Source organism: Ochlerotatus camptorhynchus, unplaced genomic scaffold, assembly GCF_037179485.1.
Source record: "Ochlerotatus camptorhynchus isolate MF236.1 unplaced genomic scaffold, CSIRO-AGI_Acam_v1.1 ptg000330l, whole genome shotgun sequence".
Taxonomy (NCBI): domain Eukaryota; kingdom Metazoa; phylum Arthropoda; class Insecta; order Diptera; family Culicidae; genus Ochlerotatus; species Ochlerotatus camptorhynchus.
In genome coordinates, this window is record NW_027040818.1 from 11,621,252 (window position 1) to 12,575,940 (window position 954,689).

Here is a 954,689-nt window from a genome sequence, read left to right on the forward strand (position 1 = left end):
CAAAATGGGCATAGTTCATTTTAGTAAACAAACTAACACTTCTTCCTTGTGTGTCACCTTTGATGAAGCTCCTAGACCGTGATGAACTTGTTACTCTTCTTCCTCCGTGGTAGAAGGAAAATCACTCGTGCAAAATGCATCATCTTGAAAATCCCCTGACTATCGAACAAAAAATTCCACCAAACAACCAATCCTTTCAACCGAAACGAAAACCACACAACAGCGTTTCAACAAAACCCAGACTTCCACTGAATGAATCACGCATCCACCGAGGAACTGCTGCACATAGCTTCAAGGTGCCAATCAACAGGCCGCCGCTGAGCGACAAAATTCGCAAACAAACTCGCTCCGCGGCATTCCCCTTTACTTTGAGGAAACGCACAAACCTAGAAACAATTAGCGAAAAAAAAAAATCTCCACCACATACAGTCGATCCTCTCGTGTTAGAACAACGCACACCGCTCTCCTCGGCTAAGTAGAGATTGGCGTAGGTCATAAGCACCTGTAAATAATGTACTAACAAGCCGTCGTCGTCCGTCGCTCGCGCCGCCACTCACTCACCATCAATCACGGTGCTGCTGATCGCGACGCTTTGCACGAATCGCCGTCGGGAGGTCCTGCGCTAGCACCGGAGGAACTCGGACTGGACTTTAGCTAGTCGCGAACCTCAGCCAGTGAACTTCAGTTCCAGCCGTGCGGTTGTCCGAGCAGGTCGTCTTCTCTCTCCGGTGTTTTGCGTGATCTAGAGCACATCGTTCGCGTACTAACTCAGTGTTCAAGTGCGGGGCTAACCTCGAAAACGCGAGCAAATATATCAGTGACTTAAATTCTAGTGATCGAGTGAACAAGTTTCTCGTTCTACCTGGGAGATCTCCTGAAGTGTTTTGAGGAGAGCTGAGGAAGGTTTCGCAAAGTTCGGAGGGGGACGGCGGTGAATTATTGACGCAAGTGGAAGGGCCGTTTTTGCATACCCGTTTCAATTTCGATTTTAAAAGTGATCTAGTGGAAGTAACACCTGCTCGGAGTCGGCAGCAGCAGCAATAAGTGAAGTGATTTTTGATTTTCGGATCGGGTATTTTATTTCTTTCGGGAGAAAGAGCAAACAAAAGCAGCAATCATGCCAAATGCCAGTGCCATGCAGGAGCAGCTCCACCTGAACGGAAGCGCCGCCAATGGGGTTAGCAGCAGCAATGGAGTTAGCAGCAACGGAAATGGATACTTGAGCTCGTCGGCGACACAGAATGGCCTTAATGGGCATCACATGAACGGGAACGGTGCGCTGATGCCAATGAAGTGCACCTGCAAGAGCGCCTCGTCGGTGGGATCCAGCGACAGCAATAACAATAAGGGTAAGTGAGAAACGGTTGGCTCGTAATTCCGAATATTTTCCAACATTAGGAAATTGTTTGTCTGTTTGGAGACGGACCTCTCACGCTAAAGGTTACGAGTTGAAATCTCATTCTCGGACAAGTAATTAATGACCTTAAAGTGACTATAATAGCAACAAAAATGTTTGCTAAAGAATCACCTGTCGTACCGAACTAAGGGTGCAATAGTTTTGAGTACTTAACTGACCTGCATTGGTTATGAGCTTAGTGATTAATTTCCTGTAATCATTAACCTTTCTAGTGCATTGGGGTCATTTTTGGCCTGGAAACACTGTGTAATTTTTTTCCCAATAAATTAGGAAGGTCAAAACGTTGAAATTATTTAACTTTACGGATCTGATCAATTTCTATATCATTCCTTTACACAGCAAAAAAATTATTTTAATATCACATCAAAGTGGATGCACTTCAATCTTGTCGAAAATATGGTGTAATATTACCTCCCAAAAAGGACAGAATTATCATTAATACAGTGCATGAACTGACATTACGCTGCTTTAACGGCATTTGTTTATTGTTGTGGCCATAAAAATAACATGAGGTTTTCGCGTGCATCCTCTTGGATGTAATATTAAAATTTATTTTTTGCTGTGTACCTATTACTGGCTAATTTTTCTTGATAGTAATATAGTGGTTCTCGGAATTTCGTAAACAGGTAGTGTTGCTCCTTATCGCAAAATATTAACTCGTATTTTTTTTATTTTGCCATAAGGTTGACCATTTCCATGTTAGGGTGGTCCAAAAAATATTTGTTTTTTTCAAAAATGACCTTTTACAAAAATTCATAGCTGGATTTCAAAGATCAAAATATCAAATGAAAGGTAATTAAAAATACTTTTTTTGGAAAAAAATAAATATATAGTCACTATAAAGAAATTGGAAGTCTCAATGCCGGCAAAGGACCTGGTTCTGATGAAATACCTCCATTTTTATTGAAAAAATTAGCAACTATTTCTGTTAAACCATTGTTTTGGCTTTATAATTTATCTTTCAAAACAGGTTATTTTCCAAAAATTTGGAAGAAATTATTTTTAGTCCCGATATTTAAATCTGGCAAACGGTCAGACATTAAAAACTATAGAGGTATTGAGCAATTCCCTACGAATTCGCAAATTGGTTTATTTTTGTATTTTTTTGATGTGGTGGAAAATTTGCAAAAACGTTCCTTATGACCGACTACGAAATTTTGCAACTTCATACCGCCTATTTGAATCCAGCCTTATTTTTGAAAAGAGGCTTATAGAAAAATATCAAGCTTATCTTCAGAAAATTTTTACTCGAAAACTGTTTGTCCGATCGGTTTGGTGTCTTGGGCAATATTGCAAATAATGGATGAGACTATTTTAAAAAAATATGCACTCTAAAAAAATTACCCAACTTTTTATAAATTTAAAAAAAAATCTTAAAAACAATTTTTCTCAAAAAATGATTTTTTGTAGTTATTTATTTGTTGACATGTTTTAGGGGACAAAAAATTCCTTCTATTGCACTAAAGGTCAAGATGGAGAAAAGATGGACAAAAAACTTATGAATTTTCAAAAAAACTTCAGTTTTTGGAAAAATATCCAAAACTTGGTCCAATTACTGTTTCGACTTTATATAATGCAAGTATACCAAATTTACAATAAGAAAGTACTCACGTAATTTTGATTCTGTGGGGCTCGCGCGAGGGAATGAATTTTCCCATGCTTGACAACGCGTAGATTCAGAAACAAGTTAAGAATGTTAAGAACATGTTAAGCATGTTAAGAACTCGAAATATATTTCTACTGTCACCTCACAGAACGAATTATGGTAAAAATGGACCAATCAATAGAATTGCGAGAGTGTACAATAATTATTGTGAGCGTATAGATCTAACTATGTCTAAAGATACAGTAAGAAGAACCCTAACTGCAAGGTTTCATCTCGTTTAGTTTAAAACAGTTTTGATTTCCTAGATATTTGAACATGTTGTTTACATTGATTGACAATTTCAAATAAAACGTATGTTTTAAAAAAAAAAGCATGTAAAGCAACAGCACTATTGTACAACGGTCTACATTGATTGGCGACAAATAAACAAATCAACTAATCGATATAGACACAAAAAGTGTTGAAGATGCTAATTTCAAATAACAGACTAAAGTGGTAATTTTTATACGATATATATGAGGAGATGAAAGTATAGAATTGATAGTTCCGTTTAGAGTACGGCGCAGTGTGAAAATTGCATATAGAAGTAGAAAGCGAGCTAGGCAACTTTTAGGAAGGTACAAATCAGTTTTATCATCTCTCTATACCAAACTCCCCCATCCCTCTCCAAAGGGGTGACAACATGTTTATTTGATCCTCCAATCCATCGGTTCCGTAATTTTGATTTTCTCTAAGCTTTGCATCTCATTTCGTGATGTACCTTTGCCGTAATACTTCCTTTAACAAACACAAATTTTCTTGCATTGTACTGGTCATCTGGGAGGAGGTTTGCGTGTAGTGCTTTCCCCAGGAACAGTTCGCGGCTAACCAACTGCCACCCGTCCAGAATTGGGCGTATCCAGCGAGACATCTTTCATATTGCTCGCAATCTCCAACACCAGCGAGAGACCAGCAGCCGAGCACTTTTGCAAGCGGAAGCTTGCTGATTCACACACTGTCACTGATTCACAAGTCAGCCACCGAATCACCGCCAAAACACGCAACGGACACATTATCAACACGTTCCCGGGCTAAAGTGTAGCATCCGAACTCGGAGAACCGGGCTCCCGACACCGAACAATGGAACTGAATCTGCGTTGTAAATTTTGGAGGTTAGATTCAAGTTCAACCGAGCCACTCAAGGCAAAACACGATATATCACTAAATGATAACTTTATGAACACTTGCAACTAAATTTTACCACACAAATTAACAAATTCAAAGCCAAAATGTGTTTAATTCGCTTACGAAAAATACGCAGCAAAAGAAAAACACGTCAGCTTTCAAGCGCGACCTACTGCGATCTCAAGACCAATTGAAAATTTACTCCACCATTATTCGATTTGACAGAACCAGAGTACCAGAATTTTCGGGGCACATTGACATTACACTGGAGTTGTCAAATAGCTCCCGGGGTGCAATCACATCTATGACACGAATGTCTTTCCCATACACAGAAAAACAAAACTACCCACCGCTTGGGTTTTTTAAACTCAAATTTGAGTTATTTGACCTCTGCCCGTTTCATTTCCTCTCGCTATTGTTGTCAAAAATAGAACGAAAGATTCGACTCAACCGTCTAGTTCCGTACGAGAAGCCAAAATTGAGTAATATGCGATATACCCAAATTTGAGTTAATTGAACTTAATTTTGGGTAGAAAAAATTGAAAATAACTTAGCGATGGGTAATTTTTTTTGCCGTGCTTAAATGCAAACTACTTTGAGCCGGTTTACCCAAATTTGGCTCATCGTACGGAACATGGGAGATGAGTGAAAAGAACTTAATTTTGGGTTGTTTTGAATTTCTGTGTATACTTTGTGTGAAGCCGAAAAATCCTGGTTCTCAGTAATGCCCTACAGTAAAAGTATGGACGACTGTCACCACAAAACTGAAAAAAGCTGTTCCAATCGAGCAAAGGGGTGCATTTTGACGGTTCGATTGGAACAACTTTTGACAGACGTCCATACTTTTACTGTAGGGCTTTAGTTCTCTGGTTCGATTTTACGTCAATATTTGACAGCTGCTGCAAATATTCGCAAGCAAGCTCTGTTCATGCGTGATACGCTGTTAGGAAAGTTTGTCGCGAGTGGTGGGAAGGATTTTTTCAAATCATTGTTGTGCCATTGGCCTTTTTTACTGTGTTGAACACGAATTATCGTTGCCTAAAAATTAAGTACATTTTAATTGGATGTGATAGCAGCATTACCATAGAGGTAACTCTAAGACCACTGGGTCCCGAAGAAAATCATTATTATTTTTGGCTCACTCAGTACCAGAACAACGGTCCCAAGCAGTCCCAAGCTATTTCACTCACCCCTGCATGTTCTGCATGAATCCACACACCCCTGATGTTATCTGTCAAACTTTCATAGCGAATCAAAACAAACATAGTGTAGTAATAGAATTTCAACTAGAATGGGGTACGCCATAGAAGTACTTGGGACCAATAGGCTACTCAAGCAGTGAATCAATTTAAAATCGTTAATTTCCACCCCCTGGCATTACTATACAGGTAAAAACTTTTAACGCGATATGACCATGCGGCACACATGAATATAGCTTAAAAACGTGTTGTCAACACTAACACCACCATCATCGGTATCGGCTTCAGTGAGTACTAGTCTTGCCAGGGATGTGGGTGTAATCTGTCAAGTGGTTATCGAGATGGCTTCCAAGCAAGAAGTGTTTCGACAAAAAAATATGACAGAGGTCGTGGAAAATCCAGGCCAGTCCCACAGTTGGATCGCGAAACAGTTTGGAATCGACAATTCAACCGTGTCCCGTGTGGTATAATCGTTCAAGGAGACCCAGACGACCCAGCGGCGAACTGACAGCAGAAGAAAAGCGAAAACGACCTACCCCGTGAATGCAAGGAAGGTGAGATATTACTTCAAGGGCAATCCGAACCTTTCGATTCGGGACGTGGCCAAGAAGGTCAATTCTTCCGTCTGGTTCGTCGCCAACGATGTTGTTTTTGTGCTGAAGGAGGCAAATCCGCCAAACTCGCCAGAACTTCGTCCAATAGAAAAATTCTGGGCGATTACGAAAGGCAAGCTCCGAAAAACATGAATGGTCTTCAAAAACGACAAAGATTTGAAGAAAGAGGGGATGAACGTGTGTAAGAAAGATGGCGCTAGTGTTGCACAGGGTTTGATGGGTAGCGTTAAGTCTAAGGTGCTGGCATTTAGCCTAGGAGAGAAGGTTGAATAAACCAACTTTGCAAAAACATAGCTACCCAGGTAACAATTTGATGCTTAACAAGTGTTGTTTAATCGATTTTAATTCAGAATAATTATTGTACATAGACCACGTTAACCTTTGTTCAGCTTTTAAACATCTAAGTCTGGTGATTTTAATCAGCCAATAGCTTTATAAATTATAAGCTTTTTAAGGCATTAAATAAGTCATTTCCAACCCTTGTTCAGCCTTCTAAGTTTAAGTTTTTTATATTTTATAGATGGAAGACAGCTTCATATCTTGTATATTCTTATGGGCTGACTAAATTAATTTACATATTGATATTGTTATTATAAGTCTAAAAATTACCTTTGCATTTCGGGATTCAAACCGGCAGTCGCTGATTCATAGGCATCAATCATACCTACTGGACCACTGAAGCATATGTGTTGCAAAAGGTATGATCATTAACTTGAAACACGTCAAATTTAAGTTGAATAACAGCAACCGGAAGAGTATTATACAGCAAAGCACAACTGTAAACAACAACTGGTGACAGTAAAACCAACAATCAATACGAAACTAACGATTTTAAATTGGCTTACTACTTGACTAGTCTATTCGTCCCAATCAAATCGACTAACTTATCCCATTCTAGTCAACATTCTAGTACTACACAATGTTTGTTTTGATTCGCTATGAAAGTTTGACACATAAAATGAGGGGTTATTGGATTTTCCTATGTTTCGAGGGATGAATCGATTAGCTTGGGACCGAAGATAGTACAGGAGCTGAGCTAAAAAGTTGAGCACATTTCTTCGGTACCTACTAGTCTTAGAGTTACCTCTATGGTAAAACTTTCTTCTCATTTTCAAGTGTAGTTAACACAAGGTGCACCCAAGTGCGTGATTAATATCGATGGTCATGTGGAAGCTATTTTAGTGCCATAATTGAGTTATATTTTTGGAATGCTGTCTGAAAATTCAGTGCAATATAGCAGTCAAAACACATAAATACAAATGTTAATACTTCCTACGTCGTCGCAGCCCACTTCTACCTGGAGCAATTCCTAAAAAGCTCCTCTACCTTGTCTCTACTGCTGCCGCTGCTTGGGATTAGAAAGGTAGGCAGTGAATTTAGAAGAACTAAAATGCCGGAAATGCAACGAGTGACACTAACTACATTTAACAAATCAGGCTATCAAAATATGTATAGCGCATTGCTAATTTGTGAAGTAGTGTTAAGCTAAAATAAGGCTTGTTCAATATATACACGGATAGAAATCTCCTTATACCTTTTGGCAAATTTCTATTGTTGATTATTCATAAAATGTATAAGTCAACTAATAAGCAGACGACTTGCAAAAAGTTAATGAAGATCATATGTCGAATGAAATGTATTGTCGGTCACACATACCTTTTATGCATTCTTATAGGACGTATGTGGTTTGTCTTATAGAATGTATAAGACTGATGTTTTGGCAAAAATGTATACGTGAAACACATGAATAAAATAATTGATTTTCGTTTCGTGTAGATCAGCTAACTTATTGAGGTTGAATTATGGGGATACAATTAGCTTCACGCACTACTCATCAACTATATATTCAGCCTGCTGTGAATCAGCTTTGTACACCTTAAATCCACCAATAATCAGCTTCTGTTATTACTGTTCAGCTTGAATTGTTAATTGGGTAATATGTGTTTATTTATTCCCTGAGAGTTTCAAAAATATCCGACTGAAAATTAATTTTTAGTGATCATTTTTGTCTGTTGCACTGTTTTCGAATACATTAAATTGATTCAATTGCTTATTTTAATTTCAATTTGTATAAAATAGAAGAAAAAAATATTCAGCTAAGCAAAATCTGAATTGCCGGGCGTTTGGTTTGACTCCTGCCGTCGAATTCTGTACAGCCACTTCATTAACTTTATTCTCCGCAGTACACCAGTTTACCTTAAACTGCTTCCCGCTGCCAACAGTATTTTGGGTCTTCTTCAGGTGCCGCTTGACGATGGCCCAATATTTATCGATTGGGCGGAGCTCTGTCGTGTTGGGTGGGTTCTTGTCCTTGGGCACAACCTGCACGTTGTTAGCGGCATACCACTCCATGGCCTTCTTTTCGTGATGACAGGATGCCAAATTCGGCCAAAACAGCACGGAACAATCGTGTTGCTTCAGGAAAGGCAGCAGATGTTTTTCCAGATACTCATTCACGTAAATTTCACGTAAACTCCGGCAGGAAACCGTTTGAAGTCTTTTTGTCGTCTGTTTGAAGTGCGAGCAGTTCAGAATTTCGCATGATGCATTGCTCCTCTTGCTTGGACGCCATTTTAATAACTGAAGAGCAAATGTCAAAATCAAAATAGAAGCATATTCCTGCACGCACGTACGCACCAAAAGAGGGATGTTCAGGTTTTTAAAGTGCTCGATTAAAAGAAATGCATCAAGTTTAAGATGACCCAATTTTGATCGAAACACCCTTTATTATGATTGATGAGAGGAGAGAGCTCTTTGAATAGCTCCCTGAACTATTTGACTGATACGAAACGTATCACAAAAGATTAATGTGTCCACTTGGGGTGCTTCATTTTGAAAAAAAAGTGCTGATTTTCTGATATCCCGCTCTCCAGTTCGTAAAGGGTGTCCCACATCAAATTGTATCACGAAAAAAACGTTGTAGAAAATTACCTAGTTGGCCGATCCTTTTCAAATTTTCAGACAATAAAACATTGCCCATTAATAAGCTTTTGGCATATTAATTTCATTCAACTTCAATACCATAACCGTACGCTCATACCTTACACTTAACTCCACTCATTAGATTCTGTACAAGATCTGGCTGCAGCTTCTCCTGTACGGAAACCCACTTTTTCGACATGTCTTCCTCAGATTTGACCTTTTTGGGATGCTTCCGTAGCGCCTGCTTCATAATAGCCCAGTATTTTTCGATGGGCCTTAGTTCCAGTGCGTTGGGGGGGGGGGGGTTCATGTCTTTGGGTACGAAAGTGACCCCGTTGGCTTCGTACCACCCCAGGAAAACATTTGAATAGTGGGACGAAGCTAGATCCGACCAGAAGATCGTAGGGCCCTCGTGTTGCTTCAACAGAGGAAGCAGACGCTTCTGTAGACACTCCTTGAGGTAGATCTCCCCGTTTACAGTCCCGGTAGTCACGAACGGCGCACTCCGTTTGCCACTTAGCAGATCACTAGCCAAATCATGTATGTCTTGGCAAACTTTGAAAGTTTCTGCTTCCTTACTTCCTCCGGAACATCAAACTTGTGCTGAGTGTAAGCTGCCGGAAGTCCGCCTTGACGTAAGTCTCATCATCCATGATGAGACAATGAGGCTTCGTCAGCATCTGGGTGTACAGTGACTTTCCCACCGTATTTTGCCATTCGTCACGACTTGGAGCCTTCTGCACTTTGTACGTATGCAGTCCCTCTCGGTCCTTGGCTCTCTGAACGAAAGACTTGGACAGATACACCTTTTTGGCTACATCCCTGGCCGAAGCATTGGGATTCCGCTTAAACGGTTTCACGACACACTTGTGATCACTAACTGAACATCCATTCTGACCGCATTTCTCCTTCCGTTCGATGCTCAGAGTTTCGTAGTAACGTTTAATCACACGACTCACCGTTGACTGCACGATTCCGAGTTGTTTTCCAATGTTCTGATGAAAGAGTTGAGGATTTTCCAGGTGCTTGCGCAAAATCAATTCGAGACGTTGCTCTTCGGGTGACGCCATTTTTTCTAACTTTCGAAAAACTGACAGCGATAAAAATACAGTGTAAACAATACACTCTGAACTACTTCCACCCAAATTTTCAAGAAAAAATACCCAACAGATAATTTTCTACAGAGTTTTTTTTTCGTGATGTAATTTGATGTAGGACACCCTTTATCATTGCCCTAAAATATAGTCCTGTGCAAAAATGACAAAGCTTCATGAAGATGTAGAGGTTGTGCCAATGATTTGAAAATTGTATGGGAATCACTATGGAAGAATTTCAAAAATCACTTATATTGCTCCAACTTTGCTTGAAAACAACCAAAAATCCTTCGAAGTCTAGTCAATCGAATAGCAACAACACTTCTTCCAAACTAAGCAATGTGAAAACCACAACTTGGGTAACCCACTTTTGAGTCTAGAATAAATCATAAAATAGCCACTGTGGTGGTGCTATCAAAACCACACCGTCCTGGCATTTCATGGATCCAAAAACTTACGCCCAGCCCACAACCCTAATCCTCTAGCTATATACGATAAACGTCGATTAAAGCTCCTTAATGAAAATACAACATCCTACCAAGACCAACGAAGTAACCAAAATGAATGGTTCCATTGAGAAAACATAATCAATGAAATGTACCCATATCCCCCTGGTGCAGATAATTCGGCAGCGAAATTCTCCCACCATTTATCGTTACAATATTCCCCGAAAGCGAAATGTTGTGAGAGGCGAACATCCTTTGAGAGTCATTCACTTCCAAAGGCTTCGTTTGTGCTTGTGTTGGCAACGCGTGGGAGAGAGCACATTTCTCTCCCAGCCAATATGGAGGTCGGTTTTGGTAAAGTTGGTTGTTGTATTGTATCCTGGCTTCCGAGAACCGTCTTCGGCGTTTAACGGCGACGGCCACGTCACGTAGGAACCGTACTAGGTTGGTCGGAGGTGAAGTGTGGGGTGGCACTGCGTGTGATGAATAAAGAACAGCATCATCTGAGAGCCTCGCTCGAGTCGTGTAGGTTCCCGGAATTGATGTCGTCGTTCGTCGTGGAAAATTTTACGAGTGGGTGGATGTTCTTCCGGCCACCACCATCACCTCAGGGCGGACACCGGCTAGAGGTTGCTTAGGGATGGGGAAGCTATTTACTCTCACGACCAAGGCAGTTTGGTGCCAATGGATATCCATTTCCATCCCGTTTATGAGGGATTTAGGATTTTTAGTGGGGTTATTCTTCATTCGAATGACGGTTTCGGCACTGAGGTTTTTATTTGCAGAGGTGATTTACGGGAAGACTGGGCGACGGCATTTGGGCTTTTTTTATGGTATTTGCAAATCGAGCTTCGTACGTGAAGGTAATCATTTTTTAAATAGATGTTTAACGTGCTGAGAGTGTAAATTTCCAAACCACACAGTTCGAAAAAGCAGTGTAAATTTCTGTAACTGTGATGATATTGCTAATGGAGTTTCATGTATCATACAAGATTAAATTATAGATCGTATAAATTTATGAGACATGTCATGAGATATTCCCTATATTGTATGCAAACGTTCACCTTTGTAAGCAACATTTCTTGCAAGTTGCTGGTTTACGTGAAAATGAAGTTTACATTTTGTCGTGACCGGACCGAGGTTTCCAGCCTCGGAAACGGCTACACGAAGTAATGGTGCGAAATTCATTACAAGAATTCCGTCAACGAGCGTGCCTTGAATTCCTAGAAATCATTAATAGAAGTCATTGTTTACAAAAGCTGTTAGGCCCTAATTCCAGCTCTATCTAGAAGTGATGTTCTTTTTAAGAATAAGCGACGGAACTCCATCGGGTTCAGCCTTTGTTGAAGTCTTAAGTTTAGATGCTGCTCTAGAAATCGTATATGTAGTGACGTCGACAACGCTAAGCGTTTGGTTGATCAAAGGAACATTACTGGCCGCGGAAGTAATTAGATTAGCGGAGAGTTGCTCGTCTTCAAACACACTAAAAAATTTGACTGAGAACAAGTTGCAAATGTCTTGTTGATTGCCAGCAGTTTCACCATTAAAAATCATGGAAGAAGGTAAGCCGATTTCCCTGCGTTGCTCATTTACGAAGATCCAGAAGGATTGTCATTGTGATTTTACCCGCCGTTGAATCCTCCTTTGATAGCGTTGAAAACAGAGACGACTTAACCGCTTATTCTCGTGGTTGAGTCTGACATAGTAGCATTTCTTATGGTTATGGCATTTCAGTTTTACCATCCATCAGGTCATGGTTATTCATTTTTTTACCATCAATCTCAGGCTTTTCCACACAAATTTTTTAAAAATATTTTTGACGTAGGACTACGTCTGTGATTTCTATATTGGGGTACACTTTATGAAAACCGAAAATGGAACGACACAAAATTATGAAAGATTTTGAACGTTAATAACTCAGCTGTACCTGGAGCAATCTCAATAATTTTATCAAAATTGGATCGGAAATATTTCTACGCATCTGTTAAATGAAAGACTTTATCATTTTTCAAAATGTCACTGTTGAAAATTGCACGAATGTGTAATTGTAGCTATGATAATTAAAATTATCACCGATTGATTGCGAAAAGCGATTTCCCTAACACAGAATTCCATCCGGTCTCACCAAATGGTGTTTATTCAAACACAGCGTGGTGAGTGGTGGTATTCTCCAGTACGCAACGAAAGGCTACCTGCAAGCAGCAAGCTGCAGCCCACATGAGCATCCATACAAGGAAGAAGAAGCCGCACCGCTATTGATCGGAATCAGTAGCTCTTCGTGAGTTGCTGTGGGCCATCTATGCCATGCGCGTTATACTAAAGAGTATAAACAGAGAGAACCCCACTCAAATTCCTATGCCTACACAAAACACAAGTTCCTGCTGCAGTTAACAATTAAGATTTATTATATAAGACCACGTAGTCCTACGTCACCATTGCGTACAACCTTTGTTTGTTTTTTGTACTGCGCCATTGTCGTGACCGGTAATCCGTACGATGTACGCGGAGATTTGAAGTATGCCTTCAACTCTACAGGCAAAAAAGTGTGCGCCCACCTTTGCTCATGTATTGTCTGTGGCTGTGGAATAGTTCTAGCGACGTTCATCATTACATAAAGCCCCACGTTTCTGAAAGCATTTTGCTAGAACTATTCCACAACCGCAGACAGTATATGAGCAAAGGCGGGCGCACAATTTTTTGCCTGCAGACTTGAAGAAATACTTCAAATCTCTGCGTACATCGTACGGGTTAGGCAAAGAAGTGTGCGTTTGACTTTGTACTGTCGCATTAATGGCCCTTTGCTTATTTTCAACTTCTATTCAATTTTCATACTGCCGTACTCTAACGGAACCATCTACCATTCTAAGGCCATTCTCTAGCTAATAAATTATCACACTAAAGCTTCATGTTAGATAGCATTTCCAACCAACTCTGAAAATCGTAAACTTCGCGTATGAAGTAACATAAAAGTAACATAAAGAACGCAAAATAAGATCAAAAGGTGCACTTGAAGTGTACAAAAATCCCAATGACGTTTCAGTGGCTAATAGGGCCAAGAAAAACCCGTAGGCCAAGTTGAGCCGCCAGAAACAGTTTTGCATTTTCAACAATAAACGAATATTTAGCGACCCCTTACCAGAACTTTACTGTACATATGGAAAGGTAAATATATTTGGAAGCCATTTGTAATAATAACATTCCGTATGGTGCTGAATTACGCTAGATTAAGAAAGACTAAGTGCGGGTAGTAGGAAGGGGTAATTAATCCTACTGTTATTAGTTTTGATTTTTTTGCAATTTCAGGTTATACTTTTTCTGAGACATCAACTGAGCAAAATTATTGGACAGTCTCAAATTCAATTCGCAAAATGCAATCGGATAAACTGTACTTATCGTGTTGACACGTACATAAGCAAAGCATGAGATTTAATAATACAGCATCATTGTCGCGAAACAACGTGCCAAGTATTTGACGTTACTTTTCGATACAGTCCATAGATGATTTTTTTGATATTACCTCGAGAAATCCAAACTTTATGTTCATTGTCTTGTTGCATTGTTTTTCCATATTGCTGTGTGAAAATGTTCAGGTCAGGAAAATGTTTTAAGTTATCGGTTTGAAACATTTGCAAGATCGTAGAGGCTTGGTAGCTCATTGGTTACCGTTTCTGTTTACTGAGCAGAAGGTCGAGAGTTCGATCCCAGGCCCGGTCCCCTTCCTTGCAATTTTTCTATCCTCACTAATTCTGCCTTAACCAACCGCTCGCACTATGGATTCGCTCCATACAAAAGCTGGACAAAAATGTTAGAATGGTTGAAATATGCTGTAAATATCATCTAAGGATAAATTTGGGGTGCTGAATGCGATTTTTGCATCAAAAACACCCTAACCTATGGATTCAACTGACTAGGGTAGTTTCAAAAATTATTATTTATGAGAAAATGCTGCTTTATAAGGTTTATTCACTTGTATTTTTTTTTTATTTTTTTTTTTGAAGGAAATATTGCTTTAAACAAATTATTTAACGTACCAAGATGATACATTTGTTTCACCTTTAACGTAAGGAAATTCCTCCCTATTTTAATGTACAGATCATATATCAATCTTGATTAGTAATGAAAAAGTTCTCTTTTGACTTTAACGGTTATTTAATAGTTTACTGAGGATTCTAAAACATGATGAAGTAAGAGTTTTTTTTCGAATCAGGGTGGTATTTAAATTAAATTGGATACCCAGGGTGGTTCTTGAGTATAACATTTTCTTTACACTTTGAGAAAAAGACTGAAATCTATTTTCGTTCATTTTATTCTTTAATCACTGTCTTCATCTTCCATCTTCAGAAGCATTTTAACATCTTCTGGTAAATCGTGCTTTCGTTCTGTTTACCTTCGATACCCTGAACTTATCTTCCAAATTTACCACCCGGGAACATTTACGGGCATGATCCTTTCTCAATCGGCGTATCTCCTTATTCATGTGTTCCTGTGCTTCTTCAGACATTCGACCAATCGGAGGCATAGCTTTATCGATTATTTGTTGTTGGCATTCGGTACCATCCATACAAAGACACATGTCGATTTCTTCACAGAACGAGATGGCAATTAATTCTGTTTGCAACCGTTTTATCAATTCTTCGTCGATACCTGCTGTGAATTCAGTGGCATGCCCAGTTTTGCACCATTCCATGAAGTCGAGCCTATATGTCAAATGTTCGGATCCAACAATGAAGCGAACTTATGCCATGTTGGAGCCATTCTACTAATTTTTCTGGTCTTCATGTTATGAATGTCGTTAAATGCCGCCGAGGTTGCCACGCAGAGGTAACATCTCTGTGCAGATGATGTGTTTGTAATTGCGTTCACCACCTTCCCGTCCCCCATAGTCATCGAAAGATTATACTTAATTTTCAGTTCAATCCCATCCAGTAAATATGTGAATTCCGATAAGTTGTCAATCTCGGTGGTCATTCTTTCATGTTCCTCTCGAACCGTATTTGCATTTGCAGCAAAAGGTACAATGGATGTTAAAAATGCATGACTATCGATTGAATCGGAATTAGAGAATTTTTGTTTATATTCTAGAATTCCGGATGTTCCATGGCAAACCCCACTTGAGAATCAAAAGAAGCTCTCTATGCCCTTTTGCTACGAACGCGCTCACCTTTTCCCCAAAACGTTTTAAAAACCTTGAAGATGTTTTTTTCCAGGAGAGCTTGAAGCTGAACTTGGCAACAAACTTCGGAAGATACAACTGAAGGTGGATAACATTTAGCCTTTTTTGCTTGTATACGTTTATACGACGGATAGATAGATTTTACCGGTTCTCTGACCAAATTATAGCTTCGTTTAGTCAACCTTGCGTCCATATAAATAGCCAGTGTTTGCTCGCTAGAAATAGCTGGAACACAGTCCTCACAGGATGTCAAACTGGTGTTTCCCTCATTTTTGCAGCAAAAAGTAGCTCACCTGAACTAATGCTCCTGCGCGGAAATTCGGTCATACGGCGTTCGCTACGATCACAACTTTCGTTGAATTCTTTTGCTGGCCGTCCTCGTTTGTAGGTGATACCGGATGAAGAAGAGGGTCCTTGGAAAACTACAACATCTTCGAGCCAGTCATTATTAACAACGAATCGGTCTAATTTGCGTTGACTTTTCTGTCAGAGACGCTGGAATTCACGCCAGAACAGGTTGATTGTAGCTTCAACATCGCAATTCACCCGATCACGAATGAACTTCTCGATCGACTTCCGTTTTTATGCAGTATCTGATATTTCGTACGTAGATTCCAAGATATCTTTTAGTGAATAAAAAAGGATTTGGAACCCATTTCAGCTAGATGAAACTTGAACTGGAGAGCATTTGAATTCCGAGAAACACTACTGAATGACTTCGTTGTCAAACTATAAATGAACGTCAGTCAGCTGTTGAGCTCACTCTGTATACAATGGTTTGCCCACTCTATCGCTGCTTAGCTGGGGAACGACAACATAAATTCTTTTGTTTTGCGGAAGTCAACACAACGGCAGAGCGCAATGTGGTTTAAATAAAGATGATAGTCATTTTTTAATCAGTGTTTACCATGGTCGTAGAAGCAACGATAAGTAAATTTGGCAATTCAACCAAAAAAGAGAAACCAAATAGTTTATGACTATATGTTTTGTATTACTTCTGCGTGAAGTCAACGATTTACAAAGTTGAAGATGCTAATTTCAAATAACAGACTAGAGTAGTAATTTTTATACGATAGATGAGTAGATGAAAGTATAGAGTTGATAGTTCCGTTATAGTACGGTAGTGTGAAAATTGTATATAGAGAGTAGAAAGCGAGCAAGGACAACTTTCCAGAAAGGTACAAATCCGTTTGATCATCTCTCCTTACCAAACTCCCCCGTTGGAGTGGGATAGTGAGGGGTATCCCCCCCGCCACCACTGGCAAAAAGAGGTGATCGCCGACATAGCTTTTTATCTGATTTTCCTCAAAATTTGGTACCTGCAAGTTCAAACATAGTAAAATAAAAGAACTCAAAGTTTATTTTATGATTATCGTCCGGCGTGTCCGCACTGCGGATCGCATCACTTACCACAGTTGAATCCTAATCTAACCCACTTCACTAACACAATTATCCTCCCTGTGAAAGCCGTGGAGATGCAGAGGTGTATTCGGTCTCTAATAACAACGCAAGTCGAACTAGTCATCCTTTCCCTTCCCCAAAAGACCGTGATGACGTGGCCGGCGCTGTGATTGATCTATTTATAGATTGAATTAGTGTGCTTGTACATTGAAGATGAAAAGCTAATCCTATGCACCATCTGCGTGGTTTTCTGTGCAATGGTCTTTATATATATATATATATATATATATATATATATATATATATATATATATATATATATATATATATATATATTTAAAAATGCAAGATCGTAGACTTGAAAAATGGTCAAAATTCTTTGAATTTTTTGCTCAGATTTTTTTTATGGACTAGCAAAAATTATCTCTAATTTGGGACAAGGATGTTTTTTTAATATCTGTTTCTGATCTGGACCACGAATCGGTTTTGTTTATATCGACCTTGTGTTGTTTTAGATGTAAGAAAAATCGATCGATTTACGGCTCCGTAAAGCTAAAGCGATTGAGCCTTCCAAACGAACTAGATAAAAATCAAGTTCGGAATTCAAAATTCATCGACTTAGTTTTTAAATTCTGATGAATGCCACACGCCACGCCCATTTTCATTGTGATTTTTTATAATCAGCCCCTACCTTCCACCGCCCCTGGAAATTTCTATAAAAATCCGTGCAAAACCCCATGTGTTTAATGTTTGCGAAAGCCAAAGAAAGCACCATTCCGATGATCCATGATACCGACAGTGATAGAGTGCTGCTTATTCCAAGAACCCCTAGATGAAAAAGAAACGAAAGCACATTGATTCCATCGTATGTATGGTGCTGTAAAAGCATACCACCATACCATATCCAACACGTGTTGACCGAGGGCAAGGATGTGTAACGACTAGCAAACACCTGCTACTGGCTGCTCTTCGCAAAACCATCCGAACACGTTCTCTCTCCTTTTTTCTCGTTCTGAACCGGTCACATGATGCCACTCTTGGATGTTTTTATGTTATGTGCATATTAGGGTGGGTCAAACTTACAACTCCATGTTCCCCACTGCTCTTTCGATGCGCATCGAGGTCTCCAGCAACTGTGCAAATTTGAACGAATTTGGTTATAATCCCGATTTGCGGGAGAATTTTTAGTTTTGTATGGGAAACGCAACGATCCTATTCATTTGCTTACCAAAAATCCAAATGTTCCTCAAATTTTACCAAATCTCGAATTTATATTGAAAATACTATGCAAAACAACTTTGTCCAAGAATGCATATCGATTTGATCTTTATACAAAAAATTATTAATATTTCACTTTAGTCCAAGTGTCCAACACGTACCTACAAGCTTATATATACGCCTGTAGGTATGTGCGGCGCAATAAGCCTAAATTAATATAATAATACCTTTTTTTCTCCGAAGTCTAATCGATTTGCAGTCTTCGACAAAGTTGTTCTGCACAATATTCCCAATCTATTTCCGAGATTTGGGGAAATTTGAGCAATGTTTGAATTTTTGGCAAGCAAGTGAATAGGTTCGTTTCGTTTCCCATACAAAATTTAAAATTGTCTCGCAAATCCAGATCAAATTTGACACCGTTATTGCGCACCTCAACACACATTGGAAGATCAGTGAGGAACAGGGAGTTGTCATCCTCCATACAAACTTGACCCAACCTAGTGCATATACCCTACATCCAAGCAAAAACTGCCCTCAAGTAAGAAGCAAAAGAAAAGCTTAAAAGCTTTCCCCCCACTTGAGCCATCCGCATATATGCGGGTGGTGGGTAGCGTGGTCTGCCGGAGTCGATTGACTCAAACGAAGAAAGATAAAGTCTAGATTTAATGTTTCTTCTGGAGCCAACTTTGTACCGAACGGCAAATTAAGCTAACAGGTTTCGGCACTCCGGGTGAGGCCAAACTTGTTACCACGGTAAATCCAACCGCATGACAATTAATCAATATATCACCGGTCGTGATTTGCAGTTTGCAGAGTCTGTGTGACGGACGGCGACACGAGCTCCATTAGGCAGGTGATGAAAGGGTGGGTGGGTGCTTGAGAATATGTACGTGGGAGAGCAACCACTTAGAGGAGTGAAAAACGACAGAGAGTCAGTCAGATGGCACAAATATCAAAACCAACGACGACGACGACGACGACGACGACGACGATGGGAGGGAAGCGCAGAAATTCAGAGCGAATGACGTGTGCGTGAGAAAGAGCGTACGAGAGTGGCTCTGAATCCGGAAAGTCCCCTCGTAACGTGACGTAGGATGTCCTCCCGAGTGTGAAGCCGAGAAGTGGGTAAAGTGGGTAGGTACTGCATGGAGGAATGGAAGCTCGTAACGAGCTGTGATTTTTCGGAAAGGCAGTGCTGGCAAATATACCTCATTTTTAAAGAAATGCACTAATGGACCCGCTATGTGAATCATTGCCCATAACAATCTATCTCGCTTAAAGCTACACGGGCGGATTCAGCTCTTTGCGGACGATACAGTAATTGTGTACAGATCTTTTGAGGCCAGTTTGATTGTACAATACATTCAGAAAGATCTACGGCTTCTTCAAGAATTTTTCAAATCAAACCTTTTATCGTTACCTGCAAAAGACCACATATATGGTTTTCCACTTTTCAAGACGATCAGTTCCAGGGCTTCCGATCGTACAAGTTGGCGCCATTGAAATTTGAAAAATGGACCACTTCATATATCAGAGTCTCACGTTGGACAGTATCCTAAGCTGGGAGCATCACATTGAAAACCTAAAGAACAAACTGTCGGTATTGTGTGGAGTGTTTTTAAAAATATCGCCATTCGTTCCAATGAACTGGATGTTGAACTTGTATTATTCATTGGTTCACTCGCGGCTACAATATTTAGTGGGTTTATAGGGAACCGCAAGCATTTCCTGGCTACGAGAACTTCAAGTACTACGAAAGCGTTACTTGAAAGTCCTCTTTAAAAACCGCACCTTTACCCAACGGAACAGCTATACAATGACCTGCAGAATTCCCTTTTAACAATTCGAGGACTTCAAGTGTCGCAGACATTGACACACATGCATAACATTGTAACAAATCCAGCCACACATCACAACATAACAATCACAAGGAATCTCTCAAAAACGGATTGATTACCATGGTGGTAAACTGCACAACGAGATCCCAACAGTAATCAAACAACAGCAATCCACCGATCTGTTCAAGGCGAACATCAAACGACATCTGAAGCTTCGTATCTCGCACTATCTACGTTGACGTAAATCGCATATCTTGAAGGCAACACAGGTTGAACACCAGTTCTCGGTGAGGTAACTAAGCCTGGTATATGTCTGACCGAAGCCGCCAGCGATACTGCGCCCCTAATGGTTTGTCCAACAAATGGTTCCAGATCCACATGATTGCTGGTTTGGCATCCTATGCTTCCGACGATTAGCTGTTCCAACGCTCTCAGCGGACGTCATCTGCCCATCGGTCTGAATGACCACCAGCTCTCTATCAGCATGGCATCCTACGCTTCCGATGTCTAGCTGCCTTTATCTGTCCTTTGGTCTGTTTCAACATCAGATCTCTGTCAGCTTGGCATCCATGGCATCCTACGAGTTCAACGTCTAGTGAAGTCGACGCCCCCACCGCCCTCGTCTGTCATTCGATCGGGTTGAACATCAGCTCTCTTTCATCATCATTGATAGCATGGCATCCTACGACCCTACGTGTAACTGATTCGACTCTCCTAGCGGTCTTCATCTTCGGTCTGGTTGAACACCAGGTCTTTGTCAGGTAACTGACTGGTACATGTCTGGCCGAAGCTGCTAGTGATACTGCGCCCCTAATAGTTTGCTTGTACAACAAATTGTTCCAGATCCATAATGTTAGCTTGGCATCCTTCGTTCCTCACGTTTAGCTGATTCAACGCTTTCAGCGGTCGTCATCTGCCCATCGGTCTGAAATAACACCAGCTCTCTATCAGCATGGCATTTTTTTTTTTTTTTTGTGCAGGGGAATCTGCTCACAGACACCTGAGAAAGAACTCAGGGTGTGGGAATGCGAGAATTGCACTCCCAACCCACTAAACCTTACCCTGTGCGCTTGGCCCTTGATCTCCCCGGAACCGCCCGAAGGCATTACTTCGTGGGAGGGGCCGCTATAACGCTATGGCGCTCCTCTAGCAATAATCTATCGATCTAGTCAGCAGTAGGCAACTGCTGCTCGGCACACCACTATCGTTGTAATTCCGAAACTATGTGGGTGACCGCAGTCACCACCGCACTCCAGTTCTCGGTGATACCACACATCCTAGGGACGATGTTATCCGGACTGGTATCCGCTCCGCATATCGCTAGCTTAACGCTCATTACTGGCTCGAAGCGTGGACAGGCGAACATAACGTGTTCTGCCGTCTCTTCGACGCCAGCGCACGCGGGGCAGGTGGGAGTACTTGCATGTCCAAACCTATGCAAGTAACTCCTAAAGCAGCCATGGCCTGACAGGAACTGTGTCAGGTGGAAGTTTACTTCCCCGTGGCGCCTGTTGACCCACCTTGATACGGAAGGTAAAGGATGATACGGTCAAAATATGGTCAATATCAACTTGACGTATTTCTTTCAATTTTGCATTTAAAAAACCTGAACACCCCTCATTTTGAAGGTGTGTGTGTGTAGAATGTTGCTCCTATTTTGATTTTGGAATTCACTCTTCAGTTGTCAAAATGCCGTCCAAGCAAGAAGAGCAGCGTATCAAAATTTTGCTCGCGCATCGCGAAAATCCGAGCTACTCGCACGCAAAGTTGGCAAAATCGCTAAAAGTTGCCAAATCAATCGTTACAAATGTAATTAAAGTGTTTGGGGAACGTTTGTCGACAGCCAGGAAGTCTGGATCGGGGGGAAATCGAAAACCGGAAGCCGCTGAGACGACAAAGAGAGTTGCCGGTAGTTTCAAGCGAAACCCTAACCTCTCTCTCCGAGATGCCGCAAATAAGCTGGGTGTATCGTCTACAACCGTGCATCGAGCCAAAAAACGAGCCGGACTATCGACTTACAAGAAGGTAGTGACTCCAAATCGCGATGATAAACAAAATACGACGGCCAAAGCGCGATCCCGGAGGCTGTACACGACGATGCTGACGAAGTTTGACTGCGTGGTAATGGACGACGAAACCTACGTCAAAGCCGACTACAAGCAGCTTCCGAGACAGGAGTTTTATACGGCAAAAGGAAGGGGAAAGGTAGCAGATGTTTTCAAGCACATGAAACTGTCAAAGTTCGCAAAGAAATATCTGGTTTGGCAAGCCATCTGTACCTGTGGCTTGAAAAGCAGCATTTTCATAGTTAAAAAGGCCATGGTAAAAATTACGGTAAAAAGGCCATGGAGTGGTACGCCGCCAACAACGTGCAGGTGGTTCCCAAGGACAAGAACCCTCCCAACACGCCAGAGCTCCGCCCAATTGAGAAATACTGGGCTATTGTCAAGCGGAACCTAAAGAAGACCAAAAAAACTGCTAAGGGCGAGCAGCAGTTCAAGGCAAACTGGCTTTCTGCGGCGAAGAAGGTGGACAAGCTGGCTGTACAAAATCTGATGGCAGGGGTCAAGCGTAAGGCCCGGCAATTCGGATTTGGAAAAGCGGAAGCCTAACTGAATTTTTTTCCTGAATTTTATACTAATTGAACTTGAAAAAGAAATTTAATTTGATTTTTTAAATAAACGATTTCACCGATTTACACGCGTTTTCCCTTGACCAAATTTTGACCGTATCACCCTTTATCAGCATGGCATCCTACGCTACCGAGTCGACGCTCCCAGCTACCTTTATCTGTCCTTTGGTCTGTTTCAACACCAGATCTCTGTCAGCTTGGCATCCAAGGCATCATACGATTGCGACGTCTAGTGGAGTCGACGGTCCCACTGGCCCTCATCCGTCCTTCGATCGGTTTGAATATCAGCTCTCTGTCATCATTATTGATAGCATGGCATCCTACGCCCCGACATGTACCTGATTCGACGCTCTTAGCGGCCATCATCTTCGGTCTGGTTGAACACCAGTTCTCTGTCAGGTGCCTAAGACTGGTATATGTCTGGCCGAAGTCGCCAGTGATACTGTGCCCCTAAATGTTTGTGCAACAAATGGTTCCAGATCCGCAATGTTGGCTTGGCATCCTTCGTTCCTGACGTTTAGCTGTTCCAACACTCCCGCCGGCTCTCATATGCCCTTCAGTCTGATTGTACACCAGCTCTCTGCCAGAACGGCAATATCTGCTTCACTACGACATAAAGATGGCTTGGCATCATAAACCTTGACGTCTGGCCGATTCATCGCAGTTCACGTTCCGTTCACTAGCAGCTCTCCACCTTCATCTGTTGAACTGTGCACCGACAATCGTCCTTAGACCTAACTGCCTATCTGTATAAATATTAGAAATGCTTTCATAATCTCATCTCCTTAAAAGAGTGCAAACTCACTGGAGATGTCTCGTGTCATCTTAAAATGGCTGCTGGAGCATGGGCTACATTGTAATGCTCTACTTCAGTGGGCTTTTCCCTGCTCCCTCCTCGCTATTTTGCATGGGATTCCTTATTTACAATATTTTTTAGATTCTACAGTTACCTATTAAGAATGCAAAACTGGGATTATTATATAACAGATGAAGGTTGACAGTTGCTAGTGAACGGAACGTGGACTGCGATGAATCGGCCATACGTTGAAGGTATATGATGCCAAGCCATCTTTATGTCGTAGTGCAGCAGATATTGCCGTTCTGGTAGAGAGCTGGTGTTCAATCAGACTGAAGGGCAGATGATGACCGCTGGTAACGTTGAAACCGCTAAACGTGAGGAACGAACGATGCCAAGCTAACATTGTCGATATGGAACCATTTGTTATACAAGCAAACTATTAGGAGCGCAGTATCACTAGCAGCTTCGACCAGACATATACCAGTCACCTGACAGAGAGCTGGTGTTCAACCAGACCGAAGCGCAGATGAGGGCCGGTGGAAGCGTCGACTCAGCTAGACATTGGAAGCTTAAGATGCCATGCTGACAGAGAGTTGGTGCTCAATCAGACCAAAGGGCAGATGATGACCGCTTGGATCGTTGGAACAACTAAACCTCAGGAACGAAGGATGCCAAGCTAACATTGCGGATCTGGAACCATTTGGTGTACAAACAATTAGGGGCGTAGTATCACTGGCGGCTTTGGCCAGACATGTACACGGGAAAAAATACGATCTCCGAAATGAGATAAATGGCTCATGATTTCATGAACACAGCGTATTTTCATGTTATGAAAATACACCATGAATAATATTCATGATATCATGAGCAACTTTTGCGTAACGCAGCAAACATTCCCAAAATCATGAATCATCCGAGTTGAAATCATGAGCTAAATTCATGGGTTTAACTTTTAACCAAAAAAAATGTAAAAGAATAAAATAATGCCTCAAACTGGATTCGAACCAAGAACCTTGATATTACTTAACCCACACTTTGACCACTAGACTATCAATACTTGTATAAGATTGAAGGCAAAAGGCGAATAAGAGATGCCTATGTAGTTCGGTTTATGAACACGGTTTGCCAAGTACGTGTAACGCTTTTAGCGGTCTTGATTCCTCTGCATTATGAAATCATGAATTTCCATCCCGAAATCATGAATCATTGTTACGATTTCATGGGATGGCTAGTTTTTTCATTTCATGATTTTTTATTCATGAAAATGGAATCGGATTTGTTTCCGTGCACCAGTCTTAATTACCTGACAGAGATCTGATGTTCAACCAGGCCGAACATGATGACCGTTAGGAGCGTCGAATCAGTTACACGTCGAGGCGTAGGATGCCATGCTATCAATGATTATGACAGAGAGCTGATGTTCAAGCCGATCGAATGAAAGATGAGGGCCGGTGGGAGCATCGACTCCACTAAACTAGTTAGAAATCGTAGGATGCCTCGGATGCCAAGCTGACAGAGATTTGGTGGACAGATAAAGGCAGCTGGGAGCTTTGACTCAGCTAAACATCGGAAGCGTAGGATGCCATGCTGAAAGAGAGCTGGAGTTCATTCAGACCGATGCACAGTGGGGCCGTTCTGAAAAAAGACGGTCAAAAGTCTTTTCTCATCATTTTTGACGTTTTTGAGGGTAGGTTTCTTCGGAGAAGTTGCTGAGAATGGTGATCCGCTCCTATTGAAACAAACACCGGGTTTAATTTTAAGGGGGTATTACACTTAGAAAAACTAACTTTTTATAAAAACGGGATAGACATATGACGTCTTCAACAAAGTTGTAGATCTAATCATTTAATGAAACTTTGCCGAAATTTCTATATCTTCAAACTAATGAGATATGATGATTTTTCTTTCAGGAGTACCTTAAAAGTGGTTTTTTAAATTAAATCATATTTTAATCAAGTTTGACCGGTTCACTATATTCGAGAAAGTTTTAGATATCATCAAAATACATAACTTTTCCGAAGACTTCAACATCATTTATTGACTCTTGTTTGCTGTACTGTGATTTTGAAGGAAAAAATCATCAATTTTAGAAAATAAATTTAAAAAAAATGTGAATGTTTGTGAAATGACGCTAAGCGTCATTGAGTTTGTTATAACTTTGAGCATACGTGTAGAAAAAAATAGCTTCGGGAACCCTCAGGAACAAAATTTATACAGCTATTTGATACAGCAGTTTTTACCATATATTCTACATTATTCTCATATAGTTCTTTGTGTAAATAGATCCAATCATACATACATGCACCGTAGGGTATTAAGTTTGTGTTGAGGTTGTCCTATTAACACTACATTCAATGATAAGTGATAAAGAGAATTTTAATATCTTATGTTAAAGGCAATATCATTCTTGTACAATTTATTACTGGTGCATTGCTTGTTCTACATTTTTTAATAAAAAAAAATGCCCATCGAAGATGTGTTTAAGTATTAGTTAACAACACGAAAAAACATTCTCATCTGTCTCTCCTTTATGTTTATGTAGACATCTCTTGCTTTACCACACGCACAGCCTACTTTGATCCTCGATATAATATGGGCATATAGGATCAAGCATGAGCTTGCTGTCAAAGTGAATGTTTCAGTTTGCGTTTGCTTGCGGTTTAAGTGTTTATTCTTTCTTCGGTTTGAGTTTCTTTGCAAAATGAGTTCCTATCATCCGGATCGGAGTGAATTGTTCGTAGTATGGAAGGAGAAAATAGGCAAATCTCGCGAATTGAAATTGTGTCATGTCCGGGATCACGTGTTTTTAAAATTAGTTGGAATTTCGAAAGACAAGCGCGAAAATGTGAAAAAATCTATTGCAAGGTTCTGTGCAGATCTAGATAAGCGCTTGAGCAGGGCTAACAGCACGCTTAGCCGCTTTCTAGATGCAAACGCAGATTGGCTAAAGGGAAACGTTTTTCCAAAAATTTCACACTGTTGTGTCAAAGGACGACCGAAAAAAGCATTCACTAAGCTGAATAAACAAAACAAGAGACGCAGGGTTCAAGTTCTGAGAGATTCGGGAACAAGCGAAGAACTGGCTTATGCAACGGAAATGAAGGCACGTGCTGATGGATCGGAGGATGCGGCTTAGTTGGTTCATGAAGCATTGCAAACAACTCCCACTAGAGCAACAAAAATTCGACAGTCTTGGAAGTCACACAATGATTCCAAATGTGAGCGATCTATGACTGAAGATGAAGGTTTGTCTTTATTTATTGATGGGGACTTCTCTAAGGACCAATGGACCTTATTACGCAATACAACAAGGCAATGCAATGTGGCACATATTTACCCGTCGTATAAAAGATTGATTCAAGCTCGTGAAAGATGTCTCTCAGAGAATACAACGGTATTAGAAATATCTGCTGAAACTCAGCTTCAATCTTTGATGGACCATACTGTCAAACGCATCTTTTTGCTAGATATTCCGGAAACCAGTGAAGACCTGGAACTTCTGTCCAAATGGGGTTTCGATGGATCATCTGATCATTCTAACTAAAAGCAAACATTTTCAAGTGATGATTCTGATGACATTCTGATGGGCAGATGACGAGTGTTGGAACTAAAGTCAAAAGGATTATTATATTGTAATCTGGGGCTTAGCACAAATTTATAGAACCAAGGAGAACATTTCAGAATTCTACCCCTTGTTATGAAATCATTCAAACATCCCAGACTTGAAGATATGTTCACAATCTGGAAAATTAAATGATTCTGGGTGGATATTAACATTTTCGTAATTGTATGACTTTCGAAAAGTTTACAATTACCCACAGACGTTGAAAAACTGCTACAGTGTCTTAGAGGCACGATGCAAATTACATCAGCCGTTGAGTGTATTCCTAATTGTGTGTGGGTACTTGAGATGTAAATTCAATTTTTCTTCTATGGAATCATATTATTATGGATCAGATAGACCATCTATCATGATATTGTTTCTGTCAATGCTATCTCATCATTGATACCATTTTTCTTATTTCTACCATGATAGAATCACTGATGGGATAGGCTGATTGACTGAGAGTCAATCTATCAGACCTATCACTGCGATACCTGGGTTGTAAATTAATCATTTTGTTCGACCATTTTCCACAGAGATAGCGCTGTTCCGCTGGTAGGAAGTGATAAAAATCACCATATAGAAATTGAGATAAGTGGGAATAATTCGCTTTCGGTGCATATTCAGGTCAAAAAAAGTGAACGACAACCTAAAGAAATTAATCAGGGGCGTTGTAGTTCAGTTTTTTCCCCGGAAATTATTGTTAAACAAGTAACAGTTAAATAAAAATGATTTTTCCCCGTACAGTTTTACCTAATTTACAACCAGCTTCCAAAAAGCCAAAAAATTCAAATTTGAGAGAGAAAATTTGCTCTCACGACCTCAATCTCTCAACATGCCATGTATTTTGTTGACACTCGATTTTTGATTTCCCTTTCACAGATTAAAAAATGGAGTACCTGACACTACAAAACATGTCTGGTACCTCTATATATGCATTTACTTTAACATTTGAAGTCCCTCCTTTTTTACATATTGTGCGCAAAAGATACTTTATGTCCCGCCCCATACATAAAATCCGGCGAGAAATTCTGTGAGGGGTGAGCTATTTTATGTGCAGAATGTGTTAAGAAGGAGCGACTTCGAATAATAATCTAAATGCATATATAGAGGTACCAGACACGTTTTGCACTGCAGTGCCCTCTGTGAACAATTATAGGAAAACAGATTGTGTCTAGTTTCCGATAGATGTCACCGCAAACAATAGCTGTGACATCTGATGGAACATGAATGCAGAAGCTTGACAAAATGATCAATTGTCGAATAGGAGAAATGGCTCTAATGTTGGCCTATGGATCTAAGATTGGGACCATCGCTAAAAATCTGTTATTTATCAATTTTATCTAAATGAACGCATTATTGGGACTGTACTAATTCATATTTTTGGTTGCTATTGAAAATTTTGTCGATTGCTGAATTTATGTATAGGCCCAAATTAGGGGCATTTAGGCTGATATTATACCCATTTCCTCTATCATATTTCAGCTACAAAAGAAAATCATTTAACATGAAAATAATTTTAGTCCAACCAGCATTTCAAAAAATAAAATAGAAAGGATATACAAGTTTTTGAATTTGGTTTTAAAAATGAAATTTTTGCTCTTCGTCATCTGAAACCTCCTCATTCTGGCACCACTGACCTCCACCCCCCCAAATCCAGTAACACTGCACAGCGTGTAGAGTGCTTCACACTAGCAGGATTCGACATTCTGATGCGAACCGAACCAGCATCGTTGCTCAGAGTCTCCTCCTCGGTCGGGTGGTCGATCGGTTTGCCGGTCGCTCTACCATACTTGAAACCAGAAAGGAATAGGAAAAACCCAGCAAAGCCGACACGCCGCCTCGCACAGATACAAGTACGCCGTATAAATGCGGGCAGCCGGAGCGGTGACTTTTCAGTTGGACGTGGACTTGGGTGTGCACTAAATTGCCGAGACGCGCCACCGGAGTCGGGATTCGATCGATAACACGCACGCACGCACGCACGCACGCACGCCGGATTGTCCGGAATTGTACAGTAATTAATGCCAGTGGTGTGTTTTGATTCGCGATTCGTCGACGGTGAACGGGTTCTCAAGGTCAGCGCGGCTGTATAGTGCGGGGAGTCAGGAATCAGGAAGAATTGGATCAGCTCGTCAGTCCTTGAAGTTTGACGGACAAGAACAGTGACCCTAATTAGTGTCGCTCTTGAGTGTGTGGATTGCGATTCCAAAGCAGACCCAGCGATCAACAGGTGGCGCTATAAAGTTACTGAATATACTGGTGACTGGTGGAGTAATAGTAGAAGCAGCAACAGTTGGTTATTCAAAAGTGTTTTGCTGCTCCTCCCCTTCCGTCGTTTTCCGATAGCGAGAAAATCCATTCCGATGTGAGTGATGATAGTGGGGGAGCGAGCAAACGACGAAGGCAGCGAGGAAAACCTGTTGAATCTGATGTTCTGATGATAGGAATGATGGATTAACAGGAGACGGGGAAGGGAGGGGTGATTTGAGCTTCATACGAACTGATGTTTATTTGTGACGAATCGATTTCGCCTAATTGATTCCAGTGTGTGTGTGTGTGTGTGTGGGAGGAGGGGGTGATAAAATGTGAGTTTTTTTCCTCTTACTGTTGAGGGCTATCGTAGGAAGGAATGTAGTTACAATGTTGATTGTTATTTGACGAGCTGACGGAAAGCTGTTTTGTGCTTTGTTCTGTGAATTGAAGTGATCTCATGTTGTCGTTTCTTGGACGTAATTAGAGGAGGAGAAACCTGAATTTATCCGCCTATGGTGAGAATTAACCAAAAAAATACAAATCATATGGCTGGAATCCGCTTTCAGTAAGAGACGATTTATTTATAAATCATGTTATTGTGAATTTCCATATTAAAAATTTTGAGCTTCAAAAAATGTTTGTTGGGCTGCTAACTCAACACTGAAAAAAGTTTTCACTTAGTTTCTATTAGGAACGCACATAGTATTTTTCCAAAAACAAAAACAATGATTTTTACCTGAATATCACATAGCATTAGAAATTCTATATGAGAAATCATATAGATTTTATTGGACACATAACGTTCATTTGATTTAGTGGTGCAATTTCCAATTATGGGATCACATGAAAGTTATGTGAAATTCACATGGATATTTTCCACTGGTTATGTGATTTATTTTATGAGTGAATGTTAAATCAGTTATATGAATTGATGTTTCATATGGTGAATTTAGGCCACTTTCCTCAAGGAATGAGAAACATGGTTAAAGTGGTTTTTGACACTCACTGTGGCCACCGATGGTCCAGTTGTTGCAAGTGATTTAATGACATGACATGAAGTAATTTAGATAAATTCAGGTATTGTCATATTTCCAGAACTAGATGAAGTTATACATCGGATGAGATTCAAAAACTTAGAGTGCACTGTGGTGCGAAATGGAAATTTAGTGGATAAAATTATTCAATGTTGGTGTCTTAGGGTGGTTCTCATTTAAATTGATATCAATAATCTAACTTTAATGCATTAAGTTGTAGTTTGTTGTAGAAACAATTATTTTAAGCAACGTTGCAGAAGACACCATGCAAAATTTGAAATTTTCGCTCCAAAGTGCTCCCAAACGGTTCCAAATTGGGCCTCCCAAAATTTGAACTCATTTAGTGAGAAATTGAATTGAGAATTTGAACTCATTTAGTGAGAAATACTTTAGAAAATAACTGAGCTTGTTGAAAATTTTCTCAGCTACAACTTTGTTCAAGACTACTTTTTGATCAAATGTAAGGAACACAAATTATTAAGGATTCAAGTCACTGATATCTTGTGATTAAGCTCAATCAACTGTTTAGCAGGCAACATTGGTGTTTATGGCGCGTAGAATAGAAGACATAAATCATGTCTACTATGTCACATTGCAGAATACAGTGTTGCCCACAATACAGCTGCTTAATCTTGCCATAAGATTATCAATCTCTTAAACAATTAATAACTATTTCATTTGACGTTTGGCTGAAAAACGATTTTCTGCAAAGTTGTAACTGATAAAAATTCCCATAAGAATAGTAAATAATAGAACATTTTAGCAGTGCAATATGGGAAAAGGCTAGAAGACACTGAACAAAACGTTTTGTTTTTCCATAGTAATTTCAATATAAACTTCAAAAAAGTTTTGGGAGGCTAATCAGGGTCCAATTTGGAACCGTTTGAGCACTGTGGAGTGAAAATTTGAAATTTTGCATCAGTCTAATGCCCAAGTGATACAAATTCATAGAATTATGTTGAGTAAACTGCCACTAAAATATCAATTTTGTTATTTTATATTCTTTTTTCAAATGTTTCGAAAAATTGGTCTTGATAAGAGTTGTAAGGGAAATTAAGGAGCACATGTTTACTGAAAGAAGAAACTCAATTAGTTGATAGATAATTTTATTCTTGATACGGTTTTAAAAAAAACCACACATAACGCAACATTTGAAAATTCAACTGCGAGAGCAACTTTTTTATAATGGAGTAAATAAACATTAAAAGTATTCTCAGAGTACAGAGGAAATCCTATACTATTATCAACATGAAGCTTTAGTGCGATAATTTATGAGCTAGAGAATGTTCTGTTCCGCTAGAGTACGGCAGTGTATGAGTTAGGTAAAGCAGGGCACATTTGATTAGTATTGTTGCATTAATCGACAAATTGTAAATGTAAATTTTATCAACTACATCTTTGCAGAAGTCCATTTTTTTATTAGACTTCAAGGTAATTAGTTATTAATTGATTTCGAAGCCAATAAGTTTCTCATATGATTAATCGACTGCTTTCAAGGCAACACTGCATCATGTACTTATGACATAGTAGACTGGATTTTTCGCCCTTTTCTTCACGCCAAGCACATCAATGTTGCCTGCTGAACAGTTGATGGAACATTTCAGAAGAATATCGTCTTCCTAATTAATTAATAACTAATTATCCTGACGTCAATCCAAATGCGGTTTTCAGCAAAACTGCTGCTTCACATAAGTACAGATAGCAAACTTTTCCGTAGATCATTACATCGCACAGTGCTTTAACAAGGGCAATGTTTTCGAAGAAGTTTATTGGACTAAAATAGTCTATTTTTCCGTTCCATTAGGGTGATGATGTATCCACGTAGTAGGGTGATTCAAAACTTACTTATTTTATAGATTCATAACATAAATTAGTGTCTTGACAAAAGTTGTAGATCACATTAAAAAAATCAATTTTTCTCAAAACAGCAATTTCGTATCTCTTAACGTTGAGGAGATATGATGCATTGTTCGTGGAAAACCATTAAAATAGGCTTTCTTCGATAACTCTGAATACAATCATTTTATTGATTTAAAATGTTCTACAAAGTTTATCAATGTATCAAAGTGTACACATTTTTGTCAAGTATTGTGTATCGCAATGATGCATATTTTATAAGTTATTAAAAATGTTTAAAGACACATTCCAATAAGTCAATCATGAACTGAGGCAAGTTGTGGCAGATCAGTCAACTTTCATAGGAATATACTAACTTTTGGCTACAATATGCACAACACTTTATCAGGAGATCTTCGAAGGAACATTGCAATAGGAGTTGTAACAAATGCCAAATTAAAGGATAATCCTTCATTTTCGGGAAACGTGATTATCTTAGGGGTTGTCGTTGAATCAAATTGACCCTAAAGAATGGGGTGACTAGGTGGCCTTTTTTTAAACTTTATTATAGAGATTTTTAGGCGTTGGCTAGTTTATCTCTATAAAATGAGTGGCCCCAGAGGGGGGTTCTGCCAGCACATTTTGCTACGGAGTTGGCTTACAATTCACATGTACTCAAATAGAAGCAATTAAAACAGATTCCAGTAAAAAAACTAACAATACAGGCAAGGAGAAAAAAAACAATCTGGTACATCAAAGTTAGGTAGGGTTTTGAAAGAGATCGGAGCTCCACCGTAGGAGGGGTAATCCCCCGTCCGGTAGAGATGTACCGTCAGCCAAAAGAAAGTTAAAGGGACCTAAATGTTGTTGTATAACCCAGCGTCCTTGAGGAAATAAATAACTGTCGCTAAAGTGGAAGGTTCGTCGCCCAGTATGTCCCTAATGCTGTTGAGAAGTGCGTACTGCTCCCGTAGTTGTTGGTATTGCGGACACAGGCATAGGATGTGTTCCACCGATGCAGTGGTTCCGCAAACATAGCACATTCTGTGGAACTGCGTCCCATCAAAACTATGTGAGATCCTTGTATGGCCTGTCCTAAGACGAGAAACCACCTTATGGTCCCGTAGTTTCGAAATATCCGTCCACTTGCTGTATCCAGGGGTGAGTCATGGTCTCCGATGTAAGGGCTTGTATCACGCTGTACGAATCGGATAGCACCAGTATGGGCCGGTCCGAGGGTGTTGTAACGGCAACAAAGATGGCCGCAGCTTCGGCGGAGAAAACCGAGCATTGTGGCGGTAGGCTGCTACTCATGGGTGCTGAAATTCCGGCTACTTCAATTCCGACCCGGCTCGGGAAAGCGATCCGTCTGTGTATATGTGGGCATGGGTTGGGTAGTCCGAGCCTAGCAGTTCGGCTATTGTTCTCTTCAGCGCTGCAGAGTTATCTCCAGCCTTGAACCAACTTTTGTCTCCGTACCAGTGGACCTTGGCCACTGGGGGGAGCTCCGAATTGGCAGTCATGCGGAGGAGTCTGTTCCCCTCATCGAGGAGAAAGATCCTGTCATTTCCGGAGGTCATTGCGGTAAAGGCAGCGGCTTTCGTTGCAATTGCTGCGGTTATACGATGGCGGAAGGGCAGAATACCCGCTTCGATGCATGTGGCATCGGCGGGCGTTGACGGAAGAAGACCGGAGACAATACGAACGTAGGTGTTAAAAGTTGGTGCTAGTATCTGCACGAGCTTTTCCATGGCGATGCACGTCATCTCAAGACCGTACAGTAGGCGACTATCGATGACGGCTCTTGCAACCCGGAAACGAGTGTCACGATTGTTAGACCGGTGGGGGCGAGAGATAGTGCGGATCAAGTTGATCCTACTGCGGCAGTCGTTCTTGATCGCCTTAAAGTGCTGCTCGAAGTTGAGGGACCGGTCAACAAGTACCCCCAGAATACGGACCGTCTTCTTCAGTGGTATGGGCTGGCTTTGAACTTTAATAGGTGGCCCGCTGACATGGTGCCGGGATGGACACACGTGGCACCTGACGCTTTTGGTGGCTGAAAGCTGGAAACCTACCGCGCTGGCCCACCTGGCTACAGCGGAGACTGCTGCCTGGGCCTTGATCCTGTTGCGTGCTGCTGTTGGGCCGGTAGTTACGATAAGTACATCGTCTGCATACACGAAAATGTGAACATTTTTCGGCAGTCCTCCGAAAACTCCGTTCATGGCCACAAGGAAGAGGGTAACGGCGATAACTGAACCTTGTGGAACGCCCGTCTCTTCTCTGAAAAGCTGGGACCTCGTGTTGCCCACTGCGAGTCTGAAAGAGCGATCGGTCAGGAAATTTTTGATGAAGTGGACCATGGACCCTCTAAGACGAGGGGCGTCCACGTCCTGTTGAATGCCTTCGATATATCCAACGAGACGATCTCGGTGTGGTCCGCTATCGTTGGCACTCTTGAGGACCTCCCCTAATGTTGCAAAATAAGTTGACGTTCCGTACCCTTGACGGAAGGCGTGCTGTCGATGGTCTAGCAGGTTTTCGGCTTCAAGGAAATGCTTTAGCCTCCTGTTGACCATTCGCTCCAGGACCTTGGCCATACAGCATGTCACGGCTATTGGCCGGAACTTGCTAGCTTCACGGGTTATTTCATTGGCTTTTGGGATGGGAATGACTAAGCTCTCTTTCCACGACGCTGGATTAAAGTTGGTGAGCCAGAGCTTGTTGAAAAGCTCCAGCATCCGTAGCTGGCCTGGCGTTGGTAACCTCTTGAGTAGAGGGTACCCGATTTCGTCGGGACCCGCCGACTTTCCTTTCTGCCTGGTTGATGTCCGAGTTTCCAGCGTCAGAAGAAACAGAAAAACTTGCAATGGATGACGTCGAAGGCTTAGCTTTCCGCTTGAATTCGTCTTCGTACTTCTCGACTAGGTCGCCTTATGTCCACGCTTCATCCAAGAATTCGTAATATTACATGGACATGGACACCATGTTGCGTTTGCATGTGTGTGTGTGTGTGTGTGTGTGTGTGATATCGACAAAGAGTGAACCACTGAACCAGGTTGCTTCTGTTGAGCTTAAGAAGTAGGCTTTGCTTTTGTCTGTCAGTGTCTCGTGAAGAAAAATTGATAGTTCATCCAAGAATTTCTAGTATTTTAAAATGGAATCCGAAAATAATTCTTCTTCCTCAGGTGAGTACTCAGCTTGGCTTATTGCGAGGTCACTTTCCCAAAAAAAAAACATACATTTTCTGAATAATTTTAATGTCTAGAAAACATTGACCATCACTCGCTGTTTTTAGTATGGAGGGAGACTGAAGGCACGTCAAAAGCTAAACGTGACACTGTGGTTCAGAAAATCATAGTTGCGTATGATATTGATTTGGATGGTATGCCAGATATCCGATCAGAAGTTTCAAATGCTATGATCCACCTGTGCAAATATTTTGAAAAAAAAATGGTTGCCAAAGTTCTGTATGTCGCCTTCCGACCGCTGGTATCGGACTTTCAACATGGATTTCGTAGAAGCGATCTACGGCGACGAACCTGATGTCCTACGTAAGTCTCCTGTCTTCAAAAATCGAGAATCGACACCAAGTTGTTGCCATATGCTTCGATTTCTCGAAGGCGTTTGACAAGGTTCTTCATGACCTCGCAATTGACAAATTCAAGCAACTGGGCTCAGCGGCGCCGGTGGTGTAGTGGTAAGCGTGATTACTTCTCACCCCAGCAGGCCTGCGTTCAATCCCAGTCGGCGCCGCCGGGATGTTTTGAGACATAACATCTCTGATCACGCTTACCTTCGGAAGGGAAGTATAGCCGTTGGTCCGTTGGTTCATGAGCTGGTGGGTCGATAGGTAGGGTCCAGGTGTGGGAGCTGCCTCCCTGGCGTCGGTAGCATTGGTGCTCAGCACGGAAAACAAGATCGACGGAAAACAAACCAAAGGAAAAAAAGAAACTGGGCTTTCCTAATTGGATCACCGAATGGCTGCGCTCTTACCTATCCGGTCGGAGGACATTCGTCAAACTAAACGGTACTCGCTCCCGCGATTTTTCCATCACGTCAGGTGTCCCACAAGGAAGCATTCTGGGACCACTGCTTTGTATATTGTTCGTGAATGATTTGTGCTTTCGACTGAAATCGAGCCTACTGCTTTACGCAGCCGATCTAAAAATATACAAAGTGATATCATCGCATCTCAACTGCTCCCAAGCAACATTGCTAGTATTATCGAGGTTTTTAAGCATTCTACAAGACTAAATCATTGTCTACAGAACCCTCATAAAACCAGAAATGTTACTTGGGCTGTGCTCTTCATGTCGATGTTGACGAGCTTCTGATATGGTGCTGTGACAAAAGTGCAAAGTCATTTCGTTTTCTCGCCGATAATTCCAAACAGAGTTTGAATACTCCATCAGCTCAGAGGCTATACAACGTGTTCAGAACCTAGGGGTCACTGTGGACAGAAAACTCCGATGTTCAATTGTTCGCATCATCATGGAATATACTGTTAGTGTATGGTTGACATATCATGCACAGCAGATCATCAAAATGGAAAGGGTTCAACGTAGCTTTATACGGTATGCTCTTCGACAACTTCCGTTGAATGATCCAGTAAATCTTCCTGACTATACAAGCCGTTGCAAACTTATAGACATGGAAACTCTAGCTCACAGACGCACTCAACTTCAGAGGTTATTTGTATTTGATCTTGTCAAGGTTAACCTGGATTGCCTTTCACTGCTGCAGAATATTACCTTTTATGCACCTTCTCGACAGTTTCGTGAACGAGACTTATTTTTAGACAGGCAGCATTGAACCATCAATCAATACGAAACTAACGATTTTAAATTGGCTCACTACTTGACTAGCCTATTGGTCCCAAGCAAACGATTAACGTACCCCATTCTAGTCAGAATTCTACTACTCCCCAATGTTTGTTTTGATTCGCTATGAAAGTTTGACAGATAAAATGAGGGGTTCATGGATTTTCCTATATTTCGAGGGATGCATCGATAAGCTTGGAACGGACGGTAGTACCAGAGCTGAGCCAAAAAGTTGAGCACGTTATTTCGGGACCTTCTAGTTTTAGAGTTACCTCTATGATAGAACCACGTACGGGTATAACAACCCTATTGATAATTGTGTTAGGGCCTTTAACAATGTTAGTGCTGTCTTTGATTTTAATTTGTCCAAGTTTGTATTCGAAAGCAATACTTAGCTTAAGCATCAGTCTGTGGAGTTTTTTATAAATTCGAGACGAAGAACAAAAAATAAATAGATAAATTTCCCCTACACACTTAGACATACATAATTTTACAAGTGACGGAATCCATCTTTGACATAAAGGATGAGACGTAAACAAACAAGTTATGTAAAATTAAGTGCTTCGAGACTGAAAATTTCGTTACTCGACGAAAAGAACGTTTGATTGAGCTGAATTTCGCGTCTATTATGACTTAATTTTATGTCAAAATTGACGCTCATATATGTCAATCTCAGAGCACCTAAATTTACATGAATTTTTCTAAGTGTATACATAAGATTCTAAAGAAATAAGAATAAAACATTAGAGTGTACGAGGACTACTTAAAAAAAGAAAGATTTTTTCGGTGAACCTGACAATATTGAAGATTATTTACTGGCCACTAGGTGGCAGAATCAATATGTTGATGACATATATGCAGTGTTCACTCGGCTGTCGACAAAAGCAGGCCACTCTCGATGTGTGCTACGCGATCGTCTGTTTTCTCGGCAGCAACCATTGTGTGGTCCTCCTCATTGTTCTTCATAAGCAGTTCTTTCGGTCGATGCGTCGTCGACTTTGGAAAGCAACCGTTTCGTGATGAGTGTGTGAGTGCTGACCACGTTTTGTGTCCATTACTGCAATGGACGCACTCTGACCCTCGTTGGCGTACAACAATTTGCCATACAATGAAACCACTGGAAGCGGCTCCAGTTCTGATGGAGGAGGCTTTTTGGATAGCGGAAGATAAAGTATTTATTGTGTTGTACCTTTTGACTATAGTTTTAAGATGTATTGTATAGTGACCAAGAATCCTCGGCTCTGTAAAGTTAATTCGGTTGAGCCTTATCAAATAAATTAATAAACAAAAAAAAAAAAAAAATGACATATATGCACTATGCTCAATATTCTGCCCATTTTGAAATAAAGCGTGTGTCTAAGACTTCGCCTTAGAATAATCAGAAGAATTAGAATATCCGGAAGGCCATTTAACGGACACCCGGCACCATAATCGATTATCTACCAGCTCCATTTAAATTTAGTGACTTATACCTTCAAAATAGGTACTGAATATCCTGAAAATTGACTATAGTATACCACATTTTCGATAACAAGCCAAATCAACATAAATCGACTTGGTATGGTAGATCGAGAAACTAAGCATAACCGATGTAATACGAGTTCTCTTTGAATACCTCAGCTTGTGAAATGTAAACGCAATAATTTAAAAAATGTAGTTTTTAAAATAAATCCTCGATCTCAACATCACAAGAAAGCAACGATCTGAAAATCAACCTTGAAGCTAACACACGTGTCCAACTCAATCCTATCCTATCATAATCCTCCAGACATTAGGTATACCTAAACAGTTCAATCCAAGCAAAACAACGTCCCGAAATTGTTTGTCAGTAGGAAACGCAACAATCTCCGATCATAATTCAAAACAACCGAACCGGACCTCTCACGCTTAAACTTGAAGCAATAATACGAATGAAAAAAAAACTGTTGCTCTACTCCACTAAACCAAAACTCATGACATTTAATCACCAATCGCGGCTCTGCTTTGCCCCTGCCCTAAGCTGCCCTGACCACTCACTTTAGCAAGATCGAGTGACGACGACCGATCGAGACCACCCGATCGCCACCACCTCTCAACGACTACGGCTACGGCACTCCGGCTCAAGTTCTACTGCTTTTAGTACACTCGCAGCCGCACTCCTGATCGATTCGCACACTGGCGCACATTTCGCCGACCAGCATTGTGATCCGACTATTTGTTTGCTCCACTGAAGTGTTGTTTTGTGTTAAATCTGTAATTGTTCGTGCAGTGAAAGAGTGTGATTCCGCGAGATCATGATGAGTCAACTGAGTCAATCAAGTCGCTTCGAAATCTCCGACGACGCGGATGAGTTGAACCAGGAGATTGACGATACCAACTTCCCGCGTAGCAACTCCATCTCCCTCGGGAATGGATCCCTGCCGGAGTTGAACGGCCATGGCAACGGTAGTCCGTCCGGCGCTGCCGCCGCCGCCTCCACCGCCGCTGCCAGTGTAAGCGTCGGCGGTGGAACGACATCGTTCGCTGCCAGACGTCGATCCAGCAGCGTCCGGAAGGAGGAATCCGTCGAAGATCACGAACTGTCCGTGGCAAGCATCGGCTCCGGAGTGAACCGGGCCCATCCGGTGCCGCTGAGGACGTCCAGCTTTTCAGGTGAGGTATTTGAGGGCGGTACGGTTCCGAGCACACCACGCACCACGCTGATACCAGGTAGATACTGAGAGTTTGATAAAAATTACTAGGTGTTTCCGAGCATCCCTAGCCAGTAGAGCCCGCCATTCGTCTCCATTGTCGCCTTAAAGGATATTGGTTTCATCGGTTTATTGCTCCGACGGACAATCAGTTCCACATGTTTTGATCGATGTTGATGTTGTTGTTTTTTTTTTTGCTCTGTTATGTTCCATTCGAATGCACTTCATGGGTTGTGTGCTTGCTAGCTAGTTATGTGTAGGAAAAATACGAGAATTATCAGTGTTGTTTGTTTTAGCGCTTGGTTTCTTATTTCATACGTCTTCGGGAGTTTGTTCGATTCGAGTCAGCTACAGAATTTAAAGGTTATCGAATCAATTATTTGGTTGGTCGAACGCTTTCAAAAGTGACTAACTGACTGAGTGCTGCGATGAGCGACTTCCTGATTGTGATTGGCTGGGAGGTAGAATGGAATTACCAATGAAATAAAATTATTTGATTTGTTGAACAGGTTTTAGGAAATTTTATTAACTTGCTTGAACTAAACTGCCTACCTCCATACCAACAAATGAGTAGCAAGCAGAATGATAGGTTATGCTCAAGGAAGTCGGTAAATTTTCCAAACCAAATAGATCGTAGAGTGGACCAAGAATGGCTTGATCTTTCGCCTCATCCGAGGCCTCTACTGTATAAGCCTTGCAAGTTAAAATAATCCTGTTATTCTTTATGGAAGACCTATCCTACCTCGGTTTTGCTTTTGAAATAGGCTTATTAAAACAGGTATGCACAGTAGACTGATGCAAATTTTGGAATTTTCGCTCCACAGTGCTTAAACGGTTCCAAATTGGGTCCCACTTGGCACAAACCATTTCAAGTTAATATGGGAATTACTATGGGAAAACTTATGTTTTTGTTCATATCTCTCACCACATCACTATGCTTTTTTTATAGCAGTGATTGTAGTAAATTTTCTCAGCTACAACTTTGTTGAAAACTATTTTTCAATCAAATGTAAGGAACAAAAGTTATTAATGATTCAAGTCACTGATGTCTTATGATTATGCTCATTCAACTGTTAGGCAGGCAACATTGGTGTTTCTGGTGCGAAGAATAGAGCACAAATATCATGGCTACTATGTCACACTGCAGAATACAGTGTTGCCTACAGAACAGCTGAGCAGCACTTGATCATGCCATAAGATAATCAATCTCTTAAACAATTAATAACAATTTAATTTGACATTTGGCTGATAAACGGTATTCGGCAAAGTTGTAGCTTAGAAAATTTCCCGTAAGAATAGTTATAGAAATTTTTGAACAAGCAATATGGAAAATGGGTATAAGACAATGAACAAAAAGTTCTGTTTCCCATAGTAATTTCCATATAAACTTTGAATAGTTTGTGCCAAGTCAGTTTCTTACCAAATTAGTTTAAATTTTGGGAGGCTAATCAGGACCTGATTTGAAACCGTTTGAGCACTGTGGAGCGAAATTTTCAAATTTTGCATCAGTCTAATCCACAGATAGAGATTTTTCACGAATATACAAGGCATCAAATGCAGACTTTCTGCAGAGTTAAGAAGAATTTTCACTTGGATTTGACATAGTTTCCGAGAAATAAGCATACTTAGGCCGTTCGCAATGCTGTTGTTTTTTATATGGACTGTTTCAATTTGAAACTAGAATAAAAACGCACCGCTCGCCATGCTGAGTTGCAGTTTCATTATTATTATTTCATTTGGTTTTATTTCTAAGCAAGTTTGAAACACGAAATTATTCAAATTTCTTTGGATGTATTTATTGAAGTTGAGAAGATTCCATAAAAATTTGGAAATTTTATAGAAATTTTGAGAACTTCTGAAAAGTTTGAGGATATTTTATAGAAGTTCGGACAACTTCATATAAATAATACAAAATCGAACAACTTCATAGAGAACAGTAAACTGTATGAAAATCATATTAAAAAAAAAAGTTTCAGGGAGTATCATATGGGTAATTTCATAAGCAATCGGGGAACATCATCGTAAGAATTTCATAGTACCTTATAGAACTTCATGGAAATCCATAGTTCTTCACAGAATTTTATGAAAGCGCTTGCGTCTTTTACATCAAGAATGTATTCCGTGATATGACACCATGCTGCTCAGAAATTATTCAAATGATCTTCTAAGATATCCATGAAGTCTTTTAGATATTTTTTCAAGTCTTCGGGTTGATCAGGTATTATTTTGAAAATATCCAACTATCCAACAATCTGTAACACATGATACCAGGCAGTTCAGAAATAAATTCCATGTGTTTTAAGATGTCTATAAAGTCCTCTGGATACTTTTTCGAGACTTCAAGTTGATCAGGTACTTTTCGGATGAAGATCTCAAACTATCCAACAATTCCAATCACATCTCCCAGATATTCTCTCATGATACCAGGTGACTCAAGTGAAAATATTCCAAAGACCTTCAGGTGATCAGAGATCTCTAAAAACTTCTCAGAATGTTCCAATGGCTTCAGATTGATTTAGTAAAATTCTGAAGATCTTCAACTGCCCAACAATTTAAATCAAGTCTCTCAGATGTTCACCCACGTTACCAGGTTGCTTAGAAATCGTATCAAAGGTGATCAGCGATCTCTATAAATATTACATATTTCGACAGTAGAACCGTCCGGGACCACTTCTCGTGTTTCAAACTGACAGTTGCAAAAATATACTTATGAACTTCTACATTGAAAAACATTGATTATAATCGATTTTCACTTTTCTTGTTGGTCTTTATTTAAGACATTTTATCACCGTGTAGTGACACCCGCAATAAGGCCCTTAGTGTACTAATATGTGGGTGTGATTATTAATGTATAAAGTACAATTCAAACTTCACAGCTTTTGTCTCCTTTGCTCTCCTTCTAGTTCGCTGTATGCTTGCTAATTGCATTTCATCTCTTGTTTTCACGTCTTCTTATCTATTAAATTCATCTTTAATCTTCTATCTTTTCATCATCTAAAGGGTGTCCGACACCAAATTGCATCACGGAAAAACACTATAGAAAGTTATCTAGTTGACCGATCCTTTTCAATCTTTCAGACAATAAAATATAACTCATTATAGTAAGGATAACGCATTAAAGGATCCATTAGTAAGCTTTTAGCATATTTATTTCATTCAACTTCAATACCATAACCGTACGCTCGCACCTTACGCTTAACTCCACTCATTTGGTTCTGTACAACATCTGACTGCAGCTTCTTCGGTACAGAAACCCACTTTTTATTCATGTCTTCCTCAGATTTGATCTCCTTGGGATGCTTCCGTAGTGGCTGCTTTATAATAGCCCAGTATTTTTCGATGGGCCTTAGTTCCGGTGCGTTCCCCCTTCCGTTCATTTTCTTGGGTACGAAAGTGACCCCGTTGGCTTCGTACCACTCAAGGACAACATTTGAATAGTGGCGCGAAGCTAGATCCAGCCAGAAGATCGCGAAGGCCCTCGTGTTGCTTCAACAGAGGAAGCAGACGCTTCTATAGATACTCCTTGAAGTAGATCTCCCCGTTTACAGTCCCGGTAGTCCGTTTGCCACTTAGCAGAACGCTTGCCAAATCATGTATTTCTTGTTTCTGCTTCCTTACTTCCTCCGGAACATCAAACTTGTGCTGAGCGGTGAAGATCAGTTCGGAAGTCCGCCTTGACTAAGTCTCATCAGTGTACAGTCTCCGGGCCCGTGACTTTCCCACCGTATTTTGCCGTTCGTCACGATTTGGAGCCTTCTGTACTTTGTACGTATGCAGTAGAGTGATGCAAAATTTGAAATTTTCGCTCCACAATACGATTCCAAATCGGATCCTGACTAACCTCTCAAAATTTGAACCCATTTGGTGAGAAACTGAGATGGCACAAACTATTTGAAGTTTGTATGGGAATTACTATGATAAAACCAAGATTTTTGTTCATGTCTATCTAATAATTCACCATATCGGTCTGCTTCAAAAGCTTTCAACTTTACTTGTAGGAAATTTTCCCAGCTACAACTTAGCTGAATACCACTTTTTGATTAAATATAAGGATCGAAAGTTATTAATGGTTCAATGCACTGATGTCTTATGATCATGCTCAATCAACTGCTCAGCAGGCAACATTGGTGTTTCTGGGGAATAGGACACAAAAATCATGGCTACTATGTCACACTGCAAAATACAGTGTTGCCTACAGAGCAGCTGCTTGATCATGTCATAAGTTTACCAATCTCTTAAATAATTAATAACTATTTCCTGTCTCGTTTTACATAGAAACGATCTTCAGCAAAATTGTAGCTGAAAAAAATTTCTATAAGAATAGCTATCGAGTTGTTTTGCAGCTCAATATGGAAAAACACTAGAAGGCAATGAACAAAAAGTTGAGATTTCCCATAGTAATTTACATGTAAACTTCAAATGGTTTGTGCGAAGTCTGTTTCTAACCAAATGAGTTGTAACCTTTGGAGGCTAATCACGACCCGATTAGAAACCATTTAAGCACTGTGGAGCGAAAAAGTCAAATTTTGCATCAGTCTAGTATGCAGTCCCTACCGGTCCTTGGCTCTCTGAACGAAAGACTCGGACAGATTCAACTTTTTGGCCACATCCCTGTCCGAAGCACTGGGATTCCGCTTAAACGCTTTCACGACACGCTTGTCATCCTGATCACTAATAGAACATCCATTCTGACCGCATTTCTCTTTGCATTTGATGCTCAGAGTTTCGTAGTAACGTTCAATCACACGACTCACACGATTCCGTGTTGTTTTCTGATGTTACGATGAAAGAGTTAAGGATTTTCCAGGTGCTTGCGCAAAATCAATTCGCGACGTTGCTTTTCGGGTGACGCCATTTTTTCCAACTTTCGAAAAACTGACAGCGATAAAAAAATACAGTGTAATCAATACACTACTTCTACCCAAATCTTCAGAAGAAAATACCGAATGAGTAATTTTCAACAGCGTTTTTTTTCGGTGATGCAATTTGATGTGGGACACCCTTTACTTTCTTCATCATCTTTGTTTTATTCGTAGTCTTACTATCCGCCATGTTTTTCGGTTAGCTCCACTTGCGGCTCCGCTCCGCTTTGTCTGCATCCACATAGTCCTCTTCTCGTCTTCTTTTGCTTGCTTTTCCTCAATTTCTTCGCTCTTCTTTACACCTCCGTCGTAATTTTCATGCTTCGCCTTAAATCCGAGTCTTCTTCTTTCCTGCTCTTTTTTTTAACTCTTTATTTGTTCCAAATTCAAAATAAATTACATTTCATTTTAACCTAGGTGCTCCAGTTACTACAGTAACTTACCAGCCTTAATTGTTATGATATATATCTAAGTATTTTTACATTGTTCCTGTCTTGGCAATTCAGTATTTTAAACAGGTTTTTTAAACCTGCATGTCAGTATAACAATTGAAATCTTCAAACTAAAAACTAAAACTAAATCTCATCTAAGTATAAAGAGAATTAATCGTTGCAATTGAGGATTGCAACGATTTTTGCCTGAAATTATTAATTATTTTGTTGGACATTTGTTCCAAAGTCTCAACATTCGAAATTCTATGTACTTCGGTAGTACTGTACCAGGGAGGCAACTTCAAAATCATTTTCAGAATTTTGTTCTGAATCCTTTGAAGTGCTTTTTTCCTGGTAGTGCAGCAACTAGACCATATTGGCACAGCGTAAAGCATGGTCGGTCTAAAAACTTGTTTAAATATTAGAAGTTTATTCGTCAGGCAAAGTTTGGATTTTCTGTTTATAAGAGGATACAAACATTTAATATATTTGTTACATTTGGCTTGAATGCCCTCAATGTGATCTTTAAAAGTTAATTTTTGGTCAAGAACTAATCCAAGATATTTCACTTGGTTTGACCAGGAAATTGGAACTCCGTTCATAGTGACTATGTGACTACTACTAGGTTTCAAAAAGGAAGCCCTGGGCTTATGTGGAAATATTATAAGTTGAGTTTTGGAAGCGTTGGGAGAAATCTTCCATTTTTGTAAATAAGAAGAGAAAATATCTAAACTTTTCTGCAGTCTGCTGCAAATAACACGAAGACTTCTTCCTTTAGCGGAAATGCCTGTGTCATCAGCGAACAAAGATTTGTTGGAACCCTGAGGCAAATCAGGGAGGTCCAAAGTGAAAATGTTATACAATAAGGCCCAAGAATGCTACCCTGAAGAACTCCTGCTCTAACAGGTAGTCGATTAGATTTGGAATTTTGATAATTTACCTGCAGAGTTCTGTCAGTTAAATAATTTTGAACTAATTTCATAATGTAAAGAAGAAAATTAAACTTATTCAATTAAGCAATCAAACCTTCATGCCAAACTCTGTCGAATGCTTTTTCTATGTCTAGAAGAGCAACTCCAGTTGAGTGGCCTTCCGATTTGTTTGAACGTATTAAATTGGTAACTCTTAAGAGTTGATGAGCGAAATCCAAACTGCTCTTCTGCAAAAAATGAGTTCGTATTGGTGTGAAGCATCATTCTATTTAAAATTATCTTTTCAAAAAGTTTACTTATTGAAGAAAGCAAACTTATTGTACGGTAGCTAGAAGCTTCAGCTGGACTTTTATCCGGCTTCAAAATTGGAACAACTTTTGCATTTTTCCATTTATCAGGAAAGTATGCCAAATGGAAACATCTGTTAAATAATTTTACCAAGAAAGACAAGGTACTCTCTGGGAGTTTTTTGACGAGGATATAGAAAATTCCATCATCACCTGGAGCTTTCATATTTTGAAACTTTTTAGTTATAGACCTTACTTCGTCCAAATCAGTCCCCCAGGAATCATCAAAAATATTTTCCCGAGAGAAAATATTCAGAAAATCCCGAGCAACCTGATTCTCAATAGGACTAGTAAGACCCAAACTGAAATTATGGGAACTCTCGAATTGCTTAGCAAGTTTCTGAGCTTTTTCCAAATTTGTGATCAAAATTTTACCACCTTCTTTAAGCGCTGGAATAGGCTTTTGAGGTTTTTTTCAAAATTTTTGTGAGTTTCCAAAAGGGTTTGGAACTCGGGTCTAATTTAGAAACATTATTTTCAAAAGTTTTGTTCCTCAGGGCAGAGAATCGTGTTTTAATTTGTTTTTGCAAATCCCGTCAGATAACTTTCATGGCAGGATCGCGTGTTCTTTGATATTGTCTCCTACGGACATTTTTTAAGACGGATCAAGAGCTGAAGATCGTCGTCTATTATAATTGTATCGAACTTAACCTCGCATTTTGGTTCTGAGGCAGCTCTTGCTTCAACTATAGAAGTAGTCAGATATTCAAGAGCATAATTAATTTCATCTTTGGTTTGCAAAGGAATGTTTGGATCGAAGTTATATTCCATAAATGTTCGATATTGCTCCCAATCAGCTCTATGGTAATTGAAAGTAGAGCTGTTGGGATTACAAATTATTTCTTGGGATATTTCAAAAGTTACTGGAAGGTGATCAGAACCGAAGTCAGCATGGGTAACCAGTTGGCTACAGAGTTAACATGAATCAGTTAAGACCAAATCAATAGTGGAGGGATTTCTTGCAGAAGAAAAGCATGTTGGACTGTTTGGATATTGAATAGTGTAATAACCTGCAGAATAATCATCAAACAGAATATTACCATTGGAATTGCTTTGAGCATTATTCCATGAGCGGTGTTTTGCATTAAAATCACCAATAATGAAGAATTTAGACCTATGACGGGTAAGTTTCTGGAGGTCACCCTTGAGAAAATTCTTTTTCTGGCCTACGCATTGGAATGGCAAATAGGCAGCTATAAACGTAAGTTGTCCAAATTTTGTTTCAACAGAAACTCCCAAAGTTTCAAAAACTTTGGTTTCAAATGAAGAAAGAATTTTATGCTTGATTCGTCTATGAATAATGATGGCAACGCCACCACAGGGTCCATCAAGACGATCATTTCTATAAATTAAATAATTTGAGTCCTTCTTAACCTTATGGCCAGGTTTAAGGAACGTTTCAGTTATAACGGCAATATGCACGTTATGAACTCTCAAAAAGTTAAATAGCTCGTCTTCATTATCTTTAAAAGATCGAGCATTCGAATTTAAAATATTTAGAGCTTTAAAATCCATGAATTTTAAAGTCATGACAATATTATTTGCAAATTTTACTCCAGTTTGAATAGCATCAAACATGGAGTTAGATTTAAGCATATCAGAAATCATGTCAATTAATGAATTCTGTAAAAATTCCATTTTAGGGCCAGTAGTGCTTCCTAAGTCAAAATTGTCAAAAATTTCCGTTAGAACGTTGGTTAGTATTTTGATTTCTACCCGTTGCAATAGCAGCATAGGTAGCTCCATTAACTCGCTGAACATTGTTAGCAGCGAGGGGAGTAGGTACAGATGAAACATTTGAAGCAGGGGTGATATTTGTACCTACGGGTACGAATGTAGAATTTGTTCCTCGCTGACCGTTGTTAACAGCAGAGTAATTTGTACCTGGTCGGGAACGTGGAGCGTTTCCTACCTGTCGCTAAGAATGAGATTGTAGGATCGCTTTGCGAGTCTTACATTCCCAAAAATTGGATTTGTGGTTTTCACCACAATTTGAACATTTAAATTTCTTAGGATTCCTTCGTCCTTTGCGTGAGAGGAATCACCACAATTCATGCATTTAGCTGGCATGTAGCAATTTTTAGTTCCGTGACCCCATCCCTGGCACTTACGGCACTGGGTGAGGTTTTGGAAATTTCCTCCAGTCTTCCTGAAGTGTTCCCACTTCACTCGGACATGGAGCATAAGGCTAGCTTTTTCTAAGGCCTTAAGGTTGTTTAGTTCACTAGACTTGAAGTGAACTGAATAAAAATCATTTTCATTTTGATTACTTGGAGTGGCACAACTCCAAGTAATTTTGCCAGTTCATCTTTGATCTGATCCAGGGATTCACCACTGGGCAGTCCTTTCATGACAACCTTGAACACACGTTCAGTTTTGGTGTCGTAAGTAAAAAAATTGTGCTTCTTCTCAGTAAGATACTTGAGAAGACATTTAAATCCGTCCAAGGTTTCAGCCAATACACGGCATTCACCCCGACGTCCAATTTGTAGTGAAAATTTAACTTTCACGAAATTCAAAAGTTCCATGCGAAGAGCATGGAAATCGGTAGTGGTTATCACAATAGGGGGAATCTTTTCCTTCTTGGCATTAAGCCGCGAAAGTTTACTAGAATTTTTCTTGGATGATGGATCATTTTCATCATCCGTGAGCAAATCAAATTGATTACTCAAATTAATTTCATCAGAAGGGGGGTCAAGAGTTCGCCCCTTTCTTTTGCGTTTAGGCGCCATGGCGGCAGTAAATTTTTATCCAGATCGACTTCCAAGCAGATTACTATAAGAATCTGAAGGATCGAAGAGGAATTTTCCAAATCGATATCCAAGAAGGATTACCTCGGGTAGGGTCCAAACAAGGATCGAAGAGGAATAAGAGTTGAACAAGGTAGAAAATTTTTACACGTTGAGCACTGAAAAGTGCTGTTTAAATTTGTTGTAGCTTTAGGTAGTAGTAATACTTCCTTAAGCAAAAAGCAATAGATCCGCACGATGCGGACTGGATTCTTTCTTTCCTTCTATGATTTTTCTTCTGGTTTGCATTTTTCATCAGCATCATCGCCTTTTTTCATTCATTTTCGCACAGTTACATTTCTCATTAATTTTCTTCTGCTCGGACTTCATCTGTTTCCTCTCCATCATCACCTCAGTTTCTGCATTTTCTTTTGCTCTCTTCTTCGTCAGCGGGTTGAACGTTATCTTTTTTATCTTCTTCCGTCTTTTTCACTACCTTTACCACGTTTAATCCATTTCGTCTTCTTCTCTTTCCTCTTCATCATGCTATCACTTCCTGTTTTTCTTTTAGATTCTTCGATACATATTGACTTCCTGCAGAAACTTCATCAACCAGTTTTCCTTGTCATCGTCGTTGCATAACGCCGCATGTAGGCTGGTTGAATCATTATCGTATTTTATCCTGGCTGTTTCAAACATCCTGTAGTTGTAATACGCAAAGACATGGACGTGGACGTGATTCAAATAAGTAATCACTCTTTGATGGTTGATCCGATTTTTTTTTTATTTATTCGTACAGGCTCAATCTAATAAACTTTACAGAGCCAAGTTATCATTTGCATTCCACATGTTCTTACTTAAATCTAGAGTTAAAGGAATTGAACCGATTACTCGCAATCGTCTCGAGAGTCAGATTACGTCTTGTTGTGTGGGAATCTTGATTTGGTTTTGTCTTGAGGTGACGAAAACGTGGGTCGTCATTATGTGTTACACGGGAAAATGCTTTGGCAATAATTTTAGTTTGAAGTGGTGTTTTGCACTTGTGCTGCAAGGCAATGGCAATGGTCTGGAGTATGAGAAAATTTTATTTGGAATGTGGGAATGTCTAGTCTTTGCCAGATGTGTCAATGTTAGGATTTCTGTACTGTGGGAAAGTTTAGAGCCTTAGATCATAAGCTAATAAAGGCTTGAGGATAATGTATTATGTTACTATCTGGGATGCTACACAGTTCAGAATCAAGTGGCGTACATCCAAGACCGTCGCGCATACTGGCGGTGTCAATTTTTCTTTGGTAGATCGGTCTTTTGATTTTTCAGCTTTTCAGCATACGCTTGTTTACGTTGGTACCCAAGAAATTCATCCCTTATAATATTCAATTAAATGTTGTCGTGACAGTAAGGAGCAATGAGCACTGGAGGGAGGTAGCCTAAACCTTCAAATGTTGCTGTATTCGTAAATATCGGAAACGCAAAAAGTGACGTCATTGTAGGGAGCGATGCTAATGTTGACGTTATGTTCGTTAAATTTACAACGCAGTCTGTGGTCAGAGTAAATCGTTTTTTTCTATGTAAATACACATAAAAAAAAATTTTAAGATCGAAAAAAATCGAAAGAAGAGATCGATTTTTTCGATCTTTTCGTGGACAAAGAATCGATCCAAAAGATCAGATCCAAGATCGCCCAATCCTACTTCCCACAGCAGACGAATGACATGGTTCAAACGTGACTTCTGATCAAAATGACGTTTGAGACAAAATTCTAGAAAAAAATTGTATTTTTTTTTAATTTTGAGTAAAAATTCCAAAAAAGCGTTAATATGTGTGCAAAAATAACATAAGTAGTTTGTTCACAACAAGTTTAGATCAAAAGTTGTTGTACTACGATTTTTGTCATGAGCTTTATTTACAAAATAAATTATAAATTATGAAGATATTTTTTTTTAGATATTTCAGTATATCACAACATTTTTATAAACTTTTATTCAAAATTACTCAACTTACTCAATGTAATTTATGTATAGAAAGACTATTGTATTTCTTAACAACTATGTCTTAAACGTCATTTCGTTTAGAAGTGACGTTTTCGTGCTGAAATTTATTGAAAAATTTCAAAGACGCCATTTTGAAAAAAATATGCATGATACAAAATGGTCGATTTTTTGCAAAAATGTGAATAATTGCCCATAACACCAATCGTGCAAAGTTTCATGTAAATCGGAGAAGGTCAAGTCACAATTGTTATCCTATTGGCTGATATACTTTTGACGTAGGACAATGTCTTGCTTTGCTATATACTATATCAAGAAATCAAAAATGAGGCATGTAACGAAAAAGGACGTGTTTTCAAACGCATATTTCTCCTTAGCATCAATGTGAAATATGCCATGCAATATACCATTCGACGTGGAATTTATCCAGCAATTTTGGCATATACTACAATTAGCGAAAATAATTAGAAAACTAGGAAATATAAAGAAAATTAGTAGCATTCAAATTTCCCATAAATTTGCTTGGACCGCAAGGTGTCTTTGCCACCAAATGCATCACATAGTTGGTACCAAACGAAACAAGCCGAAGCCGTCTAACCGTCTAATAGTTTCACCCTGCTGAAGCGACCATGACAAAATCGCTTATTGCGACTCTCATGTAGCAAAATTGGCAGGTTCTATGTGTCAAACACAAATTTTACCATCTGTTCTTGTTACGCACACATACAAAATATTATCATAATATCTTATTGTTCCATAATTTCATAAAACATTTTTTTAGCCAAAATGAATGGAAGGCGCTCTGAATTTCAGTTTTTAAAACTAAAATCGTCGGTTTGATACAGTACTGTCACAAGCCGAAACTTTTCATTTTTGATGGCTTTTGGCACAAAATTGACTCCGCTGGCTTGATACCACTCCAACACGTTTCAAGCGTAGTGGCAGGATGCTAGATCAGAGCAAAACAGAGTTGATCCTTTGTGCTTCCTTATGAACGGCAAGAGACGCTTCTTAAGGCGCTCTTCCGTGTAAATCACACCGTTGATTGTTCCGGAAGTGATGAAAGGAGCGCTTATTTCACCACATCCGCAAATCGCCTGGATCAGGAACTTCTTAGCAAATTTCGATAATTTCTAGACTTAGGAAGTTGACGGAAGTTTCGTCATAGAGGTAACTCTAAGACCAGAAGGTTCCGAAGAAACGTGCTCAACTTTTTGGCTCAGCTCTGGTACTCTCTTCGGTCCCAAGGTAATCGATGCACCCCTCGAAACATTGGAAAATCCACGATCCCCTCATTTTATCTGTCAAACTTTCATAGCGAATCAAAACAAACATAGTGTAATACTGGAATTTATACTAGAATGGGTTACGTTAATCGATTTGCTTGGGACCAATAGGCTAGTCAAGTAGTGAGCCAATTTAAAATCGTTAGTTTCGTATTGATTGTTGCTTATACTCTTTGCGTTGGGGTGGTCGGATGTGTGGCTACACTCCAGATAACAATTTACTGCTTAACAATAAATCTTTCGACGATTTTAGTTCAACCTTACTCAAGTAACAATGCAAGCTGAACGGTAAGAACAGATGCTGATCACTGGCTGATTTCAGGTGTAGAAAGCTGATTAACAATAGGCTGAATATAAAGTTGATTTGTAGTGTACACAGTCAATTTTCGCGCCATTATTCAACCTTCGTGAGTGAGTTGAACTACAGACTGAACAAGAGAACCAAATGTCTATGGAAATACGTATGAATTCAGCAATTCTATGAAATCCACGCCTTTTTCAAAGGAACAAGTCGAAATTCAACTTGCCTGAACAAGAAACCCAAATTACGTACTTTTGAGAATTTAAAGCAAGTTTTCAAAAAAAAAAAATTGTGCATGCTTCAAAAAAATATACCATCACGTATGGATTCAGCAAGGTCGATTCAATAAAATCTTTGCCTATTTTTCAAAGGACGGGCCCAAAATCCAACTTGCCTGAACAAGAAACCTGAACTTCCATCAAAATACGTATTTTTGTGAATTTAAACTCGGTTTTCTCAAAAGTTAAGAAATTCAACCCTCACGAATGGATTCAGCAAGTTCTATTATATAAAATACAAACCTAGTTTTCAAATATAGGAGCCAAAAGGTGACACAGTAGGAAGAAGTGGTAGTTTGTTTCCTAAAATGAACTATGCCCATTTTGTTATTCACATCAAAGGTTGATTGATTGCGTAGGAAATCAGTTTGGCATGAAGCAGGTTTGAAGCAGGTTTCGTATGAAGCAGGTCAAAAACTGTCCAAATCCGCCCATACATTTTTTTTTTTGAATTTCTGTATGGCAAAATAGTGAACTTTTCGTGAACATTAGACAAAGACAAATAACTCACCAACACTGAGAGACCGTGAGTTCCTGCCCACCTGTCATATTTCCATCTCGGACGGAGAGAATCTCTCAGTCAATGTCAATCTAATACAATGTTCAGCTTGTGTTGTCAACGGAGCCACACATATAACTTTAAATCTAGAATCTATAATAATGTCTAAAACAAGAATAAAAAAATATAAAAAAAATCCCATAGCAATTCGTAAAAATTTCCATTTAAACTTTAAAAGTTTTGCGTGACCTCTAAACCTCCATGAATATTTACTGTTTTTGCTTAGGCCTATATGGTTGTGATTTGGTTTTAACTGCCTTTGTAATAAGAAATAAGCTTTTCCAGCTTACATGATTTGCTTACATTACTTACGCCGATCATAAAACTCTGAACCTTCATTAATATTATGACATTTTGAATACGATCATTTAATCCATAAAGGCTTTGCATTAGCAAATCTACATCCAAGGACGCGCAAATCCAACCGTCATTTAATTGTTAGTCGAGTGCTTATTTGTTTCCCCTCCAGCAATCGATATTGAAATGAGATAATTAAATTTCAAATCAGTTCCGAGAGCCGGGACACATTCCACGAACCGCACACCTGTCAACCGGCGACGGTCGACCGGAGGCACACTCCATAGTAGAAACAATAAGCCGCCGATAATCACCGTATAATTACGACCAGAAGAGCCCTCGACCAACCCCGGGCTGAACTGCGGCTGGAGTCAGGAAATCGCTTTCATTCCACTCCATATTCAGCAGTTCGGTCCGAGCGGTTTGCTCGTGTCGGTTTTGTAACAGATTTAACGCATTAATCCTCCCTATACTCCCCCCCCCCCATTTCATCCCTCACGTCAAAACAAAACATTCAACAAATATAGACTGGACGCCAACAACAACAGTCTGTAATCGCTGGAATGGCAGGTTTCCACCACTTTTCGAACAACCACAAATCCGCACAACTCCGAGCAAACATATAAACCTGTCAACCTGGCAATTTGACCCTCCATTCCTCAAAGTTGCCCTTTTGCTTGAGGGCCCCCGACTGACCACCAACTAAACTGAATATTTAATCCCCCTGAACTATGTGCATAAAAGTGTTTGCTAAATCAGTTTCCATTACACGTAAACAGTGCTGCTATATTATTTTATGACACAGTAGCACGCTGGATTGGTTTCCATAACCGCCCTCCATCCAGCCACATGATCCAATTAGCTCGACGGGGTTGGACTTTGATTTTGGTCGAATGTATGAATCAAACCCAAAACGCAATTATTAAAAACGTTAACAAGATTCAATTGAAAGTACGCGCCATGATGTTTGAAGTTGCCTTTGATATTCGACTAAATCGCCCTCTCGACCAAACATCCCACCCCACCTCGCAGCGAATGATTACCGATTCAGAAACAGCCCACATATCGAGTTAAATTAGCTCGTCATCGCCCATCTAGCTTATGCATGACCATCCGGTTTTGATTTGAGTTTGGCTTCTCGCAGTCAGTGGTCACACAACGATTTCGTTTGCATGATTCAAACTCACCCACCCACAACATAGTAATATGATTCTTTCATTCGTTGCAGGACACGAAAAATGCACATTCCACCACGATCTGGAACTGGACCACAAACCATTGACCCGGGAGGATCTGCTGCCGTTCATGTCCAAATCGTACCGAATGCTGCTGAGCAGCCTCGGGGAAGATCCCGACCGGCAGGTCAGTGTTCTCACGCACCACCAAATGCATATATTTAAATAAATATCCTACCGATGATTCAAACTGTCTCCATTCTTCACCAGGGACTGCTCAAAACGCCAGAACGTGCTGCCAAAGCGATGCTGTTCTTCACCAAAGGATACGACCAAAGCTTGGAAGGTAGGTCCCGGGAACATTAACAATCGGAAGCACACACACACGGCTGCTTGACGGCAATCGATTGCCATTCCTTTGTCGAGTCCATGTCAAATCTCCAGATCCCTTCGCTCTTGCACAACATTCATGAGCTGCCATTTTCGGATGCATTATGAAAAGCCGGCTAAGTTCAACCGGATCTGCTTTCGAAGTCGACACACAATGGAAAAGTGGTTCGTTCGTTCGTTCGTTCAGGCACTCGATTGTCAAGTGCAAAACCGACCAGCAAAAGCGTTGTATGAACAGCATCATGAACTGAGTTGAGGAAAAGAAATCACTTTTTCAGCAAATGGAAAAACTCTCCCGTGGAGGCTTGAGTTGGAGATTTTCCGTCGTCGTCGTCGTCGTCGTTACCACGGTGACAGAAATGTGAATGGAATGGATGACTAGAATTTTTGAAATCTCCCAAAGGAATGCCTGTTGCTATTACTTTGTGACGAGCTTTGTGATGGTTATCGTTCCAGATGGAAACATAATCGAAAATGCACTGAAATGGACGATAAATCATCCTAAAATGGGTTTTATGTGTCTTCAGAGCTACCTGAATTTGTTTGAATGCTCTTAAAAATGTCAATAATGGCTGTTTTAAGGTGATTCCTTGCAGAGTCCACAAATGGCCACCACGTAGGCTATACTAGAGGGTAGCGAATCCAAACACATAAAGCAACCAACGATACAGACAAAACAGTTGCTACGACTACCAGGGCTACCATGACAAACTCGCTCTGCAATGCGCCTATTAAGTGGACCCTACATGATTACTTTTATTGACAATAATCGTATTGTCAATACATTCTGTATTGACGTCAATATATCGAGATTGACAATATTTCTGAATTCACATCATCAATATTATTGTCAATAATTCCCCTTCGCGTCAATATATTGATGCTTGTGGGGTTTGCTTTACACATATCAATATATTGACAATAAATTGACATACTGACAATATTATTGAAAAGGTGATATTGAAGACAATGATTGATGACAAGTATTGACGACAAGCTGATTTTAATTTCACTTTGTCAATACACAGAATGTATTGACACAAAACCGTTAATTTCGCCACCAATATCATCAACATACGAATATTGACAACTTTTATGGCAATGGGGTTAAAATGTATTAAAGTCAATATTACTTGTCTCAATTTCCCCACTCAATCAACATGGATTAGCGAAAGAAAGTGTGTTTAGAGTTAATGTTAGGATTTGGGTCCAAATAGATACGATTGCTACTAGCTACACACTGAATTCGGATCACCAAAGTCGGTAAATTTTGCCGGGTTTTTTAACAGCTGAAAAAATAGACCGTTACTCGAAGGAAATCAATAAAATCGACAAATTTGATTTGTATTATTAAATGGGGTTGACTAGGTCTATACATTTTCGGAATAAATTTCCAAATTTTTAAATTTTTCACTGATTTGTAAACTTTTACCGAACAGTTCCGTCGTTCATATATTACCAAACAGCGGAGTCCTTGTTTAGTAGATACACTACCCGTCATAAGTGATGACTCGCGTGGAAAAGTATTGCAACACTCATTTGAATATTGCATCACCTGAAAAAGTTTAGCATCAACCATGAAAAGTTTATTTTTATTTTTTTTTTTTTTTTTTTTTTTTTTTTTTTTTCTTATAGTCACTTTAACGCTCTTGGGTCATTCGTGACATGTCCGGGAGTGAGATTTGGACTCGTGACTTTGACGTGAGAGGTATGGATGCTTACCACTACGCCGGAGTCGCCCCCATATTTTCACTAAAATTTGAACAAATTCACTGTATCACTGTTAAATTATTGTGGTAAACATTCAGAAAGCTCTTAATTAGACTAGGAAAGTTTTGCAGAAAATGATGGCTCACGGTAGAGACCTGAAAAGTTTGGAATCACTTGAATTGGATGTGAGGCAGACCTGAAAAGTTTGAAATCACTTGAATTGGATGTGAATGAGAGCTGAAAAGTTTGAAATCACTTGAATTGGATGTGAATCAGCCCTGAAAAGTTTAGAATAACATGAATTTGATGTGAATCAGACCTGAAAAGTTTGAATCACTTGAATTTGATGTGAATCAGAGCTGAAAAGTTTGAAATCACTTGAATTCGATGTGAATCAGAGCTGAAAAGTTTGAAATCACTTGAATTGGATGTGAATCAGACCTGAAAAGTTTGAAATCACTTGAATTCGATGTGAATCAGAGCTGAAAAGTTTGGAATCACTTGTATTGGATGTGAATCAGACCTGAAAAGTTTGAAATCACTTGAATTTGATGTGAATCAGACCTGAAAAGTTTGAATCACTTGAATTTGATGTGAATCAGACCTGAAAAGTTTGGAATCACTTGAATTTGTTGTGAATCAGACCTGAAAAGTTTGAAATCACTTGAATTGGATGTGAATCAGACCTGAAAAGTTTGAAATCACTTAAATCGATGTGTATAAGAGCCCAATTTCCCAATTTCTTTTTTATGCACTGGATCAGTTGAGGAAATTTTAAATTCAATTTGTTGTGTACATAATCACTTCAGGAATGTATGAAATTTGATGATGAAATATTTGAAAAACACTGAATGACTCGGGAGAAGTAAAGAATCACGGTGAAATATATTGATTTTAAAACCAATATGTAAAATGGAGATTTTTTTGGGAAGTACTGATTTGGAAGTGAATAAGCGAAATAAAAAAAAACTCTTCAGGATACTTTGAAATCACTTTTAGAAGTCTTGAAACCACTTCACTTCAGGAAATTAGGAAATACCGAAATGATAAATAATTCTAAAAAAGTTAAAAATTATTTCGGATTCAATCAGAATACAAGTTTTTTGTACAGCATAAATTTACTCTAGGATCGTTTAAACCATTTTTATTTGAAACAAACAGATTTTAGATTCCTCGAAATATGCCCCATTCACATTTATCCCCGCCTTGCACATCCTGGGCATCTGCTCGATCAATTTTCTTATAGCATCATCATCTATTTGTTACCAACACCGCTGAAGGCATTCCCAAAGATGTTCATGATTTTGTGGTCTAATTTTTCGAGTGGCCCGATCCAGCTCATCCCAGAGCAACTAGATGGGATTTAGATCAGGCGATTGCGCTGGCCAAACCATGTTGATCAATTCTCCTTTTTGTTCCTCTTCGTTTACAAATCCCCGACAGAGCTTTGACGAGTGTTTGGGGTCATAATCTTGTTGAAGGATAAAACCCCGTCTAACAAGCCGTTTTCCGCTTGGAATTGCATTTTGCTGCAGTATGTTGAGGTATCCTTCTTTATTGAGAATTCCGCTGATTCGAATTAAATCCCCAACACCGCTTCTTGCAAATGAACCCCAAACTAACACCGATCCTCCTCCGTGTTTACGGTAGGTACTATGCAACTAGGGTTCATTCTTTCACCGACAAGACGGCGAACAAACACTCGCCGTTTATTGCCGAATAGGTCGAATTTGGACTCGTCTGTAAATAGTACTCTCGCCCACTGGTTTGTATCCCAGCTCTCGTGATCTTTGGCCCATTGCAGTCTTTTCATAATATTGACTTCTCGAAGCAGAGGTTTTTTAGCAGCAATACGGCCTTTTAACCCTACTTCAAGGAGTCGTCGTCGCACTGTCGGAACGGATAGTGGTGTACTTCTCATACTATTCAACTCTTCACGGATATCAGGGGCTGTCCGTGTTCTTTCTCGTTTACTGAGAATGGTGACATATTTGTCCTCTCTTCTGGTTGTAATGCGTGACCTTCCACATCGCTTTCGGTTCTCATGTGAACGTGTGTCTTTGAAACGTTTCACACATCTTACTACCGTGCTTTGACTCACGCAAGTCTCTTAGCAACAAGCCGTGTCGAAAGTGCTTCATTATATAGGGCCATGCACGCTGCACGCTGTTCAATGCTTGACTCCTTTCGCCTTGAGCCGAACGAACTTCGAGTCATCGAAGAGGTGCGTTTTAATGGATTTGATCCAGTTCCTTGTTTCCGAGGTTGAACTGTTGATATTTTTTCAACATCGTTGCGAATGATTCTAGATGCTGTTGATGCATTAATCATCGTCACAGCAGCGATTCGGCGCATGGATTGACCCATTGCAGCCATCTGCAATATCTGCGCTCGCTTATGATTGTCTACCCTCTTCCATGTTGCTGCATTCCCAAGCTTCTGGATTGTTCTCATTTTTGCAGTACGTCTTTGCCGGTTCAAACTATGGAAAGTAACAATATGCAGATTTGGAAATGTTTTTACCTGTTGCACGGGCGATTGAAAACTGGTTCCGTTTCCTTAAATAGTTTAATAATTCGGAAAACGCTGCATTGAGTAAGGTTTAGCTGTGCCGTTATCTTTCTAGTCGATAATCCAGCCTTGTGCATCGTTACGACACCTGAACGTTTCTCCGTAGGAATCCTTCTCCACTTTTGTATTGATTTACGGTTCTTCAAAATAGGACGTTTTTGCATTTTACGTACATGTTGTCGGATAACGGAACCAACAGGCCTTCCCGAACGACCTCTGCTGGAGTGGTTTTCTGTTTGCATGTGACGTTGAATTTCCCGCACTACAGTCGGCTGACTGACGTTCATGGTACGCGAGATGTGGCGTGTTGAAAACCCTTTAAAATGTAACGCAACAATATTGGAACGAGTCATGAGTCCTGTATCAGCTCTCGCAGCCATGATGAAGCCTGTTGAGCAGAAACTAATATTCGATAAAGCCGATGTTCACTGTATGAGTGGTACTAATTTTTCAACAGGAGTTTTTACGCACCCTGAATACCAAACCATGAATGACAAAAGAATGATCCATGGAGCTTTCTGCCACACAGAAATTTTGAAAACTAATGCCACAACAGGCAAGCAAAAGATAAACAAAAGTAGATTCAATTGCTGATGTTCAGCGATTTAAATTTGGTGAGTAGACTTGATGAAAGATCAGCAAACGTTCCAGCAAAATAATGCTGCTGATTTTTTCAGCAATTCCAACTTCTGTCAAAATTACAACCTTTTACTGAAAATCAGCAATATTTCTTTACTGATCTTTCAGCAATTAAAAATTTTGACATTTGGCAGCATTTTGCTGATTAAACAATTAAATTCAGTAAATCGAATTTGTTTCACTATATGAGCTTCCAGCTTCTGTAAATAGCATAGCATAGCATATGCGATTGTACAAATCGTGGGTGGCTATCTAATGGTCAACTAATACGTTTTGCAGAAAATATCGAGTGTTGACGCAGAAAATATCACTTGGGATTAGTGATTTTCCCTACACGAAAATAAAATCTACAATACAAGCATCGCATTATACACCTGGCCACATCCTTACAATCGCAGGGGAAGGGAGGGAAAGTTAATCCAACATCTACTTAAGAAGGTGCAGGGAACCCATACTACCTTCATAGGTGTCACAGGAAGGAAAGAGTTGTGTTAGTGGAAGGGTGAATGATTTGGCAACTCTATTCGTCAATATAGAGCATTTGATAAATCAGTGACAAAAAATAAAATATAAATAGATAAAATGGAAAGATCTCACCCGATTGGCCTAGAGACTTTACAGCGTCATGTTTTCAGAAATGCTTTATTTAATTTTCCTTGAACCACCGCAATCACTGATAACGCTCTTCTAGCTCGTACGTACAAAAGAACGCACTCCACGCATAATCAAGCTCATGTATTTTCGGACTGTCTTCTTTAACACCCCACTCTAAACTTCAGTACTAGTATACATTAAGTATGTTTAAATCTCTCATAAGTATTCTTAAGTATTTTTTAATCTTGCATAATTTCCATCATAGTTACCGGTTGCTAGTGTAGTTGTTTGTTGTTGTAAGCCCCGACAATTTAATAGTTTTTGTCACTTATGAAATGAAATTATTTCTTGTTTCAATCTATTTTAATTGCAATAAAATCATGTTAATTGGTATTTGTATTTCAATTATTCTTATGTAATAGTGTAAAAATCGTGTGTTATTCGAATAACTGATGGTTTAGAGTAGAAAGGTTCTAGAACCTCTCTAGATTTTGGCAGACTTTCCAGTGCACTATCATGAATTTGCACTCCTTTACAGAGCTGTTCCAGATTCCCAAAAAATAAGGAACCGTTGATTGACATGGCAGACCCAAGAATGTTACCAAGAGTGTTAGCACAAGCTGTGAAAGAATGAAGAAGAATAAGTTCTTAGCTATGCCTATACAGTTCAAGGATACCAGGGTTACGCTGCGCATTTGCCTGTAGAACTACGACGATGAAGCGAACCTTTACAGTAGGAATTTGTACTGATTGCAGTACGCTTTTCGGGGAACATACATCGGATATGGAGTTACTTTAGACTGATAAAGTAGTTTGATTAGCATTTTGCTAGTAGTCGATGTTTTCATTTGAACATAAATTTCTCAGTTTTAGTAATTGGAACCAACAACGACAAGGTGCTGGTGCAAAAACACTAGCATCGTTATCATTCTGATCCGTAGAGGAAAATTGATTATCCCGGTTGAATCCAAGCGTTACATGCGAGACTTATACAGCTCGATCCTCGGCTCGATCGTTCCAGAACGCGACACGTAAAAGTACTTGATTGGTTGGTTGTTTTTATTTAAAAGTTTGAACAAGCGATAGTTATTTATTCACATGTCACAATGCACAAGATTTACAATTGTTGCTGTTAGCAGATAGAATCAGAAATTGATTCAACACCAAGACATAGCAGATATGGCTTATCAATCATGTTCAGCTCTAATAATGGTTTAACAGATAAGAATTGACGGTTCCAAATCCGAGGAAATGTAGTTCATATTTACCACATGTTTACTATCTACGGCAAAGTGCCATAATTCTGCGCAGCACCTAATTCCGTGCAGTATTTTACATTTTTATCTAAATTTATATTTTTACCATGCACAAGTAGTTAATACCTACCATCATGTTCAATTAAATTCAAATTATATACAATTTCTAAATATTTTAGAAATTTTCAAAACAGCCCGGAATTAGGCCTACGCAGAATTATGGCACTTTACAGCAGAATAAAAACGTTCGGTGAGAAGCTACAAGATGCGACTCTCCAGATGCCACAAACTCGGCAAAAAGTACAATGTGAATGGTGTGGAAAACCTTCACAACTTCTTCGATAGTTCTAAGAGTCTAAAGTTAGTGTTACATTGCCAAATCATAACGGTCCAAAAGTACGTAATCTTATAACGCAACGATCGGAAGAACAAGACGAGGGGAAGGATTCTAAGATTGTCAACCTGACTTCTTCCTGTAACATGTCGAACGGATCATGCTAAAAGCGCTTCAAAGTGAGACATATTTAAATGCACAGGTATAATGCGAAAATGATGCAATTCGTGTCTAAATTGGAGAAATGTTCAGCGGCTGTTTTTTTCCACCGTTGACAATTCTTCTGCAATTTAATTTATAGGTGAATCATTTTTGAAATGATCTTCTCTTATTCGAAGACCATATCATGATGCCTACAAAACAAAAAGAAATAATTAAAATAGCTGATAAAGCTGAAAATATTAGCACTGCAGTTTTCAAATATTCACACAAAATCCTTGACGACATCCGATAAATAAAGAACTAAAATGTGATGAGCAACGGTGGTAACAACCTAATACAAAAAATAGGTTAAATATTTTTACGTATTTCCTGGTATCTTAGGTATTTGTAAGAACTTTCTGAGTATGACGCGGGAAACATAAAGTTTAGAGTGGGATGTTCCTAGGGAGTGATTATTTTATGATAAAACTTGTTCAGAAAAAGTGTGTTTGCTCAAATACTATCTCAAATATAGCTACTTAAATAAGAGAGACTTCAGGTTGAGAATCGGTGCAGCTGGAAAGCAGATTTTTTTAAATTGTTTCTTATGTCAGAAGAAAAGACACATTATCTTAAACGAAATACCATTATTGACCTTTCTCTGAAGTTGTAAATCTCTTATTTTGTTCACTAAATACTTTAACGCTCGCAATGCACAAAATCCAACCTAACACATAAAATCCCTGACAACATTGAGTAAACAAACAACAGAAATTTGTCTAGCAACCAGGGAAACAATCTAGTAATAAGTATTTCTTAAGTATTTTTAAGTATTTATAGGTATCTAAGATTTCAGTTAGAACTTTATAAGTACATCGTGAGAAATACAAAGTTTAGAGTGGGATGCCCCTAGGAAACAAGTAGCCTAGTACTGTATTTTAAATCAATATTAGCAAATCACTGGCCAAATCTGCATCCACGTAAACCTCCAATGTCGACTCCTCTGCTTTCAAAGAAAGTGTGTGGTCCTGCGCAGATCGCAAATGCGACTGCCGGAGATGGTTGACAATCTTGACCAACCGCTTCTTCATCCTCCATGAATCGAGCGTCCCTGCTCATCACGATTTCATTGGTAGCTTGGTTGATGAATCGAAAAGCATTGTGGTGGTCCGAATAACCAACGAACGTAAGCTTGATTGCTTTCGGTTCCAGCTTGGTTCGTTTCACTCCTGGCACGTGAACGAACGCAGCACATCCGAGCCTGCGAATGTTCGTGTAGTCTGGTTACTTGCCGAACCAGAATTCAAAGGAGCTTCCAGCTTCTGTAAATATACAAATATTAAAGATAAAATCGCCACTTGGAAAGGGTATCGTTTATTACAAATAACCAATGTCCGAGCCAGTGTCCTACCTACATAATTTTATCTATTTGTAGTTTTTTTTTTTTAGCTCTTCCTCCTCCTGCGGTTTTTCAGTAAAGCATTGGATTGCTGGTCATGATCCAGCAATCCGTTTTACTGATAGTGAACACATAAATTTGGAGTGTAGGATGTACCGTGAACGTGGGTTATTCTGCGTGAGCTGTAATTCCGCGGACTTGTCATTCAAATACCAAATTGGTATACCAAATGTTGTAACTGTTTGACAGGACACAGAAAATATAAAGGACAACAGATAACATGACATGTACTTCCAAATTGATCGAATTTAATCAAATCGATTGTCGAGTGCGCGGAATTACTACACGTGTGGAATATCCCACGTTCACGGTACGCAGTTTCCAAAATAGAAACTATCATGCTTATGTTTTGGTAAACATTAATAAATTAAAATCATGCATATAATAATTAATTTACGTTACGTGTAGGTATGTATTTATTTATAAAATAATAACATGATTATGCTTGTGATTTTGTAGAAAATGTACATCTGTACAAACGAAACCTGGGTGATTGGTGACTGCAAAAAGATACATTTTTTATTTAGTTTGAAATCGATTTTATATCACACACGAAGATTTGAACAAATGGCAACACTGCATGCCTCGCTGCAAGCGCGAAGGTGCTTTGTCAGTCAGTCGATCTAAATGACGTACGTTCTTCCTCCGTGGTATTCAACTCTGCACACCTTAGTCTGTGCCAAGAGTTTTGTCAATGCTGAAAGCTGTGCCCAGCGTTGTGCCGATCATTCCGAAGTAGGCCGAATCAAGGTGTCAATATCCCATGATTTTGGCAACCCTGAAGTTAGACTTTTGTGATTGTGTTTACATTTTCAATTTCTCTAATTCGTGACCATGGTTCATGGCAAATATTAAGCTTCATTCTCATTAGATTGGGCAGTGGAAGAGGAACTCGAAGCAATACAACCTATACGATCCGTCCACAAGAAACGGACGGTGGACGAAATTTTCACCAGCTACCAGTAAAATGCTCCCCGACAAAATCAAACCCAGAACTCGAACGGACGAAAGTTCCCTCCCACTCTAGAAACAACATCCTCGAAACAGTTCTGATCAACTCAGAACTACGCAACGAAGACACTACCAAGCCTATCGTATCGCAGATCATGATATCTCCTATCATCACCCAATTACATACGTTCAAGCCTATCATGTTCACGATCCTTTGCAGTGAAAACCATCAAATTTCCCCCCACTTCATATCTGTCATACCTCGGAAATGAAGCACGCCAAATAAACTTCGCATCCGCGGTTCAACTGTACCCTGTGGTTGTTGTTGTTCATCTGCACGCCCATGGGATCTTACCGAACAGCATATTACTTAGTGTCGTCATGCGTCATGCAGTTTCGAGATTGAGCAAGGCCTTATAATTGATTGATTGGTAGGTAACCCATCGCACCAGGTTCTTTTTGAGACGAACTAGTGCAACATAAGAGTGCAGATTAGATCGTTGATGATGGGGTGTACTCACGGAACAGAAAGTAATTGCATTTTTGATTGCATTGCACTGTTCCTATAAACCCTGTACTGTTTCGCTAAGATCTGATGAAATATTTGGGGTTAATACGTATCGACATCCCCCAATAAGTACTGGGACTTGAATGGACATCCCTATAAAGTCCTGTGGATTTCCCATCGAAGTCCATACTAATTTAAACTAAATGTTCATCCCGGAAGACCCTTGGCAAGACCGTAAAACAAAACAAAAATCCTCCGCACCTGGCACAATTTTGTCGTCGTTCAGAGGATTGTTGTCAGTGCAGTTATCCGATTGCATTTCGCACCGTACCGTCGTATTGGACGATCTTACAGGCATTTGACCAACCGTTGCTGGAGGGAACCCATTTTGGCCATCTTGACTGTCGTACCAACCCTCTCGACCGACCATGGTGTGAAAGAACTCTGTTGACGTGAAGCTGGACGAAACCATGAGCCACTGGAATTTTCGCTACGAATCGGATGAGATAAACTTATGTCGTTTTCGTTTTTGCGTTGCACTACACCGGTGTGGTGCTACACTTTGCACCGAATTAACGAACGCTTGCGGTGTAGCTTTATTGGTGTGTGTGATATCAGATTCATCTGTCACTGTTAACTCTCTGCCGCTTGATAAATTTTATTTTCGTTTCTGGTGGAATTACCTATAGTTTCGATTGAGGATTTCACAGTAAACAAGAGGGTTTGTTAAGTATCTTAACAATGATTTTTTTTTGCGATTTCCTCATTCAATTTTATCAGTTACAGTAGAAAGTATTGTTTTTTACTCGTGGTCGATTGGTTGTGGTTATGTTTATTGTTTATGTGGGAATTCAATAAAAATGGTCCAAGAGAACCCATACAGGAAAAGCGAGTGTGGGTGGATTTTCTGGCCAATGAAGGGGAGCAAGGTGGATTAAAAAGATTCATCTCGTTAATGATATCTCAGGCGTCAGCAGAGCATTAGATTAAAATCAATAATGAAGTAGTTATCTATAAAAAAAAAACTCAATTGGTTGGAGTACTGTCGAGAAATAGCAGTAGGTGGATTGCACCACACATCGTGGTCTGGTGGAAGCAAACGGTTTCGGTTTGACCGACTTCAGGTCCTGCAGCGTCTTAACAATGCAAGCGATCATATTCAGGCCTTCGACCAGACCTTGCACAACTTTGTCGGTGATCAGTTCATCCAAGTTACACTCCATGATCAGATCCTTAAGCAGAGCTGCCGAAGTTTAACCGGTGAAGGCACCTTTAGCAACACAAACACTGTCCGGTAGCTTGGAGCGGACCAAGGTCAGATAGGGGACCGGACATCCGACGGTGACCTCACTGTTAGCAGTGGTCGAGATTTTACACAGCTCGGCGATGCTGATCTTTTCGCCGTTCATCTTTCAGTTGCCACCAACACAGAACTTACAACTGATTTTTTTTTTCAATTTGGTTGGCGCTACGGTTTGCACGTTTGTCGGAGACGGATAAAACCGTCAAGTTCAGCAAACCATAAGTATATTTTCCTTTAACCCATCATTCTGATTATTCAAAAATATGCCTACCTCTTCGTCTGAATAACGATCCACTACGCCCACCTGAAATTCTTTCATTCGATGCAATGTTTTCTTCTTTTGTTAAGAATATTAAACATCATAAAATATTCATCCTCTGAATCCGATGAAGAGGATTTAAACAATTGAAATAGCTCTTCCATTCCAACCTCTTTTTTTTTGCAAAATTGAAAACTGTAATCAGCTGTAATCGCAGCGTCACGACGAAAACGAGAGTTTTGGCAACCATGTTTTTTGGGTGTATTGGTGTTCTGCGATAAACATATAGCTACACCGCGAATTTTTCGATTGCTACACCATCGTGAGTGGCGCAGAAAAAGTGTTGCCCCGGTGTAGCACCAAAAACGAACGGTTTCGGTGCAAAAGTGATGCACCGGTGTAGCTACACCGCAAAAACGAAAACGACATTAGTTTCATGGTGCAGACAGGTGCAGGCAATACTCACAGCATTTTTCCTTGGAATCTGAACGCAATGAGAAGCCCAATGCAGTAAACAAAGAAGTCAACCTTAGCAACGATTGGCAAAACATCAACTCTCGACAGTGATATGCCTTTTTATATTATGTTGATTGTATCCTACTTGTCAACGTTTTTCCTAAAGTGCCGAATAGTGTATCATGCTGTGTTTCGGCACAGTGTACAGAGTTGATTTCCCCGTTGAAAAAATCCCATTAACACACGTGTATCATCTTCGTCTTTACTTCGTGAAGCAGCTTGCCGACAATTTGCTCGTTTCCTTCTACCGCCCCAAGTGAGCTGGGTCGCACGAGCTGCTTGTCATGGAAAAAAAGGAAAAAGATTATATCATTATTGCTCTCCATATCTGGCATAGCGTTATCATTCGGTTCGTTGATCGCTTGTCATTTTGTCATTTGGAGATATTTTTGATTCCTTGCTAAAGAGGGTCTACTATAAGAGAGGCACGGACTGGCTGGTTTTGAGCCAAACTAACTGTCAAAGCCAGAGCCAATCGAGCAGTGTCTACCTTCATTGCATTGGCAGTGTTGCTAGAAAACACCTAGGCCTAGGTTGCCAAGGCAGTTTGTATTGAATCCGCTCTTCAGACACACGTTTGAAAGTTAGCGAAGATGAAACGCGAGAGACGTGAAAAAATGCTGCACACCAAGGGGTAAGTCACTCAGCACAGTGTGCCGAAAGTAGATTCGGCACAACTTGGGCACATTCATCGGCACACCTTCGGCACAATCTCGTAGATGAGATAAAAATATAATTCTTTTGACGTCGATTCCATAACACCTAGCCCATTTTCTACAGCTATATTCATTGACATTCTCAAAATGAGTTCCACAATCGAATGCTGTACCAGGTGGGAATAGCTGACGGTAACGGTAAAGGATCCGGAACCATCGAACGGAGGAAGATGGAAAACTGGTTGATTGCATTGTATGCCAGAAGTTCTAGACAGCTGCAAAGCTAACAGTGCACCACAAAGCTCTGAAAAGGAATAGTAGAGAAGAATAATCCAACAGCCCACATACGAATTAATTCACTCGTCTGCAAGGTCTATCTAAGTAGTTTCATCATCCAACAGGACTGGTAAAACACGTCCAGATTTACTGTGCAGATCAGAAGTTCAACATCTGTACCGGCTGTATCAAAGTCTTAATGAATGTGTACGATATGGGAGAATACGTGAAGCAGCACAATAATAACAAGCCAGATCTACCAGAAAACGTTCACCAATCTAATCTAGCATCTAACACCAACACAGCCAGGTCTTGAATCCTGGAAAATTATGAATATACCTCCATCATTTTTCTTGTCTATTTGATATATCTAGATAGAGCTGGAATTAGGGCGTAACAGCCTTTGTAAACAATGACTTCTCTCATTGATTTCTAGGAATTCAAGGCACACCTACATAAACCAATATATCCATCGAGTAGGGGAAGTCTTCCTCTACTCGATGGTGATATCGATTTGCCAGGGAGAGCCATGACTTTCGAGAAATCCTCTAGAGAAGTCATTGTTTACAAAAGCTGTTACGCGCTAATTCCAGCTCTATCTAGACATGTTTCACATCGAAGATGCGTCGCTCATCCGGAGAACTTTGAGATTTGGGCGTAATTGCTTTTGTAGACAAACATGTCAATCGTTGATATATCGCGAATAAAAGAACAAACTCGTGAACAAACTATACCAAATGATAGAGGAAGCATTTTGATTTTTGATGTGCATTGGCAAGCCTTTTCATGACCAATAGTCAGGTTCAACGCTGTGACTCAACGAATGATGGAACTAATGATGGGACGCCTCGTGGAGGTTCTGCTTGGCTTCGGAACAGCTTCTCAGCGGCAAATAATAGAGACGTATAACTAGATACAATGAAATGCAGCTCTCGCAGGGCTTCTTCTGTCTTAGTGAACTCACTGAAGAACTAGAAATTGTCTCCTGGGCCTGGTTTTGGCCAGATAACGGAAAAAACAAACGTCAGGTTCGATCACACAAACAGCCTACAAATCTAGGTCCTATTTAGGATTATATCTGAAAAATCCAAATCTGACCAACGCCCACCACATCCCGTAACCCTATTAGTTTTTTATATATCCAGAAATTCGAATAAGTTTAAGTATCAGAATCGTTCTAAAAGCTAAAAAAATCGTTGCGTTGCGTTTGTCACGGAGTAATCCGTAGATTTCATACTGGCAACTGTCATGTATCTACTTTAACGTTCTTATTCTAATTTCTTAAGGAAAACTATTTGGGAGTGAATAGCTTTCCATTCAGAATTCACCAAGCAAGCCGAGCTGCTCAATTTAAACCCTGGGACATAATTTGGTAAAGTTTTTATGAATGCTAATAGAATTATAATGCAAACAAATGAAATAAAAAGGAAGGATCTCACCCGAATGATCTCTTCATGATTCTTAAGATCAATTGTTTTCGCAAATGGAGCTCCATCTCCTTGATCCTGATAATAAAATCAGTTTCCCTTGGTCTGGCCTCGGGAAGAAGTGCATCAGAATAAACGTCATTGCAGCATTGTCGATGAACCTCCGGATGTTGGCGCACGATGACGGTTCCGATCAGCTCTAACTGTTCCACTCTCAGATTCAAAAATTTCAATACGCAAAAACACATGTTCGCAAGAAACTTCACAATTTGTTAAACACGGGAGCGAAATTCAAACACGTCGCTTCTTCAGCGCGACCTACTTCGATCACCGATCTGCCAGAAAACGTTTACCAAATCGAATAACCTGAAAACCCACATCAAGACGCACATATTTCAGCATTCGTTTCAATATTTAAATTCGCGTTCGTTTCCAAACGAGGAAGAAGTCAGCAGTCACTCGTTGGTAAATTCAACACCGAAGCCGTTTAACTTTTCGGAAAACAATTAATTTAATCTGAAGACTCACGTCCGGACCCACACGGGTGAAAAATCGTTTTCAGTAACATTCTCCGTTTGTGGCCACTATCTGGAGTTCAATTTAACGGTGTTTCGTGTCCTTGTGCGGGATCTGGATCATAACCAGGGTGCCTTCCATTCATTTTGACTAAAAAATGTTTTAAGAAATTATGGAATAATAAGATATTATGAAAATATTTTGATTATGTAAACAACAAGAAAAGATTGTGAAGTTTGTGTTTGACACATAATACCTGCCAATTTTGCTACATGAGAGTTGCAATAAGCGATTTTGTAATTTTTCTCATCCACTCTTCGCTCTTCACTCTTCGCGAAGAGGCGATCAGAAAAACGCTCATTGTGACTCTGTCAAAGCTAAATTTGCAGGTTTGATGTGTGAAACACAAACTTTACAATCTTTTCTTATTACTTACACATACAAAATATCATCATAATATCTTATTACTCCATAATTTCATAAAACATTTTTTTAGTCAAAATGAATGGAAGGCACCCTGATCATAACCATCAGTGCTCTGTGGATATTCTGCATCGGTCCATACGCTTAACTATAGGATAGCAATTCCACGGTGGACTGTAAAATCAATATCATTCTTTGGAATGAACCCTGCTCCTGCTGGTTGATCAGGAACATTCACCGGATGGACTTTGCTCGGCTTTGTAGAGTAGTTCCCAGTTGTTCAAGTCACCTCCAGCAAAAATCGCCTTTCGAAATTTGCCTTGTCTTTGTCGTTCTTATCCCTAACCAACAGCTTCACCGACGGAATGTCCTCCTTGATCTTCTTTTTGTTGGTCAGGAATAAGATCGACTTTTCACACAGTTCCGTAATCGTATCGGTCAACTCGAATCCCAGCAGTCAGGCCAAAACATTTAAGCTGTCAGAAATGCCGGGTTGCCAAATATACCATAAAATTCGTATTTTACAAAAAAATCACAACTTGCTCTATTACCAGCACAATCGGCACGCCTCCGGCACATTTGCGGAAAAATGAGAAAAATTTTACCCAAGATTGGTGTGCGGAATGACCTACGTACATTTTAATGGAAAATTATCTTTGGTTTTCCAAATCAGTAACTGATGTTCAGATCTTGGAGTTCTACAGACTCATCACAGTCTTGCACGACGTGACGTCTCGATTTACTGTATGAATCCGTAGAGTTTCGTGGACTCTTAGGACATGTTTAAAAACACACAAATTCTGGGTCATTCAAAGAATCTTCGAGTTAAGATCTTGAAGATCTACAGGTTCAATGAAGTCTTGTAAGATGTTCCCAGTAGCTTAATTTTAATTTCGTTGTATTCATAGTTGTATTAACATAATATCTTAAGTTGTAAGATCTCCTAATCGACCTGGAGTAGACCAAGTATCAATGTCTAGCTTATCAAATTTTTCCCTGAAGCTTTTGAAGATAGCTTCAAAATTTTCCAAATTTTTCAACCCGAATGGCAATGTCCCACTCCAAGTGGATTACTGTTTAAGCAAATTTGAAGTACAATGACTGACCCTTTCACGAATTTTTGCCACAACCGATCTGACATCTTTCCTCACCTAGCCACTGCTAAAAACGCAACATCCACGCCAACATTGTCAAACATATTTCCCAGCGAACATTAAAGCTCACAAGAACAGAAAATTTGTCGCTGTAAAAGCCACAATTGTAAAACGATTTTCATGCTCGGGCAGCTTCCTTACTTCATTCCATTGAAGAAATAGCAATCGTAAAAGAAGCATGATTCTCCATAAGCATTTTCCACCCACACAGTACCACTACCAGTACAAGTGGAGCTGTTGAATGTACAGCAAATAGAAGATGGAAGCAGCTTTTCGCCAAGAATTCATTGAACAGACTCGCCAAAAAAAAAACGGAAAGTGTAAGCAACGGGAAAATGCGACTCCGAGTGGTGTTGGGTGGCGCCTTGAATGGAGCTCATTCAGAGTTTCGATTTGTCGTTTGATCTGCAGCAACAACTGCCACCCGTCGTCGTCATCCTCGGTTGCTCCCAACTACCAAGTGGATCCAAGTGACGAGAAGGGCGCACAAGTTTGACGAGATTGAGTTTCAGCATGCGGATTGGCTTTATTGTTGGAGTTTCAAGAGGATTCGAGAGCAAATGAAACAAATTTATTCATGGCGCTACGCGCCTGCAAGGATATTAACAATTCTCCGGAGGGGGAAACTTTTTCCATCTCCAATTCGCACTTGAAATGAACGGGGGGAAAAATGTAGGTCAATTCGCACCTAGCCCCCGAGACAACCTGCAACCCAGCGTCGCAATGATGCCGGTAAACTTTTCCCCAATTCAAAGAGAAAGTCGTTTTCCCTGCAGTTTCAGCTCTTCAATTTGATTCAAATAAATTGACTTCGTTATCTAAATTGCTGATGCTTCGTCCTGACAAAGTTTTACCATCATCGTCGTCGAGAGCGGAAATCGATCGTCTCTGTCGTCTAACTATCTGGGTACTGCCAAACCGGTGTAGCAAAGGACAAAGTGTAAAAGTGCTGATGATGTCCCCGTTCCCGTTTTTTATGGGGTCTCCTTTGTCATATCGGTACGGTCGGTGTCTTCCTGGTAGCTCAACAGGTGAAAGCTGCTCGTTCAACAGACTCGGGGACTAACTTGATTTCCGGTGAGAAGTTTCACTCTTTCGCGATGAAGGTGAAGCAAACTACAGTGAGGCAAAAGAGTCTCCGAATGTGGGGGTGGGAAGATGAAGAGAAGACCTAATGGCTAGATGGCCAAATAGACAGGGTGTCCAAACAGAATGATTACCAAATGAAGAGAAACAAAATTAACAGATGGCCAAATGGGCAGATGGCCAAATCAGTAGTAGGTCGAATGAACGGAGCATGAGCATGATTGACCGCCCACGGTTGCTACTCTGTTATTGCGAGACCAGCTGTAATTACACATAGAACCGATAGACGATGCTTGGGACTAGCAATCATCCTCAATGTGTAAGAACTGGTTATTTCAAACTAGGCAATGCCAGCGCCGGCCGCGCCCGAACGCAGGTAAAGAAAGGAATGGGTAGGAATGTGTTGAAGTGACACTCGCTTTGATGGAAGCCGAGGAGTCCTCTGAACTTCTACGAGGAATCACTGGGATGTTGGGTAAGAGGATTGGGTTTGCAGCAGGGTTCGTTTTGGTAAACGATAAGCTGAATTGATGTCCTAACGGTCATATAACGCGAAGGAGCTTGGGATTGAACCCACGATCTTCTGCTCAGTAAGATAAAACGTTTGCCATCATCATCGAGTTACTGTTATTGCCATGTAGTCATGTTAACAAATAAAACTATTGATGAATATGTGGATGGGCTTGAGTTTAGACTCATGATGTTCTGCTCAGTAAGCAAAAACGGTTGCTTTAAGGCCACCGAGCCCCTCATATCACTTTATACCATTACTCAAGTTGTTATAACTATTCAAACCCGGCACCGACGACAATGAAAAGTTTAAAAAATACACGATAAGCAAGCGATCTTACTATACATTTTTAATATGAAAGGACCTGGGACCGCGTTGTTCTGCTCAGTAAGCAACCGCCGATCTTTCAAATCCTAAAACTAAAAGCTACGAAAGAGTATTTAGGCCTTCATTAAGTGCCACTTTCACGCGACGTTCAATGTTTTGATTTGCTCTTTACGCATGGTTCAGGCAATCATAACAAGCTATGACCGACGTGACGATTGTTTAAGCCCTGGTTAAACAAGCTATTGAAATAAAATTACGTTCTCGATTTTCACTTGGTATGTAATGAACAACAGAAATACGCGATAATTCACGTAGTTTCAGCGGCTGATGGTTAATTTTAAATATACTAACGGTACTGCCTACGGTGACTACGACAACGATTACGACGGCGAATACGACAACGACAACATTACCATCTACCATCTAGGATATAACACCTTTGCCCGGTACCTCCACTTGAGCTTCATGTCTGCTATCTGTAACTGTTTGCAAAAATATCTAATAGCAATTACCTTTGTTGTAATACTTCCTGCATTGCCATGGTCATCTGGGAGGAGGTTCGCGTCTAGTGCTTTCCCCAGGAACCGTTCACGGCCACCAGCTACCGCCCGTCCAGCCGTGGGCGTATCCAGCGAGGCATCCTTCAGCTTGTTTACAATCTCCGACACTGGCGAGAAACCAGCAGACGAGCACTTTTGCAAGCCACAAACTCGCTGATTCACGGCAAAATCGGCCACCGAATCACCACCAAAACTCGCGACGGACACATTATCCGCACTTTCCTCGGCTAATTTACCAACCGGACCGTGTTCAAACTCACACACGGTGACGAGACTATCGATAGAACTACACGCCGAAAGCGTGACATCTGAACACAGTGAACCGGCCTCCCGGGAGGCAAGGAAAATCACAACCACACTTACACACCCGCTGGTTACAAAAAAACACACCCGTGCAAAGAAGCGGATCCAATAAACGTCACTCTCGCGAAAGCACGCCCCTTACCTTAGTAAGTCAAATCAACGGATGATGAGAGATAACTGAATGAACAGATAAATAATCAAATTTACAAATAATTAATTGGACCGATGCCTTGAATAGGCTATGAAATGAATAGCTTAAATAAGTGTTTCCTACCCGGACATCCCGAGACACCATTCTTGGGAAATTTCGACAGCACTAATCATATGCACACTTCTTTAACTAACTCATACATGAATTAATGAGGAGAACAAATTCCCGGGAATTCAAAAAAATCAGATGACTACGGAACAATTTCTAACCCGTCCAATGTAGTCAAACTATAAAAACTATAGATTCCATAGATAAGCGGAGGGCATGAACAATTGTTTTGGAACCATGAAAAATAAATGATCTTACTGGCATTCGTGAAAAATGTTCATGCCATCATAGAGCTCATCGTTGTGCAGGTTTGCTTTGTTTTGTTTTGTTTCCTGCCCAAAAGTTGCAACAATGAATCTAGGAGTGGTTTGCGTTATATTTCCTTCTTCCGTTTAACGTGAATTAAGGCGGAATGTGGAGTGTAGAAAGCGTTTTGTGCTCATAATATTACAATACTTCTCCCGCAAAAAACACCATGATGACGTCATGCTCGTTTGGCTACACTAACTGACAGTTCTTTTGGCTACATTCTACTTTGCCTCCGCTTATCTATGAAATCTATAGTATCTATTGTCAAACTGACTACCGCGTGATTTGACAGATAAATGTACTGATTTAAGGGTGGAGTCAGGTTTCAAAATAAAGAACTATGCCAAATCTAGTTCTATTAGGTTTTGCACCGTCGGGATTAACCTCAATCTGATGACAGTTCAGTGGTACTGTTTACGTGGACTTAGTCGATCTTTTCTTGGTTAGATATTCTCGATAATTTTTCAGACTGCAGTGAGATGTAAACCACACTTCTGCATTGTCCACGAGCAACATCCTTTCAACGCGCTGTTCTTGACAATTTTCAAGTTAAAGTTTGGAAATTTTAGAATTTTTTTTTTTTTTCGAAAAAACGACTAAGTGCTTATAACAGTACCACTGAACGGTCAAAAAGGTTCAGCCGATAATCACTGAGTTCATTTGTGACGACACGCTGCAGTACCTAATTCCAGCTATTCATCCCGGAAAACCATAACTGTTCCATCTCTGCCTGATTTGCTATTCATATAATGACAGCTCTTCTTTTATGATCAGTGTTGCCATACCGAATTTTTCATTGCTTCCTTTATCCTAGTTCAACGATCATTCTCAAATCGATACTTTTTCATCAATTCTCAAATGAAATCCATCGATTCTTGAATCTTCAATCTTGCTTCATCTCCGTTTTCATCAAACTTCTTTCGTTTTGAAGCACTTCGGATGGTTGAAGATGGTTAAATTGAACAGATGCCCAAATGGGCCAGGTTCCAAACTTAGTGAACAATTTTGACAATTAGACCGAATGACACTAGCTCGCAAGCTTCGCAAATGGGTCACTTCTGAGCACGACTTTTTCCCACTTTGGCTGTCGTGTTTATTAATTTGTCAGCATCAACAGACTCGACATGGTCCCAATGATGGTTTAACTTAAAATTAAAATTAAAGTCATAAGATAAAACTACAAAACATTAAAACATGATCATTGACTGTTTCCATTTCTAGAGAAGAATGAAGAGAAACGTCTCCAAAGTGTTAGCCGTGGCAGGTGAAAATCACTTACTGATGAAACTAACTATACTCGCTGCAGTCTGCCTATTGCACCGTTGATTGCATAGTTTGTCCTACGTAGTGGAATTCTCAGCATAACATTGTTGCGAAGCATTCGGGGTTGGACGTTAATGTTTACTTGCTCCAAGATTGCCATGCAATCAATTCTGCCATGTAACGTGTCCGCGACAAGCAGGGCTTTTGAAGTATCTCTTCTGGTGCGAAGAGGCTCCAAGTCGATCAGCTGGGCAAATGAAATGGGTCTCTCCAAGGTAACATTCTCAACGCGTACCGCAGAAAGCGGCGTTGAACGGACTCGACTCTCTCAGTATCATTGTTGTAGTTCGGACTCTAAACCACAGAACAATATTCTAGGCAATGGATGTCGGAGAAATTCTTAGTTGTTCTGAAGATAAAGTCCAATGTCCTTGACGACTTGTCGACGACGTACGAGATGTGTTGCTTATATGTAAGTTGAGAGTCCAGGATGACACCTAGATCTTTTACATGGCTCACACGTTCAATAATGGTGTCCCGGAGAGCATAGTGAAAAATAACTGGTTTTTTCTTTCGGGTAAAAGTGATGACTGAACACTTCGCAGGATTTACAGTCATTCGGTTCAAATGGCACCAGCTGGCAAATGCTTCAAACTGACATTGGAGGAATTGACAATCATCGATCGAGCAGATCCGTAAGTAGATTTTGAGATCGGCTGCATACGATAGTGGTGGACCTTCGATAACTAAATTCACGTCATTGAAGTAGAGTAAGAAAATCAACGGTCCCAGATGACTTCCTTGAGGTATTCCTGACGTAGCTGCGAAAATATCGGACTGGCAGTCACCGTGGGCTACCACCAACTGATGATCGGTGATCGCGATGGCGTGATTTATCTTACCGAAGGCAGCACACAAGTCAGTGTAGATGACGTCTGTTTGTGACCTTTCAATCATACTTTGCGTGATGTACGATGTCAGACACAGTAGATTCGTGGTAGTAGATCGACCAGGGGTGAAGCCAAGTTGATCTTCACTTAGATACTGTTTGCAATGGGAGAGCAAAGGCTCTATGATGATTAACTCGAATAACTTCGAAATGGCGCACAACGATGTAATTCCACGATAATTATCCACGTTCCGTTTACTACCCTTTTTATACACAGCGCAAATTTCCAGTTCGATGGAAAAATGCCACACGATATGGACAATCGGAACAGATGTGACAGTAAGTTAACGATATGCTTCTTCAGAAAGACTAAAGGGTTGATAGAAGGCTTTAGTTTTAGTGCGGCAGTCGTTATCACTTCAGCGTTGACAACAATTCCACCCAGAGCTTGACCGGAAAGTGGAACGTTGCTTGCTGCTAGAGTCACGTATTCGTTGGTTAAGCTCTCGTCAGAGAAGACACTTACAAACTTGTTGGAGAACAGGCGGCAGACTTCCTGTGGAGTGGAAGCGACTTCGCCGTTCAATATCATGGATGATGGTAGACCGGACTCTCTGCGCTGCTCCTTCACGTACTTCCAGAAAGACTTCGGGTGCGACTTGAATTTCCTTTGAATCCCTCGCAGATAATGCAAGTAGCTTGAACTGATAATTGAGCTTAACGTAGTGACGTTTCAGTGACATCGTTCGATATTTAGTGAATTTCCTCAACGAGGCTCTCTTGATCGATTTCAGCTTCTTCAATTCGTTCGTCTGCCAAGGGAGGTGCGATGCAATCAGGTGAACGCTCTTAGGTACGTGTCTGTCAATGACATAAGCCAAGACATGTGAAAAAGTTTGAGCAGCGGTATCGACGTTATCAGAATCGAGTATGTTTTCCCAATCAATGCTTGACTGCACATCGGCAATGCTACCATAGAGGTAACTCTAAGACTAGAAGGTCCCGAAGAAACGTGCTCAACTTTTTGGCTCAGCTCTGGTACTCTCTTCGGTCCCAAGCTAATCGATTCACCCATCGAAACATAGGAAAATCCACTAACCCCTTATTTTATCTGTAAAACTTTCATAGTGAATCAAAACAAACATTGTGTAGTACTAGAATGGGGTACGTTAATCGTTTGCTTGGGACCAATAGGCTAGTCAAGTAGTGAGCCAATTTAAAATCGTTAGTTTCGTATTGATTGTTGATGCTACGATGATCGGCTTTCCGGAAATTGTAAGACACCGTAGTGGAGATGTCTTCGAGATCCCGAATGTGATTGTCTTCAACAGTAATAACCAAAGGAGGATGATGAGGAACTTCCTTTGCGAGTGGAGAAGGAGCCGACGAGATGAATGGAGCCGTATCCTGAACGCTTACGAAACAGGCCTAAGTTTAGATAATCTTTCATACTTCGTCATACGGTAGTGGAACGGAAACGGAAAATTTGACAGTTGCTACAAATGACATCAAGTTGCTTAACCGTCTTCGATTTGGTTTTAACTAGTTTTCAATCCGACAAGTAGGCTTACTCAGATCGGACTTTTCCGCTACCTTCGCCATTCCGCTTCTGCTATCATAGACGACTGCACCGATGGATTTGAGTTCATGCACTGATGGAAATTTGACAGGAGAGCGGGGCAATGTTCATGAATAATGAACATTTCTCGATTACTCTTTCGAAGGGACGTATCTGATTTTGTAAACAATGCATTTGATCATTGATTGGTGTAACTGGTAGCTCGCCCACGCAAACTAACACCACCATCAGGTAGGGGGAAATTTCCCCTATCCGATGGTAGTGTTAACATGCGTGGGCGAGCTACCAGTTACGCCAAATCGGCGATCAAATGCATTGTTTACAAAAGCAGATACGTCCCTTCGAAAAAGTAATCGAGATTTAGTGTTCATTTTTAGTAAACCCGCTCTCCTGTGAAATTTGCGTCAGTGCATGAACTCAAATTCATCGATGCACTCGTCCAGCAGGTACTGCAGCGTGACGTCACAAAAGAACTCAGTGTTCATCGGATGAACACTTTTTAACAGTTCAGTGGTACCAACAATCAATACGAAACTAAAGATTTTAAATTAGCTCACTACTTGACTATCCTATTGGTCCCAAGCAAATCGATTAACGTATCCCATTCTAGTATAAATTCCAGTACTACACTATGTTTGTTTTGATTCGCTATGAAAGTTTGACAGATAAAATGAGGGGTTCGTGGATTTTTCTTTGTTTCGAGGGGTGCATCGATTCGCTTGGGACCGAAGATAGTACCAGAGCTGAAGCAAAAAGTTGAGCTCGTTTCTTCGGGAGCTTCTGGTCTTAGAGTACCACCTCTATGGTGGCACTGCTTACAAGCACTTAGAAGTTTATTCAAAAAAAAAATAAGTTTTCGAATTTTAATTTGAAACTTGTAGAGGAAATGCGTTGGGAAAGGATGTTGCTCACGGATATTGCAGAAGTGTGGTTTACATTTCTCTGCAGTCTGCAAAATTATCGAGAAAATATACCCAAGAAAACATCCTTTAAGGCTCTGAACCATTGGTGGATTATTTTAACTTTTGGTTAAAATTTGACAGATGGAAAGTTATTGATTAACCCTGCTATCCGAGCGTGGTTTCTTCTGACAGACAAGATGTTAAATTTTGACAACCCTGGCTAAGTTCTTCTCGAAAACCGGTCGATCGACAGCACAGGGATTTTCGAACATAGAAAATAACTTTCGAAATGTCACTTTTAACCACGAGTTAAATTTAACTCGGCAAATGGTTCACAGCCTAAGGGTACGGCCAGGGTAGACGCGATTCGCGACGCGACGCGACCAATTCAAAAGAATCTTATTATTTATTATTATTTCTTGCGTGAGTCGCATCGCGTCGCGTCTACCCTGGCCTCGGCCTAAGTCCACGTATACAGGACCACTGAACTCTCGCGTAACATTTTAAAAGGGCCTATCTTCGTTGATCGATTCTCTTCATCGACTTTCTCTTTGGTTTACCACGGCAACATAAACGAATTCCTCACTAAGCTCGCAGCACAGTTCGACAGAAGATGATGTTAGCTTGCGCTTGAAACAACACCCTGAAGGGGAAATCCATCTGCAGTCGGGTTATTCACGAAAGAGAAAATCGATGAAGAGAATCGATCAACAATGATAGGTCCTTTTCTCGTGTTGCGTGAGAACTGTCATCCGATTGAGGTTAACCCTAAAGCCCTACAGTAAAAGTATGGACGTCTGTCAAAAGTTGTTCCAATCGAAACGTCAAAATGATCCGCTTTGCTTGATTGGAACAGCTTTTTTCAGTTTTGTCGTGACAGTCGTCCATACTTTAACTAGAGGGCTTTAGTTAACCCCGGTGGTGCAAAACCTTATTACGCTTGGACCATAACTGTTGCCAGTTGTTGCCGTACTTGCTTTTTTTGCTTTTGCTGTAAGTTGCTGTAAGAAAATCGCATGATACAGAAAGTACGGGAATATACTTAAGGCCCAAACACAATGTGGACGGAAGTGGAATTGAAACGGAAAGTTTGACAGTTGTCACAAATTACGTCAAGAAGCTTGACCCATGTCAATTTGGTTCTAACTAGTTAATCCGACAAGTAGGCTTACTCAGATCGGGCTTTTCCGCTGCCGCTGTCATTGCACTTGGGCCATTATGCTTTTTGCTGTACAGAATCTTACAGAAATGTATTTTTTTTTATACTTTATAGAGCATACGGAAACAGACCTAATGCCAAGGGGTAGGTCACTCCGCGCACCAATCTTGGGTCATCTTTTTTGTCAGTGTGCCTCAAGTGTGCAGCAGGCGTGTCGATTGTGCCGGTCATAGAGCAAGCTGCGATTGTTGGTAAAATACCCATCCCGGCAACCCGGTATTTCTGACACCTTGAATGTTTTGGATTGAAATCGCAAGGATAAATTGGATTAAGGATGACGCGGGAAGTAGAGGGTGAGCGAAATTTCGGTGATTTGTGTTCCATAGGGTAATAAGAGTCCTGTGTTTGAGTGTTTTATAATGCCCTCAAAGGTAGACCAAAAACCTAGCTTTTCGTGATGTGAAAAGCAAGGGGCCAGAAAGAGTTGGAACCGGTGGGGAGTTTTGTTCGAGACCGACTATAGAGTATGATGAATAGACTGCTTTAGTTTGTTTTGTGTGAGTTGCAGCATTATTTGAATTAAGGGTACTAATGCGGTACTAACTGCCTCTTTCTCTTGAGCCCACTCTAGAACCTACATTTCATATTTAGATCTACAGCGTTCCCCTGAAGAACGCATTACCCACTGAGTTTCACCCACCGCTTTGTCTCGGTGGGTTTTCAACCAAGCGCTCTTATTTTCTGCGAGTAACTAGTTCTCCATTGGCACTACTCACATGCAAAAAATCGGACCAACCGGTTGAAAAACCGCCGATAAAAAGCGGTGGGTGCAACTCAGTGGGAAGCTCGTTCTTCGGGGGATGGCTGTATAAGTGAACTACAGGTCTGAGTTCCTCTGGTATACTCAATTAGAGGATGTTCCTGAAAATACAGGCAAACAGCACGTAATGTAGTGAACAATTTCAACGACAGTTGTCCAGCAGTGCTCCCATTTTATTTACAACAATTCAATGCCTACAAGATTTTGCCGAAGGTATATCGAAGGTGTACCGATGGATGTGCCCAAGCTGTGCCGATTATAATTTCTAATACCATTATCCATATGATAACGGTAGTGTTTACTAGCTAATTTTATGCCATATTCCGAGGTCACTCGAAATAGACGTGAATTACCAAGCATCCTGAAACTGGTTGCCGAATCTGTAGTAGAGCTATCACATTCTAACTCCCGGACAAAAGCTGCTTTCAATTGCCACTTCAAAAATTATTGCAAGCAGATTTATTTTTTCAACTGACTCGACAACAGTACGATCTAAAATGCATTAAGTAGTTTATAATTCAATTGTCATCTTCAGAGGAAAACGATTCCGTGTCAGCTCCCCCAAATGCCACTGAGAACCTCACAAAGGTGATGAAAATCAATAAACACAACTCACTCTCAAACAGGAGACAATCTGCACAGTGCACTCTTCCACAGTCAAACAATACCTACTACAAACAGATTGCCAAGCGAGCATGGATGTGCAATGAAAACCACCTTCACCTTCGTTGATTGAGTTTCTGCAGTCTATAGAGTCGTTCCATTCTCCATGTTGACATTCATCAAACCAACTGCCTTCCAAGAGGATGAGTAACTCACTTCAAACAATCACCGCTTCCTAGTGATAATGTTGCATCATCATCATCTAGAGTCTGTACGTGTGTGTTTGTGTGTACGACAATTATTGAACTTCCTGTTCCTAGCAGAAGCTCTGCCCCAAAGTTCAAGCAAGACCATTGTCTCCGCTATTTAACTTGTTCGTTTCTCCCTCCCTCGCATCCCCCTATCGGTGTCCAGTCTAACAAACACAGAAACAGCTTCGATAAACAAGTTCCCTTCCCTTCTGCTCTGCCAAACTTTCAGAGGCTCTCAACGGTGCCGTCTTCGATGAGGACCACGACGAAATGGTGCTGGTGAAGGACATCGAAATGTTTTCCATGTGCGAGCATCACCTGGTGCCGTTCTACGGCAAGGTTTCCATCGGATACATACCCTGCAAGAAGATTCTCGGGCTGAGCAAGCTGGCCAGGTGAGTTGTTGATTTTTTTTTTTCGTATTAAATGTAAATCCGAGCGCAAAACTCGTCACTCGTAAGGCTTATCTGTTTGCTCACACACAATGAGAAAAAATAAATCATCTCAGTAAGTTCTTAAAGTTTCGAAGTGATGCAGACAATCCGCCATCTTTGAAAACCAACCCGACTAACAAGCTTCGACAATCCAAGTAACTCTCCTTCTCCTCTTCCCACTCAAACCAATCTAAACCTTCACTGCCTGCGAAGCAGTGATGGGAAAAATCATGTTCTCACTAGGTAAATCCAATAAAGGAAAGTCCTCCAAAAGAAATAACCCTTTGCATTCTTCTTCCCCGCCAGAATTGTGGAAATCTTCTCCCGCCGGCTGCAGGTTCAGGAACGTTTGACCAAACAGATTGCCGTGGCCGTTACCCAAGCCGTTCAACCGGCCGGCGTTGCCGTCATCATTGAAGGAGTGTAAGTAGTCTTCACCCAAAATGCATTTCACAGCACCTAAACTAAAGAATCATTTCAATTCAGGCACATGTGCATGGTCATGCGAGGCGTGCAGAAGATCAACAGCAAAACCGTCACCTCGACGATGTTGGGCGTCTTCCGGGACGACCCGAAGACCCGCGAGGAGTTTCTCACGCTGTGTAACAACAAGTGAGCAGTGAGGGAAGATGATGCGTCCGATGCCGGAATCGTAAACGAAAAACAATAATTTTAGGGAATTTTGATCGTTTTACATAATAATCACTATGAGTGTCTAAATCAGAAACAAACGAAAAACAAACCCAAGTCGAAAGACCAGTAAAAATGTTGTTTCCGTGAAAATGTTAACTGTTGATGTTGTGAAAAAAAAAACAAAATCGTAAGCTAGTGAGATAGGAGTGAGTGAGTAAACCGCGCGAAACATGATAGAACCAATCTTCGAGGGGCCAAGCTCTGATGGTAGAAATAACTATATGTGAAAACAATCATACTCACAACGGAAATTGCCAACAATTTTACACATACAAGGGACATTTTTTTCTTAGATAAACAAAATACGATTTTAGAGCCGCAGCAGAAGCATGATGTATTTTAGAGGAAGTATTTTACTAGCCAACTTGTTGTTACTCAGATTAAGCGCAAAAAATAAGCAAAAGCAAATCAAAAAAAAATATTTCACATATTGTTATAAGGTTCATTTTGTTGATCAGATGGCACAAAATAAAAATAATAAATCATTGTTTCATTTTATCCATGACAAAAATTTATCACATCGAAATTCAACTAGGTTTAGTTCTCTTTTAGTTTGTTTAGATTACTTTAGCGTAGCCTATGTGAAAGATATCGAAAAATAAATGTTAAGCGTCAAAGCAAATGCATAACCAAAGGCGTTTCACTTCTTACTCACTCTCCCTTTCGCATGCAGTACACTGCAAATGAAACCTCCTCAGAGAGTGAATCACTTCTACTCATTCGTATGGAGGAAATTTCGGAAAGCGTATATAATATTTCAAAACTACCCAAATTTGGGTAGAATCCACCCACATCGGTCAAAACTGAACCTACAACTCGGAAGTATGCATTAAATGAGTATCTTGTACTCATTTTTTGAAGTTATTCAAATCTGTCAAAAAATTGGTACTTTCAAAAAACGAAAAGCGGGTACTTTTTCCCCATTTGAGTAAATGTCTTCTGCAAAAAGAATGGGTACAAACATGCTTTCAATCAACGTCAACACATCTCTGACGAAGTGAAGACCCAAAGTGTTTAACTTTTTTTTAGTAAGTGAGCGTTGTGATCATTCACGAAGCGAGTATTGTCTGTTTCATTCGAGACAATACTCACCGAAACCATTTCAAAAATCGTCGCTATAGGAATTTGGAACTGGTTGTTATGAGGTAACAATTAGAAGTGCAATCATGATGAAAGTTATGACACGTATTTTGAAAATGTGGTCCGTTTCAGGCTAAAAAGGGAAAAGCGGACCTGTGCGATGAGCCGACCGATGAGCAGCATCTCTTGCGGACCAACCAGCAGTGAACTGGATCGAGTTCTAAAAGTGTTCTTTCTCTAGGACAACTTTATGCCTCGGAACTCGGATATATTATAATTATTGTGATTATATACAATAAAGAGTATGACGTGTTTCAATTATTTAGGATTTTAATAGCATTTAATTGGTTTAATGCCAGGTAGCCCCATGAAGCAAAACACAAATGGGTACTTTTGACTCATCTACAGAAACAAGAAGGGGGAGTACATTGCGCACATTGAGTGATCAGATGACAGCCCTGCCTGGAAGTCTAGTCAGAACTCCCTTGGAATTTTCATCAGATTACCTTTGAATTCACCTAAATCATTGAATTATTTCGATTGGAAGTTACATCATCAAATAGAGATAATAATAATAATAATAAGTTACATCATCATAGGACGTTTTGACAAGTCGAGTTGTACATCGGACATGTTACATTGGATGATTTGTCTCAATGACATAATCAATGAGTGTTACATTGGACGATTTGATCTACATGATACTAGATTCCCTTTCACAGATTTCAGAGTATAGTATCTAACTTTAGATTGGCCCCGCCTTTGGAAAATGAGCACCAATCATGTTAGGCAGTCCGAATTTTTACCAGTTTAAATGATCTTTATTTTAGTTTAACTTGGACGATTACCATATAAATTTTTACTAAGTGATTTAATTGCTTTCTTCATCTTTAGGTATGGGCAAAATTCAAAATTTGTTTTACAGAATTAGTCCTAGACTTAGTACACGGTCGACCACCTTGGTGGGATTGGTTTGTTTTGTTTTTAGAATTTGAAGAGAAACTACTTAATACTACTATTGACAGCTTAAAACTAACCTACTCTACTATATACACTTAACCTACTATGTACAAATTGCTTATTAAAGCATGTTCAGAAAGATTGCATTTTTGAATAAATTTAGTTGTCATATCATCAATTTTGGAATCTACTTTGGGAATGTCTGCCTCTTGATGGAGGTCTGCTATTCTTGTGTCGAATGGACGATCTAGGATCATCCTCAACACTCTATTCTGTGCAACCTGGATTTTGTTCCTGTGGGTCTGAGCGCACGATTCCCACACCGGGGCGGCATAGAAGATCGCGGGGGCTATGATCTGTTTGTAAACAGCCAGTTTGTTTTGCCTTGAGAGGCGGGATCTGCGGCAAATGAGCGGATACAAACACCTAACCAAGGCGGAGCACTTAACTAGGGTTTTCTCTATGTGCGAGCGGAACAGGAGCTTCTCATCGAACAACATCCCGAGATAAGTAACATCAGTGGACCACTCGACCCTTGTACCATCCATTATTACGGTACAGGAGGGAGACGGTTTAAGTTTTGGCGATTGTCTGTGAAGGAACATGATCGCTTGGGTTTTCGAGGCGTTGATTTTGATTTTCCACGTGGTGGCATAATCAGTAAAGGTGTCAAGGCATCGTTGGAGCTTGTTCGTAATTTCACGAGGCATCCTACCCTTGACGGCTATCGCGGTGTCATCTGCAAACAGAAAGAACACGCAACCGTCTCCTAGAGGAGGGATGTCCGACGTGTAGATGCTGTAAAGCAGTGGTCCCAGCAGACTCCCTTGCGGAACACCTGCTGGGATCGGAAATTGTCCCGAAAGGGAACTATTCAACGACACCCTGAACGACCTTTGCTGGAGATAGTTACGGGTGATTTTCACAAGGTATGGTGGAAAGTTGGAGTTACAAAGCTTGTATATAAGTCCGTCGTGCCAGATATTGTCAAACGCCTTTTCGACGTCTAACAAGGCCATGGCTGTGGACTTGGATACAGCTTTGTTACTCCGGATGTTATTCATCACCCGCACTAGCTGATGATTGGTGGAATGCCCCTTACGGAACCCGAACTGTTCCGGAAGAAGAATGTCATGTTCCTCCACAAACTTGTTTAGTCGGCTGAGGATCAATTTTTCGAACAGCTTGCTCAGCGCTGAGAGCAGGCTAATCGGTCTGTAGCTTGACGGTAGTGAAGGGTCTTTCCCAGGTTTGCGGATCGGGATGATTTTTGCCACCTTCCAGATGCTTGGAAAGTAGTGCAGCTCCAAGCATCTGTTGAGGATGGCAGCCAGCAGCGAGTGCACCCTCGCGCTGAGATTTTTCAACTCTAGGTTGAATATTCCGTCAAACCCGGGAGCCTTCATGTTCGTACTGTGTTTCAGCGCTGAGCAAATTTGTTCCTCTGTAATCCGTTCTTCTGGAGGGACGGCACAAGGGGAGGCATCTAACGTCTGGACGCACTGCACAACCTGGTTCTCGAGTGGACTTGGGATTGTAGAGCCAAGCAAATGCGACTGGGCAATGTGCTCCCCAATTGCATTGGCCTTCTCTTCGTTGGTGATAAGCCGTTCGTCATTGACTCTAAGTGGTGGAATGGGCTTGGGGTGAGACTTTAGCACCTTGGCAACCTTCCAGAATGGTCTGGAACGGTCGTCCAGGTTCTGAACGAGCCGCCCGAAACTCTCGTTCCGGATTGAGACCATTCTGGAAGCGATCTGCCGATTCAGATCGACCATTTCGTATTTACGCTGCAGATCCCCAGTCCGCTGAAACTGGCGTCTACGAACATTTCTGAGCCGAATCAAAAGTTTGGTGTGGGAATCAATTGCTTGAAACTTACCCCTCACAGGAACTCGTCGAACGCACTCTTCGTCAGCCACGGATATGGCTTGATGGAGACCCTCCAGGGCCCGGTCGATGTCCTCCACTGTGTCGAGCGGTGGGTTGTCGTCGATGTGGCGGTCGACCACGCGTCGAAACTGGACCCAGTTGACTCGATGGTAGTCCTTCCGCTGGCACGGTGCAGGGGCCACGTTGTAGCCCAGCTCGGTCAGCACCGGTTGGTGGTCCGAACTCAGGTCGTTGACGGCAACCGGCTTAGCTAATCTGGTGTTTGCCAAGAACAGGTCCAGCGTCGATGGGTTGCCCGTCGGTGATGTGAAGGTTGGTTCGTCCGGAAACCAGACGGAATAGAGACCATGCTGGGAATGGTCGAATAGCAGGCGGCCGTTCTGGTTCTGCTGGTAGTTCCGCCAGGCCTCGTGCCGGGCGTTCAGGTCCCCTCCGATTACAAAGCGGGCATTGGTGTGGGTTATGATGGCAAGGTCGTTCTTGAACTGCTGTGCTGTACCATTGCTAACGGTACATTGCCGGGGGCAGTAGACAACGATGAACCGGACGTTTCCGGTCGATGTTTCCACCTCAACGCCGACGGCCTCGATGATGGAAGTGCGGTAGTGGGGTAGGGTGCAGTACTTGATGCCTTTCTTGATGATGACCGCGACACCGCCCCCCCTGGAGCTGGTGCGATCAAGCCGGACAATGCTGTGGTCGGGCAGCCAGAAGCTGTCACCGGTCTTGAGGTGGGTCTCGGTGAGAAGGCCCACGTCGATGTCGTGCTTGCGGAGGAAGTCTGCAAGCTCAATGTTTTTCGCCCCTACGGAGCGAGCGTTCCAGTTGGCGATCTTTATGGGTTCACGGTCCATAATTAGCGACGAAGGAGATGATAGCTTGGAGCTGTTGTGTTCTTTTTGCGCAGGTGCGCTTGATGATGATGGCCTGGGCCAACAGTGTGACGATCTCATCCGTTGACAGCGGAGAATCGTCTGTAGCTTCACCGGTTGTACCGGCCAATCCCAGAGCAGGGGGATCCGTCGATGGCCCGGAGGCTTGACCGGGTACTGCAGCGACAGCCAACTGTTGGTTGAGCGGGAGCGGCGGCAACACTGGAATTGGCCGTGATTGGACCGGTGATAACGGAGGAAAGTTCTGCGCGTTGTTTTCTGGAACCTTCTTGCGACCGGGCTGGCTGTTGGACGAGGCCTTCTTCCGGATCTCGGCGTATTCGGCCCGCTTCGGACAGGCCTTACTCGTGGCCTTGTGGGCGGCACCGCAGTTGGCGCATGTGGGAGTGGCTTCCTCGATGCTGTCGCAGTTGTCGATCTTGTGGTTTTTGCCGCATTTGATGCAGCGGCTGGCCATGCGGCAATTCCTGGTGCCGTGCCCGAACAATAGGCAGTTCGAGCACTGAGTGACGCCACGGTGGGTGGGTTTATACCGCTCCCACTTCACTACGATGTGGAACAGTGTGCGTGTTGTCTGGAGATCCTTCACGGTTGTGGAGTTCTTCTCCAGATGGACCAGGTAGAGCTGGTCACGATACTTGATGGCCTTGCTGCGGGTCATCTTGTGGACTTCGACCGGCTTGAGGCCGTTCGCCTTAATCTCGTCCATTAAGGTGGTGGTGTCCATGTCGTGGAGCCCGCGCAGCACCACTTTCAGCGGCTTGGTGGCCTCGATGTCGTGGGAGAAGTACTCCAGCTTCATTCTGTCCAAGAGGGCCTGAACTGCGTTGAAGTGTTTTTCGGCCGGGACCATCAGTTTGTAGCCTTCCGTGCACCGTTGAATGGTGCAGCGAAGGCCCTGCTTAATGTAGAAATCCAGCTGCTCCCATAGCCCGGGAGGGAAGCCCTTCACATAGAAGGGTGGCAACTTAACTTTTTTCGGCACCGTCTCAGGGTCCGACTGCGGCTGGGCTCCGTTCTGCAGGGCCGAGAACGGATTGTTGCTCAGCAGCTTTTTTGCTGCTGATGCGGTGGCGCTGCTGTCTTCAGGTCTGGGTCGTTTAGTTCCGGGAGGCCCCGGCTGCGGGTCCGCAACGCCTGTCGGGATGGGCAATGGGGTTTTCTTCTGCTTCTTCTGGGCTGGCTCGGTGGTCGCGCCGTCTCCTGGGAGAGTCTGTTTTCCCGGTAAACCGGCACTCGCGTTACCGCGCGATTTCTTACCCATGGCTGGGTCAGCGAGAGCGTCACTACACAACGCGGAGCTAATTCGACTTGCGAACGAACGAACGAAACTAGAGAGAATTCAAATCGACTGAACTGCTCAACAGTGTGGCAGCGAATGGATGATTTTTTTTTTTTTTTTTTTTTTTTTTTAGGCAGTCCGAATGACCGAAGTAACAATCATATACCCATCATTTCAAACTGTACATTGGACAATTTTTGATCAATGATTATCTTAAATAAATGAAAGTAAATTTGGATGGATGTTTTTGTATCACATACAATGATAGAAGAGCAATAGTTTGTATCGCTTAACTCGATTTGTTTACATTTGTTACATTGGTCTATTTGAAAAGTGACGCGAGATTTGTGCTTGAATTTGAAACTGATAAGCGTGACTCTCGACTATCTCAAATGTACCATCACTCATCTTGATGAATGAATTAGGAAGAGCTGCCAACTTTTCCAGACCCAACTGCTCATTCAAAGTACTTTTCGCATCTTATCGATAAGGGCATTTGATTTCAACAACAAATTTCCCACAGCACGAACAGCTGCCCATGCAGTCGGGTGATGCGGCTAGAAAAATGTTTTCTCGATCAAGAAATCTCGCGTAACACGAGAAAAGGGCCTATCATTGTTGGTCGATTTTCTTCATCGATTTTCTCTTTCGCGATTAACCCGACTGCAAATGAATTTTCCATTGAGAGTGTTGTTTCAGGCGCAAGCTAACATCGTCTTCTATTGAACTGTGCTGCGAGGTTAGCAAGAAATTCGTTTATGTAGCCGTAGTAAACCAGTCGAGAAAGTCGATGAAGAGAATCGATCAACGAGGATAGGCCCTTTTCAAATGTTACGCGAGAAATATTCCACAATCAAACAGTCGTAGCAACAATCAATACGAAACTAACGATTTTAAATTGGCTCACCACTTTAGTAGCCTATTGGTCCCAAGCAAACGATTAACGTACCCTATTCTAGTTGAAATTCTATTACTACACTATGTTTGTTTTGATTCGCTATGAAAGTTTGACAGATAACATCAGGGGTTTGTGGATTCATGCAGAACATGCAGGGGGGAGTGAACTAGCTTGGGACTGCTTGGGACCGTTGTTCTGGTACTGAGTGAGCCAAAAATAATAATGATTTTCTTCGGGACCCAGTGGTCTTAGAGTTACCTCTATGGTCGTAGGTTTTCATGTTGTTCAGCTAACATTTTACCCAAAGCTTTTTTAGCAAGTGGCTCATTCTTCCGGCCGTAGGCAAGTGCTGGTGTGTCAAAGTTCTGCATATACGGGTGGCATATTTTTTTTAGCAAGGTCAGCTTCGGTGGAGGATACTCATTCGATGTGTTCACCACTTGCTTGAGACATGAAGCTGTTACTCTTCCTGTTCGGACCCACATCCAAAAACTGCTGTCCCTTTGCATACGGGTCAATTTCTCAACTAATACTACATCAGATTCTGTCAACATAAACTTGAATCCTCGTCCCAAATCTCTAAGATATTGTAGATTACTTGCACGTAAAGCGATGTTGAAGTTTCCTTGGAGCAAGATACTTTTGTTGGTGATGAGCTCATCGGGAACTTGATTATCCAGACAGGTCTGGCATGAAAAGCTGGCACCGCCACAAATCGTATTTATAATTACAGCTTTTCCGTCATCATCTCTCAGCTTCCTTAGCATATCGTCAAAATCAGCTCTTGTCTTACCAGCTACAGTATAATAGTAATACCATAGAGGTAACTCTAAGACCACTGGGTCCCGAAGAAAATCATTATTATTTTTGGCTCACTCAGTACCAGAACAACGGTCCCAAGCAGTCCCAAGCTATTTCACTCACCCCTGCATGTTCTGCATGAATCCACACACCCCTGATGTTATCTGTCAAACTTTCATAGCGAATCAAAACAAACATAGTGTAGTAATAGTATTTCAACTAGAATAGGGTACGTTAATCGTTTGCTTGGGACCAATAGGCTACTAAAGTGGTGAGCCAATTTAAAATCGTTAGTTTCGTATTGATTGTTGGTAATACCAACAATCAATACGAAACTAACGATTTTAAATTGGCTCACTACTTGACTAGCCTATTGGTCCCAAGCAAACGATTAACGTACCCCATTCTAGTTGAAATTCTAGTACTACGCAATGTTTGTTTTGATTCGCTTTGAAAGTTTGACAGATAAAATGAGGGGTTATTGGTTTTTCCTATGTTTCGAGGGGTGAATCGATTAGCTTGTAACCGAAGAGAGTACCAGAGCTGAGCCAAAAAGTTGAGCACGTTATTTCGGGACCTTCTAGTCTTACAGTTACCTCTATGGTGTTGTTTTCGGCAATCCTTTAGAATATTTTGAAAGACGCCAGCCGATTGGATTGAACTGGCTTAACTGCAACATTTTCAACGCACGTACGCGAAATAACAAAACAAGAGACACTCGAGAAATCGATTCAAATAATCACAAATTAGTTTCAAAATTTTTAAATGCACTACATCGAACTAGTTTTGTTTTCAATGCATTGAAAAGCAACTACTCAGCTGATCAGGTTTGTTTGTAAACATTGCCCGCAGTGGTTGTGACATTTTCGAGGTTAAATGCGTTCGTGGATAAGTCCTGATAAGTCATGCACTGAGTAACCTACGCTTTTAGAAATGTATCTAATGAATGAGTAAAAGTGACTAACAACTGAGTAAAAGTGACTCATTCTTTGAGTTAGTTTCGTTTTCAGTGTGCGGAGCGTCACTTGATCGACACGATCGTTCTGCGCCTCAAGGATGATTCTACTATTGTCCGAAAGGTGGAGTGGCGGTTGATGCATGGGCTATAGTATACCATCACATGGGGCAAGGATGCCAGACTTGAAGAGATGTTTCATTTTGAAGACAGTTGAAATTCTGGGAAGTCATTTTTTTCCTGCGCGGATATAAATCCCTTACACTTATGGCAAATTTCTATTGCTGAGTTCATAAAATGTATGAATCAACTAATAAGGAGACGACTTGCAAAAAAAGGGAATGAAGATCATGTGTCAAATGAAATATATAAATGGTCCAACATACCGTTTATGCATTCTCATAGGACCTGTTCCCGTAAGCGACAACAAGAGGCGGTAAACAAATTTCCGTAAACTTAACGAACTTTATTAACAGTTGTTAAATTTTCCCTGTAGGTTAAATTTTCATCAGTTTTAAGCATAACTACTACTACTGTTAGATGTGTTCTGTGACTTACGTTTAGTGTTTTCCTTTTAATTCCGCAACGTCCGGAAAGCTGTCTTGTACGGTAGTAGTTGTTTGGGGATCCTTGAACTAACGATTCTGCCCTGACCTTTGACCTCCAACTAATGGTTTTAAGTAATACGGCAAAATCTGTGCCATAGTGTAAGTTTCAGGTTAAATTTTGAACGAACTAATAAACAGCAATATATATCTTTTTAAATTCATTTACCTTGAAAAATCACTAAATCACTTATGCTAACCAGCTAACTAACTAATTAAATTCACAATTTAAGCTCCGACTAGCTTTTAGATTAGTTTTTAACTGCATAAATATAAAGAAGTGTAAGCACGCGTAACTATGTTTACTTCTGCTGGTGTTGTATATTCTTCGCTTTTTGACGGCTCTCCATTCCACCGAATCGTACCAGTGGCGGTGTGTTCCGATGGGGTTGCAGACATGAGAAGATGTTTGCTATTGAAATGAATATTTTACTTCAGATTTTAAGTTCCTTTTTGAAGATGTTGACTAATGTAACCAAAATATTTTACTTTTCGGTCCGTTAATCGATTAATCGATTATTCGAATGAAAATCGGCCATCAATAGATGAATGTGAAACGATAATTCAAATATAAGGACCGTACATAAATAATGATACAATTTGAAAGGGACCGGGGCTAATCACAAATTATGTCCCCACGGTAACTGAAATAAACACGAGTGCTGACCGGTTGGCAGCAGTGCTTTCAGCACGTGGCATTGAACATCCCAAGTAACCAAAATTTCCGCATTCAACACTTCCAAGTTCCATAAAGTTCAAATAAAGCTCCGACGTAAAATTCAAGTTCCATAAAGTTCGAATAAAGTTCTGACAGAACTTTCAAGCCACATGAAGCAATCCGCACAAATTTTTTTTTTGTAACAAAATGTAATGTACGTAAATATGAAATAATCAGTGGCTCGAATAAATCATAATTCTTATATTTATGCAACATTCTATAACAAAAAATAATTTCCTGGATTCGAACCCGTGTATTCGACATGTGATCTACGATTGCTAACCACTGCGCCACAAGTGTGATGGAATACCATGCGGGCAAACACCAATTTAAATTCATCAAGGTGTTCTGTTTCGTATTCAAGTCAGTCAGCTGGCTCAGAAAACTTCAACAATAGGCGGGACAACAGCTCACTTTAATATATTTCAGATGACGTAGTGGTTCGTGCTGAGACTCTCCCGCAGAAGGACTGATTTTAATTCTTCAAACAGCTCCATTACTACTGCTAATGCTGATAAATCAATACACATTAATACCTGCCTATAGAAATAACTTTCATAAAAGTGCGAACTAAATATAGAATTGGTGTAGAGGACAAAAACCTTTTTAACTTATTTTCTAAAAGTTCCGTTCAAGTTCCGCCAGAGGCTGCTTAGAATGCTCTTCAATTATGGTGCCGGAACTTTCAAGTTCTTATAACGACTTAAAAATGAGGCTGCTTAGAATTCTACAGACCACCTTCAACCAAGGTGCTTAAGCCATAAATAGCCTTTTATCAGAACTTTTGGTTACTCGGAATTGTTCTCCAGTACACAACGAAAGGCTGCCCGCAGCCCACATTAGCTTCCATTCATCAGGAAGAAGCCACACCGCTACTGATCGGATTCAGCAGCTCTTCGTGAGTCGCAGTGAGCAATCATGCAAAGCGCGTCATCCTCGTTCCAAACAACATACAGCTCGCCAGCCTCATCTGTGTTGAACACCCTAATAGCTCAACATTACCACGCATTACTCAACCATCACGACAAAACGGTCCTTTTCAGGACCACCATAAATTATTGTTGTTTGAGAGTTTATTTTCGTTGAACGTTCGCTCGCCGTGCTGCCGCATCATCCCCAAAGCTCTTTGATAATGAACCAAGAAACCAAACGTTTGTGGTCAAATGCGTAACAGTATTGAAGTGGTACATAACAATTCTCGCAATGACTGAATACCGCATGACCTTGTCAATTAACCAGAAACAATTCGAATTAAGGTAAAGTTTTCTCCAGGATGCCAGAACAAAGCAAAAAAGTCTCGAATTTATATGATTGATCGCGAATATCTCGCGATTGGAAAATTTTAGCAAGAAATTCTGTCAAACAATTTTCGCTGTTTTTATTATCTATTGAATGAACCAAAAATTCCGGACATTTTGTGCACGACAATGCGTAATTTTGTCATCAGAAAACAAGGCGTCTCCGTGATGGTAATAAGTGGTTTCCCTAACACAGTCGCCGAATATTGATGCCCAGCACGTAATCCTACATCAAAGCTACGGTCGTGTCTTGGATACAATCTTTTACATTTTTTTAAATAATATTATACGTCTATCGAGTAGCCCTTGAGATTTCTTCTGAGGTAGCAATAGCCAGAATGTTTATTGAGGCATTCGCTCCCTGTGATGCATATGACCCACGAACATTCCACACCGAATGTAGATCACCGCACTTCGATCCATTCTCAATTCCTTTGTAGTAGTGTCCCAACATCGTTCACATTTTTCCTCCACCAACATCATGTTAAGGGTACGTTCAAATGTTACGTCACGAAAGAAGGTTTGGCGAGTAGTCTCTCACAATGTATTTATTAGAAGTGCATATAGGAAAAGTGCGTGATGAGTGGTGGGATGTATTCTAAAATCCTCTTTCATGCGATACGTAATATTTGGACAAGTCCTAACCACTACGATCTTTCGTTCCTCGTTGCTCATGTTCCCTATCCATTTTCGTTTAGGATTCTTTGGTTCTTTCACACACCACACCAACTCGGCCGTGTTGTGCCTGGTTGCGCTCTTCCATTATCATTTTGTTCGTCCATTGATTATTATTCCACCGACTAGCATTTCACTCAGACGGGTGCTTCTAAAGGCGCTCTTTGCCCTATTCCCACTCCATAGCAGAGCGATCTAGTAGTCCTACATGGCTTGCCATGCCACCTTCGAACGTCGTCATGGTCACTTGCCACGCTGTCGTGACTTTCAACGCTTTCGGTCGTTCTGTTGTTCTGGATTTCGTCATCGCTACAAAAACATCTGTTCCTTTCGGAACCCACTTTAATTCTTAGCTCGGTTTTGGAAATGGTGTACCAGATGTCCTTTCCATAATGATAATGCGACGAGAGTGTCATTGACCTTGATCAGGCGCGGCAGCGCAGGAAGGGGACCATCGAACAACCTTCCGATAAAGACTACAATTAGGGGCAATTTGCGATCCGGGTGTCCCCCAGAATGGCAAAGTCAAATTGACGACCCCCTTCAACCGCCACAGTCCGGTTTGGCACGAGGGCAAAATCATTGTGCTACCCCGGCTGGGGCTGTCATTACTCGCGATCGTTGTCTGGCAGGGCGATCACGAGAAGAAAAGAACCCCAAACGATAAACAAGCTCGATCATTTGCACATTACATTGAATGCTTTGAGAGAGGGTCTGAGGGGGGGACTCTTACTCTCTTGGTTGTGATGGTATAATTTTTGCGCAGCCGCAATCAGCTCGTGTCAAGAATCCTGCCCTGCCTTAGGGGTGGCGGCGGTGGGTTCGTGAGGTGTGTGTTGGGGAGTGCAATCTCATTCGTAGTTGTAAAGCCGATCATGCATTTAAATGGTTTCAAAAACTGGAAATCAATGCTGAAAGGGCTGCAATTATCGTATGAAACCTGTACAGAGAATTTAAGGAACCAGTACACACATTTGATGTTTTTGTCATTTGCAGAATTTTAGCTTAACGTCCGGAAAAGTAAATCAAAAAATATCATTGACCACTAGTGAAGCACATTTAACAAAAGGAAGTAAAGCTGCTCCCATTCTCGACAGTACCGCTAATCTGACCATTCGTTCGCCACTTCCAACACCAACTACCCAACAGCTTCCCTCCCGTAAATCAAACCATTCTTCATACCCAGAGAGACTAACCAACGAACCTTATTGCTTCACCTACCAAGATTCTTCGTACCACCAACGTCTGGTCCTGTCTTCCAAACCCCTCCACGCCCACACCCTGAACGCCACCCGGGAGCAATGCAAAAAAAATAAACTAAAAGCAACATAAAGCAGCAGCACGCGCCCAAGTTCAATCGGAAACGATCAAGTCGGTTTAATCCACCGACCGACCGACCATTCCAGCGACGGTTGCGGGTGGCGGCGGGGTCGAACGAAATGCCTCCAAGTGTTGAAATCTGGCTCGACCTCTCTCCGTTCGTTTCGATTCCTTCTTATTATTATCGATCGAAAGTGCCCGTTGGAGTGTAGGCCTATCTCTTTCACTTGGTGTGCTCGCTTTGTTTTGTTTCAGTGGGTACCTACTTGAGCACTCGGATCGATGTGAGATGAGGTGGTGGTGTACTGCAGTTCCACACGGTCTTCCGAACTCGATCTCGCGCGACTCTCTCCTCCTGGGCAGGATAAAGAGAGTGAGTCAATAATGGTAATGAAATTAGACTTGGATAACTAGCCCCTGGACAAGAGCTTGACTTATTGGAACTAGGGGTAAGACGATACGGAGATCTCATTTTTTTTGTCGTTGTAATGTGGGTGAGTGTGGTTGGATTTAGAGGACAGATGGAGGAACGTGTCTGTGATCTCACGAAACCACATGGAGGAAAGTTTAAGGGTGTAGTGATAAGCGGGCACACTTAATCACGGCATTACAGTTACAGTTTTCGTACTGTATGTCTAAAAAAATACCGAACATTGTGCACCAGCTAGCCAACTAACTTGCATAAACTTCCTCCGTTTCACCTCGCGCACTTGACCTTGGAAATCTCTGTTTGATTACTTTTGTGAAAATAAGTGAAACATCTGGAAGCCACCACAGGAGTGGAGAAACTGTCACGGATTTGGACAGTTTATGCACTTCTCCATCGACTTTCAGATGTTTCACGTAAAAAATTAGAATAAATATGAACTCTAAAAAAATCATTAACTATCAGCAAAAAAATAAGGTTATCTTCCATTTAATTCCATTTAATTAATTTTGGTATCCATGACAGATACGTATTTCGACTACAATGTGCAGTCTTCATCAGTGTCATTCTCACTAAAGAACTTATCAAAATCTAACCCTCTCGCTACCAAGCCTTTGGGATTTTCCTTATTAGAGAGTTGAATAGATTTTTCTCCTTTAGTTTACTTAAATCTTTGGTTTTTATTAGTTAGGTAGGTTCCGGTTCAACACATTGTAGTTTCATTTTTATACTTGTGATCTTGACTTTTTTACCTAGGAGATGAGTACTTAAGGGGGTTAGATTTTGATAATTTCTTTAGTGGGAATGACACTGATGAAGACTGCACATTGTAGTCGAAATACGTATCTGTGGAAATGGATACCAAAAATAATTAAGTGGAATTAAATGGAAGATAACCTTTTTTTGCTGTTTTATTTAAGCATTCCGCTAACAACCCAATTTCAGTACTTCATTTACTATCGGTAAATCATCTGCTTTGATGAATTTACTGATTTATACATCAAAATACGGAATTAAATATACTGAAAAACTCAGCAAAAACTATAAACAAATAAATTACGGCAATTTCTTTCCTGACTTAAACGATTTTTTTGTTATCAATTTATTTGATAAGGGTCAATAGAATTAACTTTACTGAGCCGATGATTCTTGTTCACTATACAATAGATCCTAAAACTATAGTCAAAACGGATTTACCGCACAATAGACTCTTTCACTATACAAAAAGCATCCTCCATCAGAACGGGAGCCGCTTCCAGTGGTTTCATTGTATGGCAGTATCGCCAACGGGGGCAGAGCGCTTCCATTGCAGCAATGGATGCCAGGCCATGACAAGGCCTATACCGAGATGTTTTAAGACAAGTGGGCAGGAACTCACGGTCTCCCAGTGTTGGTGTCGTTAATGTTCACGAAAAGTTCACTATTTTGCTATACAGAAATTCAAAACAAAAATTTTTATCTGCGGATTTGGACAGTTTTTGACCTGTTTCATACGACCGGAAGGTGTACGCTGGTCACGAAATGCCGTGCCAAACTGATTTCCTACGCAATTAATCAATCTTTGATGTGAATTTCGCTAATAAACACAAGGAGCATTTCTTATAGCAAAACTTGCCATAACAAAATGGGCGGTTCATTTAAGTAAACAAACTAACACTTCTTCCGACTGTGGCACATCTCTTACTCGCCTATACCAACAGCAGCGTTTGACAGTAGGCAGACTGTCCCGGGCTCAGATCATTTATTTTGCTGTGCTGGGCCCGCTGTCACGGTATAGAGTTCTCCAGATGCACAAAAGTGTGCGTGAGACCGCACGCTACCTTTTTAAGTAGTTATGATATCGCGATACCTTTTTGTTTCTTATTCTTCTTTATTTTTATGTATGGATGTTGGATTTTAGTGTTCGTGAGATTGCGCTTGGAGATCTCTATAACATGTTGCCAACGCGCCTGCCACTGGGCTGATGGATGCAGAACTTGGTCATCACTCACACACTCATCACGAATCGATTGCTTTCCAAAGTCGACTTCGCATCGACCGAAAGAACTGTTGATGAAGAACAATGAGGAGGAACACACAATTGGCGATGACGGCGACTCTGTAGCTCTTTACTCCTATGAGAAAATCCATAAGCAAACGTCAGACTAAGCGTGAAACATGGCGGACTTTGTACTATCCTTTCACTCCACCGAAAATTCCCATAAGAAACTGTCTGTATTTGCAAATACTAAAGGAGCAAATTTTTCGACGGTGCCGTCAACGCTGCCGAGTAAACAGACGATCGCGTGACACACATCGAGACTGGCCTGCTTCTGTCGTAGGATTGGGCGATCTTGGATCGATCTTTGGAAGATCAATCTTTTTCATTTTTTTCATCCCGATTTGCGGTTTTTTTGATCGATTCTTTGTCCACGAAAAGATCAAACAATAACAATAGGTGTTAAATTTGGTAATTGTATTTACATCCAAAAAAGTTGGAAGGGTTGTATACTAGATACGACCGCAGAGTTGGCGTTGGATAACGTCTGTTATGTGTTGTACTTAATTGTGTATATTATATTTTAGGAATATTCCTTAATAATTCTTTTGGGAAAGTTTGGTGGCCGTTTTGTTGGGCTGATGTTGTTGGGTTTGCTCTACTCTGTCACCCTTGAGGAGCTCTGGAATGATGTTGGTAGTTCGAAGACAGACAGCATCTCCCCTTCCAGCGTTCCCACACCCCAGTATAGTCCCCAAATTTAAGTGTAACTGTGATATTCTGGAAAGAAATTGTCTTCAAAACTAACTCTTTGTCGAATTATTGGTGGCCCTGAAAAGGGCCGTTTTGGTTGTGGTTTTGGAATGATAGACTGAATAAATGATTATGCTTGAAAAATTTCAGTTTTTGCTCCGATCAACAACCATACGGGGCAATATGAGCACCCCAGTAAAAGTTAAGGTTTTGATAGGTTTTCACTAGAAAATAACATGCAGGAATCAAGTGAAATAGAAACATAAGTTCTTTTAGCAACAGTTACGTGTATTGCTCGATGTAGAACCAGCGTGATGGAGTATCTGGCCGCTGAAGTTCTCGAGTTGGCAGGAAATGCCGCTCGTGACAACAAGAAAACCCGAATTATCCCACGTCACCTGCAGTTGGCCATCCGCAACGACGAAGAGCTGAACAAACTTCTTTCCGGAGTGACCATCGCTCAGGGTGGTGTCCTGCCAAACATCCAGGCTGTCCTGTTGCCCAAGAAGACCGAAAAGAAGGCCTAAATTCGATCGAAGTTCCCACCCTTTAACAAAATCCGTCCTTTTCAGGACGACCAATTTGATGGTAAAGAGTTTCGTTTTCAAAACAGTTTCCTTCGTGGTGCGCAAGGAGTGATAAAATGAATCCATTAAAAACATGGTTGAATCTTTCTGTCATGCTAGTTAATTGATATCCTCATCGAGTAGGTTCGATGATGGTTGATTAGTGTCTTGAATTCCTAGAAATTAACCAGTACAGTGTTATAATTCCATCCATATCTAAAATTAAACCATCCATCAGTACCGTCCCAACGACGCGTTCATATAGATAAGATTGGTAAATAGCAAATTTTAAGCGATGGGCCCAATCTTCGATCCATTTCCCCTACCTTGCAGAGCTGCGGTGGCCCTGGACTTATGGCCTACATTGATGCAGCGGAATGAAATTCAATATTTTGATTGCCGAAGCATACATTCAAAAAATTTACCACATCGGTATCTAATGGATGAAAACCATGTTAATTTCACATAGCTAAAAATCCCACCACAAAATCACATGAATATCATAAGGCCGATGAAAGTCATATGAAAAAAGTGTCGGAAAGGCATTAGAAAATTAATCGTTAAACTCTTTCTTGATAATGTTGTGGCCCTGAAAAGGGCCATTTTTCCAACGCGCTCGGCGTAGTTGCCCTTGCGGAGCATACGGTGAATACGACCGACTGAGAACTGCAGCAGCTGGGCATTCCATGACGGCGGCCCAGTATACCGGAGCACTGGCACCAACGCACTCGGCGTAGTTGCCCTTTCGCCCCCAGGCTCAGCTGCCGCTGCTCTGCTGCCGTTGTTCTGCTTCCGCTGCTCTGGTACTGCTGCTCTGCTGCTCTGCTGTTGGGTCGACGATCGGATAGACAATGATGGAACGGGTGACCTTGTTGGACGCTTATAAAGTAGAACAGAAAATATCAGAGGTGTCAGATACTCGCATCTGATGTCTCGGTTGGAGAAAGTATAAGAATATAAAAAAATCAATCGATTTTCACCATGTTTAGACAATGGTTTACTTTTAACAATTTTTCAATAGTTTACAGAATGAAATCAATAGTTTTGAAACATTCAAAAAATTGCTAGAAATATTTCCAATCGATTGATGCCATTATCTCGTAAATCTATCGAGAGACGGTTGAGTTATTATGGTTCAAAATCTTTTAATTTTTCGTAACGCATCCAAAATGACTGTTTTCAATTTTGTAACCCCGTATGTTGCCGAAAGACGTTATCCAACGTCAACTGCGAGGTTAATTTTACAAACATAACGTCAACATCAGCATCGCTCCCTACAATGGCGTCACTATTTGCGTTTCCAATATTTATGAACATTTGAAGGTTTTTTCTACCTCCCTCCTGTGCTCATTGCTCCTTACCTTACGATAACATTTTAAAAGGTCCTATCTGCATTGATCGATTCTCTTCATTGACTTTCTCTTTCGTCAATAACTCAGCTGCAAAACCTTTCCCTGTTGTATTTGACGTTTTGGACGCTAGATAAGAACCTCCTTTACCTCCTACACGGAACCAAATTTTGTTCATTTAAGTTAAAAATATATATGTTTATTAAACAAAAATATGAATAGTTCCAAGTAAATTAAAAACATGTTGTCAACAAAAATATGTATGTTTAAATTAAATTCAAAAGCATGTTTATTTCAACAATACATAATCTGGATAATCAATTTGTAGCGTGTCCTTTTTTCCTTCTTGTTAACATTCGGCAAACTGCAAGCGGTGAAACCGAAGTAGAGGGTCCGGAAACCCACGCAAGCAAGTGTTCCAAGCTCGACAAAACCGGTGGAACATCACAATATTAACGTCAATCCGTCGTTTCTGATGCCGATCCCCATATCATCCTCACCCCCACCCGACGTCGAAAGAAAAACAGATCAACCCCGAACACTAAACTTAGAAAAAGGCCGGCATGAGGACCAGCGTCAGAAACGACAAAATGACGCTAATATCACAAAGTTTCACCGGTTTTACTGAACTGGATCGGATCGGACACCCACGACGGCCCTCCGGATCCAAACATCCACACACTTTTTATAATCGCAGGAATTTCCATTTATTTGCTATCCATTTTATTTTGATTTATTCAGCATTCAAATGCTAAAATAATTTCAAAATATGTTTGTTTATTTTAAACATGAAAAGCAAGTTTAAAATAAACATATTAATTTTTGATCGCATATAGTTTTCAAATAAATCAAAAATATTCACGTTTATTTTCAACACTAATATTTTAAAAATAAACGTAACATTATTTTTGTTTTAAACATTATTATCAATGGATTCAAACATAGAATACGTTTGAAATCAACCTAGTTTATGTTTGTGGCCAGAACAAACTGAGTTTACATTTAAATTTACCTCAAATATTTTTGTTTCGACGGTAAATTTTTCTGCGTGGTGGTAGAATTAGCGCGAAATCTGTTTGCATAGCAGTGGTTATGAAAAGAGAAAGTCGATGAAGAGAATCGATCAAAGCAGATAGGACCATTTGAAATGTTCATCGAGATTCAATTGAATATTTATTGGGTTACCAACGTGTCCTTGTGAGAAAGTGAGGATAACAATAAGAAGCCAACATTTTTGACTACACAGCAAAAAAAGTTGTTGAATATTACATCGAAACTGCTGCAACCAGGTCAATCCATCGGTTGTGTAATATCACATTGTACGATGTACATCGGTTTTGCGAACAAAATTACATCCATTGATGTAATATTGTATCTGCGTTTTGCTATTACATCATTATTTCATACATCAGCTTGAATTACGTTGATCGATATTACATTTTTTTTTTGCTGTGTAGAGCGAAAGTGAGGCTAGCAAACTAAGCACTTGAAAATGGGATTACGCAAGTGTGCGAGTTATAAACGTCAGAAAGGTCAATTAAAATGAAAACCATAAGATCGATCTACAAAAGATCGATTCTTTGGTACCGATTTAATCAGTGGATCGATTCTAGATCCAAATATAAGATCGATCTTTTTCTGAAGATCGCCCAATCCTACTGTCGACAACCTGTGAACACTGAACGGTAGTTTTTGACAGTTCAGAGATTCTGCGATTTACAGAGTTTTCACATAGCCGGCGCCGGTGGTGTAGTGGTAAGCGTGACTGTTTTCTAACACCCTATAATGAGTCTGGGTTTAATCCCAGCCGAGGTCGGTGGGATTTTTCTGAGGCATAAAAATCTCTGGTCACGTGTGTTGTGAATGGGTGCGATATCCTACGCAGGTGTGGAAGCTGCCTTCCTACACATTCGATTGCCGTCAATGGATGGCAATCGATGTCCGTCGGTGATTGGCACTAGATTGCGGAACATAGACCGACGCTAAATAAAGGAAAGAAAGAAAGAACCCTAGTCTTAACCACTTCAAACTAGGGAACAACGAATAGAAAATTAGGAATCACATAGATGAAGACTAATTTACTAATTTTTTTCCTTGTTTCTAGATCATCCTCGGTGGACAAAGCCGAGTCTTGTCACTATCAACAAGGCATCACAAGTAACAAAGACTAAGATGTGTTCCCTGGATTACTGAAAAATCCTGTTCCCCTAGTCTGAAGTATTCAGGACTAGGAATCGGTGGTAGATCTTACATCCCGTAACGTACCACGAAAAGGTGATCTACCCACGTTACACCCTTACCCGAGTCCTGAGTATCTCTATCGTCTTCTGAGCTTCAGCTGTTGCTTTCTCCTTGGCCTCGTGCAGTGCCCTTTCGGTAGTCCCAGCTCTCGGCTTCAGTGCATTCTATTCACGTTCGGCAGCAATCATGGTGGATTTGAAATCTGTAACCTCGGTAACCTTGATCCTCCTCCTAACCTCCATCATTTTGGTCTTCACAAGCTGCAGTCCTTCTTGAGGCTGCTGGAAATCAGGTTCAAAACTGGTGATCTCTGCAACATCACACGTTCGCTCCTCTGTTTTCACTGTCTGGCATCTTTCCGTCGTCCTTCATATTTTGTTGGATTTAGGACTACGTCTTTGTGGCTATACTGAGATGCAAATCAAAAAATGTTGTGACGAAATAGTGTCAGGTTTTCAACGCTGATAATTTGACCATTTATTGATGGATTTCAATTCTTCTTACAGCACTTGATTTAAATTTGATTTAAGATTTGTTTGGTATATAGATTAAAGTATTTTAAATTTCGTAAACTATTGAACACTTCCTAAACTTTTTGACCGCAATCAACCAATCACGTGCTTGCTTGCTATGACTATCGAGAGAACAGAGAGAGAAAGAGAGACGAGCCGATTGTGAGCAGTGATGCCACATGTACTGATTTTTGTGTAATCATACAGATTTTTTTTAAATATTTAGATAAAGATATATCTATATAGAGTATACAGTTTTTTTTTAATAAATATACAGATTTTACAGATTTTCAAATAAGAGGAATATATTTTAAATTATTTTTTGTGGTTATTTATTCTGATTTATTCTGTTTCTTCGTTTTGAACAGCTTGAATTTAATCTAGGAGCATCAAACCCAAGTCGTAATTTTTGTTAAATAAAATATTATTGAATTATCTTTGAATGGACTTGGAATCCTTTGAATGGACCTCTGATGTTCAGATGTTATGATTTCCCGTTGGAAGGAATATTGGTTTTAATTTATGTTTGTGTAATTAACCATGTCATATGGTGATAGATAGGATGGGTAATTAACTATATGTTTTGTCAAATCTGTAAACAAGCCAATTTAAGAAAATCCACACTGAGAGCATGATAAAGAAATCATACAGATTGTTTTACATATTTTTCTCAGCCCGATACAGATTGAAAAGATATTTTGCTTTGAAAATACAGATTGAAATTCGAAAAAAATGTGGCATCACTGCATGCAGCATGCGGTTGCAAAATGAACAGCAACACAGCCACAATTCCAAATCTTCCTCAATCTGAAAAACACAAATATATCCTCAAACACAACTTTACCATACCAGTCGAGCAGTCTAGTAAATCTATCCCAAACCGTAATTGCTGAAAGCAGGAAGCAAACGAATTAAGTATGAAGTATAAACCAATTCGCAAAAGAACCTCCACTGAACTTATCAAAACTGAAGCAACAGGGAAAACCATAAAAGCCATACACAGCATAAATACGAGAGCATAAAACGCCAACAGTGGAAGGAAATCCAGCACCAGCAGCATTAGCAAAACAGAACGTAAAACGAAACGGATAGAAACACATTGCCTCTAGGGTTACCAACTTGAACCGGCATCGCAGTCACTCTCGATCGTACGCGATCGAGCCGCACACATGCAAGCAACGAATATGATAATGGCTTTATGCTCTTGGTACGGTGATGGCCGATCAGCGAGCAACCGGAGAGCGAACGCGGAACAAGTAGGGTTGGATGGTCTAAAACGCACCCCTGGGGTAAAATGGTTCCACATTCATCTTATAAGTTAAATAAGTACGAGGTTAGCGGCCGCCGTATAACTTTTGGAACTTGGCTTGGAGCAATAAATCACAGGTACATTAATATCAACTACTGTATTTTGAACCAAGGTTTGAGTTTCGATTTTGTTTGTTGCTTTTAGGAATAGCGCCATGGAGGACGATGAAGTAGAAGGTTCTGGGTTCGATGTTGCTTTGAGGAATTCTCGAGCTGGCATTGATTACGACCAAGATAGGGATTCCGATCACATTTCTATCGAAGCCCTCGACAATGAAAACGACCCTTTGTACGATCCTTGTGGACCTTTGGGAACAGATGACTCAAGCATGAATGGAAATGATCCCGTGAACGCACAAGCCGGAGAATGCAACAAGAATGGGAATCTCTCACTGCGGGCAACGTTTTACAAGAGCAAGTTTGAAGGGGAAACTTCCGGAGGTCAGCTTGCGTCAGAGATATTGTACGGTGATAACGTACAAGAAGTTTTGCAAGGGTTGTGGAGAGTCATAAAACCTGTGATTGGAGACTTGGGAAAGTGTGTACCTGCAGAATCAAGCGAATCGTAGACGCTTTAATGTTGACAAGGTGGACGGCAAACTATTGATCAAGTGGCGCTCCATGAAAATTCGTGTACATGTGCACATCTACTCAACGGCAGTCTCATGTACTGGTCCCATAACTGGGAAATAGTCGATATGCAGCTGGTTCGGTACCAAAACAGTGATCGAGCGGGAGCTCCCAACAATCAATCGCTAACAGTGTTGTTCCTGGAAAATCTGGGCAAACTACATACATTCTGCTCCTGCACATGAACGTGTACGTCGGATGAATGAATTGCCCCCGCATTCAAATATCAAGTTCTTTCGGTCGGTCCCCATCTCAGAAGCCATGCAATTATAAAGTACCCGCAATGAGCTTTCGGTTTCTACAACTATAAATGAGGCATTTTCGACGGACCTATATACATTGGAAGGTGAGGTTGATGAACTTCTTACTTTGGGACAACGCATTAAGCACCGGATTGGGGCAATGCGAGCCAGATGTTCCACCAATACTAGCTTTGATACAGCAATGCAAGATTCCATCAAGCCAGATGAGGGTGAAGTTAGCCGTTCTCTAGCAAAGAATGTATCGGACATGAATGACGTAGACCAATTTTACATGTTGATTTATGATTTATATCTTATAAACAAACGTTGTTTTTATCTGCTTTTCATTATCATTTGATAACTCAATCACCAGTTTGACGAGAGATCAAATGTTCCACCAGAGAAATAGCCACAATGTTTGAATATTTTCGTACAGTCATAATTGTGTAGCTCCGTAGCCCCGATTTTGTAATACACCCTTTTTATCCAATGACAACTCATCGAGAAACACAAGATTATAGATATTCCAATCGAAAGCATTAATTTTAGAGCAAAATCGTAGAATTTCATTTTTTTATCTGCATCACCTTCAAACCTTCAGCAGGCAGGATTCTACAATCCGTAGCTCCACTAATTTTCTTGCTGAACTGGCGTTGGAACGAGGGGGACGACTCTATCTACGCTGCAGGAAAGATTGTGTTGTGCTGTGGCTAGTTGATCGCACGCTGAATAGATAGAAAGAAGATTAATGACGATTCTGAAGATTTCCTTCAAAAAGGTGATGCGCGATGCAAGTAGATGCGAGAAATGCAAGAAGATTTTTCGAAGATTGTTTCGTTAGTGTGAGATTTTTTGCGATTTTTTGAGCATCCAAAATTGAGATTTAGATGTGTCTGTTAATGCTGGGTAATGCGCAATACAGATCCCATTGAGATCACTAGCTTCTTCCCAGCAACTCCTATCCCTATCTCCCCGTGGTAGCGGCCGGGAACTGTGAGCAACCTTAGGGAAGATCGGGTAACCAACCCCGGTGGGAACTTTGGTCATAGGCTGACAGGGAAGGGGGGGTTTGCTTCGACAAGCCTGAGCGTCTGTTCTCCAGGAGGAGCGGCTCACAACAGCGTCTGTTCCCATGTTAGGGGCGGCTGATCTACGTCCGAGTGCCAGTGAAGGACTCTAAGCACAACTGTGCACCCTGGTCCTCCGGAAAGTTAGGGGGTTGGTGTCAGGCCCTGCGAGCCAGCCGTAAAAAAATCATTGTAACGGAAAATCAGCAACAGAGGAATACAAACCGAGACCAACGGCAACGACCCCAGCGACGAAATAGGACTTGCGATTGGAAACTCGGCACGTGGAAGTGTCGATCTCTCAATTTCATCGGGAACCGAGGATGGAGAGCGGCAGCCGCAAACCGAGTATTGTGGCGTACTATTGTTGATTATGTCTTATCTTAAATGTGATGTTGTACAAATAAATGTGTGTATGTATGTATGTATGTGTCGCCCCCCTCGCGTTCATTCAGATAAATAACCGGGTTCCGCTAGCCATCGTCTTTCCCAACAATATTTGAGCTGATTAAAAGCTGAACAAGCTATTTTTTAGCTGCAGAAGCATATTTTTGCCTTTATAAGCTCTTATTCAGCTTATAATGTTTGTTGAGTTGTTCTGCGGAAAACTTACGGTTTATCAGCTGCCGTTGCTTGGTGACCGTTTTCTTCATATGAGTAAATCCAGTTGCTGATCGTCGATTAGCTTTTCCGGTAAATGATCCCAAGCTTTGCCCTTGTAAGACCAAAAAAATAATATCCATAAAGGCAGTTGGTTGAAGTTCCTTTTTGTTGCACATTTCGTAGGATAGTGTTGCCGTTAGACATTCCAAATGTAAATCATTTACTATTAAATATTTAATTTTCAGTTCTGAGTGGAAACACAAGAATATACATTAGGAAAAGCGAATCTACGATCGGTTAGGTTTGGCAAAACAAAGTGGTGACAGTTTGATCTGTCATGTCAGATTTTGACAGATCACACTTTTGTAGGTTGCACTTTGTAACTGTGCAGTCCAATTGAGTGTGAAGTGTGCAATAAATTTAGGTGCTCTGAAACTGACATATAAGAGCGTCAATTTTTACATAACATTGAGTCATAACAGACGCAAAATTCTGCTCAATCAATCGTACTTTTCGTCTAATAATGAACTTTTCAGTCTCGGAGCACTTAATTTCACAACACATGTTTGTTTACCATGCTTTATGTGAAAAATAGATTCTGTCACGTGTCAGATTAGTTATTTCTAAGAGCACCCGCACCAATGCGTTGCTGTTCGGGCTGCTAATTTGACAACTTTAACCATTGCTATTTTAGTTAGCAACTTGTTTACGCACCGGTCGTTGCTATCACGATTGTGAATTTACGTTTTCGGCTTTCGCACCGATAGTTGCTAAACTTATCGTCGAACTTTGAACTGAAATTGATAACAGAGATTCGTGATTGCTTTTTTGGCAATATTGGCATACCTAACCACGAAGACTGAATATTGACGGTTAAGATCCAACTACAGACCCAGGTACTCAAGAAACGGTCCTCCGGAAGATCCGAATAGTCACTTTAATCACTTGCTGTGATGCTACATGAATGAATTTGAATCTGGGACCAACATGCGCACATTGTTGGTCACGAAACTGTCCTCTGGGAGATCCGGAACATCCATAAAAGTGGTAAAATCGTAAAAATGATCGAAATGTCGATCTTTGTATGCTCATCTTATAAAAGTTGCGCACCAAAAGGCATAAAGGCATTTTTGGTTGCCCACCTGGATTACTAGATTACATATTTTAGCTTGTGAATTTATCAAAAAATGTTGAAACCTTTAAGAAGTTCTGATTGATAGAAATGTGGGGAAGTTAAAAGATCTTTAAGCAAGTCAATCTAATAGATTTCAGGAAAATTTACTTCAGCGAAGATCAAGAGCTTCAGGGCAGTTCTATTAAATTCAGGACAATTTAAACTTAAAGACCTATGAGTAAGTTGCGTGAACTTCGGGTAAGTTCTGAAAATGATTGCAGTTCCATGAATATCAGGAAAACTGTGAGAACTTGAGGGACGTTCCTAAAACTTTAGGTTCGTTCCGAGAAATTTATGGCAGTTCCATTTATTTCAGTAAAATAAAGGATACCATCAAGATCGGAAAATTTAAGGATAGTAAAAAAACTTCAAGGAATTGAACTTAAAATCATTAATAAAGCTACACAGCAGATCCATGTTTAAATGGAAGTTTAAAAATCTTCTGGGCAGTTCCATTAATTTCTGAACAATTCCAGGAACATCATCAGGAGATCATAAGAAAAGTTCCATAAACTTCAGGAAACAATAGAGATCTTCAGGAGAGTCTGAGGAATGAAAAGATGTACTGAGAATTTCAGGAAGTTTTATAGGCAAACTGTGGGTGGGAACAAAAGGTAAGTTCCGAAAACTTCTGGAAATTTTGGTGAACTTCAGGCAAACTTCAACATTTTCAAAGTGGTTCCAAAAACTTTAGGAAACTGCAGGAACTTTTAAGACAATTTGAGAAATTCAGGGATATCCAGAGAACTTTAAAGAAGTCGAAATAATTTCAGAGATGTGGAAATAACTTGAGGAAAATTGACTTTTAAAAAAACTTCTAAGTACCTCAAAGAAGTTAGACTAGAGAGCTTAAGGGAATTTCAGAGATATTAACGGCACTTTCAATAACTTCATAACTTCTTGAAATTCAAGAAATTCCAAATTCTTAGGGAAGTTTGAAGATTTGTATGGGTAAGGTCCAACAAATTCCGGTCAATTCCATAAACTTCAGAAAAACATCGAGAATTTTTTTCACAGTTCTATTTAGTTCAGGGTAATACCAACAATCAATACGAAACTAACGATTTTAAATTGGCTCACCACTTTAGTAGCCTATTGGTCCCAAGCAAACGATTAACGTACCCTATTCTAGTTGAAATTCTATTACTACACTATGTTTGTTTTGATTCGCTATGAAAGTTTGACAGATAACATCAGGGGTGTGTGGATTCATGCAGAACATGCAGGGGTGAGTGAAATAGCTTGGGACTGCTTGGGACCGTTGTTCTGGTACTGAGTGAGCCAAAAATAATAATGATTTTCTTCGGGACCCAGTGGTCTTAGAGTTACCTCTATGGTAATACCAAGAACGTCAATAGAATTGAGAGTACTTCAGGAATGCTTCGAGAGCAGAAGGACTGTTCAGCAAAACTAAGAACAGTTCAACTAATTTCAAGGAAATTGAACAATGTATATGAAGTTCCAAGAAACTCAGGGAATTTCCGAATCTTCATCAAAGAACCAAGACCTTTAATTAAATTTCAGAAACATAAGAGATGTTACATGAGCATCAGGAAAATTTGAGATCATTTTTAGGGAGTTCCATCATAGAGGTAACTCTAAGACCACTGGGTCCCGAAGAAAATCATTATTATTTTTGGCTCACTCAGTACCAGAACAACGGTCCCAAGCAGTCCCAAGCTATTTCACTCACCCCTGCATGTTCTGCATGAATCCACACACCCCTGATGTTATCTGTCAAACTTTCATAGCGAATCAAAACAAACATAGTGTAGTAATAGAATTTCAACTAGAATAGGGTACGTTAATCGTTTGCTTGGGAACAATAGGCTACTAAAGTGGTGAGCCAATTTAAAATCGTTAGTTTCGTATTGATTGTTGGTTCCATGGTTTTCAATGCAGTTTAAAGAACTGCAAAAAAAATGCAGGAACTTTAGCAACGATCAGATTATGTTCAAGAAAATCGCGAGATCTTTTAAAATGTTCAGGAATCTTCATGAAAGTCTAGAGACCTGTGTGGTAGATAGAGTTGAGCAAGAAATAATAATAATAAGTGTGGGTAGTTCTTGTTTAAATATGAGTAAGTTTATGCTTAGCGTGTTGCAATAAATTTGTTTAAAAAAACATACTCACATGCATGCACATATAAACCAAGCGAAGCTTGAGCCTGGGATGCTTGACAGTCTCGAGTTAGTTATTTGACCATTCTATGAGCGAACGGTCGTGTTTACATTGCGTTCTTGTTGAGGCAATCGACCGAGGCTGGAAACCTCGGTCAGGTCACGACAATGGCGCAGTTGGTAGTTTAATTGTTTAAGTATTAGGTGTATAAAAGTAGTGTTATAGTCAAGGTTGCAAAGACTCATTTCAGCTAAAACAATGTTTTTCTAAATTATGAAATAATTAGATGACATGATCAAATTTGGAATTGGTAGGATACAAGAAGAGGTTGCAAAGAATGTGTTTGACATATTAAACCTGTTTATTTCACTTCATGAGAGTCACAATCAGCGATTTTTCACAAACTCACTCACTCACTCACTCACTCACTCAGCGATCAGCAAATCGCTGATTGTGACTCATAGAAAGCAAAATTTACAGGTTTTATGTTTCCAACGCATACTTTGTAACCTCTTCTTGTAAGTTACAAGTAAAACATGCCATCATACCATCTTTTGGTTTTATTATTCCGAAAAACATTATTTTAGCTGAAATGAGTCTTTGCAACCTTGGTTATAGTTACCTTAGTGATTTTAGTAAGTATAGGGCAATAAAAGAAAATCAGACTCCTCCACGCAAGGTTGGTGGAGGAGTAAACGTCCCCGGTAAACTCGCTAGTGATAATGACAGCAGGGTAGGCCGGGAGACGAGAGAAAAAAAAACCAACTCCCAACTGAAAGACGTTGGAGGAAAACTTCTCCGGTAGGCTCCCTGACGGAATTGGGCAGTGGAGTAGGCCGGGAGACGAAAAAAAAAAGCAAAGCATACTCCCTGACGAAGGAGTGTCTCCTGTAGGAACGGAAAAGAGCAGTGGAGTAGGCAGGAAGATGAAAAAAAATCACAACAAACTCCCCGACGGAAGGTTCGGAGGAGGAAGGTGTCTACGGTAGGCTCCCTGACAGAAATGGGCAGTGGAGTAGGCCGGGAGACTAAAAGACTAAAAATAGTAAAATAATAAACTCCCCGATGGAAGGGCGGTGGAGGAAAGCATCTCCGGTAGACTCCCTGATGGAAAAGGCAGTGGAGTTGGCCGAGAGAAAGAGAGGGAGAGAGAAAGAAAGCTAACTTACAAAAAGGTTTGGCAAATAATGTGAATTTCGTTCGGAGATGAGCGGAAGAAAATTGACAAACGAGTCTCGGCTGCGATGGCAGAACCCTGAGCATAATTGAGCGATCCCATTTTTTAATCGTTTTTTACGGTTGATTTTCAGTAGCATTGAGCGTTCTTGTGTTTTGAATCGATTTTTTGACTAACATTGACTGATAGAAACTTTATATTAAAAACTACTATCAATGCTCTTCGTGTGCAACATAAATGGTGGTGAGCTTCAACTGGTATAATCCTCGGATTAAATCATCCAAACAGGGACGGTATTCAAAATGAGAAGTCTGAGAATTAATGAAAGTTGAAAAATGTAGCAAGCGCGTGATTGCTCAATTGGATAACTTAGAGTACGGTACAGATATTTTTAAAATAGAGTAGAATGTTGCGCTAATGAAAGGTGGTTTGATAACATATTGCCTCGCATATTGCGTACTTGTGTGGATTAGTCTCGGGATTACCATGTCTTTTAGTTGACCCTAGACCCTAGTTTGTTCTAACAAAATCCAACCCCTGAGTGGGTTGGAACATTGCTATAGTAAGAGAAAAAAATTTGATCTTTCGTTGATTAAATGGACAATTTACAGACTACCTTAAGTATTGGATTTTAAATGAGATGGAAATAATCTTCATGAATAATTGAAGTTCTGACTTTTATTGTGTGTTTGAATGAGCTTGATAAATAATATTAGTCAATCTATGCGAATTTAGAATGACTAACATTCAAAATAAGACGATTGAATATTGATTCAGATGTACTTTGATTAACATTGACGTGTGTGTCAAGAGCTTTCCTTGAAAATGTTACAAGGAAAATGTCGGAATATTTTCCCCCTGATACATTTAAGTAGTAACACTAGTAGTAACATCTTTGCAGTGACAATTTACATTTACCAGCTCGTCTAGAGTGAATTTTGAGTAGAAGACTTGAAATGACTTGTATTTCGTTAAATCATCTTTCTGAATAATCGAACTTTGGGTTTTTTATACTGTGTTCTATAGATTCATATGTACTTCAGTAAGCATTGACTTGACTGCCTAGAGTTAAGTATTTGAGAGTTTAATAATCTTTCTAAATCATTAAAGTTCTGGCTTTACATTGCGTTTTTAAGAGCTTGGCAAGCTCACAAAAAAAACTGGCTAGTTAATGAGAACTAAGAATTAGGACATTCGAATGTAGGATTTTTAGACGACTTTGAGGCTTGGATATTGAGTCTGATATACTTAGATAAGCATGGAATAGACTGTCAAGAGTGAAATTTTAGAAGTATAAGAATTGGATGATATACTTAATAATGGAAGCTATGGCTTTTCTTTGCGCGTTTATGAAGCTGGTACGCCGAAAAAATTTGCTACTCAATACGATTTTCAAATGGAGCGTAATCAGACGAATTTGAGTATTGAACATAAATTTAGTTGTAATTGGATATGTTTCGACTGCTTACGATGACATTCTTAATAAAAATGTATATTAGATAAAGCAAATTAGATTATCGATCTGAATAATTAAAGTTCTGACTTTTAAAAAAGTTAGTTATTCAGGGATAATGGAATTCTCAGTGGAAATTTTGGAAATAATTAGGACTTCGATCGAATAATGGATTCTCAGATGACATTTTGATTCACATATAGATTTAAGATGAAAACATAGACTTTACTACCCAAAGTGATATTTTTCATGTAGAAGTATACAGAAGTATAAGAATTGGATGACATTGACGGCAAGGTTGCAAAGACTCATTTCAGCTAAAATAATGTTTTTCGGAATAATAAAACCAAAAGATGGTATGATGGCATGTTTTACTTGTAACTTACAAGAAGAGGTTACAAAGTATGCGTTGGAAACATAAAACCTGTAAATTTTGCTTTCTATGAGTCACAATCAGCGATTTGCTGATCGCTGAGTGAGTGAGTGAGTGAGTGAGTGAGTTTGTGAAAAATCGCTGATTGTGACTCTCATGAAGTGAAATAAACAGGTTTAATATGTCAAACACATTCTTTGCAACCTCTTCTTGTATCCTACCAATTCAAAATTTGATCATGTCATCTAATTATTTCATAATTTAGAAAAACATTGTTTTAGCTGAAATGAGTCTTTGCAACCTTGATTGACGGATGAAATGATGAGGCTGCAAAAACAATCAACTTAACTATTGAACTCGTCTATTCCATTAAGAGTACAGGAGGGGAAGAATGTGGTAGATAGAGTTGAGCAAGAAATAATAATAATAAGTGTGGGTAGTTCTTGTTTAAATATGAGTAAGTTTATGCTTAGCGTGTTGCAATAAATTTGTTTAAAAAAACATACTCACATGCATGCACATATAAACCAAGCGAAGCTTGAGCCTGGGATGCTTGACAGTCTCGAGTTAGTTATTTGACCATTCTATGAGCGAACGGTCGTGTTTACATTGCGTTCTTGTTGAGGCAATCGACCGAGGCTGGAAACCTCGGTCAGGTCACGACAACCTTCAGAGAAGTATATAGATTTTTTGGTAGTTTCATTATATTTTGGGAAGTTCTCGGAACTTCGTAGATGATTGGAGATCTTCATATCAGTATCATTTATTTAAGGAAAATTGCAAGATATTTCAAGGAACTCAAAGGAATTATGGGATATTTCAAGAATTTCATGAATTTTGCGATACTTCAGAAACAATGCGAGGTCTTCACGAAATTTGATAAATATGATTAAAATTTCCGGAACAATAGAAGATTTAATGAACTTCACGAAAGATTCAAAACCTTACGGAAGTAAAACTAGGATTTTTACGCGAATTGTCTACTTTTGTGGATGTTCAAAATCTTCCAGAGAACCACACCGCTACCTGATTACATATGCTAGTCCTAGATCCTAATTCATACATGTAGCTTCAGAATCGTGAAGCTCTTGAATCTTTTTTTTTTATTAATTGGTCACTTTTACGCATGGTCCAGACCTCCCTACACACCGGGTTGTGGCCAGCAGAGTTCGCATGCTGGTTTCAGATCCAAATTCATTAATTTAGCATCAAAATAAGTGATCTAAGTAAAGCTCTAGGATCGTTTCTATGAATTGGCGCCCTTTACGGATGTTCCGGATCTTTCGAAGGACCGTTCCATGGCCACCATTTATGGATGTTCCGGGTCTTCCAGAGGATGCTTTGCTGTCCCTTGGGTCCACATTTTTGTCCCAGATCCAAATTCATTAATATATCACATTGTTCAAATGAAAAACAAAACAATAATTTCATAGATAGCCACGCTTGGGCCGGTTGCTATCGTGCTGCTATATTTGTCAATCCGCTGTTCACCGAGTGACGGATTGTTATTTCCCGCACATGAATAGCAACCCCCAGTGCGGTTACGGCGTTATGGTGGAGGTGGCTAAAATAGCTTTAGCAACGCATTGGTGCGGTTGCTCTAAGCATTTCGTTGACTTTGGTTATCAAAAGTTGAAGTCGATGAAGAGAATCGATCAAAGCAGATAGGACCTTTTTAAATATTCACTGAGATTTGAAATCCATAGTAAAAAAAAATAATACCATAAATGGTTTGTATGATACCCTGAACACGTCGTTAAGCTAAACAATCATTTAAATTGTATTAGGGCTAGCATTCTGGCACATAAAATACCATGCCATAACTAGTACTAATGGGTTGTTTACACTTCTGCTAGTTCACTAGCTCAACTAGCACGAATTTCAGTTGCTCCTGAAATCTCATGCTGCTAGATGCTAACGCCCTGTTTACATTCTACTGACTACTTTTTAGTACAGTTCTAGTAAACTAGAACTAGCAAATCGCATAAATGGGAAAGAAACGAAAAACCGCTCGTGACCATTTTCACCCAGGGGGTGCATTGTGGACTGTTCTCCCCTATAACAACGCAGCAGTTTTTCAAAAACGTCCACCCTCCGCTCAGCTCAACCGTGCTCAAAACGATAACAACCGATCGTGGTCCATGGTGAGAGCGAGTCCTATTCTCTCCTCTCGTCGCACGGTGTTTATCTTTCGTCGCACTGCACACACCACACACCGGTTGATCCAGTTTGAATGTTGTTTTTTTGTTTGATTCAAAAGAACCACACACTCGCTCTATAGTGTTCTGCCGTGTGATAAAAATCCGGAGAAAGAGAGAACCACGGGCGGGAGAGAGAATACCTACCACGGCTCACTCCACGCCGACACGAAACCATGAAAAGCAAACGATCAGTCTCTGCTTGTCGTTTGCCTTCGGAAGGTGTTTCTGCGTTTCGTGAGTTTTCGCTTCCGATTGTTCTTCCCACCGGAAATTTTCTCGACGATCGCGTGCGCGAGTGGCTTAGAGGCAAACTTTTGAAAACGTGAAAAAGTGGGGACGATATTTTCGCAATAACTGTGAGTGATCAACAATAGCAGCGATCGTGAGTGGGTGACTATTGTGCACGGGAGTTTGACACTTCAGTGATCGCGAAGTGGTTTGTTTACAGTCAGAGCATCGCGCCGGGACGCCGTGGTTTATTTACCCACATCGAACGCATTTACCGGAGAAGGAGGATGATGATGGTGTGACGTGAACCGTGAAGCGACAACAACTGCCGAACGTTCAAAAGGGGATTATTGGTGGTGTTTTTCGGCGTGGAATGTCTCAATCGTTATCGTCGTCATACGGGCGCGGATCGAAGAGGGTTCATTTATCTTAATGGAATAAAGTGGTGATTCGTACTCGAAAGAGAGAGAGAGAGCTTCGGTGTTTGTGTTTTTGATTGTTGTCAAATGGAAGAGCAGGGGGTTGTGTTGTGATGGTACCAGATTGTGGTTTTCTGTTGATTAAGTAATGATCATTGTGTAAGAGTCGGTTTTCGGTGGTGATTGATGGAATGAGAAGAATTGTGACAGCCGGAGAACGCTTGGATTAACGACACACGTAACAAAGCGGGATTAAAGGACAAACAGTTCGCAGTCTGGCGTCCGTCCAGGTTGTCCCGCTCCTCGTTGCTGCACGTCAAAATGCTACTGTCCCTGCGGAGGACGGGCAGCACGAAGCAGCTTCTATGAGGTGCCTTAGGAAGAAGATGAGCCAGGTCTTCTCGCTGTCCCTTCGATACAAACGGACCCTGCAAGCAATGGCGGCCGGCACCTTCCTGATCTACATGACTCTAGTTCTGTACCAGAACGTCTACGGCTACAGCGGTGGCAATAGTGTACAGGTACGTGCTCTCAGGATTCTACGGAATTCCCCAAAACACGGATCATGAACAATTTAATTACCTGTAGGAAAAATAACCGAAATTTCGACCGACCGAAAAACAAGCGAATCGAGTGTCAGGCAAAAATTTGCAGAACATTTTTGCTCTCCTTCCATCCCCCCCCCATCGTCCAGACCGCTTATCGAGACGGTGGACGGTTGTTCCGCGCCGGGACAGGCTGAACTAACAATCCCGGATCACGCAAAAATTCTTGACCGGGCGCAGCATAAACAAAAAGAAACGAACCAAACTGCCGTCGGTGTTTTGGTTTTGCGTTCTTGCGAACAACCCCGACCGAACCCCAGACCGTGGACGATGGCTGGCCAAGCTGTAGGACGATCAGTCCGTCACTCTTGCATATATTAATACGGTTTTGGCCGGCAGCCACGTCCAGACGAGGTTCGAACGATTTTCGTTGCGGTTTTGCTGGCGGTGGTGGTGGTCGATCGCGGTTTTATTGAAAGTGACTGCCGAGATCAATGCACTTGATCCTCTTCTCCGGTTCTACTGGCGAGCCGGTCTGCGTCGATGGGCGCGTCTGAGTCGCCGTGGTTGTTGTCGCCTTTGGACGATGTCAATCCCGGTGGACAATTGAGCGGTTTTCCAAAGGGATTTTACGGTTCGGAATATCGGTTGAAATGGTTGTTTCATGTGGCTGGCTTTTCATAACTCACAGTAAATTAGATTTTGTATAATCGCATTGGAAATGATGCACATCAACCATGTCTAAAAATGTTGATTTTAGTATTTGTATTCGGAATGATTACTTGCACAACTTGCGCAAGACAGACAGAAAGCGTCAGAATTTTGATATCTGAAATTGATGTCTTTGTTTGGGATTTGATGATTTTTCCAGCATTTCCAGGCACATATTAGTGGCAGCAACCACGTAGAGAACTCAGAGTAACTTTTTCGAAGCAGAAAGAAGTCGCTGACATGTCATTCTCTCGTTACTTCGAGAGCAAATCGGAACACAAGGTGGATACTGAACCGAGATAACCGGGAGAGCTTTAACATAGCATTTTTGTAAATAATTTGTCCGGAATTTTAATTATTTCTCTTAAGATTTTCTAGCCTCATAATCTCGGACAATTTTTTAAGACCAGGGTCCTCATTGAGGAGGTCGAAATGAACGCTTGTATGAAACAGTCTTAAGTAAATTATATCTTGAGATATAGATTTCCTTGAGACCATTTCAAAATGCCTTCAGAATTACTTTAACTTTCAGTTTTCACTCAATAATCTTGTGTTTCTGACCGGTATTCCTTGTACATTGTCTCCAAAAAAATCAAAACTCTATGTAGAAAACTTTAAGAGATCCCTCTTGCGAGAATTTACTTTATATTATCTTCATTCTATTCTTTACAAAATGCTCGGAATGTTCCTGAAATATCTTGGACCACCACTAAGAATTTTGAAAATTATTATCCTAAAATTTCCTTGAATTTCACCACAGAATTCCACACAAGTTTTCCTCAAAATTTCCATGAAAGGCTTCGCAAAATGCTCTTAAGAAGTAGCTCTTAGAATTTTCTACAAATTCTCATGAAATTCTCCATAGAATTCCCGACTACTCAGAGTTCTTAGAAAATATGATTTTATACATATTAATGTTTGAACTGTATTAAAAATTAGATTCCTTTGGGATTACTATCCATATTTTCTTGCAGAATTTCTCATTGATCAATTAAGAGATCAACATTTACAACGATTCGGTCTTGTGGCCTTCGAATAATTTACGTGCAACTTAGATAAATTTCCGAATTCTTAGACATTTAAGAACATTCCAAATTTTGAACTTCAGAAAATTATCTAAATTATGCTAGTTATTGAAACTTAAGAATATGAATAATTTCTGAAAATTAAATGTGTTTCTCTATATACGGGGTTTCTCCAAGTTTTCTGCTTTTAAAATAGTTGCTGAAATCAATCATGCATGTATTCCTTTTTTCAAACATGTTGGGCACCAGGGAAAAAACCGGGAATTTAATTTCTAACATTCAGTGGCCACCCTGGAAATAGTTGTTCGCCAATAGAACTGACTTCTCCAATTCCAATTCAACCTCGATTGAAGAGCAAAGTTCTCAAAATTCCTCCAAAATAATGAAATCCAATCCAATCTGTAGCAATCGTCCTGGTCGTTGACTCACCTGTCTGCAGAAGTTTATGTCCAGGCTATTTGTTGGGGAAGGAATTTCAATTTATTTATCAGCAAAAGACGACACGAACTGACCACTTTTTGGCACAATAATTTCAACGAGATTAACTATTTTACAAACTTGGAGACAAATCATCTAACTTTTTGACGTAGGGCTACGTCTGTGGTTTCTATATGGGGGTACACTTTGTGAAAACCGAAAATTGAACATGTAACAAAATTATGAAAGATTTTGAACGCTAATAACTCAGCTGCCCCTAGACCAATTTCAATAATTTCATCACCAATCGATCAGATCTATTGCTACGCATCTGGTAAATTTAAGACTTTATCATTCTTCAAAATGTCGCTATTGAAAATTGCACGAATGTGCAACTGTTGCTTTGATAATTAAATTATCACCGATTGCATGCGAAAAGCGATTTCCCTAACACAGATTTCAAAGTTGAATTCCATCCGGTCTCACCAAACGGTGTGCATTCAATCACCGCGTGGTGAGTGATGGTGTTATCCAGTACACAACGAAAGGCTGTCTAGGAGCAGCAAGCTGCAGCCCACATGAGCATCCAAAGAAAGAAGAAGAAGCCGCACCGCTATTGATCGGAATCAGTAGCTCTTCGTGAGTTGCTGTGGGTCATCTATGTCAAGCGCGTCATACGAAAAAGTATAAACAGAGAGAACCCCACTCAAATCGCTATTCCTACACAGAACACAAGCTCCTGCTGCAGTTAACAAATAAGATTTATTATATAAGACCACGTAGTTCTACGTCACCATTGCGTACAACCCCATAGGGCTGTCCCTTGTAGTTTTTCACTCTCTTTTTTCACACCCGCTTGCTACGATGATTATTTTGTTGCTATGGTTACGCGCGACGACTGCGATACCCGAGTAGAAAAGTTCAGCCTGGCAGTGTTAGCAACATTCTCCGGGCCAGGAACCGAGCTGATGGCTTGTAGCAGCACAACCTTGCTTACAGGTCTTTTGCAGGTCGACTTTGATGTCCGCACTGCAACTGTTCTCACCTTTCCATCCGGCCCTTGGTAGATTTTCTCTACAACTCCTTTCGGCCAGCTTCCTCGGTGTAGCGATTGGTCCACTATCATCACTAGATCCCCGACGTGATAACCGTGGTAATTCCAGGTCACTTGCGGCTTCTGATCAACTCCGGACGGAACGAGGCTATCCACCTGCGCCAGAAACGATCCGCGTTGATCTAAGAATGCTTGTAGGCAGCACGACAGTTAAGATCTCGTTCATCAAAGTTATGGTCGAACTGGATTGAATTGTTTCGACCAAGCCAAGCCAATTGTTTGGTGTTATCGGTTCAGGGTCCAGGAGGTCATCCGGAACATATTGTTAACATTCCTTGATGTGCGTTGGCGATACGGTACATACGAATCAGTAGAGTTGAAAACTCTAGATAGAGCTGGAATTAGGGCGTAACAGCTTTTGTAAACAATGACTTCTTTCGATGATTTCTAGAAAGTTGAGGCTCGCCAACGCAAATCAACAATACCATCTGGTAGAGGAAGACTTCCCCTATCTGACGGTTATGTTGGTTTGCGTGGGCGTGCCTTGAGTTCCTAGAAATCATCGATAGAAGTCATTGTTTACAAAGGTTGTTACGCCCTAATTCCAGCTCTATCTAGAACTGGTGGTTGTCAGGAAGAATCACAGGATTGTTCACTTTGAACGACTTTCCATCATCCTGCATACGACCTCGCTTACGGATGATTCCTTTATCCAGAAACGGCGACTATGAATTCAAACGACTATTGCTTTTCACGAATACGGTCTGATTCAGACGGCGCAAATCTTCACAGAAAACTTCCGACTGTACCAAGCACTCTTAGCTTCATCCATGTCGTTCACGGAGATTGTCAAACATCTAGGCTTTTCACACTTTGGCAGTGCTAAAATCTTTCGCATTTTCAGGTAGTACGCAGTAGATCTAATCAAGCGATTGAAATCAGAGAACCTCTCAATATCGGGAAGGTCAACCAACTCAACTTCAACCAAGGTACAGCACATTGGATCCACGAAAACATCAGCAATCACTTCGGTATGGAAATTTACCAACTCAGAAGAGGACATCTCTAGCGGTTCATTGTTCGGCCAATGGACATTATCCCGATACAGAAAGTCAGCATCTTTCAACCATTCCTGCATACAACCAAACTTGGAGGACTTCGTAGCCAAATCAGCTACGTTCAGCTGCGATGGAACTCCATGACCATTCTCCTTAATTTTCATGACACGAGAACCAACATACACCGTGAGGTTCTTACTCGTCTTCAACCAACTCAAGCAGATTTTGGAATCGGTCCAGAAGTACTGCATATTAACTTCTATTTTTAATTCGTCTTGAACTACCTTCATCATTTGACTTGCAAGAACACACCCTTCAAGTTCAAGTCGTGGTACCGTCGATGATTTCAGTGGAGCAACTCTTGCCTTGGCATACACCAATGCAACGTGTGACTTGCCGTTTCGACGATGAACCATGTAAATCACACTTGCGTCGCAGAAAGCCTGCAGCTCAGCATCGGCAAAGGACGATACCTCCGGGAAGTAGCACCTCGCAACACGTATTTCTTCCAGCTTAGCAGTTTCGTTCAACCACTCCATGCATTTCGGGACCAGGCTATCAGGAATTTCGTCGTCCCATCCGGATTGCAACCGCCACAGGTCTTGGAACATAATCTTCAGGTGTATCGTAATCGGACTGAGTAAACACAATGGATCGAAGTTGCTCATCATAAACTTCAGTAGCTGCCGTTTGGTAGGCACCGTGCCATCCAGTTTTGGAAAATCCAGCGGGAACACAAATTCATCTGAAACAAGATCCCACCTGATACCGAGTACACGAGTGTCACTTCCTTTCTTCTCGGCTACCAAAGAAGGGTCAAGCGAATCCAGAAGAACTTCAGAGTTCGATGCAAATTTCACCAGTTTGAATCCTCCGTAATCGTGGTGCCTCCAGCACAGCTCGTTCAATGCCAGGGTACTTTTCCTCTTGATGAACTGTGCCATCGAAGGAGAAGACACAGTGCCAAATATCATCGCTATCATAATGTATACGAACTTGCTTAAGTTCTACAACATTTCCTGAAGGTCTATGAAGTTCACTAAGCTTCTACAAAGTTAGCAGAACTTCTATAAAATGTGTCGGAAAGTTTCCTGACCTTCTACCAAGGGGTTAGCCACTCAGCACAATGTGCCGAAACTACATTCGGCACAGTTAGGGCACATTAATTGGCACACTTTTCGTAGCTATTAGATTATAATTTAAATAACACAGCCTAAAGTATCGACAACTGCCATTTACGAGTACGGGAACAAACGTGTATCGAGATTTGAATACAGTTTATTTGCCACATGATCTTCATTAACTTTCTCGCATGGCTTCTGGGTATTAGTTGGCTGAGTATTATTAATAATCAACTATATAAATTGACCAAGAAGTATAGAGAGATTTGTATCCGTGTGGCATTGTTCGGTTTGTGATCGAACGAAAGCACATCCAGCTTCCTGTTCATGCACGCGACTTCCTAGCTTTCGCCTAGTACAATCTATCGTTCTTTACCATAACTACAACCGCTGTCAAACTGGTCACCTATTCCTTCAACGATTCTTCGTTCAGCACAGGCGAACTACTTCATGCCCCAAGGACAACGTTGGTGTGGAACTTTGTATTGGTCACCCCCAGAATCACCCAACGCGGAGCGGTTGTTCATTGCTTGTGTGTTCATGCACCGCTCGATGTACAATGAACGCATTCATCCGTTGGTAGTTTAAGTGGCGTACACGGTGAAGAAGACCGTTCACGGACCATCCGGTAGCGAGAGATTGTGCCCTTCTTCGAGGTTTCCAGCTCTGACAGCGTTTGACCCATGATTAATTTCGGTGTCAGGGTAGATAAACAAATTAAGAGGTTGTTTCCAAGATAGGACCGTACATTTGACGTAGGATTTCATGCTCGGCATCAAATTTCGGCGACTGTGTTAGGGAAATCACTTTTTTTCCATCACGGAAACGCCTCGTTTTCTGATGATAAAATTACGCACTTTCGTGCACAAAACGTACGGAATTTTTGGTCTATTCAATAGATAATGAAAAAAGCGAAAATTGACTGTCGGTATTTCTTGCTAAAATTTTCCAATCGCGAGACATTTGCGATCAATCATATAAATTCAATATTTTTTTGCTTTTTTCAAGCTTGACTTAATTCAAAGTGTTTCTGGTGAATTGACCAGGGCATGTGGTATTCGGTAATTGCGAGAATTTGTATGTACCATTTCAATACTGTTACGCATTTGACCACAAACGTTTGGCTTCGGGGTCCATCATCAATGAGATTTGGGGACTTTGTGGCTGGCAGCAAAGCGATCGAACGTTCAATGAAAATTTACTATCAAGCAACAGTAATTTATGGTGGTCCTGAAAAGAACCGGTTTGTCGTTGAGTAATGCTGAGCTATTATGGTCTTCAACACAGATGATGCTGACGAGCTGTATGTTGTTTGGAACGAGGGTAACAGCGGCTCACGACGAGCAACTGAATCCGATCAGTAGCGGTGCGGCTTCTTCCTCCTTCTTCGGTGAATCGAGGGCTCTTGTGGGCAGCCTTGATAGCTAACTGTTTGCGGAGAGCCTTTCGTTGTGTACTGGAGAAAAGTGTACAACGCCACGCGCCGAAAGCACTGCTGCTGATGACGACCGACCGAACACCACCACTCACCAGTGAGTGAAAAAAAACCGTTCGGCGAGACCGGATGGAATTCGATTTTGTAATCTGTGTTAGGGAAAGCGCTTTTCGCAGGCTATCGGTGATAATTTTAATTATCATAGTTGTTGCAACATTCGTGTAATTTTCAATAGTGATCTTTTTAAAATTGATAAAGCCTTAATTTTAACAGATTCTTAGTCAAATTTCCTATCGATTGGCGTTTTAAGAATTAAAATCCATCATCTCTGGATCAAAATCACACCACTTTCATGCCGCGGACGACTTTAGTTTATTAAACTGCACCTTCAATGTTGCCCTTAAAATACCTGGTATGTTAGATTTACATTTATGGGAACTGACATCCGATTGATGACCTTGACAAATGTCCAGAAAATACTCTCCAACAAATGGTGGTTCTGAAAAGGATCGTTTTCCGTCACGGTTGAGTAATGCTGAGCTAGTATGGTCTTCAACATGGATGAAGCTGGCGAGCAGTATGTTGTTTGGAACGAGGGTGACGCGCTTGGCATAGATGGCCCACAAAGACTCACGAAGAGCTACTGAATCCGATCAGTAGCGGTGCGACTTCTTCCTCCTTCTTCGATGAATGGACGCTCATGTGGGCTGCAGCTCGCTGCTTGCGGGTTGCCTTTCGATGTGTACTGGAGAACAATGTTCAACGCCACGCGCCGAAAGCACTGCTGCTGTTGCTACTGATGACAACCGACCGGGCACCACCACACGTCTTCTTCTTCTTCGCAATTCAAGCTTATTGCATTGCATATCGCATATTAGCTTATTGCGTGCTCTCAACTTAGTGTTCTAGATGCACTTCCACAGTTATTAATTGAGAGCTTTCAATGCCTGTACCATTTTTGCATTGGTATAATTGTGTGGCAAGTCCAATCATACTTCTATGACCAGGGAACTCGAGAAATTTTACAACCCGAAAAATTCCTAGACTGGACCGGGAATCGAACCCAGTCGCCTCCAGCATGGTCTTGCTTTGTAGCTGCGACTTCACCGACTGAGCTAAGGGAGGCCCCGGACACTACCATACACGGTGATTGAATAAGCACCGTTCGGCGAGACTGGATGGAATTCGATTTTGAAATCTGTGTTAGGGAAAGCGCTTTTTGTAGGCAATCGGTGATAATTTTGATCACCATTGCAACAGTTGGACATGTGTGTAATTTTATAGTTATAAGTGGTGAAAACTTGACCACTTTTCGTAACGCGGTCGATTTTGGTTTTTTTTTTTTTTTAATTGAAAATGTTGCCGAAAGACGTAATTCTACGTCAAAACAAGTGTCTGAAGATTGAAATTCAGGAATCATTTAGAAAAACTACAAGGGCCAGCCCTATGGGGTTGTACGCAATGGTGATGTAGGACTACGCGGTCTTATATAATAAATCTTATGTGTTAACTGCAGCACGAGCTTGTGTTTTGTTTAGAAACAGGGATTTGAGTGGGGTTCTCTCTGTTTATACTCTTGCGTATGACGTGCTTGACATAGATGGCCCACAGCAACTTACGAAGAGCTACTGATTCCGATCAATAGCGGTGCGGCTTCTTCCTCCTTCTATGGATGCTCATGTGGGCTGCAGCTCGCTGCTTGCAGGCAACCTTTCGTTGTGTACTGGAGAAAAACCACCACTCACCACGCGGTGATTGAATAAACACCGTTTGATGAGACCGGATGGAATTCAACTTTGAAATCTGTGTTAGGGAAATCGCTTTTCGCATGCAATCGGTGATAATTTTAATTATCATAGCAACAGTTGCACATTCGTGCCATTTTCAATAGTGACATTTGTTAAAATGATAAAGTCTTGAATTCAGGGTGTCTACTCAATCCAAAGAATCAAATTCCCTGAGTTTTCCAGGTTTTTCCAGGTCGGATGAAAAAAATTCCAGGTGCATACAAATTATACACATTATTATTTTATCGAACCCCCCTGTTTGCTGGTGTTCACACTGCTTGCACATGTCAAAAGAACTGTCAATTTAGATTTCAAAACAAAACTGTATCAGGAATCAAAAGTAAATACTTCCATCATGAATTACCGGACGGCAGACGTATTTGCTTTTATTATTTTAAATAAAATGAGAAGGAGAAGGTAAACTTTGTGGAGTAGGAAATGGTTGCTCAGGAGGAACACCGGCAGGGATTTGGCTCATCTTGTCCATCAAGAGCTGCGATATGAAGATGAAAATGGATTTCAAAACTTCGCCAGGATGTCGATACCAACTTTAGACAAGCTAGTGGGAAAAGTTCTCACTAGATATACATGATTCCTTGAGTTCTGAAAATTTCTGTTAACAACTCAATTCTGCAAGGTCTTCAAACCTTCTGACGTCCCTAAAGTTTTGTTTCTGTTCTCCGGTAAAATTTCTTTAAAGATCAACAATCTTTCCTGACAATCTGCAAATGTCTCGGTAGTTCTACAGATTTCTTTGAAGTTCTGTGTGTTCTTCAGAAGTTCTGCAAATTTTCCTAAAAATCTACAAAGTTCCTGAATCCCTGAAGATTTAAGATCCTTGAAGATCAACAAACTTCTCGAAAGTTCTGTAATTTTCTCTGCAGATTTTCATGATTCAATGAATATCTGCAAATATCTCTGAACATCTATACAATTTTCTAAAGAATTAAAAGATTATCTAGAAATTTTTGAGCTTTCCGGAAATTTTAGGAAGTATTCTGAAGTTTTTTAAATTTTTCTGAAGCTGTGCAAATATCTCTAACTCTCAGCGAACTTACCTGAAGTTCTGTAAATGTCTTTCAAAATCCAAGAGCCGCAGTAAAATTCTGAAAATTTATTTAAACATCTGCTAGTTTTTGAGTAGATTTACGACCTACCATCTGAACTTTTCTTAAGTTCCTAAAATTTATTTCAAATTCTGTAAAGTTTTCTGAAGTACTGTATTTCTGCACTAAAGATCTACGAACTGCCCTGAAGTTCAATAAATTTCACAGTAGATCTCCGAACTTTTCTAAAGTTCTTTAAATTTCTTTGTGGATTCTTGATATAAAGATCGGCGAGCTTTCCCGAAGATCTGTGAGTTTTGCTGAAGTTTTGCAAATTTTTCTAAAAATGTACGAACTTTCTGACGTTCTACAGACTTCTCTTAAGGTCTACGGACTTCTCTGAAGTTCTTTAGATCTATCTATTTCCGACTACCATGGAGTTCTGCAAAATATTGTACTTTTGTACTTCGCTACGATTTGTTTTTGGAATTGAGGTGCTTTTCTGACATTTAACGAATTTTTCTGAAGATCTCATATTTGTGTGAAACTGTGAAACTTTCTGTCAAATTCCTGCAAATATCTTTAAAGTTCTGTAAAGTTGTCTTAAGCTCCGTAGCTCTATTCCCAAGATCTACAAAAAAAAACTTGAGGTTCAATAAATTTCTCAGTAGATCTGCAAACTTCTCTGATGTTTTGTAAATTCCTCTAGGGTTACCCTGAAGATTTGAAAATTTCCTTGAAGATTACCTAAAGTTGTCAAAATTTATCTGAAAATATTTGAGCTTCTTTGAAGTTTTAAATGTCTCTCTGAAGATCTACAAATTTTCGTGTAAATTTTTTTTTTAATCCCTGAAGTTCAGCAATTTTTACTGAACATCCATTAACATTTCTGAGATTCTTGTGATTTTTTTTTCAGAAGTCCTGTAATTTTTTTCAAAGTTCTGTAGCTTTGTTCTGAAGATCTACGAACTTTTCTGATGTTGAATAATGTTTCGAGGATCTTCAAACTTTTGTGAAATACTTTATATTTCACTGTAGATTCTTGGACTTGTCTGAAGTTATGCGAATTTCCCTGAAGATTTGTAAAATTTCGCTTATAGTTTTACAAATTGAAATTATTTTTGCTTGCTTGATGTTTTGAAAATTTCTTTGAACATGTATCTGAAGATCTACGGCCTCTCTTGTGATTTTGTTTTTATGAATTTCTGTTAATAACTTTTAATTTGTTTGTAGTTCTGTTCTCAAGATCTACGAACTACCCTGAAGCTCAACAAATTTCTCAGTAGATCTCAGACCTGCTGTCTGGCATGCTTATTCTTATACAATACATGCTTCGTATGCTTCCTTTTGACGGTTGCCAGTCTCTCTTTTTCGGCTGTTTCCTTTTTAAGACGATTTTGATCCTCCACATACAAATCAGCGACGAGCGAGCGTGACAAGACTCTCTGAATGAACTTGTCTCGTTCGCACACGTTGTCTTAGCTGTCAGATGCTTGTCAAGTTCAGTGTCCTTAAGAAACGTTTCGAGAAACTGAACGAAAAACTTCTTTTGAATTACGAATGAAGTGATAATTGGAAAATTTCCTGAGTGGAACCAAAATTCCCTGAATATTCCAGGTTTTTCTAGAAAAATTAAAATTCCCTGTAAATTTCCGGTTTTCCAGGTTTTACCAGGTAGTAGACACTCTGGAATTAAACAGATGCGTAGAAATATTTCTGATCGATTGGTGATAAAATTATTGAAATCGGTCCAGGGGCAGCTGCGTTATTAACGTTAAAAATCTTTCATAATTTTGCTTCATGTTCCATTTTCGGTTTTCCCAAAGTGTACCCGAATTTTTGAAACTCTGAGACGTTGGTAATTTGTTTTAATGACTGACTTATTTTTTGGTATATCGTAATGTGCAAAAGTTAAGAATTGCAAGGTTGAATAAATATTCAATACATCGACCTTATAATTTTCAAACTTATTCTTCCAGGAGGTTCAAATCAAATTCCCGGTTATTTCCCGGTTGTTTTCGGTTCAAAATTACTTAAAAATTTCACCTTGCATATTTTATCTACAAGGAATTTATTTTTCGCATGCAAATCGGAGAAGGTCAATTCAAAACAATGTGTTTTTTGCTATTTGGCCTGGAACTGCTCCCTTACCAAATTCGTGCTTATGGCACTTTATTGACCCCAGTAGCGCTCACAGACTTCAAAAATTGCTTTCAATTTAGAAATATCATAGACATTGAAAAGTTTTCCAGATTGTGCTCATGAAAAAAAAATAAATCCTAGGTGGTACTGGGATGATTCAAAAATTGAAAAATGTTACAAGATTCATGAACTTCCGCAATGTTCATAATTCTGAAAGTTTATTAAGATACTGTATAAAGGGGTAGCATTCTCCCTGTATCACTCTTTTATGTTTTTATTATTATGAATAGTAATGATTTCAAATTAAAAAAAACCAATAGAGTTAACTACCCCATTTTCGGCCTATTAAGCACAACCCGCACTTAGTCTTTTTTAATCTAGTGCAGTTTAGCACCAAACGGAATGTTATTATTACTGATGGCTTCCAAATTTATTTACCTTTCCGAACGTACTGTAAGATTTGATAAAGAGAAACCAATCGATGAGATATTGTCAAAAGTCTAACACTGCTTCTTGACGCCAAACTCGGCCTACGGATTCTAAACTCGGCCTAACGCATTGAAACGCCAATGAATTCACTTCGGCCTATTGGATGAAGATAAAAATTGATTCGGTCGGAGCGCTTCTCTTGTTTTTGGAAATAATAGGTGCAAACCTTCATATCACGCGTTCTCATTGACTTCATTCGGTAGCTTATTAACTAAAGTATCGTACCAAACACATAATAGACTTATTAACTCTGAAATCATGGATTTATTTGAAGTTTTCTGCTCGATAGGCCCAAAATGGGCGATTAGGCCGAAGTAGTGCTCTACCCTAGGGCCTCCCTTAGCTCAGTCGGTAAAGGCGCAGCTACAAAGCAAGACCATGCTGGAGGTGGCTGGGTTCAATTCCCCGTCCGGTCTAGGAATTTTTCGGGTTGGAAAATTTCTCGACTTCCCTGGGCATAGAAGTATGATTGGACTTGCCACACAATCATATCAATGCAAAAATGGTACAGGTATCGAAAGGCTCTCAATTAATAACTGTGGAAGTGCATCTAGAACACTATGTTGAGAGCACGCAATAAGCTAATATGCGATATGCAATAAGCTTGAAATGCGAAGAAGAAGAAGAAGAAGAAGAAGTGCTCTACTCTATATTGAAAGCCCTCCTTCCACCGCTCTCAAGCTTGAAAAGAAGCGGTGAAGGCATACATAAATATATTTTTTTCGCTCTCGTTGAAGACTTTCACTCAAAACATTTAGCACCCCTGAGCATAAGAACACGCGCGATCGAGGCCACACCGAGTAACGGTCGGAAATGCGAGTGCTTGCAAGTCTTTACTCGAGTGTTCACTCGGCTGTCGACAAAAGCAGGCCACTCTCGATGTGTGCTACGCGATCGTCTGTTTTCTCGGCAGCAACCATTGTGTGGTCCTACTCATTGTTCTTCATCAGCAGTTCTTTCGGTCGATGCGTCGTCGACTTTGGAAAGCAATCGTTTCGTGATGAGTGTGTGAGTGCTGACCACGTTTTGCGTCCATTGCTGCAATGGACGCGCTCTGACCCTCGTTGGCGTACAACAATTTGCCATACAATGAAACTACTGGAAGCGGCTCCAGTTCTGATGGAAGAAGCTTTTTGGATAGCGGAAGATAAAGTGTTTATTGTGTTGTACCTTTTGACTATAGTTTTAAGATGTATTGTATAGTGACCAAGAATCCTCGGCTCTGTAAAGTTAATTCGGTTGAGCCTTATCAAACAAATTAATAAACAAAAAAAAAAAAGTCTTTACTCAGCACTTCAAAATAATTAAACTCTCAAAAGACATCACATTACCACCACATCGGGCAGCTTTTGTTCATACTTTTAAACCCCAAATGCAAGTTTATCGATAAGTTAGAAGCGTTTCAGTAGTTTAACATAGAAATCACCTGTTTGGTATGACAAAATAGTCCAAATTTCAATTCTTAGGGGTAAGACCTAATAATCAATTCCACAAAATTAAAGGTTGTTGAAAATGAACAAAGCAATCCTCACCTCGGCCTCAAAATGAACTGTTTTCTTTGCCTCAACCTACCACCTTTGCAGAAATCCTAAATAAACAACCGTCCGAAGTGGTGATTTTTTCGGCTTCTAGCATTCCATCCTGATCCCATCATGATGGGAATTGCTTTCTGCGTCAAAAGTCATTATCACAGTTTGACACTTGGAGTTCATTATTGGAAGCGTCCTTTGTTGCAAGTTGCAAAATTTCTAAAGAAGTTGCAAGTGCAATTTGTAGAGGTAGTTCCCTGCTGAGCGTTTGGAAATTGAGTTCCACTCACCAGAACCGCGTGATCAAAGGCGGACTTCAAGCTGCGATAATTAGGTGCGAGGAAAAGTGATTCCCCCCCGTCTCGCTCTTGCCATGTTATTCTGGGGTTTATCAACAATAAGCGAAGGCAGTGCATTAACCGACAGGTGACACTGAACTGAACGTTGTCGAATGGGAAAGGGAGGAGTCGTGCCACTTTGTTGCACCGAAAACGACAACCGAAAATCCGGTTTTGATGCATCAGATCGAGCAATTTCCTATCATTGGAAAGTGAAAGAGATTCCGGCTGTCACTTGGCGTCGGAAGAGTAGAGCACAGCTTACATCCCAAGTAGGGACATCAGTGAGCTGTTTATGTCTGTGTTTCTAAATAGCTGATAGCAAAACATCAAAGCAGGCTCGCTGATCGGAGAGCGATCGCAGGTAGAGGAAAAACAAAACAAATCGATCGTACAACATTTCAATTTAAACACCATTTACCACTCGAAACAGGTAAGTACCTCCAGGAACCAAACAACGCCAACACCTGTGATTGACCTTTTACCCGATAAATAGTTGGTGGCTGGTCTTCTTTCGATCTCTTTAAGGATAATGGATCTAATTACCGCGGGCAACCGCCATCACACCACAGATCGAATTGCCCTTCGCCATCCAAGCAACCAACCAACCAACCAACCACAAACAAAGCGAAACGTAAACAAACCGCCGTGAAAAACGCCGACGCCTCGTTCCGATTGAGCGAAAAAATCTTAGAAGTACATCTATCGCCAGGCAGAGGCTCTAATGACGTTCGGGCCAGAGGAGTGTGGAGAAAACAATGCTCGAAAAAAAAATGTTCTTCGCAAACAAATCGGTTCAATTTTTCATTCATTCTCTTCGTTGAGTTTGGAGTTTGGTTTTTTTCGTTTCTTTTTCGTTGCCGGGATTCGGTTCGACCTGTTGCTGACGCTTGCGTTGTTGCTTCTAGTCCAGAACACAGAACCAGTGAGTTCTACTGAAGTGGGCTTGATTGGAAAATTAGCGGAAGCTTTTAGGAGAACCATTTTTCGTCGGATCGGGCGGGTACGAGCGGGTTTGTGCGAGAGATTACTCTGCATATGCCGGGGGAGCCGAGAAGTAAACGATGCCGAGCACCCATGATCGGTATCAGTGGAAGAAGAGGCAGAAAAGGGCTAATTGGGCCTCTTTGGTTTTGTTTTTTTCTCGAAACGATGTCGTTTTGTTTTCGGGAAGATTTAGAAGTCGTGGGAAACGAAGCGGTAAGTACGTCGTGCAATACTTTGTAGCTAAGCAATTCTGTCAACTGTCAATAGGTCTGTCAAATTCTTGGAAATTTGGGCATTGTTCCATTTGGTGAATTTCCACTCAAATTTGACAGATGGAAATTTATCAAATAAACCTGCCTCGAAAAGCGGATGATCCGGAGGGATTCTCGAACATTATATATTTTCGAAGTGCCAAATTTAAGAGAAAATTCACCAAATGTAACACAGCCTCGGTTAGCCACCAAGAAGAGGAACGCCACGCAGGTTTTTCTGTGTGTATGTCCACAATCAACCTCAACCGGTCGTTCGTTCATGTGTCAAGTCCCACTCGAACGCAACCACTGACTAACTGTCAGACAGACAGCGTCATTGTTTTCATTGTATGTACTACTCATCGCTATAATGACACTTAACCGAGCAGACTGCGGACGAACCGAAAAAAAAGCGTGCGCGCACAGGTTCGTTATCATAAACAAACAATCCCAATGTGAACGGGGCGAGCGCTGAGTTTGGTGTGAGTGAAGCTATTTGAATAATTTTTCAATAAATTTGATGCCTCAAACTGGTGCATGAATGGCAGTCCGTTCGCTGCATGGTGGAACAAGAATCCCTCGACGAATAATGATTCCACTTTATCGGGAATGTTTATTTGAGGTTAGATAACTACGTGGAACGAGCTGGATCAACCACCCGTGAGAACTGTCAATAATCGCCGTCGAATCTATCAATCCCTCTATCAGAGAGCCGGTCAATATTTGCTTAATGAACGGTAACGTGATAGCTTTCGTTTCCCCACGAAATTCTCAATGAAATCCGGAAACATTGTTTTGCCATCGTGACGAGCTACTAGTGTTACGCTTACGCTCAATTCCATGTAAAAAAAACGAACGGATTTCTGCCGACCAACCGACCATTGTTAGGTTGTTGTGCATTTCGTTTTTCTCAGAATTGTATACAAAGTAATTTCTGAGTGTACTCTGCAATAAACAAGCGCGGCGGCGGCGATGATCCATCATCGGAGAGTTGCGACAACTCTGGGAAAAAAAATCATATTTCCTCGCTACCGTTTCGCTGACGCAACCCCAGCGACCGACCGGAGGAATTGAATTCTGTATTTACAATTGAGGTTCAATTGGGGGGGAAACGACAGCAAGGGAAGTGGCTGTCAGTCTTTATTATCGATGGGGATCCGACCGATTTTCGCGCCTTAAAACACACGCACTTGCTCAGGGTGGCCACTGGACTTATGCAAAATTTGAAATTTTCGCTCCACAGTTTTCAAACGGTTTCAAATCAAGTCCCTCCGAAAGTTTAAACTCATTTGATAAGAAACTGATTTGGCACAAACCATTTGAAGTTTATATGGAAATTTCTATGGGAAACCAAACTTTTTGTTCAATGTCTTCTAGCCTTTTTTCCATATTGTACTGTTAACATGTTCTATTGCTATTCTTATGGGAATTTTTATCAGCTACAAATTTGCAGAAAATCGTTTTTCAGCCAAACGTCAAATAAAATAGTTTTAATTTAATTAATTGTTTAAGGGATTGATAATCTTATGGCAAGATTAAGCAACTGTATTGTGGGCAACACTATATTCTGCAGTGTGTCATAGTAGCCATGATTGGTGTCAGGGACAGGGACATCAGGGACTTGAATCATTAATATTTTTTGTTCCTTACATTTGATCGAAAAGTGGTCTTTAACAAAGTTGTAGCTGAGAAATTTTTCAACAAGCTCAGCTATAATTTTCTAAAGTAGAAAGAACTGGAAAGAATGTTGAGATTGATATGAACCGAAATAATGGTTTCCCCATAGTAATTTCCATATAAACTTCAAATGGTTTGTGCCAAGTCAGGTTCTTACTAAAGAGGTTCAAATTTTGGGAGGATAATCAGGACACAATTTGGAGCCGTTTGAGCACTGTTGAGCGAAAATTTCAAATTTTGCATCAGTCTAGTGGCCACTGAGTTTAAGAATTAAAATCCCGGGGTTTTCCCGGGTGCCCAGAATATTTTTCCAAATATGGTGAAAACAGGGATACCGGCATGATTCATTTCAGCAATTGACGGCACTGGAAAAGAAAGTAACGGTATTTTATTATAATTGCAGAAAACCGGAGAAAACTTATCAGGTAGATCCCAACAAATTGTCAAATGATGCTTCGTAACAGTGTTGCAAAAAGTATCAAAAAATCAAATCTCACCAATGCCCAAGATCACGCTTGATTTTCGTAGACAAAAATCAACAAACAAACATCTGCGGTTGATTTGCAAGCTGTGATATTGCAGCTCGGAATATCAAGCTAACTAAACTCACCAACTGCAAATCTCACCAAACTGTGGTGAGATTGAGTTTAATGATTTTTGCTTTACACCCGAGTCCCGAATGCAACCGAAACTTCCATAACGGCTTGCAGCAGTCTTTTCGTGTCTGCCATCGGTGAAGGTTAAAAAGAGATATCAAACTATGCTTTCTCTTTCTAAGAAAACGATGTGCAACGGAATCATTTTTGTGTAGAGTCAACTCTAAAGCTGGGTTTAGACAGGGCAAGTCAATTGATCAAGTCAGTTGAATTGAACTGACTTGAACGTGTAAACCATGCCATTCAACTGACTTGATCAACTCATTTGAATTGAAAAAAAAAACTTGAACCAGGCTCAACTTTTCAATTGAATTCAACTGAGTTGATCATTTGACTTGCCTAGTATAAACACAGCTTAAGCTCGATTTTTCCATGCTGTGAATAGTCTCGCAATATCAAAGGAGCTTGTAAAATCAATATCAAGCATGATATTTTGATCTGAGAGTGTATGAGAGTGGAAAAATATTATTTGATTGATGATTTTGCCAACACTGCTTCGTAATTATATATTTTTTAAGTCTGAAATTTGAAATATATCTCAGTAACATGTAATTTATTCTAAGGGCATTAAGCCGAATTTATAGATTGACCTTTTGAAACTCTTGTATGAAACTAATAGTTATACGAACATTTGAATACTCTGACTATAAGTTTGTTTTAAGATTGCATGATAAGGCCTGTACTCTAAAAAAATGCACCAGACAAAAGTGTTCGCCAAAAATTTATTTTAAGTCGGATTTTCTTGAAACTCTCATGGAATGAATTCATACATATGGATTATGTTTCGGCATAATTACTTTATTCAATTCCCATTCCATCGCTGAAAGCCCGGACCTTTCCCTTAAGACCCCTCATTACATTTTGTGCAATGGTGGATGGAGCCGACCTTTTTGGTCACTTTCATCCATTCCTTCTTCAACTCAAGCTCGTTCTTAAACACCTTGGACGATTTTCGAACTGTGGCCTTCATTATGGCTCAAAATCTTTCCACCGGACGAATCTCTGGTGAATATGGGGGGTTGGCGGTGTTTGATACAAAAACAACGTTATTGTCTCTGTACCAATCCAACGTCGATCGCGCGTAATCGCATGATGCCAGGTCCGGCCAAAATAATGTCTCGCCTCCGTGGGACCGCAGGCAGGGCAACAGACGCTTCTGGAGGCACTCGGTGCGGTAAATTTCGCTGTTGACGGTACCCATTGTGATGTACGGTTTACTCGGTTTACCTGCCAGAGCAAGTATTTTTTGGCGAATTTGTCCACGATCTTTTTCCTTATGTCTTCCGGAACATCAAACCGTGATTTGGCAACGTAGAACTCCAGCCCCGGTATCTGCTTTGCGTCTGCCTTGATGTAGGTTTCGTCATCCATAACCACACACATCGGTTTCGTTAACCACTCTCGATACAGCTTCCTTGCGCGTGATTTGGCCGCCGTGTTGTGTTGATCACACCGGTTCGGTGCCTTCCGGACCTTGAATACACGAAACCCAGCTCGTTTCATGGTTTGCTGAATGAACCAGGCGGAACACATTGCCTTCAGAGCCGCGTCGCGAATCGAAGGGTTCGGATTACGCTTGAAATAATCCAACACCTTCCTGGCCTTCACAGGGTCAGCTGTCTTCGAATTTCTTCCACTTCCTGCCCCCCGCTCGGTCGTCTGGGACTCCTTAAATGATTTTACCACCCGAGATACAGTTGTATGGGTGATTCCCAATTGTTTTCCGATCCATCTCATGGTCGCAGTCGGATTTTCCATGACGGCGCGCAAAATTCTCCGGCGATTTTCTTCTTGTTTCGATGACATCTCAATAACCACTGAATCGATTGTTATGAAATTTTGCACATGTAAACAATTCACTCCAAACTAGTTATACCCAGATTTTCATCAATTTGTACCCACGGATAAAAAAGTTACACACGGATAGAAATGGTGCATTTTTTTCGAGTACAAGGGTGGCCAGTGATTTTTCATTTTAAAATTCCCGGTTTTTTCTCGGTTTTCCCGGTACAAACATAGAGGTAACTCTAAGACCAGAAGGTCCCGAAGAAACGAGCTCCACTTTTTGGCTCAGCTCTGGTACTATCTTCGGTCCCAAGCTAATCGATGCACCCCTCGAAACATATGAAGATCCACAAACCCCTCATTTTATCTGTCACACTTTCATAGCGAATCAAAACAAACATAGTATAGAACTGGAATTTATACTAGAATGGGGTACGTTAATCGTTTGCTTGGGACCAATAGGCTAGTCAAGTAGTGAGCGAATTTAAAATCTTTAGTTGCTTATTGATTGTTGGTACCTACAAATCTCAAAAATTGCCCGGTTTTTAATATTTAGTAAATAACTACAGAAAGCACTATTTAAAAATGAAAGTATATTCAACGCAATGGGTTAATTTTTGTTTTTCCTTGATTTGTTTTCCGTCGATCTTGTTTCCCGTACTGAGTCTTATTATTCAGATTAAACCTGGATCGGATTTCAAGGTTCGGGCCAGGGCCCAACAAAGTAACTTTCTATCGAAAATCGTCAAGCAACGACGAAACTGTCAACCATCACTTTCCATTGAAAGTCATTCTGTTTTCTCTTTGAGCAGGTTCTCTTCAGCATCAACCGAACCACTTTCGATCAGTTTGGCTTGACTCGTGTTCATTTTGTCTTTGATTGTCAAATGAACTTACTTTCGCATTGAAGCGAAGCTGTTCGATCCAAATTCGCGCAGTTTGTCTGACTTTGGTTGATTGTACACGCGGTTCATTTAAGCGCACGTGGATGTCTAGTGTATCATTGTCGGGTGGTTTGTTTACCCATTAATATGGGTATTTTTGGAATCGGGGTGACGTCTAGAGGCCGGAAATGGACGACAAACGCCATTTTTAGGGCAGGTATTGAGTCACTTTTTTATCAGAATATTAATTGAATTCATTTTAGATTTCCTTTTGAATCTCACTCCTTCCCTTGGAATTCTACTCACATTGAAAGTCTCCTAAGAAATCATTGGCATTTCTACTCACAAATTCCTTAGATTTCTTCTCATAATTTGTTTGGCTAGCTCTCCCGAATTTATTTTCCGACTTCCTTTGAAGATATCCTGGAGTTATTGTCAGATTTAATTGAAATCCTTCTTTTAGTATTTAAACAAAATCCAAAGACTATGCTCCGAATTTATTTTCTCGCACAAACTTTATAAAATTATCCTCAGAATGCCCTTGTAATTTTACTTTGAAGGTCACAGGAGTTATGCTTCTCAGAAATTCCTAAAAGTTTTCAGTAAAATTTACTTTTAATTCAATTCAGGGTCACTTTTTAGTCACTATTTTTACAACTATAAGTCACTATTTAGTCACTTATTTCTTCAACATGGTCACTAAAATCACTATTTTTGAAAGCAGTTATGGCTACCAGCCCTGCATTTTGCAATCTAAGATGGCGGCTTCCGATTTCAGAAAAACTGGGAAATACTGTCAAACACCGATCAAAGTGTGTATTTTTGGAATCGGGGTGACATCTAGAGATTGGAAATCGATGTCCGAATTTCAAGACGGCGGCTTCCGATTTCAGAAGTAGTGTCAAATACCGTATAAATGGCATCGAATATCGATTTTCAGCATTGTCGTCCCCGTTCCGTTAGAAATTCTAAAATTGTGTCGGATATCTTAGGATTTTCATAGCCATATCTTAAGGTATTTGACACCTTTTCTGAGCCCGATTGCCACCATATTGTATTCCATAATGGTGTCGGACATCGATTTTCAGCACCTTCGCCTTGAGACTTTTCCTGAGCACGATGTCCGCTTCTTGGACTCCAGAATGGCCTCGTTAATTTAACTTTCGTTTCATATAAAATAACATCTTATTACTACATATAATCTGGATGCCATCCCTTTCGGCAACCGATATTGTGTGTCGAATGAGCCCCGAATTGAAATAAAAGTGGAAAAACTACAAGGGACAGCCCTATGGGGTCGTAGGCAATGGTGACGTTGGACTACGTGGTCTTATATGATAAATCCTATTTGTCAACTGCAGCAGGAGCTTGTGTTTTGTGTAGGAATAGGAATTTGAGCGTTACACTTTTAGTATGACGCGCTTGACATAGATGGCCCACAGCGACTCACGAAGCAGCGTTGCCAGATATGCCGATTTATCGGTATTTATACCGATTTTCAAACTTGATACCGGTATACAGGTAAGGTTTCTCAGAATACCGATTTGTACCGATTTGTACCGATTTTTCATGACTAAACAAAATGATTACGGCCTGCCCACACTGAATTGTCAGAGGAAACTATTGTGAGAGACTTTTATCTTTTTGAAAATTAAAATTTTTGAATCTGCTCTAAAAAAATTATATCTTTAAAACTGTCTTATGCTTGATACTGTTTCGATTAATGCTTCCATTTTCCCTCCGTTTTTGGTTACCAAGGAGTCGAGAAACAGCTGATGACTCATCCCGTTAATTTCTGGAAATCGGGAAATACTTTCATTCAGTGGAATAATTGGTCCATAAAAACGTTAACTTGTGAGTTTTCTGAAATTTCTTTAATCTTTCCTTTGAAGTTTCTTCCAACTTTCCCTAAGGAATTTCCGTCTACTTTACCCTGTAAGTTATTTTCTGATTCCTTCCGGAATGCTGTTTCGACTTCCCTTGGAAGCTACAGGAACTTTTCAGAAGTTCTGAATCTTCAGAATAGTTTGGAATTTTGGGTAGGTTCCGATAAATTAAAGACAGTTTCATTAACTTCTGTTCAAATTCGAGAACCCGGGAATCTCAGGAAAGCCCAGAGAACTCCAATGAACTTAAGGAAACTGAAGTATTTTGGAAACTTCACAAGTCCAACGAACTTCAAAGAAATTTAATGGTTTTCAGGATAGTTCCATTTGTTTCAGGAGAATTTAGATAACTTTAGGCAAGCTCTGAGAATATCAGGACATATAAATTCAAGGAAATTTCTGAACCTTTAAATGAATTTCAAGAAACTCAGGGAATTTTCGAAAACTTCAGTAAAGTAAAGGAAGTTACATGAACATTCGAAAATTGTGTTTTTTATCGGTAGTTTCGAGAACTTTAAAAAATAATTAAAAAATCGAGAAGATCAGAAAACTTTAATGCTGCTGTTCATTAACTTAAAAAAATTTGAAGCGCTACAAAAGATCCAGGGACTTTTATAGAAGATAAGAGATTTTCCGGTAATTTCATAACAATTAGGGAAGTTTCGTTTACTTCGACGATGAAATTTGACGATTTACTTCGACGATGAAATTTGAGAAAATTCGAGAAGTTTCTCAATATTTGTCTTGAAAGATCCCCATCGGATGTTTTCCGACATTTCTTAGAACTTCCTTCAAACTTCCTCCACAAGATCTTCCTTATTCTTCCTCTGGAAGTTTTGTCGGTACCATTAAGAGTCAAATTGAAATATTTCCAATTTTGTGTGACTTGCATGGAAAGTACATCATTCGATTTTAGTCCAAAAGTTTTAAAAAATATAAAATTAATTAATAGAGAATACCGAAAAATACCGATTTTTAAATCATTTGATACCGATAACCTTGAAAACAATCTGGTAACGCTGTCACGAAGAGCTACTGATTCCGATCAATAAATGTGCGGCTTCTTTCTCCTTCAATGGATGCTAATGTGGGCTGCATCTGGCTGCTTCCAGGCAACCTTTCGTTGTGTACTTGAGAACACCACCACTCACCACGCGGTGATTGAATTTTGGTTTCGTTTGGTGAGACCGGATGGAATTCAACTTTGAAATCTGTGTTAGGGAAATCGCTTTTCGCAGGCAATCGGTGATAATTTTAATTATCATTGCAACAGTTGCACATTCGTACAATTTTATATAGCGACATTTTGAAAAAGGATAATCTCTTAAATTTAATAGGTGTGTAAAAATATATCTGATCGATTGGTGATAAAATTATTGAAATTAGTCCAGGGGCAGCTGAGTTATTAACGTTCAAAATCTTTCATTTTTTGTTACATGTTCCATTTTCGGTTTTCATAAAGTGTTTTGTTTCGAAAATGCAGTTCCCTGGTTTGGACAGCTTTTTTGTTTGACAACCGGCAGATTGGATGTTTTATTTTAAACCTATCCCATGTTCACACTGACAAAAGCTTCGATTTCGCACTGGGTTGGAACTATTCCAAGTTTTTCAAAACTTTATCAGCGAAATCCACGATTGCTCAAAAGATATCCACGTCTTCAAATACTAATCCGCGACAAATGAAAAACTGTTTTCATTGCTTAAAAATACAATTTTCATTACCAGTGTTGGTAAAATCATCAATCAGATGATGCACCTCTCGAAGAGAAGATGACCATTGATATGAGAAGCGAACGGACCTCAGTTGAAATACGTAATGCTTTCTGTAGAATGATTGTCATCCCAAATTGGAATGCATATGGTGTTGGCTCCGCCCCATAACGCAAATCATCCAAACCCGATGATGTAAATAATTCTGCCGAACGTCATTTAATGATCTGAGCTGACAAACGAGGTGTGCACCACCAGCGGTGCAAAGGGCCAACGTGAAAAACTTCCATCCTGGGCGGCTGCTCACTTTTGCCTTGACCTGGGCCCAGGTCAGATTCCTATCGACTTGCTTAATTTCCTTATTGAGGCTCCGCCACCTGCTGCGATGTCCTGCCGGATTCCAATCCAGCGCTTGCTTGCAGATTTCGTTTCCGCCCCGTCGAAGTGTGTGGCCGACTCACCTCCACTTTCGCTCTCGAATTTCTGTTACTATCGGCTTCTGATGACATCGACGATGGAGCTCGGCATTCGAGATCCAGTTGTGAGGCCACCAGGCACGAATTATATACCGCAGGCATCGGTTGATGAAGACCTGCAGCTTTTGAGTGTTCTCCGCTGATACACACCACGTCTCGCTGGCGTATAACAACACAGATTTCACGTTCGAGTTGAAAATTCGGATTTTGGTGCGTTGATTTATCTGGTTGGATCTCCATACGTTTCGTAAACTCGCAAAGGCAGCCCTGGCCTTCTTGATTCGTGCACCTATGTCGCTCTTGGTCCCGCCGTCCGACGCTATTTGGCTGCCAAGATATTGGAAACTTTCGACCTTCTCCACTGCTTGCCCCGCTACCGTAAAGTTGGAAGGGTTGCCCGTGTTGATATCCAACGATTTGGTCTTGTTGACGTTGATGGTGAGACCCGCCGCAGAGCAGCGTTTGGCTAGGTCATTGAGCTTACTCTGCATATCAGAGCGCCGTTGTACTAGTAGAGCAACATCATCAGCCAAATCGAAATCGTTGAGATGCTCCATGGTGATAGGCTGCCAAAGCATCCCACGGTTCGGTACACGGTCAATTGCACCTACCATGATCTCGTCGATTACGATGAGAAACAGTAGCGGTGACAGTATACATCCTTGTCTCACACCAGCGACTACCCGGATAGGGTCGGACAAGGCTCCGTTATGCAGAACTCTGCACGTGAAAGCCTCATACTGCGCTTCGATGAGGATGACGATTTTATCCGGGACTCCCTTACGTCTCAGGGCGCCCCACAGATTCTCGTGATTGGGACGGTCGAAAGCTTTTTCGTAGTCAATGAATACCAAATAAAGGGACTCTTGGAATTCATTGACCTGCTCCAGGATGATACGGAGCTTGACAATATGGTCGACACAAGATCTTCCGGCACGGAATCCTGCCTGCTGCCGTCGGAGAGTCGCATCGATCTTCTCCAGTATCCCATTCAGGATAACTTTGCACAGAACTTTGAGAACAATACGCAATAACATGATGACTCGCCAATTGTCGCACACAGTCAGATCCCCCTTCTTTGGGACCTTCACTTAGATGCCCTGCATCCAGTCGACCGGAAAAATCGCGGTGTCCCAGATATTACAGAATAGTTGATGCAACATTTGTGCGGATAGCATGGGGTCAGCTTTGAGCATCTCTGCTGATATGCGATCGACCCCTGGAGCCTTGTTGGATTTCATGCTTCGGATAGCTGCTTCAATCTCCTGCAGTGATGGAGCCTCGGAATTGACGCGAGTGATGCGCCGCACCCTAGGCGGATCATGCCGAGATGTTGATGGCTGGTTGGCCTTCGAAACTTGAAGAAGTTGTTCGAAGTGCTCAAACCAGCGTTTCAGCTGGTCAGTGGGGTCGGTAAGCAATTGTCCTGTCGTGTCCTTCACTGGCATCCTCGGGTTCATCCTTGCTCCACTCAGGCGTCGTGAGATATCGTAGAGGAGGCGTATATCGCCAGTGTTTGCGGCTTTCTCCCCTTCGTCGGCCAGGGAGTTCACCCACGCTCGCTTGTCCCGTCTGCAAGAGCGTTTGACTTCCTTCTCTAGAGCCGAGTACCGTTGACGGGCTTCGTTCTTGGCTCCTCTGGTTCTCGCCCACTCTATCGCGGCTTTTGCTTCTCCACGCTCCTCAATCTTCCGCCAGGTTTCATCTGTGATCCACTCTTTCCTCTGGGTGCGCAGCTCACCCAAGTTGTTCTCGCTTGTTTCTATAAAGGCATTCTTGATGGCCGTCCATTGTTCTTCTACGCTGTCAGGTCGAAACATAGTCAGTGTTATCAGAGGTGGTACGGACATTGGTAAAGTATGTAAACCGAAGATTGTATATTGTGTAGTTGAGGGATTTTCCTCTACCAACAAACGTATCAATGATCGAATTGCTGTTCATTGCTAGTCAATATAGAAATGTAAACAATCGAATCATGAATTGAATTTAAAGCATTTGCAAGTCATTCTATTCTTAAATTGTTGTCCTCTGAGTGATGTTTCACAGCCAATTTTCAAATAAATATAATTTTTTATTTGGTTGATAGTCATATGAATGCTCATCAGCTGATGACGAATTCTACCATAAGGCAATCATCCGAAATTCGAAAGCATGTAATAGTCATTCGAAGTATTGCGGATGTTTCCGTTCAGTGTAGGTTGAGAAACGCTGTCATGTATTGTTACCATACTATGCAAAGGAATTTTTATCTTAGAGCGATATGCTTTAGACTGTATTTCTCAATCAAAAATGTCCCTTTTCGGTGTCACAATTCAAAACAGTTGACAATTTGCCAGCCCCGCTTTAAATCACCCCAGTTCCAACTTTAAACAAGCCTCGATTTATTACACATCGGGCATCCTTTTCCGAGCCCGTCCATCCAACTGTACGTTCTTCCTTACAATTTAATTACCATCATCTTTCGAAAGGACAGCGCAACAAAAAAAAAACAAACTTTGGCCAGGACTTTTTCTTCCTTTCCATTTAACTTTGCACTGGCGCTGCTCTCCTTTCGCTTAAATGAGTGCAACGTTCCGTGAGCGAAGAAAAGTCCAACAACTGCAGGACTCCGGACGACGTCGACGTCGACGGCGCGCACTAACTGTTAAAGTAATTAACTTCATTTCCTTCCACTACGGCCAGGCCACACTGCCGTGCAGTTGGATTTTGTTTCGAGTTCCAATTTTTTTTGCCTTTCATTTCTGTCGTTTCGAAAATGAATTCAACCAAGTTGTTGTTGTTGTTGTTGTTGTTGTTGTTGTTGTTGTTGGTCCAGAAACGCTCGACGACTGTGGCGAGAGGACGCTGCGTTTCAATTTCATAAATATTGCATTTCCGATCGGTTACGCTTCTGAAGAATGGAATAAATGGATCAGTTCGGGAAATTGGAGGAACCATTTTTGGCGGTTCGTTCGAGGTCAGGGTTGAATTATGGCAAAAACAAGAGTTTTAACCATACACTGAATCCTGAGCATACTTTAACGTAACCTTTTGAGCAATGGTCAATGTATGGTTTTTGCATGCAAAAACCAGATTGTAAAAATACAAACCATTAATGCTATCATCTATACGATTAATGCTATGGTACATTTACGGTTCTTCATGGTTTTCCATCCAAAAATCGCTCCTGAAACGCCCATAATTCAACCCGTACTCAACGCACGTCCATAAATCGAAAGTGCCAACTCCAGCTACCTTTCACCCGGTTTTCCCATTTCAGTATTGTAGGAACGTCTTCGATCAACCCATATCGTGTAATAATGATCTGACGAGGGAATGCTGAACAACAACAACAACAACGAAAAATCGTGCACAGACGAAAACAACAGCCAAACATTTCCAACCTTTGCGTGTTTCTGCGTTCCTCTCCCGCCAAAACACGCAGACAGGCCGAAGACAGGTGGTTGGTATAAATTTATGCGAGCCAGTATCATCACGAAGTGCGGCGGGGCTGATGATGAACCCCCCCGTTCTCTGCCTTCCCACCGACGATCGCCGATCAGTTCAGAGGGACAAGTTTCCGAACTTAATCAAATCGAACCCCCCCAAAATGAAGAGCCAAAAAATAACCTGATACCGAGAAAGAGCGTGTGTGTGTGTGTATGTGTGCCTGCGAAAGTTATTTCGTGTTGATGTAGCCCCGTTGATGAGGGTGCCGCCTCTTGCAGGTTGGAGTTTCTGCACGTTGCGAAACTGTTGCAAAGTTCGATCGGATTGGAAGCTCCGTAATAAATTGAAAAACAGACCGAAGGTCGTGGGTCATGGGCGTGCGAATGCTGAAGCTGCCGCGGTTCCCTTTTCCGTTCCGAAATGAGGCTCCGGGATTGATTCGGAACGGTATGGGAATCTCTCGGGAGATGCCAAACTCGTAGGTCGGGTGTGAACTACTTTTGCTGCCCGGAGGAAACTGCTGTCAGGCAAACAGCTGGCGATTTGGGTGAGGACGCGAATGGCATTCAAAGCGAGCGAAGGGATTTCGTTGGTTAATGGGGCAGATGGCAGGTGCTTTTCGAAGGCGTATTAGTTGTGGCTTTGGAAGAGCTTAAGAACTCACAAAGGCGCTAGGTGCTTGATTAAACTCAGAGTTTGACTCTGAAAATCGAGATTCTTTTCTCAGAATGATGATCACAAGAAAGAATTGAAAATCTGGCCATGATAACGGGGAGATCGCGCCAATAAACGGGGGGAAGAGAACACTTTTAGTCTAGGAAATGATGACAACTGGCAGTTTTCTAATCGCTTCTTCTGTTGGATGGTAGACTTAGCGACCTTAGGATCATAGATTCTTTAATTCTTTCTTAGCATCAAGATTTTAAGGATGGGAAGCTTTAATTTTGCTCCAAGTCCGGAATCTTGATAAATCTTACATAAACAAATTTAAAGTCCCAAAATTCGCTTAAATGTTTCCTTCAGGTCCAGAATACAGCCATTCCATAGCAAATCGATATAGTGGTTCTCAGAATTTCATAAAAAAATGATAGTTTTCCTTCGATCTTGTTTTCCGTACTGACGCCAGGGAGGCAGCTCCCACACCTGGACCCTACCTATCGCCCCATCAATTCATGGACCGGGGACCAACGGCTTTACTTCCCTTCCCGAAGGAAGGCGTGATCAGAGATGTTAGGCCTCAGAAAATCCCGGCGGTGCCGACTGGGATTGAACTCAGGCTTTTTGGCGTGATAGGCAATCACGCTTATCACTACACCACCGGCGCCGCTAGTTTTGGTCCGTATCTCAAAATATTAGACCTGTATTTTTTTTTAAGATGTCATTAGGGTGCCCATTTCAAAGTTAGGGTGATTCAAAAAATCGATTTTTTTTCAAAAATGACTTTTTTCATAAATTTATAACGTTTGAACCACTGAGTCGATTTCAAAGATCAAAATATCAAATGAAAAGTAATAAAAAATGCTTGTTAGTTAAAATATAACAGGTAATTAAAAATTGGGATTTTGTATTGGAAAACATTGATTATGCTTGGTTTTTTATTATTTTTATGGTTTGGAGACACAGGGCGCGATGTTTTTTTTTCCTTGAAAATTTTGTCTTTCTTATACAACATATCAAAAAATAAGTGAAATGTTTCTCTTCGTTATTGAGTTAATTTTGTTTTTTTGAAGCTTTAAAGTTTGGGGTTTTCGCTCAATACTCCTATGCTATGGGTTGCTTCTGATGGACCTCACGACCTTTACTTGGAGCTGACGGTTGGCAATTCCACTCCGGCGTTTACTTTGATGCTTTCGATTCGTCGTCCTCCCTGTATGTTTTGAACACGCGCTATACGGTGTTTCTAGGAAAATTCAATACTGTAGCCAGTTTGGACGCGGACCACGAAGGATTTTCCAGGCGACTGCGCACGAATTTTTTGACGTAGGGCTACGTCTTTCGGGAAAGGTGCCAATTCAGGGAAATGCAACGAAAAGTGGTCAGACTTTAAATGCTTATAACTTGACCAATAATCAATGGATTTTGATGATTTGTGTGGCGATCAATTCACCAGTGTTATAAGATTTATGTGTTATGTCACACATTACAATTGTTAAATATTTAAATAGTTAACAATGAATAAATATGGAAATATTCAAATTTCCCATACATTTTCTTCAACCGCATGGTGCTCACCCCTAACACAGCCATCAGAAAGTTGATCCCTAACGACACAAGCCGAAGCCGCAATATCATTCAACGTTGCACGCTGGGTGGGTCGCACCTGACTTGTTCGGTGCAGCGTAGACATTGTAGAATTCCTAGCAGCTCAATACATACACCTCACACCAATGAAAAACAACCAGACGTAGACGGAAATCGGTCCAGGGAAATGGAAAAGCTGCACTGATCGTCGTGAGATCCACAGCCATGGTCCGTGGTTTATCTTTGCCAAACACGTACCCAAAATTACGTCGTACATCGAGCTCATCGGAGTAACTGTGATCCGTCGATATCAGAAGAATTTGAACATTGCAACCAGTAGGAATTGTTCAATTTATCAGTCAACCATAAAAAATGTAGTGCGAACAAACGGCCACTGGAATAAGCAAAAGAGTTTGTTCCATTACTAAGTGGGCCATGGTTAATCCAACTTTCTCCGATTTCTGCTAAATTTCCACAGGAGTCGCTTCTTACTACCTCCGAAAGTTTGTTCCGATTTCTTTCTAAAGATTCTTTAGACATCCCCGGAAGTTTCGCCCACTGGTCACCGTAGCCGGCCGAACTAAAGATGAATCTAAAATCGCACTACCGTTCATACTGGCGACAACACTCTGGTGAGACAACGAAACCCCACCCGAGACCACACCCCAAGCTCCCTCCCCTGATCACTAACAATGTACCCCCCACTAACCTCTGGTAAGCCGCGAGTATTCGGCTCAACTCATTTCTTAAAATTTAGTCGCTAAAGTAACTTTTTACGACCATTGTTGAGAGTAAAGAATTTTAATTTTAAAAATCACATAAAATCTCAGCTTGATTTGGTAACAAATGTGTGAAGTAAAGTCTGACAAGAGTTGCGAACAGACGGGATCGTTAACTATCCAATGGACAATTTTGTCAAGCAGTTTAGGCGTGATTTTCCACCAGCGATTTCACAAAACTGGACCAAAATTTACAATTTTGACGTAAGACTACGTCTGTGATTTCTATATGGGGGTACACTTTGTGAAAACCAAAAATGGAACATGTAACGAAATTATGAAAGATTTTGAACGTTAATAACTCAGCTGTCCCTAGACCAATTTCAATAATTTTATCACCAATCGATTAAAAACATTTCTACGGCATCTGTTGAATTAAAGAATTTAACATTTTTCAAAATGTCACTATTGAAAATTGCACGAATGTGCAACTGTTGCTATGATAGTTAAAATTATCACCGTTTGCCTGCGAAAAGCGATTTCCTTAACACAGATTCCAAAGTTGAATTTCATCCGGTCTCACCAAACGGTGTTTATTCAATCACCACGTGATCAGTGGTGGTGTTCTCCAGTACACAACGAAAGGCTGCCTGCAAGCAGCGAGCTTCAGCCCACATGAGCATCCATATAAGGAGGAAGAAGCCGCATCGCTATTGATCGGAATCAGTAGCTCTTCGTGAGTCGCTGTGGGCCATCTATGCCATGCGCGGTATACTAAAGAGTATAAACAGATAGAATCCCGCTCAAATTCCTATTCCTACACTAAACTGCTGCAGTTAACAATTAAGATTTATTATATAAGACCACGTAGTCCTACGTCACCATTGCGTACAACCCCATAGGGCTGTCCCTTGAAGTTTTTTTTTATGAAACAAACTTTGATTGCTCTTATCGTTGCTCTAGAAGAATATATTGTTATTGTGATTAACTGGTGTTCACAGAATCACTAATATTTTTCAAAACCATAATCTAAATATTCAAGTCCATTATCTTCCAAATTTGCCCAGATTATAAAATTTCATTGTTTTCCCTTGCCTGTGATCTCGAAATTGTCAGACTTATCACAGATTTTCTGAGGTTTGGAAAAATCTCTGGTCCCTGCTTTTTTACTTCGTGAGCATAACAGTGTTCCAAAACTTAAATGTCAAAAAATGGTCTTACTGGTCTTCTAAAAGAACTTCTCAACAAATTCATGCCCCAGAATCTTGAGTTTTTTTTTCTAAGTTCATTAAGTTGTATTCTATTTTTCCGGACTTGTAATCTGGAATACAAAAAAATCTAGAAGCATTTAATTTTGTCTTGACTGGCATTTTATATGTTCAATATTATTCCAGGGTAATTTTCTTAATATATTTGTTTTAGAGATCTCGAAACATAGCCATGGTCTAAGCATTTAAAAAAAAATGGTACATAATATCCAAAATGTATTGCGGAGCTTTCTCCAGCTCCCCCAGTTACGATTTTTCCTCTTTTTTTTTGAAGTTTTACAGAAGTTTCCACATCAAAAATTCCAATCACTAATCTCGCGATCAGAACCTACAATCAAATTCATTGTTTTCAAAAAGTCGGAGTTGAAAAATAAGTGCAAAGTGAAGAAATGCAGGTTGGGATTGGACCGTGCTCTTGCTTTTTCGAGAATAAATTCATGGAATCCTCAAATCATGCAGCCAGCAGCATGCAAAATGTTTATGATAGGTTGCAGAACAACTTTGCATAGCACAGCACTTGGCAAAGAGAGTGTGGTTCTTCCATTTGCTTCGCACACTTTTTTCTTTAACTTATCCTCGAGAAAGCAACCCGCACAAAGAGCGGTGGGAAAAATCACACTCCTTTCCTTACAGAGAGCGAATGATAGAGATAAAGAAGCAGAGGACCAGGAAGAACTTTGACTTTCTCCAGGGTTTCTCATTTGCAATCCTACACTTAGTGCGCTCTTTGTGCGTTTTCGTTATTTCTGGGTATTTGTAAATCTTCTCTTCTCCGCTGCTTACGCAATGATAAAGGCTAGCAATCTTCGCGTTTGACTGTTTTTTAACATTGTGGATTCCTAATGGGTGGCCTACCTGCTGATATTAAGATAGGCTATACTACTCATATGCTGTACTGTGAACGAAGTATATAGCTACTAGCATTATTCGTAAATATCAGGTCCGTTTTGTTTGAAAACGATATTGCAGACATTTAAGAAAATTCCCAGACGTTTCAAATTTTAATCGCCTGCTTTAAAAAAAAACATCCCTGTTGTAGAGATGCGTGACTAGGCGACCATCAAAGCCCTACAGTAGTCCGGTATCGAAGTTATAGAGTGTTATAGTGGAAGTTAGAGAAAGTCTATACTGTTGGGGCGTGGGAATTTTGAAGATGAGAATGGCTTGAGTTCAGAAGGTAAGAAACAAAAGCAAAGATCATGATGGTAGTGGAAGTATGGAATATGTAATCGGTATTACGAATGGGCAGGGCTCAACATTTGGTGTGATCCATCCATTTAATAAAAACTAAACTTCTTCCAGTACATGACATAAAATGCATTTATAAATGAATCAACAACGAAATACGACAGGGCATCAGGTTTTATGGCTGTTGCCGCAGGTATTGTGGATTGTCCAGGTACCCCAATCAAGCTTCAGTTGGCTGCGATGGCTCGTCTTTTCCTTTCACCCCTGATTAGATAGTGCGAATAAGGGCGTCTATGCTATGTATTGCTGTACCTGTTGTGGACATTAGTACATCCTTTTCCTTAAACTTGTTATCAAAAGTTATCTTTTTTAACGTACTGATCTTCACAGCAAAAAGGCACAATTACGGAGCATTAAATTTGATCAAATTTGAGTGAGGGGTAGAGGATGACACACACACTATTCATGATTGAATTACGGATTCACAAAATCCAAAAGACACAGAAGACACATTCCAAGAATCCGGAATCCCTTGTTCGATCTTTTGATAGAAACTCTAAACAAATCAAGCACGCCTGGTTTGGAAAATCTTTAAAAATGTACAATCAAATTTGAACTCATATATTTCTTGAACATTACAGCTAAAATGCTATTTAGATGCTAAAATGCATTAGATTTTAAAATTATTAGTACTGTTTTGTATGTGTGTATTTGTTAGAATCTCTACTGTCAAGTGAAGTAACCAAAACAACGATTTTCGTTCAAAAAGTTTACTAAAATGTACGCAAAACCAATTGTTACGAGTTTGCTTCTCGCCCAAAAGCCTATTAAAGATATTACGAAGATCGTGAGATGCCACAGGGCCACTGTTCATCGAATTAAACGTTCTCTTCTTGCTGGACCACATCCACGGATGACAGATAGTGAACGTCCGCGATCGGCACGCACTCCAGAGGTCATCAGATCGGTCAAAAGGAAAATAACAAATGGGCAAAACTAGCAAATATCTCCAACACCTCGATGCAACGACTGGTCAAAGATGACTTGCAGGTTTCGTCTAGGACTAGAGTGAAGCACCACCTGACAACAAACCGGATTAAGGGACTACGACTTGAGCTAAGCGGCTTCTCTCCTACTTGAAGAAAGGAAAACCAATAATCGTGTTCTCTGACGAAAAACTTTTCAACATCGATCCGGTTTATTTCGCCGAAGAAGGTTGAGGCGGTTCCTGAAGGCATATAATTTAAGTTTACCACCAAGCATCCTACAGGAGTTATGGTTTTCGGGGCAGTCGCGTCCAATGGTATTCACCAAAGAGGGTCTAAAAGTGAACTCGGTCTACATCGGCATTCTGAAGGACCATGGATAAAAGCCGACTTTAGAAAAGACCAATTCGTAGTCTTCCAGCAGAATGGAGCGCCCTGTCATACATCTAAGAGGACCCAAGCTTGGTTAAACGAGAACCTGAATTTTTGATCGAAGGAGTTTTGGCCCTCCAGGACATAACTCACGATACACGATAGCAAGTCAACAAAGTAAAAATGAAAGAAAAGTTGCAAAATGGAGTACATGCAATACGACAATGGAGTGATGCTCGCTAAGAAAACACCTGGAGACACTGTCTATTTTTCGAACTGGTGTTACGGTTTTATTAGACACAACTAGGAACTCAAGATCATCATACAAAGATAATGGACGTCGAAATGTCGTAGAACACATCAGAAATAACATGGGAAATTTGAACAGAAGGGTGAAGAAACAGCGAAAGCTGGTGAGATCGTTTTAAATCTATATTAATGCTCATATATACAAAACCATGCTGGGATTGGGAGGAACCATCAGGGTACCCGATTGAAGCTATTTGGATGGGAAATGCCAACTCCCTGTTGATAACATTTCGTGGATAAGGAGCGGGCTCTTCTCCCCACTCATAGGGGCATCTTCCTGTTGGGGGGCTCGTCTTTTTGACCAATTGTGCGATCATGTTGCTATAAGGAGATTCTTTACTGTGCCGTAGATGCGTATGTCGCTGTCGCATTGTTTTATGGGCCATACTGTATAATAATAATCCTTATATATAAGATGATAGCAGAAGAGGTAAAGTGTGAATTTTGCTTTCATAGGATCAATTTTAGCTGTAATGAGTAATCGCGAAGGGTGAGCAATCAGCGATCATAAAATCGCTAATTGTGACCCTCTGAACGAGAAATTGACAGGTTTCATGTTTCACACACAAACTTTACCTCCTCTTCATGCATCTTACAAATAAAAAATATCATTATTATATCTCATAGTGTTCATAATTCCGGCTAGTAGCATTTTAGCTGTGATGCACAATAGGCGAATCCAATAAAAACTAACCGATCGTTTCAGCCTCTGGGGGGAACCCTCAAAAGAGTGATGAGGGCTGAAATTTTCGTCATGTAGCATAGGTTTTTTCAATGTAGACCAATGTAGAGGGAGCCAGGTGAATTCGAAAAGAAACGTCAGCCAGAGATTGTTCATAACGAAAATTAAAGCATTTTTCATAGATTTAGATTTGTTAGATTTTTTAGATTTTCCGCAACTGATTTGTACCTCAATCTATCAACACACAATAATTCCGGAAGATCATAACCACTAAGGCATTATGCTAATTTCCCATATTTCTCTACAAAATATTCCTTAACACCAGCAAGATCCTTGCAAAAACGATAGAGAATTAAATGTTTCAACTGTAGATAAAGTTTTGGAGCATCAATTTATCAGGAAAATTTAAAAAAAAATGTTCCGCTTCCTATGTCTCATGGCAAAAATTTCTGCTTACAACACTCTTTTTGAGGTTCTCCTATTCACCACCAGAGCTTAAATCTATCGCTTGGTTTTTGTTAAAATATGAAAATATTTTCACTTTCCCTGATTAATTTAATCTGTCGCAGGTGTCTGAAACCATCTTTCACTTGGAATATTTAATTTTCCGTATCGATTTTGCAGTAACTCGGCTGATGCTTCCACATATTGTTGTTGAGTAAAATGAAGATTTATAAAACTATAGGCTATTTTGTTGCACCATCAATGTAGAGTGCGCTAGGTGGTTTTGAGAGGAAATGTCACCCAAACCGTTTGTTTAAATGACGATTTTCAAAAATCATAATAATGCATACTTTATTGCACATATACGCCTTTTTAATAGAAACTAAGCGATTGATTCAACATCTGGTGGTGAATAGAAGAACGTCAAAAAGAGTGTTGTGAGCAGAAATTTCTGCCGTGAGGCATAGGAAGCGGAACACTTTTTCACTTTTCCTGATAAATTGATTCATCTGAGATGCTCCAAAACTTGATCTATAGTTGAAAAATTGAATTCTGTATCGTTTTTTCAAGGATCCTGCTGGTGTTCTGGAAATTTTTTGTTGATATGTTCTACAGATCTGAACTGGATTACACACACATTAAACACTCGGAAGATAACCGCTGGGACAGTTTTATGAATCTTCATTTTCTCATCAAACATAAGCCGGCTTTTTTGCTTATCCTTGACGCTGTGGAGTAGGTTGTGCGTCCGTACGGCCGTGACGTTTGTTTTCTTTGTCGCGTTTGGAAATTTGGAAAAATTTAAAATTAATAATTTATGTGAGATAGTTTGTCTCGTAATTGGAGCACATTTTCCGCGATTCGAAATTCCAGTGATGACCTGTGTTATATTTATACTTGGGCGCTGATCCGGTCAACAACTACCATAGATGGACCTGGATTCGATTGCCGGGTTCTGGGTCACCACCAAAGCCGAGATTCGCAGCTCAATTCCTGGCGCAAATGTTCAATCACCAACAACGAAAGATCTCCCATTCGGAACACCGCGAGTGCACGTACATCGACAGACTGCAGGACCTACAATATCCCCCAGCTTGTTCCTGGGGCCGCTGCCAAGCCAGCAAACCCCCAACGTCCCATCGTTCAGTGCGATCATGTTGCCGAGGAAGGACTTTCAAGTGCCAGAGAGAAGCTTACAGCTGACAAACGTTAAATGGAAATCGGGAATTTGGTTAACATTGGAGGCATTTGGTGAGATCCTTCCATTACACTGTATTTTATATACCATTCATTACATTGCATATTACTGTTACATTCACTAATAACCTAGCTCGGAGCGTTTGGTACGGTATGTCCACGCATCCTTCCACCCCTGAAGATTCACGAAATGCATCGCTGTTTAGATATACCATGCCAGCACCATATTTGACGCGTTCCTAATGATGACGCACTCGTCTATTTTGACAAGATATTTTTTAAAACCTTGTAACACCATCATCCCTAGAACACTAAAACTAATATTTGCAACATTGTGGAGTGCTTCGATTTAGGAACTGCTTCGAATATGGTGCCTCCACGGTTTATTTGAACTCGAATCCATTCACAGAATCATCTTTGTGCCAAATGCAACGCAGTAGGCCTGGCCGTTTTGATGTTTGTGTCATATCTCAGATATGCTGCAAACATCAATGTTGACAAGAAAAATGGTTAGGTCTCATCTAACCTAATGATTTTCCAGGATGCTTTCTTGTACTGGCTGCGATTGTATTAGATTAGATTAGATTAGATTTGATTAGATTAGAAACATATGTGGAAGCAGCAGCCGGATCACTGCAAAATCGATACAGAAAACAAAGCATTCCACGTGGATGACGATTTCAAGCACCTGCGCCGGATAAATTAATCAGGAAAAATGAAAATATTTTAAATTTCCTATGCTCCACGGTGCTTTTTTGAGGGTTTCCCTATTCACCACCAGAGGCTGACACAATCGCTTAGTTTCTATTGGATTCACCTATCCCAGCGGTTGTGATCTTCCGGATTTTTAATTTGAGCGGTAGGGTAGGTGTTCCAGTAATAGTGGTGTACCTATAGTTGCGGTACGTGGGTTGTGTCGGAATAATGGGGGAAAACCGAATAAGATTATTATTAATCGGTAGCTCTCATAAAATAAAGCAGATTTTCATATATAAAACTTTAAATTAACCCAAAAGTTACGGAAAACAATTATTATTCCTTAAGATTTCTACTCCTATGCACCTATAGTTGCGGTAGTGTGCCTATAGGCCTTTTAAATGCACCACCAACGTAGAGTTTGAAAACGTTTGTTTACATCAGAATAACTATTTTTCACAACGCAAATTAAAGCATTTTTCATTCAAAATCTTGCCAACTTCCATCAGCTTTTGTCTTATTGTACGATTTTCCACAGATATGAACTGATTTGTACCTTAACTATTCACATACAAGAAATCCGGAAGATATATTATATTTTCAATATTTCTCAACAAAAATATTCCTCAACACCAGCAGGATCTTTGCAAAAACGATACAGAATTAACTTTTTCAACTGTAGATTAAATTTTGAAGCATCTCAGATGAAACAATTTATCAGGAAAAGTGAAAAGTGTTCCACTTCCTATGTCTCACGGCAAACATTTCTGCTCACAACACTCTTTTTGACGTTCTCCTATTCATCACCAGAGGTTGAATCGATCGCTTAGTTTTTATTAAAAAGGCCTATCCAGCTTTCCATGCCCGGTAATGGCGGCCTGTTTGTATGCATAAATGTATCCTTCACTGTGCTTTAGGGCACTAACTGGAGGGCGTATGTTCCGTTTTCTTCTGTTCCTGGGAGAGGGAAAAGGAAGGGTCAAAATCCGTACTTCCAGATAATAGTGGAATCCATAAGAAAGCAATGCGTTCCACTATTAAAGGAACCAAAGTTAGCAACTACCACTACTACTGGAACAGTGTGCCTATTAATGGAGGACTAGTTTTTGGAAAATGAATTCAATTTAATTACGATGTAATATTTTTCTAGCAAAATAGAGATTGAAAGCTAAAGATTGACCACATACAAGCAGACATAACACTCGCAAGTTGTTTATCGCTTATTTTTATGACAATGAATTCTAGAGTGGTTCTTATTATCATTGAAATCTAGAATCTAACTTTTTTGTTTGAAAAAAAAATAAGGTATACATATTTCAGCAAAGTTATAACAGAGCTAATTTCAAGCAACTTTGTAGAAAAGACCTTTTTTGTATCTCTTAAACTGACCGAATAAATTTAAATTGATTTTATTGGCAAATCCAAGTTGGCACTCGTGGAGAATAGAATAACTATGAAAGTGATGATGGTTTCAAAATTTTCCAACGGGGAGGTATACGAGTGCAATCTTAAAATGCTTTTATTTTGCAAATGGAGCATTTTATTTAAATCTGGTTGCTGCTATAGTTGTAGAAAAGCTGAAATCTATGTCTACACATAAAAATCTGAAAAGAAATTATTTTTTCTATATTATATGTCTATTTGGTAGTCCTTAAGTTTTCTACTAGCGTAGCATTAACCAGATTTAAATAAAATACTCCATTTGCAAAATACAAGCATTTAAAGATTGCACTCGTATACCTCACCGTGTAAAATTTTGAAAACATCATCACTCTCATAGTTCTTCTATTCTCCACGAGTGCCAACTTTGATTTGCCAATTCGAGTTGAAAAAATAATATACCTCTTATTTTTTCACATTACTGAAAACAACATACGCCCTTTCAAATGCCGTAAAAAAACTTTTATTTTGTTTGCCCCAACCAGAGATATTAACATTTGAAAAGGGCATATTTTTAGTAGAAATACGTCAATAACTCTTGATCGGCGAAAGATATCGACAAGCTCTGCGCCTTCTAAAGATCTAAAAGTTATTTTAAGACACCTTTGCTGAGAAATTTGAAATAAGAAAACTAGAGCAAAATAACGGTTTTTTTAGAGACACCCTAACTCAATTCAAAAAAATAGCTCTAAATCGATCAATAAAATAAAAATAAAAAATAAAATAAAAAAGGTCTTTTCTACAAAGTTGCTTGAAATTAGCGCTGCTATAACTTTGATAAAATATGTATACCTTAATTTCTTCAAACAAAAAAGTTAGATTTTTGATTTTAATGATAATAAGAACCACCCTAGAATTCATTGTCATAAAAATGAGGGCCTAGCTATAAGGAACAACTTTGTAGAAGAGACTTTTAGTCTAAAGTTTCAATTTCAAGCTCAAAACATATCCTTCCAGCTAAACCTGCATTCCGGACCACTCAGTTTAGATCTGTGGAAAATAGTAAAATTATGCCACTCCCGATGGAAATTTGCAAGATTCCGTTGACATTTGCTCTCATAATCGCCTATTGCACTCCACCATTGGTGGTGCTGGTGGATCGAAACCTATAGCAAGCGTGCTTGATAGAGACAGCCCTGGCACTTCTGTAATGGTAACCATACCGCAAGCGGCATATTTACGAAACCGATGACAGTGCACGTTGTTCATGAATATTAAGATCGTATATTATCCATCCCCCTCGAGCCGAATCATATTTACCAGATTCAGCTGATATGTTTATCGACTTGTAACCTCACCAAACAACGGAATCCGACATTTACTCGTGTTTTCTGCCTCGATTTCGCCAGACTGCAATTCCGAACATCCACGATCTTCTAACCTAAACCGTCACACCGCCCACTGCGAGAATCGCAACGAAAACAAAAACAACAAAGATGGCGGCAGTTGGCAGTTGGCCGGCCGGCCCAGATCGTGACAGTGCAGTGCACCTGCTGTGCTTTGTGTTCTCTTCGTTCGGTTCTGAGTCTTTTTCGAACTGCTTCCTCCCGTCCCGTTCGGATACCTCAATTCCAATATCACGGTTGTTTTCTGTCATGATGGTTCCGTTCGTTCGTTGTCATCGAGTCTGTCACGGCTTCCAGCCGCGTTCCGAAATTCGATTATTGACCGCTGACTGATAGATGTTTTGTTTCCAATTTCCAATTACAGGAACTGCAATACAACTCGCTGGATTCGGCGGCGGCAGCAGCAGCAGCGGAAAATGTGATAGCCAAACGGGATAACAGTGTGGTGAATGGTGGTAGTGATGGTGGTGATGATAGCGCCAACGGTTACGGCGGCAATGTGATCCATAATAGGCTTATCAGTAGCAATAGTGTTGGTGTTAGACATCATAGCAAACCGACCCGGTCGGACTATTACGATTCGTACCAGAATGGGCAGCAACCGGCGGTCACGGGGACACCGAAGCCGCCGACGACCGAGCTGGACGATCTGCTGATCAGCGTCAAGACGACCAAGGGGTACCACGACACCCGGCTGGAGATGATCACCAAGACGTGGTATCAGCTGGCGAAGGAACAGGTAAGGGAGAGGGGATTTGTTTTTTGTCGCTTCGATTCCGGAGTGTGCGGGTTGCGCTGGGGGAGCGCAATTGTTCCGCTCCGTTGAGCGGAAAGTTTACATCACCACAAGAACAAGCAGTGGTTCTGCTTCATGTGAGGCTTTGTTGTGGTTTTTAGTAAGTAAGTGCGGTTCAAGATGGGGGTCTTTGTTGGGAAATGTTGCAGAAGTTTGGAATAATTACCATTGAGTTAGCACCGGACAAGTTCACGATATGCTAAACCTCACTTCTTTCCTCAGATACTTGACAGATTGGTGGGGTTTGTTTATATTTTTTTTATAAACCGAAATATTGGATAGCAGTAGTTATAATCCTGTTACGCTTCTTAATATTACATAATCAATTTCATTAAATTTGCAAAGAATCCGCTTGGATTAAATTTTGTCCACGCTGATCCTCCCGGCCCAACCATCAGAAGTGGAATTAATTTCACGCCATCAGGCAACCGACCATAGTCTACTTCCTATTCGCTCCAACTGAATCCCAGCTTTACTCAACTAACTGCCTACGTTTTTTTACCCCTCCAATTTCAAACCGAGAACCATACACTCTTGACCTTCGCCTCTTCGTGTGAGCCTTTCAAGAGCAACATGACCTACCCCCTGTATTTATGCAAAACGGCAAAGACCGGCCCGCTCAGGCTCTGTTCTTCCTACTTTACTAATTACCGACTCGTGCACGACGACGAAGACGAACACGACGAGGGCCGAAATGGAATCCAACAATGGGATTAATTTCACTTTGCTCGCGCCACTTGTCGTTTTCCCAACTCTGAAGGATATAATTGCAAGGCATTTCCACTCCGCACCTCTGGAACTTCTGTTTTAGTTCGTTTTACTTTTCTTTCGCTAAGGCATTTCAAAGACAAAGAACGAGCGAAGTGAGTATTTAATTATGGTTCAACCTACTTTTTGATCTTTCGGATCCAATCCAATCCATACAGCCGCGGCAGGGCGGGCAGGCCGGCGGGGGTATGATGACATTTCAATCAATTGCTCGGAATGAAACTTTGTTGCTGCAGTGGTGTCCGGCAGGGGGGAATTGTGCAAGCTCATTCCAATGCAATTAATGTGCAGGGTGTTTTTTTTCGGAATGGATTTGTCTTTTTCTGTTGTTGTTGTTGATGCTCAACGATGGGCACTCTTCAAGTTGATGTGTCTATCAAAGATGGGAGAAATGAGTTACGACCATATCGGTTCGGTTGCTGCTGCTGATGATGACGACCGGACACCACCACTCACCACATGCGGTGATTGAATAAACACCGTTTGGCGAGACCCGATGGAATTCGATTTTGAAATCTGTGTTAGGGAATGCGCATTTCGAAGGCAATCGGTGGTATTTTTAATAATCACAGCCAGGGCCCCACAAAGTCACTTTCAATCGAAAAACGTCAAGCGACGATGAAGCTGTCAACCATCACTTTCAATTGAAAGTTATTCTGTCTTCTCTTCGAGCAGATCCTCATCAATATCAACAGAATTTTGGCTTAACTCGTGTTCATTTCTTCATTCATTGTCAAGTGAACTTACATTTGCATTGAAGCGAAGCTGTTCGATCCAAATTCTTGCAGTTTTGATGACTTTTGTTACTTGTTCACTCGGTTCATTTGAGCGTATGCGCATAGATGATAGATGCGCATGCACGTGGATGTCAAATTTCGCATTGTCGGGTGGTTTGTTTATCCATCAATATGGTTATTTTTTTTAATCGGGGTGACGTCTAGAGATCAAAAATTGATATGCGACGCCCTTCTGAAATCCAAGATGGCGGCTTCCAGTTTAAGAAAAAATAAGAAATGCTGTCATATACTTATCAATAAAGGTATTTTTGGAATCGGGATGATATCAAGAGGATGAAAATCGATATCCGACGCCATTTCGAAATCCATGATGGCGGCTTCCGATTTCAGATTGTGCGGGAAATACTGTCAAATACCCATCAATATAGGTATTTTTGGAATCGGGATGGCGTCTAGAGGCCGGAAATCGATATCCGACGCCATTTTGAAACCCAATATGACGGCTTCCTATTTCAGAAACATGGGAAATGCTGATGCCGTCCCATAAATATGGGTATTTTTGGAATCGGGGTGACGTCTGGAGATTGAAAATCAATATCCGACGCCATTTTGAAATCCGTGATGCCGGCTTCCGGTTTGAGAAAAAGTTGTAAATTCTAACAAAAATTTTTAGAATCAGGGTGACGTTAGAAGCCGGAAACCGATATCCGACGCCATTTTGTTTGGCTTCCGATTTGCGGAAAAGTGTGAAATATCCTAAAATAATGTTATTTTCAGAATGGGGATGAGACGAAAATGCCGAAAATTGATGTCACGCCGTCTTTAAATCCAAGATGGCGGCTTTGGTTCAGAAAAAAACTGTGAAATACTGTCAAATATCGATCAATGTGGGTTTTTTTTTTTGGAATCGGGCTGACATCTAGAAGCCGGAAATCGATGTCCGACACCATCTTGAAATTCAAGATAGTGGCTTCCGATTTCAGAAGAAATGTCAAATATCCTACAAATAGTATCGACTATAGATTTTCAGCATCTACGCGTCGTCCTCGTTCCGAAAATACCCAGATCTTACTGTATTTGACACATTTTGTGAAACCCGATGGCTGCCATATTGGATTCCAAAATAACGTCGAATATCGATTTTCGGCATTCACACGTTGTCTCCATTCCGAAAATACCCATATTGTAGGCTATTTGACACTCTCTGAACCTTGATAGCCTCCGGGTTCCAAAATGGTATCTTATATCGATTTTCGGGATCTACGCGTTGTCTCCGTTCCGAAAATACCCATATATTAGGGTATTTGACACGTTTTATGAAAGTTGAAGTTGATTCCAAAATGGCGTCGAATATCGATTGTTGGCATCTACGCGTCATCCTTATTCCGAAAATACTCATATTTTAGGATAGTTGACTCTTTCTGAATCCTGATGGTCGCCATATTGGTTCCGAAAATACCCATATCTTAGGGTATTTGACACTTCATAAAACCAATGGCCACTATCTTGAGTTACAAAATGGCGTCGGATATCGATTTTCGGCACCTTCGCGTCGAAATTAAACGATTCTGCGGAGAGTTCATTTTCTTTTCTTTGATTCCAAAATGCAGAACCCTGATCACAGCAACAGTTGCACATTCGTGCCATTTTCAATAGTAATCTATTGAAAATTGATAGTCTTAATTTAACAGTTTCGTTAAAAAATAATCCTATCGATTGACGTATTTAGATCTAAAATCCATCATATCCGGATCAAAATCAGACCACTTTCATGTCGCGACCGACTTTGGTTTTTTAAATTGCACCCCCAATGTTGCCTTAAAAATATATGGTTTGTAAGATTTAAACTTATGGGAACTGACATCCGACCTATGACCTTGACAAATGTCCAGAAAATACTCTTTAAAACAGATGAGGCTGGTGAGCTGACGGAATCGAATGACGGTGACGCGCTTGGTATAGATGGCGACTCACGAAGAGCTACTGAATCCGATCAGTAGCGGTGCGGCTTCTTCCTCCTTCTTTGGTGAATGGACGCTCATGTGGGTTGCAGCTCGCTGCTTACGGGCAGCAATTCGTTGTGTACTGGAGAACAATGTTTAACGCCACGCTCCAAAAGCACTGTTGCTGCTGCTGAAAGATGACGACCGACCACACACCATCGCACACGGTGATTGAATAAGCACCGTTCGGCGAGACCGGATGGAATTCGATTTTGAAATCAATCTGTGTTAGGGAAACAGCTTTTTGCTGGCAATCGGTGATAATTTTGAAGTTGCAGTTGAAAATTGATAAAGTGTTCATTTGAGCAAATTCGTGGGCAAATTTCCAATCGATTGGCTTGTTTAGAATTAAAATCCATCCGCTATTGACAGAGTTATAAGGGGTCAAAACCTGACCACTTTTCGTAACACGTTTGATTTTGGTTTTTTGAACCAATATGTTACCGAAAGACGTAATCCTACGTCAAAAAATGGATGACTCTATTTTCAATCTTCTTACAATCAGAATAATCTACAGTAGTCGGCGTAAAGATTTTTACCCACCGTATTCGGAGTATTGAATGTTTCTCCAATATTTAAAAAAAATAACGGGCTAGAAAAAAAAAAACAATTTGACGGTATGCTTCCCCTTAATACCTTACCAGATAAATTTTCCATGACGTTATGTTGATCGACGTGGACGGCAAATCAACGGTGAGTCTTGGAAGAACGAGAAATTCTACAGTACCGACGAAATCGGAGGTGCGAGAACGAATGGTGGAAATGAATTTTTGTACAGCTTGAGTGGATGACCGACGTATTCCAGCAATTGGTAGAGAGATTTTCTTTCTCCGAACCGTCAACGATTGGGACAGGGTCTCCGTTATGAAACAACACTCGCTGCCCGAATTCAAAAGTTCTCGTGCAGCGTGTTGAACTCCGGTATCGTCGACCAAGATGACTACTGCTGTGGCTAGCAGAACCCTTTTACTGCTCTGTCCTGCTGAAGCGTAGCTGGTTGGATCGATGGCTGTTGCTGAGACGGTGGGATTAGACTGCTGATCTGTTAAAGGAGAGTGGTTGACGGTTGATGGCTCTGGTTTCGTTTTTCCCGAATTTGAACCATCGTTGGCGCATATTTGAGTATGATGACGGCTGCGGCATTTCCGACAGGTACTGGATGAAGAACAATCCTTCGCTACGTGTCCCTTATGTAGACAGTTGCGGCAAAGCTGATGACGTCGTACTTCTTTCAGGTTCGAAAATGATGAGCACATGTATAAGGGATGGTGATCACTGCACATCAGGCACTTTCGAGTGTTGAGTTGAACTGCACCATGACTAGCAAGTGGACGAGTGGTTGGCTTTTTCACAGTGGTGACGGTTGGATTCTCGATGGTCTTGACCTGTATGGTTTGGAGTACATTTACGCGTCGATGGATGAAGGTGGTAAGACTTACTTACTTACTTAAGGGTTCTGTGCACCACCAGCGGTGCAAAGGGCCAACGTGGCGGCTGCTCGCTTTTGCCTTGACCTGGGCCCAGGTCAGATTCCTATCGACTTCCTTACTGAGGCTCCGCCGCCATGAGCCCCTGGGTCTGCCTCTGCTGCGATGTCCTGCCGGATTCCAATCCAGCGCTTGCTTGCAGATTTCGTTTCCGCCTCGTCGAAGTGTGTGGCCTCCACTTTCGCTCTCGAATTTCTGTTGCTATCGGCTTCTGATGACATCGACGATGGAGCTCGGCATTCGAGATCCAGTTGTGAGGCCACCAGGCACGAATTATATACCGCAGGCATCGGTTGATGAAGACCTGCAGCTTTTGAGTGTTCTCCGCAGAAACAAACCACGTCTCGCTGGCGTATAACAACACAGATTTCACGTTCGAGTTGAAAATTCGGATTTTTGTGCGTTGACTTATCTGGTTGGATCTCCATACGTTTTGTAAACTCGCAAAAGCAGCCCTAGCCTTCTTGATTCGGGCACCTACGTCGCTCTTGGTCCCGCCGTCCGACGCTATTTGGCTGCCAAGATATTGGAAACTTTCGACCTTCTCCACTGCTTGCCCTGCTACCGTAAAGTTGGAAAGGTTGCCCGTGTTGATATCCAACGATTTGGTCTTGTTGACGTTGATGGTGAGACCCGCCGCAGAGGAGCGTTCGGCTAGGTCATTGAGCTTACTCTGCATATCAGAGCGCCGTTGTGCTAGTAGAGCAACATCATCAGCCAAATCGAAGTCGTTGAGATGGTCCATGGTGATAGGCTGCCATTACGATGAGAAACAGTAGCGGTGATAGTATACATCCTTGTCTCACACCAGCGACTACCCGGATAGGGTCGGACAAGGCTCCGTTATGCAGAACTCTGCACGTGAAAGCCTCATACTGCGCTTCGATGAGGTTGACGATTTTATCCGGGACTCCCTTGCGTCTCAGGGCGCCTCACAGATTCTCGTGATTGAGACGGTCGAAAGCTTTTTCGTAGTCAATGAAACCAAATAAAGGGACTCTTGGAATTCATTGACCTGCTCCAGGATGATGCGGAGCGTGACAATATGGTCCACACAAGATCTTCCGGCACGGAATCCTGCCTGCTGCCGTCTGAGAGTCGCGTCGATCTTCTCCTGTATCCGGTTCAGGATAACTTTGCACAGAACTTTGAGAACAATACACAGTAACATGATGCCTCGCCAATTGTCGCACACAGTCAGATCCCCCTTCTTTGGGACCTTCACTAAGATGCCCTGCATCCAGTCGGCCGGAAAAGTCGCGGTGTCCCAGATATTACAGAATAGTTGATGCAACATTTGTGCGGATAGCATGGGGTCAGCTTTGAGCATCTCTGCTGATATGCGATCGACCCCTGGAGCCTTGTTGGATTTCATGCTTCGGATAGCTGCTTCAATCTCCTGCAGTGATGGGGCCTCGGAATTGACGCGAGTGATGCGCCGCACCCTAGGCGGATCATGCCGAGATGTTGATGGCTGGTTGGCCGTCGAAACTTGAAGAAGTTGTTCGAAGTGCTCAAACCAGCGTTTCAGCTGGTCACTGGGGTCGGTAAGCAAATTGTCCAGTCGTGTGGCATCCTCGGGTTCATCCTTGCTCCACTCAGGCGTCGTGAGATATCGTAGAGGAGGCGTATATCGCCAGTGTGTATATCTCTAGAGTCGAGTACCGTTGACGGGCTTCGTTCTTGGCTCCTCTGGTTCTCGCCCGCTCTATCGCGGCTTTTGCTTCTCTACGCTCCTCAATCTTCCGCCAGGTTTCATCTGTGATCCACTATTTCCTCTGAGTGCGCAGCTTACCCAAGTTGTTCTCGCTTGTTTCTATAAAAGGTGGTGAGAGCTTGGAATGAAACTATATTCTGAGTAGACGCGTACTCTTCCCAGGCTCTCCGGGTTGTGGGATCTAGGCGAGTGCTGAGCATCCGGACGAGTAAGATATCCCAGCACTGAGTTTGTTCTCCGAGTTGTTCAAGCACTTTCACATTAGATTCAAATTTTTCCACTAGTGAGTGGAGTTCTGCTGCCGACTCCCGCTTTATGGTGGAAAACTCGAACAATGCGTCCACGCAAGTCTGTTTTAAACGCCTAATGAGGTTTTGATAATGATCTTCGAGCAGCTTCCAAGCAACCATATAGTCATTTGCACTGATCTGGATTGTTTGAATGAGTTTTAGGGCATCTCCAGCTCCAGGATGATCGCAAATAATAAATGTTTTGCGGCCAATTGAGAGATCAGCAGACGAGTGGACTAACGAGATATAGTGATCATGAAAGTTCAGCCAGTTGTCGATGTTTCCGTTGAATACAGGGAGTTTGACGTCGGGGAGTCGACGGTTTGAAGCGGAAGAAGGACGGTATTACTGGAGTTGGCGAGGAGAAAGCCTTTTACTTCATAATACGCAGACTCAAATTTACTTCGTGATTTAAACTGCTGCTCTAAGCCCGCTTCGTCTAGCGATTCCAATTCCGATTGGGTTTTATTGAAATCCACCCAGAGTGTCGAGAGATGCTCCAGTCGCACTGGTGGACATCAGTGTCCACGTTGAATTCGTCCATGAAGGATAGGATAAGTGAGAATGATGTTTGAAGGCTACGTAAGCGCACCTTGAGCGCCTTGATCCGACGTTCCGAAGACATTTTGATCTGAAACTTAAATAAGGCAATTCAGTGCCTTGTAATAATGCAATCAGCAGCAGCAGCGTTGTAGCAGAAGACACAACAGATGATGATTGAAAAGAGATCTTCCACTGCTTCGTCGATGCCTTTTATAGTTGCTCCAAAGGAAGTACGTTGTCCCGGAAATGTAGGACGCTACTGTCAAATTGAGCAACGAAGATGGATTCGATGTCGACCTAATTCGAATATTGGCGAATTACGATGCAATTGACATAAAGATAGCGCTGAAGACTCCTTCGTGTACGAACAATGCCTAATCATAAGACTTCCTAAGGACGCCTCGAAACAACACCCCCCGTATTCTCCATATTCAGTTGATTTAAAAAATCCAATTATCACCAACACCAACTCGTTTCATTTGAACAGCAGAAGAGTGAGATAAACGAACGAACAAATCCCTACCAACAACAAGCAGTAGACAGTAGCCCTTCCGTTCCGTTCCGGAGCACTGACTGGCAAACCGTTGAGTAATCGCAGAACCAGTTCGGACGCCCTGGGGGGATAAGAAACCGCGCGTCCGTCCCTTATGGTGGTTCCCGGCCGTGTTCGTCTTGTTGGTTGGGGGCTTGCGAATTGCATTTTTGCTTTCGTTTAACGACCGCTAATTGCAATATGACAGAGTAGCAAAGGTTTTTTTTTTTTTAATTTTGTAAACAAGATGTCACTTATCGGAGCAACTTCTTTATCGGCTGAAAAGTGACACTTCGATTGATACACTGGAATAAATATTCTCTCGCAGCTCAGATGGTTGTTTCAATAATCCTCAAAGTTGCTTATCTCCGAAAACCGAACGCATGCAGGCAGACACGCGGCCAAACCCTATCATTATGGGACGTAATTCCGTACCTCGCAAGCTTCACTTTCGGTGACCGACGTCCATGCGGAAACGCAGTGCAAGACGCATACACCGAGGGAAAAAAATTAATTGCTTCTTTCGTGAGTCCTTTACGTTCCGAATGCGGGCTTCAAGTTCAAGATTTCTTACACTTTACTTGTCTTCATTCCTGTTTTCCTCCTTTTGAGAGACGCAGGTTAAGGCCGTCCGTCAAGTTTGAATGTGCCCAGCCAGTCAGGACCATTCAGCGAGGGTAATGAGGCAAATTATAGAGTGCGGCAGAAGCAAGCAAGAAGCAAGAAGGTCTGTCAAAATTAATAAGTCCCCCTTTTGTTGGTTCCATGTCAGTTGGTGATCAGCGGCCGTGATGCTGCTGGATCTCGGTCGAAATCCGCGCGCATCGAAGATCGAAATAACGCCGGTCGGTTCCGAAATCGAAATTGAATCATCACCCCGGTTAATGATAGAGGGCAGCACTTCGTATATCTGATTCTTTTTTTTTTTTTCGTTTTGTGAATCGTGAATCTATGAGAACATATATCTAGCAGTAGCCCGGCTCTAGACAGTGGGCGGAGATCTTGGCGTAATCCTCGCGCGAACGAGAAGTATGTGTCTGTGAGCAGCAGCTCTAATTGGCTGCCCGAAAATTGCCACTACCAAGTCCGGCTGGAGCTGGAGATTTGTAGTTGTTTCGATCAGTGTTTTTTCTCGTTTGCTTCAATTCACAATTGCCTTATGCTGTAGAGCTCATTAGAATCCCCTCTTCCAAAGCTGTGGATCCAAGCAAATCCGAACCGACCAATCATGGCCAGGCTGCTAGACAATTCACAAAAACTTGCCGCTCTATCTATGCGAGAGCACCGCTAATCCCGTTAGTGCGTAAATTCAGAAGTCTCTCACGGCCTTCGCTTCAATGGGCCGTTGCCAATCGGAATCTATTAATTTCTGCACGAGCCACACCACCGTCAGGAACTGGGGAAAAAAATCCGGTTTATCTCGTCATATTTGGATTTGTCGCTCTGGGTTGCCAAATAAAAAAAAAACGCCAAAGGAAGCATGGGAGGAAACACAGAGGTGGTTGAAACATTGTGGAAAAGTGGTTGTCTTTGTTATGGAAAAAGCTCACTAAAAAGAACATCTTTCAGCGAGGTTTTTTCAATGATGCGGTATGCAAAAATTAAATTTCCAGATTTAAAAAAGACAAGACTCTAAGACCAGAAGGTCCCGAAGAAACGAGCTCAACTTTTTGGCTCAGCTCTGGTACTATCTTCGGTCCCAAGCTAATCGATACACCCCTCGAAACATATGAAAATCCACAAACCCCTCATTTTATCTGTCAAACTTTCATAGCGAATCAAAACAAACATAGTGTAGTACTGGAATTTATTCTAGAATGGGGTACGTTAGTCGATTTGCTTGGGACCTATAGGCTAGTCAAGTAGTGAGCCAATTTAAAATCGTTAGTTTCGTATTAATTGTTGATAATACTTACTACAAAACGAAAACAATTCATCAAAGTCTATTTTCTTTTATTCGATGTTGCCGTCATGCAGGATGTGATTTTTTTTTTTTTTTTCAATTTGAGCTCACACGATCAACAATAGAGGCGACAAAAAAAATGGCGTTCAAACATAATTAAGTGCATTCATCCAATCATTTGTAAAACAAACGATATTTTAGCCCAGTGTGGTATCAAGCCCAAAATCTATTGGAACGGATTCCAGATTGTTTCACTGCTAGCAAATATCTCCGCCTTATCCACACAGCTGCTCATTTGTTATTCAATTAAAAAGCAAAGGAAATCGGTAGTCTTTTCGGATTTCGCGAAATGGCTCTTTCCTATTTGAAAAAAAAAGTATTTTAAATATCAAAAGGGGACACTAATTAAGCGGAACGGTCGTTTTCTGCTAATCTCGACTGAGAAAGATGCGGCTGCATGATCGGTGAAAGCCAATCGACGCACGGTAGCATCAGCTGAGTCCGATCGATAGAGCAATCGATTGTGGCGATGCGAATTTTCCGCTCAATAAAAAGTCGAATTGAATAAATTTGCGAACTTGACTCGCCGCCGGTGTGTTGGTGGCTATTTTTATACGCGAATTATTTGGCCATATCTCACGTTTAAATTTTATGAATATTTATACCGAACTTTAATTAAATTTTGAAAGCCCGATGAAATTTTAGTACGAAAGGATAAAAGCTAATAATTTGTGGGTTAAAAAACTAATCCATAAATTGAAAATAGGCTCATTTTTGGATGAGTACTTTTCCAGAAAAAAAATGGTGGTTAATTTTCCGTTAGAAAGTTTAATCCACAAAATTACGTTTTGTATGATTTGGATGGAATTTGGACCACAGTAGTCCAGAATGGGAATTTAGCAGGAAAGATGCATTTAGAGCCAGAAATTTAAACGTTAGAAAAAAATGAGTCTTGTACTGTTAAGGGCCACCCACATTCGATCCGGATCTGACGCGTTGCGGCAAAGTGACAGCTAAATCTATTGTCTAACTGTCAAATTTACGTCAACGCAACGCAAATGGAACTAATGTGGGTTGCCCTCATTTTTGTGTCAATTATAACCAGGGTGAATCTTAAGGCCCAAACGCAATGTGGGCGGAAGCGGAACGGAAACGGAAAGTTTGACAGTTGTCACTAATGACATCAAGATGCCTAACCGAAGTCGATTTGGATCTAACTAGTTTTCTTGTAGGCTTACTCAGATCGGGCTTTTCCGCTGCCGTTGCCGTTCCGCTTCCGCCGTCATTGCGCTTGGGCCTTTATAATCGCTGATAGTAATGGCGAACATTATGGCACAGACAAACAGACATAACACAATGAATATTGCTCACTGTAAAACATCGTCGCTAAAACATTACCACCATCTGTTGAGTATATTGTGGTGGGTAGTACGCTGAACAGATGATGGTAGTGTGTAAACAACAAACGAAAGGGAATTGACTATGCGTGCCATAGGTGGCGGTACTACCAACTAAGATACTTTTAAATTGACCGTTAAATGCTTGTTCGATGAACAACTTGCGAGTGTTATGTATGTTTGTCTGTGGTTATGGTTTATTGCGTAGTGCTGTGATTTTTTCAATGACAATTTAGTGTGAAATTGTGCTGTGTGCCGCAGTAGAATTATTTCTTCGCGAGCCCCGTAGGGATTTTCTATCTGGATAGGTAGGAGAGCAGTTGCCACTGCAGCTGGTTCTCGTTTAAAATACTTTTTACTTTCGCCGTGGCGAGCTATTGGCATCTATGGGTAAGGCAACTGTACTCAGAGTTAATATTTTTGCAGTGAGTAAATTTGAGTTACTCATATTTACTCAAAAATAAACAAAGTAGTCTAATATTTTTCATCAAATAATGTTCAAACAATCCCCGTCTGTCAGAATGTTTTGATTTCAAGATTTAGTAATCATTCATTAAAAGATCGAAGTTGTCCGGGCCAGGGAATGTTTAGGTCTCTTTTGCTTTCTAGGATGGATGGCTAAAGTGTAATGTCTTTGAAGTTTTTGGTGATGTGGTGGTCTTTTACCCGGAAATCTTAAAATAGCTGAAGACTCTTCCCGGGAATCGGGAAATATTTTCGATAGTTATTTATTAAAACTTGAACTTCGTCAGGATTTCCACCAGAAGATTTTTCCGACAATTTCTGGAAGTTTCTTCCAACTTCCCCTTGAAGATTTCGACCAGCTTCTGCGGAAGGATTTTTATGATTTCTCTGGGAGGTTTTGTCTGACTTTGCACGAAAGTTTCTTCCAACATCTCCTGGAAGTTTTTTTTTTAACTTGCCCTGGAAGAATCTTCCACCTTCTCCCACAAATTTCGTCCATTGTTCAACGGAAGTTTCATCATTTTTTCATTCCAACAGTATCAGATTACAATCAGCTACCGCTGGAAGTGGAAACTATTTCCCATTTCATCCGGACGTCCCACGGAAAACTTTTCTGAATTATTCTGAAAGTTTCATCCGGCTGCCTAAATTTGCATAGAAGTTTTTTGTAACTTCGCCTGGGAATTTCTCACAGATTGTATCAGAAGCGTCTACAAGTTTCGTTTGGAAGATTCTTCGCCAGGAAGCTTTCCTGACTTCGCACTAAAGATTCGTCAAAATCCTAAAATATGTTTATATGGTTTTCGTACGAAAAAGAACTGCTTTTCGGGAAGTCCAACTAGTTTCCTGGGAATCAGGAATTGATAATTCTGGTAAGTTGCCCGGACAGGAAACATTAGATGGTGTGATTTCAAGACTAAGGAAGTAAGAATTTGGCCAAATGTTTTCAGAAAGATAAATTAAATTAATACTCAATCTCACAAAATCGGTCAAAGAGGTTTCATATTTTCTTGCACTACATGCCTGAAATGAGGAAACTCATTATTAATAATTATTATTAATAATTACGGTGTATCGTGATAAACAACATTTAAATCTCTGATAATATTTAGCTGGAAAATGTCAGAGTTAGGGTCAACTCTCTCCAGAAGCGTTGGTTGTTTTCCCTGATACTCCTGCAAAAAGACATCAATAGACACGAGTTGAAAAAGGTTGAACAGGAACATGTTGAATTTTCATCGTTTGGTGTTGCTGTGTTGATCGATATTTAGCACAAATGGAGCATTGTTGCATGCGGTCTTTTATTTAGCTGTTCATCCCAGGTCAAAATAGGTTAGTTCTGGCCAACTTCATAGTTGATTCTATTCTGAAACTTCATATGTCAATGAGCGATCGTCGAAGGGATGCAGGAACCACAACTACCATTTTTTTCATACTGAGATTGTCCAGAATCTACCTTTGGATTGACTGGATTATTTGGAATCCCCCCCTCAATATTGAGTGAAATTCTTCCTGTGATTGTCCGGAATCCTCCCTGGGATAGTTCATATTCCTTCTATGGATTTTCCGAAGTTACCATTGATATTGTTGGGAAACCGATCTGGGATTGTCTGAAATTCCCCCTAGGCTTGTTCGGAATCTCTATTGAGACTGTCATAGATCCCTTTTGCGATTGACTGGAACCCTCCTAGAGATTGTACAAAATCCCCCTGTAATAGAACGTCATCGGCATGGCAGTAAAACAAGACAGCTCTGACTGTTCCGTAAGGTCACCATAAAAATCTTCCATCGATTTTGAGGGGGCAGCTTGTAGATCCTTTCGTACACGTGCAATTGACCTTTCATTGCTGAAAGATCTTTGCTTTGCTTCATTGCTGAAAGAAATGTTGTTGCTTTGCTTTGCGGTGGTTGTGGTAAGCGATTTACCGGTTCTCTGTGTGAGCAAGTGTGCTCGTGTATTTCATTGCAAATGCACTAAACTTACGAGAACTCAGGCAAAGCTTATCACAGACAATGCAAATGTTCTGTTCAAGTGTGAAAATTGTCTAAAATTGATCTCGCGCGTCAAAAGTGTAGATGAAGAAGGTATTTCAACTCTCTAACTCAGTCACTGGCATGCCAGATCACCACATTGCTGCTCACATCAAGGGGTAGGTCACTCAGCTCAGTGTGCCAAAAACATAGTAGGGCACATCATGGCACACTCATTGACACTGTTTGGCACCCATGGAACAAATTTTTTTATGATCTCTAAAGTAACTGGCATCACTGCACTATTTCTGCCCCTGCGTAAACAATTTTTGGTATCCATAGCAGATAATTTCGCCTTAGAAGGTAGTTGCCCTTCATGTACGAACGTCGCGAACCGAAGTCAATCAGCTTGATATGGAAATTGTGATCGATGATAACGTTCTCGTCTTTGATGTTCCGATGCAGAATGTTCAACGAGTGCAGGAAACCCACCGCATTAGCACTCTGTTCACGTGTGTCAACAGGTACACTTCGATCGGAATTTCCCACTTCTCCTCGGTCGTAATCATAAACTGCGGCACGAGCTTCTTCTTCAGTACGAACTTCAATATCACCAGTAACCTATCCGAGTTCCGGTAGCTCAGCTTCACATACCCGTACGCGCCCTTCCCGATGTGCCTCACCAGCGTGTAATATTTGCTGTACTCTCCGTGGACGGGTGACGGAACTGGGCCGATCCGAGTGCTGCGCTGCAACAGTATTCTTGATAGCCTGCCCAAGCGAGTTGTCCACCGTACTAGTCATGCTGTTGAACGTTAACGTCAGATTCAGATGCCTATCCTCATCCTGCAGGTTGTTGTATGATGAATCCGGATCCCGGTTTACCCAGATGCAGTAGACCTTCCTCCCGCAGGGAAGCGTCTGATTCGAAATGGTGTACGGTATGTTGATCACGTTGCCATCGTAGTGGATCACTTCCCCAAGGTACTTCCCATCCGAATAGATCGACCTGCGTGGTCCACACGGAACCGGAAGCTTTCCAACGGCTGAATCAAAGACGAATACTAAGATGAAACAGTCGGAAGAAAAACTTTCTATTTTAGTGTCCTCTTTCACGGTCCCTTTCATCCAATGAATACCTCCCGTATGCAAGGTAATTTTGTGGTTTTGCTGCCCCCTCGGTAGAGATAAAATTTTGCGCTCTTTTTTATTAAAACAATCACTCCAAAATCAGAGATGTCCCATTTTTTTAAATTATTCGATTAACATCTAATCGATTATTTTTTGTTCGCTGTGCTGTCATTTTTCGACCAATGAAAGTGCAGCATGTGTTTGAAACGATGGGTGATCCTCTGGAGAAGTTAATGCTTATATCAGCATGATATAACCGATTAAAAATATTTTACTTTTCGGTTCGTTAATCGATTAATCGATTATTCGAATGAAAATCGACCATCACTAAATGAATGTGAAACGTCATTTCAAATTTAAGGCCGTACATAAATAATGATACAATTTGAAAGGGACCGGGGAGTATGAAAAGTTCATTTTAAAAATTAATGCGGAAAACAAATTAGCTGTAAGGAATGATCAGCGCAGTGCAGGGATGATGCTTTTCAAGAAAGTGCAAGTTTTGTAGCTGTTGTAAAAAGACATAGTGGTGGAAGATCGCAGTAAGCCGCGCTTGAAATCTGACGTGTTTATTTTTGCTGCGTGTTTTTCTTCCGCGGTTTTGATTTTTTTTTTTTTTTGCATTCAACATAATTTGTTTGTGATATCCTGATGAATGTGGGCGTCTTAGTGGAATACCTGTATAATGAGAGAGAGAAGGATTAGTATTTTCCATTTAATTCCACTACTTTATTTGCTTATCCTTGACAGATACGCGTATTTCGTCTACAATGTGCAGACTTCTTCAGTGTCTTGTACTAATACTCGACTATTAGTACAAGACACTGAAGAAGTCTGCACATTGTAGACGAAATACGCGTATCTGTCAAGGATAAGCAAATAAAGTAGTGGAATTGTTTGTGGTGTAATTGAGTTTTAGGTGTTCATGAAATCGTGCTATAGTGGATTGCCTCCCAGGAGCCCGGTTCTGCGAGTTCAGATGCCACCCTTTCGGCGTGTAGTTCTATTGAAAGTCTCGTCGCCGTGGGCGAGTTTGAACCCCGGGAAAGTGCTGATAATGTATCCGTCGCGAGATTTTGGTGGTGATTTGGCGGCCGACGTTGCCGTGAACCAGCAAGTTTTCCGCTTGCAAAAGTGCTCGGCTGATGGTCTATCGCAGATGTCGGAGATTGCGAGTAATCTGAAGGATGCCTCGCTGGATACGCCCAAGACTGGACGTGCAGTAGCTGGTGGCCGTGAACGGTTCCTGGGGAAAGCACTAGACGCGGCGAATCTCCTTCCAGATGACTATGGCAATACAAGAAAATTTGTTTTCATTACGGAAAAGGTACTTGCCATTAGATTTTTTGCAAACAGTGACGGATAGCGGACATCAAGAAGTGGAGGTGCCGGGCAAAGGTGTTATATCAAGACCACCAGTTGCTACGACCGGTAAAAATACCTTGATCGTGTGTTAGTATCACCGCTCAAGATCCGGTGATCTGTGACGTCATCAGTAAGAAAACGAAAACATCGACAGCATTTACATTGAATGGCCTCCTCTAAAGGATTCAAGTTTGATTTCTAATCAGGATCGAGCACGCGTCTCTCTAAAAGGCAACTTTGCCTGAATCCATAGGACAAATACAAAGCTTGAGAGTGCCAGTCTTCTTGATATGTCGGCTTCGCTTCAAGCGTCTTGTAAACTTCAAGCGACGAAATTTGAAATGGAAAAGAATTTCACTAAGAATATGAAACTGAAGCAAAGTTTAAGAGCACCAAAAATAAACAGTTCTGATAATTCATACAGAAAGCTGCGGGCAGGGCTGGCAAATGTCACGCGATATTTACAGAGATACTTCTGTCACTATCATCGGATGAGAAAACGATGACAGAGATTTTCTTCAAAATGTCATCGAATTTTTGTCATGACAGAACGTGACAGTTTTGTGATCATCGTAATTACTAGCTCATTTATTGCTATTAATGTTACTAGTACTGAGGAAATCATAATAATGTATTCACTCTACCGATTACATACGGTTACTTGCTTGAATTCAGTTATAAATCAGTTAGAAATGTTGATGACAAAACCTCATAATAATTATTCTCATGAGTGTTTGATCATTGAAAAATGACAAAAAATTCAATGATAGGTAGTTTCGTCTCGTGATAGTGAGAGAACCTATTTTCTCATTGTAACATGACGGCCGTGATATTTACCAGCTCTGGCTGCGGGTACTTAAACAAGTGGGGAGTGACGTTTTTAGAATTGTTTGGAAAAGGGAACTAGGGGACATGTCGGCTTCGGCACGTCTTATCCTATTATCGTCAGGAGGTAAATAAAAACTTAGAGTGTTGATGTTTTGTAAAACGATTATATGCAATATGATGCACCTCCATGCAAAAAATCAGCGCTCGTGGACTTCATGTACCTCTGACGATAATAGGTAAAGAAGTGCTGAAACCGTCTTCTCCCCCAACGTACTTCTGAATTGAAACCGGCAATATTGGGTGGTTAAGCAAATTTTGTGGTTCAGATAACTTACTCGAAGTTTTCTGAACACCGACTGATTTTGAAGGAAGCTCCCTTGGTGAGAAAACTCGGTAGAACTTCTCCCAGGGTGGATTTAAGAATTTCAAAGTTTTCCCGGTTTAATGAAAGCAGCATAATATGGTTAAAAACTCCAAGGAACAATACAAGTTTTATAGAGGTTTTAAAAATTCTCCAATCCTAAATCGTGGTCTACAAGAACATGATTTAAACAAGATTGTTACTTGAGACATTGATCATTATTTCGAAAATATTTTGACCCTTAGGAATGCAGCCTGTAGTTGTGAGATCGAAATACGTTGTTTTCAAGAGAATTTAAAAGTGAATTGTAAGGAAACTCTTAGGAGAATCTTTGATAAATTATGAGAAGAATCTCAACCGGATTTTGTGGTTCAAAGGAATGTTCGAAAGCAAAACTTGAGAATTCCTTTAGAACTCTGATCACTTTTCCAACGCAATTTTGAGGTAAACTCAAAGGTCATTCTTCATAAGGAGAATTATGGATAAAAATTTAAACGAATTGTCTGAGATAATTTTAGATTGAATTCTTAAAGCTTTCTAGAGGGAATTCGTAGAATGGTATGCAGAGAATTTATAAGGTTGTTATGGCCAAACATTTCATGAGAAATTCAGATAAAATCTAAAAATGTTTCAGGCTAATTCTGAAAGCAACGCTGAAGTCTTCTTGGGATCATTCTAAGGAAATTCTTTTAAGAATTTAAAATATATAATATGAAGAGTTATCTTCTAGAAATCTTGAAATAATCTAGGTAATTCAGAGATTGACAATTCAAGATTTGGTAAAACTATTTGAAATTCAAAGACTTCTAACAATTGTTAGGAATATATGCTTACACAAAACTTAACTTCCCGGCCTAAGAAAATTCTTCAAAAGGTCTGGGAAGTCTGGGAAAGTTCCCTTTATAAGTCTAATCGGTAAAATTACTGCAGGACTTTGAAACAGTAATGAGACTCTGATGTGCCTGAGACTAAGGATTTTTTAAAATGATTTCATTAAAACATTACATTCGTTAACAAGTTAACAAAATTCTATCAAAATATAACAAACGTATTTAGAGGTTGTAATAAAATTCCAGGTTATTTCCCGGCGTTTCCCGGTAGGTTCCGATTCATGATTAATTCCCGGTTTTCCCGGTTGAGTGGCCACTAGACTGATGCAAAATTTGTAGTTTTCGCTCCACAGTGCTCAAACGGTTTCAAATCAGGTCCTGAATAGCCTCCCAAAATTTAAACTCATTTGGTTAGAAACTGACTTGGCACAAACTATTCGAAGTTTATATGGAAATTACTATGGGAAAACCAAACTTTTTGTTCATTGTCTTCTACCCATTTTCCATATTGCTTTTTTGAAAATTTCTATAACTATTACGGGAAATTTTCTAAGCTACAACTTTGCCGAATATCGTTTTTCAGCCAAATGTCAAATTAAATTGTTATTAATTGTTTGAGAGATTGATAATCTTATGGCATGATCAAGCAGCTGTTCTGTAGGCAACACTGTATTCTGCAGTGTGACATAGTAGCCATGATATTTGTGCTCTATTCTTCGCACCAGAAACACCAATGTTGCCTGCTGAACAGTTGATTGAGCATAATCATAAGACATCAGTGACTTGAATCATTAATAACTTTTGTTCCTTACATTTGATCGAAAAGTGGTTTTCAACAAAGTTGTATCTGGGAAAATTTGCTACAATCACTGCTGTCATTTTTAAAAGCATAGTGATGTGGTGAATTGTTAGATATATATGAACAAAAACATAAGTTTTCCCATAGTAATTCCCATATGAACTTGAAATGGTTTGTGCCAAGTCAGTTTCTTACTAAAGTAGTTCAAATTTTGGGAGGCTAAGCAAGACCCAATTTGGAACCGTTTGAGCACTGTGAAGCGAAAATTTCAAATTTTGCATCAGTCTATTGGCCACCGTGTTCTCCTGAAAAAAGTATTCCATCTGCAGAAGATTCCAGTGAAGGTCGATACTTACATCTTTCGGCTCTTGCGTCATGTAGCCGTTGAGATTCTGCGCACAGTTCGATCCGCTATCGCCCGGACTTTGCCGTTGTCCTAATCGGACCGCCTTGACGTGAATCATCCGGCATCTACTGCGGCCTTGCTATATCTTCTCGATGGAACGAAATCACCGATTATCAATGAACCAATGAGCGATGAACATTCGATAAAACGTACCCCCGAGCAAATCACCCAAACCGTCCTCGCAGCCCTCACCGAGGCCCAGATCGTCGAGAATCGAGCGTCAGTCTCAGCTCGTCGTTGATGTGCTCCGTCGTTTGTCCGGTGTGAACTGATTCGACATGACGCGCATTTTCGAGTCCGTTTCCAGTGTCACCAAGCAGGCACTCAAGATGCTCCACACTGAAACACTGCTCACACATGTCCTTCAGGTATGTGAAGCCTTCTGCAGGTTCTGGTTACTCAGCAACCCGGTCCAGCCTTTGAGCTTGTCGTGTCCTATCCGACCGATACGGCCGATAACGATTCGCCAAGGTTGCACCGTTTGTGATATCAGTCCCAGGATGAAGTCCATCAGTTTCTGTAGGCCCAACCTCCGAGCGGAGGCTCGTTTCCGTCGCACCCGGTTCGGAATGTCGATGTTGATCGTTACCGTATCCAGGAACTCTTCCCGATCGTCCGTCGCCACGGCCAGAAGCCACGAATAGTATGATGTGCGGTGGTTCCTTGCCTTCGTCCTCGTGCTGCATCCGGTCCGCCGGAGTCGAATTCGATGTGTTGAGGTTATCACGGTTGTCTTGATCTAAAACGGAAAACTGAAATATCAGCTGAAGACTTCGTGAAATGGTGAAAACTGGGACGACTGAATCGCCCGGTTGTGACGGATCCGGTGTGGTGGGCGGAGGTGGTGGAATCGGACTCTGACCCGGAGCATCTCGGTTGGGTATGGAACTGACTTGTGCCAGGGCGAGGGAATGAGCCGATGCGGAAACGTTGTGGTTTTCCGGTGGATCAAGCAAGCTTTTGTCCGATGGTAATTTGGACAGGTACGGAGCCAGCTGTTGTTGGCAAGTTTGTGCTTACAGTCGGAGCATTTCACTTAACCGGGTGTCGCCTATGCTAGTGTACCACTCGTCCATGCTGGAGTTTTGCGCCTTTATGAGCACTGGATTAGAGCTGACCTGGAGGATTCCGCCGACCAAGTTTGCACTTTGGCTACGACATAGTCGTTATCCGGTAATACCACGACGTAGGCAATGTCCCGTGGGTAGGAGTATGGTTCTAGAAGCAGTTACACCCAGTATTGGACGGCGTATGAGGGGGAGTGCCAATCCTTTTCGTAGCCAATAATCAGCGAAAGAACGGGCTACGGAGCCCCCGTAACGTGGGTAGATCACCTTTTCTTGGTACGTTACGGGATGTAAGATCTACCACCGATTCCTAGTCCTGACTACTTCAAACTAGGGGAACAGGATTTTTCAGTAATCCAAGGAACACATCTTAGCCCTTGTTACTTTTTATGCCTTGTTGATAGTGACAAGACTCGGCTTTGTCCACCGAGGATGATCTTGAAACAAGGGAAAAAATGAGTTAGTTGTCATCTATGTGATTACTAATCTTCTATTCGTTGTTCCCTAGTTTGAAGTTGTTAAGACTAGGGTTCTGATGCATGGTCATTATCGGTGTCATTCCTTAATTTTGCTGCTAAGGAATCCAATTTTGACTGACAAAGGGCCGCGCCTTTGGAGGGTGTTTCAACACTCCGAAGGATATAAATAGCGGGCCCTTTCAATTAGAATCGATTCCTTGCGATGAAGGCAAGAATGGCAACTGTATCAAAACCGAATACTTCATCATTTCTCAATAGTGATGGAGTAATACGACATGCACTAGACTAAGGAAACGGGATATACTACAATAGATCAATTTACTGGTCGCAGTAGTGTTAAGCCCCGTACAGAGGAAAAAAAACACTACGGAGCTATAACATGCTACAACCCAAGTAACAATTTTGGTTTTATTAGGGTTCTGTAGACCATGATTTGGACTTGTAGAATGCTATAAAACCTCTATAAAGCTTGCAATGTTACTTGGGAAGGCTATCTTGAAGACGCTTTTCCTTGTCGATAATTATTATAACACCCTTCTAGTATGTTATAACTCGAGGCTCTTAAATGAACTCGAGTTTTATTTCTTTCATACAACGTGTTTACCGGATCATTTCTATAACGCCTAGCTACCCTAATAAAATGTGTACGGTTTTTTTGCTTAACGATGGTATAATCCAAACCATTTGTAGAATAGTTCAATCATTTGGGTTATCCTTCGGGTATGGTATTCTTTCATTAGGGTAGACTATCACCACGGATCGAAAATGAAAAAGAAACACGCTTGGAACAAAAGGCTGACTATGGATTTTCTCGTCGTTGCTTTGCTCACTCCTTTCGATAAAAGTAACGCCTATTTTCGAGTTCATTATGGCTTTCAATCCCTTTCACCGACACCGTCACCTGCTCTGTCAATTGGTTTAATAAATGTTATGTCCCATTTTCATTTTTTTAGATAATGTGGATATGTTGATGGATGCTAAATTAAACATATTACGTGTAATCTTCATTTTCCGTCATATGCGTCATGAAATCTCGGTTGATGTGTTTCATGAAAGACAAAACTATCAAAGCCGAGTGCTCTTTCACTCGTCCGCTTCGCCAAAGCTTGAAAGAAAGACCAATGAAGCGACGAGAGAAAGAGAGGCAAACGATTGAAAATTTAATGGTAGACTAGTAGTCTCTTCGTCGCATCGATCTTTTCGATTGAAGCTGATATTGTGACGCCCTGGTCTGAGCAAGGCTCAGGAAGGGAATCGATATATACAGATAAGGCCTATTGAAATAACCATGTAGTATTTTAACTAGAGCTGATCACTTTCTAACTCTTGGCCATCGAAAAATATTCTGTTGATGGACCCCTCGGCATCAATCCCCTCAACTCTACATACTGAAACCAGAGCAGACAAACCTTCTCCAGTTGAACGCAACTTGCCTCACTCTCTCTCTATCTCTATCTTTCCCAGACCTCATTGCCCATGCTGCAGACCTCCCCCTACCCACATCGCTAAGTCAGTTCTTTCTATTCAAATATCAATTTAATTTACTGACTCATTGTTCATTGATGCATAAATCAGTTTTCCCGCGATCTGCTCGCACCCTCAATCGCATCGTTACATCGTTTTAGTCGTCGTTGTCGGTCGTTTTCGCTCTTCTCGACTTGTGCTGCTGAAGATCGCAGGTTCATTTGTAAGCCATATTTGTTGATTGTACATTTTAACACCACTCTCGAGCGCGCATCTCCTCTCCTCGCTGGGGCATTCCAATCGGACAATAACAAACCGCGCGGAGGGTGAAACCGAAAGTGCTTCCTTCTTGTGTTTGCAATCGGAAAAAAATAAACGGAAGATGATCTTGATAAGAACCTTGGGATGGGGAAAGGGGGGTAGGGCAGATCTCAAAATTAAGATTTATGCCCTCATTGAAATTTCGCATTATTTGTATATAACTCATGTTTCTGGTTGTAAAAGCGAGTGTTTTGCAGCGATGCACCGGGGTTGCGGGTGTCACGATTCTTACTTTTTCGCTCTCCCTGCTCGCCTTTCCGATGCTGCAGCAACGACCTTATGCGACGAAAGGCGGTTGACACTCCAGCCCGGACTCGGTGGCGTGTCAAAAGGCACCGGGCGGGAGAGATGCTGTGAACATGGAATTTGCTTGTAACAAGGCACTCGGACGGACCAGCCAGAGCACAGGGAGGTGTCACTTTGCATGATTAAGGTGCCTGTCGCTCGGGCTTTCACGATAGCAACGCCATTGAATGCGACGACGACCACGACGACGAAGACGGTCGGTGGTGATGATGACGACGATGATGATGATGAATGATCCTTAAATACCGCAAATCTAGAGCAGCTCGAATTGAGCATTCGATGAAAAGCGCACACAGCCAGCAACTGCACTCGCCTCGCACTGCAGAAGTTATGATGGTTATCTCCCGGTCTGGGCAGAAATCAATCCTTTCGAAACCGACGACGACGACGACGACGACGATTACGACGGACGGCCCAAAGGCCTGCCATTAGCCATAATTCCAGACCGCGTACGTGCTCGACTCAACTTGCACTCAATCCGCGCTCGCTTCGGTTCCAATGAAGCAGGAAACGGTCGGTTTGGTGTCTGCTTTAGTATCAGTATTGCTTCGTTTTCGCTTACAAATAATAACCGCCGTAGTACGCGAACTACTGCGCCGGACGACGACCGTGAGTTGAGTATGGGGAGTAGCCATTGGGGCTCGGGGCGAAAAATTCTAGATCTTGCTTGCCTTACTCCTAGCGAGCGCGTTCCAATGAATGCAAATAACGAGAATTAGGTTGCCCACTCATGATGGTAGCCTCAGTGGTAGCAGTAATAATGACACATGTGCGTCCGATGGATGCTAATGGGATGAGACGCTGTTGCGATTGGGTGTTGCGAGCAACAAATCATGCAATAAAAGTTGGTCCCCGGAGCGGAGAATGTGGGGCTTCATGTGCAATGTGCACAGGCAAGCCGAAGGAGGTGCTTTTGAATCCTGGAACTGCGTGGTTAGTGGGGGGGATTGAGGGAGGTTCTGAGCTGATTAAGAGAACGCATGTGGTGGTCACTTGAGCTGGAAACGGGAACGGCTTGCGGTTAGAATTGGATCTAATTGAACTTGGTTGCCTGGCAGTAAGGGTGGTATTCAATAGGTTTTGCCGATCGGGAAAAGTTTTACCTTCTAGCTACTTGCGATCTCGAGTTAAAGCACATTTCCATAGAAGTGCTGGGATTTTGTTTAAGGTCGAGGAACTACGTATGAGTTCAGCCAAAATTGTAGAAACTCAGTGAAATTCGCAAAAGTTCAGGAAATTTCGCAAAATTTTTTAGGAGTTCAGCATACTGTTTAGAACTTCAGGGTTTAATTTAGAGTATTCGGGAATTTAGTTTCGCCCAGATGTTTAGGAAAATTCTAAGAAAAGGTTCAAGTTTTGGAGAAGGCCATGGATGTTCGAAGATCTTTTGTCGAATTTAAAGAACTAGGAAAAAACACATGGAACCTAGAAGAAGTTGGAGAAACTTCGTATAAGATGAGAAAATTTTCCAGAAGTAAAGATTAAAGAACTTTTTAGATGACTGGGCCGCCGTCATCCAGTGGGCATCGACTTGCATTGATGTTAAAGAGTCAAGTAGCGCTTGTTGTTCTTTCACAACAATCCAATTCAATGCTGGTTGGGTAACGTCATGGTCTGATGTGAAAGCTGCCATATACTTGCAGCTAGGAACGCTCTGACGAAATGTACTCCAAAAAGGAGGGGCCTAATTAGCTATTCTGCTAGTATAAAACAGACTGAAATTCAGCGAACGTGATCGGTTACAATTCCATAAGCTGTGGGGACAGTCGTAACAACTAATTTTAAAAACCCATAAAGTGGACGCGGACATCGGAATGAGAAGCATTACCAACGGCAACGACATCCTTCGAACGTTGCACAGCTGAGTTTGACTACAATGATCACCTGCGTAATGTGGTTGCCAGGAAAGCCAACTGAGCACGCTGTCTCTGAAGATACCCAAGTACACCAGTGTGTTCGCCTCGATCCAAAATGGCTGTTTCATTTGCGACGGAGATGGTCAACACAAATTCGGTAGGACCCTGAAGGACGCGGACATCGGAGGCTCTCTGAGTAGCTTCACCATCTTTCGGACGTTCCACTGCAGTCATTCCGTTAGACTGACTACAACATTGATCACCTTCAGAATTTCAACCGCTGTGCAATGAATGCCATCCCGAAAGTACCAGCATGTAAATCTCTTGGACTCCAAATGGCCTTTTTCAGGGCCACTATATTTCTACGCAATAGAATTTCTTTTAAGATCTCTAGATGGTGGGTAAAACAGGTTCACAAAATTGAAATATGTTTGAACCTTGGAGAGATGTAACAGCAAAGAATCATCAATCAGCGCCAATGATGGTGTTCGGAAAATCACTATCAGCTTTGGGTCATTGAGTCTCCGTGAGAGAATAAACTGTGTTAGTTCTCCATCCACTGAAGCAAATAAAACAGCAATATCACAAATAGCACCAACATAAAAGGACCGCCAAAACGCAACAGCGAGTAGTACGTATTCGTTCCGTACCCTCCAACTCGAACAACCCTTTCGATGGACACCAGGAAAAAACAAATCATCCTTTTCAGGGCCACACGGGGAAAAATCCGATTCCATTTTCATGAATAAAAAATCATGAAATCAAAAAACTTGTCATCCCATGAAATCATAACAATGATTCATGATTGTGTTATGGAAAATTATGATTTCATAATGCAGCGGAATCATGACCGCTTCAAGCGTTACCTGGAAAACCATGCTCACCGCACTAAATAAGTATCTTCTATACGCCTTTTGCCTTCCATTTTATACAAATACTGATAGTCTATGTAGTGGTCAAATTATGGGTTTAATGATCGTAAGGTTCTTGGTTCGAATCCAGTCTGTTGCTATTTTTTATATGTTTTGGTTTAAAAACTAAAAGTTAAACTCATCATGATTTTAACTCAGATGATACCTGATTTCGAGAATTATGGGTGCGTTACGCAAACATAGCTCATGATATCATGAATATTATTCATGGTGTATTTTCATAACATGAAAATACGCTATGTTAATGAAATCATGAGTAAGTTTTCTCATTTCGTATTTTTGATTTGTTCCCGTGGACCATTTTGAAAAACAAAAGGCCCTTTTCAGGGCCACTTATTCAAGTACAGAAGGAGTTAAGATAATAGATATAAGAACAAAGAGCAAACACGTTTGTTCCGACCACTCACGACCTTTACGCTACATATTCCAGATCTAAGATGTAAAGTATTCATCACCTATTTCTCTTACCATCGGCCTATACTTACTGATTACCTATATAGTAATATCAAGATTCAGAATTTAATATCACAAACCAGTTTTTAAAACTACAGGTGCTGGATCACTATTTTTCATCAGCTACACGGTAGCCGTCCCAAACGATCAAAAGGACACCAGTAAAAAAAAAACAAATAGCGGCTCTTCTCAGGACCACCATTCAAAAAACAACCGGCCCTTTTCAAAAACGGGAAGAGTTAAGATAAAAGATTATCGATCAATTAAAAGAACTAAAGGCTCAACACCAGCGGTCCTACGTCAAGCTTCCGTTTGAGCCCCCTAGGCGCAGTCCCTTATACTTTTTTTTATCATTAAATAAGCATAATTGTAGATGACGCATTTCGCGCCAAATCGAATCGAAGCTGGCAGCACCCTCTCAGATTTCAATAAAATTTTCTGGATGTGTAGACTTTGACTAAATAAGCACTTTTGTATACTCAGTTTTCTCAAAATTTATCTAGACTAACATTTGAGAAGGGCCTAACTTTTTCCGCCGATTTTTCCAAAAAAATGTTATGGAAAAATGACAACTCCAACAAAAATATGTTGTATGGATGACATTTAGAAAATTGACCAAATTATCGAAAAAAAAAATTCATTTGAGACCTCAGGGTATTTCATATGAAATTCTCGATTAATCAAAGTGAACTTAAGTGCTGATTAGACAAAATTGAATCGCAAATTGAGCTTCATTGGATTCTGAGATGATTTTGAGCTTCACTGGTTTAGTTTTGTGTAAAAATGGCAAATAAAAAAAAATCAGTTCAGACATGAAAAAAAATTTATAAGAAAAACTTTTTTTCCTTAAAAGTGCCCATCTCGCGATGTATGGACGGTTGGTAGTTAACATAATTACCTATCTTGAGGCAAATTTTAAAAATCGATTTTTTCAGTGTAGTCCTCAAATGAATTTTTTCCAGTATTTTTTTTTTCGATAACTTGGACAATTTCCTAAAAGTCATCCATACAACACATTTTTGTAGGAGTTGTCATTTTTCCGTAATATTTTTTTGAAAAAAATCGGCAGAAAAAGTTTGACTCTTCTCAAATGTTAGTCTAGATAAATTTTGGAAAAACTAAGTATGCAAAGTGGCATATTTAGTCAAGGTCCACACATTCAGAAAGTTTCATTGAAATCTGAGAGGGTGCTGCCAGCTCCGAATACGATTTGGCGCGAAATGCGTCAGATGTATAACGTCAAATATTAGATTTAAAATGGACATTGTATACTATATATCAGGAGATGAAAGTATAGAGTTGATAGTTCCGTTAGAGTACGGCAGTGAGGAAGGCACGAATCGGGTTGATCATCTCCTTTACCAAACTCCCCAGTTGGGGAGGGATGGTAAGGGGTATCTCCCCACTCCACACAGTGAAACTATTGAGTGTAGCATTTTGATGTCTTGTAGAATGTTTCTTCAATTTTTGAGTACTTTATTGCCGTGGTGAATTTTTTTGCTTAAGGGGGATATACACTAATATAAAAGAAGATAACATTTTTATGTCTTGTTAAAATTAATCATCATTATAGAGGAATGTTTCCTCTACCAGCTGTAATTTTGGAGAGGTAAGATTTCATTCGCGAGAAATTGACGGCTAAAGTCATTGTTTACAAAAGCAGTACATTAGAAATGTTGGCACTGAAATCCTTTGCATGAAAATACAGCGATTTGCTTCTCTGAGCAAAAATGTGCATTTTTAGAGTGTAAACGCTCTTTGTAAAACATTGGAAAAATTTGAAAATTCAAACAAAAAAGTTATAGTAAAAAACCGGTTTTAAAGGAGGTACTAGCACTACCTGACTAGCCTATTGGTCCCAAGCAAATCGATTAACGTACTCCATTCTAGTCGAAATTCTAGTACTACGCAATGTTTGTTTTGATTCGCTATGAAAGTTTGACAGATAAAATTAGGGGTTAGTGGATTTCCCTTTGTTTCGAGGGGTGAATCGATTAGCTTGGGACCGAAGAGAGTACCAGAACTGAGCCAAAAAGTTGAAGACGTTTCTTCGGGACATTCTGGTGTTAGAGTTACCTCTATGGTACTAGTGTTTGTACTCCATTTTCACACTATAACTTTGTCCACCTGAGAGATAGAAAATTGACGTCTTCGATAAAGTTTCTTAAAATAATTTTATCTACAATTTTTCCATGAATGTTCATCAATTTCAACAAGATAAAAAAAAAAAAAATTATCTTAGTATATACCACCAGAGCAGACACTGAACATGCTGAACTCCCGCCACAGCTCAATTAAGTTCACAGTAGAAAGAGAAGTGGATGGAAAATTGCCCTTTCTAGATTTGATGGTCACCAGAAAGGAGGACGACACGTTGAAATTCGGTATTTACCGAAAACCGACATCCACTGATCGATACATCACCTCGGACTCCAATCACTTCGGCGCTCAAAAGCAAGCCGCCTTCCACTCTATGGCACACCGTCTCTATAATGTACCTATGGAGGAAGAAGAGTTCGCTGAAGAAAAGGAACGTATCTACAAGGCGGCGGAAGTAAATGGATACGAAAAGGAGTTCACCAGCAAAATTTTACAAAAACACAAACGCAAGAAACGCCTACAGAACATAACCACACTACAGCCGGAGAGGGATGAAGTTAAGAGGATTAGCCTACCATTTTATCCAAAAGTCACAAACCCAATCAAAAACACACTCAAACGTCAAGGACTACACATAGTACACAAAAGCGACAACACTCTACGCGACCTGTTGTGTAACCTTAAGGACAAGATTCCGGCGGATGAGCAGTCTGGAATTTACCGAATTCCCTGCCAGGATTGTCCCTCGGTGTACATCGGACAAACTCGTCGCAAAGTAAAAGTTCGCCTTAAAGAACACAAAAATGCTGTCGACAACAATAAATCAAACGATTCAGCTGTGGCGGCGCACACGACGGCCTCCAATCATCAAATTGATTGGAAAAGTGCGAAGCTCATCAAAATAATACGAAAACCCTCACACCTCAATGCATGGGAATCAATGCATATCAACAACACACAGGAACCACTGATGAATGAAGATGATCCTCCCATCACATCATCTTTGTTCAACTTGACGAAGCTGAAAATACAGTAACAACTCTCTTCTCTGGACGTCTACACAACAGCGTAGCAATCCTATTGTAACCAGTCGGACATTGTCCCGTAGATGGGCAGCATCGCGCCCGAAACCGGTCGACAGAAAGGTAATTTTTAATCCGTTTTAAATGTTGTAAGAACGATAAGTGTTGTGTCTTGTCTCGGCTCGCGTGTTATGTGTGTCGTGGAGTTCTTACGTTAGCACAAAAACAACATAAAAAGTATATACCACCCTTAATCAAAAATGTTCATTACTCAATTAAAGAACTCAAAAAATTAAGAAACATTTTAAAAAACATTAAAATGCCACACTCAATAGCTTCGTCGCAAATAGCCATGTTTTTTATTTCGTCCCACTGTGCGCCACCACTGGCAAAATAGATGATCGTCGACAGTTACATCGATTGCAGGGCTGGTAGCGAGTCACTTTTTAGTGACTTGGTCACTTTTTTCAAGCTAGTCACTAAAAAGTCTCTAAGTCACTAAAGGCACTTTTTCTTGTAATAAGTCACTATTTCAAACTTTTTTAAACGTGAATTTATTTCAAGATTGATCATTCTTCTGGAAAGGCTTTTTGTTGACGACCTGGTATAGAGTTTTTTTACGTTTAGTCGTTCTTCTCTATCTACAGGGTGCCCACTCATTTGACTTAATAAAAGTTTCTGAGTTTTCCAGTTTTTTTTTCTATAACTTTGGCGAATAATTTCCTAGTTTATAATAAGAATGCTATTTATGAAATGCGTTAAAAATATGTTTTTAATGCAAACGTTTTTAAGACATGACAATCAGTTTTAAAGAAACAGCTTTACCGTGTTGCAATGTTTGCACCATCGTACAAATAAAGTTCCCGTTTCACCTGTGCATACAATGCCTTGGTTTTCTTTGCATGCACGTAACCTATAGCTCATACCGTAGTAGGCTGTGTATAAAAGAAAATGATTTACTTAGTTTGACAGTTGCACCATGACAAAGTGGCAGCGTATTCGTGATTTATCCCATGCGCAAGTGTCACAAAAAGACATTTCAATCGCCGTGGCAGTGTCCCGGTGGGCTGTCAAAAGGGTTTTAGACCGAGAAAAGAAAGGATAACTATCCGCGAAGGTGGCCACAGGTCGTCCGAGGTCAGCTCGGGTTCCGAGGGTTATCGCTGCTATCAAAAGGAAGATTCGGGTGGATCCAGTGCGTTCAATAAGAAAAATGCCAAAGGAACACGGAATCAGTGACTTTACGGCGAAGTCGAGGGCACGAAAAAAAAAACTCACATGATTACCAACCGCATCCGGGAGCTACGAGTCGAACGATGCAAGAAAATCTTGAACTTTTTTAAGCGAAAAAATCCGGTTATCCTGTTCACCGACGAGAGCCGGTAAAAGACGTGACCGACGAGCACAAGAACGTGTATCTGACCAAGCATCCTGCTAGCGTTATGGTGTTTGGATTGGTGGCTTCCGATGGCAAAAAAATTGACCCGGTGTTCATTCCAGAAGGCGACAAGGTCAACACGGAGGTCTACATCGGGATTTTAAGTAAGTATGTTCTTCGTGGATCAAAGAACAGTACGGTCCGAAGCCAAATGTTGTATTTCAACAAGATGGGGCTTCGTGCCACACCTCGAACCGCACTCAGAAGTGGTTGCAGGAACATCTTCCGTTCTGGGCGAAGGATATGTGGCCGCCATCCAGCCCCGATCTTAATCCGCTGGATTAATAAATATGGCGCGTCATGAAGACCAAGGCCTGTTCTAAACGCCACCCGAGTACAGCAAGCCTCAGACAAACATTGACTCGTACCTGGAGAGAAATGGATCCAGACTACATTATTAGAACCTGTCGTGCATTCCGGAAGCGTGTGGAGGCCGTAATTGCAGCAAATGGAAACTCGATCGATGATTAACATAGTTTAAGACTCTGAGAAACATCCCCCCTTTGAATAAATAAAAAAACTCGAAAACGAAATTTTGTAGATTTTTTTTAAATTTTGGCATTGCTGAATGGTGCAAACATTATCACGCATACGGTAGCTCAAATCCATTGAATGTTGAAATTTAACGCTTACTTCATTTTAGTAAGTGGGGAATTCCAGAGATCTTAAGGGGAAGTCCCCGAAACTTTAGCCCAGACTATTGAATTGGCTTACAAAATCAATAAGCATGAGCTTAGACAAATTCAGGATAGTTCCATGAGGTGCTGAAATAAAATCGAGAACCCTTAAGATGTTCCGAGCGATTCCGTATAGAGACCTTCAGAAAATTTATAAAAACTTGAGAAATATTTCATGAACTTCACAGAAATCCAGGGAAGTTGAAAGGTGTTTACGAGAATTCCATTTATTTTAAAGCAGAACTGAGATCTTCATTAGAGTTGAGAGTTTTAGGAAATCTCCGAGAAAATCAAGACAGATCAGAGAATTAAAGGGTAGTTCAAAAAATTTCAAGGAAATTGCAGAAACCGGGATTTCCGGAAACTTCGGTTTGCTCAGAGAAAGTTTCTGGAACGCATTAAAAATTATATGAACATCCGGAAAATGTGAGAGTATTTCAAGGGTGTTATATCACGGATATTTCAAGATCTATAGAAAATTCGAAAATTTAGCTAAATTGATTAGAGAACATCAACGAAGTACCATTAATTTAAAAAAAAAGGCGAGAACTTTTAGCAAGCATCGATAATTTGAAAAAATTCCAGAGAACTTCTAAGAAATTTAGATATTTTTGATTGTTTCATTATATTCAGTGAAGTTCCGAGTAGGTTATTCGAGGACGATGAGATTACATCAGAAAAATCCCGTTAACTTAAGGAAATTTGCAGTGACTTACAAGGAGTTCCTTGGAATTATGGGATATTCCGAGAATTCTAATCTGAAAAGCTTCAGGGAATTATAGATCTATATCAGAAAATTTACCGGAACATTTGATAAATTTAGAGAAATTAAGATAAGCATAGACAACTTCTTGCAGGGAAAATGAGTGATTTAAGGCAAAGTTCCGTGAGCGTTTACAAACTTTATAACACTTAAGGAAAATTTTATAACTTAAAGGCAATTCAATCAATTCCAGCAAAATGGTGGGTTCTTTTAAAAAATACTAAGGCAGGGCAGTCTAGAGAATTTTAGGGAAATTGAGAAATATTTTGGGCAGTTTGAAAATCATCAGGAAACTCTAGACTATTGAAGACGTTATGAATCGATAATTTAAATTTCAGACAAATCTTGAGAACTTCAGTGAAAATCACATTACTATATTAATTATTTCGCTGCGGAAGCCTAAAGAAGTTCCTAGAATTTCAGAATAACTTCGAAAATTTCACAGAAGCACAGAGATCTTCAGAAACATTTCGAGAACTTCATTGAAGTCTACGGAACTTAAGGGAAGATCCGATAACTTCAGGAACTTTTATGGACATTTCGGGAGCATCTCAAATAAGTTAAGTTAAGCTCCTAAAACAAAGGGAAATTCACGGGAGTTCAGTTCAATTAGTTTCACTAAATAAGAGGGAAATTTCTAGAAGTTCCCAGATTTTCAAAGAACTTTAGAGGTATTAAGTAAATTATTGAGGTTTTCACATAAGTCCAAAAGTTCACGCAAGCTTAAACATTTTTAGAACAGCTCAATTAAATTCATGGTAGTACAACAAGCTTCATGAGAACTGCAAACACTTTTGAGAAGTTTCGAGAACTTCAAGAAAGATATTGATCTAGCTAATAAAGCTCTAAACAAAACAAAACTTCAAGAAAAAACGGATATCCTCAGAGCAGGGAAATTACATAAATTAAAAAAAAAAAAGTTTCGAGAAATTCAGCGAATTTTTAACACTTTAGATAAGATTCATGATCGTTAGGAAAATTGTGGAAACTTTAGGAAGTCCGAAAAAGTTTAGAGAAGTTAAAAGAAATGATGAGAAGTATTGCAGGTTAGTTTCTCAAACTACAAAAGAACTTCAAGGCAGTTTAATTAAATTCAGGAATATTTTGGGAACTTTCAAGTAGTTATGAAGACCTCAGATTAGTCCATTCCATATTAAACGGAGATTTGTTATGAAAATTCGCATGGAGTTTACTATCTTAAGCTTAGACTTCACATGAAGCCTAAAATTCCTCAGAAGTACCATGAAAGCAGATTGCACTTGATGTTTTTCTCATAGGTTTTTGTCCCAGAACTTCCGTGGAATGAATCTTTCGCTTTAAAGGTTCCTATCGTACATATTTAAGTGTTTATGAGAATCTAATTGAATAAGTCTAAAACAACAATCATTTATTTGGTATGCCATCAGATTGTCCTACGAATGTTTCTCACTCAAGTCGCCATATGATATTTAACGTTGAGCATCTCCAACTTCACAAAGTCTGCACAGGTTCGGAATAAATTTTCTAAGTTTAGAATGTTTCACTGATTATTAAACTTTTACCGAACAGTTCCGCAGTTCAAAAAATTACCGACAATGGAGGCCTCATATCCTGGAAAAGCCCGAAAAATTCAGCTCACTTCTGACTAAATCCTCTTTTGACGAAATTGATTCCGTCTGATCGTCTATGCATCATTCAAAAAATCCTCAAACCGGCATTGCATTAAAAAAAATGGCATGGTTCAATCCCTCGTTTAGGACAGCAGGGCCGATTTTTTACTATTTCTGCGGTCTGAAAGAAACCACACGTTTGGCACACGTTCTCGCCGCCAAAATTGTCCGTGTTTCTTTTTAACCTACATTCTTTTAATATTTTCTCCGTCTACCTTTCCACTGCCGCTGCTTGCCGGCCTTAATACTTGCGCACTAAATTTCGCCTCCCATTGCTCCATAAGAAAGGACTCCCGGTGCGAAAGTACTATTAATCACTCGCCACACGTTTAATGTTTTTTTTTTTTTTTAATTTTGCACCAAGGCGCGAATGTTTGAACCACCAAAAAATGTCGCCTACGCTTCCATACCTTGATGAGAGAATTGTGTATGCAAAGCCGGGACACGCGCTTAGTTCAAGAAAGAGCACTTTTAAAAAAGCGCTGCTAAACCCTTTCGGCAGATTTCTCTGTCGTCGTCGTCGTTCGTAATCTACGGTAATTGAACTTTCCTCCAACCCTGACTAATTCAATGGGATTATAAATCGATCACACACACACCCTCGCGCCGTCTGCTGCTAGGTTGGAACGTGTGTACGCAAAATGCATAAAATGCGGCCGTCGTCGATCGATCGATCGGTCGATCGAACAAGGATCGTGCCGCCGCCGCTGCCGCCCACGGTGAATGAAAATTATGAGACTTCAGAATCGAATGCAATGCGCTGCTAGGGTAGTGCCGGGTGATGTCGGAGACAAATTTTAATTGGCTCACTCTACTACACGGACTTGGAAAGGTTGACCTAGCCTTGTTCCAACCCTTCATTGTTCTGTTCGATTTCGCTAGATTGGAGATAATTGCAATTTAAAGGTGCTGTCTTATCTTTATGTAGTTGAACTAATTGACAAGTGGGCTCAAATCCTAATCAACGCGATTTTTATTTCAACTGAAATTTTATCGCCTCCTCGCCTTCGAGACGGTGATTCCCTTCTTGAATTGAACATCGTCGCCGGTTTAATTAGTTCAGCGACGGCAAGCCGGCCATTGACTTCGGCACCATCCTACGCAGTCAGTGCGAAATGTTTTCAAACCGGATGATAAAACAACAACACCCCTCCAGCGACGAGAAGTCGTCGGCGTTCGCTTTTCAAAAGAATAAAAACAATAACGAATGTTTGAAACCATCAAAATTTGAACGCTGATGAAGCAAACAAAAACTGTCCACCCGTAGTGAATCCATACTGAACAGCGAAATTTCGGCCAACATTGGCATCGGGAGGAAATATCGGTTCGAATTACTAGCTGCTGCCAACTGACTTGCTGCTGGGTTGATGGCGGAATAGCAACATGTTTATTTTCTACAGAAGGAGGGGAGAAGAGCAGTGCGCGTCATTTGGTAACCGAAGGCGATTTTAAATTTTGCTGATCTTGCCGCTGCAGGCTCCAATGTGCAGTGGAGCGTAAGTGAGCCGTTTTTGGTCACGCAGTCCCTCGCTAAAATTGGTGTTTTGAGATTTACTTTTTTACTCTGAAGCGGTACCGTAAAATTCAAGAAAAATTTACCCATGAAAAAAGGAGTATTTTGACTAAATTATGTTGGTTTTATAAGGGTTCTGCAGACCATGATTTAGACTTGTTGAATGCTATAAAAACTCTAAAAATCTTACTGTTCCCGTAGTGAAACCAAATTTTTCAACAGCAGCTGACTAGTGTTCAGTAACGCTCAAACTGTAAACATTTATTATCATTAGCTTACAATTTGGATTAAAACTAGATGTTACTTACAATAAAGTGGTTTCCTTTCCCACTGTATAGAGCTTCCTTTTCTTCCTCCTACACTCTCTCTGTTATTCATATTAAATTAATTCATTTTAATTAATGATCACTCATCACTAACGCTACGAAACTTACGATTTGCAGTATAATTTTCGCTTGATCCGAACTTCGGCCCAACTACCCTAACGTTGTTGGGCTATATGCTCGACCTATTTGCAGGTGCTATCAAGAACATTCTAGTTACTACGAGTACTAAGGCTTGTACTCGAAAAAAATGCACAATTTTTATCCGTGTGTAACTTTTTTATCTGTGGGTAAAAATTGATGAAAATCTGGGTATAACTAGTTTGGAGTGAATTGTTTACATGTGCAAAATTTCATAACAATCGATTCAGTGGTTATTGAGATGTCATCGAAACAAGAAGAAAATCGCCGGAGAATTTTGCGTGCCGTGATGGAAAATCCGACTGCGACCATGAGATGGATCGGAAGACAACTGGGAATTACCCATACAACTGTGTCTCGGGTGGTAAAATCGTTTAAGGAGTCCCTGACGATCGAGCGGGGGGCTGGAAGTGGAAGAAAATCGAAGACAGCTGACCCTGTGAAGGCCCGGAAGGTGTTGGATTATTGCAAGCGTAATCCGAACCAAAGTGTTCCGCCTGGTTCGTTCTGCAAACCATGAAACGAGCTGGGCTTCGTGTATTCAAGGTCCGGAAGGCCCCGAACCGGCGTGATCAACAAAACACGGCGGCCAAATCCCGCGCAAGGAAACTGTATCGAGAGGGGTTAACGAAACCGATGTGTGTGGTTATGGATGACGAAACCTACATCAAGGCAGACGCAAAGCAGATACCGGGGCTGGAGTTCTACGTTGCCAAATCACGGCTTGATGTTCCGGAAGACATAAGGAAGAAGAAAGTGGACAAATTAGCCAGAAAATACTTGCTCTGGCAGGCCATATGCCAATGCGGTAAACTGAGCAAACCGTACATCACAATGGGTACCATCAACAGCGAAATTTACCGCACCGAGTGCCTCCAGAAGCGTCTGTTGCCCTTCCTGCGGTCCCACGGAGACGAGACAGGCTGGACCTGGCATCATGCCATTACGCGCGATCGACGTTGGATTGGTACAGAGACAATAACGTTGTTTTTGTACCAAAAACCGCCAACGTCCCAAATTCATCAGAGATTCGTCCGGTGGAAAGATTTTGGGCCATAATGAAGGCCAAAGTTCGAAAATCGTCCAAAGTGTTTAAGAACGAGCTGGAGTTGAAGAAAGAATGAACATACATGTCAGGAAGCGGAAGTCTCGTCCACTGGTTTCGGAGCTGCTGGCAATGACGTAGCGGCAGCGGCTGAATAAGATGGTCAACTCGTTTTTCCCGGCGAATCGCGACGTGGCGGTGGTGATGGACGACGAGACCTGGATGGCAACGACTGGCAGGGCACTTCGTATTTTACTTCCCCCACGAAGGAAGTGAGCTCCGAGGTGAAGTTCATTTCACACACCAAGTTCCCCAAGAAGGTGCTGCTGTGGCTGGCAATCAGCGAGAAGGGGATGTCAAAGCCGCTCTTCTTTCGCTCCGGACTGGCCGTGAACGGGGAAATTTATAGTACGAAATGCCTGCCGGAAGTCGCATAAGGGCGAAGACGCGGTGTTCTGGCCGGATCTGGCGTCGGACCACTACTCGAAGCGATCGTTGAAGGAGATTGAGCGGCTGAATATCGATGTGGTACCCAAGTCGGTGAACCCGCCCAACGTCCCCCAGCTGCGTCCCATCGAGAATTTCTGGGCCAACCTGAAGCGTAAGATCTACTCCAACAATTTTGTCGCGAAAACTGAGGAGGAATTGATAAATAAAACGAAGAAAGAACTCACGGCGTAGCGACTTTGCAGTCAATTTAACGGCGTAAAAAGCGAGGTGAGCCGATAGTGACAACAAGGGCAACGACGAGGCAACGTCGGCTGATCGAAGCGACAGCGGTGAATTATGTGGCAGTGCAGGTACCACGTCAGCACTTCAGCAGGCCGAAACCATCCTGTGGCGGCAGGTACAGTGGGAAAGTTTCCCTGATGAAATGAGCATGCTCACGAACAATCTGCAGCGCCAGCCGGGTCAGCCGCTGGAGAAGATTAGGAAGATCAGTTGCATCTACAAGAGTTCACCGGTACTGGAGGACGAAGGCGTGCTGCGTATGAAGGGTAGACATGCGAATTCTGGGGAAAGTTCATTCGACAAGAAGCATCCGATCGTCTTGTCCCGGTCCCACGAAATTACGCAGAAACTGATCCAGCACTACCACGAAAAGTTCGGGCACGCGGTGTTCATCGAAATGGTACAGAGGTTCCATATTCCCAAGATGCGTCTAGCGATCCAAAATGTGATGAACAGGCGCGTATGGTGTAAGGTGAACTAATGCCGTCCAAGATCTCCAAGGATGGCTCCCCTACCAGTTGAAAGAGTCCCTTCTCATCTACGGCCCTTCAGCTCCGTGGGCATACATTACCTGGGTCCGGTGGAAGTAACGATCGGTAGACGAAAAGAGAAGCGTTGGGTGGCAGTATTCACCTGTTTGGCTGTGAGGGCGGTGCACCTCGAAGTCGTGCACAGTTTGACAACTGAATCCTGCCAAATGGCAATCACTCGTTTCCATAGTAAGTTTGGGAAGTCAAATAACATATTTTCCGACAACGCTACATGCTTCCAGGGAGCTAACAACGAGATGGTAAGGATGGAAAGCATCAACCAGCAATGTACTGAAAGTATGACCAGTCCCGCTACCGGAACCACCCGGAACGCCACACATGGGCGGCATCTGGGAGCGAATGGTACGATCGGTTAAGGAGGCGATGCGTGCACTGGACGACGGAAGGAAGCTGACGGATGAGACGGAAGCGGCCGATATGATCAACATCCGACCGTTGCCCTACTTGCCGCAGGATTCGGTCGAAACTGAAGCACTGACCTCGAATCATTTCCTACGGGGAACGGTGACCTGTGCCGATAAGCAGGTAGATGATGGACCTACGGATTTCGCCGAAGCACTCCGAAATATATGCAAGCGCTCGCAATATCTTGCCGGCAAGATGGATTAAGGAGTATCTGCCGACAATCAACCAACGCCGCTAAACGTGGGCGACTTAATATTCGTGGTCGATGGAAAGAACCGGAAGTGGTGGAGACGAGGTATCGTGGAAGCGGTAACCAAGGGTTCGAATGAACGAATCCGACAGGTGAACGTGAGGACCGCTGATGGCAAAGTTCAAAGACGTAGGGTAGTGAATCCAGCGGTGTTGGAGATTCAGTAAATCCGGATTTCAAGCATTACCGGATGTTACGGGCTGGGGTGTTGCAGCAGCTCACAATGTTACTTGTGGTCTGTGCATTGTTATTCGTCTTCTGATTGTCCTAAGCAGTGTTGGGAAAATATCAAAAAATCAAATCTCACCAACGTCCAAGATCACGCTTGATTTTCATGGACAAAAATCAACAAGCAAATAACCGCGGTTGATTTCGCAGCTCGGAATATCAAGCTAGCAAAACTCACCTGCTGCAAATCTCAACAAACTGTGGTGAGATTGAGTTTCACGATTTTTGCTTTACACCCGAATGCAACCGAAACTCCCATAACGGCTGGCAGCAGTCGCTTCGTGTCTGCCATCGGTGAAGAGTAAAAAGAGATAGCAAACTATACTTTCTCTTTCTAAGAAAACGATGTGCAACGGAATCATTTTTGTGTCGAGTCAACTCTCAGCTTGATTTTTGCACGTTGTGAATAGTCTCGCAATATCAAAGGAGCTTGTAAAATCAATATCAAGCATGATATTTTGTTCCAATATCACGCGTGATATTGCGAGCGAATGAGAGCGGAAAAATATCAATCGATTTCTGATTTTGCCAACACTGGTCCTAAGTATTAACCTTCATATTTTAAGGAAAATCTTTCCCAGACCTGCTGGACTATTTGATGGGGCACAAAACCAAAAATAAATATTTTTCAACTAGTCAATGTTTACCATGAAACACTCAAACATCACAAAAGTATAAGTTCAAAAAGGGTTGTGTAACATTTCTAACAAATTCCCTCGCAATTGCTGCCATCCATCACTGTAAACACACAATTACTGTCTCATCCCATGTATATTCACTCAATATACAAACTTTCGCACCCCAGCAGCGATCGATTCCCAAAACAAACACCCCCTAACTGTTCCCTGGAGTAACACTCGAGAATCACACGCTGTCACCGCAATTACACGCCACATTACATCTGTTTTGAAGCCGAGATTCCATGCTCGAAAATTCTCTAAACAAATCTATTAATATTACTTAGCCAACTTACGATCCATGTTCGGAGACACAGTCCTCGTTAGCACCCACATAAACCAAGCCGCTTCATTTAAAATCCGAGTGACAAAAGAAGCACACTTCCCCCGGAGGCGAGGGTCGATCCCGTTTTTTTTTTTTCAACGGTGTTGTTGTGGTTTCATAATTTCCCATTCCTCTTTGTTCCTCGTTGCCTTCCAGAGGAAGGTACTTGGCCTGGCCGACCGGAGGAGATCCATAACCGTAACCGATTGAGTTATGATTCTTTGATCTTTCTTCTGCTCGCAGACACATCTCTTACACATCTCGCCTGCCCTAGGCCTAGGTCTGCCACAGTACAGATCAATAAATCAAATCGGCTGCGGTCTGCGTTGTGGAAATATATGAGAGTCATTATCGATTTTAGATCGCGCGCGGGTCTTTTCCCCCCTTGGTGCTGGGTAGGTTCAAATTAATAGAACCGACGAAAGAGGTTCATCGGTGTGCTAAATTGGAATCAGCTGGAGATCGCACGGGTCCCGGGATGGGTGGTGTTCTGGGCTTCTTTCTTTCCGAGAGGGAGTTTCCCGAGCTCCGGCTTTCAACATTGTAGCAGCTAATTGATTCATACGCTGTCATCAATCTCAGGGACCCCATCGCATCTGTGGTGCTCGGCGTTCGATCGATAGTTCCGCGAAAATCTCCCCGAACAAACCGCCGTTAGGCCGTGCACGATAAATGGGCATCCGCCCCTGCTGGGCGGTCATAATTTTTCATCTCCCTTGCCCCGAACCCTTGCCAGCCTAATCAGTTGCTCAGTGCAGCTCGGAAAGGCGGGAGATAACAGCGAATTGGATGAGGGAATTGGTGCAGCTGCAGCCGAGGCTGCCGGACTGGTCCAGTTGAGGAACTTGCATAACAAATGCGAAAATTACGATCCGGTTGGACGCTGTGCAACAATGTTTGTTTTTTGTGGGCTTGGATGATTGGCTCGGTTCGTTTTTCGCATTCTTGATCAGGGGTTTTTTTTTTGTCCAAAGGGTGACCTCGATGGTAAATTGACGTGTTCTTCTTATGGTGCATTGCTTCGTTGAACTGTGACAAAAAACAACAGTTTATAATTGTAACACTTCTCTCCGTAATGTTTACCAAGAACGAATTAAATCGTCATATTTCACGAGTCAAACCCTTCGACGACGATGATGTGTCAGCGTCCATTTATGCATCTCAGCCAAACAAACAAAGTCAACTGCTCAATCATCTCATGACTCCATTCTGCGAAACTGTCATCAATATTTTATTCATCAAGTAAACGCCATTCTGCTGGCTGTCATCGGTGTGTCGTGAATCGACAAGCTACAATCTGCATACCACAATCGATAAAAGTCTTGCTTCGTATTGGACAACAGACCCAGATCGATCATCATACATGCATATCGCTTAATGCATATTGCATATATAGATCGCATTGAGCCACGCTCTCGCATTCTAGATTTGTTCGCCGGTTGTCAAAGTGAAAGTCTTGTAAAACCCATTCAATATGCAATTGTATTATGAATAAATAGATACCTGAGCCTGAATTTCCCCCCCTCACCTGGTATGCATATTCCTTCGAAATGCATAAACTAACAAAGCAGACACGAGCGGACAGTGGAACTGAATATGCCACCCAATTTCTTCGGACGGTTGCATATTTTGCAAACGACAGCTAGGTTCAGCGGAATGGAACCCGCATCGAACTGCAGCCGGAGTCCGTCTGTGCGGAGTTAACCCGTATCATCGAAGCTTGTTCCATCCCTCTACGTCTCTTTATCCGTTCTGTTCTTACGTCTACCAAGCGTTGTTGTTCTCTTGAGACGCTACTGACGACCGTCGTCTTGTGAGACATATGTGAGTTTGCACGTGGTTAATTTTCTGCAAAACCAAGACAAACGAGACGTAAATGAGTGAGATCCAGCTGGCATATAGCCTTGGACTGTAAGGGAGATATTCATCTGAAAGTTGATTTGAAATTAAGCTTCATTCTCGACGTAAAAGGAAACGAATTTTGTCCCTCAAAATAATTGCTATTGGACAGATAGTAAGCTCTCCATTCCTCGATGTACTATAGCTCGATGTTTCTCCCTATCTCGACGATTTGGGCAGTCCCTTCAGATTTCCATACATCCAGTTCTCTATGATCCCTAGAAAATATTGAGGAACAAATTACTCTCCTTATGTCGCTGGAACAATCTAGTTCACCAGTTTTTCAACGTTTGAAGCAAGCGATCGAGTTTTGCTTTGGATACGGGATAAAAAATACACTGTTTGAAACCGAAGTGCTTCAGAATCGTTCTAGTAGCCTAATGAATTACTGTTTTGAATGTCGATCTCTCGCTAACTCGATAGTTCCTTCAATATCGAGAAATGGAAAGGTGACTGTATCGCCGGAAAAAAAAATTTCAGATTTGGATGATATACAAAAGGTTTTGTTGGAGCCCCCGATACAATCAAACAGATACACTTGACTAGAGCTTCCATCCCGGGATTGTCAAATTTCTCGAGTATTGTAGCTTTGCTCGGCTTTATCTTGATGTGGGATTTGAACCCGTGCTTTTATCGTGAGTAGTTTCTACTGCACTTATATCTCTCCCTTCATTTGGTATTTAATATACCTTCCCCTTGAAAATATTGCACACAGACAGCACTTCTTGTTTATGCTCATTGTAACAAGAAGCACTAGCGAGAGATCGAAGTGTGCTCTGCTTCTGTGCGGAGTCCGTACTAGGGACGCGAAAAATTTCCGAGTGTCAAATTTTCGGTTTTATGTTGTCTGGAAATGATTGTTTAAGCTCGAAACAATGTGCCACTCGATAACAGAACTGCAAGTGGTCGGGCGAAATGCATTCCAAAGTGTGTGTATGTGTTTTTTTTTTTTTCATTTCGTCAGTACTGTTATTTGGCGATAATTCCGATTGGAAGAGAATTGTGGAAGAGTTATTTTCAAGATCCGATGGAATGTTCTGAAATGTTGAGCTAGAATTATGAGATGCAACAGTCCTTCAAGTTTTTGCTTCACGCTCATTTGGTGAGTTCGTTCCTATTTATTTATTCACCGGTTTTGGTACATTTTAACAGTTTTCTACAACTTTGTCTTAGACATAATTTCGAACAGCCGCTTTCGTGCTATAATTTGTTAAGAAATACCTAGCGTGCTATTTTCAAATATTGGGAACAAGTGGAAGTGACCAAGTTCCAGCAGAGATTTGCCCATTGGTTAATTCAGCAAGAGAGTCGTCCTAGTGGTTTTGTTTATGGGCTTAGACGTTTGATGTATTCAGTGATGTTTTTGTACCGCACTGAAAATAAAAAAAAAATTGGCACGTTCTAATTTTTCTAAAAATATTGAGAAAAAATATCAAAAATCCAAGTTTTATTCTTAGATTCCTGATAAAAAGTACGTGTAATTTTTTTTTTATCTCATCATGAAACAAAATTGGACCTTCGCAAAACCAGAGGTTCGATGTTTGGTGGTTTTTTGAATCCAACTTTGTTGCATGATGACTTACAAAAATTGGTTTTCAGGTGAATTTTGTTCCGAAGTGACATGTTTAGATTTTTAATATATTTTTCCCAACGGATATTCGTCTCTGCACACCATAATTCGCGCTGAGTGATTGAGTTGTGCCGAAAGCTGTGCCAAGCGCTGTGGTGAACGTGCCTAGTTATATGCCAATCAAAGTATGCGTATCAAGGTGTCAATATTCCTTGAGTTTGGCAACGCCGAAAGTTCCGACTTTAGTGATTGTGTTTACAATCTCAATTTCTCTGATGGATCATGGCAAGCATTCACCTTCTTTCTCATTAGAGCGTCGGGTGATGGAAGAGGAACTGGAAAGCATCAAAACAATACGGTGTTCATGCAAATTCAACCCCTCCACAATATTCTGTCTTTTTGAATTGTTGATTCCAGAAACAAAGGAGAAATCCTATCGATGATGCATGACGTTCCTGTCTGTGAAATCCTCCCGGATTAAAGTAAACTCATAACTCGAACGGGCGATAGTTCAATCCCATGCTAGCAGCAACATCGTCGTACCAGCTTTAAATCATCTGATCGACTCAGAAGTGCGTGTCCTTAAAGATATCACCCAAGCCTGATATGATGCCTTCTATATGATTCAGTTGTGGTACCTTCCGCAATGTACCATCAATGCAAACTATCAAACATCTCCTCCTGAAGATCTGTCATGTTTCGAAAATAGGATTCTTGGCCACCGCAGACCGCGATATTGCACAAAGTACATCAAGGTGAAAAATCGCGATTCACAGTGAGTGTTGGTGAACTTTTCCGATACTGAATGTGAGTATTCATTAAGCTATGCTCATCGTTCCAACATTAAATCCGATCTTCGTAGGATGCATTCCTTTCGTATGAATTGCTTGATATTGATGAAATTGTTGGTGTAGCCTACCGTCCGAATTTATCATGAAAGGCAACCGTCGGGCATTTTCACAATGATTCCATCCTCAATCGAAAACGAATCGTCTCTAGAGGTAACCAACTTCAGCGGTCTTGACTGCCGTATCTACAAGACGTTCTGGACCGGCCTTGGTATAGATGAACTCAACTGAAGTGAGGCCCGAATAGAAGCTGTTCTAGATGAAAACACGATCCGCTGGAATTTTTGCTGTGATTCGGAAGAGACGGACATGGTTTTGCTAGCTTTGAAGAGATTCATGATCCGAGTTTTTCGAACGATCTTCAACACCCGGTGGGTACCCGTTTTTCGTTTTTAAATTCATGATTGAATCCCTGTATCACCAGTTTTATGTATGATACTCTCCACTAGCTTCATTTATGAGTAAACAATCTTTAGTATTTAACCCTTAGCAACGATTGGAAAAACGTCAACACTCCTACTTGTCAAAGTGTGTCGTAATGTGCCGAACAGTGTGTCATGCTATATTTCGACACAGTGTGCAAAGTTTATTGCCACTTGCTTTTTCCAATATTTTTTGAAAAATCAAACCATAATAATTTTTTTTTTTGAGCCGTGAAGTTCCCCTAATCCATAAATCTCAATCAATCTGAAGAGTTTTTAAACTAGTTTGGAAATAGCCCGGAAAATACTTGGACTAGTTTTTGGTTCAGCAGTAGTACAGCAAGGCAGTAGGAGTACAAAATTATAAAATTGGATGAGATCTTTCCTTTATTTCATTTGCATGTACTTAAATTTATAATGTATTTTCGTTCTATTTCTCGCTACTGAAATCTAGTTCTAACTTCTTCGTGTTCAGCGTTGGTAAATTTCGAGATATTTTAACGGAAGCTTCCAAATAGGAAAAGTTCGTTCCAGACTAGATGCTCCCAACGACCAATAATTTATTAACAACAATACAAAGTAACGTATGATACGAGATGTTCACGTTTCATCCATTTATTGGATTCTGAAGCATAATGTTGAAATCTTTGATTTAAACGGCACATCAGAGATGCGAAAAATATATCAAAACGGCCAGGCCTACTGTGCAGCATTTAAGGGGCAATAACATCAGACTTTGATGTTCTTGCCCCTTAAATGCTGCACAGTAGGCCTGGCCGTTTTGATATATTTTTCGCATCTCTGATGTGCAATATACACCAAATAGACAAGAAAAATTATGAAAGTATATCTATCATTTTCCAGGATGCTTTCATGAACTGACTGTGTTAATGTGAGATTACACTCTTAGAAAAATAAATGTAAATTTAGGTGCTCTGAGACTGACATATACGATTGTAAATTTTGACATAACATTGAGTCATAATAGACGCGAAATTCAGTTCAATCAAACGTACTTTCAAACTTTTAAGTCTCAGAGCACTTAATTTTACATGAAATCTCTGGTTACGTTTCATCCTTTATGTCAATGATGGATTCCGGTACGTGTAAGGTTAGGTATTTCTAAGTGTGTAGATTAGATTAGATTAGATTAGATTGTAACAAGAAGCACTAGCGAAAAAACACGTTCTTGATAAATCGACGAAGATCAAGTTGAGTGCATCGAGATGTTTCAAATTCATAGTTAATCGAAAAACCATCTTAATCAATTGTTTTTAAGAATTACAGTATTTCATGAAGCTAACCTAGAACGATGAACGATAACGATGAAAAGACTCAGTGTATTTAAAGATTGTGTAAGGTTCTGTTTGGATTGTTATTTCGTTACAGTTTGGCCAGTGGAATTTTGTACCTACCCGAGGAACTTTTATCCGTCCTAATTTTTCCATGGTTTCCGTCGGTATCGGTGTTGTTATTTTTCCTCGGAGATTGGAAAATTTGATTCCAATTCAGTGATAATTGCCTAATCTCATGAACCTGATGAAATATCAGGAATTGAAAAAATCCAACAGGAAAATAATTTTGTGTAGGGGAATTTACGTATTCTCGGCAACCTAAGCAGCGACCTTCTTTCTATAGCCTTTTTCTCTATGGAACGCACACATATGCAGTATTGGTTTGTTTACAATCTTTTGCTGCCAGCTGCTCTAACAATTTCAGTCAAAAGAATTGTCAAAAACTGTTTTGAAACGCTTTTACAAAGCTCCAATATTCTCTAGTGAGAGCGAGTATTGTCGGCAACCATTCCATTTGAACTGCATGTAAATCTGCTGTTCTATTATCGGCAACTCGAAATCAGCTACAATTTGTAGTGCGTGTGTTGCATTTCAAGAAAACCCTGCTAGATTGCTTTTTCTCAGTGGTAAAAATATAGTCAAATTGAAGCTGAAAGCATAAAGAATCGTTTGCATGCATTCAGCGAAGTGTTTTCGTAAGAAAATCCAGTGAAAATAGTGTTTCAATTTGGGTTGCCGAAAATAGTCTGTCATGCCGAAGCCGTCATTTCCCCTATATGATTTCAGTAAACTATAAAATTTACACAAAAATTTACAGCTAAAAATGTTAATCGGTGCTTTGGAAGGTGAACAAATATTGCTCCGCCTGATAAAAAAGAGTTTTGAAAAATTCCACCTGCAAATGAAAAATGTGTCGCTACAAACGCTACACGCTACAAACTACAAACAGTTTGATTTTATTCATAAATGCTCATAAACCGAGCAGAAGGCCATGAGTTTAATCTCTGGGATTTTTTTTTAAATTTGGTAAATGGCCAATAACGGCTACCAAGCATATCCTAAGGCTTATCCTAACAAACGTCCAGCCATCCCGTGACACTTAGGAAGGGTCGTCGGGAAAATTTCAATAACTACAGGAAAGTTGCAGGATCTTAATAGAAGGTCCTAGCAATTCAGGGATGCTCAGAGATTACGTAAAATTTGGAGCATTTATGCGAACTTCAGAGCTGAAAGTTCCACCAATATCAAGAAAATTTCTAAACATTTAAAGCAGTTGCAGTAATTTTAGGAAAATAGTTAAACCTTCAATAAGTTTCGAAAATTTCAGCGAAACCTAAACAAGTCCAGGAAAGTTGGAAAAACTTATAAAAAATAATTGCGGAAGTTCATGAAGGTCCAGGGAACTAGCCTTTTAATACAATTCCATTAATTTCCTGACAGTTGCATGTACATCATTAGGAAAATTGTGAAAACTTCTGTGAGCTTCCAAAATCTTCCTGGAGGCTTGTACAACTTTAGGGCAGTCTAATTAACGTTACGAAAATTTTAGAAACCCAATAGAAGTTACAAGAATTTAAAGAAAATTCCGAGAATTTCATTGAAGTTCCATCAACAGACGACTGGAACATTGGGGAAGTTCAGAAAACTTCTGCTATACTTCAGGAACTTAAGAGAAGTTTTTGGAAAATTCAAGGCGGTTTCATTAACTTAAGAGAAGAAGTGATAGGGGAAATGGATGTAATGTCGGCCTAAATGCCCCTAATTTGGGCCCATACAATCGAGCAATCGACTGAATTTTCAATAGCGACCAAAAATATCCATTAGTACCGTCCCAATGACGCGTTTATCTAAATAAAATTGATAAATAGCAGATTTTTAGCGATGGGCTCAATCTTAGATCTATAGGCCAACATTAGAGCCATTTCCCCTGTCTGGAGAATTTAAAGGAAGTCTAGACAACTTTACAGAAGTCCAGAGAACTTGTCAGAACCTTAAAAAAGGTCCAAGAGCTCCAGGAAGTTTACAGATCTTTAGGGCAGGTCCGATAACTTCAAGGAAATTTCGGTGAGTGGTTCGGAGTGGTTAAAAGACCTGTAAAGGTGAGTTGACAATTTCAGAAAAATTCAGGAATATATATATCAGGAATTTAACAGAATGCCAGGAAACTAACGGGAAGTTGTCAGAATGTTTCAGACAGTTTCATTAATTGCTGAGCAGGAGACTTGCAAGAACTTCGGGAAAGCCACAAGCGCTTCAAGGAACCTAAAAAATCTCAGATTAGTTCCATTAACTACTAGTAAATTGCAGGAACTTTAAGGTAGATCCGAGAACCTCACTATATTTTCAAAAACTACAGTAAAGTTCCGAGTGCCGTTGGAAATTAGCGGAACATCAAGAGAATGCGGCAACCGTTTATGAAAACTTCAGAGCAATCTAGAAAACTTGTGAAAAAATGCAAGGCATGTCCATTAGTTTCAGACCATTGCAAAAAACATTTACGAAGCATCGAGTCGTTCAGCGTAGTTCAGACAAATCTTGAGAAGGTTAGAGGAATTTGGGGCAAGTTTTATTAACTTTAGATAAACTAATGAGAAATTTTGGGAAAGATCCGATAACTTTAAAGCAGTTGCAATCATTTCAAAAAGTTGCTCGAACTTGGAAGAAGTTCGGAGGATCTATGGAAAATCCCGTAAATTTCAGAGATATTCCGAAAACTGGAAAATTGCATGATCTTCAGAAAAGTTCCTCAAATTACAGGATGATTGCTGGGACATTAGGCAAGTTCCAAAAACTTCAGGCCAGTAGAGAGAAGGTCAGGAAGAATCTTTAGGGTAGTTACAATAACTTCAGGGAGGCTCGGTAGCTCAGTGGTTACCGTTTCTGCTTACTGAGCAGAAGGTCGGGAGTTCAATCCCAGGCCCGTCCCCTTCCTTACAATTTTTCACTTTGCCTTATTCTATACCCACTAGATTTTAATGAAAACAAATTCTTCTTTAACACCGATCGCATCACTTACCACAGTGTGGGTCCTGATCTAAAAATAGAAATTGGATGAGTGCGCGCGCGCGTGTGTGTGTGTGTGTTTGTGTATTATAATCGCTCTACCAAAAAACGATCCCTGCGTGTGCGTGCAACCTTTCCCCACATCCAACATCCCAGTGATTTCTCGTGGAAGCGCAAAGGATTTCTCGGTTTCCTTCACAGCGAGTACCACGTCAACACATTCCTTCCCATTCCCTAGTTGACCTGCATTCGGACACGGCCGGCGCTGGTATTGCTAAATATTAGATCTCCAGTTCTTACACATTGAGGATGAATGTTAGTCCCAAACATCATCTGTTGGTTCTCTGTGTAATTGCAGCTGATCTGGTAATAACAGAGCAGCAACCGTGGGCGGTCAATCTGATTGATCTGATTGATCTGATAACTTCAGGGAAGCTCCGAATGTTTTTCGAAAAAATCAATTCTTTCAGAGTAGTTTGAATATCATGAAGTATTTGTTCTTAAAAAATTCAATAAAATTTCTAGAACTTCAGTGACAATCTTAAAATCGTGTAATATATTAGGATTAAAAATTTCTGCAAAATTAACCTTAGAGAAGTCCTGATAATTTCAAGGAAGTCCAAAGAACTCCAATGAAGTTGAGAAAACTTCTGAAAATATTAGATGTTCTGAGAACATCTAGTAAACTTTGAAAATAAAAAAAAAACTGAGATTTAAAGGGAAATTCCGTTAGTATACTTCAGGGAAGATCAAAGAACTTCAAGACAATTTCATTAACCTCAGGGAAATGGTGGGAAGTTTTAAGAATTTCTGCGGAACTCAGGGAAGTTACAAGAATTTCAGAGAAATCCAGAGAGCATCAAAAAAAGTCGATATAAAATCAAAAATCTTAAAAATCTTTACCAAACTTACGTGAAGTTCGGAAAAGTTCCGAGAATTTCAAGAAAATTGTGGGATCTTTAATTAGTGATCAATGAACATCTGAAATATTTAGGGAACTCTAGAGAAGTTCCGACAACTTTACGTAAATTCTCACGAATTGGCATGTGATTTGACGTGTCGCATGAGGCTTTTGGTTTAAGACGAATCTGGCCATATAAAACAATCAGGATAGAACAGTGGTTGAGGGTTTGGCTTATCCAGGTTAGTATCTGGATTCACTTCGAGTGCAAGGAATCAAGGAAATCCTATCTTCCGATGCTTACCAACCATGAAAACTCTATTTGTTGTTTATTAATTTATTTGATGAGGCTCAATAGAATTAACCTTACAGAGCCGAGGATTCTTGTTCACTATACAATACATCTTAAAACTATAGTCAAAATGTACAACACAATAAATACTTAATCTTCCGCTATCCAATTAGCCTCCTCCATCAGAACGGGAGCCGCTTCCAGTAGTTTCATTGTATATCAGTATCGCCAACGATGGGCAGAGCGCTTCCATTGCAGCAATGGACGCAAAACGTGGTCAGCACTCACACACTCATCACGAAACGGTTGCTTTCCAAAGTCGACGACGCATCGATCGAAAGAACTGCTTATGGAGAACAATGAGGAAGACCACACAATGGTTGCTGCCGATTGAACAGACGTTCGCGTGACACACATCGAGAGTGGCCTGCTTCTGTCGACAGCCGAGTGAACACTCGATGAAAACACTAGTAAACGGAATCATGATCAGTGTACATCTGAGATCATGGATTATCAGTTGTGTTACACATCACATGGTAACAATCACTGTGTATTGTATCTCAAAATCTAGGAACTTGCTGCCTCCGGCAAAGTTGTTCTAGAGGTCAAATACCCTACAGAATGGATATTTTTGAAAACGGGATGACATGTAGATGTCGAAAGTCAATAGCTGCCGCCATTTAGAATTCCAATATGGTGGCCATTGGTTTCAGAAAAACTTTCAAAGTATAAGGGTATTTTTGGAACTGGGATGACGTTTAGATGTCGAAAATCGATGCCTGCCATCATTTAGGAATCCAATATGGCGGCCATTTGTTTGAGAAAAAATGTCAAATACACTACAATATGATTATTTTTTAGAACGATGTCGAAAATCGATGTCTGCCGCCATTTTTGAATCCAAGATGGTTGCCATTGGTTTTTGAAAAAACTGTCAAATAAACCATTCAAAATGGCGGCGGGCATCGATTTTTGACATCAACACGTCATTCCGATTCCAATGGCCGGCATATGTCTATACCTCAGTGTACATTAGAAGGATCTAAATATTGCAGTGAAATGAACCTTTTAAAATGGAATGACATCTCCGTCAAAAGTAGTCTGTTTTTAAACCCGGATCCAGCATACATAATATTTTACCGAGAATAACTATTTGTATTCATATTTGTGTAATTGTTTGATTTTTATTTTGAAGTTCAATCTGTTAAACTTATAATTGATTTATAAAACTGTTTTGAATGTTTGCGTGGGGTGTTTTTTTTTCACTATTGACAATGATGATTTGTAACTTGAAAATAACAGTTTAACAACAACACAACTAAACTATCTATTTTTGTTTCATTACAGGTAAGAGCAAGCTTCCAAGCATTGAATAGCATTGAAGTTCTCGTGAGTATCCATAAATAACTCATGAAGCCCCTCAGAGTGTGATGTTTTTTCAAGAGTTACGAACAACCAACTTCATCATGCATAAGCCGTGTGTCTGTTGTTCTGTTTTGTTCTGGCAGATCAGATATCAGCAAAGATGATAACTTTATTGATCCTTGGTATTGAATTTGTATCCTTAGTGATGGTGCTCTTACAAATGCTAGTAATCTTCTCTCTATTTCCTCTTGAAAAATCGACTAAGAAGCAGCCCTATTTTGATTTCCCTAATTTAAGAAATAAAACATGCCATTTTAGGGCTATTTTAACATGCAGAAAAGGAGAAATAGCAGACCATAGTAGTGCTACTAAGACAGCACTGCTTCTGCCAGCATAAAAGCGTTATGAGAAACGTCCAACATTTGTATTTGAGCAAACAGTTGGGTCATGTTCTTAAGCCTAAAAACCTGCATCGCACATTCCAAACCGAAAATTTCTAATTAACCAAGGTTGTCTCGTAAGTTCACCTTGGATACGCTTGGCCTTTCTCTCCCATGGAGAGGATCATGCATAAAAAAAAAACCGCAATAAATTACAACCCTCGCCAAAGATGTACCATCCGATGCGGAACCAATGCCCAACTGTTGTCTCTTTTCATCGTTCTGAAGAAACTGCGTCGATTTTGCATAAATTTTAACCACTGGTGGTCCTTGTACCGCGGGAGGGATCCTCCCACCATCGGCACCGATTTCGACTCCGCTCAAAATTAAAGATCCCATGTGATAAAATATTACCTATTGCTGAAATTAATAACCAAGCTTCTCTTGTCTGTTGAATTTTCACCAACTTACCCGGGTTGATTATGCTCATAATGGGCGATAATAAAGTGTCACTCATATTTTCTGCGCCAAGCAAGCCGAGCTCGCGAATGAGAAATGCATCTTGTTTTACAAAGAAGATTACGAGATTATCATCCCCAATGAGCCCCCATACGGCCGTGCGGTGTGGAATTGTTCGTCTTGAATAGGAAATGAGGCAAGGCCAATCAATCAAATCGAGGTGCCGCCGAGCAAACAGAAAATAAAACCGCGCGGAATGAAGAGGCGTTTACTTGGAAGATCTTGCTTGGAGTTGGGGAGCCAGGCACCGATCGACAACTTCAGTATTCCGTTCGTTTGGGAGCATTCGAAATGGGAGGTTCCGCGGGGAAACAGCAGTGCTGCTGCTGCTGCTGCGTGGTGGGCGTCAACGAGATGTTAATTGAGATTTTTCAAAGAGAAAAATTGCCAGCCCTGTCCCTCCGCAGAGGGCGCACGATGCTGATTGAGTCGTGTTTGCGGTGCGATGACGGCATTTATGACTGGAAGTGTAATTACGCCGGTTGGAACAAGTTGGGAAAATTTGGGTTCATTTGTTCGAATTGGAAATCCTTAACAAAGTCCTACTTTTACTCAAATATGCATCATGAAAAAAACCTGGAATCTGTTGTGTTGATTTCATCGGCAGCCGATGATCGTAGAATTACAGGAAGCGTTTGTCGAAAATCTCCTGCCAGTAGAATCATTGCGCCTCCAAAATGTCTCGTTTTGCTTCGAAGATCTTTCATAGTCCGATCGAGTGCCTCCAATGCTCGTTTGTGTGACATTCGTCCCATATGATAATCTTACAGCTTTGCAACACCTTCGCCACTACAGAATTCTTTGAAATGTTGCATGTCGGTTCATCGGTCAATTGTAGATTCAAAGGCAGCTTCAACGCAGAATGAGCCGTTCGGCCTCCTTCCAACTATGTAGCTGCAATCCCAGAAGAGGCAACCGCAAGCGCGATTTCTAAACTCGAACGAACCGAAGCTAACAGTAATGAAAAATGAAATAAGGAACGTTTTGCCAGTTCCGCCAGGTGTATCAATGAAGAAAATGCCTCCGTTTTGGTCGTCGATCGCTTTCACCAAAGTGTCGTAAATGTACTTTTGCTGAGAAGTCAACAACTGAAGATTTGTTCGAATTACCTGTCGCGATGCGTCTCGATCGTATTCTCGTATCTTCAGTAACAACGTAAATTATTTTGCTAGAATTGTGTTTTTATTTTAAAGATTCTGATACATGGATAGTGCCAACAAATTTTAAACTAAGCCTTTTTTAGTTTGAACTTAATTAAATCAAACTTGGAGAAAATTACCACTTCCATTGAAAAACTCAGTTTTGATGAAAATGCAAACGGGACCAACTGGCGATGAGCGGCAGTAATGAACTTTAACGAATATATTTGATGATGATTTCCTGTAGTAATAATTTCCAGAGAATTCAGAGAAAATATCAAAAAAATTATTTTTAGGAATGCGGAATCCATACTCCAGGTGAAACGTAAGGAGAATTGCAAGGTAGTTCTGAGTAGAATTTCATGGGAATGCTGATAAGGATTCAAAGCCAATCTACATAGGAATTCTGTGGAACATTTCAAGGCAATTCCAAAGATAATTCAAAGAGAGTTCTGATTAAAACTGCCAATTAATTTTGATGAGACTTTCCAAAGGGATTTGTAAGGATAACTGAAAGTTAATTCTACGGAGAACTCCAAGGTACTTGTAAGAAGAATTCCAAGTGAATATGAAGGATCTTAAAGAAAATTCTGAAAAGAATTCAATGACAATTCTGAGGATAATTCCTAAAGCACAGTATTTCAAAGAAAAATTTGGGGAAATCAAAGGAATGTAGCTTATCTCTGGCTACCATTGCTCCAATGGTAAGCTTATATTAATGCATGATTGTCACATTCATTTTAACTTTTAAAACTACTTAAATGCACCTTTCAACCATTCATCGCAGCCCCATTGCTTCTAGGTGCTTAGTACTATGCATCCTTGAATTAAAACTAGAAGATCTTCGTCTCTCTCTCTCTCTCGCCGCCATTGTCTTAACTTCCCATTCACGTTCTCTCCCGCATCGGTTCGAGCACGTGCTCAGTGCGATCAAAACTGCATTCCCTGTATACCAGAACACGAACTCGTCCACCGCAAAGAACCAGTCTTCTTCGTCCGTCCGTCGGACTTTATGGCACATCATCGTCTCTCAAAACCCCCCAAAGGCCTTCCGTCCAATAGGCGGCCGAGCAGATTTTATGAGCGTACAAAATTTATGTAAATTTTTATATCTTCACTTGAAGTGGCTGATGCTTTTGGTACTGCCATCACCACCATCATTGCACTCACTCACAGTGGTACAGAATGCAGATTCAGGTGGACGGATATGTTTTGAGCCTGAAATTGAAACTTTAGACTAAAAGTCTCTTGTACAAAGTTGTTCCTTATAGCTAGGCCCTCATTTTTATGGCAATGAATTGTAGGGTGGTTTTTATTATCATTAAAATAAAAAATCTAACTAATTCTTCGGAAAAGTTATAGCTGAGCTAACTTTAAGCAACTATGTATGAAGAAACTTTTTTGTATCTCTTAAATTGACCGATTCAGAGCTATTTTCTTGAATTGAGTTAGGGTGTCTCTAAAAAAAAGTTGTTTTGCTCTAGTTTTCTTATTTCAAATTTCTGAGCAAATGTGTCTTGAAATAACTTTTAGATCTTTAGAAGGTGCAAATTTTTGCCACATAAAGTTTTTCAATATCTTTCGCCGATCAAGAGTTATTAACGTTTTTCTTCTAAAAAATATGCTCTTTTCAAATGTTAATTAATATCATTGGTTGGGGCATACAAAATAAAAGTTTTTTTACGGCATTTGAAAGGGCGTATGTATTCTCAATAATATGACAAAATTAGAGGTATGTTATTTATTAAACTCGTATAAAATCAATTTTAATTTATACATATTTTTTAATATATGTGTGTATATCTTTTTTATTAGACAGCAACAACAGCTTTTGCTATAAAACATTCGTCTTAAAGAGTTTAAAAAGTCTCTAGAAGATGACTTTCATTAGAAATTTAAAATCAAAAAGTTAGTGCTAAAAAACTATTTTTTCCAGGAACACCCTAAGTCAACTCCGAAGAATTACTCTAAAACGAGAACGTTAAGGGATACAAGAAAAAAATCTATCTTCCACAAAATTGCTTGAAATTAACTCAACTACAACTTTTTCAAATAGCACATGTCTTTATTTTGTAAAACAAAAAAAATAGTTTTTAAAAATCCTCTTATTTGAGGACCACCCTGATGTTTGCAAACACAAAAATAAGGGAATTTTAAAGCACAAAATCTTTGCCGAAGACACTAAATGTCAAAAGATTGAGACAAATGTACTAGCACATTTTATTTAAATATGTCGTTAGAGTGGTCCTATGAAAACCATCTTTAGCCGATTACTTCTTTAAAGCTCTTTAAGCGCACGTTTTGCCAAAGTTGTGGTCTTTATTTCTTCTAATAAAAAAGATATACACAATTATAGAAAAAAAAAAAATAAGAATTAATTCCAATTAATTTTATATGAGTTTAAAGAATAACATGCCGTGAAAAAAACTTTTTTTTTGTTTACCCCAACCAAAGATATTAACATTTGAAAAGGACATATCTTTTGAGAGAAAAACGTCAATAACTCTTGATAGGTGAAAGATATTGACAAACTTTGTGCAGCAAAAATTTGCGCCTTCTACAGATCTAAAAGTTATTTCAAGACACCTTTGCTGAGAAATTTTAAATAAGAAAACTAGATCAAAACAACTGTTTTTTTAGAGACACCCTAACTCAATTCAAGAAAATAGCTCTAAATCGGTCAATTTAAGAGATACAAAAAAGTTTCTAGAAATTAGCTCAACTATAACTTTGCCGAAAAATGTATGCCTTAATTTCTTCAAACAAAAAAGTTCATTTTTTTTTATTTTAATGATAATAAGAACCTCCCTAGAATTCATTGTCATAAAAATGAGGGCCAAACTATAAGGAACAACCTTAGTAGAAGAGACAGAAATGAAATATTTTGAGCCAGAAAGTTCAACTTTTCCAGCATAGCGTCTTCTGCAAAGCTATTTTTCTTTATTTTGATGAAAGTTGCAAATAGGGTGGTCCTTGATAATCACAAAAATGAAAAAAATTACTTTTTCATTTTAGATTATATTCAGATGACTCCTTCAACAAAGTTGTAGAATACGAAATTTTAAGAAAGTTTTCTCAAGGAGTTAAAGTGGTAATATTTTTAATAATTTTTCTGTAGCAGCATTAATGATTAAGGATTGGGTGTTTCTAAAAAAAATATCGTTTTACCGAAGAACATTTCACCGAAAAAAAAATCCGAAACAAATGTTTTTTGAAAGAACTGCTCATGTTTAAAAGAAGGAAGCATTCATATAAATCAAAAACATGAATTATTTAAAAATTTCTGAAATCAGTTCAGCTCGAAAGAACTGATCATGTTCAAAAAAAAAAGAAGCATAACATCTTTTTTCGAGACTGATTTGAAAATTTACTGAGTTTTGACAAAAATTCAAAACCGTAGAAAATGGCTTGCTTTTTGGCGAAATGACCTTCGGCGAAATGTCCCGCTCCCATGGGAAGTTCCGGAAGCTTTTGAAAAAAATGAGAACTTCGGGGAAGTTTCAATAATTTTAAGGTGGCTCCATTAGCTTCAGGAAAACTGCGTGAACTTCAAATCTAAGAGTTAACAAAGTTAACCTCCAGCGAAGTTAAGAAAAATTCAGGAAAACTTCTAGAACTTCACAGGAGTCCAGCGAATATCAGGAAAAGTTCATAAAAGTCCAGAAAACTTAAGGGAAAATCCAAGAACTTCAGGGAAACTCCGTGAAATTCAAGAAAGTTTTATGAACATCGAGAAAATGCCTTACTTACCTTACCAATCAGGCTAAGGCCTTGTTGTCCTCTGCTGTCCGAAGAAGTCGTCTCCACTCTCCTCGATCCATGGCCACACTTCACCAGCCTCGTAGTCTGCGAAGGGTCCGCAGGTCGTCTTCTACTTGGTCGATCCACCTTGCCCGCTGCGCACCTCTTCTTCTTGTTCCTGTTGGGTCGCTTTTAAGAACCATTTTCACTGGGTCGTCGTGCGGCATTCTTACGACGTGCCCAGCCCACCGTAGTCGCCCAATTTTTGCAATGTAGACGATGGATGGTTCTCCCAGCAGCTGGTGCAATTCGTGGTTCATTCGCCTCTTCCACGTTCCGTCATCCATCTGCATTCCACCCTAGATGGTACGCAACACCTTCCGTTCGAAAACACCAAGGGCGCGTTGGTCCTCCACGAGCATAGTCCAGGTCTCGTGGCCGTAAAGGACCACCGGTCTAATCAGCGTCTTGTAGACAGTCAACTTCGTGCGGCGGCGAATTTCATTCGACCGGAGCGTCCTCCGGAGTCCAAAGTAGGCACGATTCCCTGCCATAATGCGTCTTTGAATTTCTCTGCTGGTATCATTTTCGGCGGTCACCAGTGAGCCCAAATACACGAACTCATCGACCACCTCGATTTAGTCACCGTCAATCTGAACTCGGGGTGGGAGGCTAACATTGTCTTCCCTAGAACCTCTTCCTTTCATGTATTGTGTCTTTGATGCGTTGATGGCAAGTCCAATCCGTCTAGCTTCAGCCTTCAGTCTGATATACGTTTCCGCCATCATCTCAAAGTTCCGAGCCATGATGTCAATGTCATCGGCGAAGCCAAGGAGCTGGATGGACTTCCTGAATATCATGCCACTCGTGTCTATCCCAGCTCTTCTGATCACACCTTCTAACGTGATGTTGAACAGCAGACACGAGAGTCCATCACCTTGCCGTAACCCCCTTCGAGATTCAAAGGGACTCGAGAGTGTCCCCGATACTCGAACAACGCACATCACTCGATCCATCGTCGCCTTGACCAATCACGTCAGTTTATCCGGAAGTCCGTACTCGTGCATAATTTGCCATAACTGATCTCGATCGATTGTGTCGTATGCGGATTTATCGAGAAAGTACAGCAACATTAAAACTAAAATTTAAATGGTTGTATCCAAGACACGACCGTAGATTTTACGTAGAATTACGTGCTGGGGAAACCACTTTATTCCATCATGGAAACGCCTCGTTTTATGATGACGAAATTACACACTTTCGTGCACAAAACGCACGGATTTTTTGGTTTATTCAATATATAATATATAAATTGTTGAAACTATAATGTCAAATATGGAACCAGAAGTAAAACTGCATATTTATGGCGACTTCAACCAACGAAACGCAGACTTTATTACAGACATTGAAAATGAATCATTTTTACTCCCGGTCGTAGGTGAAGACGAAACATTACAATTATTATTCGACAAAATATCTTATTTTGGTCTTAATCAAATAAACCATGTAAAAAATCAACAAAACTCATATTTAGACCTTTTTTTTACAAATTGTACTGAAGACTTCTGTGTTGATACATCATTAGCACCTTTATGGAAAAATGAAGTGTTTCACACAGCAATTGAATACTCAATCTTCGTACAAAATTCTTCTTCCTCCAGCGACTGGGAATACGAGGAAGTGCCGGAATACCATAAAGCAAATTACAAAGAAGCCAAACGTAGACTATGTACAATAAATTGGCAAAATTTAATAAGTATTGAAGGAAATGTCGATACTGAAGTAGAAAAATTTCACTCAATTCTTCAAAGCCTAATTTTAGAAACTGTACCATCAAAAAAAAGAAGACGAACACAAAACAATAAACTACCCGCATGGTTCAATCCACAACTGAAAAATTTAAAGAATAAAAAACAGAAAGCTCATAAACTATACAAAAAAGAAAAAAACTGAAACCAATTTGCGAAACTATCACAACTTATGCAACCAATTAAATACAGCCATCAACTCTGCATATGAGGACTATAACCGCAAAGTCGAAAATGAAGTCAAATCATGTCCTAAGAACTTTTTTAATTATGCAGACACGAAATTAAAAAGCAGCAATTTTCCTTCGCGAATGAATTTGGATGCAAATGTAGGTGAGAATTCTTCTGAAATTTGCAATCTCTTTGCAAATTTCTTCCAAGAAGTATACACCACATTTTCCGAAGAAGATTGTGACCGCGATTTCTTTGCATTCATTCCTGAAATTTCTAAAAACATCTCTGTCAACCAACTTTCTCAACATGAAGTCCTCAATGCACTAAAAAACTTAAACGCGTCGAAAGGGTCTGGACCTGACGGCATCGCATCCACATTTTTGAAAAACCTTTCTGAAGAACTCGCATTTCCACTAGAGCGTCTTTTCAACATGTCTCTGAAAAATGGAAAATTCCCTGAAATTTGGAAATCATCTTATTTGGTACCTATTTTCAAATCAGGTGCAAAATCAGACATTCGAAATTATCGTGGGATTGCTATTATTTCTTGCATTCCAAAACTTTTTGAATCAATCGTAAACGGCAATATTTTTCAGCAGGTGAAAAATCTAATTACAAGTAAACAGCACGGCTTTTTTAAAGGTCGTTCAACTACCTCTAATCTTCTAGAATATGTATCTTTCATTATTAAAGCGTTGAACAGTGGCAAGCACGTTGAAGCGCTATACACCGACTTCAGTAAAGCATTTGACCGCATCGACATACCATTATTAATCCTCAAATTGCAGAAAATAGGAATGGAGCCTGGAATTTTGAATTGGCTTCAATCATACCTAACACATCGTAAACAAATAGTTCGCTTTCAAAATAAACTTTCAGAACCAATTTCAGTCACCTCTGGGGTAACCCAGGGTTCTCATTTAGGCCCACTTCTTTTTATTTTGTACATAAACGACATTTCCTACATACTTAAAAAAATAAAATTGCTTGTATATGCAGACGACATGAAGCTCTTTATGGAAATAAGTAATTCTAGCGATGCAGAAGAATTCCAGAATGAAATCAATATATTCCACACCTGGTGTAGTAAAAGTCTACTTCAACTGAACGTTAAAAAATGTACTGCAATAGCATTTAGCAGAAAAATTGAAACACCGCATATTGAAATATCATTAGGCAACCAAATAGTAGAAAAAAGCAAAATTGTAAGAGGTCTAGGTGTAATTCTAGACTCCAAACTAACTTTTATAAAACATTATAATACTATCATTAGTAAAGCAAACAGAATGCTAGGCTTCATCAAAAGGTTCAGTCATAATTTCGAAGACCCATACACTATTAAGCTTTTATATACCATTTATGTAAGGCCAATTCTGGAATACTGCCACCTAGTATGGAATCCATACATTTCCATACACGAAGAACGCATAGAATCTGTCCAAAAACAATTCCTTTTATATGCTTTACGTAAATTGAATTGGACTGCATTTCCATTACCATCTTATGAAGCGCGCTGCATGCTCATCAATATACAAACACTTAAGGAGTGCCGCCAATTTGCAATGCTTTTCTTCATCAACGACATTATTTCAATGCGCATAGATTCGGCAGAAATTCTCGCACAATTAAATTTTTACACACCTTGTCGATATCTTAGAACACGGAATTTATTTTCAGAAACATCGTACAGAACAAACTATGCAAAAAATAGCCCAATCAATCGAATGATGCGCCTATATAATTTGCATTGCGGAACTATTGACATCACTATGTCCAAGCAGCAAATAAAAACTAAGCTAACACAGAATAGAATTAATGTATAGTATGTAAGTAAACATTGTAATAATCATTGTATGTAGTCTACACTGGCTTGACGAAATGGAAATAAAATCATCATAGAAAAAGTGAAAATTGATTGGAGGAATTTCTTGCTAAAATTTTCCATTCGCGATATATTCGCGATCAATGTGGTATTCGGTCATTCCGAGAATTTTTATGGACCACTTCAATACTGTTACTGATGTGGCTGGCAGCAAGGCGAGCGAACGTTCAATGAAAATTAACTCTTAACCAACATTAACGTATGGTGGTCCTGAAAAGAACCGATTTGTCGGGATGGGCGAGTAATGCTGAACTATTACGGTGTTTAACACAGATGAGGCTGGCGAGCTGTATGTTGTTTGGAACGAAGGTGACGCGCTTGGCATAGATGGCCCACAGCGGCTCCCGAAGAGCTACTGAATCCAATCAGTAGTGGTTCGGCTTCTTCCTTCTTCTTCGGTGAATCGACGGCTCTTGATAGTTAGCTGCTTACGGGCAGCCTTTCGTTGTGTACGTTCGGCGAGACCGGATGGAATTCGATTTTGAAATCTGTGTTAGGGAAAGCGCCTTTTGCAGGCAATCGGTGATAATTTTGATCACAATTACAACAGTTGGACATTTGTGTAATTTTAAATAGTGACATATTGAACATTGATAAAGTGTTTATTTTAGCAGATTCGTAGAAACATGTCCAATCCATTGGCTTGTTGAGAATCAAAATCCATCCGCTATTGACAGAGTTATAGGTGGTCAAAACCTGACCACTTTTCGTAACGCCGTCGATTTTGGTTTTTTTGAAATTGGAAGTCGATTTTGGTTTTTTGAAATTGCAAGATATTGCAAATTGCAAAAATCCAACGACAGGCAATACAACATTTAAAAAGTACATCTTCTTCTTCTTCTTCTTCTTCGCATTTCAAGCTTATTGCATATCGCATATTAGCTTATTGCGTGCTCTCAACTTAGTGTTCTAGATGCACTTCCACAGTTATTAATTGAGAGCTTTCGATGCCTGTACCATTTTTGCGTTGGTATAATTGTGTGGCAAGAATGCCCAGGGAAGTTGAGAAATTTTCCAACCCGAAAAATTCCTAGACCGGACCGGGAATTGAACCCAGCCACCTCCAGCATGGTCTTGCTTTGTAGCTGCGCTTTTACCGACTGAGCTAAGGGCAGCCCACAATAGATATTCATTAGGGTGCTTCAATAAACAAAATATGCAATCTTATAGGCCACCCTCCAGTTTGATTCATAACCCCAAAATATGAGTCTGTCCAAAAATTTAGTAAAGACCTCAAAATCTTGCAAATAAGACTACAAGGTAGTTTCCAAAATTTCTACTGGGAAAATTTTACTACCGGTTTATGTTCTACGATTTTGGTCAATATTTAGGTGTCCATTGCGTCTATTTCAATAAAGTTTGAATTTTTGATAAGCTTTCAAATAAAAATAACATTAAAAATCTGCATGTACTTTTGCACTTTTTGGAATTTTAAACAGTTTTTTTTTTAATATTTTTGACGACAATTTGTGATTTTATATTGAGTGTGTGGTTTTGTTTCAAAAGACAATCCAGTTTCCTACAACTTTGTTTCTGACGTCATTTCAAATAGCTGAACCGTTTTCGTGCTATGATTTTTTGAAAAATATCGAATTGAAAACGACATTTTAAAAAATTAGGCGTGAATCAAAATGGTCGAATTTCTGCCCAAACTTGGTTCATTGCTCCTAGCTATCAACTATGCAAAGTTTCATGGAATTCTGAGAGGTAACATCTTAAATTTGTCCTAGTTGTTTATCATCGTATTTTTTTTCGTTTTTAGAACCACCCTATTTGCAACATTCATAAAAAATAAAGGCCTTATTATTTATTTCCTCCTAATTTTCATCCCTGGACCACTGTGCACTGGTCGCATGAATTAAGTCTTTTTCGACTGAAAAACAATGAAATCTTCAAACAAGTTCAAGACACGTGAAATGATTTGTCAATCATCACTCCTCTACCATTGCTGCAATAATTCCTCTCTGACGGTAGCAGCCCTAGAAATCGGAGGGGTCAACAGGAGGGTTGATTTATGGAACTACGGAGAAAGGCCAGCAAATTTAACGATTCCGTACTCGCGCCTGGTCTGGCAACAATTGTAAAAACTCCCACTCTTGGGGGTTCAAGTTTTGCAGGCAAGCACACAAGAGAGAACCCATGGGGAAGCCGGGAGATAAATATTAATGAATTATGAATAATACATAAAACACACAGACACAGTCTCGGTCCAGGAGTCGCAGCATCTCTCGGACTGGGGTGGTCTGTCCCCTCGGCCGGCTAGCAGGCAGGCTGGCTGGTTAGCGAGAAAGCGAGATGCGGAGCAACAAGCGAATAAAAATTCAGAGCAAAAAGCAGCGTAGGCCAGTGCAGTGCACGGCCGTTGAATCTTACTCATATTTGAGTTCCGTTCACTCAAGTTCGTTTAACAATGTAGGCCACTCATAGAGTTAAATTTTCGTCGATTTTCCTAAGACTGCGTTAAAGTCTCCTCGATTTTCCTCATATCTGACCAGATTTTTGCACGGCAAATGATTCTGACTCTTATTTGAGTATCGTTCACTCAAATTCGCAAAAACGACAACAATGCACCTAAATGCGACCATTATTCTTCGGAAAACGGCAAACAGCCATTTTATGCGACACGGACGATGAGATCGTTTTAAAATTGAGTGGATTTTCACTCAAAATCGCTAAACCCTAGGTCACTCATAGACTGTGTAAAATTGTACTCGCTTTTTTCGCACACGACAAATAAATCGAACTCATATTTGAGAATCGCTCACTCAAATTCGCAAAAAAATGTAGATCACTCATAGAATGAGTAAAATTTTCCGAGCTTTTCAAAATGATCAAAAATCAAAAATTGACGAAAATTTTACTCAGTCTAGGAGTATACTAAATTTTACTCATTCTATGAGTGACGAGATGAGTAACCTACGTTTTTTACGAATTTGAGTGGACGATACTCAAATATGAGTCAGATTAATTTGCCGTGTGAGGAAAGGCGAGAACAATTCTGGATCAACAATAGAAAAGGGCCCATCAGCATTTGTAAACAAACCGTTCCAAATCACTTTCCTCACAAATCGAAAGCAGCCCATACAGTAGCCTTCGCTTCGTGAGGAAAGGGCTTTAGAACGGTTTGTTTAAAAATGCTGATGGGCCCTTTTCTATTCTTGTTCCAGCATTTTAAACAGTCTATGAGTGACCTACCGTTTTTGCGGTTTTGAGTGAAAATCCACTCAATTTTGATCCGATCCCATCGGTCGTGTGGCGTAAAATGGCTGTTTGCTGTTTTCCGAAGAATAATGGTCGCATTTAGGTGCATTGTTATCTTGCGAAAATAAGCAAATAAACGTAGAAGCTCGGAATTGGAGCAGATAAAACGGCTGAGATTAGATGCCATTTTTTTTTTTTTGCTGGCGAGCAAATGAAGCGTTTGAAGGGGTGGTTATTGGCAACCACTTGTTGTGAAGTTTGCTTTTCGGTTGAGACAGGTAGACAAAATGTTTCGAAGAATTTTAATGGACCACTTTGTCAAGCAGTTTTGACGTGACTTTCTACCAGCGATTTCAGTTTTTGTATGAAACGGACAAATCTTGGCTACTTTTCTCGTAGATCAAGAAGATCAAAATCTCAAAATAGGGGAAATGGATGTTATGTCGGCCCAAATGTCCCTAATTTGGGCCCATACATAAATTCAGAAATCGACTAAGTTTTCAATAGTGAGCAAACATATCCATTAGTACCGTCCCAAGGACGCGTTCATCTAGATAAAATTGATAAATAGCAGATTTTTAGCGATGGGCCCAATCTTAGATCTATTGGCCAACATTAGAGCCATTTTCCCTATCGTTTCATCTCGAAGTTCGAGTGGAAGTAATCGTCATTATAACTGCTCGAATGAAGTTGTTAATTAATCATAAGGTCGAGCAGTTTTCAGATGACCTCTACCAGCGGTTTTAACAGGGTGTCGACTAGCTGGAAAAAACCTGGAAAATCAGGGAATATCAGGGAATTTCGTTTTGGACCTGAAAAATCAGGGATCGTCAGGGAATTTCTTTATAACAGAAACATATTAATAAGTATGGCTGACCTCGCTAGTTTCAAACAACTTAATTGCTCGTTGTAGTTTGAGGATGGTTTTGAATTTCAAAATTTTAAATAGAGTTGCGAAGTTGTGGTTGTTCAATGCTTGATGTATTGCATTTTTGCAAGTGGAGCAAAAGTTATTCAAATACTACCTTGTTGGAGCGCTTTTGAGTAAATGCAAGAATGATTAAGAGATAAGCTGGGCTTAGATAAGGCAAGTCATTGATCAATTCAGTTGAATTCAAATGGCTTGAAAAGTTGAGCCTGGTTCAACTTTTTTTCAATTCCAGTGAGTTCATCAAGTCAGTTGAATGGCATGTTTTACACGTTCAATTCACATTCAAGTCAGTTGAACAATTGACTTGATCAATTGACTTGCCCTGTCTAAACCCAGCTTAAGGGTCTTGCTTGGGATTAGACAGGGCTTGCAGTAGCACTTTTATGATTGAATAATGATTCAAAGATACGTAGACAAGCATTGCTCTGACAGCATAGAGTGGTTAGCTCGTAAAATTAGTTTCACAGTAAAGTTTTAATATGGTAATGTTGCTGCTATTACAATTTAGATGGATTCAACTCACATAATTTTGGAGATGAAAGCGTTGTTTTTACTATTCTCCACCGGAGGAATCCGTCCGCAAATTAGCTTTTGGTTAAGCATATTATCCGGAATAATTTTCTTGCTGGGCTGGGTCTCAAAATGTGCTCAAGGCCAACCAAAGTTTAGTTTAGTTTTCTATATTAACGAGATTTTCAGTCTGCCAAACAAATATAATGGGATTAAAAACAAGTGTTACATATGTGAAATGCAGAGTGACCAGTGAACCGGGAAAACCGGTTCTCTCTTCGAAAACAACTGGATTGCAGAGAAAGCTTAAGTCACGTCCCAAGCAGTTTTGGAAGTTTGTCAACGAACAACGTTATGAAGCTGGTCTGCCGTCGTCTATGATACATATGTAATAGTAACGTGGCCTCATCTACGCAAGATATCTGTCAGCTGTTCTCTGAAAAATGTACTAGTGTCTTCACGGACGAGAGACTGAGTGACGACTATGCCCGACTGGCAGCCATTTACTATGAGCAGAATTGATATAAATCCCGAGATGTTTTCCAGGGCTTCCTCGAAACTCAACTCGTCGTACAATCCGGGTCCTGGCTGAATTCCGTCGGAATTCCTCAAAACGCACCTGGACAGTTTGTTGTCTCCACTTCTTCTTCTTCTTCTTTTTCGCCTTTCAAGCTTATTGCATATCGCATATTAGCTTATTGCGTGCTCTCAACTTAGTGTTCTAGATGCACTTCCACAGTTATTAATTGAGAGCTTTCGATGCCTGTACCATTTTGGTATAATTGTGTGGCAAGTCCAATCATACTTCTATGCCCAGGGAAGTCGAGAAATTTTCCAACCCGAAAAATTCCTAGACCGGACCGGGAATTGAACCCAGCTACGTCCAGCATGGTCTTGCTTTGTAGCTGCGCCTTTACCGACTGCTGCACGTTTTTCAACGGTCCGTGGACGTCGGCGTTTTCCCATCCTGTTGGAAGCTAGCGCACATGTTTTCAGTACACAAGAAAGGCAACAAACAGGACGTTGGAAACTGCCGTGGCATCACTTCGCTTAGCGCTGTTGCTAAATTGTTCGAACTCGTTGTTATGGAACCGTTACTCGCCCCATGTAAGCCGTATATTAGTATCGACCAGTATGGTTTCATGACTGGTCGCTCCACTGCCGCTAACTTGCTGTGCCTTACTTCCTACATCTCTAACAGTATGTCGGACGACGTGCATCTAGTAATTGAGGGACCACGACTTACTTGCGCAGATGACCTTAAACTTTTCCTTCGAATTCACTAAATTGAAGACTGTTGCTTCCTTCAACGTCAGCTGAATCCTTTAGATGATTGGTGTATTCTGAATCGTATGGAGGTTAACTCGGTTATCTCTTTTTCGCGCAAGAAAGAGACTATAATGTTCAAGCACAGACAAACAGACGTAACTCTTTGAAAAAGTTTTTCTTGAAAACATAGTATCTCAAAACATAGGACCTCAGTAGCGACATCTTTCAGGCTTCTCGCGGAAAACAAGCTTGCTCGCTAACTCGCAAACAATATTGCATAAAAGTTCTATAGAATGTATAGAAACGTCAAAGTGATCCGATGCCAGCGCTGCGGCGAGTAGTTCGCGGAACTGATAATATTCAAATCAACCGTTAAATTCGTGAACGAAGATACACAATAAGAGTTACGTCTGTTTGTCTGTGGTTCAAGTATGTTTTGTTATGCACTGAAATTGAGCGCGTCAACCAACTTAAGGACCTAGGTGTGATTCTGGATATCTTCAGTATTGCCAAAGACTTCACGGATAACTACTGCCTTAAATCGTTGTACTGTTCCTTTTCTCGCTCCATAATAGAATACTGCTCGGTTGTCAGGACTCCTCACTACACAACAACGGTGTCGAAAAAGTTGAGCCTGTTCAGCGACGGTTCCTGAGATATGTGGTACGTAAACTGCCGTGGACGGATCCCTTCCGATTGCGTGGCTAGGAAAGTCGTTTGCAACTGATCCATCTGGAGCCTGAAGGTCGGTTCGAAGAGATACAGCAAGGGCATTGCTAATTGCAGATATTTGGCAAGGACGCACCTGTTGCGCTGTTCTCCTTGAGCAAATTTTTAAGACAATTCTAGTGGGAAAATTTCCCCTGCCAGATGGTGTTGGCAGGGAAGGAGGATTGCAAGTTTTGCTCACAAAAGCTAATGAGCCCTTTTCAATTGTTGGTCTGAGGTGAATTCTACGGAGAATTTCATGCAAATTTAAAAAAAAAACAATTGAAGCTACAGTGAATTCTTGGAAAGAGTTTAAAATTCGAAGAAATGATGAATTTCTGTACTATTATAAAAACTACAAGGGACAGCCCTATGGGGTTGTACGCAATGGTGACGTGGGACTACGTGGTCTTATATAATAAATGTTATTTGTTAACTGCAGCAGGAGCTTGTGTTTTGTGTAGGAATAGGAATTTGAGCGGGGTTCTCTCTGTTTATAATCTTTAGTATGACTATGACTGAAAAAAACCTTTTGATATGAATTTTAGTTGACACAATTTAACTCTTTTGGAAAATCTTGGTGGCCCTGAAAAGCCTTTGGAAGATGATGATGACGTGTTGGCAGCTGGATCAGCAAATCGGACCGAACAATCGCATATTCTTCGGTTCAATTATTGGGCACTCGCAAGAGTCTCGGCCCGTCTGCTGCTAGACAGGGGTTCAGGTTTTTCTCGGTGATAATTTTAATTATCATAGCAACAGTTACACATTCGTGCAATTATCAATAGTGATTTTTTTAAATGATAGAGACTTAACTTTATCAGATGCATAGAAATATTTCTGATCGATTGGTGATAAAATTATTGAAATTGGTCCAGAGGTAGCTGAGTTATTAACGTTCAAAATCTTTCATAATTTTGTTACATGCTCCATTATTTTTTTTCCTTTATTTTTTTCCGTCGATCTTGTTTTCCGTGCTGAGCACCAATGCTACCGACGCCAGGAAGGCAGCTCCCACACCTGAACCCTACCTATCGACCCATCAACTCATGAACCGGGAACCAACGGCTTTACTTCCCTTCCGAAGGAAGGCGTGATCAGAGATGTTATGCCTCAGAAAATCCCAGCGGCGCCGACTGGGATTGAAACCAGGCCTGCTGGGGTGAGAGGTTATCACGCTTACCACTACACCACCGGCGCCGTTGTTCCATTATTGGTTATCACAAAGTGTACCCCCATATAGAAATCACAGACGTAGTCCTACGACAAAACAATTTCAAGGGATTTCCAGACAGAATTTTAAATTTATTTTAGAAGAATTCTGGGGGGATCTCTGTGAAAGGAAATTAATCTAAAGGAAAGGCTTGAGAACAATCAAATAATAATAAGCCTGTAAAGTTTTGAGCGACATTTTCATACACAAATTGTGAAGACTTTGAACCTGTCGCAGATCCAAATTCAAGACCCAGCAAAGGTGTTGATGTCTTAGAAATTATCCATTTAACCTTCGGCTTCCCGCTTTTGGCAACACGAGATTTCTGTCTTTTTTGCATTCTATAAAATGTATGGAACGCTTTATTTAAATTGAAATTGTACTGGACAACTCTTCATGGGTTAGAGGTCCGTGTGGTATTCCATGGAAAAAATGTCCATAAAGCACTAATATATTCAGAGTAAAATTAAAGCTGATAGGGTTGTGTTTCCAAAACCGGGTAGGTACTGCACCTGTTTTTTTTTTTTTTTTAATTGCTGGAAAATCACAGAATATCAGGGAATTTTATTTTCTTCGTTGAGTCGACACCCTGTTTAAGGAGCATATGGTCGCGTGAAAATGGAACTTAATGAAGGATTTCAAAGATTGTCGGTTGCAGTGGCTTGCTTACTGAGCAGAAAAACGCGGTCCCAGATCCTTTCGTATTAAAAATGTATGGTTAGATCGCTTGTTTATCGTGTATTTCGTAAAACTTTTTGTTGTCGTCGGTGCCGGGTCTGAATAGTCATAAAAACTTGAGTAACGCTATAATGGGATATGAGGGGCTCGGTGGCCTTAGAGCACCCGGTTTTGCTTACTGAGTAGAACATCATGAGTCTAATCTCAAGCCCATCCACATTCAAGATTCGTCAATCGTTTTATTTGTTAACATTACTTCATGGTAATAACAGCAACTCGATGATAAAAAAGGAGCTCGTCTGCCTAGTGGCAAACGTTTTTGCTTACTGAGCAGAAGACCGTGGGTTCAATCCCAAGCTTTTTCGCGTTATATGATTGTTAGGACATCAATTCAGCTTATCGTTTACCAAAACGAACCCTGCTGCAAACCCAACCCTATTACCCAATATCCCAGTGATTCATCGTGGAAGTTCAGAGGTGTTCTCGGCTTCCATCAAAGCGAGTGTCAGGTCAACACATTCCTACCCCTTCCTTTCTTGACCTGTGTTCGGGCGCGACCGGCGCTGGTATTGCCTAGTTTGAGATCACCAGTTTTTACACATTGAGGATGATTGCTAGTCCCAAGCATCGTCTATTGGTTCCCTGTGTAATTACAGCTGGTCTGGCAATAACAGAGTAGCAACCGTGGGCGGTAAATCATGCTCATGCTCATGCTCATGCTCGACACCCTGTTTAAGGAGCATAATTTTCAGATTGTGCCATTTCTAAAAGAAACATTCTCAAAATATTGTTCCACGGCAAAGTTCGAATGGTAGGAAACGTAGTTTTAAACTGCTCGAATGATATGATTAAATCTAGTGTGAACATCATCAAGCGCTTTCCAATCGTTTTTCTGCTATTTTAAAAAAATCTCGCGTAACTTTTCAAAAGTTCCTAAGTAACAAATGTAAACAAATCAAGTTAATCGATACAAACTATTGCTCTTCTATCATTGTATCTGATACATAAACACCCATCCAAATTTACTTTAAGATAATCATAGGTCAAAAATTGTACAATGTACAGTTTGAAATTATGGGTACGTAATTGTTACTTCGAACATTTGAATTGCCTAAAATGATTGGTGCTCATTTTCTAAAGGCGGGGCATGGTTAGGTTAGGTACTCTATTCTGAAATCTGTGAAAGGGAATCTAGTATCATGTAGAACAAAACGTTCAATGTAACACTCATAGATTATGTCATTGAAAAAAAATCGTCCAATGTAACATGTCCGATGTCAAAACGTTCTATGTGATTTTTATATATTGTAGCATGAAATTCAAAGTAAAATTGTGATTTTGCCGTTTCTACTCAACTGACTATTCACTGACTACGATAAAAATATTATTGCAAAATGTATTGTTTCTAAACAGTTAAAATAATAATCTGTCGAACTTCAACCTCGATTTTCTCAAAATGGCGGATTTGTTACATTGAATTCCTAGTTTTTTGTGTATATCAACGAGTGGGTGAGTTTTTCGTGAAGCAAACAGGCCCTTTTTCGAACCGTTCGTGAAAACCGGACCATCCGGCTTGGGGCTTGGTGACATAATCTACAGCGAGCGGACACCGTTCCCTTCACTTCGGTGCAGACCAGTTACTTCTTTGTTACTGACGCTCGATTAACTCTCTATAAGGCAAAAAAAAAACAAAAAGATGACAGCCCAACCGTTTCACCAGTAGCTTACTTAACCCTGCAAGAAAATTGTTATCGCCTTCTTGAATCGATTTCGGATGGTCGCCGCAGGGCAGTGGCAGACTTCACAATTAGCTCGATTGACATTAGGTCACCACCGACCGGCGCCGCCACCAGGCAAATGACTCATTAGCTGTTCGTTCCGGGCGGGCATCTGCCACCAACCATCAGCCGCCCGAAGGAGAGAATCTGGTTCAAATACGATGGCGACGATATGCGCAGAAGCCGTTAAGCGCCTCTCTCTCTCTCTCTCTCTCTCTCTCTGTCATTAATTATTTATTCACAACTTTTTCCCGGAATTTTGCCGCGATCACAAAGCAGGCCTTGTGCCGTATGTCAGAAAACGCAGCTCGTCAACATCGATTCAGCAGGCATGGCCTGCTTCAGTAGCGGTATCAAGTTTCAATTAATCGAGATGGATTCCTCTGCCGCCTCGCTCCTCTTCCTCCGAAGACCCCAAGAGTTTGAGACTTTTCTTCGCCGATAGTGGCGGGCAATCGTGTTGACGATTGCAACGATGATGGCGACGACGACGGGAAGTTTTCCCAGTCGCATCGCGTCTTCCGTCGCTGGGTGGATTGAAGTGGAAGACGCGAACAGAATTAAATTAACATTTCCCACGATCTTGTTTATAATTACTTGTTTTACCCCCCGTTTTTTTTCTCTCTCTCTCTCTCTCTCTCTCTCTTGGATGGCAATGTGTTTAGAAAAGCTGGGAACAATTTCCCCCGCGTACCGGCCCGAAGACGGCACGGCGCGAAAAGATGAGCATTACTCTGCGCGGGCTTTGTTTATACTTAGTACAGGGTAGGCAGGCAGGCAGACAAGGCAGATGATGCCCGGTAGGGGGCGAGAAACGGTTGAGGAAAAGCTGACGAACAAACGATCGACCGTGAGGAAGAACCACTCGTCAAAATGTCACTTTTGCTTTAATTATCGGGAAATTGGTAGGGTGGTTGCAATCAGTTTGGATTTCTTGGAAAATCGCTTGGACAGTGCAATGCTTTTGCATTAAAATTTCTATTTTAGGTGGTGAAAATATGAACTCAATAAACAAGAATTTTGACATATTTGTAATTAGTCATTTCGGTGTCCTTGAAGGGTATTTTGAGTAGTCATGTCCGCACTTTTTCACATGCCGCCGACGAATTTGAGTCGGCGCGCCGCCGTGATGATTTTGGATACGCCGCCATTGTAATATTTTTTATTCTTTTAAATTTTGAAAGACGCGTTTCCAACCATTTTACATAATAAAACACAAACAAGGTCAACGTTTCAAAAAACAATACCATGGACTCTCGGTAAACTGACACGCCGAGCAAATTATTGCTCAAACGACATTTAGCAGATGGAATGGAGAAAAGCGAAATGGAACGATGCGAAACGGAACGCAGAATCAAAACAAAACAACAAATAAGGCTACCAGAAACTCCCTTTCCTGGTGGTCATAGGGTTACTAGAACTTCAAATTAGATATGATCTCCTGTATGCACGAAGTAACGTGCACAAAAGGACATTGTTTCTTTTTCATAGGTCTGATTTTTTGAATCGGTCAACTGTTTTCGCAGGTATCGGAGTTTCAAGCACATCCACTCTATGCTCATGGAAGTCGAAAAAATTTCAATCCAGTAAGATTTTCTTGACTAGGCTAGGCTTGGTGAAACCGCCATAACTCAACCGGATCAGAACCCGAAAATTTAGTTTTCTGAATACCCGAACCCATCAGGAATGGGTATGGGTTGAGTTTTGGGTAAACAAACCCGTTCCTGATCATCTACAGTTCAATGCCCAAGCAGCACACTTTGATCGAAATAAGCTGCTGCAACTTGGTTGTGACTGGAATAAGTGGCACACAAGTAACCACAGTTGTTCAGTGACATGTGTGCTGCTAGGGTGAACACATATCCAGCTTTCCATGCTCGATAATGGGGGCCTGTTTTTATGAATAAATGTATCCTTCACTGTGCTTTTTGACACTAACTGGATGGCGTATGTTGTTCCATTTTCTTCTGTTCCTGGGAGAGGGAAAGGGAGGGGTCAAAACCGGAACATCCAGATAGTGTCAAAAAGCACAGTGAAGGATACATTTATTCATACAAACAGGCCGCCATTACCGAGCATGGAAAGCTGGATACTTATATTTAAGGTTTCTGTTTTTGTTAAGGCACATGATATGTGTTGTTTGTTAATGAAATTCGGTGCTCAAAATCATTACTTTCTTAATTTTTTAAACTTAATTAGCGAGATTTTTCACCACGCCGCCGCCGCCGAGGCAATGCTTCTACGCCGCCGATGAAAGGACCGGCGCACAGGTCTAATTTTGACGTCGCTGGAGTTTTCTCCCTAGCTACATTTTGGCAATGTTGATTTTTTTTTATCTAGCTCCTTTATTTGGAAGGCTCAATCGCGTTAGCTTTACGGAGCCGATAATTCATTATTCACTGTGTGTAACAAAATTCACTTAATTCTATGTCTAGTAGAAGTTGGGCCGATTACTCGCGGCTTACTCGAGGTTAGAAGGGTACATTTTCGAAGGATAGGATCAGGGGAGGAGCTTGAGGTAGGGTTTCGTTGTCTCATCAGAGCGTTGTCGCCAGTTGGCAATGTTGATGGTTTGAAAGTGATCTTAGAACTTTTTTTGATCATTTGAAGCCATTTTGAAACTATTTGTGCATTTAAGGTTGAAAAGTGATCTCTCATCGTCAAAAATCATGTTAACGTTCTTAAGACTATTTTGGAGTTATTCGAAGGATATTTTGTCTATAGTCGCTATATACATAGACTGGCGGATAGAATTTCGATCTATCAAAAAGTGGAACCAATTCAATATATTTTAGACCAACAATTGAAAAGGTTCTTTCAAGTTTCTAACGCAAATTACCAGCATCATCGGAGAGGGGAAACTTTCTCCAACCCAAAGATGGTGTTTGTTTGCGTAGGCGAGTCTTGAGTCACGAGAAAAGGGCTTCCGAAGTTTTGTTCGCAATAGCTGATGTGCTCTTTTCTGTTGTTGGTCGTGATTTGCTCGATTGGTTCTGCGATTTGACAGCTCAATTGGTTCTCGAGATTCTATCCGGCAGATTATGAATATACCGACTATGATTTTGTCGGTTTGAGAAATTTTTGCTGTTGCATTTTTACAGCCTTCGAATTTCCGTTGTGATAACTTGAGACCAGGGCTCTACATTTGCGAAGCTCTAAATTGAACTCGAGTTTTGTTTCTGTGTGTAACGGATCATTTCTATAACGCCTAGGTAGACTATCAGCGCTCTTTCAATTTGTGGAATGTGCGTTTTGTCCCATTTTCGTTACTTTATTTTTCAGATAAATATGTGGATGGATGATAAATTAAACATATTTTCGTTTTCCGTCCCAATGACGCGTTCATCTAGATAAAATTGATAAATAGCAGATTTTTAGCGATGGGCCCAATCTTAAACGCTGACCAGACTGAGCAGTTATAACATAGAGGTAACTCTAAGACCAGAAGGTCCCGAAGGAACGAGCTCAACTTTTTGGCTCAGCTCCGGTACTATCTTCGGTCCCAAGCTAATCGATGCACCCCTCGAAACATTGGAAAATCCACGAACCCCTTATTTTATCTGTCAAACTTTCATAGCTAATCAAAACAAACATAGTGTAGTACTAGAATTTCGACTAGAATGGGGTAGGTTAATCGTTTGTTTGGGAACAATAGGCTAGTCAAGTAGTGAACCAATTTAAAATCGTTAGAATCGAATTGATTGTTGGTTATAACATGTTATAACGGTTATCAAAAAATTGCAACACAGAAACCACCATCAAGATAGCGCTGTAACATGTTATAACTCTGTAGTCTGAACGTACTATAAGGCAATTTGAAACGATTAGGGCGCTTCAGTCAATTTTGTTTTTTTTTAACTATGTATCGATGTTTGCGTTTTTCAGGCGATTTCAGTGCCTTAGAGCATCTCCACCGTGGGCGTAAACCGTTATTTCTGCAACCAAACAACTCCCACCGTGGGCTGATGAATGGGCTGGAAAAATATAAACAGAGCCGTGAACGTGGTAGCCACCGAGCCATCAAATTTGAATATCGAGTAGACAACCAAAAAGTAAATAAAGGAAACTTGTTGCTCCTCTGGATCAAGTCAAAGCGAATGGAAACCAACCAAGCAACAGGGTGCTTTAATTTATAGTAGATTTGTGCGGTAGAGGCAGATATATATGAATTAAAGTTAAATATGGCAGTGCTTTCCTGTTCTTGAAAACACGTGTTTTTGGTTTCTTTATTTTATTTATAATCCACCAAACACCTAATTCGATTTCTGGCATTACTAGAACGTTCTTCACGTATCAGATATAGCTGGTAATGTTTACAAAATATCCAGAAAGCATTGGTACAAAACTAGCCCAATAATTAACTCATGAAGCCGTGTTGCCAAAAACCGGAAAGACACTGTATATTAGACTGATGCAAAATTTGACTTTTTCGCTCCACAGTGCTTAAATGGTTTCAAATCGGGTCCTGATTAGCCTCCCAAAGTTACAACTCATTTGGTTAGAAACAGACTTCGCACAAGCCATTTGAAGTTTACATGTAAATTACTATGGGAAATATCAACTTTTGTTCATTGCCTTCTAGTCTTTTTCCATATTGAGCTACGAAACAGTTAGATAGCCATTCTTATAAACAATTTTCTCAGCTACAACTTTGCTCAAGATCGTTTCTATATAAAACGAGAAAGGAAAAAGTTATTAATTATTTAAGAGGTTGGTAAGCTTATGACATGATCATAAGACATCAGCGCATTGAACCATTGATAACTTTCGATCCTTGCATTTATTCAAAATGTGGTCTTCAGCAAAGTTGTAGCTGGGAAAATTTCCTACAAGTACTACCCGCATAAATCACAACCATACGGTTACCACATTGAAAATGGTTTATCTTCCTGTGAAAACCATTATGAGAATGGTTCAGTCAACTTTAATCGAACCATACCTAGGTGAAGTTTTGACCATATTGATTAAGGTTTTCAAAGACCTAACCATAGCAATAATGGGTGGTTAAGAACGTTCACCATACGAAATCTCACTTTTTCCTATACATTTTTTGCAAAGAAACTATAGCCTAACCACATCAGAAAAGGTTCAAGCTAGAAATGTGAAACCTATTTCCATTAACGTTCGAATAAGGTTGTACGTTTTAGAACCAACCATTGTTGTTAACTTCAATATATACTATGAACGGGTAGAAATGACCATACTTATTGACGTTATAATACTGTCGTAGTTTATGTGGAATTCAGCAGATATAGTTTGTTCTTTAATTTTAATGTGATTTACAAGATTGCTTTTTGTGAATACCTCTCCCTTCACTTGGGAATTGTTTTTATTGTTCTTAATATAAACACAGCACTAAAAAAATACACCCTGCAAAACGAACCTTCATTCTATTTGAACGTGCTTCGATTTCCTGTTTGGGTTAATGTGAGCCAGAAGAATCAAAATTTCTAACCCATGTAGACCGCTGTTTTTTATCCATGATGGCTGGGATTGTCAAAGGCCCTAGATATTTTTGTAGGAAATACATGCTTTTTTAGAAATAATTTATACTTTAAGCTGGTATTACTTACGTTTTTCATTTTTCTCAACGATAAAACAGGTTTTCCATTTGGAGTAAAGTTTTAAAAATAAAACAATAAAGCAAAAAAACACCGTGAACTCATGGCAGCCGTTCCAAAGAAAAGCATTTTCCTCTGTTGGTGCCAGTTGTAAAAACATAAAGCAACCATAAGCGAAACACGTAAGCATTGTACTAGTTGTATACAACTTTTATTCGTAATGTTTTGCAAAAGTTCAATATAGTTTCGTATAGTTGATCAACCGTAACAAAATGTAGCTGGAACATACCAGAAACTATAACAGTAGAAAGTAATGTTTCTTTTCGGTTTATTACATTCCATAAACCATAACAAAACTATTTTGTATAAAGTTAACACAGCTAGTAAGGTTTCAGTGAAGTTTGAACTGTTCTAGAAATGGTTCTTTTCTATGCGGGTAGTACAATTTTTGAAGCAGACTAATATGGTGAATTATTAGATAGACATGAACAAAAATCTTGGTTTTACCATAGTAATTCCCATACAAACTTCAAATGGTTTGTGCCATCTCAGTTTCTCACCAAATGGGTTCAAATTTTGAGAGGTTAGTCAGGATCCGATTTGGAATCGTTTAAGTATTGTGGAGCGAAAATTTCAAAATTTGCATCACTCTACTGTATATATTTTACTTATTTTTCCGCAGAAACTGTAAGGTGGCAGAATCTAAACGGTGTAGCAAGTGTCCTACTACCGACGAGAATCTTCGAATCCGGACACAATTGGTACAAAGACATTTTGTTTTCGGAACGTTGGCTCGATTTCAATGTTTGACACCGGTAACCGGTTCCGGTGTGTATTTGTTGTGACAGGCGAAAGTCACAGATGGACTTTTTGGAAACTTTTTTTTTTTTTTGATTTTCTGCTGTGGATCTGATATGGTGATCTTGTGATTCCGGAGAAAATTTCCCAGTTTTATTTTTCTTGGAATTTTGGAAATTTTCCCGGTTGTACTATATAGGGAAAATGGCTCTAATGTTAGCTTATGGATCTAAGATTGGGCCAATCGCTAAAAATCTGCTATTTATCAATTTTATCGAGATGAACGCGTCATTGGGACAGTACTTATGGATATTGTTGGTCGTTATTTAAAATATAGCCCAAATTAGGGGCATTTAGGCCGACATTACATCCATTTCCCCTACATTTAAATTAAGCATAAAACCTAATACGATTGAGCCGAATAGATCACTAAATTAAATGGGGCAGTACTAAGACAGCAACATGATTCCTGGATCCTGGTTCAAAGTCTTCACAATTTGTCAATTATACTTCGCTCACAACATAACAGGATTTTATTTAATTGTCTCAGAGTTCTCTTCAAATTTCTTCTAAGATTCTCTCTGGGGCTTCATTGAAAATTTGTTTATAACAGTTCAGAAATTCTGTAAATTCGTGCATAGATTCTCTTCGAATGTTAAACATTTTCTACGAATTCTCTGAATTCAATTTAGAGCGAATTATATCGCTTGAATTCTCCGTGAAATCCCCATGCACTTTTCCTCAGAATTCTCGATTAGCAATTGAAAAGGGCCTATCAGCTTTTGTGAACAAAATATGTAATGCCATTTTCGCACGAACTTAAGTCCGCCTATGCAAACCAAAAACACCATCGAGTAGGGAAACTCCTTCCGTCTAGAATTGTCTTAACAATTTTCTTAGAAGAACCTTGGAGTTCTCCTCTAAATTCTTCAGGGAAATTCACTTGGAATTCTCTTTAAAATTTTCTAGAAATTTATATCGCGATGTGCTTGAAATTATCCTCGGAATGTCCATTAAAATTGTTGATGAATTTCTTTGGAATTATTGCACTCACAAAAATTGGATTTCCTTGGTATATTTATTAATTCTGGAATCCTCTTCACAATCGTCATGGAAGTTTCCACAGAGCAATATAAAAAGGGATCTTCAGTGAATTACCTTAATAGGTCTTCAGAGTGACTGTATTCTGAAAATCTAGTCCAGTCCAAGGGTTTTGAAAATTTGTTCAGGTCCAAAATCTTATTGTTTTCAAAGCATATTTTTCTCGATTTATCATCGGGTTTATCCGGTTTTTCTATCAATGACTTCGAATTCTCAACTTTTAATCGGTTTTCCAGATTTCCCAGTTCACTGGTCACCCTGGGAGAACTTCAGCATGGATTCAATTCGGGAATAGAATCCAGTTACAAAGATTTCGGAGGAGGATCCCAACAATTATATGAATTCTGGAGGAGAAACCCTTTTTTTTTTTTTGGTTTGTTTTTTTCCGTCGATCTTGTTTTCCGTCCTGAGCACCAATGCTACCGACGTACCAGAAAGGCAGCTCCCACACCTGGACTCTACCTATCGACCCATCAACTCATGAACCGGGGACCAACGGCTTTACTTCCCATCCGAAGGAAGGCGTGATCAGAGATGTTATGCCTTAGAACATCCCGGCGGCGCCGACTGGGATTGAACCCAGGCCTGCTGGGGTGAAAGGTAATCACGCTTACCACTACACCACCGGCGCCGTTTGGAGGAGAAACCTAACAGGAGTTTAATTCAATAAGAGAGTCTCAAAAGTCATCTGCACGGAAACAAATCAGATTCCATTTCCATGAATAAAAAATCATGAAATGAAAAAACTTGCCATCCCATGAAATCGTAACAATGATTCATGATTTTGTCTTGGAAATTCATGATTTCATAATGCAGTGGAATCAAGACCGCTACAAGCGTTATACGTACTTTGCAAACCGCACTACATAGGTATCTCTTATACGCATTTTGTCTTCCATCTTATTCAAGTACTGATAGTCTAGTGGTCAAAGTATGGGCTTAATGATCTCAAGGTTCTTGGTTCGAATCCAGTCTGATGCTTTATTTTATTTTTTTTTTTACATTTTTTGGTTAAAAGTTAAACCCATGAATTTAGCTCATGATTTCAACTATGATGATTCATGATTTTGGGAATGGTTGCTGCGTTACGCAAAAGTTGCTCATGATATCATGAATATTATTCATGGTGTATTTTCATAACATGAAAATACGCTATGTTCATGAAATCATGAGTCATTTTTCTTATTTCGGAGATCGCATTTTTTCCCGTGTGGTTTCTTGAGAGATGTCTATGATGTCAAGCAAATTTATTTGCTCGATCAAACTTATTTTAGAAGAATTCTGAATTAATCTCTATGAAGGAAAATGATTCCAAAGAAAATGCTAGAGAATATTCTAATAAAACCCTGTAAAAGGTTTTGAATAAAATTTCAAGGTAGTTAAGGTAAAGCTTTCTTCAGAACGCTTAAAAAAAGCACACACAATATGGGGTGTATAATTTTGCACCTATTTTATGCGAAATTTCGTATTCAGAACATTTTATCTTCGAATCCACATCTACCGATTGTGTAGAAATTTTTAGATTTTGTGCGTTTTGTAAACGCACATCCATCATTTTGCATAAGAAACCGGGTTGTTTTTTGTGGTGAGAAAAAAGTGATTTCCCTATCACAGATTACAGAATTTAGTACCTAGCACTGAAATTATCAGACGGTACCTCTATTTATGCTATTAGAGTAGCATTGTAAGTTCCTCCTTGCTATGCCCCGCCTCAATTATAATCTCCTTACTAAGGCCGTTCGCAACGGTGAGTTTCAAAATTGTTTCAAGCTAGTCGACAGTTCTAAAATTTGAAACTGCCAAAAATGAAACTGCAACACGATCAGCGCAACGCACAGTTTTAAAAGGTGTTTGGTATTCTTCCCTACAAATGTGTGCGTGTGCCAATTTTGTTGGCTTCGGTGATTTTAGTACGATTCAAGAATGTTTCCTGGAACAAGATGATTACAACAACGTAATCCAGTGTCAGGTAACTAGTTCGAACCACCAGAAAAGGTCCCGGACGAATCTGCTGTCAAAACACTGAGGTGGACACATGTCTTGAAAAAAATATCCAGAGATGTGTTTGGAAACCAATGAACACCTAAAGGTCTTTGTAATAATTTTTGAGACATCTGAATCACGAGTGAATCTCTGAGAGACGGTATTTCAATTGTTGATGATCTTCAGAATAATACTTGATCATCCTGAAGTATTGAAAAACATGCTGATAAGATATTGAAGACTTGTGAGCACCTTAAGGTTTTTGCAATAATTTCTGAGACACCTAGAGAATCTCGGATATTTAATACATTCTGAAGTATTGAGAATTTTTTTTGAAGACCTATGAGCACCCGAAGTGTTCTAATTTCTGAGACACGAGCGTAAATCTGAGAAACGTTATTTCAATGTTAGACAATTAAAGAAAAAATATCCAAAGATTTTTTGGAGTGCTGATCTGATCAGATCTGATCACCTGACGGTCTTTGTTATAATTTCTGAGTCACGTGATATCATAAGAGAATATCTGAGAGACGCAATTTGAATTGCTGGATACCTTAAGAATAGTACCTATCTAACCCGACGGCATGAAAAAATATCATGAGGATTTAATGAAGATCTCTGATCACCCGATTGGCTTTGGAATAATTTCTGAGCAGCCTGGTATCATGAGAGAATATCTGACACACGCGATTTGAATTATTGGACAGTAGAAGATCTTCAGAATAATTGATGAACCAGAAGTATTGAAAAAATATCCAGAGAAGTTTTTTTTAGATCTCTAATCACCTGAAGATCTTTGGAAAAATTAGGAGTAATCTGGTTTCTTGAGAGATGTCTATGACGTAAAGCAACTCTGATCAGTAATAGGTTTCGTTTCGTCACCTTGTTTTTCCCTGGCCGTCGGTCGTCAGATTAGAAGCTCCACAAATACAACCACAGAAATTTGAAAAAAGAGTTCCATTCGTGTTTCAAACCCGCTCATAAATAAAAGAGAATAGTTGAGCAGCTGAAAATATGGTGCCAACTAGTACTCGAATAATTAAACTGCATTTAAGCATTGCGAGGGGTGCGTTTCTGTTCTAGTTTCAAATTTAAATAGTCTATATAAGATACAACAGCATTGCGAACGGTATTTTTGGGAAATTGTTTGTTCGCATAACATTAATGGCGGAGAGGTTCCATAGTTTTAGAGAAACATTTTTTATATAATAATTTCCAAGAGAAACCCTCCAGAAATCAAAAATTAAGGTGGAGATCTTGTTTCTATTCCGTCATTTTAATTCGTCCTATTTGATATCCATATCTGATTGCAATTTAAGTACCAAATGTAATGAACTAGGTATTCGCATTTCTATGCGGTCCTGAATTTGGCCAAATTTTACTAAATATGAAATCCCAAATATGTACATAGGACCGAAATAATAGGTTACTTCTACTGTATTTTAAATCAACATTAAAAAAAGCTTCGAACGTCAATTTTGTTTTTGAAAATCACTCTTAATTTGCCATTTTATTAACAACCATTAGTTGCCAACGGTTGATTAATAAATTACGTTTAAAAGTTATAAATTGGAACACAAACCGTTTACTTCAATTAATGTATAGTCTTTTTTAAATTATTAGTTAATTTTGGCTAGTATAATTTTGACAATTTAGCTGCCAACAGTTTAGAGAAAACGCTTCCCTATTAAAAAAAAATATTGCCGCTCGAAATGTTTTTCTGTGTCCAAGTTTAACAATTCGCAACCAATCGTTTGCGGCAAACGGTTGACGCTTAATTTCACTGGTTAACTCTAGATAGAGCTGGAATTAGGGCGTAACAGCTTTTGTCGGAAGTCATGTCTTTCCCTGGCAAATCGGCATCACCATCGAGTAGAGGAAGACGTCTCCTACCCGATGGATATGTTGGTTTGTGTAGGCGTACCTTGAATTCCGAGAAATCAACAAGAGAAGTCATTGTTTACAAAGGCTGTTACGCCCTAATTCCAGCTCTATCTAGAACTCACATAAACTGTACATTTTCCACCTGATTTCCACAGAAATAAGAACCTCCCTACCCCGGTTAAAACCAGTAGCGGATCGTTGAATGGGCCAAGAAACCGGTAGCCGCCCCATCCGTCCGGCACACAGCTCTGACAGCCAAGTGGACATGATCAGAATTTTATAGAAACTCTTGAGCCGCGATCTCTCGTTGTTCACGCTTTTTGCTGCTGCTGCTAGTTGGTGCGGATGCTGGTGACACCGAAACAACCAACAAGTGCAGAAAAATGCTAAACATTTAAATGCGAAATTAATTCAATTGTTATTTATATTATACTCGGCTCCGAGTACCAACCACCGAGCCATGATGATGGTTAGCGCACAATTTCTCTACTAGCTAAAAGAGAAAACCCGTCATCATCCCGTGTGTTACGAAGTTCATTGTCTCTCCCCTACCCTTCTAGTGCCGGTCGTTGTTGTTGTTGTTGTTGTTGTTGATTGTTATCAGCCATGTTAGATCTCCGGGCACTCGAGAGTTCCGCGCTGTGACTGTGACCGTGCTGGAAAATAGTTCAAAAAAGTTTCCCCAAAGTTCCATGTTTTACATGTTGGCTGGAGCTATCGGAAATTGAAATCGCATTCAAATTACCGCTTGTTCCGACGGAACGTGTGGCCCCAACCAACTTGCCAGCAGAGAGGAGATTTATGATTATTTTGTTTGGCAAGAGGGGGCTCCTCTTCTTCTATTCCTGGCCGTCGCACCGTTGTTTCACCGGAGCCCGGTGATCTGTGATTGTCGAGCGTCACGCGAGTGCGCTAGCCCCGAAAAGTATGGATTCCACCAGAACGGGACGGGACCACCCGTTATCGTCAGCGACCTTTCACCATCACGGCGTACCTAAGCTAAGTACGATGGGAGTTTTGACGAAGATTTTTATCGGAACGGAAAGTTCGAATGGCGCTGGACTCAAAAGTTTTTGGCGAAATGTTGTTATCAATGAAATGCAACCTGAAAAATCAATAGAGATTAGTGACGTTTAACGCACGCACACTAGCGGGAGCAACGCCGTGTAAAGTTGTTTATTATTTTCCTCTGGCTAACCTAAAAAATGTATGAAAATCTCTATAGTTGACCCAGACGAATCCCACCTGGGGTTCCGTTGAATTCATGTTAGAATAGAATTGATTATATTATAGCTCACTTGAAATTCCGAAGAAAATAGTCTGTGTAGAGTCCCAGTTTGTGAAATCGGTAGTACCAACAATCAATACGAAACTAACGATTTTAAATTGGCTCACTACTTGACTAGCCTATTGGTTCCAAGCAAATCGATTAACGTACCCCATTCTAGTACTACACTATGTTTGTTTTGATTCGCTAAGAAAATTTGACAGATAAAATGAGGGGTTCGTAGATTTTCCTATGTTTCGAGGGGTGCATCGATTAGCTTGGGACCGAAGTTAGTATCAGAGCTGAGCCAAAAAGTTGAGCTCGTTTCTTTGGGACCTTCTGGTCTTAGAGTTACCTCTATGGTAGTACCGTTACTGGTATTACTGGGTGATTTTCTGGTTCCGAAGTACCGCGGTACAGGTCACTTGAAAAATGATAAAGCAAATTTCAATATTTGATCCTTATTATATTATTAAAGCATTTTTAGTAGGACTGTAAACGAGTAAAAATTACTAAATAAATCATCGTGAAAAACCAAGCTTGACATATTTTATAAAACATCCTGCACCAACAAGCTTTAAATACTTTGAAACAGGAGAATTGAAAAGAAAGTATTTCACAATGCTTTTTAAACCGGTGTGCGCAAGGGGCAAGACAACATAGATATAACTCCAAATATCTTTAAATATTTGATAATATCTTCTGAAATATTAAATTATTTTCAAAAAAATCAATCCATGTAAAACACAGATCATTTTGAGCGATTTTAAATTGGCTCACTACTTGACTAGTCTATCTCATTCTAGTCGGAATTCTAGTACTACACTATGTTTGTTTTGATTCTCTATGAAAGTTTGACAGATAAAATGAGGGGTTCGTGGATTTTCCCACGTTTCGAGGGGTGCATCGATTAGCTTGGGACCGAAGAAAGTTCCAGAGCTGAGCCAAAAAGTTGAGCACGTTTCTTCGGGACCTCCTAGTCTTAGAGTTACCTCTATGGTTGTACTCGTTTAATCGAGTACCTCAAAAGGTATCATTTGAGGTACTAGTTTAAAGAAGTACAACGATTGTACAACAGTTTACTGTGTATGTCTGTACAAGGTCTTAGTGAAAGGATTTCGTTAGTTGGCTGAGCTGTCAAGCTGAAAATTGGTTGAGAGATACATCAAAATCTTTTAGCAACTTCCTAAATTGTTCATCCATGAGCCTTTTCTTCTTCTTCTTCTTCTTATTCGCATTTCAAGCTTATTGCATACGCATATAAGCTTATTGCGTGCTCTCAACTTAGTGTTCTAGATGCACTTCCACAGTTATTAATTGAGAGCTTTCGATGCCTGTACCATTTTTGCATTGGTATAATTGTGTGGCAAGTCCAATCATACTTCTATGCCCAGGGAAGTCGAGAAATTTTCCAACCCGAAAAATTCCTAGACCGGACCGCGAATTGAAACCTCCAGCATGGTCTTGCTTTGTAGCTGCGCCTTTACCGACTGAGCTAAGGGAGGCCCCATGAGCCTCTGGAAATATAATTAGCACTGTCAGTTTAACTCCGATTTAGGTGGGCAGCCCAACTAACTGGAACCAACTTAAATATAGCCCATCGAGTGAAATTCGACTGTACATTGAATTACGGCTCCGCAAAGCTAACGCAATTCAATCATGACAAATAAATGAATTTAAAAAAAATCCACAAAAGCTTTATTAAACTCTCTCTAGCAAAAAAAAACAAAACACGACAATTCTAACCTCCCCGAACACTTTCTGACACTTGACATTTGCCTGCTGCTTGTTTTGCTCCACTCTGCTGCTACTGTGCAGTAAATGTTCCTGCCAATTACTTTCCTGTCACACCGGGCAGTGTCACATTGCGCAGAACCCGTTCCCGCTTCCGTGTCTCTCAATCTCCCGGGCACTTCAGTAAACTCCCTCCGAACGAGCGAGCGAGCGAGGAGTCAATTGTTTTAACATCTCTCATCTGTCACCATTAGTCGTGTGTTGTTCTTCTCAAATCCTCCGTCACAGAAGACAGAACACAGGACAGAGAGGAGGGAAATGGGACCCGTCGCGTTTTCTTCTTGGACCTGAAGGAGCACACACAAACATCAGAGCCACTTATAAATTTTTATCACGTTTCTCTGGCAACAATCCGAAGCTCTTCGGTATGACAAGAAATGAGTTGAAAAAATGAACGTTGACGGAAACCAAGAACAACAACGAGTTTTGCAACGAGAGCGCGCAATACTTCCCCTCGAAACAATCCATAAGTAGGCGGTTTTTGACAGGTTGCTTTGTTTGCACGCTCCAGCAGCTTCGTAGAAAAGTAAGAATAAAAAAAAGATAGCAGAATGTAAACAAAGCTGAAGATCAGCTCCTCTGCGGAATAGTTCCGTCATTGCTGAACGAGCGAACGGTTAGATTGTTTACATATTCCAAACGAAAGGCGATAAATCTTCAATCAAAAGTAAAAATTTGCAAGATGACGGCTTGCTCCCGCCTGGTTTGTCACCCGCCCGCGGTAGCAATGTAAACAAATGGAATGAAGGGCACGGTCAGCCAGTTCATTATATGGCAACGATGGTTGGGTAGAGATCAAATTTGCATACTGCTGCAGCAGTCCTGTCCGGAACGCAGTGATCATCTTGGCTGAGAGGTTTTTGTTTTTATGGGTGTCAAACAAAAACAAAAATACTTGAACAAACAACTCATCGAGAGCTGCATGATCCACGTTTACGGATGCGCTTTTTACTCTTCTTCACAAGAGTTTCAACCGTATGTGGGTGGTGGGTTGATACTTGACAGATGGAATGCGAAAGATGAGCATTCGGTGGCAAGTCGCGAGCAAGGTTCGTCGTGCAAACGAGGTGCGTGGAAATTGTCAACTGTCAACATTTACGATCCCTTGAAGCAGTAGAAGAATAACAGTTCTCGCGTCACTTTTCAAATAGACCAATCTGCATTGATCTCTTTCGTAATTAGCTCAGCTACAAAAACGTTCTCTGTCGTCTTTGTCGCTTTAGATGCTAGATTGTTGATTCTTCTATAGAGCTGTGTGTCGATCCAAAGAGAAAGTCGATCAATCTAAGATGGGACCTATTGAAAAGAGACACGAGCAGTTGCGTTCTAGTCCTGCTGCAGCGCAGCCTACCATGATGCATGCAAACGAAGCATGCTACACTTTCGGACCTTGTTCTCCTCGACCCAAGCACATTTTTATGTTTATGTTCTCGGGAAGCGCGCGATCGCGCAAAGGTACCGAACGAACGTGGTCAGCAGGTTTCTTTTATTTTATGGAGGATTGTCGTTCCGTTTTTTTTTTCTTTTTCACTCCCCCTTTTGGCACTGCCTTCTCCCTTCTCCCTACCAAACGCGCACACTCGAACGATCGAGGTTAAGAGAATGATGACTGGACATTATGGTTCTCTTAACTTTTATCGATGGCTTCTGTTGGCACCGTGGCTTCGCGTGTGGTCCCCAGTCCGGATCAAGCCGTTGCAGTGATTAATTTTAAGCACTGGAACTAACGAGGATCGAGATTGAATTGCAAAGCGAGTGATTTTCGCCATGTAGAACAGCGCGAGGAAGCGAAAGGCTTATCAGCGATGACCTAACCTAAGCGCTTATCACTTTCGAATGCGAGTGGGGCAATCCTAGAATGCAAGCAGAGAATCAGTCGAGCTCGATCGCGTAGTCATGAGGGACGCTTTGCTAGCTTTCGCTCTGTTCCTGGCAGTGGTTTTGGTGGATTCACAAGGTGTCGCAACTCTGAATCGAACTCGAAGACCTGGTACGAAAAAGCCTGGAAAACGGCAACCGGAGTGTGGAATTCGGCGGGTGTCCACGCGAGCATTGATCGTCGGAGGTACGGCTACGGTTCCCGGTGAGTGGCCCTGGCATACGGCCGTGTACCACGTTCGCGATGGAGGTCGCGTGCGGGATTACACATGCGGAGGAACGCTGATTAACGAAAGCTTCGTGCTGACCACGGCTTCCTGTGCGAGACACGGTGTTAATAAGTCGGAAGGAGCGATCATCGTCGAGCTAGGTCAGTACAACTTGAAGGAATCATTCGCTCACAAGCTAGAGATTCCAGTGATTCGGGCAATCGTCCACGAACAGTACGTCCCCGGTGAACACAAGTACGATCTGGGAATTCTACAGCTCAAAACCTCCGTCAACTACACGGATTACATCCAACCCGCCTGTCTACCGAAGGAAAGTGAGAAAATTGAACAATACGATGAACAAGTCGGGACGATCGTGGGCTGGGGATTCGAGCAGGCCGGTACACTCTCGGATCGGCTGCAGAGCGCTCGAGTGCCGGTAATTCCGGTCCTCGACTGCCTCCAGAGTGACGTGGATTTCTTCGCGTACGAGATCTATCCCGGAATGTACTGCGCTGGACTGCGAAACGGTAAGCCAAGTATCGGTCATTCACCCTCGTTCGCAAACCATAATCCCAATCATTGTTCCAGGAACGGCACCCTGTTTCGGCGACGCCGGTGGTGGCATGTTCATCAGTGCCGGACGAACTTGGACCCTGCGTGGGATCATCTCGTTCACCAGCCGGGTCTACACGGTGACGGGCGGCTGCAACACCGAGCAGTACTTTGGGCTGGTAAACGTGGTCCACTTTCTACCCTGGATCGAAGATACGATCGCCGGTTTGGTTCGCCAGCGCAAGCCGTAGCCGGAATGATCGATCGATCGTGTTTTGACGCGTCGCCGTCGTCGTCTCCGGGGGATTGTTCGTACCACCAACCGTGCGAGCGGATAAGATCGCAAAGGCACACAGAGAGAGAGAGAGCCTTTTGTTCTCTCGCTGCACTCTAAACTAATAACAACAATATTTTGATTACAATCCATTTTGGAAGCAAAAGGCAAGATTTAAAGCGAATTATTGTTATTTATCCGCTTTGGAGCATTCGTTTTCCATTTCTCGTTGCTCCTTCCCTTCGCCTTCGTTGGAACTTCCCCATCGGCGTCGCGTGTGTTTGTGTGTGTGTGTGCGTGTATTTATTTGGTAGGTTCATTTGTTTTGTTTGGCTTTCTACCAACCAACCGACCGACGGACCGCCGGGTACTTGAGCTTCATAATGGCTTCATGGTCCGAGCGGAGTTCTCTCTCGAAAACCTCTCATTCAAATGAGATCAACAACCGTGAAGTGCCCTCCTCGCTTCGAGTTTCGAAAGGTTTTCTAGTTCGCCCGCGGTGACACACCTTTCGAAAACCTAACCTCAATTTTCCAACCAAAATAAAAAAAAACAGCCAATCCAAGCGAAAAGAACATTTCTGGGAAACCGGTTCCTGGCTTCCCCGAGCGAGATTGTGTGCCCTTTTCCGGAAGACAATGGTCAACGGCAGCAGGGCAACGGACAGCCCACGCCCTTGTTACAATTTCTATCCGACGTCGTCCGTCGCCACCGCCACCGCCAACGCATTTAATTGAGTTTCGCAACACGTTTCGCGCGCTTGCATGGATCGTCGGCCGCCCCCGCGCTCGCTTGTTTCCAGAAAGAATGACGCAGCGCTCGTGCCCGAACATAACCTCAACTTTCCCGTTTCTCGCTCGCGCCGTTCCAATCGCCTCCAGGGGGAAAGTCCATAAATAATGATCCCCGGTTTGCCGTTTTGTGCACGGGTTGTTCTGTGCCCGGGAAGAAAGCGAAACTGACCACCAGCAAATGACTTATGGGGCCTCTTAAATTATCATAAAATCTCAATTACGGTATAAATCCGTCCCGAAATTGCGTCGCCGGTAACTGCGCTACATGGTGGAAAGATTATCGCATCCAGCAGTGGTCAAATCTGCCAACATCGTACGAGTATGTTAATTTTTTGTCAGAGTGTTTGCAATTGTTGTCTGTTCGGTTCGGTTGTTAACGAGTTTATCTTGATATTTCAAGATGGAACGGACGATGATGGTGATGATGAATCAACAACCGTCTTGTACAGGGGGAGTGAGTGTTCTTTTGACGGATGGATGGCTGTCTGACCGGAATGTGTAAGTAAGCGCGTTTTCGACGGTAAAGAGTGGGTAATTTTGATCGGATCGAGTGTGAAGTGGATCGTAAATGGGCAGAAAATTGGCAACAGATATCGCGAGGGGTTAACGACGGGAAGATTGGCTATCAATCAAAGGTGACGGAAATTTTTTCGATGGAATTTCAAGCCGTTTAGGATTGTTTACTGAACAATTTTGCGGAGCTATTGGATTAACGCGCTTTCAACCGAGAGACGATTTTTCTAATGCCGTTTTAGTTTGAAGCGAACCCTCACCCGGGTTGCAACCTAAGAGCTGTCAAACTGATAGTTTGAACACCAGTTACCAACCTAGGTTCGCAACCAAGCAACCTGAAGAACGACTAGGTTCGGACCCGAATTTTTTTCGAGGTTCATCAGTTTCACGCATACATTCAAAACTTAAGGTATGGTGAAATGTCAAAAAGGTAAACAACAAAGAATCAGTCAGTCTGAATCACCGCTACACTGAAACAAGGATCATAGCTAGGAATACTATTTTGCAGAAAACACTTATTTTCAATATAACCACGCTTATTACTGTTAAATCTACTATGAATTCAGTATAGTTGACTATGAATGTAAAAAAAAAATTACTATGATTCTGGCGAAACTACTATGCTTGCTCCAAAGCAATAATAATTTTGATAGAAATAATAGTAAAATTAAATGAAATTGTTTTCTGCACAAATCTATTGGTGAGGGTATTTAATTTAAACCAGCAATATAGTATTTTTGCCAATGGATTTTGTATCAGTGTAGTCTTACCCATTTTTAAATGTGGTAGGGTAGAGCACTACTTCGTCGTAATCGCCCATTTCCGTTCTATCGATCAGAAAAGATCAATAATATCAATGATTTCACCATGCACAAATCAATAATAGGTTTGTTCTGATGCGTAAGTTCATTAGCTACAACATAAATCCAGTTAAAGCGCATTATATGAATATTTACGCTCAAAACAAAAGAAACGCTCAGCGAATCCTCTTTTTCTACGTTTATCCGTAGGACGAAGAAAATCTTATGGCGTTTCAATGCGTTAGGACGGAATTGAAACTCGTAGAACGAATTTGGAATCAAGAAGCAGTGTTAGATTTTAAACAATATCTCAAAAATGTGTGACTCTTTATCAAATCCAACGGTATGTATGGAAAGGTGAATGAATTTAGAAGTCATCATTGACAGAAATATTCCATTTTTTGTTTAAACTCGTTCAGAAAAGAGAGGAAAAGCGCGGGTTGTGCTTAGTAGGACGGAAATTAGATCAAAAACCCTACGAGACAAACGCAGTTTTGTTAAACTGCATACAATTTTGAGCAAAGATGAAATCTAGACTAACATTTGAAAATGGCGTAAATCAAAAATGTAAACAAACCATATTTTGCCACATATAGAGAGAACAGTTCACAAACTACTCGATAAACACGAAAAAGCAGAAGCCAATATCACTTCAAATCATCAAAAATGTTTCTTCTTACATGGCGTATTTCCAACTTATACTACATTCGGACTACAGACCTTTTTGACGTTTAACCATATTTCTCTATCTAACACACATGGATGAATGGACGGTTTGTTTTCCCACTAATCTGTTTCTCTCTTGCTCACACTCCTTCAGTTTAAATGGTGCATTAGTGTGCGCCGATTAAACGTCAAAAAGCTCTATTGCCATAGTCTGTACGGAGTATTACCATAGAGGTAACTCTAAGACTAGAAGGTCCCGAAATAACGTGCTCATCTTTTTAGCTCAGCTCTGGTACTCTCTTCGGTCCCAAGCTAATCGATTCACCCCTCGAAACATAGGAAAAACCAATAACCCCTCATTTTATCTGTCAAACTTTCATAGCGAATCAAAACAAACATTGTGTAGTACTAGAATTTCGACTAGAATGGGGTACGTTAATCGTTTGCTTGGGACCAATAGGCTAGTCAAGTAGTGAGCTTACAATTTAAAATCGTTAGTTTCGTATTGATTGTTGGTATTACACGCTAACTTGAAAGTACCCATTTATGGGTAAAAAATACACAAAAATCGTAAACAAATGATAACCCAAATCAAAGGTAAACCTGGAAAATCAGGGCATATCAGAGAATTCATTTTTGGACCTGCACGGCCAAATTTGGAAGAAACTGCAGTTCCTCATAAGCTATGAGTAACTGCAGTTTCTTCCAAATCTGACTAAATTTCGTATGGAAAGAAAATTCTCTGAGTCAATTATTCTCAGTCGCTGAGTTGGTATGATTGGCCGTGTGGAAAATCAGGGAATATCATTCAAATTCAGTGAAATATTTCTTAATCGCAAAAATTATTAATAAGTATGACTGACCTAGCTAGTTTCAAACAACTGATTAATTAATTTTTGCCTGTGGACTTGGAGACATATTTCAAGTCCCCGCGTACATCGTACGGGCTAGGCAAAAATGTGCGTCTATCTTGAAAACTGTCGCTTTAATGGCCCTTCGCTCATTTTCAACTTCTATTCAATTTTCATACTGCCGTACTCTAACGGAACTATCCACCTACCCTCTTCTAAAGATCATTCTCTAGCTAATAAATCATCACACTAAAGCTTCATGTTAGCATTTCCAACCAACTCTGATAATCGGTGAAGTTTGAGGATGGATGTCCATTTCAAATTTTTAATAAGAGTTAGTTCTCTTAATAGATGTTTCCCCCAGAATCTTCAAAAATTGTGTTATGGAATACAGTTAAAATTATCTCGTTGGGCTAAACCTGTAGCCCACTTAGTGAAAGACTTTCGTTAGTTTGGACTGAGCTGTCAAGCTAAAAATTGGTTGAGGGATACACCGATTGTTAATTATCATCACGATTCTTTAGCAACTATCCAAATTGTTCATACATGAGCCCCTCGAAAAAAAATTAGCACTGTCGAAAATGACGTTTGGCTTCGATTTAGGTGGGCTACAGCTCAACTAACGGAAGCGCACGGAAGCATGAATTTTAAATTTGATTTCTCTTCATCAAGGCAACCTCTGAGTATCGCAGTCAATATTTCAAGCTGAAAAGTGCATTAGGTCCTAAGTAACATTGAGAGATTCTCTTCGTCGACTTTCTCTTTGTATCCCCACGGCCATGTAAAAACATTTCCAGGTATTTCCAGCACACAGATTGATAAAAGAAGTTTATATCTAGCATCTAATACGACAATTACAACAAGAAACGGGTATGTGCTCAAGTTACTAACGAAAGAGAAAGTCGACGAAGAGAATCGATCAATTTTACTAAGGACCTAATGCAATGTTCAGCTTGATTTGTTTTCCTTGATTCGTGGCTGGATGTTCATTATCGCCTTTGTTGTTGTCAATATTAATATTCGTCTTCATCTTTTTTTTTTAGTATCATTTATTTGTCAAGGCTCAATTGCGTTAGCTTTGCGGAGCCTTAATTCAATGTATATTAAAAATATTTCTTATGTTAAAGTTAGTAGAACGGGGACCGAACACTCGTGGCTTACTCGAGGTTAATGACAACAATTTTTAGACAGGACTTGGGATAAGATACATGGGGGTGAATTGTCGTTTTAACCTCCGTCGCCGTTGTATTGGTGAATGAACGTGGAAGAAGCACTGCAGTGCGGACAAGTGCTCTAAATCTCGAAAAGTGAATGGATAATTGATGAGACAACTGAAACGAAACACAATGTTGGGAAAACGATGAGAGGAGACACACATCAATAAAAAAACAATCCTAAATTCTCAAAAAGCTATACTCACATATGAGCCTAGACATGATGCGGATAAAGTCACGGTCCATGGTTGGTTCGACACCTGTAGGAGAATAGAGTGTAGCCATCTTCCCAAATCACTATCATTCCACTTTTGTTGCCAGTTGGTGAGGAATTGCTGATGAGCAATTGAGAAAAAAAAATCATTTAAGGTGATTTGTCGCTCGAAAATGTCGCCTTCCATAGCGCCCACCTTAGCCAGCGAGTTCGCTTTCTCGGTACCCGGAATGAAGCAATGAGAAGGGACCCAAACCAAGGCGCAGTGGCCAAAAATTGACAAAACCGCGACTAAATTGAATATCTCGGCTGCCAAACGGTTTCAGTCAACATGTTATACATATTCAAAAAGGAAAAACTCTGCTAAATCGATTGGTGGTAGTCTCATTGGCCGGAGACTTTTGCGTACCGAGATAGAGGGCCGGGATCAACCCGAGTTCCCGGTAAAGTAGGAAATGCCACTATCTATCGACATAGTTTTACACTTCACTTACCGTATATTACTGGAAATTGAAAGTACTAAGTATATATGGTGTAAAGACACCATATACGCCCTCAGGGAAACTCTACTGGCATAAAGGAGGATCCGGAACGACCGATAAAGTGGCCATTATATAAAAAAATGTCCTAGAACCTTGTGATTTTTTCTATGTTGTTCAGAATCAAGAGATCAAAGCGTATTTAATATGGAAACAATATTTTGGGGTATAGTGGCCATATTCTGGTTCTCCGGATAATCTGGATTGACCGATAAAGTGGCCACATTATAAAAATGATCCTAGAACCTTGTGATTTTTTCTATGTTTGTTCAGAATCATGAGATTAAAGCGAATTTAATAAAGAATTTAAATTTTGGTGTAAAGTGGCCATATCCTGGTTCTCCGGATAATCTGAATTGACCGATAAAGTGGCCAACGGCATTAGCATGGTGCGATCCGAAGCTATCGTATCTAACATACCACAATGAAGGTTCGAAAGTAGCATTTGGTAGTAAGGATGTGAAATACATGCAGGAAGTAGCACAATATTATATGGATAGCGGGGTAGAAGATGAAGGGAAAATGAATGGCGAGCAAGATTGCGACGGTCTACCCGGATTATTCGGAGGACCAGGATATGGTCATTTGATCCCAAACTATAAATTTCATATTAAATACGCTTTCATCTCGTGATTCTGAACAAACAACAGTTCTAGAACAATTTTAATAATGTGGCTACTTTTTCGGTCAATCCAGATTATCCGGAGAACCAGAATATGGCCACTATACACCAAAATATAGTATCCATATTAAATACGCTTTGATCTCTTGATTCTGAACAACATAGAAAAAATCACAAGGTCACCGTTTTGCAGCCAAGTTATTCAATTTAGTCGCGGTTTTGACAATTTTTGCCCACTGTGGAAGGTGATAGTGTAAGAGCAATCAGATAAAGCACTCAGGGTAGATTGTATTCCAAACAGGAACTACGACGAGTGCTTTATCGGCCTCATTGAACAACTAGCCTCCAGTGAGCTTAGGCTGTCCGTGTAAATGAAGTGATGACTGCTAGCTCCGCAACGTAAACTGAGTAGTGTTTCTGAAGTTTATAAGAGGCGTTATGAAATTCATTGAATACTCCAAAAACAGTGGACGCATTTATGGTTGACCCATCTGTGAAAAATCTTTTCTCTTGACTGACGTGGCGGTACTTGATAGCGATATTGAGGGAACAATCATCGAACGATGAGGATCTGGTATTCCGTGTATTTCTTGCTTCATGCTCAAATCCAAATGTACAGAGCAACTGTAGAAGTCTTTGAAGTCTGCACGATTGGAGTTGAACGTAGACGGCCCAACCAGCGTTGCCAGATATACCGATTTATCGGTATTTATACCGATTTTCGAACTTGATACCGATATACAGGTTTCTCAGAATACCGATTTTTTAGATTTTATACCGATTTATACCGTTTTTTTTCATAATAATCAAAATGATTGCCTGTCCGCACTGAACTGTTGGAGGAAACCATTATGAGAGACTTTTATTTTTTGAATATCTCTTATTTTTAGTGCCGTCTTATGCTTGATACTCTTCCGATTAATGTTTCCATTTTTTTCGCTGATTTTGGCTACCCAGGAATTGAGAAACAACTGATGAATCATCCCGGTAATTCTTGGGAATCAGAAAATAAATAGATCCATGAATATGTTGAATTTTTAACTTCCTAAAGTTTATTCAATCTTCCCGTGGAATATCGCTCCACCTTACCCCGTAAGTTATTTACCGATTCCTACGGGAAAGTAATTTCGACTTCGCTTGGAAGTTTCTTCTGGTTTAGCTCGAAAGATTCTTCCGTCTTCTGCCGCCAGTTTGCTTTTACAACTTCCCCGGAACGTCAGGGATGCTTAAAGTGTTTTATTGCGGTTCCACTCTTGCTTCAGGAAAACTGCAGGAACTTTTAAGAACTTCTGAATATTCAGAATAGCTCAGACTTTTGGGTAAGTTTAAAGATATGTCAGGGTAAGTTTCGTTGAAATAAATAAAGTTTCATTCAATTCTGTTAAAATTCGAGAACCCGGGAATTTTAGGAAAGTCCAGAGAACTCAAATAAACCTAAGGAAACATATTTTAAAAACTTCACAAATGCAAAGCACTTCAGGGAAATTTAATGGTTTTCAGGACTATTCCATTTTTCCTGGGCAATTCAGAGAACTTAGGGAAGCTCTGAGAACATCAGAAAGGATCAATTGATTTAAATAAAATTGCTGAAACTTTAAAAAGAGTTCCGAGAAACTCGGGGAATTTCCGAAAACTTGAGCAAAGTACCGAGAGGTTCAAGAAAATTTTGGAAACTTAAGAGAAGTAATATGAATATTAGAAAATTGTGAGAGGCATGTTTCGAGAACTTTAAAAATAAAAAAAAAATCGAGAAGATCAGAGAGCTTCAATGCTGATGATGAATTAATTACAAGAATATTGTGAGAGCACTTAAGAAGTTCTGAAACCTTCATGAAAGTCCGGATACCTTCAAAGAAGATTAGAGATTTTCTGGTAGTTCCATAATAATTAAGGAAGTTCTAGTACTTTGAGGATGATCAGAGGACTTCAAAACAGCCCCATAAACTTTCAAGGAGCTCCGAGGAATTATGTGATATTTCGAAGTGCATTTCAGAGGCATTGTTGTTCAGGGTTGTTTTATAAAAATTAGGAAAAAATACTCAGGATCATTAGAACATGCAAGGAACTTCAGGTAATGTTGTGCTAAGCTAACATCCTCAAGAAATCTCTTTCTGCCGGAATTTTCCCCCAACTTCTCCTTGAAGTTTCTTTCGATTGATCTGTAAGCTCTTTGACTTCTGACTTTCTCCAGAAGCTTCTTCCACTCTACCTTAGGAAGTTTATTCCATCTTCTTCCTTCTCCGAGAAGTTTATTACGTCTTCTCCAGGAAGTTTCATTAAACTTCCACCAAATATATCTACCAGAAATTTCGTTCGTCTTCCTCTGGAAATTTCTCCTTAAGCCATTCTCCGTAGGTTTTTTTCGGCTTCTATTGGAAGGCTTTTCTGAGCTTCTTCTGGCTTTCCATGGAAATGGCTACTCCTGGAATTTGTTTAAGATTTATCTGGCTTCCTCTGGAAGTGTCATCCGTTTGTTTTTTTCGAAAGCTTCTTTAACTTCAGAAGTTTCTCAATAGTTGTCTTCGAAGTTCCTCGGAAGTTTTTCTGACTTCTCTTAGAACTTTCTTCAAACTTTCGCTTGTAGAGCTACTTTATTCTTTCTCTGAAAGTTTTATCGGCTTCCTTTAGAAGCTAGTTCAAACATTGCCCGGGAATTTCTTCCGGCTTCTCCTTGAAAACAAATTTTCCGTTCTAAGTCCAAAAGTTTGAACTTTTGGCATCAAAAACGGCAAAAATATAAAATTAATTTAGATAATAAATACCGATAAATACCGATTTCTTTAAACTGTTGGTACCGATAAGCTGGAAAACAATCTGGCAACGCTGGGCCCAACCTCCAGCGTCATGTATTCGTAGTACAAGTTCGGATTCCGTCGAGAAACTTCTCAAAGTTTTCTATTTCCAATGGATTCATAACTTCGCAATGGGGAAACCAAACAGACAGCTCAGCGAAAGGACCCCTAAGGGGAGTACCTCGAGACTCATCGTATGTGTCGAGTGCATACAGCCTAACGCGATACGGAGACAGTGATACTGAATCCGTTGCAGCTTCAAAATGCGTGTGTTTGCCGCCGATTGAAAACAAAAGCTACCGTACTCTAAAACAGATAGGGTAGAGCACTACTTCGTCGTAATCCCCCATTTCCACTCTATCGAGCAGAAATCATCAATAATATCCATGATTTCCTCTTCTTCTTCTTCTTCTTCTTCTTCTTCTTCTTCTTCTTCTTCATTCCTTTATTTAACGTCGGTCTCTGTTCCGCAATCGAACATCCATTGACGGCAATCGAATGTGCAGGAAGGCAGCTTCCACACCTTCCGGGACCAACAATTTTACTTCCCTTCCGAAGGAAGACGTGACCAAAGAAAAATCCCACCGACCTCGGCTGGGATTGAACCCAGAACCATTGGGATGATAAAGCAGTCACGCTTACCACTACACTACCGGCGCCAGCTATCCATGATTTCACCGTACACAAATCAATAATACGTTTGTTTCGATAGACAAGTGCACGGGTGAACTTTACCTTTAATTTTCCGGAATTAATTTTAACCGGCCTGAATCCGGTTGAAAACATCAAAATTTCGGAAGGAATTCAATGACATTCTCTGTATTGTTTCCAATCTACATCCAACTAAGCATAAATTCCGTGTATAGTTTTTCCCGAAAGTTCAAATACTACAACTGTTGATGCAGTGTTACTCATGTCAATTCAAACTAAGGTAACGTTTTTGCTTAGTTTCAATCTGTCAATTAATTTTGATATCAAACATGCTTCAATCGCTCACTTCTCATTCCCAAAAACCATGAGACACCGACCCGTCTCCGACGGTCTTCTTCCTTTTCAGTGGTAGTTGTTGACACACAAGCACTTCCCATTCCCAGTAAGAAGCGCACGTTGCATCATTGCATGTTCCGTTCTGGTTCCCTTCCCCTCTCTGCCACAAGAAGACAGTCACTGAATGCACTCATTAACTTCTCACAAAACACACCAAAAAAAAAAGCCCAGAGTGCAGAGTGCGATCTACAATGCCGTTTTTGTCTGTCTGTATATCATATTCCACCGTCTCCATCCAGATCGCGCCCGACGACATGTGGTGCGACATCAACAGCATTAAAAAGCCCTTCAATGTTCATTTCTCGCAACTCAACCGAACCGGGTGACATATTTCAGTTTACAAGTTCATAAAAATTAAGCTATTATTCATCACTTTGCTTCCTCGCGCTGTTCCGGCTAACCAGTTTCTGGTTATGTTTTCGGCGCTGACTTTTGTGTCAACTCCCATAACCCTTTGCCTCCGCGGCTCTCGATGAATAACATAAACAATGTGACTTCGACACATGAGAAGTACATTTTCCCCCGAAATGAAAATGTGACTAGTTCTTGGGAAAGAAAATGCCTCGCTGCACGTGTTGCTTTCGTTCACCGCCGTTTCTAAGACCGCCGCGCCATCTGTCAAAAGCGATCCATTTTTGGAGCTTTGTTCTGCAATAGAGTTGTTTCCCCTTGCCACAAGTGCACATGTCACATGGATTGACACTGATGGGCCTATTCCGTCGCCTGCTTGGATTTCCATATTCCCTAAGCGCAAGTAGGCACACTGCGATCGTACATTTCTAACGCACGCACGATCGACGCGCCATCTGCCATCCTCACTCCCGTACCTAACCTTAAATGTCAAATCGTTCACTCCGTTGATGCGTTCATCTTCCAGTACGGACCACATTGACCACAACGGCGACGATGGCCGTCTGTCCATGGGAAACGCGCAACTGTTGGGTATTGTCGATGCGAGAAAAACTAAAATAGCAGAGCAAAACCAGAAATCCGAGCAGATCAAAATCGCACCGAGAAGAAATTCGATTGTATCGGCGCGCGGCGACATTCAATCAAGTTTTTCCCCTTGTACCTCTCTGCAGCGCAGAATGAAAAACCAACCTGGACGAACGGAAAAGAGACTGGATACAAATTAAAATTCAATCCCTTTTGCGGTTGATGACGACGACGGGACACAGATCGACCGGCCAAGATTGAATACTTGAGCGTCTTTTTTTTTTGCGAGCGAGCAACCAGTTCAAAGTCAATAAATTTCGTTGTTTCAGCCCTGATTGATTGGGTCCCCGCCGTCAATTATACGATGCTCTATCTTCGGTAGGATGGACGGGAAAATCGAAGTTCAATACTTTCTCCCAACTCGGTAGCGACACTAGCGCCGCCCTGGCGGCGACAGCGCGGACGACACTCTCATCATCCCACGGTGTGGCATCAATCGCTATCATCACGATCTTGTCATTAAATAATCATTTGTCCAGGTGAATTCCATCTGCTGGTTCTCACCTCTGCCAGTAGCAGAAAAGTCAAGTAGCACAGCAGTCACGTTCTTGCATTCAGCAAAGCAACCGAAGAAGCCTCCTCGCTTCCGTCCAGTTTTGTGCTGGTGGTGATGTGTGGTATTGCACATTCCGCACTTGTTTTATGCGACACGTTGTCGTCGTCTTGACGACGACGAAGAAGATGTTTGCACTTTGAGAAACGATTAAAAGAAAGAACCGTATGGCATTCAGCAGGACGTCGCCGAAGCGCAGCAGGAAATGGTCGATCTTGATCATGGTTACGGTTAGCAAATTACGCTTGTTGATCTACCTGGACGGTTAAATTGATACTTTGAGCCGTTGTGAATTGATGATGAAGCAAATAATGGTAAAGGCGAAGTGTTTCTGTGGAAACTGCGATTCTTCCAAAACATTAACAAATAGGCATTCATAGAAATCCATATAATGGAAATTTTCAGATCGACGCCCTTGAACTCCAGGAACACACTAAAAAAAATCCGAAATTTCAGGAACACCCAAAACCTCGAGGTTTGAAAGTCCGAGGAGCTCCCGGATGTATGTTTTTGAAGTTTAAAGGATTATATAAAGAAAATTCCTCACGTTCCTCATGCTCTCAAGCTTCTGTAAGTTCTTAGAGTATTATGTGCGTTACTACAATTATGGTGGTATCGGATGATTCCGGATTTTTGCAGATCTAAAGGTTGCCAAAAATACCTGTAGTTTTTGGAGGGTTGCTTTAGTTGTTAGCTCTAGGAAGCTCTCAAAATTCCTACAGTTCAGGGAATTTCTCTAATTTTGGAAGATTCAAAAATTTGTTGGGAATTCGGATATTCCAAAAGATCTAAAACTAAAGTTCCCAACCCAAAAAAAAATTAAGCTTTATAGAGGTTTTAAAGAATTCTAGAAGCCTTAATCTCTACAGAACCCTCATAAAACCAAAATTGTTACATGGGAAGAGTATCATGAGTTCTAAAATATTATACAGAACATTCGAAACTTCAGCCCTGCGGTTTCCATATACATATTCTCGATATAAGCAGGAACTGGAATTTGAGGCATTCCAGATTCTGTCCGGCATCCTGCAGCTACAAAATAGTTTCAAAATTTCATAAACTTCCTAAATTCCTGGAATACTCAAGTCACAGGAGTTCTGGGCGGTTCCGTTTCGTTGTTTTAATTTTGATAATTCTCAAGGCTAGTACGCTTTTGCGCTTTGTTCCGCAGCATTGTTTCAGGATTTGGCTTGCACCGCAACATTTTTTTGCATCCACGTAGATCTTCAGATTCACTCTGTTTCGACGGTTTCGACCAAAGTCGCCTTCACGGTGATTCATCTTCGATAGAAAAGAAAACGGTGGTTGACAAGAGAGCTTTTATCAGCTGGAAGCTTCAAACTGGAAGATGGTGCAAGATTTTGGAACTTTTCGAGGATGAGTCTAAATGATTTTGAAATTTTGTTGGACAGTTCAAAAATATCTAGGGAAAACGCATTTGCAGAAGCATGAACAGTACTGTGGGGAAGTTCCTAGAAAATAAAGAAATTTTCCAGAACCTTAAGGAAGTTCCTAGAAGGAATTTCTTAGAACTTCAATGGAGTTCTCAAAAAATCAGAACTACAACGGAGTTCCCAGAACTTCAACGGTGTTCCCAGAACTTCAACGGATGTCTGAAAAGTTCAACGGAGTTCTCAGAACTTTAATAGAGTTCCTAAACTGTCCTAGAACTTCAACGGAGTTATCAGAACTTTAATAGAGTTCATAGACAGTCCTAGTTTCCGGACTGTCCAAACTTCCATACGGTGTTTCCAGAACTTCTTCTAAATTCTCAAAACATTTCCAAAGCCCATAAAAAAAATTTGAAATTGCTGGAATTCTTAGGAGTTCCTAAACTATCTTCTCTTCCAGGTTTCCAAGAACTTTTTTGAAGTTTCCATGATTTTTCATAAGCTATAACAACATCTCTAAAATGCCTATAATTTATCTGGAATATTCCAATATTTCACAAAGATCCCTGAACATTTCCAGTGCTCCCAGAACTTTTCTGGAGGAAGGGAAATTCCCAAAACTTCAAGAAGTTAGCCAAAACTGCAATAGAGCTCCCACAATTTCAATAAACTTCCCAGAAATTAATCGATGTTCTAGAACATTCCCAGAACTCGTAGAACTTCTCTAGGCCTCTAAAAGCTTTTCCAAAGCTCTCACATTTTCCCAGAAGATCCCAGATCTTCTCAAAGGATCTCAAAACTTCTTTGCAAGAGAAGTGCTGCACACACCAAAGTCCCAGGAATTTCTTGAAGATTGCAGAACCACCCTTACGTCAGCAAAAATTTCTCTGAAGTACGCAAAACTTTCCTGAAGTTCGCAAAATTTCTTGACTTTCGTAACACTTCCCAGAAACTTCCCGGAAGTTTTCAGAATGTCTCTTAAGTTCACATAACATCTCTGAGCTTCGCTAAATTATCCCCGATGTTCCCCATGGACCCAGATCTTCTTTAGAGAAGTTCTCGTTATACGAGTAGAACGAGTTTCCGTGTAGATCGCTGAACTTATCTGAGGTTTGCAAAGCTTCCCTGAATTTCGAAAAACTTCCCTGAATTTAATAATAATTCCCTGTAACTTCCCAGTTTGCAGAACGTTTCTTAAGTTTTTGCCAAATTTTATCCGACTGGCTGAATTTCGTAATACTTCCCAAAAAAATCCTGATCTTGCAGACCGTCTTTGAAGTTCACATAACGTCTCTGAAGTTCGCAAAATTTTCCAAGATGTTCTCCAAAAACCAGGATCTTCTTTAGAGAAGCTCTCCTTATACTTCAAAGTGATTGGAACTCCGAAAAAGTTTTTAGAACTCCGCAGAAGTTTTGGGAACTCCATAGAAGGCGCAAGAATCCCATGAAGATCGCTGAAACCGGCAATTGTCCCTGAAGTTCGCAGAACTTCCATAGATTTCGTAAAGCTTCTCTGAAGTTCATAGAACTTTCCTAAAACTTTTGTGATATTTTAAAAACATTCCAGGAGCTCGTTTAACATCCCTAATGATCGTACATCTCCCCTGAGACTTCTCTGATGTTCGCAGAACGTCTCTTAAGTTTTCGCAGAATTTTACCCATCGTTCATACATTTCTCCCGAAGATCCCAGATTTGCTCCAAGGTTCTCAAAACTTATCCTTCATAGAAGGATATGCTGGATATGCCATATGCTTGAAAATTATTGGAACTCCGGAGAAGTTCTGAGATCTCCGCAGAAGTTCTGGCAACTCTGCCTCTTGAAAATCGCAGAAATTCTCTGAAGTTCGCAGACCTCCCCTGAAGTTGACAAACCATTCCCTGAAGTTCGTAAATCTTCCCTGAAACTGCTATCCAAAACTTTTCTGAAGTCAACAAAACATTTCATAGAACTTCTCTGATGATCGCAGCTCTACTGAACATCTCTTAAGTTCGAAAATTTTTATCCAAAGTTCAGAGATTTTATTTACGGAGAGCCCAAATTTTCTCCGAGGTTCACAAAACTTTTCCTCCAGAGAATTTGGACATGGTTAAAAGTTCTTGGAACTCCGGAGAAGACTAGTGAAGATCGCTTCCCTGAAGTTGATAAAACTTCCACTGATGCTCGCAAAACCTTGCCTGAAACTTCTCTGAACTTCGAAAAACTTTCTTGTAGCTCACAAAACAACACTGAGTTTCGTAGAACTTCGCTGATCTTCGCAGAACCTTGCTTAAGATCGTAGTCTTTTTTTCCATAGTCCAGAGATTTCTTTTTCGAAGAGCCCAAATGTTCTCCAAGGTTCTCAAAACCTCTCCTCGAGAGAGTTTCGCCATGCTTTAACGTTCTCGGAACGCCAGAAAATCTCTCCGGAAATAATCTGCGATCTTTGGAGAAGATTCTTAAAGATCACAGAACTTCCCTGAAGTTGACAAAACGTTCCTTGATGCTTACAAAACTTCGTTGAAATTTGTAGAACTTCTCTGAAGTTCAAAGAACGACACTTATGATCGCAGATTTTTCTCATTCTTCACAGAATTTCTCTGTTCAGATCTCAAAAGTTCTGCTCCAGAGAAGTTCTCTATCCTTCAAAGCTTTCGGAACTCCAGAGAAGTTCTGAGAACTTTGCAGGAGTTCTGGAAACTGCAGAGGTTCAAGGATTTTCATGGAGATCTCAAAATTTTACTGAAGTTGGTAAACTTCCCAGAGGCTTTCAAAACATCCCTGAAGATCGTAGAACTTCCCTACAACTTCTCTGAAGCTTGCAGAACGTCTCTCGAGCTCGCTTAATGTTTCCCGGAGTTCCCTGATTTTAACCGAAAATCCCAGAACTTCTCCAAGGTTCTCAAAACTACTCCAGAGCAGTTCTGGGAGTACCGGATGTGACTGGAATGCGTCCAGTTTCAAACGCCATAAATGTACCAGGAGTTTTTGGGGAGTTCTATGAGTTCCAGGAACTGGGAGTTTTGTAAATTTGAAAAGTTTCAAAAAGTTGGTGTGAGTATTCTGGCTATAGCTATAGTTAAGGAAGCTTTCAGAGTTTCGGTAGATACGGGAGAATCCGAAGTTCTGATCATCAAGCACAACGTTCACAACTTCACGTACTTTAGTATCCTGAGTATCTTCAGTGATGCAAAAGGCCAACGTGTAAAAGGATTCCATTCAGGCCGGCTGCTTTATTTTACTTTGAACTGAGCACAGGACAAATTCCTGTCGACTTGCTTGGTTTTCTTGTTGAGCTAATGCAAAACTTCAACCCTCATCAGCTCTTGGAATTCGCTATCCAAGTAACAATTTGGGATTCATTACAGACCATGATTTAGACTAGAAGAATGCTTCTAAACTATGATAAAACCTGCATTGTTTCTCATTTCTCCAGAGACTGCGATTTCCAAGCATTCTCGGAATCTCCGAAACTTTAGGAATGTGTGGCATTTTGAAAAATTCGGGCCCCTATACGACACTGTGGAAATGCTGGACCTTTACCCACAAACAAAACTTCCGAATCACCGAGAACCTCGATATCCGAAAGTTCCAGGAGTTCTCGATTTTCCCCGAACTTCATAAGTTTTTGGAGATTCGGAAGCTCAAACAGTAGGTACTCAGAGTACCGCTATGACTGAGGAGTTGTGTCATGGGAGTTCCTAAAGTTTTACTTTTTCATATTTTAGTAAGTGTTGGGAGCAGAGTTGGAAATGTTCATTAGATTTTACGAAGTTAACCAAGGAACAACCTCACGAGCCATAGTAAGTTTTTGTGAACTTTTCCATCACTGGCTGAGAGTCCCGGAAATCTTCAGAATTCGTGCAATTTCAAGCGTTCCAAAAGTAACAAGTTTTTGAGGTGTTGTTTGAGTTCCATTAACTCTCAGAGTGTTGACAACTCAGGGAGCTTTATGAGTTTCAAAAGGTTCAGAACAGTTGCACCAATCATCGAAACTTGCAGTCGGTTTATATGTTTCTTCAAATGTCAAGTATAAGAATTTAATTACTTTGTCTTTTGTCTCTTTTCATTATTTTTTTTGTCTTGTCCCACCGTCTCGATGAGTCTCATCATCGCCCACTGGTCACCCACCATAGCCGGTTGAACTCCAGACGAATCTAGAACCGAACTACCATTCATACTGGCGACAACGCTCTGATGAGCGAACGAAAACCCACCCCTAAGCTCCTCCCCTGATCCTATCCTTCGACTATATACCCTTCTAACCTCGAGTAAGCCGCGAGTATTCGGTCCAACTTCTACTAGACATAGAATTAAGTGAATTTTGTTGCAAACAAAGAACAATGAATTATCGGCTCCGTAAAGCTAACGCGATTGAGCCTTCCAAATAACTGGATTAAAAAAAATCATCGAAATTAAGAAAGTTTTCATAGCTTCCAGAGATTTGGAAATTAACGGAGTTGTAAAAGATAATGAAGTTTTGAGAACTCTTGCAGTTCTGCAGTTCCGAGAGTTTAGGTAGCTCCTAGTATTTTCCGGAGTTTCAGTAGATCTTGGATTTTCAGGAATTTCTATTGGGGTCGGCTTCTTAAGTTCAAGATTTCCCATAAAATCAGTTTTTAATTTTTGTATAACTCGTTTTGGTTGTATAGTAGTTAACTCAACATGATTCTATGAGTTTGTTTTACTTGGGGGCTGTTCATAAACTACGTACACATAATTAAAACAGCAAAAAAAAGTTATCTTCCATTTAATTCCACTTAATTAATTATACATGACAGATACGTATTTCGACTACAATGTGCAGTCTTCATCAGTGTCATTCCCACTTCGTATACAGTTTAGTGGGGGGGGGGGGGTGCAGTTATCCACGGCCCATACAAATTTTAAAATTTTTATATGGACAACTGTCTACGCTGGGGGGGGGGAGGGTTAAGAATCCCAAAAAACTGTCTACGTAGTTAATGAACAGCCCCTATCTCCATGATAGGACTCCCTACTAAAATTGTTATGGTTATTTTGCTTAACGATGTGTTCGGGGTATCATCCAAACCATTTGTGGAATAGTTCTATAATTTGGGTTATCGTTCGTTTATGGTATTTTATTATTAGCGATGTCATCTTAAATGAAGCTTCCGGGGAAGAGCATTCCTTATTCAGCCTCTAGATGCCAGTCAGACGCTGTTTGATGGACAGACGCTCGAGTTGGCAAACCACCCAACCGGGTTCCATGTTTCAGCTGGAAGATGTTTGTAATCAAATGACTCGTGGAGACGTGAGGTAGGATCTTCCAGGTTATCAACTCACCATTTTGTAGCCCGAGTTTCACGAGGAGAACTTAAACATAAAATCAATTCTTTTGGGAGTTTCAGTTCCTATTGAATTTTTGAAAACGTCCTTTCTTCTCGATATTTGGTGTACCGACATTTCTACAAAATTAAATTTATGTTAAAATTCCAGAAGTATTATAGGCATTTCGGTTTGGATTTCTGGCAGCCACGACATTCATAAAGTTTCGATTTTCCTGAATTTCCAGAGGTTTATGGAGTTCCAAAGGTCTAAAGACAGTTCCTAGTACCAAACAGGAAAGGATTTAGCGGCTCCTGGGGTTCCAGAAGCTGACAGGAATTACGCAAATTAAGTTCATTAAATCCGTGGAGTTCAGAAAATCTCTGGCAAGTTCTTCCATTTCCCGGTACAAGTTTATGTTCGATTTGTTGCGTTAAGCAGTTTGGAAATGGAAGAGGAGGCACGTGCCTCATCGTTCCACCTATACGGAGAATACGGGTCCACCTCAAGGAATACTGCTAGCTCCTGCCATTTCTGGATTTCCTGGCCATCGTTGTTCTTCAAGTATTCGTTGAATCTCCAGTAAATTTTAATAACGCCCGGAGCTTAAGATGTCGTTGAATCTCCAATCAATTTTAAACGCTCAGTACGCTTGCCGCTCCTTGAATCCCAATACACAAAACTTTCGAATTAGCAGCTCCCCAACTGCTGAAACACTCGGAACCTCTCCAAGCTCACCAATGAGCAGGAAGTTATGCAGGTTTACAGAGTTCCTAAATTTTCGGATGTTCTAGGATTCCCAAAAGTTTCTGTAGCTATAGAGAACTGTTAAACGTCTATGGTGTCCCACTGTTCCCAGCGTTGGTTGGTTGGTTGTCTTTATTAAGGAGATTTTCAGAAAGACGCTGGTTCATCTCCGGGAACCCCTGAAGGGGTTTCCCCAAATTACAGAATTAAAAAATTAAAAAAAGTGTCCGGAGGGGGCACTTCTGAAAGATGGGGAGGCTCCAGAAGGGAGTCCCTTTAATATGAAATGCTTATGTTTTGCAGAGTGATATCTAAGATACGGTTATTGTCTTTTGATGCTGACTCATTATACGTTGGGAGGTGGAGGGTTTCCTGGGATGGCTGGCGGAGAGAAAGTCCTTGTTCTTAGCTGTGGTCGTGGTTGTTGAAAGTGTTCGGGCTGGTCGTGGTGTGGTGTACAGGTAGTTGTCCTCATGGTCGGAGTTGAGGGTATGACAGCATGCATCATTGAGGGGTCAGCTTTCGGAGGAAATGTCTCGGTCGACTGTAGTCATATTCGAGAGAACAGGCCTGCCTCGCGGAGGAAAGCCAGTAGTGCCGCTGAGCGGCAAAGATCTTCACTGAGGGCGTCTCGGATGCTGCCGGGGATGTCGAACAGGTTTCTAGCTCCTTGGTATTGCGGGCAGTGGCATATAAAGTGTTTCACCGAATAGTGGATCTGGCACAGTGGACAGGATTCGCCATTTCCCGTTATGTTGGGTGAGATACGGGTGTGTCCTGACCTAAGCCTGGAGATCACTACTTGAGAGCGGTGGCCAGGTAGGTCTTCCCAGCGGCGTGTCTCATCTTTAATTTTACGGATGAACAGATTTCGTGAGTCCAGCCAGTCCTGCTTCTAAGACTCCCATATAATTTTGGAAAACCAGGTTTTCAGATCCGGGCCTGGAACTTTTTTTGTTAATTTGCTCATTTGTCGACCTGAAGATGCGAGGTGGTCAGCTTCGACGTTACCCTGGATCCCACAGTGACTGGGTATCCAGGCAACGGTGGTGTTTGGTGGAGCAGACCGGATGATGGCTTGGATCCACGGGTGTGTGGGGTGCTCGGCGTCAAGGGCGGCTACCACGCTGGCGGAATCCGTGAACAGGACGATGGGTTTGGTAGACGGTGTGGTGATGGCGACGTAGGCGGCGGCTGCCTCGGCGGAGAACATGTTACATTGGTCAGGGAGACGGTGGCACATACTTACATCGGGGCCGGATACCCCAATTCCAGCTCTCCCTTGTGCAATCGAGCCGTCGGAATAGCGGATCGTATGGTTGTTGTAGCGACGGTATATTAGGTCCCTGTGTACTTGGGTAACGGCGAGAGGGTTAGAGCCTGCCTTAAAGGTATGCTTGATAGTTGGGTCTATGGAGATTTTGGGCAGGTTCCAACCCCTGGCTCCAACCCAGTGGACCATGGACACTGGGGGGAGCGCCTGGTCAGCAATCCTAGCGAGGAGCGGGTTTGTTTCCTCTAGGAGGAACACTCCGTCGCTCGATCCAGTAGTTTTTTTTTAGGAAGCTGACGGCTCGGTGGCAGATGGTGAGGGCGATGAGGCGGTCGAAAGGAAGGACTCCTCCCTCGACCCGGAGTTGACGGGAGTAGACCGGAGGTAGTTCGGATGGCCCTTTGATACACAGGAGTGAGTTTCTAGATGAGAGCTGTTGTGGCCATGCAGGTTAACTCGATCCCGTAAGTGTTCCCAGCGTTTTTGCCCATAGTGGTCACTAAGTCACTCTAGCTGCATACCTACATGGTCTGCCTATAAACTATACTGATAAATTAATAAATACACACTACGAAAAAGACATGTAAATTTCAGTGCCCTGAGACCGACACATGCAAGCGGCCCTTTTGACATAAGAATTAGTTGAAAAGGACGAGAAAATCAATTCAATCAAACGCACTTTTCGTCGAGCTGCATATGTTTCAGTTTCAGGATACTTAATTTTACATGCCATGTTTGTTTACGTTCCATGATTTACGTCCAAGCTGAATTACGTCTCGTTTAAAAATAATAATTTCTAAGTGTGTAGTTGTTTCAACCAACAGCCATGATTTCATCTATTTACAGTGCATCAAAAAATTGTCCTTTCCGGTGTACGCTCAAATTTGCGATACATCACTATTTAGAGCTATCCTGAAAAAATAAATTTAAAATTGGATTTTCATGAACACTTCATGAGATTATAAATTCGCTTAAATTCAAAGAGTTTTCTTCAAGTTACGAGGCAAAATGTCGTCTCTGTTTGATGAAAAAAGCAAGGGAAACCTGGCATTCAAAGTTCTCATCCTGGATTTGAGATCATATTTTTTTGCAAGCAATACTACGATGTCCTGATCGAATTTTAGACCCCATAGAGTTTCATGAAGCCCAATAACATTCAGGCACTTTATAAAATAATATCTCTGGTTTCACAAATCACCCTGCAGTTCAGATCTTGAAGTTCTACAGGTTCAACGATTTGGCTGATTTGTTTAACCTTAATCGCTTCATTAATCCCCATAACATCAGGAGAGGCATTTCGTTGTGCTCCAAATCGCATTCGGCTTCAATGTCACGTACTCACCAACTAATTGACCCGTTAAAATTCCCCGCCATTAATTAATCGAAATTTGCCTTCCGTGCACCGCGAAGTGTACCAATTTAGCATAGAACCACGCCAGCGATGTAAACGGTTTTTCTCCTCTCTGCAAGTCCAACGTCCAGCAATGGCAAACCCATAAATACCGGAGCTCCCCGGATCCGGACGGCGACGACACCGAGATTGACATTGACCGGTTCTGGCTGTTGTTGGGGGCCATTGACGATGTGACGATGATTTACTCTTGTTTGTTGAACCAGAGAGCGAGGGAAAAAAACTGAGGCAAAATCAAGAAACCGCCCTCGACAGGTTTTCCCTTTTACGAAATTGACCACATCGATCGGTCGATCGATCGATCGATTCCATCGTGATCGTCATCGTCGTCGTCGTCGCCAATGACTGTCGTGCCATATTTGGTTGGGCGAATGTGCAACCAGCTGCAACTTATAATGATGATGTCCACCGCCGGGTCCAGTTCGGGGCGCTGGGATGCGATCCGATATAGAAGAGCAAATCCACGCCAACTGACGAATAGATTTGATTTTACCCTCGCCGAATTCCATGCAACTTTGCGTAATTTTCGCCTAATTTTCCAAAAATGGTTTTGGTGATATTTTTCAATCAATCAAAGCATGAAAACGGCTCACCTAATCGAAATGACGACTGAGACAAAGTTGTATGAAACTGGAGTGCCGTTAAATAAACATTACACACTAAAAAATAATCACAAATTTTCGAAAATAAATGTTTATTTGAAAGCCTATCAAAAAACGCTAACTTTTCTAATATTGTACACAATGGACACAAAAATCGTAGAACATCGAAAAATCGAGAGGGTCAAAATGACTCAAAGTTTCCCGGAATTCGAAACGGGTAAAATCTGGAATTCATTTATTTGCTTCCCCATTTGGCGTGGATTGGCTCAGAAGCCAATTGCTGCGTACCGACCGATAGACGGTTGACAGATCGAGATCAACCCCAAGATCTCCCTCTCGAGGGGGAATCCAATCGATCGCCCAAAGGGGGAATCGATTTTTTAATTAGGAATGATTAAGCTGATTAAGTTTTTATTGTCGACGAATGGAGTTTTAATTTCTGTCTCTTGTTTTTTTCCCTTTCCCCTTTCTTTACAGACGTGGTTTTTCACCGACACCGACGATCAGCACTATCAAAAGTTGACGAGTAAGTATCGATCTCTTTGTCTTTACTGGATTTCTTCTTTCTTTCTTTCTTTTTTATGTGCGGTTGCGTTAAAAGTGTTCGATTAGACAAGTCGGGCTACGGGGGTCCCACGGTCCTAAATAGTGCCAGTGTTCAATGTCTAATGGAAGATGATTTCTTCCGAGAAGGAATTAATCACCACCGCCGATAAAAGTCATTCGAGCGTTCAAGCTAGACAAGGAGGAATAGACGTTTACGACGGTTTTAGGCTTGAATTGGGGAGAAGTTCTTGCGTACAATGTCCGCGAGAGTCATTGAGTAATTCGGTAGGGGTGCGTTTAGTAATTCGATTTGTTTACATAAACCGACTGGCCAACTGCCAGGGAGGGCAAAATTTCGCCCCATTTCAGTAATGAAATACAAGAACATAGTTAACCGAGGGACAAAAAACGATCACAGTCATAAATCATATGCCCGGTTTATGATCGGACGGGAAAGGGTCTCCGAAGCAATTTGAAGTATTTCTTTACCGTAGCTTCTAGAATTGATCATGGTCCGGCCTTCCTACTATGTTGGCGTTGGAACTGAGGAAGCGTAAAATGCTCATAAAATCCAATCAGGTTTCGCTTCGGACCCTGTCGTCCACTGAACTCCAACAACATCGAACAACCAAAACCCACATCTATGTTTTTCGATGGACCCCGAGCGAGTTTGGTTGATATATTTCTTCGCTATTTATTATTTAAAACGTCGTAAAAGTTTAATGAGAGAGACGAACGCGGCATAAATTAATAATTTGGCGCTTTGGTCCGGTGATCGTGATGCCGCCAACTGGCTCTCCCTTCCTCCCTCCCTCCATGGAATAGTGAAGAAGTGTGGTGCGTGCGAAGCAATCGATCCCGCACGGAAACTGCCAATTAATGGGGTGACAATTTATTCGAATGACCCCGCAAAAAGCTTTCAACTCGACTTGCTACCGCCAATTATTTGGTGGTGGGATTCCATCAAATTGACTTTATTGGTCTAGTGGTGGAGTGGTCGATGATTCCTGGAATCACTTATGTGCGCGACATTTTTCGCTTATCGCTGCCCGAAGATGGGTTTGGAGATTCCGGGCCCAAATTAATTCGAAAAGCCATAAAACACCCTGCCAAACGGTCAGCTTGGCGATGGGAAAATCGGACGAGAGGCTTTGTTTTATGGTAATCGGATAGTCAACCACCACTATCCGCGCCCGAAGATACGAAACGTTTGCCAGAACTGGGTGTTAATTGGCAGGGCTCGGATATTTCTACTCCGTCGGTCAAAAGTTCAGTCGCCGTCGCGATCGCCAAGTTGTGGCGGAAATCGAAGAAATCGAATTTCGAGCTTGTTTCATTATGCAAAATACACGCAACGTGGGCGTCGTTAAAATATTGTTATTGTATATTGTCGCAAGCCGGCGGTGGATCGTGGATCGGCGATGCATGCAAGGCTCGAGGAGATTCGTTTCGGTCAGTCAACCGGCGAAATCGGGCAAGGCGGAATGGGAAATGTTTGTGGTTTGCTTAAATTGATTTGATTACTTTTTAATAACTCAATGGTGACGAAGTGATTCAGTGCGGTTGACGACTGGATGGCCGTTTCAGATTGATAAAGGGTAAGTGTGCCAGTTATGGGACTAGTATTGCAGTTTTTTACCCTAGTCACTAGCTCAAATTTTAAATAAATTTGCATGGTTTTATTTACGTAAACATATGGCAAAATATATGTTCTAGCGTTGCATTGAATCCAGCTCAATTAGGAACTGGGTAGGATTGTATTGACGTGAGACTCGTTTACTCTTGAAATTCCTGGAATGATAGATTAAAGGGATTGGTTTATAGGGTTCTAGGTTCTAGATCTAAGTACTGGTCGCAGTCATCAAAATACCCAACACGGAAAAAATAGGGTTCGTTTGGGTTTTGGTCGGACGCTAAATTTAAATGATGTTCAAGTTCAGAAAGATTGAAAATTCGAATCTAACGATTGATACCATCAATCGCTCGAGATCCTGTGATAAGACATTTTTCTTGGGAGTTTTGTATGAAGTCAACAGCATAGTTGAACAACAATCTGACACGCTTGTTCTGGGTAACATGCGTGTTTAAATTTTATGTTTTTTATTATTATAAAATTAGCAAAATTGATAAAAGTAATAAAATTTATAAAATCATAAAATTCATAAAAGTTATCAAATTTAATATTTTAAAAATAAATAAAAAAAAATTAAATTATTTTAAAAAGAAAAAATATTGAAAAAAATATAAAATAAATTTAATAAGCAAAATTTAAAACATTAAACATAAGTAAAATAAAATAAATTAATTAAATTAATTGAATAAGTAAAATATTAATACTAAAATAAACAAAATAAATTAATAAGCTTAAGAAACATAACAACCTAAAAAAATAAAATAAGTAAAATAAACAAATAAAAAAACAAGTTATAATAGTTTTAAAAAATATAATAATTCAGTTCACTAAATTAAGTAAATAAATCAATCAAATAATTCAAATAAATGGAGCAACTTAAATCAATTAAATAAATTTAAGAAACTTAATATTAATGTCATAAATTAAATAATTTATACAAATAAAATAAATTAAATAAATTAAACAAATAAAATTAACAAAATAAATTAAATAAATAATGCAAATAAAATAAATGGAAGAAATCAAATAAATTAATGAAATAAACAAATCAAATAAATAAAATAAATTAAAAAATTAAAAAATCAAATCAATGAAATAAGTCAAATAAATAAATAAGATTAAATAAATTAAATAAATTTAAAATATAAAAAACCATTAAAAATAAAAAAAAATAAAAAATCAATGAAAACATAAAATAAATTAAATAAATTTAAAAAATTAAATAAATTTTATAACTTTAACAAATTAAATTAACTTGTAAATTAATATGAACAAATTAATAAATCAAATTATTAAATAAATAAGTAATTAAAAAATAAAATAAATTAAATTAATAAATAAATAAAATTAATTAAGTAAATAAAAAAAAAAAAATTAAATAACTTAAATAATGCACAATAATACACGCTGAATGTATTAAGCCGATTCCTTACCTTTTCAGCTTCAATCTGAACACATTTTTACGACTGTGCAATCCTGTTATGCCATATTTTTCTTTAAATTAAATATACACACTACAAAATACGGCTGATTTCGAGTTGCCGATAATAGAACAGCTGGTTAACACGCAGTTCAAATGGAAAGGGTGCCGAAGAAAAAGAGACTGCCGACAATAGTCTCACTCACCTGAGAAGTTTGGAGCGTTGTAAAAACATATTCAACCCGTTTTGATCAATTCTGTCGATTGGAATTGGTAGAACAGCAAGCAGCAGATAAATGTCAACAAACAAACCTGTCATGTATGTGTGTGACGCTGAGAAATATAGAAGTTCGGACGCTGCTTAGATTGACTATAAAATAAATAAAATAAATAAAATAAATAAAATAAATAAAATAAATAAAATAAATAAAATAAATAAAATAAATAAAATAAATAAAATAAATAAAATAAATAAAATAAATAAAATAAATAAAATAAATAAAATAAATAAAATAAATAAAATAAATAAAATAAATAAAATAAATAAAATAAATAAAATAAATAAAATAAATAAAATAAATAAAATAAATAAAATAAATAAAATAAATAAAATAAATAAAATAAATAAAATAAATAAAATAAATAAAATAAATAAAATAAATAAAATAAATAAAATAAATAAAATAAATAAAATAAATAAAATAAATAAAATAAATAAAATAAATAAAATAAATAAAGTAAATAAAATAAATAAAATAAATAAAATAAATAAAATATATAAAATAAATAAAATAAATAAAATAAATAAAATAAATAAAATAAATAAAATAAATAAAATAAATAAAATAAATAAAATAAATAAAATAAATAAAATAAATAAAATAAATAAAATAAATCAAATAAATCAAATAAATAAAATAAATAAAATAAATAAAATAAATAAAATAAATAAAATAAATAAAATAAATAAAATAAATAAAATAAATAAAATAAATAAAATAAATAAAGTAAATAAAATAAATAAAATAAATAAAATAAATCAAATAAATAAAATAAATAAAATAAATAAAATAAATAAAATTAATAAAATTAATAAAATTAATAAAATTAATAAAATAAATAAAATAAATAAAATGAATAAAATGAATAAAATAAATAAAATAAATATAATAAATTAAATGGGTTTAATGAATAAAATAAATAAAATAAATTACATCAACAAAATAAATAAAACAAATAAAATAAATATAATAAAATAAATATGTACAAAAAATAAAAATAAATAAACAAATATAAATAAAATCAATAAAATCATTAAACTTAATAAAATAAATCAAAAAAATAAAATAAATAATATAAGTCAAATAAATAAAATGAATAAAATAAATAATATCAATGAAATATATTAAATAAATATAATAAATATAATAAATACATTTAATAAAATAAATTAAATGAATCTAATGAATAAAATAAATAAAAATAAATAAAATAAACAAAATAAATAAAAATTAATAAAATAAACAAAATAAATAAAAAAATAGAAAAAAATAAAAAAATGAAGTAAATAAAATAACTCAAATAAATTAAATAAATAAATAAATAATATAAATAAATAAATAATATAAATTAAATTAATAAATTTAATAACTTACACAAATTAAATAAATAAATAAATAAAAAAAATATTAATTTTAAAATTAAACGATCTACATAAATTAAATAAATAAAGTAAAATAAATAAAAAAAAATAAACAAAAAAACATTAACTCAACTAAACGAATAACATAAAATAAAATAATTCAATAAGTGAAATAAATGAAGTCAATAATATAAATTAATTAATTTAATTAAATAAATTTTAAAAAATTAATAAAATTAAATCGATAAAAAAAAATAAAAAAAATAAAATAAGATAAATAAATTAAATAATTTAAATGAATTAATAAATTAAAAAATTAAATAAGTAAAATAAATTAGGCGCATAATATAAATAAGATAAATTCAATAAATTAAATCAGATAAATTAAATTAAATAATTGAAATAAATTAAATTAAATTATGTAAATCAATTCAATAAATTTAATAAATTAAAAAAAAAACAATGAATGCAATAAATAAAATAAATTTAATAGATAAATAATTTAAAAGATTAAATAAATTTATTTAATAAAATAAATAAAACGAATAACAAAAATAAATAAATACGTTGAATTAAATAAATAATATAAATTTAAAATCAATAAATTAAAAAAATTCAACGCTCGACATGATTGAAATACATTAAAAAATTAAATAAATTAAATATATGAACTAAATTAAATAAATCAAACGAATAACATGAATTTAATGAATTCAATCAATTAAATAAATTTAATTAATCAATTTGATTTAATAAATTTAAAAAAAAATATAATAAAATATTAAATAAATGAAATAAATTAAATAAATTAAACGAAAAGCATAAATCAGGCATAACATTTGATAACGGCACAAAAGCATTTGTAAACAAACTTTCTAAGGCCCTTTACACCTGAACCAAAGTACACCTAGGCAAACCAGTACCACTTTCGGAAAGGTGATAGTTGCCCCTATCCGATGATGTTGTTGGTTTGCGTGGGCGTACTTTGGTTCGCGTGTAAAGGGCCTTAGAAAGTTTGTTTATAAATGCTTTTGTGCCGTTGTCAAATGTTTTGCCTGAAATTATTCAATTAATTAAATCAATAAAATAAATGAAATAAATTAATTTATTTAAATAAATTCAATAAATTTAATAAATTAAAGAAATTAAAAAAAAAATAAATAAAATTATACAAATTAAATCCATTAAATCAAGTCAATAAATTAAATCAATTAAATCATTAAAAAAATCAATTCAATCAATTATATAAATAACATTATATCAATTTAAATAATTTAATAAATCAAATAATTACATAAATTAAATGAATAAAATAAATTCAATCAATTAAATAAATAAAATAAATTACACATATTAAATAAATTTAAAAAAATTAATAAATTTAAAAACAAATTAATAAATTAAATAAATTTAATAAATTAATTAAAAAAGTTAAATAACTTGAATAAAAAATATAAATTAATCGAAAAATCAAATAAATCAATTCAATAAATTAATATATTATTATATAATAAATTAATAAATTTAATAAATTCAATAAATTAAATCAATAAAAAAATTATAAATTAAATAAATGCAATAAATTAATAAATTAAATCAATTAAATCATGAAGTAATGAAATTGGGTTGTTAGCGGAATGCTTCAATAAAACAGTTAACAACCCAATTCCATTACTTCATTATGATGGCAACCAAGCCTTTGGGAATTTTTCCTTATTAGAGATTTGAATAGATTTTTCTCCTTTACTTTACATAAATCTTTGGTTATTATTAGTTAGGTAGGTTCCGATTCTACACGTTGTAGTTTCATTTTTATACCTGTTATCTTGACATTTTTACCTAGGAGATGATTACTTAAGGTTAGGTTTTTGATAAGTCTTTAGTAGGAATGTAAATGTCGGCTTCGTCACCATTTGACTGTTTTTGGCAACCAAAATTTATACAGTAATTTCACTGCATTTTTTCACTAAAACTCTTCGCTGAATGTAAATTCAAGGTTTGTTAAGGCAGGGCTTTGATCAGAACACTTAAAAAAAGCACACATAAAACGGGTTGCACAATTTTGCACCTATTTTATTTGAAACTTCGTAATTGATCAGAACATTTTAGCTTGAAATCCCCAAATTCTCAGTAGGGGAAACATTCCATAATGCACACGGGACACGTAGCACTAGGTCTGTAATTTCTATACGGGGGTACACTTTGTGAAAACCAAAAATGGAACATGTAACGAAATTATGAAAGATTTTGAACGTTAATAACTCAGCTGCCCCTTGACCAATTTCAATAATTTTATCACCAATCGATCACAAATATTTCTACGCATCTGGTAAAATTTAGACTTTATTATTTTTCAAAATGTCACTATTGAAAACTGCACGAATGTGCAACTATTGCAATGATAATTAAAATTATCACCGATTGCCTGCGAAAAGCGCTTTCCCTAACACAGATTTCAAAGTTGAATTCCATCCGGTCTCATCGAAAGGCTCCCCACCAAGTATCTAGCTATCAAGGGTGCCCCCAACTGCCCAACTAAAATTCATATCGAAAGGTTCTTTTCAGGGCAATCATAGTCATACTAAAAAGTATAAACAGAGAGAACCCCGCTCAAATTCACATTCCTACACAAAACACAAGCGCATGCTGCAGTTAACAAATAACATTTATTATATAATACCACGTAGTCCTACGTCACCGTTGCGTGCAACCCCATAAGACTGTCCTTTCTAGTTTTTAATTGAAAGGGCATTTAATTTTACATAACATCAAAAATTAGCTATGTCAGGGAGTCGTTTCGGAGAAACAATTTTTTAACACACATTAAACAAGGAATTTGTCGGATTTCCCTGACATGTAAGTGGTCACCCTAATGGCGGAATAAAAAAATACGAGGCTAATATTTTTTGATAAGGAAGAACAATACCAATTTTCACTAATATTAAATTAAAACGTCAAAGAAATAAAAAAAATCAAGAGCTAAATTTTTGCGAAAATGTGAATGTTTGCCCACAAAAAAAAAAACAATTATATCTCAGAAAGTCGAGCTTTATCGATTTGTCATTTGGCGTGAAAGTGCTCCTGTATGACTTTGAATTCAGATCATTTTCTCATAAAATATAAGCCGCAGATAGATTGAGATGGACTAGAAATCAGTTATCATTCCATCGCTCAACATTGTAATACAGAAATCTACCAGTTGGTGTCGCTAGTGTCCACTTTCAACTACTGAAAAGCCAGAATAAAAGTTTTAAAATGACCCATAAAGTTGTGAATTCAGTGGCTAGTGTTTTAGTTCCGAGATTCACCGCTTGGTGCCAGTGTCCATTTCGGAAAAGTAGAATATCTTCAGAATAAGTTGAGCTAAGGATTTTGAATTTTCTACAAAGATGTCCATCTTACGATCAAAATTATAGTACATTCAATGATTCGATTTTATACCCAAACAATTTCACCCAACCAGCAGTCCCTGTACTAAGTAGGATTTAACGAGGTCAACGTCGATACGATCGCCTTCATCCATGGAGCCATAAACTACCGATTGATGACCCCACATCGTCGGAACTTCACGGAATTCCCTTTCATTTAGTCGAATTAACGACGCACCCCGGTTTAAGTGTCTCCTAAAGTTTCCACGACCCACGAGTTTCGTCTATTTCTATTGATTTCCTAGGAAAGAGGAAGGCCTGACCATTAACCACCGACGACCGACCGGTGTAAAATACGTCATTGCCCCGGTCGATCGAGTTATCAAAACCTTCCAATCGATCATCATGTTTGCCTGAGAAACGACTTGAAGCACGGGAGACAATACGACGGAGGTAAGTCATTAATCAAGTCTCTGCCATTCCACACCGAGTTGGGTCGAAAGGAAGGAAGAAAAACATGCAGTAGTGCTGTACCTACCACACGAACATCGATTTTTATTTGATTTTAATAAGTAAGAAAGAAGGCAGATGTCAACAGCAGCAACAACAACAACAACAGACAATAACGACCGAAGTGACGAACCCTCGCCGGTGACGGGGGTTCGTCGCTTGTTGTTTTGTTTTATGTTTATTTGCTTTATGCTCATTTTATTTGATTGTCGCATCGCTTGCGGTTTGTGTGTAATGGAAGTTTTCGTCGTCGGGGAGGAAGTTCCGATGTTAGCCCAAAGTCCGAAGCTTCCAATGGTTCTCCCGTAATGATTTATCTTTTTCTAAGAAGAGATCGTAACATATTTTGGAAGGCTTTTATTACAGTAACCTTTTGGGAGGAATGGATGGTTCGACGATGGTAGAAAAGACGCGTAGATTTCTCAATAGAATCAGGTAGAACATACTGGGCGCTAGATAGATGACCGCAGAATCGATAAATTTTAATTGAATTTTTACGATGTTTGATTCCGAAATGGAGTGAGGTGCGTTTAGTGGTGCGGAATGTGGTTGAAGCTAGTTTTGTTTGTGTCACTTGTAGGCATTAATCGGTTTCATCATCTTCTTGGGATCACTTGTCAAGAGTAGATTTGAACTTGCAGACCATTCGATTTCGATTGGAAAAAAAGTGCGTTTAGTAGTCGAATCTTTGAAGATGAGCCATCATGAGGAGCGTTCAGTAGTCTTATTTTTTATTCGACTCCGTAATGTTATTGGGCTTACACAACGTTTTGGTTAAATAATGCAACAATAGTCAATTTTGTTTAGGCATGAGACCCCAAAAGGTGCGTTTAGTAGTCCAAAGATTGGTTGATAATGCTTGTGTTGAAGTTAAGCTGTTAAGCTTGAATCTAATAATGGACCAAAATGAAAAATTCTACGACTCGATCCCACCGACCAGAGCTGTAAAGCTGCCACCAACCGTGAGGAAGTGTCATTAATTTACTCCTTCAAATGTCCGATCCGAACATGTTCTTCTGCCAAATTTACGACTTCTTTCGGCCAATAGTTGCTGATCAATCGAATTTGAATTTTTGGTACGTTGTAGAAATCGAAATAAAACCAAATTATGGCACATCGTTCCATGGGGCCAATAACGGCTGACGGTTCGTAATTTATTCGCGCTAGGCTACGGAGGCTAACCCGAAACAGCGCGACTCTCACACCTTGGCCCATCGTTTCGGCAATTTTCCGCTATCGATTCGCGGTTCGCTTCGCTTCGTTTTGATAATACTCTTCTTCCTTCGCAATTCAAAAATGTCGGTTCATTAGTGACCGAATCAAGGCACCTTCCGAACATGCATTTCTGGCCCGCGAACATCAACATCATTATAAAATTGTCCAAATTGTTGACAGATCCATCCCCCTCTTCGCGTGGTCGTCTTCGTCGTCGTCCCATTCCAGATCATCAATCACACCGATCGGAACAATAATCAAATTTTTGGCCGCCGTTGACATTTTTACGATCCCTCTAATCCGAAGACCAGGACCATCTTTTGGCCTCTAAACACGGCAGATTCGCGCGATTTCAGCGCTGACAAATCTGAGAAGAAGAAAGATGTAAATAAATAACCCAACTCCCCTCGCGGCCCTTCTCCAATCTTGACTGAAATTGACGACTGGTGCTTCGATTCCACACAATTCGAGCGAAAAGAAGTTCACAAAAAACAGGTTCGGATCGCGCGGCGGCAGAAGGCACACTAGGGTGCTTCATTCTGAAAAAAGTGATGAATTTCTGATGGGCCACCCTCCAGTTCGATTCATAGCCCCAAAATATGAACCTGTGCAAAAATTGGTAAAGATTGATGAAGGTTTAGAGGTCGCGCCAATGATTTGAAATTTGTATGGGAATTACTATGGAAGAATTTAAAAAATCGCTTATATCGCTATAACTTTGCTTCTACTCGTCCAAATGTCGAAAAAATTTAGTATGTTATTGCTATGGCAATAAACAAAAAGCCTACAGTTGCTACGCTCAGTTTTGCAGCGTATCAAGAATTATAAAAATGTGAAAAAATGGCAAAATAGGGTAAATTGACAGATGAATATGTACAAGGCAACAACGCCAATTTCATCGCAACAACAACAGGCTTGTTGATCATTGTCATGACAACCACATATTTTTTTTTTTTCAACGTTTGGACAACTACAACCAAAGTTAGAGCAATGTAAACGAAAATCAATAATTTCCCATACTAATTCACCAAAATCTCCATACAAAATCCAAATCATTGGCGCGACCTCTAAACCTTCATCAATCTTTACCATTTTTTGCACAGGTTCATATTTTGGGGCTATGAATCGAACTGGAGGGTGGCCTATCAAAAATTCATCACTTTTTTCAAAATGAAACACCCTAAGGCACACGTGATTTTTTTTTTCGGGATTCTCAACCATTTGACCATTTGCGGAATTTCACATCATTAGGAGGTATTCTGGATCAGAATTCGCTAACAAGCTGAAATTTATTTAGATTGAAAGGCCTTTTTTTTTGTTGGTTGGGCTGGCAGCGAAAGCTTCTGGGGTTGAGCAGTCTAATTAGATATGATTTTTGGTTTTCACAGTGGTCTCCGCGGCAGGCATGGGAAGCGTGGGATTTCTCGAGTGGTTCGCGGAATTGGGGACAAACAGTCGAGAAATGGGAAATTGTGTGAACAAAGCTTCGAACAGGAACCGTGAAATGTGCGTTAGGATGAATCACTGACAGGAAGAATCGTATACATAGGTTTGAGTTCACCTCATAGAGCTGCCAAATTTGAAGTTCTGCATTACAAACTGATGGATTTAAAACTTTATAGGTCATTCAAAAGTCGTATCTCGCCTTATTATGGAAATATTTAGGTTTTTAGAGGTACGAATGGACACTAGTGCCGCCAAGCGGTGAATTTTTGTATCACAATGTTAAACGATTGATTCTGTTACAACTTTGTAGAACATTCTAAAATCATAGCTAGCCGTGTTTTGGAGAAATTTCGATTTTCAGTAGGTCAAATGGACACTAGTGACACCAAGCGGTAGCTTTAGGCACTACAATGTTGACCAATGAAATGTATTATCGAATGCACCGAAATTCGGACACTTTGTTCATAAATTCGGACACTTTTAAATCTTGATTATCAAGGCCAAATATCATCCAAATGCTGCGTAAATTTTATGATGATCCTATGTTCATCTGACATAAATATTATGTTGCCAAGTGGACGTTATACTTAATTGAAAATTAAATGTCCGGATTTAAGTACTGTCCGGTATTCGATGAATTATGATATACAACTTTGTAGACAATTTGAAAACCCTGTCTTATCTGCTTCTGGAGATATTTGGACTATTAGTAGATCAAATGGACACTACAGACACCTAGCGGTAGATTCCAGCTTCACAAAATTGGATGAAGGAACGATGTATATGGACGACGAAACCGACTCGCAATTTTGTCAAAAGTCGAATTGCTCACAACATGATTAAAATTTTGAGGAGTATACCAATAGACTGAGTAAGACTCTCTAGATTTTAGGTCATACGCGAGAAGTTTTTCCAGAAAAATCTTGGAAAATTCAACTTTTCAGCAAATTCACTATTGGTAAAATTTTGTCGAATTCAACTGAGTTTTGAGTCGGTTTCATCGTCCGTGTACTACAACTTTGAACACTCGAAAATGCTGTACCATCTTGTTCTAAAGATATTCGAGTTTTCAACAGACCAAGTCGACACTAGCGCGAGTGAATGTCCTAACTAATTGGACTGGAAACTTCGTAGACCAAACGAAATTCCTTTTTCATCTTGCTCTGGAGATATTCGGCTTTTCAGTAGATCCAGTTGGACACTAGCGCCGCCAAGTGGTAAATTTCTGCACTAAAATTGCGATAGAGTGACACACAACTGATGTAGTTACAGCTTTGCAAAACTTTCGAAAGCTTCATATAATATTTTCCAAAATCTCGAGCTTAGACCGCTTACCTTTTCGATATTATTAGATGTCCTTTGACCTGATGGCCAAGAGTTGCAGACCAGTTATAGGCCAAATAAAACATATCGATGTGACGTTTCGTGGAACAATTTATTGAAAATTAACAGAGACGCCATTCTGAAAAAAAATCAACATCCAAAATGCAAAGTCTTATGCTAATCGGAGAGGGTCTGCTCTGCAGTTTTGCATTACAATATTGATCACTAGATGGCGTTGGGGGTGCTCAGAATTCATGAACGACATAGACAAATGGTGCAGTTACAACTTTGTAGAACATCCGAAAGTCCCGAAGATATACAGCTTTTTAGCCTTCTTGATCAGACACTAGCACCGCCTAGCGGTAGATTGTGGTATTATTTAGCTAATGTGTGTTTGATGTGACTTTCTGTGTTTACACGGTCGTTGAGACCGACTCAAACTAGAGCCGAGTTGACACAATTTTAGCAAAAGTGGATTTACTCAAAAGCGAGTTGAATTTTCCGGGAAAAATTCGTGCAGTCTAGGACTATACTAATAGACTGAGTGAAACCTCTATCGATTTTCCGACTCCATATTCGAGTAGTTTTTTTTTCCAGAAAAAGCCCGAAAAATTCGACTCATTTTTGAGTAAATCCACTTGTGATGAATCTCCAGGATTTCAATACGAGCTGGATGTATTCTGCTGGTAGCTCTAAACCACTTTATATGGGGACTACGACCTAAGTCCTGAAATATCCAATTGTGGATCCAAAGGGTTTTCAAGACCTGTTTCGATGGATTTGACGTGAACTTTAGAATAATTTTGGTGAATTTCCAGAGATTCAACAAAAGTTGGAAGATGTTTGGTGGAAGGTCTGGAGACCATTATTTATGGACTTGAAGAGTTTTCGATTTCTAGATTATTGGGGATAGATTCAGACGGATTTTGATGATTTTTATAGGGTCTGTACTGGTGATGGAAGAATTCTGGAAGTAGTTCTGGAGAAGATAATTTCCATTGCAAGTTCTATCATAATTGTAAAGCATTCTACAAGTCTAAATCATGGTCTACAGAACCCTCACCCAAATTGTTACTTAGGTTGTGGACTAAGATCAGGTGCTGTGTTCAAGAAACAGGTCTTGGATGGATTATAGGGGTAGCTCTGGAGAGCAGTATACGGCTACTTAGATCAGGCTAATATCCAACTAAAGTTTTCCGATGCCAGTTTTGAGAGAATCAGAATTGGGTCCGGAACAATTTTGGTGGAATTCAAGAGTTTCAACAGCATTTGTAACGATTTTACGAGTAGTTCTGGTGAATAATATGTGGACTACGATCATTAATGATATTTAATGGTCGGTCAAAAGGGTTTCCCACGCGAGCTTTGGAAATGGGTTCAGGATTTGTTCACAACTTAAAAGGATCTAGTGGGTAGCCCTGGAAGATGCGCTAACGGAACGTCAACAATAGTCTTGTGATATTCGAGGGTTGTTCTAAGGTGTTTCTGAGGTCGAGACCATTGGACCTGGCGTCGGAACACTATGATGAACTTTCAGCTCTTGTACGGGACATGTAAGGACGTTGGGGAGCTCTGAAAAACAATGATCACAAGTCCTAAATACTCAAGTAAATGATCTGGTGATATTTAACGGGAAGTCAGGTAGAGCGGAATTCAGAAAAAAGGTCCAAAAGAATTCGGGGTTCCGATGATAATGGAATACTTTTGGACGGCATTTTCGGACATTATGAGCGAGTTCAGGGTCTTAAAATTCGTTCAAAAATAGCTACAGATCAAACCTATAACCTCTGTAGATTCTTTCGCTCAGAGCATGATTCGGTTTTAGGTTTGTGGTTGTATGGATAATGGACATAGAGCCTTCAAGGAGGTTCCTGCGGTGATCGTCGGAAGTAATTTGAGGGTGGAGCTTGAGGACTTCAAAACGGTAGGTCCAATGAACTTCCACGTATAACCAGGACTGAATCTTGTTAAAATGTCCATCCATTACAGACATCTGGTTAACTTCGTTAAGAGTTCTTCAGAACGTCTAGAACAGCTCCGGATCGAGTCCAGAAGCTTTCTGGAGTGCAAACAGTGGGCATACAGTTCAATAAGCTTTGAACACTGGATGTGAAAAGCCCCAGATCAGGTTATAGAGCATAAGACACTTAACAAACTAATTCGAAGTACGAGTTCAAAATATTCAGAGTTTTATGTTTGGTCGTTGTACGTTAGCTTAGTATGGTTCCAGAAGTCTGACAGATTACAGAGTGAAGTTCGAAGGTTTTTCAGAATCTTAATACAAAGGATTTGAAGGAATGTCCGAATTCCACGGAACTTTGGAGTGAAATTCAATGTTCTACTTGTATCTAGATCTTCCTGAAAGCCCTCCAGACCTACATCCATTGAGGACCTCAGGAGTAAGTCCAGAGGACTTCGGAAGTGTCGAAGTTCAATGAATTTTCAGTACTGTGAAAAGCTCTAGGGAGAGTTAAACCAGGACACTACGAGAACGGTTCTAATGAATGAACTCAAATGATACTGAGTTCAAGTTCGATCTATGGTCGTTAGCTCAGCATTATTTCGAATGCAGAATGGAATTCTGAGGATTTTGGAAGGTCCATGGCATTTTTGAGCGACATTTCAGAGCACTTTGGAACTTTTCACCTTGTCTCTAGGTCACCTTGAAATGAGGCTCAAAGCTCTCCTAAAGTGACCCGGTTTTGTCCTAAAAGCTCTGCAGAATTAAACCCATTGAAGGCTTCGAGAGTGCCTACCGTGGGTACTTCGATTACAGTTATCTACGACTTAGCAATCAGATTTGATGGGATTTGAAGACTGTCGGTGGGGATCTCTAGGGTGGGTTCTGGAAACTTCTTGGGTGAAGCCAGAACACTTCGAGGACGGGTTCAATAAACGAGTTCAAGGACAAAAGGTCGAAGGACAAAAGGTCGAAGGACAAAAGGTCGAAGGACAAAAGGTCGAAGGACAAAAGGTCGTAGGACAAAAGGTCGAAGGACAAAAGGTCGTAGGACAAAAGGTTGAAGGACAAAAGTAGGAAGGACAAAAGGTCGAAGAATCAAAGGTTAAAATGATAAAAGGTCTAAGGGACAAAACGTCGAATAGACAAATTGATTCAGGGTCAAAAGGTCGAATTGAACTTGAGAGACATAAGGTCGAAGGGACATAACATCGAATGGACAAAAAGGACTAAGGGTCGAATTTCACCTTAAAGAACAAAAGTACGAATGGAAAAAAGGTCGAATGGAAAAAAAAGGTCGAACGGAAAAAAGGTCGAATGGAAAAAAGGTTGAATGGGAAAAAGGTCGAAATGGATAAACTGGTCAAATTGTTGAAATATAGAATATATTCAAATCATGAGCAGTTCTTTGGGAGAATTTGCATAGTAGTTTATTTTTTATTTTTTTAAAACTCTAAGCGAAAATGTTCTAAAATATATTTTGTCAATTTTGATGATGGTTTTTGGACCTTTTATTAACTTTCATTTTTTGTCCATTACGACCTTTTGTCCATTCGACATTTTCCAATCGACTTTTTGTTCTTTCGACCCTCTGTTCCTCTAAGTAAAATTTGACCGTATGTCCCTCTAAGTTCAATTCGACCTTTTGTCTTTCGACCTTTTGTCATAGATTCCTCTCTAGACTTGACCCGCAAAGTTCATTTTTCTTTCTAAAAAAAAACGAAGTCATGTAGACTTGCTAGGAAAGTCGTCTGGACATGCCAATTGGCAAAACATGTCTGCAACTTCAAAGAACTCTGAGTACAAATTTGGAGAGCGTTCTGAGTTTTGGGTATTAAACCAGCTTTGCTTCGGAACAAATGTAAGCGACTGCAAAGTGAAATTCATAGGATTTTGAAGGTGGATCTACTTTGAGATTCTACAGGGGTCTAAGACGGGTTCAAAACAACAAGGTTGATCACAAGGACGTAGTTTAAAAGTTCGTAAGTGCACTGGTCAAGGTCATCTGAGCTTACCTTTGAGTTTGGGGTCGGCTTGATTTGCTCGACCTTCTGTCCATTCGACCTTTTGTCCCTCTAAGTTCAATTCGACCTCATGTCCACTCGACATTTTGTTCAGTTGACCTTTAGTCCATTCGTCCTTTTGTCCATTCAACCTTTTGTCTTCGACCTTTTTCATAGATTCCTCTCAAGGGTTTCCGTGCAGACTTTGCCTCCGAGTTCATTTTTCTTTGACTTAAAAAGTCATGTAGACTTGTTAGGAAAGTCGTCTGGTTCTGGACATGCCAATTGGCAAAACATGTCGGCAACTTCAAGAGACTCTGAGAACAAATTCGGAGAGCGTTCTGAGTTTTGGGTATTAGACCAGCTTTGCTTCGGAACAAATGCAAGCGACTGCAAAGTGAAATTCATAGGATTTCCAAGGCGGATATACTCTGTAGATTTTACAGGGGTCTAAGATGGGTTCAAAACAACATGGTTGAAGCCAAATACTTGGCTTCAAAGTTCGTAAGTGCTGTACTCTTATTCTAGAAGCCCTCCGGACGCACATTTAAGGTAGATTTAAAAGCAGGGTCAACTTGATTTGCTCTATGGGCTTGAAACTTTCACTCTTTGGAGAAATTTCACTCAGGCCGAGTAAAGTGAGTAGCCGAAGCTTGAGCGAAACTAAGTAAACGTCCTAGTATCAATTTGAGTTTTATGAGTGTTCTGTAGACCATATTTAAGACATGTAGATTTCTTTAAAACCTCTATAAAACTTGCAATGTTACTTGGGCGGAACTCAAGTTTGATTCAGATTGAAATTAGTCTTCCACCGTGATTTCTTCAGATTTCAACATAAAGACCACAATAAACCATTGAACTTGTAATCTCGCCGCCCAAAATGAAACAATGTTGAGCTACTATTTCACTTTCCACAAAACCAAAAACCGAGCCATAAATTTCTGACCAATTTACTGTGAAGAACTCCCCGTTTTCTCCTCCCATCTAACCTTCGATTTCACAGCTTTTACTGCACTGACTGTTCTTAATTAACCGTCCAACTCTCCCTTCCCCCAGTCCACTTCTTCCCCTTATCTCCTCCTTACCTTACCTCCCATTCAGCCATTCCTTGAATATTGTGCCTTCTTCCCAACAATGCCACTGAAAATCCGAAGCGACAGCGGTTGCGATATGAAAATATTTCGAACATTTTGATTAGCCGGACTGCGGCCCGTTTCCCCGGATTTTCGGTTTTGAGTTTGGCAATTCTCTGCATTGACCCTTACATTATTTATTTTTTTTTCCAGACGGTCACATGGTCAACACCAACTGCTCGCAAGGACACTTTCGGAAAGCGCTCTGCTGCAAGATGGGAAAGGAGTTCGAGTTCTTTCTCGACAGTGCCAAAAGGTAAGTCGGTTCGGTTTTCATCGCCTTGATGTTTGAGCTACAGATTAAATGTAAAAGAAATTGAAGTGTGCAGGCGAATTGCAATGCTGATTTTTGATTTCCTAAGTAGATTTTAAATGTATGTGATTTGGAAACCGACCAGCAAAGTGATGATTTCAGACGGGGGCGAAAATAGTTCGCCCCCAGCCTAGTGCCAAATTGATTGCGTTCAATTAACTCGGCGGAAACGGTAATCGTTTCGTTGGAAAATATTACTCACTCCACTCGGGTTGCTACCGACGAGAGACGACGATCCACAAACGCCAATCGGGTGCCATAAATTCTAATTACTCCCAGACCTTGCCATTAATCGCCATGGCTAATCTGTGGCACCCTCCCCCTCCAGCCGTGACTTCACCATTTTTAATTAACTCCAAAGTCTCCTCCGAGCCATTTTTCTCACACGGCAGCCCTCGTAAATAGATTGTGTGCTACAGTTACAGAAAATTGACCATCATTATTCGCCGCAAATGCAGTAGCAGCAGCAGCAGCAGCCTGCAACCGAAGCAAATTTGCATTAAGACTTACAACCGTTTGCAATGTAAAAATTACCCACGTACGCGTACGTCGGCCGGTTCGTCGCGATCTCCGCGATCACAGCGACAGCTCCCCAGACCCGGTAGTTTGTTCAAATATTTTATTATTCTTGAGATTGGATTTAATTAAATCCTTTCCGTCCCGGTCCGACAGTGTCCAGCCGCGTTATCGACCCTACCGGTTTCTGTTACGCGACCCAAGCCCGGTCGTTGTTGGTGGAAAAAACTGTATCGAACGTGGTGAAAAATATGCTTCCATTTCGATATCTGGACATTTATTGATATTGCACTCTGCGTCGCGAGCGCGCTCGCCCGGTTGCCCGCGTTCTTCTGCCGGCTCTGGCTCTCCATATCGGTGGTGCGGAGATGGAAGGTCGTAAAAGCAGCTACTCTCCTACGGTCGGTTCTCCGGCACGGACAGTTTATGCCTTTCTAATTCTTAAATTTACAGACTTGCCCTGCTGATTGAGGAAAATGTGTATCACTTGAAACGGGATGACTGTGTTTCGGAGCATTTTACGACGAATCGAATTGGTTGGTGACTGCATATGGCGATGTGAACTCATTTTGGCTGCAAACGCCGTCTAGTGGAAACATTTTTTTAGGAAGGGTTCAATACCTTACCTTCTGAACAACTTTACAGAAAACTGCAACTCGATATCTAATCAAAGTGACTATATTAAATTTCTTGGAGGTTAAAGAGAAGTACAACCTGCTTGGTTGGTGGTCTAACAGTAACTAACATTTATTTTCTGAGAGAATACAAATTAATAATAGCATGGCTTGCTTCAATGTCGTTCTTGTTTCTACTTCAACACTCCTTCTCAAGGACGATGTTCTGCAAGCCAATCTCCTCCCGTATCTTCTGCAGCTTAATTCGGCCTAGTGGTTTTGTCAGCGCATCCGCTAACATCTCCTCTGATGGACAATACACGATGTTGAGAACTTCTGATCCGTACAAATCCCGGACAAAGTTATACCTGGTATCGATGTGCTTTGTTCGTCTCGTCACTCCTTCGGCACTCAGCATACTGATACAGCTTTGGTTGTCTTCGTAGACGGTCACGGGTTGCTGAAAATCCTCGCCTAGTCCTCGCATTAACTTGAGCAGCCAGAGAAGCTCTGTGGTGGCCTTCGCAAGTACGACATATTCCGCTTCGGTTGAAGACAAGGTCACGCACTTCTGCTTGCGAGCTGTCCAGCTAATTACTCCTCCGCCAAGCTTGAACAGAAATCCAGAATTGGACTTTCCATTCGTACGGTCGCCCGCCCAGTCAGCGTCAGCGTATCCTTCAAGATTGCCTCTTCCTCCCAGTCGTAGCTTTAGTCCAGCAGTACCCTTCAAATACCGCAGGGCTCCTTTCGCTTCCGTCCAGTCACGTTCCGTTGGTTTGCTGACTTTGCGTCCAAGGATGGACGCCGTGATCGCTAAATCGGGTCGTGTGCAAACAGCAACGTAGAGCAAAGCTCCCACAAGGCTCTGGTATTTGTCGATGGGCAACATTTCCTCCTCCTTTTGCTCTATGGTGATGAACCCGGGGTCCATCGGAATCAGTGACGATTTTGCTTGTTCCATCCCAAACGTGGTCAGCATCTTCGAAATGTACGTGTCTTGACACAATAGGAAACTTCCATCAGCATCACGTTCAACACGAATCCCAAGGTAGTTGCTTACATCACCCAGACACGAAATCTTGAATTTCTGCTGCAGGTGCTTCCGTACTGATTCGTACTCCTATAACATATCATCCACATACAGTAGGATGAAGGACAACTCACGGCCGGTCTTTACGAATAGACAGCTATCGGCTTCCGTTGCTTCGTACCCCAGCTTCTTCAGAACGTCGGTAATGGTCTTGTTCCAAACCCTTTCTGCTTGCTTCAGGCCGTACAAGCTCCTCCTCAAATGGCATACATCCGTTGGACTTCCGGTTTCGTACCCTGGTGGCTGACGCATGTAAATTGTCTCCGAAATTTCTCCATACAGATACGCCGTCTTGATGTCGACATGCTTCACCTGCATCTTTCGGCGTGCTGCTACCGACAGGAGCGCCCGGAACGTGGCGTGTTTTGCAACCGGCGCGTAGACCTCGTCGTAGTCAGTACCAAATTTTTGGCTGTACCCTTGAGCGACAAGTTGGGCCTTGTATCTTGCTACATTCCCGTCTTCATCCAGCTTCTTCTTGAAAATCCACCGGCAGCCTACTGATTTCCGATTGGTGGGAAGGCTGACGATATCCCATGTGGAGTTTTCCTGCAGCGACGTATACTCCTCGTCCATCGCTTTCTTCCAGTTTTCACGCTCTGCACCCGACAGTGCTTCTGCTAGCGTCGTCGGCTCGAACGATTGCTGACTCATCAGCTTGCTGGTTTTAGTGAATCGATTCGGCAGTACCCCTTTGGTTGACCGACTTGAGGCACGTATCGGGATAAACGTGGACAATGGATCTCTCGGTGCGTTGAGGGGACGTTCATCGGCATTGTGCTGCTCGGTGAGCGTAGCGTCCTCGTATGATTCGTTGGATGTATCGTATTGATCCTCTTCCGCTTCGAATTCCGACACAAGTTCTTCCTCATCTTGGCTCACCGAGAACGTCCCCTGCAACGATAGGAAAATTATTAGTTTTTGAATTGTCGGTCAACGGGAAGTCAATGTTACTTCCATTGTCATCTTCTTCGTCCTGGAAGCTGCATGTCGGCAAAAATCGAGCATCTCTGTTATTGATAATGTGTCCAGTGCTTCTGTCCAGGAATCGGTACGCTTTTTGTTGTACCGAATAACCAACGAAAGTCAACTTCGTCCGGTTGTGCTTCGGGATCCACACATAAGCGTCTGCACCAAAAACTTGAAGGTGACCCAGGTCCGGTTTTTCTCCCCACCATGCTTCGTAAGGTGTGGTCTTCAATGACCTGGTCGGAAGTCGATTTTGAAGATAGTTCGATGTGTTCATAGCCTCCGCCCAGTACCTCGGAAGCCTTGCATCCAGCAGCATACACCGCGCCATTTCGTTCAAAGAGCAGTTCTTGCGTTCTGCTGTCCCGTTCTGTTGCGGGGTGTGTGGAGTAGTGACCTGCTACCTGATTCCTTCTTTCTTGAATAAAAACTCTCCAGTGACCTGTTCTTGAACTCACCACCATTGTCGGAACGCACAATCTTCGGCGGTCGGCCAAACGTCGGCTTCACTTCCATCACAAAATCTCTCAGCATCCGATTTCTCCCGCAGGAAAAACACATTTGTGTAGCGAGAATAATCGTCGGTGACGGTGAGATAGTACCGACATCCTCCTGGTGTGACATTCTTCATCGGACCACACACGTCCACGTGGATGAGGTCCAAAGGCTCTTTCGATCGTTTCTTAGACTTCTTCGGAAACGGAAGTCTCGCCAATTTTCCTTTTTGGCAGCACTCGTAAACAGACCGTATACCACAGTCTTCGATTTTCATTCCGGTTACTAGCTCCTTTTTCACCAGCTCCTGGACAGCATCTTTATCTCGGTGATCCATCTTCCTGTGCCACACGTGTTGGCAGTTTTGCGTGTGCGATTTCACCCCGGTCTTCAAAGCGTTGTGGGCGTTTTTTATGACGTACAAACCACTGCTGCAACTTGCGCTCCTTTCATGATTCTGCAGTTTTCGGTGTCGAAAATCACCTTTCCGCTTTTCGCTTGCGCACCGAGATCAGATTCGTCTCTAGATTCGGTACAAACAGGGTATCTGAAAGCGTAATTGTTGTAGCTACCATGTTTCGTCACTTCGTCGACCAGCTTGGTTTGCACGAGCTCCAGCGTCAATTCAGCGTCCGCCCGACTCTCCAACGCGGTCGTCAGCGTGTTGAACGATTTAGGTAGACTACTGAGCACCAACGCAACCTGCAGCTTTTCGTCCAGCTTCAATCCTGACACGGAAAGACGTTCGAAAACTTCCTCCATTTCATTCACGTGCTTCTCCATGTCCTCGCCTTCACAGTACCGTTTGGAAATCAAGTTCCGCAGATACGATACCTTCGATGTCAACGTCGGCTTCTCGAAATGGTCCTTCAGCTTGTCCCACGCTTCACGAGCCGTTTTCGTCTGCTTGATGAGGCCATGCCGGTTTGTCTCCATCAAAAGACCAATTGTCGCTCGTGCACGCTGGTCCCCAGAGTTCCAGGCTTCGATAGCGGCCGCATTTCCCGGGTCACGTTCCGTCGCAGCTCGTGCCTCTGGTCTTGCCCCGGTGACGTATTTCCATAGATCTTCACGAATCAGCAACAGTTCGGTGCTGAACTTCGGGACTTGAATTTTCTCCATTTTACCTGGCTTCAATGAAAATTTTCTTCCGTTGTTGATCCGTTTCTTGGCAACCACCCAAGCACTGGGCCCATAACCTCTTGGAGGTTAAAGAGAAGTACAACCTGCTTGGTTGGTGGTCTAACAGTAACTAACATTTATTTTAATAATAGTATGGCTTGCTTCAATGTCGTTCTTGTTTCTACTTCAACAAAATTATCTTCTAAGACGCTGCCATCTGGTGGCGAATTTTCAAATTAAAGAGGTTCTTAAATTGGCAGTAATCCACCATTTATGGCATAATTCAGGATAGACATAGGAGATATGGCCGGAACAAGTTGTGAAAAAAACGATGGTCGCATAGAACGTTTTTGAATATTTTTGGAATCGGTCAACTGGTTCCGAAGATATGGCCGGAACATTTTCCGGTTTGTATGGGCCATGAGACTAAATCGGATCTGCAACGAATAAACCCCATCATGTGGCACATCAAATGCAATGAGAATTCATAAACCAGTTCAATTGTAGTTGGTTGAAGTGCCCAAGACCACACTGGTCACATTTTGACACGTTCCGGGTACCTTCGGGGAAGTGGTCAGTTTCTGTCTAGGGTTAAAATTCATTATGCGATACCTCAAATCACTTGAGAATTCATCTGTCATATCACATCATATGAGCACTTTTGTAGGAATTTATATTAGTAAGAAGGGTTAGATCTCACCATAAGTTGATTAACTCACGTTTTTATTGAAATACCAGGGACATCCTGGTAATCAATTTTCATTAATTGCACCAACTCCATGAAAACTAGTTCGATTTCCGGAAATTCGGACACTTAGTCCATAAATCTGGACTCATTTTAAGTTGATTATTGAGACCAAGTATGATTCAAATGCCAAGTAAATTTTATAATGATCCTATGTCGTGTATGTTTATTTAATATAATTATTAAGTTCAAAGACTGTCCGGTATTCGGTACAATACGGCATACATTTTCACTAAAGCAAGCCCATACCGACCAGAAAATCATTCCCGGGAAATTTACTCTTTCATAGCAAAACGATATAGTGGATCCCAGAATTTCGTAAAAATTTGTAGTATTGTTCCTTATCGCAAAGTATTAGACCATTTCCATGTTAGGGTGGCCCAAAAAATATTTTTTTTTAAATGACTTTTTTCAAAAATGTATAGCTTTTGAACCACTGGGTCGGTTTCAAAGATCAAAATATCATATGAAAGGTAATTATTTTTTAGGAAAAATAAGAATATATTGAAAAATGGCCACTAGACTACCATGCATCTCTATTTATTTATAGTGACTGTAACATGATAGAGACGCATGGTAGTCTAGTCGCAGTTTCGAGTATTGAGCGAAAACCCAAAGCTTAATAGCTTTAAAAGAAATACATAGGGTATATGTCCCTAACCTAACCTAACCTAACCTAACCTAACCTAACCTAACCTGGCGGTCTAATATAAAGGCTTCAATTACATTTTATGCCGTATCTTATGTAATAATTGAGCTGCAGTCGATATTTCACTGTGAACATGTAATCTTAGATATTCTTATTATTTGGATATTGATTAGGCACGACTAAAAATTGTTTAATCTCACCAATTTAACATGAAAACATTTCAGGTACGTCGATGTAATGTCGGTCTACTGTACTCCAATTGGGTCTAAAAATGGATGCAACCTCGTCCTATCGAAGATGGACTTCGATCTACAAAGAATCGGCATGTGAAATCACGCTTCTTTTTCACTCCTTAGCATTCATACGTAACCTCCTTGTTGACGTCACTTTTATTTCTAGCGTAATAACTGATGAGGAAGGCTGATCCAGATAACATCAACCACGATGCTTTTAGAATAAAAATAAAAGTCAAATATATCAACTGTCAAGTCAAGTAATAGTAAGCCCAACAATACATTAGCTCCTAAGTATCATTGAAAGATTATCTGTGTGGATTTTCTCTATTCATCCCCACGGCCATGTATGGACACTTCCGCCAATTTTCAACACATATTTCGATAAAAGCAGCTATTATCTAGCATCCAATACTGCAAACACGGCATGAAACTGATGCGTAGCCAAGTTATTAACTAAAGAGAAAGTCGACGAGAAGAATCGATAATTGTGGCGAGATGGACCGTCACACGGTCTAAGCCAGGGAAAAGAGGAGCAGCAAAAAAAAAAAAAATGAATCGATAATTGTTACTTAGGACCTAATGCATTGTTCGGCTTGATAGTTTTTCGTAAAAAATATTTGAATCCCGATCACTCAAATTCACAGAAACGTAAATCACTCATAGAATAAGTAAATGTTTGCTCAAATATGATTAAATGTCACTCAAATACGATTAAATGTCACTCAAATATGAGTGACATTTAATCATATTTGAAAGTTTGAGTGAACGGTACTCAAATATGAATCAGTCTCATTTGCCGTGAAGTTTGTTTTGATAGGAAGATTGACTGCACGCTATTTCTAAACAACCCAAATTTGAGTACGATCTACTCATATCCGTCAAAAGTTGGGCTATCGAAAATTGAGCTAACACGTACGTAGCGCTAAAACCGTTAAATCTTTAAAATTTGCAGTATGTTACAAAACGGTCTATTCATGAAAATATCAGGTTTTGTGATGACCACAGAAGTGTAGATTTTCGTATGTGCAATAATACGGCAAGATCATGGTGCCTAGAAATCAAAAATTGAGAAAATTTCGCTAAACTTTTTCTTTGAAATCAGTCCAGAGTTTTTTTTTTTTCTTTATTAGAGAGATTTTTAGCTATCGGCTAGTTCATCTCCTAATCAGTCCAGAGGATCAAAGGTTAATTTAAAAAAAGGTATTTTTTGAAAAAAAAATCTTTTTGGACCACCCTAACATGGAAATGGTCACCCTAACGACAAAATAAAAAAAAATACGGGTTGAATATTTTGCAATAAGGAAAAAAACTACCAATTTTTACGATATTCTGAGAACCTCTATATCGTTTTGCTATGGAATGGCTGTACTACTATATGAAAAATTTCCAGTGGGAGCTGATGGTAACTTTTTGGAAAGGTCAGAAAAACTTCCAGAGAAGTCAGAAAAAAATTCCAGAGAAAACTGACGACTCTGGCGGAATAATCATCCAGGAATCGTCGTAAGAAATTGCAGGGGCAAGTCAGAAGGATTTTCAGGGAAACTTCGAGGTAGTTTCCAGGAGATATCATAAAAATTGTTCAAAAGAAACTTTCAGAACATGTCTGGAAAAAAAAACAACCCATATGAGATCAGGTGAAGTTCCAGAAATCTTCCGGCGGAAGTCAATAGAAACATCCAGGGGAAGCCAGAAGAACCTTCCTGGGGAAGTCGAAAAAATACTTTGTCTGCGGAAAAATGGAGGGGAAAATTCCAAGAAAAATCATAAATATAAAATTTTGGGATTAGTCTCCAAAAACTTAATAAAAAAGTTTGGAAGAACCTTCTGGAAAACATTCCGGGAACGTCTGAAGAATCATTCTAATTTAATCCGAATAAACCTTCCGATGTAGTCAGTAGAAACTCTTGAAGGAATTCAAAAGAATTTGGAAAAAGTTAGAAAACAAACTCTGGTGAAGTCAGAAGAAAATTCTGGGAACCAGTTCCACATCAAATATAAAAAAAAGCAAAAAAAATGACACGACCTTCTGCGATTTGCATGAAGCTTTACATAATTGTTTGTTTTGCAAAAAATCGTCCAGTTTGAATCTTTTTTTTTCAAAATGACGTTTTAGACATTTTTATAAAATTGCAGCACGAATAAGTCACATTTTATCGAAATGATGTTTGAGACAAAGTAGTTGAGAAAAGTAGAGTAACAATTCCATAAAACTGATAAAACTCAAATATCTCAAAAAGTGTATTTCAATTTTTATAATTGAAATTTTCCTCAGAAACCCCGTGGAGCATTTTATTAATTTCTTTAGAATTCACAACGATTTTTGTTTTTGGAATCAATTCTATTTGAGTTCTCTTATGAAAGCAATGCGAAGTAGCCAATTGGAAGATATTAGTTCTGTGGAATAACTTACTCAAAGACTTGAATTCTCTATCTGCTCACGATAGCAAAATATGCTCGATTTGGCTGACCTAATGCAGCGCTTCCTAGTGGTGTAACTTTAAACTAACACATTCAACGAGAAATGATTCTCATCTTACTAGTTCTTCTACTATGCCTTTTATTAAAATTCAATTTGTGTTTAAACACAGAATCAGCGTTGTCAGGTTGTTTTCAAGCTTATCTGTAGCAAAGGTTTTAAAAAATCGGTATTTACCGGTATTTAATATTTTAATTATTAATTAATTTTTGCCGTATTTAACTCTTCGTATGTGCCAAAAAAAACCTACGTTGTCTGTACCTTGGGGTCAATTTGACCTAAATTCAAATTTTGATATCTCAGCGAAGGTTTAAAGAATGTTTGAAATTTCAAATGTTTTGTGAAGTAAATGTAATGCACTTCTCAAAATTTATTTTAAGTGACGGACCTCCCGTAAGGAGTAGTCATTGTAAAAATATACCCATGGTATAGCATAATTTAATGATATCCCAACCAAATAGGATGTTGTTTGCAAAGATATTCAAAAAACAAGGTCTTCAAAACAGTGGATAGTGTATGACAGAGCACTAGCAGAGTTGTGACCTATCACAATCACGATCGTCAAACAACTGATGGCAGTAACGCTTGGTACATTCCTATCAATGCGCTTGTCGAAGCACTCTCCATGACCATCCATCAAGTTGACGAAAGAAGTAAAAAGCAACTGGTGAATGTCGTCTTCGGTGGTGATCCACCACCGATCTGTTCATTCCCGACAATCACGACACTCATCTGTGTTCGTTTTGAAGCAGTTGCGGCTTTGCTTGCCTGTGTGAGTGAGCCCAACAGCTTCCGTTCAATTTTTCCCGTTTTTTTTGCAACTCACACAGTTGCGCGTGCCGAGACGAACTTAGAATGCGTAAGCATTGTTTTCATTTACATCTGTCGTTTTGCTTTTTCTCATAATCGTACTGCAGAAGTCTTCACTGTTTTCGTTGTGTTTTACATCATCAGCAGCGAGTGTTACGTTTTGCCTGTGAGCAGCGACCATTACTGGTGATTGTTGTTTGCCATGGCTCTAACCCTCACTGCGTGACAAAACGTTCTGTCAGCGATAGTCGGTTGATGCGTGGACGAGTGTCGAGTGAGTGTCATGATATTTTGCATCACTGCTCACTAGATGACGTTAAAATGATCAAGTTGCGACATCTTATGAACACATTATATAACGCTATCTACAGCTTCTGCTCATATGGATGGTTCCCGTCTTCAGCAAAGTTGTTCAGATGGACAAGACCTATCCTAATGAAAGAGTTTGGTTCAGAATTTACTCACCAGGCAGCGCTAAAGTGACATTAATTTTGAATTGTTTGCCCTAACGTAACATCTTGACTAGACAGAAGGTTTTTTTTTTTTTTTTTTTCTTTATTTTTGTGATTTTTAGCCGTAGGCTAGTTCATCACATAGACAGAAGGTTTCCGTCTTGGGCAAAGTTGTTCCTAAGGTAAAGAGTTTAGTTCAGAATTCACTCACCAGGCTTCACTAGTGTGATATTCATTTTACATTGTTTGCCATAACCAGGTGTTGAAACTGTTGATGTTTTTTACTTCACTCGCTTCTTTGTGGTGCGCCACAGTCTGTTTGTATTCGTACTCTCATGCTCTACCGTCATCTCTCTTAAGTACGTACCGTTTAGACTATCTGATTTGTTGGTCTGATTCGAGCGGACTGCTCGATAGTTTTGTCGGATGCAATGTTCGGATGCGTTCACACTTTTTCAGCATGATGATTAGATTTGACGTTTGATTTGTCGAACGAAATAGTTTTGATTTTCATTCTCTGCAAGTGAGGTGAAAATATTATTTTTTTTTTCTAAAATTTCACGGATTTGAACCGCTAAAGAATGCTTGATTTGAGTTTTGAAGACATCCGGCATAATGACAGTAAACCGATTTCCTACCCGATTTCACTATTCAATATTGTCCTGTGTATGATTTGACTGATTTTCATTTTCCAGTGTGATTGGCAGAAAGATGCCGTAATGGCTTTGATCATGGCATGGTCAACAAAATAGTATTTATATAATACGTAGGATGTATTATATAAGAATAAACATTCCAAACAGCAGGTTTGAGAGCCTACCAAGAATGTTTTAGAGTTTCAGAGAAGTTCGGAGATTTACGGAGAAATTTGTGGACCTTCAGGTTAGTTCGTAGATCTTGAGAACAGAACTACAAATCTTCAGAAAATTTTACAAAAATTAAATGAATATTGCAGAAATTCAGAAAAATTCACAAGAAAGATCGTAGATCATCAGAAAGAATGAAATTTGAAATGCAAAGAATTTCACAGAAGTTTGGAGATCTACTGAAAAATTATTGGACATCAGAAAAGTTCGTAGATCTTCAAAACAAAGCTACAGAACTTTGAAAAATTTTACAGAACTCCTGGAAAAATAGCAAGAATGGTCATAGATCTTCAAATAAATTGGACGACCTTGAAGAAAGTGAGCAGATTTTCTGATACATTTTTAGAATCTCAGAAATTTTAATGGATCTTCAGTTAAATTTGCAGAAGTTCAGGGAAGTTCGGCGTTTTTAAATAAAATATTTATACGATTTTAGGGAAATTTGTAGATCTTGAGAGAAACATTTAAAACTTCAAGGAAGCTCAACTATTTTCTATTTTGGAGAACTTTAGGTACTTCAAAAGGTCTTCAGGGAAATTTTCATATGTTCAGGGTAGCCCGAGAGCCTACAGAGGAATTTTCAAAACTTCAGACAAGTTTGCAGATCTACTGAAAAAATTATTGGGTAATTGGTAGATCTTGAGATTAAAACTTCGGAGCTTCAGACAGCTTTACAGAACTTAAAAGGCATTTGCAGAACTTCAGAAGAGTAGATATTGAGAGATTTCTGTAGACCTGCAAGGAATTTTTTAGACCTTCAGAGACATTTAGTAGGTCAAAAAGGTTCACAGATCTTCAGAAAAATTCGTAAGATTTCAGAAAAGTACTTCAATTCCAAAAATAAATCTCAGCGAAGTTCGAAAGTCCAAAATTTTGCAGAACTCCATGGAAGTTGTAAGTTGTTTGCCCCGTAACGTGGGTAGATCACCTTTCCATGGTACGTTACGGGATGTAAGATCTACAACCGATTCCTAGTCCTGACAACTTCAAACTAGGGGAACAGGATTTTTCAGTAATCGAAGGAACACATCTTAGTCCTTGTTACTTTTTATGCCTTGTTGATAGTGACAAGACTCGGCTTTGTCCACCGAGGATGATCTTGATCAAACAAGGAAAAAATGAGTTAGTTAGTCTTCATCTATGTGATTCCTAATCTTCTATTCATTGTTCTCTAGTTTGAAGTGGTTAAGACTAGGGTCCTGATGCATGGTCATTATCGGTGTCATTCCTTAATTTTGTTGCTAAGGAATCCAGTTTTGACTGACAAAGCTGCGCGCCTTTGGAGGGTGTTTCAACACTCCGAAGGGTAAAAATAGCGGAACCTTTCAATTAGAGTCGGATCCTAGTGATAAATGCGAGAATGACAACTGTAAAAATCAAATACTTCATCATTTCTCAATAGTGATGGAGTAATACGACATGTACTAAACTAAGGACACGGAATATACTACAATAGATCAAATTACTGGTCGCAGTGGTGTTAGATCCCGAACAGAGAAAAAAAAAAGTTGTTAATAGATTGATCTGAAGAACTTCAGAGAAGTTCGTAGACCTTAAGAGAAGTCTGTAGAACTTCAGGAAGTTCGTACATTTTTAGAAAAATTTGCAAAACTTTAGCAAAACTCACAGAACTTCGGGAAAGTTCGGTCGATCTTTAAAATTATTTACACAATTTCAAAGAATTTCAGATAAATCTTCAGAACTTTATGGAAGTCCAAGAATCCACAAAGAAATTTACAGAACTTTGGAGAAGTTCGGAGATCTACTGAGAAATGTATTGAACTTCAGGGCAGTTCGAAGATCTTCAGAGCAGAAGTACAGTACTTCAGAAAAATTTACAGAATTTTTGAGAAATTTTAGGAACTTCAAAAAAGTTCAGAGGGTAGATAGTAAATCTACTGAATGTTGTTTAAATAAATTTTCCGAATTTTATTGAGGTTCGTGGATTTTAAGAGAAATTTGCTGATCTTTAGATCCATAAACTTCCGAGAAGCTCAAACATTTCTAGATACATTATTTATACTTAAGGAAATGGTGTAGATGTTCAGAGATATTAGCAGATATTCATTGAATCATGAAAATCTACAGAGAAAATTACAGAACTTTGGAGAAGTTCGTAGATTACTAGAAATTTCAGAGATAATTGTTGATATTTAAGGATCTCAAATCTGCATCGATTCAGGAACTTTGTAGATTTTTAGAGAAATTTGCAGAACACAATACTTCTAAGAAATCTGCAGAACTATCGAGAAATTTGCAGATCTTCAGGGAAGTTTGTTGAACTTCAAAGATATTTTATCAGAGAACAGAAACAAAATTTCAGGGACGTCCGAAGGTCTTCAGAGAAATATGCAGAATTGAGATCTTAACAGAAATTTCAGAACGCAAAGAATCATGTAGATCTATTTCGAACTTTTCCCACTAGCTTGTCGAAAGTTGGTATCGACATTATGGCGAAGTTTTGAAATCCTTTTTCGTCTTCATATCGCAGTTCTTGAAGGACAATATGAGCCAGATCCCTACCGGTGTTCCTCCTGAGCAACCATTCCCTACTCCACAAAGTTCATCTTCTCCTTCTAATTTTATTTAAAATAATAAAAGCAAATACGCCTGCCGAAGCTAGAGCAATTTTCCGGTAATTCATTGTGGAAGTATTTACTTTTGATTTCTGATACAATTTTGTTTTGAATTCTAAATTGACAGTTCTTTTGACACGTGCAAGCCGTTGTGAACACCAACAAACAGGGGCGGTTCGAAAAAGTGTGTCGAAAGTAAAAATGAGTCGATTTTTCATTATGGTGGCGATCAAAATCAGACCAAGAAATCAGATAGTCTAAACGGTCCTTTTTACACAACACAACCGGTAGAACATCATTCGAGGAAAAAGAAAATTATCAAATAATTATCATATTACATGTGTGACATTGTTCTAATTCCTAAATTTAGTGTAAATTAAACCATTTCTGATTAGAAATCCTATTACTAGAACATCGTTGCTTGTTATTTTCAGAATTCACACACACGCACAACATCAGCAGCTCTTATTTTGAGAAAAACTGAAATACATGGAGTCAGAGCCTGTCGTATGACATTTTAGTTAGTTACTGTAATTTGATAGCTTATTTTGCAAGTGTCGGAATCAAAGGCAGTCGATTATCACAGAATATGCGTCGAATACGGTGACCGTTAACAAGGCCTGGCCATAACATATAGACTAAATAGAAGATTTCCGTCTCCGGTAAAGTTGTTCAAATGGACGAGACCTATCCTAATGTAAAGACTTTGGTTCAGAGTTCACTCACCAGGCAGCGCTAGTTTCGATTTTCATTTTGAATTGTTTGCCCTAACTTAACATCTTGACAAGATAGAACGTTCCCGTCTTGGGCAAAGTTGTTCAGATGAATAAGACCTATATTATGGTAATTAATTCAGCTCAGAATTAACTCACCGGGCGGCGCTAGTGTTTGCCCTAACCTAACATGTGGACTAGATAGAGGATTTTAGTCTTCGGTAAAGTTGTTCAAATGGTCAATACTTATCCTTTGGTAAAGAGTTCAGTTCAGAATTCACTCAAGCACTTATTTTGAATTGTTGTCCCAACTTAGCACATGGACCAGATAGACAGTGGTGCTCATCCAACGGCCCGGTGGGCCACATGTGACCTGCCGAGTGCGCATGTGCGGGATGCTTTCAATCTGTGGATGTATGCCCGCCAACTGACTAAATTCTTCAAAGATGGTTCATTTTTGTGATTCCATAATAGCCAAATTTTGGTTTTATGAGGGTTATGTAGACCATGATTTAGACTTATAGCATGCATTAAAACCACTATAAAACTTGCAATGTTACTTTGGAGTCATTATGCCTTGAATATGCTTTGAATTGTCCAAAGAATTTCCTGGTGATTTCCCAAGAACTCGCCCTAGTATTCATTAGGTATTCTGTCTAAATTTGATGCTCTTTATAACTTCCTTTGAAATTTTTAATCATTTCAATGGACTTCGTTTCAAAAGTATGCTTGGAATGTTTCCAGAAGTTCTTTGATATTTCCCTTGGAATCTTCCTCACTATCCTCCGAATTGGAATCCGCCTTAAAATTGTTTTGAAAGTATTATCAGATTGAGATTCCCTTGAAATACTCATCAGATCTTCACCATTTTCACACCCAGAGAACACCGTTAAAATTTTCCTAAAATTCCGTTATAAATATGTTTTGGTTTTTTTTTTAATTCTCCTTAGAAGTACCGTGACACTATCCTTTTGTAAAATAATGAATTTCGGATCCGTGATGCTACTGCGAATAAGTCTAAGCAAATAAACAAACTATAAAAACAAACTATTCTTAGATGTTGTGAGTTTGAACTTCTATGGAACTTGTAACTTAAAATGTCTGCCAAATAACCTCTCCTTGACGCTGTCAAACATATGAAATTCTTCCAAGGATTCCTTTGGAATCAAATCAACTTCAGATTCAAATTTCTTTCGAATTTTAATCACAATTTTCTTAAATAGGGGAAATGGATGTAATATCGGCCTAAATGCCCCTAATTTAGGCCCATACATAAATTCAGCAATCGACTAAATTTTCAATAGCGACCAACAATATCCATTAGTACCGTCCCAATGACGCGTTCTTCTAGATAAAATTGATAAATAGCAGAATGTTAACGATGAGCCCAATCTTAGATCCATAGGCCAACATTAGAGCCATTTCCCCTACTTCCTATAATTTTGATTCGGACGGTAATTCTTCTTAAACAACTTCTGTAAATTTCTAGTTGGCTACTTTGTTAAAAAATGTGATTAATTAATGGTTATTAACCGGAATTTCAAAATGAGAGACCTTTCAGAAGAGTTCATGGGCAAGACCTAACCACACCAATGGAAAGATTGAACAAAACTCCAAAGATAAGTCCTAACGAATTCGCAGCCAAACCTCAACGATAGTCTGAGTGAAGCTTGTCGGAAACCGACCATTTTGAACACTTTCTCAGATCGATGGGTTGATCTTGATAGGTCTACCGTTCTTCAAAAAAACCTAACAAATCTAACTATTACATCACATCGAACCACAGTGTGACAAACTTCCCTGAGATCACTTATTTCCCGGTATGGATCGACAATTTACCACTGCTCCTTCCGTGTATGGTCATATGGTCGCGAAAGTGCAATACTTAAGCAAGGTCTAAAAGGCAACCGAGTCTGGACGACATTTGAATGCGTCCGTAAACGCATAAACGGTATGCAAATTCTACGCCGGTCAACTTTCCGTGATTGATTCGTTTGTTTTGATTCCGCGCAGGGCAGGGTTGAAGTGGATCACCCGGTCCAAACAGTCCCAGTTTAAATCAGGACTTTTCACCAAACCCATAAACTATCGAGCGCTCTTAAAAATGCAAATCCACCTCATTGATTTGCTCGTAAATTTTCCCCAAACTACTCGTTGCCAGGCCAGCACATTACTTATTCTAATCGATCCACTATGTAAAGTGGTAGGCAGCCATGGACCTGTCCCGCTCCTCGGCATTCCACCTGGGCCCGTTCATAGTTTCGCTTTAATGAGTTTGATAAATTGTGCCCGACACCGACCGTGGCAGATCTAGTTTGCCACGGCTCCAATGTGATCTCGTATTTATTATTTCTCCTTTCATTAGTGACGCGGAGTAAACCACATTGTAGCCGGGCCGGAACTGGAGACTCCCATGTGCTCATTTTTTTTTGTTACTTCTCTCTTTCTAGTAAATATTTCACACATTCTTCTTCGCAGCAGATCTTTCAATTTGCTTCGAATTCTTCCGAGCTTCCCAAGGGATCCATTCAGGCATCATTTTCCCATCTTGCAGAGCTCCAACTACCATGATGATTAAATCGAGATGAAGGGGGGGGGGACAAAATACCACGTTCACATATGTTTTCCGGTTCTGGCGGTGTGCTCTTCGGTCTATAAATATAAACTCTCTGACGCTCACAAGTGATGATTTATCCACATCTGAGCTTCCCAACGCGCCGAGTTGATGTCATTTATCACTCCCGAAAATTGCTTGGATTAAGTCGGTTGAAACCCATCGAAAATGGCCCCTCCACCCAAGAAGCATTCAAACCCCTCTCATCTTCCATTCACCGTCACTCGTGAATGGTTAATTTCTCAATTCCCCCATTTTATACTTGTCGTCACTTCATATCGGCAGTTGTATACCAAACATAGTAGGCCCGGCAATTACCCGGTCAACAATTGACGCCGTTTTTTTTTTCGCACTGGGTCACGACGACGACGATGGCCACGCACCACCAGCCAGCCACCAGCGCTTGCTATGATTTACCGCTGTGACCAAATAGAGAGCGTTCAAGCGGGCGTCGTGAGTGGAGATCTAGTTGATTTGATAAGTTCAAGCCGAATGTAAACAAGCATAACAAGACTCGCCGTGGTTGTCGTCGTCGTGCTCGAACAAGGAAAGGGAAATTGTTCGCTCCAATCGATCGATTGATCGAATTGCGCGAGATCAACCTTTTTGATCCCCCCCCCCCTTCCCTGTAATAAAGGGTTGCTCGTTTTGGTTGGGTTCGTTTTTATTTGGCGAGCTAAATTTGACAGCTATGAAGAAAGTGGGTTATTGTGAAGTGACGGCCGATGGTTGTTCAAACGGACTAATGATCAGCGAGTTTGCATTGAATCGATGTAAAATCGACAAACGGCATCCTATGCAGCACCGTTCAGTCGGGATAGAGTGCAGCAAGTTAACATGAGCTGAAATTGGTTGCAGTTAGGTTACCAAAACTGCTCGGCCACAGTCGTTTTGGAAGGCAAAATTTCAAATTTTTGAACAGAGAATGGAAAATTTACTTTCCAGGAGAAATCAACAGAAATTTCTGGGGAATGTTCAAACTAGCTTCTGAAGGAAGCCGAAAAAGCTTCCAGGGAGAGAATAAAGAAGCTCTTCTGGAGGAATTCGGAAAAACATCCGGGGAACTTCCACCGTAAATATTGAAAATTTCTGGCGAAAATTTAAAGAAACTTTTGGAGAAGCAAGAAAAGTTTCTCAAATTGGAAGCAAATTGCAGACGTTGCCATTTCCTGGGGAAGTCATAAGAAGCTCGGAAAAACCTTCCAATAGCAGTCGGAAAACAATCTACGGAGAACGGTTTATGGAGAAACTTCCAGAGGAAGACAGAATAAGTTTCTGGGAGAATTCGATAGATACATCCGGAAGAATTTTAATGGAACTTCCTGGACTGGAAGGAATTTTCTGGAGACACTGGAAGAAACTTCTGGAGAAACTCTGAAGCCAGCTTGAGTTGAAATTGGCTGCAATTAGGTTACCAAAACTGCTCTGCAACGAATGTTCTTCTAGGAACAGCTTATCCGTATCGAATGTTAAAAAAATCTGTATTTATTGGCATTCAGTATTTTAATTCATTTTATATTTTTGTCGCTTTCGAAGATGAAAATTTAAACTTTTGGACTAAGAACGGAAAATTTACTTTCCAAGAGAAGGCGGAGGAAATGAACTAGCCGAAAAAACTTCCAGAGAGAGAGAATAAAAAAGCACTTCTGGAAAGTTTTAAGAACTTCAGAGAAAAATTTAAGAAAAGTCGGAAAAGCATCCGGAAAAGCATCCGGAAAACTTCCAAGGCAGATATTGAGAAACTTCTGGCACAAATTTTAAGACACATTCGGAAAAAAAAGTCGGATGGCACATCCAGAAGAAGCCAGAAAAGTTTCGGAAATTAGAAGCCAATTCCAGGGAAATCCAGTAGAAGCTCGGAAAAACCTTTCAATTGAAGTCAGAAAAAAACCTGCGGAGAATGGATTATGGAGGAACTTCCAAAAAGGAAAACGACAGAAACTTCTGATAGAATTCGATAGCTAAATCCGGTAGAAGATTGAATTGAACTTCCTGGAGAAGACGTAAGAACCTTCTTGGAGATGCTGGAACAAACTTCCTAAGGTAGATTGGAAATTACAAGGAGAAGTTGGGCAACAATTCTGGAAGAAAGAGATTTCTGTCGATACTGAAGTACCTTACATGTTCTAATGATCCTGTTATCCATAATACATCCCAGAACACCCCGAAATGTCCCTTAAGTTTCCGAAACATTCCTGAAATGCACTTGGTAATATTCCATAATTCCTCGGAACTCCCTGAAAGTTCTTGCAATTATCTTTTTTTGGAGTTCTCCGATCATGCCCGAAGTTTTCGGAACTTTCCTAATTATAATGAAACTATCTCCTATGTAGTTTTTAGAATTTCTGAGAAGTTCTGAGATGTTCTAGGAAATTTGAGCGTTTTTAAAAATTCTAGTTATCTCTGGAAAGTTCTCGGATCTGCTAGGAAGTTAGAAGGTCTTCTGGGAAACTCTCGAAATTTCTGTGACTTTACGAGATCTATAAGATCACTGTACTCGGAGCTTGTGAGAAGTATACAGAACTTCTGGGAGAGTTTTCTGGCGATACTGAAGTACCTTACATGTTCTAATGATCCAGCAATGATCTTGATATTCATAAAACATCACGGAACATCCCGAAATGTCCCAGAAGATTTCGAAACGTTCCTGAAATGCACTTCGGAACATCCAATAATTCCGTGGAACTCCTTGGCAGTTCATGCAAATTTCTGTTTGTGAAGTTCTCCAATAATGCCCAAAGTATTCAGAATTTCCCTGAATGTAATGAAACTATCGGAAAATCTCCAATCTTCGTTGAAAGTCTCTGGACTTTCCTGAAGATTTTAGAACGTGTTAGGTGCTCTCTAAATTTTCTTCAAATTAATGGAACATCAGAGCTGGAATCCCATGGTAAGTTCTGGGAAGTACTCAGATCTCCTAGGTAGTTTTTAGAATTTCTGAAAAGTTCTGAGATATTCTGGGAAATTCTCGAATTTTTTAGAGTTTCTGGGAAGTTTTCGGATTTACTTAGAAGTCCGAAGGTCTTCTGGGAAACTCGCGGTATTTCTGGGACGTTCCGAGATCTATAAAGTCACTGAATTTGTGAGAAGTACGCAGAACTTCTGACAGAGATTTATGTGGGTACTGAAGTACCTTCCATGTTCTAATGATCCAGAAATGTTCCTGATATTCATATCACATCCTTGAACACCCCGAAATGATCCTAGAGTTTCCGAAACATTCCTGAACTGCACTTCGGAGTATCCCATAATTCCTCGGAACTCCTTGAAAGTTTCTGTAATTTTCTGTTTTTGAAGTTCTCCGATCATGCCCGAAGTATTCTGAACACCTCGAAATGTTCCTGAAGAATTCGAAACATAATTCCTCGGAATTCCTTGAAAGTTCTTGCAATTTTTTAGTTTTGAAGTTCCCCGATCATGCCTGAAGTATCCGGAACTTCCCTGATTATAATGAAACTACCGGAAAAATTCCAATCTTCGTTGAAAGTCTCTGGACTTTCCTGAAGATTTCGGAACGTGTTAGGTGGATAGATTTATGTGGGTACTGAAGTACCTTCCATGTTCTAGTGATCCAGAAATGTTCCTGATATTCATAACACATCCTTGAACACCCCGAAATGTCCCTGTAGTTTTCGAAACATTCCTGAAATGCACTTCGTTATATCCCATAATTCCTCGCAACTCCTTGAAAGTTTCTGTAATTTTCTGTTTTTGAAGTTCTCTGATCAGGGCCGAAGTATTCGGAACTTCCCTGATTATAATGAAACTACCCGAAAATCTCCAATCTTCGTTAAAAGTCTCTGGACTTTCTTGAAGATTTCAGAATGTGTTAAGTGCTCTCAAAATTTTCTTCAAATTAATGGAACATCAGAGCTGGAATCCCATACAATTCTGGTAAGTTCTGGGAAGTACTTAGATCTTCTAGGTAGTTTTTAAAATTTCTGGAAAGGTCTGAAATGTTCTGGGAAATTCTCGGATTTTTCAGAAGGTTCTATGGGAAGTTCTCGGATCTGCTAGGAAGTTCGAAGGTCTTCTGGGAAGCCCTCGGAATTTCTGGGACGTTCCGAGATCTATAACAACACTGTACTCGAAATTTGTGAGAAGTACACAGAACTTCTGGGAGAGATTTCCGTGGTTACTGAAGTACCTTACATGTTCTAATGATCCATCAATTTTCCTGAACACCCCGAAATGACCCTGAAGTTTCCAAAACATTTCTGAACTGCACTTCAAAGTATTCCATCATTCCTCGGAACTCCTTGAAAGCTCCTGCAATTTTCTGTTTTTGAAGTTCTCTGATCATGCCCGAACTATCCGGAACTTCCCTGATTATAATGAAACTACCAGAAAATCTCCAACCTTCGTTGAAAGTCTCTGGACTTTCCTGAAGATTTCGGAACGTGTTAAGTGCTCTCAAAATTGTCTTAAAATCAAAGCTGGAATCCCATACAATTCTGGGAATGTCTGGGAAGTACTCGGATCTCCTAGGTAGTTTTTATAATTTCTGAGAAGTTCTGATGTTCTGGGAAATTCTCGGTTTTTTTTTTTAATTCTAGTAGTTTCTGGGAAGTTCTCTGATCTGCTAGGAAGTTCGAAGGTTTTCTGGGAAACTCTTGGAATCTCTGGAAAGTTTCGATATCTAAAAGATCACTGTATTAGGAATCAGAAAACATCCCTGAACATCTCGAAATGATCCTAAAGTTTCCGAGACATTCCTGAAATGCACTTTGGTATAATCCATAATTCCTCGCAACTCCTTGAAAGTTCCTGCAATTTTCTGTTTTTGAAGTTCTCCGATCATGCACGAACTATTCGGAACTTCCCAGATTATAATGAAGCTACCGAAAAATCTCCAATCTTCGTTGAAAGTCTCTGGACTTTCCTGAAAATTTCGGAAAGTGTTAAGTGCTCTCAAAATTTTCTTCAAATTAATGGAACATCAGAGCTGGAATCCCATACAACTCTGGTAAGTTCTGGAAAAAACTCGGATCTCCTAGGTAGTTTTTAAAATTTCTGAGAAGGTCTGAGATGTTCTGGGAAATTCCCGAATTTTTTAGAAGGTTCTAGGATTTTCTGGAAAGTTCTCGGATCTGCTAGGAAGTTCAAAGGTCTTCTGGGAAACTCTCGGAATCTCTCGGACGTTTCGAAATCTAAAAGATCACTGTACTCGGAATTTGTGAGAAGTACGCAGAACTTCTGCGAGAGATTTCTGTGGATACTGAAGTACCTTACATGTTCTAAGAATCCAGCAATGTTCCTGATATTTATAAAACATCCCTTAGACACCTCAAAATGTCCCTGAAGATTTCGAAACATTCCTGAAATGCACTTCGGAATATCTCATAACTCCTCGGAACTCCTTGAAACTAGCGGTAAGTCTCCAATTTTCGTTGAAAGTCTCTGGACTTTCCTGAAGATTTCGGAACGTGTTAAGTGCTCTCAAATTTTTCTTCGAATTACTATATAGGAATCCCATACAATTCTGTGGATTTCTGGGAAGTACGCGGATCTCATAGGTAGTTTTTAGAATTTCTGAGAAGTTCTGATATGTTCTGGGAAATTCCCGGATTGTCTAGAAAGTTCTAGGATTTTCTGGGAAGTTCTCGGATCTGCTAGGAAGTTCGAAAGTCTTCTGGGAAACTCTCTGAATTGCTGGGACATTCCGAGATCTGAAGACCACTGTACTCGGAATTTGTGAGAAATACACTGAACTTCTGGGATGTTACTGGATCTTCTGAGAAGTTCTCGAAATTTACGTGCCCTGATCTGCATCTGAGTAGTTATCGGAGCTTCTGGAAAGTTCTCTAATATGTTTGGAATTTTTGAGAAGTTGTCCGATTCTCTGGGAACTTCAAGGATTTTTAGAGAAATTCTTGGAAATTGTGGGAGCTCTCGGTAATTCGGTGAAACATTCGGAATTTCTGGTAAATTCCAGGAATTTTCGGGAAATTTTCGGAATTTCTGGTAAATTCCAGGAATTTTTGTGGGAAGTTCTCAGACCTTCAGGAAAGATTGCAGCTCTGGAATTTTTAGAATGTTCTGCAAAGTCCGAGTACTTCTGGGATGGTTCAAGAATTCATTAACTATTCCTAGATTTTCAGGGAAGTTCAGAGAACTCCTTGGCTGTTCTTAGATTTTCAGCCAAGTTTCGAGAATTTCTTTTTATGTCCTGAACTATAGGGAAGTTTTTTTTTTCCTTGATTTGATTTCCGTAATGAGTATCAATGCTACCGACATCAGAGAGGCTACTCCCACACCTGGACCCTACCTATCGACCCATCAACTCATGTACCGGGGACCAACGGCATTACTTCCCTTTCGAAGGAAGGCGCAATCAGAGATTTCATGACTCAGAAAATCGCGGCGGCGCCGACTGGAATTGAACCTAGACCCTTTGGGGTGAGAGGCAATCACGCTTACCACTGCACTGGCGCCGCTTTCTTTTGAAGAGCGATGAAAAAATTAGAAAAGTTGAGGGAAGTTCCAATCAACTTGTGGAATGTTATGGAAACTTGAGGCAAGCTACGGAGACTTCAGTGGAAATTTCCGAGAACTTCAGGGACGTTCAAGGAACTCTCGTTCGACCAAGATTTTTAAAGAACAGAGAGCTTCGAATACTTATTACGGAATTACGAAAACTTAGGGAAGTTTTGAGAACTTAAAGTCAGTTCTTGGAAGGAAATCGCATGGGTATGGTTTCGAAATTTTACTGAAGTTCTCAAAACTCCCCTAGAGCCTTGCCTTAAGCTCCCTGAAATTCTTAGACCTTGAAGCATTGATTAAGTTTTCGGCATTTCTTTGAAATTCTTGCGAAATTTTCTTTGAAGTTCTCAGAATTTCTCAGAAAATTTCAGATCGACCCTGGAATTCTAGCTTTTCTGAAGCTATCGGAGCTTTCCTGAATTTCCGTAAAATGTTGGAAGGAAATCGCATTTGGTTTCGAAATTTTACTGAAGTTCTCCAAACTCCCCTGGAGCCTTGCCTTAAGCTCCCTGAAATTTTTAGACCTTGAAGCATTCTGAATTTCAATTAAGTTTTCGGCATTTCTTTGAAATTCTTGCGAAATTTTCATTGAAGTTCTCAGAATTTCTCAGAAAATTTCAGATCGACCCTGGAATTCTAGCTTTTCTGAAACTATCGGAGCTTTCCTGAATTTCCGTAAAATGTTCTGGACATTTCGTATATGAAAGTTTTGCTAGAACCAGAAGTCGCCATATTGGATTTCAAAATGGAGCCATACAGCGATTTCCAACCTCTGCACCTCTGCAGTTCCAAAAATATCTATATTTTAGGGTACTTAACAGTTTTGTAGAGCCGGAACAAAAATTGAAGCCACCATCTTGGACTTCAGAAAACCGGAAGTCGCCATTTTGGATTAATAAAAAAGCATCGAACGTAGATTGTCGGCCTCTGCATGTCGTCCCTGCTCCAAAATTTTTTTCCCAAAATTACTAAACAAATTTTTCCGGGTATATTTTTCCTGAAAAGCATTCCGTTTTTTCAACCATTGTATTTCAGGTGCCAATTTGATAGGAAATCACGTTTTGGTCCTAGGATTTTTTGAAAATTATTAAATCCGCCATTTTGACTTTTTTTCGGACTCAAAATGGCCAAATTTGAGCTCAAATGGAAATTATTAGCCATAACAAACAATTTTACAAAGTTTCAGGCAAATCGGATCGATTCGTCATTTGCCGTGGAATTGCTCTATTCTAAGCGAACTACATAAGTCACATAAACTTCCACGACATTTAATATGTCGCCGACGAGGTTCAGATCAAGATCACAAGATGTGGAAGATCTCCTGATATGATGAACTTTTTCCTAATCATCTACACTTAGACCCACTGGTTTCGAACCATTCAAAATACACCCACAGAACTCAAGTACTTCAAAATCATGCAACACCTTCAAACGATCTACGACGCCGAACTTACTTCCCAGAAGCGACACCTCCGTGAAGTCCTCAATCAACTCATCCTCCTTCTAGGCCCCAGTCCAAGCCCGGTCCTTTATTCCGATAGCTCCGGCCTCTAATCCAGCACAATGCCGTCCATTCAGCGAAACCGATCACTCGATCGAGCCCGGACAATGGCCTCGGACAGGCTGACAACTGGCGATCCATCCGACGCTGAGCTTTTGCCAACATATAATCGACGCCATTGTTCGTTCCTTACGTCCGCCGAGAGTCGACGCATCAACCCGGACGACGTCGTCTAGGATAATTTGTACTCACGCTAATCAAATCAATCTGCAGCTTGGACTTTTCTCTCTCTCGCACTCCTTGTTCAGCCAGAGCCCTATATGTTATTATCTTAATTAATCGCTTGCGTCCGCCCAATTTTGGACGATGAAATCGGGGAAAAGTCAGTTTGAAGTTGTATGGGGAAGAAGTAGCTGAATCATAACTCTTTATCTTGGCGGGATCGGTCGGAGAACTGCGGGGACAAGCGGGGGAATATGAAAAATTGAACCGTAATGCTGGTTAATGAAGTCAAAGGATGGATATGGATGGAGAAACCGGAGCCGAAAAGGGAGGGAAATCTTTTGTGAGTGAGCGCGCGTCCGAGTGTTGGATTTGTACGCACTCATGGGAGAGGAGATTTTCTGGTTGGAATCGGTTTTTGGCTTCGTGTTTGAAATGCCGGCTTGCGCTCAAGAATGGCTCCTTTGAAGCGGAGTGAAATCCGTTTCGGGCTTTGGGACGGGAAATTCAATTTCTAAATTTTGAGGTTCGTTGCTTGAGCGCGGAGTCACTCGTAGGACTCGTTGAAAATGGGTCGAGGTGTGTCAAGAATGGCGAGGCATGGTAAATCCTGGTGGAAAATATGGTGTTTTGTTAGAGTTTAGCTAATTACATAAGTAACTTCATCGCAGACCAAGTGACGAACCTTAAAATTTTGATACTGCCCTCACTTGGGCAATTTGATTCCTCACCAAGTTTGAGCTCGGTAGCCGTCTTTGTATACGAGATTTAGGTTGATTTCTGGATGTCTTTTATGAGTTCAATGCAGATCTGTGATTAATTTTTGGAAATACTTTAAGCGATACCTGGATAAAGATTTCACAAAACCTCTTCTGGGACTTGGATGCTCTAATGGGTAGATCCTTCAAGATCTGAGTGAATCTCCTTAAAGATGGGCGGGATCTGCATACGTCAAGAAACATGTTTAAGAAGATGCTTCAAAACCTGGATAATACTAACAACGTTGCTTCGGAGGTCTCTTTCGATATCAGAATAGGATTTAGATTGGATCTTTTGATAAATCTGGGGTAGATTATCCACAAGATATTCGAAACGTGGTCAATGATCATCCTCATTTACCCGATTAGGGAAGATCCTTAGCGAGATCGGTGTTCAGAAGACCCCGGTTACACAGAAGAAAAAAATCTTGTGAAATTCCATCCTTTTCAAGTAAACTTTTTTCCAATGTAAAAACATATAAATTAGCAGGAGAAAACGTGTAATTCTACATTAATTAACATGGAAGTTTACATGACAAGCATGTACATTTACATGTTTGAAGCAGTTACATATCAAAAACCGTAAGTCCTACATACGCGATTTGGTACCTTTGAGAAGTCTTTGGTTTAGTTGAAGACTTCTAGTTGAACTCGTTGCCCCTGAGATTTTGCATAGCTTTGTCCAGAAATGTAGACTCAAGCTTGATTTCAAAATGTAAAATCCCACATTCATCCAGACCGTTCAACCGACGAGCCACGATCCTAGTCAACCGAACCGTGCCCATCTTCACACGAACAAAAAAACAACCATTAACCTCAGCCAACCGAACCGATCCGGCGAAAGGCTATTAGGCAAAACACGTGGCCACCCCCTCCGTCCGTCCGACTTGACAGTAATAAACGCATCACTCCGCGCACAACAGTCATTAATTATTGTGACGTGTGATGCGCGTGTTTTGACCACATACAATACACCTATGCGAGGAACGATTAGCCGAAGGTATTGAAAGTATGAAATTTTGAAATTTTCGTTGACCGAGCCGTCGAAGATTAATGATCCGGGAGGTCATCGGATCTGTTTCTGGGTAGAGAGTGAGCGGCAGCCAGCGGCCAACTGACGAATGTTAGGTTTTCGGCGAAAGTTTTCCATCGTTTAGAGATGCAAATGGTCCTCTAGTGGGATTGGGGGGGGAGTCGAGACCTGTAATTTGGATCCGATAATTGTTCCATTATCGCACCTAGGTGGGCTTTGTCGGTATTGAGTCTAAAAGTAAAAAAATAAATGAATTTCAGGCTCGATTTCCTTGATTTGTTTCCGTCGACCTTGTTTTCCGTACTGAGTACCTATGCTACCGACGCCAGGGAGCAGCTCCCTGGACCCTACCTACCGACCCATCAACTCATGGACCGGGGACCAACGGCTTTACTTCCCGTCCGAAGGAAGTCGTGATCAGAGATGTTATGCCTCAGAAATTCCCAGCGGCACCGACTGGGATCGCACCAAGGCCCTTTGGGGGGAGAGGCAATCACGCTTACCACTACACCACTAATGGCTTTTTGTGATTTGTTTGAATCTCAGAAATCTAGTATTGACTCTGTTTTAACAAAACCAATTTAGTGAAGAAAAAAATAAGAGGTTGTATCGAAGGCACGACCGCAGATTCAACGTAGGATTCCCAAGTACCAATTTTGGTTTTATGAGGGTTCTGTAGACCATGATTTAGACTTGTAGAATGCTATAAAACCTCTATAAAGCTTGTAATGTTACTTGGGTTACGTGCTCGGTATCAATATTTGGCGACTGTGTTAGGGAAACCACTTTTTGCAGGCAATCGGTGATAATTTTGATCACCATTGCAACAGTTGAACATTTGTGTAATTTTCAATAGTGACCTATTGAAAATTGATAAAGTATTCATGTTAGCAGCTTCGTAGAAAAATTTCAAACCTATTGGCTTGTTTAGAATTAAAATCCATCCGCTATTGACAGAGTTATAAGGGGTCAAAAACTGACCACTTCTCGTAACGCGATCGATTTTGTTTTTTTTAAATTGCTTCCCCAATATGTTGCCGAAAGACGTAATCCTACGTCAAAACGGTGAAGCCAGCCAAACCATTCGGGAATTTTGAACCACGGATCTACCGGCACCGGAGCGTCGCCCAAAGAAGGGAAACTCCTCCAGCAATGTCCCCATAATCTTCCCGTCAAGATTGAATTATGATCCAACGGCGCAAAACTAATGCGCCTATGACCTGACGGCTGTCATTCTGCGACGGTTCGCGTAAAGCGAGGTTGAAAAAAATAGATCCCGGGAGTAATTTTCACAGCGACAGATCGCCTTGATGCCTGCGCGCCCATTATTAGCCATTAGCCATGGCGAACCATGTCAGATGTACTTTCCCGAATCGCTCTCGCTGCAGTCGCCCGAGAAAGAAAGGAATCCAGCGACGACGACGACGACGACGACAACACACGCTTTGGTGAGTGATTTTAATCAAAACCAGCAAGACGCCAACGACGACGACGGAGGTCTCAGGTTGCAACACATTAGTCAGACGACAAGAGTTACTAATGCTCGAAGGAGGCACTGAGTAACACGTTCTATTTACCGAAGCGATTTATTTCCATGGATCTATAAATCGCCGTGGCTAGTTTCTTGCTTTTTTTTATAGCTGCTCGGTAATCTATATTCAATATTTGCATCGATCCAAGCGAGGCATACTGCGACGACCAACGACGACCACGACATGGTCAATGATTCATCCAAGTGGCCGTTTTACGTTGGAGTTGCCATGGATACCGCCTAATAGCAACTAGTACGAACATAATATGTGGCAATTTGTTTTCGCTGCGAGCCGAGACTTGGACCAATTTTCACCCCGCAGACGCGGTCTGCCCCTGTCCATACATGATCCGTAACAATCTCGTTGAAAGCTGGATCCGCTCCGGTCTCTCTCGGTTCAATCGATACGGGAAGTTTTTAATTGAAATCGAGATTAAAAGCTTGTGATTGTTGATGATGTTGGAAGATTCCACTCGATGTGTGTGTGTGTGCGTTTGTAGAAGAAATGGGAAGGTTGAAGAACGTCGAGAAATGAACCATGAAGAAGGAAGTGGGCAAAAACGGTGCTGAGGATCATATTTTATAATCAATTAGCCTGGCTCGGACTCTCGGTTTCGTTCATCGTTTTTGTTTTCGCCTTTCTCGCGAGGCCTGGAAGCGACGAGATATGCACGGTTCTACTTGGGCTTGCAAGGATTGATTGTCGGATGTAATTGAAACTGAAACATGTTTATAAGCAATAAATTATTGTTGGTTCGGTTTTTTGTAGGGCTGGTTTATCATGGTTCATGCTCGCCTTAAATGGAGATTTTTTCTTTTCTTTTGTCAGCTTTGTATTACAATGTGTTTAGTTGTGTGGTTGAGGTGGCCATTACACTTCTGAAGGACTTCTGAAGATGGCAATAGTGAAAAGCTTAGTTCTTAAGGGCTTCAGGATTTGAAAAGCTAAGTAGAAGGTTTCCCAAGTAACATTGTAAGTTTTGTTGAGGTTTTATAGCATTCTACAAGTCTAAATCATGGTCTACAGAACCCTCATAAAACCCAAAATGTTACTTGGGTTGTCAAGGAACTCTGAACTGCCTGTTGAACCTGCAGATCAGTGCTGTAATGGTAAATTTAGAGTTGGTTGCTCACTGATGTTTCATATGTGCATCCCTCAAACCCATGTACTCTCTGTAAGAAGTTCTCACAAAATTGTATAATTTAGGAATGTACACAAAAACTAACACTGTTTTGTAAATCCTGTTAATTATCACCTAAAGGACTTGTGGAACGCCATAAAACCACTATAAAACTTGCAATGTTACTTCGGCTGTGCCGGCCTTTAACATTCTCTGGACTTGGTTTCACTGCAACGGTATTCGAATTGGTTTTGATGACCTCTCCTATTACGATTATCTCTTCTAAACTTAACCAGTCCTGTAGGCTCTTTGGACTTATCTCAAAAGGCCGTAAACTTGCCATAAAACTGCTCTGTGCAGAAGTTGAAGAAGTCTAAAGGTTCTATAGACCGGCCCATGAGCTTCCCTTATTCATGTCGATGAAAAACCTAGTGAAAACCTGCAAATTTATCTTTGAAGACTTCAGGACTGAAGGCTTTGTCCTACAATTCGAGCTTGGGTGTAGGTAAGATTCTGCATCCATTAGAGGGAATTTCTGAATGACACAATGGCACTTACGTCCAAGAGGCATCCCCAACCCTGAAAAATGTGCTCGCAAAGAATGAGTTCTTGATTCATAAATTTGAATCCTCCAACCAATTCAGTCCGACAGTTGACAGCTTCAGACTGAAACGATCCCAATCAACAAACCACAATCACGCTCCTCGGCAGCACTATTAATAGAACTGTCCGGGTCTGATCTTCGCCCACACCTCCAACATGCAAACCCACGCGCACGCGCGAATTCAATCACCATCATCGGAGTTCTTCTTCTTTTCGAAGCCATTCAGCCGCCGACCGGATGGTTCTTACGAAGACCAACAACAACAACAACAACACTAGTTTGTCTTTTCCTCCCGCGAAAAAGCACGCGCTCACCTTAAGAACCCAAAGTGTGCGGGTTCTAAATGGCTGCCCCCTTAATGACCTTTAATACCGGCGAGCAGGGTTTGCTGAAAAAAAACACCAACTCATCCATCGCTAAGGTTTCTAGTCGAACGGAACCCATTAGCGTTCTAAAGAGCCTTTCGAGATGATGATTACCCTATACTCTTTCTGTGTGTTGGGCTTTTAGAACTGGAGCAGAACTTGCGCAGAAATGGAATTATTGACCGATCATGACAGGACGTACAAAGGAGCGGGCGCACTCGCCGCGGCAGCCCACTTCGATTGTCATCATCGACGACGATGACATTTGAAGGTGGCTGCGTGCTGATTGTGTGGCGAACAAGAACCAAAAGCGCAAAGAGAAACCAGGGAAAAATATTCATAATGGTGATAAACAGCCAGGCATTTACCTCTCGGTTGATAGGTGAGTTGGAAGAACTCGAAGCGGCGTAGAACTTTGACGTTTGCCTCGAACCCAGCAAGCTACGGAGGGAGGGGGGAATGGTAATAATGTTGAATAATTGCCCTAGAAATTGATGCTTTTGCATGGTTTTTGTTCCCTCACTTGGATCCGTATATGGATCAGAGCCGGCGCACTTATCGGCAGCTAGCCAGGCAGGTTGCCATATCAGAGGTGAGGTTCTATATGCTCAACAGAACAGGCATCGTTTAGGCCCCCGGTCTGAAAGGTGGGGGACCGTAAACAATGACTTGCAGCAACATTGTTCCTCCGATTTGGCTTTAATTACCCACAATTAGTGCCCGCTCTAAAAGCTTCTACAAATAGAGCAATCAGGGAAACAGCACCTCACCAGCAGTGGGTTCTTATACTGGTAGGGTCTATAGATGGGGATCGTTTTTTTGGAACACGTGATCTATCGGTTGATAGTGGTAGGATTTTACCGGTTCAAGGACACCTTGAAACGTCCTCGGATCGAATATGATTATGGATCATCGTGACCTGAGCCGTCTTTCCTGCACGGCTGTAACTTCCTCGTAGACTACGTTCCTGTCGAACTCTCTGCCAAAACCATTCGCAAAATGCCTCGAAAGTTTTCCTGGGACTTGCTTTCGCAGTCTAAAAACTGCGCCACTTCTCCGAGGATATCCGGAACATGTCCGGGTGTGGCTAATGTGGACCTGGGCTCTCCAAATGACTACCATTGAATTGGATCTTGAATTTACATGTTATTTGAGGTATCGCATGATGGATTTTGATTCTAGTCAGAAACTGGTCACCGTCCCGGGGGTACTGGAACATGGCCGGATGTGGCCAGTGTGGTCCTGGGCACTTCAAATTACTACCATTGAACTGGTTATTTAATTTTCATGTCATTTGATGTGTCACACGATGGGGTTTTGTTCGTTTCAGGTCGGATTCAGTCTAACGGCTCATACACACCGGAACATGTTACGGCCATATCTCCGGAACAAGTTGACCGATTTCAAAAATATTCACACTTGTTATATGGAACCATGATACCTTCCAATAAGCTAGTCAAGTAGTGAGCCAATTTAAAATCTAGTTTCGTATTGATTGTTGATTGTAGGCAATGGTGACGTAGGACTACGTGGTCTTATATAATAAATCTTATTTGTTAACTGTAGTAGAAGCTTGTTTTTTGTGGAGAAATAGAAATTTGAGCGAGTTCTCTCTTAAGTATGATGCGCTTGACATAGATGGCCCACAGCGACTCACGAAGAGCTACTGATTCCGATCAATAGCGGTGCGCCTTCTTCCTCCGACTGTGGATGGTCATGTGGGCTGCAGCTCACTGCTTGCTGGGAGCCTTTTCATTGTATACTGGAGAACACCACCACTCACCACGCGGTGATTGAATAAACACCGTTTGCGTGCAATTTTCAATAGTGACATTTTGAAAAAAGATGAAGTCTTAAATTCAACAGATGCGTAGAAATATTTCTGATCGATTGGTGATACGATTATTGAAATTGGTCTAGGGGCAGCTGAGTTATTAACGTTCAAAATCTTTCATAATTTTGTTACATGTTCCATTTCCGGTTTTCACAAAGTGTACCCTCATATAGAAATCACAGACGTAGTCCTACGTCAAAAAGATGTTACACACACACATACACACAGACATTTCCCGATCTCGTCGAGCTGAGTCGATTGGTATATGACACTTCGGATCGAATGTCGGGTTTCCAAGTGATAAGTATACCATCCCTTGTAAAAAAGGTAAAATGGGGGAAATATGGAATTTCTACGAAATTTTAACGATTTTTTTTCGGTCGATTAGATTTCTGTAGTTAGATCATTATTTAAACCTTCAAAAACAGATCATAGGTCTCGGCTCTGTAAAGTTTATTCGATTGAGCCTGTACAAATAAAGTAATTATATAAAAAAAAGATCATAGGCCCTTGAAAGGCCCTCCAAGAGTTCGTGGATTACTTTCCTGTGAGATTTTATATTTCTTCGTGCTAGACGGTATCTAATTTTGGAATTGATCAAGACGAAATTTGGAAGCCCATTCTCAAAATCTGAAAAATCTGGCGAATTTTGTGTTTTTAGATTTCATTAAGTTCTACATACCTGCCCTGTACACTGAGAGTCATTTGTCGTCAGTTTAAAACCCTTTAATGGAATCACCCAACAATCCAAAAAAATATGAAGCTAATATGCGGCACATACAAAACATGGAAACCCTAGTCACATAGGAGTATTGAGTGAAAACCCAAAACTTGATAACTTCTAAAAATGAAACTCAAAAACGAAAAAAAAAAACAAATCAGAAACTTTTCAATATGTTGTGCATTTTTTATTTTTTTTTATTTTCAAGGAAAAATATTTAAAAAAATTTGCGCCTTCTGTCTACAAACCATCAACACCATAAATAAACAAATACAATCAATGTTTTTCAATTCAAAATCCAATAATTTTTAATATGATTAAATTTGTATTTTTAAGTATTTTTAATTTCTTTCATTTGATATTTTGATCTTTGAAATCGGTCCAATGGTTCAAAAGTTATAATTTTTTTTAAATTTTGAAAAAAAAAAATTTTTGACCACCCTAACATGCAAATAGTCACCCTAATGACAAAATAAAATTGCTGGTCTAATATTTTGCGATAAGGAACAAAACTGCCCATTTTTACGCAATTCTGAGAAACACTATATCGTTTTGCAATGGAATGGCTGTATAAATATTTTTAAAACTCTACACTCTTATTTTCACTTCGTTAAGTAAATCTTCTACATTTGAATGCTGTATTAATTTTGTGTTTTTGTATTTTTCTTCTTTTTTTACAGGTATGTACGTTTTCCAAACTGAATGTAAGATTGTAATGTTGAGCAGTGAGTTATGGTTTATTTCAACGGACATCTCCAGTTTCAACCGCAATGACAAAGCGACCGAACTGCAGGTTATTGAACAAAGCGTTCCGAAACAATAGCTGCTATCGAAGCTAAAGCCCATCGGGTGATAAATTCAACTAGTATTGAATTATGTGCATGAGAATTTTCAAAGCAGTTGAAGAATCCTCTGGGAGCATATAAAGGTAAAATCTGATAATATTTCTAAAGAAATTCAAAGTGACTTCTGAGCACAGTTCCATGGGAATCGCGAGAGGAATTCCTAAGGAATCACAGTTTAAGGATACTTTCAAATAAAAGACGAGTCTGAAAAAGGGATTTCAAAGAAATTCTGATGAGGATTCGAGGAGAAATCAGAAGGGAATTGTGAGAATAGTTCTAAAGCTATTCTCCTACTTGTCAAGAGACTTCTAGCGTAAGGGACTTCTGAGGAAAATTCCACAGAATTTACGAGAACATGCCAATAGAATTTTAAAGATAATTCCAAGGGAATATTCAGAGAATACTTTATTAGCGAATGTTGAAGATAGCGGCGCCGGTGGTGCAGTGGTAAGCGTGATTGCTTCTCACCCAAAAGGGCCTGGGTTCAATCCCAGTCGGCTCCGCCGGGATTTTTTGAAGCATAAAATTTCTGATCACGCCTTCCTTCCGAGATGTAAAGCCGTTGGTCCCCGGTCCATGTGTTGATAAGCCAATAGGTAGGGTTCATGTTTGGGAGCTGCCTCTCTTGCGTCGGTAGCATTGATACTCAGTACGGAAAACAAGATCGACAGAAATCATGGAAAACACATGTTGCAGACAATTCAAGAGCTTTGCATACGAATTCCGAGCAAATTTCTAAGGTTATTCAGCCGAAAATTTCCAAGGAATTCTGAAGAGTATTACAAGGAAAATATGAAAGATTTGTGGAGAGAAACTCATTGCATTTAAAAGAATTCCTGATTGCATTCTTGATTGGAATTTTGTTTAACAAATTCTAGGATCTCGGAACGATAATACCCAAATTACATTGCCAGCTTTATCGAGGTTTTAATGTATTCTACAAGTCCAAATCATGGTCAACAGAACACTCATAAAACCATCATTTTTTCTTGGGTAGCTTTGTCTTCTTCTGGTTGCTTTTATTTTTATTTTATTATTTTCATTTTGGTTAACCTTCGAGTACCCAATCTTTTTTAAAAACCTCTAGGACACCAAGATTTTTTTTTTAATTAAAAATAGTAAACAATTCTAGATCTATTGAAAGCCGTTCCCGATAGTTGTTCCATCAAAATCATTCAAGAAACGAAGACATAAGAGTAGTATTTTTATTTTTTATCCAAAAATCTTGGGAACGCAAAGGTTGAATGCTGTTGCCGTATGACAAAGTATGGACCCATTGGACCTAGGGCAGTACTGTCATGATAAATTTAGAGCTGATTACTTACTGATTTCATAGATGCGTGTGGCCCGCCCACCTCAAAGCCAGGCGCCCCCATTCAGAAGCGCCCTTAATTCTATTACAGGAATTTTTGTATATCTGCATGTACATACAACTTAGTTCCCTCAAACCGACACTGAGATATGACTGAAACTTATCTGCATCCAGCTCGCCATAAAACTATCTGAAATGTAGTTTTCGGAACTGTGCTAAGTCCACATATCCGCCCTAAAAACCTGTAAACATTTGTGAAATTCTCTAGACTTCCTCGAAGTGCTAAGGGCTCCCTTACATTCTCTGGACTTCTTCGAAGTTCACTGGAAGCTCATAGAACTTCTTAAAAGCTACAGAATTTTCCCTGAAATTATTGGAACTACCTTGAAGTTCTTCCGAAGCACCCTGAACTTCTCTGGACTTCCCTAAATTTTCCTCAGTTCCCCTACTGATCAGCTATGAAGTTTCCGAAATTTTTTTGGAATTCTAAGACCGTCCTAAAGGCTTATCAATTTCCATGAGATTCTCGAAACATCTTATTTTTTTTTAATTTACCTTAAATTAACGGAATTGTCTTAAGGTTCTCTGATTTTGCCTCAAGTTGTCGGAACTTCTCAAACGATCTTGAAATTCTCGTTCTTCTGGATTCTCTGAACTTCATATCTTAGTGTTCTAGATGCACTCCCACAGTTATTAATTGAGAGCTTTCGATGCTTGTAGCATTTTTGCATTAGTATAATTGTGTGGCAAGTACAATCATGCTTCTATGTCCAGGGAAGTCGGGAAATTTTCCAACCCAAAAAATATCCCTAGACCGGACCGGGAATTGAACCCAACCACCTCCAGCATGGTCTTGCTTTGTAGCTGCGCCTCAACTGACTGAGTTAAGGGAGGACCCAGTTCTCTGGACTTCTTGAAAAGCTAGGAACTTCTTGAAATTTCCCGCTATTTTTTTCAGAAATTAATAGATTTGCAATGATCTGACGTTGCCTCTTTTCACAAATTTGCCCTGAAGCTTCTTTTAACACTCCGAACACGATGCCTCCGGTAAAATGTGTAACGCCAAACTTGCAATGTTTGAAAAATCATACCTCAGTCATTTATTGACGAATTTTAAACATATTTTTGCCATTTGAAATTACAAACCTTAAAAATTTATTTGGAATCAATAGTTTTAAAATGCATCAATAATTTGCTGAACAATGATTTCTCAAACATTGCCAAATTGCTGTTACACATTTAACCGGAGCCATCGTTTTCAGTTTTCTGATCTTTCCTGACGTTCTCCAGAATTCTATGAAGTTCCCGCAGTTTCCTGAAATGTTTTAACTTGCCTTAAGTTCTCCGGAATTCCCTTAAGTTTGTGTAACTTCTTCAAGTCCGCACAATTTACCTGAAATTAAAACGAAGAATAAATGTCGTTCTAAGCCTTTCACTTCAGTTCTTTAACATTTTCTGAAGCTTATGGAATTGCCCTAAAATTATGGAAACAAATTCATCATCAATTTAAATTTCCCCAATAGTGATTTTCTTGATGTTTAATGAGGTTTTCTTATTTTATTGGGACCACCCTTAAGTAGTCTAGACTTCCCTGAATTTATCAATATATTTTAAAAGCCTCGTAATTTTACTGCACTTAATTTAAGTGCCTTGAAGTTCCCGTAATTTCCCTTATGTTATGAAAACTTCTTAAAAGCTTACGGAACTTCCTTTAAAAATTCTGATTGTTCCTGAACCTCTCCGGAACATGCAGAAAGTTTCCTAAATTCTCGGAATATCTCATAAATCCTTGGAACGCCATGAAACTTCCTGCAATTTTCCTTAAATTAATGGAACTGCCCTGAATATAATGAAACTTCCTGAAAATCTCCAAACTTTAAAGAAGTTCTCTGATCTTCCTAACATCCTTTAAACTCTTCTGATCTTCTCTGGGCTTCTTTGAAGTTCCCGAATTTTCAGTTTTCTCAAGTTCCCTGGAGATCACTGGACTACTTTGAAATTTTCGGACCTTTTTTTGGGTGCTCGGAATTTTCCTGAACTTCTCTGGACTTCCCTAAAGATCCCTCAATTCCTCTAACGATAAGCTTTGTAGTTCCCGAAATTTTACTAAAATTCTAGGGACGTCCTGAGGTATTATCAATTTCCATGGAGTTCTCAAAAATTCTTTATTTTTTTTTAATTTCCTTGAATTTAACGGAATTGACTAGAGGTTCTCTGGTCTTCCCTGAAGTTCTCGGAACTGTGTGTATGCGTATTTACAATCTTACTCCCACTGACTGGCAGTGGCATTATGGATAGAATCCTCCTGCAACCAGCTTTTATATAAATAATTGCAAGAAGCTTAAATCCGGGAGATAGAAGGTGACAGCTCTATCGCAACTCCAAAAGCCCGTTTCAAGAACGCTAGCATTACGAAGCTTTTTTTTGTATACGATAAGCCCCGCTCCAATACATTTCAATGTGGGAATCATCGATAATGTACTGGAACTTTCAATCAAGCTGTATTGCTTAATTAACGCGTATTTAATGAGATGGAAATGTTTGTAGTATCATTACAACTAGTACTAGTACTCGTACTTAAGTATGAAAATATTATTAAGGACAAAATGAAACGAACTCACCAAATCTGGCCAAGTGAACCCAACAAGCTGGCCTGATGTGTTAGAGAGGAAGTCGTAATTGTAGACGGTTCGCTTCACGGGGTAATGCGGTTTGTTAGACCTTGCATGGAATGTCCAAATGTAGTCTTGAAACACCTCTTGGCCGTCCGACACAGTATCCGTTCGTCACCAATATCACTTTACTGTTAAAAAAAATCCGGAACAACGCAAAATCCAAAAATTTGACGGGAGGATTTTTTTTCGTTTCTATCTACAAGCACAGCACTCTTCGATCTTTTCGCGTTTGGTTGCAATCATCTTCCCTGAAGTTTTTGGAACTTCTCCAAAATTCTTGAAATTCTCGATCTTCCAAATTCTCTGAACTTCTATGAATATCCCAAAAAAAATCTGAAGTTTTTAAAAATCTCTGAAGTTCTTGTAATTTCTCGCTATTTTTCTGAAAATAATAGCTTTACAATAATATTCCCTCAATGCTTAAAACAGCCTTGAAGCTGACGGAACTTCTTTTAAAATATTTTTGCATTTTCCTGATGTTCTCAGAATTTCTCTAAAGTTTTCTGATCTGGCGTTCTTCGCAGTTTTCTAGAAATTTCTTAAAGTTCTTTGAGTTCTTCGGAATCTCCTGAAATTTTTGTAACGTCTTCAAGTCCGCACAATTTACCTGAAATTAAAACGAATCAATAAATGTCGTTCTTAGATTTTCACTAAAGTTCTCTAACATTTTCTGAAGCTAATTGGAAACACCCTAAAATTATGGACTTTCCTGATGTTTAATGAGCCAGAAAGATCTCTCAATTTTCCTTATTTAAAAAGTTCCGTAATTTTACAGAAGTTAATTTAATTGCCTTGCATTTTCTTGATATTTCTTGAAGTTCCCGTAATTTTGCTTAAGTTTTGAAAACTTCTTAAAAGCTCATGGAATTTTTTTTTTCGGAACATAATTGGACATCCATGAAGTTTCCCAAATTCTCGGAATATCTCATAATTCCTTGCAACTCCATGAAACTTCCTGCATTTTTTTTTAAATTAATGGAACTGCTCTGAAGATCTCTGATCGTCCTTGAAGTACTCGGATCTTCCCTGAATATAATGAAACTTCCTGATAATCTCCAAACTTTTCAGAAGCTGACTGTCCAAGTAACCACCAAGCCCGTTAATAGCCCGATAACTGCCCTTTTAGCATTATATAGCTGATATACAGCTTTCAATTTTTTTATTAGCCCTATATCAGCATTATACTGTTTGCATTAATGGGCTTGATGGTTACTTGGGTGATCTTCGCTGAGGTTCCTGCAATTGTTTTATGTTCATGAAAATACTATGAAAATCACGGAATCCCCTTAAATCTGCTTACAATTTCCTAAATGTTCATGTTTCTTTCCAAAATTTGAATGAAACTCTCGGAAGTTCATAAATTCCCTGAGTTTCCCGGAACTTGAAATTTATGGACCTACCCTTACAGGTTCTTTGATTTGTCTGAATGATCTCGGACCATCCCGAAAGTTCTCTGGATTCTCCTGAAGTTCTTGGTACTGCCCTTAAATGAATGGAACTGTCCTAATCAGTGGTGGCTAAAATCAATATCAGAAAATCATAATCAACTATCTTTCAGGATAAATATCACCTAAAATCACAGGCACCAAAATTACAAGCCATCATCACCACAAAACTCACCGGTGATTTTCGACCAATATCAGCTGTGATTTTCGATTCCAAAAATCAACCAGCATCAATGCCAACCAAGATCAAAATCAGCGAAAATCATAGCATTAGAAGATATGTTAAATTCTAGAGTCTGGCACATTCCGAAATTCAAGTCAGCATTCCGGATGAAATTAAAATGGTGGATTTCAACCCAAAATGGCTTCCATTAATCCAAGATGGCGGCCTCCGGACAGCGAACATGCATTTAAACCCATGCAATATGGGTATCTGCGGAATGGGCTTGATGATTAGAAGCGGAAAATCAACATCTGCCGCCATGTTGGAATTCAAGATGGTGGCCTCTAAACAGATCTAAACGATGTTTAGATGCAAATACGCTGTTTAGAGGCCACCATATTGGATTTTTTATTCCGCCATATTGGATTTCAAAATGGCAGCGGATGTCAATTTTCCACTTGTACTCATCGAGCCCATTCCGTAGAAACCCATTTTGCATGGGTTTAGAAGCATATTCGCTGTCCGAAGGCTACCATATTGGATTTTAGTCCGCCATCTTGAATTCCAAAATGGCAGTGGATGTCAATTTTTCACTTGTACTCATCGAGCCCATTCCGTAGAAACCTATTTTGCATGGGTTTAGAAGCATATTCGCTGTCCGAAGGCCACCATATTGGATTTGGTCCGCCATCTTGAATTCAAAAATGGCGGCGGATGTCAATTTTCCACTTGTTCTCATCGAGCCCATTCCGTAGAAACCCATTTTGCATGGGTTTAGAAGCATATTCGCTGTCCGAAGGCCACCATATTGGATTTTGGTCTGCCATCTTGGATTCCAAAATGGTGGCGGATGTCGATTTCTTACTTTGACTGTAATACCGAGTGTGAAGTTTGGCCATCCACTGAGGAATCCGGTTGCAGGTTTTGCTAGCGACTTACCCAAGCGTCCACACGGTGATGATGGTTCGATGAGGAAAGAGAGGCAGTCACGTCTGCTGAGAAGTGCCCAGGGTTATGTTCATAGTAGGTAGTGAGCGGCTAGCATCTCTATGCGGGGGGTATTCAATACCGCACACCAAGGTATTGATTTTTCGTTTGGTGATTTTGTAAGCTCAAAATCAGCTAGGGCTAAAATCAGCTTTGATTTTCTGCTTTGTGATTTTGCTTCTCTCAAGATCAGCTAAGATAAAATCAGCCGTGATTTTCTGTTTGTGATTTTGATGATCCGTGATTTTCGGCCGTACCTGATTTTAGATTTTTCCCATCACTGGTCCTAATCATCTTAATCCTTCAAGATTGAACAATCGTGTGGGAGCAAGGGTAACTGATCCAGGGATATATATTGAAATATCTATGGGTCACTGGCGAACCGTGTTCCAAGCAGAAAGGCAAGCAATTCTTGAATGCTCTGTAATATGCTTGCGCAGAAACTATAAACATTCGAATATCTGCATTTAAAACTCGTATGGGAATGTGCAATGTCACTTCAGAAATTGGCCTGTCGAAACCTAGTGGGCTACTGGCAACTGTGGAATTGAAGGGAAAGAAAAGGCCGACACGTTATACATGTTAGGATCTTCTCAACAATTCATAGAACCAGAAGCATTCTGTGGAGTTTCTGCTTGTTCTCTTAAAATAGAGACCAATAAATGGTAAAAAATGCAAGTGGAGACCAACTGGAACAACACTTCCATTGCTAGGTTCATTATTCCGAACATTTCAATGAGTAGTAGATTTTTTGAATTATCCAAGAAAGATCTCAGTGTCTATACTGGTTTGATAACAGGACTTTGTCCATGTAAATATCACTTGAAGTTAATAGGAAAACTTCAAGAGGATATGTGTCGATTCTGTGGCATAGAAAAGGAAGACTCTGAACACCTGTTATGATCTTGTACAGCAATCTTCAATAAAAGGCGTATTTTTCTGGATTAGGGGCTGGCAGAACCCTTTGATATTTGGAATGTAGGTCCCAGTCAAGTAGTACATTTCATTCGAAAATTTCATTGGGAAAATTCTTGTGGTCAGTCTATGTCGGTCGCTTCACAAAATAGTGATACGACATAACTGATAAAGCAATAAAGAAGATCATGAAATTGTTCTGAATTTATCGAATCTTACGCTTAAAACTTCCCCGAAAGTCCGGAATTTCCTGCAGTTCTTGGAACTTCCCTGAAGTTATTGGAATTGCCCGTAAGATCTGTGTAATTCCACCAAAGATCTCTAGACCTAGCTTCTCTGAGATACTTGAAATCCACAATTTTCATTAAGATCTATCTACATCTCTGAAGTGCTCTTCACTTCCCTGAAGCTCTCCGGATATTCCTGAAGTTCTCAGAACTTGTTAAAAGGTTCTGCAGTTTTCCTATGAAGCAAATGGAACTGCCTGGAAGTTCTTTAAGCTCAACTGCAGTTTCCAAAGTATTCCAGAATTTCACGGAACTTCCCTTCCCAAGTAACAATATTGGTTTTATGAGGCCTCTGTAGACCATGATTTAGACTTGAAGAATGTTATAAAACCTCTACAAAGCTCGCAATGCTACTTGCGTTACGTTCTCGCAGTTTGTTTTTGAAACTTCCTCAACATTATAAGCATTTCCCTTTGAATTCCTCAGAACTTCCTCAAAGTTCTTACATTTTTTGTGAAGCTAGTGGGACTGCCCTGAAGATCTCCGATCTTGCTAGAAGTTCACGAAGCTTCCCTGAAGTTCGCACTAATTTACTGAGGATGATCTGTAATTGATCTAAAAATCTCCAAACCTCCTTGAAGTTTGCTGGACTTCCGTGAACTTCTTGGAATTTCTGTGAAGTTTATGAAATTTTACTTAAGTTTACTAAACTTACTAAACTTACTCCGGAAATTAATGAAACTGTCCTAAAGTTCTAGAAATATAGCACAAATCAGCAAGCCGAGAAAAACGCGTTTCAAGTAAACTTCGCTTCATTTGCTTTTTATGCAATGGGACAACCCGTTCTGCTGTTTATCGAAACTTTTCCGGAACGAAGTTGTCGAATTCATTCATCCTGGCAGGATCCTGGATGATCCTGCATATGAAAATATAGATGATGAGGTACCATTTCCATTGAAAATCTCAGTTTTGACAGTGGCAGTGAAGTTCTCACAATTTTCCTGATATTCATGGAACTGCCTGGACATTTGCAGAACTGCCCCGAAGTTCACGTTGCTTTCCTAAAGATCGTTAAACTTATAACTGAAATGTTGGCAACTGCCCTGAGGCTCTTTGATACTCGATGAAGTGAAAGTTTGTGAAATCTGCAGCTACATCCAAAGGTCTTTAAGAACCAATCCAATTCTGAAATGTTCCCAAAAATTTGAGATTATCCACTATAAAGAAGCATCATCCCCTGTGTTCCGGCCTAACACGCATGAGGAATTCGATTTTCTCCCCATCGATCGAACCAAAAAAAAAAAAAGCCGTCCAAAATGTGTTCACCGAAACGAACCTTCACAGAACGACGAACAATCCCGTCCAGAATCGCTCCGCTCCAGATCCAATCCATTTAGCGAGATAATCATTAGAAAGCCCCAGTTTTGCGCTCTCTTCTCGCGTCATGCTTCGTAATAAATGAACCTTCTTCTCCCGTGGATCTTCACCTCGCGAGCAACGAAATCAATCGATATCCAACGCTTTGAAGAATTCCACGCTTTCAGCACCCCTTTCGGTGAAAAAAAAAAACATCGATCATTAGCCTTCGGATCATCATCATCAGCATCATCATCGCCATCGTAGGTAAATGGGTGGCTAAGTCGATTGATTGAACCACAGTGGGGCTGTGAACCCATTGGTGGCAGGGCGTTCGCTTGCTCTGATGATTAATTTGAATACGCTGCTGCCAGGCTCTAGGAAAAGATCGCAAAGATCTCGACGGTGGTGTCCCAGCGAGCGAATGCGCGCGTCCGGATCTATTAAGAAAAATGAGCCATTTGACAGTGTCGGGATTGATTTTGTTCCCCCCGGGGACGGAAGGGTGGCGGGATCCTGCCAAACACGGAATAGGTGATGGAATCCACTTGGCCAGCTAATAGAGACGGACGCTAATGATGATTGGGAACAATTTTGGAGCAATTAATCTTACGTCAGCAGGCAGAGATGAGCGCGCTCACGCTGGTTGTGTGGGCGAAGAAGTCTAGCTACGACGTCCGTACAGGTTCGGTCACTCATTATTCCTAAAACGTAAATAGCTCGGCTGATTGGCTTCATTAGAGCCCAACCAAGAAGCCTTACCGAAGCCCATCCGAACCTCAGCGGAGGAAAGTCAGGTTTCAAATTTCATCACGACCATCGAGCTAAATGATTCGATCGCTCTCTCCCTAGGTGGTTCGAATGTCACTATGCGTGGGAAAATGTGCCATATGCGAGCTGTGAAATATCGGAAATTATTACCCTCTTAATGCCAACACAATCGTGTAATGATTTAGCATCCCAATCATTGCCCAAATCTGCCTCTAATGGTCCATTCAAATTATTCAGAAGCTCTCATCAGTGTCAGCTAGATTTATCCGCCCACCGATCTACGCCCCTACCAGCGCTTCTTTTTCTCTTCGTCCACGTATTATTATTTTTTTTTTTTTGGACACCAGCGACAGCGACAGTGGCAATCAGTCATTCATAGCAGTCGTTCACTTTGCCCGCTTCACTGCTCCACTCCGAGGGGGGCATCTATGATCTTCCAGGTGGGCGACCCTGGAACGACGAAAAACATCCTCCCATTTTTTTTGGGGTCTTTCGCTTCTTCCACGCCTGTCAATCGTCTTCGTAGTAGTTGTTGTTGTTGTTGTTGTTGGACAGATTGAAGCAGAGCAAGTGGCCGGGCAGACCGAGGGAGAGCTATCAATTTAATAATTTTATTTCTACACCGACCGACCGAACGATGGTCCCAAACCGTGCGGGGATCGTGAAACTGTCAGAGGTCATTAGCATACGTTGGCTGGTTGGAGGTTGGCGGGGCCGAATTTACTTGCCTGATGCGTTCGGTTGGTATTTTAATGTGGATCAGGTTTGAGAGGTGCGCGCCCGCGCGCTTTCGCGCGGGGATCTGGATCGGGAGTATTTTGGTTGGTTGATTTGGAAAGCTTAAAACTGGATTCTTTGCCGGACAGGTTGACAGTTGACGGATTAATACGGGTTCGGGGTGTCAAGAGTTTGCGGTCGAGACAAATTTGTTTTGCTAGTTCTCGGACTGTTTGTTTACGTTGAAGTCGACGCGAGGGTAGAGTTTTAGTTCGCTGAGTGCAATCGTTTGGAATACTACGGGAGGATGATAGCCCCTTGAGCGCTGAAGTGCTGATTTAATTTTGTGTAAAATAGCAAAAGGAATAGAAAGACGGGAGCTTTTTGCTACCTGAAATGATGCGTTGAAGCTTAAGTCACCAAATTGTATTCTAGTGATTGATTCGAACACAGCGCATTTCACAGAATTTTTCTCTACGGTAATTAGTCAACTCTCCGTAGCTCAATATTTAAGGGACCATCGAGTTGTAGAATTATCGACTTATAGAATAAAAATAGGTTTTTAGTTCGGGAATAATTTTAAGAATAATCCCGGATTATTCCATCTACTGTAATATCTGTTCCTATTTATCCATGTGAATTCGAAAAATGCTTCTTGATTCCCATTTACAGCAATTCTCCAAATATTAATCCAATATGATCAAAAACACGCACACAGGACTGGTTCTGGTTCATAATAGGATATGGCCTTTTGTCCCAATGTTGTCAAAAAAAAATACTGGATGTATGTGCAGTTCAATATAATCACAAATGATTTCATATGAATGAGCCTTTTTTATCACTTCACTGGCACTATCGCCCTGAGGTCAGGGATACCCGATTTGAAGACATGTCTTCTGTTTTGAAGACATTTTAAATCCCGTGAAAACTTTCATTTTCGGCATACATTCTGAATCACATGGGAAAGTACTGACTCACTTCATAAAAAATCGGAACTGCTTCTAGCAGAACTGAATCATTCCAGCATCAATTTCGAAAGTACTGAATCACTTCCGAAATATTCGGAATAACTTCGGAAAGTACTGCATCACTTCAAAAAAAATTGGGAATCACTTCTAATAGAACTGGAATCACTTCAGATATGATTGAAATCACATAGAAAATATTGAATCACTTCAGAAAAGTTCTAAAATTAGTTCAGAAGGTACTGAATTACTTTTGAAATATTCCTTTCAGAAAGAACTGAATGACTTCAGAAATGATCGGAATCACTTCAGGAAGTACTGATTCACTTCATAAAAGTTTGGAATCACATCGGAATAAACGGAATCAATTCACAAATGTTCATAACCACTTCCGAAAGTACTGAATTACTTCAGAAACAGTGATAGCCACTTAAGATAGTACTGGATCACTTCAGCAAATTTCTAAATCACTTCGAAAAGTACTGAATCATATCGAAACAAATTGAAACCACTTCGGAAAAAAAGTGATTCACTTCAGAAAATTTACAAATTACTTCGTAAAGAACTGAATTGCGTTGAAAACATCGGAATCACTTCTAAAAGAACTAAATCTCTTCAGAAGCACTCGGAAACTCTTAGAAAAGTACTGAATCATTTCAAAAATGTTCTAAATCATTTTGGAAAGTACTGAATCACTTTTGAATAAAAAACAGAATCACTTCGAACTGAAATTCTGAATCACTTCTGCAAGAACTAATTCATATCAGAAGTGTTCGGAATCACTTCCAAAAGATCTGATTCACTTCTAAAAGAACTGAATCACCTCAGAAAAGTTCTAAAGCACTTCGGAAAGTACTGAATTAGTTTTGGAAAATTCGTAATCACTTCGGAAAGGAACTAAATCACTTCCGAAACGATCGGAATCACTTTGAAAAGTACTGAAGCAGTTCAAAAATGTTTTAAATCACTTCGGAAAGTACTGGATCAATTCATAAAAAATCGGATTCACTTCTAAAAGAACTGAAACACTTCATAAATGTTCGGAATCACTTCGGAAAGTACTGAATCCCTTCAGGAAGAGTTTAAATCTCTTATGACAGTACTGTATCACATAAGAAATATTTGGAGTCACTTCGGAATGTACTGAATCATTTCTCAAAAAGTGCTGAATTACTTTATAAAAAATCGAAATCACTTCTAACAGATCTTAATCACTCCAGCAATTCTCAAAGTACTGATTCACTTCATAACATTTCTAAATCACTATAGAAAGTACTGACTTACTTTTGAAACATTCGGAATCACTCCAGAAATTAAAAAAATCACTTCTGAAATAATCTAAATCACTTCGGATCTTCTGAATCTTCTTCTGATCACTTCTGAATCACTTTATTAAACATCAAAATCACTTCTAACAGAACTTAATCATTCCAGCAATTCTCAAAGTACTAATTCACTTCATAACATTTCTAAATCACTATAGAAAGTAATGACTTACTTTTGAAACATTCGGAATCACTTCAGAAATTAAAAGAATCACTTCTGAAATAATCTATGTAAATCACTTCGGATCTTCTGAATCTTCTTCTGATCACTTCTGAATCACTTTATTAAAAATCAAAATCACTTCTAACAGAACTTAATCATTCCAGCAATTCTCAAAGTACTGATTCACTTCATATCATTTCTAAATCACTATAGAAAGTACTGACTTACTTTTGAAATATTCGGAATCACTTCAGAAATTAAAAAAATCACTTCTGAAATAATCTAAATCACTTCGGATCTTCTGAATCTTCTGAATCACTTTATTAAACATCAAAATCACTTCTAACAGAACTTAATCATATCAGCAATTCTCAAAGTACTGATTCACTTCATAACATTTCGAAATCACTATAGAAAGTACTGACTTACTTTTTAAACATTCGGAATCACTTCAGAAATTAAAAGAATCACTTCTGAAATAATCGAAATCACTTTGGAAAGTACTGAATAACTTGAAACGAAAATTTGAAATCACTTCTAATAGAACTAAATCACTTTGAATTACTTCATAAGATACTGAATTACTTTTTAAAAATTCGGAATCCCTTCAGAAAGTACTTAATCATTTCAGAAATTATCGGAATCACTTCAGAAAAGTTAGGAATCACTGCGCAACTGAAGCGATTCAGAAAGTTTCATAATCACTTTTGATAGAACTGAATCCCTTCAGAAATGTATGGAATCACTTTGGGAAGTATTAATTCACTTTCATTTCACAAAAGTTTGGAATCATATCGGAATGAACTGAATCAATTCAGTAGTGTTCATAATCACTTCTGGAAGTACTTAATCACTTTATAAACAGTCGGAGTCACTTAAGACAGTACCGATTAACTTAAAACAAAGTTAAATCACTTCAGAAAAATTCGGGATCACTTCGAAAAAAAGTGATTCACTTTTGAAATTTATAAACTACTTCGTAATGTACTGAATTACATTGAAAACATCAGAATCACTTCTTAAAAAATCCCTTCAGAAGCGTTCGAGAAGTAATGAATCACTTCAGAAAAGTACTGAATCACTTCAGAAAAGATCTAAATCACTTCGGAAAGAGCTGAAGCATATCATACTGAATTACTTTATGAAAAATCGAAATCTCTTCTAACAGAACTTAATCATTCCAGCAATTCTCAAGGTACTGATTCTCTTCATAACATTTCTAAATCACTATAGAAAGTACTGACTTACTTTTGAAGCATTCGGAATCACTTCGGAAAATAATGAATCACTTCAGAAATTATAGTAATCACTTCTGAAATAATCGAAATCACTTCTGAAAATACTGATTCACTTGAGAAATGTTCGGAATCACTTCTCGAAAAGTTCTGATTCACTTGAGAAAAGTTTGGAATCACTTCGGAAACAACTGAACCCTGGAATATTCCTGAAGTTCTCGGAATGTTTCGTGAAATTTTCTGGACTTCTTCGAAGTTCTCTGGACATCCTCCAAATTCTCTTGACTTCCATGAAGTTCACTTCCGGAAGTCTGCAGAACTTTTTTTCCTAAAGTAAATGGAACTGCTTTGATTTTATCGAAACTACTCGGATGCTCACGGAACTTCCCTTAAAATATTTAAACTTTCCTGAACTTTTCTGGACTTCCCAAAAGTTCTCACATTTTTTCCAGTATTCTAAGACGTCCCAGAATTTTTTTTTCTATTATTAAAGTGATTTTTATTAATTCAAATAATTTTCCAGAAGTTTTAACAATTTCCCAGAAGATCTCAGAACTCCTTCAAAATTTCCCTGACGCTAATGGAACTATTCTAGGATTCTCTGATCTTCCTTGAAGTTCTCGGAACTTTCCTAGAATTCTTGAGATGCTTCTGAATCTCTTAGTACCGCCCTGAAACTAACAGAAGAGTCCTAAGAATCCCTAAGCTTCATTGATAACCTCTGAACTTCGGAGGAGCATTCAAAACTTTTATGAAGTTTTCACATCTCTGATGTTTTCTGGACTAGTTGAAATTTTGGGTGCATTTCAAAAATTCCCGATATTTTCCTGAAATTAATGAAACAATCATCTTCCCTGAAGTTCTCCCAACTTTAGAATCTTCCCTGGAGCTTAAGCGATTTCATTTAAATTTTCCCGGATTGTCATGATGCTCATGAAACTTTTTTTTGAAGATTTCGAAGTTTCTCGGATTTCCCTTGAAGTTTCTCGGATTTGCCCCAAAATTTTCAGATTTTCTGTGTTCTTGAAGTTTCCTGAAAATTCCTAACTTCGGTGGAGTTCTTCAAACTTCCTTCAAATTTACAGAACTTCCCATAATTTTCCTGAAATTAAAACGAAACAATTTGTGAAGAAATTTTCCTGAAATTCATGGATCTGCCCATAAATTATCGGATCTAATCAACTTCAACATCTTAGAACTTCCCCAAAAGTCTAGACTTTCAATGAGGTTTTTTGAATTGCCTGAAAGATCTCAAGACTTCCCAGAAAGTATTTTGTAAAGATCCCACTATTCTTCTGCAGTAAATTTAACGGCCATGAAATTCCTAGATTCTGGAATTATTGAAACACGCGCAACTTTCCCCTTCTGTGGACTTTCTTAAAGTTTTCGGTGCTTCTATGATGTTCCCTAAATTTTCTAATGATACGGAAATTATCCTGATAGTCATATTACTTCCCTGAAGCTCTCACAATGACCCTGAAGATAGCGGAACATTCCTGAAATTCTCAGAATTTTCCATTTTTCTTTGGAAATCCCTTTTTCAAAATTCATTATTAAGGAGATTTTTAGCCTATGGCTAGTTCATCTTCGATTTGGAACTCATTAATTTTTTCTGATATTTTGAAAACTTTAATGAAGCTTGTGAAAATTTCCTCTAATCTTCCCCGAGCGTCTAAGGACTCTCTGAAGTTTTCGGTGCTTCCCTGAAGTTCCCGAAATAGTCTTTATGATTTGGAAATTATCCTGATTTTCAATTAACTTCCCTTAAGATTCCGCAACATTTTTGAAATTCTCAGAATATTACATAATTCCTAGGAACTCCCTTAATTTTCCTGAAATTTTGAAAACTTTGTTGAAGCTTGCCTAACTTTCCCCTAATCCTCCTCGAACTTTTAAAGTTCTCTAAATTTTCTAGTGATCTGGAATTTATCCTGATTTTCTCATAACTTCCTTGAAGATCCCACAATGACCCTGAAGTTGCCAGAACATTCCTGAAACTTTTAGAATATTCCATAATTCCTCTGAACTCCCTAAATTAAAAAAAAAAAACTTTGTTGAAGCTTGCGTAACTTTTCTTAAATTTTCCCGAACTTCTATGGACTTCCCTGAAGTTCCCGATACTGTCTTTATGATCCAAAATTTATCCTGATATTCATATAACATCCCTGAAGATCCCACAATGACACTGAAGTTTCCGGAACATTCCTAAATTTCAATGAATGTCCCATAAGTCCTCGGAACTTCCTAAATTTTCCACAAATTTTTAAAACTTTGTTGAAGCTCGCGTAACTTTCCCCTTATCTTCTCCAAGCTTCCTTGGATTTCCCGAAATTTTCTACTGATCCGGAAATTATTACCCAGAATTTTTCGGAACATTCCTGAAAATCTCAGAATATTCCATAATTCCTCGAAACTCCCTTAATTTTCCTGAAATTTTAAAAACTTTGTAGACGCTCGTGAAATTTTCCCCTAATCTTCCCCGAACTTCTATGCTGACCTAAAGTTCGATAAATTTGCTAATGATCCGGAAATTATCCTGATATTCATATAGCTTACCTGATGTTTTTGGAACATTCCTGAATCTCTCAGAATATTCCATAATTCCATAGAAATCCTTAAATTTTCCAAAAAAAATTGAAGCTTTGTTGAAGCTTGCTAAATTTTTCCCTAATTTTCTCCGAGCTTCTATGGACTTCCCTGAAGTTTTCGGTGCTTCCCTGAATTTTCCTAAATTTTCTTATGATCCGGAAGTTATCCTGATACTCATATAACTTCCTCGAAGATCCCACAATCACACTGAAGATTCCGGAACGTTCCTGAAAATCTCAGAATATTCCATCATTCCATAGAACTCCCTTAATTTTCCTGAAATTTTAAAAACTTTGTTGAAGCTTGCGAAACTTCCCCCTAATCTTCCCCGAACGTCTATGGACTTCCTGAAGTTTTCGGTGCTTCTCTGAATTTCAAAAAAAAAAATATGATCCGGAAATTATCCTGATAGTCATATAACTTTCCTGAAGATCCCACAAGGACCCTGAAGCTTTCGGAGCACTCCTGAAATTCTCAAAATATTCCATAATTCTTTGGAACTTCCTCAATTTTACTGATATTTTGAAAACTTTGTTGAAGCTCGTGAAACTTTCCTCTAATCTTCCCTGACGTTCTATGGACTTCTATGAAGTATTCGGTGCTTCCCTGAAGTTCCAGAAAACTTTCTAATGATCATACTTTCCTGGAGATCCCGGAATGACCCAGAAGTTCTCAGCATATTCCATAATTCCTCGGAACTCCTTGAAAGTTCCTGCAATTTTTCTGAAGCTCATGGCACTGATTTGAAGTTCTCTGAGCATCCACGTAGTAAGCGTAATTTCTCTGAATATAATTAAACTACCTAAGAATTTATGATCTCCTTTTGACATTTTCTAGGCTTTCATTTGGAGATTTCAGGACTTCCTAAAAACTGACGCAATTCTCTTGAAGTTAAGGGAACTGTCTTGATGTTTTCTAATCTTCGTTGAATTACAAGTAATTCAGTAGGGGAAAAAGGGGTATAATGATCATGTTCTCCAATTTGGAGGTCAACATGCATCATCATTATGTGCTTTACAGCGCGTTCGTAGAATCGTGCAATATATATGTAGAATATGTAGTCCCTTCTGCATGGAGAACTATGCTATGGAACCTTGATATGGCTTGCTATGCCTCACTCCCAATCAGCTAAAAATCCGGGAAATTATAATCGAGGCGGGGCATATAGCAAGCCATTCCATAGCATAATTATCAAAGTAGGAGGGACTAACAATGCTGATCTAAAAGCATAAATGGAGGTACCGTCTGAGATATTCACGATAAAATTTCGCATAAAATAGGTGCTTTTATTTAGCGTTCCGAAGAAAGCCCTACCTTAACTACCTCGAAAATTAACTCAAACCCCTTTGCAGGATTTTATTATAATATTTTCAAGCATTTCCTTTGTAATCCCTTCATAAAAAACAAGTTTGAAATCATCTTTGGAAGTCCCTAAAAATGTATTTATAACAGATATTCGCTGCAGATTAAAAAAAAAGAAAAAAAGATGAAATTCTATTTAAAATTCACTTGAATTATCTTCAGATTTTTCCAGCGATTCCCCTTAGAGTTGTGTTGAAGTTTTGTTCAGAGTTATCCTGGAGTTCTACACTAAATTCTTCTAAAATTTTGCTCAGAAGATTCCTTAAAATGCCTTAGAAATTCATTTCGGGATGTGGAATTCTCTTAAAATTATTCTCAGAATTCCATTGGAATTTTACCCTCAAAATTCGATTCCCTTGGTATTTTTCACGGATCCTGGGATAATCACAGTCGGCTTGAAATTTTCCACAGATCTACTTAGCAATTCTATTCTAAATCTGAATTCACGCAAGTGACTTGCAGTGAAAGCCTCTAAAAGTTCTTTCTAAAACTCTCGTTGGTGTTATCCATGACATTCATTCTAAGACCTTTTTGATGCGCAGACAAGTGGTTTTATGATGACTGGGTTAGGGAAAGTAAAGTGATAAAATTATCACGTTTTACTCATACATTTTTCAAAACCTTTTTATGGAAAATTGGAAAAGCATATTTGTAGAGTTATTTCCTATCGATTGGTGCATTTGGTTTTCAATTCCATCCATAGATGGCAAAGTTAAGAGTCTTCAAAACCTAACACCTTTTTGCGACGGTCGCAATTTTAGGTTTTCGATTTACCCCTGCACCTTCCTGTAAGATGTAGTCTACGTCAAAAAAAAACGTAATAAGGTATACAATTATTCTTTCAATTTCCCTGAACATCTAGGAAATTCTGCTCGTGTTTTTATACTAAATATAAAAGAAACTGCCTTAACTGCCCCTGATCTTCCCATAAAATGTTCCCGCATCCTGGTGGTCATGGACCTTCCCTTAGATACTGCAATTTTCCTGAAGCTCTCGGAACATTGCTGCTCTTGGAGCTTTCCTGAAGTTTTCGTAACTCTCCTGAAGTGCTTTCCTGAAATTTCCGAAACTTCCTGAAGGTTGGGGCCTCCCTTAGCTCAGTCGGTAAAGGCACAGGTACAAAGCAAAACCATGCTGGAGGTGGCTGGGTTCAATTCCCGGTCCGGTCTAGGAATTTTTCGGTTTGGAAAATTTCTCGACTTCCCTGGGCATAGAGTATGATTGTACTTGCCAAACAATTATAACAATGCAAAAATGGTACAGGCATCGAAAGCTCTCAATTAATAACTGTGGAAGTGCATCTAGAACACTAAGTTAAGAGCACACCGCAATAAGCTAATATGCGATAAGCAATAAGCTTGAAATGCGATGATGAAGAAGAAGAAGAGCTGTTATAGAAATTTTCCTAAAATTCATAGGAATAAGGAATAGTTGACTTTAACAATAGATGTCTCTAGTAAGCAAAAGTTACGATTTGAAATATTATACATGCCTCCCCTGCCCTAGTTCTAGTAGTTTGGCAGATTTTTTCTAATTATTCTACTGGATTCTACCGGAATCCACTAAGTAGACCGAATGTTGAAAAGTGATAGATTGGATTTTGAAAATCTTTTAAAAGATTATGAGTTAAGAAAATACTCATGTTTCTGGGACCAACGCAAAATTTTAAAAGTCTGTGGCAAGGTCACTTTTTCAAGATTGTGGAAAATGAAATTTGAGGAGAATTCTGAAAAATTTTGTGAATAATTTTTTAAGCAGCATTCTAGGGAATTCTAAACCAAATTTGAAGAAATTTCAGGGAGCATTTGCAAGAACAGGGAAATCTAAAAAGGATTTAACAGCATGTAGCAACGTATTACTCAGTCAAGAAAGCTTCTTTAGAAGCATTCTCACTCTTTTTCAGAAACAAACGAGGCGACGGCTGAAAATCCCTTAAATGTCCATTTTAATTAATCAATCAAAGAATTTCTTGGAAGGTTCTAACGAAATTGACATGAAAATACAAATCGAATTCTGAATAGCAGTCCAGGGATATTATAAAGAGAGTGCCAAGGGATTTCCCAGAATAATTTCAAGAGAAGAGTTGCAAGGAAATACCGTGGAAAACCTCAAGGAAATTTTTGAGAAGAACTTCAATTGATTTCTGAGCAATTCTAGAATTCTGAGGGAAATTCCAATAGAATTTTGGAACAATACTTTGGGGAAAGCAGAAGTTAGTTTCAGTTGACTTTTCAGGAAAATCGTGAATTCTAAGATCATTTTCATTGTGATAAGAACTCCAAGACAGAGGATTCTTTGAGGATTTTTTTATTGAATTCCAAGGTTCCTTAATTCTAAATAGTATAGCAAGGTAATCCTGAGCTCACTTCAACTGAATTTTTTAGGGAATAGAGAGAAAATTATGCAAATTCTTACGAGAATTATTGAAAATACGAGGATTAATTGTGGTGTGAATTCAAGAGTTGTCTGGAGTAAAGTCCTAAAGCGCTCCACCGAGAATCCCGAGACAGGGATTCCTATCAGTTTTAAAATTATAATTGTAGCGTGTTAGGGTCAATATAGATTTTCTCGCTTCAAATTTTCTACACTTACACGAGTGTCTTTTGAAAATTGGGATCCGAAGAAAATGCGCGTAAGGATGTAGGTACTTGTCTATACAGGAGCGCACCGGTTTTCCACTATTTTTATTCCAGTTCCAGTTTATGCGATAATAAGTGAAATTCTACTCGTCTTTGAGTTTTTATCAGGAAGCTTGCATGCCCTTCAGATGCTTTACAAAAACATGGTTACATTATTTGAATCTACTGCAAAGCTAAAAAAAGGCCTCCATCTGCCTTCCATCCAGTTTCGACAGTCATCCAGACTTGATCGAGCAGAACTAATCAAATTCAACCCGTCTAATCCGGTCTAAGTGCCGTCATTTTCGTCTATCAAGTCTCCCAGAATGGAGTAAGAGTCTGCCCCATGACATGGATGACGGATGCGAACGAAGAAAAAAAAAATCTGAACTGGAAGTCGAGCTAAACTAATTAACATGAGCCCCACAACCACTAGCAGCAGCAGCAGCAGCAGCAACAGAGGGAAGGAAACAGGTGCCCGAAAGGTGCGATGATCTATCAAAGCTAGCCAACGGCGGCCAGCGGCTAGAACGTAGCCGATATAATTAGAAATTAAAGCGTAAAATCACGTCAGCTGCTGGCGCGGCGGCGAACACCCGCAGGTTGGAAAACGGAATCCGGATAGCCGGACAGGGAATGGCCAATTTGAAATATACCCGAAACCGTGCTAAATTCAAATTAGGTTCGTCGCTTAATCAGTTGGAGTCTTTCTCCGCCGCCGCCGCCGCCACGGTCGATGGTTATATTGCGACCAATCAAGCGTGCGTTGCAATAAATCATATTTTTATGCAAATTTCGCACTTCAGGGGTTAAATTTGAACGATCGACTTCAACGGCGGCGCAGCAAGGAGCGATGAACTCGATTTTTCCTAGTATGTAGTTCGATGGAATTGAAGCTTTTTTCCCCCGACACTAATGAGACTCATTGATTGAGGGGCAAAGGAAGTGATCATGTCAATCGAAAAGTGATGTTTGGCCGGAGTCGGACTAGATGTAATCTCGTTTGTTCAGCAGGCCCCCGGAAAGATCGTCGACGCGATAAGTCCAAAATCGGGTAAGCTTAAGGTTGTAAGTTCAAACAAATAAAAAAGAAACGGTGGCTTCATCGAGAGTAGCGGTGGGGAGGAGGATCGGGAAAGGGCTGGTGAGGGAAATAATTACATTTCATTAGGTACGGTAGCCTTACGGATGGTGATTTCGGCTCGATCGGTCGATAGATCGAGATCGATCGATCGATAGTTGTTACTCAATCGCTTCGAACTCGCGCACTGTCCGGGTCTTCAATGTAGTCATTAGGCGTTTTCATTTCTGCGCCGCGCAACTTACAGGTCCATTGAATGGCTCTGCTTCTGCAGCTTGGATTAAATTGGCTGCTGCTGCTGCTGCTGTCGAGCTGGAGAAGAGCGAGCGAGGTGGAGCGGGTGGTTGTACTTATGACTTTGGGTCTCTGGTTGCTGCTGCTGCTGCTTTATTGGGCTGTCCGGGAATAGGGCAATAATTAGGCAGGGTAAGCACACGGTATGGCAAATACAAAAAAAAAATCGTATCGTAACCGTTCCACCTTCCTACTAGAGCTAATGATTGACGTGGTCTTTTGAGCGGCGTTCTCTTCTTCCAGCTGTGCTTGCGCATAACGGTTCAACGACTATCTTGGTACAACAACACAATGTTATGCAAGCGAGCAAACGACTGGGCTTGGACTGGACTGGACCGATTCTGATTGATTGTCGGGTGGCTTTTGTGCGGACGTGTCAAGATCGGGATGATTTGCGCCGGTTGAGCAACGTACTCTGTGGGTATTGAATTGAATAGTTCACTAAACACAGCGTTCAGGTCGAAAGGGCTGCAAGAGTTTCTTAATAGATGCGAAATTCAATAGAGCGGGAAATGGCTGTTGGAAAGGTCGATGAAGTTCAAAAAAGCTTAGAACAGTCCATTGAAGCTCGATTTGTTAACCACCAATAACGAGGGTTTACATGGTAATTGGGAAAACGATGATATCAAAATGAATTTACTACGACGGAAATAAGAACAAATGTTTCCAGTGTGCATTGTTAAGTATGCATTTGAAATGATTCGATGTAGCCTCCACAGTTTCTAGAATGCTTCAAGCTAATTAAATTGAAATCATTTTCCGACTCGAGTTGGAAGCCCAACTCTAAAATTTCTCCTAAGCATTTTTAATGCTCACTGTTCTCTTCAACTCGTTTGATGGTTTCGTTGGGCTCATTTTAATGAAATTGATCCACAAAAATTGTGAAATGGTTTTTTCCAAACAGGTCTTATTAGTTTTCCTTAAATTTAAAACTATTTCGACTTTAGGGATTTTAAAGTTAAAGGATAATTCTTGTAGATTTTGAATGTTGGCCAAGAAATCTTTAAATGGCTTCCACGCCAAATGACGAATCGGAAAAACTCGACCTTCTCCAATTTGCATGAAACTTGGCATAATTGTTTGGTGTGGTACGGTCTGATCGCATTGACGTCTGGGACAAAATTGTAGAGAAAACTAATGTCTTTCATATTTTTTTTTTTAAATTTATTTTAAGTATTTTAAAATGCCCTTGCACGATTTTTGAAAAAAAAAAAAAAATATGAAAAATTTAAATTTTGGGAATTTTTAAAACAATGGACGCTTGAAAACTTAAAAAGTTCAACAAATTTGCCAAAAGTTCTCGCTCTACGATTTTTGTCAATTTTTAAGTGTCCACTATTTCAAACATTTCAAAAGTTTGCATATTTCATTGGTTTTAAGAAAAATAAAAAAATGGCTGCATTTGCCGGATTAGCGCTGACGGACGGTTATACGTGTGTGTGATTGGTGGTCATCTCGCTTTCCGGGAAGTTTTAAGCTGGGCTTAGACTAGGCAAGTCTAATGATCAACTCAGTTAAATTCAATTGGCTTGAAAGGTTGAGCCTGGTTCAACTTTTTTCAATTCAAGTGCGTTGATCAACGCAGTTGAATGGCATGGTTTACACGTTCAATTCGCGTTCAAGTCAGTTGAATTCAACTGACTAGATCAATTGACTTGCCCTGTCTAAACCCAGCTTTGGAATCGAGAAAGAAAACGTGATTCATCATGTTTGCGAGTATTAGAAGAGATGTCGCTATCTGCGTTGTTTGATTTTGTTTTTCTCCCGGACTAGAAATTTGTGGCATGTGATAATTTTTAATTTCAGTTTATTTACGCGCTGTAAGGTGTGTGAAAGAGCTCGGCACGATGTTGGTTCGCTCGCAACTATTGTTGCAGTGGCAATTCCGTATCATAAAATTGCTCACCGAGTTCCTTATTTTTTGCCATTCGAAGACGACTGGTTTGCTTTCACGAGAGTGACGTTGGATTGGATCCGCTTCTTTGCACGGGTGTGTTTTTTGTAACCAGCGGTGTGCAAGTGTGCTTGTGATTTTCCTTGCCTCCTGGGAGGCCGGTACACCGTGTTCGGATATCACGCTTTCGGCGTGTAGTTTTATCGAGAGTCTCGTCACCGTCTGCGAATTTGAACACGGTCCGGTTGGTAAATTAGCCGGGGAAAGTGCTGATAATGTGTCCGTCGCGAGTCTTGATGGTGGTTGCAAAAGTGCTCGTCTGCTGGTCTCTCGCCAGTGTCGGAGATTGTGAGCAAGTTGAAGGATGCCTCGCTGGATACGCCCACGACTGGACGGGCGGTAGCTGGTGGCTCGAACGGTTCCTGAGAAAAGCATTAGACGCGAACGTCCTCCCAGATGACCATGGCAATGCAAGAACATTTGTTTTCGTTGAAGGAAGTATTACGACAAAGGTTATTTGCTATTAGATATTTTTGCAAACAGTGACAGATAGCAGACATGAAGCTCAAGTGGAGATGCCGGGCAAAGGTGTTATAACCTAGACAAATGGTAAGCTACAAATTCGCTGTTGTCGTCCTCGTAGTCGCCGTCGTAGTCCCTGTAGGCAGTACCGTTAGTGTATTTAAAATTAACCATCAACCACTGAAACTATATGAATTATCGCGTATTTCTGTTGTTCATTACATACCAAGTGAAATTCGAGAACATAATTTCATTTGAATAGGTTGTTTAACCAGGGCTTAAACAATCGTCACGTCGGTCAACGCTTGTTATGATTGCCTGAACCATGCGTAAAGAGCAAATCGAAACATTGAACGTCACGGGAAAGTGGAACAATGACGGCCTAAGTACTCTTTCGTAGCTTTTAGTTTTAGGATTTTAAAGATCGTCGGTTGCAGTGGCTTGTTTACTGAGCAGAAAAACGCGGGCCTAGGTCCATTTTTATTGAAAATGTATGGTAAGATCGCTTGTTCGTGTGTTTTGTAAAACTTTTCGCTGTCGTCGGAGCTGGGTTTGAATAGTTATAACAACTTGAGTAAATGTGTAAAATGATATGAGGGGCTCGGTGGCCTTAGAACAACCGTTTTTGCTTACTGAGCAGAACATCATGAGTCTAATCTCAAGCCCATCCACATTCAAGATTCATTAATCGTTTTATTTGATAACATGACAGCATGGTAATAACAGCAACTCGATGATTAAACAGGAGCTCGCCTGCCTAGTGGAAAACGTTTTATCTTACTGAGCAGAACATCGTGGGTTCAATCCCAAGCTCCTTCGCGTTCCTTTACCAACACGAACCCTGCTGCAAACCCAACCCTCTTACCCAACATCGCTGTGATTCCTCGTGGAAGTGCAGAGGACTCCTCGGCTTCCATCAAAGCGAGTGTCACGTCAACACATTCCTACCCATTCCTTTCTTGACCTGCGTTCAGGCGCGGCTGGCGCTGGTATTGCCTAGTTGTAGATCACCAAATTGAGGATGATTGCTAGTCCCTAGCATCGTCTATTGGTTCTCTGTGTAATTACAGCTGGTCTGGCAATAACAGAGTAGCAACCGTGGGCCATCAATCATGCTCATGCTCGAAGGAATTTTGAGATGATTTTAGAATCAATGTCAGGGATAACACCAAGGTATTTCAGAGAAAACTAACGGAAGTTTTAGAAAGAACTAGTAGAGATTTTAGACTTCCACTTATAAATTTACAAGACCTAAAATGGCCGAGTTTTAGCAGAAATGTGAATCCTTGCCCATAACAAACAATTATGCAATGTTTCGTTCAAATCGGAGAAGATCGAATTTTTCCGGTTCATCATTTGGCGTGGAACTGCTCCTATAACAACCATATCTCTGAATGTTTTAGTTTTTTTTTTAGTTTTGAAATGAAGCACCAAAATGTCCTATTTACCACCAACTTAACACTGAAATTTCCTTCAAAAAGTTGATCAAATGTAATATTTCGAGGTATTTTCTAAAACCACTTCCCCGCAAAATCCAGAGGACTGAGCAGCTCATTAAAACAGTTCGAAACAGTTTATGTCACGTCAATGATTTCCAAATCTATCAATTAAATCGATCAACTGTCCTACGGAATCCGCCGGCAAGCCTACGCTCTCATCAACTCCCATTAAATCCATCACAGAAGTTTCCACTTAGCCCAAACAAACCAACCGAAGCCCGGAGATATCGATCTTTCCAGCCACCACCGCCACCGCCGGCCGTCGATCCATTCGGCTGGAGTTGGACGCTCCGAGCCAACAGCGCCGCCGCCGCCGGTCTGCCATGTGCTGCTGCAGCTTAATGAAGTATATCAAGTTTGATTTAATTTTTGCCCCGTTTTGCTACACATCATCGCCGCCGCAGCCAGCCTGAGCCGTAACAACTTGAACGAGCTTTGTCCGGTCCTCGAGGGACTCCGTCAAGTCGTCGTCGTCGTCGTCGTCGTCGTTCGAGCGGTTGTTTTTTTCCCTCGTCACTATCGCTCTCGTTGGTTGGTCGGAAGCTTTTGAAATACAAATGTCTTGATTTCTGCCCTTTCCTCCCGTCGAATTCGTTTCGATTAAAGGCGCACAAATGGGAAACGTTTAAACGCCTAAATGAGACTGAATTTGAGACTGATTGCTGCTGGGGTAGATTTGGCGTCCATTTTTTTTTTTTTGCTTTGATGTGGAAGCAGAGGGTGCTTCGGTACGGATGTTTACTCACCATCCATGCGCCGGAGGGGTTCCGGAATCGGAATCGAACCGAGATAATCATCGCGCGGAAAAACGGGGAAAAATTTGTTCCGTACTAAGTGCTTGGACTCGACGAACCCACGCCGGGCCAAATGCAAACAATTGTCATAACTTTTATCGGAAAGCAAATGTTATGCTAGGGAGCGAGCGATCGTGGAGAACCGCGAAATGCAACGACCCACGGCGGGTGTAAGCGACTTTGGAGCGAGATAAGAATCTCCCGCTTCCCTTTGGGCTCACGCTCGTGCCATTGCCATCGTTCCGGATCCCGCGAAAACAATATCATATTTGAATATTAAACGGGGCTGGGTTGACCCCAATATGGCCCCCAGTACGTCCGCGTGTGTTTACCCAGGGGGTTCGTGCTCTAGTCTACTTGTAGGCCTTATGTGCCTCGAAACATGCCGAGAGAATGGCCATGTGGCCAATCGCGATAACAATTATGCTAAGTAAGAAGCCAGACAACGACCGACAACAAGGTGGAGGAGAATTGTCGTGTTGCATATCTAATGACGGGACGGTGTTGTGGTGGGCCATGGCCATATGGTTCACCACAGCAATGCGATCGGACTGTTGCTGGAAAAGGGACATGTTGCAACCCCAGTACCTACAAGTCCTAACAGCCAGCGGCTGGAGAACGACACGGGCGGTGCCGCGATCACTCGGGCAAGCGACCATTAATCATTTGGCACACTCACACGGAGGTTATGTGCGGTCAGAAGTGGTCTCAATTGATCGAGTGTGAATTTCTCAAGTCAGCGAAGGCGTTCGTATGACTCATTCGAAATAGGTTTGATGGCGAAACTTGAATTTGCAATTACTTGAAAGCTTTCAGATATTCAACAAATCGCTAATACCAGAGTCTTACCGACTCCGACTGGTTCACTCCGAACGAACCCAATTCAGAACAATTAGGATTAACAAAATGGCTCTTTGCAGACCAAAACCGAACGGCGCCAATCGCCCGAAGAATCATGTTCATGATATAGGGATTCCACCTCCGAATATCCTGTTGAAGCCAATTCGAATCGAAAAGAAGTACATGCCCTCCTTCAATCCTGCGTGCGTGCCCTGGCGATTTGCTTTATACATTCTGAAGCCCACCGTCGGACGATCCATTAATCTTATTTCGTGCACCTAAACGCGATCAATTTTTGCTCTTCGTCACCAACAACGCCGCCGCCGTGCCACCGCGAACAGGTTGCTCACGAAGAGCGGACACCACAAATTTGTTATCTGCCAGCTACTCCTGAGACCTGGACCAACCTGCCGATGATGATGGCGACGATCGAGCAGCAAGTGAACCTCCAATCGCATGACCCAAGGTGATACATTTGCCATTTGTCTTCGCTTAGCAGCTTCGGATGGGAGCCGCCGACGACGGGTGCTGCGGAATTCCGTGGCCACCAAGATCGCGTGCAAAAGACAAGATTGGAACAACAGCAGCAAACAGCATCCGGCTGGGATGTTTACGTTGGCATGCATGTTTTCGGGAGAGAAATCCGATTCCGTGCTTCTTCAGAGTTGGTTTTTTTTTTTCTTGGTGGCTGAAGGGAGCGCAGTGAAAATTATTAAACGACTTCGATGCGATTGAAAATACGCGATCGCAGAGCTGCTCATGGGTTGGGCGGATTTGCGTTTTTTTGGGCTACCAATCTGTCGTTGGTTGACGTTTAAAATGTGCAGCCCTATTTTCTAACCAAAATAGCCAAATACATAATTTTGGCGTTCTAAAACGATGTTGACGTTTTCGACACTACGCTTTCTTCTTCTTGTGTGGCAAAATAGTGTTAGGTTTTGAACACTTGTAACTTTATCATTTATAGATGAAATTTAAATCCAAATACGCCAATCGAAAGGAAATAACTCTACAAATCTGCTGAAGCAAATACTTTTCCAATTAACCATAGAAAAATTGTTGAAAAATGTACAAATGATAATTTTATAAAAATGTTCTCCCGAACTAGACGCAGGGCTGGTAGCGGGTCACTTTTTAGTGACTTGGTCACTTTTTAGTGACTTGGTCACTTTTTTTAAGCCAGTGACCCTGTTATACGCGTTCAAAACACCGAACCTGCACGCTGTATGAATTGATCAAAATTGCCAAAATAAACTGCATTCGTACAGACGGAGACTTGCGTGTAATTGAGGAAAATACCTTAAATGATAAAAGAAATGGTAGCTATATGTTGCAAAACTCTTTTTTATCGGGTCCAACAAATTTTCAGCTTTTAAGAATTTTATCGAAATTACAGTGTTCAAATTTGTTCGATATGAGAATGCAGTGTTACCAGATTGGTTAAATTGTGGTGCGATCTTCCGTGTTTATTATTTTCAACTTCTGGTTGCCTCCCTGAAAAACCGTGTAAAATGTTAATATCGAAATTATCAGTATCAGAGGTTTTTTGTGATGTGAGGGGCTCGGTGACTTAGTAGCGACCGTTTTTGTTTACTGATCAGAGTATCGTGGGGTATCGAAGGGTTGTATGAGGCTTCAAAAGTGAATCCAAATCTAACAGAAACGTCCTTACCGTGATATCCGGGGAGTTGCAGGGATGTATTCAGTCTCTAGTAACAACCAATATCGAACAAAGAATCCTTCATGTCATCCCTGATGTCAGAAAGAACGTGGTTGGCACCGTTAATGACAATATAGATTAATTAACCTTTGGAATGTTGACATCAATAATGGTTAACTCATCCCAAACCCCATTAATTTGGATCTATGTGCAATTTCGCTGGTTCTTTTCTATCACGAAGTAGCAACTACGAAATGAATTACTCCAAAATGTTTGCATGAATCATTCACACAAATTAGAATAATCATGAACTCACTTTATGTTTTGTATTAAATATGGATAGATGCAATGAAATATCTGGCAATCCTGCTACACGGCTACAGATGCAGCCCAAAATTAAAAGTTTGCATCAGGAAAATTGAAACAAGACTTTTCCAATGCCCATTTGCTCGTTTTCCCTTAACTTCGAACCATGATTAAATCCCATTTTAAAAAGCAGCTCACTCCCCGAGAGACTCTGCGCGAATCGGGAAAAAAGGTGGTGTGGCTTCCAGAAAATTGCGATTTAATCGAAGTCCAAATTACCTTCAACCGAGCCGCATCGCACCACGTCGTCGGTCGGTCGGTCCGATAGGACGGGACGGAACGGGAACGGGACTCCAACAGCAGCAACATCAGCCAAGTGTTCGGGCAAACACGTTTTTAATTTTAAAATTTCAATTACGATCGCACTCGGTCCATGAAAACGGTTCGACAATTCCGACAGACCCTACCGAGTAATGTGAAAGGAACAGGGAAGAGGCGTACGGGCATAACAGCTAAAAACAACAACAACAACAACAGACTGCCGTGTTGGAGGAAAAGAAAAACACATCTCTCTTAAACGATCTTTCGCCATCACGCCGCAGTTGCAGGCCCGTCTCCGCCCGCGAATCGGCCGACAGGTACCTACCCGTGGACGTGAATCTACTACCGACCGGGCAACTGATCAAACTCCCGATCGGTCGGTCCCCTGTCGATTGGAACAAGACGTGATGCTATGGGAAGTTACGATCCAAAAACGAAAGGCACCAACACTCTCCGATGATGTGAGCAAAGTTAATTTACGACGCTCGACGCGATCCTACACTTGATCTTCTCCGACGACGACCAACAAGCAAGACGCGTTTACTCGAATGGATCGATCATTTCCGGCCCGGGGGATTGACGATTTGACGAAAATTTCGTAATTAATTTCCCCCGGAACGGACGATGACGACTCGGAGTCCACTCCAATCAAGCCCCAATCAGCTGTGGAAGAGGTAATTGTTCCGGGTTGTTCCCGACTTCCGACCTAGATTCTCACGGCTCGACTTCAACTTCGAGGGTTCATAGAAAACTACTCGATGTCAATTTTTCCCTATCGGACTCGTCTTCTCTTTGGAAGCCAGCTTTTGTTTACCTTTCCTAGCTTGTGTTGTTGCCTCGTGCGCTTCTCGACGATCATCGCCAGCGATCGATCGGCCGTCGTTTGAATACGGCAGCGGCTGCGGTCATTGTTTAGTTAATATACGACACGTGATCGTAATGCAAAAAATGGAAGCGGTCGTTCAGGTTTTTCGATTTTTGAAAGCGAATTTTCTGTTTTGTCTTTGGAACGCGCGCGCGAAGAACAAACAATATGTCCGCCGCTCGGATTTGCACCGTGTTTGGGTGATTGAAAGTACGAACACGTACCGACCGTTGACAGGAGGAATTATGATCATTTGGTTGGTAAATAATAATATTGGTTTATGTGTTGACTGGTGGGTCTCATTGGCAGGTTGACTGGAAGTGATGATTGAGTGCCGAATTCAGTGTTGTTAACTTGCCATATAGTTCAATCCGTGGATAGGTAAATTTAATTCCACTGCGTTAATTAGATGACCATTTTCCAAAAACGGTTTATTTTTAGAATCAGCAGAATTTCTTCGGCATTATTCAAAAAATCCCGAAAATCCGTAGGAAATCCAAAAATCCGTAGCGTAGATCTCCGGATAAACCTGTAGAGCTGAGCACACTGGTGGGCTTTGAGATTGGGGAAGTTGTTTGACCTCCTGGATCAGTAGGCTAGCAGCAAAACTGCACGTATCTGGTAGGGTCAATGACATATTCGGCAATACCTTTACCTATTATCATCAGGGTCTAAGCCCTTGGGAACTCAATTAGGGCCGAGCGATGCTCTGAAACACGATGTATTCACGTGCAAAAAATAGGCGCTCAAGAACTTCTTTTACTTCAAAGGCATCACCAAAGCCGACACATACCCTAGTTTATCGCCTTCAGCTGCCCGAAAGCAAGAAAGCTCCGAATGATTTCGGTAACGAAGATGCCAACCCCAAAAGAAAGATTTACAAGTTTGCTCATTGATCTACCTTTGCTTAAGCGCAGCGTGGTATTGCACTTGTATCTTTGATTCGACCAGTGTTGCCAGTCTGTTTGAAAGGCCATTTTTGCTTTGAGTGTAAACATTTATTTAATTTATTTATTTGTCGTCAATCAGTGTAGAATATTTTACAACAGTTGTCTTAAGAGCAATTTTTTACAATTTTGTCTTTGTTCTCCATTGAATTATAGCAACTGTAACATGGTCACGACGCATGGTAGTCTAGGCGGATAGGAGTATTGAGTGAAATCCCAAAACTTGATAACTTCAAAAAATATAACTCAAAAACACGTTGTGTAAAAAAGCCTAAATTTTCAAGGGAAAATATAAAACATATGACGCCCTCTGTCTACAAACCATGAAAACCATGAAAAAACAAATACAATAATTGTTTTTCAATACAAAATCGCAAATTTTTTAAATATTATAGTTCCCTAAAAGTAATTTTATTCACATTTCATTTGAAATTTTGATCTTTGAAATCGGCTCAGTGGTTCAAAAATTGTAATTTTTCGAAAAAAAATAATTGGCAACCGTAAAATCAAAATGGTCACCCTAAGTGCTTGAAAGCATCCTGGAAAATGATATATATACCTACATCATTTTTCTTGTCTATTTGATATATGTTTCACATCGAAGATGCGTCACACATATCAAAACGGCCAGGCCTACTGTGCAGCATTTAAGGGGCAAGATGATTCAGAAAACATCGGGCCTGTTTAAATCGAAGATTTAAACATGATGCTTCAGAATTCAATAAATGAATGAAACGTGGACATCTCGTACCGTACGTTCCGATTTTGGTAATTATATGATTGGTAGGTCGTTGGCAGCATCAAAGCTAGAAAGGTTAAGTGATGCTCTATTTTCTTCTGACGGTTGGGGCATGAGCACTAACTCTTGTCATAGCCTTTTATGACTTATGGCTATAGCGCCATTACTCGCTTTCTGAAAAGAGAAGAGGGAAAGGAAAAGGAGAAGCACAAAGGGAAAAGGATTATGTGAAATCTATGAGCATAAACAATATTTTTGATTTGAAATATACAATATAGAAATGCATAACGGCGCGGTGGTCACTACCCAAGTCTTGTCACCAATATCAAATCATAAAAAGTAACAAGGACTAAAATGTGATCCTTTGATTACTGGAAAATCCTGATTCCCTAGTTTGAAGTTGTCACGACTAGGGTTCGGTGGTAGATCTTATACCAGCAACGGACCACAAAAAGGTGATCTCCCAACGTTACTGGTTTGAAAAGATAAAAATTTACAAAATGGAACGAACTCACCAAGTTTAGCCAATTGAACCTGAAGACTTCTTGATATGTGTTGAAGTAGAAGTCCAAATTGTTGACGAAGCTTGACGGAGATCAACATGAACTAGTCCGGTTTATGGTAGTTGCGCGGAATGTCTTCCTTCGATTTGAGATAAACAAATGTTCGGATGTATGTAGTCGATTTTTGATGTGCATTGGCAAGCCTTTTCGTGGCCAATAGTCAGGATCAACGCTGCGACTCAACGAATGATGGAACTAATGATGGGACGCCTCTTGGAGGTTCTACTTGGCTTCGGAACAGCTTCTCAGTGGCAAATAATAGGGACCTAGAATGAGGAACTAGAAATTGTCTCCTGGGGCCTAGAAACTAGGAGCTAGAAATTGTCCTTATGGTTAGATCAGCAACCGATTATAGATGTAAAAAAAACTCCACGGAAAAAAACAAACGTCAGGTTCGAAAACACGCACAGCCTACTCCCTTTCACCGATCTAATATTTTGCGATAACGAGAAAAAAACTACAAATTTTTACGAAATTCTGAAAACCACCATAGGGACAAAAACTGGAGCACTAATGCCATAACTGGCACACTTTTCCCTATTACAGTAATGATCGGATTTTGTCAACCTCTCCACGCATAAGACTTTTATCTTTCAATAATTTCATGTAAGTGTCACAAGTATTCCAAATAAGATGGGTGTTTAAGGTATACTATACTTTCGTGCAATAAGACCGCTGAGAAGGTGCACGGATGTCGTAGAAAGTTAGTAACGATTTTCTAAAAGGTTGCTGGCAAAATCGGGTCATTACTGTAGCATTTGTTTTTAAGAAAATCATTTACCATACTCTTTTTCACGATCTTAATAAGGCTGAAGCTGGATATGTTTAGCAAATTTTTAAAGTAGGATTACGCCTGTGATTTCTACATCGGGGTACACTTTGTGAAAACGGAAAATGGAAGATGTAACAAAATTATGAAAGATTTTGAACGCTAATAAATCAGCTGCCCCTGGACCAATTTCAATAATTTTATCACCAATCGATCAGATATATCTCTACGCATCTGTTAAATTTAAAACTTTATCATTTTTCAAAACGTCACTATTGAAAATTGCACGAATGTGCAACTGTTGCATTAATAATTAAAATTATCACCTATTGCCTGTGAAAAGCGATTTCCCTAACACAGATTTTAAGGTTGAATTCCATCCGGTCTCAACAAACGGTGTTTATTCAATCACTGCGTGGTGAGTGGTGGTGTTCTCTAGTACACAACGAAAGGCTGTCTGCAAGCAGCGAGCTGCAGCCCACATGAGCATCCATAGAAGGAGGAAGAAGTCGCACCGCTATTGATCGAAATCAGTAGCTATTCGCGAGTTGCTGTGGGTCATCTATGTCAAGCGCGTCATACTAAAGGGTATAAAAAGAGAGAACCCCGCTCAAATTCGTATTCCTACTCAAAACACAAGCTCCTGCTGCAGTTAACAAATAAGATTTATTATATAAGACCACGTAGTCCTTCGTCACCATTGCGTACATCCCCATAGGCCTGTCCCTTGTAGTTTTTATGTCGGACGAGGTCTACTGAACTGTTGAGCTGTTAGTTCGAAATTCGCTCGCTCGACGACGATTGCATTTACATCCTGCAATGTGTTCCTTCTCGATAACCTGATCAGTTGGAAGCTAGCTGTCTATAGCAAACTATTCACCTTAGCTAATCATTTTTGTATTACCCCATGCGTGAAGTTAACGATTTACATAGTTGGAAATGCTTAACGTCAAATATCAGACTTAAAGTGGTCATTAATTCATTGAAAATTGACGTTAAGCATCTCCAACTATGTAAACTTTTTCAGCTTAATAAGATCTACTGAGTGGATGTCAGCTTTAGAGCAGAATTCAATGCTATACTATAGCATACTACTGCCATGCTTATTATTTTTTTATTCTTTATTTGAGAGATTTTTAGCCATAGGCTAGTTCATCTCTAAAGCCATGCATATAGTATAGTTGGATGGACATTCTGTACTAGAAACAGAATAGATAGAAGGTTGTTCTGTTGTCTTCGGTAAACCTGAAGGATTACACGTCAAGCGGAAATGGAATTTGGCAGCCAAACAAGTGGGAAGAGGGCTCGTGCAGAAGATGATGGGCCGTGTACGAAGAAAAGTTCGACCTATGGGAAGAAGGAAGACTAAAACAATGGTCTTACAATAAACATAATACCTACTAATGTATAGCTGTTGCATTAAACTATGAAAAATATAATGCATTTTTAAACCCCAACAAGATTTACGCTTTCAACGATAAAACCCACTTTCAAGTTCCATAGAGTGAATATAAAGTTCTAACAGAATTTTATGGCTACTTTAGAAGCTATAGAAAGCACACGAGGAACTTCAGGCTCCAAAAAGTTCCAATGCGTACTCTTAGCAACTTGAAGCTAAAAAAAAAGTTAAGAAAAGTATCCCTAATCACTTCTTAGAACTTCAAGCAAGGCTGAAAACATGGCCGCAACAAAGTTCCGAACAAGAAGGTCCGTCAAAGCCCACATGAAACAATCCGCACAAGTCTTCATTAATAGTAAAATTTCATGTACGTAAATTGGAAATGATCAGTGGTTCGAATAAATCATAATTATGCAGTGCATCAATATTCTATCTAAACATTAAAAATAAATAAAGTTAAAGAGCAATGTCCTGGATTCGAACCCATGTAGTTAGCATGCGAACCACTGTGCCACAAGTGGGTTGGAATATCATGCGGACAAACACCAATTTAAAATTAATCAAGGTGTTGTGTTTCGTATTCAAATCAGTCAGCTGGCACAGGAAACTCCAACAATAGGCCGGACAACAGCTCACTTTAATATATCTCAGATGGCGTAGTGGTTCGTACTTGGGCTCAATTCATCAAACATCTCTGATACTACTACTAATGATGAAAATCAATACACGTTTATACCTGACTTTAAAATTAACTTTCATAAAAGTGCGAACAAAATATAAAATTTGTGTAGAGTTCCACCAGAAGCTGCTTAGAATGCTCTTCAATTATGGTACCGGAACTTTCAAAATCTTATAACGACTTGCTGCTTAAGCCTCAAATAGCCTTTTATCGGTACTTTTGGTTACTTGGACAGTTACTCTGGATTGCTCTAAATTACTCACTGTATTCCATTTCAAGGTTTCTAGGCTAGTTTGCCATGTTGTCAGACAGTTAATTGCCATAAATGAAATGGTACTTAGATTGAGCACTACCAGATTGCAACCATGGTGTTGCGAAAATTAGGCACTTGTGTGTTCGACCTAGGTGCGAGATAAAGTTCTGAACCACCCCGCTCAAAATGCCATCACCTTGGGACAACTCCTCAACCTACCTGATTGACAGGTTCGACCGGTGTCAATTCTTTAATCTCTCACCGACGATGCAGCACCCGAAAAAAATGAAACATTACTTTCACCGCCCTTTCCAACTTGTATCGGATTGTGCACTCTCAGAAATCCCACCGCGAAAAGTCGAACCCTTGACTCGGTCCCTTTCCCCTGGTGCATTATTTACTACTCTCGTTGACGTCCAGGGCGTGCAATAATTTCCACTTCCCGGGTGGTCCATCCCGTCCGTCCCGTTGCGTTCCATTCCGATGGCTGGGCTCTTCTTCAAACTGTAATAAGCGCACCACCACCACCGCTGCGGACCAGAAGAGATTACAATTTCCAGCATTCAGTCGTCTCAATATATCCAGTATGTGCCTTTACTCTCGCTCTGGTTTCGCGACTCGAATCATAACGGATCCAGAAGCGGCGAGGGAAGCCCCAGCAAAGCAAGCAAGCGAGCAGGGAACAGTTTAAATAGCACTCGGGAACATTTTGCAATTTAACACTAATAGTACCGGTTGTAGTTGGCTGGGTCCGGAATTATCATCATAAATGTACAATTAATTTATGCACACCATGGGCTGCTCTGCGGCGTTCGTTGCAAAATGATAACTTTACAAACCCTGCCTCCCTCTGCCCGATCCCTATTTGACTTGAAATCGAGATCGCTCTAATCTAATTCCCCCTTCTCTTTCCGTATTTCTTTCCAGGTAAGTGATCACAACTCATCTCCCTCGGTGAGACGACCGAAGATATCAGCTCACTCTGGGCTAACGGTAGAAGTAGCTCACTATCGATTAGAGCGTAAGTACTAGGTGGTACCTTGGAAGGAGTGAAGCAAAAACTGGACCTGGTGTGGAGGCTAGTGACCGGGTGCGGATTTACGATTTATTAGTTCAACGTCGTCGCTCGGCCTGCTCCTTCTCGACTGACTGGCGTCGTTCGATCGGAACTTGAGCAGAATTGCAGGTGTTAAATTACCACAAGACTCTTTTCTATACCCAAAGCAAACCCTGTGGTCATGAACGGTGGAGACCATAAATCTTGGCATCGACAGAGCAAATGAAGCGCGCACCGCTTCTGCCATCTGCCTGCCTGCCTGCCGCTGCTGGTGATGCGGGTTGAGTTTTCGAGAGCTACGCATTTTAGCCCTTTCCCCGTCCACGGCCTCAAATCACGTCCCCATTGTTGGGCTGGCGAAAATCGATAACTTTTGCCCGCTCGTCGTCCACTCGTGGAACAACGGACTGGAGTAAATAATGAACTCGAACTGCCTCCGGAGTTTCCATGAGCTGAAAAATGGTCTGGTCCTTTATCACTTTTCCCGGCGGACCTGTTCGATTGGAAATGGCATTTCAGAAGAAGTAGAAAAAATCGTAAAATAAATGGCGAAGAACTGCGGTTCCAATCCGGTGCGCGGTCGGTGGTGTGATTGACAGTCGGTTTGAAATATGACCTCCGCAGAACCGCTCTTCTTCGGGTTTGGTGCCGCTTTTCCAAATGACGCATTGTTGAGCGAGTTTATATGAAAATTAATGCAAATCGCTTTGAAGCCAATTTCATTGGCAATTTGCAAACATTCTTAGAACATTGCATTTGCTTTGAAAACATGCATCACTGAAATAGCACCGTTGTAAGAGCTCAAACCACTTGGCCAGACATTTTTTTTCAATTTCTGTGGAAAATTGATATGCATTTGAGACTATGTCTCAACAAACGGTGTTTATTCAATCACCGCATGGTGAGTGGTGGTGTTCTCTAGTTCACAACAAAAGGCTGTCTGCAAGCAGCACACGAGCATTAGACTGATGCAAAATTTGACTTTTTCGCTCCACAGTGCTTAAATGGTTTCAAATCGGGTCCTGATTAGCCTCTCAAAGTTACAACTCATTTGGTTAGAAACAGACTTCGCACAAGCCATTTGAAGTTTACATGTAAATTACTATGGGAAATCTCAACTTTTTGTTCATTGCCTTCTAGTCTTTTTCCATATTGAGCTGCGGAACAGTTCGATAGCCATTCTTATAGAAAATTTTCTCAGCTACAACTTTGCTCCAGATCATTTCTATGTAAAACGAGATAGGAAAAAGTTATTAATTATTTAAGAGATTCGTAAACTTATGACATGATCAAACAGCTGCTCTTTAGGCAACACTGTATTTTGCAGTGTGACATAGTAGCCATGATTTGTGTGTCCTATTCAACGCCCCAGAAACACCAATGTTGCCTGCTGAGCAGTTGATTGAGCATGATCATAAGACATCAGCGCATTGAACCATTGATAACTTTCGATCCTTGCATTTAATTAAAAAGTGGTCTTGAGCAAAGTTGTAGCTGGGAAAATGGTATATGGAATATGGAATGGAATATGGTGAATTATTAGATAGACATGAACAAAAATCTTGGTTTTACCATAGTAATTCCCATACAAACTTCAAATGGTTTGTGCCATCTCAGTTTCTCACCAAATGGGTTCAAATTTTGAGAGGTTATTCAGGATCCGATTTGGAACCGTTTAAGTATTGTGGAGCGAAAATTTCAAATTTATTCAGGATCCGATTTGGAACCGTTTAAGTATTGTGGAGCGAAAATTTCAAATTTTGCATCACTCTAATGAGCATCCATATAAGGAGGAAGAAGCCGCCGCGCTATTGATCGAAATCAGTAGCTCTTCGCGAGTTGCTGTGGGTCATCTATGTCAAGCGCGTCATACTAAAGAGTATAAACAGAGAGAACCCCGCTCAAATTCCTATTCCTACTCAAAACACAAGCTCCTGCTGCAGTTAACCAATAAGATTTATTAATTAAGACAACGTAGTCCTACGTCACCATTGCGTACATCCCCATAGGGCTGTCCCTTGAAGTTTTTATGTCGGACTAGGTCTACTGACCTGTTGAGCTGTTAGTTCGAAATTCGCTCGCTCGACGACGATTGCATTTACATCCTGTAATGTGTTCCTTCTCGATAACCTGATCAGTTGGAAGCTAGCTGTCTATAGCAAACTTTTCACCTTAGCTAATCATGTTTGCATTACCCCATGCGTGAAGTTAACGATTTACATAGTTGGAGATGCTTAACTTCAAATCCCAAGTAACAAATCTAGAGCTGCTTGGCTATATTCAAAATTTAAAAAGGTTTTATTGCAGCTGCAACCATTACCTACTGCTTTATGACGGTCATATACAAATCATGAAACATTCTTATAGCTATCTACACAACCCCTATAAAGCTAATGACAAAACCAACTGATGCTTATGCTATTTTAACTTATGAAAGGTTTTATGATTGCTTTGAAGTATAAAAAAAAGTAATATGAATTGCCCTTATAAAACCCAACAATAAATCCTTTTGTTGCTTTATAAGTAATCGCAATAAAACTAGTTGGCCATGAAAAAGTTATTTTAAAACAATTATAAGCATTCAGTTGCAACTTGTCAGAAATGTAAATAGGCGGTTTATTTTTACAACATAGAAAAGAATCAAAACTTTCCGGTACTTCCAAGCGGAGCGCAAAGAAAATCAACAAAATTGTTAGCATGAGCATGAAAACATTTCGTGTATACGTATACGCGACGTAGTGTGCGTAAGAAAAACGTCAGCAATCTCTATTATTCTTCCGTTCTCGCTCGCATATACATGGGGTGACACTGTCGAATCTTGGTCGAAATACATGGAATGGTGACAGTCCTAGGACAAAAAGGTTGAAATCACGCATAACTTTTCATAAAGGTTAATGTACCATTCAAAACTTTTCCAAATGTTTGTAAAATTCATCGGTTGCACCCGTAGAATAGGAATATACATTTGCCCTCAAATAAAAAAAAATAATTCAAACTGAACATTGCACTAGGTCCTAAGTAATATTGACAGATTCTCTTCGTCGACTTTCTCTTTGCATCCCCACGGTTATGTAAAGGCATTCCCAGGTATTTTCAACACATAAATTGATAAAAGAAGCTTTTATCTAGCATCCAATACGACATACACATCAAGAAACGGTTCGGTGAATAAGTTATTAACGAAAGAGAAAGTCGATGAAGGGAATCGATCAATGTTACTTAGGACCTAATGCAAAGTTCAGCTTGAATTGCTCTTGTAAAAAGAAAATAGTTCTCGTAATAAAATCCTGCATTATGCTTTTCTGTTCTGCTTTCATCCTATGCACACTGGGCCAGGAATGCAACCTAGCGGAGCAAAATTAATAACTCCGAAACGAAACATTTCTGCGACTTGGTGTCTTCGGCAAAATTTCCTATCATAAAAAGGACCATCTATTGACATAAACAAATAGTTCAAAACTCTTCCGCAAAGATGGCGCCACAATCTAACTTCTTTCTCTGACGTTTTGGAAACTTAATGTCTTCGGCAAAGTTGTTTATCTTGACAAAATGAACAGCTCTTTCAAAGACGTTAAATTTGCAAAGTCTACTGGTTCCAAGTTATATAAGTTAAAGAAAAAATGTCGAAAATATGGTTTTCTCTTTAACTCCATATAACTTTTCTTTAACTCCATATAACTTGGAACCAGTAGACTGTGGAAATTTAACGTCTTTGAAAGAGCTGTTCATTTTGTCAAGATAAACAACTTTGCCCAAGACATCAAGTCTCCAAAACGTCAGAGAAAGAACCACCATCTTTGCGGAAGAGTTTTGAACTATTTGTTTATGTAAATAGATGGTCATTATTATGATGAGAAATTTTGCCGAAGACACCAAGTCGCGGAAATGCTTCGTTTCGGAGTTATTAATTTTGCTCCGCTAGGTTGCATTCCTGACCCAGTGTGCAATGTAAGCATTAGACATTTTAAGAAATTGCGCTTGGTGTTTTTCTTGCCTACTGTCCTCTGTGGCCATATTGTCATTATGAAAATGCCATTAGCCTTGGAATAAAATCCAAGAAATTTCAATAAAATAATGGCTAAATAAGAGATCCGAAATGATTTCCAGTGTGCATTGGTATGAATTTATGTATTGAGATCTATTTTCTGTAAGATTAAGGTGATTCCATCAAGTTCATTTGATTTCTGAAACAATCTTTTTTGTTAACTTGAATTATTTTGGAGGCGCATTTATTTAACGCTCATATTATCCCAATATACACGATAACATTTCAAGCGCATATGTTTTGGAACTTCTAAAAAGTCATATATTTTCTTCAAGATTTTCAAAAATGTCGCCATGAAACAAAATTGATTGCATGGTGATCTTGACACCAACACTCAAACCTATTTTTACCGCTAAAGATTTCCATTTGGAAAAAAAAAGTTTCAGCAGAACAGAACAACAACAAGCTATTTTATGGCGGTTGCTTTGATGCAATAAAAATTAAATTGGATTTATAACTGATTTTCACCAAAGCGTAATAAAGCTGCTTGGATACAATATTGCTCTTAAAGAGGCTATGAGAACCTTTTGTAGAGTATGAGGCTTTATGACAAAAGGTTTTAAGACAGCTTTATTATGATTCTCAAACATGCTTTATAAACCTTATCAAGAGTGGTCCACTAAGCTGTAAGACGATCTTATAGCGGTTATCAAAAGGTTGTGCTGGAGCTATTAATTTTATTGACGGTTTTATAAAATTGATCTTAATAACCACTAATAGAGTGCAATAAAACAAGAAATGCTACTTGGGATATCAGACTTAAAGTGGTCATTAATTCATTGAAAATTGACGTTAAGCATCTCCAACTATGTAAAGTTTTTTAGCTTAATATGATCTACTGAGTGGATGTCAGCTTTAGAGCAGAATTCAATGCTATACTATCGCATACTACTACCATGCTATAGTATAGTTGGATAGACATTCTGTACTAGAAACAGAATAGATAGAAATTTGTTCTGTTGTCTTCGGTAAACTTGATCAGGTACACAGTCTACTGGTTGGTAAATCCAATCGCTAGGCGGCACTGGTGTGCATATAGACTTCCTGATTCCGATAAGGTGAAAGTTCGTTGGTGGAAAAGCCGTTCAAGTGGACAAGTTCCTCAACATAAGTAGGTCGGAAAGTTCTCCTATGAGTTCACTTGCTAGGCGGCGTCAGTTAGATTTAATTGACGACAGCTGTCTTTGAAAATGTATTCGTTTGTGGTTCCTCGGCTATGCTTCGTTTAAGAAACCGGCCATGGAAAATCGCATCATTTTAGGCCAAGTTAATATTCCAAATCACAGGTTGCAAATCAACCGCCACGGCTGTAAAGTTCGTCTTTGACGTGCGTTTTGGTTGTTCTAATAATAAAGCCTAGAATCAGATTCAGCGAGGGCCATAGCCATTGATTCAAAGTAAGAGGTTATATAATCAGAGAGAATAAGAGTAATAGTCAGTCAAAGTAAGGGAGATACAGCATCAGGTTGAAGCAGAGTATGAGAAAATCAAAGCCAAAGAGAATCAGAATTAGAGTCCGAACGAATCCGAGTCAGGAAGAATCTGAGTCAGAGCGAATCAGAGTCGAAACAATTCAGAGCCGGCAGAGTATATCAGAATCAAAAGCGAATTAGAATCAGCTTTTTCCCATCGCAATTAAATTCTTGTTTTTCGTATATGGAAATAGCATTTCAATCATATCCCTGGGGAACAATAATAGACGCATTTCGCGCCAAATCGAATCGAAGCTGGCAACACCCTCTCAGATTTCAATGAAATTTTCTGGATGTGTAGACTTTGACTAAATAAGCGCTTTTGCATACTCAGTTTTTCCAAAATTTTACCAAAATTTTATGGAAAATGACAACTCCTACAAAAATTGTAGATGACTTTTAGGAAATTGTTTTCGAAAAAAAAAAATACTGAAAAAATTCCATACACGATTTTTAAAATTTAAAGTCGATTAAAAAAATGGCCATGCTTGATTTGGATGAAACTGGATGGAATTGGATGAAATTTTTTTCAGCATTTTTTTTTTTTAATAATTTGGACAATTTCCTAAAAGTCATCCATTTTTGCAGGAATTGTAATTTTTCCATAATATTTTTTTGAAAAAAATCGGCAAAAAAAAGTTTGGCCATTCTCAATGGTTAGTCTAGATAAATTTTGGAAAAACTAAGTATATGCAAAGTGGCTTATTTAGTCAAGGTCCACACAGCCAGAAAGTTTCATTGAAATCTGAGAGGGTGCTGCCAGCTCCGAATATGATTTGGCGCGAAATGCGTCAATAGCCACTTTGAAAAGCACGACTACCCAACAGTGTCGGCAACTGTAATTGACGGTTCTCTATGTAATTGCAGCTTTCCCACCGGGCATGCTTCAAATTCACCTTCACTGCAAGTTTAGCACTCCTCGGAAAAAGTCGTTCAAATGTTCGTTCTACTAATTATTGGCCTGTCGCTCACAGGACGTCCACTACTAGCTATCACTACAACCGATGAAGCTTCACTCAAGGACATTCTAGGCAAATCTTTGGGCTCCCATGTCTGCCTGGTACAAGGTCAATCCGTAGCAAGGGATTCATCCACGTTGAACGAGATCCTGCAGTCAAGTTGGATGTCGGAAAACCCTTCGGTTGTAACCTTTGGAATGGCGACCTCATTACGGGTGATTCTCAATCTACAATGTGATGTCTATGCTATTTTGATCAACATGGCACATCGTGGCGATTTTGCGTCATTGATGAGCAATTTGTCCAGGAGTTTCCACTGGAACCAGTATACAAACTTTGTGATCACCGTCGAAGGTAGTGAGTTTAATACAAAGGAGTATCTACAAGCCGTAAATGAACAGTTGTGGAATCGTGGAATCACCCGAGCAGTTGTGATATACTCCTCCACGTCTGGTAGGGCTCCGAAAATATTCGCTTACAATTACTTCGTAGAAAGGTTCACTCCCGAAGCGAACGGCACCACAGTTGCAGATGTGCTGGCAAGAGATCCATTCAAAGACGCCCGCGGATATCACTTGACAGCACCGTTCATCTTGGCTAGCTATCACCTGAACCGAGTAGGATCGACCTTGTATGGACCGTACTACGAGCTTCACGAGTCGTTGGCAGCATCGATAAATGCCACGTCCAAATGGGTATTTCCGGAAGTGTCTGAAACCAATTTGATTAAGACTCTCTATGAGCTCTTCAGCGCTAAACGTGTGGATTTGGTATATGGAATAGGGTATAGCTCGGCTCATTCAGTAAATGTGCTTACATCTCGAGTGTCAACGACATGTCTCTTGGTTCCGGAAGTCAAAATTGGATCGTATTTGCAATATCTGATGCAGCCATTTTCCATGGAACTCTGGGGTTTCTTGCTGGCAGTGGCAATTTTCTGTCCGTTAGTCAACTTCAAGCTTCGAAAATACCTGCCCAGAGATTTGACCATCCAGACACTATTTGGCCTGTCGGTTGCGCCCTATCGACTAACGCAATTGGAGCGATTCGCTCTTTTCGTTTTAACAGAGCTGGTGTTTTTCCTCTCAGAGTCCTACCTCGCTTTGATGATTAGTTTTATACTGAACACCAAGTGCCTACCTCATCTGGCAACACTGGACGATTTTGTTCGTTCGGATCATAAGCTACTTCTGGCACCAGATACTTTCAATTTTTTACGACTATATTTTCCGAAGCTTGCTGCTAAGGCAGACAACACGTCGTCGGACTCCTTAGGGTCCAACATCACAACCCACGCACAGTACACCTATAACGACGTTGCTCAAATGATTGCTGGATCCCGCATAAACTACAACCAGCAGACAGGGGATCGAAGGTTCTATGTCCTACCGGATCCGGTTCGTTTTACTGTGAGATTGCACAGCTCGTCCCTGCACAAACCATTCGGGAGGAAGGTGATCGAGCTGGAGGGTCGACTGATTGAGGCGGGCATTTGGAACTACTGGAGCAATTCCGCTGCGAACCAATACGGTGCACGGGATCTGATGTTGGAGCACGACACGCTGGGCTATGAAGATTTGAATTCGTTGATGTTGTTTCTGGTGTACGGACTCGTCGCAAGTGGGGTGGTTTTCGCATTTGAGTTTGTGTGGTTTTACGTGCAGCGCCTAACGCGAAGGAATTGAGATAGTGTAATTAGAGTTAAATTACTAATCCTTCGCTTTTCATTTACAGGGTGATTCGGAGTAACTGTCACCGATTTTGCATGTATGCAATTCTCAATGAGTGAAATGAATATATGTTCAAGTATTTTTGTTTTAAAGTGTGTACAAATGTCAGCTTTTATTGATGATTAGAAATTCCATTCGTGAAAATGAAGGATCTTCAGGGAATCTAACCCCATAAAGCAACCAGCGATAAAGACAAAACGCTTGCTACTAATACCACGACAAACTTTCTCTGTAATATAGCTTGTTCGACGAAGTTGTAGAAGCCTGCTTTGTTGCACTATACACGTTTGAGGACATAGCTTGATCGGAATGGAGAAAAGACATAACAAACCCTTTACTTTACCAAGACACGATCGTAGATTTGACGTTAGATTACGAAATGTAGTTTTGATGTCACAGCAAAAGTGTAGTAAATTTTAAATTGATTTCTTAACTCGTTATCAGAGAATAGGCATAAAGGTAGGTACCGCCTGGCATGCTCAGTGCTCGGTTTCAATATTCGGCGACTGTGTTAGGGAAACCACTTTCTCCCAAACGCCTCGTTTTATGATGACAAAATTACGCAGCGCATGAAAAATTTAAAAAAGCAAAAATTGATTGGAGGAATTTCTTGCTAAAATTTTCGATTCACGAGATATTCACAATCAATCATATAAACTCTAGATTTTTTTCGCTTTTTTCTAGTGTCCTGGAGAAAACCTTACCTTACAAACGTTTGGTTGCTGGGTACATTATCAAAGAGCTTCGGGGGTGATGTGGCTGGCAGCAAGGCGAACGAACTTTCAATGAAAATTAACTCTTAAACAGCAATAATTTATGGTGGTCCTAAAAAGAACCCTTTTGTCGTGATGGTTGAGTAATGCGCTGAGCTATCAGGGTCTTCAACACGGATGAGGCTGGCGAACTGTATGTTGTTTGGAACGAGGGTGACGCACTTGGCATAGATGGCCCACGGTGGCTCACGACGAGCAACTGAATACGATCAGCAGTTGAGGGCAGCCTTGATAGCTAGCTGCTTGCGAGGAGCCTTTCGTTGTGTACTGGAGAACACCACCACTCACGCGGTGCTTGAATAAACACCATTCGATGAGACCGCATGGAATTCAATTTTGAAATCTGTGCTAAGGGAAAGCGCTTTTCGCAGGCAATCGGTGATAACTTTAACTATCATAGCAACAGTTGCACATTCGTGTAGTTTTTAATAGTTACATTTTGAAAAATGATAAAATCTTAATGTTAACAGGTTCGTAGAAAAATTTTCTATCGATTGGCGGCTTTGGTTTTTGAAATTAACGCCCAATGGGAACTGACATCCGCTTGATTACCTTGACAACAAATGTCCAGAAAATACTCTTTAACGCATTTATGGTGGTCCTGAAAAGAACAGGTTTGTCAAAATAAATTTGAGGTTAATTCAGAGAAGAAATCCAAGGTAATCGAGTCCTAAGGATTACTTTTGAGAAAAATCCGGGATGATTATGAGGATACGATTTCTACACGAATTTTAAGAATTATTGCTAGGAAATTTAGAGTGAAATACCAAATTAATTCCAAAGAGTTAAGAATTCGATTCCAAGGGAATTGAATCCTTGGGATAGTTCCAAAATAATTCTAAAGAGAATTCCAACGGAATTGAATTTATAAAGGATACATATTTCCAAAGAAAGTCAGATGAGATATTCACGGAATTTCTGACAGCATTCCTTGGAAATTCTCAACATAGTTCATTGATAATTCTAAAAACCAATTATACGGAAGAAAGAAAAAAAACTTCAGGTATTTTGAGCAGTGCTGAGATTTGTCATTGTCATTGACAAACTTTCGCGCGATATTGACAAAACAAAATTTCACATAGTCACTGACAGTCTTGATCCTTAAAAAAAACCTTCGTCCAAATCTCATTCATTTGTTCGTCAATGACAAAAATGCACATGGTAAGAAAAAGTGTAAGTTCGTGCATTCTGTGTCATATTATTGTTCTCCAAGCAGTTCAGGACGTAGATGCTTGTTCACTTTATCGGCTCCATGTAAATGTGTTGCTACATCTACACTTGTCCGTCACTGACAGTATTGTCATTGACAATGGTCATGGTTTGCCTTGACGATGACTGTTACCTCAAATGAGTGCCCAAAGCAGAATTTTCAATATCACCGTGTATTGTCGAGCTTTTGCAGCACTAATTCTGAGGAAAATTCAAAGGAATTTTTCAATAGCAATCTTAAGCTCTGGAAGAGGGGTTAATCGTAATTATCGTGCAGTTTTGGATTTGGTTGTGGAGCAAAATATGAGTGAAAGCTTCTGCAGTGTGCTCCTGGGCAGTATGTGATCGTGATGAGTACGTTCCAGTTGAGAATGTTCTTGTAAATTTATTTTCATTGCTATTGATTTTCGTTTGCTTCCCGGCGCGATGACCTCGATCGCGAATGATCTGCTGCTCGGCTTTTACGGTTGGCTACGTGTGATGCGATCGCAATCGAACATGTAGGTTTGACACTTGACCGATTAGATTTTGAGATGTTGTCGTGTGCGTACGCGTCTTCCGGTGGGTCGTGTTTGTATGTTTTCAGTCAGTAGCTCACTTATGTGTCCGTGAGACATTACGGCGAGAATGAATTACGAAAAGGCGCAATTATGTTTCATTTGTGCAAAGGTTTATGGCCTACATGACAATGAGGGATTTTTTTAAAGCTTGGCGCATAGTCGCGGCGGTCTGGCAAAATGCAAAGGAGAAAACATGTTTTAAAACGCAATAGTGTTCGTACGAGATCACTTAAAAGATATGCAACATTTTAACGATAATTATGGATAATCACTTTTAACATATCTGGCTGTCCAACTACTCTATTTTGCATTCAATCTTCAGCGAATTTCCATGTCCGTTAAATATTCAATTCATTGAAGTTGGTATCCAAAAAACGATTATAAATCGAACCGTCACTCACAAAAATCTTCGCTCGTCCAAGGTGCAACACCTAGACTCTTGACCGCGGCCACTTGAACCCACTTGTCCTCTTCCTACAGCACTGCGGAAAAGCAAACACATTTCGATCAATCAAAAGCACACAGAATGTTGGTTGATCCCATTTCTGCCCCTCTTACGTTTGTTCGGCTTTCATAGGTACCTTGCTCAATAGAAAAATGACTTCCTTTCATAATCACCTCCGCCGAGAGATACCTCCTAGATCGAATCAAGAACATAACATATAAAGAAAACATTTACCCAAAACCTTAATTGTACTGGATATCTGCGTCTCCTTCTATCATCACCTAGTCTCTTTCGCAGTACAAACACGCGCTACAGCAGAGTTCAAGTGGAACTTTATAGGCATCATCGTCGCCATTCTAGCCGATCCACTTCCCACACCGCAAGAGGGCCAGGACCGTCGTCATCCTCGATCCGAACGAGTCTAGTAGGGTAAACAAAAACACGCTGTCGTGCTCGTTTGTTTGCTCAAGCTCTAGTCCAGAACAAACAAATCCATTCCCGGGTTTCTGACTCAAGTGGATTCACGATCTTCTCTTCCAGGTAAATCTGGATCTACGTTACAGTTTCACTCCCCGGTCCGTCTGATATGAATATTCATTCCGAACACTGGGTCCGTAAAAAAAAAAGCTAACGCACCAACCTGGAATGACTCGGAATTTGCATAAATTGCGGAAAAATGGCTTCTAAAACCGGGCTGCACCTTCGCCACGCATGCATGGCGCGAAGGTGTATCATTACCCACAGGACGACGGAGGCTGCTGCTGCTGCAGAAAGCCCTAAAATCGTAACAAATTCCGAACAGGATTCAAACAGTTCCAATCAATTTTTATGCGCCACAAAAAAAAGCATAAACCGAGAAACTACAAACCGATCAATTGATGATCGTTCGTTCCTGGAATCCTTGTTCCTCGGAGCTGTCTCTGCTCTTGCTCTCCTTTCCCGGATGGGACAGAGATTGAGCGTCTGGATAAAATTCGATTAAACGTGGATCTGCTTTTCTTCTGTCGCTGTCTCTCTCTCTGGGCTCATTTGAATTTCGATCTCGCCGGACGAATGACAATCATCAAATTAAGACTTTGAAATTGATGGTTATCAGAAGGGCGGCGGTGGTGGTAGTCAGTATGTGTTTTTTAAATTAAATTTGATGGATTGGGATGGTTGAAGGTGGGATTTAAAGTTTGCTGGTGGTTTCGAAGGAATTTCTTATGATGGGAAGAGTTTTAAGAGATTTGCAAATTTGCATTCGATTCCGAGAGATAGCGATCATTGTAAGGTTTGCAATTTTACAAGCATTTGGTTGGATTAACTATTCCGGTTAGGGTTAGCATTAAGGATAGAATATTGTGAATTAGGGTCATTATGTCCAGAGGTCCAGAGTTGATAGGATCCATAAAGCATCTTTACTGAACACACTGGTCCTCTGAAATTGTCCCATAAGGATTGTGAATTCCGTACGTACTCCGGAGTTGACCCATGAGAGGTCCGTAAGATGTCTGTGATTAGTCAATAAGTACCTGGTGGTGATGTTAACTAATACGATTTTTGAATTGGTCCAAGAGATCTCGGCAATTAATTGAGGCCTTTGTAACTGACAATTCAGAACCTCCAAAGTTGACTCATAAGTTCACTTGAGAAGACCTTTAAGGCCGGTGCACATGAACTCAATATATCAGCCCTCTGCATTTGCCCAAAAGAACTTCGCAGTTGACACATGAGTCCTAGGTAGTTGGTCCATTAGTAATCTAGAGTTAAACTCAAAAGCTTTCTAGAGCTTTCTACCTTTACATTTTTCTCAAAATTATATACCAGTTCACCTCAGAATGGCATTGACTTTTAGTAAAAATTTTCTTAGAACTTTAGATCGCCTCAATATTTGTGTGATCGAATTGAAAGACTGTGACCTTCAAAGATATAATACTAGAAACGCGGATGAAATAAGAATGCTACACACTTAGAAAAATTAATGCAAATTTAGGTGCTCTGAGACTGACATATACGTGCGTCAATTTTGACCCAAGTAACAAAGAGTCATAACCCAAGTAACCAAAAGTTCCGCATTCAACAATAAAACTCACTTCCAAGTTCCATAAAGTTCGAATAAAGTTCTGACTGAACTTTCAAGTTCCATAAAGTTCAAATAAAGTTCCGACAGAACTATCTTCCTAAGCCACCAAAAGTTCCGCATTCAACGATAAAACCGAGGGGGACGACTCTGTCTACGATGCAGAAAAGATTGTGTTTAGCTGTGGCTAGCTGCACGCACGCTGAGTAGATAGAAGGAAGATTTATGTCGGTTTTGAAGATTTCCTACAAAAAGATGAAGCGCGATGCAAGTAGATGCGAGAAATGAAACATGATTTTTCGAAGATTGATTCGCTAGTGTGAGATTTTTTGAGCATCTAGAATTGAGATTTAGATGTGTCGCCCCCCTCGGATAAAACCCACTTTCAAGTTCCATAAGTACATATAAAGTTCTAACACAACATTCTGGCTACTTTAGAAGCTATAGAAAGCACACGAGGAACTTCAGGCTCAAAAAAGTTCCGATGCGTACTCCTAGCCAGGGATGGAAAATCATTTACATTCATTTCGTGCATTCACTTACATTCATTTGCCTCTAACTTTTTTTTACCAAAATACCCTTAAATGATGTATGAAGCTTTTGTAGCTTTTAGTATTAACTACAACTTTTGTTAATAACTGAAATCTGAATCTCTTATTGCATGATGAGATAGAGCTGGCAGAACATGTTATTGTTTTTCAGTGAATGCAATTTACATTCACTGAAAAACAATGGTGGGTTCTTATCGCTCTGATTCATCATGCATAAGAGATACAGATTTTAGCTATTAACAAAAGTTGTAGTTAATATTAAAAGCTACAAAAGCTTCATACATCATTTAACGGTATTCTGTTGGTAAAAAAAATTTAGAGGCAAATGAATGTAAATGAATGCACGAAATGAATGTAAATGATTTTCCATCCCTGGCTAGGAGTACGCATCGGAACTTTTTTGAGCCTGAATGTTTACAAAAAATGTAGGTAATATAAAAGCCTACAAAAGCTTCAAACACTATTTTACGGAATTCTGTTGATGAAAAAATTTAGAGACAAATGAATGTAAATGAATGCACGAAATGAATGTAAATGATTTTCCATCCCTGCTCCTAGCAACTTGAATTTAAAAAAATAACCAATACGCATCCCTAAGGACTTCTTAAGAACTTCGGGCAAAGCTGAAAACATGGGCACAACAAAGTTCCGAACAAGTTCCCAGCGGAACTTCTTAGCAACTTTAAAGTATCTTAAAAGTTCACTACGGAACTTCTTAGGAACTTTGAAGTTTCTAAAAAGGTCCGTCTTTATTTGTAACAAAATTTAATGTACGTAAATATGAAATGATCAGTGGCTCAAATAAAGCATATTTTTTTATATTTTTGCAGTGCATCAATATTCTATCCTAAAAAATTAAAATAAAGAGCAATTTCCTGGATTCGAACCCGTGTATTCGGCATGCGAACTACGAAGCTAACCACTGTGCCACAAGTTTGTTGGAAAACCAAGCGGGAAAGACCAATTTAAAGTTGATCAAGGTGTTGTGTTTCGTATTCAAGTCAATCAGTTGGCTCTAAAAACTCCAACAGTAGGCGGGACAACAGCTTACTTCAATATATTTCAGATGATGTAGCGGTTCATGCTGGGGATCTCACGCAGAAGGACTGGGTTGAATTCTTCAAACAGCTCCAATACTACTACTAATGCTGATAAATCAATGCACGTTCATACCTGCCTTTAGAAATAACTTTGATGAAGCCCTGACTTTAGAATTAACTTTCATGAAAGTGCGAACTAAATATAGAATTGGTGTAGAGGACAAAATCATTTTTAAACTTATTTTTTAAAAGTTCCGTTCAATTTCCGCCAGAAGCTGCTTAGAATGCTCTTAAATTATGATATCGGAACTTTCAAGTTCTTATAACGACTCAAAAATGAGGCTGCTTAGAATTATATAGACCTTCAACCAAGCTGCTTAAGCCACAAAAAGCCTTTTATCAAAACTTTTGGTTACTTGGGAATAGACGCGAAATTCAGCTCAATCAAACGTACTTTCGAACTTTTCAGTCTCTTCTTCTTCTTCTTCTTCGCATTACAAGCTTATTGCATATCGCATATTAGCTTATTGCGTGCTCTCAACTTAGTGTTCTAGATACACTTCCACAGTTATTAATTGAGAGTTTTCGATGCCTGTACCATTTTTGCATTGGTATAATAGTGTGGCAAGTCCAATCATACTTCTATGCCGAGGAAAGTCGAGAAATTTTCCAACCCGAAAAATTCCTAGACCGGACCGGGAATTGAACCCAGCCACCTCCAGCATGGTCTTGCTTTGTAGCAGCGCCTTTACCGACTGAGCTAAGGGAGGGCCTGAGCACTTAATTTTACCTGACATGTTTGTTTACGTCTCATCCTTTATGTCAAAGATGGATACCGTCACGTGTAAGGTTAGGTATTTCTAAGAGTGCACTCGAAATGAATCTTTCCTGCTAAATTCGCATTCTGGACCACTATGCACTCGTACACTTACAGTAGTGATAGCATAGCATAGCATAAACCAGGTTGCATAATGTCGTAGGTGATACGAGCTCCAAACCAGGGCGTCACAATATCAGCTTCAATCGACCAAATCGATGCGAAGAAGAGACTGCTGGCTTTCTTGTTCTGTTAAAGTCGAACAGCTTCGCAGCATTCTAGAACCTCAGTCGCCGTGCACAAACAAATGTTCAATCGCTTGTCTCTCTTTCTCCCGTCGCTCCATTGGTCTTCCTTTCAAGCTTCGGATGAGCGAAAGAGCGCTCGATTTTGATAGTTTTCTCTTTCATGAAACACATCAACAGAGGTTTCATGACGAATATGACGGAAAATGAAATTACACATTTAAAGCATTTCTCACGTGAAAACACTTGAAGATTACACGTAATATGTTTCATTTATCTTCCATCCACATATTTATCTAAAAAAAATTAACGAAAATGGGACATAACGCATTTTAAACAAATTGAAAGAGCGGTGATAGAGTGTTCGTGAAAGGGGATTGAAAGCCATAATGAGGTTTCGTTTAACTAGATAATTGACATTACTTACATTGAAAGCGATGAGCAAAGCAACGACGAGAAGATCCACAGCCAGCGTTTCCTTCTAAGCGTGCTTCTTTTTCATTATCATTTCTTGCTGAAAGCCTAGCTAGACGTTATAGAAATGAAGCGTTGAACACGTTTGTATGAGAGAAACAAAACTCGAGTTCATTGTAGAGCTTCGAAAATGTAGAGCCCTGCTCCAAACTGTTGTTAAGAAGGAGACCCACCTTCATCCGTTGCTGTTAGATTAGTAATTTGTGATTAATTACTACCTCTTAGATAAAGGATGTGTCTCCCTTTAACAGACCAGAACTGTCCTGGCCACGTCCTTGCATCTGGTGTGGCAAGGGGAGGAATGTTAGTCCGATTCTTACTTAAGAGAGATGCAGAGAACTCTACGACCCCTCATAAGTGTCACGGGAAGCGTGGATTTTTGTTAGTAGGGAGGGTAAGCCATAAGATACGCCCAGCCGGCGTTGCTGGCAATCGTTATATCAAGCATTTAATAAATAGAAGCTGTAAGTAGTTTATCTGTCCGTTGTTGCTTCTCAGTTGCTCCTTTGCGCCTGAAAATGTTTGTTGATCTTAAACATATGCACAACTTATTCTGATGTGTAAAAGGTTATTAATAGTATGTGGAATCGTAGATTAGCATGAATATTCGCCCTTGGCCTAACTCCCACTGTCTGGCAGTGGTATTATGGATAAAATCTGCCTGCAATCATTTCTTATGAATGCAAAGAAGCTTGAACCCGGGAGTTAGAAGGTGACAGCTCTACCGCAGCTACAATAGCCCATTTCAAGAACGCAAGCATTCTGAAGCTATTTTCACACATGATAAGCCCCGCTCCAATACATTAATCGCAATACTTGATTGACACGTATTTAGTAAGTTTTGAAATAATCGTCCTGAATTAGATGGATATTTCCTATCAAGGACAGAGGAACCAAAAGGTAAATAAACTTAGCTGAGCGTAGCTACGCGTAGGTTAGAACAGTCGGCACCACATGCAACCGATAGGAATTTGAAAATTTTCACTTAATGCACTTTTCAACATCACCTCTGTACTTTCAAATTAACACTTTTTTAAAAATGAAATCGGAAACATTTTCACTAGAACGAAAACGACGCAGCAAAACGAAAACACGTCATTTTCGCAGCGCGGCCTACTTGGATCCTGGTACACTTCCAGTAGTGATATGCATAAAAGGTTCTCTTTATGGTAATGATAGGAAATTGTTAGAAACGCCTTACCACACCATCTATGATACTTTTATGGTGAAAGGAAAAAAATAAACGCCATTCAAAGCTGCTGAATATCACCCATTTCGTTCCGATAACAACACAAAGAGGAAATTCCAATCCCAGGGCCACCTGTTGCCGTCTTATTCGAGTGGCTGTGGCGATTGTAACCCGGAAATTGTCACTCCTTTACGCTCGCCCGGCACACATTTGTTCAACTGTTGCACCTGGTGTTGAGTGCGACCGAAGAGCAGAGCCCCATTGATAATAATGGGACCCTATTTTGCAATTCCCGCAGCTCCTTTGTATACTTGAATGCAATTAATGCCAAACTGGCGTCCAAGACGGCGGTGGAGGAGGTCCCCAGAGGGTCTCTCGAACCTCTCTCCCTAAGGGCTGGTGGTTGCGCATTTGAACTGCTACCAGCGAGCGGTGGTGTGATTATAATGGTAACCAACTAAAGTAGAGAACTGATAAACGCAACGCAACTAAACCCCGGTTCAAAAGGGGCGGCTTCGAGAGATCGGACGGCAGAAAGATCGAGGTAATTTAGACTGGAACTTGGATATGGTAGGTACCGTTCACAGTCGTAGATCGTCAGCGTCGTCGTCGGATGCAGAAAAATGAGCCCGACTGCTAATTGCTAGCGCATTAATAATTGGTTGTCATACGGTCGGAGGCAACCACCGTTGGAGTCGAGTTGCGTTAAGACAGTTAGGGGTCAACTGTGCGGTTACCATTCGTGGAATGGGTAATTGTTGGATGAGGTTGACCATTCCTCAGTTTCTAAGTATTTTCGCAAAGGGACTCAAACGGTACAACATCCCACCATTCTGGCAAATCCAACTTTAATAACCGAAATTGACAGTAATTTTTGACCGTTTTCACGCCGAATTTTGCCACCAAAGGTTGATAATCTCATTACGTTCTAGCGAGTGTTCACGCTTTGCCTCCACTTGGAACAATTTAACGGCAATCAAAACTCGATTTTTCCCGAAATGACCGACGTAAACGGTTTGCTTTGTCTGCTGATCCACTTCCTCCGGTAACTTCGAACCGAAACAAAGTCCAAAATGTGTTTACTCTACCGAACGAAAATGACCGCCAATCAAAAGGGGATTTTGCTGTGCTCCTCTGCTCATGATCATAAATTGGTTCTAAGCCGCCCGGAACGACTCATGGGAGAATTCTGCACCACAACAAACACGTGTGTCGTCAGCACTCGGAGGAAAAGTGAATGTCCGCGTAGGTCCAATTAGGACGCGAATTAATTAAGGCGAAGTGCATTCTGGCTCCGTCAGAGCCATCAGATTATGTGGAGCAATCTGTAACCCAAGAAAGGGCAACGAAACAAATGGTATCATTTTTTGCGTTGGTTGTTGCTGCAACGTAACACTCATTAAGAAGAGCGCGATTGCTCCCACTCGATTCCTCGGGAATGGCTCAATCTTTTTGGCTGGCTTTGGTCCCGAGACGACGACGACGACGACGGGATTTGAAACTGAAACGTGCGAACGTTGACAAAGGTGATAAAATGGAACTTTCGCCCGGTGGTTGCCCGGTTGAAAAAAAAATGACGTGGAAGTACAATACAATTTATGGTGAAAATATTATTCAGTTTTATGGGATTGATCATAAGTTTTATCGTTATTTGTGGCATCTTAATACAATATAATTTAACTTCAATAGAACTAACCGATCAGACCATAAACCAAATCAAATGAAAATACTATAATACATATTGTTTCATCCCATACCGTGGGGGAAGACAATGTAATCTCTACTTGGTATACTTAAAATAATACAAAAGATTAGGAAATATTAGGCAAAATTAAAAAGATTACCGATATTTATTATGTCATCTATCAGAAAGCACGCTTCAGTGTTTATTTTGACATGAACAAAAAATGCAAAACTATCACTAGGATTGGGCGATCTTTAGTAAAAGATCGATCTTGGAGGTTCCATTTTATTTACGGCAATAGAATCGATCCATCGATTCAATCGGTACAAAAGAATCGAATACTGGACGGTCGGTTAACCCGGACATTTAAATTATAATTAAGTATTACGTCTACTTTGCAAGATAACTAATATGTGTCATTCAAATCAACACAAAAACACATTTACGTGCTTTTTTGAGCATAGTAGGCAGTGATAATAAAGTTTTAAAAGTATATCCGAGAGCGTTTCATTTAGTCTTGTTTTTCGAGAGATTTGTTTAATTATCAGAAAAATTGATTTAGAATAATATTTGTATTGTATTTGTAGGTTACAATAAGGAGATTATAAGGAATGTGTTGCTCACATAAAACTTGCCAATTTTGCTTTCAAAAAGTAACAACCAGCGATGCTCGGATCGCTGTTTGCGAAAAATCAAGAATGAGTAAAATTGTCAGGTTTTATGAGTGAAACACAAACTTTACAAACTCTTCTTGCTGCTAACAAATACAAAATATCATCATAATAATAATATATTATGATTCCATTATCCCATAAAACATCTTTTTGGATGAAAGTATGTTGTCAACCTAACTGTCATAATGCGTAATAATGAAAGAAGCAACATATGTATCAAATTGATATTCTCAGCCCTATTTTATACAACATTAGCAGCGACTATGCTGGTGACAAATTTGCGAGGGGGGCAACTCTATCTACGATGAAGGAAAATTAGTTTTTTTGCTGTGGTTAGCTGCGTGCACACTGAGCAGATAGTAAAAAGATTTATGACGATTCTAAGGATTTCTTGCACGATGCAAGTAGATGCGAGAAATTAAAGAAGATTTTTCGAAGATTGATTAGCTAGTGTGAGATTTGTTGAGCACCTAGAATTGAGATTTAGATGTGTCGTCCCCCTCGCAAATTTGAGGGTATATTTATTAAATTTAGGTTTGGGCAAAGATATCTCATTAACAAGATATCCCACTAATCAATTCCTCATACAAGGCATATAATTACCACCCGTATGTGATCACAGTGCCATCTGTTGAGTGCACATTGAAACTGTTGGGAGTTCCCCGCCAACTTCACCACCTGGGCTCAATAACTGACAGGTGTCAGTATGATAGATGTCAATGCGGACGTTGATGATCAGCCGAGGAAAGAGGACGATATCATCCTCGAAGTTATCATCATTATATTGCGATAGCAAGGTTCTTACTTGTTTGTGATTGTTTCGATTTTCAATCATTACCACTTTATATGCAACAGAAAGTCTTGAGAAAACAATCACACATCCAAGCGCGCATCATGATGTGCTTGTAATATGTTTTGCTTTTGAGCGAAAGAGTTTCCAATATAGGGGAATTTACGTATTTTCGGCAACCTAAGCACCGACCATCTTTCTATAGCCTTTTTCTCTAAGGAACGTACACATATGCAGTATTGGTTTGTTTACAATCTTTTGCTGCCAGCTGCTCTAACAATTTCAGTCGAAAGAATTGTCAAAAACTGGTTTGAAACGCTTTTACAAAGCTCCAATCTTCTCTAGTGAGAGCGAGTATTGTCGGCAACCAGTTTTTCTTCGGCAACCGTTCCATTTGAACTGCATGTAAATTTGCTGTTCTATTATCGGCAACTCGAAATCAGCTACAATTTGTAGTGCGTGTGTTGCATTTCAAGAAAACCTTGCTAGATTGTTTTTCACAGTGGTAAAAATATAGTCAAATTGAAGCTGAAAGCATAAAGAATCGTTTGCATGCATTCAGCGAAGTATTTTCGTAAGAAAATCCAGTGAAAATAGTGTTTCAATTTAGGTTGCCGAAAATAGTCTGTCATGCCGAAGCCGTCATTTCCCCTACCACCGGTATCAGTAAGATGCAAATCTCTAATAGTAATTGATGTTTTTTGGAGCTAGTGCATCCCTAATAAACGGATACCATACACAAACGATATCATAGATGGAACGACCATATCACAAAAAGTTGGGATGATATCCCGAAATGGTGGTGAGGCGCTTCTTATGGTTTTTGTTTATGCGGGATAGAAGTAAACAAGGGAAAAGCATTCACTCTCTCTAAAGAATTATTCCAACACCCCAGTCACTGGAAATGCAACGTATCGAAATCATTGCTAAACGTAATAAAATATGCCGTCTTCTTTGGCCAACTCTGCACGCATTCTATTCAAAAATTACATTGGAATAATCATTATTTTCCTATTTTATAACGTAGGAAGTATTTGTCAACGCTTTGAAAGCAAACGCAAACGAAAGTAGCCGAAGCTGAATGAAGACGATGAGTGATGACACCGCTTCGTGTTTTGATTTGCGCTGTACCGTCCGCTCAGTTGTGTGGGCTCGTACATGTATAGATGTTGGTGTGCGTGTTTTCTTCCAACGCTGCAGTTCAACGTTGTCTCGTCACAAACCGTTCGGCGCTGTTATCTGTCTCTAAAAAATCCAAAGAGTGAAGGGGGAAGTCTTTGAAGATCGAAAAGATCGAACGGAAAGATCGATTTTTACGATTATTTAATAAATAAAGAATCGATCCGAAAAACCGAAAATCGAGATCAAAAAGATCGATCTCTCAAAGATCGATCCAAGATCGCCCAACAAAGAGTTCAAACGTTCCAGCCCGAGTTCCAGACAATGTAAACGAGCTTGCTGACGTTGCCGATGGAGCAAGTTCCTGTGACAATGTCTACAGAGAAGATTCCATTCAATTTCCGTAGACAGAAAATTCCACTGGAACTTTTTATGGCAACATCAAAAATCTCCACCAAAATCGACAGGAATCTGCTCTGTAAATGGTTCTGAAAAATCCACCGGAACTGCCATTGGCAGCATCGAAATGATCCATCAAAATCGAGTTTAACCTCCTACATCTACAACGTCAGACAAATCCACCGAAACATTCGTTGGCAGCATCTTAAATCTCCACCGGAATCGACTTAAACCTGCGCCGTCAGCAATTGACCACTTTGTCAAGCAGTTTTGGCGTGACTTTCTACCAGCAATTTCACAAAACTATTTTTTTTTTAAATAATTTCTATTTTTTATGAAACGCACAAATGTTAGCTACTTTTCTCGAGATTCTAAAAGAAAAAATCTCAAAATAATGTTTTATTTCAAATTTCGAGTGGTATTAAACGTCATTTTAACTGCTTGAATGGAGTGGTTAATTATCCATTTCATTCGAGCAGTAGCAGTTGAAAATGACGTTTCCTACCACTCAAACTAAAACAATATTTTGAAATTTTTCATTCTAGATTCACGAGAAAAGTAGCCAAAAGTCATGCATTTAGTAATAAAATAATTTATTGGTCCAGTTTTGTGAAATCGCTGGTGAAAGCCTAATAAACTAGTTATGGTTATTTTGCAAAACGTTCGAAAAGAACACCGGAACTTCCGTTGGCAGCATCGAAAATCTTCACCGGAATTAACCATTTTATTCGAGCAGTTAAAATGACTTTTACTACCACTCGAACTTTGAAATAAAACATTATTTTGAGATTTTTTCTTCTAGAACCTCGAAAAAAGTAGCCAACATTTGTGCGTTTCATAAAAAAATAGAAATTACTTGGTCCAGTTTTGTAAAATCGCTGGTAGAAAGTCACACCAAAACTGCTTGACAAAGTGGTCAATTGACTGAAACCTCCTCCGTCGACAACGACATCGAAAATCGGCTGAAACTTGCTCCGTCGACAACGTCTGAAAATTCCACCGGAGTCTTCCGGATCTTTCGTCGGCAGCATCCGGAATCTCCACTTGGCATGCACAGTTGTACACACCAACTGCTCATTTGTTAATAGCTTTGCACTCAGTTGCTGAAATTTGTTTTTCTTTAAAGTAATTGATAGATTAGGATCATTGCTTACTACAGATATGCATAGAGTAGGTTAATCTTAACATTTGAATCAACACCATTTTTACACTCTAAGTCCGAGATGTGCAGCGAGCATTTCTCACTTGATTTTTACAACGCAAAAACAAATATTAAAATCTACTTTTTCTTACGTACTTATTACAAACTTAAACTTTATTCTATCTACTGCTTCAAACAGAACTATGTTTTGTCAATTGTGTGCAAAGTTATTAGCAAATGAGCAGTACGTGAACAAAACTGTGTATGCCAAGCATGTCGACAGGTAGCTCCTACGTCGAGAATCGTGTTGATGAGAACGTACGATACATCCACTGGAACTTCCGTTCACAGCATTAAAAATCTCAACCGATATAGTGCGGAAACTTCTTCATTGACGTCAGGAAACTCCGCTGGAGTCCAACGAATATTTCGTTGGCAGTATCCGAAATTTCTACCGGAATCGACGGATCCACTTTCGTCGAAAATTCAGAAAAATCCACCGGAATTTCTACCGGAATCGACGGATCCACCTCGGTCGATAATTCAGAAAAATCCACCGTTGGCAACATAGAAAGCGGCTTCAATCTCCTTCTGTAGGAACGGTTGCATTGCACTCAAAACCAGGGTGGCCAGATAATTTTTTTCATTATCCCGATACTTGAAACTTTTGTGAGCCTTAGTGGGTGAGACTCTCCTGAAGTTAGAATATATTTTTTGATTCCAAAAACTAGTTGAATTTGAGAAGCACACGAAACATAAAAGCGATTAAATTTCTGTTCGATTGCAATACTCTTAAATTTAATTTAGTAAGAATAAGAAATCCTCGGAAAAATTCTAATGGGAATGTTCGATTGGCTCAGATTTTGGCAGTTCATTTGGCTCAAAACATTCTCTCCGCCTATCTCTCCCTCTGAGTATTTCTACTTACGGTAACACCATTTTCTTGAGTCTCTGTTGATTCCTGTGTTGTACTGGATTCGGACCTTCCACCAGGCACTGACTGTCCTCTGTCAATGGAAATTGTTGGATGAATTGGGGATAGATGCCGCCTCAGATTTCCCGTCGATCCTCCCGATAACGCCAGACTTTCTGTCCTTTAGTTCTTCTGCTTTAAACGTATCGAAATCAATATTTCTAATTCTAATGCTAATTATGACTACACGGAAAACAAACCATTTTTTCAAAATTACTAAAAATCTGTGCTTCTCGGTAGGAAAAGTGAAAAATCGGTAGTTTTTAACCTTTTGCCTGTAAATCGGTAGGCATCCTGAAAATCGGTAGGACTACCGATAACTCGGTAGGTCTGGCCACCTTGCTCAAAACATTCGTGACTTGCGTTTTGCGCGCATTGAGTTTGACAGAATAGAACACTGAACAAAAAAGTAACCCATAAACCGAATCAGTACTAGGCGGGATTAGAAATATTATTAAAGCAATGAAAAATATCAGATATACTATTAGATCAAATTATTACAATGTATTGCCCCTCCTACCATACAATTTATGGTAAATATGGATTTGACAATAAACTCAAAAGGTTGTTAAGTATCTTTATGATTATTTATTAAAATTATTTATTTTATTTTTAGCCACCTTGTTAAGCCTAGGGCTAGCTCCTCAACAAAGAATTTTGTGACTTATTCTATTTAATTTATTGTTTTTGTATGGTGAAATTATGCCATACTTATGGTAATCGCCCGATTTTTTACTAAACAACCTCAAAAGGACCACAAATGGATGTGAATTTCGGAACCATTCCGGGAAAAAATCCAATTTCCTTAACAATCGTAGAACAAGAACTTTTTGTTTCAAATATCAAATTCAGTTGCTATCCATCTCTCAGACTGATTGGACGTTGTATCACCAGACAATACTTTCGAGCATCTTTTGTACGACGCGCGTGTGTTTTTTTGCCATGCGGGCTTTAAGAGCAAATTGTGTCGTGTTAGACACATCAATTCTTCCGAAGCGACCGTGTATCTCAGATATTAAAAATTTCTTGCACAATGAGCTGCAGCTCGACATGTCACTGGTGAAAAGTATCCAGCCACATAATGTCAAGAACGTTGTGTATTTGGGTATGAAAAGTGACGTAGTAGCAGAAAGAATCGCTTCAGCTCATCACCTGAAGCATTTCATGGAATACGAAAGGAAGAAAATCTTGATTCCAATTTACGTCGAGAGCAGTGCGGTCGACGTGCGCTTGCATGATCTTCCGGACGACATGGATAATGTGGCTATCATTGATCATATGCGTCAGTATGGTGAAGTGATAGCCATTAGAAGCGAAGTCTGGAAGAGCTATTTTCCAGGTTTTAGTAATGGAGTACGCGTTGTCAAAATTAAGCTTACTCTCCCCATCCCATCGTACATAACCGTCGACGACGAAATTACGATGGTATCCTACCATAATCAGGTAAAAACATGCCGTAATTGCGGGCGCAAATCCCATCCCAAACAACGTTGCTCTGAGGTGGCAACAGAAACTGCAAACGAGGACAATAATCCCCAAACTGATCAACAGAATAGAGGCATCAACAACAGTAACAGCGTGAACAGTCAAACAGTCCACAAACAACAATCAAACGCAGCCAACGGTAATCAGTGGCCCTCTCTTTCCAAATCAACACCTATTGCAGAGCAACAGCACAACAATAAAACTGAAACAAAACGACAAAGATCGATCGACTCGGACACTACGAACAATGTAACGAAAAAATTGAACGCAAACGACTCCACCGAAAGTGATAGCAGCTTGATCCCAGTGAGTGGTGATATTTGTCCCTACACGCAGCGCCCATATAGGATTCCAGATGTTTCACACATTGCACATCCAGAAGAATGGTGTGCATTGATCGAGGAGAACAAGAGGAGGATTGATGCCGCCTATTTAGAGCAGCTAATGCACAAGAAAAAGAAAAAAAGTGCTTCCTAATTAAAATAAATTGTCTATTTGTTCATAGCATTCGGCTCCGTTGAGTCTTATTGACATTTGAGCCTAATAAAAAAAAACGTAAGAAAAAAAAAAAATATCAAATTCCAAATATTTGACCACAAGTTCTTGTTTTACGATGTTGGTCAATTTTCAAGTGCCCATGGTTTTTAACATTCCAAAAATTTGAATTTTTCATTTAAAAAAAAATCAAAAATTAAAAAAGGACATTTGAGAGCATTTGAATATTTTCTCAAAAAGACATTATTCTTCTGTACAACTTTGTCTCCGACGTCATTCCGATCAAAAGTGACATTAACGTGCTACAATATGTTGAAATATTTAGAAGACGCCATTTTGAAAAAAAAATTACAATATTCAAGATGGCCAATTTTTAGCTTTTATTTGAATGACTGTCAGTAACAAACAATTATTACAATAAGTTTCATGCAAATCACAGAAGGTCGAGTTTTTACGATTTGGCGTGGAATTGCTCAGGTGTAGAGAGAACTTAAAGAAAATTATGGATTCCAAGTACCTCAGAGAAGCTAGGTCTAGATATATTATGGGCAGATCCAACAGCTTCAAACTTTCTGCAAGCGCAAGTTCCGAGAAATTCAGAACAGTTCCATGAGCTTCAGGAAAGTTTCGAGAACCTTAAAACAGTTCCGACTACTTTGAAGTTCAGAGATCTCCAGGGAACTTAACAAAACTTTTCTGGAAATTCGGTTAAAGCCCAGGATTTTTATGACAGTTCCATTTATTTCAAGGTAGTACCAAGAGCTTTAGAGATGCTCCGAGATCATTAAGACAAATCAAAGAACCTATAAGGGCAGTTCAATAAATTTCATGGAAATTGTAGGAGCTCTACGGCAGTTCCGTGAAACTCAGGGAATTCATGATGTTCCGAGAGTTTCATTCAAATTTTGGAGAAAAGAAGGATGTACATCAGTAAATTTGTGCAGATTTTAAGGGAATTCCGTGATGTTTATGGTAGTTTCAAGAACTTCAAAAAATAGCAGGAACCTCAGCGAAGATCAGTGAACTTCTGAAAAGTTTGGAATTTTTAAGGAAGCCTCATTATATTCAGTACTTTAAGGACGATCACAGACGTTGAGAGCAGTTCCATTAATTTAAGGAAAATTGTAGGAAGTTTCGTGGAGTTCCGAGAAATTATGAAGTATTCTGAGAATTTAGAAATCTTTGCAAAAAAGGAATTTTTAGGCGAAGTTCCGTGAGCTTTTTAAAAGTTTTCAAAACTTAAGCAAAATTACGGGAACTTCAAGAAATAAAAAGGAATTTCAAGGTAATTAAAATAACTTCAGTAAAATTACGCGTACTTTTCAAATATATTGATAAATTTAGGAAAGTTTTCCCTTCAATGCAAGTTCAGAAATCTTTCTGTTAGTCTCAATAACAGAAGGAAAGCACATTAAACATCAGCAAAGTCACTATTGAGGGAATTTATAAATGATGATGAATTCGTTTCCATAATTTTAGGGGGCGTTTTCATGAGCTTCAGGAAAATGTTGAGGGCTTAAGTGCAAATCTTAGAGCGACATTTATTATTTCGTTTTAATTTCAGATCAACTGCGGGGACTTGAAGAAGTTACTCAAATTTCAGGAAATTTCAAAGAACTCACGGGAAGTTAGAAAACTCACGAAAACTGCAGAAACTTCATAGAACTCCAGAGAACGTCAGGAATGATCAGAACACTTCAGAGAAATTCTGAGAATAACAGGAAAATGTAAAAACATTTTCAAAAAATTTCCTTAAGCTTCAGAGCTGTTTCAAGAACTGAGGGAACGTCACGGAAGATCATTGTAAATCTATTAATTTCAGAAACATAACGGGAAATTTTAAGAAATTCCCATATTTTTAAGAAGTCCAGAGAACTTCAGAGAGGCTTAAAAACTTCAGGATTTTTATGGGAACTTCATAGATGTCAGAAAAACGAGAATTTCAAGAACATTGGAGAAGTTCCGCTGATCCTAGCATTCCTGAGATAAATTGCGGAAACTTCAAAGATCATTAGGGAAATTGAGGGGACTTTAGGGAAGTCCAGAGAAGTTCAGAAAAATTTAGAGATATCAACGGATGTACCATGAGCATCAGAATTTTTTTCGAATACTTCTGAAGAACTTCAAGGCAGTTCTATTAACTTCAGGAAAATTGTGTAGCTTTTAAGAAGTTCTTAGGAATTCAAGTGAACTTTAAGTAAGTCCAGAGAATTTAAGATAATCCTTAGCACTTCGAGGAAGTCTAGAGAATTTCACAATCGTTTACGGATTTTTGGCGGCAGTTACGTGAACTTCAGCATAGATCCGAGAACTAAGTCTAAGATAATTTTATGGCGATATCATATCTCAGTGTCAGTTTAAGGGAACTAAGTTGTATGTACATGCAGATATACAAAAATTCCTGTATTAGCGCGCTCCTGAATAAGGGCGCATGGCTTTGAGGTGGGTGGGGCGCGCGCATTTTAGAAATCAGTGAATAACCAGCTCTATATTACCATGAAAATACTGTGCGAAAGATCAAACTTCATTAATTTGAAAGACCAAGTCAATAGAAACAGACTGATCTCCTTACAAAATGATGTGGCCGCTTCGCAACACCTGGAACAGGTTCCGCCAGAGTCTCTTTGGGGACAATTTCTTTTTATCGTCAAAGTATACCATGCGACATATCAAGCTTCATGATTTTGAAAAACCAATCCAATAAACATAGACTGATCTCCGTATAAACTGATGTAGCCGCTCCGGAACATCTGGAACTGGTTCCGCCAATTCCTCTCTGGGGACAATTTCTTTTTATCACAAAAATACGCCATGTGACATATCAAACTTCATGATTTCGAAAGACCAAGCCAATAGACAAAGACTGATCTCCGGACAAAATGATGTGGCCGCTTCGAAACACCTGGAACAGGTTCCGCCAAGACCTCTCTGGGACAATTTCTTTCTATCGCTAAAATATACCATGCGACATATAAAACTTCATGATTTTGAAAGACTAAGCCAAAAGATATAGACTGATCTCCGCATAAACTGATGTGGCCGCTAAGGATTATCTGGAACAGGTTCCACCAAGGCCTCTGGGAACAATTTCTTTTTAGCGCCAAAAGTTGTCATGCGACATATAAAACTTCATGATTTTGAAAGACCAAGCCAATAAACATAGACTGATCTCCGTACAAAATGATGTCGCCACTCCGGAACATCTGGAACTGGTTTCACCAAGACCTCTCTGGGAACAATTTATTTTTATCGTTAAAAGTTGCCATGCGACATATCAACCTTCTTGATTTTGAAAGACCAAGCGAATAGACATAGACTCATCTCGATTATCTTCAATTGTTTTCATACATCTCCTATAAAAATGTCTCTTTTAAGATGATGAAAAGGCAGCAATTTGAATTTGAGATGTCGAGGGGCGGAGATGTGAAGGTTAATCCAGGCAGTCAAGCACAGTAATTGCAATAAATTTCCCGTGATGAACCACCGTCTGGCTGAAAGTCTCCTTTATAAAGCCAACCAACCAATCAATCAATTGCAATCCATAAATGTAACTCATTTGACTTGTAGGATACATTCACCATAGGATTTACAGTAAATCATAAAACTTACTGTGTTTCCATGCTGTTACACGCATAAACTTTTACGTCGGGACGTCTCAGTCCGTCGGTCAATGGGGGATGCTGACCGACCGACCGACGAAAGGCCAAAATTAAAATTCATCTCAGCAAAAATTGCTCGTGAAGATAAAAAGTATCCAGCCCCGAGAGTTGGAAAAGTATAAAATATTCATTTAATGGCAACGGGATTATGTGATTGCAATTTTTATGGATTCCCTGGGTTCGATGCATCCCGTGGGTTTTATTTTGGCGACAACACGAGCGTGGGTGTCTGGTGCGCGCGTAGGCCAAAAGTGCAAAACCGAATCTTGGGACAACGAAAAACATGTGTTTTTGGTGGCCAAAAACACTACGATCTGCACTGGAGTGCAATTTGACGGTGGCATTTATGCGGTTGATGGGATGAATATTTTTGATTTTTTTTTTTTCGTGGAGAATGTTCCACTTTCGGCAATGAGGTCGGTCGCAAGATCACATCTGCCGCAATGCCGTTATTCAGAATGACACCTGCAATCTCCTTTCGCTTATCTTTGTGCATCATTTTCTTATTTTTTTCAAAGTCTCATTTCCACAAAACAAGTGGTTCTACGTGCCCTTATCGATCAATAAACACACTCGTCTCCTCTGGTGGTTCACCTTGAATCTCTCCGCTTCCATCACACTTTCAACCGCCACGCCAATGGGCTTCTGGAAGCGGACGAACGAACCCGTAAAGCTTAATCGAGATATGAGCGCGCAACAGGTTAAGCCCCACCGAAACCCATAAATTATCCTTCGACAGGAGGCGGAGAGGAGCACTGACTGGCTGGAAGCGTTTTTTTCGATGCATACTGATGCACGCATCAGCAGGGACAGTGCTGCTGCTGGTGGTGGTGATGATGACCCAAGGATTCTGAAACAAATGCCATAATTTTGTTTTATGCATGGATGCGTCACCTCCTTTTTCCTGCGTCGGGCTTTCGGCTTATTTTGCCATCGCGAAATGCAAAGGATAAGGACACCCGGTGGTGCGAATGGCTAATGAAGTGGAATGAAGGCAGCTCTTACTGGGGCGTACTGTTACGGGGAATTTGCAATTATTGTAGATGACTTCCTGAATTCGGATCGTCTTGCTGCAATGGAGGTTGTTCTAAGGCGGATGAAAGTTGATTGAATATTTAGGCAAGGTAAGTGAATTCGAAATCAAATGTCATTTTCGACGCCCCACCTGGTTGGAAGCATTTGACGAGGAAATTTGTCTAGTTTTAGTACATTTGTCCGATATGTATTTGCAATGACTACCGGATAGCGCAAATGTTGCGGATGTTTTGAGGTTATTGTAGTAGGTTCGATGAAAATATTGAATCTTTTGGACCACATTTAGGCTGACTAAAAGTAAATTGGTACACCCCTTGCGCGCCGCTAGCACGCCTCTAGTGTTGGAAATCGAAAATCTTTGACAGTGGTTTGTTTACACGTCTATAGAGAACAACTGGTGCAACTTTGATCAAAGTAGTCGATCGCGTTCAGAAATAACGTCAAATGGAACTCGAAAGAAGAAAATTTATTGTGCACAAACACCTGGAAAATCCGGAGTGGTCCAAGCTAAATAAAGTGCTGAAGATGCCGAAAAAAACAGTTTGCCGAGTGCTCAAAACCTACAAGGAAACCCTGAGTGTAGAAAGGAATCAGCGGAAAAGCTGGAACCAAGGATCGTCAGCTGCGCAGCAAGGTGTTGAGGTGCGTTAAAGCCAACCCCGGTCTTTCGATCCGAGATGTGGCCAGAAGGTACAACGTCAAATTCCTTGCCAGGGAAGGATACAAGTCGTACAATGCCAGTAAACATCCAGCACATGAAGCAGAATTCCGAAACACAAGGGCTGCACTTTGATCGATGATGAGTCATACGTCAAACTCGATTTTAAGCAGCTTCCCGGTCAAGAGTTTCTCATCGCGACTGGACGTGGGGATGTGCCGGGAAGAGTCAAGTTCGTGTTTGTCGACAAGTTCGCGAAGAAGGCCATGATTTGGCAAGCGATTTGCAGGTGTGGCCTGAAAACGGAACCATTCGCCACATCCTCGACGATGACATCCCAAGTTTACATCGAAGAATGCCTGAAAAAGCGTGTATTGCCGTTCATCCGCAAGCATAGGGGTAAAGTCATCTTTTGGCCCAATTTGGCCAGCTGCCACTACTCCAAGGTGGTTCTGGAGTGGTATGCTGGCAATAAGATCGGTTTTGTCCCCAAGCTAATGAACCCTCCGAATTGCCCGGAATTCCGACCTATCGGAAAAATACTGGGCAATTTCAAAGCAGCGACTTCGATGAAGCGGCGGGGCAGTCTAGGACATCCAGCAAATACGGGCGAAATGGAATAAATGCGCTGATTCCGTGTCCCTTTCCACTGTGTGGGTGCTGATGGGATCCATCAAGAGGAAGGTTCGAGATTTCGTTCGAACTGAAGAAATGTTACCATCTAATGCTGTAACTTTGAAGTTTTAATAAAAGTACTGTAAAGCAACCATTAATGGACTTATTAAACTCATTGAATCACGAATTACAGGTTATTTTGTGCGTACCAATTTACTTTTAGTCAGCCTTTTCTTATTCTAGAATGAAATATACTTTTGGAAGGTTATTTTCTTTAAAAGCATGTTTTGAAAGCTTCTTTTAGAAGCTTCTTTTGACAGTTTTTTAGACGATTCTTTTAGAATCTTCTTACAGAAGTTTAAAAAAAAACGCTTCTAAAAGAAGCTTTTAAAAGAAGCTTCTATAAGAAGATTCTAAAAGAAGCGTCTAAAAAATTGTCAAAAGAAGCTTCGAAAGAAGCTTTCAAAACAAGCTTTAGAAGCTTCGTTTAGAATTTTCTTTAGAAGCATCATTGAAAGCTTATTCTAGAATCTTCTTTTATATTCTTCTTTAGAATTTTCTTTTAAAAGCTTCATTAGAAGCTTCTTTAAGACGCTTCATTTGAATCTTCTTTAGAAGCTTATTTTAAAATCATGTTTTAGAATCACTTTTTTGAAGCTTTTTTTAAAAGCTTCTTTTAAAAGCTTCTTTTAAAAGCTTCTTTTAAAAGCTTCTTTTAAAAGCTTCTTTTAAAAGCTTCTTTTAAAAGCTTCTTTTAAAAGCTTCTTTTAAAAGCTTCTTTTAAAAGCTTCTTTTAGAATCTTCTAAAAAAGGTTCTTTTAGAAACTTCTATGGAATCTGCTTCAGAATTTTCATTTCGAATCGTATTTAGAAACTTCTTTTGAAAGCTTCTTTAGAAGCTTCTTTTAGAAACTTCTTTTATAAGCTTATTTTATTTTCGAAACTTATTTCGAAAACTTCTTCTAGAAGCTTCTTTAGAATCTTCTTTAGAATCTTTTTAAGAATCTTTTTTAGAAGCTTCGTTTAGAATCTTCTTTTAGAATCTTCCTTTAGAATCTTCTTTTAGAAGCTTCTTATAAAAACTTCTTTTAGAAGCATCTTTTGAATCTTCTTTGGAAGCTTATTTTAGAATCATCTCTTTGAATAATATATTTAAAGCTTCTTTTAAAAACATCTTCTAGAATCTTCTTTAGAAGCTTCTTTTAGAAGCTTCTTTTAAAAGCTTATTTAATAAGCTTCTTTTAAAAACTTCTTGTAGAAGCTTCTTTAAAATCTTCTTTAGAATCGTCTTTAGAATCTTCTTAAGACTCTTCTTTAGAATCTTCTTTAGAACCTTCTTTAGAATCTTCTTTAGAATCTTCTTTAGAATCTTCTTTAGAATCTTCTTTAGAATCTTCTTTAGGATCTTCTTTAGAATCTTCTTTAGGATCTTCTTTAGAATCTTCTTTAGAATCATCTTTAGAATCTTCTTTAGAATCTTCTTTAGAATCTTCTTTAGAATCTTCTTTAGAATCTTCTTTAGAATCTTCTCTAGAATCTTCTTCAGAATCTTCTTTAGAATCTTCTTTAGAATCTTCTTTAGAATCTTCTTTAGAATCTTCTTTAGAATCTTCTTTAGAATCTTCTTTAGAATCTTCTTTAGAATCTTCTTTAGAATCTTCTTTAGAATCTTCTTTAGAATATTCTTTAGAATCTTCTTTAGAATCTTCTTTAGAATATTCTTTAGAATCTTCTTTAGAATCTTCTTTAGAATCTTCTTTAGAATCTTCTTTCGAATCTTCTTTAGAATCTTCTTTAGAATCTTCTTTAGAATCTTCTTTAGAATCTTCTTTAGAATCTTCTTTAGAATCTTCTTTAGAATCTTCTTTAGAATCTTCTTTAGAATCTTCTTTAGAATCTTCTTTAGAAACTTCTTTAGAATCTTCTTTACAATCTTCTTTAGAATCTTCTTTAGAATCTTCTTAAGACTCTTCTTTAAAATCTTCTTTAGAATCTTCTTTAGAATCTTCTTTAGAAGCTTACTTTAGAAGCTTCTTTTAGAATCTTCTTTAGAAGCTTCTTTTAGAATCTTTCTTTAGAATCTGCTTTTTATAAAAACTTCCTTTAGAATCTTCTTTAGAATCTTCTTTAGAATATTATTTAGAATCTTCTTTAGAATCTTCTTTAGAATCTTCTTTAGAATCTTCTTTAGAATCTTCTTTAGAATCTTCTTTAGAATCTTCTTTAGAATCTTCATAAGAATCTTCTTTAGAATCTTCTTTAGAATCGTCTTTAGAATCTTCTTTAGAATATTCTTTAGAATCTTCTTTAGAATCTTCTTTAGAATCTTCTTTAGAATCTTCTTTAGAATCTTCTTTAGAATCTTCTTTAGAATCTTCTTTAGAATCTTCTTTAGAATCTTCTTTAGAATCTTCTTTAGAATCTTCTTTAGAATCTTCTTTAGAATCTTCTTTAGAATCTTCTTTAGAAACTTCTTTAGAATCTTCTTTAGAATCTTCTTTAGAATCTTCTTTAGAATCTTCTTAAGACTCTTCTTTAGAATCTTCTTTAGAATCTTCTTTAGAAGCTTACTTTAGAAGCTTCTTTTAGAATCTTCTTTTAGAATCTTCTTTAGAAGCTTCATTTAGAATCTTTCTTTAGAATCTGCTTTTAAAAGCTTCTTATAAAAACTTCCTTTAGAATCTTCTTTAGAATCTTCTTTAGAATATTATTTAGAATCTTCTTTAGAATCTTCTTTAGAATCTTCTTTAGAATCTTTTTTAGAATCTTCTTTAGAATCTTCATTAGAATCTTCTTTAGAATCTTCTTTAGAATCGTCTTTAGAATCTTCTTTAGAATCTTCTTTAGAATCTTCTTTAGAATCTTCTTTAGAATCTTCTTTAAGAATCTTCTAAAGATGCTTCTTTTAGAAGCTCTTTTAAAATCTTCTTAAGAAGCTTTTATTAGAAGTTTCTTATTAAAACTTCTTTTAGAAGCTTCTTTTGAATGTTCTTCTGAATCTTCTTTAGAAGCTTATTTTAGAATTTACTTTTAGAATCATCTTTTTGGAGTTTCATTTAAAAATTTCTTTTAGAATCTTCCAAAGAAGCTTCTTTTAGAATCATCTACAGAATCTTTTTTAGAAGATTCTTTAAATGCGTCTTTTAGAATCATCTTTTAGGAGCTTCTTTTAGAATAATCTTTTCGGAGCTTCTTTAAAAACCATCTTTTAGAAGCTTCTTTAGAATCTTCTTTACAGGCTTATTTTATAATCTTCTTTCAGAATCAGCTTTTTGAAGCTTCTTTTAGAATCTTCTAAAGATGCTTCTTTTAGAAGCTCTTTTATAATCTTCTTTAGAAGCTTCCTTTAAAAGTTTCTTATAGAAACTTCTTTTAGAAGCTTCTTTTGAATGTTCTTTTGAATCTTTTTTAGAAGATTATTTTAGAATCTACTTTAGGAATCATCTTTTTGGAGTTTGTTTTAAAAAATTCTGTTAGAATCTTCCAAAGAAGCTTCTTTTAGAATCTTCTACAGAATCTTTTTTAGACGATTCTTTAGAAGTTTCTTTTAGAATCATCTTTTAGAAGCTTCTTTTAGAATCTTCTTTAAGAATCTTCTAAAGATGCTTCTTTTAGAATCTTCTTTAGAAGCTTCTTTAGATGCTTTTTCTTTAAAATCTTCTTTTAGAAGCGTAAATTTGATTAGTAGCTACGCAGTAAAAGAACATTTTCTCAATGTTTAAAAAGCATTTAATCTTTTTCAAATTGCAAAAACCATTTTCTCATAAAAAAATAAAGAGTGCGAACAACATTTTCCAAATTAAAAATCCTAAGGGTTGTGTCCGAAGCACGACCTTGTTATTGACGTAGGACTATGAGTTTTATGTTGCTCGTTTTAATAAACAAAAGGACAAGGACTGCCATTACATTTTTTGCATGAAACATATGCAGAGTATGTAATAAATCCAACCTTACATTGGATGTAAGAGAAATTTGATTTGCGTGTATAAATGCAAAAATGGAATAGGCTTAGAAAGCTCTCAACTAACAACTGTGGATGTGCTCAAAGAGCACTACGTTGCAAACCGGCGTAAAGTTCCAGTAGGGACTAGAGATGGGTGATCCGCTCCCGAGCTGTTCTGTAGACCCGACTCTCTAAAGTGAGCTGATGGACCGCGGTTCACTTTTTAGGAACCGCAGCTCATCAGCTCACCGATATCACAAGTCTAAACCATTCAATCTATGACTCATAGAGGATCTTTTCAAAAAAGGACACATTACTCCACTTACGCATTGAACAGTCACCGCGTAAACCAAGACGAGAGAGAACGAGAGAAATATGTACATGTGCTACACGATCTTAATTTTCTACTGGTAGGTATTATCCAATTTATTTAAGTACCCGGCTCTTATTGCTGATGTTATTCCTCCAGCATATGTGCTCTCACCTCTCCTCCCATCATTCTCTGGGGGAGCGGAAGATCCGCACAAAAGCAAATAACCGAAAAGCGAAATGCAGCTCTCCAGCTTATCAGCTCAGCTCCGGATCTGTTTAGGATGACAACTCTCGGACCCGTCCAGCTCTTCGGATCTTTTTTTCTCTCTCGATTCTTCACGATTCAACTCCGGATCCGGCTCTGAGCGATGATCTGGAGCTGATGCCGAGAATAGTGAGAGAAATTCTGCTGGAGAATTACCATCACAGAATAAAATTTGAATGTAGACTGGATTGCATGGCTTCAGAAAAGGCGTAACATCGTGTGCCACGATGTCAATCATATCATCGCGTGTGACATAGGTGTAGCTCTCTCTCGCATACATTTTTTGTTTTACTGCTATGTTGTTGGCACATTTTGAGCGCATTTTGGTTTACACGATGGTTGATCAGTTGTTGCGTTAGTAGCGTTTTCCATTGAAAAGTAAAGCCATACTGTAAGGTACGGATTTATTGGTTTAGACTACTTTTACGATTTTATGTACCTAATTTTCCGATTTTGAATCTGTATCATAATTTATAAAATTCCAATGTGAGCTGAAGAGCTGTTCAAAAGAATCGACTCCCTTTAGTGAGCTGGATGGGTTTTATCCACTCAGCCAGATGAGCTGTTTTGCCCACCTCTAGTAGGGACGTATTCAAAGTTGTTTTGAAATAAGGTGACATTCAATATCGTTAATAGTTCCTTTCGATAACTGAATTTAAATAAAAATAACAAGACATAGGGATGTATTTAAATTTGCATACATTGTACTATTTTGAATATTTTGCTGATGTATGCTAGGAAAATTGCATTATCTTATGCTGAAAAATGAAAACGTTACAAACCAAAATGATTCATGTCTTTAGTCTTCATTTCACAAGAAATAGTGTTGATTTGATTTTTTGATATTTTGTTAAATTAAAGAATTATTTTTTGAAAGGCACACTTGCATCCCTGGTGACAGAATTTCGATCCAAACTTTTGATAAATCTGAATCAATTCGCCAAAAACAGCTACCTTCTATGTAGTTGAGCTTTCAAGTTAAAGCAAGTAAATAACTACGCTGTTCACCATGGAATGAACAATTTCAAGGAAGTCCACAAGATTTCACTCAACATCGTAGAAAGTGGGGTTATTCACTGAGTGAGTACAGTTATCTTCGATATTCTTTAAAAAAAATTGCCCAAATATGACGAAAACCGACAAAAAATTTACTCACCCTACATAGACTTAAAATACGTAACAAATTCATCACTCAGTGAGTAATCCAAGGGGTAGGTCACTCCGCACACCAATCTTGGGTCATATTTTTTGTCAGTGTGCCGCAGGTGTGCCGATGGTGCCGGTCATAGAGCAAGCTGCGATTTTTTGTAAAATACTCATCCCGGCAACCCGGTATTTCTGACACCTTGAATGTTTTGGTTTGAATTCGCAAGGATAAATCGGATTGAGGATGACGCGGGAAGTGGCGGGTGTGCGAAATTTTTATGTTTTGTATTCCATAGGGCAATAAAATTCCAGTGTTTTTAGTGTTTTATAATGCTCTCAAAGGCGGACCAGAAACCTAGCTTTTCGTGATGTGAAAAGCATCGGTCTATCAGCAGCCAGAAAGAGTTGGTGGGGAGCATTGTTGGAGACCGACTATAAAGGGTGATGAAAAGACTTCTTTAGTTTGTTTTGTGTGAGTTGCAGCATTATTTGAATTAAGGGTCTGATTAACTGCCTCTTTCTCTTGAGCCCATTCTAGAACCTACATTTCTTATTTAGATCTATAATTGAACGACTGGTCTGAGTTCCTCTGGTATATTCAATTAGAGGATGTTCCTGAATATACAGTCCAACAACACGTAATATTGTAAACAACTTCAATGACAGTTGTCCAGCAGTGCTCCCATTTCCAATGCCTACGGGATTGTGCCGAATGTATGCTGAAGGTGTGCCGAAGGATGTACCCAAGCTGTGCCAAATCTAATTTCGGCACAATGTGCTGAGTGACTTACTCCTTGGAGTAATCCCTCTTTCTATGATTTTAAGTGAAATCCTTCTCAATTTTGAGTTAGTCTCATTGGTCGTGTGTTCTGGATGTTTTTAGGAAGTGGGAAGATTGGTGACTTCTGCCAGTATTGGTGAGTTATTTGCCGTTACATTTCATGAAAATTCACCATTTTTCCATACAAAATTAGCAAACGTTAAAATTTCACGAACGGGTTTCGACAGGTTTGAACCTGTTAAATACGTCCCGAAAGTGCTGGACAAAAATGACTTCCTGTTAAATACGTCCCGAAAGTGCTGGACAAAAATGCCTTCCCAAATTGATTTTCTACGCAAGAAAATCATGAAGATTTTGCAAATTAATCGTTTGAGCAGTTCGTATACAAATTGTCCATAATTTACGCTCTTTTATAACCTCACTATCGACTCGTCTCTCTCTATTGCCTTGATAGTCATAGCCAGCAAGCACGCGATTGATTAATTGTGGTCAAAGAGTTTGATCAATTTTCAATATTTTACTAGTGATAAACTACTTCAATCTTTATACCAAACGAATCTTACATCATATCTGAATCAAATGATGTGAGAAGAATTGAAATCCATCTATAAATATCCATGCTTTAAGCCTTTAAAACCTGACACTGTTCCGTCACTCTATTTTTTTTTTATTTGCACCCCAGTATTATAATAGTCCACACAAACGTAGTCCTACGTCAAAAAAGCAAATATTTTTTGCTAGGGTAAATGTCGGCTTCGGCACCCATTGATTGTTTTTCGGTACCAAAATTCAAACGGTAATTTTACTTTAAGTGAGAAATTAAAACACTTCGCTAAATATATCCAAACGATTCCTTAGACTTTCAGCTTCAATCTAAGTTGATTTTTATGTCTGAGAAACTGCATTTTTCCAGGTTTTTCTTGAAATGAAACATACGAATGACAAAATGCGGATGATTTCGAGCTGCCGACAATAGTCATACTCACCTGAATAGTTTGAAGTGTTGTAAAATCGTTTTCAAACAGTTTTGGACAATTCTGTCGCTTGAAATGATTAGAGCAGCCAGCAGCAAATAAATGTAAACAAACAAACACGTCAAATGTATGCGTCACGCTGAGAAAATGCTAATAGGGGAAACGCTCCTATAGTTGCGGTACGTTAGAAGCGTTAGGTTCCTATAGTTGTGTATGGAGTCTCCATACACAACTATAGGAACCTAACGCTTCTAACGTACCGCAACTATAGGAGCGTTTACCCTATATGTTCTCTTTGTGCTCTTTGTAATTCAATAAACGAGTAGAATCAACTTGAAGAGTAAGTTATAAATTTTACGAGACTGATTTTATTGCACTGTCGTTCAGAGCGCGTGGTCCAAAACGACCCAAACGGCTGCCACTGAGGCCTATAATGCACTCTAAAAGCTCCCTGCCATCGACCGTCCAGCGATCCGCGTCGTCCTCGAAAACTAAAACACCTCCCCCCCCCCTCGGTGGCTATGACAACAACGACGAACACCCGGCCTGCTTGCTGCACTGTTTATTTATCTAACCTCAATTGCATCCTACAGATGCTCGAGCATTCGAAAATTTTGTCGAACGCTCGCCGCGTGCTCCGGAGCCAAATCTCTAGTGCAGAAAACTGTCCGCACCCGCCGGAGGCCACCGAAACGCCATCGATTGCAGTGCCAGTAAATGAATACTGCTGCACACTTCGAATGCAGCTCTCCATCGCTGATAATTTATGAACCTCTCGATTGCACTCGGTGTTTGGGGAACAAACTCAGAAGGTGCTTTTGTACTGATTAGGTCCATGGCGGGCCAGAGGACCCCTGCCCACCTAAAGCAATCCCGCAATAGATCATCGGAGACTGGTACGAGGGGTCCACCACCATGTGAGAGAGACAGGGAGAGCGCGCACGAAAGGTGTTGCTTTTATTTATAGAGTGAGTTGAGTGCTGCCTGTTTAACCCACTTCTAGCCGGCGTCCTGTATCACTCCTGAACGTTCCATGTTTAGGCACCGCATGAACCCACTACTGCGGTGTGAACCAGAAATCGGTTTGGCAGAATGTGCATGTCGCGTTGGGGGACTGTCCACTAAATACGCATGCAGTTTTTACGTTGTCTGCCCCCTAAACTGTCGACGTAGGTTATGGGCAGTCCCTGCCCCTACTGACTGCAGCAGCTCTATAACGTGATAACCGAATGGTGCGATTGAAACTGAATGCTCTGGTGCTATGAGTGGAATCATGTTTTTCAATTGCGGATATCGAATGAATGAAGTGTGGATCAAGGTGCGAGATCATGCCAAACTTCGATGTGAGATTTTGTCGTTTTTTACCATAGCTATTTGTGTTGATTTTTTTATATTTTTACAATGCTCTACAAAGCGGTGCTCTAAAAATCACATTTTTGCTCAAGGAAGTTAATCGCTATATCTTCGTTTCAAGGATTTCCATCCGTAGCAAAAAATTCACCGCTCAAATAAAGTACTCAAAAAATTAAGAAACATTTGAGAAGACATCAAATTGCTACACTCAACAGTTTCGTCGCAAATGGCCATTTCCCACTTTTTTTTTATTTCATCCCACTGTGCAACGGATTTATTTTTTAATCCTCATTCATAAGATTCAAAAGTTTACTTTTAACATTCAATTTGTAATCATGATGTAAATAAGGCTTGAAACTATCCATTTGGTAAAAAATTAAAATCGAAATTTCCATTGAATTTGATTTCATTAGTGATGATTTTCTTAAGATGGCCAAACTGTCTCACTTTCTCCTAATTACTTTTTCTGCCACTTCTCATCGCTAATAGTGAATAAAGGGTTGAAACTTCGTAGACACTTTTTGGCGAGAATGGACCATTGTCTACGCAGGGGGAGGGGTCAAAAACTATCAACGTAGTTTATGAACAGCCTCTTATATGATATACAAATTTAATTAAAGTATACTCAACATTTGTAGAACATTATCGCCTTCCCATGCCTCAATGCTCGTACATGAGGCAAAAACATGTGAACTGCTTCTTAAACATTAGGGAACATGCATAAATGACGTAGCATTTGGGACGGGGTGGGGTTCAGATGTTGTGCCCTTCTTCTTCTTCTTCAACGCATTTCAAGCTTATTGCATATCGCATATTAGCTTATTGCGTGCTCTCAACTTAGTGTTCTAGATGCACTTCCACAGTTATTAATTGAGAGCTTTCGATGCCTGTACCATTTTTGCATTGGTATAATTGTGTGGCAAGTCCAATCATACTTCTATGCCCAGGGAAGTCGAGAAATTTTCCAACCCGAAAAATTCCTAGACCGGACCGGGAATTGAACCCAGCCACCTCCAGCATGGTCTTGCTTTATAGCTGCGCCTTTACCGACTGAGCTAAGGGAGGCCCGGTAAAGCCATGTTGTGCCCGGTAAAGCCAAATACCGTACGAGGGAGAGAGAAGGGCTCTAAAATTTATCAAAAATATGCTTCGTAATTAATGGATGCTCCCTCACCTAAACAATTACCATAGAATGACTCTTGAAATACGCTCACCATCCCCATCATAATCATTTTCATCACCATAAAAGCTCACCGATCTTGCGTTCCATCGTAATCTCCACCGCATATTCCATCGGCGATGCGCCTAATGTTTTTCATGCGTTGCAAAAAGTACACACAGCGATTCCACCTAGTTTATCATCACAGTCAGAGAAAGAAAGAGAGCTTCAGAGATCTGCACACAATCCCTCATCCCACATACTGGAGGCAGGGAGCTCACCTGTTGCAGGTTGTTGGATGCCCCTCGCTCTCGCTTAGAGCTAGCAGCACACGCAGAGCCAGAGTTTCAAATTTCATAATGGTAGCTTGGAATAAATTACATTCGCATGCATAGGAGAGGCGCGTCGCCCATCCACGGTCGCCATGTAATGCGAATTTGAAATTCATATTTTATAATCTCTGACACATTAAAACGAAACCAGGGAATCGAAACGGGTCGGGTCTCCCACTTGATTCAGTCTCTGCGAGGCACCATCAAACGCTACCGGTGGCCTCTCGTCGTAATTGCAAGTGGTTTGCAGGGGAAACAGACCTTCTGTTTGTAACAAGAGTGTGATATCAAACCAAGCTAGGACGCACATTCGAAACGTAGAACATGCATCATCAACGGAGGGAAATTATGCATCGTTGCACCGGCAATTTGCGCTTTAATTGCATTCCGAAGAGGCGGCAAAGGGGAACAGTTGTTGCTTCCATTTTGTCCACAGGTGGTGGGGCACAACTCGGGAAAGTTGACCCAGGTCAGTAACCAGAGCACTACTAGCCGTCCTTCTCACGTGTTCAATTTATTAAAATTTAGTTTCCACGTCTACTTTGAACGATGCGTGATGGCTTGACATGCGATTTACGTGTCAGGTTGCCTTGGGACGTGTCATGCGTGTTGCAGACTTTTAAACGGCATCTAGAGAAAATGTTTTTTTTTTTGCAATTTTAATTGAAGAACAGTTAGTAATTAATGGAATTACGACATGATTTTTGCGACACTTTTGCGATCATGTGTGTTGTGTTTTTCTTTCTTATTGCAAAAAACAGTATGGCGACCGATGGCGACTTGAGTGTGTAACAATCGATAGAAGCGTTTCCGTACATGAGTGAATCGGCGATCATTCCTTTTTTGCCAATGGTGGCGGGGGGAAACACCCCTCACCGTCTCTCATCAAAAGGATGAGTTTGGTAAAGGGAATGCTCGATCTAATTCGTACCTTCCTCAAAATTATCCTTTGCTCGCTTTCTACTTTCTATACACAATTTTCACACTGCCGGAGCTATCAACTCTATACTTTCATCTCCTCATCTATCGTATAAAATTACCGATTTAAGTCTGATATTGACGTTAAGCATCTCCAACTTCGTTGTGAAGCATGAAGTAATAAAAACATGATTAGTTAAAGTAGTATAACAAAGATGTTCAATAAATCTTACCATAACCATTTTTGGCACAGGTTCGGAAGAGTAGAGTATTGGAACTTCTTATAATGTTCAAGAATTGATTATACCTATGTCATCGGATAGTAGCCTTCCGTGCTATAACCCCCCTCGTGTATGCTTTACTAACTACAGTTTCCTCATTGACTATGATCTTTCCATGAAACAGGCTTTTCAAGGAATTCCAGATCAACTTCGACCTATCTCAATTCCCCGTATTATTGCTGAAAAGTACCAACAAGTCAATTGCAATAGAAAAATTTTCACTGATGGATCACCCTTTGATGGATCACGCACAGGCTTCGGCGTCTTCAATGAATACTCATCCGCCTTTCGGAAACTGCAGGAACCTTGTTCCGTTTATGTTGCTGAGCTAGCTTCGTATTGGGGATGATTTCCGACATGCCCACAGACCATTACTTCATCTTTCCAGGGTAGTCTCAGTTCGATTGAGGCTTTTCGGTCGATGAAACAAGGTAGGCACTCATCTTATTTCCTTTCAAAGGTAAGGGAGCAGATGAGTTTACTGGTCGAAAGATCATATATGATTACCTTTGTATGGGTCCGCTCACATTGCTCAATCCCAGGAAATGAGAAGGCAGACTCTCTCGCAAAGGTGGGCGCACGACAAGGCGAGATTTAAGCTAGGTTTAGACAGGGCAAGTCAATTGATCAAGTCAGTTGAATTCAACTGACTTGAACGCGAATTAAATGTGTAAACCATGCTATTCAACTGACTTGAATTGAAAAAAGTTGAACCAGGCTAAACTTTTCAAGCCAATTGAATTCAACTGAGTTGATCATTTTACTTGCCTAGTCTAAACCCAGCTTTATGATAGAAGAATTTCACATGATGAATTTTTCCCATTACACGGTAACCGCAAAATACCCAATAATGACTACAAAGTAAGCATTTTCGAGGGAGACTGGGACTACCCATTAAATGAGTAAAAATATTACCCATTTATGAGTATTTGTTATTCAAAAATGAATACTTACTACTTGTTTTTGTAGTTTTAATTACTCATAAATGGGTAAAATTTTACTCATTTAATGGGTAGTCCCAGTTTCCCTTAAAAATGCTTACTTTGTAGTCATTATTGGGTATTTTGCGGTTACCGTGTAGTACGTCAGAGTTCTCTTTTATGTTGGCAAAACGATTGGACAAATAATTCTCTTGGGCTGTGGTTACATTCCATTATTTCAAATGTTTCTTCGAGAGCGTGGTTCAAAGGTCTGGATGTAGGTCGGGGCTTTATTCGCGTGATGTCAAGACTTATGTCCAACCACTACTCGCTAGACGCACATCTCTACAGAATAAACCTCGTTGACAGTCGCCACGACTATTGGATACCCTAGTGGCCAGAGGTAGACAACCATTCCGTGAAGTAAGAGATGTATTGGGAACCTGTGATCTTTCCTACATACAGGCGATCTACGAATTCCTTTGTTTGTCTGATGTTATAGTTTGATGTGACCATCCCCTCCTTTCCAAACAATTTCCAGCCATTGTGTCCCAGTCTTATTATCTTCCTGTTTCTGTGCTACTTGCTCCTGCCCAGTCAGGATTAGGTCAACCGTCCGAGAGAAGTATCTGAAGGAGGCTTCAGAAACCAGTTTCCTACCTAGCTCCTTCCAATCGAAATTGTTACCCATTAAACTCGAGCCCGCCACGAGTAATTGGTACCCAATACTAACCTAGAACTACTGCTGTTTAAAATGTTAATTCAAACATTACTGATTTTTGGCTCCGCAAAGTGTCACACACGACTGAGCCTAGTAAATAAAAGAAACTAGTTAAAAAAAAATCCAAAAAGCCAAGTTTTTCGGTAGTTAAATTCTTACAGCTCCCAAGTTTCAAGATCTATAAAGGTCTTTTTTTATAAAGTTCGTATAGGCTCAATCGCGTTAGCTTTACGGAGCCAATGATTCATTGTTCATTGTTTGTAACAAAGTTCACTTATTTCCATGTCTAGTAGGAGTTGGGCCGAATACTCGCGGCTTACGCGAGGGAGCTCTAAAGGTTGCTGTAGCTCAAGAGTCGCGGGGAACCAGAATGTTTCAGACTTTCAAATGTTTCTAGAGCTCAAAACAGTTTTTTTTTCTTATCTGTAGAGCCTTTTTACAACTGCGTCCATTACTTGGGAATATTGTTGTCTGACCCATTTTATTTTAGTGCTAGTCAACGGTGAGCCGTGTGTTTAAACGTTACTACGAAACTCTGATGGGGCCTCCCTTAGCTCAGTCGATAAAGGCGCAGCTACAAAGCAAGACCATGCTGGAGGTGGCTGGGTTTGATTCCCGGTTCGGTCTAGGATTTTTTCGGGTTGGAAAATTTCTCGACTTCCCTGGGTATAGAAGTATGATTGGACTTGCCACACAATCATATCAATGCAAAAATGGTACAGGCATCGAAAGATCTCAATTAATAACTGTGGAAGTGCATCTAGAACACTAAGTTGACAGCACGCAATAAGCTAATATGCGATATGCAATAAGCTTGAAATGCGAAGAAGAAGAAGACGAAACTCTGAGCATTGAACGGAAGGAGAAATGCGGTCAAAATGGATGTTCTATTAGTGATCAGCATCACAAGCGTGTCGTGAAAGCGTTTAAGCGGAATCCCAATGCTTCGGTCAGGGATGTGGCCAAAAAGTTGAATCTGTCCAAGTCTATCGTGTGCAGAAGATTCCAAATCGTGACGAACGGCAAAATACGGTGGGAAAGTCACGGGCCCGGAAACTGTACACCCAGATGCTGACGAAGCCTCATTGTCTCATCGTGGATGATAAGACTTTCAAAGTTTGCCAAGAAATACATGATTTGACAAGCGATCTGCTCATGTGGCAAACGGAGTGAGCCGTTCGTGACTACCGGGACTGTAAAAGGAAAGATCTACAGAAGTGTCTGCTTCCTCTATTGAAGCAACACGATGGCCCTACGATCTAGTTTCGTGCTACTATTCAAATGTTGTCCTAAAGTGGTACGAAGCCAACGGGGTCACTTTCGTACCCAAGGAAATGAAACCCCCCCCCCCCCCTCCTTAACGCACCGGAACTAAAGCCCATCGAAAAATACTGAGCTATTATGAAGCAGACTCTACAGAAGCATCGCAAGAAGGTCAAATCTGAGGAAGACATGAAGAAGAAAAAGTGGGTTTCCGTACAGAAGAAGCTGCAGCCAGATGTTGTACAGAACCTAATGAGTGGAGTTAGGCGTAAGGTGCGATCGTACTGCTATGGTAGTGAAGTTGAATGAAATAAATATGACAAAAGCTTACAAATGGGTTGTGGGATCGGTCAACTAACTAATTTTCTACAGCGTTTTTTTTTTCCGTGATGCAATTTGATGTGGGACACCCTTTACAGTATTATAAAACGCCACATTTTATTTAACAAAATTACATATATTTAGTGAAAATATGTTTTTAATTTAATTTAATTTAGAAAAATAACATAACTGGCAACACTGCCAAAGGTAGACAATATTTTTTTCAGATTTCTTGCGAAATTCTACTATGAAAACATTTTTCATAGCTCCATTTGGCACGAAGATATCGACGTTTGAAAATAGCATGTTCTTGAATATTTTGAAAAGAGGGATGAGCGCTTTATTAGAGGGAAGAGCACAATGTTACTGATTTTCAATATGTTGACTCAAAGCGAAGACAATAAATCTAGAAGACTGGCAACTTTGTCAAAATTCAAGCGACATATACAGTAGCGCTGCGCTTGAGTGAAGGTGAAAGCAACGCATAGAAAAATGAGCAAATACACAAACCCTTTGTCTGAGGATGTAATCTTTACTAGCAAATTCGTTCGAAGCATTTACCTTTGAGCGGCAGATGACGCGATTGTACCTGTCTCATAGTGTTCGTATGAGAAAATGGAAGAGTTGCCAGTCTTCTTGATTTGTTGTCTTCGCTCAAAGTGAGTAAATTTCAATTATTGTGGTTTAAATTGGAGAAGATCGATTGCACCTGTTGTGAACACTTCACGCAGAATGATCTATTTTGTTTTGTTTTCCATATAACGGGTGTTCAATAAAAAATGAGATTTTTTTCAGTCATAAAGCTAGTAAAAAAATATTTTTTTCATCGGATTCAGTATATTTTAATAAAAACATATTTATTCTTCAAAAAAAACGTCAATGAATATTGGAGAGAGAGTCCTGGTCAGCCGTACGACGCAACTTAGTCGCGATGCTCTCACAAGAGCGCTGGACGGTATTGAAATCATTCTTATTTTTTATTGAACACCCGTTATTTCCCACATAAATTTTATAGTTCTCCCACAGTTCCAGATCGTAATCAAATTAAGCACAGTTGTTAGTGACCTCAGGGATCAGGGGGTTGTGATCCGCCACTTAAATTTTACCCAACCAACTGTACTTACAAGAATGATATGAATGTTTATATAAAATAAATCGTTTGATTCAAATCCAAATATCTCAATAATAGCTCAAAATACCTCTGAGATATTTTGAAAAATGATGGTCTATGAACATCAAATTTTGAATAACTGATAGCATTTTGCGTTAACTGGGGCTTTTTATAGAAAAATCATTCAGAAAATCATGTATTTATTTAAACTTTCATAGGACATTTATTATTTAGTACTCTAAAAATAAAAGTATTGTTCTGGACAAGATTGGCTGGACTAAAACCGATCGGCGAAAAATAATGAAAGTCTGCAAAACAAACTTAATCCACGTTTTTAGGACTTCGAACAAATTTTATAAAATATCGTATATCTCTGTTGTTTGAAGATGTACAGCTTTTATGTCGTCAGCAACTTTTCATAAAACTTCACGTTCTACAACTTTGCCAGAAACAGTAAGTCTCTAGCGTGAGAAATAAAAAAGTTGGTATCGCTGCGGCAAAAACTTGAATTATTTTTATCCACCAAATTATAGTCCTAATTAAGTCAAGAAACTTTGCTGAAAACGTCAACTCAATTGGATACAACCCCTTAGCGGATGATAAGCGTGATTGCTTCTCACCCCAAAAGGCCAGGGTTCAATCCCAGTCGGCGTCGCCGGGATTTTCTGAGCCATAAAATCTCTGATCAAGGGAAGTAAAGCCGTTGGTCCCCGGTCCATGATTTAATGGGACGATAGGTTGGGTCCAGGTGTGGAGGCTGCCTCTCTGCCATCGGTAGCATTGCCCAACAAACATTGAAAGCTGAATAAGAGCTTATTCAGGCAACAATTTGCTTCTTCAGCTAAAAAGTGGCTTATTAAGCTTTTATTCAGCTCAAATTGTTTGTTGGGTGGTGCTGAGCACGGAAAACAAGATCGACGGAAAGTGTTCGCACCCCTCCGGTGCGAATGAAAAACGATTTTAAAAAGTAGGTCTTTTGACGGACAAACTCAAAATTTAGTTTTTCAACGCCTGCAACTCCTCAATGCCAATCTACCTTCGGCGGGCTTAGCGAGGTCGGTAATTGAACAGTAATACACTAAATGAAAACATATCTGCTTCCCGCGGTACAACAGTGGCGAACGATTAGGTACAATAATCGGCACAAAAAAATAATTAGCAACAACAAAAACACATCTATCGCGATGGAGTCTATACTCTCCTCTTTCCAGGCCAGCTGCTTGGGTAAACAAACAAAGTAGTGCGAAAGCGATGGCCGTGTTCAGCTTATCCCACTCACTATCGCACCTCTGTGTGACATTCATCTATGCGCCTCACTGCTACAGCGACGGCAAGAAACGTCAAAAACGGGCGCATCAAAGGGGCGCGTTCACGGTAGTTATGCTACCGCAACCCTTTCAGGCCTGACTGCAACGGCAACATTCCCCGCCCGTAAACCCTGTGGCTGGTTCCATCAGGAACAGTACGGGGATTACTCCTTCGAAGTGACCTCCAGAACGGCTAGCTTCGCTACTGGTCTGACCTTCTCGCCTCTGCTTGTCTGAACGGACGCTGAACGGATTCTTCCGTCACTCCTAACGAACACCTTCTTCACCACGCCTCGCTCCCAGACGTTTCGCTTCTCTCCATCTGCCACGAACACCAAATCTCCAACCGCTACTTGTCGCTGATCCACGAACCACTTAGACCTCTTGTTTAACATCGGCAGGTATTCCCTCTGCCAACGATCCCAGAATCCATCCGCCAAGAACTGTGCGCGATGGTAGCTACTACGCAACGTGTTGGCCAGGTCAATGGGATTCCTCGACGGCAGACACTCGACCGATGAACGACCACGCAAAAAGTGGTTCGGCGTCAACGCTTCCTTGTCTTCCTTCACGTTGGTGGACACGTAGGTGAGTGGAAGAGAGTTGATCAGGTTCTCCGCCTCGATCAGTGCCGTCTGCAGGATCTCGTCCGTCAGCTTCCGACCATCTGTGAACGTTTTTAGCGCCTCTTTCACCGAGCGCACCATTCTCTCCCACGCACCTCCCATGTGTGGGGCAGCCGGTGGGTTAAAAGTTCAACGAGTCCTCGCACCGGTAAAGGTATCCGCACATGCTAGATTTATTTCCTTCAGCAGATCTCGACTGGCACCGACAAAGTTCGTGCCGTTATCCGAAAGGATCTCGATCGGACTGCCACGCCGCTTTACGAACCTTCTGATCGCCATTTTGCACGACTCAGTCGTCAAGTTGTACGCCACCTCCAAATGTACCGCTCGCACAGTTAGGCACGTGAAAGGTGCCACCCATCGCTTTTCCTTCCTTCGGCCAATAGACACTTCCAGTGGACCAAAATAGGCTATGCCGACGTACGAAAACGGATCGACCCTCACCGCCAAACGCTGCCCTGGTAAGGGTGCCATTCTCGGAACAATTGGCTTCGCCTTTTGAATCATGCACCACACACAGGCTCGCATCACTTGATCTACTAGCGCTCGGAGACACGGAATGTAGAATCGCTGCCGAACTTCGTTTACAACGGTTTCTCTGCTGCTGTGCCCATACTGCCGATGGTAGTGTTCTAATAACCTTCGAGTCACCACGTGGTCCTTCGGCAGAATGATCGGAAACCTCGCATCAAATGCCGTATATTCCGCCGCTTCTGTACGACCTTCCATCCGCACGACACCATCATCATCCAGGAACGGCGCAAGACGATACAGCTTACTCGACCTCTCTAGTGACATTTCATGTACTGTCGAATCCTTGTTCTTCACCAGGGTCCTCACTTCGTCGGTAAACTCGTCTGCCTGAATTACCTTCCACAAAACTGTTTCTGCAGCCTGGCACTCCTCCTCGGCGGGGAACGTTGATCCTTGCTTGACACCTTTCCTAACGGCTTCGATCGGCAGCTTCTTGACGCGTCGCCGGCAGTTGGACGCGAATCGGAACACTGTTGCTAGGGTCCGCACCATTACTGTCCAACGCGAAATATGCTGCAACCTCTCCGTAAACCCCTCGGGGAACACGATGTGATGCAGCAGCACGCTCGCCCGGAGCTCTTCGGCAACTTCCACCTTTGGACGCTTTTGCTTCGGCCATTCTTCCACTCCGTGATACAGAAAATCCGGTCCATGGAACCATCGGCTTCCCGACTTGATCTCCGTTCCTTTGCCCCACTGCGTCAAATAGTCCGCTGGATTGTCCTTCGTTCCTACCCAACGCCAATCTTCTGGATTCGTGATGCTGAGGATCTCGCCAATACGATAGGCAACGAACGGCTTATACCTTCGTTGGTCCGATTTCACTCATGATACTACCGTATCCGAGTCACACCACAGGAACCGCTTCACTACCGGAAAGGAATGGGCATCGCAGATCGACTTTGTCAATCGCGCACCGAGAACAGCCGCTTCTAGCTCCAACCGTCGTGTAGACAGGTACTGTAATGGCGCCACCTTCGCTTTGGCCTCGATGAATGCGCAGTGAACGACTTCGCCGTCCTCGAACCTGAAGTAGGCCACGCATCCATATGCCGCATCTCCAGCGTCAGTGAAAACGTGTAACTGCACCGTTTCATAGACCTTCGAGTCCAATCCACCGAGGTAACACCGTGGAACACGAATCTCATCGATTACGCCATAAATCCTGCATTATGACCCGTCCGTGTATCAGCAGCGGAGCCAGGAATTGCTTCGGATCGAACATGCTGGCAATGCACCGCAACACAATCCTCTTTGTTGGTCAAGCACCAAATCAAGGAAAAAATCCCAGAGCACCCCAAATCACAAAATCTCGCGTAACATTTGAAGAGGGCCTATCCTCGTTAATCGATTCTCGCCGTCAACTTTCTCTTTGATTTACCACGGCAACATAAACGAATTTCTCGCTAAGTTCGCAGCACAGTTCGATAGAAGATGATGTTAGCTTGCGCCTGAAACAACACACTCAATGGGGAATTCAATTTGCAGTCGGGTTATTCGCGGATGAAGAGAATCGATCAACAATGATGGGCCCTTTTCTCGTGTTGCGCGAGAAATAAGATAAGATTTTGAAAAAAATAATATGGATGTACATTTTACCAGCATTTCCTAAAAATGTTGCTCCAGGTCCTGTTCCATCACGCTCCATCGGTACTGTGGAGGTAGTTCGATTAACCGAGAAGTAATCGGACATCCCTACCCAGGCATGGAAAATCATTTACATTCATTTCATGCAATCATTTACATTCATTTGCCTCTGACTTTTTTCATCAACAGCATTCCGCAAAAGGATGTAAAGAGCTTTAGTAGATTTTGTTATTAGCTACAACTTTTGCCCATAATTCAAATCTGTATCTCTTATGCATCACGAATTAGAGTGGGCAGAACTTGTTACTGTTTTTCAGTGAATGTAAAATACATTCACTGAAAAACAGTAGTGGCTTCTGTTCGCTCTGATTCGTCATACATAATAGATACGGAATTGAGTTGTTAACAAAAGTTATAGCTAAGAACAAAACCTACAAAAGCTCCATAAACTATTTTGCAGAAGTCTGTTGATGAAAAAAGTTAGAGGCAAATGAATGTAAATGAATGCACGAAATGAATGCAAATGATTTTCCATGCCTGTCCCTACCTGTAATCCTGTCGTTATTCATCGTAGATGCAATACCTTCAATGTAACTAAAACATTGACTTAAGGAACCTTGAAAGATTGTTCACCATTGCTACAATGAATTTGTCTAATAATAACTCATATTGCTGCATTCCTCGCTGCATTAGCTCATTCCGATCATCCCATCGTGAAACAATTTTCCTGAAAACCAAAGCATTCCATGGCAATAGCAGCGGTCCATCTTTCGCAAGACCTCCTCGCCTGCTACCACGCTCTTCTCTCAGCCAACAGAACCGATAAAATATGGCTCATCCCATTCCCGATCCGGAGCAGCAGCAGGTAAAACAGCAGGTTCTTCAGCTGCAACAACGAGATGTCTTATTGCACTTAATCTCGGTTGCTTCTTTGGCTGCTGCTGCCGTTGGGAGCAAGAAGCCCAACATAAATGCAACTTGGTACAAAATTTATGAATGCCTTCCACCTTAGCTCATAGTCTCCGTCCTCCCGGCCCTCACGTGTGGACCACGGGATCGCACAACAGACAGACCGAGGCAAGCAAATAAATACATCTCAGCGATATAACTTAAAATAAAAAGACGTTTTGCTCTCCTACTGCCCGTCGGTTTTCGTTTCTATGGGTGAAATGTGCTGAAGTTAGTTACACTACCATTACCTGTATCATTATATGAAAACGACGGGTTTAGAGTGGGAAAGCGAAGTCCAGCGGAAATGGCAAAATAGGATAATTAGCCTCAGCGTGGTGGAAAGAACTCGAACCGGACAAATTAGAATAAATAGCTGAAATTACATAACTAACAGCGCAGCGGTAGCAGTGCCAGGGAATCGTAAAACTGTCAAACAGCTGTCAGTTGACAAATCGCAGATGGCGCGCGTGTCACATGAAAGCAAACGGAGCGACTGAACTCAGTAGTTTCTGGCAATCGATCGTAGGTGGTCATAAATCAATTAATTGAGCGTAAGTCAGGACGATTAATCAACTTTCTTCCGAGATGGGACAGGTAATTAACGGCGATGATTATCCGAGTAGATTTGAATAATAATTAAAAAATAATCAATCTGGCCGAACCGAACCGAAGCGCCATGTGTTTTTTTGTTTTCGTTGCTCGATCGGACGGAAATTGATTTTTTTTTCTTTTTCGTTCCGTCATGACAAGATGGCGGCCGGCCGATCGCGTTTTTAATAGACTTTTGTTTTGTTCGCTCATTAGGACCTCCTGAAAAGTGAAGTGAATGGAAGGGAGAAAAATCAATAATCATTGAACGAACAAGTGGAGCAGTCGTAAAACGGGAAAAACGGCAAACGAGTGGAGCGATCAGTCATCAACATTCCCCGCGATCGATCGCCGAATGAATGACAGATGGGCGGCGGGTGGTCGTTTGGTTGGTTTTGTTTTCGGTGCATGTTGCCCTGAGGGCGACATTTGATGTTTTTAAATGGGCAGCCTAATGTGTTTTGTGAATGGCACAAGTCGTTAAACATAACAAGGAGCGTTGTAGTTTTTCTCTTCTTCTGGGGAATCGATTGGAACAAGAATGAGATGATAGTTTTCGGAGTGTTTTTGTGAGTTTCGATACTTCAAATCTTGCCCTCTGTGAAAACAAACCAGTTTTAAAACAATGTTTCTTTGCAATTCGAGAAAACATCTGACTAATCAAAAACTTAAAAGTCCTATCCTAAAATTGATTGAAATACGGCACTTTCGAAAGCTCATTAACTTTTGCTAATTTACCAAAGAGTAAAACAAAAGACTCACGTTTAACTGGTTCCAATTAATCTTCACATCGAACAAACCAGAACAATACTTACTTGTGTAAACTTCCCAGTCTAATCTGTGCGTTCCAGTCGTAAAAAAGCAGTCATTCCCGAATTAAGCCTTCCTCCAGCATTTTGCGTTATAGATGGTACATTTTTACGAGAAAAGTCTTCTCGAGAAGGATGAATAAAAGCGAATTAAGTTTATAGCTTTTCCACCGCGGCGTGTGAGATTTACTAGTCCAACAAGTAGTTATCCGTGTCTGTCTAACCTCCAAAAAGTGTGGGGAAGAAAAGCCACAAAACTAGATCTTACACAGCTGCGGAGAACAAAGCACGGACAAATCTTCACTCCGAAAGCAAAGTGATTACAAAATGAAACCGCGGTCACTAACTACCTACAGACATAAATTAAATTTCGGTTTATTCGCTGCGCACGCGGTGTGGGAACTTATGAGTGTGAGTACATTAAAACGAATAACAAGCGTGTTACTTTTATCGGTTTTTGAAACGTGTCAAATTACAGCAGTTCGGCCCTGCGCGTGCGCGCCCGGTTCAACCAATAAAACACCGCCGCTTCGCTTGGTCATTGGTTGGTTTTTGAGGATTAGTTCTTGGGAAATCAATAAAAAAAAAGCAGATCTCTATTGTTGCGAGGTAGAAGCCAGGGGATGTGAAATATTTGTCAGCACAACGGGACATAACTCACCTTGGAGAGTTCTAATTGGAAAGTGAATTTTACGGCCTTGATCGATGCCCCACCGTGGTGGATTTAGGGGTTTTGTTAACACGGGCGACACACAACTGACGATAAGATAAGTTCTGTTCTTCAGTGTGAAGTGGTTCTTTCGAAATTCTTAATTAATTGGATTTTGGACCTAATTTGAGCAATTAAAAAAATGTATTCGTCTATTCATTAATTTACAACTCATTATCCGAATGAAAAGATCAGACTAAAAGTAAATTGGTACGCCCCTCGGGCACCGCTAGCACGCCTCTAGTGTTGGGAATCGAAAATCTTTGACAATGGTTTGTTTACACTTCTACAGAGAACAACTGGTGCAAGTTTGATCAAAGTAGTCGATCGCGTTCAGAAATAACGTCAAATGGAACTGCACAAACACCTGGAATATCCGGAGTGGTGCGGTTCCAAGCTGGCTAAAGTGCAGAAGATGCCGAAAACCACAGTTTGCCGAGTGCTCGAAACCTACAAGGAATCCCTGAGTGTGGAAAGGAATCAGTGGACACACGAAAAACTGGAACCAGGGATCGTCAGCTGCGCTTAGCAAGGTGTTGAGGTACGTAAGACCCAACCCCAGTCTTTCGATCCGAGATGTGGCCAGAAGGTACAACGCCAACTTTCAAACGGTGCGGAACATCCTTGCCATGGAAGGATACCGGCACATGAAGCAGAATTCCGTGGCCAAAAAGCGTGCAAGGCTCTTGTACGACCGTGTTTTGACGAAACACAAGGGCTGCACCTTGATCGATGACGAAAAATACGTCAAACTCGATTTTAAGCAGCTTCCCGGTCAAAAGTTTTACATCGCGACTGGACGTGGGGATGTGCCGGGAAGATTCAAGTTCGTGCTTGCCGACAAGTTCGCGAATAAGGCCATGATTTGGTAAGCGATTTGCATTTGTGGCCTGAAAACGGAACCATTCGTCACATCCTCGACGATGACATCCCAAGTTTACATCGAAGAATGCCTGAAAAAGCGTGTATTGTCGTTCATCCGCAAGCATAGGGGCAAAGTCATCTTTTGGCCCGATTTGGCCTGCTGCCACTACTCCAAGGGGGTTCTGGAGTGGTATGCTGCCAACAAGATCGCTTTTGTCCCCAAGCTAATGAATCATACGAATTGACTGGAATTTCGACCAATCGAAAAGTACTGGGCAATTTCAAAGGGCAACTTCGACGAAATGCGGGCAAAATGGAAGAAATGCTCTAATTCCGTGTCTATTTCCACTGTGTGGGCACTGATGGGATCCATCAAGAGGAAGGTTTGAAGTTTTAATAAAAGTACTGTAAAGCAACCATGGAACTTAGCTTAACTTTTACTGAACTTTAACATATAAACTTAACTTAGCTTTAACTTCAACTTAACGTAAGCATAACTTTAGCTCAACTTGGACTTAATTTTAACACATCAAGAACTTCCAAGTGAAGTGTCAAGAAATTTCTTGACACTCTCAGATGATTCAAGAATTTCTAAAAACTTCCAAGAACTGAAGTTTCCCTGTAGTTCCCTGGAAATAAATTTTACATAATTAAAACTCAAGTTTATCCTAGGTTTTACATAACTTTATCTTAACTTTAGCATTTTTTACATATCTTAAACTTAATTTTGAGTTAACTTTAACTACACCTTCAATAAGCTTTTACATAATTTGAAATTATTTTTTACTTAGCTTGAGTTTAACTTTAACTAAACTTTTATTTAATGTTGCTAGAGTTTAACTTATTAATTTTACTTAACTTGTAATTAACTTAAGCATAACTTTATTAAAAAGAACTAACCTTTTTCTTAGCTTTAACATAATTTTATCATAACTTTAACTTAACTTAAAATATCATTAACTTAATTTTAACTAAACTTTAACCATACTTCAACTAAACCTTCGCTTAACTTACAATAAACTATAAATCAATTTTAAATTAACTTGATTTTATCTTTAACTAATTAACTTAGCTGTAACTTTAGCTAAACATAAGTTTAACTAAACGTTATCTAAAACTTAACTTAATTTTAACTAAACAAGCACTTCCAAGAGGTGTCAAGTTTCAAGAAGTTTCAAGAACATCCAAAAACTCAAAAAAAAAATCCAAGTAGAACCTCCAAAGGTTTCCCTGAAGTTCTCTGAAATTAACTTTAACATACAAACTTAGATTTTTTTGCCAAGATGGGCACCACCGAGCAGCTCGGAATTTTATTTTGCTGGATCTCAGTGAAAAACTTGCCCAGATTCAGCTAACAAATGGAAATTTTGCCAATCTCTGCAAAAGAATCTATTCTAAGTATTCTTTAACTTAACTTTAACATATCTTTAGCTTAACTTTAACTAAACTTTATCTCATCAACTTAAAATAACTTTAAGTATAACTTATCTTGAACAACATTTTAATTTAACTTTATCATAACTTTAACATGTTATTAACTTTAACATATCATTAACTTCAACATATCATTTACTTTTACAAAACTTTTAAATTATCTTGAGTTTATCTTTATTAACAATATAACTTTTACTAGTTAACTAATTTAACTTAACTTTAACTAACCTGTATCTTATTAACTTAACATAACTTTCAGTTTAACTTAACTTCAACTTATCTTTTACTGAACGTTAACACAATTTTAAATTAATTTTATCATAAGTTTTACTTAACTTTAACATATCATTAACTTTCGCAAAGGGCCTGGGTTCAATCCCAGTCGGCGTCGCCGGGATTTTCTGAGGCATCAAATCTCTGAACACGCCTTCCTTCGGAAGGGAAGTAAAGGCGTTGGTCCCCGGTCCATGAGAAATTTACTCTGCATATCGAGTAGCAAGACCTACTTCCTGCTGCCTTAAGAAAAGTCCTATGCGTTCTGATGATGTCTGTCTTACTTCAGAGTGATTTTACAAACAGAGTGATTCTACAAACTTTCACCAATTTCCTGTAAACTTCAGAGAGGCTATGCATAGTGCAGAGATTTCAATTTCTGGCCTATTCTGCGTTGTGTGAGATGTGAGGTGACTCACTGTTCTGATGAAGTAACATTTCACCTCAACCTTAGACATGATTCAAATATCACTAGATTAAACTTAAAATTAGAAAAAATCGGAGAAGCTCTCAGAAATTTTTGACGTTCGAAGAATTTCTCTGAAGTTCACAAAACAACTCTACAGTACGCTAAATTACTTTAGAGTTTACAAAACTTTCTTGAAGATCACAGAACTAATAACGATTAATCCCTGAATGATCTGGTAACTTCAAGCGAAGTTCTCTGATCTTAAAAGGAAGCTCTCTGAACATCGAGCGAAGTTCTCTGAACTTCAGACGAAGTTCTCTGAGCTTCATGCAAATTTATTTCAGGCGAAATTCTCTTGACTTCAGGCGCAATTCTCTGAACTTCATGCAAAGTTCTCTGAACTTCTGGTAAAATTCTCATAAGTTCAGACGCAATTCTCTGAACTTCAAGCGAAATTCTGTAAACTTCAGGCAAATGCTCTGAACTTAAACGGTAGTTCACAGAAGCACACAGTCCACATAAAAGATCACAGAACGCATAATTTCCGAAAAAAGGTTAACAGAACTTCCATCGAAAACTTTACAGCCCGTAAAAAAGAGAACCATAGAGGCACAATGAAATGTATTGTAACCATACAATAGTAATAAATCATATTGTCTACAACGATAAAATAACCACAGCATGTATTGTTTTCACAATAGAATCTGTGGTAAATGGGGAAATCTACAATAGAACAAGGGGGTTGTTATGTATCTTAACCATAGGAAAAATCACTTTTTCCCGAACAAAGATGGGCCATTTACCATTAATTGTATTGTTGTTCAATTGTTGAAAATTCTTACTATATAGGACGTATTGTAAATCTATTGTAACAGCAATATGTTAAAATTTCTTGTACAATAGACGTACAATAAGATCTATTTTTGGCAATAGATTTTGATGTAATTGTATTTTATGCTATGGTAATTGTATGGTAATTTTTTTCCGGGAGATCTGACATGAAGTTCAGAGTATTAAAAAAACACTAAGGTCCAGAGAACTTCTCTGAAGTTCGCAATCAAAGTTCCCTGAAGTTTGACGGAAAGAATTTCCGACGAGAGGTTCAGAGAACTTCTATCGAGAAGTTTAGAGATCTTCCGACGTGCAGTTCAGAAAACTTCTGATCAAAAGTACAGAGATTTTCCGACTAAAAGCTCTGGGAACTTCAGACGAAACGTTCAGAGATTTTCCAAAGGGATGTTGCGAGAAGTTCGCAGAACTTCATTTAAGTTCTCTGAAGTATAACTGATGTAAGAACTCAGCACTCGGCAACTACCTACTCGGAGATCAAACATACAGCACCCGGTCGACTCAGAGCAAGCTCCGGAGCACCCAGGGTCGGCTAGCTACCGGATAATCAGAGGGTTTCGCGATACAAAAATGAAGAACTTTCACTTTTCTTTAAATGCATTTATTCGTCACTTTCTGTATTATGTGCGTGTTGTTCTGTGTTCATAATTTCGTGTAATATGCGTCGTGTAGCCTATTCGCATTGTTTACTGTACCGGTACATACCGCTGCTGCCGTTGATGGTGAATCGGGATGGCCGACACAGTGACTCCTGTCCTACTGTGCGGCCGGAACTCTCGCCAGATTGGCGAAGCGAGCGGATGACGGGCCAGCGGGCGATGCTGGACGGTGGGATGGCAGGCGTCGTCCTTCGTTGGTCAAGCCGAGAAGGGAAAACTCCAATGGGATTATGGCCTACGTTTGGCCAGATAATAGTATTTAGTCCTTGACAATTCTAGATAGAGCTGGAATTAGGGCGTAACAGCTTTTGAAAACAATGACTTCTCTCGATGATTTCTCGGAAGTCATGGCTCTCCCTAGCAAATCAACATCACCATCAACATCTCCTACCCGATGGATATGTTGGTTTGTGTAGGCATGCCTTGAATTCCGAGAAATCAACAAGAGAAGTTATTGTTTACAAAGGCTGTTACGCCCTAATTCCAGCTCTATCTAGAATTAGGCTCGGAAACTGTTTCCAATTTCACGAGCCGGCCGTGTGCTGACCGATGACCTTTTTAAGGTCCAACATAAAAGAGGTCCTGAATGTGAAATTTCCCTAGCATACGCTAGCTGCTGCTACGGTGTAGGTGGGGAGGGGGGTCCTGGTTCTCGTTCAAAAGTACCAACCACTGCACTTAGCTAATTAAAATGCGTCTTAGCACACGGACGCCTGATATTAAAAGAGGCCGATTTTGGGCAATGGCCGTTCTTTCTCCCAATTTTCCTTCATCTAGTCATCCTAGTTTTGTATGGTTGTTTGTAGCTCTATGGTGGACATAACGTAACGGCACAACATTTTCACAGCGGTACAGAACCCTATCACTTCTGTGGTATGCTACTGTTCTTGCACAAGAAACGTGAAGGTTGTGAATATATAACATACATGACAAAAACCTATGAACTTGTGACCAAACGGTTACAGAAGTTCCGACGAGAAGTTCATAGAACTTCCGACGAGACGTTCAAATGTTCGTCAGACGAGAAGGTCAGAGAACTTCCGAAAAGAAGTTTAGAGAACTACCAAAAAGAAGTTCAGAGAACTTCCAAAAAGAATTTCAGTGAACTTCCGAGGAGAATTTAACTGATCTTCCGACAAGAATTTCAGAGAACTGTCAAGGAGAGCATCAGAGAATTTCCGAGGAGTGGTTCAGAGAGCTTGCGAGGAGAAGATCAAAGAACTTCCGGCAAGAAGTTCAAAGATCATTCGAGGAGATATTCAGCGAACATCCGAGGAGAAGTTCAGAGCAATTCCGACGAGAAGTGTTTGTTCGAGGAGAACATCCGGCGAAAAATTCAGAGAACTCCACAAAAATTCACAGAATCTCCGATGAGAAATCCAGCGTACAGAGAACTTCCGACGAGAAATTCTGAGAACTACTACTGAAATCGGAATATTAAAGATATATCCGAGATTAAAAGTGAGGCTAATACGGCATGGTGCTTAGCAAAATCAGGGATAATCTGAGATTGGCGTATTATCCTCCATTGAGTTTACCGCTATAGAAGTCTTATGGGTTTACTTTGCTATTGCTTGTGCCGATTCCGAATGTCTTATAGGATAATTCCGCAGGCCTTACGAGTTCGATAGGATTAAACAGGGTTGAGTATAAAGCTGGGTTTAGACAGGACAAGTCAATTGATCAAGTCAGTTGAATTCAACTAACTTGAACGCGAATTGAACGTTTAAACCATGGACCCAAAGGGTAAGGACCTCCTTCACGCGATTTTTTTTTTTGTTCACCAAGCTGTTTTTTTTTAGTGTACCTGGTGCACCCGGTACTAGAGCAAAAGACAGCAATTTGTACCAGAACAGGTGTCAAATTGAGGTGTGTCATATCCCTTAGCACGTTTCTTTTAGTTTCGCCATTTTGAGATTTGAACTCGTGACTTTGGCGTGAGAGGCATGGATGCTAACAAAAAAAAAGCGGAACTAGTTAAAATAGTTAATTATCTAATCTAGTAGTTCATTAGTTCCAGGGCCCTTGAACATCATATATTTGGATTGTCCCAGGAGGATTGTTCGAAGAACGATTGTACCCACGAAGATTGTTCGAATAAGGATTGTCCGCAGGAAGATTGTTCAAAGGAGGATTGTCCACAGGAAGTTTGCTCGGGAGAAGGTTGTTCGAAGGATTGTTCGGAGGAGGATTGTCCGCAAAAAGATTGTTCGGGAGAAGATTGTACGAAGGAGAATTGTCCGCAGGAAGATTGTTCGGAGGAGGATTGTTCGAAGGAGGATTATCAGCAGGATTGTCCGCAGGAATATTGTCCGCTACCGACGAGTCGAGGAGAAAGATTATCCGGAGGAAGAGGATTGTCCGCGGGAGGATTGTTCGAAAGAGGATTGTCCGCAGGAAGATTGTCGACAGGAAGATTGTTTGGAGGAGGATTGTCCGCAGGAGGATTGTTCGAAGGAGGATTGTCAGCAGGAAAATTGCTCAGAAGAAGATTGTCCACAGGACGATTGTCCGCAGGAAGATAGTTCAGAAGAGGATTGTCCGTAGGAGGATTGTCCACAGGAAGATTGTTCGAAAGAGGGTTGTCCGCAGAAGGATTGTTCGAAAGAGGATTGTCCGCACGAAGATTATTTGGAGGAAGAGAATTGTCCGCAGCAGTGATGGAAAAGTTCATCAAAGTTCCCTATGACTCGCGAACTTTTCCCTTGGTGAACTTCGTGAAATATCGCGAACTTTTCCAACACTGGTCCGCAGGAAGATTGATCAGAGGAAGATTGTCCACTGGACGATTGTCCGCAGGAAGATAGTTCCAGGAAAGATCTTCAGAGACAATCAATGACGTTCAAGGAAAACGTTGGGGAACGACACTCATCCTGATGCATGTTGCTTCAAAAAAGATATGGCAACACTGTGACGGCATGCGAGCGGAATTGAAAGAATTTTCGGAATAGACAGAAGGATCAACAGGGATATTCAGGGTATACTGAAAAATAGACAAAAAATCGAATAAGGATGTCTGGAGAAAAAAAGTTCTGACTGATGTTCTGGAAATATAAGCAGAATTTTATGGATAAATTTGATGGGGATACAGGATGCATCCGAATGTATCGTTCCCCCAGAGTTCCGGATAATCTTTTTCCTCCACGTACTCCTTGACTCGTCTGTAGCAGACAATTCTACTTCAAACAATCCTCATGCGGACAATCCTCCTTTGAACAATCTTCCCGCGGACAATCATCTGACTGGCGGGATCTGGTCCATTCGGTCCTCGCTACACAAGAATCGTACCTGGGTCCGCCTTGCATGATTTCTAGTTGGACCCCCAACAATTAAGTGATAAAACTGATTCCATTTTGATCAACATCAACAAAGACATTAACCCTAGCTCTGAAGTTCAGGTTAGGAAAAAAGTTAGGTTTATTCAAAACGTCAGCTATTGTTGGTAAACAAACCGACAGCATTGTTGACAGCATTCCCCCATGCACTCAAAAATATAACTACCCACAAATCTAAAAAACCTACTACTGCGTGCACTTCCATTCTATTACCGAGAACCATGATTTTTCGATAAATTCCTTCCACGCTATTGGTCCTGACCTTTGGGTCCATGGTTTAAACCATGCCATTCAACTGACTTAATCAACTCACTTGAATTGAAAAAAAAAATGAACCAGGCTCAACTTTTCAAGCCAATTGAATTCAACTGTGTTGATCATTTGACTTGCCTAGTCTAAACCCAGCTTAAGAGAGGAACGGATCCAAAACATACTACCTTGGCAACCTATGTGCAACACTGCCAATGTAATCAAGATAACTCTGGCTTTGACAGTTCGTTTAGCTCCACTACAAGCCAGTCCGTTCCTCTCTTATAGCGAATTCGTTTATTATTCGGTTCCAACCAAAGGGGGGAGGTGGCTGTCAAATACGAACAATCGTCGCCTACCTCGCATAACTGGTTCCAAACGTAAACAAGCCATAAGAAACCTACAGCGTTTGTTTACATTTGGAACCAGTTTCATACAAGAATGATCAGTAGGCTGATTTGACAGCACGTCCCCCCCCCCAGGTTCCAATCTGGATCGTGTATCAAGATTGGGTCCGCTTGTTTGTTTTTAAAACTTAGCTCAGGTTGAGGTTCGCACTGACAAAAAGTTCGGTTTCGCATTGATAAACGAATTCGCTATTATACTAGGATCATGATCCTCTACCTTTTCGATCGGTCTCAAAGATTTCGGATCAACTTCAGAGGGCTTTAGTGTCTAATTCGAGGATCTTATAGATCATCTAAAAAAGCTTGCATCGATCTGAAGCCTACAGGATAACCCGCATAAACGCGAACCATAACTTACCGAAAATGGTTAAAAATTGTTTATAATCCCTGCTAAACTTTAACTGAAATGGTTATGGAACTTTACATGAACTTTTGTGTGATAAAGTTTAAACCTTATGTATTATGGTTCTTTGGAAGTGAACCTGGGTAATGGGTTGTTAAGAACCATTACCCTTCAAAATAGTTGTTTTCTCCATACATTTTCGGAGAGAGGACTATATTAGAACCTTTTTACTTGTGGTTTGAGAACTTTAATGGTAATGGTTATGATATGATATGGTGGAATATATCGCGGATTGGTAATCAGTAATTTACATTCGCGATATATTCCACATAAAGTTGATGGATGTTACAAAACCATCCATGGGCCTTACTGACTACCATAACCATTACCATAAAATTTCTCAAACTATAAGTAAAAGGTTTCTAATACAGTTTTCTTTCCGAAAATGTATGGAGAAAACAAGAATTTGCAATGGTAATGGCTCTTAACAATCCATTATTTGTAAGGTTCACTTCCAAAAAACCGTAATAAATAAGGTTAAAACTTTATCACACAAATGTAAAGTTCCACAACCATTTCAGTTAAAGTTTAGCAGGGATTATAAACAATTTTTAACCATTTTTGGTAAGGTCAAGTAATGGTTCGCATTTATGCGGGAGTCTAGAGAGAGTCTAGGATACAAGAGGATCGGACTGGCTGGTTTTGAGCCTAACGAACTGTCAAAGCCAGAGCCAATCGAGCGGTACCTATCTTGATTATGTTGGCAGTGTTGCTAGAAACCACTTAGGCATAGGTTTTCAAGTCAACTTGACTTGAATCCACTTTCTTACCCTATACTCATACTAGATAAGTCTTTAGCCTTTATGGGTTAAATCCTGTGAGATAACAAACAAGAAATTAATTGTATAGTTTGTCGCTCTTGCTAAGATTTTTTTTTTTTTGCATTCGAATTTAACTCTAAATTGGCGTTTCCGCGTTGAGCGTTTTTGTCTAAAATGAATTAAGATAATTGACCATTGCTGTTAAGCCTTTAGCGTTTTCATTGCTGATTTTTAGTTAGCCTTCCGCATTACTATTAACCATTTCTTGTAACGTTTTACGGTTATTCGATCATTAATTCAATCCAAAACCGTATATTGAAGATTACCATTACTATTAAAGTTCTCAAACCATATGAATAATGGGTTTATTGAACTTCTCGTGTTAGCGTTCTCTTATCAGAAATGCGTTGTTTTGATCGTAGGCGTAGGGTAATTATACTTGTTCAAATTTAAACTGAATTCAGCTAATTTGATTAGAGTACCGTTCAAATTTCCGGGATCTACGGTTTTTCATAAATCCTATTCAACTTGTTCTACACAATGAACCCAGTATGAAAACCGTATTCAATTCAATTTCATGTACCCACCAGCTAGGGATTAGCCTATGTTGCAAATGATTGCATCTTCACCTGGCACCTTGTTCGAATGAAGAATGGACGTATTTGAACAAACACCCGATAAAAATCGCACAATCTCCGTATGAATCGGACCTGTTTGAGCTGGTTTCTTCAGCCCAGCTGCAGCAGCAGCAGCATCAGCAGCTCTATGATTATCTCTATCTCGCCCAGTTCTTTCGCATTCTGCCTTTTGTTATGCACTCATGAAGAGGAAGCCTCCTTCTCCTCCTCCAATTGCGCGCCGTCAAACAGAGCTTCATAGCGAGACGATGACGGATCATAAGAGGCGTGTTCCTTCAGCAGAAGCGATGGAGTTATCGCCACGGTTTCGAAAATCCACTACTGTCAAATTTATCATCTGAATTAATTTATATTATTCGTACCTGACACCTCACCAGCGACCAGCGACGACGTCGACCGGTGAGCATTCAAGCCTAGCCTAGATCCATCACAGAAGGCTGATGCTGGCGATGGATGATTATGATTGCAAAGTAGACCATGAATGACTCCGGTTCGGGTGGACTTTGAAAGCGCACTCTTGCTCGCTCACACAACGGATTAGTTTCAGGAGAAAAAAAATAATACACAAAGCAGACAGCGACGGAAAGCAGAACGAAACATGCAGAACCGCAAGATCAATGCTTGGATCGGGCTTAAGACAAACATGACAGATCGCTTTAATGAACGGGGAACACTTTAATGCGTACGATTTTAACGCTCTATCGAGTTTGGAGATCAAAATAATGCGCAAGATTTGAATACTCAACAAGGTTCTAGTTAAAAAAAAACGGGAAAAAAAGTTTGCCGACGCATTTTAATAATCAAAACAAGTGGCCCTGTCAATCAAATGGCTACACTCTAAAATCAATGTCATCTTGCCTACTGTCAAAACTTATCTCTCAAGTTGAAAATTTTAAAATTTTACAAACATACACAGTCAATGTCAGATGCAAGAATCGAAAAACCCGAACCACACCAAACAACAAAAACAATAATCCGCTCATGTTTCGCAGAAGCACAAACCGTGTGAGCAGAAACGTCAAAAGTCGTCGGCCTTTTGTTCGCAGCAGCACATGACGAAGAATGCGTAAGCCCGAACAAAAGCGTCGCTCACGACGCTTCGCTTCCCGTGAGTGAGGTTAAAGAAAGAAAAAAATCTTCTGTTAAGCAAATAATAACCTAAGTAGCTTAAATTTGGACCCTCGAGAAGAAAAATGACGATTCAGAAGTCTGTTTTTTTTTTCTTTTCTCACAAAAGTGGGAGACAGGAAGCAGCAGCAGCAGCCAGACGAGGGGAATCAGAAGCGCGCGGTGTCACAATAAAGACTAACAACATTATTATCACACGTTCGGTTCTCTCAATTTATAATCTGCCTTTTCCCGCATCGCGTCAAAACGACATCCTTATCTCCGTGGTACGTCAAATTTCGGGGCTGTGGACGGAAACGTGCTCATTTACCATTATATTTCACCGAAAAAAAAACAAGAAACAAGATAACCGTGAGCTGCTTATAGCCATCTCTACTCCGGGCTGTTCTGTTTCGACCTCCATTTACACGGCTGAATAACAGATTGTAGATAAGTTCACCCTGAATGTCTCCCCCCATTTTTTTTTTTCAAGGGGTGATTAATTATTGGGCACGATTATGACGATTAGTTTCCCATAAAAGACGATTGTTGCCGTCAGTGTGTGAGTGTGTGTGTGGGAGGGGAAGTTAGTTGGTGGTAAAAAACGTATCAAGTTTCCAAACTATTGCTTTCCCTGCGACAACAACCGCCCGTTCAGGTGAGATTGAACTGATGATGAAACTTGAGAAATGACATGGGCGAGGTGGGCAAGAATTTGAACGGTTATGATTTATTGAACGGTTCTCATTTGACGTTTGAGTGCGCTCGCATAGCCAGTGGCAACTAGATTGATGTAATTGTGTCAGTTGACATTTGTTTCAACCGCTCGGTCAGTATAGTAGGTTGCGTTGAATGGCGACGATGGTCGATCGTCAACAACGATGACGACTGACTGCGACAGGCTTCTCTCGCCCGGTTGCAAATCAAGTTTAATTAACAACAATTGAGACTGATAAGTCGTGCTAATCCAGTGGATCCAGCAATGTCAAATGACACGACGACCTATCACAAGTATGTTGTATTAGTTTGACCTACATTGAAATGCCTTCATATTCCTGGAGGACGTTTCGAATCTCGAGCTCCAATTAACTCACATTCACATTTCAAAACAGCCTGTTTTTATGGACTTCGGATCCGATTGTCGAGTGCCTACTAATAATCACAACCGTCGGACCCTGTCACGGTAGCCATGTTCTACAACAGCCAGTCTCTACTAAGACTCTCGAATCGTGCACCAGCCAGCCAGAGCCTTGCGGAGTCAATAAATAAATAATGGCGAAAGGGTGTGGCCACCTCGATTACTACAACTCCACGTTGAACGATTCACTTTAGTACTTACTGGACCCCGCAGATTTAGCTATAGGAAAAATAGAAACGTTCGACTTTAATTTTCTCTCGGCGCAAGATTAATTACCGGTGCACCACACAGACCGACGCCCCGTGCATGTTGGCACACAATCCTCTCCAAGGGAGAACGGTCCAGTCCCGATCCGGCGGAGAAGGCCAACCATTTGAAATTCAATCTGCGCGCACCCCGTTCTCTTTTTATCTATGTTGGCAAATCTCCTGCTGCAGTTTTTTCGTTATTAAAATAAATATAATCATGCACCAGTTGCAGCACACCAGTTGCTCTCCGGGGCAGAGTCTTGCCCTGTATCAGAGCAGTGATAATTAAACAAAAACTTGCTGCTGCTGCTGCTGATGCTGCAATTCCCGAAGAACTAGATCGACCGGGTTCGATATGGGTAGCAGGGCAGGAACCAGGAGCCAGCAGCACGGCAAGTGCTTATCACGATCGGAAAGCCAATCGGTCCGACATGTATGTGCATAAAGTACGCATAAATTTAAGCTTTACGTTCTCGGTATGCTCTTTATCGGGATGAATCTCGCTTGCCCGAGATACCAAGAGATGGTCCAGTAGCTGTCCGGTAGCCGAACGACGAACGTCCATTCCTCTGCGGGATTCCCGGCCAGGCCATTCTCCGGTTCGGTTTTTGCTTTGCTTTTATTATTATGTGAAGTTTAACTTTTTGCACGATCTTATGTTTATTGATGTGGACTAATTAGTGGCGCAGAACTTGTCCGATTCGATAAGCGATAGATAAGCGAGCTGGAACGGCGGGACCGCGTGAGCGGTTCGGGATTGAAATTCAAATCAGGTTGTGCGAGGATTCTTCTTTTTTTTTGTGATTTGGATTTGTTGTTTACCTGCGTTGTTTGGAACTGAGGAAGGTTACAAGTGGATAAAGAAACATGAAGCTTTATATGCCAACAAATGCATTCAGTTGTATATTGTGCCCAGGAAAGTCGAGAAAGTTTCCAACACGAAACATTACCTCGAACGGTCCGGGAATCGAATCCATCGCCTTCGTGCCTTTACGGACTAGGCTATCAGAGGCTCTCTATTTTCCGTTCCACATGGTTTATTCAACGTAAATCTTCAAGTCGGTTTCCTGTATTTCCATCGACATTTAGAGATGGGCAAATTATTTATTTTCACTGACCGCTTCCGAGTCGTACTGTACTGTAACAGTTCACCGAAAAGATCTGATTCTTTGGAACAGTTCTTCCGTTCTTCCAGAAACAGATTTATCCAGCTCTCCACGGTATGAATAAATGTATCCTTCACTGTGCTTTTTGGCATTAATTTGCGCCAACTTTTTTCTCAGTGTGCCTCCCATGTGCCGCAGCTGTACCGGCAGTTCCAAGAGTCCCAACAAACAATCGTCTATTAAAGAAACGAATTCTTGACGATTTTATTCAACTGCATGCTTAATAATACTTGCATTATTTTTAATAATAACTTCTGTTCAAGCTTTGTACACACAAATCTGGAGAATTTATTCAACCTCAACATATTGAACTATTGGGTGTTGTATAAGGTATGTCAAGAAGCTTTTATTCGATTTATATTAGCTATAACAGAGTTTTTATACAATAAGATTTTTGATAATTCAGCGTTTATTAGACATCACTGCTTCCTTAAAACAGTGATTCTCTGTATACGCTTGATTCTCATGTGAAGTAACGTTTAAATAGACATTATTATACATTTATTAAACGATTATTCAACTGTGGAAAATTAACTCGAAAAAAAGCGAGCCGAGGGGCAGGGATGGATGTTAGTTCTTCTTTAGTAGTGATTGTTTTCATTATTTCTGACGTGGCACTTAGCACACAGATATTATAAAATGAACTACATACATATATACATGTCGCTGCATGGGATTCTAATCATGGACTTTCCGATCACCAGCCGTTTGCCTTGTCATCTGAGCCATCCTAGAATTCATCATAAGAGCAGCTTAATAATCAATAAAAGCTTGCTTGAAAGTGAATACCTATCAGCACTCCCAATCGCAACTCTAGCTCCTTCAAGGCCCTGTTGGAATGATTAATTCATTCATCCTTGTTCTACATGAGACCAATGTTACCTATTCACATCTCCAATTCCAAGGAAAGGATGCTCGGTTATTTTTTAAAGTAGATCAATGCATTCATTGTCTTGAGTCATGTGCTCGTTGATTACTATTTAAATTAATTAGACGTAGACACACATGAAAAAGGTTGAGCTTGGGATTGAACTCACGACCTTCTATTTGGAAAGCGGAAACGGTAACCACTACTCTACTGATTTCGTCTTGTTATTAGACGGAACCAGTGTTGTGGAATAATGAATCTAATATGTCGTTTATAAAGCATTTACAAGGCATGCGATTAAAACATGAACGCATAGTGGTATAAGAGTCAATATATTGACTGTATTCACTTTTATTCAGCAATATTGTAAAGCAATACAATGAAATCTAATAATGGAGCTAGAAAACATTTATTAGACGTCAATTGAAAACAGTCGAATTAAAGCGTCAATGTATGTGCAAATTACACTTATTCAGCTTGTTATTAGATCAGACTTCTGGCTTTGAATTGTGAAGGCAGTTAACGTTTTTACAGCTTTTAATACGAAAATTAATCAGATCATACCAAAAGTGGAATATATGTGCATCTATCGATCTCAATGAGCTTTTTTCAGCACATAATTCGACTACTCGTTTTATTCAGCATTGTACACTGTAATACAGCTTTTATTCAACATATATGCTTATTTCTGACTCTGAATTGTTTGTTGGGGTGCTGTCATTGGACTGACTTTGTTTGCATTTGAATAATGGTTTTATTGGCAACCCGGTTAATTTGACAGTATAAATGTTTTGTTTTGAAGGGACAGTAGTGGTGACGATCCAGAGGTACCCAAGCTGATACCGGACTGGTTCAACTGGATGATCCCACCGAGAAGGTGACCGAGGTCTTCCGACCACTGCAGCTGCTTAGCAAAGACAACATCAAAACGCATCTGGAATCTACAGCCGCTGTTGAGGTGGCCAAGGTCATGTACCAACTGGATGTAAAGGAACGGAATGAAGTGGCTATATTGCTTAATCGACGGTGACATTGAAGAATGCAACGAAAGCGTTCCGCTACTAAAGGCTGGCTTCTTCAGTGGTGTCACTGAGGATCAGGTGGATGCATTCAAAAAGTGTTCTGCAAAAATTTATTTCTGCTGGCGATTGTTTTCACCGATTTCGCCACCACCTACTGTGTTACCTGACTTTTAACGAAGTTCGTCTAATTTTACATTGCAAATGCTATGCAAAATTGAACGAGTCATACATACGAGTCATCGGGGTACTCGTATACAACGTATATTCCTTATAAGTCAAGTAACACAGTAGCCTGGGTTTACAATCCCACAGCCACATTAAAATAAATGCCAATTTACAGCCCGAAACACTACAGAGTACCTAAAGGGTGATACGGTCAAAATTTGGTCAAGGGAAAACGCGTGTAAATCGGTGAAATCGTTTATTTAAAAAATCAAATTAAATTTCTTTTTCAAGTTCAATTAGTATAAAATTCAGGAAAAATATTCAGTTAGGCTTCCGCTTTTCCAAATCCGAATTGCCGGGCCTTACGCTTGACCCCTGCCATCAGATTTTGTACAGCCACCTTGTCCACCTTCTTCGCCGCAGAAAGCCAGTTTGCCTTGAACTGCTGCTCGCCCTTAGCAGTTTTTTTGGTCTTCTTTAGGTTCCGCTTGACAATAGCCCAGTATTTCTCAATTGGGCGGAGCTCTGGCGTGTTGGGAGGGTTCTTGTCCTTGGGAACCACCTGCACGTTGTTGGAGGCGTACCACTCCATGGCCTTTTTACCGTAATGGCAAGATGCCAAATCCGGTCAAAACAGTATGGAACAACCGTGTTTCTTCAGGAAAGGCAGCAGACGTTTAATCAAACACTCTTTCACGTAAATTTCTTGGTTGACAGTCCCGGAAGCTATGAAAATGCTGCTTTTCAAGCCACAGGTACAGATGGCTTGCCAAACCAGATATTTCTTTGCGAACTTTGACAGTTTCATGTGCTTGAAAACATCTGCTACCTTTCCCCTTCCTTTTGCCGTATAAAACTCCTGTCCCGGAAGCTGCTTGTAGTCGGCTTTGACGTAGGTTTCGTCGTCCATTACCACGCAGTCAAACTTCGTCAGCATCGTCGTGTACAGCCTCCGGGATCGCGCTTTGGCCGTCGTATTTTGTTTATCATCGCGATTTGGAGTCACTACCTTCTTGTAAGTCGATAGTCCGGCTCGTTTTTTGGCTCGATGCACGGTTGTAGACGATACACCCAGCTTATTTGCGGCATCTCGGAGAGAGAGGTTAGGGTTTCGCTTGAAACTACCGGCAACTCTCTTTGTTGTCTCAGCGGCTTCCGGTTTTCGATTTCCCCCCGATCCAGACTTCCTGGCTGTCGACAAACGTTCCCCAAACACTTTAATTACATTTGTAACGGTTGATTTGGCAACTTTTAGCGATTTTGCCAACTTTGCGTGCGAGTAGCTCGGATTTTCGCGATGCGCGAGCAAAATTTTGATACGCTGCTCTTCTTGCTTGGACGGCATTTTGACAACTGAAGAGTGAATTCCAAAATCAAAATAGGAGCAACATTCTACACACACACACCTTCAAAATGAGGGGTGTTCAGGTTTTTTAAATGCAAAATTGAAAGAAATACGTCAAGTTTATATTGACCAAATTTTGACCGTATCACCCTTTATGTAGTGAAGGGCCGTTTCTCTTCCTGCAGTGAAACGGAAGCAATTTTGATGTTTTTTTTTCATATCACATCTGGTGCTTCTAAGAAGTAGGGTTTGATTGATTATGACCAGGGTCCACCAAAGTCACTTTCATTCAAGGGGTTGATCACTTTTTACAGTGTGCCAAAATAAGCTTGGGCACACCTAGGCACTGTTTGTCAGCCATGGTTACATTTTTTTTCTGATTACTGGCAACGTTGAACTTTTTCTGCGCCGTGTGCATGTGTTAACATTTGTTAGTGATGTTGCCACAATATAATCAATTTTTTTTTTTTTCAAACAACTGTGAATCTCCACCGTGTCCGGCGGAGGCTATCGCGGCCGCTGCCGACATTGGGTTGCCAGGTACTGGTGCTATGTCCTTGCCCATGTTTTCGATGTTCTCGTTGCTTTACGCACCTTTCATCGTCTTGGACGAGTAGAAGCACAGCTTCATAATGAACGGGAATTTTGTGCCTTTGTGATCGATCGCGCTGTGGTTGCACTTCATGATGGCGTACACCGCTCGGGAACTCGACCAATCCGGAGGAGGAACGTTCCGATTTCAGCGGAAACATTCGCACTTGCGACGGGTGGCAGCCCTTGGTCAGCCAGCTTCAGATCCTCGGACATACCGGTTGGGGAATTGAAGAAGTGGAGAATCTTGCTCGGGAAAGGAAGCGATTGTTCTTGGAGGCGGTGTAGTCCTTGAATCTGATCGAATTGTACGGCAGGGTGTAGGGGTTGGTGGACTCTGACAAGTAGTTCTGCTTGGAAAATGCAATCTGAATTTTGCTACCATCATTTCCGATTGGAATGTTGTTCAAGTGCTGGATGCTCTTTGGTCTTCAGGAACTTTATCCTGACAACATTTCCGTACGGGCAGAACCGATTGAACAGCTTATCTATGATGGCTGTGTTGTTATTGAGTACGTAGACCATCATCACTGCGCCCTGTTGCTGTGCCGGTTGAATGGAAGTTGGCTGCTCCGTTTCGGGTCAGCGGTGCGTCCTTCATCAGTCCAACGTGGGTTGGATTCCAGTTTTCCGACGGATGAAACCCGGGCGGTGAAAAATTCGGTGCAAATCCGTTTCCTCCGCCGGCTCCCAGAAGGGCTGGTTTAGGACCATGGTTGACTAAAGATTTACGGTCGTTGTACGGGGTGGGCCTTCTGCCGAAGATGGTAGGATCGTGTAGCAACGGGGCTCGTCCGTTGCAGGCATCCTTGGAGACAGCTGCTTCCAATGTGTAGTTCCAACATTGAGTTTCTCTGGCTTGACATAGTCGATCTTCAGTGTGCAGCAACCGGAGTAGATGTCACAGCCATCGTGTGCTCTGGTGGCGGATTCAATGCTGTCAAACTCAACCGTAGCTTGGACTCCATTCTTCTTGAATTTCTTGATACGTTGCACTTGTCCGTTGAGTGAGCAGATGGTGTGTAGAACGTCCACTGTAATAGGATACACTGGATTAATGATGCTGAACAGCAGGATAAAGTTGGGCCGGGTTGCTACCTCGCGCTTTCGCCGAGGCTCATCTGTTACGTTGATGTTGTTGTTGTTCCGGCTGTTAAGCGGAATCGTCTCGATCATCTCCTGGCCGGTACAGAAGCGCTTGTTGTGCGGCCCGTCCTGGCCACCGCCAGCACCGTTTCCGTTGAACACCATGATCAATGAAATTGAGCTTTGTTCACTAGCACACACGGGCAAGCAAAGAGGAGGGAAAGGTTGAGAAACACCGACACTAACCGATAATAACCGCAGGTCGGGCCGGGTGGTTTGTTTACCCATCAATATGGGTACATTTTAATCGGGGTAACGTCTAGAGGCCGGAAATCGATGATCGACGACTTTTTGAAATCCAAGATGGTGGGATGTACTGACGCCGACCGATAGGGGTATTTTTGGAATCCTGCCCTGGAAGCTGTTTGAAATCTATCTTGACGTGCAAAATATTGATGGTTTCCTGCTCTAGCTTGAACGCCATTTTTATAACTGAAGATCAACTGTCAAAATCAAAATAGAGGCATCATTCAGCACCCACACACTTAGAAATGAAGAGTAGTTAGGTTTTTCCAATGCTCGATTAAAAGAAACGCGTCAAGTTTAAGTTGACCAAATTTTGATCGTAACACCCTTTAGGTACTTTAGGTTACATTACAGGAGTCATGCATGGTTCATGCACTGATTTACTTTGATTACCAGCTTAACACTGTGGGGTGGCAACCGGGGTGTGATATGATGTCGCGTTTTTTAGTCCAATAAACCATGCTCTGACGAAACAGTAATACCATAGAGGTAACTCTAAAACTAGTAGGTCCCGAAGAAACGTGCCTAACTTTTTGGCTCAGCTCTGGCACTATCTTCGGTCCCAAGCTAATCGATACATCCCTCCAAATATAGGAAAATCCAATAATCCCTCATTTTATCTGTCAAACATTCATAGCGAATCAAAACAATCATTGTGAAGTGCTAGAAATTTTACTACAATGGGGTACGTTAATCGATTTACTTGGGACCAATAGGCTAGTCAAGTAGTGAGCCAATTAAAAATCGTTAGTTTCCACCGGTTGGTAATACCATAGAGGTAATACTAAAAACAACATCATCAGAGTCATGTGGGCACGGACACTCCTGCCCCTGAACTTGTGACGGGATGCAGCTGAAGAAGAGCATACCAATTTGACACTTGAGAAAATGTTCAAGCAGTTTTCCATTGACTTGAAAAATAACTGCGATTGAGTCCGCAGTACACAGCTCGGAGCAGGTGCAACAACCCTATTTTTATAATGAACCATCTATTTAGTACGTCACGCTGTAAGGGAAGGAAGGAGGTTTAAAGCAAAGCATTAGTTACAAATCTAGAGCAACATGTGAACAGGGTATATTTTTAAATGTAAGCAATGGCTTTAAACTGGGTGAAGAAACGGATACAAATCTTGCAGTGCATCAATATGAAAAAAGTTCACCTCGAATAATTTCTATTTATGAAGCGATGTAGTGAGCATCGTCGTCTTCGCATTTCAAGCTTATTGCATATCGCATATTAGCTTATTGCGTGCTCTCAACTTAGTGTTCTAGATGCACTTCCACAGTTATTAATTGAGAGCTTTCGATGCCTGTACCATTTTTGCATTGATATGATTGTGTGGCAAGTCCAATCATACTTCTATGCCCAGGGAAGTCGAGAAATTTTCCAACCCGAAAAATTCCTAGACCGGACCGGGAATCGAACCCAGCCACCTCCAGCATGGTCTTGCTTTGTAGCTGCGCCTTTACCGACTGAGCTAAGAGAAGCCCCCATGTAGTGAGCATGTAAGCCTCATTATTTTTTGGCAACATCAAAATCATTTCTCTAAACTTTTTCATCAACAAATGGTGCATTATGCTTCTGCCACAAACAAACAAACGTAACCCTTCATTCAGGATAATCGTCCAGGCATTTAACGATTGATTTGAATATCATCATTTCCGCGAACTGCTCACCCGATGGCATCAGATGGCATCGGATGACTTTGACGTTTCTATATATTCTGTTTACCTAATGAGCAAGCTTGTTTTCCACGAGAATCTCGAGAAATATCGTTACTGATGTCCTATTTATTGAAGTACAATGTTTTCAAGAAAAACTTATTCAAAGAGTTACGTCTGTTTGTCTGTTCTTCTACCTTTTCTTTCGTGAATTTTCGATCGGATTCAAATTATCAAATATACTACATTAACAATATAGTTCACTCTTCGAATTCCCAGCTCACCTCACCTATCATCAGAAAAGGCAACCAACCTGCATTTGGCCTGCCATTCGAGGGGTGAGTGAGTTGCAATTGTGACACATATGAAAATGGCTTTCTATTACATTAATTATAATCATTGAATCATCAATCATTGAACAATCGGGAATACGAAATTGATTGTTTAAACAAGTTTTGTTTTAAAATTGACTGTGCCTTAAAGATTCCTCGTTATATTTATAGAATACACACAGACAAACAGACGTACCGCTTCATTCTGGATCATCGTTTGCGCATTTAACGATTGGTTTGAATGTTATCGTTTCCGCGAACTACTCGCCGCAGCGCTGGCATCGGTTCACTTTGACGTTTCTATATATTCAGTGTTTCTTGGATGCAACATTGTTTGCGAATCAGCGAGGAATATTGGTTTTATGAGGGTTCTGTAGACCATGATTTAGACTTGTAGAATGCTATAAAACCTCTATAAAGCTTGCAATGTTACTTGGGATGTTTGGTGGTACTATGTTTTGAAGATAATGTTATTCAAAGAATTTCGTCTGTTTGTCTGTGGAATACATTAGTTAACTTTTCTGACACAAAAGCGCCCTTGTTTTCTGAAAATCGTGTTTCTGGAAAACGTCGATTGTTTGCAGAATAACACTCATTCAGGAAAACTGACATCAGCATATGGTAGAGGAAGTTTGCTCTATCAGCTGGTGTAGTTATATCATAGAGGTAACTCTAAGACCACTGGGTCCCGAAGAAAATCATTATTATTTTTGTCTCACTCAGTACCAGAACAACGGTCCCAAGCAGTCCCAAGCTATTTCACTCACCCCTGCATGTTCTGCATGAATCCACACACCCCTGATGTTATCTGTCAAACTTTCATACCGAATCAAAACAAACATAGTGTAGTAATAGAATTTCAACTAGAATAGGGTACTTTAATCGTTTGCTTGGGACCAATAGGCTACTAAAGTGGTGAGCCAATTTAAAATCGTTAGTTTCGTATTGATTGTTGGTTATATTGCGTGGGTGTGTTGTGATACGTGAGCAATCAACGTTTAAAATCAGTGTTTACATTTCACACATACGGCCTTTCACATGTTGCGCGAGAAATAACCGGCTGGCACATGGCTGAAAGACCTGAACATATACTAATGTTATTGATAGAAATGAACTGCATAAACTTCAATCCACAATATTTGAACTTTTTCTCTAAACCTATTTTTTTCTCTTCTTCTCTTTTCAGGTAAGTGAACTCGGCTCTATTCTACTTGAAATTTCAACCGGCTGTCGGTAGGCATGACGTTGTCTAATAGTTTCATATAGTTTCTACATCTGAATTGAGTTGAATTTCAATACATTCGTGATTGGAAGTACACAAATCTACATTGAACGATCGTGGAAAACCAAAATTTAGTCGACTTGTGAATACTGCCTTATGAACCATCCAAAAATGACGTATGGTTTTCCTTTATTTTAACGTCGGTCTGACGTAGCATATGTATGACCAATTTTGAAACCATCTTCCTTCTTATAGCACTTGTTTCTATACACTCGGTTTTATGAAGGCTCTGAAGAGGTTTATAAGGCTTAAGGGTCACATTATTTAACCTGGATCTCGTTGTGGCAAAGTGACAGCTAAAGCTATTATCTAACTGTCAGATTTACGTCAACGCAACGCAAAAGGATCTAATGTGGGTGGCCCTTTAGAATGGACTTGGATACTATAACAAAATCAGTAATGTAATCAATAATCTGATAAAATGAACACATAACAGGCCTTCATATGACGAGCTGACAAATCCAATGGTCAACTGATCAACAAGCCAGGAATGAAATAACCATAGACAAACAGACATAACTCTTTTGGCAAAGTCGCCTTGCCCTCCACAATGCGGCCAACGGATGGCGATAGCTTTTCATGAACGATGTTTCACAATCAAACATATTCACAGCCTGCTTTTGTTTGTGAAAAAACCATATGACTAACCGTCCTCTTTCCGTAACGCATGCAGAACCTGCAATTATTCAGCAAAATCTCAACTTTACCAACCAATTAAACCAATTCTTTACATTTTAATTGGAGGCCCCATTCCCAAGAATTGATTTCGCAACTGTCACGTACCATCGTTTAGTCGTTGTTCTACCTGTATTTTATTGGAATGCAAACCGCGTCATCGTCACCCAGCGAGCGCTCCGATGGGGCTATCCAAATCAGTCCACACTGAAAAGAAAAACAGTTAGCCTTTCACATACGGACTGACCGCCATCGTGACAGCAACACACATGAGACCGACCTCGTGGAAAAAAGTAATTAGTTCGGCCCTGTGCGATGCAATTACCACACGTGTTTTGACGGATGGTCAAGGGTGGCCGACGCCGACCTAACCTCCTGTTATTCCAAGCCATGGCGTGAAAGTATCCACCGCGGGAATGCAGATGGCTTCGCTTGTTTGTTTTGATTTCCGCACAGCTCGACGTCGCTCGACGCCAACGATGATGTTGGGTTGACGGACCCCGAGAAAAGACCCCAATCAGAGGAGAAACGTGCAGAGGTACATGCATGCATGCATGCAACTGTTGCAGTTCTATCTGTTCAGCCCTTCCGTCCATCCGTCCGCGCTGCTGCGGTCCAAGTGGACAAGGAAGAAGGTAAACAACGGACCCCGATCAAGTATTTTTCTTTTTATCAAATGATTGGGGTCAACTTGGCGCTGCAGCGTGGAGAGACCTCAAAAGGAAGGCAGCAACAGATGATTAAATGATTGCAATTTTGTCGATAATGATAGAGCAGTTGCATGGACAAGCGAAAGTGGCCGATGATGGTTGGTTTCGACGAGAAGGAGAACCGTCCGCCGAAGGACCTTGTTATTGATCACATGGTTCATCGGTGTCGCGTCGCGGGTGAATATGGGTTAGCGAAAGCTTGATTACGGGGTCCCGACGAGACCTACGCATACGACGGACCCCCTCTGGTTCGAGGAACGAGCTATTTCGGCTGTTGAAGGTGATTTCAGTTTCACCGGAATCTAACAGTATGTACAAAGATTGCAAGATTTTAATCCGCTTAAGCCGATAAGATTTAAAAACCCACTTGGGAAGAGTTGTTCAATCGCACTAATTACCGCTCCTCACGCAATAAAATGCCGCGATACCATCACCATCATCCGGTCCGGTTTATCGAAGACGACGCACTGTGTGCGATAAGCGCCGCAATCGCTGCGAAACGACGATGAACGACGAACGACTGGTGGCGGATTACCAATGCAGATCATGGTGCATCGATAACAGGTTGTCGCTTGCGTTGATCACGCACGACAAGTCGTAAAATGCGAACAACAAGTCCGATAATTAACGATCGGTAGCAATGCGAACTGAGAATAACGATCGCGCTTATGTTAATCACCTGGCCTCACTGCCCGGATCGTTGATCTGCTCTGCTTGGATGCGACCCATTAAAATGAGACCTGATTCCCATCAAATGGAGTAATCGTACTAGATTGCTGGTAATAAGGTCCGGGATCGAACCCACAACTGTCAATGAGCAAAAACCAACCGATCAAGCCGGGGGTGGTGCTGACCGCCGAATAGTGTGATTGACACTTTGGATTATCCAACCCAAGGGGCAGCGCATGTAAAGCCGTCCGGTGTTCGCGCAGCTGCCATTGGGTCCAAATATCGCCGCAGTTCAGAGAAGGAGGAGAAGGTTGAGTAACCGAAAAACGCAATCGAGCGTGCAAAACGGTCGAACCACTGCCGTGTTCCCGTCTAATCTAATCCGACAAGAACATGCATGCAAAATTTTCGTACCCAGAAGAGCGGAGACCCCGAGAAAGGGAACGACACACAAAATCAAAGTCAATAGATCACATGCGGCGCGAGGTTGCATGGTTGGTTTTTTTTTTCGTGCTCCATCCAATCTTACCTTCCCATATCGAGTAACTTGGTAGGTGGATGCTGAAGGCGAGAAGGTAGGTACGTGGACAGAAAAGCAATTTACTCCGCGTGCAATTCGATCGGTTTTTCTCGACCGCCCGCGCCCATTCGGCTGTTTGTTGTAGCGAGAAATACGATAGCGTCTTTCCCCCTAGTCCCTCCCCAACCCCCTGGCTCCATCTGGCTAGTCTTTAATGTCAAAGTCGCGTCTAGAGCAACCCGGATTGGACGGGGACGCGTTGATGGACAGCCTGCAGCAAAACACAAGAAGCCGCTGACTGCTGTGCACCATGGCAACCGCCCTTCTGGCCCTCCCATGTAAGTGACAGCTAGGACTGGCTGCGTACTGTGCACACGTTCACGCTTCCTTCGATTCGCTGTGCCGTCGGGGTCTTAAATCACAATCAGGAGGTGCTTAATCCGCATTTTCCATGCATGTCGTTGAGCCGTGTGACATAATAAATTCCATTGACCTCGCGCACGGTCGGTCCGTCGATCGATTCTCCTATGTACCCCCAGAAGAGCACAAGATCCAGCTTCGCATCAATCCAGATTTCAACTGGCTGTCTCCTCCCCGTGATGATTCATCCGGAATTAATGCTCATTAAAACTGACATGACTTACAATTACAAATTGTCTTCGATAAATCTTCGCGCTCCGGCTTTGGTTCGTTCGTCTTGGCCTGCCATGGGATCCAATGGGACCCGGGATCGGGAAAGGATCACGATCGATTTTGAACCTACTCCTGTGTGAGTGTGTTGTAGGTTTTCCCATTCAATGCGCGGTGGATTCATAGATTGATGAAACCCGATAATTGTGAATGAGATTGATGAGCGTTCGGTGGAGAAATAAACAAACCCAGCCAACCTCTGCAGAGAGATACGGGATTGTCACGCGGGATGATCTTGAAGAGCCGATAAGTACACCGACTGCGGTCACAAAGGTAGGTCCCAAGACCCTCGGGGGCCATAATTACATCAACTGGCGGTAGCTGTACCTTTAGACGTATAGGCAAAAACAACGAAAGCCGTCACGCGGTTAAGCAGCACGTGATTTACGATTAGCCCCGAGGGGTCCATCGCCGCATGATGGCCAAGGTGGGTTAATTAGTTGGAAATTATTGCCACGGATTCGCGTGTTCTGAGCATTTGGATGCGAAAACAAACCAGGACCCGGTGCAGGTGTTAATTGATCTGGATCAGTTTGTGAACACGTAATTGGCTCGTGAGGGCACAATGGGCTGGGATCTTCTCAAAAGGATCTACTTTAACATGTACACTAAGAACCGATGGTTGGGTTAGGTTGCTTACCAGGGTTGAAGTGCTGTCATGGTAAATTGAGAGCTGCTGTTACTCGCTGAATGTTCACGAAAGTTGTTAATTGTAATGTAGGAACGCATAAATATATGTAAGCACAATTTAGTTTCCTCTAATAGACACTGAGGTATGGGTACAGTTTGTTTGTAATCAACTCGCCATAAAACTTAAAAATACGTACAGGAAAGAGAGTCAATTCGATATGTTCGCTATCGATTTTTGAGACGTAACAAGCTTTCGTAAACTCGATGTGAATCCAGATCCTAACCTTAAAGCCTCAACCACTATTGTATCCTGACGTGAAGCGGTTCCATACCAATTGGCAAATCGATTTTTCAAAAACCAAAAATGCCATTTTTATTAAAGCCTTATTTTAGAAAAAGGCCTGATGAAGAATCCTAAGCTTATCTTCAGAAAACTGTTACTCGAAAACTGTTGTAGGTAATGGCTGAGTCTATTTGAAAAAAAAATATGCACTCTAAAAAATCTATTTTTTTAAATTTTAAATAAAAATTTAAAAATAATTTTACTTAAAAACTGATTTCTAGTTTTTTATATGTTTTAGGGGACAACCAAAAGTATTACTTAAGTTCTAGATTTTGTTTTACTTCATGAAACTGCCCTGAATTTATAGGAACAAAGTCTTACAATAACTTCGGATCCAACAAACAATTTGAACTGGTTAAGAGCTGAATAAGCTATTTTTTAGCAGAAGAAGCATGTGTTTACGTGAATAAGCTCTTATTCAGCTTCCAATGTTTGTTGGGGAGCTACCTTGAAGTTATTGTAACTATCCTAAGGAACATCTGTACACTTCTCTGGACTGCCGTGAAGTGTTTGGAACTTCCTGTGAATTTATAAAACTTTCCTGAAGATGATGCAATTGTCCAGTTTTCGGAACATCTCCGTAATTATCGGGATCTTCCATCGTTCCTTGGAACTTCAGGCAAGTTGCTGCAACTTCTTGAAATTAATTTAACTGATTTAAAGTTATCTGATCTTCCCCTAAAGTACTCTACACTTCTCTAATGATTATAAAGTTGCCATTAATTCCTATAAACTTCTCAGGAGTTTAATAAGAGAGAGAAAGATTAGTAATATCTATTTAATTCCACTACCTTATTTGCTTATCCTTGACAGATACGCGTATTTCGTCTACACTGTGCAGACTTCTTCAGTGTCTTGTACTAATACTCGACTAATAGTCACTGAAGAAGTCTGCACATTGTAGACGAAATACGCGTATCTGTCAAGGATAAGCAAATAAGGTAGTGGAATTAAATGGAAATTACTACTCCTTCTCTCTCTCATTATACAGGTATTCCACTAAGACGCCAACATTCATCAGGATTTCTCAGGAGTTATTTGATTTACCCTGATGGCCTCGGAACTTCTTAAAAGTTTTTGCAGATGTCTGAAACTAATGAAACTCCCTTGAAGTTCTCCGATCTTTGCTAAAGTCTTGCATGTTTTCTTAATTATTCGAAATTACTCTGAAGTTTACGGAACTTTTCTCAAACTGTTCCCGTATTTTCGTGATGTTCCGCTAATTTCCAGATGTTTTTTTTAATTATACGGAAGCTTTCGAAAAAAAAACATTGAGGATCTCGAAGCTTCTTAATGTTCCCGTAGTTCTCGCAGTCCTACCCATAAACTAATGAAACTGTCTTTAAACTTCCCTTTAGATCTATAGTTTTCTCACAGACAAACAGACATAACACATTGAATATTTCTCAATGTAAAACATCGTCGCTAAAACATTACCGCCATCTATTGAGTACACTGTGGTGGGTAGTACGCTGAACAGATGGCGGTAGTGTGTAAACGTCAAACGCAAGGAAATTGACTATGCGCGCCACAAGTGGCGATACTACCAACTACGATACTTTTAAATTGACCGTTAAATGCTTGTTCGATGAACAACTTGCGAGAGTTATATCTGTTTGTCTGTGGTTTTCTGTTAAATTCTTGATATATTTCTGAAGTTTTCCAAAATCCTCAACTCACCCTTACACTGCCTTCCTATATCACAATCTCTCTTCACCACACACCAGCCAAGCTTTTCCATTCTGCTTCCGTACTCCGCATCCAACGCCGTTAGATCGGGAGCACATTTTCAGGCGCTTTCCATTGATGGCTCCAGTCACTCGAACCTGTCCTCATCGGGATCTCCAAGAGGCCATCGAATTTCCTGGCTCTTTTTGCTTCGCGACCGCCGTTGCACCAAATCACTCGCCTCACGTACCGATTCGAAGCACGGAATACCATATTCTTCCTCAAGATAGAAACGATCGTCTAGGCAGGCTCCAAAGAAGCAGCGTACCTCTAAAGCTGAACCGAAATTAGAAGCGCTCGTCAACCTTCTTCTTCTGCTTCATTCCTTTATTTGACGTCGGTCCCTGTTCCGCAATCTAGTGCCAATCACCGACGGACGTCGAATGCCATCCATTGACGGCAATCGAATGTGCAGGAAGGCAGCTTCTTCCACACCTCCGTAGGATATCGCAACCATTCAACACACATGCAACGACTTTACTTCCCTTCCGAAGGAAGACGTGACCATAGATTTTTATTGCCTCAGAAAAATCCCACCGACCTCGGCTGGGATTGAACCCAGACCCATTGGGGTGAGGAAGCAGTCACGTCACGCTTGCCACTACACCACCGGCGCCGGCACACTCGTCAACCAGACCGTGGCCTTTTTACATTTATACATTTCAAAGGGCGTAATTGCTTTTGGAAACAATGGCTTTAGCTGTCGATTCCTCGCAAATAAAAGCTCGCCCCTCCAAATCAACAATGCTAGCTGGTAGAGGAAACATTTCTATACCTGCTAAATAGTGTTATTAATTTTCATGAGTGAGCTTTTATTCGCGAGGAAACGACGGCTAAGGCCATTGTTTACAAATGCAATTAGGACCCTTTGAAATGTTGACACTGATTTCTTCCAGCAGTTCCCAACTGCACGGCGAATGAGAACGACACAAATTTGAGTTTAGTTCACTCATAATCGCCAAAAGTGCAGGAACTCAGCGATGAGTAAAATTTGTCTCATGTTTTCCCAGGTTTTTCCAGGATTTTCCAGGGAAAAATTCCCGAATTTGAGAAAAGTAAAGATTGGATTCACTCAGTCTATTGGTACTACTCCGAGACTGAATAAAATTTTCGTCAATTTCCTCATTTTCCGACAGATTTTTTAGGTTTTCCACAGGAAACCATGAGACAAATTTTACTCATCGCTGAGTTCCTGCACTTTTGGCGATTATGAGTAAACTAAACTCAAATTTAGGTCGTTCTCATTCGCCGTGTGTAGTTTTTGTTTTGCCAAAAATCGCCTCCTTTGCTCGATCTCCGTTCGCTGTCAAACGAGAAAACTCCCGACACTGAAATATGTTGATCGAACATCTGGAAATTGCGTTCACGAAACAGGTGAGTCGATGAGATGAAATGATGGCGGTGTGTGCGAAGTTAATTTTTATTTTGTTGATCTTTAATGGGTGTTAAACTGTAACAAAACTTACTAAATTACTGCTGGATCTGTTGAATCTATACGCCTTTTTAATAGAAACTAAACGATCGATTCAACCTCTGGTGGTAACACCCAAACTGTTCATACACAAGAAATCAGCTCGTGCGTGATAAAATCTTGCGCATTCATCACGAGAACAAGGATCTCTCGCATCGTTCCATCGCTAAAACGTTGGGAATCGCGAATTCCACGGTGTCGCGAGTGATTAAGCGGTTCGAGGAACGGTTGACCACCGATCGGAAGCCCAGAAGTGAAGAAAAAAGTATTCCGTACAACACCAAAAATCACAACCGCGTAGTTGGGGCCTTCAACCGAAATCCGAACGCCTCCGTTAGGGATGTGGCTAAGAAGCTGCACCTAAGCCGAAGTTTTATCCAGAAGGCCAAAACTAAGGCTGGGCTTCGAACGTTCAAGGTACAAAAGGCCCCTAATCGCGACGAGAAGCAGAACAAGTCCGCCAAAACCCGTGCCAGGAAGTTGTACCTCAACATGCTGACGAAAGTTGAATGCTGCATCATGGACGACGAAACATATGTGAAGGCCGACTTCAAACAGATCCCCGGCAACCTGTTTTCCACGGCCAAGGATAAGTTCAGCGTTCCGGAGCATGTCCGCACTCAGAAGATGTCCAAATTTGCGAAGAAATTCCTGGTTTGGCAAGCCATCTGCACGTGCGGGAAGCGGAGTGCACCTTTCGTGACCCAGGACACGATGAACGGACAGGTGTACATAAAAGAGTGCCTCCAGAAGCGGCTGCTTCCTCTCCTGAAGGCCCACAACGTCCCAACAATCTTCTGGCCGGATTTGGCCTCATGCCACTACTCCAAGGACGTGCTGAAGTGGTATGCGGACAATAAGGTCAATTTCGTGCCGAAAATGTTCAACCCTCCCAACACTCCGGAGCTCCGCCCCATCGAGAAGTACTGGGCGATTATGAAGCAGCACCTTCTTAAACGACCTAAGGTAGTGAAGACAGTCGAGGAACTGAAGAAAGTATGGGTTTACATGCAAAAAACGGTTGATTCACAGGTTGTGCAGAATCTTATGGCCGGGGCTAAGGCCAAGGTGCGGGCATTTGCGTATGGACTGTAAATAAAATACGAGTAAAATGGTAAAATGAAGTTTAATAGTTATTTCTCAATCCCTGAAAATTTGATGGCAATCGGATGAAAACTCGAATTTTGCGAATCAATTTTGTATGTGGCAATTTCATCGTGGACACCCTTTATTGGAATTTTCCATTTTTCTCAACAAAAATATTCCTGAACACTGGCAGGATCCTTTCAAAAATGATACAGAATTAAATGCTTCAACTATAGATCGAGTTTTCGAGCATCTCAGATGAATCAATTTATCAGGAAAAGTGAAAAAGTGTTCCACTTCCAATGTCTAACGGCAGAAATTTCTGCTCACAACACTTTTTGACGTTCTAATATTCACTACCAGAGGTTGAATCAATCGCTTAGTTTCTATTAAAAATGCGTATTAACATCGATGTTTAAAAGAGCTTCTAATTTGTCAGCACTATTGTGGCGGAATTTTCACTGTTTCTCCGAAAGTTGCGTCACTTTGTCTGCATGCTTCAAAATCAAATTTTGTACAAATGTCGTTAAGGATGCAGAACTCAAATGTGGTTAAAAGTTAAAATTGCAACCATGGTCAAATTACGTCATTTTGTCATCTCACGGCAGTACAGGTCTTTAAACAACCGACGAACCCACGTGACAGCTCATAAAAGCTTCATTCAAATTCTTGCCCAAGACGCCATATTTAAAATAAGTTAAACACTACCACCATCTACTCATCCGATCGCGTCATATCATGAGCAAGGACACTGATCGAACCGCTCGTTTGACAAATCGAATTGTGGACAAACGACACGCTCCTGTGGCATGTCGGTTCGTCGGCGTTTAAACCACCCCCAAAGTCTGGACTTTCCTTAAGATCTCGAAACTGCCCTGAAGTTATCGGAACTGCCCTAATGAACTGCAAGCTTCCTGAAGCTCTTAGAACTTTTTGTACTTTCCCACAATTTACCTCAAGTTATCAAGACTTCTGTGGACCTGTCTGGACATCGATTAAATTCTCCAGATATTCCTGGAATTCTCCGAACTTATTGAAAGTTTCTGCAACTTCTCTGAACTTAATGAAACTGCCTTGATTTTTTTTTCAAACTTTTCTGATGTTCCAGAGCTATAGTGAAGTTCCCCAATGTTCCTGTAGTCTGTTGATGAAACTTATCTGAAATTCTCGGAATTTATTTTCAATCCCCGTAACTTCTATTAAGTTCCTACAATTTTCGAAAAGTTAATGGGTGCGCTTTGCTACTCATTTTGCTAAATAAAATTCTCTGAGTTTTCGAAGTTTTTGCAGGACTTCAACGGAAAATTTCCTAGTTTTTGAAGAAACGCTTTTTTAAACGTGAAACCATCCTCAGAATTCTCTAGGACCTCTTCTTTGAGTTCTCTTAATATGATTACGCGAACAACCTTAAAATTCTCCAAAGTATTCCTTAGAAATTTATCTCAAAACTTTGTTGAAAATTTCCATGACACTTTCCTCAAATCAAAATTGTTGTTGGGCTGTTTTGCTCTTTTCATTTTTGACAACAACAAGAGAGCAAGTGAGTGGCATCAACTCAAACGTAAGTTTAAAGAACTCAACCGTTGGGTAGTTTTGGTTCTCCGTGCAGGTAATAATACACTTCTAGATAAACATTTCAAAAGGTCCTATCTGCATTGATCGATTCTCTTCATCGACTTTCTCTTTCGTCAATAGCTCAGCTGCAAAACTTTCCCCTGTTGTATTTGACATTTTGGACGCTAGATAAGTACCTTCTTTATCAAACTATGTGGTAGAATTAGCGCGAAATCTGTTTGCATAGCAGTGGTTATGAAAAGAGAAAGTCGATGAAGAGAATCGATCAAATCAGATAGGACCATTTGAAATGTTCATCGAGACTTACTTCCGACGCGACTACACTGTACACAAACATCATCCTCTGATCGAATGAAACCTCAGACCATTCAAAACAAAAGACCGAAATCGCTTTTTCGAATGATAGCTGCAACCGGATGGCGGTTGTTTTGAAATCAGATGATTTTCCTCTCGAATACTGGATGAAACTTGTTATGAGAAGGGATAGGGCCTTCAGTTGAAATGCGTAATGCTCTCTGCAGAATGGCTGTCATACTAAATGAAAATGCATATGGTATTGGTTCAGCCCCATAACGCAAATCATTCAAAACGATGATGTAAATAATTCTATCGAACGTCATTTGCTGATCTGAGCTGACAAACGAGGTGGAAGCATATGCATCGCTATCAGAGCTGTACACGGTAAGAAAAAAGTACCCAAAATTGAGTTCCTTTCACTCATCACGTGGCTTCCGTGGGGCTAGGTAAAATTAAGTTAAATAAGAAAACTCAATTTTGAGTAATCCTGAAGTTGACAAAAAAATAATAAAACGGAGCAGGCTGGAACCGAACCATGGACGTTGAGATTACGGGGCCCGTGTGTTGACCACTCGTCTATCAACGCTTGTGAAAATGAAATGGTTAAAGTCGCATAAGAGCAACTTCAATTAAAATAAACTTATATTTGAGTTTATTTATTATTACTCAATAGTTGAGTAAATTTTAACCAACGCCGCTTTTCTGATTTACTCAACGGCGGACCTCAAATGATAAAACCCAACGTTGAGTTTTTTTTAACTTAATTTTGAGTATTTTTTTCTTGCCGTGTAACGAACAAAGGTAAAGCACAGACAAACAGACATAACACTCACAATCACATTCATCGCAAATAATGTTATAGTTGGGAATGTGCTTGCATTTGTCATGGTGGCGCCACTGAAGCATTGAGCAAGCCACCAATTTTCTAACTTATCAGTGATGCCAGTTCTTTTTCACGTCTAGTTAGTAGATGTCAGCTCTTGAAAATGATAAGTGGTCAAGACATCCCACTGGAGACACATACCACATCTGACGAATACAGAAAAAAAAGTTGTTGAATATTACATCAAAAGTGCTGCACATTAGTCATTCCGTTCCTTATATTACGCTGTACGATTAACACAGAATTCGAGAACAAATCATGTTGATGACTGTAATATTCTATCAACTTTTACCCTTTTCACCAGTTATTGATGTTCAATACTTCACCATGAATTTCATTGGTTGATACATATTATATCTATTTTGCTGTACACACTTTAAAGTGATGAGCAGTGGTAGAAAGGGCACTAATCAGTGATGCATTACCTCGTTTAAAAACTTGTTTCCAGCAAAATAATAAGCACACTAAACAAACAAAACAAATCCCTAGAAAAAAGTCTTAGCTTCTGTGAATTTTTCCTACGGATACTTATTTCTGCAGAATTCAATCAATTCTATAGATCTACGGAAAATTGAGTAGAATCGACATCACTGACTTCCATCTGTTTTGTTTTTATTCAACACAGCTGACGCGTTGACAGAACAAGGGAAAAACAACTGGTAAAAAAATGGCATGAACGAGGGATGCTCTAGTTGCACATCAATGCTTGGGAATGTGGATGATAGATGGTGCTAGTGCGCATGCAAAATACGCTTGACGATATTTTTTGAAGAATTTTCTTCTAAGAGTTATGTCTGTTTGTCTGTGGGTAAAGGATTAAAACCAATGTTTGGCTAATTCGTCGTGGAGGAGGTTTTCTCCACCACGGAATTTTTTTGTATCCATGATGGAATGGCTTATTATGGCTATTCAGTATGGAATTGTACATAATCAAATTATAAATCTAATTAAAAGCACTTGCATGTCACACTATTCTTAAATGTTTGCCTCTCAGTGCCGTATGTTTTATAGCTAATTTTCAAACGAAAATCATCCTGTATTTGGATGACAGTCATATGGATGTTCATCATCTGACGACGAATTCAACCATAAGAAAATCATTCGAAATTCGAATGCATATTATTTGTTCAGAATTGAAATAGGCTAAAATTGAATTTACCTTTTAAACCCCATGCACTCTATAACCGTGCAGTACTAGAGTAGGGACATATCTCTCGATAAATCGCTATTATCTCTTCTTATCATCGTTCCGAATGATCGGGCGAACGAACTTTCGGATGTTTGTAGAGTTTTACTCATAGCTATTCTCTGTACACCTCATATAACCAGTACACAAGACTCAGATCAGTTAGTTGCAAATAAACAAGCAAATCGTATGCATCTACTCCTATATCTCTGTCGGATATTGAAGCGAGCAATAAAGAAAACTCATTCTCCTACACTAAGACCGGACCAAATTAGTTTCTTTTTCGTACATTGTTAAAGGGCTCGAGCAATGTAATAATCATTCGAAGCATTGCGGATGTTTTGGTTCAGTGTACGCCTTGCGAAAGAGTTGTCGAACGTAGCAACACTAACAACTACAACAACAACAACAATCTTAACGTCATGATTTCCGTCGGAAGTAAGGTCAGAAATAGGTTCGGAAGACGGAAATCAAACTTACGAACTTAGTTGAGAATTATTAACCTCAATCTGGAATTATTAACCTCAATCTGGACAGACTGGAAGCAGAAGAAACGGGTTGCCAATCTTGACATTGCAAAAATATTGATTTCGCATTCAAGTTCAACCCTGTTGTATGACTTAAATATAATCATAGAATCCATTCGAAGCGAAATCCAGGGCATAAATAAATGCATTTTGAAAGCCGATGGAAGCCAGTTCCTGCCCAGTTGATAGCCTTCCGAGGGGCCTGCCGTTGTTCCACGTCTGCATCTATCCACTCCACACATTCAGGAGATAAAAAAAAACTCCGCGCAAAAACACACTTCGCTCGTGAATAAACATTCAGCCAGCAGCAGCCCTCAGACCATTCACTGAATAGTTGCATATAGATTTGAATCGACTTTCTTCACGAACGGCCGAAGAAAAGCGCAATCCATCTCGTTCGTTGGTTTTTCCTTTCTTCTCCCAGCCATTAGGTCCAAGACCAGCAGAAAATGCGATCGAGATGGAGAGGGAAAATGAAATAAATTTAATTTAAATGAATCTTGATAAGGCGAGAAAATTGGATGCCTGTTGCACTTTCCACCGCATCATGTTTAGCAGTAGCAGCTCCCGTGTGTATGTGAAGTGAAATAGGGCCAATGCGACGAAGCGACTTATCTCCACGAATGGAGGAAGGTAATTAAATTTTAGCGGCTTGCGAATCGATTATCCACACACCTATTCTAGGAGGAGAATGTTTTAATTAAGTCCAATGAAGAGCCCCCTTTGGACGTGGAGCGTGAGGGAGGATTTAAGCAGAACCACATTCTTCCGTCACTCTTCCGAGAACCCACCTTGAGCCTTGCTGACTCACTCGGCCACGCCCTCGATTCGAGATCGTGTTTATTGTGTGCTCTCGTCGTTTCATTTTTGCATAAATTTGCAATCAACAAACAACCGCGATTCTCTGCTCTGACTGCTGCAGAAAATCAATCGGATTTAGATTAATTTGTATCTCCATGGCTCCAACCTCAAGTCGTCTGGTTCTGGTGTGATGGTGAAACCAATTACATTTGCGCGCTCGGGAGATTCGAACGGCGTGGTGCAATTGAATTGTTTCGCAATTGAACCACCGGGAGGGAGGCGTTGTCTTTGGCACGAGATTTCGGATTACTGATAAGAATCAAGTTTTCGTTTTTGTAGCTCGCAGTATGATCGCTTAATCGATCGCGGTCCGAAAGGGGGCGGATTATGGAATGTCACGCTATTGTTGGTCGTCGATCTCGTTCCAAGGTTTGTTCGGATTATTAATCTTGATCGGGACCCAGGGTAATTTGAATAATTCGAAAAGAATCACAGGATTTGCATGATGTGGGTTGAGTTCGATCTTCGATTGTAATTCTAGGTGTCATGTTTAAATGACAAACTCGATGTTTCTTTTATTTAATTGCTCGTTTGCCAGCAGAAACATGTTAACTGTAGTTTGCCGAATGGCATTCGCTAACTGCAATGCACTGCATGTGTCAAACTAGTTGTCAAGGGGATTTATCAATTCAAGATTAAAATTAATTCATTTACAAACTTTCCGGTTTCATGGGCTGTGGAGTCGGTTAAAAAATAGGTCTATCGACTCCGACTCTGACTCCGAGACAGTATTATAATGGATATTTTTTGATTATTTTCTCGTGTAAGAATTAATTTAAAGAAAAAATAAATTCATCCGCGCTCTCATCATTTATTTTTGAGGTTATTCTGAAACGGGCCTCATCAGAACTCACAAACAGTGGTATAGCGGTTTATCAGCTGTAAATTGCAAAAGATTACTATGGGTATTAGTAAATGATAAAAGTTTTCGAATTACTGTCGATTTTATAGGAAATGTGTTATTTTGTATTGATCAGATAGATTCGTAATGGAACATTTAGTGAAATTTTTCCATTTAAAGATGTCAACGATGATTAGTGATTCTACAACTTCTGATTTAAGACGTCCGGCTCTGTAAAGTTTTTTTTAAACATTAAAGTCATACCAAATAAAACAAATAAAAAATTAAACTCCAGAAACTTGCATGTTTGCAAGAAAATTAAATTTTTATCAGGATCCAGTTGTCATTCAGTTTTTTTTTGGTGCATATTTCCCTCGATATTTCCAGTAATTTAACAAAACAAATTTTGACAACTCCCGTTTCGATTTTATGTTCTCTTCAGTGTTGTCCATATGGAATCTCTCTCCCGGGTGTAGTAGAAAGAGTTAGTGTGGAAATTCCTCCGAAAAGGTAGTAGACATTCCTCCGAGAAGGTAGAAGAAATTCCTCCGAGAAGGTAGTAGACACTTTTCCGAGAAGGTAGAAGACATGCCTCCGAGGAGGTAGAAGAGATTTCTCTGAGAAAGTAGAAGAAATTCCTCCGAGAAGGTAGAAGGAATTCCTCCGAGAGGGTAGAAGACATTTCTCCGAGAAGGTAGGAGAAATTGCTCCGAGAAGGTAAAAGACATTCCTCCGAGAAGGTAGAAGAAATTCCTCCGAGAAGGTTGAATAAATTCCTCCGAGGAGGTAGAAGAGATTTCTCTGAGAAAGTAGAAAAAATTCCTCCGAGAAGGTAGAAGAAATTCCTCCGAGAGGGTAGAAGACATTCCTCCGAGATGGTAGAAGAAATTCCTCCGAGAAGGTAGAAGAAATTCCTTCGAGAAGGTAGACGAAATTCCTCCGAGAAGGTAGTAGACATTCCTCCGAGAAGGTAGAAGAGATTTCTCTGAGAAAGTAGAAAAAATTCCTCCAAGAAGGTAGAAGAAATTCCTCCGAGAAGGTAGAAGACAATTCTCCGAAATGGTAGAAGACATTCCTCCGAGGAGGTAGAAGAGATTTCTCTGAGAAAGTAGAAGAAATTCCTCCGAGAAGGTAGAAGGAATTCCTCCGAGAGGGTAGAAGATATTTCTCCGAGAAGGTAGGAGAAATTGCTCCGAGAATGTAAAAGACATTCCTCCGAGAAGGTAGAAGAAATTCCTCCGAGAAGGTAGAAGAAATTCCTCCGAGAAGGTAGTAGACATTCCTCCGAGAGGGTAGAAGAAATTCCTCCGAGAATGTAGAAGAAATTCCTCCGAGAAGGTAGAAGGAATTCCTCCGAGAAGGTAAAAGACATTCCTCCGAGAAGGTAGAAGAAATTCCTCCGAGAATGTAGAAGAAATTCCTCCGAGAAGGTAGAAGACATTCCTCCGAAAGGGTAGAAGAAATTCCTCCGAGAATGTAGAAGAAATTCCTCCGACAAGGTAGAAGAAATTCCTCCGAGAAGGTAGAAGAAATTCCTCCGAGAAGGTAGTAGACATTTCTCCGAGAAGGTAGAAGACATTCCTCCGAGGAGGTAGAAGAGATTTCTCTGAGAAAGTAGAAGAAATTCCTCCGAGAAGGTAGAAGAAATTCCTCCGAGAAGGTAGTAGACATTCCTCCGAGAAGGTAGAAGAAATTCCTCCGAAAAGGTAGAAGAAATTCCTCCGAGAAGGTAGTAGACATTCCTCCGAGGAGGTAGAAGAGATTTCTCTGAGAAAGTAGAAGAAATTTCTCCGACAAGGTAGAAGAAATTCCTCCGAGAGGGTAGAAGACATTCCTCCGAGAAGGTAGGAGAAATTCCTCCGCGAAGGTAAAAGACATTCATCCGAAAAGGTAGAAGAAATTCCTCCGAAAAGGTAAAAGAAATTCCTCCGAGAAGGTAGTAGACATTCCTCCGAGGAGGTAGAAGAGATTTCTCTGAGAAAGTAGAAGAAATTCCTCCGAGAAGGTAGAAGGAATTCCTCCGAGAAGGTAAAAGACATTCCTCCGAGAAGGTAGAAGAAATTCCTCCGAAAAGGTAGAAGAAATTCCTCCGAGAAGGTAGAAGACATTCCTCAGAGAAGGTAGAAGAAATTCCTCCGAGGAGGTAGAAGAGATTTCTCTGAGAAAGTAGAAGAAATTTCTCCGACAAGGTAGAAGAAATTCCTCCGACAGGGTAGAATACATTCCTCCGAGAAGGTAGGAGAAATTCCTCCGCGAAGGTAAAAGACATTCATCCGAGAAGGTAGAAGAAATTCCTCCGAAAAGGTAAAAGAAATTCCTCCGAGAAGGTAGAATAAATTCCTTCGAGAGGGTAGAAGAAATTCCCTAGAGAGGGTAGAAGAAATTCCCTCGAGAGGGTTGATAAATAGCCCCCGATCCTTAATTAAGGAGAGTAGGAAAGGGAAAGAATGTAGTAGATAGAGTTAGTGTGGAATAGAAATGAGTAGAATCGAGTGAGCGTGAAGCGTGATAGACCGTATGTAAACGGAATCTGATTGGTTCGGAAATTTTGATACAGCTAGAGGCGAGGGGGGCGACACATCTAAATCTCAAGTCTAGATGCTTATCATATCTCCCACTAGCGAATCAATCTTCGAAAAATCTTCTTTCATTTCTCGCATCTACTTGCATCGCGCATCATCTTTTTGCAGGAAATCTTCAGAATCGTCGTCAATCTTCCTTATATCTACTCAGCGTGCGCGCAGCTAGCCACCAAAACACAATTTTTCCTGCATCGTAGATAGAGTCGTCCCCCTCGGCTAGAGGTATAAATATGAGGTACCTAAGCTCGTTGACGGCATTCTTATGATGGACTGTGGAGAGAGCGGATGACCAGCAAAGGACCACCAGCAGAAGGGATAACGGCACTAGCGGACCAACAGAGGGAGCAGTTACTATATCGGTCCGGTTACTATATCGGACCACCGGCTGAGCGGCAGATTCGAGGAACCGTGACCGAAGCTGGAAACCTCGCTCCAGTCACGACACTGGGCACTGCATTTCAGAGAATGTATCATTCCCAGCGAATCCAAACACATAAAGCAACCAACGATACTGACAAAACGGTTGCTACGACTACCATAACAAACTCGCTCTGTAACATAGCTCGATCCGAGTGGTAGAAGGATAATGATATATTGCTTGCCTGCTTTGTTGCAATATACACGGATGAGGACATAGCTTGATATGAATCGAGAAGAGACATAACAAAAAAATTCCATTAACACACGTGTATCATCTTCGGCTTTACTTCGTGAAGCAGCTTGCCAACAATATGCTCGTTTCCTTCTACCGCCCCGAGTGAGCTGTGTCGCACGGGCTGCTTGTCATGAAAAAGAAGGGAGAAGATTATATCATTACTGCTTTCCACTTCTGACATAGCGTTAATATTCGGTTCGTTGATCGCTTGTCATTTTGTCATTTGGAGATGCTTTTGAATCCTTGATCATTCCTGATTGTTTACAAATTCATTCAACTGAAGCAGTTCTAATAACGAATTTGTTTATTATTCAGTTCCAACCTGGATCGGGTATCAAGATCGGCTCTGCTTGCTTTCTGACAAATGTCAGTTTGATCGTTTGTTTTAAAAACCAACCTCAGGTTGAGGTTCGCACTGGCAAAAAGTTCGGTTTCACACTGGATTGGATTTTGTGTTTATTTTTTCAGTATCTAGGGGAAATGTATGTAATGTCGGCCTAAATGTCGCTAATTTGGGCCCATACATAAATTCAGCAATCGACTAAATTTTCAATAGCAACTAGGTACTAATGGATAAGTACCATCCCAATGACGCGTTCATCTAGATACAATTGATAAATAGTAGATTTTTAGCGATGGGCCCAATCTTCGATCCATAGGCCAACATTAGAGCCATTTCCGAGGGGGGTGACACATCTAAATCTCAAGTTTAGATGCTCAACAAATCTCACACTAGCGAATCAATCTTCGAAAAATCTTCTTTCATTTGCCGCATCTACTTGCATCGCGCATCATCTTTTTGCAGGAAATCTTCAGAATCGTCATCAATCTTCTTTCTATCTACTCAGCGTGCGCGCAGCTAGCAAAACACAATCTTTTCTGCATCGTAGATAGAGTCGTCCCCCTCGGTCATTTCCCCTATATCAACATTTGAAATTGGCCAAACAACTTAACATAAACAATGGCTTTCAATGCAATTTTCTCGAGAATCAAAATACATCCAAGCAATCTAACACCAGCAAACTTTTTAAATCGCATCTTGTGAGATTGCAAAACGCATCCGTCATCTCATGGCAGCAAGAATGCAAACACGAAAACTTTTTTCAATCTGCAATGAATTGTCCCATAACTATTGAAGATTGTACTCGAAAAAACTTTCTTTTTAGTTTAACTTTTTTATTGCATTGGTAAAAATTGATGATATTTTGAGTAAAACTAGTTTAGAGTGTAATGTTTACATGTGCAAAATCTCGTCACAATCTGTCCAGTGGTTATCGAATAACTTCCAAGCAAGAAGTGCTAAGACAAAAAGTTATGGGAACGGTCGTGGAAAATCCAGGCCAGTCCCACAGGTGGATAGCGAAACAGTTTGGAATCAACAATTCAACCGTGTCCCGTGTGGTAAAATCGTTCAAGGAGACTCAGACGACCCAGCGGCGAGCTGGCAGCGGAAGGTAAGCAAAGACGACCGACCCCCCGAACGCAAGGAAGGCGAGGGATTACTTCAAGCGCAATCCGAACCTTTCGATTCGGGACGTGGCCAAGAAGTTAAATTCTTCCTTGGTTTGTCCAGCAGACAATGAAGCGGGCCGGACTTTATGCCTGCAAGGTAAGAAAGGCGCCGCTAAACAGAATACGGTGGCCAAATCCCGCGCCAGGAAGCTGTACCGCGAGTGGTTGGTGCATCAGAAATGCATCGTAATGGACGACGAGACGTACATTAAAGCGGACGTCAAGCAGATCCTCGGTCTGGAGTTTTTCGTCGGCAAATTTCGCCTGGGTGCCCCGGAAAAGTTCCGGAAGAAGAAGGTCGACAAATTTGCCAAGAAGTAGTGGAAAGATGGCGCAAGAGTTGCACAGGATTTGATGGGTAGTGTTAAGTCCAACGTGCGGGCATTTTTCCTGGGAGAGAAGGTTGAATAATCAAACTTTGCGAAAACATAGCTAATATGTGTTTATTTATGCCCTGAGAGTTTCAAAAATATCCGACTTAAAATGAATTTTTGGTGATCATTTTTTCGAGTACAGTCTTTATACCTTCACAATATATGATGTGTTAGTAATTCATTAAACCAGTTGAAACAAGGAATTTCCCAACGGCCCTTCCAGGAAACAAACTTCGAGCAAGACAGTTCCTCATATGACCCTCTACACAGCGATTTCGATCGCAATTTTGCCAACTTTCTCGCTACCAAAGCAAACCCAACTCGGCGCAGCTAATGGATTAAATTGATCTTAATTAGTGAATACCGCAAATTCCTGCCTCTTCCAATGCGTTGCCCGGTATTTGTGCTGGAGCTACCGAGAAACTCCCGATTCCGATCCTCGTTCTGCTCTTTGTCCGACGGCCGATAACGCGACGAATGCCGCCCATATGTTACACACGCTCTCCTCGCATCAGGAACGCGTTAAAATATGCAAAAAGCTACACGATCAGCAAAACCTCGTCGTCGTCGTCGCAAAACATTTATTATTGCAAGGATCATGGCATCCAATTAAAAGCGCAAAATTTGTGGACTAAAAGACACATACTCGCACTCGCTGCCCAGAAGACTCCGATAAATTCGTTTTAATTAATGCAAATTTTTTGCCTCCTCTTTGTCCTCGTCGTCGTTAATCCACCTCCCGCGCGAAATCGAAATCGCGATCGGCAGCGTGTTTTTGATTAAGAAAACATTTCTTCGCCCTGCTGCCGGAACGACCCTTGCTGCTTAATTGACGCCGAGTCCTTCTGCTGCCACCCATTATGGGACGCGAATGTCACGGAGACGGTCAAGGTCCGCGGGCGCAGATAATGTCACTCTCGATCAATGTCTCCGCCGAACATCTCAAACGACACCCATAAATCTAACCTCGAAACGTGGTGGAAGGTGATCGGATTCGGTTTGATTTATCGATTCTTCACGCGAGGGCTCCCCATGCACGATCCAATTCTCACCTCTCGCGCGCTTCCACCACGCGGCCGCAGATTTGGGTGATCGATCACCGAGGGATAGACGAAACCCATGAAAATCACCTCTAATCCAATGTAATGGTAATTAATTTGGGAGATTTTCTACGCGATATAGATTCTCTAGCGAGGCGCAGTCGGAGGCCGGTGGAGACCCCCTCCAGTAGTCGATTATTAGATTAATTCTATAGGGTGCTGCCGCCGGTCCCGCGATTCGTCTCGCAGCTTAGACCGGATAATTTCGGTTGGTTCCTCGAGCATTTTTGCATGATCATCGTAGTTAATCAATCAATGATGGCGATCGATAGATCGAACCACCTCGCTGCTGCTGTGCGGTGGGAAACGTCCATCGAAGATGGCCGGGCGGCCATCTGTCAACCGGAACATAAATCAGAGTTGGACATGTTTTGATTTTTCGGCCGTCAGTTTCAAAATTGCGATCGTGTTTCCGTGGAATAATGTCAATAAACAACCAACTAGAGGAGTTGGTGGATGAAGCCATTCCACCTGGAGGATCGATCAACTGTGAAAACTTGCACGAACTGCTGCACGTGGTTGTAGTGAACCTGGCGGATTTAAATAACATCAAAATGAACTACAAATGCAGTGCTGGATCGAAATCTACCCAGACCAATGCCACCGACAAGATCAATGATCAGGTCAAATACCTGACGACCATGTCGGAAAAGCAGAAGAAGATGCTCACCGAGCTGGAACTGAAGGTGAAAAGTCTCGAACAAGAACTAAACAAGATGTCAAAACCCGGGCAGTCCCTTCCCGGACGTCGATCCAGTTCGAGGAAATCCCTCAAAACCCAATCCTGCATTGAACCGAAAGAATCCCGAGAATGGTCCACCTGGAATCATCCCGGCAAGCCGGGGTCGTCCAAGCAGAGCAAATCCTCAAAGATGATCGTCAATCCGAAGAATACAAACAACATTCAAATCCCAGAGCTGAAAAAGTGGATCGAGACAAAGCTTCGGAGTCTGCCGGCTAGCGATGACCTACCGAAGCGGATCGAGCTGCTCGTTAAGGAGAAAATGCATTCGACCGTCGTTCCTGATCTGAAGAAAATGATCGAAAGCATGATCAGTCAGGTGGACAAGGATCAAAAGGGTACTCCGGGCAATGAGCAGGTTCCGCTGTGTCTCAGCTGTCAGGATGCGGCCGGTAACAGGACCCAGGTGTCCAGCCAAGATTGTTTGTGCGTGATCAAGCGAAAGATGAAGAATGCGTCCAAGAGTTCCAAGATGAACGTCCGGAAGCGATAGGAATCAAAGTAGGCTGTCTTCGGGTCGATTGAGTTGTCAAATTTACCTGAAGTACCAACGTTTAGAATTTTGTTTTAGGAAAATGTCCGATGAAGATCTACCCCGGCTAGTGGACCTCTCGATCGGCGTCCCCGATGGGATCATCAACTGCAATCGGCTGTACAAGTTGCTGCACCTGTTGGTGGGAGGAGTTCGGGATATTCAGGAAGCGCTCGAAGCCAGCGATGAAGCGGTGGAGGATGGTGGACCGGAAACGGGTGGTCCGGAAGGACAGGATCAGATCTGCGATACCTTCAAGAGGCATTCCGAAACGTTGCAGAGTTTGGATGAGCAGCTAAAGTCGTTGGAGGAGCGACTGAAGAAGTGCTGTGATGATAAAGGGCAAACGGTTGAAGGATTGAACAACTTGCTCGCCGAGAATGACGAACGGACGAAGGAAGCGATCACTGGGTTGGAAGAACAGCTGAAGGCCGGTCAGGAAGCGATGGATGATCGGTTGAAATTTCTAGAGGAGATGATGGCAAACCTCCAGCGAACAGTTCAAGAGGTGAAGGATAATGCCGAACGGGATATGGTCGATGAGAATCGACTGCGGGAGCAGGAAAACAATTGCCAAAAGGTCGTCGACTTAAGCAAGGAGATGGAAGCATTGAAGACACAAATGCAAGATCTAATCCAACAGCGCGATCAAATGAACGACGTGATCACCCGCCTAGTCGACGAGAACAACGAAATGAATGCAAAATTGTCCCAACTCTGCACGGAAAAAGACCAGCTGAACGCTTTGGTAGACAAACTCGCCGAAAAGGCAGGATTCGACGGTGCAGAACCGGTTGAATCGGCTGGAACGACTCACCAGCTGCTCAAGGATCTGAACTGCATCGCCTGCGACACCGAAGTCGTGCAAAGGGATCGCGACGACCGTCCCGTGGCGCCACCAGGAAAAGGAAAACCGAAGAAGATCATTCGAAAGCTTCCGAGAAGCGAAGCCCTAGCCCGGATACGAGCAAAACGAGCCGCCGGAGGGTCTTTTACGGTTACCAAACCGGACGAACGAATCTTTCGGATGGTGAGTAAAGATCCGTGTGCATCGTCGACTACCTCATCTAGTAGTCACAGAGACGACAGGTTTTGACAGTTGAAGTAAGCCACCGTAGCAGCAGCCCCAGCGAGATGAACGTCCATTTTCCGAACGATCCGGTTAAACCACCGAGCGGCAAAAACAAGAACAAGAAGAAATCGATCCCAGCCAAGCGGAACACTACCCTGTTGGATGGTCCCAGCGTTTCCATCCGATCGGCAAGATCTTGCGGAGGAATGCACACCGTAGTCCAGCCAGGCGAGAAGGTCTTCCGTAGTCGGAAGGAGTTGAAGACAGCGTTCTTCGTGCCAAAACAACTGATGAAGAATCAATAAATTCGCTGTGTGTTGTAAATTTTCTCGTAAAAGATCTGTGTTTTACTGCTGTATTGCTAAATCAGAAACCAACCTACCGTAGACCCCCGGTAATCTGATCGTTCTTGAACTGAACACTTTTTAGTTTGAACCCCGCTAACCTTGCTCGAGCGTTCAACGAGCTGCTTCATTCCTTTATTTAACGTCAGATCTGTTCCGCAATCTAGTGCCAATCACCGACGGACATCGATTGCCATCCATTGACGGCAAATGTGTAGGAAAACAGCTTCAACACCTGCGTAGGATATCGCACCCATACATGAACAATCAGGATGAGAAAACAGTCACGCTTACCACTACACCACCGGCGCCGGCTGACCGGTTGAATTGGTGCGATATGTGAGAGCGTTTTAGTGAAAATCCGAGGAAAATACATAACAAATCACTGTCAAACTCATTTTGACAGATCTAATTTCGTACATTTTCTAGGTTAGTCGGAAGAAAATAATAAACAACTTTATATTGGCGTTGACGGCACCGTCGAAAAATCGTTTCTTCCAGCGAAGATTGACAGTTTCCTATGAAAATTTTCGATGGAGTGAAAGGATAGTTACCTCTATGATAGTACGAAGTCCGCCATGTTTCACGCACAGCCTGACGTTTGCTTATGGACTTACCCTAAGGGGAAAAGGAAACAACTGGCTTCTTACTCTTGTATCTCTATCTATATCTATCTCTATCTATATCTATCTCTATCTATATCTATCTCTATCTATATCTATCTCTATCTATATCTATCTCTATCTATATCTATCTCTATCTATATCTATCTCTATCTCTATCTTACGCACTTGAAATCGGCCAATCACGAGCTGGTTCGCGTTTGACAGAAAAGTGGTTCGTTTTTGCCCCCGTATAGTCTTCTCTTCTCTTAGGCTCTGAACCATTTGGTGGATTATTTTAACTTTTGGTTAAAATTTGACAGATGGCAAGTTATCGATTAACCCTGCTATCCGAGCGTGGTTACTTCTGACAGACAAGAAATTAAATTTTGACTAAGTTCTTCTCGACAACCGGTCGATCGACAGCACAGGGATTTTCGAACATAGAAAATAACTTTCGAAATGTCACTTTTAACCACGAGTTAAATTTAACTCGGCAAATGGTTCACAGCCTTAGGTATAGAGTAAAACGAAATGGAACGCAGAAACAAAACAAAACAGCAAATAGGGCTACCAGAAACTCGCTTTTCTGATCGTCGTACACGGAGAAAAAACTACAAGGGACAGCCCTACGGGGTTGTACGCAATGGTGATGTAGGACTATGTGGTCTTATATAATAAATCTTATTTGTTAACTGCAGCAGAAGCTTGTGTTTTGTGTAGGAATTGGAATTTAAACGGGTTCTCTCTGTTTATACACTTTAGTATGACGCCCATGACATAGATGACCCACAGCAACTCGCGAAGAGCTACTGATTTCGATCAATAGCGGTGCGGCTTCTTCCTCCTTCTATGGATGCTCATGTGCTCGCTGCTTGCAGACAGCCTTTCGTTGTGTACTAGAGAACACCACCACTCACCACGCGGTGACTGAATAAACACCGTTTGGTGAGACCGTATGGAATTCAACTTTGAAATCTGTTTTAGGGAAATTGCTTTCCGCAGGCAATCGGTGATAATTTTAATTATAATAGCAACAGTTGCACATTCGTGCAATTGTCAATAGTGAAATTTTTAAAAAAGTGATGAAGTCCTAAGTTTAACAGATGCGTAAACATATTTCTGCAAATTGGTCCAGGGGAAGCTGAGTTATTAAAGTTCAAAACCTGTCATAATTTCGTTACATGTTCCATTTTCGGTTTTCACAAAGTGTACCCCCATATAGAAATCATAGACGTAGCCCTACATCAAAATACTACCCAAAATTTGAGTTCTTTTTACTTAATATTGAGTTCAGCCTCTCATTTGCACTCTTTATTGTTGTCAAAAAAGGAACGTGAGATTCGACCCAACGATATAGTTCAGCATACATTTGAGTTGCTTTTGAGTAAATTGCATATTCTCAAATTTTTGTGAATTATACTTAATTTTGGGTAGAATATACTTAAGAATAGGCAGGTTTTTTTTTGCTGTTGTTAAATGGAAACGATTGCGATTTACTCAAATTTGGGTTATTGGATTGAACCCCGGAATTGAGGGAAAAGTACTTAATTTTGGGTAGTTTTTCATCTCCGTGTTCCTAAGAGATGAACTAGCCTATGGCTAAACATCTCTCAAATAAAGGAAAAAAAAATCATCTCCGTGTAGGCTTACTACAAGTTCAAATTAAAAGTGAACCCCGCTAATATGCACGAAGTGTCGTTCAGTTAAATGGGTGTTCACGGTAGTAGTTGCTTGACAACCGCTTTTTGGGACATGCTTTGGTATTTATAGCTATGATAAACTGTTTCCTCATATGCTCGCTAGGTGTCGTTACTGAGAGTGATGACGATGTTTTGATCGAAAAATTGTACGAATTCCTCCGTAAATCCTGTTTCTATAAACCTATAATAATAAACTGATTGATTTTTATTTAATTCCAGATGGTGGTGCCATTTCGACGACGACAACTACGTCAACGTGCCACGGCTGGTGCGACTGCTGGACGAGTACAGCCCCACGCAGGACTGGTACCTGGGGAAGCCGAGCATCTCCTCGCCGCTGGAGATCTTTCTAGATAATGTAAGTTGATATCCTCATCCCCCTCATCGAAAGGGGCTCACTTTTCCCTGGAAACATATAAGTCATATAGGAAGATATCCAAGGAGATTTATGATCGAACGGATCGAATTTTGACAGGCTCCGTATACCAACCCAAACAAAGTAGGCTGTGCGCAGTGTCACATTCATTCTGCATTATCATCAATTAGTTGGTGTGTGCGCGCAACCGCGGTGTGGAAGATCTTGTTTGACCATCTTCATCACGTTCTACCAGTTCGAGCTCGCCTCCTCGTCGTTCTTGGCAGTCATCTATGATGAAGTCGGTTGCCACGGGTGCTGCCAGACAAATGTTTTCCAGATAAGCATTCTTCGTTCGGTTCCTCGTTCGTTCCTGGCCACTCCTATCTTGCTGGAAGATTTGAATAATAACAATAATTAAAATAATCATTATTAAGTAGCCACGGCGGCTGCTAAGAACCTGTTCCGATGAGGTTAGACAAAAAACACCAACTCGCTTCCACCCGCTGCTTTTATGGGACTTGTGTCACATTTCAATACAGTTTTGCGCAGATCACGCCAAAAAAAACAACGAAGCCTTATCGATTCCATCCGCTGTCTGTCCACATGCACGCCCGCGTCAAAATGCTGTCACTTTCAGCCGGTCATTAATTCGCTCATTGGACCATAAATTTTGCATCTCAAATGGTGGTGGTGCCCCAAAGCGACAGATGAACGGCCGTCATAAACCAAACGGGATCGACGGACCACATTCATAATTTAATTATCGTAAAAATAACCAAACGACTCGCTTTAGTAAACCAAGCACCTCCCACCTCCCCCTGGCCACAGAGCAGAGGTTTGTAATCGGATCTTTCCGTTCGTTCGTAGTAAGGTCTACTATAGGTTTAAGATTGGGACCGAACAACAACGGTAACAGATGTTTATCAGCAGCGAGGGGGGCTTTTGATTTACTACCGACAATCGACGACCCCCGTGTCATCAATTTAGCGCTTTTTTTACTCTGTATAGGGTCTTAAATAATGCCACTTTTAATTTTGGAAAGAAAAGGGAATCACACACATCGGCTGCATTCTGTCACATTCGATGGTTGGCTGGAGCGCTAGGGGCAGGGCGGTTGTAAATTATAAGTAAATTAGTGCCCTTTTCACCGGGGGAGAGAAGAAATATATAATCGATTTCTTATTCAAATCTTTATCGCGCTCGTGCGCCACCAGAGGTCCCACATTAATGGCGGGAGGTTCAGTGGCGTTGGTAGGGGTTTTTTTCCTAAAAGAGTTCCAAGTTACTTTGTAGTATGGAGCATATTATCGTCTTAATCGTTAAAAAGCAGAAGGTGACAAATTTGAAGGAGGTTTCATAGGTGCCCAGGGTCTTATAAATTGTACAAATCCATGTCACCAGCATGGTCAGGTCAGTTTTATGAAAATCAAGCTGATTTATCTCGATTTTCATAGGCTTCTCAAGGGGTTGGTCACTCAGCACAGTGTGCCAAAATCACATATGAGTACACCTGAGAAACTTCATAGACACTGTTTGACACCCATGGTACAATTTTTATGATCTTTAAGTAACTGGTAACACTGCACTATATCTGTGCCTAATGTTGGGTTTTGGCATATGTAGCAGACTACAAAAAAACAGTTGAAAGTAGTTAGAATCCATACCAACATTTCGTAGTTAAAAGAACTGAAAATGTTGCATTATAATCAATGTTCCGGTGTTCTGAACGAGGGGGCGACACTATCTACGATGCAGGAAAAAAAGGTTTTGCTGTGGTTAGATGCGTGCACGCTGAGTAGATAGAAAGAAGATTGATGGCGCTTCTGAAGATTTCCTGCAAAAAGATGCAAGAAATGAAAGAAGATTTTTCGTAGATTGATTTACTAGTGTGAGATTTTCAGGCATCTAGAATTCAGATTTAGATGCCCACCCCCCTCGGTTCTAATAAATGTGTTAAATGCATTTCAAACCAAGGTGAGAATTTAGCTGGAAAGCAGTTCTAAAACTTTCTTTTTTAATATTTGGACGTGTGGTGTCTTCAGTGAAGTTTTTGCTCTTTTTTTTTTAAATAAAGACATATGGGACACTTATATTGTGCCAACTTTTTTCTCAGCGTTCCTCACATGTGCCGCATCTGTGCCGGCAGTGTCGAGGTTGCCATTCATCTAACTGAATTTATTTGCTTGTGAATAGTGGTAGTCTGAATTTATAAAAAGACGACATGTCAAAATTGGAACAATCGATTATCTGTCAAAGTCATAGGAAAAGTTATTCCAATCGAACTGAAGACCTGTCAAATGGATAATGGATGCCTCTTTACCAGCGGTGGGATGTGGCTGTCAAATAGGAAAAATGGTCGCCTACCTCGTATAACTGGTTCCAAACATAAACAAGCCATAACAAACCTACGTGGTTTGTTTACATTTGGAACCAATTTCATACAAGAATGATCAGTGGGCTGATTTGACAGTACGTCCCCCTCAAGCACTTTACTCAATGCTGTGGTTAGCTGCGCGCACGCTGAGTAGATATGAAGAAGATGGATGACAATTTTGAAGATTTCCTGCAAAAAAATGATGCGCGATGCAAGTAGATGCGAAAAATCAAAGAAGATTTTTCGATGTTTGATTCGCTAGTGTGAGATTCGTTGAGCAACTAGAATTGAGATTTAGATGTGTCGCCCCCCTCGGTATTTTGATAGGTTTTGTTTTCATTTTGATTGGAGAAACCCAACATGGAGATGACCCGGGACTAGGTCGTTTTCGTTCCGAGATACGGACTTAAACGGGTGAAATTTGTCGAGACTATCCTGCAATATTCTATGCTGAACGATTGAATGGTTGGTGTAGCAGCCGCCGCCACCGTGGAAAGACGCAATCAGACGAAAAATACGAAAATGGTATGTCGCTTAGTCCAGCTCCAGTCGGATGGTATTTCTGGTCTGTTTCTGCATCTAATGAGCGGATTGAGCCTAGATAGGAGGAAATGTGGATGGGAGTCTGTGTAACGATTTTTAATACGGAGCTGGAGGATATCATGAGTCCGAAAGGGATGATATCTTTGTCGAGGATTTGATCGATAGGAGGAGCTTTTTTTCATATTAAAGGGTGATACGGTCAAAATTTGGTCAATATCAACTTGACGTATTTCTTTCAATTTTGCATTTAAAAAACCTGAACACCCCTCATTTTGAAGGTGTGTGTGTGTAGAATGTTGCTCCTATTTTGATTTTGGAATTCACTCTTCAGTTGTCAAAATGCCGTCCAAGCAAGAAGAGCAGCGTATCAAAATTTTGCTTGCGCATCGCGAAAATCCGAGCTACTCGCACGCAAAGTTGGCAAAATCGCTAAAAGTTGCCAAATCAACCGTTACAAATGTAATTAAAGTGTTTGGGGAACGTTTGTCGACAGCCAGGAAGTCTGGATCGGGGGGAAATCGAAAACCGGAAGCCGCTGAGACGACAAAGAGAGTTGCCGGTAGTTTCAAGCGAAACCCTAACCTCTCTCTCCGAGATGCCGCAAATAAGCTGGGTGTATCCTCTACAACCGTGCATCGAGCCAAAAAACGAGCCGGACTATCGACTTACAAGAAGGTAGTGACTCCAAATCGCGATGATAAACAAAATACGACGGCCAAAGCGCGATCCCGGAGGCTGTACACGACGATGCTGACGGAGTTTGACTGCGTGGTAATGGACGACGAAACCTACGTCAAAGCCGACTACAAGCAGCTTCCGGGACAGGAGTTTTATACAGCAAAAGGAAGGGGAAAGGTAGCAGATGTTTTCAAGCACATGAAACTGTCAAAGTTCGCAAAGAAATATCTGGTTTGGCAAGCCATCTGTACCTGTGGCTTGAAAAGCAGCATTTTCATAGCTTCCGGGACTGTCAACCAAGAAATTTACGTGAAAGAGTGTTTGAATAAACGTCTGCTGCCTTTCCTGAAGAAACACGGTTGTTCCGTACTGTTTTGGCCGGATTTGGCATCTTGCCATTACGGTAAAAAGGCCATGGAGTGGTACGCCGCCAACAACGTGCAGGTGGTTCCCAAGGACAAGAACCCTCCCAACACGCCAGAGCTCCGCCCAATTGAGAAATACTGGGCTATTGTCAAGCGGAACCTAAAGAAGACCAAAAAAACTGCTAAGGGCGAGCAGCAGTTCAAGGCAAACTGGCTTTCTGCGGCGAAGAAGGTGGACAAGGTGGCTGTACAAAATCTGATGGCAGGGGTCAAGCGTAAGGCCCGGCAATTCGGATTTGGAAAAGCGGAAGTCTAACTGAATATTTTTCCTGAATTTTATACTAATTGAACTTGAAAAAGAAATTTAATTTGATTTTTTAAATAAACGATTTCACCGATTTACACGCGTTTTCCCTTGACCAAATTTTGACCGTATCACCCTTTACACCCGGTATTGTTAGGATTGATTGAGCCGGAGGGTGAGGATATGCGCTGACTTTGTAGAGGAATCCGATTCGGTTTTGAAGAAGCCATGGACTTTATGGAGATTCACGGTTGTGGTTTGCAAAAATTGCGTTGTGGCAACAACCCGGAACGGGACTTGACAATCGAGCTTCTCACTCCCTTTTCTCCCTTTTTATGGCACAGACCTGTTGGTCCATATTAAGAGCTTCTCACTCTTCTTAGGCTCTGAACCATTTTGTGGAGTATTTTAACTTTTGGTTAAAATTTGACAGATGGAAAGTTATCGATTAACCCTGCTATCCGAGCGTGGTTATTTCTGACAGACAAGAAGTTAAATGTTGACAACCGTGGCTGAGTTCTTCTCGAAAATCGGTCGATCGACAGCACAGGGATTTTCGAACATCAAGAATAACTTTCGAAATGTCACTTTTAACCACGAGTTATATTTAACTCAGCAAATGGTTCACAGCCTTAATGTTTTTGATGAATGCCCTTCGAAAACTTGTGCGTGTTTTTTGTTGTCCAATGATGCCAGTATTTCAGAATGATCTTCCTATTTTAATGTTTATTTGATTCGGATTTTCTACTGCAGTATAGCACATCTTAATATCAATTCCAGATGCTCGAAAAATCATTCTACGAAAAATCTTCTTTCATTTCTCGCAAATATCGTGCATCATCTTTTTGCAGGAAATCTTCAGAATCATCATTAATCATCTTTCTATCTACTCAGCGTGCACGCAGCTAACCACAACAAAACAAAACCTTTCCTGCAGAAAGAATCGTCCCCCTCGCTTTTTACATAATTTTTGCTCAACACCAAGGGGTGGTCACTCTAATAAACACTTATTTTGAGACCAACTTTTTCTCAGTGTGCCGCAGCTGTGCCGAGAGTGCCAATCAACAGACTGACTTTGATTGCTTGTGTCAAATCGGCCAATCAGCAACTGTCTCGAATTTGACAGCAAATTGGCTTGAAATCGCTACCCAATTGTCCAGTCCCGTCCCAGGCGTAGAGATAGTGCAGTATTGCCAGCAACTTTAAAAACCGAACCATGGATGCCAAACAGTGCCAATATGTGTGCCCAGGTGTGCCCAAGCTTGTTTTTGGCATTCTATATGGAGTGACCGACCCCTTGAGCTGAGTTGCTTTTAACCTTTAAGTACTCGCGCAAACATTTGGAACACGAGCCTGAGGTGCCCTAATAAAACAATACCATAAACGAATGCTAACCCAAATGATAAAACTATTCCACAAATGGTTTGCATGGTACCCGGAACACGTCGTTAATCAAAATAACCATAAAATGGATGTTTTATTAGGATGGCAAGACGTATTAAAAAACCACTATGAAAACCGAGGGGGCAACTCTATTTGAGATGCAGGAAAAATTTCGCTTTCTTGTTATGAGATGCGTCGAAGCTTAGTGTGATTTCGTGTAAATAGTTGTAGATGAATTTAGATGCACGAGTTGAACCAAGATTTTTCGTAGATTGATTCGCTAACGTGAGATTTTCAGACCATCTAAAATTGAGATTTAGATGTGTCGCAGGGGGAAAAATGTTGTGATATTTTATTCTTCAATAATTTCTGACATTTACCATCAGCTTATTTACTTTGTACAACGCATGTGGGTTATCCGTTCCTCCTCGGCATATCTCGTGACCCTGACCATATATAAGGCTACTGTCTTCGGCAAAGTTGTTCGGTAGATCAAGGCCTTTTGGCTGGTGGATAGAAGTTCAGAATATTCTCACTACGCGGTGCTAGTGCGCAAGTGAATTGTCTGAATATGCTGTATCTTTGGATCCTGACCATATAGAACGTTGCTGTCTTCAGTAAATTTGTTCAATGGATCAAGGACTTTTGGTTGGTGAATAGAAGTTTTTTTGCTTAGCTTTATTAGCGAGAAAGTTTCTGTTTTCGGCAAAGTTGTTCAGTAGGTCACGGCCTTTTGATTGATGAACAGAAGTTCAGTATTTTCTCACTACGCGGTACTAATGTGCAAGTGAATTCCTGAATATACTATCATGTCTATTGTTGTGTTCGTTCGAATCGAATACCGCTAATAAACGGGTTCGATACACAATGGTTCCGCCATAGCTCATAGAGATGAGATGATATCCCGAATTGATGGTTAGGCGCTTCTTATGGTTATTGTTATGTGGGACGCCATACAAAAACAAAAATATACTCGCATCCGGCCCGCGGGTTCATCTTTGTCAGATGAGAACTTCGAATCATGTTTGTGGATTTCGGTAACAGTTTCTGAGATCTAATAACTAAGCTGCTGACAGCTTTTAGGACAGAACAAATAAATCAAGCGTAATTCTTCAAATCGACGTATCTGCTTTTGTCAACAATCACTTCAATTGACGATTTGTCTTAACTGCTAACTCACCCACGCAAACAAACACCATCATCAGGAGGGGAATCTTTCCCCTACTATCTGGTTCTGTGAGTAAGCTAGCAATTGCCACAAATCGTTGATTGAAGTGATTGTTTACATAATCAGATTCGTCGATTTGAATAGTTACGCTTGAAATAGTTAAATTTTAAATCATTGCTGCGTTGCCTGACTTAGTCACTTTTTTCAAGCCAGTCACTAAAAAGTCTCTTTTTTTAAGGCCAAGTCACTAAAGTCACTGTTTCGTGTAATCAGTCACTATTTTCAACTTTTTTAGCGGAAATTTATTTCATGATTGAACATTCTTTGCTTTAAGCGTTTAATCGTCTTTCTCTATCTACAGGGTGTCTATTCATTTATCTAAATAAAATGATCTGACTGCCAGGTTATTCCAGTATTTTAACGGATAAATTCCAGGTTTATAATGAAGCTAAATTTTTAAATGCGTTAAAAATATTCTTTTTTTTTATATCAAAAACAACAGCAATTTACCCAAAAGTTTATAAGACATGTCAATCAGTTTTAAAGAAACAGCTTACAATCAAATCCATTGAATGTTGAAGTTTATCACTTACTTAATTTCTCACTTAATAAAGTTGTAAAAAACTTACCCAATTTGAGTAATTCCAAGATCTAAAATTATTCAATTGTATATTGCATGTACAACTTCAAGATATTGAAAATTTTCAAAGTGCCAGAATCAAGGAAAAAAATTTAATGATTTATTTCAAGTTCGTAGGAACTTTGGCGAATTCATGAGTAATAAAAAGAAATGATGAGAATTTCAGTGAAGCTTCAAACAAACTGCGGGAACATAAGGGAAGTTAATACGCTGAAAATATCGAGGGGGGCGACACATCTAAATCTCAAGTTAAGATGCTCAACAAATCTCACACTAGCGAATCAATCTTCGAAAAATCTTCTTTCATTTGTCGCATCTACTTGCATCGAGCATCATCTTTTTGCAGGAAATCTTCAGAATCGTCATCAATCTTCTTTCTATCTACTCAGCGTGCGCGCAGCTAGCCACAGCAAAGCACAATCTTTTCTGCATCGTAGATAGAGTCGTCCCCCTCGGAAAATATGGGGAACATACTGGAAGCTTTAAGAACCTCAAAGCGGTTCTTTTAGCATCCGAAAGTTTTCGGGATCTTTTATGAAGTTCCTAGAATTTCAGAGAACTTCACAGGTGTCAAGCGAACTTGAGAAATATAGAAAACATGAGGGGCATTGTGCATTTTTTTAAGAAGTTTTAAGTACCTCAGAAAAGCTAGATCTAGAGATTTTTTTGGGGAACTTCAGACCTTAAGAGCAGTTTCCGTAGCTTTAGTCCAGACTTTTGAAGCAGTTTGAATATATATAATCGTAAATATAGAAAAATTCAGGACAGTTGCATGATATGCCAAAAAAAATCGAGAACCCTTAAGATGTTTCGAGAATTTCAAGGAAGTACAGAGTCCTTCAGAGAATTTATGAAAACTTCAGAAATATTTCAGAAACTTCACAGAAGTTCAGAGAATTTCAGGAAAATTTAAAGGTTTTTACGGGAATTCCATTTATTTCCGAGCAGCAGAACCGAGATCTTCAATAGAATTGAAAGTTTTAGGGAAGCTTCGAGAACATCAAGACAGATTATAGAATCAAAGGCCAGTTCAAACAATTTCAATAAAAATTGTAAAAACCTTAAAGAAGTTGCGAGAAACTCAGGGAATTATGAATATTATATCAAACAAATTGCCGGATTATTAAACAACAAATTAAGAGAACTTCAGGTAACCACTGATAAGTTCAGGGAAAATTAGGGACCGTTTATAATACTTAAGGGAAATTGTCGAAACTTCAAGGCAAATAATTGAATTTCAGTAAAGTTGCGGCTTCTTAAAAAAAATCTCAAAATTCAGGGCAGTCTAGAGAACTTTAAGGAAATTCAATAATCGTTTAGGCAGTTTAAATACCACCAGCAAAGTCTAGACTATTGAAGAAGTTTTAAATAAGTGTCGATAATTTAAGGGAAGTAAACTTTAATGAAAATCATAGAACTATATTAATTATTTCGTTCTAATTCCATAAAAATTGCGGTAGCACAAAAGTTCCAGAAATTTAGAAAAAACTTCAAAAACTTCACAGAAGGACTGTGGTCTTCACAAACCTTTCGAGAACTTTATAGAAATCTATGGAGCTTAAGGAGAGATCCGCGAACTTCAGGATTTTTATGAACATTGGGGAGGCCAGTTCCTTTAGTTTCAGAAAATTAGTGGGAAGATAAAGCAGTTCCCAGATTTTCAGATAACTTCAGAGACGTTAAAAAGTTAATTGAGATCTTCGCTTACGTTCAGAAGCTCACTGAAGCTTAATCATTTTTAGGGCGGTTCAATTAAATTCAGCGCAAAACAACAAGATTCATGAGAACTGCTAAAACTTTAGAGAAGTTTCGAGAAATTCAGAAAAGAACAAAAAACCTCAGAGCAGTTCCGTTAACATTAGAGAAGTCACATAAATCTTAAAGAAGTTTAGAGAACTTCAGCGAATTGTTAAACGTTTAGATGAGATCCATGATCATTGAAAAAATTTAGGAAACTTTAGGAAGTCCTAAAAAGTTCAGGGAAGTTTAAGAATTTGATGAGAAGTATTGTGAGTCGCAGGCTAGTTTCTCAAACTACAGAAGAACTTCAAGGCAGTTTCATTAACTTCAGGAAAAAATTGGGAACTTTCAAGTAGTTCTGAAAACCTCAAAATAGTCCATTCCATATTCTACGGAGATTTCCATAGAAATATTACTCAAAATTTTGGTGAAGCAATCCTCTGAATTCAATTTTCTTTTAGTTTTCCTTGGAATTCTCCACAATAAGAAACCCTTTCGAAAGATTCTCCGAGTAATCATTGAATTCATTTCAGATTTCCTTTTCAATCTCACTCCTTCCCTTGAATTCTACTCACATTGAAAGTCTCCTAAGAATTAATTGGCATTTCTCCTCACAAATTACTTCGATTTCTTCTCATAATTTCTTTGGCAAACTGTCCTGAATTCATTTTCCGAATTCCTGTGAAGATTTCCTGGAGTTATTCTTAGATTTAATTGTAATCCTCCTTTAGTATTTTCAAAAAAAAATTCCAAGGACTTATGCTCCGGATTCGTTTTTTCCCACAAACTTTATGAAATTATGCTCAGAATGCCTTTGGAATTTTCCTCTGAAGCTCCTCAGAAATTCCTAAGAGTTTTCATTAAAATTAACTTTTATGTCACTTTTTAGTCACTATTTTTACAAGTATAAGTCACTATTTGGTCACTTATTTCATCAAAATGGTCACTAAAATCACTATTTTTAACAGCAGTGATTGCTACCAGCCCTGCTATAATCGCATATCAGTCCCATCCACTGTCTGCATCTTATTTTATATTACGTGATAAAACTACGGACTTTAATAATTAAAAGTGTGACATCAAGTCAGTTTGTCCCATCAAGCAAAGTAAGGGCATATCAATCCCATCCTGAAATGAAATCGTCCAGAGGTTAAGTTACAGTTCTGCTTTTTGAATCGCCATATTTTTCGCTGATATAACAAACGATGCAAGCTGCATTTCTACTGATTATAACTTGACACAATAATCGAATAATTTACTATGATTTTCTAGCAACGCTACAAAGTTTAAAAAAATATGACCGCCTTTGTATGAAAACACCCCACTGTGTAGTGTTAACAATCACCAAAGGAGGAAAAATTTAAAGCACAAAAACTTCACAGAAGACAGCAAAAGTCTAAACATTAAAACAAAAGTTCAAAGACTCAAGTGGTATTCAACTCTGCACATCACAATCTGTGCCGGAAGCTAGGTCAAGCGTTGTGCTGAACGTGCCGAAGTGTGATAATCAAGCTATCAGTCTCAGTAACCCATGAGTTTGGCAACCCTGCACTTAAAACTTTTGAGATTGTATGTTTACATTTTCAAGTCAAGGACAGAAAAAAAAGTCGTGATAATATTCATTCAACGAGCTGGTTGGTGGTAATCCGCTTCAAGGAAACGGCACTCGAAGATTAGCCCCTCCGCGAGAAGGAGAAGGGTGACTGATGGCAGAAGCTGTCCATCCAGGAGAAGACAGTTTTCTACCGTGCGTCATTCTGGCAGGCGTTTGCCAAAACCAAGAATCCAACCGGCAAGTGGAACATGAATCTTGTCTGTAATATCGTCATGCTAGTCGGGCAATGCTACAATCTGAAAAATAGGAAAAACTCGACTTAGGCTCTGAACCATTTGGCGATTTTTTTAAATTTTTGTTAAAATTTGACAGATGGAAAGTTATTGATTAACCCTGCTATCCGAGCATGGTTATTTCTGACAGACAAGAAGTTAAATTTTGACGACCGTTGCTCGAAAACCGGTCGATCGACAGCACGGGGATTTTCGAACATAAGAAATAACTTTCGAAATGTCACTTTTAACCATGAGTAAAATATAACTCGGCAAATGGTTCACAGCCTTCGCCAAATGGAACACAGCCTTAAAATGCCCACCGCTGGTAGTAGTAGCAGCAATAGACCTGCAGTAGCTTCCCAGTGGCAGCAGTCGTGGTTAGGTACTAAATTCGTCTGACTCAAACTACTTCGTCCATGGTTTATCCAAATGTCGGTCCAGAATCTCGATACTGGTTGCAGTCGTTTGATGATTACCTCCTCCTTGTATCTGCCTGTTGTTCCATATTTTTTATCCTTGGTCATGCCGAAATCGCATATTAATCTCACTCAAACAGCTGCCGGTTCCGATTGCGTTCATTAAGACCGCGATTCAGATTGGCGCTGTTACCTCCGGTGTGGTTACCTTGACAATTCTGTTAGCAGCATCTTTCTTAATGTTACTGTTGCCATCGGTGATACGAACAGTTGCGAAAGAGCGTAAGAGCCACAGTCAATCGAATCCGAATTCAGTCCATAGAATGAACTGTATTGCTGACTGATTGGTGAAGCATCAATCGCACGGGGGTGTTATTCGGGAGAAACAGCTGCGATTGCAGATACATCTGAAGAATGGTAGGATCGTTCGGCACCGGGGTGTTGTTGACACCGCACATTATCGCTACAATGCTCCTTACCCATACCATTACTCTCGGTCCGGATCTTATGGCCATCGAGGTAATACTTAATTCTAGTTAATTCTGGCCTATTCTGCGGGCGTGATTCATTTGGACTTCCCTGAAACTATGGACATTTCTCAAAAGCCGTGTGGACTCTCTGTAGAGGTTCATCCCCCAGAAGGCATAAGGACAACGAGAGTCTCGTCAATTATACAATCTCTTATTATGATCCACCGATCACCTAGGACCACTGTGCAATGCCAATCCATTTTCAAAGTACACTAACTACGCCACTGTAAGCTGACACCTGATAGACCATACCGAGCTATAAACAGCATGTCCTCTAATGAAAATCGAACGAAGAAATCCCTCCCCATAACCAAATTCAAGCCAGCAGAGCGGCGAGAGGAAGTGGCCGTTGAATTCGGTCCCTAATTTCCGATGATATATCGATTATGAAAATTGGGAACCCATTGACGACGATGGGCCGCTCAGCTTGCTTTCTAACGGAACCATCCCGATTCCCATCACCACCGTCCGGTGTGCGCAGAGTAGAATCAGCCCGGGAGGATGCCTTTCGTTTGTCACCGCTTTTGTTTCCCTGCTTTTCGCCCATCAGTGTGTGAAAGAGTCTCTGACCCAGTTGATTCTTATCTCTTCGCAATATCTCGGCACCCAGCACCGGCTAACCACAAACATTAGCAATGACAAAGTAGTTTTTCTACCATGTTCTCGCTGTGCCCTCTTTCGAGCAAGAAAAAAAATGCTGATGATCGTCTCTAATGCCTCCAGATCGGCCCATGTAAAGAGGAAAATGAAGCTATTTTCATTTAAATGAGTCTAAACTCACCGTTGAACGCCGAGCGAGCGAGCCTCCTCTGCCTCACAATAGTTACGCTGCGTCACCAACCGGCCTCTAGGTCTTCTGGATTCTGCCCGGGGTAAGATGATGCATTGTTGAATATCTCAACCACCACCACCACCACCTACGAGGGAAGAAGAAAAGGTAACTGATTGCGGCTGCTGTTTATTGTAAAAGAGATGGTGACTTTCGATTCGAATTCAAGTTGTTGCCCTGAATTAGATTGAGGAATTCCAGAAACCGTTTCCGCTTGGTAATTGTCTATTGTCATTGGTCAGGTGTACTTCTGATTGGTTGGTAACCGAGTTGCGATCGCAGAAAACGATGGCTCAATTTGTAGTAGCTTGGGGTTCTCTATTTTGTCGTGTCCAAGATGCAATCGCGTGATCACCGGCCGATTGGAATTACCGAAATTCCCCTCTCATCGAAGAGGGGGAAAAAAGATGACAATCCGAAACGGCGAATAATTTGCTGTGTGTGACTGCTCGGGTCGGGACAGTTAGTTATTATTATTGATGACGAATTAAAGAAATCCTGTCATCTCTTCTGCCACCACCAACAACCACGTTGTCCAAATTGTTCGAATTGCTGCTACTGCTGCTACTACCCCGCCTAGGGGCATAGGGAAAAAAGGTTTAATCGTTTTCTCCTTGCTACCTCCTTCACCAAACTAATTTATTCGGCGAGGGGAGTCCCTTCTCGGATTTAGCTTTTCGCTCGATCATTGTACGTGATTGCTCCCTGAATTGCCGTGATGTTGCGACTTCGAAGGCTACCTTAAAATTGCAGCTTCCGATGGTCCAATATTCCCGAACGTCCAAATTCCTCCTTTCTAATGATTCCCTTTGGGCGCCGTGGGTCGGTAGTCTGCGTCGTCGAGGTCGCCTTAATTAGTGATGCATCTAGGTAGGCGCGGATCGGATTCCTAATTAACGAAATAAATCTTCGGATCGCGGCTTCCTTTTCGTCAAATAACACTCACTAAATTAAAAGAAGGAAGACAAAAGCTGCAAAGGAAATGACTGATTTAGCGCGTTATAAACGTGTAAAGCGGCTCTCTGGCTGAACCCCGGTTCGTTCGTGACTGATTACTAGTAGTCGTCGTCGTAGCCTAAAAGAAGATTTATTACCTTTCCGATAATAATGGCTGACGGTCTTTTTTTTATTGAGAGCGCGATTTGATGTTCTGCCGCGGATCCGTCGATCGTGTTGACATCTTTTGGTGTGAATGGAAAGCGGCTTAATGACGGGTGAAATGGCTTTGGCCGCCTGCAACTGTACCTTGGGATCAATTCAACCGCAGGCCACTTTTACGTTATTGTTTGATGATCAATTCATTAAACCTTATGTGGCTTTCGAAGGTCACGTACTACGCTCGATTTCGATCCATCCAGCGTTGTACGAATCGATCTAAACGAGTTCTGGCATAATCTATCAAAGCTTATTTCGCTTCACTAAATCTGTGAACAGAAGATACCTAGTGAGACTGTAAGTTGCATTCCCGAAACTCATCGAAGGCTTGTCGGAGAATAACACCTGGTTGATAGCTGGATAGCTGAGTCGAACTCCGTTACAACAAATCGCGTGTCAGTATATTGTTCGCAGAGAGAGACCAACCAACCCTATTGTACCAACAATCAATACGAAACTAACGATTTTAAATTGGCTCACCACTTTAGTAGCCTATTGGTCCCAAGCAAACGATTAACGTACCCTATTCTTGTCAAAATTCTAGTACTACGCAATGTTTGTTTTGATTCGCTATGAAAGTTTGACAGATAAAATGACGGGTTCGTGGATTTTCCTATGTTTCGAGGGGTGAATCGATTAGCTTGGGACCGAAGAGAGTACCAGAGCTGAGCCAAAAAGTTGAGCACGTTATTTCGGGACCTTCTAGTCTTAGAGTTACCTCTATGATTGTACGCAGTTCTTCCTTCTCTCATATCCTCAGCAGAATACGGTGGATTGTTTGGTGAAGCTGTTGATGTTAAGGTGCTGATTCAGGCGGAACTGGAATTGTATTCACTTTTGAAAATGGTTTTGAGTACTTGGCATTGATGAAGTCTGCAAGAAGTAGACGAAATACGATTCCATTAATAGGTTCGACAAAATTAAAAGATTGATCAGAACCTGTTCAGAACCAAAAGCTTCTGGTTGGTCATCCCTGTTCTAGGACTTCGATGATTACTCCTAGAGGTGAACCTTCGTATGAGCTGCATCTTCAGCTTGCAAGGCCCTTAGTACTGCTGCAATACACTTACGTATAAATTGGTTGTTCTGCCGGTAGCTTGCAACTAAAGCTATCGGCTGCAGCGGCTGTTGTTGGAGGACTCCTTTTCCCCATTATTGATCTTGAGCAACGTAAAGGCCTCTAGTGTTGGGAATCGAAAATCTTTGACAGTGGTGTGTTAACACTTTTATAGAGAACAACTGATGCTAGTTTGATCAAAGTAGTCTATCGCGTTCAGAAATAACGTCAAATGGAACTCGAAAGAAGAACCAATATTGTGCATAAACACCTGGAAAATCCGGAGTGGTCCGGTTCCAAGCTGGCTAAAGTGCTGAAGATGCCAAAAACAACAGTTTGTCGAGTGCTCAAAACCTACAAGGAAACCCTGAGTGTGGAAAGGAATCAGCGGGCCTACGAAAAACTGGAACCAGGGATCGTCAGCTGCTGGTGTTGAGATGCGTTAAAGCCAACCCCGGTCGATCGATCCGAGATGTGGCCAGAAGGTACAACGCCAAGTTTCAAACCGTGCGGTACATCCTTGCCAGGGAAGGATACAAGTCGTACAAAGCCAGTAAACATCCGAACCGGCACATGAAGCAAAATTCCGTGGCCAAAAAGCGTGCTAGGCTCTTGTACGACCTTGTTTTGACGAAACACAAGGGCTGCACTTTGATCGATGACGTAACATACGTCAAACTCGACCTTAAGCAGCTTCCCGGTCAAAAGTTTTACATCGCGACTGGACGTGGGGATGTGCCGGGAAGATTCAAGTTCGTGTTTGCCGACAAGTTCGCAAAGAAGGCCATGATTTGGCAAGCGATTTGCAGTTGTGGCCTGAAAACGGAACCATTCGTCACATCCTCCACAATGACATCCCAAGTTTACATCGAAGAATGCCTGAAAAAGCGTATATTGCCGTTCATCCGCAAGCATAGGGGCAATGTCATCCTTTGGCCCGGTTTGGCCAGCTGCCACTACTCCAAGATAGTTCTGGAGTGGTATGCTGCCAGCAAGATCGATTTTATCCCCAAGCTAATGAATCCTCCGAATTGTCCGGAATTTCAACCAATCGAAAAAAAACGGGGCAATTTCAAAGCAGCAACTTCGACGAAGCGGCGGGGCAGTCAAGGACATCCAGCAAATGCGGGCAAAATTGAAGAAATGCGCTGATTCCGTGTCCGTTTTCACTGTGTGGGCGCTGATGGGCTCTATCAAGAGGAAGTTTACACGATCGGGAGGCAAAATCTGTAGTCGGTTGGTGAGTCGGTCGGTATGTCGAGAAAGGGTGACGGTCAGAAGCGGGGAACGTCTCCTGTGAATAATCCACCCGCCGATGCCAGCTGCGAAATCTGCAAGAAGCCGGACGATAGTCGGATGGTAGCGTGTGACGTATGCGGAAAGTGGTACCACTTCGCGTGTGTGAAAGTTGATGATGGTGTCCAGGACCGTGATTGGAGCTGCGAGAATTGCACCGGAGCCGGAGCAGCAGTTCAAGTCCCAGCCGGAAATTCAACATCATCCACCACCGGAGGGAGCTACATCAAAGGCAACAAAAACAAAGCTACATAAGCTTGGTCCGGACGACAGTCTTCAACGGTAAAGAGCCTGAATTTATAAAGAGGCGACATCTTATCCATTTGACAGGTCTACTGCTCGATTGGAATGACTTTTCCTATGACTTTGACAGACAATCGATTGTTCCAATTTTGACATGTCGTCTCTTTATAAATTCAGCCTCTTTATTCAACGGCAGCTAGCGGCGATGGCGGCGATGCAGAAGAAGTTGAATAACCAGCTGAAGGAGTTCGAACGGGTCATGAGGGAGAAAGACAAGCAGCGTTACAGGGTCCTCAAAGGCCAACGAAAAATACGAACAGGAAATGGAGGATACCGAGCGACGTGTACGGGAACGGGTGGCTGCTCGTCATCGAATAGTGGACGCTTTCGAAGGAGGACCAACAGCGAGCTTAACGGGCAATCCGGTTCCGCAAGTTCATGTGAACGGTACCGACCAAGAGGGAAATGTTCTGGCACAGGAGCTACAGTTGCTTGAGGAGAAGCAACCCGACCAAAGAATGAAAACAAAATGAAATCTAAATTTGATATTTTGATATGAGCGTTCGTGATAACATATTTTGCTTACCGTATGGTCGAGTTAACACTAATCATAACAAAAATGAGATCTACATGGTATATGAAGGATATTAAAATATCAAATTATGTTCCTAATTATATTTTTTAGATATATCAAAAAAATATAAAAATATGAATTCAAACGAAATTAAAAAATAGCTTATCAAAATATGTTATCAAAATGATTTCAAAAACATCATTTGATATCATTTTATTAGTATTTTGATATCCAGCTTTGCTCGGGAAGCGTTAGAAAGGAGACTTTTGAAGGAGAAAAGTCACCTTGTTCAACGTTTTGGAGCGTTCGATGAAGGTGCAGCTCAAGGTGCATCCGCACTCAACCCTCAGGCGAACGCGTTTCATCCAACAAATCGGAGCAATCTGTTTGGTGTCTCTACACTCTACCAAAGCCAGGTTTCAGTGCGCCAAGCTGTTAGTATGGAACTTCCGAGTTTCACAGGAAATTCTGAAGAGTGGCCCCTATTCTTCGAAAGCTACGAGAACTCTACTCGAATCTGTGGATACAGCGACGAAGAAAATTTTCAACGGCTTCAACGATGCCTTAAAGGAAGAGCTTTGGAAGCGGTGCGTTGTCAACTGCTGCATCCTTCAAACTTGCCAGGTGTTATCGCTACAATGAAAACGCCCGAGATCATCGGGCACTCGCTGGTTGGCAAGATTCGGGAGATGCCACCACCGAAAGCAGAAAAGCTGAACACATTGATCGATTTCGGAGTTGCTGTTCAAAACGTCTGTGCCACTATCAAGGCATCGGGTCTGGACGAGTATCTGTGCAACGTAGCTTTACTGCAAGAGTTGACGCAAAGATTGCCACCTGATGTAATGCTCAACTGGGCGTACCATCGGCAGACACTGGATAGAGTCACCTTGTCGGACATTGGAGATTGGCTGGGAAAGTTGGTGGAAGCAGCCAGCGTAGTCACGATTCCATCACGAAATCGGAGAGACGTGGTCGAAAGGAGGATAACTACCTCAACGTACACTCGGATAGCAACCCCACCGAAGAACTCGCCCCGAAGACTCGTTCGGTACCAGTTCCGAAAGGTTGCGCTGTATGTCTGGAGGAAGGACCGTTTTGTCGTGATGGTTGAGTAGTGCTGAGCTATTAGGGTGTTAAACACAGATGACGCTGGTGAGCTGTATGTTGTTTGGAATGAGGGTAATGCGCTTGACATAGATGGCCCACAGCGACTCACGAAGAGCTACTGATTCCGATCAATAGCGGTGCGGCTTCTTCCTCCTTCCATGAATGCTCACGTGGGACGCAGCTCGCTGCTTGCAGGCAGCCTTTTGTTGTGTACTGCACGGTAAGACAAAAATACTCAAAATTAAGTTAAAAAAACTCAACGTTGGGTTCTATCATTTGAGGTCCGCCGTTGAGTGAATCAGAAAAGCGTCGTTGGTTAAAATTTACTCAACTATTGAGTAATAATAAATGAACTCAAATATAAGTTTATTTTCATTGAGGTTGCTCTTATGCGCCTTTAACCATTTCATTTTCACAAGCGTTGATAGACGAGTGGTCAACACACGGGCCCCGTAATCTCAACGTCCATGGTTCGGTTCCAGTCTGCTCCGTCTTATTATTTTTTGTCAACTTGGTCAACGTGGATTCATGATCAGGATTACTCAAAATTGAGTTTTCTTCTTTAACTAGCCCCACGGACGCCACGTGATGAGCGAAAGGAACTCAATTTTGGGTAGTTTTTCTTACCGTGTGGAGAACAATGTTGAACGCCACGCGCCGAAAGCACTGCTGCCGCTGATGGCAACGACCGGACACCACCACACACGGTGATTGGAATTGAATCCGATCAGCGGTTCAGGCCAGCCTTGATAGCTAGGTGTTTGTGGGGAGCCTTTCGTTGTGTACTGGAGAACACCACCACTCACGACACGGTGATTGAATAAACACCGTTTCGTGAGACCGGATGGAATTCAACTTTGAAATCTGTGATAGGGAAATCGCTTTTTGCAGGCAATCGGTGATAATTTTAATGGTGACATTCTGAAAAATGATAAAGTGTTAAATTCAACTGATGAGAAATAGAAATATTTCTGATCGATAAAATTATTGAAATTGGTCAAGGGGCAGCTGAGTTATTAAAATTCAAAATCTTTCATAATGTTGCCACATGTTCCATTTTCGTTTTTCACAAAGTGTACCCCCATATAGAAGTCACAGGCGTAGTCCTATGTCAACATATTTTTCGTAATGTTGAAATAATTACATTCCCTAATAAAATTTGTACGGTTATTTTGCTTAACGATATGTTCAGGGTATCATCCAAACCATTTGTGAAATAGTTCTATCGTTTGGGTTATCGGTGTACCCGACCGGTATTTTTTTAATAGGGTTATATTCACATTCAATGATTCACGATAAATTTCGAATAACATTCACTCGAACCTTAATCCAAAGTAAACTTTGTAATTAGGAATTTTCAACGAGAAGTATCTCAACTCTCAACTCATTTTGGAAGTTCTGTGAACAGCCCTGAGCCTATCTTGATCTTTTCCAGAATTTTCTAAACTTTCACTAAGAGTCGTATATTTCCATTAGATTGCCAAAAATGTTATAAGTGGTTTCCTGAGTTTCTCTTATGATTTCAAAGCATCGTTGATGTCCCTTAAATTTTAATAGGTCCACGATGAACAAACCTAAGCCTGAAGCGAGGGCTGAAGTCTTACTAAATAATAATAATAATAATTTGTTCGGTAGTCACACAATTATACTAAAGCAAAAATGGTACAGGCCTCGAAAGCTCTCAATTAACAACTGTGGAAGTGCATCTACAACACTATGTTGAGGGCACACAATAAGCTAATGTACGATAAGCAATAAGCTTGAAATATGAAAAAGAAGAAGAAGAAAACTTGATGCGGATTCCGTTCTGGTACTGGGCAGGGGTTGAAACAGTTGACGCAATTTACTACACTCACTTCGATGTCGTGCGCGACAGTCTGTTTGTATTCGTACACTCATGCTCTACCGTCGTATCTCTCACACAACACAAACGGTAGACCAACATTCGAGGAAAAAGAAAATTATCAAACAACTATCATTTGACATGTGTGATTTCGTTCTATGTCCTCAATTTGGTGTAAATTAAACTATTTCTGATCGGAAATATTATTACTAGGACATCGTTGCTTGCTATTTTCAAAATTCACACAAGCACAACGTCAGCCAGGCTTGCTTCCACTCACTTGCTATAAAAACATAATTTTCTGAATTTTGAAATCATTAGATATTATAATTATATTTTGTACTTGTTAAATACAAGAAGAGGTTGAAAGGCAAGTGTTTGACACATGAAACCTGTCAAATTTGCTTTCAGATAGTCACAATCAGCGATTTTACGACTCGCGAGCGCTCACTCTGAGTGAACGCTCACGAATCATATGATCGCTGATTGTTACGCTCTGGTAGCGAAATTGACAGGTTTTATGAGTCAAATACTTTCCTTTTAACCTGTTCTTGTATCTAACAAGTACAAAACAACATTATTACATCTAACGATTTCAAAATTCAGGAAATAATTTTTTTATAGCAAGTGAGTGGAAGCAACCCTGACGTCAGCAGGTCTTATTTTGGGAAAAACTAAAATACATACATTCGTGATGGTCTTCGGCGATAGTGTCGTATGACAGAGCCTGTCATATGGCATTTTAGTTTGGTGCTGTAATTTGCTACCAAACAATAAATGCATTTTCAATTTTCTCAACTAAAATCGTTGAAAAATTTACAAATAAAAGGTGCTGTTTCAATGAAATAATCGTTCTCCCCAAACCAAGTCACCATAATCGAGTACCATTTGGTTGCGCATCGTTTTGCTTGAACCTGTAAAACTATATAAGAGCTCTGGTGTCGTTCCTCCGCTCATTAAAGCTTCGGACGGCGTGGCAAGCAGAAGCAGGAGCAAATCAGGAAAAGGTGAAATTTTCCCTCTGCCTCTACTGATCATTACTGCAGTTGGGCTAGAGTGCTGCTGTTGTGGAGAGGCTAGAGTGCGATGGGGTGGAGAGGATGTGGAATTAGTGGAGATCGAACAATTGGTCCTTTTCAGGACCACACATTTAACAGAAAGAGTTATTGAGACTGTTTTCTGACTGTTTGAAACGCGACAAATGTTATTCTCCTATAACGACAACCTAAAAAGAATTGATGTTAATTTTTTCACCCGCCAAAAGAGCCAAAAATTCAAAAATTGAGAGAAAATTTGCTGTACCTCTCACAGCTACAAAATAGTGTAAAATAAGTCTGGTACCTCTTTATATGCAATTAGATTAACATCCGAAGTCCATCCTTTTAAAAAAAAATCTGCACAAAAAATACGTTCTGTCCTGCCCCATTCATAAAAAAACGATCAGGGGCGGGGCTTAGAAAGTATTTTTGTGCAGAATATGTAAAAAGGAGGCACTTCGGATGTTGTATACAAATTACAGATGCATTACTGTAAGAACTGTCAAAATGCTATGAATTTACACGCTAGTGTTCGTGAGATTCTGCTTGGCAAGCTGAATTTTGATGATTTTGGGTTGTCCCTGTGTTGAAGTGGGATTCAGAGGGACGGTAGAAATTCATTTACATCTTTAAGTAGAGCTTTACATTGTTGATTGTCACAAAATTCATGCACCAAGTGGATTAGCGAGTTTCTGGGTGGTGCTGTGTTTAGTTCGGTCCAGCAAAAATTGAACCTCTGAAAATGGGTTGGAGCGTCTTTGTGTGAATGCAAGAATGGCAAAAAGTTAAGAGATATGTTTCTGAATACTTCTAATTTCACATTATGTGCTTAAGAGGCGGATAAATTCGGACGTTAAGCTATCCAATGGACGTTTAGAATTATGATCCTGCTTGAATGGATATGATTATATATATTAAACTCAGGGTCACATGGACCAAACTTTCTAATTATGTGAAAGCACAACTCTGAATATCAAATTTTCGATTATACTGATGGAAAGAAAGTGAGAAGACAATCCCAAGTAATTAACAAGCCTGCTTAGTAATAATCCGTCTAATAATGCGTATTAGTCGTAAAGCTCGATTCAAAGTAAATCTGGACGCACGGTTTAATACACCACCGCGCCCCTGGTGGTTGGAACAAAAAACGTTTGACAGGCATTTGTTGATGTTTCATTAACGAAGAATTGGTGAAAAAATTTTCTCGATTGATCGACGCATCCCGAAATTACGGATCATGGAACTTGAGAAAAGAAAATTCATTGTGCACAAACATCTAGAGAACCCTTCGTGGTCTGCCTCACAAATAGCAAAAGTGTTAAAATTTCCAAAGTCAACGGTGATTCTTGCAATCAAACGTTACAAGGATACTCTGAGTGTGGATAGAGCACAGCGCAGATATCATAAAAGTGGAACTAGGGACAAAGAGCTGAGGAGAAAGGTGTTGAGGTACGTGAAAAGCAACCCAGGTGTCTCCATACGCGATTTGGCAAAGAAATACGATTTCAACTTTTCCACCGTGCGTAACATCCTTTCAAGAGAAGGATATAAGTATTTTTGTGCCAGTAAACATCCGAATCGCTCCCTGAAACAAAGTTTAGAGGCCAAAAAGCGAGCACGATTACTATACGAACGAGTTTTGACGAAATTTGATGGCTGTATTTTAATGGATGGCGAAATATATGTCAAAATGAATTATAAACAAATCCCCGGACGAATTTTACCTGGCAACTGATCGTGGAGATGACCCTTCAAGGTATAAATTTGTTTTTGCTGATAAGTTTGCTCGGAAACTAATGATTTGGCAAGGAATCTGCAGTTGTGGCCTTAAAACCAAGGTTTTCATCACATCTGACACAATGACGTCGAAGGTTTACATTAAAGAGTGTCTGAAAAAGTGGATTTTACCCTTCATTCGGCAACACAAGACCAACGTTATGTTTTGGCCGGATCTAGCCAGCTGCCACTACTCTAAGGAGGTACTAGAATGGTATGCTGCAAACAATGTTAATTTCGTCGCCAAAGAGATTAATCCTCCTAATTGCCCTGAGTTCAGACCGATCGAAAAATATTGGGCAATTGTCAAGCGAAAACTTCGAGGATGCGGTAAAGAACTCACAAATGCACAACAAATGCGTTTAAAGTGGAATAAGTTCGCCGGTACAGTGTCACCAGCGACTGTGCAGATCATGGTGGCATCGATCACAAGTAAAGTGCGACAGTTCGTTCGAAACGGTGAAATTTAATAACTTGTTATGTATCGTTTGAAAGCTGAATAAATACCCTAATGACGTTTCGATCAACCGTGTATGTTGTTTAATTCTTGAGTTATGATCACTTGAATGCGTCCAAATTTACTTTGAATCGGGCTTTATGTTAGCTCTATATAACAAAATCAATCCAAATTAGCGGGCTTATTGGTTACCTCCCAAGTAACAATTTGGGTTTTATTAGGGTACTGTAGACCATGATTAAAACTTGTAGAGTGCTTGTAGAGTGAGAAGCGCGTTACCAAATTTAGCAGCGCGGGAGAAAGGTTGCTATTCGTAGAAATGTCAAAATGCTCATCTACCGGTACGGACTACGGCGAGTAAATTGATAACCGCGATAGCAGCGACCGGTGTGACTAAACTAAAATTAGAGCGCTGTGCGCTGTTAAAATAGTCGCGCAAATGACAACGACCGTTACGGTTGCTCTTAAAACCTCAATAAAACTTACAATGTTACTTGGGATGGGATGTGCAATACGTGCTTGTGAACGATTCCCCATCGGTGGTGTCCCACTGCGATCAACCGTTTGATTAAACGTGTTATCCATAACAAAAGTTCAACGGAAATAGGATGTGCATTGAAGTGTGCACGGGGAAAATATTTTATAACGGGGGATTAAAGACAAGTGTTTCATATGTGAAAATATCCCTAACGGAAAGCCCAGAAACAGTCAGAAAAATAACTAATAAGGGTGAGCAAATTGACATGTCAAGGAGACTGAATGGAGTAAATTGAAGGAATAAGCTACTCCACTGTATTTTAAATTAATATCAGGAAAAATGCACGAGAAGTTCACTAAACATCTCAACGTAGTCTACGTCAACCATGCGGCCGTGTCTTGTACACAACCCCACCAATTTTGATAAAGTTCAAGTCAGAAGAGTCGATGCTGCATACATTGACGTTTTCGCGATCTTACATTTCCCGGTTTGGTTCAGACCTAACCTAAAATCACAGTCGCTTATTAAAGACGTTTTCAAGCAAATCACAAAAATTTCAATTGCAAAATTATTATCCCACCAATTTTCACGTATCCATCCTTCCCCAACAATAAACAATCATGCCCGACGGCTACCAGTTATAATGATTATTATTATTATTATTGCGCATGCTTTCCGCGTTTAGCATTGTCATGTGCTAGCCATCAGCCACCAACCCAGCAGCACACCGAGAAGAGCGAGCACATCCCAGCCAGACCCCAAGAATAACGCGGAGACGCAATTCATGCTGCAACCAACCAGTGTGTCACTTCCATTTGCAGCCCAAAACAAAGTAAGCTGTGACGGGTACGCAAAAAAAAAAAATGAAAAGTATGGCTACTTGGGTGGACACATGTTTCTCTCCCTTGTCCCGGGCACAAGCAAGCCATTAGACAAAACAACCGACGATGATGTATGATTATCACATTTGGTCACCCAGCAACACAAAGTTATTATAAATGGTCCCGCTTGCAAGTTGCAAAAATGTCCAAAAACGGTGGTGTGGTGTAAGATCTTCAAACGGAGATAAAACGATGTCGGTTTCTGGGCTGGTAACTCCGCCGACAGCGGGCAGGCAAATTACATGTTTGAAACGGTTTCTCCGGCAGTCAGCAGAGGCAAAAATTACAATCCCCCTTATTCTGCGAGTCACGTGACTCTCTCTCACCGGTGAGGTGACAATAGTCACCTCGTGTGAGGTGACTCTCCATGTAAATCAAATGGAGAGTCACCTCACACGAGGTGACTATTGTCACCTCACCGGTGAGAGAGAGTCACGTGACTCGCAGAATAGGGGGGAATACTTTCGTGACAGTAGCCTACCGGGGGCGTGTTGTTTATCCTGCTGGTCGACTCGACCGACCGAGAAGGAAAATTTGCGTGCATTGTCACATTCGCCCATCACGCGAAACACGTGTTCGGGAAACACTGTACTAAAAGAGAGAAAGACAAATTAACCGACATCGCTTCTTGGTTGTCTCTTGATTTTCTGAGGTTATGTTGAATACAAATTTCGGAACCCCGTCATTTAGCAAAAGCAAGCGAACACTTGACGTCTTTGTTTTAGTATTTTTGTTTGCGATTGTTTGATCGGTTCAAATTCTGAACGACACCAACGAAACTTGTTTCGCTTCCTTCTCGATGGAATATATTACAGGCGAACGGCGAAGAATATAACCAATAAAATTAATTTTTCAAGCTGCGTGCGGAGCCTAATTGATCTATTATGAATCTAATTAAAGTCACACCATAAACGTCGCCGGATTCTTCGAATGCAAAATATCGAGCGCCCAGCAGGAGATCGCGATTATCTTCGGGAAAACGATCCGACACCACCACCACCAAGCAGCAGCTGTCAAATTGTGCTTGATGCGGGACGACCGTCGGCCAACGACTATCAACAATCGGGGAAAAAGCGGTAATAATGGCTAAATAAATGCGAACCACATTATGTCAGCATCCCGATTGGATGGCAATAAATAAACACAAAGAAAGAAGCCAAATCGAAGATCCCATCCCACGAAAGCCCAAATATGATGATGAATAAACTTTATATTTCCGAGGAAATCGGCGGGTGCGGGACGAGGAGTTCCCCCGAAGTCAAAATAAAATGAATAATTCAGAACGGAATGGACGCGGACATGTACCGACCGGCCGAACCGGATTCCGGGTCACCCAAAAGAATCTCCACATTTGGATCACTCCCGTTGGCGTTTGTTATCTCTTTATCGCGCATTGTCCAAATTCGGACAGAATAAGGGAACGATACCGTACGAACGATGAATGATTGCTGCTCGTCGCGAGGAGTATAGGTAGTTACAGAACGGAAGGATCTTCGTGGAGGTCCCGAAAAAGGAAATCGTGATTTCGATACCATCGCGTCGTGTCGATTGATTGAATGGAGCTGGTTGGAGGGAGTTTGTCGTGCCCCACAACTGCAAGGGAACAATCGAAATGATCGTCATATTTGCCCAAAAACAAAAACGAAGTCAGAGCCGCGCAGTCGGAGAATCAATCAACGGTCGCGGACTACTTTGTTTGGTTTTCGGAGACATTCTTTGACATTGACAAGTCTGCAGGAGTGTTGCCAGTGCAATTGTGCTTATTGTTTCTCTTTCGCATTATTTCTCCCATTTCAGACCAAATCATCGACGGAGGTGAACAAGAAGGTCACGTTCTGGTTCGCGACCGGCGGGGCCGGGTTCTGCATCAGCCGGGCGCTGGCGCTCAAGATGCTGCCGATTGCGAGCAGTGGCAAGTTTGTGGCCATAGGCGATAGGATTCGCTTCCCGGATGACGTTACGATGGGTTTCATCATCGGTGAGTTGTTGCATACTAGAAATGGGTTCCTTAAACAGAAAATTGATTATGGGCTTTAAGTTGACTCAACAGTTATCAGTCTGGATAGAAAGTTCATAAGATACCTGGAAAAACAGTCAAGATTCCTATAGTACGGATTCGTTCTTGCCGAATTCCTATAGTACGGTCGATCCGGCATTAACGAATACACGTAGCATATGGGATTTGAGCTAATTGGGACCAAACACTGATTGTACGGAAATTTGAAGAGATAACTTCCTGATGTCTTTGGTGAAGTTGTTAAGCAGATAGTTGGTCACCTTTTGGGAATAGTCAGTTCCCGGTAAGTAACAAGACTGGTCCTGTGGAAGATCCGGAACATCCGTGAAAGTGGTCATTGAAACTGATCCTAAAGCTCGTCGGTTTTTTTTCTAAACCACTCAAAGACGTCTTATCAGAATGAATTTGGAGTTGTGACTAGAATATGGACTCTGAAGAATACGGGATGGCCCACCGGAAGATCCGGAACATCCGTAAAAGTGGTGAATTCATGAAACTAACTGATCCTAGAGCTCGGCGGTTTTTTTCGAAACCACTCATAGACGTCTTATCACAATGAATTAAGATTTTTGACCAGAAAATGGACCCTGAGGGCTATGCGATGGTTCTCCGGAAGATCCGGAACATCCGTAAAACTGCTCGATTCACGAAACAGATTCTAGAGCTCGGCGGTTTTTTCGAAACCACTCATAGACGTCTTATCACATTTAATTCAGAGTTGTGACCAAAAAATGGACGCTGGCGGCTACGGGATGGTTCATTAAAAGATCCGGAACATCCGTAAAAGTGGTCAATTCATGAAACTCATCCTAGAGCTCTGCGGTTTTTCCGAAACCTTTCATAGACGTCTTAGAACATTTAATTCAGAGTTTTGGCCAGAAAATGGACGCTGGGGACTACGGGATGGTTCACTTAAAGATCCGGAACATCCGTAAAAGTGGGCAATTCATGAAACCGATCCTATAACTTCGCGGTTTTGTCGAAACCACTCATAGGCGTCTTATCAGAATGAATTCAGAGTTTTGAGTGGATTATGGACTCTGGGGACTAAAGGATGGTCCTCCAGAAGATCCGGAACATCCGTAAAACTGGTCAATTCACGAAACAGATTCTAGAGCTCTGCGGTTTTTCCGAAACCACTCATCACAATGAATTGAGATTTGTGACCAGAAAATGTACCCTGAGGGCTATGCGATGGTCCTCCGGAAGATCCGGAGCATCCGTAAAACTGCTCAATTCACGAAACACAATTCACTAGAAGATCCGGAACATACGTTAAAGTGGTCAATTCATGAAACTCATCCTAGAATTCCACGGTTTTTTCGTTACCACTCATGGACGTCTTATCAATATGAATTCGGAGTTGTGACCAGAAAATGGATGCTGGGGACTAAGGGAGGGTTCACAAAAAGATCCGGAACATCCGTAAAAGTGGTCAATTTATGAAACGGATCCTTAAACTCCGCGGTTTTTTCGAAACCACTCATAGGCGTCTTATCACATTTAATTCAGAGTTTTGGCCAGAAAATGGACGCTGGGGACTACGGGATGGTTTATTAAAAGATCCGGAACATCCGTAAAAGTGGGCAATTCATGAAACCGATCCTATAATTTCGCGGTTTTGTCGAAACCACTCCTAGACGTCTTTTCAGAATGAATTCAAAGTTTTGACCGGAATATTGACTCTGGGGCCTATGCGATGGTCCTCCGGAAAATCCGGAACATCCGTAAAACTGGTCCATTCACGAAACGGATTCTAGAGCTCCGCGGTTTTTTCGAAACCACGCATAGACGTCTTATCACATTTAATTCAGAGTTGTGACCAAAAAATGGACGTTGGGGACTACGGGATGGTTCACTAAAAGATCCGGTACATCCGTAAAAGTGGTCAATTCATGAAACTCATCCTAGAGCTCCACGGTTTTTTCGTTACCACTCATGGACGTCTTATCAATATGAATTCAGAGTTTTGAATTGAATATGGGCTCTGGGGACTATGCGATGGTCCTCCGGAAGATCCGGAACATCCGTAAAAGTGGTCAATTCACGAAACAGATTCTAGAGCTCGGCGGTTTTTTCGAAACCACTCATAGACGTCTTATCACAATGAATTATGATTTGCAACCAGAAAATGGACGCTAGATACTACGGGATGGTCCACTAAAAGATCCGGAACATCCGTAAAACTGGTCAATAATTGAAATCGATCCTAGAGCTCTGCGGTTTTTTCGAAACCACTCATAGACGTCTTATCAGAATGAATTCAGAGTTTTGACCGGAATATGGACTCTGGGGACTATGCGATGGTCCTCCGGAAGATCCGGAAAATCCGTAAAACTGGTCAATAATTGAAACCGATCCTAGAGCTCTGCGGTTTTTTCGAAACCACTCATAGACGTCTTATCAGAATGAATTCAGAGTTTTGACCGGAATATGGACTCTGGGGACTATGCGATGGTCCTCCGGACGATCCGGAACATCCTTAAAACTGGTCAATAATTGAAATCGATCCTAGAGCTCTGCGGTTTTTTCGAAACCACTCATAGGCGTCTTATCACAATGAATTAAGATTTGTGACCAGAAAATGGACCCTGAGGGCTATCCGACGGACCTCCGGAAGATCTGGAACATCCGTAAATCTGCTCAATTCACGAAACAGATTCTAGAGCTCGGCGGTTTTTTCGAAACCACTCATAGGCGTCTTATCACATTTAATTCAGAGTTTTGTCCAGAAAATGGACGCTGGGGACTACGGGATGGTTCACTTAAAGATCCGGTACATCCGTAAAAGTGGTCAATTCATGAAACTCATCCTAGAGCTCCACGGTTTTTTCGTTACCACTCATGGACGTCTTATCAATATGAATTCAGAGTTTTGAATTGAATATGGGCTCTGGGGACTATGCGATGGTTCTCCGGAAGATCCGGAACATCCGTAAAAGTGGTCTATTCACGAAACAGATTCTAGAACTCCACGGTTTTTTCGAAACCACTCATAGACGTCTTATCACAATGAATTGAAATTTGTGACCAGAAAATGAACCCTGAGGGCTATGCGATGGTCCTCCGGAAGATCCGGAACATCCGTAAAACTGCTCAATTCACGAAACAGATTCTAGAGCTCGGTGGTTTTTTCAAAACCACTCATAGACGTCTTATCACATTTAATTCAGAGTTGTGACCGAAAAATGGACGCTGAGGACTACGGGATGGTTCACTAAAAGATCCGGAACATCCGTGAAAGTGGTCAATTCATGAAACCGATCCTATAATTTCGCGATTTTGTCGAAACCACTCATAGGCGTCTTATCAGAATTAATTCAGAGTTTTGACCGGAATGTGGACTCTGGGGCCTATGCGATGGTCCTCCGGAAAATCCGGAACATCCGTAAAAGTGGGCAATTCATGAAACAGATTCTAAAGCTCTGCGGTTTTTTCGAAACCACTCATAGATGTCTCATCACAATGAAATCAGAGTTGTGACTAGAAAATGGACCCTGGGGGCTATGCGATGGTCCGAAAGATCCGGAACATCCGTAAAACTGGTCCATTCACGAAACGGATTCTAGAGCTCCGCGGTTTTGTCGAAACCACTCATAGACGTCTTATCACAATGAATTAAGATTTTGGACCAGAAAATGGACGTTGGGGACTACGGGATGGTTCACTAAAAGATCTAAAACTGGTCCATAATTGAAATTGATCCTAGAGCTCTGCGATTTTAAACCACTCATAGACGTCTGATCAATATGAATTAGGAGTTGTGACCAGGAAATGGATGCTGGGGATCAAGGGATGGTTCACAAAAATATCCTGATCATCCGAAAAGTGCTTAATTCACGAAACCAATCCTAGAACTCCGCGGTGCAGGAACTCAAGGATGAATAAATTTGCCTCATGTTTTTCTGTGGAAAACCTAAAAAATCTGCCGGAAAATGAGGAAAATTGACGAAATTTTACTCACTATAGGAGTAGTACCAATAGACTAAGTTAATCCAATTTTTAATTTCCTCATATCAAGAACAACATGTGAAAAGGGCATACAAGCTTTTTGTAAACAAACCTTCTTATGCCCTTTTCTCGCCATCCATATGACACAAACGCAAACCATCATCATCACCGGGTGGAGGAAACTATGCTCTTCCCGATGATGTTGTTGGTTTGCGTGGGTGACCCTCGGTTTGCGAGAAAAGGGCCTACAAAGGTTTGTTTACAAAAAGCTTGTATGCCCTTTTCACATGTGGCTCTTGATATTCGGGATTTTTTCCTGGACAAACCTGGAAAAACATGAGGCCAATTTACTCATCACTGAGTCCCTGCACTTTTTGAATTATAAGTAAACTAAACTCAAATGTGGGTCGATCTTATTCGCCGTGTAGACATCTTTAGGAAACCTTCGAGCAATCTCATCTTCTACAAAGAAGGCATCTGAAATTAATATGGGTTAACTAGAAGGATTCTAAAATGAAATTTCTCCTGTCGCTCGGAATTCATTGTAACTAACGATATCCTTTCCCGTTGTCTCTTTCTATTTCCAGAGCACATCCTCAATGTTCCTTTAACCGTGGTGGACGCGTTCCACTCGCACCTCGAACCAATGGAGTTCATCCGACCGGAGACGTTCCACGATCAGGTAAATTGTCCACTCAGCACCGTTTAGCTCAATTCAAAACACCTTCAATTTCCCAATTCGCAGGTCTCCTTCAGCTACGCCCGCATGAAGAACGAATGGAACGTGGTCAAGGTGGATGGGTTCGATCTGAAAACGGACCCGAAACGAATCTACTCGCTCCACTGCCATCTGTATCCCTTCTTCAGCATATGTCCCAAGACGACGATCAAACGGAGATGATGATGCCACAACGACACAATTATTCTAGCTAGCCAAGATTAGCTAAGGAGCGCCAAACCAAAATCGACGACGTGAGGAAAATCCTTTCAAACTGGAAAACAACAAGAACCGACACCAACGTTGAGTTCTAAACAAGAAAAAAAAACGGAATCAAACTACAACACTGTCTGTGATTGAAAATAATGAATTTTGTTTTGTAATAATTTGTAGTAGTCAAGATAATATGTAATATTGTAGCAAGGCAAAGGTGATGCGAAAAGAACAAAACAAAACAAGCAAAAACAAGAAGCAAGATGCAGGTGAAGCAATGCGGGCCTACCTAGGAGGAGCCCATCTAGTCCCTTATGTGCAGCTGTTTTAGTGTTTTAGCGAAGAAACGGGAAACGTTCTTCCTTCCTAGATAAAATTTGACAAACGAATGTAAATATAGCAAAAATGTGAAACGTACTAAAAATCATAAATACTTCCTCGAAACGATGTGCTCTATTATATGGAAAGGCAATGTTGTAATATGTATCTTTTGTTTTAGACGAATCAAAATAGTGTAAATAAGAAGAAGAAAAAAGACGAACAAGTGTAATTGTATGTAGCATACTTCGAACAGAAAATCATTGTTTTTATCATGTTAGGTGTACGTAAACATTGACTATTGTTTTAAAGAAAAGTAAAGCGAAATTGTGTTAATAAATCAATAATTTAAAAATATCATGCCTCCTGAATTTTCTCTCCCCTTCGAAATGCGGAATTTTGGATTGTCTTAGGCTGTGTTGAAAAATCTCGTCCGAACTGAAGCGAACCGTTTATTCCCAAACAAGTTTCCCCAGCGGGCACTTACCCCAGTCGAGGTCCTCGTTGACCACCTCCGACCACACGCCACAATGCTTCGGCTTCTTAGCGCTGGGAGCGCCATTTTTACAATTACCGTCCCCTCCCTTGGAAGTCCTATCGAGTACATCATCCATGGTGTAGATTTTCCCGGCCTCTTGCCTTCTGGCAACGTTGGGACGCTTCGGTGTGGAAGTTTTCCCAGTGCTGGCTGCGTCTGCCGTCAATTCGACCTGGACGTCGCCATCCTCTATGACAGCCAGGTAGTTCATGGTGAACTTTTCCGTTGCGGCTTCGATTGTTTCCCGCTGGGAGGGTTTCAGATGCGGTTCCGATAGGGCGAGCATTCTGAAAGAATCAAATTGCAAATAGAATCATTGACGAATTTACCGATAGAACCCTACTCACATCGGCAGTATCTCCTTAGTGTACGAATTCACTTTCAGAATCCGATCCATCAGATAACTCCTGGACAGCCGCAGATGCCACGGACAGTTCACCGACATCCCCAGGATGATCGTATTGTGCAAATCCACCCTCAGCTTGTTCTGGTAGATCGCTCGTACCGATTTGCTCATCTTTCTCGTCTGTTCCCGCTGGTTGAACTGGAACGACCGTTCCGGCACATCCTTCAGCAACTTCTTGAACTTTTTCAGCAACCGAAACGCCAACGCAACTTCGGTAGCCCAAAACTTGGCCCCTAACCGACGCTCGACCGTCTCCTGATCGTCTTCACAAACCTCCAACAACCTTTCCAAGTACGTCTGAATGTAGCCCTTGGCGACCAACGTCTGGAAGAACTGCTGATGGATACTGGCCAACCCTTGGGTATTGCCGCTGACCGGGGCTTCGAACATATACTGGCAGCACTTCAAAAACACATCGCACACAGTCGGGACCGTTTCCGGGTTCCTAGGCAAGTTCATTTTCTCCGACAGATATCGAAGCACATCGAAAACCACCGAATTCAACTGGTCAACCTTGTTTGCCCGACTATGTTCCTGCAGCAGCTGGAACTGCGCTGGTGTCAATTCCTTCTCAGCTCCACTCATCGACTTTGCCCCCTTATGAATGGCTTTCGTCGCCACGTCATAAACCTTTGCAATGTACTCCAAATCCTCCAGGAACTTTCCTCTCAGCCCTTCGCCCTTGACCTGTTTCCTCTCGCAGCTTTGAATCTGCTCCAGCTCCCGCTTCCAGTAGCTCACCTTCAACCAGTTCAAGCAATAATCAGCCGAACGACGAAACACGTCCACCGCAATCGACAACGAACTGTGGGCACACAGATGTCGCAGCTCCACCAAGAATCCCTCAATTCCAATCTCCTTCACTCGATTGGCCATCGTACCTTTTCGACCGGCACCGCTCTGCTGGTGGCACTCCGTCAAGTGATTGATGAAGCGGGTGAACGCTCCCGAGTACATGCTTTTAACTTCGCTGGCGTTGTCCGTCTTACCGTCCCGCTGGCACTTACCGTCGTACAGCTGCGCCTCCAGTATGGCAATCGTACAGAGGACACTGACGGGAGTTTGCTTGTTTTGGCGGATCTTCCACACCGTGAGCGTTTGGAGGGCGGAGGTTTTCGAATCCAGAGCGGACTTACTCGGTTGGAAGATGAGATTGAAGACATTTCGGAATTCCTCCCTGCAGTAAGTTAATTAAGAATATTATTGAAATTTGAGCGAGAGTTTCGTGGAGTCTCACCTGTCTGCCCAGGCCGAAATATGGGTAGAGTGCTTTCGTTTGGAGTCGATGTTGCTCGGAGGAAATTCCTCTGGCAGTGAATCGATGTTCATGGTAGCAGCTACTGTTGGGGACACTAGTTTAATAATAGAGCACGAATAAACACTGAACAAACTGAACAACTTAACCGATTTGTGTTGAGTTGAGAAGATTTGAGAACGTTTAAATTTCACGTGAATCGTCGAGCAGCATGCTGCACGCGAAAGTCAAATGTAAACAGAGATGATAAAAGAAGAAGGATCCAGACGATGACAGTCAGTGCTGTTGCAACGCTCTCTGGTGGTCGATAGTGGAAGCTGGGCAATATCGGCTAGCATCTCGAACTCCCGGCAAGAAAAGGCACTATGGGACGTCTAGTATCAAATTCAACATCAATTCTAGATATTTATTGTAATGCACAGAAAATGTGGTTAATACAGGGGGTAAGTCACAATGAGTTTAGTTCTTTGTCGTTTGAGATTTCAAAATGAGTTCAATTCGTTTGTCTCGGAATGCTGACAGTTAACCCAACAAACAATTCAAAGTCACAAATAAGCATACACATTGAATAAATGTTGTATAACAGTGTACAATGCTGAATATAACAGGATGTCGAATTATGTGCTGAAAAAAGGTCATTGAGATCGATAGATGCGTCTTTATTCCGCCGTTTGCTCTGATATGATTAATTTCCTTATTAAAAGCTTTATAAACGTTGACTGTCTTCCTTATTCAGAACCAGAAGCTTGATCTAATAACAAACTGAATAAGTGTAATTTGCACATACATAGAGACTTTAATTCGACTGTTTTCAATTGATTTAATAATATGCTTTATTAGACGTCTAATAAATGTTTTCTAGCTCCATTATTAGATTTCATTGCATTGCTTTACAATATTGCTGTATAAAGGTGAATACACTTAGCAAATAGCTCTTATACCACCCAACAAACAATTCAAAGTCACAAATAAGCAAATATATTGAATAAATGTTGTATAACAGTGTACAATGCTGAATAAAAAGAGTTGTCGATTTATGTGCTGAAAAAGCTCATTGAGATCGATAGATGCACATTTATTCCACTGTTTGCTCTGATCTGATTAATTTACTTATTAAAAGCTGTAAAAGTGTTAAATGTCTTCCCAATTCAACACCAGAAGTTCGATCTAATAACAAACTGAATAAGTGTACATTACATACATACATTGACACTTTAATTCGACTGTTTTCAAATGATTTAATAACATGCTTTATTAGACGTCTAATAAATGTTCTCCAGCTCCTTTATAAGATTGCATTGCATTACTTTACAATATTGTTGAATAAAGGTGAATACAGGCAGCATAATAGCTCTTATACCACTATGCGTCCATGTTGTAATCACATGATTTGTAAATGCTTTATAAACGACGTATTAGATTCATTATTCGACAACACTGATTCAGTCTTACAACAAGGCGAAATCAGTAGAGTATTGGTTAACGTTTCCGCTTTCCAATTAGAAGGTCATGAGTTCAATCCCAAGCTCAAACCTTTTTTTTTACAATAATTAATTTAAATAGTAATCATCGATCACATGACTCACGATAATGAATGCATTGATCTAGTTTAAAATATAACCGAGCATCCTTTCTTTCGACTTGGAGATGTGAAGAGGCAACATTGTTCTCATACAAAACAACGATGAATGAATTAATCATTCCCACAGGGCCTTCAAGGAGCTAGCGTTGCGATCGGGACTGCTGATAGGTATTTACTTTCATGCAAGCTTTTATAGATTATTGAGTTGCCCATATAATGAATTCTAGGATAGCTCAGATGACAAGGCAAGCGGCTGGTTATCGGAAGGTACATGGTTCGAATCCCATACCATACAACGACATGTATAAGTATTTAATAAATTTTCTAATATCTGTGTGGTGCGAGCCACGTCAGAAATAATGAAATACAATACACTTAAGAAAAACAAACCACACCCCCTTCCCTGTCCCCCCGTTGATCTTATTTTCGGGTTAATTTTCCCACAGTTGAATAATCGTTTAATAAATGTATAATAATGTCTAATTAAAAGTTACTTCACATGAGAATCAAGCGTATACAGAGCATCACTGTTTTAAGGAGAAGCAGTGATGTCTAAAAACGCTGAATAATCATTAATTTTATCGTATAAACTCTGTTACAACTCAATATAAGTCGAATAAAAGCTTCTCGACATACCTTATTCAACACCAAATATTTCGATGTTGTGGTTGAATAAATTCTCAGATTTGTGTGAACAAAGCCTGAACAGAAGTTATTATTCAAAATAGTACAAGTACTATTAAGCATGCAGTTGAATAGCCAAGAAGTCGTTTCTTCAATAGACGATTTTTTGTTGGGAAGCACCAAATGTAAAGGATAGGTGCAGGAGTGGACCCGTATAAGCTCAAATTCAACAGGAGCAAAATACCTAATACCTAAAGAAATGTCACTACAAGTTGATCACTGCAATTATGTCCTTGTGAACGCTCACTATCGAAATATGTATTCACAGTATTTGCCATTTTTTCTCTCTTCGAAGCTGTAGCATTTGAACAAAGTCTGCTTTGATTAAGCGGGCAATGAAAAAATATGCCCGCCACCTAATGATCACAAACGAAGTGACAGACGGAGCGGCTCGAAATTTGATTTGACGCACTTACATTTGAAATTTTCGAGTGTACCTCACGGCAACACTATCTACTCATACGTACTAGCTTAAAGTATAGTTGATGCTATTGAGATACCGCCTGGTATCTCTTTTTCTCTAACGAAAATTGAAAGGGAGAGCCTCCCGCATAAACGCGAACTATAAATTGACCTTAACTAAAATGGTTAAAAATTGTTTATAATCCCTGCTAAACTTTAACTGAAATGGTTATGGAACTTTATATGAACGTTTAATGATTAAGTTTCAACCTTATGTATTATGGTTTTTTGGAACTGGACCTTACAAATAATGGGTTGTTAAGAACCATTACCATTCCAAATTCTTGTTTTCTCCATACATTTTCAGAAAGAGAACTATATAAGAACGTTTTTACTTATGATTTGAGAACATTAATGGTAATGGTTATGGTAGTCAGTAAGGTCCATTAATGGTTTTGTATTATCGCTCAACTTTACGTGGAATATATCGTGAATTGGTAATCAGTAAATTACAGGCAACCAATTCGCGATATATTCCACATAAAGTTGATCGATGTTACAAAACCATTCGTGGACCTTACTGACTACCATAACCATTACCATTAAAGTTTTCAAACGATAAGTTTTTTTTTTTCTTTGGTTTGTTTTTTTCGTCGATCTTGTTTTCCGTGCTGAGCACCAATGCTACCGACGTGCCAGGAAGGCAGCTCCCACACCTGGACCCTACCTATCGACCCATCAACTCATGAACCGGGGACCAACGGCTTTACTTCCCATTCGAAGGAAGGCGTGATCAGAGATATTATGCCTCAGAACATCCCGGCGGCGCCGACTGGGCCTGCTGGGGTGAGAGGTAATCACGCTTACCACTACACCACCGGCGCCGTTGAAAACCAAACCATAAGTTAAAAGGTTCTAATATAGTTCTCTTTCCGAAAATGTATGGAGAAAACAAGAATTTGGAACGGTAATGGTTCTTAACAACCCATTATTTGTAAGGTCCAGTTCCAAAAAACCATAATACATAAGGTTGAAACTTTATCATTAAACGTTCATGTAAAGTTCCATAACCATTTCAGTTAAAGTTTAGCAGGGATTATAAACAATTTTTAACCATTTTAGGTAAGGTCAATTTATGGTTCGCGTTTATGCGGGAGGCTCTCCCTTTCAATGGTAAAGCCCCTTGTTGAGGTGTGTCAATTGTTCTTCCGTGAATGCGGTCGTCGATCGGTTTACAACCAACCCATCAATGGAGTGAACCCTCGGCGTCGTGGTGATGGTTGATGGGATCTGCTCACCCGTTCGGTGTGTCGTCCGTCTCCGTTGAGACTCCTGCCGTAGTCTGTTTAGTTTCCTATCTTGCAGCTTCCGCTTCCTATCCGATTCGCACTCCTCTGCTACCTTGGCCCTAGACAGAAACTCCTGGAATTTAATTGGATACTCCTTGGCCAATTTGAGATGTAGATAATAACATTCCAAAACCTTTATGTCCAGTTTGCTATATAGCCGTCTGATGCTATCCTTGATGAACTCTGCTTCCATCCTCTTTACTACGCTGGGTGGGGTGGGTGTCCGTACCTTAATCCTATGGCTTATAGGTATAACCTTATATTTTTGCTTGTAAGCTAATAGTACGTTCAGACTACAGAGTTATAACATGTTATAGCGCTATCTTGATGGTGGTTCCTGTGTTGCAATTATTTGACAACCGTTATAACATGTTATAACTCTCCAGTCTGTACAGCGTTTAAGACCACAGTTAAAACAATTCGGATTAGATTTAGTTTTCACCAGTAGACATAACCAGTTGAAATCATTGTTAGGATCCACTAAAGACCCAGTTAATGTTTTAGGTAAAGCAGGTGTATATAAAATAAGCTGTAATCATTGTAACAAAGTATATGTAGGACAAATCAAGAGAACTTTAGCAACTAGATTTAAAGAACATATAGCGGAGGTTAATAAGGCCAAAAAGTAAAAGGGAAAAGGCCTAAAATATGATTTCAAATCAAAGGTTGCAGAATACATCTTCACAGAGGACCACCAACTATCGACGGAGGACATCACGATTTTACGAACCGTATCTACACCATGGAAATTGGATGTTGCAGAAAGCCTCGAGATCAACAAACAACGTAATTCAACTTTACTCAACAGGGATCAAGAAAACAGACACACACGGCTTTTCAAATTACTACCTAGGACACATCAACGAGTAAGCAGCGGAGTACCTGTTCCTATAGAAAATTAAATTTTAGTTTACCTAGTTTCTAAGTGAAAATGTACCTGTGTTAATATATATTCGGTAAATGCGATGTTTTTCTTCAGTCGAGTATTAGTACAAGACACTGAAGAAGTCTGCACATTGTAGACGAAATACGCGTATCTGTCAAGGATAAGCAAATAAAGTAGTGGAATTAAATGGAAAATACTAATCCTTCTCTCTCTCTCATTAGTGAAAAGAAGTTTAGAAATTTGTGCGTTACGAGTAGAAATAAAATAGTTTAATTTTAAAGCAAATCGGAGGAGTGTACACACAAAGAAAAATCGTTAATAAAATTAAAAAAGCATCGGTGAAATTAAAAGTTTGCGTTGGTTCTTTTTGGTAGAAAGCGGTTAACTTTTAAATCGAAAGTTTGTCAACTGTCATTTTAAAAGTTGCGCCACAAACGAAGTGACAGACGGAGCGGCTCGAAAACTTTGGTGACTAACCTGCTATTGCAATTTTTCAGTGTACCACATGGCAACACCACTACTACTGGATTGTACCACATGGCAACACTACTACTAGATTGAACTAGCATTTTCACCAAATGTACTAGAATGTTTTGGTTCTATCTCTTTCACTCTACTCAAAACTGAAATGCATAAAAAAATGACAAAATGATACGCACTCTTTGCACACTGTCAAAGAATCATTATACACAAAATCAACTTTGTTCAAATCAAAACAAAAAAACTAACCCATCTGGTGGATGATGGCACAAGCTTCCAAGAAAATTCTATTACAGTGAACCACATTATTTAAATGGATTTCTTCGCCAGTTAGTCGTCTGTCACTTCGTTTGTGGTTGCGCGCTCATGACTTTTAAAAGTTTAAACTTTCAAAATAAATTGTGCTACTGTCAAATTAAAAGCGTGGCATGGTTGAAATTAAAAGCGTATTATTTTTAATTCAAAACAAACTTTTGACATGAAAGTACGGTATACTTTAAATGAAAATAATTGATATTTTTAATCCAAAATTAAATATTTTTATTTCAAAGGTAGTATATTCAATAAAGCAACATCCTTTTAATTAAAAATTACAAATTCATTTATTTCTCTATTTTTTATTCAAAATTTGATATCATTTGTCGTCGGATTGAATAGGCAGTTTTTTTAGACAGCAGGCTGGTATGGATCGACATTTTCCACTTGAGATCCTTGTAGTACTGATTGAGGGCACTTCTCTCGGCGTCCGTCAGCTAAACCTGCTAGGGCCTTCTCTAACATCTTGCACCAGTGTAGGCCACGAAATGTCTCCGATAGAAAGTGCATGATTGATGCTCGTGGCCTACTGGCGATTCGCCGCTGCCTGAGGATGCCATTTTCCGCAAATTCCTGGTACAAGCGTGTTTCTCATCCTACAATTTCAAAAGCAATCAATCAATAAATATTATTTGCTCTACGGAATAGAATTTCAAATTACCGGATTGATTCGCCCGGAAGAGGATCAACGTTCCCCGGATTCCCTTTGTGAGCATTCACGACTAAATTCTCGACTAAATTAATGATACCTGCGTATAAGCAATAATCATGGGTCAGTGGTTCAATTATGCAAATTATCTGATCTCAAAAATTACTTACGGTTTAATAAAAAATTGCTCTCCCAAACTACAATGTCAAGCAACTGCAACTGAAAAGAAAAAAATCTCTTTTCCGGCCGTATGGCACACTCCGCCAGTGCAAAAGTACATGGGTTCTAATTTGCAAGCAGTTACAGCGTTAGGCCGTTCGCAATGCTGTTGTATTTTATAAGGACTGTTTCAATTTGAAACTAGAACAGAAACGCACCTCTCGCAAAGCTGAGTTGCAGTTCCATTATTCGAGAACTATTTTGCACTAGATTTGCAACTGCTCGACTATTCTGTTTTATTTCTGAGCGAGTTTGAAACACGAATGGAACTCTGTTTCAAATTTCTTTGGATGTGTTGAAGATGTTTCGAAGAGCTCCACAAAAAAAACGAAGAACTTCATAGAGAACAGTAAAGTTTATGGAACTTGATGATTACAAACATGTTTTAGAACTGTGCGTTGCGCTGATCGTGTTGCAGTTTTATTTTTGACAGTTTCAAATTATAGAATTGACGAGTAGTTTGAAACAATTTTGAAACTCAGCATTGCGAACGGCCTTATAGACCAAATCGAGAAACTTTCTAAGACAAGTTAAAAAAAAAACTGAAGTTTACGTAGCTCCCGTTTTGCGCGTTTTTTTTGTTTGCTCATGCTATCCTAAAACTACCCAGAAATGGGTAGAAATCAACACATGAAAAGTAATTTTGACAGTTAAACAATTTTAAATTTGAAAACCTGCGCTTTTAAAACTACAAGTTAAAATTAAAACAATCACTTTTGAATTAAAAACAACCTTATTGTATTAAACATTTTCGTAGTAAGAATAACGATTTTTTTGATACTTTTAAATTGAAAGGCTAATATCACAAACGAAGTGACAGACGGAGCGGCTCGAAATTTGATTTGACGCACTTACATTTACAATTTTCGAGTGTACCTCACGGCAACACTATCTACTCATATGTACTAGATTAAACTAGGGGGTACCGCCTGTTATCTCTTTTTCTCTAACGAAAATTGAAAGGGAGAGCCTGTTGTCAAACAGCATGTCATTATATCGCTTCTTTTGTATAATGAAAGACCATAGGCCAAAATGATTAGGGATGAACACATCGGGTTAACATTTGCTTATAAGTAAACGATGTTGAGCTGTCAATGACTCGCGCTTGTTGCAATTGTTGCTACAGATTTCTTCAGTCCGTGCTAGAAGCCTAAGTCACAGTCATTCGCGACCGAGAAGACATAGACATCGTTGTTAGACGCCAAACAGAACCCGGCCATACTCGGTATGCTGGTATACATTCACTCCTCCGTAGCGGAACTGGAAGGATCCACCCAAGCTGCCGGATATCAGTTTTGTCTGCTCCAGCTTCTTCTTATTATTCTGCAGAACCAGACAGTGCGAGTACTGGTCGTGTTTGCCAAACCAACCGGTGGAATACTAATCTGAAAGCCGATTTCTTAGGCACGTTGCATTTGTCGCAGTAGATCGTCACTTGCCGCTGCACTTTCATGGAGCGGATTACAATCGCCGTGGCAGTAGTTTCGTCGTACAGATCGATCACTGGATCGATATCAACCCGATAGGTATGGCCGGCATGCTTCGCGTAATGACGCTCACTCATGTCATGGGGAATCCTTTCCGAACAGGCGGCGCATTGAAACTTCTGTACGAATCGATCGGGACATAGGAAGGTGGACTAAAATTCTATTACAGAGAACCACATTATTTTAATTAATTTCTTCGGAGAAAGTCGTCTGTCACTTCGTTTGTGCTAATATTGTTACCGATACAGTTTATGTTTTTTGTGTGTAGGAGTGAAATAGAAAGGTAGATCTGCGTGTTGAAAGCACAAACGAAGTGACAGACGACTAACTGGCGAAGAAATCCATTTAAATAATGTGGTTAGGCAGGTTAGTCACCAAAGTTTTCGAGCCGCTCCGTCTGTCACTTCGTTTGTGGTTGAAAGTATCCTCTGTGTTCGTATCACTGGTCGCACTGCGAGAAAACCTGATTGGAGTAAAACCACAAACGAAGTGACAGACGGAGCGGCTCGAAAACTTTGGTGACTAACCTGCTATTGCAATTTTTCAGTGTACCACATGGCAACACCACTACTACTGGATTGTACCACATGGCAACACTACTACCACAAACGAAGTGACAGACGACTTTCTCCGAAGAAATTAATTAAAATAATGTGGTTCTCTGTAATAGAATTTTAGTCCACCTTCCGCCCCTCACCGCCAGGTTCGCTAGTATTTTTGCTTTGAATTAATTCAAGTTGGTTTTGTGTGCAATGATCTGGCAACCCTCGTTCTCGCTCGCGTTGACGTGGTGCTGTTTTCTCACTCATCGAAGGAAATTTTGATTAGAGTGAGAAAGTAAGGAACAATTAGCGCGGGAATCGTGTGCGTTACTGTAGGTGCGGCAGAAGGAATGTTGACAACTCTTTCGTTCTCACGGTGTTCTTACGCATGATCCAACGTTACGTCACACTAGATTATGCATAAGAACGTCGTGATAATGAAAGTGCTAACTTGTTTCCTTCTGCCTCACCACAGCACTTGCGATTCTCCGTCGGTTTCAGGTGCATTCTTTGTGTCATAGAGATTGCTGACGTTTACCTTACGCACACTACGTCATGTATACGTATACGCAAAATGTTTTCATCGGGATCATACTTTAACAATCTCCACCAGTCCAAACACTAGAAGTTTTGGAAGGTTCTCCCTCAGTACCTGAAAGCAGCGTGATACCAGCTGACATTCGCTTAATGTGGGTAGTGAAATCTGGAACATTTTCTCACTTTTGAGCATCAACGTCAACCCGGTTTCGAATCGCATTCCCACTTGAGGTGGCACCGTTGGCAGTAATCCACTGCGCCGTGGGAAAGACCTGACTAGTGCTGGAAAATTCACCGTCTAAGGAAGGTCACCATTAAAATTAAATCAACCTAATTTTCTTCGCTGTAACGTACTCCGGATCAGACTCGCTGGTGGACCGTTTTCGTGGGACGGTTTTCGACCCGAAAAGCTACAATTTGAACAGTTTTTCAAAAGATTTCTGGCAGGCGTCTTGGGACGCACGATCTCCTGTCCCACCAAGGCATCCATTAGCGTGTCCGTGTCGGAACGGATGAACTCTTTGATCGACTGCAATTCTACCATCGATTTTCGGCACTGCTTTTTTGGTTAAATTCACACGATAGTTGAAATCGAACACGGTCGACGATCCGGCGGAGGATGCTTCGTCTTCATTGTCCGAAGAAGTCAACGATTTGATACGACCGGTTTGGCTCGAAGCAATTTTTCGACGGAAGTTCCTCGAAGTTTTCGACGGAAGTTCCTCGTGGCAGTGGAATATAAATGCCACGCTGCTGCATCTGCTGACTAAAGTCGTCCTTGTTGTTGCACAAAGGGCACTTGAAAAAGTACCCCGCCGATTGGGCAAACTGTGCCATGCAGCTCCGATGGAACCAGACATTCTGACAGCACGAATCGACTCCAGCTTCCTGTACGGTCCCATCTCATCGTAGCAAATCCCACAGGCTTCGGTCCCGGATTATTTCACCTTACCCACCAGCGCTACGTGCTTATCGCACCACGACTGGAACGTATCCACGTAATGCGACAGGCACTCATTCTGCATCCCACAAAGCGTCTGAAATGAACGGAAGCACTTTTTCGTGCAACACAAAACGTTCGCATACCGTTCCTTGGGGCCCATGCATTAATTATGTCACACTAAATCGAAGAGAAATTTACCCCCCCCCCCCCTATCGTGACGTTTTTCCTATACCTAATACATTGCTTGTCACAAAATCTTAGACCCCCCCCACCCCCCTAGAGCGTGACATAATATATGCATCAACCCTTGCAGATGTAACACTTTTGTCCTCGCATACGAGCTTCCTCATTTCTGATGTCCTCCTCCATGAATCCGAAGATTCTATCCTCGTCTTCAGGTAACAAGGTACACGTAGCAGGTATAATGACTAGTTTTGCCACGTATAGTACACCAGTCCAGAATAGTGCATCGTACCGCAATCATGCTCAAACGCTTGACATACAGCATCTCTAGCCGTAATAAATTAAAAAAATCAGTTTCATCCGATCCTCCTTCATTCTCACCTCCAGCACGTCGATCGCCTCTTTGATTCGATGGATCTCGGCATGATTTTGGAGTAAATTTTCCTCCTTTAGATCGCCCTCGTCGAGAGCTTTCGGTTCTGCTACGGAGTAACGAATGCATACCGAGGATGGCCGCAAAAAAAAAATTATAATAAAATAACGAAATTACAATGAATTTTACGGTTGAATTTTGGGCACATTAAAAATTTATTATTAAATTATTGGAAAGGAGAAATAATAAATTTCGTTTTTAACGATACAATTATCAATGAAAATTAATTTGATGAGATCAAATTTGTTCGACAAAAATCAATTTTTTTTATTGTTAAGATGCTTAGCTTAACAAGCCCCCTTTTTTATTGTACATTTCTCATATACCATGATTTTCGTTGTGATTTTATGGTAAGGGTTAGAGGGGCATAGTGAACAAGCGAGGCATAGAGAGCATCCCATGCCTCAGCTTGGTCTTCCGGCCGTTCGGAACAAATTGGTTGGTGGTAGCCTTATACATTTTATGAATAATCAGCAATGGAAATTTGCCAAAAGGTATAAGGGGATTTTTATCAGTGCTGGCATCGGTAGCATTGGTGCTCAGTACGGAAAACCAGATCGACGAAAAACAAATCAAAGGAAAAAAAAAGAAATGAGATTAACAGAACTTTATATGTACAAGTTCAGAAAAAGTTTCATATTTTTGAATTTCCTGCAGAGTTTTAAACTTTTTTCGAACAGTCCGCAATTCAAAAACCCAGTAAAACATTACTGACTGGATTAATGTGTATATGTTATGTGCAGCTTATCTGCTGTAATATTCACAACTTTTTTTTACTGTTTCCCTAATAAAAAACTACCATACATGAACGAAAACCCAAATAATAAAACTATTCAACAAATGGTTTGGATGATACCCCGAACACGTCGTTAAGCAAAATAACCATAACAATTTTATTAGGGTTGGTTTTCAATTTCAGATTGAATTCCAATTTCCCATTTGCATCGACGTAAAAACTTGCCGCAGCTTGTTAACCGAGCTTGTGCTGCATAGGTGGAAGAGATTACTCCGTTGAAAACTTCATCTGCATGATAACTGGTACTTGTCGATGACGATGATCTCTTCTAATCAACCAATTCGACAGGGACATCCACTACCCGCACCCGTACCGGAAAATGTTGAATAAGAAGAGGCTGAGCAGTCGAGGCAGCAAGAGACAAAAGCGTGACATCAAATCCTATGTCCCGATCGATTCGTACAGAAGTTTCAATGCGCCGCCTGTTCGGAAAGGATTCCCCATGACATGAGTGAGCGTCATTACGCGAAGCATGCCGGCCATACCTATCGGGTTGATATCGATCCAGTGATCGATCTGTACGACGAAACTACTGCCACGGCGATTGTAATCCGCTCCATGAAAGTGCAGCGGCAAGTGACGATCTACTGCGACAAATGCAACGTGCCTAAGAAATCGGCTTTCAGATTAGTATTCCACCGGTTGGTTTGGCAAACACGACCAGTACTCGCACTGTCTGGTTCTGCAGAATAATAAGAAGAAGCTGGAGCAGACAAAACTGATATCCGGCAGCTTGGGTGGATCCTTCCAGTTCCGCTACGGAGGAGTGAATGTATACCAGCATACCGAGTATGGCCGGGTTCTGTTTGGCGTCTAACAACGATGTCTATGTCTTCTCGGTCGCGAATGACTGTGACTTAGGCTTCTAGCACGGACTGAAGAAATCTGTAGCAACAATTGCAACAAGCGCGAGTCATTGACAGCTCAACATCGTTTACTTATAAGCAAATGTTAACCCGATGTGTTCATCCCTAATCATTTTGGCCTATGGTCTTTCATTATACAAAAGAAGCGATATAATGACATGCTGTTTGACAACAGGCTCTCCCTTTCAATTTTCGTTAGAGAAAAAGAGATAACAGGCGGTACCCCCTAGTTTAATCTAGTACATATGAGTAGATAGTGTTGCCGTGAGGTACACTCGAAAATTGTAAATGTAAGTGCGTCAAATCAAATTTCGAGCCGCTCCGTCTGTCACTTCGTTTGTGCTACTACTGAATTGAACTAGCATTTTCACCAAATGTACTAGAATGTTTTGGTTCTATCTCTTTCACTCTACTCAAAACTGAAATGCATAAAAAAATGACAAAATGATACGCACTCTTTGCACACTGTCAAAGAATCATTGTACACAAAATCAACTTTGTGCAAAACCAAAACAAAAATACTATCCCATCTGGTGGATGATGGCACAAGCTTCTAAGAAAATTCTATTACAGCGAACCACATTATTTTAATTGATTTCTTCGCCAGTTAGTCGTCTGTCACTTCGTTTGTGGTATAACGGAAATGGAATATTTAACCACAAACGAAGTGACAGACGACTAACTGGCGAAGAAATCCATTTAAATAATGTGGTTCACTGTAATAGAATTTTCTTGGAAGCTTGTGCCATCATCCACCAGATGGGTTAGTTTTTTTGTTTTGATTTGAACAAAGTTGATTGGAACTGACGGTTCCAATCGAACCGTCAAAATGCACCGCTTTGCTCGATTGGCGTTGACGGCACCGTCGAAAAATTTGCTCTTCCAGCAAATATAGACAGTTTCCTATGGGAATTTTCGGTGGAGTGAAAGGATAGTACAAAGTCCGCCATGTTTCACGCACAGTCTGACGTTTGCTTATGGATTTTCTCATAGGAGTAAAGAGCTACAGAGTCGCCGTCAACGCCAATTGGAACAGCTTTTTTCAGTTTTGTGGTGACAGTCGTCCATACTTTTACTGTAGGGCTTTAGTCAGAGCGCCTCCGTTGCAGAAAAACGTGGTCATCACTCACACATCACGAAACGGTTGCTTTCCAAAGTCGACAACGCATCGACCGAAAAAACTGCTGATGAAGAACAATTGGCGTTGACGGCGACTCTGTAGCTCTTTACTCCTATGAGAAAATCCATAAGCAAACGTCAGATTGTGCGTGAAACATGGCGGACTTTGTACTATCCTTTCACTCCACCGAAAATTCCCATAGGAAACTGTCTATATTTGCTGGAAGAGCAAATTTTTCGACGGTGCCGTCAACGCTAATGAGGAGGACCACACAAAGGTTGCTGTCGAGAAAACAGACGATCGCGTGGCACACATCGAGAGTGGCCTGCTTTTGTCGACAGCCGAGTGAACACTGACTATTGATTTGCCAATTGCTTTCTTTAAATCTTTCTTGAAATCCCGGGAAGAACCCACTATAATTGTGGCCAGTCCCTTACGATGTTACGGTACGATGTCTTTTCCATCGAAGATTATTGGGAGAGCTTGTTCTTTCCATCCTACCAAAATTCAGCACCAACTAGGCGGATTTTCAATAATGTTCCATTTATTTTCATGTTTTTTTTTTTTGTAAACGAAACCTTAACATATACAAGTATTAATAGTTTATATAATAATTCATGTATAGTAATTAATTTACCTCAATTACAAGTTACTTTTTAATGTTAATAGGTTGTTTTGTTGTTTCCGCTTTTTTTGTTGTGTTCTGTCGAATAATAATAATAATATTCTTGTTTGTTTTCACTGTTGCAGTTGATCTCGGTCACACGTTCCATTTTGTTTTTAAATAATCCTCTCATTCAGACACACACACAGTCTTACGCACACAACACTGTTGTTCAAAAGTAAGTATTAGTTCTCCTTAAATCTATATGTTTGTTTTCTCCTCATCTTTTTTTTTTCTTTTTTACTATGTTTATCTATTCTCTTTCGGTGTTTTGTTCTGCTTAATTTTACATTCTCTGTTTTTTTAGAACTAACGGTTTCTCTGTTTTATTTAGCATTGTTTTTTGTTTGTTTCAATACGATTTGGCCTAAACTTATATTAGAATAAACTACTGTTTTCATTTCGTTTCCTCTCTTTGTCTACTATCCTTATTAAATATGTGATTTCAACTGTTGTTGTTTTGTTTAATTTCCCTCTTTTCCTGTGCCCTTACAAGTAAGTTGATGATTCCATTTCTTCATTTCTATGTTCTTGTCTATACTTACAAGCTTAGTTTGATTTCTTTGTCTTCTCAGCTCACCTAATACTTCTTTGCTGTATGCGCCTCAGTAAAGTTTGTTCAAATCGATTCTGTGTTTCACTACACTTGTTCTAGAGGAATACGATGGGGCATTAGCGCCACTATCGTACCACTAGTGGTTGCCTCCGATTCCTTTCTTATTCCGATTCTTGTTGTTGTTTTAGTACTTTGAGTAAGATCATGGTTTCTCTTTATGTGTGAGGACCAAACGTCTCGTTTGCAGCTGCTGACTGACTTAATAGGTGCTAATAGTTTCCTTAACTTGCCTTTGATAAAGACATTTAGCCAAAACAACTAATCTCGCTTACGAACTACCTACTACTTACATGAGCTTAGTTTTGGTCTCCTCTTTTGCTTTCTTAGATGTTGCCATCTTCATCTTCATGGCTCATGCGTTCGCTAGCCTTAAGTTAACCTTACTCTTTTGTTCTAGTTGTATGTCTGATTCAGATTTTCTTTTGTTTTTATTTGCTAGGGGGTTTCATTTTTTCTAAGGTTAGAAAATATCTACAACATTTACACGTGGTTAGTTGCTTATAGAAAGATTTCTCCCTACCGAAGGGGTGAGATACATTTTTTATACAAATTTCAATCCTAGTTTTAGTTTATTTTATAAATTCAGATGTGCATTTGGGTGTGAGTTTTTCTTCTTCTATTAAGGATGCGCGTTTCGACCGATATGTCGCCGATTTTGACAAAACTGCAACAAAGCTATGGTTTTCGAAGTTATAGGTCGAAGATGACCAATAAAACTGGATTCGACGTGACGGAAAATTGAACCCAAAATAACCTGTGAATTTTTTAAAGGGGCTAAAATATGCACCCATATTGTCGATTTCTTGCGAACCGTTTTCCACACAAAAAATATTGTTTGTATGAAAAATACGGTTCGAACGAAAACAAGAATAGGTCCGAAAATTTGGACTTCGGAAGGATGCTGAAAACATTATACAGTGGAAGAGACCAAGTAATAAGGGAGGGTTTCGTGTTAAAGATGTAAATTTATGATATAGAGTTAATGTCGATCTATGTAGGGGAATTTACGTATTCTCGTCAATCTAAGCAGCTTCCGCACTTCTATTAGCATTTTCTCAGTGTCACGCACAAGAGATGAACTAGCCTCAGGCTAAAAATCTCTATAATAAAGTGACACGCACACATATGATGTGTCTGTTTGTTTACATTCATCTGCTGCTAGCTATTCTATCCATTCCAATCAACAAAACTGTCCAAAACGGTTTGAAAACGTTTTTAAGGTGCTACAATTTTCTCAGGTGAGTGTGACTATTGTCGGCAGCCTCTTTTACTTCGGCAACCTTTCCGTTTAAACTGCGTGTAAACCAGCTGTTCTATTATCGGCAACTCGAAATCAGCCGTATTTTGATGTGCTTATGTTTCTTTTGCAGAAACACCTGGCATAACAGGTTTGCTCAGTCGTAAAAATGTATTAGGATTGAAGCTGAAAAACTAAGGAATCGTTTAAATACATTCAGCGAAGTGTTTTAGTGAGAAAATACATCGAAATTAACGTTTAAATTGTGGTTGCCGAAAACAGTCGATGGCTGCCGAAGCCATCATTTACCCTATTGCCCATACATAAATTTCTAAGGAAAGCATTTTTTGACAACTTTTCACTAGCAACCAAAAATATCCATTTGTATTGATGACTCATTGTTCTAAGAAAAAAGAGCAGGAAATGTTTATCGAAGGGCCCAATCTTAAGATCCATAGGTCAACATTAGAGTCATTTCCTCTATGTATATGAAAAGAGCAGAGGACTATATCAATCCTATACAGTAGGCAACATCGCGGGCTTTATTTAAATATGGCCCTCATGAAGTATGGATGGTGGAAAAGGATCGGAAATTACGTGAGAAGCAAAAGGACAAGAGCACATATATAATAGCATCTTAAACATGGCCGCCAGTCAATCCCCTGGAAAATAGAACGAAATAACTAGGATTTACCTTAGAGGAAGAGGAGACAATAGGGGGGCTTTTTTGAACCAATTTTCTGTCAAACGCGAACCAGCGTCCGATTGGTGAACGTATAGGAACGCGTGAATTTTTACAACAGGGAATGTATTTTCTTGCATTTTGACAGTCGACTGCGTCGCTCATACTGAAATAGTTTTTGCATGGTCGTTTCCGTGAGAGAAGAAGAACACGTCACAGACTAAAAGTAGCCAGTTGTCTCCTCTTCCTCTTAGGGATTTACGAAAGGATAAGGGTCATCGTATCAGAAAATTTAGCTTAAGGGAAAGTTGACTGAAATTGTAAACCTGTGTCTAAAAAGCTTTCCCTAAGTGTATAGGCCAATTAAAACAACATTCTACTGGAAGTTGATGCATGTTTCAACTGATAGAGATGAGCTAAGAGAATGTTTTGAGCCAAATGAACTGTCAAAATCTGGGCCAATCGAACATTCCCATTAGATTTTTTTTTTCGAGGATTTCTAGATCATATTTATGAGTATGGTAATCAAATAGAAATTGAACCCCCTTTATTTTTCTCCAATTCAACTAGTTTTTAGAATCAAAAATAATAGTCTACCCCTATTGATTAATTAATCCTTGTTGGTTAATGGTACAAAGAAATGTGCAAAACATTGCGATGCACTCAATTATTATTTTGCACGTACATCGAATCGAAAAGAAAAGTCATGTGAAATGCTAGCTTCTAGTGAAGACAACATATCAAGAAGACTGGCAATTCTTCCATTTTCTCATACTAACGCTATGAGACAGGTACAATCGCGTTATCTGCCGCTCAAAGGTAAATGCTTCGAACGAATTTGATAGCAAAGATTACATCCTCAGAAGAAAGGTTTGTGTATTTGCTCATTTTTCTATGCGTTGCTTCCACCTTTACTCAAGCCCAGCACTACAGTATCTGTCGCTTGGGTTCTGGCAAAGTTGCCTGTCTTCTTGATTTGAAGTCTTTGCTTCTAGCAAGGGTTGTTAAGATATTGTACATACAAAACCCTGCTGCCGAATAGGCGAATCCAATAGAAATCAAGCGATCGTTTCAGCCTCTGGTGGTGAATAAGGGAACCATCATACGAGTGATGAGGCCGGAAATTTTCACAGCGAAACATAAGAGGAAGAGGAAAATGTTTTACATTTTCTGATTAATTTATCCACCTGCACCTGCGCTTGTAATCATCGTCCACATGGAATATTTCATTTTGTGTATGGATTTTGGAGTGATCCGGCTGGTGCTTCCATATATTTTTGTTAAGAAAAGTGATAATTTATTAAACAACCCCGGCGGTTATGATCTTCCGGATTTTTAATATGGTGTTATTTGAGCTGTAAATCCGTTCAAATATGTGAAAAATAATAAAATAAGACCCCTCCGATTGGAGAATCAAAGCAAGGCTAAATGGGCATGCGACACCTAGTTTAAAGATCCGCAATTACAAAAATGATGATGTACTAGAAAAAATGTCATTCAATTTGACAGATATCAAAACGTAATTATCATTATCATTTGATTCTTCAATGGCAATATGCAAGATACGTATAACAATATGCCAAGCAATTTGCGTTAATTCACAGAGAACAGACGTCCAACTTCCACCAGAAACTTGTGCAAAGATAAGTGGGAACGGCGCTGTTACGTGGCGCTAGCATCTTCTGATTTCCTATAAAGATTTTCCACTTTCGACCAATTTGGCACCATGCTAGAATGGTTAGAAGTGGTTCTGAACTCGCTACAAAAATCGCCAAAAATGCATTTCTTGCACTTTGGTTCAACCACAGAAAAACATACTAAACGCATTCTGATCCCGTTATTTTCATTATCTACATCCAGTATCGATAAATTTTCGGTTGAAAATTACCACTCGGCACTAGTTGTGCAACGCCAGTTCCATAATGTTGCCAAAGAGGGTTTTTAAGTGGAGAAGTCGGCGTTGGTGGCGCTTAAGTCGAATAGGAGTCTTTACACAAGTTTTTACAGAAATATTGTTACAACATCAACGAACAAATACTGCTCTGTCAGATGATTTAGTTAGTTTGAGTGGGTGTGTTGACGTTTCCCCTCATAATCGCCTAGCGCACTCTACATTGGTGGTGCATAGAAACAGCCTTTTGATGAATTTAAACGAAGGTAAAGCTGGCCATGCGACACCTAGTTTTCAGATTTGCAATTACAAAACTGATGATGTACTAAAAAATATTCCATATTATTTGACAGTTAGCAAAACGTCATGATCATTTTTCACATCATTTCCATCTGCTAGTCGACCGTCACTTAAATGCATCAATTGTATTTTGTTTTCTCCGCTACTACACTGTATCAAAACACCATCCTCTGTTCGAATGAAACCTCAGGCCATGCAAATCGGAACATCGAAATCGCTTCTTCGAATGATAGCTGCAACCGGATGACGGTTGTTTATGTAATCAGGATGATGCTCCTCTCGGATGAACATTGTACCGAGAAGCGAACGGACCTCAGTTGAAATACTGAATACTCTCTGTAGAATGATTGTCATCCCAAATTGTAACGAATATGGTATTGGTTCAGCCCCATAACGCAAATGATGTAAATAATTCTATCGAACGTCATTTGCTGATTTGAGCTGACAAACGAGGTGGAACCATATTCATCACTATCAGAGGTGGTAAGAACGAAGAATGTCCATTTCGTGATGTAGGAAGTGTTCTCTAACAACAAGTGATTTTTGTATCCATCATGAATGGCTATTCAATATGGAAATGTATAAAGAGAGAGAGAGAGAGAAAGATTAGTAATTTCTATTTAATTCCACTACCTTATTTGCTTATCCTTGACAGATACACGGATTTCGTCTACACTGTGCAGACTTCTTCAGTGTCTTGTACTAATAGTCGAGTATTATGTCATCGCTGGGAAATTGTTGGTAGACTGACTTGTTCACAAAGTACTAGGTACAGGTAAGAATTCCATAAGAACTTATGAATTTTAGCCACAAGAAATCGGTATGAATTTCATTGATTAGCCTTATGAATAACAATGTTGACGAAAAAATAATAAAACGGAGCAAGCAGGAACCGAACCACGGACGTCGAGATTACGGGGCCCGTGTGTCGATCACTCGTCTTCAACGAATATGCATCCATTCAATGTGGATATTTGTGGAATGGGATTGACGAGTAGACGCTGAAGGACGATGTCCGACACCATTTTGGAACTCAAGATGGCGGATCCATCGGGGCTTATTACGGATGTCACTTAACGGTGAAAACTTGTCACTTGTCATCACGGTGAAGTGATTCCCATTTGATTTGTAGGGTAATCACGGCTCTTATTCTGAGTATCACTTGCTTATCACCGTGTAGTGACACCCGTAATAAGGCCCGATATCGGTCATTGGACAGTGAATACGTATCTTAAGGTGATTCCATGGCCGCCACGTACGCTATACATGCACTTCCACTTCAAATTTTCAATTACACAAATCAAGAGCCGCATGTGAAAAGGGCATACAAGCTTTTTGTAAACAAACCTTTGTAGGCCCTTTTCTCGCCAACCGAGGGTCGCCCACGCAAACCAGCAATTTCATCGGGAAGGGGAAAGTTTCCCCTACTCGGTGATGTTAAAGGTTTGCGTTGGTGTCATATGGGTGGCGAGAAAAGGGGATAGGAAGGTTTGTTTTCATATTGTTCTTGAAATCTCGGAAATCGGTGCCCCATTTCACCTGAAATTGTTACTTCATGTATGCTGCAGTGCAGCAAACGTGGAGTAACAATTTGAATGTTGCAAGTGTCGTAGAAGCTGATGTGAACTTAAAGATTCGAAGTGGTTCCGAGAATAAGGATTTCACAGCGATTCACCTTAACCAGGCTTGATGATACTCATTCCACTCAAAAACATGTTTCAATTTCGGTTTCAGAGAGTCACAATTAGTGATTTTATGATCATTAAAGGAGTACTCTGCTATCACAAAATTGCTGATTGTGAAAAAACTTGAAATTATATGCCAAGGCTTCTAGTCCTCTAGACTCAGTCCCATAAGACCTCAGACGTGTTCCATAAGATTTTCCAAATTGTCCCATAACATCTCTAAACTATTTATTAGACATCTAACCAAGGCCTATTTGTTTCATATAAGACCCCTAGACTAGCCCCAAAAAGGTCGGTGGCATATCCCATTACCATTTTTAGAACACTCTCGTTCGAAGCATTTACTTTTGAGCGGCAGATGACGCGATTGTGCCTGTACGATAAAACGGGAGAGTTTAGTTTTCTTTGTTATCCAAGACGGTCGTCTCTGAGAAAACGGAAGTCAGTTTTCTTGATAGGTCGTCTTCGATTTTACGAAAGACACTGTCGAATTTACATCGAACATAGGAATGAGTTTATGGTTTTAAACTATAAAATTAGAAAACATGATTGCAGAATAATCTTAATGGATTTGGGTAATAATTTCAGCAAGGTTTGATAGTGGAATCTGCTACTCGTCTATCTCTTTACGTAAGCCAGGTTCATTCGATTCAATTCGGCGTTCAACTCACTTGTTGAATTGCGAATTTTCCATTCGGTAAGATAGTCGATCTCCCTTATTCTGCGAGTCACGTGACTCTCTGTCACCGGTGAGGTGACAATTATCACCTCGTGTGAGGTGACTCTCCATGTAAATCAAATGGAGAGTCACCTCACACGAGGTGACTATTGTCACCTCACCGGTGAGAGAGAGTCACGTGACTCGCAGAATAGGGGGGGATGACTAACACTCTACACGGCCAATCAGAACGACTCAGCGACTAAATTGAGGAACTCATAGCTAATGCTGCAGATAAATACCTATAGAACATCGTGAAATAGAGAGTTTACTGTACAGTCATCGGTCCATTTGTTTGGATGTACTTAACCTCAGTATCTGACTTGCAATTATACCCACAGCTACAAGGAGAGCTACAGTAAATTCTTCCAAACACGAAATCCAGCTATCTATCAACTGTTACGTCGGCGAAAATCCCGAAAAATCCGCAACGATCTCGATCATAACTCCAAAAACCATAGTTTATTCAACATAGCATTATTCATCAAAGGCGATGGCCTAACGGTCTACCCACCGGGCAGTAATAAAACGAAAAACTTACCCCTCTCATACTTGATCGATCCTACCGCAGGTGAATAAAACTGCCACCGGTCCAGACCCTTTTCGCATTCCGCTTATAGGAGATATTTGTTTGTTTGCTTTAAATTAACTAACTTGCCCTAGAGACTCATTATCATCTTCATCTAATTAATAATCACTTAAGACCGGGAGGGGGTGCTTGATGAATGTACATTCTGCCTTCCATTCACTAGCCTATGATGCTATTATATTTGTGTTTACACAATTCCCTAAACTGTTTCCACTGTTTCTCATTTCGCGCTAAATTGACACTTTTCACTATATTTACACACGTGGCTTATCTAAAACTCTAAACGCTACAGGTATTCAAAACACAATGAAAATATTAGATTGCAATGTTCCCTATCCAATGATTTCACTTAAAAGCGCGTTAATCTCTTTAGGTTGTTTCTTTTTCCCTTTCCGGTTTGCCTTTTCTTAAGAAGGGAAAAATTGAACAAAATGAAAATACTGCTCCAAAATATCTTGAACAATCTCAAATTCCACAATCATTAACTTGTTGTTTCTAGCATTGACCAAGCGGGAATACTTGTCTTGGGACTTTAAACGAAAAAAAAACAAAATCAATAAATTAATACAACTTAAAACTTGTAAAACCAGATCTTGGCCGTTTTCTCGTTTCTTCACTATTCTTATCTAAAAAAAAAAAGTTCCTTTAACACACACAAAATACGCTAGCTTGCTTTGATCCCTACGCTTTTAAATTTTGAACCATCTTCGGGCACTCTCCTCTGCGTACCCCCCATTTTCGACGCCTATAGATCTCAGCCTGCTTTGATTTCCCCCTGCCTACACCGCATTACCTAATATCACAGACAGCACGGGGAGAAGATCTCCATAATCGTCGCCAACCGGCATTATCGCGTTCTTCCTCTCCCCCAAACCTTAAGCAAAAGAACGTTCCGCACCGCAACAACAACACTGTTTAAGCCAGCGCGGCCATCATGTGGTACAGCTGCATCAGCACCTGCACGTGGATCGGCAAACAGGACAACCGATCGTGGGTGTTGGAATCCATGGCCAGCCAGGACAGGACGTTGTAGCCTTCGAGCACGAACCGCAGCACGTCGGCCGTCATGTTCGAGTCCAGCGGGTGTTCGGTCGTCGACTGGGACTGCATCATCGGGTCGTCATTGTTCTGGAGGATCTGGAAACTGTTCAGGTGCAGCGCTATCCGCAGGAACACCGGACAGACGTTCTCCATGTGCGGACAGGAGGACCAGAACCACGGGGGCATCCGGCCGGTCGGGGCTGTGGACACAAGATACCCGATGGCCATCGGCTGCTGGGCCAGGGAACCGAACTGCGGGGGAAAAAGAGGGGAAGGTAAAAATCAACGGCTAAACTTTGTCCGGATGGACGACATTCACATGACAGAGAGATTGATGCGTTATTCGATTTCATTCGTAAAATTTAAGACGTTATTACAACTGTCTTTCAATTGGGTTCTTTAGGGGTATTGATGTAAATGCATATTCATAATCTGCATTAAAAGTGGAAAGGAAATCCAAAATTTCATTTCATTTCATTACGTTAACAAAAATCACCATCTTACCGCCCCCTCACACAGTTACCAGAACTGTTAAAAGACGGTCAAAAGCCATTATCTCGTAAATCTTGCATTTTAAACAAGTGGTGTCTACGGAAAAGTTTCGGGATATAAGTATCCCGCATTCTTTTGACAATGACAGATCGATGATTAATCTCCCTAGAAGTGAGATACAATATTTATTTAAAAAAAAGTCATTCAGGATCGGTGTCTTCGGCAAAGTTGGGGGAATGGGGATGCTGATATTTTTTGAATTAATGATGTTTTCCATACTGGGAAAACTGCTTGACTACCGTGGAGAGGATTGCCATCTGTGAGAAAAAGCTAGAGCTAACTTCGGATATGGTTAATTAATTATATGATTTGAGTAGTAGCTATACTGAAGATCCGAGAGATGTCGCCCCTTCAGTGGTAGGAAAGAGTGGAGAATATCAGAAAATCCACGATTTGTGACTAAACATGCTTTCACAGAAGGAAACAAATAAACAAGTGTTTACCTTATCACCATAGTAATGTACTCGTGCAATTTTTGTGCACCTAAAACTGCCCATAAAGACGATAATGAATAAAACCTGAAAATTTTCATGCATTTCCAAATGGTTTACTACCATTCCCATACATTCGAAGTTACTGGCCCTCTGGATGTAGATGATGTCAAAAACAACAAAACATGATTAATTGCACTGCTATTGAATGTTCTGTTCTGAAGATAAAGGGCCTTATTACGGGTGGCACAATGATAAGGAAGCGATACTCAGAATAAGAGCCGTGATTAAATCAAATTGGAATCACTTCACCGTGACGGCAAGTGACAAGTTTTCTACGTGAAGTGACATCCGTAATAAGCCCTAAAGTGTACCATATTCCCAGATTATCTGAGTGCTGGCAATAAACTATTTTATTTTGAATGAGTTAATAATAGACCACAAGAATTGTGTCTGCAACGTTTAGAGGTAATCATACCATCTACCGGAGTTGCGGCAACACACGCGAGCTGGGCCCAGCTTTCAACGTGATGGGCGAAATGCAGAAGCGCGTGATCGGTTGGTGGCCGATCGACGAAAGAATGTGCAGATTGAGGATCAAGGGCCGATTCTTCAACTTTAGCATAATCAACGTGCACAGCCCTGACTCCGGAAGCACTGATGATGACAAGGACGTATTTTACGCGCAGCTCGACCGCGAGTACGATCGCTGCCCAAGCCACGACGTCAAGATCATCATAGGAGACCTAAACGTTCAGGTAGGCCAGGAGGAGGAATTCAGACCGACGATTGGAACGTTCAGCGCCCACCAGCTGACGAACGGGAACGGCCCTACGACTCATCGATTTCGCCGCCTCCAAGAACATGGCCATACGTAGCACCTTCTTCCAACACAGCCTCCCCTATCGTTACACCTGGAGAGCACCACAGCAGACGGAATCGCAAATCGACCACGTTCTGATTGATGGACGGCATTTCTCCGACATTATCGACGTCAGGACCTATCGTGGCGCTAAGATCGACTCTGACCACTACCTTTTTTTTCTTCCTTTATTTAACGTCGGTCTCTGTTCCGCAATCTAGTGCCAATCACCGACGGACATCGATTGCCATCCATTGACGGCAATCGAATGTGCAGGAAGGCAGCTTCCACACCTGCGTAGGATATCGCACCCATTCAAACACACATGGGCCGGGACCAACGGCTTTACTTCCCTTCCGAAGGAAGACGTGACCAGAGATTTTTATGCCTCAGAAAAATCCCACCGACTTCGGCTGGGATTGAACCCAGACCCATTGGGGTGAGAAAGCAGTCACGCTTACCACTACACCACCGGCGCCGGCTATCTGACCACTACCTGGTGATGGTCAAACTGCGCCCAAAACTTTCCGTCATCAACAATGTACGGTACACCGACGCCCGCCACGGTACAACCTAGAGCGACTGAAGCAACCGGATGTCGCCTTAGCATACGCGCAGAATCTCGAGGCGTCGTTGCCAGAGGAGGGCGAGCTTGATGTGCCCCCTCTAGAGGACTGCTGGAGTACAGTAAAAGCAGCCATCACCGACGCAGCCGAGAGCACCATCGGGTACGTGGAAAGAAGTCGACGGAATGAATGGTTCGACGAGGAGTGCAGAGCGATTTTGGAGGAGAAGAACGCAGCGCGGGCGGTAATGCTGCAGCATGGAACCCGACAGAACGTGGAACGGTATAAACAGAAGCGGAAACAGCAGACCCGTATCTTTCGGGAGAAAAAACGCCGCCTGGAAGAAGCGGAGTGCGAGGAAATGGAACTGCTGTGCCGTTCCCAAGAAACACGGAAGTTCTACCAGAAGCTCAACGCATCCCGTGCCGCGAGCCGAAATGTGCAAGGATAAGGACGGGAGCCTCTTGACGGACGGACGTGAGGTGATTGAAAGGTGGAAGCAGCACTTCGATGCGCACCTGAATGGCGAGGAGAACGTAGGCACGGGAGATCAGCGCAATGGAGGAAACGACTACCTCAGTGCAGCAGAGGACAGAACTGACCCAACTCCCACGCTGAGGGAAGTTAAGGACTCCATTCAGCAGCTCAAAAACAACAAAGCAGCTGGTAAGGATGGTATCGCAGCCGAACTCATCAAGATGGACCCAGAAAAGCACCGGATGATAGTCAGGATCTGGGAAACATAACAGCTACCGGAGGAGTGGAAGGAGGGGGTAATCTGCCCCATTGACAAGAAAGGCGACCATTTGGAATGTGAGAACTTCAGAGCGATCACCATTTTGAATGCCGCCTACAAAGTGCTATCCCAGATCATCTTCCGTCGTCTATCACCTAAAATGACCGAGTTCGTGGGATGTTATCAAGCCAGCTTCATCGACGGCCCCGATCGACAACGGACCAGATCTTCACCGTACGGCAAATCCTCCAGAAATGCCGTGAATACCAGGTCCCAACGCATCATTTGTTCATCGACTTTAAGGCGGCATACGACAGTATCGACCGCACAGAGCTATGGAAAATCATAGACGAGAACGGCTTTCCTGATGGGAAGCTGATCAGACTGATCAAAGCAACGATGGACGGTGTGCAAAACTGCGTAAGGCTTTCGGGTGAACTATCCAGTTTATTCGAATCTCGCCGGGGACTGCGACAAGGTGACGGACTCTCATACCTACTCTTCAACATCGCTCTAGAAGGTGTAATGCGACGAGCCGGGCTCAACAGCCGGGGTACGATTTTCACGAAATCCGATCAATTTGTGGGCTTTGCGGACGACATGGACATTATCGCAAGAACATTTGGAACGGTGGCAGAACTATACACCCGCCTGAAACACGAAGCAGCAAATGTCGGACTGGTGGTGAGTGCGTCAAAAACAAAGTACATGCTAGTAGGCGGAACCGAACATGACAGGATTCGTCTAGGAAGGACGATGATACTTTCGAGGTAGTGGAGGAATTCGTTTACCTTGGATCCTTAACACAACAATGTGAGTCGTGAAATACGAAGGCGCATCATCAGTGGAAGTCGTGCCTACTACGGGCTCCAGAAGAAACTACGGTCAAAAAAGATTCACCCCCGCACCAAAGAACGCTAATAAGACCGGTGGTCCTCTATGGACACGAGACATGGACTATGCTCGAGGAGGACCTGCAAGCACTCGGAGTTTTCGAGCGACGTGTGCTAAGGACGATCTTCGGCGGTGTGCAGGAGAACGGTGAGGGGTGGCGAAGAATGAACCACGAGCTCGCTGCACTCTACGGCGAACCCAGCATCCAGAAGGTGGCCAAAGCCGGAAGGATGCGGTGGGCAGGGCATGTTGCAAAAATGCCGGACAACAACCCTGCAAAGTTGGTGTTCGCTACTGATCCGGTTGGAACAAGAAGGCGTGGAGCGCAGCCAACTGAAACATTAACACAGCAATGTTGCCAGTCCGGCAATAACAAAGTGAAGAGGTGCGACGCAAACACTGGCGCGGTAACCATAGTCGGTGATAGAGGAAATGCTTCACCAAACCCGAGCGCCTGTTCACCATGGAGGTGCGGCTCAAAACGGCGTCTGTTCTCCATGTTAGGAACGGCTGATCACCGTCCTAGTGCCAGCGTGGGACTCTAAACAGAGCTGTGCACGATGGTCCCCCAGCGAGACAGGGGAGGGGGTTGGGGCAGGCCCAACAAGCCACCCTGAAAAAAAAAACATAAAGTTGCAAATAGGGGGAGGAGAGGCATAGTGAGCATCCCGCAGTTTGGCACTGGATCTCTAGCTGCATGAAACAAATCAACTGGTAGTAGGTTCAATATCATTATGATATTGATCCTACCACCAATAAATTTGTTCCGAACGACCGGAAGTCCAAGCTGGTGCACAGGATGCTCACTATGCCCCACCTGTTCACTATGCCCCTCTTACCCCTACTGAAGAAATAAATACGGATCGGAACAATCGGCACAGACCTACGCGAAGAAGGTGGCATGGCAACAGACCTTGGAGCACGCACAGAAGACGACAGACTACCGGCCCCTGATTTTCAAGAAGTTGAGGAGGATATCGGTCGGTTGAAGAACAACAAAGCAACTGGTGTAGATCAACTACCAAACCAAGTGAGCGGCTAGAGCGCTGCACTGGGTAATTGCCAAGATTTGGGAGGAGTAGATATTAACGGAGGAGTGGATGGAAGGTGTCGTATGTCCAATTTACAAAAAGGGCGGCAAGTTGGATTGCTGCAACTACCGCGCGATCACACTGCTGAGCGCCGCCTACAAGGTACTCTCCCAAATTCTATGCCGCCGCCTGTTACCATTTGCAAGAGAGTTCGTGGGGCAATACCAGGCGGGATTCATGGGTGCCCGCGCTACCACGGCCCAAATTTTCGCGATTCGGGCAGGTTCTGCAGAAATCCTGCGAATACAACGTGCCCACACATCATTTGTTCATCGATTTCAAATCCGCATACGACACAATCGATCGAGATCAGCTATGGCAGATTATGCACGAGTACGGATTTCCGGATAAACTGACGCGATTGGTCAAGGCGACGATGGATCGAGTGATGTGCGTTGTTTGGGGACACTCTCTCGAGTACCTTTGAATCTCGAAGAAGTCGTGTCTGCTATTCAACATCGCGTTAGAAGGTGTGATCAGAAGAGCTGGGATAGACACGAGTGGCACGATCTTCAGGAAGTTCATCCAGCTTCTTGGCTTCGCCGATGACATTGACATCATGGCACGGAACTTTGAGACGATGGCGGAAACGTACATCAGACTGAAGGCTGAAGCTAGGTGGATTGGACTTGCCATCAACGCATCAAAGACAAAATACATGAAAGGAAGAAGTTCTAGGGAAGACAATGTTAGCCTCCCACCCCGAGTTCAGATTGACGGTGACGAAATCGAGGTGGCCGATGAGTTCGTGTATTTGGGCTCACTGGTGACCGCCGAAAATGATACCAGCAGAGTAATTCAAAGACGCTCTTTGGACTTCGGAGGACGCTCCGGTCGAATAAAATTCGCCGCCGCACGAAGTTGACTGTCTACAAGACGCTGATTAGACCGGTGGTCCTCTACGGCCACGAAACCTGGACTATGCTCGTGGAGGACCAACGCGCCCTTGGTGTTTTCGAACGGAAGGTGTTGCGTACCATCTACGGTGGAGTGCAGATAGATGACGGAACGTGGAGGAGGCGAATGAACCACGAATTGCACCAGCTGCTGGAAGAACCATCCATCATCCACATTGCCAAAAAATGGGCGACTACGGTGGGCTGGGCACGTCGTAAGAATGTCGCACGACGACCCAGTGAAAATGGTTCTAGAAAGCGACCCAACAGGAACAAGAAGAAGAGGCGCGCAGCTGGCAAGATGGATCGACCAAGTAGAAGGTGACCTGCGGACCCTTCGCAGACTACGAGGCTGGCGAAGTGTGGCCATGGATCGAGTAGAGTGGAGACGACTTCTTCAACAAGGCCTTAGCCTGATTGGTAAGGTAAGGACTGGCTGGTTTTGAGCTGGTAGAACGTACAATATTGTTAAGGTGGCACTCTTGTCCCACCCGACCCTACTGATAAATTGAAAATCGAAATTTTTTAAGCACCGACTGAGTTTGATGAGAAAACTCCGTAGAACTCTCCTGAAAAGAAAACTTATATCTACAGAAGATTACCGTGAAGGTAGATACTCACATCTTCCGGCTCCTGAGCCATGTAGCCGTTGAGATTCTGCGCACAGTTCGATCCGCTATCGCCCGGACTTTGCCGTTGTCCTTCGAAGTTCCCAATCGGACTCCCTTGACGCGAATCCTCCGGTATCTGCTGTGGCATTTCTATATCTTCTGGGAAGAAAGCAGCGGTTTTTAACTCATCCAAGGGAACCAATGGACATTCGATAAACATACCCCAATTGTCGAACAAATCGTCCAAACCGTCCTCGTCGCAGTCCTCACCGAGGCCCAGATCGTCGAGATTCCCGTCGAGCGTCAGTCCCAGCTCGTCGTTGATGTGCTCCGCCACGAAGGCTGACTGGGCAGACTGTAAAAAAAAATTGTCAATCAACCGTCAAAATTCAAATTTTTAAATGCCCCGATCCTCACCTGTGTCCTCGCACTGGTCGGGAACACCAGAATGTGCGTACAAGTCACATCCTGCGGTGTCGTCAACGGCGACTGCATCGACAGCTGACTGAACCGTTCGTCCGGTGTGAACTGATCCGGCATGACGCGCAATTTCGAGTCCGGTTCCAGTGTTACCAAGCAGGCACTCAAGATGCTCGGCACTGAAACCGGATGCAGCAGTGAACACTGCTCGCAAATGTCCTTCAGGTGCTTGGATGCCTTCTGCAGGTTCTGCTTGCTCAGCAGCCAGCTCCAGCCTTTGAGCTCGCCGTGTCCTATCCGACCGATACGGCCGATAACAATACGCCAAGGTTGCACCGTTTGTGATATCAGTCCCAGGATGAAGTCCATCAGTTTCTGCAGGCCCAACCTCCGAGCGGAGGCTCGTTTCCGTCGGACCCGGTTCGGAATGTCGATGTTGATCGTCACCGTTTCCAGGAACTCTCCCCGATCGTCCGTCGCCACGGCCAGAAGCCAACTTTGGTCCTCGCTCAAGCAGTAACTGCAGTACATGATCGAACACTGCTGCTTTATGCTGGTCTGGCCGAAAGATTCCGAGCTTTCCTTCTTCTCGCACAACTTGGCCAGCACGTACGGCGGGGTGTACAGTTTGTACGCTGCCCGATTCTTTTCGTCCTTGTTTTTCATGAACTGTTCGGCGTTTGCGGCCGTTCCGAACCCGGTCAGGCTCTTGACGTTGTTCAGGTGCTGCATGTAGCGGCGACTCTGCGAGAATATGCTTAACGCCTGACTGCGCATGTGGTCACTCAGTCGGAGCCGGTTCCGGCTTCGGCCCAGCTCCATGATGTTTTCCAGCGAGATGAGCTGTAAAAGGGGTGCGGTAAATAAAGAACTGAATTTTTAAAAAAGCAGAAGATCCGAAACCTACCTGTACGCTGATGTTGCTCCGGATCGAGTCCGGCACTGTGCTGAGAATGTTCGAGTAGCACCGGAGCAGCGATAGGCAGGCAAGGCGTTCGATTTCCGGTGCGTCCGTTCCGCACGTGAATGGTTCCACCATGTACAGTACGATGTGCGGTGGTTCCTTGCCGTCGTCCTCGTGCTGCATCCGGTCCGCCGGAGTCGAATTCGACGTGTTGAGGTTATCGCGGTTGTCTTGATCTACAATGGAAAAATTAAACATCAGTTGAAAGCTTCGTGAAATGGCATTCTAGGTGACTTACCATTATCAGACTTTGGTGTGCTAGGGGCCTTATCGCCCGGTTGTGACGGATCCGGTGTGCTGGGCGGAGGTGGTGGCATCGGACTCTGACCCGGACCATCCCGGTTGGGTGTGGAACTGGCTTGTGCCAGGGCGAGGGAGTGAGCCGATGCGGAAACGTTGTGGTTTTCCGGTGGATCAAGCAAGCTTTTGTCCGATGGTACTTTGGACAGGTACGGAGCTAGCTGTTGTTGGCATGTTTGTGCGTACAGTCGGAGCATTTCACTTAACCGGGTATCGCCCATGCTGGTGAACCACTCGTCCATGCTGGAGTTTTGCGTCTCCTTGAGCACTCGATTCGAGCCGACCCGAAGGATTCCGTCCCATCCCTTGATGGGATTGTGCCGACCAAGTTTGCACATTTCGTACGTTGTACTGAGTTCTTTGAAGTAGGATTTCACTTTGGCCACGACATAGTCGTTATCCGGTAAGACTACGACGTAGGCAATGTCCCGTGGGTAGGAGTACGGTTCGAGAAGCAGTTTGTCCCAGTATTGGATGGCGTATGGGGACAGGGAGAGCCAATCCTTTTCGTAGCCAACGACCAGAGAAGGAACGGGTTGCGGTTCGCATTGACCGGTGCCTCGTCCGGCGAGCCGATGGAACTGACGCCAGGTAAGTGGGCCCTGTATCGTGTACGGTGCGTCCCATAACCGAGTAGTGCACTTTTTGTGGAAGGCATCCTGCAGCAGAGGTTGCATGGATTTCATTATCCGAACAATGTCCTGATTGCTCTTGGGTCCTCCCGCTCTTAGGTACGGCCATTTATGTACATTCATCACGCCTCGCAGCAGTCCTCCTGATTTGACCAGGGCGCCATCCTCCATCTTATTCTCGTTAATTGCCTGCAATCGACTCTGTTCCAGTGCCAAACTGATTACATCGTTGGCATCGGTATACTCGAGCATATGTACGGTAGCGTTGGCCAAGCTCTTGGCCGTCATTGCACTTTGGAACCGAGCTACGGCCCGGTGGATAGAGTTGCTGGAACTCTGAATGACCGCACAGTGCTGCCGCAGTAGATCCATGATCCGGAGCGGTAGCGGTGAAATATCACAGTTGATACCGCTGCTGCTGTAGTCGCCCTTGCCAAGCAGGAACTGGAGCAGCGAATTTTTCTTATGCACTGCTGGATCTTCCGCCATTCCGGTAATCTCCAGCTCGTCCTCGTAGAATAGACCCGCCCGGTGGGCTAACCTTCGGTTGACCACCGCACTGAAACCGCACGTACACTTGATCGGATCCTCGTCCATGTAACCATTCTGCAAGTTGTTCGTATTGATGGCTACCACGGCTGAACTGCCTCCGCCGGTTCCACCGGCAGGCGAATCCATCATACCAAAGGCACCGTTATTGTTGTGATTGTTCCCATTAAACTGCGATACGGAGGAGGGCGTTGATTTGGCTGCTTCCCGTTCGCTACTGCTTCCGCTGGCCGAACCGTTCTTTCCAATGCCGAGGAAAGTCGTTCCCGGAAGCGCTAGGTAAGGTCCGGAATCGGCCCCCCGGATGTTCCCGACCCACTTCTGGCCCGCGTTGCACACGCACAGCGTACAACTGTTGAAGTTGTGATCGCGGAAGATATTGAGCGAAGTGTCGTACAGGAGCACGTTCACCAGGAGGGCACTCGTTTCGATGGCTATCCGCTGGGAGGGCGTACCATTGCCGCCGGCCACGGAAGGCGTTGCCGGTCCGTCGTCCAGTCCAAACTGTTTGTTGTTATAAGACGAGGTGGTGGAGGTAGCTGGTGATGCCACGGCGACATCGTACGGTGGAGGTGGAAGAATCGGCGTTCGCCGGAAGCTCATCGGATTGAGAGGGTTCGGGCTGCCGAGGTTGTTACCGATGGTCATGGAACCTCCGCTGGCACTGATGGGCGAAGGGTACGGTAGCGGACAGGATCCTTGAGGAGTGGGCACTCGCATTGAGTTGCCTCCGCCGGGAGTACAGCCGCCGGGGGTGGCAGGAGAGATGGGAGACATTCCTTGCCGTAGGGGAACGTTCATTCCTATGCCCGGATGGAACATGTTGTTGTTAATGAGCCCATTGTGTATGGGAGAGGGACTCAACATGTTGGCCCCGGAACCCATCATTCCTCCCGGGAGAGAATTGACCGATGGTGGCCTCGATAGAGGCTGTGGTCCCTGCGAAGATGGGTTCGAGTACGGATGACCTGCGCCGTTCAAGTTAAGGGAATTTGGTGTGCTGAGCGGTTGCGGTACGGTAAGTGGTGTTTCCTGTTTGATTACAGGGTTGCTGACTGCTCCGGCATTCGGTGGAATGTTCTCCAATTGAGATTGCTGCTGCTGCTGCTGGAGGGCTTCTTGCTGTTCTTGAAGTTCCCGTAGCTTGATGAGTTTCTCGCGTTCCTGTTTCTCCTTGCGAAGCTGGGAGCTGGATTTGTAGACGCAGGTTAGCGGAAGTGACACCGGCGGTTGCATCAATTGGCTTGGAAGCTGCTGGAGCGGGGCGTACTTGGAAGATCCCACGTACTTGCAGATGGGCGGCGGAACAAACACGTAGGACCAGTCGTCGATTGGTTCTTCCTGAGGGCTACCGAGGATGGGGATTGCAGTGGCAGCTTCGACCATCGTGTCAATCACGATACCGTCCGACATGCAACCGCCTCCTCCGGGGCTGGAATTGGGATGGTGCTCTAAACTGGGTGGCGTTGGGAACATTTGAGATAGCTCCTTAGGGCTTAGAATACCGGCATTCATGGTGTGGCCCGATCCGGAAAACCTTTTAATGTCCTCCATGCAACCGCCGCCACTTTTGGTCGAAGCAGGACTCGTGTTGGCGTTCATATCCGAGTCGTCATGGTAGTTGTCACTGACGGCGAAAAGCTGATCCAAATCGTTCAGCGCCGGTGTAAGGCCTTGTTCCGTGAACAAGCTTCCGTCCTCTTTCTCCTTCTTGATTTCATGCGCTTCGAGCATTGGACCGTCGCCGTCTCGCCTCTCGCATCCGATTTCCGTCTTGATTTGGCTTTCATTTAGCAGAGCTCCCGTCGAGAGATCCGTCCCTTCCGGTAATGCCAGCGGGTCTTGCTGATCCTGCCGAGCGGGATTCATCGCACCTTCTGGTCCGGAATTTTGCTGCGACTGCAGAAACATTTCCGAGTGCTTCTGATCCGCGTACAGATCCATGCTTCGCATCTGCAGAGCCAGCTTGGAGTCCTCGTTCGGTCGGAACCGTTTGACCGGATGGTTCATCCAGGCATCGATTGCCGAATAGTCGTACAGTAGTTGCGACGTACTGGGGCTTTCCTCGCCCACCATACCTTCGTAGTCCCTGGACGACAGCGAAGGCCTCTTGAGCGACTGCAGAATCTGCAGCACCTGCTCCCTCTTGGTGATTTGGTTCTGGTTAATGATCGGATTCAACCTGCTGTATATACTGGGACCAGTTCCGAGCATCATGCCATCACCGAAAGGCGTCTCTTCCGATTTGATCTTCATACCCATCATTCCACTCGGCAGGTTCCCCGGACTACTGTTGGTCGTTCCACCGCTGCTACTGCTGCTGGTACTGCTCAGATTGTTGCCCACCAGTTGCTGTGATGGTTGTTGCGATTGCTGCTGCTGCTGTTGCTGTTGTTGTTGCTGTTGCGGTTGCTGGGAGGAGGGTGCTTCCACGCTCAGGACCCCTCCCGGATGCGACGGAGTGTGGTACGGAGAGGCAGTAATACTTTTGCTGTCGTGCTGATCGGTCGGCGTCGGGGCCGGCGTGTTCTTGTCCAGATGATCGAGACCGGGCGTTGCGGGTTGCACGCTGCGTGGGTTGTTTGATGCCGGTGGGTGCGGTGACATGGTTATGAGCTGGTGGGAAGAAGAGATGATCAATGTGTTTGTCTGAGAGGTTTCGGGTGAGGCCAGAAATCATATTACCGAATGCTTAACTTACAGCTGAAATCGTGTATGCTCACTAAGTAAATCTTAATAAGTTCATCTAAATAATGCAAATTCTGGTGGTTCAGTGCAGTTTCAAAAAGTTCGACATACCTGATCACCGGATGGCACCGACATCGGCTGCGACACCGAGGACGGCTGCATCGGCGAGGGGGCCGCACTGGCCGGAGATTCTTCCGAGGGTAGCGGGTGCGATTCTCCAATCGAGAGCGGGTTGCGACAGTAGGACGGAGGACCACCGTACGGCGTACTTCCACCTGCTCCACAGTTTTGGGTTGACCTGCATGGACGGAAAGCGGGAGGAGAAGAGCAAGACGGTGATTAGAACACTCCAATTCGATACGATCCAAAAAGGGGACGAACCAAAATCGCTGATTCGCAACTTAAATAAACATCGTAAAACTGCAAAGAGTACCACACACACACATACACAATTATAGCAAATTAAATCTTATAATAATAAAACAACCATAAAAACCCATTTACCTCGCATAAATCAATTGAACCGACAGTATGAAGATGGAAATGGTAAAAACAACAACAACAATAACAAAAGCAAGAGCAGTAATAATACTAATAGCAGAAAGCATAAAGTAGTAAACACAAAACCAGAAAACAGCGACACGACATGCAATCAAAAGCAAACACGTCCATACCGATGGGCACATGAACTTAAATACATTATACTCAGTAAACAGTACTAAATTGAAGTGCAAGAAAGAAGTAGGGGAATGCGAAGGAAAAGTGCAAAGAAGTATAAAAAATGGGCTACCACCAGTAGCTACCTCCCCCACCGATCCACTCGATTCGCACAAATGTAGGCGCGCACTTAAATTACCATTGTTTCGATGCAACCGGAGCACCAACGACGATGAATTATGGCATCGCATGCGAAGTGGGTGTTTGAGTTCCGCCAAATGAAAAGCTTAATAAAATAATAAAATCCTGCCTCCAACCATCCAACCGGTAACGGTTAGAGGAGGGGGGGGGGGGGGTCTCTCAGTATAGAAAATGTTCTCGTCAATTCGAATGACGTGACGGTTAGTAGTGCTCACGAACGAAATAGGATTGCAAATCTCTTGTTGATTCATGATGAACACCAGTATTGATGACAATTGAACAATATCAATAATTGGATTAGGGTCATCCCGACACACTTTCCGACTTTTTTTTTTGGATTTAGTTTAGCCAATTACCTTGACAGCGAGAAAATGGCAAATTAGATAAATAATGGAGATGAGGGTGCATTTGGAGGTGATTAGAACCAATTATTAGTACCAAATCGTGTAACCGAATGATTAGAAACTGAAAGCGAGTTTAGATACGTTTGAAAATTTCCAATGTGGTGATGACAGTGATGGTCTTTAATATTTACACAAGTAAAACATCCTAGCCATATCAGCAGATATTAACACTTAATAAACAATATTTGCTAGCAATAAATTCCACTTCACAAAACCAAAATGGGAGCGCTTGTTGGTGATTTGATTCTCGGATACCACGTGTTTATTTTTTTTATTTTTGGGTGGGGATTTGTGTAAACTGCAAAAAACAGAAACGCACCTTTGAGCCGACTCGAGATACTCGGGACTATCGCCGGGTGGGGAAACGGACGATGAGGACGAAGACGAAGACGCCCCCACCGCCGACGTCGACCGGAACGGGAGCTGCCGCGACGACGGAGGTGGTCTCTTGTGGAACGGTATTCGGTGCGGTCGGGACTGCCTGCCGGAGCCGGTCTTTCCGGACGAAGACCCAGAGTGACAGCCGCCACCGGAGGAGGTCGGATCTCGCCCGGGAGTGGATCCGGACAGGGTGGTACTGGTGGTGGTGGTGGACTGCTGCGCTTGGCTCCGTGCACCGGCACCGCTGGCCGTTCCGGTGGTCGATTTTCTACACCTGAAAGAGCCACACACACAATAGCTCAGCTCAGTTGGGCTCGGTGATACGGATTTGTTTTTTTTTTGGTTTTACAAACATAGCTAGCTTATATTATCTAGGTAAGGATGGGATGAACCTCAGTGGTTTCTTTAAGACTTTTTTTTAATGATTACTTGAAGGTATTTAGAAAGTGTTAAACAAGGGAAGTTGGTCAAAGCCAACATAGCATCAAAATCAACGGATTTTTTTAGAGACCTTAGGCATTGAACAGATACACAATTGGTAGTCACACAATATAAGCAAAGAAGAAAACTAAGATGAAACAGTCGGAAGAAAACAGTTTCTGTTTTAGTGTCCTCTGGACCATGAACCTTTTCATCTAATGAATACTCTCCGTATGCAAGACGTTCTGCTGGTTATGCTGCCCCCCTCGGTAGAGTTGAAATTGTGTGCGTATTTTTATCAACGCAATCACACCAAAATTAGTGATGTCCCATTTTTTAATTACAGCCGAAATTCGCTGGTTGGGCCACCACCTCGGCCCAACTAACGAATTCGATTCGTTAGTTGGGTCAAATGACAGAAGACTAAAAGTTGTTGGGGGGTATGCGTATCCTTTGTTGCGGTTAAGAAGATTTAACAAAAAACAGTTAGGATTGAAGCAAATTGCTTGAAACTGAGTGAAAAAAGTAAAATACTGATATGCTTAATATGTATTTTAGATTTCTTCTGGAATTTCAAATTAAATTCAAATGTTTCGATCAAATACCATGTTTGCACACATTACATTGAATGCGCAGTTCAAAACGCATATGCTTACCCCTAGGAAGAGTTTACGGTTGATTGTCAAATCTATTTTGACGTGACATTTTGACATCCAGATGCTTTTTAATTGGGTCATGGCCTAGGTCATGGCCCAACTAGTGAACACCCAACTAAAGAGCACCCCAACTAACGAGCCCCCAGCGAACGAATCTCCGCTGTACTCGATTAGTTTTTGTTCGGTGTGATTTCATTTTGCACCAATGAAAGTGCAGAACACTTTTGAAACGGTGGGTGATGATCCTCTGGAGAAGTTAATGCTTATATCGACATGATTAACCAATTCCAAATATTTTAATTTTCGGTTCGTTAATAGATTAATCGATTATTCCAATGAAATCGGACCTCCATAGATGAATGTGAAAAATATAAGGGCCGTTCATAAATAATGAGCAAATGTGAAAGGGACCAGGGCTAATCACAAATTACGTTCCCATCGTAACGTTTTCATTACGCTCAATATCACGTGATATAGAGCGCTTCGTGATATAGCAGCTATATCACGTTCTATATTACGTGATATCCCATACAAACGATCTGTCAATCTATATCACGAATAGTTCATGATATAGCTCAATGAGCTCGTCGATGAAGAGAATCGATCAAAGCAGATAGGACCATTTGAAATGTTCATCGCGATATCATGTTGTGTATTTGATAAAAATCTGAAAAGCAGCGGCTGGCAACCAGGCTATGATCAGCGTTGCCAGTTATACCGATTTATCTTTATTTATACCGATTTCTGAACTAGATACCGATATACAGATAAGGTTCCTCAGAATACCGATTTTTGAGGTCTTATACCGATTTATACCGATTTTTTTTAAATAATCAAAATGATTATTGCCTGCCCGCGCTCGAATTTCGGAGAAAATTACTGTGAGAGACTTGTATCTTTTTGAATATTTCAAATTGTTCATCTTTAAAAATGGCTAATGGATACTTTTATTTCATTTTATTATAGAGATTTTCAGTCTTTGGCTGGTTCATCTCTTACCCTTATGGATACTCTCTGGTAATTACGGGGGAATCTTCCACCTTACATTGAAAATTATTTTTCAATTCCTCTCGGAAACTTATTGCGACTTCCCTTGTAAGCTTCTTCTGCCTTCGCTCGAATGTTTCTTCCATCTTCTCCATCTTCATCTTTGTTCAACTTTCCCGCAACTTCAGGGATGCTTCCAGATTTTGATTGCGGATCCACACTAGCTGCATGAACTTTTAAGAAGTTCTGAAACTTCAGAAAAGTCCAGGCTTTTGAGTAAGTTTCGATAAATTAAAGAATGTTTCAATAACTTCTGTTATAATTCTAAAACCCGGAAATTTTAGGGAAGTACAACGAACTCCAGTGAAATTAAGGAAACATCATAAATATTTTGAATACTCCACAACTCCAAAGAACTTCTGGAAATTAAATGGTTTTCAGGACCGTTCCATTAGTTTCAGGAGAATTGAGAGAACCTTAGCTTCGAGAACATCAGCACAGATCAATAAATTTCAAGGAAATCGCTGAAATTTTAAAGGAGTTCCGAGAAAATTTCAGTAATGTTCTGAGGTGGCTCATGTAAATTTAAGAAACGTAAGGAAAGTTACACGAACATTAGCACATTGTGAGAACATTTTATGGGAAGTTCCGTGCTTATTAATGGCAGGGTCGATAACTTTTAAAAATTAGAAAAATCGGGATGTAACAATAAATTCAAGAACATTGTGTGCTTAAGAAATTTCGCAATCTTCCTATTAACTTAATCAGCCCTATTAACTTAAGGAAAATTACAAGAACTCTTAAGGAATTCCGAAGAAATATGAAATATTCATAAGTACATTTCAGGAATGTTCCAAAAATTTCAGGAGCATTGCGGGGTCTTCAGGGATGTTTTATAACCATTTGGAATTTTTTTTGGATCATTAGAACATCCCCCAAGAGCTCTCTCTTCCGGAATTATGTCCTTGTTTCTTTCGACTGTTCCTGGCTTCCGACTTTCTCCAGATTTTTTTTTTCCAATCTACCTTAGGAAGTTTCTGCCAGCGTCTCCAGGAAGTTTGTTCCGTCTTCTCCAGGAAGTTAAATTAAACTTCTCCCAGAAATTTCTTTCGTCTAGTTCTGGAATTTTGTCCAGTTGTTTTTTTTTTGTTTGACTTCTATTGATTTTCGAAACTTTTCTGCCTTCCTTTGAATGTGAAACCCGATTTTTTTTTCTGAATGTATCTTTAAATTTTCGCCAGAATTTTCTCAATTTATGTCTTGGAAGTTCCACGGATGTATTTCCGACTTCTCTCAGAACTTTCCTCCAGGAGAACTTCTTTATTCTTTCTCTGGATGTTGTTTTCAGCTTCCTCCAAAAGCTTATTCAAACATTCCCCGGAGTTTTCTTCCGGAATTTACCGATCATAGTCCAAAAGTTAAAATTTTCGCTTTCAAAAACGGCAAAAATATAAAATTAATTTAAATAGTAAACTCCGATAAATACCGATTTTTTAAAACCTTTGATACCGATAACCTTTAAAACATTCTGGCAACGCTGGCTATGATAAAACTGGTCGGTATTTTTCGGCATCAAATGTCATTTTCTTGTCATCCCGTCGAATCGATACACAAAATAAAACAAAATACAAGGTGCGAAAATCACTCATTTTTCTCGCAGAATTCTTGTTATCACTCTCCGTTAACGCAGCCGCCTCTAGAACAACATATTTGGAAATCTCTCCTACAATAGCAATCGTACTCCCAGGTTGATGAATTCCGAGCCCTTTCCGTTCTGAATTGCAAATCTACCGGTTTGGAAATGTTACTAGAACCAGAAAGAGCATTTCAAAAGCAAAATTAGTGTAGCGATAATTATCATCTTGTTAACTTTCACTTTCAGTGTCCATGTCCAACTAAGGAACGAAGCTGAAGCTCTTCACCCTCTAGAACGCTACTGCCTGGTAGCGGAATCATTGAATTTAATTCCTCTCCCCCTGAACAGCACGTATTCGAGCTGTAGATCGACGTGATTAAGGTGATCATTGCTGACATAGACGATTCGACGGAGGGAGTCTAACCGAAGATGAGTCTGCTGATGAAATTGCCCCGATTCCGGACCAGGAGTTTGCTGAAGAACTGGTGGCGTCCGATTAGTATCCTGGAAGCAAATGTTGCGGGTACACTTAGATGATGTACAGAAATCAGAAAACCTCATAAGCAATCAGAATACAACATTGAATTTGTTATGGCTCTATCAGAAATACATTTCATAAGTGATGGTTTGAGTGCTTTCTCAAACAGGTGAAAAACACGAATGTTGTTTGTAAAATATGTTACACATACTATGTAAAAACTATATACGATATCAACGGAAATACTCTAAGCTACAAATATGGAACCAATTTTTCTAATTTGGAAAAAGCGCAGCGAGTAAATTTAATCTTTATATTATGCTATCAAAGTTACCCGCATTATCAAAGATACCCCGGTTTACGGTAACTATGAAATAGACTGCAGCCTCTGTCGGATAAGCCACCTGAGTGAGTTGACCGGGATGCAGATCGTAGTGCAGCAGAATATCATCACCAGGTTGATCAATGATTTTCATTACATATTTGAGCAGTGATGATTGGGTGTTCTCGGATGAAAATCTTCGATAATCTGAGCAAGTTAGATGGAGGAGTCCTAGACAGTCTATTGGATAAAATCGTTCTGAGAGGGAAGATCTGGAGTAAGCTCGGTACTATCTACGTATAGTAGTTCATATACCTCTAAGCGGCCGTCAGCACGCTACCTTACTCTTGTGCACATTTGGGTCACGGTTAGTATGGAAGCATGATTGTGTTTCATGTATAAGACCGGGAGAAATGCTACAACTCAACCAATACTATTCCGTGGAGAATTTTTACTTTAATAGTATGTTGTTTGTAAATTTTCACCTGATTCATGAGACATCAGAGTTTAAAATTTAGAAAAGTCGGTCTCGGGTACCCCAATACATGGCCTTCAAAAAAATTCCATAGATTCAATAAAGGACCGTAGCGAGCTAAAACTCTGGCTGTAGGCATACAAACTATCTAGAAATAAAACCACATCATTAGATCAAAGGGTAGACATTTTATATATTTGAGTGAGGTTGGCCTCTGAAAGAGTAGATTTGAAATAAAAGGTCTTAAGTGGCGTTCCATAGCTTCGGAAGTATTCAATTGATTTTTATCCAAATACACTATTCAATGTGTAATTAGCTTTTCTATTGACGCTATGAATACGGCAAGTGGCCAGTGGCTCTATGGGTCACCAAAAGTAAAACAAAAAAGTTACTACTCATCACGATCACGTAAAAGACTCTTACTCCAGAACGATAAGAGAATATTGTACATCAAGAACTTAGAATTTCATCTAAGGGTTGTAAAATGAGAAACACATTTAGACCAACAAACGCGACTTATTGAAAGACACTAGGGAATGGTGTGGATTCCACAATACCATACAATATTACACAATCATGCTCGATTTTACTCCACCAAGCTAAATCGATTTCAAATTAGGTTCCAATTCCAGGTTAGGAACATACGTATTAGCTGCAATTTCCAAACCTACGACTTGAGTGCAGTAAAATCGATGGAACTGTTTCAAACACATCGTCGGTACATGAGCGAGTCGGCGATCATCTGTTTTTGCCAGTGGTGGCGGGGGGAATACCCCTCACCACCCCTTCCCAACGGGGGAGTTTGGTAAAGAGAGATGATAAAACCGATTTGTACCTTCCTAAAAAGTTGTCCCTGGACGCTTTCTACTCTCTATATACAATTTTCACACTGCCGTACTCTAACGGAACTATCAACTCTATACTTTCATCTCCTTATCTATCGTATAAAAATTACCACTTTAGTATGTTATTTGAAATTAGCATCTTGAACTATGTAAATCGTTGACTTTCTGCGTGAAGTAATACAAAACAGTCGAGATTAGTACAAGACACTGAAGAAGTCTGCACATTGTAGACGAAATACGCGTATCTGTCAAGGATAAGCAAATAAGGTAGTGGAATTAAATGGAAATTACTAATCCTTCTCTCTCTCATTAAACAAAACATATAGTTAAAGCACAGACAAACAGACGTAACTCTTTGAAAAACTTGTTCTTGAAAACATAGTATCTCAAAACATATAACCTCAGTAACGACATCTCTCTGGCTTCTCGCGGAAAACAAGCTTGCTCGCTAACTCGTAAACAATATTGCATAAAAGTTCTATCGAATGTATGGAAACGTCAAAGTGATCCGATGCCAGCGCTGCGGCGAGTAGTTTGCGGAACTGATAATATTCAAATCAACCGTTAAATGCATGAACGAAGACACACAATGAAGAGTTACGTCTGTTTGTCTGTGGTTAAAGTACAATTCTAATGATTTATCTTGAAAGCGCCTTCCGACTTCCCTCAGAGGTCCTGCTGATATGGCCAGGAAATGTCTACCGACTTCTTCTGGAAGTTTCTCTTAATCTTTCCGGAAAGTTTCTTCCGACTTGCCCGGAACTTTATACAGTCTTGGATGTCAGGAGTCTGTCAGCTTCCTCTGGAAGTTTCTTTTAACATTCTAGGGAAGTTTTTCTCTGGAAGCACTTTCCAACCTCTCCAAAAAGTTTCCATCAGCATCCATTAGAAATTTGTTTTAATTTATTGATATTTCTTCAGAGAGTTAATTAATTTGCCGAAAATGTTCTGTTGAGCAGTTCCACACCAAATGACGAATCGGAAAAACACCAAGTAGACCAGTAGACAGAACTGTCATTTGATAGCTCAATGCGCGCAATTTACTGATTTTCTGAATTCCACAAAGTGGGAATCAAGCGAACACAAAGTTTGCTTTGCTAGCTTTTCACCCAGCGTAAGTAAAAAGGACCAAAAAAGAGAAGAAATACACACGCCCAGAAATAACGAAAATTCAATGTGTAGCCATCACTCCGACGCAAAGAGCACCACTTTGTGTAGTGTCGCAAATGAGAAACCCAGCAAAAAGACAAAATTCTCAAGGGGTAATCAACTCTGCACATTGTGCCGGAACACATCGTGGCCCACTGATCGGCGGGACATGGCACACGATGACAAGTATGACACAAAATATAATAAAAATGGGATCACTGTTTTGTGTTGACATTTTGCCAATCGTTGCTAAGGTTAACTTTTTCGTTTACTTTAAAGTAAAGGGAGAGGCATTTTTTGTCAGTGCCATTTTGAAGCGAAATTGTTCCTAATCATAATAAGAGATTGTATAATTGACAAGACGCTTTTTGTCCTTATGCCTACTGGGGGATGAACCTCTACTGAAAGTCCACATGGCTTTTGAGAGATGTCCATAGTTTCAGGGAAGTCCAAACGAACCACGCCCCGTCGAATAGGCCAGATTTAACTGGAATTAAGTATTAACTCGATGGCCTTAGCATCCGAACCGAGAGTCAATTGTATGGGTAAGAAGCATTGCAGCGATAATGTGCGGTGTCAATAACACCCCGATGCCGAACGATCCTACCATTCTTCAGATGTATCTGCAATCGCAGCTGTTTCTCCAGGAGAACACCCCGATACGATTGATGGTTTATCAATCAGTCAGCCGTACACAGCTCATTCTATGAACTGAACTCGGATTCGATTGACTGTGGAGGTCTCTCTACGCTCTTTCGCAACTATTCGTATCACCGATGGCAACAGTAACATTAATAAAGATGCTGCTAATAGAATTTTGAAGGTAATGGAGCCAATCTGAATCGCGGTATTAATGAACGCAATCGGAACCGGCACCAGTTTCAGGGAGATTAATATGCGATTCCAGCATGGACAAGGATGAAAAATATTAAGAAACAACAGGCAGATACAAGGACGGCTGCAACCAGTATGGAGATTCTGGACCGACATTTGGATAAACCATGCACGAAGTAGTTTGAGTCAGACGAATTTAGTACCTAACCACGGCTGCTGCCACTGGGAAGCTACTGCAGGTCTATTGCTGCTACTACTACTGCCGGTGGTCATTTAAGGTCGAGTCCTTCCTATTTTTCAGATTGTAGCATTGCCCAGGTAGCATGATAACTGTCTTCTCCTGGATTGACAGCTTCTGCCATCAGTCACCCTGCCCCTTCTCGCTCAGGGGCTAATCTTCGAGTGCCATTTAAAGACCAACAATTGAAAAGGCCTCAACTCAATTTTGTAAACAAACCTTGGAAAGCCATTTTCTCGCGAAGTGAAACCTACATTCGCAAACCTTAAACACAATCGGGTAGAGGAGAATTTCCCCTACCTGTTCGTTTTGTTGGTTTCCGTTGGCGGACTTCGGTTCGCGAGAAAATGGCCTTACAAGGTTTGTTTACAAAATGGAGTTGAGGCCGTTTCAATTGTTGATCTTGATTTTCTTGAAGCGGATGACCGGCAATCAGCTCGTTGAATATTATATTGGAAGTAAGTTTCACAACTTTTTTTTCCGTCCTTGATTTGAAAATGTAAACACACAATCTCAAAAGTCATAAGTGCAGGGTTACTGAGACTGATAGCTTGAGTGCCACACTTCGGCACAACGCTTGACCTAGCTTTCGGCACAGATAAAGTACTCGGCACAGATTGGGATGTGCAGAGTGGAACACCCCTTGAAAATTTTTCTTCGTTAGGCACTGCCTATAATTGCATATCTCTGTCCCATATGGAAAAAGTAGGCCATGAGAAAATGAAGTTACGACGTGCAATTATTTACCATGTAAATATTTGAAAAATCATGGTAAATTCATTGATATTTTTCAAGATGAAACCGCATACATGTTTTTTGTTTAGTTGTTTTTTATAGGGTTAATTACCCCATTTCCGGCCTATTAAGCACAACCCGCACTTAGTCTTTCTTAATCTAGCGCAGTTTAGCACCAAACGGAATGTTATTATTACTGATGGCTTCCAAATTTATTTACCTTTCCGTATGTACCGTAAGATTTGATAAATAGAAACCAATTGTTGAGATATTGTCAAAAGTCTAACACTGCTTCTTGACGCCAAACTCGGCCTACGGATTCTTAACTCGGCCTAACGCATTGAAACGCCATTGAAATGCCAATGAATTCACTTCGGCCTATCGGATGAAGATAAAAAGTGATTCGGTCGGAGCGCTTCCTTTGTTTTTGGGAATAATGGGTGCAAACCTTCATATCACGCTTTCTCATTGACTTCGTTCCGTAGCTTATAAACTAAAGTATCGTACCAAACGCACAATTGACTTGTTAACTCTGAAATCAAGAATTTATTTGAAGTTTTCTGCTCAATAGGCCCAAAATGGGTGATTAGGCCGAGTAGTTCTCTACTCTATCAGCGAAAAATATGACGATCCAAAAAGCAGAACTCTAGCTTGACCTCTGGATGATCGAATTTTAGGATACTTAATGGGACAAACTGATTTGATGTTGTTTTCACATTTTTCATGATCAAAGTCCGTAGTTTTATCACCGACAAACCAACATGACACTTAATTCTGACTTATGCCCGAAAATCGTAAACGGCCGATTTAAATGTGCGGTGATCCGACCTGTCAAAACTATAGGATTTTTTTTATCTAGATAAAAATAATTTGTCCAGAATAGATCAGACACGAACCAATTAATAACTTTTGCATGCGGGTTCATGGCTTAGCTAAATATTTCCCGCGAGCACGGCGCCAGATGTCAGTAGTGTGCTTTGGTCAGAAATTTTATTATTTTTGCTATGGTCATTCATGTCGGTTTGTCTGTGGTTTTATCACGCAATATGAAAGTAGAGCCCAATTGATAGTGGATAACGTAATAATCTTAAAATTGACGAAAATCCATATGGGACTGATATGCAATTATAGGCAGTGCCCTTCTTCATCTTCTATGCATGCAATCGTGGTGAGCAAAATTTGCAAAGAACTCAAAGAAGACTTGTTATATTTTACTCGGAGTGTACCGCTCTTTGTGTGGATCGCTTTCTCGAGATTAGATGGCAAAGATTGCCGGTCCACCGTGAAGTGACGCAGTGAACCAGCTGCTTGAATTTCGGACATGGCGCACGCAACTGCCATATGAAGTCGCGTTGCTCCAAATGCGGCCAACAACATGTCACTGCCCAATGCATCGTGGACATGAAGGACAAGCAGCCAACCTGTGTCAACCGCGGGAATGCCCACACATCGACTAGTCGATCGTGTCCCAAGCGGGCTGAATTCATCGCACTGCGGAAGAAAGCAAGCCAGCCGAGACAGCAGAAAAAGAAGCAACTACCCGGAATAGATCTGGAAAATGATTTTCTACCGCTTCCTCCAACCGAAGGACGCGCACCAAACCTTCCCCCCCCCCCCTTCCGCTGCCCAGAAGGCAGTATAGGAATTCGACGCAAGCCGAACCAAGCAGCACTCCTCCAGGATTCTGGGGAACCCAGCCTGGTGCTGTACCATTGGTCCCTCCAACCGATGGTCTGACGCAGGTAATCAGTCATCTGACAACGCTTGTCAGTGAAATGCAAAAAATGATGGTGCAAATGATGCACTTCATCACAAACTTTCACGTTCACCATCAACGCCCTTAATTGGGACATCCATTCAGTGGCGAGAAAACAGTCGAAAATCGTAGATTTCCTGCGCCAACATAACATCGATGTCGCGTTTCTAACCGAGACGTATCTCTAGCCGGAGGTCAACTTTAGCCTGCCAAATCACACAATTGCTAGACTGGACCGAGTTCGAGCACAGCCATTGCCATCAGGAGAGGACTGGAGTACAGGATGCTGCCTGATTTTCGTCTATCGTTCGTGGAAGCCATTGGAGTCGAGCTGACATCGCCGGATGGTCTCATCACACCCATTGCCATCTACTGCCCTGCCCAATTTTAGGAGTCGGATGGAACAATCGATCGTCTCAAGAATGACATCCAGAAGTTGACTCGTCGGAAGGGTAAGTTTATCCTCGCCGGTGATCTCAACGCACGTCACTCGCCGTGGGGCAATGCAAGAAGTAACAAGACCGGACCGGAAAATCACACTTGATGAGCTGGTGAACACTATCAAGTCGACGAAGAACATGAACTCTTCTGGTGAACGTCTTCAATCGCTGTCTGGAGCTTGGACACTTCCCAGCTACCTGGAAACGGTCTAAGGTGGTACCGATACCAAAGCCGGGAAAGGATCCTACCAACCCGTCAAGCTACCGTCCGATCAGTTTGCTTTCCTCGCTTAGCAAGTTGTTCGAAAAACTTATTTACGCCAGACTCCTCGAGCACACCGAGGCGAACGACATCCTACTGGACAAGCAATTTGTATTCCGACGAGGTCACTCGACGGTGGACCAACTCAAGCGGGTCTCAAACCTCATCAATTAGGCGAAGTCGGTCTTGAAGACAACGGTCATGGCGATACTAGACATCGAAAAGGCATTCGATAACTTGTGGCACGACGGTTTGGTGCACAAGCTTCTGCAATTTCGTTTCCCCAGCTACCTGGTGAAGATCATCTCGGACTACATCGACGGCAGGACGTCTCAAGTATGAGTAGGCAGTGCTCTCTCGGAACCGTATGATGTACCCGCTGGTGTCCCTCAAGGAAGCATCCTGGGACCCATATTGTACAATCTGTACACATCTGACATACCGACACTGCCGCAAGGTGGAACACTGTCGCTGTTTACTGACGATTCGGCAATCAGCTACAAGGGACGAGTAATGCGCACTCTCGTATCGAAGCTCCAAAACGGATTGGATGCCTACACCATATATCTCACCGACTGGAAGATATGTGTGAACGCGGCCAAAACGCAAACCATTGTGTTTCCGCATAGCAACACCGACCGGCTCAAACCGTCATCAAAGATAAAGGTTCTGAACGCTGAACGCTGTCTCTGGTATGGAAGGGTTGTGCTAAAACACATCGGAAGAAGCTCCAAGTCCTGCAGAACAAGTTCCTGAAGATGATTCTAAATCTGCCTCCGCGCACACGGATAGCCGACGTTCATCGGCTGGCAAATCTCGATCAAATCGACCAGAGAATGAATGCGCTCGCCAGTTGGCACCAAACTAGGACTCTAAATTCAGAGTACGTAAAAACTGGAAAACTTTACCCATAATTTTGTAAATAGTAGGTTTAGTTAGGATTTAATGTAGTAAGATAGTAAATTTAAAATTCAAAATAGAACAAATGTTCACAATGTAAAATGATAAATACCAAATATAAAAGCAAAATTTAGCCAATAGCTTTCAGTAATTTTAGGAAAGAATGAATAACTAATGTTGATCACTTACAATGTAAAACTATGGTAAAACAAAACAACTAAATAAAAAAAAATTAATGTAAAAAATAAAAAAAAATTTTTCAGTGCTAGGTTCTGAAATTCGACAGTGAGCGTTCAAAAGGGTCTACTTGTAATGTTCGATTTTCTTCATTGAATTTCTGTTTACATTGCTACAGCTAAGCGAAACAATTCAAGCTGAACATTGCATTAGGTCCTAAGTAACACTGACAAGATTCTCTTGGTCGACTTTCTCCTTGAATCCACCGGCCCAGGTATTTCAGCACACATATCGATAAAAGAAGTTTTTATCTAGCATCTAATACGGCAACCACAACAAGAAACGAATCTGTGCTCTAGTTATTAAGGCTGTATTCCATTTGATGAATTATTACTTAAATTTGACAGATGGAAAATTTTCAAATACAGCTGCTATTCCAGCAGACTTATTTCTGACAGACAAGGGATCAATTTGACAGACGCTTTCTCGAAAATCGGCCGATCTACAACAGAGGGATTTTCGAACATCTTAATTTATCTCAATCGGTAGATAAAATATGTACCGAGAACTTATTGTAGGGATTCATGGCTTATTGATATCAACTATGAAATGTTGCATAACATTGATGCAAAATTGTGCACTCCGTTTTTGTGCTTGTTTCCGAGAGCTAGCTTTAATGAAATTCTGTGTGAACTTCACAGATCATACGGAAGAACTTTAGGCTTAAAGCACCGACGGGAACATCTAGAAAGCTTCAAAGGTACTTTTGTGGCAATACTTTTGGGAAGTTCCGAGAAAACTTAAGGGTAAATTTACGTCTGTTTACTCGGCAGCAATCATTGTGTGGTCCTCCTCATTGTTCTTCGTCAGCAGTTCTTTCGGTCGATGCGTCGTCGACTTTGGAAAGCAACCGTTTCGTGATGAGTGTGTGAGTGATGACCACGTTTTGCGTCCATTGCTGCAATGGAAGTGCCCTACCATACAAAGAAACCACTGGAAGCGGCTCCCGTTCTGTTGGAAGATGCTTATTGAATAGCGGAAGATAAAGTATTTATTGTGTTTTACCTTTTGACTAAAATTGTATAGTAAACAAGAATCCTCGACTCTGAAAAGTTAATTCGATTGAGCCTTATCAAATAAATTAATAATAAACTAAAGTTCCGGGTTAGCTTTAGACAATTTCAGAGAAGGTCAACAAAAGGTTCTGAAAAAATCCAAAGGAACATAAGAAAAGTTCTGAGAGAACTTGAGAAAAACTTGAAGAAAACTTACGAGGTATTTTCCTACACGGCCAATGAGAACGAATCAATTTTGAGTTTAGTTTACTCATAAATCGCATAAAGTGCGGGAATTCAGCGATGAGTAAATTTGCCTTACGTAAAGATTGGATTCACTCAGTCTATTGGTACTGCTGCTATCTAGTTCATTTATTTTTAAGGCTCAATCACGTTAGCTTTACGGAGCCGATAATTCCTTGTTCTTTGTTTGTAACAAAATTCACTTAATTCTATGTCTAGCAGGAGTTGAGCCGAATACTCGTGGCTTACTCGAAGTTAGAGGGGTACATTGTCGAAGGATAGGAAAATGGGAGGAGCTTGGGGGTAGGGTTTCGTTGTCTCATCAGAGCGATGTGGTACTGCTGCTAGACTAAGTAAAATTTTCGTCAATTTTCCTTATTTTCCAGCAGATTTTTGAGACAGGAAAACATGAGGAAATATGTAAGATGCAGGACCATGTAAACTTTTCAAGACTTAAAAAGATTTGGAAATATTTCCCGGATTCCAGCGCTATTAAGTCTTTTCTTTCTTTTGTTTTTTTTTTTTAATTAATGTTCACTTTAACACTCTTGGGTCATGACCTAGTCCGGGATGAGATTTGATCTCTTTGGCGTGAGAGGTATGGATACTAACCACTAGGCCGGGGCCGTCCCCTCACTATGAAGAATTTTCACGATGTCGGACATAGAATGCAACAATGTTTCAAGATTCAAGATTTAAGGCTTCAGACCTCAGATGTAAATATTTTTGGAAAGATCGCAAACTGCGACAAATATATGCGGTGCTAGGACCTGGCATTATTGCGAGATGCAATTCGCCAGACTTATTCGACACATTCAAGACCCCGGACATAAAGACAATTCATGGAATTTGAACATGCTTCCAGGTTCTGGGACTAAGAGGAAGTATTCGAGAACTTGAAAATTAAAGTTTCAAGTACCTGGTACCTACTTCAAAAACTTCAATTCAATGGACTTAAAGAGTCATCTGCATTAGATCCGTTTGACTGTTAGACAACAGATTTAACTGTCACTTTTAGGCAACGCGTCAGATCCGGATCTAATGTGGGCCCTTTAGATAAAATTTTGATTTTCTAAATAAATTTTTACAACATTTATAATTGAAAAAAAAATTATGAGAAGATACTGGACTTAGAAAGTTCTCCTGCTTTGAAATATGTGCTATTGCTATATGTTATAGTAATCTTCTGTTTCTGGGTATTCAATGTTCAGGCTTTTGCAGTGGATGAGCTATGGGGCCTCAGTATTCGTATTCTGGCGTAATGTTCGATTCGCCCCGTGAATGAGCTGACTTTCTGTTAGCGAAAGACATACAAGCTGGATCTCGATTTTGGTATTCGGCACTAATGCCTTTAATCTAAAAGAGTCGCTGTCAACGCTGTCTGATCCAAGTTAATGTTTCTTAATTTTAGTAAGCATTTGGAATATCGAAGGCCCGGCTTGAAGATTTGCATGTAATTGAGACCTAACTTCATTTTCCGAAATAGTGCGATGATTGAAAATTTGTAAGTTGGGTTGCAAACAACCGAAAATAGCGATGGTTGCATAGCCCCAGAATAGTTTATAGGATCTTGAAGTAGTTTGATAACGCAGCGAACATCTGTGCTGTGGACAAAGAAAGTAGGCAGCCTATTCTAAAACTGTAGTTTAACATTCATTAACTGAGTTAGATTAAAAAACCGAAGTAAGACAAAGGTAAGAAAGGAATAGAAATAGTATTAAACAGATGTCAGCATGCTCGAAGTTCGATCATTCACTAACAACAATCGACAGTTTCGAGAAAAGAAAGTGGCACAGATAAATACTAGTTTGATTATATTAGCACAGGATACAACAAACAAACAAACAAAAAAGATAAAACAAAGAAGGCAATTACTGCAAACACTAAATTATCGGCTTAAAGAAAGAAACAAAATCTGTACCTAATAACTGAAAAGGGGCAACAGGGCAAAAAAAAACAGCGGCTCTGACAAGTCTAAATTCTAAAAGCCAAAACTGTGACGCCGAGCCAATACTCACTTGATGCACGAACAGGACACCTTGACCAGGGGATCGGTAATCTCCCACACGGAGTTGGCATTCGCATCCACCAGGGCTGCCTGCGCTGCCATCGATGAGTTGTTTTCATTGTTGCTACTACCCGACGACGACGAAGAGGTCGGCGTGGAGGATGCATTCGAGGAGGGTTCGGTTTTGATGGCCACTACCACACCACTTTCGCCGACCGCCGAATCGGGCGATTGCTGCGGCGGTGGAACCGTCGGGGTGGCATGCATGATACAGTCCTGCCAGACGCGTTCCGGTATGAGGACGGCCGGCGAGTTGTTGATCACCGCCGAGGACATGCTGTTCTGATTGCCGAGATCGTTCGAGGGGGACTCCGGCACCGTTAGCGGTGGGTTCATGAGCGGTTTACTACTGTCACTATCATCCGCGGCTGGGAGCTTTTTGCTGCTGCTGCTGCTGCTGCTAAGATCACTGGTAACACCCAGCGCGCTGGACACTGCTGCCGTGAGGGAATTTGCCGGTAGTGGGGCGGCGGATTTTGCCACCGTCGGTTGCGACGAGCTGGGAGAACCATTGCTGGACGGTGGTGGTGACCAATCGTCGATATCGGTCACTAGCACATACTTGGACGGGTAGCGCATCTTGACACCGCCTGCGGGGAACAGAAAAATTGTTAGCAACTTGACGATCAAACGGAGAGAAATTTGAACTTACCGGTCATAATCTCGACGATGGGCGGCACCGTGTCGGCACTTTCCGATAGGTTAATGTTTTTGTTCGAGATCGGGTAGAAAGCGCTCCAGTCATCGAGCACCTTCTGCGTCTGAGGATCGCTGGCCTTGTAGCTTTGGCCAGTGAGGGTCGCGGCCAAACCGAATGGGGCCAGTATGACGGACCGGGGTTTCACGTCGCTGACAGAGTTGTTGTTGTTGTTGTTGTTATTATTGTTGTTATTGTTGCTGCTGGTGCCCTGCTGGGCTTGGGCTTCCTCGAGGTGTTTGATCATCAACGGTCGCACCGGGGGGTGTTCCCGGATGTCCATCGAGGCACACACCGTACTGTCGCCGTGCACGAAGAATGCAAAGGAAAACGACAGATGCAGAGAGCTGGACGGGAAGAAAAATGACAAGCATTAGTGGAATCTGTTGGGAGGATTGTTTGAGCTGCAGCTAATGACCATATAGTTGCAACTGTCGGTGGGGGAACGAAGACTTCTCTACCGGCTTAACGAAAATGTCCCAGAATTCCACCTTTTTACTCTAGGAAGACGAGCTGGTTTCCCACGGGTGTCGCCTGCACTATTAATCTCAGCTCCAAGCAACACCCAAAATTTGCTAACAGTGGGAATGGCGCTTCCGTATTTGTATAAATAATAATATGCATTCCGACGATGACGATGGTCATTAGCGGAAAACTCTCTCCTCGCGCCGAAATTAGCGCACACACGCACACTTACCTCTTGCCAAATACTCGCTCGCTGTTGGAACTGGGTTGCACGAACCACCTGCCCAAGCGGACGACATCCCGCGAGAGTAGACATCTGTTGTGTTGTTGTTTTACCGCGTGATGATGGTGATGAATGAACGTAGAATGGGGCACAGCCGGCATCGTTTACCATCGTCGTCGTCGTCGTCGTCGTCGTCGTCGTCATCGTGTGTCGGAAGATGAAATTGAGAAAGGGAAGAAAAGACGAAATGTTATTCATTTGAACTCATGTGCGGAAGATGCATCATTGCGGTAATGAGATTGGAAGTGTGCGATTCAGTAACTAGTAGGTATCGTTAGATGGGGTTGATATCCTAACCAAGTAATTCTATTGACATGAGGTTGATATATACGCTCACGGCAGACTAAAATCACTAAAGCAAATGTGTAGTCCGACTCATATAGGTTCTAATCTAATCTTATCTAATCTTATCACTTCTTGAAAGCATCCTTGGACCTCCATAATTTGTCAACTCTATTAGATATATGTCTCAACATCGAAGATTCGTCACACAAACCGAAACGGCCAGAGGTACTGTGCGGCATTTAAGGGGCAAGATGATTCTGAAAAATATCGCAAATATCAGCCTTCTCAAAACATAAATACAACAATGAAACTGAAACTTCACATTTCCTGCAGTGCAGAAGGAGTTCCAATTTCATGAGCGATGTTGCAACAGTGTCCGAGATTTGTGCTCTAGAAAGCTTGAAGTGATAGGACATGACTGTCATTGTTCGACGCTTCAAGGAATCACCTTATACCCCGTACAGACTATGGCGTATATCATGTAATATAGACTATCTTGAAATGAGCACTCATACATAGGATTTCCAGTGAAAACTAGATGTATGAGTTCTCATTGCAAGACAGCCTATATTACATGATATAAGCCATAGTCTGTACGGGGTATTAAGCTCAATGAGTTTTTTTTTCTAAAATTCACTGACGAAATCTTCCTTGAGATTTTTTGCGGGTCACCTGAAATTACTAAGCCTACTTTGGAAACTCCAAAAGCTTTTCTGAAGTATGCTGAACATCTGTGTTGAATTTCGCTGATGAATGCACATGGCGTCCTTGAGGTTATCAAGGACTGGAGTTCCGTGAACTTTTTTTAAGCTTCCTACTAAACGAAATTAGGTTTTCAAAGAATCTGGGTTCCTCTAAAATTCCCTTAAGATTCACTAAGATTTATGGAGATCATCCTAAGTATTATATTGTACATTATTTATACAAATATTGAAGTTCTCTCAGGTTTCTTACGCCTCTTTGAAGTTCTTGATTTTTTCAAGTCCTCCGAAACTTGCTGGAGGATCCCATAGCTCCCTGAAATTTTCAAAAATTAACTGAGATATCTTGAATTTTTTTAAAAGCTCTGAAGCACCCTGAATGTTCCCTGATTTTTCGTTAACTCACCAGAACTTTTATGAAGTTTCCCAAACACTCCTGAGGTTCTGACATTTCTTTTAGGTTTCCAGAGATTCTCTGAGAATCACATATTTTTTTCTAAAGATCTATTCTCATTTGCTTCTGGAATTTTCAGAATATCTTCTGGTCTAATTCCAAGTTCACCTGAAGCTTTAAATTGGTTCTAGGTTTTTTGAAGTTTGCTAAAACATTTCGGAGTTTGTTGAACCCCTCTGAAGCTTTCGGAACATCTCCAAAGTTTACTGAATCTTTCTAATTTGTTTTTCTAATATCTAGATAGAGCTGGAATTAAGGCGTAACAACTTTTGTAAACAATGACTTCTCTCGATGATTTATCGAAAGACATGACTCTACCTGGCAAATCAACATTACCATCGAATAGGGGAAGACTTCCTCTACCCGATGGATATGTTGGTTTGTGTAGGCGTGCTTTGAGTTGCTAGAAATCAACGAGAGAAGTCATTGTTTACAAAAGCTGTTACGCCCTAATTCCAGCTCTATCTAGATATACGTTCCGAACTTCTCTGAAGCTTTCTATTCATCTTTAAAGTCCGCTGATTCTCTCTGATAATCGCTTTAGCTCTCAGAAGCTCTAAAGTTTGATAAGGATTTGAGTTAGCTATAAAGCTTTTTAATCATCTCCAAACTCTCAAAACCTCTCTAATGTTTTCTGCATCGTTGCGGAGTTAAATAAATCTTCTCTGTAGATTTCATCTTTAAAGTCTGTTGAACCTCTCTGAAGACCATCTTCTCAGAACCTCTCTGAAGTTTTATGAAACGTTCCGAAGTTCCTTGAACTTCTCTGAAACTTCATGAGCATCCCTAAAGGTCGTTTAAACTTTAAGTTTTTTAAGTTTGCAGAATCGTTTCAAAGTACGCTGAAGACTTCCGAAGTTTCCTTAGTATTGCTAAAGTCCGCCGATCCGTTATGAAGATCACCGGAGCTCTCTGACGATTGTTGAAACGTTCCGAAGTTCGCTGAATTCCTCTGAAGTTTCCCGAACATCTCCTAAGTTCGTCGAAGCTCTCTGAACTCAAGACTCATATCAAATGGAAAAAAATTAAAGGAGTACAATGGAACTTCAGAGAAGCCTTGCAGTATTTTGAGAAGCTTAAGAAAACCCAAATAGTCATTCTGCGAACATCTTGCAAAATTCACAGAATAAAACACAGGAAACTTCAGAGTAGTCTTATGAATTTCGAATAGACTCAGGGAAACTCATAGAAGTTCTGGAGATCTGCAGAAAAGCTTACGAGATCTTTGAAGCAGGCCAGAAAATGTTAAGGGTACTTCACCTTAAAGAAGTCAGTAAACTTAAAAATTCAACACCCTTCAGTTCAGGGATCTTTAGAGTAGAGGATTGTATTGTATTTATTTATTTGGTTGAGGCTGTTTCATCTACGGAACCTTCAGAGTAGTCTCGGAAAAGACGAAAAGATTGTTCTGGGAGAGCTACGGCAAACTTAAGAGAGGTTGAGCAGACGAGTGTCGGTGATCTTCAGAGAGATTTGACAGTTGTTGGAGATGATCACAAAGCTTCTGCGGGGTTCAGCGAACTTCGGAACATATCGTCAAACTTCAGAGCGTTTCTGAAAGCTTCAGTGAATATGAGGAATATGAGAGATTACCAGAAAGCTGCAGAGTGGTTTAGTGAACTTTCAATCGGTTCAGCAAACTTGACTTAGGTTCGTCAATTTTTAGACTGGTTCGACAGACTGTCGAGATTATCAAAACTTCAGAGGGGTTCAGTGAACTTCGGAACGTTTCCACAAACCTTAGAGTGGTTCTGAGAGCCTTGATGAGTTTTAGAAAGGTTCAGCGGACTTTGAAGATAGTCAGAACGGTTTAGAGAAGCTCACCGAAGTTAAGATCTTTTCAACAAACTTTGGAAAGATTCTGAGATAACAAGAAAGCTACGGAGTGGTTCAGCAAACTACGAAACATTTCTGCAACCTTCAGAGAGTTTCGGTGATGTGCAGATAGGTTAAGTGGGCTTGAAGATAATCAGAAAGTTTCATATGGTTTCAGCGAACATTGCAAAGATTCACCGAGCTTCCGAGAGGCTCGAATAGCCTTGTCGATCTTCAGAGATTACCAGAAAGTTTCAAAAAGGTTCATGAAACTTTGGAAAGGTTCTGAGAGCGTCAGCGATGTTCTGAGATGACAAGAAAGCTACAGAAGAGCTCAGCGAGCTCCGAAACACTTCTACATGCTGCACAGAGTTCTGGCGATGTGCAGACAGGTTAAGTGGGCTTTGAAGATGATCACAAGGCTTCAGAGGTTTTCAGCAAATATTGTAACGATTCATCAAACTTCAGAGAGATTCTGATAGCTTCGGCGATCTTCAGAGATGACCAAAAAGCTTCAAAAGGATTTAGCGAGCTTTGCATCCCGGAAGCTTGAAAGAGATGACCAAAAAGCATCAGAGCAGTTCAGTAAATTTCAGAACGTTTCATTAAACTTCGGTTCTGTGAGCTTCGATGAATTGAAGAGTGGTTCAGGAAACTTTGGATCGAGATAATCAGAAAGCTTCAGAGAGCTCACTGAACTACAGATCGAATAGTCGAACTTCAGAAAGGTTCACAGAGCATTGGTGAATTTGAGCTTCGGCGGTGTTCAGAACTTCGAACCGTTTCATGAAATTTTAGAGCATTTCGGCGTCCAGCGACGTTTGAAGATGATAAGAAAACGGCAGAGGGGTTCAGCCAACTTAGTAAAGATTCATCAACCTTCTGAGCGGTTCTGAGAGCTTTGGTGATTTTGAGAGGTGAGCAGAGAACTTCAAAGGGGTTTAGCGAACTATGGATCGATTCAGCCACCTTTAGAGAAGTTCAGCGAGCTTCTGAACGCTTCTTAAAACTTCAGAGCGGTTTTGTGAGGTTCGATTAATGTTAGACTGCTTTAGCAGACTTCGAAGATTATCAGAAAGCTTCAGCGACGCTCAGGGAACTTCAGATCAATTTATCAAACTTCAAAAAGGTTCTATTCAGGCGGTATTCAGTGATGACCAGGAACCTTCAGAGGGGTTCAGCGAATTTTTAAACGTCTTTGAAAACTTCAGAAGGTCTCGGCGATCTGCAAAAAAAGTCCAGCAAAGTTTGCAGATGATAAGAAAGCTTCAGAGGGGTTCTGCGAAATTTGTAACGATTCATCATACATACATCATCGCTTCTGAGATTGAGAGGATAGTAGAAAGCTTCACAGGGGTTTAGCGAAATTTGGATCGATTCAACCATTTTTAGAGGTGGTTCGACAGACTGTAGATATGATCAACAAACTTCAGAGTAGTTCAGCGAGCTTCGGAACGCTTCATCAAACAGAGCGGTTCTGGGAGGTTCTGAGCGGTTCTGTGAGGTTCTGAGCGGTTCCGTGACGTTCGATTAATGTTAGAGTGCTTCAGCAGACATTGAAGGTTATCAGAATGCTTCAGCGAAGCTTACCAAACTTCAGATCGATTAATCAAACTTCATAAAGGTTCGGGAAGCTTCGGAGGTGTTCAGAGAGGACCAGAAAGCTTCAGAGGGGTTCAGCGAATTTTTAGACGTCTTTGAAAACTTCAGAGAGTTTCAGTAGACTTTGGAGATGATAAATAAGGTTCAGAGGGGTTCTGTGAACTTTGTAACGATTCATCAAACTTCAAAGCGGTTCTGAGATCTTTGGTGAATTTGCGAGGATAGTAGAAAGCTTCACAGGGGTTTAGCGAAATTTGGATCGATTCAACCATTTTTAGAGGTGGTTCGGCAGACTGTAGAGATGACCAAAAAGCTTCAGAGTAGTTCAGCGAGCTTCAGAACGCATCATCAAACTTCTGAGCGGTTCTGTGAGATTCGATTAATGTTAGAGTGCTTCAGCAGGCATTGAAGATTATCAGAATGCTTCAGCGAAGCTCACCGAACTTCAGATCGATTAATCAAGCTTCATAAAGGTTCGGAAAGCTTCGGAGGTGTTCAGAGACGACCAGAAAGCTTCAGAGGGGTTCTGCTAACTTCAGAACGATTCATAAAATTTCAGAAAGGTTCTGAGGGCTTCGACGATCTTCAGTAATGACCAAAAAGCTTCAGAGGGGTTCAGCAAATTTTTTAACGTCTTTGGAAACTTCAGAGAATTTCAGTAGACTTTGGAGATCATCAGAAAGCTTCAGAGGAGTTCTGCTAACTTAGGAACGATTCATAAAATTTCAGAGAGGTTATGAGGGCTTCAGCGATCTTCAGTGATGACCAGAAAGCTTCAAAAGGATTCTGCGAAAGTCGGAACTATTTTTTCCACTTCCCAGCCATTTTTGGCTACCCGGGAATCGGGAAATATGCTTATCCGGCGACAGGATATAATTTTTGACGTATACACCCGTTTGATAGTTACTCATAAGAATTGGAACTTCGTCCGACTACGCACGAAAGTTTCCTCCAACATCTCCTGGAAATTTAAAACAACTTGTCGTGGAAGATTCTTTCATCTATTCCTGGGGAAGTATCTTCAAACTTCCCCTTGAAGTCCTACTAGCATTATCTGGAAGTGGCAATGTATTCTATTCCCCCCGGAAGACTCTTCTGACCTCTCCTGAAACATACTTCCGACTTACAGAAGTCAGAGTGACATTCTTTGGAAGTGTCTTCCGGTTTCCACAGGATGTTTTTTTCAGAGTCCCCCCGGATATTCCTTCCGTCTTCCACTGGAAATCTCTTCCTAGTTTCTTGGAAGTCACTTCCAACTTCTCCTGGAAATTTATGTTGCCTTGCCCCGGAAGTTTCTACTGGCTTACCCTGGAAATTTCTTCCTACTTCTCTGCAGAGGTTTGCCTAATTTCCCCGGAAGTTTCTCCCGAGTTCACCCGGAAGCTTCTACAGACTTCTCACGGCAGTCTCGGCCAACTTTCCCCGGAAGTTTTCTCTAATTTTCTTCCGACGATCCTATAAGAAACTTCCGTCCTCTGGGAGTGTCGTCTGACTTCCCCGGATTTTGTTGATCTATTTTCCTCATCAGTTTCATCTGACTTCCACCGGAAAAATCATCCGACTTCCTCGAAAATTCCTCTGGATTCTCCTGGATTTCTCTAAGTAATTCAAGTAGGTTAATTTCACGGGTACTGTAGTCTATTTTTAGTGAAAATATATGCCTTCTGTATAAAAACATGTTTTTCCCGGGAAGTCCAACCAGTTTCCCGGGAAACGGGAAATGTTAATTTTGGCAAATTTCCCGGGATGTCCCGGGTAGGAAACACTATTCAGAACGTTTCAGCAAACTTCAATTTGCAAATATTTGACGATAACGCAAACAGCATAGATCCACTATCAAAGGGCCCTCATTCGGGTGAATGATTTCGATCTGCTTCGTCAATTGACGAAAGCATGGATCATTTTCAATTGAGAAGCACTTGAAGTCAAAACGAAAACCTGAGGCAATTCGAAACCAACTGGATCTCTTCCAGGCATTAACTCCCAACATTAAGCTACAATTGATCCGAAATCGGATTGACATGTCTATCCGGACCCTTATTCTGGTTCTACGAGAAACCAGTTTTGTGTATCAATAGAAAGTGAATGTGACTCAATTGAGTTGGAACGCACTCATTTGATACTCGTGATACTCGTGAAGCTGCAGAGAGGTTCATCGTGCTTCGACTAGATTCAGCGGAATTTTGAGAAGATCCAAATCTTCAGAGAGGTTCAGTGAACTTCCGACTCTGTCGGAAAACTTCCGAGAGGGAGAACCGAGAAGAGCTCAAGGAATTTAAAAGGTTTTGAGGTAGCTCCGGACGAGTTCGTCGTGTTCAGCAAACTTCAGAGAGTTTCGGAGCACTGAACCTACATATCTACATTGCTGATCGATGCGGGATTGCCTCATCCGTCCGATGGTGTTATTTTTCTTGATTGAATAGTCGTTTTCGAGAAATCCTAGGATTTCAGTGAGGTTCAACGAATTTCAGAGCATTGCCGGAATCTGGCCAACTTCAGAGAGCCTCTACGATATTTAGAGCTGTTCTGGAGACATCAGGAGGGGTTCAATGTACTTCAGAGGTTTTCAGGTAGCTCCGGACAATTTCGAGCTTCAACGATAAGGGATCCGCTTACATCTTCGCCAATTCCTATTTATCGGAATAAATTAAGTTCTTACGCGCTCAATTCTGACTGAACGACACCTTAGAGTATAATAAGTGATCACTACACACCTCGACGAAGTTGATCGTAATGACCCACAATAATATGACTGACGTTGTAGTTACGGTATGCACACTGGGATGAAAGTGCCTGGGGATGTAGTTGCGATATTCCAGCTAAGATCGCCCTTCAACTTACCGTTCGATGACATTATGCAGGGCCTTGAATAGAAGCGACCGACATTCGTACGACAGGCCACCCTCCCAGGAGCCTTTTTCACCTTCTGTAAATAGAGAGAGAGAGAGAGAAAAATCGAAATGTTACAAAGTTGAAGTCACACACCATGTAATTATTCAGTCGCAGACCATCCCAACGCGCATTCAACGTTCGGTAATAACAACAGGTTAATTTAATTACAAACGCAAACGTACATATCAATTTGAATCTGTTGAAGGTAAACGGAATATCGGGGGCCAGCACGTGTCCACAAATAGGGACGGGAAGAGGAGCCGCAGAAACTGGGACGGTTGAATTTTTCGATTGTGGTTCACTCACAATCAAATAATTGGGAGTTGATCAATTTGTAGTGGCAAAATACTCAGGCACGTGTTGCTCCGTTGGTCGATGATGATTTACGGATGTGTAAGATACAGAGTGGGGGAGCAGTAGCAGCAAACGGAGCGATGTCTATTTTGCGGCTAATTATTCGATAATTAGTGGAAAATGAGGGCGGTAATTGCATGGTTGACATTCAGCGGAATATGAATTCCAAATTGCGGCATTCGCTTACAGGGCTGTTATTTCTGCTTTTCTATTCTTGTTCATACTTCCTTTATACTATTCTCGTGTTGTTCCAAGTTTTAGTTCTTTTCTATTCTTCTGCACCTTTATATTTTAATTCATGTTGTATGCCTATTTTACCATTCTTATGTGCTTCATTATTGTTTACAGTAAATTAAAGCGTTTACACAAAACCTGACCTACATTACTTTCCTGTCCGACGACCACTTTATCTCTGAAGAAAAATAACGGTGAACCGCCGCCGCTGTCCACCGTCGCTCTTAATCTGTGTTAAATAAATCACTTGTTGAGCGGTTTCGTTTCGAATTCCCATCTGTCAGCGGAAAAGAAAAACAGCTGGCTGCTTCCGAATTATCACCCCCAAGAACATTGATGATGGGGATTATGCGATACATAACCTCAGCCGCTCTCTTGAACACAAGTGGCGACCGACCAACATCATCATCATCATCATCGGTCGGTCAATCACGTAAATTGATATGATTTAATTTGTATGCTCACCGACCCCTACCACGGTTTCGTGACACAGTTTTTTTTTTATTATTTCAGAATCGGCCATCAATCTCATCAAAGCAGTAGTCGCTCGTCTCGCCATAAATTAGCGCGCGAGCTCAACTTACAATGAATGTGAGTAAACAAAGCAAATTCCTGCTGCATGATGGCGCTTCGCGAGATCACTTTCCTTTTCCTCCTGAGAGCACCTGTCTGTCAAAGTGAGCTGATATTATAAGAAACTGCAAGGTAAGCAAACAGTAAACAAACAAAGCTAAAAACGCTGCTGGGTGACGGTGCAGGTTTTCGACGATGCACTTTTGGCACGCGTGCTTCTACCCTCTGTCGGTATACGAAAGTGCAAGTTGTAAATTGCAGGTGCAATGCTGTCTGCCGGGCGGGTGTTCGACGACGATGAAGTCATAATCGGTCTGATGGCAGATCGAATTGGCTTTTTACACTCTTGTTCAAACGCGCGGCAAGTTAATGCATAATTGTGTTATATGATAGCAGTCGGGCGGTTGGGAGCTGGTAATCGTTACGAATTACATGCTATTTAGAGTCTATTGTATGTATGATTACCAAATTAAGTAATAATTGAACACGTTATTGAGTTTGCCCCTAAAGATAACTCAGTCACAAATTTCTCGGTTTTGATGATACATTAGGGTGTGCTTCATTTTGAACAAAAGAAGTAGCAATCAGATTGCCCACTCTCTAGTTTGACTCATTACCGTTAAATATGAGTATGTACAAAAAATTGTTAATATTGATGAAGATTTAGAGGGGGCGCAAATGGTGTGAAGTTCGTATTCTGCTGATTAGTATTTTATAAAGTAATTAAATTTTGGTAGTAAAATATAAGTCCTCAGTCCGAAAATTCATAGAAAATCGTCATTAAAGATGATATAACCAAGGGGCAAAACAATTAAGATGTATTTGAAAATATCATCCATTAAAATTAATTATTTTCAAAAACTATAGTGCTGAACGATGTTTGTTCAATGAATACTTTCGTTATAAGTCCAAACATATTTTGATATATTCAGTCAAGGTGTCCCGCCCCTTGAGTGGAATTCGATCAAAACTGCAGCCTAAGATAAGTTATACTTAAGGTGAGAAAAGACTTTTCGCGATCTCGATTCAAAATCATGGTTGATATTTTCACCACGACCACAAGTCGTGTGTTACTCGATAGGGGCTCAGTGGCCTAGTTGGGACCGTTTTTGCTTACAGGCTACTTCACATTATAAAATCTTTCTTAACAAGAAAACATAACTTCAATTCATCGTATACCGTTTACCGAAACGAAGCGTGCTGCAAACCCAACCCTTTTGTCCCACATCCCAGTGATTTATCGTGGAAGTGTAGAGGATTTCTCCGCTTCGCAGGGCTGGTAGCGATCACTGCTGTCAAAAATAGTGATTTTAGTGACCATGTTGGAGAAATAAGTGACCAAATAGTGACTAATAGTTGTAAACATAGTAACTAAAAAGTGACCTAAGAGAAGAAAAGCAGTCGTTATGATGGCACGCCAAACAAATGTTTGATGTTTCGGACTTATTTAATTAGTATCTCGTAAACATTTATGTAAGATATGATGTTTTAAAGCGAAAGATTCAATAGAAAGTTTATGGCCAAACCCACGGTATTAGTCATGGTGTCTACTAACGGCAAAAACCTGGAAAACCGGGAATCTTCAAGAAATTTTATTTTTCCTTGAAATACCAGGAAGTCTCAGACAAACTAACAATTTTCTTACTAAAGATATTTTAAAGAAAAGAATGAATTTTGAAATACAAGCATTTAATTTGTCAGTTTATTTTCATTCACACTTTGAACTTTATAGATTCACAGTGGAATCTTCAGTAACAAATAAATTTAAAAAAAATCAGAGCCTTACAATGTTTTCTCTTTTTTTTTGGTTTTGGAACATACATATTTCCTAGAGTTCTGGACTTAAAAGCTATAATCAATAAATTATTAAGAATCTGGAGTAAAATTCCATAGACAGTTCTAAGAGCTCGTGAAATTTTATTATTATTTATAAGGGCCTCATTTCAGGGGAATTTTTGTTTTTTTTTTCAGAAAAACTTCAAAGGCAATCTGCTTTCAAGGAATATTAGATTTCATGGGAAGCCTGATAGTTTTGAGTAGAATTTTAAGAAACCCTGCATTGAATTAAAGTGAATAAAAATTAATACTTGTAGGAATTTAGAAGAGCACAACTCCTGTGAAGTTCAGAGGAAAATTCCAAGGGCAATCTGAGGATAATTTCATAAAGTTTGTGGGAGAAAACTAATGCTAAGTCTTAATAATAAGTCCTTATATTTTTTTAGAATACTAAAAGGAGTATTACAATTAATTCTGAGAATAACTCCAGGACATCTTCAAAGGAATTCGGAAAATAAATTCAGGAGAATTTTCCAAACAAATTATGAGAAGGAATATAAGGAATTTGTGAGGAGAAATGCCAATGAATTATTAGGAGGCTTTCAATGTGACTAGAATTCCAAAGGAAGGAGTAATATTCAAAAGGAAATATGAAATGCATTCAATTGATCATTCGGAGAATCTTTCCAAAGGATTTGTTATTGTGTAAAATTTCAAGGTAATTCCGAGGAAAACTAAAAACAAATAAATAATTCAAAGGATAGTTTCATCGGAAAGAAAGGTTTCAATGGAAATCTTCGTTGAATATGGAGTGGACTATTCTGAGGTCTTTAGAACTACTTGAAAGTTCCCATTTTCTCTGAGGTTAATGTAACTGCTTTGAAGTTCTTTTGTAGTTTGAGAAACTAGCATGATGCTCGTAACACTTCTCATACAATTCTTAAAGTTGCCTGAATTTTATAGTACTTTTACTTTAGGAAACTTTAGGAAGAGTTTCCTCAATTTTTCTAACGATCATCGATCTTCTCTAAAGATTTAACGATTCGTTGAAGTTCTCCAAGTTTCTTTAAAAATTATGTGACTTCTCTAATGTTAACGGAACTGCTCTGAGGTTCTCTGTTCTTTTCTGAAATTCTCAAAACATCTCTAACGTTTTTGCAGTTCTCGTGAATCTTGTTGTACTGCGCTGAATCTAAATGAACTGTCCTAGGAACTGCTTTAAATTTCCCACTAATTTTCTGAAACTAATGGAATTAAACTTTCTTTTAAATTCCTCCAATTTTCGGAGCTTACTAAACTTCTTTCAAATACTTCCGCGTTTTACTAATGTTCATAAAAATTCCTGAAGTTCGCGAATTACCAATTAAAATCCATAGATTTATATGAAGTTCTCCGAATGTTTCTGAAGATCACTGTCCTTCTGTGAAGTTTTCTAAGTTTTTCTAAATGTCTGGACGGAATTAGAAAGAAAGAATTAATATACGTCTATGATTTTCACTGAAGTTCTCAAGATTTTTCTGAAGGTCATGAAACTTCCCTTAAATTATCGACACTAATTTAAAACTTCTTCAATAGTCTAGATTTTTCTGGTTAAAACTGGCAAAACGATTACTGAATTTCTTTAGAGTTCTCTAGACTGCCCTGAATTTATCAGTATTTTTAAGAACCCACAACTATACTGAAATTAATTGATTTGCCTTGAAGTTTCGACAATTTTTCTGAAGTATTATAACCATTGTAAACGCTTGCTTACATGAAGTTCTCTAAATTTGTTTAATAATCTGGAAAATTTTCTGACATATATATATATATTCATAATTCGATGACGCTCCCGACGTTCATAGAATTCTCGGAATACCCCATAATTCCACGGAACTCCTTTTAAGTCGCTTAAAATTTGCTTAAGTTAATGGGAATATTCTGAAGTTATCTGATCGTCCTGGAAGTACTCGGAACTTCGCTGAATATATAATGAAACTATCGAAAAATATCTAAACTTATTAGAAGGTTTCTGGAATTTCTTGAAGATGTCACTGCTTGCTAAAAGTTCTAGCATTTTTTTTCAAATAATGGAACTTCGTTGATGTTATCTAATCAACTTAGCTAAATTTTCGCATTTTTGTATGCTCTTGAAAAACTTTCACGTTTTCGGTATGTTCATATAATTCTTTCCATAAATTATCTCAGAGCTTTGCTGAAGTTTCCGGAAATTCCCTGAACTTCTTTAAGGTTTCTACAATTTCCTTGAAATTATTTGAACTGCCCTTTGATTCACTGATCTGTCTTGATGTTCTCGAAGCTTCCCTAAAGCTTTAAATTCTATTAAAGATCTTGGTTCTGCTTGGAAATAAATGGAATTCCCGTAAACATCTTTAAAATTTCCTGAAATTCTCTGGACTTCTGTGAAGTTCCTGAAATATTCCTGAAGTTTTCATAAATTTTCTGAAGGCTTCTGCACTTCCCTGGCACATTGGTGTTATTCCTAGTCCTAGGATCTTGAAAAAAATTAAAAGGACGAAACCCAAATTTTTCATCAAAATTCACGGTTTTTCCTGGTGACTTCAAATTCCCGGCTATTTCTCGATTTTCTGGTTCACTGGTCACCCTGTAATATATAAATATATCGAAATTTTTGGACATTTTCAGGGAAATTTCAGAGGAACATAAGAAAATTCTGGGAAATTCCAGAGTTTACAAAAGTTTCATGAGAATTTATAGACATTCCAGAGAAAGTTCAAAGAAACTCTAGTGGAATTTCAGTGTATTGACAGGAAAATTTCAGGGGAATTTTAGAAAATTTAAGAATGTAGACTAAAAAATTTTCAACTAAATTCCAGAGAAATTAAACATTAGAGACAATCCGGAGGAGTTAAACTGAAATTTTCAGGGTTATTTGTTTATCGAGCTTGTTTCTTAGTTACTGGTCCTGAGCTTGAGTACTCAATTTAACTAATAACTACAATGTTTTGAACAAGCATGAAGTTGGATTTGTCACGAGGGGGTGTACATAATAGCATTGGGCGATCTTGTCACTGTTTCGAAATACCCACTCATCAATATGGGTATTTTCAGAACAAGAGTATAAATCGGAAATGACACGTAATTTTCTAAAATCCATGATTATCAATGATCATCCGGTATTAGAAAAACTGTCAAATATCCTACAATATGGATTGGACATATTGGAAAGAGAGATGTCTTGTAGAGGCCAGATATCGATTATTGAAAAGAAAAATAAGAATCCAAAATAATGGCTTCCGGCTTTTGAAAAACTGACAAATATTCAATAATATGGGTTTTTTCGGAACGCGGAGGACGTGCAGAGATCGGAAATCGATGCTTAACGCCATTTAGGAATCCAAGAATTCCAAGGGCCCAACAATCGATGTTCAATGCTATTTTGAAATCCAATTATTTGTGTACTGAGATAATTCAAATGCGAATACCAGTGTTCGGAAAAAAAATCATTCTCAAATCTCATTCATTGAGCCTCCCTGAGAGAATAAACTCACGGGCGAATGTGGCAAACAAAGCTCATGCTCGAGATTCTCATGCATTTTCACGCACTCATACTCGCAAACGCGAAAATATCATTCCAACTTAAAACTTTTAAAAACCGCTCAAACGTCAATTGGTTTTCCATTCACTGATGGAATACAGTAATAACAATGAATAACACGAGCGATGCCTAATACACTGAAAATGTTGTTTAAACCGAAACAAAAATTTAAAGAGACAGATTGATACAGATACAGACAGATTGGTTTTTGGATGTTTGAGATAGATTCAAAAAATCGATCAATCAATTTACCGATTTTCGATTCAGAATCGCCCAATGCTAGTGCATATCCATAATGAATTCCTCCCTCAAAAGGCCCCGAAATCTGCTTAAGTGGCTTATGTCACCACGTCTTATGCTCCATTAGACTGCGCATTAGACTAATGCAAAATTTGACTTTTTAGCTCCACAGTGCTTAAATGGTTTCAAATCGGGTCCTGATTAGCCTCCCAAAGTTACAACTCATTTGGTTAGAAGACTTCGCAAAGCCATTTGAAATTTACATGTATATTACTATGGGAAATCTCAACTTTTTGTTCATTGCCTTCTAGTCTTTTTTCCATATTGAGCTGCGAAACAGTTCGATAGCCATTATTTTAGAAAATTTTCTCAGCTACAACTTAGCTGAAGATCGTTTCTATGTAAAACGAGACAGGAAAAAGTTAATAATTATTTAAGAGATTGATAAACTTATGACATGATCAAGCAACTGTTCTGTAGGCAACACTGTATTTTGCAGTGTGACATAGTAGCCATGATTTTAGTGTCCTATTCAACGCCCCAGAAACGCCAATGTTGCCTGCTGAGCAGTTGATTGAGCATGATCATAAGACATCAGCGCATTGAACCATTGATAACTTTCAATCCTTGCATTTAATCAAAAAGTGGTCTTCAGCAAAGTTGTAGCTGGGAAAATTTCATATGATAGTTTTTGAAGCAGGTGAATTATTAGATAGACATGAACAAAAATCTTGGTTTTACCATACCCATACAAACTTCAAATGGTTTGTGCCATCTCAGTTTCTCACCAAATGGGTTCAAATTTTGAGAGGTTAGTCAGGATCCGATTTGGAATCGTTTAAGTATTGTGGAGAGCAAATTTCAAATTTTGCATCACTCTACTGCACATGTCTTAAAACGGGCAATTAGACATTTAAAGTACAGTATGGGTCCGATTTGACAAAACGCAGTGATTTTAATTTGCTTATACACAGCACTTAAAAACATCACACTTTATTAAATATTTATCTTATACCCCGTACAGACTATGGCTTATATCATGCAAGGTTGCAAAGACTCATTTCAGCTAAAACAATGTTTTTCTAAATTATGAAATAATTAGATGCCATGATCAAATTTTGACTTGGTAGGATACAAGAAGAGGTTGCAAAGAATGTGTTTGACATATTAAACCTGTTTATTTCACTTCATGAGAATCACAATCAGCGATTTTTCACAAACTCACTCACTCACTCAGCGATCAGCCAATCGCTGATTGTGACTCATAGAAAGCAAAATTTACAGGTTTTATGTTTCCAACGCATACTTTGTAACCTCTTCTTGTAAGTTACAAGTAAAACATGCCATCATACCATCTTTTGGTTTTATTATTCCGAAAAACATTATTTTAGCTGAAATGAGTCTTTGCAACCTTGATATCATGTAATATAGGCTGTCTTGCAATGAGCACTCATACATCTAGTTTTCACTGGAAATCCTATGTATGAGTGCTCATTGCAAGACAGTCTATATTACATGATATAAGCCATAGTCTGTCCGGGGTATTAGACTCTCCTGACAATTGTGGAAGATTTGGAAAGCTTTAAAGTCTAAAATTGTATGTTGCCAAAATCTAACCCTTCAATCCAAAGAGACCAACCAGCTAAGGGCTGAAAGTCTATATGTATAATAAAGTAGAAGTAGAAGAAGAAGAAGAAGAATCTGGCCCATACTGTAAATGTAATTTTTCTGTACCACGCTAAAATATGTCTGCTTTTGGCTAACGAACTTGGTATGTAAAATTTAGTATACCTATTTGATCATGGCTCTGGAATAAAATGTTCGATGGTGATGTGAACGAATTTTCACCATTTCCGAGAAAAGTGAGTGAATAGTTCAGTTTGATTTAAAAATCACAATCGCTTTTGCTATGTTGCTTGATTTGGGTGTTTTGTGGTTTGAACATGCTCGTTGAAAATTACTTAAAATAAGAAAACAATTGCAGCGAAATGCTTCATAAGACAATAGAAACCCAAATCTGTCGACTGCAAGCAGCACACGCCTTCCCTAACGAGAGCATCATCTTGGTCGATTAATAAGCTCTATTTATTCACACACCATTTGTCGCCTATCACACACGCCACAAGCATTCGCTTCGACAATGCACAACGGGAGCGCTTTACCCACCCACTCTGGCTATTGTGCTGCTGATGCTGACTGATGACGATGGGCGTGGTTTCCCAAACTGGGGAGCACCAACTAATGTAAACACAGAGTCCAGGAAAAAAAAGAATCGTCATCATCGTCATTGTTCCTATCGCAACAAACATCCTCCGTGAGAAGCCTACTACGAAAGCTACCAGCACGCACTCCCACATACTCCCATCACTCGAGGAAACCCCACAACAAAGTATGTATGTATACATAGCAAGGTCCATTGCTCCACTTGTGGGGGGCGGCCTTTTCTTGGCGTGTGTTCTCCATCATCACCGTATACCCCTGTAATGAGAGCACACATACAAACGATTGCTGATTGATGCACGCAAAGCGGTTCAATGCCATCCACCGTGGCGATTGAAGTGATTAAAAAATGTACGGTTCTTCCTCCACTAGCGGAATCGTCGTGTGTGCCAAAATAATATTACAATTCCATTACGTCCAATTAAATGTTAATAAAAGTTTTACATACAACCAATCATGCCTGTTTTCTGGTTGACCGCACACACACACACACGCACACAAGCATACGCGAAGCGATTTATTTGCAACCGCGAAGAGCGAAATGAGAGAGAATCACTTGCCCGCTCCCTCCAATAATCGTGAGCGAGTGTGAATGCGGTCTCTCGTTCACGAACACCACCAAAGGGAAATGTCAAAATTATTTCGGAATTTGTCAACAACAATTTGATTGAGTGTGTTGATTGAAACGCACTGAAGTGTGCGTCGGTCGGCTGTGTAGGTGAAAGATGGTGGTATTTACCAACACTGTCAAATCTATCGAATCCCCCTATCGATGTTTAGCAATACCTACATCTGTTTTTTTTTAATGTTTTCAACCCCTTTATGTACATTCGGAGGTTTGACGAAAAATGGAACACGCTGTGCACGGACGGACGGCGACTTGCAGTAAATAAAACTTTTCGAAAAAAAATACTAAACCAAATAATTGGCAATTTTACATCTCGAGAGCGCGCATGCCGAATGACGCTCCCGATGGTGATGAACGGCGGGCGACGGGAGAGACACTCGCAGCACAGTGCAAATGAGTGGCAACGAGGATGCCTCGCAGTAGGTGAGTGAATCGGAACAGCGCCGAATAAATGAGAGAACCACTTATAAAGTGATTAGAGCAGAAGACATCGCTCGATGATGGTGTCGCAGCAGCGGTAATCGAATTTTGTATTTGTTTGGATTGTTTGGTTCTTTAAACTACGAACGGATGTAGGGTAAATTGATTTCTATTGGGACGCGTTGTTCTCTGAAAGTGGTTTGTTTAATAATGTGACATATATGACTGTACTTGCGTTGTACTTCTTTGATCCAACACCTCAGTTGAAGTACTAGCTGCAAGGAGTGCAATCAATAATCAATAGGAAATTAACGGTTTTAAATTGGCTCATTACTTAAATAGCCTCAGTGGTCTGATTGGTTCTCGTACTAGAAGCTGTCAAAGTTTGTGTTTGTTTTGAATCGTCTTATAAATTTTACAGAGTTTAATGAGGGGTTGGTGGATTTTCCTACAATTCGAGAGGTGCTTCACTTAGTTTGGGACCGAAGGTCTGGTACTTCCTGAACCTAAAGAAGGAGCATGTTTCTTCGGGACCCCCTGGTCTTAGTGTTAGTCTATGGTACAATGATAGTACAACTTCGTCTGTTACAATATGTCTATAAAAACATTCCTTGCGCAACTAAAAAAGGGTTGAAGTTCGACAGATTATGAAACTGTTTTAAAACAACACAATTTCCATCACAATTGTTCACATTAGTTAGTGAATAAAATTGGTTGAATTATGATTGCAATATCACGTTATTTTCGAGGTACTTAGGCTGTGGACCATTTCCGGAGTTCACTAAAACTCATGGTTAAAAGTGACACTTCGAAAGTTATTCTCTATGTTCGAAAATCCCTGTGGTGTCGGATCGACCGCTTTTCGAGAAGAACTCAGCCACCGTTGTCAAAATTTATAGCAGGGTTATTCTATAACTTTCCATCTGTCAAATTTTAACCAAAAGTTTAAAAAAAATCAAAAAAATGGTTCAGAGTCTTAGAATCAATCTGAATAACTTTTTTTAGACTCGAGTCCTCTGATGATTGTAAAGCGCCAGAATATACAAAGTACCAAAGTCATGGATTTTTTTAAGGTCGCATAGCCGAACGCTAACGGGCTGAATGGGTGATTTATATCGAATTTTAGAGGGAGAGATTATATTAAGATTTTTTTTTTAATCTCGAACTTGATACGTAGCACGATCTGTACTAATATAAATCTTAAATACAAATTAAATCTTGAAAACAACATAGTAGAAGATGCTAATTTCAAATAACAGACTAAAGTGGTAATTTTATACGATAAATGAGGAGATGAAAGTATAGAGTTGATAGTTCCGTTAGAGTACGGTAGTGTGAACATTATATATAGAGAGTAGAAAGCGAGCAAGGACAACTTTTTAGGAAGGTACAAATCAGTTTGATCATGTCTCTTTACCAAACTCCCCCGTTGGAGAGCGATGGTGAGGGGTATTTCCCCCGCCACAACTGGCAAAAATAGATGATCGCCAACTCGCTCATGTACAGACGATGTGTTTGTAACAGTTCTATCGATTTTACCGCACTCAAGCTGTTATCTGAAGGAAGGCATCCCACTCTCTATATACAATTTTCACACTGCCGTACTCTAACGGAACTATCAACTCTATACTTTCATCTACTTATCTATCGTATACAAATTATCACTTTAGTCTGTTATTTGAAATTAGCATCTATGTAAAATCGTTGACTTCACGCAGAAGTAATACAAAACATATAGTTAATGTACTTGAATTCTCTAATTTCCATGATTTTGAGGCTTTGACATGTGTTCAGAGTCTTAAAATATGCCATTTTTAAGAGATTTGTGACTTATGAAAATCTATCCTAGATTTAGTAGAAAAAAAGGATTGAGTTTTTTTCCAACAATATGATACTGAGAAAAAAAAATGTTTTCTAGACCCCTGATTTAGAAATTTTTTCAACATTTCAGGTTTGGAAAAATACAGTCGCTGGAAAATTGTGTAGTCTTGGAAAAATGTTCAGGGTTCCACAATAAGATTTTTTTTTATAGAATTTAGAAAATTCTAAACTCAACGGAGCTCTGACAAGAATCCTAAATCAATTATAGGATTAAGTCCTGACGAAATCCTAGAAGAATTACAAGGTAGTTGTGGGGAGAACTTCAAGGAGAATCCCTAGGTGATTCTGAAGAGAATTGTATGTGGGTTGTGAGGAGAATAACAGGAGAGTTTGAAAAGAAATATAAACAGATTTTAAAGGATTTTCTGATAATATTTTCAAAACATACTGAGGAGAATTCCAAAGGACTTCAAAGGTTTAAGATAATTAAGATCTGAATAAACAATTTTTGAGCTGAAGAAATATATGTTTGCTTGATTAAGCTCAAGCTGTTCTTCAACTTTGAATTTTTGTTGGAATATGTTAGGGTTTATTGATTTTTCCCGGTTTTCCCGTCAAAATCCCGGCTTTCTCCGGCTTCTTTTAAAATTCCCGGTTGACACGATTTTCCCGGTTCGCTTACCACCCTGCAAGTCATTAACGAAAGAGAAAGCCGATGAAGAGAATCGATCAATGTTACTTAGCACCGAAGACAACAAATCAAGAAGACTGGCAACTCTTCCATTTTCTCATACGAAAGCTATGAGACAGGTACAATCGCGTCATCTGTCGCTCAAAGGTAAATGCTTCGAACGAATTTGATAGCAAAGATTACATCCTCAGAAGAAAGGTTTGTGTATTTACTCATTTTTCTATGCGTTCCTTCCACCTTCACTCAAGCGCAGCGCTATTGTATCTGTCGCTTGGATTCTGGTAAAGTTGCCAGTCTTCTTGATATGATGTCTGAATTGTGGCTGAATTGTTCAGCATCATTTTGTGTGGAAATCCGCTCGAAAAAAGTAAAGCAGGTCAACAATTAGATCAACTTGTGATGCTAAAAACTTAGAACGCTGTCATAGATGGCGGTAGAGGTTAAAACGTCACACGCTAAGGCAACTGATTACGTGCGTCACAGGTCTAGCTAGAGCTGGAATTAAGGCGTAACAGCTTTTGTAAACAATGATTTCTCTCGATGATTTCTAGGAATTCAAAACAAGTCCACGCAAACCAACATAACCATCGGGTAGGGGGAGTCTTCCGTGGGCGAGCCTTGACTTTCTAGAAATCATCGAGAAAAGTCATGGTTTACAAAAGCTGTTATGTGCTAATTCCAGCTCTAGAGCTCCAGCGCCGCCGAAGCTAAATAGCAACTAAGAAAACTTTAAATGGATCATTAAATGCTTGTTCGAGTGTTACGTATGTTTATCTGTGGTAGAGTTGCCCCCTATGTCAGGTGCTCTGATAGTTCCTCCCAATTTCCGTGATATAGGACAAGATAATTTACTGTTCAAATGCTGCTTTTAGAGGTCATATTTGTTATCAAGAGAACACTGTAACCCACTTAAATAAGCAAGACAAAGCAGCGCAAAACCAGCGAATTCTAGAAATTTCCTACGTTGTATACACTTCAGCTTCAGACTGCTACAGGTATTCAACGCAATAAACCCCCAACATCGTCGACCATAAATACCAGAATACCCTCTTCAAGCGGGGGTAACTCAAACAATAAATACAATTGGAAAGTTCCCACGTTCATCCGACTGCATTCGCTCTCTCTCTCTCTCTCTGTTCCATCTCATCCTCTCGTTTTAAGGCTCAACTTTCAGGGTACCAATCAATTAGTACACACAAGAAGTTCATTCATGAACACCATTCCTGCTAGTACGTAGTACTATCGAAAAAGTGGGAACAGGCATCACATGTGACACAATTTCTTGCATACACCCACAGGAATCTCCCGCACGAGCACGACGTGACTAACAAGCTGAAGGAGGACCGGTGGCAGTGATGATGGGCCATGGGAAAAAATATACTTTGTACGCCACAGCAGAGAAAAGGAGGTCGTCGTTGCTGGGCCGTAGAAATGCTGAAATTGTAAGAGCCCAGAGCTTTGCCCGCATTTGGGCAAATTTTGCAACGCTTCCGCCACCGTCGTCGTCGTCGTCGTCGCCTGGGGCAACGGGCAACGGGACCGGGTGGTGGTGTGCCCTGGAAAGGTAACAACCGGTTTTTGGGGTTTCGTTCACACCATGGACGAACGTCATCATCAGAGCAGTCGGCAGCAGTAGCACGTTTTATACGTGCGAGAGATTTCCGTCCGCTTTGGTGATAGATTGTTGCTATAGAAGAGTATATTAGAGAGACGAGTGCATGCAAAGTATAGTAGTACTCGTGACGTCATATGCGTGGGGGGCGGTGGTGGAGAAAGGGGCACTTTTACCACCATTCGGAAAACCGGGATAGCACAACACAGAGAATCGAGGAAGGCAGATAAACTTGAATTTCTTGTTTTTTGTTGTACATAGGTCGACATCGTGGTATGCGTGGGTAGGTGCAAAGGTATTTGCCGTCTTAGTACCAATACCAGTGCCTACTACCACTTGGAAGAAGTTTCCGTGTCGCCGCCCGCCGGTCGGCACTAGGTTACCACCGAAGCGAGAATGTTTTTGAAGAATATGACACCAGAGACAAGATTTGGTAGTTGGCACTAGAAGGAAGACTAATTCGAAAATAAGTAGCAATCGACTCCAACTCAACAATTCGACTATCGCGAACATTGTGATTCATCCTGTGGCAGTAGAGCAGCTCAGAAGCTATGAATCATGATGCAACGACACTCGATCGCAACGTGACTGCTTGACGATCGCGCGCCGCCGCACTATGGGCCAAAAAGGGCCCAAAATTACCCATAATTCAATACCTCAAAAAGACGCTGATATTCCGGCCATGAACAATAGCTTTTCCGTTGGGAAAAAAAATCTAGGGAATCGATTGCGCGTAGGGCCTTTACAGCTACATTTTTGTTAAACATGCACACTAGAGTGATGCAAAATTTGAAATTTTCGCTCGTTTAAGTATTAACGATTTCAAACCGGATCCTGACTAGCCTCTCAAAATTTGAACCCATTTGGTGAGAAACTGAGATGGCACAAACCATTTGAAGTTTGTATGGGAATTACTATGATAAAACCAAGATTTTTGTTCATGTCTATCTAATAATTCACCATATCGGTCTGCTTAAAAAACTATCATATGTACTTATAGGATATTTTTTATTATAGGAATTTTCCCAGCTACAACTTTGCTGAAGACCACTTTTTGATTAAATGCAAGGATTGAAAGTTATCAATGATTCAATGCGCTGATGTCTTATGATCATGCTCAATCAACTGCTCAGCAGGCAACATCGGTGTTTCTGGGGCGTTGAATAAGACACAAAAGTCATGGCTACTATGTCACACTGCAAAATACAGTGTTGCCTACAGAGCAGCTGCTTGATCATGTCATAAGTTAACCAATCTCTTATATAATTAATAACTTTTTCCTGTCTCGTTTTACAAAGAAACGATCTATTTACAAAGTTGTAGCTGAGAAAATTTTCTATAAGAATGGCTATCGAACTGTTTCGCAGCTCAATATGGAAAAAGAATAGAAGGCAATGAACAAAAAGTTGAGATTTCCCATAGTAATTTACATGCAAACTTCAAATGGCTTGTGCGAAGTCTGTTTCTAACCAAATGAGTTGTAACCCGAGCAGGAGAAAATAACTAATGAATTCCTAATTCTGATCTGATACCAAACTTTGGTATTGACCAGCAGGACATAACAGGTAAAATACCAGAGAATAATACCAAAAAACTACATTGCAAAATACTTTGTAAATACCAAAAATTGTTATTTGGATACCAAAACAATACCTGAGTGGTATTGTTTTGGTATTGCATTATCATAATTTGGTATTGGAATGGTATTTTGGGAACATTTTTTTGGTATTATTGTTTGGTATTTTACCTCTTATGTCAGGCTCATCCATATCAATTTAAGGTATCGAGATATTCGTTCCTGCTCGGGAACTTTAGGAGGCTTATCAGGACAAGATTTGAAACCATTTAAGCACTGTGGAGCGAAAAAGTCAAATTTTGCATCAGTCTAATGCACACTTACATCCACAGTTAAATTGCAACATTTAAAAGTACTTGCCAAAAATAAGTCTCTCAACCGATTGTCATGCAATTTTCATATAAGCTTGGTTTACGTATCTTTATTTTGCTCTATGTCTTCACCAAATCCAAATACCCAATCTTTTGCTTTAATTCCACCCTTAAAGTTTTGTACAACGGTTGAATCGAATTTTTCCTGCTTTCAACCATGAGTTCAACTTTCCCTGCTCCGTAGTGACAACTTTAGGATGCTTACGGAGTTCATGCTTCATTATAGCCCAGTATCTTTCGATCGGCCAAATTCAAATGAATAGTTTTCAAGAAAAACTTGACGACATTCTACAAAAATTGTGAACGAAATTAAATTTAATTCGACAAGAATCGAGTAGCGACTTTATCAAGGATTACGAATGAAATTCTTCATCAATTTAAGATAACAAACCCCAAAAGTTTAAATGAAATTTAGCACGAAATTCGAACTGAATTGCAGAAGAACTTTGATCGAAATTTTTCAAGAATTTTGAATGAATTTCTTCAACAATTTCAAATGAAATTCTTCTTTAATTTCGATAGAAATCCTTCAACAACTTCGAATTAAATCCTTCAAGAATTTGTTATACAATTTTTTATAAGTTTGAAATGATATTCTATAAGAATTTTAAATCAATTAGCGTTAGTGTTAGCGTTGTTATGATATGCTTCGTAGATTGGATACTAGCGACACTCACGTCTCTGTCTCTTCTGAAATTCTCAGTTAGACTGCTTTCAGGAATAATGCTGGGGAGTAAACATGGATTCCAATCTAAACAAGAGTAACAGAAGCATGACTGTCGCTATTCCCGGCCACGCCCATCTTTACCATAACTAGGGAAAGGGAAGGAAATTCCGAAGGAAATGATATAAGAATTTTAAATCAATTCTGCAATTTTTAAAGAATTCAGAATGTTCTTCTAAAAGAATTTTGGACGAAATTATTAATGAATTTAAGCGAAATTGTACATGAATTATGAACTAAATTCTACAAAAATTTCGAACCAAATTCTACTAGAATTTTGAACGGAATTCAATTCTTCAAGAATTTCGAATGAAATTCTACAAGCATTTAGTTTGAATTTTTTTTATTAATTTCCACAATAATTTTGAATGAACTTTTACAAGAATTTTAAACGAAATTCGACATGAATTTTGAACGAAATTCCACAAGAACTTTGAACGAAATTCCACGAGAATTTCGTACGAAAATCTACTATTATTTTGATCGAAATTCTACAAGAATTTTGGACGATATTATACAAGAATTTCGAATGAAAAGTTACAATAAATTGGAATGTAATTCTTCAAGCATTTAGAATGAAATTTTGCATGCATTTTAAGCAAAATTAAATTTACATGCCATTCGACAAGAATGGAGTAGCGATTTGATCAAGGATTAGGAATGAAATTCTTCATCAATTCAAGATAACAAACCCCGAAAGTTTAAATGAAATTTTGCACGAAAATCGAACGGAATTTTAAAAGAACTTTGATCGAAATTTTTCAAGAATTTTGAATGAATTTCTTCAATAATTTCAATTTAAATTCTTCTTTAATTTCGAAAGAAATCCTTCGACAACTTCGAATTAAATCCTTCAAGAATGTGTTATACAATTTTTTATAAGTTTGAAATAATATTCTATGAGAATTTTAATTCTTTTCTGCAATTTTTAAAGAATTCAGAATGATCATCTAAAAGAATTTTGGACGAAATTATTTATGAATTTTAAACGAAATTTTACATGAATTATGCACAAAATTATACAAAAATTTCGAACAAAATTCTACTAGAATTTTGAACGGAATTCTGCAAGAATTTCTAATTTAATTCTACAAAATGTTGGATTTGGAATTCGAATGAAATTCTACAAGCATTTAGTTTGCAATTCGTTATTAATTTCCACAAGAATTTTGAATGAACTTCTACAAGAATTTTAAACGAAATTCGGCATGAATTTTGAACGAAACTCCACAAGAATTTCGTACGAAAATCAACTATTATTGTGATCGAAATTCTACAAGAAGTTTGGACGATATTCTACAAGAATTTCGAATGAAATTCTGTAATGTATGTATGTATGTATGTAAGGTAGCCACCATCCCTTCAAGACTTGTCTTGTATGCAGCTCCACTTAATAGCAAGATCAATTTGAGCTACCGATCTGAATTCACAATATCGCTGTATGAAGGGCCAAAAACGGAAGGGCGGACCCATAAGCAGAGACACTTACGCGAAATCCACGGGAATGTAAGAATCTCCTTCCAACGATACGCTCCAACAAATCGAATAACACAATTCGCAATACTTATTAAGCTTTCTACTGGATGGTTTGTTTAAGAAGGGCGCGTCAATCGCCCTGAAACTGTTGGAGTAGAATTCACACCATCACAATCGAATCGGTAGGATAAAGAAAATGATAGTGTTTATTTCCTCCTAGACTCCGGCTGTCAATCATACCATCGTCCAGTTTCAGTTTGAATGATACCCTGATGCTCCCTCCCGACCCAGTATTTATTTATATATAATGAAAATATATGCAATGGAGAAATGAAATATATACTCGAATGAAATTCTGTAATGAATTGAAAATGTAATTCTTTAAGCATTTAGAATGAAATTCTAAGAAAATTTGGATTTGGAATTTCATTCTGCAAGAATTTCGAATGAAATTCTACAAGCAAATATTTTGTAATTTTTCATGAATTTCTACAAGAACTACGAGTGAAATTCAACTAGAATTTTGATCGAAATTCTACAAGAATTTGGAACGAAATTCTACAAACAATTTCGAATAAGATTCCACAAAAAGTTAAAATGTGTTTGTACAAGCATTTCGAATAAAATTCTACGGAAATGTGGGTTTATAATTCTATTCTGCAAGAATTTTGAATGAAATTCTACAAGCAATAAGATTGCAATTTTTCTTGCATTTCTACAAGAATTTTGAAAGAAATTCTACAAAAATTTTAATCGAAATTCGGGAATGAGATCCTTCGGTGCGAAATTGACCCCATTCGCCTTGTACCACTCCAGAAGAACGTTGGAGTAGTGCCAAATTTTCTAAACGTTATGTGATTTGAGAAACGGAAGCAGTCGTTTATTCAGGTAGACTAGGCCATTTACGGTTGTCGTTGTTACGAAAGGCATAGTTGAAAATTTGATTTGAATTGTTGCATAGTTGAAGATTTTCAGAACAAATCTTGATTAACCAGAAGCCAAGAGAACAAAGATCTCTGATCACCTGATGGACTTGCACGCGAATATCCGAGAGATGTGATTTGAATTGAAGAACAGTTTGAAATCTTCAGTACAATAGTACCTGACAGTGCTGCAAAATTTCGACAATACACGGTGATACTCAAAATTCTGCTTTGGTCACTCGTTTGAGCTAACAGTCATCGTCAAGGCAAACCATGTCAATTGTCAGTAGCATTTTTGTCAGTGACGAACATGTGCTGATTTGTTTATTAGCTAAGATTTGAAATGAAATTAAATGGCAAAAGCAAAACAATTATATGGAGCCATTAAAGTGAATAAGCATCTACGTCCTGAACTGCTTGGATAACAATAATGTGACTCAGAATGCAAGAAATTACACATTCTGTTACCAGGTGAATCTTTGTCATTGACGAAAAAATGAATGAGATTTTGACAAAGATTTTTTTGAGGATCAAGTCTATCATTGACTATGTGAAAAACAATTTGGTCAATATCGCGCAAAAGTCTGTCAATGACAATGATAAATCTCAGCACTGGTACCTGATCAACCTAAGGTCTTGAAAAAATATCCACACGACTTTATGGAGAAGCACAGGAAGGACTATGAAATTATTTCCAGACCAACAATTGAAATAGGCGGAACAACCAAACGTAAACAATGGCTTTAAACACAAAATTCTCGAGAATCAAAACACTCCCACGCAAACTAACAATGCCATTCGATAAAGGAAGTTTACTCTCTCAGATGACGGTGTTAGATTGCTTGGATGTGCTTTGATTCTCGAGGAATTTGCGTTTAAAGCCATTGTTTACGTTTGGTTGTTCCGCCTATTTCAATTGTTGGTCTAGATTTCTAAGCTTCCGTGTTTCATGTTAGATAAAATCTGGATACTTGGATATCTTTAAAATGATAGTTGAAGATGCTAATTTCAAATAATAAACTAAAAGTGGTAAGTCTTATACGATAGATGAGGAGATTGAAGTATAGAGTTGATAGTTCCGTTAGAGTACGGCAGTGTGAACATTGTATATAGAGAGTAGAAAGCGAGCAAGGACAACTTTTAAGGAAGGTACAAATCGGTTTGATCATGTCTCTTTACAAAACTCCCCCGTTGGCGAGGGATGGTGAGGGGTATCCCCCCCCCCCCCCGCCACCACTGGCAAAAATAGATGATCGCCGACTTGCTCATGTACCGACGATGTGTTTGAAACAGTTCTATCGATTTTTACCGATCTCAAGTTGTATCTGAAGGAAGGCATCCAGTCGTAGGATTGGAAATTTCAAATGCAATTGTTAAAATGATACCAGGTCGATCTGAAATCTTGAAAAATAACATCCTGTGGTTTTCAAGGTGTTCTCTTATCACTTGGTGTTATTTTAAATAATTTCTGAGCAATCTGCAATCTTTGAGAATATCTGGGAGATGTGATTTGAATTGATGTGCAGTTGGAGATATTCTGATCAAGTTTAAAACAAATATCTTGAGGATATTTTTGAGATCTATGATCACTTGGAGGTCTTTTGCATGATTTCTTAGTAACCTGCTATCTTGAAAAATGCATAGGAGATATAATTTGAATTGTTGTACAGTGGAATTTTGGAGATTCGCCTGGAGGGCTTTGCAATAATTTCGGAGATACCTTATATAATGAGATAATATCTGGGAGATGTGAGTGGAATTGATGTGCAGTTTAAGATCTTCAGAATGATACCTGATCAATCTGAAGTCTTGACCAAATTTTTTGGGAACTTTTTAGAGATCTATGATCACCTAAAGATCTTTGGATTAATTGGATTTGCAAAAATTTCTGCGCAATTTATTGTTTGAGAGAATAACTGGAAGATGTAATTTGGATTGTTGGGTAGTAGCTGATCTTTGGAATGATACCTGATCAAGCTGAAGACTAAAACAAATATCCTGAGTAGTTTTTTTTTTTGGAAATCTTTTTATTTTTGGAATAATTTCTTAGCAAAAAGTAGTAGCATATACATAGTATATTGAGAGGATATCCGGTAGATATCATTTTCAAGACTTCAGGTTCATCAGGTATTATTCCGAAGATCTGCATCTGCTCAGCAATCCTAATCTCATATGTCATATCGACAGTGAGCATGCATAAGGGCGTATACGCGATGATCGATTCTCTTCATCGATTTTCTCTTTGCATTACTACAGCTAAGCGAAACAATTTTCTAGAATTTGTTCAATGCATAGTAGTAACAGGTTGTATTGGCTATCAAAAGGATCAAAAGAGAAAATCGACGAAGAGAATCGATCATCGCGTTTACACCCTTATGCATGCTCACTGTTGATACATTCTCTCATAATAGCATGTTGCTCAGAAATTATTCCAAAAATCTTTAGGTGTCTAAAAATCTCTGTAAAATCCTCGGGATGTTTTTTCAAGATTTCAGGATTATCTGAATTTAACGGTATTTTCCCATTGACAACAAGTTCAGCATCCGCTTGATGTTCAAAATTTAAGACGCCCGTAACTACACTCACCGATACCGCCTAGAATATGAGATGCCCCTCTATTGGTTGGCTTGCTCCCCCTCATGAAGAGGCCTGTACACGCCTTTGGAAGCCACCCACAATTTTGAGTGGATCCATAAACACTAGGGTGGGTCATGTTTGTATGGCGGATCACAATCCCTGCTTCACACTGCTCTTTAGATGTGCCATAACCATGCAAAAACTGGCATATTTGAACGAATTTGGTTGTGATCTGATTTTGCGGGAGAATTTTAAATTTTCTATAGGAAAACGGTGCAAAGCTATTCATTTGCTTGTCAAAACCAAATTTGACCAAACCTTGAACTTAGATTGGTGATACCATGCAGACCAGATTTGTCTTAGATCGCAAATCAATGACTTTTGGGCAAAAAGTAATTTTTTTTACTTCAGAGCAGTTCCGCGCCAAATGAAGAATTGGATAAACTAAACCTTCTCCGATTAGCATGAAACGTTGCATGATTGTTTGTTATGAGCATTGATCTCACATTTACGCAATGGTGACGTAGGACTACGTGGTCTTATATAATAAATCTTATTTGTTAGCTGCAGCAGGAGCTTGTGTTTTGTGTAGGAATAGGAATTTGAGCGGGGTTCTCTCTGTTTATACTCTTTAGTATGGAACCGCTTGACATAGTTGGCCCACAGCGACTCACGAAGAGCTACTGATTCCGATCAATAGCGGTGCGGCTTCTTCCTCCTTCTATGGATGCTCATGTGCGCTCCAGCTCGCTGCTTGCAGGCAGCCTTCCGTTGTGTACTGGAGAACAATGTTCAACGCCACGTGCCGAAAGCACTGCTGCTGCTGATGCCGACGACTGAACTGAATCCGATCAACGGTTGACGCCAGCTGCTTGCGGGGAGCCTTTCGTTGTGTACTGGAGAACACCACCACTCACCCCACGGTGATTGAATAAACACCGTTTGGTGAGACCGGATGGAATTCAACTTGGAAATCTGTGTTAGGGAAATCGTTTTTCGCAGGCAATCGGGGATAATTTTAATTATCATAGCAACAGTTGTACATTCGTGCAATTTCCAATAGTGACATTTTGAAAAATGATGGAGTCTTATTTATAACAGATGCGTAGGCATATTTCTGATCGATCGGTGATAAAATTATTGAAATTGGTCTAGGGGCAGCTGAGCTATTAACGTTCAAAATCTTTCATAATTTTGTTACATGTTCCATTTTTGGTTTTCACAAAGTGTACCCCCATATAGAAATCACAGACTTAGTCCTACGTTAAAAAATTATCACGGAAACCGCACTTTCGATCGAAACGCCGTTTGAGACAAAGTTCTCAAATGATGATCCATTGTTTATGACAGGAATTCAGCGTCGTTTTAAGATATTGGTAGGTACTTTTGAACCCTTTTTTGCCCATAGTGCGCTGGTTGAACCGGTTTAAACAGGGCGCAACATTGCGTAGCAGGTCACCGTCGGGAGGTGAGTGAAGTGAACGGCAGAAAAACAAATTTCAGGAATCAAACTAATACTCTACTACTACTGAGTAGTTGAGAGGACCTCGATTTACCACTAAACACACACATTACAAGCGTGAGCAAGCGTCGTCGTGTAAGAGAAATCACAAATCTATTTTTAATTCGCATCGAAGGAAGGAGGAAAGACCTTCCTTTGGTTCTAAATATAACGTTACAGCACCACACGACACACCGAACCACGCGCGTATTTTAATTGTAGTGGCATTGTAGTCCGTCCGTGTGGTAGGATATATTGGCGTTGTCGTGCGTGTGGCACACGAACCGAACCGGTCGGTCACACGCGGATTATGCCAACCCACAACAACACAACTCCCTTCCCCCTCCAGGGCAAGTGGCACACGGAGCGGCGAATTATCACTTGCGCGTGAATTCGAGCGATATTCATGACTGTGGTATCGGCAAAGAGCGACGACTGTGGATCCCAGGCACGAAGGTGAAGTTGAATCTGAGCACTAACTAGTGTCGCACAATGTTAATAACCGACATTTGTTTACAATCAAAGCGTCGATTTTTATTACATTATAAAACACAATAAATTGTGCAACTCATTCTAAGTCAAGGCTTCACAGGATCGTGATTCACAGCTTCTTGTTTATTCACTGGGAGGTAAGATTCCGTTAACAGGAAGACACATTAACACTTTCAAACGCAACGCATTACGGTGCCATAGTTGAGCGACAGTCGAGAGAGTTATATTAAATCAATTAAGTTAATAAAAGTGTGATTGTGAGCTAAAATCATATCCTGCGCTGTCACGGCTTCATTCAAGCGCGAAGCATTGAATTTTCGACGATTGATGAAAATTACCACGCAATACGTAGGTACTCATGCTCGCAACCGGGAGTGAAGAAATAATACGAGAAACGTGAGCTACTTAGCAGCAGAGCTATGATTTTTGTTTGTACAGAAAATAGTTCGGGATTTGTTCATTTGTTTGCCTCGTTGCCAGTGTCTCTGCAGCATTTATTTGCTGTAGCGCGCGGTGACGAACGGAAGAAATCGAGAGTGGTGTGGTGTGAGCAGAATGCCGTCAAGATGTGACTGTTGATTTTAGCTGTTGTTATTGTTGCTGTTTGCTGCTTTGTATGCGCGTGCCGAACGAAACTGGAACGATCAGATTGTCAAACGATTCTTGGCTTGGGATTTCCTGTTCGATTTTAAAGGACTGTGTGAGTCCGTAGTTCACTGAACTGAGTGTGTCTTTGTTTAACGCGGTGTTTCATTTTTGCTACACATGGTGGACTATTACTAAAGGGCCACGCATATTAGATCCGTATTCTATTGTCTAACTGTCTAACTGTCAAATGTATGTCCACGCAACACAAAAGGATCTAATTTGGGTGACCCTTAAGAGTAGGAGTTGTAAGCATTGTCGAGAAATAATATAGATATAGTAACTTATGAAAATCCACTCACTGGTTGTCTTTGTTCCGAAAACACCCATATGGCAAGCAAGGTCTGGCGAAGACAAATCGCAGTCAACTTCTGCGATGGATTTCAAATCGGTAAACAAAACAAATCACTGCATAACTCTATCGTAGCCAATGTTGTTGTTGAGTTTGATTTTTTCGTTCTTCGATAGCAATTGGAATATGAAGCTACGAGAAGATTGTGTACATGCAATGCAAGTGCTTCGGTGGAACGAAACATGATCATAGGAAGTTAAGTTTAAGTGATTTGAGAAAAAAAAACAACGATTGGATTTTCACTCGAGATCCAATACTTTTCATTTATTTCCTTCTTGCAACCGTTCAAGTTGGTTAGAACATTATAACGTCTCCGACAGACCAAGATTGTACCAAGGTATTTGAAGCTTTTTTTTGCAAATCAGAAGTCACTAACTTGCTTTAAAAATTATGTCAGATATCGAAATCCGGATTTAACGGCTCAGTTCCGGAAATGCCCATTTTATAACGTATCCAAAGCTCTTTGCAAATTGGAATTCACCATCGTGGATTGCACAATGTTTTCAAACATCGATTTTTGGCCTGTACACGATACAGATCTCTTGAAAAGCTTTGGCGAAGACGGCGACTTTTTGGATAGTGAGCAAGCTCATATGCAGGTACACGGCCCATACATACACAAAATTAAGTCGTTTTATTGGAAGTCAAATTCTGATGGCGGCGGCACCCAAAACAGGTCCGATTGTGGCCGATTTGTTCCTGGGCTCTTGATTTGATGCGCCGCATGATGGGTTTTTGCTTGCGGCAGATTCTACTCACACAGGTCACAGTAGGCCGCGTTTAAACTGACATGTGAATTTTTGCTGTGTATGTTTTCCCGCTGATTATTTAACAATATTTAATTAAATTTTGATTCTGCTGGTTTGGAGCTAGCACTGCGTCTCCTAGACTATTCATTGTTCCCCTCGTAAAATCAAATCGAACCAAAATTCAAGTTATACGACTTCAGAAAGGAACAATTCACATGTTCGAACAAGTTTCGCAAATAAGCTGTTATTAGAAGATAAGGACTTAAGCGCTACGGGCCACACCTTGGAAATGAGTATCTATGAACGAAGTTAAAGTCGTTTCATTGACATTGGTGCGTCAAATTACTGGAACATAGGAAAATTAGTTCGTCATTATTAGGCACACGAAGCAGCGTTGCCAGATTGTTATAAAGCTTATCGGTATCGAAGGTATTAAAAAATCGGTATTTATCGGTATTTACTATTTAATTAATTTTATATTTTTGCCGTTTTTGAAAGCGACTGGGACTTAAGCGGAATTACTTTATGCAATGGCTTTCTCAGTCTTAAAACACTCTTTAATTTTTTTTTATTGGACCTTCTGGAGAATACGAAAGAAACTTCCTCGAGACGCTGGCAGAAACTTCCTATGGTAGATTGGAAGAAACATTTGAAGAAAGTCGGAAACTAGAGCGCTTACGGAACAGTTGAAAGAAACAAGAACATAAACATTCCTGAAGACTCCGTAATTTCCCTGAAGTTTTCGGAACATTCCTGTAATGCACTTAGAAATATTACATAATTCCTAAAAATTCATTAAAAGTTCTTGAAATTTTCCTAAAATTATGGGCTGTTTTGGAGTTCTCTGGTCATCCTCGAAGCGCTCGAAATTTCCCTGATTAAAATGAGACTACCGGAATATCTCTAATCATCTTTGAAGGTCTCTGGACTTTCTTGAAGATTACGAAATCTCTTAAGTGCTCTCACAATTTTCATGAATTTATTGTAACATCAGCTTTGAAGTTCTCTGATCTTCCAGATTTTTTAATTAAAAAAACATATCGACTTTGGCATTAAAAAGCATAGAACTTCCCAAAAAATGTTCTCACAATGTTCTAATGTTCATGTAACTTTCCTTACGTTTCCTAAATTTGCATTGCTGAAGTTTTCGGAAATTACCTGAGTTTCTCGGAACTCCTTTATAATTTCAGCAATTTCATTGAAATTAATTGATGTGTCCTGATTTTCTCTGAACTTCACTTAAGTTCCTGAAAACCATAAAATTTCCCTGAAAATCTTTGAACTTGTGAAGTTTCCAAAATATTTATGATGTTTCCTTAAGTTCACTAGAGTTCGCTGGACTTTTCTGAAATTTCCGGGTTTTCGAATTTTAACAGAAGTTAATGAAACTGTCTTTAATTTATCGAAACTCATACAAGAGCCTGGAGTTTTCTGAAGTTTTAGAACTTCTGTTCCTGCAGCTAGTGTGGATCCGCAATAAAAATCTGATAGCAACCTTGAAGTTCCGGGAAAAAATGAAAAAAAACTGGCGGAAGATGAAAGATTCATTCGAGCCAAGACTGAAGAAGATTCTAGGAAGTTTTAAAATGAATAAAAACATCGAAAAGTTAAATAATGTTTAAACAATATTTCTCGATTCCCTAGGAATTACCGGAAAGAGCCATCGACTATTTCTCGATTGATGAGTAGCCAAAAACGGTGAGGAAATGCAAACATTAGTCGAAAGAGCATCAAGCATAAGGCATCTTTAGATGATTGTTTAGAATTTTGAAGGCTCAAAAAATATGAGGTTTTCAAAAAGATACAAGACTCTCACAAAAATTTTCTCTGAAATTCGAGTGCGGGCTGACATTTTTTTTTTTTTACAAGGATTTTCTTTTCAAAGGTTTTCTGAGTTGGTTGGAAATGCTCTCTAACATGAAGCTTTAGTGTGATAATTTATTAGATAGAGAATGGTCTGAAGAGGGTAGGTAGATAGTTCCGCTAGAGTACGGTAATATGAAAATTGAATAGAAGTTGAAAATGAGCTAAGGGCCATTAATGCGACAGTACTAGTCAAACGCACACTTCTTTGCCTAACTTGTACAATGTACGAGGAGATTTGAAGTATTTCTTCAAATCTATAGGCAAAAAAGTGCGTGTTTGACTTGCTCATATACTGTCTGCGGCTGTGGAATAGACATTTATCAGATTTTTTTATAATCAGTACTGGTAGACCAGGATATTGAAAAGTTCGGCGTTTGAATTACCTAAACTATTTGGAACTTTTCTCTGAATATCTTCTAAAACGTCTCTACTATTTCCTTAGGATCATTCCAAAATGTCTTCAGATTTTTCAGGACTACCCTCAATAATCTTACAATTCTCTTTGGTACTCCATAGATTTTTTTTTCAAAAACAGTCCAGTTATCCTTACTGTTTTCTTGAAATACTTAATACACAAGTTTACTAGCACGCTGGAATGACTGATTCATAATTATTATTAGCTGATCCGATAACACAATGCTCAAACAGTTTCAAATCGGGTCCTGATTGGCCTCCCAAATTGTTAACTCACTTGATAAGAAACTGACCATTTCAGGGCTGGTAGCCATCACTGCTGTCAAAAGTAGTGATTTTAGTGACCATGTTAAAGAAATAAGTGACTAAATAGTGACTTATAGTTGTAACAATAGTGACCAAAAAGTGACCCTGAATTGATTTAAAAGTAAATTTTATTGAAAACTCTTAGGGAATTTCTGAGGAGCACAACTCCTGTGAACTTCAAAGGAAAATTTCAATGGCATTCTGAGGACAATTTCATAAAGTTTGTGGTAGAAAACAAATTCGGAGCATAAGTCCTTGGATTTTTTTTTTTAAATACTCAAAGACGGATTACAATTAAATCATTCAACCAGGCTCCTCTCTTTTTCCTATCCTTCAACAATGTACCCTTCTAACCTCGGGTAAGCCGCGAGTATTCGGCCCAACTCCTACAAGACATAGAATTCAGAAAGAACAATGAATTATCGGCTCCGTAAAGCTAACGCGATTGAGCCTTGCATATAAACGAACTAGATAAATACAATTTAATCTGAGAATAACTCCAGGACATCTTCAAAGGAACTCGGAAAATAAATTCAGGAGAGCTAGCCAAACAAATTATGAGAAGAAATCTAAGGAATTTGTGAGTAGAAATGCTAATGATTTCTTAGGAGAGTTTCAATGTGAGTAGAATTCCAAGGGAAGGAGTGAGATTCAAAAGTAAATCTGAAATGAATTCAATGAATATTCTGATAATCTTTCCAAAGAGTGTCTTATTGTGGAGAATTTCAAGGTAATTACGAGGAAAACTTCGGAGTTCGGAGGATAGTTTCATCGAAATAACAATTGAAAATGGAATGGACGTTTCTGAGAACTTCCCAATTTTTTTTCCTGAAGTTAATGAATCTACCTTGAAGTTCTTTTTTAGTTTGAGAAACTAGCCTGATGCTCACAATACTACTCATCAAATTCTTAAACTTCCCTGAACTTTACAGGACTTCCTAAAGTTTCCTTAATTTTTCTAACAATCATGAATCTCTTCTAAAGGTTTAACAATTCGCTGAAGTCCTCTAACTTCTTTAAACTTTATGTGACTTCTCTAATGTTAACGAAACTTCTCTGAGGTTCTCTGTTCTTTACAGAAATTCTCATGAAGCTTGTCGTACTGCGCTGAAATTCATTGAACCGTCCTTAAAATGTTTAAGCTTCAGTGAACTTTTGAACCTACGCGAAGTCCTCAATTACATGTTTAACGTCTCTGAAGTTATCTTTAAATTTCGTACTAATTTTTCTATAACTAATGGAACTGACCTCTCCCTGAAATTCCTCCAATTTTCGGAGCTTACTAAACTTCTTTCAAATGCTCCCGCATTTTGCTAATGTTCATAAAAAATCCTGAAGTTCGCGGGTCTTCCCTTAAACTCCATAGATTTCTATGAAGTTCTCGAAATGTTGCTGAAGACCACTGTCCTTCTGTGAAGTTTTCGAAGTTTTTCTAAATTTCTGGAACTTTTGTGCTCCCGCAATTTTCATGGAATTGGAACGAACACAATTTTAACTGCCCGAGTGTGAGCTGAAGACTCCAGGTACAGGTCAATATTAAATCGCAAATGCAAATGCACTGACATTTTTTTATGTTGGATCGAAACAAAAATCGAATGAAAAGGATCGATCCAGTCGATTTTTGGCGTGTTTGAGATCGATTCAAAAAATCGATTATTCGAACCAAGAGAATCGATCTTTTGTGTTTCGATCCAAGATCGCCCATTGCTAAAATTGGTCGTATAACTTCCGAGTCCTCGGTTTGACGGATGCGGCTTGTTTTCACTCCGCTTTGGCTTCTTCTGCTTCTTATACGTCTTTAGACCCATTCTCGCCTTGGCCCGCTGCACGGTACTCTTCGAGGATCCCACTTTTTTAGCCATGTCTCGCACCGAAGCACTTTTCTTGCGAGTTGAAGCTTGCACGATTTTACGGTCCAGATTTCGCTAACTGACTCAGAGAAATGTTGGGGATAGTACACCAATTTGTACGCGATCAGCTTCGCATTGTCACGGAAATGTAGAGAACCGACACTTCTTCTTCTTCTTCTTCTTCTTCTTCTTCTTCTTGCATTTCAAGCTTATTGCATATCGCATATTAGCTTATTGCGTGCTCTCAACTTAGTGTTCTAGGTGCACTTCCACAGTTATTAATTGAGAGCTTTCGATGCCTGTACCATTTTTGCATTTGTATAATTGTGTGGCAAGTACAATCATACTTCTATGCCCAGGGAAGTCGAGAAATTTTCCAACCCGAACCGGACCAGGAATTGAATCCAGCCACCTCCAGCATGGTCTTACTTTGTAGCTGCGCCTTTACCGACTGAGCTAAGGGAGGCCTCAACCAACACTTGCGATACACAAAACTGTTGTTCGAAATGTAAACAATGATTCAGCGTCATAATCAGCTGTTTAAACGTCATCTGAAACAAACAGGGATGTTCCAAAGTCGTGCTTAGACATTCTGGGACACCCTATACTGAATATTTACAACCGGGAAATAGTATAGATTTGAAATTTCGTAATAGAATAGCATCAAGAGAATTCTGAACTGAACCATCTACCATCCACATAGTCTTAAACAACATTACATTGTCGAACACAACAACTGGAATCATGAACCTGTACACGCCTGTGATAAATATAGTCAAACGGCGGAGCACTCGAAGGTACCGCACCGAATCGCATCCGAGCCGCGGGTAAGCGAGAACAACTCCGCCCGAACCGGTCTGGGGTGCTAAGTAGGTGCATCTACCAAGCCGAAACCGGCCTTGAAAGGTTGCACGAACTTTAGCCGCGCACTACTAACAGAAGGTCGACGACCGTCATTCCAGTTACTAATCAGTGCATGGTGCTGACAGAGCTCTAATACCGCAAAACCGTTCTCATCGAATGGAATTGGACGCGCTGTAGCTGTACGCACCCCCCCCCCCCCCCCCCCAGCAGCAAACGGAAATGGATCGATGCAGAAATTTTCGCAACTCTATTGATCCATCTCGGCGGTGGTCGTCGCCGATACAGCCAGCACTGGGTCCGGGTGTGAGTATTGGTGATTTACCCCCGCTTTACCTCTCTTGTCGCTGGCTGCTGCTTGCTAACTACACATCAACAACATTTCGTCTCCTGCTCCATCATCACCGCCATCATCATCGTCATCATCATCTCGTGTTGTGTGTTATTATGTACTGTTGGCGTGGTAATTCGATGTACGGTTTGTATGTACATAAAGAGACAGCCAGCTATCACTAGCAGCAGCAGCCCCCCATGCCCGGTTCCGGAGTTGGGGGATAAAGCTCACCACCGCACCGGGCATACAGCAGCAACGACGACGACAACCCAATCGGGCAGCTTTTTCCGAGAACCCACCACTGCTTTTTGGTATTGTGGAGGCTTCCCGTTCGTTCGTTTGTAGAAGAAACGTGGTTTGGTCTGTTGGTTGGGTGTCCTCCTGGAATCGAATGCTTCATCTCGTCCACCGTCACTGGCTGTGATTGTTCTCTCGGCGTGTGAACTGAACGTTGCTTAAGAGGTCGAGTTGTGCAAACTAGGCTACAACATTCAGAAGCAGCCCCTAATGTACCAGATCATAGAGTAATGTGCATCAATGAGCTAATAGGGTTCGGATCTACGAAACTTGATGCTTTTCGAAAAGCAACGCGACAGCGACGACAACCGCGACCTGCCGATCGAATCAGGACCCACAAAAAACGACAAAGTTTATGCGTTTGTTCCACTGTTCCACACCACCACGTTGGGACAGCAGCACAGGCACGATTCTGATAAATACTACATATCTACATGCAGTGCAATAAGCGTGCTCCAAGCTCTGTGGGGGCAGAAAGTGAGACCAGGATTTATACAGGACGGAAATTTACGATCACATTTCCATTTTCGCCTGTTCCTTTTCAGGAAGGCCCCGGGCCACGACGGATGTCCTCTGCTGGTGCTGCTGAGAACATCTCCTTCTCATCCCATTCCCGGTTGCCTTTGATGGGAGCAGCGGTGGAGTGATTTCAAGAGCTTCTCCACACTCGAGTCGACTGACTCTGGCCGACGACGTGCTTATGAAGCTAGCCTAGGCAGTTGCCGAGGTGGTGTGGTGGTGGACCTGTAGGGAAAATCCCATAAAACATGTCTTGTCACACGCTTGCTTGCTCTCGGCTTCGGTTCAACAGCTGAATCTCTAGGCTGCTTGGAGCTCGAGAAAAACCAGAGGTCTATCATTTCATATTTTATGTTTTTTTCTTAAAGGAAAGTCCTCAAGTTACTACTGTGGCCTATCCCTTGTCATCATCATAATCATCTTCGTTTGTAGTTCTATTCCTCTAATCTATTTATACGTGGAAACGGTTCGGTTTTGAACTGAGAACCTGATGATGATGATGATAAGACGATGGTACCCTATCGTTGCCACGTCGGGCTTCCCCCTCCACCAGGATCCACCTCTCAGTTTGGTACAAATGAAGAGCGCAGAGAAAGTCAAGCATAAATAATGCAAAAATCCTCGCTAGATACATGATGCCAAGCCTAGGTATATAAGTGCCGTTGTGTGAATTTTTTCGTTGCTTTATGCCGTTTTTGTTTGGACTCTATGTGCGCACTCGGAGGAACGATGAACGTCCGGGAATTGTTGTTGTTGTTGTTGGGATGGTATGCTCTGTGTGTACTCATACAGGCAGAGGGGTATCATCGCCACGACCAACGCCAAACCCAACCTAAGCATTTGATACCGAGCTTGGCAGGGAGAAAAGCTGCCTTTCGATTATTTTCTCCAAGTCAACTTTTGTGAAGAGGATTGGTGATGCGAAAAATGGATCCGTCGTTGCGCGAGTAATATTTTGTAGATCTTTAACAATGGAATAATCTATCAACGGTGATACTGACAGAGAGTGACAGTTGCATAATAGACAATAAACTGGCTGGGTTTATAGTGTTGGCTCTAAACCGGGAACTAATCGGGAATCGAAAACAATCGGGAATGTTATTGAAACCATAAAGTATGTTTTTATACCTATATCAGGGCTGGTAGCAGGTCACTATTTTCAAGTCAGTCACCAAAAAAGTAACTTTTCACTATTTCTTAAAATTTAGTCATTAAAGTCATGTTTTTCAACCATTAATTTGCCTTTATATCACAACAAAATGATAAATTAAAAATCAGTGTATCAAAGCTGATAGGAAGAGATGCAGACAGACCAGCTTCTGTGTATGGTGTTGATGGAATCTCTAATATTTTGATTTTTTTTTAACGTAATCCAGACATTTAAGTCCGTTATCAGGGTGACCAGTGAATTTTCATTTTGAAATTCCCGGTTTTCTGTTCGATTTTCCCGGTTCAAATCTTAAAATTTCCCGGTTGTTAATATTCAATAAAAACGAAACTGTACGTATTTAAAAACGTGGCCAACTGTAAATTTTCGGAGGTTATTTTAGGGAAAAATAAAAGCAAAATTATAGAAAGTATTTTTAAAGCTGAAAGTAAAAATTCAACTCTATGAATGTCACTTAATGTATTCAAAACAAATCATTGATCTTTCGAGATACTTTGAAAAATCAATTTCTAAAAAATGAACTTGATACCAGTGTTGGAAAAATATCAAAAAATCAAATCTAATATCACCATAGTACAAGATCACGCTTGATTTTCGTAGACAAAAATCAACAAGCACACAACTGCGGTTGATATTGCAAGCTGTGATGTTGCAGCTCAATAAAACTCACCAGCTGCAAATCTCTCCAAACTGTGGTGAGATTGAGTTACATGATTTTGGCTTTACACCCGAACGCAACCGAAACTTGCAGAACGGCTGGCAGCAGTCGCTTCGTGTCTGCCATCCGTGAAAAAGGAGATAGCATTATTATACGTTCTCTTTCTTAGAAAACGAGGTACAACGGAATCATTTTTGCATCGATTCATCTCTCAGCTTCAACTTTACACGTTGTGAATAGTCTCGCAGAAACAAAGGAGCTTCTAAAATCAATATCAAGCATAATATTTTGCTCCAATATCACGCGTGATATTGACAGCGTATGAGAGCGGAAAAATATCAATTTGCTAATGATCATGCCATCACTGTTTGATACAAATGAGAATTAGAGGAAATTAATAGGAATATCGGATAAAGAAAATGTGTCTTCACTCCGTTGTCTATACTAACATAAATATTAACCTTTCATTACTTGCGCTGATGCACAAAGCTTAACACGAAAAAAATATGTAACATCTAATGGCATTGGAACTCGCTCAACGTGAAAGTAAACATGGTTCATGAAATTTAATACCCACGTCCAATAGACCAATACTTGAAAAATATTACTGAAATGAGATTTAATGAAAATAATTTACTGTAAGGATAAAAATTTAATATTTTTTTTTTTCAAGATTACAGATTTGCAAAAACATTATACCTATGCGTCGTGGAGTTATAATTGTCAATTTTCTGAGACTTGGATGCATTTTAAAGGTTACAACAAATTACAGAACAATCGATAGAATCTTGCGGACAAACCCTGGAATTTTTAATAAAAAAAAACTGTTGAATTTTCGAAAAAGAAGTTCTGAGCAGAATTCCAGAATTATTCTGACATGAAATCCTTGGAAATTATTCGATGAATTTGGAGAGATTTCTGTCGACAAGAATGCAACTTTTAAATTAAATTCTTATGTATTTTTTAAAGATTACAAAAGGAGCTTTGAAAAAAAAAATAGGGAATTCCTGTGTGATTCTGAGGAGATTTGTTATGAGGATCGTGAAGAAAATCGCAGATGAATTTTAAGAAGAATTCCAAGAAAATTATGATTAGAATTCATCAAGACACAGAGTTCTAAGAGTGTTCTGGTGATAATTTCAACCCTAGCACGAAAGATTAATCAAAGAGCTGCAACAAAATTTATTACAAAAAAATTGCTAATAATTAGAAAGGAATTCTTTAAAATACTCCAAGGGGCTTTAAATAATCAAAAGTTTATGCAATAGAGTTGAAAGAAAACTTTGAAAAGAATTTCAAAAGTCTCCGAATAGGTTCAAGGGAATTCTAAGAAGGGGTTTTAAGGAAATTCCAGAAAAGAATTCAACGATAATTATTACGCGGAGTGTTTTCTGGTTTATTCCATGATAATTCATAGGAGAATTCCAAACTCATTCAAGAATTCATATCATAAGAATTTAGAGCAACGAAAAATTAAAACCCCGGAAAAGAATAGGTTCGGTTTTTACAAATATTTGTTTCCAAACTCTAGCATCTTCAATATTTTTTAAGGCCACTTTACACTTTACACATGAAATTGAAACGACAAAAATCAATATAAAATATTGCAGAGTGATTCTTTACCAAATGAATGCCTTGATCTATTTGCTGCATACATAGATCAAAACATTCATTTGGTAAACATTTGGTCACTCTGTTGTAATTGTTTAATCTGAAATTCTGGTGTAAAAATTTGATCCTATAATTACAGGGTGGCCACTGAACAGGGAAAACCGGGTACGAACCGGAAATCAAGTTCATCCAGGAAAAACTGAAAAATAACCGGGATTTGATAACCGAACAAAATATCAGAATCTTGACAAAAAACCTGATTTTGGATTTGAATTTATGTGTAGGGAACAACGGGGTATGACGGCCACCCTAAGCTTGAAGTAAAATTTAACCAAAACTGCATAAAATTTCCACGATAAATTTAGGGAATACATATTGATCTTTAGAGTACATTCATTTCATTTCATCATTTGATGATGTTTCATCGTGAACCAATAAAAGACTATATAAAGGAAGAAAAGATTAAGGGTTGTGTCCTAGACACGACCGCAGTATGACGCGGAACTACGCAAAATTGACGTATGTCATGCATTTTAGACTATTATACTTTATCTAGAAAATTTCAAGTATTTCATTGTTGATTCAAGTATTTTTTCCAAGAATGTAATAAATTATGAAAATACAAATGTGGGGTCCTAAAAACAAGCTGTTACATTTCTCAAGTAGCATCCCAGTATAGTCCACAAAAAAAAACCATGCATGTTGTGGCATAAAACAACTGCCAAACAATACGTTAATTTTTTCAGTAGCTCCATCATTAGTTTTAAATTAGGTCTCTGAAGCAGAGAAGAGTGTGAAGGTTGCATTTTATAATAACGCAACAGGCAGTTGTTTTCCTTATCAGAAGACGGTACATTCAATATTGAACGAAATGTTGGTTCATATGTCAGCGAAGTAGGGGAGGAAGGGGTATAACGAGCATACGGGGTTTAAGCACCTCTTTTTTCTCCAATTTGGAGGACAACCCTAACATAAAATATCATGCATCATCATTATGTAGTTTACAGCGTGTTCGTAGAATGATACAAAAGAGAATACTGTGACTTTTCTCAAATCAATCGTTTGGTTTCCAATAAGTAGGGGCTTAGTACAACATTAATTGAAAATTAGGGGGATTCAATTATTGAATTTCAAAGTCAGAGCAAAAGCTCGTATGAGGCATGAGACAAACAACAACCTCAAACGAATAAAACTTATCATGTGACAGCTCAAATTACATTAGAATTAAAAAAAATCAAATGTGAGATCCCCTCGAAAAAGTAGCCAATTTCTGAATAGGGTTTTTGATCTAATTTCCGTCCTACTAAGGACATCCCGCACTTTACCACGCTTTTTGGAAAGGGTTTGAACAAAACATGGAATGTTTTCATCAAAGATAACTTGAACTTCTAAATGTATCCACCTTTCCATACGTACCGTTGGATTTGATAAAGAGTCAAACAATGTTGAGATATTATTAAAAATCTAACACTGCTTCTTGCTTCTAAATTCGTCCTACGCGTTTCAATTCCGTCCAAACGCATTGAAACGCCATTAGATTTTCTTCGTCCTACGGATAAACGGAGAAAAAGGGGATGCGCTAGGAGCGCTTCTTTTGTTTTGAGAACAATGAGCGTAAATATGCATACAATGCGCTCTAATAGGATTTATGTTGTAGCTAATGAACTAACGCATCGGAACAAACGTATTATTGTTTTGTGCATTGTGAAATCATTGATATTATTGATGATTTCTGCTCGATAGAACGGAAATATGCGATTACGACGAAGTAGCGCTCTTCCCTATGGTCAAAAACCATTGAATTCAACAATTAGTTCAATGGCAGTTATTAGGAATAGCCACGGTCACGCTGGCCTCATCCAGTCAATTTCCGGAAACTCCTAGGAAAGTAGCCAGTTTTAGACTTGGATCAATCCATTATGCGATGCTTCAAATCACATAAGAATTCATCTACTTCCCCTATGCTCTGTTTAAGAAATTTGTGACTAGGAAAGTAAACAGAAAATTATGTTGCTTCGCACGAAGGAAATTGTAAACAAACCGAAGCACACCTGACAGCCAATGCAGGAAACAACTAGGGGAATTTACGTATTCTCGTCAATCTAAGCAGCGTCCGAACTTCTATTAGCGATTTCTCAGTGTCACACACATACATGACAGGTTTGTTTGTTGACATTTATCTGCTGCTTGCTGTTCTACCAATTCCAATCGACAGAATTGATCAAAACGGGATGAACATGTTTTTACATCGCTCCAAACTTCTCAGGTGAGTGTGACTATTGTCGGCAGTCTCTTTTTCTTCGGCACCCTTTCCATTTGAACTGCGTGTTAACCAGCTGTTCTATTATCGGCAACTCAAAATCAGCCGTATTTTGTACTGTGTATATTTAATTTAAAGAAAAATATGGCATAACAGGATTGCACAGTCGTAAAAATGTAATCAGATTGAAGCTGAAAAGGTAAGGAATCGGCTTAATACATTCAGCGAAGAGTTTTGATGGGAAAATACAGTGAAATTAACGTTTCAATTTCGGTTGCCGAAAATAGTCAATGGGTGCCGAAGCCATAATTTACCCTAGGTCCAACCATGATACAAATATAAATTAGGAATTTTGCCAAATATTCAAACTTTTCAATAAAATTAATGCAATAATAGTCTGCTATCATGAAGTTCACATCTTTTAGTAGTACTATACTGCACAAAAACTTCGAAGATGTAAATACACATCTTGTGGACGTTCTAAAGTGAGCCGTGTTGATGAGAAAATTAGTTAAAAGTGAGCTATTTTTGAAAACATAATAAAACCAAAACTTTGTTAATCATTAAAACAAAGCTTTTAAAATAAGTTTCTTAGACTTTCTTGGACTAAATTAGCGCCGGTAAAAATAGGTCCAACATGATTCATTTTTGGATAGGTCCAACCAAAATTCATAACTCCAAAGGTTATTACAAATTAATATGAATTTCCTACCTCGAGTTGTCTTCAGCTTCTTCAGCGTCCAAACCAGTACATGGTGATGCATTACCTCTGACTGCCACTGCTCTCATGTTGGCTTGATAACACCGAACTCTCTCTGCAGCGGTCTTGAGTCGTTCCGGAGAACCGTCTGCCCAATCCTTCGCATCCAACTGACTGTAAAACATATCTGGTACCTCTATATAAGCAATTATATTAACATCCGAAGTCCATCCTTATTTACATATTCTGCACAAAAAATACTTTCTAAACTCCGCCCCTGACAGGATTTCCCGCGGATTGTTTTATGAATGGGGCGGGGCAGAAAGTATCTTTTGAGCAGAATATATAAAAAAGGATGGAGTTCTGATGTTAATCCAATTGCTTATAAAGTGGTACCAGACGCCGTGATCCGCCTCTCCACCAAGCCATGGCTGACGAGGCGTGCGTCCGACGAGTTCCTGTGAGGGGTAAGTTTATTGCCATTGATTCTCACACCCAACTCTTGATTCGACTGAGAAATGTTCGTAGACGCCAGTTATAAAGAACCGGAGATCTAGCGTGGAAACGTGAAATGGCCGATCTGAACAAGGAGATTGCTTCCAGAATGGTCTCACTCTGGAACGAAAGTTTCGGGCGGTTCATCCAGAATCTGGACGACCGCTCCAGATCATTCTGGAAGGTTGCCAAGGTCCTAAAGACGCACCCCAAACCCATTCCTCCACTCAAAGATGAAAATGATGACGATTGGCTCATAATCACCCCTCAGGAGAAAGCAAATGCGATTGGTCAGCATATTGCCAAATCGCACTTGCTTGGCTCCAAGATCCAAAGTCCGCTCGAGAAGTTCAGGTTGAGCAATGCGTGCTCAACCTTGATTCCTCCCCTTGTGCTATCCCTCCGGAGGATAGAATCACAGTGGAACAGATTTTCTCAGCGCTGAAATGTACCAAAAACATGAAGGCCCCCGGGTTTGACGGAATATTCAACCTTGTATAGAAAAATCTCAGCATCTCTGCTGGCTGCTGTCTTCAATAGATACTTGGAACTACACTATGTTCCAAGTATCAGGAAGACAGCGAAAATCATACCGCAAACCCGGGAAGGACCCAACGCTAGCTTCAAGCTACAGACCGATGATGGATGGCACAAGAGTTGAGTGGTCCGCCGAAGTTACCTATCTCGGAATGTTGTTTGACGAAAAGCTCCTATTTCACTCCCATGTGGAGAAAACCGTAGTCAAGTGTTCCGCCTTGGTTAGGTGCCTGTATCCGCTGATTTGCCGCAGATCCCGCCTCTGAAGGGTGAACAAACTGGCTGTCTACAAACAAATTATAGCACCTGCAATCCTCTACGCAGTTCCGGTGTGGAAATCATGTGCACAGACTCACATGAACAAAATCCTGGTCGCTCAGAACATAGTGCTTAGGATCGTCCCTTTGACACAAGAATTTCAGACCTCTACCAAGAGGCGAACATTCCAAAATTAGATTTCAAAATTGATGACATTAAGACTAGGTTTGTGCAGAAATGCAATACATCAGAACATGCTTTGATAAGAAATTTGTATATAGTAGGTTAGGTGTATATAGTAGTTACAGGTTAGTTGTAGTTGTAAATAGTGTTAAAATTAGTCTTCTTTTTCAAATTCAAAACAAACCAATCCCACCAAGGTGGTCATACTTTAAAAACAGGCCTGATAGGACTAGAAACTGTAAATAATAATTAAAATCTCAAATGTACTAAAGTTGAAAAGACGCATATGTAACACTTGAAAATCCATACATGTAAACCAAACAAATACAAGAAATAAAGATCATTTAAAGTCAAAAGTGATCCGCCTCTAGGGAGCAGTTCAGAACTACGTAAATTTGTATGGGCCGTGAATAATTGCTAAGTTTTACGCTTTTACGGATGTTTCAGATTTTCGGTGGACCGTGGGGGCCTTCATATCACGAATTCTTACTGATGACAGATCTACAAATGTTTGCGAAAAATTCAGTTTCAACCTTGAGCCATAACAGATCCCAAGCAAGGGTGGCCGTCTTACCCCGATACAAGTCGAACTGTAACAGCTTCTATGGTAACTCATAATTTAAAGGCAACCTTAAATTTTTCTCTGTAAGTACATCGAACACATTTGTGTTTTCTTCCATAGCTAAACGTAGTGGTACTCAGAATTTCGTAAAAATTGGTAGTTTTGTTCCTTATCGCAAAATATTAGATCCGTATTTTTGTATTTTGTCATTTGGGTGACCATTTCTATGTAAGGGTGGCCCAAAAATCGATTTTTTTCTTTCAAAAATGACTTTTTTTTTACTTTTGAACCATAAAACCGTGTAAAAAATCAGTGCAAGAAAAAACGTGTAAAAATACTTGAGTGTAGTGACTAAGTTTAGCGATATATTGGGACTATTTACACTCATACGGCGATAGAGAGCGAGTGTCAAAAATGGATCAAAAATGAGAAGTCCAAAGTAAAAGTTAAATAATTAAGCTAACTTAATATTTCAGTGTTTCCTATCGTCTCACAACTTAATTACAAAATCTTAAGATAATGCTCGTCTAAGAAGTTGCGTTCTTCTGCAAAATTTATTTAGGTCAAGGTCTTCTGTTTGCTGGTAAGTTCATAATTCTCTCAATATGCAGCGCTAGTGTGCATGACCATTCTTTATTCCAAAAAGGGTGTTCAATAAGAAGCTTCCCCTACTCATGCACGCCTATGTCGCAAAGAACGCCAAAAGAGAACCGATAAAAACTCGTCAGAGGGAATAATCTGAAACCTGTTAAATTTTGCATCGCCGCCGCACTCCTCCAACTAGTCAACGGACTAACAGCAGTCATAACACGGCGGTTGTTTTGAACTTGAACCGTCAAGGTCGAAGCGCTCTATTAATTTAATTACTACCAAGCTGACTGCAGTGAAGTCGGATGTGCACTGGTCTGTTAATGATGATGATGATAGGTGCATCGCAACTCGCAAAGTTCCTCGAGAGAATTAGATTAAAAACTTTGTCTTCCCACAAGAAATAGTTACAGTTGCATTTCTGAATGAATCGCAACCGCCCGCCCCTATCCAAGAAATATTAGCAACACTCAACCAACCGTCGTCACTCACGGTGGCTGGCTGTGTGTGCACTTTCTTATATACCAAGCCCAAGCATCTCTGAAAACGAGAATCGTGCGAAATCAACAATAACAAAAGGTGGCAGTCAAGCAAATCACAACGACGACGACGACGACGACGGTTGCTTATTGCAAAGCGCCGCCAATCCGCGGACTCGTTCGCGAAGGCAAAAAGAAGAACGCAAACAATGCAAATTTGTCTCACATCCCCGCCGCATCCCAATAAACTGCTGCTGCTGCTGCTGAACAAACGGCAGACAGGTAGAAAACAAAAGCAATAAAAGCGACTTACCGCGTGTGTCAGGGCTGAGAGGGCTGAGCTTTGGGGCTGCGGTGGGGATGATGGGAGCGAAAATCAAATCCTATGCACGAGATAGCTATGTTGGTTAGGTTTGAACGGAACAGAAGAGGTCGTTAAACTTGACGAAACAAGGCGAAAAGTTGCCGTTGTGATGCCGCTTGATGATGGGGGAGCGAGCAGTGGAGCACATGTGCAGAAAGTTTTCGCCAAATTGCTAGTGATGGATGATACCAAGTCATCAACATGTTATTTTGCGTTGTTCTTAATGATTGTGCACTCAAGCAACCCACCGGGGAATGTAAGATTCTGTTCACAATCTGTAAGGCATCGCGACATATTTGGATTCTGTAATGTGATCGTCGGAAGACTTTTCAAATAATTGTATAAATCTAATCTTTGCTTATGTTTTGAAGTAACTAGCATCCAGTCAAAGCATAAAATCTAGAAAATTATCTTGATAATTTTGAACGAAAAAATCGATTCTGGACAAAGTTGCATTACATTTCTTATAACAAACATCTACAGAAGCTGTAAGACATTCATGATTATATATTTTGTAATACACTATTTTTGCTTTGCATGTGTGTAAATACATCAAATTTACGAATGGATTTCTTACTTTCTCTGTATATTGAATACTGAGGATGTTGTATATTTATTGCGTAACATTTGAAAAGGGCCCATCAGCTGTTTTTAAAGGGTGTCCACGATGAAATTGCCACACTATGAAATTGCTCTAACTTTTTAACCGTTGGGTAGAATTTAATGAAAATTTGGGTGGATTTAGTTCATAGTGCATTATTTACATCCTGCAAGTTTTAAAGTCAAAACTCGCGGAAATGGAGTCGAAAGAACAGCTCGTGCGTGATAAAATCTTGCGCATTGATCAAGAGAACAAGGATCTCTCGCATCGTTCCATCGCTAAAACGTTGGGAATCGCGAATTCCACGGTGTCGCGAGTGATTAAGCGGTTCGAGGAACGGTTGACCACCGATCGGAAGCCCAGAAGTGAAGGAAAAAGTATTCCGTACAACACCAAAAATCACAACCGCGTAGTTGGGGCCTTCAACCGAAATCCGAACGCCTCCGTTAGGGATGTGGCTAAGAAGCTGCACCTAAGCCGAAGTTTTGTCCAGAAGGCCAAAACTAAGGCTGGGCTTCGAACGTTCAAGGTACAAAAGGCCCCTAATCGCGACGAGAAGCAGAACAAGTCCGCCAAAACCCGTGCCAGGAAGTTGTACCTCAACATGCTGACGAAAGTTGAATGCTGCATCATGGACGACGAAACATATGTGAAGGCCGACTTCAAACAGATCCCCGGCAACCTGTTTTTCACGGCCAAGGATAAGTTCAGCGTTCCGGAGCATGTCCGCACTCAGAAGATGTCCAAATTTGCGAAGAAATTCCTGGTTTGGCAAGCCATCTACACGTGCGGGAAGCGGAGTGCACCTTTCGTGACCCAGGACACGATGAACGGACAGGTGTACATAAAAGAGTGCCTCCAGAAGCGGCTGCTTCCTCTCCTGAAGGCCCACAACGTCCCAACAATCTTCTGGCCGGATTTGGCCTCATGCCACTACTCCAAGGACGTGCTGAAGTGGTATGCGGACAATAAGGTCAATTTCGTGCCGAAAATGTTCAACCCTCCCAACACTCCGGAGCTCCGCCCCATCGAGAAGTACTGGGCGATTATGAAGCAGCACCTTCTTAAACGACCTAAGGTAGTGAAGACAGTCGAGGAACTGAAGAAAGTATGGGTTTACATGCAAAAAACGGTTGATTCACAGGTTGTGCAGAATCTTATGGCCGGGGTTAAGGCCAAGGTGCGGGCATTTGCGTATGGACTGTAAATAAAATACGAGTAAAATGGTAAAATGAAGTTTAATAGTTATTTCTCAATCCCTGAAAATTTGATGGTAATCGGATGAAAACTCGAATTTTGCGAATCAATTTTGTGTGTGGCAATTTCATCGTGGACACCCTTTAAAACAAACTTGAACTCGCCTACGCAAACCAAGAACACAATCGGGAAGGGGAGATTTCCCCTACCTGATGGTGTTGTTGGTTTGCGTGAGCGAGGTTCGATTCGCGCGAAAAGAACTTTACAAGGTTTGTTTACAAAATCTGACAGGCCTTTTCAAATATTATGGGAGATTTATGTTTTACAAGAAAGGTAATCATACTTACAACAGCCTACAGCGAATAAGCATTGTTTTCCAGATGCAATATTGTGGCACTCTATGCCCATTGTATTGATGAGTATAAAAAACTACTCTAAAACGTCACTTCCAATCGAAATGAAGTTCAAGGCAAAATTGTGGGAAATAAGAATTGCTTTTTAGAAAAAAAATACACGGTAAAGCAATTCAAGCAATCTTAGTTACAAATACAAAAAAAACTGTTGAAAATTTAAATAACAATAAATAGAAATTCTTTGCAATTTTTTAAAAATATTTTTCAATAATTAAAATCGAAATCCAAAAATTATATCCGCTGTGAAAATTTCAAGTTGTACATTTAAAAATTGACATAAACAACAACTTTCAGTCAAATTTTTAAATTGTTTGTTCATGATTTATTTTGTAAAGTTTTGCACAGAAAGCGATGATTTTTTGTGCAAAATAAAACAACAAAAAAAGTTTAAAAAATTGTTCAAAGATGTTCGTAAATTTTTAAGTGTCTAACTTGAAAATTTCACAGAAGATACAAATTTTCATAAGCTTTTTAACCAAAATTATTCAAAACATTTTGAAGAGGGTACACACTTAGAAATAACTAATTTTACACGTGACGGAATCCATCTGTGACATAAAGGATGAGACGTTAACAAACATGTCATGTAAAATTAAGTCCTCCGAGACTGAAAAGTTCGATACTCGACGAAAAGTACGTTTGATTGAGCTGAGTTTTGCGTCTATTATGACTCAACTTTATGTCAAAAATAACGCTCGTATATGTCAGTCTCAGAGCATCTAAATTTACATGAATTTTTCTAAGTGCGTATTTATTATTATTTAAATTTTGATATACATATTTAATACAAAATAGTTGATTTTTTTTCATCGTGTATTTAATAAGGTCATATCGACAGGCAGTGACGTTTTCAAGTTATAATTTATTGAAAAATATTGAATACGCCATTTTCAAGTATTGTGCAAAGGTCAAAATAGTGCAATTTTTGCTCAAATGTGAATAATTTACCAATAACAATAATGCAAAGATGTATGCCAATCGGAGAAAGTCCCATCAGATCGATTCGTCATTTGGCGTAGAATTGCTCCAATAGAAATCAACTTAATTCATAAAATAAGCTCACATTTAGTGGATTATTACAGATTTCGCAACTTGTTCTTCTAGGCACAATTGCTAGAGAATCTTGTTTTTTTAAACTAAATTTATTTGTCAAGGCTCAATTGCGTTAGCGTTGCGGAGCCGTATTACATAATCTTCCATTTCTCGGATGAGTGTATCGTTGAACTATTCGTCGAATTTCTGATTCAGAAGCCCCAATTGTAGTTTAAAATTTTACATTCGAATTGCCAACTTGACGTCGTTTGCTCAAAATAGTGATTAGTAAGTAACCGAACGTTCAGATGCTTAAAAGCCAACACAATCTAGCGGCGTCAGTGAAAACAAAACTGTTATTGTCCACCTATGAACAAAATCCAATTCTTGGAACATACCTGAAAGAAGAAAAGAGATAAAAAGAGTTGATTAGATTGATAGTTGAAGTAATATTAAAAGTTTCACGAAATTTCATACAAAAATTTAATGTTATTATAGTAAATTACCCATAATGTTTGTTGAGTTAAAAAAAAAACATTATCTCATTTTCATTTTGAAATTCGCGGATTTTTCTGGTTTTCCCGTTTCAAATCTCACAAATTTCCCGGTTGTTAAAACATAATGACCCGATTTTGTCACCACCTTTTTCCAAAATATTTTCAAATTTTCAACGAAATCTATGCATTTTTTCAGTAACCAAAGTATACCTTGAACATCCATGTTGAAGATGAATGTGAAAGATTTGAACAACGTTATGTGAAATTATTGAAAGATAAAAGTCGGATGCGCTGACAAAACCGAGCCATTACTGCAAAAAAAAAGTGTTAAAATGTTTGCAATAATACGTTTATTTTTTCAATTTGAATAACTTTTTTAAGCTAAAGTCCTTTTAAGATTTCAAAGTGCCAAAATTTACAACGCAATAGATTTATGATTTTTTTTAAAGATAAGCCGAACGCTGTCTGGCAGAATAGGTCATAATTCTGAGTTTTAGAGTGGGAGATAAAATTAAGAAATTGTTTCAAGATATCTTAAACATAATATAAAGATCTCAGACAAAGAGCATGTTTTAACAATTCGTGATATAGGGGAAATGTATGTAATGTCGGCCTACCCGAGCAAAGCTAGAGGTCAAATTGAAATCAGAATTTGCTGTTATGATGTAACTTATTTTGAATACTCCATTTGATTTCATTTTGGTTGACTCAACGGTTAACACAGAAAAAATGAGAGCAAAATTTTACACTGTTGAATCAAACGGCAAACTAATTCTGCTTTCAATGAAATCAATTTGATTATTGATTTTGCATTCATAATGTTTGACTGAACCTAGAGATGAACCAGCCTAAGGCTGAAAGTTTCGTTAATAAAGAAAAAAAAAATGTTTGACTGAATACGAGCCTGTCGTTAATGGTTAGCATCCATGCTTCTCACGCTGAAAGATTTGAGCTCAAATGTCACCTCGAGCTAGTCACGAATGACCTAAAATGTGTTAAACAAAACAAATAAACAATATTCGTTAGTTCAACGACAGATGAACTTAAATCAAATTTTAAACAAGACATTAACAGCAGAACTTCAAGTAAAGTTGCTTTGATTTAAAAAGTCTTGACTGCATAATGAAAGCACAATATGATATCGCGACAATTGAAATCAAAATGAGTTTTCATTATGATAGGAACTGCAAACTTTAATATCAATTTGCTTTCATTTTGTTAACTCGGGTAAGTGTCCCTAATTTGGGCCCATACATAAATTCAGCAATCGACTAAATTTTCAATAGCAACCAAAAATATCTATTAGTACCGTCCCAATGACGCGTTCATCTAGATACAATTGATAAATAGCAGATTTTTAGCGATGGGTCATGGGCGCAATCTTAGATCCATAGGCCAACATTAGAGCCATTTCCCCTACATTAACAGAAATCTTAAAAAAATAATTCAGGAAATTCTGAGGATTTTACATTTGTTTAGAGTCTTAGAATATGAGAATCCTCCGAGATGTGTGACATAAACAAATTTTATTTTATGAACAAACTGAACTGAACAAACTCTCAAAATGCGAGATATACAAAAAAAAATCAAGATCACAGATTTGCACAAAAAACTTGAAAGAATATTTATGTTTATTATAATAAAAAAAAGGATTTTGAATTATCTCCACCAAATCTTAAGAAAAACCCGGAAAAAATGCAACGGGTATCTCACCATACTCCCAAAATAATTCTGAGATAAACGGGGTGGCAAGTGAATTTCCATTTAAAAATTCCAGTTACCGCGTTTCCGTGTCAATAATTCAAACATTTACCGGTTTTACAAATCGTATTGTTTAAAAGTAATTGATTTTTTTATTATACATTTTAAGGTGATTTTTGTTGCGTTATTTTCCCATTAAATTTTACAATTTCACAAGCTGAAATATCAAGGTTTTTTTGTGAATACACGTAGCTGAAACCAAAACTTGTTGTTTCCTGCGGAGAAGCAAATAATGTCTGAAATTTACAGATCTATTAAACATCCTAAATCTTAACTATTATCGAAGACAACATATCAAGAAGACTGGCAACTCTTCCATTTTTGCATACAACCGGTATGACACAGGCACAATCGCGTCATCTGCCGGTAAAGGTAAAGTTTTTTTTTTTTTTTTTTTTTATTTAAGAGATTTTTAGCCTTAGGCTAGTTTATCTCTAGTCAGTTGTTGAGGTCTCAGAAGGAGAACCTCCTACGGAGTTGTTGGACATAGTAGGCTTAAAATGAGTTTCTCCTGACAATGCCTGGGGGGAACACCTTCATGAGGGCCAGAAGACTCATCCCATGTGATGCCCCTCCGGCTGCTGAGGCTGTAAGGTGACAGCTCTCCTGGCTCTTCACGAAGACGACAACAAGTTCAAAATGAATAACACAAAACTGAACGAGACGACACCGTGACGTGGTCCAAAGGCTCATCCCGTGCGGTGCCGTCCCGACAGTCAGAAGAAATTAAACATATAAACAAATGAACGAGTATACAAACGAATATAACAGCTATGGCTTTCCTAGATCTCATGGTATAGGTTAGCTTCCCTGAGGAAAACTAGCAGGGCGTCTGCAGCGGCTGAATCCTCTCCGAGTATGTTCCGGATGCTGGGGTAAAGGTAAAGGTAAATGCTCCAATAGAAATGGATAGCAAAGGTTCCATCCTCAGAAGAAAGGTTTGCGTATTTGCTCATTTTTCTATGCGTTGATTCCACCTTCGCTCGAGCGCAGCGCACTGTGTCTGTCGCTTGGATTCAGGCAAAGTTGCCAGCCTTCTTGATATGTTGTCTTCGCTATTATGTTATTGAAATCACTAAGTGTGATATGGAACAGAACTTTACTAAGAAACACCTTACGCAAGGAACACAAATTCATAGAATTATGTTGAGTAAACGGATATACAACCAAAATCATCAGTCATATAAAAGATATGTAAACTGTTGTAGAACATGTGTGTTGCTTGGGTAATGCTTCTATCAATAAATTTGGAAATTTGTTGAAACTATTGCATTTTTTTAATAATTAAAAATTCTATACGCTAAACAACCAAAAGAATCTTATTCAAGCACAATTTTGATCACAACATGATTAAAAAAAAACTCTTTCATCATCACCTTCGCGTGGGTCCCTTCGCATTGCTCAATTTTGGGCAATGAGAAGGCGGATTCACTTGCGAAGGTGGGCGCTATGGAAGGCGACATTTATGATCGACAAATCGCCTATAGTGAATTTTTCTCTATTTATCGTCAGCAGTCGCTCGTTAGCTGGCAACATCAATGGAGTGAAGGGAGCTTGGGACGATGGCTACATTCAATTATCCCTAAGGTGTCGAAGTTTGCATGGTTCAAAGGGTCGGACTTGGGTCGAGACTTCATACGCGTGATGTCTCGTCTCTTGTCCAATCACTATTGTCTAAACGCTCAATTGCTCCGTGTGGGGTTGGGAGACAGCAATCTCTGTGAATGTGGACAAGGTTACCAGGACGCTGATCACATCCTTTGGTCTTATGCGGAGTATCGTGGAGTCAGATCACATTTTTATGATTCCCTTCGGGCTCGAGGTAGACAACCTAATGTTCCAGTTCGGGATATTTTGTCTAGACGCGATCTGGAGTTTATGAAACTCATATATGTTTACTTTAAGAATGTTAGCCTTAGATTGTAAGTTTGATTAACCTTGTGTTTAGTTTGTATTTTGTACGTGTGGGTTTTTTTTCTCAATGTTTGTTTTCAAGATGAATAGAAATAATTTCATGTTTTAGGATTAATTGAATATTTGTATCATAAACCACATTTCAAACCTCCTTCTTCAATTTTCCCATCCAAAAAAATTGTAAATCTCAACTAACCTCGAGACAACCGCGAGTACTCGGTCCAGTTCCTTTAACTTTAAATATAAGACAGTAATAATGTATAACGGGAAGGATAACTCGGCTCTGTAAAGTTTATTCGATTGAGTCTGTACAAATTAAAAAAAAAATGATTTTAAAATCAGATTTGTTTTAAAGATTTTATAAACAACGCTGGTATGATGAAAATACCCCATGTAGTATTACAAGTTTTATCGAGGTTTTACAAGAGCGAGGTCTTACACAACAAAACTGTTGCTTGGGACACAGAATAACTTTTGATCCTTAGGAATGCGGTCTGTAGTTCTGAGAGCAAAATACGTAGTCTTCAAAGGAAATTTATAAGAAAACTGTTTATGCGTTTGAAACATAAAACCTGTAAATTTTGCTTTCTATGAGTCACAATCAGCGATTTGCTGATCGCTGAGTGAGTGAGTGAGTGAGTGTGTGAAAAATCGCTGATTGTGACTCTCATGAAGTGAAATTAACAGGTTTAATATGTCAAACACATTCTTTGCAACCTCTTCTTGTATCTTACCAATTCAAAATATGATTAGCTGAAATGAGTATTTGCAACCTTGCTTAATACAACCAACATGATCTTATTTAAGGAAAATTATGATAACATCATGAATTTAAAATCAAATATTTTTTTAAAGATTTTATAAACAACGCTGGTCTATTAACAGAGTACCAAAGCTGCAAAGATCGAGTCGATGATGTAAGTACGCAATCAAGTGAGCAGAAAAATAACCATGATTGAAAGCTAAAAGATTGTTGAACGAGTGTTGATTCTACCAAGAAGATGATTGCACATATACTCAGAATTACACACTATTAGAGCGAATTAGGTGAGAATATGAAAATAGGTTCTCACCGAGTGCAAACTTGAAAATGATTGATTAAAGACTGAACTATTTAGATACAAAATCAGCGAGAAATTGTTTTTGGCTTAGATGATGTGAACTGCTGAGCTTACGTGAATAATTGTCTTGTCATCTCTAAAATTCTCTGGAAGTCTCGAAACATCTTAAAATTTCCCGCTTTTTTTAAACTAATGGAAATGAACTCCCCCTGACATCCCCCTATTTTTAGAGCTTACTAAATGTCTTTGAGATGCTCCCGTTCCTGAAGTTCTTCAATCTTTCAGTTCCAAATACTTCTATGAATGTCTCGAATTGTTTGTGGAAATCTCTGCAATTCTGTAAGGTCTTTGAAGTTTTTCTGAAATTTCTGTAACTTCTTTAAATACGTGATTTTAAAGAAGTTCCAGAAATTTCAGAAAAACTTCAAAGACCTTACAGAATTGCAGAGATCTCCAGAAAAAATTTTATTGAAAGCAAAACGAAATAATTAAATAATTAAATAATGGTTTTTATTGAAGTTTTCAATATTTTTCCAGTTCATGGAACTGCCCTTAAATTATCGATACTAATTTCATAACTTTTTCAGTAGACTTTCCTGATGTTAATAAAACTGCCCAAAAGATTTCTAAATTTCCTTAAAGATCTCCAAGGCTGCTCTGAATTTCTTATTATTATTTTTTATAAAACCACAATTTCACTGAAATTAATTGAATAGAGTTTCCACAATTTTCCTTAAGTTTTATATACTTTATAGAAGCTCGCAGAACTTTACTTTATGTCATTATTTTTTCTTGAACTTATCAGAACATCCCTGAAGTTTTCTATGCTTACCTGAAGTTCTCTAAATTTGTATAATGTTCCGGCAAATTTTCTGATATATAGGGGAAATGTTGGCCTATGGATCTAAAGGTCCATCACTAAAAATCTACTATTTTTTTTCCTTGATTTGTTTTCCGTGTGTCGATCGTGTTTTCCGTGCTAAGCACCACTGCTACCGACGCCAGGGAGGCAGCTCCCACACCTGGACCCTACCTATCGACCCATCAACTCATGGACCGGGGACCAAGGGCTTTACTTCCATTCCGAAGGAAGGCGTGATCAGAGATGTTATGCCTCAGAACATCCTGGCAGCACCGACTGGGATTGAACCCAGGCCTGCTGGGGTGAGAGGTTATCATGCTTACCACTACACCACCGGCGCCGCTAGCTCAAATTTTACCACTACACCACCGGCGCCGCTAGAAATCTGCTATTTATCAATTTTATCTAGATGAACGCGTCATTGGGACGGTACTAATGGATATTTTTGTTCGCTATTGGAAATTTAGTTGATTGCTGAAGTTATGTAGGGGCCCAAATTAGGGGCATTTAGGCCGACATTACATCCATTTCCCCTTTTCATAATTCCTTGACGCTTCGGAAGTTTTCGAATCAATCGCAGAATTCTCGGAATATCCCATAATTCCACGGCACTCCTTGTAAGTCACTACAAATTTGCTTAAGTTGATGGGATTGTTCTGAAGGGTAGCGGGACATTTCGCCAAAGGACGTTTTGCTGAATGTCATTTCACCGGATGGGTAATTTCAAGCCATTTTCTGTGGTTTTTGAAGTTCAGCAAATTTTGAAATCAGTCTCGAAAAAAGATTAAGAAGGTTTGATTTTTTCAACCTGGCAATTAAATGCTTCCTTATTTTGAACATGAGCAGTTCTTTCAAGTTGTACTGATTTCGTTATTTTCTAAATAATCAATATTTTTTGCTTTATAGGAATGATTCCTTCTTTTAACCCTGACCAATAGGGTTGCTTTACATGGGAATATCTATTATTTCAATGCGTTCCACATTAAGTTTTATTGTATAAGGATACAGCCCCTTTATGAAGTTATCTGATCGTCCTCGAAGTAGTCGGTACTTCGCTGAATATCATGAAGCTATCGAAAAATATCTAAATTTCTCAGGGGTTTTTCCTGAATTTCAGGGGTTTTTCCTGAAGATATCGGTGGTTGCTAAAAGTAATGGCATTTTTTTTTATTAATGGTACTTCGTTGATGGTCTCTAATCAGCTTAGCTTAATCTTTGCAATTATTTTTAAGTTCTTGAAATTTCCTTTAAAATACTCTCACATTTTCCGGATGTGAAATTTTTTTTTATTGTGTTTCAGAAATTCTGTCGGTGCTTTGCTGAAGTTTCCGGTAATTCCCTGAGTTTCTTTAAGGTTTCGCATTTTTTTTGAAATTATTTGAAGTACCCTTTGATTATCTGATCTGCCTTTATATTTTCGAAGCTTCCCTGCAACTCTCAATTCTATTGAAGATTTCGATTCTGCTCTGAAATAAATAGAATTCTCGTAAACACATTTAAACTTCTCTGGACTTCTGTGAAATTCCTGAAATATTTCTGAAACTTTCATAAATTCGCTGAAGGTTTCTGTACTTCCCCGAACATCTAAAGGATTCTCGATTTTTTTTTTAAAACATCATGGAACTACCCTGATCTTTTCTAAACTCAAGCTTATAGATCTTTAAACTGCTCGAAAAATCTGGACTAAAGTTACGGAAGCTGCCCTTAGGATATCTGAAATTCCCCAAAGATCTCTAAACCTAGCTTTTCTGAACTACTTAGAGCTTCGTAAGAGTTTCCACAATTTTCCTCATGTTCTCTACATTTCTGAAATTCTCTTGACACCGGTGAAGCTCTCTGAAATTCTAGGAACTTCATAAAAGTTGCTGCAGTTTTTCGATAGCTTCGATTGAACCGCTTTGAGGTCCTTAAAGCTTCCAGAAAATGTGACTTTAGTGACTTGGTCTTACAAAAGAAAACTTTTTAGACAGGCTTGTAAAAAGTGACTCGCTACCAGTCCTGTCTAGACCAAGCTCGTTAAGCCAAAACTCAACCGCAGTGGACATATAAGAGAAATCTGACATCAACCTATAAGATCTAAAGACATAGCGCGATTTTCATCAGAGGTTCATCAATTAAGTCTCCCTCTAGAACTAGCATTAGTTGGACATGACCAAGTAGGTAGCACAAATGCGTAGGTGTAAATTTCAACAATATTATTTGCTTTCCAAATTTTCCGTTGTTTGTAATTCCACAAAATCTATCACCTAAATCAACGAATCCAGGTCGACTGAATAGCACCAACAAAGAAGCTAGTCAATAAATCAGGTCAATGTGCTTATTTCGCCATGGCGAAACCAGCCGACTCCCGTGCGATATCTACTCGTCGGACAAAACACAAAGAGCGATCGGAGGTAAAAATACCAATTACGTAGGTAGGTAGGTGGTGTAATTGCGACAAAGTGGTATAAAGCTTTTCCGAGAAATTACAACTTGAAGCAGACAAAAGGGATTTCATGAACCATTCTTATCGCTTTTTCGGGGTGATAAATGTGGCGCTTGTGATAAAATAAAAAAAAAAGCATGCACCGAAAACCACATTCAGCAGTCCCCCCCTCGATAGAAGTGAAAACCGATAAAACCGCCACCGCGTTGTTTTTCAATCTTCCGATAATAGCCGGACTGGAACGCGTTCGACCACGGCAGCCAAGTCCTAGAGAAACGAAAAAAAAGCACTTTGATTGCAGGATAATTTAATTTAGTGACAACCACAATTGCCACCATCGATAATGGCTGCTGAGCTTCATTCAACAGGCGTGTTGTTGTTTGGAGGATTGTCAATACTAAAGTCAACATTTTTCCCGTGTGAAAACAGAACAACAACAAAAATCACATGCTGATAAGATACGGTTGAGCGCTGGCTTGGAAATCAAGATTTTAGTAAGTGTGTAAGAACGAGACGGCGAAAGTGGTAGCGATTGTGCCTCACATTTACGAAGTGGTAAGTTACTGTCTTTTTTATTGCGGGGAGGTCTAGCGACGTAGACAGTATGATTTTCGATGAAAGCCATCCGAGATCGTTGGAAGTCGTATAATATTGGGGAAATGGATGTAATGTCGGCCTAAATGCCCATACATAAATTCAGTAATCGACTAAATTTTCAGTAGCGACCAAAAATATCCATTATTACCGTCCCAATGACGCGTTCATCTAGATAAAATTGATAAATATCAGATTTTTAGCGATGGGCCCAATCTCAGGTCCATAGGCCAACATTAGAGCCGTTTCCCCTAATATAATGATGAATGCAACAAGTTGCAAAATGAAATTTTTTTCAGCACGAGTCGCAGATTTATCCAACGAGGCTTGCCGAGTTACGACGAGTGCTAAAAAAAAAACGAGTTACATGCACCATGTTGTGACACTCAGTGCTGAAAAGTGTCACTGTTTTGAATAACATAATGGCCTACTTTTCCTAACTAATATAACAGTGTCGAAGAAAGGTACTGCATTTTCAGCACCCTGTGCCGACACTCTTGAGTGCTAAAAAAGGTTGTATGCAACTAGTTGCAAAATTCGCACATTTTGTACTCAAAAGTGTGTCGAAAAGTAGCACTTTTCAGAGTAGAAAAGTAGCACTCAAAAGAGTGTCGAAGAAAAATATAACTTTTCGGCACTGGGTGCTGAAAAGTAGTACTCTTTGAAATTGTTAATTGTGACACTTTTCAGCACTGAGTGATGGAAATAAGTTTAGATCAATAAACTAATCGTATATTAAATTTGAATTTCATACAATTTCAATGAACTTACGATTAATGTGTGGTAATTACCGATCTTTTTTAATGTGACAGAAATTCGTCAATAGTGGATAAACAACTTCTACATGGAAAGTTCTGTAACAAGCTGCGCGGTACACTAGATTGTCAACGTCAACGTGAAGATTTGCGACTCGTTCAAAACGTATTTCATTGCTGATTGAGTCGTAATAAGGCCGTAAAAGAGTGTCTATAGAACTATTCCTGATCGCAAGCCATATGTCCACCAAAAACCTATTTCGGTAGTTGTAGCTACCGACATACCTTCAAACAACCACCAAGGAATGTATGTACTACAACATCGATGTGAGGAGCGTGTGATGTTGTCCGTGGCCGTGGGTGCGATTGGGTGTTGAGTATATGCGCCCGGTTTGAGGCGAATATAAATGGAAAAATCAATAGCCCGGTTGGAACTCTCCACCCCCGAAGTTTTCGGGGGTGAAAAATAGCATGACACAAGTTAGGTGCATCCAAAGTGCAATTTAATGAACGTCAAATTCTGACACGGCAAGGGGCAAACTCCACCAAGCACAATAATTGCATACAGTAATACTAATAGCACGGCTTACCCCCCCCCCCCCCCCCTCACCAAGCCAAGAACCGAGGGGAAGAAGCTGTTGCTATGGAGTGCAAATCTTGTCCTTTGGGGGTGCAGGGTGATATCTCACTCACGCGCCGATCCCAAGGGATGAGAAGAACCTACCTTCTCTACGCTCACTGCAAGTGGGCAAACCGGACTTCCTACCACCACTATACATGTTCACATGCTTCAGTGAATCAAGAATACAGCAAAATGAGAAAGAGAGCCCCCCGGAAGGCCGAGAGAGCGACCATCCAATCCAACATGATGCCGGTCGGCAGACACGGGACACACATGCGCCTTGGAGCGGGATCCGAAAGTTAACCACGCGTTCGTTCGCTCAGCAAAGCGAGCTTGTTTATTCCTCTTCTACCTTCTACAGCACTTGCACTGTTGTCGGGAGTATTCAAATCGATAGCACCACCACCACCCGAGTGAAAGAAGCGTGCGGAAATTTCTGATTCTGGAATGCAGTTTCGCTTGCTGGTTTGTGGTGGACCAGTTTCGATTACCGATTGCATTTTGCCGGGGATATCGGTCGTGGTGGCATGTTTCGTATGTTACGGAAGATAAGTCGGTGTGGACGTAATCCAGAGTAATCAGAACGATGTGCCTAAATCCTGGAAAATTTTAACTGATCCGGTCCTTGCTACTGGTGGGGAAATGAATAGCAAAGCGGTAGAAAGTATGGCCACAAGGCACTTTCATGCAGTATTTTTCTTAATTTTGCGGTCGGATTCGCTGCATTAAAGCGTTTCCGTGAATATTCCTTAGGCAGGGTCCAAAAAGTTTCGATTGTTCGGATCTGCGTTTACTTTGTGGTAAGCTGCTCGATTCCATTGTAATAGCTACCAGGTGGTTTTTAGACGATTGTCGTTCGTAGCGATTGATTGCGATGTAAGGCGCTCGGTGGACTAGAGGCGACCATTTTTGTTTACTAAGCAGAAAATCGTGGGGTAAATCGCAGGCATCTTCGATTTTCTTTTTCTTGTTTAGTAGGAGAACGTGGAAAATCGCTACTGATAGAACTCGGTCGCAACTAAGTGGAAAACAATAGTATTTGCGACAAAGTGTGACGTATGCTTGATTGGTGTTCCAGGTTTTTTTTGTTGTTAATTACTTTATTTGCACAGGCTCAATCGAATACAGTTCACAGAGCCAAGTTGTCATTTGCGTTATACATTATTAATGTCTTAAATCTAAAATTAAAGGATTTGATAACTTGCGGTCTTCTCTAGGTTAGTGGATGACAATTGTATGGATGGGGAGAGAGAGAATGTGTGTTCCAGGGTTGTACGAAAAATTTGAAATAAAATTCACACAAATGCACGCCAACCTTGTATCAAAATCCCGACAAATCCGCTCGAACCTTAAATCAAAACCTAAAATCAAAAGTGCTTCAAGGCCGTGCGAATGTCCATAGTTTTTTTTATATTAAAACCAAACGATATTGAAATAGCATTTGAAAAAAAATTATTTATGGATGCACAAATAAAGAAAGGGAACCCAACATTGCATTTTAGTTGCAGACCAGCTTATGCAAGCAAAAAATAGCCGTGTGAATAAAAAGTAGCTTTTTATCTGCCTTCTGAAAAATGTATATGAATAATTCTTGAACGTCTCCAGAAATTAGAGATGGGCGATCCGCTCCCGAGCTGTTCTAAAGACCCGATTCACTAAAGTGAGCTGATGACCCGCGGTTCATTTTCTAGGAACCGCAGCTCATCAGCTCACTGATATCACAAGTCTAAACCATTCAATCCGTCACTTATAGCAGAGCTTTTCAAAAATGGACTCCTCATTGATAGAGATGTATCTCTATACTTGTGTTACACGATGTTAAATTTCTACTGGTATTTTTCAATGTATTTACCTTCCCGGCTCGCATTGCTGATGTTATTCCTCAACTCTCCCATCATTCTCATCGGGAGTGGAAGATCCAAACAAACGAAAATACAGTGAAGCTTTCTAATTCAAATCTAATAATTTCTAATAATCGAAACATTAGAGATTTAGATTTGCATATGTTTACATACCCAAGGAGCAATTTGGTTTTTAAGAGGGTCCTGAAGACCATGATTTAGACTTGTAGAACACTTTAAAACCACGATAAAACTTGAAATGTTACTTGGGTAGTTTTACTGGTGACAAATCGGCTTGATATACATCGCTTAAACCCACGTGAATGGAATTAGGCACTGATTGGAATTAGAGAGCTTCACGGTAACTGAAAGCGCAATGCAGCTGTCAACCTCACAACTCAGCTCCGGATCAGAATCATCGACCGGAATGAATCACTGTGGGAGCTGTTTAGAATGACAGCTCTTGGACCCGTCCAGCTCTTCGAATCTTTTTTATCTCCATTCTTCACGATTCAGCTTCTGATTCGGATCTGAGCTGATGATCTGGAGCTGAAGCCAAGAACAGTGAAAGCAATTCTGCTGGAAAATTAGACTGGCAGTATAGCTTTATTGGTTTAGGTTCATTAAAACCACTTATTTCTTTTCCAATTTTGAATTTGTGTCAAAATTTCTATAATTTCAATGTGAGCTAATGAGCTGTTCAAAATAATCGGCTCCCCTGATTGAGCTGGACGGGTCTGATCCACTCAGCCAGATGAGCTGTCTTGCCCACCTCTACCAGAAATTGCTGAACTTCCACGAAATGCCTTATACTTTATTGAAATTTGTTACCAGTTGGTTACAATCCGTGGATTTTCTACTGTATGAGTTATTGTTGGTTAGGAACATTAACGTTTTGTTAAACCAAAAACAGTAGACACACACAAGAGCGAAAGGGTTTGTGCCGCTGCAAAGAACAAGAACGTTACTGAAGGGGGAAACACTATTATACAACATCTCGCACAAAAATGGTTGTGCGAAAAGAGGGACAATGATAATTTTTGGCATATATTGGAGATGCCATCTTCCAGTGGAAGATTGACCAGAAGTAACCAGGCATCCGTGTAGACCGTTATCGTAAAGTGCAGTGCCATTTAGTGTACCCCCTCCCTTGTGAGGTTTCTGGGATGTTGGACTGCCTCCGTTCAGGACCTCGTACTGTAAAATAAAACGGTCCCACACGGTTCGGCTCGGAAGTCAAGATGGCTTCCGAGTCTAATCGCAAATGACCCCCGATCGTCCGTCAGGGACGATTCCCTTAGGCCGGTGGCTTTAATTGCCAACTAGGGTACCGTCTCGGCTCGACCAAGGAGACTATGACACGGTCAGCCGAAGCCGTCAACGACGGAAGACGCCTGCCAGCCAAACGAGCCAGCAAAGCCCGCTGAGCCGTATATGGCTGATGTTTTGCCACCAGATTCGCCATTCTCCCGAAGCAGCAACAACATTGTTTGCAGCTCGCGCCGCAAGTTTCTGACCACACGGTAGTGCAGGAGCAGCCGTGGTGGCCACCGCCAGTGTCGCGACGTCGAAAGAGATTCTGCTGCAACAGTGAGTACCGTAATAGCTTCATAAACTCTCGCTTACACGCCAAACAAATTTAGATAGAGCTGGAATTAGGGCCTAACAGCTTTTGTAAACAATGACTTCTATCGATGATTTCTAGAAATTCAAGGCTCGCCCACGCAAACCAACATCCTCATCGGGTAGGGAAATACTTCCACTATCCGATGGTTATGTTAGTCTGCGTGGGCGTGCCTTGAGTTCCTAGAAATCATCGATAGAAGTCATTGTTTACAAATGCTGTTACGCCCTAATTCCAGCTCTATCTAGAAATATGTGAAAACCCACACCCACACGCCACATAAAAAGGCAAATAAATGGTTTTAGAAAATGAGAATATTACTCTGTTTTCATACTTTGCGCGCGTAGTCTTTCCGAATACCCAGTACCATGCCGGCCCTGCGGCACAGTTCAGGGGTCTCATGCTACTGAGTTAGTTACCCGGGAGTGTTTGGTCATGCCATAGCCACAGATTGCGTGAACATTGCTGAGGTTTTCTGAACTAATTATGGTTTAAAGCCTTTCTAAGGTTTCTTGAATATTGATTTGGTAGCCTGAACAACTCTGAACAACTGTAAATCTTAAAAATTTCCCAGTTCTTCATATTCAGCAAAAAAACGAAAGTATTTGTTAAATTTGGGATTTAAGGAAATTTCCTAGATTGGTTGTTTATAGTCTTAGACTGCGACATATTTCCAAGATTTGGGAATTATAAAAATCGTCGTGATCCTAGGAGCTCTGACCAGAATTCCAAATTTTGAAATAAAGTCCTAAGACATTTTGAGATGAATTCAAAGGTATTTATGGGCAGAAGAAATGAAGATTTGAATTGAATTTTTAGATGATTATGAAGCGACTTGTATTTGAATCTTGTAGAGGATACCAGATTTTAATGATAATTCAGATTAGATTTCTTTATTAAAGAGACTTTCAACCGTGGGCTGGTTCGTTTCTGATATAAGAAGAATTCAAAGAGAACAGATAATTTCAAACGAATACTAACGAAGATTTAGAAAAGAACTTCGAAGGAATTCCGAAAAAAATATCAAAGGATCATATGTTGAAGATAGTTCCAAAATATGGAGAATAATTGAAATGAAATTCTTAAGAAAGTTTAAGGAAAATTTAGAAGACAGAACTCAACGGATTGTTTTTAATGATTCTGTTTCCAGTCCCGTGGGGAAAAACCTTGGAGTGCCCTAGGGAAGTGTATTAGGGCCCCTGTTATTTATTATGTATATTAATGACTTGCGACGTGTTTTACGATTATGCGACATTAATCTTGATGATACTGTGTTATTCATTGCAGCTAAGGATTTAGATGATGCCGTTTTACACTTGAATGAAGATTTGCGTTCTCTAAGTAGATGGTTGAAGTATAAGCAGTTGAAATTGAATACAAGTAAAACTAAATTTATGGTAATTTCGCGGAATAGAGTAAATGAGAATGTCTCTGTCTTGAATTTAAAATTTGATAAAAAAGCAATGCAATTTTGAAGCTTATTTGGAAGATACCTTGAGTTAGTAGTAAGTTTTCTGGCAAATGTTGGGGGTTCGTGAGCATTCCTGACATTGCTGAAAATTAGGATAGCATCAGATTGCGGGGTTGCTAGTGTAATAGGATGCTTTGTTGATTGTTCATTAACTCTTGATTGCTTGTAATACTTATGAATATTTTAGGTGGACAAAAAGGCGAACTAAGAGGTGGACGCCTGCCTGAGCTTTTCCACATTTATATCGCTGTGAATCAACTGTAAACTCTAGAGGGAATTTATATCTGCAACTGAAACCAGTTCGATTTTGTTTGCTAGCCTGGTTAAAATGTCATATTTAATTATCTTAAAGATAAATCGTTTAGCTCAAACCTTTGTACGGGTAAGAGGTGGGACCATCATCATCATAATACCTACGCCATTTTGAAAAATTCCACATACCGTTTGGACGATAAACCGAATACGTTGTTAAGCACATTGTTTGGTTATTTTCTGTTGGAGAAAGCAAAGATTCATGGTAATCTTGCGGTGGTAGCGTCTGATCGTGCGTGCATATAACGATAAATAGGGTTAATGTCCCTAATGTACATAAATTTTTATGGACATTACGTTACATTTTACGACAAATTTTCACTAGCTACCAAAAATATCCTTTTGTATTGTCCAGATGACGCATTGTTCTAAGAAAAATTAAAGAACGGGAGATTTTTATCAATGGGCCAACATTAGAGCGATATATTCTATGACGAACTTAAAAATAAATGCTTCTTGTGCACAAAGCTGAATGCATCGAAGCGATTCCCACTCAGTGAATTCCATTCCCAAATTAACATACTGTTAAAATTTTTGTTTTTCACATTCTTGACCTCACAGGAACTGTTCGAATCTAGCTTTAATAATTCCTTGCATAAATCACCAGAAAATGCCAGTGCCAAAACTTCACCGGCAGCCGCTGCCGCTTCCAAACGCACCTAAATCATTATTTATTACCTTCGCAGAAGCCCCAACAGGACTACGAACCAAACCCCCGAGTCGTCTCATATGGCACAGAGAGTAAGACACACCACACGCCACACTCAACCCAATCCCTATGCGGGTGGCTCTGTGTATGTACCGATCAACAACCCTCATCCTCATCCTTTTCTCGAATCCAACGCACATTTTCCCCCGAATAAGGCAGAAACGCAAATGGCGAGATTCGTTTCGATTTGCGGTCCTCCTCCTGCTGAGGCTGTTCTGACGCTGCCATCGTCATTGTCGTCGTCGTCGTCGTCATTCGCATACTCATTGGATAGGAGTTCAGCATGGCACAGCAGCTCACAAAACAATTAAGATTGCCATAAACAGGCCCGACGAGTACGGCGCTGTCGTTAGTCGATCTCAACCGTTCAACCGTCAGCCAGCCTCCGTTCGGATGGAGATGAAGCAGAGTTACATAACGCACGGCATGATCCACACACATACGTACCATCATTTCGGCAGCATCGGCCGGTCTTTGCAAACCGAGCAACCGAAAGCGGAGTCGAGATTCCTTGCACGTTCAGCACGACGCAACCTGGTGCCGATAGTGCAGTGCAGTTGCAGTCGCTATATGTAAACAGAGAAGATCTGCAGATGTGCATTCGAAGCAGGTCGTCTGTCGGAAGAGATTTGTGCAATCCCTGCAAATTTGACCTTCCCACAGCGCAGAAACATGCATTGACTGTGTACCCTCCTCTAGACGGGTGCGAAACTGCGAAAGCGTCGGTTGGTTCACAGACTGTAGGACAAATTGAGCCATGAATTTCGGTCCCGAAAATACGATGTGGGTGGTGGTGCATTGTTTGTTGAGACTTCGAAGGCCAGAAAACCAGGTACGACACACCTCCGCTACCTGTACTGAACTACAACCAGCCGTCGTCCTGTCGATGTTGTGCATGGTGAAGCATCATAAAAAGTAATGCGATAGTAATAACGGTGCAGATTAAAAGCTATGTGGCGCTCTCTGTTGCCGCTCTTCAGTCTCGGTGTAGGTGACCAATATGAGAACCCGCCAGGGGAAAGTAGAGCTGTGTTGTCATGGTCGGGGTGTGGAACACAAGTTTCCCGAAGCAAAGCATGATGATTGCTGTCGTTGTTATGTGCATCGGAATGATCCGGCCGCTAGACGAGCAACTACATAGTAGTGGGAATGGCAGCAGTGGGCACCAACCACCCACCTTTTCTCCATCGTAGAGTTGCTTTATATAGGGCTTCCCTGACCCCATCCAGCCAGTGTTGTACCCACTTTGGAAGCGTCTCGGGTCAAGTTTTCGTTCGTTTAGTATGAACGGCTTTGAATTGAAGTTAGCTCAACGTCGAGAACAGACTGTGACTGTGGGGATCTTGTGGAAGCGACGAAATTGTAGCAGTAGAAGCAGCGGCAGGGCGAGTATTGATATTTATGACTAAATACCGCCACATCGTCTAAGCATACCGAAGTGGCTCGTGCCCGAGAAAGGGTTGCCCCGGTGTTAATGTTTTGCTGTGGCAATAAATATGTAATAAACCTGGATTGGGTCTTTTACTGAGTGAAATTGACGACGACGGCGATGCGGAGGTGGGCATTTTTCTGCTGCATAATATGATTTAAGGGTAGCATACGGCCAACTTAAAGAAGAAGGCTTATATTAGTCAAAGGAACTTCTTATATTAGTCGTATGTCACAAACATGGTAACCAGCAAATGCCGATTTTAAATTTCCTGATTGTGGTATATGCATTTCAATTAAGCATAAAACCGAATGCGATTGAGTCAAAGAAGTCGCTTGGGTTCTGATTTTTTCTGCATCCAAAATCTTCAAAAAAATGCTAATCGAGTCAGTACGGTTTTACAGAGTTTTTGAATTGCGGAACTGTTCGGTAAAAGTTTAAAAATCTGTGGAAAATTTATTAATGAGAAAATTTGTCCTAAACTTGTACATAGGGGAAAAGTTGGCTTCGGCAATACCTTAACCTATTATCGTCAGAGGGTAAACAACGTCCTTGAGAGCTCAATTTTGGCATGTGGATACATTGTGTTTCTGAGCAACTATTGGCAAAATTTGAGTGCTCTAGAGCTTTGTTTACCCCCTGACAATAATAGGTATTGCCGAAGCCAACTTTTCCCCTACTTAGTTCTGTTAACCCCATTTAATGATAGAAAATATGATTGGTCGATTTCATTGATTCCTTACGGTTAACGGTCATTTGAATTTTTACCGACTTTTTCAGCAATTTAAAAACCCAGTAAAAAAATACTGACTCCTGCAAAAAATCTTAGTGGGTACCTTTCACTCAGAACTCTTAGCAGCATTTCTTAATAATGTTTACAATAATTTCCTGAGAATCTTCCTCTTTTCAGAATTCTTATATAATAATTATGTGACTGTCTCTGATACCTCCTTGTAAATTTCATTGTAACAGTCCAAAAATGTCTAGGCATTCAGAGATTTTGGAGATACTGCTCGAATATTGAATGATCCTCAAAAGAATTAGCTGAAGCTTCTTTTTCTGATTCTATATAAAATTAGTTTCAATCCTTCTTAGAATTCTCATACAATTCAGGGGGAGAGGTAGCTCATCGATTCTTCCGGTTCGCCTCCTAGCATCGTGCTATAAGGTACCAGGCGATAACCAGGGTAGTTGATCGATAGCTCGATGACGTCATTTCGTTGGCGTCTGCAATGGGGAATTCTCATAGCAGGCGTCGACGATGGGACGTTGTCGAGTTGTTGAATAGCAACTATCGTGGTAACTCACCGATTACCTGTCGATCTGCCAAATTTGGAAAGACGTCTGCATTGAATTGTCTCATATAATAATATTCCGCCCAATATATCACAAGAAATTGCGAGTAGCTGAGTGGAATGGAGATAAGTTAAGCATTGGGTACAGGACCAAGTCTCCTCTGGGTGGTGCCAAAAGATGAGCGCAATAGAATCATCAAGTTGCCATAAGGCACGGAATGAGACTATTGCATGACTGGGTAGTTAAAGTCTTCTATTCGTTAGTCATTTCAGGTGGATTAGAACAGGTTTAGGTGGGCGTTGGCCAGATTTGGATTTTTCAGATGTAATCCTGGATAGGACCCTGTCATTGAACGTCGCGTGAAAGTGGAACTTAATGAAGGCCTAAGTACTTTTTCGTAGTTTTTAGTTTTCGGATTTGAAAGATCGTTGGTTACAGTGGCCTGCTTACTGAGCAGAAAAACGCGGTCCCAGGTCCTTACATATCAAAGAGATTTATGGTAAAATTGCTTGTGTATCGTGTATTTTGCGAAACTCGTTGTTGTCGTTGGTTCCGGGTTTGAATGGATACAAAAATTTGAGCAACGGTATTATGTGATATGAGGGGCTCGGTGGCCTTAGAGCAACCGTTTTTGCTTACTGAGCAGAACATCATGAGTCTAATCTCAGGCCCATCCACATTCAAGATTCGTCAATCGTTTTATTTGTTAATATGACTACATGGTAATAACAGCAACTCGGTGATTAAAAAGGTGCTCGTCTGCCTAGTGGCAAACGTTTTTGCTTACTGAGCAGAAGACCGTGGGTTTAGTCCCAAGCTCCTTCGCGTTATATGATCGTTAGGACATCAATTCAGCTTATCGTTTACCAAAACGAACCCTGCTGCAAACCCAACCCTCTTATCCAGCATCCCAGTGATTCCTCGTGGAAGTGCAGAGGTGTTCTCGGCTTCCATCAAAGCGAGTGTCATGTCAACACAATCCTTCCCATTCCTTTCTTGACCTGTGTTCGGGCGCGGCCGGCGCTGGTATTGCCTAATTTAAGATCACCAGTTTTTACACATTGAGTCCCAAGCATCGTCTATTGGTTCTCTGTGTAATTACAGCTGATCTGGCAGTAACAGAGTAGCCACCGTGGGCGGTCAATCAAGCTCAAGCTCTTAGAATTCTCATACAATTCACATTCCTCACAGTCCCTAGGAATTCTTCTTGGAATTCCAGACGAAACAATCCACAGAATTTCCGAGGAATTTAGCCCTGAATTATTTAGGAACTATCCTCAGAATTCAATTCCTTCTCAGCACTTATTTGAAAAAAAAAAAAATCATTACATTGAACCTGGAATCTTCCCACAATCGTTTGGAATTCTCCTCAGAAGCACTTAAAAATTATACTCAGAACTCCTCTTAATTTTCACTTTTCACAACTTCCTTGGAGATCTAGTCAAAATTTTCTCATGGAGGCGAACCAGCCTCAGACTGAAAGCCTCCTTAATAAAGATAAATCAATCAATCAATCAAAATTTTCTTGTCGCAAACCATGATACGTTGGTGATATTCCTAGAATTCTTTTTATATGATCCTAATTTTCCAAAGCGACAAAATCTTGAAAATGCGGGGTCTTGAAAACATTCCAAAGACCACAATTTTAAATTTATCAGGAGAGAGGACGAAGTATTTTTCCCCCGGATTTATCAGGGAAATTCACAATATTTTCCCGGTTTTCCCGATGATTTAGAATTCCCGACTTTTATCGGTTTTCCCGATTTTCCGATTCACTGGTCACTCTGTTTTAAACGCATCTTGAAAGTTCCCTGAGAATTTCACTAAAGATAACTAAAACTTTACAAGAGAAGTTTTCTGACAACTTCTCTGAACCTTTTTGAAAATATCAATACGATTCTCTGAAAACTTCTTTCCCTGAAAAATACGCTGATGTTTCTTAAAAAAATCCAGAAGTTTCTTTACACAACTGTCAAGTTTTCTAAAAAAAAAAACCTTTGAATTTTTCTGAAATCTTCTCTGGTGTTTCCTGAAAGATTTTCGTAATTTTTAGTTCTCCTCTGAAGTTACCTGAAGCTACTCTGACGATCCTTGGAAATGTATCTTAAGTTCCATGAAAACTGCTCTGAAACTTCTTGAAAACATCATCGAAAATTTTTATAAATTTCTTTCTGAAATTCCTGCAAACTTCTTTAAAGTTTCCTGAGAATTTCTCTGAAGCTCATTGAAAACATCTGCCAGGAAACAATTCTGTACTTTCCAGCAATTGTTTCGGGAGTTTTGAAGTATCCTGAAAATATTCCTTCAAACTTTTCCTGAAAACTTCTCTGAAATCTGATGAAAACTTCGCTGAAGCACTCAAAACTTTTTTTTTTTGAACTCGCCTGACCAATTCTTTGGAAATCTTAAAAAAAAACTTCTGTGAAATTTTTGAAGATACTTAAAAAATTCCATAAAAAGTTAAAAAATCTTTAAACTTATTAACGTTTACCGACAGTTTCACTGTGCAATGTTCTGAATAGATGTGCAGGGTTGTTACGAGAAATTTGAAATAAACTGCACGTGAATTTTAATTCAAAATTGCGCCAAATCCACGCGAACTTTAAATTAAAAACGCACCAAATCCGCGCCAGAACGAATCTGTTAAACAGATCCGCGCCATAATAAGTCAACCCTGAATTTATGAAATTAACAAATAACATCAATACAGTTTTCAGAAAGTCTTAAGTGCTCTTAAACTTAAAATAAATTAGGATATTCAAGAGAGCTGCAGAAATAAAAAAAAAACAAAACTTAAAAAAAATCGGTGAAGTTTTAAAGACACTTCAGAAATGTTTTCAAGAAGCTTTACATTAAAATAATTTTGACGAAACTGGAGTTCAGGGAGCTGAACAGAAATTCGTTTCTGAAAAAGAAAAAGAAAAAGTTTTCATGAAAACACAGAAATGCTTTCAAGAGACTTCAGAGAAGTTGTTTACGAAACTTCAGAAAAGTTCGCAATTACATAAATTCTCACGAAACACTTCACTTCTTTGAATTTATGTGGCAACTGCTATGAAGCTTCTCGAAGATGTCTACGCAATTCTCTGAAGTTTACTGCAGTGTCCCGATAACTCTACTGAAGTGATCCGATCTCCTTTGAAAATTTTTGAAAATTGCACTGAAGTTCTCTGAAACTTTCCATGATCCAATTCGTGTCCTTAGTTTTGTGCAAAGTCTGAAAACCTGATTAAAGTTCCTTGGAAGCTTCTCTCAATATTCTTAACAAATTACTTAAATTCTCCAAAAATAACGCACTTTTCCACTAAAATTTTTGGATGTTCTCTGGATTTTTTTTTTGAGTTTATTGAAAATTTTATTTGAATAGGGGAATTTACGTATTCTCGGCAACCTAAGCAGCGACCTTCTTTCTATAGCCTTTTTCTCTAAGGAACGCACACATATGCAGTATTGGTTTGTTTACAATCTTTTGCTGCCAGCTGCTCTAACAATTTCAGTCGAAAGAATTGTCAAAAACTGTTTTGAAACGCTTTTACAAAGCTCCAATCTTCTCTAGTGAGAGCGAGTATTGTCGGCAACCAGTGTTTCTTCGGCAACCGTTCCATTTGAACTGCATGTAAATCTGCTGTTCTATTATCGGCAACTCGAAATCAGCTACAATTTGTAGTGCGTGTGTTTCATTTCAAGAAAACCTTGCTAGATTGCTTTTTCTCAGTGGTAACAATATAGTCAAATTGAAGCTGAAAGCATAAAGAATCGTTTGCATGCATTCAGCGAAGTGTTTTCGTAAGAAAATCCAGTGAAAATAGTGTTTCAATTTGGGTTGCCGAAAATAGTCTGGCATGCCGAAGCCGTCATTTCCCCTATATCTTTTAAAAGTAATTAAAAAACTTCCTAAAAATGGAATTCTGAAATTTCCTTCAAAATCCTCTGAAGCTTCCTGCACGATACTCTGAAATTCACTGGGATTTTCTCTGAAGTTGCTTGAAAACTTCTATTAAGTTTGCAAGAAAGTTTAAAAATAATCCAGATACTTGAGAAAAGATCCAGGAGCTACAGAATAGTTGTTTATAACCCTTAGAAAATTTCTCTGTTAAGAAACTTGAGAGAAGTTAAGGGAGCTGAAGAGAGGTTTTCATAAAAATCAAGAGAACCTTTCAGAAAATTTCAGAGCAGTTTTCAAGAAACTTCAAAGAAGTTTTCAAGTAACCTAAAAAAAGATACTATTAAACTTCAAGAAAAGAGAACTTCTGGGACAATTCTCGCGTCACTTTTCAAAAGGTCCTAGGTAACAAATGTTAACAAATCGAGTTAAGCGATACAATCTATTGCTCTTCTATCATTGTATGTGATACAAAAAAAAATCCATCCAAATTTACTTTCATTTATTTAAGATAATCATAGGTCAACAATTGTCCAATGTACAGTTTGAAATGATGGGTACATGATTGTTACTTCGGTCATTCGGACTACTTAACATGATTGGTGCTCATTTTCTAAAGGCGGGGCCAATCTAAAGCTAGGTACTCTACTCTGAAATCTGTGAAAGGGAATCTAGTATCATGTAGAACAAAACTTCCAATGCAACACTCATTGATTATGTCATTGGGAAAAATCGTCCAATGTAACATGTCCGATATACAACATGACTAGTTAAAACGTCTTATGTATTTTTTTCTGTATTGTAGCATAGAATTCAAAGTAAATTGTGATTTTAGCGTTTCTCCTGAATTTTCAACGTTATTTTCACTGAATTAAAAATTATTAAATATTATAAATTGTATTGCAAAATGTATTGTTTCTAAACAGTTAAAATAATAATCTGTCGAACTTTAACTTCGACTTTCTCAAAATTGGTCTATTTGAAAAAAGTCGCGAGAATTGTCAAGATAATAAAGAGAAGTCTGAAAGTCTCTTGAATCGAGTAAACTAATCAAATCCTCAGAAAAATTCAAATGCGTTATAAGGAAACTTCAGAGAGTACTTCAACAAACTTTTCCGGAAGCTTTAGAAGAAGTTTTCAAGAAATTTCAGCGAAATTTTCAGAAAAGTTTTGAGGAAATATTTTCAGAAAATCCATGAAATTCAAGAAACTATATTTCAGGGTACTTCAAGCAATCTCAGAGAGATTGAGAAAATATATAATTACCCAGGACAGAAATATTATAGTTCCCAGGAAATTTCAGAACAGTTCTAAGGAAAGTGCAGAGAGCTTTCCAACAAACTTAAAAATAAATTTTAAGAAAAAATTAGTTCCGTCAAGTTCCAGGAAAAGAAATTTTAGAGGAAAAGTTTAGAGGAAACTTTAGAAATGTTTTCTTGAACTTGCATGTTTCATGCATTCCTTATGAACCGTGGGACACTGTACAAGATATTATAGAAATGTCCTGGGAAATTCAAGTTTACAGAACGTTTTAGAGTACTTCATGCAATGTCAGATAACTTTAGACAATTCCGGACTGTTTTGAGATTTATGCGATTTCTCAAACAAACTATACCAACTGCAAGAGGAATCACTCTAGGTTGTGTTGTTAGTTTACGAGATTGAACTTTTATTTGCGAGAAATCCGTGATTGAAGTAATTGTTTACAACAATCTTAAATCAATACGGAGTCAAGGAACTTCATTCCACTTCAAATACAGGCCGTCCTGGATTTAGTCTACTGGACTTATAAGTTATAAGTTATAAGTCTGAAAATTATCCAAAATTACAAAGTTTCGGGCCTTACGTAATTTCATAACAGAATGGAAAATAGAGTATGAACAACTTGTCTACGATTTTGACACTCAACAGGTTTTGCAACTCCCTTAGCTCAGTTTGTAAAGACGCAGCTACAAAGCAAGACCATGCTGGAGGTGGCTGGGTTCGATTCCCGGTCCGGTCTAGGAATTTTTCGGATTGGAAAATTTCTAGACTTCCCTGGGCACTTGTACTTGCCACACAATTATACTAATGCAAAAATGGTACAGGCATATCTCAAAGCTCTCAATTATTAACTGTGGAAGTGCACCTAGAACACTTATAACAAAAGCTTGATATGCGAAGAAGAAAAAGAAGAAGGTTTTTGAACTTTTAAAAACAATTTTCAATCTTCTGGAACTTCTAAAAAAAACTCTGACCTGAATGTTATTTTTTTTTTTTGATTTTGGGGCTCAACAGATTATTTAAATGTTTATGATTCATAATAATTAGAGCTAAATCAAATTCAACATTTGACTTTTCAGGGCTTTTAGAACATTCGGTTTACGAAAAAAAAATAAACGATCCTGGGACTTAATTCATGAAAATTTGAAAATCTTCGAAAATGGATAACTTTCCTGCTCTTGAATCATTTTTTTTTTAAATTATTTTTATAAAATATTTCAGATTATATAAAATAATTTCACAGTATCGCTACTTTGAAAAAATCAATGAGACTAAAACGACATACACTGCCGATCAAAAAACCTACAAATGTGTTATTTTTATATCTCTGTCATTTTACGTCCAATTTTCGTTCTCTTTAATTCATTTGAAACGTACTGAATGAAACTTTCTTCGTACGTAAAATGGATCAATATAACTTTCAAATTTTATGTACTAAAATTTCACCCCAATTAACGACATTTTTCAAAATTCGCTCTGGAGAATCATGACTGATTTTCTCAGAATTCGATTGGCTAAATTTTGAAATGAAAGCAGCAGTAGAACGCTTATTCTATACCCAAAGGGCCACTTTGTGAAAATTTGGAGGAAAAGATACATAAAATGTTTAATTCATAAGAATATTTAATGACCGATCAAAAGTTTGGCGTTTCAATGATGTAAGTTATGGTGAAATTTTACTTTTAACCCTCGGTTACTCGCGCCAACTTTTGTAACACGAGTACTCGCGCGTTGTACTTTATACAACAGTGTGAGTTTTCCATTGCCATTTTGCAGCCGAGCTACCAATCGATATGAAACCAAAGGGTATTCCTTAAAAAACTTGTTTTTAACTAAACAAGCTCAACTTTTATCACAGTTTACCCCCAAACAATGCGGATAAAGGGTCAAAATTTGGTCAATATCAACTTGACGTATTTCTTTCAATTTTGCATTTAAAAAACCTGAACACCCCTCATTTTGAAGGTGTGTGTGTGTAGAATGTTGCTCCTATTTTGATTTTGGAATTCACTCTTCAGTTGTCAAAATGCCGTCCAAGCAAGAAGAGCAGCGTATCAAAATTTTGCTCGCGCATCGCGAAAATCCGAGCTACTCGCACGCAAAGTTGGCAAAATCGCTAAAAGTTGCCAAATCAACCGTTACAAATGTAATTAAAGTGTTTGGGGAACGTTTGTCGACAGCCAGGAAGTCTGGATCGGGGGGAAATCGAAAACCGGAAGCCGCTGAGACGACAAAGAGAGTTGCCGGTAGTTTCAAGCGAAACCCTAACCTCTCTCTCCGAGATGCCGCAAATAAGCTGGGTGTATCGTCTACAACCGTGCATCGAGCCAAAAAACGAGCCGGACTATCGACTTACAAGAAGGTAGTGACTCCAAATCGCGATGATAAACAAAATACGACGGCCAAAGCGCGATCCCGGAGGCTGTACACGACGATGCTGACGAAGTTTGACTGCGTGGTAATGGACGACGAAACCTACGTCAAAGCCGACTACAAGCAGCTTCCGGGACAGGAGTTTTATACGGCAAAAGGAAGGGGAAAGGTAGCAGATGTTTTCAAGCACATGAAACTGTCAAAGTTCGCAAAGAAATATCTGGTTTGGCAAGCCATCTGTACCTGTGGCTTGAAAAGCAGCATTTTCATAGCTTCCGGGACTGTCAACCAAGAAATTTACGTGAAAGAGTGTTTGAATAAACGTCTGCTGCCTTTCCTGAAGAAACACGGTTGTTCCGTACTGTTTTGGCCGGATTTGGCATCTTGCCATTACGGTAAAAAGGCCATGGAGTGGTACGCCGCCAACAACGTGCAGGTGGTTCCCAAGGACAAGAACCCTCCCAACACGCCAGAGCTCCGCCCAATTGAGAAATACTGGGCTATTGTCAAGCGGAACCTAAAGAAGACCAAAAAAACTGCTAAGGGCGAGCAGCAGTTCAAGGCAAACTGGCTTTCTGCGGCGAAGAAGGTGGACAAGGTGGCTGTACAAAATCTGATGGCAGGGGTCAAGCGTAAGGCCCGGCAATTCGGATTTGGAAAAGCGGAAGCCTAACTGAATATTTTTCCTGAATTTTATACTAATTGAACTTGAAAAAGAAATTTAATTTGATTTTTTAAATAAACGATTTCACCGATTTACACGCGTTTTCCCTTGACCAAATTTTGACCGTATCACCCTTTAATAGAGAAAATGTGAATGGAAACCGCGTAAACGGTGTCCGTACTACGTGGGATTTGACTTAATTGGTTACAACATGGAAAATCTCGAGATCCTGACCAGATAGAAAATTACTGTCTTCAGCAAAGTTGTTCTAGAGATCATAACCTTTTTGCTGGTGAAGAGTAGTTCAGAAAATTCTCACTACGTGGTGCTAGTATATACGTGCAATTTCCACATATACTATAGCTCGAGTTCCCAACCAGATAGAAAGGTACTGTCTTCGGCATAGTTGTTCAGGAGATCAAGGCCTTTTCGCAAGTGGACAGTAGTTTAGAATTTTCTCACTACGCACCGCTAGTGTACACGTGAAATTCTCATATTTAATGTCTCAAGATTCTGACCAGATAGAAAGTTACTGTCTTCGGCAAAGCTGTTCAGGAGATCATAAACTTTTTGATGATGACATTTCAAAGATTTTGAATGGAAATACGAAGAGGCAAATTGCTCAATATAATTTTCAAATTTGCCCCAAAGTTACACTATTCTTCAAAATTTACTCTGAAGAATCATGATTGATTTTCTCAGAATGGTGTTGAAAAAAATATATTTGAAATTAAAAGTAGTAGTAGAACCCTTATGCTATACCATTCAAACCATTCAAATAACGTAAGGAGATCAAAAATTGGACGTAAAATGAGAGAGGTTTAAACAAAACACATTAGCATGTATTTTGGGGGTGTATTTAAGCTTATGATCGGGAGTGTAGGTTACTCAGCGCTGAGTGAACTGCGATTTTGGAAATTTCTCCAGACAACTGAGTAAAACAATCTCACGACTAAGATAGTCCTATGACTCGACTGGCTAACTCGTGTGTATATATGTTATGCATTTTATATTACATTACACATTTGAGACGAACTGAGTAGATTCTTCTCGTTTAGATTCAGGATAAGGTGTATGTAACCATAAATTCGACGTCACACTCCTAGCAGCGTAGGAATTGCGGTATAATGAAAGAGATGATAATTTCATATTATCAGGCCTTTTCTTTATGACTTTGGATGTACATACACACTTAGATTTTTTTGCCGAGGTGGGCACTCGGTATTTTATTTTGCTGGATCTCAACGAAAAATTTGCCACGTGGTGAGAAAATTCTTAACTACTGTCTACCAGCCAAAAAGTCTTGAACAACTTTGCCGAAGACATCAACTTTCTAGCTGATCAAGATCTCGAGCTGAATATGCGAGAAAGGCATGTATATACTAGCGCCGCATAGTGAGAAAATTCTACTTTTGTCACCCAACAAAAACATCTTGATTTCCTGAAAAACTATGCCGAATACATTTACTCTCTATCTGGATCTAGATATATTTTATATGCGAGAATTTCACATGTATAGTAGCGCCGCGAAGTAAGAAAATTCTGAACTACTGTCCACCTGCGAAAAAGCCTTGATCTCCTGAACAACTATGCCCAAGACAGTACCTTTCTATTTGCTCGGGAGCTCGAGATATTTTATATGAGAATTTCACGTGTATATTAGCGTCGCGTAGTTAGCAAATTCTGAACTATTGAGCACCAAGCAATAAGCATGGACAGCATTTGTGAAAGACAGTAACTTTCTATCTGGTCAGGATCTCGATATATTCCATGTTTTAATCAATTAAGTCAAATCCCACGTAGTATGGTCACAGTTTACGCGGTTTCCATATACATTTTCCCTATTATCCGCATTTTTAGGTGTTTACTGTAATCAAAGTTTAGCTTGTTTAGATCAAAACAAGTTTTTTGAGGAATACTCGATGGTTTCAGATCGATTGGTAATTCAGCAACAAAATGGCAATGGAAAACTCATGTGTGTTGTACAAAGTACAACAGCGCGAGTAACGGAGGGTTGAAATTTAAAAATTATTTTCAGCCACTTATTCTAAAATATAAAAAAATATGAGCGAAAAACATTTTCAGGCTTTGTTTTGAGGTTCCCCCTTAACTTTTGCTCGATGATTTTAATACATATTTTCATAGTTTAAATATTTGCTTAACTTGTCCACCATTTTTTTTCAACTGGAGCCCGTTGCGTATTAAATAAGGGTTCTACCACCACTTTCATTTCAAAATTTGGCCAATCCAATTCTGAGAAAATCATTCAAGATTATTCGGTGTAAATTTTAAAAAAACGCTCTAACTTTAGGTACACTTTTAGTGTACAAAATCTTAAAAATAAATTGTTACATTTATTTACCAACTAAGCTTCACTCAATAACTTTCAAATGAGAACGAAAATTGGACCTAAAATGATAGAGATATGAACAAAACACATTTTTTTGCGGGTGACCCCAAACTTAAGTTTCCAAAAGTTGATAAATTTTCAAGACCTGAAAGTTAACTAATTTCCTAGCAAATATTTCAAGCTATAGAGGTTTCCCAAAACAGAATTGTTCTAGTATCCATTATTTTAAAAATGTTTCGAGACTTTAGCACTACCAGAACAAATAGGTTTTTGCCTTAACTTTTTCTAAATATTCAGGGACTGCAATTCTGGGAGCTGATAAAAGCACGAAGATTATTGTTTTGATGACTATGAGAATGGGGAAAAAAATTCAAAACTGAAAATAAGGACAAGTTTTTTAAAATTATGATACTTCGAAAAGCTTCCAGGGACTCAGGGACGGTGAAACAAAATTGGGACTAGAAAACAATTTAAGACACCTGGAACCTTATCAAATTTCGAATACTTCAGAATTTAGCCGATTTTTCAAGCATCCAGAACATAAGCAATGTTCTAGGGTCGAAAAAGATTAGAGTCAGAACCTTATTATTTTTAAGACTTTGGACCATAGATAAATTAATTTTAGGCTTTGGGACAAAAATAAGCTTTCGGGACTAAGAAAACTTCACGAGATTCCGGGAGATTTCATGATTCCAAGAATTAGTAAAATGTTGAAGCAACCAAAATAGAAAAATTGTTTCGAAAATCGAGCGTCACAAACAAATTAAACCAATTAATTAATTAATTCTTTTGGGTTTAAACTTCTTTAGCCTTCGTTTAGGGACATTGAATAATTTGCAGATTCATGACTTAAAAAAACCAACCACCCATTTGAGCTGGTTAAGCTATTTTTTAGCTGAAAAAGCATATGTTTGCCTGAATAAGCTCTTATTTAGCTTTCAATGTTTGTTGCGTCATGTTCTGGTCTGGTGGAATTTAAAGGACCTCGAGGGCAAATATAGAGTTTCAGGTTTGGTGAATTTCTGGAACTAAACTAACGACGGACTTTCTAATGGATTTCCTGTGCTAATCAGCCAGCTGTTATGACAATTTTGGGGCATATCAGTGCTCGTTGATCCCAGTTAGATCTATGGTGACGAGACGTATCCTATGAGACTAGTGCGGATAGTTTTACGGCTGGGTTCCGTGCAGTTCAATTTCAGGTTCAATAATTTTAGCGTAAATTTCGGTACAGGATCAGGCGTCATCGGAAGTTCGAAAGGATTTCGAAGACAGAGCTCTTTTGGGAGCTTTCCTATAGACTCTTCTGGATTTACTCAAGATTAGCTTGACTAATTTTGAATGATGTAAAAGCACATTCCTGTTTTAACTTCAAAGACATATGATACATTTGCCGTGTTTCTACATTTGTTCATTCGCAGTGCTACTGCATTTGTCCCTTGAATTATTGCAGAGTTGCTAATCTTCTTGATCTATTATCTTCGGTTCATCCTATAAGAAGCCGATCCCACAAATATCGAAACGAAACGGTTTACAAACAAATAATACAACCACCTTTCCTACTTACCGGAAGACTTGAGCAGCTCCGGATCGACCAGATCCGTTAGGTCCGGCTCCTCGCCGTACCAGAAGATCCACAGCTCCTTGGCGGCCGTCAGCGATAGCGGCGGATGGATGACCGACCCGCCCGTCACCGGACCCTGTATACTAATGTCGAACACATTCTGGTCCTGTTCCGCGGGCTTGGGGGCGGCCACCCGGCGCCACACGCACAGGATGTCCACCTCGAGGCATTTCGAGTAGGAACGGAGCACCGGATCGTCCAGCGGGTAGCTGGACGCATTCGGCCGTTCACCCTGAACCAACTTACGCCATTTTATACCGCACAGATCAGTCTGGAAGGGAAAAAAAAACGAAGAGAAGGTTCAGAAAAAAGTTGATTAGAGTTCGATAATTTGAGTGAGCGGTAGCGCATAAACATAACAATACAAAACTGAAGAAAAAAAAACAATTGATACGGACAGCGCTCTCGTCGCGGCGCAGCAGTCAGTCGGTCTCTTCATTCAGCTGAGGTGGGAAAAACAATGCTAGAAAGGCGAAAGCTTATGTAAAGCAGTCAGTCGCATGCAGCAGCAGAAGACCGCTTTTCACTATGGCAATGCATTTACTGGTAGCTAGTAGTAGGCTAGTCTAGAAGGGCACGCGGGACGAAATTTTCCCATTTCTAAAATCAATATTTTCCGTTAGTTTGCGGCAAATATTACTTGACCGAAAGTGTTCTAACAAAACTAGAAACTGAGCGATGCTGTTAGACTTTGTTTCAAATGAAAAATATTGATTTTAGAGGGGACGAAATCAATGCGCCCCCCCCTAACGAACCGGTCTAGAAGTCACCGACCGTTGTTTAGTCATGCGACCTCCTTCGTCGCTCAAATCACGAAAATGCTAATGCTTCTTTAATCGAATGACGCGCGTTTTTGTACAGGAAAAATCCAAAACATCGCTACACCAACAACGACGTCGTTTTATTGCTCGTTTGCTTGCCCGCTGCAGCTCTTCACATTCACATAGTTGGCGTTGGGTCGGAAGTTTGTTAGCTGTAGTTATACCCTATAGGGGTCGTAGGTACAACTCCCGCCCGCCAACCGGGGCTTGAGTGCACGCGATGAAGTCACACGTGCATCCAACCAGCCTAGTATTTCCCTCATACACATACAAGCTGCGTTATTCCCTGTGCTGTGTGTTTGTTGTGTAGACCGCAGACGCGAATATGTATCCTCACCTACAATCAAACGCTCAGAAAGCTGTACACTTCTTGCTCGGGTGGTATTTCAGTGTTTTCCTTTCCGAATATAGGGGGCCAGTTGGTGGTAGTGAAATGGAACTTTTTTGTTTTCATCTCTCACAACGATTCGTAGCGGCTACCGCACAGAAGAGACGGCAAATCCGGCCGGAGCGGACCTTATGTAGTAGTTGTAATGCGAGCAAAAAGAGCCACTGACTGAGAGGTCGAGGACGGATCGTGGCGCGGTGTGGGATTGGAAAGGAAAAGATAGCAAGGTAAATAACAAGCGCTTGAGGAAACCCGCTTTTCGTCGACGAGCGAGCAGCGCATTCTCACGACCGAGCCATTGAGGTAGGTGAAGGTGAGGATGATGATGATGATGACGACGACAACGACGACGGCGGCGGCGGTGGAATCCAGCTAGCCCATCAGCAGCACACACGGGTTTTCAGCGTTTCATCGTTCGGTGTGGTTGGTATGTACAGTAGGTATGTTGTAGATATACGATCTACTTTTTTTTTGTGAGAATTGGCCGTCGTAGTCAGAAGAAGGTAAGACTATCGGTGGATGGTGAGTAGGTGGGAAGATCGGGCGGGCATGGCTGTGCCTGTCTGTCACTGTAGGTAGATCACAGCATGTGGTGCTGGAGAAGCTGCTGTGGTCCAGTGTTTAGCGCTGGAAAGATCCGGTGGTTGTGCGGTTTTGCTGGACAGAAGGTTGTGAGAGAGTCTCCTATACCTACAGGATCGATGTGTTATAATGAGAGGAGAAGTTGAAATTGAAATATATCGGCATCCACTGCCAGTATTATCAGGTTCATAAATGCATGGCTCACAGCGAATACATCTCTTAGGGCATCGATTACAGCATCATTTGTTAACAGGTTGCTATTTTTCCTATTCCGGCTTGAGTTTTGGGTGTTTCTCTCCGGACTCCAGTAAGTTGCTTCCATCTGAACGGGATTCACATACAGTGCTTTCACGAAATTGGCAATGTTGCTCATGGTTTGGGAACATGAAAACAAATTCTTCACTTCACTGAACATCTCAAATGTTTTGCTTTCAACTGCAACGACAAAGCAACCGAGCAGCAGGCAATGAACAAAGCGCACCGAAACAATAGCTTCTAGCGAATGTACGGACTATCGCGTGATTTATAACTGCTGCTGTCGGTCTCGACAACAGCGGAGAGTGAACTGGAGGAGCGAACCCGAATTAAATTCCTTCAAAATTCGATCATCTTGCGACTTATTTAAGGGTAATCTGATGTTCGAAGGAGCTTGTTTTGTTTTCCGTCGATCTTGTTTTCCGTACTCAGTACCAATGTTACCGACGCCAGGGAGGCAGCTCCCACATCTGGACCCTACCTATCGACCCATCAACTCATGGACCGGGGCCTCAGAAAATCCCGTCGGCGCCGACTGGGATTGAACCCAGGCCTTTTGGTGTGAGAGGCTATCACGCTTACCACTACACCACCCGATTTTGTCAGCCTGCAGATTTTGCTGAACTTTTTGGTTTTAAAGCAAATTACACCTAATTGTTTTGTCACAACAATAACGGAGGTAACCCAAATAAATCTCAATAATTGTGACACTGCACAGCTGTTGTGGCTTCCAATAACGGTAACTAGGTGGCAGAAAGAGCTGGGATAGCTGCAATACAAGTTATGGGCAGATACCCCATTCAAGAAGAAGGTTTCGTGACCGCCAAAATAAACAGAATCTTCATATGCAGTTGCTACGCACCTCCTAGATGGACGATGGAGCAGTTCCACCGAAGAGCTGATCGAACGAAGACTGGTAGTCATCGGAGGGGACTTTAATTCTTGGACAGTGGAGTGGGGAAGGATATGTACCAACGAGAGAGGGCACATTCTGCTGGAAGCTCTGGCAAAGCTGGAAGTTAGGCTGTTCAATGAAGGCACCTCCAGCACCTTTCACAGAGATGGCTGGGAATCAATTATCGACGTCACTTGCTGCAGTCTGTCGCTGTTGGGAATTGCAGAGTGTGCGAAGGATATACCCATAGCGACCATCAGGCGATCCGATATGGCATGGGCAGTACGGAGGACGAGAACTTGCGACCTGAAATGAAAGACGAAGGCTTTTGACAAAGATATTTTCTTTGAAGCACTCCGTGCGGACGGGGGCCCCACGGATCTAAACGCAGACGAGCTGACAGAAACGTTAGTGAGAGTATGTGACACAACCATGCCGAGCAAGCGGGAGAGATAACATACGGTGTCCAGTTTACTTGTGGAACGAGGCACTTGGCAGTTCAGAGAGCAAGAACAGAGGAACGTATAGGAATGTTCCGAGCGGCCAGGGCCGCACATAAATGGGAGATACATCAGAACAAGTCAAACTATTTCAAGGAGCTGTGTCGAGACGCTGATGCCAACATCTGGGACGACGCATACCGTGTCGTGATGGCGAAGATCAAAGGTCAAACGATGCGCGCTGAAATGTGCCCAGAGAAGCTGGAAGTTATCGTGGATGGACTTTTCCCGAAGCACGACCCAATGCATTATGGGCAAAAATGGGTCCAAAATTACCCAAAATTCAATATCTCAACAGCACGCTGAATTCCGGCCATGAAAAACAACTTTTTCGAAGGGAAATTGTCCAGGAAATCGATTGCACGTAGTCCCATAGACCGGAGAGCCTTGTAGGTATGTGTTTTGGACCATTTTACCCCATTTTCCCCTACTTTTTGGAGGAAATGTTTTTTCACAGCTCTATTTTTCGTAAAACATAAGCACTTTATGCATGGTTTTAGAAAACTATGTCTTTAAATAACAGTTCATGAGATATTAGGGGAATACGGGGTACACTGTATAGGGGAGTAAGGGGTCAATGTGAAAATACAATCAATGTTTTTTTTAATACAAAATCAATTCTTTTAAATATCATAATATTTTTCTGAAAAAAAAATTAATTAACTTTCATTTGGTATTTTGAGTTCCGTCATCAGCCAAACAGTTCAAAAGTTATAAATTTTAGAAAAAAATCGAAATTTTTTTTTTGCCTGCCCTAATATATAAATAGTCACCCTAATGACAAAATACAAAATATGGGTCTAATATGTTGCGATAAGGAACAAAACTACCAATTTTTACAAAATTTTGAGAACTACTATATCGTTTTGCTGTATACAGACAAAAAAAGTGAAAACTCTTTTAAAACAGATAGCAGTAAATTAAAACTTATTTAACCCCAATTAACCTTAAAATTTCGAAAAAAAAATCTGATTATTGCAGGCAACCCTGGGGTCATTCAAACAATCACATCGTTCAACATTTATATGAATTAAAAAAAATTTAGCGAGGGTTAACTTTTACCCCTTACTCCCTTATAAAGTGTACCCCGTATTCCCCTAATATCTCATGAACTGTTGTTTAAAGACATAGTATTCTAACACCATGCATAAAGTGCTTATGTTTTACGAAAAATAGAGCTGTGAAAAAACATTTCCTCCAAAAAGTAGGTGAAAATGGGGTAAAATGATTCAAAACACATACCTACAAGGCTCTCCGGTCTATGGGACCACGTGCAATCAATTCCCCGGATGATTTCCCTTCGGAAAAGTTGTTTTTCATGGCCGGAATTTAGCGTGCTGTTGAGATATTGAATTTTGGGTAATTTTGGACCCATTTTTGCCCATAGTGCAATGACCTGGCCACATACACCGTACGGAGAGGGAGAGATAGATAACGTCGAAGTCACTAACGAAGAACTCGTTACAGCGGCGAAAGGATTGAAGGTGAAGAAAGCTCCCGGTCCGGATGGAATACCCAACGTGGTGTAGAAAGCGACAATCCAGGCATCCTCGGACATGTCCGGGATGGTGCTGAAGAAATGACTGGACGAAGGTCACTTCCATGGATACACTCCCCAAGTAGCACTGCAAGTTTTATCGAGGTTTTAAAGCACTCTACAAGTCTAAATCCTAGTCTACTGAACTCTAAAACCCAAATTGTTACTTGGGGCGGGAAACTCTTGGAGAGAATCATCCTAAACAGGCTGCCGAAATGCACGGACAGTGAGCACGGATTGTCGGAGAGGCAGTTTGGATTCCGAAAAGGGAGAGCAACGATGGATGCAATTCGGACAGTGGTAGAGAGAGCCGAGAAGGCATCCAAACAGAAGCGGAGAGGAGATCACGGTGTAGTGATAACGTTCGACGTCAAGAATGCTTTCAACAGCGCCAGCTGGGAGGCCATCATCGAGCGCTGCATAGCACGAGGGTTCCTGACTACCAAGGCAGGATTCTAAGGAGTTACTTCCAGAACCGGGTTCTGGTCTACGAGACAGACATGGCATAGAGATCGGTTAGGATCACGGTGGGAGTTCCACAAGGCTCCATCATTGTTCCAATGCTCTGGAACGTGATGAACAACGGCGTGAGAACGCTGAAGCTGCCCAAAGGAGTTGAGATCGTTCGCTTTGCGGACGACGTCGTCTTGACGGTAACAGGCGAGACGCTGAAAGAGATGAACATGTTGGCGACCGAGCCAATCGACATGATTGGAAACTGAATGCAAGGAGCGAAACTGCAGATAGCTCACCACAAAACGGAAGTGTTGTTGATCAATAACTGTAAAGCAGTACATCGGGCAGAAATCACCGTCGGGGAGCACGCCATAGCCTCGAAGTGCGTGTTGAAATACCTGGGGATGATGATCGATGACTGCCTAACTTCAATAGCTACGTTGAATATGCCTGATTCGAAGGTCATCAACGCGGTAGCCAGAATCAAGCCGAACAACTCGGGACAAAGCACTAGCTAGAGACGGCTCCTGCCGAGTGTATCTACGTCGATACTGAGATATGGAAGTTCAGCCTGGGTTGCACCGCTGGAAACCCAGCAGAATTTAAGGAAACTGAACAGTACGCACCGGATCAACAAACCCTACGCAAACAGTTTTGCCCTTTGAAGACGTTTGGTGTACCCTTTGTTGTACACGGCGAAAAACCTGGAGAACAACCCAAATTTGAGTTTAGTTCACTCATAATCGCCAAAAGTGCAGGAACTCAGCGATGAGTAAAATTTGTCCCATGGTTTCCTGTGGAAAACCTAAAAAATCTGCCGGAAAATGAGGAAATTGGCGAAAATTTTATTCAGTCTCGGAGTAGTACCAATAGACTGAGTGAATCCAATCTTTACTTTTCTCAAATTCGCGAATTTTTGCCTGGAAAATCCTGGAAAAACCTGGGAAAACATGAGGCAATTTAACTCATCGCTGAGTTCCTGCACTTTTGGCGATTATGAGTGAACTAAACTCAAATTTGAGTCGTTCTCATTCGCCGTGTAGGTACCCAAATTGACAGTTACAATGGTGTTGTTGACCCAATGCCGGTTGGAAGCGTGTCATTTAAGATTTAGGAGGGAATATGTCGGTCGTGCAAACAAACTTCCCTAGCACAGACATCAAAGATCAAGTAAGAAATGAAGATTTTCGAATCATTATTTTCAATTTCCTTTTAACACTCCGAACACGATGCCTCCGGTAAGATGTGTAACGAAAAATTGGCAATGTTTGAAAAATCATTGCTCTGCAATTTATTGGTAGATTTTAAATCAATTGACACCGAATAAATCTTTGAAGTATGATGTTCCAAATGGCGCTTAAAGATTTGAAATTCGTCAATAAATGGCTGAGCTATGATTTTTCAAACATTTCAAGTTTACCGTTACACATTTTACCGGAGGCATAGTTTTTGGAGTGTTAAAAATGATCAATCGAAAATGGTTACGTCATCCGCTGTATGTGTACAATTATGTCACTTTCTGGACATGGGTGAAGTGCGATATTACAAAATATTTGTTATTGTGTATCAAATAACTGATTTCGCATATGCAAATGATTCAATTACTGAGTGATAGTAATAGCTAAACAGCGAGTCCGCTGATAAGATAAGCGTAGAAGTAAGGAGTTATTCAATCTTCCCCATTACAAAATTCTGCCGCCACCGATCAATACTCGTTGCACATTGTCAGCTGACGGCGGTGTCAATGATCGAAACTCGTATGCGTAGCCTCGCTCGAAACTAGAGCACAAAACAAAACTTTCCACGACCTCCTAAACACGCACAAAACTGGTGCACGATGGAATCGTTGAACTGTGGCAAAGCTCACCTACTGCACTCTATAGGAGAAGAAGATTCGAGTTGGAGGGTGCAGTCATCAGTCGTCGTCGTCGTCGCCGGAGCGTACAAAAATCTCTGTTGTTGTTGAAGTTATGTTTACGTTTTTTTTTTTCTCTCGCTTCGTTCTGTGCAAGTCCATCCACCCCGACAGCTCTTGAAGCAGCTCTCTTTGGCTTTGGTTTAATGCTATAACAGCTAATGCCAGTCGGTTTAGCTCATCGTGTAATCGCTACAAGTTTCTTTGCGCAACACTGCGCGACGCTCTTCGTCCGTCTTTTCCTTGCACAATATTTTGTCTAATTACTCTGAGGAGTTTCAACGAATCATATTTACGGTGTTTTTCGGTTCATTCCTCGGCATTTTTTTTTTTGCTTTCGTTTTTTCTACATCGACAATAGTTGTTGTTGTTGGACTGTACGTGCACATGTACGACTCTATTCATTATCCGATTGCGCTTGGTGCGCGAGAGCGAGGTCGATCCGAACCGGTCGGTCGGAGGAGGTCGGTGGACGAAACGAGCGGAAAGTTTGATGAACTCTGCTGGCTCCTCTCTCTCTCTATTTCTTTCATTCTTTCGCTCTAGCAGATGGTGACGAAAGAAGTGCATAATGAAATCATTTTTTTTTAGTGAGGAGATATTCAAATCTCGACTCGGTATATACTGAAATGTGATAGATTGGTCGATTGTTGAATGTTATGAGAAGAAACGGTTTCGTCATTGAGTTGGATCTTTGTAGCATGATCAACAGGTGTAGGGTTGCCATCAAAAGTAAGAAGATTTTGGATAGACAACGAATTTGTCTGCTTCTGGATACGAGGATAAAGATGATCATGTTGAGAGTAACTGTACGTGTACTTCGACCACTTTTCCCATACAAAGTTCGATGTTTTACTCCGGTAGCTCGATATCCTTCCTAACTCAATGGTTCATTCAATTTCATGAAAGGGAGAATTGACTGTAGAAGTCATGAACGTAATTTTGGCTTTGAACGAAAAAAAAAACTGATTTTGAATTTTTGAAAATTAATGACGTCAATAAAAAAAAGGGAACACTACCCAACAAACTTAGCAAAACTACAACGTGGCAAATAGATACAATTAACTCACTCCATTCTCCTCCACTCTAATTCAGTTCCGGATTCGACCTTCTCCCGCGAGTGTCACTGTACGCGCCTCAGCGCCTACATAATTCACGCAGAAAATAAAGATTGAATTACATCGTTTTCTTCCCTCCCTCTTTCTCTCGCACCAGCCTCCCCACACAGTGGTTCACCTTTCAATTTCATTATTTCATAGTCTCTCTATATAGCGAGATGGCACCAATACACGAACATAGATAAACTCTACGAATGTGCATTCCACCGTCACCACCAATACTACTTACTAGGCGGCTGCTATCATTATTAAAGAAGAGTCGGCAAAACTCGAATGTTCGCATACTCATCCACATATAATACAGACTCTGTAGGTTCTAGACCAACAATTGACATAGGCGGAACAACCAAACGTAAACAATGGCTTTAAACGTCAATTTCTCGAGAATCAAAACACACCAACGCAAACTAACATACTAACGCCGTGCGATTGCTTGGATGTGTTTTGATACTCAAGGAAAGTTGCGTTTGAGGCCATTGTTTACGCCCATTTCAAATGTTGATTTAGCAGTTTTACATCGTTCAAAGCGTAAGTACATGAAACGGAGTGGAATATGGAAACGAAAATAAAAGAAAATAAAAATAAAATACACGATTTACCTTGCTGTTGCCACTCGCAGCAGCACTCACTTGCCTGCCGCCATCATCACACTACTTCTTGGGCTGCTTGCTAACTGGTGGTGATTGTATAACGTAAACATCACACAACACAGCCAGTAGCAGCATCGACTTGACTTGGCTTGACTGTAGCAACGGAAAAGGGGCAACAAAACAACAGACCGGATAATTTGCTTTTCAGAAATTCCTATCTCTTTCAACTACTTAGTAGATATTTCGGCGTGTGCCCTGTTGTGTCTCGTTATTTTCGGTTTACGGATTTCGGCTGCGAACAAACCGTTCTATGATGGTTGTTAGTTAGTGCGGTTTTGTTTTTCCTCAACTTGGAAATTATCTACCCGCTCTGGGTAAAATTTGTTATGCCTTTTATTGCTGTTATTTCTTTTGCGCGAGATTCGCATTTCAGAGTCATTGAGATTTTGCTGTTTTAGGACTGAAAACAAACTAATCAAAACCAAAGTCAAATCTCGGTGGTTGGCCTACTAACTTGATATTTTGACGTTTGACAATAGCTATTAAAAAAAAAATATAATCGAAGAAGCATTTAAAAAAACAATCGATACATCGATATTGACAATATTTCTATATTCACATCATCAATATGATTGTCAATAATTCTTCTTCGCGTCAATTAATGATACGTGTGGGGTTCGCGATTGAGAAAAGCAGCTCTAACCAGCTCGGACTACTTTGACAGCTAGTTGTTGATAAAAAAAATCCCGTGCAAATGAATTCGAGTGCGTCTTCAAGGTGGATCATTGACCAAGTTAATGACTGTCGTTAGACAGGAAAGACTGTAGGGCGTCAGATTTAACTGTTTACTACTTTGATGTTACTGTAAATTTGACTGTTCGACTGTAGCTAGTTGGTAAGTTTCGATTTTTATGATACTATAGGTCTCCGCGTTCCACAAGCCCTACAATCAGTGATGGAAAAGTTCGCAAAAAATCACTATGACTCTCGAACTTTTCCCTTGGAGAACTTCGTGATATATCGCGAACTTTTCCAACACTGCCTACAATAATGGTTGAATGAGAAATTGATTTGCTTTGACAAACTCTCGACTTGGGAGAGGAAGGGCTTGTTAAGAATCGGTGTTTTGCTCCAGAGTACATTTGGACCGTCTGTCCACACTTACTTGACAACAACTACATGAGACTTATGAAATCGATAACATTAGAAAAGCTTCCTGTGTCCGGGTCGTTCGAAATGTTGTGATTTGAGGAGCTCAGAGGCCTAGTAGCAACCGTTTTTGCTTCCTGAGCAAAAGACCGGGGGTTAAAGACAAAGTTGATAAAATCCACAAATGGTCGTTACCAAGATTGCCTTGCTTCGTCTGTTCGAATATTAATTGCATGAATCTCAGAAATTACAATGATTTCGGCTACGAAATTATATCAACACGTATGCTGCAGGTGCTGAGATTCGTTCCATCGGCAATTCAAAGTGGCAAGGCAAAACAACCATAATAATGGCGATTTGCGGGTAACCTTACCTTTAAATTCATCCTGTGCCCCTCCGCCTTACATAGGAATCATTTATCCGAATAGAATATATTCCCCATCCGCTTGAGAAAATTAAACGAGGATGGAACCTCCTTTTCCACGTCAATCTAAACACCTCGAACTCCTGTGAACATATCGAGACCCAATGCAACAGGATTTTTTTCTCGAATGACACGCTTCACTTTTCCGTATTTTGCTACGTTGGATCACCATCTGGCACTTCTGGTGGCAGATCATACACTCGCACGTATTGCACGTTCCCCCGGCAAGCGACATTCCATTAGTTAATTGGAAAGTTAGTTGCTCCGGGTTATGCACCAGGCATAATGCATTCTTGGTTCAGATTTAAACTTTATGAAGATCGCCTTCTCCTCAGCAATTCGATATGTGGCGTATATGTCACCATGATTCCCGTCCAATGATTTAACGAAGTTTGCACTCTTGCCCATGTTTGGCCTTGAACTCCCTTCTGGATAGGCTGTTACGGCTAATGCCGTTGCATTATCTTGATAAACTTAAAGACTACTTGAATTCGTTGATACCTACACTAGCACTAGTTAAATTATTAATTAGATAAACATAAGCTAAACAATTATATCTATCATGCAAATTAATTCAGTTCTACTATTATTACTTAAACTACGGCCACTATGAGCAGTGAACCCTAAATTGAAACAGGTCTAATCAATTTCCTTATATACTGGAAGAAAACAACAGATAGGAGCGAAGAGCGATAACACGATACATACAGTTCACAAACAACGATAGCCGATTACAAAGAATGTATACAATTAGGGATAGCAAAAGGTGGATCGTACGTAGGAGACGGATTAGTTACGATCAACACCTCGTAAAATAAACGTGTCAGACAGAAAACGTCGTTCTGTACGCGGTCCGAAATTTCCCCTCTTGTTCGTCGGTTTAATTAGTTTTTCGCTAGTCCAGTTTTTTTTCCAGTGGGAAGGTCCCAGTTTTTTCTTGAGTACTCGATCATTCTCGGTTGTGCGGAATCCTGTGTGCCTCAACCTAGTCCTTAGTGAGAAGGAAGGTGAGCAAAGGTCAGTGATTTCGGTGTAGAAGACACCGCCGCGTGTGTTGGAACAGTGGAGATTCCCGTTCAACTTCGTTGATACGAATTTTCGTGCCAGTGTGGCAAACCTTCTGGGCCCAGATGCCAACAGTGCTGTTAAGCAAGCCTTCGTATCGGCATTCCGGGTGTACCGCCCGAACATAGGCAAAACACAAAGTTTGCTTTATTTCGACCATCGACACCCGAGACAAAACAAGTTGCTGTGTTCAAGTGCCAAAATCAAATGGAACTGCTTATTTTTTAAAGGAAGACCTAACGAAGTTCCACCCCTATCGGTCGAGAAGAGGTCGTAGAATTCACTGCGTCACTCTTAAGTAAGTGTCCAACTAACAATCCATCCTATCCCACTAGTTGCCAGGATTTGGCCAGGACAGTTCTTTTCGATCATTGGAGGTTGTATCGCTTCCATCGAAGAGGCAGTGGTTTATCCCAAATTGCGAACGAATTTGTGCAAGTTTGTTAATGTGTATATGAATGATAGAACTCAGTCAGAGTTCTGCGGAAAAAGGTGGCTTTCTTGGTCAAATGTCGTGCATATGTCACATCCAGGTTCTTAAACATAGTTGAGTTCCGCCGAGAACGTCAATCCATTTGAAAGGTGCAGCGGATTTCTCTGATGTGTGGGGCTTGGTGGCCTACTGGGGATCGTTTTTGCTTATTGAGCAGATGATTGTGGGTTCAATCCCAGATCCCTTTACATTACTGAGTTGATAGGGTCTCATTATATGCTCAGTGTCAGGCTTTAACAGATCCCATCACTCTCCAAAGTGAGTTCTGGTCTGGATCTGGCCTTTCTCAGAGGAGTAGCCACTATTAGTTGTACGGTCGTCCAAGCTCATGATGATGCACAAATTGGTGCTTTACTTTAAACAGCTCAAAATTTATACATTTCAGAAATCTACCTATCTAGAGCTATATACTTTATTAAGTTGTTTTTCGTTTTAATTCTACTAGTGGAATTAAAAGGAAAAACAACCTAATAAGGTAAACAATTATTCTACTAAGACGCTCATCAATTAATTAAGATATCTAAATCTTTTTTTTCTAAACTATAAGGACAATTGTACGGTTAGTGTTTTGATTAACTGTAAGTACTGTAAGAAGCCAAGAAAATTTGGTAGATTTCAATAAGTGTCCTAAGGGTACTAAAGGCGACTCCAATGAACTTCCATCGAACCAGACAGCTATGGATGTGGGCCCAGATGATCGTTAGGTAATTCCAACGGAATCTAGAGACAAGTCTTAGCTGAATGAACATCAGCATCGAATCTTGACCAGACTACCTCAATTCAAGAAGCAGCAGGGGAATCAACACTAGGGCAAGTCCTGAGTACCTAGAGGGGCAAGCCACCTTCTTCATAACAGTGCGTAGTGCACTTAGATGTAGTTTAATCAAGTGGGTGTCTTCAGATCCTTTTGTAAGTTAGATAAATGCGCGTCTGATAGAGATGTCGTACATAAATTAAGTTTCTTAGGACGCAATTTAAACAAATTAACTTTTGTTCGTGGCGTTTAAAGATTTTGAAATATTCTACAAAGTTATGGAGCTTAATATTTGCATAAACTTTGCTGAAGAAACCAAATTGATAACTTGTAATTAGTATTAACGTATGAAGCATTTTATTATTGAAACCCCTTTCAAATCGATTTTTTTTAGTTGGGAGGAAATTGCTTTACTAATATCAGCTTGAAGCTTTAGTGCGATAATCTTCTTCTTCTTCGAATTTCAAGCTTATTGCATATCGCATATTAGCTTATTGCGTGCTCTCAACTTAGTGTTCTAGATGCACTTCCACAGTTATTAATTGAGAGCTTTCGATGCCTGTACCATTTTTGCATTGGTATAATTGTGTGGCAAAGTCCAATCATACTTCTATGCCCAGGGAAGCCGAGAAATTTTCCAACCCGAAAAATTCCTAGACCGGACCGGGAATTGAACCCAGCCACCTCCAGCATGGTCTTGCTTTGTAGCTGCGCCTTTACCGACTGAGCTAAGGGAGGCGATAATCTATTAGCTAGAGAAAGTTCTGAAGAGGATAGATTGATAGTTCCGCTAGAGTACGGCAGTACTATTTATATCGTGCCCTAATAAACTTATTTTATGAACGACCGCTTTATATAACTTAAAATTTCTCAGAAGAAGCCAACTTGATTAAACTTGTAGGAGTCTACTTGCAAAATACGCAATAAGAATTTTGAAAGAATTTCCGGTAGGCTTAGGAGAATTGGGTTGTTTAACGGTATTGAGGTAAATACATATTCGTTATCTGCATTAAAAATGGAACCGAAATCCAAAATTTTATCAATTTTGGTACACTGGAACTATTTTAAGCAAGTACGATTACATTAGCAAAAATCACCATCTTAGAGCCCCTTTTTTGGGACTTTGTATGGGAGTGAGCTGTCAACGAATAGATTTAGTGTCAACGGTCAAAAATTTAAATCTTGATTTAAAAATCGAGATGAACGTCTACGGGATCGATAAAAATATCGTTGTGCTCAGAAAACGAAGCTCTATCAGATGATGTATAAAAATTGGTATATTTTTCGAAGTTAAACAACAAAATTTGCAAACATTTTTGAGCAATTAAAAAATGATAGCGCTCCACGAGATGCTGAAGAAATTTGCCTAATAGTACACACTGTTACTAACTGTTAATTTCAGTAACGTTTTTAAACTTATGTTTATTTTTTTTTAATTTTGTCGAACCTCCTAAAGGAATCCCTAAAATGAAAAGTTTTTTAATTCCGTTATAATTGCTAATCGTTTGACAGATATGCGTATTTCGTCTACTACTTGCAGACTTCATCATCAGTGCCAAGTGGTTTTGAGTACTTGGCACTGATGAAGTCTGCAAGTAGTAGACGAAATACGCGTATCTGTCAAAAGATAAGCACTTATAACGGGATTAAAAGGAAATAAATTAGCAGACTATATGTTTAGTATTACTTCTGCGTGAAGTAAACGATTTACATAGTAGAAGATGCTAATTTCGAATAACAGACTGAAGTGGTAATTTTTATACGATAGATGAGGAGGAATTGATAGTTCCGTTTAGAGTACGGCAGTGTGAAAATTGCATATAGAGAGTAGATAGCGAGCTAGGACAACTTTTAAGGAAGGTACAAATCGGTTTTATCATCTCTCTTTACCAAACTCCCCCTTTTTGCCACCACTGGCAAAAAGAGAATATCGCCGACCGCTCAAGTACCAACGATGTGTTTGAAACAGTTCTACCGATTTTTACCGCACTCCAGTTGTTATTCGAAGGAAGGCATCCAGTCGTAGGTTTGGAAATTGCAGGTATTGTTTATCCCTACCACGGTACTACGGTATACTCAAAAAGCTTTTCATTATGTTTAAAGCTTATTAAAAATGCTAACTTTTCTGAAATTGACCAACATTAACTTCAAAATTGACCAAAATTGTCTATATTTCAACCTTGATAATGCACTCAGGAATCTTTACGGTGTTCTCAAGATTCTTTTTATAAACGTTCCCATTTAGAAAAAACACCCCACACAATTCTTCGAAACAATCGTAAGATTCCCTTCGGATTTTCGGATTCTCAAAACAATTCGCTGAATCCTTACTCTTCTAGGAATTCCTATGCAATACATTTCTCCTCTCAGTTCTACTGAAACCTCGTTTGTAATTCACTTCCGAAATCTCTAGAAATGTTTCACCGAATGCTCTTAGAATTCCTTTGGAACTCTTCTCAGAATTATTTATTCCCAAACCTCAAAATTTGTTTCTTTTTCTTTGGAACCCCAATCAGAAGTGCAGGTATACCTCGATATAGCGTAACTGTCACTTTTGACTTCCATCGTCAATATCTGGCTAATAACAATTGAATCATACAAATAAATTATACCAATAGATGAGGGATTATCTCATCTGTCCGATGGTGTTATTACTGTGCTTGTTTGAATGATCGTTTACGAAAAATCAACGATGGAAGTCAAAAGTGACAGTTACGTTATATCGAGGCATACCTGTATCCTGAAAGTCTTCTCAGAACTTCTTACTTATTATTTTAAACTATATTTATTAATATTAATAATTCTCTCAAAACTCTGCACAGGATTTTGTTGAATTGATCTCTGCTTTTCATTTAGAATCAGCTCTCTTTAGAAAGTTATTTTCAGAATTCTTCTAAAAAGTGTTTTTCTAAGAATTCGCAAAAACTTCTTTAAAAGGTTGGTTGTATTTGCTTGGATTCTCCTTAGAAATTCCATGCAATCCACCTCAGAATTGTCTTAAGATTTAGGATATAATAATCATTGAATTCACCTTAAAATGTTCGACTTTTTTTATAGATGCCCTTGGAACTATCCTAGTAATTTCCTATAAACTCTTACATACAGCATACCTTCAAAATCCGATTATCTTGGTGTTTTTGAATTCTCTTCAAATATTCACGGAATTTTTCAAAGAGCTCTTCATGGAATGTTAACTCTGAACCGTAACAATTAACTTGGAGCTCTAGTCAAAACTCCCGTAGAGTTCGTCACGAAACTCCCTTGGAAATTTACACTGAAATACTTTGGTGTTATGCCTAGAATTATGACTAAACACTACTCAAATCAAAACTGCTGAAATTCTTTCAATAGTTCTTCTAAGTCCATTACGTTTATATAAGGTCCGGGCTGGTGTTAGAAGCAAACATATTGTAAACATTGCTGAGCACTCAAGTGACGACGTCACTTTACCATAACATTCCATACTGCGAACTGTGATTTTTACGTCACTGCAAGCCTGTTGATTCGGATCTTATATAAAATAAAGGACATTGCTTCTAAGCAGGGCTGGCAAATGTCATTTTCGATGAAAGATCTCACGCGATATTTACAGAGATACTTCTGTCACTATCATCGGATGAGGAAACGATGATTTTCTTCAAAATCTCATCGATTTTTTTGTCATGACAGAACGTGACAGTGCTGTGATCATCGTGATTACTAGCTCATGTATTGCTATTAAAGTTGCTTGTACCAAGGAAATCTTAAAAATATATTCACTCTACCGAACAAACAATGGTTACTTGCTTAAATTCATCTAAATCAGTTAGAAATGTCAAAACTGCATAAGAATTATTCTCATGAGTGCTTGATCATTGGAAAACGACAAGAAAGCTTATGATCGGTCGTTTCGCCTCGTGATAGTGAAAGAACCTGTTTTCTCATTGACGCATGACAACCGTGATATTTACCAGCTCTGCTTCTAAGTGACTTTATCCTGAAAATCTAGTCCAGTACAAGGGTCTTGCATTTGTTTCAAGGTCCAAAATCTTATTTGTTTTTCCGAAACTTTTTCGAAGAGGGACGATGAAAATGTTTTCCTGAATTGTCATCGAAATGCTCGGCTCTTCCCCGGTTTTTCCTATTTTCCGATTCACTGGTCACCCTGAAGTTTCTAGGAAAAATCGGAGAGACGCATATATTGAATCTTAGCAAACGAACGTCATGCTTGCTCAGATCTCGGTAAAATTTATTGTTGAGGACTCGGGTGTGTAAAAAATCGCCGGGCTGGCAAAACCAAAGTGTGTAGGATAGGTGTTCCAGTAATACTGGTGTACCTATAATTGCGGTATGGAGGTTGTGCCGGAATAGTGAGGAGGACCCGGATAAGATTATTTTTCATCGGTAGCTGTCCTAAAATAAAGCATATTTACATATTTCTAACTTAAAATATGCCCAAAAGTGACGGAAAATAATTAATTTTCCTTAAGATTTTCACTCCTTTGCACCAGCTGTGATGATAATAGTGGAACCCATAAGAAACCAACGCATTCAACTATTATAGGAACCAAAGTTAACAACTACCACAACTACTGGAACAGTGTTCCTATTAATTTCTAAAATTGTATGCAATATTATTATACAGTGTAATATTTTTCTATCAATAAAGAGGTTGAAAGCTATAGATTGACGTATAACAATTGTGTGTACATCGTATATTTATTGTTTAATTAATAAATTGGCTTAGTACCTCCACTACTGGCTCACCAACCCTACCTTGGAAATTCGCTCTAAACCGGATTTTCTTGGAATTTTTTAAGCTGGAAAAAAAATATCGTGGAATAGATCAGTGAAAGCTTCAGGAGAATGTCGGAAAAACTTCCAATGTAAGCCAGAAGAGTTTTAGGTGGCTCTTGGTGAAATTACTTGGAAGTTGGAAGAAGATTCTGGGAGAATAATTTTCCGGGCAGTTCCACAAGAAAACATTTAAGAAATGAAGGGGGAAAAAACCTGGTCGGAAAGTCGTAAGACAATTTTTGGAAAAAGTCAGAACCCTTCATGTATCGTTCAGTCGAAATTAAAACATGAACAATCTGATTAACTTATCTGGATAATGGATATAATTATTTCCCGATTTACGAAAATGCCCCGAGAAGGGCCAGCTGCTGTTTCTAGATTCCAGGGTAGCCAAAAACCGGGAAATGGAAACACTACTCAGAATTCAATATCCTCAAAATTGCCTTGGAAATTTCATCAGAACTCTCTACAAATTCTTCTCAGAACTTATTAAGAATATTCATTAGAAATGAACCTGCAATCCTCTTCACAATCAACTCCCAGAACTACTTAAAACATCTACTCTGAATTCACACAATTGACTTTAAATCATAATCAAAACTTTCTAAAGGTGGCAAGCTCCAACCGGTATTATCCTCGGATTAATTCCTGATCAAGCATGTCCAGCTGCTTTGATGTCGACACCAAAGTTAATCAACACGACTCTAAGCAAACATTTTACAGATCATCCAAACAGGGACGGCATTAAAAGTTAATCCGAGTTGGAGCTTACCGCCAGAAAAGTTCTTCCCAAAACTGAGATACCTTCTTGTTATCCCTACAATTCATTCTGAAATCTCCTCAATATTCTTTTCAAAGTTCTTCTAAGTGACTGCATCCTGCAATCTCACAGAATCTCATTCTTCCGAAGCGAGGACGATGCATGCCTTTTTTGTTCCGGTTGACAGGGCTGGTAGCGATAACTGCCTTCAAAAAATAGTGATTTTAGTGACCATGTTGAAGAAATAAGTGACCAAAAAGTGACTTGTAGTGGTAAAAATAGTGACTAAAAAATGACCTGAGAGAAAATAAATGTTTGATTTTTTAGACTCATTCATCCGGGACCCCTCAGGAAATTTTATTTTTCCTTAAACTACCTGGAAGGCTCAGAGAATTTAATAATTTTCTTACTAAGAATATTTAAAAAAATAATGAATTTTAAAATACAAGCATATCAATTTTCTCGTTATTTTTCATTCACACTTTGTACTTTATAGATCCACAGTGGACGAATCTTCAGTAACAAATAAATTTTAAAAATCAGAGGCTTGAAATGTTTTTTTTTAACATGCATATTTCCTATAAATTTTAAATTTGAACTAGTTCTGCACTTAAAAGCTATAAAAGAAATTTTCAAGAATTTGGACTCAAAATCCATGCACAGTTTTAAAAGTTCGTGGAATTTCAATATAATTTCTAAAGACCTCATTTTAAGGAAGTTCTGGAAAAAAAAACTATCAGAAAAACATCAAATGCAATCTGCTTTTAAGGTAGTTCTGAGGAATTCGGAGATTTCTTGGGAAGCCTGATAGTTTGGAGTAGAATTTCAAGTAACCCTGAATTGAATTAAAAGCAATGTTTAATGAAAGCTATGAAAATTTCTGAGGAGCACCACTCCATCAGAGCAAAATTCCAAGAGCCTTCTGAGGATAATTTTGTGTTTGTGGGAGAAACAAATCTGGAGCATAAGTCCTTAGAATCTTTTTGAAAATACTAAAAAGGAGGATTACAATTAAATCTGAGAATAACTCCAGAACATTTTCAAAGGAATTCGGAAAATAAATCCAGGAGGGTTCACCAAACAAATTATGAGAAGAAATCTAAGGAACTTGTGAGGAGAAATGCCAATGAATTCTTAGGAGACTTACAATGTGAGTAGAATTCCAAGGGAAGTTTTGAAGTTCTTTTGTAGTTTGAGAAACTAGCCGGATGTTCACAATACTTCTCATCAAATTCTTAAACTTCTGTGAATTTTGCGAAGTTTTTCTAAATTTCTGGAACTTTTGAGCTCCCGCAATGTTCATGGAATTAGAACGAAATAATTAATATAATTCTATGATTTCACTGAAGTTCTCAAGATTTTTTTGAAGTACATGAAACTTCCCTTAAATTATCGACACTAATTTAAAACTTCTTCAATAGTCTAGACTTTCCTGCCGAAACTATTATAGAATTTATTTAAAGTTCTGTAGACTGCCCTGAATTTTCAGTATTTTTTTAAGAATCCGCAACTTTACTAAAATTAAATGATCTGTCTTGAAGTTTCGACAATTTCCCTTAAGTATTATAACCATTATAAACGCTCACTAATTTTCCCTGAACTTATATATGGTTAAATTTGTTTAGTAGCCCGGCAAATTTTCTGATATCTATTCATAATTCCCTGACGCGTCTGTCGTTTTCGGATCAATCATAGAATTCATGGAATACCCCATCATTCCACGGAACTCCTTGTAAATCTCTGCAACTTTGCTTAAGTTAATGGGATTATTCTGAAGCTATCTGATCGTCCTTGAAGTACTCGGAACTTTGCTGGATATCATGAAACTATCTAAAAGTATCTAAATTGATTAGAAGTTCTCTGGAATTTCTTGAAGATATCACTGCTTTCTAAAAGTTCTCGCATTTTTTTTTAAATTAATAGAAATGTGTTGATTTTCTCTAATCAATTTAACTAAATTTTCGCGTTTTTTTAAGTTCTTGATATTTCCGCATGTTTATATAATTTTTATCACGTTACAGAAATTCTCTCGGAGCTTTGCTGAAGTATCCGGAAATTCTCTGAGTTTCTCGCCACTTCTTTAAGGTTCCTTGAAATTATTTGAACTGCCCTTTTAATTCTCTAATCTGTCTTGATCTTCTCGAAGCTTCCCTCAAGCTCTCAATTCTATTGAAAATCTCGGTTCTGCTGCTCGGAAATTAATGGTAAACACCGTTAAATTTCCCTGAAATTCTCTGGACTTTTGTGAAATTTCCTTAAATTCTCTGAAGGGCTCTGTACTTCCCTGAAATTCTCGGAACACCTTAAAGGTGCTCGATATTTTTTTCAGCACATCATAGAATTATACTGAATGTTTTTCTAAATTTACCGAATATAGATCTTTAAACTGCTCCAAAAGTCTGGACTAAAGCTACGGAAACTGCTATTAAGATCTGAAATTCCCAAAAAATCTCTAGATCTAGCTTTTCTGAGGTACTTAGAACTTCTTAAAATTTGCATGTTATATGCAAATGTTATATTTTTCAATTTCGCTTGACACCTTGAAGTTCTCTGAAATTCTAGGAACTTCATGAAAGTTCCCGAAAATTTTCAAATGCTTAAAGAACAGCTTTGAGGGTATTAAAGCTTCCAGTAAGTTTCCCGTATTTTCAGCTTTGACTTACTCAAATTAAGTAAGTTTTTAACTTTATTAAGTGAGAAATTAAGTAAGTGTTAAACTTCAACATTCAATGGATTTGATGGTAAAGCTGTTTCTTTAAAACTGATTGCCATGTCTGAAAAACGGTTGGGTAAATTACTGTTGTTTTTAATCCACCACGCATTTAAAAATAGCTTTTTTATTATAAAACTGGAATTTATCCGTTAAAGTACTGGCAAAACTTGGAAAACTCAAGTAATTTTATTTAGAAAAATGAGTGATCAATCTTGAAGTAAATTCACGCTAAAAAAAGTTGAAAATAGTGACTGATTACAAGAAAAAGTGCCTTTAGTGACTTGGCCTTAAAAAACAGACTTTTTAGTGACCGGTTTTAAAAAAGTGACCAAGTCACTAAAAAGTGACTCGCTACCAGCCCTGGGTTGGTCATCGAAATTTACGATCTTTTCCCGGTGATTTCAAATCCCCGATCTACGGTCTGAATGCCTAACAGTGAGATAATTTAAGGCAAGTGAACTAAATTCTCAATCCTTATTCTCGTAATCACTTGGAAATATTAGGAGCACAAATATCAGCTTCACGACATGTACCACAATGAAACTGTTACTCCACGTTTGCTGCACTGCAGCATAGGTGAAGTAGAAATTTCTGCTGAAATGGGCTATTAATTTCCGAGATTTGTGTAATTGAAAATTCAAAGTGGAACGAACAAGAAGAGGTGGTAGCAAGATTTTTTTTTTTTCAAAAAAAAAAAATGTCACTATGAAAACGTATAATTCTCGGTCCGTTCTAGTCAGATCGACTTCCCTGGACAGCTCTAATTTAATAACTGTGAAAGTGCTTCAAACAGCATTATGTAAAGAGCAGGCAAAATTTCGTTGAATAAGCGTCACTCAGGAAGAAGAAGTTCTTTGCTGTTTAGCCCTTTTTTAGACTCTTGAGTAGAAGGTTTTCATCCTTATACAGGTAAACAAAGTATTCCCAACTGTCACTGATATCCTCATGATACTGAGAAAAACAGCCGGGTAAGAAAGAAGCAACTTATCAACAAGTACACCCTACCAACTTGATGCGAAAAGATCGTGCGGTGATTGAAACTCATTGTTGTTGTTATTATTTAATAACCATATCTGGTAAACAAACCAAGCGAATACCCACACCTCTCCCCCTCGGTCGAATGAACCACCACGATAAAACAAGCAAAGCGAAGCTAAAGGGGCACCCACTTTAAAACACATTTTAATTATCTAATTGGTATGTGAGAAACACCGTGTCCGTCCGCCACGGTCGGAACCGCACGGCTGTCCTTAGCCGGGTACCACGGCGCTATTGTTTTCTCAATCCTAAAACGGTCAGACCCGTGACGGAGAAAAATATAGTAAACAACCAACTATGGCTGGAAGTGAACGCCGTCGTCGTACATAGACAGTTAGAGTTAAGAAGTAGCTTTCTGCGTCTTAACGTTTGCTTCCAAGCGAGAAAATATGTCTGCTTCCTCAGGGCAGATTGTATGATACCTATACTGTGATGAGAAGGGAGTAAACTGACAAAAAAAAAAGCTCACGAAAGAGCGAACCGGGCGACCGGGAAAATAATGATAAATGCGCTGTTGTCATATTATCATTATTCCCGCATCGCACACGATCGTAATCGTTAGGCGAGTTTCGACGGGGACTACGGCGGTTTCACCAACACCACTCGAAATCGAGTTAAATGAACCATTTGAAGTTAGGTGCATGTGTGAGAATCAAAAATTGAATCGTGCCAATTAGGTCTAAATCTGGTTTTAAAGAGATCGAATTACTACGCACTATGACAAGCCGATGATCGCGCATGCTATGACGATCACATTCGCTCGCGCAAATACTCATGTGCCAAGTTGCAAAATCCGTAGAGAGGTTGACATTGACATCAATTGCAGACAAACGGGCGGGCTGGCAAAGCAAGCGCGTCTGAGTCGTACCAGTCAGTCAGTACACGACCGTCAATGAAACGAATGATACAGAGTAATGTAGTTTAAAGCACGACACACGACACACTCGCGACCAGATAAATGTCACGTCATTTGTATTTGCGAATAAGTACGTACGAGAGCTGCTAATTTGTATGACGTTCGCAATACAGCGTGTAATGGTGCTCTACTTTCTGCTCGCAGAAAGATGACTAACCATCGAACTTTTGAATTCCGTTGGAAAAGTTTTACGAGTCTTCATCGTCGTGACTAGACTCAAGAAAGCCCATAACGCAGCTATTAAAAAACCACACAATCACCACACCGACCGGCCAGGAAAGGAAACAGTTATTTGATGTTTCCCTCCGCTTCTCGTTCGAACGTAAAATCACGTACCAATTCCGGAGAATGTGTGAAGCAGATTCGAGCTATGTAGTGGATAGGATCGGAGGTATGTACATATACCCAGTCACTCCATCCGAGCACCATTCATGAGCTTTCGGTTTCTCTACCTCTCCGTTGGCTGCCCACTTCTTTTTTAGGAAAGAAAATCCTTGGCCCGTTGCGTTCATCAGCAGCCGGCCATTCACAAGAAGCTTTATGTACATACCTCTCTAGCCTCATACTGGAAAAAGGGGCAAAGATGAATATGAGCACAAGAGAAGCGAAAACTGATTATCCAACTCCTTCTTCTGCTGCAGCAGCAGTAAGAGAGCTGAGCAGTTATGCCAAGTGTTGTTTGGACTGCGAGCACCGCGATGAGCCGAGAGTACGACGACCCGTTTGGGCATACCAACCATGCATGCAGGCAGGCAGTACCTAACTAGTACAGTGAAGAAGAGCGCAAAACCAGGCCACATACTTCTTAAACGCAGTTTCTAGCGTCTAGGGTTACCAGCGGTATTGTTTACATCCCAGCAAACCTCAGCAAAGCTGGGAAGGAGCTTATTTAGGCAAAATTATATGACGTTTTCCTGTGAAGACACGCGGTTAAAAAGTATGCCTAATAGAGCGATTCACAATATCGATTTTGCTCCACCACTGGCCCTTTGAAGTTGGTATGGGAATTACTAAGGGAAAAGTGAACTTTTTGTTCTCATCGTTCATAGTTCCAGTTGGGACGAAATAGTCAATAAAAGGGGTTGGATACAAATACGACTTTTCGACGGTTTAGCCTCACTCAATTCTGTTATTACGCGATTTAATTTTTTTGTTCGATAACAGGGCTGGTAGTGCTGATGCGATATAATTGTAGTGACTTTAGTGACTCAAATTACGGAAATAGTGACTTGTAAATACTAAATAAGAAACCATTTATATAGTAACTCAGGAATTCAAATACGGTTTGATATTCAAATAAACTTTTTATGTCATGGAACTTAAAATCAAATTTCATAAATTCCTCTAATTTAATCGAATCTCACAACTGAATCTCCTGTGAAGAGCATTTGAAGTGATTTGAATAATTTATCTTTGCTTACGTTATACATGATGACTAGCAAATAGTAATTCCCATTATTTATGATTTTGAATTTGATTCTGCGTTCGAAACCTAGGTAGATAACTTTGATAACTCGCTAAGAACTTTTTACAGAATTTCTTCAGAATGATCTCAAGAACTTTTTTTAGAATAATTCCCCTTCTCTTAAACTTTGAGGCAAATAAGCTTTTACAAAAATAATATTGCATTCTTGAAATTCTTTGCAGAATAATCAACAAAATTCTTGGAAATAGATTATTTTCGTAGTTGGAAAGGCTTAACATCAAATATCAGGATTAAAGTGGACATTTTATACGATAGATGAGGAGATGAAAATAAAGAGTTGATAGTTCCTTTATAGTGTGTAATTTGTATACAGAAAGTAGAAAGCGAACAAAGGACAATTTTGAGGAAGGTACGAATCGGGTATAGCATCTCCTTTACCAAGCTCATCCGTTAATAAGGGATGGTGAGGGGTGTTTCCCCCTGCCACCGGCAAAAGGTAGGATCGCCGATTTGCTCATGTACCTCCGATGTGCGGAAACAGTTCTATCGATTGTTTCACACTCAAGTCGCCATCTATCGTTAACAACTACCCGATTTGTACCTTCCTCAAAATTGTCATTTGCTCGCTTTCTACTTTGTATATACAATTTTCACACTGCCGTACTACAACGGAACTATCAACTCTATAATTTAATCACCTCATCTATCGTATAAAATCTCCACTTTGAGTCTGAGTTTGATATTTGACGTTAAGCATCTCCGACTATGTAAATCGTTAAATTCACGAATGAAGTAATAACACATGATTAGTTAAAGTAGATTAATTTCGATTTTTTATTGATTCTTCTAGGAACTTCCTGAAGGCTCCTTCCATAAATCAATTATAAATTTATTTGAATTCTCCTTAGAATTTCCATGCAATTAACCTCAGAAATTTCATAAATTTCTGCTTAGAATAATCTTGGACTTCTCCCCTGCATTCAATTGGAAATTCAATTCGTATTCTCCTTAGAATTCCCAAAGTATTTCCTCAGAATTCTCAAAAACAAAAATCCATCACAAAATAACTTTGAAACTCTTCTCAAATCTGCTTTGAGATTGAACCCTAAAAAATTCGATTCTATTGGAATTCTTCTCGGAATTTATTTCGAACTTTTTAGAATTCTCTTGGAAGTAGCTTGAGAAATCACCCCAGAATTCTTTTAGAACCATCCGCATAGATTATCTTTGGAGTTCACGGGATTTTCATGGAATTTTCATCAGAGCTCCCTATTAGAATTGGACCTAGAATCCTCATCCAATCATCATAGAATTCTTCTCAGAACTCTCGTTTTTTTTTTTCCTTGTCGGGTATTTTTATCACTGCGACCATTTTTCTGATCTATTGTGATATATTCTCCATTTTTTTCTTTAGCTATATCAAGATGCCGTATCACTATTATTAGGAGTGATCGCCATCGTTTGACTAATAGCATTATCCCAGCACGGCATTATACTTCGAATAAAGTGCACTGCCGTACTGGGAGTTGTTCTCCAAATGTCAAAGGGTTCTATCAGCCCCTTGTCGAAGAACTTACGCCTTTTATTGAAAATTGCCGGACAGTGGCATAGCAAATGTTTCGAGTCTTCCTTTTCTATGCCACAGAAGCGACATACATCATCTTGAAGTTTTCCAATCAGCTTCAAGTGATAACGGCTCGGACAATGACCTGTTATAAGACCTGCATATATACTAAGATCTTTCTGAGAAAGTTCCAGGATTTTGTGGGTCACAGAAATGTTTGGATTAATAAATCGCTTCGACTGCCTAGCAATGGAAGTGTTCTTCCAGTTTTCCTCCACTTTTGAAGATTCCCACGCTTTTAGCTCCATTCTAAGAGATGCAGCCGATAAGCCACAAAAGGGCTCTGACCCGATGAACTTATGAGAAGATCCGAGTCTTGCTAGTGCATCAGCTCTTTCATTTCCCTCAATCCCGCAATGACCAGGAACCCAATATAAGTTGACTTGATTATGACAAACCAATTTTTGAAGTGATTGAACACCCTCCCAGAAAAGTTTTGATGTACATGTCGCCGACTTTAAAGCATTTAGAGCAGCTTGACTGTCGGACATGACGCATATATTTGAACTCTTATAGTTTCTACGCAAACATATAACGGAACACTCTAAAATTGCTTGGATTTCAGCTTGGAACACAGTTGGCCATCTGCCCATAGGAACCGATATTTCTATCCCTGGGCCAGTTACTCCTGCTCCCACTTGATTGTTCAATCTTGAACCATCTGTATGAAAAACAATCGATCCTGGACGAAGAACCGGGCCACCAAATTGCCATGAATTACGCCCAGGTTCAACTACTCGAAAAAGTCGATTGAAATTGTATCTTTTCTCCATCCAGTCTTCGTTGTTCCTTACTAGAGAGTTGATACTAACAGTTTTTAGAATCCTAAGATGTCCTCAGAGGTCTCCTTCAAAGAGTTTCACTGACCTTGTAATCCGTAGAGCACACTTTTCGGCTTCTAATTGGACGAATTGATGCAATGGTAGCATATAAAGCAAAGCATCCAATGCCTTCGATTGTGTACTTCTCATTGCACCTGTTATTGAGAGGGTTGCTAACCTTTGGAGTTTTTCTAACTTTCTCTGAGCAACACTCTCTTTTATTTTTGGCCACCAGACCAATGCACCATAAGTAATCCTGGGTTTTACAATTGCCGAGTAAATCCAATGGATCATTTTCGGTTTCAGTCCCCACTGTTTACCGAATGTTCTTTTGCATATCCATAGAGCATTAGTAGCTTTGTTTATTGCCTGCTCTAGGTGCATATTCCAATTAAGTTTACTATCGAGGATTACTCCAAGATATTTGACAGCATTAGAAAGTTCCAAAAGTGTGCCTTTTAATCTTATGTTGTCTAATGAAAATTTCTTCCTTCGGGTAAATGGCACGATAGTAGTTTTAGAAGGATTTATGTTTAATCCTTCCCTATCACACCAAGATGAGACAAAATTTAAAGCAATTTGCATTCTGTTAGCGATAATACAATCATATTTGCCACGTACAATTATGACTATATCATCTGCGAAGCCAATTATTTCGAAGCCATGGGCTATTAAATTTTTGAGAAGATCATCAACTATTAAAGACCACAATAGAGGTGATAACACGCCTCCTTGCGGGCATCCTTTGGTTGCTCTTACACTGATGAGTGAGCTTCCAAGGTTTGCTGATATTTCTCTTTTTGATAACATTTCATTGATCCAATTTACAATGCTTTGATCGAAACCACGTTTCATCATAGCTGTAGTCATTGAATCGTGAGATAAATTATCGAATGCACCTTCAATGTCAAGGAATCAGAACTCTCGTTAGAATGCACTCTCAATTATATTGGATTTATTTCCAAAATTGTTTCGGAGCTGAATTTTGCGTCTCTAATAATTTAAACAATAATCAAAAGCGACGCTGGTATGTGTTAAGCCAAGTTTAGCTATAAAGGTAAACCTGGCTTTAGATTTAAGCGGAGATGAAGAAATCAGTCCTCAGAGCACTTAATTTTACATGAGACTTTCCTAGTCTGTACTTTGGTATTCTTCTCTGATATATCTTGGTGTCATCCCTAGAATCCTTTCTCTTAAAACTTACTTACTTTTTTAAAGTTTGTAACCATCCTTGAAAGACTTTTGAAAATCAATCACAGACAAATACATTTGGAAAGTATGCAAGATTTACAATTTATTTTCTGTTATTTTAATCGAAATTGAAGACATTTTCCAATAGTTTTCCTGGTCTTCTAAAGTTTTGCGGATCACTGGTAACCTTGGTTAAAATTTTCATTTTTTTAACAGATATGTATATTTTGTTAAAACTACTGTAGACTTTCTTAGTGCCAGGTACGCAATTTAAACATATTGTTAAAAAATCTATATTTCACTCAATTTTAGTAGTGAAAAAGTGACTTTTTGGTGTAAAAAGAGACTTTTTAGTGACTGACTTCAAAATAGTGACCAAGTCACTAAAAAGTGACCTGCTACCAGCCCTTGATAAGTAGGAAATATCATCGGGACTGGCTGGTCAGAAAAAAAAACTCAGGGTGACCAGCGAATTTTCATTATGAAATTCCCGGTTCAAATCTTAAAAAATCCCGGTTGTTAATATTCAACAAAAAGCTGGAAGGAATTTACTGAAAGGATAAAAAACAAAATTTGATTTTTGGAGATTCCCAAGATTCTGGGGCTTTGAAACTAGAACTTTTCTACAAAATTCGTGATTAATAACAATCTTTGCGATGCAAGATTTGGAGAAAAAACAATTGAAATGTGAGATTTTGAAACAATTTCAAGATCACAGATTTGAAAAAAAAATTATGAGTCAAGCAGTCATAATTGTGACGCTCTGAGACTTGGAAGCATTTTAAGGGTTATAACAAATTACAGAACAATCTATAGAATCTTGCGGACAAAGCTTGGAATTTTTAGTAAAATTTAAAAGAATTCAAAGTGTTGATTTCGAACAAATATTGAGAAGGATTCTCACACAGTTTTCGAAGGAGAAGTTCTGAGCAGAAGTCCAGAATTTGAGTCCTTAGAAATTGTTAGATGAATTTGGAGGGATTTCTGTGGAGAAGAATGCAAGTTCTAAATTAAATTTTTAGGTAAACGAGTTGTGAAAAACAAAACTTTAAAGAAACTTCTTATGTGATTCTGAGGAGATTTGTATGGGGATCGTGAGGAAAATGACAGATGAATTTAAAGAAGAATTCCAAGTGAATTATGATCAGAATTCAACAAGAAACTGAGTTCTAAGAGTGTTCTGGCAATAATTTCAACCCTAGTCCGAGTTTAAAGAAATTTTTGAAGAGATTTTCAAAGGAATCAAAGTCTCCGGATAGGTTCAAAGGAATTCTAAGAAGGATTTCAATTTAATTCTTAGAAGGGGTTTCAAGTAAATTCCAAAAATAATTCAACGGTAATTATTACGCAGAGTGTTTTCTGGTTAATTTCAGAAGAATTCCATGATAATTCAAAGCAGAATTCCAAGTGTATTCTGGAATTCATATCATGAGAATTTTGAACAACGAAAAATTAAAACCCCAGAAAAGAATAATTCAGTTTCGGTTTTAACAAATATTTGTTTCCATTTCTATCTTCAATATTTTCTTTTAAGGACCATGCACTTTACATCTGAAATTGAAACTACAAAAATCAATTTGCAATATTGCTGAGTGATTAAATTTTCAAAACAATAAGACGGGAAACTGAAGAAAATTATGCAGCAAATAGAGCAAGACATTCATTTGGTAAAAGATCACTCTGTTTTAATGGTTTATTCTGAAATTCTGGTGTAAAAAAATTGTTCCTATGATATGGTTAATTTTTTTCCCGGTTCTCTTGTCGAATTCCCGGGTTTTCCCGGTTACTTTTCAAATTCTCGGATATTTCCCGGTATTTCCGGTTACTGGCCACCCTGAAAACTCTTGAACCATGACAGAAGATAATTTTAGCACAGCGTAAATGTTCTTTTGGAGGAAGTCGGAAGAAACTTTCGGGGATAGTTAAAAAAAAACAAAGGAAAGTCTGGAGGAAGTTCCAGAAACAGTCGAAAAACACTTCCAAAAAAAAAGCCAGAAAGACTTTTTGGGAGATTTGGAGAACTGTCCCGGAAGAAGTCGTAAGAATCTTCCGAGGGAAGTGGAAAGCAACTTTCGAGAAAATCGGCTGCAATTTCTCGGGAAGTGGGAAGACAATTACAGGGAAAGTCAGGAAAACCAAGGAAGAAGCTTCGGGCAATTCTGGAGATACTTTCAGAGGATGCCGAAAACTACTTCTGGGTGAACTCAAAGAAAGATTCCTGGAGAAAACGAAGACTAAAATAAACCTCCTGATATAGTTTGAAGGATACTTCAAACTGAAATTCGGAAGACTCTTCTAGCATAAGCCAGACAGGTTTTGGGTCAGTTAGAAGAAACTTCTAGGAGGGGTCAGAATAATCTTCTGGAAGGATGTCAGAAGACTGACAACTGGTGATACCTGAAAAAAAGCTTTGTGGGGTAATCTTTCAGAAAAATAGTTGAGGGTTGTGTCCAAAGCACGACCGCATTGTTGACGTAGAACTACGAGATTATGTTGATGTTCCATTCAATAATACATAAATGACAAAATAAATGGTTTAGAGATTTTATTGAAAATTCGAAACCGTTGATATTTTTCACGGATGTCTCTTGGAACTTTCATTAGAATTCACTTGGAATTATCTTTCTAACTTCCTCATTGAAATTATCTTTCTAACTCTCCGAATTTCTTTAAATTTCTCATAAGAACTCTCTTCTTCTCGGAATTTATTTAGAATATTCATTAGAAATTAACCTGTATCTTACATACCTTATTATCTCTAGAATTCATTCTAAAATTCCTTTGGAATTTCATCAAAATTATCTGATAAGTTATTCAAAGTGATTGCATCCGGAAAATCTAGTAGTTGAGAAGATTATTATTTCCAACGAGAGGATGAAGTATATTTTTTTCCCGGTTCATCATTGAAATTCACGGACTTTAGAATTTCCGGTTTTTTCCCGATTTTCCGTTTCACTGATCATCCTGTGTCCAGTATACAATAGGTCTTATCCATCTGAATAACATTACTGGAAATAGCTATCTCCTATCTAGTCGAAACACAGAAAACGAAACTAACTCAGAGAGTGAGTAACATTTGCTCATTCGTAAGAATACATTTCTAAAAGCGTTGGTCACTCAGCGCATGAGTAACCTACGTAAAAGTGACTCACTCTCTGAATAAGATTCGTTTTCAGTTAATGTAGCCTGCTTAAACAAGCCTTTTGAATCAAATGCTACTAGCGCTGCATGGTGAGTGAATTCTGAACTAAGAGGCCAATCATGCGATAGGTACAGTCCATCCGAATAACTTCACTGAATACAGAAACCTGCTTTCTGGCCGTGCTGTCAAGTTAAAACAAGGAATTTGATGCATATTGCACACTGAGCTTCCAATTTCCAAAAATTCTGACTATCTAATATCCAATTTCTAGCCAAGATGGCAAGCTAAATACATTCAAAACGAATATTACCCAGAGAATAAGTCTCTTTTACTGATTCATTGGACATTTTTTTTTTAAATCGTAGGTACTCATGCGTTGAATAACCTACGCTTTAAGAAAAAATTCATACGAATGAGTAAAAGTGACTCACAACTGAGTAAAAGTTATTCACTCTCTGAGCTAGTTTTGTTTTCCGTGTGCAATGCAACGAACACCCCTGTTTATCCACAGGGGCAAAACCATTTGGCAGCCAAACGATGACTTCTGTCAAACTTTCTACGTTTCGCTTACTCAAGCATTTGAATTATAATTCTATGCCCCTCCTTTTTCTTGTATTTAGCTGATGAAGGTGAATTAATAGAAAAAAATGCTACGATGTCGACGCTGCAGTGTTGTTAGGGACCAACTTTCTGATGGCTGTGTTAGGGGTGAGCACCATGCGGTCGAAGAAAATGTATGAGAAATTTGAATGTTTCCATATTTCTTAATTTTTAGCTATTTATCATTTAAAATGTGTGACAAACCACACAAATCTTATAAAACTGACGAATTGATCGACACACAAATCACCAACATCCATTGATTTTTGGCCTAGTTATTAGCATTTAAAGTCTGACCAATTTTCGTTGCATTTCCCTGGATTGGCACCCTTCCCGAAAGACTTAGCCCTACGTCGAAATGATAGAAAACTTGAAGTACAATCTTAAATTCAATAAAGCGCTCGATATATTTAATAGAATGCCGATAAGACAAAGATCACGTGTTTCCAAAAACCGGGAAGGCCCCGCATTTTTCTAAATTCACAAATTTTAAAAGTCATAAGCGCCAGGTAATAAATTCATGCAATAACCGGGAGGTTACTATGATTGACAGCGATGTGTGAAACTGCAACCATCTCGATTTCAATCTACAAACAAGTCTTCACACTAAGATTATTTCACCGAAATCTGTGAAATTTTACCGAAATCTCAACAGCTGAACAAGTTCGGTAAACACTTCGGTGATTTTTCACAGATTTCCTGTAATTTTTCACCGAATATCTGTGACAAATTACAGGAAATCTGTGAAAAATCACCGAACTGTTTACCGAACATTCAGCTGTTGAGATTTCGGTAAAATAATCTAAGTGTGTTGCTTTTTCGCATAAAGTTTTCAGCAAGTTCCGCGATCCGTTTCTTGCCTCGATTTACTCCATGATACGAGAAGAGGTGCTTGACATGGAAATTTTCTCACCATTAGAAGTTCTTTTCTAACTGTTTCCGAATTTCACGCTAGGGGCAGAAGTGCACTCAGTTCCCCTATATCTTGCATATGAAGCACTTTTTTTTAATCCCATTATAATTTTATTTTTATTTGAGTGTGTTGAGACCCAGCTTCATAGTAAAATTATTCCGGATTATACACTTAACCAAACGCTAATTCGCGGCCGGATTTCTCAGGTGGGAAATCGTAAAAGCAGCGTTTTCCCCTCTAAAATTCAGTAAGAAGGGTAGAGCACTACTTCGGCCTAATCGCCCATTTTGGGCCTACAGAGCAGAAAACATCAAATAAATCCATGATTTCAGAGTTAACAAGTCAAGTATGCGTTTGCTACGATACTTTAGTTCAAAAGCTACCGAACGAAGTCAATAAGAACGCGTGATATGTATGTGTGCACCCATTATTCTCAAAACAAAAGGAGCGCTCCAACCGAATCAACTTTTATCTTCATCCAGATAGGCCGAAGTGAATTCAATGGTGTTGTTTGAATGGCGTTTCAATACATTGGGTCTAATTTAGAATCCACTTGCCGAGTTTGGTTTCAAGAACAGAAATAGCAACATCACAATATTAAAATTTGACCGAGAAGCTTATTTTCTACCTACTAATAATATAAGTTTCTGTGATTAAGAAAAATTTCCTTGAATTTGAATGAAATTCCCGGAGATTCCCTGATTTTCCAGGTCCACAAAATAATGTCCTGATATTTCCTGATTTCTCAGGTAGTCGACACCCTGATTATATATTTGGGACCGAAAAAATATTTAAAATGCGGGATTTAGAAAAAAAAATCGATACCAGAATTCACCCTGAAAAAAATGTCTAGGAGGATTCCTTAAAAAAAATTCTGGGAAAAATTCTAAAAGAGCTCTGTCCAGAATTTAAAGATAATTTTGAGGTATAGTCCTAAGAAATTCTGAGGTGAACTCCAAGGTATATCTGGGGAGAAGAAAGGAAAATCTGAATTGAATTCCTGAGTGACTTGAAGAGACTTCCCTACCAGAGAATGAAAACAAAATGAAATCTAAATTTGATATTTTGATATGAGCGTTCGTGATAACACTAATCATAACAAAAATGAGATCTACATGGTATATGAAGGATATTAAAAAGATAACAAAGCTTGTTTTCTTGATAACAAATCCGTGTATGCGTTTTGATATCAGTAATTTCGTTTATAATAAACAAAATAAGTAATCAATATGTTATTATAACTATGGTAGGAAAACGAAAAAAAAACTGAATAAGTTATTATTTTGATATCATGGTAGCAAACTTAGTAATATGAATGTTTTGAAATCTATTCGTTGATATCAAGATTCATAGTCAAAAAACGTTTTCAATCTGTTTTCATCTATTCAAAATAAAAACAAACCTATATTTCTATCAGTTCTATCGATTTGTAAATTCAATTCGCATGTAGATCAATATCAATACATGTTGTAAAATATAACTGTAAAAATCATTATTGTCTTTGTGATGTTCATAAAGAAAACAGCAAGCATCCTGATTGACTCGTAAGAAAAAAAATGTAGATTTTAGTGATAAATGTGGATGCTCTTTTCATAAAATATAAAATTTTGTTTTCAATTATATTTTTTAGATATATCAAAATAATATAAAATATTAATTCAAATGAAATTAAAAAAAAATAGCATATCAAAATATGTTATCAAAATGATTTCAAAAACATCATTTGATATCATTTTGATACTATTTTGATATCCGACTTTGCTCGGGTTGTGTTTTAATCGTGAGGAGGATAGCAGATGATTTTCAAGGATAATCCTAAGAGATCTATAAACATAATTCAAATGATGTTCTGAGGATAATTTCAACAGAATACTGAAGAAGATTCAGAAAAGAACATCAAGGGAATTCCAAAAAAATATCAGAAGGATCAGTAATTATTCCGAGGATAGTTCCAAAACTAATTGAGCAGAATTTAAATGAAATTATTAAAACAGTTTCAGGAAAATTAAGAACGAAAGTCCAAGGGATTTCTGAGGAGAGTAACTAGGGAATTGGTGTTTAAGGAAAATTTTATGATAATTCTAAATGTGATATATTGTTATTTTTTGACAAGCCATGTCAAAAGAGCAGTTTCTCTTCGCAATGTTCAAAAACAGAACACTAATAAACACAACATTTATACTGAAAATTTGATTACATTGATGCCATGTTTAGACTAGAGAGTGTTATAAGTTCGGTTTTCGAAACATAAAAATAATTCATCACATTTTTCTGGTATCTTTGAAACAGCTTATAACATAACACGTTACAAATCCTTGTTTGAACATGACTTTAGAATCACTAAAAATTAATCTGATTAATTTAAAATTGAGGGTTGATGATAAAGTTGAAATCATAATAAAAACTTGTAAATCCATTTAAAAAAAAATAACCATTAATTTAAGAGACTGACGACCGTATGCTACACAGCAGAAACTAAATTTTAATATTACATCCAAGAAGATGCACTTCAATCATGTCGAATATCTCATGTAATTTTTATGGCCACAAAAATAAACAAATGCAGTAAAAGCAGCGTAATGTCAGTTCATGCACTGTATTAATGATAATTTTGTCCTTTTTGGCAAGAAATATTACACCATATTTTTGACACGATTGACGTGCATCCACTTTGATGTGATATCAAAATTAATTTTTTGCTGTGTAAGGCTTATTGATTTTTTTTTCGATTCTCCATCGAATTTCCGGTAGGTATTTGGACTATGACCTAGACAAGACTGTGGAGATTCACAACTAAGTTGGTAGTCACTAGAATTCAATGGTTACCGCTGTGTATAAATTAATGATTATAGAACAAGTTCCCATCAGTCCAGATCCATAAAAGTGACGAATTGAAATAGAATCCTTCTTACCTGCCTAAAACTAATGGCCTTATTATCCGCAAAATACAATTGATTGACACTGTTCCAGCTTTCCCGCTGTATGACCAGCCCACCGCAGTCTACCGTGTTTGATCAACTTTCCCTGCATCGAAGTAAAATTTTGCAGTGCTTCAGAAATTGAATAACACAGATATGAGATCAAGAATCGTCTGATTTTAGCCGATTGTGCTGCGTAAAATGAGTTTGTGCGGACATTTGTCTCTAGTTTTCTGGTCTGTACTACCCCTCCGACAGAAGAGACGGTGTGAATTGTCTTTTTTTTTTCATGAACATTCAAATCCAGAATAAGTTGGCCGAGCAAGCCGTAATTACCCGACAAAGTATACACCATGTAGGAGATAACTTTCTCGCTATAACCTATAAATCACAGCCACCCACACAGCCTGATACACACTCACGTACCGCCAGCGAACGACACACGTGCACCGCTAGCTCCGAGAAACGTGAGCTACCCTGTGAACGAACGACGTTCACGCTTGGCCTGTGGATATGTATGTAAGTACACATAGAGGACCATGAGACGAAGAAGGGATTCGAAGACTCAAATCTCACATAATATAAGAATCCGCCACCTCTCTTAGGTCCGGGTTTTCCCCGTCTTCATCCACCAATAAGCAGAGGGGCGAATTGCTGCCGTCGTTGTTGTGCGCCTTTTTATGGGGTTTCTCTTCTCTTTTATTAGTTTGCAAATTTCTTTAGTACAGTTTTTTTTTTGTTTCGCTGGTTCTCTGCCTACCTCACTAAAGTAGTGCTGCCAGCTAGTCGCCGTCGTTCACGGTTGAACGCGCGACCATCGGAGTGAAATCCAAAGCGACGGCAATAAGCAGCCGCCGCCGCCGCCGCTGTCCCGACCGACCGAGGCTGTTCTTCTCGTTCGTATCATCGATACAAAAGCCCCCAATATTCGCGCATTCGCATTCCCATAGCGTGGGGCTTTGCTTCTACGGTGGGTGACGAAACGAAGGGGCGGGCGATCGCATTAATCAAACTACTACCATGACCATCATCAGAATCATCAGCGGGTACCTTTCTGTATATAGGAGAGAGAGAGCTTGGTGATAGCAGAGGAACACCAATACAGCGGCACACGATGCGGTTTGTAATAGAAAAACAAAAACCTCCTTGGATAGAATACCGCTCTGGTATCAGAAGTGACATTTCGCTGCGAGTGTATGAGTAAGAACGAGTGCGGGTTAGTGCAGTTGTAGACAGAGGTTCTCTTTTCTTTCGGCTGATGTTTCTGTTTCGAATCGGAACAGCGGTGTTTCCCAGAGTTCCCACATCACATACGATACGACGAACGTTTCAATTATGAATAATAGGGTGAATGTACAGGAGGAGCGGCAAATTTTTTCGTGCGACGCAAGAGTCTCCTCCTATGTCGTTTCCCATGAGCTAACGATGAGAGCCGCTGGGAAGTAATAATTATCTTCGCGACCATACCTAAAGCTATTCTCCAACCGTGGCGCGGGCGGCACACGGGCAACAAAGTCCTTATCAGTGTTCACCGCAAAGATGACGACGACGACGACGGTGGGGGGCTGAATATATGGGAACACAAATTTAATCTGACAGTTCCTGCACCTCCGATAAGGAAGCCCGATTTTGAACAATATCGAATTGGTTTTCCTGTAGACGGCGGCGACCTATCGACGTCATTTCAAGTACATTCCCGTGTCGAAGGGAACTGCTTCCCTCTGTGTGCTGTCGTCGTCGTTGTTGCACATGCGCATTCCCCAGAACGACCTTGTCGGTGTTCTGGACTGTGTGATGGACACTCAATTTCCTGTGCCAGCTCCAGGACATGCATGCCGGAATTTTCAGCAGAAGAAGCGATGGTTTGGGAAATTTGTTTATTGAATTTCTAAGGGGTTGGGGGAGGGAGGTTTAGGTTAGAATCATAAATGAAGGGAAGGATTACATAGGGTAATTTAAAGCAACATGCGAAAGACTTGAAAAATCGTCATAGAGGGCTACTGCGCGAGCGAATTTCGTCAGGTAGCACCACCACACGATTCGGAGCGTTATCTTGTCGGCCGGCCCCGGTGTGTGTATGTGGCTTGGTGTAAAATTACCGAGTAGGCGACGTCACGGAAAACTTTCCACTGATGATGAGTAAAATCAATAAGAAGTTCCTGTGATGAATTCTCCGCAAGTTCCGAAACGGAATAACTGAATACTGGACCTCAGACAAGAGAACGTGTAACCGATCGAACAGTAGCATTTGATTCGTTCATGGATGCATTAAATGGATCATATCATTCAAGCAGCTTACTTTGACGTTTCCTACCACTAGAACTTTGCTACAGAGCAATATTATGATTTTTCTTCTAGAACTTCGAGAAAAGAACGTAGCAATGGTGCTTCCTCGCACGATCAGAAGGTTTTATTTATGATAGGCCTAAACGATCCGAAATAAATGGCATCATTTTCTCTAAATCTTTGGTAGAAGGACGTCCCAAAACTGCTCGACAATGTAATTAATTGTCCAACTTAACACCAGTGCTGGATCTGTAGTAAGGCGAACGGTATGGAATGTGGCATATAAGTGCATTCTGCCTTAAAAGTGTTTCGCAAAGAAGTGAATCCAACTAGATGTTATGAATGCATTGTTTGATAATTAGCTACAAAAGAAGATCCAAATTGAGTGTTTTGACCAGGGCTGTGGAGTCGAATCTAAATTGACCGACTCCGACTTGTGGAAAATGCAATACCAATTTCCTTCAATGATTTTCAGATTTTTTTTTAAATCAAGAAAAGTTCAGGACAATATTTAAATATTTATTAACTTATTGATTGAGATTCTCTAATAAATCCAAAAAAACGGTTAGCAAATTTTGCAAAGAAAATTACACAGCGTCGAATTGAAATGGAAAAATGCCATGCATAATTTTAAACATATAAACTGATTACAACCTTTTTACGAAATACATTTTTACAATTTACATGTTTTCAAAATAAATTGGCAAGATCTCAAAAGTAATTGTTTAGAACTTCCAACGTAACTGATCACAATTTTTAACGACAATTTAAACGACAATGGGTACAGCTTTTGTGAGCACCGATCAAAATTCCCAATAAATCCATTTGCTTTTTTTTCAAAGAATTTGGCCACACTTGTGATTGAGACAAGGGGTAAGTCACTCAGCACATTGTTCCGAAATTAGAATCGGCACAGCTTGGGCACATCCATCGGTACACCTTAGATATACCTTCGGCACAATCTTGTAGGCATTGAATTGTTGTAAATAAAATGGGAGCACTGAAAATTGTCGTTGAAATTTTTCACAACATAACGTGCTGTTTGACTGTATTTTCAGGAACATCCTCTAATTGAGTATACCAGAGGAACTCAGACCAGCAGTTCACTTATACAGCTATCCCCCGAAGATCGAGCTACCCACTGAGTTGCACCCACCGCTTTTTCTCGGCGGTGTTTCAACCAGTCGGTCTGATTTTTTTGCATGTGAGTAGTGCCAATGGAGAACTAGTCACTCACAGAAAATCAGAGTACTTGGTTGAAAACCCACCGAGACAAAGCGGAGGGTGAAACTCAGTGGGTAATGCGTTCTTCGGGGGAAAGCTGTAGATCTAAATATGAAATGTAGGTTCTAGAATGGGCTTAAGAGAAACAGGCAGTTAATAAGAACCCATTAGTACCTTTAATTCAAATAATGCTGCAACTCACACAAAACAAACTAAAGCAGTCTATTGATCATCCTCTATAGTCGGTCTCCAACAACGCTCCCCACCGGTTCCAACTCTTTCTGGTCGCTGATAGACCGATGCTTTTCACATCACGAAAAGCTAGGTTTCTGGTCTACCTTTGAGGGCATTATAAAGCACTCAAACACAGGACTTCTATTACCCTATGGAACACAAATCACCGAAATTTCGCACACCCTCCACTTCCCGCGTCATCCTCAATCTAATTTATCCTTGCGATTTCAAACCAAAACATTCAAGGTGTCAGAAATACCGGGTTGCCGGGATGGGTATTTTACAAACAATGGCAGCTTGGTCTATGACCGGCACAATCGACACACCTGCTGCACACTTGAGGCACACTGACAAAAAAGATGACCCAAGATTGGTGTGCGGAGTGACCTACCCCTTGGATTGAGATTAATATACAGTCAACTCTCCATAGCTCGATATTGAAGGGATCAACCTTAATTCACTAATATCTGATCAAACCAGCAATCTTGAGACGTCATTTCTAGATAGAGCTGGAATTAGGGCTTAACAGCTTTTGTAAACAATGACTTTTCTCGATGATTTCTCGGAAGTCATGGCTCTCCCTGGCAAATCGACATCACCATCGAGTAGAGGGAGACTTCTCCTACCCGATGGATGTGTTGGTTTGTGTAGGCGTGCCTTGAATTCCGAGAAATCAACAAGAGAAGTCCTTGTTCACAAAGGCTGTTGCGCCCTAATTCCAGCTCTATCTAGATTTGAATGTCATGAACAGTTGAATATCTTAAGAATAACAATTGATCCACCTGAAGGCTTTAGAAATAGCCAGAGGGCTTTGAATCTCTGATCAGCTGTATATCCTTTAAATACTCTCTAATCAAGAGAAGCAGAAGTGACTTGAGAACCCTACAGCTATCTTTAAGACTTACATATGTGGCATTCGGTTCTGATTGCTCATCAATAATTCCTTGATGAGCGCTCATGTTCAAGAGCATTAATTGTTGAACGTTAGCAATCAAAGAAGGCATTATCATTGAACGAAAGTTTTCAGTGAGCTTGAAATCTCATAGCCCACCCCATCACCGATGATCATCATAGCATGCAATTTGACTGATTTTAGCTCATAAGCTGAGCATTTTCAACGTCTGCCGTCAACACACACACAAAAAACGGATAACAAACGTTTTTCGCCCCACAAAAGCCTACAGTGAAAACATAAAAAAAAAACTGGCAACAATTTCCTGATAGCACATGTCCTAATTGAATGTTTACAAAATGAATCACAGCTAGCTGACTTAATCCTCACTGACCCGAGCTCGATATCCGACGATTCGTATTCAGCACTTGCCTTCCTTCCAACATCGAACACACTTTCTGTCCGTACTCGACAAACGTAAATATGCAGCAGCACTCTCTGCATGTGGTAGTGCGGTGTGTTGTGTATTTATTTTTGCAATCTTCTTAATACCTTCATGCATATATTCTTAAACTTGAAAATAATTATTGCTGATAAAGGCAACAGCCAAGGCTCATTGAACACGCCACCCTCTCCTTCGCTGCGGATTCCGTTCTGCCCCTTCACCAACCAATTCGCATCGCATGCATGCGGTTCAACGAGCTGTCTTCTTGCACCAGCTGCTATTGCTGCTGCTGCTGCTGCTACTACAGTGCTAACTGCATCCAACCGTTTCTGTGTACATACAAAGCTCTGGCTGCCTGCTGCCTACATGCGCACCACACGACCAACCGACCGATCGAGCGAGCGAACCTTGTTTCCGATGTAGGTAGTAGATGTAGGATTTTTTCGTCGTTTTTGTATGGGTTCTATTTTAGTATATTCTTTTCTCGGTTGATTCTTTTTTGCCGCTGCTGCTGTTGCACTTTATTCGTCGTCTCGTTTGGTGTTCTCAGCGTGTGTTGCATCCATAACATTGCAACCTTAGCTACTGCTACTGGTGTATCCTATTAGTTAATGCAAATTTATTCCAAGCTCTCTGTGCCATGCACCGTGAAACCGCACTGCATTTTTTCCCCCTACATCTGGTGTGGAGAGTCTTTGAAGGCATCTATTGATCTACCTTCCGGTGTTGGGATTCATAGTCTTCCAAATTTCCATCATCGGAAAAAAAAACCTGCCTCTTATCGTGCTCATCCAACAGACAAATAACTTCCCACAAGCAAAGCATTCTCGGGAACTATCGCGTCCAAGTCGCGTTGTCTTGGCTTGGAATTCCACAAACGCTTCTTTGCTCTGGATATGTATTGTCTTCCTTACTTCCCTGCTGCTGCTGTTGTTGATGCTGTTTCAACAAACAACAGAGACCAGCGCACGGCGGCAGCGAAGATGATGATGATGTCGAACGACACCCCGCACTCACCATGGCAACCCTGCCGCATCCATCCGTACACACAGCCATATTACATGGCGATCCTTCCAAAGTCTCTCCGGCATAGATAGCGCAACTAACAGGCAGTCATTGACGTTGCCGTCGTCGTCGTTTTAGTTAGCGGAGAAGCGAGCGCGCTGCTTATTATTGAAACATTTTCATTTATTTTTAAAAGCAAGTTTTTCTGCTCTTCTCTTGCCCTGCTGCTGTTGCTGCTGCTGCACAGCACACACGATGTGTGTTTCTCTTTTCGAGTGCCAAACTGGTGGCGATATATAAACCTGTGTGATGGTATTGGTGTCGTCGGTGTCCGACCGGAGGTTCATTGCTTTTTTTTGCTTTTCTGTTGCCTATTCCTTTTCGGTCTACTTTGGTTGGTCGCTGTCGTCGTCGTCGCTGCGCTGGTAGACGACGTCTACCAATACTGATGTGCGAACAATAATGATGTATGTTCCTGTGTGTGGGATTAGTTCGGTTGTTTAGCTGGTCGGTGTCGGTCGTTTGCGTGCACAGGTTCAAGCGAAGGGGTGTATATTTAGTTGATCTTGGCTTATATACCTGCTGGTTGCGTTTAGAAATGTAAAATCAGTTGAAGATTACTGCGTACATGACATGGCCAGGGATTCCAGTAGTTCAGGAGAGGAAATCTCGCGTAACATTTGAAAAGGGCCTATGTCCAAAATGTAAACAATCCAGAAAATGAATTGTAAATTTTTCCGCCAGTATTTAATTCCTATATAAATAAATTAAAGTATTTTAGGCATTTATATTGTTCACAATAACAATAGTAACTATATCTCAGTACACAACATCCAAAACATGCGAAACGTTTTCAAAAATACATGAAAATCGATAAAAATTTAATATCACAGTAATAAGCCTTTTTGTGAATCTTTAAATGGTTAGGCCCTTTTTGTTAAGCCGTTGTGCTTGTCATCATAAATTGTAGGCCCTTTGCTAAGCCTTTTCTTAACGTCAAATAAATCATCGGCCCTGCCTCAAGCAGTAGGGCCTAGCTTTGATTTGAAATGTTTCAATCATCGGCCCTTCTACGTCGCTAGGCTTATGAATGGAACCTCATCGAACGAAAAAAAATATATGTTAGGCCCGAGGTTAAGCCGTTTTTGCATGAATGATTGGAAAAATTTCGTGGATCGGCCGTTTTAAAAATCAAGTTATTTTTAATGACTTTTATCGATAATGCGGAACATTCCTATACGACTGGTAGCTAATTACCAGTGCTACAGAATGGTATCAAAAATCGGTTTGTTTACATTTTGATCATAGGCCCTTTTCAAATGTTACGCGAGAAATCAGGACATTTTTAAAAACACACTTCCGGAGCAAATTGTGATTGGAAAGTGGAGGAAAACCGAGCAAGTTTGCACGTATTAATTTGATTTTTAAATGAAGGTGTGGCAATACTTTTGCCAATGCAAATATATTTATGATCGTACAATTGATCCATTTTCGATTGTGTTGAGTGTTTTGTTCATTTTCCCTTGAAAACTCGTCATTTTTGTATTTTGGCCAGTAAATGCGAAACGTTAGGAATACGCACTCATTAAATCGCCCAAACATGTATGACGACAACAATTCGTCCAATACTATGCGCCTTGTTTTGATCAGAGTTGATAATAGAAGAGTTACACAGAGTGAGGCTTGCAACCCTGATGGCGATCAATAGGCATTTTTTTTATTTATTTTTGCAACCTTTGTTTTTGATAATACCTCCGCTGACTTCATCTGGGTTGTGAAAGTTTCCTCTGTTATCCTGATTTGTGCAAAAAATGCTTCCCACCGATAGGTAGACGGTTTGACAGCTCGATAGGTAGATTTCGATTTCAGTCTGCGTAACTCTTGTATTATCAACTCCGGCTTTGATTTTCTTCAAAGTGTCGCCCTTAACTTTTCGCCGTGTTTACGTTTCAGTTAAAGATGAGCTATTTCGCTTTTGTTGGTAAATTGCGCCCTGTACTATCGTAAACAAAGGAAAGAGCGTAATCCATTTTAAGCTTGTTTAGAAATACATTTTGTTTCGCCTTTTTTTTTTTGGATTTTGCGATAGTGGAACATTGTACAAAAATGGTTTGTGAGTATTTGTTAGTAGATCCGTCTGATTACTGAAAATCGCCACTTGTTGTTTACAGTTTGCTGGTTTCGCCCAATTTACTCCGGACTAGACGAACGTAGACTACATCTCACGGGAAAATACAGGGGGTAAATTGAAAATCTAAAATTGCGACAGTCACGAAAAGGTGTTAGGTTTTGAACGCTTATAACTTTGTCATTTATCGATGAAATAAAAATACAAATACACCAATCGATAGGAATGAGCCGTACGATTCTGCTGTTATAAATACTTTTGCAATTTTCCATAAAAACTTCTATAAAAACGTACTAATAAGATGTGATAATTTTATCACTGTTTTCATGAAAAATACGTTTTCCCTAACTCAGTCGCCATAATCGAGTACCACTTGGTTGCGTACCATTCTGCTTGAACCTTTAAAATTATAAAATAGTCGGGTCTTCACTCATTTTGGAATCGGACGGCGTGGTGAGTGGATCGTTCAAGATACCAGCAGCAAGCAGTAGCACGCTACCGGTGGACATTTTCCCTCTCTCTGCCGTCGTGCAGAAAAACTTGCTCGTAACGGACGGCGTGATAAGTGGATTATCAATCATACTGTCACAAGTTGAAATCCTTCATTTTTGAGATTTTGATGGCAAATGACGGCAACTAGTGTAAAATTTCATCCCACAAAACCCATTTTGAAATTCATGAAAAATCAAAAATTATAGGTATGGGGGAACGCTCCAGTATTGGCCATGTTCTTATATTGGCCACCTTTTGGCGATATTTCACGTTGTTTACAATTTTCAGATGGTTAGTTACTTTCAGTTTTTTTTTTTGTAATTACTTTATTTATACAGGTTCAATTGAATAAACTTTACAGAGCCGAGTTATCCTTTGCGTTATACATTATTACTGTCTTATATTTAAAGTTAAAGGAACTGGACCGAGTACTCGCGGTTGTCTCGAGGTTAGTGGAGATTTAAAATTTTTTGGATGGGAAAAGGGAAGAAGGAGGTTTGAAATGTGGTTTACGATACAACTATTTAATTAATCCTAAAGCATGAAATTATTTCTATTCATCTTGAAAACAAACATTGAAAAAAAAACCCCACACGTACAAAATACAAACTAAACACAAGGTTAATCAAACTTACAATCTAAGGTTAATATCCTTAAAGTAAACATATATGAGTTTCATAAACTCCAGATCGCGTCTAGCCAAAATATCCCGAACTGGAACATTAGGTTGTCTACCTCGAGCCCGAAGGGAATCATAAAAGTGTGATCTGACTCCACGATACTCCGCACAAGACCAAAGGATGTGATCAGCGTCCTGGTAACCTTGTCCACATTCACAGAGATTGCTTTCTCCCAACCCCACATCGCCACGACCCACATCCAACCCCTTGAACCAAGGACTCTTCGACACCTTAGGGATAATTGAATGTAGCCATCGTCCCAAAATTCACGATAGGCGATCTGTCGATCATAAATGTCGCCTTCCATAGCGCCCACCTTCGCAAGTGAATCCGCCTTCTCATTGCCCAAAATTGAGCAATGCGAAGGGACCCACGCGAAGGTGATGATGAAAGAGCGCACGGATAAAGCACTAAAGCAAGAGAAAATACGAGAAGTGCTTTACCGGCCTAATGGAACGGATAGCCTCGACAGAACTGAGACTATCCGTAAAAATAAAGTAGTGGTCTGGAAGAAGTGAAGCAATAGTTTCCAAAGTGTAGTGAATTGCTGCCAGTTCAGCCACATACACAGAACAAGGAGCTTCAAGTTTTCGAGAGGCGCTATGAAATTCATTAAATACACCAAAACCAGCGGACTCCCCTATTAGAGATCCATCTGTGAAAAACGTTCTTGCAGAATCAACATGGCCAAACTTTGCAGAGTATAATGACGGAGCAAACATAGGACGATGATGCTCTGGAATTCCGCGGATTTCCTACATCATAGATAAATCAAAATTCACTGAATTGCCGAAATCGGAGAAGACTACACGATTGGGAATATTTATTGAAGGGCTGACATCATGTGTTAAATATAGGTAGTACAAAGTCATAAAACATGTTTGAGGATTTAGCTCCAGAAGCTTCTCAAAGTTTTCGATCACCAGTGGGTTCATTACTTCACAACGGGTGAGGAGCCTCAGAGATAACTCTGAAAAACGGACGGATAGTGGCAACATGCCCGCCAGCACTTCGAGACTCATAGTATGAGTCGAGTGCATGCATCCTAACGCGATACGAAGACAACGATACTGGATCCGTTCCAGCTTGATGATGTGCGTTATAGCTGCCGACTGGAAGCAAAAACTACCGTACTCTAAAACCGATAAAATCGTTGTCCGGTACAACGTCAGAAGATCTTGTGGATGGGCTCCCCACCACGTTCCGGTAATTGATCCTTAGTTGGCATTTTCATCTCAGATACTCAATATGGGATCTCCAGGTGCATTTGGAATCGAACCAGACCCCGAGATATTTAAAAGACATGGAATGAGTGATCGGTTTACCCAAAAGTTGAAGCTTCGGTTGTGCTGGGCTATGCTTCCTAGAAAAAACTACCAACTCAGTTTTCTCCGTGGAGAATTCGATACCTAGCTGAATAGCCCAAGTGGAAAAATTGTCCAAGGTATCCTGTAAGGGTCCTTGCAGGTCAACCTCTTTTGGCCCTGTGATAGATACTACGCCGTCATCTGCAAGTTGTGTACTTTCAGTTTGTTGATACAAATCATATTCATCGGTGTTCTTAAACATGTCGACCACAAAATGCACGAATATTGTGTTTTAATCGGTTTTCTGAGGTGTGGCCAACATAAGAACCTATGGTCAATACTGGTGCACTTTCCCTACATGCTTTTGCAACTTTTACAAAAAATCCAAAAAGAAAGTAGCATCAAAGGCACATTTTGAGTTGTGCCTATGTCGCCCCTATAAATATGCAATTTTGTTGTGACCAGTGAACCGGGAAATAGGGAAAAAGCAGGGAATTCAAAGTCACCGGGAAAAAAAACCCGTGAATTTCGATGACAAATCGGGATAAAATTTAGTTTATCTATTTTTCAGCAAAAGAATAAGATTTTTTGTTTTGAAAAGATTTTAGAATGAATTTCAGGGATAACAAAAAAGTATTTCTGAGAAAATCAAAGGGAGTTTAAGAAAGAACGCTTAGAGATTTTAGACTTTCACTCCAAGTCACTTGCGTGAGTTCATATTCAGAATAGAATTATAAAGTAGCTGTGTGGAAAATTCCAAGTCGATTGTGAAGATCCCAGGATCCGTGCAAAATACCAAGGGAATCGAAATTTTAGGGTACAATTCCAAAGGGATTCTGAGAATAATTTTAAGGGAATTCCAAGTGCATCACGAAATGAATTTCTAGATAATTTTAAGGAAATTTCTCAGCTAAATTTCAGAAGAATTTAGAGGAGAACTCGAAGATAATTGAACAAAATTTTAAGGCAATTCTGAGGTGAATCGCTTGAGAATTCAAGTGAATTTTAAATAGACTTATGGAAGGAAGGTTCGAAAAAAATCGAAGGATGAATTTCATGCTTTTTAGGATCGATCTGTTGTGAATATAGGGTAAATGTCGGCTTCGGCACCCATTGACTGTTTTCGGCAATCAAAATTTAAACGTTAATTTCACTATGTTTTACCATCAACACACTTCCCTGAATGTATCCAAATGATTCTTTAGTCTTTCAGCTTCAATCTGATTATATTTGTAGGACCGAGCAATCCTTTTATGCCAGATTTTTCTTCAAATGAAGCATACGTAATACAAAATGGGGCTGATTTCGAGTTGCCGATAATAGAACAGCTGGTTAACACGCAGTTCTGATGGGAAGGTTGCCGAAGAAAAAGAGGCTGCCGACAATAGTCACACTCACCTGAGAAGTTTAGAACGTTGTAAAAACGCTTTCAAACCGTTTTGAAGAATTCTGTCGATTGGAATGGATAGAGAAGCAAGCAGCAGATGAATTGAAACAAACAGACACGTCATATATGTGCGTGACGCTGTGAAAATGCTAATAGAAGTGCGGACGCTGCTTAGATTGACGAGAATACGTAAATTCCCCTAAATATTTTTAGGGACTCCTAGAGAGAATCTCAAACTTATTTAAGAATAATTCTGAAATAATCTGCATGAAGGGAAATGATTCCCAAGGAAATGAGAATATTTTAATAAAATCCTGTAAGAGGTTTTGAATAAATTTTCACGGTAGTTAAGGTAGGGCTTTCTTCAGAATGCTAAAAAAAAGCACACAAAAGGGGTACACAATTTTGCACCTAGTTTGAACATTTTAGCTTCGAATCCCTCCAATCAATTATTGGTACATCTTCCAATTGAGTTAACAAATTTCACTATATTTTGTCTTTTTTTTTAAGATTTCATGCATTTTGCATAAGAAAACGCGGTGTTTCTGTAATGGCTAAAAAGTGTTTCACCTGTCACAGATTACAGATTTTAGTACCAAGCACTAATATTATCAGACGGTAACTCTATTTATGCTTTTAGATTATGATTGTAAGCCCCTCCTACTTGGATAATTATGCTATTGAATGGCTTGGTATACCCCGCCTAAATCATATTTTTTTCTAACTAATGATGAAGCTACTGAAAAATGTGGGTAATTGTTTTTTTTTCCCAAAACATCAATGGCGGGGAAGTTCACTTGTTTTAGAGAAACATTTTTTTATTTAATAATTTCCAAGACAACTCATCCAGAAATCAAAAATTAAGGCGGGAATCTGTTTATATTTCGTCATATATTCCTATTTTAACTAGATATTCGCATTTCCATGGGGTCCTGAATTTGGCCAAGTTTTTCTAAACATGAAATCCAAAATATGTACATACGACAATCAATATTAGCAAATCACTGGCCCAATCTGCATCCCCGTAAACCTCCAATGTCGACTCCTCTGCTTTCAAGGAAAGTGTGTGGTCCTGCGTAGATCGCAAATGCGACTGCCGGAGATGGTTGACAATCTTGACCAACCGCTTTGTTCATCCTCCATGAATCGAGCGTCCCTGCTCATCACGATTTCATTGGTAGCTTGGTTGATGAATCGAAAAGCCTTGTGGTGGTCCGAATAACCAACGAACGTGAGCTTGATTGCTTTCGGTTCCAGCTTGGTTCGTTTCACTCCTGGCACGTGAACGAACGCAGCACATCCGAGCCTGCGAATGTTCGTGTAGTCTGGTTTCTTGCCGAACCAGAATTCAAAGGGGGTCTTCTCCAGTCAACGCGTGATGGCAAAAGATTCTGCAAATGAACCGCCGTGTTAACTGCTTCTGCCCAAAAGCGATATCCCATCTTCGCGTCGGTTATAGTGTACTCGCCAACTAGCACGAATTTCAGTTGCTTCCGAAATTTCAAGCTGGTAGACGCTGATGCTCTGTTAACATTATGCTAGTGAGCTTTTTTTGCTAGCAGCTAGCTCATTAGCGCTAATGAAATAGCACCCCATTAACCATACATCGTGCCATTTCAACGATCGTCCGGTGCTTGCGTTCCGCAACTCCATTCTGTTGTGGTGTGTAGCTTGCGGTGTACTGTGGCACGATCCCGTGCGTCCAGTAGAACTTCCCCAATCGTTGCGCCTTATATTCGCCGCCTTGGTCTGTGCGAATGACAACGAGCTTCTTTCCAAAACAGTTGCTCCGTAACGTGGATAAATCACCTTTTCGTGGTACGTTACGGGATGTAAGATCTACCACCGATTCCTAGTCCCGACTACTTCAAACTAGGGGAACAGCATTTTTCCAGTAATCAAAGGAACACATCTTAGTCCTTGTTACTTTTTATGCCTTGCTGATAGTGACAAGACTCGGCTTTGTCCACCGAGGATGATCTTGAAACAAGGAAAAATTAGTTAGTTAGTATTCATCTTTGTGGTTCCTAATCTTCTATTCGTTGTTCTCTAGTTTGAAGTGGTTGATACTAGGGTTCTGATGCATGGTCATTATCGGTGTCATTCCTTAATTTTGTTGCTAAGGAATCCAATTTTGACTGGCAAAGGGGCGCGCCTTTGGAGGGTATAAATAGCGGGACCTTTCAATTAGAGTCGGATCCTTGCGATAAATTCAAGAATGACAACTGTAAAAAAAATCGAATACTTCATTATTTCTCAATAGTGATGGAGTAATACGACATGCACTAAACTAAGGACACGGGATAATCTACAATAGATCAAATTACTGGTCGCAGTAGTGTTAGGTCCCGAACAGAGGAAAAAAAAACTTAACAGTTCAGCTAGATAGCAGGTTGTTTTCTTTGGTAAGGTTCCCTAATAAAATTGTTATGGTTATTTTGCCGAACACGTCGGGGTATCATCCAAACAATTTGTGGAATAGTTCTATTATTTAGGTTATCGTTCGTTTATGGTATTTTGTTTATTAGCGTTGTTTTCTTTCGTAAGGTTGTTCAGATGGATGGTGAACATAGAATTCCATTTGATCCATTTCACTTCTAGTTGCTTGCTTTAACTTGACTGTTGAATAGATGCTTGATCAGGTGGACAAGACCTTTCCGATGGCGGTCTGATTGTTTAGAAAATCTGTATTAGTTCTAGACTAACATTTGAAAGGGGCGTAAGAGCCAAAATGTAAACAAACCATATTTTGCCACATATAGAGAGAATAGTTCACAAACTTCTCGATAAACACGAAAAAGTAGAAGAAAATATCACTTCAAATCACCAAAAACGTTTCTTCTTACATGGCGTATTTCCAACTTTCAAATCTATGATGAATATGGTTGTTACGCCTTGCACCAGAACAACGAATTATATTGTTTTAATATGCCAAACGTATTGACTCTGTAGTGTCTAGTCACGCCCGATTCATTTGAAACGCATCCGATTGATATTTCACGTGTAAACAACGAACAAAAAGAAGACCAAAAAATCTCCGGGCGTAATTCCACTCTCACAAAATTTGCGAACGAAGAACCAAGGCGGAACAACAAACAAAAAATCCCGAGGGTGTACTTCCACGGCGTATCACCAGTGTTGGCAGTTCAAAGGGTGGATGATCTGGGGGGTAACAACATGTATGAAATTATCAGGGCGTATGATGTTTTCTTCTCAATTTCACGACAAAGAAAACTTTTTTTTGAGTTTTTAGTGATGGATGATGATAGATTACACTATTAACTATATGTCAAGCTTATAAAATCAACCAGAAAATGGAAAGTCGTGTAATAGTATTAATTTTTAGGTCAACAAAATTCAGAAGCGATTTTCTCGATATGGTCATTTTGGAATTACGCCCTTTTCAAATGTTAGTCTAGAGTTCTTCTTCGTGTCTATTTTATCTCAAATGGAACTGAACAAAGCACATGTTCACGAGGCTTAAGATCATATACAAAAAAAAACGAAAATGATTGTTCTATCACTGTTTACTTTGATCACAATAGATGTTGAATACAGTGAACTGTCACCTTACCAGTCCCCTGATTTCACGACTTATCAACCGGGCCAAAAAACCTATATCCCAAGCCCAAGGGTCGCCTCTGTTCCGATCGATTAGTTTCTGCACCGGCTCCCCTTTCGCCAAACGACTACGCACGCCGGGGTCGCACACCGATGGAGGTGACGAACGAACCAGTTTTCCAGCGCGGTTAGTTGCTTGGTTGGTCGGTCGTCGGATTGGTTGACTGACTGGCTGGCTGGTTGGTGCGCAAATTTGGAATTCTTCTCCTTCTCTCGCTTTCAGCTTGGAGCTTGGAGGAATGGTAGGTCTTTCGCAGGTCGCCACCACCGCCGTCGCCGCCGCCGCCGCCTATCCGTGTTCCCACAGACAGATGATGTACCCATGTGTCTGTGTATGTGCTGCTGCCGTTCTTTAACTGTATATAGCGCCGCAGATATATGTCGTGATGACACAAGGGGGAATGTCTTCGATTTCTCGTTCGCATTCAACGGTCGATTTTCGGGATTCGTTTGCGATAAGATTCGCACATGAACCAGACGCGCCGCGCGCTTTGATAGCAGGTTATCAGTGCGAAACACAGTGGCATACACACACCGCCCTGCCGGATAAGGCTCAATTAGACATGACCTCACTAGGCTAGCGAGCGACTCAGAGCGGGTTGTGTGTACCGCACCGAGCGCTGTTGCCTTGAAACTGCTGCAGCTGCTGCTGTTGATGGTGGTTTGTGTTTACGTTGCCTTTTATGATGTAAGTCAAGGAAACCGCATATAGTTCACTGTTGTCGATGACGATGATGATGATGTGGACAGTCAATCAACAAAACGTCACTTTGTTTTGTTTTGGACGACTTGCTTTCGTATGATCGATCTTGTTTTTGATCCTATTGACTTAGTAGTGCAACAAATGGAAACACTCTTCCAACCGAAAGAGGTCAGACCGATTCCGGACCGACGAGAGCGTGCCGCAAAAAAAAACGTCAGGAACAAAGCTGAAAGCAAACAGTAGGGCAGAGAAGAAAAAAACGAACGGAACTTACCAGGGCGAAAAAGTTGGTGTGGCAATCTTCCAAACTTGCGCCGTTAGTTTGGTGATTCTGGTGCGTCATGGTTATGTTATGCTTAACATTTTCACTAGAGAGGTAAAAACAATTTCTACACTGCTATTGCTGACACTACTTCGGTTATTTACTGTGTGGGTAAGATTGCGCTCTGCTGCTCCCTGCTTCGATTCACTTCATGCACCATACTAGGATTCGCGTACATTGAACGTACACACACTACTGCACAATCACCAATTTCTATTCGAGACTGACACCTCTCTTTCTCTCTCTTCTTTTCGCCTACAGCACTTGAAAGCGAGAACCCTTCTCTTCTCAGTAATCGAAAATTTCTTCCCGAAGTAGGCTTGGAAATTATTCACTTTTGCACTGCGCTTTCTTTCAATTCTTCACCGCGGGTCGGTAGTAGGCTCTTTCTGGATTCGGTACGGTTAACTCACCACGGTCGACACCGACTACTAGATGGCAAATTTTCACCATCCGATGGCGACGGTAGAAAATGGCGGACATGGAAAACAAGCTAAAACACTGTTGTCATATTTGACATTTGCGAAAAATACGCACACATCCACCTGGCGTGATAGCGGGAGATCCCCACACATCCATATCCACGCAGCTAGATAGATCTCGACCGCCTATATTTATGCATCTTTTTTTTTCCTTCCTATCCTCACACACCAACGCGCGCCGCCAGAAGACACCAACACACCCACAGATGACGAAGAAAAATTGAAGAATTTTCCCTTTTTCCTACTTTTCGATGAAAAACTTTCTCAAAGTGAAGAATCGATTCACTTTCACCACTTGGTCAACATTCCTGATCCGTTATCCAACTGGATTCACTTACAACTTCACCACACCACTAGCCAGGCTTCACTTCAGGACAACCCTGCGCCGATAATTTACAGCCACCGGGGTATTGAGGCATAAAAAAGACTTCACTTCTTGCTCACTTCGGGAACGCAAAAATAATCCGTCCGTTCGATTCCCACGTCGAGAGTCAATTATATTTAGAAAGTATGTTAAGTCTGAGATCTCGATCTCGCTCGATTGACGCGAAGTGTGTATTGGTGCACGATTTGTACAGTCAGTCAGAAGGTGTCAGTATGCGTGTCGCTTTTCTGCCGTCACTGCCTTCACATTCAGTCCAACAGAGCACCTTTTGAGAAACTCGATTTTTATTCACCACCACGATTACACCCCTGCGCTTCAGCTTGTCCCTTGTTGGTTGTGTTGGTGACAACTACTGCGTTCGCACTTTACACAAACAAGCCGCCGCGCAGTGTTCAGCGGCTATTCTCGCCCTTGTCAGCCGCCCCACCGCAACTCTGGCAACAATGTAATGTTGCTTTTTTGACACAAGCCCTCGTGAGTGTGTGTGCGTGCTTGCCTGCCTGCCAGCCACTGTTTATTGCCTCTCTCCGAGTTTGAGTAACTCAGCTCAATGGAAATGTTGCTGCTGTTGCCTTTGATGATGCGATTGTATCTCACACACAAGTCATTAAAACTGTATATCTCCGTGGTGGGCTCTTCGCCGCCGCCGACACCTTCTTCGCTGCCAATGGGGGAAAAAAGCAGAAAGGAGGGGGTGCCCAACGAACGGGAGCAGTACTGTTGTAGCGAGAGAGAAATTGCACTTTTTTCCTGGTCGACGTCGTCACTTTCGAGCCCCGCGCACTTTCACCACTTTTATCGATTCGAATTCTGTTCCATTCTAGCACACGGATTGTTCTTCACACACCAGAATAGAGCGGAGGATTAGCCACCGCGAGATTGCACACACTGTCTGTCTGTGTTCTTCTCTCCACTTCTCGTCTCGTTCCGCAGAGGAGGAGGACTCTTTTCCAAAGAACAGTCACAAGTACATAAAAAGCAAAACGAACCGACGACCAAGCAAACGTCCGTCTTCGACAACGGTTGAAAGCACAATGATGAATGATGATTTGATGAACGGTGAGCGTGCAAGCGAGTGAGTGAGACGGCGGACTGCGCGAGAGGAGGGGACTCGGCGGCGGAACCCCGCTCTGGTGGAACTCACGCAGTACGGACGTTCGACGGCGGCTTGAAATTTGCATAATTTTATTTTTCTTTTCAAGGGAATGAGTTCCCAGGTTCCAGCCCAGCACCCAGAGCTCATGCAAAGTGAGGGTGGTGGGTGAGGGTTAAGAGTAGACTTTGTTCCAGTGAGAGGTGAATTTGCTGAGTGCGGTTAAACATTGACCAGAAGCAGTGCTGTAGTGAAACGAGGGGGCATTGGAGGATTCTTGTACACTCACAAGTATAACTAATCGAAAATAGAATAAAATTTAAGCATTATTCGATTATGCTGAAAATTCATTCATTAAAATTTAAAAAAAAGTACAATTGAATTAAAAATATTTGAGGTAAATATAAACGTAAACTCAGTTTGTTCTGGCCACAAAAATAATCTCGGTTGATTTCAAACGAATTTTATGTTAAAACCCGCATAAACAATAACCATAAGAAGCGCCTAACCACCAATTCGGGATATCATCCCAACTTTATGTGATATGGTCGTACCATCTATGATATCGTTAGTGTATGGTACTTGATATTAGGGAAGTAATGTGAAATCAATGTTTAACATAAAAATCATAATGAAGTAATGAAATTGGGTTGTTAGCGGAATGCTAAATAAAACAGGAAAAGGGTTTTATCTTCCATTTAATTCCACTTAATTAATTTTGGTATCCATGACAGATACGTATTTCGACTACAATGTGCAGTCTTCATCAGTGTCATTCCCACTAAAGAATTTATCAAAATCTAACCCCCTTAAGTACTCATCCCCTAGGTAAAAAAGTCAACACATTGTAGTTTCATTTTTATACCTATGATCTTGACTTTTTAAGGCCCTTTACACGCGAATCAAAGTACGCCCACGCAAACCAATACCACTTTCGGAAAGGTGATAGTTGTCCCTATCCGATGATGTTGTTGGTTTGCGTGGGCGTATTTTGGTTCGCGTGTAAAAGGCCTTAGAAAGTTTGTTTACAAATGCTTTTCTGCCGTTATCAAATGTTATGCCTGATATCACTTCAGACTAGAACTTTGGTTCTCTCATGCAATGGTTCATCAGAGAGGGGAAGCTCAGTAATCCTCATTCTGCCACGGCATGAGCCAACGATGCCGGACCTAAACCAACCGTCTCCAACGCTCCACTATGAAGCACCAACGTCCAGGTTATAAACTAGCCAAGGGAAGGGCTTTATAATAACCCGGAGCGGTTCAATTGAATATCCTACTACACAAAAAAAAATTAAATACAATTAGATTGGTCTCACCCGATATTTTTGAAATAGTTGACGTTTTGAATGAAACATTGCCATTTACAGACCTCGTGTTGTTAGTTTTCCTGAAGGTCTTGTGCTTAATGCTTGATTTGTCTTTCGCTTCGTATTTCTAAGAATTGAATCTAAAGATTAAAAAAACAAAAACAAACACAACGCTTCTCGCCCACAAGCAGTAGACCGAGTGCAGAATCTTTGTGATGATACTTCCGGAGAACTTTGCGATTTGAGCGTAATTGCTTTTGCATCAATCGCCGATTTCTCACGTATAATAGGTCAATTTCAAGAACAAACTATACCTAATTAAATAGAAATCATTCCTCTATCTGTTTGTGTTATTAGTTTTTGAGATTGAGCTCTTATTCGCGAGAAATCGGTGATAGACGTGTTTGTTTACAAAATCAATTACGCCCTAATCTCGAAGTTCTCCGGACTTTCAAAACGTGCATACCCATAGAAATAAATCCAATTCAATAAAGGATGGATTAAAAAAAAAGATGATTTCCACTGCGACTAAATCCAGCATTCCTAATACTAAAATATCAAATTCTGTGCTTAGTCATTTATTATTAGTACAGAGCAATCAGAGCAATAAACAATGTACGGTGATGATTAATCTGTTAATATGCTTTTATAAGCGGGTTCAAATGCACTTTTGGTAAGCATCAACACTGATCTGGCAACACTGGTAAATGTGGTAAAGATCCAGATCAGCCCTGGGACTTGGTAGCCTAATTAAACTACCTCAAGGTTTTGCCAAAGCCCAGGGAACTATAGTATATATACTATATATATAGAGCAACAATTATATTCCATAGTTGGCTCAACTATATTTTTCAGTAGATGAACAAACGTCAAACTTCAAAATACAACGATACAACTATGCTTGAGTATATTCAAGAAAACTATTGTTTGGGAAAACAAAATTTTACAATGTTTATTAAACGAACTGCTCTTCATTATTGACATATTTAGGAAGATTGTTTTACTTCTTTGTCAATCTCAAAAACACAACTGCAAAATCATAAAAAAAAAGTGAACGAGAACATTAAACATAGATTTGAACCGTGTTCATCTGCGTGAGAGCCAGCTATTTTATCGCCTGCTCTACGCATCTCAAGTTAAAAGTATGTGGATTTATGATGATCACTTGAAACCAAATTATATAAATAAATTACATTTGACGGTTGTTATAATGGATCAAAGTTATAGTTGAATTGAGTATAAGATGAACAGTTGAATCTAATAGGTAGATATGATTGAGTTGACGCTCAAATTAATTGTAATTGTAATTTATCAGCCCTCACCCTGGTGGCCACTGCCAACCCATCGTGTTAGGTGAGGGCCTACCAAGCCTAAGCGTTAAAACATGCCAGACCTGACCGTATAGCATGCCGCAATCGTGACTAGCCGGCGCAAAATGTCCAAACTAGTACCAACAATCAATACGAAACTAACGATTTTAAATTGGCTCACTACTTGACTAGTCTATTGGTCCCAAGCAAATCGACTAACGTACCCCATTCTAGTATAAATTCCAGTACTACACTATGTTTGTTTTGATTCGCTATGAAAGTTTGACAGATAAAATGAGGGGTTATTGGTTTTTCCTATGTTTCGAGGGGTGAATCGATTAGCTTGGGACCGAAGAGAGTACCAGAGCTGAGCCAAAAAGTTGAGCACGTTATTTTGGGACCTTCTAGTCTTAGAGTTACCTCTATGGTATAAGACTGATCATGATCAATGTAGTATGAATAATGAGAAATGAAGAAAATACCATCCCAAAAGAAAGTTCCCTAGCAATAAAACTATTACTCTGTGCTAATCTGAGTTATTTCAAAATGGGAATCCATATTCAGAAACTATACCCGATTTCAACAAACTGTACCGAAATCAGAACAGCAACTGCTCGGTAAGATTTTGGCATTTCTATTTAATTGTATAAAGCTACTTTATATTGAGCTCTTTAAATAATCTCAGTCGCTCTGAACCCTATGAAAATTATGCTTTCCCAATATGCTACATTCTCTAACTATAAACCTGTCATTTCTAGCCTATCTGAACTATTTAATAAATGGAAACCATAACGGACCCTCCGCAACCTATCTCTGTCTTATCTGAAATACCAAATGCCAATGGTTTGAATGTATCAATATATAAATTGGAAATGACGTTCAATCAAATAAACCCATACCCCACTCACTTGACCAGGCTTCATAATCGTCCAGTGGGCAGTGCGCTCTACACTCCAAGTTCCCCTTCTTTCCAATTCACCCCAAATTTGATATTTTATCCCTTTGAGCGTTGATTAATCGCAATGAAACATTGTGACAGAGCACGGACTTGAGGTTAATGATTGAGTTGACGCTCAAATTAATGTTGGAAAAACTATAGGTTTCTTTCAAACAACAATATTTTTCCATGTGAAAGTAACTATTAGGATTGTTATCTTAAGGGGGTAGTCCACTCTGGAAATTTAAAAAAATCTTTTTTTTTTGGCTTAAAAAATACTTTGGAATGTCTACTTTGACATAGACTTGACCGCAAGTCCGCAAGTGACATCGTTCCAAAGTTATAGGCCGATTAGTGGACTCGTGTCCAGACGCTCCAAGCGCGCTCAGGTGAGCGCTCGGAGTACCCACCCGATACCGGCGGAACGGCGCGTCTTAGTAGTTCCAACTGCTGCCGCGTCGTTATCTCTAAACGATGTTTTCAAAATTGGTGGGCGCTGTATTTTAGAAACGGCTCATTCGATTTAAACGGCGATTGAATTTTCGTGTTAAGTACCTTTTTTTCTAGTCTTGTACGTAGCCGATTTTCAAAAGAATCAAAAATGGATCTTTGGTGCAAGCTTTTATCTCCAATTTAGGGTACAAAAACGGACTGTTTTTTTCAAAACGTCGCCAAATTTTTATTTTTCAACCAAATCAAAAACGGCTACGTACAAGACTGGGTCATCTATCAGAGAATAACCACAAAAAAATTCGTTATTCCAGCTCCAGTGGTGTGACCGCCAGACGTCCCGCCCCACGACGACTCAGACGGGAGGTCTCCTGGGGAACCTGGTGCAGCGGCTACAGGAGACATCCAATCGCGCCAAAAAAATCTCAATTAAAGAGGACATTTCAATTAATTATATGATTTCAGTAGTAGCTATACTGAAGATCCGAGAGATGTCGCCCCTTCAGTGGTAGGAAAATCATTTTTGCAGTATGGAGAATTTCAGAAAATCCACGATTTGTGACAAAATATGCTTTCACAGAAGGAAAAAAATAAACGAGTGTTTACCTTATCACTATATTTGTTTATTTGTTTATTTGTTATGGTTGCATCAACAGACTAGAAATAGTCCCAATGATGTGTTGTAAAAAAGTACAGATTATACAGACGACATACATATACTACAGTTACTACAGTTACAAACGAAAATAACTTGGAAAGCATTGTCAAGTTACTAAAAATTTATAAGTCTTAAATTTTACACTTAGCTGTTGGGTATCAAGCGCCTTCGGTCAGCAAAAAAGGCAGAGAATCTTCGGCGAAGCATATTCCGTGTCAAGTGGAAATCGAACATCGACGCTACTCGGTTGAACACTAGCTGCAAGCCGTAAATAGCGCTCCCTATGCTATAATTAGTTCGAAGAAGTGGAAGTCTCAGCATAAGACTGTTGCGTAGTGATCGAGGTTGAACATTAATGTTCACTTGTTGCAGAATTGCTTCGCAGTCGATTCTTCCTTGCAGAGTATCGGCGACGGTTAAGGCCCTGAAAACATCTCTTCGGATACGTAAGGGCTCGATATTGATCAATTGGCAGCGATTCTCGTAGCTTGGAAGACGAAGTGGGTATCTCCAAGGCAGCTTACGGAGCGCGAAGCGAAGAAAACGTCGTTGAACAGATTCAATTCGCTCGGCCCCATTATTGTAGTTCGGGCTCCAGACAGCAGAGCAGTATTCCAACGTAGATCGTACGAGAGAGCAATAGAGCGATTTCAAGCAGTAAATGTCCGTGAAGTTCTTAGTAATCTTGAAGACAAAGCCAAGCGTTCTGGACGCTTTGTCGACGACATACGATATATGGTGTGAGTATGTCAGCTTTGAGTCTAGAAAAACGCCTAAGTCTTTCACGCAGTGCACCCGTTCGATAGTCGTGCCTAGTAGTTTGTAGTTGAAAATAATCGGTTGTTTCTTGCGTGAGAAAGTAATAACTGTACACTTAGCTGGGTTGACCACCAGTCGGTTTAGACTACACCAGTCAGCAAAGATGTCAATCTGATTTTGGAGAGAACGGCAGTCGGCGAGTGAGCGGATGCGCAGAAAAACTTTCAGATCGTCTGCAAATGATAATCGTGGCTCTGTGATAACATGGTGAACGTCGTCGAAGTAGAGGAGAAATACCAATGGTCCCAGATGGCTGCCCTGAGGTAATATACTCGTGCAATTTTTGTGCATCTAAAACTGCCCACAAAGACGATAATGAATAAAAACTGAAAATGTTCATGCATTTCCAAATGGTTTCCTACCATTGTCATACATTCGAAAGTGACTGGCCCTCTGGATGTGGATGATGTCAAAAACAACAAAACATGATTAATTGGCGTCTTGCAGTGAAACTTTTCCAAGCTTTCGCCTCCTACATTTCGAAGTGAGAACTACTAGAAGGAGGATAGTTTCCAAATTTTCCAAGTAAAACAGACGATTTTTGGGGCAAATCGGTCCATAAAGAAAAACTAATAATTTCCCGTGGAAACTTTTGCTTGAATCGTGTAAGAAAACGTGTTTGAAAACTAATTGTTATTATTTCGGTATGGATCGGAGATGTTTTCATGGAAAATTATGCATAACAAGTTTGCACCCACAGCGAGAGGTTACCTCCTGCGCAGCTGCATTTTTCGGAAAATTGTGAATATGTGCGATTTCCACTAAGATGAGAGTGGAAATTAAGTGAATTTACTTAGGAAAGGTTGTATCATGCTGGTGGTAATGGAGAATTGGTTGTATAGGACGCCAATATTCAATAAATGTTCATTTTGGCCTTTTCTAAGCAAACATATTGATACTCACAATTTTCGACGGAAAACGCAACGGAACTTGCTTTACTCAACACGCACCATACTATAAAATGGTGCTAGATGGTTTTCAAAGTGATAACAAGATGACAAATCATCTTTATTTTGAGTAATTGAGCAATTTATTTCTGTTTATACATCATATTTACGATGCAGCATTGATGGAGCCGCGAAATGAAATGAATATATCTTATGAAAGTTCAACTGGAAAAGTCAAAAATGCACATCAGTCTGATCGTAATAACGTTTTCTTCTTCAATTCGAATGTTATATTGGAAGGATTTTACACAGGCTTCATGAAAATTATGATTTAACGCTAATTTTCCCGAATTTTATATGCAGTCTGTCAACATTATCATCATCATGCAGTGGCGACATCTGCGTTGAGCTTTTACGGCAATCTTCCAATTGGAAGATTGCCGTACACGCTAAGATCAGATAACCCAAATGTAGGTTTACTTTACCCAAATTAGGCGTAAACTGCACAAACTCAGATATAGGTAAATTTTTTAACCCAAATATGGGTAAATTTAAGTCAAATTTGCATAAAAATAAATCATTTATGGTTCATAAGAACCCATATTTGGGTTAAAAAAAATTACCCATATGTGAGTTTGTGCAATTTACGGCCAATCTGTTTGTACCGTCTAGGTAAACTGATCTTAGCGTGTAAAAGCTCAACGCAGATGTCGCCACTGCATGATGATGATAATGTTGACAGACTGCATATAAAATTCGTGAAAATTAGCGTTAAATCATAATTTTCATCAAGCCTGTGTAAAATTCTTCCAATATAACATTCGAATTGCAGAAGAAAACGTTTTTACGATCAGACTGATGTGCAACTTTGACTTTTCCAGTTGAACTTTCATAAGATATATTCATTTCATTTCGCGGCTCTAACAATGCTGCATCGTAAATATGATGTAAACAGAAGTAAATTGCTCAATTACTCAAAATAGAGATGATTTGTCATCTTGCTATCACTTTGAAGACCATCTAGCACCATTTTATAGTATGGTGCGTGTTGAGTAAAGCAAGTTCCGTTGCGTTTTCCGTCGAAAATTGTGAGCATCAATATGTTTGCTAACAAAAGGCCAAAATGAACATTTATTGAATATTGGCGTCCTATACAACCAATCTCCATTACCATCAGCATGATACAATCTTTCCTAAGTAAATTCACTTAATTTCCACTTTCATCCTAGTGGAAATCGCACATATTCACCATTTTCCGAAAAATGCCGCTGCGCAGGAGGTAACCTCTCCCTGTGGGTGCAAACTTGTTATGCATAATTTTCCATGAAAACATCTCCGATCCATACCGAAATAATAACAGTTAGTTTGCAAACACATTTTCTTACACGATTCAAGCAAAAGTTTCCACGGGAAATTATTAGTTTTTCTTTATGTACCGGTTTGCCCCAAAAATCGTCTGTTTTACTTGAAGAATTTGTAAACTATCCTCCTTCTAGTAGTTCTCACTTCGAAATGTAGGTGGCGAAAGCATGGAAAAGTTTCACTGCAAGACGCCAATTGACAAAACCATGCATTCCTTTTTTTGAATTGATCGTTATTTACCATAAAAAAAAATCGTGAAAATGACCTATTTTTCATGCCGCCAGAGTGGACTACCCCCTTAACTTAACGAATTTGTTCTCCGTGAATGGTTATTAATTTACAAGATATGAAAGATACAAAACCCCAGACAAAACCTAATAAAAACTTTGGTATAGATGACGTTTGTTTAATTTTTTCTCTTGATTTGATTTCAATGGTGAGGCTACTTTGATTAGTTTTCAGCAACTATGAGTAGCTGTTACTCAAATTTACTCTCTGCCGAAATATTTTCTTTGTCTTGCCCCTTGGGTAGATTATACAAATTTTTGAATAGTTAAAAAAAGCGTGCACGGTAACCAGCGTAAACACATAAATGAGTAAAAAATACACATTTTTTATATTTATATGCAGCTGTCAAAAAATGTGTAAATTTGGAGATCCTAAAATGTGTAAAAAAAATACACATTTTAAGAATGTAGTACCAGTCAAAAAATGTGTATTTTTATACTCATTAATGGGTAAAAAAACTTCAAACTTTGCTGCATCCTGCTTTGTTGCCGCAAGCCATTTGCTAAATTTCAGTGAAGAACAACAGGAAAATTGGCAAATCAAAGTTAGCACTCGTGGAGAATAGAAGAACTATGAAAGTGATGATGGTTTCAAAATTTTCCACTGGGAGGTATACGAGTGCAATGTTAAAATGCTTTTATTTTGCAAATGGAGCATTTTATTTAAATCTGGTTGCTGCTACAGGTGTAGAAAAGCTGAAATCTATGTATACACCTAAAAATCTGAAAAGAAATTATTATTTTTATATTATATGTCTATTGAGTAGTCCTCCAGTTTTCTACTAACGTAGCACTAACCAGATTTAAATAAAATGCTCCATTTTCAAAATAAAAGCATTTTAAGATTGCACTCGTATACCTCTCCGTGGAAAATTTTGAAACCATCATCACTTTCATAGTTCTTCTATTCTCCACGAGTGCCAACTTTGATTTGCCAATTGAGGAACTACGGTCCAAACTGGACAGTGCGCAACGACGGACATGCTAGAGGGTAGGTGATGTATACTTTTTTCATAGCTTTTAGTTTTAGTTTAGTTTATATACTTCATAAACTGATTTTTGTTTTTCTTCCCTTGATTTGTTTCCCGTGCTGAGCACCAATGCTCCCATACCTGGACCCTACCTATCGACCTATCAACTCATGAACCGGAGAACAATGGCTTATTCACTTCCCTTCCAAAGGAAGGCGTGATCCTCGGCGCGATCAGAGATGTTATGCCTCAGAACATCCCGGCAGTGTCGACTGGGATTGAGAAGAAATCACGAGGAAATCACGCTTACCACTACACCTCCGGTGCCGCTACTTATTTTTGTTGATTGCATTTCTTTTTTTTAATAAAATATATACAATAATCGAGCTATCTTTGTTGAAGATGCTAATTTCAAATAACAGACTGTAGTGGTAATTTTTATACGATAGATGGAGTAGATGAAAGCATAGAGTTGATAGTTCCGTTAGAGTACGGCAGTGTGAAGATTGTATATAGATATTAGACAAGCGAGCTAGGACAACTTTTAAGGAAGGTACAAATCGGTGTTTTCATCTCTACCAAACTCCCCCTTTGGAGAGGGATGGTGAGGGGTGTCCCCCCCCCCCGCCACCACCACTGGCATCTTTATTTTACCATTGACACAAATAAGAAAATTCCGAAGTTAATAAAACAACCATGCGCACCCATTATATTTAAGTTCTAGAAATGATCACTTTTGACACATATTGCAGTTTACACATTTTATGAGTAGGCCCCTTTTTTCACGAAATGTGTGAAATTTTAGTGTTTACGCTGGTTACCGTGCAAGCTAAGTAACGATTTTTATCGGTAAAAATTACCGATAAATTTTTACCGATAATTTTAGGTAATCGTAGCTAAGAGTGTGTGTAGTCTTGATTGGGTACACGGCGAATGAGAATAACCCAAATTTGAGTTTAGTTCACTCATAATCGCCAAAAGTGCAGGAACTCAACGATGAGTAAAATTTGTCTCATGGTTTCCTGTAGAAAACCTCGTAGAAAACCTAAAAAATCTGCCGGAGAATGAGGAAATTGACGAAAATTTTGCTCAGTCTCGGAGTAATATCAATAAACTGAGTGAATCTAATCTTTACTTTTCTCAAATTCGGGAATTTTTCCCTGGAAAACCTGGGAAAACATGAGGCAAATTAATCCATCGCTGAGTTCCTGCACTTTTGGCGATTATGAGTGAACTAAACTCAAATTTGGGTTGTTCTCATTCGCCGTGTAGCGATTTGTTTACGTCTTGCCGGTCTTGCCAGAAAAAAACAATTTTAGCTTGTTTCCAAATTATTCATAAATTTTGGTATCTTATCTGTTCAGTTCACAAAAAATGGATTAAAATGGCAGCAAAAGCAGTTTCTTTACTCAGTAGTACGCTCCAAGCTCGAAACTTTTTTCAACTTCGAGGTAAGCAGGCTCAGTTGGGTTTTGTTTTTCCTAAACTGTTTGACTTCTTTTGTTTATAGGCAGAGGCCAAAGCGAGTAGTTGCTACCGTTAAAAGGAAGTATACGAAACGATCATCCTTGGAGAAGCCCAAGCCAGATGAGAAGAAGGTAGAGCAGATGAAGAGATATGTTCGGAGTCATTCGATGCAGTTCGAACGGTGTTCATATAAATTATAATTCTAATAAAACCGTCACTTACTTGATGCGTCACGGTTCATTTAAGCTAGTAGCGCCGAACGGATCCCCTTCCTTGGAACCAAGGACGCCTTGCATGTTTGTTCTTTAAAATTGAACCGTGACCCAATGAAGGATTTGTGATCATCACTACCCGCAACAAATTCAACCAACAACTCTGCGAAAAAGTCATCTTTCATTTCAATCTACCTCCGCTCCCACTGGTTCGGTGTGCTCGGCCAACAGAGCCCCCCCACTGGCCTTCACTTGGGCCCACTCGGTTGGATGTTTATTCTTCATGTGACCGTACAGATTGCCATTGTAGTTCGAAGTGTAGTCACACACGGTGCACGAGTACAATCGTTGACCCATGTGCGCGGCCCGGTGCTCCTTCAGGTGCTTCGGCAGCTTGAACTTTTTGCCGCAAATTTCACACTCCAGGTTCCGTTCTGTGTGCACCTTGTGCTTGTGGGTCGCTAAGGCACGATTGTTCGGATAAACCTGGTGGCAAATGGCACACGTTACCTGCAGGTTTTCGCCACTATGGGCAATCCGAGTGTGAATTCTGAGATAGTGCTTGCTGTTGACCCATTTATCACACACCGTACACTGGATTCGATCGATATCCTTGATGCCCAGGTGCTGCATATTGATGTGCCTCTCGAGGGTTTGCTTCTGGTGGTATGAGCGGCCACACGTATCACATATATGAACCGGGACACTTTTCCGTGGCCCCTCACTGTGCATTTTTTGCATGTGAATCTTCAGCGAATAGGCGTTGGCCATCGTTCGCTCACATACGGTGCACTTTACCTGAACATGTGTTTTGAGATGGGCCGTCAGCAGTGACTCCCTGGGGAACTTCTTGCCACATTTGTTACACTGGTAGCGATGCTCCTCCGGATTGGCATGGGCTTTTGCAATGTGCACTTCCAAGTAATACTTTGAGGTATAGTTCTTTTTGCACAATTCGCAGTAAAAATGTTTCGGGTCGAGATGTGCGTTTATGTGTTGAACCAGAAGGCACTTCTTGAAATACTTCCGCTTGCAACACGTGACACTGGCATTTCTGCCGTGTTTCTTCCTACTATGCGCCTTGAGTTCGTCAAAAGTTTGCGATACAGTCGAACAAATGCTGCAAGGAATACCGTTGAAAAACTGTTCGATTTTCAAGTTGTCCTCCATCGACCTTTTGCCCTTCTCATCCTGATCTTCCCCTTTTTTAATGGCATCTAGTTCATCTAGGTCAGACTTTGTTGAATCATGCTCGTCATCATTAAAGGCATCGTCTCCATTCCGATCTTCAGCAGCCCGTTCCACTGGTTCACCCTCTGGTTCTTCTTTAACTTCCACCAGCAGCAGCATATCGGTATCCGACATGGAAAACGTCTTCAGCCGGATCTGGTTGGTCCGGACAGTCTCATGATAGGAATAGAACTCATCGATCTTGGCACTGCACTCGGAACAAACGACAGTGGAAAGCGAATCCTCCAGAGGCAGCTTGAAATGGAGTTGTTTTTTGAATTATTTACTTTGGGATTTTCAAGCGAATGTCTTCAAAAGTTACCTCAAATCTGAATACAACGTCCAATTTGGAGTGCATTGCTGAATCGGAGATGGAACCATACTGCTCCGAGGAAGGTGCCAAACATAGTCGGCAGGATTGCTTAACCGGATCCATTCACAGTTCTATAATTTACCTTGTAGAAATTAGTTTGAGGGAGTTACTAGTTGTATAGGACTTTAAATGGCCATCGAAGTTATTACTGAGCAAAAGGATTATTATGATCACAAGTCGCGGACGAGTTTCTGAACATTTATTTTGTGTTTACGCGACTGAGTGCCGTCACTCATACACGGAGAGAAAAGTTAGAGTCGGTGAATATAAATACACAGACAAACAGACATAACACATTGAATATTTCTCACTGAAAACATCGTCGCTAAAACATTACCACCATCTGTTGAGTACATTGTGATGGGTACACTGAAACAAATCGACATGTACCGTTTACTGGATCCATCTTATAACATAGCAATGTCAGCAGATTTATTCATTCTATGTGATGATTGATAGATTCCATTGTATTATCACTTTAAAACTATGACTGCGATATGGAATGATTTCTATCGTAATTTCACATACTTTGTACTTGATAATACTTTGCTTCGAACGTGGTTAGCGATAGGTAAAAAGTATATGAATATTGTCTGATTATATTTCATGGTGAAAAATTGTTGATATGTCATGTTGATATATGTGGGAACAGACATCTAGAAAGTAATGGAAAATCATGTAAGTTTGCATTATGAGATAATTCAGTACAATATACCTGTTTTCATGATGAATATTGCTCACTAAAAGATATATCTTATAAGATAATCATGTATATTTTATTGATGTTGCTTTTAACGATTTTTGACGTTTGTTGATATGTCGCGTGTAAACAGACATGTAGAAACTATTGGACTGTCATTTAACTTTACAGTATAGGAAAACATGTATATTTCATATCTCATTGGAATAGCTTTCTTTGATTTTTGAGGTTTAAAGATTGTAAACAGATTTATCCCAATCATTATATAGTCATATAGATTTGCCTTTTAAGAAATCCAACAGCAAACATTTGTTTTGGCATGTTTTTCTGGGATGAATATCGCTCAAAATAAAATACATCTTACATGATTGCTCTTCATAAATTATTGAAACAATTTTCAACGATGTTATCGTACACTCATTAAAATGATTAGTTGATATTGTTGATATTGTAAATATTGCTAACAACAATGATACTGTATTGAATAATCTTTGTTTGTTATTGTTTCATAAGATAAGGGGTTCCGGAAAAGATTGTATTGAGATTGAAAAAAAATGATTCTACTGCAATATTTACTTTGCTGTGATTCTAATTGTAAGCCTTCTACACAGCTAATTCAGATTCCAGCCCTAGTACTCGAACTTCATGAACCAGTTCCATCAACTCATATAATTTAGTCGTTGTTTTATTGCACACAGGCGCATTAAGAAAGATTTGAACAAACGACACCACCGAAACGGAACATAAACTTGTCAGTGCTATTTGTCTTCACTCTAGCAAAACGAGCATAAAGTTGCACTACATCCATGTCGGGAGATCTGTTCTTACTTCATGCTAATTGAACGAGCTCAATCTTGAAGTCAGCCGTGGCCCAGTGGAATCGAGCGCAGAAACCGAAAGCATCATACCTCAACAGTTCTTGATCGAATCCCAAATCAGCTACAATAAAAAAAAGACACAACTGTGAAAGCTCCCACTGCCTGATGTTTATTTTTCGATTTATTTTTAGAAATCGATTAAATATATGTGTCAAAAGAAGAAGTAAATTTCATGTTATTTTCACATAAACTTTACTTCGATTGATTTATGACACATATATATTATTGTTGTGAAACGTAAAGCTTATGCTTATGGGTTTCAAATCCATTTCAGTTAATTATTATAATTTGACTGATTTTCATTTATCATATGACGATCACATAAAAGTTACCAAATTATCAGCATTGTAAATGTATCAGATATTCATATAGAATTTACCTGACACATTTTCAATCATATCATTTTCAATGGATTATCTTATAGCGCAAATTTATTAGATTTCCACATAACAGGAATATGTCAAATTGGTTCAGTGTAGTACGCTGAACAGATGGCGGTAGTGTAAACGTCAAACTCAAGGGAAATGACTATGAGCGACACAGGTGGCGGTACTACCAACTACGATACTTTTAAATTGACCGTTAAATGCTTGTTCAATGAACAACTTGCGAGTGTTATGTATGTTGATAAATACGAGGATAAATACATATCTATATATTAGGGTGGTTCAAAATATAGATTTTACCGAGGGGCAATTCACTGCTCTCGAGAATGAATCGAAAATACGTTTATGAAAAAAATACACAAAAATTCATCATTGCTCGTCATTACTCAAAAAAATGCAAAAAAAATACAAAATTCGGAAAAAATACAAAAATATTCGACGAATAATAAAAATACACGATAATTCGTCATTTGGACGAAAAAATCGAAAATATGTACAATCAAAACGCTGAATTCGAACAAAATGCGTAAATTTATTATTTTTTATTTTAATCCGAGCTCGAATCACAGAACAATGCATTAATGAGTAGAATTTAGCCCATTTTTAAAAAAAGTGCCTTAAATCATTTATTAAATTAAAAAAAAAAACATTTTGAGTAGTTGTGAGCCACAAATAAGTAACGATTATTCATTAATGCGTAATGAGCGAGGTAAGGGGCTGTTCATAAACTACGTAGACAGTTTAGGGGGGGATTGCAATTATCCGCGGCCCATACAAATTTTTAAAAGTTTGTCTGGACAATTGTCTACGCAGGGTTATAAGAAGGGGGGCGAGGAAACCCAAAAAAACTGTCTACGTAGTTAATGAACATTTTTTTTAACCTTTCTTTGAGAGATTTTTAGCCATAGGCTAGTTCATCTCTTAAAGTTAATGAACAGTCCCTAATGAGTTAATGAGTTAAGCCTCTTTTCTTTTAAATGGGTGAAATTCTACTCATCAATGGGTATTTTAATGTTAGCGTTGTGTTGTGCATTTGTCAAACAAAACGTCAATATTGTGAGTTTGATCCGTTTGATCCTTGGTTCGAGTGGTAAATATAAACACTGAAATGACAGAATACACTTATAACTGATTTCCAATACATTAATGCATAAAAATACACTTTTATTTTTCTAATACTCAAAAAAATACATATATTCAAAAAAATACAAAAAAATACATTATTACACAAAATACACGTTTATTCGATAAAAAATACTTCAATACGTTCATCAATACGTTGGCCTGAATCGAAAATACACAAGTGAATCGCCCCTCGGATTTTACCCCAAGGATTCAATTCTATTGGCGTTGACGGTGACTCTAGCTCCTATGAGAAAATCCATAAGCAAACGTCAGACTGTACACAGCAAAAAAAAAATGTAATACCGATCAATGGAATTCAAGCTGATGTATGAAATAATGATGTAATAGCAAAAAGCAGATACAATATTACATCAATGGATGTAATTTTGTTCGCAAAATCGATTTACATCGTACAACGTTATATTACACAACCGATGGATTGACCTGGTTGCAGCAGTTTGGATGTAATATTCAACAACTTTTTTTTTCTGTGTACGTGAAACATGGTGGACTGTGTACACGAAACGAAAATCAATTATTGTATCCATGTGTTTCACTTATACATTTTTGCCAAAACATCAGCCTTATACATTCCATAAGACAAACCACATGGGTCCTATAAGAATGCATAAAAGGTATGTGTCACCGCTTCCCTAATAAAAAATAACCATACACGAACGATAACTCAAATCATTGAACTATTCCACAAATGGTTTGGATGATACCCAGAACACGTCGTTAAGCAAATTAACCATACAAATTTTATTAGGGTTATTCATTTCATTTGACACATGATCTTCATTAACTTTTTGCAAGGCGTCTGCTTATTAGTTGACTTATACATTTTATGAATAATGAGCAATAGAAATTTGCCAAAAGGTATAAGGAGATTTCTATCCGTGTACTATCCTTTCACTCCACCGAAAATTCCTATCAGAAACTGTCTATATTTACTGGAAGAGCAAATTTTTTGATCAAACCCGGGACGGGACTTGACAATCGAACTTTTCATTCTTCTTAATGTTTTTGAAGAATGCCCTTCGTGCGTGGTATTTGACGGAGTTGACTAAATCCCGACCAACCATTCGTGAAACTTCTTCAAAGTTCTTTATACAGAAATAAAGATTTATGTCAGCAATTCTTTACTTTAAATTTTCTATGATTTCGATGTACACATTTAAAAATCTTTATTGATCGATACTTACATTTAAGATTATTTCTTCATCGGTCATATGATAGTAATCTTTAAAGGTGCCATACTAAATTTCTTTTAATTTCGATATGTCACATGGACTTTAGTATTCTTTACAAATATTCATCAATAAATATTTAAATACTGATATCATCGTAACTTTGAACTTTGACAAAGAACAACAAAGTTTGCCATCGATACACATTTACACACTAAGATTTTTTTACAGTATACTGTAATTTTTTACCGAATATGGAACAGCTGAACATTCGGTAATCTGAACATTCGGTCATATGAGCTGTCAAAATTTGCTGAAACGCATTGCAAATTTAACTGAATGATTGGTAAAATGAACAAAAAAGCGTTCTGTCAGATTTTTACCGAAATTCAGTAAAAACTACCGATTGAATTGTAGCTGGTTTTTATCGATTTTCCTTTCTTTTCTTTTTCAAATTTGAGGTGAATAATAATATGGTTCATTTGAATTGTTTTTTTTTTACATTTATTAATCCATGATGATTTTAATCAGTTTTTAAACTTAATTAGTTTCAAAATTTCTTCATTGTTTCGATCAATTGATGCTTCTCATAAATTTCTCCCCCGTGGTAGTAAGGTTTCCTACGCCTTGAAAAATTGCAGAGAGAAACAAGAAAAATTGCTTGTCTTCTGGCTTGCAGCTTATATTGAAAGCAGCGAAGCACTCACATAGCACTGGGAAACAATACTTGGCATCTTTCTTGATGGATGCAGACCATCCATTCCACGCAATTCATCCCTCCGAAGTATTAAATTTCCTTTTAGGTATAAAAGTGGGACTTCACCGTTTGGCACCGTGTTGAAATCATTCTGAAGATCCATCTACAAAGTACAATGAAAAAAAAATGTTTTTTTATTTTTACTTGCGGAAAAGATCTCTTGCTCCTCCATCAAGAGCTCCAATTTGTTTTAATATGTCTTCCATTTTTTAACACTTACTATAACCACAAACGAAGTGACAGACGACTAACTGGCGAAGAAATCCATTTAAATAATGTGGTTCACTGTAATAGAATTTTCTTGGAAGCTTATGCCATCATCCACCAGATGGGTTAGTTTTTTTGTATTGATTTGAACAAAGTTGATTTTGTATACAATGATTCTTTGACAGTGTGCAAAGAGTGCGTATCATTTTCTCATTTTTTTAATGCATTTCAGTTTTGAGTAGAGTGAAAGAGATAGAACCAAAACATTCTAGTACATTTGGTGAAAATGCTAGTTCAATCCAGTAGTAGTGTTGCCATGTGGTTCAATCCAGTAGTAGTGGTGTTGCCATGTGGTACACTGAAAAATTGCAATAGCAGGTTAGACACCAAAGTTTTCGAGCCGCTCCGTCTGTCACTTCGTTTGTGCTATAACTGCGCACTTTAACTACGGAGAACTGCGCAATATTCAATTTTAAAATGGCGGAAAAATGTTGAGTTTGGCAGTATAGACAATTTACAAACCGTTCGGTACTTTGTACAGTCTGGTTTGTAAAAGACTTTTTTTTTACAGTACATTCGTCAATTTTTGACAGTATTGCGGGATTTCAGGCATTTACAGTTTCGATCAGTAATGTTTATATACAGTTTTCAGTAATTTTCTGCAAATTACAGAAATGCAGTTCCCGAAAAAAAATAACAACAAAAATACAATAAAAAACAATGTAACAATAAGACGAAAATTATTGTCTTAACAATGATTTATATTGTTACGTCTACAATAAATTTACCTTGATTTATGTTGTACAAAACAGTAAATTTCATGGTAAATGGAAAATTTACAATAAAAAAGGGGGGTTGTTAAGTATCTTAACAATGAAATTTTCGTGATTTCCCCATATAATTTTTTTTCAATAACATTATATATTATTGTTATTTTACTGTTGGTTGGCGAATTTATTGATTAAAAAAAATAACAGTGTACTTTAGAGTGTATGTGTTGGCTTGACAGATCTACTTTATCGACTTTAAAAATAAATCGAAAAAATAAAACATCGCCCCGGGGAGGGAAGGGGGTGGTAATGTCTGTTACGGGTGAGTCCTTTTTTTACTGGTTATGGATTGAGATTCGATCCGGAACTTGTGAGAAATGGAAGCCAACTCCCCTGCACTCAATCTCTCTAGGTCACGTCTCCTTGGTGGTTGAACGTCGTTGATAAGTTAATGCATTCAACTGGAGAGAATCGCCCATGAAAATATGCTTCCACCCGAGCTTCCACCTGAGAGTGATTTCCTGACATCTTCAAGTGGTGGATTTTTTTATTATTATTGTATGATTAGTGACTGCACGGAAAAGGTCTGCATTAAGCGGGATTTAGATGAGGCAGGAGAGTTGAGTTCAACCTCGAGTTCAACTCAAACCGATCTGGTCGTAGGCGTTCAATTGACTTGGCAACGAATAGAGCCAAACGAACTGTCAAAGCAAGAGCCATACGAGCAGCACCTATCTTGATTACATTGGCAGTGTTGCTGACCCTCTCATAGTCTGCATGCTTCAATCAGATTTATTTTTATTGTTCGTGAAGTAACCCACAATGAAAACACACCAATATTTAATGTAACAACATTTTTTATTGTAATAGAATTGTTCATTATTGTTCGTGATCGAATCATGTTAACAATAAAATAAATGAAAAATACAATAAAAATCATTGTAACAACATTTTATTATGTACATTCATTGTACAGCTAGGTAACAGTTTTGCCGTTTTCGGAAGGGTACAACATTATAACAATCATTTTTATTGTCGACAATAAATATTAATGTTAGAGCATTGTTTCCACTGAAAATTTCACTGTAATTTTTTTTTCGGGTTTTTTTTATTGCTGGAAAGTGGTAAAACATCAAATTTTACCAAACATTCGGTAAAAATGACATTTTACAGACCAAATTCAGCAAAAAAAAGTACCGAACAAAATTTAAGAATTTTGGTGTGTATAATCTCCTTGTTGTCGATTTGCAACGCTGGTTAAAGAGAGTTCGAGACACACCAGGTGACAGGTATCATCGGAAGAAGCAATCTGCCGGTAAATGAACGAGAAGACCGATGGCCGCGATGTAACAAATGTTTACTATTGTCGTTCTTCAAGTTTACGTCTATATATTTAATAACCCGTGATAGCATGCGTGGTGGGATTCTCGGCATTTGGAACCCAATGAGGAAAATTTACACCTTTTTTATCTCTATTACACCTACATGGCTGACTGGTTGATGGTTATGACAAATAAATATTGAATTCATGTATGAAAAGATTTACAGAAATTTCAATACACCGCATACTAGAGTGTGTTTGCCTGTCGTTGATAAGCTCATCAACAGCAGCCGTGGACCCGAGGATTAGCAACCAACAACGAAATCAGTACACCCCAGATGGCATGGGATTGAAACTAAAAATCATGCAGATAAAAAATGCGATCGCAAATAAAATCAGCAGTTGTGTATCGATATTTTGATTTTACAACAGAAATCGATATTTTGATCTGGCAACACAATCGATATTTTAACATTGGTAACGATTGGTAGCAATATTTTGAGAAAGATCTTTATAAACGATTCACGATTAGACTTTTAGCATCTTTACAATTATTCATGAAATGGTGACGATCGCTATCGATTTTTCTTATGAATGGCTTTGAAGATCGATGCATAGAAAATTAAAGAAAATTAACGAAATGTTTTGAGCCAAATGAACTGTCAAAATCTGAGCCAATCGAACATTCTCATTAGGTACTGCAGCGTGACGTCACAAATGAACTCAGTGTTAATCGACTGAACCTTTTTGACAGTTCAGTGGTACTGTTTACAGACACTTAGTCGTTTTTTCGAAAATAATATATTTTAAAATTTCCGAATTTTAACGAGGGGGACGACTCTATCTACGATGCAGAAAAGATTGTGTTTTGCTGTGGCTAGCTGCACGCACGCTGAGTAGATAGAAGGAAGGTTTATGTCGATTTTGAAGATTTCCTGCAAAAAGATGAAGCACGATGCAAGTAGATGCGAGAAATGAAAGATGATTTTTCGAAGATTGATTCGCTAGTGTGAGATTTTTTGAGCATCTAGAATTGAGATTTAGATGTGTCGCCCCCCTCGAATTTTAACTTGAAAATTATCGAGGAAATGCGTGGTGAAAGGATGTTGCTCGTGGACAATGCAAAAGTGTGGTTTACATCTCACTGCAATCTGAAAAAAATATCCAGAAAATCTACCCAAGAAAAAATCGACTAAGTCCACGTAAACAGTACCACTGAACTGTCATCGGATTGAGGTTAACCCCGACGGTGCAAAACCTAATTAGAATTTTTCCGATAATTTCTTATTCTTACTAGATTAAATTTGAGAGTATTAGGTTCTGCAGCGTGACGTCACGAATGAACTCAGTGTTAATCGGCTGAACCTTTTTGACAGTTCAGTGGTACTGTTTACAAGCACTTAGTCGTTTTTTCAAAAAAAAAATTCTAAAATTTCCGGATTTTAACTTGAAAATTGTCGAGGAACAGCGCATTGCAAGGATGTTGCTCGTGGACATTACAGAATAGTGTGGTTTACATCTCACTGCAGTCTGAAAAATTATCGAGAAAATCCACCCAAGAAAAAATCGACTAAGTCCACGTAAACAGTACCACTGATCTGTCATCAGATTGAGGTTAACCCCGACGGTGTAAAACCTCTCACGAACACTACACTAATAACATAATTTTACACACACAATTTTACTGTAGGGCTTTACTAGCGTACACTGTAACTGGCAAGTACCCATTAATGGGTTAAAAAGTGCCCAATTCGAAGTAAAGTAGGTAAACTCATAAAATGGGTAAAACGTCTTTACCCAATAATGGGTAAAGAGCTTGTACGTCAAATCATCGGGTACTTTTTACCCATTTTCAGAAATGAAGTTTTAGAAAATGGGTAAAATGTATACATTTTCGATGATTGAGCTATTTAGAAATTAATTTTAATTTGATTTTTCACATATTTCTTTGAAATGTCGGAAACATTAACATTAAAAACTTGTTTTTATTAATTTAGATAATAATTATTGCAATAATGCATAATGATTGCAGCTTCCAGCGAGGTTCATACATCAGCCACTTACATCCGCAGAGTCTTCTTGTGCTCCTAGAAAGATCATACCGCTTTACTACTTGGCATCCACTGTCCCTGCTGTGCAATGTGTTGCTTTTGCTTCCGAAGTTCCTTCTTGCCATCCATTCCTGCACGAAACGAAAAGCAATTATTTTATTCATATGATTTATTTATACATTTTTGCCAAAACATCAGCCTTATACCACAAACGAAGTTACAGACGACTTTCTCCGAAGAAATTAATTAAAATAATGTGGTTCTCTGTAATAGAATTCTAGTCCACCTTCCGCTCCTCACCGCCAGGTTCGCTAGTATTTTTGTTTTGAATTAATTCAAGTTGGTTTTGTGTGCAATGATCTGGCAACTCGCGTTCACGCTCGCATTGACGGGGTGCTGTTTTCTCACTCATCGAAGGAAATTTTGATTAGAGTGAGAAAGTAAGAAATAGTCAGTGCGGGAGCCGTGTGCGTTACTATAGGTGCGGCAGAAGGAATGTAGTTGACTCTTTCGTTCTTACGCATGATTCAACGTTACGTCACACTAGATTATGCATAAGAACGTTGTGATAATGAAAGAGCTGACTTGTTTCCTGCTGCCTCATCAATCACATTGGTCACAGCACTTGCGATTCTCCATCGGCTCGTCTCGCTGCGCGTATGTGTTTTGCGTTCCTTCCGATGAGAAAATATTAATTTCAGGAAAAAAATTTATAAAAAAAGTGATTACATATAAGATATTATTCGGTGAGTATTTAATAAATACTTTTATTATTACAATATTTATTTCCTGGGGATAAAAATAAAATTGTGTGGAGCAGAATGCAGAATAATTATTCTGAGAAATTCCAAAATGGCTTCTGAGAATCGAGATTTTTCTTTTTTGATAATATATATTATAGATAGGCTTCTGAGAATCGAGATTTTTCTTTTTTGATAATATATATTATAGATAATAATATTATCTATAATATATATTATCAAAAAAGAAAAATCTCGATTCTCAGAAGCCATTTTGGAATTTCTCAGAATAATTATTCTGCATTCTGCTCCACACAATTTTATTTTTAGTGCTAACATTTGAAAACGGCGCAAAAGCCATTTGTAAACAAATGGTTTGTGGGCCCTTTACTCGCTACCCGAAGAACGCCCACGCAAACCAACAGCATCGTCAGGAAGGGGAAAATTTCCCCTACCCGATGTTGCTGTTGTGTCGCGTGGGTGTACTTCAAGAAGTGAGTAAAGGGCCCACAAACCATTTGTTTACAAATGGCTTTTGTGCCGTTTTCAAATGTTAGCACTGATATATTATAGAGAAAAGTTGATCTGAGTAGCCACTTTCGAAAGCAATGTTTCAATTTCCAGAAATCCTGAGGGAGATTTGTGTTTTCTGAAGAAAAAAAACCTAGCATTGTTAAGCGAAGTGGCGTCCCTCCTCCTTGAGTTCCTTACTATCGCACTACAATAATTCCTCTATATTTTCTTTTAGAATTAACCACCGACACCACCATCATCTACGTGTTCCGGCCAGTGGGTCGATACCCGGTTCGCACATGCCATTGCAGAGTTATAAGGAAATTCTATCACTATGGCAGCGGAATCGGATCAAAACACGCATCCATCCGTTCCATCGCATGAACGTGAGTAAAACGGTATATATTGTAGACCAACAATTGAAAAGGTACTATCAACTTTTATAAACAAAACGTTGATTATTCTTTAACCTGAACGTTGGTGGGCGGGCCTAATTTTATGCTTCATAGTGGGGCGTTGGAGATGGTTGGTTTAGGTCCGGCATCGTTGGATTATGCCGTGGCAGAATAGCATGTGATGAGTATTACTGAGCTTCCCCTCTCTGATGAACCTTTGCATGCGAGAACCAAAGTTCTAGCCTGAAGTGATATTATCACACCTGTGACTCCTTTTTTAAGAGCTACGTCTTAGTTCGCTTACGTATAGGTACTGACGTTGGGTGCAATGCTGCATTATCAAACCATTTCATCGCGAGGAACGTATTGCCCTACTATCAAAGTAACATAGTGTGTAAATGTACGCATTTCGCTTGAAGTAGCTTTGATAATAACTGCTTTTCGTTTTACTTTGCTGTTATATGCTTCTGTAATATCAGGCATTCGCTTTAGAGCTGTATCCAGGCAAGTATTAGCAATATTTTTTTACGAGTGTTAAGTTCGTTCAAGGTGAAGAAATTTTTTTTTATAAATACAGTAATTCAAAACTTCTGACAATCCGTATTCACAAATCCCTTTGCTGTATAAGTCGTGCATGGCATCTACACTTTTATTCTCGACTGCGTGGAAAGATGGTAAATCATTAAATACGGTAAAGTCACTGATTCCTGTGTCACTCTGACGAGCTAATCCTACATCTTCTTCGTAATCGGCCTTGCGCCGTAAGCAGTCGGCATGCTCTTTGGTGTCGTGAATAAGTAGTTCCTTAGGACGGCGACAAAACCTACAATAGTACGTGGCATTGAAACCACCGGAAAATGATAACATGGATTGTACGCCAAGGTTATCACCCTGCACTAAGCATAAAACAAATCTTACCAGCAAAGGAGTGCCATTCAACATTAGCATCAAACCGTTTTCCTCAATTTTTTTGAATTCTACTATTAGAGCTTGCATCAACTTATTCATACCGACTTGCTTTATGTCTACTTTCTTTAGCATGGCTGCGACAAAAATATTGTGAAGCTTTGAACGAAACTCATCTGGGATTGTGGAAAAACTGTAGTAAACACCACATACTGAGTGCCTGGTATTATGTGAGCTTTGCGAATCATTCACCTCATACTCATCAGCATATAGCCAAATGGGAATTATAACATCATCTCTATATTTTTCTCGAATTTCCTTCCACATCGATCCATTTACGTAATTAATTATTGATGTTGATTGTTCTAACTTATTTGTATTACATATCGTTAGTTCCAATACACTCTCAGATTCAAAAAATAAACTTTAGTTGAAAAGCTATCGGCATTATTATTAGATAATTTTTACTGGTTTCATTTTCTTCTACATTTTCAATATCGAATTGTCTTGCAACAGGTTCTTCATTTTCAACTGTAATCATGTTTGGAAATTCGAATGCATTTATGTTTTGTAGGTACTTGAAAAGTTTTTGATCAGAGTTAATAGGCTTAAACATATTTTTCATTTTATCCAAAAATGTCTTAAAACTAAAATTCTTTTTTGGGTAATAATAATTCCACTGGGCGTTTTGTTGAGCCTGGTTGCTCGTATCTAACATTAGTATCTGCTTGCTTTTCTGATGAACGGTGAAGTCTAATATGCTTTTTGAAAGGATATAGCTTTGAAAAAATCTGATTACATGCTCCTACTTTGCACTTGTACCGATATTCAACCGGTTGACCACCTAGAACCGGTGCCTTCAAGTGCAACAAGTATTCTTCAACATTAGGAAATAAAGAAGAGCACGTCGTCACCATACAGCTAATCATGATGTGTCGTTTGATTTGAGATTGCATCTAAAAATGCCTGCATTCGGTAGATACTTGCATATGTTTCACCTTGCTTTATCCCGTATACAGTTCCGCTGATGAAATGCCACATCAACTTGGACACCCTAATAAAAAAATACCATAAACGAACGATAACCCAAATCATTGAACTATTCCACAAATGGTTTGGATGATACCCCGAACACGTCGTTAAGCTAATTAACCATAACATTTTTATTAGGGCACTTTGGAGTAGGGTAATCCAAGCACAGCAGTTAGTTTTACAAGTACGTCGATAGCTCTGCCAATAGATTGCACTTGGTAGTAAAAATCGTTGTAGTGTACAAAGATTCCATCAAAGGTCCCGTCCAATCCTTTCCCTAATACTACTATCTCGGAAACGATAGGCAACCCTAGTCTGCGTAAATCTTTTGTACATATGTGCCAGTATGTTCAAGGGACTCAACAAAAACTATGGTGTCTTCTTGAGCCACGCAAATGGTTGGTTTGTATCTGGGACTGGCAGGGATGGGAGTCAACACCGTATTGAGGCTTAGCAACAGCGCACATAGCATAACATCTGAAAGCACACACATAAATATAATGTTATGATATGTATCAGTGCTGTAAATTCTCAAAATCATTTGAACATTTTTGATGAAAATGAGAAAAGTAGCTATTCGCTATCAAAGGAGACCTCCTCCGAATGGGTGATATCAGTTGCTTAGCCATTTGACGAAGGCATGGATCAGTCTCATTTGAGAAACGCTATATATCATTCAATTGAGTGTAACCTACACAAAAACGGAGCTCTGGTCGACATATCTGCGAAAAAGCTATTTCAAGCCGACACCAACCTGACTTCTATCAAACCCCAACCCGATGTTGACCCGACATTGACCCGACATAAACCCAAAATTGACCCGACAACAACACGACATTGGGTCGACATCGACCTTAAATTAGCCTTACATTGATCCGACATCGGGTCGACTTGTCTGTTCGGGACCATTTTACTGTATTCCTTCCATACTCTACTGTCGTATATCAAATGATACTGAGTGACTCAATTGACAGTGACAATGAGCTTCGAATGAGAAAGGGGCTCTTCAAATTATGGTCATGTGAGAATTCGTTTACACAGAATTGATTGAATGGTTGTATTGGTTCATCTTCAATCGAATGATATGAAAATTTACAGCACTGATATGTATACGGATTACTATTTTATGGTTAATGAACTACCTTACCTTCATTGATATTACTGCTCGTTAAATATTTCAGCAAGCCTGCTGCTGTTGGATTCAATGCTCTCCTTGAAATGTAATCGATGATCCCAGGTCGCAAGGTTTCTAACTTGTGCAGTCCATTGCCATTGTCAGGATACATTTTTCGAAAATCAATATCGTTTTAGAGATAAATAATAATAAAAATTTAGTGTACTCTGGGCAAATACATTGTTGCATCGGGTCAATTAGTAGCCATTCGGTAGAATGAAATATGGTGGGTAAGTTGAATGCACATTATTTGGGTTCATTTCTTTCAAAATCGAATTTGCAATCATTTTACTCGAGTGTTCAGTATTTTATTTCAAAGCAAGCTTAAATGATGCCGGTCTCCACATTGGAAGTGCTCAAATGTACAGGTGTATCAAAAAGTCTCACTCGTACAGGCCTGTACCATTTCGTGCCATGGCGAGCAAAGGTACCGTTCCAGCAGGATTAAGCTATCCCTGAAAGCCTTCATCGACTTGGTTCTCACCGACTGCATCGCCGGAAAGAAATCCGCTTCCGTCTCAGCAATTGTCATGTCCTACAATTAAAATCAATAATAATTTAATACATTCATCATTCATTCAATTAACTAACCTTTACACAGGTGCCTTAATCGTCAACAGGAATCCGATCTTCTTCGCTTCCTGCCTCTTTTACAGCTTCAGCAGCTCGTCCAAATAATGGTCGCCGTTGTACCGTTTTAAGAAAGAGTACTTTTACTTCTAGCGTTTAGAATCATAAGGGCCAGCGATGATCGATTATCTTCATCGGTTTTCTCTTTGCATTACTACAGTTAACTGAATCAATTTTTCGAAATCTTATCAACACAGTATTGCCACACAGATAGTTAGCAAAACCAACATCAAATCTCGATGAACATTTCAAATGGTCCTATCTGCTTTGATCGATTCTCTTCATCGACTTTCTCTTTTCATAACCACTGCTATGCAAACAGATTTTGCGCTAATTCTATCATATAGTTTGATAAAGGGGGTTCTTATCTAGCGTCCAAAACGTCAAATACAACAGGGAAAGGTTTTGCAACTGAGTTATTGACGAAAGAGAAAGTCGATGAAGAGAATCGATCAATGCAGATAGGACCTTTTGAAATGTTTATCTAGAAATGCACCGAGAAAATTTAATGTTAATCCACCAGAGTTCAAGCTGAACATTGCATTAGGTCCTAAGTAACATTGAAAGATTCTCTTCGTCGACTATCTCTTTGCATCCCCATTCCCATGTATTTTCAGCACACAGATCGATAAATATGACAAACACACATACTGTGTGAACTGTGCTCAAGTTATTAACGAAAGAGAAAGTCGACGAAGATAATCGATCAGTGTTACTTAGGACCTAATGCAATGTTCAGCTTGAGTTATTAGTGAAAGAGAAAATCGATTTAGAGATTCGATGATTGCAGTTAGACCCTTATGATTCTGAACGCTAGACTTTCAGGTTGCCGAATTTTCTACACGGCCAATCAAAGTTACTCAGAGACTGAGTAAAACTAACTCATAGCTATTTTTTTAATTACCCAGTTCGAACCTGGATCAAGTGTGGTTTTGGAGCAAATTTTAAACAAACTCGGTCGCTGTCTCATGCAAAAATCTAACATGGCTGAATCATGATTTTGACACATTAGAACACCTATATGTATTCACCTTGATCTTCACTTTCGTTCAAGCAAAACAAAAGTTCGACAGTGAGCATGCATAAGGGCCAATACGCGATGATCGATTCTCTTTATCGATTTTCTCTTTGCATTGCTACAGCTAAGCGAAACAATTTTCTAGAATTTGTTCAATGCAGAGTAGTAACAGGTTGTATTGGCTATCAAAAGCAACAGCAAACGCACCGAGAAACGTTAAATCTAGCGAGTTATTAACAAAAGAGAAAATCGACGAAGAGAATCGCCCGCATAAACGCGAACCATAAATTGACCTTACCTAAAATGGTTAAAAATTGTTTATAATCCCTGCTAAACTTTAACTGAAATGGTTATGGAACTTTACATGAACGTTTAATGATAAAGTTTCAACCTTATGTATTATGGTTTTTTGGAACTGGACCTTACAAATAATGGGTTGTTAAGAACCATTACCGTTCCAAATTCTTGTTTTCTCCATACATGTTCGGAAAGAGAACTATATTAGAACCTTTTAACTTATGGTTTGAGAACTTTAATGGTAATGGTTATGGTAGTCAGTAAGGTCCACGAATGGTTTTGTAACATCGATCAACTTTATGTGGAATATATCGCGGATTGGTTGCCTGTAATTTACTGATTACCAATTCACGATATATTCCACGTAAAGTTGAGCGATAATACAAAACCATCAATGGACCTTACTGACTACCATAACCATTACCATTAATGTTCTCAAATCATAAGTAAAAACGTTCTTATATAGTTCTCTTTCTGAAAATGTATGGAGAAAACAAGAATTTTGAATGGTAATGGTTCTTAACAACCCATTATTTGTAAGGTCCAGTTCCAAAAAACCATAATACATAAGGTTGAAACTTTATCATTAAACGTTCATGTAAAGTTCCATAACCATTTCAGTTAAAGTTTAGCATGGATTATTAACAATTTTTAACCATTTTAGGTAAGGTCAATTTATGGCTCGCGTTTATGCGGGCGATCATCGCGTATAGGCCCTTATGTATGCTCACTGTCGAGTTTTTCATTGTTCGACAGTGAGCATACATAAGGTCGTAAACGCGATGATCGATTCTCTTCGAGCATTGACAGATTCTCTTCGTCAAATTTCTCTTTGTATTCCCACGGCCATGAAAAGACATTCCCAGGTATTTTCAGCACTCATATCGATAAAATAAGCTTTTATCTACACTCTTAGCTACGATTACCTAAAATTATCGGTAAAAAAAATCGGTATTTTTTACCGATAAAAATCGTTACTTTTTACTTTAAATAGGCTATTTATTACTGTAAATTAGGTAATATTTAACGTAAATTATTGGTAATCCATGATTACCGATAATTTAGGTATATGCACTTATTTCGATTATCATTAATTTCTACCGATATTTAGGTATTCTTTACCGACTTAAAGGTATGTGCATGTTAGCGTGTAGTATCTATTATGACAAACACGACAAGAAACGATTATGTGCTCAAGTTATTAACGAAAGAGAAAGTCGACGAAGAGAATCGATCAATGTTACTTAGGACCTAATGCAATGTTCAGCTTGATATAGAAAGGATTATTAAAGCAGGGTGGCCAGACCTACCGATTTATCGGTAGTCCTACCGATTTTCGGGGTGCCTACCGATTCACAGACGAAAGGTTCAAAACTACCGATTTTTCACTTTTCCTACCGAGAATCACAGATTTTTAGATTATAAATTAAAAAATTGATTTCGACACGTTTAAAGCAGAAGATCTGAAGGACAGTGTATTGTTCTGGAGCACAGAGTCATCCCCCCCCCCGCTCACAAAAGTTTCAAGTATCGGGAAAGCCTTCTTAAGTCGACCTACCGATAACTACCGATAAAAGTTTTGAGAAGCTACCGATAATGAAAAAAATAATCTGGCCACTCTGTATTAAAGGCAAAAACGTCAAACGCGTCAAACGTTAAATACAACCCCTCAGCACAAAATAAAAGCAGCATAAACAGGTTGGTACTAAGTACAGAAGTGTAATGCTGATTTCTCTTAATCAATATTTTCTTACAATTTGTGTGTTTAGGTAATCAATGTTTGGGTTATTTTCACCGTATCACAAAGCTTCGATTTATTTTGCTTGCCCCAAAAACAGCACAGCGATAATTTTGAACGGTCAGAGGTATATACTGAACAAAAAAATGTTGGCTTTAATCGTTAGATCTAGATCTACGATAGTTTTGTGAGCAATCCAGTGGTAGCAAGTTTAACAAACAATCGAGTGGAGAAACCTTTTCTCACGTAAACTAAATGATTCACCAGCCATCTTTCAATACTGAAGAAATGTGTCGTCAAAAATGGAATAATATTTAAAAAAAAAAAACTACATTGCATATCACCATGCAGTAATAAGGTGGTATGCAACAAACGTAAACAAATTGACATTATAAATACTCTGCTTACTCTTCCTAAAGGCAAAATTTGGGTTACCTCATGTCTGTTTCATTTTCTGATCAAAATACTATTTGTCGTATGTGCCAACTTATCAAAACATAGCTCAATCTTACATACGACCGAGGGTGGCGACACATCTAAATCTCAAGTCTAGATGCACAACAAATCTCACATTAGCGAATCAATCTTCGAAAAATCTTCTTTCATTTCTCGCATCTACTTGCATCGTGCATCATCTTTTTGCAGGAAATCTTCAGAATCGTCATCAATCTTCTTTCTATCTATTCAGCGTGCGCGCAGCTATCCACAGCAATACACAATCTTTTCTGCATCGTAGATAGAGTCGTCCCCCTCGCATACGACACCAAATTTCTATTGGGGTGTCAATCGTCGCATGTAAAAAAAATTGACAGAAGTGTAAGAAACTGTACATACAACCTCTTATTTTTTGCAAATTTTACAAATCTTCAACGTAAAACGGTTGTGGGTGGTCTATAAAATGATAACTGAGCTTACCGTGAGATATTACTCATTATAATACATTTTTAAAACACTAAAATGCGCACGGTCGAATATAACACCACGGAATGCAAAAGGTCGTTTAATATTGATTGGTTAACAAAACATTTTTTTTAACAGGAACGCTACCAATACCTTGCTAAGTTGATAGCAGCACTCCTGAGAAGTTAGGTAATGGGAATTTTGAAAAATTATACATCATTGAAAATAAAAACAAATGTTTGCTCACCAGAACAAAACACCTCGTTTCATTAATTGACAAAAATGTAACAAAAGACCAAATCAAAAAATACTCCAAAATATAACAAGTCGTTTGTTAACTACGTAACCTTCTGAAGAAGGAAGCAATATTGACTATAGGATGTTATATACATTTTCAAAATATGATTACATTGTATACTGCTCATAAAAGCATAACTGTCTCATATGAATAGGAAATCAAGCCGATATGGGATAGTTTATAATAGTAGATATGGAAAAGCGTATTAAATATACCATAAACTTAGTGACTGTTTGAGAGTTATTTCTTGGAATCTTACCAATTGATGGCCATGTTGACTTTTGTAGTGCGGGTAGACAGCAAAGAGTTTGGGGATCTATAAATTCATGGTCGTGATTTGCTCGATTGGTTCCGCAATTACAGCTCAATTGGTTCCCGAGATTCTATTCGCCAGACTATGCATATCCAGTATTTTACGATCGCTTATATGGCCGCCACAATCTGGCTGATTTTCTGGTCGGGAACATAAGATTTGAAGTTTGGGTTGTGTCGCTCTACGTGTAAACGATCAAATTTGATCGGCCATAAGCGATCGTAAAATACTGGATACTCTGCAGCTGTTTACTCGTAAAGAAAATGCTGTTAGCAAACGTCAGACTGAAAATTCCCGTAAGAAACTGTAAATTTTTGCTAGAAAACACGATTTTGCACGGTGCCGTCAACGCCAAAATATTCTTGAATATTACATCCAAACAGCTGCACCGAGATCATTCCGTCGGTTGTGTAATATTACGTTGTACGATGTACATAGATATTGCGAATAAAATTATATCCACAGACAAACAGACATAACACTCGCAAGTTGTTCATCGAACAAGCATTTAACGGTCAATTTAAAAGTATCGTAGTTGGTAGTACCGCCACCTGTGGCGCGCATAGTCAATTCCCTTGCGTTTGACGTTTACACACTACCGCCATCTGTTCAGCGTACTACCCACCACAGAGTATTCAACAGATGGCGGTAATGTTTTGGCAACGATGTTTTACAGTGATAAATATTCAATGTGTTATGTCTGTTTGTCTGTGTTATATCCACTGATGTAATATTGTATCTGTTTTTTGCTATTACATCATTATTTCATACATCAGCTTGAATAACGTTGATCGATATTACATTTTTTTGCTGTGTGTTCAGTTTAGTATTTTTTTTTTCGGCTTGACTGGTTTTGTTTTACTTTCTTGAGTTTAGGTGTGTTCCTGTGTTATGTTTGTTTATGTATGGTCGCGAAGAAAAAATAGTGGATTGGTAATATCCAAATCGCAATTTTTCATTAACGCAAAAAATTCAACACATTTTGTTGGCAAATATCCAACTGAAAGAAACATGAAATAAACCCGTCTTAAACGTCACTTATGTTGATTGTCTTGTATCTGCATTTTTTTTAATTATAGAATACTCCAAGTTACTCCAATGTTGTTCGGCGAAGGACCGGAAAATTTTACGTCTTCAAACTGAACTAAAATACGAAAGAAAACATCACAGAATTTGTCGCCGAACTGCCCAGCGTAGGAAAGTTTCGTATAAAACCAAATGCGACCAGGTACACAGACTAAACCTAAAATTAAAGGAAAGAGATAAAATCCAAAAGCGCGATAAAAAGATCATCGCAATGGTGAAAAACAATTCCATACTATTGGAATGTTTAGAAAATTCTTTCCATACAAAACATGCCAGACGGTACCACGTTTCTCGAACGTTTAGCACCCGACAGATGATAGCATCAGCATCAACGTATAAAACGTTAAGAGCAGAAAATGTACTATGTCTGCCTCACCCAAAAACTATTATGAGATGGCATCGAAACATAAGCAATCTTTCAGGATTCAACAAAGAAATATTGAACTGTATAAAAAAAGCTGCGGAAAACATGGCAGAAAAGGATAAAGTAGTCGCTATCCTTATTGACGGTATGTCTATTAAAGCTCATTTAGACTATCACGCGATATCAGATAGGATGCATGGTTTTCCTGATGATGGGAAATTAAATTTGTTTGAAAACAACATCACTGATCATTTGGCAAACGAAGCTATTGTTGTAATGATCCGTAGTGTATATTCTAAGTATAAACAAGTAAGGCAATACTAATTTCTGCACGATTTATACATTTTTTTTTAATAAAAAGAACATTGAAACTTTGTTATTGAAACAATCGCCCAGTATTATTAGCAGCACCAGAGTAGGGTAAACGTTGTTATAGTTGCGGTACGCTAGAAACGTTTGGTTCCTATTATAGTTGATTATGAAAACTGATTAGTAACTATACTGTCGTGAAACTCATAACTTTTTTGCTTGATTTCCTATGTATATGTGACAGTGATGCTTTTAACGATAGTATAGGAATGGTACATTTCTTAAGTACCGCAACTATAATGCTGGTGGACGCATAACTGTCCCATGTTTCAAAACATAAATCTCGAAGGAAAAAAAAACTAAGTCGATTTTCCCATTTTAAATATGACCGCAATTTAGAGCAATTCAAAATCAATAAATTAAATTAATAATTGTTCTCTAAACATAGCTTTCACAATCAAAAGCACCTAGCTGTGATGATCGGTTCTCTTCATTGGGTTTCTTTTTAAAAAATTTCCAGTGGGACAACATTGCGTCCAATATTTCAAGTGGGACAAATCGACTAGGCATTTTATCGATTTGTTCTAGCATAAACAGCATGTGTATAGCATAAGCCTTCACCTTATGTAAATGAATCCTATAAGCATAGACAAATAGACATAACATATTGAATATTTCTCACTGTTAAACATCGTCACTAAAACATTACCGCCATCTGTTGAGTACACTGTGATGGGCAGTACGCTCAACAGATGGCGATAGTGTGTAAAAGTCAAACTCAAAAGAATTGACTATGCGCGCCTCAGATGGCTTTACTACCAACTACGATACTTTTAAATTGATCGTTAAATGCTTGTTCGATTAACAACTTGCGAGTGTTATGTCTGTTTGTCTGTGCTATAAGGCTGTTCACGAGACAGTTGCGATCAGCTGACTTTTTTGTTTACCAAGAACTTTTGACAGATCACAGTAGAACTGGCAGTTTATTCTTATATGAATTTCTGCTTTGTTTATGTTTACCTTCAGCACCATTAACACCAGAGCACTCACACACTCTAGATTCCTAGCTGTCAGTTCCACTTAGAAATGTCTCTTGAAAGTATGCAAAAATTATATTTTTCAAAAATAATGGTACATTTGATGAAATTATACGCTGGGGAATATTTGAAAATTATATTACGTAATTTTAAAGCAAGTTAAAGTCAATGTTGCCAAAATGGCTTTTGGCAACATGAAAATTTGAATTTTGTTTATATATTCTTAAATACCATTATTTTCGCAGTTTTTGAACAGGATTCACTAAGGTCGCATTGATTCTTATTGTTAAGTCATTTTAACACTCAACTTTGACACGTTGAAAAAGGTCTCCATTTTGGAAACATAGATGAAGAATTTGCGTTGCCAAAACGAGATTTTACTGTATTGTAATCTAAATATGTATTTATTAAAGAGCTTGAATTCATAAAAGACGACATCTTATCCATTTGACAGGTCTTCTGCTCGATGGGAATAAATTTTCCTATGTCTTTGACAGATAATCGATTGTTCCAATTTTGACAAGTCGTCTCTTTATAAATTCAGGCTCTTTAGTATTTATTATAATATTTGGATTTGGTGTTTAGTCAAAAATACCGTAAGGTCACAGTTGTGTTGCCAAAACGAGCTCACTGTAGTAGTAGAATTAGTAATAGTAGTATTAGTAATAGTAGTATTAGTAATAGTAGTATTAGTAATAGTAGTATTAGTAATAGTAGTATTAGTAATAGTAATATTAGTAATAGTAGTATTAGTAGTAGTAGTATTAGTAGTAGCACAAACGAAGTGACAGACGGAGCGGCTCGAAAACTTTGGTGACTAACCTGCTATTGCAATTTTTCAGTGTACCACATGGCAACACCACTACTACTGGATTGCACCACATGGCAACACTACTACTGGATTGTACTAGTATTTTCACCAAATGTATTAGAATGTTTTGGTTCTATCTCTTTCACTCTACTCAAAACTGAAATGCATAAAAAAATGACAAAATGATACGCACTCTTTGCACACTGTCAAAGAATCATTGTACACAAAATCAACTTTGTTCAAATCAAAACAAAAAAACTAACCCATCTGGTGGATGATGGCACAAGCTTCCAAGAAAATTGTATTACAGTGAACCACATTATTTTAATGGAATTCTTCGCCAGAAAGTCGTCTGTCACTTCGTTTGTGGTAGTAGTAGTATTAGTAGTAGTAGTATTAGTAGTAGTAGTAGTAGAATGTAGTAAGTCATCAAATCGATTGTACAATATTTCGTAGTAACCCTTTTCGTAGAATAGTTCATATTCAAAATGATCAATATTTTAGGTCATCGGCTACTTCCTAGCACATGGGACACTCGGAAGTGGAAGACAAAAAGATATAATAACGGAAGCAATTGTGTCATTGAAAGGAGTAGGATTAGTCCCTGTTGTAGTTATCATGGACCAGCATCCCACAAATGTAAAGATGGCGCATGAATTGGGGGTAACTGCAAAAGAACCTACTTTTAAAGTTGACGACAGTACAGTCGTACTTCTGTACGATACACCCCATTTGTTTAAATCAATACGCAACAATTTACTGGTGAAAAATATACTACTAAACAACAAAATTGTATCATTCAAATACATAAGAGATCTGTACAAATCTGACCTATCAAGGATTCCACGCTTGGCACCACACCTTACAAAAAAGGCCGTATATCCTAACACGTTCGAAAGGATGAACGTAAAATTAGCAACGCGCACTCTTAGTCGAACGACAGCCAAAGCGATAGAAACAAACATTTCGTTGGGATCGATGCCGGTTGACTCTTTAGCAACATCTGAATTTATAAACGACATTGACCAACTTTTCGATATATTCAACTCTCGGTTTATTAATGAAACCGGAAAGGTAATTCTTCTTACAATATTAAGCTAATGTCAGTACTTACATATATATCTTTCAATTTTAGCCTTTTCGTTCAGCTATTACTGGTACGAGTGAGCATTGGTCTGTTTTAGATAAAATGCTGAATCAGCTGCAGCAGATGGTATTCATTCCACAATCCTGCTTTAATTCACATAAGGTAAATCAAATTTTACAATAATTTTGTCCATTTTCTTCAAAATGTAAATGATTTCTTTTTTTCGCATTCACCTTATTTCATTCATTCATGAAATCAGTTGGAATCAATATTTATGAGATCATATATTCTATAGTTTGTCCATTGTTACATCATACTGCAATACGTCTGTCTCTGATTATTGAGAGACCTTTGATGCTTTATAAGAAAAAACAATCTGTATAGTTTTTTTTATAAAGATATGTTGAATATCAGGGGTGACATTTGATAATGGCACAAAAGCTTTTGCAAACAAAAATTGTAAGGCCTCTTACACGTGAACCGAACAACGCCCACGTAAACCAACAACATCATCGGCTGGAGGAAATTTTCCCCTTTCGAATAATTGTATTGGTCAATCAGATGAGAAAAATTGTTAAATTATGCTGATAACGATTCTTGTGAGCAGTATGCGCTCACCAGCATGTTAATCAGCACAACCCAACAAACCTTTTTTAAACCCTGCTACCACACACTATTTTATTCAAAACAGTCTAGGTAAATACTCTGCGTGGGAAAATCAACCATAAAAGCTTTCAATTATTTTAAAATAATCATAATGCTTAACCCTTAAATGTACAATGTTTGAAAACAACACTGCGGAAAAAATTTAAATTTGTTTTTTTAGCTAGATCGTTTATTTGAAAGGATCAATTAGTTTTTCATTGTTTGTAACTTTTAAAAATCAGAAAGTGTGAAATTAATCCATTTTGAAACGTTTTCCATTTTTTTAACCCTTGTACATTTAAAAGTTAAGATGCCGGACTACACCCCTCCCGTTCCCCAACGTGCACTTAAGTTGTGTGATTAGATGTGTTGAAATACAAATTACTTTTAGGCGCGAAACAGCCCGAATAGAAATTGTAATGTAGGAAACATCAGCAGACATCTTCAATACATTAAATTTTAACGTGTATTGCTGTACCCTTAATGTATTCAGACTTCAGTGTGACGTCCAAGTACATAAAAATACATTAGCCTCAAACGTTACATCAGAATCAAACGTCTTGACGATGTCAAATTTGACATCAGAATACATCCAATGACAACAGAACCTAACGTTACATTAGAATCAAACTTCATCACGATGTAATTTGTTGCACGCATAAAGCATCAGAATACATCCAATGACAACAGAACCAAACGTTACATTAGAATCAAACTTCATCACGATGTAATTTGTTGCACGCATAAAGCATCAGAATACATCCAATGACAACAGAACCAAACGTTACATTAGAATCAAAGTTCATCACGATGTAATTTGTTGCACCCATAAAACATCAGAATACATCAAATGACAACAGAACCTAACGTTACATTAGATTAAAAGTTCATCACGATGTAATTTGTTGCACGCATAAAGCATCAGAATACATCCAATGACAACAGAACCAAACGTTACATTAGAATCAAAGTTCATCACGATGTAATTTGTTGCACCCATAAAACATCAGAATACATCAAATGACAACAGAACCTAACGTTACATTAGATTAAAAGTTCATCACGATGTAATTTGTTGCACGCATAAAGCATCAGAATACATCCAATTACAACAGAACCAAACGTTACATTAGAATCAAAGTTCATCACGATGTAAATTGTTGTCCCTCGGTCCCTCGCCGCATGCAAAGTTTGTTTCGAGGTTTGTTTTGTCCTGAGTCAGCACCACACGGCGAATGAGAACGACCCAAATTTGAGTTTAGTTCACTCATAAATTGCAAAAAGTGCAGGAACTCAGTTTTGAATTAATTTCCCTCATGTTTTCAAGGTTTTTTCCAGGAAAATTTTTCCGAATGTGAGAAAAGCAAAGATTGGATTCTCTGGATTCTCGTCAATTTTCCTAATTTTAGGGCAGATTTTTGAGGTTTTCCACAGGAAAACATGCGGCAAATTTACTCATCCTGCACTTTTTTCGATATTGAGTACACTGTCCTCAAATTTGCGTTGATCTCATTAGCCGTGTACAGTTTGTTTTCGCATCAGTGCGAAAAATCTGGATCAACAATAGAAAAGGGCCCATCAGCATTTGTAAACAAACCGTTCCAAAGCCCATTCCTCACAAATCGAAGGCCGCCCACACAAACCAACACCATCATCGTGTAGGTGGAAGTTTCCCCTATCCGATGATGGTGCTGGTTTGCGTGGGTGGCCTTCGCTTTGTGAGGAATGGGCTTTGGAACGGTTTGTTTGCAAATGCTGATGGGCCCTTTTCTATTGTTGATCCAGAAGTTTGGTTTTTCGACGAATAAATTAGCCCGCGGGAAAGTGCCGATCAAGGTGACTACATATAGGTGTTCTAATGTGTCAAATTCACGATTCAGCTATGTTGGATTTTTGTATGGAACAGCTACCGAGTTTGCTTCTGTGCCATAAAAAGGGAGCTACCGAGTTTGTTTACAATTTGTTCTAAAACCGCACTTTTCCCCCCGCGACCTCCACGCTAATATAGTGACAAAGCTGTATCACCATTTATATACCCACCATGGTGCCGATAATGTGTCCGTCGCGAGTTTCAATGTTTTTCTGGTAAGTAAATGTGAACTTATTAATGTAATGTAATATAATTTTGTTTTTTTTTTAGGAAAGTGTACCAGTCCCAAGCCGACTCCCGGTAGGGAGTCTGAAGCTAGATCCCGGCGGGAAGTTTGCAGCCGGATCTCTTTTGCAGGTTAGTGAGTGTTTTTACTAAAAGCTACAATTAAATATAAGTGGACCCCGATGGAAATCCGATGACGGATTCCATAAACGGAGCCCGATGAAGGGTTCCGTAGACGGATCCCGATGACGGGTTCCGTAGACGGATCCCGGTGACGGGTTCCGTAGACGGATCCCGATGACGGGTTTCGTAGACAGATCCCGATGACGGGTTCCGTTGACGGATCCTGATGACGGGATTCCGTAAAGGGATCCCGATGGGGAAACCGAATACGGATCCTCCCGATGGGGAAACCGAATACGGATCCCGATGGGGAAACCGAATACGGATCCCGATGGGAAAACCGAATACGGGTCCCAATGGGGAAACCGCATACGGATCCCGATGGGGAAACCGAATATGGATCCCGATGGGAAAACCGAATACGGGTCCCAATGGGGAAACCGAATACGGATCCCGATGGGAAAACCGAATACGGGTTCCAATGGGGAAACCGCATACGGATCCCGATGGGGATTCCGTAGACGGATCCCGATGGGGATTCCGTAGACGGATCCCGATGGGGATTCCGTAGACGGATCCCGATGGAGAAACCGAATACGTATCCTGATGGGGAAACGGAATACGGATCCCGATGGGGAAACCGAATACGGATCCCAATGGGAAAACCGAATACGGGTCCCAATGGGGAAACCGAATACGGATCCCGATGGGAAAACCGAATACGGGTCCCAATGGGGAAACCGAATACGGATCCTCCCGATGGGGAAACCGAATACGGATCCCGATGGGGAAACCGAATACGGATCCCGATGGGGAAACCGAATACGGATCCCGATGGGGAAAGCGAATACGGATCCCGATGAGGAAACCGAATACGGATCCCGATGGGAAAACCGAATACGGGTCCCAATGGGGAAACCGAATACGGATCCCGATGGGAAAACCGAATACGGGTTCCAATGGGGAAACCGCATACGGATCCCGATGGGGATTCCGTAGACGGATCCCGATGGGGATTCCGTAGACGGATCCCGATGGGGATTCCGTAGACGGATCCCGATGGGGATTCCGTAGACGGATCCCGATGGGGATTCCGTAGACGGATCCCGATGGGGATTCCGTAGACGGATCCCGATGGAGAAACCGAATACGTATCCTGATGGGGAAACGGAATACGGATCCCGATGGGGAAACCGAATACGGATCCCAATGGGAAAACCGAATACGGGTCCCAATGGGGAAACCGAATACGGATCCCGATGGGAAAACCGAATACGGGTCCCAATGGGGAAACCGAATACGGATCCTCCCGATGGGGAAACCGAATACGGATCCCGATGGGGAAACCGAATACGGATCCCGATGGGAAAACCGAATACGGGTCCCAATGGGGAAACCGCATACGGATCCCGATGGGGAAACCGAATATGAATCCCGATGGGAAAACCGAATACGGGTCCCAATGGGATAACCGCATACGGATCCCGATGGGGATTCCGTAGACGGATCCCGATGGGAAAATCGAATACGGGTCCCAATGGGGAAACCGCATACGGATCCCGATGGGGAAACCGAATACGGATCCCGATGGGAAAACCGAATACGGGTCCCAATGGGATAACCGCATACGGATCCCTATGGGGAAACCGTAGACGGATCCCGATGGGAAAACCGAATACGGGTCCCAATGGGGAAACCGAATACGGATCCCGATGGGAAAACCGAATACGGGTCCCAATGGGGAAACCGAATACGGATCCCGATGGGAAAACCGAATACGGGTTCCAATGGGGAAACCGCATACGGATCCCGATGGGGATTCCGTAGACGGATCCCGATGGGGATTCCGTAGACGGATCCCGATGGGGATTCCGTAGACGGATCCCGATGGGGATTCCGTAGACGGATCCCGATGGGGATTCCGTAGACGGATCCCGATGGGGATTCCGTAGACGGATCCCGATGGAGAAACCGAATACGTATCCTGATGGGGAAACGGAATACGGATCCCGATGGGGAAACCGAATACGGGTCCCAATGGGGAAACCGAATACGGATCCCGATGGGAAAACCGAATACGGGTCCCAATGGGGAAACCGAATACGGATCCCGATGGGAAAACCGAATACGGGTCCCAATGGGGAAACCGCATACGGATCCCGATGGGGAAACCGAATATGGATCCCGATGGGAAAACCGAATACGGGTCCCAATGGGGAAACCGCATACGGATCCCGATGGGGAAACCGAATATGGATCCCGATGGGAAAACCGAATACGGGTCCCAATGGGATAACCGCATACGGATCCCGATGGGGAAACCGAATACGTATCCCGATGGGGAAACCGAATACGTATCCTGATGGGGAAACCGAATACGGATCCTGATGGGGAAACCGAATACGGATCCCAATAGGAAAACCGAATACGGGTCCCAATGGGGAAACCGAATACGGATCCCGATGGGGATTTCGTAGGCGGATCCCGATGGGGAAACCGAATACGGATCCCGATGGGGAAACCGAATACGGATCCCGATGGGGAAACCGAATACGTATCCTGATGGGGAAACCGAATACGGATCCCAATAGGAAAACCGAATATGGGTCCCAATGGGAAAACCGAATACGGATCCCGATGGGGATTCCGTAGACGGATCCCGATGGGGAAACCGAATACGGATCCCAATGGGAAAACCGAATACGGGTCCCAATGGGGAAACCAAATACGGATCCCGATGGGGAAACCGAATACGGATCCCGATGGGGAAACCGAATACGTATCCTGATGGGGAAACCGAATACGGATCCCAATAGGAAAACCGAATACGGGTCCCAATGGGGAAACCGCATACGGATCCCGATGGGGATTCCGTAGACGGATCCCGATGGGGATTCCGTAGACGGATCCCGATGGGGATTCCGTAGACGGATCCCGATGGGGAAACCGAATACGAATCCCGTTGGGGAAACCGAATACGGATCTTGATTGGGAAACTGAATACGTATCCTGATGGGGAAACCGAATACGGGTCTTGATGGGGATTTCGTAGACAGATCCCGATGGGGAAACCGAATACGGATCCCGATGGGGAAACCGAATACGGGTCCCAATGGGGAAACCGAATACGGATTCCGATTGGGATACCGTAGACGGATCCCGATGGGGAAACCGAATACGTATCCCGATGGGGAAATCGAATACGGGTCTTGATAGGGAAACCGAATACGGGTCTTGATGGGGATTCCGTAGACGGATCCCGATGGGGAAACCGAGTACGGATCCCGATGGGGAAACCGAATACGGGTCTTGATGGGGATTCCGTAGACGGATCCCGATGGGAAAACCGAATACGGGTCCCGATGGGGAAACCGAATACGGGTCTTGATGGGGATTCCTGTACACTGATAAAATTTCAAAGATTGTTTCTATATGTCCTACTTTTGCAATACAAATTATATCTATGTGTCGGACGCCGTTACGTGGTGTTAGCATCTCCTGATTTTCTCTATAAATTTTCCACTTTCGACCAATTTGGCGCTAGTATCTATAAATTTTCTGTTGAAAATAGCCACTTGGCGCTACTAGCACTTAGTGTCTAGTGTAATTTGTGCAACGCATGCGCCATCATGTTTTCAAAGAGATTTTTTTAAGTGGGGAAGTCGCTGTTACTGGCGCTTAAGTCGAATAGGAATCTTTACACAAGTTTTTAGAGAAATTTTGTTCGAGCCTCCATGTCTGTTCTCTGTGGTTCATGTGAACCAAAATTTATGAAATTTTGGATTTAGGTTCCATTTTTAAACCATTTTTTCAGCCTATCAATATTGGATTCAGAGAGTAAGCGGCGGTAAGCTCCAACTCGGATTAACTTTTAATACCGCCCCTGTTTGGATGATCTGAGAATTGTTTGTATAGCGAATAACTGATGTCGACATCAAAGCAGCCGGACATTCTTGATCGTTATTTAATCCGAGGATAATACCGATTGGAGCTTAGCCATAAGTGATTTAATGAATACGCTGATTGCGACTCTCTGAAAATTAAATCCACAGGTTTTATACGTCAAACTCATCCTTTGCAACGTCCTCTTGTAACTTAAAAATACAAAATGTCATCATAACGTATAATGACTTCATAATTCTGAAAAAAAACATGTTTCCGGGTGGAATAAGTTTCATCAAGCCTTATGATGGTACCCAAGATTGGCCACAAGCAGTGGCGTTTCCTTAACCTCAATCTACCTGCGCACCAGCTCTCAAAACAAACAATTATCAAAATATTGTTTGCAATGGATGGATATCGAGTAACCTAGAAGATTAAGTGTATTTTTCAACCGATTCGAGTATGAATAAGGCATTAAATCTGGTTTTGTATAACAAAGTTGCGCCAACTAACTCGGTCCCTGGCTGCTTATCTCCAATTTCTCGAGCGTCCCACACTTCCTACATCTTGCTCCACTTGGTCTAACCACCTAGCACGCTGTGCTTCTCTGCGTCTTGTACCGGCCGGATTTGAGGAAAAACACCATTTTTGCGGTATTGTTGTCCGGCATTCTTACAACGTGTCCCGCCCATTGTACCTTTCCACCTTTAGCGACTTTCTTGATATTGGGTTCGCCATAAAGTTACGCCAGTTCGTGGTTCATTCTTCTCCTCTACACACCATTTTCATATACCCTGCCAAAGATGGTCCTAAGCACGCATCGTTCGAAAACTCCCAGTGCTCCTCAAGCATTGTCCATTGTCATATTTTTCATGCACAATAATTTTGTTTATTATATATTTGCAGTTCGTCAATAAGGTAGAAGACTGGCAGCCCAAAACTTTCCGCATTTTTGGATCATCTGTAGAACAGGCAGAGATCTGGAGGCACAGCGATCACATTGTCATGATTGTCTGGTAGTTCACTCAAAAATGCTATAACAATCGCCAAGCTTGCTGTAATGTCACCAAGTGCCTCGTCACCCACGAATAGGCGCCTATGTCAGTGGTCTAACAACTCTTAGCGCGCTAATGGCATAGTTCCCCTGCCGCATAGAGAGTTGCCACAATGATATTAGGTTAGCTAAGGTCAGTTAACTGACTGGTGGGAAACGGGAGCTTAAGCAATGGCTATTCTTTATGCATTTAAGAGATAGTCTACCAGAATGGATGACTTTTTTTTGTACAATTTTATGTTTTCTGATGGTTTTGGTTGTGCAAAACATGAGAATTAACTTTTTCAATACTTTCAATTGTACAAAGCATTAGAGCTAGAAACAAGATCTTGAAAACACTACACACCTTAACTGGTAGTTTGCTAAAAAAAATGCTGCAACAATCGTCAAGCTCGCTGTAATGTCACCAAGTGCCTCGTCACCTACAAATTGGCGCCTATGTCAGTGGTCTAACAACTCTTAGCGCGCTAATGGCATAGTTCCCCTGCCGCATAGAGAGTTGCCGCAATGATATTAGGTTAGCTAAGGTCAGTTAACTGACTGGTGGGAAACGGGAGCTTCAGCATTGACAGTTATGTACGCATTTTTATTATGTTATCTAACAACAATGGTGTGTAGTGTTTACACGATCATGTTTCTAATTCTAATGTGTTGTAAATATAATTGAAAGCATTTGAAAAGTAAGATTCTAGTGTTTTGTATATCTAAAAACATTAGTAAACATCTACATTTGAAAACATTCAAACAACGTTTACTTTAAACGTTTTGTACATCTGAAAACATCAGAGAACAACAAACACGAAGTACAATTAAAAACATCCGAACAACGTTTAGTTCTAACGTTGTGTACATCCGAAAACATCCAAAAAAAGTTTGGTTCCAGCATCGGGAGGCATCTACGTTAGAAAACATCAGAATACATTTACATATAAAAACATTCGAACAACGTTTAGTTCTAACGTTTTTTACATCCGAAAACAACCGAAAAACGTTTGATTCTAACATCAGGAAACCTCTACATTAGAAAACATCAGAAAACGTTTACATATAAAAACATCCGAAAAACGTTTAGTTCTAACGTTTTTTACATCTGAAAACATCCAAAAACGTTTGTTTCTAACATCAGGAAACATCTACATTAGAAAACATCAGAAAACGTTTACATTTAAAAACATCCGAACAACGTTTAGTTCTAACGTTTTGTACATCCGAAAACATCCTTAAAACGTTTGGTTCTAATGTCAATAGATTGAAATTTTTGACGTCAGACCGACATTAGAATGGCAAAATTTTGTTCCAAAATTTCTGATGTATACACCATGTTACGTTGCTTAAATACAACTAAATCATAATGTTTTCTAATGTTTGACATCAGGCATACATTTGATTTCGATGCTGATGTAGACATCAGAATCAAACGTTGGGCTAATGTAAATTTCTATTCGGGAGCTCACAAAACATGAACTCGATTCAAAGAAATCCACCTTGTGTCAACGGGTTGATACATAATATCTATGGACTAAAAAAGTTATGGATAGTTCTATCCGAAGAACACTCGTTTAACTTCTTGCGAACCAACAAGTTAAATCAAGATCCACTCGAGAACGAGTTTTCGTGCGTAAGGCGGGCCTGCGGTAACAACGATACGCCAAACGCTCAGCAATTTGGAACTGCTCTAAAATATAGTTGCATAAAAAAAACATGCTTTCAATAACAAACACGAATTGTGAAGACGACAACCACGTACCTATAGCGTGTAATGAATCTGACCAAAACGATCTTCTTGAAAACGACCCTTTGGAAGGATGTGATGAATTTGTATTACGGCCGCTCGATCCTCTTGAAGAAAATGTACCAGTTCCTGATGTATTGGAAAGAAATGCATTGTTATACGTCACTGGATATTCAATATCTAAGCTTACTCACAAAAAATGTATTAAAAAGCTAAACCAGTCACAGGCTGACGACGCACACGATTACACTTTCTGCTTGCTGAAAAAAAACCTCAATTCGAAACACTTCATAGTTCCAAGTAAAAATGCGTTAAAAATAGGTCTGGATGTTCTGAACGCATTCAAGCAAAAGTTCCAGATATTATTGAATGACAATAGGAAAGGTATTAAACTACGACTGAAAGAATATATCGAATACGATCAATATGAATCCGTGATGTGCTATAACTGTTTCAATAAGGTTATCAATAGACTCTTTAATACATTCATTAAAGCAGAGGTTCGAAAAATTCAGCAGAAAAATCTTAACAATAAAAATACCAAAAGAATGAAAAAGAACACAAAAGCCAGGAGGCTGGGTATCCCGAGTAATGTACAAACATCCAGAAAGAATATGAAATCTCGTACAACGAAATCGACCTGTTCTACATCCACTACACGAAATGATAGCAATGTCCATAGCCAACCATTTGAAACAGAATATGTAAACTGTCCTGATGATGGATTTGAACATAATACGGAATATGTTAATGAAGAAAACCCTCTTGATGTTGACGGCGAAAATAATAGCCAATCAGGCGAAGATCAGGAAAACCAAAAAATGAACGAATGCATTAAAGCGCTAGAAGAATTACTGAAACATTTACCAGAACAACGAAAAATTGAAGTCGAGAAAAGGTATCAGTTTAAGCGAATTTTTAAGATAAATTTTAGTATTTTTTTCGCTAACGCTCTATTTTTTAGAGATTGCTTCCGATTAACAATAGCTGAAATAAACGACACATTTGCAGAATTCAAGCCTGAACTCCAATGTATTTTCGACAAGTATAAAACATTTTCCAGTTATCAATTGGCCAAAATTCACACGTTGGCTTCATTTGAACAAGTCTGTCGAATTTTTACGGATGACCAACTTTACGCGATGGTATTATATCTAGACAGCCAACTGGTTTCACCTGAAGATACAGGATTGGTAATGCATTTAAAAATAAACGTTTTCCATTCACCCTCACTAAACTCCGATTTTTTATTTCATTTTTCAGTTCACCGACGTTATTGACGACGTTCTCGTGTATGAATGGGCAATAAGAATCTTTACTAAAATTTATCGTTTTCCTAATCGTGAAGAAGCCCTTAAACATATATGTACAACTACAAGAAGAGGCGGAAATTTACAATTGACATATAGAAGTAAGTAGACAACATTTTTAATGACCCCATTCGGGTACTTTTTTATTACCGTGTCTTTTCTTACCGTGATGATATTTTGATCTCCGACTTTGCTCGGGTAAAATATACACTTCGACAGTGAGCATTCATAAGGGCGTATACGCGATGATCGATTCTCTTCATCGAATTTCTCTTTGCATTGCTACAGCTAAGCGAAACAATTTTCTAGAATTTGTTCAAAGCAGAGTTGTAACAAGTTGTATTAGCTATCAAAAGCAATAGCAAACGTACCGAGAAACGTTAAATCTAGCGAGTTATTAACAAAAGAGAAAATCGATGAAGAGAATCGATCATCGCGTATAGGCCCTTATGCATGCTCACTGTCGACTTGTACCTCCCATACACGGCGAATGAGAACGACCCCAATTTGAGTTTAGTTCACTCATAATCGCCAAAAGTGCAGGAACTCAGCGATGAGTAAAATTTGTCTCATGTTTTCCCAGGTTTTTCCAGGATTTACCGGCAGATTTTTTAGGGAACCATGAGACAAATTTACTCATCGCTGAGTTCCTGTACTTTTGACGATTATGAGTGAACTAAACTCAAATTTGGGTCGTCCTCATTCGCCGTGTATAAAGCTTTCATATAGTTAAAATCAATAAAGAACATTTTTATCGTTGAGGTCAAGGTTCAGATCCATAAATCAACATTAGATTCCCTTCGCCCACTTACATTTTTAATTATGCAGCAGAGTTGCTCTCCTTAGTTGTTAGATGCTTTTTAAGGTGTTTCGCTGTGAGATCCTTATTCTCGTTTCCACTTCGAAACTTTAAGTGCACAAATATCAGCTTCTACGACACGTACCACAATGAAACTGTTACTCCACGTTTGCTGTACTGCAGCATACATCAAGTAGCAATTTCATGTGAAATGGGGCATTAATTGCCAAGAGTTGTGTGAATGAAAATTCGAAGTGGAAGAGCATTGTATAACCTACGTGGCGGACTCTACAAGGAATCACCTTAAATATTCCGTAATGTAACATGGGTTAATGGTACACAGAAAAAAAAAAGTTGTTGAATATTACACCTAAACAGCTGCACAGAGATCATTCCGCCGGTTATGTAATATTACGTTGTACGATGTACATCGATTTTGCGAACAAAATTACGTCCATTGATGTAATATTGTATCTGCTTTTTTCTATTACATCATTATTTCATACATCAGCTTGAATTACGTTCGATATTACATTTTTTTCTGTGTAGTCTGACCCTAAATAGATACTTCCAGCACCATCACCATTCACATCGTCATCATAATTTCCAGCCAAACCCGACAGCTGCTCCCCCAGGAAAGAAGACGCACATCGTACGCAACAACTACAGCATCCGCAACGGGGAGGTTTTCGTGGAAAACAAGCTAAGTGGAACGCCAAAACTACACCAGCAGCAGCAGCAACGACCCAGGGAGGACGATACCGATGACATCACCACCGAAGAAATGAAGGACTGGTTATCGAAATACGTAATACTACATGCTGTGAATGAAGCGGAGCACCCGCAAAAATAACCTCATCTCGCAGAAGAATGCCAACGTAACAACAAATCCTTCGGATATGCTGAGCAATAAGTTTGGACCGCTGCCTTCGCTTTCGCCGCCGAAAGTGTACGTCAGCGATCGGCCCGATATTCGCCATGAAGATCACCGAGAAGAAGTGGGATATTCCCGCCGTACAACGTACCATGGTTACATGGTTTAGATCGCCACGGGCTCTAACCCATCCGGAAGCAACTTCTAAACTAATGTAAACTGTCGTAAGGATGCAAATAAATAAGAGTTTATAAGGGAATTTCTGCAATCGGTTGTGTTGGTGCTTATTTATTGGTTGAAATGTTATGAAAGAACATATATTTAGATGTATAGTTTTTATGCAAATATTTATTGTGAAGTATGCGGTTTATGTATTCGCATAACCACAAACCTATTTTGGGCCGATCAAGCAGAAAACATCAAATAAATCCATGATTTCAGAGTTAACAATTATGGGTTTGGTAAGATACTTTAGTCAATTAGCTATTGAACAAAGTCAATGAGAATGCGTGATTTGAAGCTTTGCACCCATAATTCACAAAAACAAAAGAAGCGCTCCGTTCGAATCAATTTTTATCTTCATCCGATAGGCCGAAGTGAATTCATTGGCGTTTCAATGCGTTAGCCGAGTTTAGAATCCGTAGGCCGAGTTTGGCATCAAGAAGCAGTGTTAGACTTTTGACTCGTATGTGCAATCTTCCAGCAAGCAAGCGCATTGCACTAATATGTGTAGTTTATGCTGAAAAAGTAAAATTTATTATACAGAATCCAGAATCCAAAATCAACTCAGGCACATTTGATAACGGCACAAAAGCATTTGTAAATAAACTTTCTAAGGCCCTTTACACGCGAATACCAATACCACTTTCGGAAAAGTGATAGTTGCCCCTATCCGATGATGTTGGTTTGCGTGGGCGTACTTTGGTTCGCGTGTAAAGGGCCTTAGAAAGTTTGTTTACAAATGCTTTTGTGCCGTTATCAAATGTTATGGCTGAACTAAACTTACCACCTTCCGGCATCGGCATCGAATTCCATCCACCGCCTCGTGACAAACTCCAATCAGGTACCTCAGTGTTTCCAGCAATGCCTCCAAATGCAGTAGGTCCTCCTTCCTATCACCATCCTCCGACTCCCCGAAAAGCGTCAACAGTTCCGCTACGGAGGAGTTCTGTCGATGTCTTCTCAGTCGCGGTTGACTCTAACTTTGGTTAGAAGCACGGACTGAAGAAATCTAGCAACAATGGCAACAAGCGCGAGTCATTGGCAGCTCAACATCGTTTACTTCTAAGCAAATGTTAACCCGATGTGTTCACCCCTAATCATTTTGGCATATGATCTTTTGTTATACAAAAGAAAAGCAGATAAAAAACTAAACGTCATAATGACATGCTGTTTGACAACAGGCTCTCCCTTTAAATTTTCGTTAGAGAAAAAGAGATAACATACGGTACTTCCTACTTTAAGCTAGTACATATGAGTAGATAGTGTTGCCGTGAGGTACACTCGAAAACTTCAAATGTAAGTGCGTCAAATCAAATTTCGAGCCGCTCCGTCTGTCACTTCGTTTGTGCTTATACTTTCCATAAGACAAATCACATAGGTCCTATAAGAATGCATAAAAGGTATGTGTGACCGCTTATACATTTCATTTGACACATGATCTTCATTAACTATTTGCAAGGCGCCTGCTTATTAGGTGACTTATACATTTTATGAACAATCAGCAATAGAAATTTGCCAAAAGGTATAAGGAGATTTCTATCCGTGTGGAACACTTTGTGCTCGGCCATTTCCTTGTATATCTGAAATTAAGCAATTGAAAATCATTAAATTTCATCTGAATTTCATAATGTACAGCGCCTAGATATATTCCAAATAAATACTTACGTTTCAATACTCATTTTATTAGGCACAGATAGCATAAAAAATCCATTTTGAAGGCCTCGTAAGATGCTTTGTGTTAGACAATATTCACTATTGATTAAGATAATTTTCACCCAATAATGGGTGAAATAATACTCATTTTTCTTCCCTGAAGAGCGTTAGCGTTAGCGTTGTTATGATATACTTCGTAGATTTGATACTAGCGACACTCACGTCTCTTCTGAAATTCTCAGTTAGACTACTTTCAGGAATAATGCTGAGGAGTAAACATTGGTTCCAATCTAAACAAGAGTAACAGAAGCATGACTGTCGCTATTCCTGGCCACGCCCATCTTTACCATAAATTAGGGATAGGGAAGGAAATGTTGATGTAGTACTTACTTAACGAGAGGCCACCGACTTAGCGACACCCTCATAAGTGCTACGGAGTTGGAGGGTTGGGTAGGGTATTCGGTTAGGATTCACCTCAAGTTGGCGATGCAACCAAAAGTATGTATTGTTTATTTGTTGTTTATTTAATCTCTCGATAACCGGCTATCGAAAGAACATATTAATTTTGTTTAGTGATAATGAATTTTAAGAGTCATGACGGAGAGCTTGGGATTAAACCCATGATTTTCTGCTCAGTAAGTAAAAACGGTCCCTCCAGGGTCATCGAGCATCTCAGAACCATAACACTTCGCGACAATACAGGACTACGTCTTCCTTGATATGCAGATAGTTTCCGAGGTTAATGTTCAATATCAAATATACAAATGATGGTGGCGATTTATTGTGCTGTGGAAGAGCTTGGGATTAAATCCATGATTTTCTGCTCAGTAAGCAAAATCGATCCCTCGAGGGTCATCGAGCATCTTATAATCCACAGCGCTTCGCGTCAAAGTAAGAATATATGGATGAACTATCTGTTATTGAATAACTATTATTTACGATAATTCCATGAAATAAATAAAATATAAACTACAAACAAAACGTGACTGCTAAATTTGTTATTGTTATTGTTATTGCTCAGTTCACACCCTGGCAGGCTACTGCCTACCGATCTGCACTTGAGCCAGGCATGAACCTACGGAAATTTAGTCGTGGCCTATGCTAGACCGTATAGCATAACGACTTTCCTTTCACTAGCAGGCTTTTTGGTCCCACTAGCGTCAGATTAGGGGATAGTATTTAATAGATTAAAAGAATAAAGAAGAGAGATAGAGGATGTTGTTGTTTTGCTGAAAAAAAAAGAAATAAAAAAAAAATAAAAATAAAAAATAAACACGTTGGCTTGTTGTGCAACATCAAGTTTGTTCGCTTTCATTCCGTTCCAAGGGGCAACGTCCATCGTCGGCGTACTCAAATACCTGGGAACATCCAGAGGTGCACAGGGCCAACGTGAAAGACTTCCATTCTGGGCAGCTGCTTGACCTGGGCCCAAGTCAAATTCCTATCGGCTTGCTTAATTTACTTGTTGACGCTCCGCCGCCTTAGTATTTGCCTTTGCTGCGATGTTCTGGCGGATTTAATTCATAATCAAACGCTTGCCTGCAGACTTCGTTTCTATTGCTATCGGCTTCTGATGACATGTACATCTGAGATCCATTTGTGAGGCCACCAGCCACAAGTTATATACCGCAGGCAGCGTTTGAGAGGACCTGCAGCTTTTGAGTGTTCTCCACTGGTGCTGCACAGATTCCACGTTTTGATCGAAGTTTCGAATTTTGGTACGTTGACCAATCTGATTTGATGTCCGCTTTTGTGTAAATGTCATATTATCACCGACCTTATTACCAACAATCAATACGAAACTAACGATTTTAAATTGGCTCACTACTTGACTAGCCTATTGGTCCCAACCAAAACGATTAACGTACCCCATTCTAGTCAAAATTCTAGTACTACGCAATGTTTGTTTTGATTCGCTATGAAAGTTTGACAGATAAAATGAGGGGTTATTGGTTTTTCCTATAATTCGAGGGGTGAATCGACTAGCTTGGGACCGAAGAGAGTACCAGAGCTGAGCCAAAAAGTTGAGCACGTTATTTCGGGACCTTCTTGTCTTAGAGTTACCTCTATGTTATTACCATCACCTTGGTGTGTGACATCAGGTGTACGCTCCAGGGTTACTTCCACTCGCTTGCTATAAAAAAATGTTTTTCGGAATTATGAAATCATGATATAATATAATGCTTATTAGTACTTGTAAGTTACAAGAGGAGGTCATAAAGTATATGTTAGACACATTAAATCTGTCAAAATTGCTTTCAGTGCGTCACAATCAGCGATTTTACGACTCGTGAGCGCTCACTCTGAGTGAACGCTCACGAATCATAAGATCGCTAATTGTGACGCTCTCAAAGCGAAATTGACAGGTTTTATGAGTCAAACACATACTTTACTACCTCTTCTTGTTACTTACAAGTACAACATAGCATTATTGCATCTAATGATTGCATAATTCCGAATAATATTTTCTTATAGCAAGTGAGTGGAAGCAACCCTGGTACGCTCCTCTGTGTTTTCGTTACCAATGCAGTTAATTTGACACGTTTGTTGCATTCCCGGATGTCTCAATATTATTCTTGCTGAAACCCCGTCAAACCCACTATCCAGAGGCAGCGAGCAACCTTAACACCAGAAATTATACAAAAACAAATCAAACATTAGCACCAACCCCCCCTTCCTCGATTGCAACAGCTCCAAGCCATGCAACAGGATCATTTCATGCCCCATGACAACTTGATCCAGTTGCTTCCAGGTTCATTGTTTTTGTTAGAGTATCCGAATCGAAGCAACCAGTGATTCCCTGTTCTAGTATATAAGTGATACCTGTAATAAAGAAAATTTACACTCTTTGCTCGACTGTTGAGCTGTTCAGTTCGTTTTCTTTTTCGCTCGAGTTCTCGCTTCGATTCGGTTTGTGCTGTCGCGTTGCGCCGTGGAAGCGTCGCCACCTTCGCGCGTTCTGGCAAGTTTACTGCAACTTGCCAACACGAAACAAATGGTGCGTAAACGTACCAATGATTCAGCAGCGGGCCCTTCAAAGAAGGTGGTAATCCAGCACAGCGCGTCGAATGATGACGCTGGAAAACGGGTACTGCAAGCCAACCAGTTTGCGGTGCTGCCCGAAGAAAATGGCGATGGTGACGTCGTTCCCATCGCTGCAAGAGAGCGGATTCCCCCGCTTTTCACGCCGGAGAAGGATGTTGCCAAGCTGCGTGCCGAACTGGCAAAACACAAGCTGCTGCCTCGCTTCAAGCTTTGCAGCATCGGCACCAAAATCATGTGCTCCAGCCTGGAGGAGTACAATCAAACAGGATGTTTCCTAAAGGAAAACAACGTTGACTTCTTCACGCACGATCTGCCATCGAGCAAGCCACTGAAGCTGGTATTGCGTGGATTACCGTCGTTCGAGGCGGCTGTGGTTAAATCCGAGCTGGAGCGGCTTGGGCTCAAACCTGAGGCGGTGTTCCCAATAAACCGGCGTTCCAACCACAACACCAGCTTCCGTGACCAGTTGTTCCTGGTGCACTTCACGAAGGGATCCACCAGTCTAGCGGCTCTGAGATCCAAAATCCGGGACCTGTTTCAGGTCATCATCAGTTGGGAGCATTACAAATCCCAACATCGTGATGTTACGCAGTGTATGAACTGCCTCTCCTACGGCCATGGCACCAAAAACTGCCATATGAAGACTATCTGCGGCAAGTGTGCTGGAACTCACTCGACTGCGTCCTGTGAGCAAGATGATGACATCGAGCCAACGTGTGTCAACTGCGGTGGTAACCACCAAGCCTCCAATCGCGGATGTCCCAAGCGAGTGGAGTTCATCAATATCCGTCGGAAGGCTACGATCAATAATCAGCCCGGTCGCCTCCGTAATCATCGTTCGCCTCCTGCACGCACGGAAGTCCAGTACCCAGCTCTTCAGCCCCGTCGACATGTTCCGAACTTAGAACCACTTCCGCTCAACAACCAACAAGTCAAGCATGTGAGTATTCCTAACAATCGAACAGTCCAGCATCGTCTCGCTGCTGCTGCTGCCCAGCCAATGCCAGGTCCCTCCACCGCCCCTGGTTTATCATACGCTGGTGTTGTCTCAGGTGAGCCTGTCGACGATTCTCCGTTCACCTCGGAGGAACTTGTGACGCTCGTGGCCGAGGTCATCATCATCTTGCGCACCTGCAAGACTCGATCTGAACAGCTTCATGCTGCCCTGTCCCTTGTCACTAAGTATGGACCGTGAAGCCATCAAGATCGTAAATTGGAACGCTTGCTCCTTGAAGAGCAAAAACATCGAGTTTGTTGAGTTTCTCAATGAACGAAACATCGACATTGCCATCATAACTGAAACCCACCTGAAGCCTGAAACAAACGTCTACCTTCCCGATTTCCGGCTCGTGAGGCTAGATCGAACCAACTCTGGAGGAGGAGGAGTGGCTATTGCAATAAGGAGAAACATCTGCTGTCGACTGATACCCAGCTTTCAGCTGAAGATCATCGAAGCCGTAGGGGTGGAAGTTTCTACTCCTATCGGCCCCATCACCATCGTCGCGGCTTACTGCCCCAAACAAGTCAACATCAGGGACGGATCGGCAGCAGATCTGCGACGAGATATTATCAAGCTAACACGACGACGGGAAAACTTTATCATCGCTGGCGACCTGAACGCCAAACATCAAGCTTGGGGCAACAATCGGCGCAATCAAAACGGCACCATCCTGAACAACGACCTGCAGGAAGCGCAGTACAACATCTTGAGTCCGGAAACTCCCACCCGGTTGAGTCGGTCCGGTGTTCACGCTACCATCGATATCTTCATCAGCAACATGGGCAACAACATCGCTCAACCTATCACCTATCAGGAACTCAGCTCGGACCACTACCCGGTGGTGACTGAGGTGGGATCCTCCGTAAATCGATTTGAAACTTTCCGGCGCAACTATCATCGTGTTGACTGGGGTCAGTTCCAACATTGCGTCGACACCGCTGTAGACTACGATGTCCAACCGGAATCGTCCGAAGATGTTGACCGGTGTCTGCGCTCCATCGATCAAGCAATTTCCCGGGCCAGGGAGCTACATGTGCCAGTATCCAGACAGGTGAGTAACACTCTGAACCTTGACAGGACTACTAAAGACCTCATTAGACTCCGCAACACGATCCGTAGGCAGTACCAGCGTACTGGGCTGCCTAACCTGAAGACCAATTGCAACCGTTTGAACAAAATCATCCAAGCCAGGATGGTGGATCTCAGAAATATCGATTTTGCAAACAAGATTCGCTCTCTCCCAGATTGTGCTAAGCCATTCTGGAAAATCGCAAAGATTTTGAAAAATAAGCCGAGGCCCATTCCTCCCCTTTCCTCTCCTAACCAAAATTCGGACCCATCTTTACTAATAACCCCATTTGAAAAGGCCAATGCTCTTGGACAACACTTTGAAAATTCACATAACCTTGGCCACGCCATGGTGAGTCCCCACGAGCCTGCAGTATCACAGGCAATGGCTAGTGTCGCTGCCACCCCCGTAGTTGTCCCTGACGAAAGTAGAATATCGGCTGATGAGGTGATAGCAGCGATTAAATCAACAAAGAACATGAAGGCCGCTGGTGTCGATGGAGTGGTCAACCTCGAGCTGAAAAACTTGAGTGTTGACTTCTTCAAGCACCTTGCAGTGGTCTTCAACAAGTGTTTAATGCTTGGCTACTTCCCTGCATGCTGGAAGTTAGCCAAAGTTATTCCAATTCACAAACCTGGCAAAGACCCTACCAGTGCCAAAAACTATCGCCCCATCAGCCTCTTGTCCTCCATCTCGAAGCTATTCGAAAAATTGATACTCAGCCGTCTGCTGGTGTTTTCAAATGATAATAACATCTTTCTCAAAGAGCAATTCGGGTTTAGGAAAGGCCACTCTACCATCCACCAACTCGCACGGGTTACTAACATCATCAAGCGGAACAAGTCCGTTTCCAATACATCTGCCATGGCATTGTTGGACGTCGAAAAGGCGTTCGACAATGTCTGGCATGATGGTCTAGTGTACAAGCTGCATCGATACAACTTTCCGAACTACCTCGTGAAGATCATCAAAAACTACTTGTCGGGCAGATCATTCCAGGTCTACTTGAACAATGTCCCCTCTGATACGTTCAACGTTGATGCAGGGGTCCCTCAAGGTAGCCTGCTTGGGCCTATCCTATTCAACATTTTCACGTCAGACGTTCCTCCCCTGCCGGGTGGTGGTATCCTGTCAATGTTCGCAGATGACACCTCCATCATCTATAAGGGTCGAGTGATCCGTGCTCTGGCGAGTAAACTACAATCAGGCCTGGATGTTTTGTCCGACTATTTTAAGAGCTGGAAGATTTGTATCAATGCAGCTAAAACACAAACCATTCTGTTTCCACATTCGTATTCACCTCGGCTTGTCCCGCCTGCTAACGTCAAGATCCATCTTGATAGCACTCCCATTGAATGGTCGAGTGAAGTAGTCTACCTTGGTCTCACCCTCGATAGCAAATTGCTATTCCGATCCCATGTGGACAAGACATCCACCAAGTGTAACATCTTGATCAGGTCGCTCTACCCTCTGATAAACAGGAAGTCCACCCTGTCCCTCAAAAACAAGCTTGCTGTCCACAAGCAAATCATTCTGCCGGCTATTGAGTATGGTATGCCAATCTGGGAGAGTTGTGCTAAGTGCCACCACTTAAAGCTTCAGAGGATCCAAAACAAGATCCTCAGAATGATCCTTAACAGTCCACCGCGAACTCGTAATTCTGAGATTCACCACCTGGCCGGTCTTCAAACACTCGAGGAGCGAAAGACTTCCATGCTGGAAAGGTTCAGAGTCGCCTGTCTGCGATCAAACCACCAGATCATTCGTGATTTGGCAACCTAGTTTAAGTAGTTAGGTGCTCAAGTAGGTAGGTTATCAAATTTTTAAATTCAAACCAAAACAATCCCACAAAGGGTATCCTGTAAATTAGCGCTAAACGCAATCATCACATTAGAATAACCAATTAACTAGAACAAAGATGAAGAGCCAAAGGCTAACCAATTGAAATGTTAAATCAAATGTTGAAACATAAAACCCAGAAAATAAACGTAAATTTTACTACTAAAGAAAATTTAGTCATTTGTCTACCGCTAAACCGTTCAGTCGAACTTCTTTGCCCTTCCGAATAGTCCAATAGGTTATGGGCCCAGGACAACCGTCGCATAGCAACGTTTGAATTTGTTTGAAGATTTTTTTTTTCACTTCAGTGTGAAAATTCTGGAAGTTCCATGGAAGGCAACAAAGTGTCGGTTGTTAAACTGAACAATTCCAACTGTTCGGTTTGGAAGTTCAAGGCGGAGATGCTGCTGATCAGGGAGGACCTGTGGCGGTACATCGAAGACGCGGCTCCAGAACCGGTGACGGAAGGCTGGAAATCCGGTGACCGGAAGGCAAGAGCGACGATTGCGCTGCTTGTCGAAGACCAACAACACATGCTGATTCGCGAAACGAAGAACGCCAAGGAAGCCTGGGAAAGCCTCAAGAAACACCACGAAAAAACATCCCTTTGTTCCAAGGTTGCGCTGCTGAAACGGATTTGCAACATATCATTCAACGACGGGGACGACATGCAGAATCATCTTTTCGAGCTGGAAGAGTTGTTCACGAAGCTGTCGTGCGCTGGACTGAACCTGGGTGAAGCGTTAATGGTCGCCCTCGTTCTTAGGAGCCTGCCTGATTCGTTCGATACGTTGACCACGGCCCTGGAAAGCCGGTCCGATGAGGAGCTGAAACTGGAGCTGGTGAAAGGGAAGCTGTTAGATGAAGTGGCGAAGAGACGAAGTCAAGGTTCTTCAAGTTCAGCGATGAAAGCAGGATTCCAGAAGAAGAAGAAGAAGCCGTTAACGTGCCATTTCTGCAAGAAACCTGGACACAAGCAATCGGAATGCAGGTTGTATGCGAAGGAATCGGTTGACGGTAAGGAAAAATCCACGAAGGTGAAAAGCGTGCGCAGTGAAAACGAAACCGTTACGTTTGCTTTGGGAGTGCATGAGCAATCGGACCATGCGGAATGGATTGTGGATTCAGGTGCGTCCGCGCACATGTGCTGTGACTCCGATTTTTTCGAGGAAATCCAGAAGAGCCAAGTGAAAACCGTTACTCTGGCTGATGGAAAAGTTGCGAAGGTCGAAGGTGCTGGTAGCGGAAAAATTTCGTGTTACCATGGAGACGGAAAAACAACCGATGTGTCTCTAAGCAACGTGTTGTTTGTTCCAAGCTTGGAAATGAACCTGATGTCAGTGCCAAAGCTCACAGAGAAGGGAGCTGCTGTGATGTTCGACGCTGGAGGATGTCGTGTTCTTGTTGGTGGTACCGTGGCAATTGTCGCCGAGAAAACAAGTGGCCTTTATAAGGTGAAAACGACTTGTGAAGTTTCGATGGCTGTGAACGACCACCACGAAGTTGATTGTCAGCACGTCTGGCACCGAAGATTTGGACATCGGGATCCTGAAGCTCTAAGCGTGATGCTGAAGAAGAATCTGGTGACCGGCTTGAAGGTGTACGACTGCGGAGTCAAGCAAGGATGCGAATGTTGTCAGCGAGCGAAGCTATGCAGAAAGTCATTCCCTAAATCGGTCGAACGCAAATCTCGTGCAATGCTGGACATTGTGCACACAGACGTTTGTGGCCCGATCGACAATGCATCAGTGTCTGGTTATCGGTACTTCATGACCATCATTGATGACTACAGTCGATTCTGTGTGCTGTATCTGCTGCGGAAGAAGGAGGAGGTTCCAGAGAAGCTGAAGGAATATGTGGCATACGTGAAAACCCAGTTCGGACGAAAGCCGAAAGCCATCCGATCCGACCAGGGTGGTGAGTACACCGGAAACGAGCTGATGAAATTCTACAAGCAAGAAGGAATCAAGCCACAGTTTACCGCCAGCTACTCTCCCCAGCAAAATGGAGTCGCCGAGAGGAAGAACCGGTACCTGGTCGAGATGAGTCGCTGCATGTTATTCGATGCAAAGCTTCCGGAGTGCTACTGGGCAGAAGCCGTAAGTACTGCTGTCTATTTACAGAAAAGGTTACCATCGAAGTCAATTCCCAAAACACCGTTCGAGCTTTGGACTGGAACAATGCCGGACGTAGCGCATTTGAAAGCATTTGGATGTGCTGCATTCGTTCACGTCCCCAAACAAAAGCGCAAGAAAATGAATCCGACAGCAAAGAAGCTAACGTTTGTTGGATATTCGTTGGACCATAAGGCGTATCGTTTTTTGGATCGATCTACAAGGAAAGTAATCGTCAGCCGAGATGCCAATTTCGTTGAGGAGGAGCACACCGCGTCGGAAGTGTCCGAGCGTTCCTTGGACCGGGCAGTGGAATCGCTACCAGTGGAAGAGGTGATTGAATTCGAATTCAGCAAACCAATCAACACTGATGTCAATCCAGTCGGTGAGATCGAGGAAGAAAATTCGAACGATGAGAGCTCAAGTATCTCGTCGGACGATTCAGAATACGATGACGAATCGGATGATGGAGATGCCACATTGATCGAGGACGACGACGATGAAACATGTCAAGTCAGGAGATCGAGCCGAACCACGAAAGGTATCCGACCAGCTCGATATAGTGAGACAGTCCAAGCAGCATCTAGTGGCGAACGAGAGCCACGAAACTACCGTGAAGCAATCAATGGGATCAATCGTGAGTATTGGATGGCACCGATGGATGAGGAATTCCGGTCGTTGATGGAGAATGACACTTGGGAGATTGTTGATCTGCCCGAGAACAAGCCCGTTGGATGCAAGTGGGTGTATAAGCAGAAGGAAGACACCACAGGAAACGTTGTCCGGTATAAAGCCAGGCTGGTTGCGCAAGGCTTTTCACAGAAGTATGGGACCGACTTCGATGAAGTTTTTGCACCTGTAGCTCGTCAAGTTACGTTTCGGACGTTATTGACCATCGCAGCAGAACGTAAGCTTCTGGTGAAGCACCTGGACATCAAGACGGCGTACTTGTATGGAGCTTTAAAAGAAGAGGTCTACATGAAGCAGCCGCCAGGATACGAAACCAAGGGTCCGAATGGAACGGGCGTGTGCCGGCTCAATCGCAGTCTATATGGGTTGAAACAAGCGGCAAGAGTATGGAATCGGACGATTGACGATGTCTTTAAGAAAGCTGGATTTTGTCAGTCGGTGGCAGATGCGTGCCTCTACGTCCGGACAACGAAGGGACAGAAATCGTTCATCCTCATCTATGTTGACGATATTCTTGTCGTGTGCCACAGCGAAATAGAGTTCCGTGAAGTAGTTCACGATTTGCAACGATGCTTCAAATTGACAGTCTTGGGCGACATTCAAGTGTTCCTTGGAATTCAGGTAACTAAATCCGCCAACGGTTACCGTTTAAATCAACAGGCATACATATTGAAACTTGCCGGCCAGTTTGGTCTCTCGGAAGCCAAGGGCTCGAAAATTCCAATGGATCCCGGATATCAGCAAAAGGAGGAGAATTCGGCGGAGCTACCAAAAGGCGACCTTTATCAAAGTCTGGTAGGAGGTTTGCTATATATCGCGGTAAACTCACGGCCGGATATTTCCATCAGCGCTTCAATTCTGGGACGGTCCGTTAGTAAACCGAGGACCAAGGATTGGATTGAAGCCAAAAGGGTGCTGCGGTACCTTGTCCACACACGAAATTTCGCGGTGCAGCTTGGATCATCGAACGCTGCATTGATGGTCTATTGCGATGCTGACTGGGCCGGGGACACCCGAGATAGAAAATCAACGTCTGGATTTCTAATCTTCCTCGGTAATGGCGTTGTGAGTTGGGCATCAAGAAAGCAGTCATGTGTGGCGCTTTCGTCCACTGAGTCTGAATTCATCGCCCTGGCTGAGGCTTGTCAGGAAGTGCAATGGTTGCTGAAATTGCTGAAGGACCTAGGGAAGCAAGTCAATCATCCCATCTGCATACGTGAGGACAATCAAAGCTGCATTCGGCAGGTAGAGAACGAGAAAGTGGATCAGCGATCGAAACACGTGGATACGAAGTACTGTTTCGTCAAGGATCTGAAGAACAAGAACATCATTAGTTTGCTGTACTGCCCCACAGAAGACATGTTGGCAGACATGATGACGAAGCCGTTAACCAGTGTGAAGTTGGATAAACTGCGAGAAGCGACAGGAATTCTAGCATTCGATGTCGAGGAGGAGTGTTAGAGTATCCGAATCGAAGCAACCAGTGATTCCCTGTTCTAGTATATAAGTGATACCTGTAATAAAGAAAATTTAGTCATTTGTCTACCGCTAAACCGTTCAGTCGAACTTCTTTGCCCTTCCGAATAGTCCAATAGTTTTGGCGTCAGCCGGGAGAGACTTGGTCCTGTACCAAATGCTTTCCTTGTCTCCATTCCGCTCAGCTACTCGGAATTGATTGTGATATAGTGGGCGGAATATTACAATGTGAGACAATTCAATCTCAATGCAGACGTCTTCCAAATTTGGCCGATCGTCAGGTAATCAGTGGGTTACCACCTGGCACCTCTTAGCAAGCACTGTGCTACAAAGCGGACCGGAAGTTTCAATGAACAACCTCCCCCGATACTCATTTTTCTTCCCTGAAGAGGTCAAAAAGATGGGTACAAAAGAACCCATTTTCGAAAATATTCAAATACCCATTATTTGACAGCTTCATATACTTACTAATATTGGGTACTTTTATATCCATTAATGGGTACTTGCCAGTTACAGTGTATACTGTCATGTGCACGGTAAGAATCAAACATCTATTTTTTTTTTTTTTCCTTTGGTTTGTTTTTTCCGTCGATCTTGTTTTCCGTGCTGAGCACCAATGCTACCGACGTGCCAGGAAGGCAGCTCCCACACCTGGACCCTACCTATCGACCCATCAACTCATGAACCGGGGACCAACGGCTTTACTTCCCATCCGAAGGAAGGCGTGATCAGAGATGTTATGCCTCAGAACATCCCGGCGGCGCCGACTGGGATTGAACCCAGGCCTGCTGGGGTGAGAGGTAATCACGCTTACCACTACACCACCGGCGCCGTTATCAAACATCTATTTATGAGTAAAAGTGGCACCACTAATTAATGAGTAATTCATTATGCCAATTAAGTAGTAACCGTTAGCTTCTGTTATAGTACGTTCAGACTACAGAGTTATAACATGTTATAGCGCTATCTTGATGGTGGTTTCTGTGTTGCAATTATTTGACAACCGTTATAACATGTTATAACTCTCCAGTCTGGACAGCGTTTTAGCAGAAACTCATTGTTGTTAAAATAATTTACTTATTAATGAGTAAAGCCACCTTTATCAAAAATGGATTAACCTTTACTCACAAAAGGGTGCTTGACTGTTACCGTGCAAGCGTAGGGTTTGTTTTCGTTTTGTTGTTTATTTTTAACACGCTCGTCTGATTTTATTCTAAAGTGAGTAACTTTGACTCAGTTTCGTATATGTATGCTAAATGTCAAAAACTGAGTAACATTAATTTAACAAAGTGAGTAACATTTACTCTAATTAAACAAATATGGATCTTTACTGTTTTGAGTAAGACCAAATGTAATAAACGTCCGAAAATTTTGAAGTCCTGGGCTGAAAGCGAATTCCCCGAGAAATTCCCACAAAGTGTTCAAAGAGTGGAAGTTTTAGCGTTCTGTGAAACTTTTCTGGACTAGTAACTAGCGTGAGTAGCAGTTGGTGTTTTTCCTAAGATAAACTTTATTTCAGTCCAAATTTACACAGGTTACGTTTTTCTGAACTTCTGCAACAACTTTTGGTTGTAAACTTCAGAATCCCAAGCTCGATCCAAAGGAAAGTTCACTATGAGAGAATTACAAGCTTTATGTGAAATATATTCAAAAAGAATTTAATTTTCAGGAAAAAATGCTGGGAAACTGATCCGTAAGTTGTGCCAGAAATTCGCTTAGTCCATTTCGAGATGCTCATGACAGTTCTTACAGCAAACAAAAAATTTCTCACAGCTAACAAAAAATTTCATCTCACTAACACACGCAAATCGCACCAATACGAACCCACCTGGAGAGGACTATTGCAATCGAACAGAAATTCAATCACCTTTATTATGTTTCGTATGCTTCTCAAATTCAACTAGTTTTTTGAAGCAAAGGCAATATTCTAACTCTATTGATTAAAATTGATCTTAGTTGGTTAATTAATGGCACCAAGAAATGTGCAAAATCTTGCGATGCAATCAATTATTATTTTGCACGTAAATTGAATCATAAATAAAAGTCATGTGAAATGCTAGCTTCTAGTCAGGGTTGCAAGATAATTTAGGTACAAATCCCTGCTGTCAAATATATTCAAACATATTGTCAAAAAGGGTTTTTAAGTGGGGATGTCGCCGTTAGTGGCGCTTAAGTCGAATAGGAATCTTTACACAAGTTTTTAGAGAAATTTTGTTCGAGCCTCCATGTCTGTTCTCTGTGATCGTAACCACTTCGAAACTTTAAGTGCACACATATAATTACATAACATTAAATTGTTACTCCACGTTTGCTGCACTGCAGCATACATGAAGAAGCAATTTCAAACGAAATGGGGTACTGATTTCCGAGATTATTTGTGTAATTGAAAATTCGAAGTGGAAGCACAGAGAACAGACGTCCAAGTTCGTTTAGAAACTTGTGTAAAGTTAAGTGGAAACGTCGCCGTTACGTGGCGCTAGCATCTCCTGATTTCCTCTATAAATTTATCCGTTTCGACCAATTTGGCGCTAGTATCGATAAATTATCTGTTGAAAATTGCCACTTGGTGCTACCAACACTTATTGTCTAATGTAAGTTTTGCAACGCCAGCGCCATCATGTTGTCAAAGAGGGTTTTTAAGTGGGGAAGTCGCCGTTAGTGGCACTTAAGTCGAATAGAAATCTTTACACAAGTTTTTAGAGGAATTTTGTTCGAGTCTCAGCGTCTGTTCTCTGTGGTGGAAGTGCACGTATAGCCTACGTGGCGGCCATTTGTGGACCCTACAAGGAATCACCTTAAGCGCCACCAACGCCGACTTCCCCACTTAAAAACCCTCTTTGACAACATGATGGCGGTGGCGTTGCAAAACTTACACTAGACAGTAAGTGCCGGTAGCGCATAGTGGTAATTTTCAACAGAAAATTTATCGATACTAGCGCCAAATTGATCGAAAGTGGAAACTTTAAAGGAAAACAGGAGATGATAGCGCCACGTAACGGCGACGTTCCCACTTATCTTTACACAAGTTTCTGGTGGAAGTTGGACGTCTGTTCTCTGTGTTCATAGCTACCTGGCGCTGCTACAAAGGACACTGACGCAACAAGTAAGAGACAGTATTAAGATTATTATTTATGTATGTACATGTATATTTCACGCAAAACACTGTTCGATCGTTAAGCTACTTTACAACTGAAGGAAATAAGCTCGGAAATAAGGAGGGTGCCAAGACTAATTTATTTCTGTTTTCATTCCTGTAGGTTACTTGTGTCAGAAACTTGTGTAAAGATAAGTGGGAACGTCGCCGTTACATGGCACTGGCATCTCCTGATTTCCTCTATTAATTTTCCGCTTTCGAGCAATTTGGCGCTATTGTCGATACATTTTCTGTTGAAAATTGCAACTGCTTAAGTCGAATCTCTAAAAACTAGTGTAAAGATTCCTATTCGACTTAAGCGCCACTAACGGCGACTTTCCCACTTAAACACCCTTTTTGACAATCTGATGGCGCTTGTGTTGCACAACTTGCACTAGACACTAAGTGCTGGTAGCGCCGAGTGGTAATTTTCCACTGAAAATTTCTCGATACTAGCGCCTAATTGGTCGAAAGTGGAAAATTTATAGAGGAAATCAGGAGATGCTAGCGCTACGTAACGGCGACGTTCCCACTTATCTTTACACAAGTTTCTGGTGGAAGTTGGCCGTTTATTATCTGTGCAATAAGTTTGTTCTCGTACTTGTTTTTTTTTTTCATTTTGCTATAAGAAAATAATATAGGAATCCCCAATTCACGCGATGAGTGGTGCCATCTACCCACCGCCATTTCCCAGCAATCTTGGTTGAGCTGATTTTTTATGTAATTAGAGCCAACCACAAACTTTACACTCACAAAAAGTCTGCTCAGTTGGTTGAAGGACTGTTAAGAAATGACGGATGGCAAAGCGGATATTCCTGTATTATTTTCTTACAGCAACTTACAACAAAAGCAAAAAAGCAAGTACGGGATCAAACCTGCTACCGATGCAAAGGAGGCAGCTCCCATACCTGGACCCTATAGTCGCTATATTCATAGTCTGGCGGATAGAATTACGATCTATCAAAAAAGCGGAACCAATTCAATATATTGTAGACCAACAATTGAAAAGGTCATACCAACTTTTATAAACAAAACGTCAATTATTCTTTCCTCGACAATCGAACGCACATTACCGGCATCATCGGATAGGGGAATTTTTCCCTAACCCAAAGATAGTGTTAGTTTGCGTAGGCGAGCCTTGAATCACGAGAAAACGGTTTCCGAAGTTTTGTTCGCAATAGCTGATGTGCTCTTTTCTGTTGTTGGTCGTGATTTGCTCGATTGGTTCCGCTATTGGACAGCTCAATTGGTTCCCGAGATCCTATCCGCCAGACTATGAATAGTTCGACTGTACTGGAACCTACCTATCGAACCATCAACTCATGGACCGGGGGATCAACAGCTTTACTTCCATTCCGAAGAAAGGCATGATCAGAGATGTTATGCCTCAGAAAATTTCGACGGCGCCAACTGGGATTGAACCCAGGTTCTTTGGAGTGAGAGGCTCACGTTTACCACTACACCACCGGTGCCGCTAACATTCATTTCTTGTTTATGATCCAACGTTGCAATATAGTTACATATTATTGCTTCACTTCTACAACTTATGAATGCTATTCATTTTCTCCTGCACCCTCCTTAATTCCGACAACACCATTCAAGAATTACCCATAAGCCAGCTGGATCGCTTTCTTCTTTGCCTCCATCCACTCCTCCGGGTGTTTGCTCTTCTTGTGCGAGTACAGATTCGCATTGGAATTGGTCGTCATTCCGCACACGTTGCACGAATACAGCGACTGTCCGGTGTGCGAGGCTCGGTGTTCTTTCAGGTAGATTTTCCTCTTGAACTTCTTGCCGCAGAACTCGCACTCGAACTTCTCCTCGATGTGCACCCGCCGTTTGTGATTGCCCAGAGCTCGCACGTTCGGGTAAATCTGCTGACAAATGTCGCACGGAACCCGCTGGTCTTCCTTGTTGTGGACCGTCTTTATGTGTGCCTTCAGATTCGGATGGCCGTTGACCCATTTGCTGCAGATGTGACATTGAACTCGTTCGATCGGATTCAAACCCTGGTGTTTCTTCACATGCCGTTCCATTCCCAGCTTCGTGCGGAATTCCTCGCCACACGTTTCGCAGATCAGCTTCGTTTTGTCGCCATGCATGAGGGCCATGTGACTACGAAGCGTAAGCGAGCTCGCCAACATCTTGCGGCAAACGGGACACTCCGCTTGAATGTGCGTCAGCAGGTGAGCTTTCAGGAGGAACTCTTTCGGGAAGCATTGCTTGCATTTATCACATTTGAACGGTTTCTCATTGTCACTATGCTTCTTCAGATTATGCAGCTCCAAATAGTATCGACTATTGTAGCTCTTATTGCACACATCACAGTGAAACCGATCCGGATTCAAATGCGAATCAATATGCTCGATAATCTTGCACTTTTTGTACATCACACGATTGCAGCATTTGATACTGGCTCGAGCGTTATGCACCCGCCTTGTATGCAACTGCAACCGGTAGAAAGCGTCGAAGGACTCCGAACAGAACTCGCAAGTGATTTTGAAAAATTCCTTAATCTTCATATTTTCTTCCTCCATCTGCTCTACCTTCTTCTCATCCTGCTTGGGCTTCTCCAAGGATGATCGTTTCGTATACTTCCTTTTAACGGTAGCAACTACTCGCTTTGGCCTCTTTCGCACTGGCTCCTCGCTGCTCTCACTCGAATCCGATTGGTCCTCTTCCTCCTCTTTGATATCCGCTGCCGCATCAGCCACTTCCTCTGCATGATAGTCTTCGTTGTGAATTTCCACCTTTACGCAACCCATTGCGAGTTCCGAGTGCGATTCCTCTGCAGTAGCTATGCTCATCAACTGGCTCTGATTGGAGCGAACCGTTTCGTGGTATGAATACCACTCGGTAACTTTGGAAAAACATTCCCGGCACACCACTTCCGGCAGTGGTTCCCCGCTCGGAACCTATAAACAAAGGAAGTCAAACGGTTTAGGACAAAATTTAATCCAACTGAACCTGCTTACCTCAAAGTTGAAAACAATTTCGAGCTTGGAGCGTACTCCAGGATCCTCAATCGAATGATGAGCGGCTTCAGTCGAACACGGTTCCGCACACAGGCGGCAGAGTTTCTTTACTTTTGCCACCATTTTAGTTCATTTCTAATAAACTACACATTATCAATAAATACCTAATTTAATATTAACAATTCCCGAAAAACGCCAAAACCCTTCGCTTAATAATTTGTAAACAAAACTACAATCGTTTTGGTTTGGCAAGCCGTAAACAAATCGCTGTCGGATTAGGGTGTACGCTTTTTTAAACTAACCAAATATGAGTATAATTTACCCAGTTCGATTATTACTGAATCTACCAAGGGGAACGACAATCATTCAGATGCATTTTATCGAGCATTTTATTAAAAAAAAGACTTGCCAGTGCTCCCTAATAACATTTTAATGGTTATTTTGCTAAACTACGGGTTCAGGGTATCATCCAAACCATTTATGGACTAGTTTTATCATCTAGGTTATCGTTCGGGTATGTTATTTTTTAACGCAGGACTATACGTCTTTCGGGAAGGATGCCAATCCAGGGAATTGCAACGAAAATTGGTCAGACTTTAAATGCTAATAGCTTTGCCAATAATCAATGGATTTTGATGATTTGTTTGTCGATCAATTCGGCAGTTTTATAAGATTTGTGTGATATGTCACACATTATAACCATAGAGGTAACTCTAAGACCAGAAGGCCCCGAAGAAACGAGCTCAACTTTTTGGCTCAGCTCTGATACTATCTTCGGTCCCAAGCTAATCGATTCACCCCTCGAACCGATTTGCTTGGTACCAATAGGCTAGTCAAGTAGTGAGCCAATTTAAAATCGTTAGTTTCCACCGGTTGTTATAACTGCTAAATATTTAAATAACTAAATATTATTGCATCTTTTATAATTGTTTCGACTTCTGTGATAATCATTCCGCGGCTCAACTCTTATTTCGCACTGTCAAACTGACATTACAGTGACGTTCGGTTTGATCAACATATGTGTTTATTTACAAACAAATGATTTCAAAACATTATTATTCCTTGTGAGTGAACTTCATTTCCATTAATACAGAAGAAGTGATCTGGTAAACATTAAAAAAGAATACATTTATTAATTAAAAACATAATTGAATAATGTTGCTCTGTTCAATTAGATATGGCGAATATTCTGGTAGAGGTGAAAAACCGTCGAGCTACAGTCAACACAGTTTATCATGTACTGTATGGCTATTACTTCTTGGGGCTTAAAAGAGCACAACTAGCCATAATATACAAGAAAAATAAGACGACAATTTCTAACTGGATACGAAGATACGAGGATGATGGATTCTTCAACCGAACCAGCTATACCAGAACAGCACAAAAATTTGGGGCGGAATAACGACGATGGCTAGTGGAGCTTTACTAATCCAAGCCAACTACATTCCTGGACGAAGCAGCAAAACTCTTTTTAAAACATTTCCATACAACCATTTCTGCAGCATCCATTTGTAGAATTCTTCATCACGAAGGAATGTCGTGGAAGACAATTGAACGAAGAGCCATACAGATACGTGAAAGTGACATTATCAGATATTTTAATGAACTATCAGCTCTGCAGTGGGATTACCACAACCTTTTGTTCATTGACGAAGTGGGCTTCGATAACAAGGCAATGTTACGAACAAAAGGATTCGGAGTTCGTGGAAAGCGACTTCTGTTTAAAGGTGAATTTGTTCGCAAACCTCGAGAATCGGTTTTGTGTTTTGCAGGGCAAGGTGGAATGGTAGAAGTTTGCCATACTGAAGGAACATTCACACGATCTAAATTCTTTGAGTGTTGTACAATGTTTGCTCTTAACAGTGGACATGTTCAACACCATCCAGGGTTCCATTCCCTCTGGATTCTCGATGGGGCACGAATCCATTGTGACCCCAATTTGGTGTATTATTTTAGATCACTGGGGATACATTTGGTATTCTTACCAGCTTATTGTCCCCATATGAACCCAATCGAGGTACTTTTCGGAATGTGCAAAAAACGGCTTCAGTGTGAATACGATGAAAGTGGAAAAATCAGCTTCAAATACATGGTTGCTAAAATAATGAAACATTTTTCCAACTATAATATTAACAACCTGTTCCGGAAGTGCGGATATATGAAAGGTGGTAAGTTTGATCCTACTGTAAACGATCAATCGAACCTGTCGGCGTTTGAATTTGAAGAAAATAGCACCAAGAGGACTTCAAATTAGATGAACCGTCAACACATTTCTGGTTTGATCAAATAAAACTCTTTTGTACCTGTTTTCGGATAAGCCACAACAAATTCATGTATTATATTTCACATCCCATTTCGTAAAATCTTAAGGTATTAGTACACGAGACAAATATTTGTCTTAATTTGACAGATACATTTACATGTACTAATACCTTTACATCATGTGGTCAACATCTTCAGCATCTTGTACTCTAGACGATTTCTTGGAATTGTGTCAATTAATGATTTCTCTACTTTTTTCCATACGGTCTTCGAATTGACTGTCAGCGAATATTTGTGAAGTAGCAGCTCGACAGAAGATTTGGTGCGCCGGATGAGATGCTTTTTGGACTTTTCCCATACGCTATGCAGGAATTCTTCGACGGTATCAGCGTATATGAATCAAGTATCGAGCACCCCCGCCGAAGTTTGTCCTTTGAAGTCGCGCAGCGACACAACAAGGCTGACGACGAACAAAGTAGTTTCATCGTCGTCGATCGATCCACTACACAGCAAAAAAAATGTAATTTCGATCAACGTAATTCAAGCTGATGTATGAAATAATGATGTAGGGTATACGTCCCTAACCTCGGTCTAATATGCAGCCATCGATTACGTTTTTAATCATAACTCATCAATGAATTTACCTGCAAACGATATTCTACTGCTAAATGGTATGCTTAGATATGCTTATCATGTCGTTTGCTATCAGAAACCACGAAAAGTTGAAAAACTTACTTTTTTTAAGACAATAACTCACGAGGGAAATGTATGTAATATGGGTCTATTGTCCCCAAATTGGGTCTATTTATGGATGCAACTTCGTCCTATCTTGTTTGATCCTCAAAAAAACGCTCTTGGTAACGTTTTCTGATGTATTTTTTTTATCACTATCACTGTTAACTTAATGCTCTTCATTCCTCAAAACATTTCTTAGAGAAAATTTTACGAAAACTACATTAAATCACTCAATTTAAAAATTAAAAATTAAAAATTTCGCTGATCGTCTTTTGACCGCAGAATATCTAAATCAGAACATTGTGATGTTCATTATACAGGTTTGGCAGAAAAAATCTCCCTTCCTGTTCGTTCCTTATCATCCAAATGCAAAACAACATTGTTGACGTTACTCTTATTGCTATATGCTGTCAAATGAATTTCATGGGCCATAGTTAGGAACATAGAAAAGAAATGTGTCCCTAAAGTTGGGTCCATGTTTTACTTGTGAAAACGTTGTTAAACAATTAAAATAAACATAAAATATTCAAACAGCAACTGTAAGTTTTACGTCTAGTGTGTATTATCAGGTAATTCCAATCAATAAATGCCATAATCAGGCCATTTGATGATCGTCAGTCAACCTTCCCATCTTAACCTTATAAGTCATGGCGGCTAAAAACTCCGAACATTGTGATATTCTCAACCAGTTTTATTACTTACGAGAGCTGAAAATGTATTGAAATGTTGTGATATAAATTGATTTGTGTGTGGTACACATTTATCAACCATCAGTGATCAATATTTTCCTTATTTTTTGTGTAATATTCCTTAATTAATTATTTATTTGCGTGATAGGCCGAATGAAAGGACTAGACCCACATTACATACCGTAACCCTACTAGCAAAAAGCAGATACAATATTACATCAATGGATATAATTTTGTTCGCAAAATCGATGTACATCGTACAATGTGATATTACACAACCGATGGATTGACCTGGTTGCAGCAGTTTCGATGTAATATTCACCAACTTTTTTTGCTGTGTAGACTTCTCTGAGCTTTGGTCCAAGCAACCAGTACCACCTTCCTCACCGATTTCCATTCCGAGATTCAGTGCATCACAATTTGCAGCTTCTTTTTGGAGTTCGTCAGAATGTAACAGGTGCTCTTCCGGGTATGGCTTCTCCTCTTCGTCATCCTCCTCAATGGAACGGTCATCGTCCCGGATCGGATTTTCCATGTCGAGAGTGTCTAAACAGTAGTCAATAATATTAATCATTGTGTTTTTAAGCTTGAAAACAGCGAGGAAAACTTACCGAACGGTTTCAGCAAGCAAAAAGTCCTCTTCACTTAATACGAAAACGAAATCAACGATGCGCAAAACAAAACAAAAACAAACAGCTGTCAAAGCTGCAAGTCCATTAGAATGAGGTGATGTCAGTAATTGAAACCCCTTATAAAAATGTAAGTTGACCTGGATAGTAGAACAACTTTGCAGGTAGCGAAATCGTGTGCGAGATTCGACTGTGATAATCGTGTATTTCGGAGTAGTATAAACGGGTGTAAATGTCGCAATAGTGAGCCAATTTAAAATCGTTAGTTTCGTGTTGATTGTTGTTATTTCCATAACTCTCCATCAGTTTTGAATCGTGAGTGCAGTTGCCCTTAGAGCAACCGTAACGGCACGCTGCTAAACTCATTTTAGCAGCCCTCATCATAGCGCAGCTACCGTATCGGGGGTTGCCATACGAGTAACTAAAATAGCAGTCGGCTTCTCGGTGAGAAGCGCGTTACCAAATTTGGCAGCGCGATAGCAGCGCGGGAGAATGGTTGCTATTCGTCAAAATGCTCACTACCGGTACGGACAAAGGTGAGTAAATTGATAACCACGATAGCAGCGACCGGTGTGGAGAAGAGTGACTAAACCAAAATGAGAGCGCTGTGCGCTGTTAAAATAGTCGCGCAAATGACAACGACCGTTACGGTTGCTCTTAGTGAGCTACACTGGAAATGAGCACCACCGTGATGACGTATACTCTCACAGCACTCAGTTCACAGCGTGCGTTGGGAGTGAACTGTCAAATCGCAAAAAAAAAAACAGTGAGCGAGTGAATGAAACGGATTGCAGAAAAATCATGGCAGCGATTATTAGGAATTCGATTTGCAATAAAACACTGCATCAGCTGGGAAAAATCGTAAGTTATTATTATTGCAAGCCACTATATCAATAAGTTAGGTAACACTATCTCTCAATATATCGTACCTTCATAAAAATGGTTATGTTATCATGTTTGGGCAAGTGCAGAGTACACGAGTGAGTTACCTCACTATTGTGGATATTATTTTTTATCGTTTCGATTCGATGTACCTACCTAATTAAAATTTTGCTATGCATTACGTAGGAATCCATCCCGGTTCGGAACTACGCCAGCGCCAACCGTGTGAAGCCGTTCAAGAAGGTCGGCATCACCGACAAGGCCAGAAACGATGCCAAGGCTGCTGAAATGCGAGCCCCGGCGAAAGGACAAGAGGAGGCCACCCTATTGGCCGGTCAGCAGATCAAATCCTTTGGCCAATCGCTAGCAAGTCGAGGCTATTTGCGACCCATCAAGCCGTACTCGCCTCCCGAGGACGTACAGTCCAAAATTCTGGAACTGGCCAAATCAAACAACCTGACGAACCCAAAGCAGAAATTTTCCTCCAGCCAGCAAAAGTTCCAGTTCCTGGCGGCGTGTTTCGGTGCGCTCAAGCACTCGGTGCCGAACTCGCGGTTACATGAGATTGGATCCGTTGGTAAGTTCGTTATTTGTTTGAATATTCTTCTCGAAGAACCTCTTATCAAATCACTCCCCCCTTCGAATCAGAGGATGCGTTGGAATTCTACCGGACGCCTGTTGATACCACACTTCCGCTGGATGCATTGAAAACGGTCGAGCTACCAGAGAACCTGTACATCCAGCATGAATACGTTCGCTTCCATCCGGAGACGGACACCATGTTCGGAGGAAAGTCGGCCTTCCCCAAGAGCTCTACCATTGTCACCGGACTGAAGTACAAGGACAAGTACAAGGGTCATGTGGCAAAAAAGTCCTGGCCTTGAACGATGCGCTCGCGGCAGTGCTAGTAAGTCGTCTGATAGAGAATAATAATATTGTTATATTTTAAGCAAACTGATTGCTACCTTTCTAAAATTATCCATAAGCCAGCTGGATCGCTTTCTTCTTCGCTTCGAGCCACTCCTCCGGATGTTTGCTCTTCTTGTGCGTGTATAGATTTGCATTGGAATTGGTCGTCATTCCGCACACGTTGCACGAATACAGCGGCTGTCCGGTGTGCGAGGCGCGGTGCTCCTTCAGTGAGATTTTCGACTTGAACTTCTTGCCACAGAACTCGCACTCGAACTTCCCCTCGGTGTGCACCAGTCGTTTGTGATTGTACAGGGCTCGTTCGTGCGGATACATTTGCTGACAAATGTCGCACCGCACGCTGAGGTCTTCCTCACTGTGGACTATCTTGATGTGATTGTTCAGGTTTCGAGGGTTCCCACTGACCCATTTGTTGCAAATGTGACACTGGACCCGTCCGACTGGGTTCACTCCCTGGTGCCTCTTGATGTGCCGTTCCATTCCCAGTTTGGTGCGGAACTGCTCGCCGCACGTTTCGCAGATCAGCTTCGTTTTGTCCCCATGCATAATGTCCATGTGACTCCGAAGGGTGAACGCATTTGCCACCATCTTGTGGCAAAGGGGACACTCCGCTTGGATATGCGTCGGCAGGTGCGCTTTCAGGAGAAACTCCTTTGGGAAACTTTGGGGGCACTTGTCACATTTGAACGGTTTCTCACTGTCACTGTGTTTCTTTAGATTGTGCAGCTCCAGATAATATCGATTCTTGTAGCTCCTATTGCATACGTCACAGTGGAAACGATTCGGATTCAGGTGCGAATCAATGTGCTCGATTATCTTGTACTTCCTGTACAGGACGAGATTGCAGCATTTGATACTGGCTCGTGCATTGTGATCCCGCCGAGTATGTAACTGCAGCCGATAGAACGTATCAAACGTGTCCGAACAAAATTCGCAGGTTATTGTGAAAAATTCCTGGATCTTCCTATTCTCTTCCTCCGTCTGCTTGATCCTTTTTTCATCCTTGGGTTTGGACTTCTCCAACGGTGATCGCTTGGTGTACTTCCTTTTGGCAGTGGTAGTCGCACGCTTCGGCTTCTTCCGCACTGACTCTTCGCTACTATCCGTCGAATCTGACTCATTTCCATCCACATCCAAACGATCGTCGCCCAAGCTTTCGTTGTCCTGCGGCATCGGTTGTGGTTCCTCGGCAGAAATTAATTTCTTCAGCTGGCTCTGATTGAAATGAACCGTTTCGTGGTACGAATACCACTTGGTAACTTTGGAAAGACATTCCGGGCACACTAATTTCGGTAGCGGTTCCTCGATTGCAAGCTACAAAACAAGGGAAGTCATTGGATTTAGGACCAATTTAAATGGACCTTCCTTACCTCAAAGTTGAAAACCGTTTCCAGCTTAGAACGTACTTCTGAATTCTCGATGGAATGGTTGACTGTTTCCGGCGGGCAAGGTTCCGCACACAGACGGCAGAGATTAGTTACTTTTGGTACCATTATTATTCACTAAGTAGCTTATGAAGTATTTTCTTAGTAAATTAAAAACAGTAATCGTCATAGCTTATGAATAGTTATTATATTATAGACTTAAACATCTCGTAAAACATTAATTTTTATCCAACATATACAATAATTATTTAGTGGTACATTGACCTTCCTGACGTTTAAAACAAGTCTACCATTTTCAAGTGCGAGTTTCCTTAATAAAAATTACAATAACCAAACGATATCTCAAATAATTGAACTATTCCACAAATGGTTTTGATGATACCCCGGACACGTCGTTAAGCAAAATAACCATAACAATTTTATTATGGCTGTTATCCTCACTTTCGCTGCAGCCAAAAAATTTGGTTTGTTATTGTTATCCTCACTGTCGGACCGCAGAACTTCGGGTGCACGGCGAATGAGAACGACCCAAATTTGAGTTTAGTTCATTCATAATCGCCAAAAGTGCAGGAACTCAGCGATGAGTAAATTTGTCTCATGTTTTCCCAGGATTTTCCAGGGAAAAAATCCCGAATTTGAGAGAAGTAAAGATTGGATTCCCTCGGTCTATTGGTAATACTCCGAGACTGAATAAAATTTTCGTCAATATCTTCATTTTCCGGCAGATTTTTAAGGTTTTCCACAGGAAACCGTGAGACAAATTTACTAATCGCTGAGTTCCTGAACTTTTGGCGATTATGAGTGAACTAAACTCAAATTTGAGTCGTTCTCATTCGCCGTATACTTTTAAGTGCAGGCATGTGCATAAACAAAAATACACAAAACTCGGTGTTTTGTGGTACAAACTAAATTCCCGAAAATACATAGCGCAAAACAATCGTCAACCGAAATTTCACAGTGCCGTACAAAATGGATCATCCCGTAAAACCACAATGTCGGCTTTGTTTGACACCTTCCCCGGAACAGTATGCTTCCATCCGCGACTCAACTTTGTGCTCCAAGTTCGATATTGTCTTCAAATTCGAGGTAATTTTTACAGATTGTACTGTTGCATTACAACTCCCTCTCAAATCCCTGTATTACTATTCAATTTCCAGCTACCCCTGGACGACTCGCTTCCCAATGTCGTCTGCGCCGAGTGCAGCGCCAAGGTCGATGAGTTCTATTCCTTCCACGAAGCTGTCCGAACTAATCAGATCCAGCTAAAGACGGCTCCCATGACAGATGTCACTATGCTTGTGCTGGTTGAAGTTAAAGGAGAACCACTGGATGATGAAGAGACGGAAGAAACAGATTCGGGAGAATGCAGCACCACTGTTGCTGCTGTAGATCAGTTTGACAAGGATGATGATCATGAAACAACCACCAAGACTGACCCAGTACTAAACAAGGATGCTCAGGGCAAAAGCAGCAACCGGATGCCGGACGACAACTGGAGAATAGAGCAGTTTTTCAACGGAATCACGTGCAGCATTTGTTCGGAGAAGTTTGAAACGTTTGGCAAACTCAAGATACATAGCAGGAAAGCACATGACCAAAAAGCCGGTATCACGTGTTGTAAGCGAAAGTATTTCAAGAAATGCTATCTAATTGAACATATAAACTCACACCTGGATTCCAAACATTTTTACTGTGAACTGTGTAAAAAGAATTACGGCTCCAAGTATTACTTGGGGGTACATAACTTGCAATTCCATGCCAACCCGGAAGAACTACCCTACCAATGTAACATATGTGGAAAAAAGTTCTCCAAGGAATCTCTCCTGACTGCCCATCTAAAAAAGCACGTTCAAGTCAAGTGCTCCGAGTGTGACCGAACGATGGCCAACATTCACTCACTGAAGGTTCACATGCTGAAAATGCACAGTGAACAACCGCGAGACCCTCCCGCGACTCATGTTTGTGACATTTGTGGCCAAGTGTATCACCAGAAGCAAAGCCTCGAGAGGCATATCAATCTGCAGCACCTGGGCGCCAAGGATACCGATCGAATCCAGTGTCCTGTGTGCGCCAAATGGGTCAACAGCAAACAATATCTGAAGGTTCACATCCGGAACGCTCACAGCGGAGAGAACCTGCAGGTAAAATGCGACATCTGCCGGAATGTTTGTGCGAACAAGCGTGCGCTTTCGACCCACAAGCATAAGGTACATGCGGAGCGGAATTTGGAGTGTGAAGTTTGCGGCAAGATGTTCAAACAGCCAAAACATCTCAAGGAGCACCGGGCAGCGCACATGGGTCAACAGCTGTACACCTGTACCGTTTGTGGCTATGGTTCGAACTACAATGGCAATCTGTACACGCACATGAAGAACAAACATCCGGTGGAACATGCCGAAGCAAAGGCCAGAAGAGGAACTTTGCTGACCATGCAAGATGAATGATCAGAGGTGGTGTAGGTAAGTTGGTATATCTGGATCAACGACTGCATGCGAAGCTGGTATGTCATCATTTTAGGAGGAACACAGTGGTTAACTTCGAGTATGAACAAATACTGATTAAACGTTTATTCGTGAGCCATGGAACAATAAACCATTATTCTTTCACTGAGGTATTCCCTCTTATGTCGAAAGGCCTCGACACCACAGTCCTTCACCCATAAGCTATTCAATACATATTAATTAATCTTAACATTTCTTCAATTTTTGTCTTAATCTACTAAACATAATACACTTCATTTATTTCAAATCTCGAACGGCAATGTTGACTCATTTTACCTTGAGCACGTTCAATCTTTCTGATCGTTGGAGAAAAGGAAGTAATCGCTTGATAAGGCTTCCTAGGTCTCGTTTTTTTTTCTGGAAAACGTTCGAAGGAAGATGGACCTACTGGAAATCGGATTCGTCGTCACTATTGGTGTCAGCGTTGTCTTCTCGCTTCCGTTTCGGAACATTTTGTTTGATCAGTAACTTGGAATTCCTATGCCAACGTGTAATAATTTTGATGGATGGAAAGACCCCACTTGAACGTTGCTTAGAGAATTTAGCAAATGAGAGAACTAACAAGTAGGGTATTAAAGTATGCCATCGATGATAAATAAATCATTAGTACTTTGAAGACAACCGAGACCAGTCTTGTTTAAATTATTCCGAAGAACGTCCAGTTCAGTGGCGACGAGGATGGGATGATTTTATTAAGTGTGCACCAGCTTTTCACGACCCGTGTGGCATAACAGCATTTTGGCGTGATTTTCTTGGCGTAAGTGGTGCTTTAGGAATTGGTGAAAAATCAGTGATTCGTGAAAATCATCTGTGAAATCATTTTTCTCCCGTATTGAACGGTGCGCCAGTGTTTTTTTTTTAAATTCCCAATCTTATTTTTTGTGGAGCGTATATAGTGTCGGAAGTGATTTTTTGATTTTTTTTCCGTCAAAAGAAAATACTTCGGAGATCTTCGTGCTTCGCTCCGTAAACAGTACCAAGAAACCAGTTACCCCATCTGACGCACAAACACAAAGCAGAGATGATAAGCAACAACAGTTACCGAAAAACCCAGCAACAACAAAACCGCATCAGCTAGAATCTACGCAAACAACTCCGGATCAGCCAAAACTGGACTCAAAACAAAACCCAAAACTCTCTCAGAATACAGGAGCCAAAAAGAAATCAATCAGAAAACAGCATAGCACCGACCTCGTAACCAAACGAATCAAGTGAAATAACTCTACTCCGACCATCTCAGACTCAGAAGAAAACCACGAAGATATCACTGACTCTCCATCAGCATCCATGGTCTTCACAGCCGGCCCAATACTTCTCCTGGGTGATGTAAACGGCCATCACCAAGTATGGGGCAGCCCTCTAAACAACCGCAGGGGCATCGATGTCCTGGAAGTGGCTGAAACTGTTGATCTAACTCCTCTAAATGATGGATCCACAACCTTCATAAGTGGACAAAGGGAATCCGCAATTGACGTGTCTTTCGTCAGCTCAGGAACAATCCATCGCCTTCTATGGAAGGTCATGGAAGACCCGATGGGTAGCGACCACCACCCCATCGAAATCCGACTCGACTGTAGACCAACCGAAGCCTCTCGTAGACCACGCTGGATCTACAATCAAGCAGATTGGACAAGTTATCAAGAGGCAATCACCGGTACCTGCAGAGAATCCGAACCGACCAACCTCTCGGACTACATCGGTTCGATTTTTCAAGCGGCAACAGACACTATTTCCCGATCTAGTACCATCCCAGGACGAAAAGCCCTTCCGTGGTGGGGGACAAACACAAAAATCGCTGTGAAAGCCAGGAGAAAGGCTCTTCGTGCCGCCAAGCGATTAAATAAAAACCACCCCGACAAGGAGGTTGCTTTGGCTCACTACCGTGCAAAAAGGAACGAATGTCGGCAAACTATACGAGAAGCGAAAGCCCAAAGTTGGGAGAACTTTCTCAACGAAATCAGCCCTAACCAATCGGCAGCTGATCTGTGGGGAAAGGTTAATGCTTTAAGTGGGAAGAGAAAAAACCGGGGAATCGCACTTAAATATGAAGGAGAAATTACCCGCGATTCAGATACTATTGCCGATGTGCTTGGAGAATACTTTGCCTCTCTATCAGCCGTAGAAGGCTACGAAGAACGCTTCCGTAGGAAAAAAGTTGCTTCGACACCCCCGATAGCCAGCATGCCAATTCCAGAGGAAACAATTGTGCCGGAAATAAACGAACCCTTCCGGATGAACGAGCTCGCTCTAGCCTTATCAAAGGCTAAAGGCAATTCTGCGGGCCCGGGCGAGGAGGACTATCCTTTGCTCCGGAATCTACCACCAGAAGGAAGACGCAAGCTTCTAGATCTAATCAACCAGGAGTGGGTGCACAACTCCCTGCCTCAGGATTGGAAGCACAGTCTCGTGGTCCCGATCCTCAAGCAAGGAAAGCAAGGCAGACAAGCTAGTGATTTCAGGCCGATCTCCCTCACATGCTGTGCCTCCAAAATCGTGGAAAGGATGGTAAATAGACGATTGATGAACTTTCTAGAATCCAGGGACCTACTTGACCACCGTCAACACGCCTTTCGTCCAGGACACGGTACAAACACGTACTTCGCCACACTTGCCCAAGCCCTTGATGACGCTACCTCGAGCGGACACCACGTCGAACTGGCAGCTTTAGACATAGCAAAAGCATATAATAGAGCTTGGATGCCAGATGTCATCCGATAAATGGCTGATTGGGGCCTTGGCGGGCACCTGATGCATTTCGTGAAATTTCTTGGCAAACCGCACCTTTCAGGTACTTCTGGGAAACCACCGTTCCGCAACATTCCGAGAGGAGACTGACGTACCACAGGGTTCGGTTATCGCGGTCACCCTTTTCTTAATTTGTATGAATGGAGTTTTCGTTAACCTTCCTAAGGAAATTTACATCTTTGTGTACGCTGACGACATTATCCTCCTGATCACTCACAAAACCATAAAGGCCCTACGTAGAAAGATGGGCGCTGCCACAAGGGCAGTCTCCCTGTGGACATCACTTACTGGCTTCCAACTCTCAGCCGAAAAATGCACACTAGTGCACATCTGCTCTCACCATCATGCCGTCCTTAACACTCCCATCTGTATCAATGGTACAGCTATTCCCATCAGGAGGTCAGCCCGTATCCTCGGAGTTCGAATTGACCGATATTTGACCTTTTCTGCCCACTTTGACGAAGTCAAGAACGCCTGCAAGACACGTCTTAATCTGCTACGATCCATCGCAGGTCCACACCCAGACAGTAACCGGCCCATTCGTCTTCGAGTTGCTAGAACAATTTTAGAATCACGTCTCCTTTATGGAATCGAAGTTACCTGTCTCGCTCGCGAACAACTTATTACGAAACTAGCCTCTACATACCACCAAGCAATCCGTATCTCATCGGGCCTACTACCATCCACGCCTGCAATTGCAGCTTGCGTGGAAAGTGGAGTACTACCATTCAACCTTCTAGTTACTCAGACCATCTGTAACCGATCAATTAGCTTCGAGGAGAAGACAGCTGGCTCAAATGAAGGAGTTTTCCTCCTTACCGAGGCCAAATAACTCCTTTCAGCCACCGCCAATCTGGAGCTCCCCCCGGTGTCTAGCTTACATTGGTGTGGAACCAGAGATTGGAACCTGCCCGGGCCCATTATCGACTTCGCGATAAAGAAAAAGTTCAAGGCAGGATCCAACTCTACGGCACTTGTGAGATCCGTCGCGGAACTCCAGAGAACCAGATACTGCAACCACACTATCCGTTACTCCGATGGATCGGTTTCCCGTGAAGGGGTTGGCATCGGCATCACGGGCCCCCAAATGTCCGTACTTCATCGACTTCCAGACCAGTACACTATATTCTCGGCAGAAGCGGTCTCTGCTTTTATTGCTGCTACCACTCCCTCAAACAAGCCGATTGCCGTATTTACGGACTCCGCAAGTGTAGTTTTAGCCCTCAACTCAGACTCTATTAAGCACTCATGGATCCAAGCCATTCAGCGATATGCCCCCAGAAACACTACATTTGTATGGATTCCGGGACACTGCGGCATTCGTGGTAATACGGAGGCGGATCATCTAGCGGCTTCTGGAAGACGAGCCCAACTGTTCACCAAGGAGGTTCCATCAGGGGACCTGAAAAAATGGGCTGCCAACAAAATCTGGGACTTATGGTCAAATACATGGTCCCAATCAACTAGCATTTTCCTTAGAAAAGTGAAGGCTGACACACGAAGATGGCAAGACCCCCCTGAACACCGAACTCAGAGGTTGTCCTGGCAAGACTCAGAACAGGCCATACCAGAGTCTCGCATAACTTTTCTGGGAGCGGCCCGTTCCGGAAATTTTGTGAGCTCTGCCGCACCAACTGTTCAGTGGAACACATAATCTGCCACTGTACTCAATACGAAGGCTCACGAGTGCTGTACGGCATACCGGGCAGCATTAAGGACGCACTGAGTAACGACCCGACTAGAATCACAGCATTAATGGGCTTCCTCCGCGAGGCCGGCCTCTTCGACCAAATAGGAAACCTGCCAAAAACCCGACCACCGCAATACAAATGGACTTTCTCTTATCACCCAACATCTCAAACCAAAGCAAGATCCTCAGCAACTTAACAACCAAAACTCCGAAGAAAGACAGCACATTGACAGCCTCAGTATTTAACTAGAGGAGGCCTCTTATAGACCTCCTCACAAGATAAAAAAGGAAAAAAAAACTTTGTAACTAGATGAGGTCCCTTCTGGACCCCACACTATCTTTTCAGAGACGACCCAGCCAATGGCTGAAAGTCTCTATAATAAAGATCAATCTTATAGTACAAGAATATTGCTTTGTTCTACGCAATTGACGAATCCAACTTAAACTAATGCGCGCCTGGTGACAGGAATAAGCACTACCCGAAGGTGATCAGATAGTGACAGCCCTTGGAAATTTCATTATTTTGATGGAAATTTGTTAAATTACAATGTAAATATGCTATTAAAATGAATGAATCTTGTACAAAACCTAAAAAACTATTATGATATGTGCCTGTCCTAAAATAAAAATTACTAGTTTTCAAATAAAATTAAAAAAAAAACATGCTAAGGTTATGGACATGGTTATGTTCGAGGTTATGTTAACAGCCATACCACATCGATTAATGTTGATATGGAGACACCCTAAAAAAAATGTTATAGTTAATTTGCTTAACGACGTGTTCAAGGTATCATCCAAACCATTTGTGGAATAGTTCAATGATTTGGGTTATCGTTATGGTAATGGTTATGGTATTTTTTTATTAGGGCGTGACCAACCAAATTAAATAAAAATAGAAGAGCCCCTTTGTGAAATGTATTCCAATGCAGGCACCCGATGCTGGTTGTTGGTTTAATACGGTAGGATTGTATTCGGATACGATTTGCAACCATCTATCGAAGCATGCAGGGATTTAGTTGGTTTTATCATGTTTGTTCTACGATTTTTTTATTTCAATGCTATTTCAATAATTTAGCACTTAAATATCTAATTCTACTTACCAGAGAGATTCTATTTATGCAAGAGAAGAAAGGGTTTCCGTTCGGCTATATTCCTTCAGCTATAGGAATGATGATGTTCCTGCGGATGGAACAATATATTGTTTTGATTGCTTCAATATGTAAAATTGTTCTAACAACTCACCTCAAACAGTAAATTCTGTTATTGAATAAAGCGATTACAATAACACGTAAAACATAGTATTCTTATCACAAACTTGAAAATATATGCAGTTTGACAGATGATCTCAAGTTCATCACCGCTACGATTACAACTTGAAAAGGACCGTAGAAAGCCAAAAAAAGAGGCGTACTTTTTTTTTGTAGGACGCCCACCTTATTATTTTGTTCGTAGATATTAATTTTACATTATTATTAAACAAATTTTGTTCTTTTCTTTCATCAGCTCTTTACAGCACCTCCGTGAGAAACCAACACCCTCGCCAACACCATTGCAAGAGCCTTTTGACGATATCGCAGTAAACTGTGGTAAAGCGGTAAAATCGCAAATACCGTTTCGGCTCAGTGTTGGTGAAGTGACAGCGAGTGACGAGCAACAAATCGGAGAATCGGGCTTTCGACAGCGGCGTTCGGTGCATTGTTGATACCGACTTGGAGTGCATTTTGTGCAGTATGGATAGTGAGACTCGGGGGCATTGACCGTTTGCTGCAGTTCAGTTACCGCTTGGTGTGGTTCGTTGACCAACCGGTGAAGTACAGTGACGACTTGGTGAGGTTCAACGACCGCTTGACGCAGTTTATCGGCCCCTGGAAGTGACCATTTGTGCATTGCTGGTGCTGAAGGAAGACATTGTTGCTGTTACGATCAGGATTTGAAGATTTTCGGTGCATGCTGCTGTTGTTGTTGTTGTTAGCTGTTGAATCCATTTGCTGTTTGGATCTCGGTTTGGATCAAGTGCTGAATTTTTATTTGGACGTTTGGCTTTTGGTTTGTCACATCAATTGAATACAGGTATGTGAGTCTTTTTACCGCTTTTTTTTATTCAAAATAGAGTGTGTTGGGGTGCATTTTTTGTATTTGCTTTTTTTTTGTGTTTTGACGTAGGACTACGTCTTTGTTCACTATATGGGGGTACACTTTGCGAGTACAAAAAATGAGCATGTAACGAAAGGGTCAGGTTTTGAACGCATATATCTCCAAAGCATTAGTGTGAAATATGTCATGCAATATGCCATTCGACGAGGGCTTACTCCAGCAATTTTGTGGCATATAGTACAAATAGTTAAACAAATAAGAAATTTAACTAAAATTTGTAGCATCAAAATTTCTCATACATTTGCTTACACCATAAGGTGTATTTCCTAACAAAGACATCACATAGTTGGTTCCAAACGAATCAAGCCGTTGCCGCATTTCCTTTCGAACTGCAGACGTGTTCGAAAGGCTCCACAAGCAGCTTGCTGCCAAAGCTGCCTGCAAGAGCGCTCTAGACAGAGTAGCAGTGATGAAGCCACACTGTCACTGTTTGGGTACAGTTGCTCATCGTGAGAAAGCATTGTGGGCCACCGTCATCAAGCACGTTATCGTCATGTCGAAGTTCACCCAAGCTCAAACTAGCTCACCGTATCAGCATAGAGGTCCCGAAATATAGGAAAATCCACTAACCCCTCATTTTATCTGTCAAACTTTCATAGCGAATCTAAACAAACATTGTGTAGTAGTAGAATTTCTACTAGAATGAGGTACGTTAATCGTTTGCTTGGGACCAATAGGCTAGTCAAGTACACAGCAAAAAAAAAATTTTGATATCACATCAAAGTGGATGCACTACAATCATGTCGAAAATTTCATGTAATTTTTATGACCACATAAATAAACAAATGCAGCAAAAGCAGCGTAATGTCAGTTCATGCATTGTATTAATGATAATTTTGTCCTTTTTAGCAAGTAATATTACACCATATGTTCGACATGATTGTAGTGCATCCACTTTGACGTGATATCAAAATTATTTTTTTGCTGTGTAGTGAGCCAATTTAAATCGTTAGTTTCGTATTGATTGTTGGTATCAGGGCCTCTCAGAATTCTCCACCCACGACAAAGATCGAACAACCCGGTAATCCAGAAGAATACGAACCTGTGATAAGTGGCGTCACGATATAGTGTGTGTTGTTCATCGGCAATCAGCCGGTAATTTGCATGCCACTCGACAGACGACGATGCGTATCAAACCAAAAGCGTCCTTTTCAGGGCGACACAAATAATTCCACGTTGCGAGAGCATTTCCAGTCTTTAGGTAGTGATGAAAACGTCGCTAGAACTATTCCACAGCCGCAGTCAGTTTATGAGCAAAAGAGGGACGCACATTTTTTGCCTGTACACAGCAAAAAAAGTTGTTGAATATTACATCGAAACTGCTGCAACCAGGTCAATCCATCGGTTGTGTAATATCACATTGTACGATGTACATCGATTTTGCGAACAAAATTACATCCATTGATGTAATATTGTATCTGCTTTTTGCTATTACATCATTATTTCATACACACACAAAATTATCGTTAATAAAATTTTAAAAACCATTGATAGAATTAAAAGTTTGCGTTGGTTCTTTTTGGTAGAAAGTCTTTTGCATTCAAAACAAAAGTCGGCCAACTGTCAATTCAAAAGTAGCTCATACTTTAATTTTAAAAGTTGAAACTTTCAAATCGAATTGTAGAACTGTCAATCAAATAGCCTATGGTTTTTAAATATACTCATTGAAGGTTTTAATTTAAAAGATGGGCATTTTTATCGCAATGGTGTACGTTTTCATCTCAAATATTATTTATTGCTGTAGAAAAATGAAACACATACATATTTAATTTAATTCATTTTAGTTTATTAAAATTTTCAATCATCACTGAAATGCCACTGCATTATGGAATCTTCCATTGGAAGCATTTTACACTAATGGTACAGTTGATATCTGAATAATTACTTCCTGATGGGCTCGGTGTGGGGACGTGCTTGAAGAAAAGTTCCTGCTTAATGGTGATGGTTGATGGGAGTAGCTTTCCTTTCCGGCAAGACTGACGAGGCTGCTGAAGATCAAAACACATCAATTAGTCAAATCGGAAGCAAGATCGAAAGTCTTCAAAAATTTCATCAACTTACCTCCAAATCCGGCAACTGGAGTATCCTTCCACTCGGTAGTGTCCCCGCGGGTGCCTCCATATTGTTATTCGTATCGTAAAGAAGGGAAACTATCGTGCCGGCGGATGAAATATATGAAAAAATAGAATACACTGCTGCTACTCCTGCAAGTTCTCACAGCTGGTTTTGTTTTATTTTTTATTTCCCATGTCAAATTTAGCGGGAAACGGAGGTCCAGTACTGTCAAAAACTACGCAATGAAGAGGTATTTTGACAGTTTTACAACTTTTATTTTAAAAAAATCACTTTTAAAATTACAAGTCGAAAGAGAAAGAAACATTTTTAACCCAAAAATATAAGTTTAATTTTGAAAACTTTCATAGTTGAAACTACGAATTTTGGGAAACTTTTAATTTGATTATGCATTATTTTTATAGCAACAATTTTTGTTCTTTGTGTGTACATCAGCTTGAATTACGTTGATCGATATTACATTTTTTTTTGCTGTGTAGACTTGGAGACATAAATACTTCAAGTCTCCGCGTACATCGTACGGGTTAGGCAAAAGATGTGCGTCTATCTTCAAAAAAAAAACTGTCGCATTAATGGCCCTTCGCTCATTTTCAACTTCTATTCAATTTTCATACTGCCGTACTCTAACGGAACTATCCACCTACTCTCTTCTAAAAAGATCATTATCTAGCTAATAAATTATCACACTAAAGCTTCATGTTAGCATTTCCAACCAACTCTGACAGTTCTGGTCTTTTCAAGAGATTGAAAGACGAGTTGAGTTTAGAATCAGACGATGATGATATCGTCAAGACGAGGAGTTAACGAACCGTGTTACGCAGATGTAGTAATTGAAAATCGTAAAATGTCAATGGAGGTAGATTGCGGGTCTGCTGAGAGCGTAATATCCGAAAAGCTTTACCTGAGGAACTTCAAGAACTGTCCAATTGAAATATTTAGGAAAATATTGTTTGTAATTGATGGAAATAAGCTGGATGTTCTGGGTAAAGTAAAAGTTACAACTCGGATGAATGGTCTGCGAATGGATTTGTTGTTGGTGGTGCTGCTAATGCCAATGCTAATGCTAGTACCATTACCATTAAAATTCTCAAACCATAAGTAAAAAGGTTCTAATACAGTTTTCTTTCCCAAAATGTATGGCGAAAACAAGAATTTTGAATGGTAATGGCTCTTAACAATCCATTATTTGTAAGGTTAACTTCCAAAAAAGGTTAAAACTTTATCACCCAAACGTTCATGTAAAGTTCCATTACCATTTCAGCTAAAGTTTAGCAGGGATTATAAACAATTTTTAACCATTTTTGGTAAGATCAAGTAATGTTCGCGTTTATGCGGTAGAGGAAGTCTTTATCTATAATTGATAGACACTTTCAACCAACAGGTAATGTAATAAAACATAATTTTAAAAATAAAAATAATATTCTTTTCCGTCCCTAAATGGCCCACATAATTTTCATTACAGCATTTGCTAAATTCCTGTGAAGAATCCGATCCAAGGGTTAGGTAGAGCAATCACCATGTCATTACAACAATCGGTCTGAAGGTCAATCTATCGTGCGAGTATGAGGTAGGTCTATCAAAGGGATTGATTCTTCATAGATCGTTAATTACTGATATCTGTTCCACATTTCAGCACCTTGGGCGGCTAGCATTCAACCTTTCGACACCATAGTGAACTGCACTTCCGATAGGAGGACATCTCTCTGCACTTCAATTGTCAAATGGAACGGAAACTGGAGTACGAAAATAATTTGGCAGGCTCGGTTGAGAACTTTCATCACGACGCAGCTGCAAGACAATTTATATTTTATCTTAAATTATTACAATAAAAATATAGCTACATTAGTACTGTTTACTTTTATTCATTATCAGTCACGACATAAAAAGCAATCAAAAAACGCATCCTGACAAATAAACGGTCTTAATACATCCTAAAAAATACCGCAACTTTATACTATTCAATGAATAAATCATTTTCATACTAAGCTTGCATTCTCTCTCTTTATAACCAAGCTATGCGTCGGTCAGGAGAGTTGCGATTTAGCGTAACTTTTATACTATTTAGATTTCAATATGTTTTGAGTGTATGCACTTTCCTTTAATCACTTTATGACAGCTCGAACAAGTAAAAGTGGTTAAAAAATATTCATGAATGCATAGACTCGTTTTTCCGTGTAGCACAAAACCAAAATCTCACAGAACCGTAAAAGATGGATTATCCCGTAAAACCACAATGTCGGCTTTGCTTGACTCCTTCCCCGGAACAGTATACTTCCATCCGCGACTCAGCAGTGCACGCCAAGTTGGATGTTGTCTTCAAATTTGAGGTAATTGTTACAGATTGTACTGTTGCATTAGGACTCCCTTTAAAATCGCTGTATTACTACCTATTCAATTTCCAGCTGCCCTTGGACGACTCGCTTCCCAATGTCGTCTGCGCCGAGTGCAGCGTCAAGGTCGATGATTTCTACTCCTTCCATGAAGCTGTCCGAACTAATCAGGTCCAGCTAAAGACGGCTCGCATGACAGATGTCAGTATACTTGTGCTGGTTGAAGTTAAAGGAGAACCACTGGATGATGAAGAGACGGAAGAAACATATTCGGGAGAATGCAGCACCACTGTTGCTGCTGTAGATCAGTTTGACAAGGATGATGATCATGAAACAACCACCAAGACTGACCTAGTACAAAACAAGGATGCTCAGGGCAAAAGCAGCAACCGGATGCCGGACGACAACTGGAGAATAGAGCAGTTTTTCAACGGAATCACGTGCAGCATTTGTTCGGAGAAGTTTGAAACGTTTGGCAAACTTAAGATACATAGCAGGAAAGCACATGGCCAAAAAGCCGGCATCACTTGTTGTAAGCGAAAGTATTTCAAGAAATGCTATCTAATTGAACATATAAACTCACACCTGGATTCCAAACATTTTTACTGTGAACTGTGCAAAAAGAATTACGGCTCCAAGTATTACTTGGGGGTACATAACTTGCAATTCCATGCCAACCCAGAAGAACTACCCTACCAATGCGACATATGCGAAAAAAAGTTCTCCATGAAATCTATCCTGACTGCTCATTTAAAACGGCACGTGCAAGTCAAGTGCTCCGAGTGTGACCGAACGATGGCCAACATTCAGTCACTGAAGGTTCACATGCTGAAAATGCACAGTGAACAACCGCGAGAAGCTCCCGCGACTCATGTTTGTGACGTTTGTGGCCAAGTGTACCACCAGAAGCAAAGCCTCGAGAGGCATATCAATCTGCAGCACCTGGGCGCCAAGGATACCGATCGAATCCAGTGTCCTGTGTGTGCCAAATGGGTCTACAGTAAGCAATATCTGAAAGTTCACATCCAGAACGCTCACAGCGGAAAGAATCTGCAGGTAAAGTGTGACATTTGCCGAAATGTTTATGCGAACAAGCGTGCGCTATCGACCCACAAGCATAAGGTGCATGCGGAGCGGAATTTGGAGTGTGAAGTTTGCGGCAAGATGTTCAAACAACCAAAACATCTCAAGGAGCACCGGGCAGCGCACATGGGTCAACAGCTGTACACCTGTACCGTTTGTGGCTATGGTTCGAACTACAATGGCAATCTGTACACGCATATGAAGAACAAACATCCGGTGGAACATGCCGAGGCGAAGGCCAGAGGAGACACTTTGCTGACCACACAGGATGAACCATCAGAGGTTAGGTAGGTAAGTTGCGATATCTGGTTAAACTACTGAATTCGAATCATGATTCTGAATGATTTTTTTTTCGCATTGTGATAATCACACTCCCACGACTTCACCACTTATTTATTTTCTCAAATTTGTGCTACTTCTTTTGCCGTACAATTTTTCATGTATTTACAAACATCCATGTTCCAACATCAAACATCCGTTTGCTTTTGAGCCGTATTTTTCCATACAAAAAAAAAAATACTTTTTTTAATGAAAAATACGGTTTGAACGAAAATGAGCAGGCTACCTTAAAAAAAAATCAACACTAATGATACCAAATTCAGTGAAAAATTCGAATGATTTTCATCCCCATAGATATCTATCATGAATACAAACTTAATATAAAAAGTAAACTTTTGACTCATATATGAAAACAGATTTCGTTTTGTAACCGAAATACAATCGTTGGGGTAAAATGAGCATACTATCGGATGATATGAATAAACAATCGGTAAGCATACTCTGTTTTCATGAAGATTAATGTGTGTGTGTGTATGTGTATGTATTCCCTCTAACCCCCACTGGCCGGCAGTGGTATTATGAAAGAACTCTCTCTACAATGTCGCATTTATAGTCATTGTAGACAGCTTTAGTCCGGGAGTTAGAAGGTGATAGCTCTATTGCAGATCCAGCAACCCATTTCAGAATGTCTGGAGAGTCACGCCCATTCCGAGGTTACTTTCACTCACAATAAGCCCCGCATGTATGCATCACCGTTATATCAAATGGATATTGGTGATACATACACACTTCCAGGTTCGAAAATATTCTTTTCAACCCTGACATGTATTTAGTGTAATTTTGATATTTATTTTTTTTAAATAAATGGAAAGTTCTCAACATATTCTGCTCTTCCGCCGTCGTTATTTGCTACTTTTGGAATCCCTTGAACATTTTCTCTAACGCTTCGTATTTCATTCCGTGCTTCATCGGCAATTTCCTTCCATAGACCGTCCTTGGTTGGTTGGTTCTAATATGATTCCGCCTTTTTTGGTCGGTTTGATGTCCACCATATGTTATTGAATTGCCATGGTGATCTGGGACGAGGCTCACGTCCAAAGTCACTGGTTCATTGAGCGCTCCGTTTGCGAAAGGAGAATGAAAGAAATACGAAAGGGATCAGTTTCAAGAAGTGACAGTTTCATCAGATTCCCCAACTAACCATACTCAAGCAAAGTAAGAATATACAAGCTATATTGCGACTATATGGTTACTTGGGTACTCATATGGCCGTCAGAATGGTTCATCGGTTGCGAAGTGAAGTATTTCTGAAAGTGATGCGTAATATTTCTCAATGTTTTGAATTTATCCTAACGTTACCTCAATGTTATATCACAGACAAGCAGACACAACACATTGAACATTTATAATTGTAAACCCTACCGCCATCTGTCGTATATACTTTGATGGGCAATACACTTAACAGATGGTTGTAGTGTGTAAACGTCAAACGCTAGGGAATTGATTATGTGCACCACAAATGGCAGTACTACCAACTAAGAAACATTTAAATTGACCGTTAAAAACGATTTTGATGAACGTTTTAAGAGTGTTATGTCTGCTTTTCTGTGATCATACCTTCACTATCGCAACTTCGGGTAATCTGCGAAAGTACTTGCATTTTTCTCAGGCACTTTTGATCTAACTGCAATTACTCTCTCATACTCGAAATGTGCCACGACCAAATTGGCACAACGACGCCCTATACGCTCTCCGACCGAAGCGCAGGGTTTTCATGAAGATTAATGAAGGGTCAAAAATGGACAGTTTTAGCAACCATCTCTAACATCTTTAACTATCTCCTATATTCAATAAACTTTTCTTACAATCCGGCATTTTAAAGCAGGATTCATTTGACCTCTGTGGTTATTATTCTATGATGCCAACTCTGTTTAAGGGGGTTAGAAGGAAAGGGGTGATGGGATTTGTAGCTATGTGATCACAGGAAAGCAACATAGATTTCATCCATTAGACATGTGATAAATTTTTTGAGTGTATGACCCCCTTCTGCGCTTGACTTGAAAACGAAAAAAAAATAGCTTATAGTGATACATTCGATAAAGCTTCATCGATTAATCGAATCCATTCATGAAAATAGGACATCACTACTTTAAAGTGCAAACCGTGCAAACACATCAGTAAACACAAACAAACATACATCCATGGTCTATATTTCACCATGCATACATCGTCAATGGAAGGCAATCGATGTCCGTCGGTGATTGGCACTAGATTGCGGAACAGAGACCGACGTTAAATAAAGGAATGAAGAAGAAGAAGAACTCGGTGTTGTGTGGAAAAAAACTAAAGAATTATTCTTGAAAATACATAGCACAAAACCAAAATCGAAAACCCAAATATCACAGAACCGTGAAAGATGGATCATCCCGTAAAACCACAATGTCGGCTGTGCTTGGCACCTTCCCCGGAACAGTATGCTTCCATCAGCGACTCAGCTGTGTGCTCCAAGTTCGATATTGTCTTCAAATTCGAGGTAATTTTTACAGATTGTACTGTTGCATTAGAACTCCCTCTCAAATCCCTGTATTAATGTTCAATTTCAAGCTGCCCCTGGACGATTCGCTTCCCAATGTCGTCTGCGTCGAGTGTAGCGCCAAGGTCGATGAGTTCTACACCTTCCATGAAGCTGTCCGAACTAATCAGGTCCAGCTTAAGACGGCTCCCATGACGGATGTCTGTATGCTTCTGCTGGTTGAAGTCAAAGGAGAACCACTGGATTATGAAGAGACGGAAGAAACAGATTTGGGAGAATGCAGCACCACTGTTGCTGATGTAGATCAAAATGACAATGATGATGACCATAAATCAACCACCAAGGCGGATCCAGTACAAAACAAGGATGTTCAGGGCAAAAGGAGCAGCCGGAAGCCGGACGACAACTGCATAATAGAGCAGTTTTTCAACGGTATCACGTGCAGTGTTTGTTCCGAGAAGTTTGAAACGTTTGGCAAACTCAAGATACATAGCATGAAAGCACATGACCAAAAAGCCAGTATCGAGTGTTGTGAGCGAAAATTTTTCAAAAAATGCTACCTAATTCAACACATTAACTCACACTTGGATTCCAAACATTTTTACTGCGAACTGTGTAAAAAGAATTACGGCTCCAAGCATTACTTGAGGGTACATAACTTGCAATTCCATGCCAACCCGGATGAACTACCCTACCAATGCAACATATGTGAAAAAAAGTTCTCCAGGGAATCTCTCCTGACTGCCCATCTGAAAAAAACACGTTCAAGTCAAGTGCTCCGAGTGTGACCGAACGATGGCCAGCATTTACTCACTGAAGGTTCACATGCTGAAAATGCACAGTGAACAACCGCGAGAAGCTCCCGCAACTCATGTTTGTGACATGTGTGGCCAAGTGTATAACCAGAAGCAAAGCCTCGAGAGGCATATCAATCTGCAGCACCTGGGTGCCAAGGATACCGATCGAATCCAGTGCCCTGTGTGCGCCAAATGGGTCAACAACAAGCACTATCTGAAAGTTCACATCCGGAACGCTCACAGCGGAGAGAACCTACAGGTAACGTGCGATATATGCCGGCAGGTTTGTGCGAACAAGCGTGCGCTTTCGGCCCACAAGCATAAGGTACATGCGGAGCGGAATTTGGAGTGTGAAGTTTGCGGCAAGATGTTCAAACAGCCAAAACACCTCAAAGAGCACCGGGCAGCACACATGGGTCAACAACTGTACACCTGTACCGTGTGTGGCTATGGCTCGAACTACAATGGCAATCTGTACACGCACATGAAGAATAGACATCCGGTGGAATATGCCGAGGCGAAGGCCAGAGGCGGAACTTTGCTGACCACGCAAGATGAAGCTTCAGAGGCGGTGTAGGTAAGTTGCGATATTTGCGAAACTACTGAATTCGAAGCATGATTTTGAATGATTTTTTTTTTGGCAAAGTGATGATCACAGTCCCAATTTAGTCTATAAAAACAATTAACTCTCATAGCATACACATAGCACTTTTATTTGTGCACCTAACTGACTGGGTTTCAGAAATGCTATCCAAAAGACTATTTTTTTCAAATTCTACACGAAACGAAAATCAATTATTTTATTCATGTGTTTCACTTATCATTTTTGCCAAAACATCAGCCTTATACATTCCATAAGACAAACTGTCTGTTTGTTTCATCTTAGTATTGTTCTTTGGTTGAGCGGTCACCGAACCAGTTTCCTTGAATTTGTTCACCAAATTGCAAATAGTCCTCTCGGTAGCACAATTGGGTTCTTTAAGGGTATTGAGGTAAATGCATAGTCGTAATCTGCATTAAAAATGGAACCCAAACCCAAAATTTCATCAATTTTTGTACACTGGAACTATTTTAAATAAGTACGATTACATTTGCAAAAATCACTTTATTAGCGCCCCTCGGTGTCACTTTTCATGAGAGCGAGCTGTCAGTTTGTCAGTTTAGAGTCAAACAGTGAAGTTATTATTTTGCTTTAAATCTTGATTTAAAAATCGAGATGAAAGTGTGTGGGTTCGAATAAAAATATCGCTGTGCTCGGAAAACGAAGCTCTTTCAGAAGATAGGGTAAATTATGGCTTCGGCACCCATTGACTGTTTTCGGCAACCGAAATTGAAACGTTAATTTCACTGTATTTTCCCATCAAAACTCTTCGCTGAATGTATTAAGCCGATTCCTTACCTTTTCAGCTTCAATCTGATTACATTTTTATGACTGTGCAATCCTGTTATGCCATATTTTTCTTTAAATGAAATATACACACTACAAAATACGGCTGATTTCGAGTTGCCGATAATAGAACAGCTGGTTAACACGCAGTTCAAATGGAAAGGTTGCCGAAGAAAAAGAGACTGCCGACAATAGTCACACTCACCTGAGAAGTTTGGAGCGTTGTAAAAACATGTTCAACCCGTTTTGATCAATTCTGGCGATTGGAATTGGTAGAACAGCAAGCAGCAGATAAATGTCAACAAACAAACCTGTCATATATGTGTGTGACGCTGAGAAATCGCTAATAGAAGTTCGGACGCTGCTTAGATTGACGAAAATACGTAAATTCCCCTATATAATAACCGATATATTTTTCAAAATGAAAGAACCCAATTATTGCGACCGGTAACATGGGTGAAGCGCTCGGATCGTTGCTCGCAAAGAACACTTACTTTGATAAAACATTTTTTTATTAGCACGTGCTGTTGGACCATGGTAATTGGGTTGTTTAACTTCGAAAAATATACCGATTTTTATACATCATCTGATAGAGCTTCGTTTTCTGAGCACAATCGAGGGGGACGACTCTATCTACGATGCAGAAAAAAATGTGTTATGCTGTGACTAGAGGCGCGCACGCTGAGTAGATTGAAAGAAGATTGATGACGATTCTGAAGATTTCCTGCAAAAATATGATGCGCGATGCAAGCCGAGGGGGCGACACATCTAAATCTCAATTCTAATCTAATCTTGATCTAAATCTTGAAATTCGACATAAATCTTCCATCTATCTACTCAGCGTGCGTGCAGTTAGCCACAGCAAAACACAATCTTTTCTGCATCGTAGATAGAGTCGTCCCCCTCGGATGCAAGTAGATGCGACAAATGAAAGAAGATTTTTCGAAGATTGATTCGTTAGTGTGAGATTTGTTGAGCATCTAAACTTGATATTTAGATGTGTCGCCCCCCTCACGCACAACGATATTTTTATCCATCCCGTAGACATTCATTTCGATTTTTAAATCAAGATTTAAATTTTTGATCGTTGACACTAAATCTATTCGTTGACAGCTCGCTTCCATATACAAAGTCCCACCAAGGGGCGCTATCATGGTGATTTTTGCTAATGTAATCGTACTTATTTAAAATAGTTCCAGTGTTCCAAAATTGATGAAATTTTGGATTTCGGTTCCATTTTAAATGCAGATAACGAATATGAATTTACCTCAACACCCCTAAACAACCCAATTTGGCAATACACACTGAATAAATGACAGCTAATTTGACATTTGTAGCTTCAACAATATGGGCGCAATGAACTGTCAAAGTTTTCTTTGGGAAAACTCTTTATTTGGGCCTGTGTACTCGACTAAGCTACCGAACCTCGTTTAGGAGAATTCCCAGAAAACAGTCTACATAAATTAAAGGAAAGCCCGAAATGATTTTGAACAAAATCTGTCAGTGATCAGGTGTTTGATAAAATATTAATAAGTTCAGTATTTTTTACTCATATCAAGATTCAAACACCGACCGGTGATTCAAATTCATCCAGTCAAGAACCATTCAATACATGAAAATTATTACAAGCTGATTTGCTTCAGTGTTCAATATTTTCCTTGACTTTCTGAGTAACTTTGCTTCGCAGTGCAAAAGGTAAACAATGTCCAAAATCTAGAGAGCTGATTAAGAGGTGGCACAGAAAGTATAAGGGTTAGTTTGTTGACGAAAATTAACTATAAGCATTTTGTACGGCAAATTTTGCTTTAACAAATACTCCTCGTGTCGCGAAATTCACATCATATTGATTACTTGCGTAGGAAATAAATTTGGTAAGGCATTTGTGACCAGCATACCCCTTCCGGTCGTTTGAAACCTATGAAATAGGTCCAAATTCGTCCGTATTTTTGTTTTGTTTTGACATTTCTTATGGCAAAATAGTGAACTTTTCATGAACATTAAGGGCAAATAACCCTTCATAATAAATCCTTGTCATGGGCCAGCATTGAGTGTAGCATTTTGATGTCTTCTAGAATGTTACTTCATGTTTTGAGAACTTTAATTGAGTAGTATAAATTGTTACTTAAGAGGGGTATACACTTAGATGAAAAAAAAATAACTTTTTAATGTCTTGTTAAAATTGATGTACATCTATAGAAACATTGTTAGTGAAGTTATTTTAAGAAACTTTCTCGAAGATGTAAATTTTCTATCTCTCAATTGGACGAAGTTATAGGGTGAAAATGGAGTACAAACGATAGTACCCCCTTAAAAAGCGTTTTTTACCATAACTTTTTTGTTTGAATTTTATAATGTTCTCAATATTCTACAAAGTTGTAAGTGACTTTAAAAATGCACATTTTTGAAGAAGGAATCAAATCGCTATCACTTTTTTTTAAAGGAATTACGTCCGGTTTTATAATTATTTTACTATACCTTTTAGGGGATATTATCTTGCAGGCAATAGCAGCTAATCTCAACGTCCTTTTTTCAGCAACTTATACCCTACTGTTACATATTCAATTCATAGGGGGATCCGCGGCGGTCACTAATGCCTTGTCAAATTGATTTCCTATACGCATTCCTGAGCATTTCTTACAGCAAATACGAAATGCTCATAGTTCATGTTTGTAAACAAACTAACACCAATTCGATCTGTTCCACCTTTGATCCATCTAGCATCTAGGTCGTGGGTATTGTGAAAGTTCAACACTAATCTCTAAAATTTGCTTTATTAATTTCAAGACCATCACTTCAGATACCTACCTAAATCTTTACAAAAGTTACCAGCAACGCAAAGCTACCGATCGTGTACAAATGAATCCGGTAAAGCCATCCTGCAGAATCTGCCTGGAACCAATCCCGGAGATGTATGGTTCCATCACTGACTCTGCTCTGCGCTCCAAGTTGGATGTTGTTTTCAAATTTGAGGTAATTATTTTAGATTGTTCCGTTATCGCAAAATCTGTGTACATTCCCATGTTCCATTTCAAGCTGCCTATGGAAGATAACCTTTCCCATGTCATCTGTTCAGAGTGTAGCGTCAAGATCGATGAGTTCTACTCCTTCCATGAAACTGTCCGAAACAATCAGGATCAGTTGAAGGCGCTTACCGTCGCAGAGTCCAACATGTTTCTGATGGTGGAAGTCAAAGGAGAACCGCTGGATGCTGCGGACATGGAAGAGACTGATGTCGGGGGACCTTCTACGAGTACTACTACCGCTTTTGCTGAAGTAGATCAGATTGGCGACGACGATGATGATAATGATGATGAAGAATCAGCTGAATCGGACCAAGATGAAGCCAACGCAGCGCCAATCGAGGAAGATCAAGACGAAAAGAGCAATCAAGTAACGGATGGTAACGAGAAAATCAAGCAGTTTTTTGACGGTATCACTTGCGGTATATGTTCCGGAAACTTCGGAACATTTAACAAACTCCAGATACATAGTAGAAAAATGCACGACCAAAAAGCCAGCATCACGTGCTGTGACCGCAAGTTCTTTAGAAAAAGTTTTCTGATCGAACACATCGACGCACATCTGGATCCCACGCAGTTCTACTGCGAACCGTGCAATAGGAACTACGGCTCCAAGCACAATCTGTACGTGCACAATTTGCAAGCTCACCCCGCTCCGGAACAAGAATCCCATCAGTGCAGCGTGTGTGGCAAAAAGTTCACCAGAGAATGCTTCTTGCGAGCCCACCTCAAATATCACGTACCGGCTCAGTGCCCCATGTGTGACCGAACGATGTCCACCGTTTATACGTTGAAGGTTCACATGCGGAAAGTTCACAGCGAACAACCGCGAGAAAGAATCCCGAGTTATTCCTGCGACACGTGTGGCAAAGCGTACCACCAGAAGCAAAGCCTACAGCGCCACATCAACCTGCAGCATCTGGGACTGGAAGATACCGATCGAATCCAGTGTCCTGTATGTGCTAAATGGGTCATCAATAAGCACTACCTCAAAGTACACATACGGAACCTACACAGCGAAGAAGATCTGCAGCTACCGTGCGACATTTGCCAACTGGTTTACCCGACCAAGCATTCCCTCAAGAATCACATGAAGAAGGCACATGCGGAACGGAACTTGGAATGCGATGTTTGTGGCAAGAAGTTTCTGCAGCCTAAGCACCTCAAGGAGCACCGGGCCACGCACACAGACCATCAGCTGTACAAGTGCACTCTGTGCGATTATGGTTCGAACTACAACAGCAATCTGTACCTGCACATGAAGAACAAACATCCGGAGGAGCGGGCCGAAGCGAAGGGCAAAGGAGGTGCCTTATTTGTCGAGCAACCGGCCCCGTTGGAGTAGTGGAGGTAGGTGAACATTTGCGTATATCGTTAGGTTCCGGGTGTTGCGCGAGGGAAAAAGTACATATGTTATTAAAGTATTAGGGGGATTTTATCAAATAATTATTTAAATTTGGAAAAATCTATCATTTATTCCATTACTAAGTATGCACCAGTTTTAAAACTGCTCCTGAAAGTGTGGTGACTCAGTACTCCATTTGATATTTGGAATTTATTTTAATTCATACTGCACGGTAGCACCTTAACAAAATAAACGAGCTACACGCCCGTCGAAAGTAACTCAGAGACAGAGTTTAGTTGACTCACTCTCTTGTTTTCCCACACAAACTTTACTCAGTTTCGTAAAAAGTGGAGTTACGCAGTGCTACGAGTAACTCCACTTTTGACGAAACTTAGTAAAAAATTTATGGAAAAAAGAGTGTGAGTCAGCTTGACCCAGTCTCTGAGTTACTTTCGACGGGCGTGCAGAAAATGAAGCTGTACTGGCATAATTAGCTATACATAGTTTTGCAACAATAGGCAGTATAATTTTTTTTTCACGCAGTGATGATCACAGTCCGAATAGAAACAAAATATATCAAGAGCAAATTTTCATTACGTCGAATGTAACAAAGGTAAACAAAGTCGAGCTATCAGTGTCAATCGATGCTCCTGCTATTACACTATATACTGTCCGAATATAGGATCACATCCCATTTTTAAATTTATTTACCAGTCGAATTGCTTTTTGACGTAATCACCTTCCGATCAAAATAGTTTTCGATGTTACTTAAGTCACCCGACTTCTATAGAGATGCCGTTTGCCTTAGGTAACAGCACTGAGAAACCCGTGAAAAGTGTACTTTCGTCGTTTCACTTTCTCATTATTAAAGTAAATAAATCGATCTGTTTGTTGCTAAGATGATTTCGGTAGTCCTAAAATGATGAATGGGCTGCACGTAAGGAGACGTAATTGATAATTCTCCCGAATATCCTGGTAAATACACTTTGACTTAAGTAACAATAGGGGCCACCAAACGACGTATAATAACTTTTGACTCAAAAACCAGTATTTCTTAGCATGAAAGCTAGCGATTTGCCTTTGTATGATTAAAACCCGGCTAAATATGTTAAACATTGCTATCACTATGAGATTATATGTGTTTAATTGGAAATAGGAATAACTTTTCGGTCATCAAAACAAAACTTTATTTTTCTCGGATCGGTGCGAATGTTACTTACGACATAATGAAAATTTGCTCTATACAGCCATTCCACAGACAAACAGACTTAACACATTGAATATTTCTCACTGTAAAACATCGTTGCTAAAATATTACCACCACCTGTTGAGTACTGTAGTGGATATGCTGACCAGATGGCGGTAGTGTGTAAACGTCAAACGCAAGGGAATTGAGTATGCGCGCCACAGGTCTTGATCCTCAAAAAAACCTTCGTCAAAATCTCATTCATTCTTTCACCAATGACAAAGATTCAACTGGTAACAAAAAGTGTAAGTTCGTGCATTCTGTGTCACATTATTGTTATCCAAGCAGTTCGGGATGTCGATACTTGTTCAGTTTAACGGCTCAAAGTAATTATGGTGGGTAAAAAACTTTACGCCGACTACGAAGCCTCCGAAAAACGTGTAACGGCAAGTTTGCAATGGCACAACTTAGTCATTTCTTAATGAATTTAAAAAATTGTGATACCTTTAGAATTCCTATGGTTTCTAGATGATTTTGATTGCATAAAACTTGAAAATAGAGTCGTCTACTTTTTTAAAAAGCGAAAAGAGTTGTTACAGCTTTTTTTGAAAGGTGTGTTTGTAGGGTTTTGCAAGTGGCGCAAGATCTGTAATTTAGATTAATGGGCACAAATGTTCACAATTAGCCAGAATACAGTCATGGTTCCTATATATGGATCCTGGAGACAACGGAACGGTTTTCGAAAAATCCGGAACATCCGTAAAAATGGTCAATCCATGATCCTGATCCTAGAGCTCTGCGGTTTTTTTTTGAAAACATTAGGAACTGTGATACAAAAAATATTTGGGGTCGTGACATAAACATGTACCTGGATGGCCATGGGACCGTCCTCCGGAAGATCCGGAACATCCGTAAAAATGGTCAATCCATGATCCTGATCCTAGAGCTCCGTGTTTTTTTTTTAACATTAGGATCTGTGATATAAGAATGAATTTGGGTCATGGACTCAGATGGCCATGGGACCGTCCTCCGGAAGATCCGGAACATCCGTAAAAGTAGGAAATCTACGATCCTGATCCTAGAGCTCCGCGTTTTTTTAAACATTAGGAACTGTGATGATAGAAAGAATTTGGGCTTGTGTCATAAACATGATCCTGGATGTCCAAAGGACCATCCTTCGGAAGATCCGGAACATCCGTGAAAGTGGTCGATCAATGAAAATGATCCTAGAGCTCCGCAGTTTTTGAAAAAAAAACACAAAGAACTGTGATGATAGAATGAATTTGGGGTCGTGACATAAACATGGACCTTGATGGGTAAAGATCCGGAACATCCGTGAAAAAGGAAAATTCACGAAACTGATCCTAGAGCTCCGTGGTTTTCTTGAAAACGTTAGGAACTGCGATATTAGAATGAATTTGGGATCGTGACATAAACATGGACCCAGATGACCATCGGACCGTCCTGCGCAAGATCCAAAAATTCCGTAAAAGTGGTCATTGAATGAAACTGACCCTAGAGCTCCACGGTTTTTTCGAAATCACTTGGAACTGTCATATATAAATTAATTTGCGGTCGTGACATAAACATGTACCTAGAAGGCCATGAGACCATCCTCCGCAAGATCTAGAACATCTTTAAAAATGGTCAATCCTTGAAACTGATCCTAGAGTTCTACGGTTTTTTCTAAAGCATGTGGAACTGCGATATAAGAAAGAATTCGGGGTCATGACATAAACACGTACTGGAGACAAACCAGCCCAGGGCTGAAAGTCTCCTTAATAAAGATAAAAAACACGGACTTGGATGACCATAGGACCGTCCTCCGGAAGATACGGAACATCCGTAAAAGTGATCCAGAGGTTTCTTATATCACAATGTTTAAAAAAGAACTGCAGAGCTCTAGGATCAGTTTCACAGTATGATAAATTTACGGATGTTCCGGATCTTTTGGAGGACAGTCTCATGGCCATCCGGATCCATGTTTATGTCACGACCCTAAATTCTATCTTAAATCGCAGTTCCAGGAGTTTTCAAAAAAAAAAACCCACGGTTTTTTCACAGTTTCATCGATGATCCACTTTTACGGATGATCAGGATCTTCTGGAAGACGTTCCAATGGCCATCCAGGTTCATGTTTATGTCACAAGCCCAAATTCTTTCTATCATCACAGTTCCTAATGTTTATAAAAATAAAACGCGGAGCTCTAGGATCAGGATCGTGGATTTACTACTTTTACGGATGTTCCGGATCTTCCGGAGGACGATCCCATTCATTCTTATATCACAGATCCTAATGTTAAAAAAACACGGAGCTCTAGGATCAGTTTCATGGATTGTCCACTTTTACGGATGTTCCGGATCTTCCGGAGGACGGTCTCATGGCCATTCAGGTACATGTTTATGTCAAGACCCCAAATATTTGTTTATATCAGTTCCTAATGTTTTCAAAAAAAAAAACCGCAGACCTCTAGGATCAGGATCATGGATTGACCATTTTTACGGATGTTCCGGATTTTTCGAGGACCGCTCCGTTGTCTCCAGGATCCATATATAGGAACCATGACTATAATCTGGCTAATTGTGAACATTTGTGTCCATTCATCTAAATTACAGATCTTGCGCCACTTGCAAAACCCTACAAACACACCTATAAAAAAACGTGTAACAACTCTTTCTTTGTTTTTTTTTTACAAAAGTAGACTACTCTATTTTCAAGTTTTTTGCAATCAAAATCATCTAGAAACCCTAGGAATTCTAAAGGTACCACAATTTTTGAAATTCATTAAGAAATGGCTAAGTTGTGCCATTGCAAACTTGCCGTTACACGTTTTTCGGAGGCCTCGTATTCGGAGTGTTAATAAAAAAAAATCTACACATTTTCGTCACTGACAGCATTGTCATTGTCAATTGACATGTTTTGCCTTGACAATCACTGTCAAAAGAGTGACCAAAGCAGGATTGTCAATATCACCGTGTATTGTCGAGATTTTGCAGCATTGCTACCAACTACGATACTTTTAAATTTGCCGTTAAATGCTTGTTTGATGAACAACTTGCGAGTTTTATGTCTGTTTGTCTGTGCTCGTACGATGCATAAATGATACGTCGTATAATGGTAAAAAATTTGCGTTACATCCATGATGAAACTTAAACATTATGCGATGAAATTCATTATTATATGAGGCTGCAAACACGTGTGCCATTCTGGATGCTTATCAAACTAGATGGCAGAAATAGCACAAAATCTGTTTATAAAGCTGTGGCTACCAAAAGAGAAAGTCGATGAAGAGAATTGATCAAAGTCGCTTACACCCCTTTCCTTCTTACCCCTTATATGCGATTTGGATCTGTAGTACTTTACGATTCTACCTGCACATGGATATACAACTTGTGGTTGTCTGGGATTCCAAAGTAACAAATTTGGTTTTATGTATGAGGGTTCTGTAGACCATGATTCAGACTTGTAGATTGCTATTAATTAAAACTTGCAACGTTTTATGACAGCATACTTTTTTTTTCTGGATGCGTCCAGTAGATTTAGAATTTGTCTGTGTTCAAATTACCGCTCGAAATTGTTTATAGGAGTTTTTGGAATGTCCTTCCGTGTGGCCGTGTCAGCGGCGCTGGTGGTGAGTGGTAAACGTGATTGCCTCTCACCCCCATCAGGCCTGGGTTCAATCCCAGTCGGCGCCGCCGGGATGTTCTGAGGCATAACATCTCTGATCACGCCTTCCTTCGGAAGGGAAGTAAAGCCGTGGGTCGATAGGTGGGAGCTGCCTCCCTGGCGTCGGTAGCATTGGTGCTCCAAGATCGACGGAAAACAAATCAAGGGAAAAAGTAAGAGGTTGTATCAAAGACACGACTGTAGATTTGACGTAAGATTACGAAAGGTAGTTTTGATGTCACAGCAAAAGTATAGTAAATATTAAATTGATTTCTTAACTCATCAGTGAAAAAGTTCGATAGGATGAAATTCGGAAGCAATTTGAGAGTAGTTCTGTTTGAGGTGCTCTGTCAGTGTGCATGTAGTACAAGCCAATCCTGGACGATATGTGTTGGATACAAGCTCTTACTTGAACTCTTTAGTTAACTCTTTCATTAGTCATTTGTGGTCCTGGAAAGGACCGATGGGTTGAAAGCTTAGAAGCCAGTTTAGAACAATGCTGTGGAATTTTCCCTCGATGTTCTTGGAGATGATATCGGTACTGATACGTTGTACCTGGATCCATCGGTGAACAGTTTGGTGAATGCCGATGGTATTGTAGTCCTCAATTGATGTTGCTGGTAAAGGTGGAAGCAGTGTTTATTCGTTGCATACAGTAGATTGAGATTCTATCAAATGATTGAAAGAACATTTATATACTAGTGTTTTCGTCATTTTGTGAACTATTACGGTATCGGTGTGTTCAACACGGATGAGGCTGGTGAGCGGTATGTTGTTTGGAACGAGGGTGACACGCAACTACTACTAGCTGGGCTTCTTCCTCCTTCTTCGGTGAATGGACGGTCATGTGGGTTGCAGCTCGCTGCTTGCCGGCAGGGTTTCGTTGTGTCCTGGGGAACAATGTTCAACGCCACGCGCCGAAAGCACTGCTGCTGCTGCTGATGATGGTACAATTCCAAAAAAAAAAAACAAAATCGAACGCATTACGAAAAGTGGTTAGGTTTTGACCACATATAACTCTGTCAATAGCGGATGGATTTTAATTCTAAACAAGCCAATCGATTGGTAATTTTTCTACAAATCTGCTAAAATGAACACTTTATCAATTGTCAATAGGTCACTATTGAAAATTACACAAATGTCCAACTGTTGCAATGGTGATCAAAACTATCACCGATTGCCTGCAAAAAGTGCTTTCCCCAACACACATTTCAAAATCGAATTCCCTCAGACCGAAGGGGGGAAAGCACTTTTTGCAGGCAATCGGTGATAGTTTTGATCACCATTGCAGCAGTTGGACATTTGTGTAATTTTCAATAGTGACCTATTGAAAATTGATAAAGTGTTCATTTTAGCAGATTTGTAGAAAAATTACCAATCGATTAGCTTGTTTAGAATTAAAATCCATCCGCTATTGACAGAGTTATATGTGGTCAAAACCTAACCACTTTTCGTAATGCGTTCGATTTTGTTTTTTTTTTAATTGTACCCCCAATATGTTGCCGAAAGACGTAATCCTGCGTCAAAAACGAGTGACCGTGTCATTTTGCCGAAGAACATTTCGCCGAAGGGGTCATTTCGCCGAATTTTACAACTCCAAAGAATTACGTATGTTTAAAAGAAAGAAGTATTCCTATAAATATTGATTATTTAGAAAATAACAAAATCAGTACAACTCGAAAGAACTGCTCATTAAGCATTACATTTGTATAGCTTGCCAGGTTGAAAAATTTAAACCTTCTTAATCTTTTTTTAAGATGGATTTCAAAATTTATTGAGCTTTGAAAAAAGTAAGAGGTTGTATCCAGGACACGACCGTAGATTTGACGTAGGATTGCGAAAGGTAGTTTTGATGTCACAGCAAAAGTATAGTAAATATAAAATTGATTTCTTAACTTGATATCAGTGAAAAAGTTCAATATGTTGACATTTGGAAGCAATTGGAGAGTTCTGTTTTGGAGGTCCTCTGTCGGTGTCGATCCTGGACGATATGTCTTGGATACAAGCTCTTACTTAAGCTCTTTAGTTTGACAGTGAGCTTGCATAAGGGATGTATGCTCACTGTCGAGTTAACTCTTTCATTAGTCATTTGTGGTCCTGAAAAGGACCGATGGGTTGGAAGCTTGGAAGCCAGTTTAGAACAATGCGGTGGAATTATTTCCTCGATAGCGGTGCTCATGCATTGCACCTGAATCGATTGGTAAACATTTTGGTGAAGGGCGTTGGCATAGTAGCACCGACAAACCGACATGAAACTAAAACTTAACTCTAGACCGAGAATCCATAACGGCCGATTCAAATGTGCAGCGATCCCATCTTTTAAAACCATAGAAATGTTGTATCTAGATAAACATAATTTGTCCGAAATAGATCATACATGTTGTTCGCGTGTTCGTGGCTAGGATAAATATTTTCCGCGAACACGGCGGCAGATGTCAGTTTTGTGCTTTGATAAGAAATTTCTTTGTAATTTGTATGATCATTCATGTCGGTTTTTCGGTGATAGTAGTCCTCAATTGATGTTCTTGGCGAATTAATATGTTAAAAACAATGTAATTCTTTGTTTCAAAGGGATATAGTCAAACGATCTACCTTGTCTTGAAGATCCTTCTCCAGCATCCCAACCAGTAGATAAAGCAATGTTGTCTCTAGCCGTTCTGCGCTTGTATTGTGTAGCCAAATGCTGCGACATGGCTATATCGATAAACTCGCAAACAATTTCTCAAATATCACTTACTTCGCACTACAATTGCAGAAATTTGAAGAGATTGAACTGCCCATTTATTTTGGTATTAGGAAATTAAATCTGTGTTTGGAAAACACATCAATCACAGAATCTGAGCATACCGGACGGCACCTACATTTATGCTTTTTGATGCAAATTTTAAACCCATCTTATTAAGAAAATTCGGGAAGAATTTTATTGCATCAAAGAGACAATCGATGATAATTTTAACGAAATAGAGAGTCGATGAAGGAAATCGATCAATGTAGATAGGTCTATTTGAAAGTTAACGCGAGAAGTGTCCAAATAATACTCTTTAACAAATTTATGGTGTTCCTTAAAAGGACCGTTTTGCCGTGATGGTTGAGTAATGCTGATCTAGTAAGCTGTATGTTGTTTGGAACGATGACGCGCTTGGCATAGATGGCCCATAGCGGCTAACGACGAGCAACTGAAATCCTATCAGTAGCGGTGCAACTTCTTCCTCCTTCTTCGGCGAATGAACCGCTCAGTGGGCTGCAGCTCACACTTGCGGGCAGCTTTTCGTCGTGTATTGGAGAACAATCTTCAACGCCACGTGCCGAGACCACTGGACACCACCACTCACCACACGCGGTGATTGAATAAACACCGTTCGGTGCGACCGGAGCGAATTCGATTTTTAAATCTGTGTTAGGGAAAGCGCTTTTCGCAGTCAATTGGTAATAATTTTCATTATTATAGAAACAGTTGTACATTCGTGCAATTTTCAATAGTGACCTTTTAAAAATTGATAGAGTGTTCATTTCAGCAGATTCGTAGATAGCAATCCAATTGACTGGCTTGTTTAGAATTAATCCGCTATTGGCAGAGTTATAAGTGGTCAAATCCTGACCACTTTTTGTAATGCGGTCGATTTTAGTATTTGAAATTGCACCCCCAATATGTTGCCGAAAGACGTAATCCTACGTCAAAAGCAGTGGCGTCACGTGAGAAAATTCACTAGTTGTGCATCTATTTTATTTATATTTTGTCTGTAAGAGTAGAAGCCAATTTTGATGCATAATAAAAAAATGGGATACAAATCTTTCGACGGGGGTACCTGTATAAAAAATAAACGAAATGATAATGGGAAACAGTTCTGCTACCAGTTTTGCTTACTCTTGCATAGAAACATTGATTTTCTTTTTAAGTCTCATGTTTATGATATTTGTCATCGTTACTCACCGTTTCCTAAGCAGTAGCGTAGAGTTGATGCCAATTGCGATTTCCTCGAAATGCTCCACATCCCGCGCAATTTCCTCGAGCATGACACAACCAACAATTTCCACTCGTCCATTTTCGGCAAAGTTCCGCGTTATGATTTTACCATTTCTTTAACATGTCGTTTTCAAGTTGTCCAACTTTGATCGTGGGACGTCCATTCTCGCAATAAGCATTTATTCCTCCATGGATCTTCTGGCAAACGGTCTTTTCAGGAGGTCATCAATAATATCCTGTTCCATGATTCCTATTTAATTTTGCACTATGCTATGAACAATATTCCATCAATGCGCTGAGGCTACTGAATGAAATGCAGACATGGCAGTGAGAAAATTTAAAAATTTAAAAATTCGATGTGTGCGTGTAGGTAGGTATACAACGAATGATGGCTCTCCAAGATTCAATCAATTCAGAGAGAAACTCAAATGCGACGTTGCCTATACGTGCCAATTTATTCTCTTCTCTTTAAACTGTGCAAAGATAGAAGTGCACAAAATAAACACTAACACAGCGGCAATTATGCTTACGGGACTTCAATACATATACAACTGATCTGGTTGTAAATACGAGCGTTTCTGGTGTTAAGGTGTATTCAAATCTAAGCGTACATTAGCGGAGCGGAGCAAAATTTGCATTGGAATGAGAAAGACAACTAGTACTTTCCTCCCTCTCGTACCTTCGCAAAATCTCTCTCCGCGCGTGAAATATCGCTCAGATCTGAATAGATCAGTGCACGGTCCCTAACCTCACTTTTTGCTTCCTATCATTTTGTCTGTGAGTAAAAGAGATGGCAACGAATGGGAGCCAAAACAAACCACCCAAAACTGTCAAAATTTACGGGAGAGGGAAGAGTGCGGCAAATCTTCGTGCACTGATCTATACAGCTTAAGTGCTCAGACTGGGAGAACTAAGCATGCCGTGGCTTTGGTAGAACGAAGGCATATTGTGTCGCTCATTCGCCATAGAAGCCCAAAAAGAGTGTTGTCTGCACGTGGTAAAATCCCAGTGAAAACGTGAAAACAAGATCGCCATGCCTCGCTTCTGTTTTACGTACATTTCTTTCAGTGGTGGGTAAAACGGAGGTTGAGCAGCGATGTGGTAAACAATTCAGCTACTATCCAGTGGATAATTCAGTTACGATCCATATGAAACCAATAAATAGGGCGGACAAAAATGGTTTTAATTGAGTATTAAATTTTTGCCTCTTAATTTTTATGAAATATAAATTTTACTTTTTGAAAATTCGAGACTGTGCAATGCACGAGGTGCACATATGGACGAGACGCCACTGGTCAAAAGTTAAAATCGTAGAAAATGGCTCGCTTTTCTATGAAATGACCCATTCGGTGAAACGTCCCAAGGCCAAAAGACCCGCTCCCGTGGTTAATACCTACCTTCATCTACAATTCAATTCAAATTATGTACAATTTATAATTGTTTTATAAATTTTCAAAACTACGCAGAATTCGGCCTTAGGTGCGCAGAATTATGGCACTTTACGGTACTTACTTCCGAAATTCTCTGAGATTTCTCTTCATATAATTCTTGGATTCATCTTATGATTTTCTTCAAATTCTTCACAATTCTTCTGAGTGATCGTTGAAGTTTATTTCTATATTTTTATTTAGAACTCATTCGATTCAGCTCCAAAAACGCCGTAAAAATTTCTGCTCCCAACCATTTCAGAGTTCTCCTCTAAATTCTGCTCAAAATTTCCCTTAGAGTTATTCTTATAGCTTTCACGTAAATTTCTCTCAATCATCCTCAGCATTCCCTAGGAACTCCCCTCATCCCCTTTGCATTATCCTGAGAACCAGACATTTCTTCTCGGAATTATTTTGGATCTATTTTCAGATTTAATTTCAAGAGCCACATGTGAAAAAGGCATACAAGCATTTTGTAAACAAACCTTTGTAGGCCCTTTCCTCGTCAACCGAAGGTAAGGGGAATGATGTTGATGGTTTGCATGGATGTCGAGAAAAAGGCCTACAAAGGTTTGTTTACAAAAAGCTTATATGCCCTTTCCACATGTTGTTCTTGAATTTAGAATTATCTGAAGTGATCCTCAGAATGCAATAACATTGGAATTTTCTTGATACTCTCCTCAGCATTCGTTTGAAGTTTTCCTTAGAATGATTTTAGAATAGTCCTCAGATTTCCCTTGGAATTCTTCGATTCCTTGAAATGTTCCTCAGATTTTTTTTTGAAGCTATTCTCAACATTTGATTTCCTTTCGGTTGGGGCTCACCTCAGAACCCCATTTAAATTCTCTTAAAAAATCCATTGGAATTCACCTCTTTTCTCTCTTCAATACATATTTGAATTCTTCCTTAGAGTTGAATCTGGATCGTCATGAAAGGTTCCTCTACTTACTTCTTCTTTGCCTGTATTACGTCCCTACTGGGACTATTGGCTGGCCCTCAAACTAGTCTTCTTCGAGCATTTCTACAGTTTCTAAGCCAGTACCATTTTTGCATTGGTATAATTGTGTAACAGCTGTGTGGCCAGGGAAATCGAGAAATTCTCCTCAAATTATCTAAAAATCACGTGGAATTTATCTCGAAATTTCTTTGTAGTTCTGGTCAGAAGTCCGTTGAAATTGTCCCTAAAAATGATCTAGGAATTCTTTTCAGATATCCCTTAGCAACACTTAAAGTTTTACCGAGGTTTTAAAGCTTTCTTAATATCAAATCATGTTCCACAAGACGGTGGTAAAACCAAGTCTGTTAGTTGGGTTGGCGGTATCCCAAGGAATCTTAAAAAAATCCTCATCAATATTTCCAGTGACAGAATTCTGCAAATGTATAGAAGTCCAGGACCTACACCATTCCAGACATCATTATCCTATTTTGTTCCTCACCCATTGTTTCTCCTAAATTTCAATTAAGTTGGTGAACAACACAAGATAATATTGATAAATATATAACGTCCACAATGAGTCGCGAGTTACACATTACATTATTTGTTTGCTTTACATTTCAATGTATCTATTTGTAAAAACAGCCAGCTTATCAAAAATCTTGCCGAACACCAGGCCTGTCTTTTTGTCTGGAGTTGGCAAACATCTAGAAAAGCCTGATAAATCTGATATAATGGCATCCTTGGTGGCAATATCGCTGATCTTCAGATAAGAACTCCAGAGTACATTGGACAGACTTCTTCATCTGGAAAAAAAAGATCCATTCAATCATTACTTGGCAACCTGACATGGAGACAAATAACTCCAATCTAAATCAATCACCTGCTATTTTTGACGTAGGACTACGTCTGTGATTTCTATATGGGGGTACACTTTGTGAAAACCGAAAATAGAACATGTATCAAAATTATGAAAGATTTTGAACGCTAATAACTCAGCTGCCGGTGGACCAAATTCAATAATTTTATCACCAATCGATCAGATATATTTCTACGCATCTGTTAAATTTAAAAATTCATCATTTTTCAAAATGTCACTATTGAAAATTGCACGAATGTGCAACTGTTGCTTTGAAAACCGATTGCCTGTGAAAAGCGATTTCCCTAACACAGATTTCAATGTTGAATTCCATCTGATCTCACCAAACGGTGTTTATTTAATCATCGCGTGGTGGGTGGTGGTGTTCTCCAGTAAACAACGAAAGGCTGTCTGGAAGCAGCGAGCTGCAGCGCACATGAGCATCCAAAGAAAGAAGAAGAAGCCGCACCGTTATTGATCGGAATCATTAGCTCTTCGTGAGTTGCTGTGGGCCACTATGTCAAGCGCGTCATACTAAAGAGTATAAACAGAGAGATCTCCGCTCAAATTCCTATTCCTACAGAAAACACAAGCTTCTGCTGCAGTTAACAAATAAGATTTATTATATAAGCCCACGTAGTTCTACGTCACCAGTGCGGACCACCCTATAGGGCTGTCCCTTGTAGTTTTTTAGAGGGGTATATGACCTCGCCGCCCCGAGCGGGGTTTGTGCTGTGTAGATCAGTCCCTAAAACTCATAACGATATTTCGGCACAAATAACTTCAACATGTTTCATTCCTTGTTAAGCTTTGTCTACATCAAACCCATCTCCGTCCCTTCACCCCTACTCACCTACGCCCTCGACGGAGCATTGCCGCACGCCGCCAGCTGACGCTTCTCCGCATACTCCACCGGGTGGCTCTTCTTGACGTGTGTGTACAGATTGGCATTTGAATTCATGGTCGCACCGCAAAACTCGCACGCATACAGCACCTCACCGGTGTGGATGGTCCGGTGCTCCTTCAAATTGACCGCCCGCTTGAAGCGCTTCCCGCAGAACTCGCACTCGAACTTTTCCTCCACGTGCACGGCCCGCTTGTGACTCCACAGTGCTCTCGAGTTCGGGTAGTTTTGCTGGCAGATGTCGCACACGTGCGTCTGTTCCGTTTCGTAGTGCGTGTACCGGATGTGCTTCTGCAGGCACCGTTCCCCTTTGAGCCACTTGTGGCAAATGTGACACTCGAGCATCGGATGCACCTCGATGCCCATGTGTTCCTTCACGTGCCGCTCGAAGCAAGTCTTGTTCAGGAATTCCTTCCCACAGCTATCGCAGATCATCCTCCGGTCCTTATCGGAATGCATATTGGACAGATGGGTGCTCAGTGCCATCTTGCTGGCCAGCATACGGTCACACTGCGGACACTGGACCTTCTCGTGGGCCACCATATGCGCTCGGAGTTGGTAGTTTTTGGCGAAGGACTGCTTGCAGCGATCGCACTTGAAAGGACGATCTTCCTCTCGTCCGTGCTGTTTCACCTGGTGCATCGCTAGGTACACCTTGTTTTTGTAGTTCTTGTTGCAAATCTCGCATCGGTAGGCCGACGGGTCGGTATGGAGCTTCATGTGCTCGACCATGAGACACCGCTTGAAGATCTTCTTGTTGCAGCACACTACGAATCCGGAGCGATCGTGGTTCTCGCGGAAGTGCGAATCCAGGGAGGAAAAATTCTCCAAATGATCTCCGCAAAGGTCGCAAACCATGCGGTAGAACTCCGATACCAACTGCTCGTCCTTCTCGTGTTCTTCCTTGGTCTTTACGTTATACTTCCTTGCCTGCCGTTTCGGGTTCGGTTTCTCTCCGTCTGCATCTGCGTCCGATGAAGTCGATCGGTCCTTTTTCCTTGAGGAAGCCGTCTTTCGCTTCTTCCGCGTGCGCTTCCGTGGAGGATCGTACAGGTCTGCGTACACTTCCAGGTTGTCGATGTTCTCTTCCCCGTCTTCAGCTGGCGGTGGCAACGGTGATTCATCTTTTGGTTTGATCGATTCGTCCGGTTCGGGAAATTCTAACGACGGTTCCACCTTGATTTCCTCTACTGGCAGTGGTTGGGATTTTCTGGTCAGCCGAGAAATCAGTTGGCCCTGGTTTGAGCGAACATTTTCCGAGTACCGGTAGAACTCGTTTATAAGCGTTGCGCAAGTTTGGCAAACGCCTGAGGGCAGTTTTTCCACGATTTCGATCTGGAAGTGAGAAGTGTGTGAGTGAGAGTGTTGATTTTTTTTTAGGGAATGCTTTGAGATTTGATTTTGAATTCCTAGTAACGGTCATGGCAGTGGAGAACATAGTTATGATCATGATTGAAGGAAACGGATATGAACACGAAATTATTTGAATGATTTAGATGATGACGTCTTTGTCGAAGGTTTGCGGTACCATTTCTGCGTAGCATTGTGACGTAATGTCCTTGGAAATGTACCACTAAACTGCCAGAAGTAAATGGACCGTTTCAAAATCGATCAAATTACTTTTTGCAGCCAACGATTTATTTCCAGATAGAATTTTTCTAGGCCCAATACTAGCGACACTTAGTAGGCCGCCATTAGGGACATTAACACTATTTAGAAGCTTCAGATCCTCGCAAATACAAATCTAAATCATCATGGTAGAAAGTTAATTTTGAAATACCGAAATGACTAGAGAAGTGCCAACATGTTTTAGGTCATGTGAAAAAAAACCTGTGGGTCGCAGCCCGTAGATTGATAAACAGTAGTTTTGTCTAAAATTCGGAGCATGTAACTTCGAAATTTTTCACCGATTTATATATCAATGTATGTAGCAGAACTTACACTGCATGTCGGTCCCATAATAGTTTTTGTACAAAACTGAGTTTTTCAATGCAAATGGTACCTAATTACCCATATTTTTATAATACTGGATGAACTCAATAATTTTGTTCTGAAAAAAAGTTTGGAAAGACAGCCAAATTGGTTGTCTCGTCACAGAAGAAGCAATCAGTACGAATCAAAATTAAAATGCGATTTGCTCGGCTTGCTGATTTTCGCCATGGGACGGACATGCGAAGAGTGGAAGTACAGCTCTTAAATTATTTGAATAAATGTTTACGCCAGTGCTTCGGAATCAATTAGTTAAACAGAGCAAGCCTTTAGCAAAAGAAAGACTGCTCTTTGCGATGCATAATTTCCATCAGTTATCGGCATTTTTTAGGATTAAATTACTCAGCAATTGTACAAATTGTCTTTCCTGCTCCAATCCAGATGTAATTTCCCTGGCCTTATGGAAAATGTGGACTTTGGAAAAACACAATTTTCATGGTATTAATTCCTTTAAATTCTACTGGTCATGAAATTCTCCCTAATTTTATAAGAAAGTTCCCTTGAAACTCTTCTCGTAATTAGCCGTTCCCGTACCGTAATTAGGCGATCCTTAAAACTCTTCTAAAAATTTCCGTTGGATCCTACTCGATTGCTGAACACCTACAGCTTCTCGGAACCTGGTCAACTTCTGGGCTGTCCGAGACTTTAGTAGGCATATCGGCCACAATTTGATTAGTTGACCAGTAATTCGAGTATCTTTCGGACAAAATTACCCTTCCAACGATTACTGATTTTCGCTACTTTATGCAGAACTACTTGTGCTCGGGTATCAATACAGAAGCTTTAACTTTAAAGCAACACATCCTGAAGTAATTGGACGATGTTAGCTTGCATAAAAACTCAGCGAGCGCCACACATTCGGCTTCGATACTGCTTAGTGCAAAGGTTTGCTTACGAGAGCCGCGAAAATTTGGTCCTCCACCGAACGTGAACCCGTATTCGGAAATTGACTTTCGGCTGTCTGCATCCACGCAAACCTTTCGGATGAACCCGTCCTAAAATCCCTCTAGAAATCATGATTTGTAAGGTCCTTGTCTTGCCTTAAACATCTTCTGATGAGTTCACAGTGGCTCTTTCAAGTTTCTTCTTCTTTACGGCTATTACGTCCGCTCTGGAACTTTGCGCCTGCCTATCCTCAATCAAGTATTCTTTGAGCACTTCCATAGTTGTAAACATTGTGACATCTGATAGAAGATAAGTGCAAATGCTTGACAAAATAATTAATGAAAATATTTCTAAACCTGTACCATTTTTGCATTCATTGCTACCTAGTTTAAATGGTTCAAAATCAGCTAAATCACCATTGATTACTAATAAAGGTATGTTGGTGGTTCTCAATTTCCAAGCCAAGTTCAGTTCCAACTTACCGAGAAATGGAACACCTTCTCCATTCGATCCCTCAGCTCCGGGTTTTCGACTGTGACAACATTTTCGGCAAACGGATCCAAACAGAGCCGGCACTCTTCCGGTATATCTTCCATCTTGGCTGACCCGGATGGTTCTGCACCGGGGGTAGAAATTTCGTCCATTTCCCACAATTGTGGGATTCGTTTACAAAAAATCTATACGGTATCAACTACTGTAGGGATATAAATAAGATGTAAACAAAGCTGTTATGCTGTCACAATCAAAATTAAACTGTACTTTTATATTTCGAGTGGAAGTATACTGCCTATAATCGCATATCAGTCCCATATATGGGGAAAGTAGGCATTGAGGAAATGTCAGTCAAACTCTAATAAAAAATTACCATAAACGAACGATAACCCAAATGATTGAACTATTCCACAAATTGTTTGGATCATACCCAGAACACGTCGTCTAGCAAATTAACCATAGCATTTTTATTAGGGAAGTTACGAAGTGCAATTCTCATGTAAATATTTGAAAAAATCATAGTAAATTTATTGATATTTTTTTCAAGTTAAAATCTGTCCCAATGAAGCATGCATGTTTTGCTATAGGTATCTGTGAAAAATATATGGCAATTCGAAAAGCAGAACATGAACGTGAACTATGGACGATTGAATTTCAGGATGGGATTGATATGCGATTACTTTGCTTGATGGGACAAACTGACTTGATGTCGTTTTCATATTTTTCATGATCAAAATCCATTGTTTTATCACATAAAATGAAAGTAGATGCCAATTGATAGTGGATAGTGTTGTTATCTCAAAATTGACGAAAATCCATATGGGACTGATATACGATTATAGGAAGTATACGCCATTAACACCAAAATAGCAAGTTTTGAAATAACCGTGTACTTGTCACTTCTGTCAAAAACTGTCAATATTCTCTCATAACTTTTCAAAAGGTCCTTAGTAGCAAATGTAAACAAGTCACGATTATTTTTTCGAAGGGACGTATCAACTGTTGTAAACAATGAATTTGATCGTCGGTTTGGCGTAACCGATAGATCGCCCACGCATACTAATACCATAGAGGTAACTCTAAGACCAGAAGGTCCGGAAGAAACGTGCTCAACTTTCTGGCTCAGCTCTGGTACTCTCTTCGGTCCCAAACTAATCGATGCACCCCTCAAAACATAGGGAAATTCACGAACCTCTCATTTTATCTGTAAAACTTTCATAGCGAATCAAAACTAACATAGTGTAGGTCTAGAATTTCGACTAGAATGGGATACGTTAATCGATTTGCTTGGGACCAATTGGCGATCTAACGATAGCGCTCGTGGCGAATAGGAGAAATAGAAGAATGATTTTTTTTTTTTCCTTTGGTTTGTTTTTTCCGTCGATCTTGTTTTCCGTGCTGAGCACCAATGCTACCGACGTGCCAGGAAGGCAGCTCCCACACCTGGACCCTACCTAACGACCCATCAACTCATGAACCGGGGACCAACGGCTTTTCTTCCCATCCGAAGGAAGGCGTGATCAGAGATGTTATGCCTCAGAACATCCCGGCGGTGCCGACTGGGATTGAAACCAGGCCTGCTGGGGTGAGAGGTAATCACGCTTACCACTACACCACCGGCGCCGTTGCTAGAAGAATGATGATGGTCTCAAAATTTTGCACGTTGTGGTATAGGAAAGAAATCTTGAAAAGCTTTTATTATCCGAAAAAAAGTAGAAGGGTCTGTGCCTATGGGCACGAATGGGAGCTTGACGTAGGACTGCTAGGGCACGGAACAAATGTGAAGAAAATTTAGTTCTTTTAATTGATCGTTCACATATTCTCTATATTCTCTATATTCAATCTCAGTCGGCATGTTCTGAGGCATAACATCTCTGATCGCGCCTTCCTTCTGAAGGGAAGCAAAGCCGTTGGTCTCCGGCTCATGAATTGATGGATCGATAGGTAGGGTCCAGGTGTGGGAGCTGCCTCCCTGGCGTCGGTACACTGAACGAATTTGACATATTCCTGTTATGTGGAAGTCTAATAAATTTGCGCTATAAGATAATCCATTGAAAATGATATGATTGAAAATGTGTCAGGTAAATTCTATATGAATATCTGATACATTTACAATGCTGATAATTTGGTAACTTTTATATGATCGTCATATGATAAATGAAAATCGATCAAATTATAATAATTAACTGAAATGGATTTGAAACCCATAAGCATACCCGCATAAGCGTGAACCATAAATTGACCTTACCGATAATGGTTATAAATTGTTTATAATCCCTGCTAAACTTCAACTGAAATGGTTATGGAACTTTACATGAACGTTTAATGATAAAGTTTTAACCTTAAGTATTATAGTTTTTTGGAAGTGGACCTTACAAATAATGGGTTGTTAAGAACCATTACCATTCAAAATTCTTGTTTTCTCCATACATTTTCGGAAAGAAAACTATACTAAAACCTTTTAACTTATGGTTTGAGAACATTAATGGTAATGGTTATGGTAACCAGTAAGGTCCATGAATGGTTTTGTAACATCGATCAACTTTATGTGGAATATATCGCGAATTGGTTGCCTGTAAATTACTGATTACCAATTCACGATATATTTCACGTAAAGTTGAGCGATAATACAAAACCATTAATAGACCTTACTGACTACCATAACCATAACCATTAATGTTCTCAAACCATAAGTAAAAACGTTCTAATATAGTTCTCTTTCCAAAAATGTATGGAGAAAACAAGAATTTTGAATGGTAATGGTTCTTAACAACCCATTATTTGTAAGGTCCACTTCCAAAAAACTATAATACTTAAGGTTAAAACTTTATCATTAAACGTTCATGTAAAGTTCCATAACCATTTCAGTTGAAGTTTAGCAGGGATTATAAACAATTTATAACCATTATCGGTAAGGTCATGTGATGGTTCGCGTTTATGCGGGTAAGCTATACTTTTCACCACAATATAATATATGTGTCATAAATCAATCGAAGTAAAGTTTATGTGAAAATAACATGAAATTTACTCCTTCTTTTGACACATATATTTAATCGATTTCTAAAAATAAATTCGAAAAATAAACATCAGGCAGTGGGAGCTTTCACAGTTGTGCCTTTTTTATTGTAGCTGATTTGGGATTCGATCAAGATCTGTTGAGGTGTGATGCTTTCGGTGTCTGTGCTCGATTCCACTGGGCCACGGCTGACTTCAAGATTGAGCTCGTTCAAATAGCATGAAGTAAGAACAGCTCTCCCGACATGGAATGTAGTGCAACTTTATGCTCGTTTTGCTAGAGTGAAGACAAATAGCACTGACAAATTTATGTTCCGTATCGGTGGTGTGGTTTGTTCAAATCTTTCTTAATGCACCTGTGTGCAATAAATCAACGACTAAATTATATGATTTGATAGAACTGGCTCATGAAGTTCGAATACTACTTAGTAAATATTACAGTAGAATCATTTTTTTTTTTCAATCTCAATACATTTTTTTCTGGAACCAATTATCATATGAAACAATAACAAACAAAGATTATTCAATACAGTATCATTGTTGTTAGTAGTATTTAGTTCAACTAATCATTTTAATTAGTGTACGTTAACATCGTTGAAAATTGTTTCAATAATTTATAAAGAACAATCATGTAAGATGTATTTTATTGGGAGCGATATTCATCCCAGAAAAAACATGCAAAAACAAATGCTTGCTGTTGGATTTCTTAAAAGGCATTTCTATATGACTATTTAAGGTGATACTCTAAGGAAGCCTTAGCGTGAATCTTCAAAGGCACAAATGTCAGCTTCGACAAAACATACAAATTTGAAATTGCTACTCTCTGTTTGTAGTAGCACAGCAAACAAGGAGTAGTAATTTCAAATTTGTATGTTTTGTGGAAGCTGACATTTGTGCCTTTAAAGTTTCACGCTAAGGCTTCCTTAGAGTATCACCTTAATGATTGGGATAGATCTGTTTACAATCTTTAAACGTCAAAAATCAAAGCAAGCTATTACAATGAGATATACATGTTTTCCTATACTGCAAAGTTAAATGACAGTCCAATAGTTTCTACATGTCTATTTACACGCGACATATCAACAAACGTCAAAAATCAGTAAAAGCAACTCCAATAAAATATACATGATTATCTTATAAGATATATATTTTAGTGAGCAATATTGATCATGAAAACAGGTATATTTTACTGAATTTTCTCATAGTGCAAACTTATATGATTTTCCATTAGTTTCTAGATGTCTGTTCCCACCCATGACATATCAACAGTTTTTCACCATGAAATATATCAGACAATATTCATATACTTCTTACCTTCGCTAACCACGTTCGAAGCAAAGTATTATCAAGTACTAAGTATGTGAAATTACGATAGAAATCATTCCATATCGCAGTCATAGTTTTTAAGTGATAATCCAATGGAATCTATCAATCATCACATAGAATGAATAAATCTGCTGACATTGCTATGTTATAAGATGGATCCAATAAACGGTACATGTCGATTTGTTTCAGTGTAGCATTGGTGCTCAGCACGGAAAACAAGATCGACTGAAAACAAATCTCGCGTCACTTTTCAATAGGTCCTATCTACATTGATCGATTCTCTCTTTCGTAAATAACTCGGCTTCAAAAATGTTTCCTGTCGTCTTCGTCGAATTAGATGCTAGATTGTTGCTTATTCCATTGAACTGTGTGTAGAAAATATCCGGCCGTGGCGATTAAAAGTCGATCAAAATCAAGATCAAGAGCATTTTGTGCGGTCGTTGGGGTCGTGGTGCTGAATATGGGCAAACAGGCAGATAAATTCTATTCCTACTCTTTACTGTAATAAGCTTGGTGGCCCTGAGAAGGGCCATCTTGTTGCTAAAGGGCGATGATTTAACCTCCGAAACCGTACAGAGTGCGTCTGTCGCTTCAAAGCGTAGACGACACATCCGCCGCTTACGCTTGGCGTTTTCAGTGTAGGTGGCAGCATCACGGATCTCATTTTCCAAGAACACCTTCAGCACACCTCGTAGTGAGACACGTTTGACACCGCCACGGCGAGCCAGACGACTGCTTTTGCTGCTTCTGCTGTCTGCTCACCACGGCGTCCAAAGCGAAAGTGAGTTGAGGCTAGACAGCAGCGTTGTTTTATATCTTTTCAGGTTTAAACAGAATGATGTGCAACCAAGTGGTACTTGATTATGACGACTGCGTTTGGGAACAACAGTTTATTTCACGAAAACAGTGAACAAATTATCACTTTTTATTTGTACTTTGGATAATGCTTGACATTACCACTTTTTCAATAGTTTCTTGATGGAAATCATCAGTTGGAAGCATTGCGTAGACATATTTCTGATCGATTGGTGATAAAATTATTGAAACTGATCCAGGGGCAGCTGAGCTATTAATGTTCAAAATCTTTCATAATTTTGTTTCATGTTCCATTTTCGGTTTTCACAAAGTGTACCCCAGTATAGAAATTAAAGACGTAGTCTAGGGGAAGTACAACTTGATCTGAAGTAATATTTGGTGTAAAAATTGCTCAAATTAGTAATTATTATAGTTTTTAATATAAATATTAATGATATTAACTGTCAAACGGAAAGCTACAAAGTTAACTATTTTAACAGTGTAGCTATAACGAATACACTCAATCACGGTATACATAAACAATGTAATATACTCTCGGTTGTAAACATCAAGTTTGAATGTCGACTAATGACGTCATTGCTATCTTTCAATAGTTTGCAGGGGAATAACTCAAATTGTACAGTGTAAATACATTGCAGACACAGCAAATCGCTTCATTTTGTTCAGTAAAAGGATCTCCTAGGTTCTCAAAGGATAGGAATGACGTCACTATGCAAATGTAATTTACCGGAATATCTTACCGTATATAGCGTACACCGTGCACTCAATGACGTTTCACCGTTGTTGTTTATGTTTACTGATGCAGCTTTCTGTTTGTCATCATTTTTGCGTAATTCTTCGTTTTTGGCTTCGGCATTGGCCGTTCGTCCATTACAAAATCCGGCAGCAAATCTCACCAGGCTCATGGCGAATAAAGCGAAAACGGACACGGAACGTGTATACTGATATCATGTACTAAGGTACCAAGGAATGTCGAATTTAGGAGGACAAGGAGTGGATTTCGGTGGTGACGGCCAGCAAGATCAAGTCAGTGCCAACATTTCAAAGGGGCGTAATTGCTTTTGTAAACAATGACTTTAGCCGTCAATTTCTCGCGAATGAAATCTTACCTCTCCAAAATAACAATGCTAGCTGGTAGAGGAAACATTCCTCTACCTGCTAGTGTCATTATTTTTCATGAGTGAGCTTTTATTCGCGAAAAATCGACGGCTAAAGCCATTGTTTACAAATGCAATTACGCCCCTTTGAAATGTTGGCACTGAAGTGTTGTTTTCCACCGAGGATGCACGGAGGCTTAGGCGCGTCGATGTTTTTTTTTAATTTCGTGTTGGTAAAAGACAGGCTACAGTCATCCCACCCCAGGCCAGTGACAATCAAAGAACCAAATATTCAAATTTAAAAAAAAATATTAGAATAATAGTGAAGGGAATAACTTGCCTCTCGTGTGAAATCCATTTTTCGTTAAACGAATGTCAAATGTACACTTAAAACCAAAAATAGTCAAAAACAAAAAAAAAACAACTGTCAGACTAAGTATGACATTCACAAATATCACAAATATTAAGATATTTAATATTTCCATAATCGGTATTGATGCTTATACTTGGAGCTGGCCTTTCCCTAGGACGTAGTCCTACGTCAAAAAAAATATTAGTCATTTTTTAAAAGCTGCTACGGGGGAAGAAACCTCAAAAGCTACCGGATAGACGTAATTTTTTTTTCTTAGTTCTTTAGATTTAAACTCTTCTAACATTGCACAGCGGTCCAGAATGCAGATTTAGGTGGAATGATATGTTTTGAACCTTGAAATTGAAGCTTTAGACTAAAAGTCTCTTCTACAAAGTTGTTCCTTATAGTTAGGCCCTCATTTTTATGACAATCAATTCTAGGGTGCTTCTTATTATCATTGAAATCAAAAATCTAACTTTGTTTGAATAAATTAAGGTATACATTCTTCGGCAAAGTTATAGCTGAGCTAATTAAAAGCAATTTTGTTTTTTGTATCTCTTAGATTGACCGATTTAGAGCTATTTTCTTGAATTGAGTAAGGGTGGCTCTAAAAAACAGTTGTTTTTCTCTAGTTTTCTTATTTCAAATTTCTCAGCAAAGGTGTCTTCAAATAACTTTTAGATCTTTAGAAGGCGCTTTTGCTCCACAAAGCTTGTCAATATCTTTCGCCGATCAAGAGTTATTGACTAGGGGCAAGACAGCTGTACTCAGAGTAAATATATTTGCAGCGAGTAAATTTGAGCTACTCTCATTAACTCAAAAATTATCAAAGTAGTCTCGATTTTCTGATCAAAGAAAATATCGTCTGACAGCATAATTGGTTTTCAATATAAACACAGTTTTCAAGCATTAAAAAATCCAAGGCAGACCAGGGATTTATTGCTTAAAGTTGTAAATATTCAAAGAACCACGTGAATATATATATGCAGCCATTGCGCATTATTACTGGCAAATCACTCGACATAGAAATATGATTGGCTTACAAAATAGGACTTACCTTTCCTGGAAGTCTTTGGCAATCCTGAAGATAAACCCTAGAATTCTGGAAGCTTTGTCGACGGCATTTCGAGGTGTGCTGAATGAAAGAGAACGAGTACGAGCTCTCGTAGCCACATCCGATGTGTCGTGATGCCAATATTCAACATTAGTCGTATCAACATTGTATCACAGTGACACAAACACTGTCATTAGTAAGGAAAATAAATATGTGAATAGTAAGTCCCATATTCATGTACCTCACAAAAGTGTTGTCGTTGAAGATGTTTGATGATGTGGTGGTGTTATTTTAGGACTATACATGTTGGTACTCAACCAGAGATTCAAGAAATTTCAGCCCTGTGAACATAAATAGTTTATCTCGCACAGTCTGTAAAAGATCTCTCTCATCTTGTTGAACTAGTTTCAGACATGAAGAAATTCAAGATTAATATTGAGGTATATCGTGACAAGTACTACTAGGTTCCAAAGTTTCAATAACGTGTAACTATTCGTTTGTACCGGCAAGTGCAGTAGCACAAAACTCCTCGAGCTGGGTCTCAGGGTCGGCTTATTACTTGGTAGTCCAAGGTACTTCGTGAACAAGATGTGCAGTGTACGGTCCTCTTACCTCTACGTCGGGGTAACCCCCTGGCCCTCACTCTTACGTGTATTGAGGAATGTTTGGACAATATTGTGATTAAGTTGATCCGCTCCGGGTTTTAATTAATTTCAAAGCTTGAGTGCGCGAAACTCCTACAGTTTTCAGTGCGCCGACTCACAATTCGCAGAGTTTCATGCTGCTGAATCGTTGTTAGGCAGAACATCAGAACAAGTATGAGGCAATGGCGGCTTATCTAGGGTTTTCAGGACATCTACGCCATTCCTCTTCTCCTCCCACTTCATGGATTGGGAGTTTGCTGCCACTTTTTTAGATTCTACCACCCAGGATATAGTTCAAATTCCATACCAACTGTTACACACATTCTGCTTCTACAAACTGGCTTGCATACAACACCCATACAGTCGAAAATTATATTTATGAAAGATTATAGATTATAAGTTTCCCTTTTTAATTGATACTTACACCAAGGTTCATAATTGAAAACTGGATAGCACATCAATTTACTTTGTATCGGTATCAACATTGTTTTCAATATAACAATCAGGTTGCTATGTGTATAAGATATTGAGCAACGCGAGTTACTCAGAGTTACTCAAAATTAACTCCGATTTTACTCATGATCGAAAGCTGTCTTACCCCCAGGTTATTGACGTTTTTCTACTAAAAATATGCACTTTTCAAATGTTCATATCTCTGGTTGGGGCAAAACAAAAAGTTTTTTTTTACGGCATTTGAAAGGGAGTATGTTATTCTGAATAATATGCAAAAAATTGGAGGTATTTTATTTTTTAAACTCGTGTGTCGATATGTAGGGTCCAGGTGTGGGAGCTGCCTTCCTGCCTTAAGCGTGCGAGCATCTCACAACAGCAAAGCCAAAAATTCCTGCATCTTAGATAGAGTCGCTCCCCTCGGTAGAAGGTGGAAGATTCATTCAGGGCAAGTTAAAAAAAAACTGGAAAAAATGGTAACACTTACACCACCACAACACCAAAAACTTCAGACATTACACTTTAGCCATCGATCTCTAGAAAGCAAAAGAGGCCTAAGCATCCCCAGGCCCGCACAAGAGTCATCTAACTTGCATCTTTCAATGAATGAAAAAAAAAGTAGAAGGGTCTGTGCCTAGGGGCACGAACGGAAGCTTGACGTAGGACCGCTAGTGGACGAAATAAATGTGAAGAGCATTTAGTTCTTTTAATTGATCAATTATCTATTATCTCAACTCTTTCCGTTTTTGAATTGTAGGCGTACCAAATTTGTAGTATTTTTTTTCAAAGAGAAAGTTGATTGAGAGAATCAATCAAAATCACTTGCACCCCTGCTTCCAAGTTTGGTTACAAGATTACAACTCTGGAGAGCATTTTGTGTGGTCGTTGGGGGCTTGTGGTTCTGAATATGGACAAACAAGCACAGATAAATTCTATTCCAACTCTTTACTGATGTAAGCTTGATGGCCCTGTTGTAGGTGACAGCATCACGGATCTCATTTTTCAGGAACACTTTCAGCACACCTCGTAAATCAGATCGAAGATACGTCAGACACCGCCACGGCGAGCCAGACGACGGATGGTGGTTATCTCGAAGAATTTGCGATGACGATTGGCACCTCCTTTGCCACGACCAGTCAATTCAGTGCCAACATTTCAAAGGGGCGTAATTTTATTTGTAAACAATGACTTTAGCCGTCGATTTCTCGCGAATAAAAGCTCACTCATGAAAAATAATGACACCAGCAGGTAGAGGAATGTTTCCTCTACCAGCTAGCATTGTTATTTTGGAGAGGTAAGATTTCATTCGCGAGAAATTGACGGCTAAAGTCATTGTTTACAAAAGCAATTACGCCCCTTTGAAATGTTGGCACTGAATTGTTACTTGTTGGGTTATAGAAGAGTGGACTAGCCACCACCTTCCTACTGCTGCTATTGCTGACCACGCCGTCCGAAGTGAAAATGAGCTGATACCAGACAGCAGCGCTGCTTTATATCTTTTCAGGTTAGAGCAGAATGATGTGCAACCAAGTGGTATAAAAGCTACAAAGACTCCTCCCATCATGAGTAGTTTGCTATCAAGTAGCGACACTGGTTCCTTTAATTTTGCGTTGGTTTGCCAATGGTTGTTGATCAAGGTTGATCAAAATAATGTGTACACCTGCTTCCAGTTTGATTACATGAGCATTTTATGTGGTCGTTGGTTCTGAATATGGACAAACATGCAGATTAATTCTATTCGTACTGTTTACTGTAATAAGCTTGGTGGCCCTGAAAAGAGCCGTTTTGTTGCCAAAGTTGGTGATGATTTAACCTCCGAAACCAAACAGAGTGCGTCTCTGTCACTTCAAAACGTAGATGACATCCATGGCCGCTTACGCTTGGCGTGTTTAGTGTAGGTGACAGCATCACGGATCTCATTTTTCAGGAACACCTTCAGCACACTTCGTAAATCAGACCGGAGATACGTCAGACACCGCCACGGCGAGCCAGACGACGGATGATAGTTATCTCGAAGAATTTGCGTTTGGTTCTGAATGTGGCGATGAGTGTGCAAAATATTACGCAATTCCATCCTCCCTATTCGCACGCGCCCGAGGATCGGAGACGAATGCCACTTCGAATTGTTTCGACTACTTACTACTCTCTGACGACTGTGCTGGGGAAGCAGCATATGCATGTAGGTAATTGGTGGATTTGTTAGTTAATTCGACGTTTTTGGACAATGCAGGACATTTACAAGTTTTTCAATAGTTTCTTGTTGAAAATCAACATTCGGAAGCATTGTTATCGATGCGTAGCCATATTTCTGATCGATTGGTGATAAAATTATTGAAATTGGACCAGGGGCAGCTGAGTTATTAACGCTCAAAATCTTTCTTAATTTGTTACATGTTCCATTTTCGGTTTTCACAAAGTGTACCCCCATATAGAAATCAAAGACGTAGTCCTACGTCAAAAAATGTAGACTACTTTGTTCATTTTTGAGTAAATGTGAGTAACTCAACTTTACTCACTGCCAACTCTTAGTACAGTTGGCTTGCCCCTTGGCGGATATGTTACATTGGTCCTTTCGAAAAGTTACGCGAAAATTCTGGTTGAAGGTTTCTGGTCCTTCTGTTTGTAATCAAAATAAATCTGTTCGTTCCAGAGCAAAATTTCACTGATAAAAAAAAATTGTAAGGTTTCTGTCAATCTTAAGGTGCTGTAAAATTACTTGATATATGTACCTACCTACATTAGATTCCGAATCACCGAGCTCCCTTAATTCACAGAAACGGAAAAGCAAAATCTACGGACCGAACAGAAATGGAGAGCCCATCGGTGGAGGAATGTCGGTTGTGTTTGGGAGAGCTCACCGAAACCAAGCGTTCGATTGAAAAGTCGGACCTGAAGGAGCAACTGAGCCAGGTTTTCCATTTTGTGGTAAGTGTATAGTAAGTAGCTTAATGCTTCCGAACCTAGGTTTTCTTCTATTTTACTTCACCTGATAATAGGTTCTACTCGCAGGGTATTATAGATTAAATTATTACTCGATTACTTTTTTCGAAGGGACGTATCTGCTTTAGTAAACAATGCATTTGATCGTCGGTTTGGCGTAACTGGTAGCTTGGGTTGCTCACCCACGCATGCTAACACTACCATCAGATCGGGGAAATTGCATTGCTTTAATCCAAATAGCCATGGTGACGTGAAACAAGTGATCCCAATTGCTTGACGGTGATGAATATGAAATGGTCCGGCCTGTGATAGAGCTTGCTTGATGGTTGTCTCCCTGCGCTTCGAATCAACTACTTTCGGATAAAGTTGAATTTTCAGTGGCAAGTCGCTGCAAATTGCTTCTCATTGACGCGATCATGCCAAACGAGGTAGTTGATCAAAATTCAAACTTGCACTAACTAAGTGCTCTTGTGATTTCAGCATTGTTGGAAATTCGGTTTTGGCGATTTATAATCGTGTAATTGCATCCTGGCATTGTTGTTTTACCAGATCAGCAGCCAATTAGAAACAGCCTACTTCACCACTTGATGATAACCTGGAAAATGCTATAATGGTCTCAACACTGCTGAAAATGCTTAAACAAATACTTAAGGCCCACGCACATTGCAAACCCCATTAAGCATACGTAGGTGTAAGAGGGGCATAGTGAACATGAGGCATCCCGTGCACCAGCTTATACTTTCGGCCGTTCGGAACAAATTGAGTACTCTTTGCAAGATGGCCTATGTTACATGATATAAGCCATAGTCTGTACGGGGTATTATGCCCTCATGCTGTTAAGTATGTTTTTTTTATATTCAAACTCCAAACTTGGATCTGGAAATTCAGGTTGCATTGTGATTATCAGAGCCTTTTTGAACCTCTAGCTTATGATAGGGGGAATGGATATAATGTCGGCCTAAATGCTCCTACATAATTTGGGCCCATACATAAATTAAGCAATCGACTAAATTTTCAATAGCAACCAAAAATATCCATTAGTACCGTCCCAATGACACGTTCATCTAGATAAAATTGATAAATAGTAGATTTTTAGCGATGGGCCCAATCTTAGATCCATAGGCCAACATTACAGCCATTTCCCCTATATGTTGGTTTTATACACACTCAATTCAGATTACCGACGTCGATAATTACACTATCGAGATTATAACAGCTGAGCGGTCAGCAGTCATCTCGGTGAAATGTTGATCCTTCCTGTTATATAATGTTTCTCGTCATTTGTCAACTGATTACAAACAGCTCGATAACCTAAACTGAACGCTCGGTTCACATTACAGTTGTTTTGTTATTGATTGTTGTCACAAAATACCGAGAGACTCAGTACTTCAAAATTGTAAATACAAATGAGATTTTAGTATTTTGTTTATTAAAAAGACAATGTTAAGCGTTTTCGGAAGAACTACACGCAGCTTAAATTTAGATAAAAACGACAGGTTGCATCGCCAAGTCGTAGCAGAGGTTCGTTTCTACCTCTTGCTGCTAGAGAATACCCTTTTAGCACAGAGAACAGACGTCCAACTTCCACCAGAAACTTGTGTAAAGATAAGTGGGAACGTCGCCGTTACGTGGCGCTATCATCTCCTGAAGTCGAATAGGAATCTTTACACAAGTTTTTACAGAAATTTAGTTCGAGTCTCAACGTCTGTTCTCTGTGCGTTTAGCAATCTGTGTAAACAGTTTTCCATATTTTTTTTTGGATCAATCTACTGGCTGAGGATTCTCCGCTGACACGCACCTTTGTTTTGCTAAAATCTGGATTTAGGTACGTTGACTTCTTCTTTTATGGGGTGTTTACACTTATGCTATTTCACTAGCGCTAATGGGCTAGCTGCTAGCAAAAAAAACTCACTAGCATAATGTAAACAGGGCATCAGCGTCAACCAGCATGAAATTTCAGGAGCAACTGAAATTCGTGCTAGTTAGCTAGTACACTAGTGCGAGTAAATCCGCACAGATGTAAGCACCCCATTAGGAAGGATCGCCTTCGTGCAATACGCAATGTTAGTCTGCGGTTTGTGAGTCCAGATTCTTCCCACGAAATGCAGTGATCATGACTATCAATTCTTTCCAGATCGAGCCCTTACCAGGACATTCGTCCGAAGTTTGCGGCAACTGTTTGTCGATCGTCTCAGAATTCCATAAGTATTCGGAAAAGGTTCGCAGCAATCAGGAAACGCTCGCCAGTCGGCTCCGACCGGTGCCGATCGCCCACATCAAAATCAAGACTGAATCGTCGTCATCCGATGAACTGGAAGATTTCAAACGGGAAACCTCCGATGCTTCCGATGGGGAAATCTTTGCCGAACCGCTAGTATCGATAGAGGTGAAAAGCGAACCGCTAGCCAAGCGAACCAGAGGATCCCAACAGGAAGATGAGACAGTGCAACCCAAGCGGAAGAAGAAAAAGAAGATCATTCCTAAGCTCAAGGAAAGGAAGAATAAGAAGAACATTGCTTTAAAATCCAGGGAGGAACTGCAACAACAGGACATTATTATACAGGACTTCTACGAAATGACATGCGATTTGTGCGGACATGCGGCGCAGGACTTGAACTCGTTGAGGAGTCACTTCCGCGGGACTCACGGACAAGGCATCTACATTAAGTGTTGCAAGAAGAAGCTATCCCGAAAGTGGGCCATGATTGACCACATAACGGTCCATACGAACCCGACCGCATTCCGCTGTGAGGTTTGCGATAAGACATTCAAAAGCAAACGGTATCTCAGAGAACATCAGGCCAATGTACACGGAAGTGACGAACAGCGGCCATTCCAGTGTGATCAGTGCAATCGGTTCTTTGCCAAAGAATCCTTGCTACAAACGCACAAGAGGCACCACGAGAAGATGCCATGCCCGCAGTGCGGTCAAGTGTTTGCCAATTCCATCTCGCTGAAAGCTCACATGAAGGGCGCGCATGATAATGTGGATCGTACGAAGGTTTGCGACCGGTGTGGAAAGGGATTTTCGGGCCCGAGCGCCCCGAGTAACCTCCGGCAGCACATCGACAAGGTGCACATGGGTCTCGGCGACAAAACGAAGCATCAGTGCCCGATTTGCTACAAGTGGCTGCTCGGGAAGCGTGCTCTGACGATACACGTGCAGCTGCACAGCGAGGTTGGCAAACCACACATCTGCGATATTTGCAACCAGAACTATCTCCACTCAAGGGCACTGACCCGGCACAAGCGGTTCGTACACGGCGAGCAGAAGTACGAGTGCGAGTTTTGCGGCAAGAGGTTCAAAAAGCCGCTGGCGTTGAAGGTAGGTTTTTGAATGGCTGTTCAGAAGGATGTTTGGTAAAAGCTTTGAGTTTTTTTTCAGGAACATCGTGCTACCCATACGGGAGAGACCCTGTACACCTGTAAGGTGTGTCCGGTTTCGATGAATTCGAACGCGAGCTACTACGCCCATATGAAGAAGGCACATCCAGTTGAATGGGCGGATTCGAAAGTGAAAGCCGCCGAAGGCAATGGGTCATCAGCCAACGACAGTGCAACGGTGTGAAGTGCTGTGTTAAAAAAGGAAAGGTTGCTTGAAGTACAAGGTTAGTAGAAAAACCAGTAAAGATATTTTTGTTTGTGCCGAAACATCCCCAATTCCCTGGAACTGTGTTTCAAACGTGGTATGATCGTTGACAATTTTCGCTAAGAACAAGGCAATCTTCAAATGGTCGAAAAGAGAACTAACTCCTGCTATTCATAGTTACCTTAACACATTTGAACTCGTGACCTACAAACATACCTTCAAGAGGAACCGCTCTTTTGAGTTGCCTTTAGTTTCTTCTGCGCCCACTCCGTCGGATGTTGCCGTTTGATGTGCTGGTACAAGTTCGCCTTACAGTTATTCGGTATTCCACAATGCTCACAGGCATACAAAACTTCACCCGTATGGGTGGTGCGGTGCTCCTTTAATGCAATTGCCTTCTTGAACTTCTTGCCGCAAAATTCGCACTCGTGTTTGGGCTCTGCATGCGTCTGCAGTTTATGGCACTGCAGCGCACGGGAATGTGGATATTTCTGCAGACATATATCGCACTGGAACTCCCGGTCACCGTCGGTGTGTACCCAGTTCATGTGATTTCGAAAATTCCGTTCACCCTTCAACCAACGCTGGCAGATTCCGCACTGAAACCGCTGTACCTCGATTCCCATGTGCTCGTTCATGTGCCGATCGAAGCATTGCTTGCTCAGAAATTCCTGACCGCAGGTGTCGCAAACCATTGTCCGATCCTTGCCGCTATGCTGGTTGGTCATGTGAATACTTAAGGTGCTATTACAGGCGAACATTTTTTTACACTGAGGGCACTTAACTTTCACATGCCGCTCCATGTGCAGAGCGAGAGCAGACTTCTGAGCGAAGGACTGCGGACAAAGGTCGCACTTGAATGGACGCTGATCTTCGCTCGAGTGCCGGCAGAGCGTGTGTGCATTCAGGGTGTCCTTGTTCTTGTACTTTTTCCCGCACACCTCGCACCGGAACACATCCGGGTTGGCGTGAAAATCGATATGATCCAGGATGGTGTACCGTTTGGACAGCTTCTTGTTGCAGCAAACTACGTAACCGTCACGTCGTTTGTGTTCCTTCCAGAAATGACTACGGAGTATTGTGAAGGTTGCTGCTGATGTTCCACACAGGTCGCAGATCATGCGGAAGTGTTTGTTGAAGAGCTGATCTTCTTCGTTTCGATCTTGTTGCGTTTTCATAGTGGTTTGTTTGGAGTTGTGCGTAGATTCGTCTGCTTCCACATCGTCGAGTTTTCTTTTCTGGGACGGCCTTTTCGTTTGGTTTGTGCCTTTTTTGGCGGAGGTTCGTACGATTCGTCATCACCGGAGCATGAAACTTCTACTTCTCCTTTCGGTTCGCAAGCCTCTTCGGGTGTTGCCGGAAGCCCAGATTCACTGAGCGTTTCGACTTTGACGCTTTCCAGTACGATCTTCGAGTCCACAGTCGGATCGAGTTTTGTTTTATTTCCGTTCAGGAGTTCTTGATTTTGGCGTACTTTTTCCGAATACTGGTAGAACTCGGAGATGGCATATGAACAGCTCTGACACACACCGGAGCAGTATCCTTGTTTGGGTTCAATCTGGAGGTAGAAAGGGAAATTTGATTGAATTCTTGAAATCAGTAGCATCAGAACTGGACCTGGCTACTCAAAACCTCGTCCTCGCTTCGTTTGAACCTTTTGGAAGATAGGCCATTTGTACGATCTTTTGAATTTTAAAAACATGGCCATGACAACCAGCTTTATATTGCAGAAAGGGCCATTAGAGGGCTTGTTGGTTGTCGTAAAACGGGTAGTTGATCACTGTTTACCGGATAAACCTGAATATTTTTCCAATCATATCTTTGGCATACCAACAAATACCTCTGAAATCTGTACTAGTAAATGGCAATGTGGGTATTTTTGATGTCTGCCACCATTTTGTAATCCAAGATGACAACCATTGGTTTATGAAAACTGTACCTTACAATATGGATATTTTTGGAACCGGATGACATGTAGATGTCGAAAATCGATGTCCGCCGCCATTGTGATTCGTTTACTTGGGTTTTGTCTTAAAACAATGGACGCCATCCTGGATTCCAAATAGCTGTGGACATAGATTTTCGACATCTACACGTCATCCAGGTTCCAAAATACCTATTTTGTAGGGTATTTGCAAGGGGTAATCAACTCTGCACACTGTGCCCGAATACAACATGGCACACGATTCGGCACGCTTAGGACACAAACGGTCTTGCCAAAGGGTCTTCCGGGATGGAAATTTTCTTGATTTCCCCTACGTTGTTCCTCATATATTCTTGAGTATGGACTTCGATGGGCAATCCACAGGATTTTATAAAGATGTCCATAGTCTCTGTACTGCCTGTACAGCTGGGGAATGTCGATACATAACCTCAAATATTCCATCAGATCTGGACTTATGTACGGTTGCTTTAACGTAATAGTATAGGAATTATGAACAGATCAATGCAATTACATTCCATGCCGTGAGTCCGGTCATTTTGCAGATGCATCTCTATAATCATCCTTGTGTTGAACTAGTTTGTATCACGAGGCCCCGTTGCAATGGGTGGCCTACCAATCAGTTCTTGTAAGACCAGTAAGGCTTTGCTCAATCTCTAAAATTTGATTGCCGGTAGAGGGAATCGTCGGTGGGGTCAACGGTTCTCGCATGACGACACTAAGCAACTTGCAATTTGTTCGGCAAGAGCCCATGGGGGCATGCTGATGATCAACAACAACCACAGGATCCTGCCTGCAGCAGAACTACAAATGCGAAGCTTATCTGGATCACAACCCATTCCCGAAGTATGATTGATCTGAAGTGGGGGGGATATTTGATGGTTTTCATCGGTGGTACATTGTAGAAGACACCACAACTACATAAGACCGTGAACTTGGTAGCCTTGAACGTGTGTAATTGGGTGGTGGCAAGAGACATCATAATCAGCGACACGATAGGCCTTGGGTGATGCCTTCGAGGTCATGTGCTTCTGAGCCGATCAGATGGGTCATTGACACCTTGATTGGTACACTTCGGTCAACTTCAACACGTTTGGCGCAGCGCTTGATCGGCACTGCGAAATCTCACGAAATAGAATAGGGTGTGTGTGGGTATTTGACAGTTGTATTTTCTGAAACCAATGGATGGATTCCATTATGGCGGCGGACATCGATTTTCGACATCTACACGTCATCCCGGTTCCAAAAAATATCCAATCTGTAGGGTATTTGACCCCCCAGATCAACTTTGCCGAAGACAGTAAGTTGCTAGTTTTCGAGATAATAACACAGTGATTTTCATATCAGTGGATTATCGTTTTTGTTGCTGATCATGATGTGTAACACAAATGATAATATATGATCTCAGATGTACACTGATTATCATTCGGTTAATAGTGTTTTTATCGTCAGTAAGCATCGGAAGATATGATTTTCTTGATTCCCTGAAAATACGCCTAAATGTAGGCAATTAACATCAATTTTACATATAAAATCATTTTTATTATACGAAATCGTTCATATGAACGACATCTGATTTCAGATTCGAATTCAGTGACTACTTAAGGAAAATAAGTAATTTCGCCAAGTCCGCATCGTGCTCTCTTGCCGTGCGGATCTATTTGCTTTTTGCTGAAGGAAGTGTTACTACTACCTAAAGCTACAACAAATTTAAACAGCACTTTTCAGTGCTCAACCTGTAAAAAATTTTCTACCTTGTTCAACTCTTATTCCTCTTCGATCCTTGTTTGGACCCTACCCGAGGTAATCCTTCTTGGATATCGATTTGGAAAATTCCTCTTCGATCCTTCAGATTCTTATAGTAATCTGCTTGGAAGTCGATTTGGATAAAAATTTACTGCCGCCATGGCGCCTAAACGCAAAAGAAAGGGGCAAACTCTTGACCCCCCTTCTGATGAAATTAATTTGAGTAATCAATTTGATTTGCTCACGGATGATGAGAATGATCCATCATCCAAGAAAAATTCTAGTAAACTTTCCCGGCTTAATGCCAAGAAGGAAAAGATTCCCCCTATTGTGATAACCACTACCGATTTCCATGCTCTTCGCATGGAACTTTTGAATTTCGTGAAAGTTAAGTTTTCACTACAAATTGGACGTCGGGGTGAATGCCGTGTATTGGCTGAAACCTTGGACGGATTTAAATGTCTTCTCAAGTATCTTACTGAGAAGAAGCACAAATTTTTTACTTACGACACCAAAACTGAACGTGTGTTCAAGGTTGTCATGAAAGGACTGCCCAGTGGTGAATCCCTGGATCAGATCAAAGATGAACTGGCAAAATTACTTGGAGTTGTGCCACTCCAAGTAATCAAAATGAAAATGAAATCCCGTCCTGGCGATTCGCGCAACGGGATTTCTAATGATTTTTATTTAGTTCACTTCAAGTCTAGTGAACTAAACAACCTTAAGGCCTTAGAAAAAGCTAGCCTTATGCTCCATGTCCGAGTGAAGTGGGAACACTTCAGGAAGACTGGAGGAAATTTTCAAAACCTCACTCAGTGCCGTAAGTGCCAGGGATGGGGTCACGGAACTAAAAATTGCTACATGCCAGCTAAATGCATGAATTGTGGTGATTCCTCTCACGCAAAGGACGACTGTCCTGTGAAGGAAGATCCTAAGAAATTTAAATGTTCAAATTGTGGTGAAAACCACAAATCCAATTTTTGGGAATGTAAGACTCGCAAAGCGATCCTACAATCTCGTTCTAACCGTCAGGTAGGAAACGCTCCACGTTTCCGACCAGGTACAAATTTCTCTGCTGTTAACAACGGTCAGCGAGGAACAAATTCTACATTCGTACCCGTAGGTACAAATATCTCCCCTGCTTCAAATGTTTCATCTGTACCTACTCCCCTTGCTGCTAACAATGTTCAGCGAGTTAATGGAGCTACCTATGCTGCTATTGCAGCGGGTAGAAATCAAAATACTAACCAACGTTCTAATGGAAATTTTGACAATTTTGACTTAGGAAGCATTACTGCCCCCAAAATGGAATTTTTACAGAATTCATTAATTGACATGATTTCTGATATGCTTAAATCTAACTCCATGTTTGATGCTATTCAAACTGGAGTAAAATTTGCAAATAATATTGTCATGACTTTAAAATTCAGTAATGGATTTTAAAGCATTAAATATTGTAAATTGGAATGCTCGATCTCTTAAAGATAATGAAGACGAGCTATTTAACTTTTTAAGAGTTCATAACGTGCATATTGCCGTTATAACTGAAACGTTCCTTAAACCTGCCCATAAGGTTAAGAAGGACGCAAATTACTTGATTTATAGAAATGATCGTCTTGATGGACCCTGTGGTGGCGTTGCCATCATTATTCATAGACGAATCAAACATAAAATTCTTTCTTCATTTGAAACCAAAGTTTTTGAAACTTTGGGGGTTTCTGTTGAAACAAAATTTGGACAACTTACGTTTATAGCTGCCTATTTGCCATTCCAATGCGTAGGCCAGCAAAAGAATTTTCTCAAGGGTGACCTCCAGAAACTTACCCGTCATAGGTCTAAATTCTTCATTATTGGTGATTTTAATGCAAAACACCGCTCATGGAATAATGCTCAAAGCAATTCCAATGGTAATATTCTGTTTGATGATTGTTCTGCAGGTTATTACACTATTCAATATCCAAACAGCCCAACATGCTTTTCTTCTGCAAGAAATCCCTCCACTATTGATTTGGTCTTAACTGATTCATGTCAACTTTGTAGCCAATTGGTTACCCATGCTGACTTCGGTTCTGATCACCTTCCAGTAACTTTTGAAATATCCCAAGAAATAATTTGTAATCCCAACAGCTCTACTTTCAATTACCATAGAGCTGATTGGGAGCAGTATCGAACATTTATGGAATATAACTTCGATCCAAACATTCCTTTGCAAACCAAAGATGAAATTAATTATGCTCTTGAATCTCTGACTACTTCTATAGTTGAAGCAAGAGCTGCCTCAGTACCAAAATGCGAGGTTAAATTCGATTCAATTATAATAGACGATGATCTTCAGCTCTTGATCCGTCTTAAAAATGTCCGTAGGAGACAATATCAAAGAACACGCGATCCTGCCATGAAAGTTATCTGGCGGGATTTGCAAAAACAAATTAAAAAGCGATTCTCTGCCCTGAGGAACAAAACTTTTGAAAATAATATTTCTAAATTAGACCCGAGTTCCAAACCCTTTTGGAAACTCACAAAAATTTTGAAGAAACCTCAAAAGCCTATTCCAGCGCTTAAAGAAGGTGGTAAAATTTTGATCACAAATTTGGAAAAAGCTCAGAAACTTGCTAAGCAATTCGAGAGTTCCCATAATTTCAGTTTGGGTCTTACTAGTCCTATTGAGAATCAGGTTGCTCGAGATTTTCTGAATATTTTCTCTCGGGAAAATATTTTTGATGATTCCTGGGGGACTGATTTGGACGAAGTAAGGTCTATAACTAAAAATTTTCAAAATATGAAAGCTCCAGGTGATGATGGAATTTTCTATATCCTCATCAAAAAACTCCCAGAGAGTACCTTGTCTTTCTTGGTAAAATTATTTAACAGATGTTTCCATTTGGCATACTTTCCTGATAAATGGAAAAATGCAAAAGTTGTTCCAATTTTTAAGCCGGATAAAAATCCAGCTGAAGCTTCTAGCTACCGTCCAATAAGTTTGCTTTCTTCAATAAGTAAACTTTTTGAAAAGATAATTTTGAATAGAATGATGCTTCACATCAATACGAACTCAATTTTTGCAGATGAGCAGTTTGGATTTCGCCATGGGCATTCAACTACTCATCAACTCTTAAGAGTTAACAATTTAATTCGTTCAAACAAATCTGAAGGCCACTCAACTGGAGTTGCTCTTCTAGACATAGAAAAAGCATTCGACAGTGTTTGGCATGAAGGTTTGATTGCTAAATTGAAAAAGTTTAATTTTCCACTTTATATTATGAAATTAGTTCAAAATTATTTAACTGACAGAACTCTTCAAGTAAATTATCAAAATTCCAAATCTAATCGACTACCTGTTAGGGCAGGAGTTCCTCAGGGTAGCATTCTTGGGCCTATATTGTATAACATTTTCACTTCGGACCTCCCTGATTTGCCTCAGGGTTGCCACAAATCTTTGTTCGCTGATGACACAGGCATTTCCGCTAAAGGAAGAAGTCTTCGTGTTATTTGCAGCAGACTTCAGAAAAGTTTAGATATTTTCTCTTCTTATTTACAAAAATGGAAGATTTCTCCCAACGCTTCCAAAACTCAACTTATAATATTTCCACATAAGCCTAGAGCTTCGTTTTTGAAACCTAGTAGTAGTCACATAGTCACTATGAACGGAGTTCCAATTTCCTGGTCAAACCAAGTGAAATATCTTGGATTAATACTTGACCAAAAATTAAATTTTAAAGATCACATTGAGGGCATTCAAGCCAAATGTAACAAATATATAAAATGTTTGTATCCTCTTATAAACAGGAAATCCAAACTTTGCCTGACGAATAAACTTCTAATATTTAAACAAGTTTTTAGACCGGCCATGCTTTACGCTGTGCCAATATGGTCTAGTTGCTGCACTACCAGGAAAAAAGCACTTCAAAGGATTCAGAATGTCCAACAAAATAATTAATAATTTCAGGCAAAAATCGTTGCAATCCTCAATTGCAACGATTAATTCCCTTTATACTTAGATAAGATTTAGTTTTAGTTTTTAGTTTTAAGATATCAATTGTTATACTGACATGCAGGTTAAAAAACCTGTTTAAAATACTGAATTGCCAAGACATGAACAATGTAAAAACACTTAGATATATATCATAACAATTAAGGCTGGTACGTTACTGCAGTAACTGGAGCACCTAGGTTAAAATGAAATGTAATTTATTTTGAATTTGGAACAAATAAAGAGTTAAAAAAAAAAAAAAAAAAGTAATTTCGCCGAACCACCAGAAAAAAATGCTGATACTGTTAGATAGATAGTTAAAAGTTGCACTTCCACAAAATTGAACATTTACATATGAATTACTTAAAAATACAAATTCTAAAAATATCATAAATAAGGATTGTTGAGAACCGAAAATTGAACGGTGTAGTGATCAGCTTCACCTCAATGATTAAGTTTACCCCGTTTTACGGTACTTGGGAAATAGTCTCAATTTTTCAGGATATCTTATAAGCGGACAATCCTTCAGGAAACACTTACCAAAAAGCAGAAAACTTTTTCCATCTGGTCCTTCAGCTCCGGGCTGTCGATAGTGGTGAAACTCTCCGCAAAAGGATCCAAACACAGACGGCACCCGTCGGATATGAGATTCATTTTTCTTGATTGTTAATCTAATCGCTGAAAAGGTGCTTCATTGTAAACATGAAAACCTACAATTCAAGACCAACAATTGAAAAGGTCTCAACTACATTTTGGAAACAAACCTTGGAAGGCCATTTTCTCGCGAAGTGAAACCTACATTCGCAAACCTTAAACACAATCGGGTAGAGGAGAATTTCCCCTACCTGTTCGTTTTGTTGGATTCCGTTGGTGGACTTCGGTTCGTGAGAAAATGGCCTTACAAGGTTTGTTTACAAAATTGAGTTAAGGCCAGTTCAATTGTTGATCTTGAATTTGTTAATTAATATACCTACGATGTGATGAGATGTCTACTTTTCTGCTTGCCTTGTCAAGGTTTATGATTTGTTTGTAAACAAAATCATAGTCACTGTAATATCCTTCTTTTTAATAAAAAGACACAACTAGTCCGGTCAACAGTAGCAACAGAAGAAATATAAATATGGTATCAGAAAACCTCGTACACAAAAAGTATCTTCTTCTTTGTTTTCTTCTTAGACAATTCTTATCGAAACTTGACAGCTAGCATTGATGATAAGAGGGGTAGGATTTTCTACACGTTAAATCAAATTCACTGCAAACTGAGTATATTACAGTCACGAGCAGTGTCGCCAGGTAGGTTGAATTAATACCTGGAGTGCGGGTGGCAACGGTCAATACGTGCGAGTTTACGATATTCCTGATCCTGGATTGCACTCTTGCGTTGGTGCAAGGGAAATAGGGAAAGTTGAAGCGTGTCATGGGGGATAAATTTCCTACGATGAAATCAAAAACATGTGTTTCTTGAGCAAAATAGCTCTCTGGTCAGAGGGTATAGGATATAGGGTAGGTATATACACGGATAGAAATCTCCTTATACCTTTTGGCGAATTTCTATTGCTGATTATTCATAAAATGTATAAGTCAAGTAATAAGCAGACGCCTTGCAAAAAGTTAATGAAGATCATGTATCAAATGAAATGTATAAGCGGTCACACATACCTTTTATGCATTCTTATAGGACCTATGTGGTTTGTCTTATGGAATGTATAAGGCTGATGCTTTGGCAAAAATGTATAAGTGAAACACATGGATAAAATAATTGATTTTTGTTTCGTGTAGGACATCGCTGTTCCAATTTGGTCGTGGCACATTTCGAGTATGAGAGTGTGATTGCAGTTAGACCAAAAGTGCCTGAAGAAAATGCAAGTACTTTTGCTGATTACCAGAAGTTGCGATAGTGAATATATGAGCACAGGCAAGCAGACATAACACTTTTAAAATGCTCATCGCAATTGCTTGTAGCGGTCAATTTTAAAGTTTCATAGTTGGTAGTACCGCAACCTGTGGGGCGCATAATCAATTCCCTTGCATTTGACGTTTACACACTACAGCCACCTGTTGAGTGTATTGCCCATCACACTAAATACGAGATGGCGATAGTGTTTTAGCAACGATGTTTTACAAAGAGACATGTCTGTTATATAATATTGAGGTAACGTTAGGATAAAATCAAACCATTAAGAAATATCACTTTCAGAAATACTTCACTTCGGAACCGATGAACCATTCTGATGGCCATAAGTAATCATAGTTGCAATATAGCTTTTTATTGTTACCTTGCTTGAGTAGGTTCCTACACACCCAATTTAAATCGCTGAAAATCAGCAAAATTTTGCTGATTTTGGACTTGATACAATATCAGCAAACTATCCAGCAAAATTAAGATGCTGAAACTTTCAGCAACTCAAACTTCTGTCAAAATGAAATCCTTTTACTGAATCTTCAGTAAATCTGTTATTTCTTGCAGAAGCTGAAGTATATGTTTTTCGACAGCACTTTGCTGGTTGTTCAGCAATATTTTTGTTTTGCACCTTTGCTGAATTATCAATAATATTTCATCCATTTGTTTTCGTTTTGATAAATTGGGTAAATTAATGCAATCCTACACTGTATTTAGTGCAGGATTCCTTTAAAGATTTTTTTTAAATAACTGTATACAATTGATTTGGTAAAATCGTTTCACTGCAGCACCACGATCCCATTTATTATTGAATGAATTGAGCTATTCATGGTGAACATCTAGCAGACAGTATTTGCTAAACCCAAGTAACAATTTTGGTTTTATGGGGGTTCTGTAGACTATCAGGGTTATTCTGCGTGGCGAATCAGGTGAGACGACAATTGTCACCTCGCAGTCACATGACTCTTCTCACTCTATTCCGACAGTCGACTCGGGTGAGGTGAGAGGTTCATTCTTAGGTGAGTTGCAAAGTGACTCGGTGTTCATTCGCCGAAATGTCAGTTTGCTTTGTTTTTTGAAAAGGGCCTACGCAGTTTTTGTAGGTTCATTTATCAGTTTAATCGCAGGTTTTTATTTTTTACTATGAACATGCGTTTCGAGTCGTATTTCATGTCAAACAAGGTAGATTAAAATATTTTATTATTTTCTTAAACATAATCCGCGTTCACATGTTCGAAATCATGCATAAAACCATCATTTAAATGTATTGAAAATGTTCGGCCTGTGCTAGGCCCTTTCAGTTTAGGCTGTTTGTTGTTTTCGATTGCGGACAAAGATTTTTTTTCCAATCGTGATTTTTAAATGAGGTTCCAGGTTCCAGTGTATTCCTCCATATACGAACCACACCGGCGGTTCGTAAATCGAAACAGACGTAAAAAAACATTATTTGCGATTTATTTCCTAAAAAGTTTTTGGAAAATTTTGTCGAATACCGAACAAAATGGGTATTTTTTGGTATCTGGGTGACGTACGGGGACCAGAAATCAATGCCTGACGTTATTTTTATTTCAATATGGCGGCTTCCGGTTAGAGAAAAGCTGGGAAGTACTGCAAAATTACCAACAACATGGGTATTTTTGGAATCTTGGTGACGTGTAGGGACTGGAAATCGATGTCTAAAGCCTTTTTGAAATTCAATATGGCTGCTTCCGGTGCGAGAAAAACTTGTAAATTCTGTCAAATACTCCTCAATATGGGTATTTTTGGAGTCAGGGTGACGTTTGAGGACCGGAAATCGATGTCTGACGGCATTTTGACATTCAAGATGGCGGCTTCTGGTTAAAGAAAAACTTGGAAATTCGGTCAAGTACCCCTCAATATGGGTATTTTTGGAATCCGGGTGACGTGTAGGGACCGGAAAACCATGTCTGTACCGGATATCGATGTCTGACGGCATTTTGACATTCAAGATGGCGGCTTCTGGTTAAAGAAAAACTTGGAAATTCGGTCAAACACCCCACAATATTGGTATTTTTGGAGGGACCGGACATCGACGTACGAGGCCGTTTTGAAATTTAAGATGGTGGCTTCCGGTTAGAGAAAAACTTGGAAATACTGCAAAATACCTCACCATATTGGTATTTTTGGAGACGGGGTGCTGTGTACGGACCCTGAATCGATGTCTGAAGCCATTTTGAAATTCAATATGGCGGCTTCCGGTGCGAGAAAAACTTGGAAATTCTGTGAAATACCTCTCAATATGAGTACTTTTGGAGTCTTGATGACGTTTAGGGACCGTAAATCGATGTCTGAAGTCATTTTGAATTCAAGATGGTGGCTTCCGGTTAGAGAAAAACTTAGAAATTTTCTCAAATATCGCACCATATGGGCATTTTTGGAGTTGGGGTTACGTGTAAGGGCCGGAAATCGATGTCTGCGGCCATTGTGAAATTAAACATAGTGGCTTCCGGTTGGAGAAAAACTTGAAAATTAAGTCAAATTCCTCTCAATGTGTGTATTTTTGGAATCTTAGTGAAGTGTCTGATACCATTTTGAATTCAATATGGCGGCTTTCGGTTAGAGAAAAGCTGGGAACTACTGCCAAATTATCCACATTATGGGTATTTTTGGAGTCTTGATGACGTGTAGGGACCGGACATCGATGTCTGAGGCCGTTTTGAAATTTCAGATGGCTGCTTACGACAAGAGAAAAACTTGTAAATTCTCTCAAATACCTCACAATATTTGTATTTTTAGAGTCGGATTGACGTGTAAGGACCTAAAATCGATGTCTGCGGCCATTTTAAAATTAAAGATGGCGGCTTCCAGTTAGAGAAAAAATTGAAAATTCTGTCAAATACCCCTTATCTAGGGGTATTTTTGGAATCGGGGTGACGACCAGAAATCCATGCCTGGCGCCATTTTGATATCCAAGATAACGGCTTCCGTTTAAATAAAACTGGGATATTGTCAAATACACCACATTATGAGTATTTTAGGAATCTTGGTGACGTCTAGGGACCGGAAACTAATGCCTTTTTTAAATTCAAGATGGTGGCTTCCAGTTACAGAAAAATTGAAAAATACTATGAAATACCCCTCAATATGGGTATTTTTGCAATCGTGGTGATGTGTAGAGACCGGAAATGCATGGTTGACGACATTTTGAATTCAATATGGTAGCTTTCCGTTAGCAAAAAACTTGGAAATTCTGTCCAATATGGGTATTTTTGGAATTGGAGTGACGTGTATTTATTCTATTTTTCTGTAACCGGAAGCCACCATATTGAATTTCAAAATAGCATCAGACATGGATTTCTGGACCCTATATGTCAGCCGATTCCAAAAATATTCATTTTGTGGTGTATTTGACAGTGTTTCCAAGTTTGTCTTCTATTGGAAGCCACCAGATTGAATTCAAAATGGCATCAGACGTCGATTTCCGGTCGCTACACGTCACCCCAATTCTAAAAATACCCATATTGAGGGGTATTTGACAGAATTTCCAAGTTTTTTTCGAACCGGAAGCCACCATCTTGGATTTCAAAATGGCCTCAGACATCTATTTCCGAACCCTACACGTCACCAAGATTCCAAAAATACTCATAGTTTGGGTAATTTGGCAATAATCCCAGTTTTTCTCGCATCGGAAGCCGCCATATTGAATTCAAAATGGCGTCAGACATCGATTTCCGGTCCCTTCACGTCACCCCATTTCCAAAAATTCCCATAGTGAGGGGTATTTGACAGAATTTCCCAGTTTTTTCCTAACCTGAAGCCCCCATCTTGAATTTCAAAATGGCCTCAGACATCGATTTCCGAACCCTACACGTCACCAAGATTCCAAAAATACTCATACTGTGGGTAATTTGGCAATAATTCCCAGTTTTTCTCCAACCGGAAGCCACCATCTTGAATTTCAAATTGACTTCAGACATCGATGTCCGGTCCCTACACGTCATCCCGACTCCAAAAATACCAGTTTTGTGGGGTATTTGGCAGAATTTCCAAATTTTTCTCCAACCGGAAGCGGCCATATTGAATTTCAAAATGGCCTCAGACATGGGTTTCCGATCCCTACACGTCACTCCGATTCCAAAAATACCCATATTGAGGAAGCTGAAGGAACAAAAAAAAATTGATTGAAACAAATTTAGAAGTAATAAATTACCGAAAACCGCAACCATCGCTTTTATAACTCTAAGGTTTTCCATCCAGTCGACTGCAGCGGAGGTTACGACTCTTGTCACTTAAAATCGTCACTTCAGTACGACTTTTATCACCAAAATACGACTGTGAGAATAAGGTGAGAGTTCACCGGGTTCGTCCCAAGTGACTTTTCTCACCTCACTCGCCAGCTGGAATCCGGTGACACGAGTGACTCGAGTCGTCTCACCTCATTCGCCACGCAGAATAACCCTGTATGATTTAGACTTGTAGCATGTATTAAAACCACTATAAAACTCAAAATGTTAATTGGGAAAATAAGTGGAAAATGTTGCTTAATTGATAAAATGATAAATTTGATTTACTTAATTTATGATTTCTGGTCAATTCGACTAGGATGGCACGATGAATTAGATAAAAACAGCACTTCCATTCAAGAACATTAAACGCGGGACTGTGATTTTCAAAAACGTCCAAAACAGATAACTGTTTTCACAGATCATGTTGTTAACTGAGCACCCAGCAACATTTTCTGGATTGCTGTGTTATTCAGTATAAAGTGCTTTTGCTGGAATCAGTTCAGCAATCCATTTTGCTGAAGCTTGATTCAGATGTTTGGTGTGTATAGTTGCAGGGCTGTTGCAACAGGCGTGGATTTCGCGAATTTCGTGGATTTCCGCGGATTTGACCTTTCAGTTGTGAAAATCGCGGAAACATTAAAAAATGTCGCGAAAATCACGAAGGGACTGATGTGCTAGGAAAACGGAATACGATTTTCTATGTATTGTGTTTTATGATGTGCAGTGATGCCAGTTAATGTTTGAAATCTTCCAGTTTTTTTTTAGAATTCATCCAGTTTTATCCAGTTTTCCATAATTAGTTGCAAAATATGTTGAAGTATGATTACCAGTACAGCATGACTCAGATGCCTACACTTTAAGCTTTTATATTGGAATTGAAATCTGGAAATGCAGTATTTCATTTAAATGCAATATTGCAAGAGAATTGCAATTGCTCGCTTCACGGTATCGAGACGGGTGGGCTGTGTCACAGCATCGACACGCATTTGGCAGGTTCGGTATTATGACAGTTAAAATAACTTTATGTCAAAGTTACCCTAACTGATGTTGAGAGCTTGGAACCGTCATTATTAATTATTTATCTCTTATCTACCAATATTATTTGAAAGTATTTGGGCTTCTTATGCCTTTGTCATCTTTTCTTGTGAATTTATTTAATGAAATTGAAGTAACATTTTAACTAGTTCTTATGCAGGGTATCTACGTATGCTAATTCCAAGGGCATCACGAAATAAATTTCTAGATAATTTAAAGGAAACTTCCAAGGAAAATTGCAGAAGAACTTAGAGAAGAAGTCCAAGATAATTTTGAAAAAAAAATCCAGATAATTCAAAACCAAATTTCAAGATAATTCAGAAGTGAATTGTTTGGGAATTCAAATGAGAATTAAAGCTAATTTTGAGTAGAATTTTAGCAGGAATCTTCAGTGAATTCCTAGAAAAGCTGTAAAATGTGTAGACTGTCATAAATAATTTTTTTTATGGACTCTCAGAGTGCTCAATCTCAATCTTATTTTAAGAGAATTCTGAAATAAACGCTGAGAAAAAGATGCAAAAAGAAATGTTTGAAAATATTACAATAAAATCCTGAAAAGTTTTTTTTTGCGCTTCAGTGATGTTGGAATATAGACACATTTTGAAGAATTCAAACACATCGGGAACATCGGGAAAAAACCGGTTCCATCGGAATCCACTGGTCACCCTCATGGATAGAACATTTTAAAGTTGAAAAATCCCAGAATTAGAAGAATTAAGTCTCAGCCAATTGATATATTTCAAGCTCGCAACCTTAAATTTCAAAGTTCGACGTTTCAAATATTTTTGCTAGTTTTGGAACTTGAAAACTTCTTACGTTCCCTAATCTGCTCTCTAATCCCCCTCCATGTCCGGAATATTTAATTTTAAATAAAAAAAAACCTGAACCATGAAGATTTGGATTCAAGATCATATAATTTTCTAAGCATGAAATCTTTAAAAATCTTTAGCTTCAGGATTTAAATTTTTTCTCAAACCTTGAATCTTGACCTTTTTCTGTGTTCAATTGTGGAAAAATTGAATTCTTTTATAATTTCCTCCACAATACACTTGAAAATATTCTGCAGAACACTCTCTGAATTCACTCTGAAATGCTTACCTGAAAAAATCACTTGAAGTTCTCCTTAGTATTTATTCTCTTGAAATATTTATTTTTAGTCCTGCTCATAATTTCCATTCATATTTTAAAGAAAATCCTCATAATTTCCTTGGAAAGTTCTTTTATTCTAAAAATTATCACCGGAATATTTTTGTAATAATCATCAGAATTCCTTAGAAATGATCCTCAAGATGTTGTTAGAGTTATCCTCGGAATTCAGATTTTTTGTTTTTGAATTTTGGTTCGAATTACCTTAAAAATTTCCTCTAAACTCCTAAGCAGTATTAATTTTGTTAAAAATGAAAATCTCAAATTATATTTATTGCTTGGTAATTCGTTTTGATTCATGATGATTTTAAAGTTAATTTTCAGTTCAAATAATGTTTCAGAAAAGCTATGTCACTTTTATTCATTTGAATCTCATAATGTGTTTTATTATGTTCACTAAATAGTCAGAATTTATACTAGCAAGAACATAATAAATTGTTATTTTTTTTTCAAAATGGTGCACACTCCCTTAGCTCAGTCGGTAGAGGCGCAGCTACAAAGCAAGTCTATGCTGGAGGAAGCTGGCTTCGATTCCCGTTCGATCTATGCATTTTTTGGGATGGAAGATTTCTCGACTTCCTTGGGCATCGGATTGTACAGGCATAGAAAGCTCTCGATTAAAATGTTGAAGCGCTTCAAAACACTAAGTTGAGAGCAAGCAAATAACTAATATGCTATAAGCAGTAAGCCACTAATACCATGTAGTAGTAATGCAAATGGTATTTACAAGCAATGAAAACAGTTTTTTATCTGTCGCGGATTAGTATTTGAAGTCGCGGATTTCTTTTGAGGAATCACGGATTTCGCGGATCAAATTTTAAAGATCTTGTAACAGCCCTGTAGTTGTGTATGGAGACTCCGTACACAACTATAGGAACCTAACGCTTCTAACGTTCCGCAACTATAGGAGCGTTTACCCTAACACCATCTCATACTTATCTCTACATTGATTCAATGATGTACGGAGCGCTCATTCCGAGTGCTCGGTAGACCAGCAAAACACCTGGAAATCCATCATTCGACCCGGGTGGTGAAGTATTTCAAGGAGACCCATACAACCCAGCGGCGGGCAGGCTGCGGCAGAAAACCGAAGACAGCTGACCCGGTGAAGGCCAGGAAAGTGTTGAGTTTGTTCAAGCGTCGGTCGAATCTTTCGATCCGCGGCAAGATGAGCCAGCCATACATCACGACGGGTACCATCAGCGGGTAGATCTACCGAGACGAGTGTCTCCAGCAGCGCCGTTGGTTGTTGGTTGTGCCAACAGACGTCAACCCGACGAACTCGCCGGAACTTCGCCCGATTGAGAAATTTTGAGCTATCATGAAGGCCAGATTTCGTAAAACACCTAAGGTGTTGGCAAACGAGCTGGCTTTGAAGAAACAGTGGGTAAAAGTATCAAAGAAGTCGGCCCCACCATTGCACAAAACCTTTTCAGTGATGTCAAGGGCAAGGTGCGGGCATTCGATTATGGAGCGGAGATCCAATAATGCAGTGGTGTTCAGGCCCTTTTTTTTCAATAGCTGTGTCTTTGTTCGATGGTCATGTTTTAAGTTGAATTTTGCGTATTTCCTAAACATTTCAGCCATACATTCGAAATGCAAAAAGAAATTCAAGCTGAAGTTGTTGCATCATAGAGTTCCAAGCACCAAGTGCGGCCGCATTTTGGTCATCACTGCAATAAAGCACTGAAATAGAAACCTAACCATGTTGTAGTTTATTCATAGAGGTAACTAGTAGGTAGGCTAGTCAAGTAGTGAGCCAATTTAAAATCGTTAGTTTCCACCGGTTGTTCCTGCAAAAAGATGATGCACGATGCAAGTAAATGCGGGAAATTAAAGAAGATTTTCCATAGATTATTTCGCTAGTGTGAGATTTGTTAAGCATTTAGAATTGCGATTTAGATGTGACGCCCCCTCGATATTAATGATGGAGTTCATTTTGAATTTGAATTTCTAATAACCCTATGAGCAACAGAAAATCGTGTTTCTGGTAGCCTTATTTGCTGTTTTGTTTTGATTCTGCGTTCCGTTTCACAACGTTCCATTTTCCTTTACTGCATTCCATGAGCTACATGATGGGTGAGCCATTTTTAGTTTGCACGGCGTGTTCACATTAAAAAGTGTTCAGATTAAAAACGGTCAAATTACCGGGGGTCCACGGTCTACATACTAACTCTTCATATAATTTATGGCAAGGTTTAAAATAATGAAGAGCTGGAAAGTTTTGTATGGAAATTGTGCTAATAAAATGAAAGGGTGCCTTGTTTAAATAGGTAGAACAACTCGAGTAAAGGTATGATGTGATATGAGGGGCTCGGTGGCCTTAGAGCGATCGGTTTTGCTTACTGAGCAGAACATCATGAGTCTAATCTCAGGCCCATCCATATTCAAGATTCGTCAATCGCTTTATTTGTTAATATGACTCGAGAGGGGGCGACACATCTAAACCTCAATTCTAGATGCTCGAAAATCTCACACTACTAGCGAATGAACCTTCGGAAAAACTTCTATCTTTTTTCGCATCTACTTGCATCGAGCATCATCTTTTGGCAGGAAATCGTCATCAATCTTCTTTCTATCTAGTCAACGTGTGCGCAGCTAACCACAGCAAATCAAAATCTTTCCTGCATCGGAGATAGAGTCGCCCCCATCGATATGACTACATGGTAATAACAACTCGATGATTGAAAAGGAGCTCGTTTGCCTAGTGGCATACAGGACTAAAGAATATTATTTATGGGTAATGCCATGCTGTCAATAGTAGTGAGGTTCCCTTCACAGAGCTATGTTTTGAAATCTACTAAAATAAATTTAAGATTCTCTATCGGAGTCCCTTAAAAATTTCTTAAAACAGTCTTGAAATTATCTGCAGAACATTCCAATAAATTCATGAAATTCGTCCTTGGATTGTCTTCAAATTTTAAACTTTTTAAGCATTTACTGAATCTTCCATCTATTTTTTAAAATCTCATTAGAATTCCCATGCAATTCACCTCAGAATAGTCTTAAAATTGAGCTAAGGAATTATCTTGAAGTTCTCCTGTAGAATCTTTCTTAAATTCTCCTTAAAATTATCAAGAAATTCTTCTCAAGATGCCCTTGAAATTATCCCCGGAATTTCCTTAAGACTCTTCGCAGAATTCCTTTGGAACTGTACCCTAAAAATTCGATTCCCTTGGTATTTTCCACGGATCTTGGAAATCTCTTCACAATCACCATGGACTTCTCCGCAGAGGTACTTACAACTTTTACTCTGAATCCACACAATTGACTTGCAGTTCAAGTTAAAACTCTCTTATAGCAAATTTGTTTATTATTCAGACCTGGATCGGGTATCAAGATCGGCTCTGCTTGTTTTCTGACAAACGTTCCTACCCCGATAATAAACAAATTCGCTATAAGTGTTCATCCCAAAAATCCGTGGGACATTAACTATTTTTTTAAATCTGCCGCGTATTGCTTTGGAAAAAAAATTATGTGAGATTGAACAAGGATTCTTCAAATGGCCACACGGATAATTATAAATTACGATTTCATCAAACCAGTTAATATTACATATTCGATCACTACTTCTAATCAATACAAGGCTCATCTGTCTAAGCAGTGTCGTTCTCCTGGGGCTGAGCTGAATTCAACTGTTTCTGTTCCCACTCCACCGAATGCTTCCGCTTGACGTGCTTATACATGTTCGCTCTGCAGTTTGTCGTTACTTCACAAAACTCGCAGTTATACAGCACTTCACCGGTATGGGTAGCTTGATGTTCCTGAAATATACAAACCAAATTAATCTCTAGATACCTAGGTGATACGCACATCAGCCACCACTCACCTTCAAGCCCAACGCCCGTTTGAACATTTTGCCGCAAATGTTGCACTCGTGTTTTGCCTCCTCATGCACTATGGTCAGATGACTTCTCAAGTCACTCATGGAAGCAAATTTATGCAGGCATTTGTCGCACTCGAATTCCCGCTCATTGTTGCCATGAACAACCTTCATGTGATTGCGAAGGTTCTTCCGGCCCTTCAACGACCGTTGACAGACGTGACACTTCAGTCGCTCTACCTCGATTCCCATGTGCTGTTCGTTCATGTGCTGTTGGAAGCCTTCCTTGCTTTTGAACTTCCGGCCACAGACGTCGCACACCTTGGAACGATCCTTACCGTGGTAGTTGATCTTGTGCGTCTTCAGGGACCCCGCGCTGCAGAAAAACTTGTCACACTGAGGACACGGGATATTCTTATGCTGTTCCTTGTGCAGATCCAGATCACCCTTCTCCTTAAAAGTCCGCGGACAGCGATCACACCGGTGAGGGCGATGATTTTCGCTTGAATGAGTCTTCTGCATGTGCTTGTTTAGGGTTTCTCTGTCGTCGTACTTTTTGCTGCATAGCTTGCACCGGAATGCATCCAGATTGATGTGATAATGGATGTGATCCAGGATTGAAGCTTTCTTCGAATACTTCTTGTTGCAGCAGATTATGTAAGCCCTACGGCGATTGTGCTTTTCCTGGAAATGTCTATGGAGCAGGTTGAAGGATAATGTCGGCGAGTTGCAAAGATCGCAGGTCATGGCGAATTGTTCATTGGCAAGTCGATCTTCTTCGTCCATTTCCTCTTGCGACTCCGTAGGGTGTTGTTTCGAAGTTGTTGGCTCATTTTCATCCGAATCGGAATTTTCAGATTTTAGTTTTTCCAGAAGAGGTTCCTCGTCAGCAGTTGCAAATTGAAGTACCTCATCTGAGATTTCCATTTTAAGTTCTAGTTTGTCTGCGACTGAACTTGCACATTGATCTACCTGTTTGGAGCTCTCTGTTTTGGATTCCGGAGGATCATCCACCGTCTGTTCCTGATGCTCGGAGTTGATGATCAATTCGACGGTAGGCTTATATTCCATGGTTGGTTCAGAGGTGGTTGATGTTCCGCTTAGCAGTTGTTCTTGATTCTGGCGTACTCGCTCCGAATATCGGTGGAACTCGGAGATGGTGTACGAACAGCTTTGGCACACACCAGAGCAGTATCCTTGTCTGGGTTCAACCTGAATGGGGGAAAGAGAGAAAGAAAAGAACACAGTTTCCTTAAGGATTTATCTAATATTATCATAGAGCTAACTCTGTGTAACTCAGAAAGTCCAGAAGAAACGTGTTCAACTTTTTGGCTTAACGGCGCCGGTGGTGTAGTGGTAAGCGTGATTACCTCTCACCCCAGCAGGCTTGGGTTCAATCCCAGTCGGCGCCGCCGGGATGTTCTGAGGCATAACATCTCTGATCACGCCTTCCTTCGGATGGGAAGTAAAGCCGTTGGTCCCCGGTTCATGAATTGATGGGTCGATAGGTAGGGTCCAGGTGTGGAAGCTGCCTTCCTGGCACGTCGGTAGCATTGGTGCTCAGCACGGAAAACAAGATCGACGGAAAAAACAAACCAAAGGAAAAAAAAAAAAAAAAACTTTTTGGCTCAGCTCTGGTACCATATAGGTAACTCTGAGACGCAAGTCAGTCCCATCTGTAAAAAACTGGAAATGAGAAAACGGCGTTCAAAGATTTTAAAAGTTTTCTGATTTGACACTTATTTTGGAGGGATAAATTTAAAAATAAACGTACAATTTGATAGAATGCATCTATGTTTACCCAAAAAATATTGGAAAAATATCGTGCAATTTTTATTTTATGGCCAAAATCTGAGTGGGACTGACTTGCGATTACATTTAACGTCAATGAGAAAAATAACCGCAAGTCAGTCACAATTCCATGACGATGCTCCATTAGTATTGAACAGTAGAAAGATACAATGGTCCCATAAAACGTTATTGAATATTTCTGGATTTGTTCCGCTGGTTCCAGAGCAATGGTCGGAACATATTCCGGAAAGTATGGGTCTTCATCAGACCAGAGCTTTTCATAAACGTGCCAAACCCACCATGCGATAAATCAATTTACATGAGAATTAAAAAATAAGATCAATAAGAGCCATGCTGAGTGACCAGCACCATGTTGGCCACACCCGGACATGTTCCGGGTATCTCCGGGGAAGTGGTAAATCCTTTTTAAATCAAAATCCATCAAGCGATACATCAAATCACATGAGAATTCAAAGCCATATACATTGGCGGTCAAACTGAGTATCGTAAGAACTATATTGGCCACATCCGGACATGTTCCAGATACTCAAGGGGAAGTGGACAAAATCGGTCTTGGGACAAATCTCATGATGCTGTCTAACATTTCTAACATATTTTTTTCTAATGGGACTGACTTGCGGTTACTTTACGCTGTGGGACAATTTGACTAGGTATTGTTTTTCATTTTTCTTGAACAAACCACCTTTTTTCAATAGCACATCTAAAAAAACATAGAAAGATGAACTGAATAATGATGCTAACTCAAAATTGATAAAAATACAGATGGGACTGACTTGCGGTTACCGGCAGAAAAGGTCCCGAAGAAACGTGCTCAACTTTTAGGCTCAGCTCTGGTACTATCTTCGGTCCCAAGGTAATCGATGCATCCCTTGAAACATAGGAAAATCCACGAACCCCTCATTTTATCTGTCAAACTTTCATAGCGAATCAAAACAAACATATAGCGAATTTGTTTATTATTGGGGTTGGAACCAGTTCCAACTCAGTTGGAGAGGATTCTTTTTAGCCGGCGCCGGTGGTGTAGTGGTAAGCGTTACTGCTTTCTCACCCCAATAGGTCTGGGTTCAACCCCAGCCGAGGTCGGTGGGATTTTTCTATGGCATAAAAATCTCTGGTCACGTCTTCTTTCAGAAGGGAAGTAAAGCCGTTGGTCCCGGCCCATGTGTGTTGTTGAAATGGTGTTATATCCTACGCAGGTTTGGAAGCTTGTCGTCAATGGATGGCTATCCATATCCGTCGGTGATTGGCACTATAGTCGCTATATTCATAGTCTGGTGGATAGAATCTCGGGAATCAATTGAGCTGTCAAATAGTGGAAACAATCGAGCAAATCACGACCAACAACAGAAAAGAGCACATCAGCTATTGCGAACAAAATTTCGGAAACCGTTTTCTCGTGATTCAAGGCTCGCCTATGCAAACTAACACTATCTTTGGGCAGGGCTGGTAGTGGATATGTAATATAATAGTAGTGACTTTAGTGACTAAAATAACGAAAATAGTGACCAAATAGTGACTTTAAAGCAATAAAAAGTGACTAATAGTGACATTTATTGATCGGAAAAAAATGGTTACAATATTTAGTTGATTGCAACCCACTACGAGAAATTTTATAAACTTACAATCACAACCCATGCTGAGCATTTTTCATGCTCCTTTAAAGTAAAACAAATAATGGTTAACCGATCCCATCATTTGCTCGAAAAATTATTTTTTTTTGTTAGGAAAATCGGGAAAAAGACGCGAATTCGAACTCACCGGGAAAAAATCGAGAAAAGCCCGTGAATTTCGATGACAAACCGGGAAAAATAAGATTCTGGACTTTTAAACAATTGCAAGACCCTGGACTGGAAAATGTTTCCAGGAAACAATCGCTTTAAAGAACTAAATACTATGAAAATTTTGAAAAGATTTTAGGATGATAACAACAATGTTTTTTTAGAGAAAAATACCAATAGATCTTTTTTTTAAGAACTCTAAGAGAGATTTCACTAGAACTCCCAGTCATTTGTGGGACTTCAGACGTTCAGAGTAGGATCTTCAGGTAGTTCTGTTGGAAAATTCCAGATTGATTTCAAATGATAATTCAAAATAAGTTTTTAGAAGAATTGTGATGACAATTCGAAGGAAATTTTAAAAAAATTTAAGATAATATCAAGCGAACTCTAAAGAGAGTTCTCACGATAAATACCAAGGGAATCGAATTTTGAAGGAACAATTCCAAAGAGATTCTGAGATGATTTTAATGAGAACTCCAAGTTTATTTCCAAGAGCATCTCGAGAAGAATTTCAAAGGTATTCTGAGAAGAATTTCAAATGTATTCTGAGGAGAATTTCAAGCGAATTTTCAGAAGAATTTAGTGGAGAGCTCCAATATAATTATAAGCAGAATTGTATGACGATTCTGAGGAGAATTGCATAAAAATTATAAGGAATATTCAGACTAATTCTAAATAGAATGCAAGGAGTATGTAAGGAAGTTTCAGTAAGTTTTTTCGAAACGAATCTTATGATGAATTCTTCGATCTCAAAACAACCGGCCAAATCACCAAAATTAGGGGAAAACCCCGGGAAATTACAAATTGGAATTTGCTGTTAACCATGATTATGGCTAATGCAAATTTGATTTTTGTTTTATGCCACCCCAAATTTGAAAATTTAGCTCTTTTTATAATTGTTTTCCACTCTACGGTTTACCCTTAAAGTACACAAAATATTGTTTTTACTATTAATTTATGAATTTATTATTAAATGAGTTGCTTATACGTAAATTTATTCCTTTTTTGTCCAAGAAGAAATCTTCCGGAACGAGGAAAATTTTCCAAGATGGAAAGATCGTGAATGCAATCTTACTCATATTGGAGTCAAGTTCACTTAAATTTGCAAAAACGTATGTCACAAGAATGAGTCATTTTTTACTCAAAGATGCGTAAATGTCACTCATATATGAATAAATGTCATTCAAATATGTGTGATATTTGCTCATATTTGAATAAAAATTTACTCAAATGCGACTTTTAGTGACCGGGACTCACATATGAGCCAGATTTATTTGCCGTGAAGAATATTTTCCATGCGTCCCGGACTTAACCTCTGGGAATCGAAAAAAAAATTATAGATTCCGGGATACATTTTAGAGATTTTGGACCAATTTTTCAATGATGGGACTTAAGCATTCGAAATCTTTAAGACAAACAAGTTAAGAAACGACCCGGAATAATTATCATATTTTGAATACATGGAATGTAAGTTCACTGTCCTTAAAGAATTTAAATACCTTTGAAACGTAAATAACATTTTATGATCTTGGACATAGATTTTATTTCTAAAATGAAATGTTTGGACGAATATTAAAGATACCGAGCTTCAAAGATTTTTCAAAATTATAGTCTTTGAAAAAATGTCTAGCGCAATTAAAATTTCCTAGATCATTATTCGAAATAACTAAGACTTGGAAAACTTCCAAGATCACGAAGTAAAGAAGCCAGGATGTTGGAATCAGATTTTTTATCGAAACCCCTGAAATTTGCGATAAAATGTTGACTATTTCGAGATCACAAGGCAAAGGAAAAACTTAGAAATTGTATAATCTGGTCTGGAAAAAAATCGAAGATAACGGACCTGAATGTCAAGATCACGAAGATGAAAAAAATAAAAATATTAGTGATTCCATCAGCACCAATTGAACAGTTCGCAACTCTTTTTTGTCGAACTTTACACGCTGATTTTTAATAAATCTTTTAACACAAATTTGTTGCTAAATCAATCTGTTACTTACTTGATGTAATTTTTTAAAGGCATATTATTTACTCTTGACATTATTAGTCGTAAAATAGTGACTTTAGTGACTAAATTTTAAGAAATAGTGACTTTAGTGACTTTTAGGTAAAAAAGTGACTTTTTAGTGACTAACTTTAAAATAGTGACCAAGTCACTAAAAAGTGACCTGCTACCAGCCCTGTTGGGTTAGGGAAAGTTTCCCCTATCCGATACTTACCTTACCAATCAGGCTAAGGCCTTGTTGTCCTCTGCTGTCCGAAGAAGTCGTCTCCACTCTACTCGATCCATGCCATGTTCCGAGTTTCCAATCGTAGTCCTTATTTCGTCGCGTAGGTCTGTGCCGATTGTTCCGATCCGTATTTCTTTCTTCGGTATTTGCAACTTTGTTTTTTTTTCCAGGGCGGCTTGTTGGGCCTGCCCCAACCCCCTGTCTCGCCGGGGGACCATCGTGCACAGCTCTGTTTAGAGTCCCACGCTGGCACTAGGACGGTGATCAGCCGCTCCTAACATGGAGAACAGACGCCGTTTTGAGCCGCACCTCCATGGTGAGCAGACGCTCAGGTTTGGTGAATTATTTCCTCTATCACCGTACTATGGTTACCGCGCCAGTGTTCGCGTCGCACCTCTTCACTTTGCTATTGCCGGACTGGCAACATTGCCCAGGCTACGCCAACCAGCTGTGTCCATGTTTCAGCTGGTAGTCTTTCGTTATCATATGACTCGAGGAGGCGTGAAGTAGGAACTTGTGAGGACCAGGGCTAGGTATTCCGCTCCTTCCAGGTTGTCAACTCACCATTTTGTAGCCCCTATCCGATGTTGCCGGTAATTTGCTTTCGATTTTCGAGGAAAGAATAATCAACGTTTTGTTTATTAAAGTTGATAGGACATTTTCAATTGTTTGTCTACAATATATTGAATTTGTTCGCTTTTTGATAGATCGAAATTCTATCCGCCAGACTATAAATATAGCGACTACAATTGGCACTAGATTGCAGAACAGAGACCGACTTTAAATAAAGGAAAGAAAGAACAAAGAAGAACCCAGTGCGAAACCGAACTTTTTGTCGGTAACCTCACCCTGTGGTAGGTTTTAAAAACAAACGATCAAATTGACGTTTGTCAGAAACCAAGCAGACCCGATCTTGATACCCGATCCAGGTTGAAACTGAATTATAAACAAATTCGCTAATATTGTAGTACTACAATTTCGACAAGAATGGGGTACGTTATTCGATTTGCTTGGGACCAATAGGGAGCTGCTCTCATCAAGACAGACCGGACCATATGTACTAAACGTGGCATGGAAAGCAGCGAAGAATTATTCACTACGGCATCGTCGAACCATAAAAGGTATTAATTTTAACGAGCATATTGAAAGGATGGAAAGTTTGCTTGTCAAAAAACCGCAAACACTCTTTTGGGGGTAAATTAAACAAAGTTATTATATAAACAATTGGTTAAAAATATTATTACTGGACAACATTTTCAGCGCAACCAACCAAGCTATTAATGCAGAAGAAGTGAGAGCCTCGTAGCGAAACCTTGCACTTTTATTCAGCCAAAGCTTATCGGTATATACACCGAGGCAAAAGAACGTAAGAATTCCATAAGAACCACTTATGAATTTTAGCCACAAGAAATCGGTATGAATTTCATAGATTTGCCTTATGAAAAATAATGTTGACAAAAAAATAATAAAATTGAGCAGACTGAAACCGAACCATGGACGTTGAAATTACGGGTCCTAGGTCTGGACTACTCGTCTGTCGACGCTTTGGAATTGGTTAATGGAATGGCTAAAGCAAGGTGGCCAGCAAACCGGGAAAACCGGGAATACCGGGAAATATCCGTGAATTTGAAAAGTAACCGGCAAAACCGGGAAAAACCCGGGAATTCAGTTAAAGAACCGGGAAAAATGAATTAACCATAATACCATAAGAACATATTTTTACACCAGAATTTCAAAATAAACCATCAAAACAGAGTGATCCTTTAACAAATGAATGTTTTGCTCTATTTGCTGCATAATTTTCTTCAGTTTCCCGTCTTATTGTTTTAAGAATTTAATCACTCAGCAATATTGTAAATTGATTTCAGTCGTCTCTATTTCAGATGTAAAGTGCATGGTCCTTAAAAGAAAATATTGAAGATGCTGGACTTAAGAAACAAATATTTTTTATAACCAAAATTGAATTATTTTTTTCAGGGTTTTAATTTTTCGTTGTTCAAAATTCTCATGATATCAATTCCAGAATTAACTTGGAATTCTGCTCTGAATTATCTTGAAATTGTTCAGAAATAATCCAAAAAACACTCCGCTTAATAATTACCGTTGAATTCTTTTTGGAATTTCCTTGCAACCCCTTCTAAGAATTTAATTGGAATCCTTCTTAGAATTCCCTTGAGCCTATCCGGAGACTTTTTTTTTCTTTGAAAATCTATCAATTGAAAACAGCAGGAATCTTTTGAAAATTTATTTAGAAACCCCTTGGAGTATTTTAAAGAATTTCTTTCTAATTATCAGAAAATTTCTTGCAATAAATTTTGTTGGAGTTCTGTGATGAATCTATCGCACTAGGGTTGAAATTATTGCCAGAGCACTCTTAGAACTATGTTTCTTGTTGAATTATGATCATAATTTGCTTGAAATTCTTCTTAAAATCATCTGTCATACAAATCTCTTCAGAATCACGTATAGGGATTTTCCGCAAAGTTTTGTTTTTCACAACTCCTTTTTAAATCTTCTAAATTTACCAAACAATTTAATTTAGAACTTGCATTCTTCTCCACAGAAATCCTTGGAAATTCATCTAACATATTCTAAGGATTTCATGTCAGAATAATTCTGGAAATCTGCTCAGAACTTCTCCATCGAAAACTGTGTGGGAATCCTTCCTATTTTTGTTTGAAATCAACACTTTAAATTTTTTAAATTATACTAAAAATTCCAGGGTTTTCCCGCTAAATTCTATAGATTGTTTTGTAATATTTTGTAACCCTTAAAATGCTTCCAAGTCTCAGAGCGTGACAATTATGACTCCGCGACTCATAGTATATTTTTTTTTAAATCTTTGACCTTGAATTTTTTTTTTTCAAAATCTTGCATTTTAATTATTTTTACTCCAAATCTTGCATCACAAAGATTGTTATTAATCAAAAATTTTGAAAAAAAAGTTCTAGCACAGACAAACAGACATAACACTCACAAGTAGGTCAATTTAAACGTATAGTGGTTGGTAGCCCGCATAAACGCGAACCATCACATGACCTTACCGATAATGGTTATAAATTGTTTATAATCCCTGCTAAACTTCAACTGAAATGGTTATGGAACCTTACATGAACGTTTGTGTGATAAAGTTTTAACCTTATGTGTTATGGTTTTTTGGAAGCGGACCTTACAAATAATGGGTTGTTAAGAACCATTACCATTCCAAATTCTTGTTTTCTCCATACATTTTCGGAAAGAGAACTATATTAGAACGTTTTTACTTATGGTTTGAGAACATTAATGGTTATGGTTATGGTAGTCAGTAAGGTCCATTAATGGTTTTATGATAAACGTTCATGTAAAGTTCCATAACCATTTCAGTTGAAGTTTACCAGGGATTATAAACAATTTATAACCATTATCGGTAAGGTCAATTTATGGTTCGCGCTTATGCGGGAGTACCGTCACCTGTCATAGTCAATTTCCTTGCGTTTGACGTTTTCGCACTACCGCCATCTGTTCAGCGTACTACCCACCATGGTGTACTCAACAGATGGCGGTAATGTTTTAGCGACGATGTTTTAAAGTGAGAAATATTCAATGAGCTATGTCTGTTTGTCTGTGGTTCTAGTTTCAGACTCTACACAAATCTTGGGAATCTTCTTAAATCACTTTTTTATCTTTTCATTAAATTCCTTTCAGCACGTTCTTAAAAATGCGTTAAATTTTGTTTTTTTTTTGTTGAACCGGGAATTTTTTAAGATTTGAACCGGGAAAAAACCGGGAATTTCAAAATGAAAATTCACTGGCCACCCTGCTAAAGGCGTATAACAGCTACCTTATGTTAGACGAAAATCTTTCATAAGTCGTGCTTATGAAATTCATATGTGTCGTTCATAAGTCGAGCCTTATGAAATTCTTAAGTCTATTTGCCTCAGTGTACGAGAAGTATTTCACGGAACCTTACCACGCGAACGAACAATAATTATTTTCTGGTATGTAAGCGAGTCAGGAATAACTGGGGAAACGTTAGTTAGCCCTGGCTGACGAGAAGACGACATCCGCCAACATTTGGAATGGAATCAACACTTAAAACGATTGGAAGGAGTTGTCGAATTTAACGGAAACGAGCCTCCAAACCATTCGTTACCAGCAGAAGGTACGTTAGTATTAATGGCCACAGATTGGGAAGAAAGCTGGAAGGTACCGGTGATGTACTTCTAGAATGCTGGAATGAATGCTGAAGACCAACAAAATAGATAGGTCTGAAAAGCCTTTACGACGCGAGAGTGACAATTATTGCAGTAACGTTCTACGGTACCGCTATGTACAAATATATCAACTGCCAACGCCATGGATTGTAACCTTAAGCCAACTCCGTCTAGGCCCATCATTGTTTATTTAGGTCTTGCAATAAATAACATATTCAAGATATTTAAAAAAATATATCAATCTTCTAGATTCAAAATGAAATCTAGCTCGTCTACATCGATTATATTATTAATATTCACATTGACAAAGTTGATGTAGGTACTTAATGAACGTTTTTAAAATATAATTTCTTCTCGCTGTTGTCATGTTACCCAAGATTGGCCGTACAAGATCGTCGAAGCTCAGCCTCTGCCAGCCGCCGAGCGTCGTCGTCAATTTTCGCTGGATGTGTGCCCAAGTTGCAGCAACTCGAGGGCATTCGCAAAACTTATGTTGCAAAGTCTCGATTCCTACCGCACAGTGCTGACAGTTTGGGTCGTTTGCACGGCCGATGACGTTCATCAGTCTGAAACCAACATCGATCGCCACTGTTTTCAGCCGATTTAGCTTTGCCCCGGATACGATCTCGAAGCTACCAAACAGCTGATAAATACGGTCGATCGTGTGTTTTGAGGTGGCAATCACCGTGATGTCATCAGCATACGCAACGCAAAGGTCACCAGCGCATACACGCTCCACCCGTGTGAGGAGGGGATGAAGATAGAGCACGAACAGCAGCATCGACATCGGGTCTCCCTGACGTACGGACCGTTCTATATGGAACGGCTCTGAGAGGCACCCATTCACTAGCAGCCGTGATGAAGAGGCAGCAGCGACTCGAGAGAGCCAACAGACGAAACCCTGGTTGAAGCCCAGAGAGAGCAAGGTCCGATGCAGGAACTCATGAGAGACCCGATCGAACGCGTGGTCAAGATCGAACGAGATCATCTTCCCCTTCTGCTTCCTCGCGATTAGCTGCGCAATACGATCTTTGAGCGAGAGTGTAGCTTGGAAAATAGAACGGTCGGTATTTACGCATTTTTTAGAGTCGCTCAGGACTCGATGGATCCGCAGTACTCGTTCCAGGCGGGCCTTCATCACGCGGGAGAGGATTTTAAAATCGACGTTGAGCAGGCTGATCGGACGGTATGCTCTTGCTGTCCCATCCCCACCTCGCTTTTTAACCAACACAATAGTGCCATCGGCGAATTCAGATGGGAGCTCATTCGTCATAGCTTCATTAATAACGAAGTAGAGTTCTCGATAGATGACGTCGGAAGTTCGTAGGTAGAACCAACAATCAATACGAAACTAACGATTTTAAATTGGCTCACTACTTGACTAGCCTATTGGTCCCAAGCAAACGATTAACGTACCCTATTCTAGTCGAAATTCTAGTACTACAAAATGTTTGTTTTGATTCGCTATGAAAGTTTGACATATGAAATGAGGGGTTCGTGGATTTTCCTATGTTTCGAAGGGTTCATCGATTAGCTTGGGACCGAAGATAGTACCAGAGCTGAGCCAAAAAGTTGAGCAGTTTTCTTCGGGACCTACTAGGCTTAGACTTACCTCTATGGTAGAACCACAAACGAAGTGACAGACGGAGCGGCTCGAAAACTTTGGTGACGCACCTGCTATTGCAATTTTTCAGTGTATCACATGGCAACACCACTACTACTGGCTTGTACCACATGGCAACACTACTAATGGATTGTACCACATGGCAACACTAAATGTACTAGAATGTTTTGGTTCTATCTCTTTCACTTTACTCTAAACTGAAATGCATAAAAAAATGACAAAATGATACACTCTTTGCACACTGTCAAAGATCATATTGCTCACAAAATCAACTATGTTCAAATCAAAACAAAAATACTAGCCCATCTGGTGGCTGATGGCACAAGCTTCTAAGAAAATTCTATTACAGTGAACCAAATTATTTTAATTGATTTCTTCGCCAGTTAGTCGTCTGTCATTTCGTTTGTGGTAGAACTCTACCGGCAAACCATCGATCCCCTGTGATTTACGTTTTTGCGACGTTCGGATGGAGTTTTTCAACGCGTCAATGCTGATCTCTGCCATTAGAGCTGCGTTGGCTTCGTCGTTCTCGGGTACAGCTCTCTCAGTTTCGAACATTTTTTCCCCCACCTGCCTCGTCTCTTCCGCCGCATACAGGTCCCTGAAGTATCGAAACATGTGTTGCTCGATCTCCAGAGAGTCTTGTATTTGCTCTCCTCGTTCGTTCTGCAGTCCTGTTATGGTTGTATTTTTACGTCGTCTATCACCTAACTGGAAAGTGGATATGCTCTCGCCGGCTATAAACGTCTCGTTGATGCGAATGAAGTTTTGCGCAAACTGCCGCTGCAACGTGAGCATTTGTGCTTTTACGCGGTTGATGGTCACCAGCATGGTGGGATTCTGGTAAGAGCCATCATATGCGAGTCGTAATTGCTCGTAGAGTCGTTGTTGTTCCCCGTTGAAAGTCCTGAAAACTTTACTTGACTTCCTTCGCACATGAGAGCCACCATGTCATCCAGCTGGGGAAATTTCTCCGTTGGCGGGTCCAAAACTGCCATCGCACATGGAATTCCTCTAAGTTCTCGGCGGTTAAGAGGTGAGGGCGGAGGGACCAGTAACCGCGTCCTTGTTCGCGGCCAAGGTGGGGAAGGCAAATGCGCGCTGTTAGCGCTTTGTGATCCGTGAATAAGCATACGTGCGTGGCAGCACTCCGCAGATGCTCGCAAAGCCTAGCGCTGACATACATGCGGTCGAGCCTGGATGCCGCATTGTGTGTGATGTACGTGGGTGCGGGGGTTGTGGGGTACAATTTCAGCCACAGATCGTGAAGCTGTAGCTGCCGTACGGTCGCTTGGAGAGCCGGGCTTGTGTTGGAACTCGTTGAGTCGCTCGGACGTAGCACGCAGTTAAAATCTCCAGCGAGGATGACGTTTTGAGTGTTGTACCGAAGGTAGTACGCGATCGTGCCGTTGAAAAATCTTTCTCTTTCCGCACGAACAACTGTCCCCGATGGCGCATATACGTTGCAGAGCGTCGTGTTGTGCACCCTCAAAGCGATGAGACGACCATCCAGGCTCTTCCCCATATGCGAGAATTGTATGTGGTCTTTCAGCGCGATTGCCGTTCCCCGCCTTGCTTGGTCCACATTGCAGATAACGTTGAAGCCCATTCTCCGCCTCCTGGAGGAAAACGATATCCAGCTCCAGTGTTCGTACAAAGGTCCGAAGAGCGTCAATCTTCGTTGCGTTCGTAATATTGTTGATGTTGATGGTGGCGAGGTTGTAACTGGAGAACTCAGCCATTAGGACGGTTGGTTACTCCCATCTCGCTTGTCGTCGCAGTCGTCATCCACGCGAGGCTTCTTGCCTGGTGGTCGAGTGCGGAGGTGTCTTCTGGAGCTGGATGACCCTACAGACGAATCTGTTTCGTTTCCATCGGACTTGCCACTAGCAGTTTTGCGATCCACTCCGCCGCTAGCGGGGGGTTGTTGACTTGTATAGGGAGTCAACGACCCGCTGTCCGTTGGGGGAATCGAAGCCGAGGTAGGGGCTAACGTGGGGAAATTCTGTTCGGTCAGAACTGGTGGTAGCAGCTTCTGTTGTTGACGTTGGGGAATTTGTTTCGGTGGTGGCATGGTAACAGCTTTGGCCGAGATTGGTTCGAACCGAGGCCGGGAAGCTTGGTTCGAGTTCGTTTTAGTTAGGTTCGCATTGGGAGCGGTTTGGTTTGAGTTTGTGTTGGTTTGGTTCGCACTATAGTCGACTGGACTCGTTTTTTGCGACGGCGTCTGCTTTGCGGCATCGGCGTATGATTTTTGCACGAGCAGTTTTTTATTTTGCACGCAAGTAGCCCCAATGTACATGTATTCGCGGCAGTGTCGGCATGTTTGTAGCTGCCCAAAATACGATACATTCGTCACTTCGCCGTCGATCGTGACCCACGACTCGATGTTTCGTTTCACCGTCATTTTTGCTATACGAACGCCGATCGAAATGCCAGGGAAATCGATATCGGTTCCGCATCGTTGTTCTCGTATTGCGATTACGTCACCGTATCTTCCTAGAAAATCAGTGATTTTTTGATCCGTCACGTCCTCGGACAAATCGTAGAGCCTCACCTCCACTGCTCCCTCCTCCAGTGTGATTTTCAACGGATATTTTTTCCCGTCGACCGTAATTTCGTGTTTGTTGTCGTGTTCCTCACAGATTCGTTGCGCCAACGCTAGGTCGACGACTTTCACGAAAGAAACTCCGAGGGTTCTGCTGTTCTGAATCCGTAGCACTTCACCTTGCTTCAGACCCAATATGGTCGCACAGAATTTGTGAACTTTGGCATTGTCCAGTTTCTTCGGCACGTTCACAAAATCTATGCGAAAGGTGTTTCCTCGACGGCCCATCGCGAAGCCGTTTGGACGCGCAGCGACACGTAACGGCTCAGCGATGCGCAGAAAGAGAAAAAAACACAGTTGGCACTGGTAATTAGCTTGTGTTCGACTTCCACAGAACTGTAGCAAAAATACATCTGTTCAGCTCGGAAGTTTAGCGGTCACTGATGATGACATTTTATAAACGATTTTCAAACCGGACCGGAAACCGTCTTTCTAACAGACAAATAACCTGAACTTTCAGGATTCAAAAATGAAATTTCCGCTTGCAGTGCAGATCATTAACCAGAGCGTCAGCTATAAGTGGCCTCAATGAATCGGATAGTTCGTTTAAAGAATGTGAAGCTTCTGTAGAGTTCTGGAGACGACCTGTTCGATATTTGAACAGCAAGAATATCAATGCAGAAAGTTTCAAAAGGCCTACATATATCGAGCGAAAAGTTCGACCTGTACCGAAGGGTATTTGAGTATGTTGAGGAGTTTACCAAGAGCTTAGCAACGGTGCACCTGTTCTACATTCCCGGAATAAAACGGGATTTGTAGGATTTCTTATCAACATTTAAAGTTTCCGGGAGATGTTCCGAATATGTGTAGAAGAGAACCAGATTATCGACCAGTTTTATACGTACTGCACTAGCCTCGACGTGAAGTACAAATTAAAAATGAACCCCGTTAATATACATGAAGTGCCGTTCAGATTAGCTAGAGGTCCACGGTACATATCATTCACACATATTCTATTAAACCAGCTTAAGTAACGATTTACTTTATATATGTAACGTTTACATTTCGGTATTATTAACTTTTCGGAGAGCTGCACGAGATTAATATTGGAAAAATTACGATGGCCTTGTTTCCACCACTTTATACTCAAGCCATGTTTTGTTTTGATTGGTGTTTTTTTAAAGGAAATTTAAAATAATATTTTGAAAATCTTGAATTACCACTTGAGGTTTGATGTCTGTGCTAGGGTAGTTTGTCTCCACGATCGACATACCCATTCTAAATCTAAAATGACACTTGTATCCCTCAATTTAAGAAATAATTGAGAGATACACGGCGACCGTGTTAGGGAAACCACTACATGGTGACGATTTTTGGAGGTCGTTTCAATTCTATTTAACAAAAGTGAACGTATTTCATGATCTATCTGAATGTGGAAATCAAAATGCCATATTTTGTGCAGCATTTTAAAGCAGATTACATTGGTTGTAACTATGAAGGGAACTTAGAATAATCGTTTGTATTCTAATTTAGTCACGACTCTTTCGACTCTGTTATGAGTCAGCAAGACCTTGCTTTTTTTGCTGTGTACAGTGGGGGAAATTCGTTTAAACGCAATGTCATTTTTGCGTTTATTTTCAACACAAAAGATCGAGACAAAAAATCAAATATAGTTTGTCATAGCCCATCAGAAGTCTCGTATTTGAGAACACAATTTGAACGGAAGTTCATTGTGGTCTCTGAAAAAATCCAATAAAGGTGATTTTAGAGGGGAAATTCGTTTAAACGCACACTAACGTAAAGCCGCATTGAGCGTACCTATGCTCCTGTTATCTTGCGCATCTGTCATATTTACACTGTATAGCCCTCGTTCGCCATTAACACGAGTTTAAATTTGCGTTGCGCGGTAGTTGTTGCTTGTTTTCGGCAAAATGGGTAAAGGAAAGTATTTAAGCCAGTCGGAGCAAATACTGGTTCGAGAACTCAAAAGTCGCGGTGAGAGCAATCGCAAAATTGCACGTGTGATCCACAGATCGGAAGCAGCAATCAGGAACCTGCTGAAAAAAGGCAAGACGTATGGCGTAAAAAAGAAAACAAAGGGAAATTCGAAGATCACCAACCGTGTCCGAAACCAAATCATACAAATGGGAGACTCTGGAAACTTCTCTGCTGCGCAAATCAAGCAAGAAATGGGGCTTTCCATTTCTAAGAGGCGTGTACGGCAGATTCTACATGGAAGTGGCCACTTAAAGTACACCAAAAAAGCAAAAAAACCCAATCTTCAACCGGCCCACATTAGCGCCAGATTGAATTTCGCTAAAAAATACATGTCTTGGACTACGGAATGGGACAATGTTATTTTTTCTGACGAGAAGAAATTCAATTTGGACGGCCCAGACTGCACCGCATATTATTGGCACGATTTGAGGAAATCTCCGCAGGTTAAGTTGAGCAGGAACTTTGGAGGTGGTACTCTAATGTGTTGGGCCGCTTTTTCGATCCATGGAAAGACCCCTATTGCCACCATTTCAACCAGGATGAATTCGGGAAAGTACTTGGAGCTTCTGGAAGATGTTTTGATCCCGTTTACTGAAGACGTTATGCCGGAAAATTTCGTATTTCAACAGGATAATGCAGCAATTCATGTCAGCAAGCAATCTTTGAAATGGTTTTCTGAACGAGACATCAGTCTTTTGGATTGGCCAGCTCGTAGTCCGGATCTAAATCCTATCGAGAACTTGTGGGGCATCCTGGCACGACAGGTTTACAAAGGCGGAAGGCAGTTTAAAACAGTTCGTGAACTTGAGTCAGCCGTAAGAGAAGCCTGGAGCTTGATACCTGATACAACTCTGCAGAAGCTGGTGAAATCAATGCCGAACAGAATTTTCGAAACTATTCAGAAAAACGGAAAGCAAACGAAGTATTAACTATTGTTTATTGTTGATTTTTGAACTGTGAACTCGATTTGATTAATAAAACTAAAAGTGCGTTTAAACGAATTTCCCCCCCAAAATCACCTTTTTTGGGATTTTTTCAAAAGTCATTATGAACTTCCAATCAAATTGTGTTCTCAAATACGAGACTTCTGATGGGCTATGACAAACTATATTTGATTTTTTGTCTCGATCTTTTGTGTTGAAAATAAACGCAAAAATGACATTGCGTTTAAACGAATTTCCCCCACTGTATCTCAACCCAAAGTGCTCAGAGTACACCAAGGGATAATTGCATTCAAGCAGACTGACCGGCAAAAACTGACTAACCTTATATTATTTGAGGGAAATTGGTTAACCATTCATTCAAATTATTAAATTGGTCAATGGCCACCTTTAGCATTGATTTCCAATATCTTCTTAGCGACATTACCATTAGGGTTACCATATGGTATCCTAAAGGAGGACATGTCCTCCTTTTTCAATAATTTTGCTACATCCTCCTTTTGCCCGAAAATGTCCTCCTTTTTAATCCTCGCATTTATTCCAGTTACATATTCATAAAATTGTTTTCAAAGAGCGTTGTTTGCAGAATTTATTTGTTTAACCTCATTAGATAAGAGTGAGAGCAAATACCATTCGATGGTGAGACTAGGAGTATACTACATCTGTCAACCCCCGCACATATAGGCTGCGATCCATTTGGTAAATTTTCACTTAAATTTGCCCCCCAGTGGCCAAGATTCACTGGTACGGAGATAAGAGTTGACAATCTCCCGCACCAAACATCGACAGCCGGATAAAGGAGAAGTTCAGAGCCGGGGACAATTCCGTAGCCCTTAGGAGATCGGTAGCAGAGCTGACCGGATTGTACCCAAACTACATGCCTCGTTACACGGACGGGTCAAGATAGAGAGCTGGAGTCGGAATGGCAATCGCTGGTGACATTTCCTCAACGAGTAGAAGTCTGCCAAAACAATGTTCGGTGTTCTCTGGCTATTCTTCATGCCGTCACGGTTCCTGCGGATCGCCCAATCCTGATCCTGTCGGACTCCCACAGTGTTATTAAGGCCCTTTCGTCGGAGGTCCTCGATCCAGGGCATCCTGAAGGTTGCGCCACCAAACACTACCTACGCATGGATTCCCGGACACTGCGGGGGCCCAGGGAACATCGAGGCGAACAACCTAGCCGGGTCAGGCCCATCTGGTCCTCGGTACTCGCACAAGGTACCGTTGCAGGACGTGAAGAGATAGATCACTTGCACAGCGCGGACAGCGTGGGCAACGGAATGGTCCAGTGCCAGACTTCCGTTTATTAGAAAAATTAAATAAAAAAAAAATAAAAAACAAGAAATTGATTCCAACATGTTCGATTTTGACGTTCTGGTTCTATGAGATTTTAGGTATTCCAAGCATAAATATTCAATTCGACGTATCTGATTTTACAAACAGTCACTTCGGTTTCAATCAGCGATGACGTGTATCTTGATTTTTGTACATTATAAAATTTCAGATGGTTTCAAGGCTGTAAAGCTGTAGTTTTCATGCAAATAAGCTGGACTAGATTATTTCCAAGTATCAAAAATGAATTATGAGGGCTAGTTTGATGCATTTTTCAGAAGTATAGCGAGAAGATGACTTGAATCAATAACAACTATAAGTTATGAACAATCTCAATTGAACCTTTGCAAATCATGAATTTTGTGTTAGCGCACATATTATTAAATCGTTTGATAAAAACTCATTGTCCTCCTTTAATGTTAAGAAAAGGAATGATTGTCCTCCTTAATCTCCAAACCTCAAATGAAATGTCCTTCTTTTCAAGTTTTTGATATGGTAACCCTAATTACCATTAGTATTATATTAATGAAAATATTGTCCTTAATAACTTCCTTCGGAGATAATGGACCACAATCTAGTGATTGATCTTTTACCAATCGTTGCTCATCAAAAGAAAGTAGCATTCGTCTTTCAGGAAGTTAGTTAATTAGTTTGTTATTATTATCTAGGCTTCCAGCTCCGGTGGTTCATCTCTTAGACCAACAGCCATACACCTATACTCATCTGCAATTAATGTCATTGATAAAATTGATCCATTATCAATCAGCGATCTTGTATTTTTTTTTCAGTCAGTCAGTAGTTCAGTTGTTAACTTTCAATCAACAAGAAAATAGCTTCACCGTTTCTCCACACACTTACCGCAAAGCGGAACACTTTCTTCATCTGGTCCTGCAGCTCCGGATTTTCGATCGTGGTAAAGCTGTCTCCGAAGGGATCCAAACACAATCTGCAGCCGGTGGTTGTGGGGTTCATTTTACACTTGCAGCCGAACAACAATCACACTGAATTCAAAGTTATCACTCAAAGCAAAATTAAATGTTATTTAATTGTCCGGCATTCTAAAAGTTTATGCTCTCGCTTTGTTACTTTTATGCAAACAAAATTGTACTAGTAATGGGCGATCCCGACCTGATTTTCATTTCGGTTCGATTGTTAGCTTAATCGATTTTTTTCCATTTATTTATTGAGGTATGAACTAGGGTATGAATTTATCTCGGAATTGACCTTCTAAATCTTTTCGAAAGATTCAAGTTTGAAAATTTGGCCCATGCATTAATTATGTCACGCTAAATCGAGGAGAAATTTAACTCCCTCCCCCTATCGTGACGTTTTTCCTATACCTAATGCATTGCTTGTCGCAAAATCTTTGGACGGTACTAATGGATATTTTTGGTCGCTATTGAAAATTTAGTCGATTGCTGAATTTATGTATGGGCCCAAATTAGGGGCATTTAGGCCGACATTACATCCATTTCCTCTAGTTGAAAAGATGTGGTGAAGATCTTCACGAAATGCATGCCGACACAGACTGACAGTTTGACACTTGCAGTTCAAACAATTCAGTGCCAACATTTCAAAGGGGCGTAATTGCTTTTGTAAACAATCACTTTAGCCGTAAATTCCTCGCGAATGAAATCTTACCTCTACAAAATAATAATGCTAGCTGGTAGAGGAAACATTCATCTACCTGCTGGTGTCATTATTTTTCATGAGTGAGCTTTTATTCGCGAGAAATCGACGGCTAAAGCCATTGTTTACAAATACATTTACGCCCCTTTGAAATGTTGGCACTGAATTGCTTAAATTTGATTTAAATGGAGTGCTGCATTTATTTAAAACATTTTAACGAAATATAATAATAATAATAAAAAATATTATAAAAAAATAACGAAATATTTTGTTAATTTACGCCTGAGTGTTTTTTCTGCGTTTATTCTATATCGAATGTTATGATTATTTTAAATCTAAAATCCGTAGATCTACGGATAAATCCGTAGACATGACCACACTGAATATATTAATTATATTTTTACGATGTCCCAGATCATGAACATTTGTGTTAGTCTGCATTTTTTTGGAACTCTTCACAGACTACAGTCAGGAATCCTTATTGCCGGGCTATCCGCGAATAAGGATACCCACAGCTTATGGGATTTTCACTAATGGGGGCTGTAGTGGATTATCTAATTTGTTTCAATACATAAAGCTATACTGTCTTCGACAAAGTTGCTGTACTGGGTTAGACCAACAAGCCTGTGCCATTGGATTCAGGTTAAATTGGGAACTACGCCGCTAGAGGCGCTTCACTTTTATGTTACTTATGACGGGCGCTATAATATATGGATCATATTTCAAACATAGAATATTTCGTGATCCTGACCATATAGAAAGTTACTGTCTTCAGCAAAGTTGTTCAGGTGACCAAGTCCTTTCGGATGGTGGCCATATTAGTTCAGAACTCTCTCACTACGCAGCGCTAGTGTGCATGTGCAATTCCTATATAAACTGTATCTCGAGAGCCTGGCCATATAGAAAGTTGCTGTTTTCAGCAAAGTTGTTCAGGTGACTAAGTCCTTTCGGATGATCGTCATATTATTTCAGAACTCTCACACTACGCGGCGCTAGTGTGCAAGTAAATTTCCTGTATAAGCTGTATCTCGAGAACCTGGCAATATAGAAGGTTACTGTCTTGAGAAAAGTTGTTCAGGTCACTATGTCCTTTCGGATGATGGTCATATTATTTCAGAACCCTCACACTACGTGGCGCTAGTGTGCACATGAACTTCCTTAATATGTTATGACTCCAAAACTTGTCCATGTAAGATGTTGCTGTGCAATGTGAGAACAGGAACGGGAAATCGATGTCAGATGCCATTTTGGAATCCAAGATGGCGGCCATCGGTTCAAGAAAAACTGTCAAATACCGTATCCTTATTCGCGGATAGCCCGGCAATAAGGATCCGGAAATAAGAGATACCGGCAATAAGGAATCCGGCAATAAGGATTCCTGACTGTATATTCAACTTTTTTCTAGAGTTTCCTTTGAACCATGTTAGTTTTTAATCATACTTCTTTTCTGAATTCCCTATTCTATATACTATCACATACTTTTTCAATAACATTCTAGGCGTTCTCTGAAAGCCACTCTTAGTACGCATTCTCTCTAGATTCTCGTAGAAATCACTCTACAATTCCATAATTTCCACAAACTGGTAATAATTCCCAAGAATTTGCTTAATGCTTAATGTAATTTTTCTCTATAAAATTCCCTTGGAATATTCTTGATTATATTCTTCAGAACTACCACCACCAATCAATACAAAACTAATGAAACTAAATTGGATCATTACTTGAATAGCCTATTGGTCCCAAGTACATCTATCCAGCTTTCCATGCTCGGGAATGGCAGCCTGTTTGTATGAATAAATGTATCCTTCATTGTGCTTTTTGACACTAACTGGAGGGCGTATGTTGTTCCATTTTATTCTGTTCCTGGGAGAGGGGAACCATAGAGGTAACTCTAAGACCACTGGGTCCCGAAGAAAATCATTATTATTTTTGGCTCACTCAGTACCAGAACAACGGTCCCACACAGAAAAACAAAACAACCCACCGCTTGAGTTTTTTGAACTCAAATTTGAGTTATTTGACCTCAGCCCGTTTCATTTTCTCACGCTATTGTTGTCAAAAATAGAACGAAAGATTCGACTCAACCGTCTAGTTCCGTACGAGAAGCCAAAATTGAGTAATATGCGATATACCCAAATTTGAGTTATTTGAACTTAATTTTGGGTAGAAAAAATTGAAAATAACTTAGCGATGGGTAATTTTTTTGCCGTGCTTAAATGCAAACTACTTTGAGCCGGTTTACCCAAATTTAGCTTATCGTACGCAACATGGGAGATGAGTGAAAAGAACTTAATTTTGGGTTGTTTTGAATTTCTGTGCAAGCAGTCCCAAGCTATTTCACTCACCCCTGCATGTTCTGCATGAATCCACACACCCCTGATGTTATCTGTCAAACTTTCATAGCGAATCAAAACAAACATTGGGTAGCAATAGAATTTCAACTAGAATAGGGTACGTTAATCGTTTGCTTGGGACCAATAGGCTACTAAAGTGGTGAGCCAATTTAAAATCGTTAGTTTCGTATTGATTGTTGGGGGAACGGAGGGATCAACATTCGAACATCCAGATAGTTGAAGATGCTAATTTCAAATAACAGACTGTAGTGGTTATTTTTATACGATAGATGGAGTAGATGAAAGCATAGAGTTGATAGTTCCGTTAGAGTACGGCAGTGTGAAGATTGTATATAGATATTAGACAAGCGAGCTAGGACAACTTTTAAGGAAAAGTTCTCAACAACTGTTCAATTTCTGTTGACAACTCAATTCTGCATAATTATTTGAAGACCTTTGGACGTCCCTGAAGTTTTGTTTCTGTTCTCCGGTAAAATTTCTTTAAAGATCAACAATCTTTCCTGACGATCTGCAAATTTCTCGGTAGTTCTACAGATTTCTTTGAAGTTCTGTGTGTTCTTCAGAAGTTCTGTAAATTTTCCTAAAAATCTACAAAGTTCCTGAATCCCTGAAGATTTAAGATCAACAATTATCTGATGCTGATGATGATGAAGATGAAGATCAACAATTATCTCTGATGTTCACAAAATTTCTAATAATCTACGAACTTCTCGAAAGTTCTGTAATTTTCTCTATAGATTTTCATGATTCAATGAATGTCTGCAAATATCTCTGAACATCTACACAATTTCCTAAAGAATCAAAAGATTATCTAGAAATTTTTGAGCTTTCCGGAAGTTTTAGGAAGTTTTCTGAAGTTTTACTAATTTTTCTGAAGCTGTGCAAATATCTCTAAAGATCAGCGAACTTACCTGAAGTTCTGTAAATGTCTCTCAAAATCCAAGAACTGCAGTAAAATTCTGAAAATTTATTTAAACATCTGCTAATTTTTGAGTAGATTCAACAATCAATACGAAACTAACGATTTTAAATTGTCTCACTACTTGACTAGCCTATTGGTCCCAAGCAAACGATTAACGTATCCCATTCTAGTCGAAATTCTAGTACTACACGATGTTTGTTTTGATTTGCTATGAAAGTTTGACAGATAAAATGAGGGGTTAGTGGATTTTCCTATGTTTCGAGGGGTGAATCGATTAGCTTGGGACCGAAGAGAGTACCAGAGCTGAGTCAAAAAGTTGAGCACGTTATTTCGGGACCTTCTAGTCTTAGAGTACCTCTATGGTAGATTTACGATCTACCATCTGAACTTTTCTGAAGTTCCTAAAATTTGTTTCAAATTCTGTAAAGTTTTCTGAAGTACTGTATTTCTGCTCTAAAGATCTACGAACTGCCCTGAAGTTCAATAAATTTCTCAGTAGATCTCCGAACTTTTATAAAGTTCTGTAAATTTCTTTGTGGATTCTTGATCTAAAGATCGGCGAACTTTCCCGAAGATCTGTGTGTTTTGCTGAAGTTTTGCAAATTTTTCTAAAAACGTACGAACTTTCTGACGTTCTACAGACTTCTCTTAAGGTCTACGGACTTCTCTGAAGTTCTTTAGATCTATCTATTCCCGACTTCCATGCAGTTTTGCAAAATCTTGTACTTCTGTACTTCGCTGCGATTTGTTTTTGAAATTGAGGTGCTTTCCGGACATTTAACGAATTTTTCTGAAGATCTCACATTTGTCTGAAACTGTGAAACTTTCTGTCAAATTCCTGCTCTATTCCCAAGATCTACAAAAAAAAAACCTTGAGGCTCAATAAATTTCTCAGTAGATCTGATGTTTTGTAAATTCCTCTGTAGGCTCTCGGGCTATCCTGAAGATCTGAAAATTTCCTTGAAGATCTTCTAAATTACCTAAATATATCAAAATTTACCTGAAAATATTTGAGCTTCCTTGAAGTTTCAAATGTCTCTCTCAAGATCTACAAGTTTTCCTGAAATCGTGTAAATATTTTTTTTTGAAATCATCGAACTTCCCTGAAGTTTTGCAAATTTTACAGAAGATCCATTAAAATTTATGAGATTCTGAAAATGTATCGGAAAATCTGCACACTTTCTTGGAGGTCTTCAAATTTATTTGAAGATCTATGACGATTCTTGTGATTTTTTCAGAAGTCCTGTAATTTTTTCAAAGTTCTGTAGCTCTGTTCTGAAGATCTATGAACTTTTCTGATGTTGATGTTTTGTGCGACGATTTCAACTTGACTATCTTGAACACTGGTGAAGCAACACGTATAGCAAACCCTCCTGCTCGAGAGAGTCGTCTTGACATTTCTTTGTGCTCTAACTCACTATCATTAGATTGTCTGTGGAAGGTTATCAATGATATCCATGCTAGTGATCACTTGCCAATTATTATTTCAATCAAAAGTGGTCGTCTAAAAACAGATCAGCCAATTCAAGTTTCTTTTGACCTCACGAGGAACATTGATTGGCAAACATTTGTATCGGCGGTAACTCTTGGTATTGATTCTACCGATCCTCTACCACCACTAGAAGAGTATCGTTTCTTTACCGAACTAATCTACAAAAGCGCATTAGAAGCTCAGAAACGACGTGTTCCAAGTGCATCCCTCAAAAGAAGACTCGCCACCCCTGGATGGGATGACGAATGCTTGAAAAAATGCTTAAAAACTTACTAAAAGCAAATAAACGAAATTACTGGCGTACTTTTATCGAGGGACTTTCTAGAGAAACCTCGATGACAACGCTTTAGAAAAAGGCTCGCTATATGCGAAACCGCTCATCTTCCAATGAGAGTGAAGAATACTCCTCCCAATGGATATTCGACTTCGCTAAAAAGGTTTGTCCAGATTCTGTTCCAGCACAACCAACTTTACGGGATACAGTCCGAAGTAACGGTTCTCTGGATGAACCATTCACAATACTGGCATTTTCAATGGCACTTCTTTTATCGAATAACTCTACTCCGGGAAGCGATATGACCAAATTCGACCTTCTAAAAAACCTCCCCGATATCGCTAAAAGACGATTACTTAACCTATATAATTCATTTATGGAATTCAACATAGTTCCACCAGCATGGAGACAGGACATTCAAAAGCCTGGGAAACCAGCGTCTGATCACAATTCTTACCGTCCGATCTTTATGTTATCATGCCTGAGGAAATTATTAGAAAAAAATATCCTATTAAGACTTGACCATTGCACAGTGGTTGAAAAGTCCATTTTGACGCTCTTAATTAATAGCACCATGGAGAGCGGATTTAGAGTAATGACGTCTTCAACAAAGTTGATGAGTATGACATGCTTCATATTTTGAAGGCATGGGTTTTGTGATTAATCCCCCTAAAAGTGAAATGAAAAATTTATTTTTTCACAATGTCGAGACAAATGGTTGACGTCTTTAGCAAAGTTGTAGCAAAAATGATTACAAACAACTTTGCTCAAGACATAAAAGTCCTAAATTTCACTCAAATCGAGATAGAGAGCGTTGTTTGAGGACGGGCCCCCATAAACACGTTTTTCATCAAAACACATATTTTCTTTAATTTTAGGTCCTCATTATGTTAAACAAAGTTGATTGGTATACTAAAATACACATCGTTCTAGAACATACTATACCTGCATCATTTTAATAGATGAGTTATTGATAAATTTTCTTCTATTTTTCTCATATTTTGGACTTGCGTATCTTTCTTAGGTGCAAAAAGGTGCAGATGAAATCAAATGCATCTAAAACTAAATTAAATGAGCTTTCAAATGGTGGTAAATTTGTCCGTCCACGACCGTCTGCTGGAGAGTAATGATCAAAACAAACACCCGTTGATAGGCTTTATAGAAATCATGTCAACAACAAGGGGATAGTGTGTTTTATACCGCGTAATAAATTCATTTCCATAGTAACCGACTCAATAAACAAATTTCCCACTTCTCAGAGCTTATCAAATTCAAGAACGGCACATTTTCTTTCCAAACATTGCCCAGAAGGCAAAACTGAAGCATCAAGAACGAAAAAAAAAAAAACTGTCAAATTCAGTTAAACTTGTGAGTCGATAAGTGTTTTTCCATCAAGCGTGAAGCAATTCTAGATAAACATTTCAAAAGCTTCTATCTGCATTGATCGATTCTCTTCATCGACTTTCTCGTCCGTTATTTACTCAGCTTCAAAACCTTTCGCTATTGTATTTTAAGGTTTGGATGCTAGATAAGAATCTCCTTTATCAAACTATGTTGAATAATTAGCGCGAAATATGTTCGGTTAGCAGTAGTTATCAAAAGAGAAAGTCGATGAAGAGAATCGATGAAAGCAGATAGGACCATTTTAAATGTTCATCGAGAATTGTGAAAGTATATGAAAGCATGTAAGATAGAAGAACTGCGGAAGCCAAGCGAAGGAGAGAGAGAGAGACTAATTCTGGCAAAGAAACCGGTCAGCAGAGGAAGCTACGAGAGCAGGGCTTTGAAGTAAAATGACATGTTTCAATTCATCGTTAGATCACAACAAGTGCCAATGATCTTTGTTTTTTTCTTGATTCAATTTAAGTTGAAATTGATAAGCTTGATCTCTTTCTGATCACTCTGGTCAAAAACGAGTGGAGGCCGATAATCAAAATTCAACTGCGTTTATAAGAAGCTGCTCCAGTGTTATGCCATAAATGTGAATATTATGCCGGATGTGGCTGCACATGTCGGAAAACCCGTGAAAACGATGTGCAACTTTTTTTGAAAAGCTCTGAACCAAACATGCTTGTGCATGGTTGTCAAGTGTCATGCCGAGTATTTCAGTAAGCCGTTTACGCTTCCTGAAAACGTTTTAAACTTGCTTCCTTCTACTTCTGAAAATGCAAAAAGTGTGGCAGGACGGAAGGTTGTTCCTTTCGAAGAATGTTGTGAAACAACGTAGAGGAAGAAAACTGCAGAGGTTCGGAATAGCTACCATCTTAATGAGCTAGCATTTGCGACACAAATGAAGATGAGAGAATCAGGTGAGAAAGAGGTGACGGATATCCTGAAAACCGTTTCTCACGCAAGTCCTGCAGATGAAAATAAGTTGGTTCATTCTTTGAAGAAGTCCTTGAGCAACCCTATACCCGAATACACAGATCTACAAGCTTTGGCTTTGTTAATCAACACCAACCTATCGAACCTGGTATTACTTGCCAGCTAGTATTCATAAAGTATTGATACATGGATCAGCCGTGATTGAACATTTCCTTGTTCTAATCGGTCAGCTTTCTGAGGAAGCACAGGAGGCAAGGAACAAGGATTGGAAGAGGTACATGTATTTAACCAAAATAACAACGAATAAAAACTTTTATTTAACAGATACCAAGAGTTCAATACCCGCAAGCAATCAAGATCGCTTACAAATCGTGATCTATTGAACTGGCTCCTAGTATTATCAGATCCATTGATTACTAGCATTCGTGGATGGTTTAAAAAGCACGATAAGCCATTGCTATGCTAAACAGCGATGCTAAACAGCTGCTAGCAGAAGAAGCTGAAGGAAACGATAATGATTATATTAATGATTATGATTATGATAATAATGATGATAATTGAATACAATACAAAATATTGACAACAAAAATGCAAAACCAATCGAACAAAAAGAATTTAATCAAGAAAAATTTGTAGATATATTGAAGTTGATTATCTTTTTTATACTGGTTATACCATAAAACAGAGTAAAGATATAGATACTTGTTTTGATCACAACTCCCCAGCAGACGGTTGTGGACGGACAAATTTACCACCATTTGAAAGCTCTTTTAATGTAGTTTTAGATGCATTTGATTTCATTTGCACCTTCCTGCACCTAAGAAAGATACGCAAGGCCAAAATATGAGGAAAATAGAAGAAAATTTATCAATAACTCATCCTATTAAAATGATGCAGGTATAGTATGTTCTAGAACGATGTGTATTTGAGAATACCAATCAACTTTGTTGAACATAATGAGGACCTAAAATTAAAGAAAATATGTGTTTTGATGAAAAACGTGTTTTTGGGGGTCCGTCCTCAAACAACGCTCTCTATCTCGATTTTAATGAAATTTAGGACTTTTATGTCTTCAGCAAAGTTGTTTGTAATCAATTTTGCTACAACTTTGCTAAAGACGTCAACCATTTATCTCGACATTGTGGAAAAATAAATTTTTTATTTCACTTTTAGGGGGATTAATCACAAAACCCATGCCTTCAAAATATGAAGCATGTCATACTCATCAACTTTGTTGAAGACGTCATTACTCTAAATCCGCTCTCAATGGTTCTATTAATTAAGAGCGTCAAAATGGACTTTTCAACCACTGTGCATTGGGTTGAATCAAACAATCTACTTTCAAATACGCAATTTGGTTTCCGGAAGAGTAAAGGAACAAACGATTGTCTAGCGATACTTTCATCTGATATTCAACTGGCCTTTGCGCACAAGGAGCAATTGGCTTCAGTCTTTTTGGATATTAAGGGCGCATTTGATTCGGTTTCCATAGACATACTGTCAGACAATTTGCACAGTAGTGGATTACCCGGTATTTTGAATAATTTTTTGTATAATTTGCTGTCAGAAAAACAAATGACCTTCAATCTAGGTCAACTGACAACTTCTAGAATTAGCTACATGGGCTTACCCCAAGGTTCATGTCTCTCTGGGCAAGAAATTTAGGGATCGAGTTTTCACCGCAAAAAACTGAATTGGTAGTGTTTACAAGGAAGCGGTTTCCAGCCCAACTGCGTCTAAATATTTTGGGCAGAGACATTACCCAATCTTTAACCTTCAAATACCTTGGAGTCTGGTTTGATTCAAAATGCACTTGGGGTACCCACATTACGTATTTGAAACAAAAGTGTCAACAAAGGATCAACTTTCTACGATCAATTTCCGGGACATGGTGGGGTGCTCAACCAGAAGACCTCATTAAACTATATAAAACGACTATTCTTTCAGTTCTTCAGTATGGCTCTTTTTGCTTCTTCTCGGCAAGAAAAAGCCACCTAATCAAATTGGAACGTATTCAATATCGTTGTTTACGTATTGCGTATTGCCCTGCAGAACCGTTTCTGGGAGCTCTCATTAAGAATATTGATTAAATGTAGTGTCAGTAACAACCTTGTGATTGAAAACTTCGAAGAAATGCTCGAATTGAGCATCCAGTCTAGATTCGTGCGAATCTATCTTAATTATATGTCATCGGATATTAGCCTTCCTTGCTATAACCCCTCTCGTGTATGCTTTACTAACTACAGTTCCCCCATTGACTATGATCTCTCCATGAAACAGGCTATTCAAGGAGTTCCAGATCAACTTCGACCTATCTCAATTCCCCGCATTTTTGCTGAAAAGTACCAACACGTCAATTGCAATAGAAGATTTTTCACTGATGGATCACGCATTGATGGATCCACTGTCTTCGGCGTCTTCAATGAATACTCAACCGCCTTTCGGAAACTTCAGGAACCTTGTTCCGTTTATGTTGCTGAGCTAGCAGCAATCAACTTCGCATTGGGGATGATTTCCGATATGCCCATAGACCATTACTTCATCTTCTCGGATAGTCTCAGTTCGATTGAGGCTATTCGGTCGATGAAACAAGGTAGGCACTCATCTTATTTCCTTTCAAAGGTAAGGGAACAGATGAGTTTGCTGGTCGAAAGATCATATATGATTACCTTTGTATGGGTCCCCTCACATTGCTCAATCCCAGGCAATGAGAAGGCAGACTCTCTCGCAAAGGTGGGCGCACAACAAGGCGAGATTTATGATAGAAGAATTTCACATGATGAATTTTTCCCATTAGTACGTCAAAGTTCTCTTTTAAGTTGGCAAAACGATTGGACAAGTAATTCTCTTGGGCGGTGGTTACATTCCATTATTCCAAATGTTTCTTCGAGAGCGTGGTTCAAAGGTCTGGATGTAAGTCGGGGATTCATTTGAGTGATGTCAAGACTTATGTCCAACTACTACTCGCTAGGCGCACATCTCTATAGAATAAACCTCGTTGACAGCAATATATGTAGGTGCAGAACCGGTTATGATGACATCGATCACGCAGTTTGGTATTGCCCGGGTAATGACGCCTCCAGAGCACGACTATTGGATACCCTAGTGGTCCGAGGTAGACACCCTTCCGTGAAGTAAGAGACGTATTGGGAACATGCAAGCGATCTACGAATTCCTTTGTTTGTCTGATGTTAGAGTTTGATGTGACTATCCCCTCCTTTCCAAACAATTTCCCGCCATTGTGTCCCAGTCTTATTATCCTCCTGTTCCTGTGCTACTTGCCCCTGCCCAGCCAGGATTTGGTCAACCGTTCGGGAGTAGAATTTGAAGGAGGCTTCAGAAACCAGTTTCCTACCTATCTTCTTCCAATCGAAATTGTTACCCATTAACCTCGAGCCCGCCACGAGTAATTGGTACCCAATACTAACCTAGAAATATTGCTATTTAAAATGTAAATCAAACATTACTGATTTTGGCTCCGCAAAGTGTCACACACGACTAAGCCTAGTAAATAAACGAACTAGTTAAAAAAATGTTGTCAATATTTGTATATCGATGATATTGATGGCGAAATTGACGGTTTTTGTCAATACATTCTGAATATTGACAAAGTGAAATTAAAATCAGCTTTTCGCCAATACATGTCATCAATCAACGTGTTCAATATCACCTCTCCCTGCCACGTCTGAGTTCTACGCCCCACAACCTAGTACACAAGTGGCGGTGAAGACACTTGATGGTATTTTTTCGATCGAGTTGGAGACTTTTTCTCAATATGATACGATTGCGAAAGCAGTTTTGCCATTGTATGGGTTCTGGATCGTATCACCTTAAACCTTCTGGCATCACTGCATGGTCTCAACAGGTCTCAATGGCAGTTTGTTTGTTCCATAGTTCGCTCAGTCCTAGGTGTAGGCTCCGGGGATAAGTATTTCTTATTCTGTGAGGAGCACTAGAATACATTTGCCATAACATTCTGAAAATAATCAAAATTGAAGCCAACTTTAAAAATTTCTTATATTGTCGGTCAAGTTGGACACCGGAAAACTCCAGACGCGAAATTTGATTCTACTCTCGTTCTGTACGTTCAAAATAACGTCGGACATAGTGCGCATTATAGCGCATCATTGTGCGAATACTTGTGCTATGTTTAACGAATTAGTTTTTGATTCAGTTCCAACCTGGATTGGGTATCAAAATTGGATCTGCATGTTTTCAGACAAACGTCAGTTTGATCTAAAACTTTATTAAATACCTTAGGTTGAGGTTCGCACCGGCAAAAAGTTTAGTTTCGTACTGGGTTGGAACTGGTTCCAATTCGCTATTAATGTACGAATCGATCTTCTAAAAATCCATTATTCTTTTTCGTTGAATCGATTTTTTTTTTTTTTTTTTTTTGTAGTGATCCAGTGGCAGCAACTTGCTAAAACTCTACACTGGACCCCTTTTATTGATAAATTTTGCTTCTATGAGCCTCTATTTTAAATCAACACACAGACGTTCCTAGGCTATGGTGCCCATTTGGTCACTGTTGTTTTTGTGCTGATCCAAATAGTTTTGATAATATAATTACGCATTCTTTTTTTTTTTTAATGTTGATTTTGTCTTCTGTCGTCACTTATTTTGTCATTTTGTCTTGTGTATTAACCCCTACTTGTCTTGTTTATTGTGTCAACTTGTGTCTATTGTCCTTCCCCATCTGTTACTCTGTCATGACTAATTTCATTGATATATAAAAATAGTAATATCAATTACAGGATAATATGGTTATTTCTCGATTACTTTTTCAAAGGGAAGCACCAGCTCCTGCAAACAATGCATCCGATCGTCGATCCGGCGCAACCGGCAGCTCGCATACGCTTATCAACACCACCAGCAGGTAGAGGAAAATTTCCCCTATCTGATGATAGTGCCAGCCCGCGTGGGCGAGCCACCAGTTAAGCCAAATCAACGATCAAACGCACCGCCTACAAAAGCCGATACGCTCCCTTGAAAAAGTTATCGAGATTTCTACTAATTAATGAATTATTGACAATTACCTCTCATGATCCTTGGCTCTGATTTTAACTTACCACTTTTTGATTATTTATCAAATACCTCTCCCAGAATATATAACTCCCCGATGCCTTGTTGGTTTCTGGTCTCATTTGGATTGGTTTGACATCCTGTTCGAAGTAATTCTTTGAGTTCCAGCTTGTACGTGTCTCACGTCATATGATTCGCCATTCATAAAGATAATGGGTTAAAAGGGAGTAAAACATACATAAAGGTAGATTAGTATTAGTTGTACTTGATCCAAACAATAGAAAGAAGCATAGATGACTTAGTAGAAAAATAAAACTAATAAATAGCTAAAAGTGCAATGGATAAGTGTTAGTTCCGGGATCATTTTAGTGTTAGTAGTTATGTTAGTTTTGATACGTATTCAGCCCTGCTGGCCCCTCAAGCACTATTTGCAGCAATTGTGATAAGATTATGCGACACTGCTACTACTACTATGTTAGATGTATGACTTGTCAATTTTCGCAACGCAATGTCTTTCAATAAATCACTCAATCAATTTGATGTTTGAAAATTTGCTCAAAAGGGCTTTGTTGACACATCATACCTTACCGACAACTAAAGCACAACAATCCTAATTCTTATTTCAAACCTATCAACATATTTAACACATCTTTCCTAAAATTTCACTTGTTCGTAAGCGCCTGGTTGAAGATATGACTTTCGCTATTGACATTGTCTGTAATTAACAAATACACTAAATAGGAAGATTTATTATACAACTTCATAGGCTAGTCGCCTCCCTAAGCGGACCCCCCGCGTCCTATCTCTTATGTTAATTAGCTTTCTGAATTCTATAATTGAAGTTTATTTAATAAATAACTGAAATCTCTAATCTACCTACATAACCCATGCTTTTAAATTACAATTTAACGTGTTTCAAGTACTTCTGGCTTTTACATATCTTATCTTATATCTTTGTTCGTCCCAGATGACACCTTCAAGTGACTAAAATGCTTCACTTTGAAGTTAGTTTCCAAGCTAATTTTAAATTGTATATTGTATAGGGTAAATGTTCCAACTACGCTCTCACGTTTCCACTATGTGGCCCCACAAAAATACATATGGGTATGTCACAATAGAAGCACACCGCAGTGGAAATCCCGAGCCATAGTTCAAACACTTATCCCAAATCAAAATGAAGCACATATAAGATTAGTTACAATACCATGTACAAAAATGATGTTTAACATTGTTTTCTGAGTAATACTTCAATGAAAGCTTATCACGCAAATAGAAGGAGCACTGTTGGGCACTTTCTGAAATATTTCAATAGTATAATTCCCTTGCAAACCCAAATAAATCTATCTGCGTAAAAAATAAATAAAATAAGAGTGATTTGCGGCAAAACCCGCCAGTATCACACCCAACGTCAGTGCCTATACGTAAGCGTACTACGACGCGGCTCTCAATAAAAGGAGTAACAAGTGTGATACTATCACTGCTAGACTAGATCTTTGGTTCTCTCATGCAGCGGTTTATCAGAGAGGGGAAGCTTAGTAATCCCCATCGCCTGCCCATGTCGCCATTCTATCGCGGCATGAGCCAGCAACGCCGACCATAAACCTACCGTCTCCAACACTCCACTATAAAGCATGAAATTAAGCCCGCCCACCAACAGCAAGGTGCAAAAACTAGCCAAGGGGAGGGTTTTTCGTTGAATTGATTTTCGAAACTAAAAACTATGAATGTAGTAGGAATTCTTCAAATGGCCGAAGATGAGACCAACATCGAAATTTCAATTCAGTGCTACATTTCGGACACTTCCAAGCCAAACATAACATCCTTATGGATGGGGAGCACCACTCTCCTGAGCATGAGCGGAATTAAGCTGTTTCTGTTCCCACTCCACCGGATGCTTCTGCTTGACGTGTTTGTACAAGTACGCCCTGCCGTTTGTCGTCATGTCACAAAACTCACAGCTATACAACACTTCGCCCGTATGGGTAGCTCGATGTTCCTGTAATAGAGAAACCCCATCAATCTCGATGTCTACATACACACAGGCCCATCATTCAATTCTCACCTTCAAGGCCAGCGTCCGTTTAAACATTTTGCCGCAGAATTCGCATTCATGCTTCGCTTCTATGTGGATTTGTTTCTTATGGCTCTTCAAAGCCGCCACAGATGGATATTTCTGCATACATACATCGCACTCAAACACCCGCTCATTGTTGCCATGTACAACGTTCATGTGATTTCGATGGTTCTTTCTGCCCTTCAACCACCGTAGACAGATGTGGCACTGAAACCGCTCCACCTTGATTCCCATGTGTTGCTCGTTCATGTGCTGCTGGAAGCCTTCCTTGCTTTTGTACTCCCGGCCACATACGTCGCAAACCTTGAAACAATCCTTGCCCTCGTGTACGGCCTTGTGCGCATTCAGGGTGTCCTTGTTCTTGTACTTTTTCCCGCACACCTCGCACCGGAATACATCCGGATTGGCGTGAAAGTTGATATGATCCAGGATGGTGTATCGTTTGGATAGCTTCTTGTTGCAGCACACTACGTACCCATCCCGCCGTTGGTGTTCCTGCCAGAAATGAGTGCGCAGTAGTTTAAAGGATGCTGCCTTCGCTCCACAAAGATCACAGATCATGCGGAAGTGTTTGCTGAAAAGCTGATGCTCTTTTTCTCGTTCGGAGTCGGAACCGTCGGTTTTTGCCTGTTGCGGGCGTCCTTTTCGCTTGGGTCGTGACTTTTTCGGAGTAGGTTGATCGCACGATTCGTCATCAGCGTCGGAGCTTGGATCTGTTTCTTCTTCCGGGACCATTTCTCTCGGTTCGGCAGCTTCTTCTGTCGATTCCGGAAGCTCAGTGGTCGGTTCAAGTTTTACTGCATTTCCGTTTAGGATCTCTTGATTTTGGCGTACTTTTTCCGAGTATTGATAGAACTCGGAGATGGCGTAGGAACAGCTCTGACATACACCGGAGCGGTATCCTGGTTTGGATTCGATCTGAAATGTGATAACATTCTGGTGAGACATTTTTTCAGAGACTGGGGTCAGTTGTCGACAATATCTCTATGAAGAGCGGGCATTTGACAAGCTTTCTATACTCAGCAACGGCCGAATTAAGGCAAAAAATGTGATTGATTGTCCATAACAAACAATTTCGCAAAGTTTCATACAAATCGGAGAAGGTTGATTCAAAAATTCAATGTCATATGACAAAAGATCGCAAGACAAAAGACGTCAGACTAGACAGAAAAGAAAACAAGATTTTAGGGATTTTGGGTCCCCTGGAAATAAGGCTCTAGGGTTTTTATGAACATTGCGATGAACATTGAGATAATCCCAGCGGTATTCAGGCATTCTGATAAAAACGTCTAAATAGATAATTGCTGAAAGTATTTTTAAGGGATTCCGAGAAGAATTTCATGATAATTTTCAATGGAATTCCAAGGGCTTTGTGAGGAGGATATGGCACAGCAGGAATTTGGCACACACAAATTTCTGAGGGGCAGAAAAATTGCTCCAATGTTCCTTGAACACGTACAAAGTTTTCTTATCTTTACTTCTTGAAAGTTTCCTCAACTTTTACGAAGTTACACCAACTTCTTTCAAGTTCCATTTTTTTTTCCAAATTGTCTTAATTCGTCCAAGATCTCAGAACATTAATGACCTTCTCCAAACTTCAGGATATACACTTAAGTTCTTCAAATTTCCAGTAAGTTCCCAAAAGAAAACCCTGAAGTTCTAAGAAGTATGCTGAAATCCTACAATTATGACTAAACTACTACGACGTTCTTTGAGCCTTTAAACAAAATCCCATCACTCCTATGAAGTTTTACGAAGTTCTACATAATTTGCTTGACTTCTACATAGTTCACAGAAGTTCTATTAAGTTTGCTGCTGCAGTACTAAACTTTTTAGAACTTTGTTAATTTTCTGCGAAGTTGTACAAAGTTCTTTCCTGCATGTCTACGTAATTTTTAGATTAGGATATTTACACTTTAACGAAGTGCCTTAAAGCTAAAAGAACTATTATGAAGTAACTCAAAATTAAACAAAGTTCCCTTAATTTCAACAAAGTTTCCCAAACGTGTGTAAGGTTCCTAATTCTACGAAGTTTTCACGAATTTTTACAAAGCACCCTTAGGGTTAACTACCCCATTTCCGGCCTATTAAGCACAACCCGCACTTAGTCTTTCTTAATCTATCGCAGTTTAGTACCAAACGGAATGTTATTATTACTGATGGCTTCCAAATTTATTTGCCTTTCCGTACGTACCGTAAAATTTGATAAAGAGAAACCAATCGTTGAGATATTGTCAAAAGTCTAACACTGCTTCTTGACGCCAAACTCGACCTACGGATTCTAAGCTAGGCCTAACGCATTGAAATGCCAATGAATTCACTTCGGCCTATCGGATGAAGATAAAAATTGATTCGGTAGGAGCGCTTCTTTTGTTTTTGGGAATAATGGGTGCAAACCTTCATATCATGCGTTCTCATTGACTTCGTTCCGTAGCTTATAAATTAAAGTATTGTACCAAACGCATAATTGACTTGTTAACTCTGAAGTCATGGATTTATTTGAAGTTTTCTGCTCGATAGGCTCAAAATGGGCGATTAGGCCGAAGTAGTTCTCTACTCTAGTTGCTTTGCAATTCTCTGAAGCTCTACCAAGTTCCCCAAATTTATATTAAATTTCCTGAATTTCTACGATGTCCCCTAAACATCTACAAAGTCCTTGAAGTTTAAAAAAGTTTAATGAAGTTGAAGAAAAATCTCTGAATTTCAAATAAAATCCTTGAATATCTACAAAATCAAAGTTCGCTAATTTTCAGTAATGTTTTATGAAGTACTAAAAAGTTCCCTGAAATTCTACAAAACTTAATTCTCCAAAATTTTCTGAAATTCTATTAAGTGCACTAAGCTTCTACACATTTTGCTAACCATTTACAAAATTAGTTGAACTTGGTTAACTAATTAAGTTTCCTGAACTTCTACGCAGTTGAATTAATGTCTACGAAGTTTTCGATAGTTCTACGATGTTTCTTGAAGATCTATGAAGTTTCTTGAAATTCTATAAACTTTCCCATTACTTTTAAGAAGTTCTCCGAGCTTCTACGATGTTATTAAAACACAATTCTATACAGAGCTGCAAAAAGGGCCTATTTGCTTTGATCGATTCTCTTCATCGACTTTCTCTTTCGTTAATATGATGATGATGATGGTCCCACCTCTTACCCCTACAAAGGTTTGAGCTGGACGAGTTATCTTTAAGATAATTAAATATAAACATTTTATCCAGGTTTGCAAACAAAATCGAGCTGGTTACAATAACAGATATAAATGTCCTGTTAAATATGCTATAGGCATCAACCAAAAACATTCAAAGGTGTAGCTAGTTATCAAAAGTCCAAGTATAGTCCTCGACAATACTTTCATTTACACGTGACCTGGGATTTACACGTTTAAGCTTCCGCAGTGCCAGGACTATATCCAAGGAAACGACTTCCAGCCAATCCTTTACTAATTTAAGGCTTTTGCCACAATTTCCACGTATTAGTCATTTATACCTGTATTCCGCGCGCGAGGCTCAAACCATTGTAGACTACTCAAAGCTATTTTTACTATTACTACTACAAAATCAAAAAAAACTAAAAATCCATCATCACCATCGAGGCAAACAATGTAGTTTTTTATATATGCTACACAAATTACTAAAATGTCTTGATGACAGTCTCCATACAAACTAATCCGTTAGTGATAACTTTGTCAAGATACATGATTTATCCACAGACAAACAGACATAACACATTGAATATTTATCACTATAAAACATCGTCGCTAAAACATTACCGCCATCTGTTGAACACAGTGTGGTGGGTAGTATGCTGAACAGATGGCGGTAGTGTGTAAACGTCAAACGCAAGGGAATTAACTATGCGCGCCACAGGTGGCGGTACTACCAACTACGATACTTTTAAATTGACCGTTAAATGCTTGTTCGGTGAACAACTTGCGAGTGTTATGTCTGTTTGTCTGTGATTTATCCATTCATAAAAAATTAACTGCTCAATAAACAGCTTTTACATGTGAAATGCAGCGTCTCTTAAATTCTGTAAGTGTAGTTGCACGCTTGATGTGTCTAGGCATCGAATTGAAAAACCTTTGAAAAATAATGAATTTTGTTGTCAGCTGTAACGACATTCCTTGTTGCATTTGATGATTTGGACGATAAATGAAAACCTCCTATGCACGAAATCTATTTACATTGCCGTAGTTATCAAAAGAGAAAGACGATGAAGAGAATCGATCAAAGCAGATAGGCCCTTTTTCCAGCTCTGCACAGCAAAAAAATAATTTTGATATCACGTCAAAGTGGATGCACTACAATCATGTCGAAAATATGGTGTAATATTACTTGCTAAAAAGGACAAAATTATCATTAATACAATGCATGAACTGACATTACGCTGCTTTTACTGCATTTGTTTATTTATTTGGTCATAAAAATTACATGAAATTTTCGACATGATTGTAGTGCATCCACTTTGATGTGATATCAAAATTATTTTTTTGCTGTGTGTATAGAATTGATGTTTTCTTATTTTTACGAACAGCCCCTGACTTCTAAGAAGGTTCCTGAACTTCTGGGAAGACTCAGTTTTAGATATCTGATCTATTGAACACCTTCCTCTGGCAGCAAATTTTACAAGTAGCGGTGAAGACATGTGAAAACATCTCGTCGATCACGTTGAAGACACCTGGCTGCATCCCTGGGCTGAATTACTCCCACTTCATGTCAGAGAAAACAGGAAGTGAGAATGTGTTGCGATATCTCTTTCTCTTTATGCCACCTGTATGAACTGTGATGGGGGCATCGTAAAAGTGAAAAGAGAAGGGGCACAAAACTGAGAGTTCACCTATACCAAAATCCTGAGTACGGCTCTGGTTGCGAGTAGAATTACATGGTAAGCCTGAAGAGTTGCCCTTATTCTGCGAGTTACGTGACTCTCTGTCACCGGTGAGATGACAATTGTCACCTCATGTGAGGTGACTCTCCGTGCAATTCAAATGGAGTGACACCTCACACGAGGTGCAAATTGTCAGCTCACCGATGACAGAGAGTCTCGTGACTCGCAGAATAGGGAAGAGTATTCCAAGGTGATTGTGAGGAGAAGTTTTGGAAAATTATAAAGAGAATTTGAAAGGAATTCTGAGCTGGACTTTTATGAAAATCCCAAGGGTACTCTAACCTTCTTTTTCTTCTTCTTCTTCGCATTTCAAGTTTATTGCTTATCGCATAGGGGGATAATTATAAAGAGAATAAAGAGAATTTGAAAGGAATTCTGAGCTGGACTTTTATGAAAATCCCAAGGCTACTCTAACCTTCTTTTTCTTCTTCTTCGCATTTAAAGTTTATTGCTTATCGCATAGGGGGAGAGGTAGCTCATCGATTCTTCCGGTTCGCCTCCTAGCATCGTGCTATAAGGTACCAGGCGATAACCAGGGTAGTTGATCGATATCTCGATGACGTAATTTCGTTGGCGTCTGCAATGGGAAATTCTCATAGCAGGCGTTGACGATGGGACGTTGTCGAGTTATTGAATAGCAACTATCGTGGTAACTCACCGATTACCTGTCGATCTGCCAAATTTGGAAAGACGTCTGCATTGAATTGTCTCATATAATAATATTCCGCCCACTATATCACAAGAAATTGCGAGTAGCTGAGTGGAATGGAGATAAGTTAAGCATTGGGTACAGGACCAAGTCTCCCCTGGGTGGTGCCAAAAGATGAGCGCAATAGAATCATCAAGTTGCCATAAGGCACGGAATGAGACTATTGCTTGGCTGGGTAGTCAAAGTCTTCCATTCGTTAGTCATTTCAGGTTGATTAGAACAGGTTTAGGTTTAGGGTGGGCGTTGGCCAGATTTGGATTTTTCAGATGTAATCCTGGATAGGACCCTGTCATTGAACGTCGCGTGAAAGTGGAACTTAATGAAGGCCTAAGTACTTTTTCGTAGTTTTTAGTTTTCGGATTTGAAAGATCGTCGCTTACAGTGGCCTGCTTACTGACCAGAAAAACGCGGTCCCAGGTCCTTACATATCAAAAAGATTTATGGTAAAATCGTTTGTGTATCGTGTATTTTGCGAAACTCGTTGTTGTCGTTGGCTCCGGGTTTGAATGGATACACAAATTTGAGCAACGGTATTATGTGATATGAGGGGCTCGGTGGCCTTAGAGCAACCGTTTTTGCTTACTGAGCAGAACATCATGAGTCTAATCTCAAGCCCATCCACATTCAAGATTTGTCAATCGTTTTATTTGTTAATATGACTACATGGTAATAACAGCAACTCGGTGATTAAAAAGGTGCTCGTCTGCCTAGTGGCAAACGTTTTTGCTTACTGAGCAGAAGACCGTGGGTTTAGTCCCAAGCTCCTTCGCGTTATATGATCGTTAGGAAATCAATTCAGCTTATCGTTTACCAAAACGAACCCTGCTGCAAACCCAACCCTCTTATCCAACATCCCAGTGATTCCTCGTGGAAGTGCAGAGGTGTTCTCGGCTTCCATCAAAGCGAGTGTCATGTCAACACAATCCTTCCCATTCCTTTCTTGACCTGTGTTCGGGCGCGGCCGGCGCTGGTATTGCCTAATTTAAGATCACCAGTTTTTACACATTGAGGATGATTGCTAGTCCCAAGCATCGTCTATTGGTTCTCTGTGTAATTACAGCTGATCTGACAGTAACAGAGTAGCAACCGTGGGCGGTCAATCAAGCTTAATCAAGCTCAAGCTTTCAAGTTTATTGCTTATCGCATATTAGCTTATTGCGCGCTCTCAACTTAGTGTACAAGATGCACTTCCACGGTTATCAATTGAGAGCTTTCGATGTCTGTACCATTTTTGCATTAGTATAATTGTGTAGCAAGTACAATCATACTGCACAGGGAAGTCGAGAAATTTTCCAACCGGAAAAATTCCTAGACCGGACCGGGAATCGAACCCATTCACCTCCAGCATGGTCTTGCTTTGTAGCTGCGCCTTTACCGACTGAGCTTAAGGGAGACCCCGGAACTCTAACCGCTCTAAACACAATTATAAACAAATGTGGCAAGAGCTCCGAAGGGGATCGCGATAAGAATTCATTGGGAATCCCAAACTGAACACATGTCATTTTGGGGAGCATTTAAATTTGTCGGCGCCATTCCTAAGGCACAATACTTGGGAAATGCTGAGAAGAATTACTGCTGGGATTGTGAGGAGAATTCCGACATGATTGTGAGGTGAATTCTAACGGTATTTTGAATTTCAGCGGAATTTTGAGGAAAACTCTAATAGAGCATTTTATGAGACGTTTCTGGTTCAACTCATGAATGAACTTTGACAGGAGGCGGTTACCTGACGACTGTGAGAAGCAATGTCAATATCATCAAATTCTGGCAGGCAAACCAGCTCCTGTCATTTCATAAAATGGACTATGGAAATTTAAGGAAAACTCCTAAGACATCCTGGCCGGAATTCCAAGTGAATTTTGATAAGAAAAATCAATGGGCATCTGAACCTGTGGATTCTAAGGAAAGTTCCAAATCTGAGACTAGTTTCAAGGGAATCACGAGGAGGATTACAAGGCATTTTCAGTGCTTTTATTTAAAAGGCTTGAACGTCTTAAGAGCCATTACGGAGCTAAGTGTCTTTAGAATTCATAACAAATTTAAATTGATTAACTACTTTTTTTTCTTGTCCACAAGCTACTGTCCAAGTAGAGAACATCATGTTTTTTATTCGGAGATGAACTTCAGTCTTTCTTTCACAACTGTAAAACAATAAATTACTGGCTTGTCAATAAGCTGGGATTTTTAAATTATTCCAAAAGTCTAAGGAAAGGTCTGGTGTTCTACATGACCTAAGGAAAGGTCTGGTATTCTACATGGACTAGGGAATTCTTAAGGGAATATCAAAGAACTTTTGGGAGCATTCATATGGAATTTTGGGAGAACGCTTAGTGTAGGATGAAGATAATTCCTAGGAGATTTTCTGGAGAATTTCAAAATTAAATTGCTGGCTGGTCAATGACCTGATATTTTGAGCCTATTACAAAAGTCTGTTAAAGGACTGGTTCAACACGGACTAGGGAAAGGTCGAGGGGGATGACTCTATCTACGATGCAGAAAAGATTATGTTTTGCTGTGGCTAGCTGCGCGTACGCTGAGTAGATAGAAAGAAGATTGATAACGATTCTGAAGATTTCCTGCAAAAAGATGATGCCGGATGCAAGTAGATGCGAGAAATGAAAGATGATTTTTCGAAGATTGATTCGCTAGTGTGAGATTTGTTGAGCATCTAGACTTGAGATTTAGATGTGTCGCCCCCCTCGGGAAAGGTCCTCGATATGGTATTCTACGCGTCTTCTTCGCTTTTCAAGCCTCTTGCTTATCCCACACACTTAGTTTTTTTCTACCGAGCTCGGCTGTGCAAATCTAGGCAAAAAAAGTGTCACTGAGATCTCAGCAATAGTGACATTTGATTGCTGAGGCTCGGATAATGCTTAGCTTTTTTGGCCGAGATTGGCACAGCCGAGCTCGGTAGAAAAAAAACTAAGTGTGCATATTAGCTTATTGCGTGCTCTCAACGTAGTGATCTAGAACTTCCATAGTTATTCATTGAGAGCTTTCGATGCCTGTACCATTTTTGCATTAGTGTAATTTCGTGGCATGGCAGGTATTCTATGCCCAGGGAAGTCGAGCAATTTTCCAGTCCGAAAAATTCCTAGACCGGACCGGGAATCGAACCCAGCCACCTCCAGCATTGCTTTGTAGCTGTGCCTTTGCCGACTGAGCTGAGGGAGGTCCCAAATTCTACACAAACTAAGGAATTCTTAGGGGAATATTAAAGAACTTTTAGGAACATTCTTACGGAATTTAAGGAGAATGCTTAGTGTAGGCTGAAGATAATGCATAGGAAATTTTCTGGAGGATTCCTATGAATTTATGGTAGCATTCGAAGGGAATTTTGTGCATGAATCTAGGCGAATTTTGGCGGAATATTCAACAAGTTCTAGAGATTATTTACCCAACAATTCATAGGGAATTTGCAGGAGAAATCTGAGGAGGATTTCAAGATAATATTAAACAGAATACCAGTTAATTTCTGCAGAGAATTCAATGGTTTTTCTGAAGCCTGTACACACTTAAATTTTTTCGCCGAGGTTCCAACAGCCGAGTTGTTCTGCAATTTATTTTGCTGAGATTCAGTAAAACAATTGCCGAGACTCAGCTAACAAATAACATTTTGCTGAGATATCAGCTAACAAACAGATATTTTGCAGAGATATCAAAATCTGTTGAAGATTTTACCGAGCTAGATTAAAGGGTGATACGGTCAAAATTTGGCCAAGGGAAAACGCGTGTAAATCGGTGAAATCGTTTATTTAAAAAATCAAATTAAATTTCTTTTTCAAGTTCAATTAGTATTAAATTCAGGAAAAATATTCAGTTAGGCTTCCGCTTTTCCAAATCCGAATTGCCGGGCCTTACGCTTGACCCCTGCCATCAGATTTTGTACAGCCACCTTGTCCACCTTCATCGCCGCAGAAAGCCAGTTTGCCTTAAACTGCTGCTCGCCCTTAGCAGTTTTTTGGTCTTCTTTAGGTTCCGCTTGACAATAGCCCAGTATTTCTCAATTTGGCGGAGCTCTGGCGTGTTGGGAGGGTTCTTGTCCTTGGGAACCACCTGCACGTTGTTGGCGGCGTACCACTCCATGGCCTTTTTACCATAATGGCAAGATGCCAAATCCGGCCAAAACAGTACGGAACAACCGTGTTTCTTCAGGAAAGGCAGCAGACGTTTATTCAAACACTCTTTCACGTAAATTTCTTGGTTGACAGTCCCGGAAGCTATGAAAATGCTGCTTTTTAAGCCACAGGTACAGATGGCTTGCCAAACCAGATATTTCTTTGCGAACTTTGACAGTTTCATGTGCTTGAAAACATCTGCTACCTTTCCCCTTCCTTTTGCCGTATAAAACTCCTGTCCCGGAAGCTGCTTGTAGTCGGCTTTGACGTAGGTTTCGTCGTCCATTACCACGCAGTCAAACTTCGTCAGCATCGTCGTGTACAGCCTCCGGGATCGCGCTTTGGCCGTCGTATTTTGTTTATCATCGCGATTTGGAGTCACTACCTTCTTGTAAGTCGATAGTCCGGCTCGTTTTTTGGCTCGATGCACGGTTGTAGACGATACACCCAGCTTATTTGCGGCATCTCGGAGAGAGAGGTTAGGGTTTAGCTTGAAACTACCGGCAACTCTCTTTGTCGTCTCAGCGGCTTCCGGTTTTCGATTTCCCCCCGATCCAGACTTCCTGGCTGTCGACAAACGTTCCCCAAACACTTTAATTACATTTGTAACGGTTGATTTGGCAACTTTTAGCGATTTTGCCAACTTTGCGTGCGAGTAGCTCGGATTTTCGCGATGCGCGAGCAAAATTTTGATACGCTGCTCTTCTTGCTTGGACGGCATTTTGACAACTGAAGAGTGAATTCCAAAATCAAAATAGGAGCAACATTCTACACACACACACCTTCAAAATGAGGGGTGTTCAGGTTTTTTAAATGCAAAATTGAAAGAAATACGTCAAGTTGATATTGACCAAATTTTGACCGTATCACCCTTTAAGCGCGTACTAAGGGATCTCTGAGTAAATTTGTAATACAATACAGATATTGAAAAGGGTCTTCCATAGCAACGCCACTAAAACCGCAGCTATAAAGCAAAACCATGCTGGAGGCGACTGGGTTCGATTCCCGGTCGGTCTAAATTTACTAAATCTTTCAATCAAACTTTCACAAACGTATCTCGATGGGTTCTACAACTATTTTAATTTCAAAATTTGGCAAATCCAATTCTTAGAATATCAGTCATGACTATTTGGTGTGAACCAGTTAGGTACCTATGAACTAAATTTCAGACAATGTCTAGGCATCGAATTGAAAACATTTATTCCTTTATAATATAATGAATTTTGTGAAGCACAAGTCAAGAAATGTGGTGTTCTTATTTCAACCGCGTTTCTAGTATTATATCTATGAAAGTCACTTCCTCTTTCAATTCGATCACACAAATATCGAGGCAGCAAACCGTTAACTACTTTAAAAATGAACACCATAGTCAAATATACAATTCTTTGCTTCACCGACAACCATTGTAAGGCGTCTAACATCAAAGTTGAGGAAGTGAATCTATTACATCTCAAAATCAAACGCATTATTTTATTCTGCAAGCGCTGTAATCTCGATATATGTGCATTGGCCAGAAATAAAATGGAAGGGCAAAAGTCAAGATGAGGAGAGATGATTTGTATAGCTGTATTTTACTGGCAATAGTTAAATCGTTTTTCAGTCGACATAGAATTCCATACTTCTTGGCAATTTTCTTGATGACATTGTCAATGTGAGAGTTGAACTTAAGTGTGTCATCAATAATCACGCCAAGATATTTAATCTCCCGAACGCGATCAATAGTCTCATCATCAATTACAACAGAGACGTTCTCATTTACTCGATTCCGCGAAATTACCATAAATTTAGTTTTACTTGTATTCAATTTCAACCAGGCTTCCGGAAATCTCACGCGTACACAAATGCGACAGCGAGCTGTGAGACGGAGCGTCGCATGACTCTCAAATCCATGGTGTGCTACATTATTGTACAAAAGAGAGACCAGAACAATGCGCGCGACAAGCTACACGCTCTCAACAAATTCGAGCGTTTCAATTTTTGTTTGTCTCATCGCATTGCTCTCTCAATGCGACGCATGTATTCAATCACATGCGACTGTTTCATTGAAACATCTCAATGCGCTCTCTCAGGGCGCCATCGCCGTGCGCTGTTTCGCATGCTTTGACTCTCGCGGTCCCATCATAAGTGATGTTGTCGGGTGACGAGATAAGGGACTGCAAGGGTTTGTTCTCAGAAGACTTGTGGCCCTTTGCACATGTGGATTTTGAAATGGGGTAAAGTTTTTAGATGGTTTCTGAAATATCTTCTAGTATAGATTCAAGCAGACTCAACTCATGGTTCCAGAGATATACTGGAATCACCGTAAGATCACCACTAATGATCCTAGGAAGACGCAATTGCTTGTCGAAAGTATGCTAAAGGAAGGTAAAGGAAGGCTACGTGAGCGGTGGATGGCAACCTTACGGTAGTTGGGATACCGTTATCATGTTAGCACCCAAATAATACCGGAATATCTGTGGAACTATGTGTCCTTCAACAAGTCCTTATGCGGAAATCTTCTAAAATACATTTTTTGGAAGCCTCTGAAGCTTTCAGCCCATTTGGTGGAAAAATAAACAAGTTATTGCGCATTTGCACCAAATTAAACTCAGAATCCCTCAGAATACTTTTACTCAGACCAGTAAAAATATAAATGGACGATTTTGAATGTAAAACAGCACCATACTATACAAGATCATATGGTCGGCCTTAAGTCAGAAGGGACGAAGTAGCAAAATAAAAACAAAAAATGAGTTAATGATATCATAAGATCAAGAATTCCCTCAGCTACATTTCAATTTTTCAGCCAGATTTGAAAAATTAGAGTAGCACGAGAAAACGGTCAAATGATTTTTCCCATTACATAAGACACAATATTGAACAGCCAATTTTAAATTCGTTTTTCTCAAAGTCAAATAAAAAATTCACATTTCGGTCTGACTGGACCGATCATATCAACACGCTAGTAATGATAGAACTCTGAAGATTAATATTTTTATTTGTCTGGCTTGAGTGAACACTATTTAAGGGATTATTTTCAACGCAGAAGTGTAGTTTGCTGCAAAAACGTTGGTGGTGACTGCTCATTGCATACAACAAGTCTTAAAAATTAACCAAGTTTAACATGTTGTAAATGTGTTCTGTCAGATCAATTGAGTTGAAATTTTTGACACAAAACTTGCTTTTCCATTGATCTTTGTCCGATTAGCTATGCACAAATTTTATTTTTATTGTCACCTTCCAGCAGGTGCTTCAAAAAATTTGGTATTTCTTACACGTCAAATTCAACATATTTGTAGTTTTGCGTCAAAATTTCAGCCCAATTGATCATAACAGAACACATTTATAACATGTTAAACTTGGCCAGTTTGTATGAAAACGACCTTTGTCCGATCAACTTTGCACCACAGTGTACGTAGGTACGAAATGCTGGATTAAGGTTAAAGTAATAAATTTAGGAACAATTTGTGTCATATCTGTATTACGGATTGTTGCTAAGCTTCTTGCTTCAGGAATTGTATTGAATACCTGTTAATCAACAAAACTTACTACGGCAGCAACTGAATTCTTCAGATGTGTTAGCGCTCACAGGATAGTGCATATCAGCCACCATGATGCTGAATTTAAACAATCAATTTGCGACGACAGATTTCTAAATAGTCCTAGTGTTAGTACCGTGGACCCTCGGTGAAATTAAAAAAAAAAGCATATTAACGAGCAAATAAACCACAACTTGATTGTACATTTCGCTTACCAAAGCCACATCTCTTACTTCGTTCGTTATGAATGGGCTATTTTTCAAGTTAATCCTTTAATCAACGAAAATTGCCGCTAGGAAAACTTTGTTGGTCATAACCATCCGACACCTCTTCTCCATGTTCGATAAGAGTGTAGTAGCTAGGTCGCTTTCCATCGTTTCCAAAACAAAACAACACTTTGCCCACATCAAGAACACGAGTTGGTCTTCCAGTTGAGTTTGTTATTTCGATGTCGCATTGAAACGTCGCTTAGCGACGTCTCATTGCGAAAAGCGCATGAGCTTCGGCTCACGCGACGTCGCATGATACTCGTTCTCATGAAACGCATACATCCGGAAATGTGCTGTGCTTACAAAACAGTGCGACACACAGCATTATGAGAATGTGAGATGCGACAAAACTGAAGAGAGAGAAACAGAGTGCTACAAATCTCTTGCGCATGAGACTGCTATGATTATGAGACTATTCGTATTGCGTCTCGCATACGGTAGCGCGCGCACTGGAAGCCTGCTTAGAGAACGCAAATCTTCATTCAAGTGTAAAACGGCATCATCTAAATCCTTAGCTGCAATGAATAACACAGTATCATCTGCAAAAAGATTAATGTCGCAAAATCGTAAAACACGTCGCAAGTCATTAATATACATAATAAATAACAGGGGCCCTAATACACTTCCCTGGGGCACTCCAAGGGTATTCCCCACGGGACTGGAAACAGAATCATTAAAAACAGTCCGTTGAGTTCTGTCAGACAAATAGCTTTCAAACCATTTATATGCAGTACTCGTAATTCCAAAGCGCTTGATTGATCTTAACAATAAGGGCCTAGAAATTGTTTCAAAAGCGCGTTTAAGATCCAAAAAAACAGCAACAATCGTATCTTTACACTCCAAGTTATTTTTCCACTTCGCTAATACCAAATTCAACGCGGTTTCACAAGAATGACCTTCCCGATATCCCGATTGTTCTGGTATCAACAAACTATTACTATTTAAATACTCCAACAGCTGGCCTTTAACAACAAGTTCTAAAATTTTCTCTAATGTGTGCAACATGTTGATGGGACGAAACTCTTCGGCTTTAATCGTTCCAGCAACTTTTTGAATAGGGACCACTAAGGATTCCTTCCAAATTTGTGGCACATGTCCAGTTTGTATTGATTCATTAATAAGGTCCAGCAAGATGTGGCCAATGACATGATAGCAATCTTGAATAACTCTAGCATTAACATTATCTACTCCAGCCGATTTTCCTAATGAAAAACAAATAACTCTAAGTTCATCTAATGTGATAGGGTGAAAAACTTCAAATCTACAGCTACTATTAACTGGCTGTTTTATTTCGTCAGGTTCATCGACCAATTCAATAGATTGATTAATCAATGAAACGCTATCTACGAAATAATCATTAAACTTAGCTGCAATTACTTGTTCTGACTGTTCTAATGTGCCATTAAAAGTTATGGACCGCGGTTTGCAATTACTAGGTTTTAATAAAGATTTCAAATTTTCCATAACTCTTTGCTGTTGTTTTGATGCTGATCAATCTTCCTTTGAACATATTCACAACGAGTTTTCTTTATCGATTGTGAATACTTATTACGCGCGATTGTGTACCTAGTCCAATGATTGTCATTATTAGATCTACAAAACTTTTTGTACAATTTGTCCCTTTTCCGTTTAAGACGCAAAAGATCCAAATTGTACCAGCTGTTCGAGTTTTTCAAAGAAACAAACTTTTGCTCAACTAGTTGATTGGTACACGTTTTCAAAGCGTTATTAAGAACAGCTGTAGATTCATCTAAGTTACCGGCCGCGAATGGAAAATCCAGGCTTCTCTCAACAAGATTCGAAACAGCTTGCTTCGAATATTTCCTCCAGCACTTCAATTTTACAAAATTATCGTTATCGTTAACATGGTCTAGGACATTAATCACTAAAGTCTCATGATCGGTTATTTTCAAATCAGTATCCGTAACTGAACAAATGGAATCAAAATTGGAATAAACGTGGTCAATTAAAGTTCTACTGTGCCTGGAAATACGCGTATACTCATTTACCGTTTGCTTTAAATTAAAAAAACTCAGCTAAACGCTTCAAATGATTCGAATTATGGTTATCACGCCAATTAATATTAAAATCACCAGCCAATATATTTAATTTACTAGAATCAAGGAATGTCTCAAACCAGTTCTCTAAAACTTCAACAAAACGCTGGTCACTAGAACTGGGAGAATGATACAAAACACCATAATTACCCATCTTCATGCCACGTACAACTGTAATGCCCAAGAACCAGTTGCCATCAATAACTTCGTTGGTACGAAGGTTGAATTGAACTGATTCTTTGACATAAATAGTGGCGGTGTGTGTCTAGAATGTGATAAACAAGCAGCAACAATATATCCCGGAATACTATACTGATCAAAAGCTTCAGTTTCTACAATATGAGTTTCAGATAAGAAAACTAAAAGAGGACGTTTTTCCTCAACAATCTGACGTAATGCTACGTAGTTTGTTGACAACCCCGCAATATTCAAGTATAAAAAATCGAATTGATTCACATTCCTGGAACTTGGCTGCTATTTATTGAAACGCAAGCTGCTTTTCTTCTGATCAAAAAGTCTTTTATAAAGCAAACATTCCGAGCTAAATGCGGCATGGTTGACGTCCAAGGTAATTTTTCGTTCTTTATTCATTTTCAAACAATTAATACATTTCAATACAGTTGACGTACACTCCGACGTTTTGTGTTGTTGGCTGCACCTAGAGCATCTATCACAATTTTTGCAATCCATGCTCTTGTGCCCAAATTCTCCACATTTGAAGCATCTCAACACATTAATCGCGGGAACTATCGAGCACCGATCAAACCCTACATTTACTTTTTTTCGCACATAACAAACATTTATAAGTATCGACATCGACTTCAATTACAACACTAAACTTGTTATAAGTGAAGCGTGGATTTTCAAACATGTTCACTACTTTAACATCATTTATAGCGATGTCTTCATTTTGACTTTTTAAGTAGTCAATGAAGACATCGGAGGAAAACTGATCGACATGACGACACTTACCGTAAAGCAAAAAACTTTCTCCATCTGGTTCTTCAGTTCCGGATTTTCGATCACTGTGAAACGCTCAGCGAATGGATCCAAACACAGACGGCACCCGTAGGATATGGGGTCCATTGTTGATACACTAGAATAACTGAAAGTATTCACTCAAACATGAAGTTATACAATTTGTTATTGAATACCTGCTATGTAATGTATATTCCTTGGTATATTCTCCTGGTAGCTTTCTCATCAACGCTTATTATGGTTTGTTTGTAAATAAAATATATCTCGCGTAACATTTGAAAAAGGCGTTTGTCCAAAATGTAAACAAACCAGAAATTGCATTTTTAATTTTCCCGCCGCTATTCAATTCATATATGTATCAGTAACAATAGTAACTGTATCTCAGTATACATCATCCAAAATATGCGAAAAGTTTTCAAAAATATATGAAAATCGATAACAATTTAATAAGCCTTTTTGTGAATCGTTCAATGGATAGTAGAAATACTCACGGCGAATAAGAACGACCCAAATTTGAGTTTAGTTCACTCATAATCGCCATAAGTGCAGAAACTCAGCGATGAGTAAAATTTGTCTCATGTTTTCCCAGGTTTTTCCAGGATTTTCCAGGGAAAAATTCCCGAATTTAAGAAAAGTAAAGATTGGATTCACTCAGTCTATTGGTACTACTCCTAGACTGAATAAAATTTTGGTCAATTTCCTCATTTTCCGGCAGATTTTTTAGGTTTTCCACAGGAAACCATGAGACAAATTTACTCATCGCTGAGTTCCTGCACTTTTGGCGATTATGAGTGAACTAAACTCAAATTTGGGTCGTTCTCATTCGCCGTGCTCAGAGGGAGAGATGGACGGAGAGAATGTTTTGAGCCAAATGAACTGTCAAAATCTGAACCAATCGAACATAAAGCCCTACAGTAAAAGTATGGACGTCTGTCAAAAGTTGTTCCAATCGAACCGTCAAAATGCACCGCTTTGCTCGATTGGAACAGCTTTTTTCAGTTTTGTGGTGACAGTCGTCCATACTTTTACTGTAGGGCTTTAATCGAACATTCCCATTAGAATTTTTCCGAGGATTTCTTATTCTTACTACATTAAATTTGAGAGTATTGCAATCGAACAGAAATTCAATCGCCTTTATGTTTCGTGTGCTTCTCAAATCCAACTAGTTTTTGGAATCAAAAACAATATTCTAACTCAATTGCTTAAGGTTCAATTTACTTTGATGCATTTTTTAAAAATTCAAAAGCAGTTTTTTTCGGCGCATTATTTTAGATTGAAAAAAGCTCGCGTCATTTTCTAAGAGGAAGAGGTGACAATAGGCTTCTTACGCACATGAAATCGGCCAATCAGGAGCTGGTTCACGTTTGACAGAAAAGTGGTTCATTTTCGCCCCCGTATTGTCGTCACCTCTTATCTTAGGTCATTTTGTGTAAAATATCAAAAGGAATCGAATAGTGCGAGCTTTTTGCAATCTGAAATAATGCGTCGGAAAAAAACTGCTTTTGAAATTTTCCAAAAAGCATCAAAGTAAATTGAACAAATCCCTGCTGCCGAATTGTACTTTGTTTTCTCCTGGGGGGGGGGGGATGTGCTGTCAAATCAGCCTACTGATCATCTTGTATGAAACTGGTTCCAAACGTAAACAAACCCTGTAGGTTTCTTATGGCTTGTTTACGTTTGGAACCAGTTATGCGAGGTAGGCGAAGATTGTTCGTATTTGACAGCCACCTCCCCCCCCTTGGTTTTCTCAGCTCATCTCTTCCTCTGATGGAGTATTTCTAATGGTTAGGCCCTTTTTGTTAAGCCGAAAAGAAATGGTATACGCCCTTTGCTAAGCCTTTTCGCAACGTCAAATAAATTCAAAACAAATCATCGGCCCCAGGTGTCCGGTATAGGTTTATTATTGTATCACTGTAACTGGCGAGTACCCATTAATGGGTGAAAAAGTACCCATTTTGTGGTAGTGTATGGACCTGTCAAAAAATGCATAAATGAAAATTTCAAATAGTGGGTACTTTTTCACCCATTTCCGAAACCTGTTCAGGGATCAAAAATGGGTACATATTTACCCATTATTGGGTGAAAAATATCTTTGTTGCACCATAACGTTGCTGACATACTTGGTTTACATTTTCGAGTGCATTTGTTCCGAAAACTACAAAAAGTGATATATATGAATAGTTTAAAGAATGGTGATCGCTTCAAAAAGCTTCAAGGTAAGAAATGCTATATGATTTGAATGATTTCTTAGCTTATAACGTTGTTAAAAGCATATTTGTTTCATTCCACAAATTTGAGTCCCATAAATACATTTTAAAAAATGGGTACTTTTTACCCAGTTACGGAAAACAATGCGTTCTGGAAATGGGTAAAAAGTACCCCATGATTTGACGTATAAGCTCTTTACCCATTAGTGGGTAAAGACGTTTTACCCATTTTATGAGTTTACCTACTTTACCGCGAAATGGGCACTTTTTCACCCATTAATGGGTACTTTCCAGTTACAGTGTACCCGTCCGGAACTGATGATTGCTAAACAAATAAATAAAAGTGTCTTCAATGGATCCGGCCGAACAGATATGCCGTTTTTGCCTGTCCGAGGAAGATCTGTTAACCGATTGCTCGCTGTACGACGGTGCTGTTCAAGTGAAGTTATTCACTATCTTCAGTTTCCCTGTAAGTATTTCCACTATGCATTTGTGTAGTAAAACATGGTTTTTGAAGTTTAGATAAAACTAAACTAAATTGTTCCGAAACATTGAATATATCCGCGATTTATAATATGGAAAGCTTAATATTCTGCCATCAACCCTTGAAATTCAATAGTGCAAGAAAACAACTAAAGTTCAAATGTAGCTTTCTTGATTTCTGTCGGTCAGCAACGCGTTTAATTTTTGGATTTTTTTCGGCTTCTGGATGGAGATTTTAACCCAGATCATATCGTAGAAACACCTCTTTCATTCCTGATTTGATTAACGAATCCATTGTATTTTGTTACAGTTCGACAGTCGCGCATCGCTTCCGTCCAACATATGCACGAGCTGCTACCACAAAATCGATGAATACTACGAATTCACGGAAGAAGTTCGCCAAAATCAGCAACAGCTGATAGCCCGAGAAGCATTGACTTCCCAAGTCAACATCAAGCTTGAATCAACTGAAGCGGTGGTACTGGAGAAACCGACGGTTGTCAAAGAACCCGTTCCAATCGACCTTCAGACGATAACCATCAAAGCTGAAGTCACCTCCGATGAAGTCGTCAACGAAGACGACGAGACACATGTCGTCGGCTACGATTCGAATCGATACACCGTTCAGAGCCAGGATGATATGGTTCAGTTCAAAGTTGAATTCGAAGACACGGAGCTGCAAAGCGAAGGCGAACCAAGTGTGGACCGAGTCAACAAAACCGCTGCAGAGGATCGTTTGATCAAGAATTTTTTCGGCTTGGTGTGCGAAACCTGTTCGACGCAGTTCGATAGCTTCACTCTATTGAAGCAGCACACGAGGGTAACGCATAATAAGAAACTGTCATTCACGTGCTGCAACAAGCAACATTCCCGCAGGTACCAACTGCTGGAGCACATAGCACTACACAGCAATCCGACCCCATTCCAGTGCGATTCGTGCGACAAAACGTATAAACGGAAACTCGATCTGGCGAATCATCGTCTGATAGCACACAGCGGCGAAGAAGGACGGCCCTTCAAGTGCAATCAATGCATGCGATCCTATCCGAAGCGGCACATGCTTACTTCTCATATGACCAAGCACGTTCCGATGGAGTGTGACATTTGCCACAAGGTGGTATCGAACTCGGCAACCCTGAAGCACCACAAGACTCAGGTACACAGCGATGCCAACAGGCACATCTGCGACGTATGCGGCAAGGAGCTCAGTAGCAAACACGCCGTGCATCGCCACAAGCTGCAGTTGCACGAAGCAGTCAACGAGGCGACCCGAGTAGCGTGCGGCCTCTGTCAAAGATGGTTCGTCAATGAGGAGAGCATGAGACACCACCTGAAGACCAAGCACGACAATAACAAAGCTACGTGCGATGTTTGCAGTCAGGTCTGTCCCAACCGGATAGCTCTGCGAATGCACAAGATGAGAGTCCACGTGGAAGCAGCGCACGAGTGTGACATTTGTGGAAAGAAGTTCAAGCGGAAGATACCACTGAGGGACCACTACGCAATGCATACGGGCGAGAAGCTGTACACGTGCAATCTGTGTGGGCTGCAAATGAGCTCGAGTTCCAACTTGTACTCGCACAGGAGGAAAAAGCATGCGAAGGAGTCGGCGGAAAGTAAGCAGAAAGGGTACGCCAATTCGCCGACGGAACTGGATAAGCAGTAGAGAGCGTTTAGACTAGGAAAAATAAGCTCCTTTTTTTGCAATAAACGATGTCTGGCTCAAGCTTTGTCAACTTTTACCTTAGCTGCTTTACCTTAAACCTGGTTCAGTTTGGTCATTTACCAAGCAAAACCGTTCTGTAAGCCTTATATTACAAATAAATTGATGCGATTTTGTCGTTCCGTCAACCGGACAACCACACTTGATGAACCATTGCGAGAGCTGGTTAGAAAGGGTTTAACATTTGTTTGGTCTTATGAGCATAAACAATCTTTCGAGCAAATTAAAGCCGCAATGGCAAACGCACAGAAGTTAGGATTCTTCAATTAAGTAGGCCGTACTGTTGTAATGGCTGATGCAAGTCCAACAGAATTAGGTGCATTATTATTGCAAACGGATTCGTCAGGTAGAATTGATAGAATGGTAAAATGTGCATCAAAATCTCTAACGGACACCGAGAAGAAATATTGCCAAACGGAAAAGGAAGCTTTGGCGATTGTATGGAGTGTGGAGCGGTTTTATACATAACTATATGGAAGTGAATTTGACGTACTGACGTACGATTCCACCATATTAGATTGTGCGTCACCTATCGATGAGATTATTGTTCTGGGCGATTTTAATCTCGCTGGTGTTTCGTGGAAACCTCCCCACAGTGGCTTACTCTTTCCGGACCCCGCTGGTTCTGCTTTCCATCCTGGATCAGTTAGCCTTCTCGACAGCTATAGTGCAGCGACATTATCTCAAATCAATCCCGTGGTTAACGAGAACAATCGTAGCTTAGACCTCTGTTTCGTAAGCGCTCAGGATACGGCTCCATTCATCTCGTCGGCTCCTTCTCCACTCGTAAAGGAAGTTCCTCATCATCCTCCTTTGGTTATTATTGTTGAAGACAATCACATTCGGAATCTCGAAGACATCTCCACTACGGTGTTTTACAATTTCCGGAAAGCCGATCATCGTAGCATTGCCGACCTAAGAGCGTTCACCAGATTGCATCGCACCTCCCTTGGCAGACGAACAAATTGAAGAAGCTAAATATCGAACGATGTCACTGAAACGTCACTACGTTAAGCTCAATTATCAGTTCAAGCGAGTCAGCCGTCAATGTTACTTGCATTATCTGCGAGGGATTCAAAGGAAATTCAAGTCGCACCCGAAGTATTTCTGGAAGTACGTGAAGGAGCAGCGCAGAGAGTCCGGTCTACCATCATCCATGATATTGAACGGCGAAGTCGCTTCCACTCCACAGGAAGTCTGCCGCATGTTCTCCAACATGTTTGCAAGTGTCTTCTCTGACGAGAGCTTAACCAACGAATACGTGACTCTAGCAGCAAGCAACGTTCCACTTTCCGGTCAAGCTCTGGGTGGAATTGTTGTCAACGCTGAAGTGATAACGACTGCCGCACTAAAACTAAAGCCTTCTATCAACCGTGGACCGGATGGTGTCCCTTCAGTCTTTCTGAAGAAGCATATCGCTAACTTACTGTCACCGCTACAACATCTGTTCCGATGGTCCATATCGTTTGGCATTTTTCCATCGAACTGGAAATTTGCGCATATGTTCCCTGTGTATAAAAAGGGTAGTAAACGGAACGTGGATAATTATCGTGGAATTACATCGTTGTGCGCAATTTCGAAGTTATTCGAGTTAATCATCATAGAGCCTCTGCTCTCCCATTGCAAGCAGTATCTAAGTGAAGATCAACATGGCTTCACCTCTGGTCGATCTACTACCACGAATCTACTGTGTCTGACATCGCAAAGTATGGTTGAATCGGTCACAAACAGACGTCATCTACACTGACTTGTGTGCTGCCTTCGATAAGATGAATCCCGCCATCGCGATCGCCAAATTGGATAGACTTGGGATTAGCGGAAATCTCTTGAGATGGTTTTGCTCATATCTCGCCGATCGTCAGTTGGTGGTAGCCCATGGTGACTGCCAGTCCGACATTTTCGCAGCTACGTCAGGAATACCTCAAGGAAGTCATCTGGGACCGTTGATTTTCTTACTCTACTTCAATGACGTGATTTTAGTTATCGAAGGTCTACGACTATCGTATGCAGACGACCTCAAAATCTACTTACGGATCTGATCGATCGATGATTGTCAATTCCTCCAACGTCAGTTTGAAGCGTTTGCCAGCTGGTGCCATTTGAACCGAGTCACCACTTTTACCCGAAAGAAAGAACCAGTTATGACTTTAATTTTAATTTTAAGTCAAACCATCATTGGGATCATATCGAGTCTGGTGATGCTGACACATCATCTCAAAAAGTTTCCGAGTGATTCTACTACCTTGGAAAATATGCCCAATCCAGGTTCATAAACAGAGGAAATACAGGAACATGATCCAGAAGCGAAGCATCCTTCAAGTATGCAAGATATAGTAGACGGTGAGGATTCAAACTATGCGGTAGACAGCGTTTAAGGAGAAATCGAACAGAGCCTTTGAAGTCCCATGATTCTCTTCCACACTAAAATTAAAGTAAAAGGGGATTTTAGGATCAGCCCCCCCCCCCTTCGTTTTCAGTATGTCCTTTGTAATCACACACGTAGCTGTTGGATAGCTGAGTCATGATTGGTCACCCGAGAGGGCAGCAGCGAAAGGGTTGAAGGCGAATAAAGCTCCCGGCCCGGATGGAATTCCCAACGTGGCGTTAAAGGCGGCGATCCAGACGTTCCCGGACATGTTCAGGATGGTGCTGCAGAAATGTCTGGACGAGGGTCAGTTCCCTGATAGGTGGAAGGTACAAAAGCTTGTGCTGTTGCCGAGGGATCCTGCATCGTATAGGCCAATATGCTTGCTGAATACTGTCGGAAAGCTCTTGGAGAGGATCATCCTGAACAGGCTGACGAAATGCACGAAGAGTGAACACCGATTGTCGGAGAGGCAGTTTGGATTTCGGAAAGGGAGATCGACGGTGAATGCAATTCGGACAGTGATTGACAGAGCCGAGAAAACTTCCAAACAGAAGCGGAGAGGAAATCGATATTGCGCCGTGATTACGATTGATGTGAAGAATGCATTCAATAGCGCCAGCTGGGAGGTCATCGCCAAGGCGCTCCATAGAATGAGGGTTCCAGGCTACCTCTGCAGGATTCTAAGTATTTTATGCGTCAGACACGGGGCAGAAATCGCTTAGAATCACGGCAGGAGTTCTACAAGGCTCCACGCTGTGGAACGGAATGTACAATGGCGTGCTGACGCTCAAGCTGCCCAAAAGAGTTGAGATCGTTGGCTTTGCGTATGATGTCGTCTTGACGGTAACTTGTGAGACGCTGGAAGAAGTGGAAATGCTGGCGGCCGAGGCGATAGATACGATTGGTAACTGGATGCAAGGATGCAAAACAGAAGTGATGTTGGTCAGTAACTGCAAAGCAGTGCAGCGGGCAGAAATCACCGTTGGAGAGAAGTATCTGGGAGTGATGATGATCGACGACCGGCTAAGCTTTAACAGTCACATCGAATATGCTTGCGAGAAGGCGGCGAAGGTCATCAACGCAATAGCCAGAATCATGCCGAACAATTCTGGCCCAAGCAGCAGCAAGAAGCGTCTTCTGGCTAAGTGTGTCCTCATCGATACTAAGGTACGGAGGTCCAGCCTGGATTGAAGCGCTGAAAACGTAGCAGAACCAAAGGAAATTGAGCAGTACGTTCCGGCTCATGGCCACGCGAGTCGTGAGTGCGTACAGAACCATTTCGATGGAGGTAGTATGCGTTATCGCCGGTATGATCCCAATCGGCATCACCTTGGCGGAGGACTACGAGTGCTATATGACGAGAGAAACCAGAGGCGAGGAGTACGAAAAATGGTGAGAACGGTGTCGATGGCAAAGTGGCAGCAGGAGTGGGATGCAGCAGAGAACGGTAGATGGACACCCAGGCTAATACCGATTCTTTCGACCTGGGTGAACAGGAAGCATGGAGAAGTCAACTTCAACTTGACGCAGTGTTCCTGTCTGGTCATGGCTGCTTCAGGAAGTACCTGCATCTGTCCGGAGTGTGGGAATGTGGAAGAATCACCATAGCACGTGGTATTCGAATGTCCTAGATTTGATGCTGTGCGAGAGGAGATGCTCGCCCTTAGCACGGAGAATGTCGTCGAAGAAATGTGTCGAGAGGAGGGCACCTTTAACGCCGTCAGCAGAGCAGTAACGCAGATCATGTCAGTAGTAATGTGCTCACACAAGTGCGAACTGAAAGCCGAAGCCGGGAGAACTCTCCGCCAGAGTAGGCTGAATCCACCACCGGGGATAACCGAGTAGAACGTGACGCTGGGAGCTAAATGGCTCACAATTTGGAGAGACGATCAGCGAACTGCAAGCGCCAATTAGCTGAGGTAAAGTGAGGTGCGTAATGCACGGCCCCCTCCGAAGTAATACGACAAGTGGTTCCGGAGGAAAAGGCGTCCAAGGAGGTTTTAGTGCGGTAAGAATCCCACACACCGTGTCACCGCGACTGTGCGCCCAGTCGTCAAGCGGTGGCACGATGCCCTTTTTGAAGGTTTCCTCTTTGAGAGAGAGGAGAGAGGAGAGCGCTAAGTGTAGTGCACGCAAAAGAAGGGACTGAGAAGTGATTTAAATAAATACTGTTATAATTAGCTAAATTTGAGTTTAAATTTTTGTTCGAACCCTGCGCAAGTACATCGAGTTGAGCACGTTTCTTCGGGACCTTCTGGTCTATCTCTATGCTAACACCATCTGATGAGCTTACTACCCATGATAGTGTACTCAACAGATGGTGATAGTATTTTAGTGATGATGTTATAAGTGAAAAATATTCAATGCGTTATATCTGTTTGTCTGTGTTTTTGGTTCTTTTGTTGTATCTGTGATGTTGACTGCTGTATCAAGAAACAAAAGCAAATACTGTATTTAACGATTAGTTTATTCACGAGCAACTCCAAAAGTGGCGTCGAATAAACAAGTAGTTGATGTCCTCACCAAAGCGGCGCCACCCCCGAAATTATTTAAAGCTAGGGAATCTTTGGGAGTTCACAAATTCTAGCCTAAAACAAAATATTACCATACATTGTCTACAGAATCCTTGAAACATGGCACGAGACATGTAACCGAAACATCAGACTGAAAACCAGAACCTCCATCAACATCAAGTTACAATTTCCCAAAACTTTCAGATATGAGTTATCATTTCGGCACAAAGAACATCTCGATCTGAGTCTCCATATTTAGTCCATATCTGCACTTTTACTTCGCTCACCTTAACTAACGCCCTCTAGGAAGCATTCGCTTCCGCCGCTCGCATTTTCCTCTCCGCCCATTCCTGTGGATGTTTCTGCTTTACGTGTACGTACAGGTTGGCCCTGGAGTTTTTCGTTATCCCACAGTAGTCACAGGAATACAAAACCTCTCCGGTGTGGGTCGTCCGGTGTTCCTACGAGATTGATCAGTTATCTTTACAGTCATGACAGTATCTATGCGAAATTGAAACCTTCAGATTGAACGACTGCTTGAACCGCTTCCCGCAGAACTCGCACTCGAACTTCTCCTCCACGTGCACGCCCCGCTTGTGCTTCTTCATGGCCCGCTCGTTCGGATAGTTCTGGTGGCACACGTCACACGGGAACTCCCGTCCCTTCTGGTTGTGTGTATACTCGATGTGGTTCTGCAAGTTGCGCTCGCCTCGGTACCACTTACGGCAAACGTGACACTGCAGCTTCTGCACCTCGATTCCCTTATGCTCGTTCAGATGCCGTTCGAAGCAGATCTTGTTCAGGAACTCCTGCCCACAAACGTCGCACACCATGCTTCGGGTCTTGTCGCTGTGCATATTGGTCATGTGCACGTTGAGGGCACTGCTGGACGACAGAACCCTATGGCACACCTGGCACTGAATTTTCTGGTGGCCTTCCTTGTGCCGATTTAGGTAGCACTTCTTCGGGAAGGATTTTTCGCACTCGTCGCATTTGAATGGATGTTCCCGATCCTCAGAACTGTGCTTGTGTAGCTTGTGCAACGATAGATATTCCAAGTTCTTGTAACTCTTGTTGCACTGATCGCAGCGGAATGCATTCGGGTTCGTGTGATAGATAATGTGGTCCAGGACGATCTTCCGACTGGTCAGTTTCTTCTGGCAACATACTAGGTAACCCTTCCGGTTGTGCTCTTTCTTGTAATGTTGGTACAACAATCTATAATCCTTCTCGGCATGGCAGCATATGTCGCAAACCATTCGGTAATGCTCCTGGATCTGTCGTTCTTCCTGAATCTTCTCTTCAAGCGATTTAGGTGGCCTGTTGCATTTCCGCTTTGGTCGCAATTCCTCGTCATCCTCATCCGAGTAGTCAGAATCGGAATCATCACTCGGTGTCTTGCTGCGTCTTCGTTTTCGCTTCCGTGAGCTTCTGGTTGTTTTGGTCGGAGGCTTATAGGAATCGTCACTTGCACATTGATTTTCTGCCTCTTCTTCGGATTCCTCTTTGAGTTCTGTCTTCTCGTGCACTTCATCCGAACCGTCCTCGGAATCGCTGCCCGGCTGAGTTGGTTCCCATTTTACACGCCCGAGAACTTCCTTGCTATCGCCACCCGACGGATCGTCAACAATTCCTTCTGTACATCCGATCAGAAATTCCTGATTTTGACGAACCCGCTCCGAGTACTTGTAGAACTCGGAAATGGTATACGAGCAGGTCTGGCATACACTGGTCGGACATTTCTGTTTAAGTTTGATCTGGAAATGAGGCCAGAGGGATCTATTACCTACTCTACGGAGACACACTGATTGACACACAGTACCTCAAAGTGAAAGACTTTCTCCATTTGTTCCTTTAGCTCGGCGTTTTCGATGGAATCGAAATTCTCCGAAAACGGATACAGGCACAGCCGGCATCCGGCGGCGGTAGTATCCATGTCTAACGTAGTTTCCATATCGAAAATCCCGAGATCCACAGAAAAATTTCGAGTGAAAAATCAACTTTCGTGAAAAAAAAAATTGTCTGTAAACAAATGCGAACTGTCACTGCTTTCTTTGACTTGCCTCGTCGTCAGTTTTGCGCTTTGCCTCACTCGTCCTCGCCTCGTCGCCAAACCTGTTTCCAAATGTAAACAAACAAAAGGGAGTAAAACGAGCGAAGGAAGCTTCGGCGACTGCATTTTTGTGATAATTTCCTAGTAAAATAATCAATTTGGCAAGGTGTGCCATAGAATTACGGACCCCTAGAGCGAAATGGGGACGATATCCGATGGATGTCGGCTGTGTTTGGATCCATTTGCGGAAAATTTTATCACCATCAAGAGCCCACAGTTGAAGGAGCAAATGGAAAAGGTTTTCAGCTTTGTGGTAAGTTTTTCCGTCGAAATTAAAAGACTTGTGGACGGGAAGGGCCAAATGGCTAAATTGTGTCAGATTGAATTAATTTTTGGAAATTTCGAACTTCCGAAATAAGCTTGGAATCACTTGAAAAAGTATTGCAACGCAGTGCACCCGCGTATTCACATTCTCTTTGGGTGATGCTAAGCTTATCAATATTGCCATCTCTAAATTTCTCAGACTTAACTTATCAACTTAACTTGTCATCAGATCGAATCCAAACCAGGATGCTCCACCAGCGTATGCCAGAGCTGTTGGTACACAATCTCCGAGTTCTACAAGTACTCAGAGAAAGTACGCCAGAATCAGGAACTCCTAAATGGTGACACAACTACCATCGAACCACCAACCGACGACTGCAAGGTCCCATTCGAAACCATAAAAGTCGAGCCAACAATACCGAGTGATTGCGATTTGGACGATTCAACCGTGGTATCCGCTGAACTAATGCTGAAGACAGAACTCCCAAACAAGACACCGGATCCCACCGTCAGTGATGATGATGATTCGTATAAGTCACCTCGTCGGAGAAATCCATCAACCGGGAAGCGAAGAGGTCGCCCGAGGAAACGGAAAGCCGAAGACTCCGAGTCGGAAACCGAGAAGCCGAAGAAGCCCGAGAAAGCTCCCGCCAGACCTCAGGAAGAGATCGACAAAGAAGATCAACTGCTGAACGAACACTTCCGCATGGTTTGCGAGCTTTGCAGTGCAACGGCGCCGAACTTCAATCTGCTGCACAGTCATTTCCGAAGGATACACAAACGACGAATCGGGTACGTAGTTTGCTGCAATAAGAAACTGTTCAAACGTCGGTCGCTGCTGGAGCACATCACTTTTCACGCCGATCCGGATGCATTCCGGTGCAAGGTGTGCAACAAAAAGTACAAGAACAAGGACACCCTGGACATGCATATGCTGGATATGCACTCGAACGAAGATCAGCGCCCGTTCAAGTGCGATCACTGTCCGCAATCTTTCGCGCGGAAAAATGCTCTCGTTTTGCACATGGAGAGCCATCAGAAGTTCGAGTGCTCGCAGTGTGACAAGCTGCTGTCCAGCAAGCAAGCTCTCAAGACGCACGTGGTCAACATGCACAGCGACAAGGATCGTTCGATGGTTTGCGACACCTGCGGCCAGGAGTTCCGGTCCAAGCAGTGCTTCGAGCGGCACGTGAACGAGCACATGGGAATTGTGCAGCGGTTTCAGTGTGGCATCTGCCAACGGTGGCTGAAGGGGGAACGCAATTTTCAGAACCATATCAATTTCATCCACGACCAGAAGGGACAGGTCTTCAAGTGCGACGTCTGCCAGCAGGACTATCCGAATTTGCGAGCTCTACAGAGTCACAAGCGGGCGGTTCATGCCGAGGCGAAGTACGAGTGTGAGTTCTGCGGGAAGAAGTTCAGGAAGGCGGTGGCGTTGAAGGTGAGGATGCTCGGAAGATGAGTGGGAGGAGAAAATTGAACGGTTTGTGTTTTTTTGCAGGAACACCGGACAACCCACACGGGCGAGGTGCTATATTCCTGTGAGGTATGCGGAGTGGCAAAGAACTCCAAAGCTAATCTGTACGCACACGTCAAGCAAAGGCACCCGGTGGAGTACGCGGAGAAGAAACTGAGGGCAGAACAGTCGAATGCTCCTCAGGCGTGAGTTTGGAAAGAGATGAACAAGGAAAGGGTTGTATAGATGAAATTTGTGAGTGAACTTATGTTGTGCCGAAATTCCGTGAAATTTACTAAAACTTAGTCGACTTTTGTCGAGATATACGGTCACTGAGAATAACTCAGAGAGAGGGTCACCCGCATCAGCGCGAACCTTAAATTGACCTTACCTAAAATGGTTAAAATTGTTTATAATCCCTGCTAAACTTCAACTGAAATGGTTATGGAACTTTACATGAACGTTTAATGATAAAGTTTTAACCTTAAGTATTATAGTTTTTTGGAAGTGGACCTTACAAATAATGGGTTGTTAAGAACAATTACCATTCAAAATTCTTGTTTTCTCCATACATTTTCGGAAAGGAAACTATACTAAAACCTTTTAACTTATGGTTTGAGAACATTAATGATAATGGTTATGGTAACCAGTAAGGTCCATGAATGGTTTTGTAACATCGATCAACTTTATGTGGAATATATCGCGAATTGGTTGCCTGTAAATTACTGATTACCAATTCACGATATATTTCACGTAAAGTTGAGCGATAATACAAAACCATTAATGGACCTTACTGACTACCATAACCATAACCATTAATGTTCTCAAACCACAAGTAAAAACGTTCTAATATAGTTCTCTTTCCGAAAATGTATGGAGAATTTGGAATGGTAATAGTTCTTAACAACCCATTATTTGTAAGGTCCGCTTCCAAAAAACCATAATACATAAGGTTAAACTTTATCACACAAACGTTCATGTAATGTTCCATAACCATTTCAGTTGAAGTTTAGCAGGGATTATAAACAATTTATAACCATTATCGGTAAGGTCATATGATGGTTCGCGTTTATGCGGGCACTTCTACACAGTTGTTGAGAAATTAAAAAAAAACTACAGGTACTCACCGCTGAGTTCCTGCAGTTTTTTATAAATTTCTCCATAGACAGTTAAGGGGGGGGGGGGGGGGGGGGCTTGCAGTTAGTAAAACCGACTAGCCCTACTGGCACTGATAGCATCGAATGGAATATGCAGGATTTTTCTAAGCTACCGAATGTTCCAGAAGAAGCAGAATCAGAATATTTCTACGGTCATGGCATTGATCTACTAGGTGGTCTTTGGGAAAGTGATGACGAAGAGAATCTTGTAGTGAGTGAAGAACCACAATTGCAACAAGTGCGTCGTTCAGGGAGAGCAACGGCAGGAGTGTATCTAGCGAAGCCAAGGTCATTTCGTGAAGCAGTGTCAAGCCCGCAATGCGCTGAATGGAAATCTGCAATGGACGAAGAAATAATGTCGCATCATGAGAATGGACCCTGGGAGTTAACGAAGCTTCCAGTATTCCGACGGAGAAGACATCGAGTAGCACATTTTGACTGGAGAGGAACTGAGCAAGAGTATACAGGTAGCTATAGTGCTCCGGAGTCTTCCGGAATCGTTCTCGACTCTGACCACGACGTTGGAAAGCAGGTCCGATGACGAGTTAACGCTGGATCTGGTCAAATCCAAGGTGGTCGACGAGGTGGCAAAACGTTGCTCGAGCGGCGAACTGGACTCGGTGCTCAAGATTCACGTGTAGCGGAAGCAACATTTGTGTCATTTTTGCCAACAACCGGGACACAAGCAGAAGGATTGTCCATCTCTGGTCGAGAAGCGGACAAACGAAAGGAAATCATCAGATGGCGTGATAAGCGAAACCAACCACGGGTGCGAGCAGCTCGCGAAGAAACCCCGAAGAAGGAGTATTCGTTCGCGACGAGAGGAACTGCAACGGTATCAAATTCATGGATCGTTGATTCCGGTGCAACGTCGCACATGTGTGTGGATCGGGCAATTTTTATTGAGCTGAATGAGAGTCATAAGCAGGACGTGATTTTGGCCGATGGTACTGCGAACTATGCTGTCTCCGGAGGGTGAGCCATCAATAGTAACCCTCAAGGAGGTGCTGCTGGTACCGAATTCCGAATCGAGCTTGGTTTCCGTGAAGAAGCTGACGGAAAACGGAGCTACGGTCATTTTCGACGTCAACGGATGTCGAATCTTGAAGGACAAGAAGGTGATTGCGGCAGCAACGATTTCTGGGGGACTGTACTCCCTGAAGGTACCCCAGGAAGCACTGGCCGTGAAGCACCATACGTTAAACTGTCAGCACACTTGGCACCGTGTGTTGGGGCATCGTGACCATGAAGCCGTCCGTGAGCTGGTGACCAAGGGTATGGCAACTGGAATCGAGATGGAAGAGTGCGGCTGCCGAGTCGTCTGTGAATGCTGTCTTGAGGGCAAGCTGACACGTCTTCCGTTCCCCAAGAAGTCAAAGCCAAAGTCCAAGCAACCATTGGACCTTATTCACACCGATGTGTGTGGACCCATGCGAACCGTGACACCCGGTGGGTGTCGTTATTTTCTCACCATGATTGAAGACTTCACCCGGTTTACCGTCGTATATTTCTTGAAGCAGAAGTCCGAGGTTTCCCAGCGTATTCAAGAGTACGTCAAGTTCGCCCAGACGGAATTTGGAAATACCCCGAAGATCTTCCGTTTCAACCAGGGTGGTGAATTTCGGAGTGACGTGTTGGATGCGTTCTGCCGAGCGCAGGAGATACGTCAGCAATTTACCACCACCACCTACACTCCGCAGCAGAACGGGGTTGCGGAGCGGAAGAACCGCTCACTGGTGGAAATGGCGCGCTGCATGCTACTGGACTCCCGAATGCCGTTGAAATACTGGGTGGAAGCGGTTAACACTGCGAACTATCTACAAAACCGTTTGCCGACGAAGCCGTTGAAGAAAACGCCGTACGAGCTGTGGTATGCCACGAAGCCGGACATGAGCCATCTCCAGATGTTCGGTTCACCGGCGTACGTGTGGATCCCTGGAGAGAAGAGAAGCAAATTAGAAGCAAAATCTCGGAAGTTGCTACTCGTTGGTACTTCCGTACCAACTGATTCATGGACCCGAACAACGACAAGCTGACCGTCAGTCGGAACTGCAGGTTGCTGCCATTGGACGAGGTTCGGAGTGCCGAACCTCAGAAGGGAAGTATCGTTGATTATCCATTTAGACTCCTAGAGCAACCGAAAGCTGAGGTCCCCGTTATTCCAGCAAACGTGGACGAGAGCGAGGATGAATCGGATGAGTTCGATCTACTCGGGTTCGACGAAGACGAGAGCGTGGACGTATCGGATGAGTCCGATCTACTCGGGTTTGAGACCAGCTACGACGATGCCAATGAGGAGACGTTTGTGGAAACAGAAGCGCAGGAGGAGCTTGAGGCATCCGACTATCAGGAGGAGCAAGACGTCGTCGGCGAAGTTGATGTACCAGTAGTTCGACGATCGGAGCGTACCACACAGGGCATCCCGCCAGAACGGTACCAAGACACCGTGCGCATAGCAGCGCAATATGTCAACGAGCCACGCACATTCAAAGAAGTAATGGCTAGCCCCGAGCGCAACATGTGGGAGGCAGCCATGGAGGAAGAGATGAAGGCGCATGAAGAGAATTCCAAATGGGATGTCGTTCGTTTGCCGCCAAACAAGAAGGCTATTGGCAGCAAATGGGTATTCACGAAGAAGATGGACGAGGGCGGAAACCTGATCCGCTATAAGGCCAGGCTGGTAGCGCAAGGATTCAATCAAAAATACGGAACCGACTATCATGAGGTCTTTGCGCCAGGCGCCAAGCAAACCGCTTTTCGGACCCTGCTGAGTGTCGCCGCCAGACGAGGAATGCTGGTGAAGCACGTCGACGTAAAGCTGGACAATTTTCATGAAGCAGCCGGTAGGATTCCATAACGGGGTCAAGGACAACGTACTGCATCTACGAAAAAGTCTCTACGGTCTGAAGCAGGCTGGAAAGGGTGTGGAATTAAAAATCACCGAAGTCTTGAAGCAGCTGGGCTACGTGCCATCTGAAGCAGACGCATGCCTGTTCGTAAAAACCTGGAAGAAGAAGAAGACATTCATATTACTATATGTGGACGACATGCTGATTGAAGCATTTAGCGGAGCACTTTACCATTACGTGCCTTGGAGACGTGCGACACTATTTGGGAATCCGAGTGACAAGATCCGGCGGACAGTTTTTCCTGAACCAACAAACCTACATCCAGAAGGTAGCCGAACGGTTCGGACAATCAAAAGCGAAGCGCTCGCCGATACCGATGGATCCCGGGTACCCGAATGTACAGCAGAAGGAGGAGGAGCATATGTCCAGAAACGACGAGTTCCAGAGCCTGGTGGGTGCTCTTCTATACATCGCGGTCAACACGAGCCCGGACATCGCCATAAGCGCCTCAATTCTGGGCCGTAAGGTGAGTCGACCAACGGAAGCAGACTGGACCGAAGCAAAACGGACGCTCCGGTATCTCCAGTCAACAGTGGATTGGAACCTACGTCTAGGTTCATCCGGACCGCTGGAAGCATATGTCGATGCAGACTGGGCTGGTGAAAAGACAGACCGGAAATCATCACAGGTTTCGTCTTCTGTCTTGGTGGACCAATCAGTTGAGCAGCCCGAAAACAACCATGCGTAACTCTTTCGTCTACCGAAGCGGAGTACGTGGCGCTTTCCGAAGCCAGCTGCGAGCTGATGTGGCTGATGAAGCTACTGAAGGACGTCGGAGAACCAATTCTGGCTCCTGTAGTTGTACACGAAGACAACCAAAGCTGTATTGCGATGCTGAAATCTGCCGGCGGTAGCAACCGAACAAAGCACATCGACGCTCGCTATAATTTTGTGAAGGAGTTGGTCAACAATAGTGTGATGGACGTTCGCTATTGCCCCAGTGAACAAATGGTTGCCGATGGTCTAACAAAACCATTGGCTCGCGTCAAGATGGAAAAGATGCGCCTGAAAATTGGTCTACAGCCCGCCGAGCTTGAGGAGGAGTGAAGGAGATCGAAGCAACTCGGTGAAATTACAATAATCCTAGTATGCTATAAATGTCAGTACTGCATCAATAAAGTATAGTTTAGTCTAATGTTTCAACCCAACCGGTCGTATTAACTGCCTCCTCTAAGACTAACTCCAGGCTGTTCGTTGGAAGTTCTGTGAACATTCATCGGAAGTTTTGTGAAATTTTCGTCAGAAGTAATCTGAACTTCGCGTCTGAAGTTCCATGAACATCTCGTCGGAACTTCGCTGAACTTGTCGTCGGAAGATCTTTAATCTTCTTGATGGAATTACTTTGAATTTCTCTACGGAGCTTCAGGCAACTTAAATGAAGTTCTGTGAAATTCACCTCAAAAGTTCTTTGAACTTCAGGGAAGTTTTGTGACATTTTTGTCAACCTTCTCTGAAGCACTCGACGGAAATTATCTAAACTTTTCGTAGAACATTCAAGGAAGTTCTGTGAACTTTCTGTTAGAAGTTCCCTGAACCTCTCGTCGGAAGTTCTCTGAGCTTCTCATCGAAAAGTTCTTGAACTTCTCGTTGGAAAATCTGTGAACTTCTCATCAGAAGTGATTGACTTAAGGGTGAGGACTTGTTAGTGACTTAAGGGTGACTCTTTTGGACTGGTTGGCAAATCGCCAAATACCAAAAGAGTACGCAAGATAGGCGCAAGCTGACAATGCAAGTCTGTTCATATATGACGGAAAATGGCGGGACTCTGATGGTCCGGGAGGACTCAAAGATCCTGGTATAAATGCTCCATCTAGATCATGTATAGAGATCTCCCTCTTATTAATGGAACAGTCCTACTTTGTCAGGTGGCGCCTCTCCTGCGTACTCTTCAATGAGACCCAGTGATTTGCCGACCAGCCCAAAATACTCACGATGAGACGTGATCGTTGATCAATCCGCAGTACAGCATCTTCAAAATAATCTTCTTACACGACGTTACAATGCCTATTTACCGAGTAACCTAAAACACATAGACTTGGTCAAAGTTAATCACGCCTGCCGGACCGTCACCAATCACTCCAGAGTTTTATGTTTCTTGGATAGCATCATCGTCGTGGAATGCATTGTTTGTTCTTCTAAAATTACACTGCCTTCGTTGAACAAGATAGAAGTATGTAGCACAGACAAACAGACATAGTTGTAGACAAACAGACATAACTCTCGCTAGTTGTTCATCAAACAAGCATTTAACGGCCAATTTAAAAGTATCGTAGTAAGTGTGTGGCGCGTAGTCGATTCCCTTGCGTTTGACGTTTACACACTACCGCCATCTGTTCAGCGTACTACCTACAATCAATACGAAACTAACGATTTTAAATTGGCTCACTACTTGACTATTGATTGGTCCTCTAAGACCAGAAGGTCCCGAAGAAACGAGCTCAACTTTTTTAATCAGCTCTGGTACTATCTTCGGTCCCAAGCTAATCGATTCACCCCTAGAAACATAGGAAAATCCACTAACCCCTCATTTTATCTGTCAAACTTTCATAGCGAATCAAAACAAACATAGTGTAGTACTGGAATTTATACTAGAATGGGGTACGTTAGTCGATTTGCTTGGGACCAATAAGCTAGTCAAATAGTGAGCCAATTTAAAATCGTTAGTTTCGTATTGATTGTTGGCGCTATTGTGTTTGTAGCTTGGATTCCGACAAAGTTGCCAGCCTTCTTGATATGTTGTCTTCGGTTTAAAGCTACTGTTTATGTTTGGTTGTTCCGCCTATTGCAATTGTTGGTCTAGTACTCTTCTTCCGCCTGCATAACTGAATACATTCACACCTTGACATTATTTACTATGCGAGAGAGAATGGCTGCGTGCTTTCTAAGATTTTTACCCTCTCTTGGTACTTACCGAATGGAATATTAAAATTAAATCTAGATTTTTGAAAATCTGGATTAAATCGCGTATTATCCTTGATGGAGCTTACCGATTTAAGAGTTCTTCCCAAAACTTCATTGGAATATTTCGCTGAAATACCTTCTTGTTATTGTTTATTGTTTATTTGGTTCTACATCAACAGACTGGGTTTAGTCCTAATGATGGATGAAGCAATACTAGGAAATACAATATAGTCAAGAAGTAACAAGCTGCAAAGGCCGTGAAGTTCAACTTAATTCCTAATTCTTAAAAATATATCACGATTGAAAACCCTTTGTAACCCATTGATAGCACCCTACGAACTATAGTTTGTACGACGAAAAGGTATCCTAAGGCATTGCGTTGTTACGGAGTGCTCGTGGTTGAACGTTAACGTCGATTTGTTGTAGAATAGAAGGACAATCGATTCTGCCCTGTAGAATGTCTGCCTCAAACAGGGCCCTTGTCGTATTTCTTCGACTCCACAAAGGATCCAGGTTAATTATCTGGCACCGACTTTCGTAGCTTGGAAGGCGATGAGGCAATCGTCGAAGAGCATACTACATGAATCGTCGTTGAATAGACTCTACTCTTTGTACACTGTTTTGGTAACTGGGATTCCATACAGGGCAGCAGTATTCTAACACCGACCGGACGAGGGAGTAAAGCAGTAAAGCGACTTCAAACAGCAGATGTCCGTGAAACTTTTAGCTATCCTAAAAATGAAGCCGAGCGTTCTGGATGCCTTATCGATCACGTACGAGATATGCTGGCTGTATGTGAGTTGACAATCTAAGATGACTCCCAGATCCTTAATGTGATTCACACGATGTACGTCAACGCCTTCTAGGATATAACTGAATGTAATTGAATATTTGGTTGGATTTACAACCATGCGGTTCAGTTGGCACCAATTAGCAAAAGCGTTGAGTTGGAGTTGGAGAAGGTGGCAGTCAGCGATGGCTCGGATTCGGAGATAGATTTTCATGTCGTCTGCGAACTACAGTCGTGGACCGTCGAGGACGAAATTGACGTCGTTGAAATACACAAGAAATATCAACGGGCCGAGGTGGCTACCCGAAGTGGCAGGGAACGAAGGAGGAGGATATCAGATAGATACCGTATGCGTGATAATGTTAGCACCATTGAGCAATGTCAAAATTTAAAAAAATCTCAAAAATTTCGTTTTTGAGTTTTTTATTTATTCAAAGGGGGGATGTTTCTCAGAGTCTTAAACTATGTTAATCATCGATCGAGTTTCCACTTGCTGCAATTACGGCCTCCACACGCTTTCGGAATGCACGGCAGGTTCTAATAATGTAGTCTGGAAACAGAGACTTGAGCTTACTATTGCCTGGAAGTGGTATGTTTTTGGCCAGACAATCAATTTCCTTCTTGAAACAATCGTGTTGAGCTGCTCGTGCCAGCTGCAAGCAAGCGTCGTTAATTTCCTTCGGTGTGAGTGGCCCCTCCAGTCGATCTGTACTATTTTGGCGAGCCAGGCCATTGTGCCGTACACGGTTGATCCAGCACAAAATGCGCCGAATGTGAGTCAGATGCGAGAAACGATTGAGCAGGAACGTCAGTATTTCGTGCCTACCTCTTGGCTGCAGCTCAGCGCTAGCAAACAAACTTGTGATCGTTGTCCGCTTCTCTAGTAGCTCTTCCTCCTCGATGTCACGAACTAATGATACTGGCCAATTTTCTTCTGTTTCAGAGAGCCAACTTGGGCCCCTCCACCACAGCGGATGTGTTAGTAGTTCCAAAGGCGTGATACCTCGCGAGGCGTAGTCGGCAGGGTTGTCTCTTGACGACACATGGACCAACGATTCCTGGGAAGATGTTGCAAAATCTTGGAAGTTCGATTAGCCACGAACGTTTTCCACTTCCTTGGCAGTGAAGATAGCCAATGGAGCACGATTTCTGAATCACTCCACGCGAACAATTCCACCTCCAAGTGCGAGAATGATTCCATGACCTTAATCATAAAGTCGACGAGTAGTTCCGCAGCCAGCAGCTCCAAGCGTGGCAGTGAAACTTGAAGAATAGGAGCCACCCTGGTCTTGGCCACTACCAGATTCGTTGTGATTCTTCCGTCTTGGTCGATAGTGCGTGCGTAGACGACAGCGGCGTATGCAGCTTCAGAGGCGTCCGCGAACCCATGGAGTTGCAGTTTGCCTTCAAAGCTGGGAATCCATCTCTTAATCTGAATCCTCTCGATATGGTGCAATGTTTCTTTCAACGCAATCCACTCTTCCAAAATGAATGCTGGAAGTGGATCATCCCAGCCCAAGTCATAGAGCCATAGGTGTTGGAATAATATTTTCATTCGGATGACCACCGGCGCGATCCAACCGAATGGATCGAAGAATTTTGATGAATCGGATAGCAGCTGACGCTTGGTATTTGCGCCATAGATGTCAAACGTGAGCTTGAAACTAAATATGTCATCTTGAGGCGTCCATCTGATTCCCAAAGCCTTGACACAATCATCTTCTTGGGGTAGCTTTAGCGGAATGGACTCGTCTTGAATTGCACCGCACTCCAACAATTGGGGCTCATTTGAGCTCCACTTTCGTAGGACAAAGCCAGCGCTCTCCAGAACGTGGGTGATTTCATTACGGAGGAGATTGGCGTCGTCGATGGAATCTGCACCCGAAAGCAGATCATCCACATAGAAGTTTAGGGGAATCCGCTCAGCTACCAGCGGATGTTCTTCCTTGTTGTCTTCAGCGACCCGTCGCAAAGCCGCCATAGCTTGATACGCTGCGCTCGCCTTACCGTAGGTAACGGTCAGCAAACGATAATGTTCCAGTGGCTGGTCCGGACTGTTTCGCCACACTATTCGTAGGTAATCGGCATCTTCTCTGGCAATGAGAATTTGCCGGTACATTTTCACGATGTCGGCGATAAAGGCGATCTTGTACGCGCAACTTTGTCGTCGTACTATCCACCTTCCACACGGCGTGATGGGGAAGATAGAATGATTTCTCTGGTGCAACCGCAACCTCGCTAGGCGGTACCTTCTCCATATGACCGAGAGTCAAATACTCAGTCATAAACTGCTGGTAATGATGCTGTAGTTCTGGATTGATGCTGAATTTCCGCTCCATGGCCTTAAACCGCCGGATGGCAGCAGTAGCCGATTCGCCCAGTTCTGGCTTTGTACGGTCGAAGGGTAAGCGAACTACGTATCGCCCTGATTCATTCCGGGATAGGGTGGAGTGGAAATGTTCGGCAGCCCGCAACTCGTCCGGCGTGAGCTGTTTAGATTTAGGCACCTCCTCTACCTCCCAGAATTTCCGGAGCGTTTGGTCCAGGTTCAATGATGTCGTTAAGCTGAGCACCGCACGACCTTCAGCGGCATGCGATGTATTGAAGTGGCCACCAAACAGGTAGCCGAAGACGGAGTTTTGCGCTATGGGTACACCCCGACCGTCGTACAGCTTTCCCGGTTCTAGAATGGAAAAAAGAGCTTCAATTCCCAACAAAAGATCGATCTTACCGCACTTGTTATAGCTTGGATCTGCGAGAGGTGCCTCGGCTAAGGCACCAGCATCGACTTCAAACGGTTGACTCGGTTGGTCCGGAACCAATTTTTTTAGTATTAAGGCTTCCACCACGATGACGACACGGTCGTCGAATCGCGATGATATCTGCAGCGTGACTGCTCCTGTTGTCTTGCTGGGATTCCCATCAGTGATTCCGTTAACGAGAATGTTAGCGTTGCGCCTTTCCAGGCCAAGACGTTCGAATGCTTGATTGCTGATCAGCGAGTTCATACAGGAAGAGTCCATCATTGCCTGTACTTCATGGAAAACGTTGTTTTTTCCTAGCACCTTGATGACAGCCGTAGACAGCAAACTAAGGAAGTTCACTGAACAGCTGGTTTTGAGATTCGCGACATACGATGTCACAGAATTCGCTTGCTTCGGTACTTCTGATGTTGTTGTTGGCTGCTTCTTTACAGTTGCTTCATCTTCACGGAGTTGGCTGTAATCAGGAACAGAGCTGTCGTCAATTGAGCAGAGCAGCGAATGATGCTTTTGCTTGCATTGTTTACATACAACTGTCGACGTACAGTTCTTCACAATGTGGGTCGTTTTGAGGCAATTAAAACAGAGCTTGGCTCGTTGGGTGAACTCCCGTCGTTCACTCACTGGCATTTCTTTGAAGCTGGCACACTGGTATATTGTGTGAGCTTCTGAACACTTAGAACACGGTTGCTGGGTGCTTGCGTGAAAACTTTGAATGGTCTTACTTGACGATGTATTCTTCGTGTTTTGGTCCGTTCTCCGATCTTGTTCCTTCTTCGTGGTCATATCAGTTCCCTTCTTGGAAAAGGACGTGCAAGTTTCCAAGGCATCGCATCTTCGCTCGAGGAATGTGACAAACTCTTGGAAGCTAGGATTGTCCAAATCGACTAGCTTCTGAGCCCACAACGAACGGGTTTTACGGTCGAGTTTTTCCAATAACAGATGAATTAACCAGGGGTCACGAGATTAGTACGATTCACCGAGAGCCTTGAGCTGCCGCACAACTTCATCCGAGGTTGACACAAGTTTGCGGAGCCCAACGAGACTAGGCGCAGCAACCGGTGGCTGGTCCACAAATTCTTTGACAAGTGCCGCGACGGTATACTTCTTCTTATCGTAGAACTCGTTCAGCTTATCCCACACTTCCACATAGTTGGCGTCGGTGATAGTGAACGCACTAACCAACTGCTTCGCCTCTCCATCTAAGTGGGACAGCAGGTACTGCAGCTTCACGGAATCTTTGAGATTTTTCGAGTGAATGCAGCTTACAAATAGGTCCTTGAAGGAAGTCCAGAGTTTCCGCTTGCCCTTGAATACCGGAAGAGTTATTGTTGGCAAGCGCACCTCAATCGGAAGTTGACCCCCGGAAGCCTGAGCATCAGCAAACGGACGGGAAAGATTCATGGAACCTACTTGGCCAGCCAACTGTGACACGGTGTTCGAAGCTGCAGTTTGTGACGTCATCAGTAGCCGCTGTGAATCCAACAGCAACTTGATTACCTCTTTCAGATCATCCATTGGTTCGGCAACTGTACTTTCGCTGCTTTCGTGGGGGTTATGTTCGTCGAGTAGCTTGACGTAGCGCCCTTTTAATTGATAGTACATTTCTTCGAACTCAAACCGGTGATTGAAGACCGAGTTGATTTCTTCGAGCGCTTCAGACTGCTCTTCGATTCCACATTGCACTTTGTCAAATTGCTCACAAAGTTCAGTGAGTCTGTTCAATCGCTCCTGAATCTCGCCGAAAGGAGGATTTCTTCTTTCGACCGCACTGGCGTTATTCTGCTCCCATTTCATGCGCTGAAAAAACACATCGCGACGTTTCCGAATCGCTTCCATAGCGGTTTCTTAAATATCGGCTCGAAGGTCCAATGTTTTCGGGAGAGAGCAGGCGGAACGCAATAAAACGCGGCGAACTAATTGAAACGAAAATGGACTGTATTTTACTTATATTTTACATGAAAGAAACGTGTTCTCGACCGCTCGGTCGGACGAATGAATAACTGATGATTTCCGGAAGCGGTATTTTTCTTCTATGTTGGGAGCGCGGGACGACGAGTTTGACAGCTGGTTTTGCGAGGGGTAGGACCACGCACGAACATCTAAGTTAGGCGCAGGGTTGGACTGCACGCGAACATGGTCTGTCATACTCTCCGTAATGTCGAGGTGAAACACAGAAGGCTGGAAGTAGTCGACCGCCCTGCCATGAAATCATGCTAGTCTTCGCTCAAGTGCTGCTTGAAGTGAGAGACTAATGGTTCCATAACGACCAACTCGAACAGTTTAGATATGGCACACAACGATGTGATGCCGCGATAGTTGTCGATGTTTCTTTTGCTTCCCTTCTTATGCACTGGAAACATCTTAGCTGATTTCCAGCAGGAAGAAAACACCCCACTGGAGAGGACATTTCGAACAGAAGGCAAAGAGGAGCCACCAGGCTATCGATGTGTTGCTTGAGAAAGACGGAAGGAACTCCGTCAGGTTCAGACTTAAATAAACACTTCAGTTGCGAAGCCGCCCTAATTATCATAGCGAAGGTCGATGTTGATAGCTGCCAAAGATTGACCAAACATTGGAACATTACTGGCTGCTAGAGAAACGTGCTTGTCAGGTAGGTTGTCATCCGAGAATACACTCGCAAACTGAGTTGAGAACAGACGACAAATGTCCTGAGAGGATGAAGCTTCTTCGCCGTTCAGTACCATAGTCGATGGAAGGCCAGACTCCTTTCGTTGCTCATTCACATAATTCCAAAAAGTTTTCGGGTGAAATCGAAGCTTCCGTTGAACATCTCGTTGATAACGCCGATTACATTGGCGAGTGGTTCGTTGATACGCATGATTGATCCTCGCATAATGGTCCATGAGTTGTTAGGGTGTGGTACTTGGTATATTTTCTTAGCGCGTTTCTTTTGGAAGACTTTAACATACGGAGTTCACTTGTTTGCCAAGGATGATGTGCGAGAGCGTTTGGGCAGCTGCATTGACATCGGCAGGGACGAGTATCCTGTGCCAGTCCAAATTCGAAAGAAGTTCCCCGATACTGTCGTGGTCAGCATTTCGGAAATCGTTATCCCTAGAATTCATTCTAAAATGACCTCAAAATGCTCTCCATAGTTCTTCGAAGTGACTGTATCCTGAAAATCTACTCCTGTCCAAGGGACTTGACTTTTTTTTTTTAAATCCAGAAAATTATTCTACCGAAGAGAGGACGAAGTATATTTTCACTTGATTTGTCATCAAAATTCACGGTCTTGTCCCGGTGATTTAAAATTCCCACCGTTTTCCCGATTTCCCGGTTTACTGGTCACCCTGAAGACATTTAAATTTCAGTTTATGGATTTTTTCTTTGATGAGAGGGTGAATCAATAGCAGCAATATTTAGAAAACAAGATGTTTGAAAAATCTGGGAATATATCGAACATATTTAAAAAATTAACGTACTCTGTGTATCTGACAAGATGCCAAAAAATCTGGAAAAACTGGCAACGCTGCTTGTAGCAGGTCAACGAGTGACTGCGAAAAATGTTTCGACCGACTCAATCAGGAAAATCTGTTTCGCGTCGACTTGGGGAAGCCTTATTACGAAAAGCAATATTATGGAGCAGAATGATATGCAGAGTTTTCAAGAAACCACCAACACTTCACGGCTGTAAATCAAAAAAAAAAAGATAAATCACTTACCTGTTTAGAAAAACCTGCAGCCAACCGTTTTCTTTCGAACTCTAAACCTCGATTCTCGTTGGTTGTTGGAATTCTAGGCACAAAAAGACAGAAACAAGATTTAGATTCATTACTAATACAAGATTTTGATATTATTATCATCCTTATCAACTATCAATTTAAATAATACCTTATCTCCACGATCACTATTGATGCTGTTGCTGTTGTTCTGGTTCCTGTTCCAGCTGCTGCTGCTGGGACTGCAGCTGGGGCTGACCTTTGCTCATCTTCTCCTGCGCCCACTCGTACGGATGCACCTTCTTCCGGTGGGCGTACATGTTCGCCTTCGAGTTGAACGTCGTCGCACAGAACGGACACGTGTAGAGAATCTCCCCGGTATGCGACGCCCGGTGCTCCCGCAGCGTGACCGGATTCTTGAACCGTTTGTCGCAAAATTCGCACCGGTACTTTTCCTCGCAGTGCACCTTCCGCTTGTGAGATTCCAGGGCGAACTTGTTCGGCGCTTGCTTGCCGCACGTGTTGCAAATGAACACCTCGTCCGTCTGGGTGTGCTTGGCGATCATGTGCTTCTTGAGGGTGGCCTTGTTGTGCAGCACCATATGGCACACATGGCACTCGATGCTGGTGTCCTCCTGTAGGCCCATGTGCTTCCGGACGTGCTTGTCGAAGCAGGGTTTCGTCTTGAACTCCCGCCCACAGGTATCGCAAATGTGCCGGCCCTCGTCGCTGTGCATATTGACCATGTGGGCACTCAGTGACCCCTTCCCCGCGAGAACTTTATCGCATTTGGTGCATTGATACAGCTGATGACGACCCATGTGCGACGAGAGTTGTCCCTTTTGGATGAAACTCTTCGGACATTTGTCGCATTTGAACGGTCGCTCCACTTTCGTGGCGTGCGATTGCATCTTATGAAGCTGGAGGTACTCTTTCGAACTGAAGCTCTTCGAACACAGATCACAGCCGTAGAGATTCGGATTCAGATGAACCTGGATATGTTCTAACAAGTGACATCGCTTGAACAGCTTCTTATTGCAACAACGGTGATAGCCCCTCTGACCGTGCTGATCCCGGAAATGCTTTCTCAGCTCAATAAACGTTTCAGTCGCTGCCTGGCACAGTTCGCAAATAAATTTGAAATATTCTAGGATTTTCCGATCTTCCTTTTCGATCTCCTCCTTTGGTTTGTTCCTATACTCCTTTGAAGGATCGTGGCCGCCTTCTTTCCTCACCTTCTTCGTTTTCTGTGGAGATCTCCGGGTATATTTCCGCTTTGTCCTCTGAACCAGATCACTCAATGGCTTGTCTTCATCGTTATCGGACCGTTCTCCCGGTTTCCAATCGTCATCTTCATCGCTATCGTCGTCTCCACTTTCGCGACCACCTCCACCATCATCCTCCTCCTCCTCCTCCTCTTCTTCTTCTTCATCCTCATCCAGATTATTTCCTCCATCTTCCCAACCTCCTCCATCGTCATCGTTCTCCAGTCCCGGCTCGACCTTAACCAGCTCCGGGGGAATCAGTTCACCTTTGCTCTCACCAGATGCCCACTCGTCCGGGTCGTGCTTCATTTCGTCGCCTTCCTCCACCAGCATCCGCAAGTAGGACTGATTTTGTCGTACCTTTTCTGAATACTGGTGGAAGTCTCCGACGGTCGTGCAACACTGGTGGCATACATTTTTCGGTAGCTGGTCCACTTCGTCCAACTGAAACCGAAATGAATCATGAATCATCCGCTATTTGGCTACTAACCGTTTACATACAGTGAAGTTGAACACACTGGTCAGCTTATCGTGCAGGGGACTCGCCTTGATCGGAACGAACGGGAATGCCGACGAAGATGGGCCACTGTTTACGTTCGGATCCAGACACAACCGGCAGTTGTTCTGCATTTTTTCCAGGGCGGTCATTTTTTTAAATATATATTTGACACTTTTACTATTCCTTAGAAATACTGCTAATTTATTGTTGATTCGAAATTTCAATCACTTTTGTAGTGAAAAGTTTATCGCAAAAAAAAACGGGACTTTTGCTTTTCACTGTTTTGCTACCATTTTTCTTCGTTCTGTTTTGATCACCACCGCAGGGTTGCATTGACTTTTGGTTCTTCCCTAGTGTAAATAATATACAGGCTCATGAATGAAAAATGCCAAGATGCACAGACTCGTGCACAGAGGAGTACTTACATGCTAACTTGAAAGTACCCATTAATGGGTTAAAAAGACCAATTTTGAAGAAAAGGGGCTTAAGCCACTGATGAGTCAATTTTTTACCCATTAATGAGTATCTGCTACTGCAACAGTTCCCACAGCCAGTGAACTACAATTATTGCATTCATTACTGACAATGAGGTGATCCAAGAGACGTTTCTCGGTGGTACTGACAGCTAGAAATTTAGAGTGTGTGAGTGATTAGGTGTTAATGGTGCTGAATGTGAACATAAAAAAAGCAGAAATTTATGAATTCTACTGCGATCGGTCAAAAGTTCTTGGTAAAGAGAAAAGTCAGCTGATCGCAACTGTCTCGTGGACAGCCCTATATATTAGTAATTTTAGATGTAAAACATGTCTTTACTTCATTTAGGCTGTGAACCATTTGCCGAGTTAAATTTAACTCGTGGTTAAAAGTGACATTTCGAAAGTTATTTCTTATGTTCGAAAATCCCCGTGCTGTCGATCGACCGGTTTCCGAGCCACGGTCGTCAAAATTTAACTTCTTGTCTGTCAGAAGTAACCACGCTCGGATAGCAGGGTTAATCGATAACTTTTCATCTGTCAAATTTTAACCAAAAGTTAAAATAATCCACCAAATGGTTCAGAGCCTTAATACATTGTGGTTCTTAGAAAACAATTGGGCGTATTATTTTTTTTATTTTACAGCTCCGAATAAATGAGGAAGTTTAATGAATATTGTTTATTGTTTATTGTTGTTTTGCATCAACAGGCCGGATGAAGCCCCAATGATGCTAACTATAGTAAAAAATACATTCATGCATGGTCATTAGACTGATGCAAAATTTGATTGCAAATTTCCGCTCCATAGTGCTCAAACGGTTCCAAATTGGGCCCTGATTAGACTCCCAAAATTTGAACTAATTTAGTAAGAAACTGACTTGGCACAAACCATTTGAAGTTTATATGGGAATTACTATGGAGAAACCATAATTTCGGTTCATATCTATCTCAAAATTCACCAGTTCACTCTACTTTAGAAAATGATAGCTAAGCCTCGAGCTAAGCTTGTTGAAAATTTTCTCAGCTACAACTTTGCTCAAGACCACTTTTCGATCAAATGAAACGAACAAAAATTATTCAAGTCACTGATGTCTTATGGTTATGCTCATTCAACTGTTCAGCAGGCAACATTGGTGTTTATGGCGCGTAAAATAGAGGACAAAAATCATGGCTACTATGTCACATTGCAGAATACAGTGTTGCCCACAATACAGTTGCTTGATCTTGCCATAAGATTATCAATCTCTTAAGCAATTAATAACTATTTATTTTGACGTTTGGCTGAAAAACGATTTTCTGCAAAGTTGTAGCTGATAGAAATTCCCATAAGAATAGAATTTGTTAACAGTACAATATGGAAAAAGGCTAGAAGACAATGAACAAAAAGTTTTGTTTTCCCATAGTAATTTCCATATAAACTTCAAATGGTTTGTGCCAAGTCAGTTTCTTATCAAATGAGTTTAAACTTTCGGAGGCTAATCAGGACCCGATTTGAAACCGTTTGAGCACTGTGGAGTGGAAATTTCAAATTGTGCATCAGTCTAATGGTCATAGCACAAAAAACATCAAAAAATATATAGTTTTTTGCTGTGTAAGGTTGTTACGATGCGGTCGGGGTTGACCATTCAGGTCAATTTGCCTCAGAATAGCCTCGCAATCTCGCTCGCAATCTGTTCTTCCTTGTAGAATATTAGGTACTGCAGCGTGAAGTCACAAATGAACTCACTTTTAATCGGCTGAACCTTTTTGACAGTTCAGTGGTACTGTTTACAAGCAGTCGTTTTTTCAAAAAAAAATATATTTTAAATTTCCGAATTTTAACTTGAAAATTTTCGAGGAAATGCGTAATGAAAGGATGTGGCTCGTGGACATTGCAAAAGTGTGGTTTACATCTCACTGCAATCTGAAAAATTATTCAGAAAATCTACCCAAGAACAAATCGACTAAGTCCACGAAAACAGTACCACTGAACTGTCATCAGATTGAGGTTAACCCCGACGGTGCAAAACCTCATTGGCCACAGTTGAGGCTCTGCTTGTGTCTCTTATAGTCCCGAGAAGTTCTAGCTCGATAAGTTGACAACGGCTTTCGTAACTGGGTAATCGGTAATCTACGCAACACAAAACGAAGAAAGTGACGGTGAACAGATTCAATTCTCTCGGCACCGTTGTTGTAGTTTGGGTTCCAAACCACTGAACAATACTCAAGCGTTGATCGAACAAGCGAACAATAGAGAGATTTTAGACAGAATGGGAAATGGCTCTAATGTTGGCCTATGGATCTAAGATTGGGCCCATCGGCATGTATCTAGATGAACGCGTCATTGAGACGGTACTTATGGATACTTTAGGTTGCTATTGAAAATTTAGTCGATTGCTGAATTTATGTATGGGCCCAAATTAGAGACACTTAGGCCGACATTACATACATTTCCCCTAGATATCGGTGAAGTTTTTAGTTATCCTAAAAATGAACCCTAAAGTTCTTGACGCCTTATCGACAACATATGCAATGTGTTGCTTGAATGATAGCTGCGAATCCAAGATCACACCCAAGCCTTTCACCTGATGCACGCGTTCGATTGTCGAGCCAAGCAGGTCATAGTTAAAATATTATCGGTTGTTGTTTTCGTGAGAACGTAATAGCGGAGCATTTGGCTGGGTTCACTACCATTCTGTTTAAACTGCACCAACTAGCGAATGCATTCAGCTGACGTTGAAGAAAGTGACAGATTCGTATGAAGATTTTGAGGTCATCTGCATATGATAACCGATGAGCTTCGATGACCAGATGCACGTCGTTGATGTACTGTATAAAAATCAACAGTCCCATGTGGCTTCCCTGAGGTATACCTGATGTGGCCAAGACGCTAGCTGATCTGCAATCTAAAGATATGATCGAAACCAACTCAAAATACTACCGCATACCAGAGCGTAAAGTTATTGACTACTTATAGTACGTTCAGACTATAGCTGATATCATGTAATATAGGCTATCTTGCAATGAGCACTCATACATAGGATTTCCAGTGAAAACTAGATGTATGAGTGCTTATTGCAAGACAGCCTATATTACATGATATAAGCAACAATCAATACGAAACTAACGATTTTAAATTGGCTCACTACTTTAGTAGCCTATTGGTCCCAAGCAAACGATTAACGTACCCTATTCTAGTTGAAATTCTATTACTACACTATGTTTGTTTTGATTCGCTATGAAAGTTTGACAGATAACATAAGGGGTGTGTGGATTCATGCAGAACATGCAGGGGTGAGTGAAATAGCTTGGGACTGCTTGGGACCGTTGTTCTGGTACTGAGTGAGCCAAAAATAATAATGATTTTCTTCGGGACCCAGTGGTCTTAGAGTTACCTCTATGATATAAGCCATAGTCTGTACGGGGTATTAGCAACAATCAATAGGAAACTAACGATTTTAAATTGGCTCACCACTTTAGTAGCCTATTGGTCCCAAGCAAACGATTAACGCACCCTATTCTAGTTGAAATTCTATTACTACACTATGTTTGTTTTGATTCGCTATGAAAGTTTGACAGATAACATCAGGGGTGTGTGGATTCATGCAGAACATGCAGGGGTGAGTGAAATAGCTTGGGACTGCTTGGGACCGTTGTTCTGGTACTGAGTGAGCCAAAAATAATAATGATTTTCTTCGGGACCCAGTGGTCTTAGAGTTACCTCTATGGTTTTACAGCTTTTACTCTGCTCCTTTACAAAGCTGAAGTAACTAGTCGAGAAAAGTGATTCATGTGCACTATTATAAAGCATCTACTCAGCGATTTTGTTGTAGAACGGCATGTTGATTTGTTTACATCAGTTCAAAGTGTTGGCGTAGCACAGTTGTTAGTGTCAAGGATTGCCAATGCGGTCGTCTCGAGTTCGATTCCAGGTTCCGGTGCAGGGTAAAATAATTTGGTGATGACTTGTAACTAATTTCGATTAGTTTGATTTGACACCAAAATAAACACAATACATTCCTCCATAAAAAAAATCGTGAACAGTATTTTTAACCCGGCTTCAAGAGAAAGCTGTGTAGTGATTATTGGATAACCGAGAAAAGGTTGAATAAGCGCCTTTCAAGTTGACACACAGCTAAACAGCAGGATAACAGCTGTATAGAAGCGTTAATGGATACGCAATAAGAGCTTGTCCCAACTGTCCCAATAACCATAATTAGCTGACTAAGTTCGCCAGATTTGCTTGTATAGAGGTTGAGTAAAGGTTTCCTCATATCGTATAACGTTTGAATACAGCTTGAGGCTGTATAAATGAAATGAGTAAAGCGTTTACATTGTGAAAATTGTTAGTTGGGGTATCTCATTAGTGAATACACTGGCAAACTTCTCCGTTGAGTTCCATAGACGATGGGAGGCCGGATTCCCTGCGTTGCTCGTTCACATAGTTCCAAAAGGATTGCGGGTGTAGCTAAAGTTTGCGCTGGATGCCTCGTTGGAGACTTGAAAAGCATTCACGACTGGAAAGGTTTGCGCTGCAGCCTCAACGTCATCTGGATCAAGAATGTTCTCCCCTACCATACTAGACAATACATCTTTGATGCTAAGGTGGCCAGTAAACAGATGCAAAATTTGAAATTTTTGCTCCACAGTGTTCAAATGGTTTCAAATCAGGTCCAGATTAGCCTCCGAAAGTTTAAACTCATTTGATAAGAAACTGACTTGGCACAAACCATTTGAAGTTTTTATGGAAATTACTATGGGAAAACAAAACTTTTTGTTCATTGTCTTCTAGCCTTTTTACACATTGTACTGTTAACAAATTCTATTACTATTCTTATGGGAATTTTCACCAGCTACAACTTTGCAGAAAATCATTTTTCAGCCAAACGTCAAATTAAATAGTTATTAATTGTTTAAGAGATCGATAATCTTATGGCAAGATTAAGCAAATGTGTTGTGGGCAACACGGTATTCTGCAGTGTGACATAGTAGCCATGATTTTTGTCCTCTATTCTACGCGCCAGAAATACCAATGTTGCCTGCGGAACAGTTGATTGAGCTTAATCATAAGACATCATTCCTTACATCGTTCCTTACATTTGATCGAAAAGTGGTCTTCAACAAAGTTGTAGCTGAGAAAATTTTCAACAAGGTCAGCTATCATTTTTTAAAGTAGAGTGAACTGGTGAGTTTTGAGATAGATATAAACCGAAATTATGGTTTCTTCATAGTAATTCCCATATAAACTTCAAATGGTTTGTGCCAAGTCAGTTTCTCACTAAATGAGTTCAAATTTTGGCTAATCAGAACCCAATTTGGAACCGTTTGAGCACTGTGGAGCGAAAACTTCAAATTTTGCATCAGTCTAGTGGTCAGCTATACGGAAGTCATAAGAAACCTTAGCAGGATAATCGTCGAAATCACGCACGAGTTTGTCCTCTACAGTGACACTTAGAGGAGGGAGATGTGGAAATAGCTTAGTTAGTGCGCAACGAGCCTTTACTTTATAATGTTTTCTAACTTGAATCGCATTAGAAGGGCAAATGGTCTTCAACGAATTTTTCTCCATTGCTCGTCAGCAAGTCCTCATCAGTTGGCAACAAAAATAGAATGACGGTGAATTGGGAGGTTACATTCTATTCTCCCACTCGTGTTTATTTCAGTTACTGTTGGGACGTAATTTGTGATTAGACCCGGTCCCTTTCAAATTGTACCATTATTTATGTACGGTCCTTATATTTGAAATGACGTTTCACATTCATCTACACTCAAAAAATAAATCACATTTCCGATGGAAAATATCCATTAGAATTTCACATAACTTTCGTTTGATCTCATAATTAGCAATCGCTCCACGAAATCACATGAACCTTATGTGTCCAATGAAGTTTATGTGATTTATCACAAAGAATTCATGTGATCTTATGAATGTTATGTGAATTTCAGATAAAAATCATTAATTTTGTTATTGGACAAATATCATGTGCCTTCCCAATGGAAACTATCCAGTTTTCCATGCTCGGTAATGGTGGCCTGTTTGGATGAATAAATGTATCCTTCACTGTGCTTTTTGACACTAACTGGAGGGCGTATGTTGTTCTATTTTCTTCTGTTCCTGGAAGAGGGAAAGGGAGGGGTCAAATTCCGAACCTCCAGATAGCACAGTGAAGGATACATTTATTCATACAAACAGGCCGCCATTACCGAGCATGGAAAGCTGGATATGAAAACTTTTTTCAGTGTAGTGATGGCCGATTTTCATTCGGATAATCGATTAGTCGATTAACGAACCGAACAGTAAAATATTTGTAATCGGTTATATCATGCCGATATAAGCATTAACTTCTGCAGAGGATCATCACCGATCGTTTCAAACAAGTGTTGCACTCTCATTGATGAAAAAATGACAGCACAGCAAACAAAAAATAATCGATTAGTTGTTAATCGAGTAATTAAAAAATGGGACATCTCTGATTTTGGTGTGATTGTTTTGATAAAAAAGCGCGCAAAATTTCATCTCTACCGAGGGGGCAGCAACACCACAAAATTACCTTGCATACTGGGGGTATTCATTGGATGAAAGGGACCGTGAAAGAGGACACTAAAATTGAAAGTTGTTTTTCCTACAGTTTCATCTTAGTATTCATCTTTGCTTTTAGTCTAAAGTTGCAATTTCAGGCTCAAAACATATCATTCCACCTAAATCTGCATTCTGGACCACTGTGCATTGATTAGACGTTTCGGTTGTGTTGTTTGACTGGTAAATGTTCAAATTTGTCGTAAAATGCTGGATAAAATGACTTTCAGACAAATGTAATATCAATGAATTGGTATTCGGTATACAGAATATCATGCTTTTTAGTACCCAAAATTGAAATAAAATAAATAGAGAAAACATTGAGATGGTTATCTGGCGGAGAGCAACTATCCGGATATCCGGATAGTGAAATTTCAAATTTGTTATCCCTTTAACAGTTTTCCTTTTTACTGTTCCAAATATTAGTCAAAAAGTTGGGTTTCACGTGCCCATGTGGCCTGATGTGGAATGGCAAATTTGTTAATCGCCGCGACTTTATACGCGTTATATCAAGGCTTATGTCCAATCACTGCTCGTTAGACTCGCACATCTATCGAATTGGGCTCTCAGGCAGCAATTTATGTGCGTGTGGTTATCACAATATCGAGCATGTTGTTTGGTCGTGTAGCTTACACCGTGTTGCTAGATCTGAGTTATCCACATCTCTCAGGGCTCTAGGAAAACAACCCGCGATACCCGTTAGAGATGTCTTGGCGAGCCAAATCTCGACTATTTGAACTTAATTTATGTGTTTTTAAAACGGATAGATCTGAGGATTTAGTAGTTAGTGTCATCTTGTGTTCTCCCAAGTTGTTAGCTGCCCATCGATACATCCCCATGTTTGTCTTTTTCATCAGAGTGTCGCTTAGTTCGAGATCAAGAGCACATTGCTCTCCAAACCTTGTGTTCACAATCCCTACCCTGCCATCCATTTGTTACAATTTGTTACCGCTAACCTCGAGATAGCCGCGAGTAATCGGCCCCCGCTTTACTAACGTTAGTTTTAAGTAATTTTGTAATCTAATCAATGAATATCGGCTCCGCAAAGCTACAGCAAATGAGCCTGGAAAAATAAACGCATTATAGAGTTTTTTGACGTTTAATCGGCGCACACTACTGTACCATTTAAAGCGAACGAGTGCGAACAAGAGGGAAACAGATTAGTGGGAAAACAAACCGTCCATTCATCCATGTGTGCTAGATAGAGAAAGATGATTAAACGTCAAAAAGGCCTATGAAAAAAAAAACCTTTTTTTTTCTTTGGTTTGTTTTTTTCCGTCGATCTTGTTTTCCGTGCTAAGCACCAATGCTACCGACGTGCCAGGAAGGCAGCTCCCACACCTGGACCCTACCTATCGACCCATCAACTCATGAACCGGGGACCAACGGCTTTACTTCCCATCCGAAGGAAGGCGTGATCAGAGATGTTATGCCTCAGAACATCCCGGCGGCGCTGACTGGGATTGAACCCAGGCCTGCTGGTGTGAGAGGTAATCACGCTTACCACTACACCACCGGTGCCGTTCAAAAAAAAAAAAACTTGAATCGCATTATCTAAAAGCCATTGATGGACCGAAATCGTCACTAAACTGAATTTATAATTCTAGATAGAGCTAGGGCGAAACAGTTTTTGTAAACAATGACTTCTCTCGATGATCTCTAGAAAGCCAAGGCTCGCTCACTCAAATCAACGTCACCATCTGATAGGGGACAACTTCCCCTTCCCATTGGTTATGTTGGTTTGCGTGAACGTGCCTTGAGTTTCGAGAAATCATCTAGAAAGTAATTGTTTACAAAAGCTGTTACGCCCTTATTCCAGCTCTATCAATTATTGAAAAAAAGCTCCATTGAAATTTCTAACTCATTTTTCTCCGTTTCATCATGATGCGAAATTGGCCCTTATGAATGAATATGGCTTGAGATTCCAACGCATATTTTTCGCACTGGGCAAATGCTCGCAGTAGGGGAAAGCCGGCTTTCCCCTTCTCGGGTTCAGATGGTGGCTCGTTTGTTATAAAGATTAGGCCTGACCGTGTGCTGCTGGTTGCCTTTTTCATCCTATTGGCCGATGACGTCACACCAGTAATACTCTACGCAGCACACAGAATAGAAAGAGATGCCGAATACGCATTACCAAACCTTCGATGAATGCCATTTCGTCCAATGGTGATGTTGTTTATGTTTTTTTCATTCCTTCTTTTTGGTGTTTGTTTCTCTACGTTTCTCTCCTTTTGCTGTTTTTTTCCCCGATTTGATCAGTCAAACGGAGGGAAGTGTCAAGTGATGATCTGTTGTTGATTTTTCATTCACCTCGCACTGCTGACGGTTCCGTTGCTTGACATTGGCAAAGGAGTGAAGAAAAATCATTAAAAATCGCTATAAATTATCATTATTCCCGTTCCGGATAGTGGAAAGTAGTACATCCTAGCGCTCGGTGTGGTAATTGGAAAATGTTTGAATCATGATTACGCTCTTCTGGTTTGTGGTGCTAATCGTCCTGATTTATCTGGCCATCACTTGGTAAGTGCTTTCTTCGTACTGATACCGTAAGAGACCCTTCGGAAGGTGTTCCCGAAAGGGGTCAGCAGCACCGTTGCGATTCGATAACAAATTAATAGGTTTATTGAGCGATAATGCCTACAAGCGAATTTTTATTGCAGGCTGCTACCGCAATGCATCGGCTACATCTTGAAGCGAAAGTTCAACATCAAAATTCGCTTCGGTCGGATAAGTTTACCGTTTTCACTGCGGGATGTGAACGTTTGCAAGAGTGGCTTCTCGGTGGTAAGTTAAATGGGGAAGAATAAGGACTCACGTACGTGCGGTTACATAATTAATACTCCAAGTTGGTCTAAATTTAGAATCCAATCAACGCAGTGGCATTAGCCTCGGCGACTCCGTGACGTGGAGGAAATGTATGAATCATAGCGTGTCTGATTTTTATCTAATCACCGAAATCGAGCCATCATTCGTGTTGTTGTTTATCGCGAGACTTAACTAAGGCATTGTTTTATTTTTAGCAAATCGATGAAATCTGTATACGCAGCAGTTTCTTCAACTCTGAAGTCACCAAACTGCTGTCGATCAACATCCGCGACATCCGGATCAATAAGGACATCAATCGGCGCCAGCAGCAGCAACAGCAGTATCCGACCTCATCTAGTCAGTCGTCGCAACAGCAGCAAAATGGCGAACCGGATCCGTTCCTCGGTGTTCGATCCGGCGAACGCAAAATTCTGGACTTCCGCGAGAAGAAGGTCCATCCGATGATCATCAAGTTTGCCCAGTTCATGGCCGTGCACATTAACAACGTGTCGATTGCGCTGTTGAACAGCGATCACGATCCGGGATGGTTGCTGCATGCTACCGCCAAGGAGCTCCATCTGGACGGAAGCCTTGTCCACAACACCAAAACGATGCTCGTTTCTGCCGCTCTCTGCGATGCCCAGGCCAAGATTCTTCGGCACTGTCAGGCAACCAAGAAGCTGGACAAACCACGCCTGGGAGACTCGCAGGCCTGTCTCGGGGAACTTAGCTTCGGTATTGCCTTGGACAGCGTCCTGGTGGCGCACGGTCCAATTTCGCTGGAAAAACTGCAACTATCCATGACCAATACCAAAGTGGTGCTCCACGGAGGCCTTTACGAATTTATCAAAGACGCTCAAAGTCAGAAGCGTCGTCACCAGATGTTCCTCCGCCAGAACAGCATCAACCTGGATCAGATCCCCACCTTCGAGGGCGAAGAACCAACAGGAAGCGAAACCTACCTCAGAATTGCACCCATCATCCCGAAGAACTTTGCAATTAACATCGAAAATACGACCATATCGGCAGTGCGGGAGAACAGCTCCAACGACTTTGCTGTCACGTTGCAAACTTTCACCATCAACGGGAAATTCAACAGCCGGAACGCGACGGACGAGTTCCGGATGCCGATGTTCTACGTGGGAACGCAACTGCAGCAGCTGGAAATCGATACCATGCAGGAGAAGCTGCTCTACCTGGAGCAGTTCAGCGTGGACGCCAAGCTGGAGAAGGACCTCATCAACGTGTACTCAAAGTTGGCCTCGTTCCGGATGATCTACCACCACAAGGAGATCTACGGGTGGATCAGTAAGAATTTCTTCTCCAGCGAACGGATGGCCAGGCAGATGAACCCGAAGAGTTTGAAGCTGGCAACGGGGATGGGTGGCAGCGGGGCAGCCAGGAACGGTGCAGCAGGAATGGGAGGAGGGGCAGGTGGTGTGTGGGAGGAGTTTTTGAAACGAGTGGTCATTACCGGCTGCGCGGAGCTGTGGAACGTGACTTCGGTGTTCAAATTCGGACCGCAGGAGGTGAGTGCTGTTTGTTGTGCATTTAATGCCTTTGCTGGAACCAGGGGTGGATCGCTCTTTGGAGCATCGTTCATTACTTTTTAATGCAGACGGCTGAAGTTAAGTTCAATTGAATTTTGAGTTCATCTATGTTAAAATAGATAGATCAATGGTATTATTCTCCCGATCAAAATACAGAATTCAGATTGAAGGTGCACCCTAGTGATTGTTCAGTGGAAACACGGTGCGACTATTTGAAGTTTGATCGGGAGAATACTAGCATTGATCGATCTATTTGAATATGGATTAACTGAAAATTTAATTGGACTTAACGTTAGCTTTCTATATTAAAAACGTAATGAACGATGCTCCAAAGAACGATCCCCGACTGGAAGTCATTAAGGTCATCTAGTGATTAAAAACAAAAAAAAAAGGGGAAAATTTCGAGTGGAATTTGAGGGAAATTCTAAGCGAAGATTTCCTTAAATTATGGCTGGAATTTCCCTCTAATTCCAAATGAAATTTTGAGAAATTTCGCCTGATATTTCCTAAAAAAAAATTCCCAAAATTACTCCAGAATTCTGTCCAAAAATTCAGCACGGAGTTTGACTAAAATTTCTGCGTTTTATTTCATACGGAATTGAAAGATTTCAAGATAAATTGTAGGCGGAATCGAAATAAAACTCCAGGCAGTATTAAATTGAAGGGACCCTCTGAAATATGTTCTATGCAGAATTTCAGGGGAATTCCCGGCGAAATTTGAGAAAAGTTTCAGGCGAAATTAGTGGTAAATTCTAAACAGAATTTGAAATTACGAAGAATTAGGTGAAAGTTTCGGGAAATTTCAAGCGGAACTTCTGCGAAATTCGATGAAAGTTTTAGGTGGAAATTCCTTCTGAAATTCACCTGAAAATATGCCTGATATTTCCATTCTGAATTACGCAGAAATTTGACGAAGCATTCCAGAGATATTTCAGGAGAAATGAAAGGAAAATTCCAGGTGGACCTTCCGGAAAATTCTGGGAGAAAGTTTAGAGAAATTCCAGGTGGTTCTGCTGACAAATTTTACGGAGAATTTCAAGAAAGTTCCTAAAATTGTTAGGCGAATGTTTCAGGCAGAATTTATAAGGATATCATATCTGATAAACAGGGTGGCCACAGAACCGGGAAAAAGCCGGGAATTTGAAATGGACCGGGAAAACCGGGAATTCCGAAACAAAACCGGGAAAAATCAAATTATATATTTTATTTTAATTTAATTGCATATGCACAAGTCTCAGTCCAACTTGCTCAATATAATTCGAAAATGCTAATCAGTCCCACCTTGATGTTGACTGGCGATGGCAGCTTTTATTCTCTTACACCGATTCCGTTTTCGAGGTGTATCTAACACTGAGCGCCAACAGGTGCGAGCTATTGACAGCTCAGCATCATTCGTTTATAAACAAACATGCACCAAACAGCTACACCCTGAAAAATTTGGGTGTACGGTAGTACAGATCTGCTGTTACTCCAGAACAAAAACGAACGACATTAAGCGGCTTAAAGCTTTTTTTTTCGACGGCGATCAAGCGTCTGAAAAAGATTCAGCAAAGTTGGACGATCGGGTTCGTTCGACATTCTCTTTTAAAAGCTTTTTCGTTCACCTCACGTTCGGCTCTTCGCATGTATTGGTATGTTCTGAAACGTACCGACCCGACGACGAGCTATCAACCTTCGTCAATGAAAAAGCTTCGTGTTTTTTTCATTCATTTCGCGAGCATTGGCCTGTTCAAAACCGCATTTGCATTGAAAAAAGTGAGACGCGTTTTCCATCTGTGTTTATAAGTGTAAAACTATCAAATAAGAGTAGTGAAATTTGAGAAAGTTGGAGCAAATAACCATGATTACAAAATATTCGACGAGGTATGAGAAGGATTATCCATGGAGCGCGCCGGATCCCAAAGTACCGACTGCTGCTCGATGCACCTGGTGCAATAAATCATTCAAAATTGATACGATGGGAAGGGTGGCCTTTGGGAGTCATGAAAAAAGCAAAGGCCATCAGCATCAGGCTGCAGCACGTCGCTCAAATTTGCCGATCAGCAGCTTATTTGGAACGAACGGTAAGCTCCGAAATAACACGCTTGCGTATACCACAATGCACTGAAACTTGCAACGAAGCTTCGATTATTGTTTTGGTTGCTATCGAATCAAGTTCATCATGCGCTGAGACTTTAATACAAGAATTCTATGAATTGAATACTGATCTTCTATCTCAAATTTCAGATCGTTCAACAAATGATAAAATCATATCTTCAACTTCAAGTTTGACTGTCGATCCCAAGGTGAGTACAACTACCTTGGTCGATCCAATTCAGACAAATGCTTCAACATCATCTGAAGTGGCAGTAGGCGCCAATCAGGCTGTCATGAAAAAGTATTTTTTAAACGATTCGGTGACGTCCGCTGAAATTTTGTGGGCACTTGAAACTGTGGCCACCCATGGTTCATACCGTAGTGCAGGTACCAGTGTTTTCTCTGTTCCAGAAGATGTTTCCTGACAGCCAAATTGCTTCGAAGATGGAGATGAGCCGCACCAAATTTGGTTATTTCATCACACACGGTCTGGCACCTTACTTCAAGAAGATCTTACTGACCAAAGTTGAAAGTTGCTCCGAGGTCGTCCTTGGAAACACTGAACAAAATTGCACAACGGCAGCAACTTGATGTAAGCATTCATTTTTGGGATGAAGACAAGCAGGAAGTACAGACAAGATATGTAGGCTCAGCTTTCCTATCATCGCATCGACACGAGCGATTGACTTGATGAGTGGGATCAAGAAGTGTTTCGAATCATATCCCGGACTGTTGAAAAAAGTTATTCAGGTGTCTATGGATGGCCCCAACGTGAACTGGCGACTCCTTAACGATCTGTCCTCCGAATTGCAAGAGATGCGTGAGAGCAGTTCCTTCAGTCTACTCAGCATTGGCAGTTGCGGTCTTCATGTAGTGCATAATTCGTTCAAGAGCGGTATGCAGAAAACGGACAGGAAGATCGATCAGTTTCTGATGTCGTTGTACTACCTGGTAAAAGATGTTCCCCTAAGACGTGCTGACTTTATAGCAGTTACTGGTAGCACCATATTGCCGCTCAAATTTTGCGGAGTCAGGTGGGTGGAAAACCAGCGAGTAGCAGAACGAGCTCTAGATATGCTTTCTCATCTGCGAACATATGTGAAGGCAGTAAGTTTCAACAAGAGTCAAAACGAAAAGAAAGTCATCCCGATTTCAGGAGAAGCTTTAAGGCGGTTTACAGCTCCAACGCGTTTTCAGTGGTGTCCCAAGCGGTATCGGATCAGCTCTTTGGACCTAAATTGAGCTTTTTTGTAGCTGCAGCGGCAAATGTGGAATTATTTTTGAAAGAATTTCAGGGTGATGCACCACTTGCTCCCTTTTTGTACGATGAACTAACAAACCTAGTTCAAAATGACATGCAGAGAGTGGTGAAGCCAGACCGCCTTAAAAAGAAACCTAAAGCGCTAACGGAGATTGACTTAAATCAGGACAACCTTCTGATGTCTGAACAACAACTCTTGGTGTTTCGCAACGACTGCAAAAACTATTATGTTGCATTTTTGACGAAACTCCTCGATCGTTCGCCACTTCGATATGCTCTAACAAGGTATGTTTCTTGTTTAAGTCCATCTGTCATTTCAAACTCCCCAGATGTAGCCAAGAAACGACTTGAGTTTTGTTTGGAACATATGGTGGAGAAAGATCATTTGGCTGGAGCTGTTGCGGACAAGGTGAAGGATGAATATTCGCAAATTTGCACGATGGCCTTCTTCAAGTTAATTGCTTCAGGATATCGCAGACAGGAGACACGGGTCGATCATTTCTGGTTGAAGGCAATTGCTGATTCTGGAAAACAGCTTCCGAATTTGGCATCGTTTGTCAAGAAGATATTGATAATATCTCACGGAAATGCAGCCCAGGAGCGCGGATTTTCCGTCAACAAGGAGTGCCTGGTGGTAAATCAATCCGAGGAAAGCCTGGTAGCACAACGCACTGTAAATGATGGGATTTTAGCGGCTAGAGATGTGACCAACATTCAAGTGGACAAGCAGCTTATTCAGTACTGTCGAAACGCTCGAGGTTGGTACCAGGAATTTTTGGATGCAAAGCGAGCTGAGGGGATTGCAAGCGAGAAAGAAGCTAGCCGAAAGAGGGAAGCGGACAAAGCAATAAAAGAGCTGGAAATGAAAAAGGCTAAACTTTTGGCAGACGCAGAGAAAGAGGCTGCTGCTTTGGACGTTAAACTAAAAGAGCTGAGCAAGTAAAGTGTAATATTAAGGTTTCTTTTTAAATATAAACTGATTCGACCATTTTGTATGGAACATAAACATATTTTCTTATTATTTTTGTATCTTCATCTGGATTCAGCTATGAGTTTGGTTTTCTGTTTTTATGGATGAAAATTTTCGAAAACTTGCTTAGTTATTTTCATTTTATTTTGTTTGAGGCAAACCGGGAAAATATTAATGTTTTAACCGGGAAAACCGGGAAAAAAACCGGGAATTTCAAAATAAAAATTCTGTGGCCACTCTGGATAAATTTCCTGCAAAAGTGGCAAGAAATTTCACGCTGAATTTAAAGAACCCAAATTCCAGTTAAAATTTTAGTTAAATTTTAGGCGGATCCTAAGTTCTAATTCCGCCTGAAATTTCCCCGAATATTCTGCCTGAAATACACCTAAAAATGGCCTGAAATTTGTATGCTGAATTGCATAGAAATTTCAGATAGAATTCCTGAAAAAAAATCAGTCACATTAAAGGAAAATTCCAGATGGTTCTCTTGGAAAATTGTACGGGGAAATTCATCGAAGTTCAGGAAATTTTCCGGGAAATTTCAGGCAGAATTTAAACAATTCAAGAGAAATTGCAGGCGGTATTTATTTAGGGTTTTTTTATTCTGAGAAATCATAGGTGGCATTGAAATACTTCAGGGAAATTCCATGCGAAATTTGAAAAAGTTCCAGGTGAAATTAAAGGGGAATTGCGAGTGGAATTTTATATATGGCAACATTGATATTGAAATTTTAATGAAAAATTTTGGGTGAAATTTGAGAGAAATTCTGGGAAAAATTTGGGGAAATTTCGTGGAAATTTTTTAGAAAAATTCCTAGCGAGATAAGTGAGAAATTCCAGCAAGATTAGATGGTGAAATTTTATGTAAATGTCAAGTGAAACTCTAAATTTCTGGTGTGATCTTCAGAGGAATTCTGGGTGGAATTTCAAACAAATTATGTATGGATTTTCTGTGAAATTTCGGGTGGACTTCGAAAAACCATTCCAACTGAAGTTTCAGGAAAATTTCTTTGATTTTTTTGGGAGATTTCTCAGAGCAACTATGAAGTAGAATTACATGTAAATTCTTCCGAGAAATTTCAGGCGAAATTTTCATTGAGATTTGATATCGAATTACAGAGAAATTTCAGGCGAAATTAAACGTCAATTTCAAAGGAAAATTGCACAAAGAAGTTCTGGAAAAGTATAACCCGATTCTTGGTAGATTTTCAGGGGAGGCGATAGTTACGGGACATTTCAGGTAGATTTAAAGAATTCAAAGGGAATTTTAGGTAGAATTAAAGGGAAATTACAGGCGGCATTGAAGGGAAAAATTCCTGGTAAAATTTCATGACACTTCTTTGAAGAAATTTTAAAATTTCTGCCGGAATTCAAACAATTCATGAGAAAATGCAGGTAGAATTAAAGAGAAATTCCGGGCGGTATGGAAAAGAAATTCCAGACGGATTTAAAGGGAAATTCTGGGTTGAATTTTAGGGTATTTTCGAGCAGGCCTTGAGAAAAATATCAGCCAGAATCAAAGATAAATTACAGGTGACATTGAAATTCTTCAGGGAAATTTCAGGCGAAATTTGAAAAAAAAATCCAGGTAAATGTAAAGGAAAATTGCGAATGGAATTTTATAGATGGACAGGTGAAATTTTGTGGAAATTCTTTAGAAAAATTCCTGGTAAGATTAGTGGGAAATTCCAGAATAGAACGTGAAATTTAATGTAAATGTCAAGCGAACTTTTAGAGAAATTCAAGAAATTTTAAGGTGAATTTTGGACGAAGTAGAATTTCTAGGAAATTATTTATATAGGGGAAATGGATGTAATGTCGGCCTAAATACCCCTAATTTGAGCCCAACCATAAATTCAGCGATCGACTAAATTTTCAATAGCGACCAAAAGTATCCATTAGTACCGTCCCAATGACACGTTCATCTAGATAAAATTGATAAATAGCAGTTTATTAGCGATGGGCCCAATCTTAGATCCATAGGCCAACATTAGAGCCATTTCGGATGAACTTTAAAAAAACATTCCGACTAAACTTTCCGGAAAATTTATTGGAGATTTTTTTTAGGAGAAGTATCAGGACAATTCTGGAGTGGAATTACATGCAAATTCTTCCGAGAAATTCATTGAAATTTCATGTAGAATTCCAGAGAAATATTTCTGGTGAAGTTAAAGGTACATTTCAAGAGGAAATTCCACGAATAATTAGAAAACTTTAACCAGATTCCAGGTAGAATTTCAGGGGGAGGCAATAGTTGCGGTAAATTTCAGGTGGATTTTAAATAATTGAATGAAAATTACAAGTGTCATTGAATGGAAATTCTAGGTCAATTTTCATGAAAACTCTTCAATGAAATTTCAGGCGAAATTTTATAGATTGAAGCTTTGCAATATGAATTTCGATAATTTTTTAGTCGAAAGCTGCGGGTAATATCAAATGGCACATTAAGAAAATTTAAAGAAAATTTCTGGTGAAATGTGAGGGAAATTACAGGCAAAATTTTAGGGAAATTCTAGTCGGATGTTGATTTCTGATTCTGCCTGAAATGTCCCTGAAAATTCCATCTGATGTTCACCTGAAAATATGCCCGGAATTTGTATGCTGAATTATCATGCAATTTAGATAGAATTCCAGGGAAATTTCAGGTGAAATCAGAGGGAAATTGAAGGTGAAACATTCCGCCTTGGAAATTTCAGAGGAAGTTCCTAGGCGAAGTTTTCAAGACATAATTTTGGTGGAATATCCGTCAAAAGTCGCGGGAAATTTCAGGCAGAACTTCAGGGAAATTCAAAGATAATCTGGGAATCTGGGAATTCACAGAAATTCCGTCTGCAGTTCACCTGTAAATCCACCTTGTTCTATGCTAAATTACTTAGAAATTTTAGGTAGAATCCTAGAGAACTACCTCTTGATGGAATATCAGGGAAATTGTAGGCCAATCGCAGATGTAATTAAAGAGAAAGTATTTGAGCTCTCGCGACTGGTGTATAGCACGGTCTGTCTTGGAGAATTTGTTGCTTTAGAAGACTGGAGCCGAAAATCCCCAAGACAGTTAAATGTTATTTGGAAATTCCGGATAAAATTTCAGGTGACATTTCATCTTCAGAAAAAAAAAATAGGCAAGATAAGTTGGAAATTTCATCAAGATTAACAGGTTAAATTTCATGTAAATTTGAAGTGGAACTGCTGGTAAATTTCTGGAAAATTTAAAACTATTATTTTTTGGTGTAATTTCAGGGAAATCTCTGATGAAATGACAGCGAATGTCCGGAATAAATTTCAAGGAAATTCTTTCTGGAATTAGAGGTTATTTTCGGGTTGAATTATTGGAAAATTTCAGGATAAATTTGGAGCTGGAATTTCTGGGAAATTCCAGCGGGTTTGAAGAAACTTTCAGGAAAATTCCTTGGTGAATTTGCAGAAGAATTTTCAGACATTACTGGAGCGGAATTCATCAGAAAAATTCCAGATGGACTTTCAGATATATTTCAGGTGACATTAAAGATATATTAATTTCAGGTTGACTATGAGGTTCCTTTTATTGTTGGATGCTTTGTTAAAAAAAAATCTGAATTTTGGAATTTTTTGGAATTGGAAAATTCCCTGGTGAATTTGCAGGATAATTCTCAGGGCAATTCTGGAGTAGAATCATATAGACAGATGTAATTAAAGAGAAAGTTTACAAATATTTGAGCGCGCTCGCGACTGGTGTATAGCAGGGTCTGTCTTGGAGAATTTATTGCTTTAGAAGACTGGAGCCGAAATCCCCAAGACAGTTAAATTTTATTTGGAAAATCCGGATGAAATTTCAGATGAAATTTCAAGGATATTCTTCAGAAAAAAATTAGGCAAGATTAATAGGTGCAATTTCATGTAAATTTGGAGTGGAACTGCTGATAAATTTCGGGAAATTTTAAAGCTATTATTTTTTGGTGGAATTTCAGGGAAATCTCTCATGAAATGACAGAGAATGTCCGGAATAAATTTCAAGGAAATTCTTTCTTGAATTAGAGGTTATTTTCGGGTTGAATTAATGAAAAGTTTCAGGAGGAATTTGTGACAAATTTGGAGCTGGAATTTCTGGGAAATTTCAGCGGGTTTGAAGAAACATTCAGGTTGAACTTTCAGGAAAATTCCTTGGAAAATTTGCAAAAGAATTTTCAGGCATTTCTGGAGCGGAATTCATCAGAAAAATTCCAGATGGACTTTAAGGGATATTTGAGGTGACATCATAGCTATATTATTTTCAGGTTGAATATGAGGTTCCTTTTATTGATGGATGCTTTGTTAAAAAACCTGGATTTTGGAATTTTTGGAATAGGAAAATTTCTTGGCAAATTTGCAGGATAATTCTCAGGGCAATTCTGGAATAGAATCATATAGACATTCTTCAGGATAGTTCCAGATGGAATTTCAGGGAAGTTTCAGGTGACATTTTTAATGTTAATTTAAGATGGAATTTGAGGTAAATTCTAGGTGGTTCCTGAATCCTGATTTTGTTTGGAGATTACAGGTAAAATTTTAGATAAGTTCCAATTGAAGTCAACTGAGCATTCCAAGAGTAATTTCATTGACATTGGAATTTTGATGCATTATTATGGGAAAGATACGGGAAATTCCATTTCGAACTTTATGATGATTCTGGGAAAATTTTACGAGAATTTCCAATCAAAATATTAGAGAAATTTCAGGCAGATTCTGAATTTTGACTGAACTTGGAATTTTCCTGAAATTTAATCTTAAGTTCAACTGAAAATCTGCTTGGAATATGCTGAATTATTAAGAAATGTTAGGAAGAATCCTTAAGTAAATCCTCTTGGGTGAATTTCAGGGAAATTTCCTGCGAAAAATCGCATACGTAATTATAAAGACGTTTTAGGTAGAACTTCAGGAAAATTCTGGTAGTATTTGTTTGAAATCCCTGGTAAAATTTCGGGAGCAATTTCAAAGACATTCTTCAGAAAAATCTCTGTCAAGATAATTAGCAAATTCCAACAAAATTAGAACTGCAGATAAATGTATGGAAATTTTAAAGATAGTTTTAGGTGGAATGGGATAAATTGCAGGGAAATTCTGTCCGGAATTCCAGGGAATTTTTCGGTTTAATTAATGGAAAATTTCAGGTGGCATTTGTGGCAAATTTGGAGCTGGAATTTCTGGAAAATTTCAGGTGGTCTTTAAGAAACATTCAGGTTGAACTTTCAGGAAAATTCCTTGGCAAATTTGCAAAAGAATTCTCAGGCGCAATTCTGGAGCGGAATTACATTGAAATTCATCTAGAAAATTCCAGATGGAAGTTCAGGAAAATTTCAGGTGATATTTTATGTTAATTTCATGTGGAATTTGAGGTAAACTGTAGGAGCTTTATGAATCTTAATTTTGTCTGGCTATTCCATGAGAAATTAAAGGTGAACTCCAAAAGAAATTGTATTGATGGATGCTTGATGTTGGAATTTTGATGAATTTTTAGGCGAAAGTTGCAGGGAAATTCCAAGTAGAACTTTAGGAAAATTTAAAGAAAACTTCATATGAAATTTTAGAGAAATTCCATGCAAAGTTAGCGTGATTTTAAGCATATTTTGAATTCTGAAAATTTCGCAAATTCCGTCTGAAGTTCACCTGAAAATCTGTCTGAAACTCATATTGTGAAAAACATTGAAATTTTTAACAGAATACCAGTCGAAATTTATGGTAAATTCTGGTGAAACTTTTGGAAAATTCTGGGAAATATTTCAAAGAAAGTTGGGTAAAATTTTAAGGCAGGATTTCAAGGATATCATAGGCGGAAAATCAGCTAAATTCAAAGAATGTTTTGTCTGGAAATTTTTCTGAGATTCTGTCTGAAGCTCATCTGAATTTTATGGTATGCTGAATTACATATAAATTTGCAGGTAGGATTAAAAAAATCTTGGTGGAATTTGAGGAAAATTTCTGGTCCAAAATTGCAGTTTGAATTTAAGAGAAGTTTTGGTGGAAAATCCAATCAGTCGCTTTTATGGAAATTCCTGATGAAAAATCAGGAACATTTCAAGTGAAAATTCACATCATTGAAATTCAAACGGAATTTAAGGGAAATTAAACGTGAAATTTTACGGAAATTTCAGCCGCTTCCAGATTTTTAATTTTTTCTGGATATTCCGTCTGAAATTTCCGTGAACGTCTATCAAGGATTTGAAACAAATTCCTCTTGGAATTTCTTGTAAAGCCCGTCTGGTACATCATGGAATTTTCAACTGGATTTTTAGGAATATTCAAGCCGGAATTTTGATGAAATTTCTGGTAGCATTTTAGACGAATCCCAGCATAAATTTTAGGCGAACATCCATGTGACATTTTATCGAAAATCGGGCGGATCGAATCGATGGAACTTTAGGAAAATTAATTCTGAAATTTCGGACAGAATTCCTAGAAAATTTTCGGTAGAGTTTCAGGGAAATCTCTGGTGGAAATTCAGGGTAATTCCTTGTAAAATAATTGGGAAATTTCGAGCCGAGTATCCAAAAAAATCCAGGCGCAATTATAGGTGGAACTCCTGAGTAATTCCGGGACAATTTGAAGGACATTTGGGATGGAATTTCAGGTTAATCCATGGCAAGATGTCAGCGAATTTCTTGGAATGTGGAATTTTATGACAATTCCAGGGTGCATTTTCAGGCGTAAATAATGGAAGTTTTGGAAGGATTCCGAGTCTAGTTCCAGAATTAAAAAAAAACAACTCCCAGGGACATTCTAAATAATCATCACATTAATCTCGAACTCCATCCCCCACAGGTCTCCTCAATCTGCTGCAACCATACCAAGCTGCTGCTGGACCAGTTTGCCGAAAGCCGCAGCAGTGCCTACGACAACCGTCTGCTGAACCTGGTCCTCCAGAAGCGCCACTGGAGTGCGGAGCTGCTCATCGAATCGCTCTGGTGGTCCCTCAGTAGCAATGCATCACACAAGGATTTCGGCCAGAGCCTCAAGAAGAGCCACATCCGCGGTAGTCCGTTCTACGTAGGAGTAAGTCTGATCAAGTTGAGCAGCTATGCGGATGCCACGAAGCTGGACTTCACAATCCACACCTTCCGGACGGAGTACAGCCCGGGTTTGGCGGATTATTTGGTGCAAGCTAAGCAGTGCCTGGAGCAGTACCGATCGACGCAGCTCTCGAGAAGGAGTTCGATCTACTTCGCTTCGATGGATGGCCTGTCGGAGGTGGTGGACGGTTCACCTTCGAAGCGACCGAAGCCCGGTTTGCTGATCAGCGCGAAGGTAACGGACGTCACCAGCTTTTTCTTCAACAAGTACGAGACTTGTTTATTGGCTAACTTGAACGAGTTGTCCCTGGCAAAGACTCCGGCGATCAACGTGGTCAAGTTGGATCAGTTCCACATGGAGGTGCTAGATTTCAAGAACATCAGTGGGTCCGATTTTGCTGCTGCCGAGATGCAGAACATGTTTGCCAATTTCAAGGTTATTCGGGTTGAACATACGGAACATCCGAGGTATCCGAAGTTGGCGATCCACTTCCTGGAGGATACGGGAGCCATGTGGAATGCGAACCTGCACATGCATATTGTGACGCTGTTTGGGGAGATTAAGGAACTGAAGGCGGCATTGAAGACGAAGGAGATGGCTCAGCCTCCGTTGGAGTTGCCGATGGAGGAACCCCCGAAGAGTACTTCCGGTGAGAAGCGATCGTGGATTTTGGATGTGTACGCGGAAGGAAGTGCGGAGTTTGCAATCAAAATCAGTGAACGCCATTCGATGCAGATCTTCAGCGAGAATCTGTACGTCAGTCGCAAGGAGCGGTGGTTTATATCATTTGAGAATATTTTTATCAAGATCGACGATCAACATATCTTTACGTTTAAGGACGTGGACAGCCAGCAGTTGCCGGAGATGGACGTGCTGCGGGCGGAGAGGAAGCATTACGAGAACTTCCGGTTGGGGAGCAACAAGGTTTGGCTGACCTCGATCGGAGTGGTGAGGATTATCTTCCCGTATGATCATGACTTCTACGGGGCGATTGTGAATGAGTTTGTGTCGATCTACAAGTGGCTGAAGGTGATTCATGGGTACAAGAAGAAACCGTTCACGCAGGATTCGCCGCTTCCGAGTGATATGCTTATACAGATCAAGGAGTTTTTGATGGAGATGAGTGACGATCCGTTTGAGGTTAAGTTGAGGGATAACTACGTTTTGCTGTTGGATGAGTATAATGAAAGTGTCAAGCGGAAGGAGTTGTTTGATCAGAAAATTGCGCAGCTGTGCTCGGAGAGGTTGATCCTGCCAGCGGGGACACTGGAGGAGTTGAACGCAAATTTGATCAAGAAAAATTCGGAGATCTACATCCAGCGATCGAAGAAACTGGCGGAGACGGGACCTCCCCGGACGAGATTGATCGCGTGGATCATGACGGATTTGGAGATTATGGCCATGGCGGATCCATCTGTGCACGGGGCGGATAATGCCATCCGGATGATTAGGGATATTGATGCGGAGAGTCCATGGCCTGAGGAAGGTATAGAATTCGTGACGCTTTGGTGTCGAGCAGTCAATGTCAGTTGTACGGAATGGAAGTTTATGCTTCGGGACTATCCGCAACCGATGTTCCACGTGAAGGCTATGCATCTGTTTGGACATTTGGCTGGAGCAGAGATGGTACCACCGAGAAGAGCTAAACGAGACGTTGATATTGAGGTGGGAGATCCCTTCGGTACTCACACAATTCAGCGGAGTATGACCTCGATCAAGTTCTATCACGACTTCGACTGGGAGCTGGATGTTCTAGCCTACGCGTTCGGACCCTGCTGGGAGCCGGTTATGGCCCAGTGCAATCTTATGATGGAGAAGATCTCCGCTGCGTCCAGAGATCCCAGTCCTCCTCTACCCTTCTGGGACAAAATGCGATTGCTTATGCATGGACGCCTAACGATCATCGCCAAACAGTTTACCATCTTGCTTCATGCTTCGTTGGATCCTTACAACACGACCGAGGAAATGGAACTCACCTGGAACAACTGCGGAATCGTTTACACCAACGCCAAGATCATGTTCAAAGGAGATCTGAACGTCTTCGTAAGAACTGCCTCCCGCTACGACGATTGTCGTCTACTTCACCTCCCCAACCTCAAATTGATCTTCAAACTCAACTGGATCTGCCTGGCGAATCCAAACGATCATCACGCCGTCATCCCGTGTGCTCCGGACAAACTCCCGGAGTACTCCAGCAACCAAGTTCACGACTCGTTCCGAGCCTTCCGCTCGCAGAACCTTAACATCTGGATATCGTTCGAGATCAAGCAGAACGTATCCGATGCGGATATTCCGAACCTGGTCCTCTACGGGAGCACTCTCCGATGGTTCGAAAGCCTCAAGTTGATCCTGTCGGGTGTGACACGTCCAACGCGCCGAGGACTGGTGTTCAACAATGTTCGGCCACGGAAGAAGCAACTGAGTCGTCACTACCGGCGGGCGAATCTGCAGATGAGTCTACACAAGTTCCAAATTTTCTACTGGATGTCCCATGCTTTGAATAGAGGATTCCAGTTGAACGGAGGAAGGATCACTCTGAGTTCGGAGCATACCTTGACCCTGTCCCCGATCGATGATGGGTTGATCCACCGACCTCGGGCGGATTGGGCCATCATGTACATGAACTGTGAGTTGAATGATGCGGAGATTTGGCTGAGAACGACCACAATCAGCGATAGGTCGGATGGAAGTTCGGAGAGTCTTTCAAACTCGAATGGAGACCTTTATAGGTATTATTTCTTGAGTGTCGCTAAGGTTTCGTATGGCCGGGAGGCTCTGTTGGCCAATGGGAACGAGCGGGAGAAGGATACGCCCACGCATAAGCTGGTGGTGTACGACCTGAAGGGAGCCTGGACCAAAGATAATCGGGACGTGGCGTTTGCCTTGTTCGATTCCTTCATGAAGAGTCAGCGGTTGAAGAACAACCTGTCGACGGAGGCGTTGAAGTGCTTCCGGAAGGAGGGGAACAATACTCCGTTGAAATCGCGTAACAGTCAGGATAAGGGAAGTTCGTCGCAGCATCATTCGGATGGAGGTAGCCGTGGTAGTCAGGGACATATCCACGGCAAACGGCAGGAGACTTCGGATGGTTTGGTGATGCTGCAGCAGTTGATCTCGGAGGCGGATCACAAATCGGTGGTGTTTAGCGATGACCTATCGGCGCAGACCAGGCAGCAGCAGTTGAAGGGGCTGCAGGCCTGTCAAGATGGAGGTGTTCTACACTACAATTGGTTCATTTCGCTGGTGAACTCGCAGGTATTGCTGAAGGGATGCGAAACCTCGGGATATGTGATTTTAAGTGCGGCCAAAGCGGAGATCTTGCAGCGGGTTCATCGGCCTATTTGGAGAGATCACACGATCGTTTCCAAGACGACTTGGGTGGGATCGTTGGAGTGTATGCAGTACTATGCTACGGTGAGTGCCGAAGACGGGGACACCCGGGAGATGGCGGAGATTATGTGGTTAACGGTGGATAACATCCAGGAGAAGGATAAGGGTGCAACTGTGATAAATGAGTTTCCGGATTTGCCGCACCTGGTGGGAAGCGGACAGAGCGTGGGAGGAGTCGTTTCGGAAACTGTGGGGGCTACCGGAGAGAGCTTCTGCGGCGGAAAGTGCCCAATTCAGTTACAACGAATCGTTTCCAGGTGTAAGTGTGAGTTCTTCTACGTCAGCTATGGCGAGACTAGCATTGATCCGGGGACGATTAGTGAAGTGCCGGCGCCACCGGTTGAGGAAAGTATGAGTCCTTGGGAGAACCAGGACGAACCGGTAGATGCGTTCACGCTGATGCATCACGATTTGGATGTGTGTACGAATTCTCTCCAGTACGCCATGATCCTGGACATAGTTAACAATCTACTTCTGCACGTGGAACCACAGCGAAAGGAAGCTTCCGAGCGGTTGGCCAGGATGCGGTTCCAGCTGCAACTGTATAGCAGCGAGGATCAGAAACGTCCCATTCAGCATATGCAAACGGAGATTCGAGGCTTAATGTCGAAGATTCGATGTCTGGAGAAGGACATCCACTTCATTACCAAAGCACGGTTGGAGGAGGGAGACAACGACGAGTTGAGGATCGAGTACGAAGAAGTGCAGAAGATGATCCGTGAGTACAAGGAGATGCTGTCGAACAAAAGTGACGAACTGGACATGATGCTCTCGTGCTACAATGAAACGCAGTTGTCGGCATCGAATCGCTTGGCCACCATCCGGAAGGATAAACCTCTGACGATCGTCCGGGCGAACGAAATCTGCTTCAAACATGCCCAGTGGAGGCTAACGGAAGCCGATGGTCAGATTGGAATCGCCGACTTGATCCTCAGCAATTTCCTCTATACCAAAAACTCCAAAAGCGATGACTCCGTGGATCACCTGCTCGAGTTAGGCTACATCCGGATCAACAACCTGATCCCTCGGGACAACTATAAAGAGGTTCTGTGTCCGACGGAGATCCAACGCGATATGCCCGTGGATCATAAGCGGGTGCTTCGGGTGTTCTGCCGGGAGAAACCTCCGGTCGGAGGAATATCCGTGAAGGAGCACTTCGAAATCAATGTAGTTCCTATTACGATTGCCATCTCCAAGAAGTTCTATAACACCATGCTGAAGTTCTGTTTCCCGGATCGGGATGCGTTGGAAACGGAAGGGAATGATGAACTGGAGGATGGAGCCAGTTCCAGCTCGGCATCTTCGGTGTCGACGAAGGCGAGCTCCAAGAAGGCCGCCAGCAGTTCCAAGGGGAAGAAGAGTTCGAAGGATAGTAACTTCTACGTCAAGATCCAGGACGACGTGGAGAAGATGAAGGAACGGGCGGAGAAGAACAAGCTGTTCATCTACATTAAAATACCGGAGGTGCCTGTTAGGGTTAGCTACAAGGGTAACAAGGAGAAGAACATCGAAGACATTACGGACCTATCGCTGCTGATTCCGACGCTGGAGTATCACAATGTAACGTGGACCTGGCTGGATCTGCTGCTGGCGATGAAGTCCGACAGTCGGAGGGTGCTGCTGTCGCAGGTAAGGACTGGCAGCGGCTGAAACGCAGTTCGAAATAGTTTCAAGTCTTTTTTTTTTCAACAGGCGATCAAGCAGAAGCTGAAGCTGAAGAAGGCGCTGGTGGACGAGCAACCGTCGCCGCAGGAGGAGGACAAGGCGAAGATGCTGTTCGGCAATCGTCATGCGGTGAGTATTTTATTGAAAAATTAAAAACTAAAAAGTTCTACAGTTTTTCATCTAGAAAGCTTCAACTTTTGCATTTCTTCTTTCGTCAAACAAAACAATCTTTATATTCTTCTCTCCCGCCTTCCGATTCTGTAGAGAGCTCGGAATAAGGTACTGTTGGTGGATTGGATGTTTCGTTTCGTAGTCCGTTTCCGTTGCTTTTGCTGTACAATTTGCTTCGCTTTCGCTTACAGGGTGTATTGAATGAGGAAATCTGTGGATCACAGTCACAGAATTTTGATTCATTATGACATTGATTTTGATGGCTGTGCTAGGGAAATTGGCTTCAAGGTGGCAGAAGTAGAGTCAGGATAGTGGCACCAGGTAGGTAGTTGCATTTATTGCTTGTCTGGTATTGGTTATAGACGACAATCGCGTATTGACGCAAGAGCTAATCCAACCAGCTCGAAAAAGCTACTCCGTTCTGAAAAACGGCGAGAGAAATTGCCACCGTTCTTCGCGAAGGGTTTTCAACCGACTTACGAAAGAATGTCGACAGTTCCATCAATAAGGGTGTGCACGGAGGCATACAATTTGATAAGGCCCTCTACAAGGCGGTTCAAGAGCTGCTGAATAGAATTGAAATGGCGTACCAGATTTTTCCCATGTTACTTAAAGACCTCATTTTCCGGCAGATTTTTTAGGTTTTCCACAGGAAACCATGAGACAAATTTTACTCATCGCTGAGTTCCCGTACTTTTGGCGATTATGAGTGAACTAAACTCAAATTTGGGTCGTTCTTATTCGCCTTGTAAATTTGTCTCTGTGGAAAACCTCAAAAATCTGTCGGAAAATGAGAAAAATTGACGAAAATTTTACTCAGTCTAGGAGTACAGTACTTGTTCGCTTACTGGGCGATCTTTAACTGGGCGATCTTTAACTGGGCTGCTTTTTAACTGGGCGTTCGTTAACTTTAACGTTAACGTTAACGTTAAGCAGTTATTCGTCAAAAATGGACGTCACATTTAGTTTGACATTTAGTTGTCATAATTGGTCATAAAATAAATTTGAAATAATTTTCATTTCACACTGAAATCACGACTTGAAAGCGTTATGAGCTAAAGCATTAAGCCTTTCTAAACTAGCTAGATTGAATGCTGTGAAAATAACAATGACAAACTTTACACGGTATCAATTCAATGCACATGAATTTTTGTTAACGTCGATCGAACAATCCATTGAAGCTCCCCTCAGTGTTTATTGACGTTTGTCAAGTCAGCCCAGTTAGCGAGTGGAATTCGCTAACTGGGCTTCGCTTTTAGTCCAGTTAGCGAACAAGTACTGTAGTACCAATACCAATAGACTGAGTGAATCCAATCTTTACTTTTTTCATATTCGGGATTTTTTTCCTGGAAAAGCATGAAGCAAATTTACTCATCGCTGAATTCCTGCACTTTATGTGATTTATGACTAAAGTAAACTAAAAATTGGGTCGATCTCATTGGCCGTGTCGGTGATTTGAGTAACATTTACTCATATATGAGTGACATTTACTCATATTAGAGTGGGCGTACGCTTTTGCGAATTAGAGTGAACTGTACTCTAATATGAGTCAGATTCATCTGCCGAGTAGAAACGTCAAAGTGATCCGATGCCAGCGCTGTTGTGAGGGATTCGCGCAACTAATAATATTTAAATTGAACGTTAAATGCGTGTACGACGATTGAGGAGAAAGAGTTACGTCTGTTTATGAGTGGTTCTATAATCAATGTGTCCTTTCTGTACATTTTAACCAGTAAGAAACTCGCTAACCATTTCCACCCATCGTTCTCTACTTTCAGCCGGAGAACAAAAGCCTTCGGAGAGGGGTGTTCAAGTTCTCCAAACCGTAGACCGGCGCCCTCAAGTAAGTAATAGTGTCGTAAAAGTATTTTACAAATTTCGCTAGGAAAACAAACTAAATTTTACCACCATCATTAATGGACATAATCAAATGGTCGATTCTAAAAGAACCGCAATTTTTTTTTCGGAATAAGGGAGATTTATATTTATCCGTCGCCAAGCTAGTCCCAACGCAGAAGAGGCAGAAGGAAACCAAAAAATAAATGGTCACATATTTTCTATTGACGAAAAATTAAGAAACCTAAAAAAAACGGCAGGCAATAGCCCGATGACGTCACAGATATTATAGTATCTTAAAGTTTAAAAATTGAAGAGTATTACCCCCCCAGACGATTTCAGCCATTTTTGGTTCTGGATTGCATTTCTCGATCCTACTAGTACTGGGCAATACACATACATGTAGCTTTTAGTTCGTAATCCTGTCTCTTCAATGTTGTTAAACTATCGAACTGCTCTTTTATTTGTTGTTATTTATACAAACCTCGTCGTCATAACTACCTAATATAGTTTATCTCAAAAAAAGAAATGGCAATGAAGAAGCATTTTAAATATTCAATCAATGTTGCCGACGCACCGCCTACTCTGTTCGCTGAGACGTATTCGAAAGCCTTCGGTTTGTTTAGGGGTATTACAAGGGGTGTTCACTCTACACCAGGGGGTAAGTCACTCTGTCACCTTGTGTCTGTGCGTATTGTGTTTCACGTGTGTTTTTGTGTGTCGGAATTTGTTTCCGGGTGCTCTTTGTGTCGGTCAAACTGTCAAAACTTCCGACAAAATATGTTTACTGGCAACCATATCCTCGACAATAACAAAGCGCTGAAAATCATTGATCCTCCTGCGATCTCTTCGCTGTTGTTTGCTGAATGAAAAAAAAAATACATCTGGTGGGAGGATTTAGTAACGTGTCTGGATATGAGACTTCACCGCAGGAGGAAGATGAACGGCTACGCGCCTTCCGAGAAGGAGGACCAAGCAATCGGTACCCGCAGTACAGGGTGCGTGACGAATTTTTGCAGTAAATTTCAAATAGTAATTTCTCATGCTTGTGCATCATGATTTAGACACAGACAAACAGACGTAACTCTTTGAAAAGGTTTTTCTTGAAAACATAGTATCTCAAAACATAGGACCTCAGTAGCGACATCTTTCAGGCTTCTCGCGGAAAACAAGCTTGCTCGCTAACTCGCAAACAATATTGCATAAAAGTTATATAGAATGTATAGAAACGTCAAAGTGATCCGATGCCAGCGCTGCGGCGAGTAGTTCGCGGAACTGATAATATTCAAATCAACCGTTAAATGCGCGAACGAAGATACACAATGAAGAGTTACGTCTGTTTGTCTGTGATTTAGATATATTTGGCAGCACTGGATAGCTTATACTGTTAGGTGTAAGATTTAAACAAACAATGTTGAGTAAACGTAAAGATGTCGAAACAAGAGAGCAATCTGTCAGCCGTTGTCGCTTTGTTGCGCGCCGGAGTATGCATGAAAGAAATAATTCGGTCGGTAAATGTGTCTGAAAGAACAGTGTATAATATTAAAAAAAACGCTTGGGAAAGTGATAAGACGGAGCACCTGCTCATACTGCTAATAAAGCACAGAAATGGCTTACGGAAAATATTTCGTAAATTTGGGAGGAAGAAATTTGGCCCCCAAGCAGTCCCGATATCAATCCGTTGGATTATTTTGTATAGGGCGTCGTCCAACGGGATACCAATAGAACCCCTCACACCACACT

General features: G+C 40.4%; 23 protein-coding genes, 2 long non-coding RNA genes and 2 pseudogenes across 30 annotated transcripts; 13 read left to right on the top strand and 14 right to left on the bottom strand.

Annotated features, from left to right (window-relative positions):
• Positions 1-717: 717 nt before the first annotated feature.
• Pu (Punch) lies at positions 718-84,086 on the top strand. 3 transcript variants are annotated; one of them, XM_065230556.1, is made up of 6 exons: positions 718-1,349; positions 54,984-55,117; positions 55,201-55,276; positions 83,064-83,229; positions 83,575-83,691; positions 83,755-84,086. In XM_065230556.1, the coding sequence occupies exons 1-6, from the start codon at positions 1,118-1,120 to the stop codon at positions 83,882-83,884; spliced, it is 855 nt and encodes a 284-aa protein (XP_065086628.1). In that variant the 5' UTR covers positions 718-1,117; the 3' UTR covers positions 83,885-84,086. The 3 variants fall into 3 exon arrangements, with proteins under 3 accessions (XP_065086628.1, XP_065086625.1, XP_065086626.1); XM_065230553.1 differs by lacking the exon at positions 718-1,349 and adding an exon at positions 39,105-39,764; XM_065230554.1 differs by lacking the exon at positions 718-1,349 and adding an exon at positions 39,111-39,707.
• A 6,295-nt stretch (positions 84,087-90,381) lies between these two features.
• LOC135708512 (uncharacterized) lies at positions 90,382-91,734 on the bottom strand (annotated as a pseudogene).
• A 14,894-nt stretch (positions 91,735-106,628) lies between these two features.
• LOC135708513 (uncharacterized) lies at positions 106,629-108,342 on the top strand (annotated as a pseudogene).
• A 9,389-nt stretch (positions 108,343-117,731) lies between these two features.
• Positions 117,732-497,795, top strand: fng (Fringe glycosyltransferase). The gene is made up of 8 exons (XM_065230528.1): positions 117,732-118,682; positions 159,852-160,226; positions 272,133-272,181; positions 290,008-290,110; positions 465,376-465,514; positions 492,019-492,199; positions 496,777-496,871; positions 496,935-497,795. The coding sequence occupies exons 1-8, from the start codon at positions 118,527-118,529 to the stop codon at positions 497,088-497,090; spliced, it is 1,254 nt and encodes a 417-aa protein (XP_065086600.1). The 5' UTR covers positions 117,732-118,526; the 3' UTR covers positions 497,091-497,795.
• On the top strand, positions 248,341-249,571 carry LOC135708620 (venom protease-like). Its single transcript, XM_065230722.1, has 2 exons — positions 248,341-249,064; positions 249,126-249,571. The coding sequence occupies exons 1-2, from the start codon at positions 248,344-248,346 to the stop codon at positions 249,338-249,340; spliced, it is 936 nt and encodes a 311-aa protein (XP_065086794.1). The 5' UTR covers positions 248,341-248,343; the 3' UTR covers positions 249,341-249,571.
• LOC135708448 (transcription factor grauzone-like) lies at positions 419,441-824,428 on the bottom strand. The gene is made up of 2 exons (XM_065230565.1): positions 823,388-824,428; positions 419,441-419,450 (listed from the first exon to the last, which is right to left on the bottom strand). Exon 1 carries the CDS (start codon positions 824,351-824,353, stop codon positions 823,394-823,396), a length of 960 nt encoding a protein of 319 aa, XP_065086637.1. The 5' UTR covers positions 824,354-824,428; the 3' UTR covers positions 419,441-419,450; positions 823,388-823,393.
• LOC135708384 (uncharacterized) lies at positions 497,871-499,858 on the bottom strand. Its single transcript, XM_065230473.1, has 3 exons — positions 499,620-499,858; positions 498,324-499,559; positions 497,871-498,263 (listed from the first exon to the last, which is right to left on the bottom strand). Exons 1-3 carry the CDS (start codon positions 499,709-499,711, stop codon positions 497,891-497,893), a joined length of 1,701 nt encoding a protein of 566 aa, XP_065086545.1. The 5' UTR covers positions 499,712-499,858; the 3' UTR covers positions 497,871-497,890.
• skd (mediator complex subunit skuld) lies at positions 521,617-692,014 on the bottom strand. Of its 3 annotated transcripts, none has more exons than XM_065230347.1 (14): positions 690,094-692,014; positions 637,579-637,906; positions 561,188-561,272; positions 553,439-553,522; positions 552,697-553,088; positions 551,995-552,634; positions 536,307-536,642; positions 534,837-535,023; positions 530,795-534,653; positions 530,500-530,732; positions 529,590-530,435; positions 529,395-529,527; positions 529,183-529,328; positions 521,617-522,785 (listed from the first exon to the last, which is right to left on the bottom strand). In XM_065230347.1, the coding sequence occupies exons 1-14, from the start codon at positions 690,160-690,162 to the stop codon at positions 522,408-522,410; spliced, it is 7,716 nt and encodes a 2,571-aa protein (XP_065086419.1). In that variant the 5' UTR covers positions 690,163-692,014; the 3' UTR covers positions 521,617-522,407. The 3 variants fall into 3 exon arrangements, with proteins under 3 accessions (XP_065086419.1, XP_065086418.1, XP_065086420.1); XM_065230346.1 differs by having other exon boundaries at positions 529,183-529,331; XM_065230348.1 differs by lacking the exon at positions 536,307-536,642 and having other exon boundaries at positions 529,183-529,331.
• LOC135708621 (transcription factor grauzone-like) lies at positions 702,946-704,535 on the bottom strand. The gene is made up of 2 exons (XM_065230723.1): positions 704,323-704,535; positions 702,946-704,255 (listed from the first exon to the last, which is right to left on the bottom strand). The coding sequence occupies exons 1-2, from the start codon at positions 704,434-704,436 to the stop codon at positions 702,957-702,959; spliced, it is 1,413 nt and encodes a 470-aa protein (XP_065086795.1). The 5' UTR covers positions 704,437-704,535; the 3' UTR covers positions 702,946-702,956.
• On the top strand, positions 737,677-739,254 carry LOC135708622 (uncharacterized). The gene is made up of 3 exons (XR_010518304.1): positions 737,677-738,835; positions 738,902-739,130; positions 739,201-739,254. It is a non-coding gene; the product is annotated as an uncharacterized LOC135708622 (long non-coding RNA).
• LOC135708408 (transcription factor grauzone-like) lies at positions 757,206-760,286 on the bottom strand. The gene is made up of 2 exons (XM_065230507.1): positions 760,137-760,286; positions 757,206-760,076 (listed from the first exon to the last, which is right to left on the bottom strand). Exons 1-2 carry the CDS (start codon positions 760,257-760,259, stop codon positions 758,766-758,768), a joined length of 1,434 nt encoding a protein of 477 aa, XP_065086579.1. The 5' UTR covers positions 760,260-760,286; the 3' UTR covers positions 757,206-758,765.
• mRpL50 (mitochondrial ribosomal protein L50) lies at positions 765,236-766,287 on the top strand. Its single transcript, XM_065230580.1, has 3 exons — positions 765,236-765,312; positions 765,520-765,910; positions 765,982-766,287. Exons 1-3 carry the CDS (start codon positions 765,253-765,255, stop codon positions 766,215-766,217), a joined length of 687 nt encoding a protein of 228 aa, XP_065086652.1. The 5' UTR covers positions 765,236-765,252; the 3' UTR covers positions 766,218-766,287.
• Positions 766,306-767,890, bottom strand: LOC135708413 (transcription factor grauzone-like). The gene is made up of 2 exons (XM_065230514.1): positions 767,634-767,890; positions 766,306-767,577 (listed from the first exon to the last, which is right to left on the bottom strand). Exons 1-2 carry the CDS (start codon positions 767,754-767,756, stop codon positions 766,309-766,311), a joined length of 1,392 nt encoding a protein of 463 aa, XP_065086586.1. The 5' UTR covers positions 767,757-767,890; the 3' UTR covers positions 766,306-766,308.
• Positions 768,593-785,824, top strand: LOC135708514 (uncharacterized). Its single transcript, XM_065230627.1, has 5 exons — positions 768,593-768,734; positions 768,806-770,089; positions 771,668-772,654; positions 784,920-785,036; positions 785,108-785,824. The coding sequence occupies exons 1-5, from the start codon at positions 768,618-768,620 to the stop codon at positions 785,822-785,824; spliced, it is 3,222 nt and encodes a 1,073-aa protein (XP_065086699.1). The 5' UTR covers positions 768,593-768,617.
• Positions 780,997-782,753, top strand: LOC135708409 (zinc finger protein 25-like). The gene is made up of 2 exons (XM_065230508.1): positions 780,997-781,138; positions 781,214-782,753. The coding sequence occupies exons 1-2, from the start codon at positions 781,022-781,024 to the stop codon at positions 782,513-782,515; spliced, it is 1,419 nt and encodes a 472-aa protein (XP_065086580.1). The 5' UTR covers positions 780,997-781,021; the 3' UTR covers positions 782,516-782,753.
• Positions 784,920-791,618, top strand: LOC135708515 (zinc finger protein 658B-like). Its single transcript, XM_065230628.1, has 5 exons — positions 784,920-785,036; positions 785,108-785,567; positions 785,806-786,404; positions 790,005-790,190; positions 790,254-791,618. The coding sequence occupies exons 1-5, from the start codon at positions 784,920-784,922 to the stop codon at positions 791,583-791,585; spliced, it is 2,694 nt and encodes an 897-aa protein (XP_065086700.1). The 3' UTR covers positions 791,586-791,618.
• LOC135708392 (transcription factor grauzone-like) lies at positions 804,336-808,070 on the bottom strand. Its single transcript, XM_065230484.1, has 2 exons — positions 807,883-808,070; positions 804,336-805,861 (listed from the first exon to the last, which is right to left on the bottom strand). The coding sequence occupies exons 1-2, from the start codon at positions 808,042-808,044 to the stop codon at positions 804,476-804,478; spliced, it is 1,548 nt and encodes a 515-aa protein (XP_065086556.1). The 5' UTR covers positions 808,045-808,070; the 3' UTR covers positions 804,336-804,475.
• Positions 819,265-823,349, top strand: LOC135708400 (transcription factor grauzone-like). Of its 2 annotated transcripts, none has more exons than XM_065230495.1 (4): positions 819,265-819,324; positions 819,389-819,571; positions 821,721-822,911; positions 822,972-823,349. In XM_065230495.1, exons 2-4 carry the CDS (start codon positions 819,455-819,457, stop codon positions 823,152-823,154), a joined length of 1,491 nt encoding a protein of 496 aa, XP_065086567.1. In that variant the 5' UTR covers positions 819,265-819,324; positions 819,389-819,454; the 3' UTR covers positions 823,155-823,349. The 2 variants fall into 2 exon arrangements, with proteins under 2 accessions (XP_065086567.1, XP_065086568.1); XM_065230496.1 differs by having other exon boundaries at positions 819,282-819,324; positions 819,421-819,571.
• Positions 824,429-824,649: 221 nt separating the features above from the next.
• Positions 824,650-831,505, bottom strand: LOC135708486 (uncharacterized). The gene is made up of 2 exons (XR_010518296.1): positions 831,374-831,505; positions 824,650-824,733 (listed from the first exon to the last, which is right to left on the bottom strand). It is a non-coding gene; the product is annotated as an uncharacterized LOC135708486 (long non-coding RNA).
• An 11,220-nt stretch (positions 831,506-842,725) lies between these two features.
• Positions 842,726-862,520, bottom strand: LOC135708401 (transcription factor grauzone-like). Its single transcript, XM_065230497.1, has 3 exons — positions 862,303-862,520; positions 842,991-844,196; positions 842,726-842,925 (listed from the first exon to the last, which is right to left on the bottom strand). The coding sequence occupies exons 1-3, from the start codon at positions 862,414-862,416 to the stop codon at positions 842,758-842,760; spliced, it is 1,488 nt and encodes a 495-aa protein (XP_065086569.1). The 5' UTR covers positions 862,417-862,520; the 3' UTR covers positions 842,726-842,757.
• Positions 862,521-877,244: 14,724 nt separating this feature from the next.
• Positions 877,245-894,289, bottom strand: LOC135708428 (transcription factor grauzone-like). Its single transcript, XM_065230531.1, has 4 exons — positions 894,254-894,289; positions 894,072-894,195; positions 877,528-878,457; positions 877,245-877,461 (listed from the first exon to the last, which is right to left on the bottom strand). The coding sequence occupies exons 2-4, from the start codon at positions 894,183-894,185 to the stop codon at positions 877,288-877,290; spliced, it is 1,218 nt and encodes a 405-aa protein (XP_065086603.1). The 5' UTR covers positions 894,186-894,195; positions 894,254-894,289; the 3' UTR covers positions 877,245-877,287.
• Positions 894,290-896,590: 2,301 nt separating this feature from the next.
• Positions 896,591-898,631, top strand: LOC135708623 (zinc finger protein 530-like). The gene is made up of 2 exons (XM_065230725.1): positions 896,591-896,753; positions 897,078-898,631. The coding sequence occupies exons 1-2, from the start codon at positions 896,637-896,639 to the stop codon at positions 898,431-898,433; spliced, it is 1,473 nt and encodes a 490-aa protein (XP_065086797.1). The 5' UTR covers positions 896,591-896,636; the 3' UTR covers positions 898,434-898,631.
• Positions 898,632-903,480: 4,849 nt separating this feature from the next.
• LOC135708624 (transcription factor grauzone-like) lies at positions 903,481-905,319 on the bottom strand. Its single transcript, XM_065230726.1, has 3 exons — positions 905,194-905,319; positions 903,890-905,128; positions 903,481-903,832 (listed from the first exon to the last, which is right to left on the bottom strand). The coding sequence occupies exons 1-3, from the start codon at positions 905,305-905,307 to the stop codon at positions 903,674-903,676; spliced, it is 1,512 nt and encodes a 503-aa protein (XP_065086798.1). The 5' UTR covers positions 905,308-905,319; the 3' UTR covers positions 903,481-903,673.
• Positions 905,320-905,530: 211 nt separating this feature from the next.
• LOC135708625 (transcription factor grauzone-like) lies at positions 905,531-907,432 on the top strand. Its single transcript, XM_065230727.1, has 3 exons — positions 905,531-905,737; positions 905,978-907,192; positions 907,253-907,432. The coding sequence occupies exons 1-3, from the start codon at positions 905,624-905,626 to the stop codon at positions 907,415-907,417; spliced, it is 1,494 nt and encodes a 497-aa protein (XP_065086799.1). The 5' UTR covers positions 905,531-905,623; the 3' UTR covers positions 907,418-907,432.
• Positions 907,433-916,698: 9,266 nt separating this feature from the next.
• LOC135708666 (uncharacterized) lies at positions 916,699-917,987 on the bottom strand. The gene is made up of 4 exons (XM_065230767.1): positions 917,696-917,987; positions 917,125-917,647; positions 916,895-917,057; positions 916,699-916,839 (listed from the first exon to the last, which is right to left on the bottom strand). Exons 1-4 carry the CDS (start codon positions 917,985-917,987, stop codon positions 916,699-916,701), a joined length of 1,119 nt encoding a protein of 372 aa, XP_065086839.1.
• Positions 917,988-921,581: 3,594 nt separating this feature from the next.
• LOC135708626 (transcription factor grauzone-like) lies at positions 921,582-923,322 on the bottom strand. Its single transcript, XM_065230728.1, has 2 exons — positions 923,176-923,322; positions 921,582-923,118 (listed from the first exon to the last, which is right to left on the bottom strand). The coding sequence occupies exons 1-2, from the start codon at positions 923,320-923,322 to the stop codon at positions 921,598-921,600; spliced, it is 1,668 nt and encodes a 555-aa protein (XP_065086800.1). The 3' UTR covers positions 921,582-921,597.
• Positions 923,323-932,508: 9,186 nt separating this feature from the next.
• hob (hobbit) lies at positions 932,509-953,466 on the top strand. Its single transcript, XM_065230314.1, has 6 exons — positions 932,509-932,722; positions 932,863-932,986; positions 933,223-934,536; positions 945,636-950,903; positions 950,967-951,068; positions 952,889-953,466. The coding sequence occupies exons 1-6, from the start codon at positions 932,664-932,666 to the stop codon at positions 952,937-952,939; spliced, it is 6,918 nt and encodes a 2,305-aa protein (XP_065086386.1). The 5' UTR covers positions 932,509-932,663; the 3' UTR covers positions 952,940-953,466.
• The last annotated feature ends 1,223 nt before the right edge of the window (positions 953,467-954,689 follow it).

Excerpts from the sequence above, each read along its gene's own strand:
- Pu (XM_065230553.1), top strand. The coding sequence starts at position 39,350 with ATGATGAGTCAACTGAGTCAATCAAGTCGCTTCGAAATCTCCGACGAC. Across the intron at positions 39,765-54,983 it reads ACGCACCACGCTGATACCAG|GACACGAAAAATGCACATTC; the intron begins GTAGATACTGAG and ends CATTCGTTGCAG. Across the intron at positions 55,277-83,063 it reads ATACGACCAAAGCTTGGAAG|AGGCTCTCAACGGTGCCGTC; the intron begins GTAGGTCCCGGG and ends CCAAACTTTCAG.
- fng (XM_065230528.1), top strand. The coding sequence starts at position 118,527 with ATGAGGTGCCTTAGGAAGAAGATGAGCCAGGTCTTCTCGCTGTCCCTT. Across the intron at positions 118,683-159,851 it reads GCGGTGGCAATAGTGTACAG|GAACTGCAATACAACTCGCT; the intron begins GTACGTGCTCTC and ends TTCCAATTACAG. Across the intron at positions 290,111-465,375 it reads TTTCTCGACAGTGCCAAAAG|ATGGTGGTGCCATTTCGACG; the intron begins GTAAGTCGGTTC and ends ATTTAATTCCAG.
- LOC135708620 (XM_065230722.1), top strand. The coding sequence starts at position 248,344 with ATGAGGGACGCTTTGCTAGCTTTCGCTCTGTTCCTGGCAGTGGTTTTG. Across the intron at positions 249,065-249,125 it reads CTGCGCTGGACTGCGAAACG|GAACGGCACCCTGTTTCGGC; the intron begins GTAAGCCAAGTA and ends TCATTGTTCCAG.
- LOC135708384 (XM_065230473.1), bottom strand. The coding sequence starts at position 499,711 with ATGAACATCGATTCACTGCCAGAGGAATTTCCTCCGAGCAACATCGAC. Across the intron at positions 499,560-499,619 it reads ATTTCGGCCTGGGCAGACAG|GGAGGAATTCCGAAATGTCT; the intron begins GTGAGACTCCAC and ends AACTTACTGCAG. Across the intron at positions 498,264-498,323 it reads ACTAAGGAGATACTGCCGAT|AATGCTCGCCCTATCGGAAC; the intron begins GTGAGTAGGGTT and ends TGATTCTTTCAG.
- skd (XM_065230346.1), bottom strand. The coding sequence starts at position 690,162 with ATGACGCACCAGAATCACCAAACTAACGGCGCAAGTTTGGAAGATTGC. Across the intron at positions 534,654-534,836 it reads CGGTGCCATCCGGTGATCAG|CTCATAACCATGTCACCGCA; the intron begins GTATGTCGAACT and ends TCTTCCCACCAG. Across the intron at positions 530,733-530,794 it reads CACACCAAAGTCTGATAATG|ATCAAGACAACCGCGATAAC; the intron begins GTAAGTCACCTA and ends TTTCCATTGTAG.
- LOC135708621 (XM_065230723.1), bottom strand. The coding sequence starts at position 704,436 with ATGGATCCGGTTAAGCAATCCTGCCGACTATGTTTGGCACCTTCCTCG. Across the intron at positions 704,256-704,322 it reads ACGTTGTATTCAGATTTGAG|CTGCCTCTGGAGGATTCGCT; the intron begins GTAACTTTTGAA and ends CTCCATTTCAAG.
- LOC135708408 (XM_065230507.1), bottom strand. The coding sequence starts at position 760,259 with ATGGTGGCAAAAGTAAAGAAACTCTGCCGCCTGTGTGCGGAACCGTGT. Across the intron at positions 760,077-760,136 it reads AAATTGTTTTCAACTTTGAG|GTTCCGAGCGGGGAACCACT; the intron begins GTAAGCAGGTTC and ends CTTTGTTTATAG.
- mRpL50 (XM_065230580.1), top strand. The coding sequence starts at position 765,253 with ATGGCAGCGATTATTAGGAATTCGATTTGCAATAAAACACTGCATCAG. Across the intron at positions 765,313-765,519 it reads TGCATCAGCTGGGAAAAATC|GAATCCATCCCGGTTCGGAA; the intron begins GTAAGTTATTAT and ends TGCATTACGTAG. Across the intron at positions 765,911-765,981 it reads ACATGAGATTGGATCCGTTG|AGGATGCGTTGGAATTCTAC; the intron begins GTAAGTTCGTTA and ends CCTTCGAATCAG.
- LOC135708413 (XM_065230514.1), bottom strand. The coding sequence starts at position 767,756 with ATGGTACCAAAAGTAACTAATCTCTGCCGTCTGTGTGCGGAACCTTGC. Across the intron at positions 767,578-767,633 it reads AAACGGTTTTCAACTTTGAG|CTTGCAATCGAGGAACCGCT; the intron begins GTAAGGAAGGTC and ends CTTGTTTTGTAG.
- LOC135708514 (XM_065230627.1), top strand. The coding sequence starts at position 768,618 with ATGGATCATCCCGTAAAACCACAATGTCGGCTTTGTTTGACACCTTCC. Across the intron at positions 768,735-768,805 it reads ATATTGTCTTCAAATTCGAG|CTACCCCTGGACGACTCGCT; the intron begins GTAATTTTTACA and ends TTCAATTTCCAG. Across the intron at positions 785,037-785,107 it reads ATATTGTCTTCAAATTCGAG|CTGCCCCTGGACGATTCGCT; the intron begins GTAATTTTTACA and ends TTCAATTTCAAG.
- LOC135708409 (XM_065230508.1), top strand. The coding sequence starts at position 781,022 with ATGGATTATCCCGTAAAACCACAATGTCGGCTTTGCTTGACTCCTTCC. Across the intron at positions 781,139-781,213 it reads ATGTTGTCTTCAAATTTGAG|CTGCCCTTGGACGACTCGCT; the intron begins GTAATTGTTACA and ends TTCAATTTCCAG.
- LOC135708515 (XM_065230628.1), top strand. The coding sequence starts at position 784,920 with ATGGATCATCCCGTAAAACCACAATGTCGGCTGTGCTTGGCACCTTCC. Across the intron at positions 786,405-790,004 it reads AAGATGAAGCTTCAGAGGCG|ACCATCACTTCAGATACCTA; the intron begins GTGTAGGTAAGT and ends ATTAATTTCAAG. Across the intron at positions 790,191-790,253 it reads ATGTTGTTTTCAAATTTGAG|CTGCCTATGGAAGATAACCT; the intron begins GTAATTATTTTA and ends TTCCATTTCAAG.
- LOC135708392 (XM_065230484.1), bottom strand. The coding sequence starts at position 808,044 with ATGGACGAAATTTCTACCCCCGGTGCAGAACCATCCGGGTCAGCCAAG. Across the intron at positions 805,862-807,882 it reads AGAAGGTGTTCCATTTCTCG|ATCGAAATCGTGGAAAAACT; the intron begins GTAAGTTGGAAC and ends TCTCACTTCCAG.
- LOC135708400 (XM_065230495.1), top strand. The coding sequence starts at position 819,455 with ATGGAGAGCCCATCGGTGGAGGAATGTCGGTTGTGTTTGGGAGAGCTC. Across the intron at positions 819,572-821,720 it reads GCCAGGTTTTCCATTTTGTG|ATCGAGCCCTTACCAGGACA; the intron begins GTAAGTGTATAG and ends AATTCTTTCCAG. Across the intron at positions 822,912-822,971 it reads AAAAGCCGCTGGCGTTGAAG|GAACATCGTGCTACCCATAC; the intron begins GTAGGTTTTTGA and ends GTTTTTTTTCAG.
- LOC135708448 (XM_065230565.1), bottom strand. The coding sequence starts at position 824,353 with ATGAAAACGCAACAAGATCGAAACGAAGAAGATCAGCTCTTCAACAAA.
- LOC135708401 (XM_065230497.1), bottom strand. The coding sequence starts at position 862,416 with ATGAACCCCACAACCACCGGCTGCAGATTGTGTTTGGATCCCTTCGGA. Across the intron at positions 844,197-862,302 it reads AGAAAGTGTTCCGCTTTGCG|GTTGAACCCAGACAAGGATA; the intron begins GTAAGTGTGTGG and ends TCCCCCATTCAG. Across the intron at positions 842,926-842,990 it reads AACGGGCGTTGGGCTTGAAG|GAACATCAAGCTACCCATAC; the intron begins GTGAGTGGTGGC and ends TGTATATTTCAG.
- LOC135708428 (XM_065230531.1), bottom strand. The coding sequence starts at position 894,185 with ATGGACCCCATATCCTACGGGTGCCGTCTGTGTTTGGATCCATTCGCT. Across the intron at positions 878,458-894,071 it reads AGAAAGTTTTTTGCTTTACG|ATCGAATCCAAACCAGGATA; the intron begins GTAAGTGTCGTC and ends ATCACATTTCAG. Across the intron at positions 877,462-877,527 it reads AACGGACGCTGGCCTTGAAG|GAACATCGAGCTACCCATAC; the intron begins GTGAGAATTGAA and ends TCTCTATTACAG.
- LOC135708623 (XM_065230725.1), top strand. The coding sequence starts at position 896,637 with ATGGATCCGGCCGAACAGATATGCCGTTTTTGCCTGTCCGAGGAAGAT. Across the intron at positions 896,754-897,077 it reads TCACTATCTTCAGTTTCCCT|TTCGACAGTCGCGCATCGCT; the intron begins GTAAGTATTTCC and ends ATTTTGTTACAG.
- LOC135708624 (XM_065230726.1), bottom strand. The coding sequence starts at position 905,307 with ATGGATACTACCGCCGCCGGATGCCGGCTGTGCCTGTATCCGTTTTCG. Across the intron at positions 905,129-905,193 it reads AGAAAGTCTTTCACTTTGAG|ATCAAACTTAAACAGAAATG; the intron begins GTACTGTGTGTC and ends CCTCATTTCCAG. Across the intron at positions 903,833-903,889 it reads AGCAGTCGTTCAATCTGAAG|GAACACCGGACGACCCACAC; the intron begins GTTTCAATTTCG and ends TCAATCTCGTAG.
- LOC135708625 (XM_065230727.1), top strand. The coding sequence starts at position 905,624 with ATGGGGACGATATCCGATGGATGTCGGCTGTGTTTGGATCCATTTGCG. Across the intron at positions 905,738-905,977 it reads AAAAGGTTTTCAGCTTTGTG|ATCGAATCCAAACCAGGATG; the intron begins GTAAGTTTTTCC and ends ACTTGTCATCAG. Across the intron at positions 907,193-907,252 it reads GGAAGGCGGTGGCGTTGAAG|GAACACCGGACAACCCACAC; the intron begins GTGAGGATGCTC and ends GTTTTTTTGCAG.
- LOC135708666 (XM_065230767.1), bottom strand. The coding sequence starts at position 917,987 with ATGGACTCTTCCTGTATGAACTCGCTGATCAGCAATCAAGCATTCGAA. Across the intron at positions 917,058-917,124 it reads GTGGATAGTACGACGACAAA|AGAAGATGCCGATTACCTAC; the intron begins GTTGCGCGTACA and ends TCTCATTGCCAG. Across the intron at positions 916,840-916,894 it reads ACAAGGAAGAACATCCGCTG|ATTCCATCGACGACGCCAAT; the intron begins GTAGCTGAGCGG and ends TTTCGGGTGCAG.
- LOC135708626 (XM_065230728.1), bottom strand. The coding sequence starts at position 923,322 with ATGACCGCCCTGGAAAAAATGCAGAACAACTGCCGGTTGTGTCTGGAT. Across the intron at positions 923,119-923,175 it reads CCAGTGTGTTCAACTTCACT|TTGGACGAAGTGGACCAGCT; the intron begins GTATGTAAACGG and ends TTTCGGTTTCAG.
- hob (XM_065230314.1), top strand. The coding sequence starts at position 932,664 with ATGATTACGCTCTTCTGGTTTGTGGTGCTAATCGTCCTGATTTATCTG. Across the intron at positions 950,904-950,966 it reads GGAGGGTGCTGCTGTCGCAG|GCGATCAAGCAGAAGCTGAA; the intron begins GTAAGGACTGGC and ends TTTTTTCAACAG. Across the intron at positions 951,069-952,888 it reads TGTTCGGCAATCGTCATGCG|CCGGAGAACAAAAGCCTTCG; the intron begins GTGAGTATTTTA and ends CTCTACTTTCAG.